The 1,153,433-nt window shown below is 45.3% G+C and overlaps 5 protein-coding genes and 1 long non-coding RNA gene across 10 annotated transcripts in view; 5 read left to right on the top strand and 1 right to left on the bottom strand.

Moving 5' to 3' along the window:
* Nucleotides 1–12,997, top strand: part of LOC146833577 (cytochrome P450 2D15-like) — a 370,438-nt gene extending 357,441 nt beyond the window's left edge. Inside the window, exon 9 of the mRNA XM_085601434.1 lies at nucleotides 10,909–12,997. Coding sequence (XP_085457560.1) covers nucleotides 10,909–11,087 — 179 coding nt within the window. The 3' untranslated portion in view covers nucleotides 11,088–12,997. The remainder of the gene's footprint in view (nucleotides 1–10,908) is intronic.
* A 49,742-nt stretch (nucleotides 12,998–62,739) lies between these two features.
* Nucleotides 62,740–290,572, top strand: LOC146833576 (cytochrome P450 2D17-like). The gene is made up of 9 exons (XM_085601433.1): nucleotides 62,740–63,055; nucleotides 118,263–118,434; nucleotides 130,542–130,694; nucleotides 140,274–140,434; nucleotides 160,742–160,915; nucleotides 163,207–163,348; nucleotides 215,454–215,641; nucleotides 219,675–219,816; nucleotides 290,183–290,572. Exons 1-9 carry the CDS (start codon nucleotides 62,846–62,848, stop codon nucleotides 290,359–290,361), a joined length of 1,521 nt encoding a protein of 506 aa, XP_085457559.1. The 5' UTR covers nucleotides 62,740–62,845; the 3' UTR covers nucleotides 290,362–290,572.
* A 97,920-nt stretch (nucleotides 290,573–388,492) lies between these two features.
* ADAT3 (adenosine deaminase tRNA specific 3) lies at nucleotides 388,493–417,736 on the bottom strand. Its single transcript, XM_085601432.1, has 2 exons — nucleotides 417,615–417,736; nucleotides 388,493–390,255 (listed from the first exon to the last, which is right to left on the bottom strand). Exons 1-2 carry the CDS (start codon nucleotides 417,616–417,618, stop codon nucleotides 389,153–389,155), a joined length of 1,107 nt encoding a protein of 368 aa, XP_085457558.1. The 5' UTR covers nucleotides 417,619–417,736; the 3' UTR covers nucleotides 388,493–389,152.
* Nucleotides 417,737–417,879: 143 nt separating this feature from the next.
* LOC146833574 (uncharacterized) lies at nucleotides 417,880–445,934 on the top strand. The gene is made up of 2 exons (XR_014960599.1): nucleotides 417,880–417,962; nucleotides 443,533–445,934. It is a non-coding gene; the product is annotated as an uncharacterized LOC146833574 (long non-coding RNA).
* Nucleotides 445,935–521,869: 75,935 nt separating this feature from the next.
* On the top strand, nucleotides 521,870–1,011,469 carry GUCY2C (guanylate cyclase 2C). Of its 2 annotated transcripts, XM_085601430.1 has the most exons (28): nucleotides 521,870–522,248; nucleotides 545,751–545,863; nucleotides 561,738–561,805; nucleotides 574,546–574,761; nucleotides 626,226–626,347; nucleotides 642,425–642,521; nucleotides 659,371–659,488; nucleotides 680,726–680,861; nucleotides 690,281–690,366; nucleotides 717,886–717,997; nucleotides 731,843–731,924; nucleotides 761,014–761,119; nucleotides 772,354–772,416; nucleotides 799,768–799,839; nucleotides 800,895–800,999; nucleotides 808,627–808,674; nucleotides 840,068–840,154; nucleotides 853,868–854,000; nucleotides 858,051–858,188; nucleotides 863,680–863,768; nucleotides 879,471–879,562; nucleotides 889,479–889,625; nucleotides 895,517–895,709; nucleotides 909,476–909,650; nucleotides 919,693–919,791; nucleotides 920,571–920,665; nucleotides 986,096–986,172; nucleotides 1,007,146–1,011,469. In XM_085601430.1, exons 1-28 carry the CDS (start codon nucleotides 522,038–522,040, stop codon nucleotides 1,007,318–1,007,320), a joined length of 3,255 nt encoding a protein of 1,084 aa, XP_085457556.1. In that variant the 5' UTR covers nucleotides 521,870–522,037; the 3' UTR covers nucleotides 1,007,321–1,011,469. The 2 variants fall into 2 exon arrangements, with proteins under 2 accessions (XP_085457556.1, XP_085457557.1); XM_085601431.1 differs by lacking the exon at nucleotides 808,627–808,674.
* A 42,104-nt stretch (nucleotides 1,011,470–1,053,573) lies between these two features.
* On the top strand, nucleotides 1,053,574–1,144,396 carry LOC146833572 (uncharacterized). 4 transcript variants are annotated; one of them, XM_085601428.1, is made up of 6 exons: nucleotides 1,053,758–1,054,052; nucleotides 1,055,255–1,055,381; nucleotides 1,084,577–1,084,687; nucleotides 1,118,387–1,118,680; nucleotides 1,140,310–1,141,042; nucleotides 1,143,136–1,144,396. In XM_085601428.1, exons 1-5 carry the CDS (start codon nucleotides 1,054,011–1,054,013, stop codon nucleotides 1,140,999–1,141,001), a joined length of 1,266 nt encoding a protein of 421 aa, XP_085457554.1. In that variant the 5' UTR covers nucleotides 1,053,758–1,054,010; the 3' UTR covers nucleotides 1,141,002–1,141,042; nucleotides 1,143,136–1,144,396. The 4 variants fall into 4 exon arrangements, with proteins under 4 accessions (XP_085457555.1, XP_085457551.1, XP_085457554.1 ...); XM_085601429.1 differs by lacking the exons at nucleotides 1,053,758–1,054,052; nucleotides 1,140,310–1,141,042; nucleotides 1,143,136–1,144,396 and adding exons at nucleotides 1,053,574–1,053,719; nucleotides 1,120,722–1,122,658; XM_085601425.1 differs by lacking the exons at nucleotides 1,140,310–1,141,042; nucleotides 1,143,136–1,144,396 and adding an exon at nucleotides 1,120,722–1,122,658 and having other exon boundaries at nucleotides 1,053,740–1,054,052.
* Nucleotides 1,144,397–1,153,433: the final 9,037 nt, after the last annotated feature.

The following is a 1,153,433-nucleotide window of genomic DNA, read 5'->3' as shown; positions in this document are numbered from 1 at the left end:
TTGCTCATTCGGCAGTTCAGTACATAAAGGACAATATGCATGGGTAGCAAAATCACCCAGAATAATATTCGGACGAGCCTTTGAAACGTTAAAGATGCTTATTAACGTTTCCAGCGAGGCGGGGACAGCAACTAGGCACGTCGCTAAGATATCGTGCACAGATCTCATCGGTGTCAAACAGAAGTGAGGGGCATCAGTTACTCTTTTCGCCAGCAGTGTCCAAAAGTTCGATGACGAGTCCCACGCATTGAAGGAACGCAACACTCTGGTTCCCAATTCATCCCGGGTTAATGGGATCCCTTCTCTCTCTCCGAAGTAGACCGAACGGTGTCCAGTACCGACACATCCTGCAGCAACAATCCAAAGAATGATCTGAAAAAGAACCAAACACAGGCATTAATCATTCTCGTAAATAACATTTATTAGCTGGGACAGCTTCCCAGCTATCTTTCCCTGGCCTCATAACCAAAATGGTATTATCCTGACCGGTGGCAATAACCTCTGCTTGTTCAGGGGGATTCTTAGGCGATTGCACCCAAATCTTGGCTCCAGGGTTATCCGTAGAGCCAAAGCCTTTCTGGCCTCGTACAGTTAGCAAAGTTGGGGCAGTGCCTTTCATTATTTCACCACTGAAAACAGGCATAATGAGTAATTGAGCCACTCGGTCGGTGCGGTGTATCAGCAAGTCATTCTCACTGCTATTTAGCAGAAGTACCTTAATCTCTCCCTGATAGTCGCTGTCAATTACCCCTCCAAGTACCTGGATGCCTTTTACAGCCAGCCCCGATCTAGGGGCGATCAATCCAAAATTCCCCGGTGGTATATGAATACCAACACCGGTAGCAATGATGACCCGATTTTTGCTTTTTAGAACGGTGTCATCCATGGCATGCAAATCTAAGCCTGCCGACCCTGGGGTCGCTCTGCATGGAGCCAGAGCTCCGGAAGTAATTTCCCAATACATCACAGTTTCATTAATTACATTAGGCATAGTCTCAACCTTTGGGGGGAACAAACGCATAAGTGGAGATTCAGCATTTAAAAAAGGACGATTATTCAGGATTAATAGTGCTTGGGGTAAAAAGTCTCGCCAATTTTTATACTTGTCATCTGTTAATTTGCGTAGCTGATCCTTTAACAGGCCATTCAATCTCTCCACCAGGCCCGAGGCCTGCGGGTAGTAAGGTATATGAAAGATCCATTCAATATTGTTTTCCACACAGAATTCCTGTACCAATCTTCCACGAAAATGGGATGCATTATCAGATTGAATTTGGAATGGCACACCATAATACATCATAATCAATTCTAATGTTTTAATGGTATTCAATTGGGTGGCTTGCTTACATGGAAAAGCTACCAGCAAACCACTATATGTATCGACAATTGTGCAAACATATTGACAATTTCTGCTCATGGGAAGGGGTCCGATGTAATCAATCTGCCAGATTTGAGCGGGCAATTTCCCGCGATGTAAATGACCTCTAACAATTTGGGGTACTTTACGCTGTCTGATATGCTGACAGACGGGACAATGTAGAATAACATTTTTGATTAGGTCCAGGGGAATATAAATTCCTCTATCAGCAGCCCACCTGCTAGTGGCCTTCTCTCCAAAGTGTCCTGCCTTCTGGTGTGCCCATTTCGCCAATCCCGCAATATCAGGATCTTGTCTGTCCACCACTGCCTCGGCAATTTTAGATTTCTCATCTGCAATGTTATGAAAAAATTTGTCAAGAGAATCTATTGGGGTGTGAGCATCCACATGGAAGATGGTAACAGTACTCTGTGGGAGCATTTCCCAAATCTCTTGCCATAACTCTTTTCCCCATAACTCTTTGGAGTGTAACCTCCAATTATGGGAATGCCAGGTCGGTAACCAAACGGCCAGTCCATTGGCAGTGGACCAGGAGTCGGTGAAAATATGGCATACACCAGGTAACTCCTGTTTCAAAACTTGATAAACGGCATAGAGCTCTGCGAACTGACTACTCTTCCCTTCACCAGTTGTGCTCAACAGTTTCTGTGTGATCGGATTATAAGACACCGCCTTCCAGTGCCGTGTAGTTCCAATAAATTTTGCTGACCCATCTGTGAACCACACATGGTTCCTGTCCTCGACGGACAAATCATCAAAAGGTTTACCCCACTTGACAGGAGACTCCTGTTCTAAAGGTACAGAACACTCACTCTCAGTCTCAGTCGATGGTGCTTGCGCCACTTGCTCATGTAAAGACGCAACTCCTTTCGGACCCACACGTGCCCTGTCTTGTATGTACCATTTCCATTTAATCACACTCGCCTCCTGAGCATGCCCAATTCGATGAGTTTTTGGTGAACTCAAAACCCACTGCATAATAGGAATTTCAGGACGCAAGAATATGTCATGTCCCAATGTTAATTGCTCGGTATCCACCAAAGCCCAATAACAAGCAAGTAGCTGTTTCTCAAAGGGTGTATAACGCTCACCAGCATCAGGTAGCTTTTTGGTCCAAAACCCTAATGGTACTTTGCACCTGCCTTGTTTCTGCCACAGACTCCAGTTTGCATAAGGGCCTTGCACAGACACATTCAAATCCACATCACCATCACGTACAGGCCAAAGATCCATAGCATGTTGAATTGCCTCTTTCGCTAGACTAAATGCATCTTGTTGTTGCTTACCCCATTCAAATGCATTCTTTTTACGTGTAACACGGTACAGCGGGGCCAATATTTGACTCAAATGAGGAATATGCTGGCGCCAAAAACCAAATAAACCAATGAAGCTCTGGGCTTCCTTCCTATTCCTCGGAACCGAAAAATCAAGAATCTTCTGTTTAACTTGAGGGATCACCTCGCGGTGTCCCTCATGCCAATTAATACCTAAAAATTTTACAGCTTGGGACGGACCTTGTAATTTGTCCGGATTGTTCTCCCAACCTTTCCCACGCAGACACTCAATGACTCTATCTAATTGTGTCTGAACATCCTCTTGTGTTTCGCCTTGGATCAAAACATCATCAATATAATGACATATCTGAATTTTGGGATGAACTGGTACCTCAGTCAAGTGTTCTGCCACCAGCCGGTGACAGATCGTAGGGCTATGCACATAGCCCTGAGGAAGACTTCTGAACGTCATCTGACGCCCGTTCCACGTAAAACTGAACTGTTCCTGACACTCAGGGGCAAGTGGAATAGAAAAGAAAGCATTAGCAATATCGATGGACGCATACCATGTACCTGGATGTGTTTGGATTCTTTCAATCAGGGTAAGAACATCCGGTACTGCAGCCGTCAAAGAGGGCGTGTGTTTGTTCAATTCTCGATAATCAACAGTCATGCGCCAAGAGTTATCACTTTTACGCACCGGCCAAACAGGATTATTCCAAGCGGAAGTAATTGTAGTTATAACGCCTGCATCAACCAACTCCTGAATGGTGGTACTAATCTCTGCATGGCCACCCGGAATACGATACTGCTTCTGACAAACCACTTTGGTCGCCTGGGGAACTTGTATGGGGGGCATCCTTAAACGACCAACCCGTATAGGTCTGGACGAGATATAATGCGTCGTTCCAAATTGGTAACATCCATCATCGAGATGCAACGTCATTCCCTTCAAAATATCAATTCCAATTATGAATTCTAGAAGTGGCACCACTAATACAGAATATTCCTTTCTAGGGATTCTACCTATTCTCATTTCAAGCAAAGTTTGAACTGCGGGGGTTTCTTTTCCTCCTAATCCGGTAATAGTAAAAGGCTGCCCTGTAAATTTCTTTGATTTTCCATGAATAAGAGTGGCCTCCGCTCCTGTATCAACTAATGCTCGGGCCCTTTGGATATTACGATGTCTCCAATAAATATCAATATCTACATAGGGTCTATTATCTCTGTGAGCCCATCTGTGTACCGGAGCTTGACCTATTTCCTAGTCATTCTTACTGCATTCTGTGTACCAGGACAAATCAGGATAAAGACTCTCACGTTTTTAGGTATCGGTACTTCCTGTTCATATCCATCTCTATTACGAAATGGATTCCTGTCCTCTGCATTGCACTGCGAGTTTCGATCGGCCAAACTATATCTATCCTCCCTCCTTCTCAGCTCAGGGGATTGATCCCTATCATCTCTACGTCTGCTGTAAGCATGATCATTTCTCCCCCTTTCCTTTTCCCCCTCTCTCTCCCTGTCCCGCTCTCGACGAGGGGACAGATCACGTACAGGACGCCGATCATCACGACGATCAAAGCGCCCACGGCGATCATCATCACCGCTACCATCAGAACAACCACGATCACACTCAGTCGTCCGAACACGCCGGGCACCCTCCTTCCGGTCCAAGCCCCGTTTGCGAAACATTTCCCACAAACGAGCAGTAGTCTCACCATCAATATCCTCCCGACGCACACCATCAGCCAAAAGACCAGTAAAGATATCACGTCTAGTAAATTTATATTCACCAGGAGTACGAGTGTCAGACCGGGACTGACGTTCAGGTTTAAACCACTCACCCAACTCACCGAGTTGGCGTACCGACTCCAACACCGTAGATAGTACATTACCAGTCTGGTTAATCAACAAAGTCATCATGACCTGCTTGTAGGCAACAGGAGAAGAGCGAATGATACGATTCCGCACCGAAGAAGTCAACAACCCATCAAGCAACCTGTCAGCAGTGCCCAGAAAAATAGCCGTTTTCATCACTTCCTCCTTAAGACGTTGCGCAGCATCACGCAAGGTATACCACGGCTTGTCATTGACAGGCCAGTCAGATTCAGTAGGATACTTCAAATTGCAACCTTCAGTCGCCAATTGGAGCAAAGAAATTTGACCACCACCATTATAGTTACGAAAATGATCTTGCACAGTAGAATCCAAACTCAAAGAACAAAACTTCAAACAATCGCCAGTATCCAACATAATACCAGCAGCGCCTAGTTCATAAAGGCGCACCATCCACGTGAGCAAAGCCTCACCAGTCCGCTGCCGAAAGCGTTGCAAAATATCACTAATTTCTTGCTGGGTAAAATCTTCCAAACAGTCCAAAGAAACACCCTGCGGAGCATTGGGAGACTGCTGCAACTTCCGACGAAAAACCGGGTGCGCAGAAACAACGGGACGAGCATCACAAGGAGCCCGAGCAGTACGAGTAGAGGGACAGTCAGTGTGAAAAGTATCAATCCCGCCCGAAGAACGAGCGCAATCACGGGGTGCACCATCAGAGGTGCGAGAAGTAGACTTACTGTCAGGACGGGAACGAGAAAGCTCATGCATAGCACATTCCTCACCCGAGGAACAAGACGTAGTCGAGTCCCAGATATTACCATCCCATTCATCAGGATTCCAATCCAGTCCAGCTTTCGCCACGACCAGACGCACTTTACGCGACGAAACACGACCACGCCTGTTCTTGTACTTATAACGAGCAATCCGCACAGCCGCCCTTTCGGCAACCGTTTGGTAAGTGTCAAGTTTGTCGGAAAGCAACTTATTTTGACACCGCAATAAAGTGTTAGAATTCTGAATCTCAACAAGGTGTGATTCCGCATCCTTAAAAGAGATCTGCAATTTCAGCAACCTCTCATGCAGAATCCGATACGCAGACAGAATAACCCAACCTCTGCGCCCCAAAGCGGGAACCTCCTCACCCTTCAAGACAGGTGCCGTCTGCAAACAAGCAATCACGTCAGCCGGTTCCGCCGACTCCAAAGAAGAATTCCAATTTTCACTCAGACCAGTAGAATCAGCCCACTCTCGGGCCAAGGCACCATAAGGCGTTGAATCCCATCCGGGAATATCAACGGACAATTTAAGAGTAGATTTCGATTTCCTAGAAAACATCGCGAAAAAGAAAGAAAAAGAAACGCAGAGAAAAGAAAGGAAGAGAGAAAGAAAGAGAAAGAAAAAGTATACACGCAAATATACAAAAAAAAAGAAAATCACGCACACGCCGAAAGCAAACACAAGACAACCACAACGCACACAGGTTACGTAAACAGTTTGTGACGCCAAATGTTCTGCTTGGGTTTTCGGATCGGGTGGAACCCGCTCTACAGAGCCCTTCTGACCCAAAACAGAACGTTACCCCCTCCCTAGGGTCTTTTTACACCCAAATAACCACATATATACGTACCACCTAAGGACAGGGAATTCCTATTATATATATATATATCAAGACCTCACAGCCTCGCAATCTCAGCAACCACAGTCTCGCGGCCTTAGGCAGACCCAGAATCTCCTACCCATTCGGCAGCGACACACACACGATCTCGCGACCTCAGTCAGGTCCAGAATCTCCTACCCATTCGGCAGCGACACACAAAGTCTCGCGACCTCAGTCAGGTCCAGAATCTCCTACCTATTCGGCAGCGACACACACGATCTCGCGACCTCAGTCAGGTCCAGAATCTCCTACCCATTCGGCAGTGACACACACACGATCTCGCGGCCTCAGTCAGACCCAGAATCTCCTACCCATCCGGTAGCAACACACAAAGTCTCGCGACCTCAGTCAGGTCCAGAATCTCCTACCCATTCGGCAGCAACACACAAAGTCTCGCGACCTCAGTCAGGTCCAGAATCTCCTACCCATTCGGCAGCGACACACACGATCTCGCGGCCTCAGTCAGACCCAGAATCTCCTACCCATCCGGTAGCAACACACAAAGTCTCGCGACCTCAGTCAGGTCCAGAATCTCCTACCCATTCGGCAGCGACACACACACGATCTCGCGGCCTCAGTCAGACCCAGAATCTCCTACCTACACGGCAGCCTTAGCACGAGCTCATCCTATTAGTACACGACAGGGGAATTGGGACTATATATCAGATCACACAAAGACCATTAGCGGAGCACAACCTGTTCTCCAGTTTGAGAGGCTCATTTCCTCCTCATCCAGTTATCACTTACCTGACCCGGATTAACCCCGGTTCATGTCGCATTAGCTCTGACAGAGAGGCTAGGCTATCCTTCTACGTAAAGACACATAACACATGCTAACTTACAATAAGCTAAATACTTTATTTAAATGCCACATGCACATTTACGGAACACATCATACATATATAACCTGCAAGGAAAGTAAAAGATTAAGTTATACACTTCAAAGAAAAAGGGATCGACTTCACCTTGAGGGTATGTCGCCTGTACTCAATGGTCATCTAGGTTCCCTTCTCGTCTATGCCTCGGCTTAGCCTGGAAGTCACCCCTCTGCAGTTGTGGGTCTGCTCCCTTCTCCCTCTCCGAGTCACTGGAACCTCGTCCTTATCGGCTACTCTCTCCTCTTTGGATTCAAGTTCGTCATCAGTCTTCCCTGGAATAAGTAATAGCTCTTCTGCTAACGGCCAGATGCCGCCTATGGTCTAGAAGCAAGTGCCCTTATCTCACTCAGACTTTCACTAATATAGAAGTGCATTCCCTCATGGAAATTTCCAGCTCGAAACCTGCCGCCCACCAAATTCCTGTACCTCCCCGTACCAAGGACACTTTCCCAGCCGGCCGGCCTGATGTAGTGTCTTCGGCATGAAGAAAAATACAATCCTTCGATAAGGGCCGGCCTGAACCGGTTCTCTCCGAGCGAATAACACCTCATAACTAAAACATCCCCCTCCCTCTGGAAAGGTCCCGGGCTGCCGGAGCAGAAAGAAAGATGGAGTCTCTCCCGTTTGAGGCCTACCAGGCCTGAATTCAACACAGCTCCATGAAACAACCTCACTATAGGGCAAATTATCCTCAAGGCTAACGAATCTATCCCCTAGGCTATGTGTATAGGCCCTGAGCTAAGGGTAGGAGCACGGGATGGTGTCACAAGTGTCTAATAGATAGGCCCTACTCACTACTCCAGTCCTTAGACTCGGATGGAAAGAGACTGAAGTCATATGGATTGCTCTGCAACACCGGAAGGCCGGGAAAATCGAGCAGTACAACTACGCAAAGTCAGACATTTATCTAAAGGTCGCATGCTCTAACTGGGGGGCCACGTGAGCATCCAACAGCTCTCACTGGCATCGGTCCATGTGAAAAAGAACTCGAACAGTCCTCCAGGCTAAAATGGCTCCCCCACCCAGATCATAGCCTGGGCAAGACAAAACAAGTGTCCTTTTTCAGGATCCGTTCAGCAAGTCTCGCCTCTCCAGGCCCCACTTGGAAAGATGGTAGCGAAGTTCTAAAGGGAATGGTCACTGCCTCTTCATTTGCCTGAGCGTAGTCCTCTGTGCTGCTGTTGCCAGTGTCCACCCATCTTGACACAAGACTCGTCCGAGGAAGGTTCTCTATGCACCTCCCCCTGTGGGTTGGAGACATCAAGACCCAGCAGTGCTGCCACTCCCTCCAAGTCCAAGATTTTAAATTGAAAGGATATGTCAAACGGATATGTCCATCTATATTTCACATTTTCCTTGTGAAGATGATCTGTGACCGGTTTGAGTTTCATTCATCTCGCCAGGGTGGCGGGGGCCACATCCTCCCTGGAACTAGACTGGATGCCATTTGTTGGCCTCCTGCAAGGTTTTCTCCTTGGTCTTAAAGGAATGTAGCTTGGCTAAAATGTCTCTAGCACGAGTGCTATCTCCCGTCTTCTGTGGCTCTACTCTGTGGACTCTCTCCAGTTGCACCTCAGGTTGGTCGTCGACCAAGAGGCTAGAAGACTTGCCTACCGCAAAAGCCTATAAATCGGAGCCCTCCGCCCCCTCCTCCAGCCCCATGATGTGAATGTAATCGCACTTAGAGCGATTTTCCAAGTCTTCGCATATGAGGAGGGCTGACTGCAGTTTGAAGTGAATATGTGCTGTGTCCACTTCTAATGGGGCTACTTGTCGATTCGGAGCCCTTGCCCCCTCTGAGTTCATGTCAGTCTGAAGAGAGATCAGCCGAGCTTTGATGTCCTTCCTCAGAGTCCTCAAGGATGAGGATTAAGTCCGATTGTAGTTCTACCCTGCACTCTTTTTTAAATTCTCTTAGCAATACCAGGAGGTCATCGTTAGACAAGGCCATCACTCCCCTAGTGGTCTTTTGACTAGACCCTGCCATCTGGGTATAGTAACTAGTGATGCTATTAGACTGGGCCTTATAGGTGGCATAGAGGCTGTTGACATCGAGGGGTCCCAAAGTGTCCAACCTGCTTCACAGAAGATCAAAAGGGGCCATGGCTCCCGCGGGTACACCACAAGGAGATACAAGCCCTTGGGTAAGTGTGATACTCTCCATGCAATACGCACCGCTGACGACCAGGCAAGTGGGCACAGGTACCTCAGGCCCTGCAGACACCACCAGCTAGAAAGATCATCCCATGCGGTAGACCTCTTCACCCGATCCCACCTGGCTCATGAACCCCAAAGGCCCAGGAGTATAGGGGGATCATGTCAGCGAGTAAGCCAGCAGGCTGTCTGATCAAGAGGAGCCAGAATTTTAACCGGTAGTGGGAAGAAAAAGGAGAGATTCCTAATGCCAAAGCAAGCAGACAGGGGTCTCACTGGGGGAAGGCCCCCCAGCCAGAGTAACTCAGGGCCTACCATTCATCATGGGCCTGTTGGCCCAGAAGGAGGAGGCTTCAGGAGTAAGGAGCCGATTGTCGTGCTATCCAGCGGCCCAGGCCGTGCAAAATCCCCCACTCACTGAGTCTCAGAGCACACAGCATGCGGTCACCCCAGGTGGTTTACCAGCATGAAGGTTCAGGAAAAAGGCACCCAGTTTGCTTCTTACCACACCGTCGGGCAAAGCAGCGGCCCCCAATGTGTTCCACTGTCACAGAGAGCCTCTACGATCGCCTCCTGGTTGCCGTCATATTGGAGTCAGGCAGTCCCAGTTGGTTCCAGTTCCGCTCCAGTGGCCCGGACCCAGCCGCCACAAACCACTCACCAAGTACTCCTCGGGGCCGTGAAGGTATGATCAGCAGTCTGGCTCGTCATCTCGCTTCTGCCCTGTCCGATGTTCCCAGGTCGGCGCCGCTGTCACCTAGTTGGCACGTTGTCCTCAGGCCACAGCCATGATGCTCCCTTACAGTGGGTCATCAACACCAAGTCGGGCCAGTCGGGGCCAGTCCAGGCCACCCCTGGCACTCTGATGACCAGATCCATGCAGGCATAATAGGTTGGTAGTCAATGGTGAAGTTGCTCAGTGCTGTGCGTAGCCTCTGGATTACGTCCATATGACCATGACGGTTGCCCACACCGTATGTTGTATTTTTTACTTATCAACTGTTTAGTATTGGTAAATGCTTTACACTTGTTTCCTTTGAGTTAAGCCCGACAGCACTGGGTCACAGCTACCCAAGACTGAACTAGGGTTTAAATTATAGTAACCCGTCCTGACATGATACAGAATAGTGACGTGATTTCTTGATGAGGTCTCACAACCCCTCCAACCAATAATCCATTTCTCACATAATGGTTTTACTGAAAAAAAGTGCTTAGCATTTGTCAGTCAAAACTTGTCATTTTAGAGGATTAAGATGTTTCAACATTTTCTGCTTGATAACTGGATCTGAATGATTATAAAATATATTGGTATTTCAAGGACCATATCCAATTTTTGTATTTCAACTCCTCTGTTTCTAAATTCATGGTAGGTCTCCATTCACTGTTATCCATTTGATAACAGAATACATTATTGCCTTTGATAAATAAGGCTCATTAAATTGAATGCTCTACCGTAAGTTTTGTTTTAGGCTTGGAAAATCGAAGTCTGCATGATTCCGCCTAGCACCTCAATACTGAGTTTCACTGTGTTCGCTATAGAAGTGATTTATTATCAAGGGAAATTTTCAGACTTTCAAAACTAAATGAACTTCCAAATATGCTATCTGCAGAATTATATGATATTATCTCCCAAAAACTTAATTGAAGCACTTGCACTTTCTTGCCCTCTTGTTTCTAGGATGGCCTAATATTTAGCCTTTCTCTATTTCCCACGCTTAACTCCAGGTCACCGCGTCTGCTTGGGGGAGCAACTAGCCAGGATGGAGCTGTTTCTCTTCTTCACCACTCTCTTCCAGCGTTTCACCTTCACCATCCCAAAGAACCAGGCCAGGCCATGTGATGACCCCGTTTACACTTTCACCCACTGCCCTCACGCCTACCAGATCTGCGCTGAGCTGAGATGAGGTTCTGATCCTCAGAACACCCCCTCTCTGAATGCTCCCAAACTTAAGCTCTTCACGTGGACCCTCTCTTCTTAGGATACTGCAGTTGCCAAGGCAGTTCCATACTGAGTACCTGTAAAATTAAAGTGTTTGGCTAACATCGTCACACTTTAGTGCTGTATATTTCAGAAAGCAATTCTCTTACATCAAAGGTCTTCAACATTTGTTTTTCAGAATAAAATGTTTACAAGTCGGGTCCTCCACCACAACTTCACGGTAAGCAAGGGTGGCAGGGGATGGTGGAGTCTGCATGCCTTAATGGAAGGTGCAGGAAGGAAGTGCTGGAGTTATGAAATCATTTCAAGGGTACCTTTTATTTAGTCCAAAATGTACACAGGACGTGAAAGTTCTAACTGTTAATGCATCAAATTAAACAGAAATGTGCCTAGGAACACTGCGCCCCATAATTTGGGTACAATAGGCTCCTCACAACTATAGGTCCTGGTACAGCTGTACTGCTGCACTAATGTTTTATTATTGCCCTGTGAAGCAGGCTATATACTCTGTCTTTTTTGCCCAGTGCTCTCTTCCATTGCTCCAAAGCCTAAAGCTGTATGTCACTTTCCCTTTGGGGAAGAAATACTCCCCACACCACCTTCTTTGCAGCAAGGGTGCCCTGGGCCCTTATGATAGCAATGAAAATAGACTGCCTTACTTCCTTTTGGTTAGTTAGGGTGTAGTGGCCCCTCACACTTTTGGCCCCACTGCCACTGCACCTTCTGCACTGATAATAGCTTGGGCCAAGCAGACTGTCTCCTGAGACTCTTTTGCCCTTTTTTAAAGGAAGAGATGGGTCCCCACATCTCACCCCCTTTCCCTGGCCATCACTTCAAGGCCTGAAGGAACACTGGCACAGCAAGAGCTCCTGGGTCCTAATAATTCCAAAGACATGAGCCTCCACTATGGTCTTGAGTAGGAAAAGATAGTCATAATTGCGGAGCGGTTTGCTATCACATCCTGGACCCTGGTGCCATTGCACATGCTGCACTATTGATGACCAAGGTCCTGTGAAGTAGTCTGTCTCCTCTGCCACTGTCACCCTGAACCCACAGGCCCCTCCGACCCAGGGCCATCGCTCTTAGGCCAGAGTATGCAGTATCAGCACCTTTGTTACCAAAAAAGGGCCACCCTCTCTCCTGGGCCTTCTCACAGGTGCGGCAATTAAGACAATTATAAAATGAGTGTAGTGGGCTCCTCACATCCCTGGGCCCACATGCGACAGCACCTACTTCATCAATGAAAGCCATAGTCCCATGAAACAGGCTGTTTTCTCAACAGTTTAAAAAAGCAGAGACCCCAACATCTTGCTTCATCTACTGTACCACCGCTTAGAGGCCAGAATGTGTATCTGCTGCTTTGTGTAAAAAAAAAAAAAGCGTGCACATGTTGGAATTGAAACATTCATGTTTGCGCATTGCCCTATGTAAGGTAGCATTGGTGGCACCATTTTCTATTCAGGTGCCATTTTGAACCACAAACGAAACTAATCCTTTGCTATTTCGGAGAAAATGCCTCTGTTATGTTTCATTTCTGAAATGTTAGGTTTTGCTTCACTAATGAATAGACTGTTCATATTAGTTCATACATTTCTCACTAGATAGAGGCCCTCTCCCACTTGTCTGGTGGAAGGCCAGGGTTGTATTAGGTGGTGTGAGAAATGAGAATCAAAACTTTTTTTTTGTTGTATTTCACTGTCCAGCTGCATCTGCCTGGAAAATTCCACTGTGGGCGTTTTTCAGCCCAGTTGCGAGATCTACATGATGTATCTTTTCGCTTGTTGATTTCAGTCCCTCTGCAGCAGTCCTATTAACTGGGCAGACTGGGCTCCGCTCTGAGTGTATATGAATAAACAATTATTGGTTTATATCCTCTACTGTCTGACTGACTCTTCATTTGGTATGGAAGGCTGAGAGGTGGTCATTAGTGACTCGGGTGACCCTAATCGGGCCACTTCCTTCAGTTGGTGCCCGAACAGGGACTCCTTCGGGTGATTGATCAATCCCCTTTCCACAGATGAAGGGGAGGCTGAGGACATTGTCGGGTTGAACTGACGGCTCAGGGATCCCTGCACGAAGAGTATTGTATGCTCGCAGCTGCCCCTTCCGTCCTACCGGACGGTGCCTCACCCAGTGGTGATCCCGACTGGAGTCCTGAACGGCGAAACCCTTGGATCTGACCATTTGGTCTGAAGCGTCGGCAGTGGAGAATTGGTCCGTTTGTTCTACTCATATCAGGTTAGTTTGTTTCGGTTCTTTGTGGATATGGTACCATTGTGGTTTGAGTTTTGTACGGTCTGAGGATCGTTTTTAATAAAACTATTTGCAATTACTTTGCTAGGTAAAAGCAACAAACTTGTTTTCCTTTTAAAATGCCTAGTCTTAGTAAAATCTTGTATTTATGTTGTCGTTGTTGTTCTGCAGATGCTCGATTGGAAGAAGCTCAGCCGGCACCTCCTGAAGGCAGCCCACATTTTTTTAAAAGTATGTGATGCATGGTCTTGGCCCTATTATGTTTAGTACATTATCACAAAAATATACGAGGGACAATACCGAGTTGCAGTGGCCGTTGACTGGCACTTTTGATGAACAAAAAATTGGGTTTTTACAGGAGCAATTATTTAAGAGAAGGAGTCAATGGTTGATTCTCTCAAAACTTTGCAGAAGCCGGCTAGACAGAGACGGTTAAAATGGAGAGAAATGCACAGAATGGGAAAATGCAAACAGTGACACAGAAAGCTGTGGCATATTACATAAAAAAACAAGAGTCTGGAATTGAATGTGAGGATAGTAGATTTTGATTGCATATTGAGAAGTCTGATTTGACCAAAGAAGAAGACAATACTTTTGTAGAGGAGTTGTCAGATACTCGACCCCACCCCCTTATGCCCCGCAGAGGATATATCCCGCCATTTCCTTACAGTCACAGCAGCCTGTTACGTCTGCTTCAGCTGTTCCTGTATCCATGGCTGTTGTTTTGACGGCTGTGGCTACGGCACCTCCCGCTCCTTCTTTACCCTCGCAGTCTTTGGCAACTGTGACCCTCAGTACACCTATACTGTTTCAGCTCCTGTATCCTCTGTTCTCTGTCCTCCAGTGCAAGCGCCAGTGACGATGGTACCTGTCACTTCTGTTGTCTCTCCTCGGACACCTTTGAATGTTGAGACGCCAATACACAGATTTGAGGATGAAGACTGGACGAAATTCAAGGAGCAAATAGGCCGGTTAGTGCGATCTGTGGTGGGGGATGAAGAGACACAAGGAATAGCTGAACAGGCTGTGTGGTGGGCTCGTAATGCAATTTATACTGTGGAGGATGTTTGGAAAGTCATGCGAGATTTTGAACCCTTTATACAGCAGCAGGCCCTTAAGCATTAGTCTGCTACATTGACTAGTCTTTGGCAACAACAAATTGGGACAGAAGTGTCTCAAATTTCATTTGATATTAGAGATCATATGTATGCTGCTGACTTGGAGCCAGGGCAAGTATTTGGGAATGTTACAACTTTAGTTGCTTACAGGGGTTTATTACATGAGAGGAGCCTTACTCCGGTATCTCAGTTTCCGATGCAGGAGGTCCATCCTATATATCACCCAGAAATCCCTGCCATAACAGACCAGTGCAGAAATGTTACTAGACCGGCTGTAGCGGCCTGTTTTCAGGAACAATGGGTTTAAACTCCATGGAAGAGGAGTGAAGTTTTAGCCTTTAAGGCTCATTTACCTGATCCTACAGCTTATTATAAAGAATTGACAGAGGCTACCTCTTCTACTGTAATGACTCTTGCTGATATTAAAATGTTCTGTGGTCGTCTCGTTCCGGCTGATGTTTGGAGACAGGTACATACTCAAGACCATATCGTGGAGTTCGGTGGTACATGGGATGTGATTAAAGGATGGGATCAGGAAAGAAAGCCAGGTGATAAACCCAGAGCCAAGATACTTGCTTTGCCAGGCTGCATTATTACATATATGCATTCCCTTATTCCGCTCAAGAAGGTAAGTTGGAATAAGTTGACGGTTTGTCGACAGAAGAATGATGAAAGTGTGTCTGATTTCTTTACCCGGTTTGAAGATATGTTTTGGGATTATAGTGGGCAGCATATGTCTATTGAAGGAGGAGTTCAGTTGTTTGTCAACAGATTTGTTTCTAATCTTCTTCCTGAAATTACGACTCGTTTACAGGCGTCTGAGAGTACTTGGTCCACCTCTTCCCCTCTGTTATTTTGAATATGACAGTAGATATTTGTTGGGGTTCACACTGACTGGTAGGAGGTTTAGATTATGTTGCGCTCCTCAGGGATATACAGAGAGTCCTAGTATCTGCAGTCAAGCATTAAAGGGTCAGTTGAATTCCTTGTCGCTTCCCTCAGGTAATGTATTGGTGCAGTATGTTGATGATCTACTCATAACTGCTGATACGGGACAGGGTTGTAGAGATAGTACTGTTAAATTATTGTTGCGTTTGCACATAAGGTTTCCCTTTCTAAATTTCAGTATTGTCGACAGGAGGTCACCTACCTAGGTCACCTACTGTGGAAGGAGGGTAGGAGGTTGATCCCTGAGCACATCTGTATCATTGTTAAAATGCCCATTCCACAAACTGTACGTGCTTTTATAGGTATTACTTCCCTACTGTCGCCAGTGGATCCCAAACTACTCGCTGCTAATCAAACCTTTTGCTTTCATTAACAACTAAAGAAGTGCATGAGCCTTTGCCTTGGACGACTGAATGTCAGCGGTCTTTTGAGCAATTGAAAACTTCACTTTGTTCCACTCCAGTGCTTGGTACACCTAACTATGGCAAGTCGTTTGTGCTCTATGTCCACAAGATGGCTGGCTATGTGCTTTCTGTCCTAACACAAAAATTCGGGGATAAGCAACGGCTGTGTGCTTATTTCTCTGCTGCGCTTGATACCGTCGCGAACGCCCTCCCCAGTTGTCTAAGAGCGGTCGTGGCTTTGGCCACTTCAATCAGACAATCGGCTGGACTCGTGCTTGATACTGACCTCACAGTTATGGTACCCCATGCGGTGGATACACTTTTGAATAAGACAAAGACACAGCACCTCACCAGTGCACGTCTTACTAGCTATGAATTGACATTGTTTGCTAAACACATTACAATTAAAAGATGTGCCAATATGAATCCGGCCACGTTACTACCCCTCCCTTCTGAGAATGATGCAGTCGATAAGCATGATTGTATCTACCGGAAGGAAGAAGAGACGAAGGGACAGGTAGACCTTACTGATATTCCCTTTTCTGACCCCCAAGGAGAACTTTATGTCGATGGCTCTTGTTTTAAGTTACCAGATGGCACTACGACTGCAGGTTACGCTATCACTATGTTGCACACGGTAGTAGAGACATCACGGGTTCCCGATCAGTCAGCTCAAGCTGCTGAGCTCGCTGCTCTTATTCGAGCTTGCGAATTGAGCGAGGGACCGGTTGTCAACATATATACTGACAGCCAGTATGTCGTCGGACCGCGCATAATTTTGGGCAACTGCGGGCCGAGAGAGGGTTCCTTACTTCTCATGGCACCAAGGTTCAGCATGGGCACCTCATATTATGGCTTTTGTCTGCTTTAACGCTCCCCAAGAAGTTGGTCATAATCAATTGTAGTTCCCACAGGACGGTTAATGATGACGTGGGTAGAGGAAATGATTTTGCAGATCAGACAGCTAAGGAAACGGCCCGAACAATGATGAAATGTATGTTTGTAGCAGGTCCAGCTAGGTGGGTCCTTGAGGTTGTCATGTTTGAGAATACCCTTGAGAGCGTATAGGAGATACAAAATGAAGCCACAATAGAAGAATTAGCAGAATAGCAGGAAAGTACAGCACAGTTAAATGAGAAAGGATGTTGGATTGATAAATCAGGGAAGCTGAGATGGATGTTTCCAGATGCATATGTTCTTCCTGTGGTTACTATGGCGCATGGTCTAGCTCATATTAGTGCAAAAGGCATTTTGTAAGTTGTTAGACCCTGTATGGCAGAATGACAATATCTCTAAGACAGCCGCACATTTGGTGAAATATTGCATGGTCTGCATGATCATAATCCAGGGAAAGGTACCCCTACACCATCCGGTAATTTTGCACCACCCACTTTTCCTTTTGAAGTCCTTCAAATGGACTATATTGAATTAGAGAGATATAATAATCTTAAGTATGTTTTGGTGGTTGTATGTGCATTCAGCAAATGGGTTGAGGCTTACCCCACTAAAGACAATACAGCCATTAGAACTGCAAAGTTACTCCGGAAGAAGTTCTTTCTTTGTTCCGGCTTTTCCCGAGTTATCTGGAGTGACAACGGAAGTAATTTTAATGCAAAAGTGATTTGATTAATTTGCGAGGGTGTCCGTGTCAACTAAAAATTCCATTCTGCTAATCATCCACAGTCAGCGGGTTTGGTTGAGAAGTACAATGGTACTCTCAAACTGAAATTGGCAAAGATACACGAGACCATAGGGGTAAAGTGGCCAGATTCTTTACCGTTAACTCATATGTCGATAAGAACGGCAGCTCATTCTAGGACAGGATTTTCTCCTTAGGAGGTCGTGTTTGGACGCACTGCAAATGTCTGGGGCGTCCCACATCCTCGTAGATTTTCTGATATTGACTGGATTACCATGGCCAGTTAACAGAGAGTTTGCGTTCTATTCACCAACAGGTGCGAGAGTTCCTACCTTCTACACCAGAGGGACCCAGCCACGATATCCAGCCCGGTGATTACGTCCTGTTGCGCAACTTTCAGATGAAGAAAAGTTTGGAACCGCGCTGGAAGGGGCCTGAATAGGATTTATTGGTAACATGTACTGCTGTGAAGGTTGCTGGCCATAAGAACTGGGTTCATGCAACCCACTGTCGGAGGGTTCTTTTACCTCTACCCTATGATCAGTGGGTTAAGGACGGCATCGGGGACTCAGAGTGTGAGCAGGTGCCTCGGTTTGTCCCATTCAGCGATGCCCAGCTAACATGGATGCAGACGGATAAGGAGAATGCAGATGTATTGAATGAGGCTGTTCCTCCGGAAATACGAGCTATCCAAGAGTCTTTGTTCACTGATCACACAGTGCCTAGGGCTACCAGGTACAATTTACGCCCACGGCTGAGGGAAGTTGCGTCGAAGGAGAAAAAAGATTAGGGATGGACTGTGTAAAATAGGTTGTGTTAAATTATAGTACCAACGGAATTAGCTGAGATTGATGAGGGATTTCTGCGTATTTCATTTTAGTTGTCTGAACATTAGATAGGGAGGACCAAAGTATACGCTGCAGGTATACAATCCTGATCGACGTGGGATACGAGCTTAAGACAGAGCAAGCTCCACACCGGTGCACAAGTGCACCAACGTATTGATGGATAATAGGAGCCTTTACCAGTGAGGCTCTGAACGACACTGGGAACTTGTATACTTATTTTGCATTTTGCCCCCTTTTCATCATCCGTTATGCATCCCTTTGGTAGAATGGTTGTGGAGGAAGAGCAGCCAGTGATTCTTGTTGCCCAGCATAACATGGTGTGGACCCGCAAAAAGAAAATAATGTGTGTTGCTCTTGTGGTTTTGTTGTTAATAATACTGTGTGGGGTGTCATGGTTTTTGGAAAATGGTCAGGATGTACCTTTACGAACAAAGGGTAAAGTTATTCCTCCGACACGAAAGAAAAGGATAGCCCCTAACAATGTGTTTCTAAACACTCACAAGAGATTCTTTGGAGAAGGGACAGCTTGTTATCCCACTGAATCTGTTACTAGTTTATGGACTGCATATCTGTTATCACTTGTAAATTATACCTATGCTTGTCCACCGCAATTTACAGAAGTGAAAGGAGTTTTTGGTTTTGGCTATCCAGGTCCTTGTTTATATTATAGAAGGCCACTGGGAGTGGGTTATCCAGGTTGTGATAACACATATTGTGGCAACTTCTACATGGACAACAGAATGTCACACTGGTGGGTTGGCACCACAAGGAATTGATAGTCACCTGGGTGGCAGGTTATTATCCTGCTTGTTGCCCTATCATGAATAGTACGGACACTTCTTTGTATATCAATTGTCCTGGAATAGTGCTGTAGAAAAATACAGTGCCCCTGGTGAATGACAAAGATCTGAGTAAGTTTGGAATGAACACCACATATGCCGCAGTAGATTACGAAGGAGCGATTTATGCACACCCAGAGTTTTACTTTTTGTCTAACGGTACTTATTCTAACGTTCATAATGGTACAGACTATGTCGCTCTTTGGATGGTGTTGCCATTAGGTGTACCCTGTAAATACGCTATGCCTAATGTCCTTTGGGTAAAAAGGGCTTTGACCTAAGAATTCTGTGAGGGAGTGACCGATATAGAGGTCAATAATTATAGTAATGGGATTACCTTTGGATACATCCTTTCTTCCATTTTTACTTTGAGAGGTACCGCCATGGCTCGGGGTGAGAAAGCAAAAGAATATTTTGGGTGCAAGTTACAAATATTATCTAATACTACAGTGGCAGCTTTACGCGACATCAACACTCAGTTGGAAAGCATGCTGATATAGTCCGAACAGACTAGATACACGGTTGATTCAATCTTAGCCAAGAGTGGTGGTGTATGCGCGGTAGTGGGAGATCAGTGTGTAGTCTGGATCAAAAATATGGATAAGAATATTACCAAACACATATTAGACATCTTCGAGAATGTCAAGGGAATGGAAAGTGGTAATTGGAGTTGGTCTCATTTCGGCAGTTGGGGCTGGATTCTTGAAAAGGTGGTATACATGATTGTGATATTGGTGCTTTGTTGTACCCTTATTCAGTGCCTCCCCTTTTGTTGCTCTTATTGCACCACAATTCTCACCCCTAAAAGGAAAATATTGATTCATGATACCAACGCTGCAATTATGGTACAGAAAGAGATAGACAACCTCTTGAACATAGATGAGGGCATTTTCGAGACTTCTTCCCTCCTTACAGTCTCCTTTCCCGATACTGAGAATATGGAATGCTCATAAGGAGTTTTACTCATGGTCTCCTGTTTTCCTGGTTTCATACTTTCCTTGTTGCTGTCAGAAAAGGTTTTAGCTCATGCTAAAAGGAGGGTCTGTTAGAATAGAAACATTCATGTTTGCTCATTGCCCTATTTAAGTTAGCATTCGCAGCACCGTTTTCTATTTAGGCGCCATTTTGAACCACAAACAAAACTAATCCTTTGCTATTTCTGAGAAAAGGCCTCTGTTATGTTTTGTTTCTGCAATGTTAGGTTTTGCTTCACTAATGAATAGACTGTTCATATTAATGCATACCTTTCTCACTAGATAGAGGCCCTCTCCCACTTGTCTGGTGGCGGATGCAGGGTGAAACGACCTTGGGTTGTATTAGGTGGTTTGAGATATGAGAATCGAGACTTATTTTATTTCTATTTCACTGTCCAGCTGCATCTGCCTGGAAAATTCCACTGTGGGCATGTTTCAGCCCAGTTGCGAGATGTAGATAATGTATCTTTTGCTTGTTGATTTCAGTCCCTCTGCAGCACTCCTAGGGACTGGGCAGACTGGGCTCCGCTCTGAGTGTATATGAATAAACAGTTATTGGTTTGTATTCTCTACTGTCTGACCGACTCTTCATTTAGTATGGAAGGCTGGGAGGTGCTCATTAGTGACCCAGGTGACCCTAATTGGGCCACTTCCTTCACACAGCTCCTTAGAGCATCTCAACAAGTCCTCATGCCATCTCTGTCCTTTTATGGAAAAAAACGTGCTGTGCAATCTCACCCCTTCCCTTTCTCTTGGGCCTTTTCTCCGAATATGTAGGACACCCCAGGGGGGCCATACAGTGAAAACATATGAATGTTGATTCCCTCAGCTTCCTCCACTTCAAATTACTTTAAAGGGTGACACCTATAAGTAAATGAAGACAGCCTGGAAAAACAATAAATAAACAAGGTCATTGTAATGATGCATGTTTATTAGTGCCTCGTTTATGTCTTGTTGCAGTTATTGATGGCTCGTGTATGTCCGCCGTCTCGCACTGTGTTTACACTTAGATGTGTTGATTATTGTAATGGCTCATGCCCCACATTCCTTCTCCATGGTGTCCAGCTGCACTGAAGTCAGTTACGGCTTGGATTCCTTGAGTGTAGGACTTGGGCTCCCGTATTTGGATCAATATACTTACTTTGCCTGACACTTGGAGTCTCCTGGTTTTATAAGTGTCACCCAACAGTCATGTTTCCTGTACTGCAGTGGCACGCTGGCTCACCAGACCTTCTGGCTCAACTCCTCCCTGAGCCATTTGCACTACGTGGGTATACAGCCCCAGGCTGCCTTTTAGGGAGGCCCACAGCTGGAAGACCGCTGTTTTAGAAGGTGTATTCATTCAATGTGTAGTTATGTTACAATCAATGGAGTAATGAGTTTTGTGATGACAGCATGCAAGAAACTAAGAAAAAGTAAGCATAAAAACCTCTAGGCTGAAGGCTAGAAAATGCTTACTGGTAAGTTTATGGCCCTCTTCTTCCTATCACAATTACATACGGTGAGGGGTTTGTACCAAAAGGGCATTTGGTCAGCATTAGGCTGCAATAGACTCACTCCTGACCTGCATAAAAACATAACTTTAGCTTACGTTCTGAAAATGTTGTTCAACGAGATGCCATAGGTGACTGTACAGTGATTGCTTCATCACTAAAATATGATGAGGGTAGAGAGGTAGGGGAAAAAGAGAGAGACTGAAAGAGATGTATTTGTTCTAAGAGCCCTATAAAACATTGTCATTATTAATATTCCTTTTTTCTAATACTACGATTAAAAAACACAAATTGGGACATAATGGGCCTCATTACGATGTCGGGCGGACTTACGTCCCCCCAACAACGTATTGGTCTGGAATTGCCTGACCATAAGTCAGCGGTTCGGATTGCCAGATTTGGATGCGCACAAATCACTTCCCAATGCCAGCCTGTGCGGCGGGCACAAAAGGCCCGCAGCACAAGCTGCCATTGAGAAATGGATATTTTTAAACATCCCTACACCGTGTGGCAGACACCGCATGGTGCCTGCCACATGGTGCAGGGATGTATAGGGGGCACCTAGGTGCCCCCCAGGTCCCATAGTAGAGGGATGGAGGCCTTGCTAGGGGCCCATAAAGTCCCTTCCGACAGCCTTTCCATGTTGGAAAGGCCGACATGGAAAGGTTGTTGGAAACGAACATCGTAATCCCGATGGCGGAGCCCCGGCTGTCTCCACTGTTATTCAAGGGACTACAGTTTCACTCCTCTTCCAACAGGCTCTGTGAGCCCGTCGGAAGAGGAGCGGAATCCTCCCCCTGCTTTCCCTCCAACACCCGTCATTATGATACGGCGGGCGGGGGGAGGGAAACCCTGCATGACGGGCGGAAAGCCTCAGACACTGTTGGATGGCTTTCTGCTCGACAGCCAAATCGGGCCCATTGTTGCTAAATAAAAGCCATTATCCTTTTTCCCTGTCAGCTAACCATAAATCTTTTAGAAATAGAATGACATTTACACATAGCCGTGTGGGGTGCCGCTCGGAATCTGTTTTGGTCCACGAACTTTGCTACCAGCATTCAACTCACCGGAGGTATCTGTTGGGCGGAGAAGTGCGGGAGTGGTGACTTTCTTCTTCCACACGGGTCCCCGGGACTGCGAGTACCAGCAGCCCTACTGCCTTGCTGATTATTTGCTGCAGCTGCTGGCTCTTCCCGGCCCCTCCCTCCTCGATTACTATAACTGTCTCCCCGCCTACGCGTAAGCGGGACGCGTGCGGGGCGTACCCCGGGGCGAAGACCGGGCAAAGAGCGGGCCGTTTGAGGCCGTTCGAGGTCTGTGAGGTCTGGTCCGGGCTACCCCCTTTTGTATTGTTCAAACGAGTCTGTGCGAGTGTAATTGTTATACAATTTATTATTATTATTATATCCACACAGTAAGGTTTGGGGGTTGCCCGTGTTGGTTGTTGAGCTATGTCTAGCAGGTTAACACGGAGCAAGGCCCCAATTGGTGGTCTTCCTATCAATGGTCCTATGGACGATTTTATTACTCGTACCAATACAGCTATAGACCAAGAAATTTCCAAACTCCAGACTCGTGTTTCCCTGGAATTGGCATCCGCAAGGAGATTGTCCCAGGTAATCGATTTGTCGAAAAAATCTTCCCTGGGCAATATAGCCACAGCGGTTACCCCACCACGTCCAGCTATCCCCCATTGTGTAGTTACACATGTTGATGTCCACCACACTCCGGCTTTCTCTGTACTACCCCCCACATTGGAGCCACTGATTCAGGATAGTGCTGCGAACCTTTCCACAACCCCTCTCAAGCAAGATACTGGTTCTAATAATCCTACCTCGGCAATGTTCTCCTCTAGGCACACTCTTAGTAGAGCTCATCAAGCTAAAAGAAAATGCACCTCTCGGTCGGCTTACCGTCGTAAGAAGGCCAAAATTACGACTACTGAACATCTGAATGCGACCAGTGCTCCGGTCTCAAATCCTATAGGAGGGGGTGTGACCGGGGAACATTCACATTATGAGGGGGTTAAAGATGAGCCAGCTCCTGCTTCCTTGACCACCTCCTTGGTTATTGAGGCAGGAGAAGAGGGCATACATGTTGAGAGTGGGGACAGGATCGAAGGGGAATTTATAAGTTTAGTTTGGGAAACCCTTAAGAAACTTTTTTCTCCTCTTGATCTTAGACTCTCACGCATTGAGAACCATTTACTCGAGATGGAAAAGAGCATTATTGCTCTGGCCACTCTCGGCCTGAGAAGTCTAGAAAACCAGGGTTTTCCCGTTGCTGAGCCACTTCCCCATGATATGATCCCTCAAGTTCCACAACCTTCCCCTCCTTCACCAGTTATCGCACGATCGGTGCCTATATCGGGGCCTCGGGCTGGGCATCATAGCACAACCGCCTCTATACCTAAAGCTCCTAAATGTCCCACCCCCCAACCAGTAGTTAAACCTAATACAAGTGTGTTGCATAGACCCCCTCCTAGGGAAGTGGTGCTCCAATCAACCAAGAGCCCTCCTGCTAAGAATAACTTTAGAGGGGGTTTTATCGATCTCCCTCCAGAGGCTAATGATTATGTGGTTGTGCTGACGAATGTCCCCCAGTTAGGAAATGGCCAACACGAGAACCATTGGTCTCTGAAGAATAAGACAATCCATTGGCTCAATGCGAATAGACCAATCCCTAATGGCCAGAGAAGTAGAATTTTAATGGTACGTAGAACCCCCTGGGTGGGCCCCTCAAGGAAATCTAGCACTGGGGATTGCATAGTGGTGACCTTTGAAGATCCTTTCATGGTACACCACATCTGTTCCTGGCCCATTGGCGAAGGTTCTCTCGTTATACCTAGGCCATTGTCCTTCTTTTATTCACCGTGTCTTAGATCTACACGCGATGAGGACTGGTCTCTAGTACACCACCGCAACTGGAGGAGCCACTCCAAAAAATCCCAAGTTTTCCCCATAAATTGGAATGTCTTTTCCACTTCTAATCGGTTTACTGGGCTTGAGGAGGTAGATTGACTGGCATGTCAACCTGTTCCCCAGGATCCTTTACCACTGGTACTAGGGCATAATGAACCATCTTCCTCTCCTTGTGTGACCGAACCCTTGGCTGTTAGCCCACCAACTTCAGAGGGAATGCTGTCTGTTCCATCTATGGAGGTGGCCTCGATTACGTTGTATTCTTCTGATTCTCAACCTGTAATGGACCAACTGGCCCTACCTTGCCAGATTCCCACGATCTCAATCCAGAATGTTCCTCTAACTAGGACGCTGACTGATGTAACAATGGCTCCCTATTACCATCAGATTGAGCCATTATCTAGGCCAAATAGATCTGCTGCGGGGGGGGCAGGTCCTGTGATTAAATTGGCCACATTAGATGACCCTCCAAGACAGACTACCTCTGCCGACCCCTTGATAAAGATCATATGTTGGAATGTGGCAGGGCTCGCCCGTAACTTCGAAATTCCATAATGGAATGCCTTTCTGGCCCCCTACAACATCTGTCTTTTGCAGGAAACCTGGTGTCTTGAGCCTAGGCATAGAGTGGGCTTCACGACTTACTTTGTTCCAGCTTCCCACCAAAATGGAGGTAAAGGTCGCCCGTCAGGTGGCCTTCTCATATGGGTTAACATTGCTCTAGGTCTAAGTGTCACTCAAAAGCCCACGCATTCTCCTGATCTCCAGAGGATAACCATTCTATGCCCAGGGGGTAGGAAGTTGGAAGTCTTTAACCTTTATCTAAGGGGGGCCAGGGGCGGGTCATCCACATTATCCTCTACAGGTCTGGGCAGCGATCTAGCCGCCTGCAGTATCGACTCTTATGTTCTTCTGGCAGGCGACTTTAATTGCTGTTTTGAGCCATTGGCTGTGGAGGATATACTGGATACTTGGGATGAGGACACAAGGAGAGGTATTCCCATCCTGACCCTAGATCCGATTCCCAAGTGGACCCAGAGTGCGGTAGACATCAACGCGCTCTGTATGGAACATGACTTAAGACCAACTAACGGCCGATCTAAATCGGATATTCTGGGTGCGCACACTTACAACCGGATAGGCCGTACCTCCAGAATAGACTATGTTGTGCTGAATTATAATTTGTGGGCATTCCATCATGATATGGAGGTCATTGCGTCTTGTGATAGTGACCACAATCCTCTCTCCTTATCATTGATTCCGCCCTGGCAGGTGGGAAGTCAAAATAAGATTCCCTACAAGTGGAAAACCTCCCATGAGCTTGTCCCCTCGGCCTGTGGTAGGCGCCTAAAATGGGCTAAAGTAGAAGCGGATGAGGGAAGGATGGCACAGGCAGGGACCGCAATGTTAGCGGCAGGGCAGCGCCTGGATGCCCTGGGTGTCTCCAGCCAATCTGTTTTACCTTTATTCACAGAAACCATTGTGGTGCTAAGCGATTTGTTTATTATACCTCAAGCCAGCGCAAGGGTTTCTGTGAAGGGTGCTCCCAGGGCAAGAAATAAATGGTATTCTTCAAAATGTCGGGTTGCCAAGGGGGAACTTTTTTCCGCAGTTAAAAACAAGGATCCAGGCACCATCAGATTGGCGAGGAATCTCTATAAAAAAGTTGTGGCAGAGGCGAAGGAGGCCCATGACTATAGCTTTTGGTGGGATTTAGCGGAGGCAAGTACCAGAAAAGACTCCAAAGGGTTCTGGGATCTGCTAAGAGCCAGGGACAAACCTCTTGATTCGCAGTTCACTTGTAATATTCCTGGCGATCTCTGGTTTGCCCACTTTTCCAAATTGTATTCTGTTCAAAGTGGGGTACCCATCCTTAAAACGGGCCTTCATGCCAGCCTACCACCTGAGATTTCTACCAATGCCTCCCCCTTCAGCATAGAGGAAGTTGAAGGGGCAATCAGTCGTATTGTATCTAGTAAGGCTGCTGGTCCCGATGGAATTCCGGGGGACTTGTTGAAGAAATATCCATCATTGTGGAGTAGATTAATTGCCGCTCTTCTGAATGAGGCGGTGTTGGGTGGTTCTCTTCCTGACTCATGGAGTGGTGCTGAGGTCGTCCCCATTTTTAAGAAAGGCTGTCGGGACGACCCAGCTAACTATCGCCCTATTAGCCTGCTTGATTCAACGCAAAAGGTTGCGGGCAAAGTGGTTCTAGGTAGGATCCCGCAGTGGGTTGAAGAAAACCAGGTTTTGTCAGATTTCCAGGCAGGTTTCAGATCTGGGATGGGTACTATCGAGCAGACGTTCCGTCTTTTAATGATTTACTGGAAGGTGGTTGTGCTGGGTGGGGGCAGCTTGTACTTGGTCTTTATAGACTTGCGAACTGCCTTCGACCTGGTCCCTCGAGCCCAACTATGGAATGTCTTAGATAGGTTGGGCATACCTCCCTATTTGCTGGCCTTGCTTATAAAGTTTCATGAAAGCAACTTTGCCCAGATTAGATGGGGTACCCAGGGGGATAAAACATCTCGTATCTCCGTAGATAGGGGCGTCCGCCAGGGTTGCGTGCTCGCCCCCACTCTGTTTTCTCTATATGTTAACGGAGTGGTGGAGCATCTGCTTCAACAGCCGTCAGATGCACCATCCTTGGCTGGTAGGAAAGTTCCTACGCTCCTGTTTGCGGATGATACCCTCCTAATTTCCAAGTCACCAGTAGGTATCCAAAAGTTGCTTTCTAGCTTTAAGGCCTTTTGTGATACCAAGGGCCTGTCTATAAACATAGGCAAGACCAAATTCCTCGTTCTTAATCCTCCCAGGAAAACGGTTGTTCCCCCTACCTTGGACTCTGTTCCTTTGGATAGAGTCAATGAATTCGACTACCTAGGTATTCGTTTGTGTGCCAATATGAGTTGGAAGGCGCACCACCAGAAGGTGTTTCTGACACACAAGAGAGTTTCAGGGGCCCTGCTCAAGGAACATCGTGCCTCAGCTTTAAAACCTATAGGGGCACTGCTTGATATCTATAGGGCAAGGGTGGTGAGTGCAGCATTGTATGGTGCTGAACTGTGGGGTATACAGAGTGTTGACACCTTGACACACCTCGAAAATAATTTCCACAAAAATCTTATGAGGTTACCCCATAGCACCCCTACTATTCCTCTTTTGTTAGACGCAGGCACACGCCCAATTTGTGAGCAAGCTAGGCTACGTCCTCTCTTATTATGGGCCAGGATATGGAATGTCCCTGAACTGAGCAGTTATGCAGATGCCCTTAGTGAAATTCTATCCTTATCTGGCTGGCATAAGGTTACCTGGCTCAGGGAGGTTAAGCGTCTCCTTTTGGACCTGGGATTAGGAGATGCCTGGGCAAATAGAACAGCACCCTCAAAACAATTGCTTAAGAAGATCTATTGGCTCTGGGTGGATAATGAGAGGTTGTGTAACCCTAACCATTGTAAATCTGTCGCCCAGTTTCTCTTGGTTAAGGAGATCCCTTGCAGAGAACCTTACTTGGATTCAATCCTTAACCCGGGTGACAGAGCATTATACTTTAAATTTAGGGTGGGCGTTCTTCCATTAGGTCTGTTCACGTCTACTTGGAAACCTCCATACCAAACTATACCCTATTGCCCCTTTTGTGATTCTAGGGTCGAGTCTACAGCCCATTTGTTATTTGAGTGCTATGCTTATTCTGTGCCCAGGTCGAGATGGTTAAAGCCCTTATGTAGGTGTCTAGGCACAAGATCCTGTCTGGAAGCTTTACGCATATTACGTTCAGACGCCCGTCCCTTCTATGCCTGTTGCTTGGCTAAATTTTTGGGCTGGGCTTGGAGGATAAGATCTGTAAGAAAACAGTTGTTACAGTAATGTACTCTTCTTAATTTTTTTAGATATTAGACAGTCATGGAATTTAATAACTTTTTACCTTGTAATTGTATATATGTTATTTATTGATTGTTATGTGTTGTATTGTTGTGCTTTTATGACAAACTGTCGAAATAAAGCTTTGAATGAATGGATTACATAGCAATGCCCTTGGAGATAGAATAATTTAAACCAATAACCTTCAGAGTTAGAGTCTAAGGACTTAACCACAAGTGACTCTATTGAGGTAGAGGTAAACATAATTGTAACAATTGCTCAAAAAATGTAGGTCAATGAGTTTCCATAGGTGATTACACTGACTGCAACATCATTTAAAGACCAGAGGAGAGCGCTTCGCCGTCAGAATTATTAGAACCCCTGACAGTCTCAAGTGAAGCAATTGAATTACTCATTCAACACACTTCTTTCTGAATTATGTTGAAGAGTCGACAAAATGAAAAGGACAAACCTTTCTCTTATTTTGGAGCAGAGTTTGAACTAGACATTTAACAGACCTATGATCTGGGCACTGGCAGACTTTAACCTTAAACTTTGAAAGTAAGATTCCAAGACCTTAACCATTAGTCCACTATTGACTTTCTATTGAGATTGATGAAAACATAATTTTGCCATACATTCTGAAAATGTAGGTCAATGAGTTCCCATAGGTGACTGTACACTGATTGCTTCATGATTAACAAAATACAATGAAGATAATAAAGGTAGAAAGGTAGGGGAAAGGGACAGAGAGAGATTGTTTTGTTTAGAGCTCTATAAAAGAATGCTATTATCAAGAACAGTTCTTTTTTGCTTAATACTGCATTAAAAAAATTGAAATTTGGAAGAATTCCTTTTAGCCTAACACTACGATTAGAAAACACAAATTGGGAATTGTTGCGAAATCAAAAATATTAATCTTCTTTTCCAATCAGATAATAAATATATCTTTTGGGAACAGAATGATATTTAGGCATACCAATAAGCTTTGTCACTGGCAAATTTAAACCAATAGCATACAGAGTAAGAGCCCTAGGCCTTAACCACTAATCTACAAGTGACTGTGTATCCAGCAAGATGAAACATAATTTTGACATTTGCTCAAAACAGAAAACGGGTAAGTCAGTTTCCATTGGTGATTATACATTGACAGCAACATCATTTAAAGACCAGGAAGGAGGGTGGGAGAGAGAGAAAACGTTTTTTCTTTGAGACCTACAAGAGTATGTTCTTATCAATTATACTTTTATTTATGTAATTCTCATATTCTACCATTAAAACAAACAAGATATGACATGGTTACAAAGTGAAAATGAAAAACCTTTCACTTATTTTCCAACAATTAGACTTTGAACAGATCTTTGTTGGACCAATGGCCATGGAGACTGGTAAACTTGAACCTTTAACTTTCCAATTGAGAGACCAAGACCGTAACCATTAGGCCACAATTTACTCTATTGACCCGGATAAAAACATATTGTCGGCATTTGTTGTGAACATGTAGGTCAGTGAGATCTCATAGGAGATTGTACACGGATTGCTTTATCATGTAGAAAATACGACGAAGGTAGAGAGGTAGGGCAGCGAGAGAGAGAGGTTGAGAGATATTGTTTTGTTCTAAGACCCCTAAACACTATGGGGCATATATAATTAGTGGCGCAGGGCAGCGCAGCAAGTTACCTTGCTGCACTGCGTCACCCGGAAAGGGCAGGAATGTGCCATATTTATCAAATCTGGCACATTCCTATCCTTTCCCCTTGCGCTGGAACCGTTTTAGCAGCCAGGGTGCAAGGGTGTCTCCGTTGTATGCAGCATTGTTTTTGTGTAGGATGGGGCACCTTCCTGCATCAAAACAGTCCCTCAAGTCCCTAGAAGAAGCATGCTCAATATTGAATATCCCCTCCTCGATGCCTGAAATGGATGCCCCAAGATAAGCCCTCCAACGGAAGGGCCCGGAATGGACACAAGTGTGGTAGGGGCGCAAAGGGGGCATCCCAAACAGGAGGAAATCCTTGCACAACAATAGTCAGCTCATGATCACGTGCACAGTTAGGGGTACATCCATGCCAAGTCAGCAGTCCCCGCTGACCTCTTTTTCAGAGCACAAGATTGCTCCTAATTGAACCGGGCATCAGACTCTCAAGATGTTTGAGTTGATTTGCGGGGCGCTCCTGGGGCCCACAGCAGATTTAGGAATGTTATGGTGTGAACACGGGCGTTGTTGGCCCGGATGGGCGACGACCTGTACTGGTGCTAACAGGGGCCTTATTCGCCCTTCAGAGGCAAGCCTTTCTTCATATTTAACGACAGATGTCATTCAGGGATCACATGGAAAGAGTTCCAGTTTTTGCAATACATGTTCCATCAATATTGATGTTCTTTGTTTTGTGTTTTTTTTTCTAGGTTTGTGTTGGGGAAATTGGGATTTTGGGTAGGAACAGCAGTCTGCCTCTGGCCACTACCCTGCTGGTCATCATGGCCATCCGTGGCACTAGCCTGTCTCTCAGTAACCTAGTAATGCCCTCAAATTAACTCCGCCTCCTAACCTACAATGTCCGGGGCTTGAACAACCCTTTTCAAGGGTTTTTATCATACGCAAACTCTCCTTTCTCCAAGCGGATAGAAGGTTACAGTAGGAAACGCAACCTACTGCAACTAGACCATTCCTGCCTGAAATCTGGGGATTTCCCGGGTCAATACTTTTTCTCTGGTCGCAAGAAAACAGCGGAGAGGTCATCCTGATCCACCGCCATTGTCCAATGATCGTGGAAGGGACACCGAGGGCTGGTGGGTGGCCATTAGAGGCACGCCCCTTGGGGGCCAACCACTTGCGATAGCATCAGTATACAGCCCCAATCAGCGACTTGATTATATACTCTTGAATAAACTCCTTCTCCTGAGTTTGACGGATGCCACTCAGCACCCTATTATACTCTCTGATCATGGGCCAGTTTCTTGCAAGTTGACAGATTTAGGTCTTATGAAGCCCAGAGCGGCTGGCAACTGAAGGCTATGGGATGACCCCTTGAGGGACTCAGTGACGATAGTGAACATTACCAAGGATATCAAATATTATCTCCTGCATAACGATACTGGGAAAATCATTGTGTCCACCCTCTGGGACACCCTGAAGGCAGCCCTCCAAGGTCTGTTTATAGTGGAGACTTCATGCTTTTGTAAAATCCGTGAGGCATTGTGTCGTAAAAAGGGCATGGAACTCGAGATGCTCGAGACAGAACGTAAGACAACTCACTCTTACGGATCTCCGAGCTCGGACTATCATTTCAGAATTGCAGCATCAGTAGGGCACCATGCACACTGGCAACAAGAAAAAGGCAGCATGCTTTTATAACTATTATATCCAGCTATGCACGAACCGGAGCATTGACTCACAGGAGCAATTGAAATATCTTGCAGAGGCTCAGTTGCCTAAAATAAGTCCCTCGAAAGGACAACCCTAAACTGGCCGCGTGAGAAAGAGGAAATCTTAAAAGCTATATTTAAGTTGTGACCCTCCAGGGCGCCAGGCCCTGATGGCCTTACAGCAGCCTACTATAAATGCTTTAGTCCCACCTTGTTGCCGCTCCTCCTCAGGGTATATACCGAAATTGTCGAGTACGGTAGGGCCACACCCTCCATGAATGACTCCATTATTTCTCTGATTCTTAAACCCAATAAAAATCCCACAGGCTACGGGTCTTATTGACCCACTTCCCTTCTTAATACTGATGCCAAAATACTCACTAAGGCTGCTTCCTTGAGACTACAACTCCTGTTGGAGAATCTCGAACACCTGGATCAATAGGGTTTCATTCTTTCACGCAAAGCAAGCGATAATACCAAACAGGCCCTCCACCTCCTTGACATTGGCGCCATGGGTACTAAACGTGGTCATGGTCACATTGGATGCTGAGACAGCATTCAACATGTTGACTTTGCCTTCATTACGGATGTATTGAGTGCAGTGGGAATGGGTCCTACATTCATGTCCTGGCTCCTACCTGGTTTTCTGGCCCCCCATGCTCGAATTCACATCAATGGTCTTTTCTCCAACTGGGTGCACATAAAAGGACTGCCAACGAGAGCGCTTCGCCGTCAGAATTATTAGAACCCCTGACAGTCTCAAGTGAAGCAATTGAATTACTCATTCAACACACTTCTTTCTGAATTATGTTGAAGAGTCGACCTTAATGGATCCACTCACCGTGACTACTTGGACCCGCGGTTGCTGTGAATAACACCTGCAGCCCAATTTAACTAACCGTGAAAAGGGATCTACTCTACCTGGACACCACCAGAAGTACTCTGAAATACCTTAGGAAGATTCCTGCATCTCAGGCAGTATTATGTGTTACTCGTCCCCAGAGTTCCTGTCCTGAAGAGACCCTGTATCACGAGAGGGTCGAAACGTCGTCGACTATTATAAAGAGAGAGCCTAAGAAAACTAAAAATTGCTTATAAAAACTGTTTGTACTATATCCTCTTAAGAGCTCCTCTTTTGAATACCAATAACCACTGCCTTGTTGTTTACTAGCACTACATATATCACACTGCCTGGTTATGGTCACCTCACTGGGGGGTTCACAAAATCATGTTGCAATGTGAAAATGTACATAGTGTAAATACACAACTGAATATTCCTTTTATGCCCCCTTTGTACGTTGAATATGGTTATGCAAAATAAATTACACTCACTTCGGCTGAAGTGAGTACAGTTATAATACTTGTTCTGTGGGCCTCTATACAAATCGTTACAATATTGATAGACCTAATTGAATTAAGGTTCCATTCTATATTCCTTCTGTCTCTGCTTGATTCACGCAAGGTATATTACTTGCAAGAAATTGTACTAATTATAAATTAGTTCCTTGTGACCATTGTTTTTGCCTATTAGCAACACCCAGTTTGCAAGGACATATGGGTCGCTCTTGTCTCTTTGTGAAAATTGCATATAAAAGGAGGCACACGTCATGGTAGCCCCCTCTCCCCTCTCCTTTTGGCCCTCACATTGGAACCATTGGCGTAACACATTGAAAGTAATCCCCAGATTAAAGCAATCTGGTTCGGTCAACAGGACATTAAAATGTCTGTATTCCCCGACAATGTCCTCCTGTCTATGACTGATCCTGTAGCCTCTATCCCCTGGGTGCTGCAAGAACTACAGCATTATCAAGACGTTTCGGGGTTCAAGATTAACATTTCCAAACCGGAGATTCTGAATATATCGACCTCTTGGTCAATAGTACAGCACGCAAAGGCACTCAACTCTCAGCAAAGAGCTACAACCCATATTGAGTACTTGGACCTTGCATTGGGTTCTACTCTGGCTAAAACTAGAGCTCTAAACCTCTAGCGTGTTAAACAGAATATCCGCTGCGAAATCAATAGTTGGGAGCATAGATCCCTCTCTCTTCTTGGAAGGATTGCTGAATACAAACGGATGATCCTGCCCAAAGTACTTTATCTTTTCCAGACTATGATAGGTCCCAATCCACTTGTATTGAAGTGCTCTGGGCGTTACAAGCTCCAAAACACACACCTACTGTCCTGGCTGGTATTCCACCATTGCAGAGGTCTGGTTATACCAGTGCTTGACAAGCTTCAGGCTGGCCTCCAAGTTTCTGCTGGCTTTCTCCATGTTCTGGAACGAAGATCTAGCACATAGTCAACAATATCTTGTTTGAGTTTTTGAGAGGTCTCTCCCAACCTTCACTAACCAAACTGTAGGGACCTCCCACAAAGTGTTAAAGAGTAGCTTAACGGTACTGAGACCTCCCTCTAGGCAAACAACAAGCATGGCAGGACAACATCCCGTCTCCTGAGTTTCTAAGGCAAACCCATCATCATGCCTTTCATGCTCTTGTTGAACCTTTCTACAAGACCATTTCCTTGGGGATGGTATGGGGTAGCGAATGTATAAGTCACACCAAAAAGAACCAAAACTTGAAGGTAGAGGCTGATCAAATCCGCACACAACAAATGAATACTGTGTCTAATTATTAAATAGTGCACGAAACCAGAGAGTACTCTCCTCTATACTCCCTACAAAAATAGGAACAAGTCCTACAACAACATTCAATGCAAAAGGTTTCATCACTATATACATTTAATGTTGACATGGCATCTCGATATTCAACAACAGTAGCCCAATAACAAAGACATCTAGCTCAAGATGTATATTTCATAGAGAAAAGTCCTTTTTTATTTTTCACAGGTAGAAGTCTTTACAGTTCACATTTCATGTCCTCATAGCCAACGCGTTTCGTCTCCAATGAGACTTCTTCAGGGCTTTCATGTATGGCATACAATGTTTTTCTTAAAGATTCATATGGTTCGAATTCAATAGTCAACGTTTTCTAGTCACCCAGTTCTCGGTAGCGGTATGGTAACCAGCCGCATATGTAGTCAGCATCCAATTTTTTAGAGAAGTCACACCACACTCATGCCACATTGCTTTCAGTTAGACTGACAAAGTTGGTTCCCCTATCTGATATAACCTCCTTAGAGAACCCAACCAGAGTGAAGATTCTGAGGAGGCTCTAGCGACTGTAGGAGCAGTGACTGTCCACAGTGGAAAGCCTTCTGGATACCTGGTGGCATGGTCCACCACCACCAGGATACATCTGTTATCAGAATCTGTTTGTGGGTCTAGGGGGCCAACAATGTCAATTCTCACCCTCTCAAAGAGTCCCCACCTCAGGTAGCCTCTTGACAGGTGACACAGGAGTAACAGATCTCCTTCACCTTTTCAGATAGGCAAATAGAAATGGTTAATCAGCCTCTCCCATGTTTTGGCCTGCCCCAGATGTCTAGCTAAGGGAATCTCATGGGCCTAGTTAAGGAGGAACTCTATGCATAGTTGGGGGACCTCCGCTCCCCTGGTTTGGGGTGCCTAGCCTCACTACATAGGATACTCTCCACCCAGTATACCTTATGGGTACCACTGACATCACCTTGTTCTTGATAGCTAGCTGTCTCTAGCCTGTCTTAGTCCTTCAAGATTGGGAGAAGTATTTTGTCCCTGGCTCAAATCGTCTCTGGAGGAACGTTTTGCTCCTTGGCATTCAGCCAATTCTCGCAAGCTTTGTAATGAAGCAGTCACCTCTTCATGCACCAGGACTTTACCCTCTGGATTAGGGTCATTCTGGGCCTTAGGACTTTTGGAAGTTGGCTCACTAGCCTTCCTGACCTTTCTCTTGATACGCACTAGGCGCCTATACCATTTACCATGCTCCAGGTCCCCTGCACTCTTCTTCAAGGCCTTTTGTGCTCTTCTGGAGACACTCATCCATTCAGGAAGACCCAGCATTGCTGAATAAGTCATTCTGTCCTTCTCAGCCCATACATACGTCTTAAGGTCATTTCCCAGCAGAGACTCCACTGGGATGGCAGGGGACACAGTTACTTTCTTTGGGTCAGTAAAGCCTCCCCTGTCACAGTCTACCAAAGCTAAGGGATATGACATTGTAACATTGTCAGAGTTGACAATCTTGTGCACCTCATCAGGGAGCATTTGGTCTGGGGAAGCCAGCTTGGTCATCATCATGGTTATGCTGGCACCGGTATCCGTCAGAGCATGTACTTAAACCCCATTGATGCTTTGCTACTGACCTATTTTTCCATGCTGAGAGGCCAGTGACTCATCTTCCTCTCCACCCTGGGAAACTAAGGTAGCATTTGCGTACCCTTTGCAATTACCAGAGAAACCTTCCACCCAATTCCAATGCCTTTGGTATGGTCACCAGTGGGTGACTTCTTGGTGAGCACCGCATCTTGGGGCATATTCTCAAGGAGCTATTGCAGAGTTATCGGCACTTTATTGTAGCCAAAGTTGCGATACATTTACCGCCCCATTTCCAAGCTGGTACTAACAGCCGGTACCACCAGTTTTCCAGCGATAGCATCCTCAAAAAGCATCGCCACGGATGACCCCGGCAACTATTGCTAATAAGATGCAGAGTAGGCGTTTCCGAGCAAAATCTGCGACTCCACTCCACAACATTCTCAACGGCCAGCCAGTTTGGCAAAAAGAAGACAAAACATGCGATAAAGCGCGTTAGCAACAGGAAACTAACACCTGATCTGACCTGGTGTAAAGTTGGTCGACAACCGGCAGCAGCCAAGGGAGCCCAGCCCAGAGCCAAACCTGAAGAACAACAGATGCCCCGAGCAACTGAATATGCAGCCCGGAGCCCCAATAGGGCAACAACACCCACCAACACTCACCCACCCTCCCTTTGGACAAAGATAATGCAAATCAACTCCACGAAACCATGAACCAAACAAATCGTCTGAAGTCGCACAATCACAACACTTAACATACTGGTGCAGCCAGAAAAATAGAAATCATAACATTCAAATCATATAATCTAAAAAACTACTTTATTGTAGAGTAAACAGAAAACAACAATCTCGAAGAGGCACGGCGTGTCTTCTCCGGGCATTCTTTAAGTCACAGCCTGCAAAACAGAAATACAGATAAGAAGGTGTGTCATGCACCCATCAAATGTAGAGAGAGCGCGAAAGAGAGAGAGAGAGGGGGGGAGAGAGAGAAAGAGAGAGATAGAGGGAGAAAGAAAGAGATAGAGGGAGAGGGAAAGAGAGGGAGAGGGAAAGAGAGAGAGGGAGGGAGAGAGAGAGAGAGAGAGAGAGAGAGAGAGAGAGAGAGAGAGAGAGAGAAAGTGAGAGTGAGAGAAAGTGAAAGAGGGAGAGAGAGAGAGATAGAGGGAGAGAGAAAGAGAGGGAGAGAGAGTTCCAACACTGCAGACCCAGGCCTCACTGCTCACCTGCAGCCACCGGTGTGTCTCCAACCATGTGCAGTCCCCCAGGTCCCTCATCTGAAACAGTAGCCAGAGACATGAATGGCAGAGTCCGTACAGTAGCACACGCCATCAGCGCTTGCCTGCCCCTGTGCACACAGGCCGCTGCACCCCAGCCCCTCCCGCCGCCCAGGGGTGATTGCCCGCCCCTGCGCAACCAGGCCTCCCAGCACACCTTCTGCCACCGGCATGTCTCCAAGAGGACCCACCACGTGCCGCTGGGAGTACCAAGCCGGGGCCCGCGACCATGGCACCCTCCACATCATGCATCCCCGCACCGCGGGCCACCAGGTCTCACATTTGATTCTGGGTCTTGATTTCACTATGGCAGAGAACAGATCAGTGCACCCAGCGTCATCGCAGGCAGCACACCCGCTCAGCACTAGAGGTGCCACTAACTCTGAACTGCAAGGCGACGCCACGTGGCGGTAGGCTCTCACTGCCCGCTGGCTCAAGATTACACTGCAATCCAGCAGGGCTCACACCAATGAGACAATTCCGGACCGCCTGGACGGCGCATCATCACAGGCTGCACACCCGCTCAGCACTTACGGTGCCCCTACCTCAGTGCACCGAAAGACACCGTCCCGTGGTGGTGTACCTGTGCCTGCCGCAGTGTATCCAGTACCACCAAGTCTGTGCACCACAAGCCATGGACCCTTTATGATTGGGTCTCGTGGTGCGGACGCCATGATGTGAGCCATGATGTGCTGTGCCCAGGCCGCATGGAGACACCTAGTTGCAGAGTGGAAATGGCGTCCAGCACGTGCGCCAGGCCTTTTTTATTGGCAGGGTCACATGTCCTGTGACGCCGGTGCTGGATGGGTGTGGTGTGGGTGTAAACCAGCTGTGAGGGAGTGGCTGTGGCATGCTGACAACTAGACCTGTGAGCAGAAGATCCCTACAGGGAAGACCTGGGACATGTAGCGTTGCCCCCCCCCCCCCCACCCGAGCATAAGCGGAGTGGGCTGGCCTGGCATATGCCAGTCCAGCTTAAGGGTGTGCACAATGACCCGGGGCTCTGTACATGGTTCCGTTCTGGGCTGGACAAGGAAGTAACTAGTATGTGTGTCTCCGTTCTAGTGTCGACACCAGCCAGCCGGCAATGTGTCACCCTGTGACTCAAATCCCACAACATGAGCAACTTGGATGGAATGGGAAATCATGGATCCTACATGCATCCATACCTCCACACTTGCAGGATAATAGACATGACACATCGGTGTGACAAAGAATGTTTAATGCACATTCAGTGGAGTGTTGCAGCTGGAGCAGTACAGGGCCATGCAAACCCCACACCACATTGACAGCCTGTGGAGGGCCAGCCTGAGTCCTTCAGGGAATGACAAGTACATCAGATGAGGAGGAGTTCAGTCCGCAGTCTGGTAGCTGTGTCAATGGTGACCAAACAGAATATGGCAGTCCAAGTGAGTGTCGCAGAGTGCATCGGGGGACAGTGGAAGGTGATGATGCAGAGGGCATAACCAAGCAGAAACAGGCCATATGGCGGAGATGAATGGTACCGCTTCCTTCTGACCACAAGGGCAGATTCATCCGTATCTTCGTCCTCTTCTGTTTCAGGTGCCGCACATGGGGGTGGTGGTGTTCTGTCTCCAGCACTGTGTGGCAGTGACACCTCAGGGGCCGGAGGTGGAACGTCTGCCGCACTGTGTGGCACTTACACATCAGGGGACGGGGATGTGGATGGAGTGGTAGCAGCAGCATGCATCAGAGCCAGGCCTTGTGGCAGCAATGCCATGAGGAGGGTCTTTATGGCATTGAGTGACCCTGTTAACTCTTGCTCGTGTACAGCCATGGCAGCCGATCTTTCCGCCCGTGTCCGCTCCATGTTCTCCATGAGCCTCCGCATGAGTCCCAACTCCCGGGCGCGCTTGCTGGAGCCACTTTGACTAGACAGTCATTCTTGTCTCAGAGTCAGGACTCTGGGGATGTCAGCCATGGTTCGTTGGAGGGCATGGAGCGGACTATGAGTGGTCCCTGATGGGACTTAGACACCCACGTATGGCGTCTAGTTTGTCTGCCATGCGGTCGAAGCCCACCTACACCTGTTCAGCAAGCTTCTCCTGGCACCCCAACACACTGCAATGGAAGGCCATGTGTTTGTCATGTGCGTCCTGGGAGGCAGCCGTGTTGATGGGTGCTGCCTGCAGTGTGTTCTGTGCAGGGGGTGGGTTCTCTTCGTAGCAGCTGGGCTGCCCTGGTCCTGGTAGTGGGCTGCGGAGGCTGTCCACGAGCTGTTGGAGGGCGTCGGAGTCAAATGTGTCGTGGTCCTCTTTGTCATCAGAGAAGAGAGGTTGGGAATGCTCTGCAGGAGGTGTTGAATTTCCCTCTGCAATGTGGAGGGGAGATGCAGTTTAACATTGTGTTCACATGTATGTTGTCGCTTTGTACATGTTTACATTCGGACTGCATGACAGTGTACATTGTGTTTGTGGGGAGCTGCCTATTTGGTTCGGGACAGTAAACATTTCGGTAACATTACGGATGTGTGTTTGTACTTGTGCATTGTCAACTCACATTTCCCTGCTATGCCACATGTGATTGGCCAGATTCTGCACACAAGCGACACCAGTTGTGTCCTCTGTTCTGTGGTGGAGGTGTTGCAGATTGTGCCACATCGTTGTCAATGTTGATGTGCTTTGCAGGTGATGTGTGTGTCCCACATTTTGGGTGTGTCACCCCTATAGCTCTGATTTGGCTGCCCCTTATCTCTTACATGCGGTGTGCCTCTGACTTCTGTGCTTATACAGTGCTGAGATGATGCATACTTGGGTGCATTGGTCTCTTGGTGGGAGTTGGGGGTCTGGGGCATGGTTTGTCTGCAGATGTGCTATGCTTACTTATGCATGTGTGCCATTGTGCCCATCTCCCCCCGTCCCTGGTCGTTACTCACACTGGTGCTGTTGTGTCCGGTCAAGTTGAGCAGTGTTCGGGCACCCAACTCCTGCCACCGTTTCCCCACTGATGACTGTGGACACCATTTCCTCCATCTCGTCCAGCTCCTCCTGTGGAGCTGGGCTCCCACCTCCAGTCTGCATAGCTGCTTTGCGAGTTTCTGCTTGGTTTTGCGCTTGACATTATTCCAGCGCCTCTTGACCTCTTTCATTGTCCTATTCAGCACTCCGACTGCATTCACCTTGTCCACGATGGTCTGCCATATTCCATTTTTAATTTCCAGTGACACAGTGGAGGTGACGAACAGTATTTGATGGTGTTCTATCACCTCTGTTATCAGGATCCAGTTTTCCTGCGGAGTGAACCTTTTCTTCCTGCTCTTCTTCTCTTTGCCCTTCCCTGACCCCAAGGTCCCAGGCTGGTCCTCCGGGGGGTTTGTGGGGTTCTGGTTGTCCTCTGCACTTGCTCCGGCAGCCTCCATTGTGCTTCGCTGTTGTTTGGCTTTTGTATGTGGACTTTTGTAGTGCATTTTCCTGCAGGTCGCGTTGGGATTGCAGGCCTGTGGCTGGTTTTCGCAGATTTTTGTATCGTGATTTGCATCATCGACGTTTTTTTCACGTTGGTGTTTCGCATTTTTGATGCGTCTCGTTGATTTTAACGCGTTCATTTGTCGCATTATTGTGGGTCTATCACGTTACCGCCGTGTTGTGAATACCCTGTTGACACAGTGTTATTTTCCAGCGATAGACTACGATGTGAAGAGTTGCGTTAAGCTACTTTTGCGGTAGTTTTCACACGTTCTTGAGAATATCTCCCCTATTTCTTCTGCCCTGGCTGCTTACAGTCATAGCACATCCCAGCATTTGAAGGGTCATAATTCTTACCTAGATACCCACTTCCTTTGGAATGGGATGTGGCACTGGGCTCGAACCCGCCCCCCCCCCCCCTCAGAATTTTGTGGGACGTTTTAGGAGACACTTTTGCTTCATCCTTGCCCCCTTTTTTCTCTTGAAGAGAGGTCGGTCCTTGTTTCTTACGATCACCACCACTGGACCTTTTGGGCACCTTGGGGCGTCCCCACTCATCAGCCATCTTGCCCAACTCTCTGGGACCAGATAGCTTTGAATCCACCAGATGCTGGTATAACTTCTCTGAGGAACAGTTAGACCGTATGTGCTATTTGACCATTCGATTATAGAGCCTTTCAGGTGTGTTCACTCGGTTACCCTTTGTCCAGCACTCCGGTGACTTCACAAAGTCCACCTATGTCTGTGTTCACCCTTGTGAGTGTTCCTAACTTTTTGCCTGCATTCTTCAGGAGTGAGAGGAAATTGTTCAAGGAGTGCCTCATCCATGTGTAGATAAGATTCACTGTCCTCAACCTCCAGTGTCAGGAAGGAGCCTATGCTTCCCTACTGTTGGGACCAGTTCTCACAACAAGGATGCCCTGTGTTGGACACCCACCCCTTTCATCCTCAGAGCCCTGGATTAGGATACTAGCCATCTGTCAATGTCATACCCCTCAACATATCAAGGAACAGTGCCTTTGAGCAACCTGGGAACATAGGCACAACTTGAAATTACCTCTGGATCATTGCAGTCACCATCTTATTTGGGCATGATGCCCAACTTGGCCCTTCTCTGCCAGGGCCAACTTTCTGTCCTCTATGGCCAGTTTCCTCTCCTCAAGATCTAGGAGACTTATCTGGGCCTCAATGCTTGTTTGCCCCCTTTCTAAGGTGAAGCTCCTCTCACAGCCAGATGTGAAGGGCATTCTTGGACTGATAGAAGGGGTCATGCTGTCATTGCCTCATCCATCTTTGTCATCCTCTTCATCCTAACTGTCAGGGGTGATTTCACTTTCCAATAGTGCTTGTGCTTTCTGGCTTATTCTCAAGCCCTCAAAGCCTTCTCCAGGTCATTCCTTTCCTTGTACAGCGTCCTCAGGTCATTGATCCTCCTTTTACCAATCTTTTCTCAAACTTCCAGAACATTTTTAAATATGTTTTTTAACTTCAAATCCACATCAGACCAACTAGTGGCATGCACCCTGACACAAAGGAGGGTTGGTGAACTAGGAGATCTTTACCTCCAACATAAATTTGCGACACTCCCCCTCCCACTGGACCGCTTCTTATATTTTAGCAAAGGACATTCTGCTCAGATGCACTTGTATGGCTTTCCTGACCCACCCAGATTATATGCTCTAAAGAGAACACCAGATGGGTGTCTTGCTTATACAAAACATGTTCGGCAACATGCACAGACCTACCGTATCGCTTCTGGGCCGAGTTGAGTAGAGACTCTCTAACTGAAGTTACCATATCACAGGTTACATATTGCTGTATGCAAATCAAACTAGTTTCAATGGATCATAGACATAAAGTCATACATTTTAAATTCTTTCATTGACTATACTATACACCTGCCTGAAGAGCAAAAATAGACCTCTTCTGCTCACACCGATGCCTGTGATGTTCCCATAAACAAACTGACTTCATTGACCTGGAGTGGAAAGGACCTGGTATACAGGCCTTCTGGGAGGAGGCGGTGAACACGACTACAGACATGATCGATTTCCAATTAGATCTCACGCCTTTGATTGCCATTTTAGGCTTTGTAAAGCAAATAGCAAAAGCAGTGCGTAGATACAGTGCAATACGGCGATGTGCTGGGAAGTGTGAAAGTACTGTGTAAGGAGCACTGGATTGGTGATTTAGTGCAGTGTAATACCCACAGTGAAGTTTTTGCAGATCTACAGCCCCGACTTCTAGACCTAAAGACATATGGGGACCCCTGAAATCCTATCTGGCTCAGGCTAGGGATACAAACTCCAGGGGCAGTTAGAAGAAGATATCAGGGACCCACAATCACCCTTGGCAGCACCTTAGCAGGGTAAATCCTCCATCCATGAATATGTTACATGACGACCCCCCCCCGCCCACACACAGCAACAACATCATCATCTGCTACTGAGATGCGTGGACCCCAATATTCCTCAACCACTTTCCCACTGTCCTGTTACCCATGGAGAGATCAACCTCCATACACGACCGGGCTGTAAAGCCCAAATATATACACACATACACTCATGTCAATGTAGAGTATTTATCTAGATACTTGTTTGATAAAACTTAAACAACAAAAGTTGTTAAACTTCAAAAACACTCTGCCTTGGATAATCAGAACTTGGAAAACCTTTTAAAACTTCCTCTTAGGTGTCGACTTGGCAGATTTTTCAGTGGTTGTCAACTTCTTAATTGTCTAGTACAGATAAACACAAGTTCTGAATCACATCGCTAAGCACCAATATGAGAAAATGTGATGTATTATATGGTATGGTTGTGTGAACACACTGTGGAATACACTTGTGTTACCGATTTGGGTCGTCAGGGTTGTTTGTCAAACCGTTATTCAACCCTGCATAGCTGCAGCTTCGAGCAGACACGCTTAAAAAAAAAAAGTAACCGGGGGAGGTGTGGCCAGGTGGTCGTAACTCACCCTGGCTCCGGGACCACGGGCGGTAACTTTGGCTGATCGGCAGCGATTTCATCGCTGAATGTGAGCGGAGGGCAAGGGGATTCATGTGGAGCAGGCGGTAGCAGTTATGGCGGCAGAGCGGCGTGTAATTAAGGCTGCTTTTCCAGATTACAACTTAAGGAGCGGAGAGACCCTTAAACAAAATGGTGGCGGTGCCCGGAATCTCCGCTCCTGTCTTCTGCGGCGGCCGGTGGGGCTCCTGATCGTTGATGCAGTCGCCGCCCATGAAACAAAAGTGGCGGAGAAGAGTTGCAGTGAGATCTGGCGATTGTGAAGGAAGCGGGAGGCGGTATGAACGAGCGGCTGCGGGTGCCTGACTAGGACTGTGCGGGCGCCACCGGGAAAATCGGACTCCCAGCACGAGAGACCCCCTGCATGTAAGAGGTCAGCTTAAGGGGCAGCAATTGGCCATATGAAACAAGGGGGCCTGGGGGGCTGAGAAGAAATAGCGGGGCCAACCGATCAGGGCATGGCTGATTCTAATATGGCGCCCTGAATAGACATGGCTGACTATGACATGGCGCCCGCCATACAACACAGCAGCATGAAGGACTTTGCTTGACTGCCCCTTTTAGACTCTTGATATAGGACTCTGGTCATAGAAATTTTGGGAAATGAGGGCCGGCGACGAGCAGGAGCTTTAACTTAAGGGCAATACCTCCTGGCGGAAAAACTGGATGCCTGCCTTGGTCCTCGCTGGTGCTGCACTTAGACCTCAGAGCCCGAGGGGGCACAAGCTTATCCTGGTTTGCTGAAGTAGGAACTTCCTCTGGAGGGTGAAAAAGCGACATGCAGGAGGGACCGACTTTGGAGAGACGACACGATTAAAAAGTGTGGGCTTCTCCACACGCGGAGGGAAGAGGAGAAGGAGACGCACATATGCCACCGAAAAAAGCCTCTGCTAAGGTGTCCAGCTACTTCAGAGAAGAAAATATCGGAGGACCATGCTGACGAGGCCATGGCGCTCACCAAAGAAGATCTTATTGCGTCCCTCAGGAAATGTAAGGCGGAGCTCCGCGCAGAGATTAAGGTGGAAATCAAATCCTCCGTGGGCCAACTGAAAGCTGACCTCTCGGAACGGATGGCTAAGCTCCAGCAGGATTTGGATTCGGTGGGCACATGAGTGCTAGACATCCAGGCGCAAACGCAAGATCTAGATAAAAGAATGTCAGCATCCCAGGATAAAATACCGGAGCTACTTAGCCAGCGACAGTCAGCGCTGCTAAAGACCGAGGACCTTGAAAATAGAGCACGGACAGACATTAGAATTAAGGACCTGGAGGAGGGGGCGGAGGGTACTGATCTAGAAGCATTTTTGGAGAGTCTCTTCGCAGAAACACTAGGGGCGAACCAAATGAAGATCAAGATCGAGCGGGCGCATCGAGTGGGACCCCAGCCTGGGGCAGACCGACGTCGCTCTTGTGACATCCAGGTGAAACTCCATTCGTTCAAAGTTAAGGAGGGCGTCTTGCAGGCGGCCTGGAAAAAGGACGAGATCTCCTTCCAGGGCTATCGCTGTAACCTATACCAGGATTTGGCGCCCTCAACACTCCTACGGCGGCAGCAATTTCGACCTCACACCACAAAACTAAGAGCAGACAAAATTAAATACAGATGGCCTCACCCTTTTGGTCTGGCTTTTGAATTCAATAACAAAACAAAGCACGTCACGGAGGTGGAGGAAGGTCTGAGGTTGGTTGGGCTCCCTCCGGGGCCAGAGGACCGCATGGGAGACCCTGCTAATGAGAAAGGAACCAATAAACGGTCTCAATGGAACATGAGCTCGAGGGGGCGTCACTCCAAGGACTAGAAATATCCAATTTGGACCTCCTAGTGGTTCTGCTTGAAGGGGGGACTCCGTCATGATTCATAAAGTTTGGAAGAGGGGAGCATCCACCTAGGGCTCAATGGGTTGCCAGGCTCCACTTTTGACATTCCTGCAATCACCTAAACTTCAACTCTACAACTATGCAAGTTGCTTTGGCACGGGATTCCGGTTTCGAGGAACAGGCAGGGCCCGGACCCTGACCAGACGCCCTACATCATCATCGACTCTATTTTCCAGGACTCTATAGCCGTGGGAGCACAAGCTGCCCAGCGCAGGTTGTGGGATTTTCTTTCTGGTAGCTGTAGGGGAAGGGGAGGGGGGGGAGGGGGTTTGAGGAGGACGGATTCTGGTCTCTTGGGGTCAATGATCGAGTGGGTTGGCCGTCTTACACTGCATTTTCAATCCTTGTGGATGCTATGCTCTGTTCCTTGGTAGTACAATATGAAGGAAGGGTGATGTTGTGGCTTTAGATCCAATTTATGCAGGGGGGGGTCACGCTGGGACTATTTCGATTACATTAGGTTTGTGGAACGTAAATGGCTTAAATTCACCCCTCAAGCGTCAAAAAGTTTGGAAATATCTCTCAGACCACTCCTTTGAGGTGGTAGCCCTAAAGGAAACACACCGAAAGAGGGAGGAGGAGCTACGGTTGCGCCACAAAAACTATGCCTTGGTCTACAGATCCTCAGCGGCTGTGAAACATAAAGGGGTGGCGCTGCTGTTTCACAATTCTTCCAGATTTCAGCCTGACGCCATAAAATCAGATAAGGTGGGGAGGATTATTATGGTTAAGGGGTTTCACAGGGGAAGGCTGTGTATGTTTACTTCGCCATATGCACCTAACACAGGCCAACAGGCGTTCTTGTCTTCCTTACTCAATATGTAGGGAGGATTTGCTGAGGGGCTGACAATACTAATGGGTGACTTCAACCTCATATGGCATGCAGATCTGGATAGCACCCTCCCTCACAGAGCGCCCACAGGCAGTTTCCCCAAATCAATAAAACACTCCATACATGCTATGGGACTATTAGATACATGGCGGCAAGTACACCCTGATGCTAAAGATTATTCCTTATTTTCCCATGTCCATCAAACATATTAGAGATTAGACTATATCTTTATAAGCAAAGGGTTGTTGGGGGTCCCTTCAGGATGCAAAAATACTGCAGATCTCTATCTTTGATCACAGCTTAATGGCGATTAGTTTAAACTGGGATAAGGGAGCCGCCAAGATGGTATTTTCCAGTTTCCCTGACGAGAGACAAGCTAACGCGAGAGGAATTGCGGGGGCGATTTTGGAATTCTTTCGCTTAAACCATCCTCAGGATACTTCTCACCTAACTAATTGGGACGCCTTTAGGGCAGTTATAAAGGGGAAATGTATGGAGCTTAACTCAGCCTTGAATAAACAGAGAGCTAAGGAGAGAAAGGCTCTGGAGGGGGAATTAGAGGCCACTGAGAAGGAGCATAAGCAAAACCCTTCACGCCCGTTGCAGCGCAAATTGAGTGCCTTAAGGGGGAAGGTAAAAGCCATCTATGCCAACAGAGCGGAGTTCACCCTTTTATGAATGCGCCATGTCTCTTACGCACAGGGTAATAAGATAGGCTCCCATCTCGCACGCCAATTACGGGAAAAAAGTGGAAAGGAGTATATAGGGGGAATACTGGACTCAGAGGGAACCCTAAAGAATGCCAACGTGGACAAGGCAAAAGAAATTGGGGACTTCTATAAAGAATTGTACACTATGGAATATCTAGATGAAGCAGCACAGCGCCGCTACTTACAATCGCTTAAGCTTCCACAGGTCCCCCCAGGCTTGTAATGAACATCTTAATGCCTTAAACTTAATAAATCTCCGGGGCCAGACGGTCTAATGGCCAATTTTTATAAAACGTTTGCACCAGACATCACCTCACATCTTACAAAAGTATTCAATGCAATGGCAGAGGGTGCGGCTGCCCTGCAATCGATGGCAGAAGCGGTTATCTCCGTCATCCATAAACCCGGGAAAAACCCGCAAGTCTGCGCATCATATAGGCCCATAGCACTTCTTAACCTGGACCCTAAGTTGTATTCGTCAGTTTTGGCGGCGAGGTTGAAGGACCTGCTACCAGGATTAGTTCACCCTGATCAGTCGAGCTTTATAAAGGGCAGACAGACTCACGACAACATCCGTAGAACCCTCCATTTGATTGAGAAAGCTTCCAAGTTTAGAATACCGGCGGTTGTTGTGGGTCTGGATGCTGAGAAGGCATTCAACAGAGTGGACTGGGAGTTTCTTTTCCTCACATTGGAATACTTTGGGTTCAACAAGCCATTCATAAATATGGTCAGGGCTAACTATGCACTTCCCCTCTCCTGAGTGCAGGTAAATGGGATCAGTTCGGCTCTCTTCTCTCTTGAACGGGGGACAAGAAAGGGCTGCCCGCTTTCGCCTCTACTTTTTGCTTTGAGCATAGAACCTCTGGCGCTCCAAGTCCGGGCGGCAAGAGATATCCGGGGTATTCCCTTTGGAGGCAAGGAGCACATAATATCGCTCTTCGCTAAGGACGTGTTGCTGTCCCTTACTTTCCCTGCTCAATCTCTACAAGCATTACAAAGGGATTTGCGGGAATTTGAGGTGGTATCAGGTTTTAAAATAAACCTGTCGAAGACTTTTATTCTGAACCTCACACTCTCGGAGGCCGAAGCTACCAGGCTTGGGAAACTTTCCTCGCTGCAACTGACCAAGCACTCGCTGAATTACCTGGGCGTACATCTGACTCCGAGACTGGAAGGATTGTTAAAAGCTAACTATCCCTCACTCCTGCTACAAATCCAACAAGATCTCAAACGGTGGAGGGCCCTCTTTACTTCATGGTTGGGACCTATCCATGCTATAAAAATTACTGTTCTTCCTAAATTGTTATACCTATTCCAAGCCCTGCCAATAGATTTAGTGAGGTGCTTCTTGGCTAAATTACGCACTCTCACTATTCGTTTTATATGGCAAAATGGCAGAGCCCGGCTTCCCTTCCATACTCTGCGGCGTCCGAGAAGCGAGGGAGGAGTTGCTCTCCCAGACTTTGGGCTATATTTTAAAGCCGCTCAGTTAAGAATTCTGACAGAATGGTCTAAAAGAGAATCGGGAAAACATTGGTTACACATGGACCGGGCAATAGCGGGTAGGACGATCTAGGATGGATTTGGAAGCCCAAGAAATTCAGACTGCCGAACATATATCTTAGCACCCCCACGCGCACTACACTCAAGGTCTGAGATGAGGTTTCTAGGGGTCGGGAGTGGTCCTCTTTTCATTCACCATAAACACTGATACATTTCAACCCAGAATCCCCCCCCCCCCTCGCGCTCCACGAGGACCCATTTGACGCATGGAAGGAAGGGGCATGCCTGATGCTGTCTGATCTATTTCATAACTATGATATCCTAACGTTTGAGAGCTGCCAATGTGATTTCAATGTGCCACCAAGTGAACACTTCCGCTACCTTCAACTTAAACATTGGGCACTGCAACCACAGGTTCAGGAGGCTGCCACGCGAGAAAAGACACAGATAGAGAAATTCGTTCAGAGGGTGGGCTCCATGAGGGGAGTGATTTCCTTTCTCTATAATCTTCTTCTCACTAATACACATGCACCGAGACCCCGTTATATGCATTCCTGGGAACAGAGGCTAGGTAGAGAGATCTCAGAGGTGGAGTGGAAGCATCTATGAAGGGTCATGGCCAAAGATAACCATTCATTAGATCTAAGGGAGGCACATTTTAAGATCCTTTTCGATTGGTACCTATATCCATCCAAACTCAAAAGGATTTTCCCAGGGACATCGGACCTATGCTGGAGGGGGTGCGGCCGATTAGAGGACTTTTGTCATATATAGTGGGATTGCCCTACGATTCGTCCCTTCTAGGAGGGAATCCTATCGCACATGAAGGAGATGCTGGGGTATCCTATTCCAACAACCATGGAGGGGGCCCTGCTGGGCTTGAGAGGGTCAGAGCACCAGACCAAAGCGGATAGAGCAATTATGGGGTCATGCTTAGGAGCAGCCAAGATAGCGATTGCAGCTGCCTGAAAAGAGAAAGCAGAGCGGGCGATTTCATAGTGGCATTCCCGCCTCTGGAGGATCCTAACCATGGAAAGGATGGCAGACATGTTTAGGGACGACTATAAAAACTTTGAATATACATGGGACCTGCTGGTCGCCTACCTGACAAAGGGCCTTCCCTTGGCAGTCTGCACACCTACACTACGTGATATGCACCTGTTTCAGTTGGGATAGGAGGGTTCACCTGGCTGGCCCAGCTAATCCCCGGTAAATGCAAAAGCCGACAGCCATATACATTTGACCTAGAGATCAACATGTGCAGAAGCTAACAATCGTCCTCAATTTGTTTTTCAGTTGGGGAAGGACAGGGAGGCGTGGGTGTTTTTTTTTTTATTGTTTGGGAATGTTTATTAGATTTTTCTTGAAAACAGGAAAAGTGGGCATATATAAAAAAAGAGACGTGCCGATTCCCCCATTGTTAGAAACTGTTAACTTCATTAGATGGCCATTTAAGCAAGGGGTGTGGTAAGCTTTTCTTAACATTGCGAATGCTGTCATCATGTATTTGGTGAAAATGCTCAATAAAAAGAACTTTGACAAAAAAAAAAGGAACCGGTCAAAAGCATCATTTAGAAGTACCAAAACAATGGAATAAGAAAGGCATGCAACACAAAAGAAATTCAACTCTAATTTATAAAAAAAAAAAAAGTTGTGGGTAGAACCCTTCTCTTGGTGTGTGGAGCTTGGTAGCTCGCCCTAGCAGTGTAGTTAGCTGAAAGTCACACCCCCATGATAAATCTGGTTTGACAACTGGCTTCCTTTCTCTGTCCCGGATGACAGCCCGTCTACCTGAACAAAAAAGCAACCCTCATGTGGTTACCATTCGCTCTTCAAAGGTGGCTTCCCCTTTAAAGCTTGCCTTTTAGGGTTGCACCTCTTTCAGAGGCAGGCCTCGATTGTTCTCGCTCCTGGTAGTCGATCACACCTCTCCACAGAAGGGCATAAGGTTGTCTTGTTGCCAGCATCTGCCAATGGACACTGTAAAATGTGGGCATCAGAGAAGCAACTTTCTAAACGTTGCATACACTCAAAAGTTACATTAAATTCGACTTGGATATCATGTCGGGTTTATTGCAAGGTTAATTTGATACCTTGAAGTACCAACTTTATTGGTCCCATTCAGAGGTTATCACCACAATGTTGTCAGCGTGTAACCCTGTACTAACCAATGGGGCTTACCAGACTGTCACAGTAAAAATTATCGTTTTTTTACATGTCTCGTTAGCAGCCTCAGTCCAAAACTTTGTAGGTGATTATGCAAAAAGAGACATTGCCTTACAATTACAATGCAACGCAAATGTTCGACACATGCGCAACGCGTAACATAAAACACCATAACATAACACTACTGAGATTTGAACTATGCCGTAGAACAATATACTTACTCATAATCACGATTCGCTAAATAAATATACCTTCACAATCTGCATAACAATTTGCACAATGCATACAAGACAACTCACTTCACAAGGCCCTATTTATACTCAAGTAAATGCAACTCCCCACAGCTCTAACAGGACGGATTCGCCAGGATAATCCATGAGATTCCAGATGTCCGTAACTATGACAAATTTTGAAAGTACAAATTCCAATACAATTTTGGACCATATTTGTACTAATTCGCCTCAAGCCATCCTCCACAATCTGTTGGTGTTTTCTACTTGAGTCCCAAAGGACGAGGGCAACAGGCAAATAAAGAAAACCTACACAAGACAAGATGCGCAGTCCAAACCATGAGGATTATTTAAAGTTTAAAATCATTACATAAAGCAAAAAATAAAGTCCCAAAAAAGGAACTTTTTATAGCTTCACGGGCGGCAATGTGTAAAGTATTTGTGAAACACTTCAAACAGTAAAATTGTGAAAACATCACACAAAAATATTCCACAACAGGTCAGAAAAATAGACTTTGATTTAATAAATAAAACAAGACCAAAACGACAAAAGTCCAATAAGTAGAAGTCGAGATATTGAATTTTAACGTTTTTAAGTAAAAATAGCACCTAGAAGCTATTTGGGATAGCTGGTCACGCAGGACCGGCACAAAGTCAAAAGTTCAGCTGACTGTGATGGAGCATGGGCTGGATACAGAGTCCCAGTGAGGCCAGCTGAACAAGAGTACCTTACTACTGGGTGCATCAACTTTGAGAATGCATAGTTCGGTCAAGTCAATGTGTCCGTGCCGATCCATGCAGCTGTGACAATAAGCTGGTCCTGATCCGCATAGCAGCTGCGATGTTGGCTCCAAAGAGCGGTGAGCTGCGAGGCAGAGGTTCATCATTCTGGCTGCCATCGACAAAGATGCAAGTCCTTGCGCCAGAAATTACATCGCGCGGTGGTGGTTCTGAAGTCAAAGCATTGGGTCAGATCCACGCAGCAGCGATGCGTCAGTGCTGATCCATGCAGCATACGCAATGCTCCAGTTCTAATCCACGCAGCAGATGCGTCGGTTCGACAGTGGATGCGTTTGTTTTGCTGGAACAAGCACCTTAGTACCAATTCCAAGAATCCAGGACTGAGGTGACTCCCCTTGGCAGGACAGACTCGCAGAATCCAGGTGCAGAAGCAGGGTGGTTGGAAGTATTTTATGTCCCTGAGACTTCAGATCAGGTGGCCAGTCAGCTAGTCCTTGGGATCACTGGGTTCAAGGGATGCTGGTCCAGTCCTTCTCACCCAGGCAGAGGAACAGCAGGCAGCAGGGTAGCATAGCAAGGCAGAAGTCCAGCAAAGAAGCAGTCCTTCAGCAGCACAGCAGTCCTTCCTGGCAGAGTACTCACAGGTCCAGAAGTGTACCCATTTTACATTTGTGCCTAGTTTCACCTCCTCCAACAATTGCCAACGCCATGCTCGGCGGGAGGTCACCAGCGCTTTTACAGTGTGTGGCGCGGGAGAGACTCCTCTTCCTCCTGTGCTGTGGGTTTTGGGACTCTGAGTCCCCAACTGTCAGGTTTCACCTCCGCCAATGATTGCACAACTAGGGTGACCAACTGTCTGTAAATTTCACAGACCGTCCGTAATTTGGATCTCACATCCGTTGTCCAGGATGATCCCTTTTACGGATGCCTTTTGGCCGTAATTTTGGCCATTGTAGGGAACAGCACTGTTCCCCTGCAAGAAGCCTCAGCTCCCTGATGGGGCCGCCTCACACTCAACCTCTGAGCACAAGAGCAGCCCCACCCCACCAATTGTCATTCGGTATGCGGCCGATTGCCACATACAAAATTACAGTGGGCCAGGGTGGGCTGTTAAAGCATGTGGAGGGCCTTCTCCAGCCTTGGTCTAGGGCAGGGCATTCTGTCAGATGGCAAGCCAATGCTGCTGCGTGAGAATAGAGTCCATCAAAAGAAGGTTGTGAAAAAAGTTAAAAGAAAGGGGTTATAGTTCTTTCACAGTCTCATCAGTTTAGAACTGATGCATTTTCAATATTATATTCAACGAAGCCACGGTTGCTGCTATTTTTTTTTATGCAACTAACACCCATTGACAAAGTCAATAGTTCTGGTTTGTTGTAGGTGTAACATTACTTGCTGTGTTATATATCTCGATGCAATGACAGAAGTACCAGAATACCAGTTGGGCAGCACACTATGCTAAGTTCAGATTTTTAGCTTAGGTGTTTTAAGCCACGCCCTTAATTACATTGAACACCCCCTTTAGAGAGACCCCCGGTTTTTTCATCCCACTCAAAACCCTGGAAACAACACCATGTCACAGTTACCTCATGTCCTGGAACTGTGCATCAGGAAAGACTCAAGACTTCCATTTTTTTCAGATTGCCTATGTGCAGGGGCGTAGTGAACCCACACCACCCCTTGCTTTAGGAACTACAACAAGGGTGGAGTTCTTGATGGGCCTCTTCTGTCTGCAACTCTGCAGACAAAGGCTCAGCTCATAATTAATATGAAAAGGTGAGTGAATGAGTAAGTGAAGGGATGGGCGGATGGCTGGATGGATTAGTGAAAGGGTGAATGGATGGATAGTGAGAGAAAGGCTGAATAGATGGATGAATGAGTGAGTGGAAGGATGGATGAGAGAAAAAGGTAAATAGATGTATGTATGGGTGGAAGGGTAGATGAATTGGTAAAAGGGTGGATGGATGAGTGAAATGATGGATGGATTGATGAATTGAAAAGTGAATGGATGGACGGATGAGTGAAAGGGTGAATGTAAGGATGGATGAGTGAATGAAAGGGAGGGTAGATGGACAAAAGGATCGATAGATTAGTGAAAGGGGGGATGGATGAGAGAAAGGATGGATGGATGAGTGATAGGGTCAATGGATGAATTCATGAGCGGATAAGTAGGTGGATGGAAGGACGAATGGCTAAGAGAAAGTGTTGATGGAGAGAGAAACGGAGGATGGATGGATGACTGATAGGGGGACTGGGTGGAAGGATGAGTGACTGGGTGGATGGATGAGTAAGTGAAAGGGTGGCTTAATGAGTGAATGGGGGAACCTTCATCTCCAGAGGCTCGCTTACCTATTGCTGGGGGAATTCCTTGCTGCCCTGCATTTGAAGCCGTGCTGCTGCCGCTTCTGGTCCTCTCCGGGCTGTGTGCCTCCCCGCCGCCGCCACTGCTCCTCGCGGCCGAGAGCGGGGGGAGACTACAGCCCCCAGGCTCCTTTGCGGGTCACTGACGCCACATACGCGCCCGGAGGCGCTAAAAAGATCGCGGCTCCCTCGGGGGAGCGGGAACCTTCATCTCCAGAGGCTCGCTTACCTATTGCTGGGGGAATTCATTGCTGCCCTGCATTTGAAGCCTTGCTGCTGCCGCTTCTGGTCCTCTCCGGGCTGTGTGTCTCCCCCGCCGCCGCCACTGCTCCTCGCGGCCGAGAGCGGGGGGAGACTACAGCCCCCAGGCTCCTTTGCGGGTCACTGACGCCACATACGCGCCCGGAGGCGCTAAAAGGATCGCGGCTCCCTCCGCGTCGCGGGACGCGCGCGGGCGGCGCCGGGCTAAGCCCGGGCAAAGGGCGGGCCCTCTGTGGCCCTCAGAGGCACAAGGAGGCCGGGCCACACCCATTGGCGTAAAACCCAGGTATTGGGGCTGACATACAAGTAAGACTTTTTCGTTCCACCTGTTTAAATACAGACTGCTGTATAGACGCTATAGTACTTACAAGCTGGACATTGAGGTTGTGTTGCACGATCGGTCATTTCACAAATTGATACGCACGACGTGCCCCTTTGTTTTTGTGTAGCCAGATGTTAAATGCTAAACACTGATTAATATTTGGCCATTTTCTCTTTGACCATATTGGGAGAAAGGGGGCTGTGAATCGAAAGGGCGCTATGGCTACGAAACCTAAAACAAGATCAACTAAGCGTAAAGCAAGTACCCCGCTGATTACCACATATAGCCAATCTGACACTGACATTGCAGTCGGATATTCGGCTCCCCCAACGACCATAGATTTAATGCTAAGGAAGGTCATTGGGGCAGTAAATGGGGAAATTGAACGCACCCAGAGACGCCTATCAATGACCCCTACAAATAACTCCCACACACAAATGCAAAGCATCCCTCTGCAAGCCCCAGAAGTAAACCTTTGTGATAGCTCACAGGAAAATAGCCTGGACATTTCATATGGAAACTTGCCTTGTGGCCAGCAGCCACCAGAGGCCGAGCCATCTGTTTGCAAGGCAGCAAAAAGACCAAATTCAAGTAAGCCCGGGTTGCCTAAAAGAGGCTCAAAGACTATACAAGTAAGGAAACCAAAATCCATCAATAAGGGTGGGAAGAAACAACCATTAGAGGATGAGGTCATAGAAATAGGTGTACCAAGCCCATTAAGTCCGCCAGGATGGCTACAACCAGTCATAACTGACTTGCAAAAACACCTGGAAACCTTCATTATTGCCCAATTAAAACCGCTGTTTAGCAAATTAGATAGAATGACTAATGAGCTCCAAAAACAGGCGAGGCCGAAGGAAACTATTAATCCCACCCCCATTAAAAATATTACTCCAACTGTGATTCTCCCCCCAAGGCCACCACTCAAGAATAATATTACTACAAGAAATGAGCTATGTACTACCGCTCAGGTTCATGTCCCAACCATAAGTATAGACCACTTGCAGGATAGATGTCCTGCTGAACACATGAAAGATTGTCACCTTAAAACTCATGATCAGCTTAGAAGACCCCAGACGCAGCCAGGACAGGTTGCATTTCATGGCCCGGTTGAAGCACAGCAGAAAGCCCCCGATAGTAAGAGAAAAACTTATCCTCCCCCTCCTGAAGTAAATTTACCTCCCCAAGCTAGCCCCTATGTTGTGGTCTTTGCCGGGGTTCCTGAACTTAGGGCGGGCCAAAGGGAACCATACCAAGAGTTAAAAAACAAGATCATAAACTGGCTAAACACACATAGACCTCTCCAAGGGAGGGAAAGGGGTGAAATCATCCATGTGAGAAGAGTTCCATGGTTGGGCAGCAGAGGGAAGGACATTGAAGGGGACTGCATTATTGCAAATTTCAGAAATCCAAATCTAGTGGAGTATATACTGGGCAATTACAACAAAAATACAACCAGCACTATACGAACCATGCCATTGGGATATTTTTACCCTAGAATCAGAACTATGTACCCCTCGGCCCATAATCTAGGTTGGATGGAAGGAGGAATAGATGGATATCTGAAAAGGAATCATGAAAACAGCCATCCACCATTACTAAATTTCGATGGCCCACAGTGGAAGAACAGATTCACTCCCCTCCAATCCCTGGATGAAAATGAATGACTAACTAAGTTAGAGACTTGCCCGGCAGGGAAGGAAATAAAGACGGCCACGAACATAAATGAAACAACATCTGAGGGAAGGCATATACTGAATCCCCAAAAAACCTTCCAGCAAAAACAGACTGGGGAGAGGAAAGCTCTCCTGCCTGAAGGGAGGGGGGTAGATAAACCAGATTCCAACGGCCTAAGTTTGACCGGGATACAGGGAGGAAAGGTGAAAATAACGTCTTGGAACATAGCAGGACTAGCTGGAAAAATAGCTAATGTAGAGTGGAGGAACCAACTAAGGGACTCTCAAATAATAGCCTTACAGGAGACTTGGGCAGTTGAGCCCGACATCTATCACTTGGAGGGCTATAAGTCCTTTTTTGTCCCAGCGCAGGAGAGTAGGGTGGGTAGAGCAAGAGGAGGCTTAATAATATATGTTGATGTTAATTTAAAGGGGAGATGGACCGAGCCATCTTGGACTTCAGAAAATTTGCAAGCAGTAACTTTTCAGGGGCAAGGGCTGAGGGTACAATTATTTAATATCTACAACCCTGGCTTAGGAAGTGGCACTAGTACCGTGCTAGAGGAATTGGATGTTAGACTGAAGCAGGAAACCGACCTTAGAAAAGGTGGGGAATACCCATTCGTCCTTTTAATGGGGGATCTAAATTGCCATCTTTGCTCACGCCTGATACCGGTATCTATAGAATGGGATGTTTGCCCACTTAGAAAAGGGCCTCATTTTGAGCATAGCTCTGAGGGCACACTATTAACAAAATTGATAGGTAGTCACTCATTAGCACACACCATTGATTTCATAACCCCAGAACCAGAGGGCACCCTGATACCGACTTTTAAAGGAAGGGGATGTTCGTCTATTATAGATTATATTCTGATATCCACCTTCGCCAAACACTGGATCGGGATGGTAAATATTAAATGGAGTCCCTTTAGTGATCACAATCCTTTGTCCATGGAAATATTGTACAAAGGCTACACTAAAATGATTAAGCAGTTGGACACCATTTTACAACCCACAGATCAGGGAAGGCGTTTAAAATGGGCAAAAATCAATGCCCCTGAATTTTACACTGCACTGGTCGTAAAGGGGAGAAGGTGGGTGGAGGAATGTTTAGATCTCCAAGTAGAGGGATTTGATCTAGTTGCCGCTTTTAGGGAACTAACTAATCTCGCTGACAAATTGCTAGAGGCAAAAGGTCCTAGAAAATCAGGGACACATCCTAGATGGTTCGATGTAAACTGTGCATGAGCATTAAGAAATTTAAAAGCAAGTCTTAAGGCAAATCCAAGGGACATAGTGGAAGTGGCAAAGTATAGAAAAATCTATAAAATTAAGACCAGAGAAAGGAAGTCCACTTTAAAGTCAGAGCTATGGGCAGATTTAAGAGAGGCTGGAGAAAACAGGGACTTCACTGAATTTTGGAGGATCATAAATAGGCCCTGTTTTCATGACTGTACCACTCCGGTCCTCAGTACAAATATACTCCCACAGCAATGGGTATCCCATTTTGAGAGCCTTTACAATCATTCTAATGATTCTAAACAAGAAGGGGTATGGGTCGGAAATAGGAGCTGGGTGCAGGATTTCACACTCACTGAGATTACGCAGGCAATTAAACGGCTAACACCAAACAAAGCCCTTGGGCCCGACGGCACTCCCCCAGATCTGTATAAAAGCAATGTCGATCTATTGGCGCCAATTTTAACGAGAGTGCTAAATGCAGCCATTAAAACAGGACTCCCAAGGTCGTGGTCCACTGCCCTAATTGTACCCATCTTCAAAAAAGGAAATAAGGACAACCCCCAATGTTGCAGACCTATATCACTGATTGATGTCTCGGCCAAAATATTGGGGAGGGTGGTTTTAAATCGTTTAATGGCCTGGACTGAAGAGCATCATACAATAGTTGACACCCAGTATGGTTTCAGAGCAGGAAAATCGACCAGTGATCAATGCTTAAATTTATACCTACTGGTCGCCAAATATACCAGAGCAAGCAACGGTACCATTTATATGGGGTTTATGGACCTGGCGGCGGCCTTTGACAATGTGAACAGAAGCAAGCTCTGGAAAAGGATGAACGCTTTGGGGATTGACCAGGGACTGATAAATATTCTGAGAGAGCTACACTGGAACACTACAGCGAGAGTTCGCTATAGTATGGAAGGTGGGCAAACTGATCCCTTTTCATGTTCCAGTGGAGTAAGGCAGGGGTGCATTCTTGCCCCCTTCCTATTCTCACTATATATTAACGACCTGGAGTCATCACTTATAGCCCAGGCAACTGATTGTCCTAGGGTAGGACAGCGTCAAATACCAGTCCTTTTGTACGCGGATGACGCAGTCCTCCTTGCTCGGACTCCGCGAAGTCTACAAACATGGATTAATGGATTTGTAAATTTTATGGAAAAACTGGATCTTTCCGTAAATTTGAGTAAATCCTTTGCGTTGATCGCAGGCAAGAAACCGACTAAAAAAACGATATTTAATATTGGGACACATACTATGGGCACTGTAACCACCTTCCCGTATCTAGGCCTATTATTTGATGGGAAAATCCAATTTGACACACTGCTGGAGGAACATTGTACCAAATTAGTTTCGTCTTGTGGTGCAATTATGAATTTTGCCCAAAGACTGGGACGCTGGTCCCCGGAGCAAGTAATGAGCTTATATAGCTCAATAAGTATAGCCAAAGCAGTGTATGGAGCCGAGGTGTGGGGCTTTAGGGATGTTAAACAGCTACAATTAGAAGAAGATAAATTCATCCGTAGAATCTTGAAGATCCCACCCACAATACCAGCTGAAATTGGCCATTCTGAACTCGGTATCCCATATATCACAGATCAGGTTAAGATTAGACCAGTTTTGGCTTGGCTTAGCATCTGGGCTAACCCGGATGCTGGACTAAGCAAGGAAATTCTTACGGATTGTTTACAAAGGGACAAAGGAATGCTAATCCCATGGCTGAAATATGTCAAAATATCCTTAGATTCCGTAGGCCAGCATACCCTCTTTAGTACCCCTGCTCTAATCACAAGAAATAGCAAATTACAAATTAAGAGATTATTGCTGGATAGATGGGAGATGCTTAGGGAAACCAAAGCCTTAACATTAAAACGTTCAGTTGTAGCGCATCGCCTAGTTAAAGACACAGTGGGTATGGAACCCTACCTATTTTTGCTGCATAATCAGCAGGAGAGATTTTTTTTTTTTTTGTAAAATCTTTTTATTGATTTTATAACAGAACAGAACAAAAGCAGGTCACAAAAGACAGGTCTTAAAAGCGCATTCACATCCGGGGTGTCGCAGCACCGGGAACCTACAGAGAGAGCAGGAGGACTAAACCAATATGCTTGACGTCGGGCACCAGCCATTGCTTATACCGGAATCTCGAGGCCAGACAGCCGGGCCTGCGGAGGCTCAACCATGTCCCCTCGCAGCAGGAGAGATTTTTAATGTGTCGTTTTAGGCTCAATTTGTTGCATAATATTTTATCTTATCCGTCTGGTTTTACTGCAACTATTGAGCAGAAGGGTGCCTGCGGCTGCGACAATTTGTCTCCGCAGGACACCCTTCATTTTGTATTATTGTGTCCATTTTATCGTTCCCCTAGGCGTATGTTTTTGGTCGATATTCTAAAACATGGAAAATTCCGTCATGCGAAAGTAGCCCTGTTGTTCCTACAAAGAGCAAATGACATGCATACTTTATGCTCAATAGTAAGCTTTTTGAAAGCTGTTGTAAGACTAAGGAACACTAGAGACTAATCTATTTTTAATTCTACATTGTATTTTATAGAAATTTAAACAGTTTGGTCGATGGTCACTTTTACAATAATGAAATGTATAGATTATATGTTATTGTATTTTATAATATGTACTTTTTATGATTTTTTAAACCATCGAAATAAAGATTTTGATACTGATACTGAGTGAATGGCTGGATGGATGAGTGAATGGCTGGATGGGTGGAAGAGTGGATGAATGAGTGTACGGATGGAATGGATGATGGATGGATGAGTGAAAGGGTGGATGAAGGGATGGATGAGTAAAATGATGGATGGACAGATACATGATGGACACGTTTGCAAATGGTGGAATAAGTTTGGATATGGATGGGCACACAGATGGTAGGCACTGCAAAGTTCCTTGTATATCCAGCAGTTTTCAGGCAACAATAAAAGCGGCCTCACATATTCAGGTGTGGTTCACCAGTGTCTGGTGACTAATGTACCTGCTGGAGCCAGATGGGAGTTTTGAATCATCTAAGGTAGCACAGAGGGTTAGTATTCCTGCTGCAAAGAATGTGTACCATGCATATCAAAGAACAGTATTTTATGTGCAGAGCTCAGTGGGTTACTTCTTTTGTCACCGAGAATTTTTTGTTACTGTGCAGTTCATAAATTACATATGTAATCTATCACAGTGAGCTATGAACTTCCATCAAAGAGCTGGATTCCATCTGCATGGTACAGGCTACAAAGTTATGTTTCCTACCCTGTCTTTCATTATCCTGATAATCCGGATATCCTGCTAAAAAAGGTTTGTTAGGGTAGGAATAAATTCTTATCATTAAAGTTAACCCTAACCACGGTGATATGTTCTGAATCCTGAGTTTGTGCTTCTTCAGACCAAGCACTCTTTGCCTTATGTAACATGTTCTATACACTGACTTACACACGTATGATGCATGTGTGTGTGTGATGTAAAGTGCTCCGACATCTTATACCAGTACGAGAGAGGCTATAAAACAAATGAGATACATGTGAGAAAGGGGCTGTGGAGAGATGAGAGACACTATTGGTGATAGTGAGGGAATCATTGAAGAGCCCCAACAAAGCTTATCGTATTCTGGTGCACAGTAAAGTCATTATTTACTATGCTTTATAAGCTAATACAATTGATATATAATGACAAATGTGTTGTAGAATGCACCATGTCTTCCCAAATGTTCTTGGGGCGCGTAAACAAAGGCTGAAAGCTGTCAGTTTGTAACAAACAAAACTTTTAAATATCTGTAAATAAACTGTGCAAATGTTTCAAAACATATCAGCAGTTAGGAAACCACAAATGGACCACTAGTTTGTAATTCAGAAGTGTGCAGGAAACAGAGTTTTAATAGGATCAAAACAATCAAGACACTTTACTTGGTGATGTTCAAATGACACATATATGCTGAAATCACATTTCCACACTTTAGTATTTGTGCGCTATATAGATTTATCAGTAAAACTGCATGATGAGATTTTGCTTCCATTTCAATGGAATATGTTTTGTGTGTAAAAGACAGTGCCTCTTTCTGCACTACAATAATGCCTCAACAGTGTATACAGTTTCTAGTCTGTAGCACACTTCTGTGCATCAATGAGAATCTGCAGTTTAAAGCTCACAGAAATTAACCGATCCAATTAGTATACTATTTCCAATATACAGCTAAAATAAGAAGGGCTGATATATGGCTAGCCAGGGTATGATATAGTATTGTCAAGTCCTATCTAACCGCTCTGACCATAACACTCAGCAGTGTGCAGCCAATTATAGCTCATGCAGGATGGTTAATAACTCCCTTTTACTGCTTTATGCTCTTACCCTCATACAAGACCACTCCGCTATGGGTCTTACCCATCACTCAGTACTATACCAGTCATCACCAGCTGAACAAAAATTGTGTATTTGAAGTGATCTGACACATTAAGCTGGTCACTCGGAGGACTGCACTCTAGTCCAGCACTGCAGGTCCCAAATAGCTTCATCCCATGCGTGCCGCTTTTACGTCTCACAATGTCTATCCGAGCAGATCTTCCCGACCATTTCTCTCCCCAAACATGCCTAATCAGAAACCATGAATTGTAAACAAAATATCAGACTGGACAACCCAGTGAATTAACCATATAAATAGATCATATGAAATACCCCCCAAAAAACCTGCACAGTTGCTCAAAGCTGCGTTCATATTGAAAAAGCGGTAAGTGCACTATTGTCTCAACCTAATATAAACTTATTTTGGCTTGTACTTAAGTGGTAGTCTATTTACTTACTTATATACTATTGTGGGACCTCCTCCAATGTGTCTGTAAAACATACCTTTTGTCATGAAATGTGACCTCCTGCCTGAATTTTGACCCTTTGTCCTGAATTTTTACACTCACTGTTCTGAATTTGCACCCATACCAGTTGGTCAGCCTGTGCAAAACAGAAAGACTGTAAGAATAAGAAAAGGTCCCACTAAACAAACCCGTATCAGAGAGAAGTGGAGAAGACAAAGTAAGGAACTAAAAGGTGAGAATAATAGAGATAACAAGAGCAATGCTTTTACAGCGGAAAGCAGCAGAGGTTGGAGCAAAGGTGAAGGGCGGAGCTACGAGTTCATACAGGGCACGGCAGGGACCTGTTGTGAAACAGAGAAGCTGAAAGCACAGCGGAGCCCGGAAGAGAGACGCAGAGGAGTCTGGAAATAATGGAGTTGCTGGCTGCCCTCAAGAGCCAACTGGCCTCCTGCTTTCACGCTCCCTCCCTGTTCCTCTTCTTCGTCACCTTCATCCTTTTAGCAGACTTCATGAAGCGCAGGAAAGGCGGGAGTTCCTACCCACCCGGCCCTCCGTCATGGCCCTTCGTCGGGAACATGCTGCAAGTGGATTTTCATAACCTACCAACGTCGTTCGATAAGGTAAACTGTGGTGAGGGGGAGGGACTCTTGGGAAGGGAGAGGGCGAGGCAGGAGAGGGGAGGTGCTCAACTAGGAATTCAAACTCGTACAACGCCCAGAGTACGACTGTGGAAAAAATTGACACAGGCACTAAAATAAAAGCGTCCTCCCCGGCCCGCGTTAGCAAACAAGATAGCTAAAAATGGGCTACATTTTGAAACCAGGCCAGTTTCGAACTTTTAAATGCACGCTGTATTGGTATTTTTGCGATGTATTGGAGACCGCATCCATTTGCGTTTGCTGCAGGGAACGTTTGTGGCAATATTGTGGAAATCAGCAGAAAAACCAGTCCCCCCTCCCCCCGTCCAAAAAACCTGCTCTCAAAAATGTTTTAAAAAAAAAAAAGCGGCTCACACACTAATCTGTCAGAGGAGCGCATTGCGCACAGCCTGATTGTCCTATAGGTCAGTCTGACCTTGACTACACGGTTCAACGTTTCCACCCTCCAAAAGGGGTAATTGTAGCCTTAGCTGTAGGATAGGTCACTGAGTCTTACTTTCAAATTAAACTTGTGTAAAACAACATGTCAAATATATGGACTATTTACAGCTTTTTTAGGTTTTCCATGTCCATGCGAGGGTAGTTTACCTAGCTGATGTTTTTGTTGTGCAGTCTGGGACTTGTAGTCCAGTGTATCGCCTCATAAAATCAACTCTGCAGATCCGTATCACTATGCAGGATACTTCCACACATATCGACACTCTACGTGCGAAGGGGAGGGTAGGGAGCAATGAGTCATGTAGTACATACATTTGTGGGGTTAGATTCCATAGGCCCATTTTCTAAATTAGACCCTTTTAAAGATATAATAGCTCCTACAGTTACTGGCCTGATTATTGTGTCATAGTACTTCTGAGTTCCGACCCATTTACCAAGCTGGACTGCTCGCTGTTGGCACTTTTGGAGAGACAAGGTAACGAAATGAGTAACTGTCACCCAGATGGAATGAACTAGCCTTCAAAGCTGACACACACGTGGTTAACAACAGTATCCACCAGGGATACTGCCCAGTGACCACCTAACGTCAACAATGTAAAGAAAAGGCCTCACAATCTACTGCTGCTTGTTCCCCCATTATATGAAAATATTGGGGGGTTTGGATTAAACACAATACAGTTAGCAAGTGCTATATAAACAAGCATTGGAAAAGCCAATAGGTTTCGCCTTTGGGACCTATTGGCTTTCCCAGAGGGTTTTATCCGTGCGGTACAGCATCCCCAAAGCTGTGCAGCATGGCTTGCAGCGCTATGTCGGTGGTCATGTCATATTGTAGGTGTGCGTACCACTCATGCGCAAATCTACAAAATGTTATTTACCAGTTTGTATCGGTGAATGAAAAAAAAACACTGGCATGCCGCTAGGTCTGGCTTTAAAGGAATATCGTATGGCAAAGTGATGCATCACTAAACAAAGTGATGGATGGAGTGCTTGAATTAATCTCAGCCAGGGAGGCTTTAGGGTGGTGCGACCGGTGCAGACACAGCTGGCGCTGACCTCTGGAGGGGGAGGTGGCATTTTGAAATAACTAATGGGTTTAAAAGCACCTGCTGCAGAGTTGCTTGTGTGTGGGACAGGTTTCAGGCAACATTAAAAATGTCAAGATAGGAGGAGCCTAGCCTGCAGCCGAGATGGCCGCCTAGCTCTTCGGCTCTGCCGACCCTTTCGCCCTTCGTCGATATCCTGGCAAGAATCCTGCGCCTCCGAGCCCTACGCTTCCCTGCGCCACGTCCCTGACCACGATACTTTGACTCCGGTCGAAAACGGAGCTGCCCCGGCGGAGTTGGGCCCCGGTCTCCATTCCGGCCTTCCAGGCGGTCGCGGCCGGGCCATTGTTTAGTGGGGACGGCCGGCGGCGACAACGATAGCAGCGGCCGCTGTGGAGAGGGAGGAGCCGGTACACCGGACCTGGAGCGCGGCGCTGGGATTCTCACAGCAGCCTTTTTCATGCTCGGCTGCCCAGCGCGCCCCGCTCGCAACATTGTATCCGGCTCCCGTATACTGTATCCCGGCCCAGCTGGGAGAGGGCCGGGATCGCTTCTTTGTTGCAGCCTACAGCAGCGGACGCCATCTTCTGCATCGGAAGCCCTGGTCTCGCCGGTGGGTTTCCCTGCACCACAGATTCCCCTGTCCTTGAAGCCTTCCACGACCGGCTGCCTCCACGTTTCCTGCACCACCGGGGCCCCGCAGAGAGCTTATCACCCTCCAGATACTGATGGTTGGTGAAGGGGGCTTGCTTCCCGGGGCGCTCGATGGTTGCTTGCCTAAGATGGCGGACGCAACAGCACCCTCCATCCTTGATCCACCGCTGGGGCTTCGCGACATCCTGGCAGCACTGGAGGACCTGTGGTTGGCCTTCCGCGACTCTGCCACTGGTTTGGAGGACCGGTTTGATCGGACTTTTTCAGCTGGCCGTGATGACTCTCCAGTGCGGCATGTTAAGCCACATCTTCAGTCGACTGTCGGTGGATCACCCGAGTTGAGGTATGTGGCAGTGACGGGGGGACGTGTCCCAGTGCCCGCTGCGGTACTCCTCGGCTCTGCCCTGGAGGAGTCTGACAATCCTGCTCCCTTGGTATGGCCGGAGCTTGTGCCTCAGCCGCCGTTTTGCCCATCTCCTTTGTCCATTGGTGCCACGTCTCTGAGCGTCCTCCTGGACTTGCTTCCTGTACATCGGCCGGCCGCTACTCTGGGATTTATGCATCGTCCTGCTCCCTGTTGTGCTAGCCACCGCATAGCAGCGGCGCATTCTGTGGTCCTTTACTATCGAGCTTCGCTCCAGTTTGACTTGTTTCTTACCCCTCGATTGCTGCAACGGACTCCATGGTGGCCCATCCCGTCCAGGTTGGCTGTACTGCAATTGGACTCTGTTGGACTGCAGATTCGAAGGGGCCAAGGCTGAGGAAGGGGGTTTTTCTTGTTGCACATTGATACGTATATGGCTGGGACTGGGACTTGTGACTGTTGGAGGTACATGTAGCAGGGTGTTAGGTCGGGGCCTGGGGTTGGGTGACCGCGGGTAACGATTTTGCTTGTATTGAATAGATCCTTGGCCCTCCTCCGATCAACCGTGACATTCTTTTTAGGTCTCGCTGAGACAGCGAAAGCTGTCTCTTTGAGATATTTTGTAAGTGGATTTTTGAAAGTGCTTCCCCGGCATAGAGCTACAGTGCACGAGGCGTGCACGCGCGCAAAGCAGCCATATGGCTTTACGTCGCTCTCCCTGCCTCTTTGACCCTTGCATTCCCCCCTCCCTTCTCATCCAGCCCTTTGATGCTCTGCTCCATTGCTTTCACTTTCACCGCTTTGGATAACATGGGATTAAGCTACTTTGCAGGCACTGATATTAAGCACGACGCTATGTTACACTGCGGTTATTTCACGGGTTGGAGACAACTTTATGTAATGGGAGCGCATGTTATTATTGCAGCTTTTTTAAAGCAGCGCTTTCCCCGCTTCCGTCGTTCCATCAAGTCTCTCTATCTCCCTCCCCCTTTCTATCTCTCTCTCGCCCTCCCTCCCTCAGCTCTCAATTAACAGTTTAATGCAACTCTCGGAGGTGTCCACTGAGGTATTTTACACGCTCTGTCCTGGCGCCGACCCCTGGCACTCTCCAATGCCCTCACCCCTTTCCACAGTTTAATGCAACTCTCGGAGGTGTCCACTGAGCTCTTTTACACGCTCTGTCCTGGCGCCGACCCCTGGCACTCTCCAATGCCCTCACCCCTTTCCACAGTTTAATGCAACTCTCGGAGGTGTCCACTGAGCTCTTTTACACGCTCTGTCCTGGCGCCGACCCCTGGCACTCTCCAATGCCCTCACCCCTTTCCACAGTTTAATGCAACTCTCGGAGGTGTCCACTGAGCTCTTTTACACGCTCTGTCCTGGCGCCGACCCCTGGCACTCTCCAATGCCCTCACCCCTTTCCACAGTTTAATGCAACCCTCGGAGGTGTCCACTGAGCTCTTTTACACGCTCTGTCCTGGCGCCGACCCCTGGCACTCTCCGATGCCCTCACCCCTTTCCTTCGCTGGCAGCCCCAGTCCACATCTCCCCTCTCCCCCCAATCTGTTCCCCTGCCGTCGCCAGCGCCTGGCTCTCACCGCGAGGAGGTCTTCCCTCTTCCAAGCCCTCCAGCGCCATTAGAATTCACGTGGAGCGGCTAAAAATGCACGTCTTAACAGCGGCTAATACTTTATTTTTACACAAAGCCCTCGAGAATATGCAAATAGGAGGCTGGCCCAGCTGATATGTCACCATGCCCCTTCTCTTCTCGAGGACAGAGAGAAAGTTGTCCTTTCGAGCTGTCCCTGATGTATAATCCTGGCTGCTGCTCCCTATTTTAATTACTCTACTTAAGTGCTCAAATAATAAATATTGACTTGTTTTAACATAGCGGTTCATTCTACACTTCCGTCGGCTTGCAGCACTGTATGTAACTGGTGTCTGTATTATCGAGTATAATAACCCTGGGAAGATGAGCCTGCAAGGGCCAGGATTAACCCAGTGACCTGCCGAGGACCACATATTTATGGCTCGCTGAGCCATGCTTTTGAATGTTGTCGAATGGTAAGCAAAGGTGTCTGTCATGTATTCAAACACAAATTAAGGATGCAAAGTTTGTTTAAGAATCTGTTCAATCTTTTAAATATATTTCGAACTCACCAAGCTGGTCTTCTCTACCAACAATTTCTGGTATTCTTATTAGAACAGGAGTAGCACCCGGAGTTCACCCACTGCTATCTTACCTACATAGTGCCCCGGGGGACAACGGCCCGCCCACCCCCTCATATTTGAGGGAATCTCTGCCAAGAAAGGCCTGTCCAGTTGCTGTTCAACTATACAAATACCGCAGACCAAATATCTGCCCTTTTATGCTACAATAAAAACCGCTGGCAATAAACACATACCAGACATCCATTAAATCAACAATAAGAAACTCTCAATGCGAGACGAAAAAAGAAACGTTCCAGGCAGGAGACAGGGTTACAAATAAATGTGGCAACACTATAGCGTGTTGCGCAAAATAAATACAGTCAGGCGACAGATGCCAGAGATTAACACCCGCAAGAGGACTGAGTTACAGCACATTTAAGAGAGGGTGTGCTGCTCCATGACGTTTGAGAATGCAGAGTGCAGACACTAATGGCTGACCCTAGGGCATTTGGACCTACTTACAATAATGCAAAACCAAAGGGGATGATGAATTAAACCCTCATCAGTTGACTGGGGGTGAGTGCTTGCAATGTTCAACACTCCGTCCATCATCCCCTTTGGTTTTCCTACTTACAATAATCCCAGCTTCAACATTTGTCCAAGATTTGTGTGATTCAGGGAGCACCTCTTTGCCTCCCTGTGCCTTAGACTGTAAACGTGACTTATCTTAAAATAACTGCAAATTCCCAAAAATATGTCTCTTTCCACATCCTTAATTTTGAAATCTTCGCCAGGGTCCACGGTACAGCCTGTTGTAAGCAGTGCTTAATTTGAGCCAGTGGTTGTATGTAACCCATTCAATATTTCTCCAAGGTGCGTCGGGTTGAATCAGGAGAGAAGTAGCCCCTAGATGGATCTTGGAGCTCCCCACTGGACTTGTCTCAATTTAAGAAGTTGAAGGTGACAATTTCAAATACCTGTAATGTAGAAAACATTTGGTCCTACAAGAACGACAATGAGGTCTTGCCCTTAGAGGTTTTAGGAGATTCAGGCCTACATAAGTTATCAATGGGACAGATCACTCAGTCCCAGTTGCCACTCCCTCAGATCCTAACCGCCCAGCTCTTCAATTTCCTACAATTTCCACTAAACGCATGATCAAACGTATAAAAATATTCAACTACGAAGCTCCTTCGGACCCTTGCCCCACTAAAGTGTTGCACGATATAGCCGATTCTATTGCACCTTCACTGGCTTTAATGCTCAAGAAAAGTTCTAAAATCTGACTGTTTTCCTGCCAAATAGAACAAGCATTTGCAATGCAATAGGTCTTGCATTTGCAAGAGTTTCAGCTATTAGCATTGTTAATGACAATGTCTTTTATTTATGTATTTATTTTTAAAACCAACAAATAAAAGGCATTGTTATTTACAATGCCAATAGCTTAAACTCTCGCAAATGCGAGACCTATTGCATTGCAAGCCGATGAATGGAAATGTCCTTTTATGAAGCTGAGCAATGCTCTTATGCTTTATGTTTGAAACTCATCAAGTAATTATCAATAATGATGAGTGATGTAAAATGCTCTTATTTTCAGAGGAATTGTAAAATAAAAAGTACTCTGGGGACATGAGCTGAGCTGTACATGCAGGGAGCTTAGGACTTTGTGATCACGTCTTTTATTAGCACTCTGAGGCAGTCTCCTGCCTGTGATTGCCATGCAAACAGCGATAAGCTAGATTTCACAAATGGAAATATAACAAGAACATGGAGAATTGTAAAGGTTATTTTGCGCATTGGAAACATTCCAACATTTTCTGCATATTAAGGAATAGATGACCTTATAACTTAGGTAAAGTGACAACGTGTTAAACCAAACGGGAGGTAAGCTTGGTTGGAATATTTAACAAGCATTTTCAATGCAATAGGTCTCGCATTTACGCGAGTTTAAGCTAGTGGCATTGTAAATGACAATGCCTTCTATCTATGTTTTAAAAACTAAAACAAAAATAAAAGGAATTGGTATTTGCAATGTCAAGAGCTCAAACTCGCGTAAATGCGAGACCTATTGCATTGCAAATGCTTGTTCTTTTTCTTCTCTTTCTCTTCTCCTACATTTCGGGTACTCTTTTGGGGCGACAGACACACTGCTAGGGGGGGGTAGGCCGTAGCCTCTGCATGCGTGTAGGGTGGGGGGTATATTTCCTTGTTGGTTTTTTTTTTTTTTTTTCTATGGGCCTCCTTTTTCTTTCTTTCTTTTCTCTCTTTCTTTTCTCCCTTTCTACTCTTTACCTTTCTCGTTTGTTCTTTCCTTTCTTACTTCTTGGGTCGAGGGGAGGATTGGGAACTTGTGGGTAGTGCTTGGGGATCGTCATGTGATATGCTTCTTTTCTATCCTAATTTTATTGAGTGCGATTGATTACCTTACGGATAATGCTTGCTGACTCTTCTGATGATCGTTGCCCACTATAGTCCTAACTGTATTGCTCTGATTCGGATCCTTTCAGACCTGTTGCTATGGACTTATTTCAAAACTTTATAAAACTTAAACCTCATCATCCTGGCGCTCGGCGGCACAATTGTGTATAACGTAATCTGGTCTATTCGTGCTTGTACTGATATGCTGCTGAATCGTATAATTGCTTGCTGATGTGCCCTTTTTTTTTTGTCGAGGCCGGCCTGAGGGTTGTAGGCCCGTATTTGTCTGCACATACTGTTAAATAAAGGTTTTCCAAAAAAAAAAAAAAAAAAAAATGTCAAGATAACTCTGGTGGTTAATGTTCCTGCTGGAGAGAGATGCAGTTTCGTCTAATGGCAGTACTGCCTCATAAAGTAGTGCAGAGGGTTAATATGACTGCTAGAAAGAACGTGTACCATGGAGAGCACAGAACTATTTTATGTGGATAGCTCAGTGGGTTACTGCTTTTGTCATAGAGATCCGATTCTTATTTGCAAGTCATAAGTTACAATCCTGATATAGCACATTGACCTATGAACTGTAATTAAAGAGCTGCATACCAACTGCAATGCATTGGATGGGAACCTTATGTTTTTCTCAGTCTTTCATTATCCTAATGTTACTAAAAAAGAGTTAGTTTAGGTAAAAAAACATTTCTATTAATAGATCCAAGCCTAACCACTGTGGTATGTTTTAAATCCAGAGTTTGTGTTTCTCCTGACCAAACAATCTTAAAATACACTGCTTACTATTATGGATAACGTATGATTCCTACACCTTGAAATCTTCATTGTCTTATGAAAATTTCTTGTAGGCTGACTAACACATGTATGATCAATTGTCTCTGTATAATGTGTGTGTGATTTCAAGTGCTCCGACACCCTACACTGGAATTTATAGCGCTATAAAACCAATGAATTACATGTGAGAGGGCGGCTATGGAGAGAGTAGGGTCACAGTCAGAGGGTGGTAGTTAGGGAATTCTTCGAGAGGAATGTCATTGGGGGGTGCCAAAGTAGATTGTCGCACTGGGTGCTACTAGTGCTAAAGCTTGTTCTACCTGAACCAGAACACAAGTAACCCAAGACTGGGTTTGCCCTGATTAGGGCTCATCAGGCAGGTACAGCGTGGTTCCAGTGGCACAGTGAGCAAGGAACCCAGGGAGGACCTGGCCTGGCAGTTCAGGCTGGACTGTTCCAATTGGAGCATTGTTGGTATGAAACATTTTTAATGGTAAGACAGTGCCTACTCTCATGGTCTACTTACTAAAATGTAATATGGTGGTAAATGAATAGCCTTTGAAACATGAAGTAGTGCGTTACGGTCTGGTTCTCCAACCAAACTCTTTAGCCTTCTCAAAATTATATTCTCCCTATGTCTGTCCCCTGGACTGAAAATTATTTGTGCACGTAGAAACCATTTTAATGCAATGAAAGCAAACACCAAGGAAATTTTCACAGGACATGCCTTGGTTTTCATACACACACTCAGGGCTGTGTAACTGCAAGAGTCCAAATTCCCTATTAGCATCTCCGAAAGTGAACATGTCTCTTAAGAAGCATTGTGCAACAACCCGCCTGTGCTGCAGCACCTGTCTTCTAGAGCCATTTAGGCATTTCTTTAACAGCTCATAAATTGCTGAAATAGTGCAACATGGACACCCTGCCAGACTGGTCGAAGTGACCCTTCAGGCAGCTATCTGTGAGCAGTGAATGGTGAGACATTTGGGGGCCTGCACCAGCCGAGTGCAAGCAAAGACAGGTCACCCAAATGTGGGACTAACTTTCAGAAAATGGGACAGTTGGACACCCTAAGTATGGATGAGCTACTCGCGCATGGACCGGGTACACTTGAGTTTGTTGCATGTTTTCTAGGAAGATTGTGTCATTAAAGTCAATTCATATTAACTATTTGAATCTGAATGTTTACTGTTCACCTTGTCCCACTGAAGTCTGATTAGAGTATTGGAGTGGAGTATGATACTGGTTAATTAAGAGGATATGTCTTCATGGTTATTTGCGGTGAACCATTAATAGGGGCGAGATATAGACTTGTTAAGAGGGTGATTCGTTGGACGTCAAACAGTAACCATTTATGGGAAAATGATTAGTTTAGTTAATACTGTTGAAGTAAATAGAGGAAAACAATGTTTGGTCAGGTGAAGTAGATTTATATGATTGCAGAACATTTTAGGTCATTGGAGGTGAATTAATGAGTGGCATTTAATGAAGGTTTCCTGAAAAGTTGACCTCACTGTAGTTAAGGGAGATGGGTCATTTGTTCAAACGTTTATTTAGGTACTAATATACCCAGAACTACTAACAATGGTAATCGGAGAACCGTTGACACTGTACAAGGATCAGATATGAAAAGTCTCCTAAAGGCATTGGAAAAACATAAACGCAGCGAACTTACTAAATGGTGGGAAATCAAATCCCTAGAAAAGTAAAATGAGGTTGGTCGAGTGCCAAGGGGCCTCAGAATCATGCTGGCACCCAGCTTCGAAAGCCCTAACCCGTTATTACTCAAAGAATGGGCAGATAGCAATTTGGAAGCGTCAATGCGCCTAGTATGTTTACTAGTTAAGTATGCCAAAATTGACAGGGATGTAAACATTCTTGAGATTGGCCGAATTCAACAGAAAATAGAACAACTCAAGACGCCTAGTAACAAAGAATCCATTGAAAAATGTATGTCGGATATGTCTGATCGGATCAACAAACAGGAGGAAGTAATCAAAGCCAGAAAAGCATTCAAGTTTGCTAGAGATAAGAATGACTACGAGCAGGGCCAAGTGTTCACGTTTGCCCGGAAGTATGACTATGTTAAAAAACAAAAAGGGATCGTTCAAGTTTTTAAACAAACGCAAGCGATTGCCAGTACATCGGATACTCTCATGTCTTCCACCTCTGACATCAGCAACTTACTTAGTGACACAGATTCAGAACGTAGTGGAGTTTCGGAAGGTAACACTAGAAGCAACTTGGGGCCCCTAACTCTAACAGAAGAAATGGATTTTATCAGGGAACAGCGCAAAATGTACTTACGACCGAGAAATCCAAATTCACAACACGGAAGAACAGAAATCAGCGAAGGCGCAAATGCAACAAATCCAAAAGGCAGAGGGCAGCAGAGGAGAAAGAAAAACTGGTAATGACCCCTGAAGCAATCGATCAAACAATTTTCAATCTCACCGACATCCAACTTAATTTAGCTGAAAAACAACTTCTGGCATTGGTATTGAGCTATTGTCCTGAGAGTAATTTCAACTATGTAGAAAAGAGGATTGATGTTTATAAATTTATCCGTAAACTCAAACTAACTAAATTCTACACAATCAAAAACCACGGCAAGTCTGTCCAAGATAAACCATCGAGATTAATTCATCCTGCCTTAACTGTTGAAGAACTTCCACTACTTTCTACGCTACATGCCTTACACAATGAATCCACGAATAGAATTGAGGGCACTCCCAATACACAAGTGGTTGCCGATACTGAAGGAATTAATCTAGCGGCTTCAGGCAACAGTCCCTTTAAGGCGCCTTCTTCATTTGTTCCTACTATGCCCCGTGATGCGCTCGATATTTTTCACGAACGCATCACTGACGAACTGAAAAAACTTTGTCAAAACCAGAAAAGCGAAGTTTAATTCGAAATCCAGGAAGAATCAGGAATACTTTCAATTTATGGATAAACTCAAATCCAATGCCTCTGTTGTTATTAATAACTCTGACAAAGGAGGCAATATCGTCCTTTGGGGCAAAGATCAATATAGGAAGGAAGCTTTCAGACATATTAATGACCAAGACTGCTATGAACTTTCCAACGCTGCAGATGTTGGGAGGATTAATAGAGATTATAGAGAAGATCTGAACTTCTGGAAACGGGAGGGGCTTATTACCAAAGACAAACTGAATTTTCTATTTAAAGAATTTCCTCTCTTGCCCACTTTTTATCTCATCCCCAAAGTACATAAACAAATTGATCCAGTTCCTGGTCGCCCGATTATCTCAGCCAAAGACAGTATTTTTGAAAACACTTCACGTTATTCTGGATCATTTTTTACAGGAACATGTTGTGGGATTACCTACCTATATTAGAGACACTAAAGATTTTCTGCTTAAATTGAATTCCATCCAATGGTCCAGGGAGTATATGTTGTTGACGCTAGACATCACGTCTCTATACACGAGTATTAGACACAGTGATGGATTGTCTGCAGTTGATCATTTTTTTAAGGAAACGCTGCATTTCGATGTATTGACACAATGAGGTCCTACATAAAATGATACTTTGGTGTTTGTACAATAACATGTTTATGTTTGATGGGCATATCTACAAACAAAGACAGGGTGTGGCGATGGGGGCATGCTTCTCTCCCAGCTATGCATGCCTGCATGTGGGTTGGTGGGAGGAGCATGTCCTCAGGGGCATCCACAAGGAACTGTATGATAAACATGTGGTATCGATGTGGAGATATATCGATGATATATTTATCGTTTGGACGGTACATCTTCGCAGGCCAACGATTTTATTGATGTGATCAATTGTAATGATTTGAATTTGAACTTCACCTCTCATATTGACCCTTTGACAGTGAATTTTTTAGATCTCACCATTTACATACATAAAGATGCAATAGAGACATGTCTTTACAGAAATTCAACGGCTGGCAACACCTAATTATACGCCACTAGCTTTCACCCTCACCATACAATCTCTAGTCTCCCTTATGGGGAGTTCTTGAGAATACGTAGAGCCTGCAGTACGACAAATTAGCAATAGCTCAAGAATCAGCAAGAATCAGGTTCCTAGAAAGATGATATAAAGCAAAAAAACTGGATATGGCCCTTAGGAAGGCAAACAGTAAAGACAGACAGGCATTATTACTAACCAAATCAGGATGTGACATGAACTCCATACTTTCAGAGAGTCACATTCCCAATGATGAAAGCGTAGCCAATGCAGGCAACACGACATGTAGATTTGTTTCCACGTATAGTAGGCAAACTAATGTAATTCGAACCATCATTAATTCACAATGGCCTTTAGTTTTAACTGACACGGTGCTTTAACAAACATTGCCAACACAGCCAAACTTTACTTATCGCAAGGCACGTTCTATGCGAAGTGATTTAGTTAAAACTAGCCCTGAACTAGACACTAAAAGTACATGGTTGTCCCCCAAAAAGGGTTTCTATAAGTGCAGCTCCTGCAGGGCATGTAAGTTTGGAGTAAACACAAAATCTTACTGTACCCCATTCTCTGATGTCTCTATCAATATTAGAGGGCATTATACTTGTCGTACGGACTACGCTGTGTACATTCTTCAATGTGTTTGCGGATTACGCTATGTGGGTAGCACCAAGTTACAGGTGTATGTACGAATTTTACAGCACTTGCGTGCTATAGTAAATTCTGATCCCACATATCCTGTGGCCCGTCATATCAAATTGGAACACGATAACAAACTCAGTGTTCTTCAATACTTTGTTATAGACAGACAATGTTCCAGCCAACAAACGTGGTGGCAACCGCGAAAAACATCTGAGACAACTGGAAACAAGATATATAGTTGAGCTAGACTCTAAGGCCCAGAGGGGTCTCAATTTATGTGAAGATCTACATCATTATCTCTAATTGCATCCACTTAAAACTTTACATAGCAGTTACTGCTCAGTGTTTTCCCTTCTTCGGTTAATTCCAATTAAGGTGGTGTTTAATCCCTTAAAGGAAATTAGTTTATCTGGCTTTTGACTTTGTCTTGATCATAGCCTTTAGCTGAATGTGATTTACAGTTACAGTTAAATTTTCTATGGACAAATCCGCTGCCTTCACTTACATGAATTAACTATTTTCTTCTTTTTAGTTTATCATTTAGATAACACTGTACACAATGCACTTTGAACACTTCACGGTGACTAAAATATACTCTATTGCCTATGAATTGTAGTAGATAGGTTCCTAAGAGGTTTTTCATACATTGCATGATATAATGTTTTTGGTCCAGCAAGTTGTCAGGGATCCAATATATCTAAGTTTCAGTATTTGTACTACTAATTATTTATCGTTCTAAATAAGACTAGGGCATTGAATGTCGATCATAACTAGTTAATGATTTATGCTTTTTTATGTAAGCTTTGCAACAACAGAATGCATTTGTGCAGAGGGAGTTGCCATTAATTGACCTATTGTCATTATTCAACGCTCTAGCTTGAACTGTGAACAACTAATTTCGGAGGCATAGTGATATAATCTCAGCGCTTGTCTCTCTTGTTTCCTCCGCTACTTTTTGGATGAAGCAATTTCATGTGTACATTTATTTAAATTTGCTAATGGAACCAATGAAATGTTTATATATTTAAATGTTTATATTTTGATGCTGAACTGTTTGAGTATTTTCTATATGTTTATATCTATGCTACAAGGTATCAACCAATCAATAGACTGTTGAGTCACCATTTGTAAATAAATACGTCACTCTTTTGCGACGCGCTCATGTGAGCAAGGCCACCGAGTTGGCCGAAACGCGTCTTTTCGAACTTTGCGCCAGACAGAGGATTTAAATAAATGGGTACTGCGGCTGGCAGTATCAGCATAAGAAGAAGTTGTCCGTCTCTCTTTTCCGGTGCCGGAAAGCACCTCAGAGTGGTAATTGGATATATATATATATATATATATATATAAATACGAAGATACTCCCTCCTTGTCAGTAAGGATACCAGACACTCCAAAGTACAGCAAAAAATGTAGATTTTAATGGCACAAACAACGCGTTTCGGCTTTCGCCTTCTTCACGGTCTAGACCATGTTGACCTGGCAAGAGCACCCACTAGCCAGGCCCTAACCTTCCCTTTTCTTACATGTTAGTCACCCCTAAGGTAGGCCCAAGGTACCCCTGTGGGCAGAGTGCGGTGAATGTTAAAGGTAGGACATGCCCTGGTGAGTGTGGCATGTCCTGATAGTGAAATACTGCCAATTTCGTTTTTCACTATTGCAAGGCTACCTGTTCCCATAGGACAGAATGGGGAGTTTGCTTATACCATCTTATAAACATAACTACCCCTAGGAACAAGGTTGGAAAATAAAGTTTAGTATGCCTGAACTCAGAATGTTAAAATGCATCTTTTAGTGATGGTGATTTTTACATTCTGTGTTTGAAAATACCAATTTTAGAAAGTAGGTATTTTCTTGCTTAGCCATCCAGTTTTGCTCTCCTAGGTTTGTGTATTGCATGTCTGGCATGACAGGGGCTGGGGAGGAGCAGAGGCCCCAGAGAGTCTGATGAGTCAGGGCTGGGCTGAATAGACCTGGGCTGCATTTAGAGTAGGGGGAGGAGATTCCCGTTTACCCCACTAGGCCCAGTCTGACTTTCACAATGCTGTCTCCACCTCCTGCCAGGAAGCTGCACCAGAGAGGACAGAACTGGTTTTGACCTAGCACAGGGCTTCTCTGCCACCAGAGAACAAAGGATTTTGTGGTATAAATATTGGGGCCCAGAACTTTCGATCATTTCTGAGAATCAAGGGGAACCTTTGCCAAAGAGAAGAGCCTGAGAAGCTGAGGAGGAATACTGGCCCTGTGCTGTTTGCTGTCTGGGGTTTGCCTGCAGTGGCTACTTGCTGCCAAGGAAAGGAGAAAAGGACTTGCTATTTGCTGTATCTCCTGCTTGAAGAAGATCTCCAAGGGCTTGAATTGAGCTTGCCTCCTGTTCTGAAGTCTCAGAGACACAAATACTTCACCACCAGCTGCCCTGAACTTCCTTGCTGGGAGTTCTGAACTGCAAAGAGGTGCCTGCTGTTGTTTTGGACCTCTAGAGACTGTTTTCCAGCTGAGAGCTGGAAAAGTAACACAACTTCGAGAAGCATCTGCACCTGTTTCTGACACATTAACGAAGAAACTGTTGCAGCGCCTGCCACGGCTCAAGAAATCGCCACACGTCGCATTGAGTGCACCGATCTCCGAAGTCCGAGACCAACACACCGATTTCGATGCAAGGCCTGCTGTGCGGCTGCAAGAGTTCACGCATCGTTCCGGAGCATCGCATTGCGGCGCCAAGTTTGTTTCTCTCCGGTAAGGAACAGGTGCAACACCTCCCCTGCGCAGAAGTAAGGAACCAATGCATCACCTCCCCTGGAGCATGAAGCCGACACATCACCTTCCCTGAGTGTAAGGAACAGACGCAACACCTTCCCTGCGGCCCGTTTTGTTTGTTTGCGTGACTCATCCCAGGTACTTTGTGAGAAAAGTGTCGCATCTTCAATTTGCTTTGAACTGAACTATATCTACCATCTGAAAGTTATATTTTTATTATTGTATTGTGGATTTTTGTTGTTTGGTCTTGTTTTGGTTTAGATAAAGATTACTTATTTTTCTAAACTGGTGCGGTGACCATTTGTAGTGTTTTCACTGTATTACTGTATGTGTTCATAAATGCTTTACACACTGCCTCTGAGATAAGCCTGTCTGCTTGTGCCAAGCTACCAAAAGGGTGAGCAGGGGTTATTTTAGAAGTGTATTCCTCTTACCCTGACTAGAAGCAAGGGTCCCTATTTGGACAAAGGTACCTACCTCTGCCACTTAGAGACACCCATTTCTAACAGCAAGTTTTTTAAATAGCGAGATAAAATGGAACCAAGGGTCCCTAATGTAACCAAGGGTCTGGCTCAATGGTTAGAGTGGCAGACCCTGATGCAGAGGTCTAGCCCGGGACCAGGGTTCAATTCCCCGCCTCGGCGGGTCTTGGGCTCAAAATTCCTCGGACCTGATAATTCTCGCCTCGGTGCCTATTCCAATCATGGAGTCCCACTCTGCAACTCTGGGCAATAGCTTGCTTAATCTCCACAACGGCCCCCACAACGCTAAGGATGCCTGGCCTCCACCTTGGGGGTGCCCAGGAGTGGACACCTCACAGGGAAAGCCAGGATGGGTTCCACAGCGGTATTCGTACAAGCGCCTTGAGACCCTTGCGGGTGAGTAGTGCGCTATACAAGTATCAATTTACATTTTACATTTTATTTGGACAAAGGTACCTACCTCTGCCACTTAGAGACACCCATTTCTAACAGCAAGTTTTTTAAATTGCAAGATAAAATGGAACGGACATTATCCAGTATCAAGGCTTGGATCTTTGTGTACAACACTTGTGGACCGACCTCACTAATTCTGGTCTCCAGGGGCACTGTTTCACTGACTTGCCAGTGGTTTTTCCCGTGCTGCCACAGTCTTTGTACCTACCCTCTTAAACCCCTAACCAACCGTATGACACTATGGGAAATGGCATTTGACGAACATTGACCTGGGCATACTGTGCATTTTCACACAATCTCTAAAAAAAAGTTGGAAATAAACTTGAGATTGCTGCAAATTAACAGAATATATAAATATTAACTGATAACAGGCACAAACACCCAACTACTAAAAATAACAAAATCCAGAGGAAGACCTCATCTTAAAAGAGCTGTGGACAGATTGCTTAAAAGATGTATTTAAGGGGGGGGCGTGGCTAGCAGCCAACAGGAATGGCCGCGCACTAGCGAGGATCCAGAGCCCTCGTCGCATATCCAACAATAATGACTTCACGGGCGGCGACAAGTGAACTGTGTCTGGCATCAGAACGGCGGAGAGAAGAGGGGCGGCTTCAGCGTGACCGGAGCTCCGGAAGAACATGGCGGTTGCCTGACGCTACCGAGGATGTGGAGTGCTGTGTCTAGCAGTAATCGGACTCCCTCAACCTGTTGGCGGGGCCTGAACACAGTGGGAGGGCCGATATACGGACCAAGCAAATATACCTTCTGGCTCTGGCGTTTGGGAGACGAGTCCGCAACGACAAGCGGGGGAGTGGAGAGCCGACTGGTGAGGTAATCGAGGCCCCGGCTTCAGAGGCCTACAGGACCCTTCCTGCTGGCGCACCAGCCGCAATAGTTCCAGGACACATGCCTGCAGTGAAGGTAAACTACAGTTACATCCCCCGACTCCAGCGGGATTTGGCGGCACCCCCGTGCCTAACCGCCTGAGGCAGCGGTGAAGAGAGCGACTGGATCAGGGGGATACAACGCCTGGAAAGTGACAGGGAGGCCCGGTTATTGCGGGAAGGCCTCAGCGTGCAGCTAGACAATAGCACTGTGCAACCATGTTGAGAGGGTAACGAGCACACAATGAGCGCTGATCGGGGGAGTCACAAACAGAGACCCGGGCTTCAGAGGCCGGGCAGGTCCTTCTTGTCGGCTCTCTGGGAACAGTGCCCCTTGGCCCCTACAGCAGACAGTGGACATCACGAGTGACCCTCATAATCTGAGGAAGGGTGCAACAAAAGCCTCTAAACTTAAAGCAAAGGGCATAATTGGCAACGTGAAGAGAAGGAACGGCCCGGTCTGTAACCGGTGAGGGTTCGTACCCCAAGAAGCCCGCAACCAGAAGTGTTGCCGAGATCGGCGATGTAGCTGTGCAACCGGGGACCAGGAACCCCGAAACCCGACAGGCCGCTAGAGGGACAAAACCCCCCTGGGCAGGCGGCGGAGACTACTGGGACTGAACTCCGGGTATCGCAGCACACCTTCACTGGGCTGCCTGGAAATGGCGAGCGGTAAGGGACCCAAACCAACAGCCCAGAATTAACTGGCCAAATTCGCCTGGACGAAAGCGGGAGAGGGGCAGGACACAGTACACCTGGAGGTCCCAGACAAGCTGCAGAACCCCCAACCGCAGCAGGACTTAACGCTCCACGATATTATGGAGGCAATAACAGGCGTGCGTACATCCTTGGAATCCCACATAGACACGGTCAATATAGAGGTATCCCTTATCAATCAATCACATAATTTGTAAGGCGCACTACATACCCGTGAGGGTTTCAAGGCACTGGGGGGGGGGTGGGGGGACGGGGGTGCTGCTGCTGTTGGTCGAAGAGCCAGGTCTTGAGTTGTCTCCTGAAGGTCAGCACGTCTTCGGTCTGACGCAGGTGGAGGGGAAGGGTGTTCCAGGTCTTGGCGGCACGATGGGAGAAGGACCAGCTTCCGGCAGTGGTTCTCCGGATGCCTGGGACCGTGGCCAGGGCGTGGTCAGTGGAGCGGAGATTCCTGTTGGGTACGTAGAAGGAGAGTCGACTGTTGAGATAGGCTGGGCCGGTTTTGTGGAGTGCTTTGTGTGCGTGGATCAGGAGTTTGAAGGGGATTCTTTTGTCGACGGGGAGCCAGTGCAGGTTCCTCAGGTGGGGGGTGATGTGGTCACGGCATGGGACGTCGAGGATCAGGCGTGCGGAGGCATTCTGGATTCTCTGTAGTCTGCTGATGAGCCTGGATGAGGCTCCGGCGTAGAGGGCATTTCCGTAGTCGAGTCTGCTGCGCTGACTAGGGCCTGGGTGACTGTTTTCCTCGTGTTGGTCGGAATCCATCTGTAGATCTTGCGGAGCATGCGGAGGGTGTTGGAACAGGTGCGTGCGTTGACTTGTTTGGTCATGGAGAGTTTTGAATCGAGGATGACACCCAGGCTGCGTGCGTGGTCGGTGGGGGCTGGGGGGGACCCCAGTGATGTGGGCCACCAGGAGTCGTCCCATGCGGAGGGGTTGGATCCGAGGATGAGGATTTTCGTTTTGTCTGTGTTCAGTTTGAGGCGGCTGTCCTCCATCCAGTCGGCGACGGCCTTCATTCCCTGGTGGAGGTTGGATTTGGCGGTGAGGGGGTCCTTTGTGAGGGAGAGGATCAGCTGAGTGTCGTCGGCGTAGGAGATTATGTTGAGGTCGTGCTATCGGGCGATGCGTGCTAGTGGTGACATGTAGACGTTGAACAGTGTCGGGCTGAGGGAGGATCCTTGAGGGACGCCACAGATGATCTCGGAGGCCTTGGATCGAAACGGGGGGAGGCGGACTCTCTGCGTTCTGCCGGAGAGGAAGGAGGTGGTCCAGTCCAGGGCCTTGTTACAGATCCCTGCGTCGTGAAGGCGTGTGCGTAGTGTGAGGTGGCAGACTGTGTCGAAGGCGGCGGAGAGGTCCAAGAGGATGAGGGCCATGTCTCGTCGTTGTCCAGCAGGATCCTAATGTTGTCTGTGGCGGCGATGAGGGCAGTGTCGGTGCTGTGGTTGCTGCGGAATCCTGATTGGGACGGGTCAAGGATGTTGTTGTCTTCGAGGTGCCGGGTGAGCTGGGTGTTTACTATCTTCTCAATGACCTTAGCTGGGAACGGAAGCAGGGAGATGGGCCGGAAGTTCTTGAGGTCGCTCGGGTCCGCCTTGGGTTTCTTCAGTTGGGCGTTGATCTCTGCGTGCTTCCAGATTTCAGGGAAGGTGGCGGTCTCGAAGGAGAGGTTGATGATTTTGTGCAGGTGGGGAGCGATGGACTTGCTGGCTTTGTTGAAGATGTGGTGCGGGAGAGGGTCGGATGGGGATCCGGAGTGGACTGTTCCCATGGTCTTGATTGTGTCCTCGATGCTCACGTTGGCCCAGGTTGTCAGGGTGTCGTGGGCGGTGGGGTGCGGTGGGTTCGGTGCGGTGTGGTCAGTAGGGGTCGTCCGGGGTCTGAAGCTGTCATGGATTTCGGTGATTTTCAGGGTAAAGAAGGTGGCGAGGGAGTCGCACAGGGCTTGCGATGGTGGGATGTCGTTCGCGTTGGAGCTGGGGTTGGAGAGTTCCTTCACGATGGCGAAGAGCTCCTTGCTGTTGTGTGTGTTGTTGTCAAGGCGGTCTGTGAAGAAGGTTCTTTTGGCGGACCTGATGAGGTGGTGGTGGTTGCGGATGGCGTCTTTGTGGGCGGTGCGGCTGTCTAGCGTCTTTTCGTTGTGCCATGTTTTCCAGTTTTCGGCAGGTGCGTTTGGAGTTGAGGAGTTCTGGGGTGAACCAGCTGACTCTTCTGCTGGTGTCTGCGTTGGTGGGGCTTTTCAGAGGAGCGATGGTGTTGGCGCAGTCGTTCATCCAGCTATAAGGGCGAGTGCCCCTTCATCCGGGTTGGTTGGGGTCGTCGGGGGGTTGAGTGTGAGGTTTGTCTGTAGTTGTTCTTCAGTGATTTTGCCCCAGCGGCGGCGGGGAGTCTGTAGGGTGCGGTGGTGTGTGGGTGGTTTTCGGAAGGAGAAGTGGATGCAGTGGTGGTCTGTCCAGGTGAGTTCGGAAGCGTGGCTGAAGGTGACGTGGGGGCTCGAAAGATGGATGTTAAAGTCAAAACTGGAAGACACCACTACTGAACTTCACACAGACACTGCCCTGCTCAAACAGCAAGTGAGCAAACTACAAGAACAGCAAAGCGCAATGGAGAGACAGCTTGGTAGTAGAGCGCTCTATAAAACCTTTCAACTTCAAGTTCAACTTGATGATTATGATGGTAGAGTGCACAGAAACATTATACGCATTCTCTGAGTTCTGGAGCGCCTCGAGGGACCTGCGACAGACTTATATGTGGAAGACCTAATCCTGAATCATCTGCATCCCAAGAAACTCTCGAACTACCTCTCGGTGGAACGTGCCTATCGAGTCCCTGGTGGACGACCTAAACCCGGGACGCCCCCACAGCCGATCAGAGCCCGAGTCTTTAATTATAGCGACCGCAAAGCCATACTTCAAACGGCCCGGGCTAACCCTCCGCTTCAACTTGAAAACAACGTGGTTACGTTCTTCCCCCGACTTCACCACAAAAGTACAAAGTCAACGACGCAGCTTCCTAACGGTCAAACGAGCGCTGCGAGATAAGGAGGTGAAGTATGCCATGCTTGTTCCAGCAAAACTTTGAGTAGAATTGGAGGGCAGGACGTGGTTCTTCTCCTCACCCGAAGAAGCGTGGGAATGGCTGGAAGGGGTGGCGCCGAGTTGAGAAAACGAATAAAGAAAGAAATGGTGGCCTCCGAACTAATAGAAATGACCATGGGGCGAAACAACGCAATGATTCCTCCTGGGCAGAGAGGGACGTGACGTCACACAGCTGACATCACGATGCTCCAGGCTCGGACATGAACATACTAGCCACAGATAAGTGACTTTGAAGTAGTGAAGTAATGCATTGAAGATACCCTGGGGGCTCTCCCCCGGTGTGGGTTTCCACAGACAGAATTTAGGTATTTTTGCCCTGTACCTGACACAGGACACTGGGTCAGGTAAAGATGTGAGTGGTGGCCGGGTTCTACCCACTAGACATTGGTTAAATAATGGCATTTTGCAGCTTAGGGCGGGGGTGAAGGCTGTTAGCTAGCACCCATTAGCATTTGGGAGGGGGGAATAGGCACCCTGCCTTGTTGTGGAGTGGGTAGTTTGAAATCCACCGGCAGGGGGGCAGCGAGGGGGGGATGCAGGTATTTGCATGTTCATGAGTCGAAAGGAGTGAAAAGTCATATCCAGTTGCAGCTATTCATATAATCTATACAGAAAATACAGTCACAATGTTTTTTATTGATTATGTGCCCAACTGTCCGGCTATGTATATACACCCTCTGAAGGGACTGCAAGATACAGTGGTTGGTCCTCGGGGTCAAGCCCAGCACTCAAAAGTAGAAACATCACTCTCTGTGCTGACATGGAATGCAAATGGGATGGGGGATAAAATTAAACGAGGTATAGTGCAACATTATCTTAAGAGACAAGGCCCCGATCTGGTCCTGTTACTGGAGACGCACCTAGTGGGCAACTAATGTAAGGCCCTTACACGATGGGGATGCAAACTCCTGGTTCATGCGGGCTATTCTACAGGATCTTAGGGAACTGGTATACTCATTAAAAAAAAAAAGCTTGGCAGTCACTTCAACACTTACGTGGGTGGATCCCTAGGGAAGATTTACAGTTTTGGAGGCACAATGGGAAGGGAAAGCGCCTAATGTGGTCTCAGTGTATTTCCCTCCGGCGCTGGGGAAAGAGGCACTTATAGACCTGGGGAAAATTATAGTTGACCTCCCGCTGGTACCCTTGTTTTGGGGGGAGATTTTAATATGACAATTGATGACCAAAGGGACAGACACCCACGACGCCCCCAGACACGACCAAATACATGCATGGACGAGTTCACAAAGGCCATGGGCCTAGCTGATGTATGGTGTTCCCTACAACCAGGCGGGACCTACTACACTCACTATTCCAATGCACATAAGAGCATGTCCCGCATAGACTATGTTATGACCCAAATGCCAGATATTGGAAAATTACATACAACAACCGATGCCCACGGGGCGCCATAGTTCTTAGCCCGTGGTTGCTTAAAAGCCCGGATATTAGATCAAATCTGCATACGCAGACCGACAATTACTTTAAGCAAAACGTCGGGTTAGTGGATTCAGCACTGACTAAATGGGAGGCCTTCAAGTCAGTATTGAAAATACAGGCATTGGCCCTAAAAGTGGGTTATATTAAAAAACGACAACACCAAATCCTACAACTGGAGAGTGAACTCCAGCAGCTAGATGCCGAAAGTGTTAGGTCACCCACAGACACAGCCATACACCGATTAATTATCAAGCAGTTGGAATATAAGACTTTAGCAGGGGAACACATGAGGACCAGGCTATTACGTACACAACACAAACTCTATGAAATGGGGGATAGGGCAGGGAAACTACTTGCCTGGTTGGAGAAAAGGGATCAAGGGGAGAGATGGGTACCTGGGCTGACCCTCCACGGAACACAGCGTATTTCAGACCCACAAGAAATAGCAAGCGCGTTCGCGGATCACCTGGAGAAGGTATATACCTCCTCAACAACATAAACAACAGAAGATTCTCGTCAATTACTAGCAGATATCCATTTGCCTACATTATCAGAGGGTGACAGGGATACATTAGACGGGGAGCTCACAGATGACGAAGTCCGAAAGGCAATTAATAGTATTCAATCTGGGAAAACAATGAGTCCAAACGGGATCCCTATCGAATTTCTTAAAATGGTAGCTTCCCAAGCAGCGCTGCACTTGAGGACCAAGGATGAGGAAAGTTATGGTAAAGGAGTCCTGCCGGAAGACCAATGCCTGGCCTCGATTGTAGATATCCGTAAACTGGGGAAACCCACTGAAAACTGCGGCTCTTACAGGCCAATATCGTTAATCAATGTCGAAGCGAAAATCCTTGCTAAACTACTCGTTTCCCGTCTGGTCTCCGCAATCCCATCACTGGTCCATCTCGACCAATCTGGCTTTATGACGGGGAGGAATAGGACGTTAAATATCCGTCACCTTGATAACGTCCTAGGGTGACAGAAATACATAGAGGAAGATGCAGTGTTGCTGTCCTTAGATGCCTCAATGGCGTTTGATTCTATAGAGTGGCCATATCTCTTTGAAGTACTGAGAAGCCTGGGTTCTGGCCCGAAATTTTTCGGTTGGGTTAAACTATTATATACGGACCTGCGGGGCCAAGTACGGGTTATTAACCATATGTCCAGAATATTCCAGCTTAGGAGAGGCACCAGACAAGGCTGCCCCCTGTCCCCCTGATTTTTTCCTTAATGTTGGAGCCACTGGCATCCTGGGTAAGAGGGGATGTATTGCTCAGAGGGCTGAAATGGCTGGAAGGGCATGACAACAGGATATTGCTCTATGCTGACGATATCCTGTTATATCTAGCGTCCCCCTACACGTCGATACATAGAATCTTAAATAGCTTTACAAACTTCGGTAAAAACTCTGGCTACGCGATCAACTGGAGCATGTCGGTACTCTTCATCCTCCGAGGCCCAGTTCCCAAACTCCCCGTGGGCTGCAAAGTCGAGATAGCCTTAGACGGATTTCTCTACCTAGGGGTCTTTAAAACCTCAGATCCCCAGCTCTTCTATGACCGGAATTTGGCGGCACCCCTGAACAGGTTGGGCAGCGACGTCAGGCATTGGAGATCCCTGCCCCTTTCGTTACTAGGCCGAGATGCCCTATTTAACATGTTAGCTCTTCCACGCTCTTTATATGTCCTTCTAAAGTTCCCAACTCCTATTTTCGAAGTGTGGAAAGTGAAGTTAGGACACTACTGTGGAATGGCGGACCACCTCGCATAGCGCTGAGTAAGCTGACTAAGGGGTGGTACGATGGAGGGATCGCCCTCCCAGATGTGAGACTCTACTACTGGGCCACACAGCTAGTTGCAGTGAATTGCTGACTGTATCGCTCCCCGATGGACCCGGCTTACATGTTTGACAGATACCAGATGGGTAGAGAGGGATGCATAGGTGCTCTATATATGAAAGTCCGGAAAGGTAGATATCACGGCACATACGGTAGACATCTAGCACCAGGCGAACAGACGCCTCAGATGGACGAATGTACTGACCCAGGCTACACCACTATGGTCTACCCAAAAACCGGGACTGTTATGTAACCAGCCTGGGTTTGATAAGTGGGATACCATCGGAATTTCCACAGTAGGTCACCTAGTGAAGGGGGTTAGAATCCTTACGTTCTGGGATCTGAGGGGGAAATATGACCTAGCTCCGGGGGAGGCCTTTCAATATCTACAGATCCGCCATGCCCTTACCACAACACACCCAGATATGAGCAATTTACCGGAATCGTCCCCTCTGGAGGATCGGCTGCTTTCTGAACCAATTTTAAATAAAGCCATATCGTTAACCTATCGAAAACTGTGTAATAACATGTCAGACCCGTTCCATGCGCTTCGAGAAACATGGCAAGAAGATCTAGGTCCCATCGAAGATGAGGAATGGCAGACGGCATTGATGTCCCCGAGGGAGGCAGCTATAGCTCTCCGCTTCCGGTTGCTCCAACTTAAAATCCTCCACAGAACGTGTTTCATAGGGGTCACGCTAATGAAAATAGGATTGAGACCAGATGCGTTGCTGTCAGCAAGACGCGACCTTTTATCACACTATCTGGGAATGTACGCTCATAGGACCCATGCGAAAGAGGGCTACACATTAGGGAAGACACTAACCCTTACACCACCACTTGGGCTCCTTGACATATGGGAGGCGACTGACCTTACAGAAGTGGAGCAACAACTGGCCACGTTAGGATACACCTTAATGAAACGGGAAATAGCCAAAAAATGGGGCGTGGCGGAAAGACCATCACACAGGGTATGGGCAACCGAAGTAGACCAGTGCATGATCGCTGAAAAATAGGTCTTTAAATCAAGAGGATGCCACAAGAAATGGGATAAAAAAATGGGGCAAGTGGAATATGTATCGCTGTGACCTATGTGTTTCCCCAACTGTTGAAATGGAACGGCTACTGAATAGGGCGCAATCTCTTGCAATGAGTGACTAAACAACTGTACACTGTTTTGTATTACGAACGTGCTGTACCACTGGATGTAATGTATACTAATCAATGTATGTGACTTTCAATGTTTGAAATCAATAAAAAAATATATTAAAAGAAAGATGTATTTAAAACACATATTTATGACCAGAAATAATAATGCAGAGAGCAAAATTGCATAATCCAAAATCTTTCCAATTGTACATGTGAAAGTCTGTTTACAGTAGGTGCACATGGGGTTGATATGTCTCTTTAGTACATTAAAAGTAAGTAAGACTGATTTTAAAATTTTTGCATGTACAAAGACAGAGTATGAATTGTAGGCATCATTTTTGCCATGATGAAGGGCCAAGACTACTTATAGGCCTACATAAGGGGCCGAAACACATTAGCACAATGATACTAGAAAGGATGAATGAAACCTATTCTCTCAATCTTCATCCAAATTATGTTTTTGCCTGCCTTATGAACCCTTTAAATAAAGGAACCTCCTTTGGGTTACGCAGAGACAATTTTAACAATGAAACCTGGATCCCACGCATATACAGAATTAGTTATACAGAACTCCTTCATTTTGAGGTTGAGACCTCCGTGGTAATACTATCCTACCAGGGTGGAATGGTTAAGTCAATGATGAAACATGCTACGATAATTTGGGTGAGACTTTTTCCTCATGTATATTTAATTTTGCTCCGCTAGGACACAGGCACTTTCCCAATTGATTAAGTGGAGGTACAGTTATTTTATATTTTGTGTGGATGAATTAATTCCTTGACCTGTCACACTGGATCTCACAGCTTTAAGCACACACTGACCTGCAGGATACCAGAACTAGGCCTTACTTGCAGACCTAATGAATACTGAGCATAAAGGTCTCTGGACTGTCCATGCTCAGATACAAAATCAGGTCTAGCAGAATAGATTTACACATCTTATATTCCAGTTAGCTTCTGAATGCCTACAGGGTATTTATGTCGGATATCTGCCCAAGAAAGCTTCGCAAAAATCTTTTTTTTATTTACATAACAACCTAATGAATATATTGGCAAAAAGCTGTAGGAAGTGCAGGCCGCCCTGAAAAAGAATTAATATAGTATTCTAAAGTTTACCAAAGTAAAAAAGACAATTGTGCATCTGAAACAAAATCCTGGGTCAAAGCAAGCAAATATATTTGAGTGTGCCAACCTGAAACATTATGCTGCAGTGGAAACCCGATAAATTAAAAATCTTTTGCCATGACAAATTGTACATAATCTTCCAAGACTTCATGCCCATTACTAATTATCTGCCAGTTTAAAGCCCATCACAATTTCTGTGCCAGAAAATAAAATACCATCCTTATTGATTCAATCTAATGCCAGGATGCTGACATATACAGGTCTTAAATATATATGGGCTTTATTAAACTATTTCAGCCTAATGCCTATTATGTTTTGGGTTCTGCTTAAATAATCTTGGGTTTTGCTAATAATATAAAGTGTATCGCTAAATGTTGCAGCTCGTATGGGTTAATTACTGATCCTCCATAGCCACCTCTCTCTCTTGTTCCTTCCTCGTCACCTCCTTATTATTTTCCAAATACTTACCCACTCCTAAGTCCAGTGTAAGATTACATTTTGATTTGTGGCTGTCCTTCCACCCGAGCAAAAGGGCACATTGGTGGCCTCTAGTTGCAATCTGGCATTCGTATGGCGGTGCCATAAAACACCTGCTCCCAACTCCTTACCCACCTGTCCTCTTCTTTATTGATTCCAAATTTTCATTTTTTTTCCTAGAATGATGATGGGGCTCTAATGATCAAGGTTTTGCAAGGTGGGCAACAACTAAAAGAAGAGCCAGGGCAGTGGATTTTTGAAAACCTAAGAGTGTAGCAACTGCCTCTGTTTGTCCAAGTAATATTCCTGGGAAGGTAAATATTCCACATCTGCACAAGTGCTTTTCCAACATTGCAGAACAGAGTTGCAGTTGTTCATGAGTGAGGGTCATGGAATCCCAGAGTGACCTTCTCACTTTTTGGAGAGAGAGAAGTTTAGACATTTTTGCCAGAGGACTAAAAGCCTAAGAGGATCTCTCCGTTGATGTAGAGCCCAGGTTATCTGGTAGGATTATTCACAAAGAAATGGTCAGCAATTTACACAATTGAATAATGTGTCGTTTTAAATATGTAAACTGTTGTGGAAGTTGTCCAATACCAATTGTTTGAAGATGAGACTAAAAGGTTCCATCTTATCTCAGAAAGGCTTTCTATCATAGCTGTAGTATGTCCTGAGACTTTTGTTTTTGATGGTGAACTGCCAGTCCCAGATCCTAACACACTACAGTAATTGGTGCCTGGAAACACCTTTCTTTCAGGAACTAATGTGGCATTGGGATCCTTGCAAGTTGGATCTCTTTGCCTTTTGCCTAAACTGTCAGCTTCCTCTATTCATTAGCTGGAGACAAAAGACCACAGCCTTTCATGAGAATGATGATGCAGGATGCTTTGCATGACCATTTAGCATTAGGATACCATACATAAGGCAATGTTGATCTGGTGTTAAGTATTGCTTACCTGACAAATGTTTTGTCAATTTTAGAAATTTCACCTTGTTGCAATGCCATTCTGCATTCATTCCTCGTGTGTATATATATCTCCTGCTTGTGCTGTGTGATCATGTGTACTACTTTGTTCACCACCATTTAGGGAGAAGACACAATTTTAATTCAAACTAAATTGATAATTGCTCGTCACATAGGTGTTTATCTTGTGCGGATGCTGTTTTTAGTACTGTGGCAGTGTGTCGAATAAGTGCTTCCTATTTTGCCAGTTAAATATTAATGACCAGCCGCTGATGGAGACTTTGAGCATTCAACTTTATTACTTTGCCAATATGCATTTACTTGGTGTTGAAGTTGGATTTGATAGGAGGCCCTGTTTGCTGCTGAGTTGTGCAACACTTGGCAAAGTTTATTTCAAACGTATTGTTCCTCCAGATGGTTAAGTGGGCAGTGAAGTACTGTAGTAGTATTATTATTACCAATACCACACGTCCGCATCGTGACTGTGGATTTTCTAAAAGAACAAGACCATCTATTCTTCTGTATGTGGATGACACACACTACCAGGCACATTGATCCTTGATCTCCTTGCTTGGAGACATGCCCGGGTGACTAATTGGTTGTGTTCACTGCAAGCGATTGTAAACTAGATAATGTTTTGATCTTTGCCATTACGGCTGAAAATCTTTATTATCCCCTCTCTCTGAAGACTATTCGTTCAATTTTACAACAGTGGCTATTCACCACCACACTGCCTGAATACTGTTCTTTTCAATGCTTGGCCACCAGCTAAAACCTTCTAACTAATTTAGAACATGATTTAAGACTAAACCGCTGATCTGTTGTGCATTCCAAAAGTTCTGCCATAGAATGGGCTTGTCCTACATAAATTAGAAGCCACGCTCAACCATGAAAAGGAAGAGATGGTTTCACCATTATTCTTGAGCAAGACATAAACCTAAGAGCTGTGGATTCACTCAGTTTACAGGCATGGCTGTTCTTTGTAATTGCTTCATGCCAAATGTCCCTAAAATTTATAGTATGCAAATTAGCAAGATCTGTCTTTCTTGGTAATACACATCCTTGCCTGTTCTCCTTTTCCCTATGTAGGAGTTTTCCAGATGCTAATTTTGCAGAAATTCCAGCAACTAGTGGGATGTTGCTTCATGACCCATGCCCTGCAAAAACTTTGAAAGACAAATTGCCTAATTTAGAGTTTGGCAGATGGGATGCTCCATCACAAACGTGACGGATATCCCATCTGCGGTATTATAAATGCCATTGAATATATTGCTCTTTTACTATGGCGGACTGGATATCGGTAAAATTTGTGACGGAGTATCCCATCCGCCAAACTCTAAATCAGGCCCAAAATGATGTGCTTAGATCCTCCTTTAGACTTCTTAACAATGTCAGGACTGGTCTCAGATAACTTTAAATTTCTGTTGCCCGAATTGAAGAAAATGTTTTGGTCATGGCGAATCCCTCTCATTTCGTTTTTTTTTTGGGAGGGGGAGTTTTATATAGCGCAAACTCGACCCAAAGGTATCCGGTATCAGAGCGCTTTACATGAGCACCAGTTAAGTTACAGACAGACAGATTCATTTTGTTAGGCATGGGGAGATTAAGTGATTTGCCTAGAATCACAGGATGTTGAGCATCCCTGCTGAGACTCGAACCCAGTTCCCCAGCTTTGAGGTCAACTGCTCTAGCCGTTAGGCCACATCTTTTCTATTTTTCCTGTGAATGAGAGAAGCCACTGCACTGTTACAACCCAACTCCATTGTTTTGTTGAGGTACCTAAAGTTTTTGATCTTTTTCAGGTAGTACTTCATTCTGCTATCAGCATGGAATCAGTGGTCTTATCTTCAGTACACAATCTTAGGATGGAGAGAGATGTGGTGATAACCCTGATCCTGAAGGATCTTTCAAAAAGCATTCACCACTGCCGACTATTACTTCCACAGGTCTTCAAGACTGAAATTGGGTTTTCTTCAGATGTCAGCCATCGCTTCATCCTCTTGAGCTTTTGTGTAAAACCATTAGCCAAACTTCTTCATATCTGTGGTGTAAAATATTTTAGGAGTTCTATGATATCCAGCTGATTCAGAGTCTAGGGAAGTCCAGATAGGACCCGTCAACTGACACAAGCTCGGTATTTTTGCTGCTTTTTAAATCTCAATCTAACCAAGATTTAGGTGACAAAATTATGTTCTAGCCCAATGAGTTCATCTGTCACTATGTTCTCAGGCAAACATGGTGTTGGTTCTTCCTATGACATAAACTAAGACAGAGTATACCTTGTTGCTGCTGTCTATGCTTTTGTCTGGATTATGGAAAAAGAATTCATTATGGCATGCCAGACCAAGTCCTTAATAGACTGCAGTATTTACAGAATATGATTGCTAGAATAATCTTGAGATTTAAGATATTGGGTCATGAACCAATCGTCTCAGGGAGTGGGACTATCCATGACACTGGGCGATGAATCATACAGCTGTAACACATCAAATACCAGCTCAGTTTATACCTTCTTCCCCCACCCTTGCAGCAGATCTCTAGATATTCTGTTTTAGAGATTAGCAAGAGTTTTTTAATTTTAAAAAAATATTTTTTTTTTATTGTCTAAACACGATAACATACATATCATACAAATGATGCATGACCATATGCTGTATAAAAGTGATCCCCCTCACGGGGGTGTTAACACTGCCAACCTACAATAAGCAATGCAAATGGTTTTCTGAAGGCCCAGGCGCATTGCGTAGGCTCACGACGGATCGACTTTGATAGTATGACGGGGTGCGCACGACGAACAGAAGAGAGAGCCCACCAACCAGAACCCACCGCTTAACGGATGCTGGGAGTCGCCTGGCAGTTGCAGTGACTCCATCATGGCACCCATGCTGATGCAGCTACGGGAGGGACAGTGGTGGTCCACTCCAACTGATAATCTACTTCCTTCACCACCAGGGAAGCTCATGATTGCTCATAAACCCGATCCTGGGAACTGGCTTATTTTCAACAACAATATGCCGGCAGGCATCAAAATGCAGATTGGTGCTCTCGCCCGAGTGCCACACCACGCACGCTGGGCTGCTCCCAAACATTCTATCTGGACGTATGTTCAATTTGAAATAGTGCCTCATGTAAATCCTCCCTATGCTCGGCCTCACTTTAAAATGGCAGCCGCGCTTGAGACACAGGATAATGTTGCCCTAGCCTGAACATGGACTCGGTTCATAAAACTACCTTTTCCCATCATTATTTCTGATTTATACTGATCCCCAATTAACACCATCAATATTCAGGGTACGTGTCAACACTTAGTGAAAACATGAAGCTTTTCCACTAGGTGCCTGCGCAAATGCCCAAACACTCACTATTGTTTTCACATTCACTGAGGACAAGCTGGAGGATGAGGCGACCAACGCTGCTTCAATAGAATTATGACTTTGCCCCCTGGGCGGAATCCAGAATTGTTCAGACTTTTCGCGGAGCTAGATTAACGTTGGGTTGATGCTCGGTGGAGCTATCACATGTAGCTTTAGAGGAGCTTGACTCTGGGTCACCCCCCTTGGTTGGCACCTACCCTGCTGGATATTAAACATTGTTTTCTTCCTCATCTACCCGTTATGTTCCTTTTCCTCCCTCCATCGATCTTGTTTTTCTATATTTACTGAATGCTCTAGAAACGAATTTAACTGTAATGTAACTGTAACTGATGTAACGCTGTAACTCATCTTAATCCTCATGTAAAGCGCTCTGATACCTCCGGGCCCAGCCTGGACTTCCTCGTCATCTGCCATGTCTCCTACCCCCTCTCCCACCTCTTCCCTCCATTATTCTTTGCTTGCCTCCCCTATTCCTTTCCTCTTTTCCCTGAATCTCTTTCCCGCTCCATGCTTTGTTTATCCTATGCCTATGCTCCGCTCAATCTCCCTCCCTGTCACCCTTTTTTTACATTATCCCCTTACCCTCTACACGCCATGAACCAACGGATGCAACCCGTAATTGCCGCACCTTCTGTAACAATGGGTAACTTGTAACCTATGTAACCCTACCAGCCTGACTCCCTAAAACCGACCCCTTAAGTATGCCCTTGTCCAAAGCACTCCTACTCTTGTTGGGGATGGATCCAGCATTTTTGCCCTGGAGTCTCAGAGACCCTTCTGAGAGAGTCCACAGTGACAAGGCAGTCTCACATAGTAGAGGACTGGGATTGATCCCCTTACCACTGGGATCAGTCTCCTACCTGCCAGAAGTTGGACACTGTGTTCACGCTGGGTTTTCTACCGCCTCCTCTTCCCTCCTTCATTCTTCTAAGTGTGCCCGTGACCAAAGCACTCCTCTCCCCTTGTTGGGGAGGGATCCAGCATTTATGCCCTGGAGTCTCAGTGACCCCGCTGAGAGAGTCCACCGCGACAAGTGAATCACACAAAATGGAAGATTGGGAATGACCCGTTTACCGCAGGGAGCCGTCTCCCACCCAGCTGGACATCAGACACAGTTACCTCCTCGTCTCCTTGCCATGCCTCCTACCCCCCACCTCTTCCCTCCTTTCATTCTTGGCTTGCCTCCCCTTTTCCTTTCCTCTCTCCCCTGAATCTCTCTCCCCCTGCCTGCTTTGTTTTTCCTTGTTTCTATTCTCCACTCCTTTGACATTGCCCCCCTACCCTTCTACACGCCTTGAACCAACGGATGTAACCTGTAATTGATGTACCTTTCAGATGTAACTTGTAATTGATGTACCTTCTGTAACAATGTGTAATGTGGAACCTATGTAACTTTCCTCATGTAAAGCGCTCTGATACCTCCGGGTCTAGCCAGCGCTATATAAAACTCAAGAAATAAATAAACATTGTTTGCATTTTACATAGACAGTTGCGCCTCTGCTATACATTTATTCTGTCCCGGGCAACAACTCCCAGCAGCCTTCTCATGACATATTTCTTATAATATATCAGACTACCTTGTGTACACTTCATCGCTCCTGAGACTAGCCCGGAACCCCCTACTGTGGCAAGTTATGTGGGAACACTTCTGCCCGTCTGGGTTCAATGTCTGGGTTCATTCCCCCCCTGTCTCGCCGTCTCCTTGCCCACAAGATAAGCTTGTTACAAGCCCCAGCGGTTCCTGGGATGAGTCAGAGGAGGGAGTAGCTCTCTGTATATATCCGTCTGAGTGTTACAGTAGACCATATCTAATGCCATTCAGCTAGGGTGGGGACTGGGCCCCTGGCCTAACGCGTTGAAATCCGTCATCTTGCCAGTAATAACCAAATAGCCACCAGGGATCTAATTGCTTTGTCTATACACCTTTCAAATCCCAGTTGGGTTAACATAGGGTCGGCTGTCACTGTAGAACCAGTGATCTTGCTCAGGTTGCGGAATACTGCTCTCCAGAACTCGGCTACCTCTCCACATATCCATGCTACGTGCAGAAAATCAGCCACATCTGTCCTACATCTAGAGCACTCTGCAGTGTCCCGTTGTCTATACTTATGGAGTAGTTCTGGAGTGTAATATACCCGATTAACGTATTTGAAGTGTATGAGTCTATGTCACCCGTTTAGCGATATCGATTTAGACAACAGTACTTCAAGTCCTTATCGTCGATGGTTCTACCTAGGTCCCTCTGCCTCTCCTGCCTAGCACGCGTTACACACGGCCTGCACGCTTCCTGTGCCAGCGAGTATATCTTCAAAACCAGCCCGCTGAGGTTGGTAGTCTGTGATGTCAATGCAGGAAGGGGAAAGGGCTCTAACATATATTCCCCCAGAAATCCCAGCAGTGCATAATGTGTTCCGAAATATTGAAAGCTGGTAAAGGGCTTCTGAGCTTGTGCTCCATCTTGATATGCTTTCCACCACTTAATCTCCCCATTATGGAATAGCTCCACCAGCAGAGTCACCCCCAGTCCCTTCAGCGCCGCCACCACCCCTTCTATTGACTTGGTGGGAACCAATAACACCATTCAAATGGAACATGTGGGGAATATAATAAGGCACCAGCCTGCTGCTCCGGTAACTGTCGCCAGGCATGAGTCCCTGGATTGAGAGAGTCAAAAGCGCTGTGGCACCTGGACAGATTACGAAACAGCATCTGTGGGAGCAAAAGAGGGTGTGCAGCATCTCTTTCAATGTATAAGTGTGGTAAATCCTTTGGTCCATGCAGCCAGTGATACGCAGCAGTACATTGTGCCACCCTGTATTATAATTTGGGATGTTTAGACCCACCCATGTCATACGGTAATGTGACCGCAACTCTGCAAATAATGACTTTGGCAGGATTATTGGGATGTGACTAAATAAAAACAGAAATATACGGAGAACTACCATTTTCATAAGGACTATCCTTCCCATTAGGGACAATGGGAGTTTGATCTAGCGCTAAATGTTCTCTCCCAGTTTATGTATTGCTTTACCATAAGTATCTCGAAACACCTGCTCTGGGTCCGTGTGGATTTGTACCCCTAAGAATCCCACAGAATCTGTCATCCAGCGCAGAGGGTATTCAAATGCTTTGGGTATCATTGCGGGAATGAGCGGAAAGATTATAGCTTTGTCCCTGTTGATCTTGAGGCTGGAGAGCTCTTCAGAGCTCACCACTTCGCGTAGTATAGGTGAAAGGTAGCTCTCCGGGTTCCAGACATATAACAGTGTGTCATCTGCATGTGCTGACACTATAAGGTGGTAACCTGGGAAATGTGGTCCCCTATGACCATGGTACTCTCAGAAAGCGCCTGCCAAGGGCTCGGCCACCAGTGCGTACAGCCGGGGCAAAAGTGGGCATCCGTGCCCAAATTACTATATGGGATGTCACTGTATTCCCCAACCTAATCCATGCCATGGGCTTAGTGTATAGTGTCTATTAGCCTTAAAAAGATGCCGCCCACCCCGATCCAATGAAGAACAGCCCCCATGAATGCCCACTCCACCGAGTCAAACGCTTTTTTTGCATCCAAGAACACTGCTGGTGCTGCCCTCATGGTCAGATCCACTCACTGCATGACACCAAATAAGGTACAAAGGTTATATGACAAGCTTCACCCTGGGACGAAGCCAGCCTGTTCTGGTCACACCACACCTGGAAGCAGAGGTGCCAGCCTGTTGGCCAAAACTTTAACATATATTTTAGTTTCTATGTTTAAAATGTATAATGGCCTATATGAGGAGCAATCCTCGGGGGATTTACCGGGGTTCAGGAAGGTAACAATTAGTGCCTCCTGCATTGATGGAGGCATCCTACCTACTGCAGCCATTTCCTCATAGAGTGTGACTAAGTGCAGGATGAGAAGGTCTTGATAACCTTGTAAAAGGCTACTGTCAATGCGTCTGTGCCTGGTGCTTTAACAGACCGTGACCAAAACTGGAGGTAGGCAGAAGGCAGTAGAGCTGAGCCTCTATGAGATTGAACAAGAAAATTGCTAGTACTGCACTTATTCTTTAGACTCCATATTATTTAGGAGAACACATTTTGAAAATGAAACAAAAAGTGTCAGAGATTTTTCTTTTACTTGAATTAATCAATATTTAATAGTATTTCTTTAGAAATTGAGACCTTCCTATTAGTGAAACAATTTTTGTAAAACAGATTGTCACAAAAAACGAAAAAGTTCGTAGTAATCACACCACACCGATTATTCACTCACAACTCTCATGCTAATCTCACATACCATACATTCTTACCAGCTCATACATTCACACAGGCTATTCGATCAAAAATAAATGAACACGTTAAAAAACGTATTTTACACTCTTTTCTGTTGGGACCACAGAGAAAAGAAAATTCAACAAGACATATTAGTCTATAAAAAATTCTTATTTGTAGGTTTTTTGCCGTTCTTGTGGTCTTTTAAAGAGGTCTACGCGTTTCAAGACCCATGGTTTGATGGGTCTCTCATCAGGACCTGTAAGGTAAAAGAGGAGACACCTGTATGAGTTACAGGAGGGGCCCCTGACCCTAATTTGCATTGTTTGTTCGTTTGAAGAAGAGTAATAAAGTTACCTTTGTTTGGTTGGAGACAAGCGTTTTTGGAGTAGTGGGGGGACCTGGGTGGAAAAGAGTGAAAGAAAAAAGTGTAATACCATCCATTTAGGGTCTGACTCATGAGTGTGAAATTAAATGAAGATTGCTTACTTGTCAGTGTGGAGGTCGGGAGGGTAGCGACCGTGGCTGCTCAGTGGGGGTTGTCCTCATTAGAATACTGGAAATGAATAGAGGGAATGTGTTAAGTTGGGGGAGACCGTTAATACTAGAACCATTAGCCGTCTGTAGGTCTTGTTGAGTACATTTAGAAAAGTTACTTTTTTGTGAAGCCGATTGAAGGCGCGTCTTATCTGAGGGCTGAGTTTAAGTCATCGTGTTGACTCGAGTTAGCGTCTTCTATTTGGATTTTCTTTCGCGCTGTAAATTACAGAACTTCAAATTAGTTTGAGGCGGTGTTGCATCATGCTCGTTGATTAAAGGATTTGCAGAGGGGCATACCTGCGTTTAGCAGTTCGTTACTTCCGCATACAGAAATCAATTCCTTCAGCGTTGCTAGTCTCGTCGATGCTGACGTCAAGAGCGTCGGCATGTTTTATGATCTTGCGATTGGTTCTCTCGAAATAGGCATGGAAACGGGACTGCATGGTGGAATCGACTAGGTTACCCGGCCGAACATATCAGCTACAAAAAGTAAGAATATTAATAACACCCTAACGATCGAAATTGCTGCAGGATGATTAACATGAATTTGTTTGTGGAGGCACGAGCTGGGAGTCAAAAAGATCTAGCGGGGGGGGGAAAGGGGAATTAATCGGAGGAGGGTGCAAACAGCGTTAAACAAGTTGAGTTTTCTTTCAGGTGTCAGTTGCTTCTTAAATTTTTTTGGGTGTTGTGAAATGCTTGTCTTCAATAGATTACCAAGGCTTTTAATTTAGATTATGCAGTTCAGAAAGTTCGTTGAGGCCATTGGTCGCAGTGTTAAATTTAAGGATTAACATAGCCTCTGTCCTTGCTAGTTTCTGTTCCAAGTCACCGCCTCGTGCATCACGTGTTACTTTGGCAAGAACTGTCCATCTCAGATCTTCAATTGAGTGATTTTTGGTTCGCCAATGATTCACCAGTGGGGCTGTTATGACATTTTTGTTAATCCGGGATTTATGTTGGGACACTCTGATTCTGATTTCTTGACTGGTTTTTCCTATGTATAGGAGATTGCAGGGGCAACGTATCGCATAAACAACTGATTTACTTTTACAATTGGTGAACGATTCGTGTTTCCAATAGATGGTGTTGTGTTCGAAAAGATCACCTTCAATGTCAGGTCACAGCACATGCAAGTTCCGCATCGGTGATGGCCTTGGATTGGTTGGAGTCCTACGAAGTCTCTCACAGTGATGGGTTTCTTTTGAGGCATTGCTGCTCGAACAATTTGGTTGGCGATATTGCGGTCTTTTTTAAAAGCAAACAGTGGGTTTTGAATGAAGAATCCACATTTTTAATCAAGTGCCAGTTTTGTAAGATGCACTTTTTTAGTAAATTTGAGTTGGGACAAAATGTGGAGACGCAGACTGTCCTTTGAAGTGGTTGCCTCTCTGTCTTTTTTAATATGTTTTCCCTTGGGGTTCGATTATTTATCCAATCATGGAAGTTTCTTAGATTTTCAAGAGACCCTGTCCAAGTCATGAACACGTCATCGATGTAACGCATCCATTTCCCGATGTACTGGGTAAAAGGGTTGTTGTTGTAAATAAATTCGATTTTTGTTACAAAGAAATTCAAATTCTTTTTTTGAAAGGAAGCCTTCTTCTAGACCTTCAGTGAGAATTGGAAAAAGGATATTTTGAAGTTCTAGAGTTGGATCTTGATTTATTTTCCTGTAGCATTGGATATCTTCCAGTTGCCTGGTGACTTCCCTTATATAGTCTTCTTTGTCTAGAATGACTATTGACCCACCTTTGTCTGCCTGCTTGATTATAATAGAAGTGTCTTTTTGGAGTTTATAAAGAGCTTCAGTTTGAGATTTTGTAGTATTAAATTTAACCCATCTTCTATTATTTTCCATGTTAGATATGGCTGAAAGTAGGGTTTTTTCAAAGATGATGACTTCCTTTGGGATTTTATTAGCAGGTGGACAAAAGGTAGATTTCTTTTTGAGTCCAGTGTTGTTTTGAGTCTCAGTAGGTGGATTGAGCGAAAAGAAAGTCTTGAGTTTTATTTACTACAGAATTCGATTGTCTCTGTTTTCAGTCTTGTAAAATCAGTATGTTTGACGGGAACAAAAGATAATCCTTTCTCTAGGATGCTTTGTTCATCTTCAGTTAGGGTTCTTTTAGATAGGTTGTAAACTAATGATGGGTCTAGTTTTTGTAGTTCTGTCGTCTGGTTGTCATCTCCCATGGTTGTGTGTTGAAACGTACTCTTCCTCTTGACCGTTGCTGGCCTCTCCCTAAAAAAGGAGTTTGTTGTTGTGGGCGTTGAAGGTTACCTCGTTGGTTAGTGTTTTTGTACCTATTCTCTAGTTCTCCTTCACTGCCACTGGATGAGGAGGATGTCTCCGAGAAGGTGATAACATTTTTAGAGGATCGACCTTGATATGTTGAGAGATATCTACGAGATTCTGGTTGTGAATAGAAATCAGTTTGTAGATAAGGGTAAATCTTTGGCAAGGAGAAGTTGCGTTTGTCCTTCTCAAAATTAAATGTTTTTTGATTAACCGTGTAGTCTTTGAATTCAAGGATCTCTTTCTCGACTTTATCCAGTAATGCTTTTGAATCAGTGATTGTCTGACTTGACTTAATTTGAATTTCCAAAGTTTCAATCTCTTCTAGTTGTTTTTTAGAGATGCGTTGGGCTGTTTCCACTGTAAGGACCATCAGGTCTCTGCTACATTTTGTCTCTATTAGGCTATAGCCTTTTTTGTAAATTGGATCTTCTGTGAAGATGACCGGAATGTTTTTGATTTGAAGTCCGCCGGGAATCGTACCGGTTTTGAGATGTTGTATTAGAAAGTGACCATGTAAATCGGTCCGGATTTGCTTCTTTTTTAATCTTAGGAGTTTGTCAGATTCATTCTGTTGCTGGGCCGTTATGCTCAGGGAGGCGGATGCAAATAGGGGAGGGGCATCCAACAGGTTTTTGATATGTTCTTCAGTATATGCAAACGTATCACTTTCAGACATCCTTTCACACAAACTAAAAATTTGTAGAAAATTGAAAATAAATGTGAATTAGTGAAGAGGAAGTGCCTAGTAGAGGGTTTAACTGTGAATTTTACACAGAGTGACCTCTCGCAGAAGTTCTTCTGCTAAGATAACCGTGACCAAAACTGGAGGTAGGCAGAAGGCAGTAGAGCTGAGCCTCTATGAGATTGAACAAGAAAATTGCTAGTACTGCACTTATTCTTTAGACTCCATATTATTTAGGAGAACACATTTTGACCTTCAGTGAGAATTGGAAAAAGGATATTTTGAAGTTCTAGAGTTGGATCTTGATTTATTTTCCTGTAGCATTGGATATCTTCCAGTTGCCTGGTGACTTCCCTTATATAGTCTTCTTTGTCTAGAATGACTATTGACCCACCTTTGTCTGCCTGCTTGATTATAATAGAAGTGTCTTTTTGGAGTTTATAAAGAGCTTCAGTTTGAGATTTTGTAGTATTAAATTTAACCCATCTTCTATTATTTTCCATGTTAGATATGGCTGAAAGTAGGGTTTTTTCAAAGATGATGACTTCCTTTGGGATTTTATTAGCAGGTGGACAAAAGGTAGATTTCTTTTTGAGTCCAGTGTTGTTTTGAGTCTCAGTAGGTGGATTGAGCGAAAAGAAAGTCTTGAGTTTTATTTTTCTACAGAATTCGATTGTCTCTGTCAGGTCTCCCCACTACTCCAAAAACGCTTGTCTCCAACCAAACAAAGGTAACTTTATTACTCTTCTTCAAACGAACAAACAATGCAAATTAGGGTCAGGGGCCCCTCCTGTAACTCATACAGGTGTCTCCTCTTTTACCTTACAGGTCCTGATGAGAGACCCATCAAACCATGGGTCTTGAAACGCGTAGACCTCTTTAAAAGACCACAAGAACGGCAAAAAACCTACAAATAAGAATTTTTTATAGACTAATATGTCTTGTTGAATTTTCTTTTCTCTGTGGTCCCAACAGAAAAGAGTGTAAAATACGTTTTTTAACGTGTTCATTTATTTTTTGATCGAATAGCCTGTGTGAATGTATGAGCTGGTAAGAATGTATGGTATGTGAGATTAGCATGAGAGTTGTGAGTGAATAATCGGTGTGGTGTGATTACTACGAACGTTTTCGTTTTTTGTGACAATCTGTTTTACAAAAATTGTTTCACTAATAGGAAGGTCTCAATTTCTAAAGAAATACTATTAAATATTGATTAATTCAAGTAAAAGAAAAATCTCTGACACTTTTTGTTTCATTTTCAAAATGTGTTCTCCTAAATAATATGGAGTCTAAAGAATAAGTGCAGTACTAGCAATTTTCTTGTTCAATCTGGTGCTTTAACAGACGGCATACTGGCAAGGGCAGCGCAAACCACAGCTGGGTGCAACGGGGCCATAAGGTGCTCCCTAAATTCCACTGAGAGACACATCATGGCAATGTGTTCTAGGTAGTCTTTGAGAGCCTCTTCATCAGGCATGACCCGTGAACAGTATAGGTCAGCATAGTATCTACGGAACCTGTCCGCAATGTGAGTGGTGTCACATAGCAATTGCTCCACCTCGTCTCCTTTGTCTCAGATACCTATAATCACTTGTGTGTCCCTTCTGGGGCACGCTGGCATCGCAAGGGAGGCTCCCAGTAGTTCTCCCTCCCCATATGTCTTTGCCCCAGCACATTTGCCCGGATGTTTAACTTCAGCATCTGCTGTTTTGTGGTATTCCACTATCTTACTTTTGATCTCACCCAGCACACTAGTGTCACCACTCCTCTTATGCCTGAGTTCCAGTTCTACTATCTTTTTATCTAAGTGTGTCAGTCTGCCCTGTAATGATCTGAGTACCCCAGCATGCTTGGCAAGTGCAATGCCTCTTATATATATACTTTGAATGCTTCCCAGGCTATGACAAAGTTGTCGACTGACCCAATGCTTATGGCGAAGTATTCCTCTATTGCTTGTGCTAATTCGGACTTGAACACCGGGTCTAACAGTGAGTAGGGGGGAAGCGCCAAGTAAATGCTGCAACCTGTGGGGCTCGGAGTTCTAAATCCAATATGACAGCCGAGTGGTCTGAATAAGTATGAGGGAGTTGCGTACACTCATTCACGTGGAATATCAAGCTCCTAGATATCAACCAGTAATCTATGCGGTGTGGATATCATGTACTAATGAGTAATGGGTGTATCCTCCGTCCCCTTGGCAGCGGTGTCTTCAGATGTCCACTAATCCTGTATTTTCTGCTATTTCTATGAGTGCCCTAGCAGCAGCGGATGGACAACGAGGAGGTCCCTTCGCACCATATAACCCCACCATCACCGACCTCAAATCATCTTTACGGCAGGTGGCAATCACAAATCTACAATCTGGGTTGGGAAATTCTTGCATCAGTCTTAACCTTGATCTTCTATCTGCCCATATTAAGACTTGTAAATGTGTGGAGAACCCTGCTGCATGATAATGACCTTGCAGTCGTCGTCTGGTAAACGCGTCACTGTCTAGTGGCAAGTGTGTTTCTTGCAATATACCATCATCTACCTTTTACCTTTTAAGATATGCAACGAATTTCTGGATTTTGCGTTGATCGTTCAGACCCCGTGTATTCCAGGTAATCACAATTTCTGCCTATGGAGCGGGTCCAACTCTACCTGGTCGACTCCCCTCATCACCTCTTTCTTAGTACTGGCTTTCGGTCATGCTTTGCTTGTGGTGGTGTTCCCCCCCACCCCCATGCTGTCAAACTTAAAACCCCTGTCCCATCCACGCTATGTGACCCCCCAACTATACATAGCTAGAACAAGGCCCTCCCCAGTCCTCCCCTGCAATCCCCAGACAAAAACAATAAATGTAAACTACAAATTACATTTGGTGGTGCACACATAGGGGTGAATATTACCGGCTGTCTAGACCCATGACAGACCCAGCCTCCCCATCCGATCAATAGTAGTGACAAGTCTCTGAATACACCCATTGTTAAGTTGGGAAAGGAAAATATTATGCACCAGTTCACAGAGCCGAGACAGGAACAAGTAACATGTAGAATCTTTGACCCCTCCAGGCCCATCTCATAATTCCGCTATCAACACAACATCCATGGGGCCATCAATGTTGGACCTGGCACTCTCGAGTTGTGGTTGTATGAACGCACATTAGCCTAGCCATCGCTAGTAGATGTCTGAACTTAAAGATAGGGGAAAAAAAGGGAGTGTCCTTTGGCTCACATCTCAGGTGTAACCTACATGGAGTCCAGTAGTTGAAAAGTCCAGCCTCCCTATTGCTTCAAGGCTTCTGTAGTTCCTGATCTCCCTACTTGATATAACTGTTCCTCGGCGTCCTCAGCCTCCTCATCCTGTCCAGAGACATTGCGCGGGGATCTCCTTCTATTGTTACTTCCCTCCCTTTGTTTGAGGAAGTGAGACACCTGTTGTGGGTCAGTGAAGTAGTGCGCCTTTCCTTCTGACATGATACGCAGTTTCGCCGGGTACAACATGCTGTACTCGAGTTGAAGGTCGCAAAGATTCCTCTTTTTTTTTTTTGCAAATCTGTTTTTATTAGTTTGTAGTTTTGGTAAAAGAAAACATGTTATGACAGCATACTTTACACACAGAGGGTCATAAGCATATACAGATTGGTAAGCCGTGCCTGCAGTCAAGAGAATATAACCTGCTGTCGGGTCATGCGCCAACCACCACCCGCTTAGGAGCCGGCTACATTGTCCTTATCAATTCTGGTGTCGTCACTTGAGAAGGGTCCATCGCCACCGCATACCAGCCACTGAGCCGTACATGGAAACTGATATCGCCCACACAACTTAGGCGTAAAAAAAAACCAGAAAAGTTACGTACAATGCAAAAGAAGAACCCATAACAGAGGCAGCGTGAGTTTGCTCCTTCCCCCTTCCTACCCTGACTCCCCCCACCCCCTGGATCGCCCCCCCCAGCTTCCACGGATGCAACTATCCCCAAGTTTTCGCAGATGCCCCGTCTTTAGGCCAGAGATAATAGGGGCTATGCTATCCCGTCAGCGAGACTGCCTGCACTGCGCCGCCGCTTGCGCTGTCATGTCTGACCACCCCTATGCAGCCCGTGGTACCCTCCCCGTCCAAGCGCCGGAGCTCAGCAAGCAACTGCTCCCAGTGGTCCACCATGGGCTCCCTCCGCAGCCCCAGAGTGTCCTCCCTACGGATGGCAGTCCCCTCCGCCCTGGCCCATGCCTGGAATGAGGAGCTCCTGGCCCCTGTGTGTGGTGGGTCATGCGCCTTCCATCTCTTGGTGATGAGGTGCTTTGCTACTACAAGCCCCAGGTCCAGGAATCGGTATGCTACCTTGTCTGTGGGCAATCTTGTAAATTGGTGTAAGATGTGTTCAGGCCAGTCTAAGGGTATGCTACGACCCACACTCCCCTGTAACAGCCCACTGACCGCCCTCCAATAGGTGCGCAACTCAGGGCAGCTCCACAGCATGTGCAAAAACCCTGCTCCCGGCACCGAGGGCAGAGCACGTCGTTGCGGTGGAAGTACCTATTAATCAACTCAGGTGTGAGGTAGGCCCTGTGAACTATGAACAGCTGGATTTGGCGGAACCGCATATTTCGGGGGATACGCACTGGGCTTTTAAGGACCCTCTCCCACTCCTTGTCCGCCAGTGGCCTCCCCAGGTCCAGCTCCCATTTGCCGCGGAGTGGGCCCAGACCAACCGCCGTGTGCTCCCGTAACGAGGCGGCGAACCAGCGGACCAGGTGCCCGCCCCTCCCCATGACGTGCAGGTATTGCATAGTTAGGTGCTGGCCAGGCTCCGTAGCGATGCTTCCCCATTTGGCGGTCAAGCTCGCCAGTAGTGAGCGGTGCGTAAGGAACCCGCCGGGTGGGAGCCCGTCCTCCGACACTAAGGTCTCATATGGTATCAGCTCACCGTCCCTGTATAGGTCCCCCAGTGTGTGCACATCTGCCTCCCACCAGCCCATCAGTGCGGGGGCCGCAAGTACCCCCCCACCTCCGGGGGAACCCTCTAGGGGTATTGCCGGCGCGTATGGAACAACAGCGCGCGTGAGGTACAAGGCCCTCCGGAAGCACCTATGCGCCACAGCCAGGAGGAGCGGCAGCCGTCCCGCAACTGCAGCCAAGTGGTGAAAAAGACTGGTCACACGTTCCAGCGAGTAAGGGGCTGACACCGTGGCTGTATCATCCCTGCCTCTATCAGCCAACCAGCGGGCAACCCATTGTAGCTGGGCTGCCAGGTAGTAGTGCTCAAAACATGGAGCCGCCAGACCACCCCTGTCCGTCGGGAGGAAGAGCTTTGCGAGCGCCAACCTGTGCCTGGCAGTGCCCCAAACAAAATCCCGCAGCATCCTATTGAGCCTACCAAAAAAAGGGGGGGGGGGGGGACATACAGCGGTAAATTGACAAAGTAGTACAGGAGGCGGGGGAGCATGACCATTTTGGCGAGCGCCACCCTGCCTGTGGTAGTCAGCGGGAGCGTGCTCCAAAAGGCCACCTGCGACCTGAGCGCCGTGACCACCCTCCCCAGGTTGCCATCGAATAAGTCGATCGGGCAGCGGTAGATTTGTATCCCCAGGTATCGAAAGGTGCCGTCCCTCCATTGAACCGGCGTGCCATTCAGGTGATAACCCGGGTCCGCAGTCCCCTCACTAAAAGCATACAGACAAGATTTACCCGCGTTCACGCGGAGTCCCGAAACAGTGCCAAAGGACCGCAACAACGGGGCCAGCTGCTCCGGCATACATCCCACATCCTTAACGTACACTAACAGGTCGTCCGCATAGAGCGACACCTGGTGAACAGCGTCTCCCAGCGGTATACCATCTCCCAGGGTCGTCCGCACAGCCGCCGCCAGGGGCTCCATCGCCAGGGCGAACAGCAACGGGGACAAGGGGCATCCCTGCCGGGTGCCCCAGCCCACCGATACCGACTCCGAGACATGGGGGCCCAGCCGAACACTGACTGTGGGGTTCCTGTAGAGCAGGTCGACCATCCGGAGGAACTCACGGTACGCCTTATAGTACTCCGCAGGCAATCCGTCCGGCCCCGGAGTTTTGCCCGTCGCCATTGATTGGATCGTCTCCCCAATTTCCTCTAGGGAAAGGGTCCCACTGAGCGCTGCGTTTTGCTCCCTGGTGGCCACAGGCAGGTGAATGGAAGCTAGGAACTCCTCAAGAAGGTGCCGTGAACCCGTCCCCTGAGCCGCGTACAAGTGCTTGTAGTGGTCCACGAAGGCCTGATGTATTTCGCGCAGCGTGTGTACCACCACTCTGTCCTCCCTGCGGATTGCTCCGATCCGATCGGGTCCCGGCGATCCTCCTGTCGGATGAGCCAGGCCGCCCTATCTGCTCTGGCGTATGTTCTGGCTGTGTGCGCCGCATAATTGTGACAGCGGAGCCGCTCCAGGAGCTCCGCGTGCTGCCCGCGGAGATCCTCTACACTACGTGAGTGTCTGCCCCCTCCTCCTTCCCTCTCGTACTGCAGGAGGTCGTCCTCAAGGCGCGCCAGGGAGTCCGAGAGGGCCCGCCGTATGTTCAACTGGGGCCCCAGGCAGTGCCCCCGAATGGCCACCTTATGGGCGTCCCACTCTACCAAGGCACTGCTCGCCGTCCCCTCGTTGGCGTTAAAGTACGCTAGTATAGCTGTACCAAGGGAGGAGCGGAACTCCGGGTCCTCCAGCGCGCTCGGCTGAAGTCGCCAGGTGAGCACCGGCAGGCGGTCCGCCACCCAGCCAATCCGAAGCCATAAGGGGTTATGGTCGGAGTGCGTCCGCCCCAGGTATTCCGACTGCTCGATAAGTGGGAGCAATGACCGGGAGCCCACTATCCTGTCCAACCGTACGTGCAGGTCGTGTACCGCTGAATAATAAGAGTATATCCTAGCCGTCGGGTGGAGTGTGTGCCACAAGTCCTGCAGCGACCAGTGCGTGAGCCAGTCTCCCAGCGCCCGGGCGTTGGACTCCACCACTCTGGCACGGAGGGGAGGGAAGGATCTGTCCAACTGGACATCCAACACCATATTAAAGTCCCCTCCCAGCATCCAGGGGAGCCCAGCATAAGGGTGTAGAAGCTGCGTCCATCTCGCCAAAAAGGAGGCCTGATCCACATTAGGCGCATATAGCGAGCCCAGCAACATCTCTTGGCCGTTCAGCTTCCCCCACACTAATGTATACCTGCCCTCCCGATCCACCACCACCTCTTTGCAATCGAAAGGGACGCCTGCTCGCACCCAGATCAGCGTGCCCCGCGCATGCGCCGAGTAAACGGTGCCGTACGTTTGTCCTCTCCAGCGCCTAGAGAGCCTGCCCAGTTCTGTCGGGGACATGTGCGTCTCCTGTAGGAGGGCAATCCCAACGGAGTGTCGCTGCAGATAGGAGAAGATGGCATAGCGCTTGGACGGCGTGTGCATGCCCCGTATGTTCCAGGTCACAATGTTAGTGTGCGTCATCGCAAAGCTAGGTGAGCAAGTCGGGCTGGGGGCAGAGCGTCCGCGCCAGGGAGGGGGGTGGGCCACAGTCCGGGGGGAGCATGTCAATGCGCTGCCATGTAAACAATGTAACCAAGATGAACAGTGTAACAAGTAGGGCATATTCCCAACGGGGCATCCGTCCAAACCTCAGAAACGCTAAGTAGTATTAGACTATTGCAGTGTGGTGACTGATGGGGTTCGTGTAATCGTAGCGACCTGCTGGCACTAGTACCCCTCCCCTATCCCCACTGGAAGAGGAAGGAGCAGCATCGTGTCCGGAGCTGAACTGCCGCGCAGGCCCAATGCAAACCCCAGCGGGAGGCGCCCGCAGGTGTAACGTCTGGTGGCGCGCGCCTTGCGCAACCCGCCCCCACGAGGCCAGGCGCTCCCAGTTCTGACCCTATATCCCCCCAGGAGGACCCAGGGCCCCAGAACCACCCAACACATTGCCACGGCATACACGCGGCCCCAGTTCAACATACGTGGACCCTGCCCAAACTTCGACATCCTGACATCTCATCACACAATCAGGTCCGCAGTCTGCGGGGCACCACTGGCAGAAGCAAGTCTTCAGAGACCACCGTGGACGGGGACGACGCCCCACTCGCTCCCGGTGCATTGTGCGTGCAGGCCTCCATTCGGTCACTGGCGGGTGATGTCCCAAGCGTCGCCACCGCCTCCAACACCTCCCGCCGCTCCATCCGGATTCTCTCCGACAGGTGCCACCGATCCCGGCCGCGCCGGTTGCCGTGCCCCCCGGTGCCCACGTCGTCTGGATCGCCTCCCCGGGCGGCTGTCGACATCCGAGCCAGCAGGCCTCACCCCCGTCCACTGCCCCGACTCCTCCAGCCAGTCCCACACGTCTGCCGGGGAGTCGAAGAAGCGGGCACCTTCTTTTGCAACCGCTCGCAGGCGGGCCGGGAACAGCAGAGAGTATGGTAGAGCCAACTCCCGAAGCTGGCTCTTCACCACTATGTAATGACTTCTGCGCTGCTGCACGGCTGCGGTGTAGTCCGGAAATAGCATGACTCGGCTACTGCCCACGGACAGGTCACCAGACTTTCTAGTTTCGCTTAGAACCGCATCCCTGTCCCGATAATTTAGGAGCTTGAATAGGAACGGTCGGGGCCGGGCCCCCAGCTTGGGCCTCTGCGCCGGCACCCTGTGCGCCCTTTCCACAACAAAGTGCTGAGATAACACCCCCTGAGGCAGGAGGTCCCGCAACCAGTTCTCCACATATTGCTCTGGGTGCTTACCCTCCACTCCTTCCGGGAGACCCACTGCGCGGATGTTATTGCGCCGTGAGCATCCTTCCGCATCGTCAACCCTGTCTTCGAGCGCATGGACCCGGTCCAGCACATCGTGCAGGGCTGCGCTATGACTCCGGGTAACAGGTTGTAGCTCCTGAAGCGTCTGACCATGTGACTCTACTCTCTCGGCCAGTTTGCGATGGTCAGCGTGAAGGAGGGTGAAGTCGGATGTGACCTTGTCAATCCTTGTTTCGAGGGACGCCCTTGTCTGATCCAGGGTAGTGCCAAGTCTCTCCACCGCCGCGAGCATGGTGTCCATTTTAGTCGAGAGGGCCGCCGCTTGCGACTCCGTATCTCCCCCCGACCAGCCCTGCGCGGGGTCCAGGCTCCCAGCACGCAGCTGGCCCTGCTGCGATTTGTCGCGAAGTCGGCCCATCGCTTACTGTTGGGCAGTCGGCATTCACAGCTCGTCTCCGGGCGTCGTGTACACAACCGGGCGTGGGCCCTCCAATCCCCGCCGGCACTCAGCTCCGCTCAGCCGCCGGAGCTATACTCACTCCCCAGGGCCCAGCCGCTGGGCCGCAGTCAGCAGGAGGAGGACTGGGGATACCCCACAGCCCGCAGCAGCAACAGGCTCCAGAAGGGAAGCACACCGGCAGTGTTCCCCCAGGCCTCAAGGGGCTCCCAGAATCGTGCCCCTAGTTCCCCTTAGGGCATCGCACCACCGTGCCTGCTCACTGATGCGTCGGTTAGCCGATGTCCAGCCCAGTCCCGTTCTGGCCCTGCCAGGTACACCCGACCGGTGCCCGCCAGCAGACCGCTGTGCGCCAAGGCTCGCTCGCTCTGCGTCGTTGCAGCTGTACAGCCACTAGAGCGCTAGGCAATCCAGGCGCTGGAGCCCCGTCGGCCAGCTTCACAACAGGGGCCCCGCTCCCAGGGACTCTACGCCCAGCACCCCAGGTCACAATCACTTGCGGAGGCTCCCCACCACTCCAGTGCGTGGCTCCTGGCGGCCCCTACAATGTCCGGTACACCACCCTCCGCCACGGCCTCGCACAAAATGGCGCTTCCCAGGAAATGGCGCCTGCCGCTGCCAGTACCGGGCCTCAGTGTCCGCAACGGGCAATCCACGCCTCGGCCTCCGGGCTCTCCGGGCACTCCAGGCGCGCCTCTGCACCCCTCCTATGCAACAGGTGGCCTCTCCTAGCCACCCCAGTCCAGGTTCCGCTACTCGTGCCGCTCAAGCTCAGGGCCCCTCCTCTCCACACGGCTCGCACCCAGGCACTCCGGGCTCACCACAGCAGGCCCCAGGTCGCAGCTCACCGAGCTGTCTAGGCCTCGACGGCGGCCCCCGCCACTCGGGGCCGCAGACTTCCCCGGACTCCAGGCACGCCGTCCCCAGGGGGCCGCAGCTCCTCAGCGCTCCGCCGCCGAGCACACCACAGTGCGCAGCATACTCCCAGCTTGCAGACCGGGGCGTCACACTTCACTGCACTCCACGTCGCGGGGGCCCTCCGCAGCACTGCAGCACCCGGCAGGGCTCCTACCAGTCTGTGTCTGCCGGCGACGTCAGCTCGCAGCCTTCAGGGCACCTCGGCTGCGAGGGGAAGGGACCTCTCGTGCAGCGCCGTCCCCCGCTCCGTCTCCCGGCACTATCGCAGGGTCCCGCGGCCGGCCCCGCCTCACAGGCCGCCGCGCGCTTCCTCTCCTCTCAAGCCCCGCCGGGTCGCGGCTCCTCACAATCGCCGCTCGCGGGGCTACGCCAGCTCCTCTGCATTGCCCCACACCGGGCCCGCGTCCAGCTGCCACGATCTGCCCCCTCTCAGGATAAATGGCAGGATATCCAGGAGGTAACGGTCGGAGCCTCCGTCGCTCACGTCCGCCATGTTGCCCGGCTGGCCACGCCCCCCGTCGCAAAGTTTCCGCTTGACTGGAATAAACAGCCGACGCGCCTCTTGGACCTGCTGTGTAAAATCAGGATAGAACGACAAGCTCTTTCCCTCATACTGCAGTGTTTTGAGGTCACGCACCTTGCATAACGCTGCGTCTCTGTGATTTAGAAGTCGGGTTCACCCCAGGGATAGATTTGGACGCCAGGGAACGATGGGCTTGCTCCACCACAAAAATCTCCGAGAAGGTTCCCCCTCCCCCCCCAGCACCATAGTCAGTAGTCGTTCCACATATTGCTTCATATTTCCTGTGTTGGTTGTTTCGGCTACTCCCACGATGCGTATGTTATTCCACTGGGAGAAAGACTCCAAATCCTCCGTCTTGATCTGCAGGATCTGCAATACCTTTTCCATCTTTTTGTGTGCCGTTGACTCTGCTGTTAACACATCTTCATTATCAGACACTCTCTTTTCCACCGTGTCGAGTCTCGCTGTATGTTTGTCCACCTGCTAAGTCATTCTGTCCCTGTGGAATGAGAGAGTATTTATTTTACCATCGATCTTAGTCAAACTATGCTGCATAGCTGTGAGCATCTGCTTCAATTTGCGGTCTGTAGGAGGCTCATTGGTCTCTGATGGGAAACAACTTTACAACGCAGTCATTACATCTCACTACCTTTACATAGCAGTCATTACATTGCAACATCCTTTACATCGCATGTCATTACAACGCAGCCATTACATCACATGTCACTACAATGCATGTCACTACAATGCATGTCATTACAACGCATGTCACTACAACGCAGGCATTACATCTCAAGTCATTACAATGCATACCATTACAACGCATAGTACCCTCACGCTATCCAACACTTACCCTACTGTTGCACTCACTGGAGTTAGAATAGTAATTTCTACCCCTACACTATCCAACACTTACCCTACTGTTGCACTCACTGGAGTTAGAATAGTAATTATTACCCCTATACTATCCAACACTTACCGTAAATGCGATGTAATGGTACGCATTGTAATGGTATGCGTTGTAAAGGTGTAATGCGATGTAATGGAATGCGTTGTAAAGGTAGTTTCTGAAAATGCTATGTAATGGCATGCGATATAAAAGAATGCGTTGTAAAGGATGTTGGGATGTAAAAACTGCGTTGTAAAGGCATGCATTGTAAATGTATGCGTTGTAACGTCATACATTCATCTCTGATCCCGTCCCCGCAGAAGTCATGTCAGCTTGGAGATTTTATGCGAGTCAAATTGAAGTTTGGGTTTTGTCTTGTCCATCTTACCCATCTTGTGTGAAAATGATGGCCTGCTCCACCGAGAGGTGGGATGTGTCGTCACAATAAGCCGATTGTTGGGCAGTAGAGACACTCTGCTAGGGCGACTTTTCTCAATTGCAGTGAGTGGAATCGCTGCACAGGTTACGTTTGCTCAGCAGGACCATGTTCCACAGTAGGCCCAAGGCCTTGCCTCCCGCCAGTTCACCTCTTGCTGTGTAGTAGGTCGCTAAGCCCCAATTTACTTCCGAGGTCGACTCGCCCGCCTCTCCAGTCCAGCAATAGCATATGGTCACTAGCACTCTCAGTGCTTAGGGGACAAACTCCAGATATTTGCGATTGCTTAGGACGTGCTGGCTGCTCTCGAGGTGGGCACGCGGCAATGCAGCCTGCCTTAACAGGGGCTCTGAATCCAAGCGCGCTGGTCCTCCTCACCCCTCCGTTCTTCAGGAACTCGGGATTGTACACACTGGACTACCCCAGCAGATTGGCACAGCAGCGTGTTCACGACTGGCTCCCGAGGTCCAAAACAAGGAGAGTTCCTAGCCTGCATTGTTTAAGGCCTATTTGCACAGATTCCAATTGCTATTTCTGTGCCAGCCTCGCCCGCACAGTAGCAATGCAACTGGGTTTGATCCAGTAAGGTCTGTTAGTAGAGAGGGATCAATTTCAAAACACAATAATACTCTTAGCCCCAGCTTAGCCATTATTCAACATATGGGGCCAGATGTACGACCTGCCAATTTGAGACTCGCTAATTGGGATGCACAACAGTGTCTGAGACACTGTTTGCGATTCCCAATAGGGGCGCAAATTGCATGCCTCATGCATATTAATGAGGCTATGGGGTCAGCAGACCTCCATGTTTGGGACTGCTTTTAAATAAAGCAGTTTTTTTTTGTTTTTTTTTAAAATGCAGCCCGTTTTCCTTAAAGGAAAACGGGATGCATTTAAAAAATAAAAATTAAACTTTTCCGTTTCATTTTTTAAAGGCAGGCAGTGGTCCCTGGGACCAATGCCTGCCCTTAAAAAAAATGTATGCAGGCATTCACAAAGGGGAATGGGTCCCCTGGGGACCCCTTAATGTTTGCGAGTGCTTTCCCACCCTTCTGAGAAGGGTGGTAAACTGCGAGTGTTTTGCGACTGCAATTGAGGTCCCAAAACATTCTTACATAGCTTAAGGAGTCACTATTAGGAAGGGACGCCCTTGGAATGCCCCTTGTTAATATCGAGTTGCTAATCCTATTTTGCGAGTCACAAACTGATCTGCGACTCGCAAAATAGGATTAGTACATGGGCCACAAGTTTTTTGCAGGCGAAAACGGGTCTAAAACCCATTTGCGCACGCAAAAAACCTTTATACATCTGGCCCTTAGTTTGAAAGAAAGCACAACATACACATCAATCTCATGTGCTTGAGTATTTATCTCAAATATTTTTCATACTTATTGACACTCTCTAACCTGCTTTTGTCAAAGGCACTCCGTAGCTCTACTGGATTTGGCGAGCTTTGATGAAAGCGGGTTCGGGTTCACTTTCTACGTACTATAAAGGGCAAATAAGTAAGTGACACTCCACTCTGCTCCGCTCTTCCCGATACCTGGGAGACAAAACTTAAATATTTTATATTCATTGTTTTCAGACACTTTCCCCGGTCTAAGGTGAAGATCGAGACGGCTCTGAGAGGGACGGTTTCTTGACATATGGACCTATACCCTTTAGCTCTGAATGAAAGAGTTTTCCTTTAGCCCGGAGGATGAACTCCTAAAAAGAGTTTTTACAACCTCATTCTATTTAAGGGCAAGGACAATTCATTAGAGGGAGTTATTTAGACTTGCCTTAGCGGAAAAGTCTTCTTTGAACTCCTACGGCTTTTTGTCAGTTTGTGTTGTGACCAGTATTGATTACGTTTTTTGTTATCTATTTGTTCTTTTATGTTCTGATTGTACCAGATGGACTTGATTGATATTAAGAAAATGATAAATAAGTATGAGAAATATTTGAGACAAATACTCAAGCAAATGAGATTGATGTGTATGTTGTGCTTTCTTTCAAACTAAATGCTGATTACTGGCCAGGTGTGGGCTCTGAGTATTATTGAGCCTCCCCGCACTGTCACAGGCCTCACTTCCAGACAGTGCTGATATATCAGCCCGGCCTTGAATGTCTAGTCAAATTGCGTCCTGCAGGCCGTGCCCCCAGGCCGCAGCCACTCACCTCTTCTCCAGTCCCACGGGGCCCCGTCTTCACGTCGTCCCCGCGACTCAGGCAAACACAGCGCCTCCAGGTTCAGCCCGCCAGCAGCTAGGAGAGAAAGCGCAGAGGCAGGATGTTCTTTTTCATAGTTCAACCACCTCCAGAATCATGGCCCCACAGTGCGCTACCTGGGCGGCAGGCCTTTACTTCCTGGCCCGACCGAATTTGTCACTCCCCGCTGCTCGCCCGAACTCGCCGTCAGGACCGCAAGCAGCTCAGGGGCAAGGCATCGAGGGGAACATACTCTCGGGTGCGTCTTGTTGCTGCGGGCATCAGGATTATGTAGGATGGGTGTCTGGGTCTCCGGAGCCTCACACATAATTGTGGCCATCTTGGAGCCAGGCAAGCTCCACCCCTTTAATCAGCAAGAATTGATGACAGTGCATTCAGAGTGAGGGCAATACGAGGGAAATACGAGGACGCACATTTCAAACTCTGAAAGCCAGTAGGGCGTGGCACTTTAAAATTTCAGCTATCCATGTTCTGTAATTCCACTTCCAGAGCCCTCAGGTTGGCAAAATCCTTAGGAATGAGGAGGAATTATCATACTAATGACTTTGCAAGAAGTGATATTACATGACCTTTGATACTGAGGTCATCACAGAAAGTCACATCAGTAAAATGATAAAATGCTTACAATAACTTTAATCAATAAGTTAACACCAAAACATCCCTGAAACGAGCAAATAAGTGAAAACTACACTGAATGGATAATACGCACAGCTGTCCAGATGACCCATGGGTAAGGAGGTATGTGAGGTACATATTCTTATGTGCAGAGAAACTGCTGTGCGGAAAGTAGTTGTTTTTGAATTAATATTTTTCAGACTTTGTTTTGGTGTGTTTTTTAGATGCTTCCATAATATCTGCCTCATGCAGACGGAATGGTGGAGGTTGGGATTCGTCCGCTTCTATTGGGTCTGGAAGAGAGGCAGGAGAAGGCGGGTCAGACAGAAGACTGTAACCCACACTTCCGCTCCTTCAATCTGGGCGTGACCTGATAATACAGTGGAAGCGAGTGCTTCCCCTTATGATGAAGTAATAGTGGGCAAACAATTGTTGTGTTTCCACTGTTATTCGGTATGAGCAGTGAAAATTTATGAGCGCATAAAAAGAAGGATCATAAAGCGATTGCTGGCCCATTCAAAATTGTCTGGTGGCTTAAAATGTGAGGTGATCGTGAGCGTTCGGGCTAGGACGAATGGTCAACTGTTGATTTTTTACAAACCTCAGCCTTAAGTGTCTCCGATCCTGGGATGACTTAAATGGATCATAATGCCAACGAGGGTAAATGTGTCTGAGTTTGGTGCTCATCCCATTTCATGGTACACATAGCTTTTTATGGCCAATCAATTGGCCAATCAATTGAACATGCTTTATCAGTGTCACTTGGTATACTTTAAGCATGATGTGCGGCTTGGGTCTTTCCATAAACTTTAAATAGTTGCCTTATATAAAAGGAAAAAGCCATTCAGTGACCCTATCAGCTGAAGTAGAGGGTGGGGAAGGGTTCTCCAATTCTCCAGTGAGTTTCCGAAGCAATGACTTTCTGGTAGCTGAACCATACTGTGCCCTAGGGGATTTGTGGATATTGAAAACCTTTAGCATTTGAAGAGCATTCTGTGAGAACTTTATTGACAACAATACATTTTCCAAATTTGCCCAACTATACAGAATGCAAGTTTGTTCATATTTCTCAATTTTCTATAATTTATATTTATGGAATACTTTACTTTTTATACAGGAAAGCTTTTTCATGTTAGAGTTTTGAGTATGTGCTGTGATTTGTGTATTTAGTTGAGCTTAGCACTCTTCTGGCATTCTCATAATGGAAGCTGGTGCAGCCCTATTGGGTGATGAATAGTAAAACAGTGCTATACCTTTTGGGGTTAATATAGTCATGTGAGTAAGAGTCTGTTGCACTTTTGAAAGACACCTCATTGTCAAGTCTTTATTCCCTGTGTGCCTCTAGTGACCCTAATACATGTTTGCAAAGATCTCATTATCTATTTTCAATGTTTCTTCCAGCTAAATAAGAAGTTTGGGAATGTCTTCAGCTTCCAACTGGGTTGGATTAACCTGGTGGTTGTGAACGGGTATGATGCTGTCAAGGAGGCTCTTGTCGCCAAATCTGAGGAAACTGCGGATCGCCCACCCATGCCACTTCTGGAGAATCTGGGATTCAAGAAAGATTGCGAGGGTGAGTATGAATGAAGGAGAGGACCATGTGCTTTTTAAGTATATTACAGATCAGGGGTGCGGGAGTTCAGTAATGCTACATTGCCCTCAAGATCAGAGCACTTTCTAAAAAAGCAGCTTTGCAAAGGTAGTGATTTTTAATGAATACATTTATCAAAAGAGAATGCTCATGCCTGTGGATGGCCCCTCAATCCTCATGTCCCAGATACCCAGAGAGCGCTCTCATGTTATTGGCGAGCATGACAAGGCAATTCAACGACCTGTGGGAGCATATGCCGTAATGTATTGAAAAAGAGTTTTTAAATTACTAATCAAGAAGGAAATGTTTGTTTCACACAGAACAATACTCAAGCGTTAACCACTATCTGATGAAATTTTGCTTATATTTGTATTACAATATTTACTCGTTGGGACACAGGTATGCTAAGTTAGTTTCTCGCCAGTGAAGGCTTTTTTTCTGAAATGGACTGGGAATTATAAGAGAATTCAGAATAAATGGCAATAATAGAATAAAATAATGGAAAAATGTACAATGAAACTGCAAACATATACATACTTGAAAATATAGAAATTAAAACTGAGTTGATCTGCCATTTGTAGTCCACCTCTACCAAGACAGATGTTGTTGGGTGTATCAAGTTTGAGGGAATGAACCATGCAATTGTCCCACCCCAATGAATACTTAAGTGCCAAGCTTGCTTTACTTGCTTACTTTGGTATTCTGTTAATCTTTTCTGTCACTCACATGGATTGACGAACAATGGCCTGCTTCCCTCATGCTCTCCTTTACACCCTTTGTGGTAATATAAACTCATTTGAGTATTCTATGCCCATTCAAGTGAAGTACTTGTTCTCTGCAGTCAAATTTTTGAGTTACCCCTTGTAGTTACTTGAGCATGCTACCCATGGATTCCACAAGACTGACAGGGGTAGGATAAGATCCCTTCTCCTGTTTCTGGCTTGTCGCTGCTCAAACCGGGCATAGGGGAAGCAACATTCACATCAGTTAAAGAGAACACATTCAGGGGTACCCATATGCACGCAAACAATGCCTGGATACATAGAAAAATACACAGGAAGTTAAAGAGAACTCACATTGAAAAGTTACCACAGGATGATGTGTATGGTTGCAATTTTTTCAAATATCTGATGGCACTTCATTCTTTTTCAGCCAAAATGAAACGTGGCATTTTTCTTAGATATTTATCCACGACCGTGTCAAAATCGTCTCAAAAACTTAATAAACTACAAATGCTACTGAGTCAGGAATAATCCAGTTATTGCTGTATTTCTTTAATACGACACATCTTTAATTATTAATTTATTTATTTCAGTAGTATTTCCACTTAAACACTACAACCATAAAAAATCATCTTTTTAAATGTCATACAATTACAGGACTCTTTAAAACAATATTCAAGTTTAAGAAAAGCTCCAAAAAATATAGTTATTCAATAACATGTTCACCCAGGGTGAGTTTAACAATAAATGTAGTGCATCTTCATATGTTTCTATTTAACATAAAAATATGTGTCTAATAAATGTCTCTTGAAAATACAGAAATCGGGGGCAAAAAAATGCATGTGAATCATATCCTGAATATTAGAGTCACAAAATTGACTCCAGAGGTGAGAACTGGTCCCATTGCAAGTGGACCGTATTTAAACGTAATAACATCCATTAAATGTTGCCTTTCAGGTAAAATTGCATTCGATCCACATTTTACAGATAAAAAATTTAAATGCAGTCTTTTATTCCGAAGACAGTGTTGTAGATCTACTTCAAAGCTTTTTATGCGTGTTCATTTTTTTGACCCAGAACCCAGTGTTAAGTTTTTTAGTGGGAAACGCTTCTTTGCTTTTAAGTCAGTGACTTTAAGGGTTTAGAAAACATATAGTTAGTATTCATATTCTGAGCAAATTCTCATCCAATGACTTTTTTAATAAGTTTAGTAAACAACCAAAAAACATAATATATAACCTGGCAATAAGCACAACATATTATTCCTGTTAAACATAACTTGATGCAAATCATTTTGATAGAACTGGAAATAAGGCCAAGATAGCGTTTCCAAAGTTGGGATTCCGCAAAGGTATATTTGATTCACTAGAAGAGCATGAGGCCTTCAGATACCTGGGCAGTGTCATAGGCATGGCACAGGCGCTGATGTCATGGCAAGAATCGACAAAGCAAGGACTACCTTTGTTCATCTAAAGAAGATCTGTAGCTCCAGGTACCTAACTCTGTTAACCAAGTTCAGACTTTTTAGAACCAATATAAAACCAGGTCCTTGAGTATAGAGCAGAAACTTGGAGCACAACAGTGTCCACTACCAAAAAAGGCCAGACCTTTGTCAGCACCTGCCTGAGGAAAATCTCTAAATCTGCTGGCCAGACGCCATCAGCAACAACGACCTATGGCAGCAGACTTACCATCTCCCTGTGCACGTCTGCATCAAACACCTCCAGGCAAGCCCTGACCGGGAGCCCTCAAGGGAAAAGGAAAAGAGGAAGGTCAAGAAACACCTGACGCCGTGGCCTCAAGGCTGACTGCAAGAAGATATGTTACACCCGAAGTCAGATTGAAAGACTAGCTCAAGAAAGAAGTGCTCATGACCTATGTATACCCCAGGAGGGATAGTAGGCATAAGTAAGTGTATTTATTAATGTAACTTATTGACTGTGCTTCGATAGCGTATAATGCAGCCAAAGGTATTTTTGCAGTAGAGGCCTTGAGTAGTGATTACACATCTCTTTTACCCTGAGTTTTAAAAGAGTGATGTAATCCAAAACCTGTTGATTTAGTTTGATTCAATGTTGGTTCATTATAAGATCCTTTTTGCGTCAGCTGTAGGCGTAGCCTGCATGTGGTGCCACTAAGCACGTTTGTGGATCTCCCCCGCCCTCTTCTCAGAATGCTTCAGTTTCTGAGGTCAGCTCTTCAATCGAGGCAGTCAGTGCCGTATGCTGCATCGCATGTGAGAGTGGCAGTTTCTGCGTTTTTGAAGAGGCACAGTTCCCTGCAGGAGTGATGTATGTGAACTCACTATGGCGGAAATCGCTCGGCATTGGAGAATGTAGCAGCGGAGCAAAGTCGAGCAATTATTTAAGGCATTCGGGCCACGAGTGCTGAGGAAATCTTCCACAATCGGCTGAGTGGCGGTTTCAGGACAACTCAGCCCATGTGCAGAGGTGAGTGCAACTGGCCGCCGGGAGTCTAGGTGGGTCAGCACTCTCTGCCGTGGCGGGGAGTGCAGATTGTTAGAAGCTGGCCCCAAGGATTATTATTATTACTGAATCTCAGCAGCTTGGAGAGGATTGGGAAAGGAGAGAGAAGAGGAAATGCAGCAGCAACCCCTAAATAATTGCAGTGCTACAGAAGCCAAAGTTAAAGAAAGACAATAAAGCAAAGAGTGGGAAAAAACATCACAAAGAATGCAACATTTTAAGGGGTCTGCTACCTCCACTACCTCTTCGACCCCTCCTTCCCAGAGAGTTCAAAAGCATGCCATACAGGCCAAGTCAGTGGCAGCTCATGCAAACCGGAGCTAGCAATCTAGAATGTATTCTCAATTAGCATCACAGCTTAATGATAGCAGGGCAAGCAACCAGAGTGGGAGTGAGAGGGAGACTGAATCTGAAAGACTTAATGTGTCTCCAGAAATTGATCCTAGGAATCCTGAGCAATCTTCCACAGTGGTGACTTTGATCTAATGTAATAAGGGAGAGTAAGTAGGACCTGCGACAGAGACTGTAGTAAGTGCTATAAGGGAAGCGAGACCCACAGAATATCCTTTGTTTGTAAAGCAAGCAAAAATCTGTTTGGGCACTGTGATGGCACAGTCTGTGCCCGTAATGGCAGAAGTAGTGCAACTACTAGAGTCAGGAGCACAGCAAAAGCTTATGGCAGTGAACAAGACTCCTACCTCTTTCAGCAGGTTATCCCACTGCTGGACCCGGAGTAAATTCCAGGTCAACTACAGAGTCTAGCAGTGTTTCACCCAATTTTATTCTATCTAGAGATGAACAAGAGGGGGATTGCCCACGGAGAGACAGTTGCTCGATCCAGTGAAAGTTATACTTGTTTCTATATTGCTCGATCTCAGAGAGTTTATGGTTTCACAGGCACAAGAGGTTGCAGCTCTTCACTAGAGATGAACTAAAATAGAGGAAAATATGTCGGAATTTACTGTTCGACTACAAGAGGCCGAATCCAGGATATCAGACCTGGAGGACAAGATGGGGTCAGTACAGCAAGTGATGCTTAGCTTGAAAAAGAAAAAGGAATATTTGGAGAATAAGGTTGAAAAACTAGAGAACTATGCAAGACGCTCAAATCTGCGCCTGGTGGGCATTCTCGAGGGGAGTGAAAGCCAGAATGTGGTTCAGCTGGTGGACTCATTGATCAAAACCCATGTGCTGCCTGATTTTTTCATGGGATTTGTCTATCATTAGAGCCCATTGTGTACCAGCTCAATGCTCACCCAATTCTATGTATCCACGCACCATTGTGGTGAATTTAGCTGATTATTGTATTAAAGAACAGATTTTGTCTGAAGCAATTGAGAGAGAAAAGGCATCTCCACCTCAGAAAATTTCCAGTTTCACATCTTCTCTAACATGTTGGCTTCTGCAGCACATCGCCAAAAAGAGTTTGTAAGACTAGCAGGTATGTTTAGAACTCAGGGTACCCACGCATCTCTGGTGCAACAGTTGAAGTCGAAGATGCTTGTAAAAGGTCAGTTTAATCTCTTTATGAATGCAGAAGAGGCTCACAAATGTTTGTCTAAAATGTTGGTTTAATGGTAAAAAAATTCTGTTGCATCTACCTTTTCTTTTCTCTCACCCTTTTTCTCTCTCCAGCTTCCCCCCCCCCTTTTTTATTTTAAGGTGAGGATTCCGAATGGATTTAAGGGTACGAGTCGGAGGGGCCCTTTCAAGGGGCCACAAGTGTAGCTAGGCGCTGCAACATTGCGCTACAGGCGCTGGTGCAAGGTTGAGGGGTAATGCAGGTTGTTCCCTTCGCATTGGGTTTTGGGGTTCAGAGGGTCCCTGGGTTGTTTGAGGGCGGGGTTCTGGCTGGGGGAGCACATTCAGAAACATATAGTAGGTTTAAGGAAGGCTGTAATTCCATTTTCCAGAGCAAAAAAATTGAGGATGGAAGCAGTGAAATCCATAGCAGAATATCATATCAATCTTGGAGCTTAAGAGTGAGATGGTAGCGTCAAGCTTGGAGATGGAGGTGATGAGAGATCCTAGTTTATTTTCCAGAGAGTGTAGGGCAGAGCACGGCATGTTGGGTGGCTCGATGGAAACAGGATGGGGTGCAATTGGCAGTGGAGGGAAGGGAGAGGTGGGGGTATGGGTGGGGAGTTGGGGTACAAGGTTCAGGGGTGGGGAAAGGTGGTGGTTGAGAGCGGTTGTTGGTGCATCAGAGGTGCAAGGAGAGTTGTCTTTGTTGAAGTTACAAGGAGGATAGGAATTGAGGACATAATTAGGGGGAGATAGGAGAGGAACGAGGTGGTGGGGTAGAGAGAGAGGAGGGGAATGTGTGGAGTCATAGAAAGGGAGGAGGTTTGGAAGGAAGAGAGGGGAGGGGGTTGGAGAGGTCCTGTAAGCTAGGTGAGGTGGATGTGAGGGTACGGGTACCTGGTAGAGTGAGGGGTGTTGGGAGATAGGGTGGTTGAAGAAAGAGAGTAGGTCTGCTAGGTCCAAGGGAGGGAAAGGGAAGGGGTTACAACGGGGGGATAGGGGGTGGCACAACATTACTGGAGGAGTGGGGGGAAGAAGAGAGATGCAAGAGGTTTGTGAAGAATTCAGGGTACACGGCGAGGGGAGGAGGGGGTAGAAAATAGGAGAAGAGGAGGGAATAGGGGGAACGTAAGGAAAGTTAACTTGGGGAGTAGGTTGGAGGAGAGGTGGACTAAGTAAGGAGGTGGCAGGTAGGGTTGGGGGGTAGGAGGTAAAAGTGGAATACCGGGACGGTGCAGATTGGACGGGGAGCATATTAGCTAAAGGAGAGGCTGATGTGATGAGGGAGGGGGGCACACTGTGGAGGGGGAGGAATGGGAGAGGAGGGAACAGGGGAGGGGGGAAGAGGGTTGACCTGTGCCTCCCGAGGGTGCAACCTATTGGAGTGTAGGGGGGTCAAGGGAGGAGATAGGGAGTAATGGGTGGAGCTAGAAGAAGAGTCAGGGGAGAACCCAGTCGAAGGGGAGGGAAGAAGGGAAGAGGTGGTCGAAGTGAGAAAGACAGGTGTCTTTAGCTTAGATCATGACAGTACAGTTGTTATAGAGTGAGGTAGTGAGGGAGCCGTTAAAAAAACGCAGAGGGGGACATTTTTAGCTGTTTCCCATGAGGGATAGAAGAGGAGGAGGTGACGTTAAGGGAATTATATAAGCTGGTGGACCAGGTGGGGATGTCGTGAGTGAAAAAAATGAAATCGTTTGAGCCTCCCATAAAGACTATTGTAGAATTGATCAACAAAAAGGGAATCAGGGAAACATTCAATGGTGTTTTGCTTGAATAGTTTTGCTGAAGCTTTAGTCAGGTTAGGAGGGTAAATGATTTTGTAGCAGTTAATTCCAGACTTAACTCAAGTGGTGGCCATGTTGGGAGAATGAGGAGGAGGAGGGTGGTGGGGATATGAGAAGGGACTAGGGTAGCGGTGATGAGTAGAAGTATAAGTAGAAGAAGGGGGCACATATTCCAGAGGTCGGGTGAAGATACCCAACTAATGTGCGGTCAGGGAAGTGATGCAATTAGGAACAGGTTGTTACTTCAGAACAGAACTGATTCAACAAAATAGGATTGAAGATAGAGCGGTGTAAGAGGAAGAAGAGGGCACAAATTCCAGTAGTCCAGAGAGGTTAACCGCCTTAATGCGCGGTATGGCTCCTTTGTAAAGTCAGGCATTGTAGACTCAAACCTCCTCAGTCATCATGAGGCCTCATAGAACTGCTGATCGTCAAAGACAGACACGGTACCTTGATCACTACCTTAGTCTCGGGATCGGTGCTCACTCCAGGGGGAATTAGCGCTCACTCCAAGGGCTACTCGGGATCTCCCAGGGTGCCCCAGTCCTCAACAGCCACTCAGGTAGGACACTTGGGTAAGGCATTACAGCTCTCTGGACTGCTCCGGTAGGGAGTAGCAGCAGCAGGCTCGCGCTTCTACGTTTTGCCTGTGTACCAAAGCCCCATCAAATAGGACACATATAGAAAATATTTTGTAGAACATATTTCTACAAAAAAAGTGTATCCTTCTTGTAGCAGGAAGATCTGTTGGGATGTGTAGATCGCTGTAGATGCTTCGTTGTGCAGGTATAGCATTTACTTATGGTAGCAGGTGATAATTGTTGGCCTTGGTGCCGAGGGAGTATTCCGAAGTAAAGTAGCTGTTACACTCCATGATCGCTCTCTCAGGATCGGGTCTATTGTCTGACTCCCGTCGCCATGTCAGGGTCAGGCAAGCTCGTGAAGCAACGTGTAGTTCACCCGGTGAAGCAACGTGTAGTTCACCCGATGCACCCCCCGCATCTGAGCCACAGCTGATTAGCTTGTTGGGCATAAACTTCTGCCACTTCTGGTGTCTACCCCCTGCCAGCAGCCGTCGCTACCACGTATGTAAGGCAGTCTTGGTTACGGACAGAGCCGCGCCTCGCAGAGACATTTCTGCCGCCATATCTGGGTCAGGCAAGCTCGCGCTGGAACAAACAACGTTTCCTCCGCTTTAAAATAACGCTATGGGTACCTTGTGTCAATATGCCCAACTGTTTGTGGCAGGAGAACAGTTGCGATGGTAGTGGCGGTGCGCTGGCAGAACCGAGTTTGCTCAGCTTCTTAGCTTCTCAGCATCTGTGCAGTGAAGGCGCCATTTTGGGGTCCTGTACTGATTCTCGGCGAGAACAGCAGCCCGGCTGAAGTTTCTAGTTAAGGCATCAAAGATCATCTTCTTGGCACCGTCATCGGCAGCAAAAGTTCAGATGTCTGGTTATGTGTGGCGATGTTTCCGAGCAGGTCCGGTGTACTGTGGCGTCCCGAGGAATGATCGATCGCTTCGGGTCATCTGCCGCCTCCGCTCCACATCCTCTGTCAAAAAGACGTAAATATGAGGGCTTGGTGAGATGCGCCTCTTCATTCAATCCAGAAGTTATTTTTCTACAAGAGACTCATTTCAGAAGTAATAATCCAAAGCTTGACATCCCGAAGAAGTACTTTTATGCATATTTTGCCTTGGCGGGGGTCACAATGCGGGAGGGGTGTATGCAATTTATTTGGCAAGTGATATCAAATGGCAAGTCAAAGATGTTATCAGGGATGTCATGGGAAGGTGGCTTTGGCGAAAAGTTTTAGTCCTGGGCAACTTCCCTGAATTTGATTGAATATTATGGCCCAGTTAGTGATGAGATAGATCCATTGCTAAAGTTATACAACCTCACAGTGGGGGCAGAAGGATTGATGATCCTAGGGGGCGATGATTTAAATTATATATTCAGGATCTGACCTTAGACACAACAAATCGGGCAAAAAACAGCTTAACTCTAAAAACACAAACTTTTTTTCTACCTTAACGAACGATTTCCATTTAGTAGGTCCCTGGTGGGTGGGTCGGCCAGGTGCAACCCCATACACATCCTTTTCACACCGTTTTAAGACCGTATTATAATTTGGATTTTTCATTTTATTTCACAGGCAGTTAAATTTAAGGGTTCTGACACTTGGGCAAATGCCTCTTCTGACCATTCAGTTATATTGTTTCTGGTAGATCTGAAAACTCTCATTAGAGAAAGGCCTAGATGGCAGTTTGGTAGGTGTCTCTTGATAGACCATTATTGGCTGGCAGAGTTGAGAGTATTCATAACAGAGTTTTTTAGATTAAATTATACGGAGTTTGGCAGTGGTCACTCTTCTTCCTGGGAGGTGGCGATCCCCTGGGAAATGAAACTAAAAGGAGCTCTTTGGCTCAGAGGAGCTCATTTGTTTCTTTGTAATTTTATGACTCTAGACCCTACTGTAATGACTGCCACAACATATTCTCCATGTTGTGGCCAGCCAATCAGGATCCTCTATCCACTTGGAATGGGCAAATCAGAGCATATCTCTGCATCAACTGTTCAGATATCTCTAACTTTTTCAGAGGGTTAACTGTTCATGCATTACCGAAGCTCCTCTTAAAATGCTAATTTCTGAAAAAAAAGCCTGAACAGATTTACACCAAATTACAAAAAGCTTGCTTCCTGAGTAAACTAACTTTTTGCCAAATTTGGTGTAAATCTGTTAAGCTTCTTTTGTTTTGGAGAGCAATGTTTCCTATGGGAATTACCATGGTAAACCACACTATTGGGACCTCTCATTTTTCTTGCTACCCTCAACGGATCAGTGTGAAGCTTTCCATGAAGGATTTATACTTAACTGAAATAAGTATATCTGGTACCGCCATAGATTATTCGTCATCAGTGATGTAACACGTGAGGTTATAAGCAGTACGTCTGAGTGGTGCAAGTAATACTTAGGTCTATATATTTTTATTAGAAGACCTATGCCTAAAGCCATTTTAACCTTTGTTTTTTCCATTGAATTTCTAAGGTTTTCTTAACTTTAGTTAATATCTTTTTGCCTTACTTCAGTGAATTTCTATGTTTTTTTAATGTTAAGTAACATCTTCTTACAATACATCTGTGGCCACTCTCTGCTGTGCATGGCCAAAGGGCACGCTTGGCAAAGGGTTAAACATAGGGCCTAGACCAGCGCTGAGCCCCACATGGGCAGCCAGCCACCTGCGTATGGCTAACCCCTGTGAGCAGCCAACTGCCCACGGACCCCTCTTCCACCTTCTTCCTTTTGTTATGGTCCCGAAGGACCACAGGTTCAGTGCTGGCTTCTGTGGGAGTCCCGCGGGACCACACAGGAGACACTCTGGCTCCCACAGTAGTCACATGGTGCTGTGATATGACAAATTCTTTCTATCTTCATTTTGCCCAGTTGGCGGCCCCTCATGAGGGCTAAGTGCCCACTTCTATGTGTTTTTAAATACTTTTTCAGGACTCTTGGACTGGGCCCCGAGTCCTGTAATGAGGGCCGCAAGATTTCTCCTCATATTGCAGCCAGCCAATCGGAGCTGTCTGTCACAAGAACAGTCCCATGAAGCCAGTGAATCCGAATGCTTCATTCTGATGTGTTTTTTCCCACGGTAGTCCCGCATCACTAGATATCACTCTTTTTTTAAGCTCTAATTTCTCTAAATCAGCTAAACAGATTTACATAGCCTCAAAGAAAGACGCTTTCTGAGTAAAGATCTAGCTTTCTGCCAAATTTAATGTTATTCTGTTCAGCCATTTTTCTCTCTATCGCTGTTCAAAAATCCCTATGGAAATTGCATGGGGAAAATAGTATTTGAGATGACCTGTTTTTCTAAGCCCCCGCTTGACAGACCATCCTGAAACATTTCAAGAAGGAGCTGAGGGAGAAGAACTTTGTTTTTGGAAAGTTTCATCAAGATTTGTCAAATGGCACTAAGGTCATTAGTTGCATATTACTACAAAGTGGTGCTCGTCACTGTGCTATATGTGTATATAATATAAAATGAAAAAAACAAAGGTTAAAACTTAATTATAGGTAGTAAAACGTTATTTATTCTTTCTTTACAAACCAAACCTTAAATGACACAAGCATTAGGCGTATGCACCACCTTTTTATAACTAGCGCTCCTCCATACAGATTGTTTTCAGCTTGCTGACCACACAACAATAACGACAACTCGCCACTCTACCATGCACTGCTTATACCCTTTCATATTACTTCACTAATACCATCTGAAACCATAGCATTTATAACAACACTTATGGCATCTCAAATCCCATAGTTTGTGAGAACACAGTGCATGGGACAGTGGTGAGTTCTAGTTATTGTTAGTACATGGTGCTTGGCGGACTCAGCAGGTGCTATTGCCCTGTCTGAGTTCTGTGTTGTGTGTTTGAAGAGAGATTGGATACGCACTCTAAGGTTTAGAGCCCCTCTACGGGTCCTACAAGGAGCAAGGGAAGCGTTCAGTCTGGATGTCAGGAAGCAAAGCAGCTGTGCTGTAGGTTCTTATGCAGTATGCCCTATCCAGTCGCATCTTTACTGGGTTCGGATTCATACCCTGTAAAACTGGGCCTGGTGTTTTTGAGCCTGTAATTTCAGGTCCACCAACACTGGACCACTCATAGTATGGCAGAGCAGAATCCCTAGGGGATACCTCTGTGCTGGGAAAACTGAAATGGGAAATGATTGTGAGAATTGATGTTTGATCACTGATTTCTGCTGGTTTTCCCCCACATTCTGGGCACTTTTCCTCAGATATATTCCACCAGTTTTAACTAGTGAGATATGTACATGAAAAAGCCCCAAGGATCTAGTATTACGATGTAGCTCATAACACCGACCTGGGCAGAAACACATTTTTCCATCAAAATTCAGATACAATGTAGAGGAGTATGTGAGTCTTGGCTGCTAAAAACATTCTTACTTGGTATAAAGAATAAAAGATCTGAATGCTCCTAGAAATAGTGCTGTATTTGAAGCAATTCTTGACCCCCACTATGGACCTGCTTATAGAATACTGTTAGGTAAATGCCACTCAAAGTGTACATAGTTCAGTAACATCTAACGCTATTTTATTACCTTAAATGGACATAATTTGTGCCTGATCAGAGGCCTCCAAAATTTCAAAAAAGGACAAGCCCTTCAGAAGCTCCAGGTTTCTTATAAGTAAACAAAAGGTTCTTTCCCTAGTACAGTTCTTATTATTTTAAACGTATCCATGTAGTTTGCCTAATGAATTAAAGTATGATCCATTCTGTGTCCTCAAATGCATCATTCATTGGAGGAGATGGAGGAATAGGAACAATATGAAAGTAGTACTTTTTGGGAGGTTTTTGAAGAAAAATCTGAAAATGCTACTCTGAGGTTTGAACCAATTTATGAGTCTTAGCCATGACCTAAATCTAATTGTAACTCATTTTGTTTCCTCTGATTTGCCTTTCGTTAACCTTTTATGAACAACCTCCAGTGAGCCTTGCTGAGCAGTCGTACAAGAACCCTAACTCGTCTTAATTGAAACTCTGCAGGTGTCGTAATGGCACGGTATGGACGTGGATGGAAGGACATTAGGAGGTTCACAATCTCCACTCTGAGGAACTTTGGTCTGGGGAAGAAGTCCCTGGAAGAGCGGGTGAGCCAGGAGGCCATCTGTCTCTGCGCAGCCTTTGAAACCAAAGATGGTAAGTCATGCTTCCAAAATGCGTCCACTTTCAGGGAAACTCATTGTGTTCCTATTTCCTGTTTGGTCTCTAAAGCAAGGATTGCACTAAGCATTCTTGGGATTTACCAGTGCTTTAGGGGTGAGTTGCATAGTTTAAGAAACATTCATTCTGAACGGGAATTTTTCAGCCTTCAGCATAGCACAGCTGGGTGCTGCTGCCTTCAGCTCTTGATCATTGCTGTATTTTGCTTGTTCAATACAGGCCCCAGGAAATTCAGCCGTGTACATGTTTCTGTAGACTAAATTCATGATAAACGACCTATGGGTAGGACTTTCAGGGCATAGTGGGTGTTTGTGTCTATCTGTATATTTATACGTGTGTGCATGTGTGTGCCTGTGTATGTGTGCACGTCCACTTATGTTTATGTGTAGGCATAGGAGTAGTAATTGGGCATATGAGGGTCTGAAACAAAACATATGATGGAGAGGCCTGGAAAATAAGCTGTACATATCCGTAGACTATGTGGCTGTACAATGGCATATAAATCTGGGCAACATATTAGGCTGTGTGTGGCATATGTGTCTGTACAAGGACATACTATAAGTCAGCATTTCCTAAATTGTGGGCCGCAGCCCACTGGTAGGTTATGAGCCAATTTTTGGTGGGCCAGTAAAGTCTGAGCAATAAATAAAGATGCCTTTAAATTCTGCATTAGCTTGTCACATTTGCTGTTGCTTCAAAGACACATTTCAAATGTCAGGCTATGTCTTCTGACAAATTGCTGCTTATTATTTTAACATGGGATTGGGGTTTACTTTTCTATCTCTGCCTGGTAAATGAGAGTTTTTAAAGTGAAAATATATGACAATCTTGCTGGAGTACAGTGGATGTGAAAAGAAAAGCTTGGAATGCCATTTGTTTGCAACACACAATAAAATGTAAATACCTTAAATTTCAACAGGACCAAAACATATCAAGACACTTTACTGGTGATACACAAATGATACATGTTCACAGAAACCCGATTTCTGCACAGTATCCTTTGAGTACAAAATGCTAGTTTTATCAGTAAAACTGTACCTCTGTGCAAAGTTAGTTGCCATTTCAATGGAAAATATGTTGTCTGTAAATGATAACACGCTGCTATACAATGCTCTAGTTACATAAAAATAAACTTGCCCCCACTCATATCCATTAAAGGTAGGTGGGTTGCAAAAGTTTGTAGCTCTAAAAAGTGTGTTGTGATTCTAAAATGTTTGGGAACCACTACGATAGGTAATCCTGGGCAACATTATAGGCATATGGGACTCTACCTTGGCATTTGACGACTGCTTCAGTGTAGTGGCCAGATGTAAATGTGTGTGTGTGTGTATGTGACGGCACTTTGTTTATGGTGGTTGAGTCTCAGTTTAGTAGGCTGTGCATATGAGGCTTGCCCAGGCATTTGCCGGGGACACCTGTGCATGAAAGTCAGTATCTGGAGATATGTTGGCAGTGTCTGGGCATATGAGACACCACTTTAAGCATGGTTGAACCTGGGTTTAGAGGCTGTATATGAGTATATTAATTATTCATTTGCCATCGGGGAATTCCAACAAGAAAAGAAAAGTTAATCATAGCAACTGTAACGTACTTAGGACACTAGTTTTGGGAGGATGTATAGAGATGATGATGAGAGAAGGTAAAAAAAAAATCATGCTGTAATATTTGAGGAAAATATGTGAATGAGAAATCATATCGGTGCAGTAGTAAGCAGCGACTCCTTTCATCCGAATAAATTCAAACACATCGTCCAGTGTCTCCAAACATCCAACAGGACTCTAGAAGGGTACGATTTAGTTAAGTCTTTCTTAGATTATTGCAGTTCATTGTACGCTGACCTTATTCTTACCAAAGCCCCAGTTGCTGGAACCAACTTCCTCTTACATCTGCAACAAATCGCGTCCTTGACAACAATCAAAGTTCTTGGAGATGCACCATTTCTAGGCATCTTTGAGGTTGCTAGCAACATCCACGTCAACAGACCAATTTGTAGTGCTCGTCAGTCACTCAATGTACATTGTCACTGAGCCTTGCTCCTTCCTGCACACTGCCAACCCCACCCCCAATACTCCATGATTACACAGAATACCTGAAAACTCCTCATGACCTCCCTGGATGTAGAGAACCTGGAAGTCAAAATACTTTAACACTCTCAAAAACAGAAACAGTTTTTACACGTGCCCCTGGCCGGACATGCTGCCTTTCTCAATTTCTCCAGCAACAGCTTGAACATTATCCCCTGATGAACATTACCTTCTACACCAATAAGGACCTGCCCTAATTTAATCCTCTCATGAAAGTCTACAGCCTTTGGCCACCATAGAGCACCACCAACCTAACCAGCAACACCTTTTCAGAATTATACCAAAGCTGCATCCTACAACACACCCTTGTCCACACACCTACTGCCTGCTCATGTCATGACGATCAACTTGCTTGACAGATATGCTACCAGCTTTAATAATCTCACTCATCCTTAAGAACTTGAACATCCTCCCCAGCATCTATGTGATAGAGCCGTCCTTGGTTATCATTACTCACATGCAAACTTCCCTCCGTTTCTCATCAACAATTTCAGTTTATTTCGGAATAAAGTGACATAAAACCCCAATAATTGAAATACAACTAAAAATATATGCATAAAAATATATACCTAACACTTCATATGCACTGATAAGGCAATGTATATTTAAATGAATCCTTGCAAACTATAGGGGATGCAACAACTAGGTGGGCTAAAACTAAAGACAAACGTGAGTTTTGCAGCACGTTTCTGAAAAAATCTCTATTGAACAAATAGATTATAGCTCCTTGATTGGTACCAAAATGTGGTTATATATATATATATATATATATATATATATATATATATATATATATATATATATATATATACAGCTGCAAAATGCGGAGCACTCACGGGACATATTTCAGTTGAATTTATTTCAGCAAATGCATTTCGGCGTCTAGCCTTCTTCAGTGCTTATCAACTTGACATTAGGCATTGCACATGTTTAAATACTTTGTAAAACGATCTCATTGGAGAGGCACACAATCACAGTCAGTGACGAAGGACAAACACAGTTCTAGGTCCTAATACCTCTTTCCTGGCTGCCATGTCAGCGTGTGTTTAAATACTTGCAACTTGATTGAAAGCATATCGTTTTTACATTTGAAAGTTCTCAGTCTCTCATAGATGCTTTTTAGATGAAAAAGTCAAATGTTTTTACCGCATTTTGCAGCTGTATATTTTCCCGTGATTTCGCCCTCACGTTTAAGCGGAAATCAGCACCCGTCACGAGTTCTGCAGTTTAAGGGTGAGCTTTGGAGCCAAAATTTAACTACTGCTAGAACCGCCGAGGAGAAAATGAAAAAGCATCCTACCAGCCTGGCTGACAATTATTTAATTGGAGGATTAAAGTAATATATACAGAAACCTGTAGGATGGTGAAACATTTGAGACCCTGGCAGACGTGGGACGGAAATAGAACATCATGGCACAGGCAATTGGAGGCACAATGGCCGTTTTATTTCGAGGGGCTGGATAAGTCATGCAGCATGCAAGTGACATTTGACTTTTTCATCTAAAAAGCATCTATGAGAGACTGAGAACTTTCAAATGTAAAAACGATATGCTTTCAATCAAGTTGCAAGTATTTAAACACACGCTGACATGGCAGCCAGGAAAGAGGTATTGGGACCTTGAACTGTGTTTGTCCTTCGTCACTGACTGTGATTGTGTGCCTCTCCAATGAGATCGTTTTACAAAGTATTTAAACATGTGCAATGCCTAATGTCAAGTTGATAAGCACTGAAGAAGGCTAGACGCCGAAATGCATTTGCTGAAATAAATTCAACTGAAATATGTCCCGTGAGTGCTCCGCATTTTGCAGCTGTATATTTTCCCGTGATTTCGCCCTCACGTTTAAGCGGAAATCAGCACCCGTCACGAGTTCTGCAGTTTAAGGGTGAGCTTTGGAGCCAATATATATATATATATATATATATATATATATATATATCAATATATATCAATCAAAAGTTCCAATTCCTACTACTTCCACTCCGTGGCGGCGAAGAAGGAAACTCAGACCCCGCTGGACTTCAGGTAGGATATTTATTGCAACTCACAACCCACGCATGACGCGTTTCGGGCCTCGGGAGCCCTTGACAAAAGACATTGTGGTTGAAACGCGTTGGCATTAAAACAAATATAACAATCTGTTGTGACCACGATCCTGAAGTGCGAGTATTTCTTTGTATGGGACTCGATATACAAAGGTGTCCTAAAAAAAATAAATATATATATGTATATAATGTTACCAAAGGTGACATTTCATTTAAGGTGGTATGCGCATTGTGCACTATATGAATATTCAAAAGCTTTAACATTATTCTGTTTAAACAATCATTTTAATTGAGCACTGCAGTACAGTACTGACCGGTACAGTATAAGATATCAAAAGTAATTTCAGCCATAACCCCTCAGGAACAGGAGTTATCTAACTCTGAAACAGGTGTAATGTAGTTACCAAGGTGAAGTAAAAGAAATAAACAATTGAAGATACACCAGAAGGTAGTGTACAGAGCCACCCAGAAGATACGTTATTGCAATACTGAGGGGGTGGGGGCACATGTCGCATCAGGTAGAAGAGCGCGGTACCATAATCTGTGATCCATGTATCCCAGACATACAACACCAAAGATTTTGACTCACTTGAAGGAATCGCAAACAAGTCAACTATACTACAAAGAAAGCGGTGGAAGAAAATGAATAAGGGTGGGTGGACAAGTCAAGTGTGCATGCTATGTAGAGAGCCTAGCGGTGGTGACGAGATTATCCAGAGCATAAAAAGGGAACATAGAATGATGGTAGTAGGGTGATGGGGGTCCTTATACATAGAGGGGGAGGTGGGAGATGTGGATATACTACAGGTCTAGACCTGCAAAAGAGCAAAATGGCAACACAATGTTTTCATACCGCTAACAATAACTGAAACGCACAGGATACTGTAACAAGGGGAGAATACTATCTTCCTGACTAAGGGGATATTTGTAGCATGTCTTTAACTTGATCCTAAAAGTTTATTAACATACACAACAACGTGACCACAAGGCATACACAGTAGTAACTTGACAACAAAGTCTGAGGTACCTGCAAAATGAGGCAACAGTATCTCTGGGTTCATGTGTGTGCATCACAGCCTCCTGGTCCAGGGTGAGGGATGTGGAAGCCTAAAGGTACACAGTGGTCGCAATAGACCATGCGGATCTCTTGATCTGTTTAGCTAGCTAGTGAACCAGTTGCGGTAGCCCCTTAGCTGTCACACAGCAGCAATGAACAAAGGAGGAGTGGGCCTCCTAAGAAGTTACCACTCCACTTCACCTGCAGTCAAGCTCTCAGCAACCCAACTATATCCCGGCTGCGACGTTTAAGGGGCTTAAGTAGACATTAAGTAGATATTCGCAAACAGCAGAGAGTACTCTGTTTCTGTCTCCCAAGAATGCAGTGTTTGGTCCTCTGTGTATGTGCAGAGACCAGGTACAACTCTCTTGTGGGAAACTGTATATATTCACACTTGGATGTTCCCAGAAACAAAGAACAGCGGAGGAAGAAAACATGAGGAAATTGTTGTCCGCTTTGGCCAGCTCTCGCTCTCAGACTTGCAAATCCCTTTCATACACTAAAGTAAACATTCATATTCGGCTCTGGGTAAGCCTATGATCAGGTGCATTTACTGCATGCTAGAGGGCCCTCCCTAGCCAAAGCCTCTGGAATACATTTACATGTCGAGGAGAGACGTGACACCTCAGACTATCACCTGGCTCCCCAAGAACGAGAATATGCTGACAGCAGCCTGGGCTTGTGCTGAACGTGTCAAGGGGGTGGGGGATAACCCCTTGAGATTAATGCATGCGAGAGACCCCTTTAGGCTCTACTCCTGCAAGGCCTATGAGAAGGGTGACGTTCAGAGGCACACATTTATATTTCGAGGGGTCCTTCATGATTAGAGGTTTCACAGGCTGTCGAATGACAATCACAAGGAAAGTCTAACGAGGAAAGAAAATGTGGTGGGGATAGTACAGCTGCAAAGAGAGTAGGGTCTTTTGTGCAACAGCTGTATAATACTGTGATGTGGGAAGTCTAAACCTTGAATGGGGTGTGAGCTTCAGGCCTCCATGACTATAGCCTATCACATGCGCTAAATAACCACCCAAAGACTCTTTGTCTCAGTGACCATATTCATGAATTCCCAGTCTCTCATCAATCAAAATGAAAGGTAAAGAAGCGATGTTCAAGTGGTAAGGACAAACAAAGGAATAGGCAGGAAAAGCATTGAATAAGGAGCAGGGAACTGAGGCAGGCACAAATGCCATCTAGCCATGACTAAAGAGCTGACTCAAAGGCCATTGTGTATATTGTATTGTAGCCGATAGGTTTTCATCAACAAGATCTGAAGCTGTCTTTAGGCAAGACTTAAAAATGACAGGTGATAAAATAGGGCAAAGCAAAGGAAACAAAAGCAATATCTTGCCCACAGGTGTGTGCAGGATTTGTAGCTTCAGAGGTCTAGAGATCCACAGTAAGTAGCATCATCCAGGATTGTAGGGCAACTTCCTGTTTCACAGAAGGCCTTTTGATGAGACTCAGAACTTGGTAATTCACTCCAACTGAGCTGGCGTTTTCAAGGAGGAAAGTGAGCTGCCATCTATGATTAGAGGTGGAGCCACGATCTTAGATTAGGATCAGTGACTAGAATCTGATGTTCAGCAAGTTCCGCACCCAATGAGCTCATATGCTGGCTTGGCCTGTTTTCAGTTCTAGGTTGCTCCCCCTCCTCAGAGAACCTATGACTGTCAGCTTATATGCCCTGTATATGTATAAAAAGTGCCATAGATCAAAATGTAGGTAGGTAAGCTTGTCTGTGTCTGGTGCCTTACTACCTAAGGCCTGGAATGTGAAACTGCTTTTGTGTTGTATTCCCATATCCCTTTTATACAATTTGTTGTTTTATTGATTTGTAAAACACTGGCTTATAGCATAGAGTCACTTTGTAGTATTAGGCCCTTAAGAGTTTTCAGACAGGACTTCTCACACTTGGTCAAAGGTTGCAGAGAGTCAACAAGATACATGCATTAAATCAATACTTGATGCCCAGAAGATATAATGGAGCTAGTGGAGAAATAATGGAAATAGTGGAGAGCTTACTCCACTAGATAAAGGGTGGTTGAGCCCTGTGGTATCTAGCAAGCCTTTCGGAAAAGACTTGTTTTCAGATTCCTTTTTAAGGATGTGAGCTGTGATTTTGTTTTGTAGGCCTCATCTTAGCAAATGTCCTAGATCTGTGCCTTGAAGTAGGGTATTGATTGGGCTAGAGATTCAAGGATACAGGCATAGAGTAAATAAACTAAGGTAGAAGTGTAGGTATTAAAGTAAATGTAATACTAGAGCGACTAGGGGATAGGCAGAGGTGGAGGTGCCAGGGTATACGTAGGAGTAAAAGAGTATAGGCTGGGATTAAGGTACTAGGTTGGGGCGAGGTGGTAGGATTCGAGGTATGAATATATTAGTGGGATAGAAGTACTAGAGTATAGGCAGCTGTGGAGGTATAAGTGGTATAGGTAGCGGCAGAGGAAATATAGTATTGTTCTAGGATAAAGGTACAATGATGCAAGCAGTGGGTAGAGAAACAATTGAAATGGCAGCGGTATAGTGAGGACATACAAAGTTATGAGTAGAGGTACTGGGGTATATGCAATTGTAGAGGTACAAAGGTACAAATAGTGGTAGTACGTTATAAGTAGGAGTGGAGATACAAAGCTACAGTCAGTAGGCAGAAAAACAAGGGGATAGGTATGGGTAGATGTACTTTGGTTTTAGTATGGGTAGAGGTACAAGGATATAAGCATGGGGCTAGGAGTGGATTTACAAGGCTACAGGCAGTAGGTAGAGAAATAACGGAATAGGTAGGGGTGGATATACTAGGGTTTCGTTTCGGGTAGAGGTACAAGGATATAAGCATGGGGCTAGAAGTGGACTTACAAGGCTACAAGCAGTAGGAAGATAAACAACTGAATAGGAGGGGGTGGATATATAGGGCTGGCTATTGTTAGAGGTAAACGGATAAAGCCATGAGTAGATGATTGGGGTAAAGAAAAAATATAGTTGGAGTATTATCGGAGAAACTGAATATGTGCTAGCTTCAGTTTCCCGAATTCTACTCAGATTTCCTCCTTATTGAGGAAAAGGCACATCACTCCCTGTCAGCTTTTGCCTACACTTCAAGACCATGACTGTTCCAGATAAGGCATTGCTCAGTGGCACCCCATTATACCTTAAGCAAAGTTTTCCTATGCATTACCCACCAAGGCATCTTTGATGCACAGGGAAATACCTGCTAACCACCGAAAAAAACAGCAAAAAAAAGCTGGATGTAGGTTTTGTATGCTTGGTGAAATGCCCTGCCTGAGGGAAGGCTTTAAAACCCCATCTAGTTGGATAAATCCTTGAAACAGCATTTAGTTGTCTCATTTATGAGGTCTGTATTCGATATGCAAGTGAGCTGACTGATTAATCGTAGAAGGGGAAGACCCAAGAGGATATAGGAAGAATGTGAAAAGAGTAAGAAGGAAATGTGGCATGTGCTGCAGGCTCCTATAAGCCAATGCATGCCGCAGCCTTGCATCGCTACAACAAAGCCGCCAGCTCGTCTGTGAAATCATAATAGGGCTGTCGGGATGCCGCCTGCTTGTTGGCATGCTCTCAACCGACGCGGGCTGGTGGATTGCCTGCCAAGTACTAAATCGGGCCCTAAATGTCTGCTTCAGTGCCCTGCCTCAGCATAACTCCCATTCCTACAAACAGCATTCCCAATCTGCCCACTTCCCTGTCTAGTACTGTCACCTCGACACTGAACCACAATGAAGAAATCTAACTTTGAAAAGGCCTTACTGCCATTGGGATTATGTTGTGTTCCAATCTACTCTTGTATTGTCTTCACCCCAACAACCCACAGTCACCACCTACCCTTCCTTCACTTTCTGCTTGCCTGGTAGACCAGGCTATCACTTGGACACAATATCCAAAGTCCAGTATTCACCTTCCTGCTGTAGAAGTTGTGTGGTCATGTGCACAACCTATCACTGTGAGGGGCGGAAATGTGACTGGGTAAGGGCACTTTGGTCACCTCGCCAATTACTGCCCCACCTTCTCTCACCCTTATCCTGCTTATCCCTGCACTGCTCTTTCGAAACATAAAATAATTATCCTTTCGCTAGCTCTGTCCATGTCCTTGGCCAACAAGCACGTTGGGCCAGTGGTAGGTTCATTTGCTTCTCTCACACTGAACAATACTATAGTTGTGAATAAGCCACACCAGACTGAACGTTTTATCAGCTGCCACTTCTCAAATCAACCAATCTCCTCTAATGACATATGAAAAAAAATTGGATGTGTTATGTTGACGAGTGTAAAGAGGCGATATGTTAACACTTACATTGTACTTAGAATATAATAACAATAAGTTTTATCATCTCTTGTTCCTTTCTCCTCAGGTTGCCCCTTTGACCCACATTTTCTTATAAACAATGCAGTGAGTAATGTAATATGCTCCATCGTCTTCGGGGATCGATTTGAGTATGATGATGAAAAGTTCCAAAAGATGCTGCATGTCTTGGATGAGAGTTTGGAGACTGGGCAGGGACTCCTCCCTCAGGTAGTACAGGCACATCGGCCAGACAGTGCTATCATTTGATTGTCTGAAGTAACAAATTACAAAAAATACCTAACAAATGTCATGATCTCAACATGATTCTTAGGCACTGGAATGCAAGAGGGAACGCTCGACTGCTTTCTCGCGTTCTCCAATGTTTCTGCATTTATCCATCAGACAGCAACTCTACTTTTGATTGAAGGGCTTCTGTATTACTTGGCCAGCTAAAGAACTGCTCAATTAGATATTTTTACAGAGTTTCGAACAAATGTCATTCTGGGACCACTGTAATGGCAATGATTGCCTGCAGAAAATGATGTGATCCACAGTGAATACATATCTTCTTTATGCTTTTTGAAACGTATACTTGTCTCAGCTCACACTTGAGGGTGTAGCGGGGTACCTCAGAGATTAGAGCAAGGAGGATCACACTTGGTACTCTTCTTGAGTCCATCCATGCTCTTCTAATCTCATTTTTTTTCATTATATTTTACTATCACACATTGCAGCTATCTCAAAGCATCTGGTGAAGACATTACAGTGAAATGCACTTTGTTTCACTATTGGTCTAACTTCTGAAAGAATTGAAATCTAGAACAATCAGAAAAGATTCTCCGTATATCGCCTTTTAACCTGTGGCTAATTCCTGGTAAAGTAATTGTACCAAGACATTTGAAGTAAGTTGTAAGGTTGGAATAGCTGTATGATAGGAGGAATGAGCTGCTGCCTGCCTGGATCAGCTTTTACCACTGAAGACCAAATGTTACAATACACAGTACCATCTTCAGAGAAAATACTTGCCCCAGTATTTCTCTACATGGACGACGCGGTTCTTATTGCTCGTACTGCAAGTGGGCTGCAGGCTCTTTAAGACGGTTTTAATAATTTTATGAGGAGCCTAAATGTACAGATAAATTTAGAAGTCGTTTATTTTGACTTGTGGCCCAAGAAATACTAGCTCTAAATGTTTTTATATCGCGAGGCCCCTTATTACCAAGATCTTTAGTTGTAACTATTTTGTTGGATGCAAATCTGACTTGAAACCGGCTAGTTGCCCAAAGATCACATAAGATTGCAACTTCCGGGGAAGCAATTGTTAGTTTTGCCCAAAACTAGGCCACAAACCTTTTAATGAGATGTTAACATTATATAAGAAGAAATGCCATTTTGTCGACACACATGGGACAGGGTTTATTTTACACCAAGAACTGGGCCTAGGCTATCCTGAAGATGGTGTACGTTTGGCACCCATTTTTACTTTGGATCAAAATATGGTCTGCTCCTGAGATGGGTTTTTCACACAAAATAATAGGGGACTGTCCTAATTTAAGCAACATGTCAGCCATTCCATGGCTATCATATGTCAAGAACTCGCCTGGTGACCTAGGTCTAAGTCCATTTTTTGACACCCCTTGCATTATTGATAGTCATGAGAAGGAGGTGGTAAAATCCAGGTTTTACGTCTGGAAGGAGAAAGAGAATTATACATTCTCTCAATATGGTTTCCATTGCCCAATATGTTCCTCTGACAACTATTCCGGGCATGGAACCTTCCCTTTCCTGGATTAAGACACTGGAATTAAGATTTTACCTTACTCTTTTGAGATTATGTACGATCCACTTTTTGGTTGCCTTCCTACACACAGGCACCTGGTTTTCTTCCTTGCCATGTTGCCAACGTGACGGAGTGTTCACTCAATCAACAAAGCACTTTATTCTTTTTTGCATGTTGTATAGCACTTTAAGATCTCGCTTTTTATGCCCTATTTTACGTGCAATGAATTTTAGTAAACATCAAGAAGTTTAGCTTTTTTACGTTAAAATTCACCTGCTTTATATTTTTTTGTTTAAAAATAGATCTTATCTGCTTTAAAAGTTAGAGAATTATGCAATTGGAGCATAAAATATAAACGACTTGTAGCAGGATATTAGATATATATCTTTTTAATTGTAACTTTTGATTATCATTCACATTGAAAATGTTCTAGATATATATTTTGTTTTAATGCTCCTTTTAGGATTGCTATAGGTCAGTTTTAAAACTCCATTTGTGTATTATGATCAATATCTGTTTTATGTGTTTCTAATGATGTAGTCTTGGGGCTATGCTATGAGAATTTTCTGCTCTTTTATGGTCATAAACTGACCGAATAACAAATTCTGACTGAGTACTTGCCCCAGTGTTCCAAAATCCGCAGTTCCACCTTCAGCCTAGAGTGTTCCAACTCACAAACCCAAGACGCCACAAGTAGTCAGCATTGAGTACATTTGTGCAGCTTTGGAATTCAAGCATTTTCACTAGAACTTTCAATTCCTGCTAGTACAGGGTTTTAAATGTATTCTTACAAAGTGTGCCTCCATAGCTGAAAATGCTGGCTCACGTCATTAAAGGAGACATTAGGCGGTGTACTGAAAATTTGGTGCGGGCAGATGTGCTCTGTCTGCAAATCCCAAATTCAAATCCTAGCAGGGCAGACTTTCAGCCTCATTTGAATTCTGATGTGGCTTACTAGCCGCAAGTTCAGAGGAGGCTATGGCCTCTGCTCCGCAGATGAAGAACCACATGCCATATTTAGAGATCCACTCTGGCATAGTGGGAATTGGGAATTTCTGTGCTATCAGTGGAGCTACCTTTAAAGTGGCTTCATGGAAGGCAATGAATCTTTGATGAGAGGGTGCCATGGTTGAGGCACCCACTCTGAAAGAACAAACTCCAAAACCCAATGTTTGTCCATGCAGAATAAAATTAGGATTACACAATAAACAGGGAGTTTACTCCCAGGCCTGGGGGACCATTGTGTATTTTCTCTTTCAAAGACTGCTATGTCTTGCATTGGAGTCCCATGAAGGAAAATGGGTGATGGTCACCCCACTCCAAATAATCCAGGATGACTGCCACTACCACCAGGCATTCCTTTGGTGGTCTCCGCCATTTCCTGCATCTCAATGGGATGGGAACTGCAAGTTTGCCCGAACAGTGCATTCAAGCTTTAGGGAGCATGCACCATTTTACAGAACAGCCAATGATCCCCTCAGTGTTCAATCCTGTTGAGTTCCGTGCATTAGGTGCCATGAACCAGAGAACAGTTGAATGAAAATTTTTCTTTTTTACATTCATGTGTACAGATGCACACTTTTCTTTTTTAAGATTGTCTTTATTGTTTTTCATATATAACAGACAAGTAAACACGCTGCCAAAAATTCACATCATTGAAGAATGTCTCAAGATACAATTACAGAGCACTAAAGCGTCATCATAATGAACTAATATGGGAAAGCACATGGGTGTATATACAGTGTATGAAGGTATAAAATATCGGATGTAGAAAGGAAATAATGAGCAGTGCGCTATGTGAGGGGTGTAAGGAACAACAAGTAATCTCAACTGGTATCATTCAAACTAGACAAGTGAAATGCATGTATACAACATTACAGTTGAGATAAGGAAGACTCTGAATAAGAAAGTTGTAGAAAAAGTTATAATGTATTAGATTAATTAGATTCAAAGGGACATACAACAACTTAATTAAGAGGAATAATGGAACAGGTGTAACAGCACTGCACGAAAATTCAATGTAACATAAAGACAACCCGGACTTGTACTTGGTGCTTAAAGTGTACGTGACACGAAAACGGCGACGCAAGTGACAAGGTGCGAACAGCAGGGGACGGCGCAAAGTGAAGTGAAAGTGAATGGTTGAACACTAAATTCAAGGGTTCTAAGTTCAATTTGTGACAATAAAAATGATTACATATTCATTTTAGAGAACCATAAAGCCATCAATTGAGCTGAGGTGTCGACGGCGTTTCGATCCGGTTGAATTGGGATCATCATTAGGACTGGGTTGCAAAATTCAAACGGTGCTGTACAAGAAATTGTAAAGGGGTGTGAGAAAGGAAAAAGGCCAAAAGGATAAGAAAGAAACAAAGGAGAGGAACTAATCTATGTGTGCGAACCCGAATACTAAAATTAAATTGGAAGAGACCAATTCAGGAGCCAAAATGAATAGTGATATTGGCACATTAATTAAGTATACACGAGCAAGGGGACAGAAAGAATCAAAGGGGGGGGGGGGGTGGTTGGAGAAAAGAAGAGAGTGATATGAATAACCTGTAAGAACTAGTGAAAAGTTCAGAGCAATGAAAAGAAGAAAAATTATTTAGTAAAGGTTTATAGAAAAGGTGAGTATGGCGAGCGAAACTTGAGAAATCAAAAAGACAGAGATAAACACGGAAACAAAATTAAACAAAGTTACCTGGAAAAGGTAATTAAAGTCATATTCCAGGAGAGGGCAAATTGTGATAGTAGAAATATTCTATGGAGAAAAGAAGAAAGGCCAAGGTTAATTCACGAGGGGGAGGGGGGGGGAGAAGGAGGGTGGGAGGGGGAGGGGGACTGGGAGAATGGGATAGGGAGGGGGGGAGGAGAGGGAAAGAGTTAAGGTCTGGAGGAGTAATGATTAACCAGCGGTCGGTAAAAGGGGGTTGGTGATTGCAAAACCCTTTATGACCAGGAGTAAGGATAAATACCTGAAGGAAACGAGAAAATTACTCGTAATCTTGGGGGTGGGCAAGGCGCAGTGTTTGCGCAAATTTAAAGAAAGGACACAGAAAAACGTAACAACAACAATTTTATGGTGTGCGTTAGAGAGGGGAAGGCCAAAATAGGTATGAATTACCTAATGAATAGAAAGTATCACAGTCATCGGGGGTCCAGCGTAATGAATAAACCGGCGTGAAGGATGCAGGAAGACAATTATTAAGGGGTCCTTAATTAAGTAATGGCGAACACGGCGCCAAGGGCCCAACAGTCTAAAACAGAAAAGGGCAAGGATTAGAAAAACAAACTAATAAATTATACGGAGAAGGGAGCGGGCAGTTGGTAGCGAGTAATTTACCTAGTGAATAGAGCGTTCCTTATTAAGTAATGGTGAAAACAGCGCCAAGGGCCCGACAGCCTAAAACAGAAAAAGGCACGGATTAGAGAAACAAACTAATGAATTATACGGAGAAGGGAGGAAAAAAGCGGGCAGTAAGTGGCGAGTAATTTACCTAGTGAATAGAGCGTCGGGAGAGGGGCATCTCAATTACCACATGTCCAGCGTCAGCAATCAATGTCACAAATTGAATTTAGAACCCTTGAATTTAGTGTTCAACCATTCACTTTCACTTCACTTTGCGCCATCCCCTGCTGTTCGCACCTTGTCACTTGCGTCGCCGTTTTCGTGTCACGTACACTTTAAGCACCAAGTACAAGTCCGGGTTGTCTTTATGTTACATTGAATTTTCGTGCAGTGCTGTTACAACTGTTCCATTATTCCTCTTAATTAAGTTGTTGTATGTCCCTTTGTATTTAATTCATCTAATACATTATAACTTTTTCTACAACTTTCTTATTCAGAGTCTTCCTTATCTCAACTGGAATGTTGTATACATGCATTTCACTTGTCTAGTTTGAATAATACCAGTTGAGATTACTTGTTGTTCCTTACATTATTACCCCTGTCTCAACGAGGTTTATGGGTTTATGCTCCTGTTGTTTATTATAAGAATGTGAGGGGTGTGGCGGGTTTAATCTGTAGAGTCATGGTCAAGGGTGCAAAGATAATCACGCAGGGGTTGCCAAAAGTCCCTAGGACGGGACGTTGGAGGTTGGTGATTGGAGTAATCTTCGCTAATGCTATCACAATAGGTCATGCTTTTAAGTCAGGCGGAGGAGGTGGTCACACTGGCAGTGCCCCATTGAAGAGCGATTTCACGTTTGGCTATCAAGAAAGCCATGGAGGCGAGTCTGGGCAAAGATCGAGGTATGTCTTTAGTGTACCCTAAGAGAGACACTAAGGGTTCAGGGTTGAGCATAATATCTCTCATGGCTGTGACCGGGGTAAAAACGGAAATCCAATATGCAGAAATAGCAGGGCATATAGAGGCACACGTTAGTCTTGCAAGTGATGAAACTTTAAAAAACAGGAGACTCAAAACAGTCCTCGGGAGAATAGATGAGATTAACATTTGTTATAGGAACATCTGATGTCCTAGAAGTTAAAACTCTGTGTTTAGACAATGCAGCCTCAGGCTAAAGTTCTTTAAAGTTCAAGAAATTGATTCGTCATTATGAACAATGCAGTGCCTATCCTGTTGAAATGCTGCTTACATTAAGCAGAATAAACAAAATACAGATGTAGTTAACAAATTAAATGTGCTACTTGCGTCTAACCAAATCTGCTTGGAAGCAAGAAGAGCATTTCCACACCTAGAATGTGAAACAAAGCAGTGGGTACAACATTTGAGCACACACATCACTAAAAACCACACAAATTCCTCCTCCAGCTCAAACACAGAATACAAATAAATAGACCCAACTGTGTCTTGCACAATTGTATTTGTCTTTGTTTTTATTGATTTATTATGCACGGGTATATAGTTGCCCAGAACTTTGTATTACATCTGCCTGTCTTGATGGAATTGTGTATCGTTTCTGGGATCTTATAATACAGATTTAGTTTGTGTAAGGATGGGATTTGCAGGCATGCCAGAGAAAGTGCCTCATTTAGGTCCCCTCTTACAATGATTTCATGATCCAAGTAGGCTGTTTGTTGGTATTTTAAACAATTAAACAATGTGTCCTGAGTTAGTATCTTTCTTACTGGATCTGACGGTATGTATACATTGTAGAGGATTAATCCTGCCTGCAGTATGGCCCTTTTGGAAATTTGTCTGTCACTCATAAATAATTTGAGGATGTCTTGACCGCTGATTACGTGAAGTTAGCCTTGGATGAGATGCATGTAGCCAAACCTCCAGATAACATGCTAGTCGTAAAAGCATTCCTCTGTTCAATATGTGATGTGAGCCTTCGCTATGGTAGTGATTCAAAAATACAATAGAGCGGGCCTTCTGTTGCTCACACTGGTCTGTGCTTACTGGTTCCTCACATGAGTTTGCCTTTAGTGGATTTGCATTTACAATCGGTTGGTTTCTACTTGGTTCTGTACTGGCTGGACAACAAACTATGTTGCCAATATCTTGGAGACCACTCATTTTTGTATCAATCATCCAATTTCTTGGAGACCACTTCCTTTTTTTTTTTTCTATTTAACACTTTATTGATGACCGCAATGTGTCAAATACATAACATAGGCAATATGCAGTCTATACAGTCTGTTTTTTCCTTTGCCCTTAGTACATCAATTACAATATATGTGCCCCCACACAAATTCTGTTTCCATTGTCCTATAAAACAATAAAATACAAAAGGAAGCTAAGGGTCGCATTCTGTGGCAATAATGCTACCAAGCAAACAGTGGAAAATGTTCTCTCGTGAGTGTCATTACAAAGTTGTATATGTTAACATTCAACTAATAAAGCTTATTCGAACTCATTGCCCCCGCCCCCTCCCATCCCTCCCTACCCCACTCCTGGTCGTTCTTACTTCAACTAACACGGTGATCATAATTGGTCTATGTACATTATTCTCCTAGGGGGTGTAAGTTTCATAGCAAGAACATAATTGCTCGGGTCTCAGGGCCTGACTCCGAGAGGCCATAAGGCGTTGTTGCATATTGCTGGGTCAGGTTAGCTTATGTAGGGGATAGATCAAGTGCTTCCAGTTCAATTATCATAGCCTCCCACTCCAGTGAGATAGGATGCTTCCTTAGCTCTCTCTCTTCTTCTCTGCGTAGAGCTGCACCCTCCGCCCGTCCCCACTGAATCATGTCAGTTTGCCTAATAGCGACCGCCGGGCATCTGGGGGACTTCCACCTCATAGTAAGTACTCTGATCGCTAAAATGAGTGCTAGGTCTAAGAACCTTAACCGCACCTTCTGCACCCCTGAGCGCCGATGAAGGCCTACCAGGCAGTTTAGGACCTCATCCGGAACCGAGAGCTGCGTTACCCTCGTCAATGAATTGCGGACTCTTCCCCCAGTAGCCCCGTATACAGGGGAACAACCACAGCATATGAATAAAGTCCGCCTCGTCTCCCCTACAACGGGGGCAGCAGTGAGGGGAATCTGGAAACATGCGATGTATCTTTTTCGGGGTGAGGTATGACCTATTGAGGATCATTGTCTGAATAAATTTAAGTTTTGCATTACGCGATACTTTTTGGGGGGTGTTCCAGCATACTCTTCCATGCTTTATCCGTAATCTCAACTCCAGAGTCCTCCACCCAGCGCGCCCTAAGGAAAGTAAGTGGAATTGCTGCATGTGCCCTGATTCCAGTGTATAGCCAACGTACTAAGTGCCCCCCGGGTCCCATATAGTATAATAGGTGTACCAAATCGTGTTGTGGGGGTTCAGTCCTCTGCGGGGCCCAAGCGGTTCTGATGTAATGTGTTACAGTAGCGTGTAAGAGATATAAGCGTGGGGGTGCCCCCGTGGCCTGTATGAAAGAGTCGTGATCTAGCATGGTGCCGTCCCCAAAGAACGCCCCTACTCCCTCTACCCCATTGTCTGTCCAGTCTCGTAGTCTGGCCTTCGTGAGTCTACCCTGCGGTGTAGGGATACCGAGGATGGGGATGTTCGCTGCGTACGGGAGTACCGTAGATGTGTAAGATAGGGCCTTCTTCCAACATAATAGGGCGGTCTTCAGTAGGGGAGGGCAATCTGGGGGAATCCTAGCCTTCGGTAGCAACAAGGAATGCAATTCCCCTCGATCTAGCCTCTGCAACGTAAACCCAATCTCCTGCACATTCCTCCCTGCAGTCCAGTATGAAAGCCACTGGAGCTGGCTTGCGTTGTAGTGGCCTCGGAAGTCAGGGACTCCCAGACCGCCATTGTGTGTTGCTAGCTGGAGCTTTCGAAGACTTATTCGTCTGCGGCCAGCGCCCCAGATAAGACTCACCAGTATCGTATTTAATGTGTTAAAAATGGATTGTGGGAGGATCACGGGTAGATTCACAAAGTAATATAATAGGCGAGGCAGCAGCACCATTTTTGAAATAGCAATCCGTCCCATTACCGATAAAGGCAGGGAGGACCAAAACCCTACACTAGCACGGAGCCCCGTTTTTGCTCGCTGTATATTGCCCTCAATTCGATCCTCCTGTGTTCTGTAGACCTGGATACCTAGGTGCTTAAAGGTGGTAGGATTGACCGGTAGGTTATAGGTGCCGAACTGTAGGCGGGTTAGATGTGGTGCCTCCTGGGTGAAATAGCTCGTCGATTTCTCAGGGTTTATGGCCAGTCCCGACAGCCGCTCAAAGGTGGCAAGTATATTAGGGAGAGGGGCATTATCAGCGGTCAGGTCTCGTAAGTATAGGAGTATGTCATCTGCATAGATGGACATCAGGTGGCACACTCCATCAATAGGAATGCCAAGCCGGTCCTCGGATACCCGTAGAGCCATGGCCAAGGGTTCCAGTGCAAGGACAAAGAGCAGGGGGGATAGAGGGCATCCCTGCCTCGTGCCTCTGTAGATATTATATTGATCTGAAATGTAGCGACCCGTGCGAGCCCTGGCCGTAGGGGACGTGTACAATAATCGGACCCATTTAAGGTATGCGTCCGGAAATTCAAACCGTCTCAGAGTCGCGAACATGAAGTCCCAGGAAAGGGAGTTGAATGCCTGTTTAAGGTCCAACGCCATACACCCTGCGTGTTGATAAGCTCGTGGGGTGGCCTTCATTACATAGTGTAACCGTCTAGTGTTCAGAGAGGTGCTGCGGTTTGGTAGGAAACCACACTGGTCCCGGTGGATGAGTGTTGTAAGATAGGGTTGTATGCGATTAGCCAGGGCCTTGCTGAGGATTTTATATTCTGTAGATAGCATAGAAAGGGGTCTGTAGTTAGACCGTTCCAGCCCGTCCCGCCCTGATTTAGGTATGGACGTGACCAATGCCTGCATGGTGGAATCTGGCAGGCGGCCAAGCTCAAAAGCAGTCTTGAACACAGCCTCCAGTGCAGGTACTAAAGATTCAGAGTAGGTCTGGTAAAATACTACAGGGAGCCCATCCATCCCAGGCGTCTTGTTACGGTTTAGAACCTTGATCGCAGCGCGGATCTCTTGTTGAGTGATAGGACCATCTATTTCTTTCTGCACATCAGCAGATAGCACTGGGAAGGGGAGGTCTTGAAAAAACTCAGTGATTGAGGAGCTTTCTACCGGAACAGGGGGTGCATAGAGTGCTTCAAGGTGATCCTGAAAGGCCGCGTTGATTTCTTCTTGTGTGTGGACGCTATGTCCTGCTAGGGTTCGGACTCTAGTTCTAACGGGTGGGTCCGGCCTATCTCTAACAATGCGGGCAAGTAACGCACCTGATCTATCCGTTTCGGTGTGTTTTCGTTGTAGAAACGCCCTGTAATCTATTATCCGCAGTGTCGCCAGCGTTTCCGCATGCTCAATATGTGCGGATTGCAATGCCCCCTGTTTGGCAGGGTCTGATACTACCTCCCTCTCCAGTGCATGTAGCTTATGTTCAACATCCTTCAGCCTTTGGTGTGTCTCCTGCCTAGCCCCCACTAACTGTCCAATCGTCACCCCTCTCACCACCACCTTCAATGCATTCCACTCGGTCAGATTGGAGGAGGCCGTGTTCCAGTTTTCAGCCAGGTAATTGGTGATAGTGTTAGACAGAGTCGTGCGGAATGGGGCATCTTCAAGTAGGTGTGGATGCAACCTCCATGTGGGGACTGGGGCAGGCACCATGCCCCAACGGAGTGTGAGCTCGAGGGGGCTGTGATCAGAGAAGGTCTTTGCTAGATATGTGGAGTGGTGGGCCTTCGCTATAATGGATCTCGAACAGAGGAACCTGTCAATTCTGGTATGGAGACTGTGTACCGGGGAGTAAAAGGAATATTCGTCGTGGTTCTTGGAGACCACTCATTTTTGCATCAAGCACCCAATTCTTTACATTGGAGCTCCCATTAAGCTGATGATTCATTTGCCTGGTGTTGGCATTGATTGCAAGTGAGTGCGTATGTGTGCCAGGACTTAAGTCCTGAATAATAATGTCGCTCTGGCCCTTCTATTGTTTATTCGACAACCAATGCTGGCTCTCCTCACCCACTTGTCCGAAATCACATTGTATTTCCACACTTGATCTCAGAGTTGGTTGTGTATTGATTGAAATGCATTCCAGTACATCTTGTAGCACTTCCGCATTCTTATTGCCATTCCTATATGCTTCAATTGGTATTTAGGGACTCTTTTTAACCATCTTAGGTTCTTCCACCATCATCAATCTTAGTTCGCTTTGACAAGCCTTGTTTGTCCACTCCACCTCGTTTAGTATACAGTTAAGAGTGGTCATTAGTATTCTAGGTTGCTCTGCAATTTGCCATTCTGACATTGTTTTGCAGGATAGGTGTGAACTAACTTGTTCTGAGATTTCAATGTTCTTTCCGGTGTCTGGATCATGGCATTGGTCTGTCTGTGATTTATTATGGTAGAAAGTGAAAAACTGACACTATTTTTGCTCTTATCCTTTTTTGAGTCCTTTTTTTTGTTCTTCCTTGAAAGCTTTCCTGGACTTCTGTCACTGTTAGCTCCCACATTCTCATCTATATTCTTGTCTAAAATGACCCTCCTCAGCGACTCTGAATGATCTGAAGATTAGCTTTTTGCTTTGTTGCTGTTTTATTTATCCCATAATTGATCGGTTGTTGGTCAATGTGGGGCGATAATTGTAGATCTTCCCTCTTTCATGTTGGGTTCAGGGCTTGTAGCCTCCCTTGGTTGCATTGATCCCACTGCACTGGTAATGTTTTGAATATTCAAATTTTCTGTTCAAGGTGCCAGATCTAATGAAGGCTTATCTCTTGCTGTAGCCTTAAATCCTTTTTAATATGCATCCATCCCATTATCATGGAATGTAAAATGCTTGGTAGTACCCACGTTTATTCAATGATATTGCAGCAAAAGCAGTGAATTTCCAAGTGGCGCACCCTTCTTTTTTGTTACCATTTTACTCTCCAGTCCTTGCAGTTGTGTTACTATTCGAGAGAATTTCCATTTGGACATCTGTTTTGAGTGACTACATATTCATGGTATCAACTACTGAGGTCAAAACCAATGTCATTGAGTTTACAGTGGCTGCTGCCGGATCTAATTATGCTTCATGCTGCAGGGGTTTTGCCTTACAACACTATTGAAGTCTGGGGCTGTGAGGCTCCATTTGTCATGTTGGAGACTTGAGATGCTCAGTTTTTTCCTAATGTTGAATTTCTTCATCCATATGGTCTGTTGACATTTTTGGGGAAAGAATTAAAGGGAATTTTGAGGTTATGTTTAAAGCACCTGGGTGCATTTCTCTTGGCAGGGGACCGTGTTCACCTGAAAACGCTGGCTTACTTTCTACAAGATCAGTGAAAAGGACCAATGAGTTATGGCAGATATTTTCTGATTGCCCAAGCACAGCGTCTTTCTCAGAACAATCACATCGCCACCCCAATTCTAGATATTTCAAATAATGAAATCTTATATTCATGTTGGTCTTTAATAATACATTATTTCAGGTGCAACATGTAGAATGGTATCAAGAATCCAAATTCAGTTAACATGATGGTCGTCACTGCCCAATGTTGTATAACATCTCATTGAAAGAGTCACTGGAATATTTATGAAGTGGAGGGAATCATCACCCAATATGCACAACGTAGGAAGACCGGCTACAAGCTGGCTGAGTAGGCTATTGAGTAAAAAGAGACATGGAAGCTTCTGAAAGTCTATTAGAGTAGAAACTGTCTGTTTCAATTAAACAATCTTAATTATGGGCTCTGTCTGTGCTGGGATCTTTGTAAGTGAATATTACATTCTTTATAAAAATATAATTTGTTTAATCGGTGCATTGACAATGAGAAGTCAGTTGTAATTCACAGAGATGAACTAGAACTCAAAATCACTCCTGGCAAAAAAAAAAAAGAATTCAATCCACCGACCTGTGGGAGATCGAAACAAGACTCAGCCAATGGGGGCCTTCCTGGGCGGGTCATGGCAGCCTATCCAGCTATAAAAACAGCTGCCCTATACCCAGCATCCCTTCGGGAAAATGTCAGAGTGGCAGAATGGCCAGTCTGACCCTGTGTATTCACCAGAAAGCATAATTCTCAGCAGCTCACTTGCCCGACCTCACTCCTCCAATAAATTTGTTTGTCTGTGTTTCTATTTTGTGCATTTTGGACATATATCATTTGTTTTTCAGTTGATATAGTTAGGAATAGGTGAAGTTTTTAAGCTGATATACGATTTTAAAAGTTTTTATATCAAGTATATAAATGTAAAGGATTGTAATCTCAGGTCATTCCACGAAAACAGTTTTAAACATAAAAAAAGAAGTTACCACTTTGAAAGGGTTACAGGATGAATTCCAGATGTGACATTCACCCCCTGACAGGACAGACCTGCAAGCATTCCCCAACAGAAAGTTGGAGGTAAAAGTAGACCGGAGCCCTATAAATGGTAGGGAAAGAGCAAGGAAAATATCAGTAAAGAAAAGTAAATTGAATGGCGCCATTTTTTTAATTCTAGCCAGTTCAAAAGAGGACCATGGAGTCCCAAATTGCCAGGGATACTTGACAGTGAAAAAGCAGCAAAGATCTTGCCAGGTTCCAATTCTATGTAGAAAGTTTCTTTATTTACTCCCATTCTCACCCCCTTTATTTACACTTTTCATTGTCACTCATGACCCTAGCACCATCTTTGCTACTGCTATAACCATCTACAGCTACATAGGGATGTGAGGAAAATGCTCGAAAGCTCTTTACCTTGACTGCCTTATGGTCAAGTGACCCTAATGGGCAACTGGCAACCAGGTAATGCATGAATTTTGCTAGGTGGAAACCTCAGGGTAGAGAAGTGACAACAGTTCTTCAAACAGAAGGGGTTGGCTCATGTTGGAGTATTGTATGGAAAAGGCATGTGATCCAAGTATATATTGGTTTAGTGATGGGTCATGGTAGCACTTATCCATGGCTTCCTCATAGATCAAAGTCCATGGGAATCTTACCTACACTGTTATCAAATTTGTGCTGCTGAAGTTTGTGTTGGGTTGGTTCAGACATTTGCTCCTTTAATCTCAGTAAACGGTACTGAAGACTGGGGAGGTTTAACAAAAGGTCATAATTAGACTTTGTTACCGAGGATTAGCAGAAAGGACAACCATTCTAGAATGCGGCAGGAAGCAGAATGAGGCGTAAGTTGAACGGAGGCTCAGCTACATTATGGCACAGGCATCAGAGGCCGCAGAAGTGTATGTTCCTGCAAATTTACTCTTTAATGCAGTTTTGACCTGTATCTTTCTATCGAGTGATTCTGAAGAATTCATTCTTCTATTGAAGCCAATTAAGAAAGTCCTATATAGAATTCATTAAGGTATGTCATGATATTTGCTGATATTCGTTGTGTTCTCACACTATAGTTAAAAGAAGGGAATAGATTACTATATTCCAGCCTAAGGATTAATCTGCAAGTTACCAAATACAATAAGGATAATGTAATGCAAATAACGCATTGCTAATGTTATTTTTGTTGAATAATGTAGAGACTTTCAGCCTAAAAAGAAATTAGGCCTTATGTATATATGTTTGATGAATAAAGTGACAAATGCATGACAGGATCCCAGGACTAGTGACATGTAGAAATGTCCCTTTTTCTCTTGCAATTATACAGCCTAAGATGTCATAAATACAACAAGACTATTTTTATTAAAACAATTGGAAATATTTTATAAATGCATAGAAATAGACGTTGAATAAGAAAGGTGTAAGCAATTACATCAGATAGATCACACTGCCCTGAGAATAATGTTTACGTTGTTAAATTAAAAGAAAATGTAAGAAAATAAAGGAATGTATCTATAGATTGGTTATTAATACAATGTTTATTATTTTTATTTAGACTGTTTTTTAATCTTGAAAAATTATTGTCCTGAAGAAGGTGGTGATCTTTTCTAACACCTAAACGCTGCGTCAACAGTTTTTTCTTAATTTTATTATGTACAATGTATGTTTTTAATAAAAAGCGATGAATAATGTTTTTCATAATTAGTGCTAAAATATTTTGATGAAATATTATGCTGATTAATAAAATAGATAAATAGAACATTCCTTTTGAACTTGTTTTGTGTTTAACTACGGGGCATTGTGTACAAATCCAAATGTAAATTTGGTAACTTGGTAAGATTAGACCTTGTAAAAGCTTGTTCTTAAAGGTTCCAGGGTGATCCAGATATAACTGGACAGATAATTGGGGTTGAAGATACTGATCTTTTCCCTCTAGAGTTAAAGGAAAAGGGAAGTTTGTTTTGTTTACATGTGAATAACCATTCCCTTTCCAAAATAAGGGTACCTCCTACATCTGCTTTCATATAGTGGTGGATAGATACAAATTCTATACATGTCCTCAAGCTGAAAATGAAACAATTGATGAATTTGTGGCAAAGCTTAGGGAATTGTCTCTGAAATGCAAGTTTGGGGCGATGGCGGGTCAGCTTGTGTGTGATCAATTGATTGTTCATTGCAAAAAGCAAAACCATTCAGGAGCGACTATGGGCTGCTAAAAACCCATCCTTGAAAGATGCTATAGACATGGCCAAATTGATGGAACAGTCACAATTGTGCATGAGGGAGATGGAGAGGAAGGAAATTGGGTGTGGTGAAGTGTCAAGTGTATCTAAAGGTGAATCTTATGTGGGTGTGGTAGTCCAATCTAGTAGCTCCTTTAAAAAACTTTAGCAGTATAATGAAACATGTTATCGGTGTCGGAGCATTTTTCATACCGCAGGTTATAGGAAATATGTAGCTCTGAATAAGGACTACGTCTGTTTGTAAACAGGGTGGTAAATTTAAAGTGGCTACTGTAGATGAGGAGTGTGGAGCGAATGTTAGTGAAGATTGCATTCTCTGTGTGTAAGGCACTGGCATAACGAAAGGCAAGTGGACAAGACACAGGGCAGTATATTTACAATGAATGGTAGAATTGTTGAGCTCATGGTAGACTGTGGTTCAATGTATACTTTATTCATAGGTAGTGAGATGCACACTGTTTGTTACGCTTTTTATTTTCCATGCTATGTATTCTCCATGCTTGACCATTACATCTTTATGTGGGGTGCAAGCTCGGTTCGCGCCCTGTCCCCGTTGCGCTATTCAACAAGACCAAACCCGAAGGAACCACACTTTGGAACCTGTCCGACTGCACAGCCCAATCCTGCATTATATGAATCCAATAAATCAAATTTTCAATTCCACCTCTTTTTTTTCTTTCCTTATTTTTTCACGTAATCTTTTTTCTTAACATTTTTCTTCGATTTATTTTACTCATTCATCTGTAAGTGATGATGTTGGCACAAACACAGGAGGAATACATGTTTCTGCATATCACGACTTTATTTGCGTCACCCATTGCATTTCGGGATTAATTTCCCTTCGTCAGGGGTATCTGCAGTGCAAGAATTCAATAACACTACCATCAGTATACATGTAATGTTCCTTAGGTACAGTACAGAACTTAAACTAAATGCATTCCCCTTGTAAACATAGCCTACGCAGACTCGGTTTTGAAAGGTTATTCGCTACCTCCCCTTTCCAGCAGTCTCACCTTCGTGAGCCATTTCCAACCCCCAGACAGCTCTAGTTCAGAAACCACCCTGCCCTGCTTCTCTCAATTACCTCTTCCCTATCTGTTGTCACCCACCTCTTACCTCATCCCCTAAACTCCAACTCCTCACTATGCTTACCGTGATATGTGTTCTTAATTAAAAACCGAACTCCCGAGTTCACATCATGTCCACAGAAAGTAAATTCCACCGCGTCGCGTCATTTTCCTGCTGAGCCGAAGCCCTTTCCTTGATCATACCCAAAAGCTGCTCTCACTGCTGTGAGTTCACTTCACCTTAGATCTCCCCTCTCAATTAACAATTAACGGTCTGACACATGTGTACAAGCTATATCCAAACTGCGGAGCGTATTCCATATCTTACCCGGTAGCCTTCATAGCTGCTGTGATTATCTACTACTACCTGTCCCAGAATACCCTTGGTATATATCCCGCTTTTTCATAACATAAAATAGCAACTCTTAAATGATGGACTGCAGGATTAATGGATCGTAAAACATCGCATTTAAGAGAAAGGGTTTACAATGGGAAATAAGGGAAACACCAATTTAAATGTTAACTGGTTGCATGACATTAGCCAACGGGTTTGGGTAGGGTTAACCTGGAAGAGCGGGATATATACCAAGGGTATTCTGGGACAGGTAGTACTAGATAATCACAGCAGCTATGAAGGCTACCATATATGGTAGGATTTCTGGAAGCAGGAACACAATTTAGGGGCAGAGATATGAAAGGGAAAGTGTATGTAGTGGAGGAGGTTCCACCCATGTTTGGTTGGGTACACGAGTATAACCTTAATATCATTATAAATCCAAGACTGACTCATCAGGTGATGGTGGTTGATGAAATATTACTGGCAGATATTTTGGATGAAGCACGGGAAGTGTTTAAAGAAGAGTTGGGACTTCTCAAGGGGTATGTCTATAAGATTGTGTTGAAGCCTAATGCTGTGCCTGTTCAGCACAAAGTGAGAAGAATTCCGTTGGTTGTCCATGTTGCTGGATAAAATGCTATTGAATGGAGTTTTCCAGGTGGGTATCTCCGGTGGTTATCACGGAGAAATATGATGGGGGTACAGATTTTGTATGGATCTGAGGTCACTCAATCTGAATGTGGTAATTGATATGTATCCATTACCCAATATTATTAAATTAATTTTGGCATTGGGTGGTGGTAGTTTTTTCCCAAACTTGATTTAAAAAATGCCTACCACCAAATTAAACTACACGAAGATTCCAAATCCCTCATATCCTTTATCACCGTGCAGGTCACATTTCAGTCACTTGTATGCCCTTTGGTTTTTGCTCAGCAGCTAGAGTATTCCAGAGAATGATGCGCGAAGTGTTTAAAGGCATGAGGAATATCCTGTACTACCAGGTTTACATTTTGATTTTCAGTGTCACAATTGAGCAACACAACATGATTCTCAGGCAGTCATTGCATAGAGTGAAGGATTCTGGTTTGACTTCTTCTTCACACGGACCACAAACCTTTGGTCAAGGTTTTGCTTGCAGGTGGAGCAGGTCATGGGTCAGCTAGGTTAGGGAGACTAGCAGCTAGACTCTAGGAATATTGCTATGTCATAGAACATATTCAAGAGTGGAAGAACTGTCAAGCTGATTGCTTGTCCACGCTGTCGTGAAATTGGCACGTAGTGGATGGGCCGGCAGTTTTATCCAAAGAAAAGAAAGGTGCAGTGGCGTCAGTGTAGGATGCATAGGATTTGGGAGGCATGCATGCCATCCCTAAAGATAACCGGGTCAAGGAGATGGTGTTGGATCCCATAATCAAAGAAGCTAAACGGTTGGTGATATTAGGCAGTATGAGGGAAAGTACCGTGCCAGTATCTGTCAGACCTTAGTGGAAAGTTCTCGAGGAATTGTCCTTTTGTGAAGACATGGAGTTGATGAGAGGTGAGAAACTTGTGCCACTGTGTGGTCTCCGGACAAAATTGATAGGAATGGCACATGAGGGGCACCTTGGGCAAACTAAAACCAGGAAGAGGTGGAGTGAAAATTGGTGGTCGCCTGGGATGGACGAACAAGTTGACAAATGGGTTGAGAACTGTGATGTGTGCAAGGAGGGAGAAACGAGATTAAGAGTAGGAGTTAAATTGGACATGGGTCACATATCTGATTCTGGCAAACCATGGCATACATAAAGTCTGGATTTTATTGGCCCTATGCATGAGCTGAGCAGTGAATGGAAGTATGCCATAATAGTGGTGGATGTTCATTCGAAGTGGTTAATTGTCAAATTCACGAGGGAGATTACTACTAGAGCTACTATTCTTTTGTTGAAGATTTTCCGGGAGAAAGGGGTTCCCATTCTTATCTTAACTGATAATGGAATACAATTTAATTCTGGGGAGATGGGTAGTATTTTGGGTGAAGATTTGTTGTGCTCAGAAAGGAGGAGGTTTGTCAAAGTTCAGGGGGCCATTTAAGGTCAGGCAAGTTCGTCGCTTTTCTGTGATTTTGGAGAATGGTGAGAGCTGAAACAGACGATTGGCTTTAGATCAGAGAGGTGGTCAAAGTCGGGTTGGTGAGTAAGAAAGCAACAGCGTTTTCGTGTAAATGTGTGATGGAACATGAGCAGGCCCTCTGAACGACTTAGTAATGCCCCAGCGTTGGGTGCAGGTGATTACTGTGGCAACTGAAGGGGATTCTGTGCCAGGAGTCGCAAACCACTTGCATATTTTAAGGATTATATTCAGTAGTCAGAGCATCATTGAATTTGGATGTTCTTGTATCCATTTGCATGTTCGCATTTTAGTTATAAATGTGTTTGTGTGTAATGCTATTCCTTCAGTACATTGTTCATTTGTAAGGGGAAGATGTGTTGTGCTTATGTGTCTTACAATGCCAGTGGTAAGGGACTTTGTATAGGTATGTGTGTTTTGGGAATAGCCTGCATTTGTGTTCTGTGTGACCAGCGAGCATTCTAGTCAAGTCAGTTGCTCTAGAGCTGGCCGAGGGATAGCTATGCTCCTGTTGCAGGGATAATACTTTCTTGAATAAACCATTTAACTTACCCCTGGCTTTCTTGCGTTATTCCGGGGGTGCAAGACACCTAATGAGTTAGGCTTTGGAGAGATAGTGTGTGTGCGGTGATGCAATTCATTGTCTTGAATACCAATATTAATAGTTTGTACAAGCCTCTGTTTTTAGCTGATAACAGTCTGACCCAGTAATGGTAGGCTGATATGGGGTATTTCTTGGGAGGCTGTGGAAGACTCTTGTTTATAAGTTTAGCGCTTTATCATATAGTGACGGAAGGAGAGAGGGAGGCTGTTCAGTAGGCTTCGGCAGAATTCCTGCTTGCTTGGAATTAGTGCCATGGTCATATGGTACCCGGCTACCATGGCTGTAGCGTTGATGAATGAGTTCAATCAAAAATGTTGGGTTGAAGAACCTACATTAAAGAGCAGTACGAGTGACCAGCTGCCACTTTTAGTGGCTGTGCCAAGAACAATTGCATGTAGATGGTTCCTGTTTGAAGTGGCACACCAAACAATGAAAATACTGGATGGCAGCTCAGAGTAACTACTAAAGACTGATTCATTTGAGCATTCCGGGCATAGCTTTTTGTTTCCAACAATAGATAAAGCTGGTCTTCTGATATCTGAATGGATCATCATACGTTTATACTTGTACACCACCTAATCATTGACTGTCATTGCTGGAGTCAAATACATGGAGCCCTATCTTTTTAAATACCCAACCTCATGTTTTCCTCCACATTGTGCCCCGCAGGTGATGAGCCTGCTCCCTGTGTTGCTGCGCATCCCTTTTCTGGAGCGGAAAGTGTTTCGACCACAGAGGGAAATATTCAGCTTTTTGAGGGAAATCATCAAGGAGCACCAGCAGACCTTTGACCCTGCAACGACGAGGGACTTCATTGATGCCTTCCTTGTTGAAATGGAGAAGGTATCGGTACATCAATATCCAGAATATGAGATATGGGGTGGCTCATGTCCAAAAATACTCATATCTCTAGTATAGAGTTAACCATACCCTGCTAAACAAAGAGGTCACTACAAATTTCATAGTTGCAAACGTCATGTAAATCGTAAACTTTTAGTTACAATTTAATGAATTGGATAGGAAGAGATTTACAAAATTTCACATACCTCTAGTTTCAACCTAGATATTGCATATCTCCGGACTATTTGACACAAATGTGAATACTGACTGACTGGCCAAAATTCAGTTTCACACAGATGTCACAGTCTAAGTTCGCAGAGAGTGACATTTGCAAGTTTCACACTAAACGCTGTTGTTGTAACATACAGTTATGAATTGCATGCATGGGCATGTAGTAACATCCACGTGGTGTACTAGAAGTGGGAATGTGATCCAAGGTTTGTGGTGCAAACCCTTATTAAATGACCTTTGGTGTTTCTGATTTCCCCTTCTGCTGTAGCACTGTAGACCCTACATTAGGTCTCAATAACAGTCCCTCCACTTTTGGGGGTACAGAAACCACATGGGGTAAATATATATACCACATGCGCTGATTTTACCCCTAAGGAGATTGTGCTGACCACTCTAAGTTTCAAATGTGGGCGAGGAAATTACCGAGCAGTTTCAGTTCTCCGCATAGCAAATCTACACATGTCCGCCACTTCTCACCTGATTTGCCTATATAAAATATCCCAGGTAATACCTGAGGAATTACATAGAAAATACTATGGGTTTAAGTGTAAATATCGCTTGAAATGAAATTGGCGCAAAGACCATTGGCGCTCAATTTTGGATTTTGCGTGTGACTCTGAATGATCTTTCCTGCCATTTTTACTTTGGATGGTTTCATCATCTTTTCTGTCTCTTAACTCTCTTCCCTGGAGCCACACAACTGTACCTCTGAAGTCTTTAAGTATCTCTCATACCACCAATTCATTCCTCTATATTTATTTTCTTGGGATATTTAATATGTTTTGTTTCTGACATCACCCTTCTCATTTTTGTACTATATACTTCTACTGTATTAGTCTCCTGTGGCATTAAAATGTCTCTTCCCTCCTACTGATTTTTATACCTCTGATGTATTTTGTTTTCAATTTTATAGCCAGGAGAGGTGGGGGAGGAAGGCGTCGTGGGGTGAAAAAAATACAAATAAATCAAACTTACCAGTAGCAGGCCACGTCGTTCTCTTTTGCTCCTCTCCTCTCCTTGCAGGCACAGGCTCCCAGACTCCACTGCCACCAATCCTGATGCTGCTCTCATGTCATGAGAGCAGCATCAGGATTGGCCTGAGCGCTCTGAATTTGCGCTCCCAGTGAGTCTGGGAGCCTGTGCCTGCTGTCCCCAACCCAGAAACGCAGCTCTGGGTGGAGACCGCTTCAGTGCACATGATGGTTTGGCCGGTCACACTGTCGTGCGCACTGACAACCGTGCCCACCACTCCTCCTGCAGCCTGTCATCCGCCATGGCCCCACCCCAAAGACTCAGCAGAAAAGGAAAAATAAAACAATAATAAAACATGTTTATTATTGTTTTATTTTGATTTTCCTGGTGTTTTGAGGCAGCTGGGGGGGGGGGGGGGGGATCTCCGCCATAGCAGAGGAGCTGCCCATTGGTTATAGCTTCCCTGTCCCTCTTCTACTGTAGTTATACCACTGAGGTATATAGATGCTTCTCCTCCCTCCCCATCCAATATTGTATTTATTCCTGTGTGGTATTTGCAGTCTGTCTTCTCGCTCATTTCCCTATTCTCCAGCAGTTATATCCATGTGATATTTAAATGACTTTTTCATATATCCTCTCTCCTCCTCCTCTGTTTCCCTCCGCTTATATATTTAACTGCCCACATTTCTGATCGTAGGAGTTTTAATCATTAACCTTCGCTGTATGGGACCCCCAGGGCTACAACCTGTGTACATGTGTATCACGGGGACTATCAGTGATTGACATTCATTTTTATTATATAAGCCAGATAAAAAGTCTCAAGACAGAGGAACCACTAGCTTAAAAAGGGCAAACCTCAGATACCAAGTTGGAAACGCCCATAACAACAGTGACTTGTGATTAACTGGAGGTCTAATATCCTCCCTGACATTGTTACTCTTCATCCTTATTTATTTTACAGGCATAGATCCACAGCGACTTCACATTCACAGGCTAGCAATGAGTCGTCTGAATTCTTTTTGACGCCATTGGGAGTAGGATCTGCAGCATCACTACAGTCACTAACCTATGTCCTTATTCTTCCCTTCCAGACTAAGGACAACCCCAGCGACACATTCTGTCTGGATAACCTTATCTTTACCACCGGTGACCTATTTGGTGCTGGCACCGAGACCACCTCTACCACCTTGCGCTGGGGGCTGCTCTATATGATCCTGCATCCAAACATTCAGAGTAAGTGGTACTGTGGTTTAGTATGGCTTTGGAAAGAGTTTGAAACATGCATTGGCTCAGCCAGAAGGTCTAGGATTAATGTGACAAGGCATGCAGAATTGTTTTCATGAGGCACAACCTTAAAGTCTGACCTATTAGCTTTGTTAAAGTTTGGTAGTGGTGTTGGTAATATTGGTGGTGGGATTGGCTGGTTGCAGGAGTATTGTTGGTAATAGAAGGGGATGTATTGGTAGAAGTGTGGTATTGGTAATTATGGTATTGGTGTTTTTCCTAGTGGTGTAGCTAGTATTGGTGGGGGTGGTATTGTGGCCTTGGTTTCCCCTATGATGGTAATTTTTGGCTTTGTGGGTTTTATTGTTGCTGGTGTTAATGGTGGTATTGGCATTGCTGTTTGTGGTATAGGTGGTGGAGGCACTGGTGGCATGGTATTGAAGGTTGTATTACTGTGCTGGTGGCGATTTTGATGGTGGTAGTTGTTTTAAGTGTACTGGAGGTGGTGGAATTGGCAGTGTTAGTGGTAGCGTTAATGGTGGTATTGGTATTGTGTTGGAGGTATCAGTGATGAATGTGTTGTATTGGTGGCGGGTTTCTAGTTGTATTGTTGGTATTTGGATCTTGGTAGTAAAAAATTGCAATGGTAAAGTTTACTTTTAGATATAAAATAGTCTCTCATGCATTGCAGTGCAAGCTTTTCATATAAGGGGGGATGATGCACTAAACAGCCAATATCATGAGGTCACAGTAGAAGATTTCTCTGGGCTGATACATTTGTGATTGACAGTGTTCGAATCCAATAGCTGAACATGGCTTACCAAAAAAAGAAAAAAAGGGAATGTGTGAATGGGGGCTTACCCAAAGCCAACTCTATGTATATTGTAAGTAATAGGGTTTGCAGACCTGTGCTGTCAACCAGATCTTAAAAATGGGTCTCTTTTGTGTTCACTTCAGCATCCCTCAATTAGAGATGAACAGCAACACTCCTTCCACATACTGATTGTATAAATCAGCTGTCTTTATGCTTGTGTGTGTTTAAATGACTAATGGACAGTAAATAATTGTACTTCCGTGTAATGCACCGATCCAAAAAGGGTGTTTATGTTATTTAAATTCCATCACTCAATAAGTCAGATGCTTTTGTTGACCGAGTTTCCTGTTCCTCTATTGCTATCTTAGAGATGAAAGTAGGTTTGATGTTAACTCACGCACATCTTGCAAGTTTCAGATCCGGTCCTCTCAAGTAAGCTGGGAGGTGTGTCATCAATGAACTCTGGATGAGGAAATTAGGGGCTGCAGCAGGATCCTAGTCACTGTTTGAACTGCTTTGGGACCACTGTAAACAGCAGATCCTAAACAGCGATCTCTGTTAGTTCACCTTTGTGGCATAGGAATATATGACAAGGACGATGAGAACAAAACTGGATGCTGTTACTTCCCTTAATCTGGAGGAGCTTTGGTCCATTATGTCCGAGAACCTTAGGGTCTTCACCTGCTCTCTAGGTGTGTAGCCTAATAGAGGACAGCAACATGGAGAGGACAGAGCTTATATCCAAGCTGTTTTCATTCAGGTACTTCCATACCGGCTTGAGTCATGCCTAGAAGAATCCAATTCTACAGAAGGTGTAGATATCTTGCCAGACCCATAACTGCTTCTCACTCTGCTGCTCCACCTCACCTTGACTTTGCAACCTTCTTACCTTCGAACTGATGGCAGCTTTTGATAAACCTATCCTGCTAAAGCGAACAAAGCCACTGCTGCTTGGTTTATACCTGCAGTCAAGGAGGAAAGCTGTGCACAAGGCAACTTGAGCATGCTTGTAGTTGTTCTTTTTCGGAGATAGTAGAATTAGCTTACAGAAATCGCTTCATCATTAGAAGCAGACTATCTTTAGGGGAACACTTGAATCTCTTAATGAGCAAATTAATGGGACTGCTGACTTGGTAAGGGAATGTTTTGAAACAGTTAGCCTTCTCACACCACCTTGCAGTTCTATGAAGGCAGTACGTTTACAAGAGTTATGAAATAAGACTGCTCTTTTCTACGACAAACAATATCTAACTTCTACTCCATGTTCTGACAAGTAGGCAGTACAAGCGTTCCTGTCCCTCTGAACTCTCCTCTGGTCACTGAGTTGCCCCAATAACTGAAATTGAGGTATTTTCACACCTTTCTCCTATGTTTTCAAGGTCTCATGATGATTGCTGTCACATTTTTATCTTCACAGTTCTGCCTCTGGCACAATCTTCACAATTACAGCTATTCTTCGCACCACTGCCATGAAGAAGGCAGGCCTTTTTCCTTTAGGTAAAATTGCACATTAACTTTTACCTTATCTTCATAGCATGAGGCACTTTCTCTCCTGCTAGTTTTAGCCAAGCTTGCACAGTGGGTGGTCCCAAATGGCTGACCAGTTTCTGCGCATCCGCCCATTCCTTTGATACCCAACAGGCCGACCTCAGAATTGATAGTCACAACATGAGTTCTGGTGATGGCCTTAGACAACCTGTGATTTATCCAGGACTTGGGATGCTATATAGAGTTACTGCTTTTAGACCTTACCCCGGCATTCAACACTGTTAATCATTACTCTTATAAATCACCTAGCCCTCGCTGTGATTGGTGACACCAATCTTCACTTGCTCTGCTCTTTCCTTACCGAACCGTCTCAAATGTTATTTCTTCATCCCTTTCCATCCCAGTTCTGTTATCTTACTTGCAACGTCTCACTGGGCACGGCTCTGTTTTTTTCTTTAAAGAGGTCCTCACTTGGGGGGTGCTTCTTCTCCAGTTTGGTAGCCAAGCAATAGAACTGTCTTCCTCACAATATTCATCCTTTTTCCAATCATGTCCCATCCTAATTAGTGATTAAAAACACTTCTGTTTGGCTTCTGCTCGTACCAGGATCCTACTCTTAGTTACTCCCCTCAGGGACTAGTGCCAAGCAGCTGTTCAGTATACTGTATACTTGTGCTTAAGATGCTTTAGAAGTTAATTTTCATTTATTCATTCATTCACATCTAATGATCTTTTGGTTGTTTCTAGCACTGTTCACTCCTACAATGATATTCACTTATAACAGAGGAAGATACCAACAGTGATTGCTTGAGTTTTACATAACTATTGACTGGCACATGCATCAACAAAGACTTTTGCGATTCCTTAATTGCGATTTTTAAGGAATCGCAATTAAGGAATTGCAAAAGCCTATGCATGTAGGAATCGCTATAAAAATAGCGATTCCTACAAATTCCTTAATTGCGACTCGCAAATTGCGAGTCGCAATTAAGGAATGCCGTCCCAATCATTCCTATGGGCCTCCAGGCCCATAGGAATGATTTGGAGATTGCATGAGCAAATTGCGAGTACCAGTAGGTACTCGCAAATTGCTCATGCAATTTTAAGGGTGCAAGGGTGTCAAAATGACACCCTATTGCACCCCTGAAATTGATCTGTGCACATATGTTGTACACACACATGCTCTAAGGGCATGTGTGTGCGCAACATGAAACTTTGAAAAATGCACAAAAGTGCATTTTTCAAAGTTTTTGCAAATTACCATGAAGTTCAACTTCATGGTAATTTGCTCCCCCTATTAGCGAAATCGCTAATATTTTAACTTTAATGCATTGCATTTAAGGAATCTCAATTTGGGATTCCTTAAATGCAATCGCAATTTAAGGAATCGCTATTTAGAGATTCCTTGAATTGCGATTTTTGCATTTGGGATGATGCATCCCAAATGCAAAAATACCGGTTGCAAAGGGGCAGATTCTGCTAATCTGCCCGTTTGCGACCAGTTTTCTCGTTGATGCATGTGGCCCTAAATCTTTTATTTTGGGAGAAAGCTGCTTACCCAATCAGAAAAAAAGCAGATGACAGCACATTTAAAATACTTGAATCAGGCTATTTCAGACTGTGTATTCTGACCTATGCTTTAGAGGCTGAGGCTGTGAGAAATATATCTTGTCCCATGTTTTTGCCTAGTTTTTTGTTTCTGGAGTCCTTGGTTTTGAAACTTGCATCTTTATTATGCCATGATTTTAGATTGACATGACTCTGACAGTACAGTCCCTGTGAATGCCAAGCCCCTTCACTTTCAGTGCAGCTCCTGCTACTGTAGGACTAGCCCGAGATAAGGCCAGGACACAAGTGGACACTGGAAAACGGAATACATCAGGACTGTACAGTTAGGGTGATTAACCCCTTCAGGTCAGCAGCCATCTCCCTGCGGCCTAAACTGCAGGATTGACAGGTAGCAGCAGTGCTTTAACAAGACTTCTGGTAAGGGAAAAGTATGATGCAACTTAAAAGTCACAGGTAGACATTGGTAGCAACAATTGATACCAGAGATGATGTACTTACAAAGTTTTGCCTGAATGTGCAAAGATTTTAACTATCCTATGAAACCAATTTACGCACTTACTCAAGAACCTTATAGCATAAGCATATAACATCATCAAAGGATAAAAATGCAATGCATTCAATAAAAAAAATAAAGCAAGACATTTATAATGAATTACAATAAAGGATGAAAGATACAAATGTATTGGGTTTCGCCAATGCAAAGCCCTTTTTAGGAAGCCCCCGGCCGAATGGCAGACAACTTAATTTGGTAACACATGGAAAAATAAAATGCAGGTTTGTGTTGATGAAATCCATGAAATTTGAGAATAGGTCAAAAGTATCTATGTCTGAAAACGTTCATAGTATTTAAGAAATTTGGGTCTTGGCGGAGGTTTAATCACCAGCAGAGGCGTAGCTTAGTCAAAAATATTAGTGGGGTGGCTGTGAGTCTGAGATTTCCCAACTAGCAACATGGTGAACCCAACTGGAAAGAGTAGCAACGGTCTGACGTCACTTAACGGGAATAACAGACAAGCTTAGGGACATTAATTCTTGGTAGCAATAATATAGTCTTAAGCCACAACACAAGTTAGCATAGACTTCAAAGTGTCTACTATGCATTTGGAAACTGCAGTACACTATAACTAAAGTTTTTTAGCATATGCTTAAAAGGCGCAATAGAACTCTTATAATGGGAAACAAAACAGCTTTTACCTGAAAAATGAGTTTGAATGTTTTAAGTTTCATCCAACAGTTTATGTTGTCTGCAAACGCGCAGTTCCTACTGATAAGTGGAAACTACACAACACCAGGTCACTGCTTCACAAAAGGACAAACATTAAAAATGAAAATAGAACACTTTAAAAGGGGTGATTATTTATTTATGTTTTTTTTATTGTATCTTGTTTATGCAACTTATTCCAATGTCACGGCTGCCTGTAGCGCTGCAACAATCTTTTTCGGTGCTCCCTTTCCCCAAAGACCTCCCTCTCCACGGATTTCCTCACTGCAACCATTCAACATTTCCCTTCATCTCTTCATAGCCCCTCTTGCAAATGCATTTTATTTGTTTTATAGAGCTAATCATGCTAGTGTAAGGTGTCAGAGCACTTTACATCACAGATACTAGGCAGAGACAATGAATCATACTAAGAGTGAATGGTCTGAAGAAAAACAAACTCAGGATTTAAAACATACCAAAGTGGCTGTGGTTGGCTATACCAATAAGTCTATATTTCTATCAAACAAACCCTTTTTTAACAACATCAGGATAAAGAAAGACTGGGGAAAATCATAATGTTCTAACCTATACCATACAGTTTGCATGCAGCTCTTTGATTACAGTTCAGATGTCACTGTGGTATATTACTTAGGATTAGTATTTATGAACAGAAAGCAACAAAAGGATCTCTGTGACAAAAACAGAAACCCACTGAGCTATCCACATAAATACAGTTCAGATCTGCATGGTACACATTATTTGCAGAAAGTATATTAACCCTCTGCGCTACAGTCAAACTGCCACTAGACAAAACTCTGATCTCTCTCTAGCAGGAACATAACTTTCAATCACCATCGTTATTTAAACATTTTTCTTGTTGCCTGAATCCTGCTGAAACACACAAGGAATTCTCATGTAGCAGATGCTTTTTAACTAAGTTAATTTTTAACTCCGTGCCCCTCCCCCCCCGTTACTCAGCACCCCAAAACTCAGCACTGTCCTAACAGCCGGTCCTGTCCGATGCCCATCTGTTGGTCACCCAAAATGACATGTGTACGTTTTAAACTTCAAATACACATTCCCAGAATCATGTAAGAATTATTGTCTGACTGTCTTACACTGCTGCTGATGATTGACAGCTGCTTCAAAGCACTTGTCAGCAGGACAATACATACATACATGAAACTCATACATCATCATTTCCGAACAAGTCGAGTAAATATACATGGCAGGTGCACACGCAGGCTGTGGTAGACAAAAATGTAAAATCAAATACACACCAGAAGAGCGTCAGGCTCCCCCACCTGCCTTCTCACGAGAAAGCAGAGCACAGACTTGAGTAGAATTCCAATTGTAGGTAAGATCACTGGCATGCAGAGACTGCATATGTTATCATGCTGCTCACTCAATCACTGGGCCTCGAATGTGCCACTACCTGACCAAGACATGAAGGGATGACGTTAGTTAGGTCACTGAGAGGTCATCCCAGCACCAGCAAGCACAGTGGAGTGAGTGACAGGCCCATTGCTCTTGTGCAATTGTACTAATTTCATTCGTATGTGTGCTTTGAGCTCAGGGCCCTGCCTGTGCTCTCATGTACTCCCTCCTCCTGGGCTCAGCAATCTTGGTAAACTAAACACATGATTACCGGCAGCAGAATCAATTATGCTTCCTTGTCACCAAGAGAGCAATTATTTGGGGTGTGTTCCACCCCATACACCCCCCCTGAAGATACACCCCTGATCACAAGGGCAAATTAAAATGAAACTGGAGTCAAGCTGACCCTAGATAAAACAAAGGTGGCTTCTAGTTGTGCCTAAGTGAAATATGTTGTTAGGAGCATCCTTTCCCATGCATTATTATTATTATTATTATTTTGAAATATTTTTATTGTTTTGTTACTCTGAAACAATAACATAGCTCAACATAACTCCACTACATTCGCACAGTAACACACAGTGCCATCTTTGAGGAGATCATTATGTCCATATGGCATTCAGGATACCTTTTACATTTACATTTTGGCCAGGGACATTAGGACGTTGCAATGAGGTTCACCGTCACTCCCCCCCCCCCAACTCCCCCCTCACAATGCAACAGTTGCTTCCCCAGTGTTCAAGTCGGACATTCCCCCTCGGTACAGTTCGTATAATGGAGCTTTCCCATACATTATTGACCAAGGTCAAGTATGGTTCAATGCTATCATGTTTTGATAATGGCATAATTTCTCAAGGGGATTTTCTCCATTTCTTTTCTTTCTCTGTTGGCAGTGGAAAACATCACAAATAGCTCTTTTATGCAAGCACCTTCCCCCTTGCCAATCGTGTGTGGGGAAGTGTACAGACTTTGTCTGCCCAAAAACTCCATGGTATTGATGTGTTTCAGCCAAGGGATTGTATGGCCTAAATCGGATGCCAGGCAATCTGCAATAACCTCATGATTAAGGAAGGCATGCTGATTGCTCCATAGTGAAATCCAGAGGAGCAGAGCAAGTTTAATGTGATGTTTTGCGTAGTTAAGGCCCAGTTCCTCATGGAGAAAATAATGAGGGCTAGGTGGAGCTAGGCCTAGTAACCATCTGCAGAAGTGATTCTCGCCCTGCTGTAATTTAGACCAATCACAGTAACCCCAAATAATAGCCTGTAGGTCATAACTGGCAAGAAAGTAGGCTTATAGATTTCAAGTAAAGGCAGAACAAGTTTACTCCTGATGTTCTTTACAAAGTTGAACTGAGCCCCAACAGACTGGTTAAAGAGGCGGCATCTGTTGGAAATACAAGGCAGCCAAGTACTGCATGAGTCAAATATCACCCCTAAATATGGGAAATAATTGACCTTCGTGATGTGATTCTGCTTGATTGTAATGGGTCTAATTTTACACCTTTGAGGACCACGAACCATGTAGTATATTTTTGGCGATGTTAGTCTCAAGGTTCAAATTGTCCATAAGCTCAACAAAGTTGTCTGTGAGCCTTCTGAGGCCATTCAGGCTGCATGAGAGCAGAACAGCATCATCTGCATAAAGCAGAGCAGGGGCTAATTAAGGTCAGTTATCTATCCTAGGCAGATGAGAACCCTCCTTAACTTATACTCGTGGCTCAGCGGTAGCCACCTTCCAGAGTTCAGATGGAGGCTTGGACAAAAAAAGGAGATGAGAAGCAGAGCTAAAAAGGACTGACCTGTTTGGGCTGGCTGAAAGTGTTCATTATATTCAATAATTCTTGCTACCTGTAGTGTGGAAATGTGGATTTTCCTGATCAGTTATGTCCCCTATCTTGGACCCCAACGGTTCTATATGCATGTCACAAGTACATGTATGTTCCCTCCAGTTCCAGTTTCTAAGACGCAAACATATGTGTGTCTACCGTCAACATGTTCTCTGTCAGATCCGCCATCAATGGGCTGGATATTCGATTCCTAAGTATAAAAGGCCACCGACTTTATATGGCTAAGTTACTTCATCTTTACAGTTCAGGCGAGTAGGCCCGATTCTGTCCTCAAAGCCTTTCCCTGCTCTCTGTCTTTGACAGCTTCAGCTTGAGCTCGCATCTGTATCCATGAACTTTGTCCTACTCCCTGTGCAGCTAACGGTGCCTGCCTCGGCTAGTTTTCGCCTGTCTGCCAAGAAGTTGTATTTCACCTTCGAATTATCTATTTTACTCTTCAGCCGATGCATTCCTGTCCAGTGATTTAGGTAAACATTTCCTTTAGCTCACAAGCAAAGGACTCAGCCTTTCCGTCCTCCTGCAAGTGATTCATAGCCCTGTTGCCATGGAAAGTTTTCTGCCCCTCGCATCTCATATAGACACTTAGACGCTTGTACACGCACACAGTCAGTATAGAATAGATTCTGTCCGAGAGTCTCTTCCTTGTGGATAACATAGTTCTTTAAACATAGGATGTTAGATATGATTTGGGATTAGGATGACTTGACCCCAGACTTCTCGTCTCCACATGTAGAGCTAAATGTCAAGTCCCCTTCACCCCCTAGTTGCACGTCAATTACACGTCATGCTGCCGCGCGCGCATCTATGCCAAGTATTATCTTATAGATCCACCTATGTCTGATAATTCTAACCAATCATGTTTCTTTTATTCCTTATTACGCCTAGTTTCGATTATGTCACTGTCACGTCATTTTTCTTATCAAATGTTACGCCTTCTACATTCGTTTCATTGTAATGTACTTATTATAAAAATACATGTCTGTTAATAAATTATTGTACTTCACTTCCTGAACCTTCGTGGTGACGGAACCTGAGGGCCGCGACTCGAGTCGGCCATTTTGAATGGAATAAAGCCCATTAGAAACCTCTTATACCACGGATTCTGCCTCTCGTTATTTTGAGCTATTTTACTTTAATTTAAGATTCCGCATGAAATTCAGTCCGGTAATATTTATTTTATTTACCACATAATGGCGCCCGAACAGGGACACTTTCTCATCTCACGCGCCGGCGGTGCGTTGCAGGCCCGGTCTCCTGCCACAGCTGGACGGACCATAAACGCGTACCAGCAGGATTTCCTGTAAGCTCCCTCCGGTCAAGCGGGGGCGACTGAGGCTGCGATCAACCCAGACGAGGCGGTGAGAAGTGCGAAGTATCCCGACCAGAGCCTAGCTGAGAGAGCAAGATCCGAGGTATACAGAGGCCCACCAGGTTTTCCGAAATTCCGACGTCCAGAGGGTCCGATGTCCGCAGTTATCGAGTCCTGTCCATTCTCTGAGGCCTTCCGTTTCAAGGAGCTACTCGGTGAGTACCATCGCCGGGGAGGCGTGTTGACGCGCACATAGGTTGTGCCGGTCAAGACGGATTTGGGTACACAAATCCGGTCTGCACTGTTTAGCAGTGTATATGTACTGTTTAGCAGTATATCAAGTATTCCGAAGTATTCAGTTATTGTCAAGAATTCAGCGTGGTGATTAGTTAGGCAGACTGTCATCATTGTCGATCATTGTTATAATGTTTAATGTTTAATGTTTAAAGTATTCAGAAAATGTCTTGCATATTGTGGTATGAATGACTGTTCATTGTTCACTGTTCATTATTGTGTTTCTCGTATTAAGCAAGTTCAAGAGTAAGTATCAGGTCAGTTGTCAATATGCCGCTCTTCTCGAAGTTAAGACAGATTACTACCAGAAAAGGGGTGCTTGAAGAAGCAGTTCCTATTCCTCCTAGAGACACTCCAGGACATTTCATGTACCATAAACATGGCTTAGATGCCATATTGTTTCTTGATCTATGGGCAGATTATACCAAAGGATTACCGGAAAGTCAAAGGTGGCCCATAGCGGGAACCTGGGATGCAGAGTGCATCATGAAAGTGGAGGAAGAGTTATGGAAAAGAAAGGTCAGACAGTCACAGAAAGACGCTGTTGAGTTATGGCGTAAAGAATCTCATAGACGAACAGAAAAAGCACGTAGACAAGAAGAGAGGAGTAAAGAAAGTTCAAATAAAGTTCAAGAAAATCTATTAATTGAGGAAGGTATCCGAGTGAAATCAGAACAAGTAAATAGACAAAGAAATGCTCTTATGAATGGTATGTATCCCCTTCTAGCCGAAGGACTACCTAAGGCTGTTACGGAGGTGCCAAAAGACTTGCCACCCCCATTATTTCCAATTAAGGTACATCCAAAGGGGCATCCCAGAACCGCAGAAGATGTTTTTCTTTCCTCATATCTAGACGATGCAGCCCCCGAGTATGCTAACGCCACACCACATAGACCGTCTGGCGGAGGGGTTCAACGTCAGGATCAGGTATCTGTCCCCGTGCAACAGCAAGTCCCGACGCAAGCTTCGGCAAGCACATCTGTTTCCGCATCTGTCTCCGCAGTCGACTCTACAGGGGTATCGACGCCCATAGTTGCTGTATCACGTTCGACGAACCCTTTCACACCCGACGCCCCAGATGGGGCCACGGGAGGTGCTAGCAGTATTTTTACACCACCTAGAATAAATAAACTTGTTTTTCAAGAGTCAGCACATTCACGTACACCTAAGTTCGTAAATGAACGTACGCTTAAGGAACTTCTTGTAAATTGTAGATATGACCCGGTGGTTGGTAAAGAGGACGAAATGGTCCTGGCATCATTACGTATCAGACGAGCCGCAGAGTATTTAGCAAGGTTACCAGGGATGGCTACGCATCTAGATAACATATATCATTTTGTTCAAACAGGACGAGATCCAGGATGTATTAACAGAGCTATGGAATTCCAGAAAGTAGAGATACAAGGGGAACTGTTACGTTTCCTCATAAACTGTGTGATCAGAAATCAAGATCGTCCGGGGGTAGACCGGAATGCAATGCTTATTCTTACAAGATGGAGTCAGAATATATCAGAAGGGAGACACGATAAGCAAAATTGTATAATAGCCATGTGCCGAAAAATACGTAAAGAAATAGAGCGTATTCATGAAGAGAGATTGGGAACAGACGAGTTTGAGCAAGATGAAGTGTCCGAATCAGGGGACTCTGCAAGACAGTCAGAGACCATAGCCTATGTAGGCAGAGGAAGATCTTGTGAAAATACTAGATGTTTTTCTGATCCAATACACTCTGTATGTCCAAATAATAGCAGAACGTATCCGACGCCTGTAATAAATCTGAAATCTCCTGAACATTCGTTTCAAGCCGCAGATAAAATACTACGAGAACGAAGGGGTTATCACCTCCTCGATTCCATGGATGAGCAAGAATTAGCCAGATCAGCCGTTCACTGGATTGTTAGTCCTGAAAAATACGGTGATGAGACCGTAGCACACACGTTTCTCAACCTCAGTACAGATGAACAACGTTTAGCTGGAATCTATATGATTCAGCAACTCCTCATATTATATAAGAGCCAACATGCTGACCCTGGTCCTTTACCTGATATATTAACGGAACTACTTACGTACAGATGGAGAGGTTCTAGTAACAAGCTAATTAAAGAGATATTAGTGACACGTAAGCAGTACGTCCTTTTTGTAAATCCAGATTCTCTCTCCCTGCCCCCCAGAGAAAGAGCACCGTACTACATGGATAGACAAAATCCTTTACGGGAAGTGCACCCAATAAAAGACGAAGACAATGAGTTTCACCGTGTATTTGTTTACACACCCATATCAAAAATGGAATTATTAGAAATGAAGAAAGTAGTACCTAGTCATGACAAAGACCCAGCGGGTTTCCACCGAGAAATTAAAGACATGTTACTGATGGGAGAGTACACCTTTCCTGATATTATGACGATTTTAAAAGTGCTTTTACCTGCTGGCATATATGAAAAACTGAAAGAAAAAGAGTGGGAAGTGGGAGACCAAAAGATAGACTGGACAGCATTAGCAGAGGAAGAAAGGGGCCGAGCCGCAGGTTCAGGGCTCGGAGATAAAGTTAAACTATTACCAGGTTTACTAGTACAGGTACTGCCACGTTTATTAACTACAAAAAAGGAAGATTGGGGTGCAATCACAGCCTGTAAACAAAAGCAAGATGAAGACACAAGCGATTATTATGCTCGATTTGAAAAATGTTTTGGTATAAATAGTGGTATAAAAGCAAGTAGTGACTCATATCCACATTTATTTGTGACAAAATTAGTGGAAAATGCATTGCCTCCAGTGAAGAATAGAATATTGAAATTCGAGAGTACCTGGCAAAGTAACACTCCGTCGCAAATGCTACAAATGTTACAGTATCATCACAATAGAATTAGGGATGAACAAGAACACGAGCATAGACGCATGAAGGATACAAAAATGAAAATGCTAGTTTCTCAGACAGTACCAGCAGATGGTCACAAAAAGGGTGTGACACATTCTGGTGATTCTGCAGTTCCTGTAAAAGGAACCTGCAATTACTGTAAACAACTAGGCCATTATGTACATGATTGTCAAGTCCTGAAACGAAATATAGCTATAGGTATTGCAAAAGAGAGACCACGATTAGTTAGACAAGATCAGAATGAACAAGGAGCTATGCAGCATGGACAGTCCGTGCCAGTTCAGCAACAGTCTATGCCAGCCTCACAGCAACCCATACAGTTTGTGCCAGCTGCACCACCGTTGCCTGCTACTGCCACACAAACCACAACACAACAAATGTATCAGACTGCACAGTATGAATACCCTGAGTATCAGCGTTACACATGAACCAGCCTAGAGAGGGAAGTTGACTTACCGCTTATCGAGATTCCGGTAGATCAAGAAGGACCTTATGTACATAGTGAATTATTAGGTCAAGATAGAAAATTCTTACTCGATACAGGGGCAAGTCGAACAACCATAAAACGTAGTGAAGTTCCAGGGGCACCCCTCTCAGGCTCTCAAAATGTTTCCCTTGGTTTTTCAGGAAAACCTATTGTTAATGAAGTATCACAGCCTCTACCACTTACGATAGGACCTTTGACACGAATTACAGATTTATTGCTTACTAAATCATGCCCAGAAAATTTGTTAGGAATTAAAACTCTGAAAGCACTAGGAGCCATAATATGTTGTTCTCCGGAAGGAGTAAGGTTGTTTTTGCGTGATTTTAAAGGTCACTATGTGTCTAGAGACATGGATCCCCGACTACAGATTTTACCAGCACATCTATGGGCACAAGGCCCTACGGATGTTGGCTGCATGAACATTACACCCTATCGAGTTACATTGAAAGCAGGAGTGGTACTACCACGAATGCGACAATACAAGTTACCGCATGATGCTGTAGTGGCTTTGTTGAAAATCATTAATGAACTAATTGCCCAGGGAGTAGTTGTAGAAACAGACTCCAATGTATGTAATTCACCGATAATTCCGATTCTTAAACGAACTGATCCTACTGCTCCGCCAGTATACCGATTGGTTATTGATTTGCGTGAACTAAACAAGTGTATTGTACCACAATTCCCTGTGGTCCCTGATATATCATCATTGTTGACAGCAATTGATTCCGAAGCAACATTCTTTACTGTAATTGATCTCAAGAATGCCTTTTTCAGCGTCCCAATAGATCCGGAAAGCCAATACTTGTTCGGATTCAGTTTAAATGGGCGCAGCTTTAAATTCTCACGCGCTCCCCAAGGATTTACAGAAAGCCCCAGCATCTACAGCCAAGCACTGAAACGAGAACTTGACAGTATACACATGCCAGTCAATACTGCACTGCTTCAATATGTCGATGATCTGCTGATCACCGCGAGAAGCGAGCCAGAATGTGAAAAAGCTTCTCTGACAGTTTTACATTTCCTAGCCGACAAGGGGCACAAGGTGTCCCCTTCTAAGCTGCAATTCTGTGTTCAGCGAGTTATTTATCTTGGTCACTCGCTGTCCAAGGAGGGAAGGCAGCTTACACCAGATCGTATCCAGTTAATTGCTAACATGTCAATACCCCAGACACAGAAGGAGGTGCGGGCTTTCATAGGCCTCACTTCATATTGTAGGCAGTGGATCCCTCAGTACGCATTTCTAGCAAAACCACTCATTCAGTTAACCACACAGGAGGCAGCCACATCGACTGTTCTCCCTTGGACTCAGGAACATACACAAGCTTTTGAAAGCCTAAAGGAAGCTTTATGTCAAGCACCTGTTTTAGCAACACCATGTTATAGCAAACCTTTTACACTCTTTGTTACAGAACGCGAAGGTACTGCCTTGTCAGTACTCACTCAGGATCAAGCAGGATCATGCAAGCCATGTGCTTATTTTTCCAGTACATTAGATCCCGTAGCTCAGGCTTTGCCTGCATGCCTGAAATCAGTGGCAGCGACAGCTTTAGCAATCAGACAAAGCGATGCCATAGTATTAGGACACCCATTGACAGTTCAAGTACCACATGCAGTAGAGGTTCTTGTGAACCGAACACAAACGCAACACTTGACCATAGCAAGACTTACCGGTTATGAACTGACATTGTTTCAACCACACGTAGAGATCCGACGGTGTAATACATTGAATCCTGCTACACTATTACCTGTAATTGGAACAGACCCACTAGCTCATGATTGTGTTGAAATCATTGAAATAAAGACGAAACCTAGACAAGACTTGACAGACGTTCCATTGTTAGATCCAGACCTGACGTTGTATGTAGACGGATCATGCATGAGAGCAAGTACAGGAGATTTAGTGGCCGCGTATGCAGTCACAACAGACACTGAAGTTATTGAGACACATTGTATAGATATTCTGTCAGCCCAAGCAGCAGAACTTATTGCTCTAACGCAAGCCTGTATTCAAGCCACAAATAAGAAAGTTAATGTATACACTGACTCACGTTATGCATTCGGAGTTGTACACGACTTCGGTGTGCTGTGGCGAGAGAGAGGTTATCTAACGTCCCATGGTGCCCACATTCAGCACGGACCCCTCATTCATGCCTTGTTAGACGCAATACATCTACCCACTGCTATATCGATTATGAAATGTAAAGCACACACGAAGGTTACTGATACCATTTCTCAAGGCAATGATTTAGCTGACAGAACAGCTAAACAGACTGCTCAGAATCGCACATTAGACATGACAAAGCCAATAGTTCAGACACCAACACAGTGTATGACAATTAAGGATCCCACACTTGACGTAATTGACATACAGACACATGCCACAGCAGAAGAAATAAAGAAGTGGACTGAACTAGGAGGGATCCAGACAGATCAAGGATGGATGACGAAGGAGAAATCTGTATGGTTTCTCCCCGATTCCATGGTTCAAGCCATTATAGCTACAGTTCACAGTCCAGCACATTTAGGAGAGAAGGCTATGCTAGACAGCATTCAGCACATTTGGTTCAACAAACATTTACGAGCAGCAGCTAAACAAAAAGTTCGTACCTGTATGATATGTTGTCAGTTTAATCCAGGAAAGAGTGTTCCCGTAGAGCAGGGTGGATTTCAGCCTCCTGACCATCCTTTTGAAGTCCTCCAGATGGATTATATTCAGATGGAACGTTGTCGAGGATTCAAATATGTCCTCGTAGTTGTCTGCGCTCTCTCCCGTTGGACAGAGGCGTATCCCGTATCAGATTACACTGCCTCGACTACTGCCAAGCAGCTAGTTCGAGAATTCTTCCCACGGTACGGTTTACCACGTGTTGTATATTCAGATAACGGTCAGCCTTTTTCATCCGAATTAATGAAACATGTCTCACTCCTGTTGGGATATCAGTGGAAATTCCACTGTGTCCGACACCCCGAAGCAGCAGGTCTCGTAGAAAGACATAACCAGACACTGAAAATCAGACTGTCCAAAATATGTAGAGAGAAAGGTGTCGACTGGATAGTAGCATTACCAGTTGCACTCTTTTACATGAGAATGGTAGCACACTCTAGAACAGGGCTATCCCCGTATGAGGTGATCTTTGGTAGACCGCCGAATATGTGGGGGACGCCTATACCACGTAAAATAACTGATGTTGACTGTAATATGCTGACAGATTACCTGGCTTCCTTGATGTCTGCACTACAATCTTCTCGTTCACAGGTAGCTGCAGCCTTTCCCGACAACACTGAGGCGAAACCCCATGACGTTGTTCCGGGTAATCTTGTCTTTGTGAGAAATTTCGACAGGAAGAGTCAATTGGAGCCCCGGTGGAAAGCACCCAAGTTGGTCCTGTTGACCACAAGAACAGCCGTGAAGATCGAGGGACGAAAAGGGTGGATTCATTCCAGTCACGTAAAAAAATTTCATGGACTTCCTCCTGACACAGACAGTACTGCCCGTGTGTCTTCCCCCATAGACTCAAAGCTACCTTTGGCTGAGGCCAGTAGCACCGAACTCTATAAACAGAAACTCAGGTCCAGATCTAAACTGTCGGACGATTTGATTGTTTAAGTCCTCTCCAAGGTGAAGCGGTTGAATCTGTCCCGACATGTACCCCTTAGGTCTGAATCATGTAGAGTCCAGAATCATAATGAAACGACATGCTTATTGTAAATTACTGCGTAACCACTGTATTGTGACATTATTAATTTTGTTTTTATTGAGTTTTTTAATAGTTACTGCAAGTATATTGTTGCATATGTATTATCCTGTTTCTAAACGTGTTTTCAATATAACTGATGAACATTCTTTTAGTGACCTACCGCCACATGAATTATCCTATAGACTTGCGCTGCGCAATAACACATTCATTAGTATGTTACATCATTCCCATCAGACTAGTAATGCGACCAATTGTTGGGTGTGTGGCCGACTCCCTCCCTATCAGAATAACAAAGGAGTTCTGCCTTTCTTTCCACATCCGTTCACACACAATGGCTCCTGTGGAGCATGGTTTAGTTTATTAAATTCCATAGACCCAGACACAGCAGTTTATCAACAACATTGGATATGGGGAAATCTGAATCTAGTTTTATTCAAAGTCTGTCACCCTAATAAGGAGGGTCACCTCAGTAGAACAGGAACTGATCTAGAAAATGAAGTGTATAAATTAGGTAATTTTACACCTAATCTTATGATTTTGAATGTCAAATCCGAAGTTGAACTAATTCTGCCCACTATGTCAGTATTTCCAGTTAAGGGTGAATTATGTGTTAGAAAAGTTGGTTCCAAACACATGGGCCATAGCCAATGCGTTACTACAGTAGAATATAGTGATCAAGGTAAATCTTCATTTAGAGCTTCTCGCCATTCCTACTTCATATGTGGTCAGACTGCATATATGCGTCTGCCTCTAGATTGGGATGGTACCTGTTACATAGCATTCCTTTTGCCACCTGTTTTCCTAGCTCCCCCTGATTATTATCGAAATGTTCATTTGGTACACAATAGAGAGCAAAGAGATCTCCCAGTTGTCGATTATACTGAGACATCATGGGACAAGTATGTAGATTTCAATAAAGGTATCTTTCCCTATATAGGTACTATATCAAATAGTAAGCTGATACGCAGACTCACCAAGACTCTTGAAGCTGTAGTAAACGAGACTATAGCCGCCCTAGGCAATCTGACAGAGGAACAATCAGTGATGAGAATTGTTGTTCTCCAGAATCGTCTTGTCCTTGACGTCATCTTGGCCGATAGGGGCGGAGCTTGCAGGGTCATCGGATCCAGCTGCTGCATATTCATACCAGAAAATTCGCCATCTGTATATAAAGCTATAACACGCCTTCATAAGATTGTAAGCCAGATACACGAGAATCCAGGCACTTGGACGTGGTCCGGGTGGTTTTGGAGTGTGATATCAGCCTGGGGATGGAGAGTTCTATCCTTCCTAGGTATTGGCCTTCTTATGCTCTTCAGTTGTTGTTTATGCCTACAAAGTGGACCAGCGATTTGTGGTCTGTGTGCCACATCGTGTATCCCACATCAAGGTTTTCGCTCGAGATCCCGGAAGAAGAAAGAAGAAGAAATGATGCTCCATGAGCAAATCAATGGAATGATGAAGATTGATGTCTCGTGAAGGGCAAGAAGGGGACAAGGAGGGAATGTGGAAATGTGGATTTTCCTGATCAGTTATGTCCCCTATCTTGGACCCCAACGGTTCTATATGCATGTCACAAGTACATGTATGTTCCCTCCAGTTCCAGTTTCTAAGACGCAAACATATGTGTGTCTACCGTCAACATGTTCTCTGTCAGATCCGCCATCAATGGGCTGGATATTCGATTCCTAAGTATAAAAGGCCACCGACTTTATATGGCTAAGTTACTTCATCTTTACAGTTCAGGCGAGTAGGCCCGATTCTGTCCTCAAAGCCTTTCCCTGCTCTCTGTCTTTGACAGCTTCAGCTTGAGCTCGCATCTGTATCCATGAACTTTGTCCTACTCCCTGTGCAGCTAACGGTGCCTGCCTCGGCTAGTTTTCGCCTGTCTGCCAAGAAGTTGTATTTCACCTTCGAATTATCTATTTTACTCTTCAGCCGATGCATTCCTGTCCAGTGATTTAGGTAAACATTTCCTTTAGCTCACAAGCAAAGGACTCAGCCTTTCCGTCCTCCTGCAAGTGATTCATAGCCCTGTTGCCATGGAAAGTTTTCTGCCCCTCGCATCTCATATAGACACTTAGACGCTTGTACACGCACACAGTCAGTATAGAATAGATTCTGTCCGAGAGTCTCTTCCTTGTGGATAACATAGTTCTTTAAACATAGGATGTTAGATATGATTTGGGATTAGGATGACTTGACCCCAGACTTCTCGTCTCCACATGTAGAGCTAAATGTCAAGTCCCCTTCACCCCCTAGTTGCACGTCAATTACACGTCATGCTGCCGCGCGCGCATCTATGCCAAGTATTATCTTATAGATCCACCTATGTCTGATAATTCTAACCAATCATGTTTCTTTTATTCCTTATTACGCCTAGTTTCGATTATGTCACTGTCACGTCATTTTTCTTATCAAATGTTACGCCTTCTACATTCGTTTCATTGTAATGTACTTATTATAAAAATACATGTCTGTTAATAAATTATTGTACTTCACTTCCTGAACCTTCGTGGTGACGGAACCTGAGGGCCGCGACTCGAGTCGGCCATTTTGAATGGAATAAAGCCCATTAGAAACCTCTTATACCACGGATTCTGCCTCTCGTTATTTTGAGCTATTTTACTTTAATTTAAGATTCCGCATGAAATTCAGTCCGGTAATATTTATTTTATTTACCACAGTAGAACGAATCTGGCATTTTTTAATTTTTCCTGAACCTAGTAGTAGCAGTAGTACTTTGATTTGTAGAAAGCAAATGTCACAAAATATCACAGTGTGGGAACTAGGTTAGGACTGAGTTAAGATTCCCCACAGTTGCTAAGTTATATCTTCCTAATAAAAACTACTGGTTGGATCACATTTTCGGTGAATTTGAAGGAAAGAGAGGAAGACTTCCATGCTTGCTAAAAAGATAAAGCCTACTCTGCCTTTGAGGGGAAGTCTTCAAAGGTTTTTTCAAATATGGGTTGGAACTTTTCTCCAAGGAATTACTTCCAGACCTGCAGGACATTGTTTCCCAGCTTACCCCTGAGATAGAGAAGTCTGCATCTTCTGTGGAAAGTTGTTTGCTGCTTGGTACCAGCCTGTGTGCATGAAGTGGGAAGTTCCTCTACTAGAGGGAGGTATTACGAATTGTTGGAATCTGCTCAGGAACTTGTGTATGAGTTGTAAGGTTCTACAACAAAGGAGGGCTATGACAGTGTGGATTAATCATGATTAACTGCAGGTACTGTAAGGCATTCTAGACTTGTTTTCTGTGGAGAGACACTCCCTAACAACTTCATTTAAGATAACAGAGGCTACCGGGTCTCATCTTGGAGATTTCTGAGACAGAGCTCTCTTGGATGTTGCCCATACCTCTTCCTTTTCAGGGCACACTGCCTTTGTGGAGGACAGAAGCTGTACATTTGTGAGTATTATGGCATGGACCAATGCCATACATAGGATAAGCGTGTAACCTTGTTGGATAGTAGCACAATCTTGTCCTACTTGGCCCTTCTGAAAGCTGCAAAGGAGTTCATTGAGGCTTCCTGCAGAGCCTACATCACTTTGTAGAGCCCTTGCCAAATATTGCCTTGGACTTCGTCCTGTTCAGTTCTTTTGAAAAAGGTCTGAAGATATCAGGTTTGATCAAATAGGACCATCAGATCCAAGAAGGCTTTGTGAACTCATGGGTCAGCCTTTAATTGCAACTTAGCTCTGTCCTGAGCTCAGCCTGAATGCTAATTTGTATCAAGGACTCACACATCGCCTATCCAGTGCCCTAGGGGCACTCAACGGATTCAGCCTCCAGTTTGGCCCTGCTTGATATTTTCCAATATTTTCGTGTTAGATATTGACATGTCCACAGCCAGGTTCAAACATAGATCAGATCTCATTTTATAAAATTCGTCAATTAAGGAAGTAAACACTAGCCTGCGTGTTTCTTTAATTGTGTAGGCATTGACCATTACGTTGTTTTTAATTTACCTGGCACAAGTTACCATCTTAATATGGATTCATAGCAAGCAGTGGCCATAAATAAAAATGAAGCATAGGTGCAAAGGGAATGTTTGTGAAATCTGAAAAGTGTGGAGAGCTCATTAGAAACTCAGATAGTATATACTGCCCTGCAAATGGTACAAACGCTGTGTAGGCTGCAGATATGAAGTAGAAGTTAGCTCCATTACTGAGGTCTAATCTGGGAACATAAGCAGCCTGCATAGGCAGAAGGAGGGTGAGAGCACTCTGACTCACATCCCAGCACTCCATTTGTTCCAATGCATCATGCAGTGCATGATAACACTTACTTCAGTTGCATTCTTTAAAGTTTTCACCCTTATTGGTGCAGCTTGGGCTGCTTAACTCTAGACACCGTTTCTGGATTCTTTCCTTCATCAGTTGAGAGCAACAAGTCGTTTTGGGGATTCTAGAAATGCTGCCCAAAGTCTTCTCGGGTCTCTGTACCACTCTCTGGGCACAAGTGCATCAAAACAAGCTTGTCAGTTCACTAGCTCAAGGGAGCCTTTTCAAACAGAAGGAGAGTGGGAGCACACTGCCTCACATCCCAGCACTCCATTTGTCCCAATGCATCATGGTAAATGCAGTGCATGATAACACTTACTTCAGTTGCATTCTTTAAATTTTTCACCCTTGTTGGTGCAGCTTGTGATGTGTAACTCTAGACACGTGTTTCTGCATTCATTCCTTCATCAGTAGAGGGCAACAAGTCTTTTTGGAGGTGCTGCAAATGCTGCCCAAATTCTTCTCAGGTCTCTGTACCACTCTGTTTGGGAAGGTTTCCTTGAGCTCCTGAGCGGACGAGCTTGTGTGGATGCACCTGTGCCAGTGAGTAGTACAGAACCCTGAGAAGACTGAATTTATTAGCAAAATAAAGAAAATGCTCTTCTTACGAAAACTCTGACTCGTGCATAACTACACAGCGGCTACTGCCAGTGTGAAATATGTTTGATTAAAAACAAACGTTTTTGATAATACTATACCTAAAAATGGATTAAGAAAGATCTCACGAAAATGAACAAAAATGAACGTGGGGATAAAGTCTTTGTTGCCCATCAGACTAATTTTCACAGAACTCAGTAACTATTTAGAAAACAAACTCTATCCAGACACAACAGAATTAGGCATAATATTCAGATCAACGGTACTCTGGTCACAACTAATAATAATTACCTCATCTCGTGATGGAATAATTAACAGACAAAACATAATCTCCTAAGTAGCCCCTGTACAAATAGCACAACAGCCAAATCCAATCTTAGCATCACCCACTTTAATAATAGATCAGCCAACAAAAATGCAGCCAACACTGACAACCCATCCTAGCAACCACTTAGGAGTGCATTTTACATTGCTTCTATTTGCACCTTTCTTGCCTATATCCCATTTTATGATTTTATGCAGGAACTGCAGTCAAGGAAGGAGGTATGATATTGAATTTTATTTCATTAATTTATTATCTTGCAAAAATATTGATTGCCATTCCTTGAATCCATTGAGTGTCTCCTGATTAAATCATGACCAGTTCAGCTTCATAAATCCTAATTTCTTCCTGGTCTTTAATGTATTCCTACCTTCTCTTCTGACCTGGTAGATGTTGAGTGTTCTCTTTCCCTGTCCTACCAACTCTTCTTCTTGGGCAACTCTAATGAATGGGAAATTGATCTTTCAGGAAGTTTTGTTCTGGGAACTGTAGCAAACATGGGCACTTTGGTTTCTTCAGCTTCGTGACGCTCTGACTTACAGAATGAGTAAAAACTTTGATTTTTGCTTTCCTCTCATCCCAAAACTTGTACATTTACTGCCTGCTTCCCTTGTCATGATCTATCCACTCCTCCATCAGTTTGAAATCTCAGTAACCCACCTAAACTGACCACTGATCCTCCGCCTTCTCCACTGCTGATGAACCTGTGCAACTTAAGCAATTGATCTTTCCTGAATGCCTTTCCAGTTATTCTCTTGCTACCAAACAACTGGACATCGATCCCCTTTAAACTGTGGCCCAGAAGGTGGATGGTACAATCAGTTCTAGAGCAAAAGGTTGGAGACGAAGTTAGAGAGAGAGAAAAAAATACAACTCTCTACAGTACTCAAGGAGACAAACCTAAATTATTCAGCACAACAGGCAGGGAATTCATCTTTCCTCTTCATGTCAGGCAGGTTCTGTCCTCGGAGAAGGTCAAGGAGGGTCTGTTAAAGAACAAAAAAAACCCTAGCTATAGTAATGGAAAGAATCAATTCTATTAAGAACTTAGTGGCGAGGATTATGCTTTCACTGTCTCCACTTTATTCTCAGCAGGCATTTTATTGCATTGTAACAAGAACCATATTTCCCACAAAACACTGTGAATTGGTAAAAACAACAACGGACAACTTAGTCCAACAGTCCACAAGTGTCCAATCAGGTGGGAGCGTCTGCACCATAGTCCTTTGCCACTGTCCTTAGTTCCTCTTTTGTCACGCAAATCACACTATAGCCCTTTTCTCACAAACCCTGTTTCCCAGTTTTCGTTCCTGGAAAAAAAAGATAAAATTACGAAGAGAGTCCCTCAGACAAGGCTACACCATAAGCAAGGTATGCACAATACATGTTCATTGAATTAGCATAAACCTACAATAGCCATGACAATGAGAACATAACTCAATTCTCACTGGTCACCAAGAGGTTCTCCCAAAACAGCAATCTGTGGGTAGGACAATCCTTGCCTCCGAGTCCTTAATAGAAATAAAACTTTCTATTACGATAGCTAGAAAATATTTCATTCTATGTCCGGATCGAAGGCGAGGATTAAGCTAGTTTAAAGCTTACTCACCACCAAATGAGCCATATCCATCACTGGCTTAAAATAAAACCTCTTAAAGGTAGAATCCGAGGACCAATCAGGTGCGTTCATAATATCTTCCAGGCCGGCACCCAGACTGAACGCCTTGAAGGTCATCACTACAAGAGTGGACTGTACACCAAAGATTTTAATATCCACTCCAGCTTCCTGCATAACCCACCGCACCCAGCAAGCTATGATCGGTGAAGACGCCGGTTTGTGCACATTTCTGACGGGCGATTAAGAGCCATCTCTCTCCCAGGGACCCGAAGTCCGCGGAATTGTCCTCATAAGCCGTAAGGCATTGAACTACACATAACTTAGGAGACTCCCGAAAGGCTGTGTATTCTATGACCCTAGTATTGGATTTAGTACTCCTGCTTAGCGTAAATGACTCCCTAGAGGGTAAAAAAGGCCTTCCAGTAATGTCTAGGGCCTGAACGTCCGAAACCATCCTGCATGATACCATTCAGAGCAGCATCACCAGCTTCACCAAGAGTTTCTTCCTTGACAGTAATGTATTGGTTTGCCAGGATAGGAAAAGGTTACACACTTTATTAGCATCCCAAAGAGCCAAATAGCATGGTTCTGGAGGAAGTGATAGCCGGATGCCACTTAAGGGCGGCACACAAAAGGATGTTCTCCCACAAGGGACCCTTCCATGGGCACATGCCCTTCCAAGATAGCGGAACAGGTGGTGTTGATTGAGTGGTATGCCAGCCCTTTGTGCGCTAAACTGGCCAGGAAATTCAGGACCTGGAACTATGTAGGTGCCCACGGGATCACAACCCCGTCGCACACACCATCACCACCATTCCGTCCAACAGACCGGCATCGCTTGATGGCGCTATCTCACGAGGCCGAGAACCGGAAATCAGACTTGAAACAACCAAATCGGGGTGACCAAAACTACGTCTGCCCACTATTGTCGGATCTGGGCTGAAGTCCTCATAATCATTGCGAAGGGGGGGAATGCATACCCTGTGTTCAGCTCCCTGTTCTGGAGAAACGCATCCATTGCTGCAGCCAAAGGATCTGGTCTTCAACTGAAGAATTTGGGTGGCTGATGATACAATCTGGAGGCAAGCAGGTTCACCGAAAAGGGACCTGTCAAGAATTCCTGTCATGCGAGGGCGTTACAGGACCCCACTGATTCTGAAGGCTGGCAAAGACTACCAGAGGAAGTTTCCAAAGTTTTGGAGTCCTGGAAGTGACAGGACTGCTAGTCCGACTCCCGGTTCTCCTGACTGGGAAGATATTCTGCCGTGACCAAGATCTGATGGTCCGGGCAGAACTTCCAAAAGTTGATCGCCAGATTCGAGAAAACCTTGGAGCGAGTGCCCCCAGGTGATTGATGTACTTGACAGGCGAAATGTTGTCCATTTTGAGTAGGACACAGGACTGGATCATGTCCCGGGTCCAACACCGGACTGCAAAGGACCCGGCCAGAAGCTCCATACAGTTTATGTGTAATCTCTGTTCTTGAGGAGACCACAAACCTCCTGTGGAGAATTCTCCACACTGAGTGCCCCAGCCTGACCTGTGAGCGTCAGATTCTATAAGGAAGTTTGGAGCCAAACTGAAAATCTCTCTCCCATTTTATGCTTCCAGGTGGGAAAGCCACCAAAGATTCTCCTCCCACGCGTCGTCTGAAAGGATGCCCGGTTGGGAGTAAGTGAGCCTCTTTCACAGGTGTGCTACATTTAATAACTGAAGAGCCCGATAGTTCAGGGGGCCTTGGAAAATGGCCTGAATGAAGGACAATAAGAGACCTACCAGGCAAACAATCTGTTGCAAGGACACTGTCAGGTTAGTGCTCTCCTAAGCTTGTACCGAATTTTCATCACCTTCTGAGAAGGAAGGCTCAAGGTAACCCCGGTGGACTCTATGACGAAACCCAGAAAAGCTGCTCTCTGAGAGGGAATGCGGAGGGGTATTTTCTCGTTTACGGCAAATCCGAGGCTTTCAAGCAGGTTGACAGCCATCTGCAGTTGGACTGACAACTGTCAGGGGTTTTGTACCAGGAGGAGCACATTATCAAGGTTAATGATGAGGAGTATCCCCTGTGCTCAGAGGTATCACACGGCTGGTTTGAGCACCTTCGTGAAGAACCAAGTGGCGGAGGAGAGCCCAAAGTGGAGCATTGCAAACTGAAACGTCTGTTGTCACCAGATGAACTGGAGGAACCACCTGTGTGGAGGGAAAATTGGTATGGCCAAGTAAGCATCCTTCAGGATCAGGAGGAGCATCCAATCTGCAGGACGTAAAACATCTTAGAGGAGGTGGCTACCCTCCATTTTGAAATGGCGGCACACCAGCCACTTGTTGAACTCGCGTAAATGTATTAACAGGCTCTGACTCCCATTGTTCTTGTCAACTAGGAAAATGTTGCTTATGAAGCCATGCGAATGAGGGTTGGTGGGACAAATAGCTTCACATCCACCAATTCCTCCTCATGTTGCGAGAATTGGAGTGGTCTGGGGTGTGTAACGTGACATGAGGACCCAAAATGTATTATGTGAAACCCCTGAATCGTCTGCAAGACCCATGCATCACTTTTGATTGACTACCAGACATGGAAAAAAATTGACAGATGACCCCTTATTTTAATTAAGGGAAGAAGGGCAAACACTCACCGGAATTAGAGGCAGTGTTAAATCCCATCTGTCCTCTGCCTCTGAAGCACCTTCCGTGGGTGTGGTAGAACTTTCCAACACAGGTCTGGCCCTGAAAATGCCTGCCCCTGATATTGCTCAGGCCTGGAGAAGGCCTGGGGGCTTAGCGACTGCAGCCGCAACCGGAAAGCCCAAGAGGAGAAAACCCTTTTGATGGAGGACTTGGATTTGTCCAATGATTTGAAGGCATTAACAAACTTTCCCAGTGCCTTAATAAAGGGTTCACCAAAGAGTCCCCCTTGAGCCACAGGCCACGCCTCAGAATCAGTGAGGTCCCCAAGTATCGGGTCCACTTTTATTAAGAAGGAACGTCGCCGTTCTGTGTATAGCGCACAATTGGCATTGCCCATAAAGGCGATTGAGCGCTGTGCCCAACCCGAGATTATTACCAACGATTTAATTTGGGTTCAGTTTGCTAGTATTACTATGGATTTGGGAAGAGAATCCACAATCGTAACCTGGCGAGATGACATCTCCTCCACAAAGGTCCAGAAGGAAAAAGCAGTTTGCAGAGTGGGGAATACTCGTCAGGCCAGTGGAGGAAGACAAATATCCACACATCCTAAGGGTGCCACTCAAGATCAGCCCGAAGAAGGGCCTCTTAAAGGAAACAAAAAGACATGAGGCCTCAAGTAGGTATGAGAATTTTCAAATCCAGTTCAGACTAAACGAGCAGGAATTGGCCCACCAGGGCATCTCCATTCAGAGCAGCACAACGCAGCAGACATCGAACGCTGCCTACTGGGACTGGGTTGCCACAAGCATGGCACAAAGAAAGTCAACCTATTCCTAGCACAAAGTAAACCAAAAAGTCAAGTGAGATTAACAGCATCAATATTTTAACATGGAAAGCAGCTTTTATTAGCAAGATTTTACACAGCAAGGGCACGCTCACACTTCTTGATACAGCACAAATCATTTGCTTAAAGGAGACATGGGCATTAAGCCTACGTTGCTAACAGGTTATGCAAAATTTCACAAGGCCGCAAAAAAACTACATTTATTTGGGAGACCATAGGGTGGCATCTCAACTTACATTAGACATTCAACAAACTTGACTTTTACAGAAATAGTCACTCAAATGTTTCAAGCGAGCATTTCAAAAGGTTTAAATGCCCCGCTGGCAATTTGACCATAATATTAATCCATGTTTATTTTAATACTAAAGGCACGGGCACTGTGGACAAACTGGACCAGATGATTCGGCACCTGGAAAACATAGTAATACAGTATCCAGCATCAGAATTTCTGCTACTGTGGGATTATAATAAGCAACGCCTGGGGTAGGTTGAGGCAGACTGCAGGCCCAAAGCGAATCAATCCAGTTCAACAACTTCCTGCAAACCTGCAATCCTCACTCCGGGGAGGCAATAGCCACTACAAATATTTCATGGACAATATTCGCCCCCTCTTTTAATAATCAATCCACTATTGACTGTCTTCCTGTCACAGGATTTATGCAAGTGCCTCACCTCCTATGAGGTGACACAAAGAGACGCCGCCTTACAGATAGGACTAAAGATATCAGCCAGAACTTGCTATTGTGTAACCCACCTAGGGAACACTAAATGCAAAAACACTACATACTCATGAGGAGGATTAAATGGACTGCTATGACCACAGGAAAGTTTGCAACTTGGAAAACAACTCGGTGGGGTGGCCAGCCTCATCCCGAAAGTCAGGGATAATTACAGGCTAGTCTAAGTTGTCTTCCGACTTATATACATTACAAAAAGGGAAACCCCTGAACGCACTGAAATGTAAAAACACTTGCACACTAGGATCGGTTATGGAAATTAAGAAGAGTGCCCAGCATTTAAGGGCCATACGAAGGGTACACAGGAAATTGAACGCCAGTCGCTCAAAAGAGCAGCTATATAATGCGGCCCGGAATCACAAACATTTGGTGTGGGAGCACAGGAGGAAGGCACAGGAGGCTAAATGGATTAAAATATTTGACTTGATTGCTTCAAACAAACATCAGCAATTTTGGCAGGACGTCAATGCCATATGCCAAGGGGACAAACACAGGAGGAACTGATATCCTATGTTAAAGCACTTTACTGCGAGCTGCTGGACCAACACCCCTTGGCCATCACCATTGACAAAAAAGAAGCAGACACAGGGGACACAGAGAGGAAAGTATTATCTTGCATAAGGGAACCTGCAATCTGTAAATCCTAAACAGATGAGAAAAGATGGTGGCCCCAGGCCTAACGGGCTCCCAGGCTCATTATTCCAGGAAGACAGGCAGTTTTGGCCCTCGGCATTTACGCCACTGTATGCTGAATGCTGGATCCAAGAAGATGTCCCAGAGTCTTGGAGAGGATCCATCATCCAATCCATCTTCAAGAAGGGCCCCAATACTGATCCCAAAAGCTATAGCTTAATTGCGCTATTGGACATTGAGGGCAAAGCATACGCCAGCATATTACTTCAGTAATTAGCACAATGGGCTTGCAAGGCAGGCCTCCTACCTTTTTATCAAACAGGGTTCCGCGCAGGAGCGTCAACAGTGGACAACATCGTCGTCCTCTCATATATAGCCCAGAAAGCAGCAATTCATAACTCACTCCCACCGTTCGCATGCTTTATCGATTACTCAGCTGCCTTTGACAGAGTTGCCCGGAACATCTTATGGCAAGCGCTTGAGATGTGGAACATCTATCCTAAACTGCTACAAGCAATTACGTCCCTATACACCAAGACTTGTGTACGTGTAAATCTCACACAGAGACAGCAATTGCTAAGATTAACACGGACCAAGGACTAAAACAGGCCTGTGTGCTGGCCCCAATGTTATTTAACCTTTACACGGTGGACCTGGGTTTGGCGCTAGCTGGAGACGCCCTAATCACCCCAAGAATTGGCGACAAGGAGATTCCACTTATGCAGTATGCGGATTATCTAGTGCTGCTAGACCACAGAAAATTGGTCTGCAAAAAAGCCCTCAACGCCCTGAATAGGTAAAATCTCAGGAATGAGCTTGTGGCCAACAGTAACAAAACAAAATCTTTGAAAAATTACCTAAGAAAAGATTGACCAGATGGGGAATGGGCTCACAGAAGCTGGACTGCGTCTAATATTGCAACATCCTGGGTACCTGGATATGCAAATCTGACTGACCAACTCTGAATATACATAAAATGAAAAGTAAAACAAAAATGGTCACATATGCCTTATGCAAGTTAAATAACACGTTTGATCATTACCATTCAGAGGGTAGTTCGTACCAAGTGCTCCCTGCGCTCAATTATGCCCAGCAGGTATTTCCCGGGATGCTCAGCACCTCATTAGAAAAGATCCAGTGTTCAGCTTATAAGAATCTTTTCAATCTTCTCGCTCACATGAGTAACCCCCTGATCAGATTAGATTTTGGACTGGTACAGCAAAACTTGGAAAACTTGGCAGCACTTGCAAGATTCTATTATCAGGTAACGGCTCCTAACACCATGAAGGCCGTAATAAAAAAAATTCTGACAAGTTCCAACAACCCCTGACCCACAAATCTTGTGGTAGCCAAAGAATGTCTGCAGAGAATTGGGATACACACAAGATCAATTACACCAGTATCAAATCTGCAATAAGAAAACAGCTGTTTTACCGGTCACGAGAGTTGGACATGGAAGCCTTACAAGCGAAAGCCCTGCATGAGTCTCTAACAGCGTTACACATCTCCAACGGACAGTGGAGGAAAGCTCTTAAACAGATTTTATATGAAAGATTGGTTGCGCATGCAATCAGCGAATTGAATCCATCATGGAAATCCCTTGAAAGCATTATCTGTTGTAGATTGTGTGATTATAGTAGAGAATCCTTAGCACATATACTACTTTGTTGCCCAGCTTTAGCACATGGCCGTTAAACACTACTGAGACCCATCTTCACACGACATGGAACCCCGCTTGACCCAGGAGGCTGTCTTGCTTCAATAGTGCCTGGAAACAGTGACTGAAATGGCAAAATTTGGGAATTTATAATGCTGGTCTGGAATTTGTTAAATAATGTGAATTCCCAACAGACTCAGCAGCAAAAGTGACCAGCCTCCAGTGCAGCACAGCCCAGAGTTAGAGATCCTATTCACAAACTTACTTGCACTTTAAGGGCCAGATGTACAACCCTTTTTTGCAGTCGCAAACAGGAGATCTGCCCGTTTGCACCCGCATAAAAGGGTCCAGGCATGTACAAACGCTATAGCGTTTGCGACTCTCGCTATTAGGAAGGGGCGTCCCTTCCTAATAGGGAGTCTCAATGCCATGTACAATTGTCTTGCGTCCGCATTTGCGGTCGCAAAACACTTGTAGTTTACCACCTACTTCAAGTAGTTGGTAAACTACTCGCAAACGGGAAGGGGTCCACAGGGGACCATTTCCCCTTTGTGAGTGTGTGCGGAAATATATATTAAGAGCAGGCAGTGGTCCCAGGGACCACTGTCTGCCCTTCAAAAATTCAACTGAAAAGTTACATTTTTCTTTTTTAAATGCATCCCGATTTTCTTTTAAGGAAAACGGGCTACATTAAAAAAACACTGCTTTATTTAAAAAGCAGTCCCAGACATGGTGGTCTGCTGACACCAACAGGCCACCATCCCTGGGAATGCTAGCCATACCCAATGGGGTCGCAAATTGCGCTTGCCTCATGAATATTGATGAGGCATGCAATTTGCGACCCCATTGGGAATCGGAAACAGTGTCTGAGACACTGTTGTACATTCACGTATGCGAGTCGCAAATTGTGAGTTGCAATTCGACGCAATTTGCGACTCGCAAAAGTGAATGGTCGTACATCTGGCCCTAAAAGCCATATACTGAGCCAGTCTCAGCAATGTGCTCAAACCGATGCATTGTAAATCTTAAATATAGTCTGTGATCTATCTATGCACTTTATAACCACGGCCTGTTAATTCGCACATTAAAATCTATGATCTGCTTGAGAGTTACTCATGCCTAACCTGATCCTGCCGTGCCCTGCCATTGGTTGTGTTTTCCCTCCCAAAAATGATTTTATGGTATAAATACACATTTTTGTGACGGGCATCTGTTTACAACGGCATGAATTTGTCACATCTTAGAAACCACTTTGTACTGTATGATCAAGATATTTATACACTTGTAGTGTTTTTATGTTTTTTTAAGAAAATAAAAAATCTGCCATTGTGTCTTTTATAGTAAGATACTCCCGTTTTATTCATGCACAATATTTTATATACCATCAGTTATATTCGCTTTTAGAGAGGAACAGTCCTTTTAAGGCTTTTTCTTCCCCCACTATTGTGCACTTGTTCCCTTTTAAATTATCTGTATTATGTATTTTGTAATGGTTTTAAATAATCATACAATAAACTTAAATTGAATCAATTGTACGCTGTGCCCATCCGGAGAGGACCCCCAGGCAGATGAGGGATCCCACATCCTTGGCATGCTCCACCATGTCAAGGATCTTATTTAAGGAGCTAAGGGCATCCAGGAACTTAACCTTGAATGCCCTCCAGGACCTGTCAATGCCATTTTTGGAGTCTTTTATGAATTTTCCCAGAAAGGTGGTCATTCTGAGGTCCAGTTCTGGAGTCAGGGCCACCTTCCCATCCAGCGATCGGCAAGGGCTCTCAGCCTTGAGGCACCTACAGGCTTCCTTCCTTAACGGGGCTCTGATCCGTCCCGCCACATAGGTCGGTACCTTCGTGGAGGGGGCCTACTCAGACGAATGTGAATGGAGGAGTTCCTCTGAGTCTAGCATATCTGACCCATCATCAAGGACATTAGGGCCAGGGGCAGGAGGTGTAGAGGAGGGACATCAAGGCCTGGACAGGTTGGCGTCATCATCAGTGTCCCTGTGAGCATCCTCATCTGGGGGGATCAGGCGAGACCATGCCTGATTATTATTAATTAACATTTGTTAAGCTCATGGCTACCCTTAGGCATCCCAGTGCTAGTAACAACAAGCAGATAGAGATTAGGGAGTTAAGACAGATTCTAAAAGAGCCAAGTCTTCAGTTGCTTCCAAAAAGAGAGATGGGGTGGGCCTTTGAGCGAAGTTAGATGGGAAGGGTGTTCCATAGTCTAGCGTCGTTGTAACAAGTTGGCTGATCGGAGGCATCTTAGAGGGTGGTAGAAAGCCATGAGGGAGTGATTGATTTTAGGACCGATTCCCCCAAAGGGTTTTATGTCCTATGCATAATGATTTAAACATTATACATTCATTTATTGGTAGCCAGTGCAGTGTGTTATGCGCAGGCTTGGCAGAATGCGAATTGGGGGTATTGTGTAGCAGCGTGGCTGCACAACCTGCAGTTTCCTTGTAGTGGACTTTGGGGTACCAAGGTAAAGGGAGTTTCCATAGTCCAGGCCGGAGAGCACCAGCGCCTGGACCATGACTCTTCTGGCGGGTATAGAAAGAAGTGGGAGAATTTTTCGCATCAGTCTGATGATACCAAAGCAGGAGGCTGCTAACTTAACTGCTTGGTGATCAAATTTAAGAGATCTATCCAGCCAGACTCCCAAGCTTTTGATCTTTTCTTTGGGGGCTGGCGAAGGGCCAAGACAGGGCCAAGACAGTTGGGCCAGCTCAATCCGGATGTTGCGATGGGTTAATTACCCAGGATCATTAGCTCGGTCTTGTCTCCATTGATCTTAAGACACAACTGGTCCATCCATGTGGCCACAGACTCCAAACAGGATTCTAGGTTGGCTGGCAGGTTCTCCGGATGTTTTAACGCTACCACTAGCTGTGTATCATCCGTGTAAGTAATGATATGGATCCCATATGGCAGGACTAACTCGGCAAGAGGTTTTAGGTAGACATTAAATAGGCACTTGACAGGTGGATATAGAAGAGTTTAGCACTTCTAGTAGAACAGGAAGTATGGCTTCCTCTACCTTACGAAGCATATGGATAGGGGCAGAGTCGAGAGGGGAGCCGGATTTGACCTGGGCAAAAAGTTGGAATAAGGTGGACAGGGTCATGGTTAGAAGGGCCGCCGGTTGTGGGGTGCTGCCCCAGGTAGTATCTACTTCCAGGCCCGAGTTATCAGGACAGATGGCCTGAGGGAAAGTGTTGTATATATCTAAGATTTTCGTTTTGAAAAACTCTGCAAGTTCATTACAACGTAGCTGAGAGGAGTCTGAAGGTAACTAAGGCGAAGGACACTTTGTGAGATTTTTTGCTATTTGGAAGATTTCCCTGGGAGCATTGACAGCCGATGTAATTTTTTCCTCAAAATACTGTGCTTGTGCTCTTTTTTATTTCTATCTGGTAAGTTTTGATAGACTCTCTGTATTTCTGTTTTTTTACGGTACTGTATTCTTTTCTCCAAGCTCTCTCTAGTCTTTTGCAATTTTGTTTAAGTTCCCACAGTTTGGGTGAATACCAAGGTGTCCGTTAGGCCTTTTTTGGCTCCATTTGTGCGGTATGATGGTATCCAAGGAAGAGTCAATCGAATGATTGTAGTTATCCAAAGCTATGTTAGGGTTGGGATCCCGTGGAGGTTTAGAATTCAACAAGGCTGTAGTCCAGGCCTCTGGTGAGAGTTTTGCCCAGGGGCGTTCCCAGCTCTTAAAGGATTGTGTGCTAGAGGTCTGTGACTGGGTATTCTAATGAATCGGGATTAAAAAATGGTCCGACCATGGCACCGGGATAGGACTGCCTACTGAGAGCTGTTTGTTATTTAAGAAGACTGGGTCCAAGATGTGACCTTTGTCATGTGTTGAGCTAGTGACTTTTTGGATTAATTGTATAGCCAGAAAGTCTTGGATAAGATCCAAGGCATCCGATTTGAGAGGGTCCTCTAAATGCAAGTTGAAATCGCCTAGTAGGGTGATATTAGGTGCATTACTTGCTAGTATAGCAGCAGTATCTGTAAGATTTTGAAAATAGCCCGCATGGACCAGGGGCGCGCTAGATAAGGATCCCTGATAGGGAGAGGGTAGGTGAAAAGGAGATTGCAAAAGACATACTTTTGCAATCTAGTATAATGTCAGTCTCAATACGCCCCTTCAGATAATCTTTCAGAATGATGGCAATGCCTCCTCCTTTCCTCAGTTCCCTGTATTTCCTCAAAATGTAATAAACAGGGGGCAATGCTTGCACCAAATCTGTATATGGAGCCAAGTTTCTGTTAAAAACAGAGCATCAGGCTGTTCTCCATTCAGGAATAGATTAATTTCGGAAATATGTTTCGGAAGGGAAGAAACATTTTGTAACCCCTAGGGGTCTTCGTTATGAGATGCGGCCGTGAAACATTACGTGGATCAAAAGAAGAATGAGTGCAAGGTGCGGGACGTTTATTATACTAATGAAGTGCAGGCATGTATATTTATAGGGTGTCCGCAGTTGATGCAGTTGGGTCGAGGAGTATTATTATGATTATTAGGAAGTTTTATATAGCGCTAGCCAGACCCAGGGGTATCGGAGCGCTTTACAACCGTCGAATTGCATAGACCAAACAAACATTCGCAGTAAGTACAATGAAGGTATCAGCACAAGTGTAAAAAAATCTCGAGAAAATATCGGGCATGCATGTTGAGTTTCAGTGGGTTAAGTAACCAGTGTCAATGAGTACTAGTAGTGCCTTATCTGGGTGACCATGGTCTGGGGTCACACCCCCATCCAGGGAGTAATGTCATCAGCTCTTCTGCGCCTCATGTCCCTTCGCTAGGGACCGATCAGATCTAGGAAAAGATTTTTGAGTTGCTCTTTGAATTTTACGAAGGAGGGGATAGTTCTGATGTGGGGGGGGGGATAGCGTTCCAGATTTTGGGCGCGTTTCCCGCGAAGGATCGGGCTGCGTTTTTTTGTTTGCGTGCTTTCAGCGGGATGAGTAGTAGAGTGTTTGAGCTCCGGAGGGTCCTGGTTTGCCCGGCTTTTTTTAGTTTGGAGGCCAGGTATTCAGGTTTGCCTGTGTGAAGGGCTTTGTGGGTGAGGCAGGCTGTTCTGAAACTGGCATGCAGTTCAACTGGAAGCCATTTTAGTTCTCGGAGTGCGGGTGAGACATGGTCAAATTTCGTCACTCCTGTGACCATTCTAGCTGCTGCGTTTAGTGTTGTTTTAAGGGGGGGCCAGGTGTGCCTTTGAGTCTGAGAGGGTTGCGATCCCATAGTCTAATCTGGATAACACCAGTGATTGGGTAGCTTGTTTAAGGTCCTTGGCTGGGATGAAAGGTTTTATTTTGTTCAATAGCTTTAAGTTCAGGAAGGCGCTCTTGGCGGAGAACTTAATGTGTTTGGTCATATTGATTTTCGGGTCTAAAGTGATGCCTAATGATTTTACAGAGTCTTCCAGGGTGATGTTTCCATCAAGTGTGTCGATCGCAGATAGCCATTCTGTAATTGGAGGATTATCTTCTTTGTTGGAGATGAGGAGTATTTCAGTCTTGTCTAGATTAAGTTTTAAGTGGTTCCTTGACAGCCAGTGTTGGACTTCTCTGAGCGTGTCATTGAGTCTCTGAATGTCATCAATGAGGGTGGTTTCCAGATAGATCTGTGTATCATCGGCATAAAGGTGGAAGGGGATGTTGGCTTTTCTGAGTAGGGTTGTGAGTGGGTCCATGTAAATGTTAAAAAGTCGTGGGGAGAGCACTGACCATTGGGGGACTCCCCTGCTAACATGATGTATGTCAAACGTTTTGATTTTTATTCTTTGGGTGCGGTTGTGGTGGAAGGAGGAGAACCATTGTAAGACCACCTCATCTAGACCTGTCCTTTCTTGAAGTGCCTTAATGAGGAGGTTGTGATCAACCATGTCAAAAGCTGCCGATAAATCTAGGAGGATGAGAAGGCAGCATTTGTCCGCATCCAACGATTTGTGCATGTCATCAATGACGTTGAGGATCGCGGTTTCCGTGCTACATCCCTTTCTAAAGCCCGATTGGTTGGCATTGAGTAGGTTGGTGCTATCCAGGTGTTGAGTTAGTTGCAGGAGCGCGCATCTTTCTATTCTAGGGTTTTGGATAGAAGAGGTAGATTTGAGACTGGTCTGTAATTATTCAGATCTTTTTTGTCTAGGCCCGTTTTTTTTTTTAGCAGTGGCGTGACTTGCCCCTCTTTGAGGCATTCAGGGATGACCCCGCGGATCGCAGGGATCTTGCACCAGAGCGGGGCAAGGCAGAGTTTAAGCTTTTTAATCAGTTGGGCGTCCTTGGTCTCAGGCGGGAAGATCTTGCTGAGGGTATTGATGTTGATGTCTAGTGAGAGTTCGATCTTGTTGATCTTTTCCTCACAGAAGTTTGCAAAATTGTCACATAGTTCTTTAGAGGCTTGCACTGAGGAGGTAGCAGGCTTGGAGGTTTGTTGTCTAATGATGTTAAAGAGCTCCCTAGGCCTGTTTTTTGCGTTGTCTAGTGCAGTGCATAAAAATAAGGATTTTTCGTTCTGTATATGTTTTTTGTACTTCCCGCGAGCTTCTTTGAGTTGCACGCGGTGGGTGACTGAAGGGTTGATCCTCCATAGTCTCTCTGTGGCTCTTAGTTGTCTTCTTTCGGAGTTGATGTCAGAGTTAAACCATGATCTTGATGGAGTGCTCCTGAATTTTTTTTTTTATTTCTGAGGAGCTATTTGATCGAGGATGGACGTCATCTTTGAGGTGTAGTGCGAGGTAAGTTCAGTTGCGGGAAGGTGATCGGAGAAGCTGGGGAGGAGCGAACTTATCCTTTTGTCTAGGTCTGTTAAAGGAATCTGAGTTAGATTTCTAGACCATTTGGGGGGGGGGGGGGGTCTTGCAGGGGGGGCTGGAGAAGAGCTTTTTGGTTAATGTGAAATAAGATGTTGTGGTGGTCGGACCAGTCCATGGGGAGGATGTGGTCGATCGTCACTGTGTTGTTTTGAGCGATAATGGCATCCAAGGTTGCCCCATTATTGTGCGTTTCTTCGGAGCAGAATTGGGTCAGATTGTTGTCCTGAAGAAGATTGTTAAGGGTCAGAATTAGTGGATTGTTTGCCTCATTCCAATGTAGGTTGAGGTCACCGAGAATTAGATTATTTGAGTCGTCGAGGGAGCAGTGGGCAATCAGATCCAACAGGTGTTCCCCGAATGTGGACATGTTGCCTGGAGGATGGTATAGGAGATGGCAGAGAATTGCTCTGTTGTCATTTGTCTTGATGTTGGCGGTGAGACATTCGATGGAGCTGTAATTGTAGGAGTCCTTTTCTGAAATGGCATTGGTGTTCTTGTGTATGATTGCTATGCCTCCGCCTCTTTGGCCTTTTCTGTCCTTGTTGATGATAGTGAAGCCTGGGGGCACCAACATGTCTAGGTTTGGTGTGGTGAACTCGTTTACCCAAGTATCAGTTATAAACACAATGTCTATGTCATGCAAGAGGATGGTTTTCGCAAGTTCTGTTGCATGTTTAGCGGCTGATCTACAATTTATGAGCATGCATTTGGTAGTGGATTCCATTTGGTGTGCTTCTTTACGGGGGATGCTCTGGGAATGGGAGTGAGGAGGGCCGGGGGTCTTGGTGAATTCGAAGAGCGGTGGTCTCTTCCGAAACCAGTGATCACTTGTATATTGGCTATAGGGGGGGGGTTGTGAGGGGAGAGTTGTAGGTTGGAGATAGCTCCGCCGCCTCCTTAGAGGACATGACTGCTTTGGTTCTTCTCTGTGTCAAGGTTGCATGGGTGGGTGGGGGTTCACAGGGTCTCTGAGTTCGATACTCGGTATCAGCTCTCTGGGTCTTTGGTCAGTGTCGCAGGAGTGGTTGGGAGTTTACTATGTCTCTGAGTTCGATACTCATTATCGGTTGCTTTGGGTCTTTGTTTCAAGCTCACAAGGGTGGGTGGCAGCTCATTTAGGCGTAGTGAGTTGTTCGGTCTTAGATGGGGAGAGCTAGTCAAAGTTTGAGACCATAGCATAGGCAGCCTACGGGCCAAGTCAAGGTTGGTTAACATTTCGCTCAGGCCCAGGGTTATCAGTTCTAGCTGGCTTTCTAGAAGGGCTATCCGCTGTTCCAAGTTTACTGGTGATAGGGTGGGGGCAGCTTGGGCAGGGGCGTCTCGGGAAAGGGTGGCTTGGTCAGGGGCGTCCGGGGAGAGGGTGGGCACGTCTGTGTTGCAGGGCCTGTTGGTGGAGGAGCTGACCATATTAGGGATCATAGGTAGGGGAGCAGTTGGTCAGACTGCGCTTTCGCCATCCTGTTGTTCACAGCATGAGTGGGGTGACTAGGGGTCTGTGAATGCGGTTGAGGGTCGTTCCTGGCTTGCAGGTTGGGGGGATCGGGAGGAGGGGGGTATGACTCAGTGGGAGGTAGTTGCTCTTCGATCTAGGGAGCGCGAGTGCGGGTGGTGATTCGCGTAGGAAGGGTGGTTGTTCTGGTAAATGGCAAGGGAGTGGTTGATCGTTTCTCCAAATCCAGTATCTTAAAGTGTCTTTGATTGAAGGGCCAGGGGTTCTGGCCCTTTGTCCTGGATGGGTGCGGACGGGCGCAGACGGGCTTGCCTTTGGCGCGTCCATGATACCATGCGACTAAATAGTCTGAGACTCCGCCTGCCTGTCCTGCGCCCTGCCTTCTCTTGCCGCCTCCCTCCACATAACCGGAACTTCGTTGGTGGACCGGGGAGTGAGTCCGGGACAGGAGCCTAAAGGTACAGTGCGCAAAAAGGTAAATCAGCTCCTTAGAACACAAGTTAAAAATGTTTTTTTATAATGCCCCCCAAAAGTGCTCTGTGCAGCATAGCAACGTGTCTATCCTGTCTGCTTACTTGTCGCTGCGTGTCCGTGCTGCCATGCGACTAAATAGTCCAAGACTCTGCCTGCCTGTCCTGTGCCTCGCCTCCTCTTGCCGCCTCCCTCCACACACCCGGAACTTCCGTGGTGGACCGGGGAATGAGCGCGAGACAGGAGCCTAAAGGTACAGTGCACAAAAATGTAAATCGGCCTTTTAGAACACAAGTTAAAAATGTTTTTTAAAATGCCCCCCAAAAGTGCTCTGTGCAGCATAGCAACGTGTCTATCCTGTCTGATGACCCCGTTGCTGGGTCCGACGAGTCCCTGGGCACTAGAGAAGGTTGGACTTGGGCCAGGAATGCCTGTCTAAGATGCACAAGGCTTGGTGATCAACCCTGCCTCACGGGGGTGTTTGGCCGGGACTGGGTTGGTATCTGTGGGCTGGGCAGGAAGTGGGGGGGTCCGATCTGCCTTGCACTGTGAATTGGATAGCTTTGCACATTTGTACGCCCGATAGATTGAAGCAACTACAGCGTCGTAAAACTAATTGTCCCATTGGAGGAAAGCCAAGGGATCCCTATCAGCCTGGATGTCGCCCCAATCTTCCATGGGCTGTTCTTTTTCTGTGCTGTTATTTTGCTGCTTCGTGTGCCTTTTGCCTTTCCTTTTCTGTTCTGCCTTTTTCTATTTGCCTTTTTGCCTTTTTCACTTTTGCCTTTTCACTGTTTCCCTTTCTGCCGTTCCGGCTGCTGCTGCCTCCGCGACCCTTCCCCCTGCCTGTTCCTGCCTCCCAGCTGCCTCCCTCGCCTGACCCCTACTTAACGGCAGCCACGCCTTTGGTGCGCCGAAGATTACCCGCCTGCACCCGTCCGCGACCTGACCAGCACCAGGAACCCTGGACCTCTGACCCACCAGCACTACAGCTCCTCGGCACTCAACACACTCAACACAGGCCAGAACAACTGCAACCGTTCTTCACCAATTGACACCCGCGGTCCCTTAACGTGCCGCCACTCCTTCACCATCGCAGAGACCCAGGACCCATCCCAACCCTCCTGCTACAACATCACCACAGCAAAAACCCTGCAATGCATCGTCCTCAATGTCTGCTCCCTCCACAGACACCACAGAAATCTGGGACCGCCTCGACAGCACCAGCCCCGACTTCACCTTCCTCACAAACCTGGATGTATGCCGCATTGGGACCAGACATCACAATCGCCATCCCCGAAGGATACAAGATCACCTGGAAGAACCGCCCCGGAGGAGACATCGGCATCGCTCACAAATCCTACCTCCGAATGAGCACCCACAGTGAAGAGCCCACAAACCTGATGGAACACCTACACTTCAAGGTACAGAGCAAACCGACCAACACTTTCCAGGGCACCCTCATCTACAGACCCCCCCGCGCACCTTTCACCAACTCCATCACCAACATCATTACACCGCAAGCCATCACCTCCACTGACTACACCTTGCAGGGAGACCTCAACTTCCACCTTGACAACCTCCAAGACCACAACTCCACCTCCCTCCTGGACAACCTCCTTAACATCGGACTCACAGATCGTACCAGAATCCACGCACTCAGCAGGACACATCCTCAACCCCATCTTCACAGCAGGAAACTCCATCACCTTCAGCCACACCTCCGAACTCCCATGGACAGACCATAGTTGCATCCCCTTCACCTTCAAAACAACCATCACCCGCAAACCTCCACACCAGCTCCCATGCATAAACTGGAACAAGACCTCCGATGACCAGCTCACCACCTCCCGCAGTAGCTCCACTCCAACCACCACGGATGACGACCGCAGCCCGAACCCTGCACAAATGGATCACCAATTGTGCCAACACCCTCGCCCCCCTCAATAAAACTGTCAACACACATGCCAAGAGAGCTAGCTGGTTCTCCACTGAACTCGGAGAATCCAGACAAACCTGCAGACGTTTCGAAAAGATCTGGAGAAACTCCAAAACAGTATCGCATGACAGCTTCAAAGCAGCCACCACCACCCACCACCATCAGAAACACAAGGAAGAAAGCCCTCCAGGACAGAATCTCTACCCATGCACACAACAGCAAGTAACTTTTCAGCATCATCAAAGAGTTCACCCAACCCAACAGTGAGACTACAGACATCTCCCACTCCCAGGACCTCTGCAACAAGCTCAGCTCCTACTTCCACCACAAGATCAAGACCATCTAAGACAACTTAAACGATGAAAACCAACACACGGAACCCACTCCAGACACCACGCAGCCAATACTTGACAGCTGGACCGCTCTCACCACCGAAGACACCCTGAAGACAATGAAGTCAATCCACTCCGGGGCCCCCCACGGACCCCTGCCCCTCACATCTACCACAAAACCGCCAACATCATCGCCCCTCAGCTTTTCCGAACCATCAACCGCTCCCTTGAGACTGTTTCCTTCCCCGATGACAGGAAACACGCCAAGATCAGCCCTCTCCAGAAGAAACCCTTGGCGGACCCCACCGACCTCAAAAACTTCAGACCCATCTCTCTATGAAAGTCATTGAAAAAGCAGTCAACAGCCAGCTTGCCTCCTTCATTGAAGAAAACAACCTCCCCAACACCTCCCAGTCCAGCTTCAGGAAAAAACGCAGCACTGAAACCGCCCTCTTCGCTGCAACAGACGACCTCCGCTCCCTCCTCGACTGAGGGGAGACTGTGGCCCTCATCATCCTTGACCTCTCCGCAGCCTTCGACACAATCTCTTACCGCACCCTAGCAAGCAGACTCCACGACGCAAGGATCTGGGACAAGGCTCTCAACTGGATCTGCTCATTCCTTTCTGGCAGAAAACAGCGGGTCAGACTCCCAACCTTCCTCTCACACCGATCACCTGCGGAGTTCCCCATGGATCCTCCATCAGCCCCACACTATTCAACATCTACATGGCGCCGCTTGCGCCCATCATCCGATCCCATGGACTCAACATTTTGTATCCTACGCAGATGACATCCAACTCATCCTCTCCCTATCCAACGAACCCAACGTATCCAAACATAACTTTCAAGAAGAAATGGATTCAGTCACCAAGTGGATGAAGAGCAGCTGCCTACAACTCAACATGCATAAAACCACAGTACTCATCATGGCCTCACACCCCGACACCTGGAACGCCACCTGGTGGTCCTCAGGAACCCGCCACCCCCACGGACCACGCACACGACCTCAGAATCATCCTGGACTCAGAACTCAATATGGACCGCCAAATCAACCCTGTCTCATGCTCCTGTTTCCACACTCCGACTCCTATGAAATATCGTCTAATGGGATCCCCCTCGAACACAGAAAGACCCTCACCCATGCCCTCATCAGCAGGAGACTCGACAACGGCAACGCTCTCTACGTCGGAATCATCAAGAACCTCACCCGTAAACTCCCCAATGTTCAGAACGCCGCCACTAGTAATCAGCCTACTGCGTCACTGCCACATCACCCAACACCTGCATGCACTAAATTGGCTCCCCATTGAGAAGAGAATCCCCTTCAAGCTTCTCACTCACCTCACAAAGCCCTCCACAACACCGGACCTGCATACTTGAACTACCGCCTCACATTCCACACACCCCAAAGATCCCTCCGTTCAGCCCAGCTCTCCCTTGCCACGGTGCCTTGCATCAAGCAGACCAGAACAGGAGGTCGCTCCTTTTCCCTTCTCGTGGCCAAGGCATGGAACACCCTCCTGCTCCACCTCCAATAACGCCAACACTCTCCAAGTTCACGAAGGACCCCAAGACCTGGCTCACAACGCAGCACACATGAAAACAGCAAAAACGAGGAGAGATGAAACAATTCTCCTCGCTTTGCCAGGTTAAGACCAGGTTTTCCCTGGTCTCAATTCTGATGCTGCCTCCTATTTACACCTCCCTTGTAAATATGAGGCAGTGTCGGAATCAATGGGTGTTGCTGTGGAACGCCCACCACAACACCCATTGCCCTCCCCTTTCACACTAAGCTTAGCGTGAAAGGGGACCTTATTTACAAGGCAGTGTTAATCCACGTTAAATGGCTTAATACTGCCTTGTAAATAAGGCGAAGCCCCTATCACCACAGGAACGTCGCAAAAAGTGACGCTCCCATGGCGATAGGGGCTTATACATATGCCCCTCAGAGTTCAGAAGACTTGCTATGTCCTAGCTATTCCCCATATGATCCAACACAAAATCCACGTTTCAATTTTCTGCCTACAAACAGTTACCCTCCAGGACCCCCCAAAGAACAAGAATTGCTAAATCAGCAGACTTCGTTTACACACAACCCCTATTATCATGGACAACCCCATCCTCTAGAAACGTACTGCGTATGCATCTGTCTCAAACACATAACGGAATGATCAATGCAAAACACAGGGATTGTCCACCCCTAAAAATTGCGCTAGATAAACCTAAATGACCCTCTAACTGATCATAACACAAGTCAATTCCCATATTTAAAAAAAAACAAATACCAATTCAAACAATTTTAATACTAAGTTAAAAAAACTGAGAGATTCTATCAATGCCATCAATTGCAATATGGAACAGCCTACGGTGCAACAACTTATATTACCTGCTCACAGGTAATAAACTTTCAACATTTCTTTGCTACTATTTATACTTTATACTTTTGAAGATTGCATCCCGTCTCATTATTCCCCCAAAACATGCAGAAAAATAACTTGATTTATATCTAGGGATTTAATCTGACTCCCACCTTTCTATTTAAACGATAGACTTCTTACACTCCTGCCTTTGCCTGCCATAGTACTTCAGCGTTTACTAAACTCTATCACGTCTGCCCCATTACTTTCTACTATATTTCAGAAAACTAATCATACTTCCTCATTACAAATCATAAACTCTGTTTTTAGTAGCCATTCCTGCAAAACCCATCTTTTTCTATTCTAAGTATCCCACTCCCATAAATCACAGTTGCAACTTCTGTGTAATCTCTCTCTATTTCACAATATCTAACCTACACCATTTTACTTATCCTATTTTTCCACTTGCATGAACTCAATCTGATAATTTCACCGAACTCGTATTAACTTAATCCTCTAATAGAAACTGAAGGAAATGCAATGCTTGACTTTCCTCAGAGCACTAACCCAATAGCCAACATATTTACAAAAATAATTAATAACCACTGGACTAACTACTAACTTTGGGTTACGGAGTAGCACACTACCTGCCATAAAGTGCTTCAAAGCCTCATCAGAGGTAGTAAGTGCTATATAAAGGCAATTACAATAAAATACAATACAATTCTGTGGCCAGTCCATTGGTACAGCAGCTGGCACGGTATAAGCTGCAAAGGTGTGAATGGGCATGCTCACAGACAGCTGAGTTCCAGGAGAAACTGTTATAAGGGTAATGGATTATAGAAAATAAATTTCACTACTAGTCTTTTCAGCATAGATTACTAACGCATTGTACATTTTAATTGTATAGCACTCTCTAGCAAAAGTTACAACTTAGTGTTTTATTTCAGTTTATACAGCCAGAACATAACCTGCAGCAGGGCCTGCCTGGAACAGCATGGAGCTGCAGGCCATGTTTTAGTGGGATAATACTGTGTGAAACTATGCAGGGGTCCTGCACACATACATTACCAGAGTGACAGTTAAAATCAGTTTTGAAATTAGAATTACTATCCTTCAGACAGACCAAATGAGGCTGGCCTGTTTAGTAGGTTACAGCCACTGCAGAGGTCAAAGTACCAGATACCTAGAGCCAAACTTATGCGGGAGCGGAGGGTGTGGATGTCCTTAAAAATATTTATGTACATTGGGAGCAGACCCCACGGTGAGACATTAGACGTATTTTTCCAAAACTCATAAACTTTTGCCAGTGTGGGCATGAAGGAAAGCATTTTATAAAACCAACTGCTAAAAATGTGGTCAAACTTTTATGAAAAATCTTCGCTGATAGGATACAGTATGAAGTGGGTTGTGCTAATGGACCATTTTGGGCTCCTTATCAGCCTGAAGCACAAAAACTAATTTAACATTGTTCTCTTGAATTAACTCCAACCATCTCTTTCTTGCTATGTGAAATCTCTGGGCTTCTACATTGACTACACCTTATCACTTTCACTTAATTTCAGTAAACTACAACAAACGTTCCTCCACTCGTTGAAGAAAATTAGACCATTCTTGACAGACAAATCTCTAAAAATTGCTGTCCATGCTCTGGGTGCTGCTCAATTAGATTTTTGCCCATCCAACCCAGATGCAACCCCCTGTAACTATTCTAAAGTTTATATGTAAAAAAAGCTGTCCAGACCAGTATTCACCTCATTAGCTGTATCACTAGAATTCAAATATGTGACTGAAAGGTTGCACACTTATATGCTCCCCTTTACCATCCCAGCCTTAAGATTAATTGTTGGAATCAAATTCAAATGCCTTTGTCCGGAGCTGGGCTTCAACCTCTGTCTTTGTCAACTCTGGGCTTCACCTTTTCTTAATGATGGCTACGCACACACAGGCACACTTTCACATGCACAAACACACATGCCCAGAAACACAGGTACACGCAAAACACACTCTTTCTCTCTTTGTCTTGATTTCTCAAAAATGTGAACACATTGAACCAGTCATAACACTCTGGCACTGCTTCTGCGCATGCTTGGATCGTACAATCAGTCCAACCTATATAAACCCAAATACACCCGATTCCATAATTACAACAATCACAATATATTGATTTGAAACCTGTAACTACTAAAATGTGGTCCTTTGTATTATAGTGTTCCTTAAGAGTTTGCCATGTTGTTCTAGCTACATATCTGTTCACACCCTTGGATCCATGGAACACCACCGCCGCTCTTCCATCCATTGACATGTTTGTACTTATTTCTGTACACGTCTGACTTTGTGTGCCTGAATATGCATTGCCTATGTGTATTTGTTTTTGTTAAAGTACTGTCTGTGCCTATTTGTGAGTTGCCTGTGTGAGCATCAAAGTAAGCATGTGGGACAAAACCATACGGTGTTGTCATGTTTATAGCATTTATAGAGGACAAAATCATCCCTGAAGGGATATCCCGACACTAGAGAGCAATCCAGCCTAATTCCATGTTCCGAGAACAAAATCAATGACGGAAAAGCCACATCTTCAGCATGCTACTAAAAGTCAAGAAATCAGATGTCGAGCGTAAATAGAAAGGAAGAGCATTCCAGTGGAAACCTGCCAAATATTGAAAGGAGCGGCCCCCCTATTCGAGATCTCTTAATTCGTCTACAGTGTATCAAACCCTGACAAGCAGTTCGAAGAGCACGCACTGTCTTGCGGAAAACAACTCTACAATTTAAGGCCACTGGTCTGGTCTCATAAACTGCTCAGTGCTTATTTATTGTATTTATTTACTTAGAAAGCTTTTTATAGCGTGGACATGACCCTAGCGGGTATCAGAGCACTTTACAATTGTTCAGAGACAAATAGAATCAATAATATCATAGTCGATAACAATACAGGATAAGGCAGCAACGCTGATAAGGGAGGGTACAACACATGACAAAGTGGCTTGAAGATAGCTCTCTTACAACTGGTAGCCAATGAAGAAACTTAAACTAAAACCGAGCTTCTAGTGGGAAGATTGCAAATCAATCTCACCACAAGTTCTGAATAAATTGCAGGTGAGCAAACAAATAGTCAGCCATCCCGACATACAGGGCACGACCATAATCTAATCTACTCATAAAAAAGACTTGCAAAATAGCCTCATGTCATGCCACCGGAATCCAGCGAATTATCTTGCGGAAGGTCCATTAGAGACCAAAGCAACTCCCACAGAAAGCACTCACCTTGTCCTCCATAGAAATAGAGTTATTGATCAGAAAACCCGGATTGCTAACTACTGTTTTGGGCCTGGGGGTGTGGCCAAGGAGTGTAGGCCACCGAGAAGCATTCCAGACTCTGAGCACCTTTCCAAAGAGCAGGATCTCAGTTTTCTCTGTGTTGATTTTCAAACAGTGAGACTGCATCTAAATTGCCACCTCCTAAAGACACTTCACTAAGTTTTCTCTGGTCTCTGTATTACTTTCAACGTTTGAAATGATAAGCTGTGTATCGTCAGCATAGGGAATGATCTCAAGTGCTCAGGCTCTAACAATACACTACAAAGGTGACACATAAAACAAAGTAGGGCTCGGGGACGAACACTGAGGAATACCACAGTTTCCAGCCCTTGGCTTGGACTTAAAGACAGCGGCTGTACAGACTGAGACCTATTGCTCAAAAGAGAGAAAAACCAATGGAAGGTGGTAGAATGGAAGATGATTTCATGCAGCCTGTGTTGCAATAGATGATGGGAGACACTGTCCAATGCAGCAGACCCAGGATCCAGTCAGGCTAATTTGTAAAACCTTTAGCTCAACCTTGCCTTCTAGCAGTAAGCCTTAAACAAAGGAACTAGTCTAAACCATTTAGAAGTGCCAAACGACAAAATAAGAAAGTCACGCATGACGAAAGAAAACATAGATTATATTTTTATGAATTTTTAGACACCAAGATGAGCAACCTCAACCAGAGGGCTCTGCAGATATGGGTTTTTAAAGAAAACGTATAACTTAGCTTTTTAGTCAAAGTGCAAATAGAATTGGTAACTGTAAAGTTTGAATAGTTTGTAAGAGTTGTTTTTGGCTACTCCAGCCCCAGTTAGGTGACCAATTCCGACAAGCAGAAGGTCGGGGGGGGGGGGGCAATAATGAGTATTTGGACAGGTACCTGGTCATCAAAGCAGACCAAGTCCAGTTCCGCACTTTACATCAAGACTTCCATAGATGTCAAAAGAGTGTTCCTGTTGCTGGGAATGCAGGATGCTGAAGAATACTCTGGGTGCTGTGCGGTCAAGGGGGTGTCCTTGTGGTTATTTCTCGGTCCACGGGTTAACTTTGGCAATGGGGGTTAGTGTCCCTCAAAGTCCTCTTTGAGGCAGTAGAAGGCCAGCTGCGGCTGGGCTACAGATCTCCTTACACAGCAGGTTCAGCAGTTTCCTTTCGTGAACACCTGTTGTCCGTCTTTGGGGACCAATCTGGACTCTGATGACAATCCTGGGTCCAGCAGACTCGGGTGCAACTTATCCTCATCGAGGATAGGTCTCTTGGGTTGCTCGTCAGCTGTCAGCGGTGATTCGAAGAACGTGGCTATTGACTTCCTGGAATGGGCTAATTTAGCTTTGATGGCACTGGTGCTGGTTCCTGGGGGTCAGCTGATTGACCCTGGGAGTCACTTCTTTGGTCTTAGGCTTAGGAGTGACTTTTCCACGAGCCAGGAGCCACAGGCACAGTCCTCTCTTTGCTATCCCAAGGTACAGCAAGTGCAGTCCAGTAGTCGGTGCAGCCTCCCTTGCCAGGTCCAGGGGTCAGCAGGGCAGTTCTTCTTTGGTCTGTTCTCCAGTTCCATCGTTATTTGAGGTTTAGAGTGCCAGGGGTGCTATATTTATACCCAGAAAGTGCCCTGAGGGATGATGCGGTCACTAGCCAATGGCCTACCAGAATTCCTCCCACCCTGTGATACCTCCGCTTATGTGTGGTGCACTATTCTGCCCACTCCCAAGATGTCTGAACCCTTCCTTGGATATTAGGCGCTTAGTAGCCCACTCTAGAGGTGGCTACTTGTGGACGACACAACCATGGGAAAACCGGTTTTGCAATTGGTGTCCCCTCTTTATTCCTGCCGCCAGTCTGTCTATCTGAACAAAGAGGTAGTCCTCTACGAATGTGATCGCCATTTTCCCAGCAAAGGCAGCTTCCCCTTTGAAGCTCGCCTTTTGAGCGAACACTCTGTTTGGCTTAGTTCACGGGGAAGGTGACATCTCCCTCTGTGGCAGGCTTCTATTGTTACTGAGCCTGGGAGTCATTCACACGACTCCCCTGGATCCCAGAAGGCTGTCTGGTGGCCAGCAACTGTGCACGGCCACTGGACAAACTGGGCGACAGAGTGGCAACTTTCTAGAAGTTGCCTTTCCTTAAAAGTGACATTAAATTGGACTTGGGCATCAAGTCAGGTTTAATTCCACAATTAATTTGTTACCTTGAAATACCCATTTAATTGTCCCATTCAGAAGTTAGGAGGACTCAGAGGTCAGCTGGTAATCCTATATGAGCCAATAGGGCTATTAACCTTTCCACAGCAGGTTTTGCTGGTACTACATGTTAAAGTATATGCCCTACGTAGTAACTTAGTGCTCCATGCCTTGATAGGCCTTTGCTAGAGAAGATTATATATTGTAAAGGGAAGTGGGGACTTTGCCTTTTGTTTAAATGGTTAAGTCGAACTTGCAGTTTTAAAACTGCTCTTCAGGCTGCAGCAGCAGAACGGGAGCCATTTTGTACATTGTCACACTCAGGGTGGAACAATCAGGGCTGCAGCACCGGGTGGACTTTCTAACTTACATACCCTGGGTACCCTTGGTACCATATACTAGGGATTTATAAGTAAGTCAGCTGTTCCAACTGAGGGTAGCCAATTCAACATACATTTTGTGGTGGGTTAGAACACTGGCAATGAGAACTGGTTAGCAGGCCTCACTGCACTCTCAGAGTCGAAAACCCAGAAGTTCGTATCCAAATAGGGCCAAAAGGTGGGGGGTGGCTCTGAAAAAGCCTGTTTCCTCACTCTTTGCCAAATAATGCAAGAGAGAAATGGGCCAATAATTAGACAAATTGAAAGTGTCTGCATCTGCTTTCTTCAGCAGTGGAAGAACTAGAGCATGCCTAAAGGTCTCTAGATAATCCTCTTCCTTCAGTGATTTATTCACAAGTACTCTTCGATGAGGACTGACAGTAAGGGCAAGACAGGATCTAATGGAGAGCCCAAATTCACCTTTAACATAGTGTCATCCACCATCCATTTGATTAATTCAGAGACCGAGTCCCAGTTGGATAAAGAAGGAGAGTGAGGGCTAATGTCGTTATACAAATTTCACCCAATAAAAGGCTGGGTTGCAAAGCCTGAATAAATTATCTCTATTTTGTCACTGAAAACGAGGCCAAATCTCACAAAAGGATACGGAGTGTCTGGCTCAGCACCAATGGGTGAGTCAACTCCTGAACAATTATAAGCAATTCTTTAGGTGATCCACTGTTTTCCTTAATGCTCCTGACAAAATACTGTCTCTTAGCCTGTTTAAGTTGCTTATGGTAGATTTGGAGGGCTTCCTTAAAAACGTCCCAGTCCACAGGAGTTTTAGTGGACTGCCAGCGGACTTCAAATGACTTATACTTCTTTATTTCCCTCTCTCAACTCTGCCGTGTACCACTTTGCCGATATAGCTCGACTAGAGGAATTTTTCTGCTTCAGAGGGGCGCCGCAGACATCAATGGCCTTGGCCAAAGTACCCACAAATTCAGATACTGCTGTCGCCACCGAGATACTCTCTGTGACCTCAGGAGGGCTGAGATTGCAACTAAAATTAGTGGTGTTAACTCTCCTCCCTGATCTCCGCATTACTGGAGCCAGCCTACAACTGGACGGGAGACCACCCAGCAATGAGATACTGAATTTAATCATGGAGTGGTCCGCCCATGTGATAGGGTCTTCTGACTGTATTTTCAAGGTACATAAACTACTAAATAGTAATTCAAGCGTGTGGCCCGCAATATGGATGGGACGGTTTATCTTTCAAGTGAGCAGTAAAATCTGCATCTCATTCTCCAAATTTCCACTCAAAAAATCCAGCTTAACCTCAAGATAAAAGTCTCCAATAAGAAGAAAGGTGGCAAACTTCAGTATGGTTGGTGATGGCAACGCAGAAAACTGTCCTGCCAGCAGGGAGCGTGTAACGTAAGGCTCCTCCTAATTTGGAAGTAGCATTAAATGATAGTGCCAAAATCATAACTTCGCAAAACTCCATCAAGGAGTAATTCAGCCTAATACACTCAAACACATCCCTAAAAATGATGGCCACTCCCCCACCTTTCATTCCAATGCGGTTACGCTTTAACATACTGTAGCAGGCCGGAACCGCCATAGGTAGATCCATGGTGGTGAAACTATTAAGCCATGTTTCTGTGATGAATACTAAATCAGGCCAACTATAAATAGTATCCCACAACTCCATACAATGTTTTGGAAGTGATCTAGAGTTAAAATAGAGACAGTTGATTGAGAGGTCCCCACCCCTAAGCTCCATACAAGGTTCAGAGGCCTCCTTCCCATAGGGGCACCCTCCAGCATGACCCCTCACAAATTAGCTTTGTCTCTGGGACCCTTTCAAGGGCTCACCTGGCCCTTCGTGGTTTGTACAGAACCACCTGCAACTATCACAAGAGAAAGGGCAGAAAATCGTCCCAGGAGCACGTTTGTAATAGTTGTTTTTGATTTGAGCATTAGGTGTTATAGTGAGCAAGGCCTCTCTCGAATACATGATAAAAGTATTGTTACCGGATTCAAATCCGCAGGGGTCCTGGCGACAGGCGACTTACGAGTGTGGACTGGTGCAGATGTGCTTATTTTGGCATTCTAGCAGTGTGGACGCAGTGCACCCAGGTTTAATTCTATAATGACTGTCCGGCCACTAGACCGCTAACTCTCCTCCCCGTCTGAACCCATCCCCAGAATGACGAAGAAAACAAAACAAACCTAACAGGGACCACCGTGGTATAGCGCGCCAGTGGCCTTCATGCCTCGTAAAACTGCTCTCCTAAAATCAGCAATTATGCCGGATCGAAAAGTAGGGAAATATTTAAAAGCTCTTAGGAGCTTACTAGACATAAAAATACGGATCAATATAAAATACTTGACAACATACAGAGCTGCTGAAAAAGCACATAAAGATGAAGCAAAATTCAGACGTATTGGCTTTGCCAAGGCTTCAATAATGGGGTGTGTTTGTGAGGAGTTTTTGGTACACAGCACACCTCTGCTTTGATGTGGCTCAGTGGGAATTGGTCAGTTGAAGTTCTTAGTCTTTTTGCTGAGAGAAGACTGGGAATTTGACCGTTCTAAAGAGCATCCCTCTTGTTTCTAGGTCAGGTCCACAAAGAGATTGACACAGTCATTGGACGAGGTAGAAAGCCCACAATGGAGGATCAAATCAACTTACCCTTCACCAACGCTGTGATCCATGAGATCCAACGCTGCGGAGATATCGTTCCACTGTCACTGCCACACATGACGTGCCGTGACACAGAGATCCAAGGATTCTTTATCCCTAAGGTAAGCAAAGTCTACATTTTATTCTTGTATCCGACCACCCCAAATATTTGACTACTCCCAGGTGCTATTAATCACTGCTTCTATCCCAGATGTTCCCAGCCCCATGTGATATTAATAACTCCTACAATGGCATTTGATGACTACTCTAATTTCTGGAATATATTAAGTTCTTCTTTATTCCAGAGGATATTATGACTGCGCTAAACTCTGGGTCAAATTACTGACTCCTCCCCGACTTTTTGATGTCAACTTAAACTTCCAGCCCCAGGGAATGCCTAAGTGGCAGTATCATGTCTGTTTTACCTGATCTGTACTTGTTCTCATTACGCAAATGTGTTGAATCAAGTTTTTTCCTTTGTTCTCTGTTCTTGGTGTCTTATTCCAATTTGAAATGCTTGCCTCTGTTTATGCATGGAAAGCCATTTCATGCAGCACTTCCTGGTGAAAGTTTCAATGTATTTTTTCCCCACTTCAAGAGAGAAGAAAGTTGAATTCTCCCAAACTCCATTAGCTTCCCTCAGAGGCCAACATTATCTTTAAATCATCATCATCATTTACAAAGCCATCACAACAGTCAGCCCCAGTTTATCCTGCAGACAAGCGTTCACCATCTCTGGGGCTCTCAGCACACACACAGCCAGAGCACCATCAGACTCTAGACTAACAAGCATTGGCATAGCCAATAGGTCTCGCCTTTGGGACCTTATAAGTGTTTAGCCATGCAACAGTTGATGTTGTTGCACCAAGGATATTGTGCTGCATAACTAAATACTTATAAGGTCCCAAAGGCGAGGCCTATTGGCTATGCCAATGCTTGTCCTCTTAGCTTATGCTTTTAATACACCGGGCAAAGCCGGCCACGCAGGCGGCGACCATCAGGGCCTGTAATTGAATTTGTTCAATCACAAAAGACAACCACTTTGAGGCTAACCGCGACACCTTGAACTTCGCCTAAAACCACTGCTTTGAATGTAGGTTTCAGTTACAGGATTGGAGTGATTTACAATACACGTGTAAACATGTCAGTCTTACAGCATAAACACTGCCTCAAGAGAGGAGGGATGAAGTGCTCGTCCTCTGCAAAAGGTGCACCAGCATTGCAAGAGTCACGGGATGGAGTGCTTGTCGGTTCCTAGAGGAAAGTAGTACTCGTCTGCTCTGGGACATGCACTCTTATTGCCGAGAGATGGAGTGTGTGTCTATTCCTAAAGATGCACGATCAATTCCTCTCCACTGAAACACCAAGCAGCGCAGCTACTGCAAGTGACAGCCTAAAACTAAAGAATGTTTGAGTTTAACCCTTCTTGTACGAAAGCAAAGTGAGGAAGCGTATACTCAGGCACAGCCTTACCCGTCATTATGGGGGACAGCACAAGTCCACCCATGCTTCACTCTTCTGAACTTAAGCAAAGCAGTGAGTTTAGCCAACCGAAAAACAAAACCATGAAGGTGGCTGAGGTGACATGAAGTACCACCGACACTGTTTCTGACTGTACATGTCAAATCACTAACAGCCAATCAGGGGGCAGCTCAGCACTTCCTGACAAGTGGGAGGTGGTGGGTAACATAACAACAAGAACACTGCCGGATGCCAATCAATAGCGGCCCTGAAATGGAAGCCGTGTTCCCCCAAACCCATCCCCCTTGGTATAAAGAGCTGACGACTGCCAAGTTAGTCAAAGTCCCGGAAGCAAGGTGGCCTCTTCGGAGGCAGCATTGACGTATTGATGGGGACAGGAAGAGACAGTTGGCGAGCCAGCTTCTGGAGGTTAATGGGCGGGCACGCACTCCTGTGCTTCATCATCCACAACCGGGCAGAAAGTTGGAGACGGAAGTGCAAAATCGTAGGAGCTGCAAATAAGAAAAAAGTGTTCGGGTATTAGCAGAACATTACATTTTTTTACACTCAAGATACAATCAAAAGATGGCAAAAAGTAAATTTATTCCATAAGTGCTATAGCGGGAAAGTTGGAGACGGAGCAAAAGTGCAAGCTAAGCAGTTAAGAAGGGAAAATAAAAACAGCAGGCAAATGCACTTGTGCTCGTGCTGGCATCCGCTTTGCGGGAGCTAGCAGCGGCGGCGCGAGAGCAATATGTTTTCAATTACCACGCACGCCGCTGCTCGCTCCTCCAAGTGTGCTTGAAAAGGAGCAGACCGGTGGCTAAAGGCCCTCCTAGAGCAGCGCATGCGCGCTGCCTAGGCAAGACCTAAAAAGGGTAAAAAAGAAAAAACAAGGTAGGAAACCTTTTCATGTACCCGGGGCCTGGAAAAAAAATTCCAATTTCCATCAAGACCTCCCCTACTCTGCTCCAATTTAGGCAAGAGCAGAAGCCTCACCTCTTTAAAGTACACTACATCACAATGCATTAACAGTCAGCAAACAAACTACCTCTGCCATACCTCGTTGACATTATGACTGTCTTTGATAGTGTACATTGCCCTGCTGCCTTTTGGCTGGTTTGGGTTATAGAAATGCTACATATATACATAAAAGAAAGAGAGATTTGGCCCTCTCTACATGCCACCTCTAAGTAGCATGTAACACAAATACCTCTATCAAACCACAGTTATGCTTCTCCAAAGGTTTGGGGTTTGTTATGAGAGACATTAGGGGAAGAACAGCACAAGGCTTTGGACTTCTAGTTTATTCTTTTTTTCCCAATGGAAACATTGGCCAAAATATCCCGGCCTGGTAAATAGTTTTTATATATAGCCGTAATGGATTGAAGGCTCCATGTATGAAACAAAATCATTTGATAACTTTGCAAACAGAGGGGGTCGGATACGAAAAACATTGAGACAGCCCGTTCTGGATCTCTAAATCTGGAACCTCTTTCCTAAACATGGACAGTCAGAAGATATGTTTAGCTACGCACAACCTGCCGTTCACAGCTTTAAATTCCATTATTATAGCTGGCTAAGGTATTAGTGATGGGTTACTATATCACATCCGATACATTGCTTGGCAATAATATTGCATCCACTACATGGATCTTCCACTACACGGTAAGGTAAGTATATTTAATATTCCATTTATATTCCCTGCCAAGGGAAGTACCAGTGGATTTAAGAATAGAGACATATATATGTAACTTATAAATGGAACTGTGGATAACCTGTAAGTTACAGGTTCCAATTTCAGTTGAATAACTTGGTGATTCTTATTCCTTCTGAAAGCATTTATCATTGACCAGTAGATACAGACAGGTGTCTCATTTCTCCCATCCTTGTCTGATGTCTCCTTTCCACGAAGCTTCTTCTCCCCAACCAGTCTGCTCTCTTACTCCCATAATATTGTTCTGCCTTTCCTCTTCTCCAAGGGCACTCTTCCTTCCATTATATTTCTGTTTATTCCCTTTCCCTGTCTCCTCTCTCCCTTTTTGTTTGCTTCATACCTCTGCTACCGTCCTTCCTCCTGGCTGCCAGTCTTCTTTTGCGTCTTTCACTCCTATGGCACTCCCTTGTCCCCATTTTACCTTTCTTCGCTTGTTGTCCTTCGATCTGCCCAGTCTGTGTCTTCTTCCTCCCTTGCATGTGAGCTCTCTCCATTGCTTTTCCATCTCCTTTCTATTCCAATCTCTCATTCCTACTCTCCTCACTCCCGTCTCTCTTCCTTCCTTGGCCTTTCTTTCCCTTCTTTGTTCACTCTCTCCAGCCTCCCCTGCCCTTCTTTGTCTTTTGTTATTATTGCTGTAGCTGTTTCTCCTTTGTCCCCCTTCCCTCCCTCACCCCACCTTTCTGTTTCCTCCTTGATAATCCCCTTTCTACCGCCTATGTCCTTAAACCCTTTGCACACCGCCATGGGCCCTTCTTTTAAAAGTCATCATAGTCAGGTGTGTTACACCAAGTTCCAAAATGCAGTTTAAAAAAAAAAAAAGTCCACGATTTGATTCAGTGTTACATGTAACAAGTAACAAGTGATGCGTCTTTGTGCAGACTTTTCATACATGGCAATACTGAGCGTGCAGGTAGTTAGAGAATGAACGCAGGCGAATGAATCCCATCTGATCTCGTGAAGTCTGTCTTCTCCAGGGAGTCGGGGTTTTCATCAACCTGACCTCAGTGCTGAAGGATGAGACTGCCTGGGAGAGGCCCCACCAGTTCTACCCTGAACATTTCCTGGACGTCGAAAAGAACTTCGTGAAGCGAGATGCATTCATGCCTTTCTCGGCAGGTAAACAATAGAATGCGTGAGCCTGATTTTTTTTTTTTTTTTTTTTATGTTTGAAATGCTTTATTGAAGAAAAAGTATAGTGAACAACAAAATACAGGTCATATAAAGAACATTGTCATACAGAATCAAAAAGAGAAAAAACATTAGAGGGTCATCATGTGTTAAACATAAGAAACCTGAGGGAAAATTAAAAAGCATTTTGTAAAATTTTTAAAGGCAACCAGGAGGGAAAGGGGGAAAGGGGAGAAAAAAGGAGGAGAAGGGAAGGAAGAGAGAGGAGAAAGAGAAAAGTAAATATGAGGCGTTAGGAGAAGAATAAATGAAGAGATCAGAGAGAAAGTAGGTAGAATAGAAAGGGCAAATAAGCCAAGGGTAGGGAATAGTTGAAAGGCAGGAAAGAAAAAAAGTAAATGTAAAAGATATAAGAGGGGTAGAGAAGAGGAAAGGAAGAAGAGGGACAGAGGAGAGGTCACTTATGGGGGTTTGAAATTCTCAGAGGATAAAGGAGAGATAGATTTCGATTTCAGAGCCATGCGGTCAAGATATGCTGTAAGAGGCAACCAGAATAAATCTCTATTAAGGGTAGGGGTGGAGGCAGCAGCAAAACGAACATCAAGCCTGTGATAGTGACAGAGAGAATTCCACCAACATTGTATAGAGAGCTTAGAGAGATCCTTCCAATTAGAAGAAATGTGTTGAAAAGCCAGAGCCAACATAAGATCTAATAGACCAGAGGAGCGAGAAGGAATATTAAGAGTGTCAGAGATACTACCTAAAAAAAGAAGAGGGACAGAGTATGGGATAGAGATAGAAAATAGACGAGAGATATAGGACCACACCTGATCCCAAAGTGCGAGAACAGAAGGGCACAGAAAGAGTAAATGGAAAAGATCAGCATTAGGGGCAGAGCAGGTCCAACAGGCAGAGTCCTTATCAGGAGAAAAACGAGAAATGGAAACAGGAGAGAGATAAAGTCTATGATATAGAAAGAACAAGGATTGAGTTAGTGAGGCGGAACGGGAAATTTTTAAAGACCTGGCCCAAACTTTATCCCAAATAGCTATAGACCAGTCGCAGCCCAAGTCTAGCTCCCAAGCAAGTTCCAATTTAGATTTCGAGCGGGTCGGATTGGGGGAGGAGAAGAACTTATAGATAAGAGAGGCTTTGGGGAGAGTAGACAGGATCTGAAGAAGTGGGGAATGAGATACGGGAGAGGATGAGAAGGGAAGTGAATAATAAACATCAAGTATGATGGCCATAAGGACAGTGAATCTGCGGAAAAAGGACTGGGGACAGTGAAACAGAAGCCGGAATCGAGGGAAAGAACATGGAAGAAGACCATCGAAAAATTGGTTAACCCACATCAGACCCTTTGTTCTCCACACAGTCCAACAAATAGGACGATTGTTGAGAAGAATAAGCGAATTGTACCAGATAGGGGAGGCCAAAAAAGATTCACGAGAGATCGGATCAGGACGGACCAGAGCATGTAAAAGAGAAGAAGTATGCTTGAACAGGGGTAGAGGAGTGGTTAAATTCTTAGCAGTGAAATGTACGATTTCAGATAGAGAGAAAGGAGAGAGGAGTGAGCGTTCAATAGAAAGCCAAAGAGGAGCAAGAGGGGAGGGCGCAAGAACAAGCCAATTAAAAGCCTGACGGAGAGAAAAAGATTTATGATAGAGACGGAAATCCGGAAAGTTGACTCCGCCATTGGACTTCGGTTTCCGAAGAACAGCTAGCGCAACTCTCGATTTTTTATGATTCCAGAGAAACTTAGAGAGACAGGAATCAATGCGTTTGAAATAGATGTCAGGGATATGAATGGGGAGCATGGAAAAGATGTATATAAGAATGGGAGATATCATCATTTTGATCGAGTCCAGCCGACCCCACCATGAAAGAAAGAGGGGATTCCAAGAAGAGAACAACTTATCCATACGGGATAGTACAGCGGACATGTTCAACCGAATAGATGAAGAGACGGAGTTAGAGAACCAAATTCCAAGGTATTTAATTTTAGATGAGTTCCATGCAAAACCAGTGGTCGAAAACTGATGAGGAAGACAAAATTTAGTAAGAGGAAGGATCTCAGTTTTATCAGAGTTAATCTTGTAACCAGAAACTTGGGAAAAGGAGTTAAACTCAAGTAGTAAGGCCGGAATAGATTGGTCAGGATCAGAAATAAACAAAAGAATGTCATCCGCATACGCAGAGAGTTTCAAATGAGTCTTGTCATAAGGGAAGCCAGAAATAGAAATGTTGTTTCTAATAATAAAGCTAGGACAAAAAGTAAAGGGGACAAAGGACAGCCCTGACGGACGCCACGCTGCAAGGGAAAATAAGGGGATAGCTGGCCATTGACTAAAACAGACGCTTTAGGGGAGGAATAAAGTAAAGAAACAAGGGAAATAAAATTAGGACCAAAACCGTGCCAACGAAGGGAGGCAAAGAGAAAGGACCAATCTACTCTATCAAAAGCCTTCTCAGCATCAACCGAGATGGCAGCTAGAGAGAAGTTGAGAGAAGGTACCTTATTGAGAACATTGAGAAAAAGGCGGGAGTTATCTGAAGTGAGTCTGCCTTTTACGAATCCACATTGTTCCTTACCTATGAGATGTGGGAGGAAAGGATCTAAGCGTCGGGCAAGAAGTTTAGCAAATAATTTATAGTCTACATTGACAAGGGATATTGGGCGGTAGTTTTTACAGAATTGCGGGTCGCGACCCTCTTTGGGAATTAGACAGATCGTAGCCTTGTGAAAGGTACCGGCAGCTGTGCCAGAGGTAAAGAAGGATTGGAAGAGGGAGAGAAGTTTAGGAAGCAAGAGATCTGAAAAATGTAGATAGAATTCCACCGAGAAACCGTCCGGACCCGGAGATTTACCTTTGGTTAGAGATGTTAAGGCGCTATCCAGTTCGGTAATGGAAAGATCAAGTTCAAGATCAGGGAAGTTGAGATGAGACGTGGAGGGGGCAGGAATTTTATCCAAGTAGGATTGAATAAGAGCAGCCGAAGGGGGGGACTCAGGAGTATAAAGGGATTGGTAGAACTGTTGAAATTGGGCGAGTATATCCTGCTCCTTGTGCAAGAGAAGATTATCGGTGGAGTATATTGAATCAATCTGGTTACGCTCCTTGCGAGACTTAAGGTAGTTGGCAATAAGTTTACCTGACTTGTTGCGACCACCGTAGTAGCGGGCGCTACTGCGGAGTAACATTGAGGAAGCGTTGTCAGTGGAGATTTTGTTAAAATCAAGTTTGGCGCGTATAAGGTCTGGTAAAACCGATTTAGAAGAAGAGGTGTAGAATTTATGTTCCAGGGATTTAATATGGGAGAGAAGGTCTTCCTGTTTCTTAAGATAAGATTTCTTTTTCTTTGAGACAAAGTCAATCACAAAACCGCGAGCGGTAGCCTTAAAAGAGTCCCAAATAACATGAGGGGGTAGAGAGGGATCAGAATTCAGTAGGAAAAACTCCGTAGCAAAGGAAAGAAAAGAAGAAGAAAAGAGGGGGTCCAGGAGGAGAGAGTTATTGAAACGCCAGCGGGAGGATTTGGGATGAGGAGGAAGAAGGTCAAGAACAGTGACAATGGGGGCATGGTCTGAGATAACTATCGGCTCTATAGATGAGGAAAGAAGATTTTGAGAAAGAGACTGAGAAAGGAAGATGTAGTCAATCCGAGAGAAAGAGGCGTGAGGAGGTGAAAAGAAAGAATAGTCCAAAGAGTCAGGATGGGACAGTCTCCATGAGTCAAGAAGGTGAGATTTGGAAATAGTGTCAAGGAATTGTGTATGTGATTTGTGGGGGGTAAAGCGGGCAGTGGATTTGCGATCAAGAAACGGGTCAACAATTTGATTACAATCCCCACCCAGAATGAACAGGGAATCACTGTATTGAAAACACTTAGAAGTTATTAGAGGCCAAAAATTACAATCAGGATGAGTAGGGCCATATACATTAAAAACAGTCAAGGATACGGAATTGATTAACAGTTTAACTAAGACCCAACGACCCTCAGTATCATTTTCTTGAGAAAGAACTTTACATTTGAGCTTCTTGTGACACAAAATGGCCACACCGTTCTTCTTGTTACATGTAGGAGAAAATAAAACCGTTCCCACCCAGCCTCTTTTTAACTTAAGAGACTCCGCCTCAGAAAGGTGAGTTTCTTGTAAAAGAACTAAGTCAGGAGTATAAGAGGCTAGATGGGAAAGCACTCTCTGCCGTTTAATAGGGCTAACAAAACCCTTCACATTCCATGAGATTACTTTGAATTAAATAACAATAAAATGTGCAAAGAACATAGGAAAGACATAGAACCAAAAACGCCATAAAGGAGAATAACAAGTGAGTGCGAGAAAAGAGCAAAACAAAAGAAAGTGAGAAGACATAGCAAGAGAAGAGCAAAGAGAAAGGAGAGAAAGGAGAAGGGAGGAAAAGAAGAGTAGAAGAAGAGACAGTACATATCCAAAACGGATGACTGAGGAAAACATACCTGAAGGGGGAAGGGAGATGACAAGATGACGATGGGGTATGGGAGGATTCGACAAGAACAGCTCCCCAAGCCGGAGAGCAACACACCGCACCAGGACGGAATATGAGGAAGACGGACCGTATGATATGAAGAGGGACATAAGAGGGTTATCGAGTAGAAAATCTAAGGGAGGGAAAAAGAAACATGTTATGCAGAAGTCATGGGGAGGTAAACAGTACAAAATACAGACATTGTATACAAAATAGGAAACCCAAACAACAACCATTATACAATCACATCAAACAGAAGAAGAATCAAACCAAGGCGGGAAAAAATTCCAGCAGGAACCTGTAGGGAAAAAGAAACCAAACAGATAAATGATCAACCAGTAGGGGGATTGGATGTGTCCATGCCAGCATTAGTCTGAATGTGAATGAAATTCTTAAGTTCAGCCGGATCTTGGAAAGTCCAGGTGTTGTTTTGATGAGTTACCTTGAAGGTACAGGGGTGAAAGAGGCCATATCTGGCTCCCATAGAGCGCAGAGGGGCACGAAGAGATAAGAATTCTTTTCTTCTGGCAGCAGTGACATTAGAGACATCCTGAGAGAGAAAAACTCTTTGACCCATCCAGGACACTTTGCGCTTCGCTCGAGCTGTAGAGAGGACCAGAAGGAGATCAGTAAATTTGAGGAAGAGGATGATGACCCCTCGCGGTTTGGTTGAGGAGGAGGAGCGAGGGCCAAGTCTATGGGCTCGTTGGATGCTGAGAGAGGTAGTGGCGGGAAGGTCCAGTAGTTTCAGAAGGAAGGAAGAGAAAAACGTGACAGGATCATCTCCTTCCAAGGATTCTGGCAGGCCATAAACGCGTAGGTTATTCCTCCTGTTCCTGTTTTCCAAGTCTTCAGTGTGTTGCTGAAGGGCAAGAAGAGACTTTTCCAGAGAGGAGATACGTTGAGAATTTGACTGAATCTCTGGAACCTGCTGCTCCACAGAAGAAACAAGAGCCTCCATAGTTGACCATTTGGCCTCAAAAAGCTGCATCTTAGTATTAGTCTCCTCCACGAACGGGCGCAAAGCGCGAATCTCCTCAAGTATCAACTCCATAGATATAGGGGGTGGAGATGACTCGGATGGAGGAGGAGAGGAGTCCTGCTTCAAGCGCTTAGGTAAGGAGGCAGGAGGAGAAGACTTACTGGAGGTAAGTTGTGATGGAGAAGAGCGGGTGGAGGCTGTTGTCGCCATTTGATCTGTGGAAGGAGGATGAGGAGAGTGACCTGTTGATGAGGAAGAGGCGGAGGAGGGTGAAGTCTTCGAGGGCACAAAGACAAACTTTGGGTTGCGTAGCTTGCCCATAGAAACCTAAACGTGCCGGTGACAGTGACAGGAGGCAAAGAAGCAAACCAACACAACAACCAGCACTCAAAAGCAGAAAATGTCAATATATCCGATCTGAAGAGCCCAGCGACCAGCAGGAGTAGTGAAGGACACTTGGAAAAATCATAAGGATACCCCAGACCAGAGGTAATGCCAGCAGATGTTAGAAGGTGTTTCCAATACTAACCAGGAGATCACCAGTGGGCGCGAAAGCCATGCGCACTAAGACTTGGTGAGCATAGTTGCAAAAAAGGAACTGGCACAAATACGGAAAAATGAGTCTTACGCCTTGGAACTGAGGTAAGTTATCACTGAAGAGCACAGCGTATGTGGCAGGCATGAAGGCAAAGGTCACATAGAGCGGAGCACCAACATGAGGAGTGAGCTGGAAGGATAGCGCACTGACAGGGCGCAAAACACAGAGGAGAGGTCTTTAGTTGCCTGGAGTAAAGTCTAGTGACTGAAGAAAGAGCAGGAATCACCTCAGCGACGCGCAGACATTGCAACTGCAGGAAAGCGAAGTCAGGCAGTCACATCTTCAGGACGAAGCTATCCATTTACAGGAGCCACAGGAAGTCTCAGAAGCTGGCATTAATAAAGAGACCACATGGAGCCAGATGACATATCCCCTTGACGCAGCCACCAGAAACAATACATACAGGAGTGGCGATTAAATAACATTGCCCAATAGTAGGTTTAGCGCCACGTGAGATTTGACTGAAGAAAACAAATTCTGCGATGTTTCATTAAAATTGTATAGATGTCACAGCAAGAGAGTCTCTGGTGCAGTTTCTATCTTTATGCGCCACCATTATGTAAAAAGCAATTTAATTCACCTCTCAGGAGCGTTGAGGCAGATGTGACAGACTTGACAGGCTCAGGGAGTAGCAGCGAGCCACAGTAGAAGCATTCCCCTCAAACGCGGTGGCATCGTGAAACCATCACAAAATGGCGGACGCGCTGAGGCGATTAGTAAAATCGCCGAAAATGAGGCATTTCTTGACAAATGAGCGAGCCCCCAGACCTCACCAGGTGCACATTATGTTCCAATGTTGGGAAGTGGTAGAAGAAACGGAAACAGTGCAGAAACGCCTCCGTTCGTGTTGAAAGTTCGTCCCGGCGTTGCGGAGCTCCAAAGTCAGGCGGCCATTCCCGTCGGCGTCCAAGCCACGCCCCCGCGTGAGCCTGATTTAACCTGGCGATTAATCAGCGGTATCGGTTGTGGTGAATTTGGGGGCTGAAGGTTTGATTTTTACTGCAACATGCACGGGTAAAGATTGTCTACAGATGTGCCATATAATTTTTTTTACAAATGAGCACCTCTTTGATTACGTATACAACACAGCACATTTACTGTAAATCATGATTTGAAAAGAGAGCATTGTACAGGTTCCAGTAACAAGAAATTGTTTATTTCCAGCATAAACCACATAACCAAGTGGATACCTCACAAGAATAAGTGTGAAGTGATCTTCAAACCAAGTAGCAGTGAATAAACAATGCACAAAAAATGTGCTGGTATGTTAGTATACAAACTGCACTTTAGTTAGTCCATTAAAACAGGCCCATAGTGACCTGTATACATGTAAATCATGAAATAGCAATCAGTTTGTAATATATATCGATGACGTTTCAACCCCTAACACGTCTCGCCAAGACGTAGGGATATCCGGTGGACCTGCTGGTGCCCAGAATGAAATAAAACCCTTAGGCAAGCTGTGGGGTACAGCATGCAGAGCGTGATCCCGAATAATCACCTGACTGTAAAAGGTACGTTAAAATACTCACGGGTTTAGAAACCTGTGAAAGAAATGGAAATTGCCCAAACTGCTCAGTTATAACCTAATCCATTGATACGGAGCCATGGGGACCAAAATAAAGTGCAAATCAAAGTCTATAGGTCATTCCGCTGTCTCTCACCCGTAGAGACTTATCCTTGTGAGCATTTCTAACTTATCTTCCCTTATATTGTTCATTTCTAAAATAAATGCTTTGAGTTTTACAGTTTTGATTCCATCAAGATAACTTCAGGTGTGCTACAGTTTTGTCTTACGATCAGAATGTTAGCGCTTTAGTTGTTCATTAAAACACTGTGGGTAGGGACGGAGGGAGTAGGGGCACAGACTCGGACAACAGAGGGTGGGGCGTGGGAGCAGGGACAGAGATGGCAAACTGACCATGTCGGATAGGCGGAAGGGGCATTGGCAGCACAACAGACCAGGTTGGGCAGGCGGGAAGAACAGTGTCAGAACAATAGGCCACATAGGGCTGGTGGGAGGGCAGTGGCAGCATACTGGACCATGTATGGCAAAAAATAGGGGGGCAAGGGTATGCAAAAGACAACAAAGGGCAGTGGGAGGGGCACTGGCAGCTCAAAGGACCACAGAGAGCAGGAGGGATGAGTCGAGTGATGCACATGGACCACGGAAGGACAGGGAGAGGAAGACAAGGGCAGTAAGCTGACCACGCAGGGCAGGCACTTCACAGATGACAGAATAATTTGAGGAGCAGTAGCTTTAATTATATTAATTGCTAGTTAATTGTAGGTAGTGTCATATCGTATAGAGCATAGATTGACTGTATGTACATATGTGCATGTTTACACTAGAAATAGTGAAGTCCTAGAAACAAGTGTGATTCAGTATGGTAGAACTTATATGGTGCACAGTGTAGCTACCAGTGAAGTTTTAAGTGCAGGCACTACTTCATTTAAACAAGGTAGCGATTAATTGCAACTAGTGTGAGTTGCTGACGCACATTTCTAATAGGATGTGGGTGATTTAAAGACCTGTTACTAAAAATATGCGAGAAGAAGTTTGTCCTTAGAATACATTATTCACCTGTGGATTTCTATGTACATTCGGTGCAGTCTCTCCGTCAACAGTTGCAACCTTGAGAAACTCTTGCAAATGCCAGAATGAGAATCTAATATCTCCTTGTCTTTCCATGGTATCCTGAGCAGAGCTCTGAAAAACATCTTTAATCGTTAGTTACTGAAATTTGAGCGTGTATTATTGCTGTAGCAATTTTATTTATTTATTTATTTATGTGTTTTATAGAGCGCGAACTTGACCCGTTAGGGTATCAGAGCGCTTTACAGGGGAGCAAAGCAATATACAGACAGATTTAGAGTCGACCAGTTACAGCTCAAGTAGCAGTATAGTGCAGGAATATATATACACAAAGCATGTATTTACATATTACATAACCGATTACAAAGAGCGACAAACCATATTTACAGAGTACATTTTCAATAATTCTGACCCGGTCCCAAGATTCTGGTGTTTCAGGAGACCCGGTAGTTAGGGGGGAGGTAGTGGGCCGTCATAGGCTATGCCAAAGAAGTAGTTGAGGTAGTGTTAGACGAGAAATTTGCATTCACATGACTGACACGATTAAGTCAGTTTCGTTTTTAGGGCTCGGGACCATCCGGTCGGCAGACCGGAAGTCCGGAGATTTAATGACTTGGGAGAAGAGGGGCTTGAACCCGCCCCTCTTCTGCCCTGTTCTCCATTGGCTGGCCTCGTAAATGCTGGCCAGCCATTGGAGAAAAGGTCCCGTCACTCCAATCATGCCCCGTCCTTTTCGGATCGGGGGGCGTGTTTTTTGCGAAAAGTCTCAAGGAGGAGACAACAGCAAAACACGCCCCCGAATCCGAAAAGGAGGCTGCCTTTCTCCGAGGCATCTGCTCTGCCTCGGAGAAAGGCGGTGGTGTCTTCCGGTGCCCTCGGCTTGTTCCTCTTTACTTGCGTGAAGGAAGGACAGCCTGGTGCGCCGATGAGGAATCTGCCAGACAAAAAGCAATCATCGGGTTTTAGCTGCCATCCTTCGGATCGCAAGAGCTTTCTGGTTCAGTTTTACACTTTTGTGCGCGAAATAATCCGTTTCGCGTGCAGGAGGTAAAGGGGATTCAGCAGGTGGGGGCGAATTGGCATTTGGGTGGTCTTTGTTGTTGAATGGTGTTACTGTGGCCGCATCCAATGCTGGGCGCAGAGCGATCAATGAATTAACATCTTTACAAAGTGACAGCGGGGTGGCGGCTTTACAAAGGGGGTCGTGGAGTGAACGCGCGGTGATTAAATCTGTGTATTTGCGAATCCAGACACCTCGATGAGGCGCTACCTCTTAGACTGGGAAGTACCCCCCCCCCCCTCCCCTTCTTGATAAATAATATTATCCGCTGTATGTAAATCTGGGGCAGCGCCGATACTGATGCCGAACGTTCTGTAAACAAATACTAGAGGTTAATGCAGCCCCCATCTATTGGCTCTTTAAAGTGTGGTTACCATGAAATGCCCGCCCGACCCTCGGTGTCGAGAGACTGACATTTTATAGCAGCATCCTCTGATTGGAGTAGGAACACTTCAGGTTAAATCAGCGAGTGGTTTGACTCCTTGGATGTTCCTGGCAAGACTAACGTAAGCGGGGACCACCCGTTTGGTGTGTCCCCAGCGAACGGATGCAACGGATCATCTTTTTACATGATTTGGCCTCTGGCCTACAGTAGCTGTCAGGACACCTTATCGTGCCAGTGTCCGCCGAAATCCCTCCTAATCGTGTTTACCTTTCTTATCGTGGACTTTATTGCTCCGATGTTTGCGCACATCGCCTGCCGTTTTACTTTTCAGTTATCCATTGGGCTCCAGTTTCCCTTTCCTCCTTCGTGGTCATGTCCCCGTCTCCACGTCACTGATGAACTTCAGCCAACAAGGATGCATTGTGCGCGCTGGGCGATCAGTCCCCGCGAATCTCTGGATAGGCAGGAATATCGACGTTTTAGCTATTCCTCGATGTTTCAAGGCTGCCGTGGTGAGTGTAGATGCCTTTCTAGTTATTTTGCCAGAGAACCTGCAGCTGGCAGCAGAATGGTATTATGAGCGCACAATGTTAGCTTCTAACCTCTAGTGGAGTTTCGCACCGTTCGTGCTACATGATCTACCGCCCACCCGATCTGTAGATAAGGCCTCTTCTTGTTTTTTGTAATCTTCACAAATGGTAATTTTCAAGGTAAAACTTTCACCTCGTTACTACCCATTTAAACCCCGAATATAGTAATCAGCAACTGGAGGATGACAACTGGCAATCATTGCTTTTATGTAGCAAGTAGGGTTTACTAACACCGGGTGCATGTTGTATTAAAGTGAGTGTAGAAAGGTTGTACAGTGAGGACATTAGTCGTACCCCTAATGAAACCGCAGATTTCAACACAAGTCTTACTTCATGAAATGGTTGACCCATATATTGCAGGACAAAGACAAACTTGCCTTACCTCTGGTAGAACACTATTCTCTGCTTATACAGCACCAAAAACGCAGAGCACCCCAGATAGGCTGATCAGTTCATGGATGAAACAGACAAAGCTTACCTGGCAATTTGTTAGTCATAATTGTATACGCTGGTTCCCCTATACCAAGAGTTTTTTTTAAATGGTTTTGTGGTGCAACATTTTTGTTTTCTTGACGATGTTTAAGCCAAAACATACTGCAACCAAGAGTCCCCAAAGTTCTCGCAGTGAATGTTGGGCGTCATGCTGCTGGTCAGAATATAGAGCAGTGAAGATTAAACGCAGTCATCAAAATGGTTAGCCTGAGGGAGAGTTTATGGGTGCACAAACAATAGCGCAATGCATTATAGTGTGTAAAATTCAGTGGCTGAAGTTCAGCTTTCAGTCTTCCTTTGTGAGTGACTGATTTTGAGCTTGAGTACCAGGCTACCCACGTGTTTATTTGAGCCAGAAGGTGTCACTGAAGAAGGTGTATCCTGACAGATCGCAGTCTTTTGTTTCTGGAATGAGACCTCCGTATAGCCTGCAATATCGAATGCACTTGCAGCCGATAACTCAAGAGCACGCTGGTTTCCTCAAATCCCCTATCTTTGACTGACGATACATTTTCCTGCATGGTGGGTCCATCTCGTGGGTGGAGGTTGTCATCTTGGTACTGCAAGGGCTTAGTTGAAACTTAAATGTGGTCTATTGAAGGGATTCCCCCAGACGCATGGGCCCATCCGCCCTCCAATAGGTACTCAAAAGCCCCTGCATAATCCATAATTTGGTTTGCTCGCTGTGCCATGTCCATTGTAGAGGATCTCCCACGGGAGTCAACAATTGTGTAGCTCAACAACCGGTGAAGAGCAAGCACTTGCAATAGAAAGGGTAGTTGAAATCGCAACTGGTATCCCCTATTTGTTTCTTTCCACATGCACTGTGTGTTGCTAATTCCCGGCTGAAATTGAAGTGACCCTCCGGTGCATGGGCAGACCATGCCTATTGAACTGAAAGAACTTCGGACACCTTTTTAGGTCTCGGCTGCGCTTGCGCAGTCTCGCTCCGAGATTTAATGACTTGGAGAAGAGGGGCTTGAACCCGCCCCTCTTCTCCCCTGTTCTCCATTGGCTGGCCTCTTGAATGCTGGCCAGCCATTGGAGAAGAGGTCAGTCATTCCGATTAGGCCCCGTCCTTTTCGGATCGGGGGCGTGTTTTTTGCAAGAAGTCTCAAGGAGGAGACAACAGCAAAACACGCCCCCGAATCCGAAAAGGACGCTGCGTTTCTCCGAGGCATTTCTGCTCTGCCTCGGAGAAAGGCGGTGGTGTCTTCCAGTGCCCTCGGCTTGTTCCTCTTTACTTGCGTGAAGGAAGGACAGCCTGGTGCGCCGATGAGGAATCTGCCAGACAAAAAGCAATCATCGGGTTTTAGGGCTAAATAATTGGCGGTATCATCTCGCCCTCTCCTGCAGCATCGATTTCATCCCACTCTCGCTCTCTGCCTCCGAAGCTCCGCCGCGCCACAGGCCTATTTAAAAACCTGCAATTTGTAGTTCAACAGCAGCCGAAAGATTCACTGCAATGTGATATCAGACGCGGCTTGTCACTTCAGATCACCTATCGATCCGTGCCCCGCCTGCACGTCGCCGACGCCTTCCCCGGGAAGAGTCGGGTTTCCTCCAGACTGCAATAACAGCGCTTTATTGCTCAGAGGGATGGAGGGAGGCGTGACGATGAGGTGCTTCGATGCCCTGCCTCTCAGCTCAGGGGTACCCGTGCTGGGCTTCTCCGGAAGCTCACCGGGCACGTGCGTGTCCGACTGTACACAGGCTGCCCGGTGGGGTTTACAAGATGCTAAAGGCGCGCGTCGTCACAGTCACTGGCCATTGTACCCACTGAAATCTACCAATATCCACTAGACTTAGAGACATGGTTACCATTACACTTGACAATGGATCATTCTACCAAGAGCCCATAGAGAAAATAAAAAAAATATATATCTTTTAGCAACTGAAGAGAGTTCGAACGCACCTCCCCACATCCAAGTCGACATATTGGCTGTACCCAAGATGGTGGCGAGGCTTCCCACTCGTACAACACAAGGCGCTCGATTAAAGGAGGTACATATTCACAGGTGCACTACTGCCTGAAACTAAAATGCTGATCTGCTACTCACCGGGCACGTGCGTGTCCGACTGTACACAGGCTGCCCGGTGGGGTTTACAAGATGCTAAAGGCGCGCGTCGTCACAGTCACTGGCCATTGTGGCCACTGAAATCTACCAATATCCACTAGACTTAGAGACATGGTTACCATTACACTTGACAATGGATCATTCTACCAAGAGCCCATAGAGAAAATAAAAAAAATATTTATCTTTTAGCAACTGAAGAGAGTTCGAATGCACCTCCCCACATCCAAGTCGACATATTGGCTGTACCCAAGATGGTGGCGAGGCTTCCCACTCGTACAACACAAGGCGCTCGATTAAAGGAGGTACATATTCACAGGTGCACTACTGCCTGAAACTAAAATGCTGATCTGCTACTTTTATAGATTTCGTTAAAAAAAAAAAGTGATTTGTTACTATTCGTCCTGCATTCATGCAATAGCAATTTACTTCTCTTCAAACAATTGAGAACGCTTGTTGTAATTTTGCTGCCATTTTCGCTTCCTCCGGGTTGGTTACACGCCCCCTCCTGGACCGCTCTGCCCCTCCTCTCAGCCCTCCCCTTCTGCTTGTGTTTGCCTCTCGAGCGCCTCTCTCCCTTTTCGTGATCCCCTCTGACCCTCCCCTATCCTGCTGTACGCCGCCCTTGCTTCTATCGCTCTCCTCTTCACGCTGTTTGCAGCGCCACGCTGTCTCCCTTCCATAGGCATTCTCCTTTCCCTTTCTGTCCGCCTGTAACCCTCTCTTTTTCTATCCCCTTGTCACAGCAGCTCCCATCTTCTCACTCGCGCTATTGTATGTCCTAATTTCTAAGGCCCCCTTTTTTCTCTCCTACTTTATTTCCCATGTTTCACCTTCTATTCCACTCTCCCGGGCCTGTCCTCCTTCGGTCTTATTCTCATTACCCCAACCTCTGCGTAAGTCTCACTTCCCTCCTTTACTTTCGCCCAGAGAGGACTTCTCTCCTTTATATTGCATTTTTACACCACCAAAGTAAGAAGTGAATATAGAACTTCGAAAAACTACTGCTGAGGCTCGTTACACGAGGATGTATTGAGACCAGCCCTGCCCCTTCTGAGTGAGTGTAGATTGGTGTTTGTTGGATTTTCTCTGCGGTTGGGTGTTGGTGAGCAGAGTCTCTGAACTAGTGTGTGATGTATATAGATTTTAGGTCTAAGGAGTAGCCAGAAAATTAAAATTCTCCTCCACAGCTCTGAGGTCACCAAGCACGTGAGGTTGAACCTCCCTGGAACAGCTCCCCTTTCTCCTCCATCCAAACATCTGTCAGGTTCAGACTGGGACAAAAAATAGGCCAGGGAACCAAAAGAAAAGGCCCACCCCCCCATTAGGGAACCAAAAGAAAAGTGCCCCCCCCCCCCCCCCTTAGCGACCCAGAGAGAGAAATAACCAGCATTTACAATGCAACGGTCTCGGCATTGTTAAAGTTAGAGCTATTGGCATTGCTCATGACATTTTTGTTTGTTTTTGTTTTTAAAACATGTAAAGAAACGGCATTGTTATTTACAATGTCAATTGCTTAATCAGTGTGTGTAAATGCAATAGGTCTCTCATTTGAGAGTGATTAAGCTATTGACATTGTAAATAACAATGCCGTTTCTTTAAATGTTTTAAAAACAAAAACATAAACAAAAATAATGTCATGAGCAATGCCAATAGCTCTAACTTTACCAATGCCGAGACCATTGCATTGTAAATGCTTGTTGTGTTTGCATGCAGCCCAGGCACCCACAGTTCTCATACAATGACTTCACTTCCTGTCAACTTTGTATCCATGGCATCCACACCACTACTCTGACCTGTGACATAACAAGCAGATAATCATTCAGTAACAAAAATACCAGCCATCTTCAAAAAGGAAAGCGCTTTCCTCATTTTATTCGATTGCCCCACAACCCTGATGTTGACTCACCAGACACAGACATCTCTGTTTACTGAAGCAGGAAGGCAGTGGAACAGTATATGTAGAAAAAGCAGTGGTAGATCCCTGTAGATGACAGCGCTGTTCATAACAACCCCACTAGAGTGATTGAGAACTATCCTTCTGCACAAGAAAACATTCAGTATCAGGAAAAGAAGCATGACTGCCTAAGGTAACAGTATGCAGTTTCCCTGAAGGCAGACTGTATAGAACAGACAAGAATGAAGAATACAGATGTTTGAGACCATATTACTGGCCGGCAAAATAATGAGAGATCTTGTTTTGCAATGTGTAAAGAAATGCCTCTTTTTATATGATCAACACCCCAACCCCCAAAATGTTTGGGCTGAAGTGGATGGTTTTTCGACTCAGAAATGCGATGAGCCCTGCTGACCAGGCCCCAGTGCATGTGCTCTGACCCTCAAATGTATTTGCAATTGGCTAATACCTGATTGACACATTTAACTTACCTATAAGTCACTAGTATATGGTACCAGGTTTACCCAGGGCTTGTAAGTTAAATGTCACCAGTGGAGTACAGCACTTATTGTGACACCACTGCAGTGACAAAGTGAAGACATGACTCTAGGCCTGCCACTGCAGCCTTGTTGGGCAACTTTTATGCTGCTAACACGACATGTCAAAATAACCCATTTTCCCAGTCAAAATCTTCCTTTTTAATATTTATATGTCACCCCTAAGGTAAGCCTTAAATCCCCATATGCCAGGGTGCAGAATATTATAAACAAGAGCATGTTTCTTTTATAGTATACATGTCCTGAAAGTGAAAACTCACCATTGTCATTTTCACTGTAGCAAGGCTAGTAGTCCCATTGGCTAACACACTGGCCCAACCACTGAGTGCTAACTTCCATTTGGGACCATCAAATATAGTATTTCGAGGTATCAAATTAATTGTTATATTAAACTCAAAATATTGCTGTTAGAAATGGGGGTCTCTAGTTGGCAATGGCTGGCCACTGTCCAAGTAGGGACCCTTCTTCCTAAGGCAGAGTAAGCGGGCTACACCCTTTGATAACCCCTGCTCAACCCTGTGGTAACGTAGCACGAGCAGCTAGGCTTATCTCAGAGGCAGTGTGTGAAGCATTTATGACCATACACAGTAACACAGTGAAGAACACTACAAAGGGACACCACACAGGTAGTTATAAAAAATAAGTATCTTTATATATAGACTTAACACAAGACCAATAACAGTAAAAAGCCATAGTACTAGAAAATAGGGTTACTCTTAAAATGCTGCAAAAATAGTTCAAAGTGTGCAAAGAGAAGTTCAGTTCAAGGCAGTGGTCTCTGCGGCCCTTTTACTCACAAACTACCTGAATTCTGTAGCAAAGCAACCAAAATGTTGCTAAGGAGTTGTAGCGATGATTTTCCTCACGCGTGACCAGCGATGCGTTAAATCCTTGCCGCAAGGGAGGATGATGCGCTGATCTGTGTGCAGGACAAAGCGACAAACTTCTCCACGCTAAGCCGGCGATGGGTTGAAATCCTTACCGCGAAGGGAGGATGATGCGCCGAGCCTGTTGCGTGTGCGATCTTGTTGCAATGAAAAGAAATGGCGCCCCGCGAGGGAGCGACGATCCTGATGCGATGAAAATGGCGAATGCTCGGCGTCCGCGCTGCGATGTCGTGAAGCGATGAACTTGATGCGATGATCTTTGGTTAGCAAGCACTTGGAGGCCCGCAAACATGCGATGCGATAATCTTCGGGTTAGCGAGCATTTGGCAGCCCGCGAATGTGTGATGCGATGATCTCCGGTAGCGAGCACTCAGCTGCAGCAGCGCAAAGATTTTCCTTAAGCTCTTCAGCTGCGGCGGCTCGCTAACGGGCGTTAGCGACGATTTTCAGCACTCTCTTCTCCATAGTAGAACTAGAGGCCCTGGAACTCACAGGAGCCTCACCTGCAGATAGAAATCCTCGCTGGGAGGAAACAGGAGGCTGGTGGTGGAGTCTGATGTGCCTGAGACTCCAGCAGGAGGCTAGCTCTCTTCTAGCCCTTGGGTGATTGCTGTAGCAAAAATACAAGTTCCTTCAAAGTCCTTTTCCTCTTCTTCCAAGTCCAGTAGTAACCACTGCAGGCCAGTCCAAGAAATAGCACACAAGCACAAGGACAGTCCTCTCCTGCAGATTCCTTCAATTACACGGACAGAGGTTCTTCTTGTTGTCCAGGAGCAATACAAATTGTAGAGGTTTCAGCACAGATATTTATACCCCAAAAGTCTTTGTTCTCAGAAGCTACAAGTCACTGAACCCAGCCAGAACCAGTTCTGCCCAGGCCTGGAGCACTTTGTTTACCAGGCTGCATCCTTCCTTTCAGAAAGAGGGGGTCTGCCATCAGACGCACAGTGGGAGGTGGAGCCAGCATTCACCTTGCCAGGCACAGCCCTATTCAGGTCCAGGAGCTACCCCTCCCCATACTCTCATGCAGATCTCTCTATTCAACCCAGGTCTGACTCAGCCTGCCCTGTCCCTCCAAAACCAGACAGCCAATACACATAACAGCAGAGCACACTGGAAGGCTTAGGCAAGAAAATACCTACTTTCTAATAGTGGTATTTTCAAACACAGAATATACAAATAAACTTCACCAAACTATTTATTTTAATATTCTGAGCTCAAACATACTAAATTCGTTTTTCTACCATGTTCTGTGGGTCAGTTAGAACTATAGAATGTAATAGCCAAACCTCCCATTCTGGCCTATGGAGAACAGGTAGCCTTACAGTAGTGAAAAACGAAATTGGGTGTAATTCACTACCAGGACATGCTCCACACATCAGAGCATGTCCTACCTTACACATACAATGCACCCTACCATAGGGGTGGCTTACATGATGCCAAGGGAAGGTTCAGGGGCTGGGAAGTGGGTGCACTTCACAGTCAAGATGGCAGTTCTAGACTGCACACAGACACTGCAGTGGCAGGTCTGAGACACACTTTACAAGCTGCTTCTGTGGGTGGCGCAAACCAGCGCTGCAGGCCCACCAGCAGCATTTGGTTTACCAGCCCTGGGCACACACAGGCCACGCTACTAGGGACTAACAGGCAAACCAAATAAGCCAATCATGGATATACCAATTCACATGTCATCTTTACGCAGGGAGCATTCGCGCTGTGGCACTGAATGGCAGTGGCACAGCGCCCAGAGCATCTATTACCAGCAAAAACAGAGGAGACAACAGCGAAAAATGGAAGGGAGACCCACGCCAATGGTGCCAGGTCTAACAATTGCTAAAAGTGGTTTTAAGGTGACTCTTAATATAAAGGTCCTTTGAGAAAGTCACAATGTTCTTTTTTTTTGTGTGTTTTTTTTTTTTGTCCTCATTCACCTCCGGTTCCAATATCTAATAACTTATCCCGGTAATGCAAAAAGAAACTGACCTCAGGTGGCCATCAGAAATAGGCATTTCCTCCCTGCAGGTACATCTCTCAGATTGCCTGATTAACAGCAGCTGCGTCGAATGAGGCGGGGGGGGGGGAGGGGGACATCGCAGCAAAAACAGATCTATATAGGTGTAATCAGATGGCAAGGTATGTAATCCTTGTAATCCATTGCATCTTCAATAACCACTGCTTCCCACTACACCCTAGCCCAATTCAGTAGCAGCTACCAGAATCTTTTCTTCTAAGAGTCTTTCCCTAATAAGTCCATTCTAGACATATATTCTAGACATATAAAAAAGGGAACCTAACCACTCCGAATGATCAGGGGGGATACCTCCCACTCATTTCCAACAGATTTCTCTTCTGGCCAGTAGAATAGAGTAAAACAAGAAATCTCTAACAGTTCCTGAAACACATTCCATCACTCCGAGAATGATCAATGAAAGGCTTACCTTAATATGTAGGCTCAAAATACCTTTTTTAGACCACACTTTGCGCATATAGTAGGTCTTCCTTTCCCCATCTTCGACAGGTTCTAAGGTGTTATGTATACCCTGTGGATTGAAAAGAGGTGGTTTCTCCTTAAAGAAGTGGGTTTGACAATGGAATATAATGTGTGCAACAACACTTGCCCGTATTTTTTAACTGCTCCCTCGGCAAGCATCTTCCCCACTATTCAAGGTTGAATTCTCCATCCATGGTGTTGTGTAATTCCCAATACCAAAAGGAGACTTCTTTGTTTCCTGGGGGTTTCCCCACAAGCAGTTCTTCCAAGGAGTTTCCAATACCCAAGAGCGGCTTCCGGCTTTGTTCCTAACTTTTCAATTGCAAATGTTTAAATTTCAAGAGTTTGCCCCCCAACAGCTCATTTGATTTATTCCATGGTATAAGATTACTGTCTTGAATAAGGGCTCCCGATTGATGTATACCTGCATTTCTTATCGGTAACGCCAGCTTTTCTCTAAGACACTTGGGTCCCTGGAGATTCCTAAATGGGGGCTAAATGGGAACAGTAGTCTAATTCTGACCATCGTCTAATAATATACCACATTCTAGCCAATGCTTGAAGTACTTTTAATTTGATTTTTTTGAAGTATTTTGGATCTCCAAATTTAACAAGGAACTGTCCAAACCCATATTGCTTTCTTTTATCATTGCCATGAACATAGTTCCTATTTCTGATCAATCCGATGTATTAAAAAGCATTCTGTAGTTAGTCAGTTGGAAGGCCCAAGCATAATATTGGATGTCTGGTAGGGATAGCCCCCCTTTCTCCCTTCTCTGCATCTTTTTCCACGAGACCCGGATTCCCCTTATATGCCCAAATAAAGGCGTTTATCGCTTGCTGGACTTTATCAATCAAAGATTTCTCAATGTGCAGAGGAATCGTATTGAATTGGAAAGTAAGTTGTGGCAATGCCACCAGATTGACCTGCCCAAGAATTGTTAGAGGTAGCTGTACCCATCCCTTCATTACCTGCACAATTTCTTTTAATATTTTGCCGAGGTTTGTTTCTGAAATTTCATTTATATCTTGTTCAATGTTTAAAGCCAAGTATCTCATTTCCTTCTTGATCAGTGGGTTATCCGTTCTCTGGTTCCATACCATGACCTCGGTTTTCCCTTCATTTACTAGATAGCTGGACACTTTGTCGAACTCTGAAGCTATCTGTAAGATGGTTGGCAAGGACACTGCGAGATCCGAGGAGAAAACCATAAGATCATCCACATATAATGCTACCTTCATTACCCAACCCTCATGAGAGAAAGGAAGAATATTAGCTGTCATTCTAAGTTTATATGCAAGGGGCTTTATGTAGAGATTAAACAATAGGTGGAAACACTGTCTTGTGCCTCTAAGTATTTTAAAAGATGAGGATAAATTCCCTTTCACTGATACTCTTGCTGAAGGGTCTTGATATATTAGTTGGATTACTCTACGAAATGTAACCCCCAGCTCATATAGTTTCAAAGCAGTAGACAGTAGGACCACTTTACCCTATCAAAAGCTTTAGAAGCATCTAGAGTTATTACTGCTGAGGGGGTTGAATGGGTAGTTGCAAAGTCGATAGTCCCTATAAGCCCGTATATTAACTCATGTAGATATCTTCCGTTAATGAACCCCTTCTTATTTATTTATTTTTATTTGATGAGTTTTATATAGCGCTGGCTAGACCCGGAGGTATCAGAGCGTTTTACATGAGGATCAGTGAGTTACAAGTTACATTTGTTACAAGAGCATAGTCAAATATAGGATAAAAAAAGCAATGTTGCGGTAATTTGTCAGAAGGAGGGGGAGGATGGAGACATAACAGGGAGACTGGGAGAAACTGTGCCCAATGTCCGGCTAGGTAGGTGACGGGCGAGGGGGTGAACCAGGGCCGATCTCCTATATAGCTGTCTAGGCAGCTCCACCGGGCATCGGCCATAATGCTCGGACTCCGCTGTCAGGATAATGATCTGGTTAAATCTGAGAATGTCAAAGTCAAACGAGGGAGTCGAAGAGATGGGAAACAGCAGTCCAATCAAAACCCTGGTGGGAATGGTGTTATTGTTTCAGTGATTATCAAGGCGCAATCAGCAGGAGGCTCGATGTTTGGGAGAGGCACCCGCCAGAAAACCGGAGAAGACTGCAGGCAGAACGACGTCAAGGGTCGGGAACCATCTTAAAGTCAGACGTTGGCCTGGCCCAATCTTACAGTGGACATCACGGCCTCGGTATGCCCCCAGAATAGAGCGCCTTCGTAAGGGGGGATCAGATGAAATGCCCCTTCTGATCCTTGTGTATTAAATCTCCGGCTATTTTACTTAATCTCCCTGCCAGGATTTTCGGGAAGATTTTATAATCCGTATTCAGGAGTGATATCGGTCTATACGACACACAACTTGCGGGATCCTTACCTGGCTTCAGAATAAGTGGAATTATCAACTCATCCCAGGATTTTGGTAGCTGTGTCCCTCAGTCTAGAATCTCCTCGATCATTGTTTTCATATATGGGTTTAATATCTCCCCTAGAATTTTATACAGCTCCGCTGGTATAGCGTCGGGCCCTGCAGCTTTGCCCCCTTTACTTGACTGTACGGCTGTTATAACCTCCTCCTCAGTGTTGTCCTGGTTTAAAAAATGTTGCTGAGTTAAGTCGAGTGGTTTAATACAGCCTGCTAACCAGCGATTAACTTTTTCTTCTAGAACGGTTTCTTCTTCCAGATATAAATCTAGAAAGTAGTCCTTAAATGCCTCCTCTATCCCCGTCTCACTGGTCAGTATAGCACCTGTCTGCCCCTCCTTGATTTCTTTAATCCGATTTCTATTTTGGTCTGCCTTAATCTTCCAAGCTAATTGCTTCCCTGCTCCCTTCCCATACTGAAAATGAGCTAACTTGCTAGCATCCCATCCTTTTTTAATCCGAGTTTGGAGGATTTCTTCCATTTGGTTTTTCAAAATATGCAGTTTTTTCTCTGCCAAGACCCTGCTATCTTCTGCTAGATATATTTTTATTTCCATCTCTAACTTTTCCATTTCCTCCTCTAACCGAGTCACCTCACTCCTATATTGTTTATTTGTATAGCAAAATGCCCAATGTCTAGGATATCCTCTCAGGCTCCAATCTACTAAAAAGTAGTCTATCCTCGATCTATGTCCATATTTCTTACTATGAAAGGAGGCATCCTGCAAGCAGCCAACCATCTCTCTCCACAAGTCACAAAGAGCATATTGTTTCATGGTAGATTTAAAAAATGCTTGTGATTTGGGGGTAGGTATAACTCTGCTTTTATTCAATTTGTCTAAATTCAGATCCATTATCACGTTGAAGTCTCCTGCCACAATTACGGGACCTGGAAAATCCAACAGAGTGGCTCAAAGTCATCATAGTTTGGACCATAATAGGCTACTAGTGTTAGCAATCTGTCACCTATTTTATTTTGCTATGATCTACCTGCTACTCTTATCCACCCTTGTATCCATTATCCATATATTTTCCTGTTTTTTCACCAATATTGCTACTCCTCTTATATTCACGCTGTGATCTGTACATACCATCTTTGCTTTCTAAATAGCTCAACGCATTCAACACATTCATTTTCACCAGATGGGTGTCCTGTAGGATCAAAATCTGTGCAGAAGAATCTCTAAGATATTGTAGCACCTTGTCCCTCCTCCCTTTCGTACGTATCCTATTGATGTTTCATGTTAATACCCGAATCAACATATTCCTGCTTTTTTCTCCTTACCCTCAATCTGGGTGCAAATATCCCTTCTGAAAGACATATCTCTGAGGTTTTGTAGGACATTTTTATAATTGCTTTACCACATGCTCCCCACCCAGTGTCCCCCCCCCCATAACCCCACCCTCCCTTAGAGAAACCACCCATACTTCCTTCTGGACCTGATGTTAGTCCAATTTTCTTTTCCCAGTGCCACAGGCACCCACCACCGAAACATAAACTAGTTCATATGACCCCCTTTACATCCTTAAAAAAAACAGAGCACACCCTGGACTACAGTCCCATTTATACTCACATCATCTCCTAGTTTCCCTCTACTCTCATCCTTCTTGATAGCCTCTAATAGGTCATCTGCCTTCTTGACTTCTTAGCATATGCATTTTGTTATTGTACATAACTCTTAGGGATGCAGGGAATTTTAGGCTGAGCTGTACCCCCTACTTTTTAAAATTCATCAAAACACTTTCCTAATTCCCATTGTCTGTCTAAGTTAGCCTAATTTTTTCCTTTAGAGCTTACTTCTGGAAGTTAAGGAGCATCTTCCGCGGCTTAGCCCTATTTGGATTTTTTCTAAAATGGTCTCTATGTACCCATTGCATATCTTTTGCAATGTCCCCCTCAGTCTCATCAATTTCTTTCCTCACTATGCTGAGAAGTCACATATATTGGGAGACTATTCATAAGCTAATCTGGGAGTTGTTTTTTACTGCCCTCCATTATTTTGGCAAACTTTCTTTCCCAGGGAGCTTACTCAAATGTTGTTTTCCCTCACCTGGACTAACCCCCCTACCTCTCACTTGTTTGACTGGCTTGCAGGTGGGCTGTTTCTCCAGCCTTTCCGCCTTCCTTCCGCCAAACACCAACTCTTCCTTGTTGCTTTCCCCTTCAGCACTCTCCCCAGCAGCCAAAGAATCCCTCAGTTCCCCAGGGATTGCAGGAGCAGAGCATGTGTTGACGCTGATCCCACTGACTCGGAGGAGACCTCGCACTGCCACCCTGCGGCGCTTCCTGAGCTCCAGGGCGGCCTGGAACCAGCGCGAGCTTCCAACGTTCCTGTGACTGCCACCGCCTAGCAACCCCTCTGTAGCCTTCTCCAATACCGACACCGACCTGCTAAGGCACATTAATCCCAGAGTAGGTGGAGCCTACAATTGCACCAGGTGATGAGCGCTTATCGGTGATCTAGCGATCCATCCCCAGTGCAGCCGACATGTTCTCCTCTCCTCCGTGTATCAAAAGTCTCCACATTCTTGTTCAAAGATTCTAGTAGCCGTTTCTGATTAACTATAGCAGATGCCAACTGAGACAACCTGCTGCCCTCCTGCCGAGAGGTGTGAATGGCTCCCAGGAAAAGGAACAAAAGGTCTGTTGGTGGGAGTAGATGTGACCTCCTCCTGACAGGATGGCCAGTGAGATGTGGCTGCAGATGGATAAGCTTCAAAGGTATATATGCCTGTCACAGGCAACTGCGAGTCATACTTTAACCTGCCTTTTTCTTTGTCCAGGTAGAGCGGCTGGCATCTGTTCCAGAGGGGGGGGGGGGGGGGGAGGAACCTGTTGCAGAATTGGTTTTCCTGGAGGAGTTGCTCATTATACTGGATGCACTTCAGGGGTGTGCCCGTAGTTCTGACCAAGGAAAGGTTCTAACATATTGGATTTGAGCAGAGAAATGTACTGTGGGATTGATTAGTGCCAATCCCCCTGGACGTAATGTAAAGAGTGAGAAGGTTTGCCCCTGGGAATTTTACCCTCATTGGTTAGTGAGTCTTTACCACGCACAATCTCCAAACTGACATAAAAGTGACACCCCTGGGTACCAGCCTGAGAACGCTACTGGAACAGAAGAAGGACTGCACCTGCTGAACCTGTAGACCTCAGAAAGGAAGGCTGCACCAAGGAGGACTGAACCAAAGAAAGGACTTCAGAACGAGTGACTGCTCCTGCTATGACAGTAATTGAGAGAGACCCCAAAGGCTAGACCTGCTCCCACTTGTACCAAGGACCAGTGAGTGAACTCCAAAGGCTAGTTGGCTAGCCTCCTCTTAAATCTTGATGTTGCGACAGAGTGCACTTTCTCCTAAAATAAACTGCAACGGGTGAGCCTAGAACTCAAAGATTACAGGTTTTAACGAAGAATCAGAGGCTACCGCACTACCGCTACTAGTGAAAGGCAGTGATTTATGAAACTTTTTGAGTGAATTGAAGTGATTTATAAAAACTTTGCTACAGTGGGGGACTTCAACCATCGACTTCACTATGCCAGAAGGGGCATTTTGACCAGCTGCAGGGAGAAAGAGAATTCAGTGTCCCCATTGCTCTATATAGCATGGGCTGCCATGCTAACAGTGGGAGACTTCAAACCCCAGACTCCTCTACACCAGGATGGGTGTGTTTTGACCAGCTGCAGAGGGAAGGAGGAGTAAATGTCTCAGTTGCACTATATGGCGCCTCTGTCATCACCGCTGCACAGGCAGCCTTTCTAAAAGTGAGGGACTTCAAATCCTAGACGTTACTACACCAGGAGGGGCATGTTTTGACCAGCTGCACGGGAAGAAGGAATAAGTGCTACTGTCGTTCAATATAGCACCTCTGTCATCACCGCTGCATGCGAAGCCGTGCTAACAGTGGGTACTTCAAACCCCAGACTTCACTACGCCAGGAGGGGCATGTTTTGACCAGCTGCAGGGGGAAGGAGGAGTTAAGTGCCCCGGTCCCGCCATATAGCGCCTCTGTTATCACTTCTGCGTGGGCAAAGCCGGGGCCTGTCATTGTCCGGAAGAGGGTGGGCTTGGCCACCTCTCTTGGTCCTTTCTTCTAGATGATCAAAGCAAACTTAGTCTTCCTTATGCATTACAGTGACATTGGTGTGTTTATCTGGACTTCTCAGACCGTGAGGCTGTGGTGGTTACTCTATAGTGTTCTATGTATTTATGTAGTCCCATGAACCTCTGCCTATTTGTAAGTGAGTCCCCTTGTGCAAACCAAGCTTGTGTGTAAAACCACGTCCTCTGTACGACTATTTATTTTGTACTGCTTGATTATAGTTTTGATATGTGCGTTGAGGACATTGTGATTTTATTAGTATTCCACCATCAATAAGCTTGGGAGAACTTGATTGCCATCAAGGGCAACTAACGGTGCCTGTACAACAAGACATATATTTGTTGCGAGCTCTATTCTTACCTGGTTTTAGCGGGTTTTTGACTATGGTGAAGCGCAAGACAACAGATGTACCACTTAGGGGGGAAAACTTCTAAATTAGGATAGAGTGCAGGGGATAAGTGTACCTTGACAGAAATAGACTATCGTATTGTCCAGGTAGAGTCTATGTTGGGAGACAAGAGCAAAACTAGCAATGACCAACACTCTAAAATCACAAGATTTTATAAGAGACACACCCGAAACTGCAGACTTTTTAAGTCATACACCTGCCCCCATGGTATTGTCAGATGGGCAAATGGCAGGATCATCCAGTCCTGATTTTCAGGGGAACTCAGCCTCTTCTAATACTCAAATACAAGCTGCGCCTTTGTTTGAGAAACCACCTTCTGTTAACCAAATACCAATTAAAGCAGTGGAAAGAAATCCTATTGTCCTTTGAACCAACAACTGTTCTCCCCTGGCTTCATTGGAATATTTGGAGACAGAGGCCTTAGTAGATGACTTGACCAGTAATACTTGGGACAGGTTAATCAGTGAGAGAACTCACTGCTAGAATTGAGTTGCTGTCAGATGAGATCAGAGAACTGAAAGGCCTTGTGAAAACATTGATGCTGAGTTGCCAAGCTCAAAGTATAGGACCTAGTCATAATTCGGTTCTCAGTAATATCACTATTTCTGATCAACTAAATAAAGACACAGATATGGCCCAGTTCCTGAGAGTACCAAAGAGGGCCCGAGGCACATGTCAAGGTGCGAACTCATGGGACAGGTGCCATACTGCTATAACAGTGTGCATGGGGTGGGTCCGGGAGGTTCTGGGTTTAGCATGGTGAGTAGGCCACAGGCTAGTGTTAAAGAGGGATTACATTTCCATAATGAAGCAAATCGACACCCTACTCTGACTTAAATCGGCCGTACCACAGGACCTTTCTTAAGGGATCACTTCAACAATCACACTCTGAATTCTATACTAACAGATCCCATTGTTATACAGAAGCATTCCATCTTTCAAGTGTCAGAGCTAATTATCACAGCCCCCAAAGAAAATTTTAACATATAGTCTACCTAACTAATGACCCAAAATTGCATCCGGATACAAGGGAGGATGATGACCCTTTAATAATTAAAACTATACATTGGATAAGACATGATTGCCAGTGTTTGTCACTAGTACGGGCAGATATTCTAAGTGCCGAGCGTATATAGAGTAACACTGGAGCCACGGATATTAGATTATCTCTTAGAGCAAAGGAAATAGTAGATGGCCTTATTTCCATGGAGTTAAGGTCAGCACCGCCAAACCATTCATCTTCACAATAAAAATGTACTCTCTGTCCACCAGGTTTGGTAGGGGATAAAAGTCCAATAATTAATCCCACTGTTGGTTCAACAGAGCTCACATATCCACATGTTCGTTCCAATCTACCATGTGTTGACCTTTCTAAAGGTCTAGGCCCAAATTTCAATGAAGGTGAGGCAGCATCAAACCTGGAGTCCAATGATTGACTTCTCCTACAAGGGCTGTACTCGCAGCATGTAATCTCTTCTATTACGAACTCCCCTTTCCATTTGATGGCAGTATCTGATCTAAAGTTTGCTAAGGGTACCAACAGGATAGAAGCCTTACGTAATGAAATTCCGTTTGATAATACCCTTGACAATGTTGTGGGTAACATGCCTCTTGACGTAGAGAATGACTTAACCAATGGGATGGGAATGGCAGCCTCATGGAATGTTGCAAACCTAGGGCAACAAGTAATAGTTCTAGAATGGCAGGATTATACTGATAAATTTCAACTCTGCCCTTTTCAGGAAACCTAGGCACCGGAGCCTCCCCATAAAATAGGGTATAAGTCCATTTTTGTAAAGGCGGTACCTTACTCATGTTGTAGGGCATCAGGGGGACTTGGTATTTGGACCAAATTGAAGGTGCGGATTGAAATCTTGAATATTGACTCTCCTGATATTTTAGGGTTACGTGTACATATACCTAATGATTATATGTTGTACCTATATAATGAATACATTAAACCGTGGCGAGAGAACACAGAGGCTACCACCCTTGCCATTTTGAAGAACTATTTGAATTCTGTAAACACGAAGGGCATTGTAATAATAGGGTGTGGGATTTTAACACATATGAGCCCATCTTTGGATTAGATCTGGTCACTGAGAAGGAGGAGGAAATGTGGAATATACCATTGATTGAATCAAACCACACAGTCCCGTGCTCGGTGCATGCTATATAGATGGGCCTTTTTACTGTTGAGCATGGCTTATGGGCCAGCAATGGCAGGTCCAAATCTGATATCCCTAGCTTCCATACTTTTAAAAGAGGCTCTGCGGGCCGCTTACAGATCTAGGCTTTCCAGAGTTGACTGAACTTGTGTGGCCTGCATTGGTAAAGTTTTTTAGCACAAGGGTGTGACACTGGAGTTTTATCAATTTGTACCGTTTTAACATTTTTATGATGTTTTAGCTGCATGAAATGCTTTTTTAAAATATATTATGTGGTGTATTTTCCTTTTATTGTATGAATGTTTGACTGTATCTTTTATGGATGCGTTTGCACCCGAATAAAGAAAGACTTATATATATAAAAGATGCTCTACTAGATCAAAAATGTACTACATTCTTTTAGGGGTCACGTTATGGAAATGTTTCATTGATTTCAAGATTGATAGTAGAGAGGAAAGTGATCACTATCTTTTAAACTTATCATTGGCTGGATTTTTGGCTGAGAATTTGGTCCCGCATGTGGGACCATGGAGCATCTCCCCAATTAAAGTGGCCAAAGATAGTGGATAATTTAGAATTAATTATGGAAATTTATAGTGGTAACTCAGAAGTCCTGAGTCCTTTTGTTATCTCCCTCTCTCTCTGAGATCCCTATAGTTGGCACACACAATGCCCTAGTTAAGAGAATTAGGGTGCATCTAACCAAAGCATCTGCTGAAACATTAGTGACAGCAACAAGTAACACATGTGCAAATGATCCTTGGTATTCTAAGCAGTGTCGGTTAGCTAAGAAGTCCTTGATCTTGGCCCTAAAACTAAAATCATCCTTGGAGGTCCGTGTGGCACAGATTCAATAAAAGAAGGCTCTGATTACAGCCAAGAGAAATTGGGACAACAGTCTCTGTCAGGATTTGATTGAGGCAGTTAAGTGCGGGGAATAACACTACATTTAGAAAAATAATAATAATCATTATGGGGAGTAAAAAACATGTAGCGAATAAACAATGCTTTATCTATCATTGTGACTGGGTTGACCATTTTACAAACCTTTATTCGTCTGAGGCTGAAGAAGCAGACTCCTTGCCCCCTCTACCGCACACCGTTTCCTTGGGTGAAGGTAATCCAACTCTAACCCTTTTTACCATTGATGAGACAATAATGGCTAGTATGTCCCTTAAATTTGGCTAAGCCCGGGGCCTTAACAAGATCCTGGTGGATCTTTTCAGGCATGATCCGTCAATTTATGCCCCCTATTTGAATTTGTTAAGCAATTCTATATCAGCGGGTGCCCAGGTCCCTGACCCATGGAAGGGAACTGAAATCATTCCTATTTATAACAAGCATTTGCAATGCAATAGGTCTCGCAATTGCAAGATTTTGAGCTATTGGCATTGTAAATTTGTGTTAAAAAAGAACTGCAATAATAAAAGACATTGTCATTTACAATGTTAATAGCTCAAAATCTCGCAATTGCTAGACCTATTGCATTGCAAATGCTTGTTATTGACAGCTAAAGGCCACTACATTTAGGCTGTACATTGTGTTCTTCCATTTATTTTACAGTATATGTATGCAGTAAAACTTTGCTAAATATAATCACCATACTGGTTTACTAAGGCTAGACCTATTAGTCGTGCGATAGCTGCTAAATACCATTTTGGCGTTTGTGACACATTCAGCGGGATGTGGAATTTTAGCCTAAAGGACACAGATGCTTAAATACGTAGTTATAGTTTTACATTGTTAGTATATTTGTATTAATCTCTGCATGCACAGTGCTGTTGGCTGGAAAAACAAATTAATGTTAATGTTGAGATGGTCTTCAGCTATGCGTTTGTCTGAGAGGCTGCAATACTCATGAGAAAGCAGAGATTTGGATAGTTCTAAGTGCACCTTACAGGTCTATTGCGCTAAAGGAAGGCTTTGACATCTTAATGATGTTTTATATCCTCATGTGAACAGGTCTCATACTGTTGGAAGACAATTTGAAGTCTTTTAAGACTCCCTATTATTTTTGAAGAACACATGGTAACCCTCCATTTATACAGGGGCTGTCTGCTCTTGGCTCCTCTTAGGAACCTTTGAAGTTACATTAGTAAAAAGACCAAGCCCATTTCGAAAATGTCACTGAGGCAGATTTGCAAGCGGATGTCTCTGAATTTAAGTGGTGACGGGGTAAAGTTGTGTTTGATTGAAGTGTGAGTTGTTCTTTCAAGTTAGATTCCTTGTTGCTAGGTGGTGTTAATGGATTTTTTAAGAGTAGCGCCCCTTAGTGTTCTCAATGTATTTAAAAGCAACACAAGACGGCCTTAGGTTGAAGCAGAACTCTGACGCTGAGACCCACTGTGTTTGGTTTGATTACCTACGTATATTACACAGTATTGTGAGCAACACCCTACTGGTGCACAGTTGCTTGACTCTCTCTCAGATCTGCCAGCTAGTTTTGTTGACGTCTTCCATGCAATCGTAATTAAAATAATTTGCCATTATCATTTCTGACATCGAAAGATTATGAGGTACGCTATTTCAGCGAGTTACTTCCCCTTTCTCCAACGGCGGGCATAACGAGTAGGAGTGTTTGGCAACTCCATACAATACAGAACTCTTCGTAAGTATTTCTTGACACTAATTCCTGGGCTATTAGTGCATTTCTTGAGAAAAGGAGCAGAGCTGTCTTCCCAGTGGTCTCCAGGCAAGCACGTCTGCCCGCAGTAGGAGAAACCCATTAAAGAAAAGGGTGCTTACAAACTAAAAAAAATAATACCTGCCGGTGCATCCAAAGTAAAGGGGGCAGTTGCTATGGGAGGTGACAAATGAAGAGGAGGCAGTATTAAGGACTAACAATCCTTTTAACTAATCAGAAGCCAGCATTTAGCCCAGACAATGACACAAGCCAATGGCAAATATGGGCGGAGAGTTGGCAGAGCTTTTTATTTACCTACTGTTCAAGATGGCCGCCAGGTGAGGAGCTCCGGCTGGGAGCTTCCTGGCCAGGGATTTCCTTTTTGGCCCTGGTCCCCTGGAATCTACCCCCTTGGACCTTTTTTTGCTCACCTGAGGTTCTTATGGACTGCGGCCATTCGGCTCTCCAGTTCCCATGACCCAGTTCGAGATCTTCCAATGATCCTTGAGTAGTGTGCTGACCGCGGAGCCTCGATCAACATGGCCGATGCCCGGTGGAGCTGTTTAGGCAGCTATAGAGGAGATTGGATCTGGCTCCCAGCCTCAGCTGTCACCTACCCAGCTGGAAATTGGACATGGTTTGTCCTCGTCTCTCCGCTGTGTTTTCCTCTCTTCTCATGCCTTCCGACGAGTTGCCGAGGATCTGCTGGTGGCAGAGCCATTTCAGCGGCCGATGACCGGTGGGGTATGGCTGGGGAGGGAATCGGCTGGGGATTCTCCCCTCCAGGCCATCCCCTACCCTCCGGGTTTTGCTGCGGTTCCCTGTCCTCTTGCACCGCCTGCCTAGCGACGACGCAGCTGCAGGAGTCTTGCATCTACTAGCGGGGGTTCTGCCGCGGGCTGAGTACTGCGCGAACTGCTGACTAGTCGCCCCAAGCTTGTTTTTCTTCTTGAGTTTTGGGGAGGTGCGTCCTCCTGGTCCCCGCTGCTGCCTCCACCTCTCCAGGGCTGTTACCTGGAGCCCGAATCTGACTTTCCCGTCTTTGCGGCATTCTGAATGGCGATGCTGCTGCCCCTGGAGCCCCGAGTGTGCGTACATCAACGACCCGCTTTGTGATCGGCAGTGTCCTGCCCTCCTTCCTCCATGGTCATGTGGCTGCCTCCCCCATCCAACCCTGCGTGAAGCCTTCGAGTCTGCTGCCTTGTGGTTTTCGTGTTGGATTTTTGTGTGATCTGCCATTTTGGGTTGATGCGGTCGGTTCCCATGGCCTGGGTCCTCCATCTTGGCGGTTTTGATCTATCCTCATTGTTGCTGGACTGCTCCTTGTTCGCCTGTCTGTTCTTTTCCTCAAGTCGTCCCCCCCCCTTTGGTCTCCTACTCCCCTTCCATCTTATACTATCATCGATTCACTGGATGTTTATGATTGTTGGTCTCCAGCCGGTTTGTATGTCTTTTACTGTGACTGCTTTGTAAGTACTATCCCTCTTGCTGGTCTGCCTGACCGGATTATGCATTCCTTACCCCCTTTTTACCATTCCTCCCCTACCTTCCATGCCCCTTTTGATGTGTGTCTTGGCTATGCTATGCGCTAATAACCCATGTTATTGTGTATACACTGTTTTTCTCCTATGTTATACTTGGCTCCTGTAACTGATGTAATTTTGTAACTTGTAACTCGCTGATCCTCATGTAAAGCGCTATGATACCTCCGGGTCTAGCCAGCGCTATACAAAACTCTTCAAATAAATAAATAAATCTACAAAAAGTCTCGCAGAGCAGCGCATGTGCGCTGGCTCTAGGCTCGACCTAAAAAAGGTAATAGACACGATGCCGCAAACTATAGACCTATTAGCCTCTTGGATAATATACAGAAAATCTATGCTAGACAAATGTTAAATCAGCTTCTGCTATAATGGATGATAAAAATAACATGACACCTTACCAGGCTGGTTTCAGGGCAAAAGTAACCACAGTAAACCAGGGGGCATATTCACAAGGAGCTATTGCTGAATTAACGGCACTTTATCACAGCCAAAGTCGTGATAAATTTACCACCCCATTCACAAACTGGTGTTAACGGCCCACAGCACCAGTTTACCTGCGATAGCAGCAGCAAAAAACATCGCCACAGAGGATCCCCGCAACTATCGCTAATGAGATGCAGAGTGGGCGTTCCAGTGTCAAAAGCCGCGACCACACCACTCCTCACCATTCTCAACGACCAGACAGATCGACAATAAAAACACAAAACCGGCGAAAAGGCAAGTTAGCAGCAGGAAATCTACACCTGCTCTAATCTGAAGTCAGACGGCAGCCAGCGCCACAAAAGGGAGACCAGCTCAGGGCCACATTGGAAGGGCAACAGATGCCATGGAGCCACACATCATGCAGCCCGGACACATAAGAGGGCCACAACACCCACCGACACCACCCCGCGGACCACCCCTCCCTGGCACCCCCTCCACAAAGACATGCCACATCAGCTACACAAAAACATGTACAAAATAGTCTGCATGACGTCGCACAATCACAATAGTTGAAATGCATGTGCCGTCACAGAAAATGAGCATCACACATTCACTTTCGAATCAACAAATAAAACTTTATTAAAATGAACACCGAAATTAAATGAAGACACATGGCGGCTCCCCGCGGGACAGTCCGTAGGTCACAGCCTGCAAGACAAAAATCATGATGAGAAGGTGTGTCCTGCGCACATCAAAGGACAGAGAGAGAGCAAAGGAGAGAGAGAGAGGAAGAGAGGGAGAGAGAGCGAGTAGAAGACGAGAGGGAGAGAGAGAAGAAGAGAGGGGGAGATAGAGAGAGAGAGAGAGAGAGAGAGAAGAAGAGAGGGAGAGAGAAGCAGATAAGAAGAGAGGGGGAGAGAGGGAGAGAGAAGAAGAGAGGGAGCTGCCCCTGTGCACCAAGGTCACACTGCTTTCCTGCTGCCACTGATGTGTTTCCAACTACTTGCCGGCATGTAGTGCAGTCCATTAGGTCACACATCTGAGTCAGAGCCGTCATCTGTAGCAGAGTCCAGATACATGACTGGCACAGTACACACACTCGCACAAGACAACAGCGCCTGCCCGCCCATGCACACCCAGGCAGAGGCATCACAAAGGCACCCGTCGCCCACGGAGCATGCCCGCCCATGCACACCCAGGCCTCACTGCTCACCTTCTGCCACCGGTGTGTGGACTGGATGTCTCACCACGTGCTGCTGCACGCCACAAGCCCAGGGCCCGCGGACATGGCACGCTCCACACCATACAGCCACGCTCCGCAGGCCACCAGGTCTCACGTGTGTTGCTGGGTCTGGAATGCTCCATGGCTGAGGACATACCAGTGCACCCGGAAACATGGCAGGCTGCACACCCGTTCAGTTTTGATTTGTTCAGCATTGCGTACATCAGTTGTGTCATCAGCTCAGTGGGTGCCACTAAGTCTGTGACCCGGAAGCGAGGCCACGTGGTGGTAGGCCTGCGCTGCCTGCTGGCTCTAGCCTACACTGCGGTCCAGCAGGGCACACGAAACCTGAATTGCCCGGACCGCCGGGACGGGGCATCATCGCATGGTACCCACAAGCTCAGCAGCTTAAGGTGCCACATACTCAGTGCCCCCAAGGTCACTGTCCCGTGGTGGGGTGCCTGTGCCTGCCGCAATGCGCCGGGTGCAACTAACCCTGTGCAACCCCAGTCAGCGCCACGTGGTGGTCGGCCCGTGCCGTACGCAGGCCTGGGTTGCCATTAACCCTGTGCGCAACAAAACTCATGTGCCCTTCCTGATTGGGAACCACGGCATCCGTCATCCAGTCACCAAAGCAGAGGAGTATGTGACGTTGTCAGCCCCTTATGTTGGCGGAGTCACATGACCTGTGACGCCTGTGCCAGATGGGTGTGGTGTGCGTGCAAACCTGTCCTCAGGGAGTGGCTGTGACATGCTGACACCTAGACCAGTGACCTGCACACTACAAGCGAGTTCGCCTGCGACTGGGAGCAATGCGGGCCCCCCTCAGGGCGTAAGCGGAGTGGTCTGATCTGCCGTACACCGTACCAGATCAGGGCTTGCAACAATGACTCATGGGAACTGGGCGTGGTTCAGTCCATGTCCGGACAAGGAAGTGAGTGATGCGTGTGTCTTAGTTGTAGTGTCCACGGGACCCGGTACACAAAATGCAGTGTACCACCCTCTGAGTGGCATCCCACAGGATGACCATCATTGACGCAAGGGAAATCACTGTCCCTACATTTATCCACACATGCATACATGACTGATGATGGACATGACACAGCAGTGCGACAATGGATGTTTATTGCACATCCAGTGCAGTTATGCAGCCGGAGCGGTTCAGGGCAATGCCCAGCACACTACACACTATGGGCCTGTGGAGGGCCAGCCAGAGTCCATACAGGGATGACAAGTCCTGCTGAAGCGAAGGGTACAGACCACAGCCTGGTCGCCGTGTCATTGGTCACCAATCCGGAAGTGGCAGTCCATGATCCTGTTCGCCTGTGGACTGAACTTTTTCTTCCTCGTCTTCTTGTCCTTGCCCTTCCCTGTCCCTGTGGTCCCAGGCTGGTCGTCCGGGGTGCTTGTGGGGTTGCGCTCGTCCTCTGCGCCTGCTCCGGCTGCCTCCGTGGTGCTTGGGTGTAGGTCAGTTTGTGTGTGGGTGTTTTTTCTGCTTTTATGGAGATTTTTCCCACCTGCCAGGTGTGTGTTGCAGGCCTGGCGCTGCTTATCGCTGATTTCCTCATCGCGCTTTGGCCCATCGCAGGTTTTTTGGTGTTGTGGTTTGTGTTTTTATCTCCATCGAGGTGGTTTTATCGCAGACATTGTCCGCGGTTTCGGCAGACTATCGCATGCTACCGCCTTGCGAATCCCACGCAGCCACAGGGTTATTTTCCCGCATTGGGCGGTGATATTGAAAATTGCGTTACGCTACTCTTGCTGTAGTTATCACACGTTCTTGTGAATATATCCCTTGGTGTCTCTGGCCAATTCCTCAAGAAGGTGAAGGATTACCCTCCTTGGAAATTTAACAGAAGAATGCAAAAGGGATATGGGTCTGTAACAGGAGGACAGGTTCCTATTACACTTTTCAAAAATTAGGACTATTGGTGAGTCCTTCCAAGAAGTGGGAATCTTTTTTACTCATTTGCGAAAAACATTTGCTAAGAGGGGTGCCCAAAAGGCAGGGTTTTGTTTAAAAACATCGATTGACTCCCCATCTGGCCCTGGTGCCTTTCCTGAGGAAGATTTAAGAATAGCTTTTGTTACCATGTTATCGTCAATGGCATTACTCAGGGCTAAGACTTCGTCTATTGACGGATGTGCCTCTTGCGTGACTTGGGATGGACAGTCATTACTGAAAATTTGCGGGAAGTGGTTACACCACTCAGCTGCTGGGATATGACATTCTATCTGGGGAGAATTTTTATCATTAAAATAAGGCCTGTTAATAACTCCCCAGAAAGTCCTTGTATCTCTTGATGCCGATGCCAAAAGTAAATCTTCCCAAGCCTGATTCCTAACTTACTGTTATCTGGCTTCAACAATTGCCTCTTGATTTCGTCCATTGTCCGCTTGTGCTCTCCGACGGCATTCACCTTGTCGACAATGTCCCGCCATATTGCAGTTTTGGTGCCCAGTGACACGGAGGTGACTAAGAGTTGTTGATGTTCCATCACCTCCATGACTATGATCCTGTTCGCCTGCGGACTGAACTTCGTCTTCCTTGTCTTCTTGTCCTTGTCCTTCCCTGTACCCGTGGTCCCAGGCTAGTCGTCTGGGGTGCTTGTGGGGTTGCGCTCGTCCTCTGCGCCTGCTCCGGCTACCTCCATGGTGCTTGGGTGTAGGTCAGTTTGTGTGTGGGTGTTTTTTCTGCTTTTATGGAGATTTTTACCACCTGCCAGGTGTGTGTTGCAGGCCTGGCGTTGCTTATCGCTGATTTCCTCATCGCGCTTTGACCCATCGTGTGTTTTTTGTGTTGTGGTTTGTGTTTTTATCTCCATTGAGGTGGTTCTGTCGCGGGCATTGTCAGCGGTTTCAGCAGACCATCGCATGGTACCGCCGTGTTGTGAATTCCACGTAGTCATGGGGTTATTTTCCCGCGATGGGCTGCAGTATTGAAAGTTTCGTTACGCTACTCTTGCGGTAGTTATCACACATTCTTCTGAATTTACCCCCAGGTGTTTAGACTAACCCCTATAAAGTGAAAATATACAAAGTTGATAGATGGCCATCTTTACACAGAGGAAGGACAGCCGTGATAGAAAACACGCTGTAATGCCTGGAACGATTCTGCTTGCTGAGCTGGACCATTTTCTCTACAAGCCTGAGGTTGCTCCGGAAACGCTGCCGATTGCTCCTGAAACACCACTGGAGGCCGTGGAACCTGACCGCTGCTCAGGAAGCTCTGCTCTGCTCTGCTCCGGGAATCTCCAGGAAGCCTTGGGAAAGCCAACTAATGCACCGCTCTGCTCAGGTCTGGGGGTCATGACTGCCCGCAGCCGGTCTCTGCTTCCTTCCCCCCAGGCCTGGGCGCAATCCATGCTCCATAACCCGGATAAACGTTCTGTTACACAAAACGGACAGTGGGCACACAAATAAACGGACCCTTCCCGAGGCTCCACCGTTTGCTTTAGCCTGGGTTTCGCAGCGTGCCTCAGCCCTCCGCTCTCGTCTAGCTGGGCCCAGCGCTGGTGGGCTTGTGCCCCCGTGTCACTGCCTCCAACCCTCGAGATGCATGCAGGGGCGGCATCTGCACTGCAACTACGCTCACCCACCTCCAACAGACCGCAATAAAGGTCGTAGCTGGCCCTTCTACTAGATATCTGGGGAGCAGCCTAGTGGAGCAATTATTCCTCCTAGCTACTGACAACACAGAAGCCACTGCATTGAAACCCCTAGCCACCCAAGTCGCCAAGGACCTATGGACTAGGCTTAGAACTGGGTTCACAAAGTGAGAGCTGTGCTCATCAGCAGGAGGCTCAGAGGGGCAGTGGGTTTGGGGTCAGGGGCCAGAGGATTAGTGACCCCTTTTGCCAACTAAGCTTTTTTGCCCCCCCACATTAGAACCTCTTTGCTTGCACTGAACTAGTACCCTCCTTCAGCCACTACGAACGTCCGCTTTAAACCAGGGGGTGGTTATACAACTAGAGAGCTGACTCCACTTTCCTTCACAGACATCACAACAGATATCACTGCAGGAGCCTCAGCGAAACCAGCCACAGCATTCACGGCCAAGCCCACCAAGCTCTTAGTATCTGGCCGGCAGACTCCGCTTCACTACCACCCCTCAAAAAAGGATAATTGCGGCCTCACAGGACAACCAGCAGCAGCAGGCAACGTGGTGGGAGCTTAGGGGCTGCAACCGAAGGGTAGAGCCAGGGGGAAGCAGAGATGGCCGGACTAGGCTTGGGTGTGGTCTGCAAGCCCACTGGAGCTCCCCTGCAACTGCCCTATCTGCCAGTATAAATCGGGCTGTCTCACTCCCGTCTCACCTCAAAAAGCTGCCAGCCTAAGCTACAACGATGACCATAAACTCCTGGAATTGCCCCAGAACTACAGTGACTAGCTCACCCCGCACAGGGCTGGGGGACTACAGCTAACAGCATCAAATACAACACCAGCACAGTACTGGAAGCCTTGTCACAGTAGCGTGCTCGTGCCCTACCTATCCACCTGGACCAAGCCCCACAGTACGTGGCCAGGAAAGCAAGGCCACATTACCATCGTCTCAGCCACGTCCCGTCAACTGTGCCTGTTCACCCAGCTCAGCCCGACCTACTCCAACCAAGCTGGGACACATGCACAGCCCTGGGGTCATGTCCAAAAGAAAAATAATATCTCAGAGGAAGGGCACCACTCTCTGAGCGGACATATCCTCAGCTCTACCAGCCACCTAGCCTCCGGAACTGGAACCCATAGCCCTCCCTTCTACAATGCCAAGAGATCAAGGGGATCAAGGGGTCCAATCGTCAAAGGGGCTGAACAGCAAATACTTCAGCAAGGCTCCACCTCAGGTGTGCCCATTCTCACCCCCACCGGACCAATTGGACTTACTAGCACTAGATAAATCCACGGGCACCTCAAACAGACCTCCAGGACCATCCGGGCCATCACCCGACATGCCTTGCTCCTACCCAAACCAACAACGGATGGCCTCGGCCAACTCCGATCCTCACCAACTGTTCCATCCCTCCCCAGATAAACTAACATTGACCAGGCCAACACTCCCGCAAGCCCAGACACAAAGGGAGGAAATCAATCTCCCTGATCAGGAGGGTCCTGGGACATCAAAGCATCGCAAAGCATCCTAAGCATATGCATGCTAACATCAACAACTGCCAAGGTGCACACATGCGCAATCAGCTCCTTCTCTCTGCCAACATCCCAGGAGACACTAAAGGGCTCCCAGCTGGACAGCAACACACCAGAGTCAAACCACACCCAGACGCCCATAAAGAGGAAAAAGAGTGAAAGCTTACCAGAGCAGGAGCTAGGTAATCTATCCTACCGCTTCCTAGCTACACTGGAAGCCCACATTGAAGCCTCATTGGCCCAAACACTGCAGAAAGCCCCAAAACAGCCCCAGCAGTTCAACACAGGCAGGGATAGAAGCACCCCTTCCCCCTGGTCCCCTGAGCCCCACCTCAGTCTCACTGACCTCCCTACACATCAAGAAGACACCATTGCCAGCACACTCCTATGGCAATCCCAGAAGATGGAACTTCAAACAGACCTAATGCAATCAATGGCTTCATCCTTAGGAGACCTGGACTTCAGGCTAATCTCCATGAAAAACTTTATCGGGCTATGGGAAGTCAACAAAACATGCCTGTGCTCCCCATTACTCAACAAACTAGCCTCTCTTCCAGAAATACTATTTCTAACAGTGAAAAACATCTCCCACACCGAACGAAAACAACAGCGCTACACTTGCACCATCAAGGGGAGGCACCTTCTTCCCCCAAAAAAGGGACTTAACCCTGTTACCAAACAGTCAACACACTCCGCCGGCCTCACATCAGGTACACCTTCCCTGGAGACAACGGGCGCAGGGACATCCACCCACAATCGTAGCACTGTGGTCTCAACCTCCCCCGAGCTTGACCAAGAAAGACCAACAAACTCTACAAAGAGACCCTTCAATTTCATCTCCCCCTCCAATAAAACCAATCCCCTCCAGAAAGGAAAAAAAGAAACTTTAAAAAAATGTCAGAAAAGCAACGCCTCGAAAAAAGGAGATCCTGTACCATAACTGTACAAGAGACACTCAAGGCATCCACCCAGGAACTTAGGGCTGTAGAAGATTCTATACTCACCACGTGGTCAGTCAACACACACAATGAAGACCTGGGAGTAATTCTCATACTTAGAGGTACAGATGAAGCAGAGGGTAATCCTCCTCCCCATGTACTGCTTAGACAGGACTGAGCTCAGAAGTCATCTCCCCACGCTCTCTAAAAAGCATACCACACAATTATTCTATGCCAACCACACAAAGGATCAATGAGGCCATTAAACCGAACACCAAACCACAAGCGCTACAGTGGTCTTTTAAAAACAAACAACAGACATAAGCACTAGCACAGATTCTTCGCACGTCGTACCAAACAGCGCGTCTGGAATCAACACCCCCACTATTGCCAACAGCACTCAAAACACATCTTGGTCCAACCCTCTATTGCTCAATAATCATGCATGGGGGGTCACGTCACTCGTATACAAATGATAAGCTCCAGCTAACCCTCTTCAGTCATCACCATGCCCAGATGCCTGATGGCCAAAGACGGATCGGATACACAAAAAAGCTCACTTTGGACTCGACAAGCCCACTCTCTGGAGAACTCAGACCCCAACCCCTCCAACCTCCTCGGGTTCCACAATTTCTACCCCTAGGACCAGGCGAGTCTTCTAGTGCAAACACCCTGGAACAGCAAGAACTGGCTTGTATTCCCCATTACATCCATAAGGGCTCACACAATATACTGAACAGGAAGAATCTCCTACGCCTATTTAAACATATCCCAGTCCTTAGAGGGCTAACCTTCTATGATTTAACATCCGTAAAGTCTGCTCGAATCCCTGATAAAGGCACCTCTGAGGCCACATTTACCACATGGTCAGGAGCAAGCCTAAGGGACCTCATCCTAGTGTAGCAAGATCCTTCAAGGGGTGGGGCTCTTGAAGTCTCACCTGCAGAAATATGTAAATGTAAATGTAAATATGCATTTGTAAAGCGCAGACTGTCGCTCCGCAAGGAGCCTCCTGGCGCTAAGGAATAGTAAAGGAGAGAGTCAGTGGGAATTAAGCCTGAGATCTGATTAGATTAACGCGAAACAGTGGGCATCTGGGATATTATATATCCGTGTTTTTAATGCCTTCCTAAAAAGGGATTCCGATTCCTGTAGTCTAAGGTTGGTCGGAAGTGCATTCCAAGCCCTAGACCCCAGGACGGCAACAGTTTTACCTCCCTGTGTGGATCGTTTGAAGGCAGGTGGTCTCAGGAGGTTGGCTGTGGATGACCTGAGAGTCCTGACGGTGGTATACTGGGAAAAACGTGCTGAGAGGTATGTAGGTCCTGCCTTGTGCATGGCTCTATGAGTGGTTAAAAGAATCTTGAAAAGGATTCTCTTATGGATAGGAAGCCAATGCAGGGTTTTTAGTGCTGCGCAGGCGGATGCTCCACGGGGGAGCTTCAGCACAAGGCGCGCCGCAGCATTTTGGACCACTTGTAGTCTTTTTATTGTGGCTTTACTGGCCCCAGCAAAGAGTCTGTTGCAGTAGTCCAAACGCGAGAGGATCAGGGCCACTGCCACTGATTTCTTTGCTGGAAATGGGATCAAATCAAAAAAAGTTTTTTACAATCTTATTAGGCTAAAGCAAGTGCCTGCTGTGGATAACACGTGAGGGAGAAAAGACAGTGCGGAATCGAACTGAACCCCTAGGTTTTTTGCAACTTTGGCTATATCTGGGGGAGGGGTGGTTCCTTCTGGCCACCACCTATCCGGGATGAAGGTAACATTTGTTCCAATAGGCAGGATTTCGGTTTTATCCGTGTTACATTGCAAGTGGTTGACCCTCATCCACTGGAGGACTTGTGATAGGCAGGTTTTGAAGTTTACTTCGGCCTCTGTGTTATCGTTGTCCAGGGACACGATCATTTGGGTATCATCCGCGTAGGATGTTACTTCGATTCCGAAGGAACTTATAAGGGAGATGAGAGGGGCCATATAAATGTTGAATAACAGAGGGCTTAAGGAGGAGCCCTGAGGGACTCCTGTTGTTATAATTTTCTCTGTGGAGAGAAAGGGGCCTAGGGATACAGTTTGTCTACGGTTGGTTAAGAATGATTTAATCCATTCTAAGGCAGTACCTGCGATGCCGCCGCGTTCGAGCCTCTTCAGGAGGATGTCATGTGAGATGGTGTCAAACGCGGCCGACAGGTCAAGTAAGATCAGGACTGCTTTCCTTCCCTTGTCTGCTATAGTTTTCAATGCCTCTGTGACTTCCAGGAGGGCAGATTCTGTTGAGTACCTAGGCCGAAAGCCTAATTGTTGGGGATGAAGAATATTAGCAGATTCAATGAATCTTGAGAGTTCTTTTTGTACGAATTTTTCCGTGATTTTACCCAGTACCGAAAGCAATGAAATAGGCCGGAGCTTAGAGAGGACTGAGGGTTCAATGTTCTGTTTCTTTTTGAGGGGTTTGACCAGGGCGAGCTTCCATTCGTCTGGAACAAAACCTGTGCCAAGTGATGAGTTAACAATTTGATTTATAACTGGATTGACTATGTCAATGAGTTTGTGTAGGATCATGGGGGGACAGGCGTCCAATGGGGAGCCTGATTTGCAGGTCAAGATGATCTCCGCAGTTGATTCTAATGGTATTGGTTTGAAGGTTGTGATACAGTGGGCCGCGTGGGAGGGATATGATTCTGCGGCCTTTGTTAGTAGGAGTGGTAGGAAAATTATTTGGGATCTTAAGGATCTTGGCTTCAAAATAGTTTGAAATGTCGTTACACAGGGTTTGTGTGTGGGGTAGTTCTTTCTGTAAACCTTTGGGATTAGTGAAGGACTTAATAATTTTGAAAATTGACTTTTGGTCTAGGTTAGCCTCCATTATTTCCTTTGAGTAGTATTCCCTTTTTACTCTTTTAATGTGGTCATGATAGTTTCCTGCTTTTTTTGTAAGCTGCTCTATCTTCGCAATCATATGACCTTCTCCATTTGCGTTCTTGTAGCTTACAAAAATGGGGCTTTGAGGCTAAATCGGGTGTAAACCAAGGCACCTTTTGAGCTTTTGGTTTCATTTTTTTTTTGTCAGGTTTCTCTAGAGGGGCTAGGTCATTACATACGGTTGAAAGCCAGGAATGGAGACAATGCGAGTCCCACTCTGGGTTACCTGTTAAGTTCGGTATACGCGCCTGTGCATGGGTAATCAGCTTAGGGTCCTCTAATAGTTTGGCCCAATGGCGTCTGGGTTGGGAGTTGAGGGGAAGCCGGCCCGAACAACCTATGTGTGAAGTCCCAATAGTGAATGGTATCAGGGTTTTACCGTGAGTGCAGCGAAGTTAGAACAGACCCCATCAAGAATATGACCCGCCCGATGGGTTGGGAGCTCCACCAATTGTTTTAAGGTAAGGAGCTCTATAGTTTGAAGGAAGTTATCAACTCCCGGTGAGCATCTGGATTCCAAAATGAAGATTGAAATCGCCAAGCACCGTGAAGTTGGCATATTTGAGGAGGAGCTGGCTTAAGGAGTCACTCAGCGAGTCAGTAAAGGTGGCGCTTTGCCCTGGATGTCGATATATCAAGATCCCTGAGAATGACATTGAAGCATATCCACATGTGCTGCTACAAGAAGACACTGCAAGGCCTTATTGGAGTGTGCCGAAGTGAACATGGAGAGCAACACACGACTGGCTCCCAAGTACTTCAAAAGCTGAAAACCTCATCAAAGTCTCATGTGCTAACAACCAACAACTGGTAAGATGCACGACAAGTACCAACAACAACTTTAATCGGTGGAGCTAGCCAGACAACCTCCATCGAGGGATTACAGAGAACTGCTCCTAGTTTGAATCCCCAATCTGCCCTCACACTCTGACATCTCAGCCAAGGCCCAAACTCACAACCACTTCCTGGAACATGGCGGGGCTCAGATCAATACTCACATGCAAACCCGAGCTTACCTATTTGAACAGAAACAATATTCTCTGCCTACAGGAGACATGGGCTCATACTCCATCTGTTTTAAATGGCTACCATGAACTCTTCAAACCAGCAAAACGCACCAATCTTTTTGGCCGCCCATCAGGGGGCCTTTCAATTTTTATTAAACACTCCTGCAAGATCAAGGCCGTACCCCTATATTGTAATTCCCAGCCTGACAAGCAGCCCTAATTTCTGGCATATCAAGTACCAGGAAAGATACTTCCCTTCTTCTAATAAACTTCTATCATAACGTAACCAAAATATCCAAACTGCCTGCTACCAAACCCTTTTATGACAGCCTGGAGGATCTCCTGTTGCGGTTTGCTACACATGAAACCTTGTTAGTGGGAGATTTTAACATCAGGGCACCAGAGAGCACCTACAACTCTGTACATAAAACCAAAGAAAGGAAACAATGCACACTATTCTGTCTAACCATAATCTACTTTCTGCCAAACAAATCTCTCAGGCACAAGACCCCCACATTTAGTTGCCCGCTGCATTCAAAGGGATCTGAACCATAGACTACAGTTTCCTGTCAGCCCCCCTAGACAGGCACCTGGTCAAATTGAAGATCCCTGTCCGCCCTGAAAGCGACCACAATCAACTGACTGTAACACTCGATCTATATGCCACAACAGCTGCTAGTGTCTCAGAAGGGGGTCTATCTTCGCGGACCGATGCACACAAACTAGTCCAGAGAATCAAATGGCGAGTATCAGACACCCCAAGGTGGGCAAGTGGCTGGAAGACGTACTCCTAGAGTCCAACAACAACTCCCTGGGGACTCTTACCGCAGATGGGATGATCTAATGACTAAGTTAAGGGTTCACCTGGTGAGATCTGGTGCCTCCCATCAACACCCCGAAACCCTTGAGAAGGACCAGTTAAAAAAGATGCATAACAGGGCATTTTCACTGCACAAATAGCATTAAGGAGGGCAACACGGGCTCACAAACTAAATCTCACAGCAAACTCGGCAAAGAACACTGTTAATTTACGCAAAACATACAAAAAAGTAACTTGGGAAGCAAAGAAAAACTCTGAGCAAAACGAATGGCTAAAAATACACCACATTTTGCAAGAGAAAACCCTGGCCCACTTCTGGTACTACATCAAACTTCGATCTTCCAACTGCTCCAGGAGGAACGTGGTCCCAGAAGAATCCTGGGTGTGACACGTGAAAGCACTATACAACAATCTGCCTCTAAGCACTAGCAACACTCCCAGCTGGGGGACTGCAGACAACACGCCCGGGGATACTCAAGCTCTGGCCACATAGGCCCAGGTCTGCAAATACATAAAAGCCATGAAAAATGGTGGAGCTCCAGGCCCCAATGGTCTCCCAGCCAGCATATTCAAATGCGCCCAGGAGGACTGGGCTAAGGGGTAACCCACCTTTTCAACCAAGCCTACATTGCTGCACAGATCCCAGACTCGTGGAGGGGCTCCACCCTATGCCCAATCTACAAAAAAGGAGACCCGACTATTCCATCTAACTACCGACTTATAGCCCTCCTGGACCGAGAGGCCAAAGCCTACGCCCGGGTTCTTCTGAAATTGCTTGAGGAATGGGTCACAGTAAATAACATCTTGCCTTACTTCCAAACCGGGTTCCGCGCTGCTGCCTCTACAATCAATAAAATTACAGCACTTGTCATCTTGAGTCATTGTAGCAGGCCAAAAAGCGAGCCTTCTCTTTACAGCTTTTCCAATGACTATTTAGCCACATTTGACAAGGTGGACCGCAACACCCTTTGGAGGCCACTTAACACGTGGGGGTTACCAGGCAGTTGCTCTGGCCATTATCTCTCTGCACTCAAATACTTGGGTATGGGTGAGAATAGGCTCCACCACTGTATCCTATAAAATCACAACCAATGACGGCCTGAAGCAGGGGTGCGTCCACTCTCCCCTCCTTTTCAACCTAGCACAGCTGACCTGGGGAAATTTTGGGAGTGTAGCTGCATGCCACCACCACAACTCGGCCATTCAAAGCTACACATTTTACAATACGCTGAGGATATTGTCATAATGGACCACATCAAAGTTGGAATCCAACGAGCCCTGAGCAAGCTCCAGGAATGCAATGAAGCCAACTCTCTTACAATCAACCAGGACAAGACCAAAGTCCTGATCTTTGGCCACTGTAGATAAAAGAAACTTCTAACATGGCGCTTGGTGCCGCAAAGGGCCTCTTAAATGAGGCCTTGAGTCCTTACCTATGTCTTCAAAAAAACAACTGAAACAAGTGTATTGGGATTATACTTTGAGTGATCTACATCAAAACTCAAGATTGGGGAGATTATCCACACAATTTTAGGAGGTTAAACCAAGTCCACATTTTGAATTGTTTATGGATGTACTATGCCCACAGTTAGCTAAAATGTTTTATTTCAAATTCCTTTATGGCATCTTTGACATTGGAGCACATAGAATGGAACGATAATAATGGTGAACTAGGAAATTGTTATTGTTGCAACCTCAAGGCTAAAGAAAATGTGGAACGTGTATTGTTTTGTTGCCCCGCTTACAAGAGGACTGGAAATAACTGGATTTGCCCATTGTGTCTCTGCGTAGGCATAAGACACTGCCAAACAGCCCATAGTGTTTTGTTGAGCGACACCTTTACTTTGGTAGTGACCAGCCTAAGCAGGTTTCTGTGTACAGTAGGACTTCTGCGAAGGAAGTGTGGCTTGAATCTATGATAATTTGTTTAATCAAAAGTTGCTCCCCCTCAACCTTCTTTATTTAATGAAACGTTGTCTAAGGGTGGGTCTACCTTGTATTGGGGTAACCACTTTTGTTACAGCTAGGCTCTTCTAGTGGTTAGGAGACTGAGTCAGTTTATTAATTAAAGGGTTTCAGGGACGAACCTGATCTCAAGCATTTTAATTCTATAATATCTGTTTACTCTGTGTGGTGATAGGGTATATCAATGCTACCATATGATGCCATTATTTCTGTAGGCTAACCAATGTACAACTGAGATGGCTACTGGGAAGAATTTGTTATACATTTTTAAGTTTACACTTTTTTAAGAGAGGTTTTAGCTTATATGTATATTGATTTGGGTGGTTGCTATAATGATTTGATGACTCTGATTTTCAAAGATTTGTTTGTGAGGTATCAGGAACCGATTCTAAAATGTTTACTGCAGAATTTTGCACATGTATGTAAATGAATTATTTGAAGAAAAAAAAATTATGATGTGGTATTGTGATAATTATGAGACCTTTATAAGTATAATGTAAATTATGTAAGATGAATGACTTTCATGTATTTTTATTGCAGTAAATATGTATGTTGGATGTATTGAATTATGTGTGCTCTTTTTAAGGAATTGTATTCCAAAACAAACTATCTATGAAAACTTTTCAAAAATCATAACTTGGTGTCTATATAAAGATAAAAACGTACTATTTGTATATATTGGAGTAGGACTTTTATTGTGTCGTATTGTGTTTTTTTCTCAAACTGTTTTTATGAGTTTCGTGGGCATATACAGTAAGCCGTTCAACATGAAATTTGTAAAACCACTTGTAAGAAGCTTGGCCATATTACAGATCAGTGTCAAACATAGTGGTTACACACATCAATAATCACAACAGTTTCTGTTCAAACAATGTTGTCTGGCGGCTTATCACCAGAGTAACGATGAAGCCCAATATAACCCCCCCCAAAAAAAAAACATCCCTGGAACAGAGAACGAACATAAGAAACTGTGAAAACTATTAGTATTCAGGGGTTAGGAGTAGCGGCTGTGGACCAATTTCGCCTGCTAGCCCATAAGGCTGGGTGGGAGAAGCTTCCATATGGGGGAGGGTTCAAGTCTGGAACAGATGAAGCGCCCTGGTGCATGTGGCGGAAGGAGAATAAGGGAAGACCCACTGACAGTTATCTCACCAGAGGCCCCCAAATGTAATCAAAGCCTTTTCTAGAGTCCGGAGGTTTGTCTGTCAGGCGTTCCATGTTGAGACTCTGCCAGAGGCGAGCATGCCACTGAGATATAGAGGGGACCGTCTGCTTCTTCCAAGCAGCCGCCAGGGCCATCTTGGCGGTTCCTAAACAAAGCCACACAATGGATTTATGCTTGAGAGAAGGATCCCGCAGCCCCAGCAGGGTAAAGTCAGGTGTTTGAGATAAGGGGTAACCACGCATATCTTTGATCTGAGCTAGTATTTCATTCCAACAGGGGCGAATGTTAAGGTAGTCCCACCAAATGTGGCAAAAATCATCCAAGAGCCCACACCCCCTCAAACATCTGTCCGATTTGTCTGGGTTAATGTTGTGGAGCTTATCGGGGTGCAAATACCAATCATAGAGTAGCTTATAGTGGGCTTCTCGTAGACCCAGCGATCGACTAAACTGTGGGATGTCACCCCATGATTTCCTCCATTGCTCTACGGTTATGGACGGCCCTAAAACCTGGTCCCAGAAGGCTCTGTGACATGGAGCAGGAACATCAGCCGAAAAGATCAGGAGAGAGTATAGGAACGAGATACTGCCTCTGGTATCCCTCTGAGTATGCACAGATTTCTATATTGGGAGCAGATCTCTTGTGGCTGCCATTTGGATCTCAGAAATTTTTACCCAGTGTTTAATTTGGGTGTAGTGGTACCGCTCTGTAGTAGGTACATTGAAATTACAAGAACAATTTTCGAATGCAATTATGTTCCTTCCGTGAAACAGGCCGGAGATGGTGAGACATACCCCCTCCCGCCACGCATTAAAGGGGCCTGGGACCAGTGCAGGCAGGAATGCTTGGTTGAAGTGAATAGGGGTGTATGGGGAAGGAAAGGTTGTCACACCATAGGGCAAGTAGCCTCATCTCATGCTTTTAGTGTGGTCCCAATTTGGTGTGCTTAGATAGGCATTTGATAAGTGGTGAGCTTTAGATTTTGCGAGACCAACCCAAATCATTCGGCCTGTTATTGCCTTGTCCATGTGGAGCCACTGTTTGTCTGACTCCCGCAAGTACCACTCTGTGATTACTCGGAGTCGTGCCACTTTCTAATAGTGATGGAAGCTAGACAGTGCTAAACCCCCTGCCATTTTGGGAAGAGTCAGGAGTTTTTAAGGAAGGCATGCTCTGTGACTCTTCCATATGAGGGTGGGGAGCATGGAGCACAGGGAAGTAAAGAACTGCCTGTCAACTTCGATTGTAAGCCCCTGAAAAAGGTATAAAATTTGTGGCAGAACAATCATTTTTATAGCATTTAACGTCCTAGCCTTGAAATGTAGAGTTGGGCCCATTTCTTAAGGTCTTGTTGTAGTTGACGAAGGAGTGGGGGATAGTTAGCTTTGTACAGGTCCTCCACCTGAGGTTTGAGTTTGATGCCCAGGTATGTGATCTCCTTTTTCACCAGCTGGAAGGGGGCATGGGACGCCCATCCTTCCATCTCCCCAGGCTTAACTGTCATATTAGGTAGGAAAGACTTGGTGAGATTGACCTTAAACCCTGCCACCACTTCAGACTCCCAAGAGTTCTGCCTGCAGGGCCCTCAATGATGTTTGGAGGAAGGTTAAGGTCAAAAGGACGCCGGCCGCAAATAATGATAATTTGTGATTGACTGACCCAAAGGGAATGCCCTGGAAGAGAGGGAAATCCTGTATTCTGGCTGCCCACGGGTTCGATGCTTAGGGCAAATAAGAGGGGGGACAAAGGATACTCCTGATGCGTGCCCCGTTCCAGCGAAAAATAGTCAGAGACTGTCCAATTAATGAAGACTCTCGAATGAGGGCAGGCATAAATGGCTTGAATTTGTGTAATAAATGTATCCCAAAACCGAATTGCTGCAATGTGTGAAAAAGGAAGGAGCAGTCTACCCGGTCAAACTCCTTCTTGGTGTCTAATGCCAACAGCACTGCGGGTATCCTTTTCATGGTGCTTTTTCTATCAAATGGATCAAACACCAAATATTGTCATGTGTTTGGCACCCTTAAATGAAGCGTGATTGGTTGGGGTGGATCAGATCAGGCATGACGTCCTCCGAACGATTAGCAAGTATTTTAGTGTACAGCTTTGCATCAAGATTTAACAGTGCGATCGGTCGGTATGACGGACATGTACTAGGGTCTTTACCCAGCTTTGAGATTACTGTAATAAGGGCTTCCCCCATGGAAGGCATTACAGCTCATGTCTTAGTAAAGGAATTGAAAAGAGTGATCAGGTAAGGAGTCAGGTCAGAACTAAATGTTTTATATAATTGGGCCGTAAGTCCATCAGGTCTTGCGGATTTGTGCAATTTCAGTCAATCGCTTCCTGGACTTGGTCTGCTCGAATGGGCCCATCTAGGAGTTCCTGTTGGTATGGCGAAATTTTTGGGATGGTGTTTTAAGCCAGATAGTCTAGTTGCATCTGGGAGATCACTGGGCCTTTAATGTCTATGGTCTTATAAAAAGTGTGAAAGGTCCCTGCCTTCCCCTCTTCCGTAGTGGTCAAGTTCCCATTAGATTCCTTAATTGGTCCTATATAGTCTTTTTCCTGATTCGCCCTTAACTGCTGGGCCAAGTGAGTGCCCACCTTATTCCCCCTCTCATACGTGGTCTGTCTGAGTCGCAAAAGGGTAAGGTCTGCTCTCTTGAAATATATGGTCACAATCCTACCCCTAAGCGTAGTCCTTTTCCGCTGAAGAACAAGGGTGGGGAATGCCTTATGAGCTCTTTCAACTTGGAGGAGTTCTTCCTCTAGTGCCAAACACTCTTTAGTCTTCTTCCGCATTAGAGTAGACAGAAGTGCAATGCTTTTTCCCGTTAACACTGCTGTAAAAGCGTCACAAGTTGTTGCATAATTAGTGTTGTGGGGGCTGTTTGTCTGGAAGTACTCCCTGATGGTAGTCCTGAGTTCATCCCGAAACAGGTGGTCCCGGGTCAGCAGGTTCGAAAAGAACCATTGTCGGAGAGAAGTTTGTGGGCCATGCCAGTCTAAATTAATCTCTATCATGGCATTGTCGGAGATCGTTATGGGTTGGATAGTAGCAGCCCTAATATTGTGTTGTAATGTTTGACTCATGAAGACTTGATCGAGCCGGCGGTAAGTTCTGTGTGAATGTGTAGTCTTTGTCGGTGGGATGGAACAAACACCAGGCGTCCAAGAGCCTGAGTTGTGTTATTGCCTGCTTCGTGGGTTGGGAGAAGATGCCTATGAGTGATCTCTGAGGATAGGTACTGTCTAGATTAGGGTCCCAAATGAGATTAAAGTCCCCCAGCACTATGATCTCACCTTCCGCAAAACCCTCCGATTGATAAAGGAGAGGAAAAAATCTGTCTGAATCGAGTTTGGGGCGTAGATCGTAGCCACAGTGGAGTGGCGACCATGCAGGGGGCCTTTAACCATCACCATTCTCCTGTCCCTGTCTTATTTAACATTGGTCGGTTGAAATTTAAGGGAGGAGTGAAATAACAGGGCGACCCCATCATGTTTAGAGCTTGCCAAGGATCTTTAAATCAGAGGATAGTAATTGTGTTATGTGCTGTCAGGTATGTAAGTAAAGGTGGACAAGTGTCTCTGTATCCATCCCCTGCCTCCCTCCCCGCCCAGCAGCCCCACCCACCCCCGCCATCGAACGGCTCTGGACATGCATTCAAAAACAAAACCTAACTCAGTAAAACTATGAGTCTTAGGAGCAGAAGCTCTGCACTAATGAATGAATGAAATGAAAGAAACATTTACAAAGCGCATAGCTACCCTAAGGCATCCCAGCACTCTCTGCAGCCGCGGACCGAGAGAACACCTTTTACTGGGCAGTTACTTTGAAAAGCCAGGTTTTAAGTAATTTTCAGAAAGGCAAATGGTTGGATTCCCGCCGAATGTGCAGAGGAAAGGTATTCCAAAGCCTAGCCTCATTATAGGCAAAGGAGTGGCCGTGCTTCTTGCTCTCTTTAGTTTTTGGAACAACGGCGAGCAAAAGGTTCGCCAAGCATAAACTTCTGTTAGGGTGATAAGGGGTGATGATAGATTTAATGATCGCCAGTCCTTTCCCCCAGAAAGACTTGTGGGTGGTACAAAGAGCCTTAAATTTAATTCTCTTCAAAATCGGCATTCAGTGCAGAGTCTTCAAAGCAGGTTTGGCAGAGTGCCGATAAGGGATATCTAGGCGCATACAGGGTGCGCAGTTTTGAATGATCTGTAATCTGTTGGTGGTGGCCTGAGGAGCTCCCACATAGAGCGCATTCCCATAGTCCAGGAGTGAGAGAATCAGAGCCTGGACCATTATCCTTCTTGCGAGTAGTGGGAGGAGAGGAAGAACCTTTCGAAGCATCCTCAAGATGCCATAGCATGTGGAAGACAGTTTTGCTGTTTGATGGTCAAAGGTCAGGGAGCGATCCGGCCACATGCCCAGGCTTTTGACCTGATTCTTTGGTGGTGGGGCAGGGAGAAGGCAGTTTGGCCACAATAGCCCTGAATAAAAAATTGGGGAGTTGCCTAGGAAGCTCCGTCTTGTCTCCGTTCAATTTTAAGCAGGAGAGCTCCATCCATTTGGCAATTTCCTCCAGACAGGGGCCTAAGCTGGCCGAAGAGTTTTCTGGGTGGTTTAAGGCCACCACAAGTTATGTATCGTCAGCGTATGTGACTATTTTTATGCCAAAAGGATGGACTATTTCAGCTAGCGGCCTCATGTATATATTAAATGAACGTTAGGCTCAGGGAGGATCCGCGAGGCACACCGCAGCTAAGAGACATATGCTTAAAACAACATCTCCTTCGAAGACCTGAAACGACCTGTCTTCTAAGAAGGATTGCAGCCAGGTAATAACACCCCGACACTCCAAGACATCCTAAGCCTGAGGGTCAAGATATTGTAATTGACATGTCTGCTAAGGTCAAGGAGAATAATAGCTGCTGTGGCACCCTGGTCCAAGATCCTCCTGGACTCTTCAGCCACCGCTAGGAGAGCTGTCTCTGTCCCATGTAGAGGCCGGATTCCCATCTGTGAAGGGTAAAGAAAGTTGTTAGATTCTAGGAATCTGGATAGCACTGCCTTTCCAGGATTTTACTAATCACCAGGAGGAGGGAGATAGGCCCATGATTCCCCAAGTGGTTGGGGTCAAAATTGTTTTTTTTTAAGTAATGCTTTCACCTAGGCTCATTTCCAGGGTGAAGGAACCACTCCCGAAGAGATGGAGGTGTTAATCAATTCGCGGATCACTGGGAGAATTGTACCAGCCGCTAGTTTCAGAACATGAAGGGGGAGGCTGGGTCCCTAGGCGACCCTGATTTAACACGGGCAGAATGGATTCTAGAGAATTGAGATCAAGTAGAGGAATATGTTCCAATGTTACTTGGATGCCGGAAGGGGACATAGCCATGGGGGGCAGGTCCTTGTAGGTAGTGGCGCGAGGGAAGGTAAGATATGTTGTGAATTTTCTTGTAAAATAATTTTGCCAGGTTAATACAGCGGGCAAGGGCGCCATCAGATGTAGCTTGTGGAGAGGGGGTTTTAGTGAGGGTTTTAGCAATGCGGAAGATTTCCCGCGGGGAGTTGAAAGCAAGAATATATTTCCCCCATAATACGCAGCTTCTGCGCATTTCATTTCGGCTTGGTAGATTTTAATCGCCTCCCTATATTTTTGTTTACTAGATACTGCATAGTCCCTTCTCCATTTTCTTTCTAATTTTTTACAAACTTGTTTAAGTTTGCGTAACTTCGGTGTATACCATAGAGAAATCTTGGAACTGACTTTTTTGCAAATTGATTTTTTGGGGAGAGCATGGTCTAAATAAAGCTCGATCCACTTGTTAAATAGGGTTCGACTCACTGAAAGGTGTAGTGGCATCAAGAGCTGCGACCCAGTGTGCCAGGGGAAGCTTAGACCATAAACATTCCTGGCTACTTACCCTACTGAATAAAGACGGTGGACCCATAAGGCCCATGACAGAGGGATCAAGAAGGGATATGACCATGGGAGAGGTGTTGGGGCCCCTACTGAGAGTTCCTCACTATTGGTGAAGATAGGGTCCAGTAGATGGCCTTTAATATGAGTAGCTCCCAAGAATTGCTGGAGCAATGAGGGATTTCTGACTAACTCGGAAGCGACAGAGTTATTGGGGTCGTCTAAATGTAGGTTGAGGTCTCCTAATACTGTGAAATTGGAAGGGGAACTGGCTAAGTTGGCAACAGTTTCACTCAATGTTTTAAGAAATTGTCCTGGTGCTCCTGGGGGACCGAAAACGTGCAGGTAGGTGAAAAGGTAATTGAGAACGCCAAATTCTTACAGTTAGATAGCGGGTCAGCTGTGACGTGGCATTTGAATCGGTCTTTAGCGATTCCTTCCCCTTTACCGCTTTTGCAATCTAACCGCTGGATGAGGTAATCAAGACGTAGAGTTTGTACAAGGACTGGGTCCGACTCATTATTAAGCCAGGTTTCAGTTAAGAATAAAACATCAGGAAACTCATCCTCTAATAGCATAAAAATGTCAGTGGAATGTTTGGGTAAAGATCTACAATTCAAAAGCAGCATTCTATAAGGTGCCTGTTCCTTAATTGTGGGCTGGGCTTTCAGAGATGGTCTACATGTAATAGAACAGTGTGGACAAGTGCTTCCGTTCTTGGATGGACATACGAATTAAGACTGTTCTCACGTACAATACCTCTGAGGGAATGGAGATGATCAGGGGCATAGACGTGTTTACCTAATGGAAAACGGACCGGGGCTCTGGACGCAGACGGGCACAGACTAGCTTGCCTTCGGCACGCTGCTGGCGCGCCCACTGCATCACGAATGACATTGCTTTAAGTAGATTTCAGCAGCTAGACTGCTGACTGTAAGCTCCGCCCCTGCCTCCTACCCAGAAATGAGCTCCTAATTGCCACATGCATCCTCCACGCAATCGGGACAACCTGTGGTGGACTGGGGAGCAGGGCGGTAGGAAGCTGCCGGATGGAGGCTCAACGTGATGGCAGGTAAGGGCAAAGTGCAAGTGCGAGTTTGCTAAGTGTAACAGGGTGTCAGTTCAATCTTTAAAAAGTATTGTAAGATCGGTTCTAAAAGAAGTTAAAAGGTACCTCGCTCAATCGCGCGTCCGCGTAAGTTGAAGAAACTTAAATGTTCATGCATAAAACTGGGGACTTTGGTCCACTACCTTATCAGCACTATGCAAGGTCAGACATTAATCTAAAGGTCACATGCTCTAACTGGGGAGCCACGTGAGCGTCCAACAGCTCTCACCGGCATCGATCCATGTGAAATAGAACTCCAACAGTCCTCCAGACTAGAATGGCTTCCCCACCCAGATCATAGCCTGGGCAAGACACAACAAGTGTCCTTTTTCAGGATCAGCTCATCAAGTCTTGCCTCTCCCGGCCCCACTTGGAAAAATTGTAGCGAAGTTCTAAGGGGAATGGTCACTGCCTCTTCATTTGCCGGAGCGTAGTCCTGTGTGCTACTGTTGCCAGTGTCCACCCATTTTGGCACGAGGCTGGTCTGAGGAAGGTTCTCCTTGCACTCCACTTTCCCCCTGTGGGTCGGAGACATCAAGACCCAGCAGTGCTGCCACTCCCTCCGGGAGTCGGAGAAGTGATGCGTTTTGATTTTAAATTGAAAGGATATGTCAAACGGATATGTCCATTTTTATTTCACATGTTCCTTGTGAAGCTAATCTGTGACTGGTTTGAGTTGCATTCATCTCGCCAGGGTGGCGGGGGCCGCACCCAGGGCCAGACGGGTAATTTTGGGCACCGGGAAATCCCCCGGTAGGCTGGATGGGGTGGGGGTCGGGTTTTCGACAGGGGGCCGGTTTTGTTGCTGGGGGCGATTTTCGGTCTGTGACTGAGTCAGAGTCAGTTCAGTAGTTTGACACTCTCTGCCGCGTCTGCGCAGTTCACCCTAAGGGTGGGGCTGGTGTCTGGTGATCATGCAGTCGTGCGCAATTTTTATTGCGTCGGCCCCAATGCGCATTGGAGCTCGCGCAATAAAAAGTGCGCGTGACTGGTGAGGCGAGGTCGAGGAGGTATCCCAGAGGCCAGAGAGACGACCCATAATTTTTTTTTTTTTTTTTTTTTTTTTAAAAAACCTTTATTCGTGCATCTTAAAAGAACAAATACGGGCCTACAACCGTCAGGCCGGCCACGATACAGTAAAGCACTGATACCCACATTACATCCCCCGTGCGTCAACGGTCAAGATTAGCAACGAGTTATGAGTTACATACTGGAGATATCTTTGACACCCGGGGAAGGAGAAGTGAAGGTTAATTTTAAGTTTTTAAGATAATTTTATCAGGGAAAAAAAGGTCAGTGAAGGATAAGAACAAAGGAGATTCGAGTCCGCAAGATAGCTTCACCACACGGGAGAGCAGCAACATCAGTAAAAACAACAATGGAAGTAAAATCTCAAGCAGTGAGGCGGTGCAGAGATATAACAGGATAGTCACATGAGCAAGTACGCACCCCTCCAGAGCCGCCCCCACTCGATCCACCCCACACCCGGACCCCGAATCGAGGCAAGTAGAGCACAGAGACATAAAAGAAAAAGGCCCATAGAACTAATTAAGAACAGAGTATTACCCCCCCACCCTACACCAATGCGGAGGCTACGGCCTGCCCCCCCCCCGGCATAGCGCCTGTCGCCCAATGAACCCGAAATATAGACAAGAGAGAAAGTAGGAATAGAGTAAAGAAATTAAGAAAACAGAAAAGAAGGTGGGGAGGAGCCCACGGGACACCAGAGCGCCCCAAACCATCAGCCAGTTATGGCCTCCACAAACTGAGAGCCCACTACGCCAAAAAACTGCATGCGAAGATACCATGTCACCACAATTTAAGCGAAGGAAGACAAGTCGCGACGAGTGCGCACAAAACATACATACAGTTCCAGTCCCAGGCCAGCCCGTCCATGAACCCTGGCGATAGAAGTCAATCTAGCCCTGGCCCGATCGCGGGCTTGGGATTAAACCAGCCCCTACATGAAGGCCCCGTGTCCCGAGCAGACAAAGACAAGATGGCCGCTTGTGAGAAGATGGTGAAGTAGGATCACGAAATGGCCGCCGACCATCTATTGAGGTCCCTCTTTGCACCACATAAAATCCAAACCTGGCAAGTAAAGAACAGGAGTTCCACAAAAAGGAAGCAGTAGGCCACCGCGGACGGTTCCTCGAAGCCGTTAGGTGTCGCTCAGCAGGATACTCTTGCGGACGCGGTGAGGCAGGCAACAATGAAGCAGGCAGCCATGACCAGGGGGACAAAGTATCCGCAGTTGAGGTGGAGAGCGGTGGATCCCGGGTGCCGGGAACGCCGGATGAAGGCACCAGTGTAGCACAATCATACACCGCCGTTGTGTCCCCGCAAGAGGACAAAAGCACCGGGAGACCCACGCCCTGTGGATGACAAACAAAGCGCTCACGACCCGCAGCCGACAGTATGGGGTCAAACCGCTCACTCAGCGCCTGCAGGCCAGCGCACATTTGTAGTTGAAAGTCCCGCAGGACAGCCAGAACGGAGCCGCATGTCAGCGGAAGCCGGGCCCCCACATCGGCAGCAATCCGGGACGGCACTGTGGAGCTGGTGTCCGGAAGAGGGAGGGCGAAGTGGGCAGCGGGCGAGACCGGAGTATCACCCCCCAGCCGCGAGCAGGCACTCAACGCCATGTTTTGCCGCTGTACGTTGCAAAGGCCAGGGGGGGGGTCGTGGCAAGGAGTCAATTCCCCTCAGGTCTACGCCGCAGCAGGGAAGGCCGACAGTCGCTTCTCTTCTCGCAGGTTCTCTTTGCCGCCGGCTAGGCAATAGGTGAAGGGGGTCAGCAGCCTCCCACAGCGCGGTCCTCAGAGCAGGGCAGGAGACCCGCCGCACCGGGGCCCACCCCACAGCTCCAGCCCGTCAGGCACAGGGTGCAGAAGGTGTCCGGCCGTCTCTCCCCGGGCTCATCCGGCAACGATCCGTGGTGCGAGGTGAGATCGGGACCGCGGGGCTCAGGTTAGCGCTAGCTGGTCCGGTAACTGCGGAGCTTCCAGGGGGCCGGCAAAGGCCATAATGGCGCATGGGTTTAGTGCAGAGGACAAAAGCACCCACAACTCGGGCATCCGGGCGGGCTGAGACTCCGGGAAAGCGGCAGCGCGGTCAGCGCGTCTTCGCATACGTTGCACCTCGAAATTCGGCGAGGATGGGCATCAGGATAGTAGTCCGAGGCCACGGGCCGACGGAGCCGGGCGCTCAAGCGTCTGCTCCGGTCGCCATCTTGGCTCCTCCTGACGACCCATAATTTAATCATTTCTAATTCTAGCCTCCCTGTCTGCCACCCGCAGGTGAGTCTAGTATCCGTCCTGCCAGTCGTTTGCATGCAATCATTATGGCACTGTCTGGGTGGGCGTCGTGACCGGGCCGGGGTTAAAAGCAAAAGGTATAGCCTTATAGGCCCCGGACCAGTTCTGCGCAGTGCAGTGGATTTGTGATCAGGGTGGAGCGAGGTGGTGACACAGCGTCACAGAAGCACACCATCGGTTAACCACACAACACACAAGGAGGAAGGCTCCGCCCCCTGCACTTGCAGCAAAATGAAGCATGTTAACACTGCACACAACCATAATCGTGATGATGTATCAAGTGCACTCACAGCATCAAGCACACAGGGAAGAAACAGTGAGCTGGGTAACAATAATATACTACCACACACAACAAGCACACACAGAGCACTGCTGAAGCACACACACCATCAGAGTACTCAGTGGTATTGTCTGTTCAGGGCTGTATGGCCTACACCGGAGGCTGGGCTCCATTCTCGTCCAGCGCCTTAACAAAGGTATTGAGACCAAGTGACACTTTTGAGGGACAGCTGGCGGTGTTGGGGCCATGAGACCCATTCTTACAAATCAACAATTTCCACAGACTTGCCTCTCCCACCAAATGATCTGACTCCACTATTACCTTATTTCACATTATGGCCACTGTTGAAGGTCACGTAGACCAGAAGGTTTTCAGGATGCCAGAGAATCCCAGAATTCAGAGAGATTATCGCTCAGTCGAAGTTCCAAGGCTTTTGTAAAAGCTCTCACCAAGAGCATTGTATGTAGGTTTAAGGGCTATTGATTTAAAAGGATTTGAACCTGAAAATCTGTGCCCTCCTAGACAAGATTTCCTACAGCCTGGAATGGACAGCATGTAGAAAGAGGACAATCTGTAAGAGGGAGTTAATGGCAAAGCATTTACGAATAAAAGCAGAAATGACCACAGAGTGTTCGATTCATAATAATAATAAGTTACAAAAATCCTATGCTCTATAACTGGGAGCCTATAAAGGACAGATATTAGGGTAGAAGCATGACTGGTGTGCCCGTTCTCACAAGTGCCCTGGCTGGAAGCCCAAAGGGTAGAATTGGCAGTTGTTAGTCACTGATGAGCCGTGGTTTGTGTAACTCTCCCGTTAATGTCAATCTGAGACTCCATATCAGCCTGTCACTGCACTAGACTAAATATTCATATGCCGCCCTCCGTGCTATCCATGAGCTATGCGTAGCTGGGTAATGCTACACCACCTCACCCACATTCTTCCAGCAGAGCACGTCATAGTCACGTGAGGCAATCATGCCAGTCACCCTCCCTTTTGCACAACGTCAAAGTCCTGCCCAATGATACCAGCCAAGCCCATGCTGTGATGTCATAGCACGTGCTCTGAAGCCCCACGTGTGCACACAATTGTGCTGTATAAATATCTAATTTTGGTGCTCTCTGTAAGAATGTCTATGGGTACATATGACTGGATGGGTAACCTGTTGCTCTTTAAGGTCATCATCTACTATTTACTGTACTTTGAAAGTTGATACAATTGAATCTGTAATGAAAAATGTGCTTTAAAATTCACCCTTTTGGTCTATCTTTTTCTAAAATTTTCTTGGGGGGAGACGCCCGCCAAACCCCCCTAGTAGTGGTCCGGCTCGCTCACTGCGCTCACTCGCTAAGCACCAGACTGGAGCTGGTCTGGCAAAATTTGCCAGGGCTGCTTTCAGTTCCCAGTCCGGCCCTGGCCACATCCTGAAACAAAGAAGCTCCCTGGAACTAGACTGGATCCCATTTGTGGGAATCCTGGAGGATTTTCTCCTTAGTCTTAAAGGAATAGAGCTTGGCTAAAATATCTCTACCACGAGTGCTATCTCCTGTCTTCTGTGGTTGTACTCTGTGGACTCTCTCCAATTGCACCTCAGGGTGGTCGTCGACCAAGAGGCTAGAAGACTTGCCCACTGCAAATGCTTGTAAATTGGAGCCCTCTGTCCACTCCTCCAGCCCCATGATGCAAATGTAATCGCACTTAGAGCGATTTTCCAAGTATTTGCGCATGAGGAGAGCTGACTGCAGTTTGAAGTGAATATGCACTGTGTCCGCTTCTAATGGGGCTACTTGTCGATCCGGAGCCCTGGACCCCACTGAGTTCACGTCAGCCTGAAGAGAGATCAGCCGAGCTTTGATCTCCTTCCTCAGAGTACCCAAGGATGAAGGATGAGGATTAAGTTTGATTGTAGTTCTACCCTGCACTTTTTTTCTTTCATTCTCTTGGTAATGCCAGAAGGTCATCTTTAGACAAGGCCATCACACCCTCAGTGGTCTTTTGACTAGACCCTGCCACCTGGGTAAAGTAACTGGTGACGCTATTAGACTGGGCCTTTTTAGGTGGCATAGAGGCTGTTGACCTCGAGGGGTCCCAAAGTGTCCAACCTGCTTCACAGAAGATCAAAGGGGACCAGGGCTAACCCCGGGTACACCACAAGCAGATAGAAGCCCTTGGGTAATTGTGATACCCTCCATGCAGGACACACCACTGCCAACCAGGCAAATGGGCACAGGTACCTCAGGCCCTGCAGACACCACCAGCTAGAAAGATCATCCCAGGCGGTAGACCTCTTCACACGATCCCACCTGGTGCATGGACCCCAAAGGCCCGGGAGTACAGGGAATCATGTCAGCGAGTAAGCCAGCAGGCTGTCTGATCAAGAGGAGCCAGAATTGTAACCGGTAGTGGGAAGCAAAAGCAGAGATTATGTGCGAGGTTCCTAATGCCAAAGCAAGCAGACAGGTGTCTCACTGGGGTATGGCCCCCCCAGCCAGAGTAACTCAGGGCCTGAGGAGCAGCAGCGCCATTCACCATGGGCCTGTTAGCCCAGCAGGAGGAGGCTTCAGGAGTAAGGAGCCAATTGTTGTGCTATCCAGCAGCCCAGGCCGGGCACTTTCCCCACTCACTGAGTCTCAGCACACACGGCATGTGGTCGCCCCACGTGGTTTACTGGCATGGAGGTGCAGAAAACGGGCACCCAGTTTGCTTCTTACCGCACCGTCGGGCAAAGCAGCGGCCCCCAATGTGTTCCACTGTCACAGAGAGCATCTACGAGCGCCTCCTGGTTGCCGCCATATTGGAGTCAGGCAGTCGTAGTTGGTTCCAGTTCTGCTCCAGTGGCCCGGACCCAGCCGCCACAAACTGCTCACCAAGTATTCTCCGGGGCTGTGAAGAAATGTTCAGCAGCAGTCTGGCTCGTCATCTCGCTTCTGCCCTGTCCGATGTTCCCAGGTCGGCGCCGCCGTCACCTTGTTGGCACAGTGTCCTCAGGCCACAGCCATGATGCTCCCTTACAGTGGGTTATCAACACCAAGCCGGGCCAGTCCAGGCCACCCCTGGCACTCAGATCACCAGATTCGTGCAGGCATAAAAGGTTGGCAGTCAATGGTGAAGTTGGTCAGTGCTGTGCGTAGCCTCTGTGGATTATGTCCACATGGCCATAACGGTTGGCCACACCCTATGTTGTATTTTTTACTTATCAACTGTTTAGTATTGTTTTTTTTTTTAATAATCAATTTTATTGGTTTAGAACATGAAATACAGGTCAGCAAAAACACGGAGGACAGTAGATCAATTACATCTTTGAGAACATAGCTTCCCACAGTTCTGCACCTCATGAGAAATACATTGGCAAAATAAAGAAACAAATCACTCCGGGTCTTCCACAGTCCCCAGCCATTTACCCCACACCCTACGGTATTTCTTAGGGCATCCTCTTGCCATGTACAGGGCTTTGTCTTGAGTCGCGCACCAGTCCACCCCCCTACACCACTTCCCCCAGGTTCGGCGGGTCCTAACAGTTCCAGGCCGCCGCTATATCGCGCTTGGCTACAATCATAGCTGTGTTAAAAAATATCTTGTCGTTTCTAGACCCGTCCAGCCTATCCGTGATCCCTAATAGTGAGTGGCGTGGGTCATGGGGAACCTCCCACCCCATGTCCTCTGCAAGCTCCTCTTCAATGGACCCCCAAAATCTCTCCAGGCTGGGACATGACCAGACCACATGGAAAAAAATCAGCCGGGGTCTGGCCGCACCGTGCGCATGACGCATCCGGGCGTAAGCCCGCTCGATAGAGGCGCGGGGGTGAAGTAGGCAGCATGTGGGTAGTATAGTTGGATCAACCTAAGTTTGGCAGAGGCAGTGATTGTCTTGGGTGACATGAGGGCATCGTGCCTATCTACTTCATCCACCCACTCTACCCATTGATCCCTCAGCTTGTCCAGTGATGCAGGAGTGTTATTGACTAAAGTGCGATGTATATGGGAGATGCCCCCCTTACCCAGATCCCCAACATAGTTTGTGCCTCCTTAGGGCTGTATTCTGGGAGCCTAGTGTCCTCGGTGATGTGCGCCTGGAGGGCATGTCTTAACTGTAAGTACTTATTAAATTGGGATAGGTGTAGGGAGTAGCGGGTTCGCATTTCTTGGAAGGAGAGCATATGGCCTCTGGCCCACATGTCCCCAAGGTGCAAGATGCCGATGAGGTCCCAAGCTTTGAACCCCTGTAGCCCAATGGCCTCCCAGAGCCAGGCCCCATGCCAAAGGAACGTGCATTGAGTCAATTTACGCGTCCAGCCAGTATGTCGTAGTGATGCCCGCCAGGCCAACAACGCGGACCGCGTCACGTCTGGTAATTGGGACAGGATGGGCCCTCCGTACAACATAGCTTGGATTTTGGATAATCCCAGCTCACTCAATTCAAGTTGGTAGGCCGGGTCGGACCATCCCCCGTTAAACCAATCATGAACCACCAGGAGACGTGTTGCCAAGAAGTAAACGTACAAATGCGTCATCCCCATACCCCCATCAAAGAAGGGGATCCGGCATGTGGTCGCCCTCCCTCTGCCCCAAAGAAATTTGGTCGCGAGGCTGTCCAGTTCCCTGAACCAGGTCCTGGGAAAGCAGAAGGGAGTATTTTGAAGGACATAAAGAAACCTGGGGAGGATCATCATTTTAAACAGAGCGACCCTCCCTAGGGGGTTTAGGGGCAACGTCTTCCATTTTTGAAGGTCGTCTTTGGCCTTTTTAACCAGCGGGGTGACATTAAGGGACCAGCCCAATTCCAGAAGCAAGGTAACCCATATCCCCAAGTATTCAAAAAGAGTTGCGCCGAAGCGGTATGTTGGATTATCAGTCGTAGCAGTCCCTCGACAGGTGGAGTGGGACCAGCACAGATTTCCCTGGGTTCAGTCGAAGACCAGAGGCCTGCCCAAATGCCTGCAAGATCTGGAGGCAGTGTGGTCCCGAGGAGGGGGGTTCGGCCAGAAAGAGCAAGACATCACTCGCATACAATGCGATCTTGTCCGGTTCAGTATTGGGCCATTCCCAGCCCCCAATATGGTCCATGGCCCGCACCAGGGACACCAGTGTCTACATCGCCATGGCGAACAGCAAGGGTGAGAGGGGACAGCCCTGCCTTGTGCCCCTGGCAATGTGAAAGGCTTCTGATAGTACGCCATTGACCAGCACACGCGCGAGCGGTTGTGCGTAGAGTACCTGTAACAGAGCCAGGAACTGGTGTCCGAATCCCATCTCGGCCAACTCATCCCGTAGGTATGTCCAGTACACTGAGTTGAAGGCTTTTTCAAAGACTATGAGGAGGAGAGCAAGGTACGGGGTGAGCAGGTGTTGATGGGCTAGAGCCAGCTGCAGCCTCCGAAGGCAGTGTCGGGTCGCGCGCTTGGGCATGAATCCGCATTGGTCCTGGTGGACCAACAAGGGCAAATAAGGCTTCAATCGCTGGGCCAGGATGGTGGCGTATAACTTGATCTCCGTATTAAGGAGGGAGATGGGACGGTAGTCCGCACACTGGTTGGAAGGGGGCTGAGATTTCGGGAGGACCACAATGGTGGCGATATCTGTTTCTGGCGGAAAAGAACCCTTTTCCAGGGCTTCCCGGAATAGGGCAGCCAGATGTGGCACAAGAGTATCGTGGTACAACGCGTAATATTCTTGGGGGAGTGTTCTGCTTGGGTTTTCGGATCAGATAGAACCCGCTCATCAGAGCCTCACTAACCCAGCCAGAACGTTACCCCCTCCCTAGAACCTATTTACAATCCTACAACCATATATATCGATCACCTAAGGACAGGGGATTCCTACTATGCATACCAAGATCTCATAAGTGGCGGCCTCGCGGTCCCATACGAACCCAGACCTCTCTGCCCATACGACAGTATCACAAGTGGCGGCCTCGCGGTCCCATACGAACCCAGACCTCTCTACCCAGACGGCAGTCTCAGCACAATCGGCGGCCTCGCGATCCCATACGGATCCAGACCTCTCTGCCCATACGACAGTATCACAAGTGGCGGCCTCGCGGTCCCATACGAACCCAGACCTCTCTGCCCATACGACAGTATCACAAGTGGCGGCCTCGCGGTCCCATACGAACCCAGACCTCTCTACCCAGACGGCAGTCTCATACGACAGTTCATCCTATGATCACCATAACATACAAAAAGGGAATCAGTCTCACTATTCATCAGATCACACAAGGATTGCCAGTTCGGGCATAGCCTGTTCTCAGGTTTGAGGGGCTCCTCTTTCCCCTATTCAGTTACCACTTACCTGATCAGGGTTAACATCTGTTCATGTAGCCGCAGCTGACTAGAAGAATAGGCTACCCTCTTATACAAGAACACACAGCATATGTTGGTTCACTACAAACTGGATACTTTATTACTCATTGCACATACACTCACATAACATTACGATATAACACATAACCTGCAAAGAAAAGTGAAAGATTAAGTTGTACACTCTAATAAGAAAGGGTCGACATCACCTTAGTAGTATGTAGCCTGCACTCAGTGGTCATCTAGGCTCCCTTCTCGTCTGTGCCTCGGCTCGCCTGGAATCACCCTTCTCCGAGTCACTGGGACCTCTTCCTTATCGGCTACTCTCTCCTCTCTGGTTATTCTGTTAGGAAAGCATCTGTCTCTCAGTTCTTCTCCGCCTTCAAGATGGCGTCTGTCTCCCCTGGAATAAGTAGTAGCTTTACTGCTAACGGCTAGATGCCGCCTACGGACTGCCCTTGTAACTGCCTCAGACTTTCACTAATATAGAGGTGCATTTCCTCATGGAAAATTCCGGCCCGTAACCTGCCGCCCACCAAATTCTTGTACCTCCCCGTACCAAGGACACGTTCCCAGCCGGCCGGCCTGATGTAGTGTCTTCGGCATGAAGAAAAATACAATCCTTCGATAAGGGCCGGCCTGAACCGGTTCTCTCCAAGCGAATAACACCTCATAACTAAAACATTACGTTTGACCTAGAAGAATCCCAAGCTGCCGGAGCAGAAAGAAAGATGGAGTCTCTCCCGTTTGAGGCCTACCAGGCCTGCATTCAGCACGGCTCCATGAAATACCCTCACTACAGGACAGGTTATCCCCAATACCAACGAATCTATCCCCTAGGCTATATGTGCAAGCCCTGATCTATGGGGAAGAGCACAGAATCATGTCGAAGTGCCTAGTAAATAGACTCCATCCACTACTCTAACCCTTAGGCTTGAATGGTAAGAGACTGAAGTCACATTCAATCACTTGTTAACACAAGAAGGCCAGGAAAATCGAGCAGAACAGGGAGGCCGCCTGGACCCGGGGTCTTACCCGATGAAGTGAGAGAAATCGCTTCCTCAATCTCTGTCCTAGAGATGGGGCGGTCCAGATCATTCTGGGCGGGCGACTCCAACCGAGGGAGACGCACGTTGCCACATTCCAGGAGAACCTGGAGCGGTAGGTCGGGGGTTTGTGCTGTGTACAAAGGCCGGTAATACGCGGAAAATGTGCGAGCCATCGCCAATGAGGCGCTGTGCACCCTACCATGTCCGTCTACCATCTCTGGAATAATACGATTCGCCTTGGGGTATGTGGCTAGCCTGTGCAAGATAGTACCGTTTTTGTCAGCCCTGCCATATACCCTCGCTACCGACTACCTCTATAGGAGCTTGGCAGCATCTAAGGACAGCTGCCTAATTTCGTCCCGAAGGTGAGCGAATTGGCGGCCCTGGGTGGCGTCCTCAGACGGGGAAAGTGATTGCTCCAGTCTCTGTTTTTTAAGCTGCCCCTTCACGACACCTCGTATGGTCGCCTTCCCGGCCTCCCACAGGGTACCTGGGGCCACCGAACCCTCATTAGCAGGAAAATACTGGACAAACCCAGCCCTTGGAGAAGATGCGTATGTCGATCCGTGGAAGCTGAAACAGCAAAACAAGAAAAACAATCTAGGGAAAAAACAATCCCAAACCTACCCATCCCCCTCCCCACCCTACACTTCGAGAACGGAAGCATCTGTGGACCTCCCATTTAACAAGGCCAAACTAAAACACTCGAATTGGTTGCATGGAAGACCCCTCCAGAAGAACGGATTAGTATTAAAACAATTGAAATGAACATTGAAGTCTGCCAGTGCCGGAGGACCCCGCTGGTGGGCCCTCCCACCCAGATGGCGGGCATGCTGCAAACCTGACCCCATAGGCCTTTAGAGAGTAGGAGTGCGAGAAAGGTCAGAGCCTATCTTGGGCGAGCCCACCTGGGACAGCGATGAGGATGATCCCGGTAAGATCTCAGTGGAGCGGTGCCTGATGCGGGGCGGAGAGCCAGATTGGCCAGAAGAGTCACGAAGTCTGTGGGCCGCCACGCTCGAGGACCTGAGTGCGGGCGCCTGCAACCGGCGCCCCCTATGAGATCTTGTGCGGCGTCGGCGCCGACGTCCCAGCGACCGCGGCCCCTCTGGCTGGGAGTCCAATCGTCCGAGGAAGGATCGCGTCTATGATGGAGAGGGTGTTCTTCCGTCAGCTATGTCCATGCCGCCTGGGGTGAGTTGAAGAACTGCGTTTTGCCCTGGAAAATGACCCGGAGGAATGCAGGGAATTGAAGCTGGTACTGTAGGCCTAAGGCGCGCAGCTTCTTCTTAACGTCCATGTATGAGCGCCGGAGATCTTGGACTTCCCTGGTGTAATCCGGGAATACCATAATGGTGTGATTTTGAAACTTGAGGGGACCCTCTCCTCGTGCCGCCTGCAGGATGGCATCACGATCCTTGAAGTTGAGAACTTTCAGGGTGGTGGGGCGAGGGGGAGCTCCAGGGGGTGGCCTGGGTGCAAGGGATCTGTGCGCCCTCTCAACCACAAACCACCTCGAGAGGGTGTCTTTAGGCATCCACGACGTAAACCAGTCTTCGACGAAGATGGCCACCTGACCCGTCTCGACCCCTTCAGGAAACCCCACCAGGCGGAGGTTGTTGCGACGTGCACGGTTCTCCGCATCCTCAGCGCGCCGGTGGAGCTCCTTGGTATGATTGCAAAGGTGGGTCACTTGGTCCTTCAGCTGGGAGATGTCGTCCTTTGCAGTAGAGATGCGGGACTCTGCTTTCGTCAGCCGCGTTGTGGCGGATTTGTCGGAGGAGGGACACATCCGCCTTGATTTCCCCAATCTTCCCTTCGACGGACGCCTGCAAGGCACTGATGGCTTGAAGGATGGTATCAAAATCCCTGTCTGAAGGACCCCCCGCCACCCTCCTGGGAGGTTCTTGATTAGAAGTGGTAAACTAGTCCATTTTTGTCTGCGTGGGAGCCGGCGTGGATTTAGGGCCCTTGTCCATCCCCACGGTCGAGGATAGATCCGTTCGTCTCCCCGATGTCGAGGACCCAGCGCAGGGGGAGCCAGTGGTCTCGAGAACTCTGTAAGGAGGCCGGGGACCCACAATGTCAAGAAGTGTCTCGATCACTAAACGTGGACCGCCGAAGAGCGGGCACCTGGGGGACCCCGTCCGGCAGAGAGTAAAGGCATTGATCGTAAGTCCAGAGGGGGGGGTAGGAGGCTAACGGACCTTCGGCTACCGGCAACACGTGGACCCAATCCTGGGCCGCCAGCCGGCCCGCATTAGTCCCAGTTCCCTGGCATCGCAAGTGTGGCACCAAGGCGTCAGGAAGGCAGCCGGCACAAGGAGGGCGCCGCCAGCAGACAAGCACGAGGAGTTCGTTCACCAGCTCAGGGTATACCCACGGTAATGCCCCCCACCACCGTCACCCGATATGGTGGCCGAGACCTCCCACCCATGGGTAAGGAGCACCGTACCACGGAATCACAACCAGGCAGCCCTGTCAGCGATCTAGACCCTGCAATCTGCTGTTCGTCATCAAGGGCGGGTGAGGGCCTCCACCATGCGCCGAGACCCAGTCGACAAGGAAGCCAGTTGGTCCAGGCCCCGCGCCCAAAAGGCGCCCACTGCCACCCGGGAAGATGGCTGAAATCACCCGCAACAGGCCCGACCCCAACAATGCAGCAGGCCACGATCTAGACCTCGCTGAGCCCAATACTGCAGAACATGCCCACGAGTCGGCCCTGCAGCGAGAGACAGAGGAGGGGAGTGGAAGGGGGGCACGTGTTTCTCTTCCCACACGCCGCTGCCCGATAAGACAGCCGATCCTCTGCCCCACTCACCGGAGGATGAGGACCCACCTAATGTCTCAGTGGGAGGCAGCTCCGGCAGGGCAGTCCACAGGCTCAGGGGATAAGTAGGCCCAGCGCCACCCACACTGCAGGCCCTGCTGCAGGTCGCGCCACTCCTCACACAGCAACCAGCGGGATGGGGCCTGCACGGTGCGCCAGGGCACGCCAGCCCCTCAGGTGGCCTCAAGGCGGGAGGGAAGCAAGGAATGTCCCACAGAGCCAGGCCCAGCAGGGGGAAGGGGGGGGGGGGTCACTCGTCTCACACCCGCGCCACTGCCCGATCTGACAGCCGGTCCCTGCCCCACTCACTGGAGTCAGCGATGTAGCCTTGAGCCGGAGAGTCAATCCAGCCGTGCGATGTAGGGGCACTTCTCGCCGCAACTGCTCCCCGGTCGCCAGCCGACACGCCTGCCAATTCGCCGGAGGCGGGACTGTAGACCTCAAGGCCGCTGGTGTCAGGACCCCCAGAGCGCCTCCCGGGACGATCTCGCCCGACGAGTATGGGAGCTCGCTCAAGCCCAGGCAAGTCCGGTTGCTGCCGATGACCCGGCTCCAATTCGCCCCGCCACTCGAGCGGCACCACAGCGCCGCCGGCAAGGGACCGCCACAGCAGGGAAACCAGGCCGCTGCCGGCCGCCTGCTCCAAACGCCTCGCACTGACACCGTAGGCACAGTGGAACGGCACCACCGGTCTGGGGGTCTCAACGACCAGGTAGGAGTCGCGGATGGGCGCTGACGTGAGCTGGAATCGAGGCGGATGACGGCGGGGTGCGGAGCACTCTTAGAGTGTGACCGCCATCTTGACGCCTCAAGCCACGCCCCCCTTAGTATTGTTAAATGCTTTACACTTGTTTCCTTTGAGTTAAGCCTGACAGTACTGGGCCACAGCTACCCAGGTCTGAACTAGGGTTTAAGTTATAGTAACCTGACCTGACATGATACAGAATAGTGACATGATCATTGATGAGGTCTCACAACCACTCCAATTAATAATCCAATTTCTCACATAATGCTTTTACTGAAAAAAAGGGCTTAGCATTTGTCAGTCAAAACTTGTCATTTTAGAGGATTAAGATGTTTCAACATTTTCTGCTTGATAACAGGAAACTGAATGATTAGAAAAGATATCGGTATTTCAAGGACCATATCCACGTTTTGTATTTCAACTCCTCTGTTTCTAAATTCATGGTAGGTCTCTATTCACTGTTATCCGTTTTATCACAGAATACATTATTGCCTTTGATGAATAAGGCTCATTAAATTGAATGCTCTACCTTAAGTTTTGTTTTCAGGCTTGGAAAATGGAAGACTGGATGATTCCCCCTAGCACTTCAATACTGAGTTTCACTGTGTTTGCCATAGAAGTGATTTCTTATCAAGGGAAATTTTCAGACTTTCAAAACTGATGGACTTCCAAATATGCTACCCGCAGTATTTTATGATAGTATCTCCAAAAAACGTCATTGAAGCACTTGCACTTTCTTGCCCTCTTGTTCCTACGATGGCCTAATATTTTGCCTTTCTCTATTTCCCACGCTTACCTCCAGGTCGCCGTGTCTGCTTGGGGGAGCAACTAGCCAGGATGGAGCTGTTTCTCTTCTTCACCACTCTCTTCCAGCGTTTCACCTTCACCATCCCGAACAACCAGGCCAGACCACGAGATGACCCTGTTTACTCTTTCACCCACTCCCCTCACGCCTACCAGATCTGCGCTGAGCTGCGATGAAGTTCTGATCCGCAGATCACCCCTCACACCCTCTGAATGCTCCCAAACTTAAGGTCTTCATGTGGACCCTTCCTCCAGAGGATACTGCAGTCGCCAAGGCAGTTGTACACTGAATACCTGTGTAATTTCGTAAACTAAAGTGTTTGGCTAACATCTAACATTGTCACACTTTAGCGCTGTATATTTCATAAAGAAATTCTCTTACATCAAAGGTCTTCAGATTTTCTTCCCCAGAATAAAATGTTTACAAGTCGGGTCCTCCACAACAGCTTTTTGGTAAGCAAGGGTGGCAGGGGATGGTAGAGGTGGCATGCCTCAACGGAAGGTGCAGGAAGGAAGGGCGAGACTTATGAAATCATTTCAAGGGTACCTTTTGTTTAGTCCGAAATTTACACTGGATGTGAAAGTTCTAAGTGTTAATGCATCAAATTAAACCAGAAATGTACCTAGAAACACTGCGCCCCATAATTTGGGTACTATAGATTCCTCACAACCATAGGCCCTGGTACAGCTGTACTGCTGCACTAATGTTTTATTATTGCCTTGTGAAGCAGGCCATCTACTCTTTTGTCCACTGCTCTGGGCCATTGGTCCAATGCCTAAAGCTGTATGCCACTTCCACTTTGGGGAGGATATACTCCTCACATCTTAACACCACCTTATTTGCAGCAAGGGAGCCCTGGGCCCTAATGATAGCAATGAAAATAGACTGCCTTACTTCAATCAATCAATTTAGTCTTTATTCGATATTTTCAATCATAAAAGACATATAATACATGCAATATCATAAAATGCCTTAGGAAATAGTCATTGCAATTTAAAATTCCTTAACATATCATTAAAAATTGAATTTTTTGTTACAATTGTACGATTCTATGTAAAAGAAAGAAATTTAATAACATTTAATAGTAGTAAAAATAGTAACTAGGATTGATATCCTTAATGTTAAAAGGAAAAATTTGAATCACCATATAAAAGAAAAACAAATCCGGTTATTCATGGGAGTACAGTACACAGAGGATACACCTCACTAAATATATATGCAGATTAATTCATGCAGATTAGTAACTGCGGTAGCCTCCAGACAGGTTCTTCTAAGGGCCCATGTCCAGCTCAAGAACTTTGCCATAGCTATAGCTACGTCTTCGCTTGTATCTGTTTTCAAAATACGCAATGCTATTTGGCAAGATCTTGTGCCAAGATTTGAACAGATCGGCTTGAGCCATTTGTGTTGAGGACCCTTATATGCTGGGCATACAAACTATACATGGGCTATAGACACTTCCATAGTTAGCCACATAGGACATTTGGTGTCTAAAGCATTATGCCACTTTGATGTGAAGGATTTAATGGGGAGGGTACCCACTCTAAATTGGTGATATAATTTCCTATCACAGGGTCTCGCGATGAAATCCCAGTATGCTTCAGGCCTGAATTCAAACTTATGTTCTAGAAAGATGCCTGTCAGGCAGGTACTACTCACCAACAACATGGTCTTATAACTGACCATTTCCCTATAAAGTGCTTTATAATCATTTTAACTTGGAAACAAATTCTCTTCTGGATCTTCCCACAAATTACGAAGCCCCATTTCAAATAATGTGCCCTTGATCTTTTGTAACCAATTAATTTTTGAAGACGTATCTGTTTCTCTAATATACTTTACTGCCTTAGCATATGGTGCTAGCTCCGGTGGTGTCCATAATCGTCTCCAGTAGGCCAGGGGTCTAAAACCCGCTGCCTCCTCAAATGAGGTACATCCCAAGTCTAATAATAAGGGTTTGAGAGGAGTTCTGTTTATGCAACACCATGAACTTGGTCTTGTCGACGTTAACTACTAGCTCGTGGTCGTTGCAAAAAACAGTAAATCTGTCAAGGGCGCTGTTAGACCTGGCATCATTGGCATGAGTCTCTCCTCCATTTTTTTCCTGTTTGCCTCCTCTGTTTACGATGTTTTTGCTGGTTTATTGCTTTGGGCACTGTGCCACTGCTGATCAGTGCCACAGTGCAAGTGCTCCCTATGTTAAATTGTTACATTGATTGGTGTTACCATGATTGGCTTGGTTGACTTACTGTTCAGACCCTAGTCTAGTGCACTGCGTGTGCCAAGGGCGTGTAAGTTAACTGCTGCTGGTGGGCTTGCAGCACTGGTTGTGCCACCCACAGAAGCAGCGTGTAAAATGTGTCTCAGGCCTGCCACCGCAGCGCCTGCGTGCAGTCCCTGACTGCCATGTCGACTTGGTAAGGAAACCTACTTACCAGTCTCTAAACCTTCACTTTGCCACATTTCAGACACCTCTATGGTAGGCCCTAGGGCAGGGTGCATTGTTGGTAAAAGGTAGGTCATGCCCTGATGTGTGTGGCATGACCTAATAGTGAATTACAGCCATTTTCGTTTTTCACTATTGAAGGGCTACCTGCCTCCAATAGGCCAGACTGGGCAGACTGATTATTAACTCCATTATAATCTATCTGACTCAGGGAGCATGGTAGCAAGTCGAGTTTAGTATCCCTGAACTCAGAATTTAATAACACACCCTTTAGGATGGATGGTTTTTAAATTCTATGTTTGAAAATAGCACTTTTAGAAAGTGGCTATTTTCTTGTCCAACTATCTACCGGTCTCTGCTGGTTTGGTGTGTGTGTCAGGGGCTGGGTGGCTCCAGAGGTCTGAGTGAGTCAGTGTGGGGTGAATGGGGCGTTTACACATAGAGTGAGGGAAGAGTAGCCTGCCCTGCCTGACACAATACTGGCTCCGCCTCCTGCTGGGCGACTGATAGCCCTGCTCCTGCCAGCGACAATACTGGCTCCGCCTCCTGCTGGGCGGCTGAGGACTCTGCCCTGCTCAGTGAATAGGCCAGGTGCCTCTGCCTGGCAACACCCACAACAAACCTGAGATGGTGGGAATCTCCCTGCTTGGACAAAGGGAACAAAGGGAAAAAGGGGTATAAGAGAAGGACCCCTGAACCAAGAACTCAGATCACTTCTGACAAGGAAACCTGTACCAAGGACAAGAAGCCTGCTGATCTAAGGACTTGCCTCCCCTTTCTGCCAGAGTGCTGTTTTGCTGTGGAGGAACCTGAAAGCTGCTTCTTTATTTTTGCCAAGGAACAAGGAGAGAGGAACTTGGTGTGTACTCTCTGAACACTTGCTAGAAAATCTCCAAGGACTGGAAGAGTGCCAGTCTCCTGCTGAAGTCACAGGGCCAAAGGACTTCACCATTTGCTGAATTGCTGGAAAGTGTTGTTTCCAGTACGCAAGGGAAAATCTGCAGTCTCGACGCCAGCAGCAACGCCAGTGAGCAGTGGGTATCGGCCCCGGCTCCAAGTGACCCCGTCTCGACGCCGGTATCGATGCCAGTGAGGAGTGAGTATCGGCTCTGCCTCCAAGCGACCCCGTCCCGACGCCGCTGCTGATCGCATCGACTCGACGCCCGTCTCGACGCCGTGAGCGCTGCTCCGGCCCGACATCCCTCGACGCCGCTGTGGATTGGCCCGACTCCGAGGCACGATCGACGCCGACATCTCGACGTCGTGGATCATCGTTTTCTTCGTTTCTCAAGGTACTGTACTGGTGGGGTCTGTTGCAACTCCAGGCTCGACGTAGCGCTCCTCGCGGTCGACGCCGAACCTTGGGAATCTTGTAGACTCGACGTCGTGTGACTCCTGTGGGGGTTACATTGTTGCCAAAGAACTGTGCTCAGAAGAATACTTTGCTAAAGAACTATTTGCCAAGAAGAAACCTTACTTGAACTATTATTTTTCCTTCCAAAGAGTATTTATTAAGACTGTGGTATATTTTTGGTCGTTATTTGGTCTTGTGCTAAGCCTTATATAAAAATACTATTTTTATAATAACTTCTGTGTCGTGTCCATCTGTAGTGTATTCACTCTATTACTGTATGTGGTCATAAATGCTTAACACACTGCCTCTGAGATAAGCCTGTCTGCTCTGCCAAGCTACCAAGGGGGTAGCAGGGGTTATCTGAGTGTGTAATCCCCTTTCCCTGACTAGAGTTGGTTGGTCCCTATTTGTCAGAAGTGTATACCTCTGCCAACTAGAGACCGCCGGTTCTAACATTGGCGGTCAGCGGTGAGGATTTGAACTTTGCATTTATGACTCATGTGCAGTGATTAGTGTACGCTACATAGTGAAAGCAGACCATAACGCAGCCACAATCTGTTTGGTAGGATTGCCTATTTTTGTTCTCCGCTTTCCTGGAGCGTATTTTCTTAAACACTGCCAGTTTTGACCATGGAGAATGCCGGAGCTGCTACACCTGTGGAGAATGTTGTGGGGGAATTCGATAAGGAGAAGATAGATTCCTACACGCTAAAAGATCTGAAAGGATTTTGCAAGCAGTTTAAAGTTCCTACCACAGGTGTCTCAAAGAAAGAGGGCTTCCTCAAAGCGCTGAAGGCCTGGTTAGAGGCCAGAAATCCCTCTGATCCGGTGGTGGTACCGGAAGAGGAAGAAGAAGAGGAAGAGGAAGATCCCACAGGTGGGCCAGTGTCATCTCCAGGCAGTAGTGCGTCCTCTAGGAGCCTTTCCCCCGAAGAATTAGAAGACAGGGAGAAGGAGAGGGGGTACAAGTTAGAAATGGCAAAACTTAAGTTAGGAGGGCAGTTGGAATTAGAGAATGCAAGAAGCAAGAGAGAAGCTGAAATGGAGAGCAAAAGATTAGATTTTGAGAGAGAGAAATTAGCGTTTGAACGTGAGAAGATGGTGAGGGAGATGGAGCTTAAAACTAAGAGTTTAGAGTTGAATCCCTCTGGTGGCAGCACTCCATCTGTGCCTGCAGAAAGTAGGTTTTATTTTCCGAAAGATGTGATCAAGGATTACAGTAAGAATGAAGATATTAGCCAATGGTTTAAAGCGTATGAGTTAGCATTGTTGGCCCACCGGGTCCCTGAGAAGGATTGGGGAACGGGGTTGTGGAGCCGCTTTACAAACGAGGGGAGAGATACCTTGTTGAGCCTTCCTGCTGAGGATAGGATGTCTTATACTCATATGAAAGATGCTTTAATGCTGAGATATGGCTTAACTCCAGAAAAGTACAGACAAACCTTTAGAGAATGTAAGAAGTTGCCTGGTACTACGTGGGTTGAATATGTGTCTTTTTTCTGCAGAACCATGGATGGTTGGATAAAGGGTAGCAAGGTTGATAGTTATGATGCTCTTTATGATTTGTTTGCTTGGGAGCACTTGTCTAATAACTGTTTTCCATAGCTACGCCAGCACCTTGTTGATAGCAAGCTATCTAACCCTAGAAAACTTGCTGAGGAGGCGGACCGCTGGGTCAGTACCAGGGTCCACAAGGGTCCAGTGGGAGACTCAGCCAAAGGTGGGCAGGGTCCCCAGCAGAAGAGTGGGGGGGACAGGGGTAAACAGAGGGAGTTTCAGAAAGGGCCCCAAAGTAGTCCCCAAGGGAACCAAGGGAAGGGTTCCCAGCCTCCCCCTGTAAAGAAGCCAGAGGCCCCGACAGGTAAACCTGTTCACAGGGGCCCCATGACCTGCTATGCCTGTAAGCAGGTGGGACACCGTTATTATGATCCCCAGTGTCCCATGAAGGATTCGAATGCACCGCCGCGTGCACCCCCTCGTCAGGTAGCGAGTGTAGCCCTGGGAGGGGATGAGATGGGTGCCCCCGGTGGGTGGGGTCCCGCAGAAATGTCCCTGGTCTCTTTAGGAGACGTGGAAATGGTCCCTCCAACCCCTCTGCCTAGTAACACTAAGAAATATAGGCAGTGGGTGACCATTAATGGCCATAGGGTGGAAGCTCTCAGAGACACCGGAGCGAGTGTGACAGCTGTCAAGTGTCACTTGGTGTCCAGAGAGCAGGTGGTCCCTCATGCATTCTACCCCGTTGTAGCTGCTGACAACTCACAGAGTCAGTGTGAGGTAGCTCAAGTTCCCTTTGAGTGGGGGGGGGTCTCAGGTACTCTTCAGGTTGCTGTGAGGCCCGCCATGCCTGTTGATTGTCTCTTGGGCAATGATTTGGAGGACTCCCCTTGGGCTAAGGTGGAGAGAAAAGCGCATCTGGAAATGTTGGGTCTGCCTGAGTGGGTGTGTGCGACCACCCGGTCCATGTCAGTCAGTAAGGGTGTTGATGGGGGCCCGGAGCCTGAAAGTATGGCCCAGGTCCCAACCGCGAAGAGAAGAGGCAGGGGGCGCGGGAAACCGTCCCCCATCGTTCCCGCGGTCCAGGAGGGAGCAGACCCTGAGGGGGATGCCCTGGAACCGACAGGAGAACAAGTGGCCGAACTGGGAGACCTGCCCGAGCTGACCCATTGGCAGCAGGATGGTGGTCCCTCCAGGGAGGAATTTTGTGCTGAACAGAAAGTGTGCCCTTCTCTTGTGGGTATGAGGCAGCAGGCCTCAGCCCAAACGACAGGTGATCAGTCAGGATCACATTGGGTCTACTGGGAGAACGACCTCCTGTATAGCGAGCCTAAGGCTGCTGAACCTGGGTCAGCCCGTGTGCTGGTGGTACCCCAGCGCTTCAGAGCCTTCCTACTGGGGTTGGCTCATGACGTTCCGTTAGCTGGACATCTGGGGCAGGACAAGACCTATGACAGGCTTGTCACCCATTTTTATTGGCCCCAGATGAGAAGGGATTCAGATATCCATTGTAGGACCTGTCAAACTTGCCAGGCAAGTGGGAAAAGTGGGCGGAAGCAGAAGGCTCCCCTCCAACCTTTTCCCGTCGTCAGTACCCCCTTTGAGCGAGTGGGAATTGACATTGTGGGGCCACTGGACCCCAAGACAGCCATGGGCAACAGGTTTATCCTGGTCTTGGTGGACCATGCCACCCGGTACCCGGAAGCCATCCCTCTCCGAACAGTGACGGCCCCCGTGGTGGGACGGGCACTGATGGGTGTTTTCTCCCGCATGGGGTTCCCCAGAGAGGTGGTGTCAGACCGGGGCACCAACTTCATTTCGAATTATATGAAGTCTCTGTGGAAGGAGGGTGGGGTAACCTACAAGTTTACCACTCCTTACCACCCTCAAGGTAATGGGCTGGTTGAGAGATTCAACCGGACCCTAAAAGGCATGATCATGGGTCTTGAAGAACCAATGAGGCGTAAATGGGACGTCCTCTTGCCATGCCTGCTGTTTGCTTACCGTGAGGTGCCACAGAAGTCTCTAGGGTTCAGCCCCTTTGAGCTTTTGTATGGTCACCCGGTAAGAGGACCTTTGAGTCTGGTCAAAGAAGGCTGGGAGCAATCTCCCAGGAAACCTCCCCAGGATGTATATAGTTACATGCTGGCCTTTAGGAACCAGACTCGGCGCTTCAGAGATCTTGCTCAGGCAAATCTGGAGGCCAGCCAGGAAGAGATGAAGCGGTGGTACGATCAGAATGCCACTCTGGTTGAGCTTCAACCTGGTCAGAAAGTTTGGGTCATGGCCCCTGTGGAACCTTGTGCGCTCAAGGACAGGTGGACTGGACCATTTGAGGTTGTGGAGAAGAAGAGCGATGTCACCTACTTGGTGGACTTGAAATCTCCCAGGAACCCCTTAAGGGTCCTGCATGTCAACCGGTTAAAGCCCCACTTAGAAAGGTCCGAAGTGGGCATGCTCCTTGCCACAGATGCTGGGATGGAGGAGGAGAGTGAGCCTCTTCCTGACCTCCTGTGTGCAAAAGAAAAAGATGGGTCAGTGGATGGTGTTGTCCTCTCTGACACACTGACCCCTGAGCAGCAGCAAGATTGTCGCCACCTGTTGGTACAATTCCCTGATCTGTTCTCCTTAATCCCTGGTGTCACTCAGTGGTGTGTCCATGATGTGGACACCGGGGACAGCACTCCTGTGAGGCACAAGGCCTACAGGGTGACTGACAAGGTCAGAGCATACATCAAGGAGGAGGTCTCCAAGATGTTTGCCTTAGGGGTGGTTGAGTCCTCTAGCAGTCCTTGGGCCAGCCCAGTGGTCTTGGTCCCAAAGGCTGCAGCGCCTGGTGCTTCACCAGAACTTCGGTTCTGTGTGGATTACCGAGGACTCAATTCGGTCACCAAGACTGACGCGCACCCCATCCCCAGAGCTGATGAGCTCATCGATCGGTTGGGGGCTGCCCGGTACCTTAGTACGTTTGATCTAACGTCTGGGTACTGGCAGATCGCCTTGACTGATGGGGCAAAAGAGAGGTCTGCATTCTCCACACCAGATGGGCACTACCAGTTCCGTGTGATGCCCTTTGGGATGAAGAATGCCCCTGCCACATTCCAGAGGTTGGTTAACCAGGTATTGGCCGGGCTGGAAGATTTCAGCGCCGCCTACCTGGACGATATAGCAGTGTTCAGCACCAGCTGGGAGGAACACTTGCGCCACCTCCAGGAAGTGTTGTTGGCCCTGCGCAGAGCAGGCCTCACAATCAAGGCTAGTAAGTGCCAGATTGGGCAGGGTTCCGTGGTGTACTTGGGGCACCAAGTAGGGAGCGGCAAGGTGGCCCCCCTGCAACCCAAGATAGATACCATCCTGGCTTGGGAACCGCCCAAAACCCAGACTCAGGTGAGAGCCTTCTTGGGTCTCACGGGTTACTACAGGAGGTTTGTCAAGGGGTATGGCAACATTGTGCACCCCTTGACCTCGCTGACTTCCCGGAAGCAGCCGAGACTTGTGATCTGGACTGACGCCTGTCAGAAAGCCTTTGACACCCTGAAAACTGCAATGTGCACAGCACCGGTCCTCCAGGCACCCGACTTTTCAAAAGAATTCATTGTCCAGACGGACGCTTCAGAGCATGGTGTGGGGGCTGTTCTAGCACAGATGAATGAGGAGGGCCGAGACTTACCTGTAGCCTTCATCAGCCGGAGGTTACTTCCCAGGGAACAAAGGTGGAGTGCGATAGAGCGTGAGGCATTTGCTGTGGTCTGGGCGCTGAAGAAGCTAAGACCCTACTTGTTTGGGTCTCACTTCCGGGTTCAGACAGACCACAGGCCCCTCAGATGGTTAATGCAGATGAGGGGTGAGAACCCAAAGCTGTTGAGGTGGTCCATTTCCCTACAGGGGATGGACTTTACGGTGGAACACCGCCCTGGTACAGATCACGCCAATGCTGATGGTCTGTCCAGATTTTTCCGCCTTAGTGATGAGGACTCCCTGGGTGAAGGGTAGTTCTCCCCACATTTCAGCTGGAGGGGACACGTGTTAGACCTGGCATCATTGGCATGAGTCTCTCCTCCATTTTTTTTCCTGTTTGCCTCCTCTGTTTACGATGTTTTTGCTGGTTTATTGCTTTGGGCACTGTGCCACTGCTGATCAGTGCCACAGTGCAAGTGCTCCCTATGTTAAATTGTTACATTGATTGGTGTTACCATGATTGGCTTGGTTGACTTACTGTTCAGACCCTAGTCTAGTGCACTGCGTGTGCCAAGGGCGTGTAAGTTAACTGCTGCTGGTGGGCTTGCAGCACTGGTTGTGCCACCCACAGAAGCAGCGTGTAAAATGTGTCTCAGGCCTGCCACCGCAGCGCCTGCGTGCAGTCCCTGACTGCCATGTCGACTTGGTAAGGAAACCTACTTACCAGTCTCTAAACCTTCACTTTGCCACATTTCAGACACCTCTATGGTAGGCCCTAGGGCAGGGTGCATTGTTGGTAAAAGGTAGGTCATGCCCTGATGTGTGTGGCATGACCTAATAGTGAATTACAGCCATTTTCGTTTTTCACTATTGAAGGGCTACCTGCCTCCAATAGGCCAGACTGGGCAGACTGATTATTAACTCCATTATAATCTATCTGACTCAGGGAGCATGGTAGCAAGTCGAGTTTAGTATCCCTGAACTCAGAATTTAATAACACACCCTTTAGGATGGATGGTTTTTAAATTCTATGTTTGAAAATAGCACTTTTAGAAAGTGGCTATTTTCTTGTCCAACTATCTACCGGTCTCTGCTGGTTTGGTGTGTGTGTCAGGGGCTGGGTGGCTCCAGAGGTCTGAGTGAGTCAGTGTGGGGTGAATGGGGCGTTTACACATAGAGTGAGGGAAGAGTAGCCTGCCCTGCCTGACACAATACTGGCTCCGCCTCCTGCTGGGCGACTGATAGCCCTGCTCCTGCCAGCGACAATACTGGCTCCGCCTCCTGCTGGGCGGCTGAGGACTCTGCCCTGCTCAGTGAATAGGCCAGGTGCCTCTGCCTGGCAACACCCACAACAAACCTGAGATGGTGGGAATCTCCCTGCTTGGACAAAGGGAACAAAGGGAAAAAGGGGTATAAGAGAAGGACCCCTGAACCAAGAACTCAGATCACTTCTGACAAGGAAACCTGTACCAAGGACAAGAAGCCTGCTGATCTAAGGACTTGCCTCCCCTTTCTGCCAGAGTGCTGTTTTGCTGTGGAGGAACCTGAAAGCTGCTTCTTTATTTTTGCCAAGGAACAAGGAGAGAGGAACTTGGTGTGTACTCTCTGAACACTTGCTAGAAAATCTCCAAGGACTGGAAGAGTGCCAGTCTCCTGCTGAAGTCACAGGGCCAAAGGACTTCACCATTTGCTGAATTGCTGGAAAGTGTTGTTTCCAGTACGCAAGGGAAAATCTGCAGTCTCGACGCCAGCAGCAACGCCAGTGAGCAGTGGGTATCGGCCCCGGCTCCAAGTGACCCCGTCTCGACGCCGGTATCGATGCCAGTGAGGAGTGAGTATCGGCTCTGCCTCCAAGCGACCCCGTCCCGACGCCGCTGCTGATCGCATCGACTCGACGCCCGTCTCGACGCCGTGAGCGCTGCTCCGGCCCGACATCCCTCGACGCCGCTGTGGATTGGCCCGACTCCGAGGCACGATCGACGCCGACATCTCGACGTCGTGGATCATCGTTTTCTTCGTTTCTCAAGGTACTGTACTGGTGGGGTCTGTTGCAACTCCAGGCTCGACGTAGCGCTCCTCGCGGTCGACGCCGAACCTTGGGAATCTTGTAGACTCGACGTCGTGTGACTCCTGTGGGGGTTACATTGTTGCCAAAGAACTGTGCTCAGAAGAATACTTTGCTAAAGAACTATTTGCCAAGAAGAAACCTTACTTGAACTATTATTTTTCCTTCCAAAGAGTATTTATTAAGACTGTGGTATATTTTTGGTCGTTATTTGGTCTTGTGCTAAGCCTTATATAAAAATACTATTTTTATAATAACTTCTGTGTCGTGTCCATCTGTAGTGTATTCACTCTATTACTGTATGTGGTCATAAATGCTTAACACACTGCCTCTGAGATAAGCCTGTCTGCTCTGCCAAGCTACCAAGGGGGTAGCAGGGGTTATCTGAGTGTGTAATCCCCTTTCCCTGACTAGAGTTGGTTGGTCCCTATTTGTCAGAAGTGTATACCTCTGCCAACTAGAGACCGCCGGTTCTAACATTGGCGGTCAGCGGTGAGGATTTGAACTTTGCATTTATGACTCATGTGCAGTGATTAGTGTACGCTACATAGTGAAAGCAGACCATAACGCAGCCACAATCTGTTTGGTAGGATTGCCTATTTTTGTTCTCCGCTTTCCTGGAGCGTATTTTCTTAAACACTGCCAGTTTTGACCATGGAGAATGCCGGAGCTGCTACACCTGTGGAGAATGTTGTGGGGGAATTCGATAAGGAGAAGATAGATTCCTACACGCTAAAAGATCTGAAAGGATTTTGCAAGCAGTTTAAAGTTCCTACCACAGGTGTCTCAAAGAAAGAGGGCTTCCTCAAAGCGCTGAAGGCCTGGTTAGAGGCCAGAAATCCCTCTGATCCGGTGGTGGTACCGGAAGAGGAAGAAGAAGAGGAAGAGGAAGATCCCACAGGTGGGCCAGTGTCATCTCCAGGCAGTAGTGCGTCCTCTAGGAGCCTTTCCCCCGAAGAATTAGAAGACAGGGAGAAGGAGAGGGGGTACAAGTTAGAAATGGCAAAACTTAAGTTAGGAGGGCAGTTGGAATTAGAGAATGCAAGAAGCAAGAGAGAAGCTGAAATGGAGAGCAAAAGATTAGATTTTGAGAGAGAGAAATTAGCGTTTGAACGTGAGAAGATGGTGAGGGAGATGGAGCTTAAAACTAAGAGTTTAGAGTTGAATCCCTCTGGTGGCAGCACTCCATCTGTGCCTGCAGAAAGTAGGTTTTATTTTCCGAAAGATGTGATCAAGGATTACAGTAAGAATGAAGATATTAGCCAATGGTTTAAAGCGTATGAGTTAGCATTGTTGGCCCACCGGGTCCCTGAGAAGGATTGGGGAACGGGGTTGTGGAGCCGCTTTACAAACGAGGGGAGAGATACCTTGTTGAGCCTTCCTGCTGAGGATAGGATGTCTTATACTCATATGAAAGATGCTTTAATGCTGAGATATGGCTTAACTCCAGAAAAGTACAGACAAACCTTTAGAGAATGTAAGAAGTTGCCTGGTACTACGTGGGTTGAATATGTGTCTTTTTTCTGCAGAACCATGGATGGTTGGATAAAGGGTAGCAAGGTTGATAGTTATGATGCTCTTTATGATTTGTTTGCTTGGGAGCACTTGTCTAATAACTGTTTTCCATAGCTACGCCAGCACCTTGTTGATAGCAAGCTATCTAACCCTAGAAAACTTGCTGAGGAGGCGGACCGCTGGGTCAGTACCAGGGTCCACAAGGGTCCAGTGGGAGACTCAGCCAAAGGTGGGCAGGGTCCCCAGCAGAAGAGTGGGGGGGACAGGGGTAAACAGAGGGAGTTTCAGAAAGGGCCCCAAAGTAGTCCCCAAGGGAACCAAGGGAAGGGTTCCCAGCCTCCCCCTGTAAAGAAGCCAGAGGCCCCGACAGGTAAACCTGTTCACAGGGGCCCCATGACCTGCTATGCCTGTAAGCAGGTGGGACACCGTTATTATGATCCCCAGTGTCCCATGAAGGATTCGAATGCACCGCCGCGTGCACCCCCTCGTCAGGTAGCGAGTGTAGCCCTGGGAGGGGATGAGATGGGTGCCCCCGGTGGGTGGGGTCCCGCAGAAATGTCCCTGGTCTCTTTAGGAGACGTGGAAATGGTCCCTCCAACCCCTCTGCCTAGTAACACTAAGAAATATAGGCAGTGGGTGACCATTAATGGCCATAGGGTGGAAGCTCTCAGAGACACCGGAGCGAGTGTGACAGCTGTCAAGTGTCACTTGGTGTCCAGAGAGCAGGTGGTCCCTCATGCATTCTACCCCGTTGTAGCTGCTGACAACTCACAGAGTCAGTGTGAGGTAGCTCAAGTTCCCTTTGAGTGGGGGGGGGTCTCAGGTACTCTTCAGGTTGCTGTGAGGCCCGCCATGCCTGTTGATTGTCTCTTGGGCAATGATTTGGAGGACTCCCCTTGGGCTAAGGTGGAGAGAAAAGCGCATCTGGAAATGTTGGGTCTGCCTGAGTGGGTGTGTGCGACCACCCGGTCCATGTCAGTCAGTAAGGGTGTTGATGGGGGCCCGGAGCCTGAAAGTATGGCCCAGGTCCCAACCGCGAAGAGAAGAGGCAGGGGGCGCGGGAAACCGTCCCCCATCGTTCCCGCGGTCCAGGAGGGAGCAGACCCTGAGGGGGATGCCCTGGAACCGACAGGAGAACAAGTGGCCGAACTGGGAGACCTGCCCGAGCTGACCCATTGGCAGCAGGATGGTGGTCCCTCCAGGGAGGAATTTTGTGCTGAACAGAAAGTGTGCCCTTCTCTTGTGGGTATGAGGCAGCAGGCCTCAGCCCAAACGACAGGTGATCAGTCAGGATCACATTGGGTCTACTGGGAGAACGACCTCCTGTATAGCGAGCCTAAGGCTGCTGAACCTGGGTCAGCCCGTGTGCTGGTGGTACCCCAGCGCTTCAGAGCCTTCCTACTGGGGTTGGCTCATGACGTTCCGTTAGCTGGACATCTGGGGCAGGACAAGACCTATGACAGGCTTGTCACCCATTTTTATTGGCCCCAGATGAGAAGGGATTCAGATATCCATTGTAGGACCTGTCAAACTTGCCAGGCAAGTGGGAAAAGTGGGCGGAAGCAGAAGGCTCCCCTCCAACCTTTTCCCGTCGTCAGTACCCCCTTTGAGCGAGTGGGAATTGACATTGTGGGGCCACTGGACCCCAAGACAGCCATGGGCAACAGGTTTATCCTGGTCTTGGTGGACCATGCCACCCGGTACCCGGAAGCCATCCCTCTCCGAACAGTGACGGCCCCCGTGGTGGGACGGGCACTGATGGGTGTTTTCTCCCGCATGGGGTTCCCCAGAGAGGTGGTGTCAGACCGGGGCACCAACTTCATTTCGAATTATATGAAGTCTCTGTGGAAGGAGGGTGGGGTAACCTACAAGTTTACCACTCCTTACCACCCTCAAGGTAATGGGCTGGTTGAGAGATTCAACCGGACCCTAAAAGGCATGATCATGGGTCTTGAAGAACCAATGAGGCGTAAATGGGACGTCCTCTTGCCATGCCTGCTGTTTGCTTACCGTGAGGTGCCACAGAAGTCTCTAGGGTTCAGCCCCTTTGAGCTTTTGTATGGTCACCCGGTAAGAGGACCTTTGAGTCTGGTCAAAGAAGGCTGGGAGCAATCTCCCAGGAAACCTCCCCAGGATGTATATAGTTACATGCTGGCCTTTAGGAACCAGACTCGGCGCTTCAGAGATCTTGCTCAGGCAAATCTGGAGGCCAGCCAGGAAGAGATGAAGCGGTGGTACGATCAGAATGCCACTCTGGTTGAGCTTCAACCTGGTCAGAAAGTTTGGGTCATGGCCCCTGTGGAACCTTGTGCGCTCAAGGACAGGTGGACTGGACCATTTGAGGTTGTGGAGAAGAAGAGCGATGTCACCTACTTGGTGGACTTGAAATCTCCCAGGAACCCCTTAAGGGTCCTGCATGTCAACCGGTTAAAGCCCCACTTAGAAAGGTCCGAAGTGGGCATGCTCCTTGCCACAGATGCTGGGATGGAGGAGGAGAGTGAGCCTCTTCCTGACCTCCTGTGTGCAAAAGAAAAAGATGGGTCAGTGGATGGTGTTGTCCTCTCTGACACACTGACCCCTGAGCAGCAGCAAGATTGTCGCCACCTGTTGGTACAATTCCCTGATCTGTTCTCCTTAATCCCTGGTGTCACTCAGTGGTGTGTCCATGATGTGGACACCGGGGACAGCACTCCTGTGAGGCACAAGGCCTACAGGGTGACTGACAAGGTCAGAGCATACATCAAGGAGGAGGTCTCCAAGATGTTTGCCTTAGGGGTGGTTGAGTCCTCTAGCAGTCCTTGGGCCAGCCCAGTGGTCTTGGTCCCAAAGGCTGCAGCGCCTGGTGCTTCACCAGAACTTCGGTTCTGTGTGGATTACCGAGGACTCAATTCGGTCACCAAGACTGACGCGCACCCCATCCCCAGAGCTGATGAGCTCATCGATCGGTTGGGGGCTGCCCGGTACCTTAGTACGTTTGATCTAACGTCTGGGTACTGGCAGATCGCCTTGACTGATGGGGCAAAAGAGAGGTCTGCATTCTCCACACCAGATGGGCACTACCAGTTCCGTGTGATGCCCTTTGGGATGAAGAATGCCCCTGCCACATTCCAGAGGTTGGTTAACCAGGTATTGGCCGGGCTGGAAGATTTCAGCGCCGCCTACCTGGACGATATAGCAGTGTTCAGCACCAGCTGGGAGGAACACTTGCGCCACCTCCAGGAAGTGTTGTTGGCCCTGCGCAGAGCAGGCCTCACAATCAAGGCTAGTAAGTGCCAGATTGGGCAGGGTTCCGTGGTGTACTTGGGGCACCAAGTAGGGAGCGGCAAGGTGGCCCCCCTGCAACCCAAGATAGATACCATCCTGGCTTGGGAACCGCCCAAAACCCAGACTCAGGTGAGAGCCTTCTTGGGTCTCACGGGTTACTACAGGAGGTTTGTCAAGGGGTATGGCAACATTGTGCACCCCTTGACCTCGCTGACTTCCCGGAAGCAGCCGAGACTTGTGATCTGGACTGACGCCTGTCAGAAAGCCTTTGACACCCTGAAAACTGCAATGTGCACAGCACCGGTCCTCCAGGCACCCGACTTTTCAAAAGAATTCATTGTCCAGACGGACGCTTCAGAGCATGGTGTGGGGGCTGTTCTAGCACAGATGAATGAGGAGGGCCGAGACTTACCTGTAGCCTTCATCAGCCGGAGGTTACTTCCCAGGGAACAAAGGTGGAGTGCGATAGAGCGTGAGGCATTTGCTGTGGTCTGGGCGCTGAAGAAGCTAAGACCCTACTTGTTTGGGTCTCACTTCCGGGTTCAGACAGACCACAGGCCCCTCAGATGGTTAATGCAGATGAGGGGTGAGAACCCAAAGCTGTTGAGGTGGTCCATTTCCCTACAGGGGATGGACTTTACGGTGGAACACCGCCCTGGTACAGATCACGCCAATGCTGATGGTCTGTCCAGATTTTTCCGCCTTAGTGATGAGGACTCCCTGGGTGAAGGGTAGTTCTCCCCACATTTCAGCTGGAGGGGACACGTGTTAGACCTGGCATCATTGGCATGAGTCTCTCCTCCATTTTTTTTCCTGTTTGCCTCCTCTGTTTACGATGTTTTTGCTGGTTTATTGCTTTGGGCACTGTGCCACTGCTGATCAGTGCCACAGTGCAAGTGCTCCCTATGTTAAATTGTTACATTGATTGGTGTTACCATGATTGGCTTGGTTGACTTACTGTTCAGACCCTAGTCTAGTGCACTGCGTGTGCCAAGGGCGTGTAAGTTAACTGCTGCTGGTGGGCTTGCAGCACTGGTTGTGCCACCCACAGAAGCAGCGTGTAAAATGTGTCTCAGGCCTGCCACCGCAGCGCCTGCGTGCAGTCCCTGACTGCCATGTCGACTTGGTAAGGAAACCTACTTACCAGTCTCTAAACCTTCACTTTGCCACATTTCAGACACCTCTATGGTAGGCCCTAGGGCAGGGTGCATTGTTGGTAAAAGGTAGGTCATGCCCTGATGTGTGTGGCATGACCTAATAGTGAATTACAGCCATTTTCGTTTTTCACTATTGAAGGGCTACCTGCCTCCAATAGGCCAGACTGGGCAGACTGATTATTAACTCCATTATAATCTATCTGACTCAGGGAGCATGGTAGCAAGTCGAGTTTAGTATCCCTGAACTCAGAATTTAATAACACACCCTTTAGGATGGATGGTTTTTAAATTCTATGTTTGAAAATAGCACTTTTAGAAAGTGGCTATTTTCTTGTCCAACTATCTACCGGTCTCTGCTGGTTTGGTGTGTGTGTCAGGGGCTGGGTGGCTCCAGAGGTCTGAGTGAGTCAGTGTGGGGTGAATGGGGCGTTTACACATAGAGTGAGGGAAGAGTAGCCTGCCCTGCCTGACACAATACTGGCTCCGCCTCCTGCTGGGCGACTGATAGCCCTGCTCCTGCCAGCGACAATACTGGCTCCGCCTCCTGCTGGGCGGCTGAGGACTCTGCCCTGCTCAGTGAATAGGCCAGGTGCCTCTGCCTGGCAACACCCACAACAAACCTGAGATGGTGGGAATCTCCCTGCTTGGACAAAGGGAACAAAGGGAAAAAGGGGTATAAGAGAAGGACCCCTGAACCAAGAACTCAGATCACTTCTGACAAGGAAACCTGTACCAAGGACAAGAAGCCTGCTGATCTAAGGACTTGCCTCCCCTTTCTGCCAGAGTGCTGTTTTGCTGTGGAGGAACCTGAAAGCTGCTTCTTTATTTTTGCCAAGGAACAAGGAGAGAGGAACTTGGTGTGTACTCTCTGAACACTTGCTAGAAAATCTCCAAGGACTGGAAGAGTGCCAGTCTCCTGCTGAAGTCACAGGGCCAAAGGACTTCACCATTTGCTGAATTGCTGGAAAGTGTTGTTTCCAGTACGCAAGGGAAAATCTGCAGTCTCGACGCCAGCAGCAACGCCAGTGAGCAGTGGGTATCGGCCCCGGCTCCAAGTGACCCCGTCTCGACGCCGGTATCGATGCCAGTGAGGAGTGAGTATCGGCTCTGCCTCCAAGCGACCCCGTCCCGACGCCGCTGCTGATCGCATCGACTCGACGCCCGTCTCGACGCCGTGAGCGCTGCTCCGGCCCGACATCCCTCGACGCCGCTGTGGATTGGCCCGACTCCGAGGCACGATCGACGCCGACCTCGACGCCGACATCTCGACGTCGTGGATCATCGTTTTCTTCGTTTCTCAAGGTACTGTACTGGTGGGGTCTGTTGCAACTCCAGGCTCGACGTAGCGCTCCTCGCGGTCGACGCCGAACCTTGGGAATCTTGTAGACTCGACGTCGTGTGACTCCTGTGGGGGTTACATTGTTGCCAAAGAACTGTGCTCAGAAGAATACTTTGCTAAAGAACTATTTGCCAAGAAGAAACCTTACTTGAACTATTATTTTTCCTTCCAAAGAGTATTTATTAAGACTGTGGTATATTTTTGGTCGTTATTTGGTCTTGTGCTAAGCCTTATATAAAAATACTATTTTTATAATAACTTCTGTGTCGTGTCCATCTGTAGTGTATTCACTCTATTACTGTATGTGGTCATAAATGCTTAACACACTGCCTCTGAGATAAGCCTGTCTGCTCTGCCAAGCTACCAAGGGGGTAGCAGGGGTTATCTGAGTGTGTAATCCCCTTTCCCTGACTAGAGTTGGTTGGTCCCTATTTGTCAGAAGTGTATACCTCTGCCAACTAGAGACCGCCGGTTCTAACAGGCGCGTTGCAAACCAGATTGAGTTTTAGACAGAATTAAAGTATCGTCAGCAAACATTAACAATGGAACCCTCGAACCGGCAAGAGTAGGAGCATCAGAAGGGTAGGCAGTATAATATTAAATAACCTTATTTATAAACAGAGAGAAAAGTGTAGGGACCAGAACACACCCTTGCCGAACCCCCTTATTAACTGGCGAAGTGATCCGTTAGTTTGCCCTCTTGTCCCCACTGTACCTGGGCATAGTTAGACTCATGCCATTTAATGATAAAAAGTAGGAGCTCGGGGGGCATCCCTGCTTCCTTTAATGTGTCCCATAGCTTGTATCTGGGCACTAGATCGAATGCTGATTTTAGGTCTATAAATGCAGCATAAAGAGTCCCCCCGGCTAAAATCACAGTATTCCAATAAATCATCATGAATCTAAAAACCTGGTCAATAGTACTGACATGGGGCGAAAACCCATTCGATAGGTGGATAGAATTTCCTGATCGTCTATCCATGTGTTTACTCTACCCAACACGAGTCTGGCCACAATCTTTTGTAATGTGTCAGTTAGGCTTATTGGCCTGTAATTACTTGGACTGGCACGATCCCCTTTTTTAGGTCTCGACCTTGCTATCGCGTAAGCGATCGCAAAGCGAGACTATAGAAAGCGGGTTTGAAAAGTGCTCCCAAAAAGCGGATTGCATGGCTAGCACGCGCACAATCACGCGCATCGTGCCGCCATGCAATCCGCCTTTTGGGAGCACTTCAAAGGGTCCGCTCCCCCGCCCCCAAGCACGTGCGCGCCACGCTCTGCCCGGCTTGTTTTTTATTTTTACATATGATGCAGTTGACCAAACGGTTTAAATTAAACACCGAAGGCGAGTGAAGCAACAACATCATTACAACATGCCCCCATGGAGAACTTTGATCGTTTGAGCTGCAAAAGCCATAAAACCTGCGCGCAAACAACAAAAACATCCTGAGTGTGAAGGCACCAAAGTGTCAGCAGTCCATGAGAACTTCAATCGGTCTGAAGCCAGTACGGCGGATACGTCTTGTTTTTTATTGGCTCTTCTAGATCAACAACTTTGAGTGCGCGCCGGAACAAAGAAAGACAGCGGATCCAGTCATGTTAAACTTAGTTGGCACAGATGTCAACTTCGTGACGGAGACCAAGGACGAACTGCTCCCGGTTTCCTGTAGCCACAAACCTGCACGCTGATGAGCGAATAAGGTTCCACCCGCGATCAGTCAATATTTTATGTACACTTATTTGGTCTGCTTGTTGTTTTTGTTGGTCAGTTTCAGGCTTTCCTGTCGAGGGGTTAATTAGGGGGAGGAAAATGTAGCGTAACACCGCCCATGAGACCACTGCTTGGAAGCTCAAATCCACCAAATATTAATCCACTATAACGCCAATAGAAGACTCTGCTTCTGTAGCTTGTTATTAATAGATACGTACGTGTGTGCAGTGTCTGGCAAAGCTCTGTGTCTGAAGATGACATCTCGGGGGTGATGTCTCAAGAGTCTTCTGGATTTATTTAAGGCACTTCAGACATGTTTGGACAGTGAATAACTTCAAGTATGCTACCTGCATAATCCAGGATGGCAATGCTATGTCAGAAAATGATTTGTAAACTAATTCAGGAGGCTTCAGTTGCCTTTGCAAATATGCGTCTATACATTTCAGTTAAATAAAGGTAGGTCATCGTAGTCCTTCCTTGATTTTGATAAACCATTGTGATTTTTCTTGCAAAATGGAGTAGCGGCGGCAATGTTTCCGAAGCGGCAGTCCAAGGTTCTTGGACGAACGGAATGGTTTTAGTGAATAAATGTGTTTGCAATATTTAAGCAAAAAAATCTGCTGTATTTAAAGGCTGAAACGTGTTTACTGCATGAATTGAACCAGTGGTAAAATAGCACCAAATTTAAGATCGACCTCAAGTGTCTCATCGGCGGTTCGAGAACGCTAATGGGAGTAGGAACAGGGGTCACGACCCCAGCAGAGCTCAGCGTTTGTGAGAATGCAGCATGTCTCTCGGACATTCCACTTGGATACTGTGCCAGCGGCATATGAAGAAAGCATGCAAAGGAGCTGGAAGGATCACACATCGATACAAAACTGGCTGGAAATGAAAATGACATAGCTAAAATATTAAGACATTAGAAACAATAATGAAGCAAAAAAATAAAAGAGATGCGGTAAATCCCTTCCCGGTGCTTCTGGTAACCAGAGTATTGATGGATGATACCGCATTTACTGATGCCGATGTGAGGTGGTCATGGCAGACGTGAACAGTCCGCACACTGCACGAACACACATGTACAGAACGACAGCTGCTGCTGTCACTACATGTTACAGAACAGGCTACCAATGTCCACAAAGACATGCAGCACAAAGGGCCAGCCTACTGGTGCTGTCTGTATCAAGACTGGAAGTGGGTAGGATGGTGCAGTGTCAATTCTTGTATGTGTCAGTCAGTATACCCGATGGTGGCCTGTGGACCATCCTTCAACCTGTGACCTGCAGCTTGTGAGGCAGCAAAGCACAGCAGGGGCAGCAGAGCACCAGCATCCCCATCAGGATCCCAGCAGCACCAGGTGCTGCAGAGCCCTCACTGCGGGTCCTGCATAAGGAAGAGAGCTGCAGTCGGGCCGGACTGGGAACCAAACCCGGCCCTGGCAAAGTGCTCGGCAGGCCCCCCCATGGGGTTGGGGGTGCCGCCGAGCTCTTTGCCAGAGCCGGTTTTCGGACGATTTTGTTACAGGGCCGATTTTACAGCTATGCTGCAAAAACGGCCCTGTAACAACAAGCATTTTCAATGCAATAGGTCTCGCATTTGCGAGAGTTTAAGCTATTGGCATTGTAAATGATAATGCCTTTTATTTATGTTTTAAAAACTAACACATATAAAAAAAAGGCATTGTCATTTACAATGCCAAGAGCTCAAACTGCTCCAAATGCGAGACCTATTGCATTGCAAATGCTTGTTGTATATTGGGATTATTTCTGCCCCTCGCCAGGATTCTGGTATGGGGGCACCTCTAGCCAGGGCATTGGATATAATATGGATGTATCTAAGCCAGTTTTTCCTATTGTGTTTATATATATCGGCCGGAATACAATCCGGACCAGGGGCCCTGCCTGCAGGGACACCGTCCAAAACTCTTTCAATCTCCCCTATACCAAAAGTTAGAACATTATCAGAGGTTATTTCAGGATAGTGTATGGGGGTACCTATTGTGGAAGCAAGTGGGCCTGATAGTGCAAAACCCATTGTTCTGGTGGCACATTATTGACTGGAACAGGCCCTATATCTCCACTGCCCCATTTGACTGTTTGCCAAAATTGCCGCCAGTTTTTACCATTACTAGCATGTAGCAGATCCTTCCATCTATTTTCGTCAAAGTTCTTCTTTGCCCTGTGTTGTACTTTTTTAAACTAACCTTGCATTGACCTCCTGTGGTACTCCCAACCTAATAGCTTGAGAGAGATGCCTAAAAGCAATCCTGCATGCCCCATCATACCATATGGCTGATTTTTTAATTACATGCCTAGTAGGTCTTTTATTTTTAGTAAAGAAAACTTTCAGCTTGGGGTCCTCATGTACCTTCATAACATCAGAAAAAGAGTCCTCATTAGTATCTAAAGTGGAGAGAGTTGTTAATGTACTTTCAAGGGATAGCTTTATGAGATCTAAAGTACTGTCATCTTCTGATATCACTGCCCATTTTAACCGACGACAATCTTGGGACATAATTACATCTGCTGTCACTGTTTCGGTACTTGCCCATGGCGGGTCCTGACCCTTTAACTCTAGGGTTAGCAATAACGGATCATGGTCACTCTCCATTCTACGTAAAATCTTCATATCCAGAAGTATTGACCATAATTCTAGATTAAAAAGAAAATAGTCAATCTTGCTACTTCTTATCCCATTATTATAGGTGTGGGTGCCTTCACTGTCTGATATCGGCCTCCCATTTACAGCCCTTAGACCCCTCTCCAGGCATAGACTTTTTAACTGAAAGGCCGCCTCAGTCCATTTATTACTTGGGGGCAGCGTTAAAAGCGGAATCCCCCAATTGGAGTCCTCATCACTGCTAAGACTACAATCTTCATGGCCGAGGGGCTCAAAAGTGCAGTTAAAATCACCTGCAATTTCCAAATGTTTTACCCCTTTCATGGTTTGAATAAAGGTATCCAATTGGGAGACAGTTGATGATGCTCTTCAGCCGCTATCCTTCTCGCATAAGCATTGATCAATATAACATCTGGCTCAAATTCCAATGGGACTTTGATGGCCAGAATGTCAGGGCTATCGATTATTATCTCTTCGACCTGATAGCCTGTCTGTTGTCTAACCCAAATAATCAGCCCCCCACACTGCCTTACTTCCTTTTGGTTAGTTAGGGTGTAGTGGCCCCTCACACTTTTGGCCCCATTGCCACTGCACCGCATGCACTAATAATAGCTAGGGCCCGGCAGGCTCTCTCCTCTGACTCTTTTGCCCATTTTTAAAGGAAGAGATAAGGCCCCACATCTCATCCCCTTTCCCTTGGCCATCACTTCAAGGCCTGAAGGAACACTGGCACAGCAAGAGTGCCTGGGCCCTAATAATTCCAAAGACATGAGCCTCCATTACTGTCTTGAGTAGTAGAAGAAAGCCATACTTGCGTAGCGGTTAGCCATCACATCCTGGGCCCTGGTGCCATTGCACATGCTGCACTAATGATAGCCAAGGTCCTGTGATGTAGTCTATCTCCTCTGCCACTGTCACCCGGAACCCACAGGCCCCTCTGACCCAGGGCCATCGCTCTTAGGCCATAGTATGCAGTATCAGCACCTTTGAATTGTTCCCAAAAAATGGCCCCTCTCTCTCCTGGGCCTTCTCACAGGTGCAGCAAATAAGATAATTATAACATGGGTGTAGTGGGCTCCTCACATCCCTAGGCTCTCATGCTACTGCACCTACTTCATCAGTGAAAGCCAAAGTCCCATGAAACAGGCTGTTTTCTCAACACTGTTTTAAACAAGCATTGGCATAGCCAATAGGTCTCGCCTTTGGGACTTTTACAAGTGTTTAGGCAGAACATGCCTTTCCCACGCAGAGTCGTCACTGTAGAAACACTGCAGATCAAAACGCCTGGTCAAAAACAAATGGGCCTCAGAGGAGATATTGTTGCAGCCTGTTTATGATGGGGGCAGCTACCAAACTTAAAGTGAAAGTGGGCCGCAAGATCCTTAACAGGAAGCCATCTTAGCAGCTGAACTCTTCAATAGAGAGTTTTCCCAGACCTGCTCTGTTGAGAAGCGTGTGCTTGCGTGTGGAGAGGCGTCTCTGTAGGTGGCCATCACAGGGTAATTTTGTGTAACATGAAAAATTTACTTTTTTATGGCTTCTTTTACTTTGATCAGAGACTCTGGTCTCCAGGAAGTTCATAGAAACAATCTCTTGCAGTGTAAGGGAGGAAGGCTGGAAAGGCGGTAGGATGGAGAGAGGGAAGGATGGAGAGATGGGTGGCTGGAGAGATGGATGAAGGGATGGATGGAGAAAAGGATGGTTGGGGAGAAGGATGGCTGATGGTTGATGGTGAGAAGGGTGAATGGAGAAAAGGATGAATAGATGGATGCAGAGATGTGTGGATGGAAAGAATGATGGATGGGTGGATGAAAGAGGGATGAAAAGGGGAGGGAGGAGAAGGATGCACCGGAAGGAAGGTGGATAAAAAGAAAGATGAAGAGAAGGAAGGGTAGATGGAAAAGACTGAGAGGAGGATGAATGGCAAAATTTACTGAAAGGATGGAAAGAAAGCATGATGGGAAAAGGATGGAAAGAAAGACTGAAAGAAAGCAGCAGAGAAGAAAGGAAATTAAAGAATTTTAGAAACCCCTAATGGGGGGCTATCTCCTGAACGGCTGCCTGGTTCGCTTTCCGCACCTACTTGCTCAGAGCTGGCTGGGACATGGCTCAAGGTGGGGTGTGTTGTATTTTTCTGCCTACTCCCTTGCAAGCGATTCGATGTTTCTTTGATGGCTGTTTTTCGCCCTGCGCTTTCCTCAATAAAGACTCCATTCAGAGAGTTACAGGGTTGGTTGAGTTAAATGTGACTGACACCTAAAAGCAATGATTTGGGAAAGGAAACTGGGCACTGGAAACATAGCATCCGGTAACACTGAGTCACCTGGTAACCCGAGATGCAATTCCTAAAGTGGCTTCATGCAGAACTGAAAATAAGAGAAACGGGCCTTTTGTGCTAGGTATTTTGTCTGAGGTTCAGGGGAGACGTGAGCTCGGAAAAACAACACGGGATAGTCCCGGAGAAGGTCTGATCACAGCTAAGGACCTGGAAATTGGATCTATTTTAAGCACCCACTTGTCCCGCCCCGTTGCCCTCCTGAGACTCTGCGGGCAAACAAAGGATTTGTGTGTTGTAAACAAACACCCAGGACAGCCCTTTAGATAGTGTTTGAGATCCCTCAGAAACACATGGGGGAGGGGTGGGGCTGTAGGGAGTGGGACAGGGAATGGACGGCGCCCGGAAGAATGGTAGAAATGCATCGACGATGACGTCGTTCAGCACGCGGTTTCACGCGCACCTCTCTGTGTGTTATCTGCGGTTTGCAAGGTACAAAGAACAGGTCATTTCAACAACAATTTATACATCCCTGAACAACTGAATACAATTAATTGATTTAACCCGCCCCCTCTGCCCCCTACAGCCATTGAGCTCATGCTGTGTGGTTATTAATGTGAGAGTCCAGGAATAGCAACATCTGTGGGTCAAATGCGGTGCACTGGCAGAGGTGTGCCCATGCCCCGTTACTGCAATATCTCGAGTCGGCCGGTCAGTACTAAAGAGCATTGGAGAGCTGTATGCGAGTCTGAGTAGTACTGGAACGGTACGGGTGATGTATCAGTGTGAGGACTGAGGTGCCTCAGCAGAGCTGTGTATTTGGGCCCGATGCTGGGTCACATGTCCTTGGGGGTCAGGGAAGTGAGCGGTTAATTGTGGAGTGAGCTTGGAATGCCTTCAACCAAAGACCAGTCCGCCCTTCCTCCACACCTCTTACAATGACCCTCTTCGCAGTTCGCTCACCTCCCCCTGGGAGGAGGCTTTCTCTGGAGCACCGGTGAAATGACAACTCTACAAAGGAAATCAGTGTCTGCCATACTGGGCAAAGTAAATCGGAAGGGACAAAAAAATCGGAAAAGAAAAATATCGGCGCAATGTACAAATGAAATCGGTGTCTGCTGTACTGGGGTAAGTAAATTGGAAGGGAAAAATATCGGAGAAATGTAATTTAAAATAAATAACATAGGCGCAATTGTAACAAGCATTTGCAATGCAATAGGTCTCGCATTATAAAAGTGTGAGCAGTTGGCATTGCTAATAATAATGCAACACTAGCTATTGGCATTGTAAATGATAATGGCATTTATTTATGTGTTTGTTTTATAAAATAGATAAAAAAAGGCATTGTCATGAAGAATGCCAATAGCTTAAACTTTTGCAAATGCGAGACCTATTGCATTGCAAATGCTTGTCTTTGTTTGCTGGAGTTATCCACAATCGTCGGCCCACGCACCCTTGTCATTGACATCATCAGATACGTCATCCTCAATGGAGATCACCCAAATACTGATTTTAATATAATTTCTCTTTGGGCTTTTAAACGTGTTTCTGTCTGCTGGGGAATATAGATATTTATTTTTCCTACTATAATGTTATGAGTGCACATTGGTATTACTGTCTGCAGGCCTGCGGTGTTGGTGCCAACGTGAGAAACATTTAAACAGTGTCACAACGCGTTTGTAGATCGCCTCAATGTTGGCTATCTTTATTACAGCTGGGATTTTGGTGGGTTTTTTTAGGTCTGCACAAATGTGCTTTTTTTCCAACCTTTGCAAAAGTTTGTAGCAACGTTCAATGAGTTAGTGAAGGTTTAGCTTCGTGACATTAGCATAAACATCGTGACACTGACAAAATATTCTTTTTGGCCGCTAAAACTGTTCTGAAGAGGCATTCTTTGCAGTTTCTAGTTAGGGTTCTTGTTTATATTTGCCTTTTACATAGCTGTGAGCTAGAGATTTTCCCGAATTGTGATTTGTTCTCGACTTCATCTTGTTGCCTTCGCCCTATTAGAGAGCTCTTTTCAGCTGTCTGTGCAGTGCAAGTGATGCCTCTCCCATCGTCACATGAGGCTGCAGGCCGACCCTGATTGACTTCACCGGACCACCTAGTCTCCGTGCTTAGCCATCTGTGTGAATGCGACAGGGCATACCGCGTGAGTGGCGCCAGCGCGCGGTGATGTCTTTGTTAGGGGTGGGATGTTCCTGCTGTGACATAATAGGGGAGTGAGTTGGATGTGGCAGACCATGTCTGATGCTGACTCCCAATGACAGCTACATGAGCCAGACGCACGTCAATACAGATTGCAAGTGACTCTGCAGGCGCTAAAGGTACAGAAACATTGTCAGCTGCTCTTCAGGTATCCTGGACACAGAAGAGAGTTTCAATGGTAAATCTCATAGCCAATAGGTCCCGCCTTTGTGGCCTTATATGTGTTTAGCCATGCAACCGTTGATGTTGTTGCACTAAGGATATTGTGCTGGTTAATCAAACACTTATAAGGTCCCAAAGGCGTGACCTATTGGCTATGCCAATGATTGTTTTTTTTTTTTTTTGCTCTCCTTCTCTCGGGCAAAGTTTGTTGAGGAAAAATGAGTGCCATTGGCCCCACCTGCAACCACCGATTGAAATTACACCCGGTCTCCATTTCAGTGCCGCACCTACCCTCACATAATTGCATACGTAACACAGTATGTTTTATGCTCAGTTGATTTTGCTTCTGCGCTGGAATGTTGGACTTATCTTGAAAAGGGATTATTTATAAATACGGGCCCAGCGAGATAGCAGCGGTTTGTGTGTTGTTTATGTCAACGTTTCATCTTGATGTAAACTTTCGTGTAGGTTTCTGACGGTGCCTTTAATCAAATCTTAATTAGGCAACAATTGTGCTTCCACCCCTTGGTTATTACCGACACTTAATGACTGGTTTGCGAGTTTACAGCCAAGGGGAAGGCATGGGTGACTGAAGTTTGAAGAAACAGCTTGATTTAACTGCAGTGGAGACTGATTTAAAGGGGGCACTCAAAAAAAGAAGGCTGGCCAGATTGATGTGCTTAGCAGAGAGATGCAAGTGTCTGGAGCTCATTTGAGGCCCAGCTGCATAGGAAACGTCTCCTCGCGTTGTCCTCTGTCGGTTTACCATGTATTTTCTTACCGGTAATAATACAAGACATTCCCTCGGTTATTTTTATTACGGGAACTGTATCGATTTGATCCAAGCCGAGATCTAAAAGACAGCCCATCAATATAGCGTGAGAGAAAATTAAGAGCACAACAACCCAGCAGCATTGTTAAGATGAAAAACATGTTAACGTGATGACTATGTGCCATAATTTGCTCATAAATGAGGAGAAATGTATTTCCGCCTCGTGCAACCCGCAGGAAGTTTGTGTTCTGAATACAGTACCGGCGGCATGAGGTGTGTCTGAGCATTTGTAGGATTATTGGATCAAAGTGGTCGACCTCCTGTTGGCAGTCGTATGCTGATCCCTCCCGCCTGCCCATGTTCAGAAGCGACTTCCTAGTCTTTTAATGAGGAGACCGGGCTTTCCTTTCTCTAGGTCTGGCTGGAGACTTCTTTGGTAAAACTAACCTAATCACACAAAAAAGGAAATAAAAAGCAGTATAGCTATATGGGCTTTGGTGGCACCCCTTTGTTGAACATTTCTTTAGGAACATGTGATTAGGCAGCAGTTATGTCAGTCTGCCCGTGAAATAGATTCCTGGCTCATAAATAGTAAAATATTGTTAATGCAGACCCCATGTTCAATACAGGAATGAGGGTCTTTTTATGTAGTTACTTCGTAAACAAGAGCGCACTGAAGCTGCCGAGGAGGGAATGGGAGGGGGGAGTGGGGGCGGGCACAGTGGTGCGGGCCGCAGTTGTAAAAGGCAGGGAGAGGGTGAGATTGAGAAAGGGAAAGATAGGGATCAAAGGAAACAAGGACGACACCTAGATAGACAATAACAAGTAAGAAGGGGTGGCAAATGCTGTGCACTTTGATGTCCTCAGTGGCCGCGCGGCTCACTGAGGACATCAAAGCGAAAGTGATCAGGCAGTGCTTTTCAGGCTGCCAAATGGTGCGCGCGCCCGGCCGACGCACATGCACTGTATTTGGAGGCCTGAAAAGCCACTGTTTGCACTTCCAAAACTCGCTTACTATAAGTCTCGCCAGAGCAGTGCTAAAGCGCTGTCTCAGACGAGACCTAAAAAGGAAACAAGCATTTGCAATGCAATAGGTCTCGAATTTACACGAGTTTAAGCAATTGGCAATGTAAATGACAATGCCTTTTATTTATGTTCAAAAAACAAAAATAAAAGGCATTGTCATTTGCAATGTCAATAGCTCAAACTCGCGTAAATGCGAGACCTATTGCATTGCAAATGCTTGTTTTTCCTTTTAACTTGCCCAGTCCCTCCTTCTTTGTTTCTTACCCTTGCCCTGCAGCCCCCACCTGCTTTGTTGCTGGTCCCACCCATCCCGCTTTGTTGCTTGTCCCATGATTGCTTGCCGGATCCCCTGCCCCTTTCCAGCATTGTATCTTGCCCCGCCCCATATTGTTGCTTGCCACGTGCCTCCCCCTCCATCTGCATAGTTGTTGCTTGCCCCGTCCCACCCCATCCAAAAGAGCTATATCATTGCTACACAGATTCCTCGTGCAGGAATGTACTGATTTACGATCTGACACTGTAAACGTCTACAATTACATACATCACCAAAGTATTTTCCCAGCTCTCTACTTCCCCACTTAGCCCTGGTGACTCAACCAATGCAGTATGTAGCTCTCAATATGAACAAATAGATCATAAAATGAATAAACTTACAGACCAGTTATTCTGACGTCAGTCAAGAAGAAATTAAAAGAATGGCATATGAAGAATAGAAAGTGTCATCCCATTTAAGGAATGTAAAATGGTATGCAATGAGCATGACTTCACACCTGAAATTAAAAAAAAAAAAAAAGCCAAACCCATTGACTAGGTTCACTGTGTGGTCTCAGAAAAAGATCTTGTCAGAGAGGTAAACGTGCATTTAGACTTTGTCAATGTTTTTTAACCACCATGTGCAGTTAAAGTAGTGTGAAATGGCAGCACTCGGCATCATATTGCTATTTTGTTTTCTTTCAGCCGTGTTACTCAGCACCCACACTGCTGGGCAACATGGTTAATAAAAAAAAAACATTGTCAACGCCAATAGATGCCCTTAAAAGCATTTCAACCATGTTGTACAGCTGCCCGCGTGGCCTGCAGCATGGATGAAAAGTTTGGGAAAAAAGCACTTTTTAAATTGCCTATTTTTTTTTGTTGCAATGTTTTACCATAGTGCAGCTGCTGTGCAACATGGCTGGAATAAAAAAAAAAGGATATGACGCGGAGCTCTGCCGATTCATAGTGCTGCACAACATGGCTAAAAAAAACATTGACAAAGACCAATGGCTCTCGTAGGTGAGAGCTATTGACATTGCCAATGCTTGTTGAGATGTAGGCGCTGTCTGAGGTGCCACATAAAACAAATACAAATGGTTCCTAATTGGAACACAAATCTTGTTTCTTGTGCTCTGCTTTCTACCGCTCTCGGGAAGTAACAAATGAAACATCAGTGATAGGGTATTGATCGTGTTTTATAAATCTAATTTCATTACAATTACATCTATAATTTTCTTTGCCATGATTATTCTAATTGCTGTTATTAGTAGGAGCTGTGACCGTAGTTTGTATTACAATTCCCTTTCGTGATTTTTTTTTAAATTTACCGATCCACCTTGATCCGTAAATAAAGTGAAGGTGCGCATAGGCGCTACAAAAGGACGCAGCCAACCGCGCCCAAGGCTGTTTTTAACTCTTTACCCATGCTGCACAGCATGGCTAAAAATAATAGATCCCGAAGCTGAGACCTATTGGCTTTGCCAATTTTTGTTAAGAACGGGCGAGGCAGTACCTGCCCCGCCGACGCTAATGGTCTGTCTCCCTCAGAGCACTTGTGCAGTTGTACAGTAATGTGTTGTGGGGTGAAAGGGTTAATAACTGCGAGGGACATCACTCCCTCGCAGGACCTCTGCGACTCCCTCGCCTCGTACTTCCACCGCAAGATCGCCGACATCCACAACAGTTTCGGCGCTCCACCCCCGCATCCATCAGCCGAACCGACGCACCCCGCCGCCATCCTCCAAACATGGACCGAGGTGACCCCCGAAGAAACAACACGCATGATGAGCACCATCCACTCCGGATCCCCGACCGACCCGTGCCCCCACCATGTCTTCAACAAGGCCGCCTCTACCATCGCACCCCACCTCCGAGACCTCATCAACACCTCCTTCGACACAGCAACCTTCCCGGAGAGCTGGAAGCATGCCGAGCTCAGCGCCCTGCTGAAGAAACCAACAGCGGACCCGACCGACCTCAAGAACTTCCGCCCCATCTCGCTCCTGCCTTACCCCGCCAAAGTCATCGAGAAGGTCGTCAACAAACAACTGGCCGCCTTCCTTGAGACGAACGGATCCCTCGACCCATCACAGTCCGGATTCAGAGCCAACCACAGCACCGAGACCGCCCTCATCGCAGCCACCGACGACATCCGCGCCCTGCTCGACAACGGTGAAACAGCGGCACTCATCCTCCTAGACCTCTCCGCAGCATTTGACACTGTCTGCCACCGCACCCTAGTCCAACGCCTCAACGACACCGGCATCCAAGGGAAGGCTCTGGACTGGATCATCTCATACCTCTCCGGCAGAACTCAGAGAGTACGCCTCCCTCCGTTCTGAGGCAACCGAAGTCATCTGCGGGGTCCCCCAAGGATCGTCGCTCAGCCCCACTCTCTTCAACATCTACATGAAACCCCTCGCTGCCATCGCACGCCAACACAACCTCAACATCATCTCCTACGCCGATGACACCCAGCTGATTCTCTCTCTCACCAAAGACCCCGACACCGCCAAAGCCAGCCTACACGGAGGGATGAGAGACGTCGCCGAATGGATGAACATCAGCCGCCTGAAATTGAACACGGACAAGACGGAAGTCCTCATCCTGGGGCCGTCGCCCTCCGCATGGGACAACTCCTGGTGGCCCCCGGCCCTAGGCACCGCACCCAAGCCAACGGACCACGCACGCAACCTGGGCGTCATCCTGGACTCCTCCCTATCGATGACCAGACAAGTCAACGCCGTCTCCTCATCTTGCTTCCACACCCTCCGCATGCTCCGCAAGATCTTCCGATGGATCCCGTCCGAGACCAGGAAGACGGTCACCCAGGCCCTCGTCACCAGCAGACTAGACTACGGAAACACCCTCTACGCCGGTACAACAGCCAAGCTTCAGAAGAGACTTCAGCGTATCCAGAACGCCTCCGCCCGACTCATCCTGGACGTCCCACGACGCAGCCACATCTCGAGCCACCTGAGAGGCCTGCACTGGCTCCCGGTCAACAAAAGGATCACGTTCAGACTCCTCACCCACGCACACAAATCCCTCCACGACCTGGGCCCAAGATACCTCAACGACCGCCTGACCTTCTACACGCCCACCCGCCAGCTACGATCCGCGAATCTCGCCCTCGCCGTCGTCCCTCGCGTCCAGAGAGCCACCGCCGGAGGAAGATCCTTCTCCTACCTGGCGGCCAAGACATGGAACTCCCTGCCCGTCCACCTGCGGCTGACCCAGGACCACCTCGCCTTCAGGAAACAGCTCAAGACCTGGCTGTTCGAGCAGTAGCAGACCCCCTCCCCCAAGCGCCTTGAGACCCTTCCGGGTGAGTAGTGCGCTATATAAATTCCATGATTGATTGATTGATTGATTGATTGAATAAGGCTGCGCGTGGAGCTGCTTCGGTGAACGCACCGGTGTCTGGCTGATTAATGTGCAGCATTGCAAAGTGCTGTGGAGGCCCGACACCGCCGGCGCCCTGATGTAGTGCGGTTATAAGGCAGGAGGTTCCCTCTGTGGCTGTGCTAGTCAGTGGCACCTTGTTGTCTCGGGGGGGGGTGCACTGCGGAGATTCTCGGGGAGGCCGGGCCTGCCGCAGCGGGGAAGGTGGAGGCACGCAGCTCTCTGCAAGAGGCGCAGAACTTGGCTAGATTTAGAGGTGGGTGGATTGTAATGGAAGGTCTGAAGGAGGTGCCACGCCGGTGGGCCATCACACTTGGGGATCCCAACCCGCCCACCACTTCCATCCGTGAACGAGAGTGCGGCTGAGTCGAGGTTGTTTCCTGTGCAAAAGTCGACGCTGCAAAATAAATTACCATATCGGCTGCATTACGATGCTACGCTGAGCAACTTTAGAACGGTCATGAAAACAGTTTTTCTTGTAAATTGTTTAAAATACCTGCTGGCGTCCCCTACTAGCACCAAGAAAGCAAACGATGAACAAATAATGCTGTCGCCATTGTGAAACAAGAAGGAAGTGGGATAAGGGAGGGGGTGGCAAATGGTGAGCACTTTCGCGGCGGCTTTGATGTTCTCAGTGGCCGAGGCTCACTGAGAACATCAAAGCGGCCGCGAAATGAGCTTTTGTAAACGGGGGATTTGAAAGTGCAAACTAGTGCTTTCAGGCTGCCAAATGGTACGCGCGCCCGGCGCACATGCACTGTATTTGGAGGCATGAAAAGCACTAGTTTGCACTTCCAGATCCCCCTTTTACAAAAGCTCTCGTGAGTGCAGCGAGACCTAAAAAGGCACTAAACCTCAATTGAAAACTGTACAAAGGAAATCCAAAGTGAAAAGTACCGGATCTAATTGTAGAGGCCTCTACAAAACCAGAGTGCCTTGCATGTAACCTGACCCACCGGGAATTCAGATGCCACCATGCGCCCCGCTGCTAGCTCCTAACAGCAAAACGCCGTGGGAGTGAACATTGAAAAGGGGGTGGGGCAAGCACCCGACTTTGGCCATTTGCGTGCTTTCATTATTGAAAGACACACGCAAAGGCCAATAATATGTGTGGGAGGAGTCCAGCCCACACGAAAAAGTTTAAAGTGATCACAAGAAGCCTCCCCATAGAGCAAAGCAAGCGCTCGACCTAAAAAGCAGAGAACCCACATCTCGCTTTGTCTACTGTACCATCGCTTAGAGGCCAGAATATGTATCTGCCGCTTTGTAAAAAAAAAGAAAACCGGCGTGCGCATCTCCCTAGGGCATCTCAACAAGGCCTGATGCAGTCTCTGTCCTTTTATGGAAAATTACATGCTGTGCAATTTTTCCCCTTCCCACTCTCTTGGGCCTTTTCTCTGATACTGTTGGGCACCTCAGGGGGACCAGACAGTGAATACATATGAAAGTTGATTCCCTCAGCTTCCTCCACTTCAAATTACTTTAAAAGGCGACACCTATAAGTAAACAAAGACAGCCTGGAAAAACAATAAATAAACAAGGTCATTGTAATGATGCATGTTAATTAGTCCCTCGTTTATGTCTTGTTGCAATTATGTGTAGGTCGGCTGTCTTGCACGTTGTTTACATTTGGATGTGTTGATTATTGTAATGGCTCATACCCCACATTCCTTCTCCATGGTGTCCAGCTGCACTGAAGACAGTTGCGGCTTGGATTCCTTGGGTGCAGGACTTGGGCTCCTGTATTTGGATCAAAAAACTTACTTTTCCTAGTTTTATAAGTGTCACCCCAACAGTCATGTTTCCCGTACTGCAGTGGCACGCTGGCTCACCTGATCTTCTGGCTCAACTACCCCCTGAGCCATTTGCACTACCTGTGTATGCAGCTCCAGGCTCCCTTTTAGGGAGGCCCACAGCTGGAAGACCGCTGTTTTAATGTATATATTCAATGTGTAGTTATGTTACACTCAATGGAGCAATGAGTTTTGTGATGTCAGCATGCAAGAATCTAAGAAAAAGTAAGCATAAAAACCTCGGAGGCTGAAGGGTAGAAAATGCCTACTGGTAAGTTTATTGCCCTCTTCCTTCTATCACATTTACATACGGTGAGGGGTCAGTACTAAAAGCACATTTGGGCAGCATTAGGCCGCATTAGACTCACTCCTGACCTGCATGAAAACATAACTTTAGATTACGTTCTGAAAATGTTGGTCAACGAGGTGCCATAGGTGACTGTACATTGATTACTTCATCACTAAGAAAATATGATGAAAGTAGAGAGGTAGGGTAAAGAGAGAGATTGAAAGAGATTTATTTGTTCTAAGAGCCCTATACAACTATGTCATTATTAATATTCCTTTTTTTCTAATACTAAGATTAAAAAACACAAATTGGGACATAATGGGCCTCATTATGATGTAGGGCGGACTTATGTCCGCCCAACACCGTATTGGTCTGGAACCGCCTGACTGCCTGACCATAGGGCGGTCGGAAACATCGACTTCCCAATGCCAGCTTGTGCAGCGGGCACAAAAGGCCCACGGCACAAGCTGCCATTGGTAAATGGATGTTTTTAAACATCCCTGCACCGTCTGGCAGGCACCGCATGCAGTGCCTGCCACACGGTGCAGGGATGTTTATGGGGGCACCACAGGTGCCCCTCAGGTCCCATAGCGGAGTGTTGGGGCCCTGCTAGTTCCCCCAAAGTCCCTTCCGACAGCCTTTCCATGTTAGAAAGGCTGACATGGAAAGGTTGTTGGAAACGAACATCATAATCCCGACGGCTGAGCCCAGGCTGGCTCCACTGTTATTCAAGGGATTACAGTTCCGCCCCTCTTCCGACAGGCTTGGTGAGCCCGTCGGAAGAGGAGCGGAACCCGGCTGTGGGTTTCCCTCCAACAGCCGTCATCATAATACTGCGGGGGTGGAGGGGAAACCCTGGATGACGGGCTGAAAGCCTCCGACAGACTGTTGGATGGCTTTCCGCCTAACATCCGAATTGGGGCCATTGCTACTAAATGAAAGCCATTATCCTTTTTTCCTGTCAGCTAGCCATAAATCTTTTAGAAATAGAATGACATTTACGCATAGCAATGCCCTTGGAAACAGGAAAATTTAAGCCAATAACCTTCAGAGTTAGAGTCTAAGGACTTAACCACTAGCCACAAGTGACTCTATTGAGGTAGAGGTAAACATAATTGTAACATTTGCTCAAAAAATGTAGGTCAATGAGTTTCCATAGGTGAGTACACACTGACTGCAACATCATTTAAAGACCAGAGGAGGGTGGAAAGTAAATCGGTAGAGAAAAAGTTTTTGCTCAAAAAGAAAACAGGTCAGTTAGTTTCCATAAATGATATACATTGACTGCAACATCATTTAAAGACATGCCGCCTATCGCTGGATTCAATCACCGAGATATTGCGTTATTATCAACGCATATCTCCATGGCGATCAAAAATCCGGCGATAGCGGCAAAATACGGGTTTATAACGGCAGCGTAAGGGGAATCCTTGTTAATAGGGAGATGTGGATTGAGCCGTACAATCCACCTCCCATGTAACATATAGGCAAGTCAGGATTTTCTTAGACGTTAATTCCTGGCGATAACCGCGGTTAGCGCAGCTTTTTGTAACGCTACGTGTGTCCTGGGCCGTCTTGTAAATACGGCGAAGGACAGTTAGCGATATTTTCCTGTTAGTTTTGGCAGGGAACGCCTACTTTGCATCTCATTAGAGATGCAATACGAGGCGTGTGGAATACGGCTGCTAACATGCGCTAATGCATTTTAGCGCCGCATTGGTAATAGGGCGATATTATTATCTCCGTTTTTTGGGCTTTTAAAACCAAAAAAGCGGAGATATGGCCCTTGTTAATATGCCCCTTTGTTTCTTGGAGACCTACAAGAGTATGTTCTTATCAATAATACTTTATGTAATTCTCATATTTGACCATTGAAAAACAAACGAGATATGATATAGTTACAAAGTGAAAATGAAAAACCTTTCATTTATTCTGAAACAATTAGACTTTGAACAGATCTTTATTGGACCCATAGCCATGGAGACTGGCACACTTGAACCTTCAATTTTTCAAGTGAGAGACCAAGACCTTAACCATTAGGCCACAATGGACTCTCTATTGATCTGGATAAAAACATATTGTTGGCATTTATTGTGAAAATGTAGGTCAGTGAGATCCCATAGGTGATTGTACACTGATTGCTTCATCATGTAGAAAATACGATGACGGTAGAGAGGTAGGGCAGCGAGAGACAGAGATTGAGAGAGATTGTTTTGTTCTAAAACCCCTAAACAATATGGGGCATATTTATGTAATTAGTGGCGCAGGGCAGCGTGGCAAGTTATCTTGCTGCTCCACTGGGAAAGGGCAGGAATGCGCCATATTTATCCAATATGGCACATTCCTGTCCTTTCCCCATTGTATGCAGCATTGTTAGGTCTCGCCTGACCCAGCACATGCGCTGGTCTGGCGAGATTTATTGAGAGGGCTCCAAAAAGTGCTACCAGGTCAGCCTAGGGCTACAGTGCATGTGCGCGGGCGCGCGCGCCACTTTTACCACGATTACTTTCACTTTAGCGACCGCACGGCCGCTTTGATGTTTGATCGCGATCACTTTCACTTTTGCGTTTGATCGCGATCACTTTCACTTTTGCGGCCGTACGGCCGCTTGGCATAGCCAATAGGTCTCGCTTTTGGGACCTTATAAGTGTTTAGTTATGCAACTGTTGCATGGCTAAACACTTATAAGGTCCCAAAGGCGAGACCTATTGGCTATGCCAATGCTTGTTTTTATGTAGGAAGGGGCACCGTCCTGCACAAAAACAGTCCCTCAAGTCCCTGCAAGAAGCATGATCAATATTGAATATCCTCCTCCTCGACGCCGTTAAATGGATGCCCCTAGAGAACGGAAAGGCTAGGAATGGACACAAGTGCAGGAGGGGCACAAGGGGGGCATCCCCAAACAGGACTAAATCCTTGCAGAAAAATGGTCAGCCCTTGATCACATGCACAGTTTTTTTAAAATTAAGTTTTACAGTCATAACATAAAATAAAACAAACGCAGTGATTTGTCCAGCATTGTTAGTGCAAGTGCATTACAAGACATTCATTGTTTATATTATCCAACATTTATGTGTTTTACAAGGGCGTGGTGATTTACAGTCAAGAAAACTGAATCTTGCCACATCATATTCATGCAGAGCACACAGCCTTTTTGCCGGGTGAGCGTAGAAGCTGTCAAGTGGATCTCTCACAAGACGGGACCCGTATGTACCCATGTTTGCTGCCAGAGGACAGCGTCCAGCCAGTTAATGTGTTTGAATCGCGGACCAAGGCATGTTGGGCTTGTCTAGTGCCAACTATAGCGCATCCCCATCCATGGAGCGGAGCCAGCATGTAAAGGGGCACCAAATGTCTTTGGGGCAAGAGCGGCCTGGTATAAGTTCCCAGTAACATGTCAACTGATCTCTACAATATGTCACATCTGCTATCCAGGCTTTTATGGCCGGGGATGTTGTTTTCCTCCAGTGCATGGCCACTCATCTTTTTGCCAGCAGAAGTAGGAGCGAAGTGAGTCGCCTCCCTGCAGTCGGCATGTTTCGCACGTATCCCAACAGCACCACCAGGGGGGTTCTCGTCAATTTCTGATCTGTTATATCCTCTATGTGTTTTAAAACCACAACCCAGAATACAGCTACGAGCGCGCACTCCCAGGCCAGATGCAGGAAAGTTGCCTGTAATGTCCCACATCGCCAGCATTTCGTGACTGGCCATAGGCTCATGCGGTGCAGTTGTATCGCGGTGCGATATAGGCGGTGCAGAAATTTAAAGTGTATTAGTCTGAGGGGGTAGTTTGAAGAAAGCTTCTCTAGTTGACTGCAACAGAAGGTCCATTGTTCATCTGAGATGGTGACGCCAATGACTGTATCCCAGGCGCTGCGCGAACTAGGTGTGATGACTGGGGATTTATGCTGCGTGATAGCATAGATGCAGGTGTTCAACTTGCGGGACGATGTTTCCGTGAGCAAGTGTTCCAGCGCTGGGAGTGGCGGCGGGGCAGCGGGCAATGTGTTATATCTTGCGCGACATGCTGCCCGAAGCTGGAGGTACAGTAGCGTGTCTAGTGGGGATGGCTACGGTGAACTGCGCAGTTGCTGCAGTGTGAGGAATTGGCAGTCGGGGTATAGGTCAAAGTCAAAGTCAAAGTCAAAGTTTGCTTTATTCAGTTAAAATATTAAAACCATCAAAGCACAGGACAGAAATTCATGATACAGACAAATGCAATTACAAAAAATAATTTAACACAAAAATTAAATACAATACTGTTTGGCGCATTATACAATAAAAGTATGTTTTACAATTAATTCCTTCGTTCGAAAATATACATTCTAAAAAATCATGTCTACTGAAAGGCTCTGTCCCTAACAACATATTTAGGAACAATGTTCGTTAGAGGATAACTATATAAGCAGAGCCCTGTTTCTAGCTCTTAAAGCACCCACAATGAAACAAGCGACCCCGAAGCAAGTCAGAGGAGAGTCCAACATTTGTAAATAGATCAATGCAGGCCTCGCTTGCTTAAATTGACAATTCTTCAAGATTGGCAAAATGAATTTTTTGCGCTGAGAAGAGTAAAATTTACAAAAGAATAACATGTGCAACAAGTTTTGCTCAGAAATGTTGTCACAATGGCAGGGCCCCAAAGTTCCCTCCTTAAAAAATCCTTTTGGGTAAGCCAAGAGCCAAGGGAGCAAACTGTGCTTAAACCTTATCAGCAAAAACATGTGGAAAGGTTTGTTAATGAAAGTTAAATAGGGCTGAATCCCACTCCCCAAACTTAACGTAACAAACCTCCTAACTGACGGTTTCCCTAGTTCCTCGCCTTCCCTTAACAACATTGATCTGGACAAAAATTGATGCTTAATGGCCTTAATTTGTTCTTTACTTAAAACACAAGGGCTGGTGAACAAGTCCAGACAGCCGAGTGATTTCAGATTGTTTTTAATGTAAAGTAGCCACGGGATAGACAAGGCTTTTTCCAAGGACAGACAGTCTTCGATAATTTGTTGATTTAGGTTTGGTGGCTGTTGTGCCCAAACCCTCAACCAACCTAATAGCGGTGCAACAGCTATTTGGTCGGCAACATATCCCATCCCCAAGTCCTCATGGATGTTAAAAATAGGAGCAGACGGAGGGAGAGACAACAATTTCCGAAAAAAATTATTTTCGACTACTTGAATGCTAGGAGCAGCCTTGTAACCCCAGACCTCGCTTCCATAAAGTGCCATTGGCAAACACTTTGCGCTATAAATTTTTAATAGGGCAGGAAGCGGTTTGCACCCTATGCGTTTTGCAAAGCCCAGCAATGCGCCGGTGGCTCTGGCTAAATTATTCTTTTTCTGAGCGCATTGTATAACCCAAGATGATCTGTCGTCAAATGCAATTCCCAAATAGGGGAAGGACTGAACTTTGGTTAATTCCTGCCCATTGCAGAAGAATTTCACCCTTTTTGCTCTCCCCGAGCCAATCGACATAGAGTGGGATTTTTTAAAATTGATTAATAAGTCTAAAGAGACCATAAAATCATAAAAACCATTTAAAAGTGCTTGTAGTCCTCTCGCGGTTCTGGCCAATAAAACTGTGTCATCCGCGTATAGCAATGCGGGAATCATTTTGGAGCCGGCTTTCGGAATGTCTTTACTAGTTGCAATTAAAACCGGGCCAAAATTATTGATGTAAAGCGAGAAGAGTAGGGGTGCAAGAATACACCCCTGTCTTACACCACGCTTTACCTGCCAGGCGTCAGTCTGACTTCCGTCTTCACTATAACGAGCGACTGCAGTTGTGTCCTCATGGATAACAGCCAGGAAGGAAATCAGAACTGTGTCAAGCCCCAGGGTGGCTAGTAAGGCCCATAGCTTTTGTCGATTGACAAGGTCGAAAGCGGTGGACAGATCCATAAAGGCTAAATGGAGGTCCCCCTGCTTAGCGACCGTGTACTTTCCTATGATCAAATGCAAGTTAAGACATTGGCCAACTGTTCCCCTCCCTTGTCTGAACCCATATTGTAGATCAGAAATTATAGAGTGCTCCTCCAACCATGATGTTAAACGGGCAAGGACGACTTTACCCATAACTTTCACGGCGGAGTCCAGGAGAGAAATGGGCCGATAGCAAGCCGGATCTTCTCTTGAACCCTTTTTAAAAAGAGGGACAATTACCGCTTTGCCCCATGATCTTGGAGCTCCGGCCTCTGAGGCAGCGTTAAAAACGCGAGTTAAAACTTTCGCCCAAAACCCTGGGTCAACCTTATAAAGGTCCGCAGGCACACCGTCCGGGCCGGGGGCTTTGTCTAATGCCATTGCCTCAATGGCCTCTAGGACTTCCTCCTCCTTAAAAAGGATTCTTGAGGCTAATGTATGATCTGCATAATTTATTGGGTTGTCATCCTGTATCTCCGAATATAAACCGCTAAAGTGGGCCACCCATTTATCGGGCGGAATAAAACATTCTTTAATAGTGTTCTCCTGCTCATTAAAAAGAGGGCTATTTATCACTTTCCAAAACTTGCTGCTGTTTTTCTGAGTACTTGCGTCTGATAACTCGTCCCATGCCTTGTTTTTTAGCTCACTTTTCCTGGCCTTAATCGCTTTTTTATAGTTTCTTCTGACCTCAGTTAACTTACTTGGGGTGTTACCGCGTTCTTTAAGAACCGATAAGAGGGCAGAGTGAGCACTAACACAGGCCTGGTCAAACCAGTTTTTAAATTTCTTAGGCTTGGGTTTCCCGTGAGTGGTGAGATTCCCCGTAACATGTTTAGTAATCCTATCAAAAGCGCCCAGGATAGCCAACGCTTGAGCCGATGGCAAGAGACACAGGCTAAAGTCCTCTTTATTGCCTTCATATAACTTAACAAGGAAATCGGCCGGGTTGATAACTTCCCATCTCAGTCGTCTTCCCTGACTGGAAGACTCAAGATTAGTGTTGGAAATCAAAGGCAAGAGAATGTCTTCCCTTAGTGCCTTGACTTTAATCTCCAGCGTGAGTGGGTTGTGATCACTTAAAACATTATGCGTAACTCGAAGGGTACCCAATAGGTTCACCATGATACGTGGTACAAAAATATAATCAATTGTACTATAATGACCTTGACCCGAAAACGTGGGAACCGGGACCAACAGTTCTTGAACTGGCATGTGGAGGTAAAAAGACGATACCATGTTCTCTAAGAAATTCCCACCCTTGGAATGTTCAAAATGGATAGCCTCTTGTGAGCATGGATTATGATAGTTATTTACAAAACAGTTAAGATTACATACATGAATGTTAAAATCGCCAAAAAGTAAAAGAAAATAAGGTTTGACATTAATTGCATCATACTCCTCTAGAAAACCGAACAGTGCTTTGAGATGCTCTAGCTCATCAGACCTTGTGAATGAGTTATAAAAGTTAACCACCAATAATGATGGTAAGTTAACACATTCCAATTTCACCGCTAAAATATGAGGAGAATTGATTACTATCAGCTCAGTGCTATATAACAATTTTAAGCTAAATAATAACAGAAGACCCCCTCGTGGTCTCCCCATGACAGAGGGCACGGCGTATTTGATGAAAGAATGGTACCCATCCAGGTGATAAGGATCGGTGGCCTCCCATGTTTCTTGTAAAGCGATTACGTGATGAGTAGAGAGGAAAGCCCTCCAGTTTTGATCACCACATTTAGAGCGAAGACCAGCAATGTTCCAAGATAAAACAGAAAATGAATCAGTTGCTGGAAATTTCGCTACACCCGCTTGTTTGCTAACTAAACAATTAGCCGATTCACATGAAGGGGGTAATGACACAGCCTCAAGTCCGTGAGAAGGCAATTCGATGCCCAAGTTTTCAAAACTAAGAGTGGGAATTGTGCCACTCTTTACTGCGGAGACTGCCTCGGGACCACTCTGTGTAACATCAATGGCAACCTCTATCTGTGAGGGTAAGTTAATAACTGTCGGGGCGGTGAAAATACCATTGTGGTCCACTACGGATAAGCTAACAGATAAAGGCCCAAAAGGGGTAAAAGGAAGTGTACTTAAAATCTCGTTGTGTGAGTAGACTTCATTAACCCTAAGTCAATCATTTGTATCTAAGGTACTAAGGGCTTCAAATCTGTTTTTTAAGACCAATGGGTTACTTACAGGAACATGCAAAAGAGGGCGCTCTCTCTGTGTAACCTGACCTAAAAAAGGTGGAGGGTAAAAAAAGCCCAATGGAAGAACGTTGATGTGATTATGTTGAATTCTCAGAGACCCTGCTTGTCTTAAAATGTGATCGACTATGTCAGGGGAACTAAAATTCACAACAACGCAATCACCCCTCAGAGTCTTGTTCGTTTGCCCCACCCACGGAACCCTTCTCACCATTTTAAAGCTATCAAAGAGATGACTCCCCAGCACTGTCTTCCCCGTCAAAAAGTGAAGAGTTTTATTTTTCAGGGAGGACCAGTGCTCTTCCTTGCCGTCACAAGTCTTCGGGACGTTAGCCAAGATGATCGTATATGGGCAAGCCTCTGGTGGCAAGTTTAATGGGCGTTCCTTGTGTGTCAACTGTCCCTGTGCTGGGCGAGTATCAGTAGTGTCCCTCAGCCCTGGTCTGACACCGCTAGTGCTCCGTGCAGATGGTGGGGGGATTGTAGGGCCTGCCACAGAACTTACCATACAATTGACCATATCCGACACTCTAGCGGTAACTTCACCCAGGGAAGACAAGTCAGGGGGGATGAGCCTTGACTCCTGGGCGCGTTGACCAGCAATATGACGTTCAATTAGAGTGAGCCTATTATCAATCTCGCTAAGTCTATCTAAGACTGGCAAAATGAACTTACTCAAACTCTCATCCAGTCGTTTGATCAAGTCAACTGACATGTCTTTCATGGTGGCAGTGCTCCCTTGGGCAGTCGGCTCAATAAACACGCTACCTAAATGAGTGGTAGCCTCCACTGTCGAACTGCCTGTCGAATCAATCAACCCCTCGCCCGGATCTTTATTTTTAGGTTGCTTAGCATTTTGGCAGTTACCAGTAGGGGGACGATTAGCTTTTCTCTTGCCCTTGGATATTTTAACGGGGCCTGCAGAGGGGGGCTTTGATTGCCTCGGACGCAAGGTAGGAGGGGACACTGACGACTAGAAGCATTCAACAGAAGTTGATCGCTAGAATGGCCAAGCTCTAAAACAGACCCGGCAGAAATAGAGTGAGGTGCCTGGGAGGGCACAGATATCAGGAGCTGGGTAAGAGGCTCTAAAGACAGCCTTTTCTCAACGATCTCAATTTCTTTAGAGACCGCATGTTCGGCTCTTTTTAAAAAGGCATCTAAGGTCCCTGAGCCCGCTACAGTTGATCCCTTACTGCGGTTATTTGCCATAACTAATAGTAAGTCAAAACTCTTGGGGCAGTTATGACCGCAGTTAACACAACATATCAAACGATTGTTAACCAAACCTTACAACAGGCTTTGTACAGCGACAACAACAGGTAGTCCTCGAGTGCAATAGGAGCTGGTTAAGGGGATGGCCCAGCCCAGCACCGTCCAGCCCCGGACGGCCACAGACGGTCCCGCCCTTGTCCCGGGCTTCTCCCGGCGCCGCCCGCGCGCGTCCCACGAGGCGGGAGTCAGAGCCGGTTTTTGTGCGCCTCCTGGCGCGAAAAGACGGCGTCGGCGGCGACTTCCTGCCGCTAGGGTCTCTGGGAGTTGGAGTCCTGGGACCGCGCCGCGGCCGCTGAAGGTGTAAGAGCGGCGGCGGGAGTCCGGTCAACCAGGGGGCCGAGCACTTGTCAGGGAGAAGGTCAGCGTATCACCACCACGGCCCAGGGAAGGTAGGTAGTCTGCCCGCTCAGCCGGAGTCAGAGCCGGTTTTTGTGCGCCTCCTGGCGCGAAAAGACGGCCTCGGCGGCGACTTCCTGCCGCTAGGGTCTCTGGGAGTTGGAGTCCTGGGACCGCGCCGCGGCCGCTGAAGGTGTAAGAGCGGCGGCGGGAGTCCGGTCAACCAGGGGGCCGAGCACTTGTCAGGGAGAAGGTCAGCGTATCAACACCACGGCCCAGTGAAGGTAGGTAGACTGCCCGCTCAGCCGGAGTCAGAGCTGGTTTTTGTGCGCCTCCTGGCGCGAAAAGACGGCGTCGGCGGCGACTTCCTGCTGCTAGGGTCTCTGGGAGTTGGAGTCCTGGGACCGCGCCGCGGCCGCTGAAGGTGTAAGAGCGGCGGCGGGAGTCCGGTCAACCAGGGGGCCGAGCACTTGTCAGGGAGAAGGTCAGCGTATCACCACCACGGCCCAGGGAAGGTAGGTAGACGGTCATTTAATGTATCTAAACCATTCTGGTTGGCGCGCACCCATGCGCTCCGTTCCATTAACGGGGAACCAGTGGGTTGTTAGCTAGTGGTATAGATGGTGCGTATATCCCGTCCTGTTTTGTCCTCCTACAAAGTCCATCCCAAGCCCGGCATTGGGTTTCTGTGGTGTCAATTTCTTGCCTGGGGCGTTTGTAGCTTTGATACAGCGCTATTGGCAGAGGCAAGGGGGCAACCCTGTCTATTTCGATGGCAACATGTGCTTGAAATGGCATTGGGTGTTGCCAGAAGTGTAAATATTGAGCCTGAGCACAATAGGCATATAGAACAAAATCCGGAGCTCCAAGGCTGCCCTGTGCTAGTGTAAGAAGTTCCCAAGGTGCCCTGGGTTATTTTCCTGCCCAGATTAGCTCAACCATGCTCGGTTTGAGGCGTCCGAAGAATTGTGCAGTTATGGGTATGGGAATGTTTACGAAGAGATACAGTAGTTTAGGGAGGATTATCATTTTTGTACTCGCTATGCTATGAGAGGGACAGTGGCAAATTCTTCCTTTCTAATCTTTGGATTATTTTTTCTATCCATGTCATTACCCTGCCATAATTGGCTGTCCAGATCTCTTGTATGTCCCAACTTATCCAGATGCCAGATAACGTGTTCGTCCATCCGCCCAGGAACTCGGATTCAAAGGCAACAATGCCATCCGTCAGCGAGAGGATCGTAGATTTGGCCCAGTTGATGTGAATCCCTCAAATAGCCCCAGATCGCACAAGCTCTCTAGTGACAGGTGCGAAGTTAACCGCGGGGTCTATTACATAGAGAGTGAGGTCATCTGCGTACAGTCAGGCCCCTGGTAGTAAAACCTATACCCCTGTTTGTGTGGTGTTGTCTCAGTCTAGCCGCTAGCTGCTCTGTGGCGATAGCGAACAGTAGGGGCGATAGTGGGCACACATTGTGGGTGCCCTGTGAGATTGTAATGGGCTAAAAAATTTGACCATTTACTTACACTCTGGTGGTGGGTGAAGCATATAGGAGTTTAATTTGCTGTATAAAGGTATGGCTCATTCCCATCCGAGCTAGAAGTATGAAGAGGAATTTCCACTCTAATGAATCATCATCATCACAAAACTTTATCTCGCACCGCTCGAGTGCCCAAAAGTGCATCAGCAAGACATTACAGTACAGATGATAATTGATGGTTAAAAGAGAATGTAGTAATAAACTCAGAAGTCGTGAATCCTTGAAGTTAGTTTATTACTGGTCAACACAGCAGAGGCAACAAAAGACGTCCGCCTTCGACAATTAACGTCCTCGCATACATTTGAAAACCCTGGAATCCTCTGACACCATCACCCAGCAACCCATGAACATTCCTAATGAAACCCTGCCACACAGGCTAACACTCTAAGTTTAATAACCAGGCATAACATATCCCCCTTTCTCATTTTTTTCAAAACAAAATAAACGTTACACAAAAAAAAACATAAAACAACCCCAATATAAAACAACCCCAACTTTCACATAAACTCTACGACATAGATTCACTCACGAAAACGCATGGGAATTCTGCTTGTCCTACTACTCCTCCTCACAGTAGAACGCACATCACCAGTTCTACGACCCGCATCTAAAGCATCAGAAAAGCAAGGCTTTCCTGTCCCACTTGTTTCCCTAGCTTTAACAATTTTACCAACATTCCACCAACTACCCCCTTCAACCTTTACAGCATTCCTACCGATTTCTATGACACGGATGGGTAGTCCAAACTTACTTTCTCCCTTCTTGACATGTATGGAAGATTTAATCCTAACAAAATCCCCCACCTGCACTTCAACAAGCTTAGCGGAATTTTTCTTATCATACCACCGCTTTTGTTTGACTTGAGCACACCCAACATTCCTTTTCACGATCTCCATCAGAACGTTGACATCATGTAACGATTTGATCCACTTATTCATCCAACCTGGTCGGAAACATGTATTGGCTTTACGTCCTCTCAATAGCTCAAATGGAGAAACTCTAGTGGTGGAATGGGGAGTAGTTCTATAGAACCAAAGCATGCTATCAATGGAACCTTGTATATTAACTCTTTCACTCTTAGCCCATCTGATACAGTCACCCACCACTCTGTTCATGCGCTCCACTTGACCATTAGACTGTGGGTGATACAGCGAACTTTTCGTGTGTTTAATGTTGGAAGACTTTAGAAAAGACTCAAACTCTGCACTAACAAATTGAGTGCCATTGTCCGTGACCAATGTCTCAGGAAACCCCTCTCGAATAAACACCTCTCTCAAAAACATAATCACCGTAGAAGAAGAAATATCCTTAACAACCTTAACCTCTGGCCATTTTGAGACATAATCGATCAAAACCAGAACAAAACGTCCACCATTCTGCAAACCTTCTATTGGCCCCATGATGTCCAACCCCAACTTACTCCAGGGACCCGGTGGACAGTCAACTGGCAAGAGTGGTGGGGTCTTTACTTTCAAGCCTTTATCGGCTTTGCTGCATATGACGCACCTGTCAACAACTTCTGAGACATCCGAATCCATAGATGGCCACCAGAAACCATCTCGAACTCTCCGTTTGGTGAGAGTCAAACCTAGATGACCCTCATGAGCTCTGAGAATAATATTTTTCCTGACACCAAGAGGAGGAATAAGTCGTTCTCCCCGAACTAACACCCCCCCTTCAATGGAAATCTCAGACTGAACTTTCCAGTATGGCTGTAAATAATGCACCAAAGTACTCTCTCTAGGCCAACCATTCATCACATAATGGTTCACTTGCTGAAGCACTTCGTCCTGAGCAATGGCCTCTAACCAACTCCCTTCGTCTCCAACAGCAATGTCTACCGCAGCTATGAAACAATCATCTGAATCGTCTTCGTCCTTTTGGTATTCATCTGAACAGACCCCTTGGTCCAAGCCTACAGGAAATCTAGACAGGAAATCCGCTCTTGTATTTTTACCACCAGAAACATGGACCACCTCGAATTGGTACTGCATAAGCCTTGAAACCATTCTCACAATCCTCGGTGAACAACACTTGCTAGTACCAGCACCAAGAATATTCACCAAGGGTTTATGATCGGTCCTCAAAGTGAACCGTCTGCCCCAAACATACGTACGAAACTTACTCACAGCCCAGAGACAAGACAACAACTCTTTCTCTATTACTGAATATTGCATTTCTGCATCCCTTAAAACTCTGGATGCAAAAGCAATAGTGTTTTCACCACTTCGAGTATCTTGCGTAACAACACATCCCAAACCCACTTGACTTGCATCCACCGTGATACAAGTAGAGAGAGAAGGATCATAAGGCTTGAGTGCCTCACTATTCTTAAGTAGAACTTTCACAGTCTCCAAAGCTGCACTACACTCGTTCGACCAACCGAACCCAACACCCTTCCTCAACAAATAGCTGATTGGCCTAACAACCGAGGCATAGTTTGGAATAAATTTAGAATAATATTCCAATAGACCCAACAGAGATTTTACCCCTGTTTTATCCTTTGGAATGGGCGCATTGATAATGGCATCCAACAAACCTTGCCTAGGACGAATACCTTCGCCAGAAATGTGATGCCCCAAGTACTCGACTTCATCACATAAAAATTTACATTTTTCTGGCTTCACAACCACTCCATATTCTCTAAACGTTTCGAAGACCTTCCTCAACAAAACGTTGTGCGAAGTAATGTCTTGGGAATGAACCAGCACATCATCCTGGAATACCAGCACCCCTTTGATATCACCCAACATACCCTGCATCACACGTTGGAAAACCGACGCGGCAGAAGCCAAACCAAAAGGCATACGTTTATAGCGGAAAGTTCCCAGAGGAGAAATAAATGATGTAAAATGACGAGATTCCTCCTCCAATTCAATCTGGTGGTAAGCATTTGCCAAATCTAATTTGGAAAAATATCTCGAACCCCTGACACATGCAAACAAATCGTCAATTTTTGGCAGAGGATGAGAATCCACCCAGATCTCCTTATTCAGGGACCTAAGGTCCACACAGACACGCAACTTACCACACCTCTTGCGCGCTACAACAAGAGGAGAAAGCCATAAAGACGACTCTGTTGCTTCAATGATGTCTTCCTGGCACAAGCGCTTAATCTCTGCTTCAAGGTCCTCCCTAACACTGAACGGGACACCCCTCAGCTTGTGTTTAACCGGTAGTGACCCTTCTTTAACAATAATTCGGTGCTTGAACCCTCGGATCGTTCCTAACCCCTTAGAAAAAACAGTAGGAAAAAGTTCTTCCCATTTTATATTGCCATCAAAACCACCATCAGAAACTGTTAAAACTTGCACCCTGCAACCAGGTTTTAGGATCATCCCAAATAACCCCTGGTGAAACCATCCTAAAATGTTTAGTCCTTTGACAGCAACATAAATCTTGCCCTTGATCACTCTACCATCAAATCGAAGTTCATCCTCAAAGTAACCCAACAGTTCTATCCTACGACCCTCATAGGATACTGGCGAGCGATCAGGGGGTAGCAGACTCCTATCTCCCCAAGTTTCCTCAAATAGTTCCTTGGTTATCATTGTTATCCTAGCTCCAGAGTCTACAAGTAAATTAAGTGCTTTGTCCCCCACCAAAATCTCAACGATCGGATCGACAGTCTGTTTCATCAGAAATCTTTAAAACATGATCAGGACTATCTAGAATAACACCAATTGTTTCTGAATCTGACTCACAGTCTGACTCTAACACACATGCAACAGACCTTTTTTGCTCATTAAATTTCTTCTTGAAACAAACTTTGGCAAAATGCCCTGTTTTTTTGCAATAACTGCATATAACATTTATACCTGGGCATCTAATCCCCTTCTGATGTTGTTTGTTACCACATCTATTGCACATATTCTTGGGGTCATGTGAGACATACATATTTTTCTTTGAAATGGATTTTTTAGACTCGTTATCTTTAACCTCTGGTTTGGGGTCACTGCGCTTGAATTTTGAACTGGACAAAATCACATTCACCGGGTCTGGAAGCTTGTCTTCCAATTCTTTTAAAGAAATTTGTGAAGTTTCGATACTCTTAGCTATCTTAATAGTTTCATCTAAGTCAGGATTCGAGAGAGAAAGAAGTTTTTGTCTTATCTGTTTGTCACTACAGTGACAGACAAATTGATCTCTGATCAGTTGCTCTAAAAATGTCTCAAACTGACATTCAGAAGCAAGTTTCCTTAACGCAGAAACATACATGTCAACATCCTCTCCATCTTTTTGTTGCCTCTTGAAGAATTTGTGTCGAAGAACCATCAGACTAGGTTGTTTGTGAAACCTTGTCCTAAGTTTGGTCACTGCATCTTGAAATACATCTATGTCTTCTCCTGGAACATGAACAACCTCAGGAAGATGTTTGAAGATGGACCTCCCTTCAAAACCAAGTGAATGAAGGAGTAAAAATCTTTTACGTTCATCGCCGAATCTGGATGCTCCAATAGCACCCAAATAGGTTTGGAACGCATCAAACCACAGTTCCCACCTAACTGGTGGATCCCCCGCAGATTCCAGAAAAGCAGGAGGTGGACTGACAGATTGCATATTGGTTGTGAATGGAAAGAAAAACGTATAGAATTGTGATCAAAAAGCTTTGAGAGATAGTAAGAGGAGAAAAAAAAATGAAAAGAGAAAAAATCAGAAATGTAACAACCAACTTAAGTATCTAAAAAAAAACATCTTAAAATGTTAGTGTGCAGATCACAGGAAGAATCTGCTTTTTTTTTTTAAAACTGAAGAAAAATAACTGTGTGCAGATCACAGGAAGAATCTGCTAAAATGACTGTGTGCAGATCACAGGAAGAATCTGCTTCTTTTTCTTTACAACTGAAGAAAAATGACTGTGCGCAGATCACAGGAAGGATCTGCAAACTTCGTAAAATAAATACATATATGTATGTATGTGGGTGTGGATCACAGAAGCAATCCACAGAAGAAACGGTAATATTTAGTTGTAAAAACGAAGACTCGACTGCAGCACAGGAGCTGAATCACTTGAGTGCCGGTGATTGTTGCTTGGCAACTAGAACAGAAAGACTGACGTAAACAGATGCCTCAGACGTGTTGCCGGTTCGCGCGTGCGTAAAGCAAATAAAAATTAGCCCTTAGTTCGCGCATGCGCAGCAAGTCTGAAAATACGAGAGAAATCCCCAAAAACGACTGAAACAGAAGGAAGGCAAGCGATAATACTCCGCGGTCCCAGATAAGGCGGCAGATGAATCGATCTTCCTCTGGTCAAAGTAAGTTTGTGTTTTACACGAAAAAACGGTTGCTCGTCTGTCTCTGTTTTTTTTTTTTTTAAAAATAGACACCCTTACCTTGCAGCTGCGTAAGGGTGTGTTTTGCGATCGGGGAAATCCTGGTAGTCTCGAGGCGTCGGAGAAGCTCCTCACCCACCTCGGTTTGAAGTAGATAGTCTTTCTTTGTCTTGTCTCGACGAGGCTGAAATACTCGCGTAGGCTCGAGGAAACAGCTGTGTAGACCAGAATCGTCGCCAGTGAAATTGTAGTAATAAACTCAGAAGTCGTGAATCCTTGAAGTTAGTTTATTACTGGTCAACACAGCAGAGGCAACAAAAGACGTCCGCCTTCGACAATTAACGTCCTCGCATACATTTGAAAACCCTGGAATCCTCTGACACCATCACCCAGCAACCCATGAACATTCCTAATGAAACCCTGCCACACAGGCTAACACTCTAAGTTTAATAACCAGGCATAACAGAGAATAAAAGAAAAAGAAAAAAAAAAGAAAAGGCAATACAATATACAATCATTTGACCAAAATATAACAATCATAAAAATACCACGATAAGAATAATACAGTACGAACGTTGATCATCTAAAAGAAGTGCAAATGCATTTGTCTAGCCAATAGCAGCAATCATGAGTTAAAAAGGAAAGGGTACCAGTAACTAAGGCAATGTCATAAGAGTACACCTGTGGTGACATTACAGTCCGGATGAAACACTTAAAAGAAAAGTGCAAGTACATTTGTCTAACCAATAGCAGCAATCAAGGGTTAAAAAGAAAAGGGTACCAGCAACAAAGGCAATATCATCGGAGTACACCATAATGATGTTACAATGTGAATGAGGATCTTGAACAAGAAATGCAGATGCATTTGTCTAGCCAATAGCTGCAATCATAAGTTACAATGGGTACCAACAACTAAAACAATGACTCTTAAGAAAAACAGTGACTGGGTTATTTAAGAGCCTTGCGAGTTCTCACAGCAGCCAGTAAAAAGGAGGCCAGTTCATAGCAAACAAAAGGGGTTTCTAGTTGGTATAATAATGAAAGTGCTAAAACTGGGTTACGGATAGATTCTTTCAAAGAGGGATAATACAAGTCTTCCTCTCTGATCTGTACAAATGGCAGAAGAACAGTACATGTACAGTTGATTGTGTCGCCCTATTGTTACAGGGGCAAGGTGGTAACAGACCAATAGAATATATATTAGCTGGGTATCCCAGCATCAGAGGAATAAAATTAAGATGAAATCTAGACAAAATAAAGGGATGCTGATTAAACTCAACAAACCCCAAATAAGCATGAGAATTATTTGACAGCTGCATTATACTTTCATAAGAGTTTACAGACTGTTTATCTCTTTGACTTTCCCATCTATCACGTGCGACCTTTTGTAGGTAAATTTCCTTCGACATGGATTTAAGGAAGTCTACACAAAGAGTATGAGTGTCATATAGAAAAGCTAGACCCAGGGAGGTTAATGTTTGCTTCACGTAAGAAAGCCGTGGTACGTTATGCGCATGGGCCATATTCATTCTATCTTTCAGAATTTCCTGATTCAGTTTCACGGTATCCCTTTTCCATACTGATAACCAGAGAGAAAGTGGGGCTAGTTTTATAACATCCGTCATAAAAGGCATACCAACTTCAATATGAGCCACAAAATTATTACACGCAAGTGGGACTGCCAGCAATCTTTTGATGAATTTATCCTCCAGAACTTGGAGTGTGGTCCCATTTATTGTCCCCCATATTGCCGCCCCCATATGTCGCCATTGGTAGAGTTTTAGCCAGATATATTTTAACCATCTCGGGAATTGGCTTACAGCCCAATTTTTGGGCAAATCTAAAGATTGCGTTTATGCTTTGAAGCATTAGATTTGCACGGGTTTGCAGCATTTCTTTCCAATTTTGTTTAGTGTCAAAAACAATACCTAAGTAATTAAAATATTGAACATGCTTAATTTTGCTTCCCTCTAATTAATAACCCATCATATTATTTTTGAAACCTCCTATTTCCATAGCATATGAATTAGTTTTATTTACATGTAAATCCAAAGTTTGCATAAACGCTGCATAGTGTGTAATAAGGTTTTGCAGAGCCAAAGGGTCCTTGCCATCAAAACCGCATCATCCGCGTCTAAAAGGATAGGGAGGGGGGGACCCCAACGCAATTGGTGTGTCTTCCGCAATATTGGTCAAGCTGTCATTAAGATTGGTAGTATATAGGGCAAACAATAAAGGGGCCAACACACATCCTTGTCTAACGGCCCTTTCGATTTTAAAAACGGTGGTGCATTCACCTAGGCTCCCATATCGGACCATAGCGGTAACATCCCTATAGAGCTCTCTCTGATAAAATTAATAATAGCATCATCAACTCTCCTGTCCTTTAAAATTAGCCATAGTTTATTATGTACCACGCAATCAAATGCCTTTGATAAATCCATAAAGGCCATGAATAATTGAGTATTTTTAGCCGTGGTATATTTTCCAATCATCATTGTTAGATTAAGACATTGGTGTACTGTACCATGCCCCTGTCTAAACCCACACTGCGCTTCCGATAGAATGTTCTTTTCTTCTGCCCATTATTCCAATTTATTTAGCAAAAGCCTGCCCATGAGTTTAGCTGTGCTATCTATCAAAGAGATAGGCCGATAATTGGCGGGCAGGGAAACGTTACCTTTTTTAAAAATTGGAATTATAATAGAGTTTTTCCAGGAGGGAGAAGGACCATGTTTTGCTATAGAATTAAAAACCACGGTTAGAAGAGGGGACCAAAAAGCCATATCAGCAAGGAAAATATCCATGGGGACCCCATCCGGCCCGGCGCTTTCCTGGATGGAGATTTCAGCAGAGCTACTTCGACTCCCTTAAGGTTAAAAGAGAGATGGGAGGAGGACTTAATATCATCACTCACGGGTGCAGGGGGGGCAATCCCTCTCTTTTTGAAGATTTCCTGGAAATACTTTACCCAAGTATCCTCATCAATATGTGTCTCTAAGGAAGGCCCACCACTATCCTTCAGGAACGGCGCGTTTATTACCTTCCGAAAGGCAATACTATCTCGTAGGCCTGATGCTTGTTTTAAATTATCCCATGTTTCTGATTTAAGCTGTCTTTGTCTGAGTTCTCGTGCTTGTCTGTAGAGGTTCCTCAGTTCACAGACCTGCTCCTTATCTCTAGGTAGAATTTTAAGGGCCTTGCGCAAATTAGTCGAGGCTACAGAACAGTCATGATCAAACCATCTATGTGGATTACTATCTCTCGTATGAAATGGTCGTAACAGCTGTAGTTTCAAGAAAAGTAGTAGCATCCCAAATGCGCTTATAACCTCAACTTGATTAGCAAAAGGATCCAGGAAGGTTAATATATCCTCCTGGTTTGCCCTAACGAGGCTGGTAAAGAGCGAGACCACCTCTACCTTTTCCCATTTTAGAGTAAAACCCCCTGGACTTGCAAGAATTGGTTTTGGTACAAGAGTCGCATCACATTTGTTTTTGGCATCGCGCCATATTAGCATACACAAAAGTATGGCATGATTGCTGTGTTCATTAAAAAAGTGTCTGAAAGGTGAATAATCTTAAATTGGATGTGTCAAAGGCTATAATATAATCTAGCGGAGATGAATAACCAGCTCTCAGGAAAGTGGGGAGAAATTCCCCCATCTGTGGATCTGGCTCATTTAGTATATTTAGTTGCCACATCATTTGAATACTATTTAACGCCTTCCCCGTGGGGTCATGATAGAAGTGGGAGATGGGGTCTCCATTATAGTTTACCAGCCCACATTGATCCTCCATAGCTCTAGGGCACGTCTTTGTATTAAAGTCACCTGCCCAGATTATGTAGAAAGGTTTGGAGTGGGACTCTGCAAGATCCTCTAGAGCATCATCTAAGAGCAAAGCTACCGTCTCTGGATTTTGAAAATTGTTATAATAATTCACAAGTAATAGGTCTCCCGTCTCATTCCCTCTGATAACCAAGATGTGAAAATAAGGTGAGGTATTTATGAAATTTAAGATCTTAAAAGTCACCACATTAGAGATCAGAGTGAGTAGATCTCCTTTTGATCTACCTCGTGAAGACGGCACAGCTGGGGTTTCGAAGGAGCGGAAACCATTTATTGTATTAGGTGCAGTCTCCCATGTTTCTTGCATGGTAAGGATCTGAAAATCAGCCAAAACAGCTAGCCACTCCTCATTATTCCGCTTGGAGTTGTAACCTGCTATATTCCATGACAACAAGGGATAAGCCTGTTTAACTGCACCAAGGGTATCACCCATCATAGCCTCATTTAGGGTGTCTGCCACGACCAGAGGTGGAGAACTGGGGACATCATTTCTCTGACCCCTCTCACATACCAGTCTGGAAATGGGAACAGGGCTCTGGTGGGTGACCTCGTGTCAATCACACGACTCCATCTCAGATAGTGGGGCATACCTATTAGAGATGCTCAAGTGCATAAAGTTGGTCAAAACAAGCCTACCAACCTCAAGATCAGTGGTCTTAATACCTACAGACTCGATGGAAACCGAGGGGTGTGGTTTATAGAAGTAACCCAGAGGCACTGGGAATATCTTTGTCACTGATTTACGGGATAGTGTGGGCCTAGAAAGTAAATCGCCTGCAAGTTGGAGAGAGTCAAAATTTAGTACAACACAATCTCCTTCATATACCTTTAGGGACTGGCCTACCCAAGGAATTCTGCATGCCATTAACAAGTGGTTCTGAATCAAAAGCCCTGACCTGGTATGGTTGCTTAACCAGTGCCGAGCTTTGGCCACAAGCTGTAGTGTTGTTTCGCTTTGAAGAGTTCTAGGAATTGGGACATTTACTAAGATTAAAACAAAAAGGGAAGCCGCGGGAGGCAAATTGAGGGTTTTATTATTAAACTCCCTATCATTCACTATAGATACACTATGAGATTGGATGGTATGAGTGAATGCGTCGTCCCCCTTTCCCTCGTTGGAGAATCGACCCTTTTCGGTTGTAGGACCAGTTGTGCGTTGGAAATCAAATGCCTTACTAGCATCTAGTAGTGTGGCAATCGCAGAAACATGTGGGGTGAGTTAATGCATCAGCGTAAAGATTGTTCTTAAGTTGTGAGAAGTGGAGCGGCCTGGCACGAATCCAGATTGATCCGGCCTCACTTTGAGAGAAAGCAGCAGCTGCAGCCTGTTCGCCAGTAATTTAGCGATTATTTCATTATCTATATTTATTAGGGAGAGTGGGTGGTATGAGTCGCATGAGGTAGGGTCCTTGCCCGGCTTGAGCAGCGTAATTATGACTGCCTCGCGCATTGATGGTGGAAGTGACCCTTTTTGTAATGCCTCCTGGTATACCAGCAGAGATGCATATTTCTTATAGAATACAGAGGTAAGCCCGTCCGCCCCGGGGGCCTTATCCCCAGGAAGACTCTGGATGACCCTCTGAATGTCCTCAGCAGTGAACGGCTCATTCAGATATTCACGATGTGCCCCACTTAACCACAATAGCTCTATTGATTCTAGGTATCCCTCTATTTCTGAGTCTAATGGGGCTGTCCTTGAGGTGTATTGTTGGGTGTAGAAATTTTTCATTGTGCCCATAACTTCCGTTGGTGAATGGACCAGTGGCGCGTCAGGGAAATGGAGCTCAGTGATGTATGAGGAGCCCCTGGGCGGTTTTAGTAGGTTAGCCAACGTCCTTCCAGGTCTATCTCCTTCACCGTATTGATGGGCCTATGCGTATTTATGTAGGAATTTGGTTTCCCTTTCGTCCTCCTCTTGGAATGCTGTTAGTTTTTTTCGCACTTTAGCCAGTTCTTCAGGTGCTGGGATTGGAAGTATTGGTATTCCAACTCTTGGAACTCTCCTTCTATTTTTGTGCGGCAATTGCAGAAGTCTCTCAGAACCCCTGACTGCAGGGCTATACAATCTCCATGAATTAAACTTTGAAGGCCTCCCATGTCGTGCCAACTGAGTCCACTGTGCCTGTGTTGTATTCGAAGTATTCTATTAATTTATTCCGGATCTCTTCCTTAAATACTATATCTAGAAGCGCATTTGGGGGTTGATGCCATGTGAAGGGCTGTATGTATGGTCTTGGGATTGGAGCTTGAGCACCACTGGTGCGTGGTCCGACAGTGTGCATGGGCAGTGTATGGCCTCATTGACCCAAGAGTGATGTCTCTGGATGTGAGCCAAAAATCCAATTTGGACCAGGCTTTATATTGCTGAGACACGCATGTGCCCTCTAGCATCTGGATGTAGTGTGTGCCAAGTGTCTACCAGGTAATGATCGTCCATTATGGTGCGAAGTGTGGCAGTCGATTGTGAATGATGAGTACGAGGTGCACCTACTCTGTTTGTGTGTTCTGCCAAAACGACATTAAAGTCACGACACCAGAGAACCACAGAGCTTACCAGAGTTTGGATCCCCTGCCACACCCGATTTAAAAATTCAGGATCATCTGTATTTGGCCCATATGCATTTGCCAAAGTTATTTGCTTCCCGTAAAGCTCACCCTTCAATATAATGTAGCGGCCCTCTGGGTCTATTGTAACTTGTTCAGTTGTCCACGGGAGACCTCTGTGTAGTAGGATAGCAAACCCTGTGAGTAATTAGAGTAGGTCGAGGTGTGAATGTCCCCCCATCTGTTGGACTTTAACCTGGACTGGAATGTGTCAATCAAGTGGGTCTCTTGTAGGAAACAGATGGCTATTTTGTGCCTGGTCAGATAAGAATGTACTAGTCGCACTTTCCTATGGTCATTCAGACCACGCACATTCCAGGTAATACAGTATAAGGAATTCATACTAGCCTGCGTAGAATTGTTTGTGCCACGCCACTTTCTTTAGACATGGGTCGTCTAAAGAAAGGTGCCTGGTCGCTATTACAATGAAAGTGCGGAATGAGGCGCTTGAAAATTTTTTTAATTTTTTTTATTCAGTCTGTGTGATTCCACTCTTTGCTCAGAGCCACTCGGTCTGCACGTGCTGAACGAGCGGCATCACCTCCTGAGGGCAGTCTCGGTGCATTCCTCTCTCCCTGTTGCTCAGGAGCATTGCGACTCCGTTCCCTGGGCTGAAACTCTACCCACTGCTGCTATAGGAGATTGGCCCATGAGTTTGGCCAGGCTCAGTCCCATCTCGGCGGCTCACATGTGGAAAGGTCTTCTCTTGCCTCTGCAACTGTCCTGCCAGCGGTGCGGTAAGTCAGGTGGGGCCACTGCCGAGAAGACAAGGATGATGTCCACTTCTCCTGCTCTGGCAGCTGTTCCCCCTCTCTCTTTCTTTCTCTTCCGCCCTCTCTTTCTGTCTCTGTCTCGCTCCCCTCACTTGCTGTAAACCGTGATTTCATTAACCCTCTCTTTCCTTCTTTCCCTGTGAAATGGATCTAATAAATAAGAAACTCTTTTACTGAAAACGATTTTGGAAATGATAACATATAGTGTACGCTCGACAAAAGATTGGCAGAACAGACTTTGTGCTAGAAAATACTACCACTCCCGTCATCAGAGTGTGAGAGAGGTGCCCAGTGGGACCTGTCAGTCGCAGTTTGCTCTGGAGCTTTTCCCCAGTGACTCTCTGAAGTGCCACACTTGGTCGATTCGGCATGATTTATAGTTACTTGTACTGGACTCAGTGGCGGCTGGTGACATTTGAAAGTGGTAGGACGTAAATGTTTAGGATGAGTCCCCTGTGCCATGCGAGTGTAGTAAATGCACCCGATTGTCATAAGGGGGAGTTGCCCCCACCCCGGGAGTTATTTTTTTTAAAGAGTGGGCAAATGGTGCATTTTCAAGCAAGTTTGATAAAGCAAGAAGGTTAATAAAGTAATTATAGTTAGGACATCATTAGGGCACAAGAGAATTTAAGCCTGTAACGCGTGACACAGGCTGATACTACTTTGCATATTATGGCGCTTCTGGTAGTTTTTTAATAAAAACGCCTCTAAATTCTGAGAACGTCCACGGTCGTATCATAAGGTAGAATACAAAAGGTGGGCGTGGCTTAGCACGCGATGAGAGCAGACGTGCCCGGGTAGAGCTCCCGCTTGAGCCTCCCTGCCCCGGGTCGTTTCTCCGTCAAAAATCCTCTACGCGGCCCGATACTGCCGGCGGACCTGCTCCGAGTACAGCTGCCTGCCCTGGCTGACTTTGGGGCAAATCGGAGGCGGGACCCCGCACCGGCCCAGACGACGGGACTGAGGCCGCCTCGCTGGACGCGCGCACGGAGACAACGGCCACGCGAGTCCGCGGCTTCGGACGGCTCCCTGGGCCTTGAGCTGCGGCCTGCGGGAGAACTATCGCGGCAACGAGAGGAGGCCCGCGACCGTTGCGGGGGTGCCCCCGCAGGACTGACACAGCAATTGGAGACGCCTGGGAGCCCCCCTCTCCCCCACGTAGAGCTAAACGACGGCGGTGGCGAGCCGGGGGACGACCTCGGACGCCGCCTGCAGCGCCTGGCCTATGAGTGAGTTGATCGACTGGGGCCCCGGGGACAGCGGGATGGAGCCGGAGAGAAGACGGGGCCTGGCTACTGCCGCGTGTAAGCGGATGCCCTCGAGCTACCGACGGGCTGGGATGACCCTTGGGAAGAGCGGGATCCCGCGACCACAGTAGGGATCCCAGGACCCAAGAAGGGACGCAGAGGCTCCGCCTTCCCTCCCCCACTCTGGCCTGGCTGCTGCTGACCTGAGGCAGTCTCTTCCCCCCCTACTTTCCTGCAAGCTTCTGGACGCTGGGAGCGAACTCGCCCCGGACGGGGGTTGCGCCGCTGCGGAACAGCAGCCCATATCGCAGCTGCCCGAGGACACTGAGGGCACTACCGAGGCGCCTGGCTGGACCCCTTAGATCCACGAAACACAACTCCTACGCCTCTGGTCGCTGCGGGGGAAGAGCGCGAACACGGAGTGGAAAGGGGGCGCAAGCGCGACCCAACCCTTTGGAGGGAGCCATCAGATATCCATCTGGCTGCCATCGGACCCTTCGCTGCTCGGAACTTCTGGACCCGCGGCGACAGCGACGCATTGCACGCGGCCCCGTAGCTTGGAACAGCAAAGCCCGGCGCTGCGCTGGAGTGGACGGGTAGATCGCTCCTCTCCCTGGCGGTGGCACGGGGCCCGAAACGACCGCCTAGACGGCGCGGAGGTGATTCGCCACGTGCGACGGGCCTCCACCCCTCCGCGGTCGGAGAGAATACCTTGCACACGCCACCAGCTCCATGCCTAGGGGGGCGCGAACAAGCACCGGTCCGGGAACGGCAACGGCGAGGGGGAAACAAGTGCGAGCGGCGCCCGAGATGGATACCGAGCAAGTAGCGGCGAAGCTGGATAGCGTCCTGGCTGCCATGGAACGGATGGAAGAATCCCTGCAGCAGACACGCACCTCCCTGGAGACCAGAATCGATGGCGTGGCGATAGACTTAACCCACCTCCGAGCCGACCACAAAAAGCTGCAAGATCGCACGAAGACACTGGAGGACACAATAGCAGTCGTCGAGCCAATGGCGGCGCAGACGGACAAAAAGGTACACGATCTCCTGACCAGAGTGGAGCTCTTGGAGGGCCGGGCCGAGGACGCGGAGGGTCGGGCACGAAGAAACAACATCCGCCTAGTGGGCATTCCGGAGAAATGGGAGGGAGCGGACCCCGCCTGCAGGGTTGAGGACTGGCTACGAGATCTGCTGCCGGACAACGCGCTTTCCCCTTACTTTGTGGTGGAGAGAGCCCACCGCGTGCCCACGAGACCGCTCCCCCCGGGCTCTAACCCTAGACCGTTTCTCCTTCGGGTTCTCAACTACAGAGATCGAGATGCCATACTGCGCGAAGCCAGGAACCTGGGGGAAGTCACCATCGACAATGCCGCGGTGATGTTCTTTCCGGACTACACAGCGCGAGTACAGAGACAGAGGCATTCCTTCCTGGCAGTAAAGAGAAGACTGCGCGAAGCGGACCTCAAGTACTCGCTCCTTTTCCCGGCCAAACTGAGAGTGGTGGCGCGTGACAAGACGCACTTCTTCACGAGCCCCGAGGAAGCAGAGGCCTGGCTGGATGGAGGAATGCCTGACGTGCCGCGAAGGGCGCCGGGCCCTGCCACAACGGAGAGGGCCAGAGGATCAAGACGGCGGCGCCGCCGCAGGTCGCCCACGCCGCCGCTGGTCAGAGGAGCGATGAGTCGCTCCCCACCGGTGGACCTCGTCCAACAGGAACAGCGAGATGCTCTGCGCAGGGTGGCGGCAATCAGCAACTCCCCGGTGCCATCGCTCCGCCCGGGCGCTAGCCCGGCAGTGTCCTCCACGGACGACGAGGCGATCTATGGCATCCCAGACACACAGAGCTCTGGGGGACCCCCGGAGGTCACGCCACAAACAGCGGATCTCTTTGGTTGACGGGGCCCAATGGCGGATTGCCATCTACCGCGTGGCGCGGGCCTCCCTGAGTTCCTGCTTAGCGGCCCTGCCCGCCACCAGAACTGCCTCGGGCCTACCTGTGCCCACACCGTCGCTGCTCTAGGGGACTCGAGCACGGAGCTGGACACTGTAAGTACATTTTCTAATCATAGACACGTGCATCCTTCACCCACTTCGCAGATGCGCACATGTGCCCCACAGTGCTCTACCGCCGGCCCGCTGCCACAAGAACCGCTTCGAGAGGGGCATGCCCCCCCCTGGCACCCTTGCCTGCACTTGACTGGTAACTGGGTGCACGGCTGCCACGGCATTAAGCGATGGCCACGGGACGTCCGCCGGTCAGCAGCGGCTTGCACACCTCACCCGGGAGAGGTGCAGGGCGTATCCAGGACTGCACAGTTTTGATTACTGAAAAGATATAACCCACAAGATCCCCCTAAGACTGTATAGTTCACGAGCTCACTTGAGTGTTTGGACGGCGAACTGTTGTGCAGCCGACCTTTTGGTATTTTGGACTTTGTTGCCATGTTAAGGCTTTATGTACCCCCTTTCTTCCCTATCCCCCTACCCTGCTGGAGATCAAGACACTGCGCGCACGATGCTCACCATAACTGCACATTAGGGACGGACTGCTGGACGTGGGGGGCCCTTGAGCTGGTGGTCACGCCTCGGGGGGGCGAGGGTGGCGCGTATACACGAGACTGCTATGGCTAATGTACAAATATGCACCTGGAACGTCAGGGGAATGCACACACCGGCTAGACGTTATCATATATACTCATACCTAAAGCAACATAAAATCAACATAGCGCTGCTCCAAGAAACCCATTTGAACGGAGCTGAGGTGCGGGCACTGCGCCGTAGATGGCGAGGGCAACTGTATGCTACGGAATATTCCTCATACGCTCGGGGAACACCGATATGGGTCCACCCTGGGACTCCTTGGGAAACCACAGAAACTGTAGTAGATCGGGATGGCAGATACACGGCTGCGCAGGGCAGGCTTGATGGCCAACTTCTAACACTGGTGTCTCTCTATTCCCCCAATGTTGATCAGGGCGCCTTCCTGGCGCGGCTCTCAGCGGTCATGGCACCTTGGCATGCAACCTCGTGGATAATAGGGGGCGATTATAACTGCACTCTAGATATAACACTGGATCGCTCCTTCCCACCCCCGGCTAACGCCTCTACAAGGGGAGCCATGAAAATACTATTGGAGTGGGCCGCACGATGGGATTTACATGATGTATGGCGGCTGCGCAACCCGGGGACGCGGACGTATTCCTACTACTCTGGCGCTCACGACTTACATGTCCGACTGGACCGGTTCATGGCATCACCTGACATACTACCCCACGTGACAGACACGCAATACATGGGCCGCACGCACTCAGATCACAACCCACACTTCATGTCCATGGCTTGGGCCCGCCCGCACCCTCCCGTACCCACATGGCGCCTACAACCTGCGCTGTTGCTGGACGCGGCTTTCCGTGACGCCTTGTTTGCGCGCGCTGCAAAATATTTTAAGGATAATGCCGGCACGGCCTCCTCTCCGCAGGTGGAGTGGGACGCCTTCAAGGTGGTGCTCCGGGGCCACTGCCTGCATGCGCAGGGGCACGTGAGGCACCAACTGGAGAGGGACTTAACTAGGCTGGAATCGGACTTACTTGCACGAGAGGAGGGGGCTATAGATGGAGACGGGGACCCGCTACACGAGGCCCACACGGAACATGCGCGCCTCTTGGAGCGACTCCGCAATGTCAACTATGCCGCGCACTCGGCGAGAACACATCACCTCGGCGACAGACCAGGCAAACTTTTAGCGTGGCTGATCTCTCAGGACGCCCGCTCGACCCCGGTGGCGGCCGTGCGGACGGAGGGGGGGACCTAGTATACACGCAACTTGGCATACATGACGCCTTCACTGCCCACTATGACGCATTGTATCGCTCCCGCCTATCGGTTCCACAGCCTGATATAGCCGGTTATCTCTCCCCCCTACAAATGACGCAGCTGACTATTGCGCAGCAGGACGAGCTGGGAGCCCCGCTGGAGTCGGAAGAGCTCCGAGAAGCCATCTTCAACCTGTCAAATGGCAAAACCCGGGCCCGGATGGGCTACCGGCTGAGTTTTACAAGGCCAGCTCGGACATCCTTGTCCCGGAACTACTGCGAATGTACCGCGCGGCAGCGGAAGATGCCGCTCTACCCCCAACGTTAAATGAAGCCACGCTGGTCTCTCTCCTTAAACGTGGCAAGGATAGCACATGGGTGGGCTCTTACCGCCCCTTGGCGCTGCTGAACACGGATAATAAAATCCTAGCTTCTGCGTTAGCCAGGAGGCTGGCCCCTCATGTGCCCGCTCTGGTGCACCGAGACCAAAATGGATTTGTCCCCACCCGCCACACTTCCTACAACATCCGCCGCCTTTTTCGGGTACAGGAATACGCCACGCAACAGTGGCCAAGAGCGGGATGCCTGATACTGGACCTGGAGAAGGCCTTCGACTCAGTCGAGTGGCCGTACCTGAGGGCGGTCGCAGAGAAGTATCAACTGGGGGGGGGGGGTACAGTGCTATGATTGACCTGCTTTATGGCAGGCCGACAGTCCGAGTCCGTACGGGCCGCCTCCTCTCAGCTGCCATCCGGGTCCGCAGAGGCACTCACCAGGGCTGCCCACTGTCGCCATTGCTGTTTTCCCTGGCCATGGAACCCCTGGCCACGACTCTCAGGACACACGGGCTGGAATGGGGAATCCCATTGGCGGACGGTCTGCATGCGGTGTCACTGTATGCAGATGACTTGCTGCTGTACGTCAGGGATATGACTGCCATCCCTGCCTCCCTCACTGACATCTTCCGCACCTTCGAGGAGGTATCGGGCCTGAGAGTCAATTGGGCCAAGTCGGGGGCCTATCCCTTCAGCCCAGAAACGCCTGAATGCGACATCCGGCTGGGAGGGGACAGGCTACAATGGCATCCCACCACATTCCGCTACTTGGGGATACGGATCTACAGAACCCCAGCAGACGTCCTGGAGGGAACCCCCTTCGCGCAATCGCTTCAGTCCGAGCGCAAATTGGCTTCTGGAACACCTTACCCCTTAACGTGCCTAGCCGCGTGGCACTGACCAAAATGATAGTGCTGCCTCGCCTGCTCTATTATTTTGCGAACATGCCTCTGTATGTTCCCACCAAGCTATTCCGAGACCTAGAGGTGTTGTTGCGTAGCCTCATCTGGAACAAGGGGAGACCGCGAGTGGCGCTGGCCAAACTATACATGCCCACGGATTCGGGGGGCTTGGCGGTCCCTAATATGGAACTGTACTACCTCGCGGCACAGATGCAATGGGTGGCGGGATGGCTGAGCGGCAAGCAACTTGAGGACACCGCCTCGCACGCGGTTGCTTGGACGCGGACACAAATAAATACGCTGTTCCACCCGATAACCCGCACGCCCTGCCCCTCACAGATCTACCTGGCGGTAGCGCGCAGATGTTTCCTGCGGTGCCTCCATCTTACGCGCGCCACTATGCCATATGCCCCGAGTTTGCCACTCTTAGGCATGCCTGGCCCGATGGGGCCGCTCACAGAGGTCCACTTTGCCGGCTGGGAACGAGCGGGAGTGGACACGCTAAGCGATCTGTACGCGGATGGTGACTTACTCACATTCGTCAACCTAGCTGAAGACGCGGCTCTCCCGGCGGGGCAGTTCCTCCTGCATGCCTCCCTCTTACACACACTCACGACCTCCTGGGGCGACATGGCGGTGGAACCTCCGACGCATACCTTCGTACAATACCTACACGTTATGGGTAATGGTGCGCACCTAATACACTGGTTAACACAGGCACTGAAGGCGCACACGCAACCATCCACATTGATGCTGAGGGAGCGCTGGGCAACAGACAGGGGAAGAGACTGGACAGACAAAGAATGGGCACTGATACTAGCCGGCCCGACCAACGTCCCACGCAACCCCCGCTTTAAAATTATACAATACTACATACTGCAGCGCGCATACCTCACGCCCGAAAAGATTAACAGATATTTCTCGCGGACAGATGCAGCTTGCCAGCGGTGCTCGCTACCGGGGGCGGACCTCTTACACATGATATGGCACTGCCCTGATATACAGACATACTGGGACGACGTACTGGCACTGCTCGCGCACGGCGCTGACGGACGACTACCGCACACATGGGAAGCATGTATACTAGGGTTGTATAAACGCACGAAAGATAACAAGGCGCAGGCATGCTTTTGGGACATGGGTCTCATAACGGCCAAACGCTTGCTCACCAAGCATTGGAAGGCAGCAGCCCCCCCACACATCAGACATTGGAAAGCCTCCTTCGTTAATTGGGCGCGGGCGGAGAGCGCGGTCCTTCTTCGTGAGGAAACTGCAGGGCTTCGGAAGTTCCCCATCGCCCAGCTTTGGGATAACCTCCTCACGGCGTTCCAGGTGGCCTGCCAAGACCGAGGGATAACTTGAGTCTCTGGAGTTTGCCGCTCCCTTGCTGGTTGGGCAGTGACAGCCCTAGGACCACGGCGGGGTTGGCTCCCGCCCCCTTCTGCTTGCCCCTGGTGCCCCCTACTTCTACCCTACATGAGACCGCTGCCGGGAATTAATCGCTGCGCAAACATGGCGAGCGCACAGCGACGGCTGCCGCCGCAGTCTGAAGCAACGCGCACGGTGCCCGGCTGCGGGCCCGGACGGGAAGGCATGACCACTCCACTCTACCCAGCCGCCCCCTCTCTGGCGCAGAGGAGCGCCCTATACATGGGGAAAATGGGTGCGGACGCCGGCACTATGGGATCCCAGCCTTCCTGACAGCCCTCTTTCCCCCCCCCCTCTGACCTGCTGCTTTCCGCATATGTTGCGTGGTCCCGCCGTGCCCCTCTCGACGGCTGATGTCCCCTCCCGCTCCAATGCAGAATGATCTCCTCCTCCCTCCTCCCTCCCTTCCCCTCGACCCTGCCTGAGTTTACGACCCTAACCTCGATTCCCCCTATCACCGCACGTGCACAGGGAACAGTTTGCTTATTGGTTAAGTTCCCTGACCGGATCCCTACCTAACCGCAGATAACAGGCGAATGATGCGTCGCCCGGCGCCCCCGAGGCGATACCCTACCTAGCGTGCCCCGCTTACTGATGATGAGGCAGCGATGGTGCACACTCCCTGCGAGGGACGGATACGCCCGGAAAGCATAGAACGATCTTGCCCAGAGCACACTGTGTTGCATACCAGATGTGCCCAGACACTTAGCGGCTTGAGGGGCACAGCGCTGGAGGGACGGATGCGCGCCACATAACACACATATAGACTTGAACTGCGCTGCCGCAAGCTGGACTCGCCGGATATATATGTTGCCATATATGTCACAGTGAGCTATACCGAACTGTTCTTGTCGCGCTCCAGCCTACACTTTGAGCACGACACTGGCGCTAAGCTGCCCGGAGGCCTTTGCACTTGGGGGTAACCACGGTGTCCTGTACGACTTAAGCGAAGGGTCTGGGTGGCAACCGAAATAGCTGCGGTGTGGGCTGGAACACAGCGCCACCCTCTATTGTTGACAACGCGCATAAGGAACATCACAACAAAACACCGAAAAACACGATAGGCCTACTTGTCAACAATGTACGCACCTAATTCCTGTACAAAAGTTAACTTGCACAACGCCGCCGGACCTCCGGGTTGCCGGCTGAATGGCTGTGTCCTACCATCTGGTAACGTGTGCTCATTGTCTAACTGATTCAACACCTTGGATGGTGAATGTACATTGTAAGATGATGCAACTGCGAATAATAAAGGTTTTTAAAAAAAAAAATAATAATAAATAAGGTAGAATACAAAAAACATTTAACTGCAAGTATTACAGAAACATACTATGAAACAGCTATGACTTTATGACTGTTAAAATGCTGTTCCTGATGTCCAACCATCAGCTCACTGAGCCATCATTTCAGTCACCACACTACTGTATATTGTTTTGTCTGTACTTTAGGCAAGACTGTAATTGGATGCAGCACAAGTCAAAATTCTGAAACAAAATATTTTAACATTAACAAAAGTAAACATCAAAGGCTCATAAAAATGAATGGTGTGTTGGGCATGCCGATGGAAAGTTTTGCTTCATGAGCAATCTTTCAGCTTCTCTTATGCGCTCTTTGAAACATTGACTTTCTAAATGTTCATTCACTGAATTTAATAAAAGTAGAAATGCTAAGCACTGGGAAATCCGGGAAGGGGGGGGGGGGGGTTGGGGGCTGATGGGTCTGCTCCTATTCCAGGTATGAGCAGGGATAAAGGAGACATTCAACCACGGGTATAGGGGTATGAGTTTGAGCAAGAGAAACGCAGTAGAAACTAATTCTGTGTTTCAACCTTACAAACGATTGATGCTGCAATCTTTCTATTTCAGGACTGTCAGCATAATTAGAGCAAAGTTTAATCGCACATGTGAAGTTATCTTAAGGTAACTTTGAGTAATTAATACAATCACATCCTGGAAAGATTCATTAAGCTACTTATTGCAGTGTTAAACTTAGAAATCAACATGAACTGATGTGTGTGTTTTTCTTAACCGGTGCTCTTTTCTTACCAATAATGACACCGGTGACCACAAAACTATCGTTTCTCGAACATATAAGCCTGCTGCCTCTTGCTTGGCTGCTGATTGTTCACTCCCACGTAGGTAGCTTACGATTCAAAAGATTCAAAGACTCTTCGGAGTTAAGACTGAAGTAACTTGCCTGCAAGGTTTGACATTTATGAACCAAGGGAAGAAATCTCATACGTTCACCCTGCCTGGCCTCATAAACGTTCTCAGTGACAGCGTGCACTTGTAACGGATTATGGTCACTAATTACAAGGAGCTGAGGAGTAATGGACTTGTTTCATTCTTTAATCTGGAACGCGCGGTCAGGCTCTGAATAATTGCCGGAATCACTGTTACTGCTGGCTGTAGTTTACGCATTACGGCAGAAGGTGACTCTATAATTATATTGTACTGAGTAAACTGGTCAGTGTTCAACTGAAAGGCAATCAAACTAAGGCACTTACGATAAACAGGCTAGTAAAACAAGCAATGTGCAAGACTATGAAATGGCAGATTAAAAGTGAAAGCTCTAAAATGCCCTGTGCGTGTTAAATTCGTGTAGGGCACTTACATTCTAAAATCAACTAGTGCTCAACACGGACAAGTAGATAGAGTGCATGCGTCCAACCACATTAGTACCCATATATAGTTGCATGTTAACAGCTATTTCTGATCACCCAGGAATACATGGTTGCAGAACCATTGCCGCTTCCAAAAGTAAGTCTTTCATGAAGTACCTTGATTATGGGCCACTTTCAGCACGTACCTCTGCGCCAACGGTCTTCATCAATGAAGGCGTGCTGTCCTGAACGGGGGACCCAGCAGCGTCGCAGGGAGTGTCACTGTTCAAGGCAGCGCAATGGCGGTCATTGTGAGATGGAGTGAAACCCCCGTGGGCCGTGTGTGGGTTCGTCGGATTACTGCATTTGCACTCTTGGCGAGAATATGCAGTTCTGTCCCAGGGAAAGGTGAGGGATGGGGCTCTCACCACATCCATGGATTTGCAAGGTGCAGTGACAAATAGTAGAACTCCTCTACAAGGGCGAGGTCCGCCCCAAGAGCCCGCACGCTTCTCTTCCTTGGAGGCCGTGTCCTGCATGCTGGTTAGCTAACGCAAACCTATAACCAATCCCGCAGCTTCTCTATGCTGTTTGCTTTCAGCATGAGTGAAGCAACAGGATTGGATGGAGCAGGCTAAACTAGCGCTCCTTTGGTGACTGGAAGCCTGTGTCTCCAATCCCACGGCCGTTACACAGCTGCTGGATCTGTGAGGCAGAACTGCGCATGGCGGGCTGGCCGTAGCAAGCCAGCCGGCCAATCCCACATGCGTGCTCTGCACTTGTAGTGTCATTGCTGCAGCTGTCAATCAGCAGCCATCACCCCGCCCTCACTCGCCGGCAAGCACATCGTAGATGATTGACACCATTTCACAAATGTATTCACTGTAGTTTACTGCTGCCTCGCAGCAGGGAGGGCAACGCCCCTCCGCCCTAAGGGAGGAACCGCCCTATAGCAAAGGAACCGTCGAGGACCATGATGCGGAGGGGAGGGGTAGTCAGTGCTCTCCCTGGCGGTCTATGGAGCTGCCTCTGCTGGTCTGACTACTAAAAGTAAGTGACCGGAGACTCGCCAGCACAGTACGGGACACATCCCGGTCTTGGCTTGTACTGTAATTTAGTTACCCAGTGGAAGTTATAAACACCAGAGTCTGGGGGCACCATCCTGACTCAGTGCGGCAATCTATAGCTCGGAAATCGGGAGTTATTGTCCCAGAGTCGCCTGCATTTTGTAACAAAACTTCTGTGTTTTATTCTATTTCCGCCATGAAACCTTCCTTGTATAAGCCCACTTGTATTACGTTTTGTACCATATAACTACTGGTGAAAACGTGATGGATATATTTGTATAAGATAATTTCAGAATTTCTGTCTGAAAAGAGTAGAAGAGTGCCTAGTCTTGTTTTAACCACTTAGATCCATTTAGGTGCATTTGGTGAGTGTCATCTTGTTTTGGTACTTTTAGTGATCGTAGATGTAAACATTGGGGGTCACCTTGGAAGCGGGTGTTAGAATTTTTTTTAAATATTGCATTTCCCAGTAACGTAATGCCTGAAAGTGACTTTCGGCTACTTGTCGGTAAAAGCCGCACCCATCAACTGCTGTTATGATAGTGGCCCCTTGACAGCGCTGCTCAAGTCTGAAAAAGGAAAGTGTCCAGCTATAAATAAATGAAGCCGCACGACCAAATCATTTGGCAAGGTTCTTATTGATCACATGCCTTACACGGAGACAATTGTGGGAAGGAGTAGCTGTATTTTTTGTTATAACTCTTTTCCTTTTACTCCAGTTACTTACAGCTATGTCAAATAACATTTTTTTCAATAGATTTATTTCTTGTACAGAACCCAGCATTTTTAACGGCAGACTTTTTAAAATCAATTTTACAATGATCACCCGTCTTACAGTGCGATAGACACTGAAGCAAGACAGTGCACCAAAGCTTCCTTGTCAGTTACTTATTTACCTATGTTTTGTACATTTATACTTTCAGATTGCGTTTGAACCGATGTGCCTCTTAAAGCATTTCATGGCAGTCATACTGACTTTTACATTTTGTATGGCGTAACGTCCCCCGTTTGTACTGTCCCTTTGTGCTTTTAGCGTGCGGATGATGGAAGGCCCAGAGGCAGCATATCCCCATGGAAATAAGTCTGAGTGACCTCAAGCATCAACCCATATGTCTGTGTATTTGTTTTCAAATGAAATACTTGACAAAAGACGTAATTAGCAGAACAGACTTTGTGCCAAAAACTACTACCACTCCTGACATCAGAGTATTCCGCTCTCAGATTGTCCTTCCCCGCCTCCCAGTGGAAGAGGGAAGCCCAGAAACTGACTACACAGGTCACACTGCTGTGCGGAATTTAGCAGTTTAGGCCTATTTGCTAGTTATCAAAATGACAACAGGAATAAGTATTAGTAATGCAATAGGTCTTGCATTTGCGAGAGTTTAAGCTATTGGCGTTGGAAATGACAATTCCTTTTATTTATCTATTTTCAACAAAAAAAAACACATAAATAAAAGGCATTATCATTTAGAATGCCAATAGCTCAAGAGGCTTTTCTCTCCTGTGCTGCGTCGCTCCCTGACCTCAATTTCAGTCAGATTGGCGGTGACATCCTCAGGAAAGTACGAGGCTGAGTCTAGGCTGGCCCCTCTCCCTTCTCACTTCAAATCAGGACAAAGGTTTGTCAAAACAGACCTTTTTTTGAGTTATATTTCTTACTTTTATATGACTCGCTCATTACAATTATATTTTTCATTGCTTCACTAATCATTTTGGTTTTAGAAAAATTAATGATAATGGTGGGTTAAAAGGAAAACTGAGAAAAAACATGGAAGGAAAATTGACAGCCTTGATAAAAAGAGAAGAAACTTAGACACTTTTTGGCCTAAACCGAGTTCAAACATGCATAATCCAATCTGAAGAAAATAAGATTTCAAAATCAAGATAAGCAAGTAATCTTGAAATTAAGACAAAGACACAACCCACTTGAGGGAAGAACAAGTATAATTGAGATAGACTGAAATTACATTGCTTATTGACAAATACAATTAGAAGGCGAGATAAAAAGTAAATGGGCAAATAAAAACAGTGCAATAGTAATTTTGCAGAATTTTAACATCATTTCACACGTAATAACTTCAATTTGAATTCATATCACAGCATCACGGAATTGCCACCGGCTTATTTGAGATGGGTAAATTAAAAAAATAAAAAATAGAAGGAAACAAGTAAATATTAGAAGCATAGGGACCTCTCCAATAAATACAAGTAACCCACTGGGGGTTGTAAATTAATAACAAAAACCAACAACCGTCCACATCATGTGATTATCCACTGGAGGGCATGACTAAGAAATATGATATATCATGTAATCAATCAAGAAGAAATGCCGGTCGTGAATCTAAAATAAGTCAAAGAATGAACTCATTGTTGAAAATGAACTGGTTTTAAAGAGACAAAATCAATCAAAGGCCCAAACGAAGACGCCAATGCCCAGAATGCATTGTAAGTTCCATTAAAGGATAGCCCACTGAAGGGTGTGATAAAGAAACACAATATATCATATCATTAATCACTGAGAAATGTCGTTGCAAATCTGAAACAAACTAAAGAAGGCAGGTTGTAAAAGGAAACAGAACAAATCAAAGGCTACAATCAAAAAACAATGCCCAGAAATTATTACGAGTTTTCACCAAATGGCATGGCAAAGTAAATGGAAATTAAATGACCGAAATGATTCTTCTGGGCCACATGTACTGACAATGTCTATCAATGGTATGAATGCCGAGACCTGTAACCTTAAAAGGACGCCAATTGAAAACATTTGAATATATCGATTGATAAATGTAGAATAAGAAATGAAATGCTTTACTTGCCGATGTTCAACCATTAAATGCACTTTTCATCACACTAAATTTGCAAATCACAGACACTGCATGAGCACTTTCAAAACTACAAATCCCAGATTATACAGAGAAAGTCACAGAGTATGACAATTAAAAAAAATAGTAAAAAGACTGATTAACAAAATATCCAGTGAGCAAGGGCCCAGGAGAACTGAAACGTGTCGGGCATTGCCCAAACCAATTTTGTTACAGTATTAATAAAGAAACATTGGAACTATGACCCAGGAGTGCCACTCGTTTTGTACTGAGAGAGCAGTACTTGTGGAGACACAATATTTAGTGGCGTGGTCCTGCCGCAGTTGAGGACGCACCCCCTAAAAGTGCCATGGCACCTGCAACAGGACCACTGAGAGTATATATATATACACACACAAAATTATATATTATTTTTTTCACTGAAAAAAAATAAAGGTTACAGGGACGGTATAGTTAGGCTCGGATTTCACTCGTACAAAACCAGTGAAATTCAGCAGTTATAGTTACCTGAGCTAACTATAACTTACGCCCCTCCAATGCACTGCTTATGATCTCACTTTTTACATCACTCATGGTCAGTGACATCACTGATGACATTATCCAGTAATTGAGAGTGTTTTTTTAAAGTTTATGAGTGTTAAAAATATATATCAAGGTACCACAAAAGTTAAATTAGTTTATTTTGTGTTCTACTATTGAGTGATACTATTTCTAACATATATTATGTGAGTGTCTGTGTGACTGTTTGTATCTGTGTGTGAGTGGCTGTATGGGTGTGCGAGTGAGTGTGTGAGTGCCTGTATTGGTCAATAAGTAGGTGTGTAAGTAGATGTATGGGTCACTGATTGGCTGTATTGGTGAGGGAGTGTGTGAGTGGGTATATGAGTGGGTATATGGGTGGGTGAATAGGTACGTGAGTGGCTGTATAGGTGAATAACTGGGTGTGTAAGTGGCTGTATGGGTGAGTGAATGCCTGTGTGAGTGGTTGTGTTGGTGGGTGTGTAAGTAGCTGTTTAAACAAGTGGTTGTATTGGTGGGTGAGTGGGTGAATGGTTGGCTGTATGGGTGAGTAAGTGGCTGTTTGAGTGGTTGTTTGGTTAAGAGAGCTGGTGTGTTAGTGGCTGTTTTGGAGAGTGAGTGACTGAATGGCTCTATGGATGAGTGAGTGGTTGTGTGAGTACTTGTATGGGTCTGTGAATGGGTATGCGAGTGGGTGTATGAGAGGTTGTATAGGGGTGTGAGTGGGTATGCATGTGGTTCTGTGAATGATGTCATCAGTGATGTCATTTAAGATGTCAGTGATGTCCCTGACCTTGTCATGAATGAGTGGGTCTGTGAGTGGGTGCATGTCTGAGTGGGTCTGTGAGTGTCTGAGTGGGTTTGCAAGTGCCTCCATGAGAGTGTGAGTCAATCTATGAGTGACTGTATGGGTCTGTGAGTGGGTGCATGAGTGCGTCTGTGAGTGGGTGTCAGTAGCTGTGTGAGTGACTCAGCCACAAAGGAACCGCACCTGCCCATTTATCCAACCAGAGTCCAAAGTTTTGTACAAAAACATCTACCTAAGTGGCGTTCTTTCTACTGGCTAATTACTAAGTGCTTTGTCCTTGGGTAAATGTCCAGTATATATTCTACACTACTGCTTTGGAATGGAGACCGGGAAATGCCATCAGTGACCTTGTGTGTGTTTTGGCAATGTAATTGTTACTGGTGCATCTTTATCCAGAAATACGTGATAAAATGAATCCTCCTATAGAGAAGACGACGAGACTACAAAGAAGTAAATCTCCACCAAACAAGGGTCCTTCCTCTTAACTAGATGAAGTAAGGCTTCTTTGCTTGGTAGAGATGTCCTCATATTCCTCGGTATCAAAAACTCCTCACCAAAATCGGCGAGAATTGCAGTGGGGGGACTTTTTAAGCTGTCCATCATCCTGATAAAAGGCAGGAAGACCTTTGACTACTACCAAGGTGGGCAGGCCAAACGGGGAAGCATCCAAGTGATTTCCACATTTGAATACTCCTAGCAACCAATAACTCTGCTCTCACCAGGAAAGACAAGAAAGTACCTACTCGCCAATGTTGCATCCAGATTGCACTCCAATAGATCACATCCACAAAGGATTGAAAATCTTTTTTCAATATGGAATTGCTGAGAAAACACATTTGCTTTGCTTTCGCAAAGCCAGGAGCTAGGATCATATATCCTTTACATAAGCTGAGCATCACCCGGGGCACCTGCTATGTTTAAATGTGTGAGTGCTTACTGTTTAATTTTCGTGAAATGAGCATCAGTACCAGAACAGCCCTGGGGACACCATCGCCCGGGGCCTGGCCACATTCATATGGGGGAGGGGAGCTGCGAGTCCCCCCTTCCCAGGCCTATTTGAGCCCAGAGGCCCAGCCTTAATTGAAGGGGGAAGGACTCCCTGGGTCGATTTCGGCCTCAGGAACCACATCCCTGGGGGCCTAGCTGAAATGTAATGGTGGAGGGGGCTTGGCCATGTGTCCATGGGTGCCCTGGTCCCACCCAGGTCCTGGGGAGGGTTGTATGATTAAACCACTACCTCGTAGATGAGGAGTACCTAAACCACAAAGGCTAAACAATGGCCCAGTCTAAATCACCAAGTAAAGAACCACGACTTACTGACCCACGAACTCCCCCTAAAAACTAACATGAACCCCCGACCCCCTAAAAACTAACTCGATCCCCTTCCACCCTTTTAAAACTAACACGAACCCCTCCAGCCCCTTTAAACTAATTTGATTCCCCCACCCCCATAAAACTAGATCTTGACCCCCCACCCTCCTAAAACAAACCTGAATCCCTCTTACCTGTTCCTGTCCGACGAGCCTCTGAACTCCGCCCTGCACGAACACTAGACAGTCTTAGCATGAATCACGCACATGCGTGGCTCAGGCAAAGTCGTTGTTTGTGCAAGTCGTTGTACGGCTTGCATGACTCTGGAACTTGTTGTTCTGGAGTCGTTCTTGAGGAGGTTTCCCCATGGGGAGTGTCTGCGCAGCCCCCGCTACATATAAAAAATAGCCCCGGGGAGGTGCTGGTCCTCTGGGGCAAAAGCCCTTGGAAGGGGTCCCCGTGCACACCCTCATATTTTTATTATAAACACATACCATCTGTGTTTACATACAAAGAAGCCAGGAGAACGCTGTTTTTTTCCCCCAATTCACGGTGATATTTGCAAATATTCACAAATTTTGCCATAAATTTCTTTTATTGTTTTTTTGCCTTGCCAGGGTCCCTCTCGAACCCCAGGACCAAGGCTATGGGATTAGGGTATTCGTACCCTGCCCCCTTTTCTTTTTTTTTGCTCTTATGTTTTGGGATTTGGCTGAAGTGGAGTCCCAAGATGGCTGCTAAAAATTTCTGGTTGAAGCGTTGGCAGCCAATCAGAGCTCTGCAGGTCTCTGCAGGAGTTCGTTATTATTTGCGAAGGCTTCGCAATCGTAGATATACAAATTTGGATTTCCTTTAATTTCTTGCAAACTACTGAACAGATTTACACCAGATAACTCAATGTGTGATCTCTGAACCAAAAGCTACCTTCCTGCCAAATTTGGTGTAATTCCGTCCAGCTGTTCGGGCTGTAGTCGTGTTCAAAACTATTAGAATCAACATTGGAAACTAATTTTTTTTACCCCACCCCCCTTTTTCTTGGCCCCACTTGACAGATCGCCCCGAAACTTACCATGCACAACTAGAATCCCCAGCACACTTTCTTTGGAAAATTGCGTGAAGATTTGTCAATTGATGCCAAAGTTATAGGCAAGTCCAAAAACGTTTTTCCTATGGAAAAATGGTTCTAACTATAATGACCAATTAGGCAATGTTCCTTTCATTCTAGGGGAAGATTTCAGCCCCATCACAAATGCTCTACTGGAATGACTTTCCGCATCTAAGTTTCAACATCCTCAAATGTTTCACAGTTTTAAATTATTTGTCAAAAATACAAAATTATTATTAGGTATGTGGAGACTTCATTTTCCAACTAGGAAATAATTTCCCTTTTTTTCCAAATCCTCATTTATCATATCCCAGGATTGATTACCTATAAACTTTGCAAAATCTCTGCCAATCTATTTCCTCCCCTCTAATACATCCTATTGATATTTAGAACATACCATGATACCTTTTCTAATTAAAATAGAAGTCTTTTCATGCCATATGCATCGTTGGAAACTGAATACAGATATTCTTTTAACCGATAATCATTAAACTAAACTATTTAATGCAATCCCACACTTTTCTGAATCTAATAAAGACAATCATACCTCGAACATTGTCAGATGGGATGCGTTTAAGACTAATACCAGACGCATTGTAATCTCGATTGTGGCTCATTAGAATAAATTATTCCATTCTAAAATTACCTATTTAGAAAAGGACATTTCTAAATACAAAAATTATTTATTTTCTCAAATACTGGATTATAAACTGCAACTATAAAAATATAGATATGAATTTAATTCTGTACATCGGGGCTGATTAGGATGGCGGTGAATCCGCCACCGCCAGGTCATCGGTGGCGGGTTTACCGCCATCGTGAGGCCCTCTTTGACTGCCATATTATCATGGCAGGCAGTAGCATGGCGGTCGGAAAATTCCGACCACCACACATACGAAGGGCTCCTTGAGCCTGCCGGTGTGGCGGAGGGCCTCCCTATCCCTGAAATGGTGGCGGTGCCTACCAGGCACCACCGTAGGGATTATCATGGTCCATCCCCACCAGTCTTTCCATAGCACTTCTCCCGCCATGGAAAAGCTGGCAGGGATGGACTTTGGGGGCCCATAGCGGACCCCCCTCACCTCAGGCCCTTTCTTTTGGGGGGGACCTATGGCGCCTCCCAACATTTCCCTTCACCATGTGGCAGGCACCGCATGGTGCCTGCCATGTAGTGCAGGGAAATGTAAACAGTGGCGTGTTTACATTGCGGCGGGTGCTGCAGCCAGCAGCACCTGCTGCAATGCAAAGTATGGCAAGTACGACCGCCACGGTGGTGGTCGCATCCGAATACCACCTGTGGGACCGCCACCTTGTAGGCGGGTCGTCCCACTCCCCAAGGCGATGGCGGGAGACCGGAGTCGGTCCGCCATCGTAATCAGCTCCCTAGTGAACATGCAGGTTTCCAGATTTCAAACAATCAAGGTAAGTCCTACTTGGAAGTCAACAGATCTGGCAAACTCCTTGCTAACAACTTGCATTTTAAAAATGATAAATTGCATACATATGCTATTCATTCAGATAATTGTTCACATCGTCCGCAGATAGCTTGGGTGAATTTCAGAAATAATATTTGAAGTTATATTCAAACCCCGCTTTAACTAATTTTTTATCATTAAATATGCCTAGCCTCACAAGAAGCTAAAGACTCAATAGATGTCCCATTTTCACTACCAGAAATATAACCTGCCATTGCTTTATTTAACTCTTGAGAATCTCCTGGGCCGATGGGTTTCCTGCTGAATTTGATAAACTCAACAGCATAAAACTGGCACTCTATCTTCTCATACTCTTCACAGATTTTGCCCAAAATATTTCTATTGCTGGTTCCTTCCCTGAAGCCCCAATTATTGTTTTCCTTAAACCGGATAAAGGCCCCTCAATAATTTCCAATTATATGCCAATATCACTAATCAACCGAGATTGCAAAATCTATGCCAAAATTCTTGCTACTAGATTATATAAAGTTGTGGATCAATTAATTCACACTGACCAAGTTGACTTAATGAAAGACAGATTTTGCATAGTACCAGATTGATCTGCCATGTCATCTCACCAATATCTAAAATGGATCCACCTTTTGGATTGTTGGCTTAAGATGAAAAGACAATTGATAAAGTTATTTGCCAATTTTTATTTGAGGTATTGGAGTTATGTTGTTTTGGTCCACCATGTATTGAACTAATTAAATCTCTCTATTTCTCCCCTAAGCTAAACTCTTAGTTACGGTTATACTTCCACTTCGCTGTGTCTTTTATAGAGGTACTAGTCCAGGTTGCCCCCTCTCTCCTCTTCTCTTTCTTCTAGCTATTGAAACATTTATGACCTTTATCACCACATAACAAAGAGATATACATTAATAACACTATTGTTAATACCACAGTATATGCTGATGATGTTCTATTATTTTTTACTTCTGATCCAGAAACATCAATCCTAGTTATCCTGGATATAATCCATAAATACTCAGCTGTCCTCGGCGAAACATTAAATATACACAAAACAGACTTTTTTCTCCTCTAAATGTGCATTGTACATCAGATATGATAAAGCGGTATGCTATTATCTGGTGTGCAACTAAATTCACGTATTTGGGCATTCTCTTTACAAATACTTTGCAACATACTTTAGAACTTAATAGTGAATACAATAAGTTAGAAATGGAATAATAAAGTACAAAATTGGTCTTCACTTCACCTAAATAGGTGGGAGAAACAATCAATCAATTATAATGATAGTTGTTCCTTGAAACTATACATACTTACTATGATGCCTATGCATTTTCCTCTATCGTTTTAATAAAAAAGTTACAGAAAATAATATCGACTTTTATTTGGAATTTCAAAACCCCACAAATACGTTACTGTAACCTTCAACATGATAATAATAAGCTGGCTTGAGAATGCCTCATTTCTATGATTATCACACAGCTTTTCTTATATATCAAGGTTCCTATTGGTTTCAAACTACTACTTCATCCTCTCTTCCTAAATGGAAAGCACTTGAAAAGGATTGAGCTAAACCTTTATTCCCTAAAGTCCATCCTAACTATATCCAATACAAAACTTTTTCTTACACTTTCTCCAATTACTAGGGCTGCCAAACAAGCTCTCTTTGCATTCAATGTTTTATTTAATAATAATATAACTTTTTCCAAGCAGACCTCCTTATGGTTCAACCCTACCATTAAACAGACTCATAATAAAAGATATTGTCAAAAAAGGTTGGCCGCTGGAATCTTTTATCTTTCCGACATAACACAGGATAATACCTTTGTATCATTTGTTGATTTATAATGAAAATTGGCCTTACCTTCCACTGATTTCCAAAAATATAAAATGTTATGTTACACCATTCTAAATTCATTATGTAATATTATCCCAGCTGCTAACATACCTGACATTGAATTTACTTTAAACATTTATCATTAAGGTCATGTAACATCACAACTAAATAAAAACGTATTATGTAGCAAATCACCCAACGTAAATAATATCTGAACATTTTGGAATGCTGAACAATCTACTAACCTTTCGTCTAAAATTGGCAACATTTTCTTTTATGTAATAAATCTGGTTGGTAACCCGTTTCCTTATATCAATTAAATCTATTTGTTTTATATAATTGCCAATGGACTCAAATTAGACTATTTAAAACAAAATTAATTGATAGTTTACTGTAACATTGTCATGCTAATGATGGTTCTCTGAAACATATGTTGTATGAATGCCCGTTATATTTACATTTTGGTTTGAAGAGTTGGATACTATTTGTAAACGCTGTTACTCTAACTGATAAACTTTTATACGGTACTATAAAATGTAAATCAAATGCTCTATCTTTATCCAACCGAGCACTTTTTACTTTTTTCAGCAGTAAAGTCTATTATGTCTAATTGGAAAGATGCAAAACTGTTTTCAACGCATACATGGTGGGCATGAATTATATTCACAAGACAAAGTGACAGAATGTCCTCCTTTTATCCTACCCATACATTTTATAAAAATGAATTGTTTTGGAAACCACTGGATTACTAGGTTGCTCACACTTCCACAGTTTTCATAAAGTAGTAATATGATGTTCAATTTCAATATCACTCTGTACTGATACTTTTGTAATTTGATAAGTAGCTTCTTGTTTTTGTTGTAATATTCACTACTGCTATATAATACTTACCTGTTTTATCATTCATGTATATGCCTTTATTGTTCTCTATATGTCAATATTACTTCTATTTGGAACTCACGTATGTATATTTACTGTATTGCATGTATTCACAAATTCTAATAAACTATTTTGAACTTCAAACAAACTATCTCCGCCACCAGCCCACTCTACTAGGAGTACTATTCCATGAGCAGCACATTTTAAGTAGACGTGATAGCAGCTGCTGGAGCTTTCCAGCAGTGAGACTGCACTCCTACACAAGGTATGCTTACCCAGACCTACCCAACACAATGTGTCTGTGCTGCGCACCTGCACTCATTTTTAGGTCGAGGACTACCGGTCTGCCGAAAGGCAGAACCGGAAGTCGGAGATTTAATGACTTGGAGAAGAGGGGCTTTATCCAGCCCCTCTTCTCCCCTGTTCTCCATTGGCTGGCCTCGTAAATACTGGCCAGCCACTGGAGAAGAGGTCAGTCACTCCGATCAGGCCCCGTCCTTTTCGGATCGGGGGGCGTGGTTTTTGCGAAAAGTCTCAGGGAGGAGACAACAGCAAAACACGCCCCCGAATCCGAAAACGACGCTGCCTTTTCGGTGGTGTGTGCTTGCTCTGGTTTCTGTTCTCCTCGCTGCTCCCCCTTACATACCCCCACTTCCCATTGTCCCTTTCCTTCTCCCACGAGGGCTCCACTTCGTTTTCTGCCAGCTGTCCCTGTGCGACTGCCCCCCCCCACCTACCTCGTGACTCCCCTTCTCTGACCCCGTAATTCATGGTATACCCGCTGTGCATTGATGCCGCCCCCCACCAAAAGAACCCACGTTCTGAGGCTGCCACATATGCCTCCCCTTTGTTCTGTTCGAATCCTCCTCGCTTCCTGGTGCGCCTCTGTGCCCTCCCCCTCACTCCTGGGCTCGGGCTTCTTGGTTTACGAGTCAGACGCTGGATGGTTTGTGGAGGACGGACTGCGGGACTTGTGTAGTCTCTTTTCTTGCCTCTGCTGCACTCTGTTAGCTGTCTTTTGCGCGCTATATACGGCCAAGGATGTTACTGTAGATGTAACATTAGAGTTGTTTGCATTTGTGCATTGCACACCCCGACCTGATGAATTTCAAGATGCTCTCATGTCAGTATGAAGATATAAAAAAAGTAATTGCTCGGGTTCACACAATGCAGTGAAATCGAAGCCGGGATTGAGGCAGTGTTTTCTTTCTGGTTTCACGTTGAGCAGTTTCTCAACAACATAGTTCTATCCTTCTCTGTTCCATTTTAGATCAAAGCCTAATGCTTTGCATTAAAATCTTTGCGGTGCTAAATCAGTGCGCTGTGTTACATACATCAGGGCGCTGTGTTACATACATCAGGGCAGAGGCGCAACTAGAGCCAAATTTCGGGGGGGGCTGTGCAAATATTTCGGGGGGGGAGCTGAACTTTAAACAATAGGCAGAGTGGAGCTGCAGGGGCTCTTAGAAGGGGTGAAACAGCGAGGCCTCATTAACATGCAAATGGTCTTTTAAAGACCTTTGAAGTGCTCGGGTGCGGCTGCTTTTTTGCCCGGGAAGGTGTCTCATCCCGGGCTGCCGCACACGACGGGGGGGGGGCTGAAGCCCTGTGAGTCCAATGGGTGTTGCGCGCCTGCATCAGGGCACCGGATGTTTCACAAGGATTGGCAGTGGTAGTGTTGGGCAACATTCGAGAATGACATTTTAGTGCCGAACCTAAGATGAAAACCAGCGCACCTCCCTTTGGGCAGTGCATTGAGACCATTTGCTCCTCATAGCCAAAATTCTTTATTCATTGTGATCGATTCTTGAAATATTTCATCCACCCACTCCTCACCATTCAACTATCCAATCATTCATTCAGCCATGCAGCCCTGTCTCTCGTCTCCATCCAGTAATTCAATGATTGGGCGATGTTTTATAATCGAAAATTGTTGTAAAACGAAGCACGATTGCAACTTTTTCATGTTTTTCTTGGGGGAGAAGAAGTCGCCCTTGCAGTGGTCAGGCTCGCTCGCTGTATGCAGTGTGTGTGTGTGTGTGGGGGGGGGGGCTGGTCTGACAACGTTTGCTTCTTTTGGCTCCCAGTGTGGCCATGCCATAGAGAATATGAATACTAGAGAACTCGTGAGAGGGAAGGCGTTGGAATACGCATCATTGTTTACCTCATACGCAGAATAAACTCAAACTGGATTTCCGACGGTAAACACGCACATTTAACGGTCAAATCGTTCCACTTGACATGCCCAGCAAAAAAAATCCTTTATTATATTAACACAAACAGTGGTTTACAAGTGCATATCTCCCAAAATCATTAGGCAGGTAATGAAGCATTTGCACAAATGTAATTGCATACAGCAATCCTGACAGGTCAGACCGCTGCATTAATAATCACCACAATTAGTCCCGATGATGGAAGCTATTTAGAACGCTCACGTTTATGCAATGCAATGGTCTCGGCATTGGTAAAGTTAGAGCTATTGGCATTGCTCATGACATTATTTTTGTTTATGTTTTTGTTTTTAAAACATTTAAAGAAACGGCATTGTCATGAGCAATGCCAATAGCTCTAACTTTAGACCGTTGCATTGTAAATGCTTGTTGGAGATTGGGGTTCATTTCTAACCAACAGGGCATGACACAGAGCAAGGACATAAAGTCAGGGAGGGTAAAAAGAAGGAGAAAGCGAGAGTAAAATAGTGATGAAGGAAGAAAATAGGATGAAAAAAGAACCTGCAGGAATAAGCTAAAGCCAAAGCATTTTTAGGGTAGTGAGAGAAAAAGATGAAGGCAACTATTGCATTCAGCAACAGGATCCTAATAAAACGTTTGGGGCTCTGCATTTACGTTTTTACAAGCTACATACTGCCTACCAAAATGTTGTTACCTCCACATTTAGCAGCAGGCAGCTCTCATGTTCTAATTAGTGGCATAGTTCTATATAAATACCACCTTCATTCATTAGTGCGACTGAGGGATAGCTCACCCTAGAATCAATACCACCAGAATACCCACACAAAGAATGGACCATACATTTCACAGTAAGAGGTATCAGCTGCACATCAAAATAAGTGTAAGACACCCAGTGTCCAAGAATGAGAAGGAAGTTGTGATAAAGTTAAGTCACAAGAAATAGGCACTTGCCTTTCCAGTCCCAACTAGCTCTTTCAAGAAAATATTGGCCTTCACAAAGAAATACTGCTAGTTTGCCTAACACACTAGTGTGGAGATGTAGAAACAAAAGGATAGACATTAGACTACGCTCGCTAATAAGGACTTTGTACATACTGTCAACATGGTGCACTGAAGGCCCACCTATTTACAGTAACACTGACCTTTGGGCTGGTCTATTTAATGTAACCTCATCCTGAAGGAGCCAGCCCTATGTAAGCATACATGATCTTTCATCTCATAAATAGTATAACTCTGATATATCATCCTGCCAGAGCTAAGAGCATATTAAGGGCAAATCTATACTCGTGTTTTTGTATTATGGTGAAGTACATTGAAACCTCTGCAGTATCGCTGCAGAAGGCAGGAGTGAGAAGGCCAAAGAACAAGACCATGCATACTTTCAGCTATAAAAAAAACAACTTGTATTTCTTTCACGGAAAACAATTCAATATTTAGTGAGTGGAAACTGGTAAAGCACAAAATAGCAAATGTTTGGAAATCTTTTTTTTGTGGTGTGACTGATTTAGATACTTCTGCACAAAACAAAAATATCTGGGTCATGGAGTAGCAAGCAGTACAACACGACACAGCCCGTATTTGGGAGGGAAAATGCACACATCCAGCATGGATGAGAGAAGAAAAAAGCACAAACGTTTTAGAAGTTGGAAAATAACTAAGCATCAATCTTTGGTACTGATTAAACTTTAAACGATCAGTTCAGATTGACAAGCGTGCATGTAAACCTACATCAGTCTATGCATTTTCACAAACATACAGTAACAAGTGTAAGCTTTGCCATTATTGGTGATTTTAGGCAGATTATTCTTGTGTTTGATTTCATAGGCTATAATGTTGCCCCATGTATAAGAACCTAGCCCACATACAGGGTGCACATCTGTCTGCCACCCATGCACTAAACACATGCGCCAAGAAACAAATGCAAAGAATTAACCTTTGATGTAAAACAGTAGAAATAAAGGGATTTTCATCAAGTGGGTGAGTTTCAGAATGTAAAAGCAGAAAACCTAGGATCTTCCTAGCTTCCCCATTTAACCAAATTGTGTTTTCCTAGGCAAATCTCTCTCATGCTTGTTTTAATAGACTACAATGTTTCTCTATGTATAATTAGAATCAAGCTCATATATTTGGTGTTCATGACAATTGACTTTCATGTGGCATCTGCCTACCACACACTCTCTAACCTAATGTGCCAAGAATGAAATACTTTGCATGATCTAAAACCAGAGAACAAAAGTGATGCTCATCTAATGGCTGAATTACACAATGTGAAAGCAGAAGACCTTCGATCAATTCCAACTTCATCACTTGACCAAATTGTGTGATTCTAGGCACATATTTCTCTTGGATTTGATTTTAATAGGCAATAATATTGCTCCATCTACAGAAAGAACCCAAGTCACATATAAAGTGCTCATGACAGCTGACTTGCCTATTAGTTCATTAATATTATTGTTGCCAGGGTGGTGCGGATGTTTGACCGGACCCGTTTGGCAGCATCACCACACATTTTTGCCTTCTTTTTCTGTACTTATTTTTGTTTGCATTGTTGCCATTTAGACTCTACACATTTTACTTGTGCTAACCAGTGCTAAAATTCATGTGCTCTCTCCCTAAAACATGGTAAAATTGGCATTGTACTGGATTGGTACATTTAATTTACTAGGGAGTCCCTATTATATAGTACCACATTTAACACAGAGCATTCAAATTAAATACTACTAGTGGGCTGAAGCACTTATTGTGCCACCGACTAAAGTACCCTTTAAAATAGGTCTCAGGCCGGCCACTGAAGCCTGTAGTGCAGCTTTAACCTGCCATTTTGACCAGGCAAAATAAGTCTATTGCCAGGCCTAAACCTTCTTTTTTAATACGTATAAGTCACCCCTAAGGAAAGCCCTACCAGCTCAAAGAGCTGGGTGCTTAGAATTTAAAGGTTGGATACATGTATTTTAGTTTTACATCTCCTGGCAAAGAAAAACTGCTCAAGTAATTTTTCACTGCTGGAAGACTATCTCTCCCATTGAGTAACACTGGGTTACCTTATTTCAAATAATAAGTGCTAACTTCAGATGAGATCAGATAGAGAAAGTATGTTTACACTCAAATTAATTGTAATTTAAAATCCTCTTAATGGAAAAGTTGGATTTTAAAATGATAATTTTGAAAAGGACACCTTTACAAAGTTGGCATTTTCCTGCCCAGGAACTTTGAGGCCTTTCTGGGAGTTTTCAGCTGCCTGCGACGGTTAATGGTTCCCCCAATGTTTATTGGTCCCAGGCAGTGAACAACGAGACCTAGGTGTAGCTGGGAGTGCGTCTTCCTGTTAGGATGCCTGGGGAGAAGCTGTGCCCTGCCCTAATTAATTTCAAAGGGCCTTGCCCGCAGAACACACAAAGGAAGCAGATGCCTGCTTTTACCTTTGGCACCCTAGAAAGCTTGAAGCCAAGACCAGGAGAAAAACTGACCAGAACCAGTATTTGGGAAGGTCAATGATTCTCCAACACATAGGCTGGAACCAGGTATAAATATTGTACCTTCAGAAACACTCATCAACACACTCCTGGACCTGTGGAAGGTTCAAAAGGATTGCCCTGCTGCCAGAAGGGCTGACCTACTGCTTGCTGTCTGAAAAAGGAAAATTGAACTTGCTTGCCTTTATCCCAGGCTCATCCAGTGTCCCAAGGGTCATTTGGCTGACGTCCGGTGTGAGCAACAGTGACAACAGCTTCCAGAAGTCTCCCTGCAACTGCCCAGCACCAACTGGAGTTGCCTGGACCCGCTTGCACACCCCAGGTCCTCGACACTTGCCTTGCATCAGTGAGAGCTCCTCCTGAGTTGAAAATCTGGTCATTTGGGCTCTTTGCGACCACAAATGGGCCTGTTCACACAAAAACGATGCGGTCCACAACTAAGGCCAACGCGAAGCTCCGGTGGGACCTGCTCATTGCACCGACAATGGGAGACCTGCCCTTTGCGCCAAGAGTGACCATCAGCGACAATCAACTAACGCGAAGCTCCAGCAACAACCACCTCTTAGTACTATGGCAACGACCATCCACAATGCTCGGCATGTTCTTCTCAATGAAAGTCACTTCCTCCACCAACACAAATGGAACTCTTCATGCTAGACTTGGGAAGGTAACTTTTCAGTGGAACTAACCTGGTCCCTGTATCCAAACCACACTCCATTGTAGTCGGCCTGAACTTGTGACTTTCCCCCGTTCTACAGCGAAAAGATAATCGCAAGTGGTGCTTCCTATTTCTTGGCGCTATGGTTTCACCAAAAAGCTTGAAATTCAGTATCTCTGGTCCTACTGATTATCATTTTATTTATTAAAATGTACTCTTAATTTATAAATTGGTTTGTGATTTTTCTTGTATTGTGTTTCACTTTATTGCTGTTTGTGCGCTGCATAAATACTTCACACATTGTCTGCAAGTTACGTCTAATTGCTTTTGTGCCAAGCTACCAGAGAGTTAAGCACATATTAATTTAGTGACCTTTGTGGTTCACCCTGACAAGAAGTGTGATTGTTGCTTGAGTGAGGCTTCCATCCCTCTCAGCCAATAACCCATTTCTTACAGGGGGCATGAAAGTGTCCAAGTTCAGACTAAATTCCAACTATTACTTTTAATACATTTCTGTCAATGTAGTGATATAATTAGAAATACTATGGTATAACATTTCTGCATTTTAACAAAATACACGTTTTTTTAAATTTGAAGAGACTTTGCATATTGTGTCGCGTGAATTACTTGCCAGTAGAAGCTGGGGTTTGAAAACAAGGCTGGAGCCTGGATGATTGTGATAGTACTTTGGCCCAAGCCTTTGGAGTCCGAAAGTTTCCCTGGAATCAAACTGCATGCCTAGAATGCAGGATCACTGGAGTAGCATTTTCTCCAAATATAAGACACAGTATTTCCTTTGCAGTTGGATGAGATGAAACCAGGCTAGGATACTAGTGCTTACTGGGAGCTGGTTTGAAAACCTGGATACAGCGGACTACTCTCCCCCATCAACCTCCGTTGGGTACAACATGTACTTCAGATCCAGTGGAAGACAACATGCAGGAGGGCTAAGCCATGCGTAGGGTTCAGGAACAAACAGACCCAATTCTGGCAGCTGACCTTTTTAAATGGACTGCAACAAAAATTGAACTTCTGGTTTCCGGGCATGCTGCATTCTTGGAGAATCCCTGGGTGGGCGTTTTTCGATGTTCTTCCTGCTAGTTGCTTCTGTTAAGGGCATGACAGCAAAAATCACAAGGCAGACGCAAAGGAGGCTTCAAATGGTTTTTAGGTCTCGCCTTGCTATCGCGTAAGCGATCGCATAGCGAGACTATTATAAGCGGGGTTTAAAAGTGCTCCCAAAAAGCGGATTGCATGGCTAGCACGCGCACAATCACGCGCATCGTGCCGCCATGCAATCCGCTTTTTGGGAGCACTTCAAAGGGTCCGCTCCCCCGCCCCCGCCAAGCGCGCGCGCCACGCTCCGCCGGGCTTCTCTGGTCTTCGATGTTTCAGTTCGGTTTCCTTCTCTCCACGACTCCGGCCCACTGGTTCGACAACACGCTCTTTGGCTCAAGCAGGGAGCGGTCTTCAAAGGTTTAAATCCCGATAGACTATCAGGATTGTCTGTGTGCGCTCCACATCTGTTCTTATTCACTGCGGTTCTTAAAATCTTTGGTTTTTGGGCCATTTTATATAGCGCTAAATTAGCCGTAAAATATTGCATCGGTTTACATAGCCACTAGTTACATTGCAGAAACATAAAAATTAAGTTTTTTTTGGAAGCCAGGCTATGACTATAACCTACTTGAGTGCTGTAAGAGGATTCGCAAAATGCTAGTTAGCCGGATACTATGGTGAACATTACATTTTAGCTTCAGCGTTTTAATCTATGCCGTTTATTTATTACATGAGCCTCACACTTGTTTAAACCTTAGTGCGTTTTTGGTGCACACAGGGGCTTCTGTTAAGAAAATATGTGGCAATAAGGCTGGCCATGCATATTTAACAAGCGTTAGTGCTGGGGGAGGTGGAGAGTTTACGCATTGAATTGTATTGTACTGCTTAATTTGTGACAAAGAGATACTGGGTTTTTTAAAAGTTAAAATCTTTACACAGAACGTATGTAAAAAATGTATAAACTAATTCTTGCTGAAGCGGTTTAGTGATTAGTAGCATTTGTGAGCTGTACATTAAATGTTTTTCTTTCAGATAGTCGCCGGCGTGCCTCGGTGTGAACACACCCTTACTGTCCTGCTGTGCTTGTTTCGCACCCCACAGATGCTGCCTACGAGTAGATTTCAATCGGTCTTTCTCTGCTTCTTAGCGCCTCATTAGCCTGCCCTTGTTTCCTTTCTAGTGTCGATTTTCACTCCACAACATCACACTGTCGCAGACTCTCGTCTGCTTTTGGCCACCCAAAGCCACGTTTTCAGACGGAACACTTGAGGCTTTTCTACGCACAGGAAATAATTAGTAGGTTAACTTGAGGTGCGATACACATTGTTTTTGTTTGGTATTTTGTTTTAGTGTTTTGCACAGCGACATTTAGCATATACACAAAGCACTGTAACTATTAATTTACTTTTAGCCTAATGTATTCATCTTGACCACATATATATGTCTAGGAGTTCATAATATTAGTAAATATATATGTATAGATATAAAAATATATACATACATATATATACACATTTAATTTATTTATACATATAAATATATGCATTTATAATTTCATATATATATTTGTATATGTTTAAATATAGGGTGATTAATTTATATGCATATTTATATATGTGCACATTTTTATATGTAAAAATGTATATATATGCACATAAGTACGTATGCATATTTATAAAAATATGTATGCTTTTCAAGGTATGTGCAAAGAGACAGATATATATTAAGTGTATATTTGTGCATATATAAAAGCACAAATAAATGCATACAAACAAATGCATATATATCTGCTTACAAATGCATATATATCAATAGATTTAGCAAAAAATGCACAAATATACACCTTTATATATCTGTATATATGGGCACATATCTATAAAAGCATACCAATTTAAAAATAGATCCATACTTACTTACGGGCATATATATACAGCTATATTAAAAAATTATGCACATATATATCATTTGCAATGCAAAAAGTCTTACATTTCCAACAGTTTCAGCTATTGCCAGTTTAAATAACGATACCTTTTTATTTATGTGGTTTAAAAACCTGCAAAAGGTGCGTAAACATGCACTTTGTACTTAGTCATTGCTTACAAAAAGCAAAGCTAGCAGTAACTGTGCCTCTTTTACTACCAGCCTTGCTTGTTGTAAGCAACAACTATAATTAGTGCGTGTTTACGCACTGCTTGCAGCCTTTCAAAACACATCAATAAAAGGCATTGCCATTTACAATGCCAATTGCTCAAAGTCTAGCAAATGCGAGACCTATTGCATTGCAAATGCTTGTTCAGCCTTGCCACTGTCCTCGGTGTGATCTTTAATTAGCCCAACTTCTTGGCGAGGAGGGGGGAGGTGGGGGGTGGGAGAGGGTATGCAGCATCCACTCTGAATATAATGGTTGAATACTTGTTCCCTGAGCAGGAACTACGTAAATGGACCTACTGTGCACACATGGAGCGGGGCACTATAGCAGGAACAGGGTGAGCAGAAGGAAAACGCAAGGAAAGGGCAAGCCTGGTGGGAGCAAGGGGAGCTGCATGATGGAACCCGGAAGCATGCATAGAGAGGATGGCCTGGCACGAATGTAAGTTACAACCCGTTGAAGCACCTTGTTGAGAGGAACTAGTAGAAAACTATGCAAGGCATAGGAGGCACTACTTCTAGGACGTTTACTTCTGTGAAACTCATGGTGCTGATATCATCCTTATGAATCGAGGCATAAAGCCAGATAGCCAGCTGTTTCCCGAAGCTGAAAGGGGTTGTCCAAAATCCCCTTTCTGTAAATGTATGTATATGTTGTGAGATGACAATGGCTATCGCCAGGCAGCTAAAGCGGTCTGTAAATGAGACCGAATTTTCTTATTACAGTCTAGTTGTGATGTAACTAAATGAAAAAAATGAAGCAGTTGCTCTGCAATAAGTTATTACAGTTGAGTTACTACGCAGGGAGGCAGGTAACAGTATCTGCTTTTTAATGAACGAAAAAAAAACCCCAGCTTTTCTTTTTAACTGCTTTTCTGAAATGAACTTTAATTACAGGTAACATTATTTTTTTTATAGAGTAATAGTTCAGTACAGGAAAGCACGAATTTGTCTTTATGTTACCACATAATAACGATAAGTCTGTTTTTTAAAAAGGAACTTACACTGAACTGCCGATGTTTGTGCATTTTGTTAGCTGTATTATGGCAAGCTTAATTGCGCAATACCGACATCGTACACAAGCTACATATTTGGAAACATGTTCATATGAAAGAGCAAGATACCAATGTCTTAAGCATTTGGCGAGAGTGTAATGGTGTGAACATGTACTTCAAAAAGTAAAATACTCTCTGCAATGAGTTAAAATGATATTGTATTTTACCTTTTATTTCTGTGACCTCATTAAAAAACTCTGGTTTCAGATTTATTCCTCTCTATGGTCAAGAAACAAGTCTGTGACTTACAATACCCTTATTATGCAAAGCAGAAGGCGTTTTATCCTACACTCCCTTCTCTTCACTATTAGGAACCCAGTCCGATGACTTTGATTACTTCGGGGACAGATAACAGTCCAGTCTTCCACAAATGGCCAACTCTATTATCAATCACACTTTCTCATTTAATTTATCCCTCCACCACTTGACCTGCTTCTTTGATAGAATTGTTCACCTAAAATTCACATTGCAAAAGGGTTTTCTGGTGCTTGCATGCCCCGACAAGGGTTCAGCATCGTGCTTCTGTTCCAGGACAGTGAAAAAGTAGTGTTGGAATGAGCACACCAATACACTGCAAAAATGGCCAGTAAGAAACAGACCCAGTAAATGGCTATTAATTACCTTACTCTCAGAGGGCTTTAAACATTAGATTATCCACGTTTCACTATTCTTCTGACAAAACTGAAGAGGGTGGTGAAATATTGCGGTAAGGAAAACAAGCATTGGCATAGCCAATAGGTCTCGCCTTTGGGACCTTACAAGTGTTTAGCCATGCAACAGTTGATGTTGTTGCACCAACGATATTGTGCTGCATAACTAGATACTTATAAGGTCCCAAAAGCGAGACCTATTGGCTATGCCAATGCTTGTTTTTATGGTCACGACTAAGATCTTCATCCATAGTGACCATGTTGGTTAGTACATTTCTTTTCACCATATGGCGCTAGGGGAGCTTTCTAGGAGGCAAGTGTCCTAGCAGATTATTATTTCAAATGGAGAATAGGGCATGGATAGACAAACAGCTTTTAATTTACTGTGCAATTTGGATTCCCTTTAGGAAGTCGATGCCGGAGTATGCTTGTGTCTCGAGCATCGCCAGTGTTGTTAAACAGAGCTGCCGGAAGTTGGCAGATGGTTGGCTTCTTGCTGAAAGCTCTTGAAGGGAAGAGGCGGAAGCAGCTGTTCTTTTGACTTCTCTGAATTTTCAGGGAGGCTTGTGTTTTTTTTCCAAGCACTTTCTGGCAGAATAGACAAGAATATCGGAATCCCGCATGTTTCCCAGCTAATGCGTGGACGTACCCCCTGCTGTAAACGGTGATCACTGCCCCGGTGTCCTGTGACCCGAAGCTGACTGAGCACAAGGCCTGTTGTGTCTTTATGGTGCTCTGGCGCATAGCCAAGTGCATAATAATGGAAGCGAAATGAGTGAGGATGGTGAAAAAGGAGGAGAATACAAAATAGGATAGTGTGTGTTAGGGCGAGGGAGAAAGAAGGTTACTGTTGGGGACAGGAGAGTGCGCGGGGGTGATCAGGAGTGAGGGCATTCTTTAGGGGTAGATGATGAGTAGAAGACAAAAGGTGAGGAAGGTGGTGAAAGTAGGACGGAAAGGAAAGGAAAAACAAGCGCGCAGCGCGCGTGCCACGCGAGTGGTGCGCACTGCGAGTAGGCTGGTGAGTGGGCAGGAAAGGAATTTTAACAAGCGCGCCGCGCGAGTGGTGCACGAGCGCGATGGCAAAAGTAGGCTGGCGAGTGGTGTGCGGTGCGGGGCTGAAAGCTGGCGGATGCGCGCGTGCACGCTCACGTGAAGGCAAGCGCTAGGCCAGCCAACAGCACTTTGGAAACTTACATACAAAATGTCTCTCCGAGCAGCGCATGCACGCTGACTCAGCGAGACCTAAGAGAAAGCTAGACAGCCTGTTTGTAACGGGAGTTTGCTGTGCATATTAGTAGAGGGAGATAATAGCGGAAGGAATACAATTAAGTAACAGAATACAATAAAGAGAGCATATAGAACGTGTTTATAATGTTCGCGTGGTTTGTTTGTAAGAAAATGTGGACAGCCGCTAAAAAAATAGTGTGAACTCAATTTTAACAACAGTGTAAACACAGGGCACACAAGATAGTCATCAATATCGCCTCCACGTGATTCAGTAATTCATAGTGTGTTGCCAGTTGCAAGCCATATAACCCAGCAGTAAAAAAGACTTACAAAAACAAGCAAACTGTGTCTGCGGATCTAAAAGAATATTTTTTGCTAGAGCAAGGCAACATCTGTTTTTGTGTTACTTTGCTTCCCCCAAAAAGTGAAAGTAAGTTGTATTTCCTCCTACAAACCTATATGCTATGGCTTAAATCCCATATGCAGGGAGCATAGCACGAAAAAGAAGGCGCCTGCAATAGACCCGGCAGGAGGGTTGGAGCTCTTTACTTAATAGTATTTCTATTTTCAGTCCTGTTTTTTATGCTACAAACCCTCTTGGAAGTTCTCTGATGCTATTATTGGTCTCAGTTATTATACTAAAGGTGCCGAACAGACAGCTTTAGATGGTATGTAATAATAATAAAAAGGGGCGAAGAAGTGCAAAGAGCGGAGCCCTAGCGCTCAGAAGTCGTGGTCTGTGGTTAGTGGCAGTATCACTGTACACAGCAGCGACAGGTGCGCATGGTATAATGGATAATGTACACATAAGTAGCTATAGAAACACGCCCTAGTGTAAGCGCCTCTGTAAGTGTGAAAGCGTAACGGAACTTGGAAGCCTTTGAAAAGTCATCAAAGCTGTGCTGTGTGCAGCAAATAGTAGCGCCTTGGGCGCTATACAAATGACGACAGAAGAACATCATCTACCAGCGCATTATATTGAGTACGTTTTTTTTACACCAAGCGAAACGCAGCTGTGGATTGAAAAGTGAGCATGAATGTGGTATAGAACTTAAAGCAAATCAAAGCACTCTGCGAAGCTGTATAGTGAAATAGGTCACAAAAGTCAAGCGAGACTGCAGAGGGCCTGAAAATTGAGAGAAACTGTATTTTTACACAAGGTGTTTGATACTTTAATGCAGTAAGTGAATATCGGGGTAGCAATATTGAAGCAGCCCAGAGGCATAGCGCGCCTTGCGTGGCAGTATGGAAGTTAAAGGAAGCATTGGCATTAGAGAAGTGAGTGGCATGGCTGCTAGTGTGCCCGTGTGCCGTCTGTGCCCTGTGGCTTTTTGAAGCAGCCACGTTTGCCACTGCTTATGCCCCTTGTTACTTTCCATGATTTTATATAATGTGGACAGCATGGAGCCGGAAGTGCTCGCAGCAAAGTTTTAAGTAACATTCATATTGTAGCTGGTAGCAAATGAAAGGTAGGTAGGAAGATGTTATTTTAATACAGTAACTAGTATGTTTTTTCTAAATGTTTCCGCCTTTGCATTAGCTGTGACCGGAGTAAATGTAAACAGATTAGGCTGATTGGTAAATATAAAGCTTTGCGCACAGCACTATGTAAAATCATATAAACTGTAAAAGGTATGCATTTTAGTGGTGCGTGGGATAATAAGAAAGCGCGCCCACGGTATGCGCTGTATTTAAACAAAAGTGACCAAAACAATTTGCAAACGCTATACTTAATCCGCGCTATATAAATGTTGTGATTGCTATTATCAAAGTTAAAGGCATTAGAGAAAAAGGCGCGCTGCTATAAATATAAAGCTTAACGTGCAGTCCAGTTACGTGGTCGCGGTAGCCTATGAACAAAGTAAACCAGCAGACTAAACACTGTGAATGAAATGAAGGCAGACAACACCAAAAAGAGACTATACATAATGTTTGCAATGCGTGCGCGCTCTACACCTAATTACACGGAGATAGCAGCAATCGCAACTATAAGAAAAGAAGCTACACAACAGAGTAAAGAGAGGGCAGACAAAGTGTTTGTAATGCGCAGTTCGTTCACACATAAGTAGACAGAAATGATAGGAAGGCACTGTGAAGTGAATGCATACAATACAACAAAGAGTATGCAGACAAGATGGTTATCAACATAGCGGCCATACGACTTAGTAATTCAGAGTGGGCAGTTAGATGTTAGACATAGAAGTGAATAGAGAAGGCTTGCAAGTAAAAAAACTAAACAAAAGCTAGACAACCTGTTTGTGACGGGAGCTTGCTTTGCATGTAAGTAAACGGACATGGCAGGAAAACAAATAGTGTGAATTTAAAGTGAGCCACCAACGTACAAAATAAGCTAGACAGCCTGTTTGTGACGGGAGCTTGCTGTGCATATTAGTAGAGTTTGTAATGCGCGCGTGGTCTGTTTGTTAAAATTTAGATATTAGCCAAATAAAGAGCGTGAGCTAAATCTTAATAGCAGTGTAAACACAGGGCACACCAGATTGCCTCCACGTGATTCACTAACTCACAGTGTGTTGCCATGCAACCCAGCAGTAAAAAAAGACTTAAAAAAGCAAGCAATCCATGTCTGTGAATTGAAAAGTATGGTTATCGCTGGAGCCTGGCAACATCTGTTGTTTTTGATGTCAGTTTGTTTCCCCCTAAAAAAAATGCTAAGCAATTTTGAGTATCTTACACAAACCCATATGCTAATCTTGTAAACAACAAACACCGCAATATCGTGTGCCGAAAAAAGTCTGAAAATGTGCCCAAGTACGTAACATCAGACTAAGTACAAAAAACTACGCGCGCTGCTATTAATATAAAGCTTGGCGTGAAGCGCAGTTATGTGCTCACGGTATCCTAAAAAAAAAAAAATCGTATACTGTAAAAAGAGCACGCTCTGTTGCCATCAAATAATTTTAAAGACGTACATTGTAAAGCCCTTGGCTTTCCAAACTAAAGAAACCCATTTCCAACATGCAGGCTTTTGACACTGCTTATAGCCCATGCTACTCTACATGCGTTTACATAATGTGAACAGCATGGTGCCGGCATCGCACCTAGCAACGTTGCAAGTAATATTTTTATAGTTGCTGTTAGCAAAACAGAGATAGGTACTGAGACGTTCTTTTAATACAATAGCTTGTATGTTTTTTAACTGTTTCCGCATTTGCATTAGCTGTAACCGAGTGGAATGTCAACAGATCAGGCACATTGGTATGCGAGCACCATAAATATAAAGCTTTGCGCACAGCACTGTGTAAAAGCACATACACTTTAAAAGTAACGCATTTTTGCGGCACACGTAACAATAACGAAGCGTGGCCACTATATGTGCTGTGGCGTGCAGCGCAGTTATGTGCTTGCGGTATCCCAAAAAAAAAAAAAAAATCAAAAACTCTAAAAAGAGCACGCTCTGGTTCCATCAAATAATTTTGAAGACGTACATTGTGAAGCCCTTCGCTCCTAAACTAAAAAAATCCATTTCCAACATGTGGGCTTTTGACACTGCTTATAGCCAATGCTACTGTACATGCTTTTACATAATGTGGACAGCATGGTGCCGGCATCGCTCGCAGCAACACTGCAAGTAATATTTTTATAGTTGCTGTTAGCAAAACAGAGATAGGTACGGAGACGTTCTTTTAATACAATAGCTAGTATGTTTTTTATTTTTAACTGTTTCCGTGTTTGCATTAGCTGCGACGAGTAGGCTGGTGAGTGGGCAGGAAAGGAAGTTTAACAAGCGCGCGCGCCGCGCGAGTGGTGCGCGCGCGATGGCAAAAGTAGGTTGGCGAGTGGTGTGTGATGCGGTGCGGGGCTGAAAGCTGGCGGATGCGCGCGGGAACGCAAGCGCTAGGCCAGCCAGCAACACTTTGGAAACTCACATACAAAATGTCTCAAAATGTCTCTCCAAGCAGCGCATGCGTGCTGACTCAGCGAGACCTAAAAAACTGAAAAACATCTGCAAAGTGCATTCCATCCTATTCAAATGACAGCCCACTGAGCCAGTCTGCAAGCCTACAGCACTTTTGCGTAAGCTTTTCTGGACTCAGCCTGCTGCTACACATTACTCTAGTTATGTGTATACAGCAACTAAATCACTCCTACACGCTGCTTTACTGAACTCAGTTTCCCGTTATAATCTACCCTACTTAGGTATGTACTCTACTGTACCCAACATGCTACAGCAGCTACCCTTTCACTGGAGTCTAAACTCAAATGCAACCAGTCTATTCTGCAGTGCAGTGCACTAGCTTATACACCCTCCTGCTACATACAGCTCATCGTATTGGGCGGTGTACTTAGCTGAACTCTATCGCTTGTTACCTCCCACTGAAATGTATACCATCTGCATTAAGTCACCTGCTACAGTGCACCGCACTCTTCTGCACCCAATCTTCTGTTAGAGTACACCCCATTGGGATGTATTCTATACTGCCCACATTCTCTGGCTAGTTGACCCACTGTTACGTATACTCATCTGCACCGAATCTCCTGCTACAGGCTCTTACCAATCAACATGCATTTTCTGTGGCACCCAGTCTCCTTCTACATAACTGCCATCCCCCACTAGTGTAGACACTCTACTGTGCTCAGTCTCCTGCTAAATCCCCACACCGCACTGCCAGTGGCACCATCCCCTCACTAGTGTGTAAACTCTATTGGAAACAGTCCTCACAAGTGTGCAGAATACTGCACCCAATCTCTAGCTACAGCCCCCTTCCTTTACTGATCGTATAATCACCAATGAATGCACCAAGTCCCCCAGTACAGCCCCCTTAATTTTCATGTATACACTACTTCAGCCAAGCTCCTCCTACATTGCATCTCACGGATTCATACTCAAGTGCATCTTGAAGACCTAGTATCCTGCTATATGCTGTTCTAGTGGTGTGTGAATATTTTACAGCAATTCACCAACCCAGTCTCTGTGTGCAGTCTATTGCACTGATATATGTGTGGTACCGCGCATCAGCACAGTCTGCTCCATGAAAGAATCCTTGCAATGTTCCGTTTGAAGTAAAACACTGGACTCCAACATCTGAATCTGACCGCGCACACCCATGCACATGGTCTAAACAAATAAATAGGTGAGCCAAACTGCGTTTGTAGAACATTTTACTGACACCAGGGCTTCAAAAAAAGAAGAGGGTCATAGTCCATGTGTGATGTGGGAATAAAGAACAGTGGGATATCATAAGGGAGCCACCGGATTTGGTTCCAGATCTGATTTCTTGCCTATAGCTCTTCCCAATGAAGTAAAGCAAGATCTTCTGCACGTGTTCTCACTGGAGAAATCCTGTAATGCTTTCACCAGCTTCACTAGTAGAAGATGTGGGATCTGTCTTGTAATTCTTTACCAAGTGGAAGGGTGAGGTAATGTGGACATTGTCACTCCTACTGCAGAAAGCAACACCACAGTTTAAAGCCTGGACAGGATTTAAGTCTTGTTTGCAGATCCATTCTAAGCTTAGCCTCAAGATCATTAATGAAGCTATTGTACAAGGCAATTGGTAAAAATCTGCGATATGGTTTCTTGCTTAGGAATCTCACGATGTAGTACGAGGTGCCTGCTCTAGGACTCTACCTATTATTCAACTTCCAGTTAAAAGTTAAATCCTTGTTATGTCTTAATATCAATTCAAAGTTGTATTTTATTTCTCTGTCATCTTATCCAAGAGAAAGGATGTTGACATCCAAGCATTGGCCAGTGGAACACCAGAAGAATTTGCTTATTGTGTCACCTCTGCCCAGGCAGAAGTTAAGAAATCTGCTGACACTCATTTCCAAGCTCTCTGCACTGGTCTTCCAGGATCCCTCGGAAAACATCAAAGCGATGGTTCAAGTCCTTCCTAGAATGGATGCGATACTTTGATCCAAGAGCTCCATCGGGTGATGGAGCACCATAAAAGACCCGCTGGATCCTTGAATGTAGTAGTGCCATGGCACACATGGTACATGGCTCCTGGGTAACATACAAATCAAAGCCTGTGCATATATAAGGAAGCCCCTCTGAAGTGGGATGGACACCATCAGCAGAATCTACTGTCTCTATCTTTGTGCTTTCATTGTCATTAGGTGATAAAAAGAATGTACAATCTGGGTAAATATCATAGCTGTACACCCCTCCACCTTGTGCATGAGACACCAGATCAATTCCCACTATGGACGAATGCAACAGGGGGTTACATCCTCGTCTACAGTCATGTCCCACAGCTATCACTTCCCCAGTGCTCGAGTTGACAACAACGGCCCCCACTGCCTTCATACCTATTGCTGCCCCACTTCTTGCGGCCTGTATGGCCTGCTCCATGTACTTCTGCATCCTGCTTTTCTCCTCTCTGGAGAACAGCTGTCCATCAAGGGCCTTGGTCACATGCTTATTTTCATGAAACGATGTAGGCCAGTGAGAAGTGGATTCTCTAAACTGAGGCCTAGTCAGTGGAGGCCTGGCAGGCACCTGCACAACAAAGGGCTCTCCAAGACTACAGCAATCCACTTTAATATTAGGAAGAAGTTCAGACAAGAGCAGAGCACTTTCCTCTTTCTGCAAGGGGCTTGCAAGGCAGATTAACATTTCTAGATCATGTTGGCGAGGCTCCTCTTTACAAGCACGCACCCTCTTTAGATGTTGAAGGCCAGGCAGTGGATAGATGGCCGACACCTCCTTTACTAGGCGGGAGGTTTCTTTTTTACAAAGAATTGGAGCTGCATAGGCTGGGAGAAGCTCCACACCTTGGCACTCCTCCTCTGAAAGCACTGGCAGGATCTCCCAGGAGAAGCACTCCGAATCAGATGATCTCTGTCGTTTGCATCTTGGCCCTGTCGAAACATATTCATCATCTTGGGAAGGTGGCATCTTGTCTACAAGTAAGAGAAGAAAAGCACACAGAAAAGTGATGCAACACATCGAACTGGCGACACAGATAACATACTTATTACAGATTATACACCTTGTTCCTAGAATATAAATAATTTATCAATGTGCAGTTCTTAAACCCTCTGAAATCAAATTGTATGGATGTGCACACCATGACTGACATGGGCACCTCATCCAGGCCTTCGTCACAACTGACAATACCTCTTGTCTTCCATTTATTTCCAATCAGCTATCCAAAGTATTTTATTCTAGAAGCTCAGTTTCTTTCCTCATAGACCAGACGGTAGGCCCTTCATTAGTTACGTATAATGGACATATTTTTTGTAAACTCAGTGCTGGGTAGTTTTCCTGCTTTTGATGCGGTCTCATACTTACTCAAAGCACGCCAAGTGTACCATGTGCATGTACACAGAACACCATGCAAGAGACTACCAATAACAGGTATGAAAGAGTAATTAAAATATACATACAAATACCTTCCTGTGGACCATTTCTCTAATCGTTTTGCCTAATGCAGCCCCCTGTACTCTTACAGTGCACACTGCACCTTTCCGTCCTTGGCCCCTAAAAGAGGAAGTGACTTAGGAGAGAGGGTAGTGGTTACATATGTGCAAAAGCCTGGGATGTTACCATGTGAGGCGGAAGGAAAACTGTTTTTCCAGTTTGCTACGGGATTTGGCTTACGCAGAAACGTTTCAAGCATCTTTTTTTAAACAATATTATGTTATGTTAAGTTATGTTATGTTAAAAACACTTCTATAGCGCACAGCTGCCCCAGCCAAGGGGCGTTCCGGCTTTGTTAAACAAACAAAGTAGGAAACGGGCAATGTTACAGGTCCGGTCCCCAAACACGTTGTAACCTCTTCCAACTATATGGGCAATACTGCACATGCAAACATTGCCTGAACATTTACATGCAGACCCTCTTACAGAAGGTGGCAGTCTTTCAAAAGATGCGTGAACACAGGGAAACATTGTCTGCGTAAAAGAAAGCATCAGCCCTTACACAAACGGGAATACCACACACAAGCGAGGAATGCCATCACAGAAGTCAGAAATGCTCTCACCGAGCAGGGAGATGCTCACATCTCCACTGACACCCTAAACCTCATGTTTTTTTAAACAAAACAACAAATGCTTATGAATCGATTGCATATTACAACACTGCTACCTACTTTCTTACACAATTACTAAAACGCTCCCACATTTTTCATGATTTAAAACAGAATTTACAAATACATACACTACACGAACTGGCCCAATACCATATCGTAACTTGACTTCATCCTCCCAATAATCCTTGTTTTAGTGTCCATCAATCAGCATTCCCGCCCTCCCAATAACAGAATATCACAAACAGAATTAATTATCTATAAGACGCACCAGTCTGGCCCAATTTTATGGCAGATGGTTATATGAATGACGAAAGACAGTAGAATGCACACCTTTACAACACTCTCTAACTAGGATTGAAATTGTTTAAACAGGCGCGTGCAGCCTGGCTTGCGTCTTCTGCCCTTTGTACACGCTGACGATTGCAATCCAGAAGGCTGGAGCGGATTTCCACTCCGCCAGACCACAGCTTAATTCAAGGCTCTATGCAAGAACGGTCACGAAACTTTTCCATTTTAAATCATGTTTATTACATATAATTAGTACTTCTTTTATCATTCAGTTTTCCATTCACAAGTAAGATGCAAATGCTTTCCTTTTTAGGTCTCGCCTTGCTATCGCGAAAGCGATCGCAAAGCGAGACTATAGTACGGGGCTCCCAAAAGTGCTCCGAAAAGCGGATTGCATGGCGAGCACGTGCACAATCACGCGCATCGTGCCGCCATGCAATCCGCTTTTGGGAAGCGCTTCAGCCCACTGGCGCCCTCGGCATCAAACTTCAAAGGGTCCGCTCCCCCGCCTGTAATGCACTCCCCCGCCCCCGCCAAGCGCGCCACTCCGCCGCATCACAAATTTACTTTCGCGGCGGGCGCTCGTTTATTTCAGCAACACAGTTTATTTCAGTAACACAGTATTTTGTGTGCTTTTGATACATGCACAACGGCCACCACTGCCTCATGTAACGTAACTTTTGTTTTAGTGTTTTGAGTATCTGCCATCTGTTGAATTTTTTTTACCTCTACGTGTACCCTATATGCTCTTTTAACCTGCACACGTCACTTTTTCCTTTTGTAACGTATCGTTTGCTACCTCTTGTATTTTGTTTGCTCTTGATACTTGCACAATTGTCACTATTGCCGCATGTAACGTACCGTTTCATTTTGTAACATGCTCACTTGTAATTTTTCTCCTTATGCATCATTACTGCTCCTATTGTGAAGCGCTCTGACACCTTCGGGTAAAGTCCGCACTATATAAAAACGCATTAATGAAATAAATAAACAGCTCGTGCCAGTTTCCCGCCGGGCGTCCCTTCCCTATCCTATCTCGTATCTCCATCCCACCGCTGGATGCACAGTATACTCGTTTAGGAATGTGGAACCAATTGTGAAAGACAGTAGGGGGCCAGACTACTATGAGAGCAAACTCAGGAACATCTTTTGCAATATCCCCAGTGGCTGCCTCGGTGACCCTTTCTGAAAAGGGTCTTTGCAGCTTGGGTTGTCAGGTTGTACCAAAAGCAGGTTATTCAAGTACAATGGAACACAGAATAACAGCGCCACTGTGAAGGTTGCCTGAGTCACTTCTTTCCACTACAATCGTGTGAAATTCCACTGTGCTCGCTGTTAAATTCTGATACTGATGCTAGCCATGATTATTTTTTTCCCCATAAAAAAAAACCTTGTGCGGTCGAAACAGCCAATGGAGCACCCCATTAGCAGGGAGACACATTAATACCTAACCCACCTACAAAGCTCATAAGATCTGCTTTTATATTGCAAAATCATTTGCTTAACCAGACACCTGCTAGTCAATTTTTCTTTTCTTGTCCTCTCTCCCAAATGGAACTTCGCGCGGGTGCTGTAGGCTTCGGTATGCCCCTTCTGGCCCTCCTGCCTCATCATTGCCACCATCTCTGGCGCCCTCGGCATCAAACTTCAAAGGGTCCACTCCCCCGCCTGTAATGCAGTCCCCCGCCAAGCGCGCGCGCCACTCCGCCGCGTTACAAATTTACTTTCATTTTTGCGGCGGGCGCTTGTTTATTTCAGCAACACAGTTTATTTCAGCAACACAGTATTTTGTGTGCTTTTGATACATGCACAACGGCCACCACTGCCTCATGTAACGTAACTTTTGTTTTAGTGTTTTGAGTATCTGCCATTTATTGCGATTATAAAACTAAAGCGAGTTTCACGCTCACTGCTGACATCAAGTGGGACGGTATATTTACAAGACTCAATACTAACGAGAACTCGCCCTACTATCCTTACGCACTCGGTACATAGCATACCATTCAGAGTGAGTGAACGTGCAATTATAAAACTAAAGCGAGTTTCACACTCGCTGCTGACATCAAGTGGGATGGTACATTTACAAGACTCCATACTAACAAGAACTCACCCGACTATCCTTACGCACTCCGTACATAGCATACCATTGATAATGAGTGAACCTGTAATTATAAAACGAAAGCGAGTTTCACGCTCGCTGCTGACATCAAGTGTGATGGTATATTACGGCACATATTTCTAACATTAGCTCTGCAAACCCTACGCAGTCAGTACATGACAGAGCATATATAAAGAATTCCTAAAACCAGAGGTCAAAACTAGATTACAACTGAAAGCGCTGAGCCCATATTCAGTATAACATAAGCAAAGCTTTAACAAATAATGCTTTGTTTTGTGCAGATGCAAAAAACAGCTTAAAGGGCTGACCCATATTTAGTATAGTACACGCATAGCTTAAAATAATGTTTTGTGTTATGCATATGCCTGTGCAATTTGAAACTGAAGCGAGTTTCACGCTCACTGCTCACATCAAGCAGGATGGTATGGACTCAATTCTAACAAGCACTCACCCTGCTATCCTTACGCACTCAGTACATAGCATACTATTGAGAGTGAGTGAACGTGCAATTATAAAACTGAAGCGAGTTTCATGCTCGCTGCTTACATTAGATGTTAAGGTATATTTAGCACACTTAACATCAACTCACACTGCTATGCTTACACAGTCGGTACATAGCATACCATTAATAGTGAGTTAACGTGCAATTATTAAAACTAAAGCGAGTTTCACGCTCGCTGCTGACATCAAGTGGGACGGTACGTTTACAGGACTCAATACAAACATTAACTCACCCTGCTATCCATACGCACTCGGTACATAGCTTACCATTCAGAGTGAGTGAACGTGCAATTATAAAACTGAAGCGAGTTTCACGCTCGCTGCTGACATCAAGTGGGACGGTACGTTTACAGGACTCAATACTAACAAGAACTCACCCTACTATCCTTACGCACTCCGTACATAGCATATCATTGATAATGAGTGAACGTGCAATTATAAAACTAAAGCGAGTTTCACGCTCGCTGCTGACATCGAGCGGGATGGTATATTTACAACACTTAATACTAACAAGAACTCACCCTACTATCCTTACGCACCCAATACATAGCATACCATTGATAGTGAGTGAACATGCAATTATAAAACTGAAGCAAGTTTCACGCTTGCTTATGACATCAAGTGTGATTGTATATTTACAGGACTTAATTCAGACATTAAATCACCCTGCTATCGTTACAAAGTCAGGACATGGCGTGCCATTTGTTATAAATTTATAAAGAGACAGGGAAGAACTGTAAAACTGCATAAAGCGCTGCAGAATAGGAAGATAACACTGGCAGAATTGAAGGTTTGCCTCTTTTGATAATGTTTTCAGGTTTGATAGTTGAATAAGACTGCAACTTCAATTCTGCTAGGTAACAAATGGAAGATTGTGGCCAAGCTTCCAATTTGACTTGCACTTTCAAGTTTTTGTAAGTTAATGAACAATTCTAGGTTTTGAAGTGCTGTTAGGAAATGCCTCTTTTTGCATGATCACCCTCAATATTTTGGACTGATGCTGGCGATTTTTCGACTTTTAACCCCTTCAGCGCGGCGCGGATTTCCGCGCCACGCTGAAGGTTCCATGCGCGGGCGGGGCCATGACGGAGCGGTTCCGTCATGCGCACAGCGCAACCGACGTGCATGACGGAACCGCTCCGTCATGCGCGTCGAAGGGGTTAAAGTGCACTGTGGCCTGCTAACCAGACCCCAGTGTCAGTGTTCTAATCGTTACAAAATGTATGTTGAATTAGCAAACCCCCAATTGGCATAAGCTGACTTACGTGTAAGTCCCAAGTATAGGGTATCCAGAGCATGCAAGTTAGAGTGTCCGCCCATGACTGCAGGACAGATTTTGCGACCCTGCATGTGGCAAAGTACAAAATGGTTCCCAGCATGCCACAGCAGCCTGCAGGAGCAGTTTTAAAACTGCTAGTTCGACTTCGTCATTTAAACCAATGCCAAAGCCCCCCCCCTCACTTCCCTTAACAATATTTGAGTTTGCGTTAAGGAAGGCCTATCGAGCCCTAAGGCAGGGAGCTGTACATTACCTAGTAGGACATATACTTTAACATGTCCGAACTGCAAAACTCACAAATTGCCTTTTTTTTCCTGTGGAAAAGTTGGCAGCCTCAGTGGTTAGTACAGAGATACCATCTGACCTCTCAGTCTGGCTAACTTGTGAATGGGACTACTAAAGCGGGTACTTCAAGGTATCAAAATAATCGTGGCTTGAAACCAGACTTGATGCCCAGGTTTAATTTGTCACTTTTGGGGAAAGGCAACTTTTAGAAAGTTGCCACTCTGTTGCCCAGTTTATGTGGTGACCTTCACTGTTGCTGGCACCAGACTGCCTTCTGTCCTCCTGGAGAGTAGTTTGAATGACCCAGGCTCAGGGACAATAAAGGCCTGCTGCAGAGGAAGGCGTTACCTCCCCATCTCAGGAAGCCACACAAGGTGTTGGCCCAAAAGGAGAGCTTCAAAGGAGAAGCTGTCCTGTGGTCAACCGTAATCGAGAGGAGCTCTCCCTTTGCTCAGGTAGGCAGGCTGGCAGCGGGAACAGAGGGGAAACCTGTGGCAAAACCAGATTTCCTGTGGGTGTGAAGCCCACAGGTAGCTGAACCTCTAGGGTGGGCTACCAAGCTCCTAACATCCATGGGAGGGTTCAGACATCTTGAGTGTGAGCAGAATAGTGCACAGTGGGATTACTACATGCCACACATAGCTGGAAGTCACCACAGGGCAGGTGGGATCTTGGTAGGCCATTGGCTAGTGACCACATCATCCTCCAGGGCACTTTCTGGCCTCTAATATGGCACCCTGAACCTCAAATCACATCTGGACTGGATAGAGGACGGAAAAAGGACTGTCCAACTGACCTCTGGACCTGGCAAGAAAGGCAGCACCAACCACTGGATTTCACCTGCAGCTGCTTGGGTTAGCAAACAGAGAACTGTGCCTGTGGTGCCTGCCTTGAGGAAAAGTTTCTCCTGAACCCCAGACAGAAGATGTGACTCCAAGGGTCAGTCTGCTGACCCTCTATTCCAGCAACAGGACCATAAAAGCTTAAGTAGCCCATTCTGGCCAGTCAGTTGCCACTTGCAAGGAATCGCCGCTGACCACCACTGTGCAGCCAAGAGCCTCCACCCTGGGCTCAAAAGTTGCACCCATGTCTGATGTACTTTTCAGAGTGTGGATTGGTTGACAAAGACTGACACTAGCCTTCACCAGAGGATATCGCTGGACCCGCTGTGTCCGGAGATCAGTAGCATAGCTGGCCTTCTACTGGCTCAAAGAGGACTTCGAAGGACTCAGACTCCAGTGGCCAAAGTCACACCACATTACCCGTTGACTGAGAAATAACACCAGGAAGACACCCATCAACCGCACAGCATCCTGCATTCCCCGCATCAGGACCACTCTAATGAAATCTATTGCAGTCTTGATGTAAAGTGTGGAACTGGACTTGAGGCTGCTGTGGTGACCAGGTATCTGTCCAAAAAACTCCTTACTGGACCCCCGACCTTCTTCCTGACGGAATGTGCCTTCCCATTCAGGCCAGAGTAGCCAAACACAACTCTTTCAAACTTTTAAAAGTTTGCAAACTTTACGGTTACCAATGCTTGCTGGCACTTTGGACTAAATGGTTGAGATTTACGTTTTATTTAAAACTCTAAATCTCTAGAACCCTCAAGGGGATTTTGCCTATCGGTGTCCAAAAATTCATTAAAATATAATCTATTTTTAAAAATTGGTGACTTTCTTATTTCGTTGTTTTGTGCTTCTAAATGCTTTACACTAGTTTTTTTTGTTTAAGCCTTGCTATTAGAAGCCACAGCTACCCATGGATGAGCTAGATGTTTTACAAACTAGCCTGACTGTACTGGACTGATCCTGACTAGACGTTGGTGTTGTGTGATGTTCTTATTTGGTTGTTTGAAGCTTCTAAATGCTTCACACTAGTTACTTTGTTTAAGCCTTGCTGTTCGTAGCCACAGCTACCCAGGGTTGAGCTTAAAGTTTTTCTAACAAGCCTGACTAGACTCAAGATGGTTTTGTGAGTGTATTACACGGTAAGGTCACACAACCATACCATTTAGTACACCACAATTCTCACAGGCACCTACTTATAGCTATAGGTGTCATATGCTTTAATCACAAAAGTATTACATTTACAACCATTAATTTGGATGAAGTATTAAAAACGTAAGTTTCATTTTGTTTTTTTTAAAGGTATTTATATGTACTTTGCACCACTGATTGTAGTACCTGAAAAAAACGTAGTCAGCTATGGTCAACGTTACTATTAACCACAACTCCAATACAATTAAATGTTGTGGAACAGAAAGACAAATTAAAAATTGCTATGTCCACGATTTCTTATGTTGTGAAATGTAGCTGCTCTGTATAAAAGCCGCAGTCTTAACTTACTAAAAAAGGCTTTTAATACTGGACCAACTGCCCTCCTTACATGCTTAGCATTAAATCTGTTTAGACTACTGATAGTACATATGATCCGCTCCTACACTGCTAATAAATGACCCTCTTGATTTAAAGACTGATTAACAGTAACTCACAGGCTTTTAGAGGATTCTACATATCCCAGTTTAAACCTATAAAAAAAACAATTACAGCACAATTTTTAAGCTCACTACGGCTGAAAACTAATAATTTAAAAAGCTCCAAGCTTTCATGCGAATAGCCACAAGAAGACACAGACGCAGAGGGACATCCATGCTTATAATTTGATTTGCTGTAAAAAAAAATTATTTGCAGGTAAACTATTCCTACTCCCCAGCTTTACTTTAACTTATTGGAGCTCTACAGTTGAAGAGGGTGAGGATTTGTCAAGGTACTGCTTTGCTAGTCTGACTCATTCATTCATTCAATAAATCTTTATTTGGCTTGAACAGCAATAAAGTAATACAATAATAATACAGATATCAATAAAACAGCCATAAAAGAATACAGTAGTAATACAGATATCAATAAAAACATCCAATGGATCAATTACGACAGCATACAATAAATGGGTGTACAGAAATAACACATGCATCATTAAACAAACATTTAGAGGGTCAATTACATAAGCATTGACTTACATCGTACAATAACTAGCAAAAGACACACAACTGATGGACGGAATGCTGAACAAATCATAGCATTCTCACCCAGTCAAGAGATCTGGGTTAAATCCATCATTCTTTTGCTCACCTTGCCCCCCAGACCCCCCCCCCCTTTTAGACCTGGGCATATGCAAATCAGCCTTGACACTGTGCCTCATGGGAACAGTCCAGCCCGAACTGCCAAGCCAGGTCCTCCCTCTCACCTTGCCACCCCAGTTTAGACCTGGCCATATGCAAATCAGCCTTGACACTGTGCCTCATAGGAACAGTCCGGCCCGAACTGCCAAGCCAGGTCCTCCCAACACATCATAGAATAACTAGGCACACACTTAAGAGTCACAAAGAAACTATTGACCATATCGCTTCCTAATGTAAAGTGTTTCTCTAGTAAAGTTTACAGCGGCTAGGCCAACTTCCGGGGTTTCCAAGTTGGTTAAAAATCTATAGCCTTAAAGATACGAGTTACAAGAGCAAGAATGCGAAACAGGGACTAAAAACTTTCTTCTCACGGATTTATAAAGTGCAAAAAAAAGTAGAAAGTGCAGAGTGCTTTGACTCAAGGAACGTCACACGGGCATGGTGGAAGGTTATCCTGCCACCTGCCTTGGACTGGATAATGCCACTAAGAAGTGTACAGTACCCAAACGTATCCTTGTCAAATGAAATCTGTATTGAGTATTTTCTATAAAACGAAGATAAAATTTCACCTCCCAATTAAACATCATGTGTTCCAAATTTGCAGAAAGTTTGCGTACACGCTTGTCCTGGGCCGGTTCATAGGTAGGTAGTCTTAACTAAGACTGTCGCTGCACGTGGTGTTTGAGTTGGTTCTTAAAAAAACCTACTGAGCCCCAGCTGCCTAAAACTGTGGAGTATATATGCAAGCCAGGGAATACTATCAGCATTTGGCTCAAATTATGTTTTTACTCCACGTTGTCAAAATGAGCTGTGTAATCAATATAACAGACATACATATTTAGTCCCAGTTTCTAAAGATCCTTTCTCTTCGAGAGGACTAAAGCTATGGAGCTATAAGAAGCAGAACCCTAGCTAAAGTAAATAAGGTGATAGGCTTCTTGGGTAGAAGCCGATCACCTTATTTACTTATAGGTACAGGTTTCACATGCTTTAATCACAATGTTTTGATAATTTTTTTTTTTTAATTCTGTTTATTAGTTTCACAAAATAAACCAAACAGACATGTCATACGCATCACAGCAAGCTTGGCACAGCAGTAGCACATCAATGGCAAACTTCATCTCCTCATCTATGAAGAAATAAGAAGGCATGTATACATATATCGAAAGGCATCTTACAGTAGGTGAAAGCATTACATACAGTCACAGTGAACGGAAGAGCATCAGCTGCACTCAGCTCAGTCCCGTTTCAGGGCGTCATCGTTCCAGCACCCCCAGCAGAACCCAAATCCTGGCACTCCCGGTCATCCCAGCCTCAGCATATTACATTTCAAAAAGCATAGCTCCATAACTCCCCATCTCTCCGGTGAATTCAGCCCCACTAATATTGCGGGAACCCAGTACCTTTCCGGCGAACCAGCTCCTCTTACACTGTTGTGGAGGTTGTCCGCGGATGTGCAAGCAAATAGCACTGAAAGGGTTCCCAGATATCTCTGGGTCTGGAGATGCTCGGCAACAGCTCCGCATATGTAGTGAGTTGTTCTTGACAATACACTAAATCGTCCATCCAGTCCTTGAACTTAGGCGCTCGCCCTCTGCCCCAGCGGCACGCCACACGACAATGTTTTGATAATTACATCCACTGAATTTGGATGAAGTATTAAAAACGCAATTCTACTTTAGTTTTTGAAGGTATTTGCATGTGCTTTGTACCACTGATTGTAGTACCTAAAAATAACAGAGGGGCATATCATCAAGGACCGGCGATAATTATCGCTAAGCGCACTTAGCGCTAGGATAATTATCGCCGGCTAACGTGGAATTTTATCGCTGAGATAGCGTGCTATTAGCAACGCTTATCTCAAAAGCGATACAATTCCAAGCGCTAACTGCCAAATGTGAGATTATCAATGGAAATCCAGCGATAATCTCACAAACTTTGGCGATAGCTTGACGATAGGGCAAGGCATACTTAGCCATGATATCCACCTTACATAGGATATCATGGCTAAGTCAGTCTTGAAGCAGGCGTAAGGAAAGTAGAGATAACAGAGGTTATTGCTACTTTGCTTGTCGCTCTGCAGGTTAGCGTGCCCATCGATAATTGGAGAAATGTCGCTTAGCGACATTTCTCCAATTATGTCAGGGCAGGAACGCCCACTTTGCATCTCATTAGAGATGCAAAGCTGGGCGTTCAGAAAACAGGCGCTAATGCAAGGTTTTACGCTATTGCGTGAACTTGCTGATTAGGCGATAAAATTAGCGCCGCTTTTCGTCCAAAAACGGATGCAAAAGCGGCGATAATTTTTTATCGCCTCGTTGAGGATATGCCCTTAAGTCTGCTACAGTCAACGTTACTATTAACCACAACTCCAATCCAACTAAATGTTGTGGAATTGTGACATAAATTTAAAAGTTGTAATAACGCAATTGCTATGTCCATGATTTCTGATGTTGTGAAATGTATCTGCTCTGTATAAAAGCAACACATTTAACTTACTAAAAGGGCTTTTAATACTGGACCAACAGCCCTCTTTACATGCTTAGTATTAAATCTGTTTAGACTACTGGTAGTACATATGATCAGCACTACTTGTGCTGTTCTGAAAAGCTGAAACTTGCTGACTGGGTGTCAGCATGTATTCAGACAGTTTTTCAGAACAGCACAAGTTTGGCACTTATAACTCGGCTGTAAGATATTTCCCTTCCAGGTGGAAAGGAGAAATTCTAATATACAAATATTTGAAAAGAAACTATAGTTGGCCTAGATCTGGAGTTACGCTTAAAAACATAAAATATTAACCCTTTTGGGTATGAAATACTTGTGTTAACGCACTTTCAAAAGACATTTTTACTTTAAAAAGATTCTCATTCAATGCTAGATTCAAATGTAGTTTGATAATGGTTTTATAAATGCTGTATAGAAGGAGGAAGATAATATAAAAAGTGTTAATCGCTCTACAAATGCCAAAAGTTTTCCCTAAAATGGCCCAAAAACTTGTTGCTGTATGTTGCATCAACCTCTATTTTTCCGTGGCTTGATAGCGTTGTTTATATTTTATCTTGTATATCTTTCTTGCAGCCTATAGTCTTGTCAAATTGAACGTTTGCAATGCCTGCATGCCCAACCTTCTTCATTGTTACCATCAATGCTTTCCGTGGTATTTCTCAATCTGTTGGAAAAAACTATGACACCCTCCAGGGGTTGGGCCAACGCCTTCTCATGAGTAAATTTATATTATTATAGAGTGTCCTGTTTTCCTGATTAATTAATTTCTTGGCCTTAATACTACAATTCGATACAATGATAGAAAGTGCTCTAGGATTTTTCTCATTTGCTGTTGAATTTTCTAGCAAGAGCTGCAATATTCTAGTATGTCTTTGACAACTCAAAGTCCCTATTTATAATACATTTCTGATGATTTTACAGATGACCTGTGCACACGTTATAACGTCAACAGTATGAGTTACTGCATGTAATGAATACACAACTATAACAGAAGTCAAATGGCGTTTTCTTTCTTTGTGGTTTTAATCGGTGATTTCTTTCCCTTAATTCCATGTCACTTGCACAGTTTAACATCTTTTCGGTCTAATAGCTATTCCAATGTCACGTATCATGCAGATTGCATTGTGGAATTTTATCTGTATGTTTCTTTTATAATTTTATTGCTCATATGTAATGTATATGTCGTGCATAACTCTTTACAGGTGGGACACACCAACACCAAACTTTTACATGGGTTCTATTTTCTTCTGTGTATCGGAGTCCCGACGTTATTTACAGGTTATGGTTCTGGTTGCACTGGGTGCCTTTCACACCATTGTCACATTGTATCGCCATTTTGTCAACAGGCAATTTTAACTTTATGATATACTGTGCTAATACATTGCTATTGTACATCTTGTAGCCCTGAAGAAGTCGTGGGTTCATATCCTGACGAAACACTTGTTGGCTGGGCATCTGATCACCGATTAAAACCACAAAGAAAGAAAACGCCATTTGACTACGGTTATACTTGTGTATTCATTACATGCAGTAACTCCTACTGTTGACATTATAACGTGTGCACAGGTCATCTGTAAAACTTTCTACTAGACTCCGGTCTTCTTAGTGGGTTCAGGGTTATCCCCCCCACCTGTAGCACCGTGCAAATTTGTTTTGCTAGATACTGACGTCTACACGAGGAGGCGCCATCGCATACCGCATCACTTTAAACCCCTTGCAAGATTGACATTTCTGATGATGATGGATGATCTTTCTGATGATGATGGATGATCTTTAACATCTTACAGTAAGAAATGATTTGAAATTAATATGGTACTTCTGTCACAAGGCAAGTGGGTATACTGTGAAGGTCTATCTTCCAGCAGTTTGTCACTCAGATTTGTGGGTCCTATACATTGAGGCTATAATTACTTGTGTACACTTTCTTTGAGGTTCGGTAACATGAAAGGGAAAAGGGTATGCTTCATCTTAATCCCTTACCCTTGAATTGTCTGTACCACTATAAAGTATGACTCTTGGATTTCTGTCAGGGTTTCCATATTAGGAAATGTCCTTTTGACATTATTGCCAATTTGATGAAGCAGGAACATGATAAATAATTACAACCAAATCACTATACATCTTACTGACTGCAGTCACCTGTGTGATGTTGATAGCCATTATCATGTCGACATATGTTGTGAGCATTGTATGTATCCCAGTGTAGATCACATGGCCAGTCCTGCCAAGTACCATTCATCAGGCGTTAGACTAACACATTTCAGTGTGGTGCTCCACATCACGGCACTGAAATGCATTTTCACGCATTATAGGCATAGCGTTTCAGCTGTCACTAAAGTCATTAGCGCTGCCTAAAACGGTGTTAAACTGGAGTGGCAGCTGGCAGGGCAGACGCTGCTCCCACAGGCTTGGGGCTCGCTCAACTGTCTGAGCTACTAGTAGCAGATACACTGATTTAGGCACAGCGGGAACAGACCGGAGTATGTCATGTGATATGCTGCTGCAAGCTAACTTGTGGGAGGCTCTTGGCTACTTTGCAGCAAATCATCATGGTGCTGCAGTGCAGCCTGCTCACACTGCCGACTGCGGTCAGAGCTGCAGTAAATATTTTAGCCGCGGCAAGTTCATTTGACAAAAGCTGAGAGGTAGACTGGAGTGACCATTGCAGCAGCAGTGGCCTGGACTGTCACTGGACCGTACAGGCCTGGCCGAGAGAGGACTCACTCAGGAGGGGGGCGGCAAACGGTAATTGCGTGATGGCTCACGGCATGAGCCTGACTGCAAGTGAAGTTGAGAGGTAAGAGAGACAGAGTGGTACAGTGCAGCCACCCGAGTGTGTGTGTTTTTAATTATTACATTCCTTGAGGCAGTGCGCAATTGCAGCTGCCTGCAGTCAGTGCGTGCCGGTCAGATTGTAGTAATGGCCTGACAGTGATCCGTCGCGTCCAAGAGCAAACCTGTTAGTTTCAGCCGTGAAGTGAGTTTCAAGAAAAGGTTGGTGGACCATAACGTCATCATTTTTCTTAATTAGAAAGGGCGCGGAAAAGTCAACATTCATTTTATGAATCTTACTTTGTTTTATTTAAGTTATTTTCTGCCTTGTTCCCAGATTGAATCAGTTCTGTCTAGCAGATCCTTCTCTGTGCTCGAAGGTTTAATTGTAAATTATGACTATTTTGCACCATTTGTTTCCCTTTTTCACAATTATTTTTCAAAACTGAGCAAGTTTTTGTCTTCACGTGTTTATATGGCCTTTTTAACATGTCAGTTATTTGGACTTCAGCGGTACTGGCTTCTGGAGTTTAGCCAGCCAGGTCTGAGAAAAACCTGACAACCTATGGTGAGAAAATACCACCAGTGGAATATCTTGTAGACTTAGCACTTCCCCAATGAATTTGTGAAAACTTGATTGCCGCCTACCTCTAAACCAAGCCCCCAAGCTGCTGACCAAAAGAGTACAGACCGTATCCATGCTTCTGTTGTAGTTACAGGCCAGGAAACTCTTGAGGTCTTCTCTCTCCATCCTTTCCTTCCTCTGTCCCATTGTTATCACCTTCCTCTACAGTTTCCCTTCCCACCCTCCTCTTCTCATTATACGCCTCATCCTCCTCCCTTCACTCTCTTACTATCCCTTTCTCTTGTTTTCCCTCGTCTTTCATCTTCTTCTCTTGATCCTTCCTACCTTGCTTCAGTACCTAAGTTCCTCCTTCCTCTCCCATATTTCTTACCTTCCTATTGTCTCCGTCTCACCTCTCACCACCCTATTCCATCTCTTTTCTAACTTTTCTGTCTCAGTTCTTTTCTTACTCGAAGCCTTTTCCTCCTCCTTTTCTACCTCCCTATCACAAATCCTCATTTTCTCTCTATTCCTACTTACCGGTCATACCCTCCCTTTGTTACGCCCTCTTTTCCCCTTGCATTTCTGCTTTTGTCCCTCGCTCTCTCCTCAAATCTCAACTATGCCCCTTCTTTTTAGGTCTCGCTGAGTCAGCGCGCATGCGCTGCTCGGAGAGACATTTTGTATGTGAGTTTTCAAAGTGCTGCTGGCTGGCCTAGCGCTTGCGTGCACGTGAGCGTGCACGCGCGCAGCTGCCATGCGCTAGGCCAGCCAGCAGCACTCAGGAACGCCTTTCTGCCTTACATACTGTTTCATCTTCACACCCAGACCGAGCCACAGGAGTGCTTGCGTATCCCTTGCGTGTTTTAGCGCATCATCGCGATCACGTTCACAGCGATCGTGATTGCGATGACTTTCGTGGCCAATGCTTGTTTCCTCCAGTTTCCTCCTTTTTAGTTTTATTTATTCCAGTTCGCGTATCGCCTCTTTCTTCCTTTGCCCATCAAACCTCAGTTTTTGTTCTTCCTTTTTCGTTATATCTCCTGTCCACTTTCCACCTAGTGTGCTTCCTTCCCCTCCCTTGCTCCTCTCCTCCCCTCCTTCCGGCGTGCACCATGCAGTTCTTCCGCGTCTCACCTCTTTCCCCACATTTCTACCTCTGCCGCCTCTAATCCTATAACTATCCTCCCCACTTTGCTGTCTCTTTCTACACGTGGTCTGTCTCATTTCCCTCGTTCTCTGACTGCCTTTGTCCCAGTACCTCCTGATGCACACCACCACACGTCCCTCTCTTAACCTCTCTCTCACGCTCCTTCTCTCCTACATCACTCCCCCTCATTATACCATGCCATTGCACCTACTCCTCTACCCAACATCTCAGCCTACGTCTCACTTCTTCCACATCATTACTTCCCCAGCCCTCCCTTTGCTCCCTCTCACCACCTTTACGCATCTTCAGGTGCACACTCTTAAGTGTGCACACACCCTTTTCATGCCCTGTACTCACTTTCCTCATGTCCCCTCTAGAGCAGCACTCTTTTACTGTTATCTCCTCCACTTTCTTCCTTCCCATCACTTCTCTTTGCCACCCATTTCTTACAATATCCCACCCTTGAGCACCCTCCCTCACTTTCTTTTCTTCCCTTATTACGCTTCCACATTTCATTCTTTCACCTCTTCCCTCTGTGCCTCACGGCCTTCCTCTTCTCCTCTCCACTATTCCCACAGAAGCATTTTCTCTCCCTTTTCCTATGCTCGCTCCCCCACCCTTCTCCTGCCCTCCACGCCCTTCACTTCTCCAGCCTCCGTCTCATCCTCTCATCCGTATCTCATTGTTTTCGTCTCCACCGCCATCATCTCATCTGTATCTCGTTATCTTCTCCACTCTCGCCTCATTGTCCTTATTTTCTCTCCCTCTGCTTATCCGTCCTCATCTCCTTCTATTCTCCCTCACCCCTCTTTCTCATCTTCCGATGTTCTTTTCTCGCCTTGCAGCGTCCTTTTACCTCTCTACCTGCGTAAAACGATACTCTTTTCCACACCTCTTTTATTCTCTCCCTGCTCGCTTCTAGCCCGTTTTCCGTCCCCACCGCCACATGTTCATCTACTCCCCCCCCCCCCTCCATCCTCCCTTCTCAACTCTTTCTGGCCTCACCCCGACCTCGCACCTTATTTCCTTCAGGACAGTCTGGATGCTTCACAGCTAATCTGGCCTCGCTAAGCTCCCCCTCCCCCCCCCCCAACCTCCTCATCTCTTTCTTGCCCACTCTCCAGCCTCCCTCTCCTCTGGCCTCACTTCCCTCCCTGCCCTCCACATCTCTTTCTTGCCTCCCTTCTCTCCAGCCTCCCTCCCCTCTGGCCTCCCCCCCTCACCATCTCTTTACTGCCCCTGTCCTCTCCAGTCTCCCTCCCCTCTGGCCTCGCTGCCCCCCCCTCCTCATCTCTTTCTTGCCCCCTCCAGCCTCCCTCTCCTCTGGCCTCGCTGCCCCCCCACCCTGCACATCTCTTTCTTGCCCCGTCTCCAGCCTCCCTCTCCTCTGGGCTCGCTACCCTCCCATCTCTCTTTCTTGCCCCTCTCCTCTCCAGCCTCCCTCCCCTCTGGCCTCCCCCTTCCCCATCTCTTTCTTGCCCCCTCTACAGCCTTCCTCGCCTCTGGCCTCGCTCCCCCCCCCCCCCATCTCTCTTTCTTGCCCCTCTCCTCTCCAGCCTCCCTCCCCTCTGCCACCCCCATCTCTTTCTTGCCCCCTCTACAGCTTCCCTCCACATCTCTTTCTTGCCTCCCTCCTCTCCAGTCTCCCTCTCCTCTGGCCTCGCTACCCCCACCCTCCTCATCTCTTTCTTGCCCCCTCTCCAGCCTCCCTCTCCTCTGGGCTCGCTACCCTCCCATCTCTCTTTCTTGCCCCTCTCCTCTCCAGCCTCCCTCCCCTCTGGCCTCCCCCTTCCCCATCTCTTTCTTGCCCCCTCTACAGCCTCCCTCACCTCTGGCCTCGCTCCCCCCCCCCCCCCCATCTCTCTTTCTTGCCCCTCTCTTCTCCAGCCTCCCTCTCCTCTAGTCTCATTCCACTCCCATCTCTTTTTAGTTTCTTTCTTCCACCTACATCCTCACCCTTACCTTAGCCACTCCCCCCTCTTCTCTCCACCTTCCATCCTTTTCTCCTGGTCCTTCTCTCCCATTCTTTATTCTCTCAACTCCCCATCTCTTTCCTGCCCCCTCCCCATGCCTCGCCATTTCTATTTTCTTTTCTCTCCTTCCACAGCTTCTGCTCTTTCTGTACTCGCCATTTCCGATCCTGCCTCATCTTATCACCTTTTCGGTCTCCAACCTCCATTTTCCTCTTTTTCCATCGATGTTCACTTGTCTCCCCACGCCCTTCTATCATCTTTAGATCCCATTTCATCTCCTCTAGTATGCCCCCACTCTCCTTCCCCCTATCTAGTCCCCTCCTAAATCCGACACCTTCCTACTGCTGTCCTCACTTCACTTCCCCTTCACTCTCTCTTCTCTCACATTCTACCCCCACTGAACCTCCTGTTCTCTTTATCTCTCTCTTTGCCTTCCTGGCACACTTCTCACTAATTTTACACCCCCTTTCCTCTTCTTTCTTTCTTCCATTCTGCTTCCCTACCACTGCCCTCCCCAATCCAACCACAACCACACACACACACACAAAACCACACACACAAACACAAAACCACAAACAACCACAACCACTCACACACAAAACCACAAACAAACAACCACTCACACACAACCATAACCATACACACAAACACACACACAACCACGCACAACCACCCCCACACACACCCCCACAACCACACACACAATAACCCAACCACACACACAACCACCCACACACAACACACACACACACAACCAGTTTTTTGGGCGGTCAGCATAAATACGCTGTCACCAAACACGATGAACACCTCGGGAAAGTTTGGAAAGTCACCCCCAACTTTGAAACCACTTGCTGTTGCAGAGTGTGTGCTGTACACATGGCAATACCTTGACACAGCAGACTGTTGCAAGGAAGGCTTTGAGCCTCGGAGGCTGACAGACCTCAGTCTGTGCATTAGTTCACCCAGTCTTGGCGCTGCATAAAAACAGGGGGCCCACTGTCCAGCATGAAGTGAGACATTGTGATCGGGGCTGGAGATGCTGTTTAGCAATCTGCTTAGAACATTGTGTTTCATTTAGGGCATTAAACATAAAGGAGCACTGGCAACGCTGATAAAATGGATTTCATTTTGAGTAGTGACTAAAACTTTTTTTTAAAGCCTGCAGTACTGAACAAGCATTTGCAATGCAATAGGTCTCGCATTTGCAAAAGTTGTTCATGACAATGCCTTTTTTATCTATTTTATAAAACAAACACATAAATAAATGGCATCATTTACAATGCCAATAGCTAGTGTTGCATCATTATTAGCAATGCCAACTGCTCACACTTTTATAATGCGAGACCTATTGCATTGCAAATGCATGCGCTGCTCGGAGAGACATTTTGTATGCGAGTTTTCAAAGTGCTGCTGGCTGGCCTAGCGCTTGCGTGCACGTGAGCGTGCACGCGCGCAGCCGCCATGCGCTAGGCCAGCTAGCAGCACTCAGGAACGCCTTTCTGCCTTACATACTGTTTCATCTTCACACCCAGACCGACCCACAGGAGTGTTCGCGCAACGTCTATTACAATTGATTATTTCAGCTTGGGCCGAGACGTTGAATGTGTTCATATCGACTGTTGATCTACCTATGGCAACTTGTACTGACACTGCCCCCTCAGGTCGCACCCACCAACTACCGGCCCTCTGTCATCTTGTGCTGGCACTACCTACTTATCTTCTTGCTGCAACTTGTACTGACACTGCCCCCACAGGTTGCATCCACCACATACATGCACAGTGTCTACTTGTTTATAATTATTTTTAGCCATACTGCACAGCAGCTGCTCTCCTTTACGCATGCCTAAAAATCATTGCCGATAGCTCTCATAGGCTCGATCCATTGGGTTTGCCAAGGGAATGCTTGTTTCCCAGAGCGCTAATGTTTCTCAGGAGGAATCATAAGTAGCTTTTCCAGTGTGGTGTGTTAATTTTCTTTTTTAATCCCTTTGCATCATGTGAATTGTTGTCCTAATTTAAAAATACAGGACTACAGATCTGAGAGTTCCAATGATGAAACCGGGACTGCATGAGCGCCTCAGCGTGGACATTGGATACACCAGAGCTGTTTTCCAAGAGTAAATATGTCTTACTCTTAAAAATTCATGAGTAGGGCAAACCGAAGATCGGAGAGACAAAACTGCACACAAAAAAGCCATTGAAAAAGCCAATAGCTTGGCCAGTGTTTGTTTCTTTGCATTCTGGTACGCATAATTCTGATATCCCACCACTCATTTAGAACGGCAAACATAAGAATTCAAACTAGAATCCTGGACTAGCCTAGCTATAAATGCATGGAATATGGAAGGTCTTGAAAAATAGCGCACAAAGAAAACAAACAAACTGTTCTGACTGTTAAAGAATAACTTTGTAAACGTATATTCAGGGCCACTGGAATCATGCGATTGTACAGTCACGGCGATTTACGCATTATTATAGATGTGCCGCATTTGCCACACAACTGATAATCCGCCACATTATCTCCATATTTTAACAAAAACAATTTTGTGTGTCTATCTTAAATGGGTAAAAAGTTGCTAAAAGTGCAGTGACGTGTTACCGTGCATTGGAACACCCTTTGCAAAGCTGGACTGGTCACCTTTTTGTTGCTTTTTGCTATATCTGGGTGTTGAACTGGTACTAATGAGGTTGAACCAATGCCCATACAGTGTTACTAAGTTTAACAAGCATTGGCATAGCCAATAGGTCTCACCTTTAGGACCTTATAAGTGTTTAGCCATGTAACAGTTAATGTTGTTGCACAAAGGATATTGTGCTGCATAACTAAATACTTACAAGGTCCCAAAAGCGAGACCTATTGGCTATGCCAATGCTTGTTTTCTATGTATTTCCTTCTCTCACCTCTCTCCTTTTGTCTACCTCCTTACCTCTCACTCCTCTCCCTACTCCCATTGCCTCCCTCTCGCTCTTCTCGTTGTTTTTCTTCTAGAATGTATACATACCTTGTTTGCAGTGAATGGAATGTGATGTCTTAATGAAGAACTGTAATCTACAGCATGTTCAAAACTGGACAGTATGTTATGCAAAGTCACTTCTCATTGACCAGGTTTGTGTTTCTGTCCCCTCCTTTACGTTTGTAGTTTATTTCTCAAAACCACAAGGGGTACTTTAAAACAGGTTTCCGATAGTCATAACCTGTCTGCTATGTTGTATGGGAGATTACCGCACCTGCCCCAGCCGGTGCGGATAATGCCCCGGTTACTTACCGGTAATCTTCATTACTCCGAGTCCTAGTCTTCCTCGCCACAGTAATACATATGAGCCTCCGGCTCCACACAGAACTCCAAGTAAATAAAAGAGCAGCGCTCTAGACTCCCCTCTCTCCTCCAATATGGCCCCCAGTGGCTTCATCCAATCCTATAAAAGGATACAAACAAACCAGCTCGATCTGACAACCAAGCCGCAGACATGAAGCCACCACCAGGGCCGGGAGGGAAGGGAAACAATACTGTGGCGAGGAAGACAAGGACTCGGAGTAATGAAGATTACCGGTAAGTAACCGGGGCATTACCTCCTCGTCCAGTCTTCCTCGCCACAGTAATATATATGAGCCGATACCAAAGCAATCAGCTTCATGTAAGGAAAATAGATCACACCAAAAGTGCAATGAAAAACATAATTTAATATACAGAGGTACCGCAATCAAAAGAAAAACCTCTCAAGTCACCCCCGCAGTCAGAACAGAAGAGGCAAACGAAACAGAACCCCCACCCCCAAGCTGGAGGCGGTAGTGGGACATGAATGTATGAGGGGAAGACCAAGTAGCAGCCCTGCAAACATCCTCCATGGACACCCCTTTGAAGGAAGCCCAAGACACAGCAACAGATCGGGTGAAACGCCCCTGAACAGGAAGGGAGGGAACCTCAGAAACCGAAGCATACGCCAACATAATGGCCTCCTTAATCCAGCGACTGATCGTCGAGAGGGAGGGTTTCAGGCCCTGACGCGATAAACCATAATTGACAAATAAGTTGTCCACTTTGCAAAAGGAAGAAGTGCGTGACAAATAGATCAAGAAGGCACGACGAACATCCAAGAGGTGCAAAAGGGATTCCTCAGCGGAGGAAGGATCACGACAAAGAATCGGAAGAACCACTTCAGCAGACCTGTGAAAATAAGAATCCACCTTAGGAACAAATGTAGGATGAGGGCGCAAGACCACATGGTCCGACAAAACCAAGAAGAATGGGGCAGAACGAAGGAAGGCACCCAATTCACCCATACATCTGGCAGAAGCAATCGCCACCAGAAACACCACCTTGACTGTTAAAAACTTCAAGTCCACCGACTCCAACGGCTCGAAGGGAGCCAACTGCAAAGAACGCAAAACCAAAGGTAGGTCCCAAGGAGGAGGACACATGATAGGACGGGGGCGTTTGAAAGAGAGAGACTTAAAAAGTCTAGAAACCAACGGTGAAACAGAAACCAAAGGGAGGACATGGAATGCCCGAATCGCAGCCCACTGCGCCCGAAGAGTCGAAATAGCCAAGCCCAACACAAAACCATCATTTAAAAAATCCAGAATGCGAGCCGGGTCCAAAGAAGCCACCGATAGTTCGCGACTCAGACACCAAGAAACAAAATTATGCCAGTGCCTCGCGTAGGATTTAAGAGTAGAAGGCCTCCGGGATTGCTGAATGACCTCAGCCACAGTCACCGAACAACCATTCCGCATCAATGAATCCCTCTCAAGAGCCAGGCCCGCAGACCCAACGAACGGAACACAGGCAGAGGAAGAAGAGGACCCATCAGAGGATAAGGTATGAATGGCAAGCCCCACCCCGGAGACACAGCCAATTCCAACAGCAGGGGATACCAAGGGCGACGCATCCAACCCTGAGCAATTAGAAGCACAAAGGATCCCTCCCTCTTGATCTTCTGCAAGACCGCCGGAATCAGGGGGAACAGGTGGAAAGGCATACAACAGACCCGTCGGCCAAGGGAATGACAGGGCATCCACTCTCCAGGCATCCCGGCAAGGCATAACTGTGCAAAAACAACGGATCTTGGCATCTTCCTGGGAAGCAAACAGGTCCACAATCGGAGAGCCAAACATCCTCCGCAACTTCCTGAACATCACATGCGTCAGGGACAAAGACCCCATAGAAGGAAACACCCGGCTCAGACAATCCGCCACAGTGTTCTCCGCGCCAGGTAGGTAAATGGCAGAGAGGGATTTCAGATGCACCTCCGCCCAACAACATATCCGACGGCTGAGGCAACTGAGGGAACGAACCTTGCACCCCCCTTGATGGTTCACATAAGACATCACAACCTGATTGTCGGTTCGGATATGCACATGGTGACCCCGAACAAGATCCGAGAAATCCAACAGACCCAGAAGGACGGCCTTCAGCTCCTTGTAGTTGGAGGAACATGACAACACCGACTGAGGCCAAACCCCCTGAGTCGTTGAAACCCCCAGAGCAGCACCCCACCCCAGCAGGCTGGCATCGGTAGTGACCACGCGGGTGGGAACAATCAGAAATGGGCGGCCCCTGGACAAATGACCCTCGTCCAACCACCAACTCAGGACCACCCGAATATCGTCCGACATAGGAACCAAAACACCCATATCTAGGGAACAGGGGTCCCAATGCGATAAAATGTGGGACACCACCGGGTACATGTGGAGGCGAGCCCACGGCACCGTCAACAACGACGCCGACATCAGACCCTGAACCCTCAACCATAGGCTCACAGGATGAGAATGCCCCAACAACAGGGCACGAACTGCAGACACCAGGGACAGAATCCTGGGAGGGGGCAGGAACACCATCCCCAACTGAGTCCTGAACAGAGCCCCAATGAAAGTCAATTCCTGTGCAGGAACCAGGGAGGACTTCGGTACATTCACTAGGAACCCATGATGCTCCAGGACATGGCACACTCTCTGGACATGCAACTCCGCCTTAGGAAGAGAAGAAGCAGAAATTAAAATGTCGTCCAGATAAGAAAAAACACTAATGCCCTCCCCATGCAAATGTCCAATAAGAGGAGCCAGAACCTTAGTAAAGACCCTGGAAGCAGAGCAGAGCCCAAAGGGCAGTACCTGGAATTGGTAATGACGACCCAGCACGCAAAACCGGAGAAACCTCTGAGAGTCTGGATGAACAGGGATATGCAGATAAGCATCTCTCAAGTCTATCGATACAAGGAAGTCGCCCTGAGATATCAGAGGAAGGATCAACTGAAGGGAAACCATTTTAAACTTCTGGTGAGGGATGTAAGCATTCAACCACTTCAGGTCCATCACTGGCCGAAGATCCCCAGTGCGCTTCGACACCAGGAATAGGATGGAATACACACCCAACCCCGATTGATCGACGGGAACAGGAATCACCGCACTCTTGACCAACAGGGATTCGATGCCGTCCAAAAGCGCCAATCTCCTTACAGGGTCTCTGGGACAAGGAGTGGCCCTGAAACAGTCTGGGGGAGTCTGGAGAAATCCAATACGCAAGCCCTCTGACACCACCCGTAGCACCCATTGGTCCGACACAGTCATTCTCCAAGAATCCAGGAAGAAACTGAGGCGACCCCCAACCGGACCCAAACCAGGAGCGAACCAGTCATGACTTCGGTGCAGGAGTTGAGGAGGAAGAGGAACCGGAGAACCGGGATTTACCAAAAGGAGCACCCCGGCCACGCCCCCTTCCACGAAAGGGCTGACCAGCCCTACCCCTCCTAGAAGGTCCAAAAGCCCGCAGAGAACCAAAGGAACGGAAGCGACTCGCCCTCTCAGGAGCCAGGAGTTTACGGTCCTCCGCCGTTTTCTTCACCATGTCATCCAGAGGTGACCCAAAAAGTTTAACCCCAGAAAAAGGGATATTCATCAGGAGACTTTTCTGCGCAGCATCAGCCTTCCATGAACGAAGCCACAACTGGCGCCTCGCAGCCACCGAAGACCCAGACGCAGAAGCCACCGCTCCCAAAGAGTCAAAGGAGTTATCCGAAAGCATCCGAACCTGTTGTTCCATCATAGCTAGGGTAGAAGAAACATCCTCTCCCTGGTCCAACAACTCCGACAGAGACTGAAAATCCTTAAGCAAGGATTGGATAGCATAAGATGAATAGGCAGCAGCCCTGATAGAAAAATTAGTAGCCGCAAAAGTGCGCTTCACCGCACCATCCACTTTACGGTCAACCGGGTCAGCAGGAGAAGAATCCTCCGAAACCACAGTCCCATGAGACGACATGCTGGCCAACAAGGAGTCAACCTTCACAGAGGAAGGGAATTTCACAGCAAAATCCTGCAGCGGGTACCTCTTACTTAAAAATCGTGGAAAGGAACCCTTGTCCACATCCTTCCATTCATTCTCCAAGACTTTTAAGACCGAAGAGTGGAGAGGCAAAGAATCAGGTTCAGGACGTTGATATTGTGCGAATAGATCGTCCTCCAGAGGAACAACAGAAGCAGGAAATACCAAGTTCTCGCGAATGTGACCCAGCACCTCCTTCAGGTCGGCACCCTGTACAAAGCGACCCTTGACATCAACCTCTTCCTCATTCTCAGAATCAGCCGCAGCAGCGCCATCAACCTTAGCCCTCTTCGCAGGAGGAACAGGCACCTGACCCTGCATTGCAGCAGCCACAGCAGAATTGATCATCTGTAGCAACACATCCATAGACGGGATCTGCATACCAGAACCAGAAGCCACAACCAAGGGATCAGGAGCAGCAACATCCATAGAACCACTCTCCATCATAGCCAAACACAAGTGGACGAGTGAATCAAACACAGGCAATGAAGACAACACGCCCGGTAGAAAAAGGCCCCGTGGTCGCTAGGCAACCATATTAGCCAGCCCATGCATGCCGAAAAACAACAGAAATGCCGGAAGATAATCCGCGCGCATGCGCATAGACAGCTACAGACCTTCGCGTGAGGTCGGAGTCAGACCGAAAGCTTCTCAGAACCGCAGCAGAAAAGGAACGCGAGCGGGAGCCTCCGGCCCCCACATCGAGCCCACTCGGCCTCGGCAGCAGGTAGGAATGCGACCGGGAGCCTCCGGCCCCCAGAACAAACACACCCGGACGCGCTACGTCCACTCAGCAGGACGCGCGGTCGGGAAAGGAAACAAACACCCGAAAACAGGCAGGAAGCTCCAGCACATCAGGATTCCAAGAACGAGTCAAAAAAGTGACACAGAAACAAACGCCACGAAAGTCCGCTCAAGCAGGACCAGAGGCGTGAAGGCAGAAGAAGGGGAAAAACAAAACGGTAGCAAAACAATACAATACAAATCAACTACTTCCCCCAAACTTGATACCCTAGGGCAAAACGGGGCTGCTCAAGCAGGAGCCCAGCCCCACTCACCTGACCATCAGGGAACACAGCACTCGGAGAAGTGCAGAAAAAAAGAACAGATCGAGGTGGTTTGTTTGTATCCTTTTATAGGATTGGATGAAGCCACTGGGGGCCATATTGGAGGAGGGAGGGGAGACTAGAGCGCTGCTCTTTTATTTACTTGGAGTTCTGTGTGGAGCCGGAGGCTCATATGTATTACTGTGGCGAGGAAGACTGGACGAGGAGGTAATGCAAAATGGTGCTCGACAGCATGTGCACTCGCGAGTCACCGGAGCTTGTGTGACACTTAGGCAGCTGACATACCTCCGTGTGCAACTTGTTCATGTTGGGCCAGTCCCACATGGACAAAGAGACCATTTCTGGTGCTTTTTAGCAGTTTGAAGATCTTCGTGTAGTTTCTTGTTCCTCAAATGGGTGTCATTTGTGATATTTAGGTTTCCCTCGTCTTCATTCCTTGATTTTGCTCGTGAGAAAGTGTCACTCATAGCCGTTGAAATGTCACTCATAATTACATTGAAATTATGAATATGTCACACACAGCAATCTGAAACCTTGACAGCTAGGCATGGCAGGAGAACGATGAAATTACCATTAGTACAGCACTTACTGGCTTTCACAGCAAACTTTTCCAGAAACAAATCAATGAATGCCTACCGGTAACGACCATCGTACACTGGAAACATAATATTTGACATTAAGTAAATGTTCCCAAAAGTTGTCATGTATAAACTGTCTCTTACTGAATAGGCATGGGCGTTTAGTAACCTACTCCAAATCAATAACAGACAATATTTTTATTTCATAAATTCATAGCCAATGTTAGATATGCCTCTCCGGGGTATTATCAAGAATCAATATGTCATTTTAACGAAATGTATATAAATATTTTTTTAAAAATCTACATTCTTTAATGATAATTAAGCCTGCCCACTAAAGATAACATGTATTGTACATTTTTTTAAATGCAGATCCTGATTCATCTGTAAACAGTGGACTTCACCATCCTGCTAAAAAATGTCATTTCTATCAACAATGTGTTAAAACGAACGAGGGCCAGGCCAGGCAACTCAATTTAGTTCATTTTCCAATAAACTGCCCTAAATAACGAAATTGTACGCTTTGAAACTCTTTATTGCCCTACGGAAACGTAAACAGATACGGACCTTTGGAACTGTTCTAAAAACTGAGCACGGCCCATTCCCTACTGCAAATAAATTACACGTTACCACTACTTACGCATATATCCGTGAAATCAGCCTAATCTTCCTAGTCCGTTTTCATGTTTAAACGGAAGTTAGTGGTTCTTAATTTTAGCACTTCCGAGTATCATAACAACCAACCAGCTAACCATATTCTGGGAGTCATTCAACAGCAGATTTGCTTTGCTGCTAATGTGTAAGGAGGCTTATAATTGGAGCACTAACCGTACCTCCGCCAATCCATGTGCTTCGCCCGATTTTCTAAATTTTGATTGGCTGTGAGTCTGCACATGTCCCAATCCGATTCCAATCCGAGCAATCCTCCTAGTATCACCCCCTGGACTGGTCCTGACTGAGTTATTTGTAGATTGGGGCGATGATAACGGTATTTATCTGCCATCCGTCTTTCTTGCTGAGACGTGAGAGAAGAGCAGCAGTGTGTAGTGGGATCCTCGAGTGTTCAGAGCGAGCGATGGCTGAGCTGTGTGTCACGAGATTATTCACGACAGACCTTGTGCAGATCCTTTTAGCTGCTTCTCCAGTTCGCGTTTCTCAGGCCGGGGCGGCGTGATATCAATAAGGGGAGTTTACCGTGTCCGCCAGGAAACGGAGTAGTAGCTCCAGGCACAATGTATTATTGTATTGTAATTGCATTTATATAATCATCAACCCCTTTCTTAGAAATGCAGTGGAGTCAGGCGTTTTAACGGGCAATCCCATTAATACTATTAATAATACATTGGAATCTGTAATGCATGTAAAAACTCTAGTCACGTTAGCGTGCTACCCAGCCCGGGAGCATGCAATACGCCACACACGGAACTTTGGATTGTATGTCTTTATTCCTCCACATGCAGCCATCTCTGTTATAACCGTTAATAACCACACCATAACACCTCCCAGCACGTTACATACTTCCTATGTTGAGTCCGCCTAGGACTGGCAGGGTTCAAGCTCACACAGTCTCATGACACTACATCTCCCCCTTGTTAAATAATAGGTACAAACAACATTTACCTTATATTTCTTCGACAAGTCATCCAGGCGCTCGCACTAGTCGGCCAGATCAAGTAGCAAGAAGTGGTTGAGATGCATTCTGTTCATGCACCGATGGTACAGGTTCTGATGCTTGATCTGAACTGTCAGGAAGGGTGGTCTCATTTGTAAGTGCAGGAGCTGACAATTGCAGAGGTAAGTGCTTAAAGTGAGGCTAGTCCCGAGAGATGGACTGGCCGTCACCATGTGTCCTTTGCAAGTGACAATCCTCAGAGTATTAACAGCTAACGCAGTGTCTGTTTTCTACTTTCATTGGAGACTGTTTTTTGGGATCTCCAACGCCGATTGGCATACCAAGGGCGATTTCTGTCCAAGGGCGTTGGGGCCCGCCCCCTTTACATTTGCAGCAAAAACGTTGCAACTATACCAATGCTAAATCTGTTTACTATGCACTGGTAAGTTGATATAAAACTTTGGGCAATGTCTGCCCCACTCACCGCGTTGTTGCTGTGATCATTTGTCAATTGCTATAGTCTTCCCCCCCCCTCCCCCCCTTGGCAGGTTCAAAGTCTAAGTGAATTTGCCGGGCTGACAATCTCACAGCCCTGAGGCGTGTGAGGTCATCAGCTCAGCAGAGACTGAGCATCAAGGCCCAGTCTCCAGCCTCTGATAGCGTGGGGGTAATGTTAGCTCTGGGCGTTTCATATGCAAGCCCTGTAGAGCTAAGCCTCCCATGTCTGTCAGGCAGTGGAGTACATTGTCACCCCACCCTTTCCATACTCGTCATAGGGTGGGGTGGAACCCAGCCTGTGCCGAATGAAAAATTGTCTAGAATTTTCAATTCTATTAAGGACACGGAGGCGAGGATTATGCTTCTCTATTCTTTACTGACATACACAGCAGCCAATGAACAACTTTAAACTGGCATGAACCCGGAAGGACTACCCCCTAAACTTCCTCTTTCTTTGCCTTTATCTTCAACCATCCGATCAAAACTGGAAAACTTCACATGATGTGGATCCTTGTCCGAAGCGACCTCCTCCGTCATGTCAACGAACCGCACCTTGCAGATGCCGAAACCCCAGAAACTCAAGTCTGTTTGCTCTGGTCACCTGAAATGGAAACTGATATCGTAATTTCCATCCGAAACAATGCCACTGCATTAAATTTCCAGCAATACAGGGTGGGTACAACATCATAGCAGTAACACAATATTGTTGTTTAAATTATAGCTTGGGTGGGATAATCCTTGCCTCCGTGTCCTTAATAGAATTGAAAACTCTTTGTCGCGCTTGCTAGACAATTTCTCATTCTATGTCAGTCCACGGAGGCTCTGATTATGCTAGTTTAAAGTTGATCCACCACCACCGAAGCTACATCCACAATCGGTTTATGATAAAACGTTTTGAATGTGGAATCAGCCGACCAGTCCGCCACAGTCATGATATCATGCAACCGGGAGCCCGCCCCAAATGACTTGGAGGCCATAGCTCCTCTGACGGAATGAGCTCCAAAAATGGAAGTATCCACCCCAGTAAGACCCAGTAACCAAGTGACCCACCTGGCCAGGGTTGCCGATGTGACCGGGCGAAAAGGTCTCTGAAGAGCAATTAATAACTGTCCTGACACATCAGTTCTAAATTCCCTAGTACAATCCTCATAAACCTTCAAACACTTGACAACACACAATTTGCTGTGATGAGGAAAAGCAGGATACGTAATACACAGTGAATGCGTAGTAAGTCTTGAAATCGTAAAGGAAACTCCCGAAGGAGTAAATACTCTACCTGCCAAATCCAAGGCCCGTACATCCGACACTCGCCTACATGAGATTAGGCACAACAAGACTGTCAATTTTGCCGATAATTGCTTCCTAGACAAAGCTTCATTATTCGGCCAGTTCATCAAACAACGCAGTACCACCGAAACGTCCCAAAGTACGGTGTACTTAGGTTGAGAAGGATTCACCAACCGAATACCTCGCACCACCTTGCAATCCAACGGGTGTTCCCCCCCCGGTCTGCCTTCCACATGCGGATGTCCCGCTGAAATCGCTGATCTAAAGTTATTCACCGTCCGGTATGCCAAGCCGGATTTCGCTAGTTCTGCCAAAAAGTTCACAATCAGATGAATGTCGGATCCCACGGGATCACTCTGTCGCTCACCACACCAACTAACCCATCGCTTCCAAGCAGATTCGTATCGTTTGTGTGTGGAGGGTGCCCAAGCCTCAGATAAGAAAAAGAGAGTGTCTTGCGAAACTCCCGGCACCTGCCAGCGACGCCTGAAAGTCTCCAGGCCATAAGAACCAACTGGTCCTGCAGCACCAACGGATGTCGAAGTCCCTGCGGGTCCGTGAGAATGTCCGGAAATGATCGAAGTCGAACCGGAGGCGCACAAGCCAATGTCATGGCGGTTGGAAACCATGCTTGTGCTTTCCAACAAGATGTAACCAGAACAAGTTCTGCTTTCTGTCTGCGAAGCTGTGCCAACACCCTCGGGATCATGGCAAATGGTGGAAAGGCATATAGAATGCCCGTCGTCCACGAGTCCGGCCGCCAACTGTAGAACCGTGGAAGCTGACTGTTGAGTCTGGACGCAAACAGGTCCAATACACAAGGTCCCCACTTGAGATTCAACGCCATGAATCTGCTGGGATGCAGCCTCCAATCGCTGCTGTCCCGCAAATGTCGTGAGTTCCCGTCCGCAATCACGTTGGATGACCCTGGAATATATTCCGCCGTCACCACAATCCGATGGTCCAGGCAATAATGCCAGAAGTCCTTGGCTATTTCCGCCAAAAGGCGAGATCTGGTCCCTCCGAGGCGATTTATGTATCGCACCGCGGACACATTGTCCATGCGGAGGAGAATGCAACAAGAGACCTTCTGAGGAGCCAGAGTACGAATCGCAAATGTTCCCGCAAGAAGTTCTAAGTAATTTATGTGCAATTTCAGTTCCTGCTGGGACCACCGAGCCCCAGTCTCCAGAGTCCTGCAACGAGCTCCCCAGCCCCATCGACTGGCATCTGATTCTATCACTACGTCCGGGCTGGTAGAGAAAATGGCCCTGCCGTTCCAGGCATCCATATGGTCTAACCACCAATTGATCTCCGTACGAGCCTCTGCAGAAAGGGTTATCTGTTGTGCATACGAGAGACCCTTGCGCAAATGCAAGATTTTCAATCTCTGAAGGGCCCTGTAATGTAACGGCCCCGGAAAGATCGCCTGAATGGATGCAGCCGACAGGCCTACCAGGCGAGCTAGAGTCCGCAATGATATTGTCGGAGAGGCAAGCGCTCTCCTCAACTCCTTCCTGATTGCCACTCTCTTCTTCAGAAGAAGAAGTAACTGACTTGTGAGAGAGTTGATTTGAAAGCCCAAGAAATCCATCGACTGCGATGGGGTCAAAACCGATTTCTCTAGATTCAGCAGGAAACCTAATTCCTGCAACAGTTGGATCGTCCAAGAAAGGTGCATTACCAAGAGATCTTTCAACTGTGCCATAATCAAGATGTCGTCTAGATAAATTATCAGACGCACCCCCCTTTCTCTCAACCATTGCACCACCGGTCTCATGAGTTTGGTGAAACACCAAGGGGCGGAAGACAGACCAAAGGGCATCGCGGAAAACTCGAACCACTGGTCGCCCCAGAGAAACTGGAGAAAGCGTCTGTGCGGCGGGAATATGGGAACCGCCAGATAGGTGTCCTTCAAGTCCAAGCGAACTAGCCAATCGTGTTCTAGAAGGATGTCCCGCAGTAAGTGAATGCCCTCCATTTTGAAGTGGTGATACACCACCCATGCGTTGAATTCCCGGAGATTCAGCACTAAGCGAAACCCTTTGTTCTTCTTCGGAACCAAGAAAATAGTGCTTACAAAACCCCGAGTGTGGGGAGTAGACCTCACAATTGCGCCTTTCTGGAGCAACGCCTCCACCTCCCTGTCGATGAAACTCTGTTCTAGTAGGGTAAAATGTAGGGAGCCGGGCACCTGACTCTGTTTTGGAGAGGCATAGAACTCTATTTGGAAGCCCTGCACTGTTTGTAAAACCCAGGGGTCGAACGTAATCTCTTGCCACCTGTGATGGAATAATGCAATACGACCTCCCACCATGTAGTCTGTGGTGTTCAAAATCTTTACCTGAATAGGAGGCGTCTCCAGCTGAATTTTGCTGCCCTCTGTAGACTCCTCTGTGGCCTCTACCTCGTCCTCCCCGATTGCGGGAGGGGTAAAACTGCGGTTTCTGACCTCCTCTGCCTCTTTGCTCGGCACCTCGGGAGGTCTGGTTATAACCTCGGCCGAACCCTCGACCTCTGGAGCGTCCGGCCCTATCAAAAACACCAGTGTGGAAGACTTTCTTGATGTTTGCCTGAGCCTTATCTAGTGCCGAAAACGTGGCCACGTATTTGCCCATTTCTTTGACGAATTTGTCGCCGAACAGCATGCCATTGGCAAGGGAACCCGGTTCAGTCGTGGCCATCTCCGCCAGTTGGGAATCAATGCGCATTAAGAAGGACCGCCTCCTTTCCGTCGAAAGCGCCACATTGGCATTACCTAAGAAACACAGAGCTCGCTGAGCCCACTCCATAACGTCCGATGTGTCCAACGGAACGTTTTGGTTCTTGGCGTTGACCGCCGCATCCAATATTTTTGTAAGGGGGCCCGAAACATCCAACAGTTTATCTTGGCACCCCCGCCAGGCTTTATCCAAACCCTTTTTAGGGTCCTTCGCGAACTTTCGCATAAACGTAGCCATGTTCGGATCTAACTCTGGCGTATCTGCCACCTTGCCAGTCAAAGTGGGTCTCGGACATTCCGACCGTAAGGTGGCGCGCACCTCTTTCTCAAAACCCTGTCGCAGGTTGATACCCACATAATGTGCCACCTCCGGGCAAGGTACCCACTCAGTGGATCTAGGATCTATCAGGCTCTGGGGGTCAAATAAGAGATTTTTGGGCGCCTGGCTGTCATCTGTCTTATAAGCAGTATGTTTCGACTTTTTTGTTTTCTTCTTTGGCATCACCGACTCCACCTCCGAGTCAGAGGTAGCCGCTGTAGAGGGAAACGACTCGTCAGAAGTATATGCAGCCATGGAGCCATGGTCTTTCATGACATTTCTGGCAATGCGCGCCAAAACTTGGGCAGAGGACTGCGAACTCTCCGCGCCCGTATGTCGAGCTTTCATCTTCCTCTTGCCATAATTGTGGAGAGGTTTAGTAAAGGGCTTCAGAGCTTTAATCAAGGCTTTGTTAACAGAACCCTGGACGTGGGTATCCAGGGCTTCAACCAAATTCTCCTCCAATTGTTCAGGCTCCTCATATTCCTCATACTGTTCACAATCTACCCACTGATTATCCTCTTCGGCGTAGTACGCCATTGCTTCAAGCAGAGAGGTCTGGAGGAGGTTCAAAGGGGGGAGCAGCCCAGGGGTCTCTCAGAACTTATCCCCAACAACGTCACCGAGACGAAACACAATGTAAAGTTCTGGAAAACACTGTTCAAGGTGGAAGGAGTAACCCCTTATAAGCTCCCCTAGGGCCAAGCTCTATTCCGGCAATACGCTCCGGTAAGCGTTAATAATGAGGCCAGAGATTTATGCAGTCTGTGAACGTTATGCGCGAAAGGCCGTAAACTCGTAATGAGAGAAAACGGCTCTTCGCGCACACGCGCAGCGTCCGGGGCAACGATGCGACCGCTCTCTGTGCACGAGCGAGTCGCGTCTGCCTCCTCCTGCTCCACCGCCCCCTAGCGACACTCGCGTACCATAAACAAACACCCGAGCGCGCGCTGCAAGTACGTGAAGCCCCAGAGGGACCGAAGTCTAAAACATCGCGGAAAATCCTACAACGTAAGCGCAATCAGCATTACATACGGTAAAACACTCGATAATACCAACAACGCTACAATCAGTAATATAACCTCCCAAATCTTTACCACATAAGAGAAAAGTAATGGAAAGGCACTTATCTGCTGCAGCAGCAGCAGCAAAGAAAGAGGAAGTTTAGACTTTGTCGGACACTCTTATGTTATGGACTGTGTTGTGATTGCTAGACATACAGGAAGGGGGTAGTCCTTCCGGGTTCATGCCAGTTTAAAGTTGTTTATTGGCTGCTGTGTATGTCAGTAAAGAATAGAGAAGCATAATCAGAGCCTCCGTGGACTGACATAGAATTGGGGAAAGGTGGGGTAGACTGGCTCCGGCAGTAAATCGAGTCTGCGCGGACTCGAGCAGACGTGTGGTGTGTGACTGAGACACATTGCTTCCTATGCATGATTTGGAGCTGGACGCCATTTTAGCTCCAATGTGTGACTGTGTTTGAGACACATGATTTGATTTTCTGCAGCGACCTTGTGCACAGTACTGCAGGTTCGTGTGATCACGGTGACTCCACTCCGACTCATCGACGTCATGTCTGAAGGAGTCTGCAGCAGACTGGGCACTGCGTAAGGTAAAAAAATAAAAATAACAGCTGCCAGGATCATTTGGTTTGTAATTGGGCCTGTTTCAGGGTCTGGTCATGCTGCTATTGTCCTCGCTTAGTGTTTCACCCCTGCCACTCTCTTGCTTGTTCTCAGATCACACAGTCTCCTCCCTGTACTGACAAACACAAACTTAATCCTAACGTGTGTAATCTGGGCAAAGCAAAGTAATTACTTCATCTCCTTCTTTACTCTGTGAGGTTTCAAACCTCAATTCTTTCTGACCACAGCCTACCTGTTGACCCATCATCAGGCAGCTCCGTTTGCCCACTTACTCATTTGCCTTGGCCAGTCTGGGGCAAGCTTATCTAGATCATTTTGGTGCTCTTTCCTATTCCACCGTCACAAGGGCTCTAAGGCCCCAGTGGGAGATAAGATAAAATGGCTTATGCTGGTGCACCTGTAGAAGAGCAGAGTCTGTGTAATGTGAGGGTAAATACGTGCATCGATAGGGGGACTACCATTTGCACTTTCAGTATTTCAGGGTCTACACACTGAGCCCCAAGACTGTTGGGTTATAGTTGTTTTCCCGCATATTTTATAACGTTCTTAAGGAGTTATGCTCGAGGATTTTAAAAGCTACACCGGTTCCCATCATGCTGTCATTCATGACTTCCATGCCAATACCTGTGACGATTGATAACATAGAGTTTAAAAAAAGTGTGTCGTGTCTGAAGTGATTCGTGAAGGAGTCGGCAGACTGGGAACTGCGGCAGAGTAAGGCAACAAAAAAAAATGTGGCAGCTACAGGCCCAAGCCATTTTATTTTAAGTGGGCCTGTTTCAGGGTCTGCACCCTCGCTTATTCTTTCACCCCTTGCACTCCTGCTTGTGCACAGTTCATACAGTCCCCTTTGCCATCCCTGTACTGAAAAACACACACTTTTGTGTGATCTTGGACAAAGCAAACTGCCTCTACTCTGGTAGCCTGAGGTTTCAAACCTCACTTCTCTCCGACCACAGCCTACCAGTCCATCCATCCCCAGTTCCGATTGCCCCCATTCTTAGGGCCCCCAGTCTGGGTCAAGCTTATCTGGGCGTGGGCGTCATTTTAGGACTATTGTTTTAACGTTGCGAGCGCTCTAAGGCCGCAGTGGGAGATAACGTGGCTTCATTGGCTAGTGTGCCTGTAGTAGGAGTCCATGTGTATAGCGAGGTAAAAGACCTGCATCAAATCAATAGGGAGTATTTGCACTTCCAATATTCCAGGGTCGACAGACTGACCCCCAAGACTGTTATAGTTCTTTTGATACACATATTTTTCAACGTGCTTAAGGAGTTCTGCTTGAGTGAATGTTAAGAGCTAAACAGGTTCCCACCATTCTGTCATTCAAGACTTCCATGCCAATACCCATGCAGAATGACAGATTGGAGTTAAAAAAAAAAAGTGAAAAGATCTTAAATTACATTAGAATGATGTGCGTGAGACCAAGAAGTGTACATCAGATATGTTGCTGAGAGGTGCCTCTTTTAATTTTAAGGAAGCCTTGCATGTTCATGAGGGTTATCTATCCTTACAAACACCTAATTTCGAAACCTCCTGCTCTCCTCCACCAAACAGAGGAGGTAAACACATACAACTCTCAGTAACACTTCTCAGGACAACTTGATTTACAGTTTTGCACATCAGTAAAATCCCTCCATACACAGAGCAGCTTCCACTTACATGAGATGACCAGCAATATGCAGTGACCAAATAGACCTACTCACAGTCACACACATGCACGCACAGACACACACACAAGCACACGCATCTGGGCAATCATTATCACCAGAATTGATCATTTATTTCTTGCCCTTTTATCTTTCTTTAATTCAACCCTCAGTTCTGTTTTTCAATATGAGAAAGACAAAATCTGCAAGTACCAGAATGCAAACTAAAAGATAGCTAGAACTGAAAGCGCAACATGGTAGAGCCTGGCAGTTTATAAGGTGGTTTTATCACATTCAAGCCTCCAAACATCTGGCAAGAATAAAAGTCTGAGTTTAATTCCAAAGGTTCGATGTGGAATAATGATTTCTTTGAACCAACTCTGTGCCTGCCCTGAAATAGATGCGATTCTAAACTGGTGGTAAAAACATTTTTGCTTGCAGGAAACTAACTTAAAGAATTAAGAATTCTACTTCGCCAGAGAGACCTTTTTTTTTTTCCTGTGCCCAATGTGTCTCTTTATTTTTTAGTACTTTATTTTCCACTCGTTTGCTCCTCACGTTTCCTCTGACCTGGTTATCTCCACTTCTCTTGCTGCCTCTCTCCTCTTTTACGTCTCATTCCTTTTCCATGAAGTTTCTTTCCATCTCCTGTCTACTCTTTCCTCTCCTTTCCCATGTCCCTTAACTCGCTCCAAGTGCCTAATGAGCAAACTCACTATACTCTCACATGTCTCTCAGCCCCCCCTGTATCTCACTCTCCTGAGTCACTTCTTATATTCTGCCACTCCTCCTCCCCTGCCGGGCCTCTCCCACTCACTTCCCTCTCCATCTCTCTCACCTACTATGACTTGTGCGAGAGGAGTCAGGGACAGGCACTGTTAGGGCCAACATATTGGAGACCGTGACCCCATCAGGGCAGTATTGGGACAGAATGCAGGGAGCAGGAGAAGGCAGAACCCACACATCCTGCTTGTGAGTAATAGGTGCAGAATTCACAACATCTTTAACCCAGTCATACTCTTTGCCCCACATCCACCCCTTCATTCCACTCTGGGTGAACCTTCAGGGAGGTAATCCGTCTGGTTGTGCTGACCAGGTCACCCCTGTCCTGTTGCATCTGGGGGTAGGGGAGGTAGGAGTGGACTTGCAGCAATTAATCAAGTGCATGAGAGGGAGGCAGAAGCTGCTGACTGTTGGGGGAACCAAGTGGGGGGTTGGTGAACTGGCTTCACGCACCATCTTTGAGATTATTGCTGTTCTCCTCTAAGCCAGTATTTCCGCTACCTGCCGTATTTGTTCCTTTTGTGTCTTGCCAGGTTTCCCCTGTCTGCTCTTAAGGTGTACTTTTCTTCTCTAATCGTGCTTTGTCCTCTCTGCCTTTCACCTTTATACTATATTTGACAGTGTTTTCGGTAACACACAGAATATGAGGTGATGACATTTAAATGTGAAATTGACATTTTTATAGAAGTTATATTGAAAATTGTCGAAATTATGACAGAAGTCGGTGCCAATGAAAGAGGAGACACTGTGAGTTTTTCAGTGGAATATAATAGTCGCTGCTGCGTTCATAACTGCACAGGCACCCTGCTGAAACAAGCGTGGTAGGCGTAGTTTGCAGAGGCCTTGTGGTTCACATGTGTGTGAGTGAGACTGATGCATATTTCACCAAGCAGCCTTTCTAAGCATTCAGAGATGTTGAAGATAAATGCAGTGGGAGTCACTTGAAGTACTCTAGTTATTTTTGGCCACTACGGGAGACTGCTTTTGCAGATATGTGTAACCTTAGGGATGGATCTCATGGTTGAGACTTATTCTACTCGATCTGTTTAACTAAAGGCATAGCTCTGCTCTCTGAATTGTGAGTCTACGATCTGTATAACTAGCAGATTGCTTTCTATGGCATGAATCTGTAAGATCTGTGTATCCTGAGTGATAGTTCTGCTGTCTGAGGCATGGCTATGAAAGATTTGTGTGATGTAATACAATGCTTATTTATGCAACATCATTAACATTTTGATTATTAGCCCCTACCTGTCCTATTATCCTTAATATGTCAGCCTGACATGTACTCACACGTCTTGACTGCTGCACACATGCATCACTAAAAAAGCAAGTCAGGCATGGGTGCAAAGACAGGCCTATGAAAACTATTCCTCTTTTATCCCATTTTTGTTAAATCCGATTTTCAAAGGAAATGGCGTAACTAACCTCCCGAAACAATGCGCAGTTCGCTCCCCTCCCAGGCCACGAATCCTAGCCCACCACTCATGAACCTCACCAGCGTACTTCTTCATTTTGCACTTTCTAGAATTGTCGGTGACACAAACCTTATCCGCACTCAGTGAGCCGTCTACTGTCCATTGTGGCAGTTTGGTTCTGGTTCTCCCAAATAGCAGGGTGGCTGTACTTTCACCCATAGTGGAGTGAGAAGTTGAACAACAAGCACGGAGCCTTGACACAGGACTTGCTTTAATTCAATCCCCTCCCTTGAGACTTGCTAAATTACTCTTTTGAGGGAACCCATGAATTGTTCCACAGCACCATTTGCTTGGGACCACAGAGGTGTACTCTTTTGATACTTGATGTTCATTCTGACTAGAAGCTCTGAATTCTTTGCAGTTGAACCACAGACCATTGTTAGATTTAAGAATGGCCGGGATACCCCACGCTGCAGAGATGTTATCTAGGCGCTCAATGACCGTGTCGTGGGTTGCTGATGACAGCTCCTCTACCAACGGGAAACGTGAATACTTATCAGTGACTACCATGAGATGATGTCTGTTTCCTAGGGGCCCAAGAAATCAACTGTTACTCTTTTCCAAGCCTATGTCGTAACGTCAGACACTGTGAATGAATGTTGCGTTACTTTGGCGGAAAGGCAGTTGCTGAGATGGCACTCCTTTAGTTCCCTCTCAACTCCCTCGTCTACGCGCGGGACCACACTCGGTCTCTCAAGGCTCTTTTGGTAGCTATAATGCCATGCTGTTCTTCATGGGCTAGTTCAAAGACCTGTTTTATTAGGCTGTCAGGTATGACAATCTTTGAGCATCTCAATTCTACACCCTCATTGGTCACAGACAGTTTATCTTGTACATTTAAAATGTTTTGAAACTCAACATCGTCAGCAAGAGGTTGAATACTCCTTTTCCAGTTGAAATGATGACTTTGAGGATAAGCATGTTCTTGTCAGCATTGGTAGCAGCAATAATCTGTTCAGTGGATATGGCTGCCAGCGTACTGGATTTCACAGTGGAGTTTATGTACTCCTCAACTGTTTTGGATGTTGAACTGTGATCATGTAGCGGTACTCGTGAAAAATAATCAGCAGGGTTCTGGAGTTTACACGGCTTGTGCACAATTGCATAGTCGTAATCTTGCAATCTCAAACCCCACATCTCAATGTGAGATGGCATCTTGGCTTTTAGAATTCCAAAAATGGTGATGGTTTGTTATGATAGTGAACCGCTTTATGTATAGAAACACATGAAAATGTTCACAGGCCCACACTACACCCAGGCTCTCCTTCTCTGTCTGAGAATAGGCGCGTTTTGTGTCAAACAAGTTTTGACTTGCATTGGCCATAATGTGTCTCTGGGCATTTGGATGACCATTATATTGAGCAAGGATGGCGTCCAGCCCACCGGGCTTGCATCTACTTTGATCTCAGCCTGTAGTTTTGAGTCAAAGTAGGCCATCACGGTTGCATTCTCAATTGCATGTTTTATCCTTTTGAAGCTTTGATCACATTTATCAGACCATATGAACAGGACGTTTTGTTTTGTCGGGTCTCTCAATGGAGCACTCACAGTGTCAAAATCACAAATGAACAATAACTGGCCATGCCTAAGAAGCATCGCATCAGCAAGTAACTGGCACACTTGTGAAAGAGCCTTGCAATGCTCCATTTTTGTTGCTCAAAATACCAGTATATCATCATCGTAGTTTAAAGTATTTGTGACAGATTGTATTGTTACTTGAACATGTAATACCTTGGAAAAAAACAAGGAGCGTTTGACAAAACATGAACATTTTGTTTAATTTAACAAAGCAGCCGGGAGAATAGTTACAGGTGCAGGGTCTGAGGACTGTCTCAATTTACAATCAGTCTGCGGACTCTTTTCATACAGTTCTTCATTGGTAATAAAAGTTTCCGGTGATCTGTATATGTTGAGGAATGTAAGTTGCTGCGTTTGGAGTCATAAATTAATTGTCTAATTGAAAATACAGATGGGCCGCGACCTTGCATGGACTCAGTGTGGAAGTGGGTAAAGTGTCCAGATGTCCGGCATGGGGAGTGCATGATCACTGCGTGGGCTGTGTCCTGATTGGCTATAAGTTCCTAACTCATGTGGTATCTGACTTTATGGTTTTTTTTAGGAATGTGTGTACCCCCTCTGGCCACGTGTCCTTTATCGAGGCAAATCTCCCTTGACCATTGCAGTTTCACTGCGCCTAACTGTGGGATTGATCTAAGGTTTCCTGTTTGTGCGTTTGTCTGCTGGCACCATAACCCCTCACCTGTGACCTATCAATCAGTGGCCTCGGGCCTAGGTCTCAGGGCAATCCCCAATTGTACAGACCCGCACACAAATAGAAACACAATGAAAACTGGCAACAGCAATTTGCACAAACCTGAGATCCACTGAGGGAGCCAGGAGAACCAATTGAAAAACCACTCCTGCTCAGGGGCACCTCCATCCGAACGCATCTCTCTTTGTAAGTGGTGCGGTGCTTTTATGGCAAATGTAAATGTCCCATTATCCATATCATCCCCTGGAATAAAGGTGCAGCAGGACGCACCGATCTTGTTATAGACCCCTCCCTCCATCGCAGTCATTAAATCCAATACATATCGGGGCTGAATTACCACGAGGCATATTGCTCGCAGTTCTTCCTTGATCAAATTGAGGCTGAGCTCAGTGCTGTTCATCATTTTCAGCCTTTCCCACCTGGTTATCTGTAACCAGCGGGCACTGGCTTTTTCTGCAGGATGAAGAAGAGCATCGACACTCCTGCTGACACATGTTCATCAGTAAACAGTCTGAATTCTTCTGGAATGTCTTTGTACTGAGCTCAGCCAAATTATTCCGCAGTTCACTTCTCGTGAGCCTGATGCAGCAAGGTTGTCTTATTCCTTAACGGGTGCTGTTATAAGTCTGATAGTTCTTCTCCAGGAATGACCAGGGTTGGGGTGTGTATGGTGACATGAGAACAGAGTCTGTGCCATCCAGGTATGAGCGGAGTATAGGCAAATTCGCCACACTTCCTTCAGCATGGAGGTGCCCCATTGCATATTCTGTCCTCGAACTGGACAGCCCTACACCGGAACTCCATTTAGGGAGTCCACTTGTTATTAAAGAAGGCTGCCCCGGAGCCACCTTCGTTCCACAGATGGATGCAAGGAGCGGACGTGTTTGTGCATTGAGCTAGGGGTTTTGCTACCTCCAAAAAACTCTTCTCTGGGAAGTCCCGGGACCAAACAGTATCCTCCCCTATGGTGCCCTTTCTATGCATCATGTCCAGCTCGGTTTGGATATCATTAGGTTCAGTGAAGAGATATAACGCAGTTGGGTTGGTGTCGTATCGGGTCAAATTTACTACAACCCTTTGTGGTTCTACCATGTTGAGTTTGATTTTGGCCCTTATTCTGCATAGCTATAGGTGAAGAAGGCCCTATCTTGTTTTTATTATTTGGTATATAAGAAATTAGTAGTATATGTAAAACATTCAGGTCTGTACAAAAACCTTTGTCTATTAACCATTCTCAATCCACACTATAGGCATGTTATCCAATATTTTTAATGGTTAGTGTGTTTTTTAATTGTCTTTTCTCAAATTGCTTTTTGTAGATATTTTATTGGCCGGGCTGTGGCATGTCTCTGTGTACATAGAGAAGCGAGCCGTTGGCACATAGATGTCTGAGAAATTCCGACAGGCACATAGATGTCTGAGAAATTCCGACAGCTGGCATTACCATTTCAAGAGGGTGATTGGGTAATGCTGATGACTGCATATCTTGAAACAGCAACACTGACTGTGGACATAATAGCAATGCTTTGTCCATACACTAGGCAAGAACCACAGCTCCAGGATCTGTTCTTGAATTGGAAGCCTGTTAACCTGGACTGGTCTAATATGCCTGCAGAGCCACCCATCAAGAAGTCTACATTGAAGCGCTTCTCCTGCCCACTGAGGTCACTGTATTAATGTACAATTGATGTCTAAATACCCCTAATTGGTAGCAACCCTGACTTTTTATAGAAGAGCATGATTATCTTCTATACAAGTGAATGGTAGACCACACGCAGCTTCACAAAAGGTACGCAATTTGTTAATGGTATACATAGTTCATCATCAGTAAAGTCCTTTCCTTCCAACAGCCTGTTTTTAGCGGGAAACAACCTTTACAACGCAGCCATTACATCGCACTACATTTACAACGCAGTCACTACATCGCAAAATCCTTTGCATGTCTCTACAACGCATGACACTACAACGCAGGCAGTACATTGCATGTCATTACAACGCTTAGTACCCCTACACTAGCCAACACTTACCCTACTGTTGCACCCCCTGGAGTTAGAATAGTAATTTTTACCCCTACACTATCCAAAACTTACCCTACTGTTGCACCCCCTGGAGTTAGAATAGTAATTTTTACCCCTACACTATCCAACACTTACCTTAAATGCAATGTAATGGTATGCGTTGTAATGTCATGCGTTGTAAATGTATAGTGCAATGTAATGGAATGCGTTGTAAATGTAGTTTAAAAAAATTTGTTGTAGTGGCATGCGATGTAAATGTATGCGTTGTAAAGGATGTTACAATGTAAAAACTGCGGTGTAAAGGCATGCGTTGCAAATGTATGCGTTGTAACGTCATAAATTCGTTTTTAGCTGACATAAATTGAATAATAGACTAACACGGAATCCATATGTCCTTGACTTAATACCTGTAGAACTAACGCATAGCATTCAAACAGCTTTTTTACAGACTAAGTGTATAACTATCTCTAAGAAAGCCACATACATACCAATAATAATTTATAACATCCCCTATGTACCGGCACAAGACAAGTCTGCACAAAAAGAAAATAATACTAAGCAAGCATGTATAAATGTGGGAATAAATTACAGGCATTTAGGAAAATATATCACAAGAAATAATAATAAAATAATGAATATCACTGAAGTGAAATTCACTTCAATGCAAAATCTTTTACCCCTACAGTTTTTTTCCTCATTATTAGAAAATAACTGGAACTGTTGAATTGCCCAGCTGCTTGCAGCAAACCCTCTATGAATGAATATTTTGCGTCAAATCCTCGCAGTGCTCTTGAAGCATGAGCAATAACTACTTTACCTGTTTAGTAGTAACCCGCAATAAAATAATTCCCAACCCTTTCAGTTGCCCATCAGTAGTTAGTAACCTCTTCTTTGTCACTTCAAACCTACTCAAAGTACTCATTTTTATTAGGTCTCGCCTGACCCAGCGCATGCGCTGGTCTGGCGAGACTTATTGAGATTGCTCCAAAAAGTGCTACCAGGTCAGCCTGGAGCTACAGTGCATGTGCGCTTTACTGCGATTACTTTCACTTTCACGGCCGCTTTGATGTTTGATCGTGATCGCGATCATTTTAACTTTCGCGGCCGCATGGCCGCTTTGCAGAGCCACTAGATGTCGCTTTTGGGACCTTATAAGTATTTAGTTAAGCAACTGTTGCATGGCTAAACACTTATAAGGTCCCAAAGGCGAGGCCTATTGGCTATGCCAATGCTTGTTAATAATGCCAAAGGCTTTCTGATATTCCTCTATCCACTCAATCCAACTATTTCTTCATCAACCTTTGTAGGGAACTAAAAATATTCGCAAAATCCCTGAAAGACCTAAAGTAATACTCCGCAAGACCCAAAATTGATTTTGCTTCCTTTTTAGCTTAAGACAATGGCACTATTGATACTACCTCCCCCAAGTTCGATCTTGGTTTTATTCCCTCTCACGTATTGTGTGGCCCAGATATTTATCTGAGTATGTTGGCATTTCCCTGCCTTTACATTCAAGCCTTACCCATCCAACCTTCTCAGGACTTTCGTCAACTTTGTATTATATAACCACACTAGTACTGCAAACTAACCTACTCTTGGAAGAACAGTAGATTGTCTGTTCATGTCAATATATTTTTCATTTCTCTTTGAAACACAGCTGCTCATTCCGGCATCACCTAATGGTGTGCAGATGAGAAGCTCAACACACTAAAGAAACTTGCATTTACCAGTACAGCCATGGGCCCTGAAATGTCTGGAAGAGGGTACTGCTTCTCCATGTGTTTATACTTGAAAACTTGCTACTAACATTACCTGCTTCTTGGCATTCATGTTCAGTGTTACCCAACCTTCTGACTGATGTTGGTAGCTGAACAAGTTATCACCCCTCTTGGCAATAAACCTCTTCTTAGCTGTTTTTATTCTGTTAAAAATCACTTCCACACATTGCAAGCCTACTAGTTCAATGTTGCTTTTGCCAAATCCTTCTATATCAATATCTGCTTTTAAAAATGTACCCATGTGCTTAGTCTTTCTCAAGCCCCTTGTCTTCTGTGTACATTGATCCTGAATCTCTTATTCAATGCTTTTCTCTTCCACTTTTATTTCCACTTTGGTGAAATCACCCGTCACCCTCATCCCTTCCCACACCTTTTACCTGTAAGACAGACTTTTTGTCTTCTTTTCCCTCATTATTCCCCCCTTTGTTCTCACTGATCTTTATTTATCCGGGGCACTCTGGAATAGTGTCTCCTCTTCCCACAAATTCTACACACCAAGTTCCTCACAAAACATTATGCGTTATTTGATGTGTGCCTCCAGTTCTCACATTTAAAACATTTTACTTTATTTTCACATCCTTTTTTTTTTTTTACATAAAATTATTCTTTACACGAATGTAATTTCTATAATTGCTCTTCATTTACAGTGATCTCCCTCATACTATCAACAACAATTACAGCTTCTTACAAACTAGAGTTTTCGCAGGTAATTTTCCTGCATAATGAGATTGTTGATGCAGCAGATTAAATGATTCTTAAAAAGGGAGTGTGTCAATTCTCTAAATTTATAATCCAAGTTCAGTACAGATACAAAATCGCCCACTTGGTCCTATTTGCCTTGTATTTGGGCTTGGAACTTGTGTTTCTCCAACACCACATCCCAAATACATTTGTGGTATCCAAACTGTCATTTCGTAAACATCATGTGGTTCTCCATCACCATTTTATCCAGGCACATGCACAATTATTATATCTCTCTAACTCCCAAATTATCTGGCAGTACAATTTATTTTCTTAAATGCAAGAATTTGTCACCCTACGGCTGTCAAAAAGGAGTCAACAATCTTTTTTTGTATTGTTTACAAGGTAACCGTGATTTACCTGCTTCCAGCAAAACTAATGAAGGCTGCAACATGTTTGTGACTACCATTCTAACACAATAAATTAAACTAATCTACAGTAACAAGTTAAAATAACACATTTAAATACCAATTTATTTTGTAGGTTTCTTTATTGTTGTAAACTGAAGGCTTGATAATATAAGTAGTAACAGAAGTTGCCCATTTTGCAAGCCAAAAACCGCGTCACTGCTCACTACATACATCACTCGCTTAGTATATTTTTCTCCAAAACTTTAGCACAAAAGGATGGCTTCTCCTATTAGGGTGCACACGTTGGACCAAGAGTCAAAAGGAAAGGCCATATTAATCACTGAGGGCTGGAAGATAACAATGGATTTCAGCCACAATCGTTTGTGAGTCTTAATCGGATAGCACAATCTCGGTGAAAATATGCAAACATGCATAAGTAATTTTGAGCAGTTCATTTTTTAATATTACATTAAGCAGTGGCATCTATCTACTGCACTACGTTTCTCCGTCCTACACCCTTACATAGTCTAGATGACACCTGTTGGATGTTATTTCTGCAACCATTTGTACTTATCTGGCATTTGTACTCGCTCATGTTATGTATTGACATACACTTTACAAATAGTATTGTCTAGTACATAATATTGGCAGCATGGGCATATGGGCGTAAGGCCTTGTGAGCCAGTGACAGCCCTCTGGCAGTGAGTCGACAGGTATGCAAGCTGAGAGGCGAGCACCCTGTTCCATCCTGGGTGGTTGAAAGACTGTAATATCTGTGCTGCACTTTCAAGCCTGCTCACAGAGGAACCGGTGACAGTCCTATATATAATACGGGGACACGACTCACGGATACAGTTAAGATACAATACGAGCACGGGATGCTCACTTATAACTTCAAACCACTCACTGGAAATCATGAGATAGTCATGTAAAGCATGGTGCTAACACACAGAGGAGCCATGGTATTGAAATATATATGTGCGCTTTTAGATCTCGCTCAAAAATAATTAGCATTCATACCATTTGACTTACAGAGCTAATTGAGAATTAAAAGTTGGAAGCCTACAATATATTCCCTGCCCAAATAACGGCCAGGACGGAATTATAACTGGCAGGGAGGTAGACCCAAGATAATAAATTTGGGTGCTATAACACAAAAATATCTTGAATTACAGTCTTAAGCTGATACTTCTTCCTAACTAAGCTTCTATTGATATTATAGGCAGATTGTATTTTCTCAGATCAACCCAGGTAGGCCTGCCCACTCCCCCACCCAGTTCAGCGTTGCAAATACATGACAGTCACACTGAGACACTATAAAAATACTGATTATGAGCACTCCCTTTCCCTCAGTTCCTAATGATTCGATGGCGTGGATATTGATCAGAAGTGGCAGTCTTTGAAAAATCTGTTCTTAGGGAAATCGAAAGGATTACCAAATATGTCCCGAGGCCTACACCTAATTTGACAGCCTCTGAGAGGAAAGCACTTAACAACTTACAAAACAATTCACGTATCACCAGCAAGCCTTGTGATAAGGCTGGTGGTATAGTTATAATGGATAGTGATACTTGCACAGCAAAAATGGAAGCCATGTTGGCAGTACCAGTACATTATCAACGTACCCACAGATCAGTTTTAGCAAATTTGTCAACACTCATCAAAACTAGTACAGCTAAAGCTTTTAATGATGGGTACGTCTGCCAAAAGGAATTTGACTTTCTTAATAAAAACCATATAGTCGTTCCTGCTTTATATGGACTTCCTAAGACACACAAAAATACTACAGATCCACCTATGAGACCTATTGTTTCATCGATCAATTCCTGTACTGAACCACTCACTCATTACGTGGACTCATTTCTGTGCCCATTGACTAAACTTTATGCTTCTTACATAAAAGACACCGGACACATGATAGCGACCATAGAGCATAAACCTTTTGGTAGTAAAACACAATACCTGGTCACTCTAGATATAGGATCATTATATACTAACATCCCTCAAGACCAAGCAGTAGAGACAGTGGCAACCCTACTAGCTAGAACACCAGGTGACAGACCTAATGATTTTATTCTCGAGTGCCTTGATATTGTATTACATCATAATTACTTTGAATTTAAAGATAATCTTTTCCATCAGATCAAAGGTACTAGTATGGGCACTTCATGCGCGCCGAGTGTAGCGAACATCTATATGGGTGAGTTCGAACTTAAACATATCTTTAATGAGGTAGCCCCCTCTGGTCAGGTGATGAACAAGATCTTCTGCAGTTCATAGAGTGGCTCAACCTCAGTGACAGTAATTTGAAGTTTACTGCTAAGTACTCATCTGAGAAAGTAGAGTTCTTAGACATTTGGATTATTAATGGAAATGGCAATATGGAAGTGAGCCTATATAGAAAACCTACGGCTAAAAATACGATCCTACAGCGCATAGTAGCTTTCATCCAATATGCCAAAAAGACTCTATCCCCTTTGGCGAATGTTTTTAAGAATTCGGCGTAATTGTTCTAACATGCAAGAGTTTAACCTACATGCAGAACAACTCCAAAAGAGACTTCTCTTGAGAGGTTACCCCAGACGGTTGGCCCGACAATCTATGAAGTGCGCCAAATATTACAACAGAGATGCGTTGATTGCCGGGAGAGACAAAAAAACATTGGAGAAAATAGTCTGTGTAGTTAATCACTCTAGTCTGAATAACAAAATCCAACAGGTGCTACAGAAAAATTGGAAAATCCTTAATGTCAACGAAGAAGAGGAAACTCTGACCCAACCAATTGTGGCCTTTAGGAGAAATCCTAATCTGAGAGACAAATTGGTACGCAGTAGACCAGTCCTACATAAGAAGGAGGACCAAATGACAATTGACGGACTCCCTCCCATTTTAGGCAACCACAGATGTGGGAACTGCCATGCTTGCTCTTCAGCAGTTACTACTCAGACTTGGACCTACGTTACCAAAACAGGCAAATTGAAAAGCCATACCAACTGTAGAGGTAGCAACATAGTCTATCTGATACTCTGTCCTTGCGGATTGGGGTATATAGGAGAGACAGGGAGAGAGTTTAGATTGTCAGAACATAAATCAGCCATTAGGACTGGTAAAATACAGGCACCTATGGTAAGACATTTTGTGGACATGAAACATAGTGAAAATTAGCTTAAATGGCTCATTTTAGAGAAAGTTGTCCCTAAAGTAGGACTGGACACAGATAAAGTCAGGAAAGACAGAGAAACCTTTTGGATTTTTCATTGCGAAACATTTCGTAGCGGTCTCAACGAAGAAATAGTATGGATAGTGACATAATTGCCACTATGCGGAAGAAGCCCTTAAGCCTGATATATTTTTTGATAACATCATACTATTTAATATTTTAGCATTTCAGCTATTAGTTTAAGGTGACTTTCCTGCCTCTAAATCGAGCCTTTCTAATTTTAACACATTTTTAAGAAGAGCACTTTCGTACAATCATACGACAATGTAAGATGATAATTGTCGTGTTATGAGCTCTCATCTCATCTTTTCCATACTTTGTGATCTTCAGGGTCAATTTAGATAATTAGTCACTGTATTGGTTTTAGTACATTAGACATACTCGTGTCTCTAATAGTGAATATTTGGTAGAACATTTTGTTGTTTTCTGTCTAGCATACTCTTATGATGCAGACCGTGCACTAGGATGCGCGTATATTCCTCTTTTAAAGATTAACATCTGCAGTAATGAAATAAATTCTGTATGTCTATTGGAACATCAGGGAGTAACTAGCTGGCAAGAGTACATTGTTCTATTACAGAATAACATTATATTTTCATTCCATTTCTTTTACTAGCGGCATTGTAATAGTCACTTTAAAAAGATAATCAGGTTTTTTCGCCATATATATACATTCCAATATGGCGTCTGCGTTCACCATTCGTTGACTATGTCAGTGTAATCATACAAAGAAGCTCTTCCGTATTATTAGCGATCTTTCTGCGTCCAATTGGATTATGCCACTAGTTTTAAGAACCAGCCGAGGCTTTAGCATCTCCGACTGTCATCCCATACTTACTAAACGCGGTGCGGAGACTGTTGAAAACTGCTAGACGCAGGTAAGCATGTCTGAGGACCTTACTAGCAGCCTTTCTGTATATTTCGGTTTCTGAATTTCTATTCAGAGTTAATCCCCAATATAGTAATGGGGCTGATTATTGATTTCGCATTACCGTTATTAGTGAGGGCTATATTAGAATGGTACTGCCTCTTTTTTGTAATTAGGACTGCAATATCTGAAAATTATACATTGTGTTTGAGAGGGCAAACTAAAGAGATATTAACATGATAAGTATGGTATTCTATATATATTCTTTTGCTTGTTAGGTTAGTGTTTGCGTGGATAACTATTTTATTCTGAATAGGATAAGGTTTTCCTCTTTAACACTTTAATATGGCGCCCGTTTTTGTTATAGTTTCAGCTTGTTAGCTTTCCTATATAATTGGGCCTTTGAACCCACGTGTGCGCCCTACATTCTGTGATGTCCAATAGTAATACAGCAGTGTATTTAAATATCAGTTTGAGCTTTAGTACCTCTAAATACTGTCCCTGAGTTATCGTTTGTGATACGGAGACTTTATTGCAAACTGCTATATGCAGGTGAGGTTGGTGTTAGTTCCCTTTATCAGTTATACTTTTCTTTTAATTGTAATCATGATGGAGAACACAAGATAGTAATAGCATTGCTTATGATGGTTGTCATGGTTTTTGCAACCTCTTAGCTTAAAACAACATAAGAATTCAATAGTTCCAACCTATGTTCTATATGGCACACTCGAGAGACATGATTGTCATTTCCAGTAATGCAACTTTATATTTTAAGGGACACAAATATGTGATAGCCATCTATTCAGTATTGGCTGGTTAACTTGAGATAATTAAATACGTTTCTGTTTGCGATATGAGCGTCGACTAAATAAAGGTACGATTGGTTTGCACACATATTCCATAGGCTTTATAGCGACAATCTCAAAGCTAAAAAGACATCGTGGAGGCCAATACTTTACAATTGTTAACAGCTATCCCTATAATAGTAGATTTACAAGGTACAATTCATGTTTTGTATTGGAATCACGACATGAGCATGCGCTGTAGTTACAAGTCGCTTTGTTTGCTTTTTCCTTAGCTGGCTGACTTACCTTGCATAACAGAGTTTTTACCTACTCTTGGATAATAAAACCGATATAGATTACCTACTATTTGATTTGTCGACCTTGGACTTATCTAAACCAAATATCATCCAAAAGGGTAAGCAGTATCCTTATGCAACCAGCATAACTGATGTATCATTGGCAAACCATGTGTGATAATTATGCATATTTGCCCTTTCTTTTAGAGGCTAATGTGAGGTTTTCCGGTCTGGTTAAAATTCCCTTTCCTTGGCCTTCCAACCGTAAAGACGACTAGAACCATCTCTCCATGAAGTTTGTTGTTTAGATCATGGTAGAATATCTATAGCATTAGCATGACAGTAACTAATACTTTTGGGCTATAGATTGTTTCCTCTTTTTAACAAACCTTTCATGTTCAGGTGCACACATTGCTTATTTGTACATGAAGGTGAAGGCTTTTCTGTAAACCTTTTCTACTTATTCTTCCTTTTGATAAATCACATTGGATGTGCAGCTTTTCTATTGGAGAAATTTTTCTTAGATAATTGAACATGGGATCCACCTTAACATTATGAAGTTACAAATATTTTAAAATCATCCATTTCCTGCCTTTAAATTTTGATTTAAACTATGTATTTAAATTCCCCACAGATTACCCCCAGCTTTTTATGGGTCTGAGATTCCCTCCCTTCTATTTCCGGTCCTGAGGAAGGTGGTTCTCCACCGAAACACGCGTAGACCAAGACCAAGTATCATCTTTGAGGAGTGGTCCTTGGAGACATAGTGTCATCAGAAACAGTCCTATGATCTGTTGTTTTTAATAAGTACCAGGATGTACGAAGAATGTTTGTAGTAGTGAATGTGGTGAGAATGGATTTTGGCTGGTAGCTGTGGGGTTGGTTCAATTAATGATCATTTTGTTTATGATAATGTGTTATATGTAATTTCTGATTTTTGATGAATTATTAGTTGTTATTGAATGTGCATATATTTGTATTTTCTCAATTGAATTCATTTGAATAATACAAAATGACATCATTGTGTTATTTGCTAATTTAAATAAAAACAAAAAAATAAATAATAAAAATGAGCTTAAAGTAGTTCATTGTATTTATTTTAATGTATTTAGTGCTACTGATTAGCTGTTGGCAGAGCAGAACCTGAATAGGTCTGATTGAAAGGAATATAGGTCTAGATAGAGGTTTTTCTATTGTGGATATTGATCAGTGCACCACGTCCCACAATCTCACCCAGAAAATATTATAAAACCGAATGTAATTCTCGCCATCTGTAATTTCCACTCCACAACTGCATGCAATATTGTTAGTCTTATGGTCTTGTAAGGTTGCGAAAGTTTATAGCACATAATGTTTCACATTCAAGCCAAATTATTGGTGATCATTGATAAACAATTGAGGTTGGGTGCCACCTAAATTCAACAATATGTGATGTAATTCTTTTTCCAAGGTACAATAGTATATTTGTTTGTACATGTCTTTCCAGCCCTGAAGAAGTCATGGGTCTCAATCCCAGACGACGAAACACGTGTTGGCTGGATCAACCACCGAAAGAAATTAAATCAAAAGAATTTCTGTATAACCAGTACTGTGCAATGTTTGTAATTCATAACTATGAAAATTTATAACCACATTATGTGTGTTCGGGCTTGCAGATAATTTCTAGATAGATCTCTAGGGATCTTAACTTTGGGGGATTGGATGATTACCCCTCCCTTGAGCACCATAACGATAGAGAGGAACAGAAATAATACCGTCACTAGTGAGCGCCAAAACCACACAGGGCACGATCATCCAAGACAGTCTTCCATCACATCTCCTAGCACACTTTGGACTGTGGGTTCAAGCTGTCAGAAGTCATTATCCCAGACATCAATTGCAGTGAAGGCTTTTTATGGCACTGTGATGGTATTGTGTATCACTAAAAACATGCTTCCACCTATTTTCTCACAGCAAGCAGAGAAAGATCTACAACATGGATACTTCTCATTTAGTAGAGAAGATTCCATCAAGAGGAATGTTAAATTATATTCACTTTTGTTGAGATGCTACAGTTTCTCTTTTGCTGTGACCTGTGCTTTGTAAGACTTCTGTGATGATACTGTAAAGACTGCTTCTACAATTGCAGAGCAGAGTAGACCAGCATTATTGCAACATGGTTTGAAATTCAAGAATATTGCCTGTACTGTGGTGAGAACGTAAATGTTGTTAATGGAAACACCATTCTATTTTTCAGATACTGAAAGAAGTCAATGAAGACATTTCCCAGAAAACTGTCCTGCCTATATCTTGGACAATTGTGCTAAGCAGGCCATTGATGGCGTTACTATTGATGTTGAAGCCTTTATTTTGAAACTCTATTATCTTCTTTTAAAAGAGCTTCTGATTTACAAGTTGTTTTCTTTTGGGAACCTGAAATGACAAACTTTGTTCTGGCATGTGCCAAAATGTTGACTTGCCTTATTTCCAGCATGGATTGAACATAAAGGTTATGTTCGCTACAGTGAAGTGTAAAGCACATATTCACTAGTGTGCACTTTAATATCTTTTTTGTAATAAGAACTTCTGTCAAATGAGCAGCCAACTAACTTTATCTGAGGAGTGTCTCCTGCCTTGAACTAATTTGTTCACCCTCCAAGCAAGCCTTATTTTTCCCGTGGACTTCAGTTGGCATTGGGGAGTTGCTGTTGGGCCATCACTCCTTGGAAAACCGTCTTCTGTTATGCCAACATAGTGTAAAGGTATATGTACTGAATTAAATTACCAGCCATAGACACCTGACTTTATCTTCCTTAGAAACTCAGCTTGAGAAAACACTGCCCCACTTATGTAGTTTGTCGTAGCACTCACAACATAAAAGTCCCCAAAACTTAATGTGGGAACATTGCCAATAGGGTAGCTACAGTAATTGGGCCCAGGCTCTGCCGCCAACTAGGAAAACCTCCCTAACCCAGACATTTCTGAAAACAAGACACTTGGGGGAGTCCAGGGTGATGCGATTTTTTGTGGATCCCATGACATTGTTTTACCCACAATGCACTGCAGACCTCAGACTTTGCCTTACCACATATTTTCACATAAACGTCCAGAATCCCAGGAGTCCACAAAGTTCCTACCAACCACTGTTCCCCTGCAACAGTAATGGATTAATGTGACTAGGATCAATGGGAATAGGGTCAATGGGAGTCCTTGAAAGAATATGGAAGGACACTGTATACCATTGTGGGATTCCTTTCCAAACCAACACCTTACATTTAAATCTAAACTTACAAAGATTCTGGCTGTCCTCATGTAGAGGAATGGAGATAATCAGTCATTGTGAACCACTCTGGATCTGCTGGAATCTGAAACAGTACCACAGGACAAAATGGGACTAATAAATCTTACCCTTCTGCACCATCTTTTTAATCATTGATTTATTTATTTCCTCAGCTTCACCAGAAAGTCTATATTGGGGAATGCATGGATAAACTGCTTCTTACTTTACGGTAAACTGTACTGGCTTTGCACTTTTAATACGAACAAAATCTTTTTCAGTAAATTCTCAAAACTCTTATTTTTCTGTGTTTCTTAAATATGGAGTTAAGTCCTCATCTGTGAATACCAGGAATATGCAATTTCTCACTTCGTATTCTTCAATCTTGAAATCAAAATCAGGATCTTTTGTTTGAATGTAGATACCATCCGGTGTACAATAAATGACACACTTCATTTTACACAATAGGTCACGACCCACCAAATATACTGGACTAGTTTCACAGATCATGAATTCATGTTAATTTATGCCTGAATGGATTTTTATGGGCACATTTGCTGACAACCCGCTATGCACTCGTTCATTTAAAATGCCTACTGCTTGGACTTCTTTTCCAGAGAGGTGCAAGTTAGGAACTTCCATATGTCTAACTGTGGAATGGGTAGCACCAGTATCAACCAAGAAAACTGTTCTACCCATATTTTGGACAATTGTGCTAAGCAGGTCATTGATGGCGTTACTATTGATGTTGAAGCCTTTATTTTGAAAATCTATTATCTTCTTTTAAAATAACTGCTGATTTACAAGTTGTTTTCTTTTGGGGACTTGAAATGACAAACTTTGTTCTGGCATGTGCCAACACGTTGACTTGCCTTATTTCCAGCATGGATTGAACATAAAGGTTATGTTCGCTACAGTGAAGTGTAAAGCACATATTAACTAGTCTTCACTTTAATATCTTTTTTGTAATAAGAACAAGGCAGGAGACACTCCTCAGATAAAGTTAGTTGTGCTGCTCAATTAAAATGCCTACTGCTTGGACTTCTTTTCCAGAGAGGAGTAAGTTAATAACTTCCATGTGTCTAACTGTGGAATGGGTAGCACCAGTATCAACCAAAAATGAAACAGGATAGCCATTTACCTCTCTGTTGTGTTAACAAGTTGTCCTTTGTCTCTTTTAAAGACAACTTATTATTGTCCCATGCTCCTGCTTGGGACACTGTATGTGTTTAAACCCTGGCCTGCGTTCTGCTTTCTCTGTCCTGGGTGATCTGCTCGAACTTCTGCAGTTGGAGCAGTAGCACCAAGGACATCAGAGGAGCGGTCGTGGGCTCTCTGTTCTGCTGCACGTTCTATTAAATAAACGTGCTCACTAGCACTTACCTTGATTGGATATCCTTCATTTATCAACTGCAACATTTGGCGACAAGGATGAGCTGGAAATGAGCCCACCAACAGGCTCATTTTATTTGATGGAGTACTGCTGTGCTTCCCTCCCCCCGCGTTAATCGCAGAAGCATCTTCACAATGTCCTTGGAGCTGCAGAACAATCAGGCGTTTCCTGCTGGGAAGGAGGAGGTTCCAGACGATTTGGGAGTGTGCGCACCCCTACACACTCGTCATCATCTGCCCATGTCTTTGTTGCTAGGCATCCTGAGCATCAGCCCATTGTGCTACGCTCCAGGCGGCCATCTTGGATTTGAATTTTTGGTTCACGGTAGGTATTTTACATAGGTTGCCTGCACATTTGGTGACAGGCACAACTTTTTAAAAAGTAATTCCTATTTTTTGCTGCAAATTCGGTGACAAGCACACCTTATTCACAATATTCAGATATAGTGCCTTCACGTTCAGTGACAAGCACACATCATGTATAACGTTTTCATTTGTATTGCCTACACACTCAATGAAAGGTATGCATTCTATACAGTAATTCAGTAGAATTGGCTGCACACTTGGTGACAGGCACACCTGGCACAGTTTAATGTCAAGACTTTTACCTGTTTCATATGCACGAAATTTACCTTGTTAGTTTCTAATTTTAAATTGTTTATTCATTATTTTTACTTGCAAGCCACACTCAAGTACTGTTGTAATATTTGCAATTTCGAATCGCTAATTTAATTCTTGGAAGTCATATACAGTTTACTCACAGTATAAATCTTCATGGTATCCAAAGCTCAACTTCTTCATATTTCACATTTAAATACTGTTCCTGGCAAACCAGTTATGCAATGTAAACGCTGGTTTAAATAGTTTTAAAACCACTTGGTTGTTAATGATGCCATAGAATTTGACACTAAAAGCAAATTTGCACTCTTCTGGTCATCTAGGTAATGAGGTGCAACACATTGAAGAGAAACTATTGAGCTGCAGAGACTACAGTCAACCGAAAACAATTGAAATAGCAAAGAGTATAGAGAGATCAATGAAATCCACTAAGTTGATGTCCGCAGAATCTTCTACTTCTAGAACCTCTGTATCTTGTGTGTCAGGGGAAACTGAAGTAATTGGACCGGTTGATGCAAGGAACAAATCTACTAGAGGCTCATTCAGTAAAACATCCAGTATATGTTTTAGGTGGGGCTCTAAGACACATATTGGAACTAATCTAAATTGTCGTGCCAGCAACAAGCACTGCAACAAATACGGCTAGCTTGGCCATTTCCTGTCTTTTTGCAGAAGTTCAAAGAACACAATTACGGTCTGTTGACGTCACCAAGGATTCACGAGCACAAAAGTTATCTAAAATCGTTATAACTATTTCTTAAGACAAAACTTCTCACTCTGAAGTGAAAAGTCCCCGCTGTAAGACCATTGTGGCACAAGAAGTTGTAGACATGATGGCAGATTCTCGTGCACCAATCTCCTCCATTATTTCGGATGTACTATTCATAGAAAAATGGGATACAAGGTCGCTGACTAAAGCCGACATTCACTCAAAAACCTTTGGTGAACAAGACATTGTGAGAAGTTGTCCTGGCATATGCTGGTCACTAGTTATAGTGGCCACCTTGCACCAGTCCAATTCGACTCTTATGGTAGATAGGTTTAAGACAACCTTTTAAAGAAAGCTATCCTAGTGGTAGCTGTGGAGAGCAGCTTTCAGGCTAAGTCTCAGAGGAATGTAAAGCAGTTTGTTTTACCTTATAATCTCTTGAATTACCAAATGAAAGGACACCACACAGGTATATATATCAAATATATATGTATTTATTACTAGACACACTCTACTAATCTCTTTATGAGATTAGAAGTCAGGAACATATGCAAATATCAACGTTTCACAATAAGTTAAGCACAAATATGGCTGGGGCCCTAGGGGCGTACCAAACCATATACTAAACAAAGCATTGGCATAGCCAATAGGTCTCGCCTTTGGGACCTTATAAGTGTTTAGCCATGCAACAGTTGCATAACTTAATACTTATAAGGTCACAAAAGCGAGACCTACTGGCTATGCAAAGCGGCCGTGAAAGTGATTGCGATCACGATCAAACATTAAAACATGAAAGTGCAAGTAATCGCGGTAAAGCGCCCGCGCACATGCACTCTAGCTCTAGGCTGGCCTGGTAGCACTTTTTGGAGCCCTCTCAATAAGTCTCGCCAGACCAGCGCATGCGCTGGGTCAGGCGAGACTTAAAAAGAGGTTTAGGAATTGCGACTTGCATGGGGACAAGGCCTAGGGCCTGTAGAATCGCTGGGGCCTCACTAATCCACCCAAAGCAGTTAAGTAAAGGACCCACGGGAGACGCGTGCAGTGTGACAATACAGCCGCGGGTTCCCTATTGATTTCAATGGAGCAAGTCGCGGTTGGAATTTTTAAAGTTTTAGGGTATTTCTAGAGAGTCTACAAGCAAGCCACTTACAAGGTAAGTAGTTCGAGGGCGAACACCCACAGGAGCACCGGAGTGCACGAGTTACCTCACCCAGGGAAGCCGGGTGCATAGGTGTCTTTTGGTGTCGGGTGCGCCGTCGTTTTCAAGGGAAGCCGAAGAAGTTTTGCTGCTTGTGAAGACTGGAGAAGTGTCCGGTGGAATCCAAGGCTGGATTCAAGATGAAGAAGACCTGAAAGCAGAAGGGACAGTGTTCACAGTCACTTGCCAGTGAACCCGGGGCCAGGAAGATGGATGCCCACGGAAGTCGGGTGATTTCAGGTGATCAAGGTTGTTTTGACTCTTCAGTCACGAGGTCCAGGAGGCGTCGACGACGACCAGGAGCTGGATTTGGAGTGTCCCACGAAGTCTGCAGCTCACTGAGGTGTTGGCAACCGGATTGGAGCCAACAAGCCTTGGCAACAGCAAGTCTCGTGGAAATTGAATAAAGTCAGCGGTGCAGACCAGCAAGGTCTGAGGGACTCACCCAGTGAGGGTAAGTCAGGGCAGGCCTGGAGCAACCAGGGGAGCTTTTTGGTTTGATGAGAAAGTCTTCAGGGGACCCACAAGCCAGCCGGCAAGGGATCGCTCAGACACCTCGTGTAGAACACTTAGCCAGGTTTTAACCAACAATGACCCAACCTGGAATCCGTGTAACCTATCCTTGAGTACAGAATAAACATCACTTTTAATTAGTACTCACTAATAACTACGGTTAAAGAATTCATGAACTCAAAAATCTTAGTGCCACCTTTAAACTTCCACACACATTAATTATGAAATCTAATTCTTCAAAAAATCCAGCATCTTCACATAAAATACACAGTGTGTAAGCAAATAAATGATCAGCAGCATAAAATGGTGCATCTTCATTAACAACTGGCCATAATATGCTGTGTACCACGCATGACACAATAACCAAAACTTAATAACATTACACAACAGGAATGCAACCCCTAAAACAAACGAGCAACCTGTTTTGCAAAGGTGGCTAGACACATCACAAAACTAGGAAGTGACCACGCAAGACATGGTACCTTATTCAGTCTTCTGAAATTCACCACCAGGTTTCTTTCATCAGACTTGCAGTGTCTGAACCACCACTTCAATGCAGAAGGATTCTTCCACTTGAGGGTCTGTTTACCCCATAATTAGCCTCCTAATTAGCACCAATTAGTCATTGCCCACATTATTCACCAAAAACTGTTGATGCCCCACCCCTAATTAATTAAAGAGGGTTGTTAGGCAGGAAAGGGAAAATCTTCAACTTTAATGCTCAGACAAAACCATTAAGAAAACCTGCCCAACAGGGCTTTCCAGTTCTCAGTAATTGTAAATGTATTCAAATAATAGTATAATTACCTAACGAAAAGAACATTAGAGTAAAGGGAATTAGCATAACCCTTAACTCAATGTAAATGAAATAATGCAATGTACCATTTAAGAAATGAACCAAGCTATGCACGCTGGCAATCAATCAAATAATAGTAAATAACCCTAAATACAGCATCTAGTCAGCTCTAATCAACAAGCAGCAGGGAACAGATAGCTGGCTGTCCAGTAATAAAGTGAGAACAATATGGCTCTTCCACAAAAAGCATGTCATTTATTATGTTATGGAAAATGAAAGCACATAATTTTCATAGCACAACATTACATAATGGGCAGGTAAATGTTATGTGCGCAGCACCAATCATATTATTTTCAAATAACCCAATTTTGTACAACATGTTCATTGTCTGTTAAATACATAATTTGATATACAGAATAAATTATACTTTTAATTGATGCGAAACACAAGAAAAACTATGAAATGCTTTTGCACATAAATAACATTGACATTTTAACGGATGCTCAGCTGAGTCGTCTTGCAATGCTGCAGCATAACAACACCCTTTCCTGAGGAAGATAGTGAAACATTATTTTGTCAAAAGCCAAAAGCAGCTCTCCTTTAAAGTTGTTCTACAGTGACACCTCTGTGCCTATGACACTTATTCGTATAAAGATCGACAGTAGTGGGCGCTCAAGTCATGCTTTTCAACAGGGGAATGTCTGCTTCTCTTCAAAAAAGAGGAAGTTTGCTTGACATTGGCATGTTATTGTGTACCTAACACAGACTGCTTTATTAGGCGATGATCCTGATTTGGGAACAGATACAGGTGTGTGCACGCTCATAAATCTCCTCTAAATAAGTCATGCTGTCAACATGTTCTAGGAATGGCCGACCTGGTAACCAAATAAGCCCTGACAAACATATATCATCTGGCTCCACATTGTAAGCAAGCCTTTCCCTTTTTAGTGAGTATTGGGCAGCGTTTGCCCAGAAAGACCATTTTCAGAACAAGCATTAACAAAGCCAATAGGTCCTGCCTATGCCAGAGCTATTGGCTTTGCCGATGTGTCTTAACCATGTTGTACTCCTGTGTGGCTGCCGTTCAGCATGGCTAAAAGTTAGTGGCGCAGAGGAGAGTGGCGTGGAGTGTCATAGAGTGGAGTAAACTGTCATAGATTGGAGTAGCATAGAGTAGAATATTGTGGAGTAAAGTGGAGTAGAGTGGTGTAGAGTGGAGTGGATTGACATGGAGTGGAAGAGCTTAGGGTAGAGTAGAGTGTCATAAAGTGGAGTGACATGGAGTGGTGTGGTGTAGACTGGCATAGAAAAGAGTGGTGTAGAGTGGAGTAACGTGTTGTAGAGTAGGGTGGAGTGGAGCAGAGATTAATTGAATGGCGTAGCGTAGACTGCCACAGAGTAGAGTAGAGGGGCATAGAATGGAGTGGCATAGAATGCAGTGGAATGTCATAGAGTGGTGTAGAGTATCGTAGAGTGGCACAGAGTGATGGGGCATAGAGTGGAGTGGAGTAAAGTGTCATAGAGTGGAGGGGTGTAGAGTGTCGAAGGTTGGAATAAAGGGCCATAGAGTGAAATGTTGTGGAGTGGAGTGGTGTGGTGTGGAGTGGAGTGTCGTAGATCTGAGGGTCGTAAAGATGTAGGGCGTTGAGTGGAGGTGTATAGAGCGGAGTAAAGTGTTGTAGAGAAGAGTGGAGTGGCGTAACATAGAGTGAAGAAATGTGGAGTGACATAGAGTGAAGTAGAGTGGAGTGTTGTGGAGTGGCGTAGAGTGGAGTGGCATAGAGTGGAATGACGTAGAGTGGAATGACGTAGAGTGGAGTGGTGTGGAGTGTAGTAGAGTGGCCTAGAGTTAAGTGGCATAGTGTTGTAGAGCGGAGTGGCACAGAGTGACAAAGAGTGGAGTAGAGTGTTATAGAGTGGATTGGCGTAGAGTGTCATAGAGTTGAGTGACGTAAAGTGGAAGGGTGTAGAGTAGAGCATCATATAGTGGCACAGCATGGAGTAGAGTAAAACGGAGTCAATTTGTCATAGAGTGCAGTGGCATAGAGTGGAGTGACGTAGAGTGGAGGAGTGTAGAGTAGAGCATTGTATAGTGGCACAGCATGGAGTGGAGTAAAATGGAGTAAATTTGTCATAGAGTGAAGTGGTATACAGGGGACTGACATAGAGTAGAATGGAGTTGTGTAGTGTTGAGTGTTGTAGAGCAGAGTAAAGTGGTGTGAGTGTAGTAGAGTGCCATAGAGTGGTGTAGAACAGAGTGTCATAGAAGGGGGAGTGGAGAGGCATAGAGTGGAGAGTCGTAGAGAGGCCTAGAGTGAAGTGGCGTAAAGTATTGTAGTGTGGAGTGGCATAGAGATGCATAGAGTGGCTTAGATAAGAGTGACGTAGAATGTCGTAGAGAGTTGTGGCTTATAGTGGTGAAGAGTAGAGTGTCATAGAGTGGGGTACAGTGTTATAAAGTGGAGCATCATACAGTGGAGTATAGTAGTGCATCGTAGAGTGGAGTGGTTTGGAGTGGTGTAGAAGTGGAGTTGCATACAGTAGAGTGGAGTAGAGTAGTGTAGAATGTAGTAGAGTGGTATAGAGTGAAGTAAAGTGTTGTGCAGTGAAGTAGCATAGAGTGGAGTATGCACGGTCTGGTAGTGCACTGCCATTTCAGATAACACATTTTCAATTGAAATGATCAGTACATTTATACAGACATACATTTTTACTGACAAAACTATACAGTGCACAAACAGTAATGTGTGGACATTGCATCACCTAGTGCATTGATTTGAATATTTGTTTATAGCACACTTCAGAATTACAAAAAAGTGCTTTATTTGGGCTTTCCTAATTCTGATATATTTTGAAATATGTGTACAGTCCATTTACAGACATTTAAATGTTGTTGTATGCTAGAAAAAAGCCTTTCCTTTCACAACCCCAGATTATCAAATAAATCTCTCTCGGGAGACAGAGCCTGATATCTGACCTCTGTTTTTGAATGCACAGCAAATGTGATAAGATAATAGCAAAATTTAAAGGCATGTTTACTGGAAGTGAGCACTTGTGGAACAATATTGGAAACAGTATATTCCACGGGAGGGACAAAGACATGCTGGACAGCCTAAAACAAATAAAGCCAGCAAATCGAAAGCAAGCAAATGTGAGTTACAAGCCATATAGCCAATGGTAAGCAATGGGTGGAATGTATTCTTAGGTCAGCTTTCAGAATGTCCTCAGAAAGTCTTTAGCAACCAGACAACTGCACTGTCTGGTAGGCTTTGACCTAAAAACAGAGTCAAAATAGTGCACATTACAGCACACTTTTTTAAATATATTGGTTAAAACACCATAGGATGTACAGGAAGTTCTCAAGAAGAGCTAAGAACATATGAGCTCCCCTGGATGGAATGTTGAGAGCTGGACAGTCAATCAGAATGCTCCCTTGCAGACTACAACTATTTATTACTTTAATGTGGATGAAAGAGGTATGGGCCCTCTAAAAGGGGCATGGCCAAAGAAGCATAACTAAAAACACCTTCCCAAGAGGTGTAGCCTATGTAATTAAGGCCATGGCTTAAAGCCTGTGAGTTTAAATATTTTACTTTTTCCCACAGTTTAACATCTGACCAGTATTTGGGTACTTCTGTAAGTTTTCTGTTACTGCATCCAGCCATGTCACACAACATTGAATATAAACCAAAAGCTAGCCAGACCTGTTGGCTTTGTTCATGCTTGTTTTCTAACTACAACACATTCATTGTTGTTACTGATTTAGCATTCTAATATCATTTTGAAAATGCTTCCATTCTAAATACATGAGACTACAAATTAAACTTTATGGCCATATCAGGTTATATCCGGTCACTCCCATTCACATAATTTGCCTCTGCAGCCTCTCACTCCAAACAGCTTTCTGAAATCCACCACTTGTACATCCCATATTATATTCTTCCTCTTCATGAATGTCTTTTCAGTCTGTCCTTCGGCATATACTTCTGTGTGTCACCTCCCCATCACCTTGCCCCTCTCTCACTCTCTTTCTTTCTTTCTTTCTCACACGTTCTCTCTCTTTCCAACTGTAAACACAGGATTTTGTTTTCCTTTTACATTGTTTATATTTCAGTGGCTGTGTACCACCTTCATACATTTCCTTGTTAAATAATCAAAATTAAAATTGGCACATAAACGGCCATCACTCTGTACTCTTAGTTAACAGGGCAAGGATTGGATGACCATGTCATCCCTTTGTGACCCACTGGCAGAGACTGTGAGAATTCTGCACTGCTTCCAACCTCAAACAACAGCTAGCAATCTTGCCTAGTCATGAACACCCACCCTCTGCCTGAACTCGCCTAGACACAAAGAGACGATTCAGTTTACAGTGTACAAGACTGTAAGAAATTAGGGTAACATTTGAGGAGGGGGTGTAGAAGCCCACCTCAGGTAATAACCACAATTGTTGTCAGGAGGAACCGTCAAGGTCACTAAAATAACCTGAGCTCAGCACCCCTGCAGCTATGGCATAGAGCAGACATGCCTAACTTAGAGACAAGGTTTAAAGTTCTTAAGCAGTATTATAAAAGTAAAAAAGTTGAAATGCAAAACAATAGAATCCCATACCAAATTAGAATGAGATTAAATATACAAAGCAACACCAAAATGACATAAATCTAGTAAGGGGAACCGAATATATAAGTGCTAATGATAGTCAATGATCCTGGTAGAACAGGACACAGGTGCAATTTGAGGCTGACTGCAGTAGAGCGCAGGTCAGATACACAACCAAGTTTTTCCTGGTCAAAGATTTTACCTTCTGGCTTTAGTCCTTTAAGCTCCAATCTACCAGACGAGTACGCTTCTAAAGCCCCCAAGATGTCAGGGGAGGAACCCAGAGACTCACACGATGGCAGGCAAAGGCCAACTTAAGAGCACAGGTGAGATTCAGTTGCCACTGGTCAGCTGGGCAGTTGCAGGAAAAGGCTTCTTGTAGCTTATTGTGTCCCTGTGCTTTAACAGGAGGTCAGACTTATGAACCTTGGAGTCCACTTCTTTGTCTTGTGTACAAAAGAGAGGGAAATGTCCAATCCTCCAGGGCTATTCTCAGGTTGCAGACAGCAGTTTCAGTCCTCTTCATATCTTCCTCAGGTTCAGGACTGTTCTGAAGTGCCAATGATAGTCATTGGTCGTGGTAGAAAAGGACATAGGTGTAAATTGATTCTGACTGCAATGGAGCACAGGTCGGCTACACAACCAGTCTCAGGCAGATACCAACATGGGAGTACAATCCAGATCTAGTTGCCACTGGTCAGCTGGGCAGTTGCAGGAAAAGGCCTGTTACAGTTTGTTGTATCCCTGTAGCTTTAACAGGAGGTCAATCTTATGACCCTTGGAGTCCACTTCTTTCTTCTGGGTGCAAGAGAGGGAGCAAGTCCAGCCCTCCATGGCTAGTCTCCGGTTACAGACAGCAGGGTCAGTCTTCTACTGATTTTCCTCAGGCTCAGGAGTGTTCTGAAGTGAGTGCCTGGAGGTGCTACATTTATGCCTGGCACAAGTTAGTTGGTTGGAATTACCACAAAGGGCATCCTAACCAATGGGATCCAGGTTCCTAGTGCTACCCCTACCCACTTTGGGCATTTTTTAGATGGACGAAGTCTTCGGCCTAAACTTTGACTCTGAGGGCTGAGTGTGTGTTGTGTGGGGATGCGTACTATGGTAATCCTAGTGTCCTCCGACATCTAACACTAAAATCCAGTTTTAGGCAGTCCCTGTGCCTCCAGCAAACTCAAAGTCAGACGTGTGGTAAAGTCAAAGCTGAGCTTTCAGCAACCAGACAATGGATACACACAAAGGGGCTTATTTACAAGCCCCTTGCGCCACTTTTGCGTCACTTTTCCCATGTTAAAAATGACGCAAAAGTGGCGCAAGGGGCTTGTAAATCTGCCCCAAAGTGTTTTGGCATTCTGTTTCCCTCATTCAAAGTGTGTCCCAAATGTTACATGTAAACCCAGCTGTCAGTCAAACAGGTTGTGACACTGTAATGTCAAAGAGAGTCCTACTGTGATTGGGGCCTGACAGACTGGCAGGCCAAAAGAAGGGCCCTGTCCATTGTCAGCTAACATTTGCCTGTGACAGGGGAGGCCTCTTTGAAGTGTGCCCTAAGTGTCATATTAACACCCCAGCAGACATGTCAAGTAGGATGTGAGAGTCAACAAGGACGTGTCATTTTAATGTGAAAGTTGTGTTCACACCCCCACCCCGGTGGTCACTCTAAACCAGTTCTGAGGCAGTTCTCCCTCCCACTGGGGGTGGTCTCTGGCTGATCAAAAGGACAAAGGGAAAAGCAGGCCTAGGTATGAGCTGCATCTGCGTGTGACAGAGGAGGCAACTTTAAATTGTACCAAGGGTCTGGGCACAGGTCCCATACCATCCTGTCAGGGGTAGGTCAACTCCTCCCCACACTCAAGGCCCATTGTCCCTGTCCTGGTAGCAGCCCACACCTCACAGAAGGGAGCCATCAAGCTGCAAGGTGACAGTTGAATACTTACAGAAAGGCCTCTATAGGCTTTAGGCAGGCACAAGGTAACTTTTCTAAAGTGCTTTTTCTGTAATAGTTAAAGAAAACTGAACTTTACCATTAAATTGTATTTTGTTTAAGTATTAAAAGAGCCCTTGAAATATTTTCCTAGCAGTTTCCTAAACAGAGAAAAAATTTATTAAACTTAATGTTTAAGATGTTCAGGAGCTGACCAGTCATTACTTCCACTCCATGAACAACTTACTTGACAAAATTGCCCCGCTTCAACTGAAAAGTACTTCCACAAAAGAATCAAAACCTTGGTACGATGGGAGACTAAATGATGACAGACACTCTCTCATAATATTGAAACGTCGTTGGAGAGCTGACCCCTCTATTGATCACCTCAAGCTTCTCAGATTCTCCAGAAACACTTACTTTAGGAAGATCAGAAAAACTAAAACCGTCTTCTTCAGGTCACAACTAGACCGTGCCAAGAACCGCCCCAAAAAACTATTCGATCTTATCAAAGATCAGACCAAAAACCATCCCAGTCTCCCTAACACGATCCCACCTGCTCTTCCTAATTGTGACGAATTTGCCGCCTTCTTCGCGACCAAGACGGAATCCATTAAATCAGACTTATGAAAAGACCTCTTAGACATCTCAGAACCCATCTCTGCCCCAGGCAGAGGCTCAAGAAAATGACCTCCCAAAATTTAAACTAAAAAACAACGCAACTTGGCCCCACTTTAACACTTACAGTGAAGATCACATATTAAAGATGTTAACCTCTCTGAAACCCTCCAATCATTTCATCGACCCGCTCCCAGCTAATTACCTAAAAGACTTCATTCCCCTAGTTCTACCCCTCTGGACTATGATCATTAATATGTCCCTTCTTCAAGGATCCATCCCAGACAGCCTGAAAACAGGTCAGGTCTCACCGATCCTTAAGAAACCTACAGCTGACCCCTCGGACCCAAACAACTATCGCCCGATTTCCAACATTCTAATGCTTGCCAAACTCCTGGAAAAATGCGTTAACTTACAGCTGAACAGCCACATTGTTCAATTCAACCTGGACGACGCGCTAAAAATCCTAGACCAAAACGAAGCCTGTTTACTAATTCTACTCGATCTATCCTCAGCCTTTGACACCGTCAAATACGACAACCTGCTCATACTCCTGAAAAACAGAATGGGAGTCTCTGGTTCTGTTCTTAACTGGTTCACTTCTTTCCTGCAAAATAGATCCCAAAGCTTCAAGGTCAACCAAACTCAGTCCAACCCCATGCCAGTCACGTTAGGAGTTCCTCAAGGCTCCTCTCTCTCTCCCACCCTTTTCAACCTCTTTATGGAACCACTCACCGATCTTCTCAGCCTCGCCAAAATTCATTTCCACATGTACGCTGACGATACCCAAATCTACATCAAGATTCATTCTCTTGATGACATCAAATCACTCAACTCCACACTACAAAAAACCCAAATTTGGCTGGCCGAAAACCACTTGAAACTAAACTCCCTCAAAACTGAATTCCTCTTAATCGCTCCCCCCAACAAAACTACAATTATACTGGACTGAATGAAACACCTAACAGCTCTTAATGAACATCCTCTAGTCGTGGACTCAGCGAAATCGCTGGGGGTCACGCTTGACAGTAACCTAAAGATGCAGAAACATATCTAAAGGAGCTAACTTCCATCTGAAGACTCTTCGAAAACTAAAACCCTTTCTACCGGCCCAAGATTTCAAACTAGCGGTTCAAGCCCTAGTAATCCCTCGTGTGGAATATGGGGCGGTTACCCAATGCGGCCTCCCGAGGGCATCGACAGCCCCGCTAAGAGCCACGATCAACTCTGCTGCGAGACTCATCACGGGCTCAAAGAGAAACTCCCACATTTCACCAGACCTGAGAGCACTCAACTGGCTTCCGTTTGAGGCCAGAATACATCTGAAAATCACTTGTATGACACACAAGGCCCTCCACCACAATGCCCCCCACTACCTAGCTCAGAAATTGGTGCTCTCATCTGGCAGCAGAGCCTCCAGGAGTGCCAAGACTCTTCTTCTGAAACCACAAAAATTTGCCAAAAAAAAAACCTATAACTGAACCTTTTCTGGTATGGCTCCTAGGATCTGGAATGCTTTACCCAGTGAAACAAGAATTAACCCCTCCTCTGCCGCATTAAAAAAAGAAGTGAAAGCGATCCTCATGGCTAAATTCACTTGAACTCTGTAACGGTTTTCTGTATTTTGTATCTGACGTATGCTGTTTTTAATCTCTTCAGTTGTCCTTCTGTTTAGCTTAATCTTTATGACTTTCAGATCTGTACAACTCTATCACTTAGATCTCGCTATGCTTAGCGCAGGATTTACTCTTATGACTTGTAAAGCGCTCTGTTACTCGCAAGAGTCTTGTTCGCGCTATATAAAACCTTCAAAATAAAAATATTGTATCCCAAAGCTTTTCCATGGAACAGCCAACCCTGCTACTGTGAAAATAACTTTGAGGTGCTAATCATTGTAAGGACATATTTAACATTAAACTTTACATGTCTTACTTTTACATGTCATGCACACTGACTTAATGTGCCATAAGGTTTTCTTAGAGGTGACTTGTACATATTTAAAAGGAGGGGCTCAGGCCTGCCAAAATGGGTTATTTTGAATGGTCAAATTTGCAGTTTAAACCTGAACAACCAAACTACTGGTGGAAGGCCTGCAGTAATATTTACATTGTCACTACAGTGGGTGGCGCAAAAAGTGCTGCTGCCCACTAGTGACATTTACCTTACAGGCCCTGGGTAGACTGTGGGTACCATATCTTAGGGACTTATAGGTAAGCTAAAAATGACAATCAGGGGTATACCAATTTTATCATGTTGAAAGGAGGAGTACAAGCACATAATAGTTATCATGGGTAAAGTGCACAGAGTTCTATAAACAGCAAAAATAATGTTCAGCCAAAAAGCAAAAAAATGACCCTATAAAAAGGGCACATTTCCAACAAAGGGTCAACCTACAGAAACAAAACACCTGGAAAGCAAGTATTCTTAGGGACTTAAAATATGTCAACGTGAACTGCATCAATTTCATGAATTACCTTAAGGATGTTTACATTCATCATTTTGAAATCAATCTGTGTATTTTCTGTAAATGTACAGATATGAATATAGGGCCTGGAGAACCCATTTCAAAGTTACTTTTTAATTACTTCTGGGTCTGATACCCAGCGGTACCCACCGCAGTTAAAGCCCTGAAAGGCCCAAAAAGTCAGCATTCTGTGCTTCGAGCTTCCAACTTCCCTATGGGGCTCTGGGAGCGCTACAGGAACAAGGACTGGCTCTTACCTGAATACGTTTTTAGAAATGGCTCCATTGTCCTCTGGCTTCTTCTGAAGCAACTGATGGTTTATAGGTGGCTGTCTGGGCTCCTTCCTTTGCTTTTCCTGAGAAGGAACCCATCACTCAAAAAATGTAGAAAACTTTAAAAACTTTACATTTTTCAACAGTTTTTGGATAATTTGACTTCTCTCCCAGCAAAAACAAAGGAAGGAGCCCGGACAGACATCTGTGAACTAGCAGCTCCTTCTGAAGCACTGTGTGCTATATTTTTTAAAGGAGGTTGCATATTATTTGTTAATTACCCTCTCTCAATGCTAAACCTCACCTGTGACTCAGGCCCATAACTGCACGGAGAAGAATTAAGAGCAATAATGGCACTAATTTATAAAGTTTGAATGTTTGGATCGCCATCAAACATAATGGAATGGCTGTGGGCCAATAATCGTTGGTATAAACCTTCTGTTCCAACATTCCAATGCTTTCCTTTTGGTTTCTTCCCATTTAATGTAGACATTTCTACCCTCAGAAGGTCACCTCTTTTGATAGCATTATTGCCTTTCTGCCTCCGGCTACTCTACTCGTTAAACACCCTCTCTTTCGTTATAGGCCTTTGCCTTGGACTATGGTTTATAATCATTTATATGGCCATAGTGGGCAATAATGGCACATTATAACAATAGAATATTGGGAGCTTCACCGAAGACGTCAGAGTGCCATAGGGCTAATAATGGCTGGTATAGACCTTCTGCTCTGACATTCCAATGTTTGTTCTTCTATTAGTCCCTATTTCATTTAGAATATTTTACTCTCCTGGTGTGATATGTTCTAATAGGATTATATCCCTTTTGTCTGAGATTATACCAGTCATTAAAGGCCATTTCCCTCATTAGAGGCCTTTGGTTGTGGTACCATCATATAGCTTGGGTATTGAGTCTTTAATAGTCTGCATAGCCCCTGGCAGCGGGATATTATGCTATGTTGTGGGACTTTCAGAGGCAATGGAAAAACAAGCATTTGCAATGCAATCGGTCTTGCCTTTGGGACCTTATACGTATTTAACTATGCATCACATTAGCCTGGGTGCTGAAACATCTACTGTTCTTTAACATGGAGGGAAAGTAAGCACCAAACTGCATGACACACCAGGTATGGTAACACGTGGAGATAAAATATTGCCTTTCAGCTGGAAATGGTATAGCCCAAAGCTCTGTTTTTAATATAAAATCAGTGCCCTCTGTGGTCATATCACTGAAAATACAAGATTTGAAAAAAATATTATTGTCTACTGGTGCTCGTGGAAGACCATTTCTATGGACTGGAATCTAGAGAATGCTAAAGTGATTCTGGTATTTTACTGACCTCTGCTGGTTGTTTGCTATCAAGAAAGTTAAATAAAGCCAGTTGCCAGAAAAATTAAAAAAGGAAAGTCCCTCAGCAGAAAGCAATTCTGGTATTTTACTGACCTCTGCTGGTCGTTTTCTATCAAGACAGTTCAATAGAAGCAATTGAACAGAAAAAAAGTCCCTAAGCGGAAGCATTCAAGTCCTAGGGCTGATCTCCAGAGCCCACAAAGTACATACACATAATAATCTGGCATTTGTAAAGCGTGCAGCTACTTACCAACAGAGGTGTCCCGGCGCTGTACTTATACCACAGAGGAACCCATCCTGGCTTTCCCTGTGAAGTGTCCACTCCTGGGCACCCCCAAGGTGCACCAGGCATCCCCTGCACTGTTGGGGCCGTTGTGGAGATTAAGCAAGCTATTGCCCAGAGTTGCAGAGTGGGACCCATGATTAGAATAGGCACCGAGGCGAGAAATATCAGGTCCGAGGAAATTAAGCCCAAGACCCACCGAAGCGGGAATTGAACCCTGGTCTCGGGACAGACCTCTGCATCAGGGTCTGCCGCTCTAACCATTGAGCCACACTTCTCCACTATACATATAAGTATATACTAAAGTATATACAAGCGGTCTCGAATGTTCGACCTAAAAAGTTATTTTGAAAGAGCTGAGTTCATTTTTCTGTAAAACCTATTCCTCTGAGTATTTGTCTTAAAGCTGCCAGCAGCTTTTTACAATGCAATCTACAACCAACAATAAATGGGTGAAAATAACAAGGAAGAAACTGAAAGGGAAAGGGTGGGTTCCAGAGAACAGGGAAAACTCAGAATCTCCACATTTAATTCACTGAATGAAAAAATAGCAAAAGAAAAAAATAAGCACATATGTGTACATTGTTTTGTGAATCAGTAGTTTTGACCAGATCTTTTGATCTTTGCCACTAGAGTGGAGGCCATCTGGACTGCTCATGTAAAGTTCTGCTTCTATGTACCAACTCCTAGCACCATTGTCCGAAGTGTATGTAAACAGTGTGCGTGTGTGGTCTTTGTATTGTAATTGCATGTGGTATATACATTGCGTGTATGAGTAACCAGAGCAATGGAGGTTTATAGGTACAATTTTGGAAGCCCCTGACCTGTTCATATGCATACGGTGGAGGTGGAGTGGCTTTCTCAGACAGTAGAACTGTACTGCTGACATTCCTGAAGCAGGAGGGTGGAGGCCCAGCCAATGAAGTGGGGAAAGAGGAGACAGAGACTGCTGATTAGACTTACTGGTCACTCCCATTTGGGAGATTGTGGGGGGTACATTTGTTACTACAGTCTTTCTGTTCAAAGTGTGAACAGTCCTTTACGAGAGGGCAGCCTTTTGACTCTCTTCTGATCACTGATTAGCGTGGCTGTTGATAGCTTGGTGCAGAAGATCACCTCTCTTTGTGCCTCTGTTGTGCATACTCCCGGCTGGAGACTACCCTGCTGTGAGGAACATCATTCTACAAAATGGCTGTGTTTGGAGAACAGCCTGGAGAGGCTAAATGAAAGATACCCCAGACTGAATCTGAAAGAGCAGAGAATCCACATTTCGTTAACTTTCTCTGACCTACTTGTTTTTCTAGTTCTATTTTCTCTTTTACCAAAGGAAGGGCATGCTTCACAGAGTACTCAGAGGACTGCTGTGCAACCAAAGCTGGTGTCTGCCTGACAGCCAGCTTTGCAGAGGTGAAGGAACATTATCTGGAGTCTGGGCCAGTCAGAAAAGGATGTCTCCCTTACTTGAAGTGCCTGACTTGCAGCAGGTATGATTGTTTAGGGTGACCCAGAAGCAACTGAACCCAGAACTTGAAGGTCTGTCCACCTAGAAAAATGAATTGACCTGTGTGCTCGAAGAATTGGAGCAAAGCCTCTCCTGTTGAGTGGTCAGCACTGCAATAACATAGTGAAGTTGAGCCCAAGTAGTCCATGCGGCTACGTCATCATCAAATTGTGTCCAAGTGCACTGTGCTGCTGCAACAGTGTGAAGCTATGCCTATACAGATATGTCCATCATCCCAACTCACGAGAAGCTCAGGGGATAAGGGCTGCCCCAGGTGCTCAATAGTAGACGCAGACTTCATACATATGGTCTCGGCATGCCTAACTATAGCTGACTTTTGGTGCCAGGTGATAGAGGACGTAGAGTGATCAATGAATCATACACACCTTTATGAGCTTGGGCCGTGTATGTTAAGGCTGTAATCATAGAAAACATGCCCCAGATTCATAGATCTGGAATTGGTCATTGCCAAAAGATCAATCGCAATGGACACCCGCATATCAGGTGCAAGGCAGAATTGGAAAAATTGATGATAGCCGAGGAATCAGCACTGAGATTGGAGGAACAGAAGGAGATGCGTAGAAGACCAATGGCTGACAAATTGGCTACCGTATTAGGAGCTTTTGTTGAGAGACAGAAAAGTGACCCTGGGACACTCTCGCTGGCCTAGGCTGTGCCCACCAGAGGCAGGAGATTATGTCATAGGTGGTGATAAGACACTCAATGACTCATGCCTGCTCAGAACGGCTGCTCATACTAGACATGAGGCACTGACCTACGACTGGAGCATTGTTTTGAATATTGGCTGGGTGAGGTGAATTCTAGTTGTTTGGCTTTCATGTTTTGTTGGATTTCCAATTCTTGCAATGATTCGATGACAAATACTAACAAAGAGACTTTGTAATGCTTACTGCTGGTGCAAATGTTTTTCACAGTTGCTGGTACTGTTTTTTATTCCAGCAGTGCCAGCTGGAGGACCTATTAGGCCATAGTAGTAATGCATTGTCAAATATTCAGAGAATTTAAAGTAAAGAATGTATAAAAACAGTTTAAACAAGCATTTGCAATGCAATCGGTCTCGAATTTGTGAAATTTAGAGTTGTTGGTGTTGACAACTTTTTTTTTATTTGCAGTGGAATGATTATATTTGCATAGCGCTATTGCTATTATTATGACCTTGTGGCACTGGAGAACCAAAAGAGGATGGAAATAAATAACAGATATGCTGAAGAGCAGTGCTCTTCTTTAGTTAGTAATGTAATTAGCTTGTAGCATGTAGCGGCTGATATTTATAAAGAGAGCTGAACACACCTGCGGCTACTTTACAATAACATGCACAGTGTGGGGTGGGAAGTGTTGTCGGGGTGATTAAATGAAGTGGAAGCAGCGCCGTGCGCAGCGGGGAGGAGATGGATGAAATAAAAACAAACATGCTGAATAGCAGTGCTCTTATGTAATGAGTAACTCACCTACTTGTAGCATGTAGCTCCTTCCCTTTACACAGACTGTTTGACAGTCCTGCGGCCATTTCAGGATGAAATGCACATGCTGGGTTGGGAAGTGTTGTTGGGGGAAGGCATGGGGAGAATAAATTAAGCGGAAGCCACCCTCCTGAAAGGACCATGCTTTAAAATGAAGCGCTGCATGCCGCACTGATCCTTTTGCAAACCACAAGTGTGCTGTTTTACGCTTTTAAAAAAAAGATATAATATTAAAAAATACCATTTGGCGAGCCGCACAAACTAAAAGAAAGGCGTGTGGTCGCCATTGTTTCTGTTTACTTTATAGCATGTGTGGAGTGAGCTGAGGGACACTCATCACATAAAGTGTAATTGTTAGAAATGCGGGTCTCTAGTTTGCAGAGGTAGGTACCTTTGTCCAAATAGGGACCCTTGCTTCTAGTCAGGGTAAGGGGGATAGACACTTTAGATAACCCCTGCTCACCCACTTGGTAACTTGGCACGAGCAGACAGGCTTATCCCAAAGGCAATGTGTAAAGTATTTGTACCAACACTCACAGTAACATGATAACACCACAAATGGACACCACACTGGTTTAGAAAAATAAAGTATCTTTATCTAAACTTAACAAGACCAAAACAACAAAAACCCAACATACAAGTATTAAGAAAAATGACTCTCAAAAGGTTTTAGCAACTGAGTCCGTAGAAAACTATGGACGTGTAATTTCTTGAAATGTACCTGTTGTTGCAACAAAATTCACCAAACCAAACAACCGCAGTGATGTGAAGCGGCAAAAAGCAAAGAGATATGCCGGTTCCTGAGACCTTGGTGGATGCGATGCGACAGTTCCGCTGTACAAAGGGGAGCGATGCGTTGGGTCCGGTCTGTAGGGGGAAGCGATGCATCGATTCTGAGACGACTCCGATCCGCGGGTGATGCGTTGGGGAAAACCTGCCGCACAGGGACGATGTGTGGAAATCCGGGATGCGTCAGCTAACGGTGAAGCGGCGGCCAGCATCGCTGCGTCGACCTTTTCAGCTGCGATCCCTCGATGCGTCAATTCTTGCTGCGGCGACAATTGCTGGGTTGATTGCGGCGATTTGGGGAGATTCTTCTCGCACCACGGCTTTGCGTTGGACACACTGTCGCAAGAATAGCGATGTGTCGATTTCCTTGTTGTTGCGTTGCTTTCCAGCTCCCAGCAGCAGGAACAACCTCCAGAGGCCCCACACAGTCACAGGCACGCCTGGCAGGTCAGAACTCCCAGCAAGGAAGTTCAGAGGAGCAGGGGAGTGAAGTCTTTGTGTTCCTGAGACTTCAAAACAGGAGGCAAGCTCTACTCAAGCCCTTTGAGATTTTCTCAAGCAGAGGACACAGCACATAGCAAAGTCCTTCTCCTTTCTTTGGCAGAAACAGCAACTGCAGGCCAACCCCAGACACACAGCAAGGGCAGTACTTCTCCTCAGTTTCCCCAGATCTTCTCCTCAGCAAAGGTTCCTCTTGATTCCAGAAGTAGTCTAAAGTCTGGAGTTATGGGTCTGATACTTATACCCCAAAATGTCTTTGTTCTCTTTGTGCAAGGGGCTCTGAGCCCAGTTCAAACCAGTTCTGGGGGGCACCCTGCAAGTGCACAACAACATCCATTGTCAGTGTGAAGCTTGGTTCCAGACACACCACAGGGGGCGGAGCCAGCATTGTGGAAGGCAGGCAAAACCCTATTCAGGTACAGGTACTGCTCCTCCCACCACTCCAAATGCAAATCAGGTCTATTCAGCCTGGTGCTGACTCACTCCAGACTCTGCACCTCCCCAGCACCTGTCACTCCAAAGCCAGACAGTCAATCTACAAACAGGCAGAGGCACACAGGATGGTTGAACAAGAAAATGGACACTTTCTAAAAGTGATATTTTCAAACACGCAATTTAAAAACCACCTTTACTAAAAGATGTGTTATTAAATCCTGAGTTCATTGATACCAAACTCCATTTTTCTATCTTATCGTTATGGGAAGATATGCTTGGAAAATGTTACAAAGCATTCCCTATTCTGTCCTAAAGGGCAAGATAGCCTTTCAATAGTGAAAAATTATATCGGCAGTATTTCACTATCAGGACATGTTACACACACCAGTACATGTCCTACCTTTCACATACACTACACCCTGCCCACATGGGGACCTTGGGCCTACCTTAGGGGTGACTGACATGTAAGAAAAGAGAAGGTTAGGGCCTGGCAAGTGGGTGCACTTGCCAAGTCAACATGGCAGTAAACAACTGCGCACAGACACTGCTGTGGCAGGACTGAGTTCCTGTTTCAGGACTACTTGTGTGGGTGGCACAATCAGTACTGCAGGCCCACTAGTAGTATTTGATTTACCAGCCCTTGCACACTCATTGCACACTACTAGGGACTGACCGGTAAATCAAATATGCCAATCAGGGAGAACCAATTACAATAACAATTTACACAGAGAACATATTCACTTTAGCACTGATTATCAGTGGTAAAGTGCCCAGAGTCCAATAGCCAACAAACACAGGTCAGGAAAAAAAGGAGGAAGAAGCAAAAGGTTTGGGGATAACCCTGCAAAAAAAGGCCATTTCTAACAGTAATCCTGTACAGTAACGTGCCGGTTCTCAGGATCAGCACTTCTGTGAAAGATATGCTGGGCGAGCTGCTGCGCCAAAGAAAAGAAAGGCACGCAGCTGCCATTGTTCAAGATTAAGTGTGGTGTGCCGCGATGGTTTGAAAAAAATATAATATAAAAAATGCAATCAGGCAAGCTGTGCAAAATAAAAGAAAGATGTGCAGCCACCATTGTTGAAGATTAAGTGCAGTGTGCCGTGCTGCTTTAAAAAACCTATAATATTAAAAACAAAGATTTTGGTGCGCACCGCATAACAAAAGAAAGGCACGCAGCTGCCATTGTTAAAGTTAAAGCGCGGCGTGCTGCGCTGCTTTAAAAAAAATACAAAGATACCATGTAGACACTGCCCGTGGAGCGGGGAGGGTAGGGAGCGTCTTTCAACAGCAGCTAGGAGAAAGTCATTAACAAAATAGTGCTCACAAACTATAAATAACACATACTAAGTAATAACACATTTAACAGGAGCAGTCCTTATGGGAGGTTACCACTAGAGAAAAGGCGGTACTAAGGAGGGTCTACTAAATAAATTAACCAATGACAAAAAAAACATTTTAAAAGGACAGTCAAAGGAGCCAATAAAATACATGTACGGTAAAATTGGTGGAGTTTAACGCCCATATTCTGAATACAACATGTCTCGAAGAGATAGCGCAAGCTTTGCCTAGGTGAGACCTAAAAACATTGAGTCAGTGTGCACATGTACACCAGGACAGAGAAATGCACTAACACTGAGAAAGGGAGAGAACCAGCCTGGGAAGATAATACATCCAATTTTGTCATATGGATTATTCGGACACTAAGTCAAGGGAACTCACTAACACTGGGGTTGGAAAGACTCTAGGGGGCATATGTATCAAACGATTTTGTATTCGCAAACACTGCGAATCGCAAAAAAACAGCGTTTGCGAATAGAAATTCGCAAAAGGAGATGTATGAGGCATTTCAGCCTCGCAATCTTAAGGAATCGCTAAATTTGCGATTTCTTACGTTTGCGTAAGCATTTAAGAAATCGCAAATTGCGATTTCTTAAATGCAATGTAACACGCACCCAAGTTGTGCGATTTCTCCTTAAGAAATCGCAAATTACCACCAACTTCAAGTTGGTGGTAAATTGCGATTTCTTTGAAATATGCACTTTTTTGCATATTTCACAGTGCCATGTGGTGCACATACATGCCCTTAGGGCATGTATGTGCGCCATATGTGCACACATGCTGATTTCAGGGGTGCATCAGGGTGTCATCATGACACCCTTGCACCTTAGAAAATATTCCCAATTTGCGATTAGCAAATAGCGATTCGCAAATTGAGAAGGACTTCCCATTCATTGCTATGGGCCTCCTGGCCCATAGGAATGAATGGGAAGGTATTCCTTAATTGCGATTTCGCAATTTGCTAATCGCAATTAAGGAATTTTAAGAAATCGCAAAATTTGTGCGATTTTTTAAATACATCCCGTTTTGCAATTCTCAAATAGCGATTCTCAAAAAATCGCTATTTAAGAATCGCAAATGGAGATGTTGATACATATGCCCCTAGGTTACTTCTATTGAACACACCAACATTGGAACGCGTCATTCAATGACACAGAGACACAGAGACAGCCACTCTGGGAGATCCATACATGGAATAGACTGATGTGACATCTGAGATAACTCCTTAAAAAAAAAAATATATATATATATTTATATATATATATATATATATATATATATATGTATGTATGTTGAAAGTAAACTGGGGGAAGCTTTCTTTTTTGGAGTAGGGAAGCTATTATACAAGAGCAGCAGTACATATGCCCTGAGATAGAGTGACAATTTCACTGCGCCAATAAGACGCTAACACTTGCCTGGGCGTACAATACAGTACAACACTACTTTAATGATGTGAGTACAGGCACAAGTATTGACAAAGTTTAAGCATGCATTCCGACTAGCGTGTAACTTTCAGTTCAACCAATATCAGAAGTTACTGGACGAATGTGGAATTACAGTTTATACTGTAATTTCACAATCCGCATTAGCACTTGCGGATGTATTTCAGGGGTTTCCGTGGATACGTTTTCCAGTTAAAGCGAAAGGAATTTCTCCACGCAAAATAGCCAGAAATTTGGGAATGGTATATGGAAATATTTGTAAGACCACTCAGTTCCACTGTTAGTTCCCATTCCACATTGGTTTATGCATGATTCCATGTTAATTTTGCACACTGTAATTACAGATAGTTGTGGTGTTAGTAATTCCAAGGGCAAACTTCATACATCTGGGGTCCTGATGCACTTATATTGAGGCCTGAGTTGTTTGCAATTACATTTTTCAATTTGAGGCGCCATTAATAACTTATTTTTAAAAAAGAGAACAGGACTAAACAAATGGTGCTGGTTCTTTACGCTGTAGTTTATATACTCCATCTTTGTAGTCAGGAAGTGTGAGTCGTACTTGCATGTCCCTTTACTTTTAAGTGGCTTGTGTTGTTATACACAACACTGGAAGAATCAAACTCCAGCATAGTGGAAATTAACACTTGATCACCTTCAACATATCACTATACTGCAACAAACACATCATGTTAACTTCCTGCACAAAAAGTGCAGGGAGACAAATATACACATACACTGAAGCTGGGACACTGAGGAAGGGACACTTAGGAAGAGAATACTTCATTACTGAGACCCAAACACAATAACGTTGAGACCTGGAATACACAAAGACAATGAATTCCCAGATACTGCAATAGAGGACACACAAACACTGAAAAAGCGAATGCACTGGAACAAGGGTCACACTAATGATGAACAGTAAATACACTAATGCTGTGACCCGAAGCACTAACAGTGGTGTTAGGCCAGGTACACACAGGCATTCTGACTGGGACATGGAGAAACTGGTATGCGCATTAGGCCTCAGGACTCCTGCCACAGGACCAAGGAGACACTAACAATGATGCCAGGGTAGGCAGACATGGGCGAGCTTCGCTGGCAGTGGTACCTCATTATCATAGCCAGAACACTGTTTGATATAAATAGTGTTTCCTAAATACAGAAGCGTAGCCAGTGTCTCGTGGGCCACAGTGCAAGGAAGGAAATGGGTCACAGGCTGCTGGTTGAATTATAAAATACAGCAATAATTAGGGTTCAGTGGGCCCCTCTGGCCTCTATGCCCTCGCACCACTGCACCGGCTGCAACATTGGAAGCTAGGACCCTGCCTAAATGTCTTTAACAAAAATATTGCCCTATTGGAGTTAATAAAAGAAATCCACACCCAATAGGACTATGCTTTTTTTTAATGATATTTAGGACTTAGGCTTTCTGACATACACTGATTGCTGAGGCAGAGAGACATTGATGCAAATACCGGGACAGAGAAACTCTGACTCGCGCACTAGGCCAGAGAGGCAGTGACAATAGAAACTGAGAAAGAAACAGTAGGATAGTGAGAAGTATGTTATGTTATGTTATTTTGTATTTGTAAAGCGCACAGATGCCCCAGCCAAGCGGCGTCCCGGCGCTGTAAAGGACAAGCAACACAACAACTGATAACACGAACCAGTCATGACCACTAAGCCTCGGGAAACAAAAATGTTTTCACGGCTTTCCTGAAGAGAAGGAGATTTGACATAGACCGAATACTGACAGGCAGTGTATTCCAGAGGCCAGCCGCCAGAACACCAAACGAGCGGCCGCCCATTCTGGCTCTTTTAAAGCGAGGAACCTTAGCTAGAAATTGACCCGCTGAGCGAAGTGCTCTAGCAGGGGTGTAGAGGGAGATGGTCTGGGCTAGAATGGGAGGGGAGGCAAACTTTAGAATCTTAAAAGTCAGGCACAGCACTTTGAATTTTATTCTCTGCCTGACGGGCAACCAATGTAGATCGGAAATAGAACGCCTAGCCTAGCAAAACTTAGGCAAACCAATCAGCATACGGGCGGCCGCATTCTGCACATGCTGAAGGCGTGTGAGCTCTGCTTGGTTAGTGCCCAATAGAAGGCCACTGGCATAATCCAATCTGGAAAGAATCATTGCCTGCATTATAAGTTGCCTAGTGGGGGCATCGAAGAATTTAAAAATAGGCCTAAAGCTTTGAAGAACGCCATAGCAGGTGCCCGCCACTTTCTTTGTATGGGGTATGAATGAAAGATTGGCGTCGAGCAAGACACCAAGATTTTTCACCTGAGTTGCTGGCGTAGGAGTAGGACCTAGCTCCGATGGCCACCAGTCGTCTCCCCAGAGATGAGTTTCTTTGCCCAACACCAGGACTTCAGTTTTAGTGGCATTAAGTTGGAGACGGTTATCGGTCATCCAACCTGCCACCTCCCTAAGGGCGCTTTGAAAGTTGGAGGCGTCCAGTGTAGTGTTCCCGTTTAGAGTGACCGCTAATTGCGTGTCATCAGCATATGAAACTATGGTTAAACCCCATTTATTGGCCACCTCCATCAATGGTCTCACATACAGATTAAACAGGGTCGGGCTAAGTGCTGAACCCTGTGGAACTCCTTGAGAAATGGAGCGGGGAGAAGACTCATATGGGGGAGTACGCACTTTAAAAGTACGCTCAGTCAGGAATGAGCGAAACCAGTCCAGCGCCGTGCCCTCTACTCCGGCTTCTCTGAGTCTCTGAAGCAGAATAGGATGTGAAACAGTGTCAAAGGCGGCACTGAGATCCAAAAGGATCAGTGCCGCCGTCTGACCTGAGTCTAAGAGTCTTCGAAGTTGCTCGACCATAGCCACCAGAGCTGTCTCAGTGCTATGGCCTGCTCTGAAGCCATTCTGGGAAGGATGGAGGGTACCTGTTTGTTGAAGGTGGGCAGATAGAATATTGTTAACGTGAGCCTCAGTAATTTTAGAGGCCCACGGAAGCAAGGAAATGGGCCGATAATGTTCCGGCTTTGCTGGATCTAGTGTAGCCTTTTTCAGGATTGGCATAACTATAGCTTGCTTCCATAGGATAGGCACCGTCCCAGTACTCAGAGATAGCTTAATTAAATTGTGGAGAAACGGAAGACAGAGCTCAGCAGATTCCCTGAATTGTGCTGGTCTCAGAGGGTCCATAGGAGAACCCGATTTGACCCTCACCACCAGAGAATCAAATTCTTCCTGAGATGGAGCAGGAAGCACTGCCAGTGGGTTGGTGATGACATTCATAGCTTCAACATTGTCAGTGGGAGTAGTGAGGGGAGGAAAGGATCTGTAGATAGTATCCACTTTATCCACAAAAAAGGAAGCCAGCTCTTCACAAAGGGCCTGAGAGCCATTCCCCGGTGCAGTGGTTTTCCTAGTGGTTAAACCCTTAAGAACCTTAAAGATTAGTTTGGTGGGGTTAGAACTGTTCCTAAATTCCGAGGAGTAGAAGGAGGCACGTGCTTTGCAAATGACCCGATGGTATAACTTAATGCTGGCCAAATACCCCTGTTTTAAAATAGGGTCATAGGCCTTGCGCCAGGCTCTTTCTGCCCTTTTACAGGTGACCTTAAGGAGCCTAAGAGATTCATCATACCATGGGCTAGAATGGCCAGGCCTGGTCTTACTCCAGCCTGCTGGTATTAAAATGTCTAAGGCCTGGGTCAGCCAATTGCAAAAGGAATCATACCCGGATGAAACCTCAGTGGAGAGCTCTGGTGGATGTTGTGATAGGAGCTGATGAAAATCCTCCAGGTTCAAATTCCTCCAAGGTCGTTTAAAAACAAGAGGTGCAACATTTCTAAAGGGTGGAGCTGTCAAGTTGATCCGAATGTCAATCAGATGGTGATCTGTCCAACTGATAGGTTTAGGTGAAAGTGCTTTAGTGTTGTCCAGATTCGTCAGGAAGGGGTCCAAAGTATGACCCCCTACATGGGTAGGACCACAAATTAACTGATGTAGTCCTAATGCCTCCAGATCTGTGAGAAAGCTGCACACCGCAGAGGATCGAGGAGCATCCATATGCAGATTCAGATCGCCTATTATGCTGAAATTAGCTGATCTAAGGGCTAGGGAAGAAACTACCTCTGGAAGAGCTGAACGAAAGGCGTCGTCAGGACCAGGAGGTCTATAAATGACCAGACCAGAGAAAGTGAACTGAGAGGTCATCGAAATTGTGAAGTGAGCGCTTTCACAGCCCGCTATATTTAAGGCATTCCATAGACAGGGATAACATGTTTTTACCACAGCCGCAATCCCTCCACCTCTCGAATTACGGTGTAAGGTGAACATAGTGTAGTCCGTAGGCAAGGCAAGATTGATCGCCGCCGTGGCATTATCATGTAACCATGTTTCTGTTAGGAACAGTATATCTGGTTGTTCGTCGGTGAGCAGGGTGAACACATCAAGGTAGTGACACACAAGGGACCTCACATTTAGGTGTAATATTTTAAAAGTGGTTGGGCGATGAGAGAGCGGGGTGCAGGTTGCAGAGTTAGTAACGCCTAGTGGGGGCTGTAAAGCCCTGATAGGCATGGGAGTTGGGAGCTCGAAATTACATCCAGCACAGTGCATAGGACCGGATAGAGGGTCCAGGGCAGCGTGACCACAAGGACTCACCCTGCTTCTATAGCTACGTAAAATAGTAGCGGTAAGCATGGTCAGTATTTTGCGAAGCCTAGCCGGGCCCAGCCGAGGCGCGGACGAGCAGGACTCTGGCGCGACTCCGGCGCAGGGAGGGCGCACACCACTGTGCGTTACCACTGCGCGTGCAAATGGCCGGGTTAAATGCAGCGTCGATGCCTGCACTGCCCGCCTACTCCCCCAAAATGGCGCCCAAGATTCACCGGTCAGTTCCCAAACAAAGATGTCCGCCAGAGAATCACCCACGCTTCCCCAATGAAGTAATCCGCAAAGCAGCGGTGTAAATGCAGATTTTTTATAGTGCGGGTAAGAGGGTAGTAGTACAAGTAAAATCAGGGGAAACAAATCAACACCAAAGCAAATAGAAAAACGGGAAAATTCTTGTTTTTAAAAACAGCGCTAAACGCTTACGAGTCTGAGGCAAGTAGTGGTGCTGTCAGCTTAACCGGCTGACGCATGCAACTGCCCAGCTTAAGTGCAGCGTCGATGCCTGCACTGCCCGCCTACTCCCCCAAAATGGCGCCCAAGATTCACCGGTCAGTTCCCAAACAAAGATGTCCGCCAGAGAATCACCCACGCTTCCCCAATGAAGTAATCCGCAAAGCAGCGGTGTAAATGCAGATTTTTTATAGTGCGGGTAAGAGGGTAGTAGTACAAGTAAAATCAGGGGAAACAAATCAACACCAAAGCAAATAGAAAAACGGGAAAATTCTTGTTTTTAAAAACAGCGCTAAACGCTTACGAATCTGAGGCAAGTAGTGGTGCTGTCAGCTTAACCGGCTGACGCATGCAACTGCCCAGCTTAAGTGCAGCGTCGATGCCTGCACTGCCCGCCTACTCCCCCAAAATGGCGCCCAAGATTCACCGGTCAGTTCCCAAACAAAGATGTCCGCCAGAGAATCACCCACGCTTCCCCAATGAAGTAATCCGCAAAGCAGCGGTGTAAATGCAGATTTTTTATGGTGCGGGTAAGAGGGTAGTAGTACAAGTAAAATCAGGGGAAACAAATCAACACCAAAGCAAATAGAAAAACGGGAAAATTCTTGTTTTTAAAAACAGCGCTAAACGCTTACGAGTCTGAGGCAAGTAGTGGTGCTGTCAGCTTAACCGGCTGACGCATGCAACTGCCCAGCTTAAGTGCAGCGTCGATGTCTGCACTGCCCGCCTACTCCCCCAAAATGGCGCCCAAGATTCACCGGTCAGTTCCCAAACAAAGATGTCCGCCAGAGAATCACCCACGCTTCCCCAATAAAGTAATCCGCAAAGCAGCGGTGTAAATGCAGATTTTTTATAGTGCGGGTAAGAGGGTAGTAGTACAAGTAAAATCAGGGGAAACAAATCAACACCAAAGCAAATAGAAAAACGGGAAAATTCTTGTTTTTAAAAACAGCGCTAAACGCTTACGAGTCTGAGGCAAGTAGTGGTGCTGTCAGCTTAACCGGCTGACGCATGCAACTGCCCAGCTTAAGTGCAGCGTCGATGCCTGCACTGCCCGCCTACTCCCCCAAAATGGCGCCCAAGATTCACCGGTCAGTTCCCAAACAAAGATGTCCGCCAGAGAATCACCCACGCTTCCCCAATGAAGTAATCCGCAAAGCAGCGGTGTAAATGCAGATTTTTTATAGTGCGGGTAAGAGGGTAGTAGTACAAGTAAAATCAGGGGAAACAAATCAACACCAAAGCAAATAGAAAAACGGGAAAATTCTTGTTTTTAAAAACAGCGCTAAACGCTTACGAGTCTGAGGCAAGTAGTGGTGCTGTCAGCTTAACCGGCTGACGCATGCAACTGCCCAGCTTAAGTGCAGCGTCGATGCCTGCACTGCCCGCCTACTCCCCCAAAATGGCGCCCAAGATTCACCGGTCAGTTCCCAAACAAAGATGTCCGCCAGAGAATCACCCACGCTTCCCCAATGAAGTAATCCGCAAAGCAGCGGTGTAAATGCAGATTTTTTATAGTGCGGGTAAGAGGGTAGTAGTACAAGTAAAATCAGGGGAAACAAATCAACACCAAAGCAAATAGAAAAACGGGAAAATTCTTGTTTTTAAAAACAGCGCTAAACGCTTACGAGTCTGAGGCAAGTAGTGGTGCTGTCAGCTTAACCGGAGTAAACAGGAGAACGCTGTTATGTGCACTGCAGTTAAAAAAAAATAAGACTGAAGAATGGACATGGTAAGACATTCATTGTGTAGTGGTGACGCTAATGTTGCTCCTTACCTTTCCTACTAAGTTCAAGGCAGATGATCTTTTATTGCATGCTAAAAAGTGTGGAGGGGAGTAAAACAATTCAAGATTATACTTTCAATTAGACATGCTTTAAAAGACCGCAGACTCCAAATTCCAGTTTTGTGGATTTATTATAAGGCCAAAAACAAGTGAATATAAACAAACCTCAGTATCAGAGTATATAGGTACATAAAAATCAATACAGAGCTGAGTCTACGTATATAATTCATTCGGCATAAGAGGCATAATATAATGAACTCCAAAATCAAGACGCAACAAAGGATAGAAGCTGAGTCCAATTCTCTTTTCATTTAAGAGAAAAACAAAAGTATCTTTCCCTACTCTACTCTAAATGGAAGTCCTACCTATTTCCCCAATATCCTATCCCAAAGGTGTCAGCACGTGTTGACTTCCTAAGAAGTACTCATGTCAAATGGGTCTGATAGCTTAAAGCTACGGAGCTCGCTCTAAGATGCTCCTTCTCCTCCGAAAATAAGCAGAAGTCTCCCGAATCTGTCCCTGCGCATTATACAAAAAGACAATGTTCAACCCACAATACGTCATATTCATTGGCACCATCCTTCAGAAAGTTTCCACAGAAGCCTTTAATTAAATTGATTCTTTTCCAGTGGCCTTGGTTGCCAGACAGGCCAGACACGAAAGGCGTCCTCCCTTTTCGCCTTCCAGACTTCTTCAAAGACATTTCGAGTATCTCCTTCAATCTAAAAATAACAAGGTCGAATTCCGGCACCTGCAGTAGAATGAGAACATGCTGTCTTCGAGCACAAAAAGGATTCATTTAATTATAATTCTTGAGCAACCAAGGAGAAACGAAACTCAAAACAACCTACAATTTGGGCCTACAATTCAGTCAACTTAAACTAAATACGAATTACATTACACAAGTATAATTTCATCCTGCACATTACACATACAGGAATTATACGTTTCTTTAATACATACTAAGCCTACTTAAATGTGCACACTACATTTCGAAGCTAATATAACTTCAATAAATGCATCTTAATAATCATGAAACACTGCAACAATAAAAATACGTGAGTGCGTTTAAACCATGAGTATAGCCCACCCATACAATTTAGAGTGCTATAAGCGCTCTATCAGTAGTGTTCAAGAATGACATCTAGGAGGCACTTGCTTTGCTTTTTCCTATTAGTTAACTACCATGCGAATAAAAATGTATTTTTTATGTTACATTTTCTGACAGGATCATCCCAATTAAATCTACAATAACGGGTGACTTTAGTGACCAGCTCAGTGCTATTCAGTAGTATTCAGTGTCTTTTGTTAAAACAATTTCTGGGCTGGAGCACCCAAGCATGGCTTGATTTTTCCACTGCTACTCAGATAGAGGCATATATAGGTTATTTATCTGGACTAGTCTTAATTCTGGACAAAATTCTTCTAGAACCTAGCCGAGGAGGAGGCGAGACTCAAGAAACTATTGCAAACCCGCAAATAGTGTGCTACGATTATATCGAAGTTAGAATTAAGACCTGCACTTATATACAGTAACATCTCCCAACATATTGCTGATTTCAGAAGTTGTGAAGTTAAGAATAGTCATGGTACTCTGTGTGATGTTACCTTATGGTTGTAGTCAATGTGGTGTAGTCAAGAGATGTACAGGTCGATTTTTTTGACTTGGATATTGTGACATACAACCAATGTGGGTTTTTTTCAGCATTCCCAGGGAAATCATAGGTTACTGGGCCAAAATTGTGACAATGACAGCCTTTTACCTTTGCATTCCTGGGACTTACCTTGCTGGTGCATCTAAAACTTAACACTGATGGGCCTATTTACTAAGATGTTATGCTTTTGACGGAAAACGATGCACAATCTTTTTTCACGTATTAACTTTCCTGCTTAAAAGTTAAAACCTGTTTTACGCTGGAAAATGACTTGAAAGTAAAGCAAAATGCTGTGCTTTGCATTACTTAGCGCCAAGGGGGCATACTATGGGTGGTGCATGGGCTTTCCCATGCAACCACCCAAGGTTTCTGACGCTAAGCCCTATATACTTAGAAGGTTTAGTGTCAGAAAATTCAGGTAGGTGCCATGAAAGAGAAATGTTTTTACTTCTCCTTTCTTTTCCAACTTTGCTTGTGTACTACACTGTACAGCTCACATACAAAGTGGGAAAAGGGTTAAAGTTAGTCTAAGCATAGTATTTTGTACTGGAAGGGTATCCTCCTAGTGCAAAACCTATGCTAGACTCACGGAGATACCCTTGCACTATGGTGCAAAGGTATGTCTGTGGTGCAGGGCCGCACATTTCTGTGCTGGCGTTAGGGAGAGGATAGGAGAGTTCCATATTTCTGTAAATATGGCCCTCGCCTGATCTCTCCTTCTCCCGCAGTCCATAGCAGCATTTGTGGCTGCTGCACTGTGTTGCATGACAAATTTGTAAGTCTGGCCCTTAGTACACCCCTTTGGTTTGACGCAAACATTTACTCAAAACACAAGGCACAGCTAAATACTGCACATGAAAATGCAGATGGAAATATAGCCACATAATTAACTCTAGGTAAATATACATGTTGGGAGCCAGCCAGCATTAATTACAGGCTGTTCCCCACTCTTTACATGTATTGCTGCAAATTCAATGTGAAATTAAACCACACAGTAAGTGAGAATATCTAGTATGGTATTTTTCTAGCTACCCCTGTCTCAGTTACAGTTATTGTGGTCTCCTTGAAGCTTAGCTGTACAAAGTACCTTTAAGTCTTAAAATGCAGGCTTATCCTGCTAGGCAATGCTAGTAAAGGCCAGAGCGGTGCTCTGATTGTGACCACACTGCTGCCAGGAGGTGATAGCGAGAGAAAAGGATGGTATTTGAACTGCACAAACGCGGTGTAAATTCCAAACTCCGCAATACCTACTCTAATGGATCTTGGTCTCAAACTGAGGTCTAAATTATCAATTCATTAGCGTATCAATAACAGTGATGCAGATTTGACCCCACTGTAATGACAGAGAGGAGTAATATTGCAAACCATGAAAGTTTATTAACACATTAGTAAAGTTACAATTCAAATCAGTTCAGTTAGTCATAAGTCAGTAATCACCTGAACACAACATGTGAATATAATCCAGACAAATCAGAGGCAAATGCGAGTTCAAGGTATTTAACGATTGAATTGGCAAATTATCACAGAGTCTATTCCCCCGAAGGGAAACTCCCTAATGCTAAGCTACAGTTTTGGGCAGTGTCAGCAAATATAATATCTCAGCTAGAACCAATTGAAGGTTCCAATCAAGACAAAAAGAAATGTGCTTACTCGAGAAATTCTCTCTATGAGCAGGGTTAAAAGGAGCATGGGGTCTCAAGAGCAAGGAAAGAGACATCTGCCTCTGAAGTTTAACAGAAGTAAGTCTAACTAACTTAAATCTGTAACACACAATTAAACTTCATCTAAAGATACTTTGTACGGGTTCCTACAGAGAAGGAACCAATTAAATGTAAACGTTAACGGAGAGCATGGTGTCAGCCTGTTTGGAAATGAGCCATTAGATGTGTGGTGTGGCCTGCACAAGTAATGGGTCCAAAATCGCCCACCACTGGGAACCAAACACCCCATTGTAGTGCTTGACTCTCAGGGTAGCGGAGTTGAGAAGTCCAAGGCCTACTCAAGGGAGGTGATGTGGGCTAGTAATCACCATTTGCTAGCATGCAATATTAACACTCAAAGAAATTGTCCAGTCCATGCTTTTTCTTTAGAAAAAGGAAAAGTACATCTATTATGCACACACTACTAAATACTACACAGTAATTTACAAATATGCACAAGGTTGGTGGAAATACCTTTAATGACATTGCAAAATCATCTCCGACCCGCTAATGGGCCATATAACCACATCCGTAAGTCTATTGACTTGATCAAGGGTCCAAGCTCAATGAATAACATGTCAGGTCAGGTTTCATACGTCTTTATTTCGATTGTTATATCATAAAAGACAATTGCATAAAAAGATATTAAGATCAATCAATCATACATGCAAATTATTTAAAACACCATATTAGTGCATAGCAATGCACGATTTAAGAAAGAATTAAACAGTATTTAAAGACGCAGTATAAAGTGGAGTAAAACCCAATGTTAAAATTGAAAAACCAGGATAATTTAGAGTGTCTGGCTCTAATAACCCAAGCCCACCCTAGGTACTTTGCTACCCCAATTACAACCAATTCTGAGGTGTTAGTTCTTAGGGCCCACAATGCCTCTATGCATCTACTGATGTTCATCCGTTGGAAGATGGGCCTAATCCATTTGTACCCTGGGGCATGATAAGCGGGACAAGCAAAGAAGAAGTGGCCCACACTCTCCTTTTGATCGTTACACCAGGGGCAGTACTCATTCGAACTACCAGCCCATTTTTGGGAAAAAGACCTTACTGGCAAACAACCTACTCTAAACTGGTGGTATAATTTTTTGTCTAGACTCTTGGTGATAACATCCCAGTAATTTTCCAGAGAGGGATCTAATTTATGCACCAGAAATCTGCCAGAAAGGGAAGCGCCATCGGAACGCACAACGGATTGATGTCTAACTGATGCCCAGTACAGTGACTTGAAGGCTTGCTTGGAAGGGAAAACAGAACTCCCCGGGGAATCCCACAGTTGGATAAGACCCATTTCATCCAGGATTTTTTTCATTTCACGGAACCAAGGGATGTTGCTAGAACCCAAGATAGATCTTACTTCCGCAAGTTCAGTAGCAAAGAGACTTAGATCCGGCGATATCCAAATCCGTCTCCACAACGCAACCAACCGATATCGTGCCATCTCTTTGATAGACTTACAACCCATGTCCAACAAGAGAGGTTTGATTGGGGTGGATTGGGGTAGTCCTACCAAATTACGCAAAAATTTGTTTTGGACTGTTACCAAAGGGGATAGGTCCAAGGAAAACCACAGGTCAGCCCCATACAGTATAGCTGAACTAATTTTTGCGTCATAGATCTTAAGTGCCGGTATTACCCTTTTGGTAAGAGACATTTTTTGCTCCTGGATCAAACAGCCCGTGAGGCGTGCAAATTTTAAGCGAAGAACATCAACCTGGGGCTTCCAACGTAGCCGAGAGTCTAGAGTTACTCCTAAATAAGTCATAACCTCCACCTGTTCCAGACCCACACCATTCATGCTTACACAACTCTTTATGGGGCGATTTTTTGTTAGAACCATAAATTTAGTCTTGCTCACATTTATTTGCAGATCGTTTAATTTACAAAAATCCTCAAATCTGTTTAGGGCCGTTCGGAGGCCCTTACGCGTCTTTGATAGGATTAAAGTGTCATCTGCAAAGATGAGCAAGGGAAATTTAGTCCCACCCAGGGTCGGTGCATCAGTAGGAGTGTCTGCAAAGAACTTCACCACCTGGTCAATAAACAGTAAAAAGAGGGTAGGTGCTAAAACGCCCCCCTGGCGGACACCCCGTGTTACGGGGAAACTATCCATCACCTGCCCTTGACCTCCCCACCTGACCCTAGCAAAATTGCCCTCGTGTAATCTTACCAGGAGTTCAAGGAGTTCTTGTGGCATTCCTAAGGTGCCCAGAACAGCCCACAATTTTGCCCTGGGCACCAGATCGAAGGCGGACTTTAGGTCCACAAAGGCGGCGTAGATAGACCCGCCGCCCAACAGCACCACCTTCCAGTATATCAGAATAAATCTGAAGGCCTGGTCAATGGTGCTGGTACCTGATCTAAAGCCAGCCTGCATCGGAGAAAGGATGCTCTCCGACTCCATCCACCCCTGAACCCTGGCGAGGACCATCCTGGCAACAATGTTTTGGAGGGAGTCAATGAGACTGATGGGGCGGTAGTTTCCGGGAGCCGAGCGGTCCCCCTTTTTAAATATAGGAAGAATTTCCGCCCCCTTCCAGGACTCAGGGATCCTAGCCCCCTTAGCAATGGCATTTGCAAGCTGAGTAACGTAGGGAACCCAAAGGTGGGGGTCGATTTTAAGAAAGTCTGCCGGGATGCAATCCATCCCAGGGGCTTTTCCCGCTTGAACCAAACAAAGTCCAGTCTTGGAGTCATCATTCGTAAACACCAGGGGATGACAGGGGGGGGCAGCAAAGGCGCGCAGATCCCCGGGTCAACAAGAGGTTTATAGTCTGGGTCCCTAAACTGGGTTGAATAAAAGTCCACCCATGCTTCTACTGGTACATGATTTGCAGGGATTTGGGAGTCGGCGTTCCTGCCCCATTTCACGACTTCCCAAAACTTAGTCTGGTTAGACGAAAGGCAAGCCTCAAGCAAGTTTGTCCAGTGGGCTTCGTCCCACTCCCTCTTCGCCTCCCACTGGACCTTTTTATACCGTTGGCGAGCCATTTTAATATTGGTGGTCACCCTAGACTTGATGGCTTTTATTAGCCCACTATGAGCTTCCCTGCATTTTTTATTATACCATTTCCTATTAGAACTGGGAGTTTTTAGTTTCCCTAGCTTAGGTGGTAAGGTAAGGAGGGCCTTGAGTTTAATAAAACACTGCTTGTGCAAATCACTAATCTGGTGGATAACACCCTCGTTCGGAGATAGGTTCGCTATGGCATTCAAGGTAGATGATACTTCCAATGATATGCCGTTAAGCAGGGTGGGGTCCTCCACAACCCTGCTCCATTTAACCCTTCTTCTATCATTGGTTAGGATAGCCTCGGCAGTGATGCACGAGGCTACAGGGGATCTAACAAGTCCACCAGGGAGCTTTATACTAAAGGACAAGGGGTTATGATCACTCTCGGGACGGTCAATGACAGCCATGTCTTCCAAGAGAGACCAGTACTCTATTTTAACCAGAATGTAATCAAATGTGGATTTACCAGCCTTGTCAGATATCGTGCAACCATTAGCCGCTCTCAGACCCCACTCCAAACACAGCCCTGCCCAATGCAGAGCCGCTTCTGTGGCCTTTTTGATATTATTTAATGACAGGGATGGGATATTCCACACAGCATCCTCCTCAGACCCCAAATCCTCATCATCACTTAACAGGGGTTCGAAAGTACAGTTTAGATCCCCCCCAATAAGTATTAATTTATCCCTCCCAATAAGTTCAAGGTAAGAATCCAGCTCCTCTAAGATGACAGGACATCGCCCACCGGGATGTCCTCGAGCGTATATATTAATAACAATGATTTCCCGATGTTTCTCCTTTATTAACTTAATTCCCAGAAGATCGGGGTTATTAACCAAAATTTCCACTAGTCTATAACTAATGGACTGCTTAACCCAGATTACCAGGCCCCCGGAAGCTCTACCCTTAGTACCCTTGATTGCTGGTTTAAAAAAATTAAGAAAGCCTTCCCGAAATATCGGTTCAGGGGCCCAACTCTCTTGAAATAATAAGATATCATAGTTGTCTATGAAATCTGTCCAGTCTTCTGAGCCAATTTGTCCCTTTAGGCCAGCGATATTCCATGTGGCTATTTTAAGTGAAGAGTGCAGCATGGTTGGAGCAGCTCGATTCATGTTCCCATGCTCTGATATTGTCTCCCCACCCTCGGGTGGTGGAAAACCAACCGACGAACTACCCCCTAGCACTCACTCGGGGACCTTGACCGGCTCATAAAGCCCATCACCCTCACTGGATAGGCATGCAACCCCAATAGTGGGGATGCTACAATGACTCCCTCTGCCAGGTTCGGGACTAAGTCAATCGATACCCTCCAGGCCAGAGAGTGGTTCGAAACGGTTGTGTAATTGGGGGAGAAAAGGTGAGTATGGAAGCCTAACAACCGGTACACTCCCAACATTTCTTCTGGACATTAGGGGGTTGAAAAAGGGCACTGTGTTTCTTTTGGGATAAAAATAACTGAGGCCTAAAGACTGCACATCGCCCATCCTCCCAAATCTAGCATCCCTACGTATATGGTCCACCACCCAAGGGTCCCTGAAATTTATCACAATGCAATCCCCCTCCAGGTCCTTCGGACAGTGCCCCACCCAGTGTACTCTCCTCACACTCAATATTTCTGTGCCAGAGGAGGGGGGAAGGGGTCTGTTTTTATTTAACCAAAAGACCACCTTGTTTTTAAGATCCCCATAGGATTCAGTTGTATCTTCCCTTAGGGTTGAGACGCCTGTTAAGACAATCGTATAAGGAGTGGCCTCAGGGGGTAAATCAGTGCAGGGGGGACCCTGTTTGTTAAGCTTCTGTGGGGCCACAGCGGGATTAGTTTGATTGTTATGATGACTCCCCTGTACTCTATTGCTTGACTTAGTATGTGAGATCGACTTGGGACCACCCCTTGAAGAATTCAAAGCAGGGGCAGCAGCAGTGGATTTGGAGGTGCTTGGTTTGGGCAATGTGGTAGGTTTGGAGCTTCGTGGTGGGCAAGACTTGTGCAGCAACACCTGCTTTGCTATTAGATGTTATATTAGTATTTGAGCTCCCTTCCCTAGGTGCCACGCCTGCAAAGTTGGTTAAAACAGTTCGGGTATTAGATTGTTTAGCAGTAGCTGGAAGGGACTGCTTGATAGTACCTACGGCTCCTTGGGGGTTTAGAATATCAGATAAAGTGGATGATACCTTTTGTGCATTTATTAGCTTGTTTAACATGCCCATATTACCATTAACCAAGTTCTCAAGAGCGTCCAGTTTCGAGTTCATAAGTCTAGTGCGCTCTAATAGTGGAAGCATAAGTGTTTTTAATAATATTTCTATTTTGCTTATAAGGCCATCATCTTTACAATTGTTACTGGAACTGGTAGCCAAGTTCCTAGGTGATTCATAGGGGGAAATAGGAGAATTGCTTATGATCATAGGGGACTGATGACAGGTAATAGTTTCCGGAGCACTGGTGGGCTGGGGTGTACTATTTGCTTTCGGGATTTTTTTTTTAGTTGCACCCCCCCTCTGGCGGCCCTTCCTTCTCTTTCTCTTTCCAGGTATGTTCATCTGTGAGTCCCCGTTAGTAGAGTCCAGTAAGGCTGAGCTTGCTGATAGCACACTATCCCCTCCCCCACTACCAGGCGAAACACTGGTGTGGGAGTTGCTAACTGATGAATTCAAAAACTCCCCCTCCACCACGGGATGAACATCCACCAGAACGGGAACCGATAACTGGGTGGCGCTCATAGCGGGTGCTTGGGGGCTTGACGCTAAGGCAATGCGACCTAGAGATGAGCGTTTCCCAGTAATAAGATCTAGAGAAAGCTGTTTCTCCGCAAAGGCTATCTCCTTTTCCAAAATGCCCGTTGCTCTAATTAGAAAGGCATCTAGAGGGCCAGCTACCACCCCACTAGATGTCTGCAAATTCACAGAACGTTCTTTCCCTGAACGTAAGGGCATGTTTTATAGGGGGGCTAAAACACCCAAGGATGGTAAAATACAAACAAAACCAGCAAAAATCCACAATACCACCCTACAGACAAAATGAGGCTATGGTACAAACACAACAAAACAGATCGAGGGGGGTGGGCCAACCCAACCACAACCGACCACGGACGGCCACAGACGGTCCCGCCCTTGTCCCGGGCTTCTCCCGGGACGCTCCCGCGCGCTCCCACGCAGCGGAAGCAGACGCCAATAATATAGAAAGTATGTGACGCGCAGGGGGCGGGGCTAGCCGGGAGAGCGGGCCAGGTGATGCAGATTGGCCAGGCAGGGACTCCTGGGAGATGGAGTCCCTGCAGAGACGCTCGCAGTCCTGCAGCGATGCCCCAAGACTCCCCAGTCGTCACAGCCACTGCACAAGCACAAGTCCCCCGCCAACTTCCTCTGCGATGCGGGACCCGCGAAGCGGGTCCGGCGAGCAGTGGGGCAGCAAACTAAACAACAGCCCAGTACAGGATTCCAAAAGGCAAAGGTCCGTGTAGCAGAAGGTCCAGGCAGCAAGAGGTCCCACAGATGTAGGGGTAGGAAAGCTCTTTAACAACGACCTATGCGCAGGGGGCGGGGCTAGCCGGGAGAGCGGGCCAGGTGATGCAGATTGGCCAGGCAGGGACTCCTGGGAGATGGAGTCCCTGCAGAGATGCTCGCAGCCCTGCAGCGATGCTCCAAGACTCCCCAGTCGTCACAGCCACTGCACAAGCACAAGTCCCCCGCCGACTTCCTCTGCGATGCGGGACCCGCGAAGCGGGTCCAGCGAGCAGTGGGGCAGCAAACTAAACAACAGCCCAGTACAGGATTCCAAAAGGCAAAGGTCCGTGTAGCAGAAGGTCCAGGCAGCAACATGTCAATAAAATCATCATTTTAGGAGTAAATGCAGCAATCAATAATAATCTTGTGTAAATGTACTTAATAAAGCATATTCACTTTGATCAGTAATCACTGTCAACATTATTATATTATTAAAGCATTTACAAATGAACATTAATCACTGTCAGCACTATTATATTAATAAAGCATTTACAAACAAACATCACATGTGTCTGTGTGCTTTTTATATACATTGAATTCATGAAGACGCAATCATAAAAAAGCTCTTAGAGGACATCACATTTTGATCACACTATATGTAACCATGGACTTAGCCCCTAGAGGGTGACTGTACATATGTACCTTCTTTTTTAGTCATGTTCCAGCTATAATAACTGCAGCCCAAGACGTAACCTCTAGAGAGCACTGCACTCCCTACTGTAGAGCTCTTGCTCCACCCTAGGGATGGCCTGACCTTGGAGAGAAAATCCTAACGTGGGCCTTCTTTTGGCGACCCTGCAAACTTATGGTCATTACTTATTGTAAAGCAAAAACCCCTTAGAGATTCCTTGGGTGGGAGTTGTAGTGCTCGTTCAGCTCTCCCAAACTCTTTCTCCTTTTGGTGGTGGCCCCACCATCTTTGGGCCACTGCATGCAGTCGAACAAGGGCTCAGTTAGTTACAAGCCTTGCAGGGCATTACGGTGCGCTCGTCCGGGAGCTAGTGCATATTTTATAAGCTGCTCTCCTGCTGCGCCGGGGAGAACCGCTGCCTAAGTTGCTCCATTTTTTTAACTGCTGAGTGGCCTTGCGTCACGCACCTTTATCTTTTCCTTTAGGGTTGGGCTGCCCGGTCCCACTCAGACACCCAAATGCTGCACTTTGTTGGGGGCGGTCCTGGGAGCCTAGCCAGGGCTACCCTATCTGGCTCCCTGCACGGTCTGCACTACCGCGTGCGGCTGCTGGCGACCCAGCAGTTTTTCCTTCCCTGCCCTCTCCTGTTACCTGCCTCTTTTTCTGCTCTCCTTAGGAGAAGTGCAGCGGCACTCCACTGTTGCCATGATCATTGGGGGACTGGCTTGGAGTTCAGTGTCCCTGGACCCCCAATCCATAAACATGCCTGATAGTTGGGGTCCACAGGTCTCCTGAGCTCTGGAAAGGGGGCCCCACACATGCCCCCTCCCAGGACTGGAAAATTAAAAGTATTCCTCGTGGTGATCCCCGGGCCCTGGCCTACTCTGGGGGAGAATGAATTACTCCGGCAGCGGAGCTTCACATTCTCCAACCTTGCTGGGGGAAGGGGGTCAAAGGTCACACCCTTCTCCTGCTGATAACACAGGCCTTGTTGGGCCATGTTGCTTGTTCTTGGGCCTGTTTTGCTCTGGGTGATAAGCCCTAGCCACCAGGAGTACTTGTTTTAGACTTCCTAGCCTCTAAGCCAGCAAACTTTGCAGGAAGCTTGTTCCACTGGCTCCCTGCGCCAGCCTTTCTCTTTTTTCTCTTCTGGAACTTCATTCCTCCATGCCACAGAACTCCATTCATTCCCCCAACTAGTCCTTAGGAAGTATAAGGGTATAAGATTCCCTGGTCCTGGGGGAATCCCCACTGATTCTGGGGGCAACTGTAGTTAGAGTCTTTAGTCGAGATGAATATCTGAGGGTTCCTTCTTCCAGTTGTCCATAGCTGCCGCCTCCAGTCCCAGTTACCAGCATACGATCACAACCAAGAGAGAACTCTCTCCCTTGTGCAAGGCCTTTCAAGTGGGGGTGGAAGGTTTCAGAAGCAAGGCACCGCTGGCCTATCCTGGGGTACAAGTAACTACACAAAAGAGGGTTGTGATCTTTTCAGACTGAGAGATCAGTTGCAGAGTCCTAGTATATCTCTAGAAAGTGAAGGATCCGCACCCAGGTGAATTAGTGCAATCCTCGCATTGCTTGGATATTTTTGTAAGATCCTCACCCACAGGTAACACGTGTAGCATGCTTCATCATGGGATCCTCACCCACTACACCTAGTGTGTGTGAGTGGGTTCAACGCAGTTTATAAGCAAAGCTCTTATATTAAGAATGAGGGATTATCAGTAAATTAAAATTGCCTTCCAGATCTTAGCTCCTTTTAATATAAAGGCCCTTTGGCAGAGATAAAAACTGTGATATGTTACATGGGTATGATGACCCAAAACATGAATAGGTCGACATGTTTCAGCCTATAGTATGCCACCAAGGATCAGTTGGGTTTCTTCAGAACCAAGAACAATATTGAATTCCTACGATTTGTGGTTGGTATTTCCATCTCTAGGCTAGTTCAATCAGACAAACAACATGAAGCATGCATGCAACATGCCGACCATAAGGGACCTTTTCATCTTTATGGTCTCTGAATTGAAAAGAGAAAATATGGTTATCTATCTGTTAGGAAGGGTTTTTTGCCCCCTTACATTCTGTTTTTTTTTTTTAAATATCTTTATTGCATTTTTATCTTTCCTGTTACATAGGTACTAAGGATCAGCACATATTCCATTTATAACAACATCCTTGATATTATGTCGCAGTTCCATCAATCCAATTATTTCAATCACAGAATTATGACATAGTGCATATTAACTTCGCAGGGATTGTCGTGCATTTGTAAAGTTTCATAGGCAGTATCTGCCCCCCTGTCCTGCCGTCTCATCCTTAAGTAGCTGGACATATCAGTCAAATGCGCCCCTTCCGTATTGCAATCTATAGTACTTTAGCTTGTCTGCCTCAGCTCCAACAGTGAAATCTTCACACAGTTATTTCTGAACAGGAAAGTGTGTGAGTACCACGACCTGTTTACCAGTTGCGTACATTTCGTTTCTTCTTGTCTGTCTTTTCTGCTATTTTTCGTCTCTTATGTGTTTTCCCCTGTTCCCTGTTTTTCTTTCTCTTTCTCTTTCCTTCCTCTCTTATATCTACTAATGTGAAACCGCAACCAGTGGGAACTCACCAAAATCGAAAAGAAAAAAAAAGACATCAATTATCAATTGGAATATGTAGCCAGTGTGTATAATGCCATCCGAGGTCAGTCACGCCTATGTTTGTATAACCGTAGTGAATGCGAGTTGCCGTATCTGTCCTGTGTATTGGTGTATGGACACTAGTGTATCTTATTGCAGGAGTCGTGTTCTTTAACTGTGTATAAGGAATGCTAGGTCATTATCCAACCCAACTGCCGTGGCCAAGGTGCTCTGCAAGCGCAGCGTGCCAGCTCCGCTCAAGAGACTTATCAGGTAGTGTTAACATTCTGTTGTCTCACACTTTGGCACAACATGCTTATTGTGTTAAACATGCAAAAACAACAGTTGATGGACAGAATGCAGAACAATGTCATACATTCACCCCAGTACAGAGATCTGGGCCTAAATCCATAGTTTTTTTGCTCACCATGCCGTTCCAGTTTGAACCCAGCCATATGCAAATCAGTCTTGACCATGTGCCTCATGGGTACAGTCCAGCCCGAACTGCCAAGCCAGGTCCTCCCTGGACAGGAAACAAGCATCCTAGGACCGGTTTCAGGGTTTCGCCCCTCTTCAGCCAGGAGAGCTTGATTCCAGTGGCATGAGAGCACGGGACCCACGTCTGGGCATACCCTTCCCACTCGGGGTGACAAATGCAAAAACAACAGTTGATGGACAGAATGCAGAACAATGTCATACATTCATCCCAGTACAGAGATGTGGACCTAAATCCATCGTTTTTTTGCTCACCATGCCGTTCCAGTTTGAACCCAGCCATATGCAAATCAGTCTTGACCCTGTGCCTCATGGGTACAGTCCAGCCCGAACTGCCAAGCCCGGTCCTCCCTAGACTGGAAACAAGCATCCTAGGACCGGTTTCGGGGTTTCACCCCTCTTCAGCCAGGATAGCTTGATTCCAGTGGCATGGAGAGCACGGGACCCATGTCTGGGCATACCCTTCCCACTCGGGGTGACAAATGCAAAAACAACAGTTTATGGACAGAATGCTCCGTCCATCATCCCCTTTGGTATCGCTTTGTTTGCCCTAAGTTGGCAGGGTATGCCCAGACGTGGGTCCTTTCCTCACTTTGCCACTGGATTCAAGATAGCCTGACTGATGAGGGTTATGAACCCGAAACCGGTCCCAGGTGGCTTGTTTCCGGTCCAGGGAAGACATGGCTTGGCAGTTCGGGCTGGACTGTTCCCATGAGGCACAGGGTCAGACTGATTTGCATATGGCCATGTCTGAACTGGGGTGGTGGAGTGAGCTAAAGAATGATGATGGATTAAACCCAGATCAGTTGACTGGGGGTGAGTGTTTGATTTGCTCAAACGCTCCGTCCATCATCCCCTTTTGTATCGCTTTGTTCGCCCTAAGTTGGCAGGGTATGCCCAGACCGGTAACTAGACATAATATCGAAAAAAAAATATCGAGTAGCAAGAATATCGAGTTTTTAATATCGAATGGACAGAATATCGACTTGCAAAAATATAGTGGTAAAGAATATCGAAAAACAGGTAAGAAATATTGATTGCAATAATATAGAAGTAAGTAATATCGACAGTCATAATATAGTTGTTAAAAATATCGAATTTTTTATAGTGTTTTAAGTGTTAGTATATGTGTTAAAAGTATGTATTAATATTGGAATGTATGTTAGAATATTTTTAAATTATTGAATTTTATGTTTTTTTATTTTTTTGTAATTTAATTCCGTAGCGGGTTGTGGGTTTATAGGGGAGTAGGGTGGGAAGTAATTTAATTATAGTACATTAAATAATAATTTATAGGAATTATTAATTATTTTTAATTTAATTTTGTGTTTTACTTCTGTAGCGGGTTGTGGGTTTATAGGGGAATAGGGTGGGAAGTAATTTAATTATAGATTATTAAATAATAATTTATAGGAATTATTAATTATTTTTAATTTAATTTTGCGTTTTACTTCTGTAGCGGGTTGTGGGTTTATAGGGGAATAGGGTGGGAAGTAATTTAATTGTTATTAGTTAATTATTAATTGGTATTGCAAATTAATTGGTTGTTGATTAAGTATTAATTGGTAAATAATTAGTATTAATTGGTAATTAATTTGTATTAATTGTTTAATTGATAATTATGTTAATTGTATTCATTTAATATTTGTAGCGGGCATTGTGTTTATAGGGGAATATGGTGGCAAGTAATATAATTGTAAATAAATAATTATTTAATTTATTTGTGTATATTGTTAATTAATATATCTTTAATTTAATTTTGCATTTTACTTCTGTAGCGGGTTGTGGGTTTATAGGGGAATAGGGTGGGAAGTAATTTAATTGTTATTAGTTAATTATTAATTGGTATTGCAAATTAATTGGTTGTTGATTAATTATTAATTTGTAAATAATTAGTATTAATTGGTAATTAATTAGTATTAATAGGTAAATTGATAATTATGTTAATTGTATTCAATTAATATTTGTAGCGGGTATTGTGTTTATACGGGAATATGGTGGGAAGTAATATAATTGGAAAAAAATAATTATTTAAATAATTTGTGTATATCCTTAATTAATATATTATAAATTAATTATTAATTGGTATCATTTGCATTTATTAATGTTTGTTATTGAAAAACAATTGTTTGTTAATTAATCATTAATTGTTAATTAATTAAACAAAAATGTATTGGTATTTATAAATAATCAATTCTTTTGTGATTGGTAATTAATTGTAATACTTGTTTTTGTATTAATAATTAATTAATTTAAAAATAAAAATACATTTATTATTTTCTCTACTATTGCACTTACTTGAGTGGGAATAGTAATTTTTACCCCTACGCTATCCAATGCTTTCCTTATTATTGCACTCTCTGGAGTGTGAATAGTAATTTTTACCCTCCCGCTATCCAACGCTTTCCCTACTGTTGCACTCACTGGAGTGGGAATAGTAATTTTTACCCTCCCGCTATCCAACGCTTTCCCTACTGTTGCACTCTCTGGAGTGGGAATAGTCATTTTTACCCCTACGCTATCCAACGCTTTCCCTACTGTTGCACTCACTGGAGTGGGAATAGTAAATGTTACCCTCCCGCTATCCAACGTTTTCCCTACTGTTGCACTCTCTGGAGTGGGAATAGTAATTTTTACCCCTACGCTATCCAACGCTTTCCCTACTGTTGCACTCACTGGAGTGGGAATAGTAAATGTTACCCTCCCGCTATCCAACGCTTTCCCTACTGTTGCACTCTCTGGAGTGGGAATAGTAATTTTTACCCCTACACTATCCAATGTTTTCCCTATTATTGCACTCTCTGGAGTGGGAATAGTAATTTTTACCCTCCCGCTATCCAACGCTTTCCCTACTGTTGCACTCTCTGGAGTGGGAATAGTAATTTTTACCCCTACGCTATCCAACGCTTTCCCTACTGTTGCACTCACTGGAGTGGGAATAGTAAATGTTACCCTCCCGCTATCCAATGCTTTCCCTACTGTTGCACTCTCTGGAGTGGGAATAGTAATTTTTACCCCTACGCTATCCAATGTTTTCTCTATTATTGCACTCTCTGGAGTGGGAATAGTCATTTTTACCCTCCCGCTATCCAACGCTTTCCCTACTGTTGCATTCTCTGGAGTGGGAATAGTAATTTTTACCCTCCCGCTATCCAACGCTTTCCCTACTATTGCACTTACTGGAGTGGTAATAGTAAATATTACGCGCCCGCTATCCTACACAGAAAATATTGAATATTTTTAATTAATATCACGTTAAGATATATGTATTAATTTTTTTTTTTTACTTACTTTAATTATTCATTAAGTTTACTGTTATTTAAGTATTTATAAGTATGTGTCAGTTAATTATATGTATTATTTCATTTATTTAACATTACTTTTAAAACATTTAAAAAATTCGATATTTTGACTAACTATATTATTTACAACGATATTTTGGATTCGATATTTTTGTAATTTCCTGTTTGGAGATAGGACTTCGATATTTTGGCATTCTATATTTTGGCATCGATATTTTTGTAAGTCTATATTTTTGTAGTCGATATTATGTCAGTGATCCGCCCAGACCTGGGTCGCTTGCTCACTTTGCCACTGGATTCAAGATAGCCTGACTGATGAGGGTTATGAACCCGAAACCGGTCCCAGGATGCTTGTTTCCGGTCCAGGGAAGACATGGCTTGGCAGTTCGGGCTGGACTGTTCCCATGAGGCACAGGGTCAGACTGATTTGCATATGGCCATGTCTGAACTGGGGTGGTGGAGTGAGCTAAAGAATGATGATGGATTAAACCCAGATCAGTTGACTGGGGGTGAATGTTTGATTTGCTCAAACGCTCCGTCCATCGTCCCCTTTGGTATCGCTTTGTTCGCCCTAAGTTGGCAGGGTATGCCCAGACCTGGGTCCCTTGCTTACTTTGCCACTGGATTCAAGATAGCCTGGCTGATGAGGGTTATGAACCCGAAACTGGTCCCAGGATGCTTGTTTCCGGTCCAGGATGCTTGTTTCTGGTCCAGGAAAGACATGGCTTGGCAGTTCGGGCTGGACTGTTCCCATGAGGCACAGGGTCAGACTGATTTGCATATGGCCATGTCTGAACTGGGGTGATGGAGTGAGCTAAAGAATGATGATGGATTAAACCCAGATCTGTTGACTGGGGGTGAGTGTTTGATTTGCTCAAACGCTCCGTCCATCATCCCCTTTGGTATCGCTTTGTTCGCCCTAAGTTGGCAGGGTATGCCCAGATGTGGGTCCCTTGCTCACTTTGCCACTGTATTCAAGATCGCCTGGCTGATGAGGGTTATGAACCCGAAACCGGTCCCAGGATGCTTGTTTCCGGTCCAGGGAAGACATGGCTTGGCAGTTCGGGCTGGACTGTTCCCATGAGGCACAGGGTCAGACTGATTTGCATATGGCCATGTCTGAACTGGGGTGGTGAAGTGAGCTAAAGAATGATGATGGATTAAACCCAGATCTGTTGACTGGGGGCGAGTGTTTGATTTGCTCAAACGCTCCATCCATCATCCCCTTTGGTATCGCTTTGTTCGCCCTAAGTTGGCAGGGTATGCCGAGACATGGGTCCCTTGCTCACTTTGCCACTGGATTCAAGATAGCCTGGCTGATGAGGGTTATGAACCCGAAACCGGTCCCAGGATGCTTGTTTCCGGTCCAGGGAAGACATGGCTTGGCAGTTTGGGCTGGACTGTTTCCATGAGGCACAGGGTCAGACTGATTTGCATATGGCCATGTCTGAACTGGGGTGGTGGAGTGAGCTAAAGAATGATGATGGATTAAACCCAGATCAGTTGACTGGGGGTGAGTGTTTGATTTGCTCAAACGCTCCGTCCATCATCCCCTTTGGTATCGCTTTGTTCGCCCTAAGTTGGCAGGGTATGCCCAGACCTGGGTCCCTTGCTTACTTTGCCACTGGATTCAAGATAGCCTGACTGATGAGGGTTATGAACCCGAAACCGGTCCCAGGATGCTTGTTTCCGGTTCCGGGGAAGACATGGCTTGGCAGTTCGAGCTGGACTGTTCCCATGAGGCACAGGGTCAGACTGATTTGCATATGGCCATGTCTGAACTGGGGTGGTGGAGTGAGCTAAAGGATGATGATGGATTAAACCCAGATCAGTTGACTGGGGGTGAGTGTTTGATTTGCTCAAACGCTCCGTCCATCATCCCCTTTGGTATCGGTTTGTCCGCCCTAAGTTGGCAGGGTATGCCCAGACGTGGGTCCATTGCTCACTTTGCCACTGGATTCAAGATAACCTGGCTGATGAGGGTTATGAACCCGAAACCGGTCCCAGGATGCTTGTTTCCGGTCCAGGATGCTTGTTTTTGGTCCAGGAAAGACATGGCTTGGCAGTTCGGGCTGGACTGTTCCCATGAGGCACAGGGTCAGACTGATTTGCACATGGCCATGTCTGAACTGGGGTGATGGAGTGAGCTAAAGAATGATGATGGATTAAACCCAGATCTGTTGACTGGGGGTGAGTGTTTGATTTGCTCAAACGCTCCGTCCATCATCCCCTTTGGTATTGCTTTGTTAGCCCTAAGTTGGCAGGGTATGCACAGACGTTGGTCCCTTGCTCACTTTGCCACTGGATTCAAGATAGCCTGGCTGATGAGGGTTATGAACCCGAAACCGGTCCCAGGATGCTTGTTTCTGGTCCAGGGAAGACATGGCTTGGCAGTTCGGGCTGGACTGTTCCCATGAGGCACAGGGTCAGACTGATTTGCATATGGCCATGTCTGAACTGGGGTGGTGAAGTGAGCTAAAGAATGATGATGGATTAAACCCAGATCTGTTGACTGGGGGCGAGTGTTTGATTTGCTCAAACGCTCCGTCCATCATCCCCTTTGGTATCGCTTTGTTCGCCCTAAGTTGGCAGGGTATGCACAGACGTTGGTCCCTTGCTCACTTTGCCACTGGATTCAAGATAGCCTGGCTGATGAGGGTTATGAACCCGAAACCGGTCCCAGGATGCTTGTTTCTGGTCCAGGGAAGACATGGCTTGGCAGTTCGGGCTGGACTGTTCCCATGAGGCACAGGGTCAGACTGATTTGCATATGGCCATGTCTGAACTGGGGTGGTGGAGTGAGCTAAAGAATGATGATGGATTAAACCCAGATCAGTTGACTGGGGGTGAGTGTTTGATTTGCTCAAATGCTCCGTCCATCATCCCCTTTGGTATCGCAATTGTGTGCAACATGGCATGCAAACATGTGTGGTCATTCCTCCACCACACCAACTGGGTTCACCCTATATGTATGTATACATTTAAATAAGTTTAAAAGTTTGGACAATATAAGGAAAATAGAATGAAAGACAGTGTCTGGCATGCACACACAAGTGTAAATAAAAAAGGTCTCTCCTGTGACCTACATGTCCAAAATTGTAGTTATGCTTCATAAGGCAGTGGGGGTGTGCAACCCCTTTAGCCACACTCTGGGGAGATAAGAAAGATGATTGGCTTTTGATCCCCTTGTTCGGTATGCACTATGCCTGGTTGTTACCGCTTGCACTATAAACCCCCCCTTGCACTTGCCTCATCAGTCAGAGAGTTCCTTCCTTCAAGGTGGCACAAAGCAGCTCCTTCCAGCAGGTAATGGAGCTTTCAAAATTCTGTTCTTAAACCTGGCTCGCAGTCAGTGACACTAACCATGGATCTCAGATGTGTTTCATGGTCTCCATTGGTTTACACTGGGAGATGAGAAATCCTAGCAAAATTACTGGGAGTTTCTGCTAAGTGCTTATTCTCAGTTTACAGACACATATTGTAGTTTCCATATGGACTGGTTTCAGGCCTTTTTGACTACTCCTTCCAGACTGTTCAAGCCACAGCCTTGTCCTTTAGTGTCAGTAGGTAGGGGTAGGGCTGTGAGCTCCCTGTCAAAGAAAACCAAGACAAAGGCACAAAAGGGAGAGACACTTCCTCACTTGGTTACCTCTGAACCTGTTGTGGGTAATACTTCTGGGGAACAATGGGGAAGCAAGGGTTCAAGGGCAGTTCCTATACATACAGTGGGCCACCTGTCTCCCATCCTCCACACCTAGCAGTCTGGTGTTGCATCAAAGGCCTCAAGAATGATTTAGAGGAGTCTTTCATTTAACTTTTGCAATGTGGTAGGCTGCCTCCACCATTCTCTGTATGCATTATCTATACATCGGAGATCCAAAATGGACAGCAGTGCACCCACAGTCACTCATGGCACTCACTCTCCATGCTTATCCTCCAAAATGTATATTTTTCATTCATACATGCAACATCCCCTCACATATAGATGTAGCAAAGCTCCTGATTATAGGGAATGGCAGATTATTTAAAACAGGAGAGGCCACTTATTAGCTCTCTCTCTACAAGGGTATAGGTGAAAAGACCAATACAACTGCTGTAATATGTTGTTCCCACTGCTGTCAGTCGTCAGCACCCCGGTGTGGTGACGGTAGTCACACTCAGTTAATGAAGGATTGTAGGAAAGGGCTTCTTTTCGCATGTTTAGCCCCATTTTTTGCCTGATGTCATTTCAAACTGTATGTGCACTGGGGCCCTGCTAAACAGGTCCCTAGCACCAGAGCTCTTTCCCAAAACACTGTACTATGATTGGCACAACTTCAACTGCCCCTGTAAGTCCCAGGAAAGGGTACCACTGCTACCTAGGGCATGGGTACTGAAGAGAGCTTACTCAGGCCGCAGCACTGATTGTGCCACCTCAGGGCCCCCCACCAAGGCTACACACTCTGCCTCTACAGCCTGCATGTCTTGGTGTAGGAAGATCTGAAGAGTCGACATGGCACACAGCCCTGTGTGCAATGCCACCCCTACACTGCATGAGATATAGTAAAGCCACCTCTACTTTAGGCCTTTAGTCCTAAGGCAGGGTGCACTATACTTAATGTGTTGGCATATCAGCATGAGCAAATATGCCCCTACAATGTCCAGTCCATTTTGTGATGTAAGTGAACAGGGAAGCCAAAAAGAATGCATGGGCTGGATACTCATCAGCATGAGGTTCCTGGCTCCATGATGGCTTCAATGATTTCTAAGATGTTTAGTACCAAATGTCTTGTCTTAATAAATCCTCACTGATGCCAGTGTTGGGTTTATTAATACATTCACACAGGAGACCCTTTTAGAGGGTCCCCTGAAACCTAACCAAACACTAGTGGGTTCTCTGGTCGGTTTATGCCGGCCTGCCGCCACCAGACATGTTTCTGACCTCTTGAAGGTAGAGCCAGCGCTCTCAGAGGATAGAAACAATGCCTGCTCTGGTCATGGGTGTTTTCACACCTTCTCCAGGACAGTATGGCATTCCCTGGTGGGAAGCTTCAAAGTCGATGAGGCCTTTGATATCCAACCCAGGAACCCCCAGATAGTGGGGGAGGCCAAGATCCCTGCCTGCTCCACTTTTGGCGGGAGGCAAGGTGGAAAATTAGTTAGATGAGGAGGAGGTTCCCCCCTCAGCTGCACCACCCCTAGGGCGGGGGAGGCGAGGTGAACCCCTCTTCTGAAATTTCAACATCTTAGGATGGTGAGAAAAACTACAATAGGGGCTAGGGTAGTGCCTCGTCCCACAGTAAGTAGGCACTATAGGGTGTAGACACCCTAAAGGTATGTAGCCCATTGGCTACTACCTGTCTCCCCTTGTAACGCCCCTAAATTTACTATGTAGGTGGCTGCCTGAAACCTTGACTGGGAAGTCCATGGACCAAAAGAAGACAAAGGAAGAAGATGTGCTGCTGAATGAGGAACTGAGCCCTGCCTTGTAAGAAACCGTCACGCCACACTGCCAACTGCGAAAGGACTCGACAATTGTGGCCTGCCATTCCAATTGCAAAGCGCTCCATTACTATGAGGTGGGATTCAGCCTGTCCCCCAACAGTGCATAGGTGGCAGGAAGAGGTGATAAGATGGGGAAGAGCGGAGAGTGCAGTTATCTAAGGGAAGAATACAGGGGTTTACAGAAAATACCTATCTCCAAAGAGTGGGACTCAGAGCTCGAAACTTTTAAAGCTCCTTAACACCATAACACACAATAAGGCGTTAACCCACCCCAAATTGGAAATTGTAGCTGGCGTTTTGTTGCCTACCAGGGGCAAGGCTGGTTGTGGAGGATCACACATATTCCAAATGACTTAGCATGAAGATACCATTCCACAGAGTTGTATTCTGGCCCCCCACGGGCCAACTTTGGGGTGAGCCAGGAGGGATCCGGGGTAGTTCAGCGGTTTAACTGTTGTTGCACTATATCTGCCTGAATATGATACATTGCATTGAGTGCGTACTAGCATATACACTGTCACATTAGCTCATGGTTTTTATTCTGTTTGTAAATGTACATACAGCGAACCTTACCTTTGCCTTAACCCCGCAGGGTTAATTGACATCCTTAGGTACCAGGAATTGTACGAAGCTTTGTGCATGGAGAAAATCAATAAAGTATGTGGTTTTTTTAAACGGTGGCCCTGCCATTCCTACCTCAAATCTGTGCAGCCTCCAAGAACCTCAGAGCCCTGTCAGCCTTCGCCAGTTGCCTGGGACCTCCCTTCGGACTAGTGGCACTAGTCCCCGGCACACCGCTGGTAAAGACCACTGGGGTGAAGACGCAATTCCCCCCACCAACCAAAAGTTGAAACAGCCAAGGCTTGTTGGCCACCAGACTGATAACCAACCTCTACAATTTATCCACCAACCTGAGGGATCCTCACAGTACCTGCGCCGAATTCCGGAAACTGTACCCGTTTTCTGGTGACGTCGACTGCTGAAAAACACTGGTGAAGAACCAATTCTGCATCCTAAGACCTCCGGCACCTCCGACCCAGGTAACCCTGAACTGCCTGCTGCGCCCTAGCCTTGGGACTTCCAAAACTCTGACTTCCCTTGAGTAGAACTTCCTCTGATCTCTGGGTAACTGTTGTCCCCCAAAACTCTATGATGGAGTGTTGTTTCAATCGACCACGACGGTAAATGTGTTGCAGGTACTCAGCTACCTAACCCTCTGCTTTCTTCCCCCTGACCGCGGTGGTCTCTGCCTGATGGTATTGACCACTGTTGCTTAAAACCTGTAAGCATTTGTGTCTTGATTTGCATTTGGTTAACAATCAACCTACAAAGCAATTATTAACTGTTGGACAACGTTCTTGGTTTCTAAAAATATATATAAAAATACGAGTTTATTTTCCTAATTGGTCTCGGATTTATTCTTGTGCCTGTGTCTCCTTTATTGCCTCTGTGTGTGACAAGAAATGCTTAGCACTGCCCTCTGATAAGCTTAACTGCCTGCCCACACTGCCACAAAAAGAGCATTAGAATTATCTGCTTTTACCTCTGCACACCTGTAAAGACAAAGGTGGGGTGGTTTTTACGTAAGTAGGGTAATGGCGCCTCCTGAGTGTGCGTGATTAATTGTTCACTCTCTAAGCGGTGCAAAAGGTGAGGGAAATACACACCCTGAACCCTCCTTCTGGACCGTCTAAATGATCCCCTCTTTCACTGTAACACTTGTCCTATGCACACGCTGATATTATTGACATTTAGTGCCTGTCTGTAGATTGCATAGCTCTGTCACAATCATGCTTTAAAGAAACACAGTGAGATCAAATCTTCTTAGTTAATAATCCAATAATAAGTCGATTGGTGTTCTGTTGTTCTTTTATTTCATGCAAGATTGCCCAGCCAACACGTGTTTCGTCGTGGGAAATATCCCAATCGACTTCTTCAGGGCTGACCCCAATGCGGACGACTTTGTCCCGTTCTCCCAGCCGGTTCTACTTCCGTCTCGGCTATATATTTATGTTCCTTCCTTTCATATCGATTTGAGACTCTTCCAGATTTAATTGTGTTTCTCACGTTACTTGGGGTGGTGAATATTGGTTGAGTGCGTGGTCTCCGAACACAATCTGTTCTCGACTAATTACCGCCCCCTGTCAGTATCTCAGCGTGTACGCTTCTTCTCCCGCTGACGCTTCCTGCGTGTGTATGTTGACCCGGAAGTGCACACCTACTGGGGACACACTGGAATCCTTGCACAGTATATGTCATTTGAATGCACTATATGGGGAGCCAGCGTCCTACAAGGCTGCACATAGCATATTATAATAAATCCAGAGCAGAGAACCCAGCTGTAGGTCGCAATCCTTATCATGGTAGGCCCTCAGCGCATATGCATAATTGTGTGTGCTGAAACCAGAAATCTGAAATAACCAGACTGCCTACATAAGGCACTCAGAGCAGAGGTGCATGCTCTCTAAAGCCATATTCGGTACATTTCCGCACCAACAACCATCCCATATTCGGTACATTTCCGCACCAACAACCATCCAATGGTGATAATGTCCAAGTTCCCTGGCAACCCAGCCTACACAGTTTCAAATCCCTGATAGGCAACTCGGGAGTCTTAAGCCTCTAGATTACCTGGGATAGTGCTAGCTGCACATAAAAAGCCAATCCCCACAGCATGTGATTGGGGCGGAGTGAGATACAGCATGGCACAGCAATAAAACAGTCAATATATATAGAACCTGAAAATAAATACGTACATAGATAGGAAATACCCCTCTAATCACCAAACATGAAAAACACGCAGTGATGAATATACTCAGAAGAAACACAGGTTTAAACAGATCTAAGCATCTCTGAGATGTGACCATGAAGGTCATTTACGGGTCGCCAGGGGTCAGCAGCAGCGACCCCTGGCTTGGGCCTTTGTGACCCGTGGCCTCAGAGGCGGCAAATTCAGTGCCAGGAACACAGGGGCGTTTGGGGCTCCACTCTCTTTATTATCTGTCAATTTTTTATTACACTAATAGTGAATAAATAAAATATATTGTTCGCTAATAGTGTAATAAAAATGGAGTACAATAAGCTGGTGTATGCCCTTCTATGGCAGCTGAGGTAAGTAAGAAATGCTTTTAAATGTATGTTGTGTCCGTGATTGTGGGTGAGTGTGTTTATATGTGAATTTGTGTTGTATGTGTAAGTATGTGTGTGAGTGAAACTGGAGGTCAAAGGGCGTGTGATGTCACTTCTGCTACCCTTGGCATTTCGGTGAATTGACGTCCATGGATGTGACCCCGAAATACTTGAGGGTCAAACGGAGAAATTCAGTAGCATGAGGTGAAAGAGGGAGACAGAACTTCCTATAGTAGTAATAAATACAATTATACTCGAGGGCTTATTATGAGTGCCCTAGATATTTCCAGTCCCTGTATAAAACTCCGATTGGTGCAGGATTTTGCGGAGTTTACATAATCGCGCAAGAACCACACTCCACGCTGTTACTTGAAGCGTAAAAGGCCATTTTATTAGGACATGGTTGCAATCATTTAGACTTTATTCGACAGTACATAAATGCAATAAATATCCTTTCCCCAACCCATACCGACTCATTCTCCTTTCATCCACTCTCAAAACCATCTCACCTGTTAGACTCTTCCCCCATTCACTCGGTGACCTCCTTCCTCTCCCCATCACTTGCCCTCCAAGCATCCTCAGTGTAATTTCCTTCATTGGTCATTGCTTCCCGCGCCCGCTATCAGTCACCTGTGTACCGTTCTCCCCTCCCGAGGGGTGGATCCGCCCGTATGTGACTACCCACCCCTCCAAAGTACCGTGACGCCTCTACTCTGCAACCCTGCCCTAAACTGGCACGCTCAGCCCCAAATCTATCCCCACCCTTCGCCTAATGTCTGTAGGGTGGGTGGGCGGACAAACTTTTCCCTCCCCGGTGGTGCTCAGGTGTCAGGAAGAGGCCGGATACTCCTCTCCTGACACCTATATACCCTCCCAACTCCCGCCCCTCTCCTTCCTATGATCCCACCCCCACCATGTCCTTCCGGTCGTTGCGCGAATTCCCCGGGGGAAGACTGGTCTGCGACCTTCACTTCCCCCGGGGCCCGCCTTGTCAGCTGTAATAAATCCTACACCCCGCCCCGTTTAATTTTCAATGCCTGGAAAATATAGGAACGTGCAGATTGCGATGCAGAATGCACCAAAACCCTTCAAGTCGTGCACTATTTTAGGGTGCAATTAAAAGTAGGTGGTATTTATGTGAAAATTCCAAAACCTGAAACATTGGATTTTACTGCGTGCGGTAATTATCGCCAACCACTCGGGGTACTCGTAATCTGGGATTTATTTCTGACAGAAGGTTCTTGCTGATGTCTACACAAGACCATACACAGCTGTATATATCTGTCCAACTCATTACCGCCGCTGAATCATAGTTAGGCCACCAGAACCGTGCATCTATTTCCATCGATTTTCCGATTGCACGAATAAAATGTTTAAAATGGAAATTAGCTGAACGTTTGTGCTTTCTCGAGAGTGCGATTTCCGCAACTGCTGGCCGGGCTAGTGGGCTCTCTGTAAGCATCTTTGAGCCTTCCTTCACCGGTCCGGTAGGCGGATGAAGCTCTGGGCTGGGGACAGCGTTGGGAAAGTCAGTCCACGGTTTCAAGGCGGTAACTGCTTCAACTTTATATGCGAGATGCAGCTCTTCAACCCGGCGCCGAGTGCAGATGGTCTCTGGGAAAAGAGGCCTGAAAACAAGCCATGCAATGCGATCGGTCTCGCCTTTGGGAGTTATATGTATTTAGCTATGCACCACATTAGTCTGGGTGCTGAAACATCTACTGTTCTTTAACATGGAAGGAAAGTAAACACCAAACTGCATGACACGCCAGGTATGAGAACACATAGAGAGAAATATTGCTTTTCAGCTGGAAATGGTATAGTGATTTTAATATAAAATCAGGGCCTTCGGTGGTCATATCACTGAAAATACAAGATTTGAAAAAATTATGATTGTCTACAGGTGCTCGTGGAAGACAATTTCTATGGACTGGAATCTACAGAATGCTAAAGTGATTCTGGTATTTTACTGATCTCTGCTTGTCGTTTTCTATCAACAAAGTTAAATAGAGGCAGTTGCAAGAAAAATAAAAAAATGAAAGACCCTAAGCTGAAAGCAATTCTGGTATTTTACTGACCTCTAGTAGTCGTTTTCTATCAAGACAGTTAAATAGCGGCAGTTGAACAGAAAAAAAGTCCCTAAGCGGAAGCAGACGAGTCCTAGGGCTGATCTCCAGAGCCCACAAAGTACATACATATATAAGTATATACTAAAGTATATACAAGAGGTCTCGAATGTTCGATCTAACAAGCAGCCAGCTCCAGAGAACAAGATAACTGTGGACTTCCTCTCTCACACGACAAAGATAAACACCAATGTTTACTGTTCTAGATCACTTAAATAGGCAGTTCCGCGGACCACTTCACCTTTCTTGACATTCCACAACACAGACCCCTGCCGGTTGCAGGCTCACTGGTTGCAAACTAGCGATTGAAACATGTCCAGACAAACAGGAGAGCAGACCCAGAATGATTTCTTTTTTTTAAATTTTCTGCTTAATTTTAGATTTAACACAATCGTCATATAAACCACTATCTGCTGCATATTGTGTGTTAATAGTACGTATAGCAGATTGTGCAGCATTATGCCACAAATGTTGCCTTGCCTCATAATTTAATCATCAATGAAGAAAAAAGGATGCACTCCTTTTTGTATCATCCAAGTTATTTTTCATTTGCTCTTAGCGCGTGCGTTGCTGGAGTAAGTGCCTTGCCCAATTGACACTACAGATTCTAACACACCTTATGAAGTGTGGGGGCAGCAATCCACCCCACTACCAGCCGCACTGCGGTGCGCTACATTTTTCACGCCAGTTCATTAATGTTTCTCACAAGTAATCCATGTTTTCCAATTTTCCAATTACCAGTTTTTACTTTCAAGCATTTAATCCGATTCACACGTAGACGTGCTTATGCCATTTCCCAAGCTTCTTATGTTACCCGTAGTGCCCAACCGGGCCTCATACTGAAACACGAATAGTGCATTGTTCGTTCCAGGCAGTGTTTATTAAAAACCCGATGCATTTCAGGCCAAAGCCCTTCTTCAGGGATAACTATAGGTGACAATAAAATATTTACCATTAGCATATTGTACATTTAAGTATAAACAGTACATCAATTTTATCTATAGCCTGTAAACTGTTACCCATGCATTGTTCAATTCCTCACCTCATTACAAATATCCTGTGCCATAGTCAGTTGCACCCATGCTAAACCTCTGTATTAAATAACTCAAAAAACTACTCCCCTCCTTTTGAAATAACAATGATTTCATCACTATTCGCTATGTGATTTCTTCCATTATTTTCAAACTCCTCTCCTCTCTCATCCCTCCCTTCTACTATCTTCCCTCCTCGCCATTTTTATCTTTCTCCTTAGATTTTAACATCACTTTGTCCTATTTTTCGATCTCTCACCGGAGATTATTCGTACCTGCCGTGGTGTTTAAAAGCCAAGTCCTCTCCCTCTATCTCACCTCTTCAAAAGCTCATTCGCCACACCATTACTTTCGTCCGTTATAATCCCATTCACATCCTGAATCCTGACACCGCATACGAATACGATCTCTCGTATATGCGTAGGATGACAGATAAGGAATAAGCTGTTAGCTCCTATAGAGTCCCCCTACTGAATGTTAGCTAGGGGTCTGCTTACTAAAATACGACAACGATTACTGCAAGTTCTATCGCACTCGGCAAGATAAATTAAAAAATTCTAGACACCGTATAGGTATGCGTAGAAGAATAGACAAGAACTGAGCCATTAGCTCGCACAGAACCTATTGAACTAATGCTAGTTAGGGCCCATTGACTAAAATATGATCGACTTTTATTTTGAACACATTTTACTTGTTTCCCCCAGCAGTAGATACCCGGAGAAACGAACAAACTAAAAAGAAGATTGTGAATACACATTGCTAATTTGAGAATAAGGACTATCGTCGAGAGATTCATCGCTCTAGATCTACCCTAAGAAATGAGGCTTCATTTCTATTAGGTGTAAATAAAGCGCACTCATAAAAATTAAAAACAGAAAATTAACTTTATTGACAATTGGAATTCATGTCTTCGTGTATTTTAAACTTATTCCATTATATTTGCAGTTGTCTGCCTAACGACTGCTGAACTACAGTCTGGCAACCATTCAAATAGACTGTTTGTGATTATATTTTGGAGGTACAGCCTATATACAAAAAATCTCTTCTTTACCCAGACCTCATATTGTCTGGGATAGATTTGTTTTTTACATTTATAATTGTTCTTTTTCAGAACTCTGTATCTTTTGGACGCAATATAGAAGGTCCCGTTCTTGAGAGAAATCCGTTTATACAAATTACTCTAAGGTTAGCCATAACCCTGATATATAACTAGGTCTAAACCGCTACACCTTGAGGTATCCACCCTAGCTAGTAATTTCTTGTCACGGTTGGTCGGCGTATTATCTATTTCTGTTCTAACTCACCGGTTCTATCTTCATCTCTTTTTTTGATCTATTTTTTTAACAAAAAGCTGGGATATTTGGCCACTTTAATCCTTTTGTTACATCTTCTGCATGGAAAATTAAACTTAACATGCCATATACAAATCTTCTTTATCCACAGATATCTGAGCACCTTGATGAGCAAAGAGTTAAATCACTTAAAGCATGACTTAAATACTAGAAAGTATCTTCAACTGAAATTATTTTGTTACAACCTTCTGCTAGTTAATGCCCCTGTTAGTTTTTCACAGACATCCCTTGATCTTTTTAAATGAATCTTCAAAAAACCTGGTCCTGAAGAAGGTGACTTTCCACTGAAACGCGCGTAGACCGCAAATTGATTTCAGAAAAGTGGTTCTGGAGATCCTTATCTCCTGTAATTGATGGTTTTGAGAAATAACTGTATAAGTCCGCTTGTAAACATCTTGAGATCCATCACAGGGTCTTAAATTCCTTCTTTTTATATAGTATGCTGTTGAAGTGGTGTTGCATGAATGAGAGTATGTGTGAGCATGACAGTAGTAATGAATGAATGATGACAGTTAGTATTTTTATATTTTTTTGCACGTTTATGGGATGTCTTATGTTATATAAGTGTTATAAACATTTACAAAAGAAATATTGTGAAAATTGTAAATTTCACATGTGTTACAACAATATATAACTGTTTGAAACTTTAGAGATTTGTACTCAAATTTATATAAAACAAAAAAAACTTTCATAAAAAGATAAAATTGTATAACAAATTGCTTTTCAATAAATAATTGTGGCTTTCATGTAAAGGTATAACATGCAGAGGGTCTTGGTAACTTAGAACCTTGTTTGGTCATTTGATAAATTAAATAGGTCAGTACAGAGGTTTATATTTGTATTTGTTCTTTCATTACTCCCTCCTCTAGGACCTAAAAGCAACTTAGGGAGTGCCTCCTTTTCTCCTTACAAATATTTTATTGTCACCTATAGTTACCCCTGAAGGGGGGCTTTGGCCTGAAATTCCTCGGGTTTTTAATAAACACTGCCTGGAACGAACAATGCACTATTCATGTTTCAGTATGAGGCCCGGTTGGGCATTACAGTAACATAAGAAGCTTGGGAAATGGCATAAGCACGTCTACATGTGAATCGGATTAAATGCTTGAAAGTAAAAATTTGTAATTTGAAAAGTGGAAAACATGGATTACTTGTGAAAAATATTAATGAACTGGCGTGAAAAATGTAGGGAACCGCAGTGCGGCTGGGAGTGGGGCGGATTGCTGCCCCACACTTCATAAGGTCTGTCATAATTTAATCAACCATTCTCCATTGCGCATAATTCAAGTGGGCCTGCCTATAAACCTGACGGTGTTTATTCTTTCGACCCAGCTGAACTGGAGAGGGAGACGAGGAAAATAGCTGAATGACAATAGATACATTTTTAAAGGACTTATTATAAACTTATCTTGGGGCCGTTATTGATGACATATTAAATATACTCGATCAAAATGATTCCTGCCTCCTGATCCTCCTTGATCCTTCCTCCGCATTCGACATGGTTAATCACGACAACCCCCTTTCCACTCTGAAGAACACAATGGGATTCTTGGGTCTGTTGCTACAATAGTTCTCCTCCTTCCTCCACCACAGAACACAAAGAATTAAGGCAAACCACTCCCTCTCCCAGCCCTCTCCAGTACTCATGGGTGTCCCCCAAGGGTCCGCCCTCTCTCCTATCCTTTTCAACCTCTTTTTGGAACCTCTTGCTAATTCTCTAAATTACATGAACATTCCCTTCCATATGTACGCTGACGACACACAACTTTACCTGAAAATATCATCCCTGGATAACATCATTTCACTCAACTCTACCTTAACGTCTACTCAAAATTGGTTAACTGAGAACCACCTCCTGCTCAACACTTCTAAAACTGAATTCCTTCCCATCTCTCCTCCGAACCACTCCTTCAAGCTAGACCTTTGGTTGACTCACCTCACTGCTTTCAATTGCACCCCTCTCAACATAGACTCTGTCAAATCCCTCAGAATCACCTTGGACAAGCACCTGAATATGAAAAATCATATCAGCAACATATGTAAGGGAGCTAATCACTTGACGAGGACACTCAGAAATATCAAGCCCTTCCTTCCACATAATGACTTCAAACAAGCGGTCCAAGCACTGGTCTTGCCAAGGCTAGATTATGGCAGCGCTACGCTCTGTGGCCTTCCCAAATACACCCTGGCTCCACTGACGTCAGCACTGAACGTTGCGGCCAGGCTAGTTACTGGTACCAAACGAAATGAGCACATCTCCCCAATCCTAAAGTCTCTTAAATGGCTGCCCAACAAAGCCCGAATCCAGTTAAAGATTATCGTTCTAGCGCACAAAGCCCTGCACGACAACACACCCAGGTACCTAGCACAAAAGCTTGAATTATCATGTGGCGAGAGAGCTTCAAGAAGCGCTAACAACTTCCTCCTGAAACCACGTATCATGAATAAAAAGAGTACTTGTCGTCAAGCCTTCTCAGGTGCTGCACCAAAGATCTGGATCCCTCTTCCACCGGATTTGCGCAGAATATCATCAATAACTGCTTTCAAACTTGAAGCCAAAAGCTTCCTAATGAACAAATTCTTACCTTAAGTTGGCCGATGTGCATTCGCGTGCAACCAGTGATCCTACAACAGGTATTGATTGACTCTGCATCCTTTTTACCATCCTGTGTTTTTGCTCTCTACCCCTTCGGATGTAAGGTTTGCCCCCCCATAGCAGCCTTTTATTGACCTGTTTATTTCATTACTCGCTGTGTACCACCTGTCTGTGATTATTGTGACTATAACTGTTTGGTATTCCTATCTGATATCGTTACTGGAGCTGTATTCCCCCTCTCTTCCCTTTGTGTATCACTTGTATGTGATTTTTGTGACTACAATTGGTTGGCATTTTTACTTGATATCGTTACTGGAGTAGTACTCTCCCTTCATCCTTTTGTAAAGCGCTCTGATATCCCTCTGGATCTGGTTCACGCTATATAAAACTTTATAAACTATAAAATAAATAAAAGAAAAAAATTAAGATGCGCATTGCTGTTAAATTTTTTTTTTCAGGATTTCACGCTGATGATAAGGCACTTTTTTGTGCAATTGACTCTTGATTCAATAAGCCATCATTTTAAACGCTAAAGTGTAACTTGTGCTGACTAATGTGGATCTGTAGAGGGGTATGCAATGCGTTATCCTCACACTGTGCAATACTAAACGAGCATAAAGCGAGACAGTTATAACATTACTTGTCAGACTTTTTTATACAAGTCTTTTTAGTGTGTGTGGTGCAGGACGACATTTTGCTTCAAATTTGCTCCCTTTTTTAGGTCTCGCCTACGCAGCGTGCATGCACTGCATAGGAGACCTTTAGCCGTCGTGCAGCTCTTTTTCAAAGCATATACTCGTGCTTGTGGCGGCATACGTCTTGCGGGAGTGCGCAGCGCCGCGCCACAAGCACGAGTATGTGCTTTGAAAATTAGCAGGCTGCTCTCCCAAGCGCGCGCTTCTCTCCCGGCCACTCACTTTTTGCTTGCGCTTCTTGTTTACCTTTAAGCGCGAGGCACGCGCGCTTGTGTTTAACTTGTTAAAATCTGGTCACCTTACAAACATCTAACCGCTCGCGTTACTCTCTTTCTCTTCTGCCCCTTGTTCCATCTCGCTATCTTGTGTCCTTCAAGTCTTTGGTAGAAAGCATTAAAATGCATGCGTGCTGTCAGAATGTGCTGAAGTGAGTTGGCGATAAATGCACTCTTCTTGCTCACTAAGATAAGTAGAGCAGAGCGAAGGATTTAAGTTTTGTTTTCAAATGCTACTGTCATGTTTACCTTTTTCGGAAGTCTTTAGTTTTTAACATAAGAATGCTGCTGTTGCAAAGTATGTTACACTTGGTGGTAGGATTGCAGACAAGACTTGTTAACAAAACATCTGTCAGTATGATTTGTTCAGCCTGCAAGTTCTCGCTCGAGTTTAACTAGTTCAGATTTTACACAAAATATTTTCTCTCACCAAAAGTAGTGCTTCCAAAACGGTACATTTTGCTGATTGGTTTTGGTGCATATCACACGTGCTCCTGTTCAGGCACGCACTTCGTTATTCGTGCTTTATTGTTTTCTTGTACACCAATCTTCAGACCAGGTTGTAAGCCAGTCTGGCTGCACTAAGGTGTGTATCTGTTGTATACAGAATCCGCTTACATTGATAGTTCTCGTTATTTTTATAGTTCACACCGGTGTGACTGCACTATGTGTTGAGGGCATCCCGTTTTCTCATTTTATATGGTCACTCATTTCATATTCATGGCATCAGAATGGGCAGGAATTTGGCACCTACTGCGCCAGAGGTAAAAAAACAAGCATTGGCATAGCCAAGAGGTCTCGCCTTTGGGACCTTATAAGCCATGCAACAGTTGATGTTGTTGCACCAAGGATATTGTGCTGGATAACGAAACACTTATAAGGTCCTAAAGGCGAGACCTATTGGCCATGCCAATGCTTGTTCTTCCTTTGTTGCCAGCATAACTTTCCACATTGCGTGTTGGATATTACTGGATTCTCATTGAACTACTTTGCTCTCTATAATTGGTCCAAATCTTCTGACTCTTGTTCTCGGGTCTCCGAGATATAAGTGATTGATCGACACTTTGATTGCCAGATGCATTTATCAAGCCTACCTTTCTACTCAAGAATCCTCGAGGTAGATACAGTGCATTTTCCGTCTGTTTGCGTAGCACTTGGGTGATATAGTCCATCACTTATGGTTTTGTGTTTTGAGGTATTGCAAATAGGGGTGTGTCTTCACACTTCTTTATTTAAATCTTTTTTTTTAAATTTATTTTCTTTGGGACAAAAATCTTAGATCTATTCTTCTCATTATCGTTATCACATCATAAGTATCATCACATTCTAAAAAGGGTTTTCTTCTCCTTGGGATCTTTCTTCTTTTGCTGATTAATCTTTTTCTCCTTCTTTGATTTCTTTCATTTTCGTTGTAAACATGCAACATGATCCCATAAAATTGTCATCTAGACCGATATTGTCTTCGTTGCTGTTTTTGTTCACAATGGGAGCCTGGGGGGCAGTCGAGCACCGCGAGGTCTGCCGCCCGGGCAGGTTGGGAGGGGGAGGGGGGGGCGTGGCCGAACGGCCATTTTGTAGTAATTGGGCTACATTTGGGGGATAGCCCAAATGTAGCCCAAATCCAGGGATAGTAGCCCAAGGGTTATATAGGTAAATCGCGCGCCAGCCCAGCCACCATTTTAGGCTTGGTGACCTGGTGGCTGGGTGCGCTAGTTTAAAGTTTTGGTGGTTTGTGTAGGTGTAGAGTAGGAGTTAAAAAAGTACCTGGAGTCATGTCAGGAGGAGACTATCGTGTCTTGGAGGCCATCCGTCTGTTGAGCGAGGCGGGGAGAATGGACTTGCTGGTCCAAGATGCAAATTGGACGAGGCGCCCGGCGAGGCGCGCGTCCGCGGGGGTGGCAGCCGCCGTCGCGGCTTGTTCGCCACCCGGGAGTCCGTTGGGAGGAGCGGTGAGTGTCAGAGGCGGCGCGTATATCAGGAGCGCTGCCTCTGGGTCCTCGGCGGTAGCGGAGGGGAGCGCGAAGGGGTTGGAGGCGGGGAGGGGGCGGGGACGAGCGGCGCGACGGCGGAAGGCTCCGGACGCCTCACAGGAGAGGCCCAGGTCTTACGCGGGCCGCTCCTCGAGCCGGGGAGCGGCCGTTGCCAGGGTGACGGCGGGGGCGCGGGGACGCTCGGCAGAGGGCCGGGCAGTGCCGAGGGGAGGATCGCGGAGCGCGCGGGGGCGGGAGGAGCGAGAAGAGGAGGATGAGGGGCTTGGGGAAGGGCCCGGGGAGAGTGCACCATTGGAGGAAATATCTGGGGCCGGCACAGCGCGGAGGCGCGCGGCCCCGTGGTTGGAGGCTACGGAGTTGAGGAGTGTGGGGGGACGGGGGCGGGGGGGGCGGGCGGCCCGGGTCTGGGTATGAGAAGCGTTGATAGGCAGGGTAGGCAGACGAGGAGGGGGGGAGCGCGGCTTTCAGTGGGGTGGCGATCGCGTCGGGACACGAGACGGACGAGGTGGAGCCAGGGAGGGGCGGGGGGGTGTAACGCGGGCGTGTTGGAGAGGAGCGTAGGGGACAGGGGTTTGGCGGGGCGCGACGACGGAGGGTGGGGCCAGGTAGGGGGGGTCCTGGGGGGGGAAACAGCAGGGGGAGAATCCCCAGTGCTATTTGAGTCAGAGGGTAGTGAGAGGGACTGGGGAGGCCTGGCTATCTTTGAGTCCTGGGCGGAGGGGTTGGGGGGGCGTCGGGGGTCGGGGTTAGGGGCGAAGGAACGGGGGAGACGGAGGGGAAGGGGGAGAGGTGTGTGGGGGGTGGTGCAGACGGGGTGGGGGTGAGCGGGCAAGGGGTAGGGTGGAGCGGGCAGGGGGATTGGAGCGACGGGGACGACGGGGAGGGGGAGGACGACGAAGTGGCGGATTTGAGCACGATGGGGAAGGCGTGGGTCGCGGAGTCGTCGGGGGCTAGTAAGCGGGGATGAGATGGCAGGAGGAAAGTAGGTAGGCCCAGCACACCAGACCATTCCTTTTCCTTGCAGGTAGCGGAGCGACAGCGGGAACAGCGCGGGGTACCGGACTTGGCAGGGCTAGGAGCGGCCCGGCGACGCCAAGGAGAAGGGAGGGTGGAGCCTCGGGCGGCGTGCCCAGTACCTGCGAGGGATCCCGACGCGGCTGGCACAAGTAGGCCCGTGACGGGCTCGCCAGCCCCAACACCTACGGGGTCACAGCGCCCCGGGGGGCATCGCCAGAGGAACGCCGGAGAGGAATCTGTGTTTGTATCGCGGAGGCAGGTGGCACCACCAGCGGGCAGCGCTGAGGGTGCAGGGCAGGAGGCATTGGACTATGAGGAGGAGAGTATGGAGGAAGGAGGGTTGCGTGAGGTGGGAGACGGTAGGGACGGGGGGCCGAGTAATGTTGTAGCTAGTTTCTTACAGGTGTCACGACGCCAGGCGCAGCCCACGGGTCGGACATCGAGGTGGGAAAGCAGCTCGGCCCCCAGGACAGGACGCCGGGAGGAGCGACGGACGGAGACATTGGCGCCAGGTAATACACATTTGCTCGGGCGGCCAAGGATGGTGTCGAGAGGGGTGGGGGGGCGGGGGTGGAGGGGGGGGTAGGGGAAAGATTGCGCAAAGGTACGTATGTGGTGGATGTGGCTGTGGGCACGGACGGCATAGGGCAGGGAGACAGCGGGCAGACCAAGAAGGAGGGGACCAGCGAGAAGGGGACAGGGGACGCAAAGGCAGAGGAGACAAAACTGGAGAGTAAGGAATTGAAGATAAAGAGGTTACCATATATGGGGGTGACCAAGCCCTTGGGTGCGCATTTGATGTTGGCAACTAAACAAAGGATCTGGAAAGGGGAGTATGTGGAGATGCTCAAACTCCTGCACAGAGAGGTCAGGGCAAAAGAGGGTTCTAAGGAGGAGGAATTTGAGCTAGCAAAGAGGCCTAAGGTGCCGCTGACAATAGAAAATTGGACAGCGGCTTTTCTGATATATGCCAGCGTGTATTGCGAGAAGTTTCCGGAGAGGTCAGTGGCCATGTTTAAATACATGGACGTCATTCGGAAGGCACAGATTACGGGGGTGGATATGCCTGGGCTCAGTATGATGAGGAATTCCGGGCGCGCATGGCGTGGGATTCGGAGGCAAAGTGGGGAGAGTTGGATACGGATCTGTGGCAGCATACCATGGGCCTGGCCGGGTCGGGGAAGACTATCTTTACGGCCAGCGGGCTGCCGCTTGTGCATCAGCCCTTTCGAGGGGGTCCCACCTGCGGGGGGGTGGGGGGAGCCGGCAGAGGGACGACAGGAGACAAGGGTGCTTGCTGGGACTTTAACAAAGGCCTATGCACGAGAGAGTACTGTAAGTTTCGGCACGAATGCTCGGGCTGCGGCAAGCGACATCCGCTGGTCAAGTGTTGGGGGACGCAAGGTCCGGGGCACAGCGGTCAGCAATGGCAGTCAGGAGCCCCTAAGGCTGGAGCCCAGCAGCAGTCACAGCAGGGAGGTGGAGGGAGGGGGGCGAGGGGGACTGGGGCAAAAGGCTCGTACTCCGGTTAGGGTAGAGCAGTTGGTGGGGGCGCTGGGGGACTCTCCGGACAGGGCGGCGGCGGAAAAGCTGAGATTGGGGTTTCAAGAGGGGTTCAGGTTGGGGTACGAGGGGCCGAGGGTCCGAAGATGGGCAGACAATTTGCGATCAGCGAGGGAGCATCCACAGGTGGTACAGGCAAAACTAGACAAGGAGGTACAGGAGGGCCGCATGGCGGGACCCTTTCGCGAGTGGCCTTTGCCCAATTTGATTGTGTCACCCATTGGCGTGGTACCTAAAAAGGAGATGGGCCAGTTTCGCCTTATTCAGCATTTGTCATGGCCAGAAGGTGGGTCGGTCAATGACTTTATTGCGGACAGCGCGGCCACTGTGTCTTACTCATCCGTGGACGTGGCTATGGCACTGGTGGTGTCCGCGGGCGCAGCAGCACAGATGGCAAAGTGCGACATCAAGTCAGCTTTCCGGTTGCTGCCAGTTCTTCCAGATGACTGGGATCTGTTGGGCATCCAATTCGGCGGTCACTGGTATGTGGACAAGGCATTGCCGATGGGCTGCTCCATGTCCTGCGCACTTTTTGAATGTTTCAGCACGTTCCTACAATGGCTGTTTACGGAACGAACGGGTCACCAAGGCGTGACACATTACTTGGATGACTTCTTTTTTGTCGGCACCTCAGACTCCGCGGACTGCCAGCAGGGTCCGGACAGCTTCCATGAGATCATGGGGGACATGGGCGTGCCACTGGCCCCGGAGAAAACGCAGGGTCCCAGTACGGCACTGGCTTTCCTTGGTATTGAATTGGATTCGGTCCGAATGGAGGCGCGCCTCCCGGAGGAAAAGAAGCGAAACATGTTGAGCTTGCTGACCAGTGTGTTGGCACGACAGAAAGTGACGGTCAGGGACATACAGGTGTTGCTGGGACATCTCAATTTTGCCTGTAGGGTGGTCAGAGTAGGGCGGACTTTCTGTAGGCGACTGGGGCGTGCGTTGGAGGGGCAGAGGCCTCCACACCATCATGTGCGGCTGTCAGCAGGGGTGAGAGAGGACTTGCGCATGTGGCAGTTTTTCCTGCACCAGTTTAATGGGGTGCCTTTGATGAGGGAAGTGGACATGGTGTGGGATGTACAGATTTTCTCGGATGCAGCGGGGAGCAAGGGATTTGGTCTGTATTGGCAGGGGAGGTGGTGTGCGGAGCCCTGGCCCATGGAATGGTTGGAGGGAGGCAGGAGCATTGCGTTTTTGGAATTCTTTCCGTTAGTGGTGGCAGTCACACTGTGGGGGGTTCTGTTCGACAACATGGTAGTGGTCCAGGTGGTGAACAGGCAGTCGGCACGGGATGCGCAGGTGCTTAAGCTGTTGCGGGTTTTTGTGCTGGGGTGTTTGAGGCATGATATTGCGTTTCGAGCGGTGCATGTGCCAGGAGTGGACAATGACATTGCGGATGCCTTGTCTCGTTCACAGTGGGGGAGATTCCGTGGGCTCGCCAAGGACGCGGACGTGAACCCGACCAGGATGCCGAACCAACTCTGGGAAGTAGGCAATACCGGATGCTACAATTGGTTCTAGGTTCATTAGCGCGGTCAACGAAACTGGCATACAGGGCGGCATGGGAAGAGTTTGTCCGCTCAGGGGCGAGATGGCGGGCTTCCGAGGCGGAGAGACGGGAGGATGTCGTGCAATTTATTCTGGATTTGGTGGAGAGAGGTTTGACGAGGGTGACGATTGTGGGCAAGTTGGCGGGGGTTGCGTTCATCGGGAAATTGTTGTGGGGTTATGCGCCATCCGCGGGGGAGCTGGGGGCGCGGATCTTAGAGGGCTGGGCGCGGGAATGTGGGAGGGTGGCCGGGGTGCGGAGGCCACTGTCCTGGGAGCTGTTAGGTAGGGTGCTGGGGGTTCTGCCCGTGGTATGTTGGGACAGTGGGGAGGCCTTGCTGTTCGCCACGCTCATGTCTTGGATGTTTTTTGGGGCGTACCGTGTGTCGGAGTTGCTGGGGTCGAAAGGGGAACGGGGTTTGACCTGGGATGAGGTATCCTTTGGGGAACAGGTAGTGAGCATTTGGCTGAGGAAGGCGAAAACGGACCAGAAGAGTCGGGGGAAGTGGGTTACGTTGAGGAAAGGGCGATCCCCGAGGGTTTGTCCGTTCCGCTGGGGTCGGCGGTGGAATTCGTGCTCTGGGGGACTGGGGGGATTGGTTTTTTCCCATCAGCAGGGGCGAGGCGTTAAAGCTTCGCAATTGCTGGCAGTACCGAGGAAAGCGCTTAGGAACCTGGGGGTCGATGAAAAGGGTTTTGGCACGCATTCCTTTCGCATTGGGGCAGCGTCAGAGGCGCATGCGAGGGGTTGGGACAGGGAAGACATCATGAGGTTGGGAAGGTGGTCTTCGAATTGCTACCAGCGTTATGTGCGCAGCGAGCCGGGGGGGTGGGGTGACACAATAAAAAAAAAAAAAAAAAAAAAAAAAGAAAGGTCAGAAGGGGGACTTCACAAAGTACCGCGGAGCTTTTCAAGGGGTGTGGCTAGGTTTTCATTCTTGTTTTTCTTTTCAGGTTCGGTCATGGGACCCCTGGCCCGAGAAATGTCCATATGGATTGTGGGGCACTCGTTCGTGAGGAGGGCGCAATTGCAGGCGCAGGAGAGCTATTTTGGGGAACAGTTGGGTTTCAATAAAGATATGTTCTCTGTGGGGTGGAGGGGTAGGGGGGGGGATGCGATGGAAAGAATTGGTGCCGGTGTTGAACGGGATCTTAAGGGCAGGTCGGTGCCCAGATGTATGGGTTCTTCATTTGGGGGAGAACGACATGGTGAAGGAGACAGGTTTGGCACTGATGCGGGCAATGAAGAAGGACCTGGCTTTGATTAAGGAGAGATGGGCGGGTTGTTCCATTGTGTGGACGGAATTTGTCCCCCGGAGGAGTTGGAGGGGGGCGGTTAACCCAGGTGCGGTGGATAAGGCGCGGCGAAAGCTTAATACGGAGATGGTGAGGTTTTGTCTGCATTTGGGGATTGGCCGCGTGGCACATGGGGACATTCGCTACGATGCGCGGGAGATGTTCAGGGACGATGGGGTGCACCTGTCCAGGATGGGAATGGACCTGTACCTTTTGGAGTTGAGAGAAGTGTTGGCGCGTTTGCTGGGAGTTTACAGGTGTTAGGTCGTGCAGGGTCGTGGCGCTTGGGGGGGGGCAGAAAAAGGGGAGGAAGAGGCGTAGTCGCCGACACTTCCCCCATTTTCCTGGGTGGCGGGGTGGTTGACAGTTGGCCGGGATTGGCTAGAGTTTGTTGTTAGAGGTTTGGTAATGTGGGTCCAGGGACAGGTAAAGGGTAGACAGGTTGGATAAGTTTAGATTAGAGGTTGGATAGTTACAGTTGCACTAAAGGCAGGTAGGGGTTACGGTCAGGGGAGTTGGGGAGTTGGGAAAGGCTACATGGTGTAGGATTGGGTTATATGTTGGTTATGGAATGTTATGTTGTATTTTGGGGGGATGGGGGAAATGATGTGGGGATCGTAGGGGTGGGGGAAAACACAAGGGGTCAGGAGGTTATTGTATAGCGAGGCGTTAGTTTTGTAAGGCAGTGGCCAAGGAGTTAAATTGTGATATGCACCTGTTTCAATAAAGCGGCCTTTTTCACACACAATAAAGTGGTTTGGTGTCGGCTTGCCCCCCTCTCCCCCCTTAATCACCCAATGGGAGCCTGGGGGGCAGCCGAGCACCGCGAGGTCTGCCGCCCGGGCAGGTTGGGAGGGGGGAGGGGGGGCGTGGCCGAACGGCCATTTTGTAGTAATTGGGCTACATTTGGGGGATAGCCCAAATGTAGCCCAAATCCAGGGATAGTAGCCCAAGGGTTATATAGGTAAATCGCGCACCAGCCCAGCCACCATTTTAGGCTTGGTGACCTGGTGGCTGGGTGCACTAGTTTAAAGATTTCCCACCCTCCCTCCCTATGGTTAAAGGGTTTAGGGGGCCTGGTACAGGGGGTTTTGGGCTGCATTTTGCAGGTTTGGGGCAGCATTTGTTGGAACAGGTACATAGGGGCGGTCGGATGTATTGTCGCTTGGAGCAGGTGCAAGCGGGGTGGTTGACAGTTGACCGGGATTGGCTAGAGTTTGTTGTTAGAGGTTTGGTAATGTGGGTCCAGGGACAGGTAAAGGGTAGACAGGTTGGATAAGTTTAGATTAGAGGTTGGATAGTTACAGTTGCACTAAAGGCAGGTAGGGGTTACGGTCAGGGAAGTTGGGAAAGGCTACATGGTGTAGGATTGGGTTATATGTTGGTTATGGAATGTTATGTTGTATTTTGGGGGGATGGGGGAAATGATGTGGGGATCGTAGGGGTGGGGGGAAAACACAAGGGGTCAGGAGGTTATTGTATAGCGAGGCGTTAGTTTTGTAAGGCAGTGGGCAAGGAGTTAAATTGTGATATGCACCTGTTTCAATAAAGCGGCCTTTTTCACACACAATAAAGTGGTTTGGTGTCGGCTTGCCCCCCTCTCCCCCCTTAATCTCCCAAACTCACCTTTTGTAACCAAACGAATTCATTTGTAATATGGATTGTGGTCCTAAAAATATATGTCTTTTAAACTTACGGACATGAAAAAGTCATTTAATATGACAAAACGTGTGTCAGCTGTCCTAATCGTGGATTTAATTGAAATTGAACACCTAGATAAACAATAAATGTTTTTTGACGTTAATCTCACATGGTGTTTTTCATATTTTGGACCGTTATTGATTGATTTTCATTCGTTGTTTCATTGAACAATGCCTTTGGACCTGTTGGACTGACAGACCTCATATTTAAACCTCGTGGTGCTCTGGAAATGTTTATCTTATAATGAATATTTGAAAGTTTCTTTCTGATATTTATGTAACACTCTTTTGGTGACAGAGGTACCTAAATACCGGTCGGTAATGGCTGAAAATCGGTAAATGTCCCGTTACCGACTGGTATTTAGGCAATTGAGATGTAGGTGGCTGGATTTCAGGATTCGGTAATTTACCGAATCGGAATTTTTAGAAATCGGTAAAATACCGATTCGGTAAATGACCGAATCCTGAAATCCTATGTAGGGGGCACTCAAGTGAGTGCATTTTTGGTTTCTGGATTCGTTATTTACCACCGACTACAAGTTGATGGTAAATGACGAATACCTTTTAAAAAGCAATTTCGTGCTTTTTGAAAAGTGCCATGTGGCAGACATTGTATGTGCGCCACATGTGCACACATGCACGATTCAGGGGTGCAACAGGGTGTCAATGTGACACCCTGCCACCCATGTATATGCTCCCCCTATTACCGATTCGGTATTTACCGAATCGGTAATAGTGAATGGCTTCCCATTCATTTCTATGGGCCTCCAGGCCCATAGGAATGAATTGGAAGGGATGCATTATTACCGAATCGGTAAATACCGATTCATAAATACCGAATATTACCGATTCGGTAATAATTACCGAATGTTTACCTACATTCTATTTACCGATTCATAAATACCGAATCAGTAAAATTCGTTTTTTATGAATCGGTAAATAAAAATTATCTACATATGGCCCATAGTGTATCTTTGTCCATTTGAGCAGCACACACTATATACGTTTCTTTGCGTTTTTACATTTATCCTGAAACTTTTAGGTGCTAGCAGTGTTGTTTGGCCACTGTCACCTTTGTTTGTTCAAGACGATAAATCCATTCACCCCTCTATTCATAGAATGTGACGTCAACCACGTCTACGCAACAGATGTTTGTGTTTTACCTAATTATAATTAATATTAATTTCGAATAATAGGTTGAATTACATATTTGTGATCTCATGAACATAGTATTTCCAAATAGGCAGAATAGCCGAGTAACAGCATATATGTGTATGTTTATGGTCACGCTGTGTCTGCACGTGTTTATGTGCACGCCTTCTGTTAACAGCCAGGTGTCCTGTGTTCCTATACGAACTAATGTTACATAGGAATTTTGGTTCACAAAGCATCAACATTTGACTCTAATTCTACATTTCTTGGGGGACATGTAATATTTGCAGTTTCCCTAAGCTGGTAAACCCCAGGGTATCAGCTTTTTAACTGCTGGGGGAAATATCGACCCCCAAACTGGTGCACTCGTAGACAGACCGCAATATAAGGTCTTAAATCTTTTTGTTGAGCGACATTCCTATCCGTGCACAGACAGGAGGTTGCCCAGGGATTGTAATTTCAAGTTGTGCATTGACTACTTGATGGGGTTTTTACCCTAGTGTGGAGTATTTACCATAAGTAATATGTAATTCACCACCCCACCACCTAGGCCGGTTAAAACCTGGCGAATGAGCCAGGAAAAGGTGAATCGTGCAGAATTTGATGCAGGAAATGCTGGTTCTGCCGCTTGATGAAACAGCTAGCTTGGAGTAGAGGGCATTTATCCCACCTGGTAATGACCCCATTCTCGGGTAATGCTTACAAGGTGCTGAGAATACCATCTTCTATTCTACACTTCTTGGGACTGCCTCACTCTGCCTATCGCCTGCACTCTCTCTGCTCCACTCAGTGGTGCGTCTTCCCTCTAGCAAGTATTTGGGGTTCACAGCAGTCCATCTCTGTGGCCTTTAGTTCCCCTGAAGCTCAAACTATTTACATAATCACTTTGGTTTCTGCTACTGGTTATTCTATTCTTTCTATTTGCTTACTTTCAACTTTTCACTCAAATTAAGGGTGCAAAATCTTCTACTTGGCCTATCCCACTTTCCAGTGGTAGAGGTGGAATAAAAAAAATGGACGTGTTTGAAATGTTAAGTTCCTTATTATAACATTTTGAACAACCGAGTGATAAAACAAAAAAATGAAGAATCTTAGGAAGGTGTTCTACTTTTTCCCAACCCCATAAACCTGGATAGTTTCACGTAGAGGCCGTGCTCCTCATTTTTAAAATGTATTTCCTGTGATGAAATCTCTAGTATCAGTAACATTTCAGTTTGAATCTTTCGAGCCAGGCTTTCAAAAGTTGTCGCTTTTACATGTTTTTCTAGAGCCTTGGCTGATATGTTTGTGAATGAAGGCTTTGTGAAGGGTCGGATATGCCTGCCCCATGGGCATGGATTCTAGAAGCAGATGTCCCGTCCCCGTACCATGACCAAAGGGGCTGGAAGAGCCCAACATACATTGTTGTTATCCTTTCAAGAAAGCCCACACATTTGTTGAAGTCCTTTCCATCCTGTTTTCCATGGTACTGTGAGATAGGGTCTTGAGCTGTACTTTGCTGGTAGTTAAGACCTTGCCACCTTCCTCACATGGCCATTTAGGTCCTGCCTAGGATCAAGTGCTTAAATCCTGTACCCTAAGCAAAGACTCCAAACTGAGGTATTTACCAGGAGTGCGAAATACCTCATAATCCGATTTTATTTACTTGGTAGTGACTCATAAACGAGTATTTCACATTCCGCCTTTTTGCATTTCTCTGGTCCTTCTCCCCTGATACATTTCGGTAGGTTTGAGCTGCCTCAGTCTGTCAGGGGTAAAAGGAGGGTGCAATGTTTTCTATACAACTTCAAATTCAACCCCACAGTAGTAATCAGGGCCCTGTTAAACCCCCAAGCAGTCGTTAATTCTATTTACCTGGGACAGTAAATACTTCACCGCCATCTGGCCCACTTAAAATGGCGGCCTTAAAATAAAGGCTGAAGACCAATTATTGATGTGTACCCTATTTAAACTTTGTGAGAATCACATACTCTAAAAAACAGCACCAACCGACCCTCAACACAGCACCAACAAAGTGCTATGCTATACAGAGGAACATAAATGAATAACAGAAACAAATGACGGTGCTGTGTCATTATGTAAGTACTTCATTTAGGTGTCGCCTTATTCACGTGAGCCTTTATTTATTCCACTCCTCTCCCAGTCTCTCATTTGCCCTTCTCCATTTTCCACATCCTGATCATGTGACGTGTGAGGTGTGAATATCGTGTCTGGTTTTACGACTTACGTTTCTGTGCGCAAACAGAGCATCTCGCGACCTTTGGGCACCGGCTGCAGGTGGCTGTTTACACAGAGGGCTCAAGGCGCAGAAGGGTGAGCAGAGATGGAACAAAAGGGAAGTTGTATCGATCCCTGGACAGGACCACTTCTCCTTTTCTTTCATGTGGTGTCCCATCCTCCACCCCACCCCGGCCGCTCCCACCTGACGGAGTTTTCCATCTAGCGAGGAGGTGGCGAGCCACAGATCTCAGTGGACATGGACGCGGGAGGACCACTCCCATGGCTCTGCGTCCCCATCCTCTTCCTGTTGCTGCTGCCCCCCGGAGAGGGTCGGTGCCCGGAGAACGGCCTGGTGACACTCAACGTGGTGCTTCTGGATGACAACGAGTCTGATTGGACCCTGCACACCGTGCGGCCGGCCATCGAGCTGGGGATGGAGATCGTGAACCAAAGGCTGACGGAGCAAGGTACTGAGTCTGCGACTGACTGACCAGTCCGGGGTATCGGAGATGTAAGGCAGGCTTTGATCGAGGGAAAGCTTTCTAGGGCCAACCAGTGCGTGCGACGGAGAGACGATGGATGGCCACGGGTCAAGAAAAACGGTACCATGATGACCAACCTCTGTCCAAGAGTCCAAGAGCGGGTGCGCGCACGAGAGGGCGAGTACATGACTGGGTGTGTGCAAGAGAAGGCTAGTTGAAGCATGTGCATGTGCAAGAGACTATGAGTTGAAGCGCAGGTGAGTGCAAGAGATGCTGGGTACAAGAGTGGAAGTGTGAAAGAGACTGTTAGTTGAAGAGTGGGTGTGTGCACGAGACTGTGAGTTGAACAGTGGGTGTGAGCAAGAGCTGGTGAGTACAAGAGTGGAAGTGTGCAAGAGACTATGAGTTGAAGAGTGGGTGTGTGCAAGAGACTGTGTGTTGGTGAGTAAGTGTATGCAAGATATGGTGAGTCCAAGAGTGGATATGTGCACAAGATGGTGAGTGCATGACAGGATGTGTGCGAAAGACGGTGAGTGCATGACTGGATGTGTTCAAGAGGCGGTGAGTTGAAGAGTGTGTATGTGCAAGAGGCTATGAGTTGAAGAGTGTGTATGTGCAAGAGGCTATGAGTTGCAAAGTGGGTGTTTGCAAAAAATGGTGAGTACAAGAGTAGATGTGTGCAAGAGACTGTAAGTTGAACAGTGGATGTGTGCAAGAGATGGAGAGTACAAGACTGGGTGGGTGCACGATATGGTGAGTGCATGAGTGGATGTTTGCTAGAGATGGTGAGTTGAGTGTGTGTGTGTGTGTGTGTAAGAGACTATATACATTGAAGAGTAGGTGTGTGCAAGAGATGGTGAGTACAAGAGTGGAAGTGTGAGAGAGACTGTGAGTTGTAGGGTGGGTGTGTGCAAGAGACTGAGTTGAAGAGTAAGTGTATGCAAGAGATGGTGAGTTGAAGAGTGGAAGTGTGCAAGAGAGTATGAGTTGAAAAGTGGGTGTGTGCAGGAGACTGTGAGTTGAAGAGTGGGTTTGTGCAAGAAATGGTGAGTCCAAGAGTGGAAGTGTGAAAACAGCTAATAATTGAATAGTGGGTGTGTGCAAGAGACAGTGAGTTGAAGAGTGGGGGTGAGCAAGAGATGGTGAGTACAACAGTGGAAGTGTGCAAGAGACTATGAGTTGAAGTGTGGGTGTGTGCAAGAAACCATGAGTTGAAGCGCAGGTGAGTACAAGAGATGCTGAATACAAGAGTGGATGTGTGCGAAAGATGGTGAGTACAAGAGTGGATGTGTGCAAGAGACTGTAAGTTGAAGAGTGGATGTGTACAAGAGATGGAGAGTACAAGACTGGGTGTGTGCACAAGATGGTGAGTGCCTGACTGGATGTGTGCAAGAGATGGTGAGTTGACGAGTGGGTGTGTGTAGGAGACCGTGAGTATAAGCATGGATGTGTGCAAGAGACTATGAGTGGAAGAACAGGTGTGTGTAAGAGATGGTGAGTACAAGAGTGGAAGTGTGCAAGAGACTATGAGTTGAAAAGTGGGTGTGTGCAGGAGACTGTGAGTTGAAGAGTGGGTTTGTGCAAGAAATGGTGAGTCCAAGAGTGGAAGTGTGAAAACAGCTAATAATGGAATAGTGGGTGTGTGCAAGAGACAGTGAGTTGAAGAGTGGGTGTGAGCAAGAGATGGTGAGTACAAGAGTGGAAGTGTGCAAGAGACTATGAGTTGAAGCGTGGGTGTGTGCAAGAAACTATGAGTTGAAGGGCAGGTGAGTACAAGAAATGCTGAATACCAGAGTGGATGTGTGCAAGAGACTGTAAGTTGAAGAGTGGATGTGTGCAAGAGATGGAGAGTACAAGACTGGGTGTGTGCACGAGATGGTGAGTGCCTGACTGGATGTGTGCAAGAGATGGTGAGTTGAGGAGTGGGTGTGTGCAGGAGACTGTGAGTTGAAGAGTGGGTGTGTGCAAGAGATGATGAGTACAAGAGTGGAAGTGTGAAAGAGACTGTGAGATGAACAGTGGGTTTGAGCAGGAGCTGGTGAGTACAAGAGTGGAGGTGTGCAATGGACTGTGAGTTGAAGAGTGGATATATGCAAGTAACTATGAGTTGAAGCACAGGTGAGTGCAAGAGATGCTGGGTACAAGAGTGGACGTTTGAAAGAAACTGTGAGTTGAACAGTGGGTGTGTGCAAAAGATGGAGAGTACAAGACTGGGTGTGTGCAAAAGATGGTGAGTAGAAGTGTGGATGTGTACAAGAGACTGTAAGTTGAAAAGTGGATGTGTGCAAGAGATGGAGAGTACAGGACTGGGTGTGTGCACGAGATGGTGAGTGCATGACTGGATGTGTGCAAGAGATGGTGAATTGAGGAGTGTGTATGTGAAGAGATTATGAGTTGAAGAGTGGGTGTGTGCAAGAGATGATGAGTACAAGAGTGGAAGTGTGAAAGAGTCTGTGAGTTGAACAGTGGGTGTGTGCAAGACACTATGAGTTGAAGAGTAGGTATGTACAATAGGCAGGAGTTGGAGAGTGGGTGTGAGCAAGAGATGGTGAGTACACGAGTGGATGTGTGCAAGAGACTGTAAATTGAAGAGTGTATGTGTGCAACAGATGGAGAATACAAGAGTGGATGTGTGCAAAAGACAATGAGTTTAAGAGTGGGTGTGTACAAGAGATGGTGAGTACAAGAGTGAGTGTGTGCAAGAGACTATAAGTGGAAGAACAGGTGTGTGTAAGAAATGGCGAGTACAGGAGTGGAAGTGTGCAAGAGGCTATGAGTTGAAAGGTGGGTGTGTGCAGGAGACTGTGAGTTGAAGAGTGGGTGTGTGCAAGAAATGTTGAGTTCAAGAGTGGAAGTGTGCAAGAGACAATGAGTTGAAGAGTGGGTGCAAGACAGTCGCAGCTCCTGCAGGTAGGGGTGGTGGGGCGGAGTGGAGGCGGAGGGGGGGGCAGGGACGGGGAAAGTCGATAGATGACAGAATAGGTAAAAAAAAATTCCCATTCCACCGTCTGCCGACTTCCCCCACCTCACCCCACCGTGTGTTGCCCATTAAACACTATAAAGTTTGCTTTTCTTGAAGGGTGAAGTTTATTAAAGAACCATTGGTGAATACCAAGTCCAGGAACACAATATGTTATGCTGTGAAATAGCAATATTCAGATTAAAAAAGGCCATTCAAAAGGAATTTACAACATTATTGGCAAAGACAAGAACTTATAAAGCTGGAATGTGCCCTGTTCTCAGTTCAAAGGCGTTCTGCTATCACACCAGTAATACTAAAATAATAAAGAAATGACAAAGTAAAAACAAAAACACTGGCACTGCAGAGAACTACCATGAGTGCTCATGTGCTCCTTGTGAAAGAGCAAAATGCAGTCACTCAAAGGGAAGTTAACCAGTGACTTAAGTACGCTGATCTATTGCCCCATGCCGTATGCTGCAGTGAGTGGCAGCAAATTGGCGAAAGCAAAATGTGAATGGAAACGGGCCAAATGGATGAAGAGAGGTGGCACCCCACAGCTGCTTCCTTGTTGGGGGCTGCAGTGGGATCCCTGGGCATCCGCAGTCCCTTCGGCTCCCCTGCCAGCACTGACGCGGGTGCAGTAGGAGCCGGCTTTGCGCCCACCCCACGGATGCGGTTTTTACTTTACTCCCACAGGGTGGGAGCAATTCACTTTATTTCCCTGCCCAAGTCACAGCTACAGTCCAAACCTCTTAATGCATTTACATTAAATTTGGCAGAAAGCTAGATCTTGGTCTAGAAAGAGTGCTTTTTGTGATTTGGTGTAAACATGTTGAATAATTTTTTGACGACTCTGGAGGCACCCAGGTTCACGGATCGGAACTCCCGGGGCATATCTGTAGCCCCCGCCCCAGAAGGTCCTTACCCGGTACAGCTTGGACCCTGACTTTTGCGGGTCCGATGCTTGGGACACGAATAATACGTGTTTCCCTCCGGTTGAGATTGGATTATAGGATGTTCTCCTTTTCATCCTGAATCCCTCAATGCCATCTATTTTTTCATTCTAACCAAGGTCCTGACGAAGCGCTAAGGATCCATTAGGGACCACGGGCAGCGCGAAACATGTTGACCACCCCTTCCACACCCTCTCTCTCACTTTAACCTTCACACACGGGTTGAGAGCAGTGGGATTTTTTGACATCTTTCTCCCCTACTCACCACAATGTCATTTATGCACTATTCCCCGTTAGATTTTACTCAGACCCTAAGGACCCACTAATAAACCGTTGGGGTACCATAGGGTTTTTTTAGCCTCACCACTACACCTATCCTCCCCACACACCTGCATGCACAACTACGGCTACTCCAATAAAAGATCTCCGACAGAGAGCCCTCTTGAAGGGCCAGTGAGGGACTGCAGCGCTACCCCCACGAGGAGCTTCGCCCTATGATGATGCTTTGCACCCGCAAGGGTGTGTGAGGGCACTTCTAGTACCCACCCAGGAGTATCTGGTCTTCATCACACCTTTACCTACGAACCTTATCCTCAGACTCTCCTTTGCTCTGTCTCTTTCCTGTCATACAGTAGACCATAGCGGCACTGTTTTTCTTAGGAACTGTTACCCCAATTGTACGAATAATTTTTTGAGCAATTATTGCTGGAAAAATCTGTACATATCACGCCTCAGATGATCTGTGAAGCCGACAGATCTCATGGAGAGAATTGATTAGCTGCCACCACATCCACAATGATGTGCCTGCAGCTATTTTAGGACTTGGGACTCAGTCCTGAGTCCTAACAAAGAAGGTAAAAAAGATATAACGAGACAGGACAGTGATACGATGCCCCCCTAGGCCTGGTGGTGGGGTCACAGAGAAACATCGCATGGGGTCAAAACATTTTTTTTCAACTTTCCGGCAAATTCCAAAAGCATCCATGAATCAGCAGCAAAAAAAAACAAAAAATGTGGGCTCCCGAGCTTCTTTAAAAAAAAAAGAGGTATAACATGAAGGGAGGTTGGTGCGTGGCACCTCTCCCCATGCCTTACGAAGCCCTGGGGACCCCATTCCACAGGGAAAGGGTGGCTGTGTGGTCCCCCTTCCTGAGCCTTATTAGGCCCCAGGGACCCCATCCCCGAGGGCTACATCTATGAAAAAATGGGTGGGGTTGCCTTCCCTTTTATTGGAGTTTGGCCATGGGGATTGGGTCCCCGGGCCCTATTAAGCCTGGGGGTGGGGCATGCGGTGCCCTTCCTCCTTTTATTGGAATTCAGCCCTGGGGCTTATTCAGGCTCAGAGAGAGGGGCAGGGTCCCCCCTACCCTTAATATATATGCGTTGACCCTGGGGAGTTGGCGTCTCCAAGGTCAGTATTGGTTTGGGGTCAGTGCGCTCCCTCCCCCTAACATATATGTTTTTGTCCTGGGGTTTGGGATCCCTGAGTCCAATATTTGCCTGGGAACAGGGGGCCGAGCGCCCCCACCCAGTAAAGGCCCTTGGGCATGGGGTCCCCGTGGCTCCTTTTGGCGTGGGTAAGGGGCCACATGCCCCCTGCCATTTACATATATTGTTTGGCTCTGGGAAATGTAGTTCCCAGGCCCCGAAGTGGCTTGGGGCAGGAGGCCATGCGCCACCCTCCCCTTTAAGAAAAAATGCTTCGGAGATTGGGCCACCTTGGCCCGAAAGCAAACCCTACACTGGCAAGTGAAGGGCCGTGCGTGGGGTAGGGTTGGCACATGTCAAGGGCCCTGTGTGGCTTGGTAAACTGGTGTAATGCTAGGCAGCGTAAGTCTCACTCTCAGATTTTCCAACACTGGTAGACCTTGAATTGCTTCAATATTGTACACCTTCCCACCAGAGATGCAACAAGGACAAAAATCTTTATTCATCCTCATTGTTTTCTCTTGCTAGGTGTACTGCATTCAGCAGCACACTTAGAAAGAGGAAAATGCCTCTGAGGATTGTTTTCGTGCAGGAAGATGCCCCTTCCTGCACAAAAACAATCCTGCCTACATCAGAGGCACCCATGCATCGTAGCGCACGGGTGCTTTGCGATGGCATAAGTCAGCACATTGCACGCCAGCACAAGGAAAGGACAGGAATGCGCCAGATAATGTTAAATATGGCGCATTTGTGCCCTCTTCCTTTCACGCATCGCAGCACAGCAAGGTGTCTTGCTGTCTTGCGTGAAAACCTTGATAAATCGGCCCCTTAGTCTGTATCAGTGGTAAATTCACTAGAATTCCTAAGTGCAGTTTTACAGTGAATCCGAAGGAAACTTTAGTGTACCCCTTAAGCTGACCCTCCCCAAAAACTTTTTTGAAAAACAATTGGTAAGTGGCACGTCGTAAAGCATATTGGGGGTGGATCATTGATAACAATTAAACAGAATGGTCTCCTTGGGGAAAAAGGAGTTTAGGGAATGACCGAAATTTATGTACGAGTAACGGCTTTACAATTGGTGTTTGTTGAGACTACATTTGATCCCAAGCATCAGTCAACACTAAAGGTGGGGGTAAAAGCAGACCTGTGTGAAAATTATGCAAACTAAAGTTAGAGTTCTCATAAATGCATGACATCGTGCAAAAAGGTTTCAAAATAATGTAGAATTTCAACTACTGACATTTTACAGTAGCTTAAACGAAAATTGAATGTGAATAAGAAAAGAAGGTGGGGCACATGGTAGGCCATAGAGAGAGCCCCCAACGGGCCCAGTTGGGGGCTCAGGGCTGGCTGCAAGCTTGACCTCCATTCCCAGCCATAGTGGCAGTGGCTGGCCAGGCAAAAGGCCAGTCCCGAAGGCTCTGGCGGTGATTGGTGGTTATCAAGTTAAATCCAGAAGCCTGCAAAAGGACAGCCTCTCTTTATCTGCCTGTAGCATGCTGCTTCCCATTTGACTGCTGAAGCGAGCCCAACTGAGAAGAAACATAGAAGTCCTCCTCTTCATCACAAGCAACGTGGTCATTGCGTAGATTAATAATGGCGGACCTATCTGGGTGGCTAGGCCTTCCTGGACAAACATGCGCAGGCAAGTCCCGGCTAGACCCTTCCTTTCTGCACTGTGACTTTCTTCCGCAGGGGGGGCTCCTGCCTGTACTAGAAATGGAAATGATTTACTTTTGGGGTTGTAGGCCTGGTTTTTAGGGAGTGCGCCTGAAGCTGATGCTTCCTTGTATCAAGCAGTTAATATCCTTCAAGACCCCATGATAACACAACCATACTAGAACCAGGGCTCCTCAAAATTCCAATCCTTCTAGTCAGGCCTGACATACATTTAATAGGGCAGTACCAAGATCTCTCAGCAAGGGTGCATCCTAAACTAGACAATGGTGGAATGCCATTATTAAGTGATTCCCTAGGAAACAATGTGCAGACAGAAAGAACATAATAGGACGTAAAAGATCAGTTAACAGGTGAATTTTTAGTTTTTTGACTTAATCAATTGTTTAAGAAATGAGTTCCAAATTGGACGCTTGAAAACATATGGGGCCAGTTACATTCTTGATGGACCATGTAAAGGCCTCCCTCTGCTTTCTTTATCTGCCTCTCCCTCTCTGTCACTTTGTTAGTTTGCGCTCTCTCATATTCACATCTTTCTTCCTCTCATACATCCATCTCTCACCCTCTGTCCCTCTATCACATTAGCTGTGCAGTAGTCTTGCATAGAAGTTGTGAGACAGTCCCAATAAAATTATAACATTTAAATTGAGAAATAATGGTCTTTAAATCCTCTTCTCCTAGAGGCAGACAGGCACCTGACTCCCAAGCCAATCCTGGTGCTGCTCTCATGCAGCATGAGAGCAGCCCTCATGCAGCATGAGAGCAGCCCTAGAAATGGAGGGAGTGTCTCACAAGAGCACTGGAGGTCTTTGCTTTCTCTAAACCAACTGTTTTAAGACAGCTGAGTTAGAGAGGTTTAAAATGTGCATGTCTGGCTGGCTGTTGCAAGATGGCCGTCCAAAGAGACATGCCCATTTTAAACTCAAGAGCACAATGCTCCCTGCTGCCACTCAGCAGCAATGGCCTTGCCCCGTCCTGATGCTCAGTTCGGTACGGGCTGGTTGCTGAAAAATAAAATGGTAATAAATAAACTTTATTGCCATTTTTCAGCTCTGACATGGGGCTTTTGTTTGTGGGGCGACACTCCTCCATTCAAATGGAGGAGATACCCCTGAGTAGAAGGTGTTTCTCGACAAGGAAACGTGTTTTGCTGATGGAGAAAACCTAGAGTCAACAGAGTGCACATACACTTTTCTGCAGTTATCCTTATGCAGAATTTTCCACTTCTTGGAAATTCTGCATGTCCTAATTTTGTACATGGGGGTACTCTTGGAACTTGAAGACAGTGTATTCTTCCAAAAATACTCCCAGGATTATTTGCAGAGCACAGAAAATTTGAAAATTTACTCCAGACATTGAAGTAATCCAACAGGACTAAATTACAATGTGCTGCCTAGCGCCAACTCTGACACCCTTGCACCATGGTGCAAGTATGCCTGTGTTTTAAGCATTATTGTTTTTGTGCAGGAAGGGACACCTTCCTGCACAAAAACAATTCTGTGTGGCATTTTCCACTTTCTATGTGTGCTGCAGAATGCAGCATACATAAAAAGAAGAAGTGACGAGGAGAATTAAATATATTTCTCTTTGTTACGCCTCACCTGAGGAGGCCTAGCCTTCTGACGCATTCCTAGGTGTACCACTAATGGTGAATTTGGGAATGCACCAAAATCAGTGGGTGGATGCTTGGGAATACCCACGCTCCATCCATGGAACGCTAACCTGGTGCAGAGTAACGCAACGCAGCGATTTGCGCTGCATTGCGTTACCCTGGATTTTTCAAGCCACTTGCATAGCTTGATAAATCTAACTTAGTAGTTGCACAGCAAGAGCTTCGCAAAACCCACATAAATATGCCCCAAAGTGACTTTCCCAAGAACAGTGTAGTCAAATGCCGAAGACAGGATTACAGGTCTTGTTGGAACTAGCTCGTTGAAGACCTTGTAAATTTATCTTTGCAGCCCTCAGGAATAGAATGTAGAGTTAACAGGTAGGCTCCTGGAAACAGCAACGATCTTGATAGAGACAAAAAAACAAGCATTGGCATAGCCAATAGGTCTCGCTTTTGGGACCTTATAAGTGTTTAGCTATGCAACAGTTGCATAACTAAATACTTATAAGGTCCCAAAAGCGAGACCTATTGGCTATGCAAAGCGGCCATGCGGCCGCGAAAGTGGAAGTGATCGCAATCGCAATCACGATCAAACATCGAAGCGGCCGTACGACCGCGAAAGTGAAAGTAATTGCGGTAAAGCACGGCGCGCGCTCCCGCGCACATGCACTGTAGCTCTAGGCTGGCCTGGTAGCACTTTTTGGAGCCCTCTCAATAAGTCTCGCCAGACCAGCGCATGCGCTGGGTCAGGCGAGACCTAATGACACATTTTAAAGAATGCTTTCTTGGAGAGCCCATTTCCCTTTAAAACATCATGAGAAGACATATCCCAAACGTACATTTCCTTTGCTTATCTACAACCCTGAGTGAAGATTGGTTGAGCTCCCGTTCTTGGGTGTGCCTGCTGTCTTTACTTCAAGAATAATGCTGCAGTACACTTAAATTTAAAGACACAGGGGCACATTTATAAAAGAAATCATGCAGTGCAGCAAGCCACCTTGCTGACCTGCGCTGTGTGATAGGGAAAGGGCAGGAATGCACTGTATTTAACATTATACAGCATATTCCTGCCTCTTCCCTGCCCTTGCGCACAATGCGCTGCCTAGTGCCAAGGCAGGCATCCTTGCACCATGGTGCCAGGGTGTCTGCAATGTAAGCAGGGTTGTTTTTGTGCAGGAAGGGACACCTTCCTGCACAAAAACAATCATCTGGGGCATTTTCCTCTTTCTATGTGAGCTGCAGAATGCAATGTAAGCAGGGTTGTTTTTGTGCAGGAAGGGACACTTTCCTGCACAAAAACAATCATCTGGGGCATTTTCCTCTTTCTATGTGTGCTTCTGCAGCACACATAGAAAGAGGAAGTAACAAGGAGAAACAAGAGATGTCTCCTCATTACTCCTAACCTAGGCAGGCATAGCATTTTGATGCATTCCCAAGTCTACCAGTAAAGGTAAATCTGGGAATGCACCAAAATCATGGTTGGAGCGTGGGAACACCCATGCTCCACCCATGAAACGTCTCCCTGGGGCAGAGTAATGTTATACAAGGTAGCGATTTGCGCTGCGTTTCGTTACTCTAGATTTCTCAAGCCATACAAGGCCGCTCAAGGTGGCCTTGCATGGCTTGATAAACCTTAGAAGTTGCATTGTCCTTACGCCCCAATGTGTAGCGTAAGGGCGACGCAACTGCTTGGTATATATGCCCCAAGGTTTATAAGAACCTCTGCACGTTGAATGAGTGAGTGCTAGAGTGAGTGGATGTAAGTGCACAGGGAATACATGAATGAGCATGTGCTAGTAAGGATGAGCATAGAAGAGAGTGAGGACGAGAGAGAGTAAGTGTAGTTTAGGTAAATTCAGGGTGGGCGAGTGTAAGAGTAACTGAGTGAGCGCAAACGAGGCTGGGTATAAAATCAGCTGACTACAAGAGAGCGTGAGGAAAAAATTGGGTGAGTGCAAGAGAGGATGAGTATGAGAGAGAGAGAGAGAGAGAGAGACAGCGAATGATGGTGAATGTAAGAGAGGACGAGTGACCAGAAAGTATGAAAACCCTGCACCCGACATAGATAAGCTATCAAAAAATATAATTCCTAGTTCATTGTGGGTGCTTCTACATTAAAAGGGCACAACAGCGACAGCTCTCAGGACACCTTGAAATTGTAAAAGGTGACTGGGTAACTCTTTGCACGCGCTTCATTGCAAAACCCAGATAAGACCTGCTCTGAAGCTTTGGCATCCTCATCTCCTGTTTTACCTCAGCTTCTGGGTGCCCTCTATATTCTTCCTGTATGGGCTTCTTCTCTTGGACATCCTTCTTCTGGAACAGGTAGAGGTATGGCGCAGCGGCCACGGCAACTGACTCCGGTGTCGGGGGGACTCACGGTTCGATCCCTGGTGCTGGCGGCAGATCAGCCCAGCACCATGTGACTCTGGACAATAACTCGCTTCATCTTCCCGGCGGCCCCCAGCCCCTTGACACCCTCGGGTAATTGTTCGCGCTTTACAAAGGCTGGACATTTTACATTTACATTCTGCAACTCGTCTATGCCCACACAATGCATCCTCTGCTGACATCACCACATATTACATGCAAAGTCAGGTCGTTGGGCATGTAGTGAGGAGTCATACATGCCTTGCATCATCTTGATGGCACCTTGTGTTGGCATTGGGATGCTAGGCAGCTCCGGTCCATAGTTATGGGTAGCGTGTGGCCCTTCATCCCACTCTCGGCGGGGGGGGGGGGGGCAGGACATGAACAGAATGATCACTCTCAAGACTATTCCACAAGGACTAACCATAGTTCTGACCACTGAGACCTGTATGTATGATGTTCTTTGAGACATACGGAAAAACTATTTCAATATTCTTATTTAGAGACGCTTATGAGTCTAGAATGAAGCAAATATAGGAACTGCTCCTGATAATCACTTCCAGTCTCTTGTTTGAGAAGAAAAAAAAACATGTTTGACATATTTTTTGCGGCAGGTGGTCAACTTTGAGTTTCACTTTATTTTGTTTAAATTGCCTTTTCTTCCAGACAGGAACCAGCAATGTCTGAGAATTATTGAGGTTGAGTTAACTGGAGGTAGCCTTTGTGCGCTAGTAGTACATGTTTGTTTATGTTGGGTGCAGCTTTTCGCTTGATCCCTGTGGCTGCTTTAAACATTTGCCTCTTATCAGCATGCTTATGAAACCCTGTGCCAGGCTTCACAGCTGGTCCTGCAGGAGCCTGGCATGCATATTAATCTGCAGTGGCACGAGGTGTGAGGCCCTTCTATTGATCATGGGGTAGTCAGAGGCTGCTGAGCTTTGTCTGTGATGGGTACTGTCTTTTACGACTGCTATCAAAGGTTACTCCAGGAGGTGGGAGAGGGTCTGGAACTCAGATTCTTTATGGCACAATGACGTACACTCAATGCCTCAATGTCCAGTCAGAACTACACCTTTGAAAAAGAACAGAGCTCTCATACACAACTTGCCTGTCAATATGGAGGCAATGCCTTTCAGTGGTAATGTTTTATTTATTGAATATATTTGTATGGTAGAGATCAATCCAGGTGGGCAATGGAGAGCTTTACAATGAACAGGAAAGATGACGAATTGCGCGGGGTATACGATAGTACCAATTTGATTAATGTCAGCAGAAAGGGGGGGTTCATAAAGTAATTAGATACAGACACTTAGCATAGATGTTAAGATAGAGTAGAGGTGGTCATGGGGGTCACTGATAGGTTCTGGCTCTCATTCAGAAGGTTCTCAAACCTAAGGCAATCATGCATACAATTTAAATTGCCATGTCTTCAATTTGTTCAGTTTGGGATATTTAGGGATATTATTCCAAATATTAAATGCTGGAAAAGAGAAGTCTTGGTTCAGAGTTTTAATTTTTTTTACTTGTGGGATCTCCAGCATAATCCCAGATTTAATCCTGGTGTTTTCATGTCCTTCAGTGAGCAGCAGTTTGTCTTTTAGGTATGGAGGTCTTCTCAAATGAAAATGAAGCGCTTTATAGGTTAAGCATGCAATCTTGAAATCGATTTTCACCTCCGGGACGAGCCAGTAGAGATCTCTCAGCATGGGGAAGATGTGATCTGACTTCTTGGCTTCTCTGACAAGGTGGGGAGCTGTGTGCATGGTGGATGTTAGAAGAGTGAGTGTGTTGTTTAGGCAATTCTAGAAAGGTATTACACTCATCAGCATATGTGAGGACCTGTGCTTTGATGCTGGATCTGAAGTCTTCAGGTGGGGTGGATGGGTTCAGTTCCCTTAGAAGAAGGAGCTGAAACAGGACATTTGGGGCTTGTTCAGATGTATGTGCTATCATGGTACTGTTCTGATCCAGAGTGAAGCCCAGAGATTTTGCTGCAGTTGGTGTATAACTCAGGGCATTAAAATTTGAGAGTCAGGTTTGAATAAGAGGTAGACTGGTGAGTACACAAGAAGAAACATTTTGGTTTTAGAAGGGTCAGGTCTGAGAGAAAAAGCATTCACCCACATCAAGTGGTATCATTAAAGCTAGGTATTGCTGCAGGAATTAAAGGTGTGGTCAAATATTTGTAAATACCAGTAGTAACATAGTTACCAACATTGAATTACATAGGTTTTGGGCGGCTTGCCCCACAGGGCATGTATGCCCTTTTTAGAATTTCACTATAATGTCAGTCAAACCAACCAATTTAAAGCATGGGTGACCTAGAAACCATTCCGAATTTCTTACAGACTATATATATAGTTACGGAAAATGTGGTGCCATTGCTTCAGGTGACAGCTGGGCTTCTCAGCCTCTCTCTTTCCTGCCTCCCATTTCCAACAGAACTTGTTTGTATGCCATGAAGTCACTGTTGTGCACTAGCTAACGCTGTGGCTTCTTTGTATCTGGTAGCTCTGGCCATTGCCTCAGTTGACTCTTCTGGTTTTGGTCTGCATACCACAAGTCCCTTGTCTATTTAGAAATGCCAATAACCCCCTCACTGGGCACACTACAAACTGTACATGCATATCATTACTCACATACATCTCAATAAAGTTTGCCAAACACGTGTCTTGTTTCTTGTGGTAGGTGTTGGCCGCTGTTTATTCTGTTAACATGTATGAAATACATGCATCATACTTTTATATGCATTACCGAACTCCGGTCATAAATCAGTACAACAAGGCCATCAATCAATGTGATGGGGGTCATAAATCACTTTTGACAAGCTCATAAATCATAAACGTGACAGGTCATTAATCAGTCCATTTACCAGGCCATCCATCATTTTTGCCAGGCTGGTAAATCCTGTGACAGGTCATAACTCACAACGGCTGACAAGTCATAAATCATTTCTAACACATCACAATCACCTTCTGTTATCTGTTTGCCATCCTTGTGCCCCCTCTTCGTTTGTTCAGGCCATCATACACGCCGTTTTATGTTTTATGGTGTGCCTCCTTAACCAATAAATGTACCCCTTCTTCACTGTTTTGCCTTCCGTCCAGCACTGCAACAATACTGCTCCTTGGTGTGGTGTGGGTGGGTGGGTTTCAAACATCCACCTGCATGCTGCCCCAGGTTTCCAAAGTAAATTGTGATGAAGCAGCAGTGTGCTTATAATCTTCCAATGTCTCCTTCCAGCATGCGGAAGCATCCCCTATTGGGGAGTTTAAAACATCACCCGACCAGCCGCTGGCCAGGTATTTTTGCGCCACATTTGGTGTGCAATCTTGACTTGGGTTAGGGATCGGAGAGACCCCCCACTTTGCTGTTGGGCGCGATGTTGCTGCCAAAACCAGATTTTCCAGGTCCCCGGCGGTCGTTATGGCGCCAGCCTGCAAGGCCCCCTTCAGGGCGGCCTCTGCTAAGTTGTATGAAGGCACAACCCATGCTTTTACCCCGCATGCCATTACAACGAAATTCTTTACCCCGATTTGCTGTCGGGGGTGCGCTGGAGTTTGGAATAGTATAATTTACTATTCCAACTCCAGTCTGTGCAACAGTAGGGAAGGTGTTGGATTTAAATCCAACACCTTATACCCCCTACAGCAAGACATTTTCGTGGTAAAAGCATGCGTTGTAATGCATGCGTTGTAATGCATGCGTTGTAATGGTTGTTTCCCCCTCTGCTGGGACAATAGAAATAGAAAAAGAAATGGATCTTGTGGCACACATTTGTGCCAACAGATAAGGAAGGGGCAGTACTGGACTCTTGCTGCCTGGAGTTGATTTCTTGAGAAGTTTATCTCCAGTGAGGATTTCAAATATGTCAATATGAAGAGCTGAGAATGAGGACAGAGCAGTAGCAAAACTAATAAAACACAAGCAAGCCAGCCATCTGCCGAGACAATATTTACACACATGCCTTGCAACACCAGAGCGGATATGGCTCCCTGACAACGCTTCGCTTATTTCCTGTGATGTTACTTTTTACAAATTTTAATGCACATCATAATATTTACAAGTGCACATTATGTGGTTATTAAGAACTTCTGGGTCTGGTAGGGAAAACTGCTGTCTTCAAATGTCACTGCGTTTCCGGACGTGGTATAAACCAGAGATCTTTGCACTGTTAGGGACAGGGGGATGCGGAAAAGTTACGGGTAATGTGGAGGGAGGCAGCATATGTAGGCCTCGATCAGCAGTGTGGTGGAGGGGCGTGAGGCATTTACCGGGCCTGTCAAACATCGACACACCGGGTATGGTATTCAATGAGTCCAGTAAATACCTCCTATTCTGAGTTGAAACTCAAAAATGGGGCATAACATATGGGATTCGGTGCCTACCGTATGAATTCTGCATGTCCCAGTAGCAGTAGCATTGCATTCTTGGAAACACCATCCCAGCCCGGGTTTCTACAGGGGTGGTAAAAAATAGAAAACCCAGAATATAGAGGTAGAAATAAAAGGAATTACAAATATGAAGGGAGTACAGGGGCACTGGTGTTTCTCTGTAAATTCTCTATGTACAATCCGCAGAGTCTTTTCGTGTTTTAGATCCTATGCGCGTTTTTGTCATGTGTTGATGTGATGGTAGGAGGGCATTCATGAATAAGATACAATGCCATTTTTATGGATAACCTATGAGAACCATTGGTAGTGCCACATTTGTAAGCTTGAGTTGCGTCTGATCACCACATTTTGGGAACAAGCATTTGCAATGCAATAGGTCTCGCATTTTTAAGAGTTTGAGCTATTGGCATTGTAAAATTACAATGCCTTTTATTTATGTTTTGGTTTTAAAACAAATAAAAGGCATTGTCATTTACAATTTCAGTAGCATAAACTCGCATAAAAGCAGTGTGTGGAGTGCAGCAGTGTGCGGCGTGCAGCAGTGTGTGGTGTGCAGCAGTGTGTGGCGTACAGCAGTGTGCGGCGTGCAGCAGTGTGCGGCGTGCAGCAGTGTGCGGCGTGGGGCAGTGTGTGGCGTGCAGCAGTGTTTCGTGTAGCAGTGTGAGGCATGCAGCACTGTGTGGCGTGCAGTGGCGTGCAGCAGTGTGCGGCGTGCAGCAGTGTGCGGCATGCAGCAGTGTGCGGCATGCAGCAGTGTGCTGCGTGCAGCAGTGTCGTGCAGCATGCAGCAGTGAGAAATGTAGCAGTGTGTGGCGTGCAGCAGTGTGTGGCATGCAGCATTGTGTGCCGTGCAGCAGTGTGTGGCGTGCAGCAGTGTGTGGCATGCAGCAGTGTGCGGCGTGCAGCAGTGTGCAGCATGCAGCAGTGCCGTGCAGCATGCAGCAGTGAGTAATGCAGCAGTGTGCAGCAGTGTTTGGCATGTAGCAGTGTACGGCGTGCAGCAGTGTGTGCCGTGCAGAAGTGTGTGGCATGCAGCAGTGTTTCGTGTAGCATTGTGCGGCGTGCAGCAGTGTGTGGTGTGCAGCAGTGTGTGGCGTGCAGTAGTGTGCGGCGTGCAGCAGTGTGTGGCGTGCAGCAGTGTGTGGCGTGCAGCAGTGTGTGGTGTGCAGCGGCATGCAGCAGTGTGTGGTGTGCAGCAGTGTGTGGCGCGCAGCAGTGTGTGGTGTGTAGCAGTGTGCAGCGTGCAGCAGTGTGCTGCGTGCAGCCATGTGCGGCGTGCAGCAGTGTGTGGCGTGCAGAATGTGAGGCGTGCAGCAGTGTTTCGTGTAGCAGTGTGAGGCATGCAGCAGTGTGCGGCATGCAGCAGTGTGCGGCATGAAGCAGTGTGTAATGAAGCAGTGTGCGCAGCAATGTGTGGCGTGCGGTAGTGTGCGGCGTGCAGCAGTGTGCGGCATGCAGCAGTGTGTGGCGTGCAGCAGTGTGTGGCGTGCAGCAGTGTGAGGCGTGCAGCGGTGTGAGGCGTGCAGCAGTGTGAGGCGTGCAGCAGTGTGCGGCGTGCAGCAGTGTGTGACGTGCAGTGTGGTGTGCAGCAGTGTGCGGCATGCAGCAGTGTGTGGCGTGCAGCAGTGTTTCGTGTAGCAGTGTGAGGCATGCAGAACTGTGTGGCGTGCAGAACTGTGGCGTGCAGCAGTGTGCGGCGTGCAGCAGTGTAGTTCAGCATGCAGCAGTGAGTAATGCAGCAGTGTGCAGCAGTGTGTGGCATGCAGCAGTGTGCGGCGTGCAGCAGTGTGTGGCGTGCAGCAGTGTTTCGTGTAGCATTGTGCGGCGTGCAGCATTGTGCGGCGTCCAGCAGTGAGTGGCGTGCAGCAGTGTGTGGCGTGCAGCAGCGTGTGGCGTGCAGCAGTGTTTCGTGTAGCAGTGTGTGGCGTGCAGCAGTGTGCGGCATGCAGCAGTGTGCGGCGTGCAGCAGTGTGCGGCATGCAGCAGTGTGCGGCGTGCAGCAGTGTGTGGCGTGCAGCAGTGTGGCGTGCAGCGGCATGCAGCAGTGTGTGACGTGCAGCAGTGTGTGGCGTGCAGCAGTGTGCGGCGTGCAGCAGTGTGCGGCGTGCAGCAGTGTGCGGCGTGCAGCAGTGAGGCGTGCAGCAGTGTGAGGCGTGCAGCAGTGTGAGGCGTGCAGCAGTGTGAGGTGTGCAGCAGTGTGAGGCGTGCAGCAGTGTTTCGTGTAGCAGTGTGCGGCATGCAGCAGTGTGCGGTGTGCAGCAGTGTCTAATGCAGCAGTGTGTAATGCAGCAGTGTGTAATGCAGCAGTGTGCGCCTGTTGGAGGGGCGTTCTCCGGGGGGCCTCGGAATACGTTCCTGACCACCCTTTGACCCACCTCTCCCAGAGTTAGGCCGAGCAATGGCGGGGAGGCCCTTCCTGGAAGGGTCTCGTTCCTAGGATCGTACACGCTAAGCTTACACTATTTGACAGAGGGACACCACACAGTAGTTCTTAGTAAGACAGTATACTTTATCGATAGTTTCAGGGGATCTTTATGATCCGAGATGCAGCTGTTGAATCAATGCCACAAGCGGTGGCGGTTTCGTGATGGGGGTATTGGGGTAGCGGGACAGTCTTTAAGCTCAGTGTCTCTGCGGAGTATCCTTCGCACAGCTCTCAATCCTCGAGCTGGGGGATTTGGGTTCCCTCGGCAATCTCCGCCGATTCTCCTGGATGGGAGCGCCGCGAGTCTATCAGCAGGCACAGGTGGTTTCAGATTCTCGGGAGCCGCGACGGCGTCAGCAGAGCTCAGATGGTTCAGAGTTCGGGGAGCCGCGACAGCGTCAGCAGGGCTCAGATGGTTCAGAGTTCGGGGAGCCGTGACAGCGTCAGCAGGGCTCAGATGGTTTCAGAGTTCGGGGAGCCGTGACAGCGTCAGCAGGGCTCAGATGGTTCAGAGTTCGGGGAGCCACGACAGCGTCAGCAGGGCTCAGATGGTTCAGAGTTCGGGGAGCCGCGACAGCGTCAGCAGGGCTCAGATGGTTTCAGAGTTCGGGGAGCCGCGACAGCGTCAGCAGGGCTCAGGTGGTTTCAGAGTTCGGGGAGCCGCGACAGCTTCAGCAGGGCTCAGGTGGTTTCAGAGTTCGGGGAGCCGCGACAGCGTCAGCAGGGCTCAGATGGTTTCGTGGGTCAGGTAGCGTCCTTGGGTTCAGAGATCGGTCGAGCCGCGACCAGGTCAGCAGGGCTCTTGTAGGTCCAGGTCTTCTCTACCTCCTGTCCCTTCAGCACCCCTTGTTATACTTCCCCACCTCTTTGAAGTCCGGAGTCCTCGCAGAGAGGGGTCTTGGTGCCTGGGGGCGGTGTGTCGGGATTTCCTGCCGCTCGGCCCTTTGATCTGTGCAGGTTGGTCTGGGAGGGACTCCAGACGCCCAGCATGCTAGGCGCCCGCTCACCGGGGGCCTGGTGGCCGATCGAAACCCTCCTTGGGGAGGGGATCAGAGGTGTGACAGAGACGGCGTCTCCCGGTCTTGCTTGGGGGTTTCTCTCTCCCTCGGCCGGGCATGCGTGGTAGTGTCTTGGTTTTTGCTGGGGCCCCGGCCGGCAATTGGGTTTGTTGGGCCATGGTGGCCGGAAGTCTGTGATACCGGGGATCAGGTGTGGTTGCAGGGTTGCTTACTGGTCGGGAGGGTCCACGCCACAAGGCCGGTCTCACAGCGCCGTGCGGTAGTGTGCGGCATGCGGTAGTGTGTGGTGTGCAGCAGTGTGCGGCGTGCAGCAGTGGGTGGCGTGCAGCAGTGTGTGGCGTGCAGCAGTGTGCGGCGTGCAGCAGTGTGTGGCGTGCAGCAGTGTTTCGTGTAGCAGTGTGAGGCATGCAGCACTGTGTGGCGCGCAGCGGCGTGCAGCAGTGTGTGGCGTGCAGTAGTGTGCGGCGTGCAGCAGTGTGCTGCGTGCAGCAGTGTCGTGCAGCATGCAGCAGTGAGTAATGCAGCAGTGTGCAGCAGTGTGTGGCATGCAGCAGTGTGCGGCGTGCAGCAGTGTGTTGCGTGCAGCAGGGTTTCGTGTAGCAGTGTGCGGCGTGCAGCAGTGTGCGGCGTGCAGCAGTGTGCGGCGTGCAGCAGTGTGCGGCGTGCAGCAGTGTGCGGCGTGCAGCAGTGTGTGGCGTGCAGCAGTGTGTGGCGTGCAGCAGTGTGTGGCATGCAGCGGCATGCAGCAGTGTGTGGCATGCAGCAGTGTGTGGCGTGCAGCAGTGTGTGGCGTGCAGCAGTGTGTGGCATGCAGCAGTGTTTCGTGTAGCAGTGTGCGGCGTGCAGCAGTGTGCGGCATGCAGCAGTGTGTGGCATGCAGCAGTGTGTGGCGTGCAGCAGTGTGTGGCATGCAGCGGCATGCAGCAGTGTGTGGCGTGCAGCAGTGTGCGGCGTGCAGCAGTGTGAGGCATGCAGCAGTGTGATGCGTGCAGCAGTGTGTGGCGTGCAGCAGTGTGTGGCGTGCAGCAGTGTTTCGTGTAGCATTGTGCGGCGTGCAGCAGTGTTTGGTGTGCAGCAGTGTGTGGCATGCAGCAGTGTGTAGCATGCAGCAGTGTGTAGCATGCAGCAGTGTGCGGCATGCAGCATTGTGTGGCATGCAGCAGTGTGTGGCATGCAGCAGTGTTTCGTGTAGCAGTGTGAGGCATGCAGCACTGTGTGGCGTGCAGTGGCGTGCAGCAGTGTGCGGCGTGCAGCAGTATGCGGCATGCAGCAATGAGCTGCGTGCAGCAGCGTGCTGCGTGCAGCAGTGTCGTGCAGCATGCATGTGAGACCAGCCTCGTGGCATGAGCCCTCCCGACCAGCAAGCCACCCTGCAACCGCACCGATCCCCGATGTCACAGACTTCCGGCCACCATGGCCCAACATCCCGATGGCCGGCCAGACCCCAACCGCATGCCCGGCCGAGGGAGAGAGAAACCCCCCCAAGCCAGACCGGGAGGCGCCGTCCCTGTCACACCTCTGGTCTCTTCCCCAAGGAAGGTTTCGATCGGCCACCAGGCCCCCGGTGAGCGGGCGCCTCGCCTGCTGGGTGTCTGGAGTCCCTTCCAGACCCACCTGAGCAGATCAAAGGGCCGAGCGACAGGAAGTCCCGACACACCGCCCCCAGGCACCAAGACCCCTCTCGGCGAGGACTCCGGACTTCAAGAGGAGGGCGAGTATAACAAGGGGTGCTGAAGGGACGGGAGACAGAGAAGACCTGGACTGACGAGAGCCTGCTGACCTGGTCGCGGCTCGATCGCTCCCCGAACCGAAGAAAGCTACCCGAACTCAGAACCATCTGAGCCCTGCTGACGCTGTCGCGGCTCCCCGAACTCTGAACCATCTGAGTCCTGCTGACGCTGTCGCGGCTCCCCGGACTCTGAACCATCTGAGCCCTGGATGCAAAGACTGTCCCGCTACCCCCTTACCCCCATCACGAGGTCGCCGCTGCTTGTGGCACTGATTCCGTACCTGCATTTCGGATCATAAAGATCCTTTACGTCTACGATAAAATATACTGTCTTACGAAGAACTACTGTGTAGTGTCCCTCTGTCAGAGAGTGCAAGCGCAGTGTGTGCGATCCTAGGTACGAGACCCTTCCAGGTAGGGCCTCCCCGCCCTTGCTCGGCCTAACTCTGGGAGAGGTGGGTCAACGGGTGGTCAGGAACGTATTCCGAAGCCCCCCGGAGAACGCCTTCCAACAATGCAGCAGTGAGTAATGCAGCAGTGTGCAGCAGTGTGTGGCGTGCAGCAGTGTGCAGCATGCAGCAGTGTGTGGCATGCAGCAGTGTGTGGCGTGCAGCAGTGTTTCGTGTAGCATTGTGCGGCGTGCAGCAGTGTGTGGCGTGCAGCAGTGTGTGGCGTGCAGCAGTGTGTGGCGTGCAGCAGTATTTCGTGTAGCAGTGTGCGGTGTGCAGCAGTGTGCTGCGTGCAGCAGTGTGTGGCATGCAGCAGTGTGTGGCGTGCAGCGGCATGCAGCAGTGTGGCGTGCAGCAGTGTGTGGCGTGTAGCAGTGTGTGGCATGCAGCAGTGTGCGGCGTGCAGCAGTGTGCGGCATGCAGCAGTGTGAGGCGTGCAGCAGTGTGCGGCATGCAGCAGTGTGAGACATGCAGCAGTGTGAGGCGTGCAGCAGTGTGAGGCATGCAGCAGTGTGCGGCGTGCAGCAGTGTTTCGTGTAGCAGTGTGAGGCGTGCAGCAGTGTGTGGCGTGCAGCAGTGTTTTGTGTAGCAGTGTGAGGCATGCAGCACTGTGTGGAGTGCAGCGGCGTGCAGCAGTGTGCGGCGTGCAGCAGTGTGCGGTGTGAAGCAGTGTGCGGCGTGCAGCAGTGTGCTGCGTGCAGCAGTGTCGTGCAGCATGCAGCAGTGAGTAATGCAGCAGTGTGCAGCAGTGTGTGGCGTGCAGCAGTGTGCGGTGTGCAGCTGTGTGTGCCGTGCAGCAGTGTGTGGCCTGCAGCAATGTGTGACATGCAGCAGTGTGTGGCGTGCAGCAGTGTGCGGCATGAAGCAGTGTGTAATGCAGCAGTGTGCGCAGCAGTGTGTGGCGTGCGGTAGTGTGCGGCGTGCAGCAGTGTGTGGCGTGCAGCAGTGTGCTGCATGCAGCAGTGTGCTGCGTGCAGCATGCAGCAGTGAGTAATGCAGCAGTGTGCAGCAGTGTGTGGCGTGCAGCAGTGTGTGGCATGCAGCAGTGTTTTGTGTAGCATTGTGCGGCGTGCAGCAGTGTGTGGCGTGCAGCAGTGTGCGGCGTGCAGCAGTGTGTGACGTGCAGCAGTGGGTGGCGTGCAGCAGTGTGCGGCGTGCAGCAGTGTGCGGCGTGCATCGGCATGCAGCAGTGTGTGGCGTGCAGCAGTGTGCGGCGTGCAGCAGTGTGAGGCGTTCAGGAGTGTGAGGCGTGCAGCAGTGTGTGGCGTGCAGCAGTGTGAGGCGTGCAGCAGTGTGTAATGCAGCAGTGGGTAATGCAGCAGTGTGCGCAGCAGTGTGTGGTGTGCGGCAGTGTGCGGCGTGCAGCTGTGTGCGGCGTGCAGCAGTGTGCGGCGTGCAGCAGTGTGTGGCGTGGTTTGTAAACAACAAGAAAAGCGGACATCAAAGGAAGGGTGGGAGGGAACGAGCATATGGGGTGTGAGTTATAACGAAAGTTAATTGTTGTAAGAGGGGATGCAGGAAGTGAGGCCGAGCGCGCGCTGGCGAAAGCAGTCTGCTGCTTTCAAGTCCGATGCCAGATGCCAGCTTCGCGCTTGAATGCCTCACATGCACTGGCCATAAACCGCATTCCTTAGGTCTTGTGCCCCTTACTAAATCTCTCTGAATGCGTGAGTCGGCGCATGCGCAGGAAGTAGCTGGTGGCAAATGGAATGCGCGTGGTTGTGCGCGTAACCACCACCCGATCCGCCTGGGAAGCCTTTGGGAGCATTTTCTGAAGCCCCTACATAAGTCTCGCTGTGCAATCGCTTACGCGATAGCCAGGCGAGACCTAAAAAGGACAAAGATCCCAAGCTCTCAATATGTCCATTTTACGAGAAGCAAAATCATAGAGGAACAACTACACTAGGAAGAACTGAAACAGGCACTAAGGAAGGATTGCTGTTGTATTCACCTGTTCTGCAGTTTAATCTGTTTCACTGCGGGAGGTTTGCTCCTGTCTGTTTAGATCCTCTTTACTTAAATTGAAATGATCCAGTACATCTCAGAGAGCTCCTCTGCGGCTGTCACAGATTTGACCAATACACACAGATACACAAGTTGCACTCGGGCACTGTCCCCTACACGAAGTGATTTGATAGAAACAATTTTTGGTAATGACTAGGTCCTGATCTAAGTTTAATTACTTGGGCACAATCCTGCATAATTGCCAAATGTCTAGTTTTGCGAAGTGTGCCCAATTTTGTATGAATTTGGTCCACTGGTGACAGGTTTGCTCAGAAAAGTCAGACTAAAAGCCATTTTCTGTTCAAACCAGTCTCCTAAGGTAACTTGAGCAACTTTTCTATGTGAGATTTGGCATCTCTCACAACTACGTGTAATTTCACGGGATTCACACCAACACTCAGACCTATTTATGAACTCCGCTGAACTCGTTACCCTAATCCCATTCTCATTTTTGTTTCTGTTTAGGAAGAAATGTCAGCTTAAACGCCTCCTACCATGGCTTTGACATCTCTATCTATGCGTCTAAAGGATGCGTCTCCACCACTTGTGAGGGCGTGGAGCAGCTCAAGGACCTCTCCGTAAGTAACAGGGTTGGTAGTGGCAACTGAAGTGCCACTGATGTGTGGACTAGAGAGAGAAGAACATATTACAATTAATCAAGTCATTCCAATCATTGTACAGTGTCCCAGGCTTGGGGCTCAGACAGTGTCATAGTCAAAGGGATGGTATTTAGAAAGTCTAATGCAACAGTGACAGGCATCTTCTGGGGTCTGAGTAGCTTCTGTGTGTCTGGTACCCTCTGCCACTGCATCCATTGACTCTTCTGGTTTTGGTCTGCATAACACCAGTCCTCTGTCTATTTCACCTCCCTGAAATAGGAATGGCTCTTGCAATATGTATGTGTGCTAACAGATAAAGAGCTGGATTAGGATCCAAAAGCAGCCCTGGAAAAAATTCACACCATCCCAGCCTTTTTCTTCCCCATTCTCTCACTCTTTACATCCATCCATTTTCTGTCTTTATCCTTCTCTCTCTTCTCTGCTCTCTCCGGCCCCTTTTCCTCTTTCCTTCCACTCTTTTCATTCACCTTCTTTTCCGTCCTCTTCCTGCAATGACTCCCCACTGTGCCTGCTGCAATTAAGTGGCAGAGGTGCCAGAAGTAGCACTGGTGCTTCAAAAACCAGCCTCCAGACCAGTGCTTAGTTTGTAAAAATGAGTGCCGGTGCTATTAAAAGCAGTGCCCTCTTAAGGATTTTGAGGGCCAGGGAGAAATGCATTTTTGAGGCCCCTGTACAGAACAACTTAGAATTTTATTACACCTTTTCTGCTAATTCAAGATAAATTGTGCTCATCTTTAACAGGATCTCCCAAAAACAGGTAAAATATGCCTTTCCAAGGACCCCAGCAATCTTAAAAATGGCGCAGCATAGACAGACAAAGGTAGTGGTAGGCAGAAAAGGAGAGACGTATAGATAAGAAAATTGAATAACAGAGGTAAAATAGAGAGAAAGTTCACTTTCTCTGGGAGCCCCTTGGTTGGTGGGAGCCCTGGGCAATTGCCCACTTTGCTCATGCATTAAAACGCTCCTGATTTAAAGTTAGCATTCATAGTGTGCAGTCTTGAATCCATCTTGTGCATCTTTAATCCACTTCCAGACAGTGGTGGCTGCTAAGGTACGAGAGTGGTGAGGCGGGGGTTGAAAAAAAATCACTTACCTTGTTACGGCCACTGCCTCTCCACCGTCCTCTTCTCTTCGTCCTGACTCACGGAAGCAGGAAGCTCCCAGGCTCCCCTAAGCCAATCACAAGACTGCTGTCACAAGCATGACAGCAGCGTCTTGATTGGTCTGAGTGGCCTGTTTGGCTGCTCAGGCAGTGCCAAAGAGCCTAGGGACAGTTCTCCACCCGGCTATGCCACACAGCTAGGTGGAGAAATGCTAAGTGTGCATGATGGTTTGGCCGGCCCAAGATGGCCGGCCAAACCGTCATGTGCACTTAGTAGTGCCCATACCACTCCTCCTCCTGTGAACCAGCCCAGCCCCACCCCGACCTGACTCAGTGCAGAAAAATAAAAGGATAATAACAATGTGATATTATCCTTTTATTTTTCCTTGTTGCACTGCTCATTGACAACAGTGGGGTGATGCTCCTCCGTCTTAGCTGAGGAGCCGCCGGGAGGGGATGCTTCCTCTTGCTTAGTTCTTTGCAGGAGAGAGTGGCTCAGCTCTTAGATGTCAGGTGGACCCTGGAACCCAACATTCTAGTATGTATGAGCACAGGGAGCAAATGACAAATCTGACTGTGGCTGGCTGTCATGAGTCTTCTTCAACTTGAACAGCAGTCTTCTAAAGTCAGCAGGTCAACATAGGCTGCTGCAACTTAGTGTGATGAAGAGTGTTGCCAAACGATATTGATTTTGAATAGTGACCCACACCAATATTGACTCCAGATGACAACTACAGCATCACTGGTGTCTGGTTTTCAGACAGTATAAAGTCCATTGATGCTGCTGAGTTAGTCTGTTGTCTTAGTGATGGTTAGTATTTAGAGAGTAAAGTGTCTAGGAATGGTATCAGGTGAGTCTAGGGTCCCATTGATGCGTGGCACTGAGAGTGTTTAATGTCCAAAGGTGATATTGAGTCTGGTGCTCCAGTCATTGTTGGTATTGAGAGAGTACAATGTCCAAGGATGACATTGTGTGAGTATAGTACCCCATTGATGGTTGGTAACAATGTGCCAAGAGGATATTGAGTGGTTCCAGTATGGAGTGTATAAAGTCCATTGATAGGATTGAGTGAATCAAGTGTGACACCCAGGATAGTCCAGGGTGGTGTGACTTGCTTTGATCTCACTACATTTTCTTGCCCACAATGCAGTGTAAACCTCAAACATTGGCCAAAATCACACATGTTCCTCATGTTTCTTTGGGGAAAGTTCCAGAATCTGTGAGAATGCTCAACATTCCTACCACACAGTGTTCTCACACCTCTACTGCTAAAAATAGTTCCCTACTTGATATGTGGTGAAAGAAGCACCTCTTCTGCTGCCCTTGGGACTGACATTTTTTTATTTCCTGGTTGGCAAAGGGTTTGATGATTGGTGGGTAACTGCCCCTTATGCCTTACATGGAGAGCTGTGGAAACACTTTCGATGGCTTTGTAGAGTCATGCCATATGCAAAGGGGCTACTCCACCTACTGAAAGTCACTAGTTCCAGTGGGAAACTTGTTAGGGGTCTTAAGTAGCATGCTTTCCATTGGAACTTGTGAACTTAGGGGCAGATTTACAAGCCCCTTGCGTCACTTTTGTGTCACTTTTCCCATGTTAAATGTGAGGCAAACGTGGCGCAAGGGGCTTGTAAATCTGCCCCTTAGTATTTAAAATATGTAATGATATCTATAGTATGGTATGAGTATTTATATAGCTCTTAATATTCCTGATGCGGAGTTGAAGCACTTTGTGAATAGGCGTCACTCTACTCCATGGAAGCCAACTGTTAGTGATTTAGTCATACACAAGAGTCACAGTTTATCATGTTGTTTTCAATCAGTCATGCATTTTACAATATGCATCTGTGAGAAGATGGCTTAGTATATGTTTCTCATGTACTAATCCAGACAATCCTTATGGTGATTTTAGTGGTCTTAGACAACCTTAGAAAGCTCTTTAAGTGGTAGCTGTGGAGAGCAATCTTCAGGCTTAGTCCAGAAGGAGTGTAAAGCAGCTTGTTTTACCAGAACTTAATCTTATTGGTATAAATTGAGCGAAAAGGAACTACACAGTATATTTATAAAAATAGATATTTATTATAAGACACTCACTAACACATACAAATATCTCCTAACTGGAGATATACAGAATACTTTGCGAAGAAAACAGGTAAGCGACACGATATACACAGTGGTCACCTGGGGGGGACCAAACCATATACTAAAATAGTGCGTTGAGAACCACGACCCTAGTCAACACTATACCCAGAAGACGTAGAAGTGCTGAAGACCCAAGGTGTCACCCAAGGTAAGTAACCAGGAACCCTTACGGAGGCTGTGTGCAGAGTGGGAACACGACTGCGTGCTTTGTTCAAGTCAATGGTAAGTCGCGGTTGCAATTTTAAAGAAGAAGGACTCTTCCCAGTGGACCCTGAAAAGACCTTGTGGAAGACAGAAGGTTGGAGAACCACCCCACCCATGGATACCCTAGGAACCAGGATACCTACACCAGGGAACCTAGGTGCACAGGTGTGAAGTGACATCAGAAACCGCCTTCAAACTTAATGGAGGACTTCAGGAAGATGCCGCTGTTGACGAAGGTGAAAGTGTCCGGTGGAACCCAAAGGTGGATTCAGGAGGAGAAGTACCTGCAAGCAGAGGGGACAGAGTCTATACCACCCAGGAGGCACAGGAGACGAAGGCCCACCGATGTCGGGAGATGCAGGAGCGTTGACGATGACCCTGGAGCTGCAGCTGTGCGGACCAGGAGACGCTGTGGAAGACCAGGATCCGATCCTGAGCTGTCCCATGTCGTATGTCGAGAGTCTGAGGTGTTGGTGTCTGTTGGGAGCACCAATAAGCCTTGGCAACTACAAACGACATGGCAAGCAAAAAAGGTGCAACATTGGGACCAGCAAGGTCCAAGGGACTCACCAAGTGCAGGGAGTCAGAGCAGACTCCAAGCAAACAGGGGAGCCCACTGGATTCAAAGAAGTCCCTTGAAAGGACCTGTAGCTCTCTGGAGGCAAGAGTCGTCCAGCCTTAGCAACGGCCAGCCGATGCAGTGCATAGGGGCTCAATTCCGGAAGACTCGGTCTGAAGACACGGCAGGCCTCGAGGGAATTGCAGAACCGCCAACTGTGTTATTGAACCTGTTGGAGTCCATAGGAGCCCAGCATCAGCAAACTGATCAGCTAATTTGTGGTCCCTGCAGATGCAGAGGAATGACTCCTTCACTCCAAGGGAGATTCCTTCAGATGTCTTGGATGTCCACAGACCCTGTGAGAGACCTGTATAGAGCACGGACATGGTTGATGCAGCTGACTTGCAGGACGATGAGACTCGGAGCAGATGGAGTCTTCCCTGTTGCAGTCTCGGTTTCCCAAAGCAAAGTTCGATGCTGTCAGTCTGACTCGGTCAGCACAAGGTATTCAGAGTGTCCAGACGGTTGAAGATGACACAGAGTTGAATCTGAATCGAATCCCACTATAAATCTAGGGACCTACCCATATGTAATCCCTTAAGTACCCTAAGGAAAGGGTTTGGATGATTGAGAGGTCCCTCGCAGAGATGGGGCTGGACAGTGAGGAGGATACTCCCATGTCCTTTGTCCAGTTTTGCACCAGAACGGGAGCCAACAGCTCCCTGAACTGTTTTGAACTGGAGTATGCAAGGAGGGCACCAAGTGTGCCCTTGAAGCAGTCTCAGTGGCACTGGCAAGCACCCCCACCCTTCTCCAATAAACGAAACCCTGTATGGGAGGTGGTCACACCTCCCTGTGACAGGATATCTATGGTCCTGCCTTCCCCTGCTTGAGCTTGGCTCAGAAGCAGGAGGACAGAATCATGTCTTTGGTCAGCAGCAGCCCCAGCTCCCTGTACGATTCGGGAATACTGGTACCGGGAGCACTGAGGACCTCCCGGAGGAGATTTACAGTGCATGGAATCATACCTCCCACACCTGCTACGGTGTGAGGGTATGATTCCAACATGTTTGAAACCAAAAATGACAGGGTTCATTACAGCCAGATTAGAGATGGTCATTGCATAGTGACGCTTGGCCACTCTCTATATCATCATGGCTGAGGCACTTACAACCCGGGAAAATGGACTCCAAAGGTTGCAGGGGTGTCCCTCTCATGCAGGGGCACCCTTACACTTAGAACCGAGCATCCCTGCCTTCAGGATTGAAAAGGCCTGCGTTAGGGGTGACTTATAGGTTTTAAGTGAAGTAACCTTAGATATAGGAAAAACTATATCTGTTGCAAGTGGAGCTAGTACCAGCTTACACAGGCTGTAAAGCAGACCTGTAGTCTCAGTTTGTGTGGTCTTACAGGGGTGGCATAATACATGCTTCAGTCCATGGGGAACCCCTGGTGCACTTATGCCCTGGGTACCTCAGTACCATGCACTAGGGACTTACAAGGGTGACTAGTAGCCAATCTGGGATGTACCTAAGTACTTACTGTTGAACTTGGCCCTTTTTGCAGGGTCATCCCTGAACTTTTTGCCTTCCTCCTGTATTGTCTCTGACCTGTTTTTGTTAGTTTTATGACTCTGGGCACTTTACCACTGCTGATCAGTGCTAAAGTGCATATGCTCTCCCTATGGTAAATTGATGTATGGATTAGTGACTCCATGATTGACTTATTTGATTTACTTGTCAGACCCTAGTACAGTGCACCATGTGTGCCCAGAACTTGTAAATCAAATGGTGCTGGTGGGCTTGCAGCACTGGTTGTGCCACCCACAGAAGCAGCCTGTAAAGTGTGTCTCAGGCCTGCCACTGCAGAGCCTGTGTGCAGTCTCTAACTGCCATGTTCATTTTGGCAAGTGCACCCACTTGCCAGTCCCTAAACCTTCCCTTATCTTCATATCAGACAACCCTTAGGTAGGCCCAAGGGCAGGGTGCATTGTAAGTATAAGGTAGGACATGCCCTTGTTGTGTGTGGCATGTCCTAATAGTGAATTACAGCCATTTTCGTTTTTCACTATTGCAAGGCTCCCTGTTGCCTATAGGTCAGAATAGGCAGTTTGATTATTACATCCTATAATCCTAATTGACCCAGGGAACATGGTAGAAACTCAAGTTTAGTATGCCTGAACTCAGAATGATAAAATACATCCTTTAGTGAAGTTGGTTTTAACATTCTGTGTTCGAAAATACCACTTTTAGAAAGTAGGTATTTTCTTGCTTAACTGTCCAAGCCTGCCTCTGCTAGGTTGTGTATTGTGTGTCTGGAGTTTGAGTGATAGGGGCTGGGGGATTCCAGGAGACAGGGTGAGTCATCACAGGGCTGAATAAAGAGATCTGCATGTAAATGGGTGGGAGGAGCTGCACCTGGGACCTGAATAGGGCTGTGCCTTCCCTCCACAATGCTGGCTCCACCTCCTGTGGTGCGTCTGATGTCCCTGGCCTGCACTGTGAAAGGAAAGAAGGAGTCTTGTCAACAAAGTGCTCCAGGACTGACCAGAACTGGTTTGGACTGTCAGGCACTGATCAAGGGCGCCTACAGAGGATACAGTCGGAAGAAGACTACCATAACCAGAATCCCCGGCTGCACAAAGGAGGGGCCTAAGCGGGTAAATACGCGCGTCAAGAGCCAATCGAGGCGCGTAATTCTGGAATTTGGATTCACGTTGGTGCAGACGCCCAAATCAGAGCGAGGAAGACGCTGGTGCTAGCGTCCACGACATCGATGGGATCTGGTATTCAGCCGTGGTAATCCCGGAACTTCAACACGGAACGCTGAAGTAAGCGTCGCCGCGTTCTAAAACTTCAGGACTGGGGAGAGGTGCAGAGAGAACTGCTTCACAGCGGACTTCGAGACCGCCGCCGTGGTAATCCCGGAAATCCAACGCGGGACGCTGAAGTAAGCGTCACCGCGTTCAAAAACCTCAGGATTGTGGAGAGGTTCGAAGAACTGATTCACGAAACGGACTACGAAACCGCCGCCGTGGGAAGTACGGACGGATACAGGTATCACAGGAACCCGAGAGGGGCGGCCCCGTTCAGTACTGTATACTTAACTGCGAGACATTTGTATTACCGTAACTTTAATTATTATTTGGAAGCGGAAGCTCTGACTCTGAAGGGCTGCGAGAACGAGTGTTAGGTATTAGGGTTGCAAGACGTTTGGTTTGCCTTCGCTCACGTTAGTCTCGCCTTTGCTCACGTTAGTCTTGCCTTCGCTCACGCTAGTCTTGAAACTCTGAATCTCTACATGAAGATAATGCTGGAGGTTGCACTGGGGTAAGGCAGGCCATTGAGCAGGAACCAAGGAAACGCTCAGTAGTGCAAATTAAACTTGGGGAGGCAGACAGGGGAAAGAGAGGGAGACGAGACTGTTCTTTTTCCTAATTGGTATTGAAGGGGGATGATCCTCTCGTTGTTGGTTTGTCGATGGTTACACTGCAGGTGTAGCAGTATGTCTGAGGTGACACATCAGTCATATGCCAATAGTGAGACCTGAATGAGAGTAGGTTGATTTGTATATGTTTTCTCATTTTCTTTTCTTGCAGAACCCCCAATCCCCGCTGTACCCTTCCTATTCCTTTTCCCTCGCCTGATTGCCCTGGTACTCTGTGTTTCTATAACCAGAGCCGGGGACGTCTGGAGGTGGAACCCTTGTGCTTCACTCAAATCTACAAGATTCACAGCGGACGTGACAGAATTACGCGCCCACGAAATTCATTCTTGGGGTTCGAGTAAAGCACAAGTATGGCCTTGTTAGACGACGTGCTGCAGGCCTTGCTGTTGGTGCAGCAGGAACTGGCTGCCTCAAAGGCTGAAACGGCCGCCCTGAAAGAAAGGGTGGATAGACAGGGTAGGAATCCATTTGACGCCACGCCATCTTCGGCCCCCATACAGGTGAATGTGTCACCTCCCATTCCCCTGGCTAGCCCGGAGAGGTTCTCGGGGGATCCTCTCAAGATCCAAACCTTTCTGACGCAAATAGCCTTGCACTTCTCGTGCAAACCCGCTTCCTTTCCGTCTAACCATTCGAGGGTGGCTTTTGCGATTTCGTGCATGACGGGGGACGCGGCCAATTGGGCCGTGCCCTTGGTCAAGTACGACGATCCTCTGTTGTCGGATTGGAATGCCTTTCGAAGCGAGTTCGAGCGGGTGTTCGATCGAAGGGCCACCACGTTCTCGGCTGACCGAGAATTGTTGGAACTTCGACAAGGTAAACAGGAACTAGTGACTTACCTGACCCACTTCAACCGTCTCATTGCCGAAACTGCATGGTCAGAGGAAAAAAGAATGTCCCTTTATTACCAGGGTTTAAGAGACAACATGAAGGATGTGCTGGCTCAAATAGACCCTCAGCCCTCCACGTACACAGATTTGATGAACCTCACGTTAAGGCTAGATCACAGATTGTCCGAACGTAAGGGAGAGAGGGTGTACGTCCCGGTCGATAAAACCGAGAGTGGATCCGGAAACGCCAGGACCGCTTCGTCTGGCCAGGCCGAACCTATGGAGGTGGGTGCGATCCGGGCCCCGTTGTCTAGGGCCGAAAGAGAAACCCGCAGAAGTGCAGGATTATGCATGTACTGCGGAAAAAAGGGGCACTATGTCCGGGAGTGCCCCGTAAAACCCAAAAAGAGCGGGTATGCCGGGGTGAAGAAAGTGGTGGTAGCCGTGTTGCAGGCATCTATCCCAGACACTCGGCCTACAGAAGAGGGGGTCACGAGACCTGAAATCCGTGCGCTTCAGTTGCCTTCTCTGGCGATAATAGACTCGGTCGCATCTGAAGCCCACGTTATGTTAACCATGCGCCTAATGGTGGGACCGCAAGAACATGAGATCAGAGTGATGGTTGACTCCGGGGCCACAGGGAATTTCGTGGATAGCGGGTTGGTGAAGCGGCTAGGGTTGAGGCGCATTCCAAGAACGAGTCCGGAAACGGTATGGGCAGTCGATGGAAAGCCACTTAAATCAGGGCCCATCACGGAAGTCACTGAACCTTTGACCCTGACCAAACCTGGATCTCTTTGGGATCATGTGGAGGAGGTAGCCTTCAACATCATTGAGTCACCCCAGTATGAGGTAATATTAGGAATGCCTTGGTTAACAACCCATAATCCCACGATAGATTGGAAAAAGAAAATGGTGGGGTTTGAAACCGAATACTGCAAAGAGGAGTGTGCGAACGCTCACCGAACCCATCTTCTTGCACTCACCCAGGGGTATCACCTTCTCACTGCTGCAGAGAAAGAAACAGTCCTTCCCGCAGTATATGACAAGTATAGGGAAGTGTTTAGCGAGAGCAAAGCAGAACACCTGCCACCACACCGCGTTTACGACTGCCAAATAGACCTGATCCCTGGGGCGCTCATGCCTTCTTGTAGAGTGTATGCCTTGTCTGAACCAGAGACAGAACATCTGCGACAATACTTAGAACATTATGTAGACATAGGGTTCATCAGGCCCTCCCGTTCTCCCGCCGCTTCGCCCCTTTTCTTTATCAAGAAAGCTAACGGCGACTTGAGGACATGCATCGATTATCGCGTTTTGAATAAGAACACGGTACGGAACCGTTACCCTCTTCCACTCATCCCTGTCTTGCTGGACCAGGTGGAGGAGGCAACCATTTACACCCGACTGGACTTGAGAGGGGCCTATCACCTGGTTTGGATAAGGGAGGGAGATGAGTGGAAGACGGCGTTCAAGACGCGATATGGCCTTTTTGAATACAGGGTAATGCCGTTCGGGCTGTGTAACGCCCCAGCGGCTTTCCAATACTTTCTGGATGATGTACTCAAGGAGCACATAGATAAAACCACAGTGGTCTACATAGATGATATCCTGATTTATTCTGAGGATCCCAGAGCTCACAGCACACACGTGTCACAAATCTTGCACAAGCTGAGAGAGAACAATTTGTTTTGCAAGTTGAGCAAGTGCGAATTTCATGTCGAGAGGGTGGAATTCCTGGGAGTGATTTTAAGTCCTTCTGGATTGAGTATGGCTGAGAGAAAAGTGTCTGCAGTACAAGAGTGGCCTACCCCTAAAACAGTTAGAGATGTACAGTGTTTTCTGGGCTTTTCTAATTATTATAGGAGATTCATCTCTCACTTCTCACAGCTCGTCTCTCCTCTTACTCGTTTGTTGAGAAAAGGACACCCGTTTTCATGGACTCAGGAAGCTATGCGGGCGTTCTGCGAGCTAAAACAAGCGTTCACTACAGCTCCGATCCTACACCATCCCCGATCCGAAGCACCTTTCGTAGTGGAGGCAGACGCTTCTGACATTGCGGTGGGGGCGGTGCTCTCACAACGTGAGGAACAGTCAGGACAGCTGCATCCCGTAGCCTTTCTATCGAGGAAATTAACACCGGCTGAAGCAAACTACACCATAGCTGAAAAGGAGTTACTAGCAATTAGAAAGGCGTTTCAGGAATGGAGACACTACCTGTGGGGGGCCAAACATCCGGTAACTGTATACACCGACCACCAGAATTTGCAATATCTAAAAACTGCTAGGCATCTCACGCAAAGACAGATGCGCTGGATGCTGCTTTTTGCTGGCTTTGACTTTGTCATAACTTTCCGACCTGGTTCGGAAAACAAAAAAGCAGATTTGCTATCATGACAAGATGGAGAACATGTGCCTCGCAGGGAAGTCACCGAGGCCATCATCCCCCCAGAGAAAGTGATATGTGTTATCAGGGCGGACACGTTTTTGACCTCTGTAAGAACACACCACACCGTGATGCAATGGCTTCACTGGGAGGAACAGGGGGTGGACCGGCTCATGAAAGGAGGATTGCCTTTTTTCCGCAGCCGTCTGTTCGTTCCGTCAGTGGCGCTGCAGCACCAGGCTTTCGTGTGGTGTCATGAGTCACTGATAGTGGGTCACCCCGGGTGCACAAAAACTCTTCAGCTGCTACAACGCCACTTTTGGTGGGAACGCATGAAGGAGGACGTCCGACGATGGATACAACAGTGCGACATGTGCGCACGAGCCAAGGGAGACCGCTCGAAAGCCAAAGGCAAGTTGGTCCCGATGCCGTCTCCCGCAGGACCCTGGCAAAACATCAGCATGGATTTCGTGGTGGGCCTGCCAATGGACCAGGGATGCAATGCGATCATGGTTGTGGTGGACAGCCTCACAAAGATGGGCCATTTCGTACCGTGCAAAAACCTACCCTCGGCCAGTCAGACCGCCCAGCTGTTGTTGTCGCATGTGGTAAGACTTCATGGATTTCCAAGAGTGATTGTGTCGGACAGAGGCCCGCAGTTCATCGCGTGGTTTTGGAAAACATGGTGCACGGCGCTGCAAGTAGAGGTGGCCACGTCCACCAGCTTCCACCCACAGACGGGCGGTCAGACCGAGCGTCTCAATCAAACGCTCAAAACGTATCTTAGGTGCTACTCCAAGGAAGCAAGTGCGTCGTGGGTGTCGATGCTATGGCTGGCTGAAATCTCTTATAACAATGCGTGGCATAGTTCCATCAAAGAATCACCCTTTCGGACTAACTACGGGTATCATGCCAAGGTCCTTCCTTTGTCCTTCCCCACGGAAACACAAGACCAGCCAGCCCTGGCTGCCCAGCTGCGGGTTCTGGGGAAACTGCACGAGTGCCTGAAGACGGCTCTGGAGAGGGCTAAGGGCAGGTACAAGGCCTAGGCGGACCGCCGCAGGCAGGAAGGACCGGTGTATCAACCAGGCGAACGAGTGTGGTTGTCTACAAAATACCTCCGGTTCAAGTTGCGCAGTGTTTTCCATCCACAATTCATAGGTCCATATCCCGTGGTTCGCCGCGTGGGCTCTGTGGCTTATAGATTGGCGTTGCCCGCCTCTTTGCGCATCCATCCGGTGTTCCACTGCAGCTTATTAAATCCGGCGGGGGGGGGGCTCGGAGGGTGGCTGCCCCACCGATTTGCAGAGACGGCCATGTGGAATACGAAGTGCGAAGGGTGTTGGATTCACGCTATCGGAGGGGTCGGCTGTGGTACCTCCTGGCCTGGAAGGGCTACTCGGCGGAGGAGGATTCCTGGGTCCCGGCTTCGGACGTCCACGCTCCAGAGGCAGTGCGTTCGTTCCACGCCCGTTTCCTAGACAAGCCTGGTCCTAGGAGGCGCACGGAAGGGGGGCATACTGTCAGGCGCTGATCAAGGGCGCCTACAGAGGATACAGTCGGAAGAAGACTACCATAACCAGAATCCCCGGCTGCACAAAGGAGGGGCCAAGGAGGGGCCTAAGCGGGTAAATACGCGCGTCAAGAGCCAATCGAGGCGCGTAATTCTGGAATTTGGATTCACGTTGGTGCAGACGCCCATCGCAGAGCGAGGAAGACGCTGGTGCTAGCGTCCACGACATCGATGGGATCTGGTATTCAGCCGTGGTAATCCCGGAACTTCAACGCGGGACGCTGAAGTAAGCGTTGCCGCGTTCTAAAACTTCAGGACTGGGGAGAGGTGCGGAGAGAACTGCTTCACAGCGGACTTCGAGACCGCCGCCGTGGTAATCCCGGAAATCCAACGCGGGACGCTGAAGTAAGCGTCACCGCGTTCAAAAACCTCAGGATTGTGGAGAGGTTCGGAGAACTGATTCACGAAACGGACTACGAAATCGCCGCCGTGGGAAGTACGGACGGATACAGGTATCACAGGAACCCGAGAGGGGCGGCCCCGTTCAGTACTGTATACTTGACTGCGAGACATTTGTATTACCGTAACTTTAATTATTATTTGGAAGCGGAAGCTCTGACTCTGAAGTGCTGCGAGAACGAGTGTTAGGTATTAGGGTTGCAAGACGTTTGGTTTGCCTTCGCTCACGTTAGTCTCGCCTTTGCTCACGTTAGTCTTGCCTTCGCTCACGCTAGTCTTGAAACTCTGAATCTCTAAATGAAGATAATGCTGGAGGTTGCACTGGGGTAAGGCAGGCCATTGAGCAGGAACCAAGGAAACGCTCAGTAGTGCAAATTAAACTTGGGGAGGCAGACAGGGGAAAGAGAGGGAGACGAGACTGTTCTTTTTCCTAATTGGTATTGAAGGGGGATGATCCTCTCGTTGTTGGTTTGTCGATGGTTACACTGCAGGTGTAGCAGTATGTCTGAGATGACACATCAGTCATATGCCAATAGTGAGACCTGAATGAGAGTAGGTTGATTTGTATATGTTTTCTCATTTTCTTTTCTTGCAGAACCCCCAATCCCCGCTGTACCCTTCCTATTCCTTTTCCCTCGCCTGATTGCCCTGGTACTCTGTGTTTCTATAACCAGAGCCGGGGACGTCTGGAGGTGGAACCCTTGTGCTTCACTCAAATCTACAAGATTCACAGCGGACGTGACATGGACTAGGCAAAGGCCTCTCTACCTTCAGAGAACAAAGAGAAAAGTAGTATAAATATAGGGACCCAGACCCCAAGACTTTAGATCACTTCTGGAACAACAAGAAGAAACCTCTGTCAAGTCAAAGAACCAAAGGAAGCTGTAGGAGTGGACTGCCCCCTGTTAGTGCGCTGTGTTGCTGGGTTGGCCTACAGTGATGTCTTCAGCGCCAAGGAGAGGAGAAGGAACTTTTGTGTGTACTTCATCATCTTGCAGAATATTTCTCCAAGGGCTTGAACTTGTGCTTGCCTCCTGCTGAAGTCTCAGGGACAACAGACTTCACCACCAGCTCCCCCCTGAATTTCCTTGCTGGGAATTCTATCTGCAGAAGCCTGCGTGTCGCTGGGAGCTGGAAGCGCGACGCAACAAGCAGAAGCGTGTCGCCACCATAGCTGTAGGCATCGCATCGCCGGAGAAGCGTCCCGCCGCCGCATCTCCCAGAAGGTGTCTTCGTCGCAGCTATCTGCTGTCGCATCACCGGAGAAGCGTGTCGCAACCGTGAGGGTCACCGTCGCATCACCGGAGAAGCGTGTCGGGGGCCTGTCGCGGCTCCAAAGTACAGAGTCACCGCAAGGCTGCCAGGGCGTGTACGCATCTTTTCACATCATCGCATCAAGGGCGCCATCTTATCGCATCGCACCGGATTGTCGCATCGCATCGAGGTGCCATCTTGCCGCTTCGCAACCGGACTGCAGCACGAGAATCTACGCATCACCTCCTCTCCGGTAAGGATCAAGACGCATCCCCTACTCTGCGCAAGCATTGAGGCACGACGCATCGTCTCCCCCGAAGCAAGGAACCGACGAATCTCCAACGCTGTGAGCCTTTTGTTTATTTTGCGTTACGCATCCAGGTACTTTTGTGAGAACTGTGTCGCATTTATCACCAACTTGAACTAAGCTAATTCTACCATCTTTAAGTCAATTTTGAGTACAGTATTGTGGATTTTTGTCGTTTGTGGTCTTGTGTTAAGTCTATATAAAGAATACTTATTTTTATAAAAACCTCTGTGGTGTCCATCTGTAGTGTTTTCACTGTATTGCTGTATGTGTTCACAAATGGTTAACACACTGCCACTGAGACAAGCGTGTCTGCTCGTGCTAAGCTACCAAGGGGGTGAGCAGGGGTTATCCAGTAGTGTAATCCCCTTTCCCTGACTTAGAAGCAAGGGTCCCTATTTGGTCAAAGGTACCTACCTCTGCCAACTAGAGACCCCTGGTTCTAACACTTGCCATCCAATTTTGGAGACAAAGCACAGAGACTGGGGTCCTGGTTAGCAGGATCCCAGTCAGACTAGTCTGAAACAGCATTACACCAGGCAAAACAATGGGGGTAACCATGAAAGTAGATTCTACTTTCCTACAGCATCTCATGCACATCTATTGTGCAATTCCTTATATATGGAGGTTACATTTGTTGTGTTTTTTGAGTTTACATGGGATGTTTCTACATGCTGAAGTGGTTTGTGGAGAGATAGCACACTCCTACGTGGGATACTTACAATATTGTAGACATTTGTCATACAAATTAGGTTGAGCTGAGGTAATAGCCTAATATTCAGCTTGTAAATGGCATATTCCCATTGTTATCTAGAGTTGGAAGTGACACCCAGGTTTCAGACTTTGCTTGCTAGGGTTCATTTGGGAGTGACAGAAGAGTGACCTGTCGCATACACTCATTACATGTCATAATGCTAAATACATTCTGCAAGAGTGGCTGCTGTTGAAACCATATCATGCTACTGAGTGCCAGACCAACAGATTTTTACCCTCTCTCTCCTCTGTGGACCTGCCACTCAATATTGTCCTCATGTTCTAAATATTCATTTTGTAATATGTATTAGAAAATTGGAATGTTGGGCACTCCACTGAAGACAGTGGTGTGCTCCTGGCTTCTAATGGCTGTGAGAAGCCTGGAGCTCCAACATTCCAATGTTGCCGTTCACAGCTGTTGCTGTGAACCAAAGGACTCACACAGCTTGCTGAGAATTTATTTCGCTCCTTTTGAGTCTTTGTATTATTTGTTAGAACATTCTGCCCTCTAGTGGCAGATTTTTCTAATAGATTTATAGCCCTCTGTAGCTGGGCTATACCAGTCCAGCTCCCTTATTAAAGGCCCTCGCCCTTTAACACTGGAGCAGGCCTTTATTGGCCGGTATAGTCCACTATAGTGGGGTACAAGGCTATAACATAACAACAGCAATGTAAAAATTGCACCTGGGTTCAAAATACTACCTTATTTCGCCTTTCGGCACTCTGATTGATGCCTATGGGGGCGTAGCCCGTGATACATGAAGCCACACATACATAAAAATAAAATAAATAAATTGAACTTGCTGACACTGTGTACTTTTCGTAACATGCAAATGCAATTTCTGAGATTTTTTTTTCTCTCCCTTTCACAGAGGTCTGACAAACTGGGCTGCATCATCCTGGGTCCCACCTGTTCATTTGCCACTTTTCAGCTGGTGACGTAAGTACCAGAGTATATTTTGGACGTCAGTCACTAGTAGGTAAACAAAGATGGACAGAGCACCGGTCCTACGGTGTACCCTTTTGGAGAAGATGAAAGTGCACAACCCAAAAAGCAGTAGGATGTTATACCTCCAAAATACGTTTCCTCTTTGCTAAATTCAACCTTCTTCAATGGATCCTATTTGAGAATTTATATATGTCCCTTGTTGAGCCATCTTTTCACATCCAGTGTTGGTGAAGGGTTTAGGTAACTTCTGGTATTTCTACAAACATTCACGCTTTTCATCTCTAGTGAGAGGAGGGCAACATATGCTAAGGCAGGCTAGTAAACATGACCTTTCTGTTCACTGTCCTTACTGGGAGGTGTCTGACCCAGGGAGGGCGGAGTTCTGCTAATGGGGTTACCAGTGTGCCTCTTGGGGAGTTTGTGTAGGGGTTTCAGAAACTCTAGAGCTGGGTTCTGCTCCTGATATAAGACAACAATGCTAAGTAGAAATGGAGTGTTTCAGTCAGACTCGGTTACACATGCTGCGCACCCTGGAGCCTCATTTGAAGGCTGCACGGTGGGGGTGCAGTGGCAGATAGCCCCCCTAAAACCCAGAAAGGTCCTGTTCCAGGCACCCTTCAGACTTCTCGGTCGTAGCACGAGCGTGGTCTCCAGGCCTATAGAAGGAACAGAGAGCAGCATTGGCTTTCTCTTTAAAGGACACTTTAAAGCATCTGTGGGCGCTTGTGCTCGGGCTCTATATTCTTCTGTTCTCTGGACAACTACTAAGACAGATCCCCCGGTGTTCAAGGTGGTTCAGTCTGGTGGGCACGAGCTCAGCTCCTCCCCGTGGAACAGTCTCATTATGTCGTCATAGTCACCGGAATCTTGAAACTATTCAGTGACTAGTACTTACCCTGCTCCGTTTCTCCGTCCATGTGTCTATGTTTCTAACTGCGAGAGCTGCCCAGTGCTTAATTTGAGCGGTGTGGTTGCAGGTCCGGCACTATTTTTTTGGGGACCTGCAATTTATTTTTCATTATCACACTTTGACCCAGAACAGGAAAGAGAGTGGCGGAAAATTGGGAAAGGAGGAGGAAGAAAAAGACAGAAAACGATAGCAAAAGGAGAACGCATGGATGAAAAAGAAAGGTGAGAAAATAGGCAGCGAATGTATGGTGGCGAATGAAAAAGGTATGTGTTGGAATCCAGACTAGGCACCCTTGGGAATAGCAACCCCAGCGTTCGGCAGCGTCAGCCGTGGGCATCTGAGGAAAGCTGTGGGCCCCTGCACTTAATCGTTGTTGGAAAGGCGTTCTCCGGGGGGCTTCGGAATACGTTCCGGACCACCCTTCGACCCACCTCTCCCAGAGTTAGGCCGAGCAAGGGCGGGGAGGCCCTTCCTGGAAGGGTCTCGTTCCTAGGATCGCACACGCGGAGCTTGCACTCTCGGACAGAGGGACACCACACAGTAGTTCTTCGTAAGACAGTACTTTATCGATAGCTTTTAGGGACCTTTATGATCCGAAATGCAGGTATTGAAGCAACGCCACAAGCGGCGATAATTTCGTGATGGGGTATGGGGGTAGCGGGACAGTCTCTGAGTTCAGTGTCTCTGCGGAGTATCCTTCGCACAGCTCTCAATCCTCGAGCTGGGGGATGTTGTTTCTCTTGGCAATTTCTGCCGATTCCTCTAGAGGAGAGTGCCGCGAGTCACTCAGCAGGCACAGGTGGTTTCGGAGTCGGGGAGCCGCGACGGCGTCAGCAGGGCTCAGATGGTTCAGAGTTCTGGGAGCCGCGACAGCGTCAGCAGGGCTCCGATGGTTCAGAGTTCGGGGAGCCGCGACAGCGTCAGCAGGGCTCAGATGGTTCAGAGTTCGGGGAGCCGCGACAGCGTCAGCAGGGCTCAGATGGTTCAGAGTTCGGGGAGCCGCGACAGTGTCAGCACGGCTCAGATGGTTCAGAGTTCGGGGAGCCGCGGCAGCGTCAGCAGGGCTCTCGTAGGTCCAGGTCTTCTCTGCCTCCCGTCCCTTCAGCACCCCTTGTTATACTCCCCCTCCTCTTTGAAGTCCGGAGTCCTCGCGGAGAGGGGTCTTGGTGCCTGGGGCGGTGTGTCGGGATTTCCTGTCGCTCGGCCCTTTGATCTGTTCAGGTGGGTCTGGGAGGGCCTCCAGACGCCCAGCAGGCGAGGCGCCCGCTCACCGGGGGCCTGGTGGCCGATCGAAACCCTCCTGGGGGAGGAGACCAGAGGTGTGACAGGGACGGTGTCTCCTGGTTTGACTTGGGGGCTTCTCGCTCTCTCTGCCGGGCATGCGTGGTAGGGTCTAGAGTGTTGCTGGGGCCTTGGCCGGCCATCGGGTTGTTGGGCCATGGTGACCGGAAGTCTGTGACATCGGGAATCAGGTGCGGTTGTAGGGTGGCTGGCTGGTCGGGAGGGCCCACGCCACGAGGCCGGTCTCACACGTGCCCCCCCCCAGCTGAAAGGCGGGGAGAACTACCCATCCACTTGGGGGTTCTCCTCGGTGAAGCGGAGTCCCGGGGCGATGCTCCACAGTGAAGTCCATCCCCTGGAGGGAGATTGACCATCGTAGCAGCTTGGGGTTTTCTCCTCTCATCTGCATCAGCCACCGCAAGGGTCAATGATCCGTTTGAACCCGGAAGTGGGTTCCGAACAAGTAGGGCCGTAGCGTTTTGAGTGCCCAGACTACTGCGAAGGTCTCTCTTTCAATGGTGCTCCACCGCTGTTCTCGAGGTAGCAACCTTCGGCTGATGAAGGCTATGGGCTGATCGATGCCCTCGTCGTTGAACTGTGAGAGGACTGCCCCGATGCCGTGCTCCGAGGCGTCCGTCTGGACCACAAACTCCTGAGAGTAGTCGGGGGCTTTGAGTACCGGAGCGGTACATATAGCGGCTTTCAAGGCGTCGAATGCTTTTTGGCACGGGGGAGTACATTGTATTTTCTTCGGGTGTTTTTTGGAGGTTAACTCTGTGAGGGGGCCTGCGATGCTGCCATAGTTCTTAATGAACCTCCGGTAGTAACCGGTGAGGCCCAGGAAGGCCTGGACTTCCGTTTGGGCGGTTGGGGGTTCCCAGGACAAGATGGCGTCGATCTTCGGCTGGAGGGGGGCGACCTGCCCGCTTCCCACCTGGTGCCCCAGATAGATCACTGAGCCTTGTCCAATTTGACATTTACTGGCTTTGATGGTTAGGCCGGCCTGGCACAGGGCCAGCAGTACTTGCCGGAGGTGCTGGAGGTGCTCGGTCCACTGGGAGCTGAATACTGCTATGTCGTCTAGGTACGCTGCACTGAGCCCCTCCAGCCCGGCCAGGACCCTGTTCACCAGCCGCTGGAAGGTGGCCGGGGCATTCTTCATTCCAAACGGCATCACCCTGAAGCGGTAGTGCCCATCCGGGGTGGAGAAGGCGGAGCGCTCCTTGGCTCCCTCAGTGAGCGCAATCTGCCAGTATCCGCAGGTTAGGTCGAAAGTGCTGAGGTATCGAGTGGCCCCAAGGCGGTCGATGAGCTCGTCTGCGCGGGGGATAGGGTGAGCGTCCGCTCGGGTGACCGCATTGAGTCCCCTGTAGTCCACACAGAACCTCAGCTCGGGGGCGACACCAGGGGCAGCCGCTTTCGGGACCAGGACTACCGGGCTGGCCCGGGGGCTGTCGGAGGGTTCAATCAACCCGAGGGCCAACATCTTGGTTACTTCGGTCTGGATGCAGGTTCGGACCCGATCAGGGACCCGGTAGGCTCGGTGTCTACGTCGTGGACACACCAGTCGGTGACCCTAGGGGTTAGGGAGAAGAGGTCGGTGAATTGTCTTAGTAGCCGGCGGCAGTCGTCGGACTGTTGGGGGGTGAGGGTGGTTGACAGTCTCACCCCCTCTACGGAGCCATCTGTCTCTTTAGCACACAGGGGGTCTGGAAGGGGCTCTGTGTCTTCTTCAGTCCCATCGTCGGTGGCCAGGAGCAAACTCAACTCCGTCCTCACAAAGTGGGGTTTGAGGCGGTTCACGTGGAGGACCCGGAGGGGGTTCCGCGGGGACTGCACATCAACTAGATATGTAACTTGGCTCTTCCGCTCGACCACCTTGAAGGGACCAGTCCACTTGTCTTGGAGGGCGCAGGGTTTCACCGGGGCCATGACCCAGACTTGTTGGCCCGGCTGAAACTCGACCAGCGTGGCATTCTGGTCATACCAGCGCTTCATCTCTTCTTGGCTAGCCTCGAGGTTTGCCTCGGCGAGTTCTCGGAATTTCCGGGTCTGGTTGCGAAGCGCCAGGATATAGCGGAACACGTCAGGAGGGGTCCCCCGGAGAGAGTCGTTTCCCAGCCCTCCTTGACCAGGCTCAGGGGCCCCCGGACGGGGTGTCCGTACAGCAATTCGAACGGGCTGAACCCCAGAGATTTTTGGGGAACCTCCCGGTAGGCGAACAGGAGGCACGGGAGGAGGACGTCCCATCTCCGGCGTAGGGGTTCTTCGAGGCCCATGATCATCCCCTTCAGGGTCCTGTTAAATCGCTCGACTAGGCCATTCCCTTGGGGGTGGTGAACTTGTATGATACCCCGCACTGCTGCCATAGGGACCTCATGTATTTGGAGATAAAGTTCGTGCCACGATCACTCACGACTTCGCGAGGGAACCCCACGCGGGAGAAGATCCCCATCAAGGCCCGGCCTACCACAGGGGCCGTCACGGTGCGGTGGGGAATGGCCTCGGGGTAGCGGGTGGCATGGTCCACCAGGACGAGGATGAATCGGTGGCCCTGGGCGGTCTTGGGATCCAGGGGTCCCACGATGTCGATCCCCACCCACTCAAAAGGGGTACTAACAACGGGGAAGGGTTGTAGCGGAGCCTTGCGCTTCCCCCCACTCTTTCCGCTGGCCTGGCACGTGAGGCATGACTTGCAGTGGGTCTCCACATTCGCTCGCATCTTGGGCCAGTAGAAGTGGATAACTAGTCGCTGGTAGGTCTTGTCTTGGCCTAAGTGTCCTGCCAGGGGTACATCATGGGCTAGGCCCAGGAGGAGACTTCGGAAGCGCAGGGGTACCACCAGTACTCGGGCCGATCCCAGCTCAGCCGACTTCTGTTCGCTGTACAGGAGACCGTTTTCCCAATATATCCAGTGTGTGCCGGACTGGTCGCCTGCTGCCTGGGCTTCAGCCTGCTGTCGGGGTCCAATGAGGGAAGGGCAGGTGGCCTGTTCCTGGCAGAATTCTTCTCGGGAGGGACCTCCCTCGCAGTGCCACTGGGCCATCTCGGACAGGTCCCCGAGCTCGGTCAGGGGCTCGGAATCTGGATGCACCGACCCATTATCGTGAACGGTTTCTTCTTCCGGAAGAGGGTCGTCGGGCTCGGGTAGTGCGTCCCGGACCTCGGGGACAGCGACTGTGTTCAGCGGCATGGCCTCAACTCCCTCGGAGGAAGGCAATCGGCAGTCATAGAGCGCGTGGTGGCGCATACCCATTCGGGTAGGCCCATCATCTCTAGATGGGCTCTTCGTTCCACTTGTCCCCACGGGGAACTCTCGAGGTCGTTGCCCAGGAGGCAGTCTACGGGTTGGGAGGTTCGGACTGCCACCCTCAATTTACCGGTGACTCCCCCCCATTCGAAGGGTACCAGGGCCATTCGGCATAGGCTCTCGGAATTGTCCGAAGATATGACTGGACAGAAGGCGTCGGGCAGGATCTGGTCTTCGGAGACCAGGTGGCAGTGGACCTCTGTGACACTCGCCCCGGTGTCGCAGAGGCCCTCGATGCGGTGACCGTTGACCGTCACCTGCTGTCGGTACTTCTTCGTGTTGGCGGGTAGGGGTGTTCCGGGGACCATCTCTCGGTCCCCTAGGGAGACCAGGGCCATGGCGGCTGGTTCCCACTCTTCGGAATCTTCCATCTCTTCTCCTAGGGCTACGGAGGCCATTTGACGTGCCGGAGGGGTTGTCGTTGCGGGTCGTTGGTACATGGGACACTGGGGGTCACTGGCATAGTGTCCGGTCTGTTGGCAGTGGAAACAGGTGATCTTGACTCAGGGTCCTGACCTCCCCGGTGGCCCGGTGCTGGCTGGAGGTGGGGCTGGAAAGTGCGGAGGTTAGCCTCTGGGGGGACTGTGCTGGGAGCCCCCCGGGAATTCCCTCGGTCGGCCCTGGTTCCCTCCGCCCCTCTGGCGGGGGGGTCCCTGACTGTGGCGACCGTAGTCTCCCACAGGACCCCGGGAGGCCCGGGTGTTCACCCATCGGTCAGCCTCGACGGCTAGTTTTCGCGGGTAAGTGAGCTTGCTGTTCAGGAGGTGCTGGCGTAACTCCACAAAGCAATTGGTGGACAAGTGTTCCCACGCGATTAGATCGAACAACTCCTCAAAGGTGGAGACCTCGCTGCCCTTGATCCACCCGTCCAAGGCCCGGCTGTAAAAGTTCACATACTCTACCCATGTGGTACCGGGTATCTTCTTGCAGTCTTGAAACCGTTGCCGGTACATCTCGGGGGTGAGCCCATATCTGGCTACTAGGGCCTCTTTCATGTGGCTGTAGGAGTTCAGCACCGTGGAGGGCAGGTCCAGTAGGGTATCTCTCCCCTCGCTCAGGAACCGGCCCCACAAACCAGCCCCCCAGTCTTTCTGCGGAACTCGGTGGGAGGTCATGGCCACTTCGTAGGCCTTGAACCATTGCTGGATGTCGTCGTTTTTGTAGTATTCCTTCACCACATCCTTGGGATTTGGACCTTTGGTTCCACGGTGGAGGAGGATGGTTGATTTCCCAAGAGTCTGGACTCTTCCCTTTTAGCCTTGAGCTCGATCTCCTTCAGGCTGCGTTCGTCTTCTAGTTGGAGTTTTCTTTCTTCGTGTTCTCTCTGGCGTTTTTTTTCCTCAAGTTCTCCTTGTAGGCATAATTGTTCTACCGCCAACTTTTTCTCGGCCAGTTTTAGCTCTCCCTCGATTTTCAGTTTCGCTAGTTCTAGTTCGTGGTTGCGGCCCCTTTCTCGGTCTGCTAGTTCCTCCGGGGATAGGCCCCCTTCTGGGGCACTGCTCCTTACCGGGATGCTTCGTGGTTCGTTTGGCGGCTCTCTTTCTGTTTGGGCCAGGGAAGCTCCTGCCTCGACCCAGGTCTTCAATGCTCCCTGGAAATCTTCTTTTGTGCTTAATCCGGTGGTAGCGATTCCAAGGTCTTTGCAGAATTGTTTTAATTCTCGGTGCGTATAATATTCCAACTGGTCCTCTCGGAATGTCGAGCTTGTGTAGGTGCCTGCGGCACCTATGGAGGTTTCTCCTTCCATCTCTTTCCGGTAGTGCGTCAGCCGTTTACTGCACGATCTATAGGTGTCGGCTCGGATCCCACCACTGCCACCAAATGTTGGAAAGGCGTTCTCCGGGGGGCTTCGGAATACGTTCCGGACCACCCTTAGACCCACCTCTCCCAGAGTTAGGCCGAGCAAGGGCGGGGAGGCCCTTCCTGGAAGGGTCTCGTTCCTAGGATCGCACACGCGGAGCTTGCACTCTCGGACAGAGGGACACCACACAGTAGTTCTTCGTAAGACAGTACTTTATCGATAGCTTTTAGGGACCTTTATGATCCCAAATGCAGGTATTGAAGCAACGCCACAAGCAGCGATAATTTCGTGATGGGGGTATGGGGGTAGCGGGACAGTCTCTGAGTTCAGTGTCTCTGCGGAGTATCCTTTGCACAGTTCTCAATCCTCGAGCTGGGGGATGTTGTTTCTCTTGGCAATTTCTGCCGATTCTTCTAGAGGAGAGTGCCGCGAGTCACTCAGCAGGCGCACGTGGTTTCGGAGTCGGGGAGCCACGACGGCGTCAGTAGGGCTCAGATGGTTCAGAGTTCTGGGAGCCGCCACAGCGTCAGCAGGGCTCCGATGGTTCAGAGTTCGGGGAGCCGCGACAGCGTCAGCAGGGCTCAGATGGTTCAGAGTTCGGGGAGCCGCGACAGCGTCAGCAGGGCTCAGATGGTTCAGAGTTCGGGGAGACGCGACAGCGTCAGCAGGGCTCAGATGGTTCAGAGTTCGGGGAGCCGCGACAGCGTCAGCAGGGCTCAGATGGTTCAGAGTTCGGGGAGCCGCGACAGCATCAGCAGGTCTCAGATGGTTCAGAGTTCGGGGAGCCACGACAGCGTCAGCAGGGCTCTCGTAGGTCCAGGTCTTCTCTGCCTCCCGTCCCTTCAGCACCCCTTGTTATACTCCCCCTCCTCTTTGAAGTCCGGAGTCCTCGCGGAGAGGGGTCTTGGTGCCTGGGGCGGTGTGTCGGGATTTCCTGTCGCTCGGCCCTTTGATCTGTTCAGGTGGGTCTGGGAGGGACTCCAGACACCCAGCAGGCGAGGCGCCCGCTCACCGGGGGCCTGGTGGCCGATCGAAACCTTCCTGGGGGAGGAGACCAGAGGTGTGACAGGGACGGCGTCTCCTGGTCTGGCTTGGGGGCTTCTCGCTCTCTCGGCCGGGCATGCGTGGTAGGGTCTAGGGTGTTGCTGGGGCCTTGGCCGGCCATCGGGTTGTTGGGCCATGGTGGCCGGAAGTCTGTGACATCGGGGATCAGGTGCGGTTGTAGGGTGGCTGGCTGGTCGGGAGGGCCCACGCCACGAGGCCGGTCTCACAATCGTTTACAAATTAAGCACTGGTGATGCCCTAATCTGGGCCTGCTCGAGGCCAGTTCACAGTCTAAAAACTACGCAGAGCTCCCTTGACGTGCATCAGGGCCTCTCGTCCTCCCAGGAAAGGGACCTGGGTTTACTTTTGGCTGCAATGATGTACAGTGGCGGCAATGATGTTCAGGTGCACACCTGTCTGGCGATAATCAGCCTGTGGAGTCATATAGCAGTATATAATCCTGTGTTCTGCTTATGCCTGGCTGGCAAATACCCCGCATCTGGCCTAACGCATTTTAATGTGGCGGTCCGCATCACTGCATTAAAATGCATTTTCACTCATTTTCAGCACCCTGACGGCTGCGCCCTGAGCCTGGGTGAACTAAAAACAGGTAGTACAAAGTGACCGCGGCTACGGTCGCACTGCAGCAGGGCGGTCCGAGACTCTCATTATGAGACAGCATCATAGTGCCAATCAGAGGCGCAACTAGAGCCAAATTTCGGAGGGGGCTAAGAAAAAATTTAGGGGGCGGGGGCTGAATCTTTAAGCAATAGGCAGAGTGGAGCTGCAGGGGCTCTTAGAAGGGGTGAAACAACAGCGAGGCCTCATTAACATGCAAATGGTCTTTAAAAGACCTGTGAAGTGCTCGGGTGCGGCTGTGTGTGTGCCCGGGAAGCTCTCTCATCCCGGGCTGCCACACACGACAGGGGGGGGGGGTCGAAGCCCTTTGAGTCCAATGGGTGTTGCGCGCCTGGTGCCAATATTGGCAACACACCCAACCTGCAAATACAGCAATACCATAATAAAGCACACACAAGACACATTGGTTGTTTGAGGAAACATTGCTGCAGGTTTATTTTGCATATGAAATATGCCAACATGGTGGGTCAACTTACAGGCGATCCAAGTGCAGGCAGCAAATATGCTGGCCTGCCCACCTGAAGAGTCAAATTGCACCATGACCTAACCAATTGGTGCTAACCATTTTGGGGGATTACCCCTTACATCCTGTGGACCACCAGTCCACTAATTTACTCATGCCCCTTGTGGGGGTGGAGTGTATTCAGGCAAGCCCCCAGTTGCTCAGCTTTACAACCGCCCGAAGGACTAACGGGGCGCCGTTGTTCCTCCAGGGTCCTGCCGTAAGGACTTCCTGGGGTTATTTGCCATTTGCACCCTTCTTCTGCTCCTCAAGAGGGTACCCCTATGTACCATTCAGCCTCTGGATCGCCCTGTAACTCCGCCTGCAACACATAATAACAAGTTAATAGTCTTCCTACCCTAGCCACCCTTCCAGCTGACACGCCAGGTATGCGCTAGGGAGGGAGTAGGCGTGATGCCTCGGTGTGAAAAGGATCGCCAGCTGGGCGGGGGAGGTAGATATACCTGGCCCCCCGCCCACTGGTGCCCCGGAAATGACACAGGTAGTGCCGGACCCCCGGGGAGTCCAAACACTAGCTTTGTCGGGTTTTTGCCCTCATGTGGCACTAAGGTGGCTGCCCTCCTATGAGGGCCCCCTGCGTCGGCTGCGGGCAGCCTCAATGTCATGGCAGGCAGGGAGGGCTGGAGGCTGCAGTGTCAGGCAGAGGCTATAGCCTGTGCTGCTGTAGCCAGGCGGCTGTGACAGGATTGTCAGAGCTTGATCATTTGTTTGTAGTATTGGCATTGTGAGGCCGTCAGGCTGGACTCTCTGTGCCACGTGCATCTGTGGTAAAACTGACAGCACCGAGAGGAGGGCCCAGCTTCATTTGGTTCCCGTGTTTTCAAATGGTATTGGCAGGCAGCAGTAGCATTATTCCTCTTCTCTGTGCCAGGACCCAATGAAACAAGGTGGCGCTTTGGCACAGCGAACTGTGGGGCATATTTACAAGCCCCTTGCGCCGCATGTGTGTCACTTTTTTAACACACCGGCGGCGCTGTTTGGTGCTCCATATTTACAAGGTCACGTAAAGCCCACAATGTGTGACTTTTCGTGGGCTTGTAAACACGGCCCCATTTCACACAGCACTTTGGGTCAAAGGGGTGTGCCATGGCTGTTGCTCTGGGTGTTCCCATGCAACACCCATGTATTCTGCCGTATTCCCAGATTTACAAAGTTTTGTAAACCCGGGAATGCGTCAGAATCCTATGCCTCCCAGGGGAGGAGGAAGGAGGCAAAATGAGGAGAAATACTTTTATTTCTCCTCGTTGTTTCCTCTTTCTATGCGTGCTGCATTCTGCAAAACACAAAGAAAGAGGAAAACACCTCTCATAATTGTTTTTGCACAGTGAGGTGTCCCTTCCTGCACAAAAACAATCATCCCCGCAATGCAGGCACCCTTGCACCATGGTGCAAGAGTGCCTGCGTTGGTGCATGGCAGCCAATTGTGCGCCAGTGCAGGGGCGAGCACAGGGATCTGTCATATTGTTAGAAATGTGACACATCCCTGTGCTTTGAAAGTTATGCAGCACGGCGCATCCAAAGGGCTTGAGGCACCACACTGCGTTACTTTCTTGTAAATAAGGCCCTTTGTGTACTTCTCTACAGGAAGCACTATGGGTGCAGTACAGGATGTTTTTGCGACACCAGTTAGCAGTAAGATCACAAACACATGACACTCCCTTCGCTGCCAGCCCCCCGCACGCCTGGACATGCATGTGTGCAAGGGAGTTGGAGTCTTGTGTGCGTGCAACGCAGGTGAAGCACACTGGCTCAAAAGTGCACCACCATTTAGTCTTATGAGCTCAAATGCTGCTGACTGGATGGGAGGGAATGCCTTCCGGCATTGGGTGTAGGATTGGAAAATAGAAGGAACCAGGAATGTCAGGTTTGGAGAACTGCAGCGTCCCTTCTGGACAAATGTATGGTGTTACAACACAAACATTTACAACGCATGCTTTTACAACGTGGTTTTTACATTGCAGCATCCATTACAACGCATGATTTTACATTGCGTGCCATCACAACGCATTTTTAGAAACTACATTTACAACGCATTCCATTACAATGCATACCATTACAATGCATAATACTTTTAGGGCAACAGGAGGGTAAGTGTTGGATAGTGTAGGGGTAACATTTACTATTCCCACTCCAGTGAGTACAACAGTAGGGTAAGTGTTGGATAGTGTAGGAGTAAAAATTACTATTCCCACTCCAGTGAGTGCAACAGTAGGGAAAGTGTTGGATAGTGTAGGGGTAAAAATACTATTCCCATGTACCCCAAAACCCATTCAAACCCTAAAACTTAAAAAAACTCCCCATTCCTTACCTTATCATGCATTGTAATGGCATGCGTTGTAGTGACATGCGTTGTAGTGGCATGTGTTGTAGGGACATGCGATGTAATGGCTGCGTTGTAACGGCATGCGATGTAAAGGCAGTTGCGTTATAACAGCCGCATTGTAAAGGTAGTGCGTTGTTATGACTGCGTTGTAATGGATGTTTCCCCTTCTGGACAAACCTAAGTGTTTCCCGTTCGCGGGAGAGACCTGCAAGGGAAGAGAGTGTTTGACTTTCCTGATACCCCATGGCACCCCAAGAAGCTGCAAATCACCATAGGTTTTGGGACAGGCAGAGGTGCTGGAATAACTGCAAAACTGGCGCCCACTCCCTCCGGAAGTAAGGTAGCCCCTTACACAGATCCCCTTAACCATCTTGTAAGGGACATACTGTTAAACACCTGTATGACTGTTTGATTTGATAGGGTGGCACATTTTTACACAGATGTTCAGCTGTAAGATTCAATTGGATTGGCATAAGGCTGTAGATCTGCTCATCCCGCCTCATGTGCCTAAAAGCTGCCTACTTCTAGCTATATAGTCAGCTTGGAGAATTTGAAGGTCAACCATGGGATTTCGAAGGCGTGTGAGGCAAGGGTTGGGATCTCATTTGTAATATTACTGTTCTATGGAGAGTGACATGGAGGTAATGCACCCCAGGCTTCTGTGATGGGGACAGTGAAAGCATTGGGATAATTTCAATGAGGTGATGCACAATGAGGATCCTTCAACGTCTAGAGGTTGGTGCTTCAGAATCCTGTTGCGACTCAGGGGCCAACTAAGCTTGTTTTTTCCCTCAATACCCCGCTTCCTTCTGTGATGTCAGGTTCTGTGATGTCAGGTTCTGTGACAGCCCTTCCGTTACCATCAAGTTCCCTAAACTTTACTCTCATTCCTCTCATTAGGCTTAACGCTAACAAAGGCCTACCCGTAATCTCAGCCGGAAGCTTCGGATTGTCCTGTGACTACCACACTAATCTCACCAGAGTCATGACCCCAGCCAGGAAACTGACCTACTTCTTTCACGAGCTCTGGAAGTTCAACGACCACTCAGTAAAGCCTCACACGTGGGAGTCCATCTACATTTACAAGAAGCCCGACAACACGGAGGATTGCATGTGGTGAGAACCTCAGCCATGGTTTTAGAGCCAGTATGGCCTCAACTTTTTAAGGGGAGATGATAGAAAGGGAGGATGTTTGCCAGGGGTGTTTGTGTTGGGCGAAATCAGTCTGAGTTTGCTTGTACTCCTATCTGGAGGGAATCTGGCATGGCAGTTCATGCTGGACTGTTTCTGTTGGAGCAGGGCCAACAGTGATTGGATAGTCTTTGTCTGGAATTACATGGTGAGCAAATACAACAATGGACTAGAATGTGGCCCTGAGTAATTACCAGGGGCTGGGGTGAATTCAGGCATTCCACACATCACCTTTCTGTTTTCCTCAAGAGATGTAATACTTAAGGCTCTTTGGCATTCTACAAATTAACCTCTGTTGCTATAGAAGATATGAAGTGGGGGTATCCATACTACTTGAAGGTATTTGTGTGACTGTGACTTTCTAATCTGTGTCTTTAAGGGCCCCATACTGATAGTCTTCATTTAATCTGCATCCGCTGCCTCTTGACACATAGGGGGATATTTACAAGGGGCTATTGCCACCAGAACATCCCTTTTAGTGACGTTCTGGTGGCGATACGCCCTTCTCCATATTTACAAAGTGGTGTTAAGCCACTTTTCATGGCTTAACGACTCCTTGTAATTAAGGCCCCTTTACACGCAGCACTAAGCATGAAAGGGTCATGCAATGGGTGTTGCAGTGGGCGTTCCACCGCAACACCCATTGCTTTTGACGCTGCCCCAGATTTACAAGGAGGTGTAAACCAAAGGCAGCGCCAAAAACTAATGCCACACAACAGCAGGTGTTAAAATGCCAAAACGAAGAGAAATACTTTTATTTCTCCTCGCTTTTGCTGTTTCTATGTATGCTGCATTCTCCAGCACACAGTGAAAGAGCAAAATGCCATTAATGGTTGTTTAGGTGCAGGAAGGTATCAGTTCCTGCCCATAAACAATCATTAAATAATGACAATTTGCTATTTTTATGTGTGCTGCAGAATGCAACACACATAGAAGTAATAAATCGCCATTAGTGATTGTTTATGTGCAGGAAGGGAGACCTTCCTCCACATAACCAATCTTGCCCTGCAATGCAGGCACCCTTGCACTATGGTGCAAGGTTGCCTGCTTTGGGGCTAGGCAGCTAATTTTTGCGCCAGTGCTAGGAAAAACACAGAGGTTCCCCCATATTCTTATGAATATGATACATCCCTGAGTTTTGAAAATGTCAGAGTGTGGCACTGCTAAATTTGGCGCAGCTCTGCGCTCCGACATTTTCTCATAAATATGCCCCCTAGTTCTCTAACCTTTGTCCTGTTGCATCTTGACCTACATCACATTAGTCCTTAAACCTAAAGCCCACAGCCCTTTGTACCAAGGCACATTGGGCCAGATTAATAAAGAGTTTTAGCAGTCTTAAACATTCAAATTCATATTAGTCATCATAAAAATGCTTTTTCCTATATACTATATCCATTTTATGAGTCTCAAAGGTGATTACTAAAATAAGATTCAGAATGGATATTGAAGGGACGTTTTGCAGGCGTTTTTTCCAAACACCAACTCAGTATCTTATTAACATTTACTGACACCTCAAAGGAGGTGTTAATGCATTCACAAAAGGGAAGGGTTCCAAGGCACCCCTTTGTGTATTAAAAAAGTTTCTTTAGGTGTAGGCAGTGGTACATGGGACCTCTGCCAACTCTTAAACTTTTTACAAAAAAAAAAAAACACTTTCTTTTTAAATGTAGATCCATTTCCTTTAAAGAAAATGGACTGCATTAATAAGAAAAGTTTGCTTTATTTAAAAACAATCACAGACATGGATGTCTTTTAGCCTCAGCAGGCCATCATCCCTGTGATGTTCGCAATTTTAGGGAGTCACTTTTTGAGACCTATTCATGAGGTAGATCAGATCGCGACCCACTACAGTTCAGTTTTTAGGAACCGGCTCCTTAATGCATAGTGTTAGAAGTGGGGGTCTCTAGTTGGCAAAAGTTTGCACCTTTATTTATTTATTTGAAAAGATTTATAGAGCACGAACAAGACCCAGACGGGTATCAGAGCGCTGTACAAAGAAGCAAATTAATCGTGACATGAAGAAACAGTAATCGTACAATACCAAATAGCAGCATAAGAGGAGCCTGAGACATTAAAGAAAATGTGGGTGCTAGGGGAGGACGTGGTGGCAGGAGGACAAACAAGTAAAAGCCCCACTAGAAGGGCCGTGTAGTTTAAGCAGCGAACTATGTCCAACCAATGACAAAATACATTTCAGATCCAAAGTAAAAGTGCTTGTCAAGTACATATTTCAAAACATAAAGAGAAAAGATTGTCAGGCATACATTTCAACACACAAAGTAAAAATAATTGTCAAGCTCTAGAGGGAAGTGACTATCACATGGCCTAGAAGTTATTGCTGCTGAAGTTCTTCCAGAAGTATCCATTTGACCTGTTTCTTGAATGAAGCAGCTGAGGGGTTGGCTCTGATCTCCGTCGGTAGGGCATTCCAGATTCTTGGAGCCAGCCCTGAGAAGGTGCAATTGTAAGTACTTTTTTTTTTTATTTAGGTGGTTTCAGGAGTAAGGTATAAGAGCTTGTTAAGTTTTGTCTGGAATGGAATAAAGATTTGTATAGCGCGAACTGTCACCCTACGGGTATCCTGGCGCTTCGGTTGAAGGATTACTCACTATAACAGTAGAGACCAGTTGTCAATAAAGGGATCTATCACTTGCCCCTAGGAAATAACCAGGTTTTCAGCTCCTTCCTAAAACAGGTCAAAGAACTAGCCTGTCTAAGGTTCTGTGGTAATTCATTCCAAAGACGCGCAGCGGCCACACTTAACGCTCTGCCCCCCAATCTTAGATTTTTTAAATTTGGTGGTTGTGATCAAATTTGTATTTGAGGAGTGAAGATGCCTCCCAGGAGTATACCAAGTGAACATCTTCTGCAAGGAAGATGGACCCAGGTCATGTACTGCTTTGTGTACAATACAGAGAGATTTTAAACAAATTCTCTTCTTAATGGGCAGCCAATGTAGGTCTCTCAGGGCCAAAGTCGTAGAGGACCTACGCTGTCTATTTAGTACCAGCTTGGCTGCTGTAGACTGGACTCTCTGCAGGCCCTGCAAAATATATTGCTGTGCTCCCAAATACAGGGAGTTGCAGTAGTCCAGTCAACTCAAGATTGTACTTCTTACTACAAGTGAGCGAGAGTCCTCTGGTAGTAGCGGAACGACCTTCTGAAGCATGCGTAGTAGAGAAAAATAGACACCCGCAGTTTTATTGGCCTGTGATTCTATTTGGAGATTGTTGTCCACCATGATCCCCAAATTGCGCACCATTTTAACAGGGATCAGGCGTTCATCCTCAGGGGTGAGCCTAAACTCCACCGGTATAGGTCGAGATATTCTGGTGGCCGGACAGTCCACTACCTCTGTTTTCCCCCCATTGAACTGCAAGGAATTTTTTCTGAGCCAACCCACGGTTTGGTGCATACACTCCTGGAAAGTGTCCATGGATATTGCTTGTTTCCCCTCAAGGGAAAACACCAGTTGGGTGTCATCCGCATAGTTGACCAGATCAATTCCATACGATTTGATAATGGGGAATAGAGGGCGTAAATAGATGTTGAAAAGAACAGGGCTGATTGCCGAGCCCTGTGGCACCCCATGGTGTACCCGAGACTTATTGGAGGTGAACGGGGCCGGAGATACAGCCTGTTGTCTTCGCGACAGATAGGATTGTAACCATTGCAAGGCCAATCCTTTGATTCCTATACCTTTCAGCCTTTCCACTAATACTGCATGGCTCACCGTGTCAAATGCGGCTGACATATCCAATAGTACCAGGACAGATGAATTCCCATTGTCAGCACGCATTCTTAGATTGTTCATTACGGTTGCCAAAGCAGTCTCAGTGCCATGTCCTGGGCGGAAACCAAATTGGTCCCTATCCAGCAGGGAATTTTCCTCCAAGTAGCCTGATGAGATTTTGCTAACTGCCTTTTCTAAGGTCTTAATCGAATATGGCAGGAGGGAAATTGGTCTGAAATTTGCTGGTATTGTAGGGTCCAAAAATGTTTTTTTTTAGCAAGGGAGTCGCCACTGCCTGTTTCCATGCCTCTGGTACTTCTCCTTCCTCCAGAGACTGGCAGCAGATCTTCCATAACCAAGGAAAGGTTTCTTGCCCGAATATTTTCCAGACTTTGTGTGGAAGGGGGTCAAAAGGGGATCCTGAGGACACGCTTTGTGCCAGGAGATTAAAAGAGTTCTCTGTGGGAGCCTGAAAGTATTCCAGGGAAGAGTCCACCAGGGGTCCTACATCTGGCGTCCATATGGAGTCATCCTGACCACTAATGACAGTAACAGTGGGGTGCAGATCGCCAACAATTTTAGTTATTTTCTCTTCAAAATAAATGGCAATCTCATCGCAGAAACTGCTGTTTGCTGCCTGCAAAATAGAGCTGGCATAAAAGTCTGCTTTGGCCTTGAAAATTAACTCCTTATTCTGGGCCTGTATTAATTGCAGTTCTTTCTTTGCTGGCTCTAAGTATGCCCTCCTCCATTTCCTCTCGGCCTTTTCACAAGTTGCTCGTAGTTGTCTTAATTCATCATTATACCATGGAGCAGATTTTTTTCTCCTATTTTTAAGTTGTTTAACTGGAGCTATTAAATCAAGGGTTCCCGTTATATAATCACAATACGGTTGATAATTTTCACCTATGGAGGCAGAGGAGGCAAAAAAATTCTGTTTCGAGAAGATCAGATATGTCCTATTTTTCACTAACTTGGACCACTCTCTTCCCTTGCGGTAAAATGGCTGATTGTTATTATCTTCTAGGCTAGATATCGAAATATGGAAATGAATTAGGGAGTGGTCGGTCCAATTCTGAGGCAGTATGTCAACCAATTCAGTCTCTGCTTGGTTTGCAAACAAGAGGTCAAAAGTATGCCCTCCTAAGTGAGTTGGCTGTGTTACCAATTGTTGCAATTTGAGATTTTTACATAGGTGTCCGAGATCTCTCAGGTGATTATCTAAATTACCATTGCCCCATAAGTTAAAATCTCCTAGTAAAATCATTCTAGAGTGAGATACACTCAAGTCAGTAATTTTATCAAACAGTGTTTGAAATTGTGTATTAGATCCTGGGGGTCTATAACAGACCACACCCGTAAGTAATCTGCCCTTTGAAGTACTGGGTTTTTCGGAACCCAGCGGTGCCAGGGAACACACCCGAAGACTTTGAGTTCTTCCTGTTTCAGACTACAGAAACACAGAGTCTTCTTGGTGAAGTCAAAGATCGTATTTATTGGCTGCAGCCAGTAACAGGTATCCTAGAAGTACAACACGTGTATATTCTCAGGAGACTGCTCCCTTACGAAAACCAGCCTTCTCCTTATATACCAAATATTATGCTTTAGGCAAACATTCCTTGTTTTACGGTATGATCATTCACATGCATTCATTACAAAGGAAAAGACAGAGTCATAATGGCAAGTACATATTTCAGTTCGTTCAGCCCTTAATCAATTACCCGGCAAAGCTTAGCGCCTTCATCAGATATCGACGGACACCCAATAAAAACGGGTACCTCCTCCTCGTAAAACGGGTCATAAAGAGGGAAACAGGGCAGGTGTGTAGAAGATTAGGCATGGTTCGTGTGTGATGAAAGGGTTCGTGATATGCTGGGCCCTGATACTAATCTCATTCGGCCGCGGGAAGGGAACTGACCGAACAGGTTTGGCCTTAGGCAGCGGAGTCAGTTCACCCAGGTCACCGAGGAGTCAGCGAAGGTGTGTGTGTCCTTCAGACCCATGCTTGGCCGTAGTCCTGTTGCCTATGAGAGGGCAATCACAAAATGGCTGTCGTCCTAAAATGGAGCTCGAGGTATTAGGACAGAAACTCTGATTTCAGGCGATCTCGTCACTCGAATGTGACGCAAATGCTTGTGCATAGTATCCTAAACATTCTCGGTCTGTTGATAAAGAAATCGTCATGTTAGAATCATGCCAGATACGTGGTTCCGAAATTTACAGTACCACAGACCCTCCTTTTGCCCTTACATAGGCAATAACCTATACTCTCGCTAGTCTGAATCCAGGTCTATGTCCATAAAGTCGCGGAGATGTTGCTGTAGCATCAGCCTATTGCTTAGCTCGTCTCGTGTTACAGGTTTCCTTATACATGATGTAGCACAGATGCCACAAATTACAGGAGCACACTGTACACATAGACAGAGCAGGAAAAGAATGGCTAAGATCATTCCAATGATTATCAGGATCCTCCAACCCCAGGTGGATATCAGTTCCCAGAACCACCCCGCCAATGACCATTCCCCACTATCTACGTGAATAGATTCGGAGATTCTATGCAGTTTGGAAATGGCCTGGAAAACAGTTGGAGCGTTATCTGGAATAAAAACACAGCAGCTAGATTGGATCACTCTACATACCCCACCCCGGTCTGCAAGTATGACGTCTAACGCGACCCTGTTCTGAAGAGTCATAAGACGATCCGACTGGAGCTCAGCAGTCAAATTACCAAGGGCACCGGATGTTTCAACTACCGTGGATTCAACCACTCTTGTCAATTGCCTTATGTTCCTGCTGTTAACCATTGGACCCCAAAACGGCAGAGAACCCTTTACGAAATCTCCAAATTCTTGTCCTGCAGTGTCATCTTGACTGCTGACGCCTCTAACCATCCTTGTCTTATGGTAATCTGCCGCGGTCGTGTAGGTGGGAGGCAGCAGGAACGAAACAAAACATGTGCCCGAAAAGTCCGGGGGCAACCATGTATAGGCTCTATCATGGCAGTAGAAATAGGTACCCTTGGCTGCTAAGAACGAAGGGGAAGTCTGAGATGCAAAAACGTAAGTTTCAGCGCAGATACTTTTCCCTAACTAAGCTCTGGGATTCTTGCCATAACCTTGCAAACATAGGTGACCCTGATGGGGTACAATCCAGACCGGTGAGGATTTCTTTGCTCGCTGGTTCTCACTCAGCGTAACTTCATATCCTGTCATATTCCAGCCAATATATGCTAGTGTCTCTTCTCTTGGGATGGTTTCATAGGAAATCTCTTCCCTAATCATATCCACGATCCCCTTAACTAGAGCACTATTCTTGGGATTATCTTTCACAGAACGTAGGGGGTTGGCTTCATGAGCATACATGAACATTGTTCTGTATGCCCACACAGAACCATTATGGCTGAAAGGTAGGAGTAGGTACGGGATACCTTTATCAGTAGTATGGGGCATAAGGCCACACACCCAACAGTTAGTTGTGTTAACTACAAGTTGGTGTTGGTGTAGGAGCTGAATGAACAAATTATTGACAAATTCCAATCTTCTAGCGGACTCGTGTTCAGGCAGGGGATGAAGGGAATGCGGGGAAACAGTAGGAGGAGGTATGGGCTGTGCAGTTGGTGCGAATGTTACTTGGAAAGAGAATAAGACATATCCTATGAAGATCGTCATCACACTCAGTAACATGGAAATACATAACATCAAAAATCGTTTTCTTGTCATCATTATACATGTTTTGTCTTTGCAGTCCATTGGTTTAGCAGGTCTCTCATTCTCGAAAAACTCTGCTGCTTGCGGTGGTAGGGTGTTCTATGCTAAGGAAATGCTTCTGTCAGTCCAGGGCAACTCCTTGGACCGACCAGAACTGCTGACCTAACGTCTTCAGTTGCACTCCAAAGACTTGGGCAACCGCGACTCTGCAGCTGAACCCAGATGGCGGTTCGAAAAAGCAAAAATAAGCAAGTTTCTCAGATGAAAGAGAGAGCTGCACTTCCCAAAATTATTAAAAATAGCAAGGGAAAGGAAAAGAATTTTATTTGTCCATAGTCCTTGGCCTCAAATTGTAGCGATTTCTCCCAGGTACTGTCTGGTCTTGAAACAAGAGTTCAGGCTCTGTAGTGTCCAATCGAATTGACGGTGGCACAGCCTCTTGCAAAATGTCATCGCTTTCCTGCTCAGAGCTTGTTCCTTTCACACGTGCATCGCTAAACGGCAGAAAACAAGGCACGGTTTCAGTCTCAGAATCAGCGATCCCCTCCTGGACCCACCGGTCATATGGCAGAGGCAAAGGGACCCTCTTGCAATGGACGCCGTGGATCCAGTTCTTTTTCCCTTTCACTCGAACAGCTGATCTCGTTGAGAGAAGGACGAGGTGGGGGCCGGTCCAACGGGGCTCATCATTCTTTGTCCGTTGAAAGTTTTTGACCAGCACCCATGATCCAGGATTGATAGGATGTCCTGGAGTTTCAGAGACCTGAGGCAGAGTATCATGCACCTGTTAGTGTAAAACACGCAATTTAGCCGTCAATTCATACAAATAATCAAGCAGTACTGGATGTTCGATCTCGCTGAATTTTGTAGGCCTTGGCACTCCCCATATATTGGCCGGGCGGCCAAACACGATTTCATAGGGACTAAGTCCCACTCGTGAATGCGCAGTCATTCTTGTTGACAGGAGTGCTAAAGGCAGAGCGTCAGGCCATTTAAGACCAGAGCTTGCTTGAATCTTGGCCAACTTCATTTTTAATGTGCCATTATAGCACTCTACTAATCCAGCTGATTGGGGATGATTTGCAGCGTGAAATTTTTGCCGGATACCCATTCCATCACATACTGTTTTCATCACTCGACCCACAAATTCACTCCCATTGTCACTCCAGACCATTCTCGGCATTCCAAATCTAGGGAAAAATTCTTTGACAAGGGCTTTAGCTGTGGACAGAGCAGTGTTGTCTTTTAAAGGGTATGCTTCTATCCACCTTGAAAAGGCACAAACAACAACGAGTACATATTTCAAATTGTTGCATCTTTCCATGTGGATGAAATCTAGCTGCAAAACCTCGAACGGATACGTTGGAGGCGCAAAATGACCAGCTGGAGTTGGGGTTCCCCTACCAGGATTGTATTTCAGACACACCATGCAATTCTTGACCACATTCTCTGCACATTTAGGAATTCCAGTATTTTGCCATACTGGGGCCAACAACTTACAAATCCCTTTCACGCTGATATGGGCCATCCCATGGGCCATTGTCACCACTGCAAGCACGTACGCATCGGGTAACAACCATCGCCGATGTTCTGACAAATCAATCCAACAACCATTTTCATCCAATTTACCCTTGCTTTCTCTCCATTCATTCAACTCTTTCTCTGAAGCTTCAGCTTGAAGAGACTTCACACTCTCTATCGTATCTTCACACATTCCAACATCACCAACCCATCTTGCAGGGCCTGCAACATACATCCGATTCTTCACATTCTGTGCTGTTTCTTTTGCGATTTCATCCGCAAATGCATTACCACGACCAACATCATCAGTAACCTTCTTGTGTGCACTGCATTTCACAATCGCAACTTGTAGCGGCAATGTCAGTGACTCAAGGAGCTCATTCACCAACTGACCATTTTGTATTTTAACTCCATGTGAAGTCAGGAACCCACGTTCCTTCCATAATCGTCCAAAACTATGGGCCACACCGAAAGCATACTGACTGTCGGTATATATGGTCACTTTCATTCCTTTTGATAGCACACACGCTCTTGTAAGTGCAATTAACTCTGCTGCTTGGGCTGAATTATGTGGTATACGTGCAGTTTCAACAATCGTATGCAAAGTCGTGACAGCATATGCTGCAGTCGTATCACCATTCGAAAGCTTGAAACATGAACCATCCACCCATAAGGTACCATCTGCTTCTACCAGGGGAGTATCCTTGAGATCCACTCTCCCTTTTGTTTCTTCTTCTGTTCTAAAAAGACAATCATGCTGCTCAACATCATCTGGCTCCACTGAAATCGGCAATAACGTGGCTGGATTCAACGTATTGCACCTTTGTATGTGAACATGACTCGCTAGCAGTGTCAACTCGTAACCTGACAATCGAGCACTAGTTAAGTGCTGTGTCTTGGTTCTGTTTAACAACGTGTCCACTGCATGTGGAACCATCACAAACAACGTGTTATTCATTACTAACCCAGCAGACTGTCGAATAGAAACAGCTGCTGCCGCTGTGGCTCTCAAGCAACTCGGCAATGCTTTAGCTACCGGATCCAAAATTGATGAAAAATACGCGCATGGACGCTGCTTGTCTCCAAAAGACTGTGTCAACACCGACAATGCACAACCTTCCCTCTCATGCACATACAGTGTAAAAGGCTTGCTGTAGTCAGGAGTACCCAGCACAGGAGCCGAACATAATGCTTCACGCAATTCGGAAAAACTTTTCTGACAATCTTCAGACCATGGGACGGGATTCGGTGTATCTTTACATGTTAATGCTATCAAAGGTTTGGCCAGCAAAGAAAACCCAGGTATCCATTGTCTACAGTAGGATGTAATGCCCAAGAAAGCACGTACTTCTCTCTGTGTCCTAGGCACACTCAATTTTGCTATTGCCTGAATTCTTTCTGGGGTCAGTTTCCTTCCCTCTTTCGATAAGAGATGACCTAAGTAGGTCACTTCTTGTCGACAATATTGCAGTTTTGAAAGCGACACTTTGTGATGTAGATTAGACAAATGACGCAACAACGACAATGTTGCTTCTTTACAAATGTCTTCATGTCGGCGATTAGTAAATCGTCAATGTACTGAATAAGGGTAGCACCATCAGGTAAAACAATCGCATCGAGCTGAATTTTTAAAGCTTGGCTGTATATAGATGGACTTTCACAGTAGCCCTGAGGAGCGCGTTTGAAGCGAAAGCTTCGACCTCCTAGGCTGAAACCAAAAATATCTCTGCTCTCCTCGGCAATCAGGATGCTGAAGAAAGCATTCTTTAAGTCAATCACCAAGAACCAGGCGGCGGAGGCTGGAATCATAGTCAATAAGGCAGTAATATCAGGAACGACTGGAAACTGTGGCACAACTATTTTATTGACCTCTCTAAGATCAATCATGAGCCTGTAAACAGGTGGCTGAGAAGGGTCAGTACGTTTCAAAACAGGCAGAACAGGACTATTGCAAACGTTGCCTCTGGTCTCTTCAATCACATATTTTCCAATCAAATCATAAATGATCGCTAGCAACGCTTTTTCACCTTCACTAGAGATCTTATATTGGGGAATGCGTGGCAATTTAACATTGGCTTTCAATGTTACAACATATGGCGGTATTTCCAAAAGACCCACATCATTAGGACCAGTAGCCCAAATGGCATCAGGAAGAAACGACAATTCTGTCGGAAGTTTATCCTTTGACAAATACATTGGAGAAACCACTTTCCTACCCAGTGTAAGTTGTACTCCCGAAGGAGAACAATATAATGTTGCATACAATCTTTTCAACAGATCCAATCCCAACAAGTTTTCAACACAACCTGTTGTCAAAATTAGGGGTGCTTCCAATTCACAAGGTCCAACAGAAAGGGACATAGGGCAAGAAATCGGATTCCTAACCGGGGCGCCAGAAAAACCTACCGAAACATTCATCTTGCCAGACAAAGGCGCGCCAGGGAGTTTTGAGTGCATAATAGAACTCTTTGCAGCACCAGTATCCAACAGAAAAGGCTCTGACACACCTGATGTAGTCACCTTAACATACGGTCCACTTTGATCTACTGGAACTGAAACAACTCCCTCTCTTTGTCTATGGCTGTCCTAGCAATCATTACCTTCCATATTCTCATCTTCCACATAATAATCATCATTATAGTACTGAGCCGTCCTACCAGACGCATTAGTTTGTTGGTCAAAACTATTCAGTGTATTTTGAGGTGGACGGGTATGCGCGTTCTGGGTAAGACTTCTGCGTCCTCTACCTCTGGGAGCTTGTTGAACACCTCGACCTCTTGCGCTAAATGCGCCATTAGCACGCTGCAACAAAATAGGACAACTATACTTGAAATGACCCTCTTCTTTACAATATGAACACTGATTGGGACCTACAGGTGCACGCGGTCGAGTAAACTCATACCTTTGCACGTTTTTCTGAAACTGTTGAGGTTGCTGATAATTACTCTGACCACCACGTGGCGGGTAAGCCTGTTGTAAAAGAACTTTCGTTTTTAATTCCTTATTTTTCTTGTCTGCTCTATCTTTCTCATCTTTATCCCTGTTTTCGTAATACTGTGCAGTAGCTAATATTTGTGCTGAAGAGGAAACAGCCCAAGAGCTTTCTGAATCTATCAATTTCTTACACAACTCGGGAAGCAAATTATGCACAAATTTGTCAACGAACAACCGTTGACCACCTTCTGTACTCATATCTTGACTGCTGTGGTCGATGAACGTTTCCTCAAACCTAGTAAAGAAATCAGACACTGTTTCATCTTTCTTCTGCTTACACGCAGATAACTTATCCCAATTAACACGCATCGCAGACATTAAAGTTTTCATGTAAGTGATGATCCTAGCAGGGAGTTCTGCTACTACAGGATCAGGCTTGGCACCACCAACTTGCCCATCGTTAGCAGCTCTAATATTAGCCCATGTGGCGCCTAACTCTTGCACGTGATCTGTATTGCGAACCAATCCCCACAAAGGCTGTGGAACTACATTCCCAAATAACATGTCTATGTCAGCCAAATTCATAACACATGAATCTGCAGTCTGTGATAGCTCCTTATAATATCCTGCAGGGTTCTTACGGGGGTCGGGTAAAGTTTGTTTAAGGGCTAACACTTCAGATCGTTTCCAAGGGACGTGTACCCAAACACGCTGAAAATGAGCTGGAGCAGCAGCAATACCTTAAGCGGCATCAGCCGCAACAGCGTCCTTCCATACCGGAGGGACTTCCCTCATAGGGTACTGCCGCACCTTTTTACCAGAGGAGTCATGCTTAAACAGTGACTGGGAAGGATCCTCAATCCTAAAAGATAACAATGTCGCAACTGCTTTTTCGACTTCGGGACCCACAATCGTACCCTTTTCAAACTCAAACCGTACACGGCACAAATCCTGCGGATTTGCTTCCAAATCATTATCCTCCAATTCCTCACAAAGGAAAACACACATCTGTTCAAAAACGTATCTTTGTTTCGGTGCTTCCCATTGACAAAAGACCTCCATAACAGACTCCAAATTATACCTTGATGGGTGAACAATCCATTTGCGCGCCATACGGTCAAACATCTCTTTCTCATGAGAATTAGGCAGTTGACTACGCGTCTGCTTACGCTTTGGATCAGGGGTCACACTAGACGACCCGAAGAAAGGAAATATAAAACTAGCAACGGTATCCGTCACTCTCTGTCGGACAGAAGGAGAAGCTGACAAAAGAACAGGGGAGAAAACAGAGGGAAGCACAGTAGGCGTAGACGCAGATGCAAGGACAGTATCAGGAACAGCGCCAAGAGAGGCAGTCGATGGAGTAGGCAAAGTCGTAGAAGGTAAAGGGGGGGCAGGCAGCAAAGTCGGCGGCCCCTGAGGGGGCTGCACCATAGGAGCAGGGGCCAACTGAGGAGGAACTGGTGGTATAGGAGCTTGATGCAAAATAACTGGATGTTGCACAACTTGGTGTTGCGGAGGCGCTGTAGCACTCTGCGCATAAGGGGGTGGTGAACTTAACAAGTGTGACATCAAAGTATCTTTCTCTATTTCTTTTGACGCGTCTTGCTGAAGAAGCGGCAACACTGGATAACATTTATCTATCACTAGTTTACATTGTCTGTGCAACTGCTCACTCATCTGTTCTTCTTCATTATCTTGAAACTGCAAAGCAGCTTGCATTATCGAGATACCCTTTTCTTTTTTATTTCTTTTTGCCAATTTAATTTCCTTCTGTTTGGCTTCCTTACGCCATAGGCGGAAAGAGTCAAACATTGCCGGCCGGGCTTTCTTCTCGAAAAGTTTAACCTCTAGGTTATTCAGAATCTCTGTGTCAAAACTACCATATTGGGGCCATTTTAAATCACCATCTTTCCTAGTGTATCGGATCCATACTTCATTATATGTGATGGGGCCTATGCCATGTTTCACATATAGTTCATAGGTCGGAGTTCCAATCGGAGGAACCGGACACAAGTCCTCCAATCGGGAATCCCTATTATAACCAAGACAAAGCAAATTTCCAAGTCTACTAGAAACAGGCATCTTCGCTCTCTGGTCTAGTTTCAAACTTCAAAGGATTATCGAATACGATAGTCTCGTGAATACACGAGTCCCTTGGTTTTGGCGCTTGCAAGTTCCAAATCAAAAGATCCCAAGGGGATATCAAACCAAGTAATCAAACTAAGGACTGGGAGACGCTCCACTTATACTTAACTGAGGTATCGATGACGTCACCAGAAGACTCGTTTATCGTTTCGCTCTACCAATTCATCAAGGGTCCAAAACAGGGCGATAGTCAGGGCAGCAGTCCTTTGTAGCCGTTGGGACGCGGAGAACCTCGCATCAAAGACTTTCGGACCACGTCGACATACAGGGGTCGATGAAGTGGCGGCCTTCCTCCAGAATTTTCACACGAAGCTCCTCACGAACCTCTGACTTGGACCGGTACCGCTGAAATCGGCCCACGTTGGGCGCCAACTGAAGTACTGGGTTTTTCGGAACCCAGCGGTGCCAGGGAACACACCCGAAGACTTCGAGTTCTTCCTGTTTCAGACTACAGAAACACAGAGTCTTCTTGGTGAAGTCAAAGATCGTATTTATTGGCTGCAGCCAGTAACAGGTATCCTAGAAGTACAACACGTGTATATTCTCAGGAGACTGCTCCCTTACGAAAACCAGCCTTCTCCTTATATACCAAATATTATGCTTTAGGCAAACATTCCATCGATATCTGATGAAGCTTAGCGCCTTCATCAGATATCGACGGACACCCAATAAAAACGGGCACCTCCTCCTCGTAAAACGGGTCATAAAGAGGGAAACAGGGCAGGTGTGTAGAAGATTAGGCATGGTTCGTGTGTGATGAAAGGTTTCGTGATATGCTGGGCCCTGATACTAATCTCATTCGGCCGCGGGAAGGGAACTGACTGAACAGGTTTGGCCTTAGGCAGCGGAGTCAGTTCACCCAGGTCACCGAGGAGTCAGCGAAGGTGTGTGTGTCCTTCAGACCCATGCTTGGCCGTAGTCCTGTTGCCTATGAGAGGGCAATCACAAAATGGCTGTCGTCCTAAAATGGAGCTCGAGGTATTAGGACAGAAACTCTGATTTCAGGCGATCTCGTCACTCGAATGTGACGCAAATGCTTGTGCATAGTATCCTAAACATTCTCGGTCTGTTGATAAAGAAATCGTCATGTTAGAATCATGCCAGATACGTGGTTCCGAAATTTACAGTACCACACCTTAGTCTCCTGAAGTGAGAAGCCCAGTATCTCCATCCCTGTGACATCATCTACCTGTAGAGGTGCAAAGTTCCATTTTTCCTTAAAAATCATCCGACCCACCTCCTCTACCAGCAGCCCTTGGTTTATGAAATATCCGTCTGGGCACACCAGGCCCATTTGTACCGAAGGAAGCCATGCTGGTCCAAGTCTCTGTAAGAAAAAGAACATCCAAATCCATATCCTCTACCATGTTGGATATCTCTTGGCAATGCTTTATGAGAGATCTACAGTTGATCAGCCCACAGTTTAGGGTGTTCCTTGCACATCTCTTGTGAGCAGTAGTAGAATGATAATTCCCCCCTACATCCCTCTTACCCAAGGCGAGTAGCTGTTCCCTGGAGTATCGTATCCTACTCAGAACCAGAGAGCTAGAGTTTCTTTGCCAGGTAAACGGGGCAATTGAAGTGTATAGCTTTATGTGTCAGAGAGGCTATCTTAAAGTGGATCCTTGCTTCAGCGGGAAGCCAGTTAAGTTGAATTAAGTCAGGTGTAATATGATCATGCTTTCTGGAGCCTGTGATTAGTCTGGTTGAGGCGTTCAGAGTAGGACTTAGCCGAACTAACCTAGATTTAGGAAGCCCAGCTAGGGTCACCAAGCCATATTCAACTCACGAGATAACAAGGGATTGGACTACTGCCTGAATGTCCTCAGGAGGTAGGAAAGGTTTGATTTTCCTAAGAGTGTTGAGCTGATTATTGGCACTCTTAATGGTGGCACTGATGTGTCCTTGCATGTTTAGAAATTGGCCAGGTTGACACCTAGAGAACAGGCGGAGTCCATCATATGCGGGGTGCAGTTAAGTGCAGAGATTTTTTGATCCAATTTTATCTTGGGGACTCTTGGTTTCGGGGCCTAATCAAGATAAATTCTGTTTTGAGGGAATTTAGTAACAGATGGTTATGTGTTAGCCACTGTTGAGTTCTGTGGAGCGCTCCATTATTAGTTTTAACCCCTTCAGTGCCCATGACGAGATAGTCTCGTCATGGAGCGCGGTTGCGCTGCGCCCATGACGAGACTATCTCGTCATGAACCCCGCCCGCTAATGCAACGCCCGGCACAGGGCGGGGAAAGGGCGGGGCACTGAAGAGGTTAATGTCATCTGGAGAGGAGATCTTCAGAAACAGTTGAGTATCGTCCGCGTACATATGGTACTGAATGTTTGATCCTTTCAGAATACCAGGTAGCGGTTCCATGAAGAAATTGAAGAGCGTTGTCGAGAGTACAGATCCTTGAGGTACCCCAATAGTGACCGTGGAACTGTCAGCCAAAGATTGGTTGACTTTGATTCTTTGTCTTCGGTTCTGCAGGAAGGAGAACCAATTTAGGACAGGGCCAGATAACCCCATCCTGTATTGCAGAAGTTTAATTAAGTTATCATGTTTGATGGTGTCGAAAGCAGAGGACAGGTCAAGAAGAATTAGAAGATAAGGCGTATCTTGGTCCAGAGCTCTCAAGGCGTTATCAACAATGTGAGTTAGCGCTGTTTCTGTACTATGACCTGTTCTAAAGCCTGACTGATGTCGGTCAAGGAGCTGAAATTTCTCGATGTGGTCTCAGAGCTGTGTGTGAACGCATTTCTCAAGAAACTTCGCAAGAGACATGATGCTGGTGATCGGCCGGTAGTTATTGGGGTCTGTTAGGCCTGCATTGGGCTTCTTGGGGATGGGTGTGACTTGCCCCGTTTTGAGGCAATCTGGAATCCTCCCCTGTATGAGAGATTGTTGGATGATCTTGTAACAGAGAGGCAGAACGGCCAGGTTGAAGTCTTTGAGCAACTTAGCGGGGAGTGGATCACTGAAATGGTTGGATGTTTAAAGAGAAGCCAAGGAATGTGATAACTTCTCCCAGTCCGGGAGTAGAAAGGTATTCCAGCATGCATTGTTTTTGGTGTGTACTCTGTAGGGTAGGGCGGAGCACTCACTGCTGCAAGTACTGTCAAACCCGAGGGGTTCATCGACAAAAGGTTTGCAGCGACACATTGCAGCTCCTGATCAATACTCCTAGACTTTTCAGAAAAGTGCTCTGAGAAGTCCTCCTCACTGGGTCCAGCAGATTTGATTGCTAGAGTAGGATTAGCCTGTTGTTTCATGATATCAAACAGTTTTTTGGGGCGGTTTTTAGCGCTGTCAAGCTGATCTCTAAAATGATCTGATTTAGCAATGCGAATGTGTTTGTTATAAGAGCTTCTCATTTTCCTTAACTGTTTGAGACTGGAGGTAGAGGGGGCATTTCTCCAGCGTCTCTCAAAGAGCCTTCGATTGTGTCATTCATCATTAAGGGCACCATTGAACCAAGGTTTGGATTGTTTGCAAGGGATCCTTTTGAGTTGCTTCGGGGCTGCTGAGTCGAGAATGTTTGACATGTTGTTGAAGTAGTGATCCGTCAACTGTTCCAAATTATTCATGTTAGTGGGAGGTTCTAGAAGATTGTTGCTCAAGTTGGAGAGGTTAGGGATGTTGACGTCTCTCAGATTACGGGTCAGTTGCTTGTTTTTGAGCCGTTGACCTTGTCTGAGCCATACCTTTTCTTGAATGTGAAAAGAGATTTGGTCATGATCTTACCAATCACATGGTACTATGTCATCCAGTTGAATGATGTGATCTCTAGCTATGATAAGGTCAAGGGTAGCGCCCTTGGAGTGAGTGGGTCTGTTGCAGGCCTGTATATAGTTGAGGTCAGAGAGGAACGTCTTAAAAGAGCAAACTAGTTGATCATTAGTGTCATTCCAGTGAAGGTTGAAGACACCGAGGAAGATATGGTTAGGGTGGAGACCTGAGCTGGCAGAGATGGATTCAATAAGTTGCTCTACAAAACGTAAGTTATCCCCAGGGGGGTGATAGATCGAGTGTAGCACACAGACAATCTTGCCCTTGTTCCAAATTTCAGTGATTAGAATCTCACAGGATGACATGAGATCCCTATGAGTCTGCTTCAGAATGAGGCTAGAACGATGGATGCAGGCGATGCCCCCACAGGTTTTATAGGTCTATCGCATCTAATAATGTCATAGCCAGGAGGAATTAGGATGTCCGATATAGGGGAGGAGGAGTCATTAAGCCAAGTTTCCGTAAGAATCAGGAGATCCAGTTCTTGTGATATGATGAGTTCGGAGATATCCGCTGTGTGTTTCACTGCTGATCTGCAGATGAGAAGCATCGATTTCATATGAGAGTTTGTAGTTGCTTCCACTCGGTGTGCTGTGGTGATCTGAAGTAAGTTATCCTTATTCAAGGATCTAGAGTTAACGCTAGGTTCTTTATCTGGATCAGAAGTGATAGTGGGGATGATGTTCGTAGAGACCGTATAGTCATCATAAGATAGTGAGAGTGTGAGCGTGTCCTCCTCAGACAACTGGGGCTGGAATCTAAGAGGTCTATCCTGGAGGTTGGTAAGAGGGCCAGCGTGGCTTACTAGGGTAAGTGTCAAAGGACCTTTCCATTCCACCCCTTAAAGTGGTTGTTAGGGGCTTAGGGAGATCGTACCACGGCGGAGGGTGTGGTTTGCACAATTTCTCTTTTTTCAGTGAGCAGTGTATGAGGGTCTGGAGGTTATCCTTTACAGTAAGTAGGTCCAACTTCAGTTCAGTTCGTTTTTCCTCAATGTGGCGAAGGCTGTCATAGTCATGTACCCACCCAGAATAAGATGTAGGACGAGGCCCTTTCTCCTCACAGCAATTACACGCCAGACCTTTGTCCAAGTAGAAACCCTTCTTCTTAGTCAGGATAAGGAAGTTACGCTCCTAAAATAACCCCTGCTCACCCCCTTGGTAGCTTGGCATGAGCAGTCAGGCTTATCTTAGAGGCAGTGTATGAAGCATTTACACATAACCAACAGTAATACAGAGTAAGCACTACAAAAGAACACCACACCAGTTTTAGAAAAATATCCAATATTTTGATATACTTAAGACAAGACCAAAAACGATAAACTATACAGTACTCAAAAATCTTCAGTTATCAAAATATGCTTGAAAAACAGTTCCTTGATGTTGATAGGTCCGTCCGGGGCTGTCACGGCATCGTGAACAAAGAAATTCAAACAGTTCTGGCTGACCGCTATGTCGCGGGCCAGCTACGGTGTCGGGAAGACCCGCAAACAGTACCTTTTAGAAATGCAGGGCATCGGCGACCTCTCGTTGAGTTTTCGAAAGCACGGCGTCCGTAGGTGTCTTTTCCAGAGGTCGGTGCAGGAGTCGTAGGGGCCCTCGAAGTCACATGCGTTGCAGATCGAACTCCTCTCTGTTGAAGTCAGGAGCGCTGGCTTCGGTAGACGTTGGGTGCTGCGGTGCGAAGTGCAGCGGTGCAGCATGCGGTGCCTTCAGGTTGCAGTGCGAACAACGGCTCAGTGGCGGCATCACATGGCAGCGGCGGTGAGACTAGGGTCGCGGTGCAAAGTGAATGCGGTGCTCGTTGTGGTGCTGGAAGGTTGCGTTGCATGCAGCGTCGTCGTGGTTGCTAAAGCGCTGTCGTCGGTTGACGAACTGTAGTCTATGGTGCCAGCGTCGGTAGTCCAAGGCTGCGGTGCGGGATGAGGGCGGTGCATTGTGTAACTTTACGAGTGGTGCCCTCGAACCACGGTGCAAGCAGCAGCGTAGATTTCGGCGTGGAGCGGCGTCATAGGGGATACCAAGGCGTCCTTGTTAAGCGAGTGTGGTGCCCACAGGTCGCTGTGCGAGCAGCGGCTCGGTGGCGGCGTCAGCAGGTGTCATCGGTGAGACCAGGGCCGCGGTGCGGCGGTGCCCTCTGCGGTGCCGTCAGGACACGGAGTCGACAGCGGCGGCATCCCCGTCGTCAGGTTGCTTTTTCTTCTGTTGCAGCATAAAACACACAGTTCCCAGCGCTGAGGGCAGATGAGCTTGAAGTCTTTGCTGTTTTTGAGACTTCTTGAACAGGGGGCAAGCTCTACCTCAAGCCCTTGGAGAAGCTCACAAAAGTAGATTGCAGAAAGTTCAGTCCAGTCCTTTCACTACCCAAGACAGAAGCAGCCACTTCAGGCCAACACAGCAAAGCACACAGCGATGTGGTAGTTACTCCTCACAGCTTCTCCAGCTCTTCTTCTTGGCAGTCTTCTAGGTCCAAAAGAGTTCTAAAGTTAGTTCAGGGGTCTGTGCCCCAATATTTATATCCCAAAATCCTTTGATCTCTTAGGCAGAGATTGTCTGTGCCCAGACAGAACCAGTTCTGCCTTCTCTGTGGTGGCTTCCTGGCAGGAGGTGGTGACGGCATTGTCAGAGGCAGACCTGGCCCATTCAGTTGCAAGGAAATCTCCTCCCCCTACTCTAAATGCAACCCAGGTCTATTCAGCCCTTTCCTGATCCACCTAGACTATCCGGAGCCACTCCTGCTCCCCAGCCCTTGTCGTCCAAAACCCAGACAGTCAATCCACAAACCCAGCCAAGAGACACACTGGATGGTTAGGCAAGAAAATACCTACTTTCTAAAAGTAGTATTTGCAAACACAGAATGTAAAAAAAAAATCACCTTCACTAAAAGATGCAACTTTAGGTTCTGAGTTAAGGCATACTAAATTTTATTTTCCTACCTAGTTCACAGGGCCAGTTATGTTTATAAGATGTTATAAACAAACTCCCCATTCTGTCCTATGGGGAACAGGTAGCCTTGCAATAGTGAAAAACGAAATTGGCAGTAATTCACTATCAGGACATGCCACACACACCAGGGCATGTCCTACCTTTCACATGCATTGCACCCTGCCCACAGGGGTACCTTGGGCCTACCTTAGGGGTGACTGACATGTACGAAAAGGGAAGGTTAGGGCCTGGCAATTGGGTGCACTTGCCAAGTCGACATGGCAGTACCAGACCGCACACAGGCTCTGCAATGGCAGGCCGGAGTTACATTTACGGACTGTTTGGGTGGGTGGCACAATCCAGTGCTGCATCCCATCAACAGCATTTGATTTACAGGCCCTGGCACACGCAGTGCACTATACTAGGGACTGGCACATAAATCAAACAGGCCAATCATGGAAACACCAATCCACAACACATTTTACCAGAGGAGAACTTGCACTTTACCACTGATCAGCAGTGAGAAAAGTGCGCAGAAACACCAAGCCAGCACAAACAGAGTCAAAACTGGGAGGTCAGAAAGCAAAAACTCAATGGGAAACACGCCAAAAGCTGCCAAGTCCAACACATATCCCCTCAAGCTGAAAGTAGGGAGAACTACCCACCCTCCTGGGAGTTCTCTTCTCTAAGGCAGAAGAACCGGGACAGACCATCTGCATTGGCGTGTTCTGTGCCAGGATCGTGTTCCACCGTAAAGTCCACTCCCTGTACGGAGAAACACTAAGCCAGCACAAACAGAGTCAAACCGGGAGGTCAGAAAGCAAAAACTCTGGGGAAACACGCCAAAAGATGCCAAGTCTAACATATAGAACGGTTCTTAAAAATATTTACTGGTCACAAAAACACTAGTGGCAATTTATGAACAGTATTTTGTGACCAGATATTCGTACATAGTTCTCTAAACTTATGTCCTCTGCTGTCTGATGCAAGGTCCTCATTCTTAAAAACCTTTAATATACAGGCCCTGTCCCTACACCCACAATTGCACAGACCTCTCACTGGCCTGTTGCCCACTAATAATACGTTTCTCACTCTTCTAGCTTTCAGCTGCTGCCTCCCACCCAGACAGCCATACAGTTGTTTAATCTTCAGCCACTGGCCCAGCCCCAAAGCCCCACAGCCTTCCTACTAAATTTGCAGGTGCCATATCCTCTGTCCCACAGCCCCTATGTCTTCTATTTTGTGACTCACTGCCTTCTATATTCATCTAACCTGCACCCTACTGTACCCTTACTGCAACCTGAACCACAGCCTCATTATCACCATCCTCCTTTGACCTGCAGCTGGTGACCCCATTACCCAAAGTGTTTTGTCCTCTGTCCTATGGTTTCTGTCCCTGTCCCATATCTACATAGTCATTTAACCTGCTCCACTGCTGTTCACAAGATCCAATTCACAGACCCGCAGTCACCTAAACAGCAGCTTCACCCAATATCCACTTTTTTCTTCTAAACTGAGGTCCTCCGGCTTCCTGGCTTTATGTGCAGCTGCTGCTCCTTGGGTAGCAGATTATCCAGATACTCTTATTAAAGGCACTGAAGGTCACCTTTATGTAGAAGCAGGACAAGCCAATATTAAGCACACATGGCTCCTGTTGTACACTCTAAAATTCTCTTTAATTATGCTAACTTCATCTCAATTCCCCTAACCCTCTAAAGAAAAATCAACCTAAAATACTTCGTTGTAATGCCCTCCTTGCACATTTCCCCAACTTCAATTTCCAGTTATTTTATCGTTAACCGTAACAGGGTTTATTACTAGCATATTGTGCGAGTCGTGTGGCGCAGTGGCCAGGGCTCCTGACTCCGGAGCACGGGAATTACGGTTCGATCGCCGACGGCAGCTCAGCCCAGCACCATGTGACTCTGGGCAATAGCTCGCTTAATCTCCTCGACTGCCCCCAGCGCCTAGAGACCCTTAGGGGTGATTAGTTTGCGCTTTACAAATACTGGGTCATTATTTAATCCTATAACTTGTGCTACATAAATATAGCAACAATATTGAGAACAAACATATAATAAAGATAAATATGTATAGTTAACTTTAAACTTACTATACTTAACTTAATTCAACATATACGCACATTGACACTATATGTCTTCAGGCTGCATAGATGCGGAGTTAGAATAGCAAGTATATATTTATATATAGATACCTTCACAATATGTTAACCATTTTTTATTGTTTTAAAACAGAAGTAAATAAAAACAATAGGGTTGTAATAACCAAGGTACAAAAGAATCCCCATACGGTACAGAATATGCAAAGTTTAAGGTGTAGGAAATGTTTACTCAGAAACACAACATTGTGCCACAGTATCATCCTACGGTTGAGATCAACAAAGCAAACACCAATAAGGAAAGGGGAATGGGACACAATATTTTTGTTGATAATATTCTTGCTACAATACTTTTGCAGCACAATATTTTCTGTGGTTAACAGGCGTTCATAGGAACGCCCATGTACCACACATGTAACGTCTCCTTGACGCTTTGTGCTGCTTTGCATTACTTATAGGCAACTTTCCGGAAAAAAAAAATAACAAAAAAAGCATTTTGTGCTGGTTTGCATCACATTTGTTACACAAACACAGCGCAAAATGTTTGAAAACCCGGCCTACTGTGTTGCGGTGAGAGGTGGAAATCATTGCATGAGGGAAAGATTATTCCCAGTGAGCATTCACGAGACAGGTTGAATGAATAATGAAAATCTCTGATGGCTGAGGGGTTGTCATGTCATTGCATTGGACTCCACTCTGCCTCCTATTCAAATACCACCATAGGAGGGTGCAGTCATCATATTGCTGATTACCCCCAAATGACCTCACTGTCCACCATGAACGTCACTTTTCATTGGTCACTTCCTCACCACACAAGACACATTGCAAAGTCTACTGGGAAAAATTCTAAGAAGGCGATGCTATGTTTCCACTCATTCCAGGAGTCTAGTGAGTGTTCTGTGCATATTTGTCCTTTAAAGTGTCGCTGAAATCTTTTGTCCCCAACACACCTGAGGATATTTTTACCCTCCAGGACACAAAGTCATCTGGCAACCACATTGTTACCCAATTTTACCCTTCCAGGAATAGCTGCCAGGGTAGCATCTCCATGCAGACCCTTTCATTCATTTGAATTCTATGGCCTCTCTCATAGACAGCGCCATCTCTGTACAGAAAGACATGCTTCAAGGACCCCTTCCAGTGCCACAAGTATCTTACCCAGAGCTCTCAGGATCTGAAGGCCTTTCCTGATCTCACTATCTGAGGGAGTGACTCTTCGATCCTGCTGCTGTGCCCTCCTTCTGCATGAAGGAATTATTATTTCCGCTACACACACACACACGTGTGACTGTGACTAGTTGAATGAGGCCGATTATGGCCAAGCACTACTCTACCCATCTGTGGAGTAAAAGCCAATACAATGCTTCTTCCATCATGCTTTCTGTAAAACCAGCAAGAACTACATCTACTAACAAATTACCTACTGAAAGATGATGGAGGCCAAGCAGCACTGCCCAAGTCTACCTACGTAACATAAAGAGAACATAATTTGATGGCTCTATTTTTTGCTACTTAGAAGCTCAGTTATTGAGCGACCTTCCAAGGAAACGTAGACAAAATTCCGACTTCATTAGCTTCAACAATAAAATGAATCTTATTATCAGAAACTTCAATGAATATTAACCTAGCCTCTCCACTGCTGATGTGTTTTGCAGTTTGGTACCATCCTTCTTCCTTCCTCCTTCTTTCTGGCTCTTTCTTTCTCTTCCCTTAAGTCCCCGGGCTCCCATCCTAGATTGTTTGATCTTAGAAGCAGCATAGGAATGATTTCATTATTGTTAGGAATGGGGGTCTCTAGTTAGCAGAGGTATGCACTTTGTCCAAGTGTGGAAACTTGCTTCTAGTCAAGATAAGGGAGTTAAGATAACCGCTGCTCACCCCCTTGGTAGCTAGGCTCTAGCAGACAGGCGTATTCCAAAGACAATGTGTAAACTATTTGCACCCAGATACACAGTAAAACAGTGAAAACACTACAAATGGACACCACACCAGTTTAGAGAAATAAAGTATCTTTATCTAAACCAAACAAGACTAAAACAACAAAAATCCAACATACGCAATACAAAATATGAGTTTTAATAGGTTTCACGCAATTCTGTCTATAGAAAACTATGGATGCGTGACTTTTACACAAAGTACCTCAAATGCATCAAACTCCACAAGGCAAAACAGCCGCAGAGGAGGGAAGTGTCGGAAAACACAGTGATGCGTCAGTTCCTGAGTCCTTGGGGAGGCAATGGAACAGTTCTGCTGCACGCAGGAGAAGTGATACATCGAATCCGGACTGTAGAGGGAAGTAATGCACCGATTACAAGATGGTTCTGGTCTGTGGGTGATGCGTTAGAAAACTTGCCACACAGGTGCAATGTGTGGAAATTCGGGACTTACTGGAGGTCAATACGGTGGTGGCAAGCAGGTGCTGCGTTAGTTTCTTCAGCCACGGTCCCATGATGTGTTGATTCTTTCAGCCGCACAGCAGAGCCTGCTTTAAAGTCGGTGCAGTGATTACGAACTTCGGAGACCGGTGCACAGGACTCCACATGTAGATATTTTAGGCGATGCATTGATTCTTCAGCCGCGGGGCAGTGGAGTGTCGAAAGTGGAGCTCAAGGAAGCTGCTGGTGAAGTGTTTGTGTCCTTGAGACTTCAGAACAGGAGGCAAGCACACACAAGCCCTTGGAGATTCTTCATAAGCAGGTTCACAGCAAAAGTTCAAGTCTTTGTCCCCTGCTTGGTAGAAGCAGCAACTGCAGTCCAACCTAACAAAGCAGCACACAGCAAAGGGGCAGTACTCCTCCATACAGCTCTTCAGCTCTTCTCCTTGGCAGAGGTTCCTCTTCATTCCAGAAGTGATCTAAAGTTCTCGGGTTTTAGGCTGAAAGGGCCTTGGCCCATTTGCTCAGTACTCCTCCGATGTCGATCCTGTGATGGTTCTTTTTAGCAGTATGAAAGTGTAAAGGGAAGCAAAAATGTGTAAATCAGTTTATTATACTGGGTAGCTCAATATGGCTACACAATAACTCAGGTCTACAAGCAAATGAAGGTTAGTCAAGCTTTATTATAAATTACAAAATAGTGGGACATATGCGAATCTCAGCATTAGAGTATAAAGATACAGTGGAAACAGAAGAAATTCAAATCTCCTGAAGAGATTCACTTGGTGCAGAAAGAAAAGAACAACTAGTTCTATGACTATTATGCATATAATCAGAAAGCAAGAGTTAAGTTTCCCCTTCATCAGCACTGGAGAAAAACATTTAGTTCTATCTATCCCTACTCTAACTCTAGAAGTGGCATCCCTAATTTAGCATTTAAGCAAAAGGTTTGAAAGAGGAAAAGGTGTCAGCAGTGAGAGCCTTCCTAAGAAGTCACTCCACCATCAGATGGGTCAAGCAGCATAAAGCCACAAGCAGTAGAGAAGCAAGCTAGCACTCAGGTGCTATCTGTTGGAAAGGCAAGTTGGAAAATGGGCATCTGTCTCTCTCGCCAATGAATCATATATTCAAAATTGCATTCAGCAAATGTCCCATAATGCTTACCTCACACATACTCTACAGTAGGCTTCAACAACACAATTTTCCATGACGTTGATTCCTTTCACTGCCTCCTTCGTGTAAGCCCCTCTGCAACAGTTCGTCCTTGGCCTCTTCTCCTTCTCCTGTGTGAACGCACCTCCCTTCACCTTATCTTTGTCAGCTAACTGAGCTAACTGTAACTCCTTCATTTCTCTACTCTCTAATGAAAACAATCACCCTTATTCTTCACTAACAAAGCATTTGTCAAGTTGCAATGCAAGATATGGAAACTAGTAACATTGTACAAGACTCGCATGGGAATCTAAGCATTAATTTCAGAAATTAGAACATTCCAAACATGTTGCGGATTTAGGCCTACAACGTACACTAAAATAATAAATGTACCATGTATTTCGTGTTTAGTATTTCCATAAAGTCATTACCATGTTCAATAGAAACGTTCACTAAACTATATTAGTACATCTATAGCATTAACATCATTGGCATAATAAACATTCAAAATACATTTAATGTGTCAATGCGTCACATCACTAATGAGCCCTATATTAGTATGTTACATCGTTCATACGTTGACAGTACAATTATAAGAATCATTTGTTAAACTTCACATTGAATCAGTGTTAATTTCACAAGAACATGTTACTTGGTTCAAATTTCCTCCAAAATCTAGTCTCACCAATAGCACTGAATAATATGTGAGTGCATACTATAGGCGGTTTACATTACACTCCTAACAGGTACCCCATGTAGGATACACATTTCTGCTCTTTCAAGGGCTAATATTTATACCCCATTTTCTCTGTGTAGTCTTTTTTGCAAGAGTCTCTGAGCTCAGTAAAAAACAGTTCTGTCCTCCCTGGTCCAGCATCACTACAGGAGGTGGATACAGCATTGTGCAGAGCAGACACAGTCTATTCAGGTGCTAGTGAAAACTCCCTTCAGCACTCTAAATGCAGAAAGGACTATTCAGCCTGGTTATGAGTTGCCCAGGAAAGGAAGGACACTCCTCAACCCCCCTTCTTACTGTCTAGAGAGAATGTACATCCCCAGCTTCTGTCACTTCAAAACCAGACAGTGAATACACAAACAGGCAGAGGCACACAGGATGCTTAATCCAGAAAATATCCACTTTCAAACACACAGTTTAAAAACCACTTTTACTAAAAGGTGTGTTATTGGATTCTGAGTACAGAGAGCCTAAACTCCAAATCTCTAGCTGTCCTCAATTGAAAGTTACACATGTAAAATGTTACAGTGCATCTCCAATGATAGCCTATGGGACAGACAGCCTTCCAACAGTGAAACACAATACACAGTATTTCACTATCAGGACATGTAACACCAGTACATGTCCTACCTTTCACATACACAGCACCCTGCCAATGGGGGCATCTTGGCCCTAGCTTAGGGTTGTCTTACATGTAAGAAAAGGGAAGGTTGGGGCCTGGCAAGTGGGTGCACTTGCCAGGTCAAAATGGCAGTCTGAGATTGCACGTGCAGACACTGCAGTAGCAGATTTGAGACACGTTTGAAAGACTACTGGTGTGGGTGGCACAATCAGTGTGCAGGCCCAATAGTAGCATTTGATTTACAGGCCCTGCCACACTCAGTGCACTTTACTAGGGACTTATCAGTAAATCAAATATGCCAATCATGAAAAACCAATCAGAATCACAATTTACACAGAGAGCTTATGCACTTTAGCATTGATCAGCAGTGATAAAGTGCCCAGAGTCCTAATGTCAACGAAAAATGGGTCAAAAACGTAAGGCCAAAAAGCAAAAGGCCTAGAGATAAACCCTCTAAAAGGCCAGGTCTCTAACAATTATCAACAAATACCTAAATAAGGAAATTAAGGTCTGACCTGGTGTATGAAATTTCCATTAGCAAAAAGTGGTTGCAAATTGCGCACTGACTTTTAGAAAATGGACAAGAATTTTGTGAACCAATTTTTATAGTTATGAGTCATTCCACAAAATTGCTACTCACTACAATTGGATACCATCACAGGGTAGATTGCCTGCTATGGTCAGCTGACCACCATGTCTGTGATCACTAAATAAAACTGGGGTTCACTTAAAAAGAAAAGATTTTTTTTTTAAAGTTTGAGAGTTGACAAACCCATTTTGTGACTCTGTAACATGTTACCAACAGTGCTTAATTTGTGCCGGTGCTTTCCGGTGCTTAGCACCGGCACTTATTTCTTAGGGCCAGGTCTAAAAGTTAAAGTGCACTTGATAATAGCATATGCTTTGTAGTGCAAGATAAGGGTTCTTCTCCCCGCACACGGACCACCAAAAACAGCTGGTGAGGTGAGATGACGTCCTTGCTGAAGCTCAGCATACGTAAATCATAGTAGCGTTAGTGCCCTAAGTACGCTACCAATCAAATGCTGCATTCATGCTGTATGATGGATTATTAGCCCGGGCCCCGTCGTCCTCATTGATGTTGTTTTTTTATTTATTTTTTATTTTATTTTAGTTTTGAAATTACATTCCCCCCGTGGTGGTGGGGGAGGGATTGGTGATAGAAATATTCATACAAACAAATTCCATAAAAATTTACAAAACAAGAATACATTGTGGATAAAGGATTGAAAACAAGAACATATGAAGGTATATACACAGAGACAATACATGAGCTAAGATACATTATTAATTTGCTAACCAATCTTGAAAAGGGGCCCAGTTCTTAGAGGCAATTAGACGTCGTCTCCTTCCTTTAAACTTTTGTACAGCAATTTCTAATTTAAACCATGCCAACATCCTAGCCTGCCAATGAAAGAAAGTAGGGGGCTCGGAATTTATCCAGAGGGAGGTGATACAGAGTCTAACCATTGCCATTGCAATAAACAGGAAAGAGTGTATATGTCTTGGTCTCTCAGAGGTCATGGAGTATTGATAACCAGTAATTACCATTTCTGCAGAAATTTTAATTGAAGACTGAGTGATCTGTGTGAGAAAAAATTCAATTTGATTGATAAAAAGCGACAGCTCAGGACAATCATAAAACATATGAAGAGAATCGGCGGATGGAAATTTACATCTTGGACATGATGAACTTTTGCCCCCAATAGCGGTCCCCCATCTGACGAGTTTTGCAGGAGTATAATAAAGGTTAAACATGGCCATGTAGCTTTGAGTGCGGAGAGTACCGGAAACCAAAACAGTCCTGGCTAACTTCAATGGAAGTTTTAAATCAATGGAGGATACTCCGAATTTGATCGCCCATTTGTTATTATAATCAAGTAAATCATCTGGGAGTTGAGACAAGAGAGTTTGGTATAAAGTACCAATTTTTGCTTTCCTTTTGACTAATTCAAAAATCATAATTTTGTCAAAAAGAATTTGATTCGATAAAAGTTTTTTATAAAAAAAACTTCTAATTTGTAAATATTTAAAAAATGATTAGACTGTAATTGAAATGTATGTTTCAAAAACAAAAAAGAGGCCAACAGGCCAGAGTCAGTGAGGTCTCCAATATCCCTCAGGCCCTGAGAAGCCCAGATGGAGACTACACCCTCTTGAAATATTACTGGAAGTAATCCAGAGGCATTTAATGGTGTATAATAGTTGAGCTTAGGAATAGAAAAGAGACGGCAGACTTTTTGCCAGATCATAAATAAAGCCCATGCCACCTTGAATCTCGTTTTTTTAAAATAACTTGGCTCAAGGATGCGTGTTAATATCCCTTTTGTGGCATCTCCTAATGCGATTGAATATATTGATGGCGCCAAGTGCAGTGATAACTCCGCAGTCTCCCCGGATAGTGGAAAGGCGAATTGCTGGATCATAGCTGCCAGATAGTAATTAACTAAATTCGGAACTGACCAGCCCCCACGTTCCTGCGGAAGGCAGGTCCATTTGGTGGCCCTTCTTGGCTTACGGTATGCCCATAAAAACCTTTGACAGATCCTTTGTGCTTTTATTAAGATAGAGTTAGAAATTAATAATGGAATAGATCTAAAAAAATATAAAAATTTTGGGAGGACAAGCATTTTAAGGACGTTGCAGCGCCCAACTAAAGAAAGGTGAAGATGGTTCAGCCGTTCTAACTTGTTGTGAAGCAAATCAATAACAGGTAAGTAATTCAAATCAGGGATCTGATCAACTTCGACCGAAATCTGAATACCTAGATATGTTGCTTGTGTACTAATAGGAACCAAAGATGTTGGCATAGCCGATGTTTGTAGGATTTGTGTTTTTGCAACGTTTAGCTTATAGCCCGAAATTGAGCCAAATTGAGCTGCTAGAGTCTCCAATGCCGGAAAGGAACCAGCGAGATTGTCTGTCAATACCACTATATCGTCGGCATATGCCAGTGCCTTATATTCAATGCCGTGGGCTATAATTGGAGAGATATTTTGAGATTTTTCTATCAGAGACAGAAAGGGATCAATAAATAGGGCAAAAAGAAGGGGAGAGCAGGGGCATCCTTGCCAGGTGCCCCTGCTGATAGAGAAATAACTTGATTAATTCCCTGAGATACGGATTTTAGCGATTGGAGATATATACAGGGATTGTAAAGCCAGAATAAATTCGGGCGCTATGCCTTTCCAATGCAGGACAGCCCATAGATACCCCCAGGAGACCCTGTTGAACGCCTTCTCGGCGTCCAGCAGGATCACCCCGAGGGGAGAATTTGTCACCTGGGCCCAATCTAGAAGGGCAATAACCCGCCTAATATGGTCGGTCGTATCCCTGCCAGGGATAAACCCATGCTGACGGATAGAAACTAAGGGAGAGATTATTTGCGCAAGTCGAAACGCCAAGATCCTTGAGTAAATTTTACTGTCGGTGTTTATTAATGCTATAGGCCGATATGATGCAGGATTTAATTCATCCTTACCCTTCTTTTTAAATAATATTATTGTCGACTGCCGCCAAGAATCAGGGATAGCCCCCGTCTGGGCAAGTTGAAAGACTTCTAGCATCTGCTGCTTAAATAGATGTGAAAAAGTCTTATAAAATTCAAGATGAATAAGGTCGGGCCCCGCTGCTTTACTGGTAGAAAGGGATTTTATAGCAGCCGCAATTTCTTCCCAGCTAATAGGTTCTGCGAGAATTAGATTCTGGTCAGCAGTGACCATCTGGGTGTCGAGAGATTTAAAGAAATGCTCCAGCTGGCTTTGTTGCTGCTCGAGTATATTTGATTCCTCGGTGTATAAGATTGAGTAAAACTCAACAAAGGTGTTTAAAACACCTCTAAATGAATCTTGAGTTATACCAAACCGATCCTTAACCTTTAAAATTTGACTAGCTATTGCCCTTTGTTGTAAACGTTTTGCTAAGACCTTTCCAGCAGCTTCACCCACCTCATACATTGAAGATCGAAAATGAAAATATTTAACTGCTATATCCTCATAAAGAGGATCCAAAAGATTAGCCTTGGCGAGGGCAACCGCTTTCTGACTGATTGTTGCGTCCTCGCCACTGCGAATGTTAGTGCTCAAATCTAACTCAGCTTGTTGGAGTGCTGCTACTCTGTTTTTGTGAGTCTGTTGTTCAGTTTGCCAGCGATAGGATGCAGTTCTCTTCGTTTCGCCGCGCAAGGCAGCTTTGAAAGTGTCCCAGACTAAGCCAACCGGTGCAGTGGAGCTATTAATTTAAAAAAACTCTGGAATCCAAACCGACATCCGTTCCTGATATAGTTTATCAAGCAGTAGCTTCCTATCAAAGGTCCATGATCTGATTTGGTTAACAGGACGATCCCATGGAAAACTAAAAACAATGGGATTGTGATCAGATATAGTCCGAGGATCGATTTGAACCTTAGTGGACCCCAAAACTTCAGAGGAGATAAAAACAAAATCAATGCGGACCATCTTTTGATGAGGTATTGAATAAAAAGTGAACCCATCATGATTTGGATGATTAACATGCCATAAGTCTACCAGCCCATGTTCAGAGAGTAAGGTACGAAGTGCTTTATAAACCTGGGGTTTTCGCCCAACATAAACACTATGCTTTATAATATCTAACCGGCTGGGAATATTAATATTAAAGTCTCCACAAAAAATTAACGGGTGTGCCCAAGTAGCTAATTCTACACTTAAATCCATCAAGGTCTGCGGGTCATCTAAATTAGATGCATAAATCGAGCATATTGAAAGCAGGGATTTATTAACCAGCAATTCAACAATTAACCATCTGCCTGAATTATCCTGCTTAAGCCTTTTAACCCGCACGACCCCAATTTTTGAAATAATAGCCACACCCCTAATAGTGGAGGTTTGTCGTGTGGAAGCAACTAAATCATAACCCAGAAATTTAAGATGGTGACGACTGCCCCAGGGAATATGAGTTTCCTGCAGGCAGATTAAGTCCACTTGCATCATCTGTAGCATCTTATGAAAAATCCTAAGCTTCTTAGGGTCGTTTAGTCCACAAATATTCCAGGTTGCGCACGTCAGTCTAGGGCCTACCATTGATTATAATAAAAGAAAGATATATCTGACAAACAATTTGAGAGATTATAGAATATATTGCTACTGTTTATCTTGAAAAATAAACAAATAATCGACATCTTGAATACATTTAAGATCGTCCTACCAAATATACTATCAATGAAACCAATCACCTCTTCAACCCACCACCACGACACCACCCAGTGCACCCACCTTCCCGCCCTCCCCACCCCCTGCTGAACACACCCACCCACCCATTTCCCCCCCCTACCCCTCTCCCTCCATTCGGAGCTCAGGACCAGAGTCCTTGTGATGGTTGAGTAAGCGTCACCCCACGCTCCGCTGGGCCTGTAATTTCTCCCTTATGAATAACAGATGGGGAGTGATCCTAATATCATTGAAAAAAAGGAGATTTCAAGAGTTCATGTATATGAAGCAGATCATCCCCAAAAAAGAAAAAAGCTCCCATTCTGAGTAACAGCTACCCCAAATGTTAAAGAGATACCACAACATAACTAAAGAGATAAAACTAGATTGAGTCCAAAAATTACTTGCCAGTTATTTCAGAGAAAAAAAACTTCGTTTGACCTTTGTATATCACTTTGATCTTTGCCGGAAAAAGCAGGAATGCCTGAGCCTCCTTTGCCTGGAACAGAGAAATCTGCTGTCGTAAATGCCAGCGGCGGTCGACTGTCTCTGCGGCGAGATCAGGACGAACAAAGAATTGACAGCCCTTGGCAGATCGCTTTTTATTAGGTCTGGCTAAGTCAAATATACGTTCGCGGGCAAGAAAGTTGTTAAAGCAGACCTAAATAGCACGAGGGTAAGAATTATTGGCGCTAGCAGAGGGTTGTTTCTTCTTTGTAAGTGGAAAACGATGCGCTCTCTGAATCTCTAAGTTCCAGTTCCATTGTGTGACCTCTGGAAAAGCATCTGTAAAAAGCTCCACTATAAACTTTCAGACGTCATCACCCTCCAAATTTTCCTCTATCCCCAAAACGCGCAGATTATTTCTTCTGGCACGGTTCTCGAGGTCTGAGAGTTTCCATATAATATCTTTACGCTGTTCTTTGACCTCAGTAACTAGATCTTTTGGTGCTACTACAGCATCTTCAAGGGCTGAAATTCGTTCCTCAGCTTCCGCAACCCTTGCGGTAGTCTCAGCAGATGACTTAATGACACGGCGGAGGGAGTTTTGCAGTTTGCGGCAAACAGATTGTGTACGTAAGTTCTCTTGCTTGGTCGCCTCTCTGTGCTGCATTATCGTACGGTATATTGTCACCAAAGAGACTTCTTCTGGTGTCTCAAAAGGATCCGCTCCGCTGTAATTAGGGGGTGCCTGCAAATTAGACTGGGATTGGTCCTCTCGAGGATTATCCTGTGATCTTTGCTGAAAAGAAGCCTTAGAGCCAGGAGCTTTGCGGACCGTGCCAGCGACCATATCCTTTGAGGGCTCGCTCGATCGCCAATCAGCCGCATCGCTATCATAGTCTGACCATTGAAAATCGGGGTCGTCCTCCTCGCCAGACAGTGAATGGTCGGATACGGAGTAAAACTTCTCTGTTGACTCACTGACTACGGACCCCCCAGCATTATGAGAGTATTCTGTAGAAAGCCCCAGAGTAGCAGCAGGTGGATATGTATTGGAAGGTTGTACTACATTACCCAAAATGCACTGGCCCGGAGCAGAAGCAGGTACAGCAGCAAGAGGACTTGGAATCAGCATTTCTTTTTGAAAATTATTTAATTTTATAGGTCCGGACGGGTCCGCAGGAGCCGCTATGTGCACAGGGCTTGTCGCAGCATGAGAGAGAGAAGCATATGCATTCAGCGAGGAGGAGCTTTGTGAAGTGTCGGAAAATGTAGCAGAAACCGGAATAGCAACAGTAGCAGCAGGCGGGCTGAGAGGTACGGTCTTTCCCCTGGCTCCAAGCTTAACGAAAATATCGGGCAGTGTCTGCCCCTTACCAAAAAACGGAGAGATAGCAATTGGAGCTGCCTAATCATGAAGAGAGGTTTTGTCCGCCATCGGCACTCGACCTTTCCGGGAGGTCCCGGAGCCTTTCGTATCCGCATCCAGCGGATTGCGAGTGGAGCTGCGAGGTTTCGCTGCTTTAGAAACAGCTTTCGGTGGCATCCCCAACGTCAGAAAGGGAATTAAGGAGAGCACACAAGTCTTGGAAAGAGAAAGCTGCGTTGGGGACGCCGTGCAGGATACACAAAGGTCCGAACGCCAAGCAACCCGCCGGAGCCACTGCAATCTCGATGAAAGAGCAAGTCTAACAGTGTCCAGGTGAGAGACAAAGGCCATGAGCAATTATAGTTTCCTTTTCTTATTATATTTTAATTTTCCCAGCATATTAATTCTTCGGAGTAGACGCCATCGGTGAGGGGTCCGATACGGTCCAGCGGAACGAGACGCTGCCTCACTCGGCTGAGATCACAGCCGCCATCTTGCCCCCTCAAGGTCCTCATTGATGTTGAACCGGAAGTATTTCCTCCTGAGTCAGAGTTGGACTGACCAATGCACATTAAAGTCACGACTTTTCACCCGCCCCAGCATACTGCGCAGCTGCAATAATTGAACGAAGCAAGCAGCGTGTCACGCAGTACCAGGCCTATAATTTAAAAAAACAAAATGTAGTAAGTAATTGGTAATTATTTCATGTTTGTTTTTTTGGTAACATGTGCTATTGTCGTCCGTCTGGTACTTTAATGTTTGAGGTATGTCACATGCTAGTAAAAGTGTCCGATGCTAGGAAAAGTGTCCAATCATATGTCAGGGTTTATTTGCAAAATGTCACTGCAGATCAGTAGTCGAAGTGGGCGGAATCGGCAGGGCACGGCGTGCCCCTACTTCTTTAATTAATTAGATCCCGTGCCCCTACTTTTCTCGTTTTGATAATGTGTCCCAGGACGGCAGAAATCGCCAAGGCCTGCAGAGAAGGCTCGTCGTTCTCGCCGTTCGGGGACAGGCGATGGGCAGAGAAAGAAAAGGACTCTGTCTTTTCTTTCTTGCCAGAGAAGGAAAGGACAGTGTCCACTTCTGCTCCTTCGCTGGCAGCTGATCCCCCCTCCCTTTCTTCCTCTTGAAATCCGTGACTTCAAGAAAGGGTGCTCATCCTCTCTTTCCTCCTTTCGTCTATTTGTTCCCCTTTGAAATAGATCCAAAAAAGAAAAATACTTTTGCTGCAAGCATTGTCTTTTTCTGACCTTATTCTATTCCAGAGTACAGCTTCGGGAGGGAGACAAATAAAAGGTTCAAAATATGAAAAATAAAGAAAAAACTAAATAAAGCATGACAGTGTTCACAAAGCGGCCAGAATGAGTTTCCCAGTGAAGTGCTACTTTTGTTTTATCTTTTCTTTGAAAAAGCATTGTTTTCCCTGAGTGAGGAAGTGCGAGACTCCTGGAGATACTGCAATGCCGGATTGATAGGTGGATTGGAAAACAAAATGCGTACCGCGGCTCAGTGTTCATGGATGTGGTCTTTTTACAATACTCCTTGCGTTTTGCAAGGACATAAGCAATGGACATTGAAGAGGGTCCCTTCCGGGCCCTGTAGTCATGTCCTTAACTTTTCAGGCACAATCACTCACTGATTTCTGCATAGTGAGTGTAAATGCATTACGTTAACCATGTTGTTACTGCTTACATTTCACATGCTTAACTTAATCTTGCATTCCCTATGAGTGTTTGCTTTTTTCAGGATGTTGTTACATTTTTTTAGGCAGCAAATTGCTCTTGTCTAGTGCGTAATTTGAACTGAGTCACATCCAGGTATTTCTAGCAGGGGCACAATTAGGTTGTAGTTGAAGGCCATGCAAGTTTCTCTCAGTGGGGCAGTATGGTGTTCAGTGGGGGAGAGGATGTGGCACTATGGTCAGAGCTGCCGAATTGAAATTGGGGAACCAGGTTCAGCCTTCATGACCAGTCCACCAGACCACTCACCTGAGGGAGCACATTCCCATGCTAGGCCTAAGAAGGCCCCACAAGACCATAGAAGCCCTGGTGTCTTAGCACCAGCAGGTTTACCCTAGTGGGGGCAAGTGTGGGTTTGGAGGCCTGTTCCCTCCAATCCATACTGAAGTTCACCTCTAGTGTTGCGGGCAGCCTTATTAAGCAGCACACCCTAGAGCGAGGTCACAGGACCCTTGAGAAGTGCCAGCTCTAGGGCTGTGCGACCTGTGTGTTCCCACGGGTGCTGACTTTAGGTGGCCCTTTGTCTTCTGTAATATTTCCTATACAGTGATTTACACACGGATAATTGATTGTCTCTGTGTAGTGTGTGTGATGTAAAGTGCTCAGAAACCCTACACTGCTATGAGTGGTGCTGTGAATCAAATTAAATGCATCGGAGAGAGAGTGTGATTATGGAGATATTCAGGGCACTGTTAAAGGGTGGAATTGAGGGAATCCGTGGTGAAGGTGGTCATTGCGGGGCACCAACAAACATTGTTGCACAGGGCGCCACCAGCGCTAAAGCCGGTCCTGCCCTTGAGGCCAGTCCGCCTCACCCATTGGTACCTCCATTGGCCTTGTTTCAGCTGTAGTAGCTGCAACTCACCAGGGATTGGCAAACCAGGATTTGCACGCACACCAAACTATGTCCGCAAACTTCACATTTCTCTGCTTCATGCACAAGCACTTTTAAGACGTGCGGCCTGCTTTGGAGCCACTGGAATTATGCAGCAAAAGAAGACAAAATTACGCCGCATTGTTGACTAGATTATGCAGCAAAAAAAGGCTGCAACATAATGCAGTATATTTTCTGACACTTTATTATTTTGACATTTTTACACATGCCAACAGTCTCTGGAAAGATTTTGCCTTATTAGTACCAGTTTAACATACAAATGCAGCAGTGAGAACGGTGATCAGTCAATCTTTGCAAAGGGCCGTCCTCTTCGCAGCAACACACGTCACATTTTTTTAGTACCTTTTGATCCATTTGAGCTACAAACAGTTTATTAGTTCAAATTGTCAGATTATGTAGCAGATGTTGCATTATGTGGCAAATATGCAGAGCCATAATTATTTAGTAAACTTTTGCAAACTAGGATATTGTTCCCATTTAAGTTTGAACTGCTCTTCTGGAAAAAAGGGAGGAGAAGTGCTGATGACAGAAACTCCATGGATCAGAGCCAAATGGTTTGTGCTTCCACTTTTAAGTGTATTTGAGACATTCCGTGATTGGAAACATATCCCACTTTGTGTTTGTATTTTAATGTCAGTAACTCATATTAAACCTTAAATAATTATGTTTATCCATTCATTGAAATGTCAAACAAATACAAAAAATTGGGATGTTTTGCGCATTCTGGCCACACCTCTGACTCCGCCCACTGATCCAGTTCTCGGGTTATTCCCGCCCATTGATTCTCCACCCACAGTTCCCCTACTGTTTTTTATCCCACTTAGACCACTGCTGCAGATGATGAACTGCTGCCCTACAATCTCGTGTGATAATACTTACTGTGTCTATATTGCTTAGCACATTAATTCAACTAGAATTCAGAAAGGGATATCTCACTTGTCCTGAAAAGAAAAAAATCGGTTTTAAATGGCGCAGTGAAAGCTCATGATAGAAGCCCTGCTGACAGTGCTGAGAGCAGTTTAACGGAGACCTAACGTAAAAATTCTGAGGTAGAAAAAGAAATGAAAACTGAACTAACCACATCAGTCTTCACAGGGGTAAAAAACTTGCACACCAATGTTTCTTAAACTTTTATTACCAGAGGAAAGAACAAATACACAGTCAGCCTGCAAGACATACGAGGAACAAATACATTTAAAGAACATTTTTTTCAAAGAAGGCAGCTGCGTATTTCCCTAACACAAATGTCACTATTAAATCTTGCACTATTTAAAAAATACATTTTGACCTATAGCAATATTCCTTTTTTAGTACACAAACTGTGATCTACGTAATGCTCAGATGTAAATCATACATCTGCTCCTTTAGGCTTACACTTAGTTCAGGATAGATGACACATAATTCGAATTGGACAAAACATCTGAGAGCACTCCAGGGACAGGATGACGGATGCGTGAAATGGAAAAGTGTGGGTATTTACTATTCCAGAGTACCTTCTTGCTGCAGCGAAGTGCTGGTACTCTCCCATTTAACATATTAGACTTCTGCTGAGAAGTGCAGGTACTCTCATTGGAAAATGAAAGACATGCAGGTACTCGGTCCCGGAAAGTACCAGCCCATTTAAAGTACTGATTATTATTACAGTAGCTTTACAGGAATACACACACATTTGTCAATGTGCATTGTGCACTGTTACACATTTGTTAAAATATAAGAAAATGGGCTTCACACAACTTTTTCTTTCAGGGGAATGCTGATTTTCCCGTAAACAATCCCCTTCTCCTACACCTCACAAATGTTGAGATTATTCCCACTGCACTGCGTCCTTGTGAAAGTAATTTACTTTTCCCTCAACAAGAATAAATACATGTTTAAATGTACCTTTATGAATGCCTGCAAACTTGCAAGTTTATGGGTCTTCACATCGTTTACAAGGCACTCTTGCAATTGAACATCCACTCTCCATGGTTCTCCCCTAGATTAGGGGAGACAGTGTGGCATAACAGCCAACACTGCCAATTTTGGAACTGGGGAACCAAGTTCTGGTCTCGACATCGGCTCACCATCCTGTGATTCTGGGCAAATTACTTAATCTTCCTATGCCTAACATAATGAATGTGTCTTTGTGTAATGTGACTGGTGCTCATGTAAAGTGTTCCAATACCTTTGAGTCGAGGTTGCGCTATATAAAACTGCAAAAAAACAAAAAAGAGCAGATTTACTCACAAATCATATTATAGATCCTAGTAATATTACTAGTCAATGTTTGAAGAAATAATTTAGATATTCTTTCTAGAAGTGATATTATTGAGATAATACTGTGGGGTAAGACTGTTATTGTTTGTCAGTGTGAGTTTTCTGTGCTACTGACGTTGAGACTTGTTGGTGCTTATTTTGTCCGTGAAGTACTGTTGTTGATCAATTTGTAAGTATAGTGAGGAATTTTGGCTATGAGGGCCTTTAGAGAGTACATGACAGCCTCGGCAGTAGCATTGAGAATTGAGTTCAGAGTATGGTCTGACTCTGCCACTGTGACATAAGCTTGCCACACTCTGGGCTACTTTGAGTATCACAAGATTTTATGGTCCTAGGAGATTCCTTCAGGTCTTTTAAAGCTTAAGGATTAACAATGGGGAGTAACTGTCTTTAGTGTTCAAGGTGCTTGATTCACAATAGGCCATCACCCCTACTTTTGTTTAGCCAGCATGGTGGCTTGTATAACACTACTAGAACTCTTTAGGGGCACATGTTACGTTTTCTAAAGATCAAATGATGGATTACAGAGTCACATATTAACACTAGATTAATCTGTTTCATGTAGAAAAGAAGACTGGTGACCTGGATGCATATAGGCCCAAAAATACTGAGGATATGTGTTCAAATATATTATTTGTGGATCTTGGGAAGGATTCAGAAACAGATTGTTTAAAATAGAGTTCTTCAGTTTAATCAAGCTGGCTTTTGGCAGGGATTCTATACTAAACAAGAAGAAAGAAAAATCTACACCTTTATTTTGATTCCTTGAGCTTGTCCAGGCTTTAGATCCTGTGACTCAAAACAACTGTTGTCAAAATATTGAAAAGTTGAGTATTGACATGGGTTTGATATCTTTAATTGGGAATGTGTACAATCATACCTCAATAACTGTACACCTGCCTGGATAGGGGCTTTAGTTATTCTCAATATGACAAGGAAGGGGGTGGGATAGTGCTGCTCATGGGCTTCTGTTCTATTTTTTTCTGCATCACTGAATTTTCCTATGGGGAGAATGACTGGGTTAAGGATGTGTCCATGTAAAGTAAAAGTGATGCCCTAGTCCATGCAGATTATACAGCCCAGGGTCTGCATTATGGATATGGTGCACTGTTCTATTCTGTGCCAAAATGCACAATTAAATCTATATGCAGAACAGAACAGATTCAGAAGAGGCACATTTCTACAGTGGGTAACATTGTCAGGTGTGTGAGATGTAGGCAGAGAGGATTTAAAGCGATACTATATTATTATACATTATTCCGTTGTAATATTGCTTCTGAAAATATCTTTCAGGATTGGTGGGTACCTCAATAGCTGTTCTATGCCAGTTGAGGATGTGGGTGGAGCCAATAGAGTGAGTGGGTGGGGCCAATGGATGAAGTGGGTGGAGTCACGGTAAGTGGGTGTGACCTCCTACAAAAATTTGAGCACCTGGACTTAATATTTTACAAATTAAGCACTGTAATTTTCTATTCCAACGCCAGTGTGTACAACCGTAGGGCAGGTGTTGGAGTTAAATCCAACACCTTCTACCCACTGCTGCACACCTTTTTTGTTGCAACGGAATGCAATGTAATGGCATGTGTTGTAACAGTTGCGTTGTAAAGGCTGTGTCCCCCACAGAAGAGGTCTGAATCAAAAAATTTTTTTTTACTATATTGATTTTTCCCAGGAAAGAATGTTTAACTTCTTTCATTAAAACTATCTTCCTGGTTACAATAAGGAGTGCAATACAAAAAAGGCAAGACTGCAAAAAATAGGAAATCTCAAGGCTCCACATTAGGAAACATCAAGGCCACAATACAGAAACAGCATGGTTGCAGGCTATGAAACATGTTGGAAGGCTACAGAACTGCAACATGGGCAACAGCACACCTACAGTACTAGAAATATACGGTGGTTCTCAATCTAGAAGCCTGCACTGCTGCAGTATGAGAACCAACAGGGTTGCAGGAAGGGAAACAACAGAAATGCAATAAAGAAACCAGCATAAATGCAACACACGAAAAAAGCAATATCACAATATTAGAAACAGCAGGATTGCAAGACAGCAAACAGTGTGTCTGCAATATAGAAAAGAGTATGACTCCAATGCAGAAAAAGTTAGGATCGCAATATAGGAAACAAAAAGATTACAATAAAGAAACAGAAGGTGTGCAATATCAGAAAGTGCAGAATTGCAATATGAAACAGAGCAGAATTGCGCCATAAGAAGAATCATTACGAAGCAACAGGATTGCAATATAGAAACCAGGAGACCTGTTAAGACAGGACACAGCAGGACTGCTGTAGGTTAGGAAATCGCAGTGCTGAAATAAAGAAAATAGCTGTGCTGCAGGTGGGGGGTGGGGGTCTTTTGAAAACAGCAAGCGTACTATACAGGAAACAGCAGAGCAGCAATTTAGGGCCTGGGGTACAAAGCCTTTGATTCACAGGGTTTGTGACTACAGAATGTTTTTTCTAAATCTACCAAACACATTTTGTGATTTGGTAACCAGTGCTTAATTTGTAAAATATTAAGTCCAGGTGCTAAAATTTTTGTAGGAGGTCACACCCACTTACCGTGACTCCACCCACTTCCTCCATTGGCCCCACCCACTCACTCTATTGGCTCCACACACATCCTCAACTGGCGTAAAACAGCTATTGAGGTACCCACCAATCCCGAAAGATATTTTCAGAAGCAATATTACAACGGAATAATGTATAATAATATAGTATCGCTTTAAATCCTCTCTGCCTACATCTCACACACCTGACAATGTTACCCACTGTAGAAATGTGCCTCTTCTGAATCTGTTCTGTTCTGCATATAGATTTAATTGTGCATTTTGGCACAGAATAGAACAGTGCACCATATCCATAATGCAGACCCTGGGCTGTATAATCTGCATGGACTAGGGCATCACTTTTACTTTCCGTGGACACATCCTTAACCCAGTCATTCTCCCCATAGGAAAATTCAGTGATGCAGAAAAAAATAGAACAGAAGCCCATGAGCAGCACTATCCCACCCCCTTCCTTGTCATATTGAGAATAACTAAAGCCCCTATCCAGGCAGGTGTACAGTTATTGAGGTATGGTTGTACACATTCCCAATTAAAGATATCAAACCCATGTCAATACTCAACTTTTCAATATTTTGACAACAGTTGTTTTGAGTCACAGAATCTAAAACCTGGACAAGCTCAAGGAATCAAAATAAAGATGTAGATTTTTCTTTCTTCTCGTTTAATATAGAATCCCTGCCAAAAGCCAGCTTGATTAAACTGAAGAACTCTATTTTAAATAATCTGTTTCTGAAACTTTCCCAAGATCCACAAATAATATATTTGAACACATATCCTGAGTATTTTTGGGCCTATATGCATCCAGGTCACCAGTCTTCTTTTCTACACAAAACAATTATTCTAGTGTTAATATGTGACTCTGTAATCCATCATTTGATCTTTAGAAAACGTAACATGCACCCCTAAAGAGTTCTAGTAGTGTTATACAAGCCACCATGCTGGCTAAACAAAAGTTGGGGTGATGGCCTATTGTGAATCAAGCATCTTGAACACTAAAGACAGTTACTCCCCATTGTTAATCCTTAAGCTTTAAAAGACCTGAAGGAATCTCCTAGGACCATAAAATCTTGTGATACTCAAAGTAGCCCAGAGTGTGGCAAGCTTATGTCACAGTGGTAGAGTCAGACCATACTCTGAACTCAATTCTCAATGCTACTGCCGAGGCTGTCATGTACTCTCTAAAGGCCCTCATAGCCAAAATTCCTCACTATACTTACAAATTGATCAACAACAGTACTTCACGGACAAAATAAGCACCAACAAGTCTCAACGTCAGTAGCACAGAAAACTCACACTGACAAACAATAACAGTCTTACCCCACAGTATTATCTCAATAATATCACTTCTAGAAAGAATATCTAAATTATTTCTTCAAACATTGACTAGTAATATTATTAGGACCTATAATATGATTTGTGAGTAAATCTGCTCTTTTTTGTTTTTTTGCAGTTTTATATAGCGCAACCTCGACTCAAAGGTATTGGAACACTTTACATGAGCACTAGTCACATTACACAAAGACACATTCATTATGTTAGGCATAGGAAGATTAAGTAATTTGCCCAGAATCACAGGATGGTGAGCCGATGCCGAGACCAGAACTTGGTTCCCCAGTTCCAAAATTGGCAGCGTTGGCTGTTATGCCACACCGTCTCCCCTAATCTAGGGGAGAACCATGGAGAGTGGATGTTCAATTGCAAGAGTGCCTTGTAAACGATGTGAAGACCCATAAACTTGCAAGTTTGCAGGCATTCATAAAGGTACATTTAAACATGTATTTATTCTTGTTGAGGGAAAAGTAAATTACTTTCACAAGGACGCAGTGCAGTGGGAATAATCTCAACATTTGTGAGGTGTAGGAGAAGGGGATTGTTTACGGGAAAATCAGCATTCCCCTGAAAGAAAAAGTTGTGTGAAGCCCATTTTCTTATATGTTAACAAATGTGTAACTGTGCACAATGCACATTGACAAATGTGTGTGTATTCCTGTAAAGCTACTGTAATAATAATCAGTACTTTAAATGGGCTGGTACTTTCAGGGACCGAGTACCTGCACGTCTTTCATTTTCCAATGAGAGTACCTGCACTTCTCAGCAGAAGTCTAATATGTTTAATGGGAGAGTACCAGCACTTCGCTGCAGCAAGAAGGTACTCTGGAATAGTAAATACCCACACTTTTCCATTTCACGCATCCGTCATCCTGTCCCTGGAGTGCTCTCAGATGTTTTGTCCAATTCGAATTATGTGTCATCTATCCTGAACTAAGTGTAAGCCTAAAGGAGCAGATGTATGATTTACATCTGAGCATTACGTAGATCACAGTTTGTGTACTAAAAAAGGAACATTGCTATAGGTCAAAATGTATTTTTTAAATAGTGCAAGATTTAATAGTGACATTTGTGTTAGGGAAATACGCAGCTGCCTTCTTTGAAAAAAATGTTCTTTAAATGTATTTGTTCCTCGTATGTCTTGCAGGCTGACTGTGTATTTGTTCTTTCCTCTGGTAATAAAAGTTTAAGAAACATTGGTGTGCAAGTCGTTTTTTACCCCTGTGAAGACTGATGTGGTTAGTTCAGTTTTCATTTCTTTTTCTACCTCAGAATATTTACGTTAGGTCTCCGTTAAACTGCTCTCAGCACTGTCAGCAGGGCTTCTATCATGAGCTTTCACTGCGCCATTTAAAACCGATTTTTTTCTTTTCAGGACAAGTGAGATATCCCTTTCTGAATTCTAGTTGAATTAATGTGCTAAGCAATATAGACACAGTAAGTATTATCACACGAGATTGTAGGGCAGCAGTTCATCATCTGCAGCAGTGGTCTAAGTGGGATAAAAAACAGTAGGGGAACTGTGGGTGGAGAATCAATGGGCGGGAATAACCCGAGAACTGGATCAGTGGGCGGAGTCAGAGGTGTGGCCAGAATGCGCAAAACATCCCAAATTTTTGTATTTGTTTGACATTTCACTGACCAGTTACATCTTTTTATGTTATTTAATTCAATGAATGGATAAACATAATTATTTAAGGTTTAATATGAGTTACTGACATTAAAATACAAACACAAAGTGGGATATGTTTCCAATCACGGAATGTCTCAAATACGCTTAAAAGTGGAAGCACAAACCATTTGGCTCTGATCCATGGAGTTTCTGTCATCAGCACTTCTCCTCCCTTTTTTCCAGAAGAGCAGTTCAAACTTAAATGGGAACAATATCCTAGTTTGCAAAAGTTTACTAAATAATTATGGCTCTGCATATTTGCCACATAATGCAACATCTGCTACATAATCCGACAAATGGAACTAATAAACTGCTTGTAGCTCAAACGGATCAAAAGGTACTAAAAAAAATGTGACGTGTGTTGCTGCGAAGAGGACGGCCCTTTGCAAAGATTGACTGATCACCGTTCTCACTGCTGCATTTGTATGATAAACTGGTACTAATAAGTCAAAATCTTTCCAGAGACTGTTAGCATGTGTAAAAATGTCAAAATAATAAAGTGTCAGAAAATATACTGCATTATGTTGCAGCTTTTTTTTGCTGCATAATCTAGTCAACAATGCAGCGTCATTTTGTCTTCTTTTGCTGCATAATTCCAGTGGCTCCAAAGCAGGCCGCACGTCTTAAAAGTGCTTGTGCATGAAGCAGAGAAATGTGAAGTTTGTGGACATAGTTTGGTGTGCGTGCAAATCATGCTTTGCCAATCCCTGGTGTGTTGCAGCTACTACAGCTGAAACAAGGCCAATGGAGGTACCAATGGGTGAGGCGGACTGGCCTCAAGGGCAGGGCAGGCTTTAGCGCTGGTGGCGCCCTGTGTAACAATGTTTGTTGGTGCCCCGCAATGACCACCTTCACCACGGATTCCCTCAATTCCACCCTTTAACAGTGCCCCGAATATCTCCATAATCACACTCTCTCTCCGATGCATTTAATTTGATTCACAGCACCACTCATACCAGTGTAGGGTTTCAGAGCACTTTACATCACACACACTACACAGAGACAATCAATTATACGTGAGTAAATCACTGTATAGGAAATATTACAGAAGACAAAGGGCCATCTAAAGTCAGCACCCGGTGGGAACACACAGGTCGCACCGCCCTAGAGCTGGCACTTCTCAAGGGTCCTGTGACCTCGCTCCAGGGTGTGCTGCTTAATAAGCCTACCCGCAACACTAGAGGTGAACTTCAGTATGGATTGCAGGGGACAGGCCTCCAAACCCACACTTGCCCCCACTAGGGTAAACCTGCTGGTGCTAAGACACCAGGGCTTCTATGGTCTTGTGGAGGCCTTCTTAGGCCTAGCATGGGAATGTGCTCCCGCAGGTGAGTGGTCTGGTGGACTGGTCATGAAGGCTGAACCTGGTTCCCCAATTTCAATTCGGCAGCTCTGACCATAGTACCACATCCTCTCCCCCACTGAACACCATACTGCCCCACTGAGAGAAACTTGCATGGCCTTCAACTACAACCCAATTGTGCCCTGCTAGAAATACCTGGATGTGACTCAGTTCAAATTACGCACTAGACAAGAGCAATTTGCTGCCTAAAAAAACGTAACAACATCCTCAAAAAAGCAAACACTCATAGGGAATGCAAGATTAACTTAAGCATGTGAAATATAAGCAGTAACAACATGGTTAACGTAATGCATTTACACTCACTATGCAGAAATCAGTGAGTGATTGTGCCTGAAAAGTTAAGGACATGACTACAGGGCCCGGAAGGGACCCTCTTCAATGTCCATTGCTTATGTCCTTGCAAAACGCAAGGAGTATGGTAAAAAGACCACATCCATGAACACTGAGCCGCGGTACGCATTTTGTTTTCCAATCCACCTATCAATCCGGCATTGCAGTATCTCCAGGAGTCTTGCACTTCCTCACTCAGGGAAAACAATGCTTTTTCAAAGAAAAGATAAAACACAAGTAGCACTTCACTGGGAAACTCAATCTGGCCACTTTGTGAACACTGTCATGCTTTATTTAGTTTTTTCTTTATTTTTCATATTTTGAACCTTTTATTTGTCTCCCTCCCGAAGCTGTACTCTGGAATAGAATAAGGTCAGAAAAAGACAACGCTTGCAGCAAAAGTATTTTTCTTTTTTGGATCCATTTCAAAGGGGAACAAATAGACGAAAGGAGGAAAGAGAGGATGAGCACCCTTTCTTGAAGTCACGGATTTCAAGAGGAAGAAAGGGAGGGGGGATCAGCTGCCAGCGACGGAGCAGAAGTGGACACTGTCCTTTCCTTCTCTGGCAAGAAAGAAAAGACAGACAGGCACATGCATCATCATAGGGTTTTGCGATTCCTTAATTGCGATTATTAAGGAATCGCAATTAAGGAATAGCAAAACCCTATGCATGTAGGAATCGCTAAAGAAATAGCGATTCCCACAAATTCCTTAATTGCGACTAGCAAATTGCGAGTCGCAATTAAGGAATGTCTTCCCATTCATTCCTATGGGCCTCCAGGCCCATAGGAATGAATTAGAGATTGCGGGAACAATTTGCGAGTACCAGTAGGTACTCGCAAATTGCTCCCGCAATTTCGATGGTGCAAGGGTGTCAAAATGACACCCTATTGCACCCATGTATGTTAACTCTGCACATATGTTGCATACACACATGCTCTAAGGGCATGTGTGTGTGCAACATGAAACTTAAAAAAATGCAAATAAGTGCATTTTTCTAAGTTTTCGCAAATTACCATGAAGTCCAGCTTCATGGTAATTTGCTCACGCTAATAGCGAAATCGCTATTATTAAAACTGTAATGCATTGCATTTAAGAAATCTCTATTAGCGATTCCTTAAATGCTATCGCTATTTAAGGAATCGCTATTTTGAGATTCCTTAAATAGCGATTTGTGCATTTGGGATGATGCATCCCAAATGCAAATATACCGGTCGCAAAGGGGCAGATTCTGAGAATCTGCCCGTTTGCGACCGGTATTGTGCTTGATGCATGTGCCTGAGAGTCCTTTTCTTTCTCTGCCCATCGCCCGTCCCCGAACGGCGAGAACGACGAGCCTTCTCTGCAGGCCTTGGCGATTTCTGCCGTCCTGGGACACATTATTAAAATGAGAAAAGTAGGGGCACGGGATGTAATGAATTAAAGAAGTATGAGCACGCCGTGCCCTGCCGATCCCGCCCACTTCGACTACTGATCTGCAGTGGCATTTTGCAAATAAACCCTGACATATGATTGGACACTTTTCCTAGCGTCAGACACTTTTACTAGCATGTGACATACCTCAAACATTAAAGTACCAGACGGACAACAATAGCACATGTTACCAAAAAAACAAACATGAAATAATTACCAATTACTTACTGCATTTTGTTTTTTTAAATTATAGGCCTGGTACTGCGTGACACGCTGCTTGCTTCGTTCAATTATTGCAGCTGCGCAGTATGCTGGGGCGGGTGAAAAGTCAGGACTTTAATGTGCATTGGTCAGTCCGACTCTGACTCAGGAGGAAATACTTCCGGTTCAACATCAATGAGGATGACGGGGCCCGGGCTAATAATCCATCATACAGCATGAATGCAGCATTTGATTGGTAGCGGACATAGGGCACTAACTCTACTATGATTTACGTATGCTGAGCTTCAGCAAGGACGTCATCTCACCTCACCAGCTGTTTTTGGTGGTCCGTGTGCGGGGAGAAGAGGACCCTTATCTTGCACTACAAAGCATATGCTATGATCAAATGCACTTTAACTTGTAGACCCGGCCCTAAGAAATAAGTGCTGGTGCTAAGCACCGGAAAGCACCGGCACAAATTAAGCACTGGAAAATTAATCTATTCCAACTTCCAGCGCTCCACTGACAGAAAGTCGGGGTAAAGTTTGGCGTTGCAACGGCATGCCATGTAATGGCATGCGTTGTAATATCACATATTCTGTCTGAGGTCAAGTTATAGCAAATAAATTCATTCAGTTATTTTAACCTATTTGTTGGTCTGGAATTAGACAAGACCTTTTGATTTTACTGAAATTGTATGTATGCTACATTTTACATACAAGGGTTTTCTGCCAGTCTTCTTCCTCCATTGGTCTGTTATTGTGACATTCACATTTTCCTTCCTCCCACTACAGCATACAGTATGGGACAATGGGTCAGCCCACTTCAGCGATTGCCTAATTTTGGTGACAGCATTCTGCCCTTTTACAAGGAGCGCATCCAAACACAAAGTAGTTCCCGTAAGTGCCAAAGGCTACCATGGCAATGTGTCCTTGAGACCCCCAAAAAATGTAACTTTCAGTCAGTGTTTTATTTTGGGATTGATGAGGGCCCAGCAGCTGCTTCATAAAGAACGTTTTGCAAAAACCATGACATAACAAAACAAACATTGACAAAGCCAAAAGGCTGGCGGTAAACACCAGACTAAATGCATTTGTCAGTACTTTTCTTTTGAACTGCAGCACTGATATTTCATATATTGCAGCACTCTAATATCCAAACATACAGCTTTTACCTTTATACATTGCCATCATTCTTTTTCTTATATTGCAGTGCTGCTATGTCTAGTCTTGCAGCCAGCCGCGGCCTTGCAGGTAAGAGCGGTAGGGCCGGGTGGGGGGGTATTTCGAGAGACGATAATGAAGGAAAATGAATGATTTATTTAATTTCCCCTCGTGGTTGTCTGCCGAAATCCCCCCCACACAGCCCTACCGTCCCACTGCTCTTACCTGCACGGGCCGCAGCTGCTTGCAGCCCCATGTTTCCTATATTACAATCCTGCCCTTTTCACTATTGCAGGCGTGTTGCTGTCTACATTGCATCCCTGCTATGTCGTACATTGAAATCCGACTGCTAAGCTGTTTTTTGTATTTCACCCTTGCTTTCCTGACAGAGAGCATTGTGATTTCCTGCAGTTTACACTCCCGTCTTTTCCATTTGGCAGTCCTGCACCGTCCTCTGTTGCAAGCCTCTGTTTTCTCTTCTGCAGCACTGAAGTTTCCTGAATGTTGGTCCTGTCATTCTTTATATTACACCCCTGCATTTCCAGGATTGCAGCACTGCTGTCCCCTAACCATGAACCTTGCTGTTTCCTATAGTGCAGTACTGACCTTTCCTATGATACAGCATTCTGAGTCCTGGCTTGCAGGCCTTTGGTGTCCTAGCTAACAGTTCATTGGTTTTCTAAATTGCAGACAGTTCTTTCCTATATTTCAGTCCTCTTGTTTCCTATATTGCAAATCTGATGTTTCCTTTTTTGCAGTCCCACTGACTCTATATTGTGGTCTTGCTGTGTCCTTAATCGCAGTCCTTTTGTTTCCCAATTTGCACTCGTGTTATTTTATATATTGCAGTCCTATTGATTCATATAGTGCTTTCATGCTCTCTCCTATATGGCAATCCTGCTGTTTCCTATATGGCAACCCCAGTGTTTCCTATATTGCTGTCCTGATGTTTCCTATAATAAAGCTATGCTGTTTCTTATACTGTAGTCTTGCTGTCACATATTTTGCAGACCTGCTTTTACCTTTATTATGGTATTGCTATTTTCCACATTGTTGTTCTGTTGTTTCCTTTATTGCAGCACTGCTGGTCAATGTGTTGTGATTCTTTTGTTTTCAGTATTGCAGTCCTGCTGCTCCCTGTATTGCAGTCCTGTTTCTCCCTGTATTGCAGTCCTGTTGCTCCCTGTATTGCAGTCCTGTTGCTCCCTGTATTGCAGTCCTGTTGCTCCCTGTATTGCAGTCCTGCTGTTACCTGTGTATGAAACAGCTCTTAACTACATTGAGGCCCTGCTGTTTCCTGTATTGTTTTCCTGATGCTTCCTCTATTGTGGTTCCTACATCGCAGTCTTTTTGTTTCCTATGCTGAAGCCCTGCTGTTTCCTATCACGTTTCTGCTGATTCCTTTCTTGTGAATCTTTTATTTCCTTTATCACAGTCTTGTCTTTTCCCATACCGCAGCTCAGTTTCTTTCTATACTGTAGACAACATTACAGCACTGTGTTTATTTACCTTATTGCCGTCTTATGGTTGCCTGTATCCAAGTCCTGTTGTTAGCCCTGCTCTTCACTTTATCACAACTAACCTGTCGGTAGGTTGCAGTCCTTCTCCTTTTAATGCTGCACTTTTGTAGGTTCCCTAAACAGCTGCACTCTGATCGACTGACACCGTGTTCGCTGTTTCAGGTACATCAACGCATTGGAAGCGGATGTCGCCCATTTCAGTAAAGCGTTGAATTTCAGGGAGATTCTGAGATCGGAGGAAGATTTTCAGAAGATACTTTCAGCCCCAGAACGTAAAAGCAACGGTAAGTGCCAAGGTCTAAGATGAGTTCCAGGATTCCATCCTTTCTGGATCCCCCATATTTTCACGCATCCAGGGAGTGAACATTCAAGGTTAAAATACTATAACTATCAGAGGATTCTGGTTGGCCCTATGTCTGCCCCTTACTTTGCCCACCCCCTTGAATGTATAGAAACTCTGGGGCATATGTATAAGAAAGTGGCAGAGCGCAGGTTAGCTCTAAAAATTTTAAAGCCGCACTCATTCACTTTAGTAACGCTGGGATGCGCCGTATTTACAATAATACAGTGCAAAAAAATAAAAAAAATAAAATTAAATAAAAATAAAGTGCACCTCTGCGTCTCTTCAGGCACTGGTGGTAAATTCAGCTGCCTAGCGACAATGCAGGAACCCTTGCACCATAATGCAAGGGTGCCTATGTTGAGGAAATGATTGCTTATGTGCAGGAAGTTTTAACATATGAAAGAATGTTATTGTTTGGCCTCTTTATTCTGAAATCTATGATGATTATTTGTTGTTTTAAAAAAGAAAAACATTTATGACTATGTATTTATTTGTGCTTTTATGATCATTTTTACTTGATCGAATAAAGATGGATTGAATTAATAATTGATTGCTTATGTGCAGGAACGTGTCCCTTTCTGCACATAAACAATCCAGAATGGCAATTTGTAACTCCTAAGGGGAAGATTTACCTATATTTCACATAGCGCACTGCATCAGCCATAAATGCTGTGCTAAGTGAAAAGGAGAGAGGAGGAGAGCACCCTATTTACTATAATAAGGGACTCTCCTCCCTCTCACTAACGCCAGCACTGAAAACAGCTGCTGTGCTCCACAGAGACACCTTTGCGCCATGGTGCAAGGGTGTCTCTGTGAGTCTAGCATAGGTTTTGTACTGGAAGAGTACCCTTCCAGTACAAAATACTATACTGAGACTCACTTCAAACCTTTTCCCTATTTGTATGCCTGCTGTACAGTGCAGCACACAAGCAAAGTCGGAAAAAGAAGGAGAAATTAAAGCATTTCTCCTTCTTTGCGCCTTCTTGAAAAGGGTGCAGTTTTCTCACGCTAAACCCAATCTACTTTACTTAGTAAATTGGGTTTAGCGTGAGAAACCTTGGGTGGTTGCATGGGAATGCCCATGCCCCACTCTTGGCACGCCTCATGGGAATGCCCATGCCCCACTCTTGGCACGCCTCATGGCGCAAAGTAATGCAAGGCAGCGCTATGCGCTACTTCACGTTACTTTTTCATTATTTTCAGCGCTAAACAAGTTTAGCACTGGATAGTAAATTGGAAAACAATTTGTGCCAATTTGCGTCACTCTTGTGATGCAAACACAATGCTAAATCTTAGTAAATTTCCCCATAAGTGTGCTGCAGTCATTCATGGCAATTCGCTGTTTCTATGTGTGCTGCACAATGCCATGGTAGGACCAGGTTTTGGCACCCCTGTAAATAGGGGGTTGCCGCCTAATCTGTTTCCTGGTGCCCTGCAGCTCGCCCTGATACACGGACTCCTGGAAGGGAGACCACAAATACCAGCAGCCTTAGCGCGCGGGCACTCTATTTAAACAAGACGCCGGCCCGTGGCCCCTTGTAGCCGCCTAACCTGTTTCCTGGTGTCCTGCAGCTTGCCCTGATACACGGACTCCTGGAAGGGGGAACCACAAATACCAGCAGCCTTAGCGCGGGGATGCTCCATTTATACAAGACACCAGCCCACGGCACGGGACACGCCCGTGCCATATCCGTGCGAAGCCCGAGCCAAGGGCAGGCCTGTCCACGCCCGCCAGAGCCCGGAGGAGGCTGGGCTGGGTCACCCCCCTGAGATCTGTGACAATCTAAGCTACAGTGTGCAATTTATATTGACTATCGTTATTAGCAACTTTGCGCCCTTGGCACAAATCTTTTTGCATGATTACACAGTATTAGGTACCTTACCAAGATGAGAAAGCGAGAGGGACAGAGTGCCCAATTGGGCAGAAGTATTGTGGGGACACTTGACCAATTGTTAACCAGGGTGACTTCAGTCCTAGTACATGAGATCGAAAGGACGGAGCGGCACCTATCTTTGGAACCTTTTCTCCCAAAAAGATCTTCTATGGGGGACACGGTACCACGTATCATCCCTGATCAACCTCTGCCATCAGACAAAGTAACAGAAACAGATTCAGAAACATTTACGGGATCTATATCCCATGAACCGGTATTGACTTGTACCGCACAAAGGGCATCCACTAGGGCTGCACCTTTGAAAAAACCTTTGAGACTCACTCCTGACCCTGCTCTAAAGAGGAAGAGGGGTGTGGGCTCACAGAGACCGAAACCAGAGAAGGCCCCAAGATCGAACAAAAATGGGGGAGGGACCCAATCGAACTAGATCATTGTGGCCCAAGTTACACGGAAAATCTGTCCTCTGCTCCATGCCCTAAGATGGATAGATGAGGCCATGTGGCACAGATTAGAAACCCTGGCTGCTACTATTCTGAGCCCAATTTCACTGAGACTAAGCCGGATTGAAGAGAAATTAAATGGCCTTGAATCCCAGGCTAAGAACAACTTTTCGTGCATTAGAGGCACTATTATTAAAGGCAGGTTGAACGTCTGCCAGGGAGTCACAAATTCATCAAGCGTCAAGCAGAATAGACTTGATCATAATGCCCACAAAGACGATGTCTGCTCCCCATGATTTGGCACACCCCACATGCAACAATGCTGGTATTTGCACTGGCGTGACCTGCAGTATAACAGCCGGCATATCCAGTGAAGCTGCCCAAACCCATCCAAGTCAACCTAGCGCTAATGACTTGAACAAACTGGGGGATAATATAAACCAGCAAATGGAAAATACTAATAGAGCAACTACTGGTCAAGGGCAGCCAATGAGAACACCAGAAGGATGAAAGATTGGTCTACGGACCATCGATGACTGGAATTCAGACTTTACACCTACCTCCAGCAGCAGCCCCCCTAGTCATGGTATTGGGCAATGTATCCTCATTGCGGGAGGGCCAGGAAGAATCAACAACTTAATTAATGTTTAAGGCTTTGCACTGGATAACCCAAAAACTTGAATGGGGGGGGGCATAGGCAGGAACCTACCTAGCCAATTGATCATGGCTAGAAGAGTACCCTGGGTAGGCCCCACAAGGAAAGAAATGCAGGGAGATTGTGTGGTCCTAAATTTCAAAAATTAATTTGTTGTCAGATTTCTCCTAGAGAATCTAGGTAATGGCTTTTATAGAAATTCGTATATTACCGTGTTACCATTGGGCTTTTTCTACAAACCTACTTTCCCACAAGCAACAGGGGGCTTTCCTCAGTATAGGGAGGGACAGACACGGGGGCCATTATGGGGCAACTCTAGCCTAACAGATTTGAGGCTTGAGAACAGATTTGCACCCTTATCTGACCTAGAAGCGTACGACTGACTACAGTCAGTGAAACCAAACTCCCCAGAGACCTGTGAGAGTCAGCTCATTTCGGCCCCAGTTGCTGGCGAGAGTCCACAGTCACTTATAATACAACAGGGGACACAAAAAGCGGCTCTAAAAATAGCTTCATGGAACGTGGCTGGCATTATCCCAAAATTGAGCGAAAACAACTTGTTAAATGTATGGCAAGATTATGAAATAGTATGTTTTCAGGAAACGTGGGCTGTGGGGCCAGTATTTATAAATGGATATCACTCCTTTCAGACTGAAGCTATGCCGTCAATTTCGGGGAGGGCCAAGGGGGGTATCCTGACCCTAATTCGAAATGATTTACCGGTAAAAGTTAAAAAGTGTGACCGCACAAATTCAAACTTCCACAAACGTATGATGGAGGTACAACAGGAAGGGATATGGCTACTAATACATTTTTATAATAATAGATTTGGCCCAAATATGCATTTAATTGGAGGTGAGGTATGCAAGTCAATAGATAACATTGTATGCAACATTAAGGACGTGAACGTCAGTGTTATCTGGATGGGCGATTTCAATATACATCCTTGTAACTATAATGAACTGCCTGTCTGCGGACTAGAGGAAATGGGGGGACATCCAGTATATCACTTCGCACACAATGAGTATGGCAATTGCCTAAATAGGTTCTTAGCCTCCTTTAACATGGGAGTCATTTGTGATCCATACCCCGTTATATGAAATTCATTGGGAACTTTCCACCGAAACGAGGTGGAGTCAACTATTGATCACATACTTTTATCAACTCCCCTTAGCTTAAGGTCTTCCAAGGCAGGAAATTATTTTTCAAATTTTAGTGACCATGCCTTTTTATCTATGGAGCTGAAGGTATCTATATGGGACATACATAGCCATAAGCGAGTTCCAACTCCGATTTTGGCAAGGAAAATCGGAGTCCAACTGAAATGGGCCCATATCGATAAAATAAAGATGATCCCAGAAGTTATACTTAATATATGAGATAAGATACTATTGTGCTTAGAGCCAGAAACTGATGCAGGGGAAGTGGTGCTGGCCTTTTGTGACATTTTAGAGAAGGTAAAATCGGCCCTTACTCGAACAAAAATGCCACACAATGTAAAAGGTAGGGGCTGGTTCGACTCACCGTGCACTAAAGCGAGGAAGGCTCTGATCCATGCCTTGAAAATTAGGCCTAGAATTCCGGAACAAATAAAACTACTGCGGGCTTCATATAAACTGGCACAGAAAAATAGAGAAAAAGCCATTAAGGAAGATCAATGGGTGGCTCTTGATAAGGCAGCCAGGACGGGAAACAGTCGTGATTTTTGGAAGCTGGTAAACACACCATATTTTAAAAATTCTAGCGACCCCACAACAGACACAAATGTAGATGAGAATATTTTTGCTTTAAGCTCCCACACCCCAAACCTGTCCACAACCATAGAGCAAAAGCGCCATGCTCCCCTCTAATTTTCACTTCATGAAGTTAGAGAAGGACTAGAATCCTGTAGTATGGGAAAGGCCCCTGGACCGGACGGTGGCCCAATAGATTTCTTTCAAGAAAATCCACACTTATGGGTACCGCTTCTAATGAATGTCCTGAACAGCATAGCTCTGGTAGGTCCTCCCCCATCATGGTCAAAGGGCGTCATCGTCCCAATTCACAAAAAAGGAGACAGGGCCAACCCAAAGAATTATAGACCAATTTCCTTGCTGGATACATCATCAAAGCTGATGGGCCGCCTCCTCCTCTCAAGGTTAGAGGGGTGGGCTAAGGAAAACAACATCTTAATCCAGGCCCAGTATGGGTTTCAGCAGGGTAGGGGCACCGTGGACCAGTGCTTGAATTTAGCACTGACCATAGAAAAATACACCAGACTGAAGGACAAAAAGATTTACATGGCTTTCATGGACTTAACGGACGCATTCGACTGTGTGGTCCATGTTAAACTATGGAACATAATGGAGGCGATGGGGGTTGATCAACCCATACTAAACTTTATTAGACAATTGTACCTTAATGCTGCGGCTCCATTCCGTTATACCAAGGATGGAGGATGCACGCGCCCTTTTAAAATTGCAAGGGGAGTTAGGCAGGGCTGTGTCCTTGCCCCATTTCTCTTCTCCTTATACACGAACGGAGTCGAGAAAGCACTCACTGTGGCTTCCTGAGATGTCCCTGTCTTTGACTCACAACCGCTACCAATATTGGCTTACGCAGACGACGCGGTGTTAATCGTCAGAACAGGGCTTGGTTTACAACGACTAATAACCGCATACATTTCCTTTATGGAGTCATTACAACTGAAGGTAAATCAAACTAAGTCCTTTGTAATAATAGCGGGGGCGAAATAAAAGAGATAAAATGCCGCATCTGTACGCGGATGCTGAAAGAACAGAGGTGGTGGATTCTTTCCCCTACTTGTTTTTTTTTTTATAAAGACCTATCGTGGTCAAAGTTGGTGGAAGGAAGGAAGCTGGTAATGGAGAGAGGTATCCCTGCTGTTAAATCCTTTGCTCGGAAATTGGGCGTCAAACCCCTCCTACCTATAAAAAATATCTACCAGGCTAAGGTAAAGGCAGCAGCGACTTATGGGGCTGGTGTGTGGGGTGTGGTGGCGCCAACATCACTGCAAACCATGGAGAACACCTTTTTCAAATCTATAGTGGGACTCCGTCTTTCTTCTTCAAATTATATTTTACATTTGGAATTGGTCTTGCCTTACATTTCAGATTCAATACAGCAAGCCCCAATTCCCCTTTGGCATTCAATCTGGCGGAGAGATACAGTGACACTTACACAAACAATAATAAATAGTTGCTTAAGCATGGACAAGTGGAAGATGTCTAGATGGCTTAGCTACGTGGAGCCAGTTCTAAAGGAAATTGGTCTCCATGAACTGTTTAAGGACCCACTGGCTTGTAGAAAGGTTTCTAAACAAAAGGACACCAACATGTTCTTACTGATGTCTGAGTACAAGCGAAAGGAATACAACAAAGAGAAACAAGCGGTCTGCATATACCGCCAAATTCCTCCACTAATAGAGGAGGGGTATTCCTATTTAGTAAATGTCACCTGGCCACAACACAGATTTATATTACTGAGGTTCTGCATGAACATGATCCCTTTGATGTTAGGGTACCCTGAAAAAAGATATAACCACTCGGATCTAAGTGTGAGTCCATGCGATAACCTCTAACCACAAACAGAATTGCATCTAGTTTTATTCTGCAAGCTCTACGAAAAAGAAAGGAGTGACTACCTTAACCCAATTTTAAAACAAGGGAATATTAACCAGTGTCGGATGGCACTATATTTTTTTAAATCATTACCCGACCCTCTGATTTGCTATTCGGTAGCGACATACCTATGGGCTTGCATGAGAAAGAGGAAGGGGGTGGGGGGGGGGGGGTTGCTAAGATCTGCGAATCTGTTACATGACTACTAAATTGTATAGTTTTAACATATGAAAGAATTTTATTGTTTGGCCTCTTTATTCGGAAATCTATGATGATTATTTGTTGTTTTAAATAAGAAAAATATTTATGACTATGTATTTATTTGTGCTTTTATGATCATTTTTACTTGATCAAATAAAGATTGGATAATTGAATTAATAATTGATTGCTTATGTGCAGGAACGTGTCCCTTTCTACACATAAACAATCCAGAATGGCAATTTGTAACTCCTAAGGGGAAGATTTACCTATATTTCACGTAGCGCACTGCATCAGCCATAAATGCTGTGCTAAGTGAAAAGGAGAGAGGAGGAGAGCACCCTATGTACTATAATAAGGCACTCTCCTCCCTCTCACTAACGCCAGCACTGAAAACAGCTGCCGTGCGCCACAGAGACACCTTTGCGCCATGGTGCAAGGGTTTCTCTGTGAGTCTAGCATAGGTTTTGTACTGGAAGGGTACCCTTCCAGTACAAAATACTATACTGAGACTCACTTCAAACCTTTTCCCTCTTTGTATGCGTGCTGTGCAGTGCAGCACACAAGCAAAGTCGGAAAAAGAAGGAGAAATGAAAGCATTTCTCCTTCTTTGCGCCTTCTTGAAAAGGGTGCCGTTTTCTCACGCTAAACCCAATCTACTTTACTTAGTAAATTGGGTTTAGCGTGTGAAACCTTGGGTGGTTGCATGGGAATGCCCATGCCCCACTCTTGGCACGCCCCCATGGCGCAAAGTAATGCAAGGCAGCGCTATGCGCTACTTCACGTTACTTTTTCATTATTTCCAGCGCTAAACAAGTTTAGCACTGGATAGTAAATTGGAAAACAATTTGTGCCAATTTGCGTCACTCTTGTGATGCAAACACAATGCAAAATCTTAGTAAATTTTCCCGTAAGTGTGCTGCAATCATTCATGTCAATTCACTGTTTCTATGTGTGCTGCACAATGCCATGGTAGGACCAGGTTTTGGCACCCTTGTAAATAGGGGGCAGAGTCAAAATTAATGGGTGTTGCAGTGAAAATTCCCACCGCTTTGCCCACCCCTTTCGCGCTAAGTATAGTAAAAGGGTGCCTTATTTACAAGGAGGCGTTAAGCCACGTAAAGCCGCCTTGTAAATAAGGCAAATCCTCTATCGCCACAGTGACATTCCTGTGGAGACAAGTGCTGGTAAATATGCCCCTCTGTTCCATATAACTAGCACACCAAAGATGTTCCTAATTTAGGATTATTTAACTTTCTAATTACAGCTCTAGACCATTTGTGGTACAAGCTTAGATAAGTAAGGCTTAAATATGAGTGTGTGGCTAAAATATGGGTGCATCAGTGATATTTTACATGGCATGTTAGCGGTGTGCACACATGCATAATACATGGGTTTTGGGCAAAGGAATATGCAAATCTGCTACATACGGTACAACCATGCAACTACCACGATTGCAAAGAGGAAAGCTTTGTTTATGCATTTATGCATTCTCCCTATATATTAACAACTTATTTTTATATAGACCTTGTTGCCAAAAGAGCCAGTGCTTCCATAGGCGAAGTAAGACAGCAATATTAAGGCATCACCAAAAGATGGTGCCAAATTAAGAAGGAAATGTATACAAACTAGCACTTTGGCTGGGGAGGTCCTACCTTCCTCATAAATTATCAGCATGAGGAAGGATTGTTGCTTATACATTTTGGAAATGTTTCAGATGCCATGGTGGCCCAAAGGTGACCAAAATATAACTATGACCTAATCTTCTGTGGATGTTGAAAATCTAGACTTTTAGTTGTTCTACTATACGTATGACATATGATGGTTGCTTTAGAATGAGAGTAATTTGGATAATGCTGATTTTTAGATTCGGTATGAGTGGGTACAGTTGCTCCAAGTGGTGCAGAGGGTGGCGGTGTTTTGCCGAGTGCGGTAAATAACCCACCAACATCCGCTTAAGTCTGTATTGACCAAAGTACTTATTTCCAGTCTTTGCCTTCAGTAGATTTATCATTCCAGACACAGGCTCAGAATCGGCTTCTCTTGGTTAACAGAACAAAGTTTCAGTGATCAGGAACCTCCAAAGGCTGTCACTTCCTTACCTCCTTCGACCCCAGCCAACAAAGCAGGCTGGTAGGATCCTGAGGACACCAAAATAGGTCATGCAGCGGGAGAGACCTCTACACCAATATGTGACTTAAAAGGCTCCCCCCTCCCAGGATCAGATGCATGAGCCAGTCATACGATTAGTGTACTAGCCCATTTGAGGACCCTAAGCACGGTCAGTCCTCTAAGCATATACAGCACGAGTACTAAAAATGCTTTAACACGTGGTTTATTTTTACCACTCACTTTTTTCACTTCACTCACTTAATTTGAGAGATCCTGAAGAAAGCCCCAATAATTTCCAGTGGGCTGAAACATGTCGACTATCAAAGGATAATAGTAGGTTACACACAGTATCCTTAACACATTATCCACTCTCTTGTTTTTAACATACCCTGGATCACCAGGAATAAAAGTAATTAACAGGTAGAATTCCAGAGGTATTTTTAAATTCACACTCACTTCATCACACTCACTGACACCACAAACCTGCTCCACTGTAAACAGGTGTTGCAGCACAGCTGAGTAGCATTCGGCTACTCAGCTGGGACCCGATGATGAAGCATGACACCAACCAGGTTGGTGTGTGAGGGTTTTCTAGACAAACTTTTGAGGTGCCAGACACTACTGTGTCAGACAGTCATTTAACGTGGCTGTCTTAGTTGGTTTGAAATTACATTTAGGGACAAAGACGGCCGTCCACCAGTCCTAGCTCTCGCCTTTGTTTTTTGAATACATACATCTTACCCACTCATTTCTATGATCACAGAGTATGGCTTATGTTCATTAAACATTATATCCTGAGGATGAACCCTTCTTATTACTGTAGGTTAAAACACTGTCGACGCTTGGGGCACTTGGGCATTTTCTTGATTGCTTTGTTTGCATTGATATTAATGACTCAAACAGAGCAAACATCAACAAAATGTTATAGTTCCTTTGCCTGTCTGTATTACAGACACTTGTATGTTTCTTTTAATTTTCTCTCACTGTGTGATCACTTGAGCACTGTCAAGATGCATTAAATTTCATGTATGCAAAGAAACCAATCATGGCTGATGTCACTATTTTCTATAACTAAATTGTTATCCCTTGATGAGCAACTACTAATGTTTTATATGTAGCAGACATTATGGGTACACAGAGAAAGATACTGCCCTAAACGTAGTCCTCTAGAATGCTAGTGGCATGAATACCTCTCCTGAAGGGAATATCCCTTATCCGTCTGCACGCCCTTCAGAGGAAGTCTGATATTCTACCGGACGACCGCAGTGGCATAAAACACAGCTGAAGTGCTAGAACTGCTTCTCGCTGCAGCCAAATAAAATCCATAATCTTAACTCAGATTATGTAGCTGTTTGAGGTTGCCTTAGAACCATTGTTGCTGTTTAATGGGCAATCTTGGAGCCTCTTTCGGCTGCCAAGGAGAGAACAGTTAGGGGTCAAAGGTTCACAGACAAACTAAATGTCCCCTATCTTACTCATTTTGATTTGAAATTATTGTCAGTCCACTCAGCAGCTGAGAGCTTGGTGGTTCAAGTCTTATCTCGTAAACTGAACCTCAATACTTTCCCTATGGCTCTCCTCGTGAAAGCATTGGAGTAGAAATGTCTCCTGCATTGTAAATGGGCAAGTACCCCAACCCTGAGTACTAAACTGCGAGTATCTGTTATCCTGACTTTTAATTTTTGGCCCTGGAGGCATGCAAATCTAGCTTGTGTCTAGGCCTGGCCCTGTCTGTTAGAGGTCTGGTTTTGTTCTGTGGCCTGTAGGAGTGCACCATGCATTACCTCATTTCAGATAGAGGAGTACTGTTCCTGCCATTAAGTATATCACATAGAGTGGTGGTGGCAGCATACTCGTTTTTAAGGATCAGTAGTGTGACCACACCTTTAAACTGGATCAATTGCGTGGAGGTCTACTGGCCAATTTGGGAAAAGTTCTGCTCCTATGCACTTGTCGAGTTCCCTCGAACAAACCTTCAGAGAGCGTATTAAGCATGTTGATGTCTGTAGCCTATGTGGTACATGCATGGTGTGTTTGAATGAGCAGGAATAATGGTGGTCAGTGGGATCCATTTTGGATGCCCCGTACCTGGCCTTGCACAAGAGGGGGAGTGAGGACTGTGTTTCTAGATAGCCAAAAGTGTATTTTTCACATTCCTGTGGCTGCAGGAAGGACATCTAGACACTGAAGTGAAGGGACGAGAAACAGCTATTTGTTTTTTGTTATTCTATGAGGCTTTTTGGTCAGCATGTAGCTGTTGATTACCTCCTGAGCACTGCCTTTTGGTTGAGGGATGGGATCTGCTGTCTCTATTGTGAAAGGTGAGGAAACCTTTCGGTGAAGCTTGCCCTTTTTTCCCCCTGATTGCTCCTTTTGATGACAGCCAGGTGCAGAAACCTCACAACTCTTTAAGGCTCTGTTGTGGGTGCTTCACGGTGGAGGCAAACCTTCTGTGTCAAGCGTTACTCTACACCAAGGCTGTGTTTGGACAACAGCTTGGAAAGAACACTTGAAAAACTAAACTATGCTAAACCAGTTCTAGAGTTTTAGACAGTGAATCCTTGTCACCTGTCTGCCAATTGTTTATAAAAGAGGGTCCCAACAACCCCACTTTGTCCCAGTTTAAAGTCTTCTATTGCCAAGGAATAGTCATAGGGTTGCTGTGCTATCTGGGCTAGTGTTTGCCTAGCATCCAATTACCCAGAGGTTAGAGGACATTGCCTGAAATCTGGATCTCTTGCTGGAGAAGCTATGTACCTGTCCGGAGGTGTGTAGAAGCCTGCCTAGTGATGAGAGAGAGGGAAGGTGCTTGCCGACACTGCAGGAGAAAAGACTGTCTGGGAAGGAGCATAGTCCAGCCCGTCTCCCGTGGCTGTAGGTTGCCCAGAAGAAGCGGACTGGTGGAGAGAGACTCTCCCAACAGTTCCAGGTGGAAACTGTGACTTCACTACAATGTGATTGTCATGGCCCAGTCACTGCTGTGCTGGTGTGTTGCCAATCAGCCCATGAAGGGCACTATTTGCCACATTTCTTACTTTGTGGAATTATATATTCCAAATTCCTGATCAGCTGATGTGGGGCTGCATCTGCAAAATCTGTGACCAGCCATGTGAGGCTGCATCCGCCAAACTCCTGATTGGCATGTCTTGGACTCCATCTGAAGAATCTATTCCCGGCGGTTCTCTTAACCCCTTCTGTGCCACGCCCTTTCCCCCTCCTGTGCCGGGCGTTTCATTAGTGGGCGGGTTTCATGACTAGATAGTCTATTCATGGGCACATCGCGACCGTGCTCCATGACGAGACTATCTCGTCATGGGCACAGAAGAGGTAAATGGGCAGACCCTTCCATCTCAAGAGTCTTTATTGCAGAGAAGGCCGACTCCTTCCTGGAGAGTATTAAGAACAGCCTTCATAAACAGTTCCACCAACAGTAATGTTGTCTCTGGGGCTTCTCAAGAAGGCAATCCTCATTGCAACTGCACATTTCCTCGCTGGCTCAGGCACCCCCCTGCAACTATATTGCTCTTTACATGTTATGGGTGGACCCAAGGAATGCAAGCTCCATAAATTGCAACATCCTCCAATCTTTTCCATCTTCCACTGAATCTGATGCCTCAGTACCTCTTTGACTACTCCAATTCTATCAAATGCTTTTGGAGAGCAGGGTCTTTTACTTTACAGTGAATTTGAAGAGGTTCGCAGTCAAGTGCTATAAGTTCCAGTGTATCCGTAAAAATCTATACCCTTCCCCTTCTCTGCTCTCCACCAGTTAACCCCCTCCCTCTGCCTCGATGCGCTCTCCAACACATGCCTTGATGTTGGAAGTTCTTGCCCCGCTGATCAAAGGAGACAAAGAAGTAGTGCACATGGAGGCAAGGGGACCAGGATCTTAGCCTCTTTAGCTCTTGGTCCCAAAAAGGGCATGGGTCTCGGACCCATCCTAAGTCTCGTGACTCTTTTCATTTGGCAATAAATGTTCAAGATGCTACCCCTGACCCAGGGGAATGGTTAGGTCTCCTCGGCATCAAGTTTCATGTGCCAATCCTTTCTGCTCACAGGTGATACCTCCAAATCACTGTGGGGTCCCAGCACTTTCAACTTCCAGTTCTAGATTTTGGTGTGATGACAGCTCTGCAAATGTTTGCCAAAGTGCTGTCCCAGGTAGGGACTTTGCTCATGAGGTCAGGTGTTCATGTAGTTCCATACTGGCTGGTGAATTCTGAGGGGAATATTTACAAAAGAATGGCAGAGCGCAGCATTAAGCTAAAAATGCAGCGCTCTGCCATTCTGAAAACGCAGGGATGCGTCTCATTCACAAGAATGTGGTGCACCCCTGTGTTTCCCACTGCATTGGCACTACATTTAGCTGCTTAGCGACAATGCAGGCACCCCTGAACCATAGTGCAAGGGTGTCTGTATTGTGGGACATTATTGTTTATGTGCAGAAAGGTGTTCCTTCCTGCAGGAAGGGACATAAACAACCAGCAATGGCGATTTGTAACTTCTATGTGTTCTGCTTTATGCACAGGTATCCCTAAGGCCATGGTGTTGTTGTGAGATGTGTGAAATACAGAACCAGAATTTCTGTATGTTGACAGTGGAATATTCATCCACTATGCAAGGCAGACTGTACAGAAAACAGAACATCAAGTAATTTAAAAGAGGAGACAATCCCTTGTGGGTGCCAGAGCTGGGCTCCAAAAGGGTTACAAGTAACATACATGCTATTCTTATGTCAATCATATATCTATCATAAAAGTCAACTCGGGCTGCGTCATAGCTCATGCTGCGTAAGCCGGAAAAAAAGAAAGACAATACCTGTACACATGTGAACACCCTTTCATGCATTGAGTAGTTATGTTTCCCCCCAAAAACTGGCTTATCCGGAAAAAAACGTTACGACGGCAGAGACGGGAGGAGACAGTTGTTTCAAAGAGAGTTCGGTGAGGAAATGAGGGACTTATCATAGCGCCCCAGATGCCGTATTAACTAACCTCAGGATTACTAGGAATACTGTTTTACACAAAGCTCTAAATACGATCTATTCGGGCAACGACCTAATCTATTTTTTGCGGTCACGGAGACCGAAGATGATTGGAACATTATTATGAAACTTTGTATGCTGAATTTACAGAACGACTTTGACCTACGTCCTATGAGCCGTCTCACTTCTCCGCACAATTTGTACGATATTGAGCCTTGAGAAAGTCACTGTGGTGACGAAACGCGTGCTGGCTGTTTCTCATGTTCTTCACAACAAGGACTGGACTACTATTCACATCATTGAAGATATTTTATGATTGTATTGACAAGACCGAAATGTTCCAGTCCTTGCAACTTTTTGTACTAAGTTTGATACATTGTCATTATTAAATAAATCAATGACTGTTTAGATGAATACACTTTCTGTGTTTCCTGTGTCATGAGGAATTTCCCTTTTCCTTTTTCTTTGGGATAGATTGACAGAATACTGTCATTAGTTTAATCTGAAATACTGTGAGTGCCAGGGTTTCTTTGTTTGTAAGCATTTCACTAGTTACTGCTGTTCCTTGTGTTTTCTACACCTTAGGTAGTGGGGTGTTTTACCCTTAGTGGCACCGATCCTACTTTTCTATTCAAAGGTTATTATTTATATTTACTCTGTAAGCCCATACGTATAGCAACCTTGAGGTGCGACCCGTGTATCCACAACTACCTTTTCTTATCTGAAAACATGTTGGTTAGATAGACATGGATCCTTGTAGCGAGCAGGAGTACTGTGCAGTTCTTTAACACTAAATAACCAAGATAAATTCAAGTAAATATATAACGCTATAAATGGTTCTTATTTGAGCGGTACTGTTATTCAGCTCACCATTTTTACTCCCCTATTCAAATCACAAAGCAGACAGCCTCCTTGTTAGGTCTCGCCTGACCCAGCGCATGCACTGGTCTGGCGAGACTTATTGAAAGGGCTCCAAAAAGTGCTACCAGGCCAGCCTAGAGCTACAGTGCATGTGCGCGGGTGCGCTTTACCGCGCTTTACCGCGATTACTTTCATTTTCACGGCCGCTTTGCATAGCCAATAGGTCTCGCTTTTGGGACCTTATAAGTATTTAGTTATGCAACTGTTGCATAGCTAAACACTTATAAGGTCCCAAAGGCGAGGCCTATTGGCTATGCCAATGCTTGTTTTTTATATTATCCACCTACACAGAGTGAGACATGGAGAAGCCTGACGTGAGGGCGTACCTGAGCGTTACCCCAGACTCTGACTCTAGCAGAGTCAGATAATTGAACACTGTAATGTGTAGGCTTTATTGCTAGAAATATCAAATATTCAGATGGTGTGCTTCTGTAGGTGTTGATGCAAATTTTTCAAATCTTTGGAAGGCGTATTTGTGATGGGTCTAACAGTCATAGTGTCAGATAGTTGGAAGGTGTGTTTGTATAGACTTTGATGCCTGTAGTGTTAGACATTTGGATAGGGCTTTTGTTAGTAATAACAGATATTTGCAAAGTGTGTTTGTTTAGGATCTGACGCTAAAACGGACAGATACATGCACGCCGTTTGCGTGTTGGCTTCGAGACTCTAAGGGCCTGTTTACGAGTTGCTCATAATATTCCGACCCATGTGTTTACACATGGGTCGGAATTACGAGTTTGAAGATATTTAACGCATCTGATATTTATCGGATGCATTAAATAACGTAACCTTCATTAAATTTCGACAAACAGGGGAAACATATGGTATTTACTGGATCATGTGGCACGAATAGTGTCAGACATACGAATGGTGTGTTTGTGTACGTACTGTTGCATTATGTTTATTGGCCCTGTCTCTTGTTATATCAGATATCAATATGATTTGTTTTTATAAGCTCCATTGGTAGCTCTGTCAGATATTTGCATGGCATCTTTGTGTAGGCTCTGTCAGTTGTAGCGTGAGCTATTAGAATGTTGAGTTTGTGTAGGCTTAGCCAGGTATAGCGGCAAATACTTTGATGCTGTGGTTGTTCTGTTAGGATTGTCACAGTCAGCTTTGTATTCTGTCTTCATGTCACTCTCCTTTCTATTCTCCCCAACCTGTATGTTACATGTTTTCTTGCTTCTCCCCAGTGATACTCTTGTGTGGAGACCCTGAGAATCTCAGAAATATCTTGGAAGTAAGCAAAGTTTCTTCAGAAATTGTCATCATTCTGATTGATATTTTTAAGTAAGTACTCAATTTGTTTTTCCTGCATTCTTATTTCTTTTATAATTAACAAAGGTTTCCTCTGCTGAAATATTATCTGCTTATGTGCAGGTTCTCTATTCATTAATTGGCGGCCGACACAATTAATTACATTTGAAAACTTCATCCTTAAATGATAACCTCTTGCTCTTATTACACTAACTCCAACAATGGATACAAGACATCTTCTGGATGTGAAACCTTCAGAAACAGAGGGCCATATTTATCAAAAAGTCTCGCAGCGCAGCAAGCCACCTTGCAGTGTTGCACTACGTGACACAGAAAGGGCAGGGCTGTGCCGTATTTAACATAATACTACGCATTCCTGTCTTTTCCCAGTGCTAGTGCAGAACGTGCTGCCGAGCGCAAAGGCAGGTGCAAGGATGCCTGCAGTGTTATCAGGATTGTTTTCGTGCAGGAAGGGACACCTTCCTGCACAAAACCAATCCCCTGAGGTATTTTCCTCTTTCTGTGTGTGTTGCAGATAACAAAAATACTTAAATGGTACACACAAATTCGAATATTGTGTTATGGTCGGACTTTGCAGAAAGTGTAAGACTTGTGTTCGCTTTAATATTTAACAGTACAGTAATTAATTTAGCACACTGACTTCTCTGGGTTTGCAGTGTTACAATTATTCACATGAGGAGCACCATAACAGAGATCTTTGTGTGGCTTCTCTGTCCACCTGGAAGCAGTTTATATATTTTTATTTGCGGTTTTGTAAAGCTCTCGTAACCAGTATACAGGAGCCTCACAGTGCTTTGCAGTATGAGACATATAAGAGGAAAATAATGCAAAAGCAGGACTCTGGTGGTGGGAACCAGTAAACCACCTTTAAAGATGAAGGAAGCCCACTTCATCTACTGATTCAGGAAGACAATCAGATTTTCGATAAACTGCCATTGACCTCCATGCATACAAAGGGCTTTAAAAGTCAATGGTTTTTTTTGCAGAATGCCAGTGGCAGTATTTCAGGGCCGGCTTGCTAGCATTTAATTTTGTTAGGCCAAACAACAAGTGAGCTGCAAAGTGGGTTGCATAGTTTTGAGAGAGGTACATTGGAGAGGCCAGTGAATGCGCTGTTAAAGAAATTGGTTGAAGGTATTACATTTTTTGGGAGCAATGAATCAATGGTAGAATTCCTTTTAAGCAACCGTAGATGGTGGGAAAACGTACACTGTAAACCACTCTTGTGTGTGGAATGGACAATAACTTGCTATCAAATAGCGCTCTCGCAGGCTATTCCAGCAGCCTATCGCAACCAATCCCATAAAAAGGTCTTGTAAGTCTAGAGTGGGGGCATAGCCATCATCCACTCTAATCAAATCACCTGGCTAACTATCGCTCTTCTAGAACTGGCCCCAACAGATTTCTTGATGTCTTCACTTAATCTCAACAATTCCTCATTTTCTGGGCTGCTCATTTACCCTCCACTAGGACCCTTGGAAAACGTTATTGCCAGAGCGACCTCTTTCGCCCCTAATATGCCAACTTTAACACGTTAATATACACATTAAAAATTCGTAACTCAAGTCTTTTTTAGAGACTTTGTTTATGTCATTAGACAAGAGCAGATAATTCATCCTCCTACTCAACGTGGGCCCTGTGCTGGTGCATATCATTACCAATTTAACATCCTTAACATGTTACTCTCCCTCTCCTTTTCACTGGTTGGATCATTCCACCATTCTTTTTTTTAAAGTAAGGTTAGATTCCTTCAGGAACCCGCTCCCACAACCCAGTCGACTCTACGGTGCTTGGTTTAAAGTGGATTTGAACTTTCCAGATGCACTTAATAAGACTGAGATCTTTAATGACAACGAGGAGTGATGACTGGCATTCAACCATTACATGGAACATTGCAGGTCTTGGCCATAAATTGACAGACCACGAATGCAACAAGTTTATCACTTACTTTGATCTTATTTTCCTTAAAGAAACTTGGGAAACAGGCCCATTTATATAAACAGTTACTACTCATTCTACTCTCCGGCTATTGCATCAAATTCGGGCCGAGCCAGGAGCGGCATCCTGACACTTATAAAAAACACTCTAAGATTTGAAGTACTATCTTCCCACAACGACTCTCAATATTATAACATGGTGGATCTTAAAGGCCCAGACGGTAGCACTGTACTTGTTATAAATTATTTTAACAATCATTCTGGGGGTGGGATGTATAAGATTGTGGATGTACTTGAATGAAAATTGAATACCTTACTTGACAACCACAAGAATGTCCCTAGTGTTTTATGGGTGGATGATTTTAATGTGCATATCTGTTATCTTTCATCAAACATGACATGTGGTTTAGCGGATGAGATCGGAGACGGTTCTTCCCATTTTTCAGACAATTACTATGGCTACACACTAATAGATTCATTATCACCAGGGATCTAGAGATCATGAATCCTTTTTCTGAGATCACAGTTCAGCTCCAAAGAAACCTTGGCTCTACCTCCAATGCTTCTATCATTGATTTTTTAATAGTGTCAGCATCTTTAAAAGGTACCTTTAGAGATATTAAAACACATTTCTTGTGGTTCAGTGATCATGCCAACATATCATGCCAATGGTTCTAAGAAGGGATTGCTGCCAAACAGACTATACAAGTAACCCCCACTAAAGCGAGGACAAATGGGATCCTCTTGAAGTGCGTGAAAATTAATAAAGAAGAGTTGATCCTCAGAGTTGTAGCAATTAAGCAAAACAAAATTATGACATGCCTTAATATACATAGTGAGCCTGCTGGAGTGGTAGCAGGTTTTGAGATGATCACAAAAACTGGCATAGTGCAAATAAAAAGGCAGAGGGTTGGTTCGACAAACACTGCACAAAATCATTAGCAATTCTTCACCAAGGCCTGACAAAGGACCCAAGAGATGCAGTAGATGTTAAGTTCGCTCAACACCAATATAAACTAGCAAGAAAGAACAGACTAAATATATTAAGGGAAGAATCGCGGGAACAATCATATCACGCCTCTGTCTCAAAGAACTCTAGGGATTTTTGGGCAGTAGTTAATGCGCCATTCCTTAAGCCATCAACAGATCCCAATCTGGACAGTTGTGTGGATGGGGGATCCTGGGTGGTTAATTTTACAAAAATATTCGAAGGAAAGACACAAGGAATTCTATTACCCCCAAAAATACAACATTTATCACCATCACTCTACTTGCCTTTAACTTAACTAAGAGTAAAGACGCCCTTTCCCAGTGTGCTAGTAAGAAGGTTCCGGGACTGGATGGAACCACGATTGATCTCTTTATTGAAAACCCTGATCTATGGGGCCCATTTCTCACTGGCCATGATCCCCAATGGTGAATAACAGAGGGCTGATGCTTGAAAAAAGTAACAGCGCTTATAGTTTCTTTTACAAAAAAAACTAGGATCAAAACAGATTGATATTGTAAAATAAATCATACCAGGAAAAATCCTCTTCGGTAGCCTCTTATGGAGCCGTAGTATGGGGTCATGCTTATTCAGTGGCCATACAAACGACGGAAGATGCCTTCTGGAAAAAAATGGTTGGTCTCTCTCATAGTTAAAATTTTAACTGCCACCTTGAACTGGATGTCCTCTACATATCTGATCGGATAGGAATAGTGCCAATCTTCTTGTGGCATTCTATATGGTGAAGGGAATCCGTTAACTCGACAAAGCAGTTCATCATTGAATTCTTTACTTTAGAACACGTACAGCGGATCCCGTGGAACATGTATATAAAAAAGATTTTATTTGCTCTGGGATTGGGAACCTTATATGTAACACCAAGTAATTGCTCGAGTATATCGAAAAAAAATATAAAAACTTGTTTCCTATCCCTCATGGGTAAAAATAGGCTCAAAACCAATAGTAGCAAATATACAGTTCAAGCACATCTTGATGGCCCGCAGTTTACAGTGGGACAATCAACATATCTGTCGATGGTGAAAAATCCACGTGACAGATTCATTTTAACACAGTTTCGATTGAATCTCATCCCCTGTATGCTGGGCTACCCATCAAAGACTTTTTCTCCCCAAGCTCTATCTTGTTGAGCCTGCGACGGTATCTCCCCGCAATCTGATTACCACATATACTTCTTTAATAAATTTTATATTGATCACCAGAATTTCTTTTCACTTCCAATCATGAGCAAGTATAAATTTAAACAATGTTGACTGGGTTTGTTTTTCCTAAGAATGTTGCCTGATCATTTGGTCTGTTACTGTGTGGTTATGTTTTTATGCCTTTCTCTAAAGACTAGGAAAATGCACACTTGATCAAAATGAATTACTATGATTGTTTTATCGTTTCGTTTTAACATATTTTCTAAAGACTAGGAACTTGCAGACCTGTTTATAATGAATTATTTCCTTTTCTCTTTTCTCTTTTAGGGCCTCATGTAGGTAGCCAAATACCGGTCGGTAACGGCCGATTTTCGGTAAATATGCCGTTACCGACCGGTATTCAGACAAGTGAGATGTAGGAGTCCAAAAACCACTTTTCGGTAAATATGAGGCGGTAAATACCGATTCATATATTCCGAATTCTAAAATACCGATTCAAATTTACCGAATACAAAATTAACGAATCGGTAAACATGAAGTGGTAAATATGAAGTGGTAAAATTTTAAAATGACATGTAGGAGCACTCGGTAATTAAGAAATCCTGTAAATTCGTTAAATAAGAGTCGGTAATTAACACGGATGAAAAGCAGGTGGTAACCATCAACAATGGATAAATGCAAACCCAAAATGCTACAGCGTGGACAACATGGCCGCTATGTACGTCATTGCAAGGCGCCTACGTCTACAGGCAGCAGGACTGAGGGTGTGGCGACGGGAGGAACAAATCTACAGACAGCGCATCACACTATTCCAGCTGACTGATGCAGAGATACATGAGAGGTACAGGCTAGACCCCGAAACCATCATGGACTTAATCAGGGACCTACACCCACGCCTGGACCAGCCAATAAGAAGGGCGCACGCCATACCCCCACATGTGCAGGTGCTCTGCAGCCTACATCTGCTGGCATCCGGCAGTTATCAGGTGGTGATAGCTGCGGTGGGTGGGGTATCCCAGAGTTGCCTGTCACGTTTCTTCAGGAAGTTTCTGGATGCCATGATGCAGAGAATGCACCACTACATCAGCTTCCCCAACACACAGGCTGCACTGCAGAAAACAAAAACAGACTTTTATCACATGGCACAGTTCCCCCATGTCATCGGCTGTATTGATGGTACACACATCCCAATCTGTCCACCAGCTGATACAGAGCACATCTACAGGAACAGGAAGTCCACCCACTCCATCAATGTGCAGGTGATCTGTGATGCAGGGAACATCATCACAGATATTGTTGCAAAGTTTCCTGGGAGCACCCACGACTCTTACATCTTCCAGAATAGTGGGATATACACACGACTGAGTGCCGGAGAATTTGGAGAGGGATACCTGCTAGGTAAGTAACAGTGACGCCCCTTGAAACCTGCAAATCATAGTGTCATGAGGCATGTTACTGATGGTTCCCTTTCACTCATCCAGGCGACAGTGCATATGCATGCCGGTCATTCATCCTCACTCCCTACCTACACCCAGCAACCCAGAGTGAGAGACGATACAACGTGGCACACAAAACAACACGCAATGTGGTGGAGCGCACGTTTGGACTACTGAAGAGCAGGTTCCGCTGCCTGCACAAGAGCGGAGGCGCACGCCAGTACAAACCCATCACCTGCTGCAAGATTATTGCCACTTGTGCAATGCTGCACAACCTTGCCACGAAAAAAGGGACAGATGTGGAACTAACATATCATGAGGACAACGAGGATGAGTCAGGCCAGCCAGAGGGCAACGCAGCTAGAGTGCCAACTGCAATCGATGGGAGAGAGAGACGGGCAGAGATCACAGCCAACTATTTCTGAGTAAGTAAGGGGACACAGCGAGTTGTGAGAAGTCATGACGTAGTTTTAATGTGGCACCACGCCATGAACACATGAACAGGCCAATCTGGCAATATACCATCTATACAAGTAGTATGTCCAGGGTTACGTCACCCAATGGGAAGTGGCAAAGCAGGGCAACATCAATGTTTGCGCATACGCGCTGCAGTGGTGGGTTGCACGGCCTGTGCATCCTCACTAGAGCCAACCCCAAGCCGCCTGCTGCTCCTGCGTGCTTCTGGGACGGGGGGTGTGATGCTGCTGCTGGTGTCGATGCTCTCCGCAGCATCCCCTGCAGCAGTTGTCGACGCCTGACTAGGCAATAGCACCCCTAGTGCACTTGTCACCTGCACCATCCCCCGAGACAGGTCGCTGCAGCACTGTGTGAGGCCCTCCTGCATCGTCACAGAGCGCCGGCACAGTAGAGAAGTCGCAGTTGCCAGACGGTTGAGTGCCCTGCTGGTGGTGTCCCTTCTCTGGCGTTCCCGGCGCCGTGCTTCGATGTCAGCATCTAGTTTGCTGCACAACTGCTGGATAGACTGGGACATGTCCCGAATGCCCGCAGCCATGCCGCTAATGTTAGTGTCCATGTTGACTAATGTTGTCGTCATCACCCGCATGTGCCTCTGGACTGACATGACTGCCTTTGATTGCAGGCGCTGTTGCTTTAACATTTGGCCCTCGAGCCCCAAGAAGACACCATGGCCGTCAGTGGGTGCTGGTGGACTCTGGACACGCGACCTGCGGCGCCCTCTTGCTTCCGTCTGTGCTGCCTGTGAGGTGTGGGGCACAGTGGCATGGCTCCCTTCCTGGGGCCCGGTGCGGTCTTCTGGTCCCATGCTGTCGTCTGACGAGGTGTCTAAGGCTCGTAGCCTGGCTGCTGGACGCCTCCTCATTCTCACGCCTGCAAGCGGGGATGTGGCTGGTGATTCGAACATGAGTGGCGATGCTGGCTCTGGTGGTGGTGATGCTGGCTCTGGGTGAGGTGATGCTGGCTCTGTGTGCGGCGAGGCTGGCTGTGTAGGTGGTGCGGCTGCCAGTGGGCCTGCTCCCTGGTCTGAACATGTGCTGGCTTGCGGCGATATATGTGGCCGGTGTGCCGTCTCTCCTGCAGCATGCCCTGTCCTGCATGGTGTCACATCTGTGGACAGAAATACAACATTGGCTCAGTGTCCCCGAAGGGCTGCATTGCATGCGTCACAATAAATCATTTCACATTCCAATATGTCCCCTGTCTCCTTGTGCCTCGAGTGCGTGACATGCCTTGTTGCCCTGTAACATTTACGTCATGGTTAGTGTTGCCCTGACTACATCTCCCGGAATGCATTGCCTGTCTGCACTGACACGTGTGGACTGCAGTGTGATTCTCGATTCACAATTGGGGGATGTGGGATAGGGGTTGGGGGGGCTACATTGCTGTGCTTTCGTCTTACCTTGGTGTGTTGCGGCTCTGGCAGAGCTGTCGGCATCCCCAAGTCCCACGACGCTCTCTTGCTCGATTGTGGCCGCCACCAGCTCCTCCAGTTCGGTGAGGGCAGGTGCCCTGTTGGTTCCACCTCCGGTCTGGCTGGCCTCCTTCTGGATGTCGCCCATCTTCCTCTTGGTTACAATCCGGAGGTCATACCAGTGCTTTTTGAGTACCTCAATGTCCCTGTGGGTCACTCCCACAGCATTGACCTGCGCCTGGATGGCCAGCCATATGTTGCGCTTTTCCACCTCAGGCACTTGCAGGGATTGCCTTCCGAACAGCTTGTGGTGCTGCTTCACCACCTCCTCCACCAGCACCTGGAGTTCCTTGGGGCTAAATTTCAGCTTCCTCCTCCTTTCCCCTCCGTCTTTCTGTGTTCTCTGGCTGGACATGCTGTTCGTTTACCCGCTCGCACATGCAACGGCTCCTTGCCTCTCCTCTGCACTCCAAGCCTCTCCAGGGTCGGCTGATTATGTACACCTGCCTGGGTGTGGCCACTTCGGCTAATTTTGTACACCTGCCTGGGTGTGGCCTGTTCCTTGTTGGGTGGGCTGTCGTTGCACTTGATTAGCTGTTTCGTCAAGTCATGTGATTTTCTTTACCGAATCCGTACATGCCGATTCGGTATTTTCCGATTCGGTATATACCACCTCGGTATTTTCCGAGTCGGTATATACCACCTCGGTATTTTCCGAGTCGGTATATACCACCTCGGTATTTTCCGATTCGGTATATACCACCTCGGTATTTACCGATTCGGTCATTTCCGATTCTTAATTACCGAATGTTACCGATTCGGTAACTGTTACCGAATTTTTACCTACATGTAACTTACCGATTCTTATTTACCGATTCGGTACGGCTCGGTATTTTAGAACCGGTAAAATTTATTTACCTACATGAGGCCCTTAATGTTGATTTTATTCTTTAAAAAAACTGTTCCTATTGATCTAATACCTTGTAAATGTGGATTCGATTTTGTTATTTGAACTTTTAGGATTGGTATGCAAACTGATAGAATAAAGTTGATGATGATGATGACTCTCATTCAGTGATGCAAATCATCAATTTACATAGATGGATAGGTGAGGCACTCGATCAGATAGTCTCCTTTTTCTGTCCGTGTAAGCAGCACCATTGAGCCTCCACCCTTTGGCATTCAGAGGCTCTCCCCCTCAGGAAGAAAAGAAATACAAGGCACTCAAGCGGATGTGGTGACACAACTATCTCCTGCAGGAAAAAATGGATTTTAAACTAGTGCTAAAAAAAACCCCAAACAGTTTTGCTTAACCCACGACTCCCATTTGCCCATTAGAATAGACACTTCTAATAATGGGGCAGGAGGAGTTTTTGATATTGTGAGCAAATCTTTTCGCTCTGAGGCCTGAATTGAGAAAAACCTACCACCCCTGGGCTGGTGCAACGAGCTTGCAGACGTTTTCCACAATAAAATAAAGATTGACGGCAGATCTTTGGTACCCTCATCCCCTGATTCTGGGTAGGTACTGATGGCAACCAAACTTAGTCCCCCTTTAGGAGAGTACCCCTTGATTACATTGGAGGACACTGTTTTCACTTCATAGGCTTGTAGATCTGGCTCTCCAAAAGACCTGTGCCCTCCTTAAATTATGACTCTAATAGGCACGCTATTGGGCCACCTCTCAGACACCTCTGCAAACTCTCCCCAACTATAGCTATAGTACCACCAGCATGGAAGCATGCTCCAGACAAGCTAGTACAGACCTATTTAACCTAAAAAGTTACCATCTTATCTCCTTACTACAGCTACCTGCCAAAACTGTAGACAGCCACAGCCGCTGAGGGTAAGAGTGGTGGGGCCAGGTGAGGGGGGATTTCGATCGATGACCACAAGGGGAAATTAATTATTTATTTACTTTTCCCTCATGGTCTTCTCTCGAAATCCCCCCTCAACTGGCCCCACCGCCCCACCTCTCTTACCTGCAGCGGCCGCGGCTGACTGTAGAAACAACGAACCAAGCACCATTTCGTAGAATTTATTGAAACCAATAATATTCTTCGATTCCACTCAGTTGGGCCTCAGACCCTCCTTCTGTACACAAACTGTCCTTCTGGCAGTCATGGAATATCTCAGAGCCCTTTTGGATCATGGTATGTTAGCAACTTTTAGACCTGTTGACTGCCTTCGACAAAGTCTTGTAGCATATGTCACTGCAAAGTTTCGAAGACATTGGTGACTGAAACCTAGCCTTGAATTAACCGGCCTACTTTCTGGCACAGAGGTTTCCAGTCGGTCTGTCTTCCCCACTTCCATGCCCAAGACTTTCAATGAGGGAATCCATTCTGGTCAAGTCCTTTGGATTTCAAATCATTTCTTCTGTGGATCATACGCAGCTGATTATATCCGTTGTAGATAATTGAACCATCACATGCACTACCTTTTAATCTTGTCTATCAGAGGTAGCCAAATCGATGAACAGAAATTATTTAAAATGCAATTGTGCAAAATTGAGATCTTACAGTTTAGGAAAAGCATGCCCGTCCAATGAATGGTGGCCAACTGAATTGAGCCTGCCCCTTCTGACAGCACCAGAATCCTAGCATTTGGTTATACTCCAATCTCTCATGGATGGGCCAAATTGACTTTACGGCTAAATCCTGTTTTGTCATCTTAAGAGTGCTGAAAAATGTCTTCCTCTTCACTCTGATTTTTCCAGGAAGTCCATTGCTCATGCATTAGCGACTTCAGGATTAGACTATGGAAAATCTCTATATTTGGGTTTATGAACTACAGAATACAATGCTTGCAAAGAATCCAAAATATAGTGTCTCACCTTGCTCTGAATGTACCACTATGTCATTCGATATTGAACCACTTGAAAAATCTACATTGGGGTCCAGTCAGGAAAATATGCTTTTTTTTAATGCAGGCTGTATGGTCTTTCACATCTTAAACAAAATCGGACCTGAATATACAAGATTGCCTGACTATTTCTATATTCTCTCCAGAGCTCTGAGATCCGCCAGCTCCTATCTGCTACGCATTCCCAGAACCAGACGTGAGCGAGTGGGAGGACACTCATTTAATTTCCTCACTGTTGGAATCTGGAAATTCCTGTCCTCTGTTTTATGCCACCTCAAAAAGAAGTCAGTTGTCAGAAAACCTGGCTATTTCAGGATAAGTACTTCATCTCTCACTCTTCCTCTGGTGGTCAAGCCCCCAGTGACAAGAGGCCCTGTTTGGGTGGTAGCTTGTCTTATACATTTTATATCTTACATTAACTCTTAAGTTGTATGCCTGATTCACAAGATATGAGGGATTTGAGGCAGTGTGCCCAGTATGTTAGGCCAAGGTAACAGGAAGGTGGCAGAACTGACAACCAGGAGCAGGATTTTAGTTTTTGTACCGTTCAGATAGAGCCAATAACCCTCATTCAGTTGTTGTCCTGGGAAATGCCCTGCACAAGTTTCCATACTGCTTCGATGCCTATGTGAAAAATGCTGCCTGTGGACCCTGTATGGCTATAAAGTTTCATTTGCGCTCCTCTTCACCTTGACACAAAGGGCCAGATTTACGACTCTGTGACGCAACGTATTGCAGCACCCAAAGTTACTGTGCTTCGCTATGTGACGGGGGGGAATAGGAAAGTGCCAAATCTACTGCGATATGGCACTTTTCTCTTTCTAGCACCGGCGCACATTCGGGCGGCTGAGCGCCACCCATACACATTTGCAACATACTGTACAGTGCAGCAGACATGCAAAGTCGGAAAAGAGAGGAAAAAGAAAAATATTTCTCCGTTTAACGGCTGCTTCAAAGTGGCGTTATATTTTTTATGCAAAACCTTGTCTGCTATTGCTAGTAAATAGGGTTTCGCATCAAAAAGCATGAATGGCAGCACGGAAATGTCCATGTACCACGTATGTAATCCCCCTTTGACGCAGAGTAACACAAAGCAGCGTCGTAGACAAAATTAATCTAATAAAAAACATTTTGCGCACATGACGCAAACCCAGCGCAAAATGTTTGTACATTTTGCCCAAGATCTCATTGTTCCTGTGTGCACCTGAAAGCTTACAATGTATGGCATTGTAGCCTTCATAACTAACAAACTAAAGAAAGCTGATTCATGCACATATGTAGTGAACAGTACAGAGGCTAGAGGGTAAATCATGGGCAAAACGCAGGTCCTTGCAGACTCTGCAGCACTGGGGCCCCCATTCAGCCTAAGATCTATGAATATCTGTGAGGTACGGGAGTCTCAGAAGCTCTTCGTCATATTATTTGCTACGCCACTGCAGTTGATGAGGGTTAAAGAGAAAGGGGCTCATTTATGAGGAAGTCACGCAGAGCAGTGTTGTAAGTCATTATGCTGCGCTGCACTGCGTGACAGGGAGAGGGCAGAAATGCATTGTATTTATGGCAATACAGCATATTCCTGTCCATTCCCCTGTGCTGACGCCCTTTTGATTGCCTAGCAATATACAATGAAGTGTGGAACATTTTGTAGCAGGAAGCTGCTGACAGATTATGCAAAATTGACAGGGCAAATTTAGAAAGGGCTCTGGCAGTAGTAGATAATGGTATGACTACTCTATTTACCAGAATGTACTCTCTGGGTAACATAGTGACATGTCTTCTTTTCAACATGGGCAATCTCAGATTAGAGCTATAATGTTACTGAGTTGAAGAGTGCAGACACTTCGAGCTGTTTGTGTTCTATGGCCTTAATGCCTGTAGCTTATTTTTGACATATAATCTTACCAAAGAACCAACAGTCATGGCAAAGAAAGACACAACCTATACCATGTTACACATAGAGAAGCCGGAAAATTACCATTCACTGTTGCTGAAACACCTTCTGCGGATTGGATAATCCACAAATCTATTTCTCTGCCCACTTCAACATTTCACTTCCAATACTGCTTACAACACAGTCAAGTGGGCAGATATGAAGTGCTAGGAGAGGGCTATTTACATAAGTCATGGATTTTACTTTTTAAGTCTTATTGTCGGAATAGGGAGACTGAGGATTTTCTTAGTGGAACTGACTACGAGAGTACTTTGGGACATTCCATAGTTTGCAGGGAAGTTTTGCTTCATGGCGCATGTAATCCAGCTAAGGCAAACTTGTCATGCTTCTTGAAAGGTTCCCTGGCTGCTGTGATCCGCCCGGCTTTAAGATTACTCTCAAATGGAAGTTACTTGATGCTGAATGATCTAGGCTGCTGTGGGATAAGACCAGGAGTTGCCTATCTGGTAGCGGTCTCTGCGGTTGTGAGATGATGTACACAAGTACTGTTTCCACCTGCCTGCACAGTTAGTGATGCGATGCTTTGGCCTTCGTTAAAGCTTACAAATGTGTACTTTGATGCTTTAAGCAGACTGAAAGCCTTACTGTTCCAGAAAGATGTCACCTTAATATCTGCAAGGGAGACATTTGATCTTCAAGTTGCAAGGTTCTCTTCTGAGATCTAGTCGCTACTCTGCACTAACTTCCCACACCATTTTGGGGAGCTAGCGCACTGTATTTTTAACATGTCTAATATGTTGGGAGTTGCATTCTTTTTTAAATCAATTGGCTTCGAGTTGGTTACCTTGCATACATTCCGTGCTTGGAAGCATTTTTGGAGGCTTACTGCTTGTCCTGTTCCTATTGGGACTGTGCTTTTAATATTTCTGCATCTCAATGGATGTTCCACTACGAGGCAAAATAGGTATAGCACTACCACATGTGCTCCTGTGTCATGAACACATGAAACAGTGCTTTGGTGCACCCTTACTTCAGAAACTGAATGACCATTGGTTCCTGTCCTTTCGGCCTAGCTGGCTACACTGTGTGCAGCCCATTTTCCACTGTCTGCTGTGCACTTTCGAGTGCGTCCTGGACATATGCTTGGGATCACAATTGGTTCAACTCCTGGACATTGCCCTACCTGGTGGGCCCGTTAACGGCTCACTTGTTCTGTTGTCCCTTGCGCTCACCATTGCTCCTGAATGCATATTATGAGCCCTCCTGCAATGCTTCAGCTCCTGATGATGTGGATCCTTACTCTTCATCGGTAGAATCAGCACTGGCTCTTCCTTCCTTGGCAGATGCTGAGGTGGATGGACTGGAACATCTTTCGTCTATAGACCTAATGCTTTGGGTGCCTCTGGGATCATCATCTGCGGTTGCTGAGAGCAGCAATGTTTCGTCTACTTCTTGGAACACAAATAATCTGGCAGTTTCGAATTGCGGGAATTTGTTTTAAATTGAACTTGTTTTTAACATTCTAAATTGTTTTATGCACCGACTTTTAATGTATTTTTTAAAAATGCTGTTAGGCTTTCTAAATATAGCTTTCTGTGTGCTTGTATTCTCAAAACTTGTATTTTACCTTTTTAGAGTTTTAAGAGTTTTTATGCTTTTACATAGGTTTAGCATTGTATTTAGATAGCTTTAGTTTTGTCGTCGTACTTCCAAGAAATAGGTGTCACGTGAATGCATTAGGCCTGATTAAGAAATGCCATCTTTACATGCTCACTTTCTTAAATTGCCTTCTCTCCCCTTTAAGACGATAACATTTGACACACATTGATTTGTGTGCATACACATACACAGGATAATATTCCTCCAACTCAGTTTGCTTACAAAACCATTTCATAGGCACTATAGCAGACCATCATGAACAATCAATACATGGGCTAAGTTCAGCACCCACGATGTTATTTGCTTTTGGCTGCTCGGCGACTAAGCTATCACAATAGAATAAATAGTAGCAGTTTCACAGGAGCTTCGGCATGAGATCATGGAGGATGTTAATATATACATGACATCAAGTGTTTGTTTATTCAGAGGAGAATTTCGCTGGCACTGAGAGGTCGGTCTATGCTGGAATTCCAACTCAGTTGATTCCTGTCACCTCATGCAAGGGATGCTGTCCTACTCTACACCAAGATGGGTAGCTTGCTCATACTTACTCACAGATAAAGGGGAGTTAAACCACCCAACACAAATTTGACAGATCCACTCACCTTAGACATGATAGGGTAGAATGCATTAGGTAGGAATACACTATATTACAGTTCTTGCTTGCAAGCATCTAGTTTTCTGTAATCTGCAAAATGGTTGAATTGTTCATCTTTTTCACCATGCTTGTAATGCTAATAACATTATTTTACGTTTCCTTCTATTAATCATTGCAGTGAACGTATTTTACTCAAGAATCACAAAGCTTCAATAAATAACGAAACTGCATGTTGTGTATTTCTTGGGGTATGCATAAGTGACTGAGCGAAAGGGTTCTATATCTGTTATCACAATTTCCTTGGTGGATCAGGGGTGTCATGTTCTGAGGTTGCACACTCATTTGTTACCCTGTAGGGTTAAGGTTGCAGAGGGTGCAATGTGAGCTAGCAGGACTATAGTGCAACATATCCTAAAGGGTGTTCAGAATCAGTCTCGCACCAGTCCAAACGCACAGTTTTACTTGAGAAAGTACAAGCCATTTGACAGGTGTATATCACCCATCAGACACACCGGGGATGTCAACCCCGGTATTCCACCCCGTCAGTTCATTTAATTCCCCAACTACCTCCCACCAATGCAGTTGGACAACCACATATATACAAAGTGTCCACTTCAGTAGTACAGTATGGCCGTATATCCGTGTAAACTTTATCTTGTGTAACAGCTGGGGGGAAGATATATGCAATACATTTGTAGTGAATTAACATGATTCTGGCATTCCTAGAAACTGAGGGCCATATTTATCAAGGGTTGCATCGCTTTTGCACCATATTACGTAGTGCAAAACCAACGCAACCCTTGAAATGTGATTCATCAAGCCAAGCAAGGCCACCTTGCGTAGCCCTGAGTGGCTTGATATAGCCAGAATAATGCAACATAGTGCAAATCGCTGTGTTGTGTTACTCTTCCCCAAGGAGATGTTCCATGGGTGGTGCTTGGGTGTTCCCATGCAAAACCCATGAAATTTGGCGCATTCCCAGATTTACCATTACTGGTAGACCTGAGGATGCTCCAAAATGCTACGCCTTCCCAGAGGAGGCGTAACAAGGAGAAATACCTTAATTTCTACTTGTTATTTCCTCTTTCTATGTTGTGTGCTGTATTCTGCAGCACACATAGAAAGTGGAAAATGCTTATGGGGATTGTTTTTATGCAGAAAGATGACCCATCCTGCACAAAAACAATCCTGCATGCAATGCAGGCACCCTTATGCCATGGTTCAAGGGTGCCTGTGCTGGCGCTAGGCAAAACATTGTGCACCAGCACTGGGAAAAGGCAGGAATTTGGCGTATTGTCATAAATATGCTGCATTCCTGCCCTTACACTGTAATGCAGAGCAGCAAGCTGACTTGCTGAACTGTACTGTGTTACATTTTGATAAAAAAGTCCCCTAGAGTCGAAAACCATGTATATCGCACCATCTTTTAGGCACCATGACCACGTCCAAATCTGATTACTGTGTCCCTTCCACAGTTGACTAATGTGTGAAATCCTGTGATTTACACGCTCTATACAGTTTTTTATTTGTTAATTCAGATTTATATAGCGGGAACTCGACCCGAAGGTATTGGAGCGCTTTACATGAGCACCGTATTTACATTACACATTCAGGCACGGGGACATTAAGGGGCATATTATCAAGCATGGAGTTGAAATTATCGCCGCTGCCGCTAAAGCGGCAATAATGGGCTTGATAATATGCACTTGAGAATTCCAATAGAAGCCCATGTTGTTTCCAAAACATGGGCTTCTATGGGAATTCTCAAGGGCATATTATCAAGCCCATTATTGCCGCTTTAGCTGCAGTTTTCTGCCGCTAAAACGGCAATAATTTTAACTCTGTTTCTTAATAATATGCCCCTAAGTGATTTGCCCAGAATCACAGGATGTGGACACGACCCCGAGGCTCGAACCTTAGTTTCCAGCACCAAAGTCGGCAATGAAGCCATCAGACCACATCCTCTCCCAATTTGTTATTGGTCTGTCCTCTCTCCTAGAGACAGGACTTTTTTGGTTTCAATGCATGCACAGACTTGGGGAAGTTCGGTCAGACCTTGCTTGCGCCCAGAAACATATATAAAAGAAAGCCTATGTTACACCCCAGAAAAAACAAATTTAAGTGAAACCCATTAACCTACAATCAGTATAAATATTTTAAGGCAATAGGCGCTGGCCAGTTTTCAATATGTTGGATACAAATCGGTGTTTTTAGAACTAGTGCAGTGTGCCCACCATACGATCAAAAGTGGATTGTACATACATTTGTGGCCTGCAGCATTCATGGCTTGTGAACCTGTGGCTATGTGATGAGGTAATCGTTTTAAGTTTTACTCTGCTCTGCAGTGGTATTCTGTATAAATGAATGGTCTGTTTTAATTCTCTAGACGAATCCGGCCCTATCCAGTTTCCTAATTCTCCTATTTTCTTCCTTCTCCAGCGAGGACTACTTCAAGAACAAGACCTCTTACAGCTCCATGCAGCACGTGCTGGTCCTGACAATGCCACCAAAGTCGAACTCTAGTTCTCTCGAACTTACCGCAGAACATACATTAATGGTAAGTAAGCAATGCGTACCACCTTCGCTCCATATTTCCACGGTACTCCCAATCGATATAATGTTCCCTATGAGGTGGATTGCATTTCCGAACATCAATAACAAAAATATTGTCTCACATAAACATCTTGGTCTAAATATTGCTCACAAAAGTCTCACTCTTTTGGTTATGGATGTTTTATTATCTCAAATGAGGCAATATTTTAGTGAGCGATATTTAGAATGCTATGTTTTGTCAGATGATGTTTAGGTCACAATATTCCAAGCCATACCATTAGGTATATGGTACAATAACGTAGGCGAGATGTTCTCATCACCCCTCCTATTGTGGTTCGAGGTGAGTAGGAACCTGTATTAGCACAAGATGTGTCTCAAAGAGTGGGGCTGGTTTCACAATGTTGTGTGGTCGGCACATAGAGCGCAGTAGCAAAGCAAGGTCAGGTGGTACTGTGTGCGGAAAATTTCTTGTCACCCCGGGCTCGAAAAAAAGGCAACAATATGTGTTTAAAACACATATTTTTGCCATTTTGTCACCCCCCCTCAGTGAAGTATTGTCACCCCCCGCTTGACGAAATGGCAAAAATATGTGTTTAAAAAAACACATATTTTTGCCATTTTGTCCCCCCCCCCAGTGATTTCTTGTCACCCCCTGCTTGACGAAATGGCAAAAATATGTGTTTAAAATTACATGCTAGGCTTTAAACGTGATCTTGAACTGGATGGTTCTTGAGTCCCAAATTCATGTCAATTTAGCAGTGCACAGGGTTACAAATACGTGCAAATTTCGACACAAATAACAAACACCGCTTCTAAATACATTAATAAATTGCAAAGAAGTATGAAATGTCATTTCAAATACACACACATCTATATAATTGTTTGTCATGCGTATGAATGTTAAAACATTAATCTGAACATATTGTTAACTTCACAATGAGACACATCAAAACGTTAACACATTAACATGTAAATATTACAAAAACCTTTATCAGTCATGTTTCTATGCATACAGTTATACGTTTCATTAATTTTCATGTGAAGTACTGCAAATATGCAATATTCCATCTTTTCTTAGTAACATTATTCACACATAATATATTCAAGTGCTGACTACGCATGATTATGATGCATTCCTATAGTATCTCAGGAGGGACTCGAAATTACACTGCTCCAAGGGCATTCCAGTAGTCCAGCTTGATTGTGACAAGCGCATGCGTGACAGTTTTCAGGGTGCTGATAGGGAGTCATTTGAAAATCTCCCTAAGTAGCTTCAAGGTATGGAAACGTGGTGGTGACGGTGTTGACTTGGACGGTCATTTCGAGTTTTCTGTCAATGGCGATCCCGAGGTTCCTAGAGTGGGTAGTGGAGGTCTGTCATAGCTTTGTTGTCCACCAGGTGAGTGCCATAGTGAAGTTCCCTTTTTAAAGATCATGATTTGGATAAAGTCGGTGTTCAGCTTCAGACAGTTGGTCTTCATCCAGTGGGCAATTTCAGACATGTAGGCATTGAACTTGATCCGGGTACTAGGTATTTTGTCCATGAGGGAGAGGTCCATTCAAATGACAGCCAGAGTTTGGTGACAGCAGAAAGGCCTAGAGTAGAGACTGTTTTTTCTGAACAAAGCCCAGATCAAGGGTTTGGTGACTTCAGACAAAGGTCTGAGTGGAGTTTGTTGTTTACATTCAAACCTCAGCATGTGTTTTTTCCATTTGAAGCCCAAAGAAAAGATTGACGTTTTCACATAAGCACAAAAGCAGTTTGTTTCTTCCATCCAAACCTCAGAGCAGAGTTTGGTGGATTTATCCCAAACTCCAGAGAAGGGTTTTTTCCAGACCAAGCCTAGTGTAGAGTTTGGCATCCCTACCCTAAACTCAGAGCACAGTTTGGTGTCTCAAACCCAGAGTAGAGTCTGGTGTTTCCATGACATTTTTAGAACAGAGATTAGTGCATCAGTCCAACATCCACCAAATAATTTGCTGTTTTTTGCTGTCTTCATCCATATTTAACACCAGAGTTTTTTGTGGCAGTCATTATTCCTTATTAACGCAGGCTCACCCTCTCTCCCTCTCTTTCTCTTACTCACAGTCTACAGATAGAGTGACCTGATCGCTAATGAGAGTAGTGACTCTGCTGGTAGCTTGACTAAATGAGACTCAGACTGGATAGGCCTCACAGTCACTTATGCTGACAAGGAAATGGTATGAGATAGCCCTGATTTGCTCGCAGTGTCAGATGACCGACATCTTTGAGAACATGCCATCCGGATAGTGAGAACTGCCTGTGTTGAGTTCAGAGCTCTTTGTGCCTGAGATCTGCCTACTTCATAAACTGGCTAAAGATTCTGCCTATCCCCTAGCTTATGTGTTGAGATGTGTGCTTGTGAGCATATCAATCATCGGCATTTGTATAGCGCGCTACTCACCCATAAGGGTCTCAAGGCGCTGAGGGGGAGGGGGGGGAGGAGCTACTGCTCTAATAGCCAGGTCTTGAGTTGTTTCCTGAAGGAGAGATGGTCCTGGGTCTGCCGAAGGTGGGTGGGAAGGGAGTTCCATGTCTTGGCTGCCAGGTAGGAGAAGGATCTTCCTCCGATGGTGGATTTCCGAAATCGTGGGACGGAGGCGAGGTCGAGGCTGGCGGAACGGAGCTGGCGGGTGGGTGTGTAGAATGTGAGGCGGCTGTTGAGGTACTTCGGGCCCGTGTCGTGGAGAGCCTTGTGTGTGTGGGTGAGGAGTCTGAACGTGATCCTTTTGTTGACGGGGAGCCAGTGCAGGTCTTTCAGGTGGCCGGAGATTTGGCTTCGGCGCGGGATGTCTAGGATGAGTCGTGCTGAGGCGTTCTGAATGCGCTGGAGTCTTTTCTGGAGTTTAGCAGTGGTGCCAGCGTAGAGGGTGCATAGCCTGAAGTGTGTCTCTCCATAAGATTGTGGTGGGCTGCCTTCTGCTCCAGCCTCTTCAACCCAGAAAACAAGGAACCAGCCTCCTTCTAACTTAGGCTGCTCTTGGTACCCAGGTAGCATTCTGCCATTCTGCTGCTGATTGTTAGAACCACAGGAACATTTATTTCCCTTCTTCAGTTATAGCAGGGACTCAAATAATTGTCTTCTCTCTTGGCTCATGGAGGAACAGACTTCTGTCAAGGGAGCAGTGCTTGCTATTGCTAGATCACTGCACTTAAACCAATATCCCAGATGTCTGTCTCTTTTCTTTGTTCCTACCATCTCCCTGAACTCAGCGTGCCCACTGTGATAGCCATTCAGCCTTTCTTAACTCCTCGACCCTCCTGGCTACAAAGAGCCTAGAGGTTGTTTGCTCTTTAATTATTTTTGCCTTGTAGCTCGGAATAAGCAGGTGTTTTCTTGTTAACTTGTTTGGAACTGTGTGTGGTGAAAGGGACTGTTCTTGCTGGTGTGTGTAGGCTGCAGCCTAACATTCATCTCTGCAGGCAATGCGCCAGGTCCCTAGATGAAAGGAAGCAGCAAACTGCTGCTTGCCCATCTAATCAATGCCAAACACCGCCTCGCATCCAACTTCCAGAGCAGAGTTTGGTGATTACATTTACCTCTAAGAACAGCACTTGCTGTATCCATCCTCAACAAAAAACAGAGTTTTGGGTCCTCATCCAAAACAGAAGAACAGTGTTTGTGTTTCTAGGAAAGTCCATAGCAGAGTCTTGTATTTTTATCCAAAGTCCAAAGCAGAGTTTGATTTTATCACCCAAAGCCCACAGCAGAGTGTAGTGTTTCCACTGAAACACAAGTTTGGTGGTTTCCTCAAAAGCACAAAATCTGAGCTTTGCAGTTTCTCCAGTATTTTTGTTTGCAGAATGTGACAAGATTAAGGATAGCCATCTCACTATTCCTTTCCCTTTTTGTGTATATGGAGCTAAGGCTTTAACATAAGTTAGATGTACCCTGTTTCCCATCTAGGGTAAGTGCACTGAACTCTGGGAGACCTACAGACCTACTCGCAGATAGTTTTCCACCGGAACATCAAGGAAAACACATAGTGGGGCCAAAACATTGTGGCCAAAGTAGTGAAGAGCAACATACTGACAAGGTGAGTGTAAGGATGGCCTCCAGGAGTGCGTCCTTCTAAACAAGAGGGCTGCAGCAGATTTAGTTTGCAAGCTCTCATCAAAGTTAATAACTCTGGCTCTACTCGTTTCAAGCTACTCGCTCTTGTTCACAAGCCGTAGGAAATGGCTCCCCAGTAAGTTGGACAACTGCTTATAACTGTCAAAATCCCTCCTCAGTGGGCGTATCTTTATTTGTTGCATTGCATCATGGTATTAGCAGTTCCAAAATACAAAATCAAACCCAAGTCGGTGGTGCGAATACATATTATCATTAAAATTCTCAAGCCCCAGTGGGTAGACGAAAGTTGAAAAACAAAAGTTACAATATACACATCTCCAACCTACGAAAATGTGGTAGTAAAGAATAATGAATCTATATTTACCTATATGCATTTAATTTTACAAAATTTTGGTTCTCGATATTTAGGCCTCAAAGCATGTATTCTTTCTCATTATTTTGACATGCACTTAGTCCAGTTTAGGCAATACAACCCACGCCAAGGAAGACTATATATGACATATAACTAAACATACATATTTTCTATCATTTCCTCCACCTTTCAGGTAGATCAGGATAAATAGAGAAATCTATAAAAGTGTTCAGTCATAGAGTTATACTATATGATTCACACATTTGTCTTTATGAATGCAATAACATGTCCCTTTCATTCTACAGGCAATCAAAGTTACAAAGCTACAGGTGTGACATAAAATAAGCTTTCAAAACTCCATAAATATATATATATATGCAGCTCTTGACATACTCATAACCAAATGTTCAAGTAATATTAAAGTAATTGGTAGAAAAATCCATCTAACACGTATATCTTAAAAAGTTAGGAATGGCAGTGAGTGTCAAATTTACTGCCGTTTAGGTCGGAGAAATCAACAAAATTCAGTTGTGTGTGGACTAACTTTAAAATTGCTCTTAACTTTAAAAATAGTCAACGGAAAAGGTAGTTGCAGGAAGTACTGTTTGCTAGCAGTTGACAATTGTATGTCACATGCACATCGAATTCAGTGTAAAATAGAAGCTCTCACATTTAAATTGTGCTCCTATTACACACTTTCAGTTAATTAATCAATAACTGTTATATGCTGATTTATTGATTCTTCTCTGCTGAATGATTTGTATCTTGGCTCCATGAAGAAGGGTGCAGAGGTTGGCTTCTGCTTCCCCTCTTTAAACTCTTTCAGAACATTGTAATATTTAGCCAGGAATCTTCCAGGAACTGACAGAAGGGAATAGATGGATTATCTGTAGTAATCTCCATAACTCAAATTCCATGATCTATGTCTACAACTTGGCAGTCCACCATGAGGGATATCCAAGTAGTATGCACAACATCTGCAGATAATGGCATACCTTCCCAACACATTCCCACCTCCACACTTCCTGTCCATGTCCACAATGCCACCAATAGTCCATGTTAGGGGACAACATTACATTTGGTGGGACAGCCCCAGCAGGGGTGGTGGTGGTGCAGTCTCAACCTCAGCTATCTTATGGCAGCCAACCCGCCACATTTAACACAATGCTTATAATGCTTATAAGATAGTCTCTTTATTTTACTCTCTGCAATCTGTACATTTCTTGGGAAGACAAGAGTACCTGTGTAGTGTTAGCGAGCTGGTCTAAGGCTCGAAGGTCATTACTTGGGACTGATTATATGTCACAATAAAAGCTAGAAAAAGATTGTAACATAAAAATATTGATGTAATGATACTGATAAAAAAATATTGACATTATATACCTTTAAATATAAATGTCAACTATATTGGCTATCAACCAAAAAATACAGTAGAAATATATCTCTTACCAAAATCTTGACTACAGAAATAGTATCTAAAAAGAACAATAGACGTAACCAAACTATCTATTACTAAACATATTATATTATATAAATTTACACAAAACAATAAAACAATATTTCTACAATATTACATTAAATTAAGTGTTATTTTTTTAATACACATATCATATTTTTTCCCATGCAAATAATGTCCCTCACATTTCAAGTTATATAAACATTATCTATAAATTAAATTACATGTAGAATATTTAAAAAAAATCTTTGAAGAAATTATAGTTTAAAAAAAGTTACACATACACCCTTTATTTAAACTTAATAATAATATTAATAAAATACTTTTTGATAACTGTGCATAATTCAGATCAATAACATTGTGAAAAGTTATACTTCATAAAAATGACAATTTGAAATAAAAATATACATACAAAATATATACAGTATTCATTCAAGCATTACAAATAATTTAAATATATATGGTATATTTAAACATTTTAAGGATCTTTTATAAATCACATAAACAGTTACAAAATAATTGTGAAATTCAAATGAGAACAAAGGAGCCCAATACAAAACCTAATACAATTACGGCAGAGATTTGCCAAAAAGTCATGCAGCGCAGCGCAGCCCCTTGCGAGGCTGTGCTGATTTGTAAGACAGGGAGGGAGCAGGAGAGCGCCGTATCTTCAGAAATATGGCTCTCTTCCCCCTTTCACTTGTGCCGGCGCTGATTTCAGCTGCTGTAGCGCTAGGGTGTGTGCATGAGTGTAGCATAGGTTTTGTACAGGAAGGGTGCCCTTCCTGTACAAAATACTATGCTAGGCACGATGCATAAGTGCTGCACGGTGCAGCACGCACGCAAAGCTGGAAAAGCACAGAGCATTTCTCCTGTTAGCACCACCTTTGAAGGGGCATTAACTTTTGGCGCGAAACCATGTTTACAAATCTTTGTAAATATCGTTTTGCATCAAATGGGATTGGTGAATGCATGGGAACACCCATGTAACGCCCCCCTTGGTGCAAAGTAATGCAAAGCAGCGCTTTGAACTGCTTTGCGCTACTTTTAGGGTGCTTTCAGGTGCAAAACTTGTTTTGCGCTGGAAAGAAAATAGCAAAAAAAATGTGCGCTGGTTAGCATAAATTTTATGATGCAAAACTAGCGCAAAAGGTTTGAAAATCTACCACTAAGGGGTCGATTCCGATCCGGGTCGGACAGCTCTCTGAGAGCTGTTTGTAGCCTTACCTTGCGACCGACACGTTCTGGGAGCCGGTCCGTCTGGGCAATGAAGTACGATGCGCATAACTGACATAATTCCGACGACACGTAGGCTGCGATTCCAGCAGCATTTCCCGTACGAGCCGTACCTCCGATCACCCATCCGAGTCGCCTGGAAGCAGTTCCCACAGCAGTTTCTGGCCGGACAAGTACGATGTGCAAATCATACGCGCCGAACGGGTCGCCACGTACAGCACATCACAGCATCCAGGAAAGTAGCATATCAGGTACGATTCGCGCCAGAAGACAATCCATGGCTACGAGACGGACCAGCTAGCAATGGGTACGAGACTGATCAACAAGCAGCATGTACGAGACAAACACATCATGAATCCCATCGCGCAGGTCATACCAGTATTGCACATCTATGACCGGATCAGGAACAGACGCGGATGGCGCAGACAGTAAGTCAGACACCCACCACACAAACAAACGACATGTACACACCAAATGTCACACACACCCAGGGGATCCATATCCTGTCCACTAGCAACAGGCCACCATAGGGGTCGCATGGCCATCACCACTACCAGCCCCACTCATAGGGGTTATGTTGCCCATCACTACTGCCACCCCCACTCATAGGGGTTATGTTGCCCATCACTACTGCCACCCCCACCCATAGGGGACCTCTTGCCCATCACTCCTGCCACCGCCCCTCATAGGGGTTATGTTGCCCATCACTACTGCCGCCCCCACTCATAGGGGACCTGTTGCCCATCACTACTGCCACCCCCACTCATAGGGGTTATGTTGCCCATCACTCCTGACACCCCCACTCATAGGGGTTATGTTGCCCATTACTACTGCCGCCCCCACTCTTAAGGGACATGTTGCCCATCACTACTGCCACCCCCACTCATAGGGGTTATGTTGCCCATCACTCCTGCCACCCCCACTCATAGGGGACCTGTTGCCCATCACTACTGCCACCCCCACTCATGGGGGTTATGTTGCCCATCACTACTGCCACCCCCACCCATAGGGGACCTGTTGCCCATCACTTCTGCCACCCCCACTCATAGGGGTTATGTTGTCTATCACTACTGCCACCCCCACTCATAGGCACTATGTTGCCCATCACTACTGCCACCCCCACTCATAGGGGTTATGTTGCCCATCACTACTGCCACCCCCACCCATAGGGGACATGTTGTCCGTCACTCCTGTCACCCCCACTCATAGGGATTATGTTGCCCATCACTACTGCCACCCCCACTCATAGGGGACCTGTTGCCCATCACTACTGCCACCCCCACTCATAGGGGTTATGTTGCCCATCACTACTGCTACCCCCACTCATAGGGGTTATGTTGCCCATCACTACTGCCACCCCCACCCATAGGGGACCTGTTGCCCATCACTACTGCCACCCCCACTCATAGGGGTTATGTTGCCCATCACTACTGCCACCCCCACTCATAGGGGACCTGTTGCCCATCACTACCACCACCCCCACTCATAGGGGTTATGTTGCCTATCACTACTGCCACCCCCACTCATGGGCACTATGTTGCCCATCACTACTGCCACCCCCAGCCATAGGGGACCTGTTGCCCATCACTACTGCCACCCCCACTCATAGGGGTTATATTGCCCATCACTACTGCCACCCCCACTCATAGGGGTTATGTTGTCTATCACTTGTGCCAACCCCACTCATAGGCACTATGTTGCCTATCACTTGTGCCACCCCCACTCATAGGCACTATGTTGCCCATCACTACTGCCACCCCCACTCATAGGGGTTATGTTGCCCATCACTACTGCCACCCCCACCCATAGGGGTTATGTTGCCCATCACTACTGCCACCCCCACTCATAGGGGACCTGTTGCCCATCACTACCACCACCCCCACTCATAGGGGTTATGTTGCCTATCACTACTGCCACCCCCACTCATAGGCATTATGTTGCCCATCACTATTGCCACCCCCACCCATAGGGGTTATGTTGCCCATCACTACTGCCACCCCCACTCATAGGGGTTATGTTTCCCATCACTACTGCCGCCCCCACCCATAGGGGTTATGTTGCCCATCACTACTGTCACCCCCACTCATAGGGTTATGTTGCCCATCACTACTGCTACCCCCACCCATAGGGGACCTGTTGCCCATCACTCCTGCCACCCACACTCACAGGGGTTATGTTCCCCATCACTACTGCCACCCCTACTCATAGGGGACCTGTTGCCCATCACTACTGCCACCCCCACTCATAGGGGTTATGTTGCCTATCATTACTGCCTCCCCCACTCATAGGGGACCTGTTGCCTATCTCTCCTGCCACCCCCACTCATAGGGGTTATGTTGCCTATCACTACTGCCACCACCACTCATAGGGGTTATGTTGCCCATCACTCCTGCCACCCCTACTCATAGGAGACCTGTTGCCCATCACTCCTGCCACCCCCACTCATAGGGGTTATGTTGCCTATCACTACTGCCACCCCGACTCATAGGTACTATGTTGCCTATCACTACTGCCACCTCCACCCCTAGGGGACCTGTTGCCCATCACTCCTGCCACCCCCACTCATAGGGTGCTGTGTGACTATCAATATCAACACCTCCACCCGTAGGATTGGTGATGCGCCACACATCCATCATACACCAACATTAGGTATGTCAGCAAAATACATCCCCCTAACATCATGACAACAGTGTGTAGTCTGTGAAAAATGCCCACAACAGTGAATATGACTTCGAACATACATTGTAACTCCCATCACATGTGTGACCAAAAACTGAATGTGGCCTACACAAGTCAAGCGTCACAATATCACTGTGTCAATGTGCACTAACCCCCACCCCCCCTCACTGTGTAGAACAAAAGTTAAGTGTGGGGTTCCAAACTGCAGCAAATGTTGAGCATTGTGGTGATGGGGTCTAAGGCCCCCCTCATCACAGTGACACAAAGGTAAGTGTCATCATGGTAAAAGATGCAAATACCAAACAGCATGTATGATTCCTGGTCCCACCACATGAAACACTTTTGTGGCAAAGTAGTGGTTGTGTCCCATACCCATAGAGATGTGGTGAGACTAACAGTGCTGTGAAAATCAAACTTACTCTCGGCCATGTGCAGACAAGCACCACCCATGGGGGCTGACATTGCATAGTGTACAATGACACAAAAGCAGAAGTGACTATCATAATGCATACACACATCTCGAAAACAGACACACAAATCAATACATCCTGTGTAGACTGTAGGTGTCAGGTCACAAACTCCCATTCCATGGCAGCAATGGGACCTAACAACCAGGATGAATGTGCAGAATGATGTGATATGACTCACAGGGACAGCAGGGCAAATCACCCAAACAACATTCAGACAATGGCCCACAACAGCAATACCAATGCACTGGTGCAGATGCACAAACACAAACAGGCAACCTCACACTGCACATCTGACACAACATGTGTGTGTGTCTCTGTATCCACAGGCAACTACACAACACATGAGGGGGGCTGAACCACAGTGACACAGATGTGGACACAGTGCCATACAAAAGTAACCCATCATTGGGCCCCCCTTAGTGGGCAAACAGGCATTGTGAGATGAGAGGGATCCCAACAGACACATGTGACACAAGCTGTAATGAACAGCAACTAAAACAGCAAGAGACTGACACACAACAGCACTACCCCCAGGGACCATACATTGGGGTGACGCAAGCATGCATGATACGTCCACTGTGATGACAATGGTAGATGTCATACAAACTGTGAAACTCAGACATGTGTCCTGTGCCACAAACGTACATCACACCTACACAAACACAAATCACTGGCCCGTCATCCAGGGACAAAAGGGAGGTAGGGGCCGAGCCATGGAAACATTCACATCTGTCCACCCTCAACACCACACACCCTGAACTGCACCAATGTGCATCAGTGAAGCCCACATGGACATGTGACATTGCACATGCACCCATGACAAATACAGTAATGTTGGGAGGAACTAAGGTGCACAGACTCATCACACAAGGACAGTCTACAACCCTGGTGAATGACAGACATACTGCACAGTATGCGGTACATGGCCATGACGTCAAAGCTCACGTAACCTTCGGAATCCCTGCCACAGTCCCAGGACAATGCAGAAGCGAAGGAGAACCACAAGGAACACATGCTGACACCTGCAAACATTGCAGCTCTGAAGCTGACGAGTGGGAGCAGTCACACACACATACACATGTCTCAACCACCGAAAGGTACCACCTAGGGACAACTACATGATATTGCGAACAAACAAGTGCCTTGGGGACCCCTGACTGTGTCCCATCTGCATCTGACCACATCATCACCACTCAGAACTGACAAATCCCAATGATGAAACATCTATTAACATTAGTGTGTCATGCACCCACACATCTGGTAGCCCAGGACAAAGATGTGGGATGAACCCAGGACAACTCAGCAAGCATCAACAACAGGAAAATATCAAGGGAACACAGCCTGTGTATAAAAACGGATGTGGACACACACACACATGCTCACACAACACACACCATGGGCCCAGGCAATGTCACAGCACAACACTCTTACTTGAGTGGACTCAACTCCTGTGGAAGCCCAGCTGTGCGAAACATAGTCCCAGCAGGTCTCAGTCATGTCAGCAGAACACTTGGTCAATGAGCCATCAGTTACCACCCAATGAAGGCTCTGGTCACATCAGCCAGGGTACAGGAGTGTCCCTTAACTTATCTGCACATACTCAATACATATATCCAGCAAGTGGCACAGATGAACCAGTTGCTCCTACACCAATGATGCCCACACCTGCAGGTCCAGTGGAGATGCGCCCACAGTCAGGGAGATAGATAAATTGGACAATGGGAAGCACATCATATGTGCATGTGTGCAAGCCACAGATGTGACCATGCAAATGAAATGTTTACAGAGATGTTAACAATTTGTTAATCATGACACACCCAGTTAGCTGCAAAGGATGACATGAATACCAACCAGAATAGGATACATATCTAATGGACCACATGGAGTACATCACATCAACACCTCAGTATTCAACATTGAAAATTCAGCATCATAACAGCAGGGTCATGGTAAACATCATCAACATAATGTGCAGCTAAATCAAATTCACAAGGATAAATACAAATGCTTTATTCAGCAAATTTGAAATGCAAATGCAAAGTCCTTTCGAACCAAAGGCCAATGGCCAGTCCATATCCAAATGTCAAAAATGTGATGTGAGTGACAACTGTCACACATTGCTTGCCTGCACTGCTAAGGACAGGGGACATCCACTCTGAGGGGCATACATGGGGGCAGGCCAGGCACCGCAGGGACAGGATCAGGGCTCAGCAGAAGGAGGCAGTGAAGGGGTGGTGGATGCAGGAGAGTCACTGGCAACTGCAGTGGAGGTGACTGACATTGTGGGTGCAGTCACAAGTGTGGGGCACAAGTCAGATGGGGTGGGTGCCAGCACAACTGCAGTGGGCAAGTCAGATGGAGTGGACTGGGTCCCCACTGCAATGCCCAAGTCAGACGGGGTGGTCGTGGACTCCACTGCAGTGCCCAACTCCATGGGAGCGAAATGGGTTTCAGGTGAGGTCAGCAGGACAGAGGGGGGGCCACGGTCCCCACAACAGTGGCACAAACAGTATGACCAGGGGGGTGGGGGTGGAAGAACAAGTGGTAGGGGGGAGGGCCTGAGCATTTTGGGGCTGGTGTATCTGTGGGTGGGGGAACCTGGGGCAGGGTGTGGCGGGGGAACCTGTGAATTGGTGGCCTGGGGGATGGAGGACGGGGACTGTATCGTGGAGCTGCGGGGCAGGGGTGGGGTCTTTCTCTTCCGGGTTGGATGGTGCTGAGGACTCCTCGGGGTGGTTCCACTCGCCCTCCCTGCCACTGGATCCCTCCAACTCCTCGCTTTCTGTCCCGGTCTGGTTCTGTGGCTCCTCCTGGTCCATGGCGCTGTCCCCTCCTGTGGCCGTGGATGTATCTGGATAGAATTAGGAAAAACAGAACAACATCAGTCACCTGCACTGACCGCACACACCACAGTGAGTAAAGCACATCACAGGGCAAGCCCTGGCATCATCAGCTGAACAATGCTCAAAGTGCTCACACTGTTTTGAATAAGCCAATTGTCAGTCTCACCATCAACCATGGCACTCATATCCCTCCTGAACTTGCACCCATATGTCTGTTGCATGGTGGATGAGAATACCCCAATGTGCAGACATGCACCACCCACACATGCAAGTGAACATGTAGGAGTTTGTCACTATACACACATCACATCTCTTGCCACTGACTCAGGACAGGTGTCATGAAGAAGGGATGGCCAGAGTCTCATTTCACATGCTTGTGATGCATACCAGCAAAACACACTATGATGTTCTCATGTCCTGATAGTCAATGCCACAATGGGGTACATGGAGCACATTTGACCCCAATGCAGGATCACTCATAGCAAGTTAAATGCCATTGCACAGGCATGCCTGGAAAGTCAGTCATCAATGTCTCCTGTCACATCTACACATTTAATTAGAATGAATGAAACACATAAAATCTTACATATCTTTACGAAAATGTAGATTTTCAACTTAAATCAAAATTTCAGCACTCCAAACAAATGTACCCTATTTTAAATAGATTTTAAATTAAAACAATAGACACAACCCTTAAAAACCATCCCAAACATATAAGTAATAACTGTTTTATTTCACATTAAAATGCCATCCATCCAAGCCACTGATAAACTTTCAATTTGTCATTTGAAAAATACATTAAAATTATGCTGCCTAAAATACATAAACTTCCACATTTGAATAAATGAAGCATTTTTGGCTATGCTAATTAAATTAAAGAAAAGCGTAATTTAATATTTTTAAATTAATACACATATTTTAAATTAGTCATAAAAACACCAGCCATTCAAATACACACCCTTCAAAAGTGCCCCATTATTAAGCATAAAAAAGAAATAATATATTTGAACCCACAAAAATTCCTAATATTACCATAATATTAAAAAATGATCACTCCCCCAATGTACTCCATAACCTGAAATGTATCAATTAATGTTGATTTATACACCCCAAATAAAAAACAAATGTCTTCATTGTATAATTGTATATAAAAATAATAATAATAAAAAAAAAACTTTCAATAACAAAACAACACCCTAATCTCCAAAATACCCACAACCAAAAAATAATCAAACATTGCAAGGTTACAACAAAAAGAATATGTAACAAAAATATAACATAACAAAACAATTATTTAAATGTAAAGAACTATCACTAAACATTACAATTATAGCATTACAACTATTTGAATACCACGATATGTCTGTCAAAATATTTGAAACATATATATATTATTAACAAAGACAAGAAACAATTTACTCACAACTGATATAATGTCTTATGATATTTTTGTACTCATAATATTTTCTCCAGATATTCTGATTGAACAATATTTTGAATGTGGCATTCAGGTACCATATCCATGATATAGGATCCACTGATTGTTAGTATTTCAGTTTTGGCTCCATTCAGGTAGAGGGTAATTTCTTTTATCCCATGGTACATATATTCAAGGTAATTGGTAATGTTAGGCTGAGTATGTTAATTGTTCTCTAGTTTGTTTAGAATTTGGGTGTCATCTGCATCCCTCAAAAAGTGGATATGCTAATTTTCCAGAACGTGCATCAATGTCAGCAACTAAAGGTTGAGCAGAAATGGGAGGGAGAGGATCTTGTGGCAATCCACAAATTACCATAACGTGTCAATTAAACTATTGAACTAATTTGCTCTAGTTTGCTGTGATTGAAGTGGAAGGAGTTGATCAATTTTAGTGCTGTTTCAGTAACTTCTGCTCATTATCTAAATATTTTTTGGCAGAATGGCTTGGTCTACTATATTTCAAGCTGGTTTATGAGGGTGGCCTGATTTTTTCCACCCCAGCAGTCAGAAGTTATTTCCTTAAATTGCAAGGTTGGTTTATAGTCTTCTGAATGCCAAATGATCCCCACCTGCTTATTGTGTAGGACAGTATTTTGTTCAATGTGGTCTTGTAATTGTTTTGTTACATCTTTTTATAAACATTTGCTGGGATACGGACAATTTGAATTAGGTATTAGTTTATTACTCTAGTAATGTTTTGCCATGGTGGGACTGTTTTTAATCCTGGTTGTGTTGATACATACTTTGAAAAGTTTAAATATTCCCTTAGTTTGAGACAATGTTTACAGGTGTATTTAGTGAAGACGATTTTGTTTAAATAATAACTATCAATTCATCTCTCCTTTTAGATATGGCTTTAATGTTTATGGTGCATTCATCTTAGTCTGTATTCCATAATAGGTCCATGCATGTTAATACTGATTGTCTCTTTGAATTGAATAGGTGAAGCACACTATATAGATATATATTCTGATTTACGTCTGAATAATTCAAAAGCCAATGCTATACATAGCTATTAAAATCCAATTCACTCTTGAAACAATTGATGTTCATCAATCCTTAGTGAGTTTATAAAATTATCTTGTGTGTGTTTTGGGAACAAGTCTCTTCATGGGAAAGAATTTAAAAAAAGGTGCTAGAAAAGAAAAATTAACATGAACAAATTCAAATAAGGTTCAATACAGAGAAACATTATAACATTCTAAATATTGCACATTACAATTTCTACTTTCTCTCACACTAGGTCATAGCATACTGCCTCTCCTATTGTTTGTAATTCATAGTTTCCACATCACATTCCCTTTGCTATCTTAAATTTCCAATAACTTTATTCCTCTCTTCCATGTTCTTGCAAACCATACCTTAGTCATTCATTCAGATCATTTGCAAATTAAATTGTTTTTCTTATACCTGTGACCTGTACTCAAATCTATTTCTTTTCCATAGTAGTTCTAACAATTTTAAAGAAACTAATTCATATTCATAATTTCATTTTTCCATTTGGGTAAAAGGTTTGCAATTTACATATACACCAAACCACTCTCTGTAGCTATATTCTCATACAGTACACACCTCTCAGTGATGATTTACCAATTTCACACATTTGAAGCCTTACCTGTCCTGCTTCCATAAAGTGTTTTTCAACCAATAATCTGTTATAAAGACTTCATATATTTGATTTGTGTACAACTCCTAGGCGCAGATGGATTGCTTCCTTCTGGAGGTGTTTATCTCTTACAATTCGAGTAAACACCCTTAGAATTTGCAAGACCGGTTCTTTATCTGTGGTTGTGGTAGCAGTTTCTAAAATTCGCTATGTGGCATGGTCTGTTAGGCAAATATTATTAGCACAACTTCAGTAAATTGAGGTATAGGGGAAGATGTTGTGGTGTAATATACCTGTTTTTATTATTTATGTAATATATTGTATTTGTTTTTACCATTGATTAATTAATCAATTGTTGTTTTATGAGATATTTATTCTGCTATTTTTTTAATTTTTGATGATGAAAATGTATTTTCGAGCTGTCAGTAAACCTTGATTTGTGTTCATTAGTCCTTACAAACATTTCAAAAGGTATATCACCCCGTTGGTACTGCAAGTGCCATAATCCTTGATGGTAAGACTATCTTGGTTTTAAAACTTGGACATATTGCTTGTGGGGGCCCTTCCATTTCAATTAATTAAAGAGTCTTGATTAATAATATCAGATTTCACAATCTTAGTAAAAACCCATGCTCCATTTTGTTGTACTCCATCGCATGAAGAAATGTTTCCACAGAACCACAGAAGCTAAACCTTCCAAATGGGATACACAGTGGTACAGAATTGAAATATCACATGTAAATAAAATGTCATCTTTACTAAATTGTACTGTTTGAGGTTTCAATAACAAGACAGCAAGGTCTATCAGAAGATGTGAAATAGAGCTCAATTGCTGACGTAATTAACAACTTTCATTTTAAAGGGCATTTTTTGAACCTCATTCCTTATTGCTGCTTGAAATGTTTCCACAGTGCTTTAGCTGTGCTTTTTGTGTGAAATTGTAAATGAGATTCCGAAGGTAAATGAGCTTCACTTTCTTGTTAGGCGAAAAAGCCTACCCTTGAACTTTTCTGGTACATTTACATGCTTGTATCTATGTCTCAAATAGATTAGAATCATATATAATTGCAAATGATAGCCCTTTTGTAGTGCTAAGTTCAAACAGTCAGAAATTGGTTTTGAAGAAACATTGATAACTAAGGGCCTGATTATGACTTTGGTGGTGTGGCAGTGGGCTGCCATGCCAGTGCCCTGCTGCCACACTGCCACACTGCCACAGCTGTACTGAGACTGGATGCAGATTAGGAGTTTTCTCCAGGTCTGACGGGCAGTGCTTTGGTGGTCCCAGGTGGTGAGCCTTAGAAAGGCACTGCAATGGGAATGCCAAAGCAAGTTCCTTCACGGCATGGACTGTTAAGTCCATGCCATTCAGATACTGGGGCTGCATGCATACAGGGGGAAGGCACACCATGTGCCCCCTTTGATGCATCCTCATAGCCCTGTGGCACCAAGGGGCCCTTTGTTTCCTCACCGCCACAGTTTTCATTGTGGGCTTACCGCCATGATACCTTCCTACAGATAAACAATCCTTCCCTGCCCGCAGACACCCTTGCACTTTGGTGCAAGGGTGCCTGCGTTGGCTAAGTTGCTAAACTTATCGTTTTGCAGGGGCTAACGCAAGGCTGCACCACATTCTTGCAAATATGGTGCAGCCTTGTGTTTCAGAAGTGGCAGAGCGCGGCATTAAGCCCAGGAGGCTAACGCCGCGCTCTGCAACTTCCTTGTACATATCCCCCTATGTTCCTGCATTATTAAAATTCCGAATTACGGCTCTTAGATCCTCCGAGAAGGATAGGTAATGGAAAGCTCTTGCTGTGCTGTAAATAAGGCCTTCATACTTACCTTCCGGCTTAGTCAGCAGTTCTGTAGCCTGCAGGCTGCACCTTTAAACTGCACATAACCCACACCCTTAAATCTCCCTTCTGTGTTTACTTACATCACGCCGCCACCTTTGTTGCACTGCGTCTGCTTGTCAACGAGTTGAAGTCCGCATCTTCCGGGATTTCCACCAGGACTCTATCCACCTTAGTTTAGGACAGGACAAGACCTCTGCACCAAGCACAATACAGTGAACCCCGAAGTCAACTGCCGCTGTAAAAAAGAACCGCCACAACCCTAATCAGGAAACTGAAGTCCTAATCAACTCCTCTCCAACGTATAAAACCTGACCCAGTGCTCCGAATAGCCAAGCACCAAAGCAACGTGAACCTAACCAATCCTGCTGCTTCTCTCAGCATGAGAGAAGCGCCACAATTGGTTTGAGCAGACTAACCCAGTGCTCCTCTTGAGACTAGGTGCCTGTGCCTGCAATCCCGGGGCATTTGAACACTGCAGGGATTGGTGGGGTTAGAAGTGCGCATGTCGGGCTGGCCGTTGGATGACAATCGGCCAATCTGACATGCGCACTTTAGACTGCACTTGCAGCCTCAAGTCATCCTGATCCTGCTGCTGCCATCAGCCCCGCCCTCTTTTCGCTAGGATAGAACAGTGTGTGTCTGCAAGTGGTAATGTAAATTTCCATAATTTTATTTAAATGAGCCTGCAGTGCTTGCAGCAGGCGGGGCAACGCTCCTCCGCCCTTTGGGGGGGAACCGCCACTGTTCTATTCTATTCTATGCATTGTTAAAGCGTATAGCTACTTGAACAGGCCTCTGAACACTAAGGAAAATGTTCACACCCTAATTTAGCCTCGGGTTAGAGAAATAACAAGGATTTCAATTATTTTCAGAAATCTGGGGGATTATTTACAAGCCCTTTGTGTCACCGGTACATCTCCTTTTTCCATATTAAAAGTGATGCATGAGTGGCGCAAGGGGCGTGTAAATAAGCCCCTTGGTTCCTCTTCGATCTTGCATATCCTGACAGGCAAGGAATTCCGTAGTCTAGGGACAATATAAGCAAAAGACTGACCACCACTTTTCACCGTCTGAACCTTCGCTGTCACCAGTTGACATGAAGCAGTAGGTCGCAGAGTCCTGTTGGGGATATAAGGTCGTATCAGGTGTTGTAACAGCCGAGGCCCTTATTGCGTAAAGCTCAAAAAACCATACAGAGGACTCTAAAACATTAAACTGGATCCTCTGTTTGACAGGTGCTTTGAGATCCTTAAAAGAAGGCGTTCCACTGTCTTTTGAGGAAAACCCAGAGGCAGCCGCGGTCCGTGCAGGTAACAGCGGTGGGGCGAGGTATGGGGGGATTTCGAGGGACGATGCAGAGGGAAAATTAAATAAATAACGAATTTTCCCTCAGCATCGTCCCTCGAAATCCCCCCTTACGTGGCCCCACTGCCCCACCGCTGTTACATGCACAGACTATGGCTGCCCAGAGGACAGCTTATTCTTTCCAAATCCCAGGGGTGACAGCTGAAGCTTTGGGCAAAGTATATGATTTCCATTGAAAACCAAGTGCAGATTTTTTGTGTTCTCACCCAAAACATAGACCAGGCTTTAGAACTCTGGCTATAGTAACATCTTCTGTGACATTAAGGTGCCGATTCCGATCCGGTAAAAAGGCCCTATGAATCATCGTATGGAGCGTTTTCTCCGTACGACGCGTATCTGGTAAACTGTCATTGCAACCCAGGAAGTACGATTCGTACAGAAAGGCGATTTCCGTACGAATCGTAGAAAAGACCGTACGGGGAAAATTACCTTACGAATCCTCTCCGCAACAGCCTGTACGCGCCGTCCGTACGAATGTAAGCAGCGTTTTACGGACCGGCAAGTACGATCCGTCCCTACGGCACTCCGTAGGGCTCTTTTTTTACGGGAACCAAAAACTGCCAAAAAAGCTGATTCCCCAGGGGTACGAGTCGTACAGGTCCCCCCACCCCAGCCCCGTATGTACGCACCGTACCCCCAGGCTCGTATGTACGCGCCGTACCCCCACCCCAGTTTGTACGCGCCATACCCCCAGCCCCGTATTTACGCGCCGTACCCCCACCCCAGCCCCGTATGTACATGCCGTACCCCCAGCCCCGTATATACGCGCTGTACCCCCACCCCAGCCCCGTATGTACGTGCCGTACCCCCAGCCACATATGTACGTGCCGTACCCCCACCCCAGCCCCGTATGTACGCGCCGTACCCCCAGCCCCGTATGCACGCGCCGTACCCCCACCCCAGCCCCGTATGTACGTGCCGTACCCCCACCCCAGCCCCGTATGTACGCGCCGGACCCCCAGTGCTATGCGCTGGGGGTACGGCGCGTACATACGGGGCTGGGATGGGGGTACGGCGCATACATACGGGGCTGGGGTTGGGGGGCCTGTACGACTCGTATCCCGGGCACAACTGTCCCCGGATACGAGTGGTACGGTGTTCGCCCCGTACGGGGCTTTTCCCATGTGCTTGTGGCTTCGGAAGGGCGGTACGGATCGTACTTGCGCCCTCGGACTTAAGGTTTACGATTTGTACGTAAAACTGTCGGGGACGTCTCGTAGACTTTTCCCGACGCGATTCGTATGTATTTCTCACGTACGAATCGTACTTCACCGTTTGTACGGTACTTGTACGATTCGTACGTAAAAAAATACGGATACGAGTCGTACGGGAAAAGAAAATACAGGATCGGAAACGGCAGCAAAGTATATGATTAGATGAATTAAATATATAATTCAACATTTGATGACGACACACGTTTATTAAAAATGTAAAGGTAAAATTAGAAGCCTTCTCAGCAGAAAGAGGTCAGCTGCTGTAATGAACATCCCTTGTCATCCGCCAATCATCCTCTATTCTCCAGATGGTTCAGAAGATCATGGAGGGCAGTTGGGGGGAGTTGGGGAGAGTTCTTTATTTGTCGTATATGCAGAAGACCAGATGGTAATGAGATGCACTGTATGCACTGTTTAAATGCAATAAAATTATATGACAAAAAAATGTTATCCAGATGGTTCACAGAACACTGGTTTTGGACATGTTATGGGTGAAGAACAACAGTATCCTGTGGCATTTGAATATAGTTGCAATTTTAACTGAGCCCCAACCCTGAGATTTTGCTCACCAGATTTTTTCTCTTCCAGCTCCAGAATGACTACGTCTTGGGGTACCTAGAGAGCGTCCTGCTCTTTGGATTTGTGCTCCAGAACCTTTTGGAAAACAACATCCAGATCACACCTGAGGCCTTCCTTAATCAGTTTCGTAACCTATCTATAGAAGGTGAGGTGATAGGGTGAAGCACAAGGGTTTTCAGAAACACCATAGAAAAGATGAGAGGGACGGCAGGGGCACCAGTGGCTTGACTTATTGAGACGGATTTATTTTGCTCAATCTGCCCGATTTTTCTCTGCCTCCAAACCCAAACGACCACCATGCAGTTGATATACTGTAAAGTCGGTTGCCTGGTCCAAGAAGCCATCATGGGGTTGACAGCCACTTGTCAATATATCTTTTGTGGACACCACAACCACAGAAGTACCAGAGATTTCCGATTTAATTACGTGCATGTCCCACTCCCAATGCAAAAGGCACTACTGTCAGGAACACAGATTGATCCAAACATTTTTTTGTAGAAAAATGCTGGCACAGCTACCATTCTGACAAGTGCCATTGTAGCTTAAAAATACTTTTGTAGAAGAAACGAAGTCAGATGCAGCAGCACATCATTAAGTACCAAGGAGCAGAGGAAGCAGAGAGGAGGGGAGGCAGGGGAGGAAAGAGAGAAGGGGGAACAAAATGCGAAAAAAGTCAAGAACATGTAAGTTGTTTTCAAAGGAAAAGGATTCAGACAAACAATAGTGCAAAAGTATAGTTGGAAAAAACACATAGATTCATCATGTCCTTGACTTGGGTTGGACTTTACACAATGAGCTATGGCGGAACGATGGTGCTGGGAGAGTGGGGGCATCGTCTGTAAATGATATTCCCACTTCAAACTGACAAATGTAAATAAAGCATAGTCTCTTTCTCTTACAGCAGAGTGAGCTCTTATATCATTTGTACTTGCACTTGTTTTTTGTTTTGGTATATGTTTATTGAGAAGTGCATGAAAGTTTATAAACAATACATTAAAAAAGGAAAATAAACAAATCAAATTATGGCCACACAATAAACTACTATGAAATGTTACCTTCTCAGATTTTTAAATATAAAAAATATAATACAGATATCATAAGATACAATAGTTGAGGTACTCATAAAACTTGGAAAGTAAGAAATAGGAAAGGTGGACTAGGGAGGAGATGATAAAGATAGTATACAATATGTAGTAAACCATGTATTATAGATAGTTGGAAGATAGTAGCGATAATATAATACAAATATAATATTTCAAGTGAAGATATTCCCACTAACTCAACAATTTCAAATAGGTGAACAGTAAGTCCTAATTCAAATAACAGTGTTACTGGCTAAAGCATCAACAGTCCTAATGGTAACATCAACAGTATGAATATAAATAATGATGGTAATGAATTAATAAGGAAATGAAAACAGAAGTAATTCCCTTATTGTAGTTCCTAATTAGAAGAAAAATCTGAAATATTACCAGAAATAGAGCATTTGTTAGCTAGAAAGGGGTTCCAAATTTGGATGAATGTTCCAACATTGTCCTGCAATCTATAAATGAGTTTTTCATATGATGCTATTTTATACATTTCAATATGCCATTCATTATATGTAGGCCATTGTGGTGTTCTCCAATGTCTTAATATACAAATTTTTCCTACAGTGAGTGCAATAGCTATCAATCGTCTTGTTTGGTTTGTGAGATTTGGGAGATCAGTAACATCATGTAATAGAACTAATTTTTCCATTAAAGGAATGGACACTTGTATAGCTCTGTGTGTAGAGGCAGTTATGGAAGACCAATATTCCTTCAAAATTGGGCATCGGAATAAAATGTGTAGTATATCACAGTCCTCCTGTGGGCACCTCCAACAGGTAGATCGGTGTAGTAAACCTGCTGACTTGAGTTTTTGTGGTGACCAGTTATGAAGAATTTTGAAAAGAGTACATTTCATACTGGCCTCTCTGATTCCCTTATCCATGTTCATAATAACATCCTCCCATTCCTCAACAGAATAAGCTACAGTAATTAACCCTTCCCATATGACATGAAGCTGTGCAAGTAATGGGTATGAGTGTAATTTATGCACTATGAGATTATAAAATCCAGAGACTACGCCTTTGAATTTCCCCCAAATTTTTAAGTATTGTAACACTGGGGAATCCTCAACTATCCAAGGAAAGGGTCCTAGTCTACGAAATAGGGCTTGTTTTAGTTGTAAGTATTCCCCTCTTGGGAGGCAGGGAGTTGAAATTCTATCTTAAGCATTTCAAAGGTTTGAAGCTCACCTTCTAAAGTGAGTAAGTGATCCAACATTTGAATACCTTCTCTCTCCCATATATCCCAGGATATAGTCTGTTTACCTATTCTAATATCAGTGTTATGCCATATGGGAGCCTTTCCAAGCAGTCTTGGGTCACTCTTAAGGAGTTTGTGGGCATGCATCCACATCTTAAGCATAGATTGAACAATATGGATGGAAGTTTGTAAAGCAGGTGATTTATGGGTGTAAGACATATGCAAACCTGAAGTTGCCTGTACAGTTTGTCTTTCAATGAGAACCCATAGTGGGGGATCATCCTGTCTGGGCCAAAGATAAACCAATTGAGATAAATGGAGGGCTGTCTAGTAATGCTCAATACACGGTAAACTAAGACCCCCATATCGCCTGTGAGCAATCAATTTTTAGATTTTAAGTCTAGGTCTCAGGGATCCCCAAATAAAGGTTTTAATACCTTTGTCAATATCTCGCAATATTGATATTATAACTGTCAAAGGCAACATACCTATAACATAAGTGAAACAGGGCACTATAATCATTTTCACTGCCTGTACTCTACCCCAAAAAGACAAGTTAAGATTGGACCATTTTTCATACTCTGACTTTGTTTTGGCAATAAGCGGATCTAAGTTATCTTGAATCATACGTTCAAGCCTGTGTTGATGTAAATACCTAAATACTTCAGGCGGTCCACTTTCCATTGGAAATTATAGCCCAAAATAGCTGCTTATGTTGTACCCCTGGACAATGGTAGAGCTTCACTCTTATTCCAATTGACTTTGTAGCCAGAAATGATCGAGAAGCACGAAATGGTAGACATGAGTCTAGGGAGTGAAGTAGGCAGATCAGTAAGTGTGAGCAATATGTCATCTGCATAAAGAAGTTTTTTTGAGATCCCTGCTGGTGTAGAAATGCCTGCTATTTGTGAACACTGTCTTATTGCCGCAGCCAGCGGTTCAAGTGCAAGAAGGAACAAAAGGGGCGATAAAGGGCAACCCTGGCGGGTACCTCTTTGCACTAAAAAAGATTTTGAAAGGAAACCCCCACAATTCACTTGTGCGGATGGTGTCTCATATAACCATTTGACCTTAGAGATATATTCATTGCCTAACCCCAGCCTATGTAGTGTACGGAACATATAGCTCCATTCAATTCGGTTAAAGGCCTTCTTGGCATCTAAGGATAAGGCTACTCTGTCTTCTCCAGCATCCTTGGAAAGCCAGAGTATGTGAGCCAAAGTGCGTAGATGGTTACAAGAATTTCTGCCTGGCATGAATCCCACTTGAGAATTATGTATGAGTTTAGCGATAACTTGTTTGAGTCTTTTGGCGAGAATGGTGGCTAATATCTTTGAATCTGTATTCAGAATGGAAATTGGACGATAGTTACTGCAGTATAATGGATCTTTCTCAGGTTTGGGAAGGACCGTTATGATAGCTTTATTTGTGAGAGAGGAGAGGCTACCAGTTTCCTCTGCTTCTTTATAGGCCTCATAAAGGGCGTCTATTGCTTCTGGTCTTACCCAACGGTAAAATTCCCCAGGAAAACCATTTTCTTCCGGTGCTTTATTGTATGGAAGATTAGAGATTGCTTGGGCAATTTCATCTTTTGTTATTTGGCCTGTCAGTATGAGCCGATCCTGTTCATTGAGGTGGGGAAGTGTTATTTTATCAAAAAATTCCTGATCTCTGTGGTGATCATCATCAAACTCTGAGCTATATAACTTCTCATAATAATCTGCAAATGTATTAGCTATTTCCTGGGTCTCAGTTATTAGCTTACCTTCAGAATTATAAATAGCTGGAATATCTGTGATAGCTTCTCTCTGTTTTAATCGTGCCGCTAGTAAACGACCGGCTTTTTCTCCTTGTTCGTAATTTCGAGCCTTAAGTCTATATAACATATATTCTGCTTACGAAGTATATAGTGTATTAAGCTCCATTTTAGCCTTTTCCAATCTACATCTGGAAGCTTCGGTTGGATTGGTAAAATGAGCATGTGTCAGGGTTTTGATATCATTTTCTAAAATAGTCTGTTGTTCTGTTCTACGTTTATTTGCTATGGCAGAATCTCTCATAATTTGCCCCCTAATGGTGGCTTTTGCAGCTGCCCATAAATATTGTGGTGAAGAAACTGAACCTTTGTTGTCTTTCATATAAGTAGTCAAATGTGATTGTAATTGTGCTTTTTCTGTCAGTAGTTTGTATCGGGATATGTTTAAACGCCATGGTTTCCTACAAGGACGTTTCAGACCCAAATCAAGCGGTAGACTGATAGGAGCATGGTCTGAAAGTGCAATTTCTAAAATATCACAATCAAGTACATGTGGTATGATAGAATGTGAAATAAGGAGATAGTCTATTCTAGAATAGGAATCATGTACTGCAGAGTGATATGTAAACCCCTTATCTGAAGGATGTAATAAACGCCAAATGTCAGTCAACCCATGATCTTCTCGGATGTCTCCCAGTATCGCTCTATCTCTGCCATGTGTTGTGTCTATGGGGCCCGTTCTGTCTAAGATCACATCTGGGGCAAGATTCCAGTCACCCCCCAGAGCTATTTTGTAAATTCCCATCTCTGTTGGAATTCTGTTTAGATGAAGGAAAAAAAGAGCTTTGTTTCCAACGGGGGCATAAATGGACCCCACTCCTAATATATTATTACCGATTTTAAGCTTGGCTAAAACAAACTGACCATCTTCATCTGACCAGGACTGTAGTATTTGACATTGCAGTGTTTTCCGTATCAGAATGGCTACAATAGTAATAGTATGGAACATAAGATCTCCTGATGTGTGAGAAGAAGGTTTGCAGCTGTAAAGAATCTGGCCTACCCAATCTCCTTTGAATTTTTCTGATTCTATACCGGATAGATGTGTCTCTTGAATGAGAGCAATATCTGTATGTTTGGAGGTTAAATAGGAAGAAATTTCTTCCTTTTAATGTAATTAGTAAAGCCATTGACATTGATAGACACAATGTGCATAGGACTAATTGTCATGATGCTAATTGGAAATGTTAGAGTATGTTTGTATTGTGTAAGAATGTATCAAAGAGGATAAAAGGGAAAGGAAGGTTGATAAATGATGTGGGAATATGGTAATGGAAAATTACTGAAGCGAGGAGGAGAGAAAAAAAAAGGATAATTAACCTGAAACCAATATGTGCAAATATGATCACAAAATATTGTTAATACTAAACTTCAATTGGTGTAAGTACATCTATCTACCTGCTAGAAAGGAAAAGAACACTACAAACAATTAATATCTTTCGTCGGTGGGTCTAAACCTCAATGCGAGACGCAGACTCCTCAGGGGCGAAAACCACACGTGGTAAACAGATTATGCAACGAACCAAGCCATGGAGTTATAAAGTCCATCTAGGAGATTTGTATATACAAATACAGTATGAGATATACATGTTGTATTGAACAACAATGTAGGAGAAAAAGAAATGAATCATATCCATCAGAGGTAATAACTGGAGTAAAACAGTAATAAAATTATATTACTACATAGCATGCATATATACTCATCTAGCTGGAAGAAGCAACAGTGGAAGGTTTAGCATCAGATACTTTATCAAAAGACGTGGATGACTTCAGAGGTGATCTCGATTTGTCTCTGGTATTTTCCTGTGTGAGTACTTCTACACAGTGGACCACTTTATCCCTGTCAGACTGTTTCTTAAAGGTACGGAGGTGTAATCTACCAGTACGGTGGGTTTGAGGATCATTCTGTAATTGAAGTTGACTGTTCATAATTGTTTCGGTCAGGGGTGGCGGTGTTAAGTACATGTGTTGGACCTATAAACTGTCCAGAAAGCGTACCAGATCTTTAGGCTCTATGTAATCTCTTGATTTCCCATCCATTGTGATCCACATTGTAGCAGGTTCTAAAAGACCATATTTAATATCCCATTTCCGAAGTCTTGGCCTAAGTTGCAGGAGCGCTTTTCATTTGACATTGGTTTCAGTGGAAAAGTCTGCAGCAATAAATACTTTATGGCCTTCTAAGTCATAAGGACCATGTTTGCGAGCAGCTATTAGTATTTGACGGACCTGTTCATGATGCAGGAGACACGCAATTATTGGTCTAGGTCTAGATTCAAGGGTTGAAGTTGAAGTTCTTGACCGAATCCTGTGAGCTCTCTGCAACTCAAGGGGATGCTCAAAAGATATGTTCAGTAGCAGCGGTATCAAGGTTAGTAGCAAGCTCTTCACATCATTATTCATTTCTATTTTTTCTGGAATTCCATAAAAGCGAACATTATTTCTTCGGGCCCTGTCTTCCAAATCTATTACTTTTTGTTTTAAATGCCAGATATCTGGACCCCAACACACTGCATTATCTAATCTTTCTTCCAAAAGGGTGGTTTGTTTATCTAGAGTTTCCACTTTGGTATGAAAAGAATTTAGGTCCATCCTCATAGACTTCATTTCTGTCGCGAGATCTGAGATTTTGACATCCATAGATCCCAATAGATCCCAATCGTTGTCCCACAGCAGAGATCTCTTTTAAAATAAGGTCCATAGAAGCAGTATCTTGTGGGACAGAAGTAGAAGTGCCCGAAGGTAGAGTGTTCCCTACTACTTGTGTAAACAAAGGCTTTCTATTAGGTTTTCGACTGGCCATTCTGTTATACTTCAATGTTAGAGAAAACAAGAAAGAAGTGCTGCCTACTAACCAAATATGATATCCAGTCGTCTCACAAAGCAGTTGGGTAGTAACACTATAAGCACAAATACATATTTGGATATGGACAGACTTCTGGGATTCTCAAAAATTATGGCTGCATGTCTTCAAACAAGGGGTGCTGAAAAACAGTCTATTAGAAATGCCACTCTGCTTTCCCATGTTTATCTAAGTTCGCTTTGCACCCTTTGCTGGTAGGATTTACCTTGTCTTCTTAAATATGTAGAAGAGGCTAAGCTGTCAAATGAAGAGAAATACCTTAGGTTTGAAAGTTCTCATATGCTTCCCCTGCGCCCTGTGAGAAGTACAAGAGTAATGCAAAAACACACAGCAGACTTTCCACTTCAAGAAAGGGAATTCCACTTAACTCTTCAGAATCAGGTTGTGTTTCCTGACAGAATGAGTAATTTTTCACAGACTATTGGGATTCTAGCAAATTATGACTGCATGTCTTTAAAACAAGGGTTGCTGAAAAACAGTCACCGGGCAATCAGAAATGTCACACGACTTTCCCCTGCTGTGTTTCCTGACAGAATGAGTTGTTTTTTCCACAGACTTCTGGAATTCTAAAAAATTATTCATGTTTTCAAACAAGGGGTGCTAAAAACAGGGTATCAGAAATGCCACACAGCTTTCCCCTGCCTAGCCAAATTCCCTCTATACTCTCTGCTAATAGGAATCCCCTTGTTACATGGCAGAAACTAAGCTGTCAAATAGAGAGATAAATACCTCAGAGTTTAAAGTTCTTATATGCTTCTCCTGTGTAATGTGAGCAATTCAAAAACGATTAAAAAACAGGCAGCAGCCTTTCCACTTCAAGAAGGGGAATTTCTCTTAACTCTTTAGAATCAGACTGTTTCCTGACAGAATGAGTCCTTTTTTCACAGACTTCTGGGATTCTAAAAATTATGGCTGCATATTTTCAAACAGGGGTTGCTGAAAAACAGTGTGTCAGAAATGCCACACAGCTTTCCCCTTTTTAGCCAAATTCCCTCTACACACTCTGCTGATAGGAATTCCCATGTTATTTAACAAAGTCTATGCTTCTCCTGTATCTGTGAGAAATACAACTGCAATTCAAAGACAATTCAAAAACACACAGCAGTCTTTCCACTTCAAAAAGGGAATTTCTCTTAACTCTTTAGAATCAAGCTGTTTCCTGACTGAATGAGTTGTTTTTCACAGACTCTCTCAGCTACAGAAATGGTGCTCTAATTTTCCCTCCACACTCTCCCTGACAGGAAAACACCTGCTCTTCCCCTCTGCCAGTGTGAAGAGGTCAACCAAAGTTCAAGAGTAATTAAATTCCCCTGAAGTTGCCTCAGAGTTAGCAAGGAAATTCACTTATCTCTTGAGCAGCTGACTGCTTCCTGACAGAATGATTTGTGAATCTCAGCTGAAGGAAAGACAGATTTCATTTTCATTGAAGAGCTGGTTAACTGAAATTTCTCATGTGAAAAATAGCCTTAAAGTTATGGCACTGTTGTCTCATTCATGTTGCTTTCATTCTGGCTCCAAGGACACCTGTTGACAGCTGAATTGAAGAATTCTCCCCTCCAGAGCCCCAGAGCTCTACACAGAGGCGGCCATTTCAGTCGGTGGCCAGACTCCGCCCCTTGTACCTGCACTTCTAACCACTGGAGGACAGTTCATGCAATTTGTTATTTTGTTCGAGGATTTGTGAGTTATATATACAGCAGTTTTTGAATTGTATACATGTACTGCAACTCACCTTTAAATGAGGAGGCAAAGATATTAGGTAGCTGTAATCCATCATTTTACCACTAGAAGGCGCAATTGCACTTCTCTTGCTATTGCAGAAGCGCCTTTAACTATCCTCTGAACTGTAACTTCAAGTTCTCACAATAGAAGCCACAGGAAATCATTGTCTTCTCAGGAAGCTCCAATGTGATCTTTGCTGTAATCTAATGCTTCACCACACATCTCCTCAACAGGAGGAGCTGACAGATACTCTCGAGGTCTATTTTAATATCTCACAAACATGGGTGTATGACACCACTTTTAAATGCTGAAGTATTGAGGTGTCCCTAACTGCAATTTAACATGTCGTAACGGGAGTGCAGAGTGTGGCAGACCCCTGCACCGCCAGCTTTCACTTCACAAACACCGTAGCAGAATATGACATCTCCTTACTCGCACCCGCAGTGCTCAAGAGCTAAAACCCCACTTATATACAGTTTCATTCATTCACCAGTAGAGTATAGGTTGCAGCAATGTTGCTGAGTTGCAGCAGTTGCAGTTTGTTTATGGTTAGGCTGTGGAACCAAAAGCACCCCTGGCAAAAATGGTCAAATCAGTCCTGTCTCCATTCCTCTCTGCTCTCTCTCTTTCCATCCATCCACTCTCTCCCCTCTCTGATATCTCTCCATCTCTATTGACAACCCCTTTACCTGCTGCAGTTAATCTCAGAAAGTTGGGAAAATTGACACAGGCACCAGCAGCGACCCAGGCTTTCAAAATTAGCCTCCAGTGGCTCCAGCCCACCAGGGAACTGCCCAATGATGGATTGAAAGGCCAGTCCGGCCCTAAGATTGCTGCTGCCTTGTACTCACATCAGTGTTTCCGTTTCTTAGGTGTTTGGAGGCCTCTGATCCTGGACAATGCTGGAGACCGAGACTGGAACTTGACGCTCTTGTATACTTCAAAAGACACCAATCAGGTATGAGCGCACTCTGTGGGTGCATGTACTTTTTGACAGACACCAATCAGGTATAATATAATACTACTCTATGTGTGGTCGAGGCAAGAAGAAGATCCTACTTGTATAGTTTGGCAGACACCAACTGGGTAGGAGTGCACTCTCTATAGTTTGACAGGCACCAACCAAGTTTGAGTCTGCAGGCCTGCTCTGCAGCAAGCTGTGCTTGAAATCCACCATGTGAGAATTTGGGTGTATTATATGATATGGCTGAGGGGCCTTATCTTACAATACACTCGCAAAAACTGTCTTGGGTCAAGTCAGGCTTGTTTGCAAACCTTAAGCTCACTCTTGAGTAGCTGTGGCTTTGAGCAGCAAGGCTTAGCAAAGGAACAATGTGTAGAGCATTTAGCAGCACCAAGCAACGGAATAAGACAGCCAAACAACAAAAAAGAGACACAACAAATTATAAAAATAGAGCATATTTTTTATGAGTTTTTAGAGTCCTTGATCATCAAAATCCACCGTAGTGTTTCAGAGATACAGATGGTAGAAGAAATAAATACTTTAAAATCCAACAGCAAACAAGCATTGATCAACAAAAACTTTGCAAACTTTTGAATAGTTTCAAACAGTTAGTTTGGCGACTCCAACTTGTATTGTGCAACCAAATCCGACAAAGCAGAGGTCTAGGAGTTTAGTAAGGTTACTTTGGACAGTTACCTGACCACCAGTGCCTTTTGCAATCCAGTTTCAGCCTTTAGGATCCGACCGCCATAGACGATAATGAAGTGGTACTGATGCTGGGGATGCAGGCAGAAATTATGCTCAAAGACGCTCCTAGTGCTGGGGTGAGGTGCTGTTGATCCCTCGGGTCCACAGGTGGGTTGAAGCAACTTTTACCATGGCACTTGGGGATCTCACGACGTCCTCTCTGCAACAGTAGAAAGCCAGCTGCTGTGGGGCTTCCTATCTCGCGACACAGCTGTAACATTGAATATGCTTGGCGAGGGCTAGTGTCCCTCTTGGGCAACAAACCTCATCTCTGACAGCTCCCCTGGTTCTGGCAGACATGGGTACAATTTTTGGCTGTCTCAGATTTGTCGCTTAGCATGCCCAGCGGCAACCAGCGTTGATCCCTCAGTAGTGACTACTGCTTTGTTGGTTTGGGCTTCCACAGCATTGATGTCCCTGGTGCTTTTCCAGGGGGTCAGCCGACTGACCCTTGAAATCACTGCTTCAGTCTGGGGCTGGGAATCAAGTTTTCCCCAGATCAGGAGGCACTAGCCCAAAGTGCGGCAGGCGCAGTCCTTCTAACAGTGCAGCCTCTCTTCATGCAGCTTAAAATGCAGCAGGATACTCCTCTCTTGGTCCTTTCTCCAAATCCACAGTATACTGAATTTCAGGGTGCCTGGGGTGCCCATTATATCCCAAGAAAATGCCAGAGTGGAGAGCATGATTAATAGACAATGGGCTAGTAGGTCCCTCCTCTTTGGTGACAAGGTTCTTTCGATGTGTTGCATTTGGCAATCCCAGAGCGCAATATTCTTGGCATTCTCGAGATCTGGACGTTTCTTAAACAGTGGGGAGCTTGGTAGCCCACCCCAGAGGTGTGGCTACCTAAAGGCTAATTGCCAACGGGAAAACTGGTTTGGAGATGGGTTTTCCCTAACTGGCCCCTGTCTCCAGCTTGTTTACAGGTACAAACGGCAGCCAATTCAAGTGTGTTGTGCCCTTTGAAGCTAGCCTTTTGGGCTAACACCCCTTGCAGCCTCCCTGGAGTAGAGGGGGTCACACCTCACTCTGCAGCAATTGCCTTTGTTCCTGACCCTGGGAGTCATTTACACATCTCCCCAGGTGGGCAGACAGCTGTCTGTGTGGCAGAACCTTTGTGAGGCCACTGGACTAGCTGGGGCACAAAGTGGCAGCTTTCTAAAAGTTGCTGAACTTTAAAAGTGACATTAATCTCGACTTGGGCATAAATACGGATGTAATGTCACGTTTAATTTGATGCCTTACAATACTCTCTTAGGTAGTCCCATTCAGAAGTTAGCCAGGCTGAGATGCCAGCCAGTAACCCCATGTTAGCCAATGGGGCTACTAAACAAATATTATTAAGGGAAAGATGGCTTTGCCATTGGTTTTAATGGCAAAGTCAAACAAGCAGTGTACACTCTGCTCTTCCAGTCTGCAGTGGCAGGCTGGTAGCCATATTGTAATTTGCCACACTCAGTGTGGCACAAACAGTGCCGCAGCCCTGCGTGGACACTCTACCTTACATGCCCTTGGTACCCTAGGTACCAAATACTAGGGATTATATATAAGTAAATGAGCACTTGCCAATTGGGTAAAGCCAATTCAACATAGCATAGATAATGGGTCAGAACACTGGGACTGGGGTCTGGTTAGCAGGCCTCAGTGCACTCTCAAAGTAAAAGTAGAAAAAACCAGCAGCTAATAGTCCAAATGGGGACAAAACATTGGAGGAAACCTGCAAAAAAACAGTTTCCTTACACACCATCATGTACTCTTCGACAGCCACCACTCAAGCACAACACATTCTTTGGAAGAATAGAGACATGAATGCGCTTCACACTGAAGCACACTTAGAAAGACATCAATCAAGTATGTGTGCTCTCTTTGAGAGGAAACAGACTGATCGTCACACGTTTTGATGTAGGGAATCCCTTCCAATGTGGAAGGCCTGTCCCCATTGCTCCTAATAAAAGAGGCTAACTTAAACGTTTTCCCCGGCACACGATCAGACTAGAAAAGAATTACTGCCTTTGGTTGATCTGCAGTGTGATGCCTTCTCTGGTTGCAAGGTAGCATTCACAGCTGCACATGCTGAATGAAGACAGCTGGTTCTGGGCTTCCCGTTGAGCTGGATGTAATGGCAGTCATGCGACTGAAATCTCAGCGAGGCTCTTTTAAGTGGAAGTGCTCTTCAAGCTTTAGGCTGGTAGTTAGAGGTAGTCCTATGGGCCTACAGGGAGCCGAGCAGGAACATGGAGCTTTCTCTGAAAGAATACTAAAAGTGTGCACAAACTATGCAGCGCTGTTTGTGCCACCCCATCGACATGGTGATTACCACTGGTCACATTCAACCCTCGGGGAGGGCGAGTGTCTCAACACAACCGCACCTCAAAAATCTCTGAGCAAGAGGCTTGAGTAGTCTGTTGTCTTTTAGTGATGTCAGGGGAGCTACCTGACATTGGGAGCCTATCAGGGCCTAGTGTCCTGTCCAGGTTCCATAACTTTATACTTTGAAGTAAGGCCTCCTCTTGACCTAGCCATTTTCCATACTATAGGCTCAAGAAAATACTTTACCTTTCCAGGGAGCTATCCTACGACGCAAGTCAGTCCAGATCTTCTATAAGGTGACCAGACCTTCACAGAGCAATGGCAGACCCTTAGCTTGGTGAGCGATGACACATGGGCTCCTCTCAACCTTGTCAACTTTAAGGAGAGGTGCAGATCTACTCTCCCAACCATCAGAGTTTTCAGACCAGCTCAAGAGGTGCATCCTCATCTGCTTCCCTGAGGCATTGGGACACAGCATTTGGGGCTCCTTGGGTAACTAGTGTAGCAGGGAAATTCCTTTCTCAGAACCAAGTGAGCTGTGGGCAGAGGGGCCCTCTAAACCCTGAGTATTGCTGTATTTCACTGTTCAAAAGTGGTTAGTGGGGGCATTACCTTTCTTTTTTTTACTAGAGCCCACGACATACTGGTTTTGTCACTGAGAACTGTTAAGAGCAACTTGGGGTTCTCCATTCAGAAACATATGGGGCCGTATTACAGTCAGTGCCCTGGGGGTGCAAGGGGCGTTTGCGCCCACTTGGGGCGCCCCGGGGCACTTTGGTATTACAGAAGGGGGCGCAGGTGCTTGTGCGTCCCCTTCAGTAATACCGATAGTGCAGGTGAACTTAAAGCGCCAGTGCTACCTTCAGGGGGCGTTCCCTCATTTGCATAGGGGCATGCCCCTATGCAAATGAGGGAATTCCTCTGCCTCTACGCCCACGCCATATTAGAGACGCGGGCGCAGAGGAAAAGAGGCTCTCAAGGGGTGCAGTCACGGTGCGCCACGTAGAAGGTGGTGGACTGTGAGTGCGCCCCCTGAGAGCAGCCCTTTGGAGGTGGGAAAGGGGTCTAATGCGCCCCTCAGACATCCCCTTGCAGGCGGGTGCAGTCACTGACTGCACCCGGCTACAAGGGGATCTTTAATCCTCTTCAAAAGTGCAGACGGGTTGCCGCCTGCACTGTGAAAACACAGAGCAACCACTCCGTGTTTTCACAGGAAAGCGCTACCCCCACGGCAGTGCAAGTTCGCGGCTGCACTGGGGCAGTGCATTCATCGTAATAGGGTGCATTTTCCTTGTTTGCACTGGGCGCAAACAATGAAAATGCGTAATACGGCCCATGGTGCGAACACATCATAAGGGACACATTCTTACAGACACTGACAGGAGCAAAACAGGTGCCGGCAACAATCTAGGTGAAGCAGATGTACTTTTATACCTCGAGAGGCACTGATCAGGTGTTCGTACTCTGTATCACCCCGGAGGAGATGGCGAACTGCACCATCATGTGGATTTTTGTAGAGGAGACATGCATACGTTTCAGAATTTTGTACAGTTGGTTCATCAATAATGAATGCATGCAGTCTTTGTGTGCCATGAACATCATCTTCATGAACACTCCATCAGACACCAAAGAGATATGGGCATATTTTTCAAGTGGAGGCATGCATTGCACCCGTTGTTCACTTTAACCGACAGGTCAGATTTAAGAGTTTACTAATTTGTAAACAGTGCTTAATTTGTAAAAAGAATAAGGGCCAGGACCCTCGCCAGGATGCACTGCAGGTTGCACCAGCCATTGCCTCTGCCAACACTGCCAACAACACTACAAACACATGTACTAACCATCATACTCCTACAAGTGTGATCATTCAGACTATTGCAGGCTCCCAAAGCTATAAGAATGGCTTGGACGGCAGGTATTAGTCATTTTTGATATATATATTGAATTAATAAACAACTGTGGTTGTGCTCATCTCCAAATAAGAAAAATAGCACCACCATGTGGCAGACGGCAGCAAGTGCCGGTGTTGACAATTAAATGCTGGTGTTGAGCACCAGAAACCACCAGCTCAAATGAATCAGTTGCATTTAAGGATACTTAGGCCTCAATATGAATGACCTTCAGGGGAGAAATGCAGGCCCCTGCAGCCCCTGCAGTGCAGAGGACCACCGACCCTTCAGGGATGACCCAACCCTTCAAGGGGCCCCAATCAGCCTAAGGTCATTGAATGTCTGTGAGATGTGGGAGACTCAAGGGCCCCTCGTCACATTATGCAGGAGGCCCCATGATTTATCGTTATGACACTGGTGACCCCATATCTCATTGTTAAATCTGCCCCCTACCCTCCGGGCGTTACGGATACATGGGGGTGAGGTGGTTCAGTTAACTCCTGGAGACGAGCTTACACATGGAAACCCGACGTTCCCATGAGACATAGAGAATTACCAGGGGGGTCCGTAATTCTGGGATTTTATTTCCCTAATGATTCCTTATTTTATGCCAGAATTTCAACCATAAACGTTATTTGCTTTCAGTCGTCAAAATCTCTTTGTGTAAAACCAAGCAGATTTGTGGTGTTCCTGTGGATTTTATAATTCCAATATGGCTGTTAACGCTTGTTAATACGCCCATTGGGATTGGGAGCACCGCGGCCCACATTTCAAAACGCAGTGATGAGCTATATTCACAAGAATACGGCGCACGCCTGTGTTTTCCCTAGCGCTGGTACTAAAAACTAGCTGCCTAGTGCAGGCAGGCACCCTTGCGCCATAGTGCAAGTGTGCCTGTGTTGCAGGAAATGAATGTTTATGAGCAGGAAGGTGTCCCTTCCTGCACATAAACAATCACTAATGGTGATTTGCATCTTCTATGTGTGCTGTAGAATGCAGCAAGATAGATGTAGCAAATTGCAATTTTTTTACTGTTTGTTTATGTGCATGAAGGGACACCTTGGTGCACACAAACATTCATTAAGAGCATTTTGCTATTTCTATGTGTGTTGCAGCACACATAGAAAAAGCAAAAATGAGGAGAAATAAAAGCATTTGTCTTTCTGCGCCATTCTAAGGAATTCTCTTGCATGGCGTTAGTTTTTTACGCTGCCTCAGATCTACACCTCCTTGTAAATCTGGGGCAGCGTCAAAAGCAATGGGTGTTGCGGTGGAAGGCTCACAGTAACACCCATTGCACGCCCCTTTCACACTAAGTGATGCGTGTAATGGGGTCTGAACACCGCTTTGTAAATAAGAAGGGGATATTGCCACCAAAACGTCGCTAAAATTGATGTTCTGATGGCGCTATCCCTTTGTAATATTTGCCCCTTTGTGTATTAGTAAAGCCCACTTTCTCCCCGTGAGGGATTTTATCATTGAATAATAAATGCTTATTGTCACCTAACTCAATGCACTCCTTTTAGTGATCTGAGAAGGATGAAAGGCTGGGCGAATTCACCAGAATTCGAACTTGTGACTATAAAGTCAAACACAGATTCCTGGAGTGGATGTATTAGCCCACTAATCACTCCGATTGGGCTGCATCCACCTCTGGCCTGCAGGTTATCCAGAACTAAGATGCAGGTGCGGCTGCTGAGCTATGGATAGTCCTGAGTCCAGGATGGATCCATAAGATCTTGCTGACAAAGACAGAGAGGCATTTGGACCATCCAGCTGAGTTAGTTGTTGGGGCAAAGACTGGGCTAACAAGTTCCAGTGCCATCCTGCTCATTCTAAGACCTGTATCTTTGCTGGTATTTGAGAAGATGCACAGCCATCCACTGTAGTGAGCACATTATGCCAGTCAGTCAGTCAGTCAAAGCTTTTATTTCGGTAAAATACCATAAAAAGACATAAATAGTAATATACATTAAAACATGATTAAATAAACATTGTGTAGAGTGTGATCCATTAAAACATTAAAATTATTTCATAAAAAATATACAGTGAAGGAACGTGGTTTTTCCACAAAGACAAATTGTTAAAATTGTATCCAGGGCCAGAGATATACTCACTACACCTCAAAGTACTGTAGTGGCAATATAGGTAATGCTATAATCAGGGTAAATGAGTGGCAGAAATCATAAATTTGGACCTTGTGAACCACATTGAGAGAAGAAATTTGGCCATTGCAAACACTATCAATGGAGTAGTATCATATTTCAAAATTCTAAACACCTCCTTGTGGTCCCTGAGACCCCTAGACTTGCATAACTGGACGATCCACTTTTTTCTTGCAATGATATATAAAGGGCAGAAAAGGACAACATGCAACTCTGTTTCACAGGTAACAGTACATAAAGGACACGTGCTTACGGGATCCGAAACGTTGGACCATCTATGTGTGAGATCCCTCAGCGGTAGCGAGCCGTGTCTGAACTGGATGTAGAGTTTCTTTGCCAGAGGTGGTTGGATAACGTCCAGGAAAACTTCAAACTGGGGACTAAACTTAATATCCAGAAAGGTGTCAGTAAGCCTACCCAGAGAGGAGTGGAATAAAATTCCCTTCCGATATGATTTCAAGACCTCCCGCAGTGATTTCTTCGAAAGTGCACGGCAGGTCTCTTCCGGGGCGGACCATAGGTTCCCCATCCCAATTGAGTAGCAGAGGTTCTTTATATAGGTAAGCCAAGGGATCTTATCCGATTTTCCCCTTGCCAATATATCACCAAGATCATACCTATAGCTTACCAACTCAGGCGTTGACCAAAGACGCCTCCAGAACTGGAGAGGACGGTTCAGGGCAATCTCTTCTATGGGAACCAGACCCAGATCCCATCTCAAAGGGGTTAATGGAGTGCTGACAGGTAGTTTCAGCAATCTCCTAATAAAGGAATTCTCAATAGTAGAGAGGGAAGCGGGAATGGAATATCCCCATAGTTCAGCGCCATAGAGCGCTCCTCCTCTAGCTTGAGATTTATAAATTTCCATGGGGGGCCCAAAGGTTTAAAGGAGGTATTGTTAAACACCTTCAGGATACCCCCCACTGATTGAGATAGTTTCAAATTGGCCTTCGCCAAATGGGACCCCCAATTCATTTGATCATTAAGGGTCACCCCCAGATACTCAAAAGTGGCAACCCTATCCAGCTCAACATCTCCCAGCTTAGGGTGGGGGCAATTAAATGAATTGGAACCGAAAACCATAAATTTAGTTTTGGAAAGATTCAGTTCCAAATCCCTGATTTTACAGAAGGAGCAGAAGGCCTCTAATGTACGCTGGATGCCCATGTAAGATTTAGATAACAAAAGCGTATCATCCGCGAACATTAGGGCCGGGACCTTACGCCCCGCCAGTACAGGGGAGTCCAAGTTAGCGGTGCACAAGAGATACTCAATCAACCCATTGATAAAAAGGGAGAAAAGAGTGGGGGCCAGGACACAGCCCTGTCTCACACCCTTTTCAACCGGGACTGGCCCAGAAATTTCCCCACATCTCCCATATCTCATCCTTGCATAAGTGCCAGAGTGGAGGCGTTTAAATAAGTGGCAAAGGTAGGGGGAGCGCCCATCTCTAACAAAAGGGCCCATAGTTTTTCCCTTTGGACCATATCAAAAGCGGACCGAAGGTCCACAAAAATCAAATAAAGATTACCAGCACCCATGCTGACTGACTTCCAGTAGATCAATAGTAATCTAAATAATTGATCGATGGTGGAAACCTTTGCACGGAACCCCGCCTGGAGGGAGGTTAGAATTTGTTGATCCATCCAGGACTGCAATCTGGATAAAAGGACTCGGGCAAACAGCTTCTGTAGAACATCAATCAAGCTTATGGGGCGGTAATTGGCTGGATCCAACGGGGAAGATTTTTTGTAAATGGGTATAATTTCTGCACCCAACCAGGTCTCCGGGATTCTAAGGCCCTGCAAAATGGCATTAAAATACACACAAATATAAGGGGCCCAGATTTTTACATCACTTCTGTACAGGTCACCAGGGATCCTGTCAAGCCCCGGGGCTTTCCCTACTGATAGGGAGTTGAGGGCCAATTCTATTTCTGAAAGAGAAAAGGATCGGCTCTCAAGTTCTTCCTGGCCCGACTGGTCCATTGCAATATCAATCCACGAGGTGCCCGGATCGGGGCCACCCCTGGAATTACTGACCGAAAAGAGGGGTTGGAAATGGGCAAGCCAGACCTCCTCGCTGAGATTAGGAATAATTGCAGGGCTGCTGGCTACCGTGCCCGTTCGAACAATGTTCCAAAACGCCCTCGAGTCGCGGTCTACTAAAGCTTGCAATAAATTTTGCCACCTTTGATCCTCCCACTCGGATTTTGCCTCCTTGATCAGGTTTTTGTAGGTGGCCCTCGCCGCCCGGATACTAAACTGAGTGCCCACTTTTACTTCTTTTATCAGGGCAGTCTTGGCCCGCCTACAAGAACCATTAAACCAGTGCTCGGGCCTAAGGGGCCTTGGTTTTGAGGCAGTAGGACTATAAAAGAAGCCAGCCAAGGTGCCAAGGAGATCCTCATGAATGTTCTGAAAGTCGAGGAGGCGGGTCTGCGGAATGTCCCCAGTGGGGCTCAGAAGGTGGGAGACTGCTTCCAAAGAGCAGGTCACACTGCTATATATAGCTGCAAGCTTTAGGTCATCGGACACTACCCTTGCCCACCTAATCCGTCTACCACCTGCCGCTAACACCAGATTCTCACTATTTGTTGGTGATTGGAGCTTATGAATTCCACTGCCACCGATCTTGTTGACCAATTCCAGTGACAGTAGGTTGTGATCACTATCGACCAGTGGAATAACAGAAAAGGCTGCCAGATGGCCCCAAAATTCCACGTTCACCAGAAGATAGTCGATAGTCGAACAGCTCCCGGGTCTATTAAAAGTAAAAGACCCCGGCACGTCCGGGCAGAGTCTACCATTGCAAGCCCTCAGGGAGTGTGCAATGGTAAACTTATTGATCTCGAGGGCTAGAGGGGAAAGACGTTTGGCGGGATAAATAATAGGGTCTGGGATTAAATAACTTTCATCCTCGTCACAGGTGGGGGAGGGGATCCCAGAAAGGGGTTCGAAGTGGCAGTTAAGATCTGCACCAATTAGTTTATGGGACGCAGGTGGAAGAGAATGTAATACATCACGAAGGGCGCCCAAAATCGACAGACCCAACTGTACCGGGTGAGGACGCAGATAGACATTTATTACTACCAGCGAATAACTAGCAGGGAAAGTGAGTATCAGACACAAAATGTCGGGTGACTTTGAGTCTAATAACTTTACTGAGCACCCCAAGTGTGTTGCAACCCATACTACTAACCCCCCCGAAGGTCTGCCTCTCGCCCCTTGGACTGCTGGGGCCGAAAACGATGCATAGCCCACCCTCCATGGTATGGACCGTAACCATGTTTCTTGGAATATGCAGATGTCGTAATTGTCCATTAGCTCTCCCCACTCGGGGTCAGAGAGTTTGGACTCCAGTCCAGCCACATTCCAAGACCCAACTAGAGGTCTTCGAGTGAGTATACGGGGAGGGCTATCAGCCAGGGGGAGGGAGGAGGGGGGGCAGTGGGAAGCAGAATGCTCAAGGGGGCCCAACACAGGGCTTCCCTCCATAGCGCTGGAGCTCATAGATGGAGGAGGAGTGGGCCCAGAACCACTCTCCGTGCCAAATGCAGCCGAAGGGAGAGCCGTCTCCACACCAGTATCGTCCCTAGCCTGATTCCCCCCCGAAGGCGGATACCCTCCCTTGCTGAGCCTCAGGGGTGATGGTCAGTCCACAGAGTTGAGCACGTCGAAACGGTTTTCAACCGGGATATTAAAGTAAGTGTTGTGAGAGGCCTGATGAAAATACGGTAATTCCACCGGATTCAAAGTATTGGGGATGGAGTAAAAGTACCCCAAATGCGATGTATCAATGGTTCCTGATTTGTGGTGCCCACCCTGCTCCAGTATGTGTCCAACTACTCTAGGGTCCCTAAAATTAATCAGGACACAATCCCCACCAATGTCCTTTAGGCAGGTCCCCAGCCAGCTAACCCTCCGAACAAAGAGGATCTCCCCTCTCCCAGCTCCCTCCAATGGTCTATTTTTGGACAACCAGTGGATGACTTTGTTTTTTAATTCAAAGTAAGATTCCCCCCTACCATTCGTTAGAGGAGGAACTCCAGTTAGCACAGTCACATAGGGTGCTGCCTCGGGGGGAAGCTGTACAAGAGGAAGGGAACCTTCCAGGCTCCGTAGGGCTCGGTTCCCCCCCCCCAGGAGGAAGGATCCTATCCCCGTCCGAACTCCGAAGGGCTGAGTCCCTGCAACTAAGGGACTGTTCTCGTGATGAAACAACAATAGGGGCTCGGAGCAAAGTCGGGGGCATACGGGGACCAGCAGGGAGGGAAGGGGCAGTTGGCTGCACCAATGGAGGCTGGACTGAGACCGTAGCTGTATGGTTCGAGGGTGAAATTATCTGGCTTAGGGGGGTAGGGTTATTAGGCGTTACTTGAATACCGGCACCCTCCGTACTACCCGAGTTATGCAGTAGATCGTGATTTATCTGCTTCTTCCCGATACCTTTGGTATTAACTAGAGATACCAACCTATCAATTTTGGATGACAGGGTTTTTAAAAGGAGGTTTAGGGACTGATCTATGTGTGACTGTAGGTCAGTTAGTAAAGTAGTCACCCAGGTCGGAGGGATAGAAGTAGGAGAGTGATGGGTCAAGGCCGAGAGAGCAGGGCTGTCTGCAGGGGGGGCTGGTAAAAAACTCCTTTTTCTGAATTTCTTTTTTTTTTTTTCTTGGCTTTACCTGCTTCGTGGGGGCCACTATAGAAACGAAAGAGGATGATGATGGGCCAGCTTCCTCTTGTTCAGGCTCATCTATTTGTGCCTGGGCACACGGTAATTGGGTAAATGAGGGCAACATTGATGACATAGCATCAGGATCCACCTGGTATGAAGAAAAGTCAGCCAATCCATCAGGAGGGGGGGCCATATTAAATGCCGGGGTAATCGACAACCGTCTTTCGGTGTTTTCAATGGCTGTAGCCACCACCCCAATTGTCTTCTGCAGCATTTTATCTATCGCAGTGAGACTGGGGATCTGCGGGTTGGAATTGGCTAGCTGTCTAGTCATAGGGCGGCTTGCAGTAGGTTTAGAATGCTTCCCCATGATTCCAGTGAAACCAACAGCGAGTATATTTCAATGAAAAACCCCTAACACAAATACCTAAAATCCAAACAGTATAGGATAAAAGAAACACACTCTATGCACAGCATAAGACTGACAAATACATAATAAAAATGTCAATGACCAATGAAGGTTAGTTCAGACTGACCCCAAATCCACAGCTAAGAGGTGCGGCCCAGCCCGGCCTCCTTTGGCCCCTGACGGCCACAGACGGCCCGCCCTTTGCCCGGGCTTCGCCCGGCGCTGCCCGCGCGCGTCCCGCGACGCGGGGGCTGAGTTCGAATTTAAGCGCCTCCGTGCGCGATAATGACGAAAGCGGACTTCCGGCGCTGAGGCTCCTGGGGGCTGTAGTCCCTCCTACGCTCTGTGGCCGCGGTGAGATGGGAGTGCGGCGGCGGCAGGAGGGCTGCGTAGATGGCCAGCAACAGCACCGGGACCAGGTAAGGAAAAAATCACAAGTTGTGGCAGGATACCGCTAAGTTCAAAGGACGCACATTATGCACATTCTAGAGCTTGCTGTACTCCGTGCACTAATATAGGCGTAGACAGTCATGTATAATTACAAACTAATAGAGGTGCAGTCACTTCAGCATCTCTTCCAAACTGAACATGCCATAGTCTTTTGCAAACCTGGAGGTCATAGACCCAAGGTTTCACGTATGCAGCTTTGTTCTGATTAGCTGAGAGTAGGAGGACAGGAAGAGGGACATAAACATTGTCAAAGATTATAGGCCTGGCTTTTTAGTTAGTGGAAGCGTCAGATAATAGTATCTCAAGTTTGTTTGTGTTGCCCCCTTGCTGAAAGGTCCACGTTAGCAAAGTTAAGCTGCATAGTAGGTACTTTTGACAAGGGGACATTACTATTTTTGTATCTATAAGGGAGGCTATATCCCCCCACCCCTCCCCCCAATTTGTGAAACACATTGTGTCATTGCAACAAGCTATGGCATCAAGACAGCACACACTTTCTAAACAAAAGATCCACACATGAGCATATTATAATATTGTTACATCATCAAAGTAAATACATAAAAGAACAAACACCCACTCTAAAATATAAATTACACATCATGTTCAATTTGCAGTCTAACAAATCTAATTGGTACACAAATGAGAGAATGTAAGCATCCATAACATGCCATGTCCTCCAAGGACAGCCCGTCGAAGCAATGGCAAACCCTGAAAAACTCATACAAATGAATGGCTTTAGGGGATTATCAAAAGTTCATTCTCTCTTTTGCTCAGCGTTTTGTAGTTTTTAGAAGAAAGGATAGTGTGAGGTCTTCCAGACAGCTAGAACTGTCTGCAGTGAGACCTACAGCAGGGTTCACTTCTCTAGCTCTATCCTGATGGACTGAGAGCCATAGGACAGGAAGGAGGTGGAGCTAGATTTCACTTATAGAGGGCTATACTGATCCACTGAGGCCAGTAGGGAGGATTAATCGGTCTTTCTTAAAGTGGAGCAGAGTTTGCATTTGATTATACATCAAATTGAACAAAATGAGGCCAGACCAAAAAATGTCACTTTGGAGACACCTAACAAACCAGCTACCCTCCTTACCAGGGATAGATAACTACAGACCAACTACAATAGCTTCCCTTCACATGAACAGGAATGTAAATGATGCCACCGGATTCCATCATGGAGCTGCAGAGGACATTACTTACAACATCTCAGTCCTGAATTGATAATTCTTATTGCTTAGTCAAGGGAGTATTTTATGCGTAAGTTCAGCATCTTTCCGGTAAATCAGGTGACATAATAAGCTCCCATATGTGAAAAAGCTGATACAGAGATAAAAAATGCTTAACTTTAAACACCATTTCCCTTTAAAACCAAATATAAAAGAAAAGAAAGTACCTATTTGCACAGGTTCAGAATCTGACGTGCCACAGAATAAAATATATTTATGGGCCTACTAGTCCTAAAACAGACCCCACCTCCATATAGGCCTAATTCCCCCACCACCTTACTACTGTCTACCACAGCCGCCTGTGGCATGCTTCTGTGTTACAGTAGCGCCCAGACCAATGTAGGGCAATAGCAGGCAATGGCAGATTTCACCGCCATGGTCATGTCGCAGCTGTAACTGGAGGCCAGGGCCTCCAGGCAGACCCTATACCTGGAAAGCAACCCCCAGCCGTGGAGAATTTCCAAGATCCCCTTCACCACCATGCATCTGGGCTTTTCCTAGGGCCTATAGGAGCCGGTGATCATGGAAACCAGTAGGATTTTCTAGCTGGTCCCAGAGTTTCCTATTATAAGGGGTATTTGTACAGCATGTTACCAGGGTTTGTATCCTGTTGGGATCCCAGGTGGGCTACAGCTGGTCTGTGCCTCTCCTTTGTAATATTGTACTGTTAGAAAGGATGGACGGACCGGGAGGGTCGGCCGGGGTCAGGAGGAGAGGTCTCCGGGGAGAGCCGTCTCCAGCGATCGTACAGACAAGTAACTTCCCCTCCACAGACAGATACCACACACGGATAAGGTTCAGTGTTCTTTATAAGCTCTTCTTAAAGTACGGTTGAATGGTACAAGGAGGTCTGGACTCAGGGGTCCCCTCGATTCAAGTCTCTCAAAGCAGGGTAAGGGGTAGCGGGACAGTCTGTCTACCAGTCAGGTAGTTTGGATGAGATGATGATTAGCTCACAATCCTCGAGCTTAGTTGGTACGGGCCGCGGCAGCGCCAGCAGGTCCCGGAAAGATGGTCGATGTACGGTCCGCGGCAGCGCCAGCAGGTCCCGGTGAGGATGGTCGTTACAACGGGCCGCGGCAGCGCCAGCAGGTCCCGGAAAAGATGGTCGATGTACGGTCCGCGGCAGCGCCAGCAGGTCCCGGTGAGGATGGTCGTTACAACGGGCCGCGGCAGCGCCAGCAGGTCCCGACGAGGATGGATGTTGTAGAAGGCCGCGGCAGCGCCAGCAGGCAGGACGATGGTTCACAAGAGCGGGCTACGGCAGCGCCAGTAGTCCGTCAAGGCTGAGTTCTCTCGGTGTCTCTCGACTCCAGGATACAACTGCCTTCCTGCTCCGGAGTTGCCCCAGTTATAGGGCAGCCGCCCTTTGATGTCCGGACCCTCGCACTTGGAGGTCGGAGGTCCCGGGATGAAGGTGTCCAGACACCCAGCAGGGGGTGGAGCCTGCGCCTGGGGGAGCTGGAGGCGATCGGCACCTGGCGGGGGAAGAGCTCTTGACACTTCGTCCTCCCATTGACCTGCCAAGTGGTCCGCTCACCTCCCGGGTGGATGGTGGTGCCGGGATGTCGGGGCCGGCCAGGCCCGGGGTTAGGGTCGGGGCGAGGCCACGCGGCCTCGTGGTGCAGGGCCCAAGATGGCGGCTTGAACCGGCCGGGGGAGCCGGTGGGGCTGGGCCCCGTGATGAGTAGAGGTCCGAGGGCAGAAGATCCGTCGGGAGACGGGGTACAGGTGCTTTTCGTGGATTATGCCTGGTGGGCCGGAGCTCGGGCCCTGTCGTGCGGGGAGGGAGCAAGCCCTTCGTGTGGCCTGTCCAACATGCGTCCCCCCCAGCTGAAGGCGGGGAGAGTCACCCATCTCCTTGGGGACTCTCTTCGTCGAGGCGGAAAAAGCGGGACAGGCCATCCGCGTTGGCGTGGTCTTGGCCTGGTCGGTGCTCCACAGTGAAGTCCATTCCCTGCAGGGAAATGGACCAGCGCAAGAGTTTTGGGTTCTCCCCCCGCATCTGCATCAGCCACTGCAGGGGTCGATGGTCGGTTTGTACCCGGAAGTGGGTACCGAAGAGATAGGGCCGGAGCTTTTTGAGGGCCCACACCACTGCGAAGGCCTCCCTCTCGATGGTGCTCCAGCGCTGTTCTCGGGCCAGGAGACGTCGACTGATGAAGGCCACAGGCTGGTCATGACCTTCGGGGTTTATCTGAGAAAGGACGGCTCCGATGCCGTGGTCGGAGGCGTCGGTCTGTACCACGAATTCCCGACCGTAATCGGGGGCCTGGAGCACAGGGGCGGTGCACAGGGCGGCCTTCAGCTTCTCGAAGGCCGCTTGACAATCGGGGGTCCAGTTAATTCGCTTCGGTTGGTTCTTGGACGTGAGACCCGTGAGGGGCCCCACGATGCTGCCGTAGTCCTTCACGAACCGCCGGTAGTAGCCGGTGAGCCCCAAGAAGGCTCGGACCTCGGTCTGGGTGACGGGGGGCTGCCAGGACTGGATGGCAGCAATCTTAAGTTGTAGCGGGGCCACCAGCCCGCTTCCCACTTGGTGCCCAAGGTAGGTCACAGACCCTTGGCCAATTTGGCACTTGCCGGCCTTAATTGTGAGGCCGGCCCGCTGGAGGGCCTGTAGGACCTCTTGGAGGTGACGGAGGTGGTCGGGCCAGTGGCGGCTGTATACAGCGATATCGTCCAGGTAGGCAGCGCTGAACTCTTCGAGCCCCGCCAAGACCTGGTTCACGAGGCGTTGAAACGTGGCGGGGGCATTCTTCATGCCGAAGGGCATGACCTTGAATTGGTAGTGGCCATCGGGGGTAGAGAAGGCTGACCGTTCCTGAGCCCTGGGTGTGAGGCCGATCTGCCAGTAGCCCGCTGTTAGGTCGAAGATACTGAGGTAGCGGGCGGCCCCCAGCCGGTCGATCAGCTCGTCTGCTCGGGGGATCGGATGAGCGTCGGTCCGGGTGACAGCGTTCAAGCCCCGGTAGTCGACGCAGAATCTCAGTTCAGGTGCGGTGCCGGGGGCAGCGGCTTTGGGGACCAATACAACCGGACTGGCCCAGGGACTGTCCGAGGGCTCGATGACCCCGATTGTGAGCATCTTGGCCACCTCCTCCTGTATGCAGGCCCGTACCCGATCTGGTACGCGGTAGGCCCGGTGTCGGACAGGGGGACTGTCCCCGGTGTCCACGTCGTGCAAACACCAAGGGGTGACCCCGGGGGTGAGGGAGAACAGGGTAGCGAACTGCAGCAGGAGGTTCCGGCAGCCCTGGCGTTGCTCCGAAGTGAGGGCGTCAGAGAGCCGGACCCCGTCCACGGAGCCGTCATTCTCCTGAGTCTTCAGAAGATCCGGGAGGGGTTCGGAGTCTTCCTCTGCCCCACTGTCCGTAGCCATCAGGAGGCTGAGTTCTGAGCGCACAAAGTGTGGTTTGAGTCGGTTGGTGTGGAGGACCCGAAGGGGGTTCCGGGAGGTCCCCAGGTCGATGAGGTAAGTGACGGGGCTTTTGCGCTCGACCACTTTGAAGGGCCCCGTCCACTTATCTTGCAAGGCACATGGTTCGGTGGGGGACATCACCCATACTTGTTGTCCAGGCTCGAACTCAACGGAGGAGGCATTGTGATCATACCACTTCTTCATGTCCTCCTGGCTGGCCTCGAGGTTCGCCTTGGCCATCTCTCTGAAGCGCCGGGTCTGATTGCGTAGGGCCAGGAGGTATTTGAAGACGTCTGGAGGGGTCTTTAGTGGGGCCATCTCCCAACCTTCTTTTACTAGGCTGAGGGGCCCTCGCACAGGGTGCCCGTACAGGAGTTCGAAAGGGCTAAAACCGAGGGACTTCTGGGGAACTTCGCGGTAGGCGAAGAGGAGGCACGGGAGTAGTACATCCCACTGGCGACGGAGGGGCTCTTCCAATCCCCCAATCATCCCCTTGAGGGTGCGGTTAAAACGCTCCACTAGTCCGTTCCCTTGGGGGTGATAGGGGGTCGTGAATCTGTAGGTGACCCCGCATTGTTGCCAGAGGGACTTCATGTATTTGGATATAAAGTTCGTGCCTCGGTCGCTGACGACTTCTCGGGGGAAGCCTACCCGGGAGAAGATCCCCATTAGGGCCCGGCCAACCACCGGAGCTGTCACGGTCCGTAGGGGCACCGCCTCGGGGTAGCGGGTGGCATGGTCCACCAGTACTAAGATGAACCTGTGTCCTTGTGCCGTGCGGGGGTCCAGAGGCCCCACGATGTCTATCCCCACCCTCTCGAACGGGGTGGTGACCACAGGGAAGGGTTGCAGAGGGGCTTTCAGCTTCCGACCACTCTTCCCGCTGGCTTGGCATGTGGGGCAAGATCGGCAGTGGTTCAGGACGTCGTTCCTCATCTTCGGCCAGAAAAAGTGGGTCACTAGGCGGTTGTACGTTTTATCTTGGCCCAGGTGTCCAGCCAGGGGGACATCGTGGGCCAGGTTGAGCAGAAAGTCTCTGAAGCGGAGGGGTACCACCAGTACTCGACCGGCCCCCAGCTCGGCGATTCTTTGCTCGCTGTATAGCAGGTCGTTATCCCAGTAGACCCAGTGAGTTCCGGTGGAGTCCCCTGCGTTCTGGGCGCTGGCTTGTTGGCGGAGTCCCTCGAGGGAGGGACAGGTCTTTTGTTCCTGGCGGAACTGTGCTTGGGTGGGCCCCCCCTCTTGACGCCACTGAGCCAGGTCAGGAAGGTCCTGGGGTTGCGCGTCCCCTTCGGCCGTCGGGTCTGGGAGGCTGGCCTCGTCGTTGTCTTCTACTGGGGCGACTGGGGGCGGAGGTGCTGGCCATTCTGGTTCTTCTGATCGAGGGACGGCACGGGCGGCCATGGACCGGGTGGTTATGCAGGCCCAGTCCGGGAGGCCCAGCATCCCCAGGTGCTCTCTTCTCTCAACGGTGGCCCACGGGGAACTCTCGAGGTCATTCCCCAGGAGGCAGTCCACGGGGGCATCGTCCCGGACCGTCACCTTCAACAGGCCGGAGACCCCTCCCCATTCGAATGGAACGCAGGCCATTTGACACATACTTTCAGAGTTGTCTGCCGAGCGGACGGGGCAGAGAATGTTCGGCAGGATCTGCTCGGGCTTCACCAGGTGACAGCGGACGGCCGTCACACTGGCGCCTGTGTCACGCAAGGCCTCGGCTCGCTGTCCATTAATGGTCACCCACTGACCGTATTTCCTGGTGTTAGCGGGTAGGGGAGCCCGCGGGACCATGTCTCTTCCCCCTAAGCACGCCAGGACCATGGCGGCCGGTTCCCACTCTTGCTGGGCCGGCTCATACTCCTCTGGTTCCTCCAATGATCGCTCTTCCCCCAGGGCGGCGGCAGCTACCTGGCGGGGCTTGGGTGTTTGGTTCTGCGGGCAGCTCGGGTCATTGGCGTAGTGGCCGACTCGCTGGCATCGGTGGCACGTGACGTTGGCTCGGACCCCAGGACGCCACGGGGGGTTGCCCCGACCGGCCGGAGCCGGGGTGCTGGCCACGGGTGTTGCGGGCAAGGCGTCTCTCCCTCGCCCCTGGCCCCCTCCTCCTCCCCGAGGACGGTGCTGGCCTTGGTTGTTTCTGTTCTGTTCGTGTGGCCCCCTCCGGCCCACTCGGGTGCTTTCCCATCGGTCAGCTTCGGCGGCGAGCTGCCGGGGGTCAGTCAGCTTACTGTCGAGGAGGTGCTGCCTGAGCTCGACGAAGCAGTTGTTCGACAGGTGCTCCCATACCATCAGGTTAAAGAGTTGTTCGTAGGTGGTGACCTGGCTCCCCTTTATCCAACCCTCGAAGGCACGGCTGAAATAGTTCACGTATTCTACCCAAGTTGTACCTGGGATCCGGGTGCAATCTCTGAACCTCTGGCGGTACATCTCGGGTGTGAGGCCGTAGCGGGTGAGGAGGGCAGCCTTCATGTGGTCGTAGGACGACATTTGGTGGTCTGGGAGCTGCAGTAGGGCATCGCGCCCCTCGTTGATAAACCTCCCCCAGAGTCCGGCTCCCCAATCACTCCGGTCGATCCGGTGGGAGGTCATGGCGATCTCGTAGGCTTTAAACCACTGTTGTATGTCGTCTTCTCGGACATACTCGCGGACAACATCCTTGGGGATGTGGACTTTTTTCTCGATTGGCCCCGGGGTGTGTGGTCGCTCAGGCACCCCCAGTTCTTTATTCTGTTTCCGAAGTTCTATTTCCGCCAGTTTGCGCTCGTGCTCGAGCGTTATTTTTTTCTCCTCCAGCTCTCTCTGTCTCTGCTTCTCTTCTCGTTCATCTCGGAGCCGCATGTGCTCGAGGTTGAGTTTCTGTTCAGCTAACTTGAGTTCCCCATCCATCTTGAGTCGTGCCATTTCCAACTCGTGCAATCTGGTTCTTTCTCTTTCTCGGATCTCCTCCTGCGAGAGGCCCGTTCCCCGCTCCTCGGGAGCCGTGGCGTTCCCCTCTGGTGTGATGCTGCTTTGGTCGGAGGGTCCGGCGACCCCAGTTTCTGTCCACGACTCTAGGGCGTGCTTTAGATCATCTTTGGTACTCAGGCCGGTGGTAGCAATGCCAAGTTCTATGCAGAATTGTCTCAGTTCGCGGTGGTTGTATTCTTCTAATTTATCCATTTGGAATTTCTCGGTGGAGTTGCTATCTTTGGCTGACATCGTGTTGTTGTCGTGGGGTGAGCTACTCTCTGTACGATTACGCGTTGATTCGGATCGCGCCGCTGGCCACCAATGTTAGAAAGGATGGACGGACCGGGAGGGTCGGCCGGGGTCAGGAGGAGAGGTCTCCGGGGAGAGCCGTCTCCAGCGATCGTACAGACAAGTAACTTCCCCCCCACAGACAGATACCACACACGGATAAGGTTCAGTGTTCTTTATAAGCTCTTCTTAAAGTACGGTTGAATGGTACAAGGAGGTCTGGACTCAGGGGTCCCCTCGATTCAAGTCTCTCAAAGCAGGGTAAGGGGTAGCGGGACAGTCTGTCTACCAGTCAGGTAGTTTGGATGAGATGATGATTAGCTCACAATCCTCGAGCTTAGTTGGTACGGGCCGCGGCAGCGCCAGCAGGTCCCGGAAAGATGGTCGATGTACGGTCCGCGGCAGCGCCAGCAGGTCCCGGTGAGGATGGTCGTTACAACGGGCCGCGGCAGCGCCAGCAGGTCCCGGAAAAGATGGTCGATGTACGGTCCGCGGCAGCGCCAGCAGGTCCCGGTGAGGATGGTCGTTACAACGGGCCGCGGCAGCGCCAGCAGGTCCCGACGAGGATGGATGTTGTAGAAGGCCGCGGCAGCGCCAGCAGGCAGGACGATGGTTCACAAGAGCGGGCTACGGCAGCGCCAGTAGTCCGTCAAGGCTGAGTTCTCTCGGTGTCTCTCGACTCCAGGATACAACTGCCTTCCTGCTCCGGAGTTGCCCCAGTTATAGGGCAGCCGCCCTTTGATGTCCGGACCCTCGCACTTGGAGGTCGGAGGTCCCGGGATGAAGGTGTCCAGACACCCAGCAGGGGGTGGAGCCTGCGCCTGGGGGAGCTGGAGGCGATCGGCACCTGGCGGGGGAAGAGCTCTTGACACTTCGTCCTCCCATTGACCTGCCAAGTGGTCCGCTCACCTCCCGGGTGGATGGTGGTGCCGGGATGTCGGGGCCGGCCAGGCCCGGGGTTAGGGTCGGGGCGAGGCCACGCGGCCTCGTGGTGCAGGGCCCAAGATGGCGGCTTGAACCGGCCGGGGGAGCCGGTGGGGCTGGGCCCCGTGATGAGTAGAGGTCCGAGGGCAGAAGATCCGTCGGGAGACGGGGTACAGGTGCTTTTCGTGGATTATGCCTGGTGGGCCGGAGCTCGGGCCCTGTCGTGCGGGGAGGGAGCAAGCCCTTCGTGTGGCCTGTCCAACATGTACTTTGTAATGTGTGGGCAAGAATGAGTGTGCTGAAGATGTAGGTTTACATTAGGCTGATCATATGACGCAGCACGCAGGGCTGCGTGTCTGTGACTTCACAATAGGGTGTCCAGGCTGGTAAGAGCCAGTTCCCTGACGACCTGTCCTGTTAGAGATCCGAGCTGGAACCTTCCTTCAGAAGCGAAGGCCTGGGATACAGCATGTTCAGAGCCAAGCCTGGACCCCTCCCTCAACAGTCATGGGAGGGACCCTCTGGACTCGTAGAGCTTGGGATCTTAAATCACTGCAGGTGGGAGGGGGGACCCAGAAGCATGAGGTGAACTTGTATGATCCCTCTTGGCGCTACACCTTCAATGTGCTCCCGGTGACTGACATGAGACTGGCTGAAGGTAGGACAGCAAAATGAAGGGTGAATGATTTCTGAGTGTGTATGGAAGGACCGCAGTCCCTTGTCTCCATCGGAGCGAGACCTAGGTAGCTCCCCAGAGCCTGTGATTGGAATTAAGGACTCCTCACTGAAGGGAGAGACGCATGTCACATCCAGTAGGCCCTGGAAGGAGGGACGCGTTCCCATCCTACAGATAACTGTGTACCCCCAGAAAAACAGGGTGAAAGAGAGAGTGTTAATGGGCCCACAGCTGCAGTGACACAGTGTGTCACTGAGGTGACAGAAGGGAGGCCCCACATCGATTAGGAATGGGAGAGAAATTCATCTAACTCAGGCATAATGAGGCGCATCTGTGCTGTCTATGAATGTTGAAATCCCAAACATGAGTAGAAGCAGGGTACAGTCAAAGCTAGGCTCAGGAAGAGGGAGAGTGTTTGGCGGAAGTGATGGCGACAGTGACAAAAGGCCTCATGGTCTGGAACCCCCTCAGGACGGTAAAGTATGAGTCCAGTCATACGTAATTTAAATCAGGTTTAATGGCACTGGAGCACTGAGGGAAGTAGAAGCAGCAACCTTAACCCCCCCCCCCCCCCCCCGCCTCTGCCGGCTCCTAGGTAGCCATCCCCCAAATAATCTGGAATCCTCCTGTTATTGGTCTATTCATACTCCTCTGCTAAGATATGAAACCAGTGACCAAGTCCGGTTGCAACTCCTTGAGGGAGCATGGAAGGCTGAGTATGCACTGGGTTCTTTATTGACCTTTTTTAACACGTGAACAGACATGTAATTTGTTAATGATGTGACAGACAGTGTAGCAGCAAGAGAAAGAGGCTGTTAGTATTTTGTAGATATGTTAAATGTTAAGTAGTAACATGGAGTAAAGTGCACCGAAAGAACATGTGGACACATTTTTGTCCAAGGCTGCCCTCTGTTGGTGAAATGGAGATTACTCAGCCCATCCTCGAACTGATGTTAGGCAGAATCGAGCCAGTTGCATTAAATGAGAGGAATTATGATGCTTACCAAGATGGTGCGAGAGTTAGTCAAAGACAACGTTACAGGATACCTCCCTGGTACTCAGTGCCGCTAGCACCCAAGAGTATCTCTCTTCTAAAGAATTAAGGGCGACATGTATCATGGATTTTATCAATCGTAAACACCCGATTCACAGGATCAGGTCATTTGCGATCGGTACATTTTGGTATGTATGAATTCCAATTTCTGATTTGGTAACATGGTAGTGAATAGCAATTTAGAATTACAAATGCATTCAGATTTAGTATTAGGAAGGAGCGTGTTTAGGGCATTCCTTCCTAATCCCGAATCACAGCATATGTAGGAATGTTTTGTGACCAAAATGAGGTCGCAAATTATTTGCATTTTACCCCCTACTTCAAGTATGCGGTAACCCATTCGCAAATGGGACCCCTTCTCCTTTTTGAATGTTCATAAAAATGTTTTTTAAGAGCAGGCAGTGGTCCCACGGACCACTGCCTGCTCTTGAAAAATGAAAAGGAAGCTTTTCCTTTCTCTTTTTTAAATGCAACCTGTTTGCCTTTAAGAAAAACTGGCTGCATATAAAAAAATAACTTTTTATTTAAAAACAATCACAGACATGGTGGTTTGCTGACCCCACCAGGCCACCATCCCTATGATTTTAGCGATTCCTAATGGATCGCAAATTGCGACCTGCCTCATTAATATTAATGAGGTAGGTCGAATTGCGACCCATTAGGAAACGCTAAATGAAACTCATGGAGTTTCATACATTTAAATAGCAATTACCTAATTGCAATTCGCTGCAAATCGCAATTAGGTAATTGCTATTTGAAATAATGATACATGTGGCCCTAAGGTCGGTGATCCCCACCGACCATAAAAGTGAGAACCCCTCTCCTTTTTACCAGCTATAGCGCCAAGTCTATGACCAGCGTGTGGAAGATGAGGGGAGTGATTAGTGTTCTGCCATGTCAAACTTGAGTGACAGATGGGCTTGTGAGGTATCCCTGGGGTTTCCTTGAGGCCTGTCTGTGCCACAGAACCCTGCGCTCCAGTTCGTTATGTCTGGCCACCCCCAAGAAAATACGAAGATCCAGATGGGGTGGACTCTCCTTTTCGTTTAATGCAGCAAAGATCTGGAACACTCTCCCCCTCACTCTACGAAAGGATAATAATCTCCTGGCCTTCCGGAAGCTCTTGAAAACTCACCTATTTAAGACATTCCCTTAACATCACGGCCTTCTGGTTTTCTGCTCTTCTATTAAATAGCGCTGGGAGGCCTCAGGGTAGCCATGCGCTATATAAGTATAATTTCATTCATTCATTCAGTCTGTGCCACAGGAATGAGGAGATGGGCCACTGCTAGGTCAAGGCTAGCAGTGTTACTGGTTGCATAGCTTTAAGTCAGGCAGCAGGATGAAAGGGGGCAAACGTAATAAGTGAATGGTGAGGAGGACAGGAAGAAATGTTCATTTTCAAAGGCAGATAAAATGAGTATCTACACATTTTATAATAAAAATATTTTCCAGTAACAAATATATAACCTAACTAAAATAGTCGGCTGGTTTTGGAAGGGAGGCATATTTTTTTTGACCCAAGCAGAATGGCGACAAAGCACACAGTTTCACTATTACATTGAACACAACAATATTTCCACGTTTATTTTTCTTATTAAATTAAGATTGGTATTCAGTGCTTGTAAAACACTGAGATAATCACACAAACCACCCTATGCATGTAATTTGTGGTGTCATAGAGGCACATAAACCACTCCGTATCTCAAGTTATGATATAAAGGGCACAAATTCACAATAGCGCAAACAAGAATGCATGTTTCAAAAAAGAGTATCTTCTTGTCTAGGCAAATAAACACACACAGGCATATTTACAAGGGCCTTGGGTCATGCTTGCACTATGCAATGTGGTACAAGCACGACACAAAGCTCCAAGTCATATGCTTTGCGTGGATTGGAATGGCTTTGTATGTATGGAGTAAGAACCACTGTGTTGCATTACTCTGCACAAGGGAGGCGTTTCATGGGCATTGCAGTGGGTATTCCCATGGAAATCCCATGGTTTTTGATGCATTCCCAGATTTACCAAACCTGCTAAACCTGGGAATGCGCCAAAAAGTTACGCCTCCCCAGGTAAGGCGTAAGAAGGAGAAATATCTTTCTTTCTCTTTGTTTTTCCTTTTTCTATGTGTGCTTGATTCTGCAGCGCACGTCGAAACAGGAAACACCTCTATGGATTGTTTTTGTGCAGGAAGGTGCCCCTTTTTGCACTAAAACAATCCTGCCTACAGCACAGGCACCCTTGCACCATGGTGAAAGGGTGCCTGCATTGGCATTAGGCTGCCGCAATGGTGCCAGCGCAGGGGGAAAGAACAGGAATGCACAGTTTGGAGTTGTGAGTGAGCTTTTGTGGCTGTGATTTGGCTTTTACAGTTATAATTGGGCTTGCAATTGTATCTGAGGCTTGATGGCTCAATCTTTAAATGTGATTGCTCTCTCTCTGACATACGACGGCTGCACTCCCAGCATATCAGAGTAGCAGCCTAATTAATATTTGTGTGTTAACTAAAATAGGCCATTACCTCTTTAAGAAACTTATTATAGCCATTTTGCACCTATTGTTTCAAATTGCACTCACTGCTGTTTTTTACTTCTATGATGTCAGGTTCAAAGATCCCATGGTGACACATGTTATGTCAACAAGATCAAAGGGCATGTGATGTCACTTCCATTGATGTCATCATGGGGTCACATGTGTGTGAGGTCACTTAGGCTACCCCTGGTATTTTTGCCACGTCCATGCGTATGTGGAGCTTCCTCCCCATGTGATCTTTAGCTCCCGGAAGCTTCTACCATCCTAGGAGAAGCGGAAGCGCAAATGAGCGATGCCACACTATTTCAATATCTGCCCCTGGGATCTCCTAACTCCCTGGGGACCAAGAAGTACATTAGTGAGGCGCTACTTCCCCCACACCTCCCATGTTTGTGGGAGACTGGAAGCACCGGGCCTCTAACCTCCCAACCGCTCTGCACGCGGGATGAGTGATCCATTGTATGTGGGGAGCCGGCAGTAGTCTTGGGGGTTTTGGGCTCCCCAAGTAGCGCCCCAGAACAAATGCTATGGGTTCCCCGAGAGGGAGCAGAGCACCCATCCCAGTGTAAATAAAACAACAAATATACATTATTTCCCTGCATCAAGGGGCTGCCACGGAGATATTATCAGCTAGGGCCTTGAGCACCCCCATAAGCCCTTGTGAAGGTTATTTTATAATTTGCATATTCCCCTTGTGGTGCCCTAGAGAGGGTGGTGCATCACAAGTATGTTCCTACATGTTTGTGTGGCTTCCAGGAGTGTGTCTGTCCCCCACAGGGACCCCTCTGAACTTTTTTTCAAAGCCATCCAAAGTCTCCTGGGGGGTGGGGGTGGGGGGGTACATTTGTGACCCTAGGAGAGTTTTTGAAAGGTTTCAAATATGTCTAGAGCTTGAGCGTTTGTACTGATGCTCCAGTGTGGGGCGACACCTGTTGGTAGTTATTAAGGATGTGCTTACAGCATTTCGAAAGTGTAAGAAAAAATCATGCTTATGTTTTATTGGAATGGTAGTGCTTTATTGATAATGATAAAATGTATATTGATGTTTTATACATCTTAATGAAGATTATGGGAATGTTTTATTGATTATCACCAAGTTAACAGTGAGTCATCACACGTTCTAATGATTGTCATTGGAAGATGGTATCATCACTAGTAGTTATACTGATGTTGTTTTGGGCTGTTGTGATGCATGCCCGCTTTTATGAATGTGATGACACCTTGACAAAGCCAGTAGGGCTGCCTTTCTGATAACTAAAACCCCTTACATTGTGTCTACTTTGTGTGGGGGATTCACGGTCTTAGGATTCAGGGCTCACCAGGGGTGTGGACAGTTAGGAGGGTGTCATCATAGGTATTTCCACCTGCTTACTTGTACATATTTCTAAATTAATGCTTAGTTAGTGTTAAGTAGTGTGCACCAGAAGCCCTAGGCACTTATAATTTGAATATTCTGTTTGTGGTGCTCCAGAGAGGGCAGTAAATAAAATATGAGTAGTTTATGCAGCATCAAACATTGAAAGATGTGGACACATTGCTTTGTTCACTATTGAGCAAATCCTAACAGGCATGAAATATACAAGTATATCAAATGATTTTGATTCTTTTACTTCTGTGTGAATTTGTTGACTCTCCAATCAATGCTTGTTTAATATTTACAACCATCTTGTGTGTCGAGGACCTTTGAGAGTCTTGTGGGCACCTGTAGTTGACTCCATCTGGCTCCTAAACTTTAAGACAGAGATAGGGCACTGGTGCGGCTTATTACTGTAAATGATGTTGCTTTTCCTCCTTACAGTACATGCCCCTTCTGCAGTTTGACACCAGTAAGAACACAACAACAGTGTTAGCTGAGAGTCCTTCCTTCATCTGGAAGAACCATCGACTTCCAAACGACCTTCCAGATACAGGTGAGCTTTTCCAAACGCTGTTTGTACAGCCTGTGAACACACGTTACAGCATTTAAAGATTCTGCCATTTTCTAAAGATCTTATTTCAGTTAGCCCTGCTTACACGCCTATTCTTTCTGTTTTAAAAAAAAGTTTTTTTATACCATATTTTATTGAAATGTTATGTATATCTTGCTGTTATGTATATCTTGCAACCGTACTATAGGAACAGTGTTTGGCCAAATGTTAGCACAAAGTACAGAAAAGCTGCCAGTGGTATCCCTGCAATAGAAGGTTGCATAAGTAGGTATTATTTATACATGGCAGAAAGGTCGATCCACAATCAAGGGTGTTATCATATTGATTGGTATAAACAAAGTACATAAGCTAAAACTAAGAAATCAACTAGAGTAGGCGGCTGAAGAGGAGGAGAGGAGACCTAGTTTAACAGTAACTAAGTAAACAAGCATTTGCAATGGATCACTGGTTCAGTGGCTGCGGTGTCTGCTTCAGGGCTGCCCAGGCTGAGAAGAGACGCCCCTTCTAAGCCATGGTTTACTCCCACGCTGCGGAGTCTTAAGCATATCTGCAAAGTTGCAGAGAGGACCTGGCGATCCGGTGGATGCCAGCACCATGACAAAGTGATTCTTAGATCTAAACAAAAACTCTACTATAGAGCGATTGGGGAGGCCAAGGGTCTGTACTATGCAGCCCGTATTGAACGTGCTAATAACAACGCCAAAGAGATCTTCGCCATAGTGCAGAGTTTCCTTGCACCTAGTGCTCAGGTGGCAATTGCCCCTGTCTCGGACACCTGGTGTAACACTTTGGCATCTTTCTTTAAAGATAAAATTATTAGCATCCAGGAGACATTTCGGCCTTCGACGAAGTCAGGCAGTCCTGAGCAGGTTCCCTCCCTGCCTAGGGTTCTACCCATCTCCAGCTTCCCTGAGTTTTGTCCGATCGACTTGTCTGGCTCCCTGAGAATTCTTAAAGCCCTCAAGTCTGGCTCGCCGATCGATCCGTGTGCTGCTAGATTACTTTCGGATGTGGCAGATACCATCAATGTTGAGGTTAATCACTTGGTTAATCAATCACTAAGGGAAGCGCATGTGCCCATGGCATGGAAACATGCCTTAATTTTGCCACTCCTCAAAAAGCCATCCCTTGATCCTTTGCTCCCAGAAAACTATCGACCCATCTCACTTTTGCCTAGCCTGGCCAAAGTTTGCGAGAAGGCGGTCACGTTTCAACTGACTAATTTTGTCGAGGGAGCGGGCGTGCTCCATCCGGCGCAATCTGGTTTCCGTGCCTCCCACAGTACCGAATCCGCTCTGTTGGAGGTTTCGGAGTCGATTCGGGAGTGTTTGGATGCCGGCGGGAGAGCGGCATTTATTATGCTTGATATCTCGGCGGCATTCGACACGGTGCCTCACGCCATGCTCCTTGACCGCCTCTCGGATATTGGAGTATCTGGGAAAGCTCTGCTTTGGATCAGCTCCTTTCTGGAGGGAAGGATGCAGCAGGTTTGGCTCCCTCCTTGTGCCTCGGTCCCCTTGAGGGTTATTACGGGTGTCCCACAAGAGTCGTCACTTAGCCCTCTGCTTTTTAACATCTATGTGACTCCGCTGATTTTTTTGGCGGAGTCTCGGGGGGCTAAAGTGATGGCTTACGCGTATGACACCCAACTGCTGTTCACTTGGAACAAAGAAGACGACTCGGTGTTCAGACCACATCAGTGCTTGTCCTCTGTCTTTCAGTGGCTGGCCAATGCACAGCTGAAATGCAATGAGGCAAAGTCGGAAGTCCTGTTGTTCGGCTCTTTTTCCTCTGAGTTCAGAGCAAGACTTTGGCCCTCGGGCTTTCCATGTCCCCCAGCGATCAATGGGGCTGTTAAAAATCTCGGCGTTTGGTTCGATGAAAACCTGGACTTTGCTTCGCATGTAAAAAAACTTGCCGGCACATGCTTTGGGCTACTGAGGAGTCTGAAGAAGTTTCTTCCTTTGCTGCCAGACAGGGACAGAGAGACGGTGGTGCGAGCTCTGCTTCTCTCCCGCCTAGATTACGCTAAAGCCCTCCTGGTGGGGTGCCCGGGCTACCTTGTAAAGAAACTGCAGGTGGTCCAAAATTCGGCAGCCAGACTTCTAGGCGGCCTGTCCCCTTGGCACAGTGCTCGGGCTCAACTTCGGTCACTTCACTGGATTCCCGTGGAATCACGCCTTAAATAAAATGTTGTCTATCGTACATCAGGCCCTGTATGGTCGCGGCCCCAAGTATTTGCAGGATAGATTCTCCTTTTATATCCCTAGGAGACAGCTGATGTCATACTCTCTGCTGCTTAGTCAGACCCCCAAATTCAAGCGTCAACGGTTGGGGGGCAACTCGTTTGCCCGCAGAGCCTGCCTTGCCTGGAACTCTCTTCCCTTGACTCTGAGGGCTATCTGTGATCCGCGCCTGTTTAGAAAGTCCTTGAAGACATTGCTGTTTTGATGGACCTCTGAGGTTCGGCCGCCTTTCTGATGCTAGCGCCGGGACACTTACGAGTATCTGCGCGCTGAATAAATTAAAATAACATAACATAACATAACAGAACATAACAATGCAATAGGTCTCGCATTTGCTTGAGTGGAGGCTAAACTTGAGGCCTGGTGTTCTTCTGAATTTAAGATCCGTCTTTGCTCTATTTACACAGTGTATGAGGAGTCACATTTTACAGTCAAGCACTTAAGTTCATTGGGAAACAGGAAAATGAATTATGCACTGTGTCTGGTCACCATTCTTCATTTAACTTCTAATGTTATGTAAATTCAGGTGGAAACCTCTCCCCCCAACCGTGCCCCAAATGCTACCATGAAATCCTATATCTCTTTCAGCTTCTCAAAGAGTAACAACATTGTGCTAAAGTGTGTGAAATACCAAATTGGTCACAATTGAAGCACGTTTAAGGATATTATTCTCAATGTACAACATCCAAGAGAGGAGCAAGGAGACACCATTTCTATTGAGTCTGATATGTAGGGTGCATTAGTTGCACATGTCAGTGTTGTTCTAATTTGATGATTTTCAGCCCACATTCAGTACCACAATGTGAATAAGACAATATTGGGGAAATGTGTGGAAAGTTGATTATGTTATTGTACCCGTTTTCCTGCAAAAGAGCCTCGGACATGCAAGCACTGGATTAAACAGGTAGAGTGTTTTCACCATAATTGTATTTCATATTTCCAGAAGCTAAATTTGCGATGTTTTTCTTATCGAGAGTTTCCAACTAATCATAAATTGTATGTGGTGTGAAGCCAGTACGAAGACAGTACCAGAGATTATGACAAGATGTAAGGGGCAATAAGTTATTGCTCTTCTGAAACCCTTCTGGGTGTGGGCGAGTGCATGTTTTAAGTGTAACGCGCGTAAACTATCTGGCACATGCATCAATGCTTTTTGCGATCGCAAACGGTGCGATTCGCAAAAATCGGCCGTTTGCGATAGCAAAATTAGCTTTTCAATGCATCAAGGGTGAACATTTCTGCACAGATCAATTTCAGGGGGTGCAACAGGGTGTCCTTTTGACACACTTGCACCCTTCAATTGGTACTCGCAAATTGCACTTGCAATTTCCCATTCATTCCTATGTGCCTGTAGGCCCATAGGAATGAATGGGAAGCTATTCCTTATTTGCGATTCGCTATCTGAGAGTAGCAAATAAGGAATGTGTAGGAATCGCTATTATTATAGCGATTCCTACATGCATAGGATTTTGTGAGTCCTTAATTGCGAATCCTTAATATTCGCAATTAAGGACTCGCAAAATCCTAGCTTGATGCATATGCCTGTTAGGCACATGCTGGCACATGCATCAAAGCTTTTTGCGATCGCAAACCGTGCGATTCACAAAAATCGTCCATTTGCGATCGCAAAATTAGCTTTTGCGATGCAGCAAGGGTCAAGGCCCTCGCAATTTCAGAATTCGCAATTAATTGCGAGTTCCCAAATTGTGATTGCATTTAAGGAATCACATTTTGCGATTCCTTAAATGCAATGCAAGAACCACTTTGAAGTAGCGATTTCGCTACTAGGGGGCGCAAATTACCATGAAGTTGAACTTCATGGTAATTTGCAAAAACTTTGAAAGATGCACTAAAGTGCATTTTTCAAAGTTGTAGGTTACACACACACACATGTCCTCGGGACATGTGTGTGCGCAACATTTGTGCACAGATCAATTTCAGGGGTGCAACAGGGTGTCCTTTTGACACACTTGCACCTTTGAAATTGCATGAGCAATTTGCGAGTACTAATTAGTACTCACAAATTGCGCTGGCAATTACCCATTCATTCCTATGTGCCTGTAGGCCCATAGGAATGAATGGGGAGCTATTCCTTATTTGCGACTCGCTATTTGAGAGTCGCAAATAAGGAATGTGTAGGAATCGCTATTATTATAGCGATTCCTACATGCATAGGATTTTGCAAAGTCCTTAATTGCGAATCCTCAATATTCGCAATTAAGGACTCGCAAAATCCTAGCTTGATGCATGTGCCTGTTAGGCACATGCTGGCACATGCATAAAAGCTTTTTACGATCGCAAACCATACGATTCGCAAAAATCGGCTGTTTGCGATCGCAAAATAAGCTTTTGCGATGCATCAAGGGTCAAGGCCCTCGCAATTTCAGAATTCGCAATTAATTGCGAGTTCCCAAATTGTGATTGCATTTAAGGAATCGCATTTTGCGATTCCTTAAATGCAATGCAAGAACCACTTTGAAGTAGCGATTTCGCTACTGGGGGCGCAAATTACCATGAAGTTGAACTTCATGGTAATTTGCAAAAACTTTGAAAAATGCACTAAAGTGCATTTTTCAAAGTTGTAGGTTACACACACACATGTCCTTGGGACATGCGTGTGCGCAACATTTGTGCACAGATTAATTTCAGGGGTGCAACAGGGTGTCCTTTTGACACACTTGCACCCTTGAAATTGCATGAGCAATTTGCGAGTACTAATTAGTACTCGCAAATTGCGCTGGCAATTTCCCATTAATTCCTATGTGCCTTTAGGCCCATAGGAATGAATGGGAAGCTATTCCTTATTTGCGACTCGCTATTTGAGAGTCGCAAATAAGGAATGTGTAGGAATCGCTATTATTATAGCGATTCCTACATGCATAGGATTTTGCGAAGTCCTTAATTGCGAATCCTTAATATTCGCAATTAAGGACTCGCAAAATCCTAGCTTGATGCATGTGCCTGATGGTGACATTTCATTATTTTGCAACTGATGAGAGGGGATGTCTAGAGAAAGCACGGTTGAACAGAGTTGACAGTCAGTTTAACGGACTGCAAATGAACACTATAAAAGTGAGTGCAGGCCGATTTCTGCTGTTTTGCGTTGTACCAAATAAGTTTGTACTTAGTCTTGTAGTTTAAAAAAAATAAACACTTATTTGAAACAGAAGTTGGAAGTTTACAACGTTATGGCTCTGGAGTCACAGTCTCTTTGGGTCAAAGCTACACTACTGCCCTTGAGGAAGGACAGAAGCGGGCATATACAATCACAACTACTTCAGAGAGCTTTGAGCCGACAGCACAGCAAGCACTATACAACAAACCATACCACGTAACAAAGCCCAGATCATTATAGGAATAGCCCAGTAGTTATTCCGCATTTTGCTACGAACTTTGCAGAATGAGGATATTGACCGAATGGGGACGCCGCCTTTGTGTTTTTCTCAAGACATGTTTCAGAGAGGTGGCCAGGGTCTGTTTTCTTAAGGGAAATTAAGCCAGTCGAGCAAAGCTACAAAATATCAATGGGCAGTTCACCTTTATCCAGGGAACGAATAAGACAGGACTATTAGTATGAAAACTCAGACAATATTCGGATAGCTAAAGGTATCATTGTAGCCTCACCATCGCCCACACAAAGACTGAGGCTGTTTGCCGATTCAGGGGTTCCGTGTTAATCCACACGTTGCTGTGCAAGGCCTCCCACCGGCACTCCATATAAAAACCTAACTCATGTGTACGGTTTTGGTGCAACATGCTGCTGTCTGACAAATACCACTCTGATGAGGTACTTAGTATTGTGGACGTGTTAATCCTGCAACAACTGTGGGCAAAGAAAGGTAACAAATCTAAAAATAAAAATAACGTGCAAACAAATAACTTTCTCTGCTTTGTAATGCCCTGCCTACCACGTGATTATTCTGCTTATTGGCGTGAATTAAGCATGCAGCTTTAGTTGTACGTTTTTACGGCGTCGCAGGGGTGAAGGCATAGACGCTGCCTTCAATACATTATAAACAAACTTTATCCCCACTTCTGCCCCCTTTGAAAAATAAAGGGGCTGTAAAAACGAGTGATGCGTTTGCGAGGCATTTACTGTTATGGCTGAGCACAGCATGAAAGCAGGGCAGGAGAGACGCCGGGGAGGGGGTGGAACAAACAAAGGGAGGCTCACAGCTCATTTCTGCGCAGAGCACATAGTGAATAACTTCTCTTGGCAAATTATGGTTTTGATCTCATGTGCCTCACACAGAAGAGATGTGTTTGCTGAGAACTGCGTATCATTGTCGTCGCATTGTAGAATGAAGCGGGTGCCGTAAATCCCGACAGCCCATGAAGAGGGCGCTGTGGCGAAGTGTAGGTATTAAAAAAAAAGGCCCAAATAGTCCAAAAAGGAAACTGACAAAGCCCTATAGAACTGTAGTTGGTCGGTGCTGCTTCCGATGAAAACGGAAGTGACGCATCGGACCAGCAACCAATCACAGTAATGCTAAATAAGACAATTGGAAGCAGGAGGTAGGAGGCAAGCAGCAGGCGGGATTACCCTCGCTGTACGGATTACTAGATGTCTCAGAGAGACAGCGCATGCACACTGCCTACGCGAGACCTAAAAACATGAACAAAACTGCCATGGAGAGGCCATTTCAAACTTAGTTGTATTGTCAGTGTGGTGTGGTGGGGTGGGGAGAGGGTGTGGTCAGGTCCCGGTGTACACCTGCTGTTGTGACATCCGCCGAGAAGCATTGTATTGAGGCGATGGAGCCAATGCCCGCGCTTTGGGCTCCATCGCCTCATCCCTCGTCCGTGGAAATCCCTTTTCAGAGAGACAGTAACCTGCTGTCTTTGGCAATGGGCGAGTGACCTTGAAGTCTCTCGCCCCATGCTTGTGTGTGCTTGGGGCTGCAACAACCTCTAAGAGTCTCCACCCTCAATGAGGCCCTCTTCAATAAAGCCCCTTGGCAGTCAGACTATTTGGACAACTCCCACCTCCATCCGTGCAGGGATGGTCCCTCCGGAGATTTCCAAAACATGGATAAGTGCTGCCGGGGTAGGACAAAGGCCAAGCCAGCAAATATAGTGGTAGTCAGCTTAGCTTTGGGCTTAGGAGGTAGACTGGCGGGCCCAGTTGAAGTTTCATCCTGTTTCAATGTTAACAAGGTTCAGTATTGTGCCACAGTAAGGTGTGAGAATTGGGCAGTCTCAAACCATGTGATAGAAGTCCACCCCCTTCAGCTAATATCTCGGACAGACCACTTGCGCCCTTGGGGACAAACTATTAATCTCTAGTGGATAAGTACACCCTATGTGGGTGATAACATTGAATCAGCTTGAATTGGGTATTGCTGGAATTGTGAGGGGTTTTGGTCAGGATGTATGCACATTAATCGTCTGAGAGTTCCAGGCTCATGCCAGAGGCCCGTCACTCCCGAAGGCAAAATTGTGCGCACTTAGCCTGGGAGAGAAGGGATCCATAAAAGAGATTGATCACCCACGTCTGGCCTGATGTTGGGCAGATATCCTTCAGACAGGCAAGTTCAGCTGGGTCAAACCTTCACCACCCCATGTTCTTCGAATTGCAGCAGCCACCTTGCCGTAAAGCAGAAAATATCGAGGGTGTAATCCTCCATCAGGTCATGAAAACTCTGTAGTTGCCCGTTCGCATACCAGTGGCCTATTGTGCTCAAACCACTACATTCCTAATGAAACAGGCCAGTCCAGTTACCTTTGTGATAGAGTAGCACTAGGGCGGTCAAAGAAAGGTCTTTGGTCTATGGAAGTTTCATTCCTGTGCGTCGAAGAGCGCAGGTCCATGAAAATGGGGTTTATTCTTTCTCTTTGTTGTGATTATGGAATACACCCTTGTTTCCTCTATAGGAACGGCCAGAGATCACTAGAGATAGTCAGTTACTGCTATCAGATGACCCTTGGCCTCTTCATTAGTTGTCAACAGACACTCCGTCAGTCACTTAGCTGGTACTGCGAGCCGCGTTGTGACCTGTTTGATAGGTGTGGTCAGACACAGCTTGAGGTGTTTGGTTAATACCTCATTTCTTTAGCAGGTGACGGCAAGAACCCCTCCTGTTATTCATTTAGTACCACCAGAGGAGCCCTGGTATCACTCATTTCGTGTGGATTCTGGGATGATAACTGGTCTTTAATTGTCATTGAGGGGTGTCCTCTGACTCCTTCAGTAGACATTAGTGTATTTTCGATATAGAGGGAACAAATGCAAAATATTTTTTTGTACTTTCGCCTTAGTTCTCCTCAGTACGTTTTATGAGGTAACCTCTGCATCCTTCACATCTACTGTAAACACCCTGATGAGACCCCTCTATTTAGGAGACTCTGTGAGATTATCGTTTTTTGACATTCCAGTGTACGGTGGTAGAACGTTTTTTTTTTTTTAAAGAGATTTATTTATTTGTTTCGTCAAAACGTACATTGCAAACATTGTACCAATAATTAATCTGAGTAAAAGAGTCGACATCTCAGACATGTCATGAAGCAGGAGCACTTACATGCAAAGGGACCATAGTGAACACAAAAAATACAGTAGGAATAACGGCTTGTTATACTTACTCTCCTGAACATCCGCCCCTCCCCTTGGAACTGCGTGTGACTGCTATGCCTCACAATCATGCCCGTCCACCTCAGAGCCTCCTTCCTCCTCACCAAACCTGGCTACTGGTGGTGGAACTTGTGTAGACCTCTACACATCCTCTTAAATTCACATTATTTGTCACCCTTCCTCAGTTAACCACCTTTTCACCGATCAATGCATTAAACATGTTGCCGCGCTCAGCAGATTCAATCGAAAAACAACATATTCCCAGTAGAGTTCAGTCTGCACTGCTAGCACCTACCCACTTTCCTACTAAACAATGACTTGATTTAACATTGTCTGAAACTTACCCATGGCAATTGTGCAAAAAGGATAGCTTCATGGTGGACTATCAATGCCCCTGTTGAACAGGTCAAACCCTCTCCCCAAATGCCTTTTTTGTTTGCACTTTGTAAACCAAGAACATCTGCCCAACCCAAACCTGCGATGACTTGGGCCTGTGACACCAAAAACCTAAACCTGACATAACCCAGCCTATCGCATAGCTTTCAAATTCCATCCACTTGTGTCAATCAGGAGGCCAATGATCAAAGAGCTCAATATAATGAGATGCAGTTTGATCATTTTAATGGTGTTGAAAAAAAAGATGTTAAAACCAAATATTCTTCCCTTTAACACTCCAAGGAGCGAGAAATATCTCAACTAATGTTGGCAGTGACCAAAATCACATACACTCAACTTTGAAAATCGCTGCCGTGACAGAAATAAGTGTAAATAACATATTTTAGAAGTTAGGACCAATTACATCAAAGCTCAAAGTCACCCCACCAAAAATTGACCTAAATTGTGTTTTAAATTGTCTAATCTACTTCAGACCAGATTTAGTCAGTCATGATACCCCACTAGTATTTTTTGAGGTTTGCATGGGTATAGAGGGTATGGTATTGCACTGGTTCACCTCATACCTCACCTATCAATATCTCTCTGACGCTGCACTCCCATATCCTGGCGTTCCATACTATCCCACCCACTCTTCAACTAGTCCTAGACCCCCATTTTGTCTTCCAAATAATTCCATCATAGCGCCTGATCAAAAAGTTGATGACACTTAACTTTTATCTTAAATTCTCCTCCCTGGAGGCTATCTCCCACCTAGCTGAAACTCTGGCTGACATCCAGGACAAGATTAATTGGTATCCACTAAAACTCAATCCCCTTAAAACCGTGCTCCTGCCCATTGCTGCTAACCTTTCCAACATTCCTGTGCAAACATCCTTGATTACAACCCCGCCATTATTAAAAGCTCCAAGCCCTTTGGTTCAGTCCAAGACAACCATCTCAACCTCCGAAAACACATATACATTATGGAAATATGCACAATATCAGTTTTGACTCCTACGAGGGATTAAATATGTTCAACTAGTACTAAGTCGTCATATGACGGATCTTGACCTTTAAATGTAATTAATTTTGGAATAAGACCCATCACTGGGCAGGATGTGTTGATCCACTATGTAACTTATGCTGGGATGATGTAATTCATTGAAGTTCTAACAAAGACACCCATTGCACATCATATATATATAACAAATGTAGTTCATTTTTAGGGCACATTAAAATTAGTCTCTTTCTACTCTTTTTTTGGTGTCATTTGTACTCTATGCAGTCAGCTGTGCACTGATACAGCCTATACAATCTAGGATTTTGTCAAGCAATAAGTCATTACTAAGTTATTGTAGGTTCAATAAGTGTTTGACACATTTACTCAGCACAAGATGAGTTACAGACCATCATATTGGGAAGGGATTCTCAGATGTATCTTAAAAAATACTTGTAAAAACTACATTACTTTCGAAGTGACTTACTACTCATCATGAAGAATCCAAAAGAGTGATGATGAAATGCATGAATTATTTTCAGCCACTGGTAATTAATTAACACAAAAAGAACAATTGATGGACAGAATGCAGAACAGTGTCATACATTCACCCCAGTACAGAGATCTGGGCCTAAATCCATAGTTTATTTGCTCACCATGCCATTCCAATTTGTACCCAGCCGTATGCAAATCAGTCTTGACCCTGCGCCCAATGGGAACAGTCCAGCCGAACTTCCAGGCTAGGTCCTCCCTGGACTGGAATCAATCATCATAGGACTGATTTGCATAGGGCCATGTCTGAACTGGGGTGACGGAGTGAGCTAAAAGAATGATGATGGATTAAACCCAGATCAGTTGACTGGGGGTGAGTGCTTTCATTGTTTAACCCCTTCCGTCCATCATCCCCTTTGGTTTTGCTTTGTTCGCCCTAAATTGGCAGGGTATGCCCAGATGTGGGTCCCTTGCTCACTTTGCCACTGGATTCAAGCTAGCCTGGCTGATAATGGCTGATTAGCCAGAAACCGATCCCAGGATGCTTGTTTCCGGTCCAGGGAAGACATGGCTTGGCAGTTCGGGCTGGACTGTTCCCATGAGGCACGGGGTCAGACTGATTTGCATAGGGCCATGTCTGAACTGGGGTGGCGGAGTGAGCTAAAGAATGATGATGGATTAAACCCAGATCAGTTGACTGGGGGTGAGTGTTTGATTTGCTCAAACGCTCCGTCCATCATCCCCTTTGGTTTTGCACAGGTAATTAATTAGGCCACATTCCAGTCCATTGTTTTTTTGCTTACCATGCCACCTCAGATTAGACCCAGCCATATGCAAGTCAGTCCTGCTCCGATGGGGGCAATTCAGCTCATAATGCCAAGCCAGGTCCTCTCTCAGCTGCACAACAAGAAACTCAAGAGCGGTTTCAGCCTTTTTCGGCCTCTTCAGTCAGGTGCAGCTTGGTTCCAATAGCACAGCGAGCAAGGGATCCAACTCTGGATATCACCGTTGCATATAGAGCAATGAAGAATACAAAAAAGTGATGGCTGGAATGCTTGAATTAATCTCAGCCAATAGTAATTATTTAGGCCACATCCCAGTTCATTGTTTATTGCCGACGGTGGCACCTCAAAGAAGACCCAGAAATATGCAAATCAGCCCCGGTCCTCCTCCAATAGTAATAGTCCAGCTTGAACTGTCAAGCAAGGTCCTCACTGAACTTGTCATGGGCTGCTTGAGTACGCGCCCCCAAGATAAATTCAATCATTCCATCCATCACTTTTTTGTATTTCTCACGACTACTCATCATAACACGCTAGAACTAGAGGTTGTGCCATTCTTTTTGTGAACTTTTGTGAAATGTTGCAAAAATAATTTCCATCAAATCTTCATGCGTTGGATTATCGTGCATAACAAAATCATGCAATATACTGGCAGGAGAGTGCTTCAAGTATAAAATGTATCTTGGCAAGACATTTTATGTTAAAACCAATGTCCCTCACGCAAAAATGTTGTAAAATTGTGGAATTATACATTTTAGGAATTAACGCATAATATGCTAGGCTTAGCCTAGACAAATTGAAATGTGGAAATTTCACAAGCGTAATTAAAATTTCTCACAGACCGAGATAGAACATAACTATTGGCTACCACATAGTCATGTGAGCCATGAAGGAGTCCACTTGTAACTCACGCTGTTCCTATCAGTGGACAGTGAACTGTATTGAAGTACAACTGATACTGAAGAAGATACTTGAACTGTGACTGATGGGATGTGCAGCGGATGGCATTGTTAGAATTTATGCACCGGCCAATGATTCTCCGTATCGGCCAATGATTCTCCTTGGATTCTTGATCATGCACATGGGATGACAGGGTGTACACCAGTTTTGCACTTTAGTTGGTACTTTTTGTCATTACAATTAATATGGTATTGTAAGAGATACTGGTAAAGCATTGTGCTTTAGAGGCCCCTGTCATCACATTTGCTTTCCTTGTCCTCCGGGCTCGTAGAGAAACAACTTGTCCCTCCTCTCTCTGTCACTTTATTTCTTTAAACTTTTGATTGATGTTCAAAACTGTGCACCTAGACACATCTCAACTATTTTTATTTTTACTGTCCACATTAATATTTGTACTGTATTCCTTATCCCGCTTTGAATCCTATTTTTATACCATACATGGGGTAGATTTACAAACATTTTGTACTGAGTTAGATTCGAAAAAGTGACGCTAACCAGCAGACATTTTTTTTCTCCTAATTCACTTTCTAGCGCAAAACTTCTTTTGCGTTGGAAAGTTCCCTGAATGTAACGCAAAGCAGCACAAAGCACTGCTTTACGTTATTTAGCACCAAGGGGGCATTACATGGGTGGTATATGGGTGTTCCCATTCATTCACCTATGCCTTTTGACGTAAAGCCTTATCTACAAATAATAGTATACAGGGTTTAGCGCCAAACGTTAAAGCCATTTCAAAGGAGGCGTTTTTATGTCTCCTTTCTTTTCCGACTTAGCATGTATGCTGCACTGTGCAGCACACATACAAAGAAGAAAAAATATTCAAAGTTGTCTGGGAATAGTATTTTGTACTCTATGGTAGGCTCAGGCTGCACCCTAGCGATATGGCGCTAAATGTGTGTGCCAGGCGCACGGCAGCTGAAAACAGCGCCGGCACTAGAGAGAGGAAAGGAGAGAACCATATCTCTGTAGATCTGGTGCTGTCCTGCTCCCTCTCTGTCACACAACGCAATGCAGCCTTTTTGGCTGCTGTGCTGTTTTGGGAGACCTTTTTGAAAATATCTTTGCCCCCTCCAGAGGGCTACCATCAGGGGGTGCACAGACAGTCACAGTCAGTGTGCCTCCTGAGAGCTTCTTTGCCTCTGCACCCGCATCTGTAATACGGTGCAGCCACAGAGGCAAAGCGATTCCCTCATTAGGGAATGTACATCTTCTAGCATGAACTCCGCAATGATGATATTTCAAAAGCCAATATTATGGTCCCTATATCGGTAACACCAGCAGGAGCAAGGTGTTATAATGTGACTCGAATGTTTATGTGAAATGATACCAGATGTCTGCTTCAGACCTTTCGCGATTAGACTCACTGTATTCCTATGATGTTCACAGTTTGTTATTTCTCCTTTTCAGGACCTCACATACTGACGATCGCCATCTTTACTTTGACAATTACAGTGATATTTGTGCTCGTCGTTGCCTTGTTGGTGCTAAGGTATGATAAGCGAACTCTCCACCTCCAGTTAAATGCGCTCAATTAGAGTTAGCATATGAAATATCTGTAAGTAACCTCAGACATCATTGTTTGCTGCTGCTCAGAGGCAGCAATGCATGCCCAAAGCTGCCAACCAGACCCATGTCATATGTTCTACCTGCAGACCTGTAGTAGAAATTCAGCTTTCAAACATACGGAATGCAATACTCTGTCTAAATTGCACAGAAATAAAAAACAAAGATTTATAATTAAATAATAAATTATAATTTATAATAAAACGGCACGCAATTGGGCAAAGGCGGGCGCATGTCCCGCCTTTACTCCGTCCGTATCTAGGACGCGCATCAGCGCGCGGCACAGACGACAGGCTGCCTCACCCCCGGCTCCTCTGTGGTGCGCGCGCACCACTGGTTTCGATTCCGGCGTCGGCTCCTTTGTAGTGCGCGCGCACCACTGGTTGTATCCCTCCAGGCGCCCAAAAGAAAGAGGCAGGGTCCTGGGACACTAAAGCAAGTTAACAATCTCATGGTCTAGGCCCCTCTCTGTGGAGCAGGGGCGGCTTGCACGGAGGGCCTCGCTCTGTCTGGGGGGATGGGGGAGAGAGCTATGTAACCCAACCAGTTAGCTTCACCTGGGTACTGTTAACTACACCACATACAGCAACATTCAGCTGAGTGACTCCATTATTGTGTTTCATCTTGGGTCAGTGGCTCTCGGGGTGCTGGGGGAGGGGCGTGAAGACGGGTCGCGGGAGGGGGGAGAACCAATGCGCATGCTTTGTAGACTTGAACGCTGTTGGCTGTTTTGTTCTCTGCACCAGCTCCACGCACACAGTTTAAGACGCGCGGGGCTTCCATGACAACACCCAACGATACCTTTTATAAAAACTTAAAATACGTGGATCCCCTCCCCTGCCCCTTTGTTGTGAGCTTCCATTGAACCCAGCTGGCCTCTGCAGGTCGGCGCGAGCGGGGTGGGGTGTAGACCCTTAGCACCGAGCAGGACACAGGGCCTGCCCTCACCGCACAACAGGGCCGGACAATACAGCGCTACACAAGGATTTCACAGAGCTGCGGAAGGATTTCCACCTTTGTGCATTGCGAGGTCTGGTGGGTGAATCGTTTCAAACTAAAGGCCTAGAAACACGAGCAGCAATAACTCGTCTGAACAGCATTTGTATTAATAAACTCACCAAACAACAAGACGAAGCGGCGACACACGCAGTAGGGAAGAGTAAAGCTGAGACCTCAGAGCATGGGTGTGTCTGCACACAGTTCATTGAAAACCCGTTACCACTACTATAGGCAAGGCGGGGCCACTACAGCCTTTTACTAGGACAGGACAGGCTCACTTCAACCATTTCGAGGTAATAGTTGCAATCACTAAAGGATGCCGTGAAATGTGGGATCACTCACTCCGGAAACAGCAGCGTTGGGAAAGAGGGGAGGGGCAAGCTGACACGACACCTTTTTTTGTGTGTGTAAAAGGCCGCCTTATTGAAACAGGTGCATATCACAATTTCATCACCTTGGCAACTGCCTTACAAACTAAAACCTCACTAAACATGAATTACCTGACCCCTTGTTCCCCCCCCACCCCTACGATCCCCACATCATATTCCCCACCCCACAAAATACAACCTAACATTCCATAACAATAATATTACCCAATCCTACACAATCTAGTATTTACCAATCCTAACCTCCCCTGACCGTAAACCCTACCTGCCTTTGTGCTACTGTAACTAACCAACCTCTAATCTAAACTTATTCTACCTGGTTATCCTTTCCCTGGTCCTGCTCACAAACTAGCAACATATAACAACAAACTACACCCAATCCCGGCCAACTGACAACCACCCCGCCACCCAGAAAAAGGCAGGAGGGTAGGCGGGAACGCCGCCTCCCCCTTTTTCTGCCCCCCCACAACAAGAACCCCGCCCCCTGCTCAATGCCTATGAATGCCCAGCAACCTGGCCAACACCTCCCTCAATTCCAATAAGTAGAATTCCATACCCAGCCGGGATAAATGGACCCCGTCATCTCTGAAAAATTCCGGCGTATCATTCCTGAAATCCTTATGCACAATCCTACAAATTCCCGCCTGCCGACAAAACCTCACCATTTCTGTATTCAGCTTGCACCGTGCTTTATCAACCACACCCTGATTAACCGCCCTTCTCCAAACCCTGCGCGGAACAAACTCCGTCCAGACAATTGTGCAACCCGCTCATTGAGCCTTAATCAAAGCCAAATCCCGCTTCATACATCTCATGAGTGCCAGGCCCGTCTCTCTTACCATGTCGTTCTCCCCTAAATGCAGCACCAAAACATCGGGGCACCTATCAGCCACCAAAATCCCATTGAGAACCTGCAACAACTCTTTCCAACGCATGCCGCCCCTGCCCCGCCAGCATACAGAAAACAGTTCTTTATTAAGCCCCAAACTCCACCCAAAATAGCTGGAGCGGGCCTGGAATAGCGCCCGCTTCACAAAAGAATGGCCGACAATCCAAATGGACATCTCCCTGGTGAGGGGACCCATCACCGAACCTGAAACGAAAAACAGAAATGAACAACAGGAAAAAAGGGACAACCGCGCTACATCCCCCCAGGTACGCTGCGCACATACCGCTGATAGCAATTAGACTGTTGCAGGGATTCTGCTTATGCACAGAACTATGCACAGGAAACCAGGACCTCAGTGAATTGTGGTGTACCAAACACTCACCTCAGAACCCAGAACCCCTTATCCGACCAGCATCAGTGTCCCATTCGTTATCCGAGTTTATCTCGGCGGTCCCAATTTATAGACAACCCAGAATAAGCGACTTAGTGTATTCTCAGGAATGGTGGGAATCAGAAATACCTGTTCATAATTATTCTCATACCAGTCCACAACAAGAGTCAACAGAGACACGGTAAAGTTTAAAGAGTTTATTTTATAAACCTCGTGTCCTAAGATGCAGTACTTTGGCTAACATAAGCAGACAAATGATTAAGATCAAAACCATCAGCATAGTTACAATACCATAGAAAATGAAAGGAGAAATCATAATAAAATGACAGTGGATTACAGCCACCTTCCTTTCGCTAGTAAACTAATATTATTATTATTAGACTAATAGAAGGTCTCTAGGCTTGAATGGGGAACCCCATACCGTAAAGATCAGCTTAGTGGAATCACATCACAGGATCTGGTATACTCTGCTCCTGGGAAAGCTCTTCTTCCGAATGTGTATAAAGCATGCAGCCTGCAATATTAAAAGCACTCGACTTTCAGGTATTTGCAGCTCTGTGCGTGTTATGGCTAAATAGTGGGCCGATCAACCTGAACCCAACAACATGCACCGTCTAGCGACCCAGACTGTTTCTTTACACAATGTTCAGACCAAGGTCGCGGCTCACTGTTAGGGATGTGAACAACAGACAGTTCTCATGTGAAGCAAAGACGAGCAAGCATTTCTCAAATAATAACATGTAACTGCAGTGTCGTGTGCAAAAGCAGCAAAAGTGGCAAGATGGCTTTCTAACATCTAACGCGGTTGTGCTAACTTAGCAATGTACGTATATAAATAGCAGTCCTCACTACAAGACGACCACCTGCCCAACCGGATAATGTCCCCTCGACCCCAACCTCTAGTGTGCGCTTCCGAAGCCGCCCCAATCCGAAATGAAAGCGGCCTAAATTCCCTCCCTTCAATCCCCAACCTACCCAGTGCTTTCCGAAACACAGCTAAAAGCTGTGAAGCCTTGACACACCTTCCGTCCCCATGCCCAAAGACCAAACCCCCAAAAACCCCTGCAACAGACCTCCACCTCAAACCCCACTGATAAGGGCAAACCTGCGAATCAACCCCTTTTTGCAAAGAAACCCATTTTCCCTTACCCCTCTGATCCGTCTTTGCTTTCCTCAGCCATATGTTGACCCTATCGCAACTAAAAGACACCTCCCTCCAAGACAGTCCCGGTGCATTTTTTGTACCCAACAGCTCCGATACCCGAAAAAAAGCCTTGAAAAACATCCAAGACATCAGTGTGGAGAAAAGCACGACTTCCCCCACGTCAAAACAAATCGCAGGCAGCACCCAGATCACCCTCTCCAACAGCTCCCAAGACAAAGGATTCCGCACTCTGCTGACGCGGCCGCATTCGCGCCCCCAACCTTCCAAAATGCGCGACTCCCAGTACCCCCGCAGATGGGGCATAGCCTCACAATAATTTCCCAACAAAAGCAATCCCCGCCAGCTTACCCGCTATTGTGACCCTCGTAAGACCCTTCTCAACCAAGTCCAAAATAAACTGAATCACATCCTCTTGTCTAGCAGCCAGAGAGTCCCGCCGCCGTGCGCCGGAGCGCAAAAATTCCTCCCAAGCCGCCCGATATCCCACCTTCGTGGACTGAGCCAGGGAATCTAAAACCAATTGCAACATTCTGTGTTGCCTACGTACCACAAATGCTGCGGCATTCTGGTCGGGGTCTTGTCCACGGAATCTCCCCCACTGTGAACGAGACAAAACATCCACAATGTCATTGTCCACACCTGGCACATGCACCCTGCGAAAAGCAATATCATGCTTCAAGCACCCTAAAACAAAGACTCTCAACAACTTCAGGACCTGTTCATCTCTGGCAGACTGGCAGTTCACAATGTGCACCACTGCCATGTTATCAATTCTGAAAGAGATTTTCTTGTGCGCCAAAAGTTGCCCCCATAATGTGATTGCCACCACCAAAAGGAAAAACTCCAAGAAAGCAATGCTCATACCCCCCTCCAACCACTCCTCAGGCCACTGCTCGGCACACCACCTCCCTTGCCAGTACAAACCAAATCCAGTATTCCCCGCCGCGTCATAAAAATTGTGAACATCCCATACCATGTCTGCCTCCCTCATCAAAGGTATGCCATTGAAATGTTGCAAGAAAAAATGCCACATCCTCAAGTCCTCCCGCACTCAGTCGTACATGATGACGCGGAGGCCTCTGCCCCGCAAAAGCCCTGCACAGTCGCCTACAAAAAGTCCTCCCTACTCTGACTACCCGACAAGCAAAATTGAGGTGACCCAGCAGCACCTGAATGTCTTTAACCGTGACCTTATGTTTTGCCAACATTATTTCCAGCAGCCCCAACATTTGCTGCTTTTTGTCTGCCGGAAGTCGTGCCTCCTTCATCCGTGAGTCCAATTCAATTCCTAAGAAGGACAGGGCCGTGCTGGGTCCCATAGTCTTCTCTGGTGCCAATGGCACGCCCAGTTCCCTCATGAGCTCATGGAAACTGTCCAGAGACCTCTGGCAGTCCGCGGAGCCTGAGGTGCCAACAAAAAAAAAGTCATCCAGGTAGTGTGTAACTCCTTGGTGACCCGTCCGTTCCATAAACAACCATTGTAGGAACGTGCTGAAACACTCAAAAAGCGCGCATGACATAGAGCAGCCCATCGGTAATGCTTTGTCCACGTACCAGTGACCGCCAAACTGGATGCCCAAAAGATCCCAGTCATCCGGGTGAACTGGAAGCAGCCGGAAAGCCGACTTTATGTCGCACTTTGCCATCATTGCTGTTGCGCCCGCGGTCACTACCAGTGACATGGCTACGTCAACAGATGAATAAGAGACTGAGGCCGCCCACTCGTCAATGAAATCGTTCACTGAACCTCCTTCCGGCGACGACAAATGTTGAATGAGACGAAACTGACCCTGATCTTTTTTAGGTACCACTCCAATGGGTGACACAATCAAATTAGGTATAGGCCAATCTTGAAAGGGACCTGCCATGCGGCCCTCACGCACCTCTTTATCCAGTTTGTCTTGCACTACCTGCGAGTGCTCTTTTGCCGATTTCAAATTGACCGTCCACCGTCTCGTCCATGGTCCGTCGTACCCCAGTCTGAAGCCCTCCAAAAAACCCAACCGCAAACGCTCAGCCGCCACCCCATCAGGATACCCTTGTAAAGCTGCCACCAAATTAGCTACGTTAACTGGAGCACAAGCCCTTTGGCCCAGGCCCCTTTGCTCCTCGCCCCCCTCCCAACTGCTGCTGCTGACCCCCTGCCTTAAACCCCCCTGCCTGCCACTGTTGGGAGCCCTGCTGACCCTGTCCGCCCCAACAATTGACCAGCGAATGTCTGCCGTCGCACCCTGAGCAATCGTGCCGGAAACGGCAGTACTCCTGGGTGCACAAACCTTTGTTATAGTCCCAGCAAGCACCTTTCGCCCCTGGCTGACCTCTGCTTGCTCCCCCTACCCCTCCTCGGGTGGGGCCACCTCGAAAGGGCCGATAATCAATCGGGAGCCCGCTTGCTGTAAAAATGGTTTTACCAGACCCCGCTAAACCCATTGTGTGCTGCCACAAATCCGTATCCAGCTCTCCCCATTTTGCCTCCGGGTCCCACGCCATGCGTGCCCGAAACTCCTCATCGTATTGCGCCCAGGCATACCCGCCCCCCGTAATCTGAGCCTTCCTGATCACATCCATGTATTTAAACATGGCCACAGACCTTTTAGGGTATTTTTCACAATAAACGCTGGCATAAATAAGAAACGCCGCCGTCCAGTTCTCAATAGTCAATGGCACCTTCGGTCGTTTTGCCAATTCAAATTCTTCCTCCTTTGATCCCTCCTTTGCCCGCACCTCCCTGTGAAGTAATTTAAGCATTTCTACATATTCTCCCTTCCATATCCGCTCCTTCGTGGCCAACATTAAATGAGCGCCCAAGGGCTTTGTCACGCCCATATATGGCAAACGTTTAATTTTCACCTCCTTGCTCTCCAATTTAGTCTCTACCTCCCCCGTCTTAATCTCACCTGTCACCTTCTTGTCCGTCACACCTCCAATGTCCATGGACGTCTTACCTGTGTCCAAACCCTTACCTGAGTCCTCAGTTCCTACCCCGACATCTACCACGTAAGCACCCTTGTTCAACCTACCTCCCGTCCCTTCCCCCTTGTCCGTTCCACCCACACCCACAGATACCATCACAGGACGCGGGCGCAATGACTGTTTACCTGTCGCCAAAGACTCCGTCCGCCGCTCCACCCTGTGTCCTGGCAAAGGGGCCGACCTCTCCTCCCAACGCGATGTCCGACCGTGGGCTGCGCCTGGCGTTGTGACACCTGCAACATACTAGGCACAACATTACTCGGCCCCCCTCACCCCCTTCATCAATTTCCCGCACCTCTCCTTCCTCCATACTCTCATCGTCATAATCCAACTCTACCTGCCTCACACCCCCAGCGCTCCCCGCTGGAGGCACAGAATGCACTCGTCGTGGAAAACAAAATTCCTCCTCCTCGGCATTCGGTCTGCTGCGTTGTCCCCCGGGGCGTTGCAACCCCGTGGGTGTTGGGGCCGGCGAGCCCGTCCCGCACCTACTTCTGCCGGCCACCATCCCTTCTCCTTGGTGCCAATGGGCCGCTCCCAGGCCTACCAAGTCTGGCACCCCGCGATGCTCAGTGCGTTGCTCCCCCGCCTGAAACAAAAAAGTATGGTCTGGTGTGCTGGGCCTACCTCTCTTCTCTCTCCCATCCCAACCCCTGTTACTTGCGGCCCCTAAAGTGCTCGCTACCCACGCCTGCCCTACTGCACTCAGGTCCACCCCCTCCTCCTGCTCCCCCCCATACCCCTCACCGTCGCTCCATTCCAAACCCCTGGCCCCAGACCCCCCCCCGAAAACTTGGCCCAGCCTCCTCCTCACCCAGAACAGCAACCAACTGTCTTTGCACCCCCCCACTAGACAACTGCCCAGACACCCCCCCACCATCCTCCCCCAAAACCCCCGCCCCCCCACCGAACCCCATCCGACCCCATACCCCCCTGAGCCCCAGACACCCCTCAGTCCATGACTCAAAAATATCCAAACCAGCCCAATTGCGCTCGCTCCCCTCCGATTCTATTAAGAGAGGCAAAACCCCCCTTTGCCCACCCCACCTCCCTCTTGATCGATACCAGAGAGTACCAGGTCCCCAACAGCGCCTACCTGCCTCCCCAACCCTACCACCCCACTTAAATGGGCCTGCTCTCCCATACTAGCACTCCTCCCCCCTCTCTCCTCAATACCTGAAGCTAGAGTGCCCCCAATCCCTGAAGATACCTGCCCCTTTTCTGCCAGTTTTATTGAGGCCTCCCCCACTGCCCCAGCGCCAGAAAATTGCCCTACCTCAGACAGCAGGGCCGCTCTCCTCACACGCGAGCGGCCCCTGTCATTCTGAGAGTGCCCGGGGGAGCTACGAGACGCGCTCCACCGCTGCGCTCCATTTGCACTAAAAGCTCCTGTCAGTGAGGCTTTTCCCCGTCCCCCCGCCTTCCTCCATCCCCTGGGCAGCGCGCTTCAGCTGCGCGCTGCCCTGCCGCTCATCTAACCTACTAACGCACGGGGCCGCTCCACTGACATTTGAGCGGCCCTCAATGGAGTGCGATCCCGGTGGGGAGACGCGAGACACGCTCCCCCTCCGGGCGACACCGCTGCCTCGCGCCTCACCCCCGCACTTCCCCGCCCATGTCGACATAACCGGGGCCGCGCTCCTGACATTCGCGTGGCCCCCGCCACTCACCTTTTGCCCACCAATCTTCCGGGGGGGCGAACAAGCTGCGACGGCGGCCGCCACCCCGGCCGACGTGCGTCTCACCGGGCGCGATGACGGCAAAGCCTTGGGAATCAATAAATCCAGACGACCCGCCTCATTAAGAAGCCTCATTGCTTCAATCACACGATAATCGCTGTTCGACATCGTCGCTATGCAAATGACACTAGCACTAACCAAACCTAACTAGGCCTGACAAAAAACCTGACTGACAAGCGCTCCCAGCCACTAGGTCACCAAACCTAAAATGGTGGCTGGGGAGGCGCGAAAACTGGCTAAATAACCTTTGGGCTACCTAACGAAAATTGGGCTACAATTGGGCTAGTCCCAATGTAGCCCAAACCTTACAAAATGGCCGCTCGCCGGCCATCTCCCCCCCTCCCAACCTGCCCAGGGGGCAGACCTCGCTGTGCTCGGCTGCCCCCCAAGCCCCCATTGGGTAAAACAGATGCAGGGATGGTTGAGGAGCGGGAGACGCCAGATGCAGGCATTGGGGGAAATAACCTTTGACAAAGTGGTTTTCTTTTCATATTTTTCTGCCGGGATTTTGCACCTGGTAAATATTGTATAGACAGAGGTAGAGTAAACAAAGCCCGAGGCTACCAAAGGAGGTCACGGATAAACTGGTGCATTTCAAACTGAGCTTTGGCTTGGTTTCTCTGCGCCTTTATACACACAATAGAAGAGAAGTCAGTGCCTAATTAATGGGCTCCAAGGAAGGCCTTTAAAGGCCCATTTGGGGTCTGGCGGAGAGGGAGGATTGCTGCTCCTGCCAAACCCATGCTTTCCCTGCACCACTGAGAAGTAGGAGACCCGATGTGCAACATCTCTGCAAGTACCTCACAACCTCTATTCTGTCTGCAAGCTGTGCTTGCCTTAGCACACATCACGGGCTTCGGTCTCTACCACTGAAGATTATCTGAAAGGATGCAATTTTAATGGCAAATAGATACGGAATAATGTTTTAACATTACCCCTGCGACTGCCACACAGTAACAAACCAGCAAACAATACGCACATCACTTATTCAGACCAGTTTCCATAATACCAAAGGAGTGCAACCATCCTATGATATAGTCTTTCTTTTATTTCCACCCCTCCATGCTGTGGATGAGCCCTTCCTTCCTTACTAAAACGGGATCGTGACTGCAACTGCTTGACTCGTAATGTTTTCCATTCCTGAAACTTGAACCTCCATGGATTTTCAACACTTCTTGAAAGGAGACATCACGCTGCAAGTTTGAATCCCTCATCCCTTTATTACTCTGCGATCTGCAGGCAGTTTTCGCCGTGGTTGACAATACCTGCTTCCGCGTGCAAACCACGGCCAGTTTATGTTAGTCTGAACAGTACTCTCTACTGAGTGCTGGGCCCTGGCATTGCCTTCACTCCGTCGAGGCCTGCGTACCTCACAGACAGCCCTGGCCAGTTTGACAATGTCCTTACATCCCCTGGGCGTCCCAGCCAGTAGATGTCGGTCTCACTCTGCGGAAGTAGGCCTTGCATCCCACAGATGGGTCATGGCACTGAGGAGACATCTCAGATGTCAAGCGGCGATCACAGTGCGGATAGTCTTGTTCGTCAGCGCACGCACAAGGCAGACGGAAAGCAGCACACCTGCTACAGAAAGAGTTCATAACACAAGCCTCACGGTTCCAGGCACCCGAGGGCCTCTTTCGGGGGAGGAAGCAGTGCTTTATTTGTGACGGTGTGCCGAACCGGCACTCGTTTCTAAACACCAAGACACTTCGGGGCATATTTACAATAACTGGCGCATCCCTGCATATTAGCAGGGATGCGCCAGTTATTGTGCGCCACACCTCCGCCACCATGGATGCACCGCATTTATCATGCGGCGCACCATGGGGCAAAAACGGCACAGATGCGTGACGCATCTGTGCCATAAAAGTGGCGCATTGCTGGAGTTGTGTTGCAAGCACGACGTAGCTCCAGCAATGCTCCGAGGGGCCCTATCTTGTTAATGCTGCGACAATCCTTACGCCTGCTTCAGGCAGGCGCAGGGTTTTGACGCAGCATGGGCCTAAAAGTGACTGAGTGAAATCTTGTAGATTTCACTCAGCCACTTTTAGGAGGCGTTCCTGCGCCGGAACGCCCCCCCCCCACGCAGGAACGCCTACATGTGGCGCAGGGCTTTACAACGTGACGCGTCTCCCAGATGCGTCACGGTGTAAGTACCCCGCACCATGGCACAGGAGTTGCGCCGCAGCTGCATCACAAAAGTGACGCGACAGCGGCGTAAATGAGGCGCAAGGGGCTTGTAAATCTGCCCCTTTGTGCTTGCACTTGCATTTAGTGCCGAATGTTAACGCTTCAAACAGTTTTTTTGCTCAAACATCCTGTGATTCTGGGCAAGTCACGTTATCTCCCTGTTCCGTAAAATGAATTTGTCCTTGTGCAATGTAGCATGTGTTCTTGTAAAGCGCTTTTGCTGTATTAAAGTGCAAAATAAATAAACCCTAACCAACGTTTTGCAGACAGGGGAAGAGTCTCCCAGCATTAGTTCACGCTCTTGTGTTTTATTTTCAAACTGGGAAACCCAGCATACACTGAAGCCACATGGGTTAGTTAGAACAGTAGTTTGTTTTCGCTGTAAAAGCGGGAGTTTTAAGGGCTTTTGTTTGTTTCTTGGTAGTTTTGGCACTTCAAATGTGTGGGTGGACTTTTGAGTAAGGGAGCGACGCGCTCAGCAGCACCGACCAAGTGAGCAGAGAGCTGGCCTCCGAGGGGCAGAACGGAGAAGTGATTGGCCTGACACTTCATGATCAATCGTAATTTATTGTTCATTAGGAGCGGATTAGCCCTTTCAACCAAAAAGAGTTACTCTGTGCAGCGGTCTGACTCTACTATGGAGAAGATTATAGCACCTGTCACTTTGTCACTTCTAGAGCCCGAGAATATTAATCAGATCTCGCAATTATCCACAGAAATAAAACACTTGGCATATAAAAAGTCATACGTCCCTGAAAATATAAAAATATTCATAAACTGTCCAAAATTGAGGCTTGTATTTCATAATACACTAGACAAACACAGGGCAGCCGGCAGAAATCACGATACTTGGACTTTTTTCTTTTTAGAAGTTGGTCAGCAGCTGTAAGGCATGTAAGTAGCCAGATGTGGGACCTGCGTGTCAGGCTGACAGACCTCGCAAGGGGGCTGATTTTTGCATAGTGCAGTGGCCCCCTCATCTGAAACGCGAGGAGCACTGCTGTGCCGGCTGCTCAGCGCTGTTTTTCCTCATTATTGTTTGTTGATGGTGGAAGGAGCTCCCTGCAGAAAACAACATGGGTGTCAAAAGCTAACAACATCGGGGAGCCAGTGTCCCACACCATGTAAACGGCAATTCATTTATGTTCTTAGTTCAATGCATGGGATGGGCGCAATCAGGGCCGGACTGGGAACCAAAACCGGCCCTGGCAAAGTGCTCGGCCGCCCCTCCCCTCCTCCCGCAGGGGGTTGGGGGTGCCGCCGAGCTCTTTGCCAGGGCCGGTTTTCGGGCGATTTTGTTTCAGGGCCGATTTTGCAGCTATGCTGTAACAAAAACGGCCCCCAAGGGCCCAAAACCGGCCCCCACCGGTGCGGCGCACCGGGGGATTGCCCGGTGCCCGCTACGGGCAGTCTGGCCCTGGGCGCAATTCTCCTGGAGGATACAGAATCTATTGTTTTCTATGAACTTTAATTTGACAAGGATTGCAGAGGGTGTAATCTTTATTAAAACTCATATAACACATCTGAAGGCACGCAGCGTTGCAAAACCTCACTCAGCTGGTAAATCAGCATATTGGTTTGATTTTGACGTGACATTTATTTTGCGCTCCCTCTTTATGCGTCTGTGACCTGCTCTACACTTCTTTCTCTTTCTCATACACTCTTTCTGCACCTCTCTGTCTCGAGCTCATTCATCATTTCCTGCACAAGCGACCTATGCCTCTCTATCTTCCTTTCTATCTATTCTGTGCAGCTCTCAATCCATCTATCCACCACACCACATATTTCAAATATACAAATACACTACACACCACACAATTTTACAACTAACAATTCCAATGCAACCCACATAATTTGACACCACACCATATACATCCACTCCAAACCAAAACACAAAAGTAAAAGATATTGTCGTTTACAACGCCAATAGCTCTAAATCTCACAAATGCGAGACCTGCATTCTGAAAACATAGAAAGCAGTCAATTGTGCACCAGCACAGGGCTGCGTTAATTTTTTGTAAATATGACGCATCCCTGGGCTTTTAAAATGATGCAGCTCAGCGCAGCGAAATGGCTTGTGGCGCTGCACTGCATTATTTTGTTGTAAATAAGCCCCATAGTCTAGCACTAGGTGAGGTCCTGTCGCAGATAGATACCCAGGGCTCAAACCATGCTCAACAGCTGTGAGGTGCAGAGTTTTCCGACGAGTCACCAGAAGGCAGACCCTCTGATGCCTGTGTAGGCAGCATAGAAGGTGTTGATCTGCAAGTCACCAGTGTTCGGGCTGCTAATCCTGGCCGGTGACATCTGGGGCATCAGAAATTATTCAACTTCGTCTATGTCCCAAGAGTATGATCAGCTCCGGATATTGGCCCACAGCCATGCCAGAAGGCCTCATGCTTTCCATAAAGAGACTTCAGCAAAGCTTTCATTTAGTTGGACCATTGGGAGCTCTGGCGGAAGGCTCCTGACACCTGCCTGCATGTTCCACCCTACTCCACTCCTTATTGAGCTACTGCCTCAGCAAGACTAGGGCATTTTTTGGATATGTGTCAACAATAGGCGGTACGTACCCCTATTTGAGGGGACGGGATAGAAGTTGCAAATGTTACCTCACCCGTGTGAACGTCACACTCAATGGCTTTATTGAGGGATCGACAGCCAAGGTGATTCTCTAAATGAGTCGGATTTATATATGCAGGGTTATTCCAGATGTCGGTGGAAAAAAATTAAATTGAGAATGCTTATGCCCTACTATGACAGACATAGAGGATGTGCAATACTCTAGTAGAGTATGGAACCTAGCCTTCTGAATATGTGTTGTTCTTCAATGAGCGAGGTCGTTGTGTGTGTAGGGTTTACCAGACGCTGCAAAACAACAGGAGGCACTTTTCTAGAAGAACTACATTAAAACACTGGACCATGGAATTGTAACTGCTTCTGAGCAGTTTAATGCCAAATCCAGACAAACAGTGCAAGGTGTAGGGCCAAGTGTCGCAAATATAGATAAAAAATAACCATCACATGTGGAGGAAAGGGCTCTCTACTAGTACCAAGTATGGAATTATGATACAACATCATTAATCAATGTCAACAATTCACTATAAAAAATCCCATTTAATATTTTTGGAATGCACACATTTTGTCCAACATAAGTGTAGTATTTCTATTAATTACACAAATGTTATACTCCAAATACTATTTTTATATTTTTAGTTCATCTTATGCGCTTGTCGTTGCCATCATGTCATTATGTTCCCAGTCATTGTCATCATGTTGCACGATGTTCTCCTTAATGTACCAGTCCATACCATTTTGTTCCTAGGTTTCAAGTATACGACAAGCCAATGCCATCATGTTCCCAGCTACACCCTACCACATGACAGTCTATGTCATTTCTCTAGCTATGCCCCATCATATGTTATTTACAATAAATGCCACATAGGGCACCCTAGGCAGGTGCTTCCCCTTTCATACTGTTCTGTGTCTGCAGAGCCCTCAGATAGGCCTTGCCTGTATTTATATAAGAAGGTAGCCCTTAGAAGAACTCTGTGTGGGTTTGTAAATATGGACCCTTGTCTATGCTGAGGGGAGAGACACTTTTTCTGTGGTTTCTGTCACCTTGCATCGCTTTCTGCGAATATAGGTGTTTACATCGCATGCCTTTACAACACATCCAATTACAACGCGGTTGCTACAACGACCACGTTGTTACTTTGCAGTACCATTACAAAGCAAGCTGTTACACCGACTTGCTGTAGGGGGCGCGCTGGACTTAGAAATAGTATAATTTACTATTCCATCTCCAGTGTGTGCAACAGTAGGGAAGGTGTTGGAATAGTAAATTATACTCTTCCTTAGTTTAGAGTGCCCCCTACAGCAAGTTGTTGCAACGACTTGCGTTGTAATGGTACTGCGATGTAACAATGCGGTCGTTGTAATGACCGCGTTATAATCGCATGCATTGTAACGAATGCAATGTGATGGCTGTTTCCCCTTTCTGCACCTTCTGGTATTGCACAGAGAGGGGTGCAGTATTAGGAGCACCAAGTACGTAGAATAAGGCTGTGATTGGGTGACAGCCTGCTACACGTAGCCCCCAACCTCCTGTACACTTACTCTCTGTGGCTAGAGCTCTGTTGGCTTATCATCCACTGGCAACCACAGTGCAGCTGTTCCAACCTGCTACATTTTCCTCACTGCCACTTGTCTAAGCTAGGAAGTTCTCCTTGCTACCATACTAGCCGCTCTATTTGCCACAGGCCAGTAGGCCTACTTGTTGCGTGGAAATGCAACCTTTTGCTGGAAATAAAGAATGGACTCTTTCTCTATGGAACATAATGTGGGACTGCATATTGCTGAATGTTTGCTAAGTGATTCTTTACATGTACAGGGTATAAAGCCATGTTTATCTAGGTGTATTTGTTATGGATTGTTTGGAACACTGACAAAATATCGACACCCAAAATATCCCCGTACCAAAGATATAGTGACCAAAATATCGATGTCAAAAATATCCACATCCTATACATATAGGGGCCGATTCCGATATCGGTCGGAAGGGCACCGAATCGGGTTCGGCCGGAAAAACTACGAGCCGTACGCGTGTTTTCCGACGGACTCGTACAGCTGTACGAGCGAGCAAGTACGATGCGAGCTACATGAAATTCACCGACCGAGTCGTTTCTGGGTCTGAACCGCTCCGTACGTCCCGATCGGAAGCTAACCGCGTCGTGCAATGGATGCGATTTACAACCGAGCCAGTACGATGCACGCTTCGGACAGCCTGTGCGAGCCGGAGTGTCCGGCTCACAAAAGCTCCCGGAGTCGGACTTTGGGGGTCCGCGTAAGACCCCCTGTCACCCGCAGCCCTACGCCTCTGACAAAGGGGGAGACCTATGGGTCTCCCCAACACAGGCATGTACGGTGCGGGTGGCACCGACGCGTACCCACTGTAGGGGGCGCACTTATTCGAGACGTACCCATTCAGTCAATGGGAGCCCATGTACGCGTTGTACGACCGGCTCCCATTGACTTCTATGGGAGTCCAACCGAATCGAGTCCGACAGCATACGTGCGCATCGTACTCGCTCGGTCGGACTGTAGGGGTCCGGCTCGGTCAGAAAACACTCCGGATCCGACTCGGTCGGAGTGCTTTCCGACCCTGATCGGAATCGGCCCCATAATGTTAACTACAAAAATAGCGTGGGGGGGGGGGGAATATCGATGTCATAAATTTTGTTGACCAGAATATCGTTTTTTATATGTATATAAAATAAATTAATAAAAATTAAATATATTAAAGAAAATATAAATTAAAAAAAATAAATTAGATTTAATATACATTTTATCAAATATAACAAAAAACCTAATTTAAAAAAGTTAAATGCACATATATAATAATCAAGGCTCCACGGAGCCGAAACGTTATGACGACAGCCTCACGATTTAATTAAATCAAGCACTTACCGAAGGTCCGTGTCAGCGAGTGTTTTTTGGAGATCTAGATGTCAAATACGTCTTCCATGCACCAGCAATTTCCTGATATAATAATATATATGTATATATATATATATGAATATTCACTTTAAAACAAATTATTAAACTAATACGTTTAATCTATTTTATAATTTTAAAATTATATAAAAATTTAACAAATAAATATATATATACATATACCAATAACATAAATTCTATTTTTTTTTAAACTTTCTATTATCAAACTAAACATTAAACTATTTAAAAATCTTTAAACTTACATTTCCCACTCCAGTGAATGCAACAGCAGGGAAAGTGTTGGATAGCGGAGGGTTAAAAATTACTATTCCCACTCCAGTGAGTGCAACAGTAGGGAAAGTGTTGGGTAGCGGAGGGATACAATTTACTATTTCCACTCCAGTGAGTGCAACAGTAGGGTAAGTGTTGGATAGCAGAGGGGTAAAAATTACAATTCCCACACCAATGAGTGCAACAGTTGGGAAAGTGTTGGATAGTGGAGGGGTAAAAATGACTATTCCCACTCCAGTGTGTGCAACAGTAGGGAAAGTGTTGGATAGCGGAGGGATACAATTTACTATTCCCACTCCAGTGAGTGCAACAGTAGGTAAAGTGTTGGATAGCGGAGGGGTACAAATTACTATTCCCAATCCAGTGAGTGCAACAGTAGGGAAAGTGTTGGATAGCGGAGGGATACAATTTACTATTCCCACTCCAGTGAGTGCAACGGTAGGGAAAGTGTTGGATAGCAGAGGAGTAAAAATTACTATTCCCACTCCAATGAGTGCAACAGTAGGGAAAGTGTTGGATAGCTGAGTGATAAAATGTACTATTCCCACTCCAGTCAGAGCATCAATAGTGAAAGTCCTGGATAGCGGAGGGACAAAATTTACTATTCCCACTCCATTCAGTGCATCAATAGAGAAAGTGTTGGATTGCGGAGGGGTAAAATTTACTATTCTCACTCCAGTAAGTTCACACTTAAAATCAAACAAAATATCATCAACAAAATAAATCTTTAAAAAAAAAAATGATAATTATATAAATATGTTAAAAAATATATATATTTAATATAAAAAACATATAATGTTAAATACATATCACAAATACCTACAAATATTATATTAAATAAAATAAAAAATATTTTTCTAATAGTCTGTAGAATTGTCTTCCAGCCATTAGCACAAATGCACATTATTCATTGCTGCTTTCTATTACTGCTGCTAACATTTAAGTATACAGTTGAATATTTTATCGGCAACAAATAATGCTCTTAACCTATTGTGTTTTATTCCTGATTGTTTTTTTTTTAAATATCTTTATTCAAACCATATTTTTTGACAAAGACATGTTACCCCCCACCCCCTCCCATTCAGACAGACAGGTATACATACGGTTATATAACTGACAAAGCAAAAACCCAAAAAAAGAAGAAGAAAAAAAAAGAAAAAACAACATTTTTCAACACAATCAGAGCATAAGGAGAGGAAAGAAAACAATTATAATTTACACTTAAAGTTCATTCCTGGCCTACAGTTTGGCGCCACTCTATAAATGGGGCCCATATTTTTAAGCCCATTTTACGTCTCCTTCTGCCCTTGCGTTTGTAAACCGAAATTTCAATATTAGCTATAGCAAGGAATCTGGAGAGCCATTGTTGGAAGGTGGGGGCGACAGAATCTCTCCAAGCAGAGGCAATGCATAACCTAAAGACAGCCATTGCAATAAAAATAAGTTTGTGTCCTACACTAGAATTTCCGGGGTCTACAGCCCCTAGTAGGATAACCCCGCTAGATAGTACTGTGTTATTGTGTAACATAGTAGATAAAAATTCCCCAATCGCTTGTTTAATCAGTTTTAAGCCTTCACAGGTGGAGAAAATGTGTATACAGTCAGCCTTATACAAATAACACCTTGGGCAGCACGTGCACACCCCACTACCCCACTTGGCTATTCTATCCGGAGTGTAATATAAAAAAAAACAAGTTTTAAAAAATTGGGCTTGAAGTTTGGTTGACATTAGTATAGTTTGTGACATTCCGTAGGCGTAGTTGAACTCATCTTCAGAAATCTCTGCTTTCTCTAGCCATTTCTGAGAAACTTTCTCCATATCATCAGGAAACATCGCAATGATATGCGAATAGATATTCCCAATTGAGTTTTTTGTGTCTAATAATAGTATGTCTATTAGATTAACTTTAACAATCCCCCCCTCCCTCCTAACTTACGTTGCAAAAAATCTCTCACTTGAAGGTACTTAAAAAAGTCCCACCACTGCAAATCAAAACTATTCTTAAGTTCCTCAAAGGATTGAATCCCGTTAGAAGACATAAGGTGGCCTATCTGATTAATACCTGCCTCGTACCATCTATGGATGTAATTATCGTTAAAAATTTCAGGCAGATTTGGGTTATTCTTAATGGGGGTATAGAAAGATAATCTCCCTATCCCCAACATTTTCCTAACGGTTTTCCAAACCCTATATCCACTAAGTACTGTTTTAAATTTTACCTTTTTTGTAGTGGCTATCATGCAAGTGTCTCAACCAATACCCTCCACTATCCCTACCTAACAATAGTTGAAATGTAGTTGGTGTATAGGCCTCCCCCGCTATATTTTCCCAGTTACTCTGTAGAAGTTCCTTACTGTACAAAAGTACCATTGCCGAATAATACGCCGGGAGATTTGGGAGAGCTAAGCCCCCCCGATCTTTCTGGAGGGTAAGTAGCTTATAAGCCCGACGCGGCTGTGAGTACGCCCAAATAAAACTAGAAAATATCCGTTCCATTGATTTAAGCCATGGTACAGAAAATTGTAAGCATATTGCTCTAAACAAATACAGGATTTTGAGGAAGAACACCATTTTGATCGCAATTACTCTGCCTATAATAGAGAGGTGTAAATTGTCTAGACGTTTAAGATCTTTCTGCATTACGGCTGTTGTTGATTTTACATTCAAATTTACCAATTTATCCAAATCAGCTGTAATACAGACACCTAAATAAATGGCATGTTCCACCACCCGGACATCCCTCATTACGTACTTTTTGTTGAGAACAATCTGAGTTTTCCCTTGATTCAGCGCATACCCGGCCACTATCCCAAATTGCTTTGCTTCTTTCTCTATTGCGATCATGGCCGCAATTGGATCAGCGTTCACAATCGCAATATCGTCGGCATAGGCCAATGTTTTGGTAAGGTATCCTTGCGAAACTATAGGTTTAATTGCTCTGTCCTTTTCTAAGCGCCTAATAAACGGATCTATGTAGATCGCGAAGAGCAACGGTGAGCAAGGACAGCCCTGCCGTGTTCCTCACGATATTATCAACTCTTCAGTTGGGCTACCATTTACCATCACTATGGCCCTTGGCTTCACATATAGTTTTTGCATTGCCTGAATAAACCCTGCCTGGATCTCTATTCTAGACATCGCAGCCCATAGGAAGTGCCAGGAGACCCTATCGAAAGCTTTCTCCGCATCAAGCAGAACCAGCGCCATAGGGTCCCCTGACACCTCCATACCATCAAACAGGGCAATTACTCGGTGTATATGATTGATAGTTGATCTACCTGGGATGAAGCCATGTTGACTCGGAGAAACCACCCTGTGAATTAAGGGAGCAAGTCTAGTAGACAGGACTTTCGAGTAGATCTTAGAGTCTGCATTAATAAGTGTAATGGGACGATATGACCCGAGTTGCTCGGGGTTTTTTTTTTTTTCGGAAAGATAATTATTTTCACCCTTGACCAGGAATCTGGGGGGTGACCTCCCGTAAAAATACTACTTGACCTCGACCTCTGCGCACTGTATCTGGCGTGCTTTTGCTAGCATATATCCACTGTACACTCAATTTCAAAACTCGCTTTGTGAATTTAACACTCTTAATTATACTCTGTTCTAACAAATTATTGTCACAAAACCATTGCTCTACAACATAATTTAATCTGTTGTAATCACAGAAATCACATTCTTAATATGTACAATGTGTAGCAGTAATTCCAATTCATGCTGTCGACATATTCTTGCTTGTGCCCAATGCATTTCGGGCCCTTCTGGCCCTTCTTCGGGGGCTGAGTCTATAAACAACATAAATGTTAATTTATTACAATTTAATTTAGTGTGCAGGGAAACATTATTGTAAACAAAGATTTCTAACCAACAAGCATGAATTGGAATTACTGCTACACATTGTACAGATTAAGAATTTGATTTCTGTGATTACAACAGATTAAATTATGTTGTAGAGCAATGGTTTTGTGACAATAATTTGTTAGAACAGAGTATAATTAAGAGTGTTATATTGACAAAGCGAGTTTTGAAATTGAGTGTACAGTGAATATATGCTAGCAAAAGCACGTCAGATGCAGTACGCAGAGGTCAAGTAATAGTACTTGAACACTGATGAGTAGAATGAAGGCATAACAGGACAGTATGTCTACCACTGCGGCACGCTAAATTAAAAAAGATATTTTAGTTTAAACAGTTTAATCAGATTACAAGGGAGTGCTCCTCTCCAATATAAAAAGTACACAACCAAAGTAAACCAGCCTCCAGAGAAGGACAACAATTAAAATCTGTTGAATAATCATAATATCACAAATATTCAAATAATTCAAGTGTGGCAGAGCTCCCTATATTTCAAGTCAATAAATGCTTTAGTGCACGTTTCTGACGCTGAAAACGTACTCCACTTAAATGCAAGTAAATGAGGAAATTAAATTCCCCCGATCTTATTTTCAAAATCACCTTCCTTTCTACTACTAAACGTTAGCATGTATGAGTCAGCCCCTCGTTTGTCTAGAAACTGCAAGTGTGACCAGTCTTACTCCCGCAACAATCGGCATCAGAACCTTGGCAGAATTCTCAAATATTTCCCCATGCGTTGCTTCACATTGTGAAATGATCAGGCTTAGATTTCAGCAAACAACTTCTAAGTGCGCCGCCTAATCCTGGAAGGCACCCGACTACTTTAGCGGGGTTTTGGTGTCATTTCACTGACAATACTTCTCCTGTTGTCTTTGTCATCAAGGGGTAAATTACATCACTTTCCGTGATGTAATGAAATATGCTAATTAGTTCTGCTTCCTAAGAATTTCCAAAACATGAGAGCTCTGGAGATGCATGTATGTCCAACATGTGGGGCAGCCATCGGAACAGTATGAGCAGAGAAAAACAAAGCAAAGGAGCCTACATTGGGCCCATCTTCGGTTTGAAATGCAAATACCTACTAAGGCACACAGGCATATTTACAATAAAGGGGCCGATTCCGCATGTTTTCCGCCCGACTCGTATAGCTGTACAAGCGAGCCAGTACGATGCGAGCTACATGAAAATCACCGACCGAGTCGTTTCCGGGTCCGAACCGCTCCGTACGTCTCGGTCGTAAGCTAACCGTGGCGTGCAATGGATGCGATTCAAGACCAAGCCAGTACGATGCATGCGTCGGACAGCCTGTGCAAGCCGGAGTGTCCGGCTCGCAAAAGCTCCCAGAGTCGGACTTCGGGGGTCCGCGTCGGCCCCCCCGACACCAGCAGCCGTACGACTCGCACACAGGGGGAGATCCCATTGGGTCTCCCCCGCACAGGCATGTACGGCGCGGATGGCACTGACGCGTACCCACTGTAGGGGGCTGTTAGAAATGGCGATTTCTGGTTGGCTAGGGCTTGCGCCAAAGCCAGGCAGAAACCACCACTCTAGTCAGGGCTGGGGAGTTACACGCCAAAGATAACCCCTGCTCACCCCCTTGGTAGCTTGGCACGAGCAGTCAGGCTTATCCCGGAGGCAATGTGTAAAGCGTTTGCGCGCGCACCCAGCAACAACACCCAAGGCCCACCACAAAAGAAACTCCACACAAGGTATTATATAAAAATAGCCTTTGTATTATAACAAAACACATTAGATAAAAACACACACTTTACAATGTACCAACAGGCACGGGCAGAATTTACAGGGGGATAGGTACAAGACAGGGCCACCTGGACCACTGTCAGGAATCAGCACTTTTAGAACTAGCACTTAGAATATCACTTTAGAACATAGCACATATAATCACTGTAGCACCAATGAGAAAATGCAGCGCACAACCAGTAACCACTGGTAACAGGTAAATACCACCTACGCAACCCTAACCACCTTAGGAAAATATTACGCAGGGAACCAGGACCTCACTAGCACCACCTGTACTAGGAGAAAAACAACCACCTAAGTATCACAATACCTGTAGGGGTATAAGCACATTACACATGATGCATCACAACACATTCAGAGGTGTAGGGAAGGAAAACACATGATGCATAATATACATTCAGCGGTGTAGAAACAAGGCACATGACGCATAAAAACACATTCAGCGGTGCAGGAAAACACAATTGCGCCCAACTCACATAAGTCACCACCTGTGACTGTCCCTAGGCCAAGTGGCCTTGCAGGGGTTCAAACACCCTGTGTCCAGCAGAGTCAGGGCAAGACTGCGCACGCAGTCAAGGCAGGAGCAACTGGGCACAGCCTACACGTTGCAGCTGCCCACTAAGTGCTGGGCAGCTGGAAAAAGGCTGGGGCACCACTGTTCCTTTTTAAAACATATCACCTGCGTGGAGCCTCCCTGGGCTCTTAAAGAAATGAGGGGGCCAGGCGTTGAGCCTCACAGGCTCTTTACACAATATGCCCAGAAGGAGCCTTTCCGGCTCTGTGAACACTGTGGGCCGCGTTGGAGCCTCGCAGGCTCTTAAACAAATAGGCCCCGTTGTTGGGAGTCCCTCTGGACTCGTAAGCAACAATGCCCCCAACCGTTGGAGCGCACTCGCGCTCTTAGACAACAAGGCAGGCCGTTGGAGCGCACTGGCGCTCGAAGAAACAATGCGGGCCATTGGAGCGCACCAGCGCTCGAGGAAACAAATGCGGGCCGTTGGAGCACACCAGCGCTCGACACAAATAATGCTGGCCCCGTCGGAGCGCACTCGCACTCTGCAGCCAACCAGGCTGCTCCGTGCACCCTCCAGGCCAGAGCCCCACTCACCGGACCGACGCGGGCCTCCTCGCGGCGGGGGACTCCTCCTCGTGGCCTGGCTTCACCCGGTCCCTCGTAGCGGGACCGGGACTTCGTCTTTCGGCAGGACCGGCGGCACGGGGTAGGCGCCTGCCGGCTCTGGTGCCCAAAACAGCAGCGAGTCTTCGGTGGGAGGCTGGGTAGGCTCCCGCCCTCCTACTTCCGGTTCTGGTTGTCCCGGAGGCCCGGCCCCGGCCTGCCTGACTTCCTGGTCGGGCGCCGGAGGGGCGATTTGCGGGCAAATGCTGGGTGGGCACCGTCTCTTTCAAAATACAATAAATCGAGGTGGGCACTCGACATGGGCGGCAATGTCCCCGGTAGGGTGGGCACCTGCCAGGGGACTTCTGGATCGGCCAAGAACGGGGCAAATGCCACGTGGGCACCGGCCCTCAGAAATAAAAGCGCTCCTAGCTCTATAAATCAAATAGAAGAGCTCCGGCAAAGCTCTCCTCTATCTGCAGCAAGGCAGGGGGGGGGCTGGGCCCAGAGCTAGCTCACTGGGCCTCCAGGCAGGGAGGTAGTCCAAGTGGCGGTCCTCTGGCCCAGCAACAGCAGCAGCCCCGTCAGGCAGGATCCTGGAAGAGAACAACCTTCTGTGGGGACACAGCCCCATTTTTATACACCTTTTCCCTTTGTTCTTGGTTCAGGGTGAGGGGGAAAACCAGTCGTAGCTGGTTGGGGAGCACCCTTGATGTGCTCAGCCCCTCACTCTATTCACTGGCAGGGCTAGGGTCATCAGTCGCACCACAGGGGGTGGAGCCAGCATTGTGTGGGGAAAGCCCAGCCCTATTCAGGTCCTAGGTGTACTCCTCCCACCCATCTGGCTGCTGATCTCCCCATTCACCACTGGGTGACTCCTCCTGACTCTGGGGATTCCCTAGCCCATCACATGACCTCAGCCAGCCAATCACGCGACAGGCAGTCACTGCACATTTATGCCAGCGTCTAGAAGTGGCACTTCCATACTAGCTACATGGACACCGCACACATCATCGCGCAGCATTTCATCACACGAGTCTGCACATACCAAACTCGCACCTGCACTCCCCACGCATCAGGAACTACCAGGGACATTCCCCCATGCATTCCTATGGGAGGGCAGGCCAACCTCACTACATGCACGCACTTTACCCTGGGACACAGCGGTCAATAGCGCAGAAACCAAAAATCACTACACCAGGTCACCATACAAAGCAAAAAAGTTTTAGGGGTGAACCTGCCAGAAGGGCCAAGTCCAACAGGGGCGCAGTTGTTCGAGACGTACCCATTCAGTCAATGGGAGCGCATGTACGCGTGGTACAACTGGCTCCCATTGACTTCTATGGGAGTCCGACCGAACCGAGTCCGACAGCATACGTGCGCATCGTACTCGCTCGGTCGGACTGTAGGAGTCCAGCTCGGAGTGCTTTCCGACCCGGATCGGAATCGGCCCCAAAGTGGTGAAACATGCCGTTAAGCCAAGAAGACTAACAAGCTCTGTCACTTTGGAAAAGCAGGGCTGCACCCTATTTATTATAATATGGTGCAACCCTGTGTTTCCCCTTGCACTGGCGCTAACATTAGCTGCCTAGTGCCAACGCAGGCACCGGTCCTGCCAAGTACCATGCATCAGGCTTTAGACAAACGCATTTCAGTGTGGTGCTCCGCATCACTGCACCGAAATGTATTGTCACGCATGTTTGCATGATACCTTTCTGTCACTGAAACGCTGGAAATCTGTGTGTGGCAGCTGTCAGGCGGCTGCTCACCCAGGCTTGGGGTGCTCCGTGGCACTTGGCAGGACTGCATGCTGAGAGCTAAGGACGTGCCAAGTTCACAGTCAGCGCTAAATGTATTATAGTTATTCAACTCCCGCAGTGCTGTGCTGCCTGAGTCGCTTGGGGCAGCTGAGCTTGAAGACAGCCTGACGTCACGGCTGGCCCAGTAGTATGCCCAAGAGCTACTACTAAGACTGTCAGGCTGTTTAATACATTGGCTGTGGCACCGCAGAGGGACGTCATGTCCTGCCTCCTAGTAGGCAGTGTGCCACGGGGTCCAGGAGTATGAAGGCCACCGGCCGCAATCATTATGACACTCCTGGCTTTGCTCGCTGTGGCTGAGTGCTGCCTCGAGCAGTGCTGACTGACTGCTGCTAGTACAGGCCGGCCACCCGTGGACAATTCAATATAGCCGAGCCAGGTCGGGAGAGTGCAGTGCAGGATGTCGTCGGAGTCATGACCTGTGACTGACTGCCACACTCAATGACCGTCCGGTTCGGTTGCAGCGGCTGCCAGGAGAGGACACAGGCAGGCTGCCTGAACTAACCGGGCACCGCTGCCAAACGAAAAATTATTGCCATTAGGGGTGGCTCGAGGCAGCCTGAGCCTTCTGCCTGCCTGCTGCAGTCAGTCACCGAGGCAAGTCATGTAGCGATGCGGCTGCCTGGCTGAAGATCTGTTCACCAGACCAAGAACATTTAGCAAGTAAAGTAGTTACAACTTGCCACCCCCAAACGAATGTCAGTGTACTAGGTTAGTGCTGCCCTTCCATTCCTGGTGCGGTGTTTAATTTTAAGATCTTAGTGTCTCTCGTTGCCAAAATGAGTGTATGTTCTAATAATTATATGCTTCTCTCATCTTTATTGCTTTATTTTGCTTGTGAGAAAGTGTCACGCATAGTCGCTGAAAAGTCACTCATAATTACACTAAAATTATGAAAATGTCATATATACCAATCTGAAACCTTGGCAGCTATGAGGCACCCTTGCACCATAGTGCAAGGGTGCCTGCTTTGAGGGGGAGGATTGTTTATGTGCAGGAAGGTGTCCCTTCCTGCACATAAACAATCTTAAATGTTGTTTTGTAACTTCTATGTGTGCTGCTTAATGCGCACACATAGAAGGTGCAAAACAGCATTTTTTGAAAAATTATTTTTTATGTGCAGGAAGGGGGACCTTCCTGCGCATAAACAATCACAGGCAATTTGCTGTTTCTATGTGTGCTGCACAAGTCAGCACACAGGGAAACAGCAAAAATGAGGAGAAATAAAGCATTTCTCCCCTTTTTGCCTGTTTAAGACCAGGTTATCCCTGGGCTTAATTTTGGCGCTGCCTCCTATTTACACTGCCCTTGTAAAGAGCAGCATCAAAATCAATAGGTTTTACGATGGAACGCCCACCGCAACACCCATTGCCCTCCCCTTTTACGCTGAACACAGCGTGAAAGGGTGCCTTATTCACAAGGCAGCGTTAAGCCACATCAAGTGACGTTGTGGTGGCGATGGGGGCTTGTAAATATGCCCCACTGTGTGCCCACAGGGTGTGCCAACTGCACATAGTTATAATAAATGTCATGCTCCTGCACCCTTCATGGATCAGTGTCAATGAGAAAGTACATTGGGCCCGATTCAAAAAGGCATGTAAAAGAGGACTCATGTAGTTCTCTTTTTTTAGCCATAAACTTCTAAAACATGAATAAAATTGAAATATTCATAGATGAAAGGACTGGGCTTTTGTGCACTTTTACTAATAGGGAAGTGGAAGTTTTGTGCCCAATTCACAAAGGCATGTGAGAGTACATACAAGACTACTACTTCAATACTACTTCCTGTACTCATACATGCTTTTGTATATCAGCCCCATTCTGTTTATTTATTTGTGCATTGCATGCCATAAATACTGTAAAAAGCCTCATGGTGGCTACACAGGATGGCCGCATGAGATACCCACCAAATAAGACAAGAAACATTTTGCTGTACATATATTGACAGGTGTGATCTCCTTCATTTGCTTTCCCAAATGTGGCACATGTTACCATTTTGAAACAGCTCAGCAGAGACGCCAAGGATTGAATGTGACTGTAGTGTGAACACCTCTACGATGCACTGACAGGCACTCTGCTCCAGTGTTCTCAATACTGCCCTGTCACAAACACCCCCGCCAACCTGAACTCACACCAATAGACATTTTGAAGCAGGAACTGTTGAACACATTTAAAGTAGTAAGATATTGGGCATTCTTTAATAATTTTAAACATTTCAAGACCACATGTTCAGAACTGAGTTATAAGTCTTGCTTTCCACAAAAGTCTTTATTGAAATTAGCTCAAAAATACCCCTTTGCTTTTTTTTCAAAATGTCAGTTGAGTTTTCTTGCTTTGCTACCCACTACTTCAAACTCATTCACAACTTTTACGCCTCTCCACTTTGAAATGTCACCAGCCGCCACTGCTTTTCAAGGAGGCTTTTCAGTGTTTGTCTGAAGGACAACTCTTTGGTGTCTCGGAGCTATTGTGTAATGAGTGCCAAAGGTGGTCTAAAACTTACAAATCTTCGACTGCCCTTTTAGCAGGTTTCAGAATAAAGAAACGTGCTGGCATGCTTTTCATATAGATAGTATGTGTTAAGAATTCTGCTGTTGGTAATTTGTGGTTTTGTTAAAGGGGCAGCTGCTGTGTTTTTCTGAAAAGCTTGGTTTTTGGTGTTCCAGGACTACAAATGGACGCGAAAGACTAATGGTGGGAAGTTCACTAGACTCTGCTTAAGTCTGAAGGGGGGCCCTCCATGTACCTTGCAGGTGGGGTGGGGCTCAAGTTTCGTTACACCACTAATGTTGAGAGAATCTGTTCATCAAGGCACTGTATTAATGTGGGAACTAAAAATGCACTCCCACTTTGTGGATATATATTTAGTACACACACGTTAGATGAAAGTTCAGTCATAGTTCAATTGCCGTCACAGGGGGGCTTATTTACAAGCACCTTGTGTCACCGGTGCATCACTTTTAATATGGGAAAAAGTGATGTACCGGCGGCGCAAGGGGCTTGTAAATAAGCCCCAGGGTTTTTTCCCTCTAGAGGCCCCCCTTCCATGCAGTCAGGATAGTCTCCCATGTGAAAAGCATGCCTCCATGGCAGAATACTCAAAGCATACGGGAGCGGGATCTAACAGCTGACTAAATGGGTTTCCACCGGCACTCCTTTGGTGTCCTGTCCAGGAGTCCCTAAGGGGGATATTTACAAAAAAGTCACGCAATGCAGTGCAGCCCCCTGCGAGGCTGCGCTGCGTGACAGGGAGGGAGCAGGAGAGCGCCCTATCTGCAGAGATACGGCTCTCGTCTTCCCCTTTCCCTACCACTGGCGCTGATTTCAGCGGCCGTGCGCCATGCACATACCTTAGCGCCATAGCACTAGTGTGTGTGCATGAGTCTAGCATAGGTCTTGTACAGGAAGGGTACAGTTTTTGTACAAAATACTACGCCTAGACACAACGGAAAGCTTTTCCTACTTTGTATGTGTGCTGCACAGTGCAGCGTGCATGCTAAGTTGGAAAAGCACGGAGAAATTAAAGCATTTCTCCTGTTAGCACCTCCTTTGAAGGGGCGTTAACTTTTGGCGCAAAACCATGTCTACAAATCTTTGTAAATATGGTTTTACGTCAAAAGGCATGGGTGGTTGCATGGAATGCCCATGTTCCACCCATGAAACGCCCCTTCGGCGCTAAGTAACGCAAAGCAGTGCCCTGCGCTGCTTTGCGCTACTTTGAGGGTGCTTTCCAGTGCAAAACAAGGTTTACCCTGGGAAGTGAAAAGCAAAAAAAATATAATTTGCGCTGGTTAGCATCACTTTTGTGATGCTAACCCTCCGCAAAATGTTTGTATATCTCCCCCTTAGTGTCTTACTTCCCTACCAGAGTAGTCAGGAAGTTCACACTTTGGCCCTCGTTCTACCCTCTCAGTGACACTTATTTTCTTTTCTTGGAGACAGAAAGTACCGCAAGGACAGTCAGCTGCGCCTGAAGAAGTGGACCCACATCCCAAGTGATAAGATTCTTCCACTGGACACCAATGAGACCAGCCACATCAGCCTCAAGGTATGCCCGGGTGAGCCTCTAGTTGGGTCCACACCAAGACCAATCAAAATGAAGCATCATCTAAGAGGGTTCTAGCAGTAATTAAAATTTTGAATTTCAGCACACACATACAACTGCAAATCCTCGATTAAGGGTGGAGCTAAAGATGCAATCCGTAAAGTTTGTGCAGGGATCTCAGTTGTGTGTAAAGCGGTAATTAACAAAACCCCTGCAGTTTTCCCAAGGTAGGTCAAGCAGACTGATAATTACAAAGAGGAAATATGGGGAACATTTCTGATACATAAGGAAATATGTTGAAGTATACCAAGGTACATCTGATAACATTATAAATCTACAGAAAATTTCATTTAATTTTCGTTCATAGTCCATTTATTTCTACAAAATCCCATAGTCACCAGTGATTCATTGTGGTCAGAATCACTAGTGTTGGGAAAAAAGACGAACCAGAAAAGCCTACACATGTTTCGCCCCCTTTTTTGGCTTACACGCCTGGGCCTTTCTCAAGGTGCAAAAATATCAACATGTACGCGTTCGCTGCTCCATAGATGCTTAAATACCCTGCTGTTTGATATTTCAGGAAGGAAGCATGATAGTCGCTAAATCAGGCCTATCACATTTGCAGTCCGTAGCCACAAATATCTCCAGTGCAATTTGATGCCACTTACTGATTTAATGTCGAGTCTGTCATTTATGGCGGCAGTAGGTGTGGGAATAGTAATGTTATGTTAATATTATTTATGCAGCGTGCATGCTCCCTAAGGTTTCTTGGTGCTAAAAGGTGACAATAGTAAAAGCCGGAAGAGGCACTGTTGTATTAGTTTACAGATGAAAGGGGCATATTTATCAAGGGTTTTACATCACCCCAACCAAAGTCAGATTTATCAAGTCACGCAAGGCCACTTTGTATGGCCCTGCATGGCTTTATAAATCTTGAGTAACGCAATGCAGCACAAATCGATGTGTTGCTTTACTCTGCCCCAGGGACGGTTCCAAGGGTGGAGCATGGTTGTTCACACTCATCCATGCCTCTGACCATTGTTTTTGTGCAGGAAGGTGTCCCTTACTGTACAATCCTGCTTACAATTCAGGGGCGTTGGCGCAGGCAGCTAAAAGGGTGCCTGCACAAGGAAAGGACAGGAATGTGCTGCATCTTGTTAAATACCGCTCATTCCTGCCCTTTCCTTTTCACACAGTGCAGCAAGTGGGCTTGCTGTCCGAAATAATGGTAAATATGGCCACAAGTTTTTAAATATTTCCCAAACTTCATAAAGTCTTTAGTAAGGCACAGGACAGGAGGGGAAGAGTTCCAAAGGGATAGTGCTAGTCCTGAAAACCTAATACCACCCATCCTTTTCTTTTTAAATGTCGAGATAGGTCAGCAAGTTGGATGAAGAGGAACACAGTTACCGACCAGAAGTATAAATCCTGATTCTAGTTTGAATAATTTAGGGCCCCAGATCATAGAGGGCCTTAAAGGTAATGCAATATACCTTAAGTATAATCTTCGGTTCCACCAGAAGCCAGTAAAGGTCTAGCAAGAGAGGAGTGATATGACAATATCTAGATTGATTAGAAATAGGTCTAACAGCCTGATTCCTTATAATCTGCAATCTACGCACTTGGGCTATAGGAATACCCAAGTAAACGGAGTTAGCATAATCCAGGTGGGACGTGATTAACCCCTTGCATGCTTCTGACGGAACCACTCCGTCATGAGCCACGGGCGCCGTGTGCTCATGACGGAGTGGTTCCGTCATGCTGCGGCCGTTGGCGGCCGCTCCGCCCAAGCGGCGCGGATTCCCCGCCTGTGCGGGCGATTAGCGCAAGTGGGTGGAGTCATGACGGAACCACGCCGTCATGAGCACAGCTCGCCCGTGACTCATGACGGCGTGGTTCCGTCATGAGCATGGCGGCTCCGCAAACCCCCCAAACCCCCCCAGCGCTGCGGCGGAATTCACGCCGCAGCGAAGGGGTTAAGGCCATCAGCACCATGATAACATCCTCTTTAGTCAGGAACCTAGCCATCATCTCAATGTTTTGGAGCATAAAACACAATTAGAATCACTGATACTATCTTGGATTTAAAATCAGCTCATTGTCTATAATCACTCCCAGGCTTCTTGCATATTTTTTAGGAGAAGGCCCATTGCTGTTGGCCAGATGAAAGAAGTCCTTAGCTGTGCTTTGTTGTTCACTAAAACAATTTCTGTTTTTCCATGTTAAGTTTTAAAAAGTTACTACCCATCCAGTCGCAGATAAAACACAATATAGATTGAAAATTCCTTTTGGGAAGCAAGGGAGCCATCAAGTCTAATAAACTGGAGGCCATATTCTCAAGGAGCTATCGCCGAGTTAACGGCACCTTATCGCAGCCAAAGTTGCGATAAATTTATCTCCCCATTCACAAGCTGGTGCTAACAGCCAATACCACCAGTTTTCCTGTGAAAGCATCCGCAAAAAACATCGCCACAGATGACCCCGGCAACTATCTCTAATGAGATGCAGAGTGGGCGTTCCCGAGCAAAAATACGCGACAACACCACTCCACAACATTTGATTGGTGATAAGAACACAGAACATGCGATAAGGCGCGTTAGCACCAGGAAACTAATACCTGCTCCAACCTGGTGCAAAGTCGGACTACAACCTGCACCACAAAAGGGAGCCCAGCCCAGAGCCACACCTGAAGAACAACAGATGCCATGGAGCCACTGAACATGCGTGCCGGACACGCAAGAGGGCCACAACACCCACTGCCACCACCCCCAGGACCACACCCCCTCCCCCCGGCCGCAGCCACGGTACCCCCCACCTCCCCCGGACCAAAACACTGCACATCAACGGCACAAAAACATGAACAAAAGCACCCGCCTGATCTCGCACAATTACAACAATAAACATACATGTGAGTTCTGAAATCCTGATTCATACATTCACCATTGAAAGACCAAACAAAATGTCACATCCTAATTTGTCACCAAACAACTATTCTCAAGAGTCATGGCGGGGCATCCCTGGACAATCTGTGACTCACAGCCTGCAAGACAATATCCACGATAAGAAGGTGTGTCAGGCACTCATCAAAGGACAGGTAGAGAGAGAAAGAGAGAGAGAAAGAAAGAGAGAGAAAGAGAGAGACTGAACAAGGAGTGCAAGGCCAATCGGCTCATGCAAACATGCCAACAGCTGCGTGTGTCTCGAAATCTGTGCACCCCAAATCACAGGCCTGGCATCAAAGTCAGCGCGAAGTCCACATCACATTCATGAAATGCAAGCAGTAGTCAGACTGATATCTGGAATGAAAGCCCCTTTGTCCCAACACACAAGGCTGAAGGCCGAGCCAACCCCCGACCTTGGTCCTGAATGCGGCTGGCACACCCTGCGTGAGATACCATACCAGCCTCTGACGAGTCTCACACCATGAACTGCGCTAATGAAACATCAACGTGCCCACACCCCACACACACTTGTCCCTGCATGACACATAAGTCAAAAACTACCCATACGTCCAAACTTCACACACACATACTACTCATTGCCCAGAGCTGTGGCATATCGTCCAACTAACTTCTGCCGGTCTGAGGAGTGCCGCTGCCATAAGCCCAACAAACGCAATGGCAGGCATTCCCGGGCACATGCACAACCCCTATCACGTGGAACTGTACCGTGCACGAATGCTGCATCTGTTGGGATCCTTGCCAATGGCAGTGTTGCGAATCAGTTACTGTCGGAGTTTCCGTCTTGCCTATGTCACCTGCGTCCAGCCCAGGTTCCACTGTCGATCATGCACATTCGAGTGGCCCATGGAGGTCTGCCTATCCAACGAAACGGTAGCTGAATTGGATTATGACATAACACTGCGCCCCCTGTTGGCCCACGAACAGGAGTGTCACCGGGATAGCCATGCATGGGATACACTGATCTTTGGCGTATGTGCTGGCAGTTGGGCATGGGAGATTGCACAACTCCTTGTGTGCAGTGACCACATCGAGGCGCTCCCCTATTGGGCTGTGTTGTGGATTGGGGAAACGGCATGGACGGAGCACATCTGCCCGGACCAGTTAATGGATTGGCTCACACTGGTGTTCCTTGAACCCGACAATGACGTACTATTGGAACACATTGCACATGAGGCTGCGCTGTCATTCATGGACAAGTAACTACGTTCCTGCAGCCACATCGGATTGTCACCCACAGCACAGGTTCCAAAACCTTGTTGTATCATGGGGAATGCTCACATATCCCACCACCACAGAGGACATGTCTGCCTTTGTCTGGACTCTGAATGCATGTGCGTGGAACTACGTGTGTACACACACCTGTGCAGGGTGATGCTGTTCCATGGTCGGAGCAGCACAGCGTCGTTTGACAATGTTACCAATTCGGACACACTTGTGGGGGAGAGCACACACATGGCAATGTAGCACGACATGTGATCTTGTCGGACCCTTTCACCTGATCACTGTCAGATAAGCAGCCAGTTGGTGCAGTCTGGTGGCAGAGCACTATGCAGACCCCATGGGCTGTAAGTTGTGCCCCCTCACATGGGGCAATGGACAGACGCCAAACAACACATGACTCGTCCAGCAAGACAAGGTGGGCTGAGACCGTTGCCATCCGTAATGATTGGTGTTCATCTCTGCCTCCCCATTTCCTGCACCTCGAAAGATTCCCATGCTGCGTGCAAGTGTCTTAAGTATGTCCCTGCCTAGTGTGGCCCTTGCCTTGTCCGTACTGACACGCACATGCCAATAAAGTCTACGCAACTTCACTGGTGTCTAATTGTGATGAGTGTTGATGAGAATAACCACTCGTGTGCCACAATGAGCATTGTCCCTACACAGGGAGGGTCTGACTGACGCATGTACAATGGGGGTGGGTCCATTTTGACAGCTCCACCTCTGTGAGCCAGACATTGTTTTGGGATAGTTGCTGGCAGACCAGTGCAATTACGTGCCTTCAGCAATGTGAGTATGGTGTCCAACCTCTGACCATGTGGAGCAATGTCATTAATCAGAACAGAAAGTGTCCACACAGATGTGTGTGAGTAGGTATGCAACTTAATGTTCTGTTGTCACATGTGATGTAGGACACCACTCCCGGCCTGCTACTGATGTGGTAATTCCTACACACAGCCCTATTCAATACATGGATGTGTGCCTTCGTTGGGGGGGTTGTGAGATTGCTGTTGATGTGCAATGCGGACACAGCTAGTACTCACCTTCACAGTCATCCAATTGGCCATGTGTCTCAGGGATAAACATGTGCAGTGATGTAATTCACCAAGGTGTACCTTCTTGTGCAATCATTGTCCCTACATCCAGCCATACTTCCATACATGAGTGAACATATTCATGACACATCTGTGTGATTTAGAATGTTTTATTCACATTCTGGTGAATGACGAAGCTGGAGCTGTACATGACCATCCAAGCCCACATAACATGGAAGCCCAGTGGTGGGCCAACCAGAGTCCTTTGGGGATTGTAAAGTGATTGCATATGGTCACTTAGGAAAGATTTCTAGTTGAATAATTTGGGGCCCCAGATCATAGAGGGCCTTAAAGGTAATGCAATATACCTTAAGTATAATCTTCGGTTCCACCAGAAGCCAGTAAAGGTCTAGCAAGAGAGGAGTGATATGACAATATCTAGATTGATTAGAAATAGGTCTAACAGCCTGATTCCTTATAATCTGCAATCTACGCACTTGGGCTATAGGAATACCCAAGTAAACGGAGTTAGCATAATCCAGGTGGGACGTGATTAACCCCTTGCATGCTTCTGACGGAACCACTCCGTCATGAGCCACGGGCGCCGTGTGCTCATGACGGAGTGGTTCCGTCATGCTGCGGCCGTTGGCGGCCGCTCCGCCCAAGCGGCGCGGATTCCCCGCCTGTGCGGGCGATTAGCGCAAGTGGGTGGAGTCATGACGGAACCACGCCGTCATGAGCACAGCTCGCCCGTGACTCATGACGGCGTGGTTCCGTCATGAGCATGGCGGCTCCGCAAACCCCCCAAACCCCCCCAGCGCTGCGGCGGAATTCACGCCGCAGCGAAGGGGTTAAGGCCATCAGCACCATGATAACATCCTCTTTAGTCAGGAACCTAGCCATCATCTCAATGTTTTGGAGCATAAAACACAATTAGAATCACTGATACTATCTTGGATTTAAAATCAGCTCATTGTCTATAATCACTCCCAGGCTTCTTGCATATTTTTTAGGAGAAGGCCCATTGCTGTTGGCCAGATGAAAGAAGTCCTTAGCTGTGCTTTGTTGTTCACTAAAACAATTTCTGTTTTTCCATGTTAAGTTTTAAAAAGTTACTACCCATCCAGTCGCAGATAAAACACAATATAGATTGAAAATTCCTTTTGGGAAGCAAGGGAGCCATCAAGTCTAATAAACTGGAGGCCATATTCTCAAGGAGCTATCGCCGAGTTAACGGCACCTTATCGCAGCCAAAGTTGCGATAAATTTATCTCCCCATTCACAAGCTGGTGCTAACAGCCAATACCACCAGTTTTCCTGTGAAAGCATCCGCAAAAAACATCGCCACAGATGACCCCGGCAACTATCTCTAATGAGATGCAGAGTGGGCGTTCCCGAGCAAAAATACGCGACAACACCACTCCACAACATTTGATTGGTGATAAGAACACAGAACATGCGATAAGGCGCGTTAGCACCAGGAAACTAATACCTGCTCCAACCTGGTGCAAAGTCGGACTACAACCTGCACCACAAAAGGGAGCCCAGCCCAGAGCCACACCTGAAGAACAACAGATGCCATGGAGCCACTGAACATGCGTGCCGGACACGCAAGAGGGCCACAACACCCACTGCCACCACCCCCAGGACCACACCCCCTCCCCCCGGCCGCAGCCACGGTACCCCCCACCTCCCCCGGACCAAAACACTGCACATCAACGGCACAAAAACATGAACAAAAGCACCCGCCTGATCTCGCACAATTACAACAATAAACATACATGTGAGTTCTGAAATCCTGATTCATACATTCACCATTGAAAGACCAAACAAAATGTCACATCCTAATTTGTCACCAAACAACTATTCTCAAGAGTCATGGCGGGGCATCCCTGGACAATCTGTGACTCACAGCCTGCAAGACAATATCCACGATAAGAAGGTGTGTCAGGCACTCATCAAAGGACAGGTAGAGAGAGAAAGAGAGAGAGAAAGAAAGAGAGAGAAAGAGAGAGACTGAACAAGGAGTGCAAGGCCAATCGGCTCATGCAAACATGCCAACAGCTGCGTGTGTCTCGAAATCTGTGCACCCCAAATCACAGGCCTGGCATCAAAGTCAGCGCGAAGTCCACATCACATTCATGAAATGCAAGCAGTAGTCAGACTGATATCTGGAATGAAAGCCCCTTTGTCCCAACACACAAGGCTGAAGGCCGAGCCAACCCCCGACCTTGGTCCTGAATGCGGCTGGCACACCCTGCGTGAGATACCATACCAGCCTCTGACGAGTCTCACACCATGAACTGCGCTAATGAAACATCAACGTGCCCACACCCCACACACACTTGTCCCTGCATGACACATAAGTCAAAAACTACCCATACGTCCAAACTTCACACACACATACTACTCATTGCCCAGAGCTGTGGCATATCGTCCAACTAACTTCTGCCGGTCTGAGGAGTGCCGCTGCCATAAGCCCAACAAACGCAATGGCAGGCATTCCCGGGCACATGCACAACCCCTATCACGTGGAACTGTACCGTGCACGAATGCTGCATCTGTTGGGATCCTTGCCAATGGCAGTGTTGCGAATCAGTTACTGTCGAACTGAATCGAGGGCAGACCCCCAAAAGTCAGCAGTTTCCATGGGGTCCATCAACAATTCGTGGCTGACCATATTGAAGGTTGTAATGTCTGACTGACAAGATCACCGAGGACTTTAATGCCCCCTAACTACTGTAATGTGCCCTTTGAGTTGCAGCATTTGTCAGGATGCTGATGTCAACAAGACTTGTTCACCAGAGGACCGAAGCTTGACTAACTGCACTTTTTGAGTGTGCGTCCTTGGAGCTGCCTGGCTGCCTTGTATACTGATTATGTCTATCCTTTTTGCCTATCCTGTTTGCATGTTATACATCCAATCCACATTGCATAGCAGCCTTTTCCTTCTGCACTGTCCTGTTGGACATGAGACATTGTAGCATGCTGATCCCCAAGAGTTTAGTCTGAATGCAAATGTCTAAATCAGAAGAATCCAAAGTTGATCTAGGAGGGCTATTATGTGCACTACATTTTCTGGATATCCACCTGAGATAACTTCATATACAATGAATTTAAATGAAGCTTGCTTCAGATCAGGCAACTCACATGGCACAGCCGTGGGTCACATAATATTATCTCTCTTCACACAGTCACCCAGTGTCAGGCACATATCACACATTGCTGCACAAGGTGAGCAGGAAACCCTTGCTAAGAGAGGGTTTCCACCTCATGAATGGTGGCTAGGTGCAGCTGATGTCCATCAAGGATTTTGCATCCACCCAAGACATTGGTTGCAGCCTTAGAAGCCTTTGTTTGTATTTTGGAGGAAGATATAGGTCAGTGGCGTAGCTAGGGGGAAGAGGGGTGGGGGTTTTTCACCCCAGGTGGCACTGTTTTTGGGGGCCGTAGTGGTGAGCAAGTCATGTATGTCGACTCCCACCATCCCCCCGCAAACAAGTGCTCTGTTGAATGCCACACTCTGCTCCCTCTGGAATAAGCCATCTGCCGGCTGCCACCCCCACCTTACTTGCACCTGTGGGCACCTTAGGAGCCACCCCGGGTAGTAGTAGGTCTGGCTACTCCATGGATAGGAGTGGCTCTGAGGCAGTGCTTGGCTTAAAGCCCTGCTGTTGTCCCCAAGGGCCCTCCCTCATCCTCTGTTGCACTGAGAACTGTTTCCAAAGACTATTCACATAGTCAATATTTACCCTAAACACCTGGCATAGATCCGAGCCCTGGACGCATGTTGGATGTGCTGTGAGTAATTGACCAATAGAGCAAACCCATCATATTTATCGTGACTGTCAAGTGAGTCAATGATGGATAATCATCATCATAAATCTTTATTCGGATTAATAAAAATCCACAAAAGAGTAGAACACAAAGATACAATACATATATTACATGACCTTATCACTCAGTATTAAGGACATCATCATAGCATGAACAAGATTAAAAACAATTTACCTTCTCAATCTGAAAGTGCATAAAAGTCCTGTAGAGCAAACTATCAGATGTGCAAAAATCGCAGTTATAAAAAGAGGATAAAACATTCATTATTTAAAACCATCATCTCAACAGTGTCATATCATATCCATGTTAGATACAGGCACCTAATCAAACTGCAATACACATTGTGCAAATTGAAAGCGGATGTTAATTATAAGAAAACACATTTTTGGGGACCATAATATTGAGAAGCAGTCGAAATAGAGAAAAATTAATTTATAAAAAATGATAGTATGAAACGTTATACGGTACTAGGTTAAGACAAAATCTGTCGGTTTTAAAATTAAAACTCTATGGGCCTGATTGCGATGCGGTTAGGAAAATCATTCCGTCCAAATCGGTTTAGGAATGGTTTCCGACTGACTTGGCTCGGGAGAGTCCGACCAACCGAATACCATGCATCTGGATGGGACCAGATACGATTTGGTTGGACTCCCATTGACTTCAATGGGAGCCTATATTACGACCGAATACATAGGCTGCCATTGAAGAAAGAGGTGGCTGAGGAAACTCGGGCACCCTGAGGCGGGCAGCCCCTGGTGCCTGCCACACTGTGCATGGCTGGTAAGGCTGGACCCATGGGTACCCTCACGGGCCCAACTGGGAAGGCTCTGGGTGCAGGGGGGCCTGCTTTGGGCCCCCAAGGTCTGATTCCGACTGTCGATTCAAGTTCAACTGCACAATTCGGAAAGGCTGTCTGACTCCAGCATCGTAATCGGTCGTTCGAAAACGCGCCCCATAGAGACGTATGATTCTGCTCCGTTCGGCTTGGTCATTCCAAATGCTGTCGGGTTCGGATTGGTATAATGCTAACGCCTAACTCGCATCGTATTCGGTCAGAAAGGCACGTTCCCTATCTGGACGGAGCAAATGCCGTTTTGAGGCTTTCCTAAACGCATCGGAATCGGGCCCTAAAATGTTAGGACCATCCAAACTTGACTCCATAATTCTATCTCGTATGATCATCTTTCCAGGTGTGTGATAGATTTTCTTCTTTTAATTGCATGCAAGATATATGTCAAAACTGCATGGACAGTCCATCGGCATTTAGTGGAATGCACTGACAGGCAAGGCGACAGGGCACAGATACTTAGATGAGAACATGCTGTTTGCTGTAGTGACATAATTTTTAGCAGCCAGAAGTCCCCAGAGTGTGCATAAAATGGCATAAACGAGAAAGGTACTTTGATAAATCTCCCGAAATCTAAAGTGACAAGTTATGGTTCAATTATATTCAAAGCGAAAAATATATGGTTGTACCAGTTTAATTTGAAGTGTTGCAAGAAACCACCCCTTTATAAATACACATTTCACTGTCGATGCAGTTTCTGTGACTTTGATGTCCTTCATACCCTTACTTAGTTGTAGTTATGCAACTAATTTCTGTTGATTGGTCCTCTGGATGAACAGCAAGACTGTGACTGTATTTCACTTCACAGCACAGATTCAGGACATCTTGTGTGAATTAGAAAATATTTTTGTACCTTTCTGACTAATGCTAGAAACGTGTCAGGTGAGACTAACACCTTAGCTTGTCCTATTCCAAACCCACCCAAGCATAGTTGAAATAGATTCCCAAAAGGTTTTCACCCCTTGCTTGAAACAGTTTTCGCCTCTTACTTACTGTTGTTACAACCTTGACCAGTAATTCTTGTCTACTTAGGAAACATGTTCAGTGAAACGGTTCATTCACTCCTTTAAGCAAACCTGGTCTACTTCATCATACCATAAAATGAATGTGTTGACAGTATCTTTTTCATCAGTACCGCTCAGATCATGGAAATCACTGCAAGAACACTGAATTGTATATGGGTCACTAAAATATCCTGAAAATGGTGATACCTCCTAAATTAAAGTCTTGGCACCCAAAATGCAATTTCTTTACTTCTATATTGCAAGCAATAAAAGAGTGGGGCATTCCAGGGACCGTGTGAAGATAGAAATACAATAATATGTTCTGTTCTTTTAGATTGACGAGGATAAGAGACGAGACACGGCTCAGAGGCTCCGAAGAGGCAAATATGACAAAAAGGTAAGCTACATTCACTAGTCTTTTTCCTTTCAGACCTCACTTTGAATGCAGGTCTATCTCAAGATTTCTGGCTCTCACCCACGTGTCGTCTTGTTTCCTTCACTCTGTCTCTCTAAACCCCTTATGCAACAATATCTGGATCCCTGGTACTGATTTTTGGGCAGGAGTGAACACGGATCATACGTGTGTGTGTGTGTAACATAACCTAGGCCTGTCTCATGGTAATGCAGACTTAAATGTCATTTGGGGTTGCCAGGGGTTGCAGTTGTGACCTCTGGTTTACACTTGAATCCCCTTGCACTGCCTTTGTGACCCCTTGTTTCAGAGGTGGCAAAATCAGGGCTAGGAACACTTTGGCGGCTTGCCTTTAGGGGTGTCGGTGCTCCAGTGTCCCCTTTTTCTACACATTTATAATTCTTTTGTTAGTCCAGACCGTTGTGATTTACTAAAATGATATGTATTTCATTCTCACTTATAGGGACTTTCAATCATTCCATTAGTTTGTTATTGTGTCATTTACATTTTTCTTCCAGCTGCCATAGCATATCACGTGGGGCAATGGTCAGCCGATTTCAGACATTGGCTAACTTCACTGTGAGTGATGTTATTCTGCCCTTTCGCAATGAGTTTAGCCATACGGATAAACTAGCTCCTTTCAGTGCCAGGGACTACTATGGCAATGTGTGTTTTTCAGAATAAAAATATATTTGAGATTTTAGCTATTTTTTTTTTTTTAGATGAAGGAAGGTCCTAGGAGCTTCCTCAACAATAAAGTTTTGCAAAAACCATGACAAAACAAAGCAAGCATTGACAAAGACAGACCTATTGGCTTTACCAATAATAGTTTATTATAATAATGGTGTATAACGATCAATTACTCACTATTTGTGTAATAAAAATGGAGCAGTGGGAGATCGAAAAGTACCTTTGATGGTACCTGAGGCAAAAAAATGTTCTTGAATGTATGTTGAATGCAGGCCATGCTTATGTGTGAGCGTGTGTGTGTGAGTAAAAAAAGTTAGTAAGTATGTTAGGGACACGAGTAGTGAACGAGAGTGAGTGAGAATGACTGACTGTAAGAATTAGTGCATATAAGTGTGACTAAAAAAGTATGAGTAAGATTGATAGTGAGTAGGGGAGAGTATGAATGAATGGATGGGAATGAGTGATTCAAATGAGAATATGTGATACTGATTGAGAATAGGAGTGTGAGAGTAACAGCGTTCACATGAGTGTGAGTGAGGGAGAACGCATGGGTAAGAGTAACTGAGAATAAGAGTGAGTGTAAAAGAATGAGCAGTAATGAACAAGAGGCTGAGAATGAATGAGTATAAGTGAGAACCAGTACGAATGAGTGAATATAAGTGTGCATTGGTGAGAAAGCGGTGCTTTGTTTATGAGTCCACCATTGGCCTTGGCATACTGAATGTACATCTTGGCTTATAGAAGCAGCCATGGCAAAATGCTGGCACTGGCATACTGGCGGCAATACTTAGGATGACAGGCACCTGTGACAAACTTTGGCATTGGCATACTAGAGGTAATACTTGGTGTATGGGACACCCAAGACAAAATATTTGCACTGGCACACTGAAGGTCCTTCTTGGCATAGTGGTCATCTATGGTAAAATACTGAAACAGACATATTAGAGGAAAATCTTGGCATTGGCATATGGGTTGCCTGCTCATTGGAAGTAATTATTGGCATAAGGGAGGATAACTGTGTCCTGGGACACTAGCAGTAATTTGTGACACCCTTGACCTGTGGTGTGTGGCCATGTTGATATGGTATGAGACATGTTTCGGGGTTGCTCCTGGAACAGGACTAGTATCCTGCCTGACCCTGCATCCTTGGGATCTGCCCTGTCAGAGTAACAGTCACTTTCGATACTGTGAGGTAGGGAGAGGGCCTTAAGGGTTATCTCACTGTGGGGCATATTTACAACAGTGTGGCATTAAGCAAAAATTGCAAACGGCAAGTTTCGGCATTATGAAAATGCAGGAATGTGCCATTTTCACAAGAATACAGCGCACCCCTGCTTTTCCCCTAGCACTGGAGCTAAATCTAGCAGCCTAGCGCCAACACAAGCACCCTGCACCACAGTGCAAGGGTGTCTGCTTTAGGGGGAACGATTGTGTATGTGCAGGAATGTGTCCCTTCCTCCACATAAACGATCCAGAATGCCGAATTGAAACTTGTAATTTTTTTAATGATTGTTTATGTGCAGGAAGGGACACCTTCCTACACATACACAATCATTCATGACGATTTGCTGTTTCTATATGTGCTGCACAATGCACTATATATAGAAACAGTATAGCATGAAAGGGGGCCTTATTTACAAGGCAGCATTAAGCCACGTTAAGTGGCTTAATGCCGCCATGTAAATAAGGTGAACGGATAATTGCCACAGGAACGTCACAAAAAGTGATGTTCCTGTGGCGAAAGGGGCTTTTAAACATGCTCCTGTGTTTTACAAACAGATGTACCTGAGCTTGCTGCAGAGAGGCGCAGCATTCTGGACTGAGGTCTGTCTGACTCTGGAGCCTGTTGGAGACCCTCGGAGGGTGAGTGCACAGCCTGACTGGTTGTAGATTGCTCTGTCAGGGTCCTGTGGTCACAGAAGCTTCTCCCCCAGCTGGACACTGAAACTGGGGCCATTGGACTACAGTGGTATTTGCCGCAGTACAGGACTCACCTGATGCTCTTCACAGCCTGTTTCTTTAGACTGTGGTGGGCTGGGCGAGGGGCAGGAGGCAGAGTACATACTCTGTGATGCCCCCTGAACTGTGTGGCATTGCCTGACTGGGAATTGCTGCACTCCTTGGTCTTGCATCTGATGCTCAAACTGGATGTGATTTTCACATAGCATTCTTGAAGGAGGTGGGTCCCTCTTGGCTGGGGCCAAACAACATAGTTGGAACAGGTCACCTCTGATGCAGGGTCTGGACTGTCCCCCCTTATTCTGGGGGCAGTGGTGGACCCAGACTGATTGATGTGTTAGCTCCTTCTACAAGCAGTGGGTGCGGCTTGAGGCGAGCCTTATTGTCGAGAGACATGGGCCTTGAGGAGTTACAGTGGTAAAGGCTCTGGAATCATACACACTTGGTGAAATCACATGAGGGACATTCAGCAGCCTATGAGTTTGGGGTTGCCTGAGGAAGCCAATCCCCTCAAAAAAGTTGAGTCTGCACTTGAGGGGCACACTTAGCAATTTGAAAAGATACTGAGGGAAATATCTGACCTGAACGGCTTGTTGAAAACTAAAATTGATGCAGTGAATTTGTATGTTCACCTCCAGAGGGCAGATCACAGAAAGTTATATGATAGGGTTACAGACAATGAATCCACACTGTCATCAGTCTGGCCATCAGTGCAGGAGCTACAGAAACAGGTTAAAGCACTGTCTGAGAAAGTGACACATCTGCAGGAGAGAGCTGAGGATGACGAAAGCCCTTCTCGGCAGAACAATGTCTGCAACATACAACTCTCTGAAAGGCTAGAGTGCCAGAAGGCTGAACAATTTTTGGAAAGTTGACTGGCTGTCAATGTGTTGGACAGCACTACTCTGCCTTTCTTTGCGGTGGAAGGGCATATCAGGTCCTGGGGCACACCCCTGCACAGGGGCACCTCTGAGACCTGTTGAGCACAGGTTGCATTAATACAGAGATTGAGTTGAGACAGAATATTGCAGGGCTCACCAAGTATGAGTGTCATTTTTTTTATTTTTTATTATTTTTATTAGAAACATAGGGCATCAACAATTCGCATGATCTTTACAACATTATTTCCTGGCCACACCAATACATTTTTACCTGTATGAAAGCATTATGTGGACACAACTCCAGTGAACTTCCAACAACATTCCCTCCTACCGCCCCCATCCCCTGTCCTCCAACATCTCTAATCTGACCTTTGTACATTGTCTAATCCTGGTGGGTCACAAATGTACCCTCTGAATTTATTCCAATCTCCCCAGACTCTTGCCCATTTCTGGGGGCACCCCCGATGCACATACACCGCCCTTTCTGCTACCATGGCTTCATCCATGTCCTTACACCAGTCTCGCAGTGTAGGTACCTCATTCGATCCCCACCTCCTTGCAATATTTCTTTTAGCAACCACGGTTCCCATCGTTACCCAGTCCTGCGCTGGGTGGGTTAGATCAGTCGGCTCCCATATGTTTAATAAGCATTGTTTCGGTTCTGGAAGCACTGATTCCGCCACGGTTTGTGACATAGTCCTCATTATCTTGATCCAATATGCCCTAATTTTCGGACATTCCCATATCGTGTGATAGAAGGTGCCCTCTTCCCCACAATCCCTCGGACAAAATTGGTGTGCTGCCATTCCTATTTTAAAGAGGGTCACTCCAGTGTAATATGTACGATGAAGTACTTTCAATTGTATCAACCGCAGGCGTGCCGGTATTGCCACCTCCTGAGGGGATGACAGCGCCTCCTGCCACTCTCCATCATCCAACTCTCCCAGGTCTACGGCCCATTTCCGTTTAAGTGCCAAAATAGGGTCCGGCAAATTGTTTACTAGCTTATGATAGGTGAATGAGGTGGCCCTTTTATGCATATATTCAGTTAATAATCTATCCTCCAAGGGTGTGGCCTCAGCCAGGATGGTACCTGCAGGTATAGTTGCCTGTAGCGCGTGTCTCACCTGCATATATCTGTATAATTCCGACGCAGCAAGTTTATACTTGGCCTGTAAGTGTTCAAACTGTATCACCGCGCCCTTTTTCCAGAGATCCCCCACCGTGGATATGCCTATCACATCCCATTTATCAAAGCCTTTACTATTCTTCAGTCGTCCAAGACCCTGAGATGTCCAGAGTGGTGTCATTTGCGTAATAACCCCTCTCCAACCCAACCTGGTATGTGCCTCGTACCATATATGAACCGTGTTTGCTGTTGATCCAATCAGTTGTTTGGATTTTGCTCTATTATACAGCACCGCCATGACTCCATCTTCTCCTAGGCCCTGCCTATCCGCCTGAAGCGCTGGGTCATTATGAGGAGCGTGCAGCCAGCTATTAATTACTTTCAATTGGGCCGCCCAGTAATATAACTGTATATTAGGGAGGGCTATACCCCCGTCATACCAGCCTCTGACCAACTTTTCCTGTCCAATGCGCGCCGGTTTATTCCCCCAGACCAGCCCTGAAACCTCCGACGCGATTGCTTTAAAATAGCTTAGCGGTACTCGAAACGGGGTGTTCTCCAAAACGTACAAAAACCGTGGGAGTGCCATCATTTTAAAAAGTGCCGCTCTCCCCAGCATTGATAACGGCAGACCGCGCCACACTAACGTGTCGCGCTGAAACCGTTCCAAGGGAGGTCTAAGATTGCGCTGCATGAATTCCTCAGGTGTAGATGTAATATGAATGCCTAAATATTTGAAGGTCGTCTCTGCGACCTGCAACGGGAAATCCCCAGGGAGCAATGGTGTCGGGCCATGCAATACAAATACGACCGATTTGGACCAGTTAATTGAGTACCCTGACTATCTCCCGAATACTTCACAAATATTTAAGAGCGCCCGGATAGAATGTTCGGGGGATGCCAGGTATAGCAGCACATCATCCGCATAGAGGGAAATACGGTCCTCCCAGTGTGGTGCTCATCTAAGTACACGAATCATCGGTTCCCATCTGATCCATGCCGCCAGCGGCTCCAACACTAATGCGAAGAGCAGCGGAGACAGCGGACATCCCTGGCGCGTTCCCCTCGCCAGCGGGAAGTCTCCGGAGATGTGCCCATTGACAGCCACATGTGCTATAGGTTTAGTATAGAGCATCTTTATCCACGCACAGAATTTGGGGCTAAAGCCAAAATGCCTGAGGACTGCAAAAAGATACGCCCACTCTACCATATCAAACGCCATTCGCGCATCAAGAGAAAGGATGGCTGCCGGTTCCTGAATGTGGGACATGCGTGCTATTACTCCCTGTGACCGCCGCAAGTTCAGAGCTGTGCTCCTATTTGGCATGAATCCAGACTGATCTGGGTGTATTAAGGTTGCCAGGTGGGGGGGTCAACCGTGCTGCCAATACCTTGGCTTATATTTTGGCTTTAGCGTTAATTAATGAAATGGTAAGAGAAGCACTCCTCAGGAGGTTTTCCCGGCTTTGGGATCGCCACAATGGTGGCCGTTCGTTGATCTCGGGGAAGCTCCCCCGTCGCCAGGCTTCCGAGATACATATTCAAAAGAAAAGGGGCCGTCAAGACGGCTGTCTTTTTATACAGTTCGATGGGCAAACCATTAGGACCCGCAGCCTTACCCGATTGTAGAGAACCTATGGCCAATTGCACTTCCTCGACCGTTAGGTCAGCTTCCAGGATGAGGGCTTCTTCTGGGGATAATCTAGGCAACTTAATGTCCTTGATGTACGCCTGTGCCTCTGTCGTGTCTATAGTCGTCTGCGATGCGTATACCTGCTGAAAATGCCCGGCTAACGTGGTCACTATCTCGTCCGGCGCATCCACCAATGAGGCATCTGGCGTCCGCAGCCGAGCTATCGTTCTCTGTGCACGTTCCTTTTTATCGAGCCAGGCTAGGAGTTTATTAGTCTTATCACCCAGTTCATATACTGTGTGGCGCGTGGCTTGGATTCGTGCCCTAGTCGTCTCCATCTGGTAATCCCTAAATTCACATTGTTTAGCATGCAGTGCCTGTGATGTCTCTAAGGACGGATTCTGTGTGTGCTGCTCTGTAGCAGCGCGTAGGTCCGATTCGATGTTATCTAATTCGGCTTGCGCCGCCCTCCTATGCCCCGCAACCGAGGAAATGATCTGACCACGAATCACCGTTTTATATGCTTCCCAAAGAGTACCCGGGGACTTGACTGAGGAAGCATTCTCCTGGAAATAATGCAGCGTTGTTGTGATTACTTCTTCTGATATCTTAGGGATTTGTAAATATCCCGGATACACAGGGTAAACACGCCTCCGTGCTTTGTGATGACGCGTATATTTTAACATTATGGGGGAGTGATCTGAAATGCCCCTCGGGCGAATCTCAACATCCACCACATTCGCGAGATCTTCTGCGGCTGCAAAAAAGTAATCAATACGTGACAAGTTATTATGTACCCCCGACTGAAAAGTATATTGTCTAGACTCTGGATGCCTGTATCTCCACACATCTGTAAGCCCGAGAGCCTCAGCGAACCCCTCCAGACATGCAGTGCCTGTCGTGTTCTGTCTGGGATGAGTGTCATTTTTTGATGCTCCGGTGAATTTGTACAATTCCCCATATTTACACAGTGGTGCTAAGCCACTTAATGTGGCTTAAAGCCACCTTGTAAATATGCCCCTTTCCATTGTAGTCTGCTGCGGCAAAGGGGCATGCAATGGGTGTTGCTGTGGGCGTTCCATCACAACACCCATTGCTTTTTGACGCTGCCCCAGATTTACAAGGCTGGGGCAGCACCAACAACTAAGGGCCCGTAATACCTGGTCTTAGAATGTTGATATGAGGAGAAATTATTAATTTCTCCTTGGTTTTTGCTCTATGTGAGCTGCATTCTGCAGCACACATAGAAACAGCACATCATTATCATTGATTGTTTATGTGCAGGAAGGTGTACCTTTCTGCATATAAACAATCCCCCTGCAGCACAGACACCCTTGCAATATGTTGCAAGGGTGCCTGCACTGGTGCAAGGCAGCTGTTTTAGTGCTGGCGCTAGGGGAAATGCAGGTAGGCACCATATTTTTGCATAACGGCGCATCCCTGCATTTTGAAAATGTCGGAGCGCAGCATTGCCAAGTTTGGCGTGACACCGTGCTCCGGCATTTTCTTGTAAATATCCTCCATGGTCTGTTGAAGGCAGCAAACTCTACATTTTTCCAGATTACACAAAGAGAACACCAAAACTGAGAAACTCCTTCTTAGAGGTTAAAGCAGATCTGAGCCATATGGGCATCAAATATGCTTTGCTGTTCTCCTCAAAGGTCAGGGAGATAAAATTTCCTACAAAACATATCATTTTGATTCCGGATTATGTTTGGAACTGACTGGACTTTAATGGCTTCTCACTGTCTGACACTAAAGAATGGTTCCGAGCTTGGAGACTTATCAATCATCCTAGACCAAGAATAAGGGAAGGGACTTTAGTGAGGCACACAAGGAGACAAGCAGAAGAAAAAATGTGCCACGGTGGTGGCAAATGTTTTGATGATGTGTGATGGGATATATATACATGGCTAATCAGTCTATTGCACACCGGATTAATAAACACAACTGGGAGTTAAAGTCACACCTCGTTCAACAATCACAAGTGTGAGGAACATCAATGAGTCCAGAAGTCAGGCAACATAAAAATCTCTCCAGTGCAGAAGAAATAAGTGCCTAATGAGTCCACTGGTTGAAAGCAACCTATAGTAACAAAAAGAGGAGTAGGAGCTCAACATTTAAAGCTAACAGCTCCCCTGTTTGAATCTTGGAGCATAACTTATAATCACGTTGAAAGCAATTGATTTCATAGTATACCGCATCTCAATAGAAAGTTGAATAAAAACAAACTGCTTGTTAAAAACACTTATATACATCAATTCCACTAAATCAGAGAACTTATCCAGGTGATTCAACCCAGTGTCACATAGTGCTCTGCCCGTTACTGCACCTGACTTCCTCTTGTCCCTACTTGTGTGTTTGTCTCACTGTATTTCTTGTTGGTCAGTATTTTGTACCCCTTTCTTGTTGTTCAGTATTGTGTTGTTTTCCCCCCAGATCCTCACCGTTGATACTATATTGTTGTTAGTTAGTTAGCCTCTTGGTTTCTGCATTAGTCATCCCTTGCCCCCTCGCTCCACTCCTTTTTCCCGCCACTTTAGCCACCAGATGCATCCCTCCACCCAGCGCCCCTCCTTCCCCCAGGACCTACTTAATGGAGGCCATAGCACAGCAGCGCAGTGGACGAGCAGTGGGCATGCCGAAGGCAAGCCTGTCTGAGCCCGTCCATGCCTCGACCGTGCCCAGCGCCAGGATCCCTGGACCTCCTGCAATCCAGCGGTACACCTCCACTGAGCTGCTGTCCCCGGCCCCTAGTAGCTGGAACAACAACTGCTGTATCGCCTCGCCACAATCCATGGAAGGACTCCTCACCTGCCACCGCTGCCATTTCACCTACAATGTGGAAGCCCCTTCTGCTCCCTCACAGCTGATCTTGACGCAGATGTACAATTCCAGCTTTTGCTGCTCAATATCCAATCCTTCTGCAAACACACCACGGAAATCTGGGACACCATATCAACCCACAACTGGCGTGACATTCATCATGAAGGCCTGGCTCACCCTCTTATCGACGTCAGACATCACGACCGCAATACCCCACAGCCACAAGATGATACACAGAGACCGCCCCAATGAGCACGGGGGAGGCATCACTATCATCCACAAAGACATTCTCCAATGCGCCACCTCCACAAACAACATCTCTTCTATCCTGAAACCTCTCAAGTTCTAAATCAGAAGAGACACTAAAATTACCATCTGAGGAACCCCATCTACAAAACCCCGGTCCCTCGCCCCAGCTACTGCAACACCATCACTGACTTCCTCTCTCTCCTGGCAATCGACTTCAAACACTACATCTTCCCCACAGACCTCAGCTACCACCTTGACTACTCCAAAAACACCAACTCCGCCAACCTCCTGGAGAGCATGAGTAACATAGGCCTCAAATGGCTGGTCACCAGCCCTATACACAGCGCAGGACACACCTTGTATCTCATCTTCAGAAACAGAATCAAGTTCTCCCATGTAACTGAGCTAACCTGCACAGACTACAGTATCATCCACTTCACCATCGCAGGCTCATCGACACCCACCACCAAACCAGCATCCCCTCTCATCACAGATGGAGCAGAGTTTCCGAGGTCCATTGGACCACTTTCTTCAACTCCACTAGACAGGTCCCCATCACCAACCTTGAACTAGTCTTCCAGAACCTCTCCAACTGGATCTCCAAGCCCGCTGACACAGTCGCCCCCATGAGGACAGCCAGCACCAGCAGATCCAGCAGGCACGCTAGCTGGTTCACGCCCACGCTCCAACCCCTCAAGCGTAAATGCAAGTGACTCAAGAGATGCTGGTGCTCCAGCAGGAATCCCTCAGACCTCACCACCTTCAAATCAGCCCTCAGCAAATACCACCACTGCCTTAGGAAGGCCAAGAAGGATGCCCTAACCAACCACATCGAGACAAGCACCAACCACACAAAGAACTCTTCAGAATCGCCAGAGAGTTCTTCTGACCGCCGGCCATCCAGAACACGATCCACCCCTCCCAGATCATCTGCGACACCCTCCCAGACTACTTCCATGACAAGATATCTGACGTCTACAGCTACTTCGACCAACAACCTACCTTCCTCATTCACCTCCTGACACCTGCTGACGTCGCACACAGTCACCTGCTCAGCGACTAGAAGCAGCTCACCATGCAGGACGCCACAACCATCATGAACTCGATCCACTCTGGAGCACCCACAGGCCCCTTCCCCCACCACATTTTGAACCTGGAACAAAAAGAAATCAGCAGTGCCCTCACAAACATCCTCAAAGCATCAATCACCACAGCCACCTTTCCCAGTGCATGGAAGCATGCAGAGGTCAAACTGCTCCTGAAGAAACCCTTTGCCAACCCCATTGAACTCAGGAATTACCACCCCATATCGCTGCTCCTCTTCCCTACCCCTGCTCGACCCTTCCCAAATCAGCTTCTGATCCAGCCATAGCACCAAGGATACTCCCCAACCTCTCAGCAGCTTTCGACACCCTCATCCCCAGACTCCACCACATCGGCATCCGCGGCAATGCCCTCAAATGGATCACATCCTTCCTCACCGGGTGCACGCAAAGAACCCGCCGTTCACCCTTCACCTCCGATCCGAACAGCATCATCTGTGGCTTCGCACAAGGCTTCTCCCTCAGCCCCACCCTCTTCAACACCAACATGATGCCCGACATTGTCTGCACTCATGGACTCAGCATCATCTCATAGGCTAACGACACCCAACTAACGACACCCAACTCATCCTCTCCTCATCAAAGACCCAGCCACCACCAGATCCAACTTCTGCAACACCATGACCAGCATTGCCGACTGGATGAGATCCAACTGCCTGAATCTGAACATGGACAACACCTCAACATGGGACAATCAACACCACCACCCATGGATGAAGCCCGCAACCTCTGCATCATCCTCGACAGCCAACTCACCATGAAAGACAGGTCAAATGCAGTGTCTTCCTCCGGCTTCTACAGCCCCCACATGTTCCTAAAGATCATCAGGTGAATCCCCGTCAACACCTGTCGTAAATAAAATATTACGCTCTCATAATTTCATAATATCAATAAGATCATGCATAAAGCAAGAGGCTGAGTCTGTGGTATCAGGTTCAAAAAGGGCTTTATTCCAATAACTCGAGTCATAGGGAGAATAGTACCATCACCACAAGGGATCAGGAAGGGTCTCAAAAGTGTTCTCAAAACATTATTCACAGAGTACAGTATATATACATTTCTATAATATACGTAAGCAGAAGAGCAAGAGAGAATGAGATAAGAACATGTGGGCGTGTAAGTAGGCGTGAAGGTGGGCGTCCATGTGGGCGTCCACTTGGTGATAATGGGTAATTTGTCATAGGTGGGTGGATACCTGGAGGGGGTTGCGTGATCTGCTGGAATTGTACTGGAATTGTACTGGAACTTTGCCTTACTTTGTGCTCAATCCGAGCATGACGTGTAGCTGACGTGGGGAGGGGTTGCTGTGCAACCGGGGAGTCTAAAAGTAAGGCCTTCAATGAAGCCTTCAGTGTCAGGACGACCAGCACATCTTGTTTTATTTGATATCCGATGTCTGGAGCAGGGACTGATTTGTGACATAGGTTGCCCACCGCCAAGAGCCGATGTGGCATCTATTTCTTCATTTACTTCATTTACTGCAGAGGCCTTACATGGGGGCTATGGGCTTTTTACTGACGTGAGCTTTGCAATCTCACAGAAAGAGACAGAAAGGCTAGGCTTTCTCCTTTGCAGATGGGTTATGTTTATCCCTCCTTCTCCAGGCAGGAATGCGGCTCTGTAGGAGTAAGCAGATAACCGTGCTCAATACTGTCTCGGCACCTTTTGACAGGGCCCCTTTGGATGAGGCCCAAGTGTGCAAGGCCAAGGATATGCAGCTGCAGCTTTCTGAGCGTCTGAGGCCTGAAACCTCTTTTCGGGTCTGGCTGAGACACAAAACACGGGTTTTCATGTGGTGCAGGAAAACATGATGCAAAACGTGTAGGCCTCAATACAGATTTGTCGTTTCTCTCATGAGAGACTGGATGATGGCAGGCCACGTTATAGCATAAGCATCATGATAGACAGGCCATGGAGGGGAAATACATAGGTTACATGTATGTGCACATAAGCGTTGGGGGGGGCACATGGGGACACATAGGCCTCATAATTTTTATTTTCCTCACACCAGGAAAACAGTCAGTTAAGTCCTTGTCTCCAGTGATTTGACTACGGAAACACACTCTACGCCAGAACCAATTTAAAGCTCATAAAATGACTTCAGACCATACAGAACGCCACAGACTCATCCTCAACTTTCCCAAATGATACCCCCCTCAGAGGTCTCCACTTGCTCAATGTCCAGAAAAGATGCCAGTTCAAGCTGCTAACCTATGCTTACAAAGCCCTCCACATCGCACCCACCTACATCAACCTCCGCCTGACCTGCCACCATCCCTCCAGACAACTCCGCTTCTGACTCTATTGCATTTGCACACATCCCAAACATCTGGCCGGAGTCGCAGTGGAGATCATTCCTTCTCCTACCTCACCGCCAAGTCTTGGAACGACCTCCGAACCTCTCCCTCCCTCCCTGACTTCAGGGACGGGCTCAAGACTTGTCTCTCGGTCTAATGGCCCTCGGGGCCCCAGCGCCTGGATTCCCCATTGGAAGATAAGCTGCGCTATACAAATTCTGTTTGATTGATTGACTGATCCAAATTGATTCAACTTCCGTTTGACAATATGCAAGAGCTGTTCCCATCAAACCATGAGAGTAGAAATGTAGATAAATCCAAAACTTAAATCTCAAAATGTACACACCCCCTCTTGTACAGACACCAATGTCAGCTCTATATCATGTCTCAAGGCCAAACTCAATAAGCATTGTTTCAGACCTGAATATTCTGTTGTACAACTGTTTGGGTAATGTAATTGAATCCACCACATGGATATCATGTATAAAACAATATATACTGCAGAAATCATTGACAAAGCTATTCATTTATTGTGTTGTGAGGAACTTGAGAGTAAGAAATCCTTTCCTGACAAATATTTACCTGCTCCAACATATTATCCAATTCAGTCAGGGCAGTTTAATGAAGATAAAGGGATATGGTGGTGCCCCAGGCCCGAATTGCACACTGGGCACTCTTTTTAAAACATATATCCTTTTTAAGCGATCCACTTCATTCCTCCATCAATCAATCAAGCGGGATTGATGAGGCAAGGCAAATCACCCATGCTAAGGGTTTTGTTGTTTAAGTAGGTTCTGTTGAACAGCCAGGTCTTGAGTGCCTTCTGGAATTCTAGGACAGAGGTGGAGGTCCAGAGGTGCAGCGAGATGTTGTTCCAGGATTTAGCCATGAGTCAGGAGAAGGAGCATCCTCCACTGTTGATTCGGCAGATGTGGGGAGTGTATGAGAGAGAGGGAGGCAGAGCGCAGGTGTCTGGAGGGTTGGTGGAAGTTCAAGCGGTAGTTGATGTAGGCTGGTCCTTGGTTGTGCAGGGCCTCGTAAGTGCGGATTAGCATCTTGAATTGGCATCTCTGCTGGATGGGGAGCCAGTTGAGTTTCTTGAGGTGAGGGGTGTTGTGGGCCTGTTTGGGGAGGTCAAGATTGGGACTGACCGCAGAGTTCTGTATATTTTGCAGTCTCTTCAGGTGGTGAGTGACGATTTCTGCTTAGAGTGCGTTGCCATAGCCCAGGCAGCTGGTGACTAGGGCTTAAGTAACAGTGTGTCTTGCATTGATGGGAAGCCTTTTGAAGATTTTCCAGAGCATGCAAAGAGTGAGGAAGCAGGTAGAGAGACTGAATTAGCCGTCCAGGTTGATGCTGAGATTACAAGCATTGTGCTGTCATTGAGGGTCCTAGTTCCGAAGGCCACTAGGTGCCATTCCACGGGGTGGTATGATTGCTGAAGATCAGCACTTCAGTTTTGTCTGTGTTGAGTTTCAGGCAATTGATTTTCATCCATTCAGCTACGTTTGTCATACACCTGCAGAAGTTGGGTCTTGTGGTGGTGAGGTCCTCTGAGAGCGAGAGAATGAGCTATATAGGATTTGATGTTTAATCAATGGGCTCTGACGATGTTGACCAAAGGGTTCATGTTGGTGTTGAACAGAGTGGAGCTGAGGGATGAGCCTCGAGGAATGCTGCATATAATGTCCCTGGATTCCAGGGGGAACGGTGGTAGCCGGACTCTCTGGGTTCTTCGGAAAAGGAAGTAGGTGATCCATTTGATAGCGTTCCCTTGGATTCCAATGCGATGTAGTCTTTGTGATCAGGGTGAGGTGGGATAAGGATTCCTCTGTTTCAAATCTTATTCAATACAACCTCAGTCCCATATTTCTGGAAAAGTCGAATCTGTCACCTCTTTAAAGAGGGGAACCTTCAAATTATCTCCAAATTGCTGTTCTGGATGTGGAGTCTAACCTCTATGCAAGGGTGCTACTAAAGGAGTTTGACGTTTATTCAAAACAAGCACAGCCTTACTCACAAGGAACCAGGGCAAACAACACACATTAAAGAGACAGCAGTTCATGTGTACAATGTACAGGATACTTAATATTCTTGGTGCACAATAGCAGTTACCATTTTTATACAAATGCCGGAGAAGAAGACCAATCATACAGACTGCAATACACAGGCCAATAATGTTAGTGCAAATAGTATATTTGTTTTGTAGTTCTGTAGAAACAAAAGCGCTCGGTGTCCCAAGTGAACTAGGACCTATATCACCAGAGTGACAATTTATAATATGTATTGAGTTTTCACAATCAACAGAAACGACCATTTGTTCTACACATAGTCATTGTTCCTGGCCCTCTACCACATTTGGGAGGGCTGTTAATTTGTTTGTTTAAATATGTGCCGAAGGTGTTTCGACCTCACAGCCAGTAAGGGGTCTCATCAGGGACATCTGAAAAGTAATGAAACAAGCATTTGCAATGCAATCGGACTTGCCTTTGGGACCTTATATGTATTTAGCTATGCGGCACATTTGCCTGGGTGCTGAAACATCTACTGTTCTTTAACATGAAGGGAAAGTAAGCACCAAACTGTGTGACATGCCAGGTATGGGAACACATGGAGAGAAATAGTGCCATTCAGCGGGAAATGGTATGGTCCAAAGCTCTGTTTTTCATATAAAATCAGGGCCTTCGTGGTCATATCAATGAAAATTCAAGATTTGAAAAAAGTATTATTGTGTACGGGTGCTCGTGGAAGACAATTTCTATGGACTGGAATCTAGAGAATGCTAAAGAGATTTTAGTATTTTTCTGACCTCTGCTGGTCATTTTCTTTCAAGAAAGTTAAATAGAGGCAGTTGCCAGAAAAATAAAGTCCCTCAGCAGAAAGCAATTCTCGTATTTTACTGACCTCTACTGGTCTTATTCTATCAAGACAGTTAAATAGAGGCAGTTGAACAGATAGAAAAGTCCCTACAGGTAAGCAGACAAGTCCAAGGGCTGACCTCCATAGCCCACAAAGTACATACACATATAAGTATATACTAAAGTATATCCAAGAGGTCTGGAATGCTCGACCTAAAAAAAGGGGGGGGGGGGCTAAGCAAAATAATTCAAACAATTAAAAAATGGTTCCATCTAGGAATATTCTGCTTGTATAGAATGTTACCTGAAATTAGCTGGATATTAAATTGTCATAAAATTGTGCACACCAGTCATGTGAGTGAAAACAAATGAGTTGATTACTCACATGAGGCCAGCCGGGTGCTGTTAGAGTTATGGGAAGAAAAACAAGGAGGGTAGATTTTAACCCCTTCGCTGCTGCGGACATTCCGCTGCAGCGCTGGGGGGGGCAGGGGGGCAGCGCGGTGGGCCTGTGCTCATGACGGAGCCGCTCCGTCATGAGCCACAGTTGAGCTGTGCTCATGACGGAACGGTTCCGTCATGACTCCGCCCATTTGCGTTGTCGCCCCGCACAGGCGGGGAAACAGCGCCGCGCAGGCGGAGCGGCCGCCAACAGGATTGTCATGACGGAACCGTTCCGTCATGAGCACACGCCAACCGTGGCTCATGACGGAACGGTTCCGTCATGAGCGGGGAAGGGGTTAAAAGCATGGCTGTATCTTTATCGTTTATGCCGTTGTAATATTTAACTCAAATGAGCTACTTACCCCAATGAGGGGGAGCCTGACAATTTCTACGGCGTGTTTTCTACAGTTGTACACAGCCAAAAAAGTTGATAGTTGTAGGAGCACTAATCAAGTCTCCTCTTCACATCACTGCAATAAAAAGAAAACAAGGCTGTGTGTACCCGAGGCTACTAAAACAACCCAGTATGAATGTTCCAGTGAAAACACTCACAGACAGATGGAGACAATAATGAGTCATTTTTTGAATCAAAAGAAAAGAGCTGCAATGAGTCAGTCCTGTGGTAGTGTGAGTCATCTACTATCCACGGTGCCGAGAGGGCCTCAGAGGGCAGCCTCTTGCATGGGGCTGTCTTAAGTGAGGCACGACTTCTGCCTGCTAAAAGCAGATTTGAGTGGAAGCTGGCGTCGCAGACATAAATAGAGGAAATGAAACATGGAGCCCATCAGCCGATCTGTGCTCCCCTGATTAATTGGTGGAGCTATAAAAAGAAAGGGGCAAGTAAATATAGAAATACATATTTGAAAAAGCCATGTGATTTGATGTTTCTTATTTAGCCATAGTGAAAGGTTTCTATAAAAGAAATGTGAGAATAATGGAGGAACTTTCTTTTCTTCCTGTGCCATTGTGACTATGTGGATAGAACTACCCTGTTTGTCTGTAGTGAAAGGAATGGGTCAAAGATGATGGAATCATTGCCTATTATCAGACATGATTTATTCCTCAATATGGCACCCTTGATAACATGGCTGTGCTTTCCTTTCTGGTGCATCAGGCTTTACACATTCAGAAAACTGGCCTCTTCTTCTGCTTTGCCAATTATGCAGCTGCATCCAAAGGGGTGAACCGAGGCTGACTCTGGAGCAAACTCTGGACCTAGGATATCCCAACCACCTCACTTAGGGAAATTGAATCATTATATACAGGCACATGGGTAACATGGGTAACTGTTGTGTTGCCGGGGCAGCAGCACGACCGGCAACAGGCTTACTACTAGTGCGGTAACTCAGGGCGTGGGGGCAATAATCACACAGGAGCCGAGTGGTGAACTTTACTGGTTGCGACGTCGTAGCCCTAATGGCTTATGTACGTGCGCAACCCTCTTTATTAATTCAAGGTCACATAACCTCCACGTTGTGCGCCTGTTGCGTCACAGGTGCAACACAACATTCCTCCCCAACAAACATGAAAACAACAACACTCAGCAACACCCTGAGCTGATCTCCAGCTCCTTTTATAAAGTGCTTGCGCTGCAATGTTCAGCAAGTATAACAGTCTTACGTAAAGTAGTCCTTCAATCGGCAGGACGGTGCTGGGTTACCCCGCAGCTGATGCTGAGATAGTCACCTGTTCTGGGAGTCACGATCTCCAACCCCCGAGGCCTCTCCGTCGTGTTGGATCTCAGGACGGTGATCACGGTCATTCAGCGCCACGCCCTGGGCTCCGGGCCCCGGGCTTGACACAGGACTCATCGATTCCCAGAGATCTTCAGTGACCGGTGCATCTGCTTCCTCACTGGAGCCGGCCTCCACCCCTGATGTGCTTTGGGTACTGTTTTCAGACCGGGCTGGGGAAGGCATCAACCTTTCTGGTTGATACTTCTTGAAGTGTGACACATTTCGAGTTATGGTTTCTCTTCCTCGCCTGGCGACAATCCGAGTTCCTTTGATATTGATTATAGTCCACGGGTTCTTCTCGTATGTCAACCTGAACTTGCCGCTTGTGATTCGATTCTTGAGTAGTACCTCATCACCTCTACGCAGCTGGGGCACTTGGGCCCTCCGTCTGTGACTGACCTGTGCATGTGCCTTGCATCGCCGGGCATCAATCTGGAGGTCATCCAGGGCTTCCGGCTGCCACTTGGGGTGATGAGGGATCGAGTCAGTGACCACTCGCCCAATGAGAAGATGGGCTGGGGCGACGCCAGTCATGGTGTGGGGTGTTTGGCGATAACTCCTCAAGAATGTAAAAATGGCCAGCTCAATGGACTGTCCTTTATCATGCGCAATTCGGTTTATTTTATTCAAAGTCCGCATGAATCTTTCCGCCTCGCTATTTGCTTGTGGCCACCGGGGTGATTCTTCTGTGGTGAATGCTAAGAGACTTCAAATAAGAGGCACATTCTTGCCCTTGGAAGGGGGGTCCATTGTCTGTCCTTAGTTCTTGTATGAGGCCATGCGTGGCCATGATCTTTTCAAGCTTTAGTATTACCTCCACAGCACTGGGCACCGATATGATCTCGACCTCCGAGTATTTAGAATGGTCATCAATAGCCACAAACGTGTGACGTCCGTCAGGAAGGCTACCAAAATCTAGGCTGACTCAGGACCACGGAGTTGCCGGACGTGGTTCTACCATGATCGGAGCAGGTCAGGGTGTCTCTCCCGTCACTTGACAGGCCGCACACGACCGGACCGTGACTTCTACAAGTTCGTCCATTAGCGGGAACCGCACCTTGGTTAGGAGTCTGGACTTAGTCTTGACTATGCCTTGATGTCCGATGTGTGCCAGTTGGACAACTTGCTCAGTTAACAACGTCGGGATTACCAGCCTGTGTCCTCTTAGGAGCCACCCAGTGTTATCTTCAGTCAGCTCATCTCTAACGTGGTGTAGGCTGTCCATGATCCGTTGTGCGTTGGCTGTCAGACCTCTCCATTCTTCCTTGGCTTTGTGCCAGTTGACACTTTGTAGAGCCGCTCTGGCTCGTTGTAGGCATTCATCTTTGCTGGTGGCCTCACAGAGGCTCTCCATGGACAGGGGAATCGGGCAGGAGCGAGCAGTGACGCACCTAACATATTCTTCCGTGTCGGCCGCGTCCTCCATTTCGCGGACCGTGGCAGCTCGGGGATGTCGAGATAAGTAATCGACCGGATTCCGAGAGCCGGGCTGATACTCCACTTTGCAATTGTAATTTTGGAGCTGCAACATCTACTTCTCGATTCGAGGTGGAGGCTTAGTGTAGGTTCCCAAGAAAAGTGCTACTAGTGGCTTGTGGTCTATGGCTACCACAAACGGTTTTCCGTATACATACAAGTGGAAATGGCGGCACCCCCAATGAATGGCAATGGCTTCTTTCTCAATTTGGGAGTATCGTTGCTCCGTCTCGGTGAGTGATCGGCTAGCAAAAGCCACAGGGGCCCAGTCCTCCTCCTGGCTCCGTCGCTGCAACAGCACTGCACCTAGGCCCATGGGGCCCGCATCCACTGCAGCCAGCGTTAGTTTTCTGGGATCAAAGAATGCGAGTGTGATGGCTTCAGATAGGGCCTCTTTAATTTCCTCGAATGCCTTGGCTTGGTCAGGACCGCATCTCCAGGGGGTGGACTCCTTGGTGAGCTCTCTCAATGGTAGGGTCAAGTAGGCAAGGTCCCGGATGAACCTCCTGCAGTAGTTCACCATACCGAGGAAGCTGCGGACCTCGGTGACATTGGTGGGGGCGATGGCATCCTTTATGTCTCTGACCTTTTCGGGGTCGGGGTTGACTCCGTCCCTGGAGAACGTGTAACCAAAGAACTGTAGCTTCCTTCGTAGGAACTCACATTTCTCCCTGTGAAGGGTGAGGCCGGCATCCCTCAATCGCCGCAGCACCTGTGTGAGGCGAGTGTTATGTACTGGAATGGTTTTTGCATGTACCATGATGTCGTCACTGACATTAATGACGCCAGGGATGTCTGCAATGAGTTCCTGTATGATGTTTTGGAACACTTCAGCCACGCTGGACACTCCGAAGCTTAATCGGGTGTATCTCCGGAGCCCCACATGTGTCGAAAAGCTTGTGATGTTGCGAGACGCCTCGTCTAGCACCAACTGATGGTATCCGGACCTCAGATCTAATTTGGAAAACCAGCAGGCTCCGGCCATTTCCCCGATGAGATCGTCTATCGTGGGAGTGATGTGGCGTTCTCTCTTGATGGCGACATTGGGAAGCCTCATATCGACACAAATCTTCACCACACCTGGCTGTTTGGGCTTGCGGGTGACAACGATTGGAGACACCCACGGGGTGGGACCTGTCACCTTCTCAATTATACCAGCGGCCTCCAACTTCTTGAGCTCTTCCTCTACCAGGGGATGCAGGTGGAAGGCTATCCGCCGGTGCCGCAGGGCCACTGGTTAGACGGTGGGGTCAATGTGGAGGTGTATCTCCTTCCCCTTGAACCTTCCGAGCCCTTGAAATACTTCCGCAAATTCAGTTAGGAGATGTTGGACGGACTCCTGGTGGACCCCAAAGGCAAACGTCACTACCCCCAGATCCTCGGCGGCTCTGCACCCCAAGAGCATTCCTTGACCATCTTCGGTGATGTACACGTTGGTGGTGACGGATTGGGCACCATGTGATATGGACGTTCGGAATCGGCCTCTTATCTTCAGGGGTGTGTCTTGACCGTATCCGAATACGGTAATGTTCGAGGGGTATAGTGCTGGCATCGGATCCAAGGTGCGATGTAGGGCCGAAGCCATGATGTTGATAGTAGCGCCGGTGTCGACCACGGCCATGGCGTCTTGAGATCCCACTCGGATGCTGCATTGGGGCAAACGTCGCGCTTTTCGGGCTGCGGTGTCGATCATGTGGACTTTGTGCACCACCCGCTCTTCCTCTTCGTCGTCATCCATATCACTGGGTCCTGTTTCTCCTTCGAGCAGGGCATTTACCACTTGGCGGGGTTTGCGGTATCTCTTGGACCTGCAGACTTTCTCGAAGTGGTTAAACCGTCCGCACCCTGAGCATCTTTTGCCTTTGGCGGGACACTCAGCCGCTGGATGGGGTGATCCTCCGCAATATCCGCAGGTTCTCGGGTGGCCTGATGTGGATGTCCCGGGTCCCTTCTTAACCCACCTCGTCGGGGGTTTGGTCGTTACGGCGTTCACTGGCTCAGCTTTCACAGGTACTTGCAGGGCTGCTTCCATGTGCGCCGCCCGTGCTTTCGACAATTCTTTGGTCTGCCCCAGGGTCAGTATGTCCACGAGGGACTTACCGGATTCTTCAAGTATCCGTTCCCGGAGCTTGGTAGAGGCGCAACCTTGAATTATCTGTCCCCTAATTTCTTCTGTCTCATCGGGGAAACCGAATGTGGACACTAGGTTTTTAAGCCTGGCATGGTACGTGTGCAGCGATTCTTCTGGGAGCTGGCGCGCTTGCCTGAATATGAACCTTTCTTAATCTTGATTGGCCATGGGTTCAAAATGTCCGTTGAGGGCATTTATCAGTGTGTGGTGGTTCTTGGGCGCGGCTTCTACTATAGTTTTAGCGATATTGTGGATATCTTTGCCCCCCAAGTGTAACAGCATTGCTCTTTTCTGGTCCTTATGGACCTTGGTGGCCTCAAAGAATATGAGTAGGCGATCCACCCAGTCCTTCCACTTGGGTGCCAGCATTGAGGGTGACCCCTCAACGATAAAGGGCTCTTTGGGGGATATCGTGGCCATGGTCGCCACCTTAGCTAATGACTACGCTGTTTGCTGGGCCTCCCACGCAGGTTCACTGTCCCTCTTAGATGTGGTTCCCCCTGGAGCGTGTGTCTTTTCCTTGTTTTTGCCAATGCTTATTGGCTGCACCCCACTTACCGGCAGTCCTGCTCTGATGCCAGAGGGGTCCAGGGGGCCTGAAGACTGTGTGTGCAGCCTGTGTACTGGAGAACAGGGCATGCAACACGCGGCCGGTAGGCCAGAGCCTCGCCTGTGGGCAGGGGGAGGGGCAGCGCTAACTCTCCTCACCTCCGATGCACACGCCGGTGGTATCACGCCTCCTCCCTCGTCGCACCGAGTTGCGGGCGCTCCAGGGGGTCACACCGCCGTCGTGGATGGCAACGCGCACACGCCGGGGCACGAGTGCCGCGAGCCAATGACAGAGCTCGTGGCCGCCACTCCAGCGTCCACCGACCAGCGAGGGCACGCCTACCCTCGTCGCCAGTTGTTGTGTTGCCGGGGCAGCAGCGCGACCGGCAACAGGCTTACTACTAGTGCGGTAACGCAGGGCGTGGGGGCAATAATCACACAGGAGCCGAGTGGTTTACTTTACTGGTTGCGACGTCGTAGCCCTAATGGCTTACGTACGTGCGCGACCCTCTTTATTAATTCAAGGTCACATGACCTCCACGTTGTGCGCCTGTTGTGTCAAAGGCGCAATGCAACAGGTAACAGTACAGTTGGGAAAGAGTCAACACGGTTCAGAACAGAATGAAACACCCTAGGGTTATATTATCAAGGACGGCGTTAAAATTACCATCGGTTCAGCGGCAGAAAATTCCAATTCCAATAGAAGCTCATGTTCACACCAGAACATGGACTTCTATTGGAATTCTCAAGGGCATATTATCAAGCCCATTATCACCGTATTAGCGGCAGTTTCCTGCTGCTAAACCGGCGATCATTTTTAACGCCGTTCTTGATAATATGATCCCAAATGACTTAAGCAGGGGTGCGTACTGGCATCCATGCCTTTCAGGTTATATATAGTTGATTTGGGTAGATCACTTAAAACAGTGCAACCCTCCTCTCCTCCAACCCGCTCCCCAAAAAAGGATTTTAGGCTCTACCTCAATAGGCCTCCTACATTCATTTAAAACCCTTGACTCATATATTTAATTTAATTTGAAAAAGCAAATATATTGATCTTTGGTAAAGGATGCATATTTGGGGAATTTACCTCTGTTTAACCTTCCCCCTATAATTATCTAGGAGTTTGATTTCATTAGGGTCCCTTGTTATCATTTGTCCATGGTAATGAGGAAGAACTTCACTAACTTATGCATTATGCAGACTGTATGTCAAACTTATAAAGATCTTCAGCTGGCCCCCATGCCACAAGTAAATACAACTAAGTTAATTCCTTCGTTATCACATAGTTTTGAGACATTTCACTTTAGAACCCATACAAGCTTTGAGGAAATTAAGTTCTCTGCATTTAGAAACATATCTAATTTACCTAAATGTTCAATTCAAAGCAAAATCTGTCACAAATTAGGTCTGGATTGGCAAGATTGACCTGCATTGGTTCTTTGAAATTAAGCCATCGAACACAGGAAAGGACTCATTGAAAAGGCATCTCGTGAGCTTCATCTCTCGGTGGCAAGAGTCAAAGAATAATCCCTGGTTGGAATTTTTCACAACTTTGTTGACAGCGCATGGAGTAAAATATCTATGCCAAATTATTACATCTTTCATTCCCTCTAAGACTCAGACTCAAACTCAGTTGTGACAGAACTCATGGGCCCTTGATCATAATGCTCTTGTTCAGTAAAATCTCTGCCCACTGGGTTAGTTCATTGTATGTAGGGCCTGGTGTAGAACCCAATTTAATGGAGGCAGTGAATTGCATAATTAGTGAAAATGCCTTTCTCTCTGCCCCTCTATATGAACTTAGGTACAATCTAGAAAATATTTTTTCCAGGAAATATTGCTTCTAATACAAAGGGGGGCATCAAAAACAAAGTAATGGATGGAATGCTTGAATTAATCTCAGCCACTGGCAAACAATTATTTTTTGCCCACCATGCCCTCTCAGTTTAGACCCAGCCATATCCAAATCATTCATAACCCTGCTTCAAAGGGAACAGTTTAGACGAGCTGCCAGGCCAGGTCCTATCTGAACCACAACACAAGCAGCCCAGGACTGGTTTCGCACTGATTATGGGTCATCACCCAGGTATAGCTTGTTTCTAGTGGCACAGTGAGCATGGGACCCACGTCTGGGCAAAAACAAGATGATGGATGGAATGCTTGAATTAATCTCAGCAACTGGCAAGCACTCTGGGCTGCATTCCGATGCATCGTTTTTCACCTACTGTGTCAACTCAGTTTGGACCCAGCCATATGCAAATCAGCCTTGAACCTGCTCCAGTGGGAGCAGTCAAACCGAAACAGCCCGGCCAGGTCCTATCTACACTGAAACATAAGCAACCCAAGACTGATTTGGTCTTATTATGGTTCATCAGCCAGGTATAGCTTTGTTCCAGTGGCACAGTGAGTATGGGACCCACATCTGGGCATACCCATCACACTTATGGCTTTAAAAACAAGATGATGGATAGAATGTTTAAATCAAAGTAGGCCACTGGCAACCACTCTGGGCTGCATCTCAATGCATTGTATTCGCCCACCATGCAACCTCATTTCGGACGCAGCCATATGCAAATCAGTCTTGACCATTCTCCAACAGGAATATTCCAGCCCGACGTACCAGGCCAGGTTCTTCCTGAGCCAGAGCACAAGCAACACAGGGCTGAGTTTGCCCTTATAAGGGGTCATCAGCCAGGTATAGCTTGGTTCCAGTGGCAAAGTGAGCATGGGAATAACATCTGGGCATACCCACCACACTTAGGGCATCAATAACAGGGTGATGGGTGGAATGCTTGAAATAATCTCAGTCACTGGCAATCATTCTGGGCCACATCCCAATCCCTCATTTTTTGCCCACCATGCCACCTCAGTTAGGACCCAGCCTCATGCAAATCAGTCCTGGCCCTGCTCCTATGTTCCTAATACAATGGCATAATTTCCACATTTCATCAGCACCTCCATGCATTTTTAAACAGACCTTCCAATAGGTAGTATTCTGAACAAAGCCACAGCTACCCTCATCAAACGCCTTCCACTCATCCAGCATAAGAAAGATCATTCACGATTTATCATGGCGACCCTATCATCTACATTGAAGGCTAAATGGGCAGTATAATCGGCTTGTCGCAGCTTTATGAATCTGGATTGATTGGGCTCTTTTGCCGGACATGTGAGAGATTTCGGTACGTACCTTATCTTGTTTCACGGAATCATATAAATGTGATTGGTATAGAGCGGAAGAATAAGGTCTGAAGACGTTACTTTCAAAAGAAGAAGAATGATTCATGCTAGTATTATCTCTGTTCTCTTTATTTGGCTATGGGCAAGGGCAGCTTTTACCTTTTACACTGAGAATCTATCTCCTTTTACCTCATATCATAGTAAAGCTGCTTTATGCACATCAGGTTATTTATTGCATTACCCATTAGCCGGGCCATTATGCAATTTAATGGCTGTGGTATTTTTCATTTTGTGATGGTTTTACCACACTCAGCATAGAACAAAAATTCAAAAAAGGTGCCATGTGTGGTGACGTGCAGTGGCAGATCCTTCGAAAAGACTAACTAGTCACTTTTAAGATGCTGACTACTGTACTTAGTTAATAAATTGGCCCTAACAAGGCGAAGCTCTTGCCCAGTCAGAGTTATTGTGTGTTAAAACGACAAATCTGTAAAATTAGAATGCCAAATAAAGTACTGCATAATTTGAATTTGGTCTTGTATTGATTTCATTTCAGTGAAGCTGCCCATTAGCATGGCTTCGAACCCCGTACCCCTCCCCCCACCCCACCGCTGTCTTCAAGTCTATACATTCTAGAAGAAGAACTGGATTAATGTTAAACCTCCTACTCAGACTTTTTTGTTTCTACATCGTCTTTCTTTTGTTTCTCTAAAATAACCATGGGAGTGATGCGCACAGTGCCATAGGAAGGGGAGTGCGGTGGGTGCGGGCTACCCCGGGTGTTATCACTGAGGGGGGTGACAAAATGGCAAAAATATGTGTTTTAAACACAAATTTTTGCCATTTTGTCAAGCCGGGGTTGACAAGAAATTTTCCGCACTGGGTACCACCAAACCTTGCTACACCACTGGATGCGCACAACTATTTCCCCCAATGACCACTTTTACTGCAACACAACCATATCCCAGGTAATAGCTTCATGGGCCTTCCCTTAATACTTTACTTGTTACTCTTCCATTGCCAAATCAGACTGTCTGAGGAAGTCTTCCTGTTACCACTGTAGCCGGTGCTCGATCTACACGTTTTCTATTGTGTTAGATATGATCTCTTGGCTAAGTGTTCTCCTATGATGGATGTGATCTGTTTTTTAACACATTCGATGTACATCAGACTAATATAATCGTAGGGATCCTGTGCACAAACTGCATTTTGTGGTATGTTACTAGTAATACTGTAGTACTACTAACATTCCACAAAATGGTAGTCATTAACCTTCATGCGAGGTCTACACCTCCGTCTATCCTCTTTTATGTGTGGAGATCTCCACATCCTTCTGCAGAGATCTCCTCACACATAGGTATACATTGTAGTATTAAACGTGATGTTTGTCTCTTAGAAAGAGGGCAACTCTACTCTCTGGCATCAGCTCTAGGCTACCATGGATTTATCAGCAGCCCTCCCATGATCCCCATGTACTACAAGGTAGTGATTTCAAATCTTGTAATGCTGTTCTCCTCCAAAAAGAGGCGCTAAAAAATGTGTTCATACCAGCCCACATTAGATTACTGATATTTGTGTCATCCTAACGACCTTGACATTTCCACTTATACCTTAAATTCTGCTATGGGAACTAATGATGGAGAAAATGATGTTTGGTTACTGTCAGTCTATATTGCTAAGACTCTAAATCACTCTCTCGCTCTTTCGTAAGTTCTTTTTAGTCTCTTTTTGTTCGCTCTTACTTTCTTTCTCGCATATCTCACTCTCTCTCTCATCTCATATATTTCCTTTTTTTCTGTCTCTTCCCTCTTTCTCATGCACTCATCTTCTCTCTTTCATTCACTCTCTTTCTTTTGATCTCTTCTCCTTTCCCAACAATAGTTTTGTTTCAACATTATCACTCCCCTCTGTCCTTCTTGGCTCAATTTCCTCGGCCCTTTTTCTTGTCACTCTTATTCTGGTTTCCTTTTCTGTACCTTCAATTCCTGTTCACAAGCTTGTCCTAAGCCTTGTTCTCATGTCTCGTCCTCCTCTTCCTGTGACTTTATTTTCTAATGGATCACATGTCCGGGTGTGCCTTGGTGGGTTCTCCAATGTGCATGTTCTCCTATGCACCTATGTTGATAATCTTAGAGGGCATTCGATGACGAACACTGTACCTCATTGACTCATCTCATGTTCCCTTTTTACAGGTCATTATTTTGAAGGACCTGAAACACAATGACGGTAACTTCACAGAGAGGCAGAAGATCGCCCTCAATAAGGTAAACAAAAGCCTTGCGTTGGTCTTAGTTAGGAAATGGGGTCACATGGCTGGGCCTAATACAGAACACAGACCTGAAAAATGCTTGTTAAGACACCCATGAAATCCTATACTTTTAGGCAAAAAGTCTCATAAGGTTGACTTAGCCACCTGCAAGTGCCATGCAAGGCAATCACACCAATGAGCTCCATATTGAATTGACTTCGGACAAGGAAATCAAAACACAATGATAATAACGTCAAGCTAACTCTAGTGGTTAATGCACTTGATGGAGTTTTGTCTAATAACAGTTTTGACTCAACAAAAAGTAGAACAGGGTTAAGGTGTCTGCTGCAAAGCACAAGGTGTAACATGAAGATCACAGACTTGTAGTTTATGTAGGTAGCTCAGTGAGTTGCTACTTTTGTCTCAGACATTCTTTGGTTACTTGCAGTTCATAAGTTACAACATATCACTCTTAATAATACTTTTCACATACTTCTGCCGTGCTTCCTGAAGCCATATTATGGTACTGTGAAATTATGAATCCCAAATAATTCCTCTTTCAAGTATTATTGGCAGGAACAACTTCAGACCTGCAAATATGTGAGGAGTTGGTCAGTTGTCAGCCTATAACGACAAATAGCATCTGTTACCATGCATGCTAAAACCACGCGTGGCTTAACAACGCATCAATACCACAACTGTGTAGTTACCATGAGTTCCATTACAACGCAAGTCATTACAACAACTTGCTTTAGGGAAGCGCTGGACTTTGTAATAGTTTAAATTAATATTCCAACTCCAGTCAGTGTATCAGTAGGGACGGTGTTGGACTTACAATCCAACACCAGTCCAACACCACATTCCCTAAAGCAAGTCGTTGTAATGACTTGCATTGTAATGGAACTCGTGGTAATGTCACAGTCGTGGTACGGACTGTGTTGTAAAGGCACTACGTTGTAATGCCTGCGTTGTAATAGATGTTTTCCTATAACAACATGTTTAGCCCAAGATTTATCAATTTGCTGCTGTAAAAAGTTCCTAATTTTCAAATTTTGGTTTCTTGTTCTGTAGATTTTGCAGATTGACTACTACAACTTGACCAAGTTCTATGGGACAGTGAAGATGGATGCCATGATCTTTGCTGTGATTGAGTACTGTGACAGGGGCTCCCTCCGGGTAAGGACTTATACATGATGCCATCTTACAGGAAAGGGTGTGTGAAATTGCAGGCTGTTATGCACATTTTCAGGTAATTTATGCTAACGTCATTTTGCTGCATCTCACGTGAACATTGAACACGAGGGCATATCTTGCTTGCTAAAGGCATGAAAAATTAAGACAAGGGAACAGCTCCGGGAGGAATTAGTTTGAATCAGACATTTTCTGTTCATATAGCATTTGGTGGGCCCAATACTAATCTCATACAGGCCTTGTCATGGCCGCCTGCAGAGCGTGTATGCAGCAGCAGATCTATCTTTCGGTGTTAGTAAATGCTCTGCCGCACTTCTGTCTGAATATGCTACATTCCCATGAGCTACTGCAGAGGTTGCAAGCAACAACAGATTGCTTGTTCTGGGTTAAGACCTCACTATCCAGTCTTCATTGTCATGGTACCATCTCATGGACTGTTGCAGACTTCAGCTGGAAAGAGACACATCCTCTACTTTTAGAAGGATTCATTCCCTACTTTTAGTTGGAGATCACATACACATGTAGAAGAACACAGACGGTCACACATCTGGATGGGTAGGTTTGAATTTCGATTCTAAGGGCGAAAGGCCCGGGGTAATTCTCTACACGGATAATGCTTAGAGGACGCTAAATTATAGAAAGTCTATGGTTTGTAATTCAAAGTTCTCTGAACTATGCCTGGGAGAGTATGATAGATTTTACTTGTGTTTATGTACCTATGTGGTATTTGTGTAGGGCGTATCTAGCCAAAAGGAAGAGTAGTGCTGTACCACTTCAAAGGCAAAAGATATAGTCAACTTGTGATTGGAGGGAAAGATAGGTCCCGAGAGATCAGGTGGACTATTACTTTATTGTGATGTAGTATTCGTAAGGATGGGTGTCTCATTCTATTCATTGTCCATTGCCTAATTTGCAGTTTGAATCCTGGTGTCAAGGGAATCAGTAATAATGTAAACATCTTGTAGTTGTTTAAAAAAGGCTTAGGTTACTGCTCTAATCGTATCTCCAGTCAGAGTCATATTTCTGCCATATCCTACTAATGGCTCTCCTGTGGAACAATCACTTCCTTTTCCTGGCCCAAGAAAGTTAAGTTTTTGAAGAATCACCTGATTTGCATGACTCAATTACATATCTGCTGGGGGATGATTTCCCTTGTGTGGCCCAGTCACATGTCTGGTTTAGCATAATTATTTTATGGTGAGACCTAATCAGGTGATAGCCCTTTTACTTTTCTTGTGTATCCATGATGTCTCTGCTGTAGAATTATTACTTCTCTTGTGTGCCTCACTGATGTCTGTGCTGTGGTATTATCTCTTCTCTTGTTTGCCCCGATGATGTCTGTGCTTCTAGCGTTATCACTTCCCTTGTGTACCCCAATTAAACCTCTTCTAGGGCATTATCATTTCAAATTGTGCAGCCCTATCACATTTCTGGGACCACTGATTCCAGTATGTGGCACAATAATGACTCTGCTGTGGCAAATCACTCCTCCTTTTTGCCCCAATAATGTCCTCATTTTTGTTTCTGAAATGCCTCTTCTGTGGCATAATCACTTCTTTCCAGTGACACAATAATGTCCTGCTGTTCCTTAATAACTACTCATGTGTGGCCAAATCATGCCTCTGCCATGGTCCAATGATGTCCCTGCCCTTAGTGAAATGACATGTTTGTTATAACTCAATAACATATTCAGTCTGGTACAATCATGTCACCTCCCCTGTAGACACAGTAATGCATTTCCTTTGAGACAATGATGTCTCTGATCTAGCATACTTATGTATCTACTGATACCACAGTGAAATTTGTTACTGGGTACAGTAGAATCTATCATGAAAGACTCAAGTCTAGGCTTTCTTGTTTTCATTTTATTTTTGTTGTAAATTCCGGTGGGTATTTTCAGTGTTTTTGAGTGTTTCCAAATCTTGCACAAATCAGTGGTTATTAGCGTTTACTTTGTATATGTTCTGTAAGAAATCACGAGTATGGTGTTTTTCCTACGCTTATCAAGAAATGTACTTTTATTTCCTTTCTTTGCCCATTCATTCCTACTGTCAAGTCTACCTACCTTCTATCCTGCTCCCAACTCTCTTCTTCGCATCCTTTCCGTGATGTTACGCTTTCAAGTAATGTTTCATTACTTCTCTCACCTCCATGCCTTCCTCATTTGCCAACACTCAAACTTCTCTTTCCACCAGTACAGTTCCATCCCATGTGAAGGACTTGCAAGGATGGAGATATGTTTGGTGCATGTAGAGAGCCAGGCAACAGCATGCAGTATAGCTCCCAAGAGGAACAGTTGAAGATTTTGGAGGCCTGCCATAACTGCATTTCCTTTATCGAGGTGCATAAGCACAAGTGACAGACAGTACTATGTTTCTGAAGTCTGAATGAGTTATTGATGGCTTTAGTTTCCTTTGTAGGTGTTATTGATTAAAGGTTCAGTTGGTTGGTATGGCAACCTGATTGTCCAGGTTCAGATTTTTGTCGATAATGAAGCCAAGAGAATTTCACATGTGACTCGAAAGAAAGAAGGGGAATGCCAAGTGGATGTAAAGAATTTAGCTATTTTTGTATTGGAGGGGAATAATCATTTGAGAATGGCAAATTAATTCACTTTTGGTCGGATTACGGTTTAGAGAGCGTGAATATATCCATTTGGTTAGTTTATCGTTGACGATTTTCAAGTTTGTTATGCTAGTGGGGGGTGAGACATGAAGATAAAGCTAGGAATCATCGGTATATTAGTGCAGGTTAATAGATCTATTTTGAAGTATTAAAGTAAGAGAGTCTACTTGTAGGTCAAATAAATAGTGGGAGAAAATCTAGCTTATTGGAATACTAAGTCTTATTGGGTATGTATCTGATTTGAAAGATTTAACTTTTACAAACTGAGATCTTGAGGTGATAAATGATTTAAAACCACTTTAAGACAATTCCTTTTACTCCCATTCTAGCTTTCAGGATTTGAAGCAGTGAGTAATAATCAAGTGTGTCGAACATTGCTGAGAGGTTGAGACTTAATAAAAGGCAGGTATCTTCTTCATCCTCTATTATCTGTATTGTAGCGGTTTCTATGCAGTATTTGGACAGAAGCCAGACTGGTAGAAGGTTATTGATGGAAATGTGATTTGATAGCTGCATGCCAAACATCCTCAATGACTTTGACAAGATAAGGGAGCTTAGATACTGGTTTTGAAATGTCCTTAATATGAAGGTTTATTGGTCTGGCTTCTTGAGAAGTGGATTGATTTGGTTCATTTTCTGAACTGATGGGAAAGCACTTTCAAGAAAGGCATTGACTGTTGTGAGTATAAGAGGAGAGATGTCTTGTCAGCAGCTTTTTTGCAGAGGTGCAGGAACCGGGACATTTGCCTAAGGGGCGAGGTTGATAGAGGGCATGCATAATTATTTAAATGTCATGGTTGTTAAAAGAGGACCATTAGGCGGTGGGGCTTTTGTGAATAATAAAGGAGATGTATAGTTTAGGCTTTTTAGAAAGGTCCTTGCATTTTTGGTTACATTTCTGGGTAAAAACGGTGGCAATGTTCTTAACAGAGTTCTGGCACCTGGCGGTGTTATTGCAGTGTTTTATGGCACTGAAAAGAATTGTGTGAGGATTTATAACTTTATTCATTTTTGTCTTACCCACTGTGCTTTTTATAAGTGATCCTTTGTTCTGTGGGGGCTACCAGATACCCTGCTGATATTTCTATCCTTCAGATCTTTTCCCCTTTCCTGGTAGTTCTTTTGTGATACTGAGATATTTGGAGTGCCATGAGGCACGTGGTTTCTCTCTAATGGATTTGAGAAAGGTTATGGAATGGCTTTTGTGATTCATTGTAAACATTTGCGAGGGAGGCCACGTGTTTGCCAGATAATTAGAGATGGCTATAATTTTCAAACCTTCTGATAGTTGCTGGATTGATATTCCTTTTAAGGTTCATCTCTAGGTTTTTTGGGGTTGCCATGTTCTATTTACCTTTATTTTTATGTGGAAAGAAATAACAAGATACCTAGACCAATTTCAATTGAATGGGTTGTCTGGTAGTTAAGGTTTGGTGGAGAAATATTAGGTCAATAAAGTTGGATATATTGTGTGTGTACCTTGAGAAATTGATTGTATAAGTTTGTGTCAAGTTCATTTGTTTCTTTTCTTGGGAGTGAATTTTTCAGAATTTTCCAAGAGACGTTAAGATTTCCAAGATAAAAAGTTGTTAGCTTGTCAGTTTTCATTAAAAATATCAGTTCCGAAAAAAGTTCCGGGAATGTTTACTTGTAGACAGGGATGCTTTACATAGTATGAAAATAGCATCTTTTAATTTGCATTAGATGTATCAAGAGTGAGAGGACTTCGAAGGACAGGAGGAAAGGGGATTCTATTGGAGATTTTCCAGCAGCTCTTGCTCTTTAAAATGACTGTGATGTCGCCTTTTTTTCCGCAGGTCTGTGTTTGTGGATGATTGAGTAGTTTGATGGTAGTAGCACATCTAAGGACATTGGAAATGTGACTTTGAACACAGACTTGATTCTGAAACGAAGGTCAAAGTTATGGGTGATTAGGAGATCTGAATTTTCACAAGTGAGTGCCTGTCGACATCTTGCATTAATTATTATGCAATTTAAGTTTGATGCAATAGTAATTGTTTAGGTATTAGCTTGGTTTGTGTTGATTTAGTTTCGGTTTCCTCTGGTGATTCATTGCCTGATGTGATATTTAGCATCTGGATTATTGCTGAGAATTGGAAATGTTAGAAACAATGCTTTCAGAGAAGCACACTTCAATGTACCTTAGTGCATAGAGATATTTCTAGGGCGGCAGATATAAGCACATGTATATCCCTGAAGTTCGAGGCAAAGCAAAAGAGTGTTTATATCAGGGAGTACAGGTTCATCTTTTTAATATTCTGTGGGAAATAGTGGATGAGAGGAACAGCAGGTGTTCAGCTAAGGCATTTAGAAGTCCTCTCTGTTAATTTTGCTTGATGACAAAAGTTTGTAAATAGAAGGAAACAGAAAGGTTATGACTTCTTTCCTCACTGCACCAAAGATCCAGTTTTCTTGGGGCCTGATATTAATCTGGTGATACCACAGCGTAAAAGAGATGAGGCAGACAATCTTTGATTCAGAGTTGAACATCTGGACTGTGTTACTTAGGGAGGAGACAGAGATGCTGGGCCTTTGAAAGTTGGTAGTCCCGATAGTAACAAAAGCCACTGCAGGCCCCGCGGTGCAGTGGGTGGCCCCTCTAGAACTGTGCACGGGTGGCAGCTAAGAGCACCTTACTGGGTTGTAAGTACTTTGCAGGGTGGCCCCCTCGAGTTTCGTCACACCCCGTGATGTCATACATGGTTGAAAAATTAGGAGCAGGAGAGCGACTCCTGGACCTAGAAGGGTAGAGAGATAATTTTGTACGTGAAAGGAGAGGGGATATGTACTCCCTATTAAATATCCTATTACATAAGTGGTATCCTCCTCTATTGGTGGCAGTGTATTAACATAGGTACCAGCCAGGGAGAGGGACAGCGGAGCACCAAATAAGTTCATATAGGGCAGGGACCCTTGAAGTTAGTTGGACTACAGGGCCTACCCCGACTACCCCCTCATGAGTAGTACTCACCTGAGTCTGTGATATTTCCAAAATACTGCAAGTCATCACTTTTTACCTGCATGCATACGCTTAACATTTTGCATGCCACGCATTCTTCTGTAAATATTGTTACAGTGGTGAGCCATTGGGGGAACCACTTTCATTCTCTTCACCCTGAGGAATGCCCAGGAATGACCTATATTAGTCCAGTAGAGTAGGGCATAAGCATGTCGGCATTTTAAAAACTAGTGTCATAGGACCACAAGATCCTGCTTGCACAGTGTATTTACAGTTTTAATCTTTCCCATCACCACAACGAATAAAGGGATACCTTGGGGTGGATAAGGATTTTTTATTTATTAGTATATAACCCCCGTCCCCCAAAAAAACTGTTCTTCAAAGAGCCCCCTGGAATACGGTCGAGCCCACCCTGACCTTTAGGAGTCAGGGTAAAACCGATGATGAAGCATCCCACTACTAGAGTGGGTGAGGGGTGTATAAAAAAGGTTTTCCTTTTTCCCACCGCTGAGTGCGGTAGAGTAGAGGTGTAGTTTGATCTCCTTACCACACTGCCACCATTAGATGAGGATACCAAATATGTTATAGGACATCATACATGGTCCATGGCCCTGCACTTGAGAGCCCGCCTAGCGGAGAAGCTCTGTTTTTTACTGTGAACCCCAGATATAGATAGAATGAATGAAAGTGAAGTGATAAAGAGACAGTTGAGAAAGAGACTGGAAAGGTGAGAGAGAGTAATAAAGAGGCATCTGAGAAAGATGGAGGGGGGTGAAAGGTGGGAGAGAAAGGTAAAGAAATAGACAGGCGAGAAACAGCTGAGAAAGACCAAATAGACAGGTGAGTGATAGATGGCGATAAAGAGAAGGAGACAGGTGACAAATAGGTAGCTATGAGACAAAGAGAGACAGTTACAGAGACAAGAGAGAAATGCATATTAAAGAATTAAACAGATTAGACACAGACTCCTGACATAGAGGGAGGGTGTGACAGATGAAGAATGTGTGGCAATAAAGAGAGAAGTATGAGACAGCGGAGGGTGTTGGGAGAGGGAGACAAGTGAGGCGATTAAAAAACACGTGGTAAAGAGACAGATGGGGCAGCAATTGACAGGGGCAGAAGTTGCTGAGAGGCACATGAAAAGTAAAAGGCATGCGATACAGAGGGCTGATAAAAGACAGGCAGATTAGCCAGTGGCAGCTTAAAGAGAATGGGAGACAGAGACAGATAAGTGATGGAGAAGTGGTAAAAACACAGAGGCAGGTGAACAGGCGCAACCGAGAGTGTGAGGTGAGAAAGTGGTAATAAAGAGACACTGCCTAGAAAAAGGCAGTCGAGTCTGTGAAGGGGACAGGTGAGAGTGAGTTGGTAAAGAAAAATAAAGGTAAGAAAAAGTCAGGCGAGACAGAGGAGATAAAAAGGCAGAGACAGGTGAGAAATATATAGCTGAGAGAGAGGGAGAGATACAAAGACAAGAGAAAGATGGTCTGATAAAGAGGCAGTTTAGACAGTGACACCTCACACAGCGGGAGGGTGAGACAGTTAAAAGATAGTGTAGTAATAAAGAGACAGATGAGAGCGAGGTACCGTAGAGAGAGCTGGGAAAGGGAGGCAAGTGAGAGGTGGGGCAGAAAGGTGAGAAAGAGAGGGAGCAGGTGAGAGGGGTGATAAGAAGATATCGAATGGTAAGAAAGAAGCACCTGAGAGACACAGCGAGAGAAAGGAGAGACAGGAGAGACAAAAGGCTGATAAAGAGGAGACAGGTTATAGCATAGTAATCTTCTCTTCAAAGAGAAGTCCCAGTTCATCTACCAGTTTTTGATTGAACATCACCTTAAAGAAAAGGCAATACAGATACGTACGCGGTCAGAAAACCAGTGCTCAGAAGCTGCGTTGGGGATAAATATCACTTTATAAAACTGCTTACATACGTACATTTAGCACAGAACCTAAATAGATTCATTTTTATTCTCCTTTGTTTTTATGTTATCATGTATGCCTTTTTAGGTCTGGTGCAGGAAAATACCTTGGAAAAATAACAGACTGGGATTTTGGGTAAGCTCCTCACCCATTGGATTCTTTGGATCCCCTTATAGCTGTGAGAACACCACCTACTGGCTGTTAGGTGTATAAATATGCCACATAGACTATGCTTACATTGCAATGCATGAGGCGTGTTATTTTCAGGAGCAGCTGCAGGGACTATTCGATGAATGCAGAAACCATTCCCCCCCAACAACACAAATACAGACACTCGAAAGCAACATATTCCATGTGATAAACAAAGAAACACTTTAACCCCTTCAGTGCCCCGCCCTTTCCCCCTCCTGTGCCGGGCATTGTATTAGCGGGCGGGGTCCATGACGAGATAGTCTCGTCATGGGCACAGCGCAACCGCGCTCCATGACGAGACTATCTCGTCATGGGCATAGAAGAGGTTAAGTTTCATCTAAATTAGTATGGACATATACTACACCGTTTGATAAATATTGTTTTGCAATATTTTTCCTGTAGCCATCTTGAAATGCTGACATCTTTTAAGAACTGCATCACCAACTACTCTCTTACAACGATATCAGAGCACATTTGGATGCAAAGCTTCAGAAAACGTTACAGTTCATGTTTTTAAGAGCATTGCACTTAATCTGGGCTTTGTAGGTTGATCCAGGTTTCTTTATGTTTCCTGTACATTAGGATTGTATTTGATTTGGGCTTTTATTTTTGTGGTACAAGGATTTGCTTCAGGCTTTTATTCTTGGAGGCTTATTCTTAATTTGGGCTTCACTCAGCACAGATTGTTTTTTTTAGCAGGAATGAGGCTTTTCTTTTTTTTGCACCATTGGTGATGTTGCAATTTAGGGCACGATTCCGATGTTGGACGGACTGGAGTCCATCCGACATCGGTCAGGAACTGTAACCGACCAACCTTCTGCCGTCGGTTACAGACCTGCAAGTAGGATGCAATCCGATACTTAACAATAGGAGCATGCATTCTAAACGGAATGCATGTTCGCATTGTTAACTGCTGAGGTGCAGTTAATCTCTGCACCCTATTAAGGTGCCTGCCATCAGGTGCAGGGATCAACAGGGGGGCACCATAGGTGCTCTCGCACCCATGGGGGCCCTACTGGGGGCCCCCAAAGACAGTTTTCCACTGCCTTTTTGTGCCGGAAAGATCTTTTATACCCTACCTAAAATTCACAAGGGGACTACCCCGGTACCAGGCCGGCCGATTGTATCTGGCATTGGCTCGCTTCTCGAGCCCCTTTCTAATTTCTGTGATCATTTCTTGCAACCCTTGGTACGAGACATCCCCTCTTTTATAAAAGACACTACTGATGTCCATAAGATCATTGACCATTTCACAGATACAGGTGATGTTGACTATCTTGTCACCCTGGACGTGGAGGCCCTCTACACTAATATTCCTCAGAGGGCCACCCTGGCTGTTATTGAGTCAGCCCTACGAGCACTCAACTGGTCGTCATCCACACCCATAACATTTATTGTTGATTGTGCTACCCTGGCTTTGACTGAGAATTTCTTTGAATTTAATAAACAACTCTATCATCAAAGCCAGGGCACTTCGATGGGGAGCACCTTCGCTCCTAGTGTTGCGTGTCTCTATATGGCAGCTTTTGAAAAGGACGTGATTTTCAACACCTCGAATCCTTTCCATGGTAACATTACACTTTGGAAACAATTTATTGACGATATACTGATCTTTTGGCATGGTACACGCACTGACTGTGTAAACTTCATCAAATGGATCAATGAGCAGAATGAATTTCTCAGATTTTCCCACACAATATCAGAACGTTCAATACCATTCCTAGACCTGAACATCACATTACTTGATGGTACTCTTAGCACAACTCTATATAAAAAAACACCGATCGCAACAGTCTATTGCGTTATGATAGCCATCATCCCAAAATGTTGAGGGCCAATCTACCGTTTGGCCAGTTTCTACGCATTAGACGTAATTGCACAAGGCTGTCTGATTATAACACAGAGGCTAGAGTTTTATCATCTAATCTGAAGGCCAGGGGATATCCCGAAAGACAAGTTCATAACTCTATGAAAGAGCTAGGAACAACCCACGAGAAGCACTCCTCGAAACACGAACAAAACCCAACACTGACATACTCACCTGTGTCACTTCTTTTACACCGGACTCTACCAGAATTAAGAAGATTATTTTGAGAAACTGGAACATTCTAGAGATGGGCAGTTTGAGCATACCAAAGCCTAGGTTTGCTTATAAAAGAACACAAAATCTCAAGGACCTACTGGTCCACACAAGACCAAAGCCTAATATGACCAACAAACAACGCACTATGTGGGACCTACCCACAGTAACTGGTCACTTCCCCTGTGGCTCATGAGTGGCCTGTAACTCGACCACTATTACCAAGGGCATCACTTTCAAGAATGATTTCCACTGGGTCCTGACCAGACACACTAACTGCAACACTAAAAACTGTATTTACATGATTACATGTCCATGTGACCTACATTACGTAGGTATGACCACGCGCACGATTAAGACCAGGATAACGGAACATAGAAGTAATATACGCTGTCAGAGAGTTACTACTAGACTTTACACACATTTTAAGGAAGCGCAACATCACGCTGATTCGATGAGCTGGGTAGTCTTAGAGGCTCATCCACAGATTTCTAAACATGCACTGTTCAGGCTTGAGCAGAGATGGGTCCTTAGATTATCTTCACACCTGACGGGCTTGAACGACGACATCCCATGGGGTGCACTCACTGGATGAGATCCTCCCGCCCTTAGCTTTATTTTCATCCTCCATTCTCTACTGAATGACAATCCTCTCCGTGTTTAACTTTGGCGGGGTTGGGATATACTACCACCTCCCACACACGTACTGTGTCCTTTGTCATATACTACTTTCAGATACCTTTTGGAGGGTTTCCCCATCAGGCGCCTAATTGGCTTCATTCATTCCCTCCTTCCCCTTTACATAACCCTCCAGGGTATGTTATGCGCGTTCCCGCGCCTTTTTGACCTGATCCTTTATTTATGAATTTTTGTATTATTGTGGACATTTATTATCAGTCCCCCCTGTATTTGATTTTCCAAGTTTCATTGTGCTCTCCATGATCGGTTCTGTGCCGGTACGGATCCATCCGGTCCTGTTTATTACTTTTTTTAACATCCACCCCGTTCCAATATGGCCGCCGCGACCGGAGCAGCACTGCCGTGCATTGGGATACGCGCATTTGGTCACATGATGCCATACACGTCATCAGCCTGCAGCATATCAGGCTTGTACCACGTCCTACCTCTAACCATCCCAGGTCCGGCGGCAGGGGTAGGTTCAGGAATATACGCGTTTTACGACGCTGGTGAGTACCATATGCTTCCCTTACATCAATCCGGATCCCCATTGAGGGTAGACTTTTATTGAGGAGCGGCCTTGAACTCACTCCATGTTCGATACTACTTGGGCGCCACCGTCCATGATTTTGCTTGCTGCCATGAGGGGGGACGGCGCTGGTGCTGGACAACAGGAGGAGAGCCCGGTCATGTTACCACACCTCCTCCCTTGCGCTCGGCCACCGGACTGTCCGCCTCTGGTCGCCGGGTAACCATGGCTGCACACCACACCGCCCTTGATAGTGTATAACTGGTTGGTGGTTTGCCCTGACTCCCTTTGGTCTTTCTCTGCCCCTAGGGGTTCGCTGATTAGCCACATACAGTTTTTTATTTGCCGTCCTCGGTACCGCGCAACTTTTAACCAATTTTTTAACCCATGTTCTCACTCCACCGGCATCTGCCTTCAGGACCCACATCGGAGTCCTCGCATACCCGCCAGTCACTGCTGCAAGATTCCTTTGATAGCAGTTTAGGTGAGTGTTCCTACAACTGCATTGACTACACCTTTTATTGTGAGATACCTTATACCCTCACCTTTTTTGGCTGGTACATCTGCGCACCGCCTTTCCTGGTTTTAACCAATTTCCCCCCTTTTGTTCCCCTTATTACCTTTAATGACACCTTTTGCCTCTTGAGGACAAGATTCTGTTTCATCATATGAGTGCATCTCGATGTGTTGTTCATTGTCACTTTTTTCGTCTTTTTGTTTTAGGTTACCTTACTGAACCTGTTAGGTATGTAGCCTGCTCACGTACCTATTGTTGTAGATAGTTCCTATTACTGATCCTGAGGAAGTGCCCTGACCATTCTGGCTACCATGGCATGAAACATGTCGATCTTTTTGAGGGTACGGCATGCATAACTAGTTACATAATCACTAGTTTCTATACCCACCTCAACTCCTATTGCTTTTACTTAGGCTGTTTACCACTTTAATAACATTCATGTGTGGACTAACAGCACCTATTTTACATTTCACTCACATCTACACACTCTAGTGCCCCTTACCCCCACTGCACCCTTCGGCAGGAATAAAAGATCCCCGCCAAAGAGCCCCAATATTGGGTGCCTGTCAGGTATTGCACCGCCGACCTGACGAGGGGCATGCTCAAATGATGAAGCATGGCACCTAGCTTGCTGGGTGTGTGAGAGCCCTAGTTCCAACTAGGGATTTCCCCCTTCTGTTCTCGACCTGCTTCACTGATGACCAGGCCCTATTTTCTTTGACACATGACAATACATCTTTCCCCTTCTTTTCTTTGTTAGAGGAACTCTGTACCTTTTTGCATCACTAGTTGACGGGGTATGTACACTGGACCTCATTAAACTTACCCCTGTGTCCCTACTTTGTTGATAAAAGAGATAGACAGGCAAGAAACAGCTGAGAAAGACCAAATAGACAGGTGAATGATATATGTGGAAATTTAGCGTGCAAACTGAACATTATCTGCGCCATCTTGCCTCTCCCCAGCGCCACGCACAGCGACTGCACGGCCGCCATTTTAGGCACCCCACTCTCTCCCCGCTCACTCTCGACCGCCAGCGCGTTCCCCTGGCGCTGCAAGCATCCCCCGCGCGCCGGCCACCCCCGCTCTCTCATACAGGCCATAAACCCTCTCCTTCTGCGCGACCCTGCTACGGAACCACTTCCAACCGACAACCCATACATGGTCATGCCTCTCCTTTTGATAACCCCCTTCCTCTGCGCCCCATTGTCTGAACTGGTCCCAGGCCATCACCTAGCCCTGAGGATGCAGTTTACTGCCCCTACTGTAAGGGAAACACCCCACATCAAAGGGATTACAGTAGATCAAAGCCCCTACCCCCTGAGACCCGGCCAGTTGCACACACCCCCGGGAATTAGCGGAATTCCCTGCTGCGCGATAGCCATCTCCCACTGCGGGTAGGGTGGGAACTTCTACTGTATCTATGTGTGGGATCGGATCTGAGCCGGGGCTTCAGGGGATGTTCTTTCAGGCATCAAGGGAATCTCAAGAATGTACTATGTGTAATAAAGCAATAAACCAGTGTATAAGAGACCAGGTCTCAGAGATGCAGTGAGAGCACCTCGTGACGATACCTTGCTGTCTGATCTGATGTGTTCTGCTCCGACGGAATAAAACTTTGTTTCCTGCCTTCCAGTCTCCGGCGCCTGCCTCTTTTATTGGTAAATTATCGAATGGTATGAGAGGCGATTACCGCCGGGCAAATACTTGAAAGATCATCGACTGAAACTGCCGCTACCATTTAACAATTGGCGTCCCAAACGTGGGGCCCATCAGCGACACGTGGATCCAGTGGGAGAGGTCCCGACGACAGAGTGAACGACTGCAACGATCGGGAGAGCTCCTGCCCAATAGACCCTCGTCTGGCAGCCGATCATCCGAACTTCACTGGTTCCGAGCAGACCTCTCTCGAGTGATCTACGGTCCTGACTGGGAACCATCAGGAGTGCCGCGGCAAATACGGAGAATAGAGGACGATCGGGCGCTGGAGGCGGAAGACGAGAAACTGTCCACGCGGTCCGGGTAAGGTCGTGATATACGACAAAAGTGCGAAATAATTGATTGATTGTTTGAATACTAGTATTGCTCATTGATTGTTCTCTTTGAGATATTCGCTGTCTACAAACGGGGAGGAGTAGAAATACTCTCTCTCTCTCCCTTTGCAGATAGTGAAGGGTAGGTAACGCAGACTTTTGTCCCCGTTGAAACCCGTCGTGCCTATCTTTATCTCCCCATTGATTGATTGTCCGAACATTGATTGTTTTGAAGAATAGTGCTTTTTGAGATATTCTCTGTTTGCAAATAACGTAGAATAGGAATATTCTGTCTAGTCTTTGCAAATAGTGAAGGGTAGGTAACGCAGACTTTTGTCCCCGTTGAAACCCGTCGTGCCTATCTTTATCTCCCCATTGATTGATTGATTGATTGTCCGAACACTAGTTGTTCGATATTGGTTCTCTGGAGGTATTCTCTGCTTACAAATAACGAGGAATAGAGATATTCTGTCTAGTCTTTGCAAGCAGTGAAAAGATAGGTAGTGCTGACTTTTGTCCCCGTTGAAACCCGTCATGCCTATCTTCTCCCCACTGATTGGTAGTTGGTTCTGCCCGGACCGCTTATTAGAGGTGAACCACCCGGCTCCACTGGAAGGCACCCCTAATAAGGACATGTTCACTAAATATGGACTAGTCGCCGTAGCTTATAGCAAGCTGTGGCATAAATATACCAAGAAGGACCCCGAAAGTCAGTGGCCACTGATGGGATCCTTCGACGACCGCCAGATAGAAGCGCTAGAAGTAGCTCTGCGTAGCAATAAGACGACGCCTACTATGCTTGACAGTATTGGCATGTGGCGCAAAGAAGCGACGCAACGGAAAAAGAGGGAAGAAGTAAAAGCAGAAAAGGAATTACGAAAGGCAGCTCACCTTGCCGCTAAAAAGTTAGAAGAAGACATAAAGGAGAGAAGGGAAACTAAACTAAGACAGGAGCCCGAAACCTCAGGCCAGTACGCTGTTAGGACCCCTTCTTTGCTCTACCCTGAGTTGTCCTCCAAGCAGCGAACAAATGACGAATTACTGTTAGGCCCCCCGATCATTTACATGCCCCCTCCGTATGCACCCTCCCAATCAGTAGTGCAACACCCGCAACCCCCGAACACGAGCGAAAGCAGTGCAGGGGCCTCGGCCCTCACGGCCTCCGCGCCGGCTGAGCCTCTTGTACTGAACCCAATGTCGACTGCAACGCTAGATGACCATGAGATGGGAAAGAAAGAGTCCACCAGAATGAATCGATTAACTAAGGATGAACGAGCAGGAATCGATAGGATAGTAGGGACGCTGGTGGAGCGAAAGGAAAGTGAGGAGTATATAACAGACGTGTATAGCTCGTATGCCGACAGCCGCAGACGACACTTCGTCGTACGGCTCTGTTATCACGCCCTGAATGCATATGAGGACAGATACCACGATAAAGGTCCCGAAGGCTTAGCGGCTCTATATAGGAAGGTAGACATTGGGGAAGAAGGAGAGGGCGATATAACGAACCTCTTCACTCGTACACTCGAGGTCTACCGACACCTTAAAGAACATGGACAGACCCCCAAAACAGAAACCCCCATAGCAACTAAGCCCCAGGGAGGAAGGACCGATGCCATGATGCCCATTAAAGAAGCTGCCCCCTATTGGGTCCCCCCACGGGGTCAGGGAACGCACGACGACATCAACCACCAAGATGCGAAGGGAAGGGTTGTATATAACTGGGTCTACCAGCCGTGGGACCGGCAAGATATTTTGACCTTTAGAAAGACTCTACCCGACTTGAGAAAGAACCCGACTGCCTTCTACACTGAATTGGGTACAGCCTTAGGCTCAACGATAATGACGTTAGCAGATATCGACTTGTTCTTTGGGCTATGCCTGCCGGCTGATGTGTGGAAACAAATCCGGAAAGTTGACCACGCTGAGCCGTTCGGATATACCTGGGTACAACTCGATACCATAGATAAACAGCGAGAACCAGGACAGAAGCCCCCGAAAGCCATCTTAGAGCTCCCAGACAAGATTGTACAAAAGCTGAAGACTCTAATCCCAGAAAGAAAGGTAGACTGGTCGATAGTGACGGCTTGCCGCCAGAAACCCCAGGAGGATGTGTCTGAATATTTCTCCCGATTCGAGACTGTGTTTTCCGATTACAGTGGCCAAGACATGACCACCGCAACCGGACACCACCTCTTTGTCCAGAATTATGTAAAGGGTCTGTCTCAAGAAGTTTCCCAGAAGCTACAGACCAGCGAGAGCAGTTGGGCAGCCTCCAAACCCGCAGCAATTCTCCAGATGGCCCAATACTACGAAAACCAGAAGAACGAGAACGATAGGGCGTCAGAGAAGAAGAAAAAGGAATTAAAGGAGAGGGTGATGATAGCACAGTTGCAAGGGGTGACCATAGGAAGGGAACCCCCAAAAGAGAATTACCAACCAACCACCCCTAGAAAGCTACCCCCTAGAGACCATACACCTACACCCTACAACGGACGGAGAGACTTAGATGGAAATCAATGTGCGTTCTGTAGAGGGTTCGGACACTGGAAATCCCAGTGCCCGGTCCTTCTGGAAATAAACAAGAATAGGGACCCCAGAGACGCAGTATATGACCCCAGAAATAGAGGACAGGGACGAGGGCACACGAACAACACCATCAACGACAGGCCAGGCAGACCAAACACCTTTGATCGCCCCCGCCAAACCCAGTGTCAGCAGTCCGACTATGAGAGCACTCATGACTTCGCATAGGACCGCCAGGGGCAAGGGAGGGATCCAGTCGAACTCCGTGTTGACCAGCAAGGTCCTTACGTCACCGCTAAGGTCTTGGGCACAAAATCTCCATTCCTGGTAGATACTGGGGCGACACGTAGTGCGTTATCTAAACGACTGATTCCTAGGGCACCCTTGTCTGGCTCACACGTAACCTCAATAGGCTTTGACGGAACGCCCTCCACTAACCCCTTATCAGCACCAATCTCCTTTGACTTAGAAGATAACACCACTGACACGACCTTTCTGCTCTCCTCCAACACCCCTGATGCTATTATGGGACTTGATTTGCTAAAACATTTTCGAGCCACTATCAGATGCTCCCCAGACGGAGTTCGAGTCATCCTACACGATAACCCAGATCTGTCCAGACCCTGTCACACACGGCGTATGCTCTCTATAACCGATGCTGATATGTCCCTACTCGACACATTACCTTCACATCTATGGGCTAAAACCGACTCAGATGTAGGGCGCATGGTGATCGACCCGGTACACATAACCGTCCGACCGGACGCAGTGCTCCCAAGGCTTCCACAGTATCGGATATCACCCGAAGGCGAGAAGGCATTGGTGGAAATCATCGAGTCCCTGGTCGAGGCAGGAGTGGTAGAAGAAGTAGTGAGTAATGTTTGCAACAGCCCTATCCTACCCATTGTAAAGAAGCAAGGCGAGGGGGATGAGAAAGCCTACCGTTTCATTGTTGACTTGCGAGAGGTTAACAAAGTAGTCATACCCCAGTACCCCGTAGTCTCAGACATCACCACCATCCTCACCCTGATTCCATCCACTGCCACCATCTTTACTGTTATTGACCTCAAGAACGCATTCTTTTCCATCCCCATCCACCCAGACAGCCGCTACCTGTTCGGCTTCACTTTAAAAGCCCGTTCGTACAGGTTCTGCAGGGCACCCCAAGGCTACACTGAGAGTCCCAGTATTTACAGCCAAGCCCTCAAGAGGCAACTGGATGCAGTCCAACTACCCGATGGAGTGGTGTTGATACAGTACGTCGATGACATTCTTTTGGCAGCCGACACCACTCCTCTTGCCGTCACAGCCACCATTCACCTCCTCCGCTTCCTTGCGGAGAACGGTCACAAGGTCTCCAGAAAGAAATTGCAATTCTGCCAGCCCCAGGTAACGTATCTAGGCCACCTACTATCCAAAGACGGGAGGAAACTTACCCCTGACCGAATTCAAACCATCCTAGAAACCCCTGTTCCCAAAACTCAGAAGCAGGTACGATCCCTAGTGGGCCTCACCTCCTTTTGTCGACAGTGGTTGCCAAACTTCAGTCTTACCATAAAGCCTCTGCTTTCCCTGCTGGCTAAGGATGTCCCCTTCCCCCTCCCCTGGACACCTGAATGTCAATCCTCCTTCAAAGAATTACGAAACGCCCTCTGCTCGGCCCCAGTCCTTGGAACCCCAGACTACACTAAACCTTTCTCCCTCTACACCCACGAAAGGGAGGGATGTGCGTTGTCTGTCCTAACCCAGTCCATAGGCCCTAAACAACGCCCTTGTGCCTACTTCTCTGCCACTCTTGACCCCGTAGCCAGAGCTTTGCCCGCCTGCCTTCGAGCAGTAGCCGCCGCTGCTGTCTCTATCCGACAAAGTGAGGGGATCGTGCTCTCGAACCCCCTCACGGTATTGGTACCCCATGCTGTTGATACCCTCCTGAACCAAACCAAGACTCAACACCTGACTAGTGCACGACTGACTGGGTATGAACTGACTCTGCTTGCACCCCATATCACATTGAAACGATGCACCACTCTGAATCCAGCTACTCTACTACCTCTCCCTGACGCTGACCCCAATGCATCCCCTATACATGACTGCGTGACCCTCACCGACGAACAAACCAAGAGTAGGGTTGACCTCCGGGATACTGCCTTCCCGGACCCTGACGGAGAACTGTGGGTGGATGGCTCATGCATCAAGCTCCCTGATGGCACCACCTCAGCTGCCTATGCAGTCACCACAGCTCGAACAGTTGTTGAGACAGCCCGCATCACACAGCGATCCGCACAGGCGGCTGAACTAATTGCCCTCACACGAGCCTGCATCCTGGCAGCAGGGACAACCGCAAACATTTACACAGACAGTCAGTATGCCTTTGGGGTAGTTCACCACTTCGGGCTCTTATGGAAAGAGAGGGGATTCTTGACTTCTCATGGCACACCCATCCTGCATGGAGATCTAGTCTCTGCCCTGACCGAAGCAGTCCTCCTCCCCACACGGATAGCTGTGATCAAATGCCAGGCACACAAGAAGGTGACAGACATTATAGGTCAGGGAAATGCACTAGCTGACATTACTGCCCGAACCACAGCCGAGAATAGGGCCACGACCCGCATGTACGTGACCAGGTCACAAACTGAGAAATGGAAGGATGCTAGGGAAACGATTAGGGATATCCAACTAGCCAGCACACCACACGAATTAACTGAATGGGCCCGGGTAGGATTGAAGGACGATGACGGTTGTTGGCGAACTAAAGACTCGAACAAATGGTTGCTACCCGACTCATACTTGATCCCCATGCTGACCATGGCACACTCCCCCGCACACATAGGGTCTGCCCCCATGATCGAACTCATCTCCAAAGTCTGGCACAACGACAGAATACCAGACTCAGCCAAACGTCTGGTCCAACAATGCCTAGTATGCCTCCAACACAACCCTGGGAAAGGAACTGCTGTACCCCGGGGAGGGTTTGGGGTCCCCAATCACCCCTTTGAAGTCCTACAAATGGACTACGTCCAGCTAGAAAGGTGCCAAGGTTTAAAGTATGTGCTTGTCGTTGTGTGTGCCTTCAGCAAATGGGTGGAAGCCTACCCGACCCATGATAACACCGCTATGACTACCGCAAAAGTACTACTGAAGGAGTTCTTCCCCCGATACGGCCTTTGTCGAATTTTGTGGAGCGACAATGGCCCCCACTTCGTAGCTGAAGTTATCCAACTCATCTTAAAAGGGTTGGGTGTAAAACAGAAGTTCCATGCGGTCTTCCATCCCCAATCTGCAGGCCTGGTTGAGCGACACAATGCCACATTGAAGCTTAAGATAGCAAAAATAGTCGCCACCACAGGACTAAGATGGCCAGACGCTCTCCCACTAGCATTGCTATCAATGCGTTCCACCCCCACCAAACACCACTTAACCCCCTACGAGGTCGTCTTCGGGCGGCCCATGAACCTTTGGACTGCACCAAAACCGACATCCATCCACGACGTCCCGGACGTCCTCATGTCTGATTATCTGTACAATCTAACTAAAACGTTGTCTATCATCCATCAGCAGGTGCTGCACGCCATCCCCGATGTTTCCAGGGGCCCCGGACACGACATCCAACCTGGTGACTTCGTCTTAGTGCGTAACTTCCAGCGCACCAAGAGTCTGGAGCCCCGGTGGACGGGCCCCCTGCAAGTCCTGATCACCACCCGAACAGCCCTTCGAGTGGAGGGGAAACGCAATTGGCTGCACGCACACCACTGCAAGAAGGTATCACCGACCCTGACAACCACGGACAACATCACCGCCCAAGAGGATCTTCTGGACAAAGACCGACCATCCCTGAGCCGCTGCCCGGATACAGAGACACTTGAATTGATTGAATATCCCGATCCCACTGTGCCATCCAAAGAAGGGTATAACTTGCGACGAAAGGAGAGGACTTCGGCTAAGCAGACCACAGGCTAAGTGGAAATCTCAGAGCGGTAGCCTAGTCACCTAAAAGGCCACCAGGAGAGAAACTAAGCAAAGTCTGTGGTTCTGCCCGCTACCGAGTCTCTCGAAGGTGATGGAAGCGCCCGACATGAAGGTGATGGAAGCAACCGGACGTCCGAAGATCCCCTACAAAAACCCAAAGACTGACCGAATGCACAGCTTTAAGACTATAACACTTTTTATTACCCTTCTCTTTTGCCTTCTCCTCATGGTCACCTTCTGGATCATGGAGGAGAGCACACCCGCTCATAAGACATTGCTGACTACCGTTCAACCTACCACCACGAAAGAACACCATCTGATCTCACTTTCACCCCAACTCCGAGAAAGGCGTAAGGAGTTCTGGAATAACTCTTTTGTGCAGTTACTCCACCAACACAATCTTGCCACTAACGCCACTAACTGCTGGATCTGTGGATTGCTACCACATGCCACTGGGCACTCAATCCCTTTCATCCCTTCACCTTTTTCTGTCCATGGTTCCTGCCTCGCCTGGCTGATCCTCCTGCAGGAGAGCTACAAGGACAATGCCACTTCCGGCAGAACCATGTCACACTTCTACCATGGGTTCTGGCTGAACAAAACTGGTAGAACTTCCGCCCTCTTCTGCCCTCTGAGATCGAACACTTCCTTTCACATGGACATCCCTGCCAAAGAACGAGTTGAAATGCAAGTGTTCAACAATCCAGCCAGACCCACCTTCTCTTACCTCCGAAAACGGACGGCCGCCACCCTAACAGTGGCCCTGTCCGTCATCAACATCACTGGATCTGTATGCCTCGAAGGCCTGGGGGCACAGCTGGTGGGCCACAGCTCCTGCCTCATCACCCGAACATTGGATTCAGTTGACCCACCCTCCTTTGTTGCCTCCCCGAATATGTACTTCGTCTGTGGTACTAAGGCCTACACCTGGCTTCCAAAAGGTTGGGGAGGCACCTGCTACATCGCCTTTGTCCTTCCTCCAACGTATGTGGCTCCAGCAAACCATCACCGACAGAAACGGGCCAAAGACATTGTGCAAGCCGACTCCACTGGAGCACAGTTCATGGATGCAGTAAAGGGTCTTGTTCCGCTCTGGGGTCCGATGGCAAACAGCCGTGCCATCCGCCACTTAACCCAGGCAGTCGAAACGGCAATGAACATTACGGCTGGCGCCCTCGCCAACAACACCGCCGAGCTCCAGGCCGTCCGCTTAGTGGCCCTTCAGAACCGCCTCGTTCTAGATGTGGTCCTGGCTGATCGTGGAGGAGCATGCCGCATCATTGGGTCCAGCTGTTGTACCTACGTACCAGACAACTCACCCTCAGTCTACAAAGCAATTGAACACCTCCACAGACTGTCCACAGAGGTCCATCAAGAACAAGAGGAATGGTCACTGGGGAGTTGGTTTTGGGACGCTATTAAAGGTTGGGGATGGAGGCTGTTTTCATTCATCCTCATACCAATCATGATACTATGTGGATGTTGCTTGGGGATTCAGTGTCTGCCACCTTTATGTTCGCTTTTTATGAACTGCATCTGCCCTAAGACTTTGGACTTTGAAACTGAGCGGATGAAAGCTCTGAACGAGGTGGAGGTACGGGGTATTATGGGGATAGATCCAAACTAGGCAAGCTGGCGAGACATGTTAAAAGGGAGGACTGTGGAAATTTAGCGTGCAAACTGAACATTATCTGCGCCATCTTGCCTCTCCCCAGCGCCACGCACAGCGACTGCACGGCCGCCATTTTAGGCACCCCACTCTCTCCCCGCTCACTCTCGACCGCCTGCGCGTTCCCCTGGCGCTGCAAGCATCCCCCGCGCGCCGGCCACCCCCGCTCTCTCATACAGGCCATAAACCCTCTCCTTCTGCGCGACCCTGCTACGGAACCACTTCCAACCGACAACCCATACATGGTCATGCCTCTCCTTTTGATAACCCCCTTCCTCTGCGCCCCATTGTCTGAACTGGTCCCAGGCCATCACCTAGCCCTGCGGATGCAGTTTACTGCCCCTACTGTAAGGGAAACACCCCACATCAAAGGGATTACAGTAGATCAAAGCCCCTACCCCCTGAGACCCGGCCAGTTGCACACACCCCCGGGAATTAGCGGAATTCCCTGCTGCGCGATAGCCATCTCCCACTGCGGGTAGGGTGGGAACTTCTACTGTATCTATGTGTGGGATCGGATCTGAGCCGGGGCTTCAGGGGATGTTCTTTCAGGCATCAAGGGAATCTCAAGAATGTACTATGTGTAATAAAGCAATAAACCAGTGTATAAGAGACCAGGTCTCAGAGATGCAGTGAGAGCACCTCGTGACGATACCTTGCTGTCTGATCTGATGTGTTCTGCTCCGACGGAATAAAACTTTGTTTCCTGCCTTCCAGTCTCCGGCGCCTGCCTCTTTTATTGGTAAATTATCGAATGGTATGAGAGGCGATTACCGCCGGGCAAATACTTGAAAGATCATCGACTGAAACTGCCGCTACCATTTAACATATATGGCGATAAAGAGGAGACAGGTGACACAGAGTAGCTATGAGACAAAAAGAGACAGTTACAGAGACAAGAGAGAAATGCATATTAAAGAATTAAACAGACTCCTGACATAGAGGGAGGGTGTGACAGACGAAGAATGTGTGGCAATAAAGAGAGAAGTATGAGACAGCGGAGGGTGTTGGGAGAGGGAGACAAGTGAGAGGCGATTAAAAAACACGTGGTAAAGAGACAGATGGGGCAGCAATTGACAGGGGCAGAAGTTGCTGAGAGGCACATGAAAAGTAAAAGGCATGCGATACAGAGGGCTGATAAAAGACAGGCAGATTAGCCAGTGGCAGCTTAAAGAGAATGGGAGACAGAGACAGATAATTGATGGAGAAGTGGTAAAAACACAGAGGCAGGTGAACAGGCGCAACCGAGAGTGTGAGGTGAAAAAGTGGTAATAAAGAGACACTGCCTAGAAAAGGCAGTCGAGTCTGTGATGGGGACAGGTGAGAGTGAGTTGGTAAAGAAAAATAAAGGTAAGAAAAAGTCAGGCGAGACAGAGGAGATAAAAAGGTAGAGACAGGTGAGAAATATATAGCTGAGAGAGAGGGAGAGATACAAAGACAAGAGAAAGATGGTCTGACAAAGAGGCAGTTTAGCCAGTGACACCTCACACAGCGGGAGGGTGAGACAGTTAAAAGATAGTGTAGTAATAAAGAGACAGATGAGAGCGAGATACCGTAGAGAGAGCTGGGAAAGGGAGGCAAGTGAGAGGTGGGGCAGAAAGGTGAGAAAGAGAGGGAGCAGGTGAGAGGGGTGATAAGAAGATATGGAATGGTAAGAAAGAAGCACCTGAGAGACACAGCGAGAGAAAGGAGAGACAGGAGAGACAAAAGGCTGATAAAGAGGAGACAGGTTATAGCATAGTAATCTTCTCTTCAAAGAGAAGTCCCAGTTCATCTACCAGTTTTTGATTGAACATCACCTTAAAGAAAAGGCAATACAGATACGTACGCAGTCAGAAAACCAGTGCTCAGAAGCTGCGTTGGGGATAAATATCACTTTATAAAACTGCTTACATACGTACATTTAGCACAGAACCTAAATAGATTCATTTTTATTCTCCTTTGTTTTTATGTTATCATGTATGCCTTTTTAGGTCTGGTGCAGGAAAATACCTTGGAAAAATAATAGACTGGGGTTTTGGGTAAGCTCCTCACCCATTGGATTCTTTGGATTCTCCTATAGCTGTGAGAACACCACCTACTGGCTGTTAGGTGTATAAATATGCCACATAGACTATGCTTACATTGCAATGCATGAGGCGTGTTATTTTCAGGAGCAGCTGCAGGGACTATTCGATGAATGCAGAAACCATTCCCCCCCCAACAACACAAATACACACACTCGAAAGCAACATATTCCATGTGATAAACAAAGAAACACTTTAAGTTTCACCTAAATTAGCATGGACATATACTACACCGTTTGATAAATATTGTTTTGCAATATTTTTCCTGTAGCCATCTTGAAATGCTGACATCTTTTAAGAACTGTATCACCAACTACTCTCTTACAACGATATAAGAGCACATTTGGATGCAAAGCTTCAGAAAACGTTACAGTTCATGTTTTTAAGAGCATTGCACTTAATCTGGGCTTTGTAGGTAGATCCAGGTTTCTTTATGTTTCCTGTACATTAGGATTGTATTTGATTTGGGCTTTTATTTTTGTGGTACAAGGATTTGCTTCAGGCTTTTATTCTTGGAGGCTTTTTCTTAATTTGGGCTTCACTCAGCACAAATAATTTTTTTTAGCAGGAATTAGGCTTTTCTTTTTTTTTGCACCATTGGTGATGTTGCAATTTAGGGCCCCATTCTGATGTTGGACGGACCGGAGTCCATCCGACATCGGTCAGGAACTGTAACCGACCAACCTCCTGTCGTCGGTTACAGACCTGCAAGTAGGATGCAATCCGATACTTAACAATAGGAGCATGCATTCTAAACGGAATGCATGTTCGCATTATTAACTGCTGAGGTGCAGTTCATCTCTGCACCCTATTAAGGTGCCTGCCATCAGGTGCAGGGATCAACAGGGGGGCACCATAGGTGCTCTCGCACCCATGGGGGCCCTACTGGGGGCCCCCAAAGACAGTTTTCCACTACCTTTTTGTGCCGGAAAGATCGGCACTAAAAGGCAGTGGGAAACTACCATCGTACTCCCTTGGCTGGAAAGAGGCGGCCGGTGGAGTACTGAAGGGTTTCCAGATGGCGGACGGGCTCTCCGAGCCCGTCGTAAGCCATCCGGAAAACCGAGTCGGATTCCTTTCCGACCGAGCCCATGAGAATGGCTCGGTTGGAAAGGAATCCGAACGTCACATTCAGATGCGAGCAGGTGGGCTCTTCCTGCCAGCATCGGAATCGGGCCCTTAATATGTGTGTCTACTTATATTCTGTTTTTGCAACTTAATCTGGTTTTACCTTAATGTGACATTCAACTGCTTGCGATTTTTGCTTCTAAAAGGGTTTTCACAGACATACTGAGTTGCACCAAGAGTGATTTTGAACCTAAAAATCCTTTTGCACCTAAAAGTGAATTTGCCTACTTGTCTATGCCCTGTTTTTTCATTCCCTAATGATGTTTCTTTCTTCCCTTACTTACACTGTTTCTTTATTCCCAAGCTAGCAGCTGTGGTACAGTGCATTATCGTAGGTGTGGGCAATACAAAATAGGGTACAAACATAGGAAGTGCAAAAAGATGTAGGTTGTACAAAGGCCCAGAACAAGTAGTCTGTGCACGTTTGTGCATGCCTGTGTTTGCATGGATGAACACATTAAAGCCAGACTTATTGGCTTTGCCAATGCTCGTTAATTCCCATTGGGAGTTGCTTTAAGCAACTGATCTGTTTGTCTTCTGTAGACCATATCTGGATTAGATTCCAGCTTATCAATTAGATTTGCTTTCTCAAAAACATTAAACGTTCAGTCTTCTGTCCATGCCTTTAACAAGCATTGGCATAGCCAATAGGTCTTGCTTTTGGGACCTTATAAGTATTTAGTTTTGCAGCGCAATATCCTTGGTGCAACAACATCACCCGTGCTACACATACAACATCAAGGACACAGAATGGGTGAAGGAATGAGTGGGCGTGGAGTTTGTTAGTATGATGGGGGAAAAGGGATGAGTGGATCTCAGTGGGAGAGAAATGGGGAAGAAACAGGGCAAGAAGCAGGTGTGATCGATGTATTAGTGAGGTTGAGTTATTTACAATGTTTTGCATTTATGGAAAGTTATGTTACATACCTGTCGTAATAAAAGTGACCATTTCTGCTTACAAAGTAATAGTAGTATGGGATTTATTGTGCGACAAATATTGCTGCCTCATGATCATTAAACGTTAAACATGAGAAAAAGGGGTACTACACCTGTGCCAGCAGATAAACATCGCTCAGTTGCTCCAGTGTGGTGGCAGTACAATACAAATAATAAAGTAGTGGTAAATAAAAAGCATTTAAAAATGGGTTTACATGTTAAGTATTAACATAAAACGTTTAGGCCTTGTCCATAAAAACAACCACCAACAGTTACACAGTAAACGTTCAAGGATGCAAAACAGACAATCAGATCAAATTCAAGAAGCAATGCACGCAGGAGGGCAGTGTCAAAAGGTCGGCAAGGGTGATGAAATCACTTGTAGGCGCCATGTTGTCACTGGCGGTGACATCAGAGCTACCGTTAAACACAATCGGGATAAAATGATGGGCAACCTGCGGTTTCAGAAAATAAGTATAGCCTTGGGAGACTGACGCAAGTACTTATCACCTGGAAGAGTAAATCAAGTACGTGAAAGGTAAAGAAACGACCTAAATGGCTCCACCTCGAGTAATTAACTTTCAGTGAAAGCACCCCTTTCACCGCCCCAAAAAATACTGCATGGAACAATGTTTGCCGGTAGGTAATAAATGAAATAACCGAGGCAAGACTGTCATGGAAAACTGCTGTCAAAAATCTCGTTTCCAACCGACTTCCCTTCCCTTCCCTCCTTCCAACCCACCAATACTTTGTAGCCTATCAAATGCCCTCGATCCGGCATTTTAGGAACAAGCAAACGTAACTGTTCTATGATAAAGTGTAGCAAAGTTTGAGAAGTCGCTAAACAAAGAAATGTTTACCCGCAGAAATCTTTGTTGGGATCTGAAACCCAACACCATGTGCAGATTTTGAATGGTGCACAACAGAACCCCTATCTCAATAAAAACGCTTGTTGGGATGTAAGAACTGTCACACAATTACAGCCTCCTCCTGACCCAAACACCAAAAAACGCATTAAATACATAACTTTAAAATTTTGAAAGATGCGCTCCGACTGCTAGGGGTGGGAGCACACCTACTGTTCTCCCTGTAAATGGGAGAACATAGGATACCCAAACACACGTCAATGATTCAGTTCTGTCAGTACAGCAAGTAATGGAGAGAACACAAGTTCAAGAAACACTTAGTACGTTCAATGAAGTGAATATTTCTTGATTTAATAGAGTTCCGTTGCCCAGCCAACACTTGTTTCGTCTGGGTGTAAACCCACGACTTCTTCAGGGCTACAAGAAACATATAAGGGTAAATTATAGAATTTAACATACAATGGTCATGTAAACATAAAGAATACCAGACACCGCGACAGTGAGTAGTAGGGTAAAGACAAAGCAAAATTCCAAGAGCAAGAGATACTGTTTCAAATGACACAGAAAAAGACAAACGCTGCAAAGGATAGTAACACCTTCTACGTGATACCGGAAGCATGGTACAGAACAACGTAATATATAGATACCAGCACTATTAAATCAAGAAAAATTCACTTCATTGAACGTACTAAGTGTTTCTTGAACTTATGTTCTCTCCATTACTTGCTGTACTGACAGAACTGAATCATTGACGTGTGCATGGGTATCCTATGTTCTACTAGTTGTGACCTTGGTCGACTTGGGGGGTTTAGGGTTGTTCCCCCTTACCCTTGTTGCACCGTTGTATATTTCATCGTAGACTAATTATGTACACACTCGTGGGCGCCACTACTTACCGTATACCTGAAACCCTTCGCATGTATCCCTGTAAAAGGGATCTGTGTGATCCCATTGAAATGTAAACCTGGAAACGGGGCGAAAATGGAAGGTCCTTCTGACTAATTAAAAAGCAAATGGCTTGGCTCAAAGGGGTAGGGGTCTTTGGGGCAAGAGTACGTGATAACTTCAGACCTGATAGTGAGAGGCAGCCCCTGCTGTGTGCAAATGGCAACTGGGAGCAGCCCACCCTGGCAGTCAGCAGAGCGCCCCCTAAAAAAAAAGCCCACAACAAAAACACGCCACAGGGCGGGAGACCTGCGGAAATCCCCGATTCTAGTGCCGCACCCACCACTCACGACCCCTACATCAGGAGGGAGGGAGGCTGATTCCAGAAGGCAGGAGCGTGGAGGGGTGGTAGGGAGACTGAACGATCACGGAAGGCAGAGACATAAAAAACACATTATAGTACAGTTCGATGAAGTGCAGTCGGAAGCAGTATTGAGAGAAGAAGGCAATAAGGCTTTGGGCACGGAAGGTACCATAGAGGGTGCATGACGAGAGAGGCAGGGCATTGTCGCAACTAGGACAGCAAAGAGGGAGCATAAGAGAATGGCTAGGTATCAAGAATAACCAAGTGGGTAAAAGGAGAAGCAAGTACCATGGAGGGTGGTAGGAGTAGAGATGAGGGAGGGAGGGGCAGCCATGAGAGAAAGGGAGGGGCAGCCATGAGAGAAAGGCTGGGGCAGCTAGGAAGCAGACAGAGCGAGCACGGGAGAGGAAGACAGGGACACAATTATCTCAATTATCTTTAGCCATATTCTCCTCCTATTTCAACACCAATCCTAACAAACGCAGCCTCAGCCCAAAGAAAAAAAAGAAATCAGGTACTGATTTATCAATACTCATACGAGGTGTCAGAAGTTTGGGGTTGTCACAGGCCACGAGATTAAGGCATTTTTACCTGACTTTCAACAGATCTATTTAACCACATCTCAAAAATATATCAAGATCAATTTACCACTCACCTATAGCCCCGCCGTGACATGAGGATTGTGTGTGCAGATGCGTAAAAACAACAATGCGTACGTTCTTGCTGAAAATAGTCGGACATCTTTCAATGTCGTAAAAGTGCGTTCCCGATAAGTCTGCAAAAAAACCAAATCAGCACTATTTTAGCGCATTTTATTTAGCGTCTCAGACCTGAACACGCATATTTTGATAAATCATCCAAGTTGATTTATCTATCTAAAACGAATTCAAACCCTCAAGTCAAATAAGTTATAACTCGTAAGAAGCTAAAAAGAACATCTACTATGCAAGTTCGCAGTTCCTTAGAAAGTCAGGAAAATAATCTGAACTAAAGACAAAATAATCATGTTCAGGAAACTACTGCGAATCAGAACTGCAAGGTACCCTGTTTGAAACAATCACACGTAGAATTAGTTTGTCATGGTGACAAAACGAAGTACCCCAAACCTGAGATTGTGACGCATTAAGAAATAAGAAATACATTTGGACCAACTATTTTTTTTTAAGACAGAGAGTTGTTGGTACGGACTTGGGGGAGGAAGGTAGGATTGGAGAGTGGCAAGGAGGAAGTGTAAGAGAAGGCAGGGAGCAAGAAGTAAACAAGTGGGAGGGGTGGGGGAGTGCACGCGCGCGCGCTAAGCAGCAAAATGAAATTTAAAAAAGCATGCAAGTGGTGCGCGTGCATTAGTGATCGCACTGGAAGGGAGGCAGATGGCGGCTGCGCACGTGCACGTGGGCGTAACCGCAAGCTTGAGGCCAGCGAGGTCTGGTAGCACTTTGAAAACCCCAATACTAAATGTCTCGCAGTGCAGCGCATGCGCTGGCTCAGGCAAGACCTAAAAAAGCATCAACGGTTCTCTCTCATAATTTCTAGTTCTAAAAACAATTCCTGGGCCTGCCGTTTTTGTCTGAAGCTGCATATATCCATGTTCAACAACTTACGACTATTTCCTAACCTGAATAGGAGATCTTTTCTAATTTTGTGCCTTACCCTCTCAAGGGGCAAGACATTAACTTATTTATGTGAAGAACTGCACATTATGGTTCTTGGTGGAGACCACCCTTTTTGTATTAGCAATAAATCTACTTCTATCTATCACCCAGCCAAGTTCAGTGATGATTGGTAACCTGCAGAAGTAATGTAGCAGGCCCACATGCATATTCTCACTTCCACGCATCAACAAGCACACACACTCACCCCATCCCTTCACAAGCACAGACGTGCACACATACTGACAGCCATCCGTTTGCAAATGCAAACATGCACACATACTTACACCCATCCATTCACAAGTGGACACCCATACTCACAACCATCCATTCACAAATGCAAACATGCACACATACTCACAACCATCCATTCACAAGCGCACTTGCGCACATACTCACACCCACCCATTCATAAGCACACACTGATGCACACACATACTTATACCATCCGTTCATAAGCACAGATGCGCACACAAACACACTCTCATACCCACATACATGCACACACTTGAACTCATGCAAAAACGCATATATTCATACACAAAAGCACCCAAACTTTCAAGAAGGCACTGACTGGGCCACAGCGGTGATGACATGATCAGCAGGTTGTGCGAGGGAGAAAAATAACCGATTATAGAGGCTTCTGGAGGGAAAGCAGAAAGAGAGTTAGCCAATGAGAGGAGGACTTACCTAACTCATTACTGAGTGTGGTGGGCATCATTGGGACTTGCAGATCGCACCTTGCTCTGTGACAAGTTAGGGAAGGGTGATGTGAGAATCACTGATAGACAATCACTGGGCATTTCAGACCTTAAGCAAGAAGCTACCAGGGTTATCAGTGATGCTACCCCTCATCATGATAGGGAGGATCCTCAACAAGCTTTGCCGGGCTGATGATGTCACTGCTCTCAGGCACATGCACATTAACATATGTAATGCGGCTGGCTACCTGACCTCGACATGGTGAGGGTCTGTCAGCGTGGCCTTTTACTTATGAGGTTTTGAAAAATGGGATGGGACGGGAGGTGGCAGAGCCCATTTGGCCATAATGATGGGCTGCCTCTGGTCTAGTTGAAGCCCGCTAATGTGCACAGCTTGTCATATATGATGTTGTAAGTCCAGCACATCCGGAATCATATGGGTAGGGCTAATGAGGGTGATGGTTTGTTCTTTAAATGCATACATTAATATTGCAGAGCACTACTATTCTGTTGGAGTACCCTTGTAATTCCTTGAGGTAGTAAGCAGAATATTCTAAATCAACTGTCTTCTATTCCCTGACCTCAGTAATTAATGCCCAAGAAAGGAGGCATTGTAACCAGATTTTTTTTCACAGCTAGATTTTCATAAAAAGTGTTGAGCTAAATGTTCAACATTTGGATTTTAATGCAGTGTGAGTTAAAAGCAAAGCTCCTAACACTGTTCCCTCGTGGTTCTAACAACCTACATGAAAGTGTGGTAGAACTAATATGTTGACCAAGCCCCTGTGGCTTGGCTTAAGAAAGACTGCTGGAATACCTAAGAATCAGATCTAATTCAGCCAGGCAATCATGAAACAAATGGATCTTTTTAACTGTAGATCAAACATTTAAGTACACCGTCCTTAATTCGCAGGTTTGGGGATTGTCTCATCCTCTCCCTTCCTGTAATTGTGATAGGAGCAAGCAGATAACTTTCTCTGTAAAATAGTTGAGTGTATAATAAAATAGTTATCTCAAGAAAAAGAGATCCTTAAAAAAAAACTGGGACCTCAGTACTAGTTATACCCTAGTCTTGAACCATTTTTGTTTGCATAGTGTGTTGAATTACTTTGCAAAACCATCTGCATCTCATGTCCTGCTTGACACGTTATTGACCTAACATGCCAAAATAGGACATACGCTTCTCTAGCATTTATTGATGTGCATCTAATCTGTAACACCAGTAATCTACATGCAGTCTGTGGTAAAATAATGGGCCTGTGTGTTATAGTAGAAGGCTTGTTAAACTTTGGTGGACTTTGTCTATGGTAGTCTGACCAACATGCGTTTGGCCTTTAAGACTGATTACAACCTTTTTCAGAATGTACCATAGCAAGCAGTGTATTCTCTGTGGAGCTGGATGTGCAGAGAACACTTGCTTATCTATCATCATCATAACATTGTTTTGAAATGAGACCGCCCACATCTTTAGCCAGCTCTGCTTTCCCTTATTGGTGAGTTGGTGAATATGCTTGGGCTCTACTCCTAAATCTGCGCTCTTTTGGAAAGTTAGCACATATTGCAACTACCTTCCATGTGGGCTTTGGGATCCATGTAATTCTCTAAGACTGCCATTCGTAAAAGGGATCAAAGACTGCTTAATGTTGGAGACTTAACTTAGAAAAGATGTAGTTCTGCAGAGCCAGACTGAAACTATAAAGCTGTCTTTATCATTGCAAGGAACTCAGAGCTTCACTGAATCTCAGGGATACGGATCACATTTCTGAACAGTGGTGATGTGCTCAGGGTCTCCCATCTTCTCTTTTTAGTACTTTCCTACTGAGCTTTTGTTGACATTGATATTGTTCACCTAGCTTCGGCCAACAAATTGTACCAGGTTCCCTTAGAGCACATATTATAACCCTGACATACAGGTGACAGATGTGTATGTCCGTCACTCAGGTGTATCACATGCATGCATGTTGAGATATGAAAAAGATAAATACATGTTGTCCAGCCACTTTGACATAAAGACCCTTATCTAGTGTTCGTCAGCAGTGTACAAATTGTGGTATATGCTTGGTAAATAGAATTTCATGCATTTCATGTGTGAGAAATTGGGTTGTTGGTTGACTAGGGTGTGAGCCCTGGTGAAGCAACAGCCACTATCCCTTGCAGGGTGAACCATGAAAAGTCACTAAATTAACATGTGCGTATCCCTGGGTAGCTTGGCACAAAAAGCAGCCAGGCTTAACTTAAAGGCAATGTGTAAAGTATGTGTGCAGTACATAAGCAGTAATAAAGTGAAAACACGGCACAAGAAAAATCCAAAAATAGTTTAGAAAAATAGAGTACATTTTAATAAAGCATTTGATGCCAAAATGACAACAATCCAATCAGTAGAACCGAAATTCTGAATTTTTAAAGTTTTTAATGAAAACTAGTGCCAACCATGGACATCTATTCGCGCGAGACCGGGTCAAAGTCGAAAAATATGGCCGACCTTGATGGAGCGCGGTTCCGATACAGGAAGTGGATTGGGCCCAGTCAGCGCTTATCTTCGGACTTAGAAGAAAAAATATCTGAGAAGGTAAAGTTCAGTGGGTTACAGCTGCAGGAGGTGTTCAACAAGGGAGTATTCGTCGTCGGATGGCCTTGGGTCAAAGCCGCAGTGAAGACCTCTACATTTGGACTTAGTCACCGAAAAGGATGTTGAAAATCTCCAGCGAGACGAGGCAGAGAGTTCTGGCCGAAGACAGTTCCACGAGGTCGGATACTTCTTTGGTGAAGGACCGCTGAAAAGGATTTGCTGCTGTGAAGAAGAACGTACCAGAAGAAGCCGCAAAGTCAATCCAATGGCTATACACCTCAGGTGGGTAGGCAAACAGGTGGGTCCCGGTCTCTACGTGGTTCTCAGACCTCCCAATGTGGAATTACAGCTTATCAAATGCAATAAGGAATCCTCAATGTTATCCTTTGGTAGGGGAAGGCCTCACAGTAGTGAAAATCGAATTTGGAAGTTTTTCACCACCAGGACATGTAAAACTTAAAAGTAAATGTCTAACCTTTTAATTACACTGCACTCTGTCCTATGGGCTACCTAGGGCCAACTTTAGGGGTGACATGTAAAATGGGAGTTTAAGGCTTGGCAAAGTGATTGTAATGCCAAGTCGGCATGGCAGTTTGAAACTGCACTCAGGCTGCAGTGGCAGGCCTGGGACATGTTTTAAGGTGCTACTCGGGTGGGTGGCACAATAAGTGCTGTAGGCCCACTGTCTATATGGTATACCACCCTACAAGGGACTTACAAGTAAATTAAATGTGCCAATTGGGTCTAAACCAATTAAACCATGTTTGAGACTAGAGAGCACAAGCACTTTAGCACTGGTTAGCAGTGGTAAAGTGCACAGAGTCCTAATGCCAACAAAAACAAATTCAGCAAAAAAGTGGAGGGTAAAGGCAAAAAGTTTGTTGGTGACCCTGCAGAGAGAGCCAGATGTGCATTTAACACATTTTTTAATTTCCCCAAAATTAGTATTATCATATAAAGAAACATGGTGATGTTACTTCATTGCAGGGTAAGAGGCCCATGCTAGTTAGCACCGAGAATAAAACGTAGTGCTCCCTTTGCAACTTTAGAATTGGGAAAACATGAAAAAACACAGATCATGATATTACTGCGAATGTCCCAACATTATCCAGGTAAGGGTCTACGGTTTTGCCACGAAAGTGGAAATAGCTGCTACCACTAGATATCCATGCTTTCACTTTCCTGGTACACAGACACTATTAAATCTGCATTATACATACCTCTCTTGAAGTTGTGTGAGGACTGAGTGAGAATGTGCATAACATTTTAGTGAAAGTGCACTGTCCAAGAACAAGATTTTCTGCACAACTGTAATACATGAAGATTGAAAACCCTCAATTCAGAATCCATCAGAGACTATAGAGGGCAGAGAGTAGTGAAATCTTAAGGGCTCTGCTTAAATCTGATGTTCTCAGCGCCTTGAAGAGTTGTGGAGGGCTCTATGGCAAATTTGTCTGAGGTATGATTAATCAATCATGCAATAGAAGTAGTGGCACCTGAGGGATAGCTCTGCTGACTAAAACCTCAGACTGTCACATCAGTGTAACCTGAGGGATAGCTTTGCTGTGTAAGAACTGAGCCTTTGTGTTCTGTTTCTCTTTAGGGAAAGCTTGGTAGTCTAAACCCAAAGTCTGTTGGTGAGTGTAATCTGTGAGTTACCTCAACTCTGTGAGGCCAGTGATGGCAAGAGGTAAGAGAGATGGATGGCATGGGGGATGATGGAGTTACTCTAATAGTATCTTGTTGATTGGTCCACTAAAGTTTTGTTGCACAGTTGCCTCCTCTGTACCAAGCAAGGGATCCGACAACCACTAACGCAAGACCTGTACTATATGCTAGTCTAGAAATAGATTTGGTGCTTTCACATCCTCATAGGGATTCATGGACACTTTGGAGTTTTATTTTCGTTAAACCTGACAGTTGTTCATCTCTTTAGGGCTAGCTTAACTCTCAGGATGAAATTTCTGGTCATTAAGAAGGTTGCCTGTCAATCCTTAAGGCGCTCTGACTGCTTTGGGCCTAACCTGGTTCCTACTCACCAAGAAGACTGTTTATCTTGATGGTGGACAAGCATGACATCCTCATGTTGCTTTCCTTCTGGACAGCAACCCTCTCCAGCTAACACAATCTGGCAAATTTCGAACACTCAGCCCATTTAACTGTGAAATACAAAACGTATCAAATACACTGATACTTATATCTGCCATGCCTGCCTCTAGCTCCCCACCCCCAGTGCTACAGTATACCAACATGGTATTCCCCCTGAATGCAGTGTACCCCAGTGCCGCCACATGTGTGGCTACCAGAAAACCCGCATAGGACTCATCCTTCAGAATCAGATTTACCTGTTGCTCTAGAACATGCAGATCCATGCATTCTCATACTCACCTTTTTTAGGAGGAGCTACACAGTGGTATATTTTCTTGGGTCCCATAACTATAGAGCATCTGCTGTGCACTGGCTATTCATTATGAGCAGGGCCACTGGAATTATGCGGCAGGGGAGGGCCTAATTATGCGGTCGGTTTGAGTACATTATGGGGCTAGATAAGGCAAATCATACAGAATATTGTGTCACATTTTGTGATAGTGTTACTTCATAATTATGTCATTTTTACACTTGTTAACACTGTCTGGTCATTGATTGGCCTTCAATAGTACTGGTTTAAGACCCAAATATAGCAATTAGCAATGAAAAGGTGACAAGTCAAATTTTGCACAAGGTCTTCTTCTGTGAGGCAACACATGTTCTTGCCTTTTTCATAACTTTTGAACAGCTTGAGCTATAAACAATTTTTTTGTTAAAATATGCAGTTTACGCAACAGATGATGGATTATGTGGCAAATCTATAATTATGCGAAAATGCCACAGCTGTACAATTGCATAATTCCAGTAGCTTCATTGCTTAATTTTAGTGCTCGGCACCGGCACTTATTTGTCAACACATGGTGGTGCTGTTTGTGTAATATAAAGATGAGCACAACAACAGTTGTTTAATAATCAGATAGACATTAAAATAACTAGTACCTGCCTCGCAAGTCATTCCTATAGCTTTGGGGGGCCTTGAACAGTCTGAATTGTTAAACGTGTAGCAGTGTGATGGCTAGTGGTTGTGTTTGTACTCTCATTGGCAGTGCTAGCAGTGGCAATGGGTGGTGAAAGCTGGGCTCGCCTCCTGATGAGGGCCCTGGCACTTATTGTTTTACAAATTAAGAACTGAGTGGCCCTGATTATGAGCCAATTCATTATGGGTTTGTATTCTCCCATGGGTCTTGTCGCTAGTAAGGCAATCATTTTGTTTCTTTAGATATTGAGTCCGAGGATGGCATGACAACTATTCTTGTGCCTTATTTCCTTCAGTATCTAATAATTCCTAATTTCAATCTGTGAATTCCCTTGCTGGAGCTGTTTGTATGATTGCAGGTAATGGGTATTGCCAGAAATCGGCATAATTGTGAGTGTGAAGCTGTCCTACCAGCTAACTAAGGTTAGAAAATGAGTCATTAGTTGTGTGGCCTGCACAAGTAATGGGTGTACATTTGTCCTCCACAGGGAACCTAACACCCCATTGTAGCGCTTGACTCTCATAGGTTAGCGTCTAAGGCCTACCCAACGAAGGTGGTGTGAGCTAGTAATCACCATTCACAGATACACAATATTAACACTTAATTAGGTCCTGGGACCTCTCCTTCTATCATGGGGGAACGCAACAGCACTCCCTCGCCGTCTTCATTTTCTCTGGCCCATGGATGGGGTCCTGGGCCCCTGCTTCATGTCGGGGGAAAGATCCACTGCACTTCCCTTTGTTCTCGTGCTTCTCAGGGCAGCCCCTGGCCCTGACCCACCCCGGGGGCCAAACTGGAACCGGCGGTGAACCCCACGTGCATCATTGCTGAAAAGGGGTCAAAGGTCGCCAAACTTTAAACGGGGCCCCGTTTGGCTGATATGGATGGTCTTCAGCTCATTTTGCTCCTGGTGGTGAGCCCTAGCCACCTGGAGCACTTTAGACCTCTTGGTCCTAAAGGGTGACAAACTTTGCAGGGAACTGGTCTCACTGGCTCCCTGAGCCAGCCTTCTGCTTGCTCTTTCTCTGGACTCCTCTTATTCCTGCACAGAAGCCAAGTCTTTCCCCCAACTGGCCCTCTGGGTGTGGGTAAGGGACCAGCTTCCCTGGTCCTGGGGTGTGCCCCTACTCGTCCTGGGCTCCATCAGTTTCAGAGTCCTGGGGCCAGATGTCAGTCAGGGGGTGCATCCCTCTGACTGTCCAAGGCAGCTTCCTCCAAGCGAAGTGTGTCACAGAAAAGCATAACCAAGAGAGAGCTCTCTATCCAGTGCAGGACCTTTTAAATGGGGGTGAGAGTGTCCAGCAGAGCTCCGCCTCTGGTCTATCCTGAGGTGCCAGATCACCTCTCCACCCCTATCCCAACCTTCCTGCCCAGTCTTCTAGGATAGCTCCACCCTTCACTGACATTACTACCAGGGCTGTCTCCCAGTAAATTTTCAAAGGAGACCTCCCTCTGGTTTGGCTCCAGAGATCTGCACTCCCTCCGTTGTTGAGATCCCTGGGGTAGGCCCTCTTCCTGGCCAGGATGACAGTTGGCCGATTGATGCAGAGCAGTTCTCCCCATTCCTTCCTCCTTCAGAGCTGACGTAAGCACTAAATGCTTCCTTTGGTGGGTCAGGCCTTTGTTCCTGCAGCTGGAGAGAAAAGTAATTAATCCATCCCATCAGGTACACAAGAGGTCTGAGCTCTGCCCATGAGCTGAGGCAGAGAAATATGACACTCCTCGATGACCCATTAGCTGTACAGATATGCTTCTGGACTTTACAAAATTGTTCTTTTCACACAGATTACAGTGTACATTGATGCGTCCCTGGAGTCTGTGGACCCCAGGGAACAGGAGCTGCGCCATAAGGCAGCCATTCCCATAGACGTATAATGGAGTGTCACTACAGTCAAGACACTAAAGCACACTAGCTTTGCCTACATGTGTACACGCACATTATAAGGCCTATTCCAGGTCACCACCCAACTCTGCATAGTCTCTTCTGCACCAGGCTACCAGTTCTTGAGCTGTGCATGAAAGAAGTCTCCAAAAGTGTAGCCCTCATATGTGTGCATATGTGTGTGCACATGTGTAACCAGCCAAATGCCTCTCATCCTTGCTGCATTGCAGTGGCCTCATCTTAACAGGCGGACACTGGTGGTAAACACGTGCAGTTTATTTTACTATGGGTTTACTGTGGATGAGTCACAGGTTATAAGGCACTCTCACAGTAAAAGTTCAAAAAACAGTGATTAAAAAGCGAAAAATGCAGGTTGATTAGATGGTCAGAACCACCATCTCAAACTAAGCCAGTTGACAGCTTTATATCAAACCTGCAGCCAGTCTCCTCTCATCTAGTCATGGCTACTCTCCAGCATCAGTGTCTACTGTCATGCTCTGTGTCTGCTATGCCAAGGCTTCTCCTCTGATATTTAGACATTTGGCTGAAGACAGATAGGCCAAGGCAGCAGGCACAATTTGTTGTCTGCAAAATGATTCTACTGTGAACAGAGTAATGTCTCTACCACGGAGACATTATTACCATTGCCCTCATCATTCAAGATATCTTCTGTAATCACAATCCATTGGTGTGTTTGTATGCATGTGGAATTTGAATAGTATAAACCTAGCTGAAAGGTTATCTATCAGAAGATAAGGTACCCTTTGTTTAAATAGGTGTATATTTGGAAACAGTTGGCAGTGTTTTCCTGAAAACAAGTTTTTAACTTCCACAGGGAATTTCACAGGCCAGTCTGTATTTTTTAGGCTAAACTTTCAGTCAGGAAAAATACCAAAAGACCAAAAATGGGCCTTGAATGCATTTTATTTTGTAAAAATCCCTGTTGAGTTACCAGCCCCAACACAGTTACCTCTCCTCCTTTAAAAACGGTGTTACATGCCCTTTAATGCTCACATATAACAAAACAGTACCTTTCCCACATTTATGTACTTTTTATTATTGTGCAGCCACCATATGGAAAGTCCTCCCCCTCTTGAGACTTTTCTATGTTCAGTAGGGTTATTGTTACATCTATAGGAAAAAGGAGAAAAAAAACTTTTGTTTTATATTGCGTGAGAAGAAAAGTTCTTATTCGGTTACCTTCAACTGTCTTTTCTCACCTCTTAGGATGTCCTGAACGATAAAATATCGTATCCTGATGGCACCTTCATGGACTGGGAGTTTAAAATATCAGTGTTGTACGACATTGCCAAGGTAAGCAGAGACTAAGAGATAGAGAGAGACATGGAGGAGTCAGCAACATTTTTTTTTTTTTTTAAACATTTTATTAACACATACAAAAACAAAAATGCACCTTCCATCATTACGGAATATTCCAATGCAGTACCTCTGGTGGCATATTGGCCCATCCTGACATGCAACAAAAACCAATACCAATATTCATACATCCCCTTCCCGCTATATCCACCCCCCGCTTCCCCCCGCCCACACATCCATCCCACATCACATCCCTCCCCCGGCCGCGAGAATGGCGTAGCTTCGGTTTCGAGTCAGCAACATTAATATGTCATGACTCTCATGCTGCCTGCTTACCGATACTGTTTACAATTAGGACTGTGCCTGATTTCAGTTTTTTCTCTTTGCGGCAAGAGGAAGAATATCCTGAAGCAAAGCTGCCTTTTTCAGGGGATCTGCTTGCCCCTGCCACTAGTTGAAAAACAAACAGTGAATAGCAAACAGACTTCAGTTAGATTACTGGCCTGTGTCACACACAAAAGCAACTGGAATATTTACAGAGAGAGGAAAAAAATTGATCCTATCATAGGAAGAAAGGTCTTTCCTTGTACCTCTTGGATATCCAAAGATATTGGACTAGATGCCTCAGTCATTCTGTCGTGACATGCTTCATCATAGGCGCCTATCCACTCACTGGGAGGATGGTACCAGCAGGGCGGATTCAATCAAAGATGGAATGGGAGTTCTTAGATTAAATCAGACTGGATATGCAGGGATCCAGATGAAAGGTAAAGAGTTAAAAATACTTACAGGTATACCCAAAGTATTCCTTTATTCATAGGGTACCTGAGATATGGATAAATAGTTCCTTGGGGTTTTGTATTGAATGTAACTGTTCAATTAAACCTTGTGTATGGATGCCAACATGTTTGAGCCCACCCTAATAGTCCGTACGGGTCTGGGGCCTATATCAGGGCTATTTAATGTATCCCTGCCTTACTGCGCATGCATACCATGCACATACGTGAGGCCTAAAGCTCTCACCTGTCTCGATCTTCTATCCTTGATGGTTGCCCTTATTTTGGGTTTCTCAGGGGTGATGTGGTTCTGGAGAGTGGTGTTGTCCTTTAGTCACACTTTCATCAAGGATCGAGCACTGTGGGTATACCTAATATCTCCGTCTTCCATACCGCGCCGACCCAGATGCTATTGACTTTGGGAGAGTGCAGCATTTCGTGACAACAGATTACTGGCCTGTACAGGAGTCACAGGAAGTTTGTTACAGTGCTAATCAAATGCCTGACCCTATTCTGATTAGTTGAAAGCGTGATCAATCAGATTGTAGAAACTAAAGATATCATACTGCCAACCATTTCACCCACAATAGATTTCCTGTGTTAGAACCATCCTCATTGTCTATTGGCATCGTATCAGAATTGTGTCCACATCTCTCTGGACCACACAGCAGCAAAGTCAGAGAAGGGACAGCCAGCTCCCAATAAATGTGCTGTTCTATATTCAGGCACGAAATCCATCCTTTTCCAATGTCTGCCAAAGTGACATCTCTCATGGTTTCACTGAAACAGCAGGTCCATCCTTGAAATCATGCTGATGAAATGAGGGCATCAGGAACATAATTTAGCCTGAAGCATTCGTTTTCATCAGCATTGGGAACCTCTGCCTCTAGGCAATGCCCTGCATTTCCAGACATGAGCGGCCATCATTTGGCAATACTTTAGCATCCCTCTTTGCTTAGTTATCTCCCTGATTGGTTCCTTTGCTGATCAATTAGTTCAGGCTGCCTGCTTTGATTTTTAAATGTGCGAATAATCTTGGCATTTGAATGCCTATATTGCCAATTTCCTGGACATATCCATATCAGCTAAATAAGCTACAGTATCCATCTTTCATTTCCTTACATTCAGTCCAATTACTTGGACACTTATTAGATATTTGTGATCTGCTATGTCGCTTTTGTTCATAAGTACACTTGTAAAACTTTCACAGTATAATGTATTTATTTGCCATCAACGTCAGAGGGATCAAAGATGAAAACTTGTCAGTGGAAGTATGGCTGCTCTGAGTTCATTCATGCAATACTAAGGACCTTTGTGTGTGTTAGTACATCAGTGTGTATATGGGTTTGCTCAATGTCTTCCAGGATCATCTCTGTTAAGGTCAATGTTCATGCCTTCTCTTCTCTGCCTGATGCTGGGCACCAGTGTTGTGTGGGTTCAGTCACCCGCTTGGCCTACAATGCCATATGATTGCACTGCATGTCATTCACACTGGCACCCTGATGAACTACAAGGGGGCACACAAATTCTGATATGGGAACATTAGCATTGTAACATAGACATTAAAATGGGGCAGGGAATGAATACCCAAACAATGAGTTTGTTGCAGGGATTCTGCACATACACAGAACTATGCGCAGGAAAATTGGACCTCGGTGTATAGAAGCTAAGCCCTCCCACCACCTTCGTGCCCACAAACCCAGGACCTACAAGCTATAGTGTCTCACTCGCTCTCCTACACACTCATGACGAAGCAAATGATTAGACACTCCAGAACACAACACTCCCAGATCTCTCAGGAATCGCAGTAACAAGAAACACTATTGCGCTCACACTCTTGGACCTGTCCACAAAAATATAGTTTTAAATGTTTATTTCAACTATTGTGCTCTAAAACACAGTATGCCAGCCACAACCAGCAGCAAAATGCATAATAACAATACAGTTAGCATTGCAGCGAGGCCATATATCATAAAGGGAGATGTCATCATATAAAGACAGTGGGTAAAGGACTATGAGGCCTAACCACCCTCCCCTTGGCAAGAAGAAGTATTATTATATAATAGAAGATCTCTGGGCTTTGTCAGCAGACCCCATACCTTAGTGCCTAGATGGTATATCTACATCATAGGAACAACATGGCTCTTCTCCCTGGAAAGCTCCCTCTCCAAGTATCTGTTACCTAAACATGCATCCCCATAATATCAAAGCACAAGTTTCCAGCAGCAGCTGTGCTAGCATGTTTTGTCTAGGTGCTAGGGACTGACCAGAATGGAAAAACAAGGGGCATTGTTTATCGACCTTGCTCACAGTGTTCAGACTGAACTCCAGGAACAGGCAAAGAACAAACCAAGCAGACGGTTCTCATGTGAAAGGCATAAACAGAGTCCTGCAAAACAAAGCCATGTAGTAACGCGCGCAAAAGCAGCATCATGGCTGCCAGGGTCATGCTAACCTAGTGTTGTCGTTAATGTCCCTACCGGCCAGGTGACAAGTTAAAATCACATTCATATTACTACAGGTAAACCCACTTATTGTCAGATGGTTTCCACATCTCCTCGGGCACCTAGAGGTTACTGGGAAGTACTCTTGGTGGCTACCGTAGTACACCAGTATGTCTGGGTACTATTACATTGTAGAGGACAGGCCCACCTGGTCAATAACTACCCGGGAGTGCCCCCCTTTCTTTTGGATAGTATTGTTTAAATTGAACCTAACTGTACTGCAAAAAAACGTTTGCAGCTCAGCACACGTCACTAAGATGTTCATAACTCTGGAAACATTTATTGGATTCACATAAAATGAGCATACGGGGTGTACGTCTTATGCAGTAACGTACTTTGGTGACTTAATTTACATGAACTTTATGAAATTCAATGATGCGCAAGTTTGCAAAAATAAAAGATTTCATTCAACTTAATGCAACACGGTATAAAGAACTGCTGAATAAAAGTTCCATCTGTTATCTTTTATAAAACAATTCCCTACCCTAATATTATACTATTTAAGTACTTCATTCAGTTGCACTATAAAGTTTTATTACATGTTTATTTTGTATGTGAGGCACATTAACATTTTTGTTAAATAGAGTCAGAGCCGCAACTTAAAGCATAATCACTGTGTTCACTACAGGAATACTACTACCATGAACAAGAAATCTTCAGCACTGAAAATGAATGAGAAGGGGCGTTGGTACAGGCCTGAGTGCAGGAATAAAAAAGACTGAGGCTGCCTTCCATGAGCTGAGGGTTCCCGGCCTACATAGTGGTATTGCTTTACGGTGTTAATAAAGGGGTGACCTGCTGCGATCGCCTGATTGAGGGCCTACAACGGTGCAATACTCCCACTCCACTTGCAGATACGAATATATGGCGGCCATTCCTACAGGAAGTGACACCTGAGACACTGCCGGCATAGGGACAGAACGCTGTAGCTTTGAGAAACAGGCGGACCCTACAAAACCCTCCCCGGTGCTGAATAGGACTGAGGTGAGGGGTGCCACGGAGCACACACATAGACGGTGACCCTCTGCCAATACCTGTGTCTAAGGACGGCGGTGGCGCGAGACAGGAAGACCGAAAGGCCGCAAGAGGAGGATACTCCCCATTGGCAGGCAGCGGCGATTACTGTCTCCCCCCCTTAGTGACCAGACATACACCCCTGCACTACAGATACTATGGGAGGCAGAGGACAACGCATGGTGCAAAGTAACCGTTTGGACAAGTATGCCTTTAATAAGGAACAGCCGGACACACCTGCTTAATCCCCAGGTACTGAAAGTGGCCTACAGACTGCAAAGCCCAAGGAGGTCACGTTGCAAGATGTGATGACCGCCTTACAACAAATGCAATCATCCATTGGCACTATCTCCTGCGACATATCACTGCTACGAGCAGATGTCTCTAAAATGAACACTAGAATATCAGAAGTGGAAACCACCACCGCAACTCTCTTGACTGACACAGTGGCCCTGCAACAGCAAGTGCGCCAATTAGAATTGGTAACCAAACAGATGGCAGAAAAACTGGATGATCAGGAGGGGCGCTCGCGGTGCAATAATATTCGCCTGGTTGGGGTGCTGGAAAGCGTCAAAGGACCAGCATTAGATCTTTTCATAGAAGACCTGGTCCAAACCCAACTGCAGCCGCGTGGGCTCTCCAGCTTCTACTCGGTGGAAAGGGCCCATCGAGTACCGGGGGGAAAACCCAGACCGGGGGCCCCCCCAAGACCTATTCTGGCACGCATCTCCAATTTTAGAGATCGGGATACAATTCTGCAGACGGCCAGAATTGCTCCCCCACTACGGGTGGACAACAGTAGTGTGACCCTCTACCCAGACTACACAGCTGCTGTGACAAAGCAACGCCGTAACTTTCTGGAAGTTAAAAAGGAGTTGCGCAGCCGAGAACTTAAATACGCAATGCTCTTCCCAGCAAAACTAAGGGTAGAGGCAGAAGGGAAAAGCTGTTTTTTTACGACGCCGGAGGAAGCCCAAGACTGGCTGGAGGGGTGGCGCTCAGCCAAAGGATCCAATCGACAAGGAACAAGGCAGTGGCAACAGCCCACCTAGTCAGCCCTAGAAGCAGTAACAGAAACTGAAGCATTGGCAGGCACTCACCCAACTACTAACGATGACTCAGATTGATACCTTGCATAGTGGAACTTCGAACCATGGGGAACGCTCCACGTCGACTTTGCCGCAGCATAATCAGGAAATACATGCGTCGAAAGGAACGCAGCGGTCTAACGCCAAGAATTCAGTCGGACAATGTGATTCCAGGTCCTGCGAGCTGAGAGAAGCACTCCGCTGACAGCACGTGGTGGTCCCATTGATAATTGAGGACTGGGCCGGACTATCTGATGGTGCAGTTCGATCGTGATGGACTATGAGGAATCAAAGGGAATGGCCGGGGGACGCGGAGTAACTCTCCCCCTTACACAAGTACAAAGTTATGGGGGCAAAGCACTCTGCTAAGTTGGGGTGGCGGGGGGTAGTTCTAAATCCGCTGTGCAGGGAGGCAGGGAGGAGGGAGGGGGGAAGGGTGCAGTTAATGGGGTTCTTTTTTGTTTTAGTTTTACTTATGACGAAAGGTCCAGTAACAGAGGTCACGCTTGGAGACAACACAGGGAATACCGTACAGACAATTCAAAACCTGATAAAAATCAATGACAACCATGACACAAATGAACACGGTGATTGGTGACTCAGACCCCCAGGTGCAGGCCTCCCGACCGTCCTGCCTTCCGTTTGGGGTGCTGTCATGGAATGTGAATGGCCTGGGAGATAAGATAAAGCGAGGCCTGGTCCTGCAGTACCTCAGACGTAAGGGTCCCGCTGTTGCACTTCTCCAGGAAACACATCTAACGGGGATGGCCTGCAAAGCTTTAGATAGACGGTGTTTCAAAATGACAGTGCACTCTGACTTTACCTCCGGTTCTCGATGGGTGGGGATCTTAGTCAATAAGCGCTTCCCGTTGATCATAAATGGGGCCCACAAGGATGACCAAGGGCAATTTGCAGCGATAACATGTCAATGGAACGGTAGAAGCTACAACCTAGTGACAGTCTACATCCCACCGACGCTACACCAGACTGCCTCCCTGGACCTGGTGAAATTCCTACTGACACTCCCACATGGCGAACTGATAATGGGGGGTGATTTCAATACAACCATGAACGCATCCATGTATAGAAAAACCCCTAGGGATTCCAGTAGTGCAAACCTCAAACTGGTGGAATTCATAGAGGCTCTAGGCCTAATAGATGTCTGGAGGGCTAGATACCCGACGGAGCAGCAATATACATTTCATTCCGGATTACATAATAGCCTCTCCAGACTAGATTACTTCTTCACATTAGCATCAGGGCTGGTAGGAATGACAGAGATTACATATTTACCCAGGGGTATATCGGACCACTCTCCAGTGCTCATTACATATACAGCTTCCACCCCGAGACGGCGCAAGTTGTTTCCACTACACCCCTGATACCTAAAAAATCACAAAATCAGTAGGGATCTCCTCAAAACGACAAAGAACTATTTTGAGGAAAACCAATATTCGGTCCCCTCTCCAATGACACTATGGGAGGCCTATAAAACGGTACTTCGAGGGCACGCAATCTCCCTAGTTACGGGGCAGAAAAGGGCTCAGCGACATCAAATTGAAAGTCTGGAATTAGAAGTATCGCTGGCAGAGGCAGCCCATGCGGCAGACACTAATGAAGAAACAACACATAAATTGCACTTGGCACAACAGGCATACAAAGCCTACGCACGGGAAGAGACAAACAATACGCTCACTAAAACACAACACACTATTTACGAACTAGGCAACAAAGCGGGTAAGCTCTTGGCATAGCTCGAAAAGAAGGAGAGGGCTAGTAAATGGGTGGCACAGATTCAGCTAGAAGATGGACAGATAACGACTGAACCCCAACAAATAACCGAAGCGTTAGCAGCACATTCCAAAAAGATATATACCCCAACAGCCACAGCCACGATAGATGACAATATTGAATTTCTCAAAGACATACACATGCCCACACTAACCCCGGACGCGACAGCGGCTCTGGAAGAAGACATAGCGCCGGAAGAACTCGCACAGGCCATAAGCGCATTGCATACAGGAAAAGCCTTAGGGCCTAACGGAATTCCAGTGCAATTCTATGAGAAAGCAGCACCCCAGCTCATACCACACTTAGTGCCATATGTAGGTAGCATAACATTTACCGATTCATAAATACCGAATTTTACCGATTCGGTATTTATGAATCGGTAAATAGTATGTAGGTAATTAATCGGTAATCATTACCGATTCGGTAAATATCGGTATTTATGAATCGGTATTTACCGAATCGGTAATAATGCATCCCTTCCCATTGATTCCTATGGGCCTGGAGGCCTATAGGAATGAATGGGAAGCCAGTTACTATTACCGATTCGGTAAATACCGAATCGGTAATAGGGGAGGCATTATCATGGGTGGCAGGGTGTCACATTGAGACCCTGTTGCACCCCTGATTCGTGCATGTGTGCACATGTGGCGCACATACATGCCCTAAGGGCATGTATGTCTGCCACATGGCACTTCACAAATTGCACAAAAATGCTTTTTTAAAGGTATTCGTCATTTACCATCAACTTGTAGTTGGTGGTAAATAACGAATCCAGACACCAATTATGCACTCACTTGAGTGCCCCCTACATAGCATTTCTGGATTCGGTATTTACCGAATCGGTATTTTACCGATTTCTTAAAATTCCGATTCGGTAAATACCGAATCCAGAAATCAGCCACCTACATCTCAAGTGCCTCAATACCGGTCGGTAACGGGATATTTACCGAATTTCGGCCGTTACCGACCGGTATTTGGCTTCCTACATATGGCCCTTAATATGTACACATATAGTCTAGAGAAAGGGGTCCTACCCAGAGATCAGCGCCTGGCTATCATAGTCGCGATTCACAAGCCTGGCAAACCACCACATGAATGTATGTCTTATAGGCCGATCTCCCTGATAAACGCTGAAGCAAAACTTTTAGTAAAAACACTGGCCACGAGATTACAGCCGCATTTCACCACAGTGATCCACCTGGATCAGTCCAGATTCATGCCAAATCGCAACACTGGCCTCAATTGGAGACGGCTGCATAGTGTTATCGCACGCAGATCCACTATAGAGGAGGACTCAGTTATTCTATCACTGGATGCCCACTGTCGCCGCTCCTTTTTGACCCTGGCCGCATGGATACGTCAAGACCAGGTAATACGTGGGTTGAAATGGGCGGTGGATTGGGACGATCGCATTTCGCTCTATGCAGACGATATACTGTTATACCTGGCATCCCCGGGGCGCTCAATTAACTGCCTTTTAGACATCCGACATCATACGGACGGGTCTCCGGATACACCATAAACTGGACTTCTTTATGTACTACACGGCTCCCCACCGCGACTTCCAAGGGGATGTATACTTCAGATAACTGACAGTGGTTTTAGATACCTAGGGGTGTGCAGAACACATGACAAACCTCAGTTTATAGAGCAAAATCTTACACAGCCCCTGATAAGATTTAGAGGAGACGTCAAACACTGGTGCTCACTGCCACTGACTTTGTAAGGAAGGGCAGCCCTCTTTAAAATGATGGGACTCCCCAGGTTCCTCTATGCACTACAGAATACACCGTTCCCAGTCACCCCAGCATACTTCACAGCGATAAATGCAGAAGTGACCAGTCTGCTCTGGGATGGGAAAACGCCCCGTGTAGCCATGCATCAACTTACAAGAAGTTGGTATGATGGTGGCATTGCCCTCCCTAACATCAAAGTGTATTATTGGGCTTCCCAGCTTGTTGCCATAAACCAATGGCTTCACATACCCTAAGAAGACCCAGCATATCGAATGGATAGACACCTATTGGGTACTGTGGGGATTATGGGAGCACTGTACAATGAGGTCAAGAGAAACAACCTCACGGCTCCGACGGCGCACACTATCCATATCTGGTTTGAGGCACAGTGGACACGAGGGTGGGAAGGTGTAGTAACGCAGGCAATGCCATTGTGGGACACAAAAAGATTGGGTACACTTTGCAACACCAAAGGCTTTCGACAGTGGGACCTGATAGGGATATCAAAGGTGGGGGACCTGTGGAAGAAGGGGGAAATGGTCACATTTGCACACTTACAGGCCACATATGGACTGGCAAAGACAGAAATATTCCCTTACATGCAGATCAGACACGCACTTATGTCATTGATTTCACCGAGTACACGGCTCGAAGAATCCTCGCCACTAGAAGATCAGCTCCTGACAGATCACCTTCACAAGAAGGCCATCTCCCAAATCTATTGTGAAATTATAAATAACCGGCCGGACGCTAACGCGGTGCTGAAGACCAGATGGGAATCAGAAGTGGGTGAATTAGACGAAGCAGATTGGCAGGAGGCGCTTGCGTCTCCTAAGGAGGCAGCGATATCATCTAGGCTCAAGTTGGTAAGATTTTACATTGCACGTACTATACACGGACGCTGTTACACAAAATAAACCGGATGGACACACCACTTTGTCTTAGGCAATGTGGAGTGTCAGGCACACTCTTCCATACCCTCTGGCTCTGTCCGGAGATTGCGCAATATTGGAGAGCGGTGATGCACACACTCTCGCAGGTCACGGATGATCATGATTCTCCCAGAACCAAAACGATGTCTTCTTAATGTGTGGGAGCCCACGGACTTAAATAATACAGCTCAGGACTGGGTAACACTAGGCATGACTTTGGCGTAGCGGAATATAGTGCAACCCTGGGCATCTCGACAAAGTCCTACCCTCCACCAGTGGTGTAATGACATGGATACAGCAATGGTAGTGGAGAAGTCCGTTTATACTCACAGAGGGTGCCCCTAAAAATGGACAAGGGTGTGGGGAAAATGGAATACCTATCATGGAAATGTATGTGAACCCCCGCATGAGGATTCTGTGTCATAAATTAGTGAATGACCACAATATAACTTACTATGGTTGCGAGATATTATGCAGTTTATTTGCAAGTTACTACAACTCCCACAGACCAGTCTCCAATGTTTACACGTAAAGTTGTAATTTTGTATAACATGCGGCACCTCTCTGTATGCACCGTAAAATCCTACTGTACTAGATGCAACTGTTATGTTATTCTAAATGCTAATAAAATTTGTTTTTTTAAAAAGAAAATGAATGAGAGAAACCTCTAAAACAGTGCTTAATTTGAGCCTGTAGTTTCCGATGCTTGTCACCGGCAATTAATTACCAGAACCTGCACTTATGACAGCTGCCACATGACGGCGCTGTTTGTGCAATTTAAAAATGAGCAGAAAAAACAGTTGTTTGTTAATTCAATATACATTAAAAACAACTAATACCTGCCACCCAAGCTATTTTTACAGCTTTGGCAGGCTCGAACAGTGTGGTTCGTCACACTTGTAGTAGTGTGATGGTTAGTAGTTGTGGTCGTAAAGTGGCAATGTGTGGTGCAAACTGTAGTGGCCTCCTGACAAGGGCCCCAGCACTTATTTTTTTTACAAATTAAGCACTGCTCTAAAATACATATCAGATTCTGCAGTCGGAGACAAGAACTCCACACGTCAGAAGATAGATTAGGGCTATCATTTTCCGCAGTTATAAACTTACTATTAAATCGGAGTTCATGAATAGCAAAAAAAAGTAAACTTACAGAAAAGTGTACATTTAGCTTTGTGAATCAGGTCCACTAAGTCTTCTTCACATCACTATGCCCTTATACTCCGAATGCAGTTCATGGGATCACCATTTCCTGCCATTTTGTTTTAACACAAGTTGTTTGATTTAAGTTAGATAAAGGGCACATTGTAGCCAGTCTAGCCTTATGTTGCCTATTAGTGCTGTGCTTACTTAGAAAGTTGATTGATGTGTAGGAACCAGCATGCTGATGTACACAGGCATGGAAGAAACCTTACTCACACTTTATATGTCAATGAGCCAAAGTTTGGGCTGGCTACATTCAGGACACTTCACTATTACACCAGTATGTAGGCTTATGGAACATTAACATACCATGCAACATGTGAGGGTCTTGGAAGAAATACTGAGGGCAAGCCCTCAGTCAAGGTTAAAAAATTACAAACAGTATACAAATTCTGTTTTATAACAGGGGCACATGGACTTCTCCAAAATGTAAGGGGAAGATCTCCACTTATATCTGGGGGGAATTTATACTTCTTGGAGGAAAGATTTGGAGGTCCCATTTGCAGTGGTAGTGTAGGACTGCTTTCAGGATTATATTGCATTGTGAAGTTCACATCTTGGAAAGATATCACACATCTCAGAAGTGTAGAGTTAACACCATTCAGCGCCATCATCCGCCTCATTTGTCACTCTTCACAGTGAGGTGTGTGAATAACGTTATTGGCTTGAATGTCTTTAAAGCACAGATAACAACAAAGGGGACGATTCCAATCTCGCTTAGTAAGCCCTCCATATGAATCGGACCTGGAGGGCTTTCCAAGTGAGACGCGCTGTGCGAGTCCAACCGAGCGAGTACGATGCAACCACATGGTTACGGACTCGGTTCGGCCGGACTCCCATAGCACTCTATAGGAGCTTGTGTACGGACGCGTACACAGGCTCCCATAGCAAAAAAGGGGTGGGTGGGGAAAAGCGTACATACCGGTGCAGGCACCCCATTTTACCCGCCATACTGTGCATGCTTGGATTGGGGGGACCCATGCGCACCAGCACCCGCCCGGGACCGATTCGGAGTGCTCTGGATAAAAGGGGGCCTGCTCTAGCCCCCCGAAGTCCCATTCCGACAGCTGCTTACACTTGCTGAGACCGAGTCGATACAGGTGTCCCAATTGTGCATCGTACTCTCCCGTTCAGAATCTGGCTCCATTGTGCGGCACGATTTGGCACCGCACAAGTCGGATGGATAGATTTGGGTTCTTAAACAATTCAGTTGGTGCGGACGCGATCTTCGCATCGTACTTGGTCGTTTGTAACAGGGGACGATTCAGACGGAAAGATAGGCTCCAAATCGGATTTGCTCTTTAGGAATCCCATTCGGAGGCCTTCCTTACGAGATCGGAATCGGGTCCAAAGTGTTAACGTTCAGTGGGTGACCACGTTTGTTCTCTAGGTACCTGATAATTCAGTAATTCAGTTTACTTAACATTGTGCTCAAGTGCAGCTATTTTTCGCCATCGATCTGGTGCAATGCGCTTATTATCTTCAATGAATAAAGATGGGAATGATAAATTATTTTTAAGGTGATTTGAATATCTGCCATATTTAAAAAATTTAATATGGGATAGTATACACCCTGCCATACGTTACAGGAGTTCCATGACCATTTTGAGGAATGAGGCCAAAGGCCCAGTTCCTTTATAAGGTTATGAAATTCTGAGGTGACTTACATTATCCCTATTATGTACAGCAGGGGTACTTTATTCGTTAAAACAATATATGCTCACACCTTCACCTTTCCCACAAACCACTTAAATCCTTGGTGCATATGTCTTTCTTATGAAAGAGATAGCCATGTTTACAAACATAAAGAATAACAGTCTCTAGTCCTAAATTAAATGCATCAAAAAAGCTGTTAGATATTTGTTGCATAAAGATACTAGAGGCAGTTTAATACAAGTTATATTTCAAAAAATAAAAACGTGCAAAAGAAACATGCAGGAAGATTCTAATTTTTCTATAATTCCTCAAGGAGTGCAATAAATAAACAAGTTTGCTACAGATCTACTTCCAGCTTGTAACTGTACAACTAGAAAAACAGAGCAAATGAAAAAAAGCAACATTTTGCTTTCGTTCTTTAAACAGCTGATATAAAAATGTTCGGTGACCGGACCTGCCTTGCACCTGGACTGCTGGTTCCTACAGCAGGCACTGAGACCTCAGACATAATTTCTTTATTACCGGGACGGGGTGTGTCGCAAGTCACCATCTATAAAAGAATTAGAGACAACTATTTATTAAGGAACTGCAGATTCAATGTATTATTAAAGACTATGAGGCCCTGAATCACGAAATCAGTGAAACGTTATTCTGAGGCATGATTTTCAATCACAAAACAATTTCTGACAAGTCAGATACTTTTTTTGTGATAGTGCTATTAACATTTTAAAAGAAGATCGTTCGTTTTGTTTTCACTATTCGATAAGAAATAGAACTTCACATTTTTATCGGATTAACTTGGTCAGGTACAATTCCAACATATATATTAAATTGTTTAATTGAGATTTCCTGTGATCCTACACATTTACTTTGTTTATTTTTTAACTTTATAAAATGTTATGGATTTCTTTATTGTTTGAACTTTTCTTCATCGCTTTTATGTACTTTACAGTGAGATGTGAAAGGCGAGTGTATAAACTAATATACTACATCACTCTCTCTTCCACACACAGGGCATGTCCTACCTCCACTCCAGTAAAACTGAGGTCCATGGACGTCTCAAGTCCACAAACTGTGTTGTGGACAGCCGCATGGTAGTAAAGATCACAGATTTTGGCTGCAACACTATTCTGCCCTGGAGAAGAGGTACTTCAAGACATAGTTGGCAGTTTGCTTGAATTTCAGTAGCAATGGACCTCTTTCAGGGGAATGAGTTCAGAAATACAATGGAGGATATGTATTAGTGCCACAACTTGGTCAGAGATTCTCAAGTACTAAGGCCAACATGGACTAAGTAAAGGATGACCTCCTACTGCCATGATTGTAGGTGGTCAGCTCAAGTATGGTAAAGCACAGGGAAGAAAGGCCATTCACAAAAAGTGTAACTTCCTTTCTCTGAGAGGCTTGTGAGTTTCAAGATGATTGTCCTTCTTCAGTTGATCGAGATCCTTATGTATTACTTTTTTATTCGTGATCCTAGACAAAAGTTCAATCCGTTTCAGAAAAATAGCAAAGGTCGATCTGTTTCGGATTTCAGTAACATTTATTTATTTTCATTAGGTGTCATAACAATAGCTCAGAATCAGAAAAACAGAACATAGTCTCAAATCGACTTACTTTATTGTGAAGGGATAGCCGTTACAATTTATTATCACAAGTGAACAATAAATAAATCAATAAAAATGCTAATATGTTTTATGAAGTAAATAACGCCTGGATGGTCTTTAAGCAATGCATCCTGAATGTATCAGTCACCTTTAAATTAATATTTAAGTCCATGACTAGTAATGCTTAAGACAAGTATCCAGTAGCCATCTTGTTATTTTGATTAGTCGTTGAAATATATTTTCCGTACCTCCAGGCAGTCTAAATACATTCAGCTGCACTTTGACTTCATAATTTTTTATAGGAGACATATGAAAATGAAGTGAGAGGCTGCCTTTGACTTGTACAGACACACAATCAGTTGCAGAATTATTGAAAAGCTTTCAACTGACTTTGAATAGACAGTAACAGCGAGGGTTGTGTTCTTCATTTTTGTTACAGTATTACTAAATCTTCAGGGTAGGTATACCGCTGTGTTATTGCTGTACCACAATTGAAACTACTGCAGGAAAATGGAATCATAACAAGTGGCATAAGATGCTTTCCTGGCTTCTGACAGAGGCAATTTCCAATTCCTTCCTTACAATACAAAAAAACCTCTAACTAGAAATAATTGAACTTGGTTCTAGATATAATCAGTAGATTTGTAGAGTGCTTCTTGTCACCCGTGAGGGTATCCAGTTGCTGACAGGGTCCAGTTGATTAGCCAAATAGCCAGGTCTTCAGGGACTTTCGGAACTATCGATGAGATGGGGAGGCTCGGAGAAGAAAGAGTAGCGCATTGCATGTCTTCGCTTCTAGGTAAGAGAAGGAGCGACCTCTACACCTGCTACTTCGGATGCGGGTGTGAAGGTTAGAGAAAGGGAAGCAGAGGGGAGGTGTCTGATGAGCTGATGGAAGTTCAGGCGATGGTTCAAGTTGTAGGGTCTGCAGTTGTGTGGGCCTTGTATTGGTGCGGCTGGAGCACGAACTGGCATCTGTTTTGTACAGGGAGTCAGTGGAGTTCCCAGAGGTAGGGGATGATGTGAATTCATCTAGGGAGATCTAGAATGAGTCTGGATGAGACATTCTATATGGTCTGTAGTTGTCGGAGGTGAACTGCGATCCCTGCGCAGAGAGCATTGCCATAGTCGTCAGCTGTAGATGAGGGCCTGAGTGATGTTGTGTCTGGAGCTTTGGGGTATCCATTTCAATATCTTACCAAGCATTCGGAGCATGAAGAAGCTGGAGGAAGGAAAAGAGTTGATCTGAGTCATCATGGTTAGCTTGTTATCCAGAATGATGCCTAGGTTACTAGTGTGATCAGTGGGGGTAGGAGAAGGCCCGAGTTCTGAGGGCCACCAGGAAGGTGTGCCAGGGGAGCTTTTGTTTCCGAAGATCAGAACCTCTGTCTTGTTGAGCTTCATGCAGTAATGGAAGTTGGTCTTGGTATTGGTGGTGTCTTCAGAGAGGGAGAGGATGAGTTGTGTGTTGTCGGCATAGTCTATTATGTTGAGTCTGTGGGTTTTGATGATGCTGGTCGGAGGTGTCATGTACGTGTTGATGAGGGTGGGGCTGAGCGAGGATACTTGTGGTACTCCACAGATGATTTCCTTGGATTTGGAGATGAAGGGGAGAAGGCCGACTTTTTGCATTCTTCCAGTGAGGAAAGAGGCAATCCAGCTGAGAGCAGTTCCTTGATGCCTATTTTGTACAACCTTGTTATGAGTGTGTGGTGGGAGACCATATCGAAGGCTGCAGAGAGGTATAGCAGGATTAGAGCCGCAGTCTCTCGTCGGTTGGGTACGGCTTGGATGTTGTCGGTAGACTATCTCAGTGCTGTGGTTGCTGCAGAATTCAGATTGAGAGAAGTTGAGTAGGAGGTTTCATTCCAGATATGAGGAGAGCTGTTGTTTGATGGCTTTTGCTAATACTTTGTCCGGGAATGGGAGCAGGGAGGTCGGTCGATATTTGTTGAGTTTGCTGGGGTCTGCCGATGGTTTCCTTAGTCGGGCATTGGCATCCGCGTGTTTCCAGTCCCTGGGGAAGATGGCCTAATCAATTGAGGTGTTGAATATGATGGTGAGTACGTGGCTGATTCTGGCTTCGCCTACATTGAAGAAGTGGTGAGGGCATGGGTCAGTTGGGGCACCTGAGTGGACTGAGGTCATGATGGAGGTGGTGTCCTGTGGGGCGAGCTGGCTCCATTAAGTTAGTTGGATGTTTCTGGTGTATTTAATAGAGATACGGGAGGAATATGTGGGGTGCAATTTCAATCTCTCTATACATCCTTGCCACCTGTGGGATTTTACTAATGACCATTGGTCTTGTAAAATGTCAGAGTGACTGCATTATGTTACTATCATTAGTACTGGACTTGTGCTTATTAATAGTGACTGTTAACATTATGCATCTTTAAGTGTTCAATTAAAACTGTTTTAAAAAAGAAATCTACAATGACCTGCCCTTGAAGTTAACAGTGGTTTTATGTAATTTCTTATTATTCCACTGGGGTTATATAGCTTGCGATAACCGCTACAACACACAGGGTCCCCTGAAAACGGATGACAGGCAGGTCGAACAGGGGGAAGATTCAAAACAACAGTCTTTCGGGGGATTTGTGTTTGTTGGTGTGTATTGAGTGTATAAATGTGGGACCTCATATATATTTTTGTATGCAGATATGATATCATGTCACATGTCTTTCTTATGAATTTGATAAAATATTAGAAACAATAAAAAAAAATACATATATTTTATTTATTCCATCTTGACTTATTCGTTTGGGGGAATTTGGGAATCTGTTTGTATAGCGATGCTTTATAGTATCAGTGACTTTGTCAGCACTTTTGTATCAGTTTCCAGGCAGCTCGGGTCTTCTAGACTGTTGTTTTGGGTATATAGCTTGCGATGCCACATCAGGTGCCCCTGTGGTTTCATTCAAATTTTGTCATTGAAAGGAGGACTTATGATTAACTATGTGAGGTAATTTAGCAGTTCCCTCATCCAAAGAGAGCTTGTTTAGGAGATTGTCATGTTTGGGTGATCTTAATCCCCGGAGGAATGACCTGGAAATACTTCTTTCAGGGATCTCTTACCATAGATATGTTGTTCTAGACATCCTAATGTTGGGTGATCTCCATCCACAGAAATCTGTCCAGAAGATCAGCATGTTGTGTGATATCTGGGTGATACTTACGTTGAGTGATCTTCATCTATCCAGCGCTTGCCCAAGAGATCCATATGTTACACAATCTTAGGTCAATTTGTGCTTAGTTGAGGTTTCCTTGTCCAGGAGATTGTCATGTTAGTTGATCTTCCACTAATAATTTGGGCTGGCGATCCTTATGTTGGGTTATCTCTATCCTTTGACAGATTTGACCTATGCCTACTAAGAGACTGTCCTGGACATCTTTATGTTGGGTGCTTCCCATCTAATGAGGGACTGGTTGGGGTCATCTTGTTGGGTGATGTCATTCAGTTGAGAGAAGGGCCAATTGATCCATATGTTGGATGATATTTGCCATTGATCCATATGCTGAGAAATTCAGAAGCAGGGATGGATCTTCCTTTTCAGCTAAACATCTTTCCCTCTCTTTTTTCTCTCCCCAGACTTGTGGGTGGCTCCAGAGCACCTTCGTCAGGAAGGAGTGTCTCAGAAAGGTGACGTCTACAGCTATGGAATCATTGCTCAGGAGATCATCCAGCGTAAGGAAACCTTCTACACTGAATGCTGTCGAGACCCAAAAGGTAACCACAATCAGCAGACAACTAATGGTACATCTGTGGCAAATCACTTCCCCCAACCTGATTATCTGTGCATTAAAAGATGTAAAGAAGGTAATCTGGGAAAGTACTCTACTCACAATGGTATGCACTTAACAGGATAACTAAGTGTGTACACACATTACACTGCAATGAAAATCAATGGCCTACGCGAGCACTCACACCAGCAATTTCACCCAGAGGCATGCACTTACATACAAGCGTACAGTCATGCACAGAAGTCTATTTTGATGGTTTAGTCTTTTACTCAGCCAGGCATCTAGTAAATACTTCAACATCAATCGTAACCATAAGCATGTGATCCAGCGAAAGGCCAAGATAAACTTTGCAAAATCAACATATCATTCACAATGGGCCCATATACACATTCAGAATTCCTGACTGTATTGCTGGGGGTCCAGTTTTATTTCAATTTGATCTGAATTGGTCAATGCCTAACTAATCTCACAGACCAACACTCTTCCTTTGGTCAATGGACCATTAGTTGAGTAGTTGATGGTGATATTAACAAATTCATCAATTTATGTTATCACTTTTCAATAAAATGATCATAGACTCCAAGTAAGATTCAATAGATTGTATCTAATAATTCTTTAAAGATGAATACTCATTTATACAGATTCACAGTGTAAACTCCATCAACTTTCATTTAGAGAAAGTTCATTTATCAAATTACATTCAAAATTGCAGACACATCCAACAACATTAATGCATTAAGAGTGATAGATGAAGAGCCAAAAGATGCAACAGTCATACTTTGCAAAGAATTTGCAAAATTTAAGATAGAGTGATAGTTACCAAAGGTGAAACGGTAAACCCAACCCCTGGCCAAAAGGATTGGTGGATGTCACCTGTTTAAGAGTCAGGAGACAAAGACTATAGAACAGGTGCAGGATAGGATTATACGTACTACACTTCTCTAGAACCCGACGCACCGGAGCGCATCCCTCTCTAACACACTCTCCCTCCTCAATATTCGTCCACAAATCTTCAATCTGATCAGGCTGTCTCAAGTATTGAATCTTCTCAGTCTGTTCTTCCCAGCAGCAGCTCTCGCCTACTCCTCACTCAGCATCATCGTTTCTTCACAGCAGCTCTCTCTATTTTAATCTTGAGTTACTCAAGTTATACTCTTTAATTTTGCATGTCCCACCCTCAAAGGTTGCAAGTATCTGTGAATCATGAACTGTGATTGGGCCTGGGCAGGGGAGTTGTCATCACCTTATGGGGTCATACCAGAATTCTTAACTAATTCTTTGTCTAGTAAACCCTTCCCACTTAATTTATTACATTTTTCCGGAACACTTCCTTTCACATGCATTCACAAACCTGATAGATACAAAAGTTATATGATTTCTTCAGTTGAAGAACTTTCCCAAGCATCCGTCCTTGGTTCTTGGCAACCAGTCAATGGCCCGGTCAGCAGGTCATTAGAGGACTGTAGTACGCAGACTCAACTTGCGTTACGTTTTACCCACCATCATTTCTTTTAGCTTAGCACACCAGGCCCAAAACATACACTATTGAAGAAAGAATCATAAACAGATGATAATTTCTCATATATGTCATTATCACTGTTCACCACCCACTTCTACTCTATCCCTTTTTATTTTCTTCTTTGCTAAGCGAAAGCATTATCAGCGGCAGCTCCTTTCAAGTCCAGGCAAGCATATGCTAGGCATGCGGTATTTCGAGACCTACGGTTAGCAACTCCTTGCACATGCGTGAGAGCTTTCCTCTCACAAGGGTTAATCACATGATTATTTACACGGGACGGGTTTGCACATGCGCAAGGCGATTTTCGATTTCAAGCGAGATTTCAGTTACAAAGCAAATTATTATTCGTTATTAGAGAAAGCATGAAGTCTTTTCCCCATATGTGAATGTCGTGTGTGTGTTCATTTTCTTCTATTTACTAATTTTATTTGTTAGTACTTGTTAACGAGAGGTTGATTTGAGCAAGTTTCTTTTTCTTGAATCCATGCTCCATCACATGTATAGCACAGATTGCTCCAAATGAGCTTTCAAGCACTACAGATTAAAGTGTTCTGTGAAATCCAATAAGGAGCAAGAGTGACGTTTTCAACGTTTTCTTAAACACCATCAACTCAGGATGAGTTTTGTAAGCCTAGGAACAAATGAACTGGCGGTGCTCACTGATTTAAAGGCACATAGTGCACTTGGGTATAACACATCATACACATCTCACAAACATACATAAACAAGTTGAGGGTTTGTTAACACGGCCATATATATTAAATGATGACTTAGACCTCTTAGCTGTAACTACTACTAATAATTTATTACAGTTTTAGTAATTTTTATGTATTATGTTTATATTTGTTTACTGTCTCTTACGACACTTGCTTTTTTGTGATTTTTAGCTATTTATATAATATATGACCAGTTTTTCCAGACAATTTGATACAATGTTAGATCATATGTACTTTCAACTTTCTTTTTTTTTAGTTTTTTGGTTATTTTAACTGTTTCATTGTTTTTGGGAACATCAGCTAATGTGGTATTGTGCCAGTTTGTGCGTTCGCTGATGCATGTTGTCTTTTATGATTTTTGATAATCGAAATAAAGACATAATTAAATTGAAAAAATTAAACTATATACACACTGATTTGCATAATCATTGAGTCATTCTCTCAAAGAATAATGGAATAAATGTACATGAGGGCACATCGTAACACACTAAACCACACAACTTCAAAATGGATTTCCCTTTGTCTAATTGCGCAACACAAATATACAGATGTTCAAAGAGCTACATGTAGGCCTTATAGTGATTCACTAAACCATAATTCCCCGCACATATTACTCAGGAAGATAGCAGCGCTGCAAACCCATACTGGCGCAGAGTCCGCAGATTTCTGCCCTGCGGGGAAATGGAGCGGTTTACAGGTGGGGTGGGGAAGAGTCAGAAACAAACAAAGCTGGCAATGGCAGTCAACGCAGTATTTCCTTAATGTTCATCGTTGCACAACTTCTACATTCCAAAAGATCAAAATGCACACCGGGACACCAGTTTTTTCAGTTGCTACTTTGAACTGGGCTGTGAATTGCAGCCACCAAGAAGTACCACTATGCATGCAGGGATCCCCTGTGTGAATAAGAGTCCATTTGGATCTGTGCTTGATGGTTCTTTGGCTAATTAGCTCTGTCAGTCCCGTGGTCAAAAAGGCAAACTACAAACACTCTCATGTGTTTTACGTGTGCCATCAACGCTACCAGGGGAATATCAAAGAACAGAAGACTTGTCAGATCAGCAGTGTCATGATATAAAGTACATACTGCACCTCAGCCAGAGTTGCCTCACCTGCTGTAGTGCCAGTGCTGTGATCTCTGCTCTCCTAGTGTGGGTCCTGGGCACCGCGCTAACCTGTGGTCAGAAGCCGAGTGGCCACGTGATGGAAACTGTACATAGTGTGGAGCTGGTCCCCTCTGCTTGAAGGAGGTCTGTGAAGGAATGAGGGAGAGTGAGGGAGATATGAGTAGCACCAAGACACTCATTACAGTTCATAGTTCACATAAGATTTGGCTTGCTTGCTGGACAATAACATAAAACGATTTGTATCCTACTGGGTCCAATCTGTGAATGCCGTTGTCTGTCTTGACTACCAGAACTGCTGACATCATGGACACGAAAGACAGAAAGCGCAAATGGTGCCCATGCAAACTTGGCCCCCGATGTGGTAGCACCGGTTGCACCACCCTAAAGCCGGCACTGCTCTTCACTATCCCCCGGCCAGTGCAATTAAATGCCACTGTACCAATTGACAAGATTCTGTAGTCTTAAATCTAGCTCATGCCTCTGTGATCAACTACCAGACACTCCCAACCCCTTTGCATACCTGCCAACTTGAAGAACAATCTCACTGTGTGAGGAGGGGGTAGGGCAGTGAAGGGGGTGGGGTCTTGTGGCGAGAAGTACCTATGAGGCACTTTTGAATCCCACCCCGCCCCCAAGCCTCCTCCTTCCCCCCCAAAAACAAAAGCTTGCTGAGGCTGGTGCCGATGCCCTGGGGTGTTTTCACACCCCTTAATGGACGTCAGCAGTTCAAAGCCTTGAAAAACGAGCTGGGAAAACCCAGTGGCGGCTGCTCCACTAAGGCGGAGGAGCACTGCCCTACTGCATTTTTTACAGTAGGAAAAAAAAACTAAAATGATAATAACACTTCGTCATTATCATTTTTTTCCCTTTGTCATGCAGCATTTAGGGGTGGGTGGGGCTTGGCTGTCATCACAGCCAGCAAGACGAGCAATGGAGGGCACCTAAGTGCGCATGACGGTTCAGCCGGCCAAACAGTCCTGCGCACTTTGCATGTTCCCCACCAGGCTGCATTGCGCAGTCTGGTGAAGAACATGCACAGGCTGCCATTCCCCATCTGAGCGCCGATCCACTGCACTCAGAACAGTGAAAAAGCTGGACTGCAGTGTTATGATTGGCTTAGGGGAGGTAGCCTGTGCTTCCTGTTTTAGAGGACGTTGCAAGACGAGGCAGTGGACCGGCAGCAAGGTAAGTTTATTTTAATTTATTTTTCAATCTCAGTCCCCCCCACAACACCTGTGCTACTCTGTGGTAGCCACCACTGAGAAAACAACTATTTACAGTGGTTTTCAGTTTGTTTTCCCTGCCACCATGTGATATCCGCTACTCACCTGGAGACCATGTGATGAGAGACAATATTGTGTGTCACACAGTGGCACCATTTTAGCTGACAGATAGGCCTTTTCCTCGCTCTCGCAAGTTGCTGCTTTCTCCCTTTGTGATGGTTTTTCTGTCTTTCTCTCCTTCTGTCTTTTGCTTTGTGTGTTTTTCTCTTTCTTGCTCCAGTCAATGTCTGATGAAGAAAGATAAGTGCCGGGCCCCAAAAGTAGAGCCAGTTGCTCAAATTAAGCACTGGCTGTGACTTGATTACTTATCTATATGAGTCGATACATGCCTACGTATTTATCTGAGAGACCGTCTTGGCCTTCATACCAGAAAGTCATTATCTCTTGTCCAAACAATTATAATGACCTCCTTACCTTCCCAAAGATCAGCTGGTTTGTAGAGAGCCACATTTCCAAGGAATGTAGGAAGGCAAGACGTCAGTTGTGGTGCTTAAGCTTTGAGCGAGAGACAAGTCATGCATCAAAAGGTGATGGCGTTGGGAGGTTACCTTTGTGTAGATATGAATTGCTGAACGCATGAAGTGTGTCACCAGGTTCCTACAGGGGGTTACTTCTCACTCGAGTTTAAAGATCAATATTGAGAAAGGAACATAAAAAAAGACAATCAGTGTAGACTACATCTTGTTTAGGTTCCAAACATGATTTCTTAGTAAAAGCCTTTTGGTGCGGCAACATGCAGTTATTATTGTGCTTCCACCCCTCTGAATTAGATGTATTTTGAATTGTGAAACAAAAGTAAACATGTTAGCCCATTTCTTTCCCATCACTTTAGAAAAAATGTGTCGAGTTCATCATCCAAAGGATCTCCTTCCTTTTCGACCAGATCTGAACATGGAATCGGTGCAGAACGAGGAACTAGAGGTGAGGATCAGAGTTGCATAGTAGGCTTCAATGGACGAATAAAAGGTGCAGATTTGAACCAGCAACTAAAGATACTTGTAATCATTGTGGTGTCCTACCAGTAGAGTTTTCAGCAGTATATAGGAAATATTAAGCTTCAACAGAGGCCTGTTATAACCTGGAGAAATGGCCTCTTGGATACTCTTCTTTAATATGGATTTGCTTCTCATGGACAAGCTAGTTGCTTTTTAAAAGAATAATCGTCTGCTCAACATAAATCTAAGAAATTTTACATCAGTAGGGCTGCCTTCCTTACAAGTATGTACAGGTGTGTATATTACTTTCCGAGGACTGCAGCAGGAGCCATGTCTGTTGAGCTTCAGGCAAGACACACGTTGGAGGCATTATATGAAATAATCAATCTACCTTCTCTAAGTAGTGAGGTTGATGCAAGAGACGACAAGGATGGACGCCTATAACCTCTGGACAGGCAGTACGCATGTGTGAAAGGTTTAAGGTAGAAGATTCAAGGAGTTTTGAGTTAGTTGTGAGCTGATCCCTGAACAAAGAAGAGCTGCACTTGAGGGTGCTGCCATAGGGTAGACCTGCTCTGCCATGACTGGCAGGGGTGGAAGGGATCTGATATTGGCTTGACATTGACATTGTCCACCAGAGGGAGACTACCCTGTTAATTCAGGGCTCCCCGCCTGATCTAAAGGACTGCATAAAAGACTGGACCATCCGTGGGACTAAAAAGTTGGATGGAGTGATTAATCTGTGTTGAGGATCCTATCTTCAGCGGGTGAAGAGGTGTAGCAGATAGAGAGGATTGCTTGACCGAGACCCTCAGATCCTTGAAAGGCAGTACGTGGGTGATGCAAATGATCACGGAGGGCTACCATCTGCATTGGTGAGTTACTGGGCAACCCTTGGAAGGCTCTGTATGTTAATTATTTCCAATAGACCTCAACCATTACCACACTCATTTGATTATCCTAGGCAGTGATCATTTGTTACCCACAAACTACAGAAGTGGACTTGAGTGATTTAGAGTGACAAGGCGTATCTCACGAGTTACTGCTTCACACCCCATTGTAGGTGTTGGACACTACTGGAGCAGACAATTGTTTCCCGGATCCCTACAGCACAGAATATTGTTACAACAATATCGAGAGACAAAATCTCAAACGGTAAGTACTATGAGGAAGTAAGGATTTACTATTCTTAACTCCACATCTACCTGCCTTGAAGATATATATATCACAAAGTTACATACATGTGGAGTTAAGTATAGAACATGCATAGAAAACAACTTTTTGATATTTTGGGCCATATGTAGGTAGGGACCCATTTACCACTTCATAAATACCGAATTTTACCGATTCGGTATTTATGAAGTGGTAAATGATATGTAGGTAATGAGTCGGTATTATTTACCGATTCGGTAAAAGTCGGTAATTACCGAATCGGTATTTACCGATTCGGTAATGAGGCATACCTTCCCATTGATGGGAAGGTATGCCTCATTACCGAATCGGTAAATACCGATTCGGTAATTAGGGGAACACATGCAAGGGTGGCAGGGTGTCACATTGACACCCTGTTGCACCCCTGAGACGGCCATGTGTGCACATGTGGCACACATACATGCCCTAAGGGCATGTATGTCTGCCACATTGCACACGTCTAAGCGCTTTAAAACGCTTAAACACATCCATTCATTATTTACCACCAACTAATAGTTGGTGGTAAATACCGACTCCAAAACACACACACACACTCCCCCTACATCTCATTTCTGTATTCGGAATTTACCGAATCGGTAAAATTACCGATTCGGTAATTTTACCGATTCGGTAAATTACCGAATGCAGAAATGAGCCCCCTACATCTCAAAAGCCAAAATACCGGTCGGTAACGGTATAATTACCGAAAATCGGCCGTTACCGACCGGTATTCGGCTACCTACATGAGGCCCTTTGTCCTTTGATTTTACCGTAACAATATTTGCACCCGTTGATATTTGGGATTCGAAATTCCCAGCCTAAACCGGACAGACAACATCTCAGGGAGAATTGGGGTGCCAATGCCTGAAAGAAGCAAAGGGAGAGCTTCATATCTAGCTAGTGAGAGTGGACACAAGAAATGGGGGTACTTATTGTGTATATGTCCTCTGCATGGGTGTGGGACTCCACGATACCGTAGAGCCATGGTTGTATTTATTTTGTTTCACTCTGCTGCAATAGAGGGTGTTGCAATCACATTTCTGAGTATGGCAAACTGCTACATTGTGAGTGTGTTGCATTGTGAGATACACAACGAGGGTTTTGTGGGTACACAAAGCAGAATACAAAGACATGATTTCACACAGATTATGTACCCCTCCTGTAGAGCTGGCATCAAAGCCAAACTAGATGCTTGGAAGGAAGAGTGCTACACAAATGGGAAATTCAAGCACGCTTATTTAGGGGAAACAAACAAGTTACAGATTCTTAAAAAAATCTGACTGCTCCATAGCAGTTGATAACAGGATTAGAAACAACTGCATTAAAAGCAAAGACTATAGGGGAAGCTATTTCCCTCCTCCAGTTCCTGAGGTTAATGCCTATATCACTTTGACTCCCCAGTATCAGTAGTCATTAATACTGTGGAGTGGTACCTCCCTACAGAGAGAATGGACAGCTGAATGCAGTGACGAGGTCACTATTAGCTACTGAAGGGTAGTATTAGCAGAGTGTGTGTACTCTTTTGTGCATACTCATAGAGGCATGGGGAAAGTGGGCAATAGCCTAAGGCTCTGACCTTCCAGGGCCCCCATGAAAGTGAACTATTTCTCGAGCTCATGTATGCGTATTTCTGTATCTCAGCCTTTAATGTATAATTCAATATTGTTCAGTAACATAGGACTTCAATTAGCAGAAAATGGGCAAAGAAACTCTAAGTTATTCCAAACTGGGGGCCCCAACATTCTCTTACTCAGGGCCCCAAAAATCCCTAAGATGAAACTGCATTCTCATGTTGCTACTTTAAGGAGGCAGTGTTTACGGGGCATAGTGTGGACAGTATAATTGTTAGTTTCAGATAACAAAGGCGATGGGGGCAACAGTATGGAAAGTGTGGTCTGGTTCTGGTTGACAGGTCCTGACCTCACTAATAGGTGTGTGATTGTCAGGTGAAAGGATGTCCCTGAAATCTGTCTGGGCTCAATGATCTGGAACAGTCAGAGAGTCTGGGTGAGAGACTTTGTGTGGAGATCCTGAACTGGATAGATCCAAATATGATGGTAGAATGTCAAGGCTCAAGCCTTGTGCTCCTGAGGAGGGAGCTGGTTATGGGAGTCTTTCAGAAACTGAGCCTGTACTAGAACATCTGGGCAATAGGCCCATCCTCGTTCAATAGATGGTGTTACACTGTGGTGGCCTGGTACCTCAGACACTCCGAGGGAAACAGTGTCCCCAAACTCGAGAATGACACACTGCTTCAGCCTCGAGTAAGACGGCAGCAAGAAAAAAGGCATGCAAGGTGACCCCATGGGACTATCAATCCTTTGAGTTTGTCTAGGACCTGAATAGTCCCCTACCTATGCCCTGGGTGGGACTTTACCTCTGTCCTAGTGATACCTTCAGCCTAATTCATGGATGTGTGTTCAAGGATGGAATGGGAAGGGTCTCCCCTTGCTCTGGACACAAAAGCCCTGCTATCTCCACACAATGCCGATCAGGAGCTATTAGTGCAGGGTATAAACAGGGACAATGCACTGTGGCCATTTTTATTCGTACTGCTAGGTAAGGTTTTTGCCGGTGAAGCCAGCAGAGGTAGTTATATATCAAAATATCAAGGAGAAAAATACTGTCTGACATAAATATTATAGGCGAAATATTGTTTACAAAATTACTGCTCTTTGGGATGTAGAATTTCTATTATCAACTATTGAGGCTCTGACGGATAGAGGCCCGCTGTTCCCCAACTTTAAATGGGGTGGTAGAACTGTGAGTTTGGTGAATGAGCACATGCTTTTTTTGCCCAATGTGGCGTAGCCGCAAAATATGAAATGATGCGTCAGTCTATGGGTTTGAATTCTTTTCCCCTCACAGTTGATATATCATACACTTCTGGAATCTAACTAAACAGTTTTTATTTTGGAATATTGCTGGGGTGAACCGCACACAGGATTATTAAGACGGGTTGGACTTTATTCTCCAGTCTGATGTCATCAGTCTTTAAGAAATGTGGATAACAGGGAATTTTGGATTTGAAGACTTCATCAAATGATATGTGAGCCAAGAAAGTGCGAGCAATTTAGGAGGCTCTATACTTTTAATCAGAAAATTGCAGCATCCTTAGCAGGGTACCACTATTGGCGCTAAGGTTTTTGCCTGTACTCTCAAGGGTTTCATCTACACCTCTTCATCTATTGTGGACATCTATGATTATCCCTACCAGGGAAGAATTGCACACAGCTGTTTTAGGGCCACCAGAAAGTTTTAATATTATATTAATAATTGCAGGGGATCTAGAACTGTCATCAGAGAGGACCAGAATGCACGGCGTCTGCGATTTAAATCATCCAAATGACAGAAGAGGAGCGCAGTTGGTTGCCATTATACCATGAAACAGATTATATGAACTAAAAGGCCAAGGGCCAGATGCTGTGCCTACCAAATATACTTTTTTTCTGAGCTGGGATAAGCTCAATAATTGATTACTTTTTGGTAGACTGTGAATTATTCTATAAAGTTGACCACTTTGCTATCTCCAGGAGACCAGAAATCAGCTATGTTGACATGGCGTGGTCATGCACTACCTTTTGGGATCAGGCAAAGAAAAGATAAAGGAGGATTACTCATAAAAGTGTACAGTTGCATATCAATGGCTAATTCTTCAAAGAGGTTCATTGATAAATTCTATGTGAAGGGATCACTCACTGGAAAGTCTGTCCTAGTCCTCCCTAGTGGATCTTGGTAAATTTAGTGCAAAGCAATCAAGTGAGTGACCGTGTTCATGGTGTTTGATGAAAAGTTCAAGCATAACAAACAGCAGTGTCTCCTACTTGCTGGGGGTGGTGAGGCGGGGAGGGTAGAAATGAAAAAAACAAACACTTACCTGGCTACGGCCAGCCGCCACCTCTCCTCCCTCCTCTTCTTATCTTCTTCCTGTCTAGAGTCCGGCAGCAGGAAGCACCCGGGCTCCCCGGCTCCCCTGAACCAATCACAATGCAATGCAGCGTTGCGATTGGCCTGACCGTCTTAGAGGAGGAGCCGCTGCTGATAACAAAAGCTATAAATCCCTTGCCCCACAAAAGTGTCTTTTTCTAATACACATCAGAAGGGAGTTCTCTCTCTTGGGAGAACATGCCTTGCTGCTTCAGTTCTAGCTGTGAAGTCCTGTCACTAGCTACCAAATATCCAGCAGGGCAGCGTTGCTCACGGACTGGTGAGTTCTTTGTTACCGGTCTGTGGTCAATAGGGCTTTTGAACATTTACAGGCAAAACAACTGAGGAAAATCCTTCAGTTCTACTGGGCCCAGTATGAAAAAACGATTTCTGCACTGTTTAATGTGGGTTTTAAGGACCCTAGGAAGGTTTGCGTACCCCAAGAAAGCACCTGCTCCTTGATATGATGCTGTTGCAAGGCTAAAAAGAACAAATGAAGGACCAGATTTATAGTTTGGAAGCTAGGGTAATCTGTCATACCTTGCCCTCCAATTCTCGCCTTTCAAACTCTTGGTCCGCCTGCCTCATTTAGAGACCGGAGGACATTAAATATTCAATCAACAGAGCCCTTATTGCCATGTGACTAACCAACTGCAGCAAGAAGTATAAAATTACGGGGCAGATTTACTAACATTTTGTGCATCACAAAATTAACCCACACTGGTACAAATTGTTTATTTGGGATTTACTTTCCACCGCAAAACGTGCTTTGTGCATTAAAGCTGCCTGAAAGTAATGCAAAGAGGCACTTTGTGTGGCTTTGCGTTGCTTTGGTCAACAGGGCATTCCATGGGTGTTATCATGCAACTAAGCTCGGGTTTTGAAAGAAATACTATCCTACTAACAATGGTGGCAGGGCTTTGTGTGAAAAATAAATCCTTTCTGAGGCAGATGTCAAAAACGAAAAATGTTTTTCTGGCTTTGCTTGTGTGCTGCACTATGCAGCATACAGCCAAAGTTGGAAACGTTTTTTAAAGTTTGTCTAGGCACAATATTTTGTGCTTGCAGGGTACCCTTCCAGTACAAAACGCATACTAGACACAATGCAGAAACCTGTGTGTGTATGTGGGGCTCGGCAGCTTAATTGTGCACCAGTGTCAGGTAGAGAGCAAGAAAGCGCCACATCTCAGTCCTGCTTTCTCTAACGCAACATAGTGCAGCAGCTTCAGTGGCCGTTCTGTGGTGTGTTAAAGTAAACAATACCCCCCCAATAGCATAGAAATATCGCTGCTCACATCTTTATCATTGGCTTCGTTTTCGGTTTGGCAATCTAGTGAAAAACCTGCATTTTTAGTGGATGTTCATTAGTGGTTATCTCTTTCTGTCTTAGCCGCATTCTGAATTCTGGGGCAGAGTAGGAAGTGAATCTACTAGTTTGAGAAGAGCAATCCAAAACCCGAGAGGCGAAGAGAGGAGAGGCAGAGATACAGGGGTTAAATGAGGTGTGAAGAGAGAAAAAGAAAGAAAAAAGCAAGAAAATAATATAAGGAATGGTATAAAATTACACGAGGAAAGGGTAGATAATGGTAAGCTGGAGAGAAACAGAACAAGCATTGCCAAAGACAATAGTTTTGTCTTTTATTTGGCAATGTATGCAAAGGTAGCTTGTTTGATTGCTTTTGCCTACGCTTAGAATAAAAGTAGCATAGAAGGTATACAGGGGATAAAGAACTGAAAGTGACAAACAACGTGATAATTGAGTGTACATTTCAGATGTAAAATAGTTCCTGATGCAATCCAATGAATGCACTTCCTGGAAGGCGGACTGATATACCAAATAACATGGCGTGAGACTGTGAAATGTTTTGCGTGGGAGCCAAAGAGCACGCAATGTGTATTTCAACAACTTGTAACACTAGATCTTGTTGGCAGCTGAACTGTCCCTTAAAAGGGACAGGAGGGAGATTAGGAAAGGACATTCACAAGCTTGACAATGTCTGAGACCACTAAAGGAAGATGGCCTGTGTTATTAAGGGGAGTCAAGAGGTCTCTGGAGAGATTTGAGTGGCATGGGGACTGGCATGGGGTCTCGGATTCCTCTGCATCCAAAAGAGATACCGATTAGTGCAGAAGATAGCCAGTTCATAAGGAACCGTCTTTACAGTCGGATCACCAGGGCCAGTTTCTATTTGAAGAGGAGCAGTTACTACACAACCATTTGTAAAAGTTTTTGGCTTACCTGCCTAGGGGTCGACCAAATTGCGCAATTTCGCCCAATGCTTCGTAAAGATTCTGGCTAGAGTATTCCTTGAGCGCTTGGTAATGCTGATGATGAGGAGGGTGCAGGATTTAAAATTGACTCAATTTCCTCAATCAAGTCGTCGATTTCTTTTAGAGCATTGCTATTGCTAGTGGATGTGATTGGTCTCTTTGAAAGTGAAGCCCCCATAGCAGATTCAGGTGCATTTCTTTTCCCCATTTTTTATAAGATAGAAACATAAATTAGTTGTCCAGCTCAGAATTAAATATGGAACCAGGAATACAACAGGCAAGAGGTCCACCAGAGATTGAGCACTACGATTTTGCACCAACAACATTGGTACAGTCCCACATATCTTTCCGATTGAGTTGTTATCAGAGGGGTGACCCAGCCCAGCCTCTTCTGGGTGATGACAGGTGAAGAAGGACCCGCTCTTGGTGCGGGGTAGTCCCGCACCATGGGAGGGCTGGAGCACCTTTGAGTGGCAGGCGGGGCAAGGGAGGGCAATTGACTGTGCCTCTCCTGGCACAGTTGGTGCTGGGTTAGGGAGTCCTCACTGGCCTGAGCTGTGGCAAGATTCTGTAAGTTTTCCCATGCCACAGAAGAGCTGGAGCACTTTTGAGCACTTAAAGCAGCAGGCGGGGCATGGCAGGGCAAGCGATGGCCATCGCTTAGCACAGTTGGTGGTGGGTTATGGAGTCCCCACTAGCCCCAAGCTGTGACAAGATTCCATAACTTTTCCTGTGCCGTGGAAGGGCTGGAGCACTTTTGAGTGCTTGGAGTGACAGGCGGGGTGTGGCAAGGCAAGCGACGGCACCTCTCCTGGCCAAATTGATGCTGGTTCATGGAGTCCTCACTGGCCCCCATCTGCAGAGATGTTCTGTAAGTAAATTATCAATGTCTTATAAGGTTTCTGTCTCATTATTGCAGTGTGCTCAGGTTCATAAGCTTTTAGTAGTTGTGGTACTCTATATAGTTGTGAAATTATACAAATTTAGATCATGCCAACTTGCTATACATCCAGTTTTACAGTTCCTGTGAGATATTTTCTGATCGAACCAAGGATCCTGCAAATGAAAATCATGGTGTTTATGCGAGATCACACTTGCTTAAACATTACACACCCTCATAGCACAAGGCTGTCACACATAGAAAAAAACATGGCTCATGAGCCATTGGAAGGCCAACCATGTCAGCTGCAGGTTGTGTGTCCATAAGGGTGTTTCTGACAGCATAGCTGGCTGTGGCTGTACCATGGGAAACACTTTCAGCACCTCTGAGTGAGGCAAGGGAACCTTTTAGGATTAAGAGGAATATTCCCAGGAGGAATTTACTACTACCCGGCACGAACAAGCCATTTTATTGAATCAATTAATGTGTGTTCCCTCAACAGGATTTGTCCTTCCAATTTAGCAGAAAAGACTTTCTCTATATCTACTGGTTTAATGGACAATTTAAGAGACATAAATCCATGTATCACACAAGTGGTGGGTCCTTCATGCGTAACATCCTTTTCGCCCCACCATATAAATATTTAGGTGATCTGATTTTGTTTGAAGCTTTTTTCACACAGTGCCAGTTACATCATATCTCTCGAATGACACAGTGAAGGTGATCGATCCTATCTAACCAACAGATGCAAATGCTTCTGCCACCCTTTAAATTCTGGCGCATAGCCCATGGCCGTCAAATTCTGACCTTCAATCTCTTCTATAGAAAGTGCCAGATTACACCGGCTATCATACTAGTTTACTGCCTCTAAAACCAGTCAATAAGGAATTAGTGTCCCAAATTATTAGTTTTCAGCAATTTGTATCTAAGGTTTCATCAAAAGATAAAGCTACTGCTGCTGGAGATTTTTACCAAGTGCTGAGAGACTAATTGAAGGACATTCTAGCCCTGATGGTTAATTGACCCACTATGACTAAAGAATTATTTGATTTGACCTTCAAATTGAATCATAGCCGAGACACCGCAGCCTGCAAAAATGTAAATACAGATATAGCTCTGTGTGCAGAGGAACCAATTCAGATTGGTAACAAACGCAAACCTCTCACGGTGGAAGAAAAGGATCAACGTGATAAGACAGGACTATCTATACTCCTGAAATGAGGATGATTATGTAAGTTAAGCATATCATTAAAAGAACAGTGTGCTCACAAAACAGCTCATTTCATACGGTTGTTACAAACAGCACCGAGTAGTACCCTTGTGAGATTTCAGGGTGCTTCATGGACCAGAACTTTCAGAAGCTTCTTCACCTTCCAAATGTTGGAGGAAGAATACCATAAAAGGACAGTTGGTACCCCTCTAATTTTCGGTGATATCCATCTTGAAAGAAAACCACTGCTTAAGGTGATGTAAAATGGACACCTGAATCTTTACCATTTGGTATTATCAGTGCTTAGCTGTTTCTGTAGTCCTAGGGATGAGACAACATGGTTAAGTCTTCGTAACCCCCAGATAGAGTGCCTGTGACCACAGATATGGTTTTTTTCAGATACATCAGACTCATTGCCACCCTCAGCCAGAGACCATGAAGTAACTTAGATTACCTTGTTTTGCACTTCAGGCACAACTAAGCAAGCCAGAATCATTGGAAGAATTGAAAAGGGTCAATATTCACCTACTACCTGTTGCATATAAAGACTTACTATGTTTTCAGAAAGAAGGGACCTGATTGTGTTTCACCCCATCTGGAAAATGTTTAATTTATTGACTTAGTCCAGAAGTCAAGAATCGACCCTTTAATCATGAAGGAAGAGAAAGATTTGCAGCAGTATTTGGAGGACTATCTGGAAAATGATTCATTCAATAATCAACTTTGCCAGCAGGAGAATATTGCCCTTATATAGACTACCACAAATTGAATGCAATAACCTTCCATGACCTTTCTGATCAGTTTAGAAATGCCAAGATTGTCTCAATAACAAACACGAGGGGACAAGAACACCCACAACATGATTTAACTGAACTACACTACCCAGAAGTCCTGTACTTCAACCTCACACACGTCATCAAACAACCCAGCATCCCTTACTCTAATCATAGAGAACACACGTAATGGGATAGAACAACCCATTAACGAGAGGGAAATGCCCTACTTAAGAGATACGGCAGTCGCACAAACATCTCCGACGGCAGACGATGTGTTCTACGAGGTGTAACGGCGGTGCAGTGTCCTTGACGAAGTAAGTTGGATGAGGGCTTCGCTCACCAGGTAGGATGAGACATAACGGGATTAGACACTCTGCATGCAGCGTAGACATAGATGCATGTCCTGATTGCGAGAGACTACACACTGCTCTGCTTTTATTTTGCCCACAGGAGAGTAATGAGCTTGAGGGGGACTCAAGCAGACTAATGTTTCCTCTCTATATCTGCGGTTCTGAGGCAGCTGTTTCTTCAGTAAATAACGCACCTAGGAGGGACTTGATACAGAGCATTAAGGGATATTACAATTCTGTATTTTTTACAGTAGATTAACATGCAGGTTAAACATTGTTAAGCATGTGTCGTGGGCTAAGTGCGATGAGATAAAGACAGAGTACAAGTAAAGTATCACCATGTATGTTGGAGTATGAGATGTTACACGTATAATAATCACGGCGAAAAGAGTTCCCAGTGGCAGTTGGTGGTGCTGAACGAACACTATATTTTTGTATTTAGTGTTTGACTACAGGACAGCACCCGAACACATGAGAACTGCATGATGCTAGTAGGCATCAATCAGTAGGTGAGCATCACCATGATTTCTCTGGATTAAGTAAATATTTTTTAAAAAACCCTCCCCAATCAATAAGCCTAAAAACAGCACGCTAAATAAAGGGCCTTGGACAACATAGACTGCTAGGATTGGTGGCAAACACAATTGTATAGTCACGGTCTTTTCACTTACAGACAACATCTCCTTGATTGTGATCACGTCGTGTGGTGACTAAATTCCAGTGTAATGGCAAATGTTTTTTAAAATGGATTGAGTAGTGAAGTCCACTAAGCCCTAATTAATGAGCACATAGTCAGGTGGTGCACCAACACTCCAACCGTAGTTCAGTGAATATGAGCACGAGATGGGCTATAGACAGTATCATTAATGTACATAAAGGAAATATATTACATTGTCTCTCCCATTTCCCATAGAAAATCTACTGAAGTTGGAGCTAATATACGGACAGGTGAGTGCATTAGGCCTCACGTTTTGGGTTGCATGTAGCACATGCACTGTTACACGGCAGGGACCTTAAAAATAAGGCACAGAAACATAACGCCCTGACGAAGGCCCTTAGACCCGACCGGGCTACCCATATGGGCCGAAACATGTTGGCATACAATTGAGGGTACATTTGAACAGAATTAAGTTCAAAACCACCCCAAGATAAAGTTTTTATTGATACCATGAGTACCCTTGAATAAAGGACTCAGGAGGGGTATACTCATAGGTATTTTTAACTCAATCTGGTTCCCTGCTTGACCAGTCACTCATTTATCTAAGCACTCCCATTACATCTTTGGTTGAGTCCGCCCAGAGAGTGCCATCTTCTCTGGGTGTGGAGTTTTGCCTATGATGAAGCATGTCACTATTATGTGAGTGAGGCTTTTACTTCAATATCTTTGATATTCCACCTGATAAGTAGGTAGCTGAATAATACCCTAATACATCCTTAGATCGGGTTATTCTACCAGTCTAACAGTAGTTGCTGATTGTGAAAAAAAAAAAAAAGATTGTCTCAATACCTGATCTCAGCCGAGACAACAATTTGATAAGAATCACAGAGGTGGCTGAGCCGAAGACGGCATTCAATGCTAGTTACAGACATTTCAAATGTCTTGTAAAGCCTTTTGGGTTATGCAATGCTCCTACTGCTTTCCAGTACTTCATCAGTGACATCTTTTTATGACCTATTGGAAACATACATAGTCCTATACATAGTTGCTACCCTAATGTGCTGAGACAGCACTTTCTATGCAAAAGCTGGCAAGTGTGTGTTTGAAGTTATACATATAACCTTTCTGGGTTTTCACATCTCTGGAGAAGGGATTAGGATTGGCATGTTAAAAGTAGCAGCACTTCAAGAATGGCTGTGCCTGCCTCCCTCAAACGTGCAATGATTTTAAGGGCTCCCCATTTATGTCAATTCATTTAAAAAGTTTCTCCTATCGCCTTGTTACAAAGCTGCCAAGAATAGGAGAGTCCTTTAACTGTAAATGGGAACATGCAAACATTTACAAACTTCAAAGAATGCCTTAACTTTAACCATTAGACTGAGACATCCTGTTGCCCTTTGCTGTAAAAACAGATGCTGTTCTTATGCTATTGGGAGCCATTTTGTTTTAGAGAAGTTCAAAAATAGATGCTGTTCTCCCATTGGCCTATTTTTCAAGAATGCTAATGGTTACAGAACACAACTACACAATCTAAGATTGAAAACTGATAGCAATAAAGGAGGTGGAGGCACTATTTAGAATTAGCCATTCATCTGGAGATGTGATGGATGGCGCAAAAGAATCTACTGTATCACAAGTCCATGGAATATGTGAATGCCTGGCTTGTACGATGGACTGTTTACTTTTCCCTGTTTAATTATATGCTCCATTATCAGCATGCAAATCGGCATGATAAAGCAGTCACCTTGCTGCTTCAGAGAAAGAGAAATGTACCGGCTCCACCACCTACTTGCATGCTCGGAGCCACATATGAAGACAAGATCTATGTTCCAACCTTTTGGGGCAAGCCCACTGACATATAGGTGTGGGACAATTAATTCACTCAGAACCCAAATTAAGTAAACTAGAGAATGAGTTATTAATTAGGGGACACTTCCTGAACTTACCTGAAAAAGACAGCCAACAACAGACACTACTGAAGTGCCATGACCATGATTGGCTCGTGGGAGCACATCCCAGAAGAAGGATGATCGAATTACTGAAATGTATGGTGAATTAATCTACAGATACCTGTAAGTAACAACATTCAGCAATGCATCATACGTTTCCAAGCCAGATGTAATCATACAAGGCCTGTTAGTCATTTACATCCATAGACAACCCCACAAAGAACCATGGACAATAGACTCTATGGATTTTATAGTCAAACTACCACATTTAGACATGTTTACTACTGTGTTAGTGGTACTGGATTATTTAATAAAACTTAGAAAGTTGATTTCCTTAAAGAAACTCTGAGCATCCTTAAATTTATTAGGAATATTTTTGGATCAAATCTCGTCTCAATGATTTTCCTAAAAAGGATCATCACAAAGGGGAACATAATTCACAACTACATTCTAGACAAGGTTGATGAAAAGTTTTGAAATCATAAACTTTAAGTCCATGTGTTATATACCACAAAATGATGGCCAGCGAGAGTCCAAATCGGTTGATCAAATAAAATCTTCAATGTTTCCTTAAGAATCATCTGACCAAGTGAAGTAAGTGAATGATATTTGCAGAATTTTCCAATAATAACTCATTATATTGCTGAGTGGTTACATCTTGCTTCTGTGGTACGTTGTGTCTGTGCAAATTACCTTCAAGTAATCTCCTCCTTTATTGTACCCCATTGTAAAATCTCAGCAATCAAGTCCTTTAATCAGACCGCATATCTACACCTACTTATTGCTAAGGCAGAGCATAAGTAATTTGCAGATTCCAATAGAAGATACTTTAGCTTAGGAGACATGGTGTGATTATATCCTAGGTACTTGTCCATTCCTAGATCCCAACCTAAATTTAAAACAAACTTTCAACCATTCACCGTGCTCAGTCTAAGGGGGCTCTCTGCTTTTGTGTTTATAGTTTCCTATCTTCAGGAAAAGGCACCATGTTTTCAGAGTTAAACAAGCCAAAACTTCTTGAGTTTTCCCTTCTCCATCGGTATTGTTGGCTGGCTTCCCTCAAAATGAAGTAGGATTGGTTCTGAGCTCCTCATGGGCAGTTGCAATATTTGATTGCTTTGAAGGGGTTACTTCTTCTGAAAGCTCCTTGGTAGAACTGTGGGGTTTCCTGAAATATTTCCTCTCTGATACTAAGCGGGAATAGATCCATCAGGTCCTCCTAGCTCTTCACCAGGCCACATATACAAGAGTACCTGATTTGTAAAAGTGTTTGAAACTTTGAGCATCATGTTAGCAAACATGCATTGCTGCATGGACTCAGACAGTGATCCAATCCACCAAAAACTGTTTCGCGTCATAGGTTTTGCAAGATCATTTATGTAGAGATGGTGTTGGAAACCTTCTGTGGTTGTGTCACATTGGATTTCTCTCATACATCATTGGCCTGCTTAGTCTTTTACCCAGTCCTTTGAAAATCATGAGTCTAAAATGATAGTGTCAAGCAGCAGTGGCATGGTCATTTCATAGCTCAACTCTGAAAGTATCACAGATAGTAAACCATACATAGAGATTAGCTATACTTTTCTTCCATGTGCAAGCTACACTGAATTATAATTGAGCATTGTTCCTCTTGCTAATGGTATAAAGCACCTGATATTTGTTCATTGGATCTCAAGCCATCATTTTGTTTGCACATATACTGCTTTGTAACTACCCTGAGTCTGTGCTACGACTGATGTGATTATTAATTGTAGCACAAAACCAACCAGAATTCATAGGGAGTTGCAAGAATTCCTGCCTCAGTAATATGAATCTCTCCTCAAATGACTCCAAACGCAGGGATTGGGGTCTGTGAGGGCTATCTGACTTCTATCTGCATTCATTGATGCCTTAAAAGGAATTGCCATTCAGTGAATGACATTGGATGGAGCAAGCAGCGGTCCCTTGGACCAGAATCTCCTCTCATGATGCTAAACGCACATGTTCTCAAGGTAAAAGCTTTTCCTTCAGGGTGTGGGGTTCCACTTTATAAATAGGATACCATCCCTTTTAGGGAATTGGTATCAGGTCACCCGGTTGTTAGGAGGAGGGTGTCACTCTTTTCATACACTCCTACCACTTTCCAAACAGCCCAAAGGTCAATTTGTGAGTATGATAATCACAAAGGAAGTTTGCGAGTTGGAAAGATGAACCGTTTCCTTTGTTAATCGCAACTTGCTTTTTGCAGTCACACAGCATGTGATTTTGTGAATTTCAGTTTTTGCAACCGTAAACAGCTTGATACATTTTGACCTTAGCTCTATTGAATTCATGTGTCTTGTTAAAAATGTATCAACATAGTGTCTCATTTTCTGTTTCTGCAAGATGTTTTTATGGACTATGTCTAAATATATATATAGTACTGTGGAAGTGTGTCTTCTCTATAGTCAAAGTCCTCATTGTCTTAATGCACTAATCCTTGCTATTGTGCCTCTAGGTCTACCTGCTGGTAAAGAGCTGCTGGGAGGAGGATCCTGAGAGGAGGCCAGACTTCAAAAAGATTGAGAATACTCTGGCCAAAATATTCAGGTGAAGGAACCTGAAGGTGTGATAGAAATCCAGTGGGGACGAGGAGATGAGAAAATATGCTCATGAAAAAGCCACTGGTGCATAAATAGTAATTTGATAGATCACTAGTGTTCATATTTAACAAATGTTTATTCAAATTTGTGCAGCATTTTTTATTTAATTGAGGTCATAATGTGGTTCGTCATTCTTGTACTGTAGCAGTATAGCCTGCTGCAAAGGTTATGCCAGTCGCTAAAGGCCCTCTACTTCAGTTACATGCCCGAGCCACAGTGAAGTCCTATAATGAAGGAAAGGGCCTTTAACAACTGGTGTAGCCTGAGACATTAAGAGCAATAATGCTATTAGAACTTTCCACCCACTGGTGGTAGAATGTTCTAAAATAAACAGGGAGAAACAGAGAGACAACATTTGAATGTTTGAGCAGAATACATATACCAGCCATAATTAGTCTTTTGTCACTCAATGGTCTTCAATGGAGCACCCCTCAAGATTGCAATGTTTTAATTCATATTTCACAAACAGACATTTTTATGGTGTAACGATCATCTGGATATTTTTAACGATGCAGCAGAAAAGTGTGGCACAGGGATCCCTTGTGACAGGAATGTCGGTTCTCTAAATTATTTTCCCCCATTGTTAACAACCTGGGTACATATACTAGTCGTTGGTGGTAGGAATGCTACGCCTCCCATACAGACATCATTGTTTGTGTCGAGGCAGAGGTGGTGCTACAACTTTTATGGCAGACAAACCCTTGTAAGTGGCTGATTACAAATGCCCTGGATTAGGGAATCTATATTTCCAGCACCTGATGAAATCTGAGGCCAGATTTATTAAGGCCTTGAGCTGCCCTTGCATCACGCAAGCGAGTGCAAGGCAACACTAGCTCTTAAATCAGATTTACTATGCCACGCAGAGCCACCTTGCGTGATTCTGCATGGTATTGTAAATCTGGTGTAACGCAAGGCTGCACAAGTCACTGCCTTGCGTTACTCTGCGCTGGGAAGGTTGTCCATGGGTGGAGCGTGGGTGTTGCCATGCATCCATCCTTGTATTACTAACATTAGTAAACCTAGGAATGGGTAAAAGTTCTACGCCTTCCCAAGTTAGGTGTAACAAGGAGAAATATCTTCATTTCGCCTCAAAATTACGTCTTTCTACGTGTGTTGCATTCTGCAGCACACGTAGAGAGGAAAATACCTCATAGGATTGTCTTTGATACAGCACATTACTGCCCTCTCCGAGTTATCTTGCTGCGTTGCATCAAATCTTTGTAAATCTACCCCCAGAAATTCTGGGATTCGTATGTATGTTAGATGTGAAATAGCACCAAATTACAAGATTCCCAGATAGCATGCTTTGTAAACCACAGCTATAGCCGGCCATAGACTTAAATGCCTTATTTACGCATCTCATTAGTAAGCTATCGGGACCATCACTGTGGGCAGCTGTGCGAGTAATCAGGAGCAAATTCATGCCCACTCTATCATATAGCAAAAAAAAACCCACAATTGATGTACGAAATGCAGAACAAATCAAAACATTCACCCCCAGTCAAGAGATCTGGGTTAAATCCATCATTCTTTTGCTCACCATGCCACCCCAGTTTAGACCTGGCCATATGCAAATCAGTCTTGACCCTATCATATAGCCAGACAATTTTTTATTGGAAATGTTAAAAATGGCTGGATTCGACTTAATGCCATTCCTATAAACTTCTTTTTAGGCTACCAGATAGCAGTCACATGCACAAATTCACCAGGAATTTAATCTCCACAAGCAATCACTCATTCACCATGCAGCTTGTTCAAAATTACAAGTGGTCTCAGAAGGGTCATCAAAACATCTATTGTGGCTTACCATCACTGACCCAGTGAATACATACCTTCGGGCCCAATATCTGGAAACTTCCTTAAAAACTCTACAGTATTAAGCCATATGGTCTATTCGACTGCCAACACAACAAAGAAGCTGGCAGTAAAATAAGTAAAATTAATACCATATGCAGAAAACAGTTCAGCTTTTTCAAAAAAAGAAACAGTTAGATGGTCGCAAGCACCTATGAAATAGATACAAGGCAAACGTACTTGGATTTGTGAACTAGCATAGAGAAGAAGCAGAGGTTTATTAGAGCAAGACTCTGCTTTCTACCAATAAGGGACTTCCTCTATGGCCGCTCAAGAGGTGAAACAGAAAACTGACGGGGATGTTTCACAGCACTTCAGATAGAGCCATACCCCACATAACATGCATTTGTACAGAACTGACAGTCCCGAGGAGAAGACTACCAATAGCGGCCGCCTTCCTCCAATAAAAGATCAGGAACGGAGCCGCGGGTGTGAAAGCATGCCTCAGTGGTGTTGACCCCAACTAACGGGCTGTTTTCAGGGCCGGACTGACCGTAACTGGCACCAGGCGTTTCCCCGGTGGGCCGCTAGGGTGGGGGGCGATTTTGGGCCCCTGGGGGCCGAGTTAGTTACAGGGCCGTCTTTGTAGCATAGCTCCCAGAGGGGGCGGCCAAGCTCTTTGCCAGGGCCAGTTTTGGTTCCCAGTCCGGCCCTGTTTTCAACATTCCTGGCCCCTGTATCCGCACCACACGCTAGTCTCAATTCGTAGTGTTCCTGCGCAACCAACCCCAACCCCAGCCATTGTCTGGTGCCTCTGTGCTCCAGATCCAAGTTTTTAGTTTCTGAAATGGGTGTGTGCCAGGTCATGAAGTCCAGTAGTCAACAGTAGTGGAAAAACAGTTATTTATTACAAAAACATAAATTAACAGCACGAAAACATCAGCCATGGCGTTCCAGTCCCAACGGGGAACTTCATCAGGGCAACTTGTGGATCCAATTAACTGCATATGGTCCGGGAACTCCCCAATACAATTCCATATTCCGAAAGTCCGTATTCAGAAACCTGTTGGATAAATGGTGACAATGGTCAAGCGTCCGTATAGTCCCAAACGTCATCTGGTACCTTCGTAGGAAAGAAAAGAAAGGTTACGACCACACGAACATCTGTTACGGTCTCATTAGGCAGGATTTATCATTACTGTAAGCATCACGGTTTGTATCAGCTTGATACCCCTGCACCTTCACTTCCCCCACTCTGCGCAGTAACAGCTGGAGACCAAGCAAGGGAACTACGCCATAGCAGGCTTCCCGCACGTGTTGGAGGCAATTGACTGCACACATGTACTACTTGTGCCCCCTGCTGACACTGCATACAATCACCGCAACAGAAACCACACACATTCCAATAAATGAGCAGGCAAAAGTAGACCACCGGGGCCTGTTCACCAATGTCGTCGCAAACTTCCCAGGCAGTGTGCATGATTCATATGTCTTCCGCAAGCACCCCAGCCCTGGTCCCCAGACCGGTCCGCCGCCCAGCGATGACTGCCCAACCCTGAGCACCCAGTCCTCAATGCTCACCTGCCGCCACCGGCGTGTGTCCAAGAGGGCCCACCACGTGCCGGTGCAACCTCCTCAGCCGATCGCTGGAATCCACGACACAGGCCCCCAGCGCACCCTGCTGCACAGCACCGACGAGTCATGTCTGTGCAGCCTGCTGCCTTCGGCGAACACGTGGTCCAGCTGAACTCACAATTCATATTGGATCTTAATTGGCAGGATGGCGTATAGAGGCCTAAGCATCATCGCAGGCTGCACACCCGCTCAGCTCTGGTGCCACTAACTCTGTGCACCGCAATTTACCGTCTCGTGGCGGTAGGCCCGTGCCGGCCAGTGCCCCGGCTGCCACCAACTCTGTTCACCGCAAGTCATGGGCCCTTTATGATTGAGTGGCGTGGTGCGGACGCCGTCATGTCACCTCCGGCAGTGGGGAATGTGATGTGGTAGGGCCCTAGGCCCTCACGCATAAATAATGACCACACGGACACTCTCCGATAGATAAGAAGAGTTCAGTTCACAGTCTGATAGCTGTGTCATAGGTGACCAAACAGAATATGGCAGTCCATGTCGAGGTCCAAGGTGAGTGTCGCAGAGTGCATCGGGGGACAGTGGACGGGTAATGATGCAGAGGACAGAACCAAGAGAAACAGCCATATGTCGGAGATGAATGCTACTGCTTCCTTCTTACCAGTACAGCAGGATCATCCGCATCTTCGTCCTCTGATGTTTCATGTGCCTCACATGTGGGTGGTGGTGTTCTGTCTCCAGCACTGTGTGGCACTGACACATCAGGGGTGGAGATGTGGATGTCGAAGCAGCAGCAGCATTCATCTGCGCAATGCCTTGTGAAAGAAATGCCATGATGAGGGTCTGCAGGGCATGGTAGATCCCAGCTACATCACGCTGGTGTGCAGCCGTGGCAGCCATTCTTTCCGCCTGCACCCGCTCCATGTTCTCCATGGTCCTCCGCATGTGTCCCACCTCCCGGATGACACCGCTGGAGCCACTATGACTAGACAGTTGTCCTTGTCTCTGAGTCAGGACTCCAGTATTGTTATCCATGGATCATTGGAGAGCATGGAGCGGACTGTGGGTGTCTGTTAGGGACTGTAAGTGGCCCCTGATGGGACTTAGACACCCACATATGGCATCTAGTTTGGCTGCCATGTGGTCGAACCCCACCCGCACCTGATCAGCCATCTACTCCTGGCACCCTAACACACGTCGTTGGAAGGCCATGTGTTGTTAGTGCGGGTCCTGGGAAACAGCCGTGGTGGTTGGTGCTTCCTGCTGTGTGGTCTGTGCAGGGGGTGAGGTCTCCTCGATGCAGCTGGGCTGCCCTGATCCTCGGGGTGGGGTGCTGAGGGTGTCCATGAGCTGTTGGAGGGCGTTGGTGTCAAAGGTGGGGAGGTCCTCTTCATCATCAGTGAAGAGTTGTTGGGTCTGCTCTGCAGGAGGTGTTGTTTGTCCCTCTGCAATGTGAAGGGGAGATGCAGTTTAACATTGTTCACATGTATGTGGACGCATTGTACAAGTTTACATACAGACTGCATGACAATGTCCATTGTGATTGTTTGGGAGGAGCTGCCTATTTGATGCGGGACAGTGGACATTTCGACAACATCACGGATGTGTGTTTGTACTTGTACATCATCATCTCACCTTTCCCTGCTATGCCAGATATGATTGGCCAGTTTTTACACACAAGCGGCAGCAGTTGTGTCCTCTGTTCTGTTGTGAACGTGTTGCAGTTTGTTCCACATTGTTGTCAATGTTGATGTGATCTGCTTCTTATGTGTGTGTGCTGCATTGTGGGAGAGTCACCCCTGCAGCTCTGATTTTGCTGGCCCTTATCCCTTTCAGGTGGTGTGCCTTTCAATTCTTTGCTTATACAGTGCTGAGATGTTGTAAACTTAGGTAAATTGGGCTCTTGGTGGAAGTTTGGACTCTTGGGCATGGTTTGTCCGCTGATGTCTTGTTGATGTCAGGGGTTGTTTCTGCACGTGGATGTGTCAGAGTGTGACCTGCTCCTTTACGGATGTGGTCCACACTCAGCCACCTCAGTGTTGTGGCTTGCACCATGTCATGATAATGGGACTGCAGCCATGCTAATCGTCATGCAGTGTCACTTGCATTGCCAGTGTGGGTCACAGACCCGCAACTGTTCTGGGTTCAGCACATGTGCATGGGTTTGTTGTGATATTAGTGATGTGTGGGGAGGGCCCCCTCTGGGCACATAGTCGACGGGGGCCTACTTGCAGTTTCTAGGCGTGCTGCAGTGTGCCGAGGGGATCAGGGACATGCTCCAGAGTCATTGTGGGTGTGCACTGGGCTGTGCTTAATTGTGCATGTGTGCCATTGTGCCCATCTCCCCCCGTTTCCCCAGTCCCTGGTCATTACTCACCCTCTTGCTGTTGTGTCGGCTCCTGTCGAGAAGTGTCCGCTCCTCCAACTCCTGCCACTGTCTCCACACTGATGACTGTGGACACCGTTTCCTCCATCTCGTCCAGCTCTTCCTGTGGCGCTGGACTCCCACCTCCAGTCTGCATTGCTGCCTCTTGGTTGTTGCCAAGTTTCTGCTTGGTTTTGCACTTCACATCATTCCAGCACCTCTTGACCACTTCCATTGTCCTCCTCAGCACTCCGATTGCATTCACCTTGCCCACGATGGACTGCCATAGTCCATTTTTTGTTGCCAATGACACATTGGAGGTGACAAACAGTTGTTGATGGTATTTTATCACCTCCGTTATCAGGATCCTGTTTTCCTGTGGACTGAAGCGCGTCTTCCTCTTCTGTTTTTTTTTCTGCTTTCATAGTGATTTTTCCCGCCTGACGTGTGTGACTTGCAGGCCTGGCACAGCTTATCGCTGATTTTGTCATCGCGGTTGGGCCCAACACAAGTTTTTCCGCGTTCAGGTTTGGATTTGTATCGCCGTCCCGGTAATGTTATCGCGGACATGTGACGCATTATCGGGACACTATCGCATGTTACCACCGTGTTGAGAATGTGACGTTAACACAGAGTTATTTTCCTGCGATAGACGGTGATGTGAGAGATTGCGTTTTGGCGATGATTAGCACACATTCTTGAGAATATCCCCCAATGAGTGTTAAAAATGTTAAGGCAATGCATGTGAGCAATTTAGTTCCTTTTTTTTCAAGTTTTACTTAATCTTACCTTCCTCAAGAGTTAGCTATTTATTCATGTTATTTCTGTATTTGTTTCCGTGCATACTTTGAGCCCTGCCAGGTGTTTATGAGGGGCTTTGATTGAGAGTTCTGATGCTGAAGCTGAAGCCAAAGCAAAGTGCCTGTCAGTGGGTTGGCCTCTCTGTAGAGCACACAAAACGATGGTCATGTCATCGTATTCCAGCTGTAATTGCAATTCTGTGAAAATGTGTGTGATGGGGGCGCGCAGATGGAAAAATATTTACAGGGCAAAAGCAAAAGGAAATAAATGGCTTCAATGTGAAATAGTGCAGTGTATGTTTGGAAGTGGTGAAGTAAAGGAGATGCAAGGAAGTACATTTGAGGAAGAGTGAAAAGAGGGTGCTGAAGTGGAAAGAAAGGTGGTTGAAGATGTGCAGAGAAAAAGGACATACAAATCTAACATGAAACTTACATAACAGAAGGCCAGAACTCCTTCCACAGGCCTCAATAGTATTGAAATTCCAGAAATGAAACATTCTGAAGTTTAATTTTTTTATTACAAATCCTTGTTGTTACTCATTTATCTTAAACAGCTAACAACCATGGACAATTGACAAGCCAATCGTACTGACAGGTTGGAGGTGTAGGTCAGCTGTTGTGTTATATATCTGAATGTAATTACATATCAGAGAGAAACCAAATTTAGAGAGCCCCCACATTTTTTATCCCACTCTAAGACCTGTCTTCACATATTTCTATATGACTGATTGCAATCAGCAGCTGTGAGTCTGGTCCTTCCCAAAGCCTGCTTGGAGCATTTTCTTTCAAAGTTGATGCTGCATGCATTGCAAGACACTGGGCAAGCAAACACTGTAAAAGGCTGAAGTTTTTGCATTGTACAATTTGCACATTACACTAACTGTTGAACATTTTAATGCAGTAAGAATTCGAGCTGTTTCAAATGTGTTTAATATTTCAAGACTATACGTTCCTACTGCTTTATAAGTCTTGCTTTAGAACTAAATTAATTTGCTAAAAATGCACTATTTGCCAATCTTTATTACAATTTTTTCTCTGGAGGGGGACCCAGCCTAGACCCCAAGTTTATCCATTAAGCTTGCTCGCGTTGCTCACTATATAAAAGTCATACCAAACTAATATCTCACCACTTTCAAATGTCGCCAGCCGCCAATCATCTCATATGTAGAGGTTGCAGTGGTGCCATGAGACTGCCATGCTGATACGCCCTCCTAAGCTGAGGTGACATCATTGTCAAGATTCTCTCATTCAGACGACTTGCCATCCATGGTGTTGTAGTGTCACAGTCTTCAATGCAGCTATCTCCTAAGCTGGAGGAACAGTGTCATCATGACCGATTTTTCAGGACGAACTTCCTGTACCAGGGCTGCAGTGGGTCTTTGCAACCCATGCCATCTAAATGTCCCAAGTGGAGACTACATAAGTGCAAAGGCCTCCCTTTCAGCCATGCTGTCCTCTGCACAGGATGCCGTGGGTATACCGGCTTCTCATGTAGACATTTCCTCCTTTGCAAAGGCAATAGTAATGCCATAGCATCCAATGCAGACATGTCTTCCTATTCAAATACTGTGAGTGTAATCCCTCTCATATCGGTAAATCCTTCTCTTTCAAGGCAGTAGGGGTGCCACAGCTTCTCATGCAGACATCTATTCCAAGTCAGCAGTGGTCTGATGACCTTGCCATACAAACAACCATTCCCTGCCCTCGAAGTAGTGGTCCAGTGACTTCCCATGCAGATGTCACTTCCTACATAAAGACAGCAATGATGTCACAGTCTCTCTTGCAGATATATCATCCTATATTAAAGCATCAATGGATTCACAGCCTCCGGATGAAGTCACCTCCTTCTTTAAAATTGAGGTTTTTATTGTTGCCACAACGTCCCTTGTAAACTGATCCCCTACATCAAGTCTGATGCTGTATCATGACATCCTATGTAGACAGACTCTCCCTCCCCTAACAAGTAGAGAGAGGTAAAGGGGTCATTGTAGATATCTACATGACTACTCCAGCCTGTGTTTGCCTAAACATTTTTGGCATCCACAGCCAGTGCAGACACTTTGCTACTCTGTGAGATAAATAACGAGAAGGATCTTTACTACCAGCTATCTTCAGTATAGTAGTTCATTCTTCATTAGTTAGGGGAGGACCAGGGTTCAAGCCAGTATCCCGTAGATTCTGCACCATGTACCCAATAGGACCCCTGATTAACTCCAGGGTGTGGAATACACACCCCTTCATCTGGGGATCTTGTATCTAGGCCCTACTGATCGATTTAGTTTGCTTACAGTGAGGCCAAAGATGTTGCTTCGCTTTTTCAGTAGGTCAGTGCTTTCAAATCCCTGGAGATAGCAAAATCACTCAAGTTGTAGTTTGACCTGTTGCACATGTGAGTGGGGTAAGACAATGTTTCTATGTTAAGGGAATCTTTTTCAGGTCAGGAATGGTAACTTTCTCTTAGTGATATTATTGTCCTTACTGTCCATACAGAATGCAGCACACATAAAAAGAGGAAAACATGAGGAGAAATAAAGATATTTCTCTCTGTCACGCCTCACCTGGGGAGGCCTATACCTTTGGCGCATTCCCAGGTTTACAAGGTTTGGTAACTCTGGGAATGTGTCAAAAACCATGCGATTTGTATGGGAACACCCACCACAGCGCCCATGGAACGCATCCCTAGCACAGAGTAATGCAACACAGCGATTTGCACTTCGTTGCATTATTCCATATTTAAGAAGTCATTCAAAGCCCCTCATAATGGCTTTGCGTGGCTTCATAAATGTGACTTGGAGCGTTGTGTCGTGCATGTACAATGTTGCGTGGTGCAAGCATGACACAAGGCCCTCGTAAATATGCCCCACACTGTTTTTCCACAACCACATTGAAGAGCACTAATCAGCAGCGAGAAAGGCAATGGGGGAAGTACAAAATAGCTTGGTAATTTCACAACAGGACAAATACGTTCACACAGAATGCGTTGGTATCCATCCTGCAGTGAAAAATCCATGGATCAGTTTGGAAGGTAACTCATCATTTTCAATACGTTTTTCACTGTTGTATAACTCAAGAAAACTCCAACAACCTTATCTTTGTTAATGCATAATGGCACATATTTGCCACTCACTGGTCATGCTTTTGCATGGAGGTTTTCTGTGGTGAGTTGCTGACAGGTGTTGTATCTCAGATTTGCTTTACCCAGGAGAGTATCATAGTGGTTTTGCCCACTTGCGGTACACATCAGTAACTAGGCCAATGCACCTCCTACATGTGCTCTTTGCTACCAACTAATCTCACACCTGCTGTAACCTCCACAGTCAAACTAATGAGAGCTACATGGACACCCTGATAAGACGACTGCAGCTCTACTCCAGGAACCTGGAGCACCTGGTGGAGGAGCGGACTAAGCTGTTCAAGGCAGAGAGGGACCGCGCCGACAGACTGAACTTCATGCTGCTTCCGGGGTAGGTTCAACTGTCTATCATAAGATATACGGCATCCATCCTAACCAGGGGCTTTCACCCAATATATTACCTTTGTCTGCTCCCACTGAGTTCATAGAGTTTTTTTTCCACTTGCCATCAGTCAGGGCCTAATTTGTAAATAAATTGGTGCAGGAGCTATACATTTTTCTCAGGAACCAACCACCAGTGCTGCTCGAGGCTGCCTAATAGCAACGCTGCCGAGCCTTGATTAAACCCCAATCTTAATCTACCACAATGCTACACTTCCTGTCTCTTTATACCACTCTTGATGGCTGTTTTTGATCACTGCTTTCTCCCTTTGTCACTTTTACTGATCGTTCTATTCCTACTTCTGTCGCTCTTTTCTGCCTTCCTCTTGCTTGTCCCGGACCAATGTCTGAAGATGAAAAATAAGTTCCTGAGCCCAAAAGAAAAGCGGTGTTTCCACTACATACAATTCCAGGCGCAAATTGACTACTGCTTCAGTGGGATAATCAGTGGTAAAACACTTGTGTGGAGTACGTTGGAGACATAGCTGAAAGTATCGACCTGCCAGTGAGGAAAGTACAGCACATTTACTTTCTTAGGGCCTTATTCACAAGATTTTGCCATAGTACAGCGTCCCAAGCCTTCCTCCTGCACTACTTTATGGCAAAGGAAAAAGGCAGGAATGTGCCGTATCTATCAGTTATGGCGCATACCTGTCCTGTACCCTGAATCCTCAGTATTGGGGGAGATCGCGTAGAAAATTCATTAACTTTTTCGGATCCCTCCTCAGATTCAGACCAGGGATCTGGATCCTACTACCAACCCTACCAGCCCTATTATCTATACGCTAGGGCCCCTCCGTTTTTTTAGACAGAGGAAACAGGGGAAGGGGATTCAGAGGGGAATGGAGAGCCCCAGCTCAGAATCAGGAGCAAGGGTTGTTCAGGACACGACGGAGAGTATACAGGCGATAGTACAGGATTCTAATGAAAGTATAAACACCAATAATGACCTGATGCTCATATAAAATCTTTCAAAACATCTGTTGACAGATGTGAAACGACAGGTATTGCACAAAGGTCTGTCTTCCTTGCTTCCTTGCCTGATGAAATTCTCTTTTTTGAAGATCAAATATTAAGGGAAATTGATGATCTTAATGAAAAAAGATTCTTCTTTAAATCCAACTTTTCCAAAGAAGAACAAATTGCACTAAAAAATCTGGCTGAAATCCCCCTTACAGTTATTAAACCAGCTGATAAGGGTGGGAGTATTGTCCTGTGGGACAGTGATGATTACAACAAAGTGATAGTGAATCAGTTAAATAATCAAGAACACTATCGTCCCATCATTGATAATCCTACATCACGCCTTAAAGCCCAAATTTTACATCTTACAACACAGGCTTAAGATGAGGGTTATATTTGCAAAAAAGAATATGATTATCTTAATACTACTTCACAGAAAATACCTAACATCTACGTGCTGCCCAAAGTACAAGAAATGCACAACAACCTCCAACCTCCGATTATTTTAGCATGTGGGTCATTGTTGGAGCCTTTGGCGAAATACATTGATTTTTTGTTAAAGCCCTTTGTAGCCCAGACTAAGGAATATATTAGGGACACAATGGACTTGATCTCGAAAATCGAGAATTCAATGTTTGATAGTGATCAAGAGTTGTTGGTCACATTCAATATTGAAAGTTTTTACACCAATATTCCTCAAGAGGAGGCGCTTGTTGTCCTGAGTATGGTCTTAGACAAAAGACCTAGACCACATATGCTGCCCACTGATTTTATTGCAGCTCTAGCTAGGATATCCCTCAAAAACAACTTTTTAAAGAAGACCTGTATTTAAAGGTAAAAGGCGTGGCAATGGGGTGTTGCTTCGCCCCGGAAATTGCCAATTTGGTGATGGATTGTTTTGAGACACAACATATTTTTCATGACGCCACCCCCTTTAAATCGCACATCACACGGTGGGTGCGATTTATTAACAACATTTTTATGCTATGGACTGGGAATCAGGAATCCCTTGAACAATTTCATATCTGGCTAAATTCACGTTGGCAAGATCTTAAGTTTTCCATATCCTCGAGTGAAACCAAAATAAACTTTTTAGATGTATGGATAATTAACAACAATGGGAGCCTAGAGGTAAGCCTTTACACCAAGCCCACTGATCGCAACACTTTGTTGCAATTTATCAGTGGACACCCTAGAACTCTTAAGAAAAACTTGCCATACCGGCAGTTTTTAAGAATTCAGCGAAATTGTTCTAATAAAATTGATTACTTCAACATAGAGATTTCACAACAAAAGTTATGTGACAGAGGCTACCCTAGGAAGCTGGTTAGAGCAGCACTTAAACAAGCAAGGTTTACCCCACGAGAAAATATATTGACTCCAAGGAACAAACAGGAGTCTAACCAAATGACATGTGTTCTTACATATAACCCAAAGGCAAATTAAAGTGAAGCAAATCATTTTGCGGAACTGGAGGTTGGTAAAACATTTGAATATCCCAAAGCTCCTCTTTTCGTTCCGTAAAGGAAAAAACCTATGCCAACTAGTGAAGGCTTCACGCACACAACAACCAAAGAAAGATTTTAGAAGTATGTTCGGTCTTCCACCTGTCGTGGGACACTTTAGGTGCAATAACTGTGCTGCCTGTCCACATACTAATGACTCAAAATTTGTCATGTTGTCATGTTGAATAATAAAAAACATATCCAATACAGCTTTTCAAATTGCAACACGAAAAATGTTGTGTATTCTTTGACATGCCCGTGTGGTAAGGTTTACATCGGGCAGACCACACAAGCAGTCAAAATGGGGTTGCTACAACATAAATCTCGAATTCGCTGTAGGACACAGGGGTCGCCGTTGGTGCAACACTTTGCAGAATGTAATCATAATGAGAACGATATTAGTCGGTCTGTTTTGTTGGTGGTGAAATCACGGAATAAAACAAGTCTACAGACAAACCTCAACTGACTTGAGGCTCGTATGATTGAAAAATATCACACAGCAACAAATGGTCTGAATGACTGTGATGAAATTTGGGCATTGATTTAAGTAACGGGCATCTGTACTAACAGATATTGTTGATAACAATTGATTCCATAGTTAATATGGGTACCTGGGAGAGAGTTTGAGGTGTATTCAATGTACATATGTATTTAACCGGGTAATCTTTATGACACACACTGATTGATTGTTTATTTTATTATTTGACATTTTGTATGCACATCGCAATTATAAATCTTTGTATTATTGATATACATACTTTTGTTTGTATGAAGATGGACTAACAAGCAGATTGTGAGTCCATTTTTCCACGCTGGGTATGCTGGATACATGAATTGGAGAGATGTCCCCGTTTATAGTTTATAGAATTTCGCTCATAGATGGGTTTATTTGGACCAACTACTGTATCGCAGGGAGTTGATCTGTTGTTTTTGATTGTTGTTCTGCGTTCACTTTCGTGCAGTAGGCAACACGCAGTCTCTAGGACACCAGTTACTCAGTGAATAGTCCTTTGTCTTTGTTTACGTTTCTGACTACGTCACGATCACGTGGGTCGCTGGGTCTTCCCATGAAATTCAAACAAGCTGGAATTTCTTTTGAAGTTCTGGCTGATTTGTTTTGAGCATGGACCGAAGGTTAATGGTACCGCTCTGATTGATGGCAGCGAGTATAGGTGAGAGCAGAACAGCTTTATATTTATGCGAGCAAGGAGTACGAGCGTATTAGTACGGTGACTGAGGCAATTTTTTCTATCTTTTACTGTGTCCGTAGTGAGGAAGGCTTGGCACTAACAAAGTGTATCATTGCCAGGAATAAGCGTGCCGCATTTGGCATTTCAAACCGGGGCAACAAATAGAGGTAAGCGTACGAGCATGTGTAGTTCTATGCAAGCTCATCTATTAGCGCTTGTGATAGTTAACACTGAGGCAACTCTTTCACTTTTTTAGTGAGGAAAATTCCCGCGTGCATAATACAACACGTGACTAGTGATAATACTACATAAAACAACAGACTGCCCGTTACCACCATTTAAAGGTGTGTAGGGACATTATTGGTTGTACAACTCTGTGTAGTAGGCGGTACCACATTGGGATATGATATCTATCGGCGACATGTTTTTACTGCCACTTATAGGTGATGGAACCAGTGGTTTGGTCCATTGGAAGTTGCTAAAGGACCGATTAAGTTGCCAAGAAGCTTACAGTTATTAATCATTGTTTGCTTCACGTGAGTGCATTATGTGTGACATATACATTTTTTCCTATTTTCACACACCTGTGACACATAGATTACTCTGTCTCTTTTTGACCCTGGTGCACGTGGGCCCGTTGGAAGTGGTATACTTTGTAGTCACTTAGGTTGGTCACCTAGTGGTTGAGGTGTTGTTCATCTCTACCTTTTTGGTGAGATGTCTCCCCGCACAATTTGTGCCCAGCATGCCATGCGTGACTATAGGGACAGTGACCCTGTTTTTTGTACAAATGTTATATTTTTAGATTTATTTAGGTTGGTTCCCTTACCCTTGCCCTGAGGAGGCCCAGATGAAAGTGAGGGTCGAAACGTGTCCGCGTCTACAGTTTTTGATGAGAGGAGTCTGCCTGGAATCAATAATATTTCTTATGGTTTAAGCACACTTGAAATTAGGTCTTTAGAGGTGTAGTAACCTCGTGTGCATAGAGGACTACCTTACAGTGGATTGCCTTGATTTAGTCTGTAAACACTGATTATTTTTCAATCAAGTGGGTATAGGTAACTAATGAATTTGGTTTGTGTTTGTTTGTTATGTAAATGTTTTTGTATATAAATGTTTGTACGTTTTAAAAGAAAAACAAAAACAATGATACATTTTTTTAGAAAATGTCTTTGTGGTATGTGTACAGTTTTTTGAATGAGGTTCTCATGAATAACAATAGGACTGTATACTATTGATAGGGTAATATGATGTTCCCTATGATTTAGTGGACAGAGATATCATTTCCTCCATGCCAATTTCTTTTTTTCTACATTTTCTATTACCCTGCACTGGCGCACAATGGGCTGCCATGCACCAACGCAGGCTCCTTTGCACCATGGTGCAAGGGTGCCTGCAATGCAGGGATGATTGTTTTGTGCACAAAAACAATCACAAGAGGCTTTTTCCTCTTTCTATGTGTGCTGCAGAATGCAGCACACATAGAAATAGTAAAAAACGAGGAGAAATAAAGTTATTTCTCCATGTTGTGCCTCCTTTACACCTTCCCTGGGGAGGCGTATGTTTTTGGGGCAGCTTCAGAGTTATGATTCCTTGTCAATTTGGGGCAGTGTCAAAAAGCCATGGATGTGGCTGGGAATGCCCAAAGCAACACCCATTGCATGCCCCTTTAATGCAGAAAACTGTGTTGAATGGAGCGATATTTATAAGGCTGTATTAAGCCAAGCAAAGTAGATTAGTGCTGCCTAGTAAATATGGAGCAGGCCCCTGCGCCACCGAAGTACTGCAAAAAGTGATGCTCCGGTGGCACAGCCTCAATGTAAAGGAAGCCCTCAGTGCCTACAGGCGATTCATGTTTTGTTTCATTTTTGTTTTATAAAGGTGCACTATGTAGAAGAGTATCCAGTCACATTGTGTGGTAATCTTCATCCTGTGGAAGAATTCATGTCACAACCATGAGTTATTTGATCTACGTAGTAATCATTAGCCCTCATAGGTCCTGTTCAAGTGCTCTGCTTGCCCTCTGTAAATAGTTCAGCATTATATTCTGCATTGTTCTTCTCTGCTGGCAATATTTTCCTGATTCCATTTTCTGAGTTTTGACCCATCTTTGCTTTCTTAAACTGCTTTTGCATATTGGACCTCATCACACTTAAAGACTGTTTGTGTTTTGCAATCTGAAGGCCAGTGGTGAAGTCTCTGAAGGAGACGGGAAGAGTGGAACCTGAGCTTTTTGAGGAAGTCACCATTTACTTCAGCGACATCGTGGGCTTCACCACTATCTGCAAGTACAGCATGCCCATGGAAGTGGTGGACATGCTCAACGGCGTTTACAAAAACTTTGATTACATCTTGGATCACCATGACGTGTACAAGGTAAAGCAAGCATTAGGGGGGATGTTTGTGTTTTTCAGTGTGCATGTATGTGTTTGTGAGTGTCTCAAAAAGACCTGAAAGTATTATTTCAGCTTTGTTCGTTCGAAGTCACTAAAGTTGTGTCTGGAGCCAAAGTGGATCACCCTGACCTGGCACTGGTGTGAGCTTTTTGCCTCTCATTACACAGACGTGAGCACAGCTCCTCTCAGTGATTGTTTGTTGTTAATATATTGCATGAGTAAGGTCCTGGATGGTATGCTCTGCCTATCTGAATATTAGTGCAGTGCTTAGTTTGTGATGGTGGTTGCTGGTGGTGGGCACGGACATTCATTTTTGGTACTGGGACTTATTTTTCATCATTATACATTGACTGAGAGAGAGGCAGAAAAAGGTGAAAAAGGAGGAAGAAAAGGTAGTAAACAGTGACAAAGAGAAAAGACAGGGATAAAAAAAGAACCTGCAAGTGTGAGATTAGGAGAGAGTAACTGTGGGGTGGTGGAAGAGAGGCAGCTTGGTATTTGGCATTCCGGGTGTTTAGAAGTGCTGAATACTTAAACTGAAAACCCATTCCAAAATTGCCGGTATGTGCTAGTGCTTTGACGCGGGCATTGTCATGACAGTGCCAACAAGCATGAGTAAAGCCAGTAACTCAACCTTTTTAACCAGATATTGGCTTTGCCAGGTCTGGTTAAAAGAGCTGCTGAGCTTCAGCCTCTCTCTGTGTAGAATACATTTTAAAGTAATAGACACAGCCCCAGATTTACAACATAGCGTAAACCTGGGACAGTGCCAGAACTAACGCCTACCCAAAGCAGACATAACGAGGAGAAATGCAGCGCACACAGAATGAGGGAAACGCCTCCTTTCATTGTTTTTGTGTAGGAAAAGTGTCGCTTCCAGCACAAAAACAATCATGCCAACAATACAGACACGCTTGCACCATGGTGCAAGGGAGCCTGCATTGGCGCTCGGCTGCAGTTTGTCTGCCGGTTCTGGCAGAAAGGACAGGAATGTGCCATGTCTTGTAGATATGACTCATTCCTGCCCTTTACTTTTGGCGTAGGGCAGCGCAACAAGAAGGCTGGCAGCGCTGCCCTACACAAAAATATTGTAAAATGCCCCAATGTGTTTTCTAGAGGCCCTTAAAGGTCCTTCCAAGAAGGGAATGCCAGTCAAAATTGGCAAACTCAAAAAAAACGTGCGTTTTGGAGGATTTACATAATTTTTCATGGCACATTTCCACGCTTGATATGGTGCACTATCAGATTTTTTTTATTAATTTGATAAAAAGTCAAACAATAAATAAATGGAATAAACAGATTAAAATGTTAACACTACCCTTTGAAATATCTAATAAAACATCACTCATATAAATATCACAAGATGACGGTTTCATTAATAATAGGACTATTAAAACATTCTTTACAACTGTATATGTCTTGGGGCTTTCCATATAGCAAGGGTAGAGGTAACTCCGCACACATGATTGGAATGGAGCTGGAGCACCCAGTAATTGTTGGAGGTATAGGTGAAGGGGTTTCTCCCCAGCGAAACAAAATCATATTGGTAAAAAAATCTTCAACTTGCGTAAATGCTTATGCATGTAAATCCTGCTGAAAAGTTGAAACTGTTGGAGCTTTCCAAAATGTTGTCCTAGAATCCTTTGAAAATTAAACAAATGTAAAGCTACTCCAAACGTGGGTGTAAGTCTATTGTGGTAAATGTATGAATGCCTATGTGAATATAGCCTTATAGCCCGCCGTAGCGGGCTATACCGGCTATTAAAGGCCCGCTCCCGCGTTAAAGGCCCGAGCCGAAGGGACTTTAATATCTGATATAGCCCTGCTACGAAGGGCAATAAGGCTATTAGAACATTCTGCCACTAGAGGTCAGAATGTGCTAACAAATAAAACAAAGGCCTCTCGAAGCTCGAGGGGATTTAATTCCCCTTGAGCTCCGAGAGGCCTTTGTAAAATATTGGAATGTTGCTCTGCGGGCTTTTACCAGCCTGTAGAAGCAGGGAGCACTCCATTTTCTTCAATGGGCTTAAAACCATTCACAATTCTTAATAGTCGTCAGGAAGAATAAAACACTGGGTTTAGTGGAGGCCAGTGTGCTTGGACGAGTGCTGAATCCTAATTACCGAGTGACAGAATGAGAATTTGTGGAATTGTCTGACCACAATTTCCATGTACAACTGTGGCAAGCCCTCAAAATCGGTGGATAATTTAAATGTGAAATGATTGGTAGAAGGGAGGGAACATGGGCGTTCTGGGAGAAGAGACAGCAGGAAATTTGAAAGGAAAATGACAAGAGCGTAATTTGGGTATTCATACACATTCCTGATGGCTTTTACAACCCCATTTGCACAAGCAACTTTACTCCTAAAAATTGAGTAACTGTGCAAGGAAGGCGAGAAATGTTCAGCATGTAACCCATATTTTAGATGGTGTACAGGAAATATTTTCTGCACGTAGAAAAAGGTTGACTGTCTTAAGAAACAATGCTTAGGAATAATAATGTATAAATGCGCATTTCACCTTCCTTACTCCTGCGGACTGTTGGCGCTACTGAAAACCCACTGGAATGATGCTATGCTGATTCTTTGGTGGAGTGCCTATGCGCCGCTCACATGGCCTTCTTTGCAACTATAGGACAACTTATGTAGTTTAATCATCAGTTTTAGCTTCTAACTAAACTATGGGTCTGATTTAGTGTACTCTGGCACAAACCAGACTCCAGATAATTATGCAGCACTAAAATGGAAATTGTGCAGCATTAAAATTGAAGTTTTGCAGCAAAGTTGGGTTTTTTTGCTGCAATTTTACATTATGTAATTTTAGTGATAGCCCTTGGTTTATCATAGTTTGAAGCCCACAACACATCATAGTCTCCTGCATTAACCTATCCTGCCAACAATCTCCTTTCATATTCACATCCTCTGCCACCACCCTCACGCCATTACCTTCCTTTGCCCTCCATGTTTTGCCAACATCCCCACTCTCCTGCCATGCCCGTCTTCTCCCTTTCCATCACTGTGTCCTTTCTATGCCATCACCCTCTGCTGTTGTCACGCACCTCTACCAGCGCCATCCTCTTCTATCACCTGCAATGTAACTTTTGATTGCACTCTAAGCACTTAAACACTGAGGGACAAATTTGTCATAGGATTGCGTTGCTCTTGCGTTTCGCAAAGAGACGCAAGGGCAACGCAATCCTTAAATCAGATTTAGCAAGCCTTGTATGCCACCTTGCGTGGCCATGCGTGTCTTGCTAAATCTGGAGTAACACAAGGCAGCGCAAGTCGTTGCCTTGCTTTAGACTGCGCGGGTAAGCGTTACATAGGTGGAGCATCCACCTACGTATTTTGGTGCATTCCCAGATTTACCAAGACTAGTAAATGTGAGAATGTGTCCAAATTGTACGCCTTCCCAATAAAGGCACAACAAGGGGAAATATCTTTATTTTCCTCGTTGTTTCCTCTTTCGAAGTGTGCTGCAGTTTGTAGAACATTTAGAAAGAACAAAAAAACTAAGGATTGTTTTTGTGCAGGAAGGTGCAAAAAAACAAACCTCCCTGCAACAGAGGAACTCTAGCACCATGGCGTAAGGGTGTCTGCGTTGGAACTAGGGCGCCACAAATGCGCCAGCACAAGGAGAAAGCAGGAATGCACCCTATCTTGATAGACATAGCGCATTCCTGCCCTCTTCACTTTACGCAGCACATGAAGTTGTCGATCTGCTTGGTGCTGCGACAAATTTTGATAAGTCTGGGTCTGAATCTTTCTGCACATTTTGTGACAGTCTATATTATAGCATTCTGTCTCACACTGTATGCAATGCATTTTTTTAAAATTGTGACAGAGCACCTTCTACTGTGTGTAATATACTGTTGACACACCTGACGTACATATTCAAAGTGCTCTCTGTCACAAGCTGGGCCCTCAGAACACTAAAAATACACGTTACAAATTCTCCAAAACACCAACCAGGATTTACATCAGAGACCCCATGGATACACACTCAAAAGTCTCAAGTGATTGCATTAACAAACTGAGCTTTCCTAGCAGAAACAATGTGCTTGCCACAGTTAAGTGTAACGTGCATTTATTTGTTATTTATGGCGCAGCTATCTGTTGGTGAAAGGTCAATAAAATAGTTCCCGAATATTTTGATTGTTTTAGCTAAGTATCTGACCCCACCTCATTGTCCTGGAGATCACAGCTCTCCTACTTGTTTTACACATTTTGACCACAACTCCCAAGTCAGCAAACTGCTCCAACAAGAAGGACTGATAATTTAGCAGGAAGGAGGACTGGAGGGAGTCCATGTCTTACCTATCAGGCAAGTAAACATACCTGCAGGCAGTAGCATAGCAAGGATGCCATGGGCCCTGGTGCAGGCATGAAAAATGGCCCCTTTAAGTGCTGTTGGTGTATTAAAATACAGCACTTAACTAGTGGCGCCCCCATCCCCCCCCCCCCCCCCCCACCACCAGCCTCAAAACTTGTCAAATAAAACGATAATAAAAGGGGTTTATTGTTTTATTTCCCAGGTTCTAAAGGCTGGCGAGTCTTGGTGGAGTTCGCGAGGGAGTGGTGGGCACGGCTATCATTGCACATGTCAGTTTGCCCAGCCGTCTCGGGCCGGCCAAACCGACATGCGCCTTGAGCTGTTTCCAACCCGGCTTCATTGCTTGTTTGCAGACAACAAAGCACAGGCTCCCAGTCTCTCTGGAGTGCAAATTTATGGCGCCCAGGCCAATCCTGCAGATGCTTTCAAGCATGAGTGCAGCATTATGATTGGCCGCATGGGACACTGGGAGCCTGTGTGCTGCAGCAAGGACACGGATCAGAAGAGCGTCAGGAAGTACTTTTTTCCCTATTTTTTTACATCGCCTTCCACGAGTTTGTCAATGACAGGCAACCCGACTGGGTATTCGTAACTGAAACTTGGGCATCTGCCTCGTCGGGCCATGATCTGGTGTTGGCAATCCCAGAGGGCTATACCCTACATAGACTGGATAGAGTGGGTCGGAGAGGGGGGGGGTTGGCAATTATTTGTAGGGCCCCACTCCTGTGCTCCACTAAAACACTGTCTGACCCTGAAGACGCATTCGAGGCCTTATACTTCTGTATAACTTGCTCTCCGACAGAGTCCTTTACGGGTATCCTGGTCTATAGACCACCGGGCCCTAGAACCAGCTTCTGCTCTGAGCTGTTCCGTATCCTGGAACCTTACTTTGATAAACCTCATTTTTCTATTCTGGGGGATTTCAACTTTCATTTAGATGATGTGGTTTCCAGGGATTCTGCCCAGCTCATTGATGCGCTGGAAGCTTGCGAGTTTATTCAGCGTGTAAAACATCCGACGCACAGGGCTGGCCACACCTTGGACGGGGTGTTTACCAATGATCCCAGACTCTCTGTTGGCTCCCCCCTCCCCTTGGTCTGGTCGGACCACTTTGCGGTTCCCTTAGGTTTTTTATGCGCCACTAAGGATCTTCTCGCTGCCGCGCCTTGCAATAAAACTTTGAAAAGAGGTTATAGGAATATTAATAATTATGCCCTTGTTCCTTTCCTAAAAGACTGTGGTATTTCCGGCTCAAGAGATGCGGATGGGGCCGCTCAGGAGCTGGTTAACTCTATCACCGTTGCGGTTGATACGCTAGCTCCCGCCTCTCTACGCTATGTCGCGCGGCGGAAACCATCTGCACCATGGTTTACGGAGCCACTTAGACTCTTAAGACAATCCTGCAGGACTAAGGAGCGGAAATGGCGTAAGTCATGGGCGCCTTCTGACAGAGATGATCACAAACGGACACTGCGCGAATATAAATCTCAAGTTACCAAGGAGAAGCAGGAATATTTTGCCAAGTTGACAATGGCGCTTCCTTCATCTAAGGAGCTTTTTAAGATTGTGGACTCATTGTGCTCGCTTCAGACCCCTGACCCTGTGGTGGCTTCGCAGGAGCTCTGCAACAATCTTTCCGATTTTTTCTATAATAAAATCTCGGATATTCACTCGGCCCTTGACAATCAGAAGAAGTTGCTGAATGAGCATTCTCTGAATAACATTAAGGTCTCGGAATGCTGGGGGAAAGATCCACTCATCTCTCTTTCCTACTTTCCGCCTCTCTCTCTCGAGGATCTCAACCTACTGTTGGATCGGATTAAGTCAGCCTCCCCGGCCGATCCTTGCCCGTTGAAAGTTCTTAAGGACTGTCGGGAATCACTTCTGCCTCCACTACTGGCAGTCATGAACGCGGCCTTGACTCAGGGCAGCTTTCCAGTGGTCTGGAAAAAGGCCATAGTGAGACCCCTCTTAAAGAAATCCTCCTTGGATCCGGGAGTGATGAAGAATTTTAGGCCCATCTCCCTCTTGCCTGCTCCTGCAAAGATGCTTGAAGCCCATTTAAACTTTCACCTTTCTGCTTTCCTTGATTCCTCTGGGTTCTTAGATAGTTCACAGCATGGTTTCAGGAAACTTCACAGTACCGAATCTGCTCTGACTATGGTAGTGGATAACATCCGGCGTAAAGTTGATCTGGGTCAGTCTACGATTCTTGTTTTGCTGGATCTGACTGCAGCATTCGATACCCTGTCTCCCTCCACCCTTACATCTCGGTTGAGAGAGGCAGGGGTCGCAGGACAGGCTCTCAGCCTTTTGGACTCCTTCCTGCACCAGAGAGAGCAAAGAGTTCTGCTGGGGGATTACCTCTCCCCTCCCAAATCTTTGCAATGTGGAGTGCCCCAGGGCTCGGCCTTGAGCCCTACCCTATTTAATCTGTACGTGGCCCCCCTTGCAAGATTAGTTAGATCGCAGGGGATGGAGGTTGTATCCTATGCAGATGACACTCAGATTATGGTGTCTCTTAACCATTCTCTGAGTGTCTCTGCCGCGAACTTTAGGGCCTGTATGCAGATGGTGGCTGAGTGGATGGTGCTTAACTCCCTAAAGCTTAATGCCGACAAAACGGAGGTCCTTGTGTTCGGCAAAGATCAAAACATCTGGTCCAATGAGTGGTGGCCTCCTTCCCTAGGAACTTGCCCTACTCCCTCCTCTACGGCTAGGAACCTTGGGGTCATTTTTGACACCTCACTTGCCATGAACAGCCAGACTAACAGAACCGTGGCTACTTGCTGGGGAATTATTAAAATTCTTAAACGCATTATTCATTATCTGTCCCCGCAGGCACGAAAACAGACAGTCACGGCCCTCGTGGGCTCCAGATTAGACTACTGCAATGCACTATATGCGGAGTCTAATAAATATCTGATACAACGTCTGCAGGTAGTACAGAACGCTGCCGCTAGATTTGTTCTAGGACTCCCCAGGGACTCTTCGGCGACGATGGCCAGGAGGAACCTGCATTGGCTCCCTGTCAGATTCAGAATCTCTTTCAAACTTCTCTGTCTCACTTACAGGGCCGTGCAGGCTGGCCCCTCAAATGCGTTGGGGTCTCTACTTACACGATATGTCCCTGGCCGGTCTTTGCGTTCTGCAGTCGCTAACAAGCTTGTGGTCCCCCGCTCTAAAAAAGCCAGATGGGGGAGCAGAGCTTTCTCCACCGTTGCGCCTCTACTCTGGAATGGCCTTCCTCTAGAGATTAAGGCGCTTCCCTCTTTGGCCTTGTTTAGAAAAGCTCTTAAAACCTGGTTTTTTATAAAGGCATATCAGTAAGCTCTCATGTGTTTTTTCCAGTCAGCTTTTATGTTAGGCGCCTTGACGCCCATTGGGCTAAGTCTGCGCGTTATAAGTTCCGTTTCATTCATTCATTCATTCATTCTTCGTTGTCCGTTCCCCTGTCTCCTCCTCGTCTGCGTCCCCCACCTTACCACTCCGCCTGCAGACCAGCCGCTACTGCACTTATTATGGTTCAATGGTCCCTCAGGTGTCTAGGCCACGGTGCCACTGCACCTGCTGAACCAATGGTGACTACGCCCCTGCCTGCAGGGAACACCAAGCCCATCCTAGGCAGGCAAGATTGCAGCAATATATGGAAAAGCTTGGAACAGTTACACTGAGACGCGCTAACTTGCTTGCTGCAGGGAGCAAAAGCGAAAGTGCTCTTTCGGACAGATCCACATAGGCATGCGAAGGCAAGTTTTAATGTTCTTTGTTCAGATTGCCATTAGCCAGGCATCATTAAAAAGGGGGGAAAAAGCGGACACTGTTCAGAAAAATTATTTTTTAGTCGGTCCTATAATTGGAATCCGTGGGCGTTGTGCACCATTCTGAATTTTTCAGAAAAACCGAGAAATCGCTAAAAGCTAGGAGGCCTGACAAACATGCATTATGATATAATCTCTTGTAGGATACCGTCCCAGTTCGTGATGGAGTACCTGTTCGCCAAAGTCTAAATCAGACCCTATTTTTTGTCACTTTTCCGAATTTAAACTGATTTAACAGTGTCTGGAGTTGCACGGGTAGAGTGTTCAAATACTTGAGTTGGAAAATGTCGAATTCCTGAGTGATTTAGCCTGCACACTTGGACAGTGAGGAGGTTCAAATTAAGAGATCATTAGCTTCTCACCGAGAAGTGAGTTTTCAACTTCTCTCTCAGCAAGGAGGAATTGGTTTAGAACAATGTCCTGTGCACAAGGTATAAAACCGTGAATTGGATTCTCATTTCCACTGATAGCAAGTAAATATCAGCTCTGAGGTAATATGTTCCCATTTCTTTCGAACCAATATCTGTCAGGTACATTTTGTAGATGCCTTAATAGGCTGGTAGATAATCCAGAATTCCTGTACAGGGCCAATCTGCGTAGTCTAGTCTAAACATGATGAGAGCTAGAACTGTTTGTACTTTGTGAGGCTAATCAGGGTAAAAAAGACCTGTTGATTATTTTAAGAATAAAAGTTACTTGTCTTCAGTACCTTGGAGAGCGGTGTCTCAAGGAACAGACTGAAGTGCCACAAAAGGGACGTGGGACGGGCCTCTGCAACCCCCGCTCAAAGTTGGAGTATTTTTCAGAGAGCAAAAAACAATGACCCTGATGTGCATGGAGTTTTTTTACCCACATGTGGAACCCATATTTGTTTTTTCCTGCCCTAATCCGGTATGCTTTTGCAAGGCAGACTTGGAATGGAAAATCAGTGGCTGTAGTTCTGCCCTAAATAGGTGGGGGGTGGAGTGGGGGGGGGGGGGGGGGGGGGGTTCTAGTGCCACTTCCAACTGGTGGCACTCTGGTGGACAGGTCACTAGGGTAAAGATGTCAGACAGCCGAGCGGGTCGAGAGCTCCTGTTCTGCCAAACTAAAAAGGAGGTCACGAGGTACCCTTTTAATCAGATGTTTAGTTCTCCATATTTCCACACTTTTTACACTATAAACATATACCAGGATCTACAATACACCAGCATGTCCATACTGCCCCACAATGCAGATATTGCCACTTTCCACTTTTTTCCCCAAAATGCAGAATTACATGTATTTACCATTGTTTTAAATTTACTATCACATTAAAAAATATATATATATATACTATGGAGATTTAAAAACCCATATGCATAAAATAAATATGTTTCATAAGAGTTCAGTACCCTAAAATACGACTACATCTTAGCAAATCTCATGTCTCAATTAGACTATCATCTAGATGAAATTTCAACAACTGACACTGTATCTTCTCATCAGCAAATTCTTACAAATTCCTTTGGTGGCTGCATAATGCTTTGCATAATTCATGTTAGACATCTTGACACTCAGGGGCATATTTATGGGGATTTTGTTCAGGGCAGACTTGCTGCACTGCCCTGCGTCAGAGTGAAAGGGAAGGAATGCGCCGTATCTTTTGCATACGATACATTCTGGTCCTTTCCCATGCGCTGGCGCAGTTCCGGCAGCCTAGCGCCGATGCAGGCACTCTTGTACCTTGGTGCAAGGGTGCCTGCGTTGCATGCAGGATTGTTTTTGTGCAGAAACAGGCACCTTCCTGCACAAAAACAATCCTAGGAGGCATGCTGCTGAATGTGCTGCATAATGCAGCAGACAAAGAAAGAGGAAAAAACAAGGAGAAATAAAGATATTTCTCCTCGTATGGCCTCCCCTAGGGAGACATACGATGTTGGCGCATCTCCAGGTTTACAAGGTCTTACAAATCTGGGGATGCGTCAAAATCCATGGGTGTTGCGTGGGAACACCAACTACAACGCCCATGGAACACCTCCCTAGCACAGAGTAAGGCAACACAGTGATTCGCACTGCGCTGCGTTGCCTTACTCCATACGTGTGAGGCCATACAAAGCCACACAATCTGACTTTGCATGGCCTCATGAATATGATTTTGTGGTTTGCACTGCCTTTTTGTCACAAAAAGTGACGCAATGGCGGCGCAAGGCGCTTGTCAGGCCCTTAATATAGATTTTCCCGAAGATTGTAACAAAAGCCCACGCTAGATGGGAGGCAGCCCTGGGGGAAATATTATCCGATCAGATATGGAAAAAAATACATGCAGGAGTGCAGGCAGTCATCTCAAAGCACGATATAAACTGATCATATGTAACCCCACACACCAGGCCTATCTAACCGCAAAAATCCTACATAACATTTACAACACCCGCTGGCTGAATGCCCTCGCTGTAGACACCCCATGGCTGATTTTTTGCACATAGTGAGGCAATGTCCCTCCATAGAACAACATTGGAAAGATACAATCACGAGTCTTAATAAGTCCAGTGGGTGGTACATACAAGTTACACTTCATATTGTTTTGCTGGGCCTGATCCCCACTCCCACTAACAAGTAGAAATGTCCTGATGTTGGGTCTCTTGCAAAAAGTCGTATCGCTATCAGATGGCTGGTGTCCTCTCCCCGCGATGCTCGGAGTGGCACCGGGATATGTCGGAATGGGCATTGGCAGAGGAAGTCTGAATGAAGCATGTAAGGCGAGATGAAAAACCAATGGATGATTTGGCTGCATGGGCGGCAATGTTAGCTGATTTACGTAACATGCCAAACTCGGGAGGGAGCATGAACGGGGTGACCAACGCAGACGTGGTTTCTTGGTTTAGTCTGAGCTGGCCTCTGGATGAATGTCGGAGGACGTCCACCTGGGAGAATGAATTGAGTTTTACAGAACAGAAACTGTTACCTGACTACCCATTCCTATCTTCGGTGTGACCCAGGCCTACCTGGTGCAGGTGCTGCATGGTATGTGTGAGATACGCTATTAGAGTCTTTTTATGGCTCGATCGCCACTTCCCGATGACAATGTGCCGGGTTGGCAGCTGACTGTTTATTATGTACCATTGAAAGCAGCATAGCGGGGCAGGGGCAACTGTTGGGGAAATGTTTTTATTGAACGCACTGTGAATTCAATCTTTGTGGACAAGTGGATGTTTTCAATTATGTCATATTTGTCCGGTGCAAATTAATAAAAAGATATGTTTTTTAAAACGGCCGTGCAAGGGGCAAGTAAATATACCCCTCAATGTCTACAAATCACAGCTCTTGCTCTACGTGACTGCTTTTAAACGTATGCAAAGGGGCAAAGAGACACATTAAGTACAGCAAGCAGGTGGATGGTTTGACTACAAGAACAGCCATCTTTTGCCACCAATGGGACTACAGGAAAACCCTACCAGGAAAAACGACCGGGCATTCTCTATTGAGAGCCTATGTATACATATGTGTGTGAATGTATTCATGACTCAGTTACTTTTAATCAATGAAACATAAGAGGTTCCCACCGGCCTAAGAACTATTAGGGATCTTTGGTCCTGAAGAAGACCGTATGACCCCAACGGGCGTGGATGATGGCCGTAACATGTACACCAAAGGAAATGATGGACGGAGTGTTGAACATTGCAAGCACTCACCCCCAGTCAACTGATCTGGGTTTAATCCATCACCGGTCTTTAGCCCACTCTGCCACCCCAGTTCAGACATGGCCATATGCAAATCAGTCTGACCCTGTGCCTCATGGGAACAGTCCAGCCCGAACTGCCAAGCCATGCCTTCCCCGGACCGGAAACAAGCTTCCTAGGACCAGTTTCTGGCATTTCAGCAGTCTTCAGCCAGGCTTGCTTGAATCCAGTGGCAAAGTGAGCAAGGGACTCACGTCTGAGCATACCCTGCCAACTTATGGCGAACAAAGCAAAAACCAAAGGAAATGATGGACGGAGTGTTGAACATTGCAAGCACTCACCCCCAGTCAACTGATCTGGGTTCAATCCATCATCGTTCTTTAGCCCACTCTGCTACCCCAGTTCAGACATGGCCATATGCAAATCAGTCTGACCCTGTGCCTCATGGGAACAGTCCAGCCCGAACTGCCAAGCCATGTCTTCCCTGGACCGGAAACAAGCTTCCTAGGACCGGTTTCTGGCATTTCAGCCGTCTTCAGCCAGGCTTGCTTGAATCCAGTGGCAAAGTGAGCAAGGGACTCACGTCTGAGCATACCCTGCCAACTTATGGCGAACAAAGCAAAAACCAAAGGAAATGATGGACACCTACAGATGCAGAAGTGCCAGTCCTCTCCAGGCTTGCCACGGGACAACAGTAATCAAACGGTCTTGATGGGACAGCCCAGTAGGCAATTTTAACACACTTTCTTTGAAGATCCCTTTTTCCCAACACTATCAAGAGCTCATTGAACAAGACTGGGTTCATCCAGATTCATTGAAATCTTTGATGATGGACTCTATGATGAAGCACGCAACACTGATTGTGTGGTTGAGAGTCATTTTAGAAAACCGTCTTTGTGGTTTCGAGCAAGGCTTCAATATGATTATTGATATGGAGTCCAAAGGTTTCCCCATGTAGGCTTTATTTTGATTATTAAATAGGATTAAGTCGACTGCCTAATGCTTGACAATATTCATGTAACATATCTTAACATTCAATGGCTGTGACTCACAGCTCCTGTTCTATTTGGCTACCATGCCTTTAAAAACGTGTATAAACACAGCTTATAATGTATCTTGACTTACATTGTTACCAAGACTTGAAAACATAATTTTTAAAAAATATTTATCAAATAGTTTATTACATTATATATCTTGTGTATAATACCTAAAATTGACCCCCAAGCTATGCTTGCAAATTCAGTGGCATAGGAAGGGGGGTGTAGTGGTTGTGGGCCGCCCTGGGTGCCACCTCTGAGGGGGTTGACAAAACGGCAAAAATATGTGTTTTAAACACATATTTTAGCCATTTTGTCAAGCCTGGGGTGACAAGTGTCATCACTGAGGGGGGTGACAAAATGGCAAAAATATGTGTTTTAAACACATATTTTTGCCATTTTGTCAAGCCTGGGGTGACAAGTGTCATCACTGAGGGGGTTGACAAAATGGCAAAAATATGTGTTTTAAACACATATATTTGCCATTTTGTCAAGCCGGTGGTGACAAGAAATCTTCCGCACCGGGTACCACCTGACCTTGCTACGCCACTGTGCAAATTCTCAAAATGTCCTTAAAGGGCTCACTAAGTACCTCAATCAGATGCCAGAAATGCATACCCTTTTCATAAAACATTGTGTAAATGATCCATGTTAAGGCAAAGATCGTTAAACTGCACATTATCCACGTCTGGAATTTTTGCTAGTAGCAGGGCAGGTCCCAAAGCCATAGAACCCCATTCTTTTCTATTTTCAATATAAAAAGAAACACAAAGCGAGGATATTATTAAAAATTACAACGATGATTCGGGTCACTATAGACACTTCTCTTTAGAGTGATACATATTTATGTCTATTAATAGTTCCCTGCTCATGTCATGTTAAGCGCTGTGTGCAATACCATCTGCTTTATGTCCTCAGGTGGAGACCATCGGAGATGCCTACATGGTGGCCAGTGGACTACCAGATAGGAACGGCAACCGGCATGCAGTGGATATCTGTCGGATGGCGCTTGACATCCTCAGCTTCATGGGAACCTTCCAGCTCCAACACCTGCCGGGCCTGCCGGTGTGGATACGCATCGGGATTCACTCTGGTATGAGGGGATATGGCAATGGAAGAGTAGGGACAGTTAGCAGCACCCTATAAAGTATCTCAGAAGAAACACTAATTGACAGCCTTGCTTGGAACAAATACACAGTACAATCTTAATAGAAATTGACCATCTTGTCTTCAGAAAGCAAAATCTGTATAATTACCCCGTGGTGAGGTTCTACTTATCTTCCAGTGTTGTTGTTTTGTGCCTATAAAAGGGTTAGTCATGTTTAGGCGCTGTACGTATGGCTTTACTCCTGCAAAGGTCTGAGGAGAGATTACTATTAAAACCAAATGCCAGATAATAAAGAAATACAATATAAAAATATGTCGAAATATAATTTTCTCAGCTAGGCTTCCTGTTGACATTGCTTCCTCTCTGCAGTTTAGAAGCCATGCAATAACTCCAGCTTCTCCCTTTAGAAGTATGGCTGGCTTCTACTTATTCTGTGGTTCAATTCATATTTTTATTTAGAAAATAGGAACAAGGGCCTTATATAACGTTGTCACAAACATTCCTTCCGCCATAGTACAAGTGCTAAAGGCATATTACAAGTAACTTAGAACAATAGAACTTGTAATATATGGAACTAGATATCCGTGGCCAAACTCTGAATAAGTCCCATTGTCTTCAAATATTCTTTTTTACTCTCTTTTTTTTTTATAAAGTAAAAGTATACTGCCATACAAAGATTTTGAGCTTCTTAATTCCCCACACGACCAACACACAAGTATTTATTTTCTGCTGTCCTCAAATCCCTGGACAAGAAGGTCAATACGAACTGTTTTCCATTAGCTATTTTTATCTGCAGTTGGCCAATCCTTTTGCACTTGAGTCTTTAATTATGCACACTGGCCAGATTTGCTAAGTTTGGTTGCTTCAGCACGTGTCGCGCTAATATGACAAAATCTGCCCAATCAAATTGAGGTTCAATTGATGCTCAAATCTATGCAGCCAGGCTTAAATTTTAAGTCCTACCTCACGCATTGAAATGTTCCCTCTTAGATACTGCCCACTTGAACATTGCCCCTTTTTAAGAGTTTCTCAGCCATCAATTCCTCCTTACTATCCAAAGCAGGAAAAATATAAATAAATTACATTTCTGTAAGTATAGTCCTATAAGTATTTTATCTTCTCAGCTGCCAAGATGGAGTACTATGTGAAACACCTCTAATTATCTCAGGGCCATAAGGGTAATGTTGCTTTATAACACCACCTGGCCATTAGGGGGGCCATTTTGGTGACTTCCTAAATACGAGTACGTCAGTGGTTCAAAATGGAAGGAGGGACACTGCATCAAATGGGAGATTTGTACCCTTATGGCTGATGCTAACGTTCGACACTTTTTAGATTAAGCCATTATTAGTGAAGAGCGACTTTTTCTACTGCTTTTGGTATTTCAAAAGCAACTTCTGAGCTTGGGACTACACTTACCCTTAATGTTTTAGACCTAAAGACGTTATTTTCTAGACGGAAACATGCTGACTGCTCTAATGTCATTAACAGCACAATTTGATCCATGCACTATACCTTATTATAATAAAACTCTGCAAACAGAAGATACAGCAAATACGTGTTGAAATATAACACTAAAGACCCATGTCTTGCATATAGATTCTCTCTGGCTCAGGCATGACTGATCTCTCCCTCTGCCTTCCTTTGTTTTTCCTCTGTACTCACTAACAGTAGTTGTCAAAAAGAATACGAAAACAGTTTGCTTCCTGTAGACATGCTTTTCAGACTTCACACACAATAAGAAAGAAAGTCTGGATCTGAAATCAGCCCATACCTCAGATTAACTGCAAGTTCATGCCGTCATACAATTTCTAGCCCAGCATTCGACGTCTTAATTGTTTGTTTTCCAGTAACCCATCGAGGTCCTACTTTCTCTTTCTTCAGTTTCTTCAGGTCACAAAAGAGTTGAAACACTCCTAGCCATACGAACAGTGATGGTATACATCAGCCAATAGGTCATTAGGTGAATTTTGTCAAGAGAGAGGTGTAAGAAACATGCGGGAGCTACAGCAGGGACCTGTTTGTGGAGCCTTTACTCTCTATGGCGTCAGCTTCTACAACACATGTTGGTGCGCCCTCTCTCTGCCCCTCTCTCTTCCTTTTCCTCTCTTTCATCCATGACTTCACTCTGGGATTTTCTCTCTCAAACTCTGGGGGAACCTTCTACATCTAAAACTCTAGCTTCTTCCTTCAAGAACAGCCAGGTCAGTGCTGGAAATCGCTGGGTAAAAAAGGGTCTGTGCAATCTGAGCAAGGGATCCTGTAGCAGGCACCCTCACTGGCCCTATCATCATACTAGAATGGTCCTTGTCGGAAATTGGGTTGTTGGTTGACTGGGGTGTGAGCCCTGGTCAAGCAACAGCCACAATCCCTTGCAGGGTGAACCACAAAGAGTCACTAAATTAACCTTCTCTTAACCCTGGGTAGCTTGGCACAAAAAGTAGTCAGGCTTGACTGAGGGACAATGTGTAAAATATTTATGCAGCTCACAAGCAGTAATAAAGTGAAAAAACAACACAAGGAAAATCCCAATCCACTTTAGAAAAATAGAGTACATTTTAATAAATAATTTGACACCAAAACAATAAAAATTAAATCAGTAGAACCGGAGTAATTAATTTTTAAATAATAAACTGTAAAATAGGGGCTAAAAATAAAAGCGCCAACCGCGGACATCTGGTTGCGCTAGACCCGAGCAAATTCAAAAGTTACGGCAGACCGCGATGGAGCACAGGTCGGAGACAAGAAGTGGATTAGGCCTGGCCAGCGCTTACCTTCGGACATAAAAAATGTTTGAAGGAAAATTGTCTGAGAAGATAGACATTCAGTGGGGCATGGCTGCAGGAGTGCCCAAGGAGGTGGCGTCCTCATTGGATAGCCATGGAGCAAAGCTGCAATGAAGATTTTTACCTTTGCATTTAGCCATAGAGATGAATAATCTCCAGCACGACAAAGAAGGAGACTGTAGATGAAAACAATTGCATGAGACCGGATACCCCTTTGGCGAAGGACCGCTGAAATAGATTTGCTGCTGCGGGGAAGAACTTAGCGGAAGAAGCTGCAAAGTTAAACCGACCGGTGATGCACCTGGGGCAGATAGGGGAACAAGCTCGTACCGGTCTCCTCCTTGTTCTCAGACTGCTTTTTGGCCAGATTTTTATTAAAGTCATCAGTTTTGCAAAATGGCCATCTGGGCACCTTTAACACCACAACCAAGGGCCCAGGAGTGAATGGAGACCTCTTAAGGGTTCAGGTCTCAATCAGGCTGTGTTGAAGATGGTGGGAGCCCGTTATCTCCATTGGCTCTGAACATGAGGCTGGAAAACTAGCCCTTGAAGGCACTTCTGGTAGTCCTGGGTGCAGATGTACATGCAGGGCTCAACAGCACGGCTGGCCTCTGAGGATTGTAGGGAGGCTCCAGGCAGCAAAGCAGTCCTTCCAGGTACAGCAGCAGTCTGGCAGAGTGCACAGCAGGTTACAGCAACAGGCAGTGCTCTCAGAGTCCTTCTGTAAGTTCAGTAGTGAACTGAAGAGTGGATCTGAGGGCCCCTTTTTTTAAACCCCGGTGCCCTGAACCCAGAGAGTGGGAGAAAAAGGAATAATTAAATTCTCTACAATAAAGTCTCAAGAAAAAGCAAAAAATGAGGGATGCTATAAATAAATAATCACCATAACTTACGTGCCTGATAAATCAGGCATACGTCCGCTTCAATCAGCATACATACAATACAGGCGGAAACGGAGCAGGGTCTAATGAAGCACTGCTCCCTCAATAGAGATAGAAAAGATACTTAATATGTGTACGCTGTGACGGGACCGACGCGTGTCATGGTGCGTGTCTGGCACGCGGCTAATGCAGCTATGGGGTGGAAGGACCGTTTGACCCGGGCGTCACCGCTGTATGCGTCTGAGAGGTTGGGCTCCCTGTGGACGTCGAAGGGCTTCGAGAAGTGGGACACGATCGGAATCAGCACGGTGGGAGATCTCTGGACGAGGGGGGGATTCAAAACTTTTGAGACGCTGCAGGCGGAGTTCCAGCTGCAGGGCAGTGAGTACTTTCGGTACCTACAGGTCCGCCATGCGCTGGGCTCCGTCTTCCCGGATGTCGCATCCATTCCGGAGTCTTCCCCCCTGGAGGACAGAGTCCTAGATGGCCATGTCCCGGACAGCACGATCTCCCTCATATACAAAAAACTGATCAACGATAGATCGTGCCTGCTGACTAGTCTCCGCGTGGCTTGGGTTGCCGACGGGCTGGAGCTGGACGACGAGGATTGGATTTCCGCGGTGGCCTCTCCGAAAGAGGTGGCCATCCCGGCTCGCCTTCGTTTCGTCCAGCTCAAGATCCTTCACCGGGTTTACGTGACGGGGCCAAGGCTTCTGCGTATGGGTTTTGCTGGTGACGGAATGTGTAAGCGTGGCTGTGGTGCGTTGGCGACTTTCATGCATATACTGTGGGAGTGCCCGAAGGTGGAGCGATTCTGGCGTGGTGTGCATGAGGTCCTGCGTGTGGTTACGCGTGTCGCGCTGCTGCCTGAAGCGAGGAGATGCTTGCTGAATGTATGGGAACCGAATGACTATTCGGTCCCGCAGACGCGGTGGGTGACTCTGGGATACATGATAGCCAAGCGCGACATTGCTCAATTGTGGGGATCCCAGAGGCCCCCTGCGGTGTCGGCCTGGAAAGAGCATATGGATTGGTGTATGTTTCGTGAAAAGGTGGTGTATGTGGCGAGAGGTAAGCCTGGGGCGTGGGTGAAACTCTGGGGCCCCTGGAACGCCTACCGCGGGGGTATTTGTGAGCCACCACTGCTACCGGCTGCCTCGCCTGCTCCGTCTCCCTAGACGGCCCCCCTCCCTCGGCCGCGGGCGCGCGGTCCCCCAGTCCCTGATCTATTCCCATTCCCCTCTCCAGAGTTCTACTGCTGGTTTGGATCCCCCACTTATGGAGCACGTGCTGTCACTTTGGATCGCGGGTTGCCTTGCGGGTGTGGTTTTTTGGTGTTGTTTTGTTTCATGAAAAGGGAACCGTACTGTGGGCTTGGAGCTGTGTGGCCTGCACCATTGATTACTCCTGTTTCACTGCTCTGCACTGCCGAGAGACTTTTACTGTATGTATGCAATATGCTTTTGTCATTCTAGCGGCCGGCCGGATGGTTGTAGGCCCATACCTGTAACTTTTACAAACTGCAATAAACGGTTTCAAAAAAAAAAAAAAAAATATGTGTACGCTGAGTTTGAACAAGAGATCAGCTAACTGGTTATCTAAATTTATAACAGATGAAAAATGGGGAAAATAAAAACGAAAAAGATAATGAATTTAAAAAGAAAGAATAAATAGAAAAATACCAACATTGGCAGTGCACGCATGCGTGGAAGTAGATACAATACTTTTCAATTAATTATAAAAACCAACGCAATTCCAAAGGAAAAATAACGATCATAAAAATTTGTCAAATTTAACATTGTGCTATGCGTATCAATCCTAGAAATTGCTAAACACACATTGGGAATGCATATTGGGTGCAATAGATCACCTCATTACATCATGATCAGTGGATGTAAATAGAAAAAAATCAAGTAATCACAAAAACAGAAGTCTCACAAGATCTTTTGGTAAGTAAACATAACAGCAGAGTGAAATTCTAAAATTACATTCTTCCAGTGTGTTAAAACAGACATATCACAAAATCTTTAGAAACCAACATGACATCAGTAAAAAATTATAGAATTACATTCCTTCAGCGTGTTTAATCCCTTATTGATGCTATCACATCTCAAAATCCAGCGACATTCAGCTTTGTTAAGCATCAATTGTATGTCACCACCACATGGTGGTTTCTGTATTAGTTCAATCACCTGCCATCTTATTTCACCAGGAGAATGATTGAACTCGAGGAAGTGAGATACCAAGGGGGCATGTTAATTTCGACATCTGAAGCGGCTTTTATGTTGGGAAAGACTCATCTTTACTTTCTGAGTAGTTTGACCTACATAGATAAGCTTACAGGGGCACCACAATGCATAAACTAAATTTTGAGAATTGCAGTTAGTGTGGTCCCTGAGGTTATACACCACATCATCATGTATAAATTGTTTAGCATTAGATGTAGATTCACACATCAGACAATTGCCTCAGCGGTAATGGCCCACAATCCTGTTGGGACCCTACATGGAAACCAAATTAGGAGAATTGGTGTGAGGCAAAGAGGCATGTACCAAATGGTTGCCTATGTTCCGACCGCTTTTAAAGGAAACTGGGGTTGTTCTTTTGAAATGCTTATTGATTGAATTAAAGGCCAATGTTTCCTGATAATTTTGGTAATCTGATTACTTAGTGTTCCAAATGTAGTAACACATGGAATTCTCTCCATCTTTTTTCTGGGTGAGGGGACAAGTAAATATTCCTGGCACTTTTAAGGGATCTTTTTACTAGACATTGAGGATGGCCATGATGTTCAAGTTTTTTAGCTAAAATATCAGCCTCACGACAATAGTCTGTTCGAAATTTGCACTTTCTGCGTATACGAAGAAAATGCCCGAAGGGCAATCCATCCTTCAAGCCTTTGGGATGATGACTTGTGTATTACAGTAAGGTGTTGCAAGCTGTCGGTTTGGTATAAAGTTTTGTAGCTAGTTTGCCTTCATTGGGCACAATTGCAAGATCTAAAAATTCCATCTGTCCATTACTTGAATGAGATGTAAAATTTAAATCAGGAGAACAGGAATTAAGCCATTCAAGAAAGAGGGATAAACTGGAATTGTCTCCTCTCCAAATGAAAAAAATGTCATCAATGTAGCGACTCCAATGGCGCCCATTGTCAAAGTAAGGGTTGACAGTATAATCATACACATTGCATCTTTCGAAATTATCCACATACAACATTGCAAAGTTGGGGGCATAAGAAGCCCCCTTAGAAGTGCCCTTAATCTGTAGAAAATACTTGCCATCAAATTCAAAATAGTTGCGAGTGAGGGAGATGGTCAAAAGATCAACAATAAACTCAGTAGGAACACTCACTGGGCCAGATCTAGTTTCAAGGGCTTCCTTAAACACCTGAATTCCTTCCAGTTGAGGAATGTTTGTATATAAGGACTCAATGTCCAAACATACCAACAATTCGTCATCTGAGTCAAAATCCATATGTCAAAGCTGGCTAATAATATCACTACTGTCTCGAACGCAGCTTTTGGAACTGACAGCCAAATCTTTAATAAAAACATCAATATACTTGCATAGTGGTTCAAGTTCGGAGCCACAGCCAGAGACAATAGGTTAACCAGGCGGGCTAACAAGGTTCTTGTGAACCTTTGGTAAGGTATACAGGACAGGTGTCCTCGGAGATTTAGCATTAAGAAAGTCAAACTCATGGGTACTTAAAAAAACACTGTGTTTTGCCTTAGATGGAATATCGGCAATTATTCTTTGAATTTCCATTGAAGGATTAGTTCTTAATCTAGCATATTGTTAGCATTAGACAACTGTTTTGCTATCTCCGCCTTATAACTGGTTGAATAACAATACCACCGCCTTTATCGGTGGGCTTGATAATCAATTTATTGTTGGTCTTTAAATTGTAGAGGGCTTTTCTTTCCTCAAGAGAAATGTTGTGTGGAATATATTCAAAGACTTTTCCAAGGGCAGTACCATCTTTCATCAGCATTGTTTTAAAGGCCAACAACTCAACTGACATTTTGTCGCTCGGGGGATTGCATGTCGAAGGTGGTCTACGTCTTGAGGGGTAGAAAGTTTCAGAATATGTTTAATCCAAGAAAAAGGCTTTGAGCCGGAGTTTTCGAAGGAATTGTAATAATTCCTTTTGGATATTGAAAAAACTGTTTTTTTCAGTTGGTACAAAACTGAGCCCCTTGCTAAGTAATGCAGTTTTGGCTGATGTCAAAACATGGTCTGAAAGATTGAAAATAGGAATAAGAGCAGGGTCATGATCAGTGCGGGAACTCTCAACTATTGGGGTGGGCCCCTTTGGTAAAATTTCCTGTGAGTCTGTCATTCTCCCTACTGGAAATTTGACTGGGGAGGCCCACCCTCTTCCCCGATCCGTTGGCCTAAAAAATGGAGGCACCCAGAGGTCGACGGGCTAGTGCACAAAGCTTCACTAGTATCCGAATCCTCAGCTGAACTAGCAGAGGAGTCTAAAAAAGTTTCTGTAATGTTTGTTGTGTAACTGTATGAGCACCTCTTTGTCTATTGTTTTATTGTCATTTTATATCATTGTCTTACTAAAAGATGTTTTTTGCACTATACATTGCTTGGTTGTTTATGGGTATCCTTTTCACGATTTTTTGATTGATAATTATTGTTTTTTTTTATATTGTTTTCAATATCAGATATATTTGTTTTCTGTGCAATTTTGTGCTTGAAACATTGTTACTATTAAAATCTTCATTTGCCCCAGGTTCAGGTAATAGAACTGCCACTGTTTGATGTAACCAAATTTCTAAAAGTGGCATTTCCAGACTTGTAAGGTTAAATTCGACTTTACCATTAAAGAAGGTGCATCATTACAAGTTCATTGGTATCAAATTTGGCATTTATTTGGAATTACAGCTTATTAAATGTAATAAGGACTCCCCAATGTTATCCTATGGAAGGTGAAGGCCTCACAGTAGTGAAAAACTATTTTGGGAGTTTTTCACTACCAGAACATGTGAAACTTAAAAGTATATGTCCTACCTTTGAATTACACTGCACGCTTCCCTATGGACTACCTAGGCCTACCTTAGAGGTGACTAATGTGAAATAGAAGGGGAGTTTAATGCTTGGAAGGGGATTTAAATAGCAAGTCGACATGGAAGTGTGCCACTGCAGTCAGGCTACAATGGCAGGCCTGGGACAAGTTTTAGAGTGCTACTTAGGTGAGTAGCACAATATGTGCTGCAGACCCACGGGTAGCATTTAATTTACAGTCCCTGGGTATATGGTAAACCACTCTACAAGGGACTTACAAGTAAATTAAATATGCCAAACAGGTGTAATCCGATTATACCATGCTTTAGGGAGAGAGCAAGAGTACAGCATTTTAGCACTGGTGCACGGAGTCCTAAGGCCAACAAAAATTAATTCAGCAAAAGTGGGAAGAGGAAGTCAAAGTGTTTGGGGGTGACCCTGCAGAGAGGGCCATTTTCCAACAGTCCTATTGTGGTCATCCTCACTTGCTCTATCATCTCAGTCGTCCTGGACTACCTGCCCAGCTGTGGTGCTAAGATTTCTATTTAGAGCTCTGTTTCTGGGATTCTACGCTGTACAAGATTTTCAAACATTGTGGTCTTTCCTGTCAGCTACCTTAATGGTTGTATGTAAGCCATCTTTCACTTGACATTCTGTTAGTGAATAAAGTGGGTTCTGTTCAATGGTACTAGTGTCTTTTAAAGTTTTGTACCTCACCCGCACCGCTTTCCCACTAATAAAATGAAGTTTCTTCACATTAGAGGAAGTCAGGGTCTACTCAACAATACCATCAGCAGGTATTGTTGTTTATAACTAGTATCCCAGAGGCTTGGTTACCATCACATTCCAGTTGGTCTCAATTTGTACTTATGATTCTCTATTAGTGCCTTAGAGAAGCAGACAGAGTTTAATTCAGGAGGGATAGTGGGACTGGAACTCTAATATTCATGCAAAATAAAGATTCATGTCTTCCCACGGCTTTACTTTATTTTAAGTATACATGTGCATAACTGCAAGCTTGCATCTTCTCAATTTCTCAACCATCTATTTACATGATTAAACTATGGATTCCCTTCTGGTACCTTCTCAACCATTTCATGACTAACAGAAGCAATGACCACAAAATAGTTAATAGTAAGCTACATGAACAGAATTAGATGCTATGGTTCTGTTAGAAGATACTGTGATAATTACCATTTAAAACTATTTCAAAACTGACTTGTCCTTGGCAGATATTCTAAAAGCGCCTGTGGCTGTAGCCAACAGTAAGTTTATTTGGTGCTTCCTCGCTCTATGTTTGATCTTCTAACATACTTTGATTGTCCTTTTCTCTATCAGGCCCATGTGCAGCTGGCGTAGTTGGGATCAAGATGCCACGTTACTGTTTATTTGGCGATACCGTGAACACAGCCTCGAGGATGGAATCAACTGGTCTGCGTAAGCACATACTTCTGCCTTGTGCTGACATGCGTACACCTGTAGATGTATTCTAAGTTATAGTGAACTGACCTTCTGATATTCACAATTCAAAGAGTAAGACAGGACTTTTTCTACCTAGGATGCATTGAGGAAGTTAGACAGCAGTGAGAAATCCTGGGAATAGACAGAAGAATCCATTACCATACATCTATTGCAAGCACCACCTTTTCATATTGAGTTTAGATTGGTTTTAGTTTGTTGATTTCCTAACTAACATAAAATGCATTCCATCTCCTGACCAGTAGTCAACATTTATCTGCCTACCTCCATTTACTGGTGCCCTCATTTGCTTCCTCTGTCGCTAACTCAACATATTTTCCTTTTAACAGTTCTCCTTGTGTGGTACTAACACACTACTTTTGAAATATTGTCGTTTCGAATTGGAGTGATAAATGGTTGTGGGGTGGCCAATTAGAATATCTGACCCTCCAGGTACATGAAGGGAGCAAGATCCAAATATTAAGGGCATGGTGACAATGATCTCAGGAGGTAGAAATGAAGAGTGGAATCATTTGATCTCTGTTTATCCAGTGAAATATAGAAACAAGTGAATTCCATCCTTGTTGAATTCTGGTGAATAAATTTGATCATCCCTGTTCCTTACCTAACCGTCTTTGTCTGATAAAAATAAGGATCCCATGATATAAAAAGTGAGTCAAAGGGAAGAACTCTGAGATAAGTGCTTGGAGACAGAACATTGGAAAGCATGTTAATTGTGATACATGTTTCATTTTCAGCGCTACGGATTCATGTCAGCAAGTCAACCATTGACATCTTGCAGAGGACAGAATGCAAGTTCCAGTATGAGATGAGAGGAGAGACCTATCTGAAGGTAAAAAAATGGGAATTGAAAAGTTTATCTACATAACACACATAAGAGAGGATACCTATCTATCTATCTACTAACTGCATAGAGCATATGAGAGAGGATAAACCTACGTATAGGTATGCAACTAAAAAGGCAGCCATCCATGTACAGAACATACTCAAACAAAGACAGCATACCTCAGAAAGCATGCTAGAGAGGCGGGAAAACAACTATAGATAAGACACATGAGACAGTTTACACACCTCTGGGAAAACCACAAGAGATGTGAAACACCTACAGGTAAAACATGCAAAACTGTTTAAAGCCTTTCTACAGGTAAAACAGGTGAGAGAGGGAAGTCCTGCCTACATGTAGCATTTATTACAGAACAGGTACATAGAGAGGTATGTCATCTTTACTCCACAGTTTTTAGTTAGATAGATAATGAACTTTATTCGATATGTAAAAACAATATCATAAAAGTACATACAAATAAAAGTTTGTTAAGAGAATAAAATTTCAGTTATTTTACAACAATCTCAGATTCAATTAAAATTACGGATACACGAGAGAACATTAGGACATGTGTCAACTAGGTCTGCATTGTAGCCCTCAGCTTCATGGTCATTTTCAAGTAGGATGACATAGCTGCCAAGGCTAAAGGGGTATCCAGGGTTTTTAATTTATAATAAGCCACTCTAGGTGAGCGTAAACCCCATGATTTGAGCAAAGGTTTCAAAAAGATAGCCCTTGGCAGTTGGTAAAATCTACAAAATAAGATGCAGTGTATATTGGATTGCATTGATAGGCCATCATACGGGCATTTCTCCAAGTCAGTAGACCAACAATTTGGGTTAGGAAAGGTTAAAAATCTGAAAAAAGAGTCAGTACGAAAACGGGTCAGGAGCATGCGAGTAAAAGGCGATGGTTCTAGGAGTAAATATTGCTGGATCCCATTTGTAATGGTCGAGTGTTGATATTCCACGATTGAACTCTTTTGTTTTTCAGAGGACCATCGCTGGCTGCTCAAGTGGTTTAAGACAAGACGTTTTAGCGTAACTCTTGCTATTTTGCTTAGGGCTAAGGGGTCAGAAAAGAATGCAGGGTGCCCTAAGTCAGAAGACAAATTCTTTACATAATTCAACCATTTATTATTCCTGACCTTATTCAGTTTAAGACAGTCTTTGATGATTTCTCTATTAAAAGGAGTCTCTTGGTTGGTCCAGACTTTGTGCCATAGGATGAGTGGGGAGGAATTAATCGTATCCGCAATATGTGTAAGACCTAATTCAGTGTGTACCAGGTAGGTAGATGTACCAGAGGGGACAGCCAAGAGGTAACGCAAAAAGGCGTTCTCGAGGCGTTGAATTTGGTCGACGGAGTCAATCCCCCAAATCCCAGCTCCATAAATACCAACTGAGATGCACTTCGCCCGATAAATCTGAAGTAAGGGGTTAATCGGGCGGCCCCCAAGTTTTTTTGAAAAGTTGGTCAGTGCGCCTATGGCTTTGGACAAAGCTGACCCCCTAGCTTGAGCTGCGGCACGCCAGGTACCCCTTTTTATTGAAAATAATGCCCAAATAAGAGAAACTATCAATGCTGTCCAGTTTTTGACCGTTTAAAAAAATAGAGCATGGTTTTTTCCCAGTCCCTAGGCCACATGACATTGTAAAGGTTTTAGAGGTGTTGACATTTAGGCCTCTCTTTGACATGTAGTCAGTGAATTCATTTACTGCCCTTTGTAGCCCCCTTCGGGTCTGGGACATAATTGCTGCATCGTCCGCGTAGAGCAGGATAGGTATGGGTTTACCATTTATTGTAGGGTAATCATGAAAAGTTCTATTTAAATGATGACCAACAGAATTGATGTAAAGGGAGAAAAGTAGGGGAGCTAATATGCAACCCTGCCTGACGCCACGCCTGATGAAAAATCTGTCAGAACATTCTCCCGTTCTGCCATACCTAACGCGGGCTGATGCATCCCTATACAGCTCTTTAATAAATGAAAGGATGAGGGGGTCTGAACCTATCTCTGCAAGGGAAACCCATAAAAGCTCATGATCAACACAATTGAATGCCGAGCTGAGATCTACAAAGGTAATAAAGAGATTGCCTTTTTTGGCCTGAGTATATTTAGCTATTATGAGAGTCAAGTTCAGGCCTTGCTCAAGTGTACCTTTGCCGTGTCTGAAGCCATATTGCAGGTTAGAGATGATATCTTGATCATTTATCCAGTCGTGTATTCTAGTTAAAATAATTCGCCCAGCTACCTTCATGAGAGAGTCTAATAGTGAAATTGGGCGATAGTTGGCGGGATTATCTCTCTCGCCTTTTTTAAAAATCGGGACAACGACTGCCTCAGGCCAGGTGGGTATAAAACCTGTTATGTTCAGTGAGTTCAGAACATTTGTAAGCAAAGGTGCCCAAAGGTCTGGCTGTGATTTAAAAACATCTATCGGTACGCAGTCAGGACTTGGCGCCTTCCCGGAAGGACTTTCTTTTAATGCCATCAATACTTCGGCATGGTCGAAGGAGATGTTCAGGGGAAAAAAAGTAGGAGTATTTGAGTCTAAGAGGGGGTTAGGATTACTTCCCCTCTCCTTCAGTTGGTCACCCGGATCAAGGGGATTATATAGGGCACTGAAGTGTTTAACCCAGATTTCAGCGGTTATGGCTGAGTCCAAAATTGGAGGCTGTGAAGATCGAAAAAAAGGAGCATTGACTGCCCTCCAAAAAGCGGTGTTATCCCTCTTGCTGGAAGCTTCCATAAGAGCTTGCCAGGCCTCTGACTTCAGCTGATTTTTCCTGGCCTGGCGTATAGTGTGGTAATTTTTTCTAACTTGCTGGACTTCCGAGCGATTTCTGGGATTAGATTTTAAAGCAGCTTTCAGGAGTCGCAGAGCTTTAGAACAGTTCCTATCGAACCAACAGTTACTAGAGGAGGAGGATTTCCTTGGGGCACGTTCGAGCAATCTTTTTATTTCCAATAACATTTTGGAGAAGGAGTGACTTATTGCGTGCGGATTATCTGAGAGTGATAGACATGTTTGGATATGATCGTATGTGTTCTTCACCAGGGAATTTAAAAAGGTGGAAGGGACTACTTTGTCCCATTTAAGGTAAAGCCCCATGGTGGTTCCTGGCTGAAGAGGTTGGGTGTAGGGAGGATTCTGCCTAACCTTGTGCTTAGCGTGTGAGGTGAGATTTAAGATCAACCCGATTGGGTAATGGTCACTGATTACAGAGTCAAGAGTCTCCCAGTTAAGTATAAGCCCTGAATACCTGGAAGATATAAGTGTGTAATCGATTGTAGTGTGACTACCTCTCCCATTATAAGTGGGTTTAAAACACTTAGGTGGGACGCATAGTTCGTTGGCATAGGATAGATTAAAGTGGGATGTTAAGCCATTTAAAAAGTCTCCTAGTTTAGAGTGTCGGAAGTGGCTAGAAGAAGAATCATCGGTATCAGATACCATTCCACAGGTGCCTTTAATACTCTGTGAACACAGAGGGCAATTGAAATCACCCAGCCAGATGATTAATGAATCAGATTTATTTTGATTCTCTATTTTTAATAAATCGGTTTTTAGCCCAGTAAGTGTCTGTTCAAGATGAGGGCTTGGGATGTTGTTATAAAAGTTAACCAAAACAGTGTACTTGATTGAACCACCGGTTAAACAAATGATCTGATAATTTGAAGTCCCTGTGATGTAGGCTAGTTTTAGTTGACTTTCTACTAGAAGTGTAAGTCGAGAGGCCCCCTTTGCTTCTACCATGAAGGCTAGGGGAAGCTGGGGTATGAAAGGTCTGATACCCTAAAAGATGAAGCTCGGTAATAGTCCATGTTTCCTGTAAGCAAATAATGCTATAACGGGAGACGATCTGAACCCATGCAGGGTTGGTCAGTTTGTCAGAAAGACCTGCAACATTCCAGGACAGAAGACTATCACCCAGTGGGGTTTCATCCGTACAGGGATTACCGATCATAGGATCTATTAAGGTCTCGTTTATTTCTTGCGATTTCTGGAGGATTTGTGGGGGGGAAATAACCCTCATAGAATGAGTAATCAAAGAAAAATTGGGTAATAAGTAACCAGTTACGCTCATTGACTCAGAGGGAGTAAAAAAAGGAGCAATGCCTTTGAGCTGCTTACTCCCGAGATTGTCAATGGGCGGGGTATTCTTTTTGGGATTAAGAATATCAGGTTCTAAAGAGGCCGGCGGGATATTTGTGTTAAGGAAGTTATCCTCCAAGGGTGCAAAATTAGAGAGTCAATCTTGTTCATCCAAACCGGAAAGAATGGCGAATCTATTGGAAGTAGAGAGAGTGGGACGGTGGGCCTCGGAGTTAATCCTCAGCGGTGGATGTGGGATTTGGGAATTAGACAGGAGGGAGCGGGGGTAAAAGTAACTCAGATCGTGCGTTGAGATACCCGCGCCCCTGCTCGGAGTATACCAATCAACTATATGGGGTAATACCCTACGATCCCTAAAGTTGATTATAATTATATCGCCCTGTATGTCCTTGGGTCTAGAACCCAACCATCTCAGTCTTCTCACGTGCAATATTTCGCCATTTATTTCAGGGGGAAGTGGTCTGTTTTGGGTTAACCAGTGTACTACTTTGTTTTTAAGTCCTTGATAACTCTCCGTTTGACCCTGGGTAAGCTCTGGGACACCAGTAAGTGTTACTACGTAGGGGGCTGCTTCGGGGGGCAAGTCGATGTGGAAAGTCTTTTCCACTCTATTTTTTGAAGGGGACTGCCACTTGGCATTATTACCCAAGGGGACTACAGGGTGGGAGAATTGATCTCCTGTTGGAGCCCCTTCGGCAATAGATTTTTTCCCTACTGTAGGCATGGGAACGGGAGTGGTGTCCATAGGATTCAGAGTGCTAAACTGGGTGGCTATTTGAGTGGATGGAGAAGGCATAGTGACTGTTGTAAAATTTTTAGATAGAAAAGTGTTTATATCGCTATTTAATGCGGTGAATGATGTATGTAAAGTTTCCAATGAGGTTAGCTGGTTTGCTATGTTTTTAACTCTCTCCACCAGTGGTAAAAGTAGGGATTTTACCAAAAGCTCTATGTCAGCCAGTAAGTTAGAATAAGGTGATGTAGGAGGCTGTGTCAAATCTTTTGAGTCTTTTAAGGGCCCGGCTCTCATTGGGTTTGATGTAAGTTGAGGCGTAAGGATAAGAGGCTCAGAAGGATGATCTTTTCGTCTTTTTTTGTTTTTTGGCGCAGATGATTTTTTTACAGCGAGCTTAAAAGGGTTGGGTCTAATTTTTGCATGTTTTATCTTAGCCGTTTTGGTAGTCTGAATTGGGGTTGGGTCCTCAAGAGAAATATCCATTGATGATTGTAGGTTGGGGGAGCGTGTATTAGAAGGCTTTAGAATAGCCGTTGAATCCATTTTGTCAGGTGACTGCAAAGGGGGGGCAACATTATCCGTGGGGACAGGGCCCATGTTCCTGATTGGGGGTGACAGGACCTGTTGAATATGACCCAGGGACGAGCGCTTCTGATAGATAGGGTCCAGAGATAAACGGCGCTCTGTAATAGCGATCTCTTGTTCTAGAACAGTAGCGGCCCTAGTGATAAAGTGATCTAATGTCCCCCTAACCGAGCCCCCCACCAAAAAGTGCCTAGATTTTGAAGAGCGTGTTGCCATTATGCTTAGTTGCGTACGATAAGGTGCTGACAATGTGTTCCCAAGCAGTAAAAGACTATACACAACTGTTAACGTGAAATGACTAAAGTATAACAGGTATAACTAATGAGAAAAAATAGAAGGTAAATAGGAAACTGTATGATATTTCAATCACCTTAGTCCTGGGCGGCTAATGAAAGCTGTACAGCCAACAACAGGAGGGGTGGCCCAGCCCAGCCTTGGTCGGCCTTGGACGGCCGTAGACGGCCCGCCCTTTGCCCGGGCTTAGCCCGGCGTGTCCCGCTGCGCGTCCCGCGAAGCGGGAGGCGTGAGGCGCTTTTAAGTCCGCCGCCGGGGGAAGGGAGGGGCAACAGGTGGTGATACTGCCCCCAAGGTGTTCTGGGCTTGGTAGTTCCTTCAGATGCCAAACAACAAGGTCCACACTCCTAGCGCTGCGCGTCCCGCGAAGCGGGAGGCGCGAGGCGCTTTTAAGTCCGCCGCCGGGGGAAGGGAGGGGCAACAGGTGGTGATACTGCCCCCAAGGTGTTCTGGGCTTGGTAGTTCCTTCAGATGCCAAACAACAAGGTCCACACTCCTAGCGCTGCGCGTCCCGCGAAGCGGGAGGCGCGAGGCGCTTTTAAGTCCGCCGCCGGGAGAAGGGAGGGGCAACAGGTGGTGATACTGCCCCCAAGGTGTTCTGGGCTTGGTAGTTCCTTCAGATGCCAATCAACAAGGTCCACACTCCTAGCGCTGCGCGTCCCGTGAAGCGGGAGGCGCGAGGCGCTTTTAAGTCCGCCGCCGGGGGAAGGGAGGGGCAACAGGTGGTGATACTGCCCCCAAGGTGTTCTGGGCTTGGTAGTTCCTTCAGATGCCAAACAACAAGGTCCACACTCCTAGCGCTGCGCGTCCCGCGAAGCGGGAGGCGCGAGGCGCTTTTAAGTCCGCTGCCGGGAGAAGGGAGGGGCAACAGGTGGTGATACTGCCCCCAAGGTGTTCTGGGCTTGGTAGTTCCTTCAGATGCCAATCAACAAGGTCCACACTCCTAGCGCTGCGCGTCCCGCAAAGCGGGAGGCGCGAGGCGCTTTTAAGTCCGCCGCCGGGGGAAGGGAGGGGCAACAGGTGGTGATACTGCCCCCAAGGTGTTCTGGGCTTGGTAGTTCCTTCAGATGCCAAACAACAAGGTCCACACTCCTAGCGCTGCGCGTCCCGCGAAGCGGGAGGCACGAGGCGCTTTTAAGTCTGCCGCCGGGAGAAGGGAGGGGCAACAGGTGGTGATACTGCCCCCAAGGTGTTCTGGGCTTGGTAGTTCCTTCAGATGGCAATCAACAAGGTCCACACTCCTAGCGCTGCGCGTCCCCATAAAAATACTGGTCCTCCTGCAGGGAACTTCTTCTGGTTTTGCTTCAGGCAGCCAGACTTGTGGCTCGCCAGAGCAGAGCGCTCAAGCTTCATAGAGCCTTTACTATTCATGTGCCTTTCCTGCTCAAGTCTTTACTCCCCAGGTAAGGGTTTTTTAGGTTTAAGGGATAGGTAGAGAAAAATAGGTAAGGGTAATTTGAAGGTTTAGGTGTGAATAGAAGTAAAGGAGAGTAAGAGGGATTTTAAGGTTAAGGGGTGTGTAGACGTAAAGTGAGCAAGGGTAATTTTAGGGTTTATGGTTGGGTAGAGGTAAAAGGGGTAATAATTATTTTGGAGTTTAAGGGTGGGTAGAGGTAAAGGAGCTAAGAGTGATTTCAGAGTAAAGGGGTGGGTAGATGTAAAGGGGGCAATGGTGATTTTAGGGTTGACGAGTGGGTAGAGTAAAGGGGGTAAGAGTGATTTTAGGGTTAAGGGGTGAATAGAGATAAAAAAGGGTATGGGTGGTTTTAGAGTTAAGAGGTAGGTCCAGTTAAAGGGAGATAATGGGCGATGTTAGGGTTAAGGGTTGCGTACAGGTATGGGGGAAGGGTTTGTGAGGGTTCAAGGGTAGGCTGAGGTAATTTTAGGTAAGGGTGTTCATTTTACAAAAACAGGAGATTATGGAGTGGTTACCCCCCAAAATAACAACAGCACTATATAAATAAGCACTATAAAATGAGGGTCTGGGGGAAGCCAACCCCCAAAAAGGGGTGGTTCATATATATATATTCACTGAGAAAACCAAAAGTTAAAGTAACATTATAGTTAGGTGAATTTGTCAGTGACAACATTAACGCTTTCAACAACAAAAAACACAGAAACTCACCAGTTATAGTTAGCAGCGCTGACTATAACGTTCGGCCCACCATTCACTACTGATGACCTCACTCATGACATGTTCTGACATCATTTATGACATCACTGATTACATCTCAAATGTCATCATTGATGGCATCACTGATGACATCATTCAAACTTCCTTTGTACACATTGCTCTGTAAACAGGAATACCATTAGAGCTATGAAAGTAAATGCAAAATAGCTCAGAATAATATTAAGTATCTTTAATGCTATCATACATACAACTCCCATAGGAAAAGCAAGCTTGTGTTATTTGCAACATTGACCCTATACCATACACTTCTTCGGTACCACATTCATGTTGACTATGAAGTACAGATGAAAGGGTAACCCATCCTGCACACGGTTTTCAATCTGTATACAACTGTTCATGGAAACCCGAAGTTCCTCCAGATTCTCCAAGCCCTATTACATAACTAATTCCCTACTATGGACACTCTTTATTTGTATCAGCCCACTGACAGTCGCTGACACTACATTGAGATATTAAGTGGATATAAGTAGAAAAGTGAGTGCTGTTGACACTGTTTACTCTATGGAAAGCGTTTACCGTGTACCACACTGTTTGCCAACAGTGAAACTCTCATGGGAAATACACCACAGAGAATTAAAAAGTATCTACTAAGCACAGTGTACACTCTATGCTGAACTTGTTCTATAAGAGACTATTCCCTTAAAATAACTAAGGCCAGAAGGTGCTAAGGGTCATACTACCTACAGCCTTCCTACTGAGGTGAAAGCTTTACAGATACCTATCTTATTAAACAAAACAAGCACATGCACATAGCTTAATACCTGGTGCACACAGTCTTCTATGTTAACTAGAAATTGTCATACTGACACAGTTCTGCCTAATAACTTAAGGGTGCTTACAATACTTAGGGCCCGATTACGACTTTGGTGGTGCGGCGCCAGGTCCGCACCGCCACCGCACCGCCAAAGCCATTGTCAGACCGCCCGCCAGATTAGGAGTTTCCTCCTGTCTGGTGGGCTTTGTTATTGATGTTCCCTCAGCGGTGCCCTGAAAATGGGCATCGTAATGGGAACGCCAAAAACAGTTCCTGCACGATATGAAATAAAAAGTCTATGCTGTGCAGGAACTGGTGTGCATGCACACAGGAGGTTACATGTTGTGCCCCCCCCCCCTGTGTGCATTCACAGGGCGTGAAGCACCAGGGGGCCTGTTTCCCCTTTTCATGGCGGTAGAATCATCATGAAAACCGTGGCGGAGAGGAAACTTGTAATATGATTGGCAGGACCGTGGCAGTCCTGCCATGCATATTACTGCCTCCTGACCGCTGCAACACATTATCGTAATAGGGCGGTAGGGAGACTGCCTTGCCCCGGAGTCTGGCGGTCCTTGGACCACGAGACTTGTAATTGGGGACATAGCATGTTCTATTTAGAATCTTGGCTTACTGCAAACATTTTCTGCACAGCCTAAAAACTTGTGTGGAACATTATGGAGACAGTTTCTCAACTGTCACCTGCACAAAGTTGCTCTTCAATGCAAATATTTATAGTATCTTCAATACCTCAGCACACCTATGATGCATTAGTAGCACATGTGTTTTGTGAACAACTACACCCATTAGTTGGACCCTGGCTGTAGAAAAATAGGTGGAAAAGTAATATGGTAGTTGCTCGCCGCTATGTAAATTATGAACAAACTAGCACACTCACTGGATGATGTCATCAGTGATGTGATCGGTGATGTCATCAATGATGTCATTTGAGATATCATCGGTGATGTCATAAAGGATGCCATAGAACATGTCATGAGTGGTGTCATATGTGAGGTCATATGCAGTGAATGGCAGGAGCGCAAGTTATAGTTAGCAGTAACTGGTGAATTTCTGTGTTTTTGTTTAGTTCACATCATTAATGTTGTCACTGATAAATTCACCTAACTATAATCTTACTTTAACCTTTGTGTTTTTCAGTGAATTTCTAAGGTTTTTTATTTAAACAGATCTTTTTATCACACCTAACTATAACATAACGTTAACCTTTGTTTTTTTCAGTGAATTTCTAATTTTTTTTAACGTAAAGTAATATTTAGTTGCCAGACATAAACGCAACCCCCGCTGTGCATGGCGGCGAGTTAGATGCAGGGTTCTGCCAGCGGCCGGGCCCTGTAGCCAATATCACTCATACATCAAAGCTGCCGCTGCGCACGGCCTTCAGCCTTCCTTCTGAACTGGATCAGTCGTTTGATGTGTTTCCCTGCCCGCTTCACTACAGGCAGGAAAACAGATCAAAATCCGCTCCCAGCAGGTGGGAGCTTTTCTGAAGCTCTCACCAGCTGGTATCGGATTTGGTGTTCTCTTTGATTTGATTTGAAAATGCTCCCGCCAAGTGAGAGCAAACACAGATTTCCCTGCCTGCACCATTGCGGGCAAAAAAACTACTATGTCTCAGGGGTGGGCTCCCCGGGACACAGAGAATGTGGCCTAATGGTTAGAGCGGTTGACCTCGAGGTTGGGGAACCAGGTTCGAGTCTCTACAGGGAGCTCTGATACATTTAGGTCAAGTTCGCACTATATCAAACTCCTAAAAAAAAGAAAATAGCATCTGAGCCAGCCCGGGGGATGGGGACATTAATGCCTCAAGGAAGGAAACTGCACGGCCCCTCTCTCACCAAGTATTTAGCCCCAGGGATGGGCTCTCTGGGACCCTTTCAAGCTCTGGGAGAGGGGGCGCGCATCCCATATATAGATATGAAATTAATTATCATTCTCATCAAGTACGCTGAAATCGATCGTACTACCACAATGAAGGAAATTGAACATATCAATTATGAGGTAGACAACCTTGATCAGAAGGAACTAATCATGAAGGGACGTGATGAAATCACAGCAAGACTTAAAAATAGGAAAAGACAATAAAAACAAGGAATGCCTTTAAATTTACACGTGACAAGGTGGACTATAAAACTGGACAAATCTTCACTTTCTCTAGAAAATACGACTGTAAAAAGGCATAAATTCACTAGGCACAATACAACAAATCAAGAGGACAGAGCTAACATTCAGGATGTCAACTAAGCTTCAATATACGATATCAGCTCAGCTCTGGAGAGTGAGACTGATTCGGAAGATGGCAGAGGCCAACCAGGACGCAATGAGGCAGCCATGTGTAATTTCACCCTCGCTGAAGAACTTGATTTTTTATGATTAGATCGGCGACAGACATTGTGTCCATGGCCGTCCAAGAAACAAGGCACCGATGCAGCAAAAAAAAACGGCAAAGGAGAAAATGCAGACAATCCAATCATTGTTTTTAAAAAAATGAGCAATTGGCAGCAGAAGCAAACATAAATTCAAATACTGTTGTGAATCTTACTGACATTACCCTCAACCAACAAAGCTGAGACTCAACTCCTTTCCCTTGGTTTAAGTTTCTGCCGGGAAAGTAGCTTCATTTACAGACATACCTGTATTAACATCTTCAAGTTCATCAGAAAGTTGAAATTGATCAAATGTTTCAAACTTAAGCACGCCAATAATAGTGCTACCTTCCCTGCTTCTGTGCCATCACAAGTAAAGTCTAATCTTGTAGTATCGGACATTCCCAATATTCGGACCCTGCATGAGTTACAATCTGCCTCACAGTCTGCTCCTACACAATAGATCTTGCGTGAAGAAGGTATTGATATTTCCAAGACTATCAGAAGTCCCTTCAAACCTCAGTCCACCTTCACCCCTATGATGCCTAGGGACTCTATTGATACATTCAACGATGTGGTCATAGATGAACTGAAGGATCTTCATCATAAAAAAGTACAGAGACACTACAGATATCAACAAAGTAACAGTCAATACTTTGCCTTAATCAAGAAACTACAAAAAAACAACCAGATTGTGATCAATAAATCAGACAAGGTTGGTAACATTGTGTTATACCCTGGACAGAATAGCTAGGAAGAAGCTCATAGACACTTAAACGATCGCACCTGCTACAAAATATCCAACTTGCAGGAAATCGCCAAAAGCAGCAGAGTTTAAACAAAAACTAAACAAATTCAAACTAGATGGATTATTGACTAAAGAATAATTTCTTTTCCCTAACAATGAAACACCATTCATGACAGTGCTGTATTTTTTACCAAAAGTACATAAGGGCACGTCACCAATCCCAGGACGACAGATCATTTAAGCTCTCAACAGCCTGTGTGAAAACATTATGTGGATTATGTCTTGCAGGACTTCGTGACTCAGTTACCTTCTTACCTGAGGGATGCGGGTGACTTCCTGCTCAAAATTAAGGAGATACCTTGGTCCAGTGACTACATCTTGATGTCCATGGACATAACATCCCTTTACACTAGTATCAAACATAGCGATGGTTTGAGAGCCTGTGAACATTTCTTTAAGGACAGACCTATACAGTTTTACAAGCATAATGAGTTGATTCTTTTATGATTGAATGGTGTCTCAATAGCAATTTTTTTATGTTTGACAAAGTAATTTTCCAACAGCTATGGGGTGTTGTGATGGGAGCTTCCCTCTTAACAATAATGACCTTAATCTTGAATTCAATGCTACTATGAGTACTACTGCCATAGAATTTCTTGATGTCACTTTATATATAGAGAATGAGTCACTTCATTCCAGGTTACACAGCAAATCAACTGCTGGTAATTCCACATTACATGCATCCAGTTTTTACCCGAGGCACCTCATAGCCAGTATCCCCTATGGAGACATGTTACGGCTCCGTAGGATTTGCAGTTTAGATTGTGACCTCAGACAGAGCCAAACTGAAGCCCACAAAAGATTCTTAGCACGTGGATATACTGAACAAATTATCACTAAAGTCATTATAAGAGCTAACTCTATACCTAGAGAACAAATTCTGACTGGCCACATGTGTTGTGAACAGGGGAATATCACTGTCACACCTGACACCAGTGAGAGTGGTGTAGTTGGCACACGCCTAGTCATCACAAGGAAGAGAGAGCCATCAGATCCATCATAAACAGACAATGGCGCTTCATCTTGACTGATCCCATTCTAGGCCCAATAGTTCCCAGACGGCTAACCATCACCTACCGTTGCGCATGCTCTATGAGAGATGCGTTGGTCAAAAGCAGTCCAGAGGTTATTGTTAAAACGAACTGTCTCACTGATAAAATGGGATTCTTTAAGTGTAGCACATGCAGGGCGGGTCGATTTGCCATTAACATCACCCAAGTCACTGCTACTTTCCATTCTGAACCTATCATCATCAATAGGAAATACAAGTGCAGAACGGACTTTGCTGTTTATGTACTACAATGCACCTGTGGCCTTAAATATGTGGGTAGTACAAAACTTCAAGTCCACATGAGAATTTTGCAACATCTTAGGGCCATTGTTAACAATGACCATACATACCCAGTGGCACAGCACTTCTAGGAGGTTCACAATAACAACCTCGAACATCTCAAGTATTTTGTTATCAATAATGTACCCACATTAAGACGAGGTGGTAACCGTGAAAAATTGCTAAGACAGTTAGAGACACTGTACATATTAGATCTTAATACCAAAACTCCGTCTGGTCTCAACATAAGGGAGGATCTATACAATTATCTGTAATGTATGGTGCTAGCACCATTCTGTTATTTCTGATATCTTTGTGTTTTTTGTCTTGAAATTTTGTTGAAACTGATTTCTAAGTTAATGCATTCGAGCATTCCTATATTGATTTTTGGCCCCCAGGGATGAAGGCATTCATTTCTGTTCTTCATTCAAATTCTTCTTTGAGCTGTACATGCTTCATGGCTCCCCTATATGTGTGGGCAGGGCTTGTTCTGGCTGGAACACTATGTCATCCTTCTAATGTTTGATATTTGCATCAACTTCGGCACTCAGCACTTTATGTTTATATTGAGTTTTTTTACATACACTTACACTCTTGCACGTCATTACTTTTATTATGTCATCTAAGTTTCTTTAGATGCATTCACACGTTATATTTCTGCACGATTACCACTTTGCACTGTTTTTAAGCCCAGGCAGATTTTTATATGGTACATATTTGATTGTTCTGCGTTGACACAATTAGCATCCTGGACCATAGGCCGGGACAACCGGCGATTATAACGTGTATTATTATTTTTTCACATACTTTTCTAGTGTTCGAGTTTGTAGATAGTCTTATTCCCAACCTGATTGCAGCCACTGTGTCGTTTCAATGTGTGCATAAAGTGTTTTATGTGCCAGGGTACAGGTACCGTAGATGTATTTTTGTCTGTAATGTATCAACTCATCTGTAATTCCATTTGTGGTGTTACCTGTTCCATGTATTCAGGTTTTCCTAATATTTGCCCTATGCAGAACTACATTATTTAGGATTTCAATCTATATACGTCAATCATACATTAGTATTACTATGATGTCTATGATGTCTACTATCTATGTGTCATCACCATGTGATTTCATTGCTTAGGGCTATGTCTAAATGCACTCTTGTTTGAAAAATTACAAAAAATGTAAAAAAAAAAAGAAGAAAATCCTTACCTGTTAAAAGAAAGTGATCTTCATGTAAAGCATATGTGATCAAGGCCACAGGTCGGCAGCTGAAACGCGTCATATGGACTATGTAAATTGATAAAGCTACACATCAACTGGAGACTGTGCCTGTGCTGTTTGTTCTCATCTTGAAAACTCAGGAATTCTTTGGATATATAAGTATATACATATATATATATATGCAAAAAAGACGCAGAGAACTCTGGGTAGTTCTCAAGTTTAGGTGAAATGCAGCTCCTGTATAGAGCTCTCTCAACACCAGCGGCACTGTAGATCTGCTCACCTCAAATGTCTGCTTTTCTATCAAAGTCTTTAGGCATAGGATTAGCACAGTGCCATCCACGCCGAGATAGAAAGCGCAAAATACTTTGATGGCACTGTGCTGGGTGCTGCCATGCCCCTCACAATAGTCCAATTATTACCCCAGTGGGTCAGGAAGAAGCCAAAGACATTGCAAAGCTGTTCATTTCAATGTCCATCAATACGGACCCCCTGTTCCATCGTGTTTGAAAATTCAAACGCAGGATCCGCACACCTAGCATCGGGGCGTCTCTGCGGCCTAGCAGAGCCGCTAAAAATCCAACAAAGAGGTTGCCCAAAATGAAGACGCCGCTCACAGGGAGTTGAAACACCTTTAATTGAGGACTTCAGAATAGCATAGCATAGTGAATTTTCAAACACGATGGAACAGGGGGTACGTATTGATGGACATTAAGATTAACAGCATTGCGGTGTCTTTGGCTCCTTTCTGACCCACTGGGGCAATACTTGGATTATTGTGAGGGGCATGGTGGCACCCACTGCGTTCAAAATCATGAGGAACTGCAAGTACCAGCATGCTAGTTGGCATACGCCCACTGGGGTGGGACTTGGAGAGCCGAAACGCGTAATGGCGACAGAGGAATAAAGGAGATTTACGTTTTGCACAAAACTTTGGGTCCGTGTCCATCTCTTTGGGAGAGCCGCTTGTTTGAAGGTAGCGGAGGAACACTTGTGATATATATATATATATATATATATATATATATATATATATAATATATATATATATATACCACCACTATTTGTGGAGAAATGTGGCTCAATGATTAGAGCGGCAGACCCTGATGCAGAGGTCTAGCCCGGGACCAGGGTTCAATTCCCCGCCTTGGCGGGTCTTGGGTTAAAAAATTCCACGGACCTGATAATTCTCGCCTCGGTGCCTATTCCAATCATAGAGTCCCACTCTGCAACTCTGGGCAATAGCTTGCTTAATCTCCACAACGGCCCCCACAACGCTAAGGATGCCTGGCCTCTACCTTGGGGATGCCCAGGAGTGGACGCCTCACAGGGAAAGCCAGGATGGGTTCCACAGCGGTATTTGTACAAGCGCCTTGAGACCCTTGCGGGTGAGTAGTGTGCTATACAAGTATCAAATTTACATTTACATTTCACCAGAACCTCAGTTTCCCAAGAGACAGACGACGCCATGTGGTGACAAAAATAGGCTTTATTTGTCAGTTGCTCGTACGCGTTTCGCCTGAACCAGCATGCTTGTTCACCGATAAAGTTTTTTGACAATTTCCACCATCTTTAAATTTCTGTGCATGTGACGCAGTCACGTGAAAAACTACATAACTCATACAATGGAAGACAGACTCGTAGTTTTATGTCTGCCCATTGAATATAAACATTTTATCGATCTTGCCCGGTGATGCAAATGTCAATGGATGCATGAATAAATTCATCATTATAAATCAATAGATAAACTTGGCCAGAAAATAATAATTTCAACATGCCTTGATCGCACATGGGGAAAATATACTCATCGGAGCTTCTTCGCCCTGCAAATTAATGACTGAGTTTTCATCCATCGTCATTAACATTTCTGTATTGCCAAAGTGGGCTCATAATCTACAAACCATTTATATCATAACACCATGCTTTGTCAGGCAATCTCTAAAATCTCACTTGCCTAAAGTTGTGTAGTGCATAATAAAAAAAAGTGCTCAAAAAATGTGCTTTAAACAAAACTTGAAATTAGAAAAGGGAGCATAATCACAGCTTAAAATCTAGACATTCATTCATTGCTCACGACACAGATTCATAAGTGAGTATACAGATCTTCCATATTCAGACCCGCAGGGCTTCTTGTATCTAGCTCTACTATGTAACAGGATTCAAGTCTTCTCAGCTTTTTCTCTCTGTCACCACCTCGACTATTAGACAGAATTGCATCTATAACATAATAGATTAAGCTTTGAACGTCTTTATTGTGGAATCGTTCAAAGTGGCGTGCTACTGGGTACGATCTATCTCCATTCTTTATAGCCCTTAGATGTTGCAGAATTCATTTATTTACTGATAAGATAGTACCACCAACATATTGCAAATTACATGAACATCTCAAGACATATACAGCATACTCGGTTTTACAGTTATACTGCCCTTAATCTTTTTTTCTCTCTTTGCTAACCCAGGTTTATAGGTCGTCATATTTCTCCCATGAGCACAAGCCTTACATTTCATACATTTAATGAAACCATCTTTGCGCTTTAACGAGGTAGAACTTATCCCAGATGCATCTTTTTTCGAGATCATATTACTGACCAACATTTGCTTAAAGGATCTTGCCCTCCGAAAAGTTATCAGTGGTCTCCTAGGCATTCATTTGCTGAGTACTGGATCATTTTTTATCACATGCCAATGTTTAGACAATATGTTTCTTACTGGCCCATGTTGTCTATTGTAGGTTGTTATTAATATACAGGCATTCACATTTTTTCCATCTTCTTTCACTTTAAATAAGACCTCTTCTCTTGTTTGTTTCTTTACCTTTTCTATCGAAGCTTGTAAACAGTTTTCAGTGTAGCCTTTATTTTTAAAACGTTTTTTTAACTTCAACAGTTCATTCTCTTTTACATGTGGCTCACTACAGTTTCGTAACACCCTCGAACACTCGCCATATGGGATGCTTTTCATCAGATTAACCGGATGAAAACTTGCTGCATGAAGCAGTGTATGTCCCGCTGTAACTTTCCTGTACAGTTTTGTCTGTAGTTTGAAATCTTTTACATAGATGGTTAGATCAAGGAAATTGATTGTTGTGTTACTGACTGTACTAGTGAATTTTAAATTCAAACTATTCAATTGAAGCTTGCTGATAAACTCATTTACTGATGTTACCGAGCCCTTCCACATGATGAAAAGATCATCTATGTAGCGGCTCCAATGTAAAGTATTATTCTGCCACTCCTCCTGGTACTGTTTCCGGACCACCTGCTCCTCCCACCAACCCATATGCAAATTTGCATAGCTGGGGGCGAAGCAGGTGCCCATCGCAGTACCACAGGTCCGGTGGAACAATTCGTCATTGAAAATGAAAAAATTATTTTTCAAGCAAGTTGACACCATGGCTAGTAGCATCTGCGTATGTGACCACATTTTTATCGGTCTACTGCCCAAGAAATATTTTACAGCATTTAGACCGTCTTCATGTTTTATACTAGTATATAACGTTGTCACGTCAACAGTAACGAACAAAAGATCCTGTTCCCAAGATAAGTCATAAATTCCCTTTAGGAATGCCCCCGTATCTTGAATATATGAGGGAAGCATTTTCACTAATGGATTCAAGAAAGAGTCGACAAATTTTGATGTAGTCTCCAATCCGCTGCCTATGGCTGATATAATTGAGCGGCCTGGTGGGTTCTCAATGTCATTATGCACTTTTGGTAATAGATAAAAAACAGGTGTCACAGGATTACTAATCTTTAAAAACTTACACTCATCTTGTGTAATCATGCCCCTGTTATACCAGTCTTGCAATTGTTCATTGTATTGGTAATGGCTTTGTAACATGGTTTCAATGGGAACTCTCACATAGCCTGCCTTATTATTAAGTTGTTTATAGGCTTCATTTAAATACTTTTGTTTGTCCCATAGTACCACGTCCCCGCCCTTATCGGCATTGCGTACTATACAGTTCTTATTCATTTTTAACTTTGTAATGAGTAACCCAGGGTGTAGTTTGCATAGTAGCGCTACGCGTAGCTACGTGAAGTGCACTACGCACTACGCGAGATACGCGTAGCGCTACACGAACTGCATAGTGCGCTGTTCGGGATGATTGCACAGTGCCGGATGCGTGTCCGCACTGTGCAATCATTGAAAACGGCATCTCGCACAGTGCGAGCTATCGCTTTCTGCCGCTCGAGTAGATTTTTACTCGAGCGGCAGCTTTCTCAACGCAGACTGGTAGTTTCTCGTCGCGGGCATACGCGACCACTCGCAATGAGAAACCTGACCTCCCCGCGTTGAGAATCGCGCTGGGAGGTTTATTTTCCATGCTCGCGATCGCCAACTTGATGTTACTGATCGCGAACGAGGAACAAGTCTCGCCGGGATGTCATTTTGCCCGCTCGCGGTCGCCAACTTGATGTTGAGGACCGCGAGCAAAAAATGCCAGCTACGCTACGCATTTTTGCACTGTGCTACGTGCAATTCACGTAGCGCAAAGTAGCACAAACTACGCAAACTACACAAGCGTAGCGTAGTTGGCCGCCCAGGGTTAGTAATGAGTGCAGAATGTTCTTTTTGTTGTTTCTTACACTTGTGCATTTTTCTAAGTTCTTTAAATCATTGATTACTAAATCGTTGAAAACATCAATAGAATCTCTTGCAGAGATCGGAATACAATTTTATCTGAAGGTTGTTGATTCACTTCCTCCAATATCAAGTCCTTCTTCCGCAGCTGTTTCCATCACTTGATTAGTTGTTTGGTCCAAATATGCATCTCCGTTTGTCTCTGTTTCTGTTGCAATGTGTCTCATTCCCATAAGAAGTTCCATATCTCTTACTTGTAGACTCTCTGAGTGATTTTCATCAATTGTGGTACTCGCAGTTCTAGTTGGTATGTCTTGTCTTTGATTGATCGCAAAATGTTTTTTTAGTTTCAATAGTCTTATGTATTTAAAAATATCCACTCTTGTCATAACTTAATTAAATTCTGCTGTAGGACAATAAGATAGACCTAAATTAAGAATACCTTCTTCTTTTGCTGATAATTGAACATTTGTAAGATTGATAATTGATGTTGTGGTCTCTTCTTCTCCATCATCAACTTGGTCTTTACTATTAATTTTCAATTCCCATTGTTTGGCGCCTTTGCGCCTCAGGTGCCTCTGCCTCTTCCTCTTGGTGGTTTGGTGTAGTTTGTTGGTACCCTGGGCCGGAGATCGAATCTCCGTTCCTCCTGTAAAAAAACAAATTCATCAATCACTTATGGTACTCTACCCATTGTCGTTCCACTCGGTCCCTCGTCTGCTGAAGTTTCTATCTCAGAGCTTTGCACACTGCTCAAACCTAACTGGATTTCACTTGTTGGTTTAGCATTTGTATTCATTTTCTGTCTCCTTACATTCTCGAATTTCTTTGCAAATGTGCAAATTTGCCCACGTTCATAATCTCCTTTATCGCGGAGGAACTTTTGTGCTTTGCGATCCTTGATGGAAACCTCTAATTTCTTTAGCCGTTCCAGCATATCTTTTTTGAATTTTTCTATTACATCCTGATTGGTTTCTTTTTCTAGCATTTCAGTTATTTGTTGTATTTCTTCCAACATTTTTAAGCGATCAATGTCCGCATATTTAATTAATATAGCAAGCATTCTCCGTGAAGATTCTTGATTATTCTCCTCCCATTAACGGAGCATGTTCGGATTAGTGTCTTCATAAGTAGGTGCTACCAAAATCCTGAGGCCTCTGGGAATCCGCTTAACTTCCAAATATCTTTGGAGTGATTTGGATTCCCACCACTTAGAAAGTTTGCCAGCGCTTCAGTTTCTCTAAGCGCTTTAGTCGTATAATGACATCTCATGTTTTCTCTTTACTTGCCACATTGTTGCCTTTATTCACTTGCGTGCCTGTTTTCGTGTCATCAAAAATAAAAAGAGCTGCTTCCTCCCTTTCCCTCATTTCCTCAACCGACGTCATATTTAGCTCTCGGAAATAGAGTTTTCCGTGTTACCAACTGTCAGCGTCCATATACCAATGTAAATACGGATTTGTGTATTCATGCTGCCTTTCCCTCTTCCTTTATCGCTACAAAAGGGGTGCCTCCTACCTGAGACTCAACCGGCATTCACTCCGGGTCCTCCGACTCGCATGTCCAGCCGTAGACTCAGGTTGGCTTCCTCTACTCCTCCGAGCGCCGTAGCTTTCTCGGTTCATGCGATAAAGGGGGGCAGTGGTAAACAAACATTTCCTCCTTCACTTGTGTAGCAGCCACCGCGCACCAGACCAGAGGGCGCGTCGTCGTTTCCGGATCACCCAAGCTCGATCTGGTAATTATTCCACCAAAACCTCAGTTTCCCAAGGGACAGATGACGCCATGTGGTGACAAAAATAGGCTTTATTTGTCAGTTGCTCGTACGCGTTTTGCCTGAACCAGCAGGCTTGTTCACCGATAAAGTTTTTTGACAATTTCCACCATCTTTAAATTTAAATAAATGGCCCTGAGGACCGCCACCCCCCAGGGTCGGCTCTGGCAATGTCCCAGGGTGCCCCTCCCTGGGACATTGCAGTTTGCTATGGCTTGGCAGGAGCACTGCTCCCCACTAGCAGTAGCAAACTCTGCCCCGGTTCATGGAAGCGAGAGCAGTAAAAATGCTCTTGCTTCAATGAAGCAGAGCTGAATTGCTTTTGGACAGAGGGAGCTGCATATTTGCAGCTCCCTCTGTCCAAAGGCAATGCCGGCTCCCGCTGGAGGCGGGAACCCAGCAGGGACCGCAGGGGCCTTGAGACCCCCGCGGTCCCCAACGAGATGGCCATGCCCCTGGGAATGGGGTCCCTGGGGCAATATTGACCTGGGGAGGGGGAGCCGTGCTGGCCCCCTTCCCAATATAAAAAAAATAATGTAGGGTTCCCCAGAGCCTAAATATGCCCAGGGAAGGGGGAACACTCGGCCCCCCTTCCTTTATGTTAAAAAACAAAAAAAGAGGAAGGGGTCCCCGGGCCATAATCGGCCGAAGAAAGGGGGCTACGCAGGCCCCCTTTCCTAAAAAAAAAAGTTTCATTAAAAAAAAACTGCAAGTCGCCTTCACCACCACTCTGCAAATGAGCCTCCTGGTGCAATGGTGGTTGGAGAATAAAATCCCCTTGAATTCTGAGGGTCTTTGGGGCCAGCAAGCCCTCTTTTTACCTCCAGTAAGTCCCAGAGAGGGGGATTGCTGAGAGTACTTGAAGGCCACGCCCCCTTTCTCCACCACTCTGCAAACACCCCCCCCTGGCATGCTCCTGGTTGGAGAATAAATCCCACTTTGCTCCTGAGGGCCTCAGGACTAAAGTAGACTACTTCCCCCAACAGTAGTGCATCAGGAGATGCATTTGCAGAGTGGTCGAGAAAGGGGGCGCATGGCCTCTGACAACCTCTCAGCAATCCAGCTGTGTGGGTGTTACTGGAGGTAGCAGGAGGTTTGCCCCCTAGGACCCTCAAGAACCAAGGGGACTTTATCCCTCAACTCTTAGTCCGCCAGGATGTGCGTTTGCATAGTGGTTGAGAAAAGGGGCATGGCCGCTGAACATCTCTCAGCAAACCCACTGTGTGAGACTTACTTGAGTTAGCAGGAGGGGTAGTTGACCTCCGAGGATCCTAAATAGCTAAGGGGACTTCATCCCCCTACTAGTAGTGCGCCAGGAGGCGTGTTTGCAGAGTGGTGGAGAAAGGGGGCGTGGCCTCCTATCAGGTCTCAGCATTCCTGCTGTGTTGGACTTACTGGAGGTAATAGGAGGGTTATTCGGCCACCAAGGACGTACTTGGGGGCCAACTACCCCTCCTGTTATCTCCAATAAGTCCAACGCTGAGGGATTGCTAAGTGGTCTTCGGAGGCCACGCCTCCTTTTGCCACCACTCTGCAAATGTGGCTCGTGGTGCACTACTGTTTGAGGGATGAAGTCCACTTTACTCCTGAGGGACCTTGGGGGCCAAGAAGCCCTCCTAGTACATCCTGTAAGTCCTACACAGTGGGATTCCTGAGAGCTGATCGGAGGCCCAGCCCTCTTTCTCCACCAGTATTACAACAGAACAACGGTTAGGATTTAAATTCCACCTGCACACCATCTGTCCCAAAAAGTCCCGATTGTGCTCACTCTTCTGGGACAACCGAAAAAAAAAAAATCTAAACATACAAATACACAAGTTGAGGAGCACAGAGAGTTCAGAAAGTCCAAGGGAATCTTTTTTCTTTCAAATCACAAGGTATAAACAGCTGTTTCCATCTTGAACATCTTGTTTTATCGGAATACTTGAGCACTTTATGAATAAAGATAATGGAAAAACAATCTGGATGTGAAAGAAATCTGCTCATTATATGACTGCTAGAATTGTTTTGCTGTCACATGTTCTATTTCTAGTAATGTATATACCTTGTGATTTGAAAGAAAAAAGATTCTCTTGGACTTTCTGAACTCTCTGTGCTCCTCAACTTGTGTATTTGCCTCTTTCTCCACCACTCTGCAAACACAACTACCAGTTAAAAAAACATAGGATTTAACCGAAAAAAACAAAGGTTACAGGGACATTATAATTAGCAAATAGAGTTTTAAAAAACATAGAAATGTCATGAGTGATGTCACTGACCATGTCATGAGTGATGTAATATGTGAGGTCATTATATATATCAGTCTACATCCTGTTCCTCCTCAACAAACAGGACTCGACATGCATGGGTTTGAGATCAGCGGTTTAATGCGGCAACTGGTAATGCATTTTGACCATCCATGCGGTCCTTCACAACAGTTACATATTGCCATTCTGTGCTTTTAATACCTATCCCACCAATTAAAGTGACAGTGCATTAAAAATTCACGAGCGTCTCTGAACAACAACGTTTTCGCATTCAAATATGTTCAATAAAGTTTTCATTTGCCTTTTCACTTTTTCATCTTTTTTTCCCTTTTCTTTTTTACTTTTTAACACTCAATCATTGAAACTATGTCACAATGCTTTGTTGCTCTGTGTAGATTACACAACTCATTTCAGCACCCTGTTCACCTCCGGAAAACAATGAGCATACTTCTTGTGATTTTAGTATACTTATCTGTGACTATAAGCTCCATGTGTCCTTCTCTATCCCAGTGCGAGATTGAAATTTCAGAATCATTACTGTTAATCTTTATTTTATATTTTAAATCTCTATAGGATTTAGTGTGCGCTGTCACTTACACGGCATTTCCATTACCGGCGTGAGTCCCTTGTATTGAAACGGCTCATGCAGCGTTATATTGTGCATTAGTCGCCATGGTAGCGAGCTCACTTCCCAATGCAGATGCCACCATCTTATTGGTACTGATTCCCCTCCCTCCTGCATAAAGTGCCCAGCAGGGGCATACAGTGCCCAGTGCTCTGGTTCTCTGCCCCTTACCAACGTTAAGGTGCTTGTTGATGGTTCACAACAGGACCCAGTGCTCCGACTGCAAGATGCCGCTTAGACATTCACAATTCTTTGGCGCGAAACCCATATATGTCACAACCCAGAACGTGTATGAGTCTCGAACCCAAGTTATGCGTATCATCCTGTGGCTGCAGACGGAGTCATATTTATTCTTCATATTGACCCCAGTCTATATTAGTGCAGTTTGCTGCCAATCTAATTGAAATTGCCTACTCACTTCCCCTAAAATTGGATTACCTGGGGACTAAAGTTCTATATGCATATTGCAACGTTGCAATTTTTTCATTTAACTGGCTAATGAAGATAAAATACTGCATGCAAAGCTACTCTGTCCAACCCTGTGCAGACAACTTGATCCATCATTTATCCCTGCAACCACAATACATTTAGGGAATAAAGTGCAAGGTGCCAAGTGCTATGTTACACATTTTCATAAATATTAAAGTGCAGGGCGATCTAATCAGAACCTGAATGAATAATTCGACTTTCTGAAATTAAAGTGCCACATGCTTAATTTCTACTAGTCTCCCATATGGGGCAAGTGGCCTCAAGGTGCGGTGTGCTTGATTTACATGTCCCACCCTCACTGATTTGATATATGTATTTAACATAAAGTGCTCTGTGCTCGAAGTTAATACTAACATTTTATACATTCTTACATCCTTTGGAAAACAGACTGGTTCAAAAATACAATATAAACAGATGAGAGATCCATAATTCATTACAGGTGCACATGCAGGTCTTCTTCAATATTGAGACCCATAGGGACCATCGTATTGAATCTTAAAATATGTTTGGACTCGAATTGCCTTAAGCATCGCTCCTTAGTGCCTCCCCTGCTACGGACTGGTACCTGATCAATAGCAAAGTACTGCAAGTTATCAAGATTGCTATTATGTACTTGCTCAAAATGTCTTGCCACCGGGTATGAAGAGTCCTTAGTCACAATTGCCCTAATGTGCTCTAGGAACCTCAGATGGACATTTACAATTGTGCTGCCTATATACATCTTTTGGCACGTACACTTTAAGACATACACCGTATGATCGCTCTTACAATGCAAGGAGTGCCGGATTGTCCATTGTTGGTCCATGCCGGATATTGCGACTGTTCTGGTATTACTTCCATATCTGCACACCTTATACCTGTGGCATTTGGTGAAACCTCCTTTGCCACCCAGCCAAGCGCCCCCCACCAACATCTCTGGGCTACTGACTACTAAATCGTCCCTCATTGACCTGGCCCTAGAAAATGCCAATAACAGCCTCTTACTATTTTTCCAACCTATGGCAGGATCGCTGCTTAATAGGTGCCAGTTCTTCTGTAGGATCTGCCTCATCTCCCTGTGTCTAGCATTGAAGCCTGTAATGAACCTGTGGTCTTGTCCCGAGCTACTCTGCTTCTTCTCTGAGAATAGAAGTGTATCCCTCTCTTTAGAATTGGTTTTCTCTCTGGCTTCCCTCAATGTTTTCTTGTTGTACCCTCTTGCTGCAAACATTTGTTCCAGTTCATACTATGCAATATCTAGTTCTACCCCCTCACTACAGTTCCTACACATTTTTAGGTGTTCTACATAGAGGATACTGTATTTTAAACTAGTAGAGTGTAAGCTCTAGACATGTAAAACCGTATTGCGTGCTGTACTCTTTCTAAAATTCTTTGTGTGTAGTTTGCCATCTTTTATATATACTCTCAGATCTAAAAATTCTACAGACTGCTTGCTCAAGAGGGCAGTAAAGTGGAGACTAAGGGAATTGTCATTGATCTTTTCTACGAACTCCTCAGCTGAACTCAATGACCATCGCCAGATGACAAAAAGGTCATGGATAAAACTAGACCATAAGATTACATTATTAGCCATCTCCTCAGGACCTCTGGTGGGTAGCACCTGCTCCTCCCATCAGCTCATATGCAAATTTGCATAGCTGGGGGTGAGGCAGGTGCCCATTGCTGTACCTCTCAGTTGTCAGAAAAGATATATATTTAAAAAAAGCAAAAAATAAAAAACAGCGCAGACGTAAAAAATATATATTTGAGGAGTAATGACTTGTATTTTAAAGGCTGTTATATTTTCAAATAATATTGTGGAGTAAAGGCATACAGAGTACAAGTTTTCGGTCTAAAATCTGATATTTACATAGAAAATTCAGTACAGTTCAAGCTGGCTGAGTGGCCCATAGGTCTTCTGACTTTGGCAGAAAGACTTTCTAGTACTTTAGGACTAGGCTGGCTGGAGCAATTCACTCATTACAGGTGGAGTTCTCAGTGCTAAAGGTAGAGCCCTGTGATCAATCATGCCATACTTTATGGGTGTTGGCGTATCTCTTATGACAGGAAAAAACTGAACTCAATCCCGACCCATAACAACAGGAGTAATAAATAGCTCATGGCTCCGGGAATTCATAGTTTGGTTTACCTTTCATAAAAAACTTGGCAAATTTTTTTCTTTAGATTCTTGGCAAAGGATATGTGATAATATTTTTATTCCTGCCATTCTCTTGTGGGCATATATAAAACCCCACCACAGTCCTCCTATGACTGAACACAACATCTAATCAAATACACCACATAACACAACACTACAGTGCACAACATTCATATTAAACGTCACCTCACCACATGATACAAGGTAACCTCTTATTCCACTATGTTACAATGTACTATATTATACCCACCCTGCCACGCAACCTCACGAAGCAAGAACATACCACATGCAACAGTAGAGTAGTAAACATACCTGGCTACAACATATCAGACTCAACTATAATACCTCTCTGCTTACCCACACCATTCAACACCATATCATCATAAAGCACATCACACTGTTACTCATCCTTCTCCACCAATATACCGAATGACATCGAAGCACATAACATACCAAAATGCTGCAAACTGTAACACCACACCGCACAATACAACACCATGTTCACACTACAACAGTACAGAGCAATTTTGGATAGCCAAGAAGGACATAGCCATTGTAGACAGGAAAGATAACACCAATAGAATGCCACCCTGTTCCTTGAAGAATAACAGAACTATGAATCAGCCGGCAATATAATTATTTCTGGGTGCATCCACAACAGTGTGTGGTCTCATTTTTTAGAGCTTCAAGTAATATTAGGTTTTGTCTGATTCATATGTGCCACAAAAGACGTGTGGCTGCCTGGAAATAAAGCCTAATGCAGGAGGGCAAGTTCTGACTGAATGCACACATTCACAATGCCTGAATCAGTCAGAAACATATCTGGACTGCTTTGAGATCATGGGTAAGACCACTCATTCACAGACTAAGAAATAGACATTCTAACCTTCAACATCAGTAATCAAACAACAAGGAATCTAGAAACATTGACATAAGCCCAACTACATATCCCTCATCTCCTCGTACTTGCATTCTTTGTGTCTAAGTTACAAGACTTCTTTGCTGATAAGTAACCCACAACAGGAAGAGAGAAAAAGTGAGGACAGATGTACTGAGAGAAACGGAGGAACAGCACATAGCACAAAAAGTCTCAGCTCACACAATAGAGTAGTATTGAGAGATTCTCAGGACAGCACTGTCGGATTAAGCATATAAACAGGGTGAAGACTGAGGACCCTGAAACCTAACCTAAACAAGCATTTGCAATGCAATAGGTCTCGCATTTACGAGAGTTTGAACTATTGGCATTGTAAATGACAAAGCCTTTTATTTAAGTGTTGGTTTTAAAACATGTAAATAAAAGGCAGTGTTATGTACAATGCCAATAGCTCAAGCTCTTGTAAATGTGAGACCTATTGCATTGCAAATGCGTTCCGTGCCCGTGCTATAAAAATTAAAAAAAGCTTTAGGCAAGAGCGTGCCCTGCCTGCAACAGCAGGCAGGGCAAAGCTATTTGAGAAAATAGCGTTCGGAGGCAAAAATTAAAGGCTACCGAGTAACAACACATGTATCGGGGGTGTCACCATAGGAGGTTACAAAATGAGACAAGGCGGTACCAAGGAGGGGTTACCAAGCCTACTGACCAATGAACAGCCACAGTTTACAGTGGACAATGACACAAGCCAATGAAAAATATGGGCAGAGAATGTGCCTAGCTTCAAGTCCCTACCTGAATACAGCATGCCTCGCAGTGAAGCCCATGCGCTGCCCAGGCTCAACCTAAAAAGGAATGGGGCCAAGTCACTTCCCTGCCTCAATCCCCTACAGATTCTAAATGGTTTCGTACACACCCCACTTCTACCATAATGGACATTTGCTGGAGAGTCAGTATACAGCGGAGTCAAAAACTGAATAAAATTATCGACCCCATCCTTGACCATGAGTGTCCACGACATAGCCTAGAATGGCTCACACAGTCAAAAGCACTTGAGAGGTCAATAAAGGCCTGATAAATTTTATTTTTATTGCAATTGTTTAATTATTGATTAAAAGATTTAGATTCAAACATTGTTCAGTGGTGCCAAACCCTTTACGATTACTATATTGCACATCACTCAAAATATCTTCTGTCCAAGTTCTCTAACCCAGGTAGCTTGACCGCTGAATATAGTAGGTTAATGAGCCTATAGCACTTTGAATCGGTTCTGTCCCCTTAATAAAAAAACCTGAAAAATTGGTTTATGACTACACATTGGAAGTGGGCCACTACAATACACTGCTTTCAACACACTTGTCATAAATAGTGCCCATAGAGCTCGATTTTCACTAAACATATCCAGCAGACACCACACGGAGCCTGGAGCCATCCCTTTTTTGCCGTTAGTGATGGCAATAATAACCTCAGATAGGGCAAACTCAAGAAGAGTTGGGGGTATGGATACCTCATCCAACTTCATCTCCATTAAAATGGGGAACATTACTGTAGAAAATTACTAATTTTTGCCCAAAATAATCAACCCATATTTGAGGAGAAATCAGGGCTTCAATAGTAGGGCATGTGGGGTCCCTAAAAGAGGGAGGATTTCTAACTATCCAAAAGGCATATTGTATTTCTGCTTGCTAGCTTCAGTTAATGCCTATCATGTCTCTTTTTTAACAACCTTTTTCCATCTAAATTGCGAGTTTTTATAAAGAAGCCTAACATGTAATCATCTGGTCTTGATCTCTTAGGGTAGTATTAAGGGCCTTTAAGAATGTAATGCGTCTTAATACAGGCTGTATCAAACCATCCAAAGGGTTTCACATGTACCGTAGTTGGGGTCATAAATAGCACTGCATGAAATTCTATATGCAAATGTACCAGAAGCACTTTTAAAACAATCACCACTAACTGTCTCATTCAAACATGTGCCCAGGAGTTCCAAGTTTTCTTTCACTAGGCTGGAATGTAACAATTTTGCATTTGCTCTATTTCACTTCTGCGTCCATTCATTGCATATCCCAACCTTAAAATGCTGGGCTAATATTACATCAACAGTCTAGTAATTTTATTATCAATTTTTAGAAGATTATGGTCGCTTGTGCAGGATGGATGAGTCAGAAATATACACAGAACTGACCTTAAATTATCAAACACAATTATATAATTAACTGTGGTGCAATGGTGAAGGATTAGAAGAGACGGACTGACATCTCTAACAAGAATAAAATTGAGTTTGACCAAAAGATTGTTTAAAGCCTGTCCATATACATTATGTGAAAAGGTGCCAAATCCTGGTCCTCTGAGTTAATCATACAACAAACATCCTTAGCTGCTAGCAAACAAGTATGAATGATAAAATATCCTACCCAGATTATACGTGCAAGTCACTCCTAGGTCTATGCGAAAACCCTGCTAAATCTCTTTCGATTGCTAAAATAACATTTGTGCTTGACTGATTCAATTGTTACAATAGTTTAATAGTTTATAATGAAAATGTTTTTTTTCTAGTAAAGGTTTCACTATTAACAGCAGCCAGGAGAAACAAGGGTGCACACTAGCTATGTAATCACATCAGTTTTTGGTAGCTACAGAGACTTGCTGCATCCAGGGAAAAAGAGCAGCTACCAATCAATACTCAGCAGGGAAACCCCCAAATATTCAACAGCAAGAACTCAACTTTTCCAGTCATCCAAACAAATCAAAGTTTTAGTCTGAGGACATTCCAGAATGATCTTTAATATTCATCCATTAATCCTCAATAATTACATTTTGACAAAAGGAAATAGAAGACCCCCTCCACAATCCATACCAATTAAATGCATTGAAAATGTATCAAATAAAAAACTTGGTCTGTGAAACAATCATTAGGAAAACTAGTACCAGAAATCTAATGTGTCACATCAAGCACGTTCAACCCACATATGGTGCGGGGGCAAGCAACACCTACCAACCATGCATGAGAGTACCATTGATTTCAGCAGATCATCACGCTCACCTTTAAACGTAGTAGAGCAACCCCGGTCGGACACTAAGAAGTTCAATAATACCAACGATCTAATGTGTCACAATAAGAACAATCATCTCCAAAATCGAGCTCATTATCATAACCTGAATAACGTAAAGCAAGCAGGACCTGGTGACCATGCATGCGAATTTCAGTAATGCCGGCATATCATCACGGTCACCTTATGGGTGGAAATACAACTCTGTTCTGAAACAAAATCACAGTATAAGCACAGACCATCTATACACAAAATCTGAAATACAGGTATATAACAACAGGTCGATCAAAATTCACCCTGAGAACGTTAGTCTGGGATTTCCATAACCCTAACTTCCAATATAATTCCAGCAGTTACATATGTAATCAAAGATGTGCCAGATTAATCAGTGCAACCTCAAATCAACTGTTATTCCATAAAGTAAGGGTGAGCCCATATAAGACTAAAAGCCTTAAAAGTAGGCGGAAAAACGGCCCACCACTGGCCTCAACCAATAGGCCTCTGTGCCGGCCAAAAGCTCTTTCCCAATCCGACCCTGCGCTACATTACACTTCCTCTGTAGCATTTCCAGTGTTGTAATTACCCGCCTCGTGATTGATGTCTTTTCACGAAAAGTAGGGTAACAGTTTCCCTTAAATTGAAAAAGTACGGACACATTGTGCCCTTAGTTCCCAGGCCATTGTATTTTCTCTGACCACAAAAAGTGTCACTCAACCGGGGTCATGAGATCGAGCTGTGGGAGTCTGGAACTGAATTGCGATCCTGGGACTGAGGTAGCAACAGCCGGCTCCCGTAGGAAATACCCTGGCCCGAGCTGGTCACAACGATTGATAGAAAGATGTCAATAAAAAATTGTTACTATAAAAAAAGTGGGACTCCAGTCTGTTTGTTTTTACTATTAGGGACCTTCACAAGTCTAAAAATAACTTTTTCACTTAAAAATGAATCTCCTACTTAAAACAAAAATCACACACAATAGGTAATGTCGTATTAGAGAATTTCTTAACTTTCCATTTCTTAAAAGACTGTTTTTTTAGTTACCACCCTCGATTTGCTTATGGCCTTTTACTGTAGGTTATTAAAAACAAACATAAAACAGATCTCCAAATTGAATGTATTTTGTGATAAAAAAGAGAGGTGCAACCAAACGGGATATAGTTCCCAAATACTGTTTACTTTAAGCCATCTGTAATGGGAGACAAAAAATAAATACTAGAATAAAGGAAAATTGTAAACTATAACGAACACACGGTATAAAATACCTACCTGAGGAAGGGACCTGTGTGGGGCTCCGAAGTCCAGCAGCTAATAATTCATGCACGCCTAATAAAAGCACCATTTGGAAATGACATGGAGGCTCATTCACAGGAGTCTGCACACTTCAGTGACCTCCCTATGCCTATTTCACCACCGTTGCCTTTGATATACAGCTCGTGCCTCTGCTTCTGGGGTGTTTGCAGCCAGTCACATGGGTGGCGTTGTGCTCAAACGACGCGAGCCGTACAGGTGCACATCGCCTGTCCGGGCGCAGGCGCGTGCACATCTCCTGTCCCCTTTCGCTACCAAAACCGGCAACAATAGATCTCGCCAAGGCGAGCAGCGCATGCACTGCGTCGCTAGGCGAGACCTCAAAAGAGCACCTTCCAGTACAAATGTACTCATCTCCAGGCCTGGAGCCAATAGGCAGATGAAATGGTGGTTATCACTGGAGATAGAAACCTTCTTACACTTAGCAAAGAGAAGGTTACTGAATAGTCACAAAGAAATGAAAGGGGAGTTTTAACAACATGTGAAACCACAAAACAGGAGATAGCTACCTACCAGGGGCATAGCTTAGTCAGTGAGATTCGGAGGGGTGTGAATCTCAAATTTCCCAACTACAAAAACAGTGGGCGATTAGGTGAGATGGCCATGGTTCAGTATGAACTATTTCCATGAGGAGCAGGGTCAGTACTGATTTGCATTCGATGGGCCTCTGAGGATGATTTAGAGTTTGTTGGACTAGTATGTCAATGCATTAGCAGCAAGGTACCCTGTCTGCTAAATACAAGGTACTCCCACTCTATATTGAGTCTGGTGGAATGCAAGTTTGCCATCATTGGACTAAAATACACTGTGTTGTCGTAAAACTTCCTCCGATGGCCCGAAGGAATAGGGCATCCAAGCATCCACCCTGTTTAGGATGGCAGGTTGGATGGCTTTTTCTTTTTTTACTGTCCATCGCCACCGGGCATCCTGGTAGTGATGTACAGTAAAAAAAGCTAAATGACTCCCATACCACATGATACAACTCGAATGATGTGGGGGTTATATATATATATATATATATATATATATTATCTACTGGCGGTCGCCAGTAGATAGTTATAGTTAGGACCCTCTTACCATAGGAAATCCGCAACATTCTATTTTGAATAACTTTGGCGCCGGTCGACGAATCCTCGCAAAATTTTCAAAATAGGTGGGGCGTTGAGCTCCGCTCCTACCCTGAAAGTCTCGGGGGGATTCGTCAAGCGGGGGCTGAGATAAAAGGGGGGTCCCAAAACGCGTTTTTCCCATGCATTTTTCCATAGGACCTTTAGACAGAGCTACAGCCCGAACGGCTGAACAGAATTTAATGAAATTTGGCAGAGAGGTAGTCCTCAGGTCAAGGAAGTGCCTTTTGTAGGTTTGGTGTAAATCTGTTCAGTAGATTCTGAGAAAATAGCCTTTAAATCAATATATATATCTGAGCCAGCTTACGGTGCGCTTACGGTGCGCTTACCGTACGCGTACGGTGACGTGCGCGAGCGCGATTCTATTTGGCCGTTAGATCTTAGTAAACATTCGAATCGGTCGAAACCAGGAAGCGGCGGCCGCCATTTTCTCTCTCGCACTCTGACAGGGGGTTAAAAAACAAAGTGCAAAAACATGTAAAGGGGCTGTTTAGACAGCTCCCAAGCACCTAGCCATGTCGAGGGAGTCCCCAACGATCCCCCAAGTGAAAAAATGCAATTTTAATTTTTTCGAAAATTTCGCCGATTACGCTTACCGTACGCGTACGGTAATAAATAATAATAAAAAATAAAAAAATATCCACATTCTCCCCACCCCGTATGCAAATGGTGCCCAAAGGGCACCATTCGTGCATGCCTTATTACAGCAAAACTAAACATATATTTTACCTGTTACAACGATGCTCATCATATGTCCTCCATGTGCGCACGGTGCGCGAAGCGCATCGTGCGTTCATGGCCCATCTAGCGTAACGTGGGCACGCGGTGCGCGAAGCTCACCGCATGCTCACTGTGCGCGCACGGTGCGCGAAGCACGTAGCACATTTCACCCTGCTACAGTGTCTCAATAAAGGAGGAGTTAAGGGCCTAGCACTTAGGTGGATTCAATCCTTCCTCACGGACAGGGGTTTTCAGGTCAGACAAGGAGAACACTATTCTCGCAGGGTCACTCTTGATCAAGGTGTTCCCCAGGGCTCGGCCCTCAGCCCTACTCTATTTAACCTATATGTCTCCCCTGTTGCCTCTATAGTGGAAAGTCACGGTCTTCAACTAGTGTCATACGCCGATGACACACAGCTGGTCATCTCGCTGTCACGAGCACCTGATGTTGCGGTATCCAGCTTCAGTGCTTGCATGCAGGAGCTTGCTTCCTGGATGTCTAACAACTGCCTGAAATTAAATGGATCTAAAACTGAAGTGCTCGTGGTGGGAGGTGCACCGAATGTGTGGTCATCGGTCTGGTGGCCAGCATGCCTTGGACCCACTCCAGTACCTTGTCAGCAGGCAAAGAATCTGGGAGTATTGTTTGATATCGATCTCTCATTTACTGCCCAGATTAATCGAGTGGTCGGAGTATGTTTTAGCATGCTTAAGAGCTTAAGGAAGATCCTTGACCTACTTCCAGTCAATGCCAGACAGACCCTTGTTCATGCTTTGGTCACCTCCAGACTGGACTATTCCAATCTTCTGTATTTGGGTGCCACAGAAAGAAGCCTAAATCGTCTTCAAGTACTCCAAAATGCTACAGCCCGGCTGGTACTAAGGCTTCCTAGAAGATCATCCTCTAAAGCTGCCTTGAAGTCCCTCCATTGGCTGCCGGTCAGGGAGAGGATTGTCTTCAAGGCACTCTGCATGTGTCATCGTATCATAATGAGCAGAGCGCCCTTACCTCTTTCTAATCTCATTTCGCTCTATAGACCGAAGAGGAGGCTTCGATCTTCAGACACGGGACTTGTAGTTGTCCCCACAATTCGGAAAGCTCGGATGGGAGGGAGATCTTTTAGATTTCTTGCGGCCAAGAATTGGAATTTGCTCCCCATGGAGCTGCGCCTCGAACCCTCAGAGATTACATTCCGAAAAAAATTAAAAACGCATCTTTTCCGCTCTGCACGGATGTGATTCCCTCACTGGCGCCTCTCTTTTCTTCTCAGCGCGGGGACACGCCGGTGTGCATAACCATGCGCTTTATAAACCTCCATAATAAATAATAATAGGTTTCACACACGTTATAGTTAGGAATTAGCATTTAAAAACCTTGCAAATTCAGTGAAAAAACCATAGGTTTCACACATGTTATAGTTAGCTGGACATTTTACTGATAAAAAACCAATGAAATTCCCCCGTTATAGTTAGTGCAGGCAACTATAACTCACGCGACCGCAATCCTCTGCTGATGACATATGTGTCTTTATGAAAAAAAAATATTTGTAATATATGTATAGCTAAAATTTAATGGAAGAAGACATGGGCAAATAAGTGTCTAAATACAGTATTAGCATCAGCAGAAGATTGCGGTCGCGTGAGTTATAGTTGCCTGCACTAACTATAACGGGGGAATTTCATTGGTTTTTTATCAGTAAAATGTCCAGCTAACTATAACATGTGTGAAACCTATGTTTTTTTCACTGAATATATATATATATATATATATATATATATATATATATATATATATATATATATATATATATATATATATATATATATATATATATATATATATATATATGTATATATATATATATATATTCATTTTCGGGTTGCTCCTTCCGTCTCCCCCCGCCCCAGGCAGGCAGGTCGTTCGGTGTCGGCGGAGCGCGCCGACTTCGAAATTCTCAGTTGAAGCAAATATAACGACCACCACCGTGCTATCTTTCACCAGATCTAATTTATTAGGTAACGCGTTTCGCCTGACACAGCAGGCTTGATCACACACGGAGTCATGGGATGAATACACGTATATACTCTCAGGGAAACAGTAAAAAGTAAAAAACGGACAACATGGAAAACTATTAACCAAGTGTGTAACTGTGGCGGCCATTTTAAGCTAGTCAAAAATATACATGAAAAATCTACAGTCTAGTGCTCATATGGTCTAATACATGTAATTTTAGAACTATTGTATTCATAGTTTCAAGCAGATTATTTCTTCTTTATATACATGTTGGTAACATTAATACAACGTACCTTAAAGAAACCATCAAAAAAGCACCGTATTGTTTTACGCAGTCTAGTGCTGTAATCAATATATGCACACAATGTAAAACTTTATGAACTGATTTCAAATATCCTTTGTGCACAGTCTAGTGCTGTGTTCAATTTATGCACACAAAGTAAGTAGCATAGTGCTTCTATATGTCCAGTACCTGGGATGAAATTCATGTGTGCATAGTGGTACGTGTAAATTAATTAGTACAGATGCATGATATAGTCCATTAATCAAAACTGTTTCCTCTCATAACGTGACCTAGTCTATCCCTGCTCCACCCAAAAAGATCTACACCCAATCTACAAATTAAAATAAAATATGTGCTACCATTCCCTTATATATAGTCAAAACACTACAGCAAAGAACTAAAACATATCATTAGGAATATGAAGGTTCTCTTATCTGTCCAGTGATTCAATATTCTTCTGGAAGAAAAGGGTAGGGGTGAGTTGCGATTCCCTTCCGGAGTCGTCCCCTTCCTTTCTTCCTAAAATAAAACAAATTACAAATATATTAGATACATTTGTTCAGTTAAAATTCTGTTCAAATACCTCTAAGTACACAGATATACAGATCATCGAAGATATACAGAGCACAGCATCCACTGAATATTATTCTCGTAAATGTACACTAAGTTCCTCATCTTGATTCAAACCTCCTGGGTTTTTGCTTTGTAAATTAATGATATGCCAAGATTCTCTCTGCCTGAGTTGTAACTCCCTATTGCCGCCCCTTCTGTTGTACTCTATCTGTTCTATGGCAAAGAAGGATAGCAGTGAGTTGTTGGATAGATGGTATTTAGCAAAGTGTCTTGCCACTGGGTAATGTGGGTCTTTGTTCTTGATCGCTCGCATATGTTCCAACACCCTCTTTTTCACTGCCAAAGTGGTACTTCCCACGTATCTTAAGTGGCAAGGGCACTCGAGGATATAGATAACAAAAGAAGTTCCACATGTTAGGAATTGGTCAATATTCCTTTCACCTACTGGTGTACTGTATTTTTTCCGCATGTGACTGTTGCGGCATGCTCTACAGTGGCCACACGGAAAAAACCCCTTTAAATTGAGTCGGGTGTTCTGGGGTTTAGAAATATCCCCTTTCATCAGTATATCTTTAAGATTTTTGCTTTTCCTGTAGGTGATTAGTGGGCGTGTGGGTAAGTCTTTGGCCAAACTGGGTTCCGTCTTTAATGTGTTCCAATTTTTATTCAGAATTTTGGCAATATTTTTAGATTCTGCGTTAAATGTGAGGATAACCCTAGGTTGGTTAGTTGTTTTTCTCTCTTCCTCCACTTTATCAAGCAGTGTTGTTTCCCTCGCAATGTCTTTCACTTTTTCGACCGCTCTGTCTAACACCCACTTGGGATATCCCCTTTCTTTGAATCTCTCAAGCATGGTATTTTGTTCAATGCGGAAATCCTCCATGTTACTGCAGTTTCTTCTTGCCCTGAGCAGTTCTCCAAACGGAATACTCCATTTTAAAGTTTCGGGATGGCTGCTCAGGGCATGAAGAAGACTGTTCCCTGCTGTTTCTTTTCTGTGTAACTTAGTGCAGATTTTGTTCTGGCGGATTTCCACCGTGACATCTAGAAATTCTATGGCTACCTTACTGATGTTATATGTAAGTTTCAGGTTATAATCATTGACATTTAGGTTGTTTATAAATGTAATTGCTGATTGTTCATCCCCCTTCCATATAATAAAAAGGTCGTCAATGTACCTAAGCCATTTAATTATTTTTTCTCCTGACTCTGTTTGGGTAAACTTACTCTGTACCTCCTCTTCCCACACCCCAAGAAACAAATTGGCAAAACTTGGGGCAAAACAAGTCCCCATAGCAGTACCGAGGACTTGTTTGAACATTTGGTCATTGAATAAAAAAATGTTGTTAGTTAGACAGAATTTTATCATTTCCAGTATTGTCATTGTGTGGTCCAAAAAGCAAACTTTTCTTCTTTTCAAATAATGGAAACAGCATTTTAGCCCCAGTTCATGGTCAATTATTGAGTAGAGAGAATTAACATCCATTGTGATAAGTTGATAGTCTTCCTCCCATACGATGTTATTTATTTTACCAAGGAAATCCTTGGTATCTTTAGTATATGAAGGAAGAGTAATCACATATTCCCGTAGGAAATAGTCTACATATTTAGAAATGTTTTCTGAAACGCAGCCAATAGATGACACAATAGGTCTCCCTGGCGGTGAAGTGGCATTTTTGTGGATTTTGGGCAATAGATAGAAACTGGGTAACTTGGGGTAGTCTTTTTTTAAATAACAGAATTCTTCCCATTGTATGAGGCCTTGGTCTTTCCATGCAGTTAGCATTGCCCAGATTTTCATTATACTGTCATTGTATTCTTCCATATTGCTAACCACATAATATTGTTCATCATTTAACTGTTTAAGTGCTTCATTGATATACAGGTTGCGATCCCATAAGACGATGTTACCGCCTTTATCCGCTGGGCGGATTATTATATTGTTGTCTTCTGCTAATGATTTCACAAAATCCCATTGGTTTTTGGTGAAGTTCCGTTTGGGTTGTTTGTAAGAGGGTTTCTTAGTTTTCATACGAAAAGTTACTAGATCTTTCATAACTGTTTCGTGGAAAGCATCTATGTTATCGTGTGGTGTTGTGGGATAAAAAATTGATTTGGGTTTAAATCCTGTTCTGGCCGGACAATCTGTAACTATCTCTTCCTCTACATTAGTCCTGCATTCAGGGTCATCATACAGGTCCACTAACGTAGTTAGTGTGGTGAAGTCTCCTATATTAGTATAAGGTGTATCTTCCATTTCCATATAACTATTGTCATTTTCATTGGGTGGTCTTACATATCTGTTGTTGTGCCATTTTTTTAGCTTCAGTTTACGTATAAATTTAAAAATATCAATTCTGGTTTCTGGATAATTGAAGTTACCTGTAGGACAAAATGAAAGACCCAAACACAGTGTTCTTTTTTCTTCCATGTTAAGTGGTCTATATGATAGGTTTACAATAGTTTTGTTTACCATTGCGTCATCCATTATTTCTGTTGTGTTTGACCACTCTTCTTGTTTCCCATTGGTCTGTATCCACGTCCTCGCCCTCTTCTTGATTCTCTGTCGGATTCGCTGTCTTCTTCGCCAGTTTCTTCCCTGTTTCTTCCTCTTCCTCTTGCTTGGAGTCCTCGACCTCTCCCTCTTCCTCTCATTTTCGGTGGTTGTACTGTTCTCGGAATCTGCCTCCCTGTTCTCATGAGGCGATATTCCTCTAAAAAATTCGTTTGTTGTCTTGTTGCGGTTGCTGTTTCATTACTGCCTCCTTCCTGTACCTCTCCTTCAGGATCACTGCTGGTTATGGAACTAGCGACGCTCGGGGTTCTCGCTACCTCTTCAATTGTAACTCCTTGTGCCAATTTTTCATACATGTGATCGTATTTATGGCTGTATGTTAATATTCTCCCACTCTCGTAGTCACAGCAGTCTCGGTGCAGTTTCCGTTGTTTTCTCGCCTTAATGTCGTCTTCATGTCTTTTTAATCTTCCTTTAAGATCTGTCATGAATTTGCTCACAGCTTCTTGTTCTTTGTGTTTCATTATTTCATCTTCCAAGGTTTTTAATTCATTCATTATAGTCTCTCTGTCTTCCCAGGCATACTTAATTAGAATCATTAGCATGCGTTTGGAGCTTGAGGCCGAATTTTCTGCCCATTCCTGAAGCATTGAGGGATTGGGGGATTCGTGACTCGGTGTTATATATATTCGGAGACCCCTTGGTACCATTTCTTTTTCTACGTAGTCCTCCAATGATATGGCCTCCCACCACTTTGAGGTCTCGGACTTCTTGAGTTTCTCATATCTTTTGAGTTTTTCCTGCAGAGAAATATCCTTGGCATTAACTTCACTGTTGATATTTTTATTTCTATTAGGCGCTCTTGCAAAAAGATTTTGCGCAGCATTTCTTCTTTCAGTTTCTTCATCCATTGCTGCTAAACTCCGTATAGTCCAATAATAGAGCTGTGTACATCCGGTAGCGACTTGTGTTTACCTGGTAAGTTATTTTGGGTGCAAAGAAAAGCACAGGTTTTTTCCAGTACTGTTGGAAAAAATCCCACTGCAAATCAAGCTAGGTGCGTGCCTAAATATCTCTACTGGCACGATCTCTGTGATTTTAGTTGTGGAGCTCCACATATGAGAATTAGGAGTGGTAGGGAAGACCACCTTCTGAACATACACTTTTTCAGTACGTAATGGAATCCTTGAAACGAGCAGAGAGAACAACTGCAAGGAAATAGTGCATAGATAAAATGCTGTCCTGTGCCCTTGATGTCGATTTTGTCGCTTTTATGCCATTCTAATATTTCCAAGGCATGTGGACAGTTCGTTCCCCAAATGGGTGAGTATGCTCCCGGAGACGCAGTAGCGTGTTCGGTAGGGAAGGGGACAGTCGCGTTTCCTCCGACCCGCTCCACTCCCCTAACCCCCCATCCACACCACGCAATTCCCCGTAGTCGAGCACTCACCTCTTCTGAAGAAAGCGTCGTTCGATCAGTCTACCACTCTTCACAGTTTTCTTTGGTGCACTGCAGTATCTGTGAAGACCGCAACAATAGATCGGTGCTGGAAGGCGCCAAATTCAAATACCGATGTTGTTTCTTCGCCGAGCACACGGCGATCACTCGCATCCAGCCGCGGTAGAAGCTGCTGATCCCAATTCTTGGATCCTCTGGTCTCGCTCAGTATCGTGTCTGATTAACCACTCCAACTCTCACAATAATCAAGGTATTCAGCTATTCAATGCCGGCCTCGGGAGACTCAATTATCATTCATTTTCGGGTTGCTCCTTCCGTCTCCCCCCGCCCCAGGCAGGCAGGTCGTTCGGTGTCGGCGGAGCGCGCCGACTTCGAAATTCTCAGTTGAAGCAAATATAACGACCACCACCGTGCTATCTTTCACCAGATCTAATTTATTAGGTAACGCGTTTCGCCTGACACAGCAGGCTTGATCACACACGGAGTCATGGGATGAATACACGTATATACTCTCAGGGAAACAGTAAAAAGTAAAAAACGGACAACATGGAAAACTATTAACCAAGTGTGTAACTGTGGCGGCCATTTTAAGCTAGTCAAAAATATACATGAAAAATCTACAGTCTAGTGCTCATATGGTCTAATACATGTAATTTTAGAACTATTGTATTCATAGTTTCAAGCAGATTATTTCTTCTTTATATACATGTTGGTAACATTAATACAACGTACCTTAAAGAAACCATCAAAAAAGCACCGTATTGTTTTACGTAAAACAATACGGTGCTTTTTTGCTTGAAACTATGAATACAATAGTTCTAAAATTACATGTATTAGACCATATGAGCACTAGACTGTAGATTTTTCATGTATATTTTTGACTAGCTTAAAATGGCCGCCACAGTTACACACTTGGTTAATAGTTTTCCATGTTGTCCGTTTTTTACTTTTTACTGTTTCCCTGAGAGTATATACGTGTATTCATCCCATGACTCCGTGTGTGATCAAGCCTGCTGTGTCAGGCGAAACGCGTTACCTAATAAATTAGATCTGGTGAAAGATAGCACGGTGGTGGTCGTTATATTTGCTTCAACTGAGAATTTCGAAGTCGGCGCGCTCCGCCGACACCGAACGACCTGCCTGCCTGGGGCGGGGGGAGACGGAAGGAGCAACCCGAAAATGAATGATAATTGAGTCTCCCGAGGCCGGCATTGAATAGCTGAATACCTTGATTATTGTGAGAGTTGGAGTGGTTAATCAGACACGATACTGAGCGAGACCAGAGGATCCAAGAATTGGGATCAGCAGCTTCTACCGCGGCTGGATGCGAGTGATCGCCGTGTGCTCGGCGAAGAAACAACATCGGTATTTGAATTTGGCGCCTTCCAGCACCGATCTATTGTTGCGGTCTTCACAGATACTGCAGTGCACCAAAGAAAACTGTGAAGAGTGGTAGACTGATCGAACGACGCTTTCTTCAGAAGAGGTGAGTGCTCGACTACGGGGAATTGCGTGGTGTGGATGGGGGGTTAGGGGAGTGGAGCGGGTCGGAGGAAACGCGACTGTCCCCTTCCCTACCGAACACGCTACTGCGTCTCCGGGAGCATACTCACCCATTTGGGGAACGAACTGTCCACATGCCTTGGAAATATTAGAATGGCATAAAAGCGACAAAATCGACATCAAGGGCACAGGACAGCATTTTATCTATGCACTATTTCCTTGCAGTTGTTCTCTCTGCTCGTTTCAAGGATTCCATTACGTACTGAAAAAGTGTATGTTCAGAAGGTGGTCTTCCCTACCACTCCTAATTCTCATATGTGGAGCTCCACAACTAAAATCACAGAGATCGTGCCAGTAGAGATATTTAGGCACGCACCTAGCTTGATTTGCAGTGGGATTTTTTCCAACAGTACTGGAAAAAACCTGTGCTTTTCTTTGCACCCAAAATAACTTACCAGGTAAACACAAGTCGCTACCGGATGTACACAGCTCTATTATTGGACTATACGGAGTTTAGCAGCAATGGATGAAGAAACTGAAAGAAGAAATGCTGCGCAAAATCTTTTTGCAAGAGCGCCTAATAGAAATAAAAATATCAACAGTGAAGTTAATGCCAAGGATATTTCTCTGCAGGAAAAACTCAAAAGATATGAGAAACTCAAGAAGTCCGAGACCTCAAAGTGGTGGGAGGCCATATCATTGGAGGACTACGTAGAAAAAGAAATGGTACCAAGGGGTCTCCGAATATATATAACACCGAGTCACGAATCCCCCAATCCCTCAATGCTTCAGGAATGGGCAGAAAATTCGGCCTCAAGCTCCAAACGCATGCTAATGATTCTAATTAAGTATGCCTGGGAAGACAGAGAGACTATAATGAATGAATTAAAAACCTTGGAAGATGAAATAATGAAACACAAAGAACAAGAAGCTGTGAGCAAATTCATGACAGATCTTAAAGGAAGATTAAAAAGACATGAAGACGACATTAAGGCGAGAAAACAACGGAAACTGCACCGAGACTGCTGTGACTACGAGAGTGGGAGAATATTAACATACAGCCATAAATACGATCACATGTATGAAAAATTGGCACAAGGAGTTACAATTGAAGAGGTAGCGAGAACCCCGAGCGTCGCTAGTTCCATAACCAGCAGTGATCCTGAAGGAGAGGTACAGGAAGGAGGCAGTAATGAAACAGCAACCGCAACAAGACAACAAACGAATTTTTTAGAGGAATATCGCCTCATGAGAACAGGGAGGCAGATTCCGAGACCAGTACAACCACCGAAAATGAGAGGAAGAGGGAGAGGTCGAGGACTCCAAGCAAGAGGAAGAGGAAGAAACAGGGAAGAAACTGGCGAAGAAGACAGCGAATCCGACAGAGAATCAAGAAGAGGGCGAGGACGTGGATACAGACCAATGGGAAACAAGAAGAGTGGTCAAACACAACAGAAATAATGGATGACGCAATGGTAAACAAAACTATTGTAAACCTATCATATAGACCACTTAACATGGAAGAAAAAAGAACACTGTGTTTGGGTCTTTTATTTTGTCCTACAGGTAACTTCAATTATCCAGAAACCAGAATTGATATTTTTAAATTTATACGTAAACTGAAGCTAAAAAAATGGCACAACAACAGATATGTAAGACCACCCAATGAAAATGACAATAGTTATATGGAAATGGAAGATACACCTTATACTAATATAGGAGACTTCACCACACTAACTACGTTAGTGGACCTCTATGATGACCCTGAATGCAGGACTAATGTAGAGGAAGAGATAGTTACAGATTGTCCGGCCAGAACAGGATTTAAACCCAAATCAATTTTTTATCCCACAACACCACACGATAACATAGATGCTTTCCACGAAACAGTTATGAAAGATCTAGTAACTTTTCGTATGAAAACTAAGAAACCCTCTTACAAACAACCCAAACGGAACTTCACCAAAAACCAATGGGATTTTGTGAAATCATTAGCAGAAGACAACAATATAATAATCCGCCCAGCGGATAAAGGCGGTAACATCGTCTTATGGGATCGCAACCTGTATATCAATGAAGCACTTAAACAGTTAAATGATGAACAATATTATGTGGTTAGCAATATGGAAGAATACAATGACAGTATAATGAAAATCTGGGCAATGCTAACTGCATGGAAAGACCAAGGCCTCATACAATGGGAAGAATTCTGTTATTTAAAAAAAGACTACCCCAAGTTACCCAGTTTCTATCTATTGCCCAAAATCCACAAAAATGCCACTTCACCGCCAGGGAGACCTATTGTGTCATCTATTGGCTGCGTTTCAGAAAACATTTCTAAATATGTAGACTATTTCCTACGGGAATATGTGATTACTCTTCCTTCATATACTAAAGATACCAAGGATTTCCTTGGTAAAATAAATAACATCGTATGGGAGGAAGACTATCAACTTATCACAATGGATGTTAATTCTCTCTACTCAATAATTGACCATGAACTGGGGCTAAAATGCTGTTTCCATTATTTGAAAAGAAGAAAAGTTTGCTTTTTGGACCACACAATGACAATACTGGAAATGATAAAATTCTGTCTAACTAACAACATTTTTTTATTCAATGACCAAATGTTCAAACAAGTCCTCGGTACTGCTATGGGGACTTGTTTTGCCCCAAGTTTTGCCAATTTGTTTCTTGGGGTGTGGGAAGAGGAGGTACAGAGTAAGTTTACCCAAACAGAGTCAGGAGAAAAAATAATTAAATGGCTTAGGTACATTGACGACCTTTTTATTATATGGAAGGGGGATGAACAATCAGCAATTACATTTATAAACAACCTAAATGTCAATGATTATAACCTGAAACTTACATATAACATCAGTAAGGTAGCCATAGAATTTCTAGATGTCACGGTGGAAATCCGCCAGAACAAAATCTGCACTAAGTTACACAGAAAAGAAACAGCAGGGAACAGTCTTCTTCATGCCCTGAGCAGCCATCCCGAAACTTTAAAATGGAGTATTCCGTTTGGAGAACTGCTCAGGGCAAGAAGAAACTGCAGTAACATGGAGGATTTCCGCATTGAACAAAATACCATGCTTGAGAGATTCAAAGAAAGGGGATATCCCAAGTGGGTGTTAGACAGAGCGGTCGAAAAAGTGAAAGACATTGCGAGGGAAACAACACTGCTTGATAAAGTGGAGGAAGAGAGAAAAACAACTAACCAACCTAGGGTTATCCTCACATTTAACGCAGAATCTAAAAATATTGCCAAAATTCTGAATAAAAATTGGAACACATTAAAGACGGAACCCAGTTTGGCCAAAGACTTACCCACACGCCCACTAATCACCTACAGGAAAAGCAAAAATCTTAAAGATATACTGATGAAAGGGGATATTTCTAAACCCCAGAACACCCGACTCAATTTAAAGGGGTTTTTTCCGTGTGGCCACTGTAGAGCATGCCGCAACAGTCACATGCGGAAAAAATACAGTACACCAGTAGGTGAAAGGAATATTGACCAATTCCTAACATGTGGAACTTCTTTTGTTATCTATATCCTCGAGTGCCCTTGCCACTTAAGATACGTGGGAAGTACCACTTTGGCAGTGAAAAAGAGGGTGTTGGAACATATGCGAGCGATCAAGAACAAAGACCCACATTACCCAGTGGCAAGACACTTTGCTAAATACCATCTATCCAACAACTCACTGCTATCCTTCTTTGCCATAGAACAGATAGAGTACAACAGAAGGGGCGGCAATAGGGAGTTACAACTCAGGCAGAGAGAATCTTGGCATATCATTAATTTACAAAGCAAAAACCCAGGAGGTTTGAATCAAGATGAGGAACTTAGTGTACATTTACGAGAATAATATTCAGTGGATGCTGTGCTCTGTATATCTTCGATGATCTGTATATCTGTGTACTTAGAGGTATTTGAACAGAATTTTAACTGAACAAATGTATCTAATATATTTGTAATTTGTTTTATTTTAGGAAGAAAGGAAGGGGACGACTCCGGAAGGGAATCGCAACTCACCCCTACCCTTTTCTTCCAGAAGAATATTGAATCACTGGACAGATAAGAGAACCTTCATATTCCTAATGATATGTTTTAGTTCTTTGCTGTAGTGTTTTGACTATATATAAGGGAATGGTAGCACATATTTTATTTTAATTTGTAGATTGGGTGTAGATCTTTTTGGGTGGAGCAGGGATAGACTAGGTCACGTTATGAGAGGAAACAGTTTTGATTAATGGACTATATCATGCATCTGTACTAATTAATTTACACGTACCACTATGCACACATGAATTTCATCCCAGGTACTGGACATATAGAAGCACTATGCTACTTACTTTGTGTGCATAAATTGAACACAGCACTAGACTGTGCACAAAGGATATTTGAAATCAGTTCATAAAGTTTTACATTGTGTGCATATATTGATTACAGCACTAGACTGCGTAAAACAATACGGTGCTTTTTTGATGGTTTCTTTAAGGTACGTTGTATTAATGTTACCAACATGTATATAAAGAAGAAATAATCTGCTTGAAACTATGAATACAATAGTTCTAAAATTACATGTATTAGACCATATGAGCACTAGACTGTAGATTTTTCATGTATATTTTTGACTAGCTTAAAATGGCCGCCACAGTTACACACTTGGTTAATAGTTTTCCATGTTGTCCGTTTTTTACTTTTTACTGTTTCCCTGAGAGTATATACGTGTATTCATCCCATGACTCCGTGTGTGATCAAGCCTGCTGTGTCAGGCGAAACGCGTTACCTAATAAATTAGATCTGGTGAAAGATAGCACGGTGGTGGTCGTTATATTTGCTTCAACTGAGAATATATATATATATATATATATATTCCCAACAAAAATGCCCATGCATTTGGACACGCACTCCTCCAGCTGGTGATTTAAACAAAATCATTTATTCAAAAGGAACAGGCATTTTCTCTCCGATTATTTCTTCCTGCTGCCTGACGCGTTTCAAAGCTTACAAGCTCTTTCCTCAGAGGCAGTTCGAATGAGCACATTTTCCTCTCCCACAGTTCCCTGCATTTCATTTAGTTTAATGAGCCTCCGGTGTGCTCTTCTTGGTGAAAAAATTGCAATGCATGCCGGAACTTGTGGTTCACATTCAGAGTTAATTACATCCTCCAGTGGATTAGTGCAAATTCAAACCTTTACCAGGATCACAAAAACACCCTCCAGTGGGCCTCAGAGTTAAAATCCTGTTCCTGCAGTATAAGGAACCAGCTGCGCCGTATTTCTTCCCCAAAGATTCAGGTAAGACGGCCCCTCGTGACATTTCTGAGGGGTGGTGCGACCTTCCCACGGCTTGGGCCTGCCGTGATTTGTATTCCCAACAAAAATGCCCATGCATTTGGACACGCACTCCTCCAGCTGGTGATTTAAACAAAATCATTTATTCAAAAGGAACAGGCATTTTCTCTCCGATTATTTCTTCCTGCTGCCTGACGCGTTTCAAAGCTTACAAGCTCTTTCCTCAGAGGCAGTTCGAATGAGCACATTTTCCTCTCCCACAGTTCCCTGCATTTCATTTAGTTTAATGAGCCTCCGGTGTGCTCTTCTTGGTGAAAAAATTGCAATGCATGCCGGAACTTGTGGTTCACATTCAGAGTTAATTACATCCTCCAGTGGATTAGTGCAAATTCAAACCTTTACCAGGATCACAAAAACACCCTCCAGTGGGCCTCAGAGTTAAAATCCTGTTCCTGCAGTATAAGGAACCAGCTGCGCCGTATTTCTTCCCCAAAGATTCAGGTAAGACGGCCCCTCGTGACATTTCTGAGGGGTGGTGCGACCTTCCCACGGCTTGGACCTGCCGTGATTTGTATTCCCAACAAAAATGCCCATGCATTTGGACACGCACTCCTCCAGCTGGTGATTTAAACAAAATCATTTATTCAAAAGGAACAGGCATTTTCTCTCCGATTATTTCTTCCTGCTGCCTGACGCGTTTCAAAGCTTACAAGCTCTTTCCTCAGAGGCAGTTCGAATGAGCACATTTTCCTCTCCCACAGTTCCCTGCATTTCATTTAGTTTAATGAGCCTCCGGTGTGCTCTTCTTGGTGAAAAAATTGCAATGCATGCCGGAACTTGTGGTTCACATTCAGAGTTAATTACATCCTCCAGTGGATTAGTGCAAATTCAAACCTTTACCAGGATCACAAAAACACCCTCCAGTGGGCCTCAGAGTTAAAATCCTGTTCCTGCAGTATAAGGAACCAGCTGCGCCGTATTTCTTCCCCAAAGATTCAGGTAAGACGGCCCCTCGTGACATTTCTGAGGGGTGGTGCGACCTTCCCACGGCTTGGACCTGCCGTGATTTGTATTCCCAACAAAAATGCCCATGCATTTGGACACGCACTCCTCCAGCTGGTGATTTAAACAAAATCATTTGTTCAAAAGGAACAGGCATTTTCTCTCCGATTATTTCTTCCTGCTGCCTGACGCGTTTCAAAGCTTACAAGCTCTTTCCTCAGAGGCAGTTCGAATGAGCACATTTTCCTCTCCCACAGTTCCCTGCATTTCATTTAGTTTAATGAGCCTCCGGTGTGCTCTTCTTGGTGAAAAAATTGCAATGCATGCCGGAACTTGTGGTTCACATTCAGAGTTAATTACATCCTCCAGTGGATTAGTGCAAATTCAAACCTTTACCAGGATCACAAAAACACCCTCCAGTGGGCCTCAGAGTTAAAATCCTGTTCCTGCAGTATAAGGAACCAGCTGCGCCGTATTTCTTCCCCAAAGATTCAGGTAAGACGGCCCCTCGTGACATTTCTGAGGGGTGGTGCGACCTTCCCACGGCTTGGACCTGCCGTGATTTGTATTCCCAACAAAAATGCCCATGCATTTGGACACGCACTCCTCCAGCTGGTGATTTAAACAAAATCATTTATTCAAAAGGAACAGGCATTTTCTCTCCGATTATTTCTTCCTGCTGCCTGACGCGTTTCAAAGCTTACAAGCTCTTTCCTCAGAGGCAGTTCGAATGAGCACATTTTCCTCTCCCACAGTTCCCTGCATTTCATTTAGTTTAATGAGCCTCCGGTGTGCTCTTCTTGGTGAAAAAATTGCAATGCATGCCGGAACTTGTGGTTCACATTCAGAGTTAATTACATCCTCCAGTGGATTAGTGCAAATTCAAACCTTTACCAGGATCACAAAAACACCCTCCAGTGGGCCTCAGAGTTAAAATCCTGTTCCTGCAGTATAAGGAACCAGCTGCGCCGTATTTCTTCCCCAAAGATTCAGGTAAGACGGCCCCTCGTGACATTTCTGAGGGGTGGTGCGACCTTCCCACGGCTTGGACCTGCCGTGATTTGTATTCCCAACAAAAATGCCCATGCATTTGGACACGCACTCCTCCAGCTGGTGATTTAAACAAAATCATTTATTCAAAAGGAACAGGCATTTTCTCTCCGATTATTTCTTCCTGCTGCCTGACGCGTTTCAAAGCTTACAAGCTCTTTCCTCAGAGGCAGTTCGAATGAGCACATTTTCCTCTCCCACAGTTCCCTGCATTTCATTTAGTTTAATGAGCCTCCGGTGTGCTCTTCTTGGTGAAAAAATTGCAATGCATGCCGGAACTTGTGGTTCACATTCAGAGTTAATTACATCCTCCAGTGGATTAGTGCAAATTCAAACCTTTACCAGGATCACAAAAACACCCTCCAGTGGGCCTCAGAGTTAAAATCCTGTTCCTGCAGTATAAGGAACCAGCTGCGCCGTATTTCTTCCCCAAAGATTCAGGTAAGACGGCCCCTCGTGACATTTCTGAGGGGTGGTGCGACCTTCCCACGGCTTGGACCTGCCGTGATTTGTAAAAATAAAGGTGATACCTACCAACTGGAGGAGTGCGTCTTGAATGCAGGGGCATTTTTGGGTGAGATTAATATGCGGCGAGTCCAGCCGTACAAGTTCGCACCGCCCTGGAAGCAATGCAAGGGCTCGTCGGACCTGAATAATCAGGTTCCAAAAGGACGGCGCAGATGGTTCCATGTACTGTAGGAACAAGTTTACAGCCCTGTGGCCCACTGGAGGGCTGTTAAATAGTCCATGGAAATTGTTTCAGAGACACACAACCACTGGAGGTTTTAATTTGGCAGAAATATGACTACAGTTCCCAGCGTGCCTTGGAAGAGATATAAAAAAACGGCACACCTGAGGCCGATAACAATGAGAGAAGCACGAAGGGAAGCTGTGGGAGCCTGAAGCTGGTGCACTCTGAACTTTTGCCTCTGATGAAAGTGCGAGAATGCACTGAAACGCGTAAGGCACAACAAATGGACAGAATGAACGGAGCTGTAACCTTGTTCGGTTTGGAAAAATAAAGGTGATACCTACCAACTGGAGGAGTGCGTCTTGAATGCAGGGGCATTTTTGGGTGAGATTAATATGCGGCGAGTCCAGCCGTACAAGTTCGCACCGCCCTGGAAGCAATGCAAGGGCTCGTCGGACCTGAATAATCAGGTTCCAAAAGGACGGCGCAGATGGTTCCATGTACTGTAGGAACAAGTTTACAGCCCTGTGGCCCACTGGAGGGCTGTTAAATAGTCCATGGAAATTGTTTCAGAGACACACAACCACTGGAGGTTTTAATTTGGCAGAAATATGACTACAGTTCCCAGCGTGCCTTGGAAGAGATATAAAAAAACGGCACACCTGAGGCCGATAACAATGAGAGAAGCACGAAGGGAAGCTGTGGGAGCCTGAAGCTGGTGCACTCTGAACTTTTGCCTCTGATGAAAGTGCGAGAATGCACTGAAACGCGTAAGGCACAACAAATGGACAGAATGAACGGAGCTGTAACCTTGTTCGGTTTGGAAAAATAAAGGTGATACCTACCAACTGGAGGAGTGCGTCTTGAATGCAGGGGCATTTTTGGGTGAGATTAATATGCGGCGAGTCCAGCCGTACAAGTTCGCACCGCCCTGGAAGCAATGCAAGGGCTCGTCGGACCTGAATAATCAGGTTCCAAAAGGACGGCGCAGATGGTTCCATGTACTGTAGGAACAAGTTTACAGCCCTGTGGCCCACTGGAGGGCTGTTAAATAGTCCATGGAAATTGTTTCAGAGACACACAACCACTGGAGGTTTTAATTTGGCAGAAATATGACTACAGTTCCCAGCGTGCCTTGGAAGAGATATAAAAAAACGGCACACCTGAGGCCGATAACAATGAGAGAAGCACGAAGGGAAGCTGTGGGAGCCTGAAGCTGGTGCACTCTGAACTTTTGCCTCTGATGAAAGTGCGAGAATGCACTGAAACGCGTAAGGCACAACAAATGGACAGAATGAACGGAGCTGTAACCTTGTTCGGTTTGGAAAAATAAAGGTGATACCTACCAACTGGAGGAGTGCGTCTTGAATGCAGGGGCATTTTTGGGTGATATATATATATATATATATATATATATTCACTTAAAAAACCATAGGTTTCACACATGTTATAGTTAGCTGGACATTTCACTCGTAAAAAACCACTGAAATTCCCCCGTTATTGTTAGTTCAGATAACTATAACTTGCGCGCCCGCAATCCACTGCGCATGACGTCACATATTACATCACTCATGACATGGTCAGTGGCATCACTCATGACATCACTGATGACATCATCCTTGTGATAGAGTGGCGGTCGCGCGAGTTATAGTTATCTGAACTAACTATAACGGGGGAATTTCAATGGCTTTTTACGAGTGAAATGTCCAGCTAACTATAACATGTGTGAAACCTATGGTTTTTTAAGTGAATTTGCAAGGTTTTTTAAATGCTAATTCCTAACTATAACGTTTGTGAAACCTATGGTTTTCTAAGTGAATTTGTAAGGTTTTTTAAATGCTAAGTTATGTATATATTATTATATTTTTTATATATTTATTTTACAATAAACTACCTATGTATATAGTTATAGATTGACTGTATCATGTAATATGGAATGGCTCGTTTAAAATATTTTAAATTTTTTTAAGGTTTTTCACCGTGCGCGCACCCCGCGATTTTTTGAAAAAAAAATACAATGTTTTTTTCATCCTTCGAGGTCCTTCAGGGACCCCCTGACAAAGGCTAGGGGGTCAGGAACTCTCTACCCTGCCCCCTTTTCACGTTTTCCACCTTTCTTTTTCACTGTCAAACACAAAACACACAAAATGGCGGCCGACACTTCCTGATTTCGACCTATTCGAATGTTGACTGACATGTAACCACCAATCAGAATTACGGTCGCGCACGTTAGGGTGCGCGCATCGTGCGCGCACGGTGCGCGCTTATAGATATTTATGTACATTTAACTGCAATTTTCTCAGGAACTACTGAACAGATTGACACCATATATGCAAAAGGCACATGCCTGACCTGAGGACTACCTCTTTGCCAAATTTCAAGTAATTCTGTTCAGCCGTTCGGGCTGTACCTTCGACTAAAGGTCCTATGGGAAAGTGCATGGGGAAAACGCGTTTTGGGACCCCCCTTTTTTCTCAGCCCCCGCTTGACGAATCACCCAGAGACTTTCAGGGTAGGAGCTGAGCGGAGCGCCCCATTAGTTTTGAAAAATTCGCGAGGATTCGTCAACCGGCGCCAAAGTTATTCAAAATAGAATTTTCAGAATCTCGGTCCTAACTATAACTATCTACTGGCGACCGCCAGTAGATAATATACATATATATATTCACTGAAAAAAACATAGGTTTTAGGGGTGTTATAGTTAGCTGGACATTTCACTCATACAAAACCACGGAAATTCCTCCAATATAGTTAGTTGTACTAACTACATCTCGCGCGCCCGCAATCCACTGCTGATGATGTCACATATTACATCATTCATGACATGATCAGTGACATCACTGATGACATCTCAAATGACATCACTGATGACATCATCCAGTGAATGTGGTTTGGTTTGTTATTTAAATATGTGTTATATATATAGCAATTCGCATTGAAGAATGAGTGGATATATAAATATAAATATCTGGATGGAGGATTTAGTAGCAGTGTGATTGACTGTTTACTTGACTAATTTACAGTGTCTCACTAAATATATTGGATAGTGACTAAACTGTGTGAATATCTGTATCACTTTGTCAGTTGTTGTGTAAACTGCTTCTCCAGTTGGTTACTAGCTATGTGAAAGTCTATATTAGTTATTGATTAGTTAACTGAGTATTTGTATGGGAGAGTGAAAGTGTGTGTGGTTTGGTGGGGGGTGTGTAACTGCCCAAAGATGCGTGAATAGTTGATTCAGTAGGTATCTGAAGTAAAAACTACTTGTTATAACAGTTGTTTGGGTAAGTGAATATCTTTATGGGTGTGGTGATGAGCAAATATGTGTCTCAATGGTACATGTCCAACAAACTAGAAAAATAAAAGCCAGTGTATGTGTCAGTTGCTGTATATAAATAAGTATACCTAAGACTCAGTGATTGTATGAGTGACTGTATGGATAACTGTATACTTGTAATAGTGATTTTATAACACACTAAGTATGAGTTGCTATCTATGTGAATCGATGAAGTGGTGTTTGTATAAGTGTGTAGCTAAGTAAATGTAAGTATGATCCATTGTTTGCATAAGTGAGTAGGGTGACTTGCATAAGTGATTAGGATGTGTGCTGGTGTGTAATGTCGATGTAGGTGTATAAGTATATTTGATAGTGTTCTATTGATCTTTGACAACATGTATGAGTGAATCTATAGGTAAGTGATTAGCTGTGTGTATAGATCTAGGAATCACTGAGTGGGTGTTTAGAAACTTGTATTGGAGTGTCAATGGATTCAAATATGGCACTCTGTGTTCTACAGTGAGTGAGGAAAGGTTATACTAGTGTATGATGAGGTGTATCCGATTGTCACGTGGATGATGTCATCAGTGATGTCATCAGTGATGTCATTTGAGATGTCATCAGTGATGTCATTGACCATGTCATGAATGATGTAATATATGGCATCCTCAGCAGTGGATTGCGGGCGCGCGAGATGTAGTTAGTACAACTCACTATATTGGAGGAATTTCAATGGTTTTGTACGAGTTAAATGTCCAGCTAACTATAACACCCCTAAAACCTATGGTTTTTTCAGTGAATTTCTGAGGTTTTTTAAATGCTAATTCCTAACTATATCAGGCCTGAAACCTATGGTTTTTTCAGTGAATTTCAAAGGTTGTCTAAATGACAATTTTTAATGTATTCATTGTTAAACTGATTTTTTTTATATTGATTTACTACATTTTTTAAACTATTTATTGTTAGATATTTTATTTTTTTAATTACATTATAATTACATTATACATTACAATACAAAATATACTTTCTCAGAATGAATTACTTTAGTTTAAATACTTTGCAAATAGGCAATAGAATTTGAAGTACAGTAGTTACAGTTGTTGCAATGGGCAACACAATTTCAAACAATGCAACACTGAGCTCAATGTGAATTTGTAGTCAAATGCAATTTTTAACTTTATAGATTACTTTTCTAACCACAGGACAGGATCCTAGATTCATTCCTTGGACATCTCCTGTAAACAGTTGAGTAAAAGCGTTTTGGTTACAGTAGTGATTTTTAAGGAATATTATTGTATTTTAAAAGTTGACACTTCGTAGTTTTTTCACATAGAATCACCAATGTTATCCTATGGCAGAAAATTCACTTAGCAGGTAAGTAGCGTAATCGTTAGTTTTTCTTACTCATTGGTTGATCCTGGATCCAGCACTGGTGCATCTCCTGTAAACAGCTGAAAGAATGTGTTTAAGTCATGCAGACGATTTTTGGGAATATTTTGAGTTTCTGAAAATAGACACTTAGAAACATTTCTGCTGAAAACCACACAATGGATTCCTATGGAAGGAAATACAAGTTACTGGTAAGTACGCTTAAATTACTTTTCAGGGTCAGTGCTGGGCTAAAAGATGCAGCACAGGGTTCTCTCCTGATAACAGGTGAGTAAATCGGAATTCGTAGTTCGGCTGATTTTAAAGGAATATTTGTACGTTTCAAAAATCGATAGACACTTTTCTGCTGAAAACCACACAATGGATTCCTATGGAAGGAAATACAAGTTACTGGTAAGTACGCTTAGAATTACTTTTCAGGGTCAGTGCTGGGCTAAAAGATGCAGCACTGGGTTCTCTCCTGAAAATAGGTGAGTAAATCGGAATTCGTAGTTCGGCTGATTTTAGAGGAATATTTGTACGTTTCAAAAATCGACAGTCACTTTTCTGCTGAAAACCACACAATGGATTCCTATATAAGGAAACACAAGTTACTGGTAAGTACGCTTAGAATTACTCTTCAGGGTCAGTGCTGGGCTAAAAGATGCAGCACTGGGTTCTCTCCTGATAACAGGTGAGTAAATCGGAATTCGTAGATCGGCTGATTTTCAAGGAATATTTGTACGTTTCAATAAATCGACACAGACACTTTTCTGCTGAAAACCACACAATGGATTCCTATGGAAGGAAATACAAGTTACTGGTAAGTACGCTTAAAATTACTTTTCAGGGTCAGTGCTGGGCTAAAAGATGCAGCACTGGATTCTCTCCTGATAACAGATGAGCAAATTGGAATTCGTAGTTCGACTGATTTTAGAGGAATATTTGTACGTTTCAAAAATTGGCACTTAGACACTTTTCTGCTGAAAACAACACAATGGATTCCTATGGAAGGAAATACAAGTTACTGGTAAGTACGCTTAGAATTACTTTTCCGGGTCAGTGCTGGGCTAAAAGATGCAGCACTGGGTTCTCTCCTGATAACAGGTGAGTAAATCGGAATTCGTAGTTCGGCTGATTTTAGAGGAATATTTGTACGTTTCAAAAATTGACACTTTAGAAACTTTTCTGCTGAAAACCACACAATGGATTCCTATGGAAGGAAATACAAGTTACTGGTAAGTACGCTTAAATTACTTTTCAGGGTCAGTGCTGGGCTCAAAGTTGCAGCACTGGTTTCTCTCCTGATAACAGGTGAGTAAATCGGAATTCATAGTTCGGCTGATTTTAGAGGAATATTTGTATGTTTCAAAAATCAACAGACACTTTTCTGCTGAAAACCACACAATGGATTCCTATGGAAGGAAATACAAGTTACTGGTAAGTACGCTTAGAATTACTTTTCAGGGTCAGTGCTGGGCTAAATGATGCAGCACTGGGTTCTCTCCTGATAACAGGTGAGTAAATCAGAATACGTAGTTCGGCTGAATTTAGAGGAATATTTGTACGATGGTGAAGGAAGGGGGCGGGGCCTGAGGTGATGCCGAGTGATGTCACTGACCATGTCATGAGTGATGTAATATCTGACGTCATCAGCAGTGGATTGCGGGCGCGCGAGTTATAGTTAGCTGAACTAACTATAACGGGGGAATTTCAATGGTTTTGTACGAGTGAAATGTCCAGCTAACTATAACATGTGTGAAACCTATGGTTTTTTCAGTGAATTTGCAAGGTTTTTTAAATGCTAATTCCTAACTATAACGTGTGTAAAACCTATGGTTTTTTCAGTGAATATATATATATATATATATATATATATATATATATATATATATATATATTCACTGAAAAAACCATAGGTTTCACACATGTTATAGTTAGCGGAAATTTTACTGATAAAAAACCAATGAAATTGCCCCGTTATAGTTAGTGCTGGCAACTATAACTCACGCGACCGCAATCCTCTGCTGATGCTAATACTGTATTTAGACACTTATTTGCCCATGTCTTCTTCCATACATTTTTAGCTATACATATATTACAAATATTTTTTTTTCATAAAGACACATATGTCATCAGCAGAAGATTGCGGTCGCGTGAGTTATAGTTGCCAGCACTAACTATAACGGGGCAATTTCATTGGTTTTTTATCAGTAAAATTTCCGCTAACTATAACATGTGTGAAACCTATGGTTTTTTCAGTGAATTTGCAAGGTTTTTTAAATGCTAATTCCTAACTATAACGTGTGTGAAACCTATGGTTTTTTCAGTGAATTTGTACGGTTTTTTAAATGCTAAGTGACTTTACGCCATTCGTGGCGTGCGCGCCCACTTAACGCAGTTCGTTCCGTGCGCGCACGGTGCGCTTCGCGCACCGTGCGCGCACAGTGAGCACGCGGTGCGCTTCGCGCACCGCGCACCCACTTTACGCAGTTAGTGCCGTGCCCACGTTACGCTAGATGGGCCATGTACGCACGATGCGCTTCAAGCAACGTGCGCACATGGAGGACATATTATGCGCTTCCTTGTGATAGGTAATCTGTTGAAATTTTTTGGGAAATTTCTGTGCTCTGATAAGCCATGCACAAATGGTGGCCTTCGGCCACCATTTGCACAAGGGGTGGAGAAAGTGTGGATAGTGTTTTTTTTATTTTTATTTTTTTACCGTACGCTTACGGTAAGCGTACGGTAAGCGTACCCCGCGAAATTGCCGAAAAAAAAATAATGCCGTTTTTGCTCTTGGGGGATGTTTGGGGACTCCCTCAACATGACTATGTGAGAGGGAGTTGTCAAAACATCCCCGTAACATGTTTTTGGCCATCATGTTTGATACATAACACTCAGTGCGGTAGACAAAATGGCGGACGCCGCTTCCTGGTTTCTGCCGATTCGAATGTTTACTAAGATCTAAGAGCCAATCAGAATCGCGCTCGCGCACGCCACCGTACGCTTACCGTAAGCGTACCGTAAGCGTACCGTAAGCGGGCTCAGATATATATATTGATTTAAAGGCTATTTTCTCAGAATCTACTGAACAGATTTACACCAAACCTACAAAAGGCACTTCCTTGACCTAGGGACTACCTCTCTGCCAAATTTCTAGTAATTCTGTTCAGCCGTTCGGGCTGTAGCTCGTTCTAAAGGTCCTATGGAAAAATGCATGGGAAAAACGCGTTTTGGGACCCCCCTTTTATCTCAGCCCCCGCTTGACGAATCCCCCCGAGACTTTCAGGGTAGGAGCGGAGCGTAGCGCCCCACCTATTTTGAGAAATTCGCGAGGATTCGTCGACCGGCGCCAAAGTTATTCAAAATAGAATGTTGAGGTTTTCCTATGGAAACGTGGTCCTAACTATAACTACCTACTGGCGACCGCCAGTAGGTAATACATACATACATATATATATACATATATATATATATATATATATATATATATATATATATATATATATATATATATATATATATATATATATAGTACCTACTGGCGGTTGCCAGTAGGTAGTCATAGTTAGGACCTAATATCCATAGGAAATCCGCAATATTCTATTTGGAATAACTTTGGCGCCGGTTGACGAATCTTTGTGAAATTTTCAAAACTGGTGGGGTGCTCCGGTCCGCTCCTATCCTGAAAGTCTCGGGGTGATTCGTCAAGCGGGGGCCGAGAAAAAAGGGGGCTCCCCAAAACGTGTTTTCCCCATGCAATTTTCCATAGGAACCTTTAATCGCAGCTACAGCCCGAACTGCTGAACGGAATTACACCAAATTTGGGAAAGAGGTAGCCCTTGGTTCACACTCGTGCCTTTTGGTTAAATGGTGTAAATCCGTTCAGTAGTTCCTGAGAAAATCAATAGTAAAATCACATATATATCTGGGCGGAGCCTAACCACACATCTCATCGTGAGATCTGATTGGCTGTCAGCATTTCATCCAAGAAGTGTTGGCAGCCATCTTGGGACCAATATACATGATAGCACCACATTAAAAAGCATTGCAGTTAATAGAAGGTTTTAAGACTTTAGTTACATTATAAATCATGTGTTGATGGTACCATACTTATTTCAGGACTTGTGGTGTGTTCTAAGGTGATTTTACCATGTGAAAAAGCCTTCTGCTGGGATATCATTAATCATGTTTGAGAGGAAACTATTTTCTCATGCTTTTCCCACAAATTTTAGGAAGGTGATCTATAAGCTAAACTGAGAGCATATTTTCTGTAAATTCACATTATCTTTCTCAGTCATGTGAGAATGAAGTCTGACATTCTCAGTAAAACATGTACAACCAACAAGGGCAGAGACTGTCACTTGATTCCTTTGTGTTCTACTGCAGCTTTCCAGAGTGTTCTAAAGAACAACTAGAGTGCTAACAGTCCTACTTATGATAAACGTATTGCACACCTGAAGCCATCTTGATTGGAATAAAGTGGTAACTCTTAAAACATTTAGTCTAAAAAAAAAAATGAGGCGGTTCATTTTGCCATAGAAAGTGTGATTAGTGCTGCAGAAAGAAAAATTAGGGCACATTTGGAGTGACTTCTCAAATCCTCTTCTATTTCATTTAAAAAGTCTGACATGCAGACTAAAACATGCACTTTCAATACCAGCAGCAGACTTCCCTGGTGAGCAGTAGCTTTACTACAGTGATCTAAGGAGCAACTAGAGCGCTAACATTCTGAATTTATGGCAAATGTGTGACACATCTGAATGCCTTTGATGGAATCAAAGTAAAAAACTGAAAGTATTTCCTACTGAGGAGACTGCAGTAAATGAGGAAATTAGGAAACTTCATAACAAATAAGTCTCCCAAGATGGCCACCAGAGACAAACGAGCCCAAATGTAGCACAAATATCACCCAGATGTAGCCCAAGTATAGCCCAATGACAGAATGTCCCAGAGTGTTCTTAAGAACAACTACAGCGCTAACAGTCCTACCTATGACAAACGTATTGCACACCTGAAGCCATCTTGATTGGAATAAAGTGGTAACTCTTAAAAGATTTAATTTAAAAAGGAACAAAATGAGGGGGTTCATTTTGCCATAGAAATTATGATTAGTGCTGCAGAAAGAAAAATGAGGGCACATTTTGAGTGACTTCTCAAATCCTCTTCTATTTCATAAAAAAATTCTGACATGCAGACTGAAACATACACGTTCAATATCAGCAGCAGCATTTCCTACTGAGGAGACTGCAGTAAATGAGGAAATTAGGAAACTTCATAACAAATAAATCTCCCAAGATGGCCACCAGAGACAAAAGAGCCCAAATGCAGCACAAATATCACCCAGATGTAGCCCACATGTAGCCCAATGACAGAAGTGTGCAAAACCGTCCCCAACGTTGTATATAGGCCCCAGGGGATGGGGTCCCCGGGGAGAATAGAAATTAGTGATAGGTGCTAATTTATTTTTTTTACGTCCAAATTAGGAGTTGCGTCGAACACGTATATGACGTCACGCGCAAGCGTCGCGTAAAGTAATACGTATGGAGTCGCGTACCGGTTGCATAGCAATCGCGCAAGAAAATACGCACCCATCGCACATCCTACGCGGATCCTACACAACAATCCTAAAATGGCGGCTAGGTTCCGTGCAGCGATCGAGAAAGGTACGCTTTGGGTGCGCGACTCCCCAAAAAATTTAAAAAAAAAAACAATAAAGAAAATAATATAAATATATTAAAAAATATATATAAATAAAAAAAAATTAGAGTTTCAACATTTGAAAAAATACATCCATTTATATTAAAAATATATAATGTAATTTAAACAATAAAGTATGTAAAAATAAATAGTTTAAAAAATGGAGAAAATCAGTATAAAAAAATAAATATAACTATTATTACATTTAAAAATTGTCATTTAAGAAATATTTGAAATTCACTGAAAAAACCATAGGTTTCAGACATGTTATAGTTAGCAATTAACATTTAAAAAACCTTTGAAATTCACTGAAAAAACCATAGTTTCAGACATGTTATAGTTAGGAATTAGCATTTAAAAAACCTTTGAAATTCACTGGAAAAACCATAGGTTTCAGACATGTTATAGTTTGGAATTAGCATTTAAAAAACCTTAGAAATTCACTGAAAAAACCATAGGTTTCAGACATGTTACAGTTAGGAATTAGCATTTAAAAAACCTTAGAAATTCACTGAAAAAACCATAGGTTTCAGGGGTGTTATAGTTAGCTGGACATTTCACTCGTACAAAACCATTGAAATTCCTCCGTTATAGTTAGTTCTACTAACTATAACCTCCGTTATAGTTAGTGCTACTAACTATAACTCGCATGCCCGCAATCAACTGCTGATGATGTCACATATTAAATCATTCATGACATGGTCAGTGATATCACATTTGACATCACTGATGACATCTCAAATGACATCACTGATGACATCACTGATTACATCATCTAGTAGATGTAATAAGTGACGTCATCAGCAGTGGATTGCGGGCGTGCGAGTTATAGTTAATAGAACTAACTATAACGGAGGAATTTCAATGGCTTTGTACGAGTGAAATGTCCAGCTAACTATAACACCCCTGAAACCTATGGTTTTTTCAGTGAAAATATATATATATATATATATATATGAGTCCAACAAATTGTCCCTTCCAGGAGGAGCACTGAATAGCTGGTGCCGGCGGCGGGGTAAGGACAACCTCGCAAATGTATCAAAAAGCAAGCTTTGATCAAACAAAGACGCCGCACTCTTCCTGAGTCTTTGAAGTTAGAGTTTTATTTTCTCTTCACCTACGCGTTTCGAACTATGGCAGTTATTGGTCACGGTAGTATACATGAGTTCCTTTTCACTTTCAATATTTATACCAATTCACCACTATTACCCGCAATGAGGCATTATGGGTATGGTAGTTTGTTATACAAAAAAGGTATAAAATACATTTAGGATTTGCATCGAGTCTGAGTGATTATGTGGGCACTGATGTCATGATATAATTAAGGGTCCAAAATTGCATATCACTATGTTCAATGCATTAGGTTGACACTTAGTAACACTTCAAGTAAGTGTCTAAGTTTTGCGTTTAGTCGCAATTTATATACACGAATCCTACGTTTGATCAAAGCTTGCTTTTTGATATATATATATATATATATATATATATATATCAGACCCCCCAGGATTTTGCGATTTTGCGATTTGCAAAAAAATCGCGAAATCGGCACTTTTGTAAAAATGCCGCGATTTTTACAAAAGTGCCCGCGAAATCCTGGCATCCTGGCGGCATCCCACCCCAATCCAGCAGCAGGCAGCAGATCACGCGCCTCTCTTCCTCTTCTATTGTTCTATTGGGCCAGTGGCTCTTGCCACGGGTCCAATAGCCCAATAGAAGGGGGTTAGGGGGGGGTCCTCACAGCAGGCAGTGCTGACGACTCGATGACGACGCGACTCACCTGGTCTGGAGCGGCGCTGCTGGTCTGGATCGTCATTGTATCGTTGTCTGGCTGGTGGTGGATCGTCGGATCGTCGTCGTCGTCGTCTCGGGAGGCCTAGAGGCCCAGGTAAGCTGCTGTGAGCTGGGAGGCGTCTCTCGCCCTTAACATTTGCTTCCACAGGCAATAGTGGGAATCCATATCGCCTGAGTTCTTTTCAGCAGCGGTAGCAAAGTGAAGGATCGACCCGTGCTGGCCGCCGCAGCAGAAGGGCTATAGATTGTATATACGTTGCACTCTGATTCAGGGCCGGCTTTAGGGTGCTGGCTTCCTGGGGGCGCCGTCAATGAAAGTTTATTAAGCTTTTGAAGCACCTGCCGCAGCGTTTCTTTCCGCGGGCAATGACCAGGCCTCACATAAATGTCAAGATAACTCCTGTGATTAATTATCTTCCTGGATAGAGATCAGCATTTTGTGTAGTTCAGGGTTTGACTTGGGTGAAGTTAGTGCAGAGGGTTAATGTGCCTGCTGCAAAGAACGTGTACCAAGTAGATTACAGAATGCGTAGGATGTAAACAGATCAGCAGGTTACTGCTTTCAAAAGAGACATCCTTTTGTTACTTGCAATTTATAACTTAAAGTCCTAATATAGAACAGCGAGCTATTACCTTTCATCCCAGAACTGCATACACACCGCAAAGTATACATTATTAGAACATTGATTAATGTTGCAAAAAGAGTTAATTTGGCTATTATTAAAGAAAACTCCCAACTCTACTGTTTCTTTCTCGACTCTGCGTTTGTGCTTCTCCGCACCAAGCACTCTTAAACAATACTGCCTACGAGTATGGATGACATGTGACTCCTACACTTTTAGTCCTTTGGCTTATGTAACATTTCCTATACACTGATTTACACACGTATGATTGATTGTCTCTGTGTGATGTAAAGTGCTCGGACACCCTACACTGGTATGAGTGGCGCTATATAACTAATTCTATGCATCTGAGAGAGTGTGGTTATGGTGACTTGGTCACTGTTAAAGGGTGCTAGTGAAATAATCTTACACATTTTATGATTTTATAATATATAATTCCACTTATATCTCTCTCTTTTTTTTCATTTTTATCCCTTATGCCCACACAGGGAGGGCAGGTAGGATAATGTTAGCCTCGGTGTCTTAAATAGAATTCAGATTCTCATGGCACTTTATTTGGAAAATCGCCATTTTATTACAAGACGGAGATTATCATGCATGCTGGTAGCCCCGCATTCTTTTAGAGCATAATTTAACAATGGAATTGGGCCCTTCAGCAGATGGTTCGTTGTCTCTTTCTACAGGTTTACGCATCCACAGATTGTAGGCTATCGCAAAATAACTATTCACTAACTTCCTAAAACGCTGCACGAAAATGTAACCTTGACTTAAATTTCAACTTTCTCCTATTTAATTTATTTTGAATGGCTCTCTCCTTCCCTTCTACATGCCTCCTGTGTATATAGACTACTCTGTTGAATGCCTGCCTGTCTGCTTTATTCTCTTTTTTCTTTAAAACCATATTCCTGCTACCTAACAATATCTATTAATTTGTATACACCATTTGTTAAGAAACTGGAAGAGATGCATGGAATGGTTTCTTTGAGAGCATAAAACGAATCCCAATATAAGCAATGAATGGACTAACCGATACATTTTGGATCTGGAGTAGCTTGGTACTTGCCGCAAAGCACTTAAATGCCTGGTATGGGGCAGTAAGCGCTGTATACATGCAATTTCAATTTCAAGGAGAAAAAATAATCAGGAAAGAGAGAAGCTGCCCTAAACGGGCTGCGCCTTTTCAAAACTTAAATTCAGAGTAAACCCTCTTTGGCCATGTTTACAACTAGCAATGTACTTCCGGGTTGATGAGAAATACTGAATCCCACCACATCCCCCACTTTTTATTAGTAGAATCTCTCCAGCATTTCTCTCACATGTTCATGTAACAGATCTGGACTGCTGCTGAAATAATTTTACAGTTCTAAAATAGGTTTGGGAAAGCGCTGTGAGCTTGTTTTGAAAGTCTTTAAAAACTTGCTTAGGTTTTATACATTTCAATGTACGCAATGGTTTTAATTAATACAGTATAATAAGACTAATGGCCCTCTTGCACCCTACGCTGACTTACGACAAGCATACAGGTACCCTGGGCATTTATTCAGTAACAGGTTTATGTCCTATTTGTAGTCTTGAAGACAAACAAAGTCTCTACATTGTAAATAAACCAAATATACATAGCTTCATGGTGTTAAATAACTCAAAAAACAAAGAGATCTGTGTTTGTTGTAGGATAAACTGCCAAATAAAACGCCGCTAAATTGCCGCTAAATTCCCATATTTGTGCCGCTAAATTTCCATATTTGTGCCGCTAAATTTGCTAATCCATGCCGCTATATCCTGGGGGGTCTGATATATATATATATATATATATATATATATATATATATATATATATATATAATGTTGCGGATTTCCTATGAAAAATAGGTCCTAACTATTAATATATATATATTATTTTTCAAAAACAAACTCCCACTTTGGATGTTTGTTTTTAAAAGTTAAAAAATCTTTGGAAAGTTTGACAGCCATCTGTCATATTTGACCAAGCCATCTGTCGAACGTTTCTTACATTGACAGGAACTGCTCAAAAAATGGTTCCTATCAAAATGTAGACATGTCCAGAGGTCAGTGGATATCTCTAAATCTGGTGGGCAGAGTAAAAGCAGAGTGGCAGACGTAAAGTGCTCTGCCACCCTGTATGCCTTTTCTCCAAACCCTATAGCAGGCCCTTTGTCTAGAGTGACATAGGGAGTGAAAAACAATGGTGTGGAATGCCACCCTGAGTCATTGTCAGTAGTTAGACTATTTATAAGTATTTGTCCCATCACTTTTTGGGTGTTTGATTGCCAGTAGTGTGCCTGGAAAACTGAGACTGGCATAGACTACTACTGGCAATGTTCGTGAATTTTTAAAAGTAATAATTTTTCACCCATTCAAGGAAAGCCTCTGTACGTGCAAATTTGCTACCTTTTTGGAAAGCCGGTTACTATATATATTTAACTTCCTGATCAAAAAAATTAACCAGTTAAAACTGTGTGAAATCAAGACAATGAGAAAAACTGATAAAGACATAGCAGAACCGTCTCAAGGCCTCGAGATCCAACTATCATATGGCATTGATTTGGGGCATGCCACACCCCAATCACCCTCCTACAGGTTACATACATGATATATGGGAGACATGCTTACACATAAGACAAGGTCTACATAGGAGGTGTAACTAGGGGCTCCACCTCATGGACAAGAGTTACAATTACATACCTACTTGTAAAACACAAATGGAAAGGAGATTTCTTGAGGGTCCTCCTCCTGCTGCATGATGGAGGAGGATCCACAAGTTTAGGAGGAGGATCCCCAAGATAATTAAACCGTAAGAAGAAATCCTATAAGTTGGGACACCAGTTCATACATATGAGGGGACACTGTCAAGATTTATAACTGTGTTTATAGCATCTTCCTTTACATGTGGCAATTTATTTGCTTCCAGGGGAAAGGACTGGAGACCACTTACTGGCTCACCGGAGAGAAGGACAAGGAGTACAATCTGCCAACACCACCTTCAATGTAAGTAGAGATCAATGGTTTGCCTTGTGAATTCGGAGAGTTCCATGTTCTGCAAACATCACAGCTCAAAGTAAACTAATAATAACAATTGATTTTTTACATTTACCTTCTGGTTGTGTGCAAACCTTTTGAATATACAAATATTGACCTGGAACTATTTAGACAGCAAGATATCAACTAGTACAATATCGATCAGGTAAGTCACATGGCCCCTGAGGGGAGGGATTTACTATCTTTACTCCACATCTACTGACTTTGCTGATATTGTGCAAGTTAATATTGTTGCAGGTTGGTATTTAAAAGTCGATTTTGGGATACCTCACCCACATGGTACCTCAAAAGGATGAACCACCGAATCAGCTCCACCAACTGACTGAAGAAGTTCACATTACACACGGATCCTCCAGATGGTGCCATAACCAAACCCCTGATCTAGCTCACTAGCTTTATACGTGGACTCGCCACACACAGGTTGTGCCTTTTTGTTTTTTTAGATGAATAAGAGCTTTGACTTCACTATGTTACACAACGAGTTTTTACATTACCTATTTTTGTTCATAGAATTCAGAAATACACTGTCTTTAGGGAAAACCCACCATCAATATTTTTAATGTTTAAGTAAAATAAATGCCCAGCTCACTCTGTAGATTAGTGAAATATATTTTAAATAGGTAGATGAACACTCATAAGGCCAAAGAAAAAAAGATTGAAGAAGCCAATATGTTTAGATCTTTTTAGGTCCCAGCTAGACAGTGCATCTGCTGTCTAGAAGGGACATGTTGTGTTTAATCTGTGGGCTTCAGCCCACAGGCTTCCCATTGGCTCGCTCCATCGTCTGTCTCATATTCTTTGTCACCATTTGTCCCTGGCATTCATGGTCATGCCTCTTCTTGTGTTTAGCCCTCCCCCCAGAGCATGGACCAAGACTTGTAAACATTCACTGCTCCAGTTTTTACGACCATTTTAGGTCCTAATTTTTTCTTCCTTTTTCAGCATGCTACACAGTGCTCGTGCTTGTACCAGCTCCCTCTACTCCCACCCGCCCTCATGCCTCATTCAGAGATCACCCCCTCCCCATCACTGCTTTTCCCTTCGTTTCTGCTTCCCGTTTCCCCCACCTTCCCCCACCCATCTCTGCTTGCACCCTGGCACCTCCCAGTGCTTATGTCGTCCACATATCCCCCCCTCCCTGACCCTGTCATTGCCTTAAACCCCCATTATAGTATGTTTCGTTCTAGTTAGTGGTGGTTTTCTGCCTTTCAATGTCCTGTTAGTGTATAGCTGACATGCTAATTGGCGCATGTGTGCACGTCTGCTATTACTTGGCACACATGTAGTCTCTTTATTTTCCGATAGCGTCGGTACTATGTGTGTGTGTGTGTTTACACCATATGTAGTCATTCGGCAATGGTGTTTATAGCTGGAAAATAGTAATGGTGCTGGTTATAGTGGTGGTGATGGTGTTAATGCTGATTCTGGTAATGCTCTTGATAAATAATGATGGTGGTAATATTGATAGCTGTGCTTGCGCGTAAAGGTGGGAAGTGGGGGTGGTAATGCTTATGAAAGTAAAGAAAGTGCTGCGGTGGTAATTGTCATAGCAATGGTTTTAGTAATATAAGTGGTGGTGTTAATGGTGATGGTGGTAGTGTTGCTGGTAATGGTGGCATTGCTGCCAACAGTGACTGCTTCAATGTTTGGAATGGTGTTTTGTTTACACTACTTTTTATTGATTTTTCATTTTGTAACACAACAATACACAATTGCGTCACCGGCAAACTTGTTATCTTGAGGAATTCCAGACAAGTTCAGCTCTCATATCCTCCTTCTTCCACAGAATAGTGTTTATGATTCCTACATCCCCGCAGTCCTTAGCATTTCATCCTGTCCTCTGATTATCACTTGGCTGCCACTTCCAACTCATTCACTTAGTCTTGGGGGAAGCAGCGCATAGAGTGTCTCAGTTTCTCCCCAGCTATTTCTCGTCCGCTAACCCCAAATGTTTCATCTAAGTCCTCTATGTCTTGTGGTGATTTCCTGAGAAGCCACTTTCAGCTATTTCCCACTGATATTGTTCCAAGGTGGGGGTAGTGTGGCTTCCCTGGTATCTCATAATGCTGTGTTTGGCCACCATGAATCCAATGTAACAGAATATGATTTTCTATCTTGTTAAGACCTCCTTTTCTAGAATACCCATTATGACTTACTTTAGCACCAATTGGATCAATTTGCCCTCCACCACTGACATCTCTTCTGCTACCTCTTTCCAGATATTTTTTGCATCCCCATAAGCGGTGTGCCACATTACCATTTTCCTTTTTATATTTGAGGCAGGTTCCTGTAGGGGTCAAAGCTATCATATGATAATAAGCTCTATATAATATCTTGAGTTGAATCAAACAGAAATTTGATGGGATCGCTACTTCTCTTGGGTGTCTTATTGCATTGTCAGAGTCCTCATCTTCAAGCTTAACTATGTCTTGCCACTCTCACAAGCTTTTGCAAGCTATCTGGGGTGTTGTTAGTAAATTTATTTTAATAGATTTTTGAAAGCACATCCTTCCACAATGCTTCCCTTCAAATCCTTCTTTCAAAAGGATCTCTTTAGGAATTTATGTCTAGTCCTCTTCTTAAGTGTCTGTTACATCCTTAAGATACAGATATCTGTAATATTGGGTGGGGTGTAGTTATATTACTCGAGGAGTTGAGTGAAATCCTTCAAATCCCTCTGCCTCGTAGAATGTCTCCCAGAGTGAGAATAGCTATGCAGTCCCAGCTCCGGAACCATTTCAGACACCATGTAGAATCAATACATCTCCTAACCTAACCCCCACCCATGGAAGCATCTTCTGAGTCCTTACCTTTGTCCGTCCCACGACAGCTATGGCCATTCACACATCTTGATCACTGCTAAGGTGACGTGCTGAAGGTTCCCCAGCCCTTTCCCATTATAAAGGGAGTGCAGGAATGATTTGGTCGTAGCAGGTGTGATACACATGCTCTGTATATTTCAGTCATTTAGTGTTGGGCTTGGACGTTTGCAACTTGTTTTTCGTCTAAAGCATTGACTACACCTCTATATGCCTTCATTTGGCTGATATTGCACAATACACGCAGAGCCGAGAACACTCTTCACTATTCAGGATCTCTGTCATATAGACTTTTATGGAAGGTCTCAAAAGTATCATCCCGCCAAGAGTTCTACCTGTCTCAGTTTCAATCCTTAATGTGGTCCTCACTAGACGTATGTACCCTCCCTTTGAACCCATGCACTTGTGTTCCCTGCAATTCCTTTCATAGAAGATTGCCTTCCTGGTTGCTATCACTTCCTTAACCTGCATTAATGAGCTACACGCCCTCACACTAAAAGAGCCTTTCTTCTAAGTCCACAATAACATGGCCGTACATAGGACTAATCCCAGTTTTCTTTCTAAAGTGACATCTCCTTTTTACCATAACCAAACAATAGAGCAACAATAGAGCTCCAAGGTTTCTTCCTTCAACCAGATTCGGTATCTGAAAGAGCTCTCCACACACTTGATGTTAAACTCGCCATCATGTACTACATTGATACAATCAAACCCTTTTGCAAGACTTAGCAACTCTTTTTTGCTTTTGCAAATCTCACAAGGATTGTCCTCTATCAAAACAGGCTAGCTAGGTGGTCTGGCAAGCACATCAGGAGAAATTACCTCAAAACTAAGGGACCCTTGCCTGCCCTGTCAGGGCCACATTCCACCCGAAAAAAAGGAGCCAATGGAACATCCCTATTGCTGACATCAGTAAGGCATTAAGGCAGCTACATGGTTAACACAACACCCCTTCACCAAATACTATTGTGTGGACATCCTAATACACCAAAAAGCTAGGGTTGGTCAAACCATCTTAAAGTCTTATGGCCATATTTATGAGCATTGTGATGCAGGGCAGCGCAGCAAGTCACTTTGATGCGCTGTCCTGCGTCACAGGGAAAGGGCAGGAATGTGCAGTTTTTATCCAATATACTAAGAGGGGGCCTAGGGATTAAAAGGATTTTTGGCAATAGGCCTTGCCTTGACTGTCAGCAAACAAAGCACCACAGAGGGGATGCAGCCTGTCCCAAGACAAAGGTTACCACTGGTTTTGCCAATGTAGCCTTTGAGGAGGATTCCTCCGATGAGGATATCCTGGTAGCTTTTAACTGGGGAAAGGGCTCAAATGGTGAGTTAGTGATTCCTGAGGGTGGTAGTAAAGACTTTCACCAAGGTGAATGGGATCCCAGTCACTGCCCTGAGAGACACATATCTGCCAGTCACACCATAGTGGTGGACAGGTTTTTGTCCCAAACCAGTATTTGCCAGGAGAGTAAGGGCTATCTCAGGGAAGGTCACAAACAGAACTCCTGTGGCCTAAGTGACCCTAGAGATAGGCGGTACCCTTAGCTGTAATAGGGAGGTAGTAAGTCCTGACCTCCCCCTAGAGGTTGGTCTGAGCCCAGAGGGGGCAGCTGCCCAGGGTGCTGCCTCACCCAAGGATCCTGCCGGTCCTGTCCCTAAGGTTAGGAGTCTTAGGTCCCAGAAGAAAGACAAAAAGAAGAAAAGTAGGAAAGTAGGAAAGGAGGGCAAATCTTAACAAGAGACTCAGGGAGCCAATGGAATCTGACTCCGTAAGGGAGAATCCCAAAGTTTGCACTGGAAGGTCTATCCTGTTCCCAAGAAGTCCTGAAGAGTGAGGCAACAGCTCAGCAACCGGGTGTCACCCCGTAGCGGGCAGAAGAAAGGGTGGAAGAAGGGTGACTACCACATGAGGTGGTAGCCCCCCACTCTGAAAAAAGGAGAGTCTCCAAGAACCCAAAGCATCCCCTAAAATAGCCCATCCACCTGCTGTAGGAGAGCTAAGGATGCCGTTCTGGGCACTGACATATGTCTGTAGCCTCTACTTGATTTTTGCTTTTATGGCAGCCTTGTCCGTAGCATGGTCAGACCCCATGACAAGAAGCAAAGTAGGCCCTCTGACCCTGTAGGTCATGGTGGGGTTACTCTAGTGCTAGATAACCTCTTTGGGTTAGATAGGTGTTGCCCTAGCTACGGTTGGGTTGGAGGAGGTAGGTATTTCCACACCCAAAGTAAAAGACAAGGATGGAAAAGGCAGAGTGTTAGCTAAAGTCTAGTTTAGGGTGTGTCCTGTCAAAGTAGAGGTAGGTCAGTTCCCCAGATGGAATGACCCTGACAGAAATATGTAAGGCAAAGTAAGCCCTGCAATAGGACAGCCAGTTTCCTACATCCTTCCTCGCTGAATGGTCAGGGAAACTCACCAAAATTGGGTTTGAGGTCTCCCAGACTTATTAGCTGGGGGGAAGGGGTTGTGTAAGGACATAGGCTTTTGGCAGGTTTCCCCCCACTTTTTTGCCCCATTTGGACTGCTATGTGCTGTTTTTAGGTCTCGCCTGACCCAGCGCATGCGCTGGGCTGGCGAGACTTATTGAGAGGGCTCCAAAAAGTGCTACCAGGCCAGCCTAGAGCTACAGTGCATGTGCGCGGGCACGCGCCGCGCGCCGCGATTACTTTCACTTTCGCGGCCACACGGCCACTTTGATGTTTGATCGCGATCACTTGTGCGGCCGCTTGTTTGATCTGTAGTCTGTCCCCTACTCGCTCCATCGAACAATATCTTCACGATTTTTTCCAGAATATGAAAGACTGTTTGTGAACTGTATATACCTCAGGCCAGAGATAGGCGATCATTCTGTTTAACAATATTCTTTCGTCTGACCGAAACGCAATCCTATAAAGCCCGGTTCTCAGAAAATTTTCTTTTTTTTGTCCATTATTTTCCCTTGTCAGCGAACACCGATTTTAAATAGGCAAGAGCTGTTTCCAATCGACCACAGGGGGCCACTGCTGATCCACGATATCTCCTTATAAGGAAGGAGCTGTCTCCCCCTTGCAAGGAATCTCCTGCTTTCCATTATTAGTAGCAGCCCTCGCTTGTCCAGCGGACGGAAGCGCCCCTCTCCTAAACGCCGCGCAGCATCCTTGCCTTTTGTTTCTGCTAGACTTGAAAACTATTTTACTTTCTCTCCTGGTCGTGGCTGGAAGATGTTGGCCCCCTTGCTGTGATAAGGGAGGTCATGCTCTTCTCTTCAGTCACAAGCGAGCAAACGTTACCCACCTCCTATTTTATTTACATTGATTTTTGTGGTTTTATAAAGTGCGAACCAGGCCCGACAGAGTGTCGAAGCGCTAGAGGATGTTCAATTGATAGGAAACTGCAAGTGCGGTGTTTAATAGTTAGAAAGGTTTATATAAGTAGAAGGATAGACACGCAGTAGGCAAGACTCTGGGAGACATGAAAAAATCTAAGTGAGATGTATTTCGTTTCTGATATCTGGTGACATTAATCCTCTGATGAACATAGTCTACTAAAGCCATGGGTATTGGCATTCTGAGTTCTGACCAGTAGCCATGCCTCGGATCATTTATTTTATCAGCATCCCCGTCATCCAAACCCCGCCCTCCTCTCCTAACATATTTAATAAAACAGCAAAAAGGATCTTTCTCCTGTTGTGTTTTATTACTAACCATTCAGTGGTGCACCTTTGAGACGGCAGCCTTCGCCGCCAGCACAGGCTCCTTCCTGCCAGTTATACTTGGAAGAATCGCAGTTTGAAGTGGCTTTTGTGTGCTAAGTGCAATACACATACTACACAGCCCGGGCTGGTGGCTTATTGAACTACTTTCCCCAGTGTGTGCATCCGTGTTTGACGCCATGGACACCAGTTCGAATCTTTTTGGGTCCACGCAAGCTATTATCCTTCTGATGTCGATAACATGACTACAATTTAGCTTGGCAACAATAATTATCTGTTTTAGTACCACCATGCCCTTTGAACTTGCAAACAGGTGCTTGTTTTGTTACATAGATAAATAAAACTTCCAAATTCAAATGATTTGAAATAAATAGTTTCAAGACTAATTAAAGATTGATTTAATCAAGTGAGACCTATAGATTTGTATGTATGTATGTAATGTTTGTATAGCTCAAAACTAGCCTAGGCTTTAAACCTTACAAAAGATCCCCAAATGGTATTTAGATTTAGTTTAGGACCAACTACATCTTTGTCCAATGATCAACTGGTTTCATGGCAAATTTCTTTAAAGCAATCTCCCTTACGAGGTCTAAAGCTCTTTCCTGGGAGATCTGGTTCCATTATTTACATAGTGCTTCATGCTCCTTGTGAGGTCATGAAGCACTCTGATTTGGATCTGATTCCTGGGCACCTGTGGGAGTGCATGGCTGGGAGAATGTTAGTGGTCTGGCTTTTATAGAGCATGTTGATGAGGTGTGTGAGGTTTGATGACAGTGTGGATGCCCAGTGCTCTGAGTTTTGCTGTGCATTAAGGGCCTCATAACTATGTCGGACAGAAAGGCTCCGTCCGGCATTCGGATTTACCTAACTCATGTCTGAACCCCTGTTTCCTACCGACTCGGAAACATTCCCGACCAACCGATTACGATTTGAAGGTAACCATTCGGTCTGTCCGACTCGGTTCAGACTGGAATTCTGAGACTTGGGTCGGTCGGAGTTGAATTGTACAGATCTATGGACTGCATTTCCGACCAATGCTTTACGATGTCGGATTTGGACTGCCTTTCCGATTGATTTGTCCGACACAGAACAGCTGACGGAAACTGACTCCAGGGGCCCGTAGCAGGCCCTCCTTCACCCGGAGGCCTCCGGTTGGGGCCCATGGGAGTAACCATGGGACCCCTCTTTCCAACCACCCACAGTGTGGCAGGCACCATGGGATGCCTGACACAGGATGCACTGTTTTCCGCAACCACTTCTTTCTTCAATGGGAGCCTGTGTTGTCGTTCGGAACACAGGCTTCCGCTGAAGTCAGTGGGAGTCCGACCGAACGGTGTTCGGAAACATCGTAATCGGTCAGTCGGACTCCCTGAACCCGAGTCTGTCAGAAACCATTCAAACTAGGAGTCGGTCGGAATGCTTTCTGACCGACATCGTAATGAGGCCCATAGTGCGGGTGTTGCATAGGGTGACCAAGTGGTAAGAATGCAAATTCTGGACAGTGACAGTAAAAATGTAGGACAAAGAGTCAAAATTCAGTACAAAAATTTAGGACCAAAGGTCATTTTATTGACACATCTCAGGATGTTGTGCAATTATAAAATAGACAGCTGCAGAAATACAAGCCAAAATAGGTTTATATTCTTTGGCCTTTTGGTTAGGGTTGTGCTACTGAAACAACATCTACATACATACAGGTAGAAAATCACTGTTAAGAAAAGGAAATTTTTCGAAGAATGATAGCGAAATCCATCCAAGGTTCCAGCCCGGAGCATTTGGCTGGCAGCTTACAGTGTGGTACTAGAAGATTCTGGAAATAGAGCACATTGATCATGTTATGTAGGCATTTCTACTTGTGCACGTCACGTTCCCTTAACTGGAAATCTTGATTTTTATTTTTAAATAAAAACACTGATTACAATAAAATGAAATCCCTCCGTTCATAGACTATGCCTTCTTACTAGCTGTCCCACAGTCAGCTTCTAAACTGCTTTTACGTCAGGGCCTGGGGCACTGCACAGGCTGCAGGAATGATAGCTACATCCCAGACAGGGCTGGCTTTAGTGCTGGTGCCAGATGGTGTGAGGATATTTGTTTTGCCCCCCACCTAAGACCGTAGTCTCCAAGGATTTATACAATAGGTTGTTTAAGTGTGTAATTCAATGTATAATAAATGTTACTTGAGACAGGGCCACTGGAATTATTCAATTGTCCAGCCACTGCGAATTTTACTTAATTATAGATTTGCTGCATTTGACACATTGCCAATAGCTCAAACTTGCAAACATGCGAGACCTATTGCATTGCAAATGCTTGTTTTAATTCTGAATGTGCACAGAGGCCTCTGTGCACAAGCTAGTCCAGTGGCTTTACACAGGCTCTATCACATAGACATCTTTCTGCCCACCTGGGGAGAAGTGTGAATGAATTCCCAGGCTTAGGAACAAAGGCAGTTTCCACAGAGTGAGTTGTGACGACCTCTCCCAGGAAGGTCATTTAGGATGTTAGCCCAAAAAAGGAGAGCTTCAAAGGGGAAGACGCCTTTTTTGAGGGCTGCTGAAGATAATATTACCAAGCAGGCTGCCTTTTGTTCATGCCGACAAATTGGAGACCGGCACAGGGAGGGAAAACCCATCCCAAAACCGGTTTTCCCGTGGGCCTGTAGCCCTTGAGTAGTTAAACCTCTGGGGTGGGCAACCAATCTCCTCACAGTTTAGGGAAGGTCCCAATATCTTGACAGTGGCAAGAATATTGCACTCTGGGATTGCCAAAGGCCACACATCACCGGACCTTTGTCTTCAAAGAGGAGGGGACCTGCTAACCCATTGGCTAGTGACCATGTTGTGCCCTGGGGGCGTTTTGCCGGGATAAAATGGGCACCCCTGGCACCCTGGACCTTATTACACATTGGATTTGGAGAGAAGACAAAAGGACTGTCCTGCTGCCTTTGAAGCTGCACGAAGAGAGGCTGCACCATTGGAAGGATTGTACCTGCTGCACTTTGGGCTAGTACATTTTGGACTGTGCCTGTGGCACCTGGCTAGGGGGGAAAGTTGAATCCCAGCCCCAAATAGAAGCAGTTACTACAAGGATCAGTCAGCTGATCCCCTGGAACCAGCTCCAGGGGGAAAAGAGCTGAAGAAGCCCAAACTGTTAAGTTGGTAGCCACTGCAGACGTTTTGCCGCGACCTGCTGCTTAGCAAACCAAAGTGACCACAACGGCCAAAAGTTGCACCCAAGTCCAAGGGACTCGGGAGTACCATCAGAGACCGGATTTTTCAACCAAGAGGGACACTAGCCCCCACAAAGGATTTTCGCTGTGTCAGAAAATCAGTAGCCTAGCTGCAGCTGGCCTTTTACGGTGACAAAGAGGACGTCATGGGACCCCGAGTTCTGTGGCCAAAGTCACCCTACCTCTCCTGTGGATCAAGGACTCAACTGCAACTCATTTTAGTCAACCGCACAGCACCAGGAGCATCTGTCAGCATCTTTCTCTCCTGCATCCCCAGCATCAGGACAACTCCATTGTCGTCTATAGTGGTCATTTCTTAAAGGCTGGATCAGGATTGAAAAGGGCTCTAGTGGTCAGGTGACTGTACAAAGTAACCTTACCCGCCTCCTAGACCTCCGCTCTGTTAAATTTAGTCACCTAACCCGGGCTGGAGTTGCTGCACAAACATTTTGTTGAATATTGCTTGTTTGCGGGTACATTAAAACAGGTGTCTCCAACCAGTCAATCCCAATCTGCCAGTAGCTCTCAGAAACCTTCAGAGTAGTTCCCAGACTTGAGTTCATTTTTAACTAGCTATCAGGCTGCAGATAGCAGAGCCCCATAATGAGCAGTGCTCCACTCAGATTTATGACCTATGTAAGTCACAGAGGTTCAGAACTGATGCACTGAGGTATTTAACTCTTAAATAAAAGTTGTTGATAGACACACTGCCATATTTATAACTGAAAAATACAGCCAACCTTTTTAAATGGGAGAAACTTAAAGTGCAGAAAAATGTTCCATCAAGTGCAGAAATCTTTTCCTTATTATGAATTTTTTTTTGCTGGACATTTTTCTGATCTTTAGATTTCTCCCATTTAAAAATAAAAATGGTTGTATGTTTGTATTGTACATGTATGGTGAAAGGTATGACCTGTGCCACAAGTACATGCGGCACATGCTCTCAGCAGTGGTGGCTAGTAGGGAATGGGTGTGGGGGGCAACGGAGGGAGGTTGGAAAAAAAAACGCACTTACCTTTTCCACAGGCTACATCTCTCCTCTGATTCTCTGCTCTTCCTGACTCCAGCCCGGATGAAGCTGCAGGAAGCACCCAGGCACACCGGGTCCCATGATCCAATCACAACACTGCAATGCAGAATTGTGATTGGTCTGAGTGCACTCGATCAGCGCTCAGATCGGGATAGGGAGCCTATGCATATTCCCTACCAGGCTGTCCATTACAGCCCGGTGGGGAATATGCAAAGCGCGCATGACTGCTTGGAAGGCCAAAACGGCCGGCCAAGCAGTCATGCTCACTTAGGGGCAAATTATGATGTCGGTCAGAGTTGCATCCGACCGACATCATCACGGAATTGGGCGGTCCCAACTGCCTAATTAGGATGCAACTTCACATGGTGCGGTCACATACACTACATTGTAATTAGGCGGTTAGATTTGAAACCGACGATGTCGGTCGTAAAGTCTCCGACTTGCGCTCAGAGGCTTTCCGAACGACATCGTAATAGGCCACTTAGTGTGCATAGTCTACTCCTCCTCCCTGAGTCACCAGCCTGCTCCGCCCGACCCAGCCCCACAGCAACCAAAAATAAAATGATAATAACGTTTGGTTATCATCATTTTATTTTTCCCTCTTTCACTGCTCTAAGAGCAGCGGCTCTCAGTCACCCATAAACATATATCCCATTTATTCACACACATGTTCATACATCCCCACAGTCCATGCACTCACTGATGCACATGGCAGCCCTACCATAGTATCTCTAGTCACAGTATTTTGTTCAAACCATAGTTTCGGGCTCCATGGACATTACGTTTAAAGTTAATGAAGCTGGGTGAGGGAATGTCTAGTAGCAATATGCGAGCTACTTGGCCTACAGTAGTTCACGTTGATTTTAACTGATCAGAAGTAGGTCTCATTACATAAAAGGTTGGAACCCTCTAGTGGATTTTTATGCTGAAGGCCTCTAAAATGTCATAAAAATATATGCTCTCTTTTTATAAATTGTGGTTTAGTCTGTTGTTTGGTGTTGTTAAATGTTTTACACTAAGTTCCTTTGTCAAGCTTTGCTGCTCGAAGCCACAGCAGCCCAGCAAAGGTGATACAGACAAGCCTGACTGGACCCAAGACAGTTTTTGTGAGTGTATTCTACAATAAGGCTCCACAGCCATATAATATAATGCACCCAAATCGTCACAGGAACAGTCTGACTCAAACTGCCAAGCCAGGTTCTCCCCGAGCCAGAACACAAGCAAGCCAGGACTGGTTTTGCCCTAATTATGGGACATCAGACGGGTACAGCTTGGTTCCAGTGACACAGTGAGCATGGGACCCACATCTGGGCATACCCATGCCACTTAGAGTGGTACATGAAACACACAAAAGGTGATGAGAGGCTGCTTGCAGTCTAACCACTGACAATAGCTTGTGGTAGCACTCCAACTCATCATTCTTTTGCTCACCATGCCACCTCAGTTTGGACCCAGCCATATGCAAATCAGTCTTGACCCTGTTCCTTATGGTAATAGTCAACCCCAAACACAAGCAAGCTAGGACCGGTTTCGCCCTACAACTTGACTACGGACGGAAAAATAGGACAACGACTGGCAACTACATCATCATCCAGGGGCTCCTACTACAAAATTAGGCATGCCAATTTCAGACCACTGATACAAAGCATGTGGAAATTTGTGGACCAGGGTCTGAGCCATTTGGACAGGGTGATGGCACACCATGCCAATAATAATGAAATAAGTTTGAAGTCATCGGGCATTGCATGGGCTTTGAGTATTATAGAATCACAAATTCAAATATCTCCTGATGGAACCATCATGAACATCAGATCAATTTAAAAAAACAGGACATGGGCACTTGTGACCCCCACTTCTTTTCAAACGTTTCATGGCCAAAGAGTACATCAGTATTGTAGCCAATCAATTTAGATTACTGGTAACTCTTCCCTGCTGGAAACCCATATAATGATAAATCCCAGAAATAGAGGCGTGTAAATAATGTCAAGATTCATTCGACGTAAAGTTACATGAATGAACTTGCAGTCATTGTGTGACGATCACAACTAGTCGAACCCATGGCCTTAAGGCAACAGAAATCATCAACCCAGCACACAAGAGTCACACAGGTTTAGGACCACAAAGAAGCTCACTAGGGAGAAGGTGTGGCTTCCTGCTCTCAGCACTGTCATGGCAAACAAGCTCAAAATTTCTACTCATTTTTCATGCCACACGTATTGGGATTATTGAGTCGTCATTCAACAACAGTGATTTTGCAATGTTTCCCATATACTTACCAGAGGCTGGTCAACTATCTGTGGTCAGTGGGCCATGACTTGGATACATGAAGCCATATTCTTCTGATGGATACATCTGCCTGTGGATTCCTCACCTTTTGAATACCCCCTGCGCCAGCATTCCGCGGAAATTCTTTTCCTAGCTCTCCCACATCAACGAGGACGTCATAATAGCACGGCTCCACTCGCGACTCCGTATGACGTCATCGGAGCAATAAGAAGACCTCGTCGGTGTGCTGACGTCAGTTCCCTTTTTTCTGCACCGTCGATGTGTACCGTTTATTTTCTGGGACTCTCCATTTCTTAGTGATTACTTTGTTTCTTCGAGTATCTTGAGAAATGGCTACTTCTAAGAAGTCTGGATTCAAGCCCTGCACGGAGTGTGGCGGTCATATGTCGATGACTGATCCCCACGATGATTGCCTTTGGTGTTTGTCTTTCGACCACGACATCAAAGGGTGTTTGTGCTGCTGGAAACTGAATCCCAAGGCTTTAAAAGAACGTGAGGTGAAACTCTTCATGGCTAAAGCGGGAAGGAGAAGAGGGGTCGTAAACAATTGAAGTCGTCGACCTCATACACTTCAAGATCCAAGAAGCACAAAAAGTCGAAGAAGAGACATAGTTCTCAACATCGCTCTTCAAAGGGCAAGGCTTCGAAGTCAGCTTCACCAGTTCAGCGGCATCGGAGAAAGGACTTTGTGTCTCCGTCGCCTTCTCCTTCTCCGTAGGTGACTCTGATCCACTCACCGGCTCCGAGGTCGCAGGCATCGAGGGGCTCTTCGATGCCTAAAGGTACTGCGACACCCAGGAGGTCTCCGACACCCAGGGAGTCTTCTCCTGTTCATGTGCCTTCGCCCGTGCGGGCGCCGTCTCCTTCGGCTCCGCAGCCTCCAGTTCGGCCTCAGGTAGATCCTTTTCAGAAAGGTACGGATTCTTATCCTCCTTTTCCGGGCTCTGGAACGGATCCTACACATTTTTTAAATGCGATGTTTGGCATGTTCGCCAGGGCCTCCCACCCTACCGGTGCGCCTTCGGGCCCCATGGGTCCGTTGGCCTTTAATTCGGGTGTTCCCCATCAATACGCCCAGGTGCCTTTCGTGCCTTGCATGCCAACGGCTCCGGCGCTGAGGGTTTCCACTCCAAATCCTCGGACTCCATCTGTTGTCGATTCGGCGCCGCCTTGGATTCAATCGGCGCCGATGCTTGATCCTGAAGGTCCTCCTTCGATGCCGGCACCGCAGTTGGTGCTGCCGACGGCAATCCTGAAGCAGCACTCCAGGAGGGATGCGCAGAGACTGCTTGAAGAGGAAGAATATAGGCAGGAGCAGTAGGAGGGAGAGATTATCGACTCTGTTGACGAATTTGAGGCCCTGCAAGAGGCCAGTGGGTTGGATACTTCCCCAGAATGGGAACTCTCCTCACCAAAGGCTGCAATTTCACAGGATATTGCTCCTTATCATGTAGTTGTTAGGAAAGCCGCTGAGTTGCTAGACCTGCCTTTGCCTTCAACTGAAATTAAATCTAATATTTTGACTAAGGTACTCAATACATCTTCTTCAGTAAGTGAGCCTCTTCTGCCCTTCAATGAGGCTTTGACAGGACCTATTTTAGAACTTTGGCAAAAGCCCTTGACTGCCCCAGCTGTTTCCAGGTCTATTGTGAGGAGGTATAGGCCAGCTCCTGGGGATCTGGCTTTTCTGTCTACTCACCCATCTCTTGAACGCTTGGTGGTTCAAGCTTCTTGCTCCAAACAGTCGTCTGGTTCCTATCCTACCATCCTGGGGGATAGGGATTCTAAGAAGATGGAGCAGGCAGCTAAGAAAGTGTTTTCCTCTGCAAGTATGGCATTGAAATCTACTAACGCTACCTGCTTACTTGGAAGGTATATCCATGCCCTTACGGACTCTGTTAAACAGTTGGCCCCCAAACTACCTGAGGATGATCGGGTTAATTTTCTTGAAGCTCTTTCAGACTCTCAGGCGGCTGCCCGTCAGGTTATCCAGTCAGGTTTGGACACTGCTGACTCGGCGGCCCGAGTAATGGGTTCTTCTGTTGTGACGAGGAGACAAGCTTGACTAGGATCTTCTGGATTTTCACCAGATGTTCAAGCAACTCTGTTGGATTTGCCCTTTGATGGTAAAAGGCTGTTTGGTACGAAGGCTGACTCTGCTTTACAGTGCTTTAAAGATAGCAGAGCGACTGCAAGATCTCTGGGCCATCAGACTCAGTCTAGAGGGTACGGCTACAAGCGGTATCGAGGATTTGGAAGGGCGGCTTCCTTTCGTGGCCGCCAGCAGCCTCAGCAGAATCAGAAAACAGAACCCTTTGTACAAGTCGCACAGGGGTAAAAATAGAGGCCGTCTTCGAGGAGCCGCTCAGCAGCAGTCCTCCTCCTCTTCTCCTCCCCCCCACTGTTGGTGCCACAGGAAAGCAGCTCTAGATCCCCCATCTTAGAGCATGTTGGTCCTGCATGGGGCCGGGTGTCCCATTTTCTACAAGATTGGAAATTGATTACTTCAGACCGTTGGGTTTTGAATTTTGTACAGAATGGGTACACCCTCCCTTTTCTAGAGTTTCCTCCTCCTTACCCTCCTCGCCAGGATTGGTGTTCAGAGGACCATTTGCTGCTCTTGCAGCAGGAGGTTCTTGCCTTGCTGCAGAAAGGTGCAATAGAGGTGGTTCCAGAGCATGAAAGGGGTCAGGGATGCTACTCCTGGTATTTACTGATACCCAAAAAGGACGGTCGGTTGAGGCCAATCCTGGACCTCAGGTTTTTGAATCTTTACCTCAGGCAGGAAAAGTTCAAAATGTTGACCGTGGTTCAGGTTCTTCTCGCGCTGCAACGGGAAGACTGGATGGTGTTCATCGATTTGCAGGATGCGTATTTTCATCTTCCCATCCTGAAGTCGCATCGGAAGTATCTCCAGTTCATGGTAGGGTCGCAATACTACCAGTTCGCGGTCCTCCCGTTCAGTCTGACTTCTGCACCTCGAGTCTTCACAAAGGTGATGGCGGTGGTAGCGGCACATCTCAGAAGGTCAGGTGTTCCTGTTTTTCCTGTCTGGACAACTGGTTGTTGAAAGCCAAGTCTCCGAAGTTGGTGTTGCACCATTTGCAAGCAACAACGCAACTGTTTTTCAACTTGGGTTTCTCGATAAATGTACCCAAATCTCACCTGGTGCCTTCTCAGCGCAGCCTGTTCATAGGGGCAATACTGGACACTACTGTATGTCGTGCATTCCCGCTTCCGCACATAATTCTCGACATTCAGGAGATGATTCCTTTGTTTCACGATGGAGCGGTTGTTCCAGTCCTGAAGGTCCTACACCTGCTTGGTCTGTTCGCTTCCTGCATCCTGTTGGTCAGTCATGCATGCTGGCACATGAGGGCACTCCAGTGGTGCCTCCGCATGCAGTGGTATCAACACAACGGAGATCTCAGGGAGAAGGTCAGAATCTCCAGAGACGCTGAAACGGAGCTGACTTGGTGGAGTGTGCAGGGCAACCTGTCTCAAGGAAAGCCCTTTCAGCCTCTTCCGCCAGTGGCCACAGTGATCAAGGATGCCTCCACTCTAGGGTGGGCTGCTCATCTGGGGGATCCAGAGGTCAAAGCTCTATGGTCTCCAGAGGAAAGGTTGCTTCACATTAACCTTCTGGAATTGCGTGTGATACTTTTGGCACTAAAGGCCTTCCTTCCTTCCCTTCGTGGTCAGTCAGTTCAGGTCCTGAAGGACAACACTACCGTGATGTGGTACATCAACAAACAAGGACGGGTAGGGTCGTATTGTCTCTGACGAGAGGCTCTGCGACTCTGGTCCTGGACTCAGGGACATCAGATTTATGTGTTTGCAAATCATTTAGCCGGTGTGCTGAATGTTTGTGCGGACAGTCTCAGTCGGCATTACTCGGCCGATCATGAGTGATGGCTTCATCTGGAGTTGGTCCATCACACCTTCGAGATGTGGGGGTCTCCTCGGTTGGACCTGTTTGCCACTCACGAGAACGCACATTGTCCATTGTTTTGCCGTCTCCAGTATCCGATGCAGGGAGCGCTGGGGCATGCGCTTCAATTGGATTGGAGCTCGCAACTCCTTTATGCGTTTCCTCCCATACCCTTGATTCCTCGAGCTCTGAGGAAGATTCGCCAAGACCGGGCCCAAGTTATATTGATCGCTACGGATTGGCCAAGAAGGGTGCGGTACACAGATCTACTTCACCTCTCATCGCACCCTCCGCTCCGTTTCTCTTTCAGGGCAGACCTCCTCTCGCAATCGCAGGGGCAGGTTCTACACCCCCACCTCTAGAGCCTGCACCTTCATGCCTGGAGATTGAATGGGGCAATCTGAGTTCCTTCTCTCTCCCACCAGATGTGGTGGATGTCATTTTATCATCCAGGAGGCACTCCACCAAATCTGTGTATTCCTCCAGGTTGTCCAAATTTGTAAAGTGGTGTGGAGAGAGGACCATTGATCCTTTAAAGATTTGTTTGTCTGATGTGCTGAGTTTCTCTCTTTCCTTGGCCCAGCAGGGTTGTGCTGTGGCTACAGTTAAATGTTATTTGTCAGCTTTTATTTGTTTGCCGGACCAGCCGTCTTTGTTCAAATCTCCTGTAGTTATGAGGTTCATTAAGGGCCTTACAAATAAGTGTTCTCCCACTCCTTTCATTATGCCTCAGTGGGATCTAAATCTTGTTCTTACTTTTCTAATGGGTTCTCCATTTGAGCCTCTTCATAGTTGTTCTTTGAGGCTTCTCTCTTTTAAAATGGTGTTCTGGATCACTATTGCCTCGGTCAGGAGGGTAAGTGAGCTTCAGGCTCTTAGTTCTAAGCCTCCATTCTTGACCATTCATGCAGATAAGTTGGTTCTTAGGACCAGGGCTGCTTTCCTTTCTAAGGTGGTTACTCCTTTGCATTTGGAACAGTCCATTACCTTACCTACCTTCTATCCTCCCCCTCACCCTTCCAAGGAGGTGGAGAGACTTCATCGCTTGGACCCAAAGAGGGCGGTCAGTTTTTACCAGGACCAGGGAATTAAGACTGAATTATCAGCTTTTCGTGGGCTACATTGGTCGGATGAAAGGAAGAGCTGTCCACAAGCGAACTCTTTCTAGATGGATTATCTTGTGTATCAATATCTGCTACGCTCTAGCCAAGAAGGACCCGCTTGAAGGTATCAGAGCTCATTCTACCAGAGCCAAGTCATCTTCTTCTGCTTTGGCTATCCTGTTGTTGATATTAGTAAGGCAGCAACTTGGGCCTCCCTCCATACCTTTGCAAAGCATTACTGCTTGGATTCGAAGGTAAGGCGGGACGGCCATTTTGCACGTTCTGTTCTGCAAGATTTTTTGGTCTAGTCAGGTGGACACCCTCCTCCGGGAGAGGTACGGCTTTGGGATTCTATTCAAAAGGTGATGAATCCACAGGCAGATGTATCCATCAGAAGAACAAGGTACTTACCTTCGGTAACGCTTTTTCAGTGGATACAGTATCTGCCTGTGGATTCCTCACTGTCCCACCCGCCTCCCCGTTGTCCACCTGTTTCTACTAAAAATGCTATAACTGTTTGACATGAAGGTTTTTGATATGTCTTTTTCATGCTTACGGTTTGATACTGGAAAATGCTTGGTGTGTTGCCCTTTTTCCATGCTTTTATTGGTTATGCTACGTGTACTTGCATTTGTGTATATATACTTTGTATACTGTGTATACGTGTGAAAATGTTGTTGGTCCGCCAGTTTGCCTAGAGGGCACGGAAAAAATGGGTGGAACTGACGTCTGCACGCCGACGAGGTCTTCTTATGGCTCAGATTACATCATACGGAGTCGCAAGCGGAGCCGTGCTATCATGACGTCTTCGTCGACGTTCGAGAGCTAGGAAAAGAACTTCCGCGGAATGCTGGCGCAGGGGGTATTCAAAAGCTGAGGAATCCACATGCAGATACTGTATCCACCAGAAAAAGCGTTACCGAAGGTAAGTAACTTGTTCTTCAGGGTTAGAGTTACAGATACAGGTCATTGGCCCATGGTGACATACAGCACAGTTCCAAAGGTCTCCTGTAGTGGCCAGATATGTAATATTGAGCCAGATGGACTAAGGTTCCTGTTTGCATTTCTTAAATAGCGACTCTGTAGGAATCACTATTTAAGAAATGCAAAAGAATATGTGCAATATTTGCGATTCCCTAATATTGATTCCTTCAGATTAGTAATCGCTATTAGGGAATCGCAAATAGGAAATGCCATTGCATTCCCACCTATGGGTGAAATAGGAAATGGTTTGTAATTCCTACATTGCGATTTACTATTAGGAAATTGCAATTTAAGAATTGCAAAGCCAAGAACTTCCTATTGCACGTGTAAGTGCACAAATGCCCTAGGGGCATATTTGCACTTCATGTCACATTAAAAAAAGGCATTTTTAATGCATTATATTATTTTGCACATGGTTAACATTGACTTGAAGTTGATGGTAATTGCATTTCCTAAATACCCAATTCGCATTTAGGCAATGCTTTGTACATTTGCTTTGGTAATCGCAGATAGGTAATCCCTATTTGCGATTCCTAAATCTTCTACAGTATTGAAATTGCATATTGCGACTGTTTTTTGGCCCTTCGTACATCTGAAAAGGCCACTATGCATTTCTTAATGGGCTGAAATAGCGATTCGGCCCGTTAAGAAATGCTAAATGGCTTTGTACATCTGGGTCATTGACTTTCACTTGCATTGTAGCTTTAATGATGCAAGTGCCATGGAGGTCAGTGGGTTTACAAATACAGTCAGCCTAACGTCCCTCTCGAATCACAATAAGACTGACAGTCTACTCAAGGGAAGAAAGAGTACCAAATGGGAACAAGCAGCTCATTGTATCAAGACAAATACCCTCACCCACCAGTTAAGTGGCATGCTTCATCCTCAGGCCTCTCCTTGCACCGATCACTTTGATTTGGGTGCAAGCTACAATTCAGCGGACCAAAATTGTGGAGTTCTGTTGGGATTCCCTTTTTCCTTTGGAAGGGTGTTTGTTCCTGAGGGTGATGCCACTCCTAAAGTTTGTCAGGTGTGAGGGGAATGTGCAGAGGGAAAATATCTATTATATAAAGCGATTGCCTAGGTGGACCCTCTGAGACTTTATTTAGTCCCCCAGGAGTAGGATTAAAGTTGTTGTGGGGTATAATTCCACCCACCAGCGGAGGTTGACATGTTTCTGCCAGTGTAAAACCCTCTAATGAGGTGAGTGGCATTTGTCAGGACTGGGGTGCCCTTGCTGTATAGTCAGAATATAATTTTTTCATTACAACCTGCTTCTGGAGGTTGAGGAAAGAATTCAGTTGTGGTCCTGCTGACGGAAGTTATTATTGATTACTCAGTTAGGACAACTATGTTCCATTCCCAATGCTGGAGAAATGGATCAGTTCTCTATATGATGCACCCATCCTGGCCGATGGTGATTCCTAGCAATGAGGGGAACCCATGCTGATACCTGTTGGCAGCCAAAACGTTGCCTATATCCTTGTGGTCACTGAGAAATTGCATGTGCTCTTTTCTGAGGCTAAGCTACAGTTTAAAATTGAACACCTGGCTCTTACAGAATCTGTCATTGCTCCCTTGAAGAGCAGATATTCTTTATAGGCTCAAATCTAAGGCGTCAGATATATTTAACTATACATTTATTGGTACCACCATCAACTATGTTGAGTAGTGTTCATTAATATTGGACACACCAATGTTTTACAGTTGTTACTAACTATTTTAAATGTTGTTTTATTGTGAATGATGTCCCTGAACAATTGTATCATGCCATGTCAAGTGTCAACGTTAAAAATATAAATCCTATGTAATAAAGGAATGCTTTGGTTTCATTTTCAGTGAAAATCAACAGCGTCTTCAAGCTGAATTTGCTGAGAAGATCGCAGAGTCGCTCAAGAAGCGAGAGAAGGAAGGCTTCAGGGCGCAAGTGCCACTCCGCGTCGCAAGCTATAGAAGGGGCACCCTGGAATACCTTCAACTGGACACAGAAGACAATTCAAGCACTTATCTGTGAGATTGAAGCTGAGGAGGCTGGTCATCTAGAGTGGCCAAGATAGACTTAAACTGGAGGAGAAATCTGACATATTTGGGAAGAAACTAGCCACAGTTGTTTTACTTTATGTTAATGTAAGCTCTATTTGTAGAAGTACATTGTGCTATCATAAATGAGAGAATGGCATAGTACAGACGAAAGCATGTACAATTTACAAAACTGAAATTATAGACTGTTCAGAAATTAAGCCACTGTATTTTACATTCTGATCGTCACCAATGGATGTTTGAGGCTGATAACTGAAGTTACACACTCTTACCACATATGTAATATAGAGCTCAGTTAGTGAAGGCTCACCCTCTTATGACATATTGAGACCAGCAGTCAGTGCAGTTTGAAACGTAACAAACATAATGCAGAGGGAGAAAAGTGGACCATGTTTCACTGTGTCACACTGACCACAGAGTTTAGTCACTACAGATCTTCTTACCACATTTTGAATACAGTGGCCATTCACTGACTTCTCACCCTCCCCATTCTGCCAACTTCAAAAGAAATTTCACAATGTGAGACGGGGACGGGACCTAGGAGTGCATTTCTTTGTCCTAAAACTTTCCAAGGCGGCTGACGATGTCTAGAGGTGTTTTCACACCCAATAATAGACACCGACTGCTCAGAGTCTTCTAAGATGAGCTGGAAATCCATTTGCTGCAGTGGGTTCGAGCTGGCTTTCATACCACCATGTGAAACCGGCTCCTCACCCAGTGACCGTGTGAAGGGAACTAATATCATGTGACACACAGTGGCACCGCTCCTGAAACATACTGAGAAGAGAACTCAGTTATTGAACCTTCAAATTGATGCAACACTTTAATTATAAAGGTGATTCTCTGTAGTCTCACTTTGTCTTGTATGTTAATGCAATACTTGGTTACTGAGGATTTATCCTCTTTAAACTTATTGACAACTAGAGCCTGATAATCTAAAAGAAAATATTGTAGAGTCCAATAACTCACCCTCTTATCACATGTAGAATATGGACTTAGGAGTCAAGGGAGCCTCTGCCTCTTCCCACATTCTGATGAAAAAGCTCAGTCACTAAGGGCCTGATTTAGATCTCGTTAGATGGGCTACTCTGTCACAAAGGTGAAGGATATCTGGTCTGCCGAAATATAAATCCCATAGGATATAATGGGATTTAAGTTTTGGTGGACCGGATATCCATCACTGTTGTGACGGAGTAACCCAACCGCCGAGATCTAAATCAGGCCCGAAGTCTCAATCACTTACTATAAAGCTTGGTCAACACAACCTCACCCACTTACACTTGTCAATAACTAAAAGTTCAATCTCATATAAAATAACATTTATAGAATACTGACTCTGGTGCTTCATCATCTTACCACATACTGATTATAGACAGGGACACTGGACTTATGCAGGAGATGAAGAGCAAATTATCCAGCCGGGTTGACTAAATTATGTAACAAGAAAAGGCAAATTATCTGGTGTAATGTGGCACACTTTTTAATACTATTAATTCACTTATTTGGTCGATTTTACAAATGGAAACACTGTATTGCAAAAGTAAATCACCTTATTAGTATCAATTTAATTCCCAAATACAGCAATAAGCAATTAAAAGATGACCAGTCAACCTTTGCAAAGGGCCTTCCATTACACTGGAACACGTCTTGCCAAATTTTTATTAACTATTGATCCTTTTGAGCTAGAAACTATTTTGTTTGTTTAAATCTTTAAATTATGCAACAAATGATGGATTATGTGGCAAATGCGTTAAATTCTTATATGTGCGAAAAATCTGCATCTGCAGAATCGCATAATTCCAGTGACCTTGATTTTAGAGTTCGGTCACTGATACTTCACCATCCTATACTAACTCAGTTACTGAAGTCTTACTCTCATATTTATTATAGATCTCTTCAAATGAAACTCTACTGCCTTATCTCAGACTAAATATAGCACTACATTATTAGAGCAATACATTCTGCTAAATAATGGATGTCTGAGCTCGATTACTGAAGTCTCGCATTCTCACCAGATTTTGATAATGTTTTCAAGACAGTGGTGCTCAATTGGCCGAACAAAAACTGATTTAAAATCCCAGACATAGCACTTAGGTTTCACTAGATACGTGTTAGAAAACTTGATCGCTGAAGCTCACTTTTTCATTACATATTAATTTGACAGCTCAGTCACTGAAGCCACACGTTCCACCACATATTGGTAAAAGGGGTGAGTTACTGATATTGCACAGTCGTACTACATACTGATTTTAGAGCTTAGTTATAACCACATTGTGCTCTGGTTTCTCATTTGTCAAGTTTAATTCTCTGACAGAGAGCGACTATTTACGTCACTAAAGCCTTTATTGGGAGGTGCGGGGTAATTAGACTTGGGCTAGAGATAATTCTCAACCCCTCCCCCTTAAGTTACTGGGTATCACAGATGTTGCGGCCATGGAATAAGGACTATCAATGCAGACCCAGGAATACTGAAACGTTTGCTACTTGTGGTTCCCGATACCAGAGACAACTGAGGGGATATTCTCTGCCTGCTTTAAAAGGGTGGAAGATGTCCACCCAAAAATGTGTGGTTTTGGTAATACTTAAACTAAACTGTGCAGTATCCTTCAGGAGATATTTCTCTTCCACACTCCAAACAAAGGCCTAGTTGTCCATTTGCTCCCAACAGTTCAGATTAGACACATAACTATATCCTAAACCAAATCTTCCTTTTAGTGGTGCCCAACATACCAACTTATTTCTAATAAAGTCACACAGATGGAACACACTGCTACTACAAATGACTACTTTAAGGCACCAGAGAGGGGCCACATGAACATCGCATTAAGAGTTATCATCTCACGTCTTCTTCAAGTGTCTTTACAAATGATTAGTAATCCTTCTATATCTTACCTCTAAAATCACACACCATAGGTCCAAATATCTGCTATTTTCCTAAGAGTTAACTCTACCTATTGTCTGCTAGACATGCACTGCCACAAGCAACAGGCTCTTTTTTCCATTTTTATTAATGTCTTCTTCAAAGGGAGCAAGGCAGGACCAGACCATACATTAAAACAACAGTCTAATATTTTGTACCAAAATGATAAAAAATGTCTGTAACTCTTCTGTAACGTTTGTGTCAATTTTCAATTTATAAGATTTTATACATAAAATTAGATTATTTAAGATTTGCTATAAGTGAGCATCCTTTGACAATTGTCTGCTCTCCTCATTGCTTGGTGCTTTGCTTCTCTTGACGAACCAAACTGCCTTAAATTATTAGGGATTATTGGATTAGTCCACGCAAGAGGAAAAAGAGTTGCATGTCAGGATATCGTTAGCAAAAATTCAATCTGACAGAATTATTGTCTACTAAATATTGTTTACAAAAATATCACACCATTGCATGCAGAATTTCTATAACTAACTCCAAGGAGGAATATTTTTGTAAATGATATTTAGGGGACAATATTTCTGTCAGATGATATTTTGATATATGATATTCTGGTACCAATTTTGAGACCTGTACTGCCCAGTCTCAAGTTCTGTCATATAGAAACAAACATTTTAGGGGCGGAGCGTAATATCTTCTTAGGATATTGCAACACAAAATAATTGGCACAGTAATTTGGAGCCTGGCCCCAAAATTATTTCCATGCCAAATAGAGCATGCTAACCTTCATTAAACCCTTCATATCTAGCCAGCCAAGGTGAGCACGATATTTAGAAATATGGTCCTATATTTCAATACCAAGTATTAAACGATTGGCCCTATTCTGAACTGCCAGTAATGTCATCACTAGGTGGTGAGTCAAGTTCAAATATGCTGCAGAACAATATAAAGTACAACATGAGACAACTGCCTGGATCCGCAAATCATGATTAGCAGAACTAAACAAATGAACAATCTCAGATGTGTTGCAGACATGATAATATGGAACCATCACCCTGATAGTAAAATGCAGTACAATTGTAAGACCGAATCAAAAATAGGCCCCAGATTTCAGATTGGTCTTTCTGAGTCTAGATGTGGACTAAATGCATCTAGCCATTTAAAGCATGTTATTTTGTTGACCCCAAATTAAGAATCTCTGTCTTGTCTGCATTAAAACACAGATAATAGCTGATGTCCACAATGTCATTGCTTGCAAGAACTCTGTTTCTTATGTTAATTCATGGGAGCATTCTGACAAATCCAGTGGCATGATTGTTGGGAAAATAGTTGGCCTATAATTTATTCTAAAGAAAATGGGTAGTGATAATCCACATCAATTAAATCGTAAAAGGTTGAGAGAGCATACCTGTGCAAAATCAGAAGAAGGACTGCCCTGCTGCCGGGTGAAGAACCTGAAGGAAGAATGGATCTGCTTGCACTGAATCAAGGACCCCAGAAGTGACTCCAAAGGTCAGCTGACTGACAACATGTTTGAGCTACTGACAGGTTTTCAGTGAGCTTTCTCCTTGCATCTGTCTATTTATTTGCTTATTTATTTTTGTGTTTTATAGAGCGCAAACTAGACCCGTAAAGGTATCAGAGCACTTTACAGGATTGACAAGTGGTATACAAAAGATTTAGGAGGGGTGGATACATTTGGGATAAAAACAGGTAGATCCATTTTACAAAAAACAACCGGTCTCAAATCCCTGGGTGGGATGCCCAGAGGTGCCGGGTAACTGGACCTATCCAAGACCCTCCTGCTAGCCTCTGTTGGAGTGAGTCCTAACCCCCAAGTGGTTCCCCCAGGTACTGGACCCTTTGCTGGTGTTAAAGTGTACTCCTCCTGACCAAACTGCAAAAGCTAGGACTTAGAAACTTTTTGTCTACTTTTTCTCCGGAAGACTGGCTTGAGACAGGGAGCACCTTCATGTGGAAGTCATTGACATCAGATCACCGGTCAGACTCAACCTCCTGTTTTGTCCCATTGAAGATCAGTGCCAGACTGTCAAAAGCAGGCACCGGACATTTCCCCGGTGGGCCGCCAGGGTTGGGGGCTGGTTTTGGACCCCTGAGGGCCGATTTTGTTGCAGTGCCGTTTTTGCAGCATAGCTGCAATATCGGTCGCTGTAACGAAATCGGCTGAAAAGGGCCCTGGCAAACAGGTCGTCCGCACACCCAGCCGCCGGGGGCCGCCAAGCACCTTGCTAGGGCCGGTTTTGGTTCCCAGTCCGGCCCTGTTGAAGATGTGACTTCCAAGCAGCAAACTTGTCAATGCTGAGGATTTCCTGGGCACAGAGTGTGGACATGTCCGGCTTGGAACTTACCCGCTGTTGTCAACAACTGCACCGGGACCACGTTTTTCAGCAACCCGCCATTGTCGAGCCCTTCTGCAGATTGAGCTTGCAGATTGCTCCGCCGATGACTCACTGATGACAACTTTTTTTATCATAAAAGGTTTCGATTCAGAAGGTAAACTTTCCACTGGAACAAACCTGGTCCCTGTGTCCAACCCGCGATCCATAGCAGTCCACTTATCATTTGCCTTTGACCCAGTGTAGCACAACCAGGTAACCACTTTTGGCATTTTATGTTTTCGGGAGCTATTTTTAATTTAAAATTTAAAAATTCATATCTCTGGTAGTACTTATTGGATTTTTATCATTTTGTTGCCGTTTTATTTGTTTAAATGTACTCTCTTTTTCTAAATTGGGTTGAGATTTTTCTTGTGCTGTGTATTCACTTTATTACTGTTTGAGTACTTAACAAATACTTTGCACATTGCCTCCAAGATAGGCATTGCTGCTTTTTGCCAAGCTACCAGAGATTTAGGCACAGGTTTATTTAGTGATTGTTGTGGTTCACCTTGATAAGGATTGTGATTATTATTTGAGATGGGTTCTCACCCCTCTCAACTAATACTCCAATTTCTTACACTTATATACAAACCTTTATAGTGCTTAAAATTATTTAAAAGCATGTTTTAATTAACACACAAAGGCCAGTGTTTTCTGTTTATATAGCTTGTCATGTACTGATATGTCTGTGTAACCTTCTCACCTCTCCCCAAACGTGGATATTGTCAGCCCAGCATTGAGCGGTATGCCTCACGACAGAACATGACTGTCCAAACAGTTCACCAGTGAGCAGCCATTAAATGGACATGCCTTTTTTCCCTTCTCTAATATACAAATATATGCATACATAAACAGGACTTCACAGACAAAAAGACAAACCATGAAATATATAAAGGCATGGACACACACAAAATCAGAAATCAAGACAATCTAACATTCTGCAACACACAAACACAAGCATTTACACACACAAACCCGCTCACTAATGCACACCGATATGCACACAAAAAGGCACCCAATATATTACTCACTTCCATATAGTAACATACGCGTAAAGACATAAAAGACACACATGAGTGGCATGAACATAAAATGACACAAAAACAGCCATATATACAGTATGACAAGTACAAGTACTAAGGTCCCTGGTCTTACCCTATTCACCAGAAAGAGCCCTAAGGTCTGCCTCAGATCGCCTGGCCAGAAACACTAGGATTAGGCGATCCAGATGGGGAGGAAGATCGTTCATGCACTTAGAACCAAAACTTTGGAACTCCATACCCACAGAGCTAAGACTCCTTACAGACGAGATGGCTTTCAGAAAAAAACTGAAAACATGGCTATTCCCAGGCTGAATCATTGGATCATGCTCTCTTCTGCTCCGTAGCGCTGGGAAGCCCTTGGGCAGCTATGCGCTCTATAAAACCCACAAACATAAACATACAGAACCATTCTATAATTCCTAATGTCAAGCATCAGCAATGTACCCCAAATGAATGCCCCCGCAAAATGTGGTGAGGGACCATTAACTCGTTAACCGCGGCGGAAATTCCGCCGCGGTGCGGCAGTTTAGCGGAGTGGGCGGGCCGCGTCGGCCAACGGACGTGCGCAACACTACAGAGGTAGTGCTCGCGACGGCCGTTGGCCGACGAACGCACGCAACGTGTTAATACTCCTGAATCTTGCAGATATTCAGAAGCCTTAGGCTGACTGGTCCACACCCCACTCCCCTCCCCACGTCTCCCACCCCACGGGCTGCAAGAGCCTTTATTATGCCGCTAACAAGAATACATATAAATGCATTCCCACCGGTGCAGGGAAGCAAATGAATGAGCTGCTGCACCTGTGGATGTGTGGTGAACCACCTCCCCTCCCCTGGAGTGGAACCATCCCTATTCCTAGTTTTTAACTACCTGCTCAGACACGGTGCACATACATACAGTAGCGGTTCTCTACATTACTATTTTTGCATAGGCAAGTACAGACAAGGTCAAGTTTACAAATAAAATAACATTGCATGTGTTTACTACTTTCACTGGTTTACCAATGCACATTCAGACAAGCAAGGAATATGGACCCCAGCCATAATTTGGATAGCAAAATAAAGCCACAATTGATGTGCTGAGGGCTCCAATAGCTCTGGTGCGTTCACACAGAATGTCCAAGATCAAAGTGAAACAAGACCACTGGCGGTACTGAACATTTTGAACAGGTGCAGCTCCGATGCTGGGATTCCATAGCATCTAATTCTGCGCATTCGAAACCTTTTCAAACATGGTGGCACCTGTGTGCCTGTCTAGAGCATAATTACATAGGCTGTGGCTGGTCTGCTCTAGTAAGTAATGACTACTTCTTAATACATGGAACACCAAAGAAACAACACTAACAGCAGGTCTCCAAGTGACAGTAATTGGACTTCCAGGAGGCTCATTTTTAAAATCACCTAAGTGAGAATAGTGTCAGAACTTGCATATTTACTCATTCACCCACCAATACATTCCTCTCATTGAGTGAAGCATGAGCTCAACAGAACTGTCTGTAACTTATACGTCATTCATGCGTTTACTGTACATGTTCTGTGAGTGATAAAAGCTTCTACTAATGTGCTCTGTTGGACTCCTTTTTTGGTGATTGGATCATTGTACTTGTTGCCTTCAGTTGGAGAGGGAAGCTTGCTCTCCTCCTATCATACAGTCCCTGTTCTTTGAGAAAGTGAGGCTTGCACTGCTACAGTCCAATATGTACCTGTCCTGTGATGGGAAACTTGAGCTGATGGTACCCTAGCTATAGCTGTCTTCTGAAGGAGGGAAGCTTGCACCGTTGCTACCCGATTTGTACGTATTCTATGATAGGAATAACTTGTGCTAATGGTATCCTTGCTATACCTGTTAGCTATACCTATCCCCTGAAGGAGGGATGCTTACACAGTTTCTGCACGAGGTGCAGCTGATCTTTGAAGAGGGCTGTTTCCACTGATGTTGTCCAGTCTTATTCAAAGTAAATGAAATGTTGAATATACTTGCCTAACATACTTAGTCCAGTCAGAAGCATTTGTTGGACCCAGTGGAAAAACAGGTTGCAGGGTCCTGACCCAGAGACTCTTGTTTCTGTTACAGCTTCCCAGCTTGACCAAACTGCGTGACCCTGGACCGTTGGCTTTCAACCTTTTGCCTCCTTTTACAAGATCATCATATTTGCAAGTGCCTTAAAATAATTCTGTTCAGGATGCACACTATACAATAATCTCTTTTGTGTTAAGTTTTATAGGCCATATTGTTGCTCCATCTATAAAAATATTGCTTAGAAAGGAGAAACAAAACAAATGACTTGAGTCGTCAGTAATAAAATTGGCACAGCAGAAGAGTGTGGTTCACTAATTCTAATAAAGGCCACTCAGTGGTGCTTGTCCTGCATGTGTGAGAGAATCGTGTAATGTTCCTTCTGCAACGGCCACCCGTCCTTTACTTATTCTTTGTGTTACAGTAGGTTGTGCTGCTGTCCATGTTGTACCTTATTGGGTTGTTAAGCTTGGTATAAAACTTTCCACTGCACAAAAGAACAATCTATCCACATTGGCAATGATTCTTTTAAGGCAAAATGTGCATGTGTGAAAGAGTGAAATCAACATATGTAAGCCCAGTTTACTTTTGATTTTAGGCATGAAACAAGGAGTTTTGAAATTGAGTAAGTGACTTAGTACATTTTTAAATTATAGCTTACACGCGGGTTTATGTTGTGTAATATCACAAGCCAGTTCTGCCATTTTAGCCAACATCTCAATGTATCCTAGGGTTCTTAGACCATAATTAAACTGTTAAAAACAAAACTACAAGCGCCACAAAGCAACACGCAGCTGGCTGAAACAACAAACAAACAATAGTTGATTAGCGCCTAAGCTCAGAGGTGTGAAATACAAAATATAATTTAGTTCCAGGCTTTCTGTCTTTCTTCTTGTGAGCAAACAGGGGTTAAACAGCCCAGTGGGTGAGAGGGCAGAGGCAGACTTTCAAATGCTAAAATGAGCATCTCACTGCTAATGGGTTAAAATTAGCACCCTTGACAAACTGCCGAAAGACATTGTTTACCCCAACAATGAGAACAACAGCAGTCAAACGTGTCTGGAGAGGGAGAAAGGAAAAAAGAATGTCCTGTCACCCTTCTACCCAAGCACTTCCAGGGCCTAGAAGTTGGTGCGCACTGTTTTAAGAAGTGCAGAGTAAGTTGTAGGTGCTGCCCCGTTAGGGCTGCCAGGGAACAAGGCTTTGAGGCTTAAACACATAAGCTGCATGCTCTGAAGCAGTGCCATTTATTGTTGGCTATTAAAATAAGCATTGGAAAAAAACATTAGGTTTCGCCTATGTTATAAATAATAAGCTGTTTTTTGTTGTAAGTTGTAGCTTGGTGAATAGTTGTGCAATATAAGTTACTGAAAGTCTGTTCAAGTGTTTCTATTGACATCAAGGCTACGGTTATTTCCAGTACTAGAATGTGAAGCCATGAAGGCACAGGGCAACCTAAAGGAAGTGTTGCACTGAGCCACATTGGAGAAAGTTAATTTTTCGGAAGAAAATGGAGCGGCAGACTGGTGCCAGGCACTCGCTGCGGCTATCTAAACGGCCTGCGTCTATAGCCACCCCTTGGAGAGATTTATAGTCCCCGTATGTCAGAGGTGGCGCTGATTTGGGAGGAGCTTTCTGTCCATGAAAAGAATGGCAGGCAGCCCAAATGTAAGAGACATTCAGGGAAGGGACTGGAAGTCAGAGATTGTCTTCTTGTTGAAAACAGAGTTCTTTTAAAAACAAGCATCATCCGAAAATTTGAGGGCAACCAATTTCCTTCAGTGAGATGGGACGGTAGACATTACTGGTGTGCTGGTCTCAGGGAATACCTCAGCACACAGGGGATTCCGCACCACAAAGGCACACATATGTGGATGCCTGCTTTGGCCCGGGGGCACGGAGAGTACATGGTTGGCTTTAGGACAGTGCGACTGATGCGGCCACACTGGGCTCTGACCTGTGGAGGGGGAGCTGTGACTTCAGGGGGGCGCTGTGTTTACCAGGAGGGATGAGGGGCACTTTTGCAGTTGCTAGTGAGAGAATCCTATGAAGTGGTCATGGGATGGTGGGGGCACCAAAAGTGATTATTGCACCGGGTGCCACCAGTGCTAAAGCCAGCCCTGGGAGAGTACATAATGAACACGGGATCCTGCAAGGAGGTCCCTGCTTGTGCCCTGGGGGAACAGTGGAGTGCGCGCTTGATCGAAGCATGAAACTGACCCAAACACACCGGGTATGAGCAGCAGCTGAGCCCTTCCGTAATCCAGCAGTAATGTATAGGCAAAACAAGTAGTTTGGAAGTAGTCAACAAGCGGTACTTGCAGATCCTAAAGACAGCGCAAGCGCTGGCTCAACTTGACCCAAAAAAGTCCCACAAAGTGGATCAAAACAGTACTTGGGTCTTGGGACACTGATAAGAGAAACATACGAGAGGAATAATAGGAAATAGTATGCTACAGCCAATAGAAATGAATGAGGAGTAAGTGGCAAGCACAGGACCCAATGAAAATCAAGGGGGCGGGATGTAAGTCCTATTAAGATTTATATTGAATACAATAGATTCCACAAACCTAAAAAAATTGTGTTTTGCTAAAAGGAAAATTCCTAGAGCAACAGTTCACATCTCTTGATTGCCTTTTGCGTGTACATGTTGTACCTCTTCTGATTTATGGGATAATCATTTACTGTAAAGTGAGACACATATCCTATTGTCTATAGAGTATTCCGGTTTATGGGCCGAGAGGCCAGCCAGGGTGGTCATTGCTTACTGGCCATCCATGGAAATCAGTGTACTCCTACTTTTTGAGTAATAATAAGGGCACATCTTATTTCTCCTTGTGTATACAGGAAATCTAATATTTTAAATATTCATAGAGAAATATACAATAATCCTTTTTACATCCTCACAAACCAAAACAAAGAATTGTTTTGTTGCCATTTGAGTTACTTCTTGTTGGCCACATAACATGTATGACTCTTTCTTTCTGTTTTGAAAGTCTAAACGGCTGTTATATATGGGATAATGTAGCCCTTGCTGTACTTTATAAGGATATTGCAAGTCATCAAAGAGGTCCGAGGCCATATAGAGGAATGAGGCTGAAGGCACAGGTCCTAATTAAGGTCATAGAATTTAGAGATAAGTTACAATATCCTTAAAATGTATGGCAGAGAAACTTTTATTTCTTCTAATACATTGTCAGACTATTACCATTGCTGCAAACTACTTAAATCCTTGATGTCTTGCTCTTTGAAATGAAAGAGGTTGTATGGTTGCAGACATGCAGAATAAAACCATAATTTAGTGCCAAATTAATAATAATGATAATAATAATAATAAAATAATTTTTCTTGTGTTGTGTCTTCACTCTATTGCTGTTTGTGTGCTGCATTAATCCTTTACACTTTCCCTCTAAGTTAAGCCTGGCTGATTTGTGCCAAAATACCAGAGGGTTAGACACAAGTTAATTTAGTGTCTTTTGTGGTTCACCCTGACAAGGATTTTGGTTGTTGCTTGAGAAGGGTTTTCACTGGCTCAGCCATCTGGTGTGGACGATCACATGCCTTTGACATCTGTACTCATATGATTGCTGAGATATTTGGTCAAACTAAAAAAAGTTTAAAAAAAAGATATCAACATTTTGGGAAAGGTTTGCAGACAGTGATAACAAGAAAATACCAAAATGACGTATGAAGAAAAGAAAACAGTCCACTTGTATTCACCTACAATTTTTATAAATAAACATTTAATTTTCAAGATGAAAATAAACAACTTGACATCAGAAATCAACAGCTACATAATACATAGATGCTTTGGATTTTCTCCCTATACATGTTTATTGCACTCCTGGAGCATTTCTTCTTTACCATCCTTTTTACTGGATGACTTGTATCCTTCCACTGTTGACCAGGGCCATATATTTCTTTTCCATTTGCTCACCAATTACTCCACTGCTGCACCCCTCACTAAACCTTCTGATTATGAAGGCACAGTTTACTCTCTCTCTTTCATATGTACCCTTAGGCTTATCAAAAAACGATCCACAACCCCTGCTCATTAGAAATTCCCTCATTCATCCTTCCCCCATTTTATATTTTTTTTACTACTTTGTGTTATAGTCTGGTAGCTTCACCTTGCTATTGGGCTGATCGATGGCCTGCTCATCATTCCTCCCTGCCCCTCACCTTCCTCTTTCCTTATTTGGTGTTGTCTTGCATCACACATACTTATTTTCCATTTACCATTTTACTAATGTTGTTGCAAACAAGCAGTAAAGCAAACATTTCAGCTCTTTTAAAGACGCAACTTATTGGCTTTGCCAGTGCTTGTTGTATATGGGATGATCATGTTGTTCAGCAAGGTGGGCAGGCCATACGGAAAGAGCTTGATAAAGGTTATAGCTGGAATTTTACCCCACCCTTCTATGTGTTGTTTGAATGCCTAAGATAGTACCAATGCCTTAGATAGTACCATGTTTGATCCCAAGCTTTTTCCTTTGATAGTTCAATTGCTTTCTTTTGTTTTACCTCCTCAAAAAATTCTGCATACTTTGGCCTTCGCCTTTTTTCCATTTTTTGCAAATAAGTTTGATTGATCTAATTTGCTGGATTGCTGGGAGACTATTTTGCAATACCGAAGACATCAGCCGTGTAAGTTATACATACATCTACTGGGATGTTTGTCTCTAGAATGTTCCTCCTGGCACCTAATCCTTCAGTAATTTTCTTCACAATGTCTATGAAACATTCTTTGCTGCTTTTTACAAGGCATTCCAGTTTTTCTCGATTGTTTCTTATTTCTATGTTTCAAATTACATATCTCTTTACAGATTTTGTCATTTCTTATATGGAAGCACCTATGTGAACTAGGATTGTTAGGTCTTGTTTTACTTGCCCGCAATACTCGTCGAACCAAGCCATGCCATTTGCTTTCCTGGGGGTCTTGGTCTGTTTCTGTACAGATTTCCATATGACTGAGTGTGTTACAGCGCACAAGAAATTTTCATGACAGGTCATTCAGTCCTCTGATTGACAATTTTGCTCTCCATTGATGGGTTATTCCTTTTCAAATACAAACTCCCTCACCCACCATAGGTGGCATGATTTATCATCGGGAACCTCAATGCACCGTGATGCCTAGTCGTGGTGCGGCTACAACCTCATCACTGAGAGGAGCACAGCGGATGTTTGCAAAAGTTTAATAAATACCTTAGAATGATCTGGGTGTAATGAGGGAAGCAGCTTTAATCCTTCCTGCAGTGTCTTTCGTTTTAAGTCTGAACCAGGGGCGCACAAATAAAGGTGTCCACGTAAGCTGGAGCCAAGTTTTAACCATCACATTATCTTTCTGTACTCTCTGCTTACCTCACTACACCCAACTCATTGTAGGGTATTTATTATACCTCTGAAAACATACGCTATGCTCCTCTCTCTCAGTGAGGGGGTTTTAGTCTGCACCGTAACTAGGCATCATGGTGCGAGGAGGTTCCCAATGATGAAGCAGGCCACCTATGGTTGGTGGGGGAAATCGTCCTGTAAGGTTAGGTTATTTTGTTTTTGTCTTCATTTATCTTTCTTACTCAGGTGTTCTATTGTGTTATATATTTAATATTCAGTTTCCCAGTCTTCCAGTTTGATTACCAGGGCCTGACTCCATCTGATCCTTACTTTGGAGCCAAGTTCCCAAATGCAATTCAGGTCCTGTATTTTGGGAGCCTCATCTGTTATATTTCCTTTGTGTTCAACTGGAGAATGTTATGTGATTCCTTTCCAGTCTCTATGTCTTCCTCACCAATGGGTAAACACAACACAAAATGTCTAACTGCTCAAATCAACTCTGAAAGCTCTTCTCTGTATCCCGTTTTGCTCTCACTTGTTTCTGGTAGGGCTGTCTCTAGCCAGGCCGGATGAAGGATTAAGGTTAAATATTCAATATAATTAAATTGAAATAAATGAGTAAAAGAGTCATGGTTGGCATTATGGTTTCACTTTAATTTAAAACCATAATGCCAATTGTAATCCAAATTAATTGAACGGCAATGTTATTATTGGGCTAGGTTAAGGAAAAGTATTTCTATTTAAATTAGTTCAGGTTTAAGGTTAGGGTCAAGCTTAGGGTTTCCTGAGACAAACTCACCTTGAAGGAGTGAGGACGCCAGTCCGGGATTCTCTCTCCCCTGTTTCACACCAGATTCCTAGGTCTGGTAGTGAGTCCTCCTTCGCTCGCTAGCATAGGTATTCTGGGATGACAGGGACTTTCAATGAGTCTAAAACATCGGATACAAAACAGGATTACATTAAGAGAAATAAAACATTTTATTCTGAACTAATTAAAGGCTAGTGTTAGGACTAGGTTAAATCTAGTTATATCATTAAATGTATTTAAAAACATGTAAAGATTATGGTTACTATTAGAGAATAGGTTAATTGTTTAATCTAGTTCAAATTCATGAAAATGTATTAAAATATTTTCCCTTAATCATTGTAGTGGCTTCAAAGCATATGTAAATTAAATCTGAAGCTTAACATTGGGATGTTGTGGCTGTCAATATAATGGAATCATTTGTGTAGTATTTTAAGGTAAAGAAATGGGCTCTATTTTTTTCACATCAGTTTTAAGGGCATTTTCTCCATTCAGCTCCATTTCAGAAACACAGCTCTAATTTTTTGACTAGTTCTATAAACACCAAGGGCCATATGTAGGAAGCCCAATACCGGTCGGTAACGGCCGATTTTCGGTAAAAATCCCGTTACCGACTGGTATTCAGGCTTTTGGTATGTAGGGGGGACATTTCAGGATTCGGTAATTTACCGAATCGGTAAAATTACCGATTCGGTAAATACCGAATCCTGAAATGAGATGTAGGGGGAGTGTGTGGGTGTTGTGTGGATTCGTTATCTACCACCAACTAAAAGTTGGTGGTAAATGACGAATGGCTAAGAAAAAGCATTTTTTGGCACTTAGAAGTGTGCAATGTGGCAGACATACATGCCCTTAGGGCATGTATGTGTGCCACATGTGCACACATGCAGGAATCAGGGGTGCACCAGGGTGTCACTATGACACCCTGCCACCCTTGATTGTGGTCCCCCCATTACCGAATCGGTATTTACCGATTCGGTAATGGTAACTGGCTTCCCATTGATTCCTATGGGCCTCCTGGCCCATAGGAATCAATGGGAAGCCAGTTACCATTACCGAATCGGTAAATACCGATTCTAAATTACCGACCAATTCCGATTCGGTAATTTTTACCGACTGATTACCTACATAGCATTTACCACTTCATAAATACCGAATCGGTAAAATTCGGTATTTATGAAGTGGTAAATGTTAGGCTACCTACATGAGGCCCCAAACCTCAGAATTATCTACCAGTGAAATATATTACAAAACACTTTTGTTTGTTCTTTTCTAGAGGTCCTTCTTTTTTTGACCAACTCATTTTATATAGAGATTGGTGTGCTTTATTTTTAATACTAGAAGCTGATTGAGACTTATTTCACTCGCCTTCAGCACCTCAACCAGTACCTTCCCCTTGGTGAGTAAAACTGGAAGTGTTGGTACAATTCACTATTTGTATTATTTAACACTGCAATTTATGCTGTTCACTATTCTGTCACAAACTCTTAACATGCTGAACCAAGATATCTGTGATGCCTTTTCTATTAGATTAGCCAACATTTTGCTGTGTATATGCAAATACAATGTGCTTTTGTAGCTTATCCTGCAGCACCTACAACTTGCAGCTAGCCCAGGTGGGCACATGTGACACCTTTGCTTGCATGTTTGTACCCACATACATACACACACCTCTTTCTGAACTAAAATACATAACACCAAACAAGGATTACCTACAGCAAACCCCACCTAATGAATGTAGCTCAAATCCATAAACAAGCACACTCTACCTTCAACATCAAGCAGGCATCTCACATACATACCAAAAGAGCAACCCTGCTACCCACATGAAATAATATCACCTGGGCATCTTACGTACCACACACTCTACAAGGAGGAAACCTTAGAACCAATGGGAATAGCTTGCTTTTTCATATGCAACAATATCACTAGGGTATATCTCACAGCCTTTACTTGCTGGAGCTCGGGCCCACTCAAACATGTATCTCCAGATCGATGATCGTTGTAGCTGCATGAGAGGTAAAGGGAGAAAGCTATCAATTGTTAACATTTCATTACAGTGTAACCAATGTGGTCACACAATAACCCACTCAACAACTTAATCTGAGTTTAGTAGGGTTTAATGATACATTTTAAAACAAATCAACGTAGACCAATCTCAAAATGATCATATAGAAATACAAAGGGACTAAGATGAGTCCAAAACTCCTTAAGAGATATCATGCAAACCAGAAGACTAACTCTATGACAATGATACAGATGATCAGAGAAAAGAATTGAGTATTAAATTGCAACAGATGATTTTCCAAAGTTAAAGTGGGCAAGCTATCGCTCCCTACACTACCTTAAAAGGGCAACCCTAAACTAAGAAGCATTTAGGAGAGGTGAAATCAGAAAGGTATCAGCTGTCAGAGTATTCAGTAGAAGACACTCCAACCATGGGTCAGGTGGCATAACGCCACACAAGTAAAAGCATAAATCTGTTTTCCATGAAATCCTAAAACGACTCCCTCTGTCCCTCAGTACATTTCAGCATAAAATATCCATTGCATTCAGGGTAGATAATCCTATGTGACCCTTGCTAGTGAATTTCCATGGCTCCAGCACAACTGGATACGTGCACCACCTTTCCCACATATATGAGTTGCAACTTTGTTCGCCCTTGGTCGTTCCTCTCCTCTTCCATAAGAACTGGCCACCTTGCTCATTACCGTGCTTCTCCTTGCCAACTTCATCTTCTCATAGCTTGCTATCTAATGAATCAAAACCCTTCTAAGCTAACCAATGAGGTTTTGTCCATACCTGCAGTGGAAACAAAATACAAGCAAATGCATTCTGCATTCAAGGTGAAATACGAGTTACAATGTTAGATTTTAAATGTGAGCATGAATTGAACTGGTTTCTCGAGGCTCACTCTAGTCACCTTTTACTTTGCACAGGGTTACATAATACGTGCACATTTCTACACACACAATAAATGCAGCTTCTTAAGACATGTATAAGTTGTAAAGGATTACGAAGAAGTCATTCGAAATGCACCTGCATTGAAATGTTTCTTGTCACACGTATAAATGTTGAAGCGTTCGCTTGCGCATACACATTCTAATTTATTAACCTCACAATGGGACACATTTTGTAAACTTCTCCTTTCACATTAATTTATAAATGTTACACAGACCTTTATTAATCACTTTCTATACACAAATTCGTCAGATGAACTACTTTAAATAAGCAATACTCCACTCTCCTTAGAAGCATTATTAACACAGAATATATTCGAGTGATGACTACTCATGATTTATAATGCACACCTATGGTATATCAGATGGGATCAAAATTACACTTCTCCACACTCAATCCTCTTAGGGGTATCTCACAACAACATCAACAGGGACATCCATCCTACCCACTTGCTCAATCCCTCTACTATGCATTTCACAAAACACAAAAGACATCCTCAACTAATAACAAGGAATCTTCCAATTATAACTCAAAAAAGGGGATTCCTCATCCGCACCCACCTTTTCTGCTCAATCCCACTACCAGGTTTCTTGCAATGCATCTACCAGGATGTCAGGCTTTCTAACACATTTAATCCACTAGCATAATCTTGCAATTATAGTGTGAAACGTTTCTAAAAATAAAAACAAAATACTGAAACTAAATCTCAGCCATCTATACATACAGAAACGTATTGTTTTTTAATTATTTGGGCATACCGCATTAATAACAGTGCTATTAAGATACCTCAAAATAGGCTTTTGGGGTAATAAAAGTTGATCCAGAAAAAATATATAGGTTAGTGTTCTCTTAACATCAGAATGAATGAAAACGTCGTTTCAGAGAGACTGCATGCTATATGAAGATCTTCAGAATAAAAACAAATGTGAGGTTTGAAAAAGTCACTACAGCTTGGCTTTTCCAACAGATTGCCTTGCACGTGCTCACGTGTGCATGGTGATTGCAGGCTACAAATTTCCCATTAAAATTCTCCTGCATTGAAAAATGTATTTAACACAAGAAAAAGACAAAGAAAGGCTGCATGACACACTGCAAATGGGATTTACAGCATGTTTATTTTTCACCTTTACAGCACTAATAAGGTTGCAATTCTCTAGCGTCCAGGCATTTTTATGTAGTCATACTAATTATCCTATTGAAGCATCCCACGTTCTACTCTGTTATATTTGTTATCCATTACAATTGTCTTACACCAAGGGAGAACTTTATTATTAGAAATTTCCAAATTCAGTGCATTTATAAGGTATTCTACCCATAGTTTTCCCTCATGGATACATTACATGATAATCATAATTATATTCATTCTTGAGTCCTAGCATGAATAGCTCACACTTTTGTAACTAATCTCTAATTAACTGCAATTACTTTAGGATGTGCCAATGATGTTCTCTTTCTGAAATGTATAGGCTGCAATTTTCACAGGCAGCACAATTTGACAGTCAATGATTTTCTTTAAAAGACATAAAGTCCCGACAGTCCTAGCACCATTTTACGAATTTTATTGCACATGATCAAATCTCAAATATATTTTCTCACAACACGGAACACAGAGTAATCTCTCATATTGAAGTTTCAGTTCTGCTTTCAACCTCCTGATGTGTGTTCTTTTGTGATCAACGTGAGACTAATGTGGTAGATTGTTTGCGATTGACTTACCTTTGTGGCACCTCCGTTTCTTTTCTTATGTGTTGCTCCTTTTCCTTCATTTTTATACTACATTTTTTTCATACCTTTTTCAGTTTGAAAATTAATGTCCTGGTGTGAATTTACATGTTTTTGGTTTTTCTAAGGTAGAATAATGATACTTTGAAAACAGAAAGTGTGTGGATGATTTCCACACGATGGAGGAACTAGCCACACCTGTCGATATTATTATACGAGGCAGAACTGGGAAGATAGACTGTGGCATTGTACACATAGGCAGTCCAGCTTTAACAGGTAAAAACGTTTGGAGTCTTTCTCATTTAATGGATTAGCTTCTTTACATTCGAGGTTTATGTTCTGAAATGCAGACATAGACCTACAGGATTTCTGAAAGCCAGACGCCTCATTTAGTTATCATGCTATATTAATGAAAACTGTAGTACCAAGGAAAACTTGATGTTGTGAAAAATCTTATCTTTCAAAGGTTGAAAATCTATCCATTTTGTATGACAGCCCCCTGCCCCCCTGAATGTAACTGACAATTAATAACATATGTCTAATGAATTTGTTGTGTTGATGTTTTCGTAAATCCTTTCTGTTGCCCATCCAAGAGCATAGTACACAAAAATGGCAACCTTCCTTAATGTCGTTGCTTGCCTATTGTAAGAGCTTTGCTAATATTTTACTCTTTTGGTCATTATATTCGTACCACTTTCTCAGTTCCATTTTTTTGTGGCCCATGTCCTTGCTTCAGAGCCTTCATATAGCAGTGTTCTTATTGATGGACCTGTTTTTAGTACATACAACCCTCCCCACTTGCTAGACCTTGCTGCTGTACAGTTCAACAGTGAAGACCAGCTATTCACCAGTTGAAATTCTGTCATGTGTTCCATCTATAACTTCTCTCTCATTCCTTCCACCTTTAATAAGGAGATTTCTTCTCATTGAAACCTTTCACAACATTCAGTACTTTAAACTGGCATCTGTGTGGCCATTACATTTTCTGAGAAGTGGGCTGTGGTAGATTGTGGCAGCAGTGGGTGGTTTAATGCCAACAAATATGTCGCACATGTTGAGGTGAGAGGGATATCAAAGAATGGATGTCTTGCCTTGAGAAATATAGAAACGTGGGAGTTGGAGCATATGGATCAGAGCGATGAGTTCAGGAGCACTAGAAAGAGACTTTATTTAAGGCTTAATGTAAGTGGGTGTGGTGCAATTGCTAGGCGTGGGGGAGCCGAGGTGGAATTTTGTCACAGTAATGGAGTGATGTTCATGTTATGTAATGCTGTGTAGAAGGATTAGCAGTAAAGTTGTCCTTTGCTGTTCATAGGGATGTTATTGTATGGATGGGGCCGTTGTGAAGAATATAAACTCTCGTGACCTCAATGTAAGTGGCACTACTGGGTGATATTACTGTTTTCATGCAGCAACTGATCAGAACTTCGAAATTCTATGCAGAAACATTTTCATAGTACAATGAGTTTAAACTGAGAAACCAATTTGCATTTATGCAATTTATGAGCTGAAAGGTATTAGGAAAGGAAGAGTTTTCCAAACAAGTGGTTCAAGAGTGTGTGTCAGAATCTGCTGTTTTTCACCAAGTCAGACTTCACCTGACAGAATGCAAATCCTATCAATGACCCCAATCGCTGGTCAAATTTTGAACAATCAGGGCACAACTGAGTTTGAATGGTCCTGAGTGCCAGATAACTTTTAATGGTAAATGAAAACTACGACCAGATCTTCATACATAGTGTGAAGAATTCAGCCATAATTATCAAAATGTTCAGGCTCACTATCAACAGCTCTTTGAAGAAAACCCACTCTGCTGGAGCATCGCATAGCGGGGTTCCTTGAAGGATGTTGCCCACCTGTCGCTCTAGGAGAATGACAGTTCGATGGCACCATTTATGGAGGAGTAAATGAAATAGCACAGCAACAGAAGGCAGCATTTTTCTGGGCGAGTGGTATATATGTTTTTGAGGTCTTAACCAATTCAACCATGGTGAGAAAAGGGGGTTTACTTATCACCTAGAAGTAGGTACCGTCTCCCATTCTTTCGATTTAAAGAATCCAATCAGTCGTCTTAAGCAAGGGTAGCCCACACATACACCAGCCTTATCTAGACCAATCACACTTATAAACTGGGCTATCAAATACCGACCAAAGCATCAGCCACATTCAGGTCGCCGAACCTTTGCTAGGTCGTTCACCAGCAGAAGGGATTGGTAGCAAGAAACTCCTGATTTCACGCCCACCTTGCCTGAGTACCACCAACACCAGCTACACATCTTTCTTGGCTGCTTCCATAGACTATTATGAACCTTTGCTGTAGATGTCTCAGTTGATAACTGTAAGGCTCAGTGTCTCCTTGGCAGATTGAGGGAGACCTTAGGAAACTGAGATTTCAGGTTAACTGTAACAAATGACAATACCTTCTACAAGTCCCTGATACAAGTCCTCCAAGCAATACAAAATTTGATAGGGTAGGTGAATACTGACTACATCTAGTGTGACCAGCTAGCGGCACACAGACCCATACTATTCAACATTCCAATAGCAAGGACACTACTCTAATTTAGTAGCCCTAGAGTCATGGTCAGGTACATCAGGGAACGTTACTATGGCTTGGCGTTCCCATATTAAAAACTCTTGGTCAACATAGGGTTAAGTTAGTCCTGGGAGCAGGTGCTAAATTTTAGAACAAAACTACTGCCTTTCATCATAGCCCATATGGTTATAGTATTTGGGCGCTTGAATGGGACACATTTAATAGGGGCGTAATGGTGATATTTATTTTAAATACAACAGCAACACATTCCTGGTCTCATTTCTGGATGCAGAGTTGGCACACAGTGGTCTGGAGATTGCTCTAAGCCAGACTGTAACCTGGGGACTGTCCATGTGGTACCTAATATATAGTGTGGCTGCGCATGAACAAGATCTAGTCAGGGACATCTTAAGCTTTTGGGGGGCCCTGGGCCAAACATATTTTGGGGGCCTCTGTTCGGAACAGCTATGAATTTATGATCCAATTTCAGCTCTTTCATGCCTTTTTGGCCTGCTCACTGACAGCGCACAGGCACACTAGTCCAGATTCTAAATGTGTTTACATCTAATCTTCAAGCATAGTAACCTGTGTTTTCAATATTGTAACACAGCAGCAGCTCACTAATATTACTGCAAATAATCTCTGTGACAACCTCCCATTTCTCATATGTGAGATCCTGTTTTGATCGAAAATAACTTTTTTATGGATGTTGCATGAAACATAAACACATTTCTTTACAAAATGTCTTTAATGTGTAATAGACTCATATGCATCACCCACATTAAAAATGAATTAAAGGAAAATAGTATTTAAAACAATCTATTTAAGATTTATTTAAAGTCATCAGGGAAAGACTCTCTGTAGAACAGAGCTGACTCTATCAGGCCGCCCCTAAAAGGCTGGGGCCCTGGGCCAGAGCCAACTTTGCCCATGCCTTAAAACGTCTCTTGATCTAGGGCCATATGTAGGTAAATTACATTTACCGATTCTTAACTACTGAATTTTACCGATTCGGTATTTATGAATCGGTAAATGTAATGTAGGTAAAAAAATACCGATTCGGTAAGTGTCGGTATTTTAGAATCGGTATTTACCTATTCGGTAATGGTAACTTGTATCCCATTGATTCCTATGGGCCAGGAGGCCCATAGGAATCAATGGGAAGCCAGTTACCATTACCGAATCGGTAAATACCGATTCGGTAATGGGGGGAGGCATCATCATGGGTGGCAGGGTGTCACATTGACACCCTGTTGCACCCCTGATTCGTCCATGTGTGCACATGTGGCGCACATACATGCCCTAGGGGCATGTATGTCTGCCACATTGCACACTTCACATTGCACAAAAATGCATTTTCACACCTATTCGTCATTTACCACCAACTTTTAGTTGGTGGTAAATAACGAATCCCCACACCCACCACACACTCCCCCTACATCTCATTTCTGTATTCGGTATTTACCGAATCGGTAAAATTACCGATTCGGTAATTTTACCGATTCGGTAAAATACCGAATACAGAAATGATCCCCCTACATAGCAAAAGCCTAAATACCGGTCGGTAACGGTATATTTACCGAAAATTGGCCATTACCGACCGGTATTGGGCTACCTGCATATGGCCCCTAGTCTGTTTATATGTGGGTAACAGACACTAGAGCACTCTCACTTCCTTTCTCAAAATGCAGAATGCTCAAAATGTGAAATTTGTTCTCTGGTTGAGCAACAACATCCATATGAATTCTTTCTACCATCATCATCACTAAACCGGAAGAGGGCAGCCTGCAGATGAGAGACCTCTGAAAATAATACATACTTTCCATGTAACCCTCACGACCAGGATGGAAAATTGAAATGTTATGCATCCTACATATTCGATTGTGAGCGTGTTTATTTTGTCTAATTTTTGAAGAATTGTTTTAATAATGTTTTAACTAATTTTAAACTAGGATTTAAGGTCCACTTTAAACAAACATATGTCTGTAATTGGATTTAAAATCTGAACTTTAAATGAGAGCTTTCATGATCGCTCTGTATGGAATGCAGCAAAAGAGTTTAACCATAGCTATGTGGAGACCTTCCAGCCTGTCAATTTAATTAGTTTGTGTACTTTACTGGGACCTGTCACAATAATTAATTGTTTTAAATATAATCTTGTTAATCTTAATTTGTTTGTTAGATTTTTCTATTGATTTGTTTGTCCTAATGTTTTTCTAAGCTAGTAAAAATGGCTGTGGAATCTGCAGAAGCCTGCAGCATAAACAATGTTTGTGTGTGCCACAGCTAGCTGTGCAGTCAGAGCGTATAGTATGTATGTGTAGTGCAGATCTCTGATCTACGAAATCCATGCTCTGGAGTCAATGTATAGCCATGGGAGGGGAATGCACCATGGCATGGTGGTAAGTCAATTATCAAGTCATAAGCTTGATCTTTTTATTAGGAAAAGGTACAATAGAATCAGTAGGTCTGACATATTTATTGTGAAAAGCATGTGTTAAAGTTAGCAGGCATTTACGGGTGGGGTTGCTTTTACTCTGTATTAAAGCCTGATGAGCGGTATTTTGATATATGAAATCTCACAGATTACAGTAGTAAGTGAGGGCTTTTGTGGTGGTGACCCCCTCTTACAAGCAATGATTTGCAATGTTATAATGCTTGTTAAACCTTCTTAGAGGAAATATTTTGCTATGTCAAATGTAATTCTGTATTTGTTTACAATTTTATGCCTGAGTTCCTTATGGGAAAGTTTATGTTCAACAGGTCTTAGTTATAGTGACAAGCGAATGATAAAGGCTATAGGCCTGATTTGTTCTCTAGGTAAAGTTATATCCAGAGCTGTAGGTCTGATCCGTTTACTCCTGAAAGTTATGACAAAAGGAGTAGGCCTGGTTTACTAATTGTAAAAAAAAAAAAGCATTTGTGAAAGTCAATAGGACTTTAACAGGTAATTGTTATCACAATACATCACAGACAGAATACAGATATTATGTTACATAAAATATCCCAGATTACCGCAGTTGGCAAAGGTTTTGATGTTGGACCTCTGACAAACCCTGGGTGTAGAGGATTGTCACTGGGATAATCTTTCTAAGGCCTTTTTGAGAAGGGGTAATATATTGGTTTTCCAGCTATACCTCTGTACATATCTGTAATTTTCTAACTGCATGCATGATGGTTGCCAGCTCATGTGCACTTAAGTAGGCTTGTATAGGGTGTCAAGTCAACGATACAGGCAATATGCATTGTTAGTGCATTGGGAAAAGTTATTTCAGATTCCATATGTGTGAGCTGGTTATTATGAAAAATTATGATGAAGCCAGTAGGTCTGACTTACTTATTGTGTAAAGCATGTGTTACAGGCAAGAGTGGATTGTTATAACACTGTGCTAAAAACCTGAAGGCACGTATTTTGTTACATGGAATCTCAAAGGCAAGAGTTTGGGAGTTGATGACCAACTCAAGTAAAACTATAATGTCATAGGATTTGTGCTATGATAATCATTATTAGGTCTTGTTGGATGGGATTTTACATTGTTTAGACAACTGTAATTTTGTACATATTTGTAATTTTTGGTATGGTATACCTGATTGTTGTTTTGTGAGAAAACGTATGCTGAATACAGTAGTTCTAAGAAGGTTATGATAACAAGCCTGTCATAAAGCTATACACCTGATTAGTTAATTGGGAAATCTTATTTCAGATGCCATTTGTCGGATATGTTTATTATGGAAAGTTACAACGAAGAAGGGAGCCAAGATGGCGGATGCGCTCCTCTAAAGCTAATAGCTTGTTTGACATAATAGTACCAGCAGATCTATGGACAGAATGTAAAATAGTAATAGATTGGCCGACACAGGAATACCCAAGGGATCCAAAGACAGGAGCTCCAGAGCCCAAGGTAATGAAGAAATACGAACAGGTTATGGCATTTTTGAAGAACAAGGTAACCCCTAAAGAGACAGATTGGGTGAAAATTGACAGAACACATCAGGAAAGCAAAGAATCAGTGCATGCCTATTATGAGAGGTTAATTTTAGCCTTTGGACAATTCAGTGGAGATGAAAATTTGAGTGACAAGGATTTGAGTCATTTCGTATACAGATTTGTATATGGTCTTCGTCCGGAAATTTGTGAAATGATAAAACAGCATACGGTAGATTGGCAAAATAACAAAATAGACGAAGTATTGAGACATGCTAAATATTTCAGTGATGAAATTGAAGCAAAACAGCAAAAACTAAAAGAGAAGGCTATGTGGGCACAAGTAAAAGTAGCAGAGAGACAGGAAGCACAAATAGCAGAACAAACTGGGTCAAAACAAAGATTTAATCCTGGGAAAAATAAAGGGAATATTGAGGAAGCTAAGAAGAAATTTCCGTGTCATAATTGCGGTAGGATAGGGCATTGGAAATCCGAGTGTAAGAATCCACCAAGTACTAACGATGAAAATCCATCCTTGAATCCACAGGTGCAGAATGAGGTGAGTGGTCAACAGCAACGACAACAGCAGGGTGTAACACAACAGAATCAGGTGCCAAAACCACCTTTTCCACAGAACAAAAATTGCCAGAAGTATAGTAAGGAGAATGGATTCTACAACGAAGAACAGGTAAATAAGCCGCAACGCGCTAGCGCTGCTTCGCAGTATTGGCTGCAACGCGATGAAAGCGATTCAGAAGAGGGTTATTGACGGTGCCGAAGGGAGGAAGAAGAGTGCGTACTTGGCACAACACTAGAAGTAGACCAGACAGGCCCATTTGTAGATGGAAAAGTTAATAATGAAAATATTACTTTCCTAGTTGATACTGGTGCTACTCGATCAACAGTTAGATCAGCTGATGTCAAGAATCTTCCTCTCTCGGATGAAACGATCCAAGTAGTTGGTGTGTCCAACAGACAGATTAAAACTTACCTTACAGAACCAGTGAAAGTTAGTATAGGGAAATTTTCTGAAATGCACAGATTTGTAGTGTGCTACACCAGTCCTGTGAATTTGTTAGGAAGAGATTTATTGTGCAAGATGAATTGCACTATATTTTGTACTCCAGATGGAATAGCCGTGAAACACCATATGATGATGTGTTGTATAAAATGACAATGGCAAACAGAGAGAAAGAGGTTACAGGAACCTATACTGTATTTAACCCTGACGAATTACCGAAAGAATTAAAACAATCAGTAAAAGTAGAAGTTTGGGACTTCACAGGAGAAGACGTAGGATTGATGAGGAATGTAGATCCAGTAAAGATAACTGTAAAAGAAGGAGTATGTTACCCAAATGTCCCACAATATAAATTGACCCCTGAAATAATCGAAGGAGTTACTCCTGTGATTGAGAAAATGATAAAACAAGGAATTGTGAGAGAAATAATGAGTAGCCCATGTAATTCACCAATAATGGGACTGAAAAAGCCTAGTGGGAAGTTCAGAATAGTGCAAGATCTGAGAAAGATAAACAAAATTGTTGTATCATGTTGTCCCATTGTATCGAATCCATCTGTGATTTTATATCAGATCCCTCATGACGCAGAATGGTACAAAGTGATTGATTTGTGCCATGCTTTCTTTTCCATCCCATTGCACCATGACAGTCAGCAAATTTTTGCATTTCGTTTCGGCAAGCGTATTTTGGCGTGGTGCCGAATTCCACAGGGGTATACAGAAAGCCCCTCAATATTTAACCAGCTATTGAAAAAGTCTTTGGAGAGTTTGGAAATGCCTGAAAATTCAGTACTAGTCCAGTATATCGATGACCTACTTGTGGCATCGAAAACTCGTGAAGCTTGTGAGGTAGACACGGTAGCTTTGCTGAATCATTTGGCAGATGGAGGATTAAAAGTGTCGCCATCGAAATTACAATTTTGTAAGGAAGAAGTCCAATATTTAGGACACAGCACTGAGAAAGGACATAGGAAAATAAGCATAGACAGAATCAGGATCATAAAAAGAATGAGTCCACCAATGACCCAAAGAGAAGTGAGAATGTTTCAGGGAATGGTTGGATATTGTCGTCAGTGGATAGGAAACTTTTCATTGATTGCAAAACCTTTGGTACGATTGACAAGAAGTGATGTGAGAGATCCAATTGATTTGAACAAAGAGGAGTTGGCAGCATTCAAGAAGTTGAGAGAAGGATTGTGTGAAGCGCCTGCATTAGGTATGCCTGACTATGATAAGGAGTTCGAGTTGTATTGCAATGAGAGAAATGGATGTGCGCTCTCTGTTCTAGTACAGAAGCTTGGAAAATTGAGGAAACCAATTGCATATTTTTCATCCATGTTGGACCCAGTAGCTGTAGCCCTTCCTGGGTGTCTGAAAGCAGTAGCTGCTACATGTCGAAGTTTGGAACAGAGTGAAGGAATTGTGATGGGATACCCTGTGAAAGTGTTTGTGCCTCATGATGTGGCGATTCTTTTAACAAGGAGTCGTACTCAGTATATGACGCACAGCCGACTGACTAAGTATGAAAAGGTCATTTTGGGTGCAACAAACGTGAGTCTTGTAAGATGTGTGAATGTGAATCCTTCAACATTGTTGCCTGATGTAGAGCATGTGGAGGTAAGAGATGAAGCAGATCATGATTGTTTGGATGTACTTGATTTCTGTACAAAACCAAGAACTGACATAAAAGATGAACCTTTGCCAGAAAGTGATTATGTCATGTTTGTTGATGGATCTTGTTTGAGAACAGATGATGGAGTGCTGAGTGCAGCATATGCGGTATGTACAGTTGCAGCAGTGATGGAAGCATCCTATTTGAAAGGAGTAAGGTCAGCCCAAGTAGCTGAACTTATTGCCCTGACCAGAGCATGCAAGATTGGGAAAAGTGTGAGAGTGACGGTGATAACTGATAGCCAATATGGCTACGGGGTGGTCCATGATTTTGGCCAAATTTGGCTGCAAAGAGGTTTCCTGACCTCAAGTGGAACTCCCATTAAGAATGCTGAAGTGGTTGGAAAGTTGCTTGAGGCAATACAGCTGCCTAGGCAATTGGCTGTGGTAAAATGTGCTGCTCATAGTCGTAGTGGTGATTACATTGCCACTGGAAATAAATTCGCCAATAACATGGCGCAATATTGTGCACGAAATCAGAATTCAATCAATCGGGCAAAGGAAAGAGAGTTGATTTCTTGTTTCCCAATGTTTACTAACACTGTGGGAACATGGGAAGAGGTAAGACAATTGCAGGAAGAAGCAGGAGAGGAATAAGTAAAACAGTGGGTGAAAGCGGGATGTGCACCAAGAGAGAAAGATCATGTGTGGGTCTATCGAGATGGAAGACCAGTTATGCCTGATAGCATGATGTCTGCCATGGCACGGATGTATCATAGACAGGGACATATAGGGAGAGACGCCATGATTAGGTCTTTTAAACAAACTTGGTGTAATGCCAAGTTCAGGCTTGTGGCGGAAAGTATTTGTCAAAATGTCTAATTTGCCAGCAATACAATCCAGGGAGAAAGACAGTGGTGAGTCTAGGAACAATAGGTCGAGAGGGAGGGCCTTTCACCAGAATGCAAGTAGATTTCATTGAGATGCCTCCTTGTAACAGGTTGAGGTATGTTTTGGTGATGGTATGCCTATTCTCTAGGTGGATAGAGGTGTTCCCAACAAGAAGAAATGATGGAATGACAGTGGCAAAATTACTGTTGAGGGAATTTATACCTAGATTTGGGTTACCAGTAACAATTGAATCAGACAGAGGGGGACATTTTCATAATGAAATCATAAAACTGATTTGTGAAGCATTGAATGTACGACAAAAACTGCATTGTGCCTATCGACCAGAGGCTTCTGGTGTAGTAGAACAAATGAATGGTACTATCAAAAACAGAATAGGGAAAATGTGTTTAGCCACAGGTATGAAATGGCCCGATGTCTTGCCTCTGGAACTCATGACTATTAGATCAATACCAGACAGAACTACTGGTTTGAGTCCGCATGAGATCCTCATGGGACGCGCCATGAGACATGTATTTATACCAGTCAACAAGCTGATAACAATAACTGATGACATGGTATTGGAATACTGTAAAAGCGTGGCTGACGCAGTTCATTCTGTGTTTCATCAGGTTGGAGCGGAATATGACGAAACAAGAAATCAATTTAAATTTCCGTAAAAGGGATACAAAATTTTTGATTAGTGTGGTGATATAATCACCAAAGGGGGGATTGCTGGAGCGGGTAGTACAACATTTTGTATAGCCCCCATTCTGAATGTTTATATTAATCCGAATAATCTATTAATTGTAATATTATTAATCCGTTTGAAGTGATAACTCACCAATTATATTAACAAAAGAATTACACGTGGGAATTGCACCTTGCATGGCTATATTAATTGTAAACTAACTTGAGTACGCATATTAATAGTAGAGAATTAGAAGATTGCATGTTATATGTTGCTTTGGTGATGTATTTGTGCTTTATTCAGTGAGTATAAACCGCTCTGAGTGTTGCTTCTGCTAGATAAATACACACACATATGGGTTTTAGCAAGGGGATAACATTTTATTAGTCATTTCTATGTTTTAATTACATTTTTGTGTTTCTTTTGCTTAAGTTGACCATTTCGGCCTAAACAAGATGGCTGAACGAGACGTTAAACGTGACTGCCCTGACAACACGAGGTTCTGGGTGAAGTGCGCAGGCGTCACCGCCAGCAGCAGTGGCCTGTACCTGACCCTGGGAGAACATGTACCCTTTAAGGACGCACCGAGAACCTAGCCAATACCAAAGACAATGCTTGATTTAAAAACCGGAACCAGCAAGTACGATGAGTTCATCGTTTGACACCCTGAGAACTGCATCTCCTAACCCCATATCGACCAATCAGGACTTTCTGAATCCCAATCTTGATACTTTTTGACATTATTTTCATTATAAAAGTAGGTAGGGAACTGGACAAATTGCTTATGCTATCGCATCGCTCACGCTCTTCTTTGACGAACTTGATTTCCTGACGTTATGCTGACGGAGAGGACGGTGACACTGCTGGACAGCTGTTATCCTGAATCTTTGAGAGATTGATTTGCGGCCTAACTTTGCTGAATAAAATTCTTCCTTGACTGACTGACTTAGAGGACGACTTTAGCCAGATAGGTAAATACGATGCTCTGAAATGCTGATGATGATCTCTAACGTTTCTTGCAATTTTGCTTAGATAAAGAATATTTGATTAATTGACAAATGTGTTGTGTCGATTATTTGAAGAAGTGCATTAAGATAAAAGAAGTAATGTGTAGATAGATGAGTTTAGTCACTAAAATCATAGACAACAACTAAATGAACCATCTCCTTATGAGAGGGAAATCTTAGGTTTGAAGTCAATGTATTCAGGGTAAGGTAAAGGTATTCCTTTCGTGTCAGCGTTTGGAAGCTTATTTCCCTAGGAAAACAGATCAACTGAGTGTAAGTATTAGTGTTATGGGCCGCACCACTGAATGTATATGAGTGAATTTGATGTTGAAGTAATTGGTCTGTGACGAAGGGGGAATGTGATGTTCCACGCTGCAGCAGTCTTTTCTACCAAAAAAAGGTGTGGATACATTACAATCAGCTTGCGTGCTAAAGGTAGCCTAAAGGCTATGTTAACCTTAGTCAATTAAAACACAACTTTCACAAATCAGTTGCTACTTATTGTTTTATTTCGAGGTCACGTTGTGCGTTATAATAATGTATTTGTTTACTTTTACATTATGTTATAAATCTGCTTTTTAGCAAATGAAAGGCAGCCCTCCTTATTTATGTATTTCCATATCAGAAAGTGCTTTACTGTCATCTAAAAAACAGAGAGACTTCCCTTTACATTTTTTGATGTAAGTCTTAAAGGGTTTATTTATATCAGAAACGTAGTGCGTTGTATTAATAATTATTTCACGTCCACTACAGTGTTTTCTTTTGAGCTTGCCTTTGTGCGTTTAAATGATGTATTGGGTTATTTAAATTTCAAAAAAAAGTTCAACATTGTAAATAAAATGTTACTATAATTACAATATTTTACAGCTTTAAAAAGATTTAATAAGTTACAGTTCAAAATAATTTTTATATGCAATCAAAACAAAAAAAATAATTTATTGGGTCGCATTATTTACAAATTCATAACATTCATCTTGCATGAATTCTTATGTACACCAATAAAAACTATATAAATAACAAGAACACATATACAATCAATATATACACCCACACTATTGAGTGTAGAACAAAAACAGAAAAAACAAACAAGGGAGACCTATTGGCCTTGCAAATGCATGTCAAGTTTGTTGCACTATTTACAAGCCAAACGTTCTCATTGCTCGGTTCGTGCACAGGCCAAGCCAGACCACTGTCTTGCTCTTCCTGTTAATTTGTTGGCTCGTCTACTTCTCACGGAAAAACAAGGAAGCTAGTGCACGTAGCGGAGACGTGGCCTAACGTACAAAGCTACATGCGTTGACGTTGGGAAAGGGGGTTCAAGTGCCCCGCGTTTGCGCGACATCCGGTGATTCAGCGAAAATTACTTAACGTCCCCGTGCATTAAAAACAAGCATTTGCAATGCATTAGGTCTCGCATTTACGCGAGTTTGAGCTATTGACATTGCAAATAACAATGCCTATTGGCATTGTCATTTACAATGCCAATAGCTTTAACTCGTGTAACTGCGAGACCTATTGCATTGCAAATGCTTGTTGTTAACGGCTTCCCTCACAATGCTTTGTAGGTGACTCGTGCTTCCCGCACTCGGTAGATAATTACTGTGCAAGTTCTGGGCTCTGCAGGAGGCACAGTGATTAGAGCTGCCTTGAAAGTTTCCAGAGGTGTCAGAAGCAGACCTGCTGACTGAGACACTCTTGGTTACTTAGCGAGTCTGTTTCATTTTTGCAACATTTTGTCTTTCAGCCTGTTAATTCGTAAATGCATGAAGACAAGGGGGGAGGTAAGATTATTCTTGTTTCGAATACCGTGGCCGGCTCTAACCCTCCCCCTCCTCCAATGTCCGGCCCATGGCTTACAAGAGAAACAGAAAGAATCTTACCTTCCCCTGTCTTCATGCATTTACAAATTAACAGGCTGGTGGAAGAAATGTTTCAAAAATGAAACAGACTCGCTGAGTAACCAAGAGGGTCTCAGCCAGCAGGTCTGCTTCTGACACCTAGAAAAAATGTACAGGACGGGGCTGCTTTCAGCTGCATGAAATCTCACAGAACAAGAGCCGCAAAGAACATTAAATACTATCCTCACTCCTGTTTTCCATTTCTTCGCGGCTCTGGCAGTTCACATGCTAAAGTCTACGCACTCAAATATTTATTTACCAGTAGTGACTGAGCATTTACAAACTGAAGATTGATTGGAACCACAGGGCCTCGAACCAGTGACCTTAGGGTAGTACATTGGGCCGCCAATTTGGTCCATGCTCCCCAAAAACATCCACATAAGCCCAAACTAGTATGAGTAGGACAGCGGTCTCCATAAATGATAAATGTCTTAGCAGAACTTGCTCTCACCAATCACCTTTCACTTCTCAGGGCCTAAGGACCTTTGAGGGTACAAATAGCATATGCGAAGTGCCTTAGCGGAACATTTAGGTCTTAAAAATTGTATGAAAATTATTATTGGTGCATACTTAAGAGCCACGCGAACATACATTTTTGATTATTTTTTCCCTTCTCCACAGGCACACGCAAGCACCATCTTTACCAGATTAAACAGTGGGCAGGCCAATAGTTAAGTAGTCCGGAATTGGAGTTTACCATTCCAGCATGGCCCCTTACTTGCCAACTGATGGAGAATTGTTGGATGGTCTTACTTACTACACCTACTATTTTAACAGATTTGGCATTATTTCACAAACACTTAACAAACAGGCACTCATTAAACCACAAAAGCGCATGGCAGCAGACAGGGCATGTCTTACTGTTATTGAAGCCTGCAGAGGCAGTGGGGGAAGGGGGGGGGGGGGGGCGGGAAGGGGTAGTGGAGCGCTCAGTATTGTTGAGATCTGGATTCGCAAAATACAAGCGCTTTTCTTTATAGGTGCTCCGTTTAAGTGCTCGAACAAACAAAGTAGTCCTGAAATCCCATGTTCTTGTAAAAGCGGGCCTGAAACCTAAATAACGCATGGCGCCCGGGACCAGAGTGGGCTGCGGGCAGCAGGCGCCATTGTTGTGGATGTGCCATGTTGTTAAACCAAAAAAAAAAAACACAAGCACTGACTGAGCAGTGGGACGGCCCGAGGGAGTTACAACAAATAAATAGTGTCCATATACCCGCCCTCTCCCTGTAGCACTGCTCAAACAGCAGGTGCATGAAATGAAAAAGGCGTGCCTGATGTTTAACAAATATATTAAAATATATTTAAAAAACTAAGTTTGTTGAGGCGCTCATACCACAATCAAAGTACGCGGCACCAGATCTTGACACGACAAACAATTCTGCACATGTCTCTCCACTGGAGGTAAACGCACAGGGAGCCTGCGACGGGGGATCGGGTGTTGTGCTCCCAGGGAAGGGTTATCTTTAAAGAAGCGTGCTTTCTCTATAAAGATTTAACAGGCAGCAAAAGCATGCAGCTGCCAAAGATAAAGCCTGGCCCTAGTCGGGCTGATTAAAAGTTTTAAAAAATGCATGTGCAGTCCCCATTTTTGTATGCAGCTGAAGCTGCCCCAAAAAACTAGCCTGGGAAGTGACATGCAAGGAGCCCCTGTAATTTGAACAAAGAGGAACTCCAAGTTTGCTGAGGAGATAGGGAGGGGTGATTTGTAAACAAGAAGGGACGTGCCGCGCTGATCACAATGGACCGAATATCCACTGGGAAGCAAACAGGAAAGCGCTGACAGCTCTGATGGAAAGAAAAATGTAACTCACTGTGAAAGAGTTCGCCCGAGTGATTTCATTTTAGTGTGCTGGAATTAAGGCAAAACTATGTGTGAAACAAGCATTTACAATGCAACGGTCTCGGCATTGTTAAAGTTAGAGCTATTGGCATTTCTCATGACATTATTTTTGTTTACGTTTGTAAAACATTTAAAGAAACGGCTTTGTTATTTACAATGTCAATAGCTTAATCACTCTCAAATTAGTATGGACACTCCCTTGAACTAAAAATGTGCAGAAAGAGCCCATTTTGGAACTGCCCAAGACCCGAATGTGTATTTGTCCGAAGACATATGGTTTGGATTTGGTAGCAAATATCTGATGCCAATATGTAGTCTGAGTTCAAAATGTACAAGTGGCAGGCAGTGGCGGGCATTTGTGAAATCACTCGGCTTTTATGCGTCGGATTGAGCAACCATGAATCCTATGACTACATCCGAAAGCTTGATAATATGCCCCCTCTTTTTTTTGTAAAACGTGCGATAATTCTCTCTTTGCAGATTTTTCGTGTATACACAAACCTACATATGCACAGACACGCACCCCAACGGTACGCACACGTATGCATCACGCACACACTGCTCAAGCTCTACGAAACGTTGGGGGGGACTTCGGCGCTCCAGCTCTGGGGCCAGAGAGTATCTGAATTAGGAGGGAGGCGGGGGAGTTCATCAGACTGGGGGGAGGAGGGTGACGTGTGTAACAAATTAATTAGCGGTCTGTACCAACAGCTGCGTCGTTAACTCCGTACCCTCAACCCCCCTCCAACACCCCTCCCCCTCTGCACGCTCTGGACTCCAGACAGGGCGCAGACAGCCACCCATGTGTCTCATACAGCTTCCTCAGTCATTTGTTAAAGGGTAGCGGATCTTCTTTTGAACGCACAATGAGTGCCCTTCCTGGCCAGCATGGACGGGGGAGGTGAGAGTGTGTAGGGACACCTGGCCTAGTGCGCCGAGGGCGCTGCGGACTCTGCTTCTCTATCACTTCATGTCCAAGACCTCACTGCTCCTGTGTCCATCTCCGGCTGGTCTTGTTAAGTTACTGTTCCCTCGCTCAGTGTTTTTGAAGACGCTTCTATACATTCAGCGCTCTTTCCGTGTCAACATATTTAATCAATACCCAAAAAGCCAGAGCGAACATACTTATAAACGTGCAGTCAATGTAGTAAAACTAAACATAAATATTCAAACCCTGCCATCTAATCATAAACGCTAGTATCTTTCGGGCATTGATTAAAATGATCAATTGAAGAGTCGCAGTTATTTATGGAAAGAAAACACACCAACCTTCACAGCGCGAGGCCTGGCCCTGAACTCTCACATCAAAGTGACCTTTTCTCTTAGCGCCAGGCGCAGCCGTGATATCCGCATGGGATGTGAGCTGGCACAGGACAGCACCGTGCGGATAGCGCCTCGCCGATAAACAGCCGCTTCGTAGGGTCACCGAGCCGGAAGGACCGTGCCGAGGCCGCTGCGTCTGTTCCCGGCAGAGCTTCTCCTCAGGAGACCTCCAATGGCGCCCGGGCCTCCCGCCCTCCGCACTTCCTGCAGCACCGAGGGTGCGCGCTGGGCGGAGGGTGTGTCAGACCCAATTATAACAGGGTCCCACAGCCATTTGTCCTCGCTTCTTCTCTAGTACTGGGAAATGGTGGCTTTATAAAATGTTTAACACATGCTACATTGGCTAGGATGGATTTCTGAGTATTAATGCAAGCAATGGAAATCAGGCCCTTTTTTTGCAGTTTAATATCGCGTGGACTCGTCTCGTACATGAGCACCAGTTACACTACATAAGGAAACATTCATTTTTTGTAGGCGCAGGAAGATAAAGGGATTTGCCAAGAATCACTGGAAGTTGAGCTGACGCAGACACTCAAACCCCTTTTTTTTCGGATCCAGTTCCCCATTCGGAAGCTCTGGTTGTTATGCCACAACACCACCCTCCTTCCCCCTTTGCCTCATATAGGATAGTTAAAGCCTGTGCAGTGAGTCCTGCAAACACCTCGGCCCTGGTGCCAATGCACCTGCTGCACCGACAGGAGCTCTGGCTCTGCCGTCCTTTTTTTTAATGCTTTATTTAATTTTGAAAAAACAAAACAATACAAAGACATTGGCTGTATGTTCAATAATGAACCATTGATAAGATACATCATGACACCTCTGGCCCACAAATCTGCAATAGCATCTAATAATGGCATCGGTTCAGTGGCCCCCCGTAATCGCCCCAACACTCCCACCCGTCTGAAGGAAAAAAAAAAAAAAAACATAAGGAGAACCTCCCGCCAAATGGCCCACCATTCAGTCTCCATAGACACTGCAGCTGTCGCCCCACACCCCCCGACCAGCCCACGCCTGCACAGACCAGCATCCCAGAACGAACAGCAATGATGACCATAACGTCCTGACAGGTTCATAACCCCTCCTGAATCATAACCCTGGCGCCACGCGGTTTACCCCACTCCCGTAGGCACTATGCCGGAACTGGAGTGTGGTGGGGAAGAGCTCGGCAGGGTAGCGATATATGTCTTATACGGGCCCTAGATGTCTTTGGGTCGCGCCACCGTGGGGAGGAGACTAGAGTAGATCTCGCTGTTTGTGCTGCAGAAAGCCATGGAAGTGAGCCATGCACCCGCCGTGGGGGCCAGTCGATTTCCCCAGCGCTTAGCAACCTCCCGCTTAGCAAGCAGGAGGCCTAGAGAGGCAAGCCTTCGGACAGTCTTAGGGAAATTTACCGTGTAGCCCAGCAGCACAACCTCGGGTGTGGGAACCAACGTGAGCCCCAGCGTAGTGCCCAGGATCTCGTGTACCTGTGTCCAGTATAATTGCAGTCTGGGGCACGTCCACGACAGGTGTGCAAAATCAGCGTGTGGTGTAGCGCATTTCCAGCATGTGTGAGGTCGAGAGGGATCAATGGCGTGGAGTCTGTCAGGGGTCATGTAGAAGCGGCGAAGGAATTTGTAATGGAGGAGCTTGTGGCGACTATTGAGTGATATCGTGTTAGTGACTTTGCAACAAACGGTCCACTGCTCGTCCGTGATAGGCCTGCCCAAGTCCGACTCCCAAGCCGCCCGCAGTCGGACATCCGCACAAGGAACCAGAGCTGCGCATGACTTATAAAGTTTAGAAACCATGTGGGCTCCCGTGTCTTTATCAATGAGGAGGGTGAGGGGCTCAAAGCACTCCGGCTCGAGAGGGAATCCCGCGATTTCCGACCGCGCCGCGCAATAAAGCCGGCGTAGTACAAACTTGTCCATGAACGTAGCCTCGCTGAAACGTGCCTCCTCCGTCATCGAGAATATGTGTCCGCCAGGATATAAATCTCTAATCTTAGTGAGGTTAAACTTATTTAAAGTACGCTGCACAAGGAGTTCTCCCGTACCCGGCAGCAGCCCAGGGTTAGGAAGTGGGAGCGAAGAGGAATACAGGCGAGGCCGGGCTATATAACGAGCCAGGCGACCCCAGGCCCAGCTGGTGGTGGATACCGTTTGGATGTCCACTGGGCTCCGGGGAACCCCCCTGGGCAACACCGCCGACAGCACGAAATCCGCCTCCGGCCGAAGGAACGGGATCCGTGCGTCAGGATGATACCAGGCATAGGCGTGCGCACACTGAGCAATCAAGTAGTACAGATACATATCCGGTACACCGAAGCCGCCTCTGTCATGGGGGAGCGTAAGAGTCCTCCAGCTGATTCGGGGGCGCTTCCCGCCCCAAACCAGCTTAATCAAATGTGACCGCAGGGTGGAGAAAAATGCCCGAGTAAGAGGAATAGGAATATTATTTAAAAAATACAGAAATCTGGGAAGTACAACCATTTTTATAATGGCAATTCTGGCCGACATGGAGAGCGGGAGTCGCAGCCACCCCTCCACCTGCGTCTCCAGCCTGGCAATTGCGCGGCCATAATTGAGGCGAATAATTTCGTCCGTGTTCAGATGTATCTGAACGCCCAAGTACCGTACCGAGTCGGAGCACCACTCCAACGGGAACTCACACTGCCATTGGGAAGTGCCGCTAGTCAACGGAAAAATTATGGACTTGTGCCAGTTGATGCCCAATCCCGAGTGGGCACCGAAGCGAAGAATTTCCCGTATCAGGGGAGCCAAGTTGACCTGAGGCTCTCTGACATACAGTATCGTGTCGTCCGCGTAGAGGGAAGCCAATAAGGGACCCGTCCGGAACTGGAGACCCCTGTGCAGATGCCGCTCCTGGAAATGCCGAATTAAGGGGTCCATGGCCAAAATGAATAATAGCGGGGAAAGCGGGCAGCACTGCCGCGTGCCTCTCGTGAGAGAGAAAGGGCGGGACAGCGTACCATTGATACGCAGACGGGCCGTGGGGCGGCAATACAAAAGCCGCGTAGTGGCGAGGAAGTTCTCTGGCATGCCCATGCGTTGCATGACAGAAAGAAAGAAAGGCCACTCTAGGGAGTCGAAGGCCTTCTCAATGTCTAGAAGGATAGCTGCGGCAGGCGTGGCCTGGTTGATTCTGTGGAGAACCGTGAAAAGCGTCCGCAAATTTAGAGACGTGGAGCGACGCGGGACAAAGACCGATTGCACGGGCGATATAATGAATTCCATCAATTGAGACAGTCTGTTGGCCACAATTTTGACCAGTATCTTGTAATCGAGGTTCAATAGGGAGAGGGGCCTATACGATCCACACAGCATCGGGTCTTTATTTGGTTTGGGGAGCAGAACTATTACCGCCTCACTAAGGGTCGCCGGGAGGGACCCACGCTCCAGCGCCTCTGCGTAGACCTCAATAAGCCGTGGCGACAGGAGATCCGCAAAGGCCTTGTAAAAATCCCCAGAGAAGCCATCGAGGCCGGGGGCAGAAGAGCCGCGAAGCACCTTAATCGCACCCCGAACCTCAGCCACAGTTATGGGCTCCGCCATGAACTCCTGCATACCCCTATCGAGGAATACAAACGCGATTTCGGACAAGTAGGCCTCACGAGAGGCCGAGGATTCACCTAACTTGGTCTTGTATAGCTCCGAGTAGTAAGCCAGGAAGTCGTCCCTGATCTCGGTGGACTTTGTGTGCAGCGAACCATCTGTACCCCGCATCTCGACTATCAAGGATTTGCTGTACGGGGGTCTCAGAGCCTGCGCCAGCGTGCGACCCGGTCTATCCCCCTCCCCGTATCTACGCGCAGTCTGGTACTTCCCCAGGTACAAAATCTCTCTGTCCGCTGCGTCCCTAAAGTCGGTCAGGAGGCGGAGCCGACGAGCGGACAGTTCGGCGGTGGGCGCAAGCTGCGCCTCCGCGTCAATTGCCTCCAACTGTGTCTCCAACTGTTTAATCGTCCCGCGCAGCGCCCCTAGGACCCCAGCATGTTTGGCTATGCAAATCCCCCTAATATATGCCTTGAACCCCTCCCAAAGCATGGCCCACGAGTCAACCGATCCGGTGTTAAGCGTGAAATAGTCCTCGATCGCCTCGGAAATTTCGTGAACAAATAAGTCACCAGGAGCGCCCTCCCAGGGAATCGCCATTGCCGCTCATAACCCTCCGACCGCGGAACGTCCAAGCACAATGACACCGGGGAGTGATCCGAGTATGTTCTGGGGAAGGTCTGCATCGCACTGAACCATGGGGCCAGGCCTGGGGACAGGAGCCAGTAGTCAATCCTGGTCCAAGTGTTGTGTTGTCCGGAGAAGTGTGTGTAATCAGTGGTGTGTGGATTGCGCCTGCGCCAAATGTCCGTCAGAGAGAACTGGCTGCATAGGTCAAGTAGTGCGCGTCGCGCCCTAGGCTTAGAGTGAGCCGCCCCCGAAGTACTGTCCAGACTCTCGTCCAGCAACAAGTTAAAGTCACCCCCAAGTATGAGGACAGCCGGTTCAAGAGTAGCAAGCTGGGCGGCGAGCTCATGAAAAAATTCCGGAGAATCAGTGTTAGGAGCATACACACACACCAGAACAATAGCATGACCCATCAACACCCCTCGCACTATGCAGTAGCGCCCCTCCCTATCCCCCAAGAATGCCCGGCAGTGGAACAGGACCCTCTTATGAATCAGCACCGCGGTGCCTCTGGCGTAGTTGCTGAAATTGGAGAAGTATCTATGAGCGCCCCATGAAGCCGCAAAGCGTGAGTCAACCGAGGAGTGAAAATGCGTCTCTTGGATAAAAGCTATATCAACTCTATGCCGATTCAAATAATGTAATATCTGTTTACATTTACGCGGGTTGTTCAGACCCCTGACGTTCCAAGACATTAGCGAAAGGCCAAGGGGGGACGCGTTCAGGCCTATTTGAGCCATCGGTGCCATGTAACAAGTAAGGAGGGTATGAAAGCAGCCGTGTCTCCGTGTACCTGCATAATTAACACAATGCCAGCCATGTCAAGAAAATCAAAATAACCAATCCCATCCCCCCACCCTCCACCCAGCCATACCACGCAAACGTGAGGCAAACCCCAACCTGTGGAAAAAAAGCAGAGCTTCAAACAACAGTACCAAATGTAAGCAAAGAGAAAAATATAGAGCATCAGAACCAAAAGTGTTCCCAGCGGTGTCAACCAGAGGGGGATGACAACGACCCGCCACCCACCCAGCACTACAAAGCAGTTATATATAAAGCAAAAAGTTCCCAAGTCCCCTGTAACAAATATTCAGGAAAGGATAAAGTCAGTCCACAGGTGCCGACTCAGCCGACTCCAGAGCCAGAGAACAGGTCCTGACTAAGCGCCGGTCCACTACGCGGAGGAGATCGACCATCCTCGTCGCCCCCCGGAGGGTCCTTGCGCAGCTTGTAAGTCCAGCAGAATTCCTGCACCGCAGTAGGATTGTCAAAGATCCGCACTCGGCCCTCAATGTCAACCCGGAGCCGGGCAGGGTAGAGCATGCCATATTTGTGGCCCAGATTACGGAGCGCCGCCTTAACCCCCACGTATTTGCGACGGGCCTCCTGGACCATGGCGGTAAAATCGGGGAAGAATGAAAGTCTCGAGCCCTGCCAAGTGATCTCACCCTTTTCCCTAGCCAGTCGCAGGGCCGTGTCGCGGTCTCGGAAGTTCATAATACGGGCAACCAGCGGGCGGGGCGGGAGCCCCGGGCCAGGCCGCGGACCCAGGGAACGGTGCGCCCTCTCGACCACAAATCCCGGTGTGAAGGAGTCTCTCCCAAAAATATCTGAAAAAAGCTTTTCCACAAAAACGTCTAGTCTGCCAGTAGCCGTGGACTCTGGAACCCCAGTAATTCGCACGTTGTTGCGCCGACTGCGCGATTCCAAGTCCTCGTTCTTGATGGCCACCTCCTTCAAAATGCGTTCCAGTCTATCTATGCGCTTGGTCTCCTGCCCCGCGCCATCCTCCACGGCAGATATCCTGGCCTCAGCCTCCAGCAATCTCTTGTCGTGGGCCTGGATCTTGGCCCCCATTGTTTCCAGCGTTCTATCCAGGGCATCAAAGCGACCATCGAGGGCCCTGAACCCAGCACGCATCTCCTGCAGCCAGTCCGGGGAAGGGGCACAGGCCGCCGGGTCACCGGGCTGGCCCCCGGAGGGGGCCGGCATATCTGGACGCTGTTCCACCGGTTGTTCAGGCAGCTTTTCAAAAGGCAGCGTTTTCTGCTTTGGGTCCTTACGACCCATGCCCCCACACGGCTGGGCCGCAACCAGCGCGTCGCGATGGGAAGATGGTTCCAGGACAATGAGTAGGCGGCACAAGGGGGACAGTTCACTCAGCGACCCGCTGGGCCCGTGTCACGGGCGATGCAGCAGCCTCCGCGGAATTGCCATGCGCTGGTCAGCCGCCGGGCGAGGCCCTCACTCCCCGGACCAGGTAGCGCCCCCGCGGAGCGTAGGGCCCAAATCAATCTGGAGCAGTCCGGTGTGGCCGCAGCAGACGTGGCCGAGCGATGCGGGGTGGGGGTGAAGGAGAGCAGGCCGTACCGGCCGCCGAGCACAGGAGCGGTCAGGCGAGGAACCAGGGTCAGGGGCAGAGAGAGTCCAGGCACCCGGCCCAGCGCGGGGTCCCCCCCAACCCACCCACTCCACCAACCAGCCGTCCCGTCAACCCCCCAAGGCCCCCAGACAGTATCTGCCCGGGGCCCCCCAGGAGGAGACCCAGAGGAAGGCCGCGACCGAAGCGCAGAGCAAAGTCCCAGCGCCCGGCCCGACCCTGGCCAACAGCGGAGCGGGGAGCGGAGCGGACCCCCACCAGTCAGAGCCCCGGCGCTCGATACCCCCCCCCCCCCCCCCTCAGACCCCCCTCCCGGGTACCTGCCTCACAGCCGGCCGCCGCCTCCGCGTTCCCGATCCCGGCCGCCGAGTCATGCCGCCATCTTGGGCTGGAGGGCCGGGAGCCCACGTCCTCCACCGTTCGTTCTGGGCCACGTCGGGGCCCGATCGTTGTCTCGGAGTACTCCGGGGCCACAGGGGAGTCAATGCCGGGGTCGGACACCCAGCGCCCACATCAGGATGTCGGGAACGGCGGTGTAAGTGCTGGGCCGGCGGCGGAGCTTCAACGCCGCGCGGCCATCTTAGCCCGCAGCTTGGCCACGCCCCGACTTTGCCGTCCTTCACCGGTTCTCCTGGAAAGAGGCCTATGTGGCGGAGCACCCGACCCCGGGTAGCTGAAGGTTCTACCGTGAAAGGTTGCTCCCCCTTTAGATATCTGCCGCAATGAATGCTTTTGTGCCAAATGTTTTGGGGTCTAAGAAAAAGGGGCGCAGGTGTGCTGTGTGGATTTGTAGGCTGTATTATTGGAGCAGCACAAGAGGTGCCCAGGTCATGGTTAGTTGCAGGGGGTGGTTGTGCTCTATGCACATTCAAATCTTGGCCTCTCCTTTTGGTGCGAGCTTGTCGCCTGTGCTCTTTCTTTCTTTGGCCTTTCCCTTCTAGGATTACCCTTGGGCGTGAGGGCAGCAGAGTTCTACCCACCTGTCCATTTAATTGCCTGCTCCTCTGCGGAGGGGTCATTTTCAATGAATAAATAGTGTCAATCTTATGCACATTCACTGTTTGGCCTCTTTGTTTATCTGCTCTCCCTCCTCCCCAGGCCCCCATCTCTCTTCGACTGGACTGGAGGGGCTTCTATTGAAACCCTAGTGCTTTGATTACCAGCTGAATCCTTTGCCCCCCGCGACTCCACGTGCCCCCCCACTCCTGAGCTTTCCCCTCACAAACCATGTGCCCTGGTGCTTCTGCCCAGTCAGGGCAATGGACGTGAGACAGGATTACAACTAATAATGACAATAAAGGTTGTAATAAAAAAGCATTTATACTAACAATACTAAACATAAATTGTGTTACTATAGCGCTTGTAACCTCAGTGTTTTTTTCTAGGCTTTATAAATAGCTGATATTGTTTCTCTCCATTTTAATGACACTCGGGTTGCAAAAGCTTATTAAATGGAAACCTGGGCTCGAGAAACACGGTCCTTTATAGCCTATAAAGGGCCGTGTTTCTCTCCCCGGGTTTCCACTTAAGCTTTTACACCCTGAGTGTCATTAAAAAGGAGAAAAACAATATCAGCTATTTGTAGTGCCAGGAAAAAAATACTGAGTTAACAAGCGCTAGAGGGTAACTGTAAGTATGCCACCCAGGCAGGGCCGCCGCCCTCACCCCGTCTTTGAGACGGTGACCCCAGTACATTGTCAGAGAGCAGCAGAACCAGGTGAGTGCCCCCCCCACGCCCTGCACACATCCCCTCCTCTCCAATCTAGACCCTTTGTGTAGCACCCTGGAGGGGATGCGTTAAATGAGCCTCCCTGCGGCTCGGCCTGACCTGGTGAACAAACAGGGGGCCTGGGGGCTGACCTCAGCTGCAGAAGCCATTGTCAGGGGGGCCCCTGAGCTCCGAGGACTGGCCCCCTCAGTGACTAATGGCAGCCGGGCTCAGGCAGGAGCCGGCCGTCCTGTGTGCTTTGTGTCTTCACAATACCCCCAGCATGTTTGCTCTTGGGCACTTTAAAGGGGCATGCGTCTTACAAGACATGCCTGCCTGTTTGCACAGCTTATCTTTTATTCTCCTTGTCTAGGGCCTGAATTCCTTGAAAATCCTGCTCTGTTTTTTGTTGTTTTAATGCCACAAAACCTGCTTATTGTCACCTACGCGCATTTATCAGACAGCCAGTTACAGTGAACTCATGAAATGTTGCCCCCAAGTTCTGAATCCAGGCACATTGACTCGGTCCCTTTCTCTCTCACTCCCTCACGCGCACGCGCACAAACACCAACATACATCTATAGATGTATCCCTAACGTGCCTATAGGAACTCAGATTTATCTATACAACAGGAGATCCGTGTCCCTGAGGATACGAAAAGCCCTCTCAAAAAAGACACACAGACATACACACCTATACAGCAAGAAAACCCGTTTAAGCGCACGCACGCACACATTAACACACACGTACAGCAAGGGAGCCCCTCCCTGGCTATTGCATTCGCACACGCAAGCAGCAGGAGATCCCAGTCCGTGACGATGAAAATTCACAAATACGGACGTGCGCAAACATTAATGCATATTTACACACAAACTACAGAAAGAGGTCCCCCCCGTAGCTATTGCAAATTCACACACACACACACATCTGCACCCTGCGGCTCCGATGCAAACTCCTGGGCAAAAGTATGTGGTGCTCCGCCCCGGGGTCTATGGCCTATGGGTCACGTATCGATTTTTAGATAATGAATGCTGCCTTACCAGAGCAGCAGCCAAACACTGGAGCAAACAGCAGGGGGAGAGGACGCCAGGGACACCACCGCCTTTCTCCGAGGCGAAGCAGAAATGCCTCGGAGAAAGGCAGCGGCGTTTCCGGATTCGGGGGCGTGTTTTCTGTTCTCTCCTCTTGCCATTGGCTGGAGGAGATAATCAGAAAAGTAGCAAAAAACACACCCCCGAATCCGAAAAGGACGGGGCCTGTTCGGAGTGACGAAGCTCTAATCCAATGGCTGGCCAGCATTCAAGAGGCCAGCCAATGGAGAAGAGGGGCGGGTGCAAGCCCCTCTACTCCAAAACATTAAATCTCCGACTTCCGGTTCTGCCTTCGGCAGACCGGACGGTCCTCGACCTAAAAATCAGTAGGGGGGGGGGTTAGATGAGCAATGCGCTCGCTGGGGAAAAGGAAGGCTCAGTTTGGAATAGCGCTCTACCGTGATAGGCTGTTTGGAAAGTTGAATGTAAACAAAAGTACGTCGTGCCTGCAGTAGGAACAAGCAATACTGTGATCCTGACAAGCGATAACATTTCTGATAAAGAAGCGAGATCAGCCTGCAAGATCCAGCCGGTCTGAGGAGCAAAGGGGGGGGGGGTGGAAGCAGTCGCGGCCGAATAACAACAAGAGTGTGATCCCGACAAGCGATAACATTTCTGATAAAGAAGCGAGATCAGCCTGCAAAATCCAGCCGGTCTGAGGAGCAAGGGGGGGGGGGGGGGGGAAGCAGTCGCGGCCGAATAACAACAAGAGCGCACTGAAGCGGAAACATCAAAGCGGCCGAGAAAGTGAAAGACAACGAGTGCTTTCAGGCTGCCAAATGGTGCGCGCGCCCGGCACACATGCACAGTAGTTGGCGGCCTGAAAGCACTCGTTTGCACTTCCAAAAGTGCTTACTATAAGTCTCGCCAGAGCAGCGCTAAAGCGCTGTCTCAGGCGAGACCTAAAAATGCATCCGCCGTTTTGTAATGTAATCCGGTGCTCTCAAATAACGCGCTCCAATGCCTGGTGCTCTACTCGCTGTCTGACTAGTTCCCGTCCCGAAACTCCCGATCGTTACAGGAAAACTCGACCTCCGCAGACCGAATCAGTGGCACACCGAGCTGACGTCTGACGCTGATCCCAGGGCAGCGATTTGAGAAAGAGCCACCATCACTGTGAGCATGCGCAAGCGATCAGTGTCTTAACGAGAGCGCGGGGTTCCGACTGACCTCATATTGCTCTGTGTATGCAGGCAGTGTCCATGAAACAAGCATGATCAAAAAGGTTTAACTAGCACGCAAAAGTATCTCTTTTGTGCGCATGCCCTGGATTTTTAAGTGCAACCGTAGAGGCCTCTGTGCTGCCAGAAACACAGATTTTTTTATGTAACAAGTAGATATTTATTTATTTTTTTAAAAGGAGCCCCCTGCCTGTCCTGGCTGTTCGGGGAGAAGCTGCTTGTCACAATGGATGCTACAAAACAGTTGTCTAGGCAGGAGGCAGATGAGGTAAGTAAATATCCTGTAGTGGGTGTCGGTGTTTGCTGGAGTACACTACTGTCGAGGTATGCAGAAAATAAACTGTAATGCAGCCCATTCAGACGAATCTCTGCCCTCTCTCCCTCCATCCTTTTTAGGCTCAGCAACTGCCTAGGAACTTTACCTCCCACTTACTCCCGAATTCATTCCCTTATTATCGTATTGCGCATGGTAACTTAATTCTACTGAAGTTATCTATCGTGTATACTATATCGTGATTTATCCTGATAGCAGAACATGTATAGAGCTTCCATATCTGCAGAAACTGCGAAAGTATGATGACACAGTGACCACACACCAAAGGAAAAAATAGTAATAAAAAGAATAATTACGATTTGATAGAAAAAAATATGCACAATTGCTGGAAACCTACCTTGGAGAGCCCCTAACCTACACCGCCTTGCTAAAAATATCAAAATAAACAGCCCATATCTTTCCTGGCACCATTACCAGAGGAGGAAGGTAAAGTTATAATTTGCTCCACCAGGAATGTATTGCAACACGAATAGGTCAATCAATAGAAATTAGTGTTGTAAGAGCGATTAAACAAAAGAACAAAGACAGCGCACTTTAAATCCCGGGACAACGTAAAGGAAGACATTCGAATTAAAATGTACCCCAGCACAATAGCACTTAAAACATTAGCTCTTGCACTTTAAATGATGGGACCACACAAAGACCTGAGGAAAATGGTCCCACTCAGAGTAGCGAGATTTTAAAGAACAATCATTCGAGTCAAGGCCTCAGAAGAACTGCATTAATTACATTTTTATATTTGTTTTAAGCTGGGAGTTTTTAGATCCGCTTTAAAAGACTTGTCAGTAACCCACGCTTAAATCAAAATGTATGAAATGTAAGGAATGAGTGATTGTGTAATGGTTTTTAATTGACTAAATACATAAATAAATACAACACAATACAAATAAGTGCTGTAACTGATTTTGTTCACTCGGGCTTTTTCATAGTAGAGTGTGAGTTTTCCAACTAGCATGTAATGAGCACTGTTTAAAAATAAAGAATTGTCCAGCACTTTCTGGTCTCAAAGGGTGTCGGAGCTCTTTGAACGGAGACAAAAGAAACATGAATACAGACATTAAATTAATTCATCAAAACAATGTAGAGAGCAAAGGGCAGAGTATGCTAAATCTGTTGTGTCACATTTTGTGTTTCAGGATCCTGTCACATTTTGTGATGTTGTTGCCCGTTTCTCTGAGGAGGAGTGGAAGCTTTTACAGCTCTGGCAGAAAGATCTTTACAGAAATGTGATGAAGGAAATCCATCAAGTCTTGATTGCTTTGGGTGAAGTTATTTTGTTCTAAATTTATATGTATATATTTTATTTAACATTAACATTGTTTTGCCTAATCCCTGTTTTTAGAATTCTCTGACAACAATAACTTTGTATTTACTTACATATATACATTTTTATGCATATATTATGCCATGCCAATGAAAATAAATTTGGCCAAATAACCCATTAATTTGAAAAAGTGTACTGCAAACCATATTTAAACTGCTTTACTATTACACTTCAAAGGCCAATATTCCTCACTATTATCGCAGTACAGCAAAACTGACCTTAAAAAAAAACTGTGCTTATAGTCTCAGAGATTCTATTCTATAATCAGTTGGCAGAAGATGAAAATTGGGCCTTACGCACATAGCGTAATTATTGTGATTCTAGTTCAGTGCACGAATTTAACACCTTGTGCATGGTTACATACTTTTGTTAATAACTATTGCCTCTGAAAAGATAGTACACCATAAACATGCATGCAGCTCTGCTGAGTATAATATGCTGTTTATTACCATTGTTGAGGGGCATCATGATGACCCACTCAAAGTTTTGCCTGTTTATGACTCTGGACCCTTCCTCACACTTAACCGTGATAATAAATAGCACATTACACTCTGCATATCTGAATGTGTACTATATGTGCCTTGACAGTGAAAATAAACGTTGTCCGCTAACTTATTTGGAGCAACTGTACGGATAAACACACATTAACACATTTATTACTGCAGTGAAAAGGCCAAAATCCACGTAATTACCATAGTACAGCAACATTGGATATATTACTGAAAGAGGATGGCACGAGTTCTGGTTTGCGCCATAAACCTTAACTTGTGAATTTCATTGGTTTTATACGGTTGACTCAGAACCAAGCCATGTGTTTGTTCAGTGAATTCCATTGTGTTTTAATGGAAATTTAGACCTACATTTAAAATATAGTGTGACTCTTCTGGTCAAACATTTTTATAGTTTTCATTTATTATCTCGTTGTCATTTATTCTAACATATTTCTAGTAAAATCCTTCTTACATAAATCTTCCTAACATGCTACTTGGATTATGATGGTGTGCGTGTTCAGGTCCCTCAGTCTACCTCCGAGTGCATGTGTCTGAGTTGCAGTGTGCACATATATATCACAACCGGTGCTCGAGTAGTGAATAACCTATACTACAAACAGCTGTAAAGGTCACCTGAGGGGATCAAGCAAGATATTGGAGAGGTCACATGCTTCATCCTTGTCACCTTCAGTGTCAAGAGTAGGTCAGTACCACTCTGGTGGACCCAACCTTAACAGGAGTTTTTAGACACTCTATCAGGACGGTAGCAGGAGTCCAGGTGAAAAGTAAGATTACCTAAGGGTAAAGCCAGGGGATTTATTTTAATTTACGGGTAAACTTGGTATCCTTAACAAATGGTGTAAGTGGGCAAATGGGGAAGAGATATGAGGTCTTCTTCAGGGATTGGGAACTCCCTGCCTAACTAATGCATACATCTCATGCATGTGAATGAGGCGCAAGGCTTTTAAAACTATCTTTTGTGGTCACCATGGGCAGCTTCAGGTGACGCTACATAAAAACAAAAGAAGACATAAAAAATCTTAGAGAAGTGCGTATAACCATCCCTAAATTATTCCAATTCTTGTTGATGACATATTCCCGAAGTAAAAACAATCACAACTTACTCACCCCACTCGTGTGCACAGCAAATCAACAAACATATTGCGTGTTTCTTGTGTCTAAGTTCATATTATGAGATATAATATGTGTGTCTTTACAAGCAAGTGTGAAAATTAGTTCATACTTTTCTTTTTTGATATTTACCCAATTCTGGGGTACTTCTGGCCATCATGGTCATAATAGGGGATACCTTCACAGGTGTCACACTGTTTATCAAATAAAATAGTTATAAGGGCAAATCATTACAAATGTCAGCTTACTTTGTGCTAATTAATGTTGGTAAATAGTAAGGCTCTCCTAAAGTTAGATGAGGGCATCAAAGCTTGTAATTTGTTTTTGCGATATGGTTTGAGAATTTTTAATATTGTACAATCATAAGTTTTGATGCACTATCCCTGTTGAATTTCAGAGCGGGTAATATTACAGTAGTAGAAAGAAACTGAAACCTGTGTCTGATGACTTGTTAAAACACTCCATGCAAATGGACAGAGTAACACAACCCAAAGTTTTTAGAATAGCGTGTCTATTAAATGGTATGGGCTGGCAGGACATGTATATATTGAACCACTATTTAAACCACTGTATTCAAACGGACAGTGATAAAGTAAATTGCTTGTATAATGCTCAGTGTAGGAAACCAGCCCTTTTTGACATGGTCACCCCCCCATTTTTGCCTGGTAACTGATGTGATTTCAACTCAAAGGGCACTAGGTTCCTGCTAACCAAGTCCCCAGTGCCAGAGCCCTTTCCCAAAACAGTACAATTGTTTCCCCCAATTGGCAAAACCTTTAGCACCCTCTGTAACTCTCTAGTAAATGGTACCCTTGGTACCGAGGGCCTGTGGTACTAAAGAGGGTCCCTAACGGCAGCAGCACAAATTGTGCCACCCTAAGAGACCGCTCACCAAGCACATGCAGGTCTGCTATCACAGGCTGCTTGTGTTGGTGCAGACTAAAGTGAAAACCTGACATGTCACACATCCCTGTGTGCCATGTCCCCTAACACTGCATGTAATATTCTAAGTCACCCCTCCAACAGGCCTGACAGCCCAAAGGCAGGGTGCTGAAAATTCAATCAATCAATCAGTCAGGAGTTTGTAAAGTACGGCTACTTACCTGTGAGGGTCTCAAGGCGCTGAGGGTGCTGCTGGTCCGTCTGGGCATGGAGGTTTAGTCGAAGAGCCAGGTCTTGAGATCCTTCCTAAATTGGTACAGTGATGGGGATTGCATGAGGTGGAGGGGCATGGTGTTCCAGGTCTTGGTGGCGGGGTAGGAGAAGGATCTTCCTGCGGTTCCGGTCTTGTGAATCCGTGGGATAGTGACCTGGGCAAGTTGGGCAGAGTGAAGGTGTCTGGCAGGTATGTGGAATGAGAGGCGGTGGTTCAGATATGCTGGTCCTGCATCGTAGAGAGCTTTGCATGCACGTGTGAGGAGCTTGAAGGTAATTCTGTTGTTGACTGGGAGCCAGTGGAGTTGTCAGAGGTGTTGTGTTATGTGGCTGCGGCTGAGGATGTCGAGGACCAGCCTGGCTGCAGCATTTTGTACGTTCTGAAGTTTCCTTTGCTGTTTCTGGGTGATACCGGTGTAGAGTGCGTTGCTGTAGTCGAGACTACTGGTGATGAGTGCGTGGGCGACCGTCATCTAGATTCTGTGGGGTTCCTTCTGAATGTCTTTCGAAGCAGGCGGAGCGTGTGGAAGCAGGATGAGGAAACGGCTTTGGTCTGACGGTTCATTGTGAGCGAGGAGTCCAGTATGATGCCGAGGTTGCATGTGTGGTCCATGGGGTGGGAGGGGCCCCCAGTGTAGCGGGCCACTAGGTGTTGTCCCAGGCTGAGGGGGCGAGTCCCAGGATGAGTACTTAGGTCTTGCTCGAGTTGAGCTTGAGGCAGCTGTCTTTCATCCAGGTGGCAACGGCCTTCATCCCGCTGTGAAAGTTGATTCTGGCGGCTGTGGGTTCGTTGGTGAGTGAGAGTATCAGCTGCGTGTCTTTGGCGTAGGAGACAATGTTGAGTCCGTGGTTTCTGGCGATGGCCATGAGGGTGGCCATGTAGATGTTGAAGAGGGTGGCGCTCAGGGAGGAGCCCTGGGGCACTCCACAGCTGATCTCTGTAGGCTCTGAGAGGAAGGAAGACAGCCTGACTCACTGTGTTCGGCCGGTTAAGAAGGAGTGGATCAAGTCCAGGGCCTTGTCGCGGACGCTGGCATCATGGAGTCTTGTGAGTAGGGTGCGGTGGAAACGGTATCAGTGGCGGCTGAGAGGTCCAGTAGGAGCTGCGATTTCACCCTGGTCGAGGAGGGAGCGGATGTCTTCGGTGGTGGGGAGTAGTGTGGTCTCAGTGCTGTGGTTACTTCGGAAGCCGGATTGAGAGATCTCCAGGACATCATATATATTTTTTTTTTAACAGAGTTTTATATAGCTCAAACTTGACCTGGTATCGGGTATTAGAGCGCTTTACATAGCACCAGTTGCGTTACATGAGGACACATTCATTTTTGTTAGGCACGGGGAGATTACATGATTTGCCCAGAATCACAGGATGTTCAGCGTGATTGCAGAGACTCGAACCCGGTTCCCCATATTAGAGGTCGACCGCCCTAGCCGTTAGGCCAACTCCTCTCTCAAATCCATACTTTTGTACTGTACACTGGCAGCCAAACGGTGTGTTATAGGGTGCTGAGCCTACTTGTTCACAGGACAAAATAAACATGAACACCTGTTGTCCTTGATCCCAAACAGTATGAGTTCAGTACTAGGATAGGAATTCCACATTTCTGTCAGTGACTAATCTGAGTGATACTATTCTACGTTGAAGGACACTGCTTGGCCCCAGACTTCTTCCCTCCCATTAACTCCCTCGGATTGGCACATGACTAGCTACTTAAAGTGGTTCCCCCACTGATAATGTGGCTAATGTACTAACACCCAACTCCAGGCCTTAAAGAAAATCTTTTACCTAATTTTATCTGATCATCTAAGTGCAGGTGTGCAATAGTTGGCCAATTTGCAAGACCAAACTTTGGGAATGCCATACTTGCAGGTGTCGACATTACAGCCACTGCATCCCTTAAAACCTTGCTATAATCGGTAGACCAGCTTATCCATTGAGCAAGTAAAGATGATCATATCAATTTCACTCTAAACAATGTAAATGCCTTCCCATCTGAGCCATAGTGATATTCAAAATACGCTATTAAGCACACATAAACTTACTGTCCCTAGCAGACTTTTTTTTTTTTAACTTTATTTGTGATTTTAAGCAATTACATAGTAAGGTAACAGTACATCATCAGCAGGTTCATAAAAACAATTATAGCAAACGAGTCACAATCCAGAGTACAAGGTACTGTCCCTAGCAGACTTACCTGAGAGACCAATGAAGAAGAGATTCACTATTCCTGGAAGCACTCAAGCCCACCTTTTAAAGACATTTCCAAAACACTGGGGAGGCTTAGCCTAGGCCCAAGCTCTGTTTCTCTATCTGTTAGTCTGGTGTCTTTGCTCAGTTTTTCTTACACTGTTCATCGGATGTTTTTATTGTTAAGTTTATCAAATCCCCTCTCATTTCAATATAACCTATTTTATGTTCTGTGTTTCTCTTCGATGAGCTTGGAAAGTTGGGCGTTGATGGTTTCCTCGATTACCTTAACTGGGAAGGGGAGGAGGGAGATGGGTCTGAAGTTCATGAGGACTGTTTGGTCGGTGGAAGGCTTCTTCAACAGGGGTTGATCTTGATGTGTTTCCAGTCATCGGGGAAGGTGGCAGTTCCAATAGAGCAGTTGATGGTGCGGCGAAGCTCGGGCGATGAAGGTGGCTCCTCTATGGAAGATGTGATACAGGCATGGGTCCGATGGGGCTCCGGAGTGGATGCTTTTCATGGTCTTGAGTGTGTTGTCTGTGGTAAGCAGAGTCTAGTTAAGCAGGGTCTGTTGGGGTGCGGCAAGGTTGCGTGCGGTGGTGACTGATGTTGTGACAGGGTCTTAGTTGCGAAGCTGTTGTAGATTTGCCGGATCTCATGGTGGAAGAAGGCGCCAAGTTTGTTACAGAGGTCTTGGGAGGGTGAGACATCTGTGGTCTCACTGTTGGGCCTGGCAAACTCCTTGACGATGGCGAAGAGTTCTTTGCTGTTGTGTGCGTTGATTCTCTCTTGGAGTGCCGTTTTCTTTGTGGTTTTGAGGAGGAGGTCGTATGCGTTAATGGTGGTTGGAGGGTTGCGCCGGTTTCCGGCGTTTTGTTGTTCCTCCATCTCTTCTCGAGTAGTCTGCAGGTGCATCCGGATTCGTGGAGGGCCGGAGTGAACCAGCTGGCTTTCTTGGAGTGTTGCTTGCCTGGTGCCTTCTTGAGGGGTGCCAGAGTGTCGGCCCAGTTGCAGATCCATTGGTGCATGTTGCATGCTGAGGTGATGGCTTATGTGGATGTCGGCGGTGTGGTAGTGCTGAGGGAGGGGATGAGATATTCTTTGGTGGCCTTGTTCCAGTTATGATGGTGGGGGGTGGGGGGGGGGGGTGAGGGCGGTGGTGAATGGTGGGAGTGGTGAAGGCTGCTTGAGTCAGATGTTGCCGAGGTTCTCCAGAAGGGTTGCGGTGTTCTGGACTCTGGGGTTGTCCAGGTGGAAGTTGAGGTCGCCTAGTAGGATGTAATCGGTGGATGCGACCGCCTGGGGTGCGATGAGGTCTACGATGGCATCGGTGAAGGGGGTGACGCAAAGGGTAGTGTTGGGGTTGGTCTGGATCTGGAAATGGAGGTGTTCCATGGTTGTCGTTCGAGTGAGTGGTCAGGAGGAGGGTGTTCTTGTGGACGATGTTGATGCCTCATCCTGGTTTGTCGATGCAGTCCTTGCGGGTGATTTTGTAAGCGTCGAGGACGGCGGTGGCGATGTTCATTCCAGAGCAGGGGTTTCCATGAAGAAGGCGATGTCGAGAGAGGTGGCGTCGAGGAGGTCCCATATTTCTGTGGCACGTTTGCGGAGAGAATGTGTGTTGAGGAGGATGCAGTTGAGCCGGTCGGGTGTGCTTTTGGAGGAGTTGGCACATTGGCGTGGGCGAAGGTGTGGCTGCAATACCGGTAGGAGAAGGGTCCTTGGGTGTCCTCAGTGATGCTAGGTGGCAGGCGGTGTGGCGTCCTGTGTTGAGGAGGGTGCTGGTGTCGTATTAGTGGAAGGTCCGAGAGCCAGGGTCTGTGGCGCTGGGATCAGTCCAGGCGCCGATGGGTGCAGACGGGCTTGCCTTTTGTTCGCCCGCTGCGCTGCTGCCATTAAGTAGTGTGCAGGGGGGCTGGAAGGTGGGATACGTGGCAGTGGGAAGAGGGGGGCAGGGCCATAGGGGATCGCAGGGGCAAGGCCAGCAAAGCAAGAGAGCAAAAGGGACAGAAAAAGGCAAAACGCAAAAAGTAGAGAAAAAGGTAAAAAGCAGGAAAAAGAGAGAGACAGAAGGGCTACCCAGCAGAAGAGCAGTGATGCTCTGCCACTATACCACCAGGGATGAGGTGCAAGGGGGAGCCTGCGGGTGGAGGAGGGCTTCAAACTCCCGTCCTGAGAGTCCCCAGCACCAGCGGGGGCAGCAGCTACTTGGCAGAGTTGTGCAAGGGAAGGGAGCAGTCCACTATAAGGTTAGCAGAATATTACATTTGAGGGCATACCTGCATGAGCTGATATGCCCCTGTGCTGGTCAATCGTATTACTGCCAGTACAAGTGACTCGGAAAGCCATTTTAAAACATGTGCTGGACTCTAGGGTAAACGAGTTCTCCAGCTACAGGATGGCTTCACTGTAGATACAGATGTTTGGTGTCAAACATCTTGTATTGGTAAACCCACACTGATTACAGTGATGGATTTACCAATACATGCCCCCAGAGGGCACCTTAGATGTACCCCCTGAAAGCCTATCAGCCACTGGTGTGGTCCCTGACTGGTTTCTGCCACTCGAGACACTGTTAGCTAGTTGGGTAGGTGTGCCACCCCCAGACTAGTACCTCCCCTAAGCTGGGCTAAGCTGTGGTGGAAACGATTTTTTAGAAGTAGACATCTTTGTGATGGCATACTTAGAAGTTCTGGAAGAGGGTTATGCCCACGTCCCATAAGAAATGGTGATATAGAGGGCATAGTGACTCCAAGGGTCAATAGCCCATTGGCTATTACCCTCTACTCTCCTAACGCCCCAAAATTGAGAATTTAGGGGAGCCCCTGGCACCAGAAAAGCAGATCCTGATGACTTGAAGAAAGAAGATGGACGAGAAGAGTCGCACAGCAAGAACAGAAGACCCTGTAACTGACTTGGCACCACTGCCAACCTGCCTGCTCTCTTCACCTATTGAAGCAAAAGTCGACTTGTCCTGCAGCTGCTGAGTACCCAAAGCCCGGTCGACCTGCCAGCCTTCGCCCAGGAACCAAGACCTCCAGAGGAGCAGCAGAACTGTCCCCTGCATCCTTTAGACAGCCAAAAACAGACCAAGAGGACTCGGGCCTCACCAAAACCCGCCGCTGCCAAGCACCACTGCCCCCTGAGCCCCCAGCCCATATCGAAGTGGGCAAAGGGTGTCCGCGTGGTCCCCAACCATGTCCCCAAGCCTTCAAGGTACCGAGTCCACTGTGGAGTGACTCCTCGTGAACTTCCCGACATCGCATGGAGCCTCTGTTGACAGGACTTCTCAACCGCGAGTGTTGCTGGACAGAGAAACCGGACACCCGAATGACCCTCTTCACCTGGATGCCCCGTCCCGAGGAGAAGAGGACCAAAGGTGTCCCCAAACACTGCAAGAACCAAAGCCACTCGCTGGTCACACAGTACCCTCTTGCAGCCTCTTTCTACCGTGACCGTTCTCCTTTGGATAACAATAGACACCCGACTCTGGCACCTCTGCACCCGGTCGCCCTAGTGCAGCTGGTCGTGTTCTGTTAGTGCTGCCTTGGACCTTGCCCACCTCTCATCTTAACTTCTGGAGAAGGGTCCCCTATATCGCTGACAAGAACCCATAAACAGCATATGACTTTCCTCCCATAGGTTAACATTGCAGAACTCAAAAATTGCAGTGTCGACTTTTTGAACGGAAAAATAATCTTATTTATAAATGTACTTACCTGAATAATTTTCTTCGGAAGCCTTAAAATATATAAAGATACTTGCTATTTTTATAAATTGATGTGGATCATCTTTTTGAGTTCTGCATCTCATTTATTGACCATTGTGTATATTTTCAGATATCTTGCACTCCTCTGTGTTAAGTCTAAGGCTGCTTGACCACACTACCCCCTAATAGAGCACCTTGGGATTTCCATCGCAAGTCCCCTGTCCACTCATAAGGGAACCCCTGGACTCTTTACACAATATATCTCGTTTTGATGTATCATATAAAGAGCCAGCTTCCTATAATCAGTTTGAGATATATAATACCGGTGTCACAAGTGCAGATGTTTGTCTTTTTTTTTATGTTTGAAAAGTTTTATTAGCATTTAATAGAGTACAAACATACCAGCGATAAATAGAAGAAACAACCATAGATAAGATAAGTGAATAGGCTGATATCCGTAAAAGAAGCATAAAAGCTTTTTTTTTCTCTGAATTTTACAAATGAGGGAAGGAAAAGGAGGGGAAGGGGAAGGAGTGGGAGGGAGGAGGAGGAGGGTAGGGAATACTAACATTATGAAACAGAAAAATAAAGCAGAAGAAGGCATACTGAATTAGATATCATACATATGCAAAAATAGTTTGTCAAGAAAAACTAAATGTATAACAAGTTAACAGGGTAAAATATGAAGAAACAGAGAGAATGTCATTCAAGGAGGTTTAAAATTCTCAGAGGTTAAGCGCGAAACATTCTTTAGTGCAATTCGGTCCAAATAGGTGGTAAGAGGCAACCAGAACAGATCTCTATTAAATACTGGCTTACATGAGGAGGCAAAAGCAACATCCAGTCTGTTGAATTGACAGTGAGTGTTCCACCAGTGTTGTATGGACAGATTAGTGAGGGATTTCCAGTTAAAGGAGATGTGCTGAAAAGCCAAAGCAAGTGTGAGATCAAAAAGACCATGAGTATGTGGGGTAAGCTCTATAGAGTCAGAAAGACTACCAGCAAAGAGGAGTGGAATAGAATATGGAATGGAAAGAGAGAACAGACGAGAAATGTATGACCAAACTTTCTCCCAATCCCAAAAGTCAGAAACCGAAGGGCAGAGAAAGAGAAGATGAAGGAGGTCAGCATTTGAAGAGCCACAAGTCCAACAGTTAGTCAGTAGAAGAAGTAAAACGTGATAAAGAAACAGGGGAAAGATAAAGTATGTGGTAAAGAAAGAACATAGATTGGGTAAGAGAGGTAGAGCAGGAAATCTTTAAGGATCTAGTCCAGAGTTTGTCCCTAAAAACTATAGACCATTCGCATCCTAGATCCAATTCCCAAGAGAGTTCCAGTTTAGATTTAACGCGATTTGGGTTGGGGGCTAAAAATAATTTGTATATAAGAGAGGCTTTGGGTAAAGTACAAAGTATTTTAAGGAGAGAGTTTTGAGTATCAGATGAGGGTGAGGAGGGAAAAAAATAGTAAATGTCAGTGATGATTGCCATAAGAGTAGTAAACTGTTGAAGAAAGGAGCGGGGGCAATGGAATAAGGTTTGAAATTGAGGAAAGGAGCAAGGAGAGACACCATCAAAAAGATGATTAACCCATATAATACCTTTTAATCTCCATGTCTTCCAAAAAATGGGCCTGTTATTTAAGAGGATAAGCAAGTTATTCCAAATAGGGGTTCTAAGAAAGAGTCACGAGAAATGACAATAGGACGGACCAGAGGTTTCATTAAGGAACAGGTATGTCTAAATAAGGGAAGAGAGGTTTGAGAAGTTTTGGCAGAAAAGCGTATAACTTCATTGAAAGAATGGGGTAGTAATAAGATGTGTTCAATGAGGAGCCAAAGAGGAGTAAAGGGGGAGGGGTCTGATATAAGCCATTTTGAGGCTTGGCGAAGGGAGAAGGATTTATGATAAAGACGAAAATTCGGGAAGTTCACGCCGCCGTTAGACTTCGGCTTACGAAGAGAGGATAAAGCAATTCTGGATTTTTTATTCTTCCAGAGAAATCTAGAAAGGCATGAATCAATACGTTTGAAATAGAGAGCAGGAATGTGAACAGGAAGCATGGAGTGGATATACATTAAAAATGGAGAAATCATCATCCTGGCCGAGTCTAAACGACCCCACCAAGAAAGAAAAAGAGGGTGCCAAGAAGATGTTAGTTTCTCAATACGGGATAAAACGGCAGACATATTTGATTTGATGGAAGAAGCAATGGAATTAAAAAACCAAATGTCTAGGTATTTAAGTTTTAAACTATTCTACGCAAATCCAGTGGAAGAGAAGGAGTGGGGAAGACAGAATTTTGTGAGAGGAAGAATTTCAGTCTTATCTGAGTTAATTTTATAACCGGAAACCTGCGAAAAGAATTCGAATTCAGACATTAAAGGGGGAATAGAGGATTCAGGGGTAGAAATAAATAAAAGAATATCATCTGCGTACGCAGAAAGCTTCAGCTGATGATCACCATAAGGAAAACCGGAAATGGAATCATTGTTACGAATAGAAACCAAAAAGGGTTCAAGGGCTAAAACAACCAGCATTTGCAATGCAATAGGTCTCGCATTTGGGAGAGTTTGAGCTATTGGCATTGTAAATAACAATGCCTTTTATTTATGTGTTTTGAAAACCTGCAAGCGGAACTTAAACACGTACTTTGTACTTATAGTCCTTGCTTACGAGAAGCAAGGCTGGCAGTAAAAGAGGCACAGTTACTGCCAGTTCTGAAATGATGAGACTATAAAAGAACTATAACGTGTCTCTGTGGAGTTACATCAAAGGCAGCAAAGGGCCCGATAGGGACCCGTCTCAGCACCTGCTTTTTAGAACTGCTGGTGCTAAGCACTTAAAGCCCTGTCCTGCACTAAACAAGGCTTAAACAAAGCCTTTTAAAAATGTAATTGAAGATTTCTTGCGTGCACCCTTGTGGCGAAAGGCTTCTAGAACTTACCACAACAATACAATAATATGTCTGACAGTCTGTCATTGTTATGTGCTCGATAAGCAATATCTCCAGGTAAGCTGAGTCGGGATATGTGTGTAAAGATGTGTCTGTTCCTTCTGTTCAGAATGGTCATGTTGGTTCAGACTTGTGATTGGCAAAGAGACAAGACGGATCTACCAACTTGTGTTTATATAATGTACCCAAAAGCTATCCCTCAGTGCAAGGCCCAGCCCTCTCCTTCACTGCTACTCAGCAGTATCAGTGCTGTTCTGTTCCCTGTCCTCTCTTAGTGTCACAGCTAGGCTCGTCATCTCTTACCACACAGCCACTTGCGCTATGCCCACTGATGCTGGTGCTATGACCAGCCCCCTCATTGTGGGAAAGGTAGTCCCCACCCCTTCTAACACTGCTCACTTCCGCCCACTGATGTCCATGGGTATCATTGCTAGGCTGGTCCCGAGGTGCCTGCCTGACCAGGGTGGAGGTGATGTAGCTGGTAAAATGTGCATTTCTCTGGCATTGGGGTCTGGACATTGACAAATGAGGCACCTCTTATCTGGTGGCGGAATTATGGGTTTTTGATGGCGCTGTCAATACACTGAGGCTTTATTAAGTACCTCGGAACCATTTTACTGTTTCAGGATGTGGTCTGTCAAATTTGGCCATGGAGCATTTAATGCAAGCGCTTCCAGTGTTGCTGCTATGTCTGCACACAGATTGGAAAGACACATTCATTCCTACATCACTTCTAAACAAAGGAGTTAATTGGGCACTTTCGGATGTATGACGTAACAACGCGAGTCATTACAACGCGTGCAGTTACATCGCGGTCGTTACAACGACTGCGATGTTACCACGCTATGCCATTACAACGCAAGTCTTTACATCGACTTACGCTAGATGGCGTGCTAACATTAGAAAAGTGTAATTTACTATTCCAACTCCAGTCCACTTAAAAGTAGGGAAGGTGTTGGGATAGTAAACTACACTATTTGTAATGTTAGCACGCCATCTAGCGCAAGTAAAGGTACTTGCGTTGTAAAAGCATGCGTTGTAAAAGTATGCGTTGTAAATCCACTTGCGTTGTAAAAGTTTTGTTGTAAAAGTAGTGCGTTGTAAAAGTTGTGTTGTAAAGGTTGTTTACCGCACTTTCAGTGCACAATTCAAGGCAAAGTTTCAAAACCCTGGACAAAATGCAACCCTGACATTCAAAGTGGTCGACAAGGACAGCGCGTGGTCTTCAGCCTTCCTGAAGAAACATTTGAACATTAAAAAACATACTCTGTCTTTCTGTTGCCGGTTAACAAAACAGGGAGTTACTGGGCAGTAGCATGTGTGCCCTGTACTGTTAGAGGTGGCTTTGCAACGAGGGTGCAAAACACCCATTTTTGTTTTAACTTTTTTCAATCCTGCAACTTTTAAGTTGTCGTATCAGTCTTTTTGTTTATATAACTTCTTGACATACCTGAACACACCAGACACTCAGAAATAAAGACAAACATAAGGCCAAGCACATTGAAAGGCATTCAACCAAACAGATACAAACCTGGCACAATACATACAAAAAAAAACAACCATGCATGATCCATTTAGTGCGTACTACCTCAATGGGGCCATTTCACCGCCGCTGTAAATACCTGCTCTAGTCAGATGATGCTGCCAAACGCCATAATCATGAATGCTTTTATAAACATGGTTATACAGCTGTGACAACATTTCCCTGTATTATTTATACCGGGAGTATACCCAATAACATGCCTGATCTCCACTCACCCTCACATTTTTAACTGATATTTTATGTTCCCGAACTATTCCTTCGTGTGCTTTACACCACCAGTGACACAGCCGTGAAGCTGTTTTATTACAAGTTAGCCAGCTCAGCGGTGTGCTATAAACAAAATTGAAAACTCTGACATCATGTGCAAGCGCTTCGAAGCTGTGGCCACGACCTTTGGCAGGGGCTGCCTCTTTCAGGGTACCCTGAAAAGAGGGAGTCCCTGTGCTGGTAGACACGTGTGTGTATCTGGTGGGGAGAGGTGTCTCTGGAGCAAATCAAATACTTCTTGGCATCAACGTTTGACTGGCATGGGTACACAGTGTTAAACACCCCCTAGCACACTTAGGGTTGTGCATGGCCCAGATTGGCATATTAGGCACATGCCTATGCCCCAGGCCCCACATGACTGTTCCCTACAACTTCATGTGTTGGCAAGTTTAAATACAAATAGGGCTGCAGCAGTACCGGCGGACAGAGAACAAAGATGAATGTGATGTCCTACAGCATGTACAGATGTCTGTCATAACACCTGTAAAGCACGCATTCACACGTTGCGGCTGTGTAGCCCTTGATAATTCTTACACAAGTACAGGGCACTTGTGTATCGACTTCGAAAGGGTAAAGGCTGAGGGGGCCCGCCGTGATTCGAACCCTTGACCATTAGGTCTAACACTTCTGAAGCCGATGCATTAGTCCACTAAACCATCGTGCACACCTACCTGCTGACAGCAGGTGAGATTAACCAGTGTCCCACGGCCTGCTGATCCCCCCACAGGCTGTGCTTGGTCGCCAGCTCATGTTTGCCCTCTTGGTATGAACAGTGCCCGGAGTTGCCCCGGGCTATTTAAGTGCCACCTGTTTATCTTTTCCATGGTGCAAGTCGAGGTTCACTTACCACAGACATTTGCTGTGACAATCGCCATGAATTTACACTGCCCGCTGGTGCCTGCATGCATTACTTATTCAGCAATGGACCATCACTTGCCTTTTTTTTTAGCGTTCATGACATAGCATTGTTTACAAACATGGTGGTGTTTATATATGTTATAGATATTGCGACCTGAAAAGGCAGATAACGAAATATGTTGGTGCGATACAAAATAAACATAACTATGAAAGAGGGTGTGAGGAATAAACAGAGAGCTAAAGAGACAGGGAAGGAACAGAGAGGTGCCCAGAGAAAAGAATGAGATGCAGAGAGAGTGTCTGGGTGAATGTGTGAAAGAGAGAGGGAGAGAAAAAGAAAAAGACTGAAGACGAGAAAGGCAGAAGGCGAGAGAGACAGAGAGACTAGGAGAGGGAAGAATAATTAGTGGAAGAGAGAGATATCAACGGGCAATATGCTGCACGTAAATAGCGAGGGGGGTACGTGTGGGATATGCAGGGCTGTTCTTCGTCATAAACACACTCTGACACACAGCACACTGCATGCTTGCTGGTAGAATACAACAGCTGTATTACGCGATCCTGAGGACATGGATGGATGACTAAGAACATTAAAGCCCTCGGCTGGCTGAGGTGCACACTGTGAGCGAGGAGAGGGCTGGTAGCAGTCCAACAGGATGTGAACAAATGTGGCTCACACAAACAAACCTTTCTCTGTAGGCACCAAGTTAGTTTCCCGCTGCTCGAGGGTGCCGCTTGCCAGATTGGACAACTCCGTTATAATGACACCAGGCTGAGTATCTGTGAGCCGAGGCTTTGCTAGTGCAGCCTGTCCCCTCTTAATTAATGCATTATCCTTTAAAGAAAGGGGATCACTTGTGTATCGACTTCGAAAGGGTAAAGGCTGAGGGGGCCCGCCGTGATTCGAACCCTTGACCATTAGATCTAACACTTCTGAAGCCGATGCATTAGTCCACTAAGCCATCGTGCACACCTACCTGCTGACAGCAGGTGAGATTAACCAGTGTCCCACGGCCTGCTGATCACCACAGGCTGTGCTTGGTCGCCAGCTCATTGTTTGCCCTCTTGGTATGAACAGTGCCCGGAGTTGCCCCGGGCTATTTAAGTGCCACCTGTTTATCTTTTCCATGGTGCAAGTCGAGGTTCACTTATCACAGACATTTGCTGTGACAATCGCCATGAATTTACACTGCCTGCTGGTGCCTGCATGCATTACTTATTCAGCAATGGACCATCACTTGCCTTTTTTTTTAGCGTTCATGACATAGCATTGTTTACAAACATGGTGGTGTTTATATATATATTATAGATATTGCGACCTGAAAAGGCAGATAACGAAGTATGTTGGTGCGATACAAAATAAACATAACTATGAAAGAGGGTGTGAGGAATAAACAGAGAGCTAAAGAGACAGGGAAGGAACAGAGAGGTGCCCAGAGAAAACAATGAGATGCAGAGAGAGTGTCTGGGTGAATGTGTGAAAGAGAGAGGAGAGAAAAAGAAAAAGACTGAAGACGAGAAAGGCAGAAGGCGAGAGAGACAGAGAGACTAGGAGAGGGAAGAATAACTAGTGGAAGAGAGAGATATCAACGGGCAATATGCTGCACGTAAATAGCGAGGGGAGTACGTGTGGGATATGCAGGGCTGTTCTTCGTCATAAACACACTCTGACACACAGCACACTGCATGCTTGCTGGTAGAATACAACAGCTGTATTACGCGATCCTGAGGACATGGATGGATGACTAAGAACATTAAAGCCCTCGCCTGGCTGAGGTGCACACTGTGAGTGAGGAGAGGGCTGGTAGCAGTCCAACAGGATGTGAACAAATGTGGCTCACACAAACAAAGCTTTCTCTGTAGGCACCAAGTTAGTTTCCCGCTGCTCGAGGGTGCCGCTTGCCAGATTGGACAACTCCGTTATAATGACACCAGGCTGAGTATCTGTGAGCCGAGGCTTTGCTAGTGCAGCCTGTCCCCTCTTAATTAATGCATTATCCTTTAAAGAAAGGGGATCAGTTATTTTCATCGCAAAATGTGAATACTTTCTACATAACTATAAATGTGTCCGAGATAGTCGAAGAGAAGTTGCCAATCAGAAGACTCGGACAACAGGAGGGGGACGGGGTAGAGAAGTCGAAAACAACAAGAGGGGGACGGGGTAGAGAAGGCATGGACAACGGGAGGGGGGTAGAGAAGGCAGGGACAGCGTGAAAAACAGATAGAGAAGGCAGGGACAGCGTGAAAACAGATGGCACACTGCACTTCAATTAAAACAAGTGATGTGTTTTCAAGATAACATTTTCCATTCCTTATGATCGTTCTCAAACCGAGCCCGTATTAAAGTAAATTGCTGCAAAGCACTCAAACAAGATTTGTGCCGCTACTTTTGTTACCTTCCCGTGGGCAGGGGCGCAGTTTAGTCGGTGAGAATCAGGGGGCTACATCTCAAATTCCCTAACTAAACAAGCATTGGCCGCAGCGCCTCGCACTCAAAGTAAAATAAGCAGTAGTGGTTAAACAACGAGGCATTTGTGAATCAGTGGGTTACTGAGTTCCATTCCAAACCGATCTGCCAAATGTTTCCTGGGATAGACAAAACAAGTTGATTCGTGAGTGCCCGAAAGGCAGGAAAACAGGATCAAACATCAAAGCGGCGAAAGTGAAAGTAATCGAGCAGAGCATCAAAGGGCTGGGTGAGAAGGGAGGGGGGAATGCAAGGATCAAAGCGGCTAAAGTGAAAGAAAGCTATAGAGAAGGGAGGGGGGAGTGGGAGCAGCTGTGCACGTGCACGTGCACGTGCATGTGATCGTGCACTCAAGGTTTAGGCCAGCCAAAAGACTGTGGGTAGCACTTTGAAAATCCCACATATAAAATGTCTCTTCGAGCCTTTGGCTCAGCGAGACCTAAAAAGAAGAGGGGATAAAGGACAGCCTTGTCGAACGCCACGTTGAAGAGGAAAGTAAGAAGAAACACGACTATTAACTAAGACCGAGGCTTTCGGAGCAGAGTATAGTAAGGAAATGAGAGATATGAATTTAGGACCAAAGCCATGTCAGTGTAACGATGCAAACAAAAAGGACCAATCAACTCTATCAAAAGCTTTTTCTGCGTCGACTGAGATAGCGGCCAACGAAGAGGAGAGGGAAGGAGCTTTATTTAAGACATTGAGAAAAAGACGAGAATTGTCGGAAGTTAGTCTAACTTTAACAAAACCACATTGCTCTTTACCAATAAGATGGGGTATGAGGGGATCTAAACGTAACGCAAGCATCTTCGCAAATAACTTATAATCAATATTAACAAGGGAAATTGGGCGGTAGTTTTTACAGAATTGAGGATCACGACCATCTTTAGGAATGAGACAAATAGTGGCTTCCTGAAAAGTGCCTTCTGTCTTACCAGTTGAATAAAATGAATGAAAGAGCGTTAAAAGTTTGGGAAGTAATAAATCGGAAACATGTAGATAAAATGCAACAGGAAATCCATCTGGGCCAGGCGTTTTCCCTTTAGTGAGGGTACTTAAAGCATTGGAAAGTTCCGTAAGAGAAAGATCTTGTTCAAGGGCAAGAAGATTAAGAAGGGAAATAGAAGGAGTGGGGAGTTTATCAAGATAGGTCTGAATGAGAGTAGAGGAAGGGGGAGATTATGGAGTATAGAGATTTTGATAAGAGTTTAAACTCATTAAGTATTTCCTGATCATTATGCAGAAGGGAGTAATTAGAAGAGTAAATAGATTCTATAAGCGTATGTTCTTTACGATATTTGAGATAATTTGCTAAGAGTTTCCCTGCCTTGTTACGACCACCATAATAACGAGCGCTACTGCGGAGGAGCATGCATGATGCATTGTCAGTGGTAGATTTGTTGAACTCAAGCTTAGCTCGTATCAATTCTGGTGAGAGAGAGTTTTTTGAAGAAGTATAAAATTTATGTTCCAGAAGCTTAATATGTGCTAACGTAGACTTCTGTAGAAAACGTTTCTTTTTCTTAGAGACAAAGTCTATGATGAACCCTCTTGCCGTAGCTTTAAAAGAGTCCCTAATGATATGGGAGAAGGAACTAGAATCGCAATTGAGTTCGAAGAATTTCGTAGCAAAAGAGCGAAAGGAGGAGGAGAAAAGAGGGTCGGTAAGGAAGGAGGTATTAAAACGGCAACGAGAGGACTTTGGACAGGGAGGAAGTAAATCAAGGGCTGTGACGATTGGGGCATGATCGGAAATAACTATGGGTTCAATAGAGGAAGACAGTAAATTTTGACACAAAGATTGAGAAAGAAAGATATAATCTAGGCGAGAGAGAGATGCATGAGGAGGAGAGAAAAAAGAATAATCAAGAGTTTCAGGGTGAGAAAGCCTCCAGGAGTCCATGAGATGCGTCTGAGAAATGGTATCCAGAAATTGTTTGTGAGATTTATGTGGAGTGAAACGGACTGTGGACTTGCGATCAAGAAACGGTTCTGAATGAAGGACCCCGTCTCTGCGTCGAGGTTGGCACCCCGCAAGAGATGACAGGTCTCTGCCTGTCAAAGGATCAGCCTGCAGAGTCTCGGTCCAGCCTGGAATGAATTCTCCTCTTTTCTGTAAGGGGGAGTGAGGGTCTTTTGTACTAAAGTGGTCACTCCAGGGTTTCTTCTAGAATCGATATGTTTTGAAAACACTCGCTAATCCTCTGCTATTCCTTTTCTAAACAAACATGATCATGCACAGCTGGCTGTTGGCCATGGATGAAAAAAGTGGTGACCCTTATACAGAATAAATCTGCTGTGCCTGGGGACATGTTTATGTACGTCGGGTACAGGGATTAAGATAGGGTACCAAGAGCCTGATGTCGGAGACACAGAAATAAGCTACTAGGTAAAAGGTTACCTGTGTTAGGACCGTTATGTTGTGTGGATGGGACAAAATGTATGTAATTGGTATGTACATGGTGGGACTATCCTAAGGGACATTACATTCCCCTTAACTTTGCGACTTTTGTCCTGTCTACCTTAAGGCCCAGATTACAAAGAAAATGTATTGGGGTCAGACTCTCTCCATACCCCTAGTACATATAATGACATATTTTGTTCCAACTGAACCCCAGAATCTCTCAACTCAGATTCCCTTTGTAAAGCACCCCAATGAATTATCCCATCTTTATCCCAGATAGATTCCAATTTACTAAAGCCAAAAAAGATCCCATTTGCAAAATCCTGGTAGTTTACTGATCTTATCCAGGGGATCACTGACCCAAAGGAGTGTTTCCTTTTCCAAAGTCTTATGCCATTCTAGGTGCATATTAGCCACATGGCAACATTTCAGTACCACATGGGAGTGTGATGATTATTTTCCCCTCTTAGTTCAATACAGGGCCGCACAACAGGCCTTGAATCCATTGGATTTTTATCTATTTTGTTTGAGGGTTCCTCTTGTGTACTAAAAAGCCAGTCCTTAACCACCATCATCTAGAAAGCCCAATAATATTTTGATATAGTGGGCCGTGCTATGCTCCCTTAACTTATGTCTCTGGACATTTTAATCAATGCTATTCTTGGTGGTTCACCCTCCCATAGTAGTACCTCTGCTTTCACATTGGGAAAGGAGGCCGGGGCCCAATACGGAGCATTCTGCAAAACATGTGAATCTGAGCAAAACACTAATTTCAAACTGTCTTTCTCTTCCAAGGAGGGAAAGCAGCAATTTCCTCCAGTATTTAATATTCCCTTTATATATATTTAATAAATATATAAATTGTGATCAAGGAGCTCTTGTGGTGAGCAAGTAATATACATAAACGCTTGACAGTTCATGTTTAGTGGGCTCCGGAAAGCACTCCCTGGGGACAATCCTGACTTTGGATATAAAACAGATTTTCTGCAGTCAGTGCTGAAGCCTAAAGATTTGCTGAAGATGTCAAACTATGAAGTGAAGGGCGTGGATAGGCTGAGCATAGCTTAAGATACGAGGAACCGATGCACGACTCCTGCCCAGCTACTTCAGCAGTATTCATTTCTCATCAACCCACAAGAGATGTTGGGGAGAAACTAGCTACCTGTCGGTCGTGGTTCCAACCTGCTGGAGTAGGAGATCCTGAAGCCCTGGGTCTTGCCTTCCAGGCGCGCAGAAGTGGTGACTTCCATCTTCGGTGCGGCTTAGAGCTTGTCAGCTCTTCCTGACGACCAGCCCATTAGCTGGAAGAGCCTTGTCTGGGGGAGGGGAAGCACTAACCAGGGCCACTGTGGAAGTGGTTTGAGGGCCCAGTGTATTGATGGTAGACGGCACCTCTGACACCACTAAGCGGGTTGTTACGGGGATATTGGAGTCACTGGGAGGGCGGACCTTGCCTTTCTTGAAGAAGTGGCTACAACACTAATGCGGGCCCAGACTTCTTCAAGATAATGTACATAGGGGGCTGCTAGAAGAAGGGCAGACAGCATTTCCTGACACCACCATATGTGGGAAGCATTGGCCTTTAGGGGGTGGAGCAGAGATAGCAAGATCTTTGTGCAAGCCTCTGTGATAGCGCAATAGACGGCACCCTGGCATAGAGCTAATCGAACTCAGAAAGGATGCCGGCCCCTGACCAATCTGGCGAGTGGTTGAGGGGGTAGGGGCGCCTCAGGGTGGTTGCCCTGCAATGCACGTATAACCCTTCCCCTCTCATGGACTTTGAATCAGAGGACGAGATAGCAGGACCAGCTCTCCTCAGGGGGAAGATGAACTCAGAAATACACAAAATCCCTGTAAAAGACTTTTAGGAACCAGTGATTGCCCAACAAAGAGGAAAAGTGTATGGAAAGAGCACGAAAGACTGGGTGATCCTCTTGCGTGCCAGGAAATCTGTGGGCGGGGCGTGGGGAGTGTCCCCCCTCACTTTCTATTGCAGAGCTTTGAAGACTAACTAACTCTCTTTCTTAAAAGAGGGTCAAGTGGGAACTCTCCTAGTGCAAAAATTGCAACAACAGCGAGCACGTGCACACGTTAACAAAAATAAGCAGGCAAGCAGCACATGAGCCACTAGAGAGAGGGATAAACAAATAGCATTTACTGGGAACTTCCAGCATCTTTCCTCCAGAGGAGTTGAAAGCAACCAGAATGTATTTGACTATGTTCAGTACAGCACCTTGCCTGCCCTCAGGAGACCTCAAACGTAAGAACTTGAATTCCTGATTGGGCTGGATGAAATTCTGAGAGTACTGAAGGCCATGCATGTGGAAAAGACCCCATGCCTAAATCGATTCTCAGTCACATTCTACAATACTTACTCCTGCATTTAGGCAAACATCTAACTGCTCTATTCAACATGTTGTAGACTCTGAGGTTCACCCCCTCTATGTGTGAGGCTGAAATAACCCTCATCCATAGAATAGGTAAAGATCCAGAGCAGTATGAGTCGTATTGCACTACTCAACATTGATGCTAATTTAAATTCAAAAGTTCAAAGAAAACCGCCTAGAGGCACTGATGTTTCAGCTAATATACTTGGATCAAGTAGGGTCTATTAAACACAAACAAGGTAGTGGCTATATTAGGAGGGTAGCACGCCTTAACGAGGAATCGCAAAAGAAACAAATCCTGTCTCTTTTGCTTTGTCTCAACGCAGGGAAGGCCTTTGACTGGATTAATTGGAGGTTTCTGATCGCCTGTCTTGGACAAGCTAGGTTGGGAGCGAAAATGAAGAGTTGTATTATGGCAGGATATAGGTCCCTCTTATTCATAGTTCATGTTAATGGCACCCATTCCAACCCTTTTGCACTACATAAGGGGATGAGGCAGGTGTTCCATCTTTCTCCTGCTTGATCGCTCTAGTGGCTGAACATTTAGCTATCAAAATAGGGAGTGTGAAGAGTTAAAGGGCATCCCCTTTAAAAGGCATAAACTACAAGGTTTGCATATATGCTTACAATGCCCTTCTCACGCTTACAGAGCCCACTTGCGCACTTCCAGCAGTTCGAACACATCTACAGCGCTCTGAAAATTTGGCTTCAAGGTAAATAGTCTGTTATTCTAAGCATCTCTGTGCCATGGGCAGAGGTTACCTCCCTAGAGTCAGTGACTCCCTTTACCGTGGCAGAACACTCAAAACCTGACCAACTGCCTAGATACACAGAGGCTGGCAAATTGGCCCAGCCTTAGGCCATCGTAGAGCATCATAGAAAGTGGCGTCCCTTATACCTTTTATGTCTGGGTTGTATAAAATGTTTTAACAATGAATATCCTTCCAAGGGTAATGTGCTTGTTTTAAACCTTCTCAGTATCCACCTCCTCAAATGAAATAAAGTAATTACAGAAAATGTGATGGAGTTAATCTGGAGGGCTAGGGGAAGGTGTCTCGTATCTCAGCAAAATTAGTAATGGCTCAAAAAGAGAATGGCAGACTGGCTTGGACTGACCTAGCCTACCATAGGGCAGTTCACGGGCAGTGTATATCTGAATGGCCCACCAGAAATAGCGAATATAATTGAGATCTTTGTGGATAGAGGGGTTGCAGGTTGCTCACCGTGGGACATGCCATGGTTAGGTTGATCCTGCTGCCCTAGAAACATCTACCTAGCCACCCCAACAAGAATGGTGATAGAGATATAAGAACGACTAGCAACTAAAGCTGGCCTCGCCTCATTTCCATCACCATACATCCCGTAACATACAACCCAGCCTTTACACCTGCCATGAAAGGGGAACGCTTTATCGAATCAGAATGGAGGACCTTGTGAGATCTGTTTCAGAAGAGGGGCTATAAAATCTTTCAAGACAGTAAAATAGATTTCAAGTTCCCCAAATCTTGCCACCTGCCATATTGTCAACTCATACACTGGGCATTGCGCCCCAAAACAAAATGGCCGACACTAGGCCCTAGACCCCTTCTGAAAAGCTTGTACAAAGTTTCTGAGGCTCCAAAGGCCTGATCTCAAACACATACCGGGTAATAACCCAGAGTCTTTCCAAGCACAAATATCTCTTCCAGCGTAGATGGAAAATAAATCTACAGGGATCTATCCCAGAGACTAGATAGGAGAAACTATGGAAAGATGCGCCTAAATTATTTAGAAGGATCCCATTATTAGAGGTGGCATATTAACAAATCTGCTAGTGGTCTCTTGCACCAGTGTGTCTCTATTGGAGCCCCCACCATGGGAGTCATTTAACTGTTGGAGATATGGCAGAAGAGGGTACCTACACATATGTGGTGGACCTTTTGGAAGGAAGCTCTTGGGCACATTAAATACATCAGCGCGTATCCACTAGTGGTAGACCTGTCATGTTTACTTTGGGGCCTTAGACCATCTAATGTAGCAGACACTAACAACGAATGGGCTCTCATACAGTGCATGATGGAGCAGCTAAACAAATATTAGCTTCACACTGGAAAAAGAAGGATCCATCTCACATTGCGCTTTGGTTTGTTAGGTGGTGGCATGTTTTGGCCATGGCACAACTCACACACTCGCACAGTCACTCCACAAATTTAGATCATGGTGGCACCTCTTGGTGCAATATTTCAGTAAGCTGGAGTTCTATTGTTTAAACCTGCCACACTTAATCCCTTACAGCTCTTTGAGTAGATACATTGTCATAAAGTCATTGCCGTGCCGCCAACCGTTTGTAGAAGTACACGGCATGGGTGCAGTTTCTCAGCTTGTGAGGCAAGACGCAAACATACTCATATGAATGCTAGGCGCTGTACAATATGTAAGACAAGCATATTCTAGGACCCCTAACTATCTGGGCTCAGAATTAGTGTTTGGGTAGAGGGAGGTGGAGAGTGCTTTGGGATAGGTTTTCTTAAGGGGTGTTTTTTTCGTCAGTATGCATTATGTATACCCATACTCACCCCACTGTGTACCCACCTGTTCCATGAGCTGTACCATTGGAAAAAAAAACAGTACAATATTTTACAAGAACAAAAAATCTGAAGTAGCCTATCAGTCGTCGACTCAGGGGGAGACACATGAGAATTTCATTTGCATACATCAAGATCCTATCATCCCATGTACTGTTGCAACTCATGCTCGTTACCAGTGGGTCTCCATGTATCTGGCGCTAGAGGGGTTCCATCTCCTATGCAAACATCAGTGGCGACAGTGAACACCCCTGTCTTGTGGCTTTCTCCCGACTGGAGGGGGCCGAAAGTGGTTCATTTACTTAAATCCAGGTCAAGCAATCTGAGTCACGCTATGTATTTGGGACCAGATCCCAACCTCTTTATAACTCCCAATAAATATTTTCATTCTTAAGGAGTTAAATGCATTATTTGCTTCTTACAATTTTACCACAGTAGGTTCTTTCTCCCTCAGTGTATGCCATACATTCATTTACACAGGGACACTGATATTATGCAGCAGGACAGGACCAAATTATGTGTATGCATTTATCAAATAATGCTGCAAGAAAAAAAGCTAATTATACGATGTAATGCAGCATATTTTGTGATCGTATTTATTTCAATAGTTTGTCATTTTTACGCATGTTAAAATTGTCTGAGAAAAGATTCCACCTTATTAGTATCAATCTAACACCCTAATACAGCATTAAACAAAAAAAAGATGACCAGCCAACCTTTGCTAGGGGCGTGTCAGAACACGTATCATCATGTTTTTTTAGTAACGTTTGATCCGTTTGAGGTAGAAACAACATTTGTCTTTTGTTAAAATCTGTAGATTATGCTGGTGAGGATGAATAATGTGGCAAATCCATAATTATGCGGGAAATGCTGCAGAATCACAAAATTCCAATGGCCCTGCATATAAGTGATAAAAAAAAGTTTAATTTAGCGCTTCTATTGTGCATGACGTCTGATGGATCTGCATGTAGTAGAGCCTAAACTAGACACATTCATTTGGGGGCTTCCCTATTTTATATATTGTAATAATCGTCAACATGTGAAGATTGTATGGCAATATGCCCTTTTTCCTCTCATCCAAGAACAATATATAGATCTGGGTAGTTAACTTACTTCCTGTTCTATTATGAAGTTTTACCGAAGAACATTTTGGGCCCGGAGCTTTGCCGGACTGCATATTATTTACTGTGACTCCTATTGTATTATTTAATCTTCCAGGATGTCTTTGCCTTGCAGGGCTAGTCTGGGCAGCTTGAGATCTTTCAGTACGCACCAATCTGTACTGATTTGGGAGGCATACAAAGATTGATAATAGTCTACTTGCATTGTGACAATGCCTATATTATCTTGGACTTTGATGACATTTGCGTCTATCAGTTTCCCCGTCCTTTTGTTGCTTCTCTCAAGCCATGCTAACCGCTTGTTACCTATTTTTTAAAATCTTTTTTGAGAGGGTGGCAAATTATTTCACGCCCATTTAGTTGCTGTAGCAACTTAATTTTCAGCTTCAAATTTAGTAAGTGACCATAAAGTAGCACTCTGAACATTCCCTGTCCCCGCACTACTGTTTTAAATGCTTCCCATGGTATTATTGCAAACCCACCCATTCTGTATTTTCTTTAAAGTAGTAGTTAGTCTCATTCTGAAGCTTTTAGGTCTCACCAGTATACAGAATGGCAAGCGCTGACACTGTGGAACCAACAAGATCCCAAAATGCACCTCGATGCTAATGGGACTTAGGGGTGTGATGCGCACATCTCGGCTTTCACACAAAGACAACTGCCAGTATTTGAGAAAATATTCTACTTGAAAGACCCTGATGAAAGCCATATTGCCCAACTTTCATAAGGCTGTGTCACTGTACTCACCCTTTACTGAGGTCATTGGTAGAGGAAGCCCTGCACCAGTTTTTACATTGTAAATGTAACAGGCTGCTATAGGGGCAAGAATTCCATGTACATGTAGCAGGCTGCTGTAGGGACAAGAATTCCACTTACAGTTTAAAAAAGATTGCAAAATCAAAGGGCTGATTCTAAACATCCGACTGTAAAATTAAAAAAATAATTCTAGTTCCAGTAGGATAAATGTGACATTTACAGGCGTTCACAGGGCCTTGTGAAGCAGTCTTCTACTAATGTTACTAAACCTAGCTCCAAAACATACTTGGTGCCTGCTTGTCGTGTGCAGAGAGCCCTGGTATGGTGTCTGTCCTGGGAGAGCTGGCCTTACAAGCACGTCAGCGTGTGGTGTGCCACCCGGTGGGCATGGGCTCACAATGGTACTCAGCCCGTGTGTGCGCGAGTGAAGCGGCGTGATAAAAAATGCAATAGGTCTCGCCTTTCATTAAGTTATAGCCATTTGCTTTGCTATACAATACCATTAGCAAAGCAAATGGCTTTAACTTAACCAAAGGCGAGACCTATTGCATTTTCAATGCTTGTTTCATTCTGATAGGAAGGACGAAAGACATTCAAGGACGTTATCTTTAATATTTTAACTGTTAAGGTGTTAACGAGTAAGGCAATGTTGACAGCATCAAATGCGGCAATGGGATCTTGTTAAATTGCAGCTCCAGTTCCACTGCTGTCTGCTGTTATTCTGAGATCTTCTACAGCTGATATGGTGACTTGGTCTGTCTCCAGCTGTACCCTGAAACCGTCTTGTGCAGAGTCTAGCAGCCTGCAGTTAAAAAAAAATAATTAATTGTGAAATTACTTCTTTCTATGAAACGTTTGATAAATAGGGATTTCATGAGTTGTCTAAATTTGGCTGGGGTCAATTGCATCTAAAGAAGGTTTCTTCAATAGTGATTCAGCAATTATTTGTTTAGAGTCTTTAGGGACTTTGCCTTGAGATTCACATTTAACTTGCCTCTAATGCTGCTACTGTTTCTTAACTGTTTTTAAATAATTCACCTCGACAGGTGTCCAAGGGAGAACCTAATCTCATGCTTCTTTCTATCATTTTAACATTTCTTTAATGGAAAGTTGTTGGAATTTAGTGAGCAGAGGTGCATTACAAAAGTGGTATCACAGCATAGGGTTAACTATGGCTCGTTCAGATCCATGGCAAATTGTAGACACTTTATAATGAAATAATTGTGCAGGGCTATAAGCCGGTTCCTGAGAGATGGTTATATCAGACTTCGATACTATGGGGTTAGTTAATGCTTCTTATGTTTTAAAGTCTTCACTAGGTGTATTTCCTGCAGACTGGATCTTAGAAGAGTAATACTTTTTTTTTGGCAGCTCTTATCATGTAGTGATTTCCTCATTTGTCTAATACATATTGGTTTTTCTTCTTCCTTTTAGTTCTTCTGCTAGTTAGAGTCTAACATTCTCCGCACTTATTTTTCTTTTACCAGTCCTGGAGTGAACCATTTGCTGCAGGAATAGGTCTCCTTGATTTAAGTTGTTTGTCTAATACATTGCTTAAGGAGTAACGTAATTTTGTGAAAAAGTCAATACATTGGCATCACATGTTTTTTTCTTCCTGGCAGTTTGGTAGGTATCCCTTTAATTCATGGCTGTTTGTCTAGGTGTGTGAGTGGCGAGTTGGAATGATTTTTCTCTTGCCCAGCTGATTTCTATTTTTTTCTTGTTGTTATATCTCCTGTGTTTTAAAATGTAGTGGAAAATTATTCATCATAACTAAAGGTTACGAAGTGTTTAGGTCAAGCATATTTGGGCGGTTGAAGATAAGGTCAATCATGTGGCTTTCCTAGTGGGTTCGTCCATATAGCCCTTGGATAGGAGGCCTTGTCCTTAAATAGCTCCCAGATTTTGTTGGTATTTTAGATTATATATTAAACTCACTTAAAATGAATAGGTGTTTGAATGCTGTGCGGTTCAGTATCGTTAGAGCTTAAAGCCATTTGAAGTGATTAGTGCTAAGGGAGAAGGGGGCTGATTTTATTATAGCTGGTATCTAGTGTGATAAGTAAGGTTGCAACGCCACACTAATACACATGATCCACACCAATAAACCTCACCGCATAGACCTGCTCCCTTCAAGCCTTACTCTACTAACAGCATGTTCCACTTGTTGAGCAACAGTCACGCCTATGGCAGCTTACATCTTGCAAATATGCATATTCCAGCCAGTCCAGCAGTATGCCAGGACACACCTGGAGTGCCATCACATAGTAAGAGCCCACACTAATGGCAAATATGCGCTACACAAAAAAAGTAACATAACTGTTTCATTTCTTCATGTTGTACTGACTACTCCTTCATATTTGATTACTTAAATATAATTAGTTCTAATAATATTTCAGATTGTGTCTTAGAATGGGAAGATAATGTTTAATTAGAATGTTTAAAAAACTAGGCATGTTGTTATTGTCAAAGAGATTACGCAAAAGCCATCTAATGCTAAGTGGTATTCTTCATTAAAACCCAGATAAAATCTGAATGTCTATTCTCTCCTTCAAAGGAACATTTTCCTTTACAAACAGACTAGTGCCTCGATTACACATTAGGATGGTATTTACCACACCCAGGACAAGCTATTTACTGAATGGGGAAAATATTCTCTTATTTGGGGTTTTCAGGTTGGAATTGGGTATAATATGCAGAATCAATTTTTACAGCACTGATGTCTGCATAGTTTGTTTTTTTCCAGCTCTGTTACTCAATACATTTCAAGAGTCCTTTCCCAGTGATTTATGCCATCAGAAAGTGTTAGGGGTATGCTTGTTGCTGCTAAATTTGGAATTCTTATCCATGCACATCCCTTTGTTCACAGATGGCAATTTAACTATAGTATCTCAAACAATTACTTGTCATTGGAGTAACAGCTGTCATGAGAAAGTTGATTGTATATATTTCAATATTCAGTTGTATTATGATCTCATTATTCTATACCATCCAACTACTTTATTTTGTGCACAACCTTGGTAGCATTTGTGTTTCAAATAATAGCACTGAAACAGCTATATTTGCCCCAGTCACTACATATATTTTTGGTATTTTAACAATACCTTTTTTTAATGTTGGTGTTCTTTATCATAATAGGTCCTTTGATTGCCACCTCTGTCTTTTCATTAAAACCAAAACAAAAGGAAGGCCCGTGTCCTCGAGACATTCAAGACTTGTACGAAGAAGACGAAGTTAACCCTTTTTCAGGTGAGTGGAAGGGGCAGGCGTGATCTTTGAATAATCCAGAGAAATAGTCGGGTCTCTTCTCCTTATTTCACGTTGTATCAGATGCATTAATTGTGCCCCTGCCAATTCGAAAGGGGGAGAGAATCTTTCAAATAATGCTGAAGGAAATAATATTGGAACCAATTAATTCTGTACTTCTGAATGAATTGGGCCTTGTTCTCCATTGTGAAATTTTCTTTGATGTTGAAAAGATTACTTTAGAAGATCTCCAGCATGGGATCTCGCAGCACATTTTGTCAGATAAAATGATTTTGTTAAGAAAACCTGCTGTGAGAGGCAGCATTTTTTGTCTTTTTTTAAAGCCAAGTATAATTTTCATTTCAGTACTAAAATATAGTTGCCTGAAGAGTGTATCTATATTTATGCCTAAGCACAAAATGACAAATTAGGAAGTGGTGTCTATAAGTATTAATTTCAACAACACTAGAACGAGTCTCCTACCTATATCTATGATGTATTTTCCATTACCTTATTTTTGTTGTTCTCCAAAGCGTCATTGGTTTGGAAAACACTAGGTGTTTATAAAAGAACCCTCACTCACCTACCTAGTAGGTGACATGCTTCATCATTGGCTTCCCACCCCGATTGCCAAATGCTTCCAAGCTGTGCTGCAATGCCCAATTACAGCAGAGCTGGTTTTTGTGATGGAGTGATCTTGTGGCTGTGAGTGTGTCAGCATGAGGTGAAAATAAAATTGGTTCGATACTCCTTTCCACAAGTTGTGATATATATTTTTTTTTTAGGACTCTCGGTATTTATTAAAAGAAATTGTGGCAGATAGTTTTGGGATATTAAATTGCTCCCACTTATCCTTGATGTGGTCGACATGTTTCAGCCATATTGTTTGCCTCTCAGGGTCAGATTGGCTTTCTTCAGGACCAAAGGATATGTTAAACTCGCAAGCGTACTAAAGCATGCAAGTGCGGGATGTTGTGCAATCAATACTTACGGAACCCCCGGTGTTAGTGAACACAGTACTTCTTTTATCCTTTCTTGTAAAATAAAATGTTATGGAAAGAGTAGCATTTAAAAGACATATTAGGTAGGTCATTGCTTTTTGTGGAGCCAGGTAAGTAATACACTTCCTACACCTCCTTGATATCCGGGAGCTTCTTGCTGATAAAATCTCAGAAGGAAATCCCCCTCTAGAAAACATATCTGTAAGAAACCGTATCATGACTTGGTGTTTGGTTCTCTCACATATTTCACTTCCTGCCATTTTGAAACGTAATCCTCCAACACAATTACCTATTTCATTTAAAATGGTAGAACATGATAAGGTCCAAGAAAATCTACACTCTGCCTTTCCAAAACTTCATCCGGGCATCCAACTTGTCCTATTGAAGGTTTTCTACACTGTAACCCATTGTCGTTAGTATGACAAAGTACACATTTTTCAGTCCATAGGCAACAACTTTGTCCATAGCCGGTAACCAATAACATACCCTCAATCTCAGTTCAGGATCTTTGGTAATTTCATCTCTCCATTCTGTTTCATGTATATGCTTGTTCTAAGACCAACATACACTAGCAACTAAACATCAACTGTCCTCTTCATCCTCCATTGTTTTTTTGGTATCATCAGAAATAGACGAACGTTAAAGACAATCCACTTTCTTATTTTTTGCTCCCAGTATATGTTCAATTTCAAATTGATGCTCCAGTAGTTTGAAACTAAGACATATCAATCTAGTAGTTGTCTTACTGAAATTAACATTCCCACTATTCAGAATATATAACAGAGGTTTGTGATCAGTGTGTAAATTAAATTCTGTACCCCAAACATGAGGTTTGAACTTCTCGCATTCCCAAGTACAAGCAATTATCTTCTTCTCAGTGACCGAATATTGGCATTCATGATTGTTTAATGTGTGGGATGCCAAAGTAATATGTGATCATTGCTCTCCTTTCCCTGTGACAACACGGCTCCCAAATGTACACTGCTGGGATCAACAGTGATGCACACCTGCCAAATATGCCTGTTATATGATGGTTGTGGTTGGACATTTAATCCAGTGCCAAGACATGTGAGACTTCACCAAGGCATTTGAAACTATGATAAAGCTTCCAATGCTATAATATTCTATGATTAATTTGATTTGAAATTGTAATTACATTTATATAGCATTTCATACCCCATTGTGGGATGCTGTGGGCTTAGTTGGAAGGTGTTGTGTTTGCTATGGGCTTATATGGGAAGCGATTTGGTGACTTGCAGAAGTTATGGGCTATTTGTATCATATGTTCTGGGTCGCTGCACTTGCCTGGGTGATGAAGGACGAACAGGGTACCCTCAGGTTATAATTAGGGTGTGCTAAGGTTATAATTAGAGATCAGTTATAATTTGCAAATCCCATATTTTAGTTTAGTGTGATTACTGTGGGTTTTAGTCCACCTTCTTGCTGTATAGTGCAGTTAGGCCTTCTACATACTGAATTATGAGCCTCTGAGAAGAGGAGATAAAGGCCAGAGAGAGGATAGAATTCATAGTGATAGATGCGTATTATAGACATCCTCTATATGAGTAATGCGCACTTTTGAACATAGTGAGTGATTAGGGTGGAACATGCAGGGATGGATTTGTTAAAGTCCTCCTGAATGCTAGTCACCTGTGGTAAATATTTTCCTGCATGTCCTCTTTGTTATGAATTGGTTTGCGTTAAGTGGACTGATGGTGGTTTTCTCACAGTGGTGTGATTTAGGTGGATTAGTGGTGGTTTTGTGACCATATTATGTGTCCTAAATTTGATCTAGTCTTGTAAAATAAGTCAATGGGTCCAGAAGTGTTATATCAGGAACACAGAGGAGATATAACTATCATGTAGCATGCACTGATACCATTCAACTGTGGTGAAGTCTAGTTGTGATTTCTGTGATATTTGGCCATCAGGACTGCCGATCAGGTATATCTGTCATAGAGCCAGCACTGATTAACATCAGCCATGGCAGAGCCCAGTTTTTGTATTGCTATGCCATTCGGACACCACTGTCAAACAGCCTGCACCGATTGCAGTTGGCCACAATAGAGCCCATTTGCGGTGTTACTGTGACTTATAGGTAGTCTTGGGTAGGGTTTTCTGTTCCAGCCTTGAATTTTGCCCGTTATGTCAGGGGATCCAATTGTTATAGATCCTCATTTTGGGAAGCAAAAGGTTTTCATTCTACAAACCTTTAGATGCCACTTTAAATTTCTTATCTTGGCTGGCAAGGAGTTTCTTTAGATTATCTGTCTACACTGAAAATGCAGTTTCACTGATGATCTTTCCCTTATACGACGGAACGATGAGTTGTGTACCAGTCTTAAGTGCAGTGTACTATTCTGGTAATATTGTTGGAGTTTCGTTTAAGATTATCGCAAACCTTTCCATTGTTTAGCTCTGCCTTAAAGGCAGAGCATCTGACTATTGACAGGTACTGTTGTGCTTGGAGTACTGGTGTCAGGTGTTCCCTTGGTTTTAGAAGTAATAGCAGTCTTGGTGCAGAATTTCGGATCTTATAAGTGTTGTAGTGTGAATCAGCAAGCAATTAGCGTAAAAAAACTTGCGGTATAAAAAGGGTGGCCTGTAGCTTCTGGAGATAAACCAGGGAGAGGAGATAAGTCTTAACATTCGCATTGTGCAGAAAGTTCTCCTCATCGTTTGGTCAACTTGTAGGGTCGAGAATAGTTATGAGTCCCTGATAACTTAAAGATTTTATTTTTTTACTTTCCCTAATATTTCTGGTAGAGCATCCAGTGTTTTAGCCCTGTTGGTGTAGATTGGCAGGTGTTCATTATCCACAGGTCATTATCTAAATTTTTGTCAAGTGGAGTTTAAGGTAATTAGGCATCATCCATTCATCAATTGTAAGAAGGCACTTGTCTCGTTCAGATGTGTCTACATCAGGTCAGTAAAGTTTTCCAGCTTTGGGATAATGTACATGTCACCTGCATAACTGTAAAATGTGAGATTGAATTATCTGATCTGGTTGGGCAAGGCAATTATGTAGATGATGATTCGGAGGGAAGAGATGATTGAGTTTTGTGGGATAACGTAATGCAGAGTGTCCGGAGCTGTGGTAAATGATAAAATTATCAGGCATGCTGTGTCTCGGTTAGTTGAAGAGGTCCATTTTAGGCAATCTCCTCTTATGTAACCTTTGCTAGTCTCCGCCGTATCTAATGATCACAGATCATGTGACCTCGCTTTCTGTGAAATAATTTGTGCTAAAATGCATCACATTGTACTGAGGTGCAAATGACACATGATTTAACATCCTCTACGGCGATAGGCACGAGAATCCTCTGTGGTTGCATCTCACCTGGGCTGGGCGGCTGGAGAGGACTGCCTCCTCTCATTTTTGTATGAGTGATCTTTGGTCTGCAACAATGTCAAAGGTAGATGGGCTGCTCATTTCCTCCGGGAGTGGCGTAGGCAGCTGGTTGCAGGTATGCAACAGGACACTGAGGGTACCAAGCGGTATGCGTCTGAACAGCAAGAGTGTTGCCATGTTGGGGGACACAGCCTCCTTTCTTCTGCCTAAGCAAGAGTGGATGTTTTTTTCTGTTGTACTATAAACCTACCCAATTTAATATTATTATTGTTCTTCTAGACCAGCGTGGTTTACTTTCCGTTTTCTTTATATATTCGATACACTCACAGTGAGAATTAAAGAGGCTATTCAAAAACAAATCTCAAAGGAAAAAATCTATAAAACCAACCAAAACTTTGAAACCAGACCACCACAAGAAAGGAAATATACAAATGTAATTACATACATTTACACATGATGCATAAGACTTTAAGAATGATTGTATTTACAACTTGGCTGAGGTTTACAAAAATCCTTGAACACAAAGGAAAAAATACATGGAAAAAGACAGGACTTCGTTTTCTTTAACAGAATCTGTAGAATCTTCAGAAGTTTCAGAATCGTTTTTAAGTATTTTTACTGAACAGAAAAAGGAAAGCCGTTCCAGTCAGATATACCTCCTATATCATGTCAACATATGAAATACAAAGTACAACATGTGGAGGGTACTGCCGTGTGCAGACCAGTAAGGTTTATACATCCTTAGCGGGTCAGCATATCACCTCCAGGGTCGTTTTGTGCATTCATCCGGTCCCGTTATTCTTAAGCTCTGTATTTCTCCCAGGGGTTCCATATTTTTTCCCACTTCTTAGGGCAGCCTCTGCTCTCATACACCACCCTCTCCGCAAGGTGACACTAGTCCATGTCTGCCATCCAGTCCGATAATTTGTGAGGCATACGTGCACCCCACAGCCATGCAATATTGCGTTTAGCAACCGCAGCAGCGAGCATTAGCCAGGGTTTTGTGTATGTTGGCCATCTATCCTCCCCAGTGAAGCCCAGTAAGAGCCAGCGTGCCTCCGGTTGTATGTGTATGCCCAACACCCCTGTCATCACATCAGCCACCCTTGACCAATATCGCTGTATCACTGTACATGTGAAAAAACCTGCCCGGTAAACCACAACCCCTCACGAATTGATCCGAGTCTGCATGCCCAGTCATATGCAAAAGTGTGCAGGAGTAGTATGTTATGTGCTAAATTCGTAACTGGATTAATCGAAAATTGGCCCGTATCGTATTGCTATTCCTCTGGGGCTCTGCATTGCATCCTGCCAATCATTGTCCTCCAACAGATCAATGTCCAATTCCCATTTTGCCCAGAGTGTCCCGAAGGGATCAGGTAAATTGTTCATTATTTTCTTGTATGTGGGGGAGATTGCTTTGTCGGGGATTGGGTCTAATAACAGTCGGTCTTCTAATGGTGCGTATTCTGGTATAGTTTCCCATCTTTGATGTGACATCTAAGCACGTGCTTCAATTGGCTAAATCGATATTGCTCCATCTCTACCAATTGCTATTCTTTTTGTAATTCACTGAATGTGAGCATCCGATCCCGCCTCCATATGTCCCCCAGATCCAAAGGAAGGTATTAACACAAATAGAATATCTTTCTTTAGACATTGGTGCAAAAAGCACTGAAGGAGGAGAAAAAAGCAAAAGTAGAAGATTCAAGCAGTAGAGTAACATGACATTCCCAGTAGAAGGCATTCTTTCCCTATCAGCCAGAAGGAAAAACCTATTGATGACCTCATTTTATGGAACCGCAAAGCACTTTGGAATTGCCAGCATATAAAAAATTATTTGAAATCTTTGAGAGAATCATGCCACCGGAATTGGCGTGGATTTCCAATATTTGAGGTATGAACTTAAAAAATCAGTAAAAGAGGCCCTGAGGATATGATTTCATGATTTCTATCAAACAAACAAAGATGGTTAGGGCGTCATTGTGGGCGGTAATGATATGAACAAAACGTATAATTTGTGCATGCAGGAGGGTTTGCACTACTAGTACATGATCCTGAGCTGGAAATTATCCAAAACATTCAGATGCTGCTAACTAATGCAGTACAAGAATAGCTACATAAGCTGACAAAACAACATTTGACACAAGATGATCCTTTAACCTCTCCTTTTTATACTTACCTAGGGTACATCTACCAATGAGACGCAGTGTATCAGGTTTTAAATCCATTTTAATTCCTTCAGAGATATACCAGATTACTAAATACCTGGTCTTCTTAAAAAAAGGACCGGATTTAAGTTGTGCTGTGACTGCCGGAAGCAGATTTCTGTCACAAACCCAAACGGTGTAGGTCTTTGGTGCTTAGACTTTGTTCACAACTCAGTCCTGTGATAAATCTTCTCTCATACATCAGAAGGCAATCTGAAAGCAAGATGTAGAATTCTACATCGTCGAACATAAGACTAGGTCTCAATCGAAAAATGTGTCCCGCTGCAAGTTGCAGGGTAGCTTGGATCTCATCCAAGACCATAGTCCTACATGAAGTCCAGTTTCTACCTGAAGTCTTCTAAAACATCAAAGATGTGCCATAGCGCAAGAAACCTAAGCAGGATAAGACCCCATTTCAGCACTCTAATTCAAGCGATGAGTCCCAAAGGCATCAATCGAAAGATCATATCCCACGAGCGTCTTCTTACTTGGATCCAGTCCTGCAACTGGTTTCAGGACCAAATTCCCAGTTCATCACAGACTTTGCAGCAAAGAACAGCCTTCAAGGAGCCCAGGCTTCAGCTCTTTCTGATTCTTCAGGCTCCCTCTGGGGTGCATCCAGGCCCCATGGAGCTGCAAGGGGTTCTTGTTGGACTTCTGCTGGCAGGACCTTACTCAGCATCAACTGACCCCATGCAACCCATTCATGGGCTCATTATGATGCCAGTTCATACTTCAACTCTGGATTTTGCATCCACACCATTCCTAAATGTGATGGCACTGGCCCGGCTCTGATGCCGAACTCCAGTCCGGAGCTGTTTTCAGGGCACTCCAGGCCTCTGTCATCCTGCAAGATTACAAAAGCACCACCAGTCAGGATACAACCTGACTGAAATCCTCAGCCTGTTTATCAACACTAGTTCTATCATAGGCTAGGACCTTATTCTTATCTACCTTTGATGCAGTTCAGGGAATACAAAATGATTCCCACTAATCAAATAGTGCTTGTAAAGCATGCAGCTACTCTATAGAGAGTCCCGGAGCTAAAGTTACAATAGACGCCTAGTCTTGCCACTAGATGGACAAAATCTAAAAGGCATCATTAAAAAGCCAGGTTTTCAGGCTACATTTAAAAGAGCCCACATCCTTGGTCGCACGAAGATACAAGGGAAGGGCATTCCAGCTTGCAGCAGCTAGCGCTGAGAAGGAAGTGCCTCCCCATCTCTTCCACCTCGTCTTAGGCACAACAACCAGCAGCCAACCAAGGGCTCTGAAAGGATGATAAATGGGTAGTTGCTTGGGTAGATGTTTAGGGCCTAAACCATAAAAAGCTCTATGGGCAAGCACCAGTCCCATATACTTCACTCTCGCCCTGATGGGAAGCCAATGTAGCTCCTTAAGATGGTGCTGATCCTAGGAACATTTCTGAACAGGAGCTTTGCTGCAGCATTCTGCACCAGCTGAAGCCTCTCAAGTTGGTACAGAGAGAAGCCCGAGTATAATGCATTAGCGTAATCCAGCAGAGGTGTTCTGAGGGCATGGACTACCATCTTCCGACAAGTAGCTGGAAGAAGGAACAAAAACTTCCTCAAAAATCGGAGAAGGCCAACGCAGATCCCAACTGTGCTCTCCACTTGTGGTTTAAAGGACAATCTTTTAGTGAACTTCACTCCCAGGTTCGGAGGAGAGGGAGCAGAACTAGGCAAAAGTCTCCATCCCACAAAGGGGGGTGGGACCAAAAGCCAGTACCTCTGTTTTGCTCGTATTACACAGGAGGTTACTCTGGCACATCCATTAAAACACTACTGACAGATGCTTCAAATCTGCATTGGGCACCAGAGATGTTCACGCCCCAAGTTAGAATAATCTGTGTGCCATCAGCGTAAGAGATAATCTGCACTCCAAAGGATTCCACCAGGGCTGCCAACAGGGGCGTATAGACGTTGAACAATGACGAACTCAAGGCAGAGCCCTGGGGAACAACAGACTCAATGGACTTAGAGTCTGACGCAAATGGTGGCATCAACAGCGACTGACCTCTGTTCGATAAAAAGGAACGCATCCAGGCTAGAGCGGTCCCACCCAACCCGATGTCCCACAAGCTTTGCATCAGGATAGGCTGAGAGACTGTTTCAAATGCAGATGAAAGGTCTAAAAGTAGCAAGGCCACTTTCTGCCCGCTGTCTACAGCCATTTTAATAGTGTCTGAGACCTCAACCAAAGCAGACTCCGTGCTGTGTCCTGGCTGAAAGCCCGATTGTGAAGAGTGCAGCAATGGGTTAGCATCGAGATAGTTGGATGTTGATACATTTTTCTAGGATCTTAGCAAAGGCTGGTAACAGGGAAATTGGCCTGTAGTTGGCTAGGACGGACTTATTTGCTGAAGGTTTTTTGATCAGTGGAATCAACCTGGCGTTCTTCCAGCAACTAGGAACAAAGGCTTAGCTCAATGAGTTGTTTATCAATACATTCAGGTAGAGTTTATTCCCTCCGCATTAGCACCCAAGATTCGGAGAGGGCAGGGGTCATCTGGGAACCCCTACTTACAGGTTCTAAAGACATGCTCAGAATCCTCCAATGAAATAGGGGAAACTCTGTAAGGAAGCAAGAAAACGGAAAAGTAACTTCAAGTGCTGATTTAGAGACCAGACTGGCTGACTGCTATTAGTGGAAGTGGATATTCATTGGCCATCTTAATCATAAGAGTCCATGCTGTTGTTAGTACCAGCAGCTTTCAAGGACCCAACAATGCCCAGAATTGTGGCCGAAAAAAGCCTGAGAGCTGTGGAACAGAGATTCGGTGAGGCTTCCGGGGGCTGAGAGAGAGCTTGGGGGTTGGTAAACGTCTTAGTGATTTTAAAGACCTCTTTAGGTAGATTATTAGACCTGGTGATTTCATCAGTGAAGTACTTTGCTTGGGTATTTTTTATGCCTCAGTGATAAACAGATAGCTCCTGTTTGTACCGCTCCTTAGCCACAGGCAGATAAAGCTTGCTTCAAGCTCTCTTGAGCTTTTTGCAATGTTGCAGCATTCATTTAAGCATTGAACCAAGTAGATGATGGCCGTCGCTGACCACCCAAACCTGATCTAATGGGTGCTACCTGGTCGGCCATATTGCCTAACTATCCATTAACTAACAGTGCATCTGTTTAGATATTACCAGAGAACACCAGAGTAGTGTTATTAAGGGGAGAGATGGTTTCATCAGTCTTAACCGTGGCCCAGTTATGAAAAGGAAGTGCAGCGTTAGGCCTTCTGCATCTGGGGCCATGCTCCAATGACCAGCAGAGATACACTGTAGAATCTGACTTGCGGTTGGTCAGAACCTCTACAACCTTGGTACAGCCATTGGAAAAGATTGGATCAAGCAGATGACCTACAAAGTGGGTAGGTTTATTCACAAATTGATTTATGTTTCAAGCAGACCTAATGTCTGAGAAAAGGGAGGTATGATGGTTCTCTGACTTGTCCAAATGGATGTTCAGGTCATCCAATACCGAGAAATTGGAATGTTTTAACAGGTAACTGGACAGACAGTCATCCAATGAGGACTAAAATCTGGTAGCCTGACCAAGAGGAAGATAAATTAGTATTCCAAACACATATTTGTTAACTGAAGGAGAAAAACAAAAGGCCAAGGATTCAGCCCTGCATAGTACAGGAGTCTCAAAAGAGGTAAGTTTAAGAGAGTGTTTAGAGATTATGGTTATGCCCGCACCCGTCTTACCCACTCTATCATGGTGAGCCATTAAATAGCTTGCAGGGACAGCAAGAACAAAATCCTGGGCATAATGGTCACTCATCCATGTCTCAGTCAGGTAAAGATTATTCAAATGTTTCGCCCTAAGAAGCTTAAATATGTGTAGTGCATTTTTATGAAGAGAACAAGTGTTTATTAATGCTGCCTGAATCTTTAGCGTATTGGCACAATGATTAGTGGCCTTAAGAGGGCTATTGGCCCAAAGGGCGTTCACAAACCACCAACTGTCATGCAGTTTAATGGAACACAAAGAGCAAGTGAGTGGCAGAACAGGGGAAAACACTACAACGTTGAGATGTATAACCTACTCTCCCCACATAATACAAATGACTGGCTATACCTGGATCTACAATATGTTAGTAGGCTGAATACACTCCAAGAGACTAAGCTGGACTTAATGCTTGAAGTAAGTGCCCCATTCGCAGGGAAGGGCAGTAGAAGTGGTAAATTTATAGTTACCTTCTGTTGGGCGTGGCTTGAGCCACATGGCGGACTAGACTTGTCGGAAAAGACCGATCGTGCCAAAGCAGTTATTCCTCTCATCTCTGAGCTCTGCTGGTGTGACCATCTCCATGAGAAGGGCTTTGAGTGTGCCAGTATTGTTTGTAGAATCCTTGACGGCGACCAGGAGGTTTAGCGACCCATGGCAGTGAACGAGAAGAGTGTGGCCTAGTTGAGGGTCGAGCGTGTGGCAGAGGAGGGCAATGGACCAGCTGGGCAGGAGGCTGAGAGACTTACTAGGGCCAAGACCTGCCCTTATCTAAGTAAGGCGTAGGTGGCCAGAGAAATGAGTCAGGGGCCGGACCCTACTCATTTTCAAGCAAGGCAGAGGTGGTGCTTCTTGTGGGAGCTATGGATGCTCTCCAGAGAGGCGGTTATGTAAGTGGACGCCCCCAAGCCTGAAACTTGGATCAAAGATTTGGTAGGAGGTGCAGGCAAAACCTCTGTTAATGCAGCTTGGCCAGCAGGGGAGCAGGAGAAATGTGCCTCCTGCCTTTGCCACAATGCTAGGCAATTCTGCTGCAGCTCTCCCCCTACTACCTGCCTAAAAAGGACCTCAGATAAGATGGACCTGTATGCACTACTGAGGTCCTGAACCTCAAATAAGGGGAGCACACGGCAGACTAGAAGGTGACTGTATACAAAAAGGCAATAGATCACAGGCGGTGACTGTGCGAATGAAGCGCACTCTCCACTGACCATCTCCAAATAGAGCTAAGGGATATGTGGGGTCCATAGGATACAGTGAGTTCTTAATGTAAGCATAGGTTCTGGACTGCACCTTCTAGGCACTGTGAACTGATCTGGCCATGAATGTATGCTGACTCTGGTGATAGCATACCAAGATGAACCTCTGGAACCTGAACTGATTGAAGGATTTATTGATTAAGGGCGTGGGCCACTCTCTTTCTCTTGGATTAAAGGTTGCAGCTCATTAAATTGGGCAACAAAAATCTTTTCCAGATCCTTGTGTCTACTTGCCCTCTGCTTCCTTGCTGGCAAAAATCAGAGGGAGTAAAACGCACCAGGAAAAAAAAACAGCAGTACCTACTTAAAGCAGTTGGTATGTATGCACCCAACCCATCCAGAATCCATACATAGTCTATCTGGGGTGGAGACTTTAGTAGTGTACCAAATAAGGCATTGGAAATAGAGCCTTTCCACTGCGTCCTAATACGAGCACAGCAAGAGCCTCAGATGTGCTAGTTGCCTGGCTGGCCTAATAGCACTTGCAGGATACCTGGCGGTTAGCTCAACAGGTGCAAAGGAAATACCCACACTATTTGAAAGTCCATAAATACACTTGAGATCCAATCTGATACTATACTCAGAGCACTTGGTGTGCTTTGATTAGAACCAAATACCTGTAAAAAGTGTGCCGGACCATACACAGGTACTGGCTGTGTTTCTATGTGGATAGGATAGACCATGCACCCCAACTTAGAAACTGAGAATTGAGGCCCTAGACTCTGGGTGTGCAGGGAAACAATAGAGTTACATATCAGACAATATTTCCATCTGAATGAGGCCTCATAAAATAACACCTGAATAGAATGGGACACGTTCAAGCTGTACATTTGTAGGAAATGCATGAAAACATTATAAAGGGTGAAGTCTGGTCTAAGGCGCAGGATTAGTGCTCTTGAAAGGGAAATAGCCCAACTCAATAGGTGGGTGATCACAGACACACAGTTATGTGAAACACTGATGCAAGCCAAGGCGAAACATCATGAACTAACAAATAACACATGTAAATTGGATTACAGAGTCGCATCAGTTAAATAACGTGCAGACGGGGTTAAACACAGACTTCTGTTGGCTTAGTTGATAAAAATTAAGATACAAGGAGACAGATAATGGCGCTTAAAGATGAGGAAGGAAATCTTCTGCCCACACAAAACATGGATGTTTGACTACTATAGCACTCTCTATCAAAATCTGAGCGCCTGTGACCCATCTCATGACCAAATGTGTTAAATATGCAGGAGTCAGAAGATTGAATGGGAGTGCAGAGAGGGGATTTGGAGGATTCAATGACTTTGGAAGAAGTCTGCGCCACCATTAAATCAACAGCTACATGTAAAATCCCAGATGGGGATGGACTCCCAATAGAAATGTATTCCACTTTTCCGCAGTTTTGGTCCCTATGCTACATAAAGTAAATGACTTAGCTTATGATAATGTAATGCTTCTACAATCTGTGAGAGTGGCGATCATAGTTGCAGTTACAAAGGCGAACCAGGATCCGCTGGCCTGCAGTGCATTTCGACCCTTGTGAATGCTTAACCTCGATTATAAAATACTGGCTACGATTATGGCCAATATGCTGACTCAATTGATGATGGGAATGGTTCATCCCGATCAAATGGGTTTCATTCCAACAGATGCACGACAATGATATTAGATGACTACTAACACATTAGGGGCTAGTGCCCCGAAGTAATGACCAGTTTCTGACCAATCCCTGGGACAGTCGAAATAAATTGATGACTTCAAAAATATAATGTTCTGTTTGGTTAGTTTAGTTTTACAATCCTTGAGTGCATTTTGAAATTTGGACAGGTACATCCATGCTTTTGGTACATGGCTAGCGAGAAGACTTAAATCCTTGTTGGCTCAAAAGATACATGATGGCCAGGACGTAGCAAAGTATGTCTTACGTGCTGGCTTGGACACCACAGAATGTGTTGGTAGAGATATTGGGACCAGTGTAGTGCTTAGAAGTCACGCTTGGATGAGATCAACCAACTTTTCAGGAGATGTTCAAGCATTTTTGATGGCTCCAGATTGTTTGGAGAGAAGGCTGATTTAGGGCTTGAACTATTTAATGAAAGTCAAGCCACAGCACAATCCTTAGGACTCTTGTCTCCCGCCATGTAGTCCCAGCAGCACTACAGGAAGTTTACAGATATCACCAGCCCTCCAAATTTGTGCAGCAACAGCAGACCCAGTCCTTTCTGGGCAGAGCTTGTGGCAGCAGACTAGTCCTATTGCAGAAGCACGGAAAGCTTTCCTCTAGCTTTTCCTCCACTTCTGCAGGGGCTGCCAAGCTGCTTTAATGTGTCACTTCAAGCCCATACTCAATCGAAAGAAGACCGGATATGACATTATGTCCCCGACCAAAGATCCATCACATTAGACTTATTAGTGTAACTAATCAATCAAAGGGCCTTCATTCCGCCTTTCATTACCCTCGTCCATGTTTTTTCCCAATACAAGAGCCACTCTGAGCAGACCGTTCTGCAATTTTGCTGCAAGAAGTCAGCCTTCTGCTGGCTAAAAGTTCCACTGAGCAGGTACTGACTGCTGAGAGAAGGAAAGAGGTGCTATTCTTTTTACTTCCTCAAACCAAAGAAGGATGGAGTCTTCATGCCTTTACGGGAGCTCTGTCCATTGAATGCCTCTCGGCAGAAAGACAAATTCAATATGTGCACTCTGTCTCATATTCTTTATGCTGTGGACCTAAGGCACTAGGTAGTGTCCCTGGACTAGCAGGATGCAAATTTTCATATACCAGTCTTACATGCCTTTTACGGTGGAATTGGAACACTTCAGTGTGCCATGCCCCACTTCGGCTCTCCGTTGGTCATTCAGATGTTCACAAAAGTGATGGTGGTGGTCTACTCCACCTTCTGAGGTCATGCATACATTTTTCCTATACATTGATCTTTGGCTGCTTAAGGCAGGCTTGCCGTAGTCAGTTGTAGACCACCTCCAGATGACAGATGAACTCCTGACATCTTTGTGGTTTTCGATCAATGATCTGAAGTCCCACAGGGGCCCTTGCACAGGATTCCCTTTATCGGAGCTGTCCAAAACACAATGGTGTTTAAGGCCTTTCCACCTCTACAGCAAGTCTAGGGTGTTGAGGACATGGCCCTCATGTTTAGAAGTCAATGCTAGCTTTATGCATCCTCCTTGCCCCAAACTCAAGATGACAAATGCTGACCCTGCCGTTGAGCCTCATGTTTCAGTGAACCCAGCATCATGGCATCCTCTATCGCTCCGCCCAGATTTCTGAGGAGATGGTTCAGGATCTTCTGTGGTGGCAGACAAGCACTAACCTGACCAGCTGGATTGAGGTGGTCACCTCAAAAAGATGGAGATCAGAGATGGGATTTGAACTTGGTGTTGACATTTCTATGCACACAACTTTTGAGAGGCTGCACAGCGGCTCGCTGCGACTACTAACACTTAAAACAGTTTCCTGATTTCCAGCACCTCTGCACGCCTCATGAGTACACGACAACCTTGCACCAATTTCTTCTTGGGCAAATTAGCGCTGAGCACCTGGGAAGCTTTTTACTCAAAGTTATGACAACTTTTCATGTTGGTCAGTCTATTACTGTGCCAATGTTATTGCACCACCTCACACTTCAAAGGAGTAGGAGAGACGCTGTCGGCTCAACCCTAAAAGGACTTTTGCGTTTCTGCATTGAGCGCACAAAATTACATGTGGATGATAATGTCTTGGTGGGAGTCTCTGAAGGAAAGAAAGGAAATGCAGTGCAGAAGAGAACCCTGTCAAGGTGGTTATTCCTCTACACTAAAATCTGGTATGAACAGGACAGGAAACAACCCCTTGAAGGTCTGCTGCTCATTCCAACAGGGCTGCAACAATGGCATTGGTAAGGGGTCTGCAAGTCTGCTGGGCAGGCAATTTTTCTAAAGTGACTCAACTCCTGAGACCTGCCTTCTTTGGGAGGTAATGATGTATCTATTCTAAAGGTGAATAATGTGCAGTTAGAAGTATTCTTGAGAAAAGCAAGTTACTTACCTTTGGGAATGCTCTTTCCGATAGATACTCTATCTAACAGCAGATTTCTCGCTGCCCTACCAACTACCCATTCTTTGGAGTGGACTCCTGAACATTTTAATAAGGTTCCAAGTTAGATTTTGAGCACACTGACACCTGCAGTTTTTTCAAAGTGTCCTACATCTGGTGGCGTAGAAGGAGAAAGATTAAGAAACTGTGCAAGGATGGCACTTATGTACTTCTTTGCTCTGTCACTTCTGGGGTGGTACACAGCTATACTGTGCCACCTACTGACATGGGCAAGCAGTTCTGTAAAATTCTACGGATCCTGTCGGTTATCTGGGAATATTCTAAAGGTGAGGAAACTGTGATTAACCTGAGTATCCAGCAGAAAGAGCATTACTGAAGGCAAATAACTTGTTCTTTTTTCTCTGGCTCTGAGGTCCTGACATCTGTTGCCTTTTTACACTACCTGAACTGCCACACATGGCTGGTAACCCAAAGTTTTCAAATATAATAGATAACTTGTGTGATCATGTTAGATTTGTTAGGGGTGAAGACAGTCGCAGACTTGGGTAGGATAAGAACGATTAGCTTATTCACCAGTTTGCAGTAGAGCTGGCAGGGCATATTCATTCCAAAAGGCAGGTGAAGGAATAAGAGCTGCACAGTGCTGTAGTGAAGTACTCTAGGGCTTGCAGTAATGGGACTATTGAGTCCAAATTTAGTTTGGTGTACTTGAGAGGTTGATCCATTGGGCATTATTATTACTACTCAAAACTGAAACACAGCTGCTGTTAGCTATAGATCAGTGCTGCTTCTCTTCACTATGAATGCCTCCAACCACACTGACTAGGTTTCGTCCTATTTTCTTTGTTTAACCATTAACTATATATCTTGCCCCTGGTCCATCAGGAAGCCCAACAAGTGCCCGTATAAACTTTGTACTGAGGGTCTCGCAAGAAACCAATAAGGTAGATTCTAAGCTTGGACTGTTCATTAACACTCACTTCCTAACATGTCATATGTTTTAGCATTTGATCTTCAAATAGTCTGCAGATATAGAAAATGCTAGTAATAAGACCTACCAAAGAGGTTTGCCTTTGAGAATTAACTCCCAAACCTCAGTCCCCAACAGTGTATCACCAGCCCTTAATTAGGAGGAAAAATAAAGATCAGCAAAATATCTGAAGTCTCTGACTTGTGTAAAACATCTAAGAAGCAGCTTACAATAGAATTCAGGTTATGCTTGCTACCAAATGATGCCATTAGATTAGCTCTTTACTTAACTTCCAAGGGAACGGCTGAGGAAGCCTGAAATGCTTTTCTAAAGAAGATTGAAAAGATAAAAGGGTGGAAGGAGGGCAGAAGGGTCGAAGCTATGATATGGCACAAGCATATTGACAAGAGTGTGAAATGAGAACCGAGTTGGGAGGAGAGGTGAAGTGACATACTTGGATGGGTGTTCTAGATAACTTGCCTGCATCTTTATAAAGAATTATTCCAAGGATCCGCTCCATACTGAGCAGAAAAAAGGCATAAAACCATTAAAATGGAGAACTGAAGATTCTGCACAGGTTGGTGAAATATTCCAACCTAATTTTCCCAGTCTCCAACTTAACCCCATCACAACTTGTCAATCTGTTCCAACCCCAAGGCATCAGAAGATCCTGAAAAAACTTTCCATTGTAGACGTTGAAGGGCACGAGATCACATGCCACTTCCGATGACTCCACTAGCCACACTGATACTTAAATGTCCATGGAAGCAGGCTTTGCCACAGCAACATTTTGCCCATTTTTGTATGTTGTCCGCTAGGCAGAGGTGGGAGGAGGCAACTGAAGAATCCAAATGGAAGGGTCTACTTTACTTGATGTAAGAAAATTGACACATGAGGATCTAAAGAGCCTGGAGCAGGTACAACAATAAGAAATAGTGTGATTACAGACAAATTGCAGTAAAGTGGCTGTTCCTAGCAGCTCATCTACAAATGCAAACCCAAAAACAAGTTGGCACACCCAAACCTTTCTAACACACCTTAAACCCCAACACAACAGAAGGCATCTGTGGCACCATTCACAGGTTATAATGCCATGAAATCTGACTTCCAGCAGTTCAACCAGAAGCATCAAAGGTCTGTTCCTAAAACCCAGCATTTGAAGTCATCCTAATCTCACACCTTTAGTATGTACTCCTACTCCATTGTTCAGAAAAAACTACATTTGAATCTCCCAAGGCCTGGCATATTTGCAAGTCTCTGCCTCCATAAAGGACACTCAGAATACTTTCATAACAAACAAGTAAAATCTTGGAGGGCATGAGCCCTGAAATGAGCTTTGTAGCCAATCATTAGCCTAGGTCAATGCTAATGTATGGTAAAGAGTCATCTGTCTCAGCAACTTAAAAAAGGCTAAGGCAGATTAAAGTTGTGGATTGCAAGCCAAGAAAATATTGTACAATAGTTGACTGTGTAGAGTGAAATATTCCTGAAACCCTGTGGAACTGAAAATAATAAATTCAGGGTATACTTATGTTCCACCCTCCCCTTGCTGGCAATGCTAAGATTTCCTGTTGCTTTTCCGTCCCCAAGAATATTTATAAACTGGCAACTCTGGAACTCAGACATTTGAGGCAAGAAAGAGACTCTCAAATCTATTTTAAGCTTCCTTGCGTTCTGAAGGGCCGCTTCCTACTGTTTCCGCTCATGTCCACTTTTTCACCCTTTCCTGAATTTATTTAATCTTCTGTTTTGCCTTTATTAAAAAAAGCGCTTACTCTTGGTTTTCTTCTTTCTACAGTCTGGTGAAAGTATTGCCCAATCTCAAGAAGATGTTTTTATAGTCATGGGATTAAATAAGAGTGATCAAATCTAATTCAATATATTTAATGGAGAACTATATTCCTCTTTCTAGTGGATCATATAAGTTATAAACCATTTCAAAGCATAAGAGTTTGTTCATCATCATAATCTTTATCCGATCACTTAAAAGCAGCTCATAAAAGTCACAACTAAGCACACAATCATATATAGTTAAAAAAGAGATAAAAGTATAAAAAGAAATTGAGAGTACAAACATGATAAAAAGCAAATATCGGACATTAAAGTCTGCAAAACCATTCAAAAATGTAGAACATCGCAGTCTGCAGAACCACATATTAAATTGAATTTCGCATTAGTAATGCATTTTTTAAGAAGGAGCCAACTATTGTACACGCATCTGGGCAGTCTAATTGTTGCACCAAAATCAGTGTCACTTGCTAAATTTGAATTTTTGTAGCTCAAGTTTTTTTATGAGGGAGATAAAATGTGCAAAAGAAGACAAAATGCAACACAAGTTTGTTTCTTAGGGAGCCCCCGGGCGACCTGACAAGAAAACACAATCGCCTATTGATTTGATTTTTTTTTTTTTTTTAAATTAAAATACCTTGCACATTGCCATTCTTGAAAAACAAACGGAGGACATCCATGTAGTGCCATACATGTCTGCAATTTTGGATAATCTTTTGGATTAATAGGTCTGTTACCTCTCCAAGCCTTCCTAAATATTCCTTTTCCATCAGGTACTTCCTTCTCCTCTCCTTTGGGGTGGGCTGTCATGGTTAGCATGTGTCAACATTAATATTATTTTAGTACAGTCTACTAAATGATCCTATAGCTTGTAATCCCTTGTCAGTCTCTGCAGTCGGATCTCTTCCACTTTAAACATTTCACCAATGTCACATAGCCATTCATAGTTTGTGGAGGCTCAGGCCCAACCAATAGATAGCTATGCTGCATTTTGTTTACACCAATATCAGTGTATATTTTTGATTGTAATTGTTTGTTTTCTAGGGATTTGAAGAGATCTGTAGCAGACACATAGTTGGGTTCTTATTGATTCTGACAACTGTAGCCTTGAACTCAGTGTTAACATATCCTTTTGCACTCCCATATCAAGTAGAGAAATGTATTTCTTATTTCTCCTCACTTCTTACAAGCTTCACTCCTAGTGTAATCTATTTTATGTAGCAGCACTAATGCAGCATATTTATGATGCAACACATGGAATTGCACTACCTTAAGCATGGCGTTACTTGACATTTTTACTCGCAGATTACAGGCCTTCTCCCATTCAGTCTCTGATAATTCCACCGCACAATTTTTTACCTGGGTAATTTTTATGCACTGTTTTCGGGATTTATAATCTCATCACACTGTGAAAAGTGGAGGCTATTTTAATGATTCTACCATTAACTCATATCCATGATAGTGTAATTGGTATTCATCTCTGGGATGATTGATTGCATTGCGCAGTCTATTGAATTTCAGCTATTGAGTGGGTGGAATATCACCCTTCCGCACCTTTCCAAATAACACAAATTGTCCACCACTAAACAGAGCTTGCATTGTGATAAAGATACCTGCAGTCCACCTTGTATTCATCGACTCCTGTGTCTTCTTGTATTTTGGCAGATCATTAATTGGCACTGCACTTGCATAAGGACAGACTCTTCCTATTCTCTGTACACACTGCTATTATTTATTGTGGGCCAAACTTACCAACCATGGCGTCTCCGTGTGCAACAGCTTCTCAGTAAGCAGCAATTCTTTTTGTGTCCGCTCCTGGCCATTCCCATCTGACAGTTCTTTACACCATATCCTGTAAGTGAGCAGCCAGGAAATACACCTCCGTATCTGTTAGTTACAAGCCCCCCTTCCTTCCCTACCTCTCATCAATTCTTTTTAATATTCACCCTAATCTTACCGCCACCGGAAAGAGGTGACACAACTGTGTAGTTGGGGACAAAAAACTTCTTTAGGTATACGCTTGTACATCCATGAAAATAATGTATAGGCAGCAGGAGAACACTATCATCTTAGCCAATGCTGACAAGCCCACTAGTGAACAATCATAGAATCAGCTAGAGCGCCACTGATTTCCTTACATTGTTTGTGTTCTCTTGTTAAAAGTCAGTATTGTACTCTGGTGTACTGTGGTTATCATTATTCCCAAGTACTTAAATGAACTTCTTTTTCATTTAATGGGGGAAGGGGGGAGAGTTCTTTAATCCTTTACCACCAAACCTCTCCAATGCACCTGTGGAAAAAAGAACTAATTTGTTATAATTCAATCTGAGTTCAAAGTATGCATCAGTTTTGCCCACTACCCAAGCAGGGCCAAAGCCAGGCTGCTAGTTTTTGGTACTGTAATTATTATGTTCTCACTTAGTGATTACCGTAGTATCCCATAACTTACCACTGTCCCGTGCATCAGTCAGTATTGCCAATAACGCTTTTAAATTCCACTGGGAGACCATTCCCTCCTGGGCTCATGTGACCATTTGGTCCTTAATTGCTGCTAACAACCCAGTCAAGTTTATTTCTGCCTCCCGTCTCCCTTTCCAATCTTCTATCAGTGTGGCCATTGTTCTCTCTCCCAATATTTCCCTTTGTTAATATTTTTTTTTTAGAGTTTTATATAGCGCTAACTAGACCCGAGACATGGGTATCAGAGCGCTTTACATGAGCACCAGTTTTGTTACAGATGACCACATTCATTTTTGTTAGGCACAAGGAGATTAAGTGATTTGCCCAGAATCGCAGGATGTTGAGCATTGTTGCTGAGACTCGAACCCGGTATCCCAGGTCCAAGGTCGACCGCTCTAGCCTCTCCCCAAAACCCTGATACATCTGCCATAGCTGTGGACTACAAAAACCTCTGAAATACTATATTTGTCCCCATACGTGTCTATATCGTTTCCCGTCACCATCATCTATGGATACTATTTTTCCGTTTGATTTCAACTACCTTAAAATTCAGGACATACATTTACTAGGCTTATCTCCTTCTCTGTGGAGCCATTGCTGAAATTAGATCACATTAAAGCTCACTCTTCCAAGCAATATCTCTTTCTAAGGTCTGTCGAATGCCTGCTAAACTACTTTGAAATCAAAGCTCTATACCACCACAAATGTTTCTCGGCGTAAAAATATTTTTCAACTCCGGCATACTGTGCAGCAATATCCAACATCATCCATCCCTACTATGCAGTCAGTGAACTTCCCTGTGCTATCCATGGTGGCACAGGCATACATGTTATCTATTCTAGGATAAACATCAGGTACTGATGAATTAAATGACTATGCCTTTCCCACCACATGATGTTATCTTCACACATCTATTTTAATCAAATCCCCTTCCTCATGTTTCAGCTTTCAACATGATTATCTAACCCTGCTTCTAATATGCAATCAAAATAGCCCATTCAAACCCCTAACATGCCCATCCATGGCACACTCTTCATCACTCAGTCTACATCATCTTAATTGGGTACATATTAATTCACTAGTACCACCGCAGTTCAATTAACTGCTCAACTAGTAGTGTTGTTGAAGGTGACACCAGTATACCAACCCCCTAGAACTTGTTGTGCAGGATACATGGTAAAACCTATCCTTGCACTTTGTTAGAACATTTTTCTTCATCGTCTGGCAAATGTGTGTTCAGTACGAAGGTCAGCCCAATTCCATGGCATCTCAAATAGAAAATCACCATTCTCCTTTTGTTGGGAGCTTAAGTCTGTTTCATATTCCAGGTCATCAACTGTATAATTGTGTGTTACCCAGTGCACACTCCCGAGCTACCGCTACTTGGAGTGTCCTCCTTGATGTACCTCTATCATCGCCAGTATCATTTGGACTTCTACCTATTTGGCACCATTGTCTTTTTCAACTGGTTTAAATCAAATTTGTCATTGCTTCCACTGCTGTTAATCTCCATCATCATGAACCAAGTTTGTCTGTTGCAGCTGTGTCTATTCTCATTTCCAGTGATGTTCCTATGTCAGCAATACCCAGCCGGACATCCTTTATGATAAGTTAGTCTTCCTGTTGTGTGCAGTGCTCAATGCATTGACCCAGTGATGCTAGTTTCGGCATTGTAAAAGTATCTATCCCCTTTGGCCTGCGTTTATTTGTTGAGTGTAATTGTGACTTTTGTTGGCCTGTGCCGGTCATGTTGATTTCTCCTTCGCCGTTTTGCATGTTTATTCTATCTGAGCTTACTGTGCTCTTATCCCTTCCACAGTGTGATATGATCAGAAGGTTTCAACTAATCCGCACTCTTCCCCTCCCTTTTGTGAGTGGGGGCGGGGGGTCTGCAGAGCTATTTGGAATGATGTGTATTGTTTCACACTTAATGGTCCCCAGGTGACTACCACCCTCACTGTAGGTAGCTCTAGGAGATCCCATCGCCTTTTTGCTGGGCTACTGCACTTGTAGTGTGTAATTTCACTTTTTTCCTAAGGGCTATGTGCCCTTCCAGTCCTGTAGTGAAGCTGCTCATCCTAAGGCACCAACACAAGATAACCTGTAAGGGAGTGTGTGTCTTAGTCCGCACCTCCACTAAAGTCTATCTTCCTTCTCAGCTCCCCCCTTTGTCCACCAAACTCACTACCTCTGACCCCATAACTGCCCACTGCATTTTCCACCATCCTGGGACCCATTGTCACACCGCTGTTCATAGCTAAGGCTCTGCTTGCTCTACCTCACAAACTCCCCCTGCATCACCACCTCTACCACAGCCCATACCCCTGCTCATCTTCTCTCTCAGTTGGGCCCCAAGTCCCTGGGCACTGGTGTGCCTGTGTTCTCCACTAACCTGACCGCACCAGAAGTTAGTATGCAGCTCCATCTTTCACATCCTTCTTACATCACACTCCAGTCACAGTGTCATCTTACCTTCTGCTGCCGGAGAGGAGGAAGTCTCCTTATGCTGTTTCACAGTGCCTGTTCCAGTGCTCCAGCTCAGTGCTAATGTTCACCAGTGACTGTCTTCAGGATCCCATGGGTTGCCAGACCAAAGTCGTGTCCCTTTACCTACTGTAATAAAGGGCTTTATGCATATTCAAGGGTGTGTCACTGGAGCCAAAAACCAACATACCCTCCTCACATTCTGCTCGACCCCACCGCATATATGGATTAATAATAGTGAGAGAGGCCAGGACAGCATGCCATAATCTTCTAATCCCGCTATTGTCACAGTGTCAAGTTTAACTCTGCTAATACCTCCTCCGTCTTTGAGTCCGCAAAATGTTTTTCTCTACTTTCCAGGTTGTTTACTCGAAGAATGCAGGCCTGTTTAGAGATACAAAAGCCTTGTTTATAAACCTTGATGACTTCCCATTCTGTGCAAAACTTTGGAACCAAGCCTACATTCATTTTCAAGAATTCCACAATGAATTGTCAGACCTCAGTCTTGAAGATGAAACCTTCTAACTAATCCACTGGGAGCCACCAAATATGACCCAGGCGGATGTTAATGTGACCCTCCGTTGTCAAAGTGACAGGAAAGTGATGTGATATTGTCCTTGCAAGTATTTCAGGAAAGCTTGCCCATTGTGCTAGGTTTCGGCAAATCAGCCAATAGCCAACATGTTGCACAGAGTCATGAACAAAAGAGTATACCTCTCTCTTGCCCTTGCTGCTCCCTCTAAACGCCCACCACATCTAGTATTTCCATAATCTGCAGGAGAATTGCCACAGGAGATGGATATCAATTTGATAATCTGAATCTAAGTCTCTATGTTTATGTAAAACGGTGTTAAAATCTTTACCCTATTTAATATATTGTAAGAGTCCACCTCACAGCATTTGCAAAGGTTTGCATCAGCCAAATTCAGAGAATCAATGTTTGAACCATTTGTGTAAGCAAGTGTGTTTGTGGTGTGTCAAAAAACATTTCCTTCTCTCTCCATCTTCATAGGTAGTGAAAGATTTAAAATCAATGATTTTATGTATCACATAAGAAGCAAAGAATCTGTCATGCCCCGCCTCATTGCCAAATGTTGCTACCCTCAATACATCGGACATGTGTGCCGGATCATAACTATGTTAGCACCATGTCATTCTACATATGCCTACCCCTGCCTTGTTTATCCATGGCTGTTACGGCCAATGACCTTTTGGCTTAGGAGCCAAATCTCTGTGTGCTTCACATCAAATTCTGGAGAATGCATTTGATATGAATACCCTTGTAGTCAACCTTGACATAGAGCTGTGAGACATCTACCCAAGGACACACCATGGAATGACATCCCTGCAGAATTGAAACATAACAACAGTGATAGTTTTCACCCGTGAGTGCTTTTGATCACAATGTAGTTCTGACCCAATGGTACAGTATCACAAGATCAGGCTCACCATCCCACTATTAAATATTTTACTCTTATCACTAACAAACAACATTCTCAATGCACTAATATATCCCCTGCCAAAGCAGCACAATTTTCTTTGGGCTACAGCGATTAAGAAATTTCCCCAAAGTAATGAACAATACAACTATCTCGGAGTAATCTTCGACAACAAGTTATCATGGTCAAGCCATAAAGTTAGTAAAAATGCAAAATCAACTGCTATTACCAAATCAATTTCGGGATTCATGAAAATGTTTAGACGAAATGCTATTAATCCATCACTTAAAGCATTACAAATGAAAACGATTCCATACTTATTATATGCATCTCCAGTAATGAATAAAAAAGTAATTCTTGAACTTGAGAAATGCTTTATGAAATGTGTAGGCACCATACTTCATCTACGACAGGCAACTCCACATTGTACCATAAGATTGGGATTTGGTCTAAAATCTCTGGAACTGTTGCATAAGAGAAGTTGTGTGAACTACATTATTGATTGTGCCAAGGCTGATCCATGCACATTGAGACATCTAATATTGGAAGAACTCCGCAGCAAAAAAGTCAGAGATTTACAACTATATAGTATAATGATGGATATAGGATCTTATGATCTGCCTGATATACAGGAGAATGACCAGATGTGCGGAAAAATCTAATACATAATACGCTAAGTACAAAGCAGTGGAATTCAGATCTTCTACAAGCTGGTAAACATAAACATATGGACCTAGTAATTGATACATATACCATACAGGCTCAAGAATACTTGGGATGGAATCTACCCAGTTACATAAAACAGAAATACTTAGGGTTTAGACAATTTTACATACGGATTGGGGAGTTTGAAGGGACTTGGAACCAGGCACTTAAAGGTATACAAGCATGTTGGCTTTGTGGAATTGGTAAGGAAACTCTTGAACCTTTAATATGCGTCTGCCCGAAGCTGCTGCCCATACGAAGGACATATTTACGCCCCTTGTTTAATAATGATAAAATAAGAACAACTGCAGAGGCCGTACGATACTGATTCAGGCTCAAAGAGGACAGTGCAATTATAAGGATGGTACTGTTCTTAGAGCATGCCTATAAAGCATTAATTGTTTAAACGGCTTTTATAATACATATACATTTTAATCACTGAAATTATTTTATTTTTATATGCTCGCATTTCCTCTGTTTTATTGTAATCAAATGATTAATACAATATAGTATGTTATTTATTCATTCATTCATTCATTCACTGCATGGGATATAGGTAAGTCACCCCTACTGCAGGCCTTTAGCCCTAAGGCAGGGTGCCCTATATCCTATGTATGAGCATATCCGCATGAGCAGATAAGCCCCTATAATGTCCAGCCCATTCTGAGATGTAAATGCACAGGGAAGCCCTAAAGAATACATGGACTGCATACTTGTCAACATGGGTTTCCTAGCTTTGTGATGGCTTCACTGATTTCTGAGGTGTTTGATAATAAACATTTTGTCTTAATAAATCCTGATGCCAATGTTGGATTTATTAATACATTCACACAGGAGACCCTTTCAGAGGGTACCCTGAAAACCTAGCAAGCACTGGTGTGGTTCCTCACTTGTTTTTGACAGCCTGCCACTACAAGACATGTTTCTGGCTTCATGGGGTGAGAGCCAGCGCTCTCAGAGGACAGAGACAAAGCTTGCTGTGGGCAAAGGTGCTTCACATGTCCTCCAGGACAGGATGGCCTTCCTGGGCAGAAAGCTTCAAAGGCAATGCCGCCTTTGATATCCAACCCACTAACCTCCAGATAGTGGGGGAGGCCGAGCCCCCTTTCCTGCTCCACTTTTGGTGGGAGGAAAGGTGGGAAAATTAGTTAGATTAGGCAGAGGGTCCCCACTTACCCTGCACCACCTTTAGGGTGGGGCAGGCGATATGAACCCCTCTCCTGAAATTCCACCATCTTGAGAATTCAATATTTAGGTGGCTCCCTGAGACCTGAACATCCGATTCGACGGACAAGAGAAGACCAGGACAAAGAAGACCAGCTTCTCGAGAACTGAAGCCCTGCTGCAGAAGAAAATATGACCAAACCCTGCCTGCTGCTCCCAGGACTCGACAGCTGCTGCTGCTGTGTCCTGAAACCTGAAAGGACTCCAAGAACCCTGGAGCAACTCCAGTCTTCGAGAAATCGCTGTAAAGCTCCCTTGGAATGAAGGTATCACTTCCCTGCACACTAGAGTCCCCAAAATCCTGAAGTCTGGTTTGTCAGCGTGCTGCTCCCCGACGACCTCAACACAGCACCGAAGAGTGAAAAGGTACAATCGCTCTGGAGGAGTAGATCTGCCTCCCCACCAAGTTTGGGGCACCAGGACCTACCAGAGCCACGGTGTACCAATACCCGGGGTACCAGACCCCCAGTGGCAAACATAGAGAAAAAGAGTCCACTCCTGACTCCTGAAGTACCAGCAGCAAGCACCCATCGAGGGATGTCGAGAAACCCAAGACCCACTTCCTGAGTGGCCCAGCTGTCCCGAGATCGCCTCTGCAAGCTGCCTGCTTCTGACCGCGAGGACCTCAAGACACACGGCTGACTTGTTCACTCTGCACTTGGCCCCACCGGCCCCAGCACCGACCAACCAGCCCAGCTCCTGTAGTCCCCAGGCCCTTGAAACCTGCTCCCTCTAAGGAGAGACCTTACCTGCAAGTCCCTCTGTGCAGTGCTTTTACAAGTGACCTCCTTCGTGTTTGCGCACCATCTTCCAAGACCTTAGCACCAGTGCTCCGGGCCGATCCGGGACGCTCCCGAACTTCTCCTGCTGGATCTTTGGTCCTGGTTCCGACATCGACCTACAACATGAAGGTGACCTTCGTGAAAGTTTTGCCTGAATTTCTATGCCGTATTCTGCTTTTCTCCCAATTTCCTATGGTGCGTAATTGCGCATAGAAGTGATATATTTATCAAACTTTGAAATTTCATAACTCCGAAGGTTTTATCCTAGAACTGTGTTTATGGTCCTAATAATTATATAAAATGTATGTTTTTTTTGCAAATTGGTCTCTACCAACCTTTTAGGGATTTCTCACACTCTCTACATAGTGTACTTCATTTTGATCCCGGACTGGGTAATCGGAACTGCATGCCATGCTTCCATCTTGGCAGCCAGCACACCAGCACCCACCTGTTCTTTCCCTCCAGACAGGTGTTATAACGATTTTAATGTCTCCTCTGACATGTTGCCCAGATGGCAAAAATGTCACATTCGAGACACAGGTATACTCTGATTTTCCATAACTGGTTGATGTAGCCAGGGGTTATCATGGTATTATTTCGAGTGTACACTGAATGTCTTCTGCTCTTTTTAGGTCTTGCGCCTAGCGATGCAGTGCCCAGCACTGCTCGCGCAGCGAGAGTCCTTTTGTCCGGGGTTTTAAAACGGAGCCTGGAATCGCACACGCTCGTGCGTGTGCTTTTCCTTTTGGCTTCCGCGATTAGCCTTTGCGTGCGTGTTTTTCACAAAGACTGCATGCAAAAGGCCAAAGGCGGGTGCATTACTCCGCCCATGGCCTATTGGTGTCTATTACGTGCACCAAAGGCCATGTGGTTTCAATTATCGTGCCCAGACATGGGCGCGATAACTGAAACGACATGTTCGCTGTGGCACGCGTACCACTTGCGGACATCTTCTTTTTTTTTTTTTTTTTTTTTTACAATAGCGATCGCGAAATCGCTTTCACTGCCGCTTGTTACTTGTTGAAGATGATGCTGGTACATTGAGCCTTAGGTCAGTGGAGATCACGGTTTGTGAGCATGAGATCAGTTGAAACTATTGGGGCTTGCCTTATGGGTGTCAATTTAGTGGAGGAGTCGATGACTGCTCCCTAATTGTTAATTCAGACCACCACGCATTCAGTGTCGGATTATTGAAAAGATCTGGTCTGTTCAAGAGCAGAAGCAATGTGAACATATTTATCGGCGGGGTATTTATATCAAAAGAATACCTGAAAGGGAAGAGGAATTATTGTGTTTGTGTTTTCAGAGAAACTGTTGCATTGATTAGTTAATTAATTGATTGGACAATCAGCTTTTCAATAAGGCTCTAATTGGATTTGGTGTATAACTCACGGATGAGATACAAAGCCTTCAGGGATTCTCCTGAGATTCTGTAAAGTGCTTTTATAAATCACTGTCAACTTAACAGAGGAGCATTTATGCATATTGTTAAATGAACACAGGTAACCTAAACTGTCAAATTCCTGTTTACGTTTATGCAAGTGTTTAGGGACTCCTGACATTGCTAAGCGCGTTAATGGAAAGATCACTCAATCACAATTCTGCAATTATTCATAAGCTCTTTAAGGAATTTAAAAATCACACCCGCTGCCATAGGTAATCCCCTGAAGAGATCAAACCGAGCTTTGCACAGGACAAACCATGCGAAACCTCCCACTCAGTAGCGCTGTGATTACTAAAGCTGCTTCACTGTGGCGGAGACTAGTGGCGGGAAGAGCGTCTCAAGTGGATGAGGGTGGGCTGCGCCCCTCTCTGTGGCAGCCCCAGGGCACCAACCGATCCCATTACTGGCACAGCGCCTGCCACAAAAGCCTTGGTGCTTTACTGGCATCAGAAGGATGAAAGGCGGAGTTAAACGTGTTGGGGTTCGTGCCGCTCACCCGTAAACTACGCGCACAGTCATCTCCCCAACATAGCTCAACTCTCCATCTCCTTCACACCTGACCACAGGGCAGAGAAGGCAAAAGAAATGGAACATAACATCCGCCATAGGTCGCGTTTTCAGAACAAAACCCACTCATGTTTGTTTCACCAAAATACAGTCTGTTTTGTTCAATAGATTAAAATGCAAAGCAGGAAATATCACTTTTATAAGCAACGCTGCGTCTCTTCATATTATAATTGACGATAACAGGCACGGAACTGTCTCCTGGTGTGTAAATATATAGTTTTATTATTGACCCAAACGAGCACATTCAATGTATAGTGCTTTGAGCGAAACAGCCGTGGCAGGAGTCAAACTTGTAAACCCCAGGCCGACAGATCGTCCCTGCAAGAACATCAACCCACTGAACTATCCAGCTGGGAAATTCAAAAGCGTAGGCTTTCTACAGATATATCCAGGGCACATTACGATACTTACTAATCTTGCAGTGGTTTGAACAGGTGAACCGCATCTCATGCACACTTATCTGGAGCAGGTGCATTAACCTGCTGAGCAATCCTACTGGAATGGGTACAGGTGACATGTACAAAGCGCCCAACTATTGATCTCTGCAGCTCTCGGCCTCGCTGGCACTGAAACCTGTTGCGAGTTACAGACATACGTTTCCGTGACCTGCTTTGTGTACATTTACTCTTCAGCTTCCCACTCCAGCCTCAACTTGAGACCTGTTTCACCAAGAGTGTTCTCTCTGCTTGAAGGTCATTGCTTCCCGCCCATGGAGGGTCCTGGCCCACCTCCACCAGCTCACAGATCTCCCTTAAGGCATAAAACACACTCACGCGCACACATGCATCAAAGACACACAGTCAAACGCACACACATAAGCGCTCTCACTGCGGTCACACAAACACGCTGAAATGTGCACACGTCTGCATACGGACAGTGTCACACAGACACACAAGTACACACCCGTGGCAAAGTCACACATACACACGCATAAGCACTGTTACAGAATTAATACAAACACACTGTAATGCACACACCTCTCTCTCTGACAGTCAAACGCACATATAAACACTTTTACAACAGTCATACACACACTGAAATATGCACACACGTGCACACAAACAATGTCACACACAGACACAGATATACAAACATTAAACGGTCACCCATACAAATACACACGTGAAGGTCTTTGACGACTTCTGGTTCCGCGCCCCCCATCATGATGTGTTCGGGATGGTGAACATGCAGGAAGTGCCACCCTAGCATGAAGGACTTTTACTGTGTGGGGAAGTCACCCAGTAACCTATGCTTTTCTGCATACGTTTTGCATCTTCAGAAAGCAGATGGAACATGCCTGCATTCGGGGAATCAAATGCAGGAAAGCGCCCGGTAATTCCAGACATCCCATATTATTCCACATTCAAGGCCTAAAAACTCATAATTGCACAATACAGGGGTGAACATACCAGCCAGAATTTGTCATTTCAGACCTGGTTTTCCATTTCCCACTGTGTTATGCAGCTCTGAATCTGTCTCTAATCTGTCAAATGTTCAACCAGGAACACGAGTCCGAATTCTTATTTCCTACTAGTAAGGACTATTATTGCCGAAGCACCCCAAAAAATTGAATTGTTTGAGGAGCTAGACAATTTGGTGTTGCTATGGTGGTGCTCATTTTATTGACTTCAGAGTGATGAAAGTCTGAATCAGCCGAAGAGGGCTAGTTTGCTAGTTCTTGAATACATTGTGTGTGATCCTGGGCAAATCATTCTATCCGATTCCCAGAGCCTGTGTTCCTTCTAAATGGCACGATTGTGAGAACTCTGTGATGGGGCAGCACCCAGAACCAAATTCTAAACTAAAATAATGGGGTGCCCTTGGCAGAGCAGACTGAAAGCAGTTCGGGTGTTCTCACAGACCCCACCCTAGATTTTGAGACTCTTGGGAGTGATTCTGGGCTTTTATAGGAAGAAGGGATATGACGCCAGTGAGATCACAGTGCAGCTGTGCTGCTTCTAGTCTTCACATACACTCTGTGGTTAGGCGGTGAATGCGGTTATTTTCTAAGGACACAGACCCGACCGCCCCAACCACAATGGAGAGTGTGACTCTTGTAAGTTTATCAGCATGGTGCTGTTATTCCTATTTTTAGCGAGCTGGTCACTCTGTGAGGCATGCTGTAGTAGTGTATGCTATTAGAAATGTTTATGATGTTTTATGGTGACCATCCGATCCCAGGCACCTCAATGAGCAATAATTAGCAACACATTGAGGCGTCCTCCGAGCGGCGCAGATGGGTGTCTGCCGCCCCCTCCCCCCGCAGGCGCTCTCAGTACAGCCCTGACGGGTGGGCGCTCGCCCTCTAACTGGCAGCTTTTCGTGCCACTTTGGAGGAATTATGTCGCCTCTGTCACATTAAACATCTTTTTTATCTGCTCCTAAATCAGGGTTTTCTCTTCTTCGGGAGGGGGGGTTGGTTCATTAATTTTCAGATGTCAGCCACAACATTTGTGTTTAAAGAACGTTTTTAGGAGCTCAGATAGTGAGCGGATAAGAGCTGGGAGTTAATTAAACGCATTTTGGCAGAGGGGCTAATGTTGGGGGCGAGGGCAGAGAAGGATGTGTCGGGAGGACCGCAGAAGAACTCCTGTGTGAGTGTGAAAAGAAAGTAAAACTCGCATTGTCATAGCCAATAGGTCTCGCCTTTGGGACCTTATAAGTGTTTAGCCATGTAACAGTTGATGTTGTTGCACCAAGGATATTGTGCTGCATAACAAAAAACGTATAAGTTCCCAAAAGTGAGACCTATTGGCTATGCCAATGCTCTCTGCCCCAACACACTCTTTTAAAAAAAAAACTTTAATAAGCACGGCGCCGTCTTCACGGACACCGCGCTATGCAATGCAATAGGTGTTGCTTTTGGTATTGTAAATAACAATGCCTTTTAATTTTTTTAACGGCATTGCCATTTACAATGTCAATAGCTCAAAATAATGTCATTGCGAGACCTATTGCTTTGCAAATGCTTGTATTATAGGGCACATGGATATACAAGAATCGTTGTTGATTGTTTTAAAAAATATCGTTCATAGTGTGTCTTTTGTATATTTAAAATGTAAATTCGTTTTCATCCAGTTTGGAGACTTTTGAGAAGAGGTATTTCATTTTCTGTTTGTTTCTGCAAAGATAGAAATGTGGACACTAGATTCCAATTTCTATTGGTTTGAAGATGCAGGCATTACACCCGAGCATCGCATTCTACCAGTGCACTTTACCCTCCGTAGTTTTAAAGGGCAAAAGCACTGGCGTTTTATGGTGTTTTTTCAAGATGTGTGATGCATTATTTACATGCCGAATGTTTTCATGGCTCGGCTCGTACTTTGCCTTATGGCTAGAGATGCCGACTTAAGAGCTGGAGAACCAGGTTCCAGCCTATCCGTGGGCTCCAAATCCTGTGATCCTGGACAAATCACTTACCCTCCCGTGCTTACCAAAAATGAATTTGTCCTTGTGTAAAGTGTAGCGTAACTGGTGCTCATGTAAAGTGCTCTAGAACCTACAGGTCGAGTTTCTGCTTTATAAATCTGCATTAAAAAAAAGCTAGACTCCCTAACTTTGCTCTGCCTTGCTCCTTCCTAGAAATTCAGCAGCCTGTCCTTCTCTATACCACCCTTTGTTGTTACTTTTTAACACAGTTTATTTATCAAAAATTTTAGAATGTTTTAACCAAAAATGATCACATACAGCTAGTCCATAAAAACACACGACGGAAGAACTTCAGGGATTATTATGTATGGTTTAAGAAATGTATAACGGTTCAGAATCATTAGTTATACTAAATAGGCATTTGAAATGCAATAGATCTATCATTACTGAATGTTTGAGCTATTGCCGTTGCTAATAATAATGCAACACCAATAACTCAAACTTTCAGTAACGCAAGACCTATTGCATTGCAAAGGCTTGTTTGACAGTGTAATTAGTTACACTTTTTTATGATTTAACCTGAGATTGGTTTAATGGTGAACACAACCTATATAGGTTGCATGATTGACTGAGCAATTTCCCATGCTCCTTCATAAAGGAAAAACAGTGAATTGGTAGAGGAAATGTGAATAGTTTTTTTTAATTTATGCAGACTTAAGGTCTAAAAACATTTGAGGGTAATTCACTAGTGAAGCAGCAGCTGTTTTTATCTTACTTATGTGTAGTTCTTTAACATTGTGTTTTATTTTCCATTAGTTTGTCATACAAGTAAAAATAAAAAACTTGTTTTTCATAACAGCACCTGACGTTAAACCACTGCTTACATCAGTCGGTATTAATGAAGAGGGAGAGAGCTATCATATGGGTGCCCAAGAGTTCCAGAGAGGTGACATACCAGAGGTTAAACCACCAGTTGCACCAATTGGTATTAATGAAGAGGGAGAGACTTATCCCATCGGCAGCCAAGAGTACCAGAGACGTGAATATCTGGAGCTTAAACCCCCGGTTGCATTTACCGGTATTAAGGAAGAGGAAGAGACCCCTCCAATTGACATTGAAGACTATCAGAGTGGGGAAAGCTCTAACAGCATAGGTAAGTAATTCATTTCATGATGAGGGTCACAATGATAACAATATCTACTGAGACATCTGCCATGGAGTATCTTGGTGTCTAAAGAATTCTATTACAGGTCCTTGGCCTCCTAGACCTACTGTTGTGTGTGTCAGTAACAGTGCTCACTGGATCCTGTGTGGCCATGTGTCGAGGTTTAGATACAGTGAACTAAGGCCAATAAACTATTACAGCACAGAGCGGATTATCTTAAACCTTTCAAGCACATCACGGTTTGCAGTTCCTCCATAGGAGACTTTGAAACTAAACTGGAGGATGGCGGTTGGTGCACTGTAGCCGTGGAGGAGACGGGTGAGGAACCGGAGACTGTTGTAAGACAGTTGTTGGAACAATATCATATATATATATGGTAACTTGGACGTTAAAACTTTGACTCATGCCAACACAAGTAGTAATGTTCCTTATATAGGCATTTTGAAATGGGCACCTCAAAAATATTGAGGTTCCAATAACACATTGTGTCTTTTTTCAGTGGGAACAATAACTGTGTAAGCTTTCTTAACTACAAATGCTTCTTCTAAGTGATGTACTTAGTTGTACAGCCCTCTTGGAGGCATCTTTATAAAATTTGTTATTGAGATCTTTTTTTCTGTGAGCAGTATATTCATTATCACACCATCCCACTAGACAGTGGCATTGAGACCGGTCTACTAAGTCCAGCTCAGAGCTGACGTCTGCCTATTTTGCGATCTGCCTTCTTTTTTTCAATATTTGCATTAACAAGTCTGCCTTCTTCCTGCCTTTATCAGGTCTTCGCAGCATTTTACTTAGGAGTGGAAACATCTCGGAGACACTGCACGCTTCAAAATAGCAGTTGGAGCAAAATGTGACTCTTACCATGAGTATTTTGTCAATAACATTAAAGCACTCAGACAGTGAATACATTAGTATTGTCCATTCATAATGGGTGGTCCGTGGTCATATAAAATAGCAATTCTCTTACACTACTGCTGCTCGTATGCAAAACTAATGCACTTATTAGGGGGGAACATATAATTACTTTATTAGTTAGATTGGTTCATAAAGTGTCAATGAAAAGTAAGTGTTGGGTCTCATACAATGCATTCGCTCTGACAATAAGTCTAATTTCATTAATGGAGGACAGTGAAATAATGAAGTTCGTTTGGCAGCAGACCATCTCATTGCCTTATTCCTTTCCTAACTCCTGAGGTGAAAATCTGATGTATGTTACATATGAGATTTGAAGCAGAAAATTATGTAGAAAAGATGCTGCACTTGCCAACATCCAATACCATTGTTAATCCCGCATGGCTGCTTGTGTTCCCATTCAGCGGGAACGTGGTCTAGCAGTTTGGGGTAGAAAGTTCATATCTGAGGAAGACCAGTGCTAATTTGTATGTGACTTATTCTATTCAATGGCTAATATTAATTCAAGCATTCCACTCATCACTTTTTTATTTTTCTCAGTGAGAATAGATAGGCACAACAGGTTAAATCCAGACGTGGGTGCCATGCTCACTGTGCCATCCAACTGAAGCGGCATCACACTGATGAAGCCCAGATCGGCTGAAACCAGTATGGGGTTGCTTGTGTTCACATTCATTGTGGACTTAGTCTGGTCGTTCAGGCTGAATTGTTCCTATTTGAGCAGGACCAAAGCTGATTTACAAGTGGCTTGCCCTTGTCTTGAGATGGCATGGTGGGAAAAAATATGATGGACTGGAATGCAGCCCTAAAGTTTTACAGGGACTTAGATTGGTTCAGGTATTTCATCTATCTCTTTTTGTTTTCTCAGTGTTGTCTTCGTATACTCAGCTATGCAAGGCCATCATTGACTCACTTCCCAGCATATATTGGCTATTCTGTCCAGCAGAGGTCTCAAGCATATCACCTCTTTGGGCTTCTGTCATGATGTATTACATAATCAACCCCATTTTGTAGGGCTGGAAAACACTACCTAATACTCAGTATGAAAATATTGTAACTGTGCAGATTTCCACTTGTAAAAAACTTATAGTGTTCATTAATTTCATACCTGCAGGTAATCGCAACAAGAATGGAAAGCGAACAGGGGGCATTTCTTTAAAGCATCATGTTGCAACAAGCCTTTGCAAATTTGCATCGAAAAAAAGAGAACTAAATGTAGTCTATAATGACCAAGACAGAAGAATTTCTGCAAGCCACATACAATCCGAAAATGACTGTGAAATGAGTGTAGAGACACCTGCACATTGGCAAACTGATAGTACTGAACATACTCTTTTCAGCATATGTCAGACGGCACCCTCCCTGCAGAGATCAGATGCATACAATATATCTGAGAGGAAAGTGAGAAATGACAACATTACTCCATGCAAATCAAACCCACTGCAACGTTGCGAACCATATACTTCTAATAATGAGAAAATAGTCCGAACAATCAACTATCCTGGGCGTCGGCAACCACCCAGAGTAAAAAGACATGCATGCACTGTGTGTGGAAAAAGCTTTACATCAATATCAAATCTTATAAAGCATGAAAGAGTACATACTGGTGAAAGACCTTTTCATTGTACCATATGTGGAGAAAGCTTCAATCAACTTGGAGCTTTGCAAAGGCACGAAAAAAGGCATACAGGGGAAAGACCATATCCATGCAATGTGTGTGGAAAACGATTTAGTAGAAAGGACACTCTTTTAGGACACCAAAAAATACATAGTAAGGCACAACAAAGCACTGACCTTCATATATTGGAAATAGCCTGAATACTACAGTATTTCAGTCCTAGAGATCCTGATCCCATGTGTTTGTATTTTATTTTATATTCTAAATGTGAACTCTTAAAGAAAGTACTTTACATAGTATCAAGGTTCGTACATTGGGTTGTAGACGGCTCAGTGGTTGCATAAGGTGTTGCAAGAGTGAGTACTATCTGGACAGTATTTTGACAATAAGAAAACATATGATTATTGACTGATTAATGTGTACATGATATTATTTGGTCAGAGTCGGGCACAGTGAGTTTGGAGATCTGTTCTGGGTCTAGATAACGGAGACGTGGACATTGAGAACTGACTTAAAAGCAGAGAGGAATAATTCAGTTCCAAATTTGGCAAAAAGGCTATTCCAGTGGAGAAATGCAAAAAGTTTGAAGAGCTCGAAATTTGATTAGGCCTTGGGTGGCTTAATAAAAGCTAGACAGTGGCTGTAGCAGAGCACAGCATTCGGATGGTGGCCTATCTGGTGAGGCTTTTAGAGCTAGAGGTTGAGGTGACGTGCTTTCTTAAGTTTTAAGATGAGGATTTTGTAGAGTGTCATGTGTTTTGGGGTGAGCCTTCTGACCCGGAAGCAGAAAGCAAACATGGATGTGTCAATAAGACATTTGAAGAGCTGATAGTTTCAGCTAAGACTAAATTGTGTGTTGAAACGTGCTAAAAGAGGAGGGTGTTGCAGGTCTCTACCTTATGTGTTGCAGCGGGATTTGCCCACACAAAAGAAGAGATGTTTGTAAACCTTCCTTATATAAGTAGTTGAAGCCAAACAGAATGAGAGCTGGAGGAGACTAGCTGCCTCATACTGAAGTTAAATTATATGCCTAGGTGTGTTTTGGAGGAAGACTAACCATATGATTTGGAAAAGACATTGAAGCAAGGAGAGGACTGGGGATAGTGGAGGCCAGGAATTTGATTTGTGTTTTACATGTTATATTTACGAAGTTTGTAAATGCAGTACTCCCAGCCACTAGGTTCTTCAGAGAATTGTGTAGCAGAGAGCAATCCGATGTCAGAAAACTTTGAAAGTCTCAGATTTTAGAATGGTTTCATGTGTAATGGATAGAAACCATGAGAAAATATGTGAAGAAGTAGTAAGAGAGACTGAACAAGATCATAAAACATAGCAAAGATCTGGTGACATTGGTTATCCCAGGGGGAAAAAACACAATCTAAAAATGTGGATAGGAATTGACATCATTAAACAGATATGGATGAAAATACAGATATTTTGATTGTTTACATTTGTTTCCTGTATAACTGCATAACTGTATTTTTTCCTGATCCTCTTGAAGATCTCCATTGTGAACGAATTCCAAGTTGCTCATAATGCTGAAGTTGGCGTATGGGGCTCTATTTCTGCATAGTTGAAGTCATCAAAGTTAGTATGTCTGTGAAGAATTGGCATGTATTCTGTTGGCAGTACTCAAGAGGCCCTTCATTTGGTCCCAGAATTGATTGTTTTTCAGATGGGCAATGGAAACTTTTCTTCTGGGCATATACCTGCTGTTCTCTTGGGTTTCCCATGTCAAGACTTGGCTGGCTGAAAAGGTGGGTTTCGGATGAATACCTTTAACCCCAGATTCTGTACATTAGAATATCTCCATGTGCCAGAATGGATCCAAAGACTGTTGTAACAGTGCTCCTGCGTGCCGCTATTTAGCGTCATATCATTTCATAATGCACTGCAAATTACAGTGCGGGCCAAATATACGCGGCACCTTTGTGCTTTCACGTTGGTTCCTTTATTTAAGTGTGCACCTTCCAATGTTGGCAAGGAACTTTGTTCCAGACTTAGCCAGGAAATGATGTCTCCAACATACTCAACAGGATTCAAACAGTGCTGCGACTGCAGGAAACCTATGTCCATGCCGGTCCTACATGAGTTGTTCCTTTCATGCCTGGGTTCATTTGCATGATAATTGCACCCAAAAGCAGTTCAAGACCAGGAGGCAAAGCCATAGTTTTCCGAATACTAGAAGTCAAGGGTTTTGTGCTGAGCCTGCTCCCGCTCCAATTCTTAGGCCCCAACCTAGTCAGGTGGCTGTACTCATGACTCCTCTACTTCCTGCTTGAAATCCTTTATCAAGTCAAAGTCCAAGCATAAGAAAACAAAGCAGGACACAACACCATCCCACTTTGACAACTTTGATCTTTTACCTAAATCGTTAGCGTAGATGCCCCTCCACGAAATCCATTTATGACGGATGCTGGGGCTTGTTTAAGCCTCGTGTGGTGCCCATGGCACTGAACCCCCCCATCAGGCGAAGCTGTTAGGCGTCCTTCTGTTTTGTCACTGTAAAAGAACATTTGTCCTCTGGCCTTATTACATTTGCCAGGCAAACCGCTCTTGTTTAAATCGCCTTTTATGAAATTTTTTAAAAGGTTTGATTCACATGTTTCCTCCCAAGCCATTTGTTATACCACCCTGAAACGAATGTACCTCCTTTTCACACTTGCCGTCACCCCGCATGCAATTACAACGCGGTCGTTACAACGACCGTGTTGTAACAACACATACCATTACCCCGCAAGTCAGAACAACGACTTGCGTAGCAGGGGCGCTGGATGTTGGAAAAGTATAATTTACTATTCCAACTCCAGTCTGTGCGGACAGTAGGGAAGGTGTTGGATTTTAAATCCAACACCTTCTCCCCCCTCCGCAAATCGTTGTTTCGACTTGCAGGGTAATGGTATGCGTTGTTACCACGCTGTCGTTGTAATGACCGCGTTTTAATTGTATGCGGGGTGATGGCTCCGTTGTGAGGGCTGTTTTCCCCCTGGAACTTTAACTGGGTCTTGACATTCCTCACATGTTTGCCTTTTGAGCCTAGGCATTGCTGCTAGCTGCATTCCTGACCTTGAAGATTGTCTTCCTCATTGCAATTATGTCAGTTTGCCACTTGAGTGAACTGTAGTCACTTTCAGTAGACATGCCCTATACCACAGTTTTTATGGAGAAATTGGTTCTATGTCTTGGGTGGCCATTTTACCATCAAGTGGTAACGCCTTTAAACATTGGGCAATAAATCACTGCCAGAGTTCTTTCCTCCCCATTTCTCCTCAAAAGAGTAGTAGAGGCTCTATCAGCTGTACCCCAAAAGGGCCTTGTTTTTTGCATTAGCCATACCAAAGACCATTGAGATGACTACCAACTTTTTGTAGGATTCTCTGGATCAAAGAAAGGGATGGCTGTGCAGTAGAGGACCTTGTCACTGGCTAAGAAGCAGAGCCTGAAAGGTGTGAGATCACATTCCACCTGAGCAAGGCTGCTATCACTGCATTGGTGGGAGTGGTTCGTGTCTTTCATATCTGCCTGGCTTCAACATGGGCTTTGGTGCCTATGTTATGATGGATCCTTCTTACTGGTGTTGCCTCACCTTGTGAATATTTCCCCAGGTGTCGAACTACATCCAGAAACACAAAACCACTACTCTTGCGCACTGGTAGGTGGCATCGTACAGTTCCGCACTAATGTCATTCCGGTCCAAAAGTTACGATCGAGTCTGCATGTAAGCGCCACTCAAGTGCACTGACCTCATTTGCTTTCTTTTCACACCTTCAGACCAGGATCTAGAGCCATACTCCTCTCATCTTTGAGTTTTGTTTTCCATTGTGTGAAGGAAATGTGTCACCTCACAAAACGTCAAGGCTCAAACCTTGTAGGGCTGTTGCAAACAGATGTCTATGGCATTTCCCCTAGAGGTATGCCTTTGGTACCTAGGGGTTGAAATATGAATCCAGGGTTTGTGATTACCAGATGAACTCGAAGGCCATACTTGATTTCAAGGCAAAACACTACGTCCCCAAACATTGGAAGACTCCACACCATGACTGGTCAAAGTCATTCCAGCGGCTCATCCTCATTGCAGTCAAAGTCTTTGGTTAAGTGAAAGAAGAAGTAGAAACAGTTCAAGAATTGCCCATTCCCGCCATTCTTGAACTCCAGAGATGGAACGAGGGCCTCAACATGCCACATTTCGATTCTGGTCCTGAGGCAATCCAAATTTCTAAATCCATTAGCAACGTTGCAACTGATTGAGGCCTTTAGGGAGGCCATGTTGCGAATAATTTGCTTGCTTCTGGGTACCTCTGGTGTGCCTTCAGACTCCAAGGATTCACAGATGCCTTTAGTTGTGGTCCCGCTAGTGAGTGTACCCTCTGTGCTGTCTGTGCCTCTTGAAACTGCTTCGGGTTCTGCTGGGGCTTCGGTGCCAGCTTCAGTTCCAGCACCACTCCCTACACTGTCTCCCGTGAAATTGCCACTGACGCTGCCAGAAGAGGCTCTAGAACGTATATAGCGATTTCTAGTTCTGAGCAGGCCTCCTATCATCCTCATTCAAGGCCTTGTTTAGATCTCACAGAAGCGCAGCCAATAGCCAACACTACGACTCTGACTAATTGCATTTACCACATGGCCGAACTCGTACATTACACCAGCCCTGGGGTTGATTTCGACAATATTGACTATGATGAGAAATTTGTCCCACAGTATGCATGTAGAAACACAGGATGCCAGTGGTCTGGACCTTCCCAGAAACTGGACTTGTCATTACCCCTGGTCTTGCCACAGAGTAGAGGTCTTCTTTCGCCATGGTTATGCAACAGGCTGCAGAGGTCCTTGACTTGCAGCTCCCTCCCAGGGAGGTAATGACCAACTTTCTCTCAGAGATTCTCCAGCCTGAATACCCTCTTGAGCAAAACCATGTTCAGAGCCCCCAATCAATAGGCAGGTAGCTCCTCACCACGCACCAGTGCTAGGCAACCATGACTTTCCGGCTTAACATTCAATACTGGAGAGTTTGCTGGTACAGATGTCCACAATGGTACAGATGTCCACAAGCAGAGTAAACACCTAATGCCTTGCTTATAACCCCTCCTGACCGCAAATCCAAACACATCAAGACCTTTGGCATGCGTATGTTCTCTTCTGCCATCCTTGCTTTACCATCTCTCAATGCTGCATGCATCCTGGGTCGAAATACTCATGCTTTGTTGTACATGGGAGATCAAATCATACTGGTTTTTCCAGAAGTCCTATGGGCGTCTTTAGCCCAAACTATCCAGGATGGCCTGGATTCAGCAACATTTGTTATTTGGTCTGGTCTGGACACAACCAGTTGTTTAGGCATGGCCAAGGGCAAGAATGTGGTGGCTCGGCACCATGCTTGGATGTGTTCTACAGACTTATCAGGGGATGTCCAGGCTCCCTTGATGGACATGCCATTCAATGGCTGTCATTATTTCCTCCAAGAGTGTCTCTTGACACATGATGTTTCCTCATAGGCTGGTGAGACCGCACTTTAGAAGAATGGGTCTTCCAAACATGTCCACCAGGATGAACGCCCTCCCATTTCTTTCTACTCTTCCCTTTCCCCCCCGACACCCATCAGCGCAGCTGACGGGACAATCACACATTAGTTTGGCAGCATTAACTGCAGGCACCTTTGGTTAAAGAACCCATAGAGAGGGTTCTGGCATTAGAAGAGGGAACTGGGTTTAACTTCCGCTACTTTGTGCCAAAGAAGGATACAGGCTTTCACCTTATTTTAGATCTCTGCTCTCTAAACAACTTCCTGTGGAAAGACAAATTCAGGATGCTCACTCTAGCCCAGGTCATGTCTGTCCTGTACCCTGGAGCCTGGATGTTAGTGTTGCACCTGCAGGACGAAAGGAGCATTTTGTAGTGCTCCTTTTTACCAGTGCCCCATAGGTGTTCATGAAAGTGATGGCAGTGTCCCTACGGAGGTTGGGTGTACCAGTCTTTCGCTAAGACTACAGCTGGCTGTTGAACTCTGGCATGCATCTCCAGATGACTGCATAGAACATCTTCAGACAGCAACGAACATGGTGGCAGTGTTGTTAGGTCCTGAGATGGTGAAGTGGACGCTGTAGTGGTCGGACCAGGAGAGCTGTGAGACGTGGTTTTGCTTGACTCCGCCACTGGACATGAAAATGGGGTTGGGCATATGTCCTGCAATGTGGGTAGGCTCGGTGACAAGTTGCTTGAGGCCATTGTCACCGATCAGGGCGATGAGGTCGGGGATTACCTTGCAGAAGCTGGCGCTTGATCCTGGTAAACTGCAAGCAAGGGTACCACTGATGGTGCTTTTTCCATCTGTGTGGGGGAAACAGCCATCACATCGCATGCATTAAAACGCATTCGATTACAACGCAGTCGTTACAACGACTGCATTGTTGCATTACAGTACCATTACAATGCAAGTGGTTTCTACGACTTGCTGTAGGTGGCACTCTAAACTAAGGAATATTGTAATTTACAATTCTAACACCTTCCCTACTGTTGCACAGACTGGAGTTGGAATAGTAAATTATACTATTCCTAAGTCCAGTACGCCCCCTACAGCAAGTCATTGTAACGACTTGCGTTGTAATGGTACTGTGATGTAACAACGGAGTCGTTGTAACAACCGCGTTGTAATCGCATGCATTGTAAACACCTATATTCCTGTGTGGAGTTGGAAGTTGAGATGCTCCTTTATCGGAGTCAAGTCGTCTGAGGATGTCATGCAGTGGATGGGGTCCTTGTAGATGATGGCGATTCCACCTTCATGTTTGTTGGTTCGGTCCCAGTCTGTTATCTTGTAGCCTTCAGTGATGGCGATGGCCGGCGCAGAGGTCGGGTTCAGCCAGTTCTCAGTGAGGAAGATGGCATCCGGTTGAGGGATAAGATCGTGTCCCAGATCTTCGTGTCATGTTTGCCGAGTAATCATTCATTGTGTAGAAGGCACTGGAGTTGTTTTGGTCCTGGTCGGCGTGGTGGATGCAGTCGTGTTTGTGGTATCTCCAGCGTTGTTGGTGGCTTCGGTGTTGCAGGTGAAGTGACAGTGCTAGCAGGAGAACGGTCCTCTGGTGGTGTGAGGAGATGCACAGCAGCAGTTATTGATGCACCTGGGATCCAGGGCTCGAAGGTCTGCAGCCGTGTTGCTGTGCGGGTTGGAAAAAACAGGGTTCCCAGCACTGGGCACGGTCTGGACGCAGACGGGCTTGACTTTCGTGCACCGGTAATGCGTTCGGTGTATGGCCGCACTGCGGGTGCGCTGCGTCCTCTATTAAGTAGGTCGTGGGAGGGGCACTGGGAAGCAGGAGGCAGAGGGAAAAGCGGCAAACGGCGGGAAGAGCGGGCGGCGAGGACGGCAAAGAGACGAATAAGTCAAAAATAAACAAAATAACAGGCACAATAAGGAACCCCACACAGAGTAAAAACAAACAATATCAATGCACAGGAACAAAGTCAGGAAGGTTGCAAGAACACAGAGGACAAAACCAAGGAAGAAGCACTAATGCTTAAGGCAGCAAGAGGAGAGCTGGCACATAGACCTGCTCTGGGGAGGAATATTCACAAGGTGAGGAAACTGCGGTTAGATAGAGTATCCACTAGAAAGAGGGTTACCAAAGGTAAGTAACTGGTTCTTCACAAACCAGCACTGCCTTGACAGCCAGGTCAGACGGCAAGGATTTTTTCACCTGCTCGATTCTGCAACATGTTTGATATGAGGCCACTCCATAGAACCTCTGCCTTGGTATCTATTCTAAAGTGGGGAATCTGCAGTTACTGGTATCTGTCAAAAGAACAAGCTACTTATCTTCAGTAAAAAACTGCCATCACATATTCCTCATTGTCCTCTCACAATCCGATTCTGTGTATTGGGCTCTTTTTTAGCTGCTAAATACATGCCCCTAGTTATCAACACAATGTTTTTAACATTTATTCACCTGTGTCTGAAGGCGTGAAAAAGGAAACTGTCTTTAGCGTGCATGGGTATTGCTTATATGCGGCTTCCCTCCATTACATTGAGAGTGGTATGGGGTCAACTTTGAGTCGCATGATTCTACCTAGCAGCACACAGGAACAGTGCTACACAAAAAATGGAGACCGCTGTATGAAAGAACTTGTGTTTGAGCTTCATTTAAGTGTCCAAAGAAAGCTACATCTTTTTCTTATCAAATCATGTTCTAATACTTGGGGAAGGTAAGTATTATGGGCAAAGACAGCCTATGTCCAACGCCGATATACAAAAAATAGGTGCCTTTAGCCCAGAAGCTGGTTGAGCAAGAAATCAAAAGAAAGGACTCAAGACAGCAGAAGGAGAAGATCTCAGTGAACGAACCAAAGAACAGATTAAGAGTATTATATCAATGTATAAAGAGGCACACTCAGATGAAGCTTACTGCCTCCAGAAATCTCCTGGGGAAGGTAACTCATCCAGAATCAACAGAAAGAAGCATTGCTCTAAGGAAGATGATCAGCGGAAGAATGACAATTCACAGCCCTCAAAAGACCCAAAAGGAAATCTAACATTACCACGAAAGAAAATTCTACTCTCAGTACAATGATTTCTGAGACACAATGTATAGTAATTCTCAATACTCCAAAACCAGCTCAGCCTGAACCGAAGCCTTAAGGAATAAGTTGTTGACATGGCTTGATTTGTGGCTTGGCTGTTGAGTAAGTAAAGGATATACAAGATGTCCACAGGATCAGCATAGAAGAGCACTCAAGACTGTGCCCTTGAGAGGTGCTGGGCAGCAACTTCCCACAATATCTTATGCGAAATAAGGCACTAACATCACAAAAAACAACTTTCAAAATTTTTCTCGACGACTTGTTGAGACTACTTAGTTGTGCCATACAATTAATCAACTTAAAAGTTGTTTGTGGGTGTCTTCAAATGAAAGGAAGCATTTCTGAAACTTTGGAATGCACACTTTGTCTGCATCTGGTATTTATTGAGTGATATTCAGATTTATTGCCTTAAACATTTACTCCTGAGTGCTCACAGATTGCCAGAATAAAGGCAATAAAGCTCTGCCACAGATGTTTCCTACTCCCAGGATGGTTCTACTGTTTTGATTTTCCATAAGGTTGCGCTGTGCGATAGAACAGGCCAGGCAGACACCCTTCCGGGCAAGCTTTTGTATTTAAAGTTTTTTCTGTAGAATAAAATGTTAACCTGTGCAGCCTTTGTTCATTCCAGAGATGCCACCCTTACATTGAATGGCCTGTGTGAATTGATATACCTTTTCACGTCATACACTTCAATTCATATATAGCCCAAGCTCAGGGAGACGGAGTTCTGCTACAAGGCCCATTGATAAACACATTTCTGAAACCTCTCTAGGTTTGGTTATCCACTTTTTCTATTTATATAACTTTACTCTCTCTAATATGCTGTATGTTATTCTATTTTTATTTTTGTACACAAAGACTAAGAGGGCGAATACATAATAAAACCCTAATATTATGAATAATTCATCTTCATTTGACAAAACCAGTTGTATACATTGTTGTATTAGTACAGTTCTATGGAGTGAGGTTCTGTTGGTTGAATATAAAACTTGCATGGGCAAGAATATTTGCCTACACATAGACTTCCACTACATTGTTGCGGTACCCTGGTAACCATACATGGGAAAATCTAGATTTGCTATCCTAACACTGCAGTTAGTTACCTTGATTGCGTAGTTTAACTCAATATTGTGGAGCCTATATCTGGGCAGGTCTAGACTAAAAATTCCATATGTTGGTATTATAATGTTCTGTAAACTTTTACATAAAAAACTTCAGTTGGCATTACCATTCTAGTAGATGCCCACCAGTGGGTGAAACATGAGAAGTGTTAACAGAAAAGTTCATAGCTTTGAACGTATCAATTGGTAAGAAACTGATTTATTGCTTTTAACTTAAACAAAATCTACATTACATCACTTTTATGGAAAGGAAGCTATCTTTGCGAAATCTTTGGTACATCAACAGATGGGTTGGCAGTGGGCTCTGGTAAATCATCACAACAATGTGATAGGAAATACAGACAGTGTAAGGAGAACATGTCTGTAATACAGAGCCTTTACACCAGCCTCTGACAAAGAGGTAAGACACAGCAGTTAACCGAATGCAATAGAAATATACACAGATGCCTGTTATAGTGAAATAAGGTTTTGTGAACTACCTGCCGGAACCTGTGCAAGCAATTACAGTCTAGGTGTCTGTAAGGAAAGCTAATTTAACAGGCCTTGTAACACGTGCAATCTATTACAACATCACTCTTTTTTATGGTAAAGATCACTATCTTGTGTTTTTGCAAATACACACTCTCAGGTTCTGCTATATTTTCAACATTGCTTCTTCAACTGATATATAAACCAACATTCCTAAGGAGTATGTAGTTCTTACATTCCACTATCTTTACTTTTAACAAATGCATCGTAAATATCAACAGTCTTTAAAGATAACAAGGCTCTTTTCTGTTCCTTACGTGTCTTAGAATCCAAATGTATAACAAAAGTGTAAAGTTTACATCCCTTCGAGGTTATCACTGAAACAGTACTTTAAACGATTTAAATGTATATCGTAAATCCACTTAATACCGTAGAATACTTTTCTGCTTTCAGTCTCAACTTCCAGTAATACTTTCCAAATGGAAACCATCTCCAAGTTTTTCATGTGGTCAGGTAACAAGGTCCTGGCTACAGCACCAAAGTATCTCGATTACCTAGCAAGGATGCTCTTGACGATACAAAAACGTATACTTGTGATCTTCAGGACAGCCGCTGACATTTCCAAATATTTTTAGACTTCTTTGGCCTCTATGTAAATGTAGTGTCTCAATTTCTGTTCAGGTGCCCATGCATAGTGTGTCCACCAGAGATGCAGACTTTTTCCAAACAGCAGTAATAATACAAGTGCACTGCTAACATTTCTTTCCCTGGGATTAGCGCAACACTTGTGAATTCAGAGTATTACACTTGGTGAGCATGTGAGCAGGCAAAGCTGATTATGCCACAAATCATGCCAGAAAGTCAGTCAATTATGGTACAAACATAAATGTCCATTAAGCTATTAAGATATAATAAGATCTTTTCATGACTATCGCAACCTTGGGTCTAATATCGAAGGATCAAAATTATAACGCCTAAGATAATTTCCTCATGCACTTTTAAAGTATTACTGATGTTATTTTTGAAAATGGAAATAAAATGTTTTAACGATAATCGTAGAATAAAAAATGTACCTTTCAGTATCAAAGCAACAGGGTTTGCACAATATGAAAGAATTGTTATGGTTCTTCAAATTACAAATGTTAAACAAAATGTACTTATGGGTTTGGGAGTTTTGTAACGCTCCAAATGTAACCTGTCTTTTTCTTCTGAGTGTAGAAGGGGATAGAAACACTGACCAATCTGAAATTATATAGGGGCATAATGCATCCAATCATATAGGCTAATGTTTTGTTGTCCTGAAATTATATAGGGGCATAATGCATCCAATCATATAGGCTAATGTTTTGTTGTCCTTGTTTTTAGTAGCTTGAAAGGTCTGTTAAAAAGCACGTTCAAAATTTCAGTTTTCCGGAGTTCCCTAAATCATGTGATACAGTTCAGATATCAAGGAAGGGTTGAGAGCCAATCCTTTGTCTTGGACCTTCTACTCCCATTGATCTGTCAATGTGGTTCACTCACTGGAATTTCTGTTACTGTATCAGATTAAAAGCCAGTGAGCAGAAGTTGCTAGCTAAGGTGTAGCAAGGATCTTAATCCTGTAGTAATGTGCCCTTTCTACGAGAACACTTTGTGGATGATGCAGAGAATGTTGAATTTGATACTGGATTTGACTGGTAGCCGATGAAGTATTTTCAAAGGGTTGATGTGGGCTTGCTTGTGTAGGTTAAAACTCATTCTGGATGTCTAGTTTTGCAGCTTTGTTGCCTAGTAAAGAGGATTTTGGGAAGACTTGGGTAGATGGTGCTACAGTTGTCCAGGCGGGGCATGGCTAGCAATCTAGTCAGACTCACCCAATGGTCTGTTTGAAGTAATGGGAGGGAGTAATGTGATGATTGGGTGCATCAGCAGATTAAAGAAATAGCTGAAAACCATGATGTCAAAAATAAGGTTTTGGAGGTTATAAGTGAGTACATTTATGTTCAGTAGGCATGTAATCTGTCTAGGCTTGACAAAGTAGAGCAGTGCATCTTTGCCAAGAAAGATGTTGATTTTCCTGAAGATTATGGAGTAATGTTCTGAGGTCTTTTACAGGTTTATAGGCATGGGGTTGTCAATGTATGAAGAGGGTTTCATGGAGGTTCTGATTTGAAGGAGGGTGATCATGGGTATTTGTTTAATTGATGACAATTTGCTAATGTTTCTGTCTCAAATGTCCGTTGAAGACAGTAACTAGGAGTCTTTTTTCATCTCGTAATGTTTTTTAAAAACATTCTTAGCAAAAGTTAGCAAGATTGTTTACAATTGTGCTTGAGCTCACAGAGACACGTTCTTGAGTACAATTATTGCATAATTTGGTGGTTTAGAGGAGCTTTGGGTGGTCCAGTGCTGTTTTATAACCTGTATGGCTTTAGTTTGCAGAACTAGCTCTTTCTGACTTGTAGAAGCATTCACATTTCCTCCTATGCACCCATGCCAAGGAGGAACACCTCAGTGAAATTATCCAGGCACATAATGTGCACCTCCATGACCATTATTGCATAAGGGCCACACAAGCATTTGCACTCCCTTCTGTTATAAGTGTTTCATGGAAGAACAAAATGGGTACAAATGTCCATGGCATCCTGAAGGCACTTATGAAATGAGGCTCATGAGCCTCCAAGTAGCCTACATGGTCTGTCATCCCAATCTTACTTCAGTTAATTTTTCAAGCCCAAAAATTAACTTAGTGTTTTGCTTCTGCAAACAACAGACTTTATTAATAGATTTTTTTAGGGGGAGGAGAATTCACTGTTCAGCTCAAATAAAGTTCACATTCTTGACACTGACCCAGGAGCTTATCCTTATAGCTCAATGAAAGGGCCATGTACTGATCTCATCTCCTTAGCAGGACCTTGGATTTAAAGTCATCACATTCTAACTAATCCATTATTAAACCACTTATAATGTGCTGCTTATATTTCACCCCGAGTCCTATTCAAGGTGTTGTCAATGAACAGCTGAAACTGTGGCAGTGGTCTATAACATCTTAGGCAAGTGAAATATGACACAATAATGAAATCTGAATCTTCACCTGTCATCTACAACACTGGAGTTCACTTTCTAGAATGTTCTATCCAAGTCCTTCGATGGCCTTCGATGGCCCTTACCTACTGGGAGGTAAATGCTTCTAGGTTCCATTCAGTAGGCCAATTTTTCTCCAAGACCACAGGAAATGGAAAAGTACTCATAATAAAGCAACATCATTTGTATGATAGAAACTGAAAGAAGGTGAAATGCAGTTTTCTGCTCTTAGGCAATTAAAAAGGACAATAAAAGCATGTAAATCTTCAAAAGCAAGCTTGAAAACCAAAAAGGCACAATGTAAGATGCAATTGTGGATGAACTTACCTCTACTAGGCTACAGATATTTGACACATGATAGTCCATGGAAGTTTTCTCGTTAATACACCCGAAACACACCAAATGCATGAGATATGTATCCAAAGCATTTTGTTGTGTACTCATGAAATTTTAGGTTTAAAGGTTTAAATGTTAGATAATTAAGTACAAGATATAAATTGTAAAGTTATGGCTGGTGATACCTCTGTTCACTTTTCCATTGACAATGCAGTTGATTCAGTAATGTGCCAGAAATCAGGCAAGTCACCTGACTTAGACACAATTTCTGTTGATTTATTTAAATCTGAACCAAAGGTTTGGCAAATACACGTTTCCATCTTCATGCAGGATTACAAGAAAACATCAGTACGGTTTACCAAAGTTTTCAATTTTCTTTATTGATATGCAATTTTGCTCTTTTATAGAAATTAGGCTCTTTATGTTGCATTTCTTGACTTAAAATCAACATTTGATCAGTGCCACATATCATGTTGTGGAAAGTGCTTTCTGATATTGGTTTCCTAAATAATCTATTAAATGTAATCATTCAGTTAAAAACCAACAATTATGTAAAAATAACATAGGGCCCAATTGGTGAGACTACGAATCTTATTCCTGTCACTAGAAAAGTATGTCAAATGGTGTGTTTTGTGCCCAACCTTATTCACACTTTATATTAATTTGTATGATTGGCCATTTTAGAGACTAAATTTATGATGGTCCTAGATTAGTAGGGGAGACATATGTACCTCACTATTTGAAGATGATACTGTCTTGTTACCAAAAACTCCAATGGGGTTACAAATTCTTAAGAATACATTTTCCGATTTTACAAGAATCGAGGCTTTTATTTTAAGGCAGCAAAAACAAAATAGAGATCCCAGCAATATACTTTATTTTTGGAGGATGTCGGATTAAGAAGTGGCTTTGAGTATTTGGGCATCTTGTTGGCAGCAAATGGTTCCTGGTTAAAACAGTTGATAAGAGTATTCTTATATTCAGCCATAGGAAAATGCTACATTGTGATCTGCCTGAAGGCTAGGAACCTTTGCTTTTTTCATCTTTTATGGAGGTTTACAGACACCAGACACAAGCTGTCGCCCTTTAAGAGTCTGACCCTTGCAGTGTTCTGAACCTGGATTCATGGAAAGTGGTTAAAAATCGTTTTTTTCCCTAACATTGTTATTCCTAGCCTTGTACTTGGATACAGGGTATCCATAAATCTAGACCTTAATGCAAAGTTAAGACCCTTATTATATTGGGCCCAACTTTGGTCAAATGAAGCAACCCGACTACATGTTGCTGCTCCTTTAAAGGTTTTGACAATCAAGAAAGCATATAATGTGTCCTTGTTTTTGGCCACAGGCCAAACGTTTAAAAGACTAAACATATCGCCATATTGGAATAATCCTAATAATCTTTGCCTCACTAAAAATAACCTATTGGCAATAGGTGGATCATGGTGCGCCACTGGAGGCTCCACTATGTGGCTTTATGCAATTTCTTTTAAAGTTTTAAATGTACACCATGCTTTGAAATATGTTTAGGTAACATTGAACTCAAATTTGATAAAGGTTTGTATCCAAAGTTTAGATTAGATCGTTTGCCCTTAGCAACTCATGCTTACAAGTGAATTTCAAACTTACCGCTTTCGAAATGTTGCCAACATGCAATAAAACTGAGGAAACAGAATCCCACATTTTGCTGTGTTAATAATAATAATAATCCACACTTGTAAAGCACAAACAATCACACGTAAGGGTCTCTAGGTGCTGGGGGCCGTCGGGAAGATTAAGCAAGCTATTGCCCAGAGTCACATGGTGCTGGGCTAATCTGCCGGTGCCGGGGATCGAACCGTGATGCCCAGATTCCGGAGTCAGTCGCCCTGGCCGCGGCGCCACACCTCTTCCCTGTGTTTACCTTCTACTAAACTCAAAATGAAATTCATTGTCCTAGTTTTTGATCACATAAGAATTAGGAGATTTATGGGAGCTTTCTGCATGGTTAAATCCGGCACAATAGACCTTATGGTTCATCAGAGTTCATACATCTGGCATGCATAGTTAGAGCCAAGTGTTTAACATTACTCCTTTGTACCATGCTTTCTTCTCTTTTAGTAGAAATATGTGAGGGCTTTTTAGAATAATGTACGATGAGAATGATCTTGTTCCATGTATGTTGCACTTTTTTAATAGTCCTAGGACCCATTGCATCTGATTTTTCCCAGCTAGGAGCTTTTACAATATGATATTAGGAACATGAAATGGGGTCTGACATGTTCTTCATTTATTAGTGATTTTATGAATCACTTCACCACATTTTATATACTGCGGAACCTCCTGTGTTACAAGATTCTAGTCATTGTTTTAAAAACTGTTTTTGGATATGATGACTGTGTAATTGTTTTATGGGTATGAGCGCTTGAAATAAACAATTGAATGATTGAGTGATGTATACAGAAGCTGCAGCAAAAATGCAAGCGGTATGTTTGAGGTTTTATCTAAAAGTATTACTAGTAACAACAGCAACAACGTTTCCACTATAGATGTGTGCTGTGAGCTGTAGATAATATTTTACAGTACTGTACATTTATGGGACTTCCTCATGGATTCAACCTTTGGGGTAAAACAGGTGTATTAACCACAAAGTTGTGCCCTACCTGGTTACAATAACACCACTCCCAGTGGAACCCCATAGTCTCTGGGATGAAAATGTTGTAGGAACCAGTAAGTAGCAGCGAGAACTGGAAGGGACATAACTGATGGGTGCCATGTTGTGAAGCAGCCTAGATACATTATGAGCACGGCAGCATAATCCCAAGGTAGCTGTTCTCACAATTTATTGCATACTGATTCCCCCAACCAATATAAGGCCACAATTTCCTGTACTGTAGTCTTCCTGTTCCTTTCTTCACCCACATCCTGCCTCTCAGTATAAAAAGCTCTAAGTGATATCATAACACTGCATTACAATGCCGTCAAAACATTTTTCTTTGGGTGTTACCATTTGAGCCTATATTATTGTCCCAGTTGTTTTTTTCTCCAACCAAGTATGCAGGAGATGGATTTCCAAGTTCTTTTCAGCTGTGGTTTCATCGATGTTTAGTGCATGGATCAACCGGGCTAATATATTATTCCTTTTATGTTGTCTGCTTTCTTTTCTCTGTGCGCTGGAAGTGTTTTCTGCCTGCCTGGCTTTTTTCCTACCTGCTGGAGCCTGGGCTTGGGGAGCCAATTGGTTTTAATCCCATAACCAGCCACACGCCCTATGCCATTGGTCATGCCCAGTAGCTGATTTTCCTTGAAAAGTAGCCCCCCCAGCAAGTGGGTGCTTACACGACCTAGTAGAGGAGAGAAACGTTAGTCGCACTGGCCAGTCTGCCAGTCCATGATTCTTCTGCAAGATACCTACTACTTTCACACTTATACAGCTGGTTTGAAGAGGAACGGTGACTCTTCTGGCACAACTCAAACAAAGGAGACTGAAGCAGCCATTGTGTCAAGCACTTGATGTGTGTCCCCATCAGCACATATTGCATCTGTTCAAGACTTGGTGCTTCACATAGCTGGTGCAGGGTAGTAAGTAAAATATGGAAAACTCAAGGTTGAGAAAATACTCAGGAAGGGGGGTGCCCTCTCTTTCTTTTTTTGCTCACAAATTCCATTCTTATATCTTCTGGTTGCATCTTCTCATGCATTATTGTTACAAACCGATGTCTCTCTTTCTCAGAGGCACTCAGAGACTTATCTCATTGAAACCTTACGCCCCACACACTCACACAGCCTTAACTCTACTTAATCATCCTCAGTCTCTCAATAATTGCCCCTCCAATGCACCCTCTTGCTCCTACCCCCCACACATCTCCTCTACACTCTGCCTTCCTTCTTATTGGAAACTCACAAATACTTTATTTATGAGATTTGTACATAAAGTGTAATTGAAAAGTAAGTGTCAGGTCTTCAAAAATGGATTCCCTCTGACAGTAGGTCTAATTTCATTAATGGCCTACAGTGAAATAGTTATGTTAATTTGCCTGCTCACCACCTGCGCCCGTATTGTTTCTTTGGCTTGACAATTTCTCTGTATTGGTTGATTCTTAACTCCCAGGGTAAAAATATGAAGCAGGTTGCTTATCAGATGTAAAACGAAAATCATCTAGAAAAGATGCTGCTTTTGACAACATTCAATAGCACTGTTAATCCCCCATGGCAGCTTGTGCTCCCATTCAGTTGGGACCTGGGCTGGCAGATTGGGATGTTCTGTTCATGTCTGAGCAGGCTCAGTGCGGATTTGCATATGGTTATTTTCATTCTGGCAAGGTGGGCAAAAAAGATTGACTGGAATGCAACTCGAGTAATTCGCAGTGGCAGATACCAATTCAAACATTCTACACATCACTTTTTTGCTGTTCTCAGTGAGAAGCAGTAATCGCAATGGTTATGCCTAAGCATGGGTCCCATGCTCACCGTGCCAGAGAACTCGAGCTGCACTGTACTGATGAAGCCCAAATTGGGCAAAATTGGTATAAGCTTACTTGTTTTTCCGTTTATCGTGGTCCTGGCGGGCTGAATTGTTCATGTTCAAGCAGGACCAAGGTCTGTTGTCTTCCTACACACAGTCATTCAGTGTCCTCATTGTGTCACCTCACAGCATACATTGGCCCGTCTGTCCCAGATCTCAGGCATGAAATTGCAAGATCTGTACCCGAATCTGTCATATTGTATTATGCCATCGACTCCCTTTAACCCTGCCAATGTTTCCCAGGTCCATGCATGATGTCCTGCACCAGTCCAGGTTTTTCTTTAAATTCTCAGACTTGTAGTTTTTTTTTAATTTCAATATAAACAAGCATTTGCAATGCAATAGGTCTTGCATTTACGCGAGTTTGAGCTATTGACATTGCAAATGGCAATGCCTTTTATTCTTGTTTTCGTTTTTAAAACATAAATAAAAGGCATTGTCATTTGCATTGTCAATAGCTCAAACTCGCATAAATGCGAGGGCTGTCCTGCAGTTTCCCCGGGGCACAAGCAAGCATCCACTTCTGTGAGGACAGCTGATCTCAGCAAAAAGACAGAAGTGGATGCCTGCTTGTGCCCCGGGGGGGACTGACAAAAAAAAAAAAAAAACACGCGAAGCGGCATTTTGTTGCTATGGCAACAAAATGGCGTTGGACTGTCCAAAGTCCCACGGACACGCGCATGTTGTTTGCAATGGACAAATGGCGAGAGCAGCCATCTTTATCCATTGCAGACGTGTGCATGAGAGCCCTCGCACAATTGATTCCAAAAGGTGCTCTCCTGGCTAGAGCAGTGCATGCGCTGTTTTCGCCAGGCGAGACCTAAAGAGGACTACAAGTACCAGAATTCAGAGGAATAATTCTGGACAGGAACAGCACTACACGCATGAACTTGGAAAACTTGGCAGCTGCTGTAGGTCTGCAGAACAGTACTCACTGCTCAATGTGAAAATATTATATCTGTGCACATTTACCCTGGTAAAAAAACTTATAATGTTCCTTCATTTCATACCTGCAGGTAATCTGTACAAGAACGGAAAGAGAAACGGGGGCAATTCTTTAAAGCATCATGTTGCAGGAAGTCTTTGCAAATCCGCAACTAAAAAAAGCAAAGTAAATGTAACCCATATTGAACAAGAGAGAAGAATGTCTGCTACGCACATGCTACCCGGAAGCGATTGTAAAATGACTGTAGAGACACCTGCACATTGGCAAATTGATAGTACTGAAAATACTTCTTTCAACGCATGTCAGACAATGCCCTTCATGCAGAGATCAGAACCATTCTATATACCTGACAAGGGAGTAAGAAATGACATTGCTCCATTCGAATCAAGCCCACTGCAGAGTTGTGAACCACAAAATGAGAAAACGGACCCAACGATCAGCTATCGTGTGTATCGGCAACCCCCCAGAGTAAAAAGACACCCTTGCGCTGTGTGTGGAAAAAAGTTTACATCAATATCAAGTCTTATAAAGCATGAGAGAGTACATACTGGAGAAAGACCTTTTCATTGTGAAATATGTGGAGAAAGCTTCAATCAACTTGGAGCTTTACACAGGCACCAAAAAAGGCATACTGGGGAAAGACCATATGCGTGCAATGTGTGTGGAAAACGCTTCAGTAGAAAGGACACTCTTTTAGGACACCAAAAAACACATAGCAAGGCACAACAAAACAATGAGCTACATATATTAGAAATCGACTGAATACTATAGTGTTTAAATCACAGAGAAATCCTGATCCATGGGTTTGTATTTTATTTTGTATTTTAAGTGTGAACTGTTAAAAAATTTACTGTACATAGTATTAAGGTCCGTACATTGGGTAGTTGGTGGCAGTGTGGTTGCATAAGGTGTTGTGACAAGTGATTAACTTGGCAGTATGAAAACATAAGAATATTGACTGATTAATATATACAATATCATTTGATTAGATTTGGGCACCGTGCGTTTGGTCATCTGCGCTGGGTCTTGATAATGGAGATATGGACATTACCAACTGACTTAAAAGCTGCAAGGGAGGATTTAGTTCCAAGTCCGGCAAGGAGGCTATTCCATCGGAAAAACTGCAAAAAGTATGAAGAACCCAAAATTGGATTGAGCTCAGGGTGGCTTTATGAAAGGTAGATAGTGACTAGCAGAATAGAGCATTTGTATGGGGTCCTATCAGGTGAAACTACGAGCGCTAGGGGTTTAGGTGACATGTGCTCACTTAAGTTCTAGGATGAAGCTTTTGTAGAGTGTGATGTGGTTTTTGGTGACCCTCCCGACTTGGTCGGTGTTGCTAAGAGGTTTGATGAGCTTAAGGGTGGCAAGGCTGATAGCTTTAGCTAGAAGGAGAAGATGTTGTGCATTGAAGGCTCCTAAATGAGGAAGCAGTACTCTATCTTAGGTGGTGAAGCAGAGTTTGCCCGCATAAAAGGGGAGAAGTTTGCAAAGCCTCCAAATATGAAGTAGATGGAGCAACACAGCACTAGACCTGGAGGAGAGCATTTGCCTCATACCAATACTACTAAAGTCAAGATTTCTATTGGAGGCAAGGAGAGACCTATGGATGGTGGAAGCCACAAATTTTTTAATATATTTGAGAGGTTTGTAAATGCGCTGCAGACTACCACAAGGTTTCTTCGGAGCATGGCAGAGCAGAGAGCTATCCATGTTAGAAACTTAGGGCCTGATTTAAGTCACAGCTGGCTGCCCACCGTACCACCATGGGGACAGAAAATTACTCTGTACATATGGTGGAGAGGCCGCCTTCCTCATTTATAAATGACAAGAAAGTAGGGGGTCATTTACAAAAGCATTGCCAAGAACCGCCATCACAGCGGTTCCTGTCAATCCATTTTACTCTGTACTACGGGGCTGCGCCAGCAAGACACAGAGTAATTTATTGTTCTTTACAAAAAGAAAATCCTGAAACAGCATTTTCTTTTTGTAAAGAAAGAAAATAAGGCTTCCCTCTCCTTCAGCAATGGCGGGCGGAGCATTTACTGTCCTTTACTGCCAGGCTGTGCCTAGCGGCAAGGACCAGTAAAAAAGTCGCAAAATGTCCACCCATCTAAATTGGGTGTGCAAACTCGTGGGTGGATGAGACTAAGTAGTCTCCGCCATGGCCAAACTTAAAGTCTGCCAGAAGTTAAATTAGGCAGGCAAACCACTATGATGGCAGAGAGGGAAACTCTGTTCTTGCCGTAATGGAGTTTCCTTCCCGTCAGCATATAAACTGGGTGCTTAGGCTGAGATTTTTGATTGGGTTCATGAGTGATAGGATTGAAAAAAATGAGAAAATATGTGAGAGAGGTGAATAGGATCACAAAATACAGCAAAGATCTAGTCAGTTGGGTATCCCAGAGCCAGATTATAGGATCTAAAAATTTGTATAGGAGTTAAAAATAATGGAACAGATATGTCTGAGATCATAGGCATGTTGATTATTTATGTTTATCTACTGTATAGTGCTCAAAGCATAACTGAATTGTTTCCTACGCTATTTGAGAGATTAACATTGGGAACGGGATGAAGGGTTGCTCATAATGTTGATGTTGGTGGCTGGGGTCACATTTCTGCAGTTATTGTATTTTATTCACATGCTTAAAGTAATGAGTCGCCAAGGTTAATGTGTCAGTGTATAGTTTTGATGCATATTCTGTTTGCAATACTCAAGGGGCTCTTCCTTTGGTCCTAGAATTGAATGTCTTTAAGTTGGGCATTGAATGCTTGTCTGTTTGGCCTAGGCCTGCTGTGCTACTAAGTGCCTGAATTATTCCTCTTCAGGACTTGTTCAGTCTAAACAAGTGTGGGTTTTGGCTTGGTCGTTATAACCATACATTCCTCTCCTTAGAGCCCACAGATGCCAGACTGGATCCAGGGAATTTTGTAGCAATGCTCCTGCATGCAGCTATAAGGTGTTGTGCGGCGCTGCACTGACTCCATACCTCCGGGGAAGAGAGCTGCATATAAGCCCTAACCCTGTAGGTTGACGTCTGTTCCTTTCTTTCCACGCCTTCTATTGCCGATAGGGGGCTCCACTTCAGACTTTGTCGGTCTTCCAACGACTCCAACTTTTTCCATAGTGTACTACAGAGCGATGCACCCAACTAACACAACATGATTGAAGCTGTGCCACAACTGCAGGAAGCAGATTTCAGTCACAGACCCACATGAGGTGTGCCTATGGTGCCTGGGCTTCTTGCAGTACTCTACATCTTGCTTGTGATAATTGCACCCAAAGGTGATTCAAGAGTGAGGATCGAATTTACAAGTTACACATTGCTGAACACAAGAACACATAGCAGTATGCTCAGATCCTGCTGCAATTCGCAGGTCCGGGCACAAAACCGTTCCTGCGACTACTCCACTTCCTGCTTGAAATCCTCAAGTGAGTCACAGTCCAACCTCAAGCAACCAAAAAAAAACACGAAAGCTGGACTCAACCCAATCCCACCACTACGAATCCAAAGAGAACAAGGGAGAGCCTCATAATGTTACGCTCACTCCATCAAGGTCATCGAACAGAACTAATTCCAGTTAGTCCCAATGCACCTAAGTTCCCTGAGCCGTAACTGACCCCCACAGCAGATTGAGGCCTTCAAAGAAGCCATGCTGCAAATTTTCACTGCCCTTCTAGCTTCCTCTGGTGTGCCTTCTAGCTCCACAGAATCACCCGAGCATCATTTGGATTGCCGCAGGCAGGTTCCTTCCTGATATTGTTCCCTTACTCCACGTTACCAGGCCCATACAAGCTTCGGGACAGATTTCCCCTCAGGCCCAGGGATCAACACTGGTTCCCACACCCCAATTCTGATTCCAAGTCAGCCAATGCTAGAGGATGACCTTTGGCCGATATCCAAGTTTGATCCCATACTGACAGTGGCTTTAGCTTGACCGATGTCACACTATAAAATGATATATATAGCACAACCAGTTGTCATGCTCCTGACTCTAAATCTGTGCCAGTACCACATCACAGCTCTTGGCAGAGGCATCATTATCATTTTGGCTTTGACTCTGATTCTGTGCCATAGCATAGAGTACACCAGGATATTGATGATGAAGATGGTGGTGAGGAGGATGGCTTGCTCCCTTCTCGTTACTGACGATGCCTAATACAGAACCGCAGTAGGCTTGATACAGGTTTACAGAACGGAAGTGGATTTAACACCTCCAATGAGACCGAGCTTTTCTTGCCCCATAGATCACCAACAGAAATAAGCATTAAAAATGCAATAGGTCTCGCCTTCCATTAAGGTAACGCCATTTGCTTTTCTATACAATACCATTAGCAAAGCAAATCGCTTTAACTTAATCAAAGGTGAGACCTATTGCATTTTTAATGCTTGTTTTACTTCTTTTCTGGCAACTGCACCTGATGCACAGAGGCGATCACTGCTGGTAATCTTGCATCAGGTGCCCACCAAAGTCATCTTGTCTCTTGCAGTCACTATTGGAATAGAAGCTCGGGTGATTTTCATTGAGCGGCAGTAGCTCCTGTTACAGAAAGCATTGGAGACGCCATGTAATGCTCAAATAGTCGCTTACCAGGCGATAGCAGTCACATGTACGAACACGTACCCAGCATGCATTGAAATGCTACAGCATGCCCTGCTCATAAAAGTGAATTGTAATTAGGGTAAAGTTTCATATGGCACAGACGGCCTTTCCTGCTGTTGTTCACTCGCTGTTGTCCTTAGATGAAGCATTTTAGACCTCTGTTCGTGGAATTCACAATTTTAAAGCCAACGTGGTAATGCTACCTGAGCAGAATTAAAGTGCAGGGATTTTACGCAAGTCCACTGTGCTGATACTTTCCCTTAAGTAGGCCATTTAAATGGTTCCGTAACAGCACAATGAACACGAGCTTGCAAGCTGAGAGGGAGGAGGAGTGATAAAGAGCACGTTTAGGACACCGCTCTCACGACAACTGCAGATTTACAGAAAAGAAAATGCTTTGGCTTGGCAGTCAGCTCACGGAAAAATACTCGTGCCTCGACCAGACACCCACCCAAAAAGGGCACACCATCATAGAAATAGAGACAGGCACACAAAACGACAGATACAAGCAAAAACATACAAAACTGATTAAAAAAAGTTACCTAAATGGTGCCAGTCTCGAGCAGGCACTTCCGGCTCACAGCCTCGTATCTTGAGATGCCAGCTTATACTAGGCAGCAGGGGCGCAACTAGAGCCAAATTTCGGGGGGGGGGGGGGCTAAGAAAAAATTTCGGGGGGGGCTGACTCTTCCAGCAATAGTTAGCAGGGGCTCTAGAAGGGGTGGAAAAACAACAAAGCCTCATTTACAAGTGAATGATCTTTTAAAGACCTGTGAAGTACTCGGGTGCGGCTGTGTGTGTGCCCGGGAAGCTGTCTCAGCCCGGGCTGCCACACACAATGGGGGGGCTGAAGCCCTTTGATCCCAATGGGTGTTGCGCGCCTGCTAGGCAGCCCACTCAGTAGTTACCCAGCATGCCAGGTCATGTTTTACATGAAGACATTACCTTGGGGTTCTCCCACATGGCCCTGACCCCTGAAAAGGGCCATGCTCAAAGATGAAGCGCGGCGTGTTGCGCTGATCAAGTCAAACACAGAACCGATCACATTAATCCCATTGCAAACACAAACAAGCGCGGTCCGGCCGCAAAAGTGAAAACGGCCCGACAGGCAAATTCCACGGCAAATTAATTAAATAATCAAGCGCGGTCCCAAAAGTGAAAGAGGACCGCGCTGCAGCCGGAGAATGGGTGGAACAAGCATCGATCTCTTGTCTTTATGGAGCTAATTAGAAACACATGGCCCCATAAAGATAAGAAAGTGCTTTGCGAAAACAGCAAAGCTGGTGACCCAGTCCGATCTGAGGCAAAAGGGCATCACCCAAGAACCCTCATTTCCAATGGCAGGCCACCGTTCAGCATAAACGGTGACACCAGCCAATGGAAATGAGGGGCGGGGCTTAAAGCCCTTATCTGAAAATCCTCATTCACAATAAATCTCGCTGAGGCGTGCAGCGCTTTGCGCTGCAACGCCACGCTAGACCTAAAAAGTGCCTCGCTTGCAGTGGTGATTTAAAGGGCAGCCAGGTTACTTGAATCGCACTTCCTTCGCTGAGACTAAGACACGTCTTGACAGAAAATCTGCAGCCTGTGCCAGAAGCTGAGCCCTTACTCGCATTAAGTGATGCCCTCAAAGATACCCTAATGGCTAACTGGTCAAAACAAGTTCTTGCCTGCCTGTTAACCGGCAGGTGACCTGACGGCATAGGCTGACGCCTGGTGATCCGGATTGTCTCACGAAACACTCTATTCCAGAGAGTCTCATTGTACAGGCCTCGACCAGTAAGTTGAACCTCAAAAGAATTGCGCCCTTTGGCAAACTTATATTTTCTGTTGCCAGCCTGGCTCTGTGATACGTGATCACAGTCTATCTGCGCTGATCCATACACGCCTTTTTCAAACATGGCCAGGAAGATCTTTTCTGCTGTCCCAGAGGATTTTAGTACCTCACTGGCTCAGACAATGCATGATAAGCAGTACACAGCCAAGTATGTTATCTGCGTCGGTCTGAATACCACGGACTGCATTGACAGTGCAGACAAGGGCTGTCCTCTGTAGACATGCCTGGATGAGGTCCATCACATTCCCTGGCTATGTACAGATGTCACTCATGGGTATGACCGTTGATGGGTCTTGCTTCTTCGGAAACAAGGTAGACTCCACTTAAGAACTTATAAACAGCAGTGATGCAGCCCCTGAGGCTGCTGACCCCTGCAAATCATTGTCTGCACCACTTCTGTAAAAATTAGGGGCTACTCTAGATGACTGGCGTGTAATCAGAGACAGCCTTCTCTGCCTGTGATGCAACGGAAAGCCCAGTGTTTTCGGGGGCCACAGACGCGCATCCAGCCACCAGTGCGTAGGCCAGCAAGGGTACCACTTCTCCAATTTATCTTTCCCTGCTACAGTGCCTCTCAAACAGTGTTAGTTTGCCCTGAGAGTCACGAAGCAGGTGCCAGCACTTATTCCATGGTTGGCAATCCATCACCTCCGACAAATGTATCTTGCAAATTATTCAAAAAGGCTATGCAATACATTTCTGTCCTGAACACCCAGTATTCCTCCCACACCAGAGCAAATTTCGGACGAGTGTCTACAAAGGGAAATATGCTTGTTGCTCTGTAAGGGTGCCGTAGATACTGTACCGTATTCGGAGAAAGACCGGCTTCTTATTTTCCCTACTTCCAATAAAGGAGGCAAGACTCGGGCCTATCCTAGACCTTCAATCTCTGAACGACTTCCTGCGGAAGGGCAACCTCAAAATGCTCACATTAGCCGAGATCCTTTCTTCTCTGGAGCCATGAGACTGGATGGTGTCCAAGGACTATTTTCATATGTCTGTCGAGCAGTCTCACAGGCATTACCTTCGGTTCAAGGTGGGCCAGCAACATTTTCAGTTTGCAGTGCCCCCCTTCAGCCTCACCAACACACCTCTGATGTTCGCAAAAATGACAGTGTTGGTTGCTTCCCATCTCGGGAGTTCGTATATTCCAATACCTCTAGGACAGCGTGCTGTAGACTGTTCACATCATTGGGGTTCACCGAAAGCTTTGAGTGGATTGAGTCCTGCCGGGTCTCTGACCAGACAGTATTGAAAAAAACTACTTTGAAACAGGTCCCTATTGGGATCTATATTCATGGCACAAAATCTCAGCAATGACTAAAAATCCGTAAGGTACTCCTTGGCCGTGATGCAGTCCCTCATTGCATTTCACATGCTTTATTTCATCTTGCATTCTGTAAAATGATTTACTTTTTTCAAGATGTTTCAGTAGGATTTTTTCAAGCAACGTATGACTTCTGTGTAGAGCACACTTTCAAATGAGTCCCCAGTTAAGTTCAGGTTGTGGATGGGTATTAACGACCGCATGCGGTTGAGAGCTCTGAAGTTGAGGCTGAAGTCAGTGCGAGTTTCTCACCTGCCTGTCAGTGGGTCATAAGCTGTGTAGACTACATGCTCATCCAATCCATGGCCTCTCTTCAGGGTGCACAGAGCAATGGTCTCATATGTGCCAACTGTATGTGGGAAAGTGTGTGAAGGAGGTTTCACAGCTGAGGAAATATGTCAGTGCCAAAGGAAATAAAAATGCATTACTTACAGGCAAGTGGATTGGTTGTGAGTTGAGGGGGTGACTAAGTGGAGGGTATGAAAGGCAGTGCAGAAGGAGAGAGTGAAAAGACAGTGCTGAAGAAGAACGAGATGAAGTGTGAGGTATGCAGATGGAGGATTTCAGAAAGATATTGTGAAGAATACGGTCTAAGTGTCTAACAGGTTGAGAAACCTCAGAAGAAAGTCATACGAAGGGCAGAACAGAAATGATGGAGACATTTTGAAGGCCACCACCCATTTTACAGACCTCAGTCATGTTTAATCCACAGTCTCATATTTGTAGAATTGAAACATTTTCAATACTAATTATTCACAACACAATCATTATTGTTATTCATTTATCTGAATCTGCTAACAAGCACTGGCAAAGCCAACAGGTCTGGCTTGTTTAATATATATATGTTTGTTGTGTGGCATATCTGAATGCAATAACAGAAAACTCATGGAGCTGTACCTAAATACCAGTCAGATGGCATGCTGTGTGAAGCACATGATTTTAATTGACATGTTTAAGCCAAACCCTTAAGAAGATAGGCCACACTGCTCTGAAAAAGGCTCCCTAGTTATGCTTCTTAAAGCATGCCCCTTTTATGGACACCGACACATCTTTTTCATCCCAATTAAAGAACTAGGTTTGCCATAAACAAGACAAAACCTCACCTAATTCTATCACAGATGCTTTAATTCAGTGGGCAATCCTGGACATTGTGGAGTTCAAGGCTTTTCCTTCAGTGCAACGAATCTGCGACACTCCAGCTATGATCCAGATAATTCAGGCATGAACCTGGATCAAGGTGAGGGTGGCTCTGAGCATTCTTGGTCTCTGAGCATTGTGCATCTTCCTTCTTAACTACACTAGGTGGTACTTGCAAGCTCTGTAGTGGAACTGGAAATCACAATGGGCTCGGCTTCAAGGCCTCTTTTCACTATCTAAGTCTCTTAGGAGATGCCTCAATATCTGCAATGGTGGCTGACTGGTCACAATCTGTCCTGCAGCAGGCAACTTTCCTTTCCCAGTACTAAAATTGATGACTGATGCATTGCTGTTGGACCTCTGGTCTCCAGTAGAGGGCCAGTTCCACATCAACTTTTTGGAGCTATGGGCCATTCATCTGACCCCGAAGGCCTTCCTGTCTTCCCACCAAGGGGAGGCGAGTGCCTCACGAACACCACCACTGCTATGTAGTACTTCAACAAGAGTGTTGTAGGGTCCTGCATCTTGTGCCAAAAGGCTTTGTATCTTGGGATCTGGCTCGACCACCAAGACATCTTCCTGGTCACCAGCCACCTCGCCGGGTCCCTGAATGCCAGAGCGGACTAACTCAGCAGATGTAGTCTGGCAGGTAATGACTGGCATCTACATCCCTGAGTTGGCGCAGTGCATCTTATACTGATGAGGAGAGATCTGGCTAGATCTTTTTTCCTCTGTTGAGAACGCACTATATCAACAATTTTGTGCGTTGGAGTTTCTGTTCCCAGAACACTCGTTATGAGATGCATGCCAGCTGAAATTTGATAGAGAATTCCTGTTACTCTTCCTGATACTACCTCTCATGCTTCAGCTTCTGACGAAAATCAAGAATGACTGGCCCAATTCATCCTGGTGGTTTTACATTGAGTCATGATAGTACACCGATATCCTGTGCATAAGCATCTTTTCTCTGATCTGGCTACCACTTCAGGAGGATCTTTTGTCTCAACAGCAGGGTGTAGGATCCTCCACTCGATCTATGCAACTTACAACTCCGTGCTTGGAAGTTAAGTAGCAACAATTAACTCTTTTGATCTGCCACCTGAAGTGGTAGATGTCATCCATGCCAGTAAACGTCCTTCCACGAAATCTATTTATGCCTGGGGCAAATTTGTAGCCTGGTGTGAAGGCTGGGACACTGACCTCTTACAGGCGAAGCTGTGGGATGTCCTTGTGTTGTTTTGTCTTTAACCCAGCAAGGTCTTGCAGTGGACATTGTAAAAGGTCATTTGTCTGCCTTTTCCGCTCTAGGTTTCTCAGACATCCTTGTTTATCTCCCCTAATGCCATGAGATTTATTAAACATTTGACACATGTTCCCTTCCAAGCCATTTGTGATGCCACAGAGGGACCTTAACTTGATCTTAACATACCTCATATGTATGCTTTTGTAGCCTATCCATAGCTGCTCGCTGCATCACCTGAATTTGGAGACTGTCACAGTGACACCATGTTAAGGCTTGGGCGGTCTTCTAACATCTTAATTTATTACTTCTTTCCACGTTGGGCAATGAACCAATCTACTAGAATTCATTCCTCCCCCTTGCCCCCTTGATATAGGAGAAGACCTCCATTAATTGGACTCCCAAAGGCCCTTGATTTTTTTACATTGATCATACCAAGGACCATTGAGTAGATCTACTTTTTGAAGGGATCTATGAAGCAAAGAAAGAGAAGCTCGTGCAGAAGTGGACCTTGTCAAGGTGGATAGTCTTCTGCATTGAGATACGATGTGCACAGTATAAGAAGCAGACTCCAAAAGGTCTCAGACACCATTCCACTAAGTCTAAGGCTGCTATCACTGTGTTGGTGCGAGAGGTGCCTGTCCTTGATATCTGCAAAAAGAACAATTGATGGACAGAATGCAGAGCAATGTCATACATTCACACCAGTACAGAGATCTGGGCCTGAATCCATTGTTTTTTTGCTCCCCATTCCCCATTACAGTTTGAACCCAGCCATATGCAAATCGGTCTTGACCCTGTTCCCTACGGAAAGAGTCCAGTCCAAACTGCCAGGCAAGGTCCTCCCTGTACTGGAAACAAGCATCCTGGGACCGGTTTTGGGGTTTCACCTCTCATCAGCCAGGCTACCTTGACTCCAGTGGCATGGAGAGCACAGGACCCACGTCTGGGCATACCCATCCCACTTGGGGTGACAAATGCAAAAAGAACAATTGATGGACAGAATGCAGAACAATGTCATACATTCACCCCAGTACAGAGATGTGGGCCTAAATCCATCGTGTTTTTGCTCACCATGCCATTCCACTGATCCTAGAATGCTTGATTCCAGTCCAGAGAGGACCCGGCCTAGCAGTTTGGGCTGGACTGTCCGCATGGGGAACAGGGTCAACACTGATTTCCATATAGCTGTGTCTAAACTGGAATGGCATAGGGAGCAAAAAAACGATGCATTTAGGCCCAGATCTCTGTACTGGGGTGAATGTATGACATTGTTCTTCATTCTTTCCATCAAGTGCTCTTTTTGCATTTGTCCTTGATATCTGCCAGCCTCTGGCATGGGAGTGGGTTCATACGTTCACAGAGCACTACTGCCTTGACATCTAAAGCTCAGGCTCCCAAAATTACTCGTCTGAATGGAAGGACATTTTGCCTGCTTGGTTCTGCAGGACTTTTTTGTCTGAGCCTACTTGACAGACCCTCTGCCTTGGGGATGTACTGCTTTAGTACTCATTCTAAAGTGGAATCTGTGGTATCTATCAAAAGAACGAATAACTTACCTTCAGTAAAGCTCTCTCTGGTGGATAGTCTATCTAACTATGGACTCCTCACTACCATTCCCTCTTCCTGTTCTGTGGCGTGTCCTCTTTTTTTAACATCTCAAAAGGATCAACAGTTGTTCACATCTGCGTCTGAGAACACGGAAAAAGAAACGACCAGGAACTGATGTCACTGTGCATGGGTGACATTTATATGCAGCTTTGCTCTGTCACTTTCAGTGCAGTGTTGACTGCACGGAGCTGCATGCTGCCACAAACAGCACACAGCACTACTGAAAAATTCTCCAGACCCAGTCTGGCACCTGGCCGGATACTCCAAGGTGAGGAGTCAGGGGTTAGCTAGAGTACCCACCTGAAAGAATGTTACCAAATGTGAATAACCTGTTCTTTTAGTTTTGCCCTGAAATCCCTGAGTTGGGGACCGCTGCAAAGGCTGGGTTAGGTGTCATTCCATAGTCGTGGGCAGTGGGAGATATTTGACTAAGAAGAAAGTGTCTCCTCTTTGATTTGCAGAGGGTTCTAGGAATTGTTAGTATGTTGGCTAGGTTGACCAGGAGTGCAGCTTGGTTAGTTGTGGACAATTGTGTTCTGAGGGTAGGCTATTGCTGACCCTTGTGCAAGTGAGGCATAGTATCTTGAATCACTTCTAACATGGACAAAAAGATCCTGCACGTCTCTGACATAGAATATGACTGAATGGTGTTTTTGAAGTTGAAGATGATTTGTATATCTATATTTTGGTAATTGGCATGCAAATAGAGCGTCTGTGCAAAAGTTGCCCTGGGCATCTACTACTGTAAGAGGCATGTTGATTCCCAATTGTTTAAGTGACTAATGCGACTTTCAGATGAACAGACAGAAGAATATGGATCATCAGAGGCATGATGCAGAAGAATATCACTGAATAATGCCAATCATGTTATGTTCTTCTAGACACACTGATTATGAAACTGGCACGTTTCAGACTCCTTTAAAATGCTATATTTAGCTTTATAAAGGTACTGGGATGAAATTAGGTCCTGCTGAGGAAGCGGCCTAGATTGCATCCACATTGGACGGGGCATGTGCAGATCTGAGGTGTGCTTGCACCAAGTCTTCCCAGTCATCCTAAGTCCGAAAACAGCAAACACCAGTAATTGACTGAGGAAAGAAGTTCATGTCTGGGTAGTCTCAGCGCTGGACAACACTTGGCAGATAACCACTCAGCCTGTCACCTGGGCAAGAGAGCGAGTGTTTGGGCATGTACATGGTGTTGATGACGGTCTGGTCAGAAAGCTCAGTCAGAAGCAGCCCGGCCTGAAGTTTCTAACAGGCGTAGCGAAAGTTTAAGGGCCCCCCTGCAAATTACACTGAGGGCCCCCACTCCGGATTTTATCCGGAGCGCTCAGACCTGAGTACTGTGCAGAGGGGGTCCCCTGCAGCTGGGGTCCCCCCGCACCGCGGTTTATGCGGTTGCCTGTGTTACGCCCCTGGGAAGATAATTTCCTGC

The sequence above is a fragment of the Triturus cristatus genome, chromosome 4_2, assembly GCF_964204655.1.
Source record: "Triturus cristatus chromosome 4_2, aTriCri1.1, whole genome shotgun sequence".
NCBI lineage: Eukaryota > Metazoa > Chordata > Amphibia > Caudata > Salamandridae > Triturus > Triturus cristatus.
This window is presented reverse-complemented; position numbering and strand designations above follow the sequence as displayed.

Excerpts from the sequence above, each read along its gene's own strand:
- LOC146833576 (XM_085601433.1), top strand. The coding sequence starts at position 62,846 with ATGGAGTTGCTGGCTGCCCTCAAGAGCCAACTGGCCTCCTGCTTTCAC. Across the intron at positions 215,642-219,674 it reads AAGGATTCTTTATCCCTAAG|GGAGTCGGGGTTTTCATCAA; the intron begins GTAAGCAAAGTC and ends TGTCTTCTCCAG. Across the intron at positions 219,817-290,182 it reads ATTCATGCCTTTCTCGGCAG|GTCGCCGTGTCTGCTTGGGG; the intron begins GTAAACAATAGA and ends GCTTACCTCCAG.
- GUCY2C (XM_085601430.1), top strand. The coding sequence starts at position 522,038 with ATGGACGCGGGAGGACCACTCCCATGGCTCTGCGTCCCCATCCTCTTC. Across the intron at positions 731,925-761,013 it reads GTTGCCTTGTTGGTGCTAAG|AAAGTACCGCAAGGACAGTC; the intron begins GTATGATAAGCG and ends TCTTGGAGACAG. Across the intron at positions 801,000-808,626 it reads GTGACAGGGGCTCCCTCCGG|GTCTGGTGCAGGAAAATACC; the intron begins GTAAGGACTTAT and ends ATGCCTTTTTAG.
- LOC146833572 (XM_085601425.1), top strand. The coding sequence starts at position 1,054,011 with ATGGATGCTACAAAACAGTTGTCTAGGCAGGAGGCAGATGAG. Across the intron at positions 1,054,053-1,055,254 it reads CTAGGCAGGAGGCAGATGAG|GATCCTGTCACATTTTGTGA; the intron begins GTAAGTAAATAT and ends TTTGTGTTTCAG. Across the intron at positions 1,055,382-1,084,576 it reads TCAAGTCTTGATTGCTTTGG|GTCCTTTGATTGCCACCTCT; the intron begins GTGAAGTTATTT and ends TTATCATAATAG.